The following is a 933,101-nucleotide window of genomic DNA, read 5'->3' on the forward strand; positions in this document are numbered from 1 at the left end:
AGTTATAGATGGCGCTCTGCCCAGTAACAAGGGGCAGACGTTATACACATAATAAGCTGCGTGTTAAGCAAGCGCGGCGCATAGGCTCCGCCTTGTGCATAAGCCCCGTAGACTTGCTCAAGTCCCTGATCCGGCACCGGATGCTCACAATTAATTGTGGTGTTTGCTGCTCTGAGCGAAGTTCAGATGTTGATGAATAAACCAGCCACATTGATTACTGTATATAAGTCGGGTGTCCAGTCACAAAGGTCGAGTTCGGGCGGCCTGTTCTTGACACGGGTTTCTTGTTCTCGCGCTCGAACGGCGGGAACACGACTCAAGAACACTGTTCTCGGAACAGGACCACACACCACCCCCTCGTCAGGGTTTTACAGGAACACAAGGAAAAACTCGTTAGATTTTGATTTTTGAACAGTTGCACAAGTAGAGAGGTGGCTTCCAAAGCCATAGACCATGTAGACATTAACATTAATTATTTTCCCAGACACAGAAATGAATGTCCCTGTTTATATAGAAAAGAATTCAACCCATCCAAACCTTAACTCTCGAATAACATACATGGACGCCGCCATGTTGAATGTTGTTGCATGTTTTTTTCCCGGCGTTCGAGCGGCCGACCCATGAACAACAAATCGAGCTGACCCATTCTCTAGAACCCAGAATGTATGACGTATGAACGTGTCAGGGGGTCCGTTTACTCAGAGAATGATGAGAACCTGGCGTACATACTCACCATATATTTCCCGACTGTCTTGCCTGCTGTCTATAGTATCAGTCACAGTCAGCCGATGGGAGAAGGGCGGGGACGAGCGAGGGAGAGGGGGAGAAATTCAAAGTGCAAAACAACTTTCCTAATTATGCGGGGTCAAAGGGTCGGGGAGGGGTTGAGCTGAGGCAGTCCAGGGTCACCAGGAAGGTTTCGCCACAAAAGAAAGAAGAAACAGCCAATTTAATAAAAATGGGCAAGGTCACGCATGAATGAATGACGGACCATGAAGAAAAGTATCTGAGGAAACAGCTTCTCAAAATTATCTCATTTATTTCGGAAATCACTTGGGTGTCTCTATCACATATACGTCAAAAGAATTACACGGCACTAAATCTTTCACAGCGCTCGTAAGTTCATTAATCCTCACGGCACTTCTTCGCCGACTTTATACGCAGCGCTGCTCAGCCTTGCACACACGCACGTGCGAGCCGTTCCTTCTGCACGCGGGACTTGTTCGTGAGAACCGAGCCAACCGAATGCTGGTTGCACACGCGTAGTAGTAGGGAACAGTATTTACTAGACCCACCCTACCTTCAGTCATCGTCCCCCAGTTTACAAAAAATACCAAAACTAAACCACAGCAGAATCGAAACACTCCAGACCCCTGCGACCCACTTTTAAAAATTTTTAAAATTGGTCATCCCCTCTGGCAATCCGAAAACCAACTAAAACAATCTTGCCCTTATAAAACCTACGTTCCAATTTTGCCGTGACTTAAGGGCCGCGAAAAGGGCCGATGATTGAAGGTGGGGCGTGTCTATTAAATACCGTTCCCTACTTCTGTGGTTACGCTTTTGGTCTGGGTCTTCAGGGAAAAATTAGACTGTATAACAAACCTGTATATAAAATAGGAATGAATAAAAAAACCAAACCAAGACGCCAACTTGTTTTATCAGGCTTTAGACAATTAAGAAAATCATTCCTGGCAGATTTTGTTAAACGATATGATATCTCGTTACCGACACCAAAGCGTAAAAAACATAAAAAATCGGAACTCGTAAAAGCGATTCAAGAGAGTCAACGACAATTTAAAAATCTAACTCGTCAGTCGTTTAGCCAGCTTTTAAAAGTAGCCCAAAATAACGACATTGAATTTACGGCTACTGCCGCAAAAGGAAAAATATAACGAAAGGATTTGATCACCGCGATGAAAGCGTATATTGATCCACAGGTGATTACGAAAGTGGACATCCGTAGAATTAGGCACTTTAGAGACAATTACAGAAATTGGAAGTTGATACCGAAGTTTTACGAGAAGACTTAATTTACTTTTTTGAGTTTTACAGAAAGGATATCGAAGCCAAAGCACTCGCCGAGTTTCAGGCAATTGGGTGGTTAAAATTACAAACGGCCATCAAGATTCAATTTAAAATGGAAAAGCCGGGGGCTGAGACTGAAACCGGCGTTTTCACGTTTACTACCCAAAATAACGCGGTCTTTTCTAAAAAAGGAATTAAAGAAGCGTTTTGTCATCAAATTGAACAACAAAAAGAAGACGTGGAAGCTTGCGAGCAACGTGGTTCTGGCTGGGTGTTTGATAAAGTAAAAGCTTTCTACATCATTGTGGCTAAATACAACCTGGTTAGCGCGACTTATATTCCACTCCCAAAATATTTGGCGGTTAAAACGGCATTAATTAACGTCCAAAATAAAAATGACCAAGAATGCATCCGTTGGTCGTTGCAATCTGCTTTGAAATTGTACTCAAACAATGTCAAACGTCATTAGAAATTAATCCGAATTATAAAATACACCAGGATCGCACCACGACTTAAACAAAAGAAAATGTTGACTTTCAAACACCCATATCTCAGATCCCACGTATTGAATCACAAAATAATTTGGCTATCAATATATTTGGGTATACCGGGAAAGAAGGCATTTTCGTGCTTTACAAAAGTAAGCGAGCAGAAGAACCCATTAATTTACTCTATTTTACCGAAGACGAAAAGAGCCATTATTGTTGGATTAAACACTTCTCTAGATTGATGCGGGGTGCTACAAAACATACCAGTAAATTATTTCGGTGCTTCAAATGCCTGTCACATTTTCAAAAGAAAGAGAGACTCGCTCAACATCAAGAGGACTGTCAAAGAATTGACGCAGCGGCGTCTAAGGTCGAATTACCCGCCAAAGGCGAAAATATTCTCAAGTTGGAAATTATAAAAATAAGCAAGACGCACCTTTTGTCATTTACGCTGATTTTGAGTCGGTTTTAGAAAAATTACCGCCAACAGATACAAACACGGCCAAAACACAAATCCATAAGCCTTGCAGGTACTCATACGCGGTCGTTAGATGCGATTTGATTTGCACTTCACGCGAGATTTATAGAGGCCAAGACGCGGCAGTTAAATTTGTGCAGTAGCTTTCTGACGAATCTACAAAAATTGTAATCGCTGTTGGGTCTGTGAAAAGCTTATCGTCAAGACAAACAAATCTCAGTGTCAGTGTCCAATTCCAAATGAACCAAAAACAAACGATGAAAAAGCTGCTTGCAGTTCTGCAAACGAAGCTGGGTTCAGAGACTTGAAATGCATGACGTGTACAAAGCCCATCAACAAATTTAGAAAGGTCAGAGATCACTGTCACGTGAAGGGGAAGTACCGAGGCCCCGTGCACGCCAGTTGTAATCTCAAGTTAAGAGTCGTTCCGAATCAAACACCCATTCCGGTTATTTTACACAATTTGGAGAAATATGACGCGCACTTAATCATGCAGGGCGCTCACGATTTTAACGGGAAAGAAACAAAATTAATCGCTAAAAATACTGAGAACTACATTTCCCTTTCCTTTGGTCAAATCAGGTTCTTGGACTCCTTTCATTTTATGGCGGCTTCGCTAGATCGGTTGGTTAAAAACTGTTCACGGGTGTATTTCAGAACTTCCGTAACGTCTGTAAACAGAACTACGGCCTTGGCCCAGCTAACTATTACACGTCACCGGGCCTGTCGTGGGACGCTCTTTTGAAGCACACGGGTTTTAAACTGGAACTACGGACAGACATAGACAAGCGCTTCTTCTTTGAAAGGGCAAAAAGAAGTGGTATCTCGAGTGTTGGTGCAAAGTGATATGCAAAGGCGAACGATACGAGTTTACCTGACTACGACCCAAATCAACCGGAGTTGCTCATCATACACCTGGACGCCAACAATTTGTACGGCTGGGCCATGAGTCAATCGTTACCCGTGGGTGAGTCTCGGTGGCTAAAAAACTTAGAAAAATTTACTCCCGAGTTTATTCATAAAATTCCACCAAAGGACACAAGTGGTTACACGTTTGAAGTGACTTTAGACTATCCGCAAGACTTACACGACAAACACAATGATTTCCCACTTGCGCCCGAAAACTTAGTAGTCCCCAATGAATGGTTTTCAAGCTACCAACAAAATTTAATTAGCAACAGAGAGCAAGTAACCTCGGAAGGCAAACTCGTAGCGACTCTAGGCACCAAACCTAAATACGTAGTTCATTATCGCACGTTGCAAAAGTACCTGGAGCTCGGCCTTCAGTTAAAAGAGGTGCACCGCGTCATGGCCTTGGACGAAAAGCTACATTGACAAAAACACGGAATTGCGCAAATTGGCCAGGTCTGATTTCGAGAAGGATTTCTTCAAATTGATGAATAATTATGTTTTTGGCAAGACTATGGAAAACCTGTGTTATCGTATGGACGGTCATTTATTGAGGGACTTACAGGACGCAGATAAGTATAAAAAATTAACTTTTAAACCGAATTAAAAATCAACCACTTTGTTTAAAGAGTGTGATCTCTCATTTGTGGAAATGTATCGTGTGAAGACCAAGCTAAATAAGCCGATCTATTGCGGAGTAAGCCTGCTCGACCTATACAACGAACTAAAATCAAATTTTGGTGATAAAGTAAATTTACTTTATACGGATACGGATAGTTTACTCGTTCAGATTCAAACCGACGATTTAAACGGGTATCTGAGTAAAAATCGTAAATTGTTTGACTTCAGCAATTACCCACCGGGTCATCAACTTTACAGCATCAAAAATAAAAAGGTAATAGGCAAAATGAAAGACGAATTTGGTGGTCAAACAATTTCAGAGGTCGTTTGTACACGTCCAAAGATGTACTCGATCTTAACTACCGAGCAAAATTTAAAGAAGGCGAAATGGGTAACAAAAGTAGTGACCCAAAAGAACCTCACTCACGAGATGTATAAAAGTTGTTTATTTGAACGGGTGCAGTATTTTAATAAACAACAGGTATTTAGGTCTAACAAACATCAGGTCTTTACGATGTCGCAAAATAAATTGAGCCTTTCGCCGTTAGACACATTGCGCTATATATTAGCAAATGGGATTGATACGTTGGTTTACGGGCATTGTAAATCGAGGGAAAGAAAAGATCCCACAATTCGGTTTTTGCACAGTTAAGACTCGGGGTAATTCGGTATCCTCGGGTACGACTTGCAGTTCCTCTTTTACGAAACTCCTATTTGTCCCGTTTAATAAATAATATCAAGTGGGACCCGTTTTTTACCTTTTTACCCCGGACTCGTTTAGATTGACTGGTGCGCTTCTCCACTTAATAAACGTCTACGGAAATTCACGTGACCGACTTTTAACAGGTGCACTAGGTGTTTGTTTCACTCGGTCTAATTTTTCCTCGTTTAACGATTTTACGACTTGAGGCAAACGTTCTACCCATTCCACGTTACGAACTCCTACGTTTAACATTTCCTGAGCGTACTGATGACCAAATAACCTTTCTGCTGAATACGGTTAAACCTTTCCACGATCCCCTGTGACCTGTGAACATCCGGCTCGCCCACTTGAATGTCTACCCCATGTTTAACCATTACCTTTTTAAACTCGCCTTTAAATTCAGATCCCGAGTCTACCATTATAATTTTAGGCCAGGTCAAGGGCAACCTTTTATAAATTTGTTTGCTAGCTACGCTCACTGGCTCGGTGGATTTACTGGTCAACGGCTCGGCTTCTTTATAATGCGAGCCGACGTCTACTACGGTCAAAGCGTAGTTAAACGTTTTTCTTATAACACGATACCAGGGTAAATATAATATATCCATTTGATGCGCTTCGTTTGGTTTGACAAACTCGGTTTGCTACATTGTAGGTCTCGGTACGTACGCATGTGCGGTAAATATATTTGCCAAATAGCCTGCTTTTTTAACCAGTTCCTAATAACTGATTTGTCCGTACCGGTCTTTTCGAGTGGACGATCTACGGTGCTTTCTCCTCGCCAGTAGCCTTGCGGGCTGTAAAACAACTTTGAAAATTCTTGTTCCATTTTCAAAATAAAGTTAAGCAAATCGATAAGCTAAGAAACCGGCTAAGGCCGTCCCACCTAAATCCACACAAACTCACGAATTTTTTGATCCTCGGAAGGCTCGTAGAAATCAGACAATTTAGGCTCTGGTAGTAACGGCATTATATTTTTACCGGTCAATTCTCTGTAAGCTCGTAACACTTCGTCCACGTTTACAAACGTATGCTGACTCGGGCGTTGTTGTTGCATTCGTTCGTTCAGAAAGTCTAGCATGTGTACACGGTTTTGCTCCCTGGATTCCTTCGCTTGCGCCAGTTGCTCTAACGCAAGGTAGTGACGCTTTCGTTCTTCGTCGACTTTACTTTTAGCTAGACAACCAAATAAAAAATTTGAACCCGTGAATGCCAAGGCGTTTACTATAGCTTCTCCAACCATCATTAAAGCACTAGCCATTTTTAAAATAAGTAAATTAAATGAAAAGCAAAATTAAAGATCAACTGTCAGAAATTCAAGCTGACCTAAGGAACATCGAGCAGATGCCGGGTAACGTGCGTACCGATATCGATTACATTGGCGATATGGTTTTAGAAATCCAAAGTGAAACATTTAGAAAGGAATACGAAGACTTATTTTTCGCAGCCGGCATATCCTTTATTGCGTTTTCTTTCCTGTTTAAAATTTTCCTCTAAAATAAAAATCGTACAATATAAAACTAATATGTCCCATCAATACACGAAAAAACTAAACCCGAGTCGCAGGCTCAAAGAACCTCGCGCGATCAAAGGCGAAAGACGAGAGGTAACCATTACCCATAACCCGAGTACGATTAAGACCAAGAAAAGCTTTTTAATTCATACGAAGCACGCTTTGGTAAAGAAATCGTGAAAACCCTAGGTCATGCAATTCTAAGCCTATACGGGCGTTAACCTGGAATTGCAACTCCCGTTGATATTTTAGGATTCAACGTCAATTTGAGTTCCGAACAAGCGCTAACAAAAGATTTAAACGACGAACCGATCATAAGTCAAACCATGGAACACCTACTTAGCGAGATTTGTTATAAATATGGAGTCTATCTATAACCATTGGCAGCTATGCTAATTACCACTAAACATTTGCAGTTCAACAAGAGCTCTCTTATTATAAAAGAGGATGTCAACCACGGAGGAGCAAGCATAGCGAGCCCAGCGAACAGCCCGGTAAAATCTCAAATTCAGACAGTGACTAAAGTCAAAAACCCGAGATGAGTGGAACAAGGTAGGAAATTAGCCGAGCATAATAAAAAGATGAAGCAACAGCTCGCCAAGATGAGATTAGGCGAAGTCAGTGAAACACCTAGCTCAGAAAATAAAATTTATAAAACGGTTTCGGAAAATAAAAATGTAAGCAGAATATTCAATTTGGAAAAATAAGTCGACGCCTACAAAAGTTGAACCACCATCCTTAAGACGAAGAGAGCGTAGCGAGCGGCCCGAGATTTTAGATATGGAATAAATTTTAAAATGTTTCATATTAAAAATGAGTAACCTTAAATCAATCGACGTAAATGGAATTGCCAATATGGTTTACCACGGCGCTGTAGTTTCAGCGATCTCCATAGGTCACGCTATGCTATCGAGCAAGCTGTTTGCCGAAGACGCGTTAAAATTGACTGCGGTGTCAAGCGGTGAGTTAGCTACCCAGGTGTGGTTAGTGCCACAGGGTATATTATCCGCGAGTTTATCCATCGCTTAAAGTTGTTTTTTAAATCGTTTAAGTAAAATGGCTGAAGGATTTGATCCGGAGGAATTACCTCTGCAAAATCTAGATAACGAAGATACAAATCAAAATGATTTAGAAAATCGTTAGAAAACCCTGATTTTACACATCCTATTGACGTTGGGCCAGAAAAAGAAGAAGAAATATATGGTGGTTTAGAGATCGAAAAGCGACACAATGCGTTAATTAAAGACGTCGATCCTTTAGACGAAAGGGAACTGACAAGACAAGTCATATTAATGGAGCTTAAGCAATTGTTACGCAAACCTAAAGCGTACGATTTTTTACGCAGCTATTAAAGAAAAAACTGGTCACGAAACATAAATTAAAGACCCAAATATTTTTAATTTAGATAGTAAAGATTGCCTGTACGTAAAGTTTGAAGGCAAAAAAGTTCTTTTAACCCAAGAAAATAATAGTAAAGTATTTCGTAGCCTAAATACTATTAGACAAAGAACAAATGTGGATTTCATAATGTGGCGGGGCAATCCACAACTCTAACTGATCATGGGTCGATGGACAATAGTGGGTTCGGATTGACTGTAATTTATTCTGCAAATGTGAGGCCGAAGAGCACACGGCCAGCGACACGGGGGCGGAAATCAAATAACAATGGAAAAAGAAAATAAAAGGAAAGGAAAACTCATAAGTACACAATACAATGTGGCTGTTGAGGTTTGCAATGCATAAACAAGGAACAAACCCTACTACATACACACAAGGAGTTTTTGTTAATGAAAGTTCAACAACAGACTGGCCATACAACTTGAATTCACAGCTGAGAGCCAGGGGACTAGGTAAAGTCTAAATTCAGCAAGCCAAATTGACACTTTGCCTCAGGGTAGCATACTCTTATAAAAGCCATACACTACACTGCAAGTAATTTATCAAACCATTCCACCAGGAATTAAATTGTAATGAAATTTCCTAGTATAAACTTTTTCAGAGCAGAACCTGATTTATCTGAGTTACAGGCACCGCTAAATCGTGAGGGCGCTGTTTATCCACCGTAGACAAAGCTTACTACAGATTACTGCAGAAGAATTCACTAAAACATCGGCATACACAGGATCAACAATGAATGCGAACATACACCATACAAAATGATATTCTTCCAATCCAAAATTAGTTTAACAAACCGAGAATGGACAACAGGACAACGTAAAAGTATAGTGGGAGGTATAATGGTGGCTATAGACGGCGCCATGTTGCAATCTCCCCGAACTTGTAAGATTTACTTTGATAAAAAAAACACTTTAATAAGGAGGTAAATTTAAAATCATGACATTGGCATAGTTCTTGAAACCCTCCGGTTTATGTGCACCAGCTAATTTATAATAAAAGATGGGAAGAAAAAGATAATTTTTACCTGCAAATGTGAGGCCGAAGAGCACACGGCCAGCGACACGGAGGCGGGAAGTTGGCATAACCCACCTCACGCGCGTGGGGGCACACTCCGACCTGCCCGGAGGACTTACCCTACATGCTCTGCCTAAGCGTACACCGCTGCTCAACGTCACCCCTACAATAAGACGCGTCTTAGGCTTACAAGATCACGTTTCTGGCAAAACAAAACAGCAAGCGCAAGAAGTGGCTCATAAGCTCGCGGAACTTCATTCCGAGGGCATAGAATAAGTAGAACTGCCCCAAGAAGCAGATCTAGTCGCTTTAGATAAATCGTTACAAACGATAAAAGGAATTTTAAATCAAGGTAAATTAGATCCGTTAGACACAAAAATTCAACAATTCGAAGCCGAGGTGGAAGAAGCAACATCTGAAGGAGAACGTACAGAACTTCAACGGCAATTGGACGACCTACGAGTCGAAAGACGGGGTAGATTAGAAGTCATCGATAAAAAACCGATCAATTAAGGAGTCAAATTAATCGCATCCAGAAAACGATTGAAAAGATCATGAATTCGGATTTGACATTACGCGAGAAGATTCGAACGATATTTTGAGAGCTAGGCGTAACGATCGTAAGTATTTTAACGGCTTTCAGTTTAGCCGTAAGTAGCACTGTTAGTAGTATCGTAGCTAGCGTCAGGGCTGCCGGTACTCCTAACATCACGCCAGAACCGACTCTTGAACCTAAACCACCGAGTAAAGGTGGCGTAACAGATTGGATAAAGCGTCATTTATGGAATTAGGCAAACGTGTTAAAGAAACTGGGGTTGAAAGCTTTAGGCGCTTTGCCTGGAATCTTTTATACAAATAACGTAATCCGTTTTATAAAAGACAAAACAATTTAAACGCTTGTTTTCCACGTGGAGAACAAGCGTTTTTTAATGCCTTTTACTTTTTCGTCAACTCTAAGTTAATACTTTATACAACATAAAACCGAGGCCGCCTATGCCGATAGCTCCGATAGTTAAAGATAACTTCTCTTCGTTATGGATGTCTAACAGGTTTTTTTCTGGTACCGGTTGCTTTGGTTGAGTGGGTAAAAGTTCTGGTTGCTTTGGTTGAGTGGGTAAAAGTTCTGGTTGCTTTGGTTGAGTGGGTAAAAGTTCTGGTTGCTTTGGCAACTTTGGCAACCTCTGGCCTTAAATTTAAACTCGGCACGTAACCAGTCCTCATATCCTCAGTCGCAATTTGCAAATTATTGTTATAACTTTCAAAAATGCCGATGCGTAAGTCCATCACCGAAGGCACCAAATGTTACCCTTCGTTTACCTTGGTGATTCCCACGGGTGTAAGTTTACTCTTTTTAGGAACGAAATCCCACCAGGCCGAAGTGACCGCGTCCGACTGTGAAATCCAATTAACCGTGTAAGTACTCGCGTGACCCGAGCCTTTAGGTGGTTTAGCCTAGCCAAAGCCTATGAAAATAGACCCCGTGTGTAACGTGTCACGTGCCACGTGTCACGTGTAAATCGTGTGCATCATAATTTTTATTTTGTTTGGGTCTACTCCGTATAAAAGGCACGTGTCAGTGAACTCCCGATGGTCGTAATTATTGTAAAAGGCGTCAAATACGTCGTCGCTAGGAATAAGCATTACGCAGTCATAAAATATTTTTCGTACGGTGTAATCAACGTGAAAATTGAATAAAGCCGACACGTATGGATTGGGGTCAGACAGCCAATCAAAACCTACTCCGCAGGCCATTTTCGCGCAATAGACCACGAAATTAAATTGATTTTGATAAAACGAAATTGGATCGGTCACCCAGTGGTTGACGGCTTCGTCCGTGGTTACTTTTGGTAATTTATACGCGTGCGTTAAATTTGGAAATTTGGCGGTAAACGATTTTTCATCGTCGACTGAAATTGTTAAACTACTAAAGTTGGTTCCCATTTATTTTATAGTTCTTTTAAAGGAGGCGCCGTTGGTTGGATAGCTTGATAAGCAGGTGGTAGATCTTGATATCGGACCGACTTTGTAAAACTTACTCGCCAAGTTTGCTCATAAGATCTTTTTTTAAAACGGCCGCCCGTTCGTTGGCTAGCGCGGTAGCTGTTTCATTTACCAATCGTTCGATTTCTTCTTTACTAGTTTCCTTGTTTTCTTGGTTTCTCGTATTTAACCTGTTTTTTTCTTTTATCTAGTTAAATTTTTTCAACTGGGAAAATAAGTACAAATTCTTCTTGGGATATGTCATCGTCTTCAAGCGCGTGAGATACGTATTCTTCGATGGTGTTTAGCTTAGCGTCTGCCAAAATTCGGCCTTGATCGTTTTTTTGGTTTTGTGAGATTATATACGTTTTGTGTTAATTATATACGTTTGAAAAATCTTGTTTAGCGAGGTTTAATTTGTCGAGGGCGTTTTCCCAGTACTTATCCGAAACTTGAAATAGATCTTTTACTTTTAAATCGTCCTCCCCGGTTGTCTCTTGACAACATACTTCGATTAAGGCCTTCAACACTTTACCTCTAGAGATCTTGCCATTTAGAACTCGGTTTAACTTATATTCTATTTCACCCGCTTCGCCATTCTCCAATTGAACGTTAAACTCTTTTAAAGTTTTTCTCGATTTTGGTGGTGGCGTTTTTTTCCAAACATGATGCTTGTAATATCTATCCCCCATTTCTAGAAGGGTGTATGAAGAAACCCACCCAAAAATTAGACCGCAATGTTTACACGCATATCTTTCGTCTATTTCAAGTATTTGGTGCTCGCAAGAGTTTTCGCGTATCTGTGGAGGAGCGGGCCATTTGGGTAATGAGCTATTTAATAAAAAAATAACCCTAGTTATTCCGAAGAATAATCGAGGTTTAAGTTAATTCTTCAAATTTAATCGACTTTGAATTTCACGGGTGATTCAGATTCAGATCCAAATATGCTAAACGCTTGCAACACCGACTTATTTGAAATTAGTCTGTCGTTTCTAATTTTGAACATTGCCGCTGTCACTCTATACCAAACACTGGCGCCGCACGACAGTGTACCGTGGGTACCGTAGTATACGTCTTTTGGACAAATAAATGATTGTGCGTCGCATCTCTGATTGATAAATTTATCGATATTTGACGAGTCAATTGGTCTTTTTCGGTTATCAAATAGGGAGGCATAGGGATCTATTTTAATGTACATTTGGTTTTTAGCCGTATAAAGTGGTTCAAGTACATATTCGATCTTGTTCAATTCATCAATATCGCGACTGGCTTTGTAGGCGTTTACGGTGTTAGACGGGAGACCATACCCTTGAGATTCAATAAATTTATATTTATGTTTGTCATATATTGTTGTATTTGGTAACAAATTTGACGGCCTTTGATGCTTTTGGGCGTTTTATCTCAAGTGCCGTATTTGTAAAGCGAGTTTATGCCATAACAGGGCTCTATCGTCATAATCAACAGGCGTTTATTTTTGCCGTTTTGATGGTAAAACATGGGTGAGGTGCATTGGCTCACTTGAGGCCCTTCTTTAATCACGGATTTCGAAATGGTTAATTTACTCGGGTCAGAGAAGCCATAGGTGACATTATGGTCGCAGTTGTCGGCATTGAGACGCTCGTGGTCATCTGAAACGATATATACTTGGGTTGACATAGTTATAATTTTCCCGGCTTTTGTCATACATTTTTCTCATTTTTACCAGGCCGCGTCTATTATTGCGGATGCGATTTCTACTTTAATGAAATTTTCAACGTCAAAGTCGTATTCAATAATTAGTCCAATTTTGTATAAATCCATGTCGAGTTTAGTCGCTTAATCGTGCAGTGGCTCGCTTTCTCGTGCGTGTCTCAGCTTTTTATGCTTACTGTCTCAGAGCACAACGTAATCCATTCCTTCCAACTCGACACAATTTACCCAGCAGGTGCAATATGTACAACCAAAACATTCGATACAATTGCTGCACTCGTAACAGTCCTCGCAACTATCCAAGGCATTTGAATTTTGGCAGTCGTATGAATTAAAACAAGCCACGCAATTTATACATCTACCGCAATCGTCACAAGTGGAGCAGTCATTACATCTTATGCAGTCGTTACATTGAATTTAAACAACGAAAGCAATCGTACGAATCTATCAAGTCAATTGAATTTCTCGTGCCTTTCAAAAATTACAATTCACGTTCGTTGTATGGTTTATCATTTCCTTTTATATAGGTTTTTTATTTTATCTAATTTTTCCCTGAAGACCCAAACCAAGAGCGTAACCACAGTAGTAGGGAACGATATTTAATAGACACACCCCACCTTCAACCATCGTCCCTTTTCCCGGTATTCGGGAACTAAGTCACGGCAAAATTGGAACGTAGGTTGTATAAGGACGAGATTATTTAAGTTGGTTTTCGGATTGCCAGAGGGGATGGCCAATGTTAAAAATTCTTAAAAAGTGAGTCGTAGGGGTTTGGAGTGTTTCAATTTTGCCGTGGTTTAGTTTTGGTATTTTTTGGTAAACTGGGGGACGATGATTGATGGTGGGGTGGGTCTAGTAAATACTGTACCCTATTACTCGCGTTCTATAGATTTCTGGCAGTGTAGAACGAGGCCACATATATCGTGCACGCCACAATTGGCATATGTACGTGGCTTACATGCAAATGAGTCACTCGCACTGATCAATTGTTGCCATTTACCCACGTACAGTACAGTATCGCACAAATCCATTAACACACTTGAGCATAATGCAATGCCTGCATACTCACACTTCTGCCATGAATCAGTTTGTTATGTAAACCATTGTCAATAGGATCTGTAAAGAAAAAACTCCTCTTCAGGAAATTAGTCATCACTGAAAGATAAATACATGCTTTCAAGGCTTTCTACAATTTGGGATGTGTCTTAGTGTCCCTGAAAAGTCGTTAAGAGCTACCACGGCTAAAGAAAAAACTGTCAAGAATGTCATGTGTTTCTAATGAAGAGCAATTTCTACAGTACGAGTCATTTGACCAATATCTGGAATAACTTCGAAGGCAGAGTGATTTTTTCACACTATGAAATATGTGTTAGACCAGTCTTCAACATTCAAGACCGGTCACTTTGGTCAGGAGATTGAACTCTGACGTCCCTAGCCGCAATCGATGCGGCAAGCGACGTACTTCATACTTACTCCACTTTATTTCCACACCAGGGTGGAGGAGAGTCCTTAAAAAGCAGTGCTTGTCGAGTAGGGACCCCCACCTACGTAACAACACATAACATTGTTGACCGCTGTGGTGTGGGATATGACGTTGTGAACATCTGGGGGACGCATAGCGCCCCGAGGCGAAGCCGATTGTTTTGTCATACCTCTGGAATTTATCCAAAGAAACAAGCTGAACAATTTCAGAAGATAACGGGCCTACTGCGTGAAACTGTACAGTTAACGTAGGTAAACGATATCCTTTGCAAATGCGCTGTCCCCTCCCTTTCGTTTATCCGTAAACGCTTATGGTTGCGCTACACCAAATACCCGCCCATAGAAAACAGTGCAAAATCGGACGGAAATAGCGCCACCTGTTGACCCTCGTGAAGAGGTTGGCCTCTGTGTTTTTACCGGAAATTCAAAATTATGGCCAGAAGAACACTTTTCGTTTCAATGTCATGGGGGTAAGCCACGAAAATCTTTTTTATTCGCCTTTTAAGGAAGATACTCCCAAAACAGCAGTAAAATAAGTGTTCATTTCTGAATGTCACCGCCCGCCTCTATCAAAAATAGGCCCGCAATTTGGGGCTTTTTGTGAAAGAAATACGCCGAATTGGAAACACTATCAGTCCAAAATTCGGGATTTATAGAAATATTTCTATGATGCCTCCTGATTATAGCATGTCTTATTGTAAAAAAAACCGTGGGATCACAAAATATTAATGCGCTTGCGCGCAGAAATACAACCATTTGGTGGAAGCACCGTAATACCGTAATGTGAAAGTAGTGTGGGTACCAGTGAGTACATTCATATCGTCCGTTTAGCGGTCCCTGCATTACCTGATACTCTGCGGGGACGGGAACAAGTCTGTTATACGAGCGCAATCGTTGATCGAATTCCCTGGTAGCCTATGAACAAAACTTATAATGGATACCACGCCAAACTGACTTAAGAATTATGGAAGGGCTGCGTGGCACCGTGATCAGAATATCTACAAGAATATAATATCAAGCATGAGAAAGCCTTACTTGATAAATCAAGTAGCCAACCCAAACTCCATGTGATGTATATTGTTTAGGGATTGTATTTAGCTGTTTTTTGGTCAGCAAAATCAGATAGAGTTTGAGCTGGTGACCTTTTTTTAATAAGCAACCGTTTTTCCCGCATAATCAAATTTTGTGCTTAAGTAGCTCTATGAAATTGACCCCCAGACATGCAGGTAAATGCCAGGCTTATCAAGAAGGTTGAGAGCTTCATATTTTGACCTTCAGCACAGTCATTTCAATTGGATTACAAATGGGCCAACGAAGTTTATGTTCAGAATAGGGCAAGGCGTTGTTCACGGAAAATTATCTCAAGGGTACACACAAGAGCACCCCCGTCTCTTCATTGTTGGCAAGCGTACACGTATGTCGTGGGATATCTAGTAATTATTCCAACGTACAATCTGTGTCCTTACAATGTTTCTGTGTAAAAGAACCAAAGTGGCTGAAGACACACCAAATGAGTAATTCAGATGTCGTAGGGCAAAGGGGAAAGGGCATTTTGGACACAACAAAAATGTTACCCTGATGGGGTGAGAGCTAATTAGTCATGCATTCCGCAGGACACATTGTGCCTTGCGCGGACAGAGCCTCAACATCCACTGCAACAAATAGTCTCTCGGATTCCACATTTTATTACTTCTTTATTAATCCTTGGTGTGAATTACATGTACTAATTTATAAACATGTTTCATTGATAATCAATTCTGATTCCAGCGCATGCAGTGGTTGAGGATAATTAGGGGCGTTTTTTATGAATGGCGGAGCAATATATTATTTACTCAATGCTTTAAGTGTGTTTCCAAACAAAAATAATGACTTGTTATGTAGCTGTTGGATGCTCGAACAGGGCTGGAAAGACAGACGTGTCTTTCTATCGTTTTCCTGCTAATGGGGAAAGAAAACGACGGTGGATAGCTGCAATACAGTGGAAAGAATGGACACCGAGTCCGTACTCACGGCTGTGCAGTGACCATTTTCTTTCTAGTAAGACATTATAAAAATACGTACGTTCGTAGGCTTACCGGCCAGAAAGCTGCAGCCTAGGCAGAGGTTAGCGTAGCACCGTTGGTTAGGCAATGTCTATTTTCATTTTGTGCCGACATTAACATGGTATAGCCCCACTGGTGTGGCCAGGATGTATGTAACAGGACTGGACCTATAAGCGGGACAGTTTAATATAAAAGAGATTATGAAAGAGAGCAATTTTACAGCACTGTGTGTAGGGGAAGCACGGGAGCTTAAAATTTACAAAATAAAAGTAGCCAACCAATTAATTTACTGCTGTGGTTGCCAGAGGAAAAAAGGAAGGTAGTAAACCCTATGCTGGTACAGAGACTGTAAACTTGTTTATTCTTTTGTCAAACAAGGCACTGATATTAAACTTTAGGCCCAAATTGCTATACATGTGAGATGCCAACATTACTAGGACAGTACTTAACATCAATATCCGACATCTGTATTCAGAATTCCTACATATAACCTATTTATTGCTTTCCAAGAATCCAATTGTAAGACTGTATTTTATACCCCACTATTGTTGCATTTGTTGTTGAGAGCCTTTTCCAATTTTTTCATAGTTTTTGTACAAAAACTAAGCAGTTCAGAAAAGATTTTGCTGAAATGTTCTCTCTTTCTTTCTTTTGGTTTAAGGAAAGAAAAGGGGTAATCCCTTGTCACCTGACTTCATTCCCAGTTTGTTTGAGCATGTGTCATCATCTCAACGGGAAGAAAGAAGAGCAGCCTTGGAAAGATGTCAACACAGGATGAAAATGAAAAATAGAAAATCAGAACAGGTACTTGAATAACATCAATTGATACAAGCCGTGAAAGAACCTACCTTTTTTAAAAATGTGTTTCAAATTATTGAATAGAGGATCATGAGATCTTATCATAAAAACTTCAGTTGTTTTTTAATGTGGTTTTGTTCAATGACTCAATATTTGAGGTGCAAGTTTATTTTGTTTTTTTGGTGATATTACACGTATTTCAAATATTGCTGAGACAAGGTCTAGTTAACAAACTGTCTCTACTTATGGATGCAAAAGAACCATGAATACTGTCAATGTCTCCTCATTTGAAAAAGGCTTTCACTTTAAAATGAATCCTTTTTGTATGTGCTTGCTTGACATGTACATCCTACACGTAGCTTAAGTTCTTTAGAGGTTCTCACATATGTCTGTGTGAGTACGTATCATGCAACTTTCAACCTGGCCAGACCTTACATTACTGAGCTCTGATGTTACCTCACACTGAGAAGCAGCCTTGATGTTAATGGCACAAATACTGCTGAACGTGCCACAGAACCTACCCAACCAAACATGTATCTGTAAATTACATTAGCTATATTTCACCACAGAATAAAGACTTGAGAGTGCATCTCTCCTTGATTTATGCTTCAGGTGAGGAGATCAATTTCAGCATCAGGTCTGATAAAACTTGGAGCATTAGACACTGGTGCGGCCAATGTAGATCCTAATTCTACCATTCAAACTGCAGATGATTGTGTAAAAGCAACACAAACACAGACTCATCTCACAGCAAGTGACATCGAAGGTCTAGAGAGTACCAACAGGCAGTTGCTGACAGAAAAACACAATCTTCAAAAAAAAAACCAACAACAGCAGACTTCGAATTGGGACCAGAATCGTTTCAAACTAACCAAGAGAAACTTTGTGTATATGCTGGCCTTCCTCACTTCAGTTTGTTTATGGCCATCTTAAATCTTATTCTCCCAAATCTTAACAGACATGCCAACTGTTCATTGTCTCCATTTCAGCAGCTTTTGTTGACTCTCATGCCATTACATGTAAATGCCGCAGTTCAGTATTTGTCTATTGTTTTTAGAGTTCACAACAGCACTGATGTAAGAGTATTTTCAGATGTTATAAATGTTTTAAATGAAAAATTTGTTCCTTTGACAGTATTCCGGGCTGAGAGACCTCTGCTCCAAAAACATCTGCCTATAATTTTTAAAGAAACATTTCCAAAATGTGTGTCTATTATTGATTGTTGTGAAATTTTCATAGACAGACCCTCAAACTTGGATGCAAAAAATCCAAAACCTATTCCAATTATAAATCTCATAATACTGTTAAGTATTTAATTTCAATGTCTCCGCAAGGTTGCATCAATTTTGTTTGTAAATGTTGGAGTGGTCGCACAAGCGATACGTTTTTAACAGAACAGTATGGTTATTTAAACTTACTTTGGCCAGGTGACACAGTGTTGGCCGACAGAAGTTTTAACATTGAAGATGTCATTGCTAGCAATGGGGCAAAGTTGGAAATTCCATCTTTCACCAAGGGTAGAACTCAACTTAGTCAGGAAGAAGTCAGCAAAACCAGGAATTTAGCCTCCATAAGAATCCATATTGAACGAGTTATTGGTAAGTTAAGAACAAAATATCCCATTCTTGAAAGCACAATTCTAATCCCACTGTTGCAATCTGATCAAGACAGTAAGGTAACAACACTGGACAAAATAGTCAGAGTGGCATGTGGCTTAGTCAATATATGCGAATCGGTTGTTCCTTTTATTTAGAATATTTTGGTCTTCCAATTAAATAATTACAAGCCAACATAACCCAAGTTTACAAGAGACCACTGTAGCATAAAGGCAAAAGTGTACAATTTTTTTGGTTAAAAATCTGGCTTTTCACTTCATGAAATTCGGAACAACTCGAGGAGTCATGGTATAGAGTAAGAACATGAAAATTATTTGCAGTGCAAGAACAAGCTGAATTGCTCCATTTCAAAGATTCAAATTGACTAATGTATCAAGAAAATAGATCTAAGAATACTAACAAATAAAGCTATTGAATTATGGCTTAAAAGTAAATTTATGTGAATTATGTTTTTGGAGACAGTAAGTTAAATAAACTGAACTATACCTAAGATGTATAGCCTGTAATCATGTGGTTTATTTCCTGTGTCATTTTCAAGTCAGAATCTGTAGATAGTAAATCGGATTATTAAGGCCTATGTAAAATAATTCATGTTCACTGTACACGTATGCTGGATCCTTTTCACATCAATGAATTGTGAACCTAGCTGTTATGTCTCTGATGACTTTGCAAAGTTCTACAAGTGGGCGCAACCACTTTTTCTTCTGGGGTTGCGTTTTCAATCCTAAGCATGCTAGGTGAAACTTCTCAAATTTACATGACGTGGAGTCACACCTGAGCATTGTACCCTCTTCCTTTCTCCTGCAGTAGCAAAATACATTGGTGAAGTTTATGCCCTTTTCAACAAGAAGTTCTTTGCTGTGTCCTGGGAATTTTTTAAATAATTTGGCAACAAGTTCTAATAGAACTCCATGCAAGTACATCTCGACCGTCTTACACATTCACTCCACAAATCACCGTCTGGGTAGATTCTTTCTATGTGTAATGACTTGGGGCCCCAAACAACAAAGTCACAATATGACCTCCTTGAAATGTGACTTTGGGACTGGACTTGAAAAAAATATGCATGATCGTGATTAAGGTACTGATCTCCAGCCTCATTGCTTGAGAGACAAAACTGGTCTCCCTTATTAACAACCTGTTCTTGGATACACTTCCTTTCTAGGCATAGTGGACACTTGATTTCTAGTACTCCTTCTCCACAGCATTTACAAGATACAAGCCCATCTGGCGAGGCACCTAAATAAGGATACTCTGGACTAACAAATAACCCTGCTCTTGAAACAGTGAATCCTGAATGACAGTTTTTCATGTGATTCCGGTATTTGTTACGTGCTTCTTCCTCATGCTCACATCCCCACCTACACAAACATAAGAAAAGAGTATTTCTACTTCAAAATATGGAATAATTAATTATTATCAAATGGACACTATTTCAATGCTTGTGAGAAACGAGATGACCAAACTTGCACATGCATTTTAAAATTGGTCGTGAGATGTTTATGTGCTTTTCAGACAAAAAATTCAACCTCGATGAAAAATAATCTGAACTTAATGTATGCATGTTGCTGATATGGCAGAAGTCAATCTCACCTTGTAGCCTTTGTTGCAAACTTGTAGTTCTCAGGGTAGCAGATGGACTAGATCAACAACGGTGATGGCATAGCTGGATCAGTTCTTACTGCAGCCTTCATTCTAGATGCTGTCATCCTTCCTCGTCTTTGCTGAAACCAAAGTTTACTAGCTTCCTGTGACCTTGTTAGTGACTCAATAGCCTCAACCTATGAAAGCAAGGTTTACAACACATTCCAATTAATAGGACTGTCTTGCTTACCGAACGATGGAAATATGTAAATTCCTCCATGCCATGGTTGTCAGATTTTCAGAACATTTGTCTAATAGCTCTGGATCGGAATGGTCATCTCCAAGGTAGCAGCGTCATACAATCCAGTCAGAGGAGCTGGGAGTCCATGTGATGCACACGGTATCAAACTCTGGTTGTACTCTGGCATAACAGAGAGTATAGCACTTTTGACCCCTGCCATGAGACATGAAAATTTTAATGAGTCCCCAAAACCCTTTGCTTTATAAAGGTCAAATCCCAACCAATCGCAATTCTTTACTAAAGTAAAGACACAACTGCGTTTATTTTACAAAACAAACCTGAAGCACTCAATTCATCGTATAATGTTTTCTTCTATTCTTCTGTTGTCCTGGGAGTGGAAGCACGTCTCTTGACGCCTCGTTTCTTTTTCCAAATTACCTATAAATAAATTTGTTCATTTTTCTCAACAGTTAAATTCTAAAAAGTCATTGAAAAATGCATGAAACAGTGTGAAAAGAGATACAGCAATATATTTACCTGGCATCTATTTATATTACTGGAAAAATCCATCTCTGCAGCCAAACACGGTGTGACTTTTGCTGATTGGTTTGTAGTGGTTTGATCCATGAATTTGGACGGGATGTGCAAGATGTGTCTTGTTTCATTCTCACCACTGCTTGTACAAAAATGATTAAATCATTAATTAAATAAATGTTTCCAATCGCCTCCATGAGTACCCTAATTGCATTTGAAGAGTGCAACATCCCCCCAATTATAACCGTCTAAGGTATATAGCCATCCTATAAACTTGACATAATTTGTAAACACTGACACTGATGGGATTTCAAGCTATTCATGGTGACAGACAAGTAAGATGGAAAGCTTGCGGTAAACACCATGCAATATCTCTTTTTTGAGTCTGTGTGGTGAGCCTCTCCGGTTCTTATCAGAACCACACAGACTCAAAAAAGAGATATTGCATGGTGTTTACCGCAAGCTTTCCATCTTAACACTGACACTAATCATAAAAGTATTAATTTTAAAGTAGTTTTGTTTTACCCAAATCAGTTACTTATTTCACTTAGACTTACAGCTATCAACTGCGAAAAGTGTAGCAGCAACATGTGAACAAGCTTCGCCTAGACCCGTCACGCAATTGCAGTGTCCAGTCACCACAACACCGTTCTTTTCACTAACCACCCATACCTCCAGTGGTTTCTTGGATAGATTTTGGGAATGTGGCACCTGTTCAAAATGAGACTTCAATAGTATTCAGTATTTTAGGATAAAGATTTTTTTAGAGATAGGCCTACTACGTATATGTCTGCTTGTCGGATAGCTAATAAAGCTTCCAGCAGTCATACTTCCAGGCTCCAAGCACAATCTCAGTTTATATTTGTCTCTTGACTGCATGCGGCAGTGTTGGCAGTTAGGATGTAAACTAAACAAAATCATGCAACACAAAACTCAATCTTTCTTTAAACTACTAAATAAAACTTGTACACGCACCTTGGACAAAATGAAGAATTTGTCCTTCCTTAAACAAACCATTAAGCTCCTCACCCATCCTGCCTTGAAAAACTTGTATGCACCAAGATTCTTGTAGGCCTTCAGAGACCGTCCATTACAGCCTGCATAGCATAAACATGTAAAATGATGCCAAGAATGCAACTTCCAGGAGGCCTACAAAGGCTACATGTACTATTCATTTTATTCCATTTTCATGCTGAATTCTGTAAAATAAATTAATAGCCTCTATAGGCGACATAAATGCCATCAAACTGTAAAAACAGGTATTCAAGAAATGACTGGGTTTAGATGGAACGAAGCCCTCCTCCCAGTCACCCCTGAAACATGCCAAGTTCAAATGACTAGAAAATGTTTTTACGGTACAAACGTTTTCTCATTTTTAAAAAGAATTTCCTTTCAATCAAGGCAAAAATTCTACAATCGTCCGTTAAAGACCGATGTTAAGGTATTATGAAAGCGAATGGTAGGGTCCAAGTTAGTTAGTTAGCACTGCTGACTGCCTGTTAAGTGTTATTTCAAGGTTACTTATTGACAGAAAGTAATGTGGCGGGACAGCTGACACCTTTTTGTGGCGGACCAGCAGACTGGCCTGATCGGAGATGGAATTGACCTGGCCTAACCCCACAAATATATTTATTTAACTTTACGCAAAAATGAGCGGCTATCCAAACGCAAGGCGGATATCAGTTAACGAACGGTGGACTATGCCTTAGGGACTGTTCGTTTGGTGGAAGTTCACCACCGCTCTGTGATTAGGTAATTGATCTCAATGTCAATAAAGATTACACTTAATGTCAATACAAGTGAAACAGGACTGACTAAATCTCACGGTGACCAGTGATTTCTAAGGCAATTATATGATTGGTTTATTCAATGTCAGTGCTCGGTTATCCGTTATATACAACAGCAATTAACTAAATACAAAAGTATCCTCACGGGGAGGTAGTCCTACGTGGTCAACTGCACCACGAACGTGATTAATCAGCCTTGTCCTTAACCTACACCAGAATAACCCTCACGGTGATCAGGATAAACCTCACAGCGATCAGGGTAACCCTCAGGATAACCAGGTAACCCTCACAGTGATCAGGGTAACCCTCAAGTCTAAATAAATAATCTACCCATGGCTTATAATGGATAAGTCTTGACCACACAAGCAAATGCAATCTTCGTAATAATACAACACAACAGGGTAGACTTATACAACAATAATCTCTACTGCCTAAAATGTTCGAGCTTTATCCTTGCCAATGCATGGGTAGGCCTATTGTAACTTAAGTGAAGGCCAAGCCTGAGCTTGTGGTCTGGATAGTAGTTTCAATTAAGGATGAATACAACTGCATGTACATAATGCTGATGGATATTGTTATTGGTGTCGTTTATGTACCTGTACTTGAATGTGCACTGTATAGTTTTTTGACAGCAGCTCGAGACTTGGGGGGGGGGACTTAATTGCCTATATGCTCAGGCCGACACCAGCAACCCTGGCTCGAACTCGAACTAGGTGTATATTATATGTAATTGTATTTGAACTGTTAAAAACACATGGATTAGAGAATCCTTTATCAACGGATAAATAAACATATGGAATAAACCTATAATCTTCAAGATGTATTTTTTTGCGCTGGGGAGTTGTTAATATATATAACAGGTTTTGCCCTTACCAGACGTATATTAATAAACACTGTATGCTCAGTGCTTGACCGAGAGCTTGCGAGAAAACCTCACAAGCTTACTTGGGTGGGACTTGAACCCACGCCCTCCTGCTTAAGACATCTCCACTAGTGCGCAGAAGGTCATGGGTTCGAGTCCCACCCGAGTAAGCTTGGGGGGGATTTTTTCCTCCAGCTCTCGGACAAGCACTGAATATACAGAGCTTATTAATATACGTTGCTATAAGGGGTAAAACCCGTTACATAAATGAACCTATAATCAATGAATACGGTAATTTGAAAAATTTTATAAAGCCATTTCACCTTCGGCAATCTGAAAATATCTAAACCCAGCCCAAAAATATCCTACCCAACCCAACAATTCCTACCCCGCCCAAAAATACTCTACCCAGCCCAAAAATTCCTGCCCAGCCCAAACTATTCTGCCCAACCAACCAAAAATATTTCACCCAGCCCAAAATATCCCAACCAACCAAAAGTATTTCACCCAACCAAAACTTCCAACCAACCAAAAATATCCTACCCAACCCCATTTTTGGAGCCACTATATAGGACCACATTATAGTCGACCACATTGAAATAGAATACCTTTTTTAAAATTATAATTTCTATATTATAGAAGAAGATGAAACCCAATCCAATAGAAACACCAGTGCAAAACATTTGCCTGCGAACACTAGGCCTTCTCTCCCAAAAACGCATTGGGCCCGCCTTGCTACTGTCCAACGCGTACCAGAACAATTTGCTCTGCTACGTCTCTACCTCGATTTGTGTCAGGATAATGGAGCTCCATTGGTGCAGTAGCCAATGCGTCCTTGAGATGTTCAAAGGCCGATTGGCAGGCACTGGTCCACCTGAACTGCCTTTGGTTCTTGTTTGTCAAGGCGTGGAAGGGGCGAGCAATCTCGGCAAACTTGGTGATACACCGCCTGTAATATGAGGCGAAGAAGCTGTGGATCTGGGTGAGGTTTGCTGGAGAGGACCAATCCCGAATAGCTCCAATCTTTTCCGGATCAGTCTTCACGCCCCCTGCGGACACCCAATGGCCTGTAGGCCTACAGAAAGACACCTCTCGCTCTAACAAGTTGCACTTTCTGGGCATTAGTTTCAGCCCTGTTTCCCGGAACCTCTCTAGGACGGTGGCCAGTCCCTGGAAATGTTCATCAAAATCCTTCCCCACACGATGACGTCATCCAGGTAGACTACTGCTACTTGCTACTGCAACCCTCTCCTCTCTCCATGAGGCGCTCAAACGTGGCCGGGGCGTTGCATAGCCAAAAGGGCATTGTCATAAATTGGTAAAGACCGCTCTGAATCCCAAAGGCTGTAAGAGGTTGGCCAAGCGAAGGTTGCCAGGCACCTCTTCAGCAATCCCCGGCCGGCCATCCCCATCCGGGGCGGCTGGCCCTCACTCGCTCCTCGGGCGGGGCCCCCTGTCTTGTCGTCGAGCATCAGCCGGCTACCTGTTCGGCCTTGGGCAATCCCTCCTTATGTTGCAAAACTCGTGACAGCCATAGCACTTCATTTTGGTACCGCCCCCCCTCCTCCAAGCAGGGGCCGCTCCAGTGTTTTATGATTGCAACACTCTCAAAATGAACCAGGCAATCAGCCAAAGACGAACTTCCGTCGAATTTGTCGGGCAACATCGTATATCGTCGACTCGCCGTCATGGGTTGCTTTAGGGCATTAGGCCCGGAATACCAGTAGCCGGGTCCTGCACTTGGGTGGCCGGCTCAAGCAGCACTCTTTCATGTGTCTCCCCAGTCGGGAGTCAAGCCCCCATTCCCCTCTTGTCGCAGCAGCAGGTTTGGCTTTATCCCAATCGCGAATGTGTGGGTCGCCCACACCATCGCCCAACAGGCCTCATCTCAGGTATCTGCGCATAAGCTCGCACGTGGTCCGACATGGACTCACTTGTGGCATATTGGCAGGGATGGGTTGATTGCATCCCGAGTGTCCGCCCAGGGGCCAGCGAGAGATCCCACGTGGATCCACTAGTAGCACACTCATATGGATGAGTCAACGGCGCTTCGAGTACCCGCGCATGGGCCGGCGAGGAATCCGACACAGACCCGCTCGCAGCCCGCTGACACGGATGAGTCAACGGCACCCCGAGTACCCGCGCATGGGCCGATGAAGGATCCGACGCAGACCTACCCGCAGCCCACAAATACGGATGGGCTAACGGCGCCTCACATTTTTGCGTGTGGGCTTGTGAGGAATCCGGCGTGGACACACCCACAATCAGTACGTGTATCAGCGCAGTCCCCCCCTAATCCCAAATATTGTGAGTCAGTTGCGAACCTGCCGGGCCTTGGCACGAGGCCCTCGCATACCAGGCACAGTATATGGGATGGTATTGTACATGTCAGCCCCGCGCAGGGTTCCCCTTCCATCACTTGCAGCGACACGGTCTGTTCAGACACCGTACGGTGCACATCATTTCCCATGCCGCCATCTGCAGCAAGGTGGCCCCCGGGAGTCCCTACTAACCTGCCCCTAAGCCCACTGTGTTCCTTGTTATCAGGCCCCAAGTAAAGCCTCACCCCGACACTTCTAGCAACACGGTCCGTCCAGGCACCGCACGGTGCAAGCCACTTTCCGTGCCACTGTCGAGGTGGCCCCCGAGGGTCTTTACAAATTCTCATCTAGGCCTATCCTGGTCCATTTTGTTGGGTTATGCGTAATCGCTGCCGTCGGGCCCCGAGAAGGGCCTCCCTCCCCCGCCACTTCCAACTGCAAGGCTTGGTCAGACACCGTGCAGCGCCGACCACTTCTGAGGCCAATTTCCACGGCGTTAGGGCCCCCCTCACAAAAGCTAGGAATTTCAGGAACCTGCGTTGTTTTTCCTCCATCAAGAAGGATTAATTCCTCCAGCATCGTGCTTTCGTCCTGAGACACTTTTTTTCTTTCAAAAAGAGATCCGAGCTCCCACTTTCTGTATCTGTAAGAAAGTCCCTCAATGTCTACTGACCGCGCAATAGTTGGTAGGACGCCCTCAGTAGTTTGCTCATTCTTGCACCGTACATTCCGTTCTAAAATCAGGTTTACCAAGCACATTTCCAATCAAAATATCTCCAGATTTGCCCTTACCGTGCGTTACTGACAATTGTGAGTGCAGCCATATGTTCTCCAATGTTTAAAGTATAAGATCATATAGTGATTACTGTGTTATTATGTTAAATAGAGGAGTTTGGAGTAAAAACCTTAGCCTTAATCGGGGACGATTGTTTCAACGTTACATGTACAATTATGTTGTCGTCTAGTGGGCACATTTACGTGCATTCCAGCTAATTTATTAGTATTTATTTCTGTTTATTCCCCAGTCACCAAGGTTTCCTGTTCCATATATTTCCAAGACTTCATCACTGGTTTCAGCTCTACCATTCCGTTCACAAATCACAGTTTCCCCAAGATTGCTACGGTATTGTGGCCAGTTGCAAGTCACTACCCCCTGTTTCTAATTATCTTGGTATAATAAACAGACAATTTCTTCATTAAACCATCCTGTTCATCAGTTTAATCGCTGCCATAGTTTCGTTGTGTTACCCTTTTGAGCCACGCCTCCCTTTCCAAGTGAACCTTGTCACTTCTTCACAGTATCACACATATCCATTATAACCCGGAGGCCTAAAGCCAACGAGAACAAATTACCCTCATCTTCGCTTCAGACGTGCCAAGCTGCCACCAGTGTAAAGTCGCCGCTTTTTTAGTGAGTTTTGCACACGTATGAAAGAGGGGCACAAACGCTTGTCTTCCGGTCCAGTCGCTTCTGGCCTTTATTACTCCTCAAAACCGGTGAACACACACGGAGTTTGTAGAATACAAAAGTACAAGCAAGTCTGGATCTCCTCTCACATTAGCACTGGATCAAATCACACCAGAATCATGTCTGCTAGAACTGGCGCGAAAGAACCCTGAGGTAACGGAATATCCCCAAAATGCTACTGCCCTGGTGCCGCGCGCAGGGGTGAGCCCAATGCTACCCGGCAGGGACCGGCACGGTCCCTTAGAGCCACACTAGCGCCCCCACTGGCCTGTTAGCGCCGTCACTACAAGTAGTTTGTGCACATTTGCTATTGGCTGATGGATCTTCAGAAGTGCAAGCAAATTGATCGGACTCAGAGGAAAATTTGCTTATCGGATATGGCTTACTTAGACGCATTTATTCGACCTGGAAAGGACAAAATTATCAACAGTTGTTGTCAATGTTGAGTTTCCTAGAATAACTAAACTTCAAAAGAGGTTTACAAAATCTGATTGGGAGTAGTCAATAAACTGGCAAAGTTATGTATGACAGTGTGCATATTATCTTGCCTTTCAAAAGCTTGTTACACATATACTACATACTGCACTTATCAGTTCTTCAAATTTACAGCTTAATTAACTGACATTTGCTCATAACATTCAACCAAGCTAAACTAAGATGATAAAACTGACTTTGGTGACTTCAGTGAAACAGCTAACTTCAATATATTCATAACGCTTACTTGGACCTAAATCTCCGGTGAGATAAATCTCACGTATGAATTGGCCTCATCTCAGTACATGCTACAATGTAAATACTTGCTAAATCTAACGTTAAACATTATGCAAGGTTTAATGGTCCAAAATCTCAAGAAATCCTTCAAGAAAACACTCAGAAGCAAACTTACTTCTTTGGCAAACTCCTCTAAGATATTATTTGAACTTCGGTTATGAGAGTTTCTCTGTGTAGGCTGCAAACTAATCACATTATGGTCAGGATTTCTTCACAGGAAAACATTACCGAAAATGGCTGACAAAACATGTGGAGCTTCTTAACTATTGAGGGCACTGTTTAATGTTTTGATGTGGGTCACTGGAACATCTGACCTTGAGCATTTCTCCCGATATATAGCCATTACGCGATTTTTAAAATTTTCTCTCTGGAATTGAGGTTTTGATGCATTCTCAACCAATCAACGTTGTTTGGTGTCAAACGGCGAAAAATGGGTGTTTATAGATTTCAAAATGGTGGCGTCCAGGCAGCAGTGGCGGCTGGGTTTTAAAAATTATTCTTCTTTTTTACGTTGGTCCTAGTAGAGACCACAACAAGCCATGGATAACAGTTTTATGGATTATGAGTAAGCACAAATACTGGATTGTCGGGCATAATGATTATCCAAATATTAGCATGAGAATTATATTATGGCATGTACATGTACTTCTGGAACATGTAGCTTTGTAATTGCTTGTGTGTCAGTTTTAAGAATTATTTGATTAAGATGGACTAAGTATAGCCTAGAAAAGTTGGATTCCAACCCTAACAGAGCTTAAACCCAGTAGAGGCTAACCCTAACAGAAGCCAACCCTAACCGGGGGGGGGTCTGGTTCAATTATAGATGGTTAAGTACAGTAGGAACAGCTAGTTGAAGCTGCTCGTGTGAAAAAGTGTTATTTTCAGATACTTACTGCAATTGTGTTTGCAGTATAGGCCTAGGCGGTCTGCAGTAGTTTGTGCACATTTGCTATTGGCTGACCTTGAGCATTTTCTCCCCATATACAGCCATTAGATGATTTTTTTCCATTTGTCTCTGGAATCAAAGTTTCTGATGCATTCTCAACCATTCAGTGTTGTTTGGTGTCAAACAGTGAAAAATGGATGTTTATAAAGAATTTAGTCCACTAATTCAAGTGAGAATTTCTGGCAAGCTTATTAGTGCCCCCTTGAAAGAGAAGATTGTTTGGCCCCCAAAATGGTGACATTGTCTAAATCGTTGCCAGGATCAACTCCCCAGGTCTTTCATATAAGAGCAGATCGAATGGCAACAAGCTACAGTTGGAAAATGGTAATAGGTGCCTGAGAAAGTTGAAGATTGCCACTTGAAAAATGGCTGCAATCAGACTCCGGAAAACTCACTTTTCTGGAGGTGATTTTGTTTTGTGGGAATAATTGAAAATGTAATTGGTTAACCCACAAAAAATTGTAAGAATTAAGGACCAGACAGTGATTTAATTTGTGTTTCAGAAGTCTCAGGGATGTTGTTGTGCATGTTATTGAGCCCTGAAGAGTGCTAATTTTACACTGTGGACTGTACCCTTGTATCTGAACATTGTTGTGTCAGTCGACCGGGTCATTAACTCAATTTCTAATCGGTGGTGTGCGTCAAAACGACCCGTAACCCTTGGACCTTATATTGTTCGTCAAACGGAAGGGCCAAGGTAGATAGTTTAAGTTTAGGTGAGGTGACTTTCCTCACAATTGGAAATAATTCGCACAGACTGGCGAATAAATATTTCAGATAGATAAAACCTAAAAATAAATGCACCAACTGATAACGGCTATTATTGGAAGGTCAGCCAAGGGCACATGTGCTTATAATAGTTTATCAAGTCCAGTTTCATAAATAATTTCGTGCATTTTCACCTGTGTTTTCTTTTCTTCATTTCTCAGACGGATTAATCGCTGACAATGTCGCTTTTATTTTTATTTCTTTCGATTTTGTTCTCCTCGTTCGCTTTGCCAGCTTGCAGCAGCGATGCGGGGAATACAAAGGGCGGGGAAAAGTACAAATTCCTGTATTTCGCTTCTATTGTCGCAGGAAGCCACTACATCAACCTTGTCGAGTCAGGCCGAGCATTAGCCCGCAAAGGTCATCACGTTGTCTCCGTAGTGAGCAGCTCAAATCCTACAAGTTTAGTGCAAAAAGATGCTGACTTGTCTTTGGTCGTCTTCAACTCGTCCTATACCAAACAAGACAGGGATACCGTGAACGACAATATGTCTGAAGCAGGCCTGGCAGGGCAGTTGAATTTCCTTGGTTTCCGATGGTTATTAGAAAAAGACATGCGCGACAAGTTGAAAATCAGAGATATGTATCTGCAAGAATGTGACGACCTGTTCTCCGATTCAGCAACCATGAAACGTTTGCAAGAAGAAAAATTTGACATGCTTGTTGGAGATGACTACATACCTTGCAGCCCGATGTTGGCGCAGGCTTTAGACATCCCATTCGTCCTGAACTCTGTCTTCTTTGCGATTCCTACAAAACATGCAGGATGGTACGTCTCTTTCAAAACTTTATCATTTTGTTTTTTAACGTTAATGCGTGTTAAATTCAAATACCAGTATTTCCACTGAAATGTCATTTAATGTCAGTGTTGTATGTTGGAACCAGAAAGATTAACTACTTCACGTCACGCTGTAGAAAATAATAACTATAGAAACAAATGTCTCAGAAGAAATAGACGCATTCTCGGATAGGGGACAGTGTCAAAAGAGTGTATACGAAGTAGCTAAAAACAAACAAAAAACCCCTCATTGTTTGGAAAGTCATTTACAAAATCAGAGGGCGGGGAAGGAGGGAGGGCAAAGATACGTAGGAATAAAAAAATAATGTACTTGTCCAAGAGTAATGAAGCATGAAGTGCTTTATTGTGCGTGGTCTTTATGAGAGACTTTTGAGATTTGGTGACGGTAAACATACTGGTCCCACGTTACCAATGCAACGTTGTTTGCGTCATATTTTAGCCTTTTATGCACATGCTCAAAAAAATCAATATGGGTCCGTCGCAAATCTCTTTTTTTCCCCTTTTTCTTTTGTGTTTATATATAAAGGCTGTAATCGTGACTCTGGGTAACTCCAACATTTCAACAGGTTAAGCTTCTACGAGGTGTGAAGACTATTCTCTTGTCAAGACTGGTGATAAAACCATTTTCCCATAGGAAAATACCTGGTGTATCCCAAGACAGTTGTGTAATGAAACAAAAAAAAAAGAAAAAACAAAACCACAAAAAGGACAAGTCAGTTTACCGCCACCAAGTGTCTAAGATTCTCCTACTGTATGAACACTTGCCTAGTGGATCGAGAGTTCGACTAGACTGATTCATCCACGTCCCAACCTGCAATTTTACAGGTGGCAACTTTAACAAATCTAGGCATGCCTAGAAAGAACAAGGACAAACGTAACGGTGCGTGAAAAATGAAATAAGGGATAAGGGACCACAGTAGAAGAAAACTGATGACTTCCAAGAAGAATTAATGAGAGGAAAGAGGGAAAAGAACGAAATTAGTGGAACACAGGAAAGTCAGTCAGGATTGTCAGAAACAGACATTATTAGAGGAACCATAACACTAAAGTAAAGATCTTAAAAAGGCAGTAAACAACCCAGTACTCGCAATTTTATAAATTTTATTATTAAATTCTGCAGGATCACCAATGTTTGGCATACCCAGCTCTATCGACACACGGTAGTCTAGAAACTCAGTGGGTTCAGTCACATTCTGAAAAAAAATGGCGGGGTGGTAAGGGGCAAGAAAGATATCAAAGAGATTAAATACCCGATGCGTTTTAGGCTGAGCTAAACTACGTTGCTACGTTGGCACTGGAGAGATCAAATATTTCATAACGCAGACAAAAGCTAGACTGCCTGTTAACAGTCCAATCATTCTGTTTGCACCCAGGACTGGATTGCCTGTCGATCCGTCTTATATACCAGAGCGTGTCATGGGACTTACTGACAGAATGACATTCCTTCAGCGACTCAAAAACGTCCTAGGTCACTTCTACTTCAACATCGTGCATTTTCAACTCGACAGCGCTAACTTCGTTAGATATGATAAGTTGAAGGACAAGTATAACATCAAGCCGGAGATCAGCACCCTAGAGTCACACAAACAAGCTTTGCTGTACTTCATGCACGGGAGCTTTGGACTGGAATTTCCTCGACCTTTGCAGCCCAATATAAAGTATGTCCTCTACCATGCCGGATTGAACTCCAATCAAATGGTAGGTGACCATCGGCAACTTTCTAAACCTCTCTTGTGACACTCGTGAAGCCATAATTTATATAAATACACTCCACGGAAATGAAAACTGGTCGAACTTTGCGGGACGAAATAGTGCTAACAATAAATTGACCCAGTAGTTGCTATGTCTGACTCTAGGACACCTTGTAAGAAATAAAACTTTTTCGGGGAACACGGAGGGAATGGAGTCGTTAGCTTACTAGAGATTCAATGGGGGAATTTCTTCATAAAATGCACAGTTTTCCTTTAACTCACAACAGTTGGTAGGTTTAACTCTTCCAGGATCAATTCATTGAACATCGGAAACTTGGTTATAAGAACATTCGCCATGAATATTACATTTCAATAAGTAATGTATCATGACCATATTGTTTCAACTGTCACTGCATATGTCGGCCGGTGCAGTGAGGGCATCACTGGTAGAAGTTAACATATTGACCTACCTGTTTCAGGAAAAAGTGATACATCGCAAGAAAGTCAATATGCCTCATTTCCACAAAATAATGGAGTTGAAACAATTTCCAAGACATCATTGGAATTTAATAATTCTGAGGACTGGGCATGAGTTTTAAGAATGCGTCAAGGGTCTTTAGGGTTAATCCAAATAAAAGTCAAAAGAACATCTCCATCATTATGTACGGTATCTAACTTAAATGGTGAGGGATCTGGTTTGATGCCTAACGTTATATGCTACAGTTAGAATGATAAAATGATCAATCTTGTCAGAACCAACTTTACCCCCTAACGTTGACAGGTCAACTGAATTAAAGAGTCAATAGCTAAAATGGACAAGGTCACGATCGAAGCGATAAAACCTTGGGCTATTTTGATATCCACGCATGCGCGTGCAACGTCAGAATTGTGATGGTGGCGATGGTACTTTTTCTCTGTCAAACTTTCCAGATGGACGAGGATGTTGCCAAGTTCCTGGATACAGCACCAGATGGGGTGGTGCTCTTCGCCCTCAGTTCCCTTTTGAGGAAACTTGGGCAGGAACAAGGCCAAATCTTCGCAGACGCTTTTGCTTCCCTCCCCTATCGCGTGCTGTGGAAGTCAAATGGGAATCTGACGGGAATCCGGCTAGGAAACAACACCATGGTTGCGAAAGGGTTGCCAATGATGAAAATCCTGGGTATTTATATTGATCCTCATGTATTTCAGTAATTTCTGGTAGAACCAGGGAATCTTCAAAACTTTTGATTCAAGATGTCATTATACTACTTTATATATGGTGGCAGGCATTGATAAAGAGACTCTGTACATCAGAAAAAAATAATAGTTAGGCAGATATGTGGAAATAATGTTGGTGTTTACGTACAAGCCTGAATTTCAGCACAGTTCACGACTATGGACTAGGTAATATTTTGAGAAGTGGACTCACTCTGAAAACGTCCTCTGTGGCTTTTGGGGACCATTTTAAAAATTGTATGCTTGTACGTAAAACCTACAAGTCGCTGCTAAACTGTAAGTTTTCTTGCCCAAAATTGCTGCTAAAAGTGTAGGCTTACCTGTGTGATGGGGTTTACAGACACATTCCACTCCTGTCCGCCCAGCAGGGATTATAACTAACCCCACATACACCAAGACAACCGCTACTATGAACAGACTGATATTTTTAATAAGGGAATAAATATGTGCTTGGCCGGCTTTACCCTGTTTCAGACAGGCGTTCTAGAGTCACACCGAACCAAATTAGAAGCAAATTTTAAATTAAGTACGGCCAATTGTCGACGTCTGAAACAATTAGTAGCGATGAGGCGTGCAAGCAGGTGAAAGATCGACACTTGGAGGCGCTCGAAACTACATCGGAGGGACTCGGTTTCAGACGTTGCTCAGATGTTTTCATAAGCCGAACCAAATGCAAATATATGAAAATTAGTAGTGACCCTTCGACGTGTCCCACAATCGACAGATATAAACAAGAAATTAGTGTGTTTACTCGTATTGCGCGCTTTGTACTCGGATTGTTTCATGCATGAATGCGTCGTCTCGGTTCCTCTATAGGTCAAAAGAAAATGGATATCTCGGAGACTAGCTTGAAATTTTTATGAATGAATATAAAGTCATGGATGATTTAGCAATTATGATCGTGAGTGGAGATGTGTTGTCACATACGGGGGATGGTTTGTCAGCAGGGCCTCAGTCTCAGGTAAAATTGTCAGGTTGACAAGTGGCAAAGTCGGTAGTGCAGGCTAAGGGTGCACACTTAACAGGGCTGTTTTGTTTTGTTTTGTTGAGCTGCATTCATGCACAATAATAACGAACATCATGTACATGTAGGTAGATAGGCTATGCACGACATGTCTGGTCATGATCCGATGCAACTCTTCTATTTATGCTCAGCGCAATCTTGACTCTTTGAAGCATGGAGGAATTTTTTGCGCGTTATGAAAAACTCTATAAAATAATTCATAGCTTAATTGCCAGGGTCAGTTGGTAGGTCCGAGTCACAGGCTACAACTGTTAAATTTAGCATCTCCTCGACGCAGAGTACATCTCGCAACATGCAGGAAAGCAAACTCCTTCGTGTTTTGAATAAAGTCCACTCAATGGGAAATCTGCTCCACAAAGAGAACAGTTGTAGATTTGTGCAAATGTAAAGATTGCACTGAACATATTTGCATGGATTCAAGGCTTTATTAATCAAGTGCGGAGGTAAACTTAAATCAAGTCAGTAATTGGCTGGGTGTAGTCCAACCTCCTCGTGTAATACGTAAGCTTGGTCAAGTAGAGCAAGTTCAGTCTATGTTTCTTAGCAGTCATCGGTAGAGTCAGTGGGACCAGTCTCAACATAAGGCCATCTGCAATAAATATAAAACCAACACCTTAACAGCTTTGAAGAAATCATGCTCCAATTTGTCTCCTTGCCAACCTCGATCTCCACAATTCTAAATTACCACAAATCGTATATCATTATCCTTATTTTCATAAATGTAAACTTTTGATCTTTTTGAAAATCATCAGCCTCGATCTCTAGGATCAGCTTAATAGTCTTACTACTACAATTACGACAAAACTTTATCATCGGCAGGCTTTTACAACACTTAAGGTAATTTGCTGCACAACTGTCTTGGGAGTTGAACTGTTGCCATGAAGTCGTTAATAGGCCATAGTTTGCCTAATTCTCACGGAAACAGATTTTTCCGTCCTTTTCCAAAGTGGTCAAAAACAGATCCACAACAAAGCTAAATCTGCTGGCTCAGATTTCTGATGCTAGGGAGTCAAAACCGGTGTTTCATCACACAGTCACTCTCCCAACCTCTGTCTTTCTCCAGCAAGTCCAAAATGACTTCTGACTCTCTATCTCTCTCTCACATAAGAAAAATCCAACATGCACCAGAAGATTCTAATTGTGTCCGATTGTACAATGCCACCTATTTTTCATCAACTGGCGTAATTTGATTCAAAATAATACGATGGGTGCTTTAACAATTACAAAGGCCTGAAGAAAATACCGTTGCGTAAGACGGGAAGGCGTTTTCCCACTTCGCCAACGCCTTCTCTGAATGGCAGAATTACGTCTACGCGGGAATGACAGACAAATGACTGGCTAAAACTTTTCAATTTTGGACGATTCCATTACCTTCGGGGTAGATTGATATATACTCAGAATAAAAACAATCAACGGAACACAGTAAAAACATGATCAGAAAAACACAACATTCAACTCATGCACTGGTTTAACTGTAACAGCGGGCACAGGAGTTCTGGGCCGACGTGCACCGTAACCCGGTAGTGAACAGCCCCTGAGGAAGGGCAAAATCGGTGTGGCATGCTGGATGGATCGCCGGCAACAGTGAATGGGCTTCGCACAAATTGTAAAATGACACAGCGTATGGACGACAAACATGATGGACTTACGGCTTGATTTCAAGTCTAGTGTCGAGGCGGAACTCGATTTAGGTTGGATGATGATACTAACTGTTCGGTTCATGAGACTTGCGTACGAGGTTTTTTCCTCCTCCTTTTTTCTCTAAAAAAAGATACACGCACACGTGCTTGTAGGAACATATCGCCGCTGAAATGACACTGAAATAGACCGGCCTCCTCATTATAATAGCGTTTCCAGCTTTTAGATGTACACGGGACATAAGACCATCTCGTTTGTCTGGTTCCCAGATGTAAATGCACAATACGAAAATGACCTTATCTTAAAAAGAGTGCCCGACTCATTGTATGTGGGCCTAAAAGGGACTCCTTTACTGTACATATTACTCAACCGTATCCCATCTAAAACACGTTAATTTGATTACGCAGAAGCAGGATTCTAGGCGATCAAGGAAGTTTGACAGCTTTTGAACATCGTATTATACCAAATAATTTTTTTATTAAAGCCTTAGTTATCTGTATTTTTAATACAAATATCTCTATGCCGGAGTACAGTCAAAGTTGCACGCCATACTCGTTTGTTTTTTTCAACAGACCACGTCAATGTCCGTGTGTACGTCGTCCATGGTGGTGCTTTCAGCACGTATGAAGCCATGTGGGAAGGTGTGCCTATGGTGGGTATACCGCTTTGGGAGGACCAGATGGATAACATGGTCCGCGTAGAGGCACAAGGCGCTGGTCTCAAGTTGGACATCAGTGGTCTCAAATCGGAGACTTTGAGCCGGGCCATTTGCAGAGTCATGACCGAGCCTGGGTAAGATTACAGCTAGGACTCTACCTTCCCAGGTGATAAACCGGCCGGGAAGTTCACAAAAACACTTTGGTATGCACGGTTCATGAATAGTCATCGGGATGATTCGCTGCTCTGCCCTTTCGTCACTAGGAGAAGTGTAAAGCTATCCCTAATTCTTTCAGTTTAATGAGCTTCACAATTAACGAGCATTGTTTCCTGATTTACACGACGATGTAATGAAGCTGTGCACATTCGGCTGAAATTAATTGATTGCAAGAACCAGTGCCCTGTAACGCAGTTCACTTAACTCCAAAAAGATTTCAGTTTCCGCATATTAAAGAAAAGTTCATAGCAAAACAAGATTCTAAGAAAATTCATCACAATGATATCTCCGTTGATTTTTGGTGACGACATAAAACCCGTCCATTCTGACTTCCGGCAGCTATGAGAGGGCAGGGGTCTAATAGGTACCAAAATGGCGCTTTTGTTATGTGTTGACAGTAACTCTCCATTTACAGTTTCGTCAACGCACTAAGTGGATATTTTGTACGATGAAAATGATGCAGCATATTGATTTATTTTCAGATTCCGCGAAAATGCACAGCGTGTCTCTAAGATCCTGCGCGACCTTCAGAATGCTGACAGACCGGCAGACAACGTGGCTCGCTGGATCCTTCACGTCACACGGTTTGGCGGCGACCATTTACGACCAGCAGTCATGGATCTCAATTACGTTCAGAGGAATCTCCTAGATGTTTACCTTTTCATTGGTCTAGGTCTGGCCTCAGTTATCATGATCAACGCGTCTGTTTGCTATTTTTGTTGTCGGAGCCTGTGTCGTATTGGCAGAGGCGACCATTTTAAGAAGGAGTGAGATATAAGATTAATTCATCAAGTTCTAAGATCTGATAGAATTTGATAATTAGCTCTGAAAGGTTTATCCCAGAGGCAATGATATCCCATAAATCATCCCTAAACGCAGAGGGTTGTCATCAAACAGACTTTCAGGAATTCTTTTTGAATAATAACATCAAATGTAAATTAAAGTAAGTGCAATTTTGGAACTGGAATTTTCTGGATTTTTTTCTGATTATTCTCGTGTGAGTTTGCCGCTCCAAAACTCGCAAAAATAACTATCTTGCTCCACGAATATTTTTGGAATGCATTAACTACCCCAAGATTGAATACTATAAATTATTCTGCATTGTATTGCAACATCAAACAAATAAGCAGCAACCGTTTGTAATGTTACCAAACATCTAATATCAATTATTTTAGATTTTTTTACATTTTAATTAAACACAACAGCTTGAATTGTGTTATTTGAAACTTATGTAAATTTCATTTTGAAATGAAATCACTGATCAAAGATGCAGGAGCATGAGTCAATATTTAGACTTAGAGTTAATAGTAATAGTGAGTGGTAGAGCTGATACAGCGTGTGAAGGTACTGAACTTGAAAGATACACCGTGTTGCGTTCATATTCATTTTACCATCAATAATCAGAGAAGTAAGTGATTACGATAAAATTCTAAAACGCACGCAAAATGGCAAAGAGTGTGAGTCTAATTTACGTTTGGGCTCCGTGCACACGGACATGACTCCAAAAGGCTAGTCTGATCACCTGGTTGTCGCTCCAAAATTCTTTGGAGTTCGATCAACAAGTTAGAGACGGTGAGCAGTCTACGTGCGTCCCGTAATACATGTGTCTCGAAAAATACTTACCTTAAAAACCCTTCAAATACAAATAATTAGAAACAAGTGGAATTTATTTGTTAGAATTGTCACAGACAGAAGGCGCTAGTCACTGGACTCGGGGCAAAGTTATAGATGGCGCTCTGCCCAGCAACAAGGGGCAGGCGTTATGCACATAATAAGCTGCGTGTTAAGCAAGCGCGGCGCATAGGCTCCGCCATGTGCATAAGCCCCGTAGACTTGCTCAAGTCCCTGATCCGGCACTGGATGCTCACAGTTAATTGTGGTTTTCGCTGCTCTGGGCGAAATTCAGTCACGTGTAATCACACAGTCTCCCCGTCAATATTGGAGGAGTGTTGATGAATAAACCAGCCACGTTGATTGTTGTGTATAAGTTAGGCGTCTAGGCGAAGTTTATTTCGAATCATTGCTGTCCGGGTAAGTCACTGAGCTTTGGCCAACCAGATCATCGCACTTTCTTGGGGGACGGTATACTTCGATCCCAACGGACTCGTCCCTAGCCGCTCAGGGACTGTCCGGTACGTACCTTCTGACCGTCACTCCTCAAAGAAGAGGGTGCCTTCGCCCAAGGGGCCTGACGTCACAGTTATGGCTACAAGTTTTTATGCACTATGTCACCTTTAGTAAGGCTATCAAGTTTTAGGATTAATTTTATTTTGTTTTCATGCACACACTGGTTTTCCAGGGAAACACTAAATATTTTTACTACATTCATCATGCTGGTAAGAAGTCACTTTCAGATTTAATTTCATACAGGATGTTAGAGTGACGCCTTTTCAGGGTAACCGTTTACTCAGAGAATGATGAGAACCTGGCGTACATACCCACCGTATACTCACGACTGTCTTGCCTGCTGTCTGTAGTCTCAGTCACAGTCAGCCGATGGGGGAAGGGCGGGGACGAGCGAGGGAGAGGGGGAGAAATTCAAAGTGCAAAACAACTTTCCTAATTATGCGGGGTCAAAGGGTCGGGGGGAGGGGTTGAGCTGAGGCAGTCCAGGGCCAACAGGAAGGTTTCGCCAAAAAAGAAAGAATAAACAGCCAATTTAATAAAAATGCGCAAGCTCACGCATGAATGAATGACGGACCATGAAGAGAAGTATATGAGGAAACAGCTTCTTAAAAATTATCTCATTTATTTCGAAAATCACTTGGGTGTCGTCAAAAGAATTACACGGCACTTCTTTGCCGACTTAAATCTTTCACAGCGCTTGTAAGCTCATTAATCTTCACGGCACTTTTTCGCCGACTTCATACGCAGCCAGTAAAGGGGGGGGGGCACTGAGTCAACAAAAATGCGACCCCCCCCACAACATGAAACAACCCAGACTGCTGTCTAGAAAGCTCAGAGACACATCAGAGAGACCGACAATTGATAGCCCAGCCAAGGCAGCCTTCGTGTAAATAATCCCATAAGGACAGAGAGATTAGTATGTATTCCTATGGGACTTAGCAAGAGGCTGGCTCTGGTGAAACTGATACCAGCCAAGGGGAAGTCCCTACCTCCAAGGCCGCTAAACAAGGTTATTCAGCATCGGGAGAGGTAGCTGACTGAGGGCGCTCTGCGCAAGGTAACCAATAACATCTGGTACACTGAGAAGGGGTGAGATCGGACCATAATGGGAAATCCACCACATGCACGTACACAACTCAAACCAACACCCATGTTTTGCTGCTAAAGTAGCACGAGCACAACACGTGGCATGTGTTGCTGGTTTTTTTTTTCACACTGAAATTCTGGCCCGCTGCACACATTCCCATACATAAGTGCGAATAAATGACGCACCCCATTCTGCCATTACTTTTACTACCACTACCCCATGTACCCATTGTGCATACCATAGTATTTCAGAGGGAGTAACATAAACTTGTGTACTTCTTGATCGCCTAGACTTTATCAAGTCTCGCATGAATCTTATTTTGCAAGTAATTCCACCAAAAGTGTTAAACCAAAAAAATACGCAAAACCAATACCGGATTTTTGAAAAATCCACAAAAATTCGGAGGAATCTCTCCCCTCAATAAAGCTCTTATATCATCCGTTCACATAGGCGGTGTGTGAGTAAATTAACTGTCTACAGGTGGGACTGAAATTGTGGGCAAAGGCTGTAGGTGAGCATGGTGAGAGCATGGTGAGAGTTAATGGCTTCCCGAGGCGCACGCAGGTATATATTGGCAACCATAGCCACTTCAATTGGATACAAATCAGATACCAAGCAAGCGTCTTGTATTGTTAGAGATGTTTCACATAAGGGTACTGCCTGTCCGTCCGTTGTAATGAACGGGATTTATATTTTCATATGGAAAACAAAAACTGTTCGAGCAATCTCCAACAACAACAGAGAGGTCATTCAGCTTGGCGATGTGCCGATATTCAAATATGTAGTCTTCCAAACTGAACTGGTTGGCAGGATGCACATTTGACACCCTACCCAGATGTTTTGCTGCCGCCGACATGGAATATTTCTTTAAAGTTACACTGACTCGTATATGGCTCCTCTCAAATTATTACTTAATGACTCGTTCATTATATTATTTTGTCTGTTTCCAATTTCACGGCTGAGAGAATTTAAGTAAGACCAAAGCTTGGGATTCTAATCTGCTGTACAGTACACGTCAAAAGATATGGCCATTTTAATTAGTACTGACCTTTGACCAGTTCTTAAGTGACCTGTCCACCACAATTTTCATTCTTATGTTTGTGATTAGAGGCCACCACCCTCTAACTTCATGACTTGGTTTCAAACTTGTACCTTTCATGTTAATTACAACCCTAATTGGCACTTATGAGCGTTGTTCTTTATCAGTGATATTTCCACCTGAAATGTTATTCTTATGTTGCTGATTTGCATAAAGTGTGGTGCCCTTAATCATTTGGCATAAAATGGAACTTGTACCTTGCATGTTAATTAAATCCAATTTGGGGGGTTTTTCAAACGGTGCCCCCTCCCACATCCACCACTGATGGAACATAAGAATGGCAGTTTTTTGCAGGGGTAAGCAACTGCTACATCCCTAGTGCCCCAAACCTTTGTACCTTCCATGTTAAATAAACCTCTCCTATCTCCCGGACTAATATACTACTGTTGCACTTAAATTTATATTATTGTTTTTGCCGGTTGTGGGATATTATTGTGTCGAAATATCTGCACCCTCAGGCACACAGCACATGGGTAGGTATATGCTTCTGCTGGGCCTCAATGCTCCAAGATCCTTGGTGCTAGACTTGGTACATTCCAAGCAAAACCGCACAGAGTAAATAAATTTCTCAAGTGTTGAGAGAGTTGAATATCTATGCGTCTCGTCCTTGGTACATGTACTAGGTTAGAGCACCTTCATTGGTAGCCACACTTGGGAGTACCATTCTCATTTATTGACAACCTGGGGTATCAGAGGCGCTGGTAGGTTCTGTGATGTGCTGGAAATCTCTGTGTCCAATCCTGCTGGTACCTTGGCTCTTCTGATGATCAGAGGTTTCTCCCTCAAGACATCGTCCACCTGAAACAACCAGAAACACAGTTCAACATGAAAGTGAATATGAGCAAGAAGCATTCGCACGCACCTGTTTGTCCTCGACAGGCCACTGACTAGCAGATTTGGAATTGCTTTGGATGTAGTACCCGAGCAAAGTTTAGTCTTGGATTCAAATGGAAGGATCACAACATGTACTTATGCTTAATATGATAGCATTTGATTTTCTTTGTACCAAGTCACATATTTCAAGAGCTGTTTACTAAACACAAAGGCCCAATTTCACAAAACTGCTTAAAAACAGGTAGAAGGAAACTTGTGCTTTTTATAGAAGTAAAATTTGCTAACCTTAAGGACTATTTGGGCTGGTTGGGCTTACGGTTTTGTGCACATAGGAATTTCCATTGTTTTGTCACACTGTTAAGCACATTTTTCCTCAATGGTAAGCGCCCTTTGCCATGCTTACTGCCTTCGATCTCCGTGAAACACACACAGCCTCTGTAAATGTAAAATTGTGTGCTTGTTTCATCAGTCAAATACTCATATGAGTGAAAATATAGAATACCAGAACAAATGCTCAACCTGTTTGATAACACTGTCCTTCCAAGCTGTCATCTCAGCTTGTAACTCCCTGGCACTCTTCATCAGTCGATCCTGTCTACCTCGTAACTCCTCAAGGGAGGTTAAGTTAGCGTACATCAACCGTAGTCCACTACAAATAGGCTCGCTGGATATGGTCCCTGGTGGTACGGCCTTGCCCGTCATGTAGCTGTCGTACTCTTCTTGACTTAGAGACAGTGACTGAGCATCTAGATTCTCTATGAAGCTGATGGCACAGCACTGCATGAACATAAACACATAAAAATTTGGACCAACACAAAAAACTAAAATTCGACAACTGAGGTTTATTTATGAAAGATGCCCTAGTAGGTGGGCCGCAATTCAACACTGGCTGAAATTTTGCTTTGTTGTTCATCTTTTTTGGCAAAAGCAAAAGACTTTTCCATTTGTATTTCTTGGTGAAGCCTGTATGCTGGAGTCAGAGGTTAGTGATTCAAATCACATTCAGATAGAAGCAACTTTTTTTCTTCAGTTATGGACAAGCAGAATTCAAGCCTACTTTTTTACTGTAATACAGGAATGGACTCATACATACATTTTCTTAGGCTGGATATTGGATTATGGAATATTTTGTCAAACTTATATTTTCGAAATTGAAAATTCCTCAGTGAAATACATAAAGAAAAAAATTCCAATTATTTGGGAGCAAAACTGTATCTTGAAAGCATATATCAAGGAGTACACTTTAAATGCGTGTCACCAACAATACGGCCAACAAGACTTTTCCTTCAAAGTTTTTCCATTTCTTTGTTTCTTTTTGTAAAATTATGAATATTTTATTTGTGCCTCAGTACAACCGAATATTTGAATATTCCATTGAACAGAAAGTTGAATATCTAATTATTTGGATTGACTCAGCCTCAATATACACGACACTTTAACATGAAGTAGAATTTCTAACTTCTACTTCTGTGAGAGCTCAATCACAAGACCAGATTGTACTAACCACGTTAGTGAAGTAATATCCAGCTTCACCTTGCATCAATCGCGATGGGTTGGCAAACCTAGTGATGTACTGAATATTGGAGTGTAGTTGGGGTGGATTTGCCTTCAGTACCATGTAGATAAGAGCAGGCAAGTAGTCATCGGCACTTGAAGGAGCATCTTGGGATAAACTGATCATCTTGAAGATGTTCTTGCTGCAGCGGACAATGCAGGATAGCTTGTCGATTGGTGCCCTGCGTGAGTTGACTTCTATAAGATCTGCAAAGGATGTACAATAAATGCCATTGCGTTAACGATGATCACATGTCTTTTACAAACAAAAAATGTTGAAATGGCCTTCAAATAACAAGCATTTCCATTCTTGTGCTTTAAAGCAGCAAAAGGATATTACTGTTCAGACTCAATTATTGTTTGAGTCTTCAGCTTTCAAGCTAAAAGTAAAAGTAAGTTGTTGCCCTGAGACAAATTTGAGCATTTATCCTGAAAAGAACATGTATTGCTGGTATTGGTCATAGTTAGGAATGTATTGTAAGCACAGACTATTGCAGACTGAGAAAAGTATTATCACTTAAGTTTTAAAAAACAATTTGTAGCATACCTGTCTGAGCCCTCTCAATTAGCTCTCGCACCCGTGGGTTTCCTTCATCAATCACAGCATCCAACATGGCTGGCATGATCCATCTCAGGCGACGGATACGATTCTGCACCGCGAGGTCCTTCTGCTCATCATCTGTGTAGGGCGGGCAGAATAGCGTGCGATACAACCTTGTCATGATGACCTTCTCCACATTATCCAACATACCCTCAAGCTGCTCATGAGATGAACCTACAATAAACAGGTGGAATATCTCATTACCGATTGGAAAAAGAAATCCTTGCTGTCAATTATCAACCACGGCCATTGAGTCCTAATGTAATGAGCATTTTATATGTACACTTGATTCAATTAACTAAAAGCCAGTGAACAGCTAGTTACATGTACATGTATGTTACACGACATTTTGAATTTTAACATGGAATTCAAAAGTCAAATAAAAAGGATGACCACTGGTTTGCAGGCACTATTCAGCCTCCCCAAAAAGTCTCTGGTTTCTGGTCAGGGGCTGGCTCCAAAAGTGACGTGGCTTTCTTGCCCTTACTTTTTCTTCCAAGAAATGATGTACATGTACATACAATGCTCGATGTCCGTTGCGATTCCATGTGTACATTCATGTACCACCGCTACCAACACTGAAATAGATTGGCCCCCTCACTACTACTGTTTGAAAGCATTTTCAGCTTGTAGATGTACAAATGACACAAAAACCACCTCGTCTGTTCGGTTCCCAGATGTAAATAAATAATGCAGAAATGACATCATCTGACTAAATGTGTAGGGCCTGGAGGGACAGTACACACAGTACTGCACAGTACATGTACATATTACTCAACCGTAACCCATCTAGAACCTGTTAAAATTAAGCAGTAGCAGGATTCCACTCCATCAAGCAAGTTTGACAGCTTTTGGACGTCGTATTATACCAAATGAACTTTTTTGTTTGCCGACAAGCAGGCCTGCAGCGACTTACGTGCTTTTGCCGACACGCAGGTCTCCAGCGACTTGCTAGCTGACCAGAAACCGGAGACCGTTTTTGGCCTCAGCAGCACTAACATCCCGTAATTTAACAACAGCTTTCCAACTAAAGCAGGGGTGTTTCTGAGATTGGAATTCTCCCTTATCAAAAGCTAACGCCTCAATTTTACTATGGCTGTAAAAAACATATACATGTACCTGTACTTCCTAACTTTATACATGTGTATGTATATGTGCCATTATTGTTATTACATGTACAGTAGCTCTCCATTTATTTTAATAGCCTGATGAATACGTGTGATTTATATACATGTACCTACTTTGACGGCATGTAACTCAGTGTGACTCACAGTCGAGCTGAATGTGCTGTGATGTGAATTTTACGAGAGCTACATCTACTACAACCCAGTCTACATAATCTTGGTGATGCAATTAAGTTTGTCTACATAATGTTGTGATGCAATTAAGTTTGTCTACATAATCTTGGTGATGCAATCAAGTTTGTCTACATAATCTTGGTGATGCAATTAAGTTTGTCTACATAATCTTGGTGATGCAATTAAGTTTGTCTACATAATCTTGGTGATGCAATTAAGTTTGTCTACATAATCTTGGTGATGCAATTAAGTTTGTCTACATAATCTTGTGATGCAATTAAGTTTGGGATTTTTTGCCCTGCCCGACGTGTATGATAATACTGTATATAACACTGTGTATGCCCAGAATGCTTGTGAAGAAAACCAACAGTGTCCTGGGGGGGGGGTCTCGAACCCATGACCTCCTTCTTACTAGTGCAGAGGTCTTATTAGACCTTACTAGAGCAGGAGGTTGTGGGTTCAATTTCCACCCAAGTACGCTTGTGGTTTTTTTACAAGCCTTTGGGGTCATATACTAAGTACACGATACACATCAGGCCAGGCAAAAAATCCAGCGGTGCAGAAGGGAAGACTGTGGGAAGCGGGAAAAAGAATTCCCTTTGGCAAACTAGTCAACATTCCACAGTAATGCTGAGGATAGTTGGCTAGGAAATGACACCCTAATCAAGATAAATGTGCTGTGGCAGATTTTTGATTAGATATGGTACAGCTTGTTAGCAAGCAGTTGAAACCTGTACTAACGAGAAGTAACTCTCTGCTAACTCCAACACTACTGATTCCAACAGCACCCAACGTCATGGAAATTCTGATGCATCTACATCCTGAAGATATGGTCTCTAAGTCCACCTGTTGGAATCTGTTAGATTTTGAAGGTTCCATGCTTTACTCTTGATGGATTCTGTTGGATCATGGAGCTACTAAACAAAAGGAGTTAGAACGAAGTCCCCATTTGTACTTGCAGTGCTGGAGGTGGCCATGATTGACCCTGTTGATCTCTGTATGTGCTTACTCCTTGTGTTTCATAGCTCCAGCAAATCTGAGTGGAGATTATTTACACATACTTCACTGTGGAGATAATGCGAATATTTACATAAAAGTACCTGTTCGCCTGATGATTAAGATGTACTTGCTGTGTTAGGTGGAAAATGCAAAAGCAGCTCTAAACGATGTCTCAAAGCTGGTGAAGGTGAAAATGACGGCAAGACCAAGTCCGGAAGAGGAAAAACAAAGCTGATATTTACCTTGTGCAAGTTTACCTTTAAATGCTACATGGGTCTTCATCCTTTCTGCCATCGCAGCATAGAAGTCTTGCACCATCTCAGATTGCTCCTCTATGTTCAGGTGAGTGTGTCGTTGGATCTTCTCAACAAACACGCGGCACTGCTTGTTGAGGTCTTGGGCCGCTGGACGGTTCAGCATCTTCAAGAATTCCATGAAGTCACCCATGGCCTTTTGGCTCTCGGTGCTGTGCTTACGCTCTAAGACTGGTTGCTGCGGAACCATCTCTGTAAGGAAGAAATGAAGAAATGTCACAATATCCGGTGCCAAAGTCTCAGCCAAAAATCTGTGGCTTCATGTGGCATGAGTGATTATACTTGGAGAATTACAATTTTACAAATGCATCATAGAGCGATGTGTGGTATGGAAAGGATAGGGTTAAACTAAATTACCCAAAAGCACTAAAGGCTAGAAAGGATTTCACAACTGATCAGGCTGAATGTTGGAAAGACGACTTTACAACAAAGTAATACACAACATTATACATTTTACAGACAGAAGTTTTTATATCAGTTCAAAGAGAATGCTATCTTGCATATGAGGGAGTAGCTGCCACTGAGGGCGCAATCCTTAGCAAGCATACAACATAAAATGTGTACAAAATAACGCTGGTCTTACCCTTACTTCCACTTTTGGCAGTTTTACCAAAGAAAGTCTTCACAGCTTTGCTGCGCGTTGAAGAGTGCTGTTTCTTCTTCTCCTCAAATTTGTCAAAGGTGAGCGTTTCGCTACTGTTGCCCGAGGCTGACTGGAGTGACTGAGCACGCTCACTGTCGGCAATCCTTCAGAGCACAAACGGCCAACCGATTAGCAATTTTTGACCATAGCTGGCCTTGGTCTAGGGCAAATATAGGACATCTCTGCAGCCCAACTGCCTGACTCTATTAGCACTCTGGTCCTGACATGAACACTCCTACGTGTACAGGTGGAAATGTTCAAAACCCTACAAGGTACAGACACCTCATGAAAGACCATCTGCACTCATACTCTTGTGATATCTAGCCGTAGGATCGCTAACAAATGTACTGGCTGGTATTAACCTTCATCCTACTGAACCTCATAGAAGTTCAGAAGGATTACAAAAGGCTTGGCTAATCCTTCATTCCAGCATTCCAAGACATCTCTAACCTTCCTAGTACCACGTAAGTTGTACATGGTTAATTAATTGGGCTCTGCATCACATAAATGTATCATCTGAACTCACCCCAAACAGCCCAAGATACATGTAGCTATTGAAAGCAATCCTCAGTATTTAATCATTACTGTGGGGGGCAAAATTATGGTAGTTCTCATTTTATTTCTTATACTACTACTTCTATTGCACATGACCATCAAAGTGGTCACAGTGGCCTTTGTTACTCTGGTCAGAAGCTGGTCTCAGCAATGGCTTAGGACGACTGGACTCACTACCTATATGCCAGGCAAGTGGGGGGGGGTCACTACAGGAATGCACAGCCTGGTAATAACTGAGGTAAGAAATCAGAAAGTCCCAAGCCACAGGAGGTATGGTTTCGATTGACAAATGAAAACCGGATTGTCCAAATGTGTCTTGAACTGAAAATCTGAACATTCAAAGGGTTATTTTGCTCAATCTGGATTTGCATAACAAAGTCTGATGTCCACAATTGGCCACAGATATCAATAAGACATCCAGGAAAACATCAGAGCACCGTGTTTTCAGATTAATTCCATGGCAAAGAAAAAGGGTTATTTTGAAGCACTTACTTGCGAGCGAGTAAGGCATCGCTCTCTATCTGTGCTTGTCGAGCTTTCTGGCATACTTCACGCCAACACTTAGAGCAGTAGCCTTGCCAAGCCACGTTTCCATAGAAACCGCATCCATTCTTGCAGAGCAACTCCGACTCTTTCATGTGAAACCCCTTCTTCTTTTTGGCAGATGACATGACGATGGTTGGTCTACTGTGTCAACTGTTTGTGAAGTCTAACATTCATGGAAGAGGAAAATAATAAATGGGGTTCATTGTCATGCCGCAACTTGCTCTCATGCATTTGTGAGAGTGTGGGGCAATGATTTGACAATTCAACAAACACCATAGGATACAGTAGTTCGAGGGGTATCCCATGATGCATCATACCAACATGGCCAACTGCACTTTTACCCTAACACTGTCATTACTGTGGGGTTCGTCAACTGGGGGAATGGCACTTTTGGCCATGGGAATAGAAGTTGCAGATTTGTATCCACAGCCCACATGTCCCGATGCCACCACCCCCACAAATCATTGTTCACAAAAATTTCATTTTTTGCAAGAAAATACGGATCATCACAACAAAAAAGACCTGCAGTAAAATGTATAATAAATGTGCAAGCCAATCCGACGTGAGTGGGTCAGTCATAGGTTGATAAGCAGATACATGATACAAAAGCCATCTACTCAGAGATAAGTACATGTACATGTGTGGATGAAAGGCATAAATACATGTATGGTGCTTTTTGCAACTGCTAGAAGATTCGGAACTTTGATTTTTGCAATTTGTGTCTTTTTCTTGCAAAAATTTTTGTAAATTCTTCTTGAAAATTTTGTGAACAAAGATTTTTGGGGCGGTGGTGTTGGGACATGTGGGCAGTGGCTTCATCATAATGTGGGAGCGAGGCCGGGCAGACGTTGGACCCACAGTTGGATTGTAGATCAACTCGCCCCCTGGCTGACTCACCCCTTACCGACTCGCCCCCTTGCTAAGTCGCCCCCAAGCAAACTGGCCTCCTGACCAAGCCGCCCCCTGAGAGGAGAGTCCCCTTGTGCATGCCAAACAATGGCTACATGCATTATTTGGCATGCACAGGGTTTGTCAACTGGTCAACTATGACATGTATGTATGAACACAGGGCAAGGGTCGTTTTCTGTGGTTTCTCGGAATGACACATTCTTTCGGCACGGTGGATGGTGAAGCCACAGTTGAACTTGATATTACTACTGAGAGTATACTGGTATAAACCCTATAGCACTGTCAGTAGGCCTGCCTCCCTGTCAATCATATCAATCACCTAACCCGATAATTATAACGACTGTCTGACTCAGTGACTGTCGGGTCCGACATCCGCCCCGCGCGCTACTAGTAAGCGCCCAGCTCAGAAAGAGTACACAAAATATCTTATTTTAGATGTAAAATACATCATCGTCGATAGATCTTTGATGATTAATTCAATTTTTATATATATTTAATTTTTAATGAAACTTACGCCTGGCAGTGCCTGGTTTGATTGACACTTGCAACTTAACGATTCAATAGTTTGGACACAGGTTTTCTATCTTGTTCTGGGGCTCTGCGTAGCGCCCTCATTTACTTATTTTGTTAAAGCTGTCCAACGCCTTCGATTGGTGGTCCCAATCCTTTTGTTGTACATGTAAAACGAGCAATGGGAAGGAAATACGGAGGCCCGTTAACGTCATTTTGAACTATGCAAAAATATTTTTCATTGCGAAATAACGTACACTGTAATATTGCGAGAGAACGAAATAACAGAATAGCTTTGCAAAATAATGCAATAACTTGCGAAATAACGCAGTACCTTTGCAAAATAACGCAATAGTTTTACAAAATTTTAACTCCCCCAAAAATGTTTTTTTGTTGCGTAATAATGCAATAACATTGCGAAAAGATAACATAATAACATTGCAATTTAACGCAGTAGTTCTACGAACATTTGAGGCACCGTTACTCCAGTCAGGTAAAATGCGTGTGCATTATACGCGGGTGCAAGAGTATACTCCCCCGTTAGCAGGGGTATAAACTCGATCACCAGGAAGTCGCACGTACTCAGAACCCAGCCGCGCGAACGCACTTTTGAGTGATTATGAGCAGTGCAGGTGATTTCCCGTGAACAGCAATCGAGGAAAGCTAAGTATGGCATTACACAAACTCGTGCACTTCTACTACTTCTCTCTTGGTTTGAGTTATGATCACATATTGTGGTTTCTGGTAGTAAATCATGGTATATCATCGTAAGTTTAAAGACCCTAAAACGACGTTCAGCCTGTTAAGGATTGTCCAGGAGAAAGAACAGCTCATCGGTTGTTGACTTGCTCCGGCATACTCGACAACTCGACCGTTGAGACAACTCGACCATCTGTGCATAAAGGGATCGAGCAAGTCGACCGTTTAGACAAGTCGTCTGTTGAGACATGTCAGAAATGTACGTGACGTAATGGGTCCGTCAACTGTGCGGCACGAGGTAGTATCGTTGATGGCTCGCGCTGTGCAGCTGAAAAAGTTGTTAATTTACCCATACAAGACTCTTTTTTTTTAATTCATTGGAATTCTTATTAATGAACCAATTTTCTCTAAATTAAGAAATTTGTCATTAAATATAAGCCTTTTACAATTATTTCAAAGGTGGATTTCTTTTTACAATTGTTCTACGCATACGCCGCTCGTGTGGTTACTTTCCGGAAACCGATCCAGAACAAGGAAAAGTGTCGACAGTTTTGTTGATCCTGTACGCCAAAGTTGAAAGTTTAAAACATGATATTAATTTGGTAGCATCTCCAAGCACACAAGGTGGATGGTGAACACATTTCACTGGAATTTGAGTATTTTTTTCTAGCTGCAATCTGACTGAATAATTTTCGCGATCTGGAACTGGGAAAACGTCTGAATTATACTGGTTTCGAGATAACTCGGCCCCAAGAGTCCGGGTGGAGTTGTCCTGGGTCCGGGTTGTCCTTATCCCATTATATGTAGAGATCTCACTAATTGAGTTGTTTCTCTTTCAAGTGGATGTTGTCCTAACAGACGACTTAGCAATTGCAAACGGTCGAGTTGTCTCAACGGTCGAGTTGGCCAAAGTTGAGTTGGCAAACGGTCGAGTTTTCCGACTAAGCACTCGCCAAATGTCCTTCTTATAGCCCTAGGCAGCAGCTCAAAAGATGCTATGAGCGCTATTTTCAATTCTTAGCACTGTACGGTCACAATGTATGATGTCCCTGCTCGCTTTAAATTTAGCACTGCGAATTCGGTCCATTTTTTCCCAAACCTGGGAATTTATAGGGTAAATGCGGTCAGCGAATAGCTGAATATTTACAAATAGGTCATTTGGGAAACATTTTTTTTGTAAATTTTCAGCATTATATTTATAAATCATTTGGGAGACATTTTGTGGTAAATTTTTTAGCATTAGGGAGACATTGGCTCTGGTAGTTTGAAAAAAGGGAGACACTGAAGTGTCTCCCTTTTTTCAAACTACCAGAAGGAGGCCGAATTTTACGGTCCATATTTTGAGAGATGATAGTTCAGGGCCTAAAATGAAAACCGTTAAAAAGTTTGGCTCAGATCAGATTAGGGAATATTTAATTATGGGACAGTAAGGTTGGAAAAAATTTGTGCACGTTCTTATGGGAGTGTCTCCCTAATGACCCATTAGCGGTAAGAGTAATATGTAAAGTTATTATGAAAATAATCTATTGGCCTATCTTAAATGCATGTTACAGCCACTTAAAAATGGCATTTTTCTGCAGACAATTTCAATTCTCGGTTGAGAGACGTCATGAACTTAAATTAATAATTCAATATAAAGTTCAAACGAAGCTGTTGATTGGCTCCCTCGGAAATTCGAGGGAAAACAATGAAAAACATAAGAAATGAATACTAAATATCCAAAACCTGTGCAGTGACTGTGGGGTGTCTTTCTTTTGTCGCTAGGGGGCGCACTTCAACTCGGGGTGGATACGCATCCTAAACTTGTTAACCAGAGTAACCACCCGAGCGTGTCCCAAATGTCCGTAGAACTCTTGCGTTATTTCGCAAAGTTATCAGCGTTATTTCGCAAAAAAATTATTTTTGAATAGTTCAAATTGGCACTAACGGGCTACCGTAAGAAAAGCAGCTTTCCGTTTAACTGACCTTTGACCAAAGGTTGTAAAAAGCCTGTTCAGTACATGTAGTCCTGTACATGTACATGTACATGTATCATGCACGCGTATTGTAATTTGTAGTGCAGTCATGACCAGATGGACCGTAAGTGTTAAAATTGACAATTATGTGATGATCATCATTGATAGATACTGTACCTTCTTACATGTATCAAGCCGGATGGGAAAATATTCAGTAATTAGGCTACAAAGTCATGCTGGCACTAGCACTACCTGACTACTAGTACTAGTACTACTAACTATAGTATATTACTAGGCACTACTACATGTACATGTAGTACTACTAGGCAATGCTAGGTTAGCCTCACAAATAGGGTTGTAGTGGCTCTCTTTTACAATCTGTCTCTTATCTGTCGCCACCATAGCCCTACTTCAAGGCATGCCTTAAAATACCTGAAATCCAAACTGCAGGATTGTGACAAACTTGTCACCGAGTCCTTGTTCGTCTGTCTCGCAAGGTATTACGGGGAACCAATTTGGAATGGTACAACGTGTACCAGAGCACCTGTTAGATGCCTTGAAATCCGACGCAAGAAGTGCTGCTGTCGTTTTTCAAAATGGCACCGCCCGTGGTCAGCATGTAATACTCCAGGCCCGTTTTTTCAAGGCGTCATACATCGGGAAATATAAGGTTTTGGAAAGCCTTAGGGTGCTCATATATAAGTCCAAACTCTGAGGAATACGCCGGTGTAAGTAAAAAAGTCGAGTCATTCTCATTTCAGAAGATATTAGGATTCAAAGTTTGTGACAATCCTGCAGTTTGGATTTCAGGCGTGTAAGACATGCCTTGAAGTAGGGCTGTGGTGGCGACAGATAAGAGACAGATTGTAAAAGAGAGCCACTACAGCCCTATTTGTGGGGTTGAGTACTAGGTTTACATATATAGGCCTGCCACTGCCAGACATGCCCGATTAGCCTAGGCCTATTTGGGGGCCACCAGTTTTTTGGCATGTTAATCTTGTCAGCCCCCCCCCAACCAAGGAAATTTTCTTATTGTTAAACCAGCTAGCTAGTATAAACCCCATTAACATGATTAATGTGGTCTGCAGTATGCTGGGCTCGCAGCATACCATAGGCCTTATTAATGGGAGCTATAGCTAGCTACACTGAAGCTATGCAAATTTGAATCCACTACATCATATGCCATGTGTTCAAACACTCAAAATCTCCTCTCATACATCAACCTTAAAGTTATTGAGCAGGATTTCGTAGTAATCTGAATCCAAAATTTAAAATGTACATCTAGGTCTCCCTTCTAGTGTAGGAACAGGGTCTCCAAATACACAATACCCATGTTTACAAGACTAGTGGCAGTGTGCGTACATGTAGATCGAGCACATCAAGTGATGCCTACTCTTTCTGTGTTTTATGCTTAATGTCCTCCTGTGTTTGTGAATAAGATTGGTAATGATTTTATTTCATTTTATGATCTCTGTGACCCATTAATACAGGATTGGCAGAAAGTGGTCAGATGACTGGCATTGGGGAAGACAGGCCCAAGTGTAACGTTAGCGACAAGTAATTTGTCGAGACTGGAAATCATGGTGTGCTTCTTGAGTTCCATACAGGGCCCTGTGCAAGCCAAAATTCGGCCTGCAATGTGGATACCAGGGGTGAAGCTGGTTCACAGCCACAGAGAAAAGTATGCATTGGACATGTTGAAGAATAAGCCAGTTCGGTATTTCATAAAGCCTAGGTCTTACGGGAACAAATCATGCACTTGAGTCGGCATATGGCTGTGCTGAAAGGACAGTCTATCACGCATGTAGCTGTTCTCGAATGGCCTTGCACTGGACATTTGCTGTTGGAATAATGAACTAGCTCATTGGATGATAGTCGGTCCCTTTTTCGATTCGGGGTCAGTGCAAACAAGGCCATCATGTTTATAATTATAGAATGCTTTGCTGAATTTTAAATTAGGGTTATACCCTCTCGAAACTGCTTTAGCATATTTCATTGCAAAAGATTAGGACCAGGAAAATAATCTCAATTTAAAAGAAAATAATCTCAATGCATTTGAGAAATTCCTATGTAATGATCAGCTGATATATTACATCCCTTGAAAATTCAATTTGTGTAGATGGGACTGCCCAACGAGCCTTCCTGGTGCATGTGTTGAAGAGATTATCAAAGCTGTGGATAGGGTTCAATCTGTGGAAAAAGCTAACAGTACATTTCTTGTGAATAAGGTACGACATCCCCGTATTACCCCACCATCACCACCATCAGTCCCCACCACCATCACCATGGTCAGTCCTCACCACCATCAGTCTTCACCACCATCACCATTAACACCATTACTTTATCACCATCTTTGAACATCATATTGTCACCGACACCACGAACTGATGACACTCAGTTGTGCATGAGGGGATCTCATTTGTGCGCATTTTAGAGAACCAAGTTATTTTGGTTTTCACAAACTGACACCCAGTGCAGTGTGGCACTTCCGCACGTACTCCATGCATTTTAGTTTTCACAGACTGATACAGATCTTAATTCCACTAGTTAAAACAAATTTGGATTAATTTTTGTGCAATGCAACAAGCATACAGATGGATTAAATTCATGTCAAACCTTTCCCAGCATTTTTCTTTGCTCTGTATTGCTGCAGCAAGCTGGGGTGTCAGTTCGTGAAAACAAAAGTCAGTCGATCTGGTCAGTTTCAATGTGTGCATGTGCACACTACCAGGTGTTAGTTCGTGAAACTGAAGTTTTTTATTATGCAATTTCCATGAACTGACACCCACATGCGGTTTAGTGTCAATTCATGATGTTGTTGAGAATACATAACCCATTATTAGTATCATTACCATTATTGTCTCTAGATTTTACTTGCCATCCATCTAGTAATCTTCACTTTTTTTCAGTCAACTTCATTTCATTGGTAGTGCATTCAATTTGTGTTCATACCATAGCAATGCCTGTCCTCTCTCTCTCTCAGGTATCATGTGCCTAACCTGAACTTGATCTTACATTGATATCATTTCTTAAGGTTGATCGGGAAAGGTTTAAAGTTCAGATTTTCAACTGGACTTGGGCCGAGTGGTTGGACGTTGTGGAAATAGAGTTCAAACATGGTCAGGAGCAAGGAACAGAGGCTGAGGTAATGCCACCACCCCCTCCATGTTTCCGTCGCCCCTTTTTTTGGAAACAAGAAATGAAGCATTGAATATAAAACCATTTTTTCATTTCTGTTGGATATTTTGGTCCTAAAAGCGACACAAAAACATGACTTTGGAAAGATCCAGACCTTTGAAAGCTTGTTAAATGGAAGTAATTGTCAAGATAAAAGAACAAAAGAGAACTTGTACTGATCAGTGTATTAAAAAACTATGCTTTCTCTCTGTCGGTAATGCTTTGAAAAATGTAAAAAAGAACCCAACTTTTGTGAGCCTGTACTAGATGCATGATGATAGTCAAGAAATGTGGCACGATTTTTTAGCTTTCTCTAAAAATCTCTCTTTTCTATTTTACTTTACAGTGTTTGTCTTTTTCAAGTGGTCTTGTGCCTACTTGGTTTCCTCTTTGTTTTGTCTTGAATTCGGTGAGTCCTTACTTGCAATGCTTTCAGCCCCGCCCTCTTCTGATTATTTAAAGTTCTCTTAAGTTTACTATTTTTCTATTCAAATCAAATCGGAGAGCTTGAAATTTGGATCCTCGCGGAGTCTTAATTAGTATTTTTAAGGTCAAGAGTAGCCAGTTTGCGGCAATTTTTGTCTTGTATATTTCTGAAATTTGTCTCCTTGTGTAGATCTTCTGTTTTGTCCCATTCTGGGACAAGCACTTCAACCGGAATCGATTGGAGAGACTACGGTCTGCCATGCAGATCACATGCAAACTTCAAGGAGATGGAAAAGAGTTCCGTGACCCCCAGGTTTGAGAACAGTGGAACTTTGACACTTGCAGACTGAACATCTGTGTTGACGGGGTGGTTGAGATTCAATGTTGGGAAAATATTAATCAGTTGTTTTGCTACATTTGAACTTGTTTAACAGGCATGCAACTTTTCCTCAGATCAGCTGATTTCATCATTTTTCACTTTACACACAAAGTCCATTGAAAATTGAAAACAAAGTACATTGTACAAATTGTTGTAAAGATTGAAATTTCCTCGCTTTTTGTCAAAGTCCAAGTTACATGCCTGGTTTAGTCACGTGTGATTACAGACTGGTTTTAGGTGAATGGAGATTTTGTGATGGTGTTGAAGCTGTTATGTCTCCACAGGTTAATCCTTCTCAAAGTCACAAGTGACTCAAATAAATTCTTACAGAAAGAGGTACCTGTATTCTTTTCATTCCTTGTTTCTTGTGACTGACATGTGTTTGACCTCTGTCTCTGCAGAAGTTTTTCAGTGTTCAAGTATTTCTCAAGGAACCTGATTTTTGTCTGTAATTCCATGTTGCTGAGAAATGTCAGCTACTCAACTGAAGATAAGAGAAAGTTCCAGAATCCATCTATTTTCCTGTTCATTTTAAAGTGATATTCAGTATTTACATGGGCAATAAGCTTCCTTTTGTTCCTAGAGGTGTGATATGTCACACCTTGAAAAACTAACTTGTTCATAGATTTTGGAGATCATGGATCTTACAATCATCTAAGTACATTTATATCTTAATATTTTGCTTTAAATTCCAAAATGTGGGCACTATTTGTAACACAGCTGGAAGTAATGAAAATGTTATTCCTGCAATGTTTGCTTTGTAGCTTTTGTATATCTGTCATTATAGAAGTGTCATTTCTAAATCTGAATTACTTCTTAGTTCAAGTAATTTGTTTGCATTTGAAAAGTCATGTACATCAAAGTTTCTTTCCAATTTTTACAGAGTTGTACATTTTTTTTCATGTATATGAACTTAATTTGAAAGTAAAAATTTTCAAGTCCATGTGGAATATGTTGATAAATTGAACCAAATAAGGGAAGTTGTTTTTATTTTGAACAAATTTTATATTATGGGTATAATTTTTTATTTAATATTGTTTGACTTTCCTCAAAAGTAATGAGGCATGATTGGAAGAAGTACTCTTCATATTTATAAATATGCAATAGCGTCCAGTTGTCATGTGAACCCAAATTTGTATTTCTATTTCCTCAAGTACTGAGTACAGTACTACAGCTTTTTTCCGCTGTAGGTCTCTTTTTTATAATTTTCAGTAAATTTAATCTTTTGCAATTAGCAGTTCCAGACAGTTGCACGTAGCAGATGTGTAACTTGGAACGGTGGTGGTCGCTGTTCTCTTCTCATTGGCAATTGGCTGAATTGAGTTACTTGAAAAGGAAATATTGATTTTTAATTTTGAACAATACAAGATTGTTAAACTAGGCTTGTCTGTTAACGGTATGTGCTAAGAGGCAGTTTTGTTGAAACAACTTACAAAGAATTTTGAAATGTCACATAAATGGTAGTGCTAAAATATTTGGATGTACTCGATCATTTCTAAGTAACAGTTAATGTAATTGTTATTTTTTTGTATTAATTCCACATCATAGCAAAACCTGCAAAGTTTGTGAAACGAACAGTACTCGGCAGACATTATTTTCGAAGAGCATTTATTGAGCCTATGAATATATTTTTAAATGGTTGACATTTGTATGCTCAAAATGTTTCTATTTTAGTGGTTGGTGGAACCATGGTGGAGCAGCCTGAGTAATCACAAAATGTCCTGAAATCAGCCTTTGTCTGTGTTCATGTGTTCATTTTCACCACTGATGTTCACGTGGGCAGTTCATGGATACGATTCTTTTCTTCTACAAGGAACGGACCATTTCCTGTTAAATCCAGTTTCACTGGTTTGAAACCATTCGGAATGGTGTCAAACTTATAGCATAACAAGTGAAGTCATGCTTAATAGTCAAAATTCTTGTTCCCACCCTGTCATCTTTTCATTTTTCGGAACTTTTTGGCCCAGCTGTGTGCAAAAAAAATTACATGTACTACGTACATGTAATTTAGTAAGAGCGCCACCAATTGGTACACATGAGAAAGGGTGAAACGATGGCGGCCCCCACGTTCAGGTAGTTTTTGTATTTTACTGCTAATTGTACATCGTAGCATGATCGTAGCGACAGCCAGAGCAGTGTAAGTCATTTAAACGTGTTAAAGGTAAGTTTCCCGCACATGGACATTACTTCCTTTCCTTTGCAGCGGTTTTCAAGCAATCAGAAAGTGATAACGTCCGAACAACTCAAATTGTTTGCATGATTTAGGGGCCTACATGAATTTAGATGGTTGGCAATTATTACATGTATGTATGGCCTAGCCTAATTCACATTTCCGTGTAAAAAGGAAAATAGACTCAATTTTTTTCACTGAGGTTTTTAAGTTGGTTGTATTTTTACAATTACATATTAACTAAAGCTATGGAAAAACTCAACTACTGTAGTCTTTGCTGGCTTTTAAAGTTACCTTTTAAACATTAAGTCTGCAGGCCTAGGCTAATTTAGTTTTTACATATCAAACATGTCAAAAGCACATTCCTTGTAACTGCCTAAACAACCCCATTTTAATTTATATGCTGAGTTGAAATTTGGATATACACCTGTAGTTTCATGATGGCATTTATTCATTATTTTTATGACATACATTCCTTTCTATTCTAGCTTTTTCAGGACAGACCTGTTGAATCAAGTGGTGGTGATGATGTAATGCGAGTCACATGATACACAAACAGTTAACTGTATACCAAAACCCCAGGGGTATTTAGTTTGTCAATTATAAACCTCCTCCTTCAGTGTGCAAAAACCAAATTATAACAACACCGACCCTAGGTTATCTGCCTAGGATAATATATCTGGCACTGAAAGTTGGAAACGCGAGTCACATGTATCCCGAGTAACAGCATTTAGCGGTAGGGTAACGCGAGTCACAATTTAAACTGCAGTAGTAACAGTGCTTGTTATCTTTTCATCAGTGCCCATTGTTTTCTAAAGTTTACTGGCATCTTAAATAGAGGGCAGCAGAGAGTAATTCCATACACCGGTTCCTGTTAGTTAAATTCCTCATTTACATGTACATGTGGGCAGAAAAACAAAAGATTTGCATTTGTCATCATCTACATGTATCTGAAATAAAGGTAAGTACATGTATATGTAACTTTCTCACAAAATCATATAGGGGTGAAAAGTGAAGTACATGTACAAGTAAAACTTTGCTCAAAGTGAAAGTAAATAATGAGGGGAAAAAGAGGCACAAATTGCTCCAATTGTAGAATTTTGACAAATCAATGTATGCAACTCTATGTAGTATGACCTCCACAGTTATTGCAATACATGTACATGTAATTAGCCAGATTACACATAATGTATCATATACCGGTAAATTTTTCTCCCACTGGTATTTTAGCTTTATTGTTCTTTTTCTGTATTTCACGTGTTATTCATGTGTCGTACATGTACATGTACTAGGCCTAAAACTTGTATAGTTGACAATATTACTAGCACTTTAAATGGACATATACCTGTATTGCTGAATGACATTGTAGTAAAATGGTTAAGGAGCAAGTTTTTCACAAACCACACATACACGTAAAGTGATTTAAGAGCCAACTGTTTTCCACTACCCAGCAGAGGTGCCTGCAGGGTCGCCTTTGATAATTTGTATCCCGCAACATTATACATGTTTACTAATGCCAAATAATCCAAGGAATCAATGTGACAATTGATCAATCTATCAATTTTGTATGAACTTCACATATAAAATTACATGGACATACATGTTTGTACTGAATATTTTAATAATTTGCAAGGTATCATTAATAGCCTTTAATTTTTGTAAAATTGTCCGTAAGGAATGTCACAAAATTTTACTGGAACTGTTTCTTTCATTTCAGATATTGATGTACGACTCTCACAGCAGCAGAAAGACAGCGAAAAAGATGTGAAAAGCTTTGTGCTACTGAGTGAGAAGTACATGCATAGTGACTACCGTAAGCAACAGAATGAGATGAGCGGAAAAAGTTGTGAGCTCAAGAAGGCAAAGGAACAAACCTAACAAAAGCTAAACAGAACAGGCTGAAAAATTCACAGTCAACCATCGTGGCCATTACAACTTCTTGTCATGAAGCGTGTTTGATCAACCATATGTGGTAACGTGGCATTCATTCAAAATGACATTTACTGGTACATGTATGTTGGTTTTTTGGGGGAATCACGTGTCAATTCTCCAAAGTAATTCTTTTATTGTTATAATGTTATAAGTGTTAACTTGGCAAGTATTTGTCTTCTCAACTGCAAACCTGACAGCACTGTTGCACTGGTAACTACATGTATACACAAACAATCAAGCTAATGTGGCATAATCTAGGGTAATCTTGAGGTAACGGGAGTCACGGTAACGCGAGTCACATCGATTTTTTTTTCCTAAACTGGTTGGGAAATGCTTATCATTTTAGGTGATGTAGAAATGGTATTGAGTTGTGAGTTTCTGATAACTATTCATTGTTTCTCCAATTCATAGTTTGAGGAGAAATTTGATTTAAACCTACGCTGATTTTACTGCTTTCCTTTTCGTGTAAAGCGAGTCACGCTATAATTACAATGCAATAAAAGTGTCGTTATCTATTGAAATCATTTTTTGTTTGTGTTATTTTAAACCAAGTGTCAGTAAGTACCTGCACAAAGTAAGTGGAATTTTGAACTGCTACATTTCAGTATGTGTGGGGTTATAAAAGTTTCTAAATGAACTAATATGTAACACCAGTCAACGTGGAAATGCCCAATTGAATTTGGGCCCAGGCTAGCCTCGTCGTCGCTCTAGGCCTACTAATTGGAGCATTAGTATTCCTCTTTTACGTTTTTGGACGGGATCGCCATATGGCTGGGATCCTAAAAAAAATCATCTAATTCGTCTTTTTTAACATTTGGACGTGGTCGGGCGATAGCAGGGTCCAAGTACCTTCCATAGGGTTTTACTTCTAATTTCTGTTTGGCCTATTTTACTAAAAAAAAAGAAGCCCTGTAGGCCTACAATCCTGGACAAATCTCGTTGGAACATGCCTCCCCCTCGCCCCCGTCCATGTTGTTTCTCATTGGGTAAGTTGGGCCGAATCGTGGTCCAATAAATGAACGCAACATTGAATGGGGAGAGGGGGATCTTATCACTGCGCTTCCCACAAGATGTTCCAACTATTTTGTCCAGGATTGTCTGAGTTTCTTTGTGGAAAGTGGGTGTCATGAGTGTGGGTCTGTGTTACACAAGAGGGCGGAGGGTTTGTTGCGTTGCTGTTTTGAGCGCTGCCTTTGTGATGCTGTAAGCATTAAATAGTTATGGAAAGGAATAAATAATGACTATTATAGGCAAGGTGTGGTATTATGGCCGGTATAGAGCGTAATCACCCCCCAACAAAGTATATTTAAATAATAATAATAATAATGCATTTATATTACGCAGGAATCAATTAACAAAATGCAGTAACTTAAGAATACATTTAAATAAACCTACATAAAATTATATAAATTAAATAAAATTGCAATAACAATGCTTGCCTAAAAAGATAGGTCTTCAGTTTGGTTTTAAACAGAGAGAGAGATTGAACAACCTGGGTTTCAAGTGACAATTGGTTCCAGAGTGTGGGGGCAGCAGCTTGTGCAAATGAACAGTCCCCAGAATTTTTTTTTGCATTTTGCCAATAGGATGTTCCAAAAGTAGCTTCCCATGAGACCTCAGAGAGGAACAAGAGTGAGCTTTAACATGCACCAAGCCAACAAAGTATGTTGGAGCAAGGCCATGAATGGCTTTGAAGGTCAAAAGAAGAATAATTTTATGTCGAACCCGGAACTGTACCGGAAGCCAATGTAATTGACGAAGTGTAGGAGTGATAAGAGTCCCAAATGATGAATTACAAACAAGTCTGGCAGCAGCATTCTGTACTCTCTGAAGCCTAATCAATTGAGAAATTGGCAAACAAATAAATTATAGGTTTTCCCACCCAACTTTTTAAAATCGGCGCTCCAATTAACGTCAGACTCATTCAATTTAGCGCGAATTTGATTGATGATCCAGATCAACATTCAATCAGCCAAAATAATTATTCGATTTAACTCCATGAGCACGCGATTGCAAATTCCTGTTAAACTGCAAAATTTGAGTCGCTATTCAGTTTAGAAAACCCCAAGAACAGAAGTCAAATACGCACGGTCACTCTGTGGTACTCGTAATAGGCATGTGATTTTGTGAATAGGCAAGCATTTCTGACATCCGGGCAATGTTTTTCATCGAAGTCTAATTTACAAATTTGAAATGTTTTATGCTTGACTAATTTATTTAAATTCCATCATGAAGAAGAGGGGTTTCACTCGCAGAGAAAAATCGCTCTCAGTACACTAATATTACGTTGATGGGGGAACCTCTTGTCTATAATGTATGTATTTATTTCTGCTTAAAACGAGAAAAAGAAATGATTAGATTCTTCTTATTTGGTTAAATGATTGTTAAATGACCAAATACTCTTTTCATCAGTAATCTTGTAATTTGTATTTTTTCCTGCTTGAAAATTTATAAAAAGAAAGAACAAAATTGGTTTCGTGTAATCCGACATTTTTGTACTTAAAAAATAACACGATATTATCCCCATAAGCATTTAACAGAACAAAAGTATACCAGTATAAGTTAAATGAAAAGGTTGGGGATAATAAAGATCCAGGGCAAATATCGCCAGCGATCAAGATGTCTCTGGAACTGTACATGTATCATAATTATACAGAAACTCTATCTTTTCTCCAATACTTAGGGTACGTATACTTTGAAAAGCTAACATTGCGAATATGAGTGCCCATTGCCGCATATGAAAGTAAAATTTGGGTAGGAATCCACCTCCCAGTCACCCAGAGCGAAATTAAGTGACGCTTGCGCATCATGAAATTGAATGATACTGTTACTAAACTGAATCCTTGAAAGTGCACGATTGGACGTCCACATACGAAACTGAATGCGCAAAGTTTCGAAAATCAACCATTGGAGTAACGGGCTTCGAGAAATAGCTGGGATGCAAATGCACTTTCATGAATTTAGATGCTGTTTCGGCCGGGAAAACCTATGTTACAATAGTCCAGACGACTTGTTATAAAAACATGGACCAAGGCTAGTAAACCGTCTTGAGACAAATATCTCCGAATTCTCCTGATATTATGAATATAATAAAAAGCGGCAGAACATGTGAAAATTATTTGCTTATTCATACTCAAGTTGGAGTCAAACAAACAACCCATACAGCGAACATTCAATTAGGGAGAGATAATGGTGCTGCCGACCTTAATACCCGATGTAGAAACTTTAGACAACTGTTGTTTGCTGCCAATAGTAGTAAATTCTGTTTTTGTGTCGTTCATCATGGGTTTGTCCCTGAGCATCCATTGTCGTAAATCCCTAAAACAGTTTTCCATGGCTATAACAGCCTGTTCCTGGTTCACTGAGCAACAAGGTTTAAATGACAAATATAATTGTGTGTCATCGGCATAGCACTGTGTATCAGAAAGATGCCGACAATGTCAAACAAAGTGGATGGATATGTGTAAAACAGAAGAGTTCCAAGACATGACCCTTGTGGAACACCAAAATCCAACTTAAACTGATCAGACATTACACCATTCAGTAATACACATTGACTCCTGTCGGTAAGATAAGACTTAAACCACTCCAAAGCTACTCCAGAGATCCCAATTGTAGATTGAAGACGGTTCAATAATATTTTATGATCAACCGGATTGAAATGTAGTACTGAGATCCACCAATACAAGTTAAGTGACACACTGGTGTTTCATCTTCATCAGTATGTCATTCTTTACCTTAAGAAGTGCCGACTCAGTGCTGTGGAACTTTCTATAAGCTGACTGACATGCAGGATACAATGAATTGGTGAACATATTTTCATGAATTTGTTCATAAACTACTCTTTCTGTTAATTTAGAAATATACTGGAGGTTACTAACTGGACGAAAGTTTCAACAAACTGTGGAATTCAAGTTATCCTTCTTAAGAATGGGAAGAACCACAGCCTCCTTCCAATCAGTGGGAAATGTGCCAGTTTCTAGCGAAAGATTAATGATTCTGGTAATAACTGGTAGCAAAACATCCAGGCATTTGACCACAAGTTGTGCTGTCATTGGGTCCAGAGAACATGACTTTTTGCAACCCTTGCCAAAAGAGATTTAACGTGGTGTTCAGTAAGTAGCACAAATTTATCAAACACTACTTGTTCAGATATATGCCTCTCCACAATGCCCATCTCCTGTGAAAAACCAGAATCAAACTTTTTTGTACAAAAAACTGACCCAAAGCATTTGCTGAAGACAAGGAACTATGAGAATCAAATGTGATACAAGAACTGGGTTTTGGTTTTAAGAGTGTATCTACAGCCTTGAAGAACCGTCTAGAATTACAACTGTTCTCACGAATAAACCCAGCGTAAAATTGTTTACGGGCATCATTCATCAATGAGGAGTTCTATTTCTGTGTATTTTAAAAAGTTTCAGATCATCAGCATTTCCGGTGTAAAGCCATTTCTTTTCTGTCTTCCGACGCGAATCCTTTTCCAATCTGATTTCAGCATTATACCAAGGGACCAATGATCGATCTATGATGGCCTTAGTTTAAGAGGTGCATGATCATTAAAAGTATTCCGAAGCGTGGTGTTTTAACATTGCACAAGGTTATTCAGACCTTTTAGACATTCAGAATACAATGCTTTGCTAGCCAGATCTGCATTAAGTGAGTCAATGCAAATTGATTTTACACTCCTATAGGTCACATTCTTGACTGGGAGAAAAGGTTTTTCTTTTTTGATACTGTACGAAAGGGAAAAATGATCGGAAAACAAAAAGTCCGAAACAGGTGGTTCATTGATGAAGTAGTCATCACGTGCGGGTGATCACAAGGTCCAATATATGGCCTTTTCCATGAGTTGGTTGTTGAACTTGTTGTTGCAAACCCATAGTTACTAATAATTCAGAAAACTGGGCTGCATCAGAGTTATTAACTACATCCATATGAATAGTAAAATCGCCTGTGATAAGCAGTGTTTGAGATGCCATCACCAGAATTTCAAGATAAGTGCTAAACTCTGCCAAAAATGATGCAGTTGTAACTAAATGGTTTCGGCTGTATGGCGGTCCGTAAACGATTACAAGTTTCAGAGTCTTACCACCATACTTTACAGTCCATTCAGAGTGTTCGAATGAGCTGAAATCCTTCTGTGTTACTTCAGCGACTTGCATACCATCTCTGAAAAGGTCTGCGGTGCCCCCTCCAGTGCGTCCAGTCCGCGGGTGATCTCCAAACAGGAATCCTGGTGGTGTGATTTCAACTCTATGAACAGCATATGAGTCGGTTAGCCAAGTTTCTGTTACAGCATATATGGCCGCCCCACTCATTAAGACATAGTCCAGGAAATCTGCAGATTTATTCTTCACTGAGCGTGTATTCACAGTACAAAGTTTCAGTGATGAAGTATGAGCTGGAGACTGACGACTTAGAAACGGCACAAAATGCACGGGCATTAACGTGGGCCTGCTTCGTAGTTGAATGCGTGTGTAGATTCTGGTCAAAACTCCCTTGGACATTGCAAAAAATAATTGATGGTAGTGGGTATTCTTCGTTGACCGGAATGTTTACCAGCACGTTTACCTCTGTATTTAAGAAGTCCACATGTCTTAAGCTGATGAAGGATATGAGGATCAATGACAGATCGGTGATTAAGGCAGATACTTAGTATCTGTCTGCGAGAACACACAAATTTGGGAGTTATGAGACCATAATTATCGGCAGATTGTTTCACATTTCTTCTAACTGGATAGTTATCAGTTGAATGTGGGCCTGGGTTCCTAGCGACATAGTTGTATATAGTCACATCAATGGAAGGTCCATCATCAGGTATGGCTAGGCGAATATATCCATGCTTACCCCAACTGACTGTGGGTACGTGTATTAAAAGCCGTCGATTGGGTCCCCGACATCGATATGGCATAGCAGCATCAGCAGTAGCAGATCGCACGAACAGTGATGGGCAGGGATGTGTACTATAGGTGTGAGTAAGCATCACTAGTACAAGTAATAACATCAGTCGAAGTGCCATGGCTGCAGTGCAGACAGTTAAACAAGATCCCCAAGAGGCTTAAAAGTCAACCATAAGCATCAAAAACCTCACAGAACTCACCCAATCTACAGACTTGCACCCATAAAACAGATATTCCGAAGATTAAAACAGGATGGTTACGAGACCCAAAGCTAAAAACGGATTTAATAATGACCAGAACACGGAGTTAAAATACACAGGCGGCAGTTGATCAACAGCGCCCTCAAATGCATAGTTATTTTATAGACTACCAAAGTGTCACGTCACTGTGAACCAGAAAGTGCAGTGCAAACAAATGGAGTACGCGCGCGTGTTGGTTCACGCGCTGGTTCTCGCGCTAATGCATTTTACACACTAATTGTGCGCGTGACGTATTCACTTCGGTACTGTATATTTAGTGATACAACAGCTATGGGTTATGGTCACCCATTGGTACGGGATTTTTTTCAGTGGATATGGTGGAAGGGTCCACTGTAAATTTGCGCAAACGGGATTGCTGCTTGCAGGTGTCAGCAACAAGAGGCAAGTTGGCCACTGAAAATGGCATAAGTTGGGCGCATCGTGAACGATGCAACATACAATTTCAGCACATCTCTCTCAAATGAAGTTTTTTATTCGCTCTGAAGGGCTACATGTATATGGTTACATGAGGAGCACACAATTCTGTCTGACCTCTTTTCACTTTCTGGTTGGTATGGTTGGGTTTCAGATGAAATATGGCAATGGTGAACCATGGGAAAGAAGAAAATTGATGTGACTCTCCCTTTTTCAGTTGAGGTGATGTACCGTTGCGGTTGTTAGCGCGCGTGTGCGTGCAGCATTTTTTAAGAGCAGGATGTACGCGCTTCCTATTAGGATGACTTTTTAGAGACAATCCTGCAGACAAATAACGTTGGAACATGCCTCCCCCTTGCCCCCGTCCATGTTGTTTATCATTGGACAAGTTGGGCCGAACATTGAATGGGGAGAGGGGGATCTTATCACTGCGCTTCCCACAAGATGTTCCAACTGTTTTGTACAGGATTGTAGCCCGCACCCCAAATCAAAATCTTCCAAATTCACCTCCCAAATGGTCCTTAAATTAAACTGTCTAAGGCGCCCGGCTTAGGATCAAGTAAGCATTGGAGATTACAATTATGAACATGAGGTTTAGTCACATTTGGGAAGAAAAGGGAAATTTGGGGCCAGCTGACACTGACAGTCAGACCCCAGACCCTGTTAGACTTACTTTCTGAACGGTAAGGGACCAACTCACTACTACTCTGTCGTACTAGATCTGACGTGTGTTATGATGGTTTATGGTAAAAAAATCATTACCCCTTTAGTATGATGGTATGGTTCGAGCTGCCCTCAAAACAACATGGCTGCCAACTTCGGATCAGGACCATATTTTGGTGAACAAAGAAATGGCAATTCTTTTGATAAAAACTTTACAGTCAAATATTGATTCTTTTAATTTGGAACGTGTCTTTGAGGTGGTGACAGTATGTTGCCGATACTGTGTATGTTGACACTAATTAGTAATACTGCCCAAGACGCCAAGTCTTCCTTACACTGAATTTATAAGCAAATTTTGATGACCTCAATGGTAAGCGAATTGCCCTTTTAATCTTGCCAGCACCAGCATGACTCGTGCGAGTGCAAGCACACAGCCTGAAAAAGTTGTGATGCAAAGGCTGTCTCTTGGACAACTGGATTTGCCCAGGTCCAGCCTGGGAGCTGACTCAGCTGAATTCACCTGGAGTCACCTGATGGGCACATATAGGTTTTAGGTTTACAAAAAAAACTGAACACACCTTGTGGAGGTTGCCAAAGGTGCCCCAGCATTTTTGATCATTGTATTTTGACACTTAACATTTCAGCCCTCACTCAAGTTTGCTTGTGTGCATGTTGAACCCGGAAAGAGGTCTAAATTTCTCGAAAGATTGGTGTGAGATTACCTAATTAACCTGGTTGGTGCAAGTGGAGAGATCATACAATACATCCAACACCATAAAACATTGGCATAAATTCCAGCAATTTTCTGGTCAACCTGTATCGCCAAATTTGTTCACGTGGACGTGTGGCCAAGTTTAGTGCAGCCATATTCTGGCCGAACGGATGGGGCTACAGGATTGACTGATAGCGCAATGTGAAAGCACAATCATGCTGGTCGACTAATCTTGCCCAACACACGCACACAAATAGTAGACCTATCATGTCTCTACACACTTACATGCAGGCCACCTGAACCTTACTGTACACATTATCATGTGTGATTTGCTCGTGATGACTGTCATGATGTAACATTCATGAACAGCTAAACTGTATACTCATCAGGCCCCTGATTTTGCCCGCTATTGTGAAATCTGGTTTGTTCTCATAATAAATGGCGATATATTATGGACCTGACAACTGTACGGTCACTGACATTAGTCCAATAAATGGGCCATGATGTTACTGCCAGGACTGCGTCTCTGGGGCCACACAAGTACATGCATGTATGCAGTAATTGTGTTTGAAAGAAGACATTCATATATTTTTGAATCTTTAATTTACATGTACATGTATTTATGGCCATCTTTTTTATGCATGTGTGTGTACAGTGGGTTAACTGTCAATAGTCAGATAGTGTCGGATGCATAACAGTCCCATCCTTTAAATACTTCAGCATTGGAGAGATGGATGAATTTTCTCTTTCAAATCAAAATTGGCCATCAATAGTTCGAGATGTTTGCCTCTTGAGATAACACATAGGTACCAGATTTCTTTTGATTGACTAATTGAACTACATGTATGACATCGCTCTGTGGAGGTTAATAATGAATGTAGTGCACAATGACTTTATTTTGATTTTCCAGGTGGAGTGGGAGAAACCTTTAAGATATAAACCCATAATTAGGGCCTGAGAATTAAAAACAGTAGCCATTCATGTGAAATCATCTAATTCATGTACGTATATGTATAGGAATAAGGCAGCGTAAAATTCTGTCTGAGAGTGAGATAATTGTGACTGAAAATTAGAAGCGCAATTTCGGCCGTGGACTAGCATTCCTATCTTTCAACACCTGAAACAATATCAATAAACCTCACGTTAGTTTGTGACAGTGTTTTGGAGTTTCAAGGTAAATTTGTTCAGACTATTTCATTATGTTTTTCCTCTTTATAACTACCCACTTTCATAAAATAGTGTTTTAAACAAAGTTTAGCAAAATTTATCAGTACGTCATAGAAGGGTTTATCGTGGGAGTTAAAATGAGGACATTGTCTTCATATTTTACTCGTACATTTTGTAATTGGTGCTCTGAAGTACACGTACATTTGAAAATTTACAAGTATTAGTACTTGTAGGATTGAACATGTATAGAGTGCATGGGAATCTACTCCCTGTGAAACTTAGGGCATGACTCCAATACAGGGAAATTATCACTGGGAAAAATTCTCGTGTGAGGGAACTCGTTACATGTAGGCCAGGAGGCTGCATTATTTCATCTAACTAAAAGAATACACAGCATAGAGATTGGAAAGGTTTGAAAGCCATGTTTGTCACAGACGTTGCACACACATGTACAAAAGAGACATATGTTTGGCATCTGCACACATTTGTATAGCATCTAATATGGCTGTCTTTTGGGCTGGTAACAAGAGACAAGCAGACATTGCTTTATCATTTCAGTATCATTTCTACTATTCTGTTTTTCTTACTTTCCCTTTAGGAAGTAATACTGCTCGCCATGAAGAGAACGTTTGAAGTGCCACCTTCACAAGCTGAATCCAGTCCTCCTTCAACACCTACTCCCTCTCCCAGGGAACTGCCAAAATGGTTTGAGCTGAGATCATTCCAGTATGATGGTCGAGTGTTTGTTGTTTCTCTACCGGGGCTGTGCTTAGCCTTAGCCCTGTCTGGAGAGCTGCTCCTTGGCGTGGTGGTGACTGGAGGGCTAATCATCCACTTCATGCAGAGTGGGGGTGCCAGACGAAGAGCCGTGTTGGCCTTCCTCTTTGTGTTTATCGCGGCGCAGGTCAGCACCATCTACTCAGCCCTGCCACTGGTGTGGGAATCCATATACCACATCATCACCATCCTCCTCCTGAACATGTCAGTTGTCTTGACAGGTGGATGGGTTCTGCTTCACTTTGAAGAATTCCTGAAAGAGGAACCGTCGTTAGCAGAGATCATAGAGCTGTCTCTCTTCACGATCTTTCCAACCGTGTCAGTGGCCGTATTCACTTGTATCCTGGCAATGGTTACCTGGTCTCATTACATACCCTACAGTGTCATCATTCATGGCTTCCTTGTGCTTAGACTCTTTGTAACCCCCTCACCGCCATCATTTCGTAAGAGGAACATGGGATCCTACTCTGATGTCTTTGTGCTCGGTCACGCCGAAGTCTCCCTCCTCCTGATTCTATACATATCAGCACCAGTTGAGATTTTCATCATTTTGAATGTTTGGGACCTGCTTAGCCTGATCACCATTTTGGAGCTTCTACTGTTATTCACCTTACCTTGCTTCCTGATGACTCTTCTAGAAATAAGAACCTGGTCTGATCGCTATGGTATTCCTCACAGGTATATCGTGTGGTCAAGATGGGCTTTTGGACTTGCATCCTTGTTTTTTGGGTGGATACTTTTGAGTCAGACACAAGATTCCTTGCTTGTTCACTGGCTCTCAGTGACAATACTTGGGAATGTTTTACTTGGCTGGACAGCCACCCAAAAGGGGCAAATTGGTCACATGTTTAAAATGTTGTGTAGTTTGGCAGTGTTGTGTATTTATGTTCTAGCCGTGCACTACAGTATTCCATGGCATTTGACACTTCCAAGTGTAAACCTTAGTATTGTTGGGTTTGGACTTACCATGAATGCACTGCTCTCTGTTGCCTGTTTCCTTGCATGCAGTGCAGGAAATCGCAGACTGTGTACAACCCTGTTGATAGCATTCATGGCAGGGATGGTTTACAATGAATTGTACCTCAGTGAACAGAAAATGTACTCCATCTTGCTGATGTCATGCACAAGTGTCATTAGCACGTATCTGCTAGTGAGGCTATTATCCGCCGGCATCATCTTTTGGTATGGTGTGTGGGTTGGGTCAGCAGTCCATGCTTCCAAGTTACCATTTTTTATTGGTTTGCTGACAGGGAGGCCAGCTGATACCAGCCGTTTTGTTGGGGTACCAGTTGTTGCTTTTACCCTGGCTGTGACTAAGCTACTGTTTTTTGAGTATCAGAAAGAAATCTCCAACAACAGTGCTCTATGTTATGTTGTAAGCGTCTTGGCAAGTTTGTTGCTTTGCTTTCATAGTTTGATTGAGCCTCTGAGTTACATGCTTTTTGACAACTCACTAACCGTGGTCCAAACAGTTTGCTTCATAGTGGCATTAACTGGGACTGTTTGCCTCAAACTGAGTGTACAGCATTTGCACCATGTAGCCATAGCCCACAGAGTGAATCTTCTCTGCCTTGCTGCCTCTGGGCTAGCGTTTATCTTACAACCATCCAGTGCCCTTGACTGGCATGCATTTAGCCGCTGGCTGACATTGCTGGCTGGTACTCTTGTTGCAGCTGCCATCCTAGGAATCGTGTCTGCTAATCAGAGCCTTTTTGCCGTGTTCTTCCAGTCAGTCATCGTCGGTCTGGCATCCGGAGCAGAAGCCTCCGATGTTCTCTTTGCAATGCCCAGCAAGCTCACCCTGTTGCAGTACACCCTGTCTTGCACACCTTGCGCCTTCATTCTTCTCTCACTTTGGGCAAACTTCACAGCGAAACGGGCTGTCAGGAAGCAACCTCTTCTCAAGCCGGTAGTCTTTTTTCTTGCCATCGTAGCCTCTGTAACTTACATCACTGAACTGAGTCAAAAAGCTGGAGCCAACTTTAGTCTCTTGGAGGATTTCCGAACACCATGTCTACGTCTCTATTGTGCTACTAGTTTACTGCTAAGTTTTGCTCTCCGCTTGTACTGTTTCCTTATACAAAGCACGGACCCTTTCGGGTTTTCTCCAAATAAAGTCTCCACCATCAGCAATGTATTCACCATCTTGGCGTACCTTCTGGCATGTCTCAACTGCCCTCTTCAGCCATGGGAGATCTGGAACTCAGGCTGTGCGTTACTACTCCTCAATCTCCAGCAGGACCCTGAGATCCTCACCTCCCTTGCACCAAAACGCAGAACAGGCATTGTCCTTGGTGCTTGCCTGTTCGGCATTTATTCTTCAACAGTTCTTCATAGTGATCTTCTCGTGACTGGAATAAGTCTGCTCGCCTTTTTTGAGGCCCTCCTTCTCCTTGCAACCCTGCCAGTCTTCGTCACTTTTGTACAGCATCAGGTCATCAGTGACCATGTACTGAATGTGGAGCTTGTTGTGTTTCTGACACCTCTCAACGCCTTGTTCTTTCTTGTTGGAAGCAGCTTTACAAGTTGGTTGCTGAGTTGTGTTGGACTCAGTGCTGGGATCTGGATGCTGGTTGAAAAAATATCAATCAAGGACCTCTAGACTGAAAAAGTATCAGAGTCTATCGGTTTATATCTATGTACATGAATATTTTGTTAATTCGTAGTATTGCCTGACACAGGCCTTTTTCAATTACAGTGTTTGGTCAACTATGAGGGTTACTAGCGACCATGTGATGATGGGTATCAATTGAGACATGCTATGAGATTTTAAAATTCTAACTTCAGTGTTTTCTGCCCAGAAGCTCCATGCACGTTACGTACATGTATGCTGTTGATTTTTAAGATTCCCCTATCACCCCTACAGAGAAACTGCAATAGGCTACTGCCTGTCACAAAATTTGTGAAGTGCAGATAATCGATGGCACTAGGCATTGTGGGTTGCTGCCTTAATGCAAACTTATTGGATTGGGTTTTCAGTCCTACCTGATTCCATGTTTTCATTTTGTGGAATATTTGTCCACTGTTGTCCTCCCACCCCTAAAACTGACCCTACATCTTAATTGTCTTTTCACTTATAATCATTCTGTAACTGGCACTAAGTGCACTTTGGGACATCAAAAACGAAAAATGTATACTTGTGTACATGTACATTGAGGTGTAGACCCATGCTGTTTTTAAAGTTCCATTTAATAAAGGCTGGGAAAATAACGTCATACATTCGGAATTCGCTTGTGCCAGCCTTCTGTAAAGGGGATGGCCATAAGTGAACCACTGTCAATCGGGTTCACTCTAAACTATAGAGGCCTTGATCATAGGAATTGCAGTGAAAGGCCTACGGACGTAAACAAAAAATCTAGGCTCTCTGGCAGCCATTTTACCATACCGAATACAAAGACAGTGGTTGGCTCGCTTACTGCTATTAATTCCAAGAACAATTTGGTTAACAATGGTGAGCTATCCTTTATATTTCCCTTGTATTCGGCCTGGTAAGATGGCTGCAGGTGGCTTCAGTAGCCCGTAAAGGCATTGCGAGTCCAACATTTTTCGTTTGACGCCATGTATGCTGGGCACCCGGGCTGTGTCCAAATGATACGCTGCGTCTTAAAATAACTACCCACCAAAGCGACAGGCAGCAAGCACTTGTAATAGATCATGTCGCGTCATCCCTGCCCAGATAGAGCTGCATGTAGTTGATTCATACATGGCCTTTAATAGTTTTCTCCTCAAAGTCAATGTACTAAGTCTAACATTTGTTCACATGGTAAACACGGCGCACATACGTATGCAGAAATAACTGCACGTGTACAAGTTTTAGCCTACCCTTGGACTTTCTTAAATGTTTGATTTATGTACGCGAATTGTTTTTCAAAACATTTTCCCGTAGGAAGTTTTTTGCAGTGCTTTCAATTCTAAACTTGAAGATGTATAAAATATGTCAACTGAGTAATTTGTATTCGATGTCGGAGAGGGGATCCGTCTCATCAAAATCATGTTGGAAGGTGCCGTGGACGGAGGGGTGAGAGGACAGAAATCTCGTATGTTGCATATCTCTATCTAAAGGACACTACAGAAGTCAACGTCAACAGTGAACCATAGACACAAAACAGTCGTTTTTGGCGCACGTCCATATCGCAGTGACCAGTGGCCCATAGACACAAAACAGTCGTTTTTGGCGCACGTCCATTGCAGTGACCAGTGGCCCATAGACACAAAACAGACGTGGTTGGCGTTATTTCATCGCATAACAGGGGTCGGTACATCTACAGCAACTGTTAATGTTGATATGAAAAAGAACCTCATTAAAGTTCACTTAAGAGGTCAATCGGTTTCTGATAGCAACAATTTTCGCCTGCATGACAGAGAACGTTGCAGACATTATGGTTGCATAACAGGACTGCCATTGGTCAGACCATCATGGGATGGGGCTTCATGAATTGATTCTTTTCTTTAAACTTGTAGATATCGTGACAGGTGTCTGAGGGAAGAGAACTGGGCAAATGTTGGTTCAATAATTCTTTGAGTAAAATCTTTACGTTTCTAAAATCGGATTACGTGTTTTTGTAATTTCAACAGTTAGTAAACCTCCAGTAGGTTTTGTCTTTGGATGCATTTACAATGTGGAACAAAGTCCTCGAGACAGTTCATCTTGTTATATTTGAAACAAGTACCTTGTATTATCAGTAATCCAAGTAGAAAACACAAAAGAGGACTAGGTACCTAAAATTGTCGTTGTGTAAACATGACGTTGTATTAACTATACTCATCTTACCTGCTTTCCATTGTAGTCTTAATCTGTGATATTCTTCTCTATCGCCCCATGCTCACGTGAGGCATGTACGTGTATTGATGCACTCAAAATCAATGGATGAACTGTGACTTTGGTGAGCTCATTAGCCGTGGGTTATCTGGTAGTTTTGCTGGAAGTAAAGGAGTGTACACCTGTACAAAGTGCACTAACATGTATGTTTAAATGTCAGTAATTTTTGTGTGTGTTGCAGCCTGACCTAAATGAAGTTAAAGGGAATAATACTGCGATTGGGTCGTTACTGCGATGGGGTCAGGTGATGATTGATTGAGTCGAATTTTCCAGGCAACTGCAGTATATTTTAGAAATCAAGCAGGTCGATTTGTTGTCAAATCATTTTCAGTGATGTTGATCTGTTACAATCAGGCTTAACTGAATTTCCAAACCCCTTCATTTTCAACGTGTTGATAAGAAAACATTCCACGTACATTCACTTAACGGAATTAAATTACAATGTACACTGTAGGTTTTAAAATTTTTCAGCCCAATGTCTAAGTACTGCAGGCTCAGGCAGGTTCTACTCAGTGGTTGGTGGCTTAGGTTCTCCATAGTTTCTGAGTATACATGTGCTTTAGAGTCTGGTTCAGCTGCTGTGTAAATTCTTTTTATTCCTGCTATAGTTCCCACCCCTGCCTTCAAATCAGGCGACAGAGAAAGAAAAAATAAATTGTCTATGGTGGAAAATAAAAGAAACCGAGATTTTATTGTTAATTGAAACAGAATCAAAGGGAGGTATAATCTGTTTGGTTTGAATCTACTCTTTAAAATTGACACCTTGATCATATCACAAATGACGGTGCCACCGTGCGTGATGCGTTATATGTTGAGCCAGTAGCCAGGCAAGGCGTGTTGCTCAGCAGACAGCCCCTTATGGGATGTGCGTGAAATGAAGTGCGCAAATATTGGAAGTAGTGTAGACATGTTAAGATTCAATTGATCAACTCACTTCGGCCTTTTGTAACGGGTTTCTACAAAACTTACCAATGAATGCGAGTTTAAAACCAGTCTCGTTTCCAATCAAACGATTCTTTTAGTCCCGTCAGATGATCAAAATTGGTGGAATTTTTCCAAAAATTCTCAGAAAGTCAATGATTGTCATTATTACTGTGACGGCATGGAACCGATGTAATCACTGGCGCAGTTGCTTTGGTCACCAACAATAGGAGAGAGGGGGAGGGATTGAATTGGTGGCTTTTAAAATGGGGGGCGTGGCAAAACGTAATATTGGCTATGAAGGAAAATGACGAGAAGGGATCGAGATATATCATAATTAACGGGTTCAGTCCAAGAAGTTTTCACCGACACATTTTGCCAGTCAATCAGAGAAGACACTGCTAAAAAGGTTTTTTGTTCCGACCAAAAGTTTTCTTATTGAAAACATTAATTTCTGAGAGGTTTTCTCGTAGGCGTACCGCTGTGTACTCAAAAATGAATCATCGAAGAAACAAATCGTGGAAGAATAATTTTACAATCATTGGAACATGCAGGTTTTCTCCCAGGAAGACGTCGCAATTTTACTCATATAGACCTACATGGAAATTTGCATGAATATGAAACACCTAAATACCTTTTAAAGTAACAAAACAACAGTTGAAAATAAGGGTAATTGAAACACCAAGCTACTGAAATTGCATACGTTGCTTTGACCTTTTAAAGGTTGATAAACCATTCGTTTTTGACTTTAAGTTTACATCCCCTCTGGAATCTGAACAACTTAAAATGTTGGCATAGAATTGGCTGTCGATTCCAATTTGTTTTTTACAAATCTTCAATGAATTATCAAAGTTGGTAATTCGATGCTCTACCATCCGCAAGTTGGGGACGAGGCAACCAACGTTCCTGCGCAACGCGTGCATTTGAGTGAGTTGCGCTTGGAGGGCAGAACTAAACCCATTAACGACTGGGCACAAAGTCTACTCAGTGAAACACATTGAATACAGTAGAAAAGGCACGACGCCCTCACGAGAACTGCTGCAGAAGAATTAGGGTGTCTCATCATAGATCAGTATAAGGAAAACGAACTTGTTTGTACAGAACATTTTTCTTTTCTTGGGCTTCAGACAAAAATCGTTTACGATGTCGCTGTTATTTCTATTTCTTTCCCTCTTGTCGTCCTCGTTTGCTTCGCCGGATCCTAGCAGCCCCATGGGGAAAACGCCGGGCGCGGAAAAGTACAAATTCCTGTATTTCGCCTCTGTCGCCGGAGGAAGTCACTACATTAACCTATGCGAGTCAGCCCGAGCATTGGCCCGCCAAAGTCATCGCGTTGTCTCCCTTGTGAGCAGCTCCAATCCTACCAGCCTTTGGGAAAAGGATGATGACTTGTTGTCCGTGGTTGCCTTCAACTCGTCCTACACCAAACAGAACTGGTCTGCCGCGGATGACAATTTGTCTAAAGCAAGCCTGGCAGGGCAGTTGAATTTCTTTGGTTTTCAGTTCTTCCTTGAAAAAGATGTACGCAGCAAGTTGTCAAACACATTGGACATGTGGCTGCAAGAATGCGACTCTTTGTTCTCCGATTCAGCCACCATGAAACGTCTACAAGAGGAGAGATTTGACATGCTTGTTGGAGACGACTGCATACCTTGCGTCCCGATGTTGGCGCAGGCATTAGACATCCCGTTCATCTTGGAGTCCGTCTTCCCTTCGATTCCAACAAAGCATGGGCGATGGTACGTTTTTTCCAAAGCTTTTTCATTTCTATCAAACACCAACGTGCGTTTATCTTTTACCACCACTTCTGTTTAAGATGTCTTTTATGCTAATGCCGTGTGCGAGAATCAGAAATATACTCCACATGGTCCAAAATAACAACTTTCAAAATTTCTCCCGCAACGGGTGGATAAATTAAACGGGGAAAGTGTTAAAAGAATGCATCTTATAACTTGCTCAAAACAAAACAGACAGCCCACACACCCAAGAGAATAAAAATAGAACACCTCTCTGGTGGAAAGATCTCCAAAGTAAGAGTAGGGTGATAGAGGGGTCTATAGGTATCTACTTTTCCCCCAGCAGTTAGGGACTCACTGTGGCCACATGTGGATGACCTGAAAATGAAAATTCCAAGCACCTTTTTAAAATTAGCTTTTCCCAATCTCAATTGGGAACAGCTTTTGTAATCGTTGTATTTTTTAGCTGTTCCTAATCTCGATTAGGAACGGCTTTTGTAATCGTGAAAGTTTTTTTTCTTTTTTTTTCTTCATCCGCTTTTTTTTCTAAGGGGCACTTTGGCAATTGTTTTAATTCCGATCAATTTCAAACTTGGTATAGTAATTAACCATCATCAGAAGATGTGCCCCGAAACGAATCCTGACATCATCAGGGGTCACGTGACCGCAATTCAAATGTTCATTGTTTACAGTCTAATAACCAGTAAACTATTTGACCGATTTAACTCACATTTGGTATGCTCATAGTCAGACGTGTTATAGCTGAAAATTGATGTCTTGACATCATGTGACCTCTACTTCCGGTTTGACCAGATGTTGCATTTGAAAACAAAAATCCTCATATCTCATGAACTTTTAGTCCAATCAATTTCAAACTTAATATATATAGTAATTAACCAAAATAAGAAGATGTGCCCCGAAACTGTTTGTAATCGTGACATCATCAGGGGTCACGTGACCTCGATTCAAAATTTCTTTACAGTTTATTAACTAATAAAATATTGACTGAGTTAACTCAAATTTGGTATGCACATAGTCAGGGACGTGTTATAGATGAAAATTGATATCTTGACCTCGTGTGACCTCTACTTCCGGTTTGACCAGAACTTGTATTTTAACATAAATCGTCATATCTCATGCATTATACGTTCAATTGCAGTGATATTTGGTTTTTCGTTATTCATGCCACTTTGGCTATTATTGATAATCCAATTCATTATAAAGTTATGATACTCGTTGACAGTCATCAATAGACAATAAAAACATTTTGGGAATGTGTTTGTTCACAAACACAACCTTTGGTTTGATGTTTATTGTCAATACAGTGAAACGCCACTCTAACAAATACGGCTATGCTTAGACCTGGAGGAAAAAAATGGACTGTCAAATCCAGCGGGCGTACCGTGCATATTGCGCGCATATGCCAGTGTTCCGTCAGCCGGAAGCTCTGGAGTTCTCGGCTTAGGAAACTTGTGGTTGACCTTTGAAGCATTGTTCACGTGCAATAAACGATAGCGACCGGCGCTGCTCTCGTAATTTTGCCTCAGAACTTTTTCTTTTTCGTGAGAAAGATATCGCAAAATGAACGAGATAGACGGCATACAAGTTTGTTATGATGTTGTGATAATTATAAGTAAACTGACGTGAGAATTATTGACAATTAGTGAGCCTTTTAGACAGGGGAAGATGTTCAAGTATTCTTTTCTCATGCACCAATCCACAAACTAGCCCCACACGTAGTGCTGTGGTGCCCAGATAGCAAGCTTACGTTGGCCCAACGTAGGATTTAATCGTTGGCCCGACATCGGCGTGCCACATTGGCCCGATTTGGATTTGCTCATTGGCACACGGTTGGGCCAACATGTTGGGTTGACGTTGGGCCGATGACTTATACAGAATGACCGACCTTTGCCCATCGTTGGGCCAATGACAACATTTAATGGTTGGGCCAATGAGGAATCGAGGATTATTGGGTCGCAGTTGTGTCAACAGCAGACCGATCATTACTACCGACGGCCAACATCTAGCCAAGGTTGGGCCAATACTAAACATGCACGGTTGGGCCAATTGTGTTGAGCCGATTGTTTGGTCTCAGTTGGGCCAATCACAGGCCAACATATATAGCCATCATCGGTTGATGGATGGGCCTGGTAGGACGGTTAATTGTAGGGTTGTTCGGCGCGCGTCTTCTTGGAACCTGTCATTAAGATGATAATTACAAATGTTTTGATGGGGGGTATTACCTATAGTACGCTATAATAGAAATAAAAGATACTGCATTTACTTCTTTCTGAGATTTTTTTTACCATTACGGATTGATTGGTCCAATGATCAAAATAAGTTATAAATAAGTTTACTAAATGAGAGATTGTACATCTGCGTTTCTCATGGTTGTTATACAGATAGTAAAATCATCATAGTGTATAGACTTTAATCTAAATTATAATTCTGATTGCATTAAAATTTTTAACCAATCTGCTAACATTTTTCTTACAAAGTGATATTGCAGTCACAGAGTATTTGGAGGGCTGTCAAAAGTTAACTTTTGTATAGCAAAAACAGCAATGCAGTTTAAGTTATTCTATCTGCATTTGTTCTGAGATGGGTTTATAGAAACAATTACAAACAAAAACAATTACAAAGTTTTAACACAAGAATTGCCCCTGAGATTGTTCAAAGCTCAAAGCGTAACAGTTATATTTCTTAATAACAACTATTAAAAAAATTAACACTTTTAAACACCTTTAACAATAAACGGCAAGTGAACAGCAATATTGTCACTAATTTAATAAAACAAACTGTTGTCACCTCAACAACTGAAAATGAATCTGAGCAATCTCTCACTTTGCAGAATAAATCTTTGGAACTTTGCTGTAATCATTATTTGGGTAATATAAAAAGACGCTTCATGGTTTCGGCATTATAAAACCAGGTTTTGTAGTCAAACTAATTATTAACTTCTGTGGGCTGTGGTAGTTTTTAAAAGCATCAAGTGTAAATAATTAAACAATGATAGACAAGAAACTAATGAGTGTGTACGGCTATTGGAATACGACAGATATATTTTTCAAGTTTCCTCTATTAACATCTCAGCAAGGGATTTATCAAGCATTGCTTGCAGAAGAGGAGCTTGGATTTCTCTGAAAAAGTACTTAGTGTTGAAGATCAAACACTTATGTTTATAGTTTGTTTTGCATTACTAGTTGCTCCACTTATTAAATGGTGTCACAAAAAATTTTGTTTTCGAAAGTTTCCCACATCATGCAAAGTTTTACATTAAAATAACCTCCACAAGAATAAGTTCACAAAGGATGTTTTACAAATGGTAATTGTAGGCAACTTAGGTTGCAGCAGGCCTTAGTGTACTTGACTTTCACTCGGATTGGTAACTGGAAGTAAATCTCTCAGATGACACTTCAAGGTTTTAGATGTTCACTAAACACCAGTGTTTCAAATGCCAAATGAAAACTAAATCAAGCTTTATGCACCAACCCACACTGGTCATCACACAATCGCTAAGAAGCAAGACTTTTACAATTTTGGGGTTCATTGCAAAAGAATCACAATTTCAACATATGGAATCCACTGAAAAATAACACAGTAACACTTTTAAGATGTCATCTCAAAACACAACTATAATTTAAAAAAGGCTTTTGAATGGTACTATATAAACTGTTTAAATGAAGAATACATCTTTTATGAAACACCACTAAACAACACTCATTCCTTGTCACTGTTGCTGCTGTATTCCTCGGTGGATAGTTCATCAAGGTTGGAAGGGCTCTTGCTTGCTGCAGGTTCAGCTACAGCTGCAGCGGCTGCTCGTCTTGCTGCCCTGCCACCATCTCGGTCTTTTGAGTAGCGGAGCCACACTTTGATCACCTCGTCAATTTCGGCATTTGTGGCTGACTGCACAGATGGGTTTCTTCGAACAGCTCCTAGAAAACAATCCAAAAGATTTTTTTTTATCAATGTTAAGGTGAGCAAAGACACTAGAATGGCAGGATTTCAATAAGTTTGCCCCACATGGGATTAAAACATACAATTCAATTACTTACTGCGGATGACAGCAACAAGCCTCAGCTTGCAAAATGCTTCTTTTGTTCCTTTGCCGACCCAGTTATACTGTCGTGCTGGGTCCTTGCTGATGACGCATGTAAGGATACTTCGCACGATGCTCTTCAGACCGTCTCCCCCGATGTTGGCGAAGTATGCAACCTGAGCAGACAAATAAAACGACTCTTTTGCATGGTCTACAAGATTGTAACTTGAACAATAAAGCTGACTATGCTTTTGATTGTACAGTCAAACACAGACAAGAACACTGTATACAACGTTATGAGTATAACAAGGGCATTTTTTGATCCCAGGTCTTTGTTCTTTTCTATCACCGATAAAAGAAGGTAACTGCTATAACAAGGTAATTTGTGAAGTCCCAAGGACCTTGTTATAACAGTGTTCACTGTAGTTGTTTTCAGTCCTTTAATAAAGAAAAAAAGGTTAATCCCTAAATAGCCATAAAAATGGAAGAGGTGGCCCACCAATTGTTTCTCCTTCTCAAAGTTGCTCAGGGTAGTTTCAAGGTCTCGCATGTCCTTCACCAACTTCAAAGGAAGTACCACATCCTTGGGAAGACCACTGGTTGAAGCTGTACCCTGCAGATAGTTGTCAAGCTTTCTACAGATGTTTATTAGCATTGCCCTGTTCTCCGCTTGAAACATCTTGACCTCTTCAAACACAGTCAATACTTTCCTTTCTGTTGCTATGTGCATGGAAGTGACAAATGTAACACATAGACATATAAATACAATCTGGAAAATTAAGTACTGCTAAGAAATGATCTCCTATGTTAAGCTGAGAAGCCATGTGTTCGACATTACTGAACGAGGGTAAATAAAATCTCCTTGGATACATACAACCCATTTATAAATGGTCAAACAAAATAATGCAATTTCGGCCTGTAACTACTATACATTACATACGGTTTGACACTGTTTACAAAGCAAATTAAGATCTGGAAGGGTTCACAATCAGTTAACCAATTTATGAACACGTATAGATTGAACCAATTTTGAAGGATCAGGATATGAAGTAAGCCTAAGTTGTTACTGAGATGGGCATGTCCCAAATTGTTTCATGTTGTGAGCAAATCAATTTTGTGGCAACAACGAAAAACCCACCTGCCCTGGCCTACTCCCCCAATCTCCCCACCTAAAAAAGTAGACCAAAAATACTATTGTTTCCACTTGATAGGATGATTATAAAAAATACCTGTACAAACTGGAGCTGGCCACCGATTGATCAAGGATGAGGGTGGAGAAGGCAGGGCTTGAGCAGGCGTCTTTGGTGCAGAAGTTGCAGATAGATGTTGGTGCTTTTGCTGATTGCCTCTCTGAACGTTGCGTGGTGAGCCTGAGCAGTCCTCGTCAGAAGAGGAATCGCTATCCTGGTAACGTGGGTTTGGCCTAGAAGATTTGGTCAACAAAAGTGAAACAGTCCATTTCGTCACATACTATCTCAACAATGCAGCTCCAATTCAAAATAACTGACTCTTGGATGGAATTGATATTACTGTTCGATCATTAGGAAACCAAAAAGCAACTCGTGTCCGGCCAGTGATGGTACTCTCAGATGTCCCAGTCCAGCAAACAGGACCTGGCTTGCGCTTTCCAAGCCAATGTCAACCTGAGTACACAATTGTACAAATTCATACAGCAGTATAATGAACCATGAAAATGTTAAGTACCATCTGAAAATATTCATTTTCATTCTCAAGACTGTAAAGCAATAGAGCAATTTTACTTGCACCATAGGTCATAATTTATATTCAGTAATCGATTTGACTGAGACAACTCAAATTTAGTTTTCTCTAGCTTTCATAACCGATCTAAACACTGTTGGAATCATTACCTTGACTGCCTCTTTGCAGGGATACCAGCACATTCAGCATCTGTGGCCAAATCTGAAACGTCCTCTGCCTTCCTCACTTTTGCCAAACCTTTTTCATAAAAACCTTCAAAAACAAAACAGGAAATATGCCAGCATCAATAGTTTGCCTATAAATACTTTGTAAAAGTTGCCTGGCAAACAAACTTCCTGATCCTGAATTATCAGTTTTTTAAATTAGGCTTAGATTCTCACCCCCACAATGGTACACCATTTTCAAAACCATTTGCAATTTCATTCAACCTACCATCTTTCTCTAGATCAAGAGATAACAAACATGCATTTGTGATCAATTAAACATGTAAATGATTTTGAATGATGAAACGGGGGGGGGACTACACAATATTTGTAAAAGGATTTTTAAAAGAGAAATGTGCAAATATATAGATCTACATTTTGAATGTGGGGGTTACACATGTGGAGCATGCATGATGATTTGTATCTACCCTATTTGAAACTTACTGGTTTTGTACAAAACACGGCATGGAAACTTCTGATATCCATCTGTTGGTGGTTCAAGCTTCTGCACTGCTTTGTCTACCCTTGTCTGTGACTTATAAGGCGGCTACATTACAGATGTCTCATTGTCCACCAACCAGCTATCTGCTGCTAATGCAACCGACTGCTCTTCAACAAACTCAATCTCTGCATAGATACTGAGTGACATAATATCATCTTCAATCAGGTTAAGGAAATTTACATATTTGCTTCTTCGGATCATTTCAAAGTATTGATATCTAAAAGCCATGCTTTTGGAGATGGGGATAAAAAGTGCAAGTTTCAAGGAAAAGCTTCTTAAAACTGGCAGAAAAGAAAAATCTCATTTAAAAATAACTATGGTCAAAAAGTACTTTTGATGCATCTATTTACTGATTCAAAAGACCTGGTGATTTAAGGCTACAACTAAGTGGGCCTTTCTGCAAGGGAATATTGCACACTTGCATCTAATATCTACCATGGAGCATGAATGCAGTACACCATCTAGTCCGTTTACCTTGTGTATGTCAAGACACCCCGATGGCAACGGGGTCGTGAAGTAATTATCTACCACTTTGAAAAGTTCATAGATGACAATTATCTGGTCACCTAACAAAATGTTGCGTACGATCCCAACACCATCACCAACTTTAATGCAACTGTCTTTCCAAGTCAGTGTGATGATACATGAGCTTAAGTGAAGCTCTTTGTACTGCTTAGGCTGGATAAAATGAGGTAAAGGACCATTCGAGTGCTCTCTTTTCACACAAGGCTGTTTGTTTTTATCACATGAATGGGCCAGTCTGTCTTCCGAAAGCCGACGCACAGCCTGCACAAGAGGATATGATGGTTTCTTTATCAGTTTCTTTAGTTTCTGGAGAAAGTTTTCGAATGGAAAACTTGAAATATTATCCAGAGTTCCAAACTGCTTAGCATCACTTGCTAAGTGAATGAGTCCATGAACGTTGTAAACAAACTGACTCCTACCATAAATGCAACCCATCTCTTCCACAAACAATACAAGTAATTTGTGTGCATAGTCATTGTACAGTTGACAGAATTCTGGGTTCAGGAGGATATGCATTGAAACAGAAAGGAGCAGGAAGTGATCATAAACCTCCTTTGAAACCCTTCTTTTCAAAACTAATTTCCCAGTGTACAATAGAATCTATCGGAATTCAGTCGCTTTCCACATATCAATGTTCTTCAAGGACCGTGGGCGTCTTGCAAATTCTCGTGGAACGCTGTTTCTGAGATTCACAAGGTCATCAGATATCTCCTTTCTTCTAATCCCGCCTAATCGGCAATGCAGAGGGCCTTTAATCAGGAGAAATAACAATCGGCGAGTAACACCCAAACACACCATATGCATATAATCAACTGGGAATGCAGAAACTAGGCCTATACCCATGTTATTCAATGGGCATGTTTCTATGTGATGATTCTCATCTGCCATTTTGAGAAATTCATCATCAGTTCTCAGTTTTGCATCAACTTGTGGAAATAACATTTTATTTTCCCACTTTCCTTCCACCCAACATTTATCACAAGCATGATAACCACTGTGTGACTTTACTCTCTTGATGTATGCTCGGGCAGGTGTGTCACATACGACTGATGAAACTTGAAGAGTGAAATGTTTTTCATCCATGTCAAATCCTTCACTTTTTAGTCTGACAGCTTCTTCAATAAAGTCATGCAAGTACTCTGAAACACTGGTTGGTTTGGTTTCTCCAACGAACAAAGCAATGATGAATGGCTGTTGGCAACCCATCAAACGACCTAAAACAGGCCAAAATTGTGTGCTAGAGCTTCTAAATAGAGGCAATCCATCAATGTTCACTTGCAGATCTAGACATGACTCATTATGCAGCTCAACATGTGACTGAAGAATGTTTTTGATGTTATCTACGATTCCAAAATAATGATACTGGCCTCCAGCAATATCTTTTACAGAAAGAGATGTTTTTGTATTCAACAAAGTTCGTGGATCCTTTGGCATGGAAGGAAAATAAGGTTTCAGTATTTGCTGTAGTGAACCAAGAGCTGACAAAGGAATATTTGTTTTTATTGCGCAATTTTTGATATCAGCTATCAACTTTGCCTCCGATCTCTCTGTCACACATTCGGCAAACTCGCAGTCACTTCCAGTACTACTAGAATACTCATGGTTGTTCTCATGGAAATGGTACATTTGCATATCTTCAGGAAGCAACATAAGGTGATCAAATGATTGGTTACAGTCTGTGCTGCAAGCAGAACCAAAGAAGTCATCTGTGGCACTTGCAGGCTCATCAATCATGTCAACATTCTTTAAGTTTGAATGCTCTTCATCAGATAAACTTGCAGTCAGTGCTCTCACTGACTCATCGGGAACTAACGGTGAAACAGAGAGGCCTTGTTCCCCATTGTTCGGAAGTAGGCCTAGGCCCAAATGATCCTGACAATTTGGCCTAGGCCGCTTAGGAGTACTTTCAAAGATGTCATCTATGTGTTCTGAAACTCTATCTTTTAATTTCCTCCTCCTTGTCCAATAAGACAATGACTTGTACATTTTATCCCCAAACTTTAGGCCTACTTTCTGACCACCGTTAAATACACGGTCAAAATTATTAGCTGAGTACTCAGTGTTACAGCCACAAGTCCAGCAAGATGAACCTCACGGAACTTGCACAATGTGCATGTACTACATATATCAATAATGTACATGTAGGGCCAACGAAGGCTCAGGCCTATATCATTTTTACTCGTCGTGATGAGGCTGAAAAAAAAACTGGGAAAACGTCTATATACAAACCTCATCTCAACAAACTGGCATGTACTTCAGCAGTATCGTGGTCTTTGCAGTTGCACTGGACGGCCGGCAGATAGAGAGATACTAGGACGTGTGCTGCATGTACTGTTTGTATGCATGTACTGTATACACAGGCTAAACACGTGTACAACGTGCGAACGATGCGCGCTACATTACATTGTGTACTACTACGTATACGACGAGTGTGTGCGTATAGGAGTTATTTGGCCACTTGCCAGTTAACTGATGCGGACGCGCGAAATTTTGTGGTACATGCATTTTTATTTCATCATTTTAAAGCACGGACAATATTATAAAATGTTTCTAAATTTATTGTTTAAGTTTTTCATTCATAAATATTTTAAAGAGGTAATTATTTTAATACAACCAAAGAAGCCATTTAATTATCTTTTTTTTTAAGTTTGACATTCATACAATTTTATTGTGTGATATGCGTCGTTGTTTTAGTACGATGCGAAGTGGAGTTGGGCCAACGTCGTGCCGATATGTGAATTGCCGTCAATTTCAGCAACATTGGGCCAACAACGGGCCAACAGTAAACTTTTTTTGCGAAGGTTAGGAAAACCTTCTGTTATTGGACCAACAATGGGCCAACATCTCTCAGCCAACACCGATATTTGGCCAATGAATCAACCATGAACCAATGTTGGCCCAACGTAAGCTTGCCATATGGGTGGCTCTCTTTAACAACCTGTCTCTGATCTGTCGCCATCACAGCCCTACTTAAAGACATGTATCTTAGTGCCTGAAATACAAACTGCAGAATTGTCACTAACTTTGAATCCTAGTGTAGCGTAGACCTGGGTGCTATTGTCCCTCAAAACCCGGTAACGCAAAAGAGGGGGACAGATACAGGACTTTCAAAAAAGAATTTAGTTGTTTTATTCACCATACTCGGTGCATGACCTTCCGCACGCGTCGTCAGAACAACAACTACTGCCTACGTGACACTAGAGCTCTACAAGACACAGCATGTATCACAATGTATAACATAGCATAGCAATTGTATAACAATTTCTAAGGCCGTCCGGGCACTTTTCCAATTTCCCTCCCGCGCCCGCCAAACCACAACACCCCAAAATAGAAACCAATTTCCGGTGCGCACACAGCACAAGAGAAACAGGTCAGGGCACTCCACCGGTGGACTTCAGCGCCGCCGGCGGCGTACGAAAGATTAACATGGCTATAAAACATGAAAAAGGCTATACAAATGTCCGTTACACTAATGTCTTCCAAAATGAAAATGACTCGACAATTTTACTTACACCGGCGTATTCCTCAGAGTTTGGACTTTTATACGAGCACTCTAGAGCTTCTGCAAACTGCATTTTTTTCGACGTATGGCGCCTTGAAAACCAGGCCTGTAACATTTCTATGCTGACCATGGGCGGCACCCACATACGTCACCCAGGATCCTGGAGGCAGACTCCGGCGGCCCCCGCTCCACACCGGGGCTGGGGGTTCTTCCTCAGTCTGCGTCCCCGTCTCCACTGAGCAGCGCAGGGGGGCGGTCCCGGCCGCAGCGGCAGCCGCGGGGGCCCGAGGGCCGGGGGCCGCACTGGAAGGCGAGTCCGACTGATCTCGTCGTTCTGGCCGGCCCCGCGACCCTCGCCTTCGGCGCCGAGAGGGCACTGGCGGCGAGGGCTCACCTGCCACAACCCGCTCTCCGTGCTCCCCCTCCTGGGAGAGAACGGCCCCGATCGTGCAGTTGCTGGCATCGGTATCCAAGATGTAGCGCCTCCCTGGGTCCGGATACCGCAACACCGGCGCCGTTGCAAGGGCATCCTGCAGGTGTTCAAACGCCGTCTGGCAGGCATGGGTTCAGACGAACTCCCTCTGGCTCTTGTTGGTCAAAGCATGGAGGGGGCGGGCGATCTCGCTGAAGCGGGCAATAAACCGCTGATAATATGACGCCAGGCCCAGGAAGCATCGGACCTGCGTCACGTTCGTCGGCCTTGGCCAACTACACAGCACAAGAGAAACAGGTCAGGGCACTCCACCGGTGGACTTCAGCGCCGCCGGCGGCGTACGAAAGATTAACATGGCTATAAAACATGAAAAAGGCTATACAAATGTCCGTTACACTAATGTCTTCCAAAATGAAAATGACTCGACAATTTTACTTACACCGGCGTATTCCTCAGAGTTTGGACTTTTATACGAGCACTCTAGAGCTTCTGCAAACTGCATTTTTTTCGACGTATGGCGCCTTGAAAACCAGGCCTGTAACATTTCTATGCTGACCATGGGCGGCACCCACATACGTCACCCAGGATCCTGGAGGCAGACTCCGGCGGCCCCCGCTCCACACCGGGGCTGGGGGTTCTTCCTCAGTCTGCGTCCCCGTCTCCACTGAGCAGCGCAGGGGGGCGGTCCCGGCCGCAGCGGCAGCCGCGGGGGCCCGAGGGCCGGGGGCCGCACTGGAAGGCGAGTCCGACTGATCTCGTCGTTCTGGCCGGCCCCGCGACCCTCGCCTTCGGCGCCAAGAGGGCACTGGCGGCGAGGGCTCACCTGCACCAGCTGACCGGGGGCGTGCCGGGCGGCTCCCTCCGGAGGACCGACAGGGGGGAGTGACTGCTCCATGGGGAACTCGTCACCCCCCAACTCCCCGCCACTGGCGAAGACCTCCGGGACGTCAGGATCCTCCGCCCGAATCTGGCCAACGAGGACGTGGTCGCAGTGTCGGTGGTGCCGATCCCGCATGTCCGAGCGGTAGAAGCAGCGGCCACAGCCCCGCTCACAGGTATAGGGCCGGGTGGCGAACAGCTCTGGACACGCCGACCTCAGGTGTCACTGCAAGTTGGTCCGCTGGCAGAATTCTCGCTGACAGTGGGGGCAGGCCAACCGGTCCATCCCGGGGAGAGAAATAGAGGGAGATTCAGGAGTCAGCGTGGAGCAGAATCGCGCCGGGCGCCGAACCCGCCGCCCTTTGCGAGTCACGTGCGCTCCCCCCGCCTCCGGCTCGCACGGCGATGGTTCCACCGGCGCGCTGTCTCCCTGGCTGCTTGGGTCAGAATTCTCCCCGCTCGACACGCCACCGCTCCGGCCCGGGTGTCCCGACTTCGCCCCATCAATCGGTTCCAGTGCGGTCCCTTCGTCAATGGGGGGAGACGGCCCCCGCAGGCAGGACTGAGGGCCGGATCCGCTGGCTCCTTGCCCCCCTGCCCGCGCTAGCGCCTCCTCGGCCAAGGCTCTGCGGGCTGCGCGCTCCCACCATCCAAGCTGCACGTCGCCCAGGTAGCACTTGAGCCGACTGCGATGCACGATCTGAGCCTTCGCTCGGGCGCTACGCTGCACTTTGTAGGTCACGTCGTTGAGGCGTTGTAGCACCGCGAAGGGTCCGTCCCACCACCGTTGCAGCTTGGGGGAGCGGCCGACCTTCTTTTTTGGGGTGAATAGCCAAACAGCCTGGCCGGGCTCGAACCCCCACTCCTGGGCGTGACGGTCGTACTGCTGCTTCTGGTAGGGAAGATGTTCGTCCCAGTAGGCCGTTATTCTCATCCACAAACATGCTCAGCATGGTCTTCACGGTACGATTGAACCGTTCGACCATACCTTCGGACTGGGGGTGGAACGGAGTCGTCCTAGTCTTGTGGATGCCCAACAGCTGGCAGACCCCACGGAACAGGCCCGCCTCGAACTCCCGCCCTTGATCCGTGTGGGTCTCGAGGGGTGTCCCGAAGCGCGTGATCACCTGCTCCACGAGGGTCCTGGCCACAGTCTCGGCCGTCTGATCCGGAAGGGGAAACGCCTCCACCCACTTCGTGAAATAGTCCGCCACTACCATTATGCTGGTGTTTCCGGCCTTGGTTCGGGGCAGGCGTCCGGTAAGGTCAATGGCAATCCGCTCCATGAGGGCCCCCACCAGGTATTGTCGAAGCGGAGCTCTCCTGGGACGCGGCGGGGACTTCTTAGAACCGCAGAGATGACACTTCTGGCACCACTCCTCAGCCTGCCGTCTCATCTCCCTCCAATACACAGGAGCCTGCCTGAGTCGGGCCACTGTTCGAGCGACCCCGGGGTGTCCAGCAGTACGGTGGTTGTGGGCAAGAAGTAGAACCTCTGGCACCCTGGCCTGCGGGACGGCGATCTTCCAGGTGGGGGCCCCCCGTCGGCCCTTGCCCACTTCACCTGTAAGACCCCGCGGAATAGGCGCAGTGTGTCCCATCTGGACCACCAGCTTTTGACCCCGGCACCAAGGTTGGAGATGTCCTCCCATTCAGGCCGGTCGCTCCCCGCCACCAGCCACTGGCGGACCGGTCCCAGCTCCGGGTCGTCTTGCTGCTCCTGAGCTAGCTTGCTCAGGTCCCAGACCTCGGGAACCCCGTCCAAAATAGAGTCATCCTCCTCTCCGTCCATGTCGGCTGTCGCAACTAGGGACTCGTCCTCTGCCTCCGGAGGGCAGCTCCGAGGGGGGTCCGAATCCGCCGGAGGGGCCGGCCCCGTGTAACATTCTTGGTCAACCTCCAGGGAACGCCCGCACTGGCCGCAGGGTATCCGAGAGACGGCCTCAGCGTTGGTGTGTTTCCGCCCCGCTAGGTGTTCTATGTCAAACTCGTAGCACCCCAGCCTCTGCAGCCATCTGGCTGTCTGCCCCTCTGGCTCTTTGAAGTTAAAGAGCCAGCGCAGCGAGCCGTGGCCTGTCCTCAACAAGAAGCGTTTCCCCAACAGGTAGTGCTTAAAATAGTGCACGAAGTGCACGACCGCCAGGAGCTCCTTCCGGGTCGTGCAATAGTTACTCTCCGCCTTGGTCAGGACCCGACTCCCATAGGCCACAACCCGCTCTCCGTGCTCCCCCTCCTGGGAGAGAACGGCCCCGATCGTGCAGTTGCTGGCATCGGTATCCAAGATGTAGCGCCTCCCTGGGTCCGGATACCGCAACACCGGCGCCGTTGCAAGGGCATCCTGCAGGTGTTCAAACGCCGTCTGGCAGGCATGGGTTCAGACGAACTCCCTCTGGCTCTTGTTGGTCAAAGCATGGAGGGGGCGGGCGATCTCGCTGAAGCGGGCAATAAACCGCTGATAATATGACGCCAGGCCCAGGAAGCATCGGACCTGCGTCACGTTCGTCGGCCTTGGCCAACTACGGATCGCTGCGACCTTAGCGGGGTCCGTCCGCACCCCTCCGCCGACACCAAGTGGCCCAGGAAGGACACCTCCGTCTTGAAAAGGTCACATTTCTTCGGTTTCAGTTTGAGTCCGGGGGTCCGGAACCGCCCCAGTACCGTGGCCAGCCTAAGGTAGTGCTCCTCAAAGGTCCGCCCCCAAACTATCACGTCATCCAGGTAGACGACGGCCACTTGCCACTGGAGACCCCGCAGGACGCGCTCCATCAGACGCTCGAAGGTGGCCGGAGCGTTACAGAGCCCGAAGGGCATCACGGTAAACTGGTAGAGGCCGCTTTATGTCCCAAAAGCCGTCTTCTCCTTGTCATCTTCCGCCATGCGGACCTGCCAGTACCCGCTGGCCAAGTCCAGGGTGCTGAACCACCTGGCTTCCTCGAGTGCGTCTAAGTTATCCTCTATCTGAGGGATGGGGTAGGCATCCTTCGGGGTGGCTGCACTGACCCGTCGGTAGTCAACGCAGAAGCGGACAGACCTGTCCTTCTTCCGCACCAGGACCACCAGCGACGACCACGGGCTGTGCGACGGTTCGATTACCCCATCCGCCGGCATCTGGTCAACCTGACTCTGGGCCTCCAACCGTTTGTGGATCGGAAGCCGCCGGGGAGCTTGCCAGATGGGTGGCGTCGTCCCTGTGTTGATTGGGTGGTGGACCCAGTCGGTTTGGCTGAGCCTGCCGTCCGGCCCGGTGAAGGCACCCTGGAACTCTACCAGCAGGCTCGCCAGCCGTTCATGTTCCTTGCCGTCCAGATGGGCCGCTTCCCGGTCCGGAAGGTCCTGCAGGTGGGCGGGCACACTATTGCCTGAGCTCCGAGAAGAGCCTCCCTGGCAACCGTGGCCCGCTGGACCGCCCAGTAGCTATTGTGTCCTCAACATTGTGAGCCACCGATTTAAGGGATGGTGCAAGTGATGCTGACACAACGTAAAGGAGTGAAACAACAAAGTATGAGTGAAGAAAAGCTCGCTTGAATGGGGTTCAAACCCCAGTTTCTTTTTTCATATACAAAAATTTATACCCAAGTTTCTTTTTTTCATATACAAGAAATTATTACACTTGCATTGTTTTATCAGTTCAAATGCCAATTTAAGGTGTGGCAACATTCTGAACTGTTACAATCAAAGGGTCACCAAGAGACCATATTCCAGTTATAAGGGTGACGGAACTTACATAATTAAGGTAATTCAAAAGATGTTAACATTGTAACGTTTTATTCATAATTTACAGAAAAATATTAAGCTTTTCAAAAAAGTTATTTAACTACCCTAAAAAATTAAAAAAAATAAAAGGGGTTCAGATCTGCTTGGTTGGATTGGCCCAATTTGATGACAAGAAGCTAAGATACGGCATCTGGCCAAGAATTACTTTTGAACAAGAGTTAAAATCTTACTTTATTGCTTTTGAAAAGTTATGGAGTGCATAAAAATCTGGTTACTACTCAAGAAAGGTTTACAGAGGGGTTAACATGAGGGGTTTACATGTGAACATCAAGAGAAAAGCATGTATTGCAGTGCAATATGGATTAAACATCCATACATCGAGCCAGACACAAGTAAATGCTTTAAAATGAGAACAGAGTAAAAATTAAAATTGTTAAAATTGCAACTTAAGAAATCAAATTTAAAATATTTAACACAGGAAAACTCAAGTCAACAATCAACTCAACCAACCATCTCAATGCACTTACCAGGACCATGATTAGTAATTCATGATGTGGGCAGAAATATAAGGAGACTGACAATGAAGTGAAAAAGAATACTGCACCAGACCACAAGCAAACCAAGTCATTTTTTTACATTTTTTGTAGTTTTTATTTAACCTGTTAATGTTATCACCACAAACTTTAGCACAAAAATGACTTCTACATGATAAGCTGACAATGTTTCAACTAAGCTGAATAAGAAATAAGACTTTGGTCTTGAATCTCTAATATACTGATATTAAAATGTATGAACTCACCTTTTATAAAACAACGCTATCTTGACGATTTCTAACTAGGGGCCTACATGTATTATGTTGCCTCCATTTTTGTCGTTCGCGTTCTGTCCCGCGTCATCTTTTCGCAATTTTGGGGGCTGGATCTGGCCTCTTCGGTATCGGTATACCGTAGAAATTCAACCCCCATTTGCGTTTTTTAGGCACTGCTTCCAACAACTGCCCAATTATTACCTTGAAATTTATGCAATTTTGAGTGGGAAAGATCAACACCTTATGCACGTTGCACACGGACGACAGCAAAACGGAAGTTGTCTGTGCCTGTAATTTCAGCGCTTCGGGTTGACGCAAGATCGATATGCGCCCGCTTGAGTTGGCAGTCCATTGTTTTTTCTCCTCCAATTTTATGATGAAATTAATCGGGAAAATTTTATGCCAGCCCGTTGGATGAGTACCCGACAAACATGACTTACCCGACCACGCCTTAACCCAGACTTGCTGGATTGGTAGATGTTACGTCCCAACTTTGTTCACTGCCCTCAAATTTGGTCAGTGCCAACTGTGTCGACTGAGTTGGAGGAAGGGAACAGGAGCAAGCAATGAAGGGCGGAGGGTAAAATGGCGGCGGTATTGGGAACGAAACAACTGTATTCTGCTGTGTAATTGCCATCAAAATATAAATGTCCATTTTTCTGATTTATTCATGAAGATATTTCGGTCACTGTGTCGAACCAAAGGCCCTGCAAATTGTCTCACCGACTGAACTCTTCATCGTGTTGTGGAACCTAAGATTTCAACACGTGGTGCATGTATTGCATCCTCAGCTGCAAAAATTAAAAAAAAAATTGAATCAAGCGGACATTCTTTCCATGAATATTTCAATAAGAAGAAAGCTTAAACTATTCCACTCTGTACATTAAAAAAGCTGTGAGCAAACTTTTCGACTTTTTGTGTGAGGGCAACAAGGTGATTTTCCCAAGTGGGGCTATAGACGAAGTTGGGAGTAACATTGACAACAGTGTGGGTCTTGTCGCTGCAGCACATTAACTTTTAAGTGGAGAAGGCAGTGGAGTGGCGTTTTCCGAATTGAAAGGGGTATTACTGAGCAGTTCGAAAAATGTGATGCCCATGGCGTTTCAGATTGAGTTAGATCATCTCACTTCGGGATTGGAATAATGTACCGTTCTGTAATTTTACAACAACGATTACAGTACTTTTTCGCGGTCCAATGATTCTATTTGCATCCAGGACTGGATTGCCAATGGATCCGTCTTACATACCAGAGCGTTTTATGGGACTTACCGACAGAATGACATTTCTTCAGCGACTCAAGAACGTCCTAGGTTACTATTATCACACCTTCGTGCATTTTCATATGGGCTTTGGTAACTTCGTTGCTTACGATAAGTTGAAAGCCAAGTATAACATCAAGCCGGAGATCAGCACACTAGAGTCACACAAGCAAGCTTTGCTGTACTTTATGCACGGGAGCTTCGGACTGGAATTTCCTGGACCTTTTCAGCCTAATATAAAGTATGTGCTTTATCATGCTGGATCGAGCCCCAATCAAACGGTAGGTGATCTTAAACAACTTTCTTTGCACCTCTTGGAACAATCGTGGAGCCTTGAATTGGCTAACTTACAGTAATATACTCTACATGGAATAAATTTACTAAAATGGCCAGGTTTGCTAGAGCCCTCGCAGGGTTGGTGATTCTGCCCCAAGATTTCGGGTTTTCCTTGCTTGGCACAAGTATAAAACATTTGTCAATAGTTTTCTCAGTTCTGTCTGACAAAGGGTTTGTATTATAAGCTGTGTAGTATTCATCACATGTTGTTAACTGAGGCGCTCCAGATGTCTACCATGGGGGAGAATAAAGGCCAAATGCCATTTCTATGTAGAAGTCACGACTGTCAGAAAATAGTATATGCCATACTCTAGTTGATCCTGAGGTTTTTGCCCTTGGATTGTGTCAGAAGCATGTAGGCCTAATTTGTTCAGAGGAATCAAAACGCGAGACTTTGTAATTGGTGTCAATTTGGTTAGCCAAATTGTACTCCGTTCAAATGTCACCTCAATTACCAAGTTAATAGTTGAACTGAGTAAGTTTCGACCTTAGCAGTAAAACTTTGGGTTATCATGATTCGATGCATGCGAAGTCATTATGATCAGGAACTACAAAACTTCACAGATCGACAAGGAAGTTGCTAAGTTCCTGGATACTGCGCCAGATGGGGTGATGCTGTTCTCCCTCGGTTCTTTTGTGAGGACGTTAGGGCAGGAACAAGGCCAACTCTTCGCAGACGCCTTCGCTTCTCTCCCGCATCGTGTGCTGTGGCAGTCAACTACAAATTTAACGGGACTCCAGCTAGGAAACAACACAATGGTTGCCAGATGGTTGCCGATGGTGAAAGTCATGGGTAATACTTATGCTAATAGTGATTCTTATGTGTTGTTCTATATCAGTCATTTCTTCAAAGAAAAACCGGCGAATCCTAAATGGACCCTGACTCTAGGTCTTATAATGCTACTCTTTTTTCTTTAATAATTATGGATTGATTCACTGGCGTATCCAGGTTTTGAGTCGGGGGTACAGGGGATTAAACCTATTTTTTAATGAAACATTATCCTGGAAATAATCCGACCTCCCTCCCAGAAAGATGTTGGCGCAATCACTTCCTTTTTAAATGCAACGTGTCTTCCCCTGCGCCCCTGCCCTCGTAGGTAAGTAGTGAAAATTTCAATCGGGGAGCGTTTCCTGTCCCCCGAGTGAACGACAATGGCGCCAAGTACACAAAAATATTTCGAAATCAACATTTCGAGGGAATGAAATGCTTTTGAGGGAACGAAATAATTCTTCGAGGAAAAGAAATAATATTTCGAGCGAGCGAATTAAAAAAAAATTCTCATTTTGTCTGTTCCCTAACGGCCTCCGTGTACAACTGCATGCATCCAAAAACTTTTTGGCTTGTTTTAATTCATACGACTGCCAAAATTCAAATGCCTTGAACTGTTGCGAGGACTGTTACGAGTGCGGCAATTGTATCGAATGTTTTGGTTGTACATATTGCACCTGATGCGTAAATTGTGTCGAGTTGGAAGGAATGGATCACATGGTGCTCGTAGATAGTAAGCATAAAAAGCCGAGGCACGCGCGAGAAAACGAGCCACTGCCCGATTTAGCGACTAAACTCGACACAGATTTATACAAAATTGGATTAATTATTGAATACGACGTTGACGTCGAACATTTAATTAAAGTAGAAATCCCACCTGAGTTATAACTGAGGTTGATTTTTTGGACGATTAATAAAAAATGACAGACTCAGAACTTTGTCACTTGCTCAACCTCAAAGAAGTACATATAGAAGGTAGCAAACCCAGACCCCCGCTAGCCAGCCCTACAATACGCGAAAACACGTGTGAGCACCAAATATTTGAAATGGACGAAAGATACGTGTGTAAGCATTGTGGTCTAATTTTTGGGTGGGTTTCCTCATACACCTCTATAGACATGGGGGATAGATATTACAAGCATCACGTTTGGATAAAACCGCCACCACCAAAATCGAGAAAAACTTTAAAAGAGTTTGACGTTCAATTGGAGAATGGTGAAGCAGGCGAAATAGAATATAAATTAAACCGAGTTCTAAACGACAAGATCTCTAGAGGTAAACCGTTGAAGGCTTTAATTGCGGTATGTTATCAAGACGTAACTGGGGAAACCGAATCTAAAGTAAAAGATCTTTTTCAAGTTTCGGATCAGCACTGGGAAAACGCCCTCGATAAATTAAAACTCGCCAAAGAAGACATATAGATTGCTATACAAGATATAGATTGACCAAACAAGATTTTTCAAAACATATATAATAAAATGGAGACTCACACGTTTTACTTAACCGAGAGCGAGCAGACATTTAAATTGAGAGACGAGATCAACAACACCAAAGTAAAAAATATTCAGTTTGAAGCTAGATATTTTAACTTGACTAACGTTACTGAAATTGAGTGGGACACAAGCTTGGAGGGTAGGGCTGCTATTCAGGTTAATTGGAATACAGAAAGAGATTTAAAAATAGTAAAAGCAGCCAAAAAGAGATTGTTACGAGCTCACGACAGAGGTATTTTAGCAAAAGCAAGTATTATTATTGCTAATGAAATTTATCATTTAGATCAAGAGACCGTTGCTCTAAATGATCGGTTAACTTGGGTTGTAGACTATGGAGAGGTGAATGAAATACTTGACGGGATAAACAAGAAAAGGACCAAAGCAGCATTATTATTTGCAGGCCAGTCACAAGCCTTAGCAGAGATTTTTGGGGACAACCCACCCTCGGCCGAACCTACAGATCAACCACCACCTGAACCAACAGTAGATCAACCTCTGGCCGAGCCTGTAGAGGGTGCTTTTCAGGTTCTTTGGAAAACAGAAAGAGATTTTGAAATAATAAAAGCAACCAAATACAGATTTTTTCTTTCAAGATGTATTTTTGCGTTGGGGAGATGTTAATTATGTATAACGGGTTTGCCCTCGAGTCCCACCCGAGTAAGCTTGTGAGGCTTTTTTCGCAAGCTCTCGGACAAGCACTGAGCATACCCGTTATATATAACAAAAACAGATTGTAACGAGCTCACGAAAGAGGTATTTTAGCAGAAACAATTATTATTATTGCTAATGAAATTGACCAGCTAGATCAAGAGATCACTGCTTTAAATGATCGTATATCTCGGCCTTTAACTTTTTAGGAGAGGAATAAATTATATGAAGAGTTTGACACAAAAAGGATCGAAGCAGCATTATTATTTGCAGGCCAGTCACAAGCCTTAGCAGAGATTTTTGGGGACAACCCACCACCAGAACCATAGCCCAGCCAACAGCAAACCCTCTCGCGAGAGATAAAAACGACGAACCCAGAAGATTGAGAAACACTGAATTAGATAAGAGGCTTTATCTCACGGGTTTAAGAGGACCCGTAATTGATAGACTTCACCCTCAAGGCTCATTTCAATCGCTACCCGTGGGCGAAAGAGGAACCATCGTATTATTTCCAGGTTATTACGGCATAGACTGGTTTGACTTTTTGTTAAATTCGATCCCAGGTGTATCTTTCAAAGTTCACTCAGAGTCTAAGAGGGTGACATTGGCTATCACGGATCCCAACCTCAAGTTGAGGCTAAATAGAGAGGTGTCTAATTTTTAAGCTTGCCCAAAATCAAACTTTTACCCAACTTCATTTAAGAAGGCACGTATGATTTAGACCCCTTGAAATTTGCGTGTATTCATTGTGAACAGTTGAATACCCACGACAACTTTTATAACAGGCAGTTTCGGACTTGTTGGACGTGATACCTACTGGACCCTATAACTCGACTATCACTTATGACAGTAAGACGCCCAAACACTTAATCGACAGGAACATAGACGAGTTGACCTTTTCTTTAAAAAACAAGCTAGGAGAGCTAGTAGACAAAAAAGGCGCTGGAATTTTAATCGTGTTGGACATTTTTTTTAAAAGGGTATATAATAAAAAGATGACGACTAACATTTATCCCGATTTACCCGAACAAGCGGGGACCAAAATTTGCAGACTCAAAAAGATCGAAGAAATTAAATCCCAAATTCAAAGAGAATGCGACGCGCGGGAAGCTAGCTACAAAAACATTAAACGGGTACTCACTGCACTCGGTTACGTAGAGTACGGCGTGGAAGCATTGGGCGCGACCTCGGCAGCCGTCGGGATTTCCGCAATTTTGGACGTTGTACCGGACCCGTCGGACTTGTGATGGAAGGCATCATATCGGTGCGTTCGGCGCTTACGCGATAGTAAAATACGTTAACCGTAGACTCACCCACAAAACTAAAAACACGACCAAATTCGAATGTTGGCAGACGCTAAATCAAACACCATGGAGGATTACGTATCTCACGTGATTAAAGACGGCGATATATCCTAGGAAGAATATTTGTTTTTATTTTATCCGAGCTGAAAAAGTTTAACGAAATGAAAGAAAAGATTAGATCGAACACGAGCACCAAACTGCAAGCGAGCGAAGCGAGCAGTAAAGAAGAATTTGATCGTCAAGAGAGCAGGAGCGCTAGCCAATGAACGGGCGGTGGTTTAAAAAAAAAAGATCTTTTGAAAAAACTTGGAGAGTAAGTTTTACAAAGTCGGTTAAATACAAAGACCTACCACCTCCTTATCAAGCGGCCCAACCGACAGCACCTCCTTTAAAAGACTTATAAAATAAATGGGAGACAACTTTAGTAGTTTAACAATTTTAGTCAACAAAGAAAATTTCTTTGTAGCCAAGTTTTCAAATATAATGCACAAATATAAATTACTTAAAGTAACCATCGAAGAAGCCGTCAATCGCTGGGTGACCGATCCAATTTCGTTTCATCAAAATCAATTTAATTTTGCGGTCTATTGCGCGACGACTGCTTGTGGCGCTGGTTTTGACCTACCGAACGACAGCGGTCCCTATATGTCGGCTTTATTTAATTTTCACGTATATTACACCGTACGAAAATTATTTCGCCACTGTGTGATGCCCATTCCGAGCGACGACGTATTTAACGCGTTACACACTAGTTATGATCATCAGAAGTTTATAGACACATACCGTTTATACGGAGTAGATCCACACAGATCGTATAAACAAACTCGCGACACTTTGTCAAACGGGCTTGGGGCTGCTTTTTATTCAACGGGTAAAGGAGGCTGTTTTGCCGGTTTAAGCACAGACGAAATTGCAGCCTTTAGAAAATGTGCGACAAATTCTGCGGATTCACCGGCCAACGAAGAAGAACAAAAATAGAGCAAAATACGGGAACCAGGTTAGTTCCGGGTAAAAATTATAACAAATGCGATTTGCAAGCGGGAGAAAGCGGGAGAAACGCAGGTTTGATGTACATGTCGATAGATACCAATCACTCAACCGCTTACGAGGTATCTTTTTTACAGCAGTTGGACGCGGTCACTTTGGCCTGGTGGGATTTTGTTCCTAAAAAGTCTAAGTTTACAGACGTCAGGTTTAAAAAAGTGAATCTATCTGCGCTTACGTATACGCGTTACTCGGGGCACAAGCGCAAACAAAGACCAGCGTTTTAGCTACCGACACTGGATTAGACGCGCAACAGCAATTTATTACGATCGTGGAAGATATAATTGGTTCAGCCCCCAATCTTGGCCAGTCGATCAGCCAATTTCAAGATTCGTTGCAATATTCAAGAACACTTTTGAGGGTTAAAACAATAATATAAAAACCGCAAATGCGGATATGAGGACTGGTTACGTACCGAGTTTAAATTTGGGACCAGAGGTTGAAGATGATTTTAATAGCGAAGCGAGCAAACCAGAGCTGTTACCCAAAGCAAATTTAAAGCCGATTTTAGGTCCTGTTTTAGAACATAAGCCTTGAGACGTACACATCGAAGAAAAATCTTTAACCGTTGAAGCCGTTGCCGCGGGTTTAATCGGTTTCATGTTGTATAAAGTTTGTACTTAAACGGTTTGATTTAAGGTATGAAAAAACTAACCTCAAATTTGAGATGAGGTTTAACTTTTTTGTCTGTTTTAATTCCGTTTACATCTTTTTCACGTATGTCAAAATCAAAACACCCACGCCAACAAATAAAGTCCACACGTGATCTGTTACCCATCCAACAGCTTTACTCGCCACGTTGAAAATCCAACTTAAAACGCTACCGATGATTCCGGACAAAGCGCCTAGGGCTTTCAACCCGAGTTTCTTCAACACCTTTGCCAGGTTTGAGAGTTGCCGTTTGATCCAATCGATACACCCCCTTTACTTGGAGGAGCTGGCGCTGGTTTTGGTGCTGGTGTAGGTGCGGGCGTTCCGGAAACTCTGACGCTAGCTACGATGCTACTAACAATGGTACTTACGGCTAAACTAAAAGCCGTTAAAATACTTACGATCGTCACACCTTGTTCTCTAAATATCGTTCGAATCTTCTCGCGTAGCGTCAAATCCAAATCCAAATCCATTCGTACGAAGTTTATCCGTATTTCTATTGATAATGTCTAATCTCCCGGCTCTCTCGATTTGTAAATCGGCTAACTGTAGTTCTTGTCTTTCAGAATCTGCAGTCGTTTTTTTCTAATTTGTCTTTGACTTGTTGAATCTTATCGTCTAACTGATCTAATTTACCCTGATTTGAAATTAATGCCCCTTTGGTGGTTTGTAACGATTTGTCTAAGGCGACTAACTTTGATTTGATTCAGCTTTTTTCACCGATTTTCCATTATTTTTAAATCCTAATTCGTATCTAATAAAATCTCGAGCTGACATGGGGTCTTTGTCTCCTTCTTTGCCGATATGTCCAGCAGCTTTGGCATTTTTACATTTTGGTTTCTTTTGTTGGTTAATAGCACATCGTGGTATTTACCTTCACCTTTAAAAAATAAACCTCCACCTTTACCTTTGCGAAATTCTAATTTTTTATATTTAAACTTTGATGGTATATCTTCTCTGTCACCAAAATATTGGTAAAACTTGTTTACTCTTGGATTAGTTTCGAATATCGCGTTTCCTCGTTCTAACGTATCACCCCTTGGTTCTGTTACGGGTCTGGGGCTTAGCGTCAATTTTGGTTTGATCGGTTCTGTCCCAACTTTTAGTTCGGTTAGTGAGGTAGGTGCACCTTCTATACATGACGTTTCTTGTCGATCTGAAGATAAGTTATCGTTGACGAAATCTTGGTCGTTTATTTCTTGATCTTGATTTTGATCTTCCAAGAGAGATATTTCCTCCGGATCAAATCCTTCAGCCATTTTACTTTAACTTTAAATAAAGACGATTTAACAAACAACTTTAAGCAATGGGTAAACTCGCGGGTAATATACCTTGCGCCACTAGCCATCCCTGGGTGGCCAATGCACCGCTAGACAGCGCGGTCAATTTCAACGCGTCTTCGATAGATAATTTATTTGGGCCTGGTTCTGTGTTTAAAATCAATTTGCTAAACCTTACATCCCTTAAGTGTTTTTAATTTCCTCACGCATACAGTCGGGAACCACATCATTCTGTTTAAACACTGGTCAAATGAATTTCGGTCCTTGCAATGGAATTAAGCTACCCAAGCCGTATTTGAATTGAATGATTAAAGTGCCGGCCACTAAAGGCCATTTTACTAAGGCCACACGTGTTACTCCCTTTGGACTTTTTTCTATATTTGATAAATTGATCGGCCGCAGAGTCGTCTACAATGAACAGTGTATTTAACCCGTCAAACGCTTTTTGATAAAGTTCAACCGCTTCGTTTAGTTCTAGTCTTTCCCGATCTAAATCACACAAATAAACGTTTTCTTCCGCGTAAATCCATAAACGATTTAAATACGTTTTGTTTTTGTATAAAGTCGGACAAATAATTACGATCGCTTCAAACGTGAATCGGTACTCATTTTCCAGAAGATCCAAAATCCACTGAGTTTTACCCGACCCAGTTTTACCCACGATTAAAGCGCAGTGTTTATTTTTAAACATCTTACTCATTTTTAACTTAATAAACTAAATTCTTGAAATTCCCATCGTCCACCGTCAGTTGGGCATCCATAACCAAGAATACGTTCATCTTTAAGGTCCCGCAGTTTCGGCCTGTCGTTCCATCTGTATTGATATATCTCCCCCACCCCCGAGTGGTCTACCCGACCCGTGAGCCGAGTTATCGTTAGAGCGTCTGAAATCGAGCCACAAGCCGTACTTTTCTTTTAAATATTCGGCCATATCTACTCCGGTCAAATTTAACTCTTTCACTACCGCTCTCACCGATTCTGTATCTGAGTCTCCAAAGTATTTAGTAACCTCGTTCCTGTGTTGGTACTCAAACAGTCCCTGCGAATAAAGTTGATTTGGCTTGCCTTCGACCGTGATGACCGTTTTTGTGACGTGCGGATTATAAAATCTTCGGGGGTTTTTAATAGCCGGGTCTCTAAACAAAATCAACATGCCTTTTGAGCTCTTGATCGTTTGATCGATGCTAATGTTCCATAACGTGTCTGATTTATTAACCGATTTTTTTCCACGAGTGAATCCTGTCAAATAGGTAATAAACGAGCCCCTTATGTTTGCTCCTCAATGATTGGGCCGGCTCTCGATTGGTGACGACTTCGTATTTCGAAGTCAAATCCAAAATTGAATATTCGGCGGCTGTGTCCGACGAGTTGAACACTTTATCGTGGCCGTTAAAAGTTAACTGATACGTTAGGGGCTCTTTAAACCCCAACAGATATGATGGACACGCCCATGTTGACAGAATAATGTGTCAACATGGGCGTGTCCAGTGGAATCGCGTAACGATTTGTAAAAGCGTCGGCAATTGCTTTATCTTTACCGTTATTTGCAGTTTTGTTTTTATCGCCAACACCTAAACGCAACTTGGCCACATTTTCCTTTTCCAAACCAAAGTACGCCATTTTTTCGTCTGCGACAGAGGTAGCTAGTTGTCCTTAAAATTATGAAACACGTCTGCATCTCGGTAACTTACGATTTTATTACCTTGGAGACTCACGTTTCTTTCCGAGATTAAATTTCGCGCCATGTTGTTATACCCGCCCGGTTATCGTCTGAGGCGCCGTCTAGATCGAGTTTAAAAGCCAGTTTGGCGGTACCGGGTACAATTACGTCATTCATGCCTAAAGCAGGGAATTTCACGTTTAACCTGTTACCCACGGCTATTATGCTCGGGTTGTGAGTAACGGTTACTCCGCGTCTTTCCCCTTTGATCGCGCGAGGTACTTTAAGTCTGCGACTCGGGTTTAGTTTTTTGGTGTATTGATGTGATATATATTAGTTTTATATTATACGATTTTTATTTTACTGAAATACTTTAAAAAGAAAAGAAAACGCAATTAACGTTAAACCCGCTGCGAAAAATAGATCATTGTATTCCTTTCTAAACGTTTCGGATTGGATAGCAGCGATGTGATCGATATCGGCACGCATGTCGTCCAGGATTTGCTCGATGTTGCTTAGGTGAGCTTGAATTCCCGACAGTTGATCTTTAATTTCGCTATTCATTTAATTTACGTATTTTAAATGTGTGCTGTTTTAAGTATGGTTTGCCTTGGCATTCACAGATTCAAATTTTTTATTTGGTAGTTTAACTAAAATAACGACGCAGAAGCAGAACGAAAGCGTCACGACCTTGCATTAGAATAATTGACGCAAGCAAAGGAATCCTGGGAGCAAAACCACGTAAACATGTTAGACTTTTTAAACGTTTAAACGTTTTGTAAACGGGGACGAAGCTTTACGAGCTTACAGCGAATTGATCGGTAAAATATCATGCTGTTACCACCAGAACTTAAATTGTCTGATTTCTACGAGCCTTCCGAGGATCAAAAAATTCGTGAGTTTGTTTGGATTATAGGTGGGACAGCCTTAGTCGGTTTCTGTTATGGGAAAGGAGAAAGCGCGGTCGATCATCTACAAGAAAAGACCGGTGCGGACAAATCAGTTATTAGAAACTGGCTAAAAAAAAGCGGGCTATTTGGCAAACATATTTACCCGCAACAAATTACGTACCGAGACCTACAATGCTCCAATCAGAGTCGGTCGAACCAAACGAAGCGCATCAAATGGATATCTTGTATTTACCCTGGGACCGCGTTAAAAGAAAAACGTTTAAATACGCTTTAACCATAGTAGACGGAGGTTCGCGGTATAAAGAAGCTGAACCATTGACAAGTAAAACGGCCGAGCAAGTGAGCGAAGCGAGCAAGAAAATTTACGAGCGATCGCCCTTGACCTGGCCCAAATTCATAATGGTAGACTCGGGATCTGAATTAAAGGGCGAGTTTAAAAAGTTAATGATTAATCATGGGCTAGAAATTCAAGTGGGCGAGCCGGGTGTACATAGGTCGCAGGGGATCGTGGAAGGGTTTAACCGCACTTCAGCAGAAAGGTTATTTGGTCATCAATACGCTCAAGAAATGTTAAACGTAGGAGTTCGTAACGTGGAATGGGTAGAACGTTTGCCTCAAGTTGTGAAATCGTTAAATGAGGAAAAAACGCGTTTAATTGATGCCGTTCCTGCAGAAGCCGTCAAATTAGACCGAGTGAAACAAACACCGAGTGCACCTGTTAAAAGCGCGTCGCATGAATTACTTCCAGACGTGGTCGTTAGATATTTATATTACCCGGGCGAGCAAGAGGGCAGCACCGTCAGAAGGGCGACAGATCCCGTCTGGTCAGTGGACGTTTATCAAGTGGAAAAGCGCACCACTTTGTATTATTTATTAAACAGGCTAAATAGGAGTTTCGTCAAAGAGGAACTTCAGGTCGTACCCGAGGATACCAAATTACCGTCCGAGTCTTAACTGAATTGAGGGATCTTTTCTTTCTATCAACCCCATTTGATAATATGTAGCGCTTTGTGTCTAACGGCGAGAGACTCAACTTATTTTGCGACACCATGAATATCTGATGTTTATCTGATCTAAATAGCTGCTGTTTATTGAAATGCTGCTTTGTTCAAATAGGCAGCTTTTATACATCTCGTGGGTTAGGTTCTTTTGGGTTACTACTTTTGTTACCCCTTTCGCCTTCTTTGAATTTTGATCGGTAGTTAGGATCGAATACATTTTCGGACGTATTCAAACGACCTCTGAAATTATTTGCCCACCAAATTCGTCTTTCATTTTGCCTATGACTTTTTTTATTTTTTGAATCGTAAGGGCGATGATCGGGCGGGTAATTACTTAAGTCAAATAATGTATGTCTTTTATTCAAGTAACCGTTTAAATCGTCAGTTTGGATGTGAACTAACAGAGAATCAGTGTCCGTGAAAGTAAATTTACTTTTTCACCAAAATTTGATTTTAGTTCGTTGTAATAAAAATCGTACATTAAAGTTTTAGATAACTCGAGCACACTTACTCCGCAATAGATCGGCTCATTTAGCTTGGTCTTTACCCGATACATTTCCACAAATGAGAGATCACACTCTTTAAACGGTACCGGCGATTTGTAGTTTGGTTTAAAAGTTGATTTTTTATATTTCTCAGATTCTTGTAAGTCCCTCAATAAATGACCGTCCATACGAAAGCGCACGTTTTCCATCGTCTTTCCAAAGACTGAGTTGTTCATTAATTTGAAGAAATCCTTCTCAAAATCAGATTTAACCAATTTGCGTAACTCGGTATTTTTGTCGATGTAGCTTTTCATCCAAGGCCACTGTTTAAACGACATGACACAGTGTACCTCTTAATACCTCCTTTAATTCGAATCTTCGTTCTAAATATATATTTTTGTTTGGTACCCAAAGTGACCACGAGTTTGTCTGACGAGGTTACTTTTTCTCCGTTGCTAATTAAATTTTGTCGGTAGCTTGAAAACCATTCATTGGGAATTGACATATTTTCAGGGGCAAGTGGAAATCCGTTGTGTTTGTCTTGTAGGTGTTGCGGATAGTCTAAAGTCACTTTAAACATGTAACCGTGCGTGTCTTCGGCTCGTAACTTGGAAATAAACTTGGGAGTAAATTTGTCTAAGCTTTTTAGCCACTGAAACTCACCTAAGGGTAACGATTGACTCATAGCCCAGCCGTATAAATTATTTGCGTCTAGGTAAATGATGTATGACTCCGGTTGATTTGGGTCGTAGTCAGGTAAACTCATATTGTTCGCCTTTGCATATCGCTTTGCACCCACACTCGAGATACCATCTCTTTTTGCCCTTTCAAAAAACAAGTGCTTATCAATGTCTGTCAGTAGTTCCAGTTTTACACCCGAGTGTTTTAACAATGCATCCCAAGAGAGACCCGGTGATGTGTACTAGTTGGCCGGGTCAAGGCCGTAGTTCTGTGTACATACTTTACGGAAATTCTCAAAAACAGCCGCTAGCAATAACAAAAGGCCAAACCAAAGGCTTGCCATACTTTTTGGGCTCTTAAATGTTCTTGCTAACCACCGTAGACTGCTACAGAGAGCTATAAAAAGCGTCTACTGGTGGTAAGCTCGTCTCTTGGAGCAGACAATAAATTTGTATTTTCTGAAAACCTTTCGCGAAGTTAGTTAAAATCATCGGGTGAACAATTTTTAACCAACCGATCCAGCGAGGTCGCCGTAAAACGAAATGAGTCTTAAAACCTAAGTTGGCCAAGGAGAGCGAAATATAGTTCTCAGTATTTTTAGCAATTAATTTTATTTTTTCCCGTTGTACTCGTCAGCGCCCTGCATAATCAAGTGCGCGTCGTATTTTTCTAAGTTGTGTAAAATCACCGGAATGGACGTTTGATTCGGGACAACTCTTACCTTGAGATTACAACTGGCATGTGCTGGATCCCGGCCTTCCCCGTCACGTGACAATGATCTCTTATCTCTAAATTTGTTGATGGGCTTTTCACACGTCATACATAGAAATTCTCTAAACCCAGCTTCATTTGCAGAACTGTTTTCAACTTTTTCGTCCTTTGTTTTGGCTCACATGGAAATGGGCACTGACACTGAGATTCTTTTGTTTTGCCGACAAGCTTTTCACAGGTCCAGCAGCGATTACAATTTTCGTAGATTTTTTGTAACTCTGGTGACCAGACCAACGGCTTTTTATTTTTAAACGTTTCGTTGATCTTGTCTGCTTCCTCAGAAAGCGATTGTACAAATTTGGTGGCCGCGTCTTTACCTCTATAAATCTTGCGTGAAGTGCATTTACCGTCACATCTGACTACCGCGTATAAGTAGCCACAAGGCTTATAAATTTGTGTTTTGACCGTGTTTGTATCTGTTGGCGGTAATTTTTCTAAAACAGACTCACAATCAGCGCGAATGACAAAAGGGGCGGCTTGTTTGTTTTTATAATTTTCAAACTTCAGAATATTTTCGCCTTTGGCGGGTAATTCGACTTTACAAGTAGCAACGTCTAACCCTTGGCGATCTTTTTTGTGCCTGTTTAACTTTTCTTCCGTTTGAAAATGCGACATGCAGCTAAAGCCCAGTGTTTTTGACCGTTGTGTTGATCGACATCACCCGTCAACCGAGAAAGTTTTTAATCCAACAATAGTGACTCTTTTCAACTTGGGTAAAATGAAGTGAATTTATAGGTTCAGACATTTTTTGCTTTTATAAAGAATACAAAGGCCGTCTTTTTTGTCATAAACCAAACACATTGATTGCTAAGTTGTTTTGCGATTCAATACGCGGGATTTGTGAAAATGGTGTTGGAAAAGCTTATGTTCGTAAAATTTAGGCCATCTGCTATGTAATTCGAGGTGCGCTCGTTATTGATTCTAAATTTTGGTTTTGTTTCTAACTGATTTTTGACGTAGTCTGAATATAACTTTGAAGCCGCTGTCAGTGCCCATCGGATACACTGTTGATCTTTGTTTTCTACATTTATAATCGCTTTTTTGTGCCCCAATTGCCAAGGTAATGGAATGTAAGTCGCACCCACCGGGTTGTATTTAACCACGTTGATGTAAAAGCTTTTACTTTATCAAACACCCAGCCAGAACCTTTTTGTGTATGAGCCTCCACGTCCTCTGTTTTCCCCTCTGTTCAGCGAGTGCATATTTCACATCAGCTTTGGTCGCAACTGTTTTATTTTCGCTCGGAGAGGTGAATACGCCGAATTCAGTTTTTCCAATCTAAACTGCACTTTTAGAGCCGTTTGCAATTTGTAAGAACCCACTTCTTTTAACTCCTCCAACGTTTTCTTCTCGATGAAAGTTTTGTAAAAATCAAAAAAGCGCACGAGGTCGTATTCAAAGAAACGGGGTATCCATTCCCAATTGCGGTAGTTGTCTTTAAAGCGTCTGACGTTTCTAATGTCGACTTCTGCAATTTCCTCGGGCTGAGGGTAAGCTTTAATCACTTCAATAAAGTCTAATTTAACATATCTGTCTTTGTGTGCAAAAGTAATATTATATGTTTGAACCGTTTTCAACAGCTGGCGATATGACTGATGCGGGAGGTACCTTAATTTTTTTTGGTCTGCCCGTATGGCTTCAATGGGCTCTGGTTTAGTGTGAAATTTACGCTTGGGTGCTGGTAATGGGATATTGTATCGCTTGACAAATTCTTCTCAAAACGTCTTCTTAAATCGATTAAAGGTCGATATAGTAGAGGCCTGTGTTGTGGGTTGCTCATGTCTCTATTTATATATAGGTTTCAAAAATTTTTATGATTTTTTCTATCGACTTGACTTGGCATGTTTTTTTAAATATTGTTATTTTTATATATAAGGCCATTTATTTAAGGCGGTTGTAAACATAGCACATTTTGCTTTGAACAGAGCCGTGCTTTAAGTAGAAGAGTCGAGGGCAAGTCGAGACTTGTAGCGAGGGGAAATGCCCTTTTTTGTTTGAGAGTGATTGTTTGTGCGATCGGTACCGGTCACGAGTTGTTTACAGGGAAAAGTGCGCCGGGGTCAAAAGGTCAAGGTCAGTAAAGTGGGAATCCCCGGTGCAAGTGGCGGGTGAAAGGGGAGGAAAGGGGAAGTGCGCCAGAACTCTCCAATCCCTACTACTGAAAAGTCTTCCTAGGAAGGTTTCCATCTCATTTATGCTGAAGAAAACTGAAAAAGACATTGAATAGGGATTGTTTTATCCACAAAATAAATCTGAGACAATTTTAACATACGGTGCTGCACTGGCCGTTATATTGGACAAAGTGCCTTGTCACAGGTTAATGAGCTCGCGCGCAGTAATACAACCATTTGGTGGAATGCACCCTTACACAGACGCGCCTTCTCAACATTCTGGCATTCACGAAATTACCAGTAGAAATTCTCCGATTTGAACGTACACGCGCACCCACAGACATGGTAACGTGAAAAACCTATATAGTACTGCAAACAAACTCTGTCACTGAAATTTCAATATTACTGTGCCCATCTGTTTCAGCCTTGACTGGTAAGGGAACAGTCCCACTTTGGGAATCCATTGAACTCTTAATGGTGAGTTGTTCGTGTTTGTTTTCAACAGAACATGTCAATGTCCGTGCGTACGTCTCCCATGGTGGCGCTTTCAGCACGTATGAGGCAATGTGGGCAGGGGTGCCTATGGTGGGTATACCGCTTTATGAGGACCAAATAGATAACTTGGTCCACGTAGAGGCACAAGGCGCTGGTCTCACGTTGGACATCAATGACCTCACATCAGAGACTCTGAGCCGAACCATTCGCAGAGTCATGACCGTACCTGGGTAAGAATGGATATAGCAAGGACTCAATTAAAAAGCTTTAGTTTCACGGCTTATGTAGTATATCCATTAAAGATGATTAAAATTCTCAAAATCAACCTTGGTTTAAACTTAAGACGCATTTTATTTTTAATTACACAAATAAATCAAGATATTGTGCACCTTGCTTGCAAAACCATTGTCCCTTTAAAGTATAAACAAAACGTTATTTCACCACTGCGCTTCCTACCTTAATCCGGTTGCATAACAAATATGGGAAGGAATGCCCCTCTAATAAGTTTTCTTGGTAGAAATATTTGGATTGTGCTCCTCTAAAGAAATGCCCACTATTAAATGTTTTTTTTTAAATGGGAGTGAAATTTTAAAGGTTAGATGTGACTGAAATTCTTAAGATCACAATAATTTCATCTTTGAAGTGTAAATTGCAACGGACGTTTTTTACTAGTGTTCTTATATGAGTGTTGGTCATTAGTCATGTTATATGGTTAATTTTTTGTGAGTGTAAACTGTAATAGCAAATGTTGAATATGTTTTGTAATTATTTAATCCTGTTTTTTTTAATTCTTTTTTAAATTCTTTTTATATTTTGATTGTTTAATCCATTCTTTTTCAGTTTTTTAACTGCGGAAACGGATTTCAATAAACCCATATGAAATGAAATGAAATGTAAACTTCTTTTTTGCTACATTAAGTGTTCTCTTACTGTGCCTTAAAAGCGTCGAAACTAACTTTGGGCAGCCAGGAGAGGGCAGGATTCTGAAAGATATAAAAAGTGACGCACATTGTGTTTTATAAATGAACTCTTCATGTATTATTCTCTTGTCACATTTAGCAGATATTTTGAACTCTCAAAATGATTTTCAGATTCCGCTACAACGCAGAGCGTGTCTCTAAGATCCTGCGTGACCTTCAGAATACAGATAGACCGGTAGACAACGTGGTTCGCTGGATCCTCCACGTCACCAGGTTTGGCGGCGACCATCTACGACCAGCAGTCATGGATCTCAATTACGTTCAGAGGAATCTCCTAGATGTTTACCTTTTCATTGGTCTGGTTCTGGCCTCGGTTATCATGATCAACGTGTCTGTTTGCTATCTTTGCTGTCGCAGCCTGTGCCGTATTGGTAGAGGTGAACATTTTAAGAAGGAGTGAGATATGATGAGATCGATTCTTTCAAGTTTTAAGATTTGATGGAATTTGCATAATAATTAACTCACAATGGTTTACCCCAGAGGCAAAAATATTCTGTAGCTCATCCATAAATGTAAAAGGATTGGTTTGAGTAATAATATCAACTATTTCCAAAGTAAATGAAAAAGATATCTGCACTTTCGGATTTAACATTTTATTTTTCGGATTAAATTTCTTTGACTTTACTTGTCGGATTTTCTTAATGTAGGGGACCGTGTCTTAACAACGGCGACCCAACTGTTTTAATTCATTCTAATTCACATGAATATGCATAACAACGTAACTGTTCTGCATTGTACCTGGGTTATTTGCATATCTGTGTCAAGCTTTCGCTTTCTAATGACCTTTGTGCTTCCTGAGTGCAAGGACGGGTTGAATACAACCACCAGGAAAATAATTTCTAAGATTATCTTGGACAATTGACCAGATAACCCCACATATTATGTTGCAAATTGTTATATTAATAGAAGCTTACGTTGCCTCCATTACAATTTACGTGGTGAGAAACCTTTTCCACGTATGAAAAGCCTGACTGTGACACAACACGGTCTAAAATTTTCCCTGCAGTATGGGCTACAGGCCGTGGAGTTCCGAGTCCAGAGGGAAAGTATAGAGGGTCATATTTTGAAGTCTGTAGCATCCATTTTTGTGGCTATGCAAAGCATAGTTCCTTGGCGAAAGTGTAGTACACAAGGATAGTCCCAGCAATGCGTTTTTTTTGGGGGGGGGGGTCTCCCAGGATTTATGGCAGTAGCAAGTCGCCAATAAATCAAGGCTCTGTTGTAAGCTACACGTACCCTGTGTCTGTCTTGATCTTGGTACCACGCCTGGTGCTTGCTGCGTTTATAGTATAGCGCAGCGAAGCGGCGCAAGATGGTCCACTGTGTACTAAACGCCCATTTGCTGAGTGTAATACGTCATGGAGTACAGCTTTCTTTGCGGGATATCCGTGATTGTGGAAAATGGTAAAATGTTCATGGTTGTGAGTGAGGCATGATATGGAGCATAGTTGGTATGTATATTTAGTTGATGTCAGGCACGAAATGTGTGATTTTTAGAAAAATTTGTTAACCATTAATTATGTTAATAACATTAACATCCTCTGATCATGCCGATTTTAATATAATTTTTACATCATCAAGGCCTTCACCTTACATATGCCCTAGGGGGTTAGGGTTAACGTACATGACGTATTCGGTATTGTTAGGCCCATTTAAAACATGAAAAATAACTTGGCCTAACTAGGCCTATGGATGATTCCTCCATGGCCTAACATTAGTCACAAATACATCATGCCAAATGTCAACAATCGGCAATGCCATTGTCAATACTGTCATTGTCAATGACACAGTCAGACAGTGATACTTCATCAAAATTCATCGTCATCATCATCAAAAGGTTGGTTCATTATGTTCATGATATTGGAATCGAGTTTGATGAGTTCGTCTGTATTCCTGGTCATGACTAGCCCAGGCAGGTGGACTCTTTACTGCACTAGTCGTAATGTAATCTAGACTAGCATCCAACCTGGGTTACACCATGACTAATTAACAGTGCCAATAACTGCACTGGTATTAGTAGGTGGCGGCTTACAGGCCTACCCCTCTTTTTCAAATTTTGAGATTGATGGGTTCAATACAACCGATCTTTCATATTCCGTTTAACCATTACGTTTAAAATTTGTGAAAAATGTGAGTTTTAACTGACACTAGATGTAAACCAGTCTTAAAGTAAGTTTGACTCCTCCATGTTTCATGTATTAAAGCCCTTTTTCCATCAAGCATGTTAATTCCCAAAAAACACAACTCTCTGCCCTCTTTCCACAATATTATTTACCCTATAGTTTTTCAGCATACCTGCATAAGGTTAACGTTAGCTACCTTGGTGAATCCAAAAGTTTAATCTCCCACTTATTGTAGGAATAGGCCTACATGAATGGTCCCCAGATACACAATTCCCATATCCAGCATGTCCATGTATGTAGGTTTACATTTCTTGGTGACCATTTGAATCCTTACAGCATATCAGTAGGCATGTCAATGTAAAATCTAGATTCCATGACATAAAGAAAACTTACATTGCCTAGTACGAAATGCACACATACTGTAAGTGATAGGGTCGTCCAAACTAATTAACTTATTTGTAACCTTTACCTAAAACTAAATGTGCAGGATGAGATGCCTTCTCAACTACACCAAAGATCCAGTGCTAAACTGACTGTCAGCATGTACAGAAAGGATAACTCTGACTGGATAACAAGTAACAGCCAGGATAGGATGCTGAACTTATCCAAGCAGAATGAGATGCAGGACTGTCTGCCAGCATTGGAATGTAGTAACAACGTTAAGGAGATGATAAAATGTAGCCTGGATGAGATATGACAGTCAGGATTGGGATGTAGAACCAGATGTAATGGTCAGGTGGACACAGGGCACATGCAGTTCCTTTGATGGGGAAGCAATAGAGACAGGTAGTTTGTGCATTTTACAGTGTCAAGCAGCTGAACAAATCTGATTGCGATCATTGGAGAAGCATTTGCCCTGTTTATGGTCCACTTTCTTCGTTTTTTTTTTACATTACCCTTTCACTGTGATATCATGCATATAGATGTTCTCTGTATTTCCAAAATACCTATTTTTGCTGCATTCACATTATTTGTAGTATATTGTAGAGTGTTATCAATTGTGCAGTGTTAAGTCTATGAAGACATATACAGGGTGGAATTTACTAAAACCGAAAAAGGAAAGATTGCAGGTAGGACTGCCTGTATAACCAATATTAGTTCACACGTGAAACACACATACAAGTGGCAGGTCTCATGAAAAATCAATTTTGTCTTAAATTTTTCAACTGTGTACAGTATGTCAGTGTTTTATTTGTACATATCCTTTTACATGTATTGCAGTAAAATAAAATATGCCTGTTTTAGGTTATTAGCACATCACATTGCTGTTGTATTTATGGGTTCTTTCTACCCAGTAAATGGGACAAAAGGAACGGACTCACCAAACGTTGGTTTAGCTTTTCATGGGGGCTGCCATCTTCTTTTTTCTTTATTCACCCTGCAGTCACTGTTTTAATATAAAACGTGTAGTTGCTGCCTGGGTACACATCAATTGCTTTGCCGTTATGATTTTTACACAGTTTTTTCTGAAAAGATGCATGTTGAATTTATCGCCTAGGTTGGACACGGGTTAATTGAATTTGCAGTGAAGGCAATATTATTGCACCCCGTTAAATTAATGTTAATGCTTGACAACTGTTTGTATTATAACGAGTGGGCCTACCGTAACCCCAGGTCGAATTATGTCTTACACTGGTTGCTGTCAAGTGTCACAATGTGTTAACCGGCTGTCCCCCCATTAAAAGTTGGCACTAAGTTTCTTAAGCTGAGCCTGGGCTTACCAAACCAAAGTTTCAGTACACATGTATGAAAAACTGGACCTGTTCTTGTGCTTCCAAAAACGGCACCATGGGCACAGAGCTAAGCAAGCTTAGGCCTAGCCTAGGCCTGTGTTAAATACAAACGAAGAAAACAGTGACGCATTAACAGCTTGAGCGGAAGAGAAGAAGGAACAAAATATTAAATATAATTCACATTTCCCCTCTTTATTCTGGGGGTCTGAAAAAAGACAATTCTGGGTGCTTGCACTACCTATTGCTGCATTGAGGTGCCGAACAGTGGGCAGAGGATGACGAATTTCTCCTGCCAGGCGCCATTGTCAATATTGACACTTCCGGGAACTTTTGGAAACTTTGCTTACTCGAATGGCCGCCGCAGCATCACGCAGCCGATTACACTTTCTGGCGGTCAGTGACCCATCTTGCACTGCTATCTTTGGTATTAATTCCCAAACCAGGATCTTTTAGAACAAAGCGCGCGCGTGAGTCAGCGTATGGTTGCGCCGATAGGACCACAGATGTCTGAAAAAAACTAGATGGAAAACGCGTATCATACGCGCATTGTGTGTAAGCGTGGCCCTGCCGTTAGTCACACGAATGAGGCTAAAAAGGAAAGATTGTATCGTGCCGTAACCCTGTTTTTTTTAACAACTCCTGATCTTGTGGCACATGTAGGCCCTATATTTTTCATTTTTTTTCTTGGCAAATAGTGGTTATTCACACATGAATATATTCAAATAGGCCAAGGCCTAAAAGTTAATCTAAAAATGCAGTAGAGCTTATGTACAGGATGTGTACCAGAATTTAAATTTGTACCTGTAACGTTACGTGGCCACTGCCAATTTCCATTAGCACTAAGTACTGTGTATACACGTAAATATTATACAGAGTAGACATTGTATGTGGAAAAATCTTTAACCTGTACAGTTTTACACCCTGCACTGAAGGGTTTAACTCGGTAATAATTTACATAGCCGTAGTACAGTATGTATTACATAACGTTTTGTAAATCATACCTAGTTATAGTAAAAAATCATCCAAATTTAAATTACTTTTGTAATGGGGTGAGTTTTGTTAGCCTTGTTCAATATTCATTCATCCGGTTTTTTGTGGGCGGGGGGCACCGGAAATTGGTGGGGAGGGGGGCACGTGCCCCCAGCCCCCACTTGGCTACGCCACCGCTGTGGAGTCCAGCATCCTTTACTGTAATGCCTGCCAAGCTCTCGCCCGTAAGATCATCTTTTTTATTCTCTTGATTCGTTATCCTTGTCATTCTAAGCTAGTTCCAATCTTCTTTGTTATCCTTTCTCTTTACTTGCTAAGTCTTACATTCTCATTAAATAGTAACTGTCTATTTATTCTTTATGTCATTGTGATCTTTTTTGATTTCTTTGTTACATCGGAGAAAATTCAAGCTTTGGAATGTCTATTCTTAATAGTTTGAAGCTTTTCGGATTGTAACAAGGGTTCGTAGCGATTATATAATGATGGGTATCCCTTAAGACATACTACGAGATTCTTAAAATTCTAAAATCAATGATTTCTGCCTCGAAGCCCCATGCATGTATACTATGGTTTTTAAAAAATACCCAATCACTGTTACAGAAAAACTCAGATAGGCTTTCACAACAACTGTAAAGTACAGATGCTACCAAGTATTGTAGGTTGTTTTCTGATTTAATGCATGCCGTGTTGGATTGAGTTTCAGTCACTACCTGATTCGATTTTTTTTCGTGGAATATTTGTCCATGGTTGTCATCCCACCCCTTACACTGACCCTATATCTTACTTCTCTTTTCCACTTATAATCTTCCTTTAACTACACTTTGGGACAGCAAAAACTGAAAAAATGTAGGGACATAGAGGTGTAGACCCATGCTGTTTCTCAAGTAAATTGCATTTAAAAAGGGCTAGAAAAAAGTCATACATTCGGATGAAGTTCGTTCATACCAGCCTCCTGTACAGGGAAAAGCCATAAGTAAAGCAGTGTCAATAGAGCCTGAAAGTTGACCCCTGATGGCACGCTTCCAGAATCCTTGATAGGAAATAAAACGGGCAAAATTTTTAGAATGTATACTACTTTTTGCTCAGTTAATTCATAAAAAATAAACTGCATGAAAACGAGACTAGGTACAATACCGCTGGAAGTGAAAGGTCGTCAATGAAAATCGTTTTTTACCCAGCTAAAGTTTACTTTTCCGAAATATTAATTGAAAAAACACAAAGGTAAAATTCTGACATGAGCGTTTCATGGGGTAGTTTCATTTGGAATCCTTTCAAAAATTATCGAACGTAATAGGACGGCCCCCATATAAGTGGACATAGGCGGACCGTGTGAGGGTTCGGGAAGCTTACTGCGTGACCTTTTCCTCTCAGGCTCACTAAACTAAACTAGAGAAGGCGCTATTTCGATCATAGCAAAAGCAGTGAAACCAAGAAGATTTGGTTAACAAATATGGCCTAGCAACCCTTTATATTTCCTATGTCGGCCTGGTAATTACCAGGCCAAGAATACACGATCAGGCCAGTCTGCTGGTCCGCCACAAAAAGGTTTCAGTTGTTCCGCCACAGTAACTTAATTGCTCCATAACATTGCAAGAATATTTAAATTAGAGATTAATAACTTTTTTAACTTCTATCTGTCAAAGAAAGAAGCTTTTATTTAATTTACTAATGAAAAAAGTGGTGCCTTTAACACAAATTTAAATTACGTATCATTGAACTGCACGCATGGCCCTGCTTCACCGTAAAAATGAAAGAGCGTTCTCTGATGACTAAAACAGTATTCAACAACAGACGCTGCTACTCCCTCCTTGAAACTACAATCCTAGTTCAGCACACTAAGTCTGATATTATTCACATGGTAAACATGGCATACGTACCTACACAGTTTGTAAATATAATTATATATGTACAAGTTTTATACTACCCTTGGATTTTTAAAAAATGTTTAGTGTATGTACTTTACTTTGTTTTTCAATACATTTTCCCGTAGTACGTTTTTTGAAGTGTTTGTTGTTCTAAACTTGAAGATGTATAAAACATGTTAACTTTGCTGGACATAAATATTCAATTTGTATTCTTAGAGGGGATGGCAGTCTCATCAAAATCATGTTGGAAGGTGCAGTGGACGGGGGGAGGGATAGAAACTCATACGTCGCATGTCATCGAGGAAGTTACAAAGAAACAAAGAAAAACTAGGACTTAAGATCCCAAATTGACTTGTTATAAACATGATAGTATATTAACAGTTCTCTTCTTATCTATGTTCGACTGTAGTCTTAATCTGTGACATTCTTCTCAATCGCCCCATGCTCACGTGAGGCATACACGTTTAGTGATGCCCTTGAAACCAATGAATGAACGTTGACTTTGATGAACTCATTAGCCGTGGGTTATCTGGTAGATAAGCTTTAAGAAAGGGGTGTGCACCTGTGCAAAGTACATGTGTGCTTAATGTCCTTGATATATTTTGCATATTGCAGCCTGACCTAAATGACAAGAGAATAAAACTGTGATCGGGAGGTTATTAACCGGCTAATGGGTCTAGCGATGATAATGGATTGAGGCGACTTACCCAGCTCCAGCTAACTACATGCATCAGTATAAAATAAATAACAAGCGAGTCGATTTGTGGTCAAAGTCAAACTGTCAATTTCAATGATGTTCATCTTTCACCCGATTAAAAAAATCCAATTTTTTTAAAGGTGCACAAAAAGTCTCCGTAGACTTGCGCGTCGGCAAAATAAAAGTTTTTTTATTTGGCATAATATGATGTCTAAAAACTGCCAAACTTGCTAGATCGACTGGAATCCCGCTACTGCATTATTTTAATGTATTTAAATTGGGTACGATTGAGTAATATATACATTAAAGGAGTCCCGATACATTTAGTTGGGCACTCTCTTTCACCATTCCTGTATTACGAATTACATCTGGGAGCCAGACAAGCAACGTGGTATGTGTGCTGTGCACATCTTCAAGCTGAAGACTCTTTTTAAAACTGTATTAGTGAGGGGGCCAGTCAGTTGGTACGGAAGTGCAAGCTCGTACATGTATGCGTGTACATCATTTCTAGGGGGAAAAGTGAGGGGAAAAAAGCGCGTCGCTGCACCACTTTTGGAGCCAGCCGCTGACCAGAAACTTATAGCTTAACATAACATTATTATACCTTATAGGTTCTCGGTGATACCCTAGAGTCTGGTTCAGTTGCTGAGTAATTCTACTGATGCCTGCTGGGTCCCCCGATTTTATAATCAGGCGACGGGGAAAAATATTAAATTGTCCATAATAAACCAATTCTCTTGTCGCTGTTGGTGCACGCCATCTCCAAATCACGTGACCAGCGTATACGCTGTTATTGGCTGGTTGATTCTTTGTTCTGATGGTATAAAGCGCGTAGCTCAGGTCGTCGGCACACCGCAAGGACAATAGGCCTTTTGCAGGTTAAATTTGAATAAAATCTGTTACACTAACTAACTGGTAAATAACTATTTAAATTCACGTGAACATAACAATTGGAGTTCTCCGTACTACAGCCACTGTTTTTATACCCCGTGATTCGGGGGAAGCTTTTCCTTAGTTACATAAGAGACGCCTTGCAACAACACACTGTTCTCAATGGAAAAGAAGGGCACAAGGGAACCAGTCCATTCCAGAGATGGTGGTTGCTAAGCAAAAGCTTGCCGCGAATCACGAGGTATAGCAACAGTGTATTTAGTCTGGGGAATTCAAGTTGTTGTATTTATGTGCAATCAGATAACTCAGTGTACCAGATTTTATTCATATTTAACTCGCAAATGGCTTATTGTTTCAGTGAGCCTGATCAGAGCTTGAAGAGCGCCCTCTGTAGTTTCTAAGAAAGACAGCCACACCATGCTTGTCAGACATATTTGCTAATTTTTCTAATGCTTAACGAAGTTACTAGACCGGGTCTATTTTCGAAGTTTGGCATAATTTCCAAGCATGAATTTTGTCAAGAATGAATTACGTTTTTAGTACTGATAAATTCATCAGAACATGTTAGTTTTACAAGCCATGTAGAGTCAATTTATGCACGCCAGTTACGATTTTGCTAAATATATTTGCTGCCTTTTAAACCCTGTTTGGAAATGTAGTTATTGTGCACGCCCCGAATAATTATTAGTTACTTGTGAAATCGGAACTTTTCAGATCGAATAAACATGGCTGAAAAAGCCATATACGATATGCAACACTTTTCTGAGTCCAAGCTGCTGCACTTCTGAGGATCTAACAATAGACTTGAAATCAAGTCGTTAATCGGTCTTGTTGAACCAGCATGCTACGTTGTGTTACAATTAGTGCTGAGCCTGTGAACCGTTGCCCGTGATCCAGTGTGCGCCGCTGATTCGTTCCGCATACGAAACGTGGTCGTGGACTGTTAAGTATGCGGGACGAATCAGCGCCGCACATTGGATCACGGGCAACGGTTCACAGGCTCAGCACTAATTGTAACACAGAACCTTTGAAATGATTGATAACGACATTGTATTTGACTGGTATTATTTACAATTTGGCTCAAGGAAACTCAGTTGAATATTCGAAACAGCCATGTCGGCGCCCTCTTCTTGACAGAACTGCTGTGAAAAAAATGTAATGTGTCTTATCATAGATCAGTGTAAAGTCCACTTCGGTAAGGTAAAAGAACTTGTGCGAAACGAGCAGATCCCGAAGTTTTTTACATATACATGTGTTTTCTCATTTTTCAGAAGAATTAATTCGCTGACAATGTCGATTTTATGTCTAGGTTTTTTGATCCTGCTGTCCTCGCTCGCTCTGCCAGCTCTCAGCAGCGATGTGGGGAATAAACCAGGCGAGGAAAAGTACAATTTTTTGTATTTAGTCTCTATCATAGGAAACAGCCACTACTTTAACCTTGTCGAGTCAGGCCGAGCATTGGCCCGCCAAGGTCATCACGTTGTCTCCTTGATGAGCAGCTCAAATCCTACCAGCCATTGGCAGAAGGATGCTGACTTGTTGTCTGTGGTCGTCTTCAATTCGTCCTACACTGAACAGAACAAGACCTCTATCTATGGCGATGCGACTAAAGCAATGCTTACGGGGCAAATGAATTTCTTTGGTTATGAGTGGTTCTTAGAAAAAGACTTCCGCGACAGGTTTAAAGTTGTGGCAGACATGTGGCTGCAAGAATGTGACGATCTGTTTTCCGATTCAGCCACCATGAAACGTCTGCAAGAGGAGAGATTTGACATGCTTGTTGGAGACGACTGCATACCTTGCGTCCCGATGTTGGCGCAGGCATTAGACATTCCATTTGTCCTGGAGTCTAACACGTTTGCGGTTCCTACAAAACATAGCGCATGGTACGTTTCTTTTTGAGCGTTTCTGTCGAAAGTATACTGGCACTTTTAAATTTTATGTAAAAGTCGTGTGTAAGAATCAGAAAGATGTACTTCACATGGTTTGAAAATAAGAATTACAAAAAATTCTAAGGCTTGAATGGCATTACAACCGAAAAAACCCTCCGAACTGGCCAACTATCAGAGCTGTCTATGTCCAAAAGTAAGGGGAGGGAAAAGGATAGTACACGCCCTTCAGGCCTTGGGTATATTCTTTTTTATCATGGTTATTCCACGTGTACGACTACCTGGACCAGCTACACACTGAAAGCTTTATTAATTAAATACTATTTACTTAAGCCCGTTGCAAATTTATTTTATTCTTTCTCAAAGCTTCGACAGCAGAGCTAAGTTTTTCCGGGAAGCACAGAAGACCCGGGAAGTCCCGTTTTTGTGTGGGGGGGGGTCATTTTTTATTTTAGTCAATCATGGTGAAAAGTCGTCAAAATGAAGAAAATAGTCAGTAAGCAAGAAATTAGTCATTTCATGAGTTTAGTGGTAGGCCCCAAACCACACAGTGAATTTTCCGGGACTTCTGTGCCTACCGGAAACTTAGTTCTGCTGTCGAAGCTTTGAAAAAAAAAGGAAATAAATTTGCAACGGGCTTAAGTAAATACTATTTATTAAATAGAGATGACAAACCAAACTCCAAACGTCAATTCAAACTTTTGCAAAAACACGAGTCAATCTGTTAACGTGATAGACGCATGTGATTGCAGAAGGTGTTCAGATTCTATTCGCGTGGATCAATGTTTTGACTGTAAAAACTGTAAAAATTGTAGATGTGGCGACAAATGCAAGTATTTTGATAATTGTGAATAATGTGTTAAAGATTGTATCGCTTGCAAGCATTGTTCTCAATGCGACAGCTGCTATAATTGTACCGAATGTAAAGATTGTGTCGAATGCAACGAATGTGTCGAATTTATTTTATGACGTAAATAGAGATTATATTCGAGCTTACGAGGCGGGAACTTTAGCAGAATTTCACGGCAGAGTTAACCAAAAAATAGGTGGCCTCCCCAATCAAACAAAAACGTTAACAAATCAACGTTCAAGATTAGGAGCATCAAATGAAGAGAGGGAAAACGCCTTAGTTTATCTAATACTTTTATCGCAATGCCAAGTTGATAGCTATGAAAAAGCCCGTCGCATCGCTTTAGAATTTATTCAAGAAGGATTTTTAGGCGAAGACAACGACGAAAGAACGAGGACTCTCAGAGCCGCTCAAACTGAGCCCAGGTGCACTCTTTTAGTTACGGATTCTGGTTCAAACGCTCCGGGGGTTTACAACGTGGATTTGTTTGATTTTATTTTAAACGCCATTCCCTTTTTGAGTTCTAAAGTACACGAAAAGTCAAATTTGGTGACAATAATGACAACAAGTTTAAATCTCAGATTAAAGTTGGGTACAGAAATTGGCAAGTTGTTGAATCTGCCGAGAGGTAGGCTCGTTCCAAACGTTATATACAAGGAGAAGATAAATACAAATCCTTTTGACGAACTTTGGATACAGTGTCGTGATATCAACGACCATTTTTAACTACTTTAAGTAGTTTTTAAAAAAGACCTTATGAAAAATCTTGGCGAATAACTTTGTCCAAGTCTGTCTGATATCAAGAACAACCCAAAGATCCGCCACCCACTTGCCAAAATGTATTAAAGTAGTAGAACCCACCGCGCATCCTTTTTAAAAAAGCTTTATTGAAAAGATGGGACACAACTTTAGTCAATTATCAATTGTAGTCAATAAAGATTACTGGTTTTCAGTCAAATTTCTAAATGTAACCTCGGTGTATAAATTACCCCAAGTAAAAACGGAAAAGCAGTCAACCGTTGGACGACAAACCCGATATCATTTTACCAAAATCAGTTTAATTTCGCGGTGTATTGCGTGACGACTGCATGCGGGGCGGGTTTTGATTTACTGTCCGATTCAAACCCGTGTGTGTCTGCTTTATTTATCTTCCACATGTATTACACGGTGAGAAAGATCTTTTACGACTGCGTGATGCCTATCCTGAGCGACGATATCTTCAACGCGTTGCACAATTACGACAACCGCAAATTTAACGACACCTGAAATGGATCAGGGGCAGCTTTTTATACACCATTTAAAGCCGGTTGTTTTGTTGGGCTAAGTACAGTCGAAATTGCAGCTTTTAGAAAATGTGCGGCAAGCTCTGTGGAATCACCAGTTAGTCCCGGATACAAATTATAACAAGTTCGTCATACAAATAGTAAGCTGGACCAACGTGAGTCTGACATACATGTCAATAGATACCGATCACCGAAAAGCATATAAGGTGTCTTTTTTACAACAGGCTGATAAAGCTACATTGGCTTGGTGGGGTTTCATTCCTATAAAGAGTAAACTAACAGACGTAGGCATCATGAAGGTGAACGAATCAATCAGAGCTTATGTCTACGCGTAATACTGGGAGCCCAAGCTCAGACAAAGACGAGCGTTTTAGCCCCAGGCACCGGGTTAGATGCTCAACAACAATTTATCACCATATTGAAGTCTTTGATAAACTCGGTGCCCGACCTCGAACAAATTACAAACCAATTTCAAGATTCTTTACAGTACGCAAAAACGCCTTTAAACTTTGTAGTCGCACCCGGTTTGTATTTGGTACCGTTGGACATGGACCTGAGAATCGGAACATTTGAGAGATACAACAATAACCTTAAGATTGAAAGCTTGCGGTAAGCACCATGCAATATCTCTTTTTTGAGTCTGTGTGGTTCTGATAAGAACCGGAGAGGCTCAACGTTTCGGACAGTGTGCTCTATCCGTCGTCAGGAGACTGAAGAGATGCCGACAGGGAGTGGGGCTCCAACCAGCATATAAGCCCCACTCCCTGTCGGCATCTCTTCAGTCTCCTGACGACGGACAGAGCACACTGTCCGAAACGTTGAGCCTCTCCGTTTCTTATCAGAACCACACAGACTCAAAAAAGAGATATTGCATGGTGCTTACCGCAAGCTTTCCATCTTAGTCGTCTGTCACCATGAATAGCTTGAAATCCCATCTGTCGTCGCTCTACGGGGAGCCCATCACGACCAAGGTCAAGCACTACGAACGAAATTCCATCAAGCGTTCCAAGAGCATCAACAACCTGACCTTCCTGAAACGATGCAGAGATTCCGACACCATTCCTCCAGGACTTCGCCTCCGTGACCCCATCTGCAGCCGTAAGTCCAGCTCCATCCTCCACAAGGCAAGCCTTGCTCTACTCCGTCATCGCATCTGTTCCACCAGATCCAGTCTGGCATCATTGGATGAAGAGATCAGCGCGACACAAGACCAACTCAAGGCCACCATGTCCGCTGTAGACTTCAACAAGATTGAACGGCTCACCACCTCATCCAGCGACCACGCCTTCAAGGAAGTCCGCCAACGACAAGTCAAGAAATTCCTGAAGATGACTAGCCCCAAGAATACCCTCAGCAGCACTCCACCCCAGGCAATGGGATCTCCTATATCCCTACGCCCTCGCACATCAAACCCCATGAGATGCTCAGTACCACCCCACCTTCAGTCCAAGGAGTCCTTCACTAAGCACACCGTGGTCAACATGAGTAAGCGCTCCTTATCCTCTAGCGAGGAAAAGGTTCTTGCCCTAGGCCTGAACTTTGCGCTCACTCCCCGGTCCCTGCCCAAGGAAGAGATTATCCAAGCCACTGAGCCCACTCTCCGCCGCCTTGACAAGACCACCGCCGATGAGATCCGCCTCGACATCAGCCAAGCCCTCCGGAAGCACAAGAACCCCAAGCCCAACACCACCAGAGAAGACCGTTCGGCCATCAAGTCCCTCCGCCAAGACAAATCCATCCACATCCTCCTTGCAGACAAGGGCAACGCCACGGTAGTTATGGACCGGGTTGAGTATGACCACAAGGTCAGGGATATACTCAATTCCGGCAGCTACCGTGAACTTCGAAGAGACCCCACGGCAGCCACCGAGAGAAAGCTGCAGCAGAAGCTTCTCTCCCTCCACCGCTCTGGGAACATCACAGAACAGCTATACAGACAGCTACGTCCATCCAACTCAAGATGCCCAAGATTCTTCGGCCGGCCCAAAATACACAAGAAAGAGACCCCATTACGCCCCATCGTCGCTTCCAGAGGAGGGCCCACCTACAACACTGCAAGACACCTAGCCAAGATCCTTCGCCCCCTTGTTGGCAACACCCAGCACCACATCAAGAACTCAGATGAATTCTCGTCCATCATCCAAGACCTCCGGCTGCAGCCAAGCGACATCATGGTTAGCTTTGATGTCGTGTCACTTTTCACCAGCGTTCCCACCTCCGACACAACCACCATAGCAACAGACCGACTCCAAGCCGACACCAGCCTGAAGGACCGCACCGACCTCACCCCCAGCCAGCTTCAAGACCTTCTCACCACCTGCGTCGATTCTGCCAGCTTCAAGTGGCGGGACAAATTCTATGAACAAACAGCTGGAACCTCCATGGGATCCCCTATATCCCCGGTTCTAGCTGACATATTCATGGAAGAGTTCGAGCAGACCGCCATCGCCACAGCAGACCACCGCCCCAAGATCTGGCTCCGGTACGTGGATGACACCTTCGTCATCTGGGAGCACGGACAAGACAAGCTTCAACTCTTCTTGGACCACCTCAACGGGCTTCACAGCAGCATCCAATTCACCATGGAACAAGAGCGGCATGGCTACATTTCGTTTCTTGATGTTGAGGTGTCCAGAAGGGAAGATGGCAGTCTTGCCCGGCGGGTTTATCGCAAGCCCACCCACACCGACCGGTACCTCAACAGCGCCTCCTTCCACCACCCCAAGATCAAATCATCGGTCAACAGATACTAGAGCCCTCATCCGCCGAGCCTACAACATATGCGACCAAGAACACCTGCGCAAGGAACTCTACCACATCTCCACGGCACTCCAACGCAACGGATACCAGCCCCAGCAGATCAAAACTCAAGACCCAAGATCAAGTCCCCCTCCCGGCCGTCGGGTCCCCTATACCCAAAGCCAACTAGATAAGGCCCTTAGTTCGGTCACTCTCCCCTACCTAGGACGTACCTCACACCACATCCAGCGTATCCTGAGCAAGCACAGCATCAAGGTGTTCCACACAACCCCCCTCAAGATCCAAGGAATGCTGACTTCTCACAAGGACCGGCAAGATCCACACCGCCGACCAGGTGTATACAAGATCCCCTGCCAGTGTGGCAAAGTGTACATCGGAGAGACTGGTAGGGACCTCCCTACCAGGATCAAAGAACACAGAGCCCATGGCAGAACGGGGGAATATGAGAAGTCAGCCATCATCAATTATTCCCACGCCGAAGACCACACCATCAACTGGGAAGAAGCCCACCTCATCGCCAACATTGAACAGTGGTACCCAAGACGCATTAGAGAAGCCTTGGAAATCTCCAAGCACCCCACCGTACCTCAAGACATCGGCTTCTCCATCAGCGACATCTGGCAGCCCCTCCTCACCTCCCGGTCTGATGGGTCCTCTATACCCTAAGACTCCCCTCCCCCCCGCCCAGGGTCTCCTATACCCAGGCAAACTTCCCCCACCACAGCCCATGACCAACTGACATGCATCAGTACCCAGGAGGATCCACCGTTCCACCTTACCACACAGCAGGATCCGTCACACTCCAGTACCTCCAACCAGCATATAAGCCCCACTCCCTGTCGGCATCTCTTCAGTCCCCTGACGACGGACAGAGCACACTGTCCGAAACGTTGAGCCTCTCCGGTTCTTATCAGAACCACACAGACTCAAAAAAAAAGAGATATTGCATGGTGCTTACCGCAAGCTTTCCATCTTAGTCGTCTGTCACCATGAATAGCTTGAAATCCCAACAATAACCTTGTAATAACCAAAGGTATGAAGACTGGTTACGTACCAAGTTTAAATTCTAACGCAGTTCCCCTAACAGAGCCCGAGGCATCAGATTTTGATGAAGGCTAACCAAAGCCGGACCAAGTAGAAGATCCCCCTTTACCCGTATCAAAGCCCTCTCAAGAGAAAAAAACGTTTGACATTCACAACGAAGAGAAATTATCTTTAACCGTAGGAGCTATTGCCATTGGTGGACTTTGCTCTATGTTGTACAAAGTGTTAACTTAAACCAAAAAGTAAAAGGCAATTTGAAAAAAAGATATTTTTTTTGCAGAATTATTCCGTTACATCTTTTGAACATAAGTCAAAATCAAAACACCGGCACCCACCAACAAAGCCCATAAATATTCGGCAGCCCAGCTAACAGCTTTACTAGCCGCATTGAATAGACAGCTCAAAACGCTGCCAATAATACCGGGTAATGCACCTAAAGCAGACAAACCCAGTTTTTTTCAACACGTTTGCCAAATTTTGCAATCGACGTTTGATGCAGTCGGTTACACCTCCTTTAGACGGAAGTTTGGGTTCAGGCAGTTTAGACCCAGGCCCAGGAGTTCCAACCGCTCTCACACCAGCTGCGATAGAACTGACTAAAGTACTCACGGCTAAACTGAAAGCCGTCAAAATGCTTACAATCGTTACGCCCTGTTCTCTAAAAGACGTTCGAATCTTTTCACCACCTTTTCAATTGTTTGTTTGATGCGATTAGCCTGAGTACGAATCTTAACCGTGTTTCTATCGATGACTTCTAACCTACGTCATCTCTCCACTTGTAAATCGTCCAACTGTTGTCGTCCAAACAGCCCATCTTTACGATCTAGATTAAAGATGTTTGGATCCCTAAGTATTCGTTCATACCCTGTTTCTTTTAGAATCGCGTCGGATTCATTTTGTCTTTGGTTAACGTCGTCCAAACCTCTAACGTGTCTCGGGCTCGGCCTTCTACAAATGACAGTTCTTCTTGCGTTGTGTCTAATGAACTATCTTGTGCAAAGGTGTCTAAGTCTTCTTCGTCTTGATCTTGTTCTTCTGTCATTTTGTCAAGGGGTATTTGTCAAATCCTACTCTCATCTTACTTTAAAATAAGCTGGTTTTTAAACTTACTTTAACCGGTGGGAAAACTTGCAGGTAAGACACCTTGCGCCACGAGCCAACCTTGTGTAGCCAAAGCACCACTGGCGAGTGCGGTCATTTTGGCCAAGTCTTTGACCGATAGTCAATTTAGATCGAGTGGTTTAATTTTTAGTACACGATTACTATAAAGCATGGCATAACCCATGGAGATTGCCGAAACTACTGCGCCGTGATAAATCGTGTTTGCGATCCCATTTACGTCTATTGATTTAGCGTTACTCATTCTTATACTGACTCCATGTCTAAAACTTCTTGGTCTGTGTTTGCTTGGAAGTCGATTGAACCGGTTGTGATGTCTCTAGCTTTTGAGCAGCAGGCTTCTTTTTACGAAACAAAAATAGCGCGATTCCTCCAACTACTAAACTGCCTGAAAATAAATTTCTGTTTTCTGTGTAAAGATTTCCCAAGTTTAACTTACTTCCGAGCTTTGCTCCAGGTTCTGACTCTGCGATTTTCATTTTGGAGAGTTGTTGTTTCATTTTCTTGTTGTGATTGGCTAATCTTTCACCTTGTTCTACTCGCTTTCGGTTTTTACTCTTGGTTACAGTTTGCATCTGTGTCTTAGCTGGACTATTGGCTGGTGCTGGAGTCGCTGCTTGTGATACTTGTTCTTCCGTTGACATCTTCTTTTATAATAGACTGATTTTTGTTGATAGCTAAATGTTTCGTTGTAATTAACGTTGCTACCAGAGGTGATACGTAAACCCCGTATTTATAACAGAGCTCGCTCAGGAAGTGACCCATCTTTTAACTAAAAAGCGGTTCTGCGGGAGAAATTGTGTCGATCTCTTTCACGGTGTGTTCTTTGCCTAGGTATTTCTTAGACTCACCCGATGCTACAACTGAACAGAGTCTGTCTTTGACGTTGGGCTTGAGTTCTGTGGTTTGTTCAGATTCGCTTTTAACTTTTGAATCGGCGAGTATACTTTTAAGTCGTCCATTTTAACCTTCGGCCGCGTGGTATATATCGATACAAACATACTACATTATTCAGTGTTCCGATTGCACTCGTGTGATAAATAAAATCGTTGGGGTGTAGTGATGGCAGTATTATACATGGAATACTTATTTCATTTACTGTGGCACAAATTTGTGCCGGTAATTTAGGGGGTTGGGTGGGGTGGAGAGGGGACTTGTGTGTGTGTGGGAGGGGGTGACTTGCCCGGCCCTGGAAATTTTAAACGTCGTATGCTACGATATGGTGTACTAGTAAGGCCACATTACGTTGCACAAAGCATGTTGTTGACAGCATGGAAAGTGTTTTTTCACAGCGCAGGGAGAGTTGTTTCACGGTGCAGTGAGAGTTGTTTGGCAGCATGCTAGGTGTTGTTACGCAGCAGAGTGAGTGTCATTTACAGGTACGATGAAAAATTCTTCTGGTGTTCCCTCTTATCTGGTGATAGGCTCCAATTTTACGATTTTTGAGGTCATCTATTCATTTTGTAGCCTGAATGTTGGCTATTGAAAGCTTACAGCTTCCAGAACCCTTGGAGAGGAAAAAATAACGTGCATTAGAATTTTGCTTTCCTTTGCCTCTTTTAAAGTAGACAGCAGACAGGCAGCAGACAAGAACCCTCATGAAATTGAGAAGAATCGACCCAGTCAAAAGTTTGAAGCTATAGTAAAGAACGAGGCCATAATCTTTCAAGGGGTCACCAGGTGGTGCTATTTCTAGCGTTTTTACGCTGGGACGTTCTCTGATGTGAGCCCTTATTGGTGTAATCTTAACTACACACTGCTAAACGACACTCAATGAGCAGCCAAACAACTCTCCTCAGAGTGTAACAACACTCGGCGCGTTGTGAAACAACGTTTACAACGTTGTACAATGAAACAAGACTTACCACTTTGTGTAACATCACTCATCGCCCTGCCTCATGTGGGCTTAATAGTCACCATAGCTTGGTGCCTCCAGTGATGGCGCACAGTAGCTCGTTAATTACCCAGTGTCTCACCTCGACCAAAAAAGTGCAGAAACCTTCTTGGACAAGGCTATGCTAGGCCACATTTTGAATACAAGCGTTTCGCAATAGTGTGCCTCCAAGAGTTTGCAACGCGTTGACCAATCACAGTGCAGGAAATATATCGACCCAATGCGTGCTTGGAAAAGATTGACAGATTTTACCCATGGTGATTGGTCAACGCCTTGCAAACTCTTGGAGGCGCACTATAGATCCTATTTACTTGGAGGCCATTTTTTATTTTATTCCCCGAATCTGTTTTACATATTGCAAACTGTCGATTAGGACGGCACCAGACTGTTTTATACTTCCATGCGTTCCAAACCTCCCTTTCAATATTTTTCAGGATCTGGCAATGGCAATTCTATGTGTTCAATAATGAATTTAAAATTATTCATCAGAGTAGACAGGTGCAAATTTGTCGTGAAATTTCATTTTATTGTTTCATTTGTTCTCTCAACATTCAAAAATGAAGAGTTAACCTCGCTTTCAAATTCATTATGGCTGGCCCCGTGAATAAAGTCTATTGTGAATCACGCGTATTGCAAAGGGTGGGGCCATATTTAATTTTGTTGGTTTGTTTATATTTGTTATATGTACATTTGTATATTAGTTTTAAAGAGTAATATTGGTTTTGTCTCTTTTACCCCAATGGCCGTCCAAATAAGTGCACCGTCTTGCGGGTATGCAGCAGCAAAAAGGGGTTGACTATAAGTGAAATTGACAGTCCTTCGGTGTAAACCTGAGAGATCATAAGTAGACCTAGAGGGGACGACGGTTGCGTATAATTGTCCCAATATGCACGGACATCTTGGAACTCGTCACGCCGACGCATATGCATGAAACGCACACGAGCGCATGAGACGTGACGTGAATAGAGTACCGAAGTGTGATGTCACTGTGAAACAGAAAGTTCAGTGCAAACGAATGGAGTACGCGCGCGTGTTGGTTCACGCGCTGGTTCTAGCGCTAATACCTTTTATACCACTAATTGTGCGCGTGAGGTATTCACTTCGGTAATCTAGTGACGACCAGTCTTTTACCTCACGCACCGCGTGCACCCATCCTATCTCCTGTCTTCAAGCGTTCAAAAAGCGGCATTTCGCAAAATATTATTGCAAAAAACATATTGCCACAACGTTTTCCGTTATTTTTTAAATGAAGTTTTCTGTCACGGATCCAGTACTCATAAGCATTGGTGATAATGTTGAATTGGACTACAGTTTAAAACTGCCAGTTTTTAAACTACGTTAGCGCCACCTGTTGGTCTTTTGGAAACAAACTCGGCACAACGAACATGAAGGTTTCGATGCGCATGAGAGTGGGCGGCTTGATATTTGAGTAGGTGTTTGGGTGGTGTCTGGGTGGAGCTTAGACCAATGTGCGAGTTTCTAGATCTTGAAATTTAAACCATTTCTAAGTTTCTCTAAACTATTACTGTGCCATCGGTATTCCAATACAACAGGGTAATTTTCCCCGACAGGCCAAAGTTAGAGCGCTTTCTCAAGGTGCTGCGTGCTCTTGCAGAGCCTAGCTATCAACCGACCTGTTTTTGTTTAATAAAGTAAAGAAATCAAAATCGTCGAAATTGGACCAGAGGAATATATCAACTGCTGATCAGCAAGGGCGCAACCAAGAATTTAAAACAATAACAAAAAACAGAAAACACGGCGATGACCAATGCAATGTCCACACATCTCATTACCGGGTATCTGAGGCGACGGGGGGGATCCAAGTCGAGAATGGCTAGATCCCATCCTCGACTCTGTGGGCTGTGTGTGCATTCCTTCACTACCGGTAGCCCCTGGTAGTGTATGATGACGCTGACCAGCTAATCAGGATAAATACACATAACCGTAAGTGAATCACATGCGTATTTCAAAAGCTACACGCTCGTTCCCCTGTATTTTCCTACACGTCATGCATGCGTAAATCTGCGTCGCGCGTAAAAACACTTTTACTAAAGTCCCAATTCGCCCCATAGACATATAAACACATAGACCACCAGTTTTGCACGTTTAACAGTGATTTTCAAAAGCCCGGGCAAACAGTGGGCGAAACAATAAATGGCAGCGCGTTCAATGCAAATTGCGCGTGACGCACTTAGCTATAGATTGCATGCATTTGTTTACCTGTGCTCTAAAAAACGCTCCTTTTTAACTCGTTTGCACGGCTATCTCTTCTTTTCAAATGTTGCAACCACAATGATTCGAATCTGCGTGGAACAAATTAAGTAAACAGAGGATTTTTTTTTAACAATCGGAAAATGGCTTCATAGCATTTTATGGCTGGAATTCTTCAACCATGTGTAAATCCCTAAACTGAGGGTGAATTTGCCCACGCTTTTGTATTCAGTCGGGTGCCGTCTCGGCTACGGTACCCCGCCGTTGTTTTGAATAAGAGCTGTGTATGTCTGTGATGCGGCCCGAGCTGAACTGCAGCCCCAATCGGCAAAAGAAAGACAGGTGGTTAAAAGTGGGTCCTTGCAGACGTTCTGCGTGTACGTAAAAACCATACATGACGGAATAAATTAGTTATTCGTACTCAACGTCCTCCGTGTCAAACGTGCATATGGGTGCATTCCACCAAATGGTTGTATTTCTGCGCGCGAGCTCGTTAATATTTTGTGATCCCACGGGTTTTTTATAATGAGACAGGCCATAATCAGGAGATATCATAGAACTATTTCTATAAATATCAAATTTAAGACTGATAGCCTCCAGTTCAGGGTATTTCTTTCACAAAAAGCCCGAAACTGCGGACCTATTTTGGATAGAAGTGGGGGATACATTCAGAAAAAAGCGCTTAGTTTTATTGCTATTTGGGGGTATCTTCGTTCAAAGGCGAATAAAAAATTTTTTCGTGGCTAGCCCCATGAAATTCAAACGAAAAGTGATCTTCTGGCCATAATCTTGAATTTCCAGGGGAAAAACGGTGGCCAACCTCTTCTCGAGAGTCAACAGGTGGCGCTATTTCGGTCCGATTTTGCACTTTTTTCTATGGGCGCGTTTGGTGTAGTGCTACCATATACTTTTGCGCCTTACGGCGCACCTATGCGATGAGTACCAAGATAGCACGCCCTTTGTTCCTCTCGGAGCGGGTATATGTCTGTGGGTATATCCCAAATAGTAGGATATTTAAATTATACAATACCAGTGGTAAATCAAACAAGACATGGTGGAAACCAACATGGGAACAAGGTTGGCCTTGCCCCTCTAGCCTTACTGCTTATGGTTTGTTATAATGGTGCTTTCAGCTACTGTACTCAGGCTATTTGCACCAATAACTATACGTTTATTCATGATCGTTATTAATTTAATCAGCATCACATTACGAAGTTAGGGAGAAGGGCCAGTTTTCAAGGCAGGAGGAAACCGGACTACTAGGAGAAAACCTGCGAGAGCGAGCATGGAAGGAAACCAATTGCACTTATAGTCTCATGTGTACATGTAAACAAATCCTTAGGAACTTGACTTTGATGTGCACTAGTTCTAGGTGGTTTTGGTTTAAGCTCCGACATGTAATGACGAAGGCGGTCGACATAACTGGTTGGGTCTAGACTTTCTACATTTTTGACTGGAACGAGTAATTCGCCAGGGAGTCGAAGAGTGGAACCATAAACCAGCTCTGCGGCACTACATCCTAAGTCAGCTTTAAACGATGAGCGAAGACTAAGTAGAATAAGTGGTAATGATTCTGTCCACTTGTTAGGTTCCCTTTGAGCTTTTAATGCTGACTTGAGGGTTCGATGAAATCGTTCCACTAATCCGTTTGCAACGGGGTGGTAAGCAGTTGTACGAATGTGTTTGGTGCCAAGAAGGTGCGATAGATGTTTGAAAAGGTTTGACTCAAACTGGCTACCTCTATCAGTTGTTATAGTTGTAGGCACTCCAAATCTGGCTATCCAATTGTCAACAAAGGCTTTTGCGACTGTTTCAGCTACAATATTAGAAATTGGTATTGCCTCAGGCCACCTTGTAAATCGATCTATGTAAGTAAGCAAGTAAGAAAAACCATGAGACGAAGGAAGAGGGCCAACTAAATCTATATGTACTTGGCTAAAACGAGCGTCAGGGGTTGCAAAAGTACCTATCGGTGTCACTGTGTGACGCTGTACTTTTGCACGCTGACATTGAATGCATTGCCTGGTCCAATTCCGAACATCTTGATTAATGGATGGCCATACAAATCTCTCAGTGATTAGACGTTGTGTGGCCCGAATACCTGGATGGGATAGCTCATGTAAAGAGTGAAAAATGTCACGCCTAAATTCTTTTGGAATATACGCACGTAGTCTACCAGTTGATGTATCACAGATAATGGTATTCTGCGATACGAGTATAGGTAGTTCTTCAAAATGAAGACTAGACGATTCGCGAAGCTTTGCTAGTTCTGGATCTGTCTTCTGTTTGATTGCAATTTGGTCAAAATCAATAAAATCGCTGGTTTGACAAACGCAGTGGAAGAATTGACATCATACCTTGAAAGTGCGTCAGCGACAACATTTTCTGAGCCTTTTATGTGGCGTACGTCAGTACTGAACTGAGAGATGTAGTCTAAGTGCCGAATTTCTCTCGGTGAGTAGCGATCTGGCTTCGATTTGAATGCATACGTTAGAGGTTTGTGATCAGTCAAGATGAAAAAGTCGCGACCTTCTAAATAATATCTAAAGTGGCGAATTGCTAAATATACAGCCAGCAACTCGCGACCAAACGTACTGTATCTAGTCTCTGCTGGTTGTAAACGTTTAGAGAAAAACGAGATTGGTTTCATCTGACCATCAACGTATTGATTAAGTACACCTCCAACTGCCTTGTTTGATGCGTCCACCATTAAACAAAGAGGAGCGTCTGCAAGTGGGTGAACGAGCAAAGTGTGTTGAGCTAGAGCGGATTTAGCTTTGTCAAAGGCAAGTAACTCTCCTTCCGACAGTTCAATTACTTTGTCCTTTCTTTTACACGAAAGGAGGTCCGTCAATGGTTGTAAAATGTCGGCGCAGTGTGGAATGAAACGCCTGTAAAAAATTGATCAATCCCAAAAACTCTCGTAGTTTACGAAGCGAGGGTCGGAACAGGAAAGTCTTGTATGACTTCAACTTTACTCTCCAAAGGTCTAATACCGTTGGAGTCGATAGTGTGGCCAAGAAATTCAAGGCTAGAAACACCGAACTCACACTTGCTAGGATTGACAACGACACCATATTCGCGAAGGCGGTCAAAAAGTAGCTTTAGATGTTGCTCATGTTGTTCTGCATCATCACTTGCTATCAGTAAATCATCGATATATGCGTAAACGAAGTCAAGACCATGCAAGACTTGGTCGATGAATCTCTGGAAAGTTTGGGCTGCATTCCTTAAACCAAATGGCATCCGAATATATTCAAAAAGGCCAAAAGGTGTGATGATGGCCGTTTTAGGAATGTCTTCAGGTGCAATAGGTATTTGATGGTAAGCTTTAACTAGATCAATTTTGCTAAAGATAGTCTTACCATGTAAATTCGTCGAAAAATCGTGGATATGCGGAATAGGGTATCTATCAGGTACCGTAATATTGTTTAAGGCACGATAATCGCCACAAGGCCTCCAATCACCTGATTTTTTGGGCGCCATGTGCAATGGTGAAGACCACTGACTATCTGATGGGCGAATAATTCCTAATTCCAACATATGGTCAAATTCGGCTTTTGCTGCTGGCAATTTATTTGCTGCTAGTCGTCTAGGTCGAGCATTGACTGGTTGTCCAGTAGTTTTTATCTGATGAGTGACGTTGTGCTTGATAGAACTTTCCTTATAATTTGGCCTAGTTATTTCTGGATATTGACTGAGCAAGGAAGTGTAAGCATTGTCACTGTTAGGCATAGCGAATACTGGGCCTGGTGAGTTTACAGACGTTACATTGCCGTTAACTGTGAGATTAGTCTGTGAATCAATCAATCGGCGGTTTTTAACATCTACCACTAGAGAAAAATGTCTAAGAAAATCGGCGCCAATAATCGGCACAGGTACAGCGGCGATAATGAAAATCCATTTTAAATCGCGCCTTTATCTGAAATTCAGTGTCTTAGATCTCTCTCCGTAAGTGGTGATGAGGGTCTTATTACCCGCTTGCAATGTATACGAACTACTGTTGCGCTTATCACTATTGGTTGGTGGAATAACACTAACTTCAGCGCCAGTGTCAACAAGAATCTGGTACCAGTAATTTGTCTGTAACATAGAATAGACGACTTTTTGTTTTGCCAGTCGAACTCACCGTCCCTAGTTGCTGGCTTTCTAGTTTTCCTGATTTGTCGCCTTAGATTTAGTCTCAGAATAAGAACAAGGTTTGACACATTTGGTTGCTTTGTCCCCAAATCGCCAATGGTACCAGCAATCGGAACCAGCACGCGGTACGCTTTTGGACTTGGAAGGACTTCTGCGATCATCGATACTCTTATTTTAGTGCGTTCTCTACTACGCCCCCGGCTAAAGTCACGTTTGCCTTTACTTGTACCTTTCATGACCAGTTCATGAACAAGAGTCGTTAAATCGCTAACCTGACTTTGCAGTTCATCTATGCGTTTTTCTAGTGATTTAGATGAAGAGGACTGCGTTTACTGTTGTAGAAGTTACTAACAGTGGGCGGAGATGCAACTTCCAAATTTTTCTCGGCAATAATTGCCAACTGCTGTAGGTCCACGCTATCACTAGAGGATGCCAAAATAAGTTGCACATTTTGTGGCAACCGTTGGAGAAATAATTGTCTTAAGATTCTTTCTTCAAGAGTATTTTCTCCTAGTAGTTGCTTCATACGGCGAAGAAGCTGTGACGGTTTTCTTCCACCAAGTTCCTCAGAGATTGACAGTTGATGGAGCGCGTTTTTGTTCTGACTCTGATGTTCTTTTAATTAGTTCCATTTTCAATTTGTCGAACTGATCAACTGTTGGAGGGCTAATCAACAGGTCCCTAACCTCTTGAGCAATCTCCGGTTGAAGTGAGGACACAACATAAGCAAATTTTGTTGCTTGAGTTGTAATTTGGCGAGTTTGGAATTGCGCCTCTACTTGTGCAAACCATATGGTAGGGTCATGAGGCCAAAAGGGTGGCAATTTAAGACTCACCGCAGATAAGGGTGCAACTACCTCGGGTGGTGTGGCCATCATGCCAACAAACAGGATAATATATACAAAGTATTTACAAACTGTGGAAGATTTCCCTAATTCTTTATACTGAAGAATTACTTCTAAGTTGGCGATCAAAAGCAAAGGATCTACACATTTCAATGAACCAACGCTGTTTTAGTTTCGAGTCACCGTGTAGACCGTCGTACAGATGAGCAAAATGATTTCTTACAACTCTTGTGGTTTTGCCACGCCGAGTTCTCTTTGCAGTCTTCCGAACAGAATTATGCCAAGACAGTGTTCGTAAAGTAACTCCGTGCTGTTCGACCAGATTGTGTTTAATTATTCGATTATTTACATCATCTAAGATTGTGTCAGTTTCGCGTTGAAAGGTTTGAAGCTCAGTTTCAGAAAGAATTGGAATTGAGAGTTTCTTGCTTGACTGAAACTTTGCAAACGAAATGGGTGGAATGGTTGCGAACGCGACGTAGGTTTCAGGCCGTGCAGTTAAAATTGCCTCCTTAAAAGTAAGCAGCTCTGAAAACAAACTCTCGGCACTATGATGTGATGGTTTGAGTACACGATTCTCACGGTTTTCGTCATAAACAAAAGTTGTAAGGTCATTTATTCCCGCGGCTATTTGTATGATGACCTGGTCCTCTTGAGGGTATGAAGCTTACGAATGACTGGGCCAGTAAGGTTGTAATTTTTAGCACCGCTGGTAAGTCACAAATCAACTGGAAATTTAAAATCAGTCGGTATAGAATACTTGTTAAAGTTATGTCCACGCGAATCTGCCGCAAACAAGCAATGAATCATTACTAGTTATACTGAATTAAAGAAAGGTCTATCTATCAACACGGTTATTAACTTTTATTATGGACGAAATGGGAATGAACGTACACGTATTCGAACGTCAGGGTCACCAGTTTTAGAGGTTTGGTCTCTAATTTAATTAAATAAAGATAGAAATAATTACCCCTAAAGGAAAAACTTGAGTCTCCGTCTTGTCCGGCCGCTTCTTGACTCGACGAAATAGAGAAGATTTAATATATACAATAATGAATGCTAAGGAAATGTGTCCTTCCGCGGGAACAGTCACCGTAAGGGAGAAAAACACTGCCTAATCAGATCCTATCCCCGCATCTGGACACAAGTTGAACTAAGAAAAATGGCTGCTAGATGAAGTAGTGGACCAGTGACTTGTAGAAGCTCGGCTGCACAGCGAAGGAGTGTGTGTGTGTTCTGCATGCACTAAGCTTTTATACTTCTTTGCTGGAATGAAGAGCCCTACCCTGTCCATTGAATTCAATTATAAAAGCCACAGGTCTGAACAAAGAGGGGGATTAACCGACCTCAAAAAAGCCAGGGCAGGACTGCAGCGCTAAAGCTGTTCAGGAATTCACTACAAGTCTATGCCAAGCCGGGACTAGAACCCGGGCCTCATTAGTGCCGAGCAAGGAAAGAACCACTCCTCCCACTAGCTTTATTATTATGATCTACGGTATGAATCCACCACATTTGCGGTCATACGTTTGTGTGCGTTTGACGCGGGACACGCTGAGCACGAGCAACGAATTTATTCTGGAATCCGGTTCATAGGCCTATGTGACTTTGGCATACATGAGTACGCGCTATGATTTGAAGGCTCTCATTGGACAGTCCCTGAATTTACGCTTTAACGTCCGGTTCCATGGTAAACGGCGATCAATGCATGTAACCCTATGTTCAGTGTGCAGTGGGCGTGGTTTTCGCCGGCGAGGGTGCACTTCAACTCTGGGCGGTTGAGTTACGCCGCCGCGGTCGCATGGCAGTAAGTTGGGCCTTGGGAAAATATTAATAATTTTACTTTGACTCTTTCACAACAAAGGTATACGGTTAACAATCCAATGATTCTGTTTACACCCAGGACTGGGTTGCCGATAAATCCGTCTTACATACCTGAGCGTGTCATGCAACTTACTGACAGAATGACATTTCTTCAGCGACTCAAAAACGTCTTAGGTCACTACTATCAAACCATCGTGCATTTTCATCTGGGTGTCGCTAGCTTCGTTGGTTACGATAAGTTGAAGGTCAAGTATAACATCAAGCCGGAGGTCAGCACCCTAGAGTCATACAAGCAAGCTTTGCTGTACTTTATGCACGGGAGCTTCGGACTGGAATTTCCTCGACCTTTGCAGCCCAATATAAAGTATGTTCTCTACAATGCTGGATCGAACCCCAATCAAACGGTAAGTGACCAGCAGCAACTTTCCGAACGCCTCTTGTGACACGGGCTAAAATCAATCACATGTGATAAACTTGGCAACATAAAATATGACGCCCAGTCGATTTTTTTCTGGAGGAATTAATAGTTAAACATTAATTTGTAAAATTATTAACATTTTTGTCAACTTAATTTGATATGTTAGAAGCTAGCGAATTGGAAACAATTTAAGAAATCGGACTTAGGGGGCTAAGGAAGGGGGAAGCTGTTCTTGCAACTATTCGTTGGGAACTTGATTATAATGGGTATGGGTATATTTGTAATGAGTACGTCTATGCTTCAATCTCCCACCATGGCCAGTGCCCGCTTTTGAAGCTTGCATTTTATTCAAAGAAATGAAAGACTTTAATTCTTGGGGGTGTTCAACTGTGTTACAACCAAATTTCCCCCCTTTCATGGGTCATCTCAACTACTGAGCGAACAGTTGACCCAGACAAGCACGTCCTTGGTATAGACTTGGGTTGTCATGATTTTGACACACGCGCATGCCATGTCAGAATTGTCATGATCCTTATGGTACTTTGCCAAACTTTCCAGATGGACAAGGAAGTTGCTAAGTTCCTGGATACTGCACCAGATGGAGTAGTGCTGTTCTCCCTTGGTTCTAACTTGAGGATACCAGGGAAGGAAGGCCGAATCTTCGCAGACACCTTTGCTTCCCTCCCGTATCGCGTGCTGTGGCAGTCAAATACAAATTTGACGGGACTTCAGCTAGGAAACAACACAATGGTTGCCAGATGGTTGCCGATGATAAAAGTCATGGGTACATGTATATATTGATCAATGTGTTATCTTTAAATAGAGGGCAATCCTCAAAACGACTGACTGAAAGCGTCATCATATATTACTTTATACATACCATAAAGAGGACAGCTGATGGGGTAAACTTTAAAAAATGGGATGGACCATCCAATCCACTACATTGATGCAGAAGTTCCCATTCCCAATCGACGAGGCGGGCCGGAGGAAGCATTGCTGGTTTACGTCTCGCGCACTGCTTGTTTAAATGATGAATGCAAATACCGGAACGGCATAATGGTGTAATATACCTAGCACCACTGAGTCTGCAGTATTGGCCCAAAGAGCGGTGCCTCATGCACCTACCATTTTCTCTCTAAGTATTTCCTCATTACTACTTTCGTCAGTTTCTGAAAAGCTCAAATTTTGCAGTCTTTGGGTCTTTATTGAAATCTTCACGATGACTTGTTCACGTTTGTTTTTTAACAGAACATGTCAATGTCCGTGCGTACGTCTCCCATGCTGCCTCTTTCAGCACAAATGAGGCAATGTGGACAGGGTTGCCTATGGTGGGTATACCGTTTTATGAGGACCAGATGGATTTCATGGTCCGTGTAGAGGCACGAGGCGCCGGTCTCACGTTGGACATCAATGGCCTCACATCAGAGACTCTGAGCCGAGCCATTCGTAGAGTCATGACCGAGCCTGGGTAAGAACGGGCGCAGTAAGGACTCAATTGCATCTACCCTCGGGGATGATTAATCCGCGGGTGTTATACAACAGTCCCGTAACGTCGTCATATAGGTTTAAGCGAGCATACACGATATGTTGAAATAAACGAATGCTCTCCAATTTGGGTTACCAATGAGCTATAACTCGGTTATACTATAAGGCCAGACGAATTTTTAAGACGAATTTGAACTGTCAAAAACAGCGGACGTATCTACACACACATATGGCCTTTAACTTTCTATGGCAATGTATTATGGTGCTCTGACCATCTTGCTTTGGTAGCTTACTGACAAACATGTATCACCTTGGGAAATATAATCACATTGTAAAAGTTGCACTAATAGGGCTTCATAGACGTCCATGGATAAATCACTTCGGTTTATGAGTATTCATCAGGATATATTGCAGCTACGTGCAAACCAGGAGAGGGCAGAATTCTAGAAGGTACAAAGATGGCGCTTATTGCACTTTACAAGTAAACCATTTATTTATTGTTTTCTTTTCTTTTATTTTGAAACTCCTTTTGAATAACCTGTTTTAAAACTTCGTCTTAGATTCCCTAAAAACGCAGAACGCGTCTCTAAGATCATGCGTGACCTTCAGAACAGAGAGAGACCGGTAGACAACGTGGCTCGCTGGATCCTACACGTCACCAAGTTTGGCGGCAATCATTTACGACCAACAGTCATGGATCTCAATTTTGTTCAGAGAAATCTCCTAGATGTCTATCTCTTCATTGGTCTAGTTCTGGCCTCGGTTATCATGATCAACGTGTCTGTTTGCTATATATGTTGTCGGTGCATGTGTCGTTCTGGCAGAGGCGAGCATTTTAAGAAGGAGTGAAACATCTTTCAAGTTTCCGAGGATGGGTTTGCGCTGGGGAGATGTTAATTTTGAAGGAATTTGATGGGCAACTCACAAAAATACCAATATTCCATGGATGTGTAAAAAGATGAAAAAGAATTGTCATTATACAGACTTTCTGAAAATTGTTTTAAGTAAGAATTTCAATTATGCCAAAGTAAATGAAACTGGCATCGTCAATATTGGAGCTAAATGTTCCAGATTAATCTGATTTCCTTGACTTTCCCTCTGCAATGTTCGTACTATGAGATACATCTTATTTCATGAATCTTTGGAATGTACTAGCTACTTTAATACAAAATACTGTGAAAATTCCTTTGCATTGAACTGCAAAATCGAACAATGGACAAACTTTGTTTTGTAATCAAGCATCAAATCAATATCGAACGTACTCGTATGAAGATCTTCTGCATTTTGATTACCCATGACAGTTGAATCCTATTGTTTTTTAAAGTTATGTCAATTTTCTGGATCTACTAATGCAGTTATGCAGGGACTGGGGATGATGGTATATTATCTTTCATGAATGTAAAAATTAACTTGTCATTATACCATGAGTGCCAGATTCAATTTGTTTCGCTCCCAGCAATTTTTATGTCACAGATGAAACGTTTAATACGAAAAAAGTTTATTCTTTCCATGCGTAATTACAATGTGTGACCATAATTATGATCCAAACAAAATAGAAATATAAAAATTGTTAATATCTCAAAGCACACTTTTTATGTTGTAAGCTATTACACTTGTAATCAATGCAGGGAATGGTAAGATGAAATTCAGTACGTCTAACTATAATAAAAATATACCAATAACATAACAGCTAGTGCGATTTTGGCTTCATAATGGTATCGTGCATAAGAGCCCCCTCACCAGCAAACAAGAGAAACACTGGGCCGACTGTCTAGTTCCCACAGTTCCGTGAGGTTAGAGCGAAAGTTTTGGGACGGGAAACATGCTTTTCCTTATCTACGCTGCAAGCTGACTTGTTTTTCAGGTATTTCCAGGGAATAGCAACTACCAGCAGCCTGCTGTGATCGCGATTGATCTCTCTCAGCGTAGGAAGAAGACGCATTAACTTCAAGAAGACATCTCGGTGATTCTAAGGATGAGTGATCACGAAGAGATGCTGGAGGTCATCCAAAGCTAACGAACGCAGTTTCTAGATTTCTGATGTTATTGTTATAGGTTTTATTTCCACAGGGTAGACTTCTCATTAAAAAAATGCTATTCTTAAGGACGTTGTAAAAAGTACAATTTATTTAAAAACAATTTCAACACACCAAAGGAAATTAAAGTTATGGACAATTCATATTAAAATACAAATGTGAAAAAGAAAACAATAAAATCCAACATGAGTACATAAAACGCGATAAAAACAAATTGGACGTATAAATAATATGTTCCCAAGCTCTGTGCAATCTGTAATAAAAGAACTAAGGTGAAGTTTAAGTTCTTAAAAGGCGCAATTCCCTTAGCAACGGTAGCTTCTTTGGCGGCAATAGCACTTCGCTGGTTCACAAACGACTGTGACTTGCTCACTTTCTTAGGCTTGCGTTGCTACCAACAAATGAACACTCGAGACCAACGTGGCTCATTTCAACCTATGAGGGGGTGCTTCTGCTCAAGGCGGATTAGGATGGCCATCGCCAGGCAGATTTCTCTGGGGACAGATTTTTTCCCCCGAAAGATCACTTATCACAAGGAAACTGGTAAACCAGTAACGGCGGAAATTTGTGGATTTTCCTAAAAAAGTGGATTTTCATCTTCCTTTTTAATTTGCCTATTTTTCACCCCCCTTTCCCCCTGCGCAACGCACATAGGCCTACCTACAGGTATAGTCGTATTTTTAAATAATTACTTTAGTTTTCGAGTGCGTGCGATATTTTTGCAAGTCTTATTCTACTGCTTGACAATGCGCACAAAATTTTTCTGCACCAAAGAGAAATAATTCTTGAAGTTTTCTTCTCTAGTGAAGAATTCCTCTAAAGCCAAAAATTAGCAAACGTGGATTTTTTTCATTGACTAAATGGACTTTATTAAACGCCATTAAAATGAAATTTTATGTCATCGATCGACAGAAGAGTACAAAATTTTACTTCCCTTGGACTGGACCTCCGGCCTCAATGGTCAAACACATATAACAGTAGTCAACAGCTACATGAGGCTACTTAGACTTCTCATATACTGAAACTTAGACTTTTCAAAGTTACTCCAAAGTGTACGCCACACGTGCTTGTGTCAATCACGTAGATGGTTTCAAATTTGAATTTGCTTGCACACACAACACTCCTCTTGGGGTGCAGTCTACTTATTCAAATGAGAAGATATGGCAGGCTCATTAGCCTTAAAAGTGCCCCCACAGTATCTTTTGAAGAAGGAGATTGTTTGGCCTCCAGAATGATGAGATTGTGTAAATCGTTGCCAGAATCAACTCCCTAGGTCTTTGGGCTTTCATATGGGAGCAGCTCAATGGCTAAATAGAAATACGGTTGAAAAATGGTCCTAAGTCCCCGGGAAAGTTGAGGCTGCAATCAGACTTCGGTAAAATCACTTTTCGGGGGTTGATTTGTTTTGTGGGTATAGATTCTCTTTGAGTAAAACCTGTCACTGATGTCGAGTCTGTGGAAATCGGGGATGAGCTTCCTGAACTTCACAAAGTTCTTGATGGCAGGATCGAAGTGGGTTACCAGTAGTGGAACAGCATGACAACGATCATGACTTTAATCTGAACCTTGTCTTGTTCGTTGTAGTCCACTAGGTATTTGGACGACTGGTATTTGTATAAAAACTTCAGAATTAAACTAAGGAATCTGTCAGCAAACTCTAGTCCGTTGGATGAGATTTATTTGGCTATTGTCCGTCCATCCGTCGTGATGTCCGTCTGTCCGTCCGTCCATCCAACCAACTACCCATCCATCCATCCACCCACCTAAACAACTTACCTTTGAATGTTTGTAAGTTCCCTCGATTCTTTATAGAGGCGTCTAAGGAATTCCATAGCCTGGGGCTCTTATGCTTGACTGTATTTTGTGTAAGAGTAGTGCGTGCAAAAGAATGATGAAGTTTCTTGTACTTTCTGGTGAAATAGAGGTGCACTTCCTCATTTTGATAAACATAGAACAAATGGATTAGGTAATTTTTTAGTGTTGAACTGGTGCCTGACGATCCCAAGCTGAAGGAAATATATATAGTGTATCATTTATTTTGGGGAATTTTGTACAAATAAAACAGCGGACTGCTATGTTCAAGGTAGGTGGCAGAGTGGATTATTCTGAAAACTTTTTTTTGCAGTTTAAGTATTCTACTGGTTAAACTAACCCCACAATTACCCCAAGCTAATATCTCATATGATAGATATGATACAATTAAAGTATTTTAAAGTTTAAAAATAATACATCCTGTGGGAGAAGCAGCTTTAGTTTACATATCACTCCAATATTTTTTGAAACAGTCGTGCAAATATTATTGATTTTTTTCCATGAAAGATTCTGTTCAATATACAGACCTAAGAATTGGACACAATCGGTTTTATCAATTTGTATGTCATCAATAAAGGTTTCAGGTAATTCGTGATGTTGCTTATTACTAAAGAGCATAATAGTTAGTCTTCTTAGTATTAAGAGACAACCTAGTTGCTTTAAGCCAGTTTGAAATTTAGTAAGCTAGAGATTAACATTACGATAAATGGTAATAATATTAGGGTGACTATAGAATAGGTTACTGTCATCAGCAAATAAAATACCTTTAACAAATCAGATGATTAAAAAAAGGCATTTATGTAGATGAAAAATAAAAGTGGCCCGAGAATGGGTCCTTGCGGAACTCCACGAGAAGCTGTACCGACAGAGGAGTGAGTACCGTTAACAGATACGAATTGTTGACGATTTGAAAGGTAACTCTTGAACCACTCCAAGGCAAGTTTGTTTAGAAGTAGTATTATGATTGACTGAATCAAGGGCCTCGGGGAGGTCCAGGAATAAACCAATTGTAATAGAGGATTCATCTAAATTATTATTTATTTTATCATATAGGTTAATATTACCATGTGAAGTTGAATGGTTTTCACGGAATCCAAATTGAGAGTCAGAAATTATGCCGTGTTCACCTACAAAGTCCATTATACGGTTGTGAATTTATTCGTTCAAGAATTTTTGAAAAAGTAGTAAGAACTGAGATAGGCCTATAATTATTTACTTGACCAAGATCGCCACTTTTAAAAATAGGAGTGACACAAGCAACTCTCATATCATTGGTACTACACCTGTTGATACAGACATGTTCATAATAAAGGTTCTTGGTTTAGAGATTGCCCGTATCACTTCCTTAACCAGTGAGTTACTAATTAAATCAAAGCCAGAGCTCTTTTTGTTTGGCAACGTATGTACATGTACAATATCAGTTATTTTTTCCTCAATAACAGGACTTAAGAATATCAAATTAGGTTGAGGGTCCAGTAAATAATCAGAATAATTGAGATCATAAGAAGGAATTTGATTACAGAGGTTTTTACCAATATTTGTAGAACAAATCATTAAAATGATTAGTAATCATTTTTAGATTGCTGGTAGCAACACCTTCTGCATCAATAGTACTTATTTGCAGTTTAGAGTTAGTGTGGAGTATATTATTGATTATCTTCCAAGTATTTTTAATATTTGCTATTTCTTTGTCAAATTGTTCAATATAATAATTGCATTTAGAGGTTCGATTAGAACTCCTTAAAATGTTTTTATAGAGTATGTATTTAGTACGATTTGGATCTGTGGAGTCTCACATAAACCTGATAAAGCTTATTCGTATGCTTAATAGATTTACATATACTAACAGTGACCCAGGGCGATTTAGGAGTAGATTTGCTCGACCTGGATTGATTGCATTTATAAGGGATATACTTTTCAACGTGACTGTTAAATACATCCATGAACGTAGTAAATGCTAGATTAGAGTCTTCTTTATTAAAGAGTGAGGACCAGTCATACGGATTTTGTCAAGTGCTTGTTTTAGGTTGGCTAAATTTTCGTGAGAATAATCGCGTACGGAAGTGACGCGTAGACTAGGACGACTGACAGTCAAGCTAAAGAGAGTAAATATAGGAAATTTAATCGGATATATCCGTAACCAGGATCCCATATTTAGGAGGGGTAATATATTAGAAAATATATTATCGATTAAAGCTGCAGATGCAGTAGTTACCCTTGTTGGATTGTTGATAAGTGGCAGACCTGAGGAGAAGTAAATTAAATCTAAGAATTCCTGAGACTAGCTATTGGTATAAGAATTGATCAGGTTTAGATTAAAATCTCCTGAAATTATTTTCATTTGCCGGTAAAACGCATAAGAAATACATGTATCCGGAAAATGCAAACAGTAAGGTGATTTAAGAAATTACATAAAATTCTTTAGCCTACAGTAGACGCAATTCTGAAACATAGAACTTACTACTGTGACCGGATGCAAGTTAACTTTAACAGCTCAGAAAACTCTGGTTATGTCAGTTCCACGAGCCTGGAATATGGAGTTCTTTGGTTGATCCTGTAATTACATGTATAACAAATTGAACTTGGAATTTAAAGTTAGTAATAAAGCAATCAAAGTTTGCATCGGGGGGTTTATATACAATCCCAGTTATAAGGTTCTCATGATTTTGTGGTGTGACAATTTCAATTAATATGCATTCAAAAGAGTTGTCCGATAAAGCATTCAGGTCAGGTCTGGATACATATTGGAGATTTGTTGATAAATATAAGGCAACCCTTCCACCAACTCTGCCAACTGTGGTTTTAGTCAGAAGAGTATATCCAGGTATGTTTATACTTTTTATACAGGAATTTTCATTCAGCCAGGCCTCACACAATCCGATGACAGCGAAATCATAATTAAGTGAATATAAAACATTTTTAAGTGGTCTATGTTTTGAGGTAAATTACGTATATTTAAAGAAAGAAGTGAAAACTTATCTGTAAGGACTTGATTTAAAAAGTCCACAAATTTATCACATGAATAGTAACTAGAATGATTTACAATTTGATAAGCATTATCAGGATCACCGACAAGGGGCAGTTCAAGAGAGTTAAGATAGGGAGTAATTCAATTTTCTACGTTAGTAAATTGACGAATTTGTGGGCCCAAGACTAAATTCACAGCCGCAAATTCCCCAGAATGCAAGGAATTAAAAGGACAAATATTAGATAGGGCAAAAGCAATTATCATCACTATATGTTAACTTATCAACAGGATCAAGGTAAGGTTGGTACATTTAAGGTGGGTCTACAATTTACAGGAATCACAGAAAATTCAATTTTGGCTTGTTCTTACAGGGTTACAACATACACTACATGGACACTTAACATATGCAGGCATTAATGACAGAACAATTTATACACATATACAAACACCAATAACAAATACCCTAACAGGACTGGATGTGAATAACCATAACAGGATACGCCTAAGTATTAAAAATGGGAAAACATTTTACACATGTACTAGCGGGTCAAGTAAAGAAAGCAACAGAAAAGTAAGAAAGAAAGAACTTACTAAAGTCCTATCGGACGGAAAAAAATCATCACCACATGATCATGGCATGGTTAATCCAAGCTACGATTTACATATATGTATTGGGCTATTCGCCGGTATTCATGGGGGAGGGACGTGTTTCACACTATTAATGTACAGGTTGACTTGCTTGAAGATGGCTCGCTTTCCAGCTTCGTGGGCCCGCTTCATGATGTCACGGAGAAATCTTTTGGTCCTGACATCTTCCGACGGTAGATCTCGCATGACAAAGATTCCTGTGTTTTCGCCAGGGTTGCCTTGGCGCGGGACCAGACAGATTTTAGTTCTGGACGATAGATAGACCTATAGCCACGATATGTCTCGGTCTGTCGGTGGAGGAATCAGGCTTACAACCAGTTCTGTGAGCATTTTCAATTTCGACGTCGGGCATTCCGAATTTGTCAGCGAGAATATTTTTCACTTCATTATAGGGATAATCAGGATCTTCGGATCTGGTTTCGGGGATACCGCCAAATCGGAGATTTTAACTGCGGGAATGCCATTCCAACAGGGTAGCTTCCTTTAATTTTGTGACATTCATCTTCGCCATTTGCAATTCAACGGTCATCTTGGAGATTCTATCTATCAAGGATTCATTCTTCGCCCGTAGTTCTTCCATAGATTTGGAAGAGGAGACCAGAGATTCCTCCCTTTCCCTCGGTTTGTTCTCAGTACCAGTTATTCTGTTTAAGAGTGTTTCTTGGTTGACGATTGTTTTGTCAAGCTTACAATTTAGATCGCTTGCCAGCCCTCTGATTTCTCGTCGTAGCGCTGCGATGGCGTTTGACTCGCGCACTGGTGATTGGTAGGACGGATCACGTGATGATCGTGGCGCGGTGCCCGGATCCTCTGGATCTGCTGGACTTGTAGCCAAAGGTTTCCTATTCTTTTAGAGGCATTTTTCTAATGGAAATTCATAACTTTATAGCTGCGTACAGTACTGGAAGAGTAGAACATGACAGATCTCATACTGTTTATCGATCAGAGGGCCGACACTGAGAGATTTATTTTCAGGTGATTTTAGGTGGTTTTGTAGAGACCTCGCATAACACGTCCGTCATCACCCCATTCTGTTCACTTGTTGCATTGCAATGATTGCATACATGTACATATACATTTAACTTTCTGGGCTCAAGTAAAATCATTCCATGGTACTTGTAGTTACCAAACTTCCCATTAGGCTTAAGTAGGGGGAAGTCATTCCAGAACAGCGTATAAAACATTGTCGATGCCATATTCAAGAGATGACCACGTGTCCGATGAAGCTGTAGACCCATCTTTTCAAGAACGCTACAAGTGATCTATCAATATCCCATAAATCTTAATTAACAGAAGAAGTTCTTTCCCAATGGAGAAAAAAAATCATGTGCCGACGGATGAGTCGAAAACCTTAGGGGTGCATGCCACCATATCGTTGGATTTCTACGCGTGAGCTCATTAATATTTTGTGATCCCACTGGGTTTTTACATTAAAACATGTCACAGTCAGAAGGGATCATAGAAATATATAGCTCCGATACAGCAATGCTAGAGAAGCTTAAAGGATCCAGGAAATGAATTTTTCTTAGAATCACTTTTTGTGTATCTCTGTGCTCTTCTTCCATGTATTAAGACTGCCTTCTTTTTTGAGTTATGTGAACTGAACGGTGCACTTTTTCAAACCTTAAAAAATGACCAAGCATTTCTGGATGAATGAGGGCGCTTTTGCTTTGATGTAAATCCAGGAAGACATGGTTCAGGTTGCATGTTTTCATGTTCAAATTGTAAACCCCTTTGCTATCTGGGAACATTTCTGTGAAAAAGATATTTGCTGGATTATTGCCATATACTTACACAGCAATAAATTGCCAAAGAAAATGAAATCTGCCATAGCAGTGGTTAAAAAAATCTGGAAATTTTCTGTGCACAAATCAGTGCAAAATTGAGATGCAGCGCCTTGGATGACATCATAGTTCTGCTCATGAATATGCAAATTGCTTTAGCATAAAAGCCAAAAAAGCATCAAAATATGGGTTAGATTTGCAAAACAAAAATTTAAAATCAGGTTAATTGAAACCCAAAGATGCAATTTCAAGGAGTTTTAGTAAAGTTCATAAAGATATTTCTATTTCCTGGTTCCTTTAAACTTCCCTCCTCGGTACAGCAAAGAAGGCGGCGGCAGTTTAGCCATGTTGCACAAAATCTTTCATCACAGTGTTGACCTGGACAGATTTCCTTGATACGGCAAGAACCTCCATCATCTCGCATACGGATGAACACTCACTAGGAGCTGCAAGACAAATCAACTTGCCATCCCACAGTCTGTGTAACTATCCCATCTTCGTTCATTCTTTCCTACAAGATGGCAAGAGATTGGAATAAGTTGCCAAAACACAGGACTTCTGTGGAGAAGTTATCTAGCTTCAAAACAGCACTGCAAAAACATCTACAGCTGGAATGAACAACTCCCCAGTTCTGTTCTGAGTGATGCTCATTTAGAGTTTTCAGAGTATTCATCCAGATCCAGAGTTAAAACTTTCGAACCAGTTTCACCGCACTGGCAATAATTCATCACGATCACGTCATACCGTATCCCGTGTCCCAACTTCCGATTCAACTTTCCATATTTGGCATTGGTGTCCTGCGCAGGCGCAAAAGGCAATCAAGTATGCGAGGTGTCATGGCGGATTGAGGAGATAAAAATACGCAGCGTGTGTTGCGGCCGTCATCGTACCGATTTCTGTAACTCATTTCCCACCCGTTATGGCAGCTCAGAGACCCATCGAATGGGTGTCACAGCTGATCACAAGATTTGAGGAACAGGTAAGGGGAGTTGTCGTGCCCTTTTGATATAAAGACATGGTTTGGTCAAGACTTATTTTTGATGCATTTTTGTGATCGGTAGGTCTGCGTGTACATGTACGTACATGTACACGTACTGCAGGCCTAGTGCCTACATGTATTGTAGTTCATACGACCACTACACACACACGGCCCTAGCGTGGATAACTATTGGTGCCCTCCTTTCTTGTTCACTGATGGCGTTCTTGAAATTTACGGTCTGTGTCCTCACGATGTGATAGGTCATGTAAAGAGGTTTTTAAACATGTTCAATCTCCTCCTTTCGTCAATAATAAGTCAAGTGTCATGTCTGTCAACTTCTGAACTTGACTACATCAGGTAGGAAATCCAGTGAAACAGCACCTCCAAATTTTATATCTGAAAGTGTGTGAACGTGTTTGTATTCAATCAACGATTTCTGCTCCTTTTGTGCATCAAGTTCTATATTTTAAAAAGCAGGAGTGTTGTAAAAAGAACCAAAATTTGTGTTAGTACCATTTAAATATGTCCATTTGCATCGAGTTGTGGGCGTAAAGTACATGTATTATGAAAATAATATAAGATGGGAGCCACTTACCATACCACTACATCAACAACTGTGTGCAGCCATCTTTGTTTGTTGTCGTGTGACATACCGTAGTGTCGTCTAAGCACAAAATCTCGCAAGAATCAACCGGGTGTGCCGGGTTTGGAATGATGATGATTGTCATTATCTTGTAGAACTAAAAATACTCTTACTTGATGTATGATTCGAAACATTTGACTGAAGCACCGTCAAGCCTTTTTTTGTTTGTGAAGACTATAAAAAGGTAAAAAAAAAGTGCACTTTTCTGTTAAAAATTCCCCAAAACATGCATATTAAGGAGTTGATGAAACATATACGAAACGGTGTTTATTTGGAAGCTTGGAATTTCAGGAAGAAAGGGAAGTTGTTTTTTTGTCAAAAATTGATGTCAGACTTGTGCCGCACAGCCCTTTTGTATTTGGGTGCTGTCGTGCAACTGTGCACATAATGGTGTATGTATGTACATCAGATTGGTGCATGGTGCAAGGGGAGAAAGATGCAAATAACAAGCGCATTTACCACACATTTTGCTTCAATCAAAGTTTATCAAAAAACCCTACCAAACATGAAGGTGTCTGGTCAACTCGACGGTTTGCCAATTCGACTCGAGTTAACTCGACTCTTAACCAACTCGACCATCAACCAACTTGACCGTTGTTCCTTCAACTGTAAAGGTCAACTGGACTCGACTCTCGACCAACTTGACCGTGCAAACGGTGCAACAGGGACAGGGCATAGAAGGAACGCATTTTTCCTAATTCTGGATCACGCGTGTAATTTGTTTTACTGTGTGTGATCTGTGCATGTGCACAGTGTGATGACAGACTTCCGGGGTTCGTGCGTGCTTCTTAAATTATTTTGAAGTATCTCATTGGCACAAGTTCAATTATTGATTGCATTTCAGTCGATTTCATGGGTTCATTGAGTTGGTAAATGGTCAAGTTGACTCGACTTTGAAGTCGAGTTGGTCAACAGAAGAGTTGGTTCAGCGGTCGAGTTGGTCGACGGTCGAGTTGGTCAGAAGTTTACTCAAGTCAAGTTGGTAAATGGTCGAGTTGACCTACAACTAACATGAACAGACTTACAGTAACTATGACACCTGACAGACTTGGTCCCCTATTTTTATAGCTTTTTATTGTTGACAAAATATCGCATCAAAACTATGCTTCAGTGATCTTTCACACATCACTAAAAGTTTCAAACCCAACTCAACTGTCCTGTTGCTGTATACATGTACATGTATCCTGTGTTCATTATTGATAAAGTTCTCCATTATAAAACATATTGTTTAGTTTACACTTCCTCTTTGACTTAACTACAGATCTTTTTCCAACTCTGGCATGTCTGGTAGTGGAACCGAAGAGGAACAAGTCTCCATGTGGCTTAAATACATTGATGAAAATAAAACTTGTGTCCACCCCCAAAAAATGACAGACTAATTACACCTATTTTTAATAACGAAAAAATTTCCTAAACTCACTGACATGGCTTGGGCAAAAAACACTGGCAAAACCTGGACATGAAGCGATTTGTCACACTGAGACTTTTCATCTGGTTCCATGGTACAGTGTCGCCGATGTAATAGGAGGGGGCCCTCCCCTAAGTAGTTTTTATTATTACTTTTTTCATTCTGAAAAACGTAGAGACGGTATTCACCATGTCTTAAAGTACATTGTGTACTCTCTAAGATACAGCTGTACATGTACATCCCAGCCCCAGTCTGAGCCCCTCTCCAAACAAATCCTGGGTGCGGTACTGCTTATGTTAGGTGCATTTGGATTTTGGTCCATCTTTGCAATCACTCGATCTTTGCACGATTTGTCATTTGTATTACATGATTCGCCAATAAATCTGCCTTCAGAACCATTTCTTTCTAATTCACAGTTGTGGAAGATAGTTTTATAAAGCAGTAATTGTTAATAGTTCAAAACGTTAATGTGGTCTGTCCACTAGCCCTGCACTTTATTAGTTGCACAGAAACTGTCAATGGGAATGTGGAATTTAAAATGTTAACCCTCCTATGCTGAAGTCACTCTTTGGGTCACTTGGTGAACACCTCAAAGAAGCACAGCTGTGTTGTGCACTGCACCAACTGTCCCTCACAAGAATATCAGATTGCACTTTTGTGCTGCACAATAACTGTGCTTCACTGTTTCGTGTGCATAATTGTGCAGTAAACCAAATGCAGTGAAGAGTACTGCACAAAAGGTCATTTTGTGCTGGCAACCAACTGTGTACCCACTGAAGCTGTGCATGTTTGTGTTTCTGTTCACTTCAGATTAGCCATACTTGTTGACAACAGGCAACATCTTAGATAAATGCGTGTTGCAGATATCGTGACTATGAACATTTCTATGTTTCCTCTTTCAGTTACCATTTCGTCTAAATGGCCAGTCAGGTCAGGCCCATGCTGATTTGGAGAGGAGCAAACAGTGCCTCATCAGTGTCAGTAAGAAGCTCTTCTCACAGGTCATCAATGGGCTGGCTAAGATACTCAACAATCTCAGCCCATCTTCCATGGTAACAATCAAAGCAGACAGTGTATATGTACATGTAGAGCTTAAATCCATGGGCGTGTGCTGTAGGGAACATTGCTCTTCGGTTGTTCCTTGATTGGCAGGAAACCAGCCACTGGCAGTATATATCACATAACGCTTTGGTTGGTGTCCTTTTACTGTTGAAGGAGCCTTTGCTGTGCCAGGTAGCTCCATGGAGTTGTGTTCTGATGGTTCAATGACAGTCAAGATTGCATTAAAACACTCTTATTGCAGATGCTATTGATACTGTTAGATATTGGAAACAGTGTTTTCAAGATGTATTTTTTGCGTTGGGGAGATGTTAATTATATATAATACATATATATAAAAAAATACATCTTGAAAATAGTTCGCGGTACCCGCTGCTTCATTTGACTCGGACCGGCCAGCCGACCTCGGCAAGCTCGGTGGTCGAGTGGTTAAGACATCTGCACTAGTAAGCAGGAGGTCGTGGGTTCGAGTCCCACCCGAGTAAACTTGTGAGGTTTTTTCGCAAGCTCTCGGACAAGCACTGAGCATACAGTGCTTATTAATATACGTTGGGTAAGGGCAAACCCGTTATATATAAATAAAGGAAACAGTGTTGCGATTGAGGTCATCACAAGACCAGTCACAAGTAACAGGGTGAACAGTGACAAAGGAATGCTTTTTTTGTGCAGTTAATTTGAACAGCTTGTGACTTGAATTTAGACTGCATGTCTTTTGGGGGTCTTGTGATGGTCTTAAGAGGTCTCAACTGCAACACTGACTTGAAACCAGCTCGTCTTTAGGTTGAGATTTGCACAGTTGTAATTTTTTGGGGGGGGGGGTTTCACCAAGATCCTTCGCAAAGATGCTTGGGTCACTGGATTTCTTTGTCAGTACTTTCATTGGGTAGTTCCTACAAACCTTTCAGTTTATTGAGTTGTGTGTATGTGGCAGACATTCATTTTTAGATATTTCTTTCTTGGGTGTCCCCTAAGCTTGAAAAATCAGTGTTTGATGTTTACACATTAACATAGAAATGATTGTTTTGTGGGTTACATCATGAATCGACGCATCGTGGATAGTTGCTTCAGCACGAAGCTTTGTGTTTACAAAATCTGTGGATGCTTCATCCTATTGTGGTGCGGCAATGCTATCCTACATGTATGTGTCACTGCGTGGTGTAACCAACGCTTTGTATATACTTTGCTTGACCTTAGATTGAAGATATGAAAAGGGAAAAGTATCTGTGCTTTGTCTATTTCAGAGAACTGTATCATAGGGACTTTAGTAAATGCCTTTGTCATTCCATGTTGTGGTAGTGAAACACAACTGTGTGGTCAATATAAAGATAAACAGAGAAAATGAATGGAATGGGATTTGAACCAGCACCCTCAGGAACACTGCACGTGTGGTTTACCAAGAGAGCTACCTAGTCCTGTGTAGGGGGCTCCTCCTAATTGTTATTGGGCTGGGCAGCTCAGTCGGTAGAGAGCCAGTAAAATGCTCAAAGAGTTTGAAGGTTCAGATCCCACACCAGTCATTTTCTTTGTTCAGTTTTATGATTGATATGTACATGTAAGCACCTTGTCAGTTTCCCTGTGTAGTTTGTTCGTGATTTGTTCTTAACTGTCAAAAAGAATGTTCCATACTGGAAAATGCAAGAAACAAAACTAACTTTGCAGCAATTTGGATTGGTTCTTGGACAGAAACCCCTCGGCCAGGAAGAAGCAAAGCTGCTCCATCAATCTCAGCTCATCGTCCTGGATACTCTGGAAAAATGCCTCTCAGCAGTAAGCTCATGGATCTCCTAGACATTCCCAGATAATGTTAGGCAGAAATCCACCCTAAATGGTGACTGTCAGTCTGTCAACGGACCTAAAAAATAATGACATCAGGCATTGTTTATGTGTACTTTTTCCTATGTGGGCTCGATGGATTGTGTTCAACCATACTATCATAGGAAAAATCACATATGTGAACAAGGTGTGATGTCACCATGTTAGGCCAAGAAAAAGTCTTGGGATGGGGGGGGACATTTACAGAGATTTAATGGCTCAGAAACCTGGAGAACCTGCCAACTTTGAAGATGTACTTAAGGAATACAATGCTGCCTCTTGATTTTTTATCAGCAACCAAAAGACACATCTCGCTCCAATGAGACGATGCTGGTCAAATCGCTCCTTCCTGAGGTTTGCCAGCTTCTCAACATCTCTAGTGAACACCCGCTGACCACACAACTCAAGATGTCTGCCTCGCAAGTCATCTTTGCTCTCAGCCTGAACAACTTCAATGCAGTCTTCAGCCGGATATATGCAAGGTGGGTCTTCGTGTCACCATTGTGGTAACAAAACTTGAAATCTTTGAAATGTGTCATTTTTTCTCCAAGTTGAGATTGCTTGAATGCCATATATGTGCCTGGATCCAGCCAGAAATTCAAAATAGTGGACAAAAATTGAGCTGTAAACATTAATACATTTGTGTAACCACTGTTTTATCCAGTGCTAGAGAGGCTTTTGTCATCATTTGCACAGAATTACATGTATTGTCAATTTTTGTAGACGTTATTCATTTGGCAACTTACAGCTGAAACCCTTGATGTCTTTTCCAACTGAACCATCCCTCGTTGAATGTTTGATTGTAACCTTTAGCAGGGCCTGATGTTTCCATCCAGGGAAAATGTTACTGCAGTTCCATATTTTTCTTGCGATATATCGATTGAGCGATCTGTTCCCTTTTCTGTGTGCAGGCTGGATGCCCTTGCCAAAATCACCGATGAATCTGGAGATGAGTCCGACATTGAACTCATCCAACACATCAATATGGACTGTAAAAGATTGACCAGACTTCTAACTGGTATGATGACAAAATTCTGTGACCTCCATAGATCTTGATTGATTAGTCCAAAACTTGCTAAACCCAACGATATCCAGCAGCAGTATCTTCCTATGAGATTTTGTCGATCTGAGCTTTGCTCCAGCTGTTGGAGTCTGTTAGGTTGAGAGGGCTTCACACTTTTTCTGTCATTGGGTTCTGTTGGGTTCAGCAGGGTGCTTAGAGAATACCCAAAGGGGGTAGAGTTTAATGTCTCTGGAATTACAAATGCCATAGCTGTGGTGAGTTGTTCGAATAAAATGAGCTGCCAGGTCCTGTCCGAATCAGGTACCCTATAGATGTGGCTTCAGCTTGTGCCACTGACTTGCTACAGTGAGTAGCCGCAGCCATGACCATTTCAAGCACAGCCTCACCAGGCCTACAATCTGATACTAGAGCATGGCACAGCCCTTTGCAAGCTGCATGCACCAACACTATAGTGATGGTCCACAATAGACATGTATAAGTCCCCTATGACCAGCCTCAAGTATGGTTTCATGACATTTATACATCAAGATGAATTACCGCTTGTGTGCTGTCTTCATCGGTACGATGGTGAAGGCCAATTCCTTTACAGCACAAAAGCAAACACCTGTGCATTTTTGGGATGTCAGATCAGACATTTGTGCTGCCAATTTGCAAACCTTGAATACATTTCAGTACATGCATTCTCGCTGCAAACGTCTTGTGATATCTTGATGCACCTTGTTTTTAGAAACTATCTGCAAGTTTGCCATGCTGAGGAAGAGTGTGATGGCAACTCTTGTGGTCAGCCTTGAAAAGGTAAAACTGTGTTTCCTGGTTTAGGGGCTTTAATTGATTGAGTCCCTTGTCCTGATAAATAGGGATCAACTGATGTAGGTTTTAACTGCCAATCCGATGTGCGATGCTTTAATCGGAACATTGGCTGATGTCCAATTCGATGATTTTTATAAACAGTATTAAACGGAAAATGCAACCTTAACAGGATGTATGTACATGTAGGCCTGCTCTTAACAACACAAAATCAGTGTACTTGCTTTAAAATTTAAAATGTCAGTTTACACATTATCGGTAACAGGATTAGTTTTTTGCCTTAATTGCCACAGATTTGAGAGAATAAATTGTGTACATCACATCTCCACTCACACGATACCAACAATGCTCTGTTGTTCTCACACCCAACGTAAGCGGTGCATGCAGAATAGACACACAGCACGTTGGGCTGAATCACCGGTAGCCTTTTAGTCAAGGTGTACATGGGCACTGGTGAACCATGCTCTGTGCCTGGCTTTGCCACTTGCATTGGTGTCTTCATCTTGCCCACGGCAGAGGTACCCGTCATGTGTCCAGGTAGCCAAGTGCGCCTTGTGTAAAAATCGCGGGCTACCTTCAGACTGATCCCACAGCACCTCGTGGTGCCACACGTGGTGTAGTTCTCTGGCTCTTTTTATGACGGTCAGTGGCAATGGTACACATGTACACTGACTGCTCCTTGGGTCTGCAGTCTGTGCATGGAGTTGTCGTGGCAAGGATCATGCAGATGTAATTTTTAGGGATACTTAAAGTGGGCTTAACAATGATGTAACTTTATTTATCTCAGCAAATGAAAAACCACAGTTTTTATTCATGCTCAAGTAATAATATGAGATTTGTGTTTGCCAAAACTGAGTGTAGAGTTTGTTCATTTCTGCAGTTAATAACTTCGGCACTCATATCGGCAAGGAAGATTGAATTCTGCCAATCTGATGTGTTGCCAATGTTAGTGAGCATCGGTGTGATCTGATCATAAGTTGATCCCTACTGATAAGGTCATCCTCCAACATTGTGTTGTTGCTCAAAATGAGCTTCTTGCCTTTGCTGTGAGATGTGCATGTTTTGAATGAAGGACTAGTACCCATCAAGACTTAGTTTTTCCTAGCCAGTTTGAATCCTGCACAGTTCTGTACCATATCCTCTCTGAAGTTGGATAGGTTATGCATTGAAGAACCCAACAATCATCACTTGTATAATTTCCATTGTCTCAGTTGAGGTCAAAGTTTAAAGATGGTGCCACTGGTTTGTTGTAATGTTTTGTTTCAAGGATCTTCAATTTTTTTTCCAACTTTTTCACAAGTTTGCAAAATGTCCTTTCCATCATTGACCTCTCCACCTTCCCCATGGAGCACACAAGGTGCGATAGTCAAGGTGATAATGAAGCTTGAGTAACAGGCTACCGATTATTTCCCGGAAAGGATGCAATAATTCAAAGAGTTATCAAAAGAAAAAAGTCAGAATAAATTTCTCCAGTCTGTATACATGTACATATTAAATAGTCTAATTACTTTTGAAAATTCTGAAGCTTGTCTGAATTTCTTACCGTAGCAGTTCGGCAAATTTTGAAAAGTGCACCTAAGTTAAGCCCTGATCCCAGTGTGAATTTATGTGAGATAACCGGGTGGGTGATTCGTAAATTGATCTATCATCATTTGACTGCCGCATCCCAAATAGATGCAACCAAACTCATCCACACTCTCTCCTGTCCTTCATGGCTTTGGTGATATCACTGGTGCACTGGACCACATCATTACATTGTCAATGAAGATGAGCAGTCCTGGATAGTGCTGATGTGGCAAGGGAGTCGGTGATACAGAGGATCAGGTGCCCAACTGAAACTGTGCTTATGTTCCTTCAGCAGCAGGATTGCAAGAAGGATTCATTTGAGTTGCTGATAACTTTTTGTCTTGTTGTGTTCAGGCAATCTGGAACTGGATGGACAACTATCCTGAGGAGTTCATGGTGTTACATGACTCTCATGAATCAGAAATTCAAGGTAAATCTAAACAAAGAGGAAGTATCCTCACATTGCTTCCCATTTATAGGACCATTTGTACCTTCAAGGTTGAAGCTCAAACATTACTTTTTCCTTCAGTCTTTTGTTGTTGAGAATGATTCTGCTTGGATTGAAACCTTTGAAAGATCAGAACTATTTCTGATTTTGAGCATTACTTTTGTATACTGTTTTATTGTGTGCACCGTCACTTCACTTCAGGTGAGGTTTTTTTTTTTGGTGTTCCTTCGTTTTGCTTGGGAAGCTTTTGCATCACTCCTGTTTGAGTCCTTTTGCTGAGTAGGATTTCCTTTGTCTTCTGTTTTGGTCTCTGAAATGTGCTTGTCTGAAACCAAGGGGGATGTATGGGAGACTTTGAGAACCCAGGTGGCTGTCGACATACCAGTCTTTTTTCAATGTAGTGCCCGTGTTCAGAACTATGAATTAATGCTCAGAACAGCACATATGCTCCGACGGATATGTTTGTTGCCTGCAAACGTCTCAAAGTCTCCCGCTGTATTTGTAAGAAACTAGTGAACTTGCCCACTTTTCAACTGAGCATTTGGTTATTTTGTTTGGTAATACCTTTTCATCTCTAGATTGCTGTGAGAAGCTGTTTGACATGGCTGAGAGCCAACCTGAAATGCAGTCAGCCAAGAGGAAAAGCTCAGTCTGGCTCCTACAGGTCATGCTACTCATCCTCTGCCCAGTGAGTCCAGATTCTAGACATGTTTTTGACAAGGCTGTGTAGAGGCGACGAATGGTGTACAATGCAACTGTGAGCAAAGCCTGCTCGGGTGCTAGATCACACCAATGACTCATAATTTAAGTTATCTGGACTTGATTACAGCCTTGTCAGTTAGGCAAATTTTTTTTCTGCATAACCTGTAAGCTTGCCTTTGAGAATGGTGGAGTGCATCATTAACCAGAGAATTAAAAGAAGTAATTTTACAGTAATTTGCTGTGCCGTAACATTTACTATGTAAACAAAATTGCCAAGACCCACACTTTGCTGGAAGGAATTTGTAATTCCAGGAACCTTTCCTCAAGAATGATACTGAAAATGTTCAATGCAAAATGTATGAAATGCATTGTACACATGCTGTACACAGAGAGCAGGAGATGTTGGCCATTGACAAGTCTGACTGTTCAGATCTTGTTTAGTTTTTAGGGTTAGGAGTAATTTAATTGTGATATTTTATTATTTTATTTTGTTGCAGGTACTGATGAATGAGATTGTCAGCACCACCAATTATCATCCCAACCCTTCCCCTAGACTGCTCCAGAAAAAGCAGTTCCTAGACAACCTGCAGAAGTCGCTGTGCTCTCCTGGCAGCAACAAGCAGATGACTGAATGCGCTGTCGTGTCCAGCGTCAAGCTTTGCAAGGCTGCGTCTTACGTCAGCAACCCGCAGAAATCGGTGCTCTGTAAACTGGTCAACAAGCTCATGCTGGACCTCAAGGTATGCTGGATTTCTTCATGTCTCCGTATCAAACTCACATGACCTGCTCTGCAAATGCTGATAAATTACCTCTACTTACTACACATTTTGGTTGGGTGTTATTATAGCGTTGAGCATTTCTGGTCGTGAAACTATGGATTCCTTGAACATATCATAAGCACCGTAGCATATAATGTTGAAGATTTCTTTAGAGAGGAGACAGTAAGAAGCAGTTTTGAAGGTGGGAGGAAAATCCCAGAGGAACATTCTAAGATAAACCCACAGAATCAGCTGGTAACTGAAACCCCAATATCAATGTGACCAAGGCCAGGAATTGAACCCCGACTGCAGAAGTGAAAAGCCAGGAAGGAACCACTACACCAGTGTGGCTGCTTGCCTTAAAATCCTTTCTGTTTTTCTCTACCAGATGCTTCTTTTCAACCCAGCTAAGCCTTTTTCCCGTGGTGCAGGCAACTTCTCGGCTGATATCGAGCTGATGGTGGAATGCGCTGTAGCCTGCTTCCGACTCCGCCCAGACAAGTGTGAACATTTCAATGCATGCCTCTCCATCAATGCCCCACCACATTTCCATTTGGTGCTAGTGCGAGCGTTGCACACCATCGTAACAAAGGTTAGTCTAGTGTCAGCAGACAAATTCTGTGGTCTGTGCACTCAATTTTGTTAAATATCACAGTATGTTGTGTATTGGGAGATAAAACATAGTCTGGTAGGGCACTCCCAGAATCTTCATAAAAAAATTCTGGATTTAACAAGGTTTGATCATCCACGTTATGCAAGCTTTTGCACCTTGTACAAAAAAGTGCCAGATCCTATCCTGAAATCGGTAGCCATTTGTGAGAAAGCTCTTCCCTTTTTGTCCATTAAAAGCCCTGAAAAGTGGAATTATTTTGGTTGTTTTCATTGTTACCTCCTCTCTGATGGGATGTGTCATGAATTTTTCCTCCTTCTTTAATCTCACCCCGGCGGGGTTTATTATTTGCCTTGCATTGGATCCATAGCCGACTCCTTTTTGAATGTCTTGCTTCCAGTCCAATATGAAGTGGTGGCCCAGGATCAGTGTCGTCTATGACACAATGCCAGGCCCTCTACGGATCCTTTTCACTGAGACTCAGTCAAAGGTCACCAGTCATTGTCAGACCACCATCCGAAGCAGTCAGGTAATATGAAGTGTCAGAGAAGAATTGTGTTGGTCCTCGTTCCTCCAAACCCATCAAACTGTGTCAACTGATGTGTGATTTGACTTTGATGGGATCAGTACAGAGCTGCTAAATGCCATTATAGTAAATAATACTCGATGGTGGTAAAACTCAGCTTCCAGAATTTCATCACCCAAATATCCATGTTTGCGCTGATCCCATCAAAACAAGATTTTTGTTTCAAGGCTTTCTCAATATTTTAGATGAGATTGTTTATGACTACTCATGAGAGGCGAATAACCATAACATCGCTGTTTGGAAAAGATGAAGTAACAATTGTTCAGCAGTATAGGGCCATGAAGTAGCACCCATTCTCCGGATGCAGTCTTAAATGAGCAAATTTAAGATCAGCTGAGTACATATTTATCTCTTTATTAACTATCTAATCCCATTGAATCTGACATTTTTTGTTCACTGTTGTTGATCTGAGCAGTTTAGAAAACCTGTACTAAAAGCCTTTCAATTAGATTGTTGGAAATTCTGTGAGATTCTCTTTGAGTCAGTGACATTCTTCAAGATTCTGTCAAATTCTTTTTAGAATTAGAATCTGTCACACTCTGGGATTCTGTCAGATTCTTTTGTGGTCAGTTAAATTCTTCGATGAGATTGTGTCAGATTTTGTTGGAGTCTCACATTCTTTGAGATTCTGTCACATTCTCTTGGAATCTGTCACTTTCTCTGAGATTTGCTCAGGCTCTGTTGAACTTTCACATTCTGTAAGATTTTTTAACATTTAATGTTCTTTTGTCTTTTCAGAGTTTGACAACACTTATAAATGTCTACAGGAAACCAGTCCGAAAGTTCAAGGAGAAATCCAGTGAGGAGGTACCCAACACCTTACTGCTATGGCTGGTGCGACTAGTCCATGCTGACCCTAAACTCATGCTGCATGTAAGTTCTATCAGAGGCTGTTCTTGCTGTGTCCCTACTCAACTCTATCCTTAGATCTTGATACCCAAATCCCATTCCTCATCCATTTGTACTTATGGTACAAATGACTAATCCAATACAATAGCTATATCTACCCTCATAGAGAGAGGCCAGTGGGGTGAAGTGACTTGCCACAGGTCACCGTATGGGCCCCCTGACCCTGTCATTGGGAGTGACAAACCCTAATCACCAGACAACATGCCCCAAACGTTCTCACTTCACTGTTGTTTCAATTTTAGAATCCCGACGGTGCAGGCCATGAGATCCAGAGCAGTACAGGCAACCTCATCCGAGGCTTAGTCACGTTGATGTACATGTTCAGTACCATACCGAACATTGCTCATGAAGCCATGAGGGCACTGTTGACTCTCCACCAACCAGAGAACGTTGAGCTCTGGAACAGAGAAGCTCCAATCGCTACATTTTGGGATATAAGGCAAGGAAAAAGGTGTCATTTTAACAAAATGTGCCACTGTGGGTTGAAAGATGGCAAAATAAACTAGTAACTAAGATCACTCGAAAGCTAAGAGTCAAAATTAAAACTGACGGTTAGGGGCTGGCATAATGGGAGTTTATTTACAGTGGAACACCGCTGTAACGAACACGACGGGTCCACACTAAATGTTCGGTACAGTGGTCGTTCGTTGTAGCAAAATTTTTTGTCGCCGTGTTGATACTGTGATACTATGGTTCGCTGTTTTTGTGATGTTTTGCCGTTGCATTCACGTTTAACCCCTTGACGACAAGAACTTCTTTCTGAAAGCCAACTCCGAGAATTCCGGCCTCGCTTGGCCACGAAGGCCACCTGCCAAACTGCAAATTCTTGGTTTGTGGCCCTGCGTGCTCTGCATGCTTTGAATTACATGGTGAAAAGGCTGATTGTTCGGTGGCATGCGGCTCTATTCGTGCTTCCACATTCCTGTTAACTCTTTTCGAAGTGAGGACTATTGTGAAGCTGGTGATTATGATGCAAATTCGGTGTTTATATTTCTGCGCTACACACAAAGGCCAATTACCATATATACAAGAGCCAGGGTCTGCCTTCTTTCACTGTGTTCGCTCGAGCGGCTGAGAATAATAGCTGAAAAGCGAGCTGAGGAATGCAATTTTTACGGCGGCTCTTTACCGTCATCTGTCGCGAAGGGGTGAAGGTTTTTAAAAATGTATCTGCTAATTATTTTTGTTTTTTATTAAATCTTAAGTTGCAAAATTGATTTCAAGTTTATCCTAAAAGTCGTGAAACTATCAGATGCATGCTGTGGCGAATCTCGGTGGCTTGTGTATCAGGGGGCGCCCTCTTTAGACTAATGTTAGTGTAATGCCACATATGCGGAGTCGCAAAACCAGTGTCCATTCAATACCTTTGGCAGATTAACCGTGCATGCCCTCGCCGTTACTAGAAGACAACTTTGAACACGTGCGGACCATTGTACCGGTACCCATTAATATTAACTCTTCAACAACTAGTGGCTTTCCCCGCTAATCCTTGGGGAAATAATGGCCACTTGTCACTTTCCAACATATAAAGCTTGACTGGTCTATCAAGTTGACGTTGGGAATTACAAATGGCAACTGCATAGTGTTTGGTATGTTTTGTGCACAAAATATTGGGAGCCAAGGACGATGTTCGATACAGCCAAATGTTCGGTATAGTGGTGTTTGGTATAGCGGCGTTCCACTGTAATGGGTAGAGGGTTATTATTGTCTTGAAATTAGAGTACATTGCAGAAAGCCTTGGATGGATTGTCAGATCTTGAAGGTTTTACTGCATATCGAAAGACAACCCTGGATTCAGTGTTCGATTTAATATATACAATGATAAACGGTCTTTTTAAAGTTGCTCTTCTTCAATTTGGCAGCATTAGGCCCAGTTAAGTTCCTATTTGGTAAACTGAGAAAAGGATTTGAGATTGATTTGAATTTGGAGTCACCAGTGTATCATACTGGGACTTTAGCAGCTGGATTGTCTCTCTCTGTGTTGAAAGAGCTTCGAAGATCCATTCCTTTTTCCCTGTACGTCAGTGCCAAATTATATAAGACCCCACTTATATTCGTGTCAATGGTGTGAGAAGTTTTTTATCTCAGTGAAATTGTTCCTCCATGTTAATAATGCGGTCTTTGTTTTGTCTTCTTCCAGCTCTCAAATGCTGTTTTCTGTTTCCCAGAAGCTTGTCTCATGTCAGATCCTTAACGGCACAGAGGTCTTGAAATGGCTGAGCGAGGTACTGTCGCTGCGAAACTGTTTCCTAAACAAGTACAAAGACCACGCCACGGTCGACTGTAACATTCCACGCACCAGAGAGGCCCAGGATAAATTGGAGGTAAGTCTCGGTTATAACAAATCCATTCTGACTTGCATTCTGGTAAATTCTTGTCATAGAAAGATCATCTGGATGACTCAGTGCTACGAGGTCTTGACAAACAAGTCCCCTCAGGAAGCTTTTTTCTACATAGACCACTTTAAATTGTAAAAAATTGAGCAAAATTGTGAAAACTGTACAAATATCTTGGGAAAAAAGGCAAAATGAAAACTATATTATAGAGAGTTGAATAATTTGCTTTTTATAGTTTAGCTGTAATTTTTGTTAAGAATCTCGCTTAGAGCTGCTTATTAACACAAACTTTGTTTAAGCTTGAAAAAATCTTGCTTGATACATCAGGTGATCAGCCCAAACACCATGTGACGTTTATTGTTTTGGAATGATATTTAGCTGTCTGTTAGTTAGAATGACAATCACATAGAGTTTGAGCTGACAATCTTTGTTTTTTAAGGAAGGTTTTTTTCATGCCTTAAGCAAAATTTGCTGCTGAAGCAGCTCTATGAAATTGGCCCCTATGTTTTGGGACAGGTTGTGAATGCCTTTCAACCTGGATCAGCGTCTCTATGCCAGGTTTTTTTGTTGTGAATGCATGTAGTTAGGTATTACTCCATCCCGATCCAAGGACACCTGAGATAATGACCTCCTCTTTGATATCTTGTCCTCTTAGTGTGTGTTCTTCATGAATCTGTGGAGCTGTGATCAGGAGGCCGTCTTGACTGCTCTCTCTTGCTTCGGACAGCTCTGTGAGGAAGCCGAGATCTGCTGTGGTTCTGATGACTATACTCTGACCCAGGTGCTACCTAACCATAATGTCTACTCAGATCTTGCCAGTGCTGTAGGGATTGGACCTCAAGGTACTCTTATCATAAGTCAAATTCCAAGTATTTGGTTCACTTAGAAGGATCTCAGAAAGTATTTCATAATGGAGGCTTAACTTCGAAGTGTTTGTCAAGGCAAACTGATGTTTCTTAGGATTCGGTTAAAAAAAGGGTGCCTCATGAAAGATGTGAAGACAGTGTTGAGACATACAAGATTTGGGGTCCATATAAAATAGCATTAGATCCTCAATTGGCGAAAGTCCTCAGTTAAAAAAAACTTTTTGAGATGAATAAAAATATTAAATGTGTCACCAAATATTTGTGGAAGAATTCCAAAGAACAATCAGACTTTCTTGTTTATTTCATCTTTATAGGTTTATAAAATTCATCAGTGCTATTTTTGGTTTTTTTTAATAGAGAGAGCGGCATTGCAGAAGAGGATTTTTGCTCTGCTGAGAAGAATAGAATATGTCACAGAGGGAAATATACAGGTAATTACGAACAGTTCCTCAAGGGGTTTATAACAATATTGAGTAAAGAAGAAAAATATACAGTGATTGAAAACAAAACTATTGTTTTCAATGTGAGGTGCATACAACTTGTTTCTCTTTGCTTATAAGACATAAAGCCATTTTTCAACATTTTGTTGTTGACTTTTTTATGCTAGTCCTGGAGGGAAACCTACGCCCGCTGGGAAACCATCACCAAACAGTTACTTAGTAATAAGGGCCGGGGGGAGGATAGCCAGACATTGGAAGGGCGAGGTAGCATTCGTAGGCGTATATCACACCATACCATCCCAACACAAGAGCATGAATTGGAGGTAAGTTACAGGTGTTCAAACCTTGTGGTACGTGTGCAGATGGTGTTGTAGCTAAGACCCCTTGAAACCATCACAATACCAACACCAGACCTGGCCGAATTCAAGTCACAAACTATTCAAGTAAACTTCAGCAAAAGCATTTCATTGTCCTTATTGTTACTTTTCTTGTGACTTGTCTTGTGACTTGTCTCGTGGCTTGTCTTGTGACTTGTCTTGTGACTTGTCTTGTGACTTGTCTTGTGGCTTGTCTTTGTGACTTGTCTCGTGGCTTGTCTTTGTGTCTTGTCTTGTGACTTGTCTTTGTGTCTTGTCTTGTGACTTGTCTCGTGGCTTGTCTCGTGGCTTGTCTTTGTGTCTTGTCTTGTGACTTGTCTTGTGACTTGTCTTGTGTCTTGTCTTGTGGCTTGTCTTTGTGTCTTGTCTTGTGGCTTGTCTCGTGGCTTGTCTTGTGACTTGTCTTGTGTCTTGTCTTGTGGCTTGTCTTTGTGTCTTGTCTCGTGGCTTGTCTCGTGGCTTGTCTTTGTGTCTTGTCTTGTGACTTGTCTTGTGGCTTGTCTCGTGGCTTGTCTTTGTGTCTTGTCTTGTGGCTTGTCTCGTGGCTTGTCTTTGTGCCTTGTCTTGTGGCTTGTCTTTGTGTCTTGTCTTGTGGCTTGTCTTTGTGTCTTGTCTTGTGACTTGTCTCGTGACTTTTTCTTTGTCTGGTGTTGTGATGGGTTTACTACAGCACTGTGATTATACCCTTGAGAGAGCAAGGCCCAAATTTCCTGTCGCCAGTTCTGAGGTAAATCGTGCTTTTGTTTCCTAGATTGGGAAGCTAGTTTTTGACAAAGAAATTGTAAATCTGATAAGCATTTTCATTGCTAAAGGAAACCAGTGAGTTCACTTACTCATTTAGTGAAGAATTCACAGCTCTCTTGCATAATACTCATGTAGGAACCAGTGTATCCTCACGACATATTATGATAATATGCAGCTGTAGAAAGCGTAATAAAAGCTCCTATCCATATTAGTTATTTTAACATGTTTTGTGTGATTTATTCCCAACTGTGCATTGTTTTCATCACTTAATCTGCATCAAGTCCTGTACCTTTCCTGTTTGTGCTTTCGGCTCACTTGTGATACTTTTCTGTTTGTTCCATATATGTATTTTTATATAGAGTTTTCTGTGTGCAAGGTGCTTTAGTTTGATTGGCTGGACAAACTAATCAGCCTTTGTGTGGAATTTCATGCCAGCTTTGAGCTAAAGCCCAGCTTATTTTGTGCTTTTTGTGGGGAATGAAAAGTTTTGTAATTTCAATTTTGTGAAGTTCGGAGCTATTTTGAGAAAGATAGGGACTTATTTTCTTCATTGTGCTTAACTGTCATTTAAATGAAGGGCCGCATTGCTTAAAACATGTTTGTTTGAAATTCCTAGGAATGCTTATAAAAACAATTTGAAAAACCAGATAAATTGCAATTCTGCTAGTAATTGTCATTTCAAATCAGCTTTGTTGAAAAAGCCACGAGCTTTATCTGTAACCTGTCACCCTGCATATTACAGCAAGTTGCAACAGGTGTTGAATTAGTAGAACTATGTGCGATCAGACAATGTGCTGTTGAATCCTATGATAGCTGGTAGACTGGCATTCTGAGGTTATGTGATGTTGGGAGATTTGTTTAACATCTTTGACGTTGGTTTCTCAGAAAACTACACGGGGGATAGCTTAGCATTGTCAAGGAAAATAGTCAAAAAGGACAAAATATTAAGGAAAACGAGCTGTTCCAGCAAATATGGGAAAGAACTTTTGCTTTAGCTGTAGAGATGCCCTCTGATTTAAAGAGGCAATAAAATCAATTTCTCTTTGTTGTTATAATGTCAAATTATGCAACTGATGCATAATTTGTGGTGGAGTGTATGCCTTTACTTGTGCAGGGGAATCAGGATTATGGGTAGCTATGCAGGCATATCTTCATTTGCTAAAGAAAAGCTGCTTTACCTGCGTACACATCCTAACAACACTCACTAGTCAGTGGTGATGGGAACATTTGTCATGATGGAAGCTATGAGTATGTAACATGTAGCAGGCCCTGCCTCAACTCCATCTTTCCCCGCCCACCTTTTCCGTAGTTTAACACACTATGGAGAAAGATAAAGAAATTTGACTCTCTATATAAATTAACTGTGACTGTTTGATCAACCTGTGTGCCTTATAACTACCCACCAACCAAACACCAAATGCTAAGGACCAAAACCCCCAAACCAAAACCAAACCCAGAATAAACCTTTTTCCCGAACTCTTTCACAAGCTGTACACACATACATCACTAGATGTTTGGTTGGTAACTTGGTTTTTGAGACTTCTGTAAAGTGTTAACAGTGATGCATACCAGCAGTACACGTATATAATTGGCCGTTGCTAAGCGGTAGTACATGTTGAGATCTTGCACCAAAATTGGCAAGTTTTTTTCTGCAGGGTACCAGTTAGAGAGCATCTCAACCCTCCAAACTTTCCAATTCTTTTGGAATAAAGAAATATTTCTCCTGGTAAATGTGCAGAGTTTACACCATAATCTTTCCAAGCTGGAGTAGGCTGTTCCCTCATAGATACCGGTAGTGAGACAAGTGGTCCAATCAGAAACGTGTTCTTCTGTATATTTAAAATGAGGTCTGCCAGTTTCCACTTGGAGAAGTTCTGAGCAGGAAGAGCTTGTGATGAAGCAAGTGGATAATTTTAATCTTTAGTAGTTGCTCACAACATGCCATAATCCATTTCCATTAAATGCTGTGTTACCAACGTTCACACCCGCATTCAAGATGGGTGTGTGTGTGTGTGTGCGCGCTAACCTTTAATGTACCTAGTGTGGACTCTTAAAAGATGACCATACAGTGCAGAAAGGGAAAACAACCTGTGGATTTACCTTCTCTCCTCCAAAAAAAGGTTCAAAGGCATTTTGGGGTTAGTATTATTTGTCGCAAAAGGAAGAGGAAAAGTTAAAACATTTTTTAAAATCCAGCTAAAAAGCAAGAAATGTGAGTATTTTCACTAAGATTTCTTATCGGAATGAAAACAAACAAATATCCACACTAGGTATAGAAGGTAAACATGTGTGTGGTGTGTGGTGTGTGGTGATCATGCTTCATGCAGTATCTCATCTTGCTTTTTGCTCTGTCTCTCCTTCCCTCACCACCACCTCCTCACCCTCAAACACACTCACCTGCCTCGCTTCACCTGCCTCCGTCTTCTTGTAGTCATGCGGGTGTCTGAGCCCTTCGCTTCTTCTCCACCATTCCAACCCTCTGTCTGTGACCGTTCGTCTTCAGGAGTGGCAGAATATGACTGGTTTCCTGTGTGCCTTGGGTGGGGTGTGTCTTAAGACCAACAAGAGCCCCAGACAAAGGTAAAGGGAACGTGGAAGGGCGTGGTTTATACTTGGGTGGGGGGAGTTAGATAGTAGGGATGTGTATAAAGAACCAGAAAGGGCAATGGATCAAAGTAGGTAGATTTCCAGGGGGGTGAAGAATACATAAACAAGTAACAACCTTAGATGTCTTGTGTGTCTTTGACCATTTGGAGCCCAGATTTGAATGGATAGTTTAACTATTAGATGGAATGCGTTTCCAGGTTAGAAAAAGCCTCGGGCAGGGGTAAAACAGATTTATTGGGGTCTATGATGTGTTGAGAATGAGCTAATAGAAACAATTTTGACATTACTTTGCATGAATCAGGAAAGATGATCGTGTACTTTCAAATAAAAAAAAAAATTTTATCCTTGTCTAGGTTCCTTGAATCTGTTACACAGTATGCAGTAGACAGTTTTGATAAGATTGCATTGATTGGAATGGACAAAAGCCTTATGTTTCTGTGAGATCCTACTGCACTTCGTTGGAATTATGAGATTGGCCATAGGAACCTGGACAGTCGTCTGTAAAGTCGGAAACATCAGATATGGCCAATAGACAGTATTTATGTGTCGTCCATTTTGAATTGAAAGCAGAACCTTAGTTAGTAAAACTAACAGGAACAAAATGAAAGGTGTAATGAATTATTTAAAAAGGCATGTTATAAAAACTGAAAGTTAGGATACGTCTGAATCTGTTGTGTGGAACTAGTCCAGGCTTTCACTCCATCAGAAATACACAATGGCACACTAACAATAGACCTAGCCGTAGCTCTGGAAGTCCGTTTCAGACACGGCCTTAGGCTTTGAAACCCAAATAGTCTGGAACCATCCTTTTGATTAGATTCATTGAACACGATACATTCAGGGAACACATTTGTAAATGCCTGCCTTGTGAATGAAGTCTATTGTTTTATGTTCCCACAGATACGAATCTTCCTATGAAATCTCACCGAGGACATCTCCCATGTCCAGCAATGGACCAGCCTCAGCAGAGAAGCCGTGTGCTGTCAACGAGTGAGTATATACAAGTATGCATTGGTGTGTTAAAACTAACACTTCTTGATCTGGGATATTTATAGATAGATTTGGACTAATAGTTCAGTTGGTCTAGTATCCCGTTTCTCAGCACAAGGATGTTATGTTCCTTGGGTTAAGCTGGGAGTGATAAATTTTGGTGGAGCAAAGATGCTTCCTTGCACAGATGTATTGAAGCAAGGACCGGTATTAAAAATTCAAAATCAAAAAATGGAATCAAAATCATAAAATGGAATACATGTGACAGACAGAATGAGGAACACAGAAAAGACCCAAGTGGTTCATTGTTCTTGTTGGTTAAACCTTGGCCCCAGAACAAAGGAGCAAACACAAATGATGCCTTTTCTTCAAATGCAATGTTAAAACACAGTTTTCCAATTGTATTTTTGTAAATATATTAAAGTGTGTTTTTTTTAATGTGAATATTTACCAGTCCTTTCATGCCTTTGTTAATTGATTGTCAATTGATTATTTCAGGTTCATTGCATGTCTGCTCAAGCTGTTAGTATGCAGTAATGAAAGACTTGGACCACAGGTAAAGAGAACATTTTCCATCGTGGCTATGTCACTCCATGCCTGTGACAACTTCAACCTCAATTCCAAATGCTTTATGGATTCCATCTTGTTAGTCTTAGATCTTGGTATTGATATTTTTCTTTAAGTTTAAAGGGAGGTTCAGCAAAATACCTTTACAGAAGTTTGTGTTGTCATATTCACTTTGTCTTTTTAAGTTTTTGAGTCGGTTTCTGGCTGTGCAGGAAAGGTAGGATAAAAAGTGCCGTTATTAGCCGAGCTGGGTTCAGCCAGGTTGTGCAATCAAGTTGTCTTACAATGTTGCATCAGACTTTGTCATGGTATTTGTATGACTTCTTTTTGTCAGATCCGAGATTCCGTGAAGGATTTGATTGGCAATGAACTACATCCTGCTCTGTATCCACACCTCTTTGAGCTTGTTAAAGAGCATATTGAGAAGTTCTTCAGTCCCAACGGTCAGGTAAGCTTTTTTTAAAACCTGAAACCCGGATGATGTTGAAGTTACAACTCAGTGCTGAGTGAGCGAAAAGAAGGGAAAATGCAGAGTTTCACACCGAGACATTCGCCCTTCACCGATGCATATTTGTGAACCCAATTTAGTCTGAAAACTTGTGAACAAATCTTACAAGCTTGGGTTGGATTGGAACCCACAGCCTTCTGCTTATCGTGCCATGATTGCGCTTGCCAGGTTTGGTTGCTTGGTTAAAAGTCAATGAGCAAATGGTACCATGTCAGATATATTTATAAGTAGGGAAAACCTCCCAATCTAATAATCTCACCAGGTTTTTTCTCAGTTGAGGTCAGCAATGATGCCAAAGGTGGATCTAGAAGAGGGGTTGGGGGTTGCAAACTCCCCCCTCCGGACTAAATGAAACTACCAGTGAAATGACAGAAAATGAGTAGTCCTTTCCCCCTCCCCAAAAAAGTCTTGGATGAGGATTGCCTTGTCCATCTATCCATCTTTAGTTAAACAATTACACCGAGTTTAAGTAGATCCCCTTAGGAACTTGTCCAAAAGGTTGCCGCGGATTAACCGCACGCAGTCACCATGGTTAAGCCCTGTTGCTAGGAACTGTGGCGACCGCGTTGAAGTTTACTCGTGCTAAGAACATTTAATGAGGCAGCCCAGGTATGAATGAAATCGTTATGCTGATGCTCTTGAATTAAGCATGCATGCCACAGCGACCACGGTCAACCCGAACATTTTATGCATGGTGCACAGACAGACGCTCGGTGTACATGTACATGCACATGTTCATGTATATCTACTGGTTATCATTGGAATGTGTAAAGGGGGCACCACGTCTGCAATTCAAAGCGTCAGGGACGTAAATGCGGTGAATTCTTCTCAGACTGTCACAAAAAAGCAGACTCTGTATATGCTACAAAGGTGATCCATGCAGTGCCCAAAAATATATATTTTACTACGTATTTCAACATGTGCGCAGGTGTTCATGTAGATGCACATGTACAGCATCGTTCGCATGCATGTGTACACCCAGACTTGCGCAAGGATAACTGTGTTACTTTTGTCACTTAGTGAAAATAGAGAAACACAGAGGCTAAGCTTTTTGTTAGTAGTTGTTAACAGTTACTAGGAACTCCTCAAACATTTATACAAAGTATTTCTTTGAGATTGGATAGCAATCGCTGATCAGAATACCAGCTGTCGTTGGGAATTTAAATTGTGCTTCTGAAAGAAGACAATTGACGCAATTACAGCAGTGAAAGGGTTTGGCCAGTGCCAGTTATTTCAAAGTGTATGAATTTAGGCTAACCAATCATGCACTGACAAACTCTGAGGCACAAAAGTGCAACTTATAAAGAAGGACCTCAAGGACCGCAGTCAACTGAACATGACTCTTGTGCAACAACAAAGGGCTAGGGGACTGGATTCCAATAAATTAAAATAGATGCGATGGCCATGGCTCTCCAAAGTGTCTATGGAACCAACTGCAGCCACCGCAGTCCGATTCCGCTAGCTGTTTAAATTTTAAATAACAATAGGGGCTTTGTCAGTTCCCTTGATAGGCAGTGGACAGTTGGTTGCTAGCTGGTTGCTAAGGACCTGTGAAAACTTCAAACTGTGGTTCAACCTTTTGGACAACTCCGTTAGCAGGGCATCCCTTCAGTACACCCATCAACCCCCTGTTTCCTAAAAGTTAGATCCGTGCCTGGATGCAACAGTGGAGCTTTACTTCACATTTTTGTACAACTTTGCAGTGTGTGGCTGATGCTTTGAATTTGAGATGTATACGTGACTTACATCATCTCTACATGGTTCCTAGGTTGTCCAGAGTGAAACCAACACTTTGTTTATTGAGCATGCCATCCAGGTCATCCGACAAGTCCTTGACAACAGCAGTGAAGAAGCTGCAGAGTATCTGGGTGTGTTTAGCATCGAGGGGCTCATGTTAGCTATCATCAGGTAGGTTGCAGCATGCCGTAGTAACTCTTGTAGTGGTTTAAGTGGAGTAAGTTTTATTGGACTCCGCAGAGGAACTGTTAATATTGCTGTGGGGCTTACTCTGAAGAAGCAACGGGGTATTTGTTGCTTATGTACACTGGCATGGGAGAATGGCAAGGAGCCCAACTAATTTTAACTGAATGTGCACAGAAAATAGCCAGTGTGCCTGAATGGAATGCAGCTAAGATTGTGTTCACTGTAAAATGGCAGAAAGACCTTGGAAGTAGCTGTAAAGTTAGGGATTTAATTGCTTGATTTTCTCTGAATCAGTTGATTTTGAATAGATTTTGAATTGGCACATTTTTATAATGACTGACTGGTTTTGCAAAGATTTCATAAATTGGTTGATTTAAAATAAATAAGTAGAATTTGAATGGATGATAATTTTTTGCAGATATGTACGGCGGTTAGACCCAGGTACAGGCAATGCTTATGTGGTCCACATCAAGGTGCTATTTTGTAATCTACTCACGGCGGTAAGTTTCCTGAACAGGAGGAGCTATTTGTTGACCAGGTTGTGCATTTGTTGGGTTGTATGTTGACTGGTTTGTCTGTTGACCAGGTTGGGCATTGCCTAGGTTGTATGTTGACTGGTTTGTCTGTTGACCAGGTTGGGCATTGCCTGGGTTGTATGTTGACTGGTTTGTCTGTTGACCAGGTTGGGCATTGCCTGGGTTGTATGTTTACTGGTTTGTCTGTTGACCAGGTTGGGCATTGCCTGGGTTGTATGTTGACTATTTACTGGTTTGTCTGTTGACCTGGTTGTGCATTGCTTGGGTTGTATGTTGACTGGTTTGTCTGTTGACCAGGTTGTGCATTGCCTGGGTTGTATGTTGACTGGCTTGTCTGTTGACCAGGTTGGGCATTGCCTGGGTTGTATGTTGACTGGTGTGTATGTTGACCAGGTTGGGCATTGCCTGGGTTGTATGTTGACTGGTTTGTCTGTTGACCAGGTTGGGCATTGCCTGGGTTGTATGTTGACTGGTTTGTCTGTTGACCAGGTTGGGCAATGCCTGGGTTGTATGTTGACTATTTACTGGTTTGTCTGTTGACCAGGTTGGGCATTGCCTAGGTTGTATGTTGACTGGTTTGTCTGTTGACCTGGTTGTGCATTGCCTGGGTTGTATGTTGACTGGTTTGTCTGTTGACCAGGTTGGGTATTGCCTGGGTTGTATGTTGACTGGTTTGTCTGTTGACCAGGTTGGGCATTGCCTGGGTTGTATATTGACTGGTTTGTCTGTTGACCAGGTTGGGAATTGCCTGGGTTGTATGTTGACTGGTTTGTCTGTTGACCAGGTTGGGCATTGCCTGGGTTGTATGTTGACTGGTTTGTCTGTTGAACAGGTTGGGCATTGCCTGGGTTGTATGTTGACTGGTTTGTCTGTTGACCAGGTTGGGCATTGCCTGGGTTGTATGTTGACTATTTACTGGTTTGGCTGTTGACCAGGTTGGGCATTGCCTGGGTTGTATGTTGACTGGCTTGTCTGTTGACCAGGTTGGGCATTGCTTGGGTTGTATGTTGACTATTTACTGGTTTGTCTGTTGACCTGGTTGTGCATTGCTTGGGTTGTACAGTATGTTGACTATTAAAGTTGTATTGACTGGTTTGTCTGTTGACCAGGGTTTAAAACTGTTTTTAAATTAATACTGAGTTGTACTTAAGGTATATATTGCTTACATTGTATATTGACGAGGTGTATATTGACTGTGTCATGTATTGACTAGGCTACATATCTGATTGGGTCATATATCAAATGTATTATATTTTATTTGTATTAGCGTCATGAAATCTTGTGTTTTAGGACAAGAGACCTGCTTTTACAGTAAGCTGGTTGGTTATTAACTTCGGTTGATATTGACCAAAAATGCATATTGACTGTTTATTGTAGTCACTTGGTTGCATATTGACTGTGTTGGTCAAATATCTGACTGGATTGCATTTCAGATGATGAAGCAGCGAGACATACTGTCCTTCAGACAAGAGATCCGTTTCCGTAACAAGTTGGTGGATTATTTATCTGACTGGATCAGCATCCCCAGAGAGGAAGGCACTCTCCAAGCACGGTACCAAAACCTCAAAATTTATGTATAAAACTGTCATTAACGGAGTCATTGTTTTTCGGTTTAGAGATGTAAGTTTCATTTTAACAAGAACAGTGCAAACAACTTTTTCCAAGTTTGTCCTGTGTGTTATGCAGTGATTATTAATTTAAATTTGTCAGACAGATTTCTTGCCGAATATAATTGTGTTGTTCCAGAGTGAACTCAAAGATGTTTCATTATGGGCGTGTGCTATTGGAATTCTGAACTTGCTGATTCATCTTTGTCTTTTGTGTGTCTTGACAGCGAGTTAGATGAAGCCAGTATGGAAGCCATGGCTGCACTCCTCGTCAGTCTTCCCTTACAACCTGAAGAAGGGGACGCTGGAGACATCATGCAGGCCAAATCTAACCTCTTCTACAAGTGAGTTCAAATTGTCTTGTGTAAATGGCAGTAGATATGTCAACATAGCTAGTTAGTTGATTTTTACACTTGATAGCTCAGTGGTTAGAGTTCTGCAACTCTATAGGGCACATGTTGGAATCCCTGCTACAGTTCAGTTTCCTTCAAGCAAAGATTGATAACACCTTGGTGTAAATCATTTTAGGAAGCCATTCAAGATGCCAAATTGTCAGAACATTGTGCTGCCAGTGCTTTGTTTCATATGTGGAATACCAGATGCTTAGTTGGGAATCCCACCTGTTCTCATTGGGAATCCCATCTGTTCTCATTGGGAATCCCACCTGTTCTCATTGGGAATACCATCTGTTTTCATTGGGAATCCCACCTGTTCTCATTGGGAATACCACCTGTTCTCATTGGGAATCCCACCTGTTCTCATTGGGAATACCTCCTGTTCTCATTGGGAATCCCAGCTGTTCTCATTGGGAATCCCACCTGTTCTCATTGGGAATCCCACCTGTTCTCATTGGGAATCCCACCTGTTCTCATTGGGAATACCACCTGTTCTCATTGGGAATCCCACCTGTTCTCATTGGGAATACCACCTGTTCTCATTGGGAATCCCACCTGTTCTCATTGGGAATACCACCTGTTCTCATTGGGAATTCCACCTGTTCTCATTGGGAATACCTCCTGTTCTCATTGGGAATCCCATCTGTTCTCATTGGGAATCCCACCTGTTCTCATTGGGAATACCACCTGTTCTCATTGGGAATCCCACCTGTTCTCATTGGGAATACCACCTGTTCTCATTGGGAATCCCACCTGTTCTCATTGGGAATACCACCTGTTCTCATTGGGAATACCACCTGTTCTCATTGGGAATACCACCTGTTCTCATTGGGAATCCCACCTGTTCTCATTGGGAATGCCACCTGTTCTCATTGGGAATCCCAATCCCACCTGTTCTCATTGGGAATACCACCTGTTCTCATTGGGAATACCACCTGTTCTCATTGGGAATCCCACCTGTTCTCATTGGGAATACCATCTGTTCTCATAGGGAAACCCACCTGTTCTCATTGGGAATACCACCTGTTCTCATTGGGAATCCCACCTTTTCTCATTGGGAATACCACCTGTTCTCATTGGGAATACCACCTGTTCTCATTGGGAATCCCACCTGTTCTCATTGGGAATACCATCTGTTCTCACTGGGAATCCTACCTGTTCTCATTGGGAATACCACCTGTTCTCATTGGGAATACCACCTGTTCTCATTGGGAATCCCACCTGTTCTCATTGGGAATACCTCCTGTTCTCATTGGGAATACCACCTGTTCTCATTGGGAATCCCACCTGTTCTCATTGGGAATACCACCTGTTCTCATTGGGAATCCCACCTGTTCTCATTGGGAATACCTCCTGTTCTCATTGGGAATCCCACCTGTTCTCATTGGGAATACCTCCTGTTCTCATTGGGAATCCCATCTGTTCTCATTGGGAATCCCACCTGTTCTCATTGGGAATACCACCTGTTCTCATTGGGAATCCCACCTGTTCTCGTTGGGAATACCACCTGTTCTCACTGGGAATCCCACCTGTTCTCATTGGGAATACCACCTGTTCTCATTGGGAATCCCACCTGTTCTCATTGGGAATACCACCTGTTCTCATTGGGAATCCCACCTGTTCTCATTGGGAATCCCAGCTGTTCTCATTGGGAATCCCACCTGTTCTCATTGGGAATACCACCTGTTCTCATTGGGAATACCACCTGTTCTCATTGGGAATCCCACCTGTTCTCATTGGGAATACCATCTGTTCTCATTGGGAAACCAACCTGTTCTCATTGGGAATACCACCTGTTCTCATTGGCAATCCCACCTGTTGTCATTGGGAATACCTCCTGTTCTCATTGGGAATCCCACCTGTTCTCATCGAGAATACCTCCTGTTCTCATTGGGAATCCCACCAGTTCTCATTGGGAATACCACCTGTTCTCATTGGGAATACCATCTGTTCTCATTGGGAATACCACCTGTTCTCATTGGGAATACCACCTGTTCTCATTGGGAATCCCACCTGTTCTCATTGGGAATACCATCTGTTCTCATTGGGAAACCCACCTGTTCTCATTGGGAATACCACCTGTTCTCATTGGGAATCCCACCTGTTCTCATTGGGAATACCTCCTGTTCTCATTGGGAATCCCACCTGTTCTCATCGAGAATACCTCCTGTTCTCATTGGGAATACCACCTGTTCTCATTGGGAATCCCACCTGTTCTCATTGGGAATCCCATCTGTTCTCATTGGGAATACCACCTGTTCTTATTGGGAATACCACCTTTTCTCATTGGGAATACCATCTGCTCTCATTGGGAATACCACCTGTTCTCATTGGGAATACCACCTTTTCTCATTGGGAATACCACCTGTTCTCATTTGGAATACCATCTGTTCTCATTGGGAATCCCATCGTTTCTCATTGGGAATACCACTTGTTCTCATTGGGAATACCACCTGTTCTCATTGGGAATACCACCTTTTCTCATTGGGAATACCATCTGTTCTCATTGGGAATACCACCTGTTCTCATTGGGAATACCACCTGTTCTCATTGGGAATCCCATCTGTTCTCATTGGGAATACCACCTTTTCTCATTGGGAATACCACCTGTTCTCATAGGGAATACCACCTTTTCTCATAATTTCTAACCAGGATTACCATCAATTTCAATTGGAAATACTTCCTGCTCAGATTTGAAGTACCAACTCTTGTAATATGGAAACGCTTTGCCCACTATCTTTGCAACATGAAAGTGAATCGTCCAGTGATGCGTAACATTTGTTCCTTTCCTGCAGGTACTTCACCCTCTTCATGAAGCTCTTGAATGATCTGACAGAAGGGGAGGAAGAGAAGGCGACAGAAGGGAGACAACAAGGAGACACACAGACCCACGCACACCTCAGGAAATGTACCATACAAGCAATGTCCAATCTACTCAGTGCTAACATAGATAGCGGACTCACACATTCCATCGGTAAGCACTTTTCATTTAGGACATGGGAGTTTTTCTTCCTAAATCCCCTTCTCTGCTGGAAACAATGGCGCATTCTTTTGGTGTTTCTAAGGGGCATCATGACCCATGTTGAACAACACTGACCTCACTCTCTCGTTGATCAGTTTAAATCTTCTTAATGTGATGGGTTTGCAAGATTTGAAGGAGGCAAGTTGAATATGATACTTGAATTTGTTTATCGACTATTATTGTGGAGTGAGACTACAGTGTGCACGTCAATCACTCTTTTATTTGCAGAACTAGTTTTCATAATGACTACTCCCGGACTGTATAAGTGTTTCAGTTTATCAATTTTCATTTTTTAAAGATTCACTGTGGGTTTAGTGTGATCCACGGCTTATCCTTGTTTGTTGGGCATCTTTTTTCCATTTCTTTTCAGGGTTAGGCTACCACAACGACGTTCAGACTAGACGTGCTTTCATTGAGGTTTTGACTAAGATCCTACAACAGGGAACAGAGTTTGACACCTTGGCTGAGACGGTACTAGCCGACAGGTTTGAGCGACTGGTTGGCCTGGTAACGATGCTTGGAGACAAAGGCGAATTACCCATCGCCATGGCATTGGCCAGTGTAGTTGCTTCTTCACAAATGGTCAGTCTTGATTCATTGCTGTGATTTTAAAATCAATTACATTAATGATTAACAAATAAAAAGCACTCACAAGGGGTCATCTTCACTTTGGTATTTGAAATAATCAGCAGTGATACAAACTTAAATTAGTTACTGACAAAGCTTAGAACTTGATTGATTGATTGATTTTTTTTCTTTCTTCATTCAACCTTTGTTTGATAGGATGAACTTGCCAGAGTCTTTGTCACATTATTTGATGCCAAACACCTACTCTACCAATTACTCTGGAACATGTTCTCAAAAGAGGTAAGCATTGCCGCAAATGGTTTGTTCTGACACTTTAAAGTGTCTTGTGATCAGCATTTCCAGCCTATAAAGCAACTGAAGTAGGTGAGTGCCAGAAGGTTTACCATGCCATGCATTGACAGTGCAATAGATAGAGATCTTAGTTTATGTATTTGGAACTTAGGAATCCTTATCTTTCAGGCAGTAGAGTCTTCCTGTGTGTTAGGTTTGCTATCGAAATCAGGCAATTAATTTATAAATTCTTAGGTTTAATGCTGAGAGACTGCTTGGAGAAGTGTCTAAAACATCTAGGGTTTTTTAAAGAACATCTGTTGTAGACTATGTGAATTTGTGTTTGTTTATTAGATAAGCTGGCTTAAAAGACCAGTGTTTTCCCATGGCTTTTGGAACATTGCCTCTTACCTTGGATGTGTAAAACCATTCCATTGCTTTACCACCAGTTTTTGGAGCAAGGATTACGGGAGAGAAATGGTTTCCTGAAGAGAAAACATAGATTCAGGAGTTGGAATGTAACCTAGATCCTGTTCATCAGTCAGCAATCCTATCCACTGTGCCATGCTTTTACTGGAATGCAAATAAAAGTAATATATCAAGCAGCTTTCGGGTTACAGACTTGACATCTGCCCCTTTGTTGATACCTACAGGTGGAGTTGGCAGACTGTATGCAGACGTTATTCCGGGGGAACAGCCTAGCCAGCAAAATTATGGCTTTCTGCTTCAAGATGTATGGTTCCAACTACCTTCATTCTCAGCTAGAACCGTTGATTTCAGAGCTGATGTCTCCAGAGAACGAGCACATATCATATGAGGTTGACCCAGCAAGGTCAGTTAACTCCAGTTTGAGATTCAGCGTTATTATAAATGACTGTGACCCAATTTCAGGTTGTGGTCCAAATGATAAATGCAGTCGTTGTAATTTACTGGTGTTCTGGGAAGGGACCTTACTGTCTATTTTGTGAGCCGGAATTGGGATGTTTTTTGTACTGGTTCTTGGAATGTTTTTCTTCAGGATGCGACCAGATGAGAGCTTAGAGGAGAACAGGAAAAATGTGATAGAGGCAGCCAAGAAGTTCTTCTCGGCTATCACACAGTCCACGTCCAAGTGAGTGCAGCTGTGAATGCTTTGATTCCTTCATGCCTGGCATGTACTTCCAGAACATGTTTAACCCCTTGATGACGGGAATTTCTTTCCGAAAGCTGACTCCAAGAATTCCAGCCTCGCTTGGCCATGAAAGCCACCTGCCAAACCGCAAATTCTCGGTTTGTGGCCCTGTGTGCTCTGCACGCTTTGAACTACTCACGCTTCCACATTCCCGTTGCCTCTTTTCGAAGTGGGGACTATTGTGAAGCTGGTGATTATGATGCAAATTCGGTCTTTTCATTTCTGGGCTGCACACAAAGGCCAATTACCATATATACAAGAGCCAGGGTCTGCCTTCTTTCGCCGTGTTCGCTCGAGCGTGGGCCGAGAATAATAGCTGAAAAGCGGGCTGAGGATCTCAATTTTTACAGCGGCTCTTGCCACGTCCCAGCGCGAAGGGGTTAAGACTGAAAACAGATGTTGTTGTCATGTGTTCATTCTACTGATCATTAGAGTGGTTCCTTTCCCTCTTTTTATGATCCAGAATACAATGCATGGATTTTCAACTAGTCAATTTTACTACCTTTTTCTAAACCTCTGTTGTCCCTAGTAGACACTGAATCTGACATAAAAAAAGATGAGTGTCTTATTTGGACAAATAGATAAAGCTTTGTCACCTCTCACCTGATGACGATCGGTCACATGGCACCGTCTGTAACACCTGACCCACAGGCTGTCTTAGGCTTGACCGATAGTTGGTCATGTGATACTCGCTATTTTGTTGTACTTTGTGCAAAGCCAGTAGTTTGTGCAATTCATTTGGCTTTTCTTATCTATGTTTGGTACATCTCTTTTTTCTTCTTTGTGAATTTTCCAGGTTTCCAGCTCAGCTTCGTAGTGTATGTCATTGCCTCTATCAAGTCGTCATGCAACGCTTTCCTCAGAATGCCATTGGGGCTGTGGGTAGCGCCATCTTTCTACGATTCATTAACCCGGCCATAGGTATGCCGCAAATTGTCCCAGCATCTCGATTATTCTATTTGGAATCGGACATGCAGCAAGATCATCTAAAGCCATGCCTACCCACGCAGAGTAGCATCAGGACCTTTAGGACTGGAAGTTGTACAAAGCTTGTGTATTTAGCCAATGGGCGTCGATACTCAATGGGAACACATTCATAAACTAGGATTGGGACTTGACTTACATTTCATTGGTGCACATTCTGTCCTTCGCACAAGTACTTTGATCAGTTGTATCACCAGAGAGCTAGGGGTTTACGGAGCTAACGCAGACAGACTTGGCTTGATTATTTTTACAGTGTCTCCCTTTGAGCAAGGTATCATTGATAAGAAGCCTGCTGGAAACTCCTTGAGAGGACTCAAGCTGGTCTCCAAGATCATGCAGAACATTGCCAACACCGTCAATTTCAAGGAACAGCATATGCTTAGCTTCAATGATTTCCTCTCGGCCAACTTCAAGGATGGGAGAAGGTACCGGAAGACAGATGATTCTGAGCCTTAACACATTTAAACAAAATAATTAAAAATTAAATTGAGCTTTGCTTCGGAAACAAAAAGAAGAAAGAAATGTCTTGCTGTAGATTTATTTGGTGTTAAAATCTGTCACAGGTTCTTTGAGGAGATTGCGTCAGAGGCTCACATGAATGACGTTGTCAGTCAGAGCAGTCCTTCGTTCACCTCCGACAGCAATGTGGTGGCACTACACCGGTTGCTATGGAACCATCAGGAGAAGATGGGTGATTTCCTCGCCAGCAGCAGGTAAAAGGCCTCAAGAGGCCACAACTTTTCATACCATTGCTTCGGTAATCTTGGAAATTTGAGCGTTTAAGATTTCAAAGCACGAGCCTCTCAAGCACCCATCTCTTTCAATAGTTGTGTTGAATGTTTCTTGTCACAGAGGTTCTGACGTTACTTGATACTATCCAATGAAGACTATGTTCAAAGGAAAGTGTCACTTATAGTGGACAAACGCAACCAAATTAAGTCACTCAATGCTACGATGTGCATAGAAGCTTTGTTTCATTGCTGTTGAAAACCTGAACATTTTCTTTTCTGTTCTGTTGCCAATAAATTGAATGCTGGTTCTCTGAAAGGTTCTCACTTCAAGAAATCACCATGTGTTATTGTTAGTTTTGCAATATACACGACATCTTATAGTGCATCCGAGTTCTTCGTTCCTGGTCAAATCAGATCTTCTTTGATATTAATTATTTGTTGTAAGTCACATAATGTTTGATTTGTGAGTAATTTATTATCGCTTTCCTTTCCAGAGATCACCGGGCTGTAGGTAGAAGACCATTTGACAAAATGATCACTCTCCTGGCATACATCGGACCCCCAGAACACCCAAGACTTCTGCTAGAATCACAGTAAGTTTTCCCATTACTCATCTTCGGATTAATCCTGGTTCAAAACCAGCAAAAACTGGATGCATGTAAAGCTTTAATAGATTCAAGGACAGCACATCAAATATATTTAATTGGCAGTATTTATATTTCCGTCAATTCTCGTTGGAATTAGAATGAAGTTTATGATCTTAAGAAATCGCTGGATGCTGTTATACTTTGAAAATGGGACTTTGTGAATAAGGGAATAAATATGTGCATGTCCGGTCTTAAATGTGCGTTGAAGACCTGCTCAGGAGAATGGACGGGACATCAGCATGCAGTCTCCTGAGCTGGTCTTGTGACTTGTGAAGGGACTTGTGATGGGACTTGTGATGGGACTTGTGATGGGACTTGTGAAGGGACTTGTGATGGGACTTGTGACTGGACTTGTGACTGGACTTGTGATGGGACTTGTGACTGGACTTGTGAAGGGACTTGTGAAGGGACTTGTCATGGGATTTGTGAAGGGACTTGTGATGGGACTTGTGAAGGGACTTGTGACTGGACTTGTGAAGGGACTTGTGATGGGACTTGTGAAGGGACTTGTGATGGGATTTGTGAAGGGACTTGTGATGGGACTTGTGAAGGGAGTTGTGATGGGACTTGTGAAGGGAGTTGTGATGGGACTTGTGAAGGGACTTTTGATAGGACTTGTGACGGGACTTGTGATGGGACTTGTGATGTACCGGAATACAATCCTGGTGTGCCGTTGATGGAAATCCTCTAGGGTTAAATGTTCCAGTCGTTGTAGTGTTCAGGTCAGAGTTTGTATGTGAGGAGACTTTTCCTGAATACTTGGATTTTTGTTTTTTTTTGTTTAGATGGGGAAGCATGGACTTCACCAGCAGTAACTTTGAGGAGTTGATGGCCAGACGGAACATTCACAATGAAGAAGATTTCAAGAGACTTAAGAGTCTTAATATCTTCTATCAGGAAGGCACCTCACGCTGTGGACATCCAGTTTTCTACTATATCGCTCGTAAATACAAGTAAGTCCCTCTGGAAGGACAATGTGAAAAGTCTGCCACAGAAAGTTGTATCTCTCTTGTTATAAAAGTTGGGTGTAGTTACCCTTTGTCGTGCTTTTAACGAGATTCTGTGTGATTTGCACTACATCAAGAGACTTTTACCCGAACATCTCAGAAAAAGATCTTACTTCTCTGAAGGGCCAGTTGGGAGGAGCTACTAAGGCTGTGTCTGAATTACTAGGTTATGGCTAGAAATTATGCATGAACATATTGTTAGTGGCTACATTCAGTTCCCATAGAGTTATATGAAATTTCAAGCCGCAGCCAAGTAATTTGGACACAGCATAAGCACAGAAATTCACCATTAGCACATAGAACATCCACTTTTAGCAAAAATGGGTTACCAGCCAAAAAGTCTATGATGTCTGTTGCTTCTGACTGGTTCCCGGTTGAATTTTGCTCAACACATCAATTTGAAAAGCTGTCAGTTCCACTAAGCCACTTCATGAAATTTGGCCCAAGGGACACTTTCAAGAAAAGAGCAAAGGTCTATGCAGTACAGTTTTCATAATTCAATCCTTGAAGATTCACTTTTTTGTCTCAACCTTGTTTCCAATTCTTTTTGCTATTTGTAACAGAATTTGGAGCCTACTGTGTTTTATGCTGATGATATTTTCATAGTCATGAACAAAACTGTGGTGTCTTTCCAAGCAGAAAACCTCAATGTTACATTGATTTGTGTTCCAAAAACTGTTGGATTTTTTCTGTTTGGTGGCAAATATTTCCTTTTTTCTTGGATGATTTATTCAGTAAGCCATTGAGCAGTTGTTTTTCAGCAATGTTTTCATTTAGCAAGTTTATGATCCAAAGTGTGAACAGAAAAGCTCATAAAATAATTACTGCATTGCTGAATGAAATCACAGCAATGTTGCCTTCAGTTGCCTCGAAAAGAATGGCCAATTTAAATATTTAAAAACTGCACTTTTCAGCATGCTCAATTTGTCCACAAGGAATATTAAATAGTTTGAGATGGCTGGGGTGCTTTAACCCCTTGACGGCGGCACTTGCCTTACCCACGTGACAACACTAACTACCCATTGACACTCGGCCACAACGAAGCGTGCAGCGCCCGCTGAGTTCACAAGGTCTAGGCTTGCCACAGGCGGGCACCGAGGCTCGTGTTCCCGCTCCCTTGTAGTCCATGCATGCCCAGCATCAATGCCCAATTGCCAATTGCCAATGAAAATTTGCCCATTTTTCATCTTGCGCTGTGTACGCACATAATTTTCTTGCATATTTCTAAGTTTTGTTTTTTGCAAGTCGTATTCAAAGCCCCTTTCTGAATGTAATGATATATCTAACACAGCCCCCTTCTAACTAAATCTTTTCCATAATTATAAAATAAAGCGACACAAGAAAAACACAAGATTCAAGTGTGATAAACCTTGAAACAGTTCTTGCACTTGAACACCAGTGTGCCTTGAAAGCGGTGTCGGTGAGGGAAGTTGTCATCAGCCGTCCATTGAATGGACAAAGTCTTGACCTTCTTCTTGGCAGGCCTCGCTCCCGAGTCTGGGTGCTGGGGTGCTGTGCACGTGTTCAGGGCCCAGCAAGGCCGTAAACAATGGCGTGCACACCATGTCAATGGCCTGTATTCATCACGCTCCGGGCCCACACAAAGTGCGTTGCGTAAGCCCTGACAGCGGAGTCAGCGACACTCCACGGAGATTACCCACGGTATTCAATCAAAGACAAAGGGGGTGTTCTGATGAATAAAATCCAATTTACTGGGTATCGTGGGGTCAACCAACTCTCCTAGTTACCCCAGATTTCCATTCAATGCAAAGCTCCCAGTAACTACAGGTGTACACTAAATAAAAGTTGCAGGTGTGGTATGCGGCTACCGCAGACATCCGGAAATTAGACTTTTCCAGGCGCGGCGTCTCCAGTCATCCGTCGCGAAGGAGTTAAGCAATTGCACGGCTTTAGCTGTAAAGAGAAGTGATACGTCATGAAAATATGGGAGGTATTCTCTGTTGATTTGCCCAAAGTACAGTAACTTACTGAGCTGTATTATTTCATTAGCAGCATGAAGTTGAGGTCATTTCATCATATGTCACCTTGTCCGTCCCCTACTTCAATTTGTCTCACAATCAACAGATGCTTCACGACTACAGTACTTTTTGAATATAGTAAAATAATACAATAATAACTTTTCTGTCACAGAGGAAAAAAGTGCCTTAAACATTAGGTGGATCTTAATTTTACAAACAAGAAGGCATCGGTACTGATTATGTGGCGTGAAGTTGAATGAAAAAAGCTTGTCTTTATGTCAGGTGTGGACAGATCGATATTGACCAGCTGATCTACCATGTGAGGCTGACCGTCAAACCTTTCTATCAACGACCCTTTGAGGTCATCTTAGACTGTACCAACTTTGGTCCTGATAATCGCTTCCGTCAGCAACACCTTCAGCACTGGCTGCTGTATGCTGAGCACATGTTTGAGAATCTCCACATGGTGTATATCTACAACGCTAACTCCTGGTTGAGAGATTACATCAAGCGTAATGAAAGGATACTTACTCCATTCAAGGTGCATTGATGGACTGATTTTACTCATTGTACAATTATCGCTTGATGACCAGTTTATCAGTTGTTCTGTGACCTATGTCGTAGAGTATATTACCAAGGCCATTTTCCAATACTCAACTTCGGCTCCGTCTCAGGCTTCAACTGTTTTTAACTAGCTGACGTTGAAGCTGTAAGTGCAGTAATTAGTTCAATAGTGCCACAAAACATCAAATAAGATGCAAGAGAGTCAGAAATTACAGTAATCCAATTTAATTTAAATGCTTCAGGCCCACTATCGGGGATTTTTTTGGGAACGAAGCCTGAGACAGAGCCCAAGTCGAGTATTGGAAAAGGGCCCAAGAATCGGTTCAGTTGTTTCTTCTTTGTTAATTTACCCTGGGCTTTGAGTACTACATTAGTAGTTGTAATTCTTGCTGTAGTCTGGTTCCCAGACCAAAAGGTTCTGACTACTCTGAGAGATCTTTATGTCCAGTAACTGTCACAGTCAAGGGTCAAAATTGGGAGGAATTATTTCCAGAATTTTATGAAAATGGCTGGTTCTGTCTGATTCTCATTCTCAAAATATGGAGGGCTTGGCGTTTCAATCCTAGCAGAATCTTTCTTTGTCCAAATGAGTTGATAGGTCTACACTCGCAACATAGGGTATTTTTTGAAAAAGATCGAACTCACTGCCACATTACCTGGATTATGTTGAATCCCAGGTGATAAGTCCCGCAAGGAAAAACCATGTTGTCTAAACCCCACCTATTTTACTGATTCTGCTAGGATTGAACTGCCAGGCCGTCCATATTTTGAGATTTGTATTGTAGGTCCTTGTAGTCAGCAAGCAGTTTGCAGCAGTATTGTATTATATATCTTTGTGATTCTAATTCTGTGGGTTTTGTCCTGACTAGTTTTCCCCTGGCTTTTTCTCACTCTAAAATTCCCTTTTTCCTCTCTCCTGTCAATCAAGACTAAAATTTTCTTACCAATGATCATCTTCAATAATAACATTTAACTATTTCTACAGTTTTGAAATACAAGAGCCAGGAATTATTATATTTTGATCTGATTTCCCTAGGGGACAAGGAAGCTTGTGTTCATTGAATCAATCAGCAAAGTGTCAGAGTTCATTGAACCTGAACAACAGCACTTTCCCAAGTCTACGCTGGCTTTTGATGAAGATCTCAAGGTATTCAGCAATGCACTCAAGCTATCTGAGACGCATAAAGACACCAAGGTGTCTATGAAGGTGGGTCATAGCTCATTGTTATTCATTCAGAACCCAGATTTATGAAGCGATTGCATATTGAACTATGTTGGTGGTGTTTCTTGTTTCGTTAGGTTGGCCAGTTTGCTGTGCAGGTGTCTTTTGTGGATAAGACCAAGATTCTTGGAATGCCTGTACTGCTCAACGACATCTACCACGCCTCTGAGATTGATGAGGTCAGTAAGACTCTTAGATTGTGACAAAAACTTGCCCAGTCTCTTCTGTAAGTCCATAAATCTCATCATGGATTAGAATATACCAGGGCACAGTTACTAGAAACTATCCTCAAGAATACTGTCAGAGGCATACATATATTTGTCTGACAATGCTATATTTCTGGCCAGTTTTGCTCACGTATTTCTTCAAATGGACCAGACATTAGTTTTAGAAGTTAAAATCCAATAAAGATAAAGCAATCCTGTTTCTTTTGTTCTTTTGTCACAGACGGCAAATAACATGACAAACGAGTGTAAGAAACAATTCGGTGGACAATTGGCCCAAACATCAGTAAATTTGGCTCATTCACCATGAAATCGCAAAATTAAAACATGTTGATCTAAAGGCCATTGTGGTGTAGTCAGATCTGGCTTGCTGTACACCACTCTGACCTTCATGTAAATAACCTCTGACCTCTTGGCCGTAGGTCACTCTGGTTGAAGAGAACACCTTCGCAATTACTCTTCAAGATGGACGGACATTGTCGTTCATGCACCAAGAATCAGAAGATGTCACCAAAGCCATTAATCACATCAAGACACGATGGAAGAGATCAAGACCGGTAAGTAGCTCTGTGTCTTGTCTCCTGATCCCACCAGCCTAAGTACTGCCGTGTTTTTATCCGGAGCTGTCTTTATTCCTTCAATATCCTCCAGTATGCTTTGAAGTCAGTGGCATATAACTTTCATAGGCCAATCCACAAAATTCCACATCCTTGTGGATTTTCAAGGTGGTTGGATAGTTAAGGTTTATGTTTCAGGGATTTAACTCAAACTATCTGGTAATTTAATTGAAATGTAATCAAATACTATTTGATTCTGAATGTAATTTTCAATTTTTGCTGTCAAAATTATAATGTTAATGTCTCAAAGGTTCCCAAACAGTTGGCGTATATTTTATGTGTGCAGCATGAATGAGTGTTAACCCCTTGACGATTGGAACTTTTTTCTGAAAGCCGACTCCGAGAATTCCAGCCTCGCTTAGCCACGAAAGCCACCTGCCAAACCGCAAATTCTCGGTTTGTGGCCCTGCGTGCTCTGCATGCTTTGAATTACACAGTGAAAAGGCTGATTGTTCGGTGGCATGCGGCTCTACTCACCCTTCCACATTCCCGTTGCCTCTTTTCAAAGTGGGGACTATTGTGAAGCTGGTGATTATGATGCAAATTCGGTCTTTTCATTTCTAGGCTACACACAAAGGCCAATCACCATATGTATAAGAGCCAGGGTCTGCCTTCTTTCACTGTGTTCGCTTTAGCGTGGGCCAAGAATAATAGCTGTAAAGTGGGCTGAGGATCTCAATTTTTACGGCAGCTTTTACCGTCATCCGTCGCGAAGGGGTTAACTGTTTCTAGACTTCGAAATTATCAGAAACTGGAGTTTCCAAAATAAACGTTTTTCCTGAATGAAGCACACTGATTAGAATTATTTTACCACTGAAGGCCAGTGTATGCTTCAAGGAGGTGTGAAAGGGAAGTGAATTTGATATCACAAAACATTTGCAGCAGAACTCATTTAAGTTTGAAATGTGTTGAACGTTTGCAGCACAAATATCTGACCTGATGTCACGATTTCATGTGCGCGTTTACTTTTGCACCAAATATGAAGTAGCTTATAGAAGTTATGCATTGCTGGCATCTCCATGGTGTCTCAGAGGCTAATTTTGTTGTTTTAATTTAGTTAAAACAAATGCACAGAAGGTTTACTCAAGCCCATCCCAATGACAACAAAGCTCTTGTAGTGGCATACCATACCAAGAGTGTTGACTCTGAACTGAAACACTATCTCATTGGTGGAAAAATGAGAGTATCTACTTTAATACTATCGCTGCGTTGTCTGTCTACCTGTAGCAACCAACCTAGAGACCAGACTGTATTTATAGATGAGACAATTTATGCATAATTGATGCATATGTTTCCCAGTTCACTCATGCCTGTGTCTGCCACTGGAGACATCATTGCCAGGTCATAAAGTTTGACGCTAATGTTATGGTGTAAGATTCATTATGAGCCCCATTTTTGACTTTTTACTGAAATGTTGTCTTTCTTTGCCAGGATTCTGAGACAGTTCATCCCAAGATTAGGCCCAAGGATGTCCCTGGTACCCTACTCAACATGGTGAGAATCATGACAAGACATCCCCACAGCTTTGGTTGAAATCTGACCTGTATACTTATGTTCTTGACCCCTGCCCAAAAGCAAAACAAAGAGCGCGCATAAAATAAGGGGTGACAGTAGAAATCTTTCCCAGTTTTTGGTTGTGAGGATTGAAGAATTTCTTCCTTAGTAATTGGCACAACTTTTCCCTTAATTGTTCCCAAGTACCATGACTTTGGTCTATGTTTGGCAATTTAAGTCATCGGTTGGTCAGTTTGTTTCTGTCTGAATTACTTTTAAAGTTTCAACATCTAAAAGCATAAATTTGATACGAAAATGTAGAGCCCTGTCACATTTGCCCCTTTGCTGTAGTTGATTCCTTTCAAGGAACAAAGTCTGTTGGTGAAGCCTGAAAGATTTTGGTGTTGAATATTTTTCATTACTGCTGTACCAGATGAACAAAAAGGCTTATGTAATTTTGTCTTCCGATGTGCTAATAGGCTTTGCTGAATCTTGGTAGCAATGACCCGTGTCTGAGATCAGCTGCCTATAACCTCCTGTGTGCCCTGACTACGACCTTTAACCTCAAAATTGAAGGTCAGCTATTGGAGACATCAGGCCTTTGCATACCAGCCAATAACACCATCTTCATTGTTTCCATCAGTCAAACACTGGCTGCAAACGAACCACATCTCACCTTGGAGGTAAAGAGATTGATTTCCATTTTCGAAAACTCAGACACCTTTAGAAAAGTGAAAATCTTCTCAAATTTTGTTTTTATGAGAGAAGGTTTGAAGCGGTGTTTTTTTAGAGTGAACCTTTTTCCGTTGACAGTTCCTTGAAGAATGCATCACCTGCTTCAGCAAGATCACCATTGAGCTGAAGCATTTGTGTCTGGAGTACATGACGCCATGGCTGCCGAACCTGACAAGGTCAGTCATATATTCACACAGGGGTTAATGGTTCAGTGCATGCACAAGCGAGGGTGCTATTCAGCCAGTTCAGTTTAGAGACATGAGGGTACGTAGGGCATGTGAGCCTCTCATGCTTTAAGATCATGCTTTAAATTACAATGAAATGGAGTGCATTTATGAAGAGAGCAGTTGCATCATTAGCAGTGAACAGGAAGGTTCACTCAATGTAGAGAGAGTGTTTGGCATTTAGTCTGCGCACAAGAACTCTATCACTTGTTGTAAAGAAAAGGGCTCAGCTAACTAGCCAATCCGTTTGACGCTGTGCTTAGAGTATTTCTGCACATTAGAAAACTGAATAACCCTCCGATCAGAAACGTGAAAAAAGAAAAAAACTGTGTTCAGCAATCGGCCCTCTGCTTGGTTGGCACACTGTTTTACTATATTTATTGAAGAATCTCTGCTTATTTAATAGTGAACCAGCCTTCATCAAGTGATCTTTTACTGAGACCAAGGGGGGCATTTGTGCATAGAATTCAACATTTATTGATAACTAACTCTATTTCTTGAAATAACCGTTTAATAATACAAAGGGATGGAAGTGCTTTTGACCGAACTGTGACTCATTGGAAAGCCTAGTTATGCTCACATATACTGAATTAACAGAGATTTTTGATTGGCAGGTTCTGCAAGCGATCAGACGAGGTGAAACGTTACAAACTGTCTGTGGTCCTAGACAAGCTGATCAATATGACCATTGATGAGAAGCAGATGTACCCATCCATACAGGCTAAAGTCTGGGGTAACATTGGACAGGTGGAAGATCTGATTGATTGCGTACTGGACAGCTTCATCAAGGTCTGTTGCTAGTGGAAATGTTTATGTCTCTGTCCATTTCAGCCATTTCGTTGCATGTGGAATTTTTGTTTCTGCTTTCTTGTGCATATTCATTGTTGATGGCCATTTTGACCTTTGTCCTCAGGTGACTGTTCAATTACAGACGGGTTTGACTGGAGGGGGTCAACCACGGACTGAGGTCATGGCAGACACAGCTGTAGCATTAGCATCTGCCAATGTCAAACTAGTCTCTGCTAAAGTCATTGATAGACTCTGCAAGGTAGGCTGTGGAACTGCTTGATATCAAGACTAACTCCACATTGGCTTGATTCCTTAATAAATGACTTTGTATGAAGTAGGAGAAGGAAAAGATAAGACAATTGTTCCAATTACCATTCTTCACGTTTTAATCCTGTGATAAACATCAGTTAGCAAGCAATAATTTGATCAGTCAAATCGAAGTGATGGAAAAAATGTTTCATCCTTGGCATTAAAGTATACTATTTTAATAGTCCTTCGGATGATGGTTAGTAAACGCTGTTATTAATGTTGGGTTATTTTTCATGGCATTATGAAATTAATGTTGATTTGAGTTTGAACTCCGTTGAATTGAGTTGCTTGTCAAAGAAATATATTTGCTCCATCTCTATTGATTCTGTTTAATTTGGATGCAACTTTGTTCAAGCCTGCTTCCAAGTACAGTTGTTGCCGTGGACAACTTGTATTACCTGACTGCCATTTCTTGGCGTTGTCTTATCTCTCATCCTCAGATTCTTGAGAAGACTTGTCTGTCTCCTACACCCACACTAGAGAAACATCTCATGTGGGATGATATTGTTATTCTGACCAGATATCTGCTCATGTTATCCTTCAATAATTGCCTCGATGGTGAGTCAGTGAAGTTGCTCACCTTTTGGGGTAACAGTCAAGACGAGACCTCTTCTTACAGTTCATTTTGTTGTCAGAAATCAAGGCGAAACACTCTGCTATTGAATAGGGAAGAACCAGCGTGTAAACCAAGACCTGTGTCTACTCCATTTGTTACACTACGCTGTCTGGTTCAAAAATGACATCATACTTTGTTCTGTATAAACAGCTTCCTGAGATTTTCATGGGTTTTCAGACTTTTCCAAATGTGTGTTTGTAATGATCCAGTCTCAAAAGGGCAAGGTATTTGAGAACAGAGAACCTTGTATGTCAGCTAGTGTATGGCCACAGTGACAAGGCCAATCTCAAATCACTTCCATTTTAAGTGTGAGCTGTTAAACTTCCAAACCGATTCAGTTCAATAGGTAACAATTGCCATTGAAATATTCTTGGTATACCAAGGTTTCATGTGCAAAGTGTTCAATGTTACAAGTTTGTTTCAATTTTGATATTCTGAGACCCATCTCAAGATGATTTGTTTCAACTGGTTTGATTGGATGATTTTGATTTGACAGTTGCCAATAACTTGCCTGCGTTGTTTCACATCATCCCATTGCTGATCTCTACGGGACCGTTACCTCTCCGAGCCTCTATCCACGGTCTAGTCATCAATATTCTACATTCCCTCAGGACTTGCTCACAACTCAAATTCAGCGGTAAATACCTCGGCAAATCTCCTAGTCTAGATCTCTTGACATTCATGTCACTGTTTATTAAGCTTACTTGTGAAGTACAAGTTTTCCACGGGGTAGCAAGTGGTCAAATTATTTGGTCACAATCCCTATGGAAGGGCACCTCTTGAAGTGTTGTTTGAAGTCTCATTTCTTTGAAACGGCACTCTGGGCATTTAGTAACATATACGTCTATTTGTAACTTTTCACCAACTTGTATTTTTATAAATTTGGTTTGTTTCTTTTTAAATGATATCACTTTCAACTAAAAATGTTTTCTTGTTTCTACAGAAGAGATAAAGAAAGTTCTTGACCTTGGTCTGACGGAGTTCTCCTTGCCCAAGTTCTACGGAATGTTTGGTATCAGTAAAGTTAAATCTGCAGCCGTCACAGCGTTCAGGTCCAGCTACCGTGAACGGCCACTGAGCCAAAACCTTGAAATCATGCCACTTAGCTCACTGGAGACAGTCACTGATGCGCTGCTGGAGATCATGGAGGTGAGAAGGGGGGAGGAGCATTCATTGGGAGGGGGGGAGTGTTTACTTTTAACGTGTTTGATGGGATATAGATGCTAATAGGATGCATTCTTCAGCTTTGGACTTCTGCCAACTTTGTGTTTTGAAGTCCCACTATAGTCAGCTTCTTCTTCCTTATTTTCTGAAACACTCCCCTAGAGTTTCTCCAGGACTGTCCTTCCACTTCTGAAGTGAATTGTTCTTCATGTAAATAGCCTCTCCATTATTTAGATCCTGCCTTTTTTTTTTTAAGGAAATCTTGCTATCATTACCAATGCTATTAATAGACAAATGCTTCTGACATCTGCTCAGTTGCCTGGCCTATTATGTGCTGTTTCAGATGCAATGATTATTTGTCTTTCTTTTGATGCTGATTGTAGACAGGATGAGGCAGGTTGCTCGGGTGGAGGTGAGTGGGTGGTGGTGAATGAATCAGGGTTTTTCTCTTTGCCATAACTCAAGAAACAAATCACAATTTGGATCTTTTTGGTTTACTATGGAAACAGCACTGACCATTCTCTGCCCCACTCTTCCTTGACAAGAACCAATTGAGAGCCAACTCATAAAGTTCTTCTCTGCTTTTCACTGCTCAGGCTTGCATGAGAGACATTCCTGACTGCCAGTGGCTGGCAGAATGGCACAAGCGCACAAGAGAGTAAGTCACTGGGGACTCATTCAATTTGTTTATGAGTTAGAGTATAGGTACCGTGACAAATCTAGTTAGAACGATTATGCAGCTAAATTTTAGTCAGACTGATGTAAGTTCACCATTTGGTTTTACCCTTCACCATCGTAGTGAAGCAACTTTATATTGTTCAGCCATGAAACTTTTTCTTGATTTGAGGTGATTGTTTTAACTTTGAAAACACAGTACAACGTTTCTCTTGGAGCTGCATGGTCGATGATTGTTCTTTGTTTCTCTAATGTCATCATTCGTAAACATTCAAATAAAGTGATGAGACTGTAAATTGATCTATTTATAAACAAAAAAAAACTGTTTTTTAAAGTTCCTTAACCCCAACCCTCAACACGCTTTGGTTGCTTTCTTTGATGAGAATGGAACCAACGACCTCTTGAATACTAGACCTCTAAACCCTGTGGTTGTGCGCTTGCTGAGGCCTTCTGGCATGTTCCCATTTCAACTGTGAACATTTCCTCATCCTGTAATGGTCCTCAGGTTTGCCTTCTGTGAGAACCCAGCTCTCCAGCCCCGCGCCATGGTCGTCTTTGGTTGCATCAGCAAGCAAGTTGATCCAGTACAGATTAAGCATCTATTGCACATGTTAGCCGTAGCTGTACATGCTGTCAAGGACTGGGAACCGCCTCAGCTCCCTAGTAGCTTACTATTGATTGAGTCTATCGTCATAGCGTTAACCAGACTACAACCCCTGCTACGGAAAGTAAGTGCAACATCAGACCATGTCAGAAAAAGATTCAGCAATTTCACATACCACACAGAAAGATTTACAAAATACTTTGAACACTGACGTTATTTTTTAAACCAGGGCTTCATATCTGCCTTAATGTCCAAACCAGTTGAAAATATCCCAGCCTTTGCCACACATAAACGCTAAAGCCCCATCAAAATTGAATCCTTCAAAATGCAGCATGTAGTTTGACCTTTAATACTTTAACCTCTGACCTTTAGAGTTCACCACTACACAAGCTTCTCTTCTGGGTAGCCATTGCTGTGCTTCAGCTCGATGAAGTGTCCCTCTATGCAGCTGGACTAGCGTTATTGGAACAGAATCTACACACGTTAGATGAGCAAGGTGTATTCAATGAAGTTGTAAGTGGCAAGTTTTTTCTCGCCAGAAGTACTCAGGAAAATGACCTGTTTGAGAAAGTTCCTTGTGTTGATCCAAATCCTTAAATTTCCAGCTTGAATGGCAAATGGAAGAATTGAAATTGTTGGCGGTAGGCATACTTGCAATGAGCTTAACCCAGTGTCAACTGAATCTGTAGACATTTTATTGAGACAATCAAGGTTTTTCTCTTCAGAAAGCATGCTAACTTCAGAAGCTGTACTGAAATGAACTTAGATTGCAACAATAGAAATCCTAATGTGTGTGTGCCAGTGTCTGTTTGTCCATCCCCTGAAGTTTGACTAGCAGTTGCATGTTTTTGTGCACTGCCGTCAGAGCAAGATTTCTGCTGAAGTCCAGTTTGTCTACCATTGGTTGCTTTTGCCTGGTTACCTATGCATTAATTTAAATATACCCTGGATACTGGGCAAATCAACAGTGGTTGACATATGACCACTAATCAAACTTGGCCTTTCTCACATTGTCCATTTGTCACATTTTCTGATATGCTTTATTTTGGGGGGAAAATTTCATTAATTAAGTACAAGGCTTCAGGTTGACAGAAATCCTTGATGCTTGAAACATTCCTGTCAATATGGTAGAGCCCTGAAGAGGTATTGATGGAGGTTCGTCGTCCCTTGGAAGAGTGGCATTTCAAGCAGATGGACCATGCTGTAGGCCTCAGCTTCAAATTCAACTTCAACTTTGCCCTGGTAGGACATCTTCTCAAAGGTATGACAAGGCTGTTAAAAGTGCTTCAATTACGTCTGACTCCTTCTAGATGGACTTGTTTGATCTTGTATACTTCCTGCATAGTGCATACACCCACTTAAAAAAAAACGTATGTCAGTTTGTATAGTTGAACTTCTGGGTTTAGTATGATGTGGAAGTTATGATAGTTAAAGACTTGAAGACTTAGGGAGTCTGTGTTGAATGGCAGTAGCTGGTGAGAAAAACTTTCTAGGAAAAGTACAAATATTGGTTGATCAAGGAGTGTATTCCGTTACAAAAACATTGAACTGGTTCATTTGGATGGATATTTTAAATTTTGTTTTGGTTGTTTCTTCCTGCTTAGGTTTTAGACACCCAAGCAACACCACAGTTTCTAGAACCATTCGCATACTGAATATGATGTTAGAAATTGTCTCCAAACATCGAAATGTGTAAGTCAAGTCCCTGACTCTTAGAATAAACCATGTACTGAATCCACAGTAATAGAGCGTTATGGAGGATCTTGATGACGCCTATCATGGGCATGGACTGTCAGTGTGTAAGGATTCCTTGTAATTTTTTGTTTACTTAAAAGTGGTACACGTTGCCTGTGATGTTGTTATTTACTTTAAATATTTAATGGTGTTGTATTACAATTGCCCCTTCTTGCAATTTTGCCGGTCTGCTTGTGATTCACTTTTATATAACCATTATTTTCCTTTGATATTCAGACGCTTTCAGATGACACTTTCTATTAAGTTGGAAAGTTTTGTATCAACCCTTATGGTAGTTTTCTTACTGTTTGCAGAGATATGTTTGATGTCAATGTAGAGAGTGTGTCCTATCTTGCCGCCCTCTTGCCCTTCTCTGAGGAAGTCCGCAGCCGATGTAGCATAAGACGTGGTTGCCAACACCTCAGCGAAACTGAATTGGAGCAGACTGTCTTTGTCAGCACCATTCAGATGCCCAAATCGCCCACCAAGAAGACTCGGTCACCTCAGAAGACTGTCGTGGCTAGCATCGCAGCCGCCAGTGCCATCAAGACCCAACGCAGTCTGGACTCGGCACTGCAGCGACAGCCAGCCGACAAGATGCAGCTGAAACCCTACAAAAGCTTGGATCTGTCTCATGGAGCCTTATCCATGCCGTCCTCAGCCTCAACGTCTTTATCTGCATCCTCCTCGTCCTCCAGACGAGCAGCCGAAGGAACTGATGCCTCAAGTGATCGTAGGGCCAGGACAGAACGGAAGCAAAGCAGTGGTAACATTGTCGTGCCTAGAGCGAGGAAAGAACGGAAAGTCTCCACACCTTCAGAGAATGTACTACTTGATGAGGAGGTGTTGACGGACCCATTAATACAAGCATTATTGCTTACTGTCATGGTAAGTTGTATCGTCACTCTTACAATAAGCTTGTTCATTGAAAAACTGTTGGTTAACGAACGGTTGATTCATTACCTACCTTTCATGACTATTCTCGTGAGCATCTCTGGAAGAATTGTTGAACCACTTGCCGCCAGGGACTCCAGTTTCAGACACCGTGTGTTTATATGCATGGCTGGAGTCTCCGAAATCGGACAAAGGGAACTGGGCCTTGTAACAAAAGTCCGTACTCGGAACAAAAGACCAGGCTGCTGGGCATTACTGACATTTTTTTCACTCTCAATAGTGGAGATTATCCAGCCCTGTTTTGAAACAGTGTACCAGGGCTTGGGGCATTTAGAGCGAGCGGATTACCACCGGAGACAAAAGCACTCCACCACTGCAGCAATGAGCCACACAGCACCGCTGCACGCTAATCTGGCCCCTATTGAAAAGACTTGGATTTGGACTCTTTTTACAAGGCTGCAGGCCTGGCTGAAATACTCGGGCATCAATAGATTTTGTCTGTCGGACTAGAGTGGCCACCAGACAGTCCTTCGTGTGGGTGTAAACGTCAATTAAATATGGTGATGAATTTTTAAAGAATTTTGAAAACTGAAAATCTTGAAAAAGTCCTGACTACATGCACTGCATTTTCAAACCGCCTGGCAGCAAGTGGTTAAACAACCGTGTTTACTTGAAAACAGCATGTAGATACCAACAGTCCTAACGCAGCATTACTGTAACTACGGTAACAACCATAAGCTTAGAGGAAGGATTGCGTTTGATAACAAAGCTGACTTGTTGCTTTGGTTGTCATTTCAGGCTACCTTGGTGCGTAATTTGAATGAAGCCGAAGCAGGTATTCTGTATGAGTATCTAGCAGAAGCAAGCCAAGTATTCCCACAAGTGTTCCCCATTGTGTAAGTGCAATGCAAGGCCATGTCCCATGCTTAGGGCTAGGTCTGGATCTTCACTGGTAGCAAATATGTTTGATGAAACATGTAGCCGTAGTTCTGGAAACCTAAAGCTGAAAACTGGCCTGGCGCATTCTGCGTGATTTTCTTGTGCAACACAGAATCTAGTATCACAGAGCCTTTAAGCATGGAAATATACATGTATCTGCTCAGCACAAACTGGTTACCAGCCAAATTGTCATAGACTGTGTGTTTCTTGGCTACTGGTTCTCGTCCGATTCTTGCTAAGCACAAAAATGTATGCTTTGTGCCCTGCCTCAGCCATCAGAAGTACGTCAGAGAGCATCATCAACAGCTTCTTTCGATTGTGTCATTTCTGGGAACAAAGTCACCTTCCCTAGGATCTGGTTATTGAATTCTTGAGGTAACCTAATGAACACCATACACACTACCAAGCTAGAAATTCTTTATACTCATTCTCAAAACTAGCTTATGTAGCTTTTTGTACTTCTGCGTAGAAACCATGTACCACCAAGTTTATGGGGTTGAAAAGCCCATAAAATACCTGTTCAGCAAATCTTGTTTACCAGCCAAATCAGTGTGGAATGCGTATTGCACGTAACTGGTTCCCAGCTAGTTTTCACCCTGCACAGGAATATGGTTGTCAGAATGTTCACTTCGTTTACAATTCCTTTCAGGCATGTGTTGTTGGACTCCAAGATTGTCAGCATTCTCAAGAGTTGTCATAACCAAAGCACACTGAGTGCCGTACAGAGCATTGTTCAGAATACCTTAGCTAGCGAGGAGATGGCTCAACAACATACTACATACCTGCAAGGTATCGGCTTTGGTGGGCTCTGGAGATTCTCCAGTCAATTCTCACAGGTAAGAGTGACTTCAAGAATCCTGGTCTCAAACGCCATTGTAGGTATTGTTTCTCAAAACTTGGCTCAATTCTCTGAAATGCTCCAGTTGAACATTGTACTATTAACTTCCAAGTGATATCAAGTTAAGTGAGTGACTAGAATTAATGAGTGTACTCCCTTCATCTGATACATCTTTTTTGTGCTTTGCAAATTCAAGGTTTGCCTTTTGCTTCATACCTTGTGCACCATCATTATTCATGACTTCATTTTTTTCATATTGGGACTACTCATGACTGAGTTCTTTTACCTTTGTTGTGCTCATCACATTTGCATACTTGTAACTTCCTTTTCCATTAAACCTAATGTATATTCATGACGTCCTTCCTCTGACCTTTGTGCAGAAGGCTCAAATCCGAGCCAATGCTGAACTCTTTGTTAAGCTGATTGGCGCCCTCATTGGCCAGACTCAGCAAGGTGTTGAAGATGAGGCTAGTAGCAACAACTTGAGTCTCCATCATCCCCTTCTGACCACATCCAACCTGTCCAGTTCTATGTCATCTTTGTCTGTGATGAGCACGAGCAGTACACCAGCCGATGGTGAGTGCAATGAGTCCCTACTGAGTGTGCCCAGTGTCGGCCGGCTGCGCCATAGTTCAGCCAATCAGGTGCCAAAGAATCGGAGTGTGGGAAGTCTGAAGCGAAACAGCTCTAAGAATTCCAACGGGAGGTAACACAGGGCATGGCAGATGGGCGTGTCTAAGGTAGGATGCATGGGTGCTTTAGATTGTAATGAAGATCTGTATAAGACAGAAAAACTGTACCTTAGAATTTGAAATGAGAGGGCAGAGTATGATGTTATTCATCGGGGGGGGGTTGCTTCAAGTGTTACTGAAGCTTTTATAAACATGCTTTGAGCTATCTCCATTCAAAATTTATTCCAGTTTAGGAAAATGTGAAAACAATAAATTGCATAATTTGCATAACATGTTCTAGGATAAGGGGGTATTGGTTTACGATATCCAAAGCCTTAGCTAGAACACTTCACAAGCTGATTGGGAGAGGGAGGCAGGCTGCAGGATGTCTCTTGATTCGTCTGAAAGCCTTAGGCACTGCACAAGACTTGCCCTTGGGGAGATAAGTTGAAATACACAGGGCTCAAGTCATCAGTTTCAGTTTTTGCTCCTGTTAGAAGATGTTTACTTCATAAGTCAGAAAACTGCTTGGCACTGAGTTATTTGAGTTGTGGAAAAAATGGAAATCACTTCCCTAAAGGATGTGTGCAGCGCCCCGAAACAAGATTAGTTTTCAAGTTGATTTTGAGTGTTTGCTTTTCCTTTGGGATTTGTTAGGGTCAGTCTTACGCAGTGCATTTGGAATTAGATATGACCTTGTCTTCTGTTTGTTGAAGGTAATGAAAGGTCCAACATGTTGTGGTTCAGTAGCTTCTTCAATCCAGTAATTGGCGCCCAATTCGGTTGCTACTTCAGATTTCCAAGATTAATATTGGCTCTCTGACTCGACCTGTGACAGACATGTGGATGTTTTACAGTGTATATATATATATGTATCATGGCCATTGACACAATGACAGAAAGGAAAAGGTAACAGAATCCAACGTTTTGATGTAAAATGTAGAAGGGACGTGTATTTTTTCTCATTAATATATTATGACCGCGTTGTTCCATTTGTCATGACAGTGTAAAATGGTTGACATCTGGCTGTGTTTGTTAGTGTTTCTGTGGTATTGAAAGTGCAATATATATCAAATTTAAGTGTAAATTGTTCAATAAAATTACGCCCTTGTATTTCCTATTTGTTCAATAAAATTACGCCCTTGTATTTCCTATTTGATACTGTTTTCTTCAGCCCCAGAATCGTTTTGTTTTTATCACTGTTCATGACATTTTGATCACAACCTTTCAAGATGCCTTGAGAATATCCCCTTTGGAAAGATTAATTTACAAAGTATGAGCCCAGTCCCTGTGCATGTGTAGGTCACGGTTGGATTCATTTGAGTAAGCATAGAAAGTTTTTCTTAGCAAAGATTGGTTGCCAGCCCTGAGTTACATAAGTCTGATGTACTTGGAACTGGTTTCAAGCTCAAAATGAAAAGATTCTAAGCATTTTGCCCCTTTTCGGCAGCATCAAATAATCCGCCTTGAGCCGAAGCACCCTCTCATCGGTTGAAAAGAGCCATGTTTGTGGCGTGTTAATTTTATTAGTAGCGACACGACCGTAACGTGCATTTCATAGTGGTTTGAACCAGCGAAGTGCAGTTCGCATCAAAGGAGCCACTGTTTCTAGGAAAATAGCACCCTCTTTTGGTTCAGCTCGGGGCTTCTTATACATTGGCAGTTATTTGCAAAGCACCCATTGACACAAAAAAAGGTTTTTCCTGAGTTTTTATGATGGTCCTAATCCTTGAAGTCAGAGATTTTCAATTGCACAAAATATTGTGTGCTTGTATTTGGGCATCGGGGTTTGTAGCTGTCATTCATTCAGTCTCTGGTCCAGTGGATTTCACACAGTGATAGGGTGTGTCTTAATCTTCATTCGTAGTAAACTCCACCCACATTCAGGGACACCATAGCTCTATTATTTTTTAATTTACGTTATAAGTTTATACTGCACATTGTCATTTGAAATAGATGGGAATTTTACACCGTTTTGGTAGCAGGCAGCCCATCCATGTAGATTTAAAAGGTGTCATAATATTTTGTATCCAGTGCTCGGAGGTTGTAAGCTGCTTCTGGCCGTGAAGGTATGTGACATGATGTAATACATTCTCATTTTCCCTTTTTTTCAATGTTAATACCAATTCATACTTTTTTTTTCAAGATCATGTTTTGACTGGTTTAGATGTTATCATACCTTTTTCTCTTCAATATAAATATTGAATGTTTCCAACTACCTTGTACATCACGGAAAGAATTTCCGGTGTCGTAGGTGCGTGAGAAGTTGTCTCATTCTTGTAATGTTTATGTGAGTAAACTACACGCTAATGAAATATAAATAAAAGAAATGTCTAGCTCTTGTATATGTTTGTAATCTATGTATAATCTTATGTCTATACCTGTATATTAGGTGTAACATCTTCGGCTCCAATGCGTTGTAAGACTCTTTTTTGCGAGGGACGGAAGCGTTTGTATTACAGTGGAGATCAATCAAATCTTTATAGTGGACAGATGATATGTGTGGCTGCTATTGGTTTTTGTTTATTTTGCTTCTGCCCTTGTGGAAAGTTTCCCTTGTCGATTGTAATATTCTGTTTCAGTGTTTACTCCCCTCCCCCCAAAAGTCTGCAGGCTATTTAACAAGAAGTCTGCTCAAATCCATCAATTCCAAGGTCCGTATGGCTCTATGTGTTGTGTTTCAGGACATGAAATCTCACATGAAAATGTGGAAGGCCTAGCTGGGACCTACAATCCTAAACTAAACAGAATCGTGCTATTCAGCCGTTGGGACTTGTTGAGGAAAGGTGTTTTCCAAATATACAAACCTTTAATCTGGTCTTCATTTTAGCAATCTATTAGACTTTAGTATCAACCAACTCCTTTATCAGATGCAAACTGGTTTTCATCGAACCCTATGCTTAGTCTATAGCCAAGGTTCGATAAGAGACGAGTGTATCTCATGTGCAAGTTGTCGCTGCGACAGTGAGTGAATCAAATTGCGCGTTAGTCTTCTTTCAAGCAGTATGCATACCTCGCGTAGATTTCTGGGACCTTGCCGCGATCTCTTTGACTAAAGGCTAACCCAAGTTCTACAATCTAATTGACTCACAAGTTCTCATAAGGAGCCTTAGCGCTATGTTCGATCATGTCATGTACATGTATTTAATGTTGGGGATGTAGGCAAATACATGTATCGTACATGTATTATGGAATGGCTCTGCCCACACAAAAGTTTCTCCCAACAACGGAGTTACGGTTACCAGACAAAAGAATATTGTTTAGGATTGATTTTCTGCCGATTCTGCTCAGCGTCTTATAGGGTTAATCTTCTGCTTAGAACTTAAAATATGTCCTGGTGCAAATCCCACTTTGCATAGAAAACAGATGCACCGGATATTCATAACGTTTTACAGCGCAGTCATATCCGTTCATTATGTACATTTGTTTCTTGGTTTCTCCGAAATATCCCCGTTTAGTAGACATTTTCGTATGACGAAGTTGGTTCAGATAGAAAGGTTGCTGTTGTATTAGCAGGAACGGAACGACAGTACGTTGATTAGAACATGAAAAAGAAACAATTGAACCAAGTGCTAATAATGGTCAGTGTGTTACCCCATTTAATCCGATTTCTTTCCCCTCAACCCGACAACCATCAGACGTGTCTTTTCTTGGCCGTATTCGTCCCAGCGTAGGCAATCGGTACACTGGTTTATTCGTCTTCAATTTCCAATCAAACCACAACGGGTGTCGTGAAGGAACTATCTATTCCCAGCTATGTTGCTCTGAAGATTAAGTGACTTTTGAAGGAAGTAACTCAACCATGATTTGACAAAATTTGGAATTAATCATGATAAAAAACTTTCATTATGCCAGAGGTAGTTTGACTGTATCTGCCCAGCTGTGATTTGTGACAAAATTAAATTTGATTATTGGATTTTTGCATTTGATTTTCTGTAGAGCAAAGCTTATGTTGGGTTGTAACATATATTGCGGACGGTTTTCTGCATTGTCATGTTTTGTTTTGATTGTGATTATAAATGTTCCTCATAGACCGACTTCAACTCCAAAGATAGCAGGGCATGTAATGTTCATGTAATGGGTTGCATTGTGGTAAGTTTTTGTTTTCCAAGGCACGTCATACACCTGTCAGTAATTGAAAAAAAGAGCCATCGACTGACGTATCAAAGTTGACACGCGACAGCATAATAAGAAATGACGGTATTGGTAAATCTACGTGCTAAATGAATTCTGTACCCCTCAACGTTGAAATCATTGTACTTATATTATGCACCATATTGTATTTTTGTAAAAGAAATCCGGTTGACTATAAATAGCATTTAATGAGCTTAAATAAAGTGGAATATTATACGAAATATACTTTGCCTGTCGAATTTTTGGTTAATATCTGAGTTCTTGTTACCGACAAAAAAGCGGGGTCTTGAAAGTAAGCAGGTGTTTAGTTGGATTTTTGTCATAAGAAGATGAAGGAATGTCAAATTTAAAGGGGAGACATAGATGTCCTGGTTGGGGTCGTTAGGGTGTGATTTGCCTTCCATATCACAGGTCTAATGAAATCTGAAACATGCCCCTTGTACCATCCTGACGTGGCCATGGCGCACGCGGGATCAGGGTTGTGGATCCAAAACCATGGCATTATTGTGGCCTACAACACAACGGGCCAAAACGAACCGTAGACAACTCCAATTTACTATCTGCACAAAGACAGGATGAGACGGATAAGCAAAATACCTTAACCAAATTAAGATAATCACGACCATAAGGGATCCTGTCGAGCGAGCTTTCACTTTACAACTTCAAGAGACTTGGTAAAAAGAAGCCTGGCATCCTCTTACTTTAAGAAGGTTGTCTTGTCCGAAAATGGCAGCATGTAACAGTGACTTGTAGAAGTATATCGCCTGGTCAGAGAGCCCATCTATTGGCCAGTGACGGATTTATTACCCACGAGAGGTGCCTCGCAATTGACGGTGAGTCTTTCCTCCGAAACCCACCACCTCACCTGCCACAAATCGAGTCCTTCAAACGAGACGTTTCTAAAACAGTTTAGTGACTGATTTCAGTGTTTAACAAGCCTGTATTGACTTGTATTCCTCAGGGCAAGCGCTACCAACCCCCATAACATAAACCAAACTGTCCGTGTGAAACTGCGGGAACTTTTCAAGCTATTAAATGACAAACTGGCAAATCTTCTCGAGAAAACTGTTTTCGAATGGTACTCCTATTTACAAAAATATATTCTCTTAAAATGTGATGAGTGACATCTTGTGCGAAGCTCAGTGAATGGAACACTTTGCATCATGGTATACTGCGGTGGGGATAAAAGTAGGAGGTATCAGAGAAAATTTCCTCGCACTAAATGATTTTTTGGACAGTTACTTTGCCTGAAGGTCTATTGTTGCATCCCAAAACTTTTATCTACCTGTTCTAGAGTAAAGGTTAGCATGTATCACCTGGCGTCAATGTCAAAGAGCTCTTTAGCATATTCGCCGAGCAAAAAGAATTACCTAAGCACAAATGGGTTAGCAGCAATTTATCAGCCATTCATAAATACCTCAGACAGTCTCCCTGTACCCACTCAGAGCGCAACAAAATGAGGGCGTGTTTTTCGTACTCACCGCATACGCGCGCGTTTATAATGGAGATCAATTACGCGTTTGACGCGGAGCACGCTGAGTACGCGTAGCGATTTCTTCCTTAATGTATGGTCTTTGCGTACACGAAGAACGCGTGCAAGAACCCGCTTGGAAAACTTACAACCATCTGTCTTTCTTTTGCCGCTTGGGGGTGCACTTAAACTCGGGGCCGATTCAACAACGTGCAAGTTTGACCGTGTATTAAAGTGCCCACTGAGAAGTGATAATGCCCGCTGTGTAAAAACACACGCTGCTACCAGGCCGTTTTCCAATACTCAACTTCGTCTCCGTCTCAGGCTTCGTCCCAGAAACCAATCCCCAATTGTGGGCCTGAAGCGTTTAAATCAAATTGGATTACTGTAGTTTTTTTTGCTCTCTTGCCTCTTATTTGATGTTTTGTGGCACTATTTAACTAATTAGTGCTCTTACAGCTTCAAAGTCAGGCAGTAAAAAAAAAAACAGTTGAAGCCTAAAACGGAGCCGAAGTTGAGAATTGAAAAACGGCCCTGGAATCGAGACAGTTATTATTAGTTACAATTATCCTTATTAGTTATGAGACTGTGTGCCAGGCAACACGTAGACCGCGTCACGCGCACACCAAGTCCATTGATCTCCATTAAAAAGACCAAGTCCATATACAAGGAATATAGGGCCTATCGTAATATGGACGGGATGTTTGGGAAAATGAAAGACTTTCATTTTCCCAAACTTAGTAAAACTTTCGAACAATATCGTTGGAAATCCATCCTATGTTGACTTCTTTTGACTCTCTGATCAAAAGGTATATTTATGAATGGGAATAATGTGCTTGGCCGGTCTTAAACTAACGTTAGACCTTGCTGAGGAGAACGAACACTGACAATGTCCGAGGGCGAGGGCATTAGTCACGTCCATTCTCTTGGGCTGGTCTTAAACGCACGTTTAAGACCGATTTTTATTCAGCGTGCGTTTTCTGTGGCTGGTTCCCAGCTGATCAGTACTGAACACAAAAATTTGACAAGCAATACCTTTGGTCTTTTGGCAACCCTATGAAACTTGTCCCAGTCCCACTGTGGGCATGAGTTTCGCGGGCTGCAATTTTCTCCTTTTCTCCATATCTTTGCGGAGTAAATTTCCACTTCTGTTGGTTTGTTAGATCAGTGTTGTAGTCGAGTTCATGACTTCCGAGTCCTAGTCCACCCCCCAACTCGAGTCTAGCCTCGGACCACTGCAGCGCTCTGGCTGGTTATATGAACCACACTAGCCCACGTCATTGCCTGTCGTCATCACACCGTCCTTTTTACACTTCAGTGCAAATGTTTAGAGTATTTTAGTTTTAAATATCGACCATCACTTCGATTAATTATCGCGGCTTTGTGGCGACACCTGTTTCTCTGAAGAAAATACAGTATTAGATATTTGACAATTCAGAATGTTGAATTTGTCCTACAATATCAGTTTAATTAACGTTGGTGCAATTCATTTAGAGTGACTAGGATTTTGTGATGAAGTTGAAAGCCATTAACGAAACTGAACTCTTTGAAAAGCAAACAAGAATCAGAATGATCGAGCAGCATGAGTACAATCTTTTAATCTCTGAAACGAATTTTAATTTCAGATGGACAGGAACAGGATATTTTTACTTTTTTTTAATTACATGAACTATGCTTGACTTCCTGTGTGAAGCTGTCGAATGCTAGCCCATTTATGAATTCAATTGAATTCAGTTGACCAAAGGTTCTTGGTCCATGGCTTGGGTAATTAGAATAGTCTTTGACAAGTTCTCGACGATAATTTGAATTTTCTTCAGCGTCCTATTTAAGTTTTGTTACCTTATTTTTCAAGATCGTCTGCTCGATTTCTCGCCCATATGCTGCTTGGAGCATCCAATGTTGATGTCTCCCAACTCCGTAAGAAATGCATTGTTTGCATATCAATTGCAATATTGCTATCAAGAAACATTAATCTCTCGGTTCAGCAGTATAAAGTGTCACTGACTAGATCTTATTAAACTGTGACATTGCGAATTCTATTTCTAACAACCCTATCAGCTGCCATTGGAGCTCAGAAATAAGTAGTCATACAAAAGAGAAAAATCTTTACAAATTACAAAATGAGTAATGCGTCAGGGAAAATGAATTATCGATCGATGGTTGACGTTATCTGTTTGTGATGGGTTCGACCAGTTGTTTCTGACAACCATGCAGGGACCTCCTACGTCAATACCTGGCTCATTTCCGGCCGAAGTTGACTATTTAACTCCTTCATTCAAGACTCTCTGCGCAGTGTTGGTGAGTCCGTCATCAGAGGTTGACTTTGCACACTTCGAATCTGCTTGGGACCATGGAAACCGCGCTTCACTTAGATTATTCCCTGACATACTTACATAGCTTCAGCTTCGTCTTGAACCTGAGACTCGCTCTTGTCTTTACAGCGACTTGGCTAGCAGTTTGGGTGTTACAGGATCAGCTGGGCATTGGTGGCCGAGTCTCTCGTTCAGTTAACTTACCCCCAGGCCCATGGGGCTGGCCTGTGCTGGGTATCCTACCGTCTCTTGGTGTCACTGCTCCCCACCAGCGGTTAGCGGAGTTCGCTACCAAGTATGGCGGTGTATTCACCTGTTACTTCGGCGGACATAGGGTGGTGGTGTTGGGAAACTATGACTGCATTGTTCAGGCGCTTGGCAAGTCTGGGGATGTGTTCAGTGACCGACCAAGACTGACCATGTTCACTGAGGTGGGCGGAGGAAGAGGTCAGTTTCCATCATTTCTCAAACCTAACTACGGCTGTTTATTAGTTTAGTGGCGGTGCCGTGGGGCTTTACTCACGCCCAAAACTGTACCCCGTCCGCCCGTAATCGGCAAGAAAGAAATGTGAATTGTTTAGACTTAACACTTTAAAACATATTAAAGTTCATTGTTTGTTTGTTTGTTTGTTTGTTGGGTTGTTGGGGGTTGTTGTTTGTTTGTTTGTTTGTTTGTTTAATGGGTTGTTTGGTTGGTTTGTTGGGGTTGTTTGTTTGTTGGGTCGTTGGGGTTGTTTGTTTGTTTGTTTGTTTGTTTGTTTGTTTTGATCCTTTTAGAAAATCCAAATATTCGAAAGTGGCAGTCTTTAAAAGGATGCTGTTGAAAGAAAAAGCTATGTATACAAACATTCACTGGTTTGGATAAAATTGTTTCTTTGATGCTGTAAAGAACTCGCTAACGAATCCACCGACTTCCCACACTATACTTTGCCATGAGTCAGTTGTACATACCTTGAATTGTGTTCTTGTCCTCTCGATACAGACGACGCCCCCATTCCCAGTTCAAAGGTTATCGCGCTGAAGTTAACCGACATTTAAAGTTGAGAAGGCATTTGCTTTTTTCTTTTTTTTTTCTGTTTGGGACGGGTGAGTGGGGAAATGGGGTGTAACCTATGTCAACAAACTTTATGGGAAAAATAAATGGGAAAAATGTCTGTTTTATGGGTTGTGGGATTGGTTTACTGTGATGTGACGCTACTGTACGTGAGGCAAGGAGATGTAAATAAACCAAAAACAAAAAAGTCACCGAATTAGTCTGGAATTGTCAACTTTTGGAGCAAGCCATCCTGTAACACTGGACAAATACAAAGAAGAGCGGAGATTCCGATATGCACCAACAGCTGAGACTTTTGGGGCTCCGAATGTAATTTCCAATGAAAGGATGTCGAGCAATCATGCATGCCTCCTGACATTTCCCTAAAAGCTTCAACTTTTCAGTCAACTGCTGTAACAAAAGCGAAAAATATAACGAAGAAAACGTGACATTAAAAATCCAAAAGTGCATTGCCGTAAAATGAGTTATGTCAGTGACCTTTGAAAGGGTGGTCTTTTAAAAATGCATCTAACCACCCGGTACGTTTGGAGGGTTTGACGACATAGCTAGCGATTTATCACAATTTTCTGTTGTTACTTTTTGTGGTTTCCAAGTTGTATTTCCTGTCTGGTTTCCCAGCCCTGAACCGCGAGTTAATAAATTGCACTGGCGCGGTTCGCCCTGAGATAGCATGTGGTCGTAACCTTTTATTGTTTACTTAATCACCGTCCCAGTAAAGTTTGATCAGCTGAGGCGCAGCTCACTAATTTGGCGCGAAAACCAGTGTAACCCACACACCTGCACTTGAACTTTGACACTTGTCATGTACTGTGATCCACTTTTGTCGCTGCTTGCAGTAACCCACGCAGTGCCCACACAGCACAACCGCTGGTTGTGAAACACTTCATGGTGGGAATTCCATTTACCTTCCAAAATTTGATGGGAAAAATCGTGCCTAAGATAACTTAGAATGGAGGCTGTGATCACGTATCGACGCTCGTGGGCATGATGCCCTAGTTAGAATTTTCATTTCCCCACAGGTTTCTTTAAGCAGCACACTCCGGCGAGAGTACTGCAGCAGTAGTATAAGGCTACACGGGAAGTCGGTTAAACTTTAAGCTTTTTCCGAAGTTGCTTGAACCATGGAGCTGTTAAACGGATAGCTCCATGCTTGAACTGAAAGGGGGTTTCATTACACCCACAAGACAAAAAAGGACGTAACTTCTATATGTAATGCTATAAGAAATGGTCACGTTAATCTGACGATTCAAACTGAAGCCATCCGGCAGCCATCTTACCGTGCCGAATACAAAGGTAATACAAGGACTTCCCCGCCGTCATTCCTGGCATCGATGGTACGCGAGCCACACATGATCACCCAGAGTTGCAGACTCAAGTCACTTGACCTGGACTTGAGTCACCGTAGTTGTGACTCGTGACTTGACTTGTAACTATCAGTTGTTGAACTTGTGACTTGACTTAAACTTGCAAAAAATGACTCGTGACTTGACTTGGACTTGGACATTATGACTTGTTACCAATGCAAATCAGAAAACTATTCGATCTAACTCATTACAGTTTCAAATATAGGTCCATCAACTTACGCCTTGCGTTCTTACACTAATCGTTCGGCTCGCAACTTTTACCTCGGCCTTGTCTGCCCAAGGCCACGTCTGAATCACTTAGCTGCTGTGGTCATTTGGCAGTGTTTATATTTTTCATCGTTTTTTTCCCCCGCCTTTAAGCTTCGTTTGAGCCTTATATTGAAATATTCATATCAGTTCATGACTCCACTCGGCTTACAATTGAAACAAAATAGCATCCTGATTTCGAAGGTGGAAATTTCCGCGTCAAATACCACGTTCAGGTGGTTTTAACGTACCTGCAAGACACGCCAATAGAATATTTTAGAACGTGCTTGGACCAAATGACCGGGACTTGACTTGCCTGTGATCAAATGACTTGTGACTTGACATGGCCGGTGATCAAATGACCTGTGACTTGACTTGGCCGGTGATCAAATGACCTGTGACTTGACTTGTACTTGGACCAAATTACTTGTGGCTTGACTTGGCTTGGCTTGTAATTAAATGACCTGTGACTTGACTTGTGCTTTGACCAAATGACTTGTGACTTGAATTGACTTGGCCCGTGATCAAATAACTTGTGACTTGACTTGTGCTTGGACCAAATGACCTGGACTTGACTTGCCTGTGATCAAATGATTTGTGACTTGACTTGGCCGGTGATCAAATGACCTGTGACTTGACTTGTGCTTGGACCAAATGACTTGTGGCTTGACTTGACTTGGCCTGTAATCAAATGACCTGTGACTTGACTTGTGCTTGGACCAAATGACTTGTGACTTGACTTGTGCTTGGACCAAATGACTTGTGACTTGACTTGTGCTTGGACCAAATGACCTGGACTTGACTTGCCTGTGATCAAATGACTTGTGACTTGACTTGGCCGGTGATCAAATGACCTGTGACTTGACTTGTGCTTGGACCAAATAACTTGTGACTTGACTTGTCGTGTGATCAAATGACCTGTGACTTGACTTGTGCTTGGACCAAATTACTTGTGACTTGACTTGGACTTACACAAGTGGACTAGTGATCACGTACCTAATGTGGCTGCCCGTCTCATTAGTCGACACAAGAGCACTGCGAATCCCGATTTGTTTTTATATTATGTTTGTGTCTTGACTCCAGACACTTAATGGATTTTTCTCTAGAAAATAGCTCAGTTTCGAACAATATTCTGTTTATAGGAGTGGCAGGTGCATACTTTGGCAAGCAATGGAAGGAGCAGAGGGCCTGGACCTTCAACATTCTCCGTGGTTTGGGACTCGGTAAGGACAACTTTGAGTCCAACATTACTGAGGAGGTGGGTCATCTGTGCGATCGTGTGAACGCCTATCAGAGCGAAGCATTTGACCCGTGTCTTTCTCTGAACACAGCTGTATCGAACATCATTTGCTCTATTGTGTACGGCACACGCTTTGATTACGACAACACCACATTTAAGCGGTTGCTGACCCTTCTTCAGGAGAACTTTGAGCTGGTCGGACTGGCTGGAGTGGTCAACTTCTTCCCGGTCCTCAAGCACATTCCTCTGTGCGGCTTTGGTAAGTTCCTCGCCAACGTCCGGGAGCTCAACTCCTGTCTGTTCTCTAAGTCCATCAGTGACCATCGGCTGACTTTCGACCAAGGTAGAATCCGGGATTTCATCGATGCCTACCTGAACGAGATGTGTGGGCGCGATAGTGGTGAGAACGAGGTGGGGTCATCCTCGTTTACCGAGGAGAACTTGACCTGGGTCATCGGTGATCTGTTTGCTGTAGGCACTGAGACCACCGCCCTAACATTGCGCTGGGCATTGCTGTATATGGTGACACACACTAACGTCCAACAGAAAGTACAGCAGGAATTAGATGAGGTAGTCGGGCGTACCCGTTTGCCATCCCTGGAGGAGCGACCCCGTCTTAACTACACCCATGCTGTTATAAACGAGATACAACGTGTCAGATACATAGCTGCAATAAGTAAGTAACCAATTCTTAGGCCTACTGGCGTCACAAAAGGGCGGAGCACCACCGGAAAACAGAAAAATAGGGGCGAAAAAAGAAAGAGCGAAAAAAGGACGGGGGGGGGTGAATATAACTAATTTGCTTGAAAATACCTCGGAGTTGACCCCTTCCATCCACTGTTGATGGTTTGTTAGATTTCGTATTTTAGTGGTCTGTCCCCTTCTAGAAACTCCGGGTAACACCCATAGTTTTGTCCCTTACAACGTAACCGCAAAGGATGTCATCAATTTAAATTTAAGTGATAACGTTTCCAAAGAATAAGTTCCCCGAATGGGATATGGCCTGCGTTAGTTGACATCGCACCTACCGGCTTTAAATGAACCAAAACCTAAGTCTGCCTTGAGGACTCTATTTCGCCTGTTCATTTCGGTAACTTAAGTGCAACAGAGACTGTATGTAAAAGCGACTACTTGTGTACATGTAACTATCCTCGGTAGAGGGAACGGCCTCTTTTGACGAGTCCATTGGAGCTAATTAACGTGGAATTTTTTTCGTCCAAAAGCAACGACTATTTATCATATCCTACCCCTGTACATGCTGAAAAACCCGGTTTAGTCACTTTACAGCCAGGGCCTCCCCTAGCCAGAAAAAGAAAAAAAAGTTCCAGCCGGCCTCCAGCCAGCCTCCAGCCAATTTCCATAGGACTGTGCACTAAGTGACCCCTCGTGTACAATCTAATGGGTTGTTTACAAAACGGTGCCTGGGGCAGTGGAGCGTTTCTTATCAGTGACAGCTGTCTGGAACTAGTCAGAGGCCTCTTTCGGCTGTCTTTGAAGTGTTATTTTGGTTGGGGGGTGTTGTAGTGGTGGTGTGGCTTCGCTGGCGAGCCCCCCCCTCAAATCGGGATAGCTTGAGAAAACGGCCCCCACGGTACTGTGATGTACTTTTATTGGTTTGTACGAGCTGTAGAAGCTAGCGGACAGCCACTGAAGCATTTATATACCTTTAGGACGGACTCAGGGCTCTGCAACCCTGAGACATGATACGGACTCACCTGGCGACGCCGCTCCCGAGACCGTTAAAAAAACTTCATACAGCGTCGCAGGGTTAAGCAGAAATAGAAACAATTTCATGTCACAACTTATATTCTGCCAGAGTGGTTTCTAATTATTTCAAAATTTGTCAGAAACTTGACAAAAAAGCAGTTTAATACAGACAAAAATTTCGGCCTTTTGTAAGGAAGCAACAAAATGTACTATTTAGTTTGTAGAAAAAATGAATTGAAATCAAAGATTTTCAGTGTTATTCATCTCTATGGGAGTGTCAGGCTATTTGCTAATCTTTGTTGGCGTAACTCATCTCAGAGAGCACTTCCAGAATTGTCTTACTTTTTCTTTTCTTTCTTTCTTTTTACTCTTGCTTTATTTCATGAAAAAAATGACATTTGAAAAAATGCACAGTATAGCAACCGGTATAGGTTGAATTTCACTGTAGATTCATACATCACAAAAACTATTTTAAAAAAAGGTATGAAAATAAATTTACAAGAGATTGTATCTAACAAATTACAAGCGTTTAAAAGTGTAATACAGGCAAACGGAAGGTCATGAGTTCGTACGATACATAAACATATACACAAACACGAAGAGTTACAGTATGATACCCGTTAAAAAGAAAATAGAAATGATCTGAGGGAAATCACACAATGCAAAACATATCACTCATTATTAACCTGCTTATCCTGCTTATTCAGTAACTTGGTTAGGCTCGGAATGCAACTATTCTTGTATCTGCTCTGCATTTTATAGTAGTTAAGTGATTTGCATTTCTTAGATTATTGTTCCTGGTAGGAGGGAACCAGTCTCGAAATCAGTTTGAACTAAGGAGTGATGTGCCAAAATTGAGGGTCAACCTCTCGAGTCTGTGTGATATTGGGGGAATATTTAATTCGTCACAAATATTCTGATATGAACGAGTCAAGGAATAATCACAGACCAGTATAATTCGGAAGGCCTTCTTCTGCAATTTCTCCAAACATTCAAGTTGCTTTTTGGTTAGCCCAGAGAACCAAACAGGGGAGGCGTAGTCAATAACATTATTAATAAACACTATTCTGAGGTCACATACCGGTATACTGCAACGCATCAGCTGCCGTAAAAAGTAAAGTTTACAATTAAACAATTCACACATTGAATTAATCTGGGTATCCCATTTGAGATGCTACTGAACATAAATTCCAAGGAGTTTAAGACAACTATATTGGTTAATCGGCAAATTGTCTATGTCAACCTGAGGTTTGACAGGAGGCCGTTGAAAACAGTCAACAAATTGCACTTTGTTGGATTTAATCCTATGAAATTACTATCTGACCACTGTTTCAGATTGTCAAGTTCACTCTGCGTAATTGTTGTTCGGTCCATCTCATCAAAAGGGAAAAATAAAGTTAGGTCATTTACATATTTGTACTGAAATATTTCAGCCGTGTTTTTTTTTTGTTTGTTTGTTTTTACATTTTTGGCAGCTGTGCCACGGGCGACGACTGAGGACACCAAGCTGAATGGCTATGACATACCGAAAGGGACCACTATCATGCCTGTCATGTGGGCAGTCATGCACGATCCGAAGGTCTGGCCACACCCTGATGAGTTCCAGCCTGAGCGATTCTTGGACGATAGAGGGCAGTATCACAAACCAGAACATTTCTTGCCTTATGGTACAGGTAAAACAGAACTGAATCCTCAGATTTACCAGTCGTCGCCACGATTTGGCTCAAATATGAGATCGTTTTCGGGCCCCTTAATCCATCCTGAATATAGAATTTAATCGCTACTGCTTACACTGCTCCTTGCAATTGCCCAAAAGATGATTGATCGTGTAATCATTGGCTGAGATGGGGCGGCTTGTTCTCTTATGTTCACGAACCGCTCAATTCGTTGTTCGTATATGGGTCGGCGGCTCGAACACAGAGAACATGCAACCAGTTATCACTGGTAGTTAGTGGCAAGCAACATGACGTAGCTGCGTCCACACACGTTCTTCGAGGATTAATTGGGCTAAATTCTTTTCGGAAAATTTTAGCTCTTTAAGCCATCATATTACTATGTGCAACTCAACTACTTTCCCTGTATTCCTGTAGAACCCTGAAGCGGAGGTGATTTGTGACCCTGTTCCGAAATCAATGTTTTTTGGTCTTGTTCCTGCTGTTCGAGGCCGATTGAGAACACACAGGCTGCTTGTCAAGCAACCTGTGTCAAGAACAGGCCAGTCCAACTCGACCTTTGGGCTCTGTATTCATAAGTTCTTAACAAGTTAAATTCACAATTTTAGTCTGAGAGATCTATGAAGTTAAATTTATGCTGTAGAAAAAGTCATGATCTTACATCTTCCTTTTACCTTATCCAAAGCTATTTTGTTCCTGGAGACTGAAGCCCTTTCTCAAAACTTGTTTTCTTTATCTTTCCTTCTTTTTTTTTAAATAATGTATAGGGTACGCACTCATTGTACACTATTGGTTTCGATTTATATTCATGTATTTGTATTTACATGATGTTGTAATCATCTATTCATAGGTCGTCGCATGTGTCCTGGCGAGCGATTGGCTCGAATGGAACTCTTCCTGTTCTTCACCCACCTTCTTCATCGGTTTAGCTTCAGTCTACCGTTGGGGGCGCCACAGCCATCTCTGAGTGGACGAATGGGGATAACGCTGGCGCCTCAGCCCTACCACCTAGTTGCTCGCAGCAGGCCACTGAAAGAGTCTGGGTGACCAACTTGTACATAGCTTGACGTCTTGGTCGCATATTCTTTTGAAACCCACTGTGTTGTATATAGATACAAGGGCTCTGAAAGCGGCTAATCTTTCCCCCAAACATTTGTTTAACAAACACCAGTTTATTGAACAACCATGGACGCTGAAGTGCTGACCTCTCATCACTGGTCTGAAATAATAATATGACACACAATTCATCCGATCAGAGCTCCAGGAAAGTGACCATCACGCCCTCATTGGAGTTAGTCGGTGCAAACTCGAGCTGTTTCTTTGCCATTCTATCCATGCTGAATGATACTACTCTTTGCACTTTAAATATTTTGTAGATTGTGCTCGAAACTACTTCGACCAAAAGAAGTCTGCATGGCTTAATAAGCGCTATCTGTCGAAATACTTCAGCACATTTCATGAAAGGTTCTTCCAACAAGAATCATCGAAAATCGTCTAGAAATTGCGCATGCATACTAGGGTATCGTGATAATTTCAAAAAGTTTGATTTCTTCAGATTTGAATAGACAAAAATTATGTTTTGGCAATATTTAAGACCTACCATGTAGGAAAAATATCACAAATTGGTCTGGTTAACCTAAAATGGATTGAAGTTTTTCATTACAAATTTAAGTCATGCTTTTTTGTTAGTTACATTTAAATCGTAGATTCCTTTCCTGAGGATTTTTTTCTTGTGTGCCTTTTACCTTGTCCGAGACGTCTCTGTGACGTCCTATTGTTCTGGTATCCCACAAGACTCCATAAACACGCTGCGCAGTTGGAAGGAATTCAGGCACAAAAGGCCGCTCGCGTACTTAAACATTAGGGTGCGAAACGCTGTTTTTAAAATGCTCCCATATGAATCAGAGTTACTTTCCTACGTTGAAATTCCAACCGAATGTCCCACAATATAAACAATTCAATTGTCGTGCATTGTTGTGGAGGCTTTTACACCTTAAGAGTCTCCACAGACATGCAAACAAAACACCGTCTCCACAAGAATACAAATTCGTGTTTGTTTGTTCGTGTTCAGCATGAATCAGCAACCTTTGATAGTCACATACTGACTATGCTATCATAAACGATGTTTAGACACTTTCAATTGTAAGACAAGCCCAACGCCCAGATCCAGGCAAGAATTCCTTTTATATCCAGCTTCGTAGAAACAGACAACATGTGCACCCAGTTTTCATTAACGATTCTTGTGATTCATTTTACATTTTAATTACCCAGAACTAATCTAGAGACCCATGCTGCATGAAAACGAATCGAAAAAAGGCAAACATTTGTGTATGCATATAGTGTATACTTCTTAAGTTCAAGCAGTGATGTCTTGTTTTGAGGAGGGCTGATGTGGTTTTGATGTATTATCAATGCTAGGATGTTGGGTGTATCCAAGTTTATGGCTGTGGTATGGATCATCTGCCATGAGTGGGAGGTTACAAAGACGTAGCTGTGCACTCCAGCAGTACGTTGAAGTTACTAAAGCATCAATTCTCACTATCGGGTTCTCACGTTCTGTGTCTTTTTAATTAATTGTCTGAAGCAAAATGTAGATATCTAGGAAGAGGTTTCTTCAGGCAGTCATTGTTGCTGACTTTGAAGATCATCTTACACTTTTAAAATTACGTCCTTGTGCCAGTTGTTAGCACGAAGAATTGTACCTTTATGCTTACCCTGGAGAGACATAAATCTTCACAACTAGTCTTGAATATGTACGTCCCTTCAGGGCCACCATACACCTTCGTGTATGTTCCAGCGCAGCAACCTCCAAATATTGCTCTCGTACGACTAGCTTCTACTGTGATTAACCACTAGTCTACAAGTTGTGTGGTACGCTGTATTGTAATTTCAACAGGCAAAGGAACTAGTGACAGGTAATAAATCTCCAGACACATCTTAAGGACAAAGGAAAGCAAGAGGTGATGAAGGTAGTGCTTTTTATGCCCACCAAGCAAACTTGCTGCTACCTGTGTCGTCTTAAACTAAGATTTGAGAAGAAGAGAAAATCTAGTTCATTTAGAAACCATAGCGCAAGATAGAGAAAGAGAAAATAGTCCAGTTACTATATCTTGGAATGCAATGATGATAATGTGATGAGAGATACGGACGATCTGTAGGACCGTTTTATGCACCCATGTTTCGTTTTCATTCAGTCCATTAGTATCAGCCCTAATTAATAACTCGGTGATTGGATGAACGTAATCGCTCAGAGCAAGTATGAGTCAAAACTTTACACAAGCAAAATTCTGCACACCTTTACTCATGAACTTGTGTCGCGTCACGCCTGGTCAGTGGAGTGTGGAGGAAAAGGCCAGTCATGCAGTGTGCGAAGTGGATCAGTGTGACAGATTTCTTAGATATAAAGAGACTAGCATCAAGATAACAGATTAAACCATGTTACTCACGTCGGGACTTTAAGTATGGTGTACTATTTACGACAAAGAGTTCTGTCTCTGTCTAGCCTCTTCCGAGGCAACGGAACTGCACGGCACGATGGCTCCCTTGCGTCGTGCCGTCGCTTTGCACAGACGCGTCACCTCCTTGCCATTACCTTTTTACACACACTTCGCGTCGTACGTCGCGTTGTGCCGTCGCCCGTTGCGTCATGCTGTTTTGCATCCTTTCCTTGTTGCATTATTTTTGTTGCCAAAACGTTGCTCCTTCCGTTGCCCGTCGCGTCGTGTCGTATTTCATGTCATGCGTAACGTCGCGTACACGACGCGATGCACGACGCGTCGTGTGTGTACAAACGTATAACAAGAAGGCTACGGTGTGACGCAACGGAACAACGCAAGGGAGCTGTCGTGCCATCTTGTCGTGAAGTGACGCCTTGGAAGAGGACACAGAGAGGCAGAAAATTTATGTGTGTCGTAAATAGTACACCATATCTTAGTGTTCAACGTTCTTACAAAGTGTGTACCATGCAACGGCGCCTGCTCTGATTAAGTCCATGCAAAAGGGCATGTTAATGATCTAAAGTAACAACAAAAAAGAAAAGTAATTACAATACGAGAATTGATAAAAATTGCTTGAAACTGTTGTCGACCGGGTACTCTAAGATTATGAAAAAGAAAAACACAGAGAAAACTGCGCAGGAAAGGAGGCTGGAAGCAACGAAACAAATACTGATTAAATATGACTCGGCACTTTATGTGAAATTCCGTCCATTTTTTAAGTTGAGTAAAATGTTTCATCGGACCATCGTCCCATGATGTTTACATAAGTCTTCTTTTGTGACGTGGTGGATGTCATGTGGGCGTTAGTGGCTCTTTCAGGGTAGTAATGCGTGGGGGTATGGTCATACTTTAAACACGAATCCTTTTTTACTCTTCTCCAAATAAAGGACAGAGCTGGTGTCTTCCCTCTCAAAACACAGGATTTGTCACTCCGCGGCTGAACGAATTAAAACAATTCCCGACCATTAAACTTCTAATGATGTCATTATATTTGAGAGTTCAAAAATGAGCTTCATTTATGATGAGAGGTTTTGGTCGCGAAGCATTCGCTTGGTTGTGTAACTTCAATTAGCTGATTTTAAAGAAACACATTGCCTCTGTGATTTCGAGCCGGTCTGGCCATAAAGTTTTCTTTTTAAGTAGGCGATACATGTGAAAGGTGGATAACTAGTACCTGTAGCGCTCGCTATGTTAGTGCAGGAATCAGTCAATAAGAAACAGCCTCAATATATTGTCAGTAAAGCATTCACGACCACGAAGTCACGCGGAAAACCTCTCTTGTCATGCAAAATATTGCTTTCAATATGTTTATCTAGCTCCTGCTATTTTGGGCGCCGTACCAGTCAGTACGGCAATACACTTGTATGGCCACCCAGGCATACATTCTACTGGGGATCAACGCCAATGTTAAGAGTAAACGACAATGCAAGGAAATTCCAAGAGTGTACAGTACGTGCAAGAACGAACGGGGACATTTTAAACCTGCCAAAAAAAATTGTTAGAAAGAAGATAGTAGTTAAGTTAGGCCTAGATATTAAACACTCTAGGATATATACCGCTAATTAATCTTTGTCTCTTTCTCAGAACCTGTATATTCTAGTTAGTCACTTCTTGGTATAGGCCTGATGAAGCAAAGAAACTTTCTGAACAGTTTCTCATCATTACAAATTTCCACGGTTCCAATATCCAACATCACTTTCTTCCGAATTCAAAGGAATGAATAATTAACGTTATTTTTAGTTCCTTTCTTCGTTGGGTTTCATTTTTTTCTTTTTTTTTCTTTTCCAGAGAATTAAATGCGCCATAGGTACATTTTATAAGAGAGTCATGTGAACCTCGCGGCTGTCAAAGCACAATGCTTTCCTCAAGGTACATAAAAGCGAAAACTGAAAAAGACGTCGTGGGAAAAAAGGAAAAAATAACAATCAACGGACAACAGTCCATTGAGTCCGGGCGGTTGTATAAAGACGGTCCCTGGATAGATTCACAAGTACACCAATCAACCAACCAACCAACCATCCAACCCACCACAGATTCACTTGTCAGTTGAGCAGCGGTGGGAGAGAAAGCTTTGGCAGCGTGCACTAGTTTGGTCTCTCAGAATTTCGGCACAAATTTTGTCTACAGACATGGGTTTGAAATCGGTTGCGTTCGTGCTGTTTGTGGTCGTAGCAGCAAGCTATGCCAAGTCGTTGGCTAATGTCAAGCCCTGTTGCTACCCAGACAAGTATGAGATCTCTTCAGGTATGTAGATTTCCTGGTCAACTTTGAGTTTTTTCAGCTTGATGAAGGGAGTGGTTATTTCTCAAACCTTTTCTGAATGATAATATATGATAAATATGACAATGGTGGAAATATCTTTGGAATTTTTTGGTGACCCAAACTCATTTTGGCCTTTTTTCAAATTGTTGAGTGCATGGGCATAGGCCTATTCGATTTCCCGCAAAACACCTTACTGCCGTGTCTCAGTAGCGGCCATCACAAGAACATTTATGCGACTAGATACAAGACCAAGACCAGCTATACGATTAACAGGATGAACACTGAAAAGGAAGACTACTGTCTACTGTAATTCAAACCAGGGTTCTTTGTGTTGTCGGCTGAGGGGTCTTGTTATGGTCTCAAAGGCTGTCCACTAAAAACTACAATTAGTTGGGCGTTACTTTACAATACATTATGGAAACCACGCACAACAGACAATTTCCATAGAATCATCATGTTTTACAATGTACACATTTTAGATTGCAAATAAAACTTACACTTTCTCCTCTGCAATCTGTCACTGCACGCATAGCGAATAGAGCAGTTCACTTATAAATTATAATTTAAGTGAGCATGCGCATAAATAGTATGTGGAGGCAAAAAGCTTGAGCGGTCCATTGAAAATATACAGGGGCACAAATTTCAACATTATTTTCTGTCAGCTTCAGCCATCTTTTTCAGTCTAGTCTTCGTAAAGCCCTATAAAAGTAATAGCTGTAGTGATTTTAGAGGATTTTCCGCAGACGAAAGTGAAAAAAGTGCAGTAGTTAAAAAAGAACAAATGACGCTGAAACTGCTCCCCTGTACAGTTTTAATGGGCCGCTCAGCGCATGCGCCCGTAAATTAGTGAGCTAGCCTATTGTGAGCGACCCGCTTGATTAGTTGCGCAAGGCAAGGCGTGGTCAGGCATGAATAAAACGTATATGCTGATTGAATATTCACGTTACACGTCTGAAAGGAGCAATAAAAATAGTAGCCAATGGACTGAGGTGATCAAAGTACCAAGCAAAAGGACACTTGATTAAGTGGATCCTGACGGAATTGAGTCAGACTAAACAATGTGCAAACCTGTTTGCAAATTTGAACAAATGTTTGAAAACGATCACAAACAATCAGACGTAGCATTTCGTGACTGCCGCGAAGTTTCTGCTGGGCGTTGGTTGAATAATATTGAACGTTTCCAGATTGAGTCATTCCATTCAAAATTCTCATTTAGAAAAAAAAACAGAAATTTGTGGTTCATGTGAAATTCTGTTAGTTCTTGTTCATTAAACCAGTAATCTCTGAGACAACTATGCTTTTGGAATTAAAGTCGCACAAAAGACAATAAAGAAATAGGAGAGGAGGAACACTGAACTCCCGTCGGGGTGTTTTGGAAACGTTGTTGTAATACACGTTTGATTGCAGGATGCCTGCATTTGATATGCACTGCAACCAAACAAACCTACGAAAACCCTGGAGTGCCATCAAGTATCATATTCTCAAAAAGTGCAGTAGATTTTCTCGAAGTCCGTTGTTAGGAGATTTTTACTTCATTTGTATGAGATATGTTTTCTGTAAAGTTTGTTTGGTTAAGACATACATTCTCCAGTTCGTTCTAATGAGATCTATATTTAGATACGTTGTTTCTAGTTTTAGGAACAAACACGAATTTAGAGAAATCTCCTAAAATCGAACTTGGAAAAATAGATCTCTTAACAGATATTTTGTTTCAAAATAGACACAACGTTTCTAGTTATAGATCTTACGGGAACGGACTGGAGAATTTACAGGTGTATTAAAAAGGAAATCGAGATTAATTATAAATCTGTTTCTTGAATGGGTCTTCTTATTTTTGTAAATGCTAAACATAATCTGTTTCAGTATGATGTCTTATTTCGTATGACACCAAGAAATCCTTATTTCCGTCACACATGACTGAGCACAAAAAATAACTTAATGGACCGTGTCAGAACTGGCTTTGTGCCGGGTGCATCACAGTTTTGAAGAGCGTGAAGCGTTAAGTACATTTCCAAATCAACCACAGACAGGGCGTATTCTTGTCGCAGCCTAACCCCGGTGACCTTCAATCCCCACCCCCATTTCTTTAAATACAAATTTTGCCCTTGCTCTCATTGCTTTTAAAATGGCTAACATAAATTTTGGAAATGGTAGCAAAAATTACGTAATTCTGACAAAAAAAGCTATCTCTGAACAGTACGAATTCAACATCAAAATTTGGCGCAAAGCCATTTCTGACTTGGTTAATTAAAGCACTTCATATGTAATGAAAGTCTGGATTTCTTGCTGTCATAATGAAACCAATGATGGTAACCATTGATCAAAATAATTAAAGAAACATACAAATTTATTTCGTTTTTATTAAAGACACCCTGTCAGCGGCGAATCCAGCTTTTGGTGGGGGGGGGGCAAATTCAAAAGCTAATGCGACTTCGGGCTCACTCAACATCAGGGGGAAAGGTATATCGAAAGCCTTACCGCGTCCCGACGTCCTTGATTTTATTTCAAGGTGTCGTTTTCGCTGGGTTTGGGTGCTAATATCTGAGAAACAAACATACCGATTACTTTCTAACGAAGTTGTCTTCCATTGGACAAAAGTTCCCCCTCTCCCGCCTCTGTACCCCGTATATCTTGAACAAACGAACTTGGGGGAAATGTATCTCGTATTATATTTCATACCGTGACGAACTTGGACAAAATATACTTCACTTTTTTTTTAAATAATACCTGACGGCACTCCATGGCTTTTGTACAAATCCCTCCTCACTATTCAAAAGAATACCCGATTTTCTGTATCACACAGACCGCCAAATACTGTCAACTCGCTATTTAAGAACAAAGCTGGAAATCACGCACAGGGTGCGAGTAGCCGTGCTCAAAGCTTTATTAGGCAAAATGATTTCATTTTTCTCTCAATGGCAAGATGTGGCCACCAGTGATTATCAAGTTTAAATGAAAACATAAATTGACAAGTGTAAATGAACATGTCGTCCATAATGGAAGGCCCTGATGCTGCCTTGTTCCCTTTTGTCACAAAATTAGTTTACTCCTCCTCTTACCTTGTTAAACCATTTTACCTTCAATATGGAATACGGTACAGGTGTAGATGTATCGCATGCAATGATGTTATGCTTCACAGAAATGTAATCGTGATTTTTGTAGATTGTCAAACAACTGTGAAAGGGAAGAGGTGATTTTATTTACGCTCTCGTGTTCTGATTGCCATACTGTAACATGCACTTCAAATAAATTTGATACAAATGACTGTAATACACTGCTTACAAGAACTGTGCCGAAAGATAGGAAATTGGCCCTGTTATTAAATAATAGGGCCAATACATTGTTGTTAAGTACAAAGTTTGTACATAAGAACAATTTGTTCAACATTATCGTGTATGATGGAATTTATGCATGGAGGTGTATCTTAAAGCAGAGTATAGGCGAATGGGGGGCGGCAACGGAGCCAACCCGCCTATATAAAAAGGGGCAGAAAGTTTTCTTATGTTTTTACAGGCAACGGACGATTTTAGAGAGACTGTTGCATTCCCTTTCAGGCCTCCAAATTTAGCCTCGCCATGGACAGGCTGTAAATTGTTACGTAAAGAAATTTCCACCTCCCCCCACCGTGTCCAAAATGTGCTTCTGGACCCAGCTTTGATAGATAACATGTCTATTGGCACTTTGGATTGACTGCCCCCCCCATTTACTCATAACTATTATGCCAATGCTGTCCAAGATGAGAGAGTTATTAGGAGCGAGGGACCGAGTCCTTTAACTCACGATGTAGTGTCGCATAAACTCGGGTAGATTCTGGAGGAAATCCAAGAGATCAAGCAGGTAATGATAAACTTAATGTACCCGGTGCAGTTCGAACTAGTTGGCCTAAGGAGTCTCACTTGACTGATGCTAGGGTCCTACAAGTGGACAACTTTTTCCTAACTGTACTCTCATTCAACTGGGAGTAGGACGCCACCCTTTACTCAATTTGCTCCTATTGCTTCAGTGACGGGTAGAACCGATCTGAATCGAAGAGTGTACTTGTCCCAGCTTTCGAAGCTTAGCCTATAACCCGATCGGCGATTTTATTCTCCAGGTACTCAGGCTGGCTTGAGCAGGAACGGCAGAGGCACTGGTTACAGTATCCAGTCCGTGTCTGCTGTTGACGCTACCGCCATGAAGATCGGCGAGAAGGGAACTTTCTTCGAAGAGGACGGCACGGCTCATGAATTCCGGAACATTAAAGATTATGCGAAGGTACTGGTGGCGATTTTCAAATATTTTATCAACCAATGGCATAACCAATCGGAGAGTAAGTGGCAACTGACCCTATCCCCGTAGGAACTCTTCCCTTTACCGCCTAAAAGACTTGGCTACATCATTGATGCAAGTTAGTCTGGTTCCATGTTCTAAGCTTAGGCTTCTAGATTTCATCAATGTAAACATGCAAGTAATAGCAGAGCAATACACTGTATAAATAACACACAATCTGAAAGTAAGGTGTTCGAAATGCACCATTGATTTTAAAAAAACGTCGCTTTTCCTCCTTGTTTATTATTTGTTGCAAATCTCTGTTCAAGTTCCACTTTTTCTTCTACTTAACTTTGCCCTTCTTTTTTACGTGTTCTTTTTTTAGAAGGAAGAATACAGAATTGACCCAAAGGGAGAGCAATGTGAGGTTGAACCCCTGGAGGAAGACATGCCTCTCTGCGTTCCTGGTGTGTACATTAACCTGATAGAAATTTGACACCTGTCAATCTCAGGCATGGCAAGTCCCCCACCCCAACGGCAGGGGTGCGGGAAAATGGAAAAAGAAAGAAACGGAAAAGAAAGTAGGAATGAAATGAAAATCACCAACATGCTCGAAAACACCTTAAAAATGACCTCCGTTTGGCGTTAAAAGTTGATGGGTAGATTCAGCGGGCCAACTGGGCCTTGCCCCCATTCCTGGAGCAAACAATTTGTTGAAAGATGAGGAGCCTGCGATTCTGTTTGGTTTAAATCATTTCCCTCCCTTTAAAATCCGCAAAAAAAAAGATCCCCAAGGCGTCCACCCCGCAAAAAAACTACTCCATGTGGTTCTGCATTCACTTTTGTTCGCAGTTGGTGAGTCGCCCTTCCTGAAAGCGTTTGGACCCTATCTTGACAACGCACATGCTATCAAAGTTCCTTAATTATAGGTACCTCTGATAACTTTTCCTTGAGTTTTCATGCATAGTCCTATGTGTGTTTTTCAATGTTACGTCGGTTCTTCATCAATAATTTCCATCACAAATTTTTTATAAAATCTGGGGGTTTTTTTCAAAAGAGTTTGAAATTACCCAGCTTCTGTACACTATATTTGAGCTTGTTTATAGGCCTAGTTGCGCTTTATCATCAAACTTGCTGGTTTTGATGTTCTCCTCTCATTTTGATATTAGAAAACGCTACCTTTTCTGACTCGTCCTACCTTGGCAACGACAGCTTGATTGTCGACTCGTACATCTATTTTTACAACTATCCCGGCTACGTGGTTGGTCATCAGTCTGTCGGCGTGGCGAAGGAAGGTTGTATTCCAACCAGTTACACCTTCTCTGGATCTCTGGGCAAAGGGAGACGCAGAAGTAAGAGTTTATCGCTTTAAACTAAGAAAATTGATCCGACTGAGCAGCTATATATAGAAGCCGCAACTCAGCCACGACCTAAGTTTGCTTCAGCTATGACCTACCCAACGTGGTAGTGATTGCCCCACCAGGCCCTGGCTCCATCATGCCTCACAATCAAACCAAACAAACCCACCCACCTAACCTAACCCACCTACCTGACTCAACCAACCCCAGCATTACTCCATCTAGGACCTTCACAGATAGTGTTTCGTACGAATAAAGAAATTATTAAAGAGAAACAAGAACGTTCCTGATTATGTATGAAGATATTCACTGCTTTGCTATTTTTCATGCGTATAGCCGACATCTTGACCATTACTGGCTTCTACAACTACAAAGATGGCATTTCTGATGAAGCCTCGTTTTTTGATGTGCCTGGTTATTGCGGGACAGTAAGTCAGCATTCGTCCTTCCTGAACAGTTTATCTCATAGATTTTCAAATTATTTTTTAACCTTTTTTGTAATGATAAAACATTACCAAAAGGAATACAGCAGTTATCAAGCCAACGATAGAAAACCAGCGTTTTCACATGATGATGATAGAGAACATGCATGCAAATGTCACTGCATTTTGTTTTTCCAATGAGAGTAAGCAGTATGATTGTGCAATGATATTTTCAAATAAGAAAGTCCGTTGGTCGGCGAGATAAAAGCTGAAAGATTTCGTCTTTGTTTTGACCCTACGTTGACGTTATACGAAAACCATGAAAAGATCGTGAGAAAAATGATTGGCTCCCCTGAGGAAGTTTATTTCTCAGGTCAGCTTTTAATGCTATCCTCACTTTCTCACTTCCAACTATGGTTTCATTAAAGTGAAGGAATTCGGATTATTGTAAAACGAACCGCAATGTGATCTTTTCATTTTCTCATTTTTGTTTGTTCGTACAGTCTGTTAACAAGAACGCCGAGCTATGGGAGTTGCTCCGCTATAAGCAGGTGCCGATCCATTTTTAAATGCGGCAACAAAGTTTCATCCAGACGACCTCTGCATGGGAATTACTGTTGAAAACGCCAGTAAAACATCCTTCTTTTTTTAATTGTAACCTTTCAAAACTTGTACTAATTTGTAGGCTTCTTAGTTGTTCATGGGTTTGTACAGATTCTTCTTTCTTGTCAAATTCAAATTTCTAAGTTTAATGCACTTATCAGTCCAAACAAATATGGTTACGAGACACTAGTATATGCATACGAAACGTAATGAAATTTCATTTATTTTTTTTGAATGACAACCATTTGCAATGAAAATTTCAAATTTAGTTAAATCAGATGAGATTATTGCAGCTGATTTGAAATTCCACAATATGTCACAAGTAAACTTTTCCTCTCAGATTATTATGAATATAGTATCATTACCATGATCAATCATTACTCAACATTGAGTAGGATGGTAAAATTTGGCGCCTGTGGGAAATGAAGAAGTTCACAGCAAACCAAATTGTGTAGATATTAGATCCTGACACCTCCAAATGGGGATTATGAGAACCACGTGGTCTGTACCGTAGATCTTTTCAAAGCACTGCTTTAATGATAATCTTTTTACAAAAGGCTTTTTACAATTCCATTATTGATCACTGCGCTATACAGAAAAAAGCAAAGATAGGCTTAGCAAAATTTCAGAGAAAATAGTTGTAGATTTTAAAACCCGACTCGGTCTGAAGATCTTTCTTTTGTCCAACGTATGTGAGAGTTTGAAATGCGCCTCTAGGGAGAATTTGTTTCCTTGGTATGCACCCAGAATTATCTGGTTTAGGAGAACTGTTGAAATATTTTGTGAAAACAGGCGCATTACGACATTTTAGGCGAATATTGAATTTGATAACACTATTGCTTAATTATGACAAGAAGTGTTGATGAATTTTCTTTTACTAGAGGAGTGAAATTTCCCCCGACCCTAACCTGTTTGAACACCACCGCCAAAGAAACATGACCGCTTTTTAACATTCATCCTTGATAGAGGTTTCCCCCATCTACTGTACATTACAGTGACAGAGAAAAAACCAAGGATTTGTCTACAGTAGAATTATAACCAGCTACTGAAAAAAGGTTCATTAAATGTAAATTTGCTTGAGCAAACTAATTCTTATTTAGTCTGAAATAGTTTTTAAGAATTGACTAAGTAATTTCCATTTTCACTGAGCTATAATCACAGTACCTTTCTTGGCATAATTATAATACCCTTTCTACGTTTAAGTGGACAATCAATCATTCTCTCCACACATGGTGATTGATTTTCCTTCCCTTTATTGATTCTTCTCGAAAATGATCATTTCTCGGAAATTGTATAGTGGGCAATAAAAAAGAAATATAGTTTTTTTCACTTGGTGTTGAGGTCGAATTATTTAGTTGTCGTACCGTCCAAATTGCTTATAGTTGTTTGTGCATTTAGGAAAAATGACGACGTAGTGAATTCATCCAAGCTGAAATTTTGCTGGAATTTTGGTTAAAGATCAACCAGTTTATGTTATTACCTAAAACCCTGTATATGAATGGAAAACAATTGGTCTAAATGAGTTATACACAAATTTAACATGGGCACGTAATGATTTCCGAATTTCATCCATTATAACAGCCAATAAATTCCTACGAGTTTTAAAACTGTTGCGACGGGCTATTTAAACAACACTTCAGCAAAAGTCAACCTAAGAGAGCGGAAAGCATACTGGGTAAAATTGTTGGAATCAGCATGCGTTAATATTTTAGTCTGGTTCCCTATGGGCCTCGAGCTGGACCAAGAGAGGGTGCTATTTTCTTACAACAGAGGCTTGTTTGGTCGACTGAACTTCGCTGGTGCACGATTATTTATGTACACGTCACCGTTGCGTCGCTACCAACGAATCGAGCACTCATGACCAATGAGACTTTTTCAAGCGATGACATTCATCATGAAATTTCTTAATGTAACGTTTTACAGCCTCTCCATGGCGATGACGGGGTGTTCCCACTGATCTCAGAAAAAAAAGCCCATACACATTTTTAAAAACAGAAGAAAAGATACAGAAAAAACAAGGTTGAAGAAAGGGCTTCATTCTCAAGGAACAAGATTACGTAAAAAGAAGATGCAAGATGAGGACTTCTCCATCAGCATAAACTTAATTTCACAGATCTCTCAGACTTATTGTCAATTCAACTTTCACGACAAGAAGTCGTAAGAACAGTTGGAGTGGCAAGGGCTTTTGACAAGGGTTACTCGATGAGTACCCTGTGCGTTCTCGCTCTCGAATGGCGGGAACAAGTGCAAAGAACACAATTCTCGGAGCAGGATCACACACCACCTCCTTGTCAGGATTTTACAGGAACACACGGAAAAGCTCGTGAGATTTGAATTTTGAACAGCTGCAGAAAAATAGGAGATGGCTTTACAAAGTCGGAGAAAATTGGACGTTTTGCAGAATTTATACATGTATTAATAAATCCATAACACAGAAATAAATGTTGCACAATAAATACAAAGAAATTTCGCCCAGTTATCCAAACATTAACCCCCGAAGAACGTACACGAACGCCGCCATATTGCATGTTGCTTGACACTAACTACCAGCGATAACCAGTTGTACGTCCGTCCCCGGCGTTCCAACGGCCGACCCACCCACGAACAACATACGAAAACAAGCCGCCCAAATTCGGCCAATGATTGTCAAAAGGGGCGTGTCCAGATGTGGTCGTGGGGGGGGGGGTCAAAAGCAAATGCAGCTTCGGGCTCATTCAGCATGATGGTGGAGAACAAAATATCAAAAGCCTTACTCACGCTCCCGACATCCTTGCTTTATTTCGTGGTGTTGTTTTCTTAGTTTTCTGGTGCTAATATTTGATAAGTAAATACCAGTATACCGATCACTTTCTTTCCTATCCACCCATGAAGTGATCGTTGTAAAAACAAATAAAAAATAAAAAAATAATCCGTTGGAAGGGGGCAAGTTTCCTACCACCCGCCCTCCCGCTGGATACGCCACTGTGCCAGTGGACATAAGAACTGGTTACTTACTTTAGTGCAGCCATTATCTGACACGTTGCATCTATAACAACGATACAACAGCCTGCGTGTGGTTAAGGGGTCGCTCCTCCAGGAATGACATACGGGTACGCCCGACTACCTCATCTAATTCCTGCTGTACTTTTTGGGAGGACTTGGGCCGAACACCAGCAGCGCAACACACTAAACACCAGCGATACTCGCCAAGTATGCCAGCCTCCCTGTCGTCCTCCCAAGGCATTTCTTAGCGAGGAGGAGAAAGTGCTCAAGAGTTAGCTCAAGCCGGGTGTCATCAGAGAGTCAACGTCCACTTGGGCATCGCCAGTAGGTAGGTAGGTGGAAAAGGGACAGCACAACCAGCCCATAGTGTAGAATATCACAAGCTGAACAATCGGACGCGTCGTGATGCGTACCCCTATCCTATTTTGATGACTATCTAGATTACCTCAATGGGACTACAATCTTTAACAAGCTCAATTTGTAGTCCGGATACTTGCAAATTAGGGTGAAAGAGGCAGATCGTCCCACAACAGCATTTGATACTTGGAATGGCCTGTACGAATACGTAACAATGCCATGTGCAGCAGATTTGAGCGTTGCCTGGAACTCTTGCTCAAAGGTGTGCAATGGAAAACACTTGCAAAAACACATAGAACGACTTGAAGTTTTGCAGTGAATCAGCAAGGCTGGACTCAAATTCAAGCCAACTAAATGTGAGTTATTCCACCAGGAAGTTCTCTCTCTTGGCCACATCATCACCTAAGATGGTGTGAAACCCGACCCCAGCAAAGTTTCAGTGGTCCAGATCTGGCCAGTGCCAAAAAACATCACAAACGCTCGCTCTTTTTTGGACTGTGCTCATACTATCGTCGGTATGAAACCAACCAAGTTTCCTCTGTGAAAATCTATTTGGTTTGTTTGTAGAATTAGGCAAATATTTTTTCATTTTCTCTCTTGTCTGAAAAAATCTTGCTCTTCTTTTCAAATAAAATCATTTCTTCTTCTCTTAAGTAATGTCCAAATGCAACCGAGGAATAATTTTTAAGAAAGAAACCAAATGATATTGTCTTTGGGATAATACCTGAAATAATGCTCAATCTTTTTCATTGTTTCCTTCCCCTGCGTTTAAAGCGGAAGTCCTCTTTTTTTTTTCAACAGATTTTCTTCTGCTCTTATCTTTTCATGTTCTTCCGTTCAATGTGTTTTGGGTAAGTACGCCAACTACCACTCAACTGAACCTAGAGGAATCTCTTCCGATTTTGGAAATGTTCAAACGTAGTCGGCAATGTTCTTGGTGATGACATCTGAAGGTTATCATCAACACATGGAATGTTTTATTCACAAGATAAAATACCTGTAATAGTATTTGTACTGCCTCTAATAGAGTTCAGTTCACTGTTCGTGAACCAGCAAAAGTTCAGTTCCAGCGACCAAAGAAGCCTCTTTTTCTAAGAAAATAGCCCCTCTCGGTCCAGTTCGAGGCTACAGGGAACCAGACCACAATTATGAACGCATGCTGATTCCAACAAATTAACCCAGTATGCTTTCCGGATACCGTGCACGATATGGGGCCGATGGGTACCCCCACATGTCCAATCCCTATACACACTCTAAACTATTGTTACCTAACACACCCCCCCTTGAAGTCGGTAAGAATTCCTGAGATTCCGATCAAACAATGACCAACACAAAGGCGGGGGGGGGCTCTCTCCACCCAAATCTTGCATCACGTGGCTTTCCGTTCTCTTAGGTTAACTTTTGCGGAGGCGGCGTCTATATGGTCTGTCGCAACTGGGGCGGGTTCGAAAACGTGCCGATCAGCTTTAATTGTTTTCAGAATTCTACTCAGAAGACACGGCATAGTTGACATGAAATATGGTTGCCAATTTTTCGTTTTCAGTTTTCAAAATCACGGAATTCATTAGCTGTTAAGACAGAGTTTGGTAATCTTTACGAGCTATGTCAGTTTTGTGTACAACTCATTTAGACCTATTGTCTTTGATCCATATACAAAATTTGAGGTGATAACATAATACAGTTGATTTTTTTATCAAGAAATCCAGCAAAATTTCAGCTTGAATAATCTACTACGCCGTCATTTTTTCAAAACATGCACAAAACAAACTTTCGGTCATCAACCATTGGGACGAAAACTAAATAATTTCACCTCAACACCAAACTACAGAGCTATATACTACAGTTTTTATTTCCCACTACTCTTAAGAAAAGGAAAAAGTAAAGTCGATACAAATAATTACTAAAGGAAAATCGATCATCACGTGTGGCCATTGATTGTCCGCTCAAACACAGAAAAGGGTATTAAAATTATTATATATGAAAAAATGCAAATTACTTTAATCATAAACTTGTTCAGACCACGTAAGAATTCGTAGCGAAAAGCTCCTTTGGATGATGTCAACAACTCAAGCAAGTTTACTGAAACTTGTTTCATAGCTGGTGACACCTCTACTGAAAATCCTTGGCTTCTTCTCTGTAACTCTAATATATACCTCGGTGAAGGATGAATGCTTAAAAGCGAATATGATTCTTTGGGGGTGGAGCTCAAACAGGTGAGGGTCGGGGAAATGTCACTCCTCTAGTAAAAGAAAATCCGTCAACATTTCTTGTACATGTATTTTCTGTCGTATGTTCGGCATTAAATTGTATACAAGCACTTGTTTTTTTTTACTATTAAAAGGAGTACACGCTCTATGAAAAGATCTATGGGCCTATGGTATAGACTACGTCGTCCTCTTAATCCCCGTTTGGGTGTCGGAATTATAATTCCTACTCATTTTGGGTCTGCTGTGAACTTCTTTATTTCTCACAGGCATCGAAGTTTAACCATCTTACTCAATCATAGATAGATTGATGTTAATACTTTATTTAAAACATTACAATTTGAATGGAAGTTTGCTTATGGCACATTGTCAAGTTTCCAATCAGCTGCAGTAGTCTCATCATATCCGATTTAACTAAATTCTAAATGTTCGTAGCGAATGGTTGCCATTCATATGAAATAAATGAATTTTCATTACGTTTTATTTGCATATACGAGGTCTCTCGTGACCATTGTTCGGACTGCCACTCGTATTAAGCTTGGAAATTTGAATTTGACAAGAAAAGAAAAATCATTACAAACCAATTGAAGAATCAGTTTGTAGTTTTCACATCTAAGAACCCAACAACTGGTACAAGTATTTGTTTGCTTATAATAAGGATGTTTTACTAAAGTCTTCAACAGTCATTCCCATGCAGAGGTCGTCTGGATGAAGCTTTGTTGCCGCATTTAAAAATGGATCGGCACCTGCTTATAGCGGAGCAACTCCCATAGCTCGGCGTTCTTGTTAACAGACTGTACGATCAAAAAATGAATTCAATAAAAGATAAAATAATTTGATTTCTTTCAGCATAAATAAAACGACCTGAAGAATCATCACCATCGTCCTTTGAGAAGCAAATAATTTTTGTCATAATTTTTCACGGTTTCGATGAAGGGCCAAAACAAAACAAGGATGAAATCTGCCAGTTTTATCTCACTGACTAACACGCTTTCTTATTTCAAGTTTTCACTGCAAAATCTTAATTGTCGAGTTCCATCACTGGAAACACAAATGCAGTGAAATAAGTATGTATAATCTCCACCATCCTCATGTAGAGCCACTGCTTTCGTCTTATTGGCTTGATAACAGATAGTTTAATGAAAGTATTCTTAAATGTCTTGTCATTGTACAAAAGGCTAAAAATTAATTTGGAAGTCTTCGAGTTGAAATACTTTGGAAGGGGTGAATGCTGACTTACTTCCTCGCAATACTCGGGCACATCGAAAAACGAGGCTTCATCAGAAATGCCATCTACGTAGTTGTAGAAGCCAGTAACGGTCAGGATATCAGCTATATGTATGAAAAATAGCAAAGCAGTGAATGTCTTTATAGTTATTTACTCAGGTCACGATCTTGTTTCCCTTAGCTTTAGACTCTTTATTCGCATGAAACACTATTTGCTGAGGTGTTATATGGTGTAAAGTTGGGATGTCTTCAGACAGGTGGGGTTAGCTTTGTGTGTTCTAATTGTGAGGCATTGATGGGGCCCGGTCCTTGTGGGGCATGGGCTAGTGCATGGACTGTGACTTCTCGAACAATTTCACTACGGGTAGGTGGTGGCTCAGCTCAAGGCTCTACTTCGGCAGAATGCGCTTTAAATGTTCAGTGAAATATCAAAGGAGATGCAGTTTTTTATTTGTCATTATTGCTTATTGGTTGCATCACGGTTGTACAGTGAATGCCCTCGTAACCAACCTTCTTGGCAAACAATCCCTGCAGAAGTTTGGGGCCCAAAATAGATTGATTAAAAGTGTAGTTGTAAAATTGGCGAGAAAAATCTAGAATATTAGTTATTCGCTCTTCTTTTTCCTGTTTCGTATTTTATCCCTGCTCAAACCATACGGGCAGGTTCCCATAGGCCTAAACATGCTTTGACGAATCAATATTCTTAGTTAAAAGAAATAACTTCTTACTTCTGCGTCTCCCTTTGCCCAGAGATCCAGAGAAGGTGTAACTGGTTGGAATACAACCTTCCTTCGCCACGCCGACAGACTGCTGACCAACCACAACACCGGGATAGTGGTAAAAATAGATGTACGAGTCGACAGTCAAGCTGTCGTTGCCAAGGTAGGACGAGTCAGAATAGGTGGCGTTGTCTAACAAAAGGAGAGAACAACAAAACTAGTTTGATATAAAGCGCAACTATAACCCACTCAAAGTATACAGAAGCTGGGTAATTTCACATTGTTTTAGATTTTAAACCCAGATTTTACGCTCTAGAAAATGTCCGACGGAAATCATTCATGAAAATCCCCCATGGATGACAGCTTAAGGAGAAGTTATCAAAGGTACCAAAAATTAATGAACTTTGATAGCATGAGCGTTGTCAAGATAGGATCAATTTCTTTCAGACAGGGCGACTCATCAGCAGCGAACAGAAATGAATTCAGAACCAAATTGGGGCAGTTGTTTCGAGCGTAGAGACTACATTTTAGGACTTATTTTCACGGTTCGTAAGGGGGATGATTTAAACCAAACAGAAATGCAATTCTCTCATCTCTCAACAAATACTTTACTCCCGGGAGGCGAGGAGCAAGGTCCCGATGTCCTGCTGAATCTACCCAACTTTCGAAGGCGGAAGGAAGTCATTTTTGAGGTTTTTTCAGGCATATTGGTAATTTTCATTTCCTTCCTCCTTTCGTTTTGGTTTCTTTCCGTCTTTCTTCATTTTTCCACACCCCCATCGTGGGGCGCAGGAACTTGCCATGCCTGAACTTGAAAGGCAAGTGCCAGACTTATCAGACTTAATGTACACACCAGGTACGCATCGAGGCATTTCATCCTTCAGTTCGACGACTTCACAGGTTTCCCTCTTTGGATCAATCCTGTATTCTTCCTCCTAAAAAATAATACGAAGGACAAAGAATAATCAAAGAAATGGTACAACTTGAAACAACATTTTTATGAGAAAAAAAAGGAAAAATATGGGGTTTATATTGTATAAGTGGTGCATTTAGGACACCTTTACTTTTAGATTGTGTGATAACAAAGTGTATTGCTTCTGCTATGACCTGCATACTTATAATGATAAAGTCTAGAAGCCCAAGCTTACAACATGCATGGAACCAGAATCAACTGTTGGTTTCAACGGTGTCGACTCGTATAAAAGCTTTTCAGGGGGGAGGGGAATCCCCACAGGCATGGGTCAGTTTCCCCTTGCTCCCCGCTTGGCTACCCCAACAATTGATTAAAGTTTTGAAAATCATCCTCGGTAGGCCTACCTTTGCGTAATCTTTAATGTTCCGGAATTCATAAGCCATACCGTCCTCTGCGAAGAAAGTTCCCTTCTCGCCGATCTTCATGGCGGTAGCGTCAACAGCAGACACGGACTGGATACTGTAACCAGTGCCTCTGCCGTTCTTGCTCAAGCCAGCCTGAGTACCTGGAGAATAAAATCGCCGATCGGGTTATAGGCTAAGCTTCGAAAGCTGGGACAAGTATACCCTTTGATTCAGATCGGTTCTACCCGTCACTGAAGCAATAGGAGCAAATTGAGTAAAGGGTGGCGTCCTACTCCCAGTTGAATGAGAGTACAGTTAGGAAAAAGTTGTCCACTTGTAGGACCCTAGCATCAGTCAAGTGAGACTCCTTACGCCAACTAGTTCGAATTGCACCGGGTACATTAAGTTTATCATTACCATCTTGATCTCTTGGATTTTCTTCAGAATCTACCCGAGTTTATGAGACAACTACATCGTGAGTTATATGACTTGGCCCAGTGTAGCTCTCTCATCTTGGACAGCATTGGCAAGTTGTAAGAGGGGATCATCAATCCAAAGTGCCGATAGAAATGTTACCTGCCAAGGCGGGATCCAGCAGCACATTTCGGGCACGATGGGGGGGGGGGGTTAGAAATCTCTTAATGTAACGTTTTACAGCGTCTCCATTGCGAGGCTAAATTTGGAGGCTTGAAAGGGAATGCAACAGTTCTCTAAAATGGCCCGTTCCCGGTTAAACATAAGAAAACTTTCTGTCCCTTTTTGTATACGGAGGGTGTGGCCGCCCCCCCCAACCACTTATACTCTTCTTATACACCTCCATGTATAAATTCCATCATACATGATAATGTTGCAGAAGTTTAGTCAAATAAAAGGGCCAGTTTCCAATCTCTTGACACAATTCTTGTAAGAAGGGTATTGCGGTCATTTTGTTTTAAACTGTTTTAAGTTTATGTTAAAAACTGACACTCAGAGCACCGCGAGTGTAAATAAGCAGATTTTCCTTTAATTAACAGTAACTGTAGAAAAACATGGTTACATTTCTGTGATGCATTACATCATTGCATGGGATACATCTACTCTTGTACCGTATTCTATATTGAAGGGAAAGTGGTTATCAAGCCAAGAGGAACGACTTATTTTGTGACCAAAGGGATATGGGCAGTATCAGGGCCTTTCATTATGGTTGATAATTTATTTACACTTGCCAATAATATTTATGTTTTCATTTAAAGTTTATTCGAATGTTACGCGGCGTTTTAATTGTCGTTATTTTGCTTGACGTTATTCAATTCAATCATTGGTACCACATCTTGTTATCGAGAAAAAAATTTAAACCATTTTACCCAATAAAGCTTTGAGAACGGCGGAATACCACGCACAGAGGTCACAGAGAAACCTATTTGGCGGTCCTTGTCGTACAGAAATGCGGGCATTCTTTTGAAATAGTGAGGGGTTTTGTACAAAACCCTGGAGTCTGTGCGGTCAAATATATATTTAAAAAGTGAAGTATATTTTTCAAAGTTCGTTTAACCCTGACCCTCTAGGGTGTATGTAAAATTATTTACAGATTGAAATTGGAGGATTTGTGACTCTTATGACTCTTGAAGTGCATTTTTTTCCAAGTTCATTTTTATGAGATACCTTTTTCGCAAGTTCGTTTGTTCGATGTTTATATATTCTCCTGTTCATTCCCGTAAGATCTATAAACAGAAACGTCGTTTCTATTTTTTGGAAACAAATCTTTTTTATGAGACATCTTTTTGAAGCTCATTTTAGGTTTTAGTTCGTTTTTATGAGATATTTTTTGAATTTTTTTTTGTGAAAAATAAATCCAAACCTGACAATTTCTATCTCCTGAAAATTCACTTGGAAAAAAATCAAAAACAAACTTCATCAAAATATATCTCGTAAATATGATTTGTTTCCGAAAAAATGAAACGATGTCTCTAAACATAGATTTCATTAGAACGAACTAGAAAATGGATGTATCGAACAAACAAACTTTGCAAAAATATATCTCGTACAAACGAATGAAAATATGTCTCCCTCAAACGGACTTCGAAAAATATACTTCACTTCTGAAAATATAATACCTGATGGCACTCCGGGGGCTTTCGTAGATCTCAAATGCAGGCATCCTGCAATCAAACGTGTATTACAACCACATCTCCAAAACACCCTACGGGAGTTCATTGTTTTTCCTCTTCTATTTCTTTACTGTCTTTTGTGAGACGTTCATGAAAGTATGAACTACAAATATAAAAAAGCATAGTTGTTTCACTGAGAAATGATTTAATGAACAAGAACTAGAACCACCATCTTCGGTTCTACAATTTTCCAAATGAGAATTTGTCAGGGTATAACTCGGTCTGAAAACGATTAAGATTACACATCCAACGCCTTGCAGAAAGTTCGTGGCACCCACGAAATGGTCTGATTGTTTGTGATCCATTTCGAAACATTTGTTTAAATTTGCAAACAGTTGTAGAGGCTTGCATATTATTTAGTCTGACGCAATCCAGTCAGGATCCACTGAGCCAAGTGGTCTTTTGCTTGCTTTGATCATTTCATATGCGTCGGCTCATTGGCTACTCTTTCTATTGTTCCTTTCACAGGCGCAACGGATTGTCCAATCAGCTTATGTGTTACTCAAGCCTGACCACGCCTTGTGCAATAATTGAGCGAGTCATCACAATTTGCCGTGCGCGCAGAGACGGATTACGTAAGAGAAAATGGGAGGTTTGTTTGCAAGCTGGGAAAGCGTTCCACATGCAGACGCCACTTGACACCCTGTGCACAAACATAGGGTGTGAAAAATTCTGTTTCCTAAGAAAATAACTTGTTTTTTCCCCCTTTTTAGTTGAGTAACGCTCAACTATAAAGGCAGTTCTGCAGTCGAGATCGAGCCTTTAAGACCATCACAAGACCATCGCAACCACCAACGCAAAGACCCCTTTCTGAATTCAAGCAGAGTAACTAGGCCTACATGTTTAGGATATTCAAATGAATTGCAACAAAAGTATTGCTTTGTCACGCTGTTGGAAAGAGTTTCATTATACAGATGTGAGGAATTATTCCCTACAGTGACCTATTAGTCATCACAAAGCAAAACCGTCATGTCCAGAAAAGTTCAATTTCGGAGGGAAAATACCAAGTCGTTTCCTCAAAAAACCCTTAGAATTTTTCAGACAAGTCTGCACCATCCTAGTATAGCTACAATTTGCTGGATAAGAATATATCCACTCAAGACTCAAGGGTTCATGCACGAGATGTCAAGTGGCGTCCGCATGTGGGATCTCTTTCCCCAAAAAATTTCAGGTCAAGAATCCCGAAGATATTTCTTCCACTGTAGTATTTGTCATAGATTATCATTCAGAAGAGATTTCGACGATATTGCAACAAGTTGATATCAGTAGATGATAGCAAGGATGTGAAAATAACCACTCACTTACATACCTGAAGAGATCTCATACTTGTCTGGGTAGCAACAGGGCTTGATATTAGCCAACGACTTGGCATAGCTTGCTGCTACAACCACAAGCAACACGAACGCAACCGATTTCAAACCCATGTCTGTAGACAAAATTTGTGCCGAAATTCTGAGAGACCAAACTAGTGCACGCTGCCAAAGCTTTCACTCCCACCGCTGCTCAACTGACAAGTGAATCTGTGGTGGGTTGGTTGGTGTACTTGTGAATCTATCAAGGGACCGTCTTTATACCACCAACTGGCCTCAATGTACTATTATCCCTTTAAGTTTTTTGATTACGTAATTTTCAGCTTTCACTTTATGTACTTTGAGGATTAGTTTGTCTCCCAGCATTGTGCTTTGATGCACGTGAGGTTCACATGACTCTCTCATAAAATGTAGTTATGACTAGTTTTATTCTTTTTACAGCGAGAAACAATGAAGAGAGGTAACATATCGCTAATTTCTCATTCCTCTGAGCTAAGAAAAAATTGATATTTGATGTTGGAACTGTGGAAATTTGTAAAGATGAGAGAATCCTCTCCCCTCAACGAACTGCTCACCAAGTTTCCTCTTTTTATCAGGTTTAGTCCTGAGAGGTGACTAACCAGAGAATATAGGTTTTGAGAGAGAGAGAGAAAGGATTATTCAGTAGTATATATCGAAGATTATTTAATATCCAAGTTAACCTGACCTATTTCAAGCTTTCTTGTTTTTTCTTTCAGATTTTAAATGTCCCCGTGCGTTCTTGCACGTACTGTACACTCTCGGAATTTCCTTGCATTATTGTCATGTTTGCTGTTTAACTTACACTGACGTCGATTATTTTACAGATCCCAACTGGAATGTACGCCTGAGCAGCCATACAAATGTATTGCCGTACGGACTGGCACGGCACTGACAATAACAGAAACTTGGTAAATATAAACGCTGAAAGCAATACTTTGCATGACAAGAGAAGTTTTCTGCTTGACGTCTTGGTTGTGAATGCAGTTTACTGACAATATCTTCAGGCTATTCCCTATTGATTGATTCCTGCACACTCATACTAAGCGCTACAGGTACTAGCTATCCACCTTTCACTTGTATCGCCTACTTAAAAAGGAAGAAAAAATAGCGATATGGTTGTGATGATATGAACAGCCGCAGACCTGTTTCAGATTGTTGTTGATTGTTTCCAGCCCACTGCAAGGTTTGAACCCAATCGGATACGTACTGAAAATAGTGCTTTTAAGGGTGCACCTTTAATGTCAGATGACTTGTCATCTGATAATTGTATCATCATAACTTGAAGTCAATTTTTATATATAACACTCCCCTCTTTAGCTATCTGCCAAGTTTCAACAGGATCTGACAAGCACTTCAGGAGGTATATGGGTTAAAGGATGCACGTTTAATGTTTCGCAACTTGTCAGTTGACGTTATTATCACGATGATAATGTTCGTCTACAAAACTTCCGTTTAACAATCACTCACGTAGTTCAGGGAATGTAGGGATTCAAGCGGTGCATTACTACGATTTACTGCTAGGACCACTTTATTGATGATATAAAGGTCTGCTGAGTATCAAATCAATCGGATGCATAAAACTACCATTAGAGTCCAAGTAGGTCTATCATCGCGATGAAAAACCTTTTGTTTGTCACGTATCGGGGATTCCAATCCCACAAACATAAAATGATCGTGGGGAAATCTCTGTTAAAGGCCGTTGTAAGGATGTTTGTAAAACACAGACACTGGATAGTAAAGTCAGAATGTTCGATTACCGGCTATGTATGGGCGGCCAAAAGTTAATATTAGCACAAGTAACCAATTATGAGCCAAAATCATTTTCTTATTACAAATTTAAATAATAAAACACAAAACGAATATCAAAAACCATTTACGAAACAAATTATAAAAAAATTAAATACCAAACGTCAAGTTAAGATTCATATGTCACTTAAATTAATTTTACGAACATCAAGAGTAGACGAGAACGATGATGGATAATTCAAATTTTTTGTACAAAGATCTTGCGTTGCACAGAAAAAAAGATGGCAAATTGTAGGCAACAGTGAGCTTTGTGTGGGACATGTTGACGTGGATCAGGTTACTATGATTAACGCCCCTTTGACCTCTGCAATGGAGGCCTGCCCGGCAACCTGGGGGTTACGAATTAGGTGCAGTTCCTTTAAGAAATTCCATATATTTCCTGGTATGGTGGGTTTGAGGGTTGAAGTAGCAATTTCCAAAAGCTTAGAACAACTACAGTGCATACGATGATTTGGGAACTATTACAGTTGGAATTCTGAAACATCATTGACTTGGTCCAGGGTTGGGTTTAATATCACCAAAACAAACAAGTAAAATGTTAGATGTAGCACACATATTGGAACAAAAGACAGGAGATTTCAGTAACTAGTGGGTCGCAAGGGTCTAAGTTGGCAAGCGGTCGGATATGTGTTGCCATTTTAACAGCGTGACGTGTGTGTACCTTTACGACCAACATTCGTGTGGGTGTTTACTGTTCCTCCTTCAGTGTACCTTGCATTGGTTCATCGGCAGCAATTCCTTTGTTCAGGGGCAGTCACCACCGTATGAGAAAATCGCTGACATGGCTCCGCTATCAGTAACTGGGATCCCTGAAACACTCTCGTAAGAAAAACCCACAAAAGCGGTGCCTTCACAGGCGTCAAGTCTGTCCTACAAGTTCGACAACGACTCATCAAGTAGTAAACCGATACGATGATCAAGAGGCACACAAGAAGTACTTTTAGACTGCGTCGATCTGCGAGGCAGCCTTCTGAGGCGCACTCCAAGTTTAGATGATTTGCGTTTGAACCGAAAATATTTAACCAAATATTATTTTGATTCTTGTGTAGGGAAGCGTGTTTTAGGGGGCACCATAGTTTATTTGGCACGCCGCCCAGTCCGTTAGAAATTTATAACAAATTCCCGCGAAGGAAGTGCGGTGGGCGGCGCATGCGAGTAATAATTATAATCCTTTCCAGTGTGGGCACCACAGAGTGAGTATCTCAGGATTAATCTGTTACCATGAAAACTAGCTTTTCGCACTGTAATAGCTGATTTGTGGTCTTTTCACCTTCGCAAGCTATGATTCCATAGTGTTTGACCCGACTTGATGATTATTTGGGTCATAGCAGAACGCGGAATGAGTGATTTTGGAGTGAAAATTCACAGACTTGATTTGAAAGTTTTACGTGAAGCGTAATGTGATATTGTCATGTTCACTCTACATTGTGTTTCAGCTGTTTGTGTGGCGACTCGTATGATTTACACTCAGGGTTTCGATCTTTACTTCACACACTGTTCATTATTAGGTGCTGTCCGGGAAGGCCTAGTGCACGGTCGCATACCGGCCTAGTATTCGGGGAATTTGAGGATTGGGGGAATCATAGGAATTTTAGGAATAAAGGATTTGAATTGTAATTAGTTGTAATCATACCTGGATATTTGAATTGAGAAAGTTACATTTGGAATCTATCTGCCCGTCTTCCTTTGCCTTGGCGTCCTTAAACTAATAATTTAAGTGGACCTTAATAGATGGCTTGTCATTACACTTGGATATCTTTGTAATCGAATGGAGAGAGAAAAATGCGATTTCACTTTCGTTCTCATAGTAATCCTCAACCGAAGTGGGTGGAAAACCACCTAGTCATTAATATCAATAGCAGTAGAAAAACGTGTACAAACCCTATGGAAAAAAGTGCTACTTTAATCTAGTGTCACGTGACCCCTGATGATGACATTATGACAGTACTGTTCTGAGACCCTCTGCATGTGATGGACTTAGAGGTAAGCCCATGCGAAGTTAATCACCTTGAACAGAGTGCTGAAATCTGGCTGTTGAAGAAGTGTACAAAACCAATAGGAAAAACTTAATATTATAAAATCCCCAAAAAATCAAATGATGACGTCATTATGACATCATAACTGTGGCATCATTTTTGCATCAGGTCTTTGTTGGCTGCAAGTTTCAAGTGATGACAATTGAAAATCTCTTAGCTACCAAAATGGTGCCTTAAAAACGTGTACAAACTCAACGGGATGAAATAAATATTGAATAGTCAATAATAAATCGATTGATGATGTCATGATAACGTCATTGTTTTTAGGACCATCGATGCATAAGGGTAGTTCATTGATGTAACCTCGATGAAGGTGCTACAGTTCAAGACATGAAATACCATGTGATGACTAAAGAACTCCCTGCCGACTGATGGGGTAAAGTTTATCATATGTTGAACTGTTTATTTCTAATCAAACACAAAAGTTTTCTAAGTCCAGAAACCTGTTTACTGAAATACACACAAACTCTTGGTATAAATAACTGTTTATGCAAATTTCATTAATAAAACAAGGTGATTAAAGATCAGTGTCTTTCCCTTTTTTTGAGATAACACTCCTTTACTTGCACATGAAATGCCTTATGTATAACATTTCCAGAGACTTTATTGAACAAGTACACATCTTGGTGTTCCAATTTTATGATAATGGCTATTGAATTCCATAAATACGTGTACATGCAGTCATACGAAATGGAGAGTGGTGTACATGTACATGTATATTAGGTGCACATGCACATATACACGTCGAATAGGTGTAAAGAGAAACATTATACACGAAATGACCGAATTCTGGTGGTATGGAAATGGTTAAAGGCAGCAGTATATTAAATTTATCCATTTCTTTCTTTCAAATACCCAAAAGAATTTAAGGTTTCTTGAACACGATTTAATTTTCTTAAGTAATTTAAATTAATGATTGAAATCGTTTGATTTAAATCAAACAACCTTGAAGTGTAAGCTTTTAAACACGTCGTCATTTTTAGCCACCTGCAGGGTTTCAACCAGTGTACTTAGAACTTAGATATACATGTAGTGCTTTTAAGAGTGCATCTTTAATGTCAAAAGACTTGTCACCTTATGACGTCGCCATCACCTGAGATCTATATTTTCATCTGAGACACGTTCCTTTGTAGCTATCTGCCAGGTTTCAACTCAATTGCACCGGTACTTCAGAAGATACATGTTTATACGGCTTTAAAGGATGATGCACCTTTAATGTCACGTGACTTGTCAGTTGATAACATCATCATCACAAGACAGTTTTGTCTATAACACTTTCTTTTCTAGCTACAACTACATCTACAACCTTTTAACCCAATCGCTGATGCAAGTCAGGAGATACAGGGATTAAAAGGGAGCACCATGCACGTGACTTGCCACCTACTAATGTCTTCATCACATGCTGTCAATTTTTGCTGATAACTTTCGTTTTCTAGCTACCTGCAATAAGTTTCAACCCTATTGGAGATATACTTCTTCAGGAGATAGGGGGATTTAATGTCACGTGACATGTCACCTGATGATGCCATCATAACAAGATGTCCATTTTCGTCTTTAACACTTCCCCTCGAGCTATCTGCAATGATTCCACCCAATCGGACATGTATTTGAGAAGAGATAAAGATTTGAAGTTTGCTCCCTTGATACATGTGTCGTGACACCTGGTTACGTTACAGTGACGGTTTCTTTCTTGGACTCTCACTAATTGGTGGACAAAATGTGTAGCTAACAGGAAGTCAATCGTAGTGATAACAGTGCCAAATTCTGCAGTTGAAAAACATGTGCAAAACGTGTGAAAATTAAATATTCAAAATGCAATAATAAATCACGTGATGATATCATCAGTATAAATTTCTCCTTGGACCATTTTGGATGATTATCTAAGGACCTGCCAATTATGAAGTCAGTCAGATGTTTAAAACTACCAAATTCGAATGGCTAAAAACGTGTACAAATCGTATGGAGAAGATAGGGTTCCAAAAAGAAAATGACAACAACTAATAAGTGTTCATTTGTCTGCAAACAGAACATTGGGCTAAACTAATCTTCTAATCTTCCACTAATCTTGAACTAAAAAATCTTCTGCACGAACCTATCAGCGCCAGCCAACACTGCATCATGTACATTTCCGCCGTAAGCATTTGCCTTTCTAGCTGCCCTTTAGGTCTCAACGAAATCTGGCATGTATTCTGAAGACATAGTGATTTAAAGGTTGCACATCTAATGTCATGTGACTTGTCATCTGATGACGTCATTATCGTATGAGGTAAATATTCGTCTACGTCACTTGCTATCTGGCTATCTGCCAAGTTTAACCGAATTGGAGAGGTACCTTTTGAAGGTGTGAGGCTGAGAAAACAGCATCTCAAAGGAAATACAGTTTTGCAACTATCGTCCAATAGACGCACAAGCTTGCTTGGGCCAAGGAAAAATTGTGAATCTTTCATCATAAAAGATAGGGTGGACTGTAATTACCGGTTTATACGTCTTCAATCCCCAAGAAAGGAAATGGTCATAACCTGAGGTTCACGGCCCTTGGAAGGCAGAAAAGCAGATGGCCACTTTTTGGCCACCTATGTAAAATCTGCTTTTCCGGTATCACAAAAGCAGAAAAGTTGAATTCACAGTTGTCGTCATAATGTCCGATCCAAATTTCTGCCTGCTCGAGAGCAGAAAAACAGATGCTTTTTGGCCGCCTACAAATGAAGAAAAAGTAAAATGTGCCTTTCTTGAAGCAGAAAAATAGAAAAATCCATGACCAAACAATGTTCGTTCTGCTTTTTGAGTTAGCAGAAAAGTCGAAATTGCATGTTACCAGAACATAACATCTGCTTTTCTACCATTCTGATAGCAGTAAAGCAGGTGGCCACTTTCCGTCCTCCATAATCAAAGCCGTGTAGAGTTAAATTGTTTCATTTAATTGAATATTTCCATTTCATGATGATACTCGGTAGAAGAAAAATCGTAGGAGATTAAGCTTGCGACATGAACAGGCATCCAACAAATTGATGACAATCACACTGTGTCCCCTCCCGATTATTTTTCTAGTTATCAGCACAAGTCATTGTGAATTATGAAACGCCCTAGCCAGGCCACACTTATCCACCTTTTGAAGCGGTTAAGTTTAATTACCTTGGCCTGCTCGTCAAAATGACTCCGCATAGGGCGACATTTTGGGGTTAAACTCAAATTATACCGAAAAGATGTGGAATTATCCAAGTTTAAAAGTGGCCAGTTTCTCCGGCAAAATCAACTCAGTGCATGGTCATGATTATGTAACCTCAAATCTTGCGTATGGATCGAAGAAAAGATTACACCCAGGTTTAACATTAGCATGTAAAGATCAAAAATTCCATGACACGTAACAGTCAATAAATTCCGTGATTTTGAAGACCGAACACAACAAATTGGCAACCGAATTCATGTGTGTTTATCATGTCTCCTGAGTAGTATTTTGGTGACAAAAATGGTGGGTACTGGTACTTCGTTCGATTGGGGCGCTACATCGACGGGCAAATAAAAAGCTCACCGATACCGCAAAAAGTTCAGAAAACGCAAAGAATTTTGGGTAGATTATTACCCTAATCCACGTATATTCATGGTGTGGTTCCCTGTAACATGAACATCCTTAACATCTCAATAAAGAGTCCCAACGTTAAAGACATAACATCCTCGTTCTGCTGCGCATGAAAAATGCATGGCTATGAGAAATTTCAAATCCAGCATATTTTTTTTATTGACAAACTTGAGGTTTACTCCAGGAAAAATCCACATATGGACGATACTTCCGAATGTTGTTCTCCAAACGTCTCCGAAAACTTTTGGCCTTTCGAAATTTGAAGGGATTCCCTCTAAGTTCAGTTGACTGGTATTTGAGACATTTACTTGATTTTGTCGGAAGAGTAAGCTCAGGTTACAAACTTGATGAGGAAGCGTTGATCACGGATATTAAAATGGAAGCTAAAGGTAGATATGGCGACCTCAAAAATTTTACTTAGGATAAAAGTTATTTGCCTTTTGACCCGAAGTAAACGCTGTTGCATGCGAGCGATCACGTACGTTGGTCTCGGTGGTAAAGTGACACTCCTGATGCCTTGAAAGGTCGCTGGAAGGTTGGAAACCAGGAGTATGAAGTTCCTGAAGACGTGCCGTTGTTCGAACTAGGTGGCTCGACGCTTTGTAATTGCTGCGCAGGCTCGAACAACCAATAGAAAATTTGCTACGTAAATTGTCTCTCTGAAGGTGTGGCCTCAAGAAAGATAAATCACGTGACTGCAATTTTGCCAAGCCGGCTTAAATATAAAACAGGCCCCTGGTTGATGAACAGGACCACTTGAGTCTGAGATTTCAGTTCAACTCTTTGTGAAAGTCAACGCTGAGTTCTCAACTATCGAGTTGGTAAAAATGGACATCAAATTGGCCGCCTTGCTGTTAATCTTAGGCTTGGCAACGAGCTGTGCTCAACCTGCAGAGGGGCCATGTTGCTTCCCAGACCAATTTGTGGTAGGTGTTGGTAAGTGCAACTCTTTTGAAATCTTTGCTTACATGAGAAACCTTTATGGTTAGATTCAGGATTGGGAAATACTTGTAAGAGAAGGGAATGTCTTGAGAACTGTGAAGTTTCATCGAGTCAAGTTACAAAATTCCGGCCACGTATAAGGCCTTTTCAAGTCTCTTTATTTTAGGTTGTTTTTAGTGTTAGAAAATAAAACATTGGAGAAGTCAAGATATGCAAACAATGCAAACTGTCAAGTAAAGGTACATGTACTTTCCCTAGCACATTGCAGGTGCAGGATATTGTTTTGGGGGAGCAGTAGTTCCTATCGATGTTGAATTCAAACAGAGACTCAAGCAGTGTTGCCACAATGCCCAGTAGGTTATCACATCCAAATATAGTCATGTTTAGGGAAACCAAAGGTGTGCAGGCGTGGCATACATAGTGTGGACCTCTGCACAAAGGGTGGGATGGCGTAGCGTGGACTTGCACACGTCCGCACAGTGTTTCCCCTCTCTGAAAAACAGATTCAGAGGCATTTTGGGGTCAAGGTTATCCGTGGCAACTTGAAGAGGAACAGTCTAGGGAATCATCATCAAAAATCCAGCCCGAAGGAGTTGTCCTAGGTCAGAGAGAAGGAGTGTTTTCCTCAAGTTTCCTTAACCGCAAGAAAACAAAAGGAATGTCCATACTTCTATGTAAAACAGGTATGAGTTTGTTTCTGCATTCAATTGGGGACCCTGAACAATAGAGGACAATAAGGTCCCCGATTGACTGAGGGTCCCCGATTGACAACTGTGTACAAAACATATGGGTGGTCTCTAAAAAAGTTAGAGTACAAAAAAAAGAGGAACAATAGGGGGTCCCCGGTTGCAGGCAAATGCACACTTGGGTGTGTGTGGGGGGGGGGGATATTCAAGAATATTTTTGCATTTCCGAGGATCTGATCGTTTGATTGTTGAATGTACATGTATGATGTGATAGGGCGAAAAGTGGCGTATCTGGAGGTGGTGGGGGGGGGAAACTTGCCCCAAACGGATTTTTTGGTAAGGCTTATGATTTTATTTTTTTTTGTCAACATCATCAGATCATGTCGAATAAGCATGAAGCAGCATTCGCTTTTGAATTTGCCCCTCGAAACCAGAAGCTGGGCAACGGGGATCTGTTTAGGACACGCATGTTTCTATGGACATTGCAAAAGTTGTCGAAACCCCCAAAATCCTATGATTGTATCCCAATGGGATGAGAAGAATGCGATATTCCTCAGGTCTGAGGCATCCGAGAATGGAAATAAGGTCGGGGATAATAGAAACAGACAGGTTTACTGAGGAGCTACCCTGACCGTTTCTCTGCAGCATAAGCGATTTTTTGGGGTAAGTACAAGAATCTGGAATAAAGCCAGCTATGCATCAGGGCTGGACTGGTCCCCGTCCCTATTATATAGGGACCGGTAGTCAGCTGTGGTTTAACGTGAGAGATTGCTATCCTGCATCAGGGCTGGACTGGTCCCCGTCCCTATTATATAGGGACCGGTAGTCAGCTGTGGTTTAACGTGAGAGATTGCTATCCTGCATCAGGGCTGGACTGGTCCCCGTCCCTATTATATAGGGACCGGTAGCCAGCTGTGGTTTAACGTGAGAGATTGCTATCCTGCATCAGGGCTGGACTGGTCCCCGTCCCTATTATATAGGGACCGGTAGCCAGCTGTGGTTTAACGTGAGAGATTGCTATCCTGCATCAGGGCTGGACTGGTCCCCGTTCTTATTATAGAGGGACCGGTAGCCAGCTGTGGTTTAACGTGAGAGATTGCTATCCTGCATCAGGGCTGGACTGGTCCCCGTTCTTATTATATAGGGACCGGTAGCCAGCTGTGGTTTAACGTGAGAGATCAGCCTTGCCAATTTGGATGCTGAATATTTTAGTAATTGTCAGGCCAACACCAACGCTTTAATTAACATGAATTCAGCAGGGAGGTAAATAAAACATTGGTACCTATGCTTGCTAAGCCTCTGGTGTTCACGGTGTAGTATTTTTTTCAATGATTATCATCGATAAACAATTCTACGGCAAGTTATTTCAAATCAGTGGTTATTGTATAAAATTTAAAGTAAATGAACAACTTATGGTGAAGTTATTTTCGGTCACAAAATAGAGAAAGCATGGGCATTGTTTCCTCATTTACATACACCCGGCAGGATTCTGCCGGATTCATTACCCGCTTCCGGTCCTAGCTAAATCCATCTCAGGTCTTTATAAAAACAGTCATTACGTTTTAAAAGCAGTGGTAAAAGCTGTGAATTAGGCAAAAACACATTTCTTCGTTGCCTTGGTACTTGGGAAAGACTTGTGATTGGATTTGATGAGGACATTGTGAAAGGACTGGTGGTAGACTCGTTGTTTGTACATAGCTGACAAGTTGTGGATTATTTGTCACATCTTGTTATATCTATCCAGGTTCAAAGACAGCCGTGGGTGGACGTGGAGGAACAAAGCGTTTAGCTGTTGTTGGTCAGTCCGCCGTTGATGTGAACAAAAATATGATAGGCAATGAGTTTACGCTCTTTCAGTCTGATGAAGAACGTCCTTCGAGGCAGCGACTCATCTACGACTATGAACAGGTTTAGTAAAACCAATAAGAATCAAGCCAATGAATGTGTATTCTCTAATCATGCATGGTTATGTGAATGGTTATGTATGTTTTATTTATTGGTTAGGTATAATTATATCATTTTATTTCGCTCTGATATTTTATTTTTTGTTGAAAAGAAATCAAGTGTAGTTCAGGGTTGGCTAATGCCATTCGTAATTCTTTGATCAACGAAGCTATTGTCGCATTGAATAGCAAATTCAAGTAGCTTTACTGGTCAATTTTAATTCAATGTCTCTATCATTGTTCAGGGCCGCACCACCCTGCTCCTCTTACAAAATATATATTTTAAATTTTTCATTGCGGTTTTAAATATTAGAGTATTATGGACTTGGCCGGAAAACCAGCAAGAAATTTGAGTTCTGAAAAAAAGTCGGGATAATCTCATAGTACACGGTTTGCCTAGAACAGTCGAGCTTACCTGGCGTAAGCCTGGGCACGCACCGCGCCCCAGCCGGTACCTCGACGGTGACACCTTGACGGAAGTACATGTACTTAACAGTATCCTGTCCTGAAACGCAAAACCTTGAATGGAGGAAGTGTAACCCCATTAGGGAGAGCAAAGTTCCTTTTGAATAGAGGAAAAACTTAAACTTAAATTGAATAAAGACAAATCAACTGATAAATCTCTTCATAAAGTTATGATCTTTATGGAGAAGAACCCGCTTGAAACTATCCTTCAGTACTTTTTGCTGCTATAATTTGCTCACCGCAAAAAAGTGTTGGGGGATGAAGCCGATTCCCTGTGGGAAATATGTACTCCCCCCCATCTGATCCAAAGTCAGATTCAAATCTGATTTAGATTTAGATTCTGATCATAGGTGCACATTTCCAGCTTTGTCCGAATGCCATTGAGAACACTTTTGTGTCACTTTTGAAAACGGAGAAGAAGTTCCAAATTGGCTGCAAACAGTTTATCCACAAATGCGATCATTTGGCTTTGTGCATTCTGAGTTTTGGGTAATTCCAGAAATTAGGGGTCCAAAAGTGTGACATTTAAGTGTCCCATACATCTGACTTTTGTTTTTTGACATGGAAATATCACCGTAATTGATTTCAAACTATTACTATTGGTTTGGCAGGTATTTGCATTAATTCATCACTCTTGGAAATTAGAAAATGTGTTCTAAACTTAAAAAATGTTATGTCAGATGTGAGAGGGACACGAACAAAAATGGACCCCTGATTTCTGGAATTACCCAACGCAGTTACACAGTTACAGTATAAGTCCGTTGTGTGACACACATCCAGGGAGGGATGTTTAACTGGAAACGTAGATACCTTCGAAAAGTCTTAGTGTATGCTTAACAGTTTCAGTTGGACTGAAGTAATTACATGATGAAGTTAATTTATACGGAACAGAGTAGCTCCTATTTGAAACTAAAAAGTCATTTTTATTTATACTTCATTTTTCCCGTAACTATCTGCAGGGATTCCAGTACATCATTGATACGGATGAATTAAAGTGTTCCAAAACGAAACTGCAAGGTGATATCCCACGCTGCGTTCCCCGTAAGATTATTTTTCGGTGTTTAGCCGAATGTTTGTCCGTTTTGGAGGTGGTCGTAATTGGTTTGAATTATTACAGTTTGAATTAGTGAAACAGTTGGCTGTGTTTAACTTATAAAACATTATTATAACAATTCCGCTTATTGGACAGTGTTGTTATTCTTGAGTACGTCTTAGCTTCATTTTCGTGTGGTGCTTCTTTCTCTGTATAGCTGGAGTAGACTTTAATACCACAGTCTACCTTGGAGACCGTCAGTTGTTCATCGATTCCTACCACTACCAAATCCAGCAACTATTTAAGAATGGTCGATCGTCGGTGTCCGTGACCAAGGAAGGTTGCATTCCAAATAGTGCCAGTTTTTCTGGAACTACATTCAGAAGTGAGTAAAGTAGCCTGCGATTTGCTGTCCGAATTCTTGGGAAGAAGATAAACGCATATTGGGGAAAAGAAGGGAAAATACTTACTGAAATGATTGGATTCTCGGTTGGTGCTGAAACCATAAGTTGTCACTGATTTCTTAATATAACGAATAAGCCTGCATTTAGCATGAGAAAAAGCTATTGGTTATGAGGATATGGACGAAGGAAATTGATTGGTCACATTGTCACTCCACGCGACTAGGAAATGCACGCGTTACGGTTACGTGGTTACCTGCCCGGTAAAATTGGCCTTCCAAACGAACTTGGCTCTTTTCAACCGATGAGGGAGTGCTTTGGTTCAAGGCGGATAGTAATGGGCAATTTCTTATTTCGTGTACTTTGATTATAAAATGAGGTGGGTGAATTTTGAAGAAAGTTGGCCAAAATAATGATTATTTTAATGATAAGTCCAAATACAAATTACATTTCATGTAGTATTGATTTTATGCCAGCCCAAGAAAATGTGCTGCAAAGTTTGGTTTAAAAAAAAAGGCATTTTTGTTCTTAAAGAAACCGAGTGTTGCCGGTTGTAATAATTTTTATGATAAAATAGGTTTTCTTGGTTATAAGAAGCAGATATATTTCAAGCTAGATTAAACTGTCTGAATCGATTACCAAAATGTTTGAATCCACCGGAGAAAGAATTCTGCAAAATGATTCTGAATTCGACACAAATTTTTCCGCCAGATAGTGAAATAAAGCCAGATTGTAAAAGTTGTTGCTTCAGATGCTGAGATAGCATTGACAGCATTTTCCTTTGTTCCTGCCATAACTTTCTATCTCTAAAATATAAAGAACCAACTTCCAAATATCACAGAACAAGATCTTTGATTGGCTGATTGCCCTCAAAGCCCCATTTGTTAAAATGTGTGGCTTTTGTCACAAAATTAATTGTCTCCATAACAATATGCACGCATGCGCAACCAAACACGGTGTAGTGGACACTGTTTAACTGCTATAATGTTGTCCTTTTGTACAAGACCTAAAAATGAATACACGAGAAGATCCCTTGCCAAATTAATAAGTTGATCATTTAGTGATAAAATTTAGTTTTATTCGAGTACAGTACTTTACGAATTCTACATCATCGAGCGGTGTCGCTCCCAAAACTTTATAGGCTCGTTATTTAATTAAGGAAACCTTCAAACCAGCATGCAATTTGGTGTTAAGAATCGGTACTTGTCTGTGTAAATCGGCATGTATTCATTAGAAACGTGCAATTGCGGGGCAATTCGAAAAGACGTAATTTATAAAAAAAAATTCTCCAGTGGATTCAAAATAAATGCATGAAATACAAGTCTCTGCGAAGGAAAATACGTCACAGCTTTGGACGCACAAAGCATTTTGGGTTGCCTGTCCCAATCCATGCGCCGTTTCATGCCAAAGCATCGTTGACCGTGGTACTCCATATTGAACTGTATCTAATTAGTGGAAAACAACGTTATGCATTTGGCCGTTCAAGCGCCCTGTAAAAGCTGTGGGGATGAACAAAATTAACTTGGGCATAAGTGACATTTGAAAGTATAGATGACCTCTCCCATTTGGAAAGTCGGAAAACAATCATTTTCGGCTTTTTTTGTCAACTCCAGCAATAATCCCTTCTAATTACTTCCCGGTTGTAGCCTCGATCCTTTCATTCGCCGGCTATTTCAACTACAAGGCAGGCATTGCCGACCCAGACAGGTTCTTTGAAGTGCCTGAATACTGCCCTACGGTAAGACTATAGACGTTTGAGCTTAGCGAGGCTTATACGCGAAACGTACAACTTTGTTTTTAAGAAGGCGAAGAAAAACTTGTTTGGCTGACAGAGAACTGTGAGACATTCTCTCCTGTTCCCAGAAGAAAAGACGAAAACTTTTTCGAAATCGTCTGCGCTGGATTTTAGCTATTCGATATAACCTCAGGGCATAACTGGAGTTAGTGGCGTATTCAGCTTTTGGCGCTGGGGGTGAGGAATCCAAAAGCGAAAGTGTCTTCGGGGTTATTCAACATGGTGATGTGGAGAGAAAAATGAATGAAAAGCCTTACGGTCCTGACATCCTTGCTTTTATTTGCTGGTGTTTTTTTCCTTCGAGACTTAGTGCAGTGTATATATGATAAATAAATATACCGAGTACTTTCTTTCCCAGTCACCCACTCTTTGTAAAAAAAAAATCTGCAAAAGTTTCTGTGGGAGGGGGGAAAGTTTTCCACCGCCCCCGCTGAATACGGCACTGAGTGGGAAGCAGTATGGCTATATACACAGTTTGTTGCCTACCTAAGGCGTCTGAAAATGAGGATGTTAATGAATCAGGTGGTTTCCGATTTGATGTTTAGTTCGCTTACTTTCCCGTGTAAGTTTTATGGTGCCATTGAAGTAGGGCCTAAATCTTCTATTGTTTTTGGATTCTTAGTACATCGAGAAAGAACCCAAACTGCTGGAGCTGTTGAAGTACAGTCAAGTTCTGTTTTAAGAACATCGGCAGTTCCGTCCAGACGACTTCCTGAACCTGACCGCTGACAGATTTGATGTGTAAAATCTTAAAGCGAATATAGATCGCACAGCTTCCTGAATTTTGTTCACTACCATATCAAAGCTTACATATATTTTTCTTCACGTGATACGACCTTTTCAACGAATCACAATCATATCCCTCCCGATCAAAACAAATTGTTGTAAGTGATGTAATGCCCTCGTCAGACTTTAAAGGCCCGAATTTTGAAGCAGTCCAGTAATTACCCCTTAGGGGATACATTTATTTGCACTAAGTGAAATTTTTCCCCTCAAGGTTCATTATTTCTTACTTTTGCCGTGAACGTGATAGTAAAAGCAGGGAATCATTCTACTTGAATTCTAAAAAATCACATTTTTGCATAATATCAAGCAATACGCAATTGAGGGATGATAGTGAATGTTTTCCCTAAAGCACTTTTAAAAAGTCCTGAAAATTGTTTGAGACAAATGAAATGATGGGCTGTGGCACTGTACAGAGGGTGTTTACTTACTCTTCGAAATAATACCAGACGATTTCCGAGACCAATAAAATTATGGCGTACAAAATTAACATTTATCCTGAAATAGATATATCTGTATAAGAAATAGAGATAGCTCTATTTTTCGATTCGATGTAAACTTTGTTCGACTGAAAAAAAAGAATCTCTATTTCGGGATTAAATGTTAACTTTGCTCGCCATATAAAGGTACTCAAGCTAGTCTCATGAACAAAATACTCAGATTTGGTTGGAATTCACCCCTTTAGGCCTATCTATTTAATGATTACTAGGCCCCGTTAGACAGAACTGAAACTCTTTTGTGGGCGATTGTACACCTAGTGGAAGGAATTTCGAAATTTTATGAGGGACCGTCTCTATGTGTGAAGGTTATGCATGTAGACAATGCGTGGCTTTTTGTATTTGGATCTCTGCTTTCTTTTTGAAACATCGTTATTGAGTTTGAATTCCTAGTGGTGCTAGGTATCATATAGCTCAGTGGCAGATCCCGGGAATTAACAAAAATTATTAAAACAGAGGGACAGAGGGGGAAGTGTCCCTGCATGTTCCACTGTCTTCCTTTCTTGGCTTTTAAATGTTTTTCGCTGTAGGTGCTACACAAAAGGTGATTAAATAACACTCATTGGAAAGCAAAGCAATCCCCGTCTCGCATGAGTCAATGGAAAAAAGAGTGATTCTGAATCCGAAACAATGTTTTAGTCATTCATCTTCAAGCTGATTAAAACTTGAATTTTGGATCCGTTTTATTTTAAAGTCAGTCGTGATACTGGATGGAGTGAACAATGGTAGGTGAACGGTCATCAAATCAGTGATGAAGAAATGGTTCATTATACAAAAAGGGAATGACAAAATGATTCTAGTACCAGCAAGAGGCGGTCCAACTAAAACCATGTTCATATTGGAATGCAAGGTATTTTTCGCTCAAGATGAATTCCAATTCAAGTCTTTGTGATCAATATAAATTTGTCTTGTCTGTGGAACAGTTGACAGTGACTGAGATGGTTTTTATGTGCGTAAACACATGTTAAAGAACATCTAACCATCTGGAATCACGAATACCAGAGCAAGCATCCTTCCTCTTGGGTGTGCCATAAACTCAACGTATGTCCTGCCAGGATAAATGGCCTAATGGACGGAATCAAAGTTATTTCCTGCGGTCTAAGATTACTTACAGCCCGAGATCCACCTTGATTAAACTTTGGATTGTTCGCCCTTGCTTTCATTTGGTCTCTCAACTGAAGTTATATCTGTTTTTGATTAATTAGGGGAGCTTTGCCTACCCCAAATTTGCCTTTTAGGATTATACAAGCCTTCATGAGCTATTGGAGTTGGCCAGCATCCGCCCTAACTACAAGCACCCCTCACATGTAACGAACTAAACGTCAGACTAACGGTCTGTGCATGGTTTGCCGCAGCAGCTCTGCATGTAAAACAGTAATCAGACAAAGCAAGGACATATATTCATGTCCTCAAATTAGTTCTTAGAGTTTTCCCGGTTAATTTAGCACTTCTTTCATTAAAAATTGCTTGAACGAAAGTTCAGTTTCGTCAAAAAGGGGTCACTCGCCCTAAATGTCGATTCCAATTCCGAAATAACACCACTAGATTTCACTTCCAGAGCATTGTAAATCACGGAAAAAATCCTTATTCGTCTCAATTATAGTCATTTTTGTCTCACTCCGGGAATGACGTTGAATTGAAAAAGCAAATTCGTTTTTTGTCATCCATTTGATCGATTAAATCATTCAATTTCGTCATAGAGTGTATCGTTAAGATAAGTTTGAATTAGCGGTTACTTTAACGTCATTTTTGTTGTGATTCAAAATTGAATTTAAAAGAATAGGCCGAAGAAATCAGACATGATAATTAAATAACTCCTGTTATTTGACTTTCTCTTGTTAATTAGATTATTAAGGGTCAATGCTTTGTGTACAAATTTATATCATTGGCACGGACATCGCCCGTCATACGTACCAGTAACCGAGGACTTTTGGGGGGGGGGCCTTAGAATGGATTTACAAATGATTATTAGAAAGATCAGAATTAGAGTAGGAAAAGCTTAAACATTGTTGAGGCTGACGTTAATGTTATCTATTTCCTGAAGACAAGGCTGATATATAGTTGATCGTCACGCTCTTTCTAATTACATTTGATTTAAACAAACAAAACAACACCTTTTCATCAACAGCTCACTTTTAATGAAAACACAAGTTAGAAAGAATGCATGAAAAAGACAGAAACAGAAACGCGGCCTGCTACCTGTAGCATGTACTATGCAAGCACGGGAAATGGAAATAAATTAAAAAGAAAACATAAGGGTGCCATCTATAAACACCATGAAGCAAAAGGGTGACAGCACACGACGCGTCGTGCGTCGTGTCGTGTTTCAGGCGACCTAATACGCGACGCGACGCATGACCCGGCACGCAACGCACGACGGCCGTCGGAAGGAGCAACGTTTACGTAAAAAAAAAACAAAGAAAGGACGTAAGACAACACGACGCAACGGGCGACGCACGTATTTTTCGCCTACCTGCAGAAACGTAATTCATGTTATAAAGCATTGCTATTGGCCTGGCAAAAATGTAATATATTTAGCATCAAAATTGACAGGACTAATCGCGTACGATAAACCGCAGCTAGCTGCCGGTCCCTATAATTATAATAGGGAAAAGGACCAGTCCACCAATATATCTAAATAAATAGTCCCACTCCTGAAGAAAATACAAGTTCCAGCCTCGTCCTGGTGCACATTGAAAAAATGCATTGCCATTAGATGTTTCAAACCAAACCATTTTTTTTAAAGATAACTTGAGTTTTCCTCCGGAAAAACATACGTGTACAGGTGACACTTCCGAATGTTATCCAAATGTTGGTATCCGGGGCATTTTCTTGACTGTCGATTTGTCGGAGTAAGCTCAGGTTACAAACTTGATGAGGAAACATTGCGTGATCACGGATATTAAAACGGAAGCTGAGGGTGGATATGGCGACCTCTAGAATTTCTCTGAGCTCTCATTGGGTAAAAGTTATTTGCCCTTTGACGCGAAGTCAACGCTGTCGCATGCGAGCGACACGTACATCGGTAAAGCATGCAGTAAAGTGACAGTCCCGAAGCCTTGAAAGGTCGCTGAGAAAGGTTGAAAACCTGGACTATGAAGTTCCTGACGACGTGCCATTGTTCGATCTTGCTGGCTCGAGCTTTGTAATTGCTGCGCAGGCGTGAGTAACTGAGAGGTAATTGGCTACACAAGTCATCTCTCTGAGGATATGGCCACAAGAAAGATACATCACGTGACTGCAATTTGCCAATCCGGCTTAGATATAAAACAGGTCCCTGTTATGATGAACAGGACCACTTGAGGTTGAGATTTCAGTTCAACTTTTGGTGAAAGTCAGCGCTCAGTTCTCAATTATCGAGTTGGTAAAAATGGACATCAAATCGGCCGTCTTATTGTTACTCGTGGGATTGGCAACGAGCTATGCCCAGCCTGCAGAGGGGCCATGTTGCTTCCCAGACCAATTTGTGGTGGGTTATGGTAAGTGCACCTCTTCTGAAATCTTTGCTTAATGAGAAACCTTTATGGTTAGATTCCAGACAGGGCACTACTTGTAAGAGAAGGGAATGTCTTGAGAACTGTGAAGTTTCATCGAGTCAAGTTACAAAATTCCGGCCACGCAGCGCCCTTTTCAAGTCTCATGATTTTCAGGTTGTTTTAAGTGTGAGAAAAACATTTTAGGAATGAAGATATGAAAACCATGCAAACTGTCGAGTAAACAGTCCACAAAATGTAGGGTGCGATGGCGTCGTGTGCGTGGGTGTGTGAGTGAGAATCGGATGTGGTAGGGCAAAAAGTGACGGGGGCCAAGGAAACTTTCCACCCCCCCCCACGGATTTTTTTTCGGGGGGGAGATGTCATCGGATCATGTCAAATAAGCATGAAGCTGCATTCGCTTTTGAATTTGCCCCCCGACACCAAAAGCTGGATACGCCGCTGAGGGCAACGTTTGTTGTTTCTATGTTTCTATGGATATTCAACCTCCCCAAAATTCCTATGATTGTATCCAAATGGGATGAGACGAATGCGGTATTCCTAAGGTCTGAGGCATCCAAAAATGGAATTCAGGTCAGGGATGATAGAAACAGACAGATTTACTGAGAAACTTCCCTGGCCGTTTTGTGCAGCCTACGCGATTTTTTTTGCTGGTAAGTATATACAAGAAACTGACTGTCCCTATTATATAGGGACCAGTAGCTAGCTGCTGTTTAACGTGAGCGGTTAGCCCTGCCAATTTGGATGTTGAATATTTTAGTATTTGTCGGGCCAGTTATTCTCCATAACGAAGTAGATGTTACATACACCTGGCAGGATTCTGCCAGATTCATCACGCACTCCGGTCCCTACGTTCAGAGGATGTCTGGAGACTATACACGTACAGGACAGGAACCAGTCTATATCAGGGTCTCTTCCGCACGCAAAGGAACGTACCTTTCTTCTACGCGCACGTAGCGCTTCCTGTCACGTGTTCACACTCTACACTACTTCCGGGCGGCCTAGACCCATGGTTCAAGTCATCATTGCTCCTGTATATAGTTCCCACTAAGTTCTAAATACAACGCAAGCAAAAACGAACGGAAATGAAAGAGAAACAAAAGGGTTTCGGCAAGCAATGCCCAACAACTCCGCTTCTCTATTGATAACACCCACGGGACTAACCGAAGGGTGTAAAGTTGTAGCTAAATCCATCTCAGGTCTAGCTCTTTAAAAAACAAAAAAAATCACGTCTTAGCAGCAGATTTAAAAGGTGTGAATTTGGCAAAAACATATTTCTTCTTCATTATTTACCTGGTTACTTCAAACTTGTGAAAGACTTGTGATTGGATTTGATGAGGAAATTGTGAAAGGAATATTAATGGTGGTAGACTCGTTGTTTGTACATAGCTGACAAGTTGTGGATTATTTGTCACATCTTGTTATATCTATCCAGGTTCAGAGACAGCCGTGGGTGGACGTGGAGGAACAAAGCGTTTAGCTCTTGTTGGTCAGGCCGCCATTGATGTCACCAAAAATATGATAGGCAATGAGTTTATGCTCTTTCAGTCTGATGAAGAACGTCCTTCGAGGCAGCGCCTCGTCCAAGACTATGAACAGGTTTAGTAAAACCAATAAGAATCAAGCCAATGGATGTGTATTCTCTAATCATGCATGGTTATGTGAATGATTATGTATGTTTTATTTATTGGTAAGGTATAATTATATCATGTTATTTCGCTCTGATATTTTATTTTTTGTTGAATAAAAATCAAGTGTAGTTCAGGGTTGGCTCATGCCATTCTTGATTCTTTAATCAACGAAGCTATGTCGCATTGAATAGCAAATTCAAGTAGCTTTACTGGTCAATTTTAATTCAATGTCTCTATCATTGTTCAGGGCCGCGCCACCCTGCTCCTCTTACAAAATATATATTTTAAATTTTTATTGCGGTTTTAAATATTAGAGTATTAGAGTTATGGACTTGGCCGGAAAACCAGCAAAAAATTTGAGTTCTGACAAAAAGTCGGGATAATCTCATAGTACACGGTTTGCCTAGAACAGTCGAGCTTACCTGGCGTAAGCCTGGGCACGCACCGCGCCCCAGCCGGTACCTCGACGGTGACACCTTGACGGAAGTACATGTACTTAACAGTATCCTGTCCTGAAACGCAAAACCTTGAATGGAGGAAGTGTAACCCCATTAGGGAGAGTAAAGCTCCTTTTGAATAGAGGAAAAACTTAAACTTAAATTGAATAAAGACAAATCAACTGATAAATCTCTTCATAAAGTTATGATTTTATGGAGAAGAACCCACTTGAAACTATCCTTCGGTACTTTTTGCTGCAATATTTTGCTCACCACAAAAAGGTGTTGGGGGATGAAGCCCATTCCCAGTGGGAAATATGTACTCGCCCCCCCCCCCCCCATCTGATGCAAAGTCAGATTCAAATCTGATTTAGATTCTGATCATCGGTGCACATTTCCAGCTGTCCGAATGCCACTGAGAACACTTTTGTGTCACTTTTGAAAACGGAGAGGAAGTTCCAAAGTGGCTGCAAACAGTTTATCCACAAATGCGATCATTTGGCTTGTGCATTCTGAGATGTGGGTGATTCCAGAAATTAGGGGTCCAAAAGTGTGACATTTAAGTGTCCTTGTTACATCTGACTTTTGTTATTTGACGTGGAAATATCACCCGAATTGATTTCAGACTATTACTATTTGTTTTGCAGGTAATTTGCATTAATTCATCACTCTTGGGATTTGAAAATGACTCCTAAACTTTCAAAATTATATGTCAAATGTGACAGGGACACGAAAAAAATGGACCCCTAATTTCTGGAATTACCCATCAATCTTCCGCAGTACCGTAAACGTCCGTCATGTGACACACCTCAAAAGATGGATGTTTACCTTGCAACGTAAATATCTTCTAAAGGTCTTAGTCAGTGTATGCTTAACAGTTTCAGTTGAACTGAAGTAATTACATGATGAAGTTAATTTATACGGAACAGAGTAGCTCCTATTTGAAACTAAAAAGTCATTTTTATTTATACTTCATTTTTCCCGTAACTATCTGCAGGGATTCCAGTACATCATTGATACGGATGAATTAAAGTGTTCCAAAACGAAACTGCAAGGCGATATCCCACACTGCGTTCCCCGTAAGATTATTTTTCGGTGTTTAGCCGAATGTTTGTCCGTTTTGGAGGTGGTCGTAATTGGTTTGAATTATTACAGTTTGAATTAGTGAAACAGTTGGCTGTGTTTCACTTATAAAACATTATTATAACAATTCCGCTTATTGGACAGTGTTGTTATTCTTGAGTACGTCTTAGCTTCATTTTTGTGTGGTGCTTCTTTCTCTGTATAGCTGGAGTAGACTTTAATACCACAGTCTACCTTGGAGACCGTCAGTTGTTCATCGATTCCTACCACTACCAAATCCAGCAACTATTTAAGAATGGTCGATCGTCGGTGTCCGTGACCAAGGAAGGTTGCATTCCAAATAGTGCCAGTTTTTCTGGAACTACATTCAGAAGTGAGTAAAGTAGCCTGCGATTTGCTGTCCGAATTCTTGGGAAGAAGATAAACGCATATTGGGAAAAAGAAGGGAAAAATACTCTCTGAAATGATTTGATTCTCGGTCGGCACTGAAACCATAAGTTGTCACTGATTTCTTAATATAACGAATAAGCCTGCATTTAGCATGAGAAAAAGCTATTGGTTATGAGGATATGGACGAAGGAAATTGATTGGTCACATTGTCACTCCACGCAACTAGGAAATGCACGCGTTACGGTTACGTGGTTACCGTTACCCAGTAAAATTGACACTGCCAACCAACATGGTTCTTTTCAACCAATGAGGGCGTGCTTTGGCTCAAGGTGAATAGCAATAAACAATTTCTTATTTCGTGTGCTTTTATTATAAAATGAGGTGTCTTTGTTGGATTATTTTCAAGAAAGAGGGCAAAACAATGATTTTTAAACGATAAATCCAAATACAAATTGCATTTCATGTTTCAGTAGCATTGATTTTAAACCTGCCCAAGAAAATGTGCAGCAAAGTTTAGTTCAAAAGAGGCATTTTGTTCTCTTCAAGGAATCGAGTGTTGCCGATTGTAATAAATAAAATAAGTTTTCTTGGTTATAAGAAGCAGATATATTTCAAGCGAACTTAAAGAGTCTGGATCGATTGCATGCAAAAATGTTTGAATCCACCGGAGAAAGAACTCTGCAAAATGATTCTGAAAATGACACAGATTGTAAGAGTCGTTCCTTCAGGGGCTGAGAAAAAATTCAACAGACCTAAAAATAAATACACGGGACGATCTTTTGACAAATTTGCTCCTTTTTTAATAATTTGATCATTTAGTGATAAAATTTAGTGACATATGCGTGTGCAGTAGTTTACCAATTCTACATTATCGAGCGGTGTCGCTAAAAAACCTCTATATACACGTTATTAAATGAAACCTTCCAGCCAGTATGCAATTTGGTGTTAAGAATCAATACCTGTTTGTGTAACTCGACATGTATCCGTTCGGAACATACAACTTCGGGGCAATTCAAAAAGACGATATTTATAAAAATTTTCTCCGGTTGATTCAAAATAAATGCGTGAAATACAAGTTTTTGGGAAGGAAAATACGTCACAGCTTTGGATGCGCAAAGCATTTTTGGTTGCCTGTCCCAAGCATGCGAAAATATCGTTGACCGTGGTACTTGATATTGAACTATATCCAACATGTGCTCGTGGAAAACAACGTTTAATATGCATTTGGCCGTTCAAGCGCCATGTAACGCTGTGGGAATGAATAAACTTGGACACAAGTGACATTTGGAAGTATAGATGACCTCTCCCATTTGCAAAGTCGGAAAATAATCATTTTCGGCTTTTTTGTCCACTCCAGCAATAATCCCTTCTAATTACTTCCTGGTTGCAGCCTCGATCCTTTCACTCACCGGCTATTTCAACTACGAGGCAGGCATTGCCGACCCAGACAGGTTCTTTGAAGTGCCTGAATACTGCCCTACGGTAAGACTATAGACGTTTGAACTTAGCGAGGCTTATACACGAAACGTACAGCGTTTTGGCGATGAAAAACTTGTTTGGTTGTGAGAGAATGGTGAGACTTTCTCTCCTATTCCCACGAAAAAGACGACAACTTTTACGAAATCGGCTGCGCTAGATTTAAGCTATTTAAGAAGACCTCAAGGCATAGGCTAACTGGAGTTAGTGGCGTATCCAGCTTTTGGCGTGGCGGGGGGGGGGAATCCAAAAGCAAACGCGTCTTCGGGGTTATTCAACATGGTGATGTGGAGAGAAAAATGAATGAAAAGCCTTACGGTCCTGACATCCTTGCTTTTATTTGCTGGTGTTTTTTCTTCGAGATTTAGTGCAAATATGTGATAAATTAACATACCTAATACTTTCTTCCCGAGTCACCCGTTCTTTATAAAAAAAATTAATGCAAATATTTTCGGGGGGAGGGGGGGGCAAGTTTCCACCGCCCCCGCTGAATACGGCACTGACTGGAAAGCAGTATGGCTATATACACAGTTTGTTGCCTACCTAAGGCGTCTGAAAATGAGGATGTTAATGAATCAGGTGGTTTCCGATTTGATGTTTAGTTCGCTTACTTTCCCGTGTAAGTTTTATGGTGCCATTGAAGTAGGGCCTAAATCTTCTATTGTTTTTGGATTCTTAGTACATCGAGAAAGAACCCAAACTGCTGGAGCTGTTGAAGTACAGTCAAGTTCTGTTTTAAGAACATCGGCAGTTCCGTCCAGATGACTTCCTGAACCTGACCGCTGACAAATTTGATGTGTAAAATCTTAAAGCGAATACAGACCGCATAGGTTCCTGCATTTTGTTCACTATACCATATTAAAGCTTGCGTATATTTTTCTTCACGTGACATGGCCTTTCAACGAAATGTTTCCACTTGACAATTACTCTGTGGATTATTATGGTGGATTAATATAGTGCACACCCTTGATATTAAGAGGGGGTAACTTGCGCCAAGAAGGAATAACCATGTCCCTCTCGATCAAAACAAATTGTTGTAAATGATGAAATGCCCTCCTCAGACTTTAAAGGCCCGCATTTGGAAGCGGTTCCGGTAATTACTTCGTAGGGGATACATTTATGTGCATTAAATGAAATTATTTCTCTCAAGGCTTCAAAACCTTCATATTTCTGAAAATGATGAAATGATGGACTCTCGCATTTATACAGAGGGTGTTTACTGGCTCTTCGAAATAATACCAGACGGTTTCCGAGATCAGTAAAATTATGGCGTGCAACATTTATCCCGAAATAGATATAAGTCTATCTCTATTTTACGATTCAATGTAAACTTTGCTCGACTAGAAAAGAAGATATCTCTATTTCGGGATTAAATGTTAAGTTTGCACGCCACATAAAGGTAATCAAGCTAGTCTCATGAACAAAATACTCAGATCTGGTTGGAATTCACCCCTTTAGGCCTATCTGTTTAATGATTACTAGGCCCCGTTAGACAGAACTGAAACTCTTTTGTGGGCGATTGCAATGTACACCAAGTGGAAGGAATTGCGACATTTTATGAGGGATCGTCTCTACGTGTGAAGGTTATGCATGTAGACAATGCGTGGCTTTTTGTATTTAGATCTCTCAGTGCTTTCATTTTGAAACATCGTTATTGAGTTTGAATTCCTAGTGGTGCTAGGTATCACATAGCTCAGTGGCAGATCCCGGGAATTAACAAAAATTATTAAAACAGAGGGACAGAGGGGGAAGTGTCCCTGTATGTTCCACTGTCCTCCTTTCTTGGCTTTTAAATTTTCAGTAACCATAAATACAAACTTGCATTGCATGATAGGATGTTCTAGGATGCACATTTTTTTAAAGGGGATGCCGAAAGCCGACGAACTACCATTTTCACACACTATGTTGTGTGCATTTCAAAAGTTCAAATGGGTTAACGGGGTCGGGAACCTCCCTGGTTACGCCACTGCGCCCGGTGATACAGCTGAACATAGCTAGTGCATGCAGTACCGCATACAAGTACACATTGCTGTATACTGTGGAAAGAGATATTTAACTGCCTTTTGACAACCTCTCAAGTAATGTAACCGTGGACTGTTAGTTTAGGAAAGTTAATGATTGAAGTGAAAGAACTCAAATGTATTTTATACATTGCAAGTCACTATGACATTTTTTTCTTAAAAGCAGATCATGACAATTTCACTTGTTTGCGAAAATAAATTCATCATATTATATTGTTTTGTTTTGTTTTCTTACTAAATGCTAGAGTAGTCTAATAATTAACACAAACTGTATATATTACTCAGCACTGTGCTTTTTCGCTGCAGGTGCATACGAAGCTGTGATTGATTAAATTACACTCATTGCAAAGCAATCCTTGTCTCGCTTGAGTCAGTAGAAAGAAAAAGAGTGATTCTGCATCTGAAACAATGCTTTAGTCATTAATCTTCAAGCTGATTATACTTTAATTTTGGATCCGTTTTATCAGTCAGTCAGTCTTGATACAGTGGATGGAGTGAACAATGGTAGGTGAACGGTCATCAAATCAGTGATGAAGAAATGGTTCATTATACAAAAAGGGAACGACAAATGATTCTAGTACCTGCAAGAGCCGGTCCAGTCATGTCTTTTTTGTTCAAATGGATTCCAGTTCAAGTCTTTGTGATCAATGTGACATTGTCTTGTCTATCGAACAGTCGACAGTGAATGGTATCTGGTATGTGCAAATGTTTAAGAACATCTAACCAACTGGAATCAGGAATACTACATCAAGCTTCCTTCCTCTTATGTGTCATAATTGTGTGCCATAAACCCACTACCTCTGTCTTGCCAGGATGAATTGCCTAGTGTAAGGATTTCCTGCGGTGTAAGATAACTTGCAGCCCGAGATCCACCTTGATTAAACTTTGGAGTGTTTGCCCTTGCTTTCATTTGAACTCTCAACTGAAGTTATATCTGTTTCCGATTAATGGGGGGGGGGCTTTGCCTACCCCAAAAGTGCCTTTTAGGATATACAAGATTTCATGAGCTATTGGAGTTGGCCGGCATCGGCGCCCTGACTTATAAGCTGATTGGAAGTTCAGTTTCCCAACCATGATCGGCGCACGGTCTGCTGCTGAAGCTCCGTGGGTAAAATGGTCCGAAAACAAGGAAATGCATTCATATCCTCAAATATGTTCTCTAGTGTCTTTACTAGAAAAATAAGAGAATGAAAGGGAAACCACTTGAGCACAAGCTGGAAAAAAAAGTTGGTTTCAAAGCCGGACGTGGGTGCAACTAGTATACCAAACAATTAATCAGAAAATGAATGCATCGACGCCGATCGACTGCATTCCACTGCGGCGTAGCCCCCTAGTAGGCCCTAAACAAACAAAAAAAAACAAAAAAAAACATGCATGGTATTCAATCAGCGGTCCATTGGCTGTCCTGCACGGAGCGGTTTTTTGTCACCAATGCATTGTTGGTGTATTATGGCGCCCTCGTCTCACCCCACCCACCCCACTTCCACCCCTTCCCAACAAGCAGGAATTTTAACTGATTTGGTTTTTTTTGGGGGGGGGGTATTGGATACAACATCATTAACACATCTTGCCTGCTAAGAAGCCATCATGACTGGTGAAAATGACCATGTGCAATGGGACAGTAAACCAGTCTAGCGAAGGTCACGAGATCAATCATTCAACTCACGTGGCAGGGTAAGCACGGTGCGGTGGCCCCCATATATATACATGTACGGTGCTGGATTACAGTATTTTGTAAGCTGTTTATAGCTAGGAAGTGCTACACAGAAAACATGGAGGTAAAGTCGGTTTTTCTTTTGCTGCTGGTTGTCGTGGCAACTAGTCTGGCTCAAAAGAAGTGCTGTTTCCCGAAGGAATTTGAGGCATTAGATGGTGAGTTCCACCGCACCACGGTACCATCTGACCATGAAGACTTGTGTCATAGTCAGTGTACATCATGGTCATGATGATATAGGCCTACCCGTTCATGCCGTTGACTAGCCCCACTACTACTACTAGTGTGGCACGGACTCTCACTCCAGATCCATCCTTAGCCACACATCCGTATACGCAATTTCGTGTCGGCGTACTGAAAATTTTCGGCGCACCCACTTATCGTCAGTGATCGTGGGCGCAATTTCTTTTGCACACCAACATGACCGCTAGATCCTTGACCTTTCCGCTTTCTAAAAGCCATTTATTGAATGATTTCACTCATTTTATTCAGGTATTTTCCAGTCTTTATCCATTGAATTTACTAGGCTCTCACAGTCACCATCTTTAAAATAAGGTTGTTGAAAATTACATCACTTGACCCCTAATCTTCTCGACGACTGTTCCATTTTGCGCCCACAATGCATGATAAGTGGATGCGCCGAAAATTTTCAGTATACCGACACGAAATTGCGCATACGGGAGTGTGGCTAAGGATGGATCGGGAGTGAGAGTCCGTGCCACACTAGTGGGGCTAGCCGTTGACATGACACTGTATGTTGCATTGCAGTAGTTCTAGTAGTAGTAGTAGTAAGAATTCACCTACTGCCGCGGGCCAGTGGCCATGGTGGCACCACATGTGTTAGCCCTTCGCACGGTAAAGTCCGAGTAACTTGGACCCTACAAACTGCCTTTTGAATTATTTGGACATTGTCAGGCGGTCCAAGTACCCCCATAGTTGAGTGGAGCTTTAGTATTCCGCTTTTTCGATTTTTGGATGGAATTGTCATACTATGGCAAACTGTTGGGGCTTCAGTGATATTTCTGACTTCAAAATCAGGCCCTTGGTCACTGCACATGCGTTGCATGGACAGAGTTAAGAAGTCTTTTTTGATGTTACCCTATTTGTCCATACAGTTCACCATACATGCAGCGAGCAGGGCCTGCATTTTGCACCATGAAACAGTCGTTGGTAGTGCCCATAAAGGTCACAATCAACAAGTCTTGGGTCCCCACCACGTAAAGCCCACTCATGCATACGTCTTGGAGGACAATGTTCGTGCACAAACTTATTGCGCCAGAAACTCTACACGCGCATATTCGCATGGGAGGAGGCGACGAAAAGTTCAAGCGCTGTGCATGTGTCGAGCGAAAATGGTCGGATTTTGACAGATTTTGAAGTAAAAAATACCATTGAAGCCCCAACCGTTTTGATGTTGGCATTTATGGAAGCCAGTGGGTGGTGATAGAGGTATTTTTGGTGAGTCTTTTGAGAACCGTTGTCACTTTACTCTATGTACAGGCGTGGAGTGTTAGTAAAGACGATCCCGTCCAAAATCATACAAAGAGGAATACTAACGCTCCACTCAGTAGAGCTACTTCCATAGGCTTTTGCTTCCATTAATTCATGACACACAAAATAGCTTGTACCCGCAAAAATCCTTTTCACAGAAATGTTCCCAGATAGCAAATTTTGGATTCATAATTTGAACATGAAAACATGCAACCTGAGCCATGTCTACCTGGATTTACATCAAAGCAAAAGTATTCTCACTTGTACAGAAATGCATGGTCAATTTTTAATGTTAGAAAAAGTGCACCGTTCAGTTCATGTAACTCAAAAAAGATGTCAAACAGTTTTCAAACATGGAAGAAGAGTAAAATTCTAACAAAATTCATTTCCTGGTTCCTTTAAATTCTTTTGACCTGTGTTGGTAACAATTCATAATGTGCAAGTCCAAGTCAAGTCACAAGTCTTTTTTTCAAGTCCAAGTCAAGTTTAAGTCCAAACTGATGTTACACATTAAGTCACAAATCACAAAAATAGCGATTTAAGTCCAACTGTAGTCCAAGGCAAGTAACATGAATTTACAACTATGACATACAGGGCTAACACTGTAAATGGCTCCTTTTTAAAATCTGTCTTATTTCTGTCGCCATATTGACGAGTGTTTCAAGTCTTTGTTCGAGAAAAGTAGTATTGATTGCATACTATCAACCGAAAGTTGAACATATGTAATTTTTGATTACATGTACTTCAAGAACTTCAAAAAAGTTCAATTAATTTAAGGCAGTGGTATGTTTTGCGTGTACGTTTTGCTTTGAATTACTGTCAGGGCAACTCAACATGGGCAGTGAGTGATTTGGGGACTTTACTGCAGCTAATCTCTGTCTGATTTCATACCCAGGCTGCATCGTGTTGTGAATTTGTGTAATTTACAAGGTGGAATTCAGCCCCATATACCGCTACTCCACCATGTTTAAAACTATGTGTACCGTTAGTGACAGCTTTTAAAGCTCAACAAGTCATGTTTTCCTTCTTGTCCATAACGTGAGTCCCACTATGATTTAAGAAATGCAACCGATGAGGAACACACTCAACACAGACACTAACATATTCAGTACTAACCTCAGCTAGACCCCCCCAAAAGAAAATTCCAATATTCTGTCTGGAACATTTGAAGTTTGCCTGTAAACACAGTTTCTTGTGCAGAAATACCAATGTTGTGATTCCATGTTATCAGACTCTGGTTTGAATTGATTGGTGTTGGGCCACTTTCACTCTACAGGACAGGTGGTTGGGACAATATCAGCTGGTAAGCCTGTGGCTGTTCTGGAATCCATCCAGTTTGCCTTTGACTACTTCAACCAACGAGCTGGGGAATTTGCCTTCATCCAGGATGGAGCTGAAGTCTACATGTACCAGATAATTGTAGACTACAAAGCGGTAAAGTTTCCAGCGTAAATTTACTTCAGAAAATACCTCGGCTTTCAGAGAATGAGAAAGTTTGAAATCTCAATATACATGTACATGTACATGTACCAAGCCTCCTTTTTAATAACTCCATAGTTTACTCAACCGAAAATTCAGTTTCGAACCTTGAACAAAAAGATGTCATGTAAGTTTGGAAAGAACCCAAAATGGCAAACTAAAAAGAACATGAACTGTTAATACATGTAAAGTTATTCAGTCAAAAATTCAAAATACATGCAGCAATACATGTTGATACAAATTGCAATCTGCCTTGAGCAGAAAGCACCTGTCATCGGGTGGAAGGAGCCATAATGGTGGTATTGCACAGTTCGTTGGTAGCAAAGCGACAGAAACACATGCATGCAGTCGTTTGTGAACCAGCAAAGTGCAGTTCCTACCAAAGGAGCCTTTGTTGCAAGGAAAATTGCACCCTCTGTTGGTTCCACTCAGGGTGGAAAAATCTTGGAAACTATTCAAACTTTTACCCAAAAGATTAGCCCGGGGAACAAATTTAAATATGAAAGGTTGTCCATAGACCAGTTACCTCACATCTTGATGAAATATGAGAAATGAAGAAGAGAAGAGAAAAAATACTAGAAGCACAACGTCAAACTAACGGTAGACACCGGATTAAGGTGATGTTCTAAACGAGACAAGAAACAAAAATGAGCAAACAAACACCTGTCAAAATTAAACCTGCCCGATGGTGTGATGTGTTTCTTCTTTGTTTAGTAGATAACTTTCTAGCAAGGTTCTCCCTTGTGCTTGGGAATTATTTCTGACTTTGTGATCGTCTCTCAGCAAACAGAATACATCATCCAGGCACACACACAGACTTGCCAAAAAATCCCCCTTCCAGCAGGAACCAACATGTCTCACTGTGTACCAGGTGAGTTCTGGATGATTGATCGTTGACCTTGATGGACATTCTTGTCATTTCAGCTGATTTTGTTTTATTTCTGCCAGTAACTGTAGAAAGTCCTGTGGAACATACATGTATTGAAGTTTGGAGTTTGAGAGTTTATTTCCATATGTCAGTACTAATTACACTGGTAATGAAGCAAAATAAAATGCAGATGGTGACAAATGGGGGGGCCTAAGCTTACGTGTATACAAAGCCTTACTGCCCTGTTTCTTGATATAAATCCTGACATTTAACCCTCCGGTATCCTTCCAAAAGATTTTTCAGCATGAGGAAGGACGAGAGTATTTACCGTTACTCAGTGCATGGGTTTATTGCCTTTTGACGGTTGAATGTATGTGCTATTGGTTTCCTTATGATGGGATATTTTAGTAGATTCAGAGAAGCTTTTAGCTAAGTGCTCATTAGGATTAATTTGCTGAATTTCTTAACTAGTGTCCGTCGGGGCATAGATGGCACTAAGGAATAGCAGAGGGCTCAAACTTGCATTTGATAACATAGCAATTAATTTTTGTGAGTACATGTATTACTTTGTAGTTCACCATTTGATTGTTTTTTTCATTGATCCTGGCCAAAACTACCCAGTTTGTTTGGGCATGGAGCTATTAAATACAGGGTCTGTGAAACATTTAAAGAAACAAAGGGACAGACTCAGACTCAATTACTTTTGATTTCAGGTTGAAAACATGTACAAGTAGGTTCAGATTATTACATCCATTATATTCTTTGGTTTATTCAGTTCACTTTAATAGGATGATAGCTTTGAATGTGAAATGACCGGCGGACTTCCTAGTGTGAGTTTGTAGGTTAATGTTTTTGCCATCTTCTGTAGATGATGCCACTTACGAGAGCTCCTTCTATGTTGGTGATAACAAGATGACAGCAGACTCATTCACATACTCTTTGAAGCAAGGGGTGGTGGCAGGCAATGTGATTCTATCCGTCTCTAAGGGTGACTGCATCCCCTACAGTGTGACTTTCTTCGGTCAACATCAAGGAAGTAAGTGGAGGATTTATTGAAGGAATTGACTCAAACTACACTGAAGTTAGGTGTGGCAGATGTGGATCAAGTATGTCTAAAACCCATTTACAAAGCCACAGTGCTTAAAGCAGTTTCTAGAGATAATGTATTTACCTCACTCCTTTTGCTTATTGCATGTAATTTGTCCATATTCAGTTTTTTATCAGGTGAAATTTGTCTCTGTCCAGGATGAGACAACTAAGTATCTTACGACGGAGACTCTTTCCCTTCCTTCTAAGCTCCTGTCTATTCTCTCATTGTGTAGCCTTTGCCTCCGCTGGTCCTGTCTGGGCCTTCTGAGGGTAGGCTTCAATAAACAAGTCTGGCATCCAATGTTAAACTCAACAATTCAATTACTGCTATTTGAAGGAGAGAACTAAACTTGATTAAGTTCAAGCCCAACTTCCATTTTGATTCTGGGCTCTGGGAGTATTCTTATGCCTTTTAAAGGAATAAAACAATATTTCAAGAAGTTTGGAGTGAGGAGAGTTTGCTTCTTACCTGTAGCCTATGTCTGACATGTAAGTTGAATTTCTAGTATAGCTGATTATAATTTCAGTGTACAATATCTTGGGAAAAAGTATTACAAAAGAATGAAATATGACGCGAGCAAAAGATAAATGAGATTTCGAGGAATACAGAACCCAAGGACTTTTTCTCTTTGTGCTTAATAAGACTTCAGGAAATAACATGTTTCCTCAAACTGTAATTCTTTAAACTAATAAATGATAACAAAATATCTGATCTTGTAGTGTATATACCCTTGACTCTTATTTCCTTTTTTGTTTTGTCTTTCTAGCACCAGTTCTCCAGGTCACTGGCTTTGTTAACTACACGTCTGGAATCCAAGACCCAGCCAGATATTTTACTGTGCCAGAGTACTGCATGGAGGTAAGACTTCCAACTGTCATTCACTCAAATTTCAACATTTCCAACAAATTTTCAAGACTCAGTTGTGTATTTGTATATTTCTTCTCATCCTTGATTGCAAGATCAGGCCAGGTTGGGATTTCAAACAATGAGTCACAGTGGTCTTTGTATTTACTGCAGAAAATTAGAATTATATGAAAATGAAGGCCAAATTGATTATTGGCCATCTGATGACCACCAGTCAAGTGGAGATGGTAGCTTGTACATCAAATCTATCCTAGATACCAAGTAAAATTGAATCAATGGTTGGAAGATGGTTACCGATCAAATTTGACCAAGTTGAGGGAAGAACTATCAGTCAGAAATACGTGTACATCAGTGAAAATGCATCATTTTTAAGGGCAAATAGAGTTAAATTGTTGAGAGGTGAAATACATGCAAGTTTCTTTCGTTTGTTTACAATGACATTACCCAGAGAATTTGCTGTTTTCTCATCTGGTTTTGAAATTTGAGATGAAGTAGATCAACTGCATTCAGTGGACCTGTTGTTTAAATCTTATTTCTCTTTTCTGTTGTTTCTTGTTTGTTACAGCAATCATTCAGTCAGGCACCGAAGATGTACAACTCTTTCATCCACCTGTTTGTGTAAGCACTGGGCGGCCTTCTCCCGAACGTGCGAGATTTTAAACCAAGAATTATACATGTAGATGACTAATTTTTGGTTTACAAAACTAAACAGTCCGTTTGATACTTGTGTTTGTATATTTTGCATTTATGTCTGTGATGAGATTTGATATAATGTAGAATGATTAACTTAATGGCAGTGGAATTGTCTTTAAGTGCATGTATTTTGGTTCGTTTTATACATTGTATACTGCAAACTAGTGATTAGAAGTTCTGATCGGGACCATAGGCTTACTTTTTGAATGACTGTGTAAGTAGGAGGCATGAAGGAGGCATGTCTTCACCCGCTTTGAAGATGGTCAGTTTTCTCCTGGACGAGCAAAGCATTTGCCCTGACTTTATGGTTTGGTTTCAAATCCGATTTGCATTCCCCTTTCATAAATTCTTGATGTGCCACAGAACAATGAGGTTTTCGTTTTTCATTTCTTTTTAAGAACTTGCTCGGAATTTAATGTATTATCGCGGCTTATAAATGATTTTTGCTGGGAAACATGATATTGAGGTTTATCAATTGATGCTTTTCTGCTCTAGAAGTCTAAGACAGCCGATCACACCTATTGGCGAGATCTGACAGGCTTGACTGATTCCTCTCTCTTGAAACCTTCAAATCAGTCATTATTGGAAACGTCATTGGACATTCTTTCATCCTATTTTTTTTGCGTTTGGGACAAATATGTACAATGCCACTGAACCAGGAACGGTTTCAACCTTTATGGATTCGAAGTCTTCGCGACGAGGGGGTCGTTTGAACCCCAACCCTTCTCCATGAACATGCCATCATTTATTAAAAGGTACCAAAGTTGTGATCTTACAATATTCACGTACTTTTATGGAAGATGGCGTACGCTTTTAAAGATGTGCTGTAACTTTTAGTTAAACGAAAAAATGGAAACTTCCTGTAGGGTTTATGTCCTTAAAATGTTACATTTACTGAATTTAGCCTTAAATGATAAAGTACCCATTTGTCCCAAGTTTCTTGGTGGCCCCTTTTTCCCTTCATGAGATAAAGTCATTACTTTCTTTGTTACACGCTTTGTTGATGTGGCTGTTTGACTGTGTTGGGTATTTTCCTTTGGTCCAGGCTTTCGCCCTCATGATTTTTCCATTCCTACAATCTTAGCTGTCCCTTGATTAGTCCCTGTGAAGTTTGGCGTACTTGCAAAGACATCAATACATGTGTTTCATTTAACCCCATTAAATTGGTACCAATAGCTATTTACAGCAAGCAAAATATTCATAAAGGCTCGGCGCAGAGAAAACGTCCGCAAATAGGTACGGGTAAAGGGATCCCGCGTCCGGCTTTAAAGATCAGATTCGGCCTGTAGGGATAAGCTTAAGCACTGAAAGATTAAATTTTAGTTAGCCCCATGCACGTTAACCCATGCATCACGAAATCAATGTATTCTTTAAGTATTGAAGTATATTTTTAAAAATCATTTCCACTTGCATACTGGAATGCATTTATTATCACAATAAAAATAGCAATTTAAATCTATTCTAAATTCATTCGTGGAAATCCACGACAACCTGTGATAAATTGTCACTGTAAAGGTCATTTCTAAGCACCCCCGCATGAATCCAACGAATTGATCATCCGCAAAAAAGGAACTTTTTAGTTAGTTCTACTTGATGGAATTTGACGAGACGGCAGAGACTATGGTAGCTTTAAAACCGGGTGAAGTTGTCAATGGTAGGCCTACAGCTACTCAAAATGTGCCGGACGAAAAAACAACTCATCATTGATGTGCTAGTACAAGATTGAGCTAGGAGTATGGCAAGGACCACATGTTCATTGTCCATTCCAAGGTTGGCCATTTTATGAATTGGCTATCTGTTACGGGAGTACACCGACAGTAGGGATCAAAAACAACTTTGGAATGCCATCAAAAAAGGTCTCGGTAAGTTTCCTAATTTGTACAACAGAACAACTTCTGTACGCAGGGTCAATGCAGAAACAGTTGTTCAGGTTGGATTTCAATAATAACAGTGCATTCAGTGAATGATTATATGAATTTTAATAGCAAAATAAACAAGAAAGAGGCAAGAAATGAGTTGCAATTTTTACGTTAAGATATAGAAAATTTGAATTTTAAGAGTACAAATAAAGAAAACTGAGTTATAGAAACAAAAACCCAAAAGTATTTTCAAATGTACAAACGTACAACCACCACCTAATATTAATTTAAAAGTAATCGCAGCAGAAAAAAGGAATCAAAAATCTAAAGAGATTACAATAAAGGTAACAATTAAAAGAATTGAACCCATTCACCCAGGAAACTGAATTAATCGTGGAAACCTAAGGCTGATTTTAATATGGCCTATTCATTCAAAATATCTCCTGTGAACATCTGTCCAACAAAACATCTCAAATTTAAATTCAGTAAGTGAATCACTGTCTTCTTAAGGGAACTTAAAGCTGCGTTCTGTGAATTGTGGCTGTTGAATGATAAAAAAATATAGGACTAGGGTACACAAAATATTAAAACTCATTTCAAATACTTGTGCAATCAGTAATGCACTTTCTACAACCATTATGTCACTACAGTTATAAAGTCAAAACTCTATAAATTCAAGGGAAACATTTGACAAATAAATTTTGATTTGGGATTTCGTTTTTCTTGAATTTATCACACAAGGAAGACCAAACATACGGCTTTGTTCATGAAATGCTCAAAGCATTTCTGTCTTTTCGTTAGACTGTGGTATAGAAATCATTTTTTTATTCTTTAAATATCGCTATGCAGTACAAATAGTCAAATAATTGTAAATGTGTGTACCAAATAGAGTACCGAATTGAATACGTCACGCGTACAATTAGTGTGTAAAATGCATTAGCGCGAGAACCAGCGCGTGAACCACCAACACGCGCGCGTACTCCATTCGTTTGCACTGCACTTTCTGGTTCACAGTGACATCACACTTCGGTACTCTATTGTGGAAGTTAGAACCATCAAAAGATAGTAGCGCTAATCTACCGATAAATGACCATTTGATTACTGTTGCTGTCGAATATGTCGACTACGGTCGATATGAAAGTCTAATCTCCCGGAGAGGGAACATCTGAACAACTTTAGAAGAACATCTTGTAGGAGGGTAGTTTTTGAAACACTGGCACCTCCAAGAATGACTGTAAATTAAATTAACGAAAAAACAAATGAAAGATTTATTGAATTTATTGGAAATTAAAATCAAAATATCTAATGAAATAAAATATAGATCAAAAGAAAAACGCATTTCGATCCCCAAATTCTGGTTCCTGAATGTGGTTTGAATCAGTGATAACAGACAATCGGATGAACGAACATTTTTCGAGTCACAAAGGTGTCTTGCATTGGGCCACATCATGTGCACGCCCTCTGGTTCTGGTTCTTCCAAAATGTAATTTGCGATACCTTTGGGCAATAGTCAGGCACGGTGAAAAACTTGGATGGGTCCTTGATGCCAGCAGTGTAGTTGAAAAAGCCAGTAACAGCAAGGAAAGACCCTGCATTGGAAGACAAAAAGAATTGCTACTAGGCGAGACAATTATGGAGTGTATATGCCGGAACATGGCGGAAGCAAAGCCAGAAGTGTAATGTTGGTTTGTGAGTCGTGTAGGGCCACACCCATCTTAATTTCTTCTCAGTCTTTATAAAAACGATGCCCTCTTGCGTCTACCAAGCTCAAGCGTTTCGATTTACCTACTGGACTGTCGTTTTATTGAGATCTATACCTTTGGCTCATGTTCTTTATTGATTCTGTCTGAAAGAATTGTTTGAACTTGCCTTGAGGGGACGTTGCTAAAACCGTGTAGCTGTTGGGAATGCATTCACCGTGGGTGACACTGAGTGACACTATTCCTTCGTCCACAGGCAGGTTATACACATCGACCGTCAATTTGTGATTACCAAGGTATATACTCCCAACTGAGGTAGCGTTGTCTGCATGGAAAAACAGAGGAAAATACTGGATGATGTAATGAATGATGTCACTATGGCTAAACGTTGGTACCAGTATCTTAATTGATAATGTACAGAAAGCAGGTGTTGATCGATACTTCTTCAAATAATTACCAGATAGAAGAGGACAAACAGTTTGATGAATGCAATTAAAGACAATTAGCCACCTTACTTCGCATTAACATAACGGGCAGTCACTCCATTATACTTACAAACAGATCTTAATTTATAGCCTAGTCTGTTGCACGTCCCAAGTTAGCTGGTTTAAATTTGGACTCGCTTGAAGTGGCATAAGCCAAAGACTGCCTAACTCCTGCGACCACCACACTGTTAAAAACTTGGTCAATATTTAGCTAAAGAAGGTCGAGTTTTCAACCTCCTGCTATATAGAATTAAAAGTTGACCCCTAATGGTTCGCTTCTGAACGCTTAGATATAGGAAAAGTAACGTGCTAAAATTTTAGAAATTGCAATATTTTTTGTTCAGTTACTTGTTCAAAAATCCAACTCGAAGAAAGGCCATTAGGAAATATTTGCTCGTACATGTATATTAACTTTCAGAAACTGAAAAATTACCCGACCTAAAAGAGAAATATCCTGCCAAAAATCGACCCATCACTTAAGAAAATCTAAAATACACAAAGAAGAGTGTAATGCGGTGGTCTCGTACAAAGATGAACATTTAGGGAAATTTAAGAAAGATTCTAATATTTTATCTAACCTTTGCTGACAGGAACCGTGTCCACGGAATCTGGCAGCCATCGACTGCCGGTAGATAAATCTTTGCAATGTTAAGGCGATGTTGTTTTCATGTGAGCATAAACGTAATGGGAGGCCTAGGAACGATACTGCCGGAAGTGAAAGGTCGTGAATGAAATTCGTTTTTTACCCTTCTCCAGGTGAGTTTTTCTAACTATTACTTGAGGAAGACAAAGGTCAAATTCTACCATGAGCGTTTCATGGAGTGGTTTCAGTTCAGTTAGGAATCATTCTTTTTAAAAACTATCGAACGCGACAGGACGGCCCCGTGAACAATATTCATAGGCTGACCGTGCGAGTGTTCCGGAAGCTCGCTGTGTGACCTTTCACTTTCAGGCTTTGTGGTATTGCCTAAATTTGTCACAGTGCACATGCTCCGGACATCACGTGATACCTGGGACGCAGTGGGGCATTGGTCCAGCTAATGGCACTTTAATGCATTCTCTGGCCTTTGGTTGGATGAAATATTGAACACCCTGTTAAAGAAGAAATGACAAAATATGTTAAAATGTAGTTAGTTTGTCTTGTACATTCAATGGAGCGGAGGTTTGTAGTCGTATTTGGAACAGAAAGTGTCAGCCCTAGTGATTCTTGGCAGGGGAAAATGTCATTGTTTGGGAACACTTACATGTCCATCGATAACATGCATTGGTATATGTCAATAAGATGTTCTTACCTTACTGTAGTCTGCAATTCCTTGTAGTTCCTCGCTTTTCTGATCCGTTGTCATTATACCCAACTCAGCCACTCGCTTGTTGGTGTAATCAAAGGCAACTTGAATTTTTCCAACGGTGGCTGAACCCTTTCCAGATTGGCTTAGACCAATCTCAATACCTGGAGATATCAATAAGAGTCAGTGAACGGGACTTGAAGGAAAACATGATTGGGTTCACTGGGTCCTGAAATCGAGGATTCATACATTGCAAGACCGGATCGGGGGGGTCGAACCCCAGCTCTGAGCAAGAAATAAATCAATAAATAAAATAAAAAATGGGGAAATTAATAACAAATAGCTAAAGTAAGTGCACTTATATCATTGTAAACAATGTATGTCATGTACAATATTTCATCATCGTTTCCGCTTGTCCGCAAAAATGAGACATTAAAAAATCTCTGGCTTGACGCTCCCCCGAATTGGATCCGCCCATTGTAATTCCATAAACGGAGTCACAGCCTAAGTTTTCCCTACAATCACATATTAGCCATCTGAAGGGAATAACATTACCTAAAATGTCAAATCTACGGCAGGAAAAAAAATTGAGGTGATCACATGGAAAACAGACTTTTTCAGACCGTTCTCACAGGGTTTGTACATCAGGGTGTCAAGTGACGTGGAATTCTGTCATTACTAGGTATTAGATACTGTGATACTTGTAAATTATACATTGGCGTATCCAAGTCTTAGGTGGGGAGTTGAATTTGTTAAAGAAAATTCGACCGCCAATCCTTAACCTCCCGCAAAAAGCACCATTTCTTGAGGGGGGGGCTTGCACCCTTCCCCATACACCACGGATGTTTGGAATCCCTTTACGCCGCATCGAGAAATCAGTAAAACAATCCAAAGCTGACAACAAGCATAATGGAAGAAAAACGACTGGGAGGAGAATTGGTGTAAGGGACTTAAGGTCAAGAAACGAAATAAATATTGAAACATTTTGGAAATTGCCATAGGATCGTTGTATGGGCTCCCAATTCAAATTTGTTTTCACTGCAATCGTAATACGAATCGAAATAAAAACGAGAAGTCATTATTACTATGATACTCTGGCACTAAAATGCCCAATACAAACAATGACCCTTTCTATATCGCACGACCAACCACAAACCTACGTGCAGACTCACCCTCTATCGATACAAATTGGTTGGGGTAACAACACTTCTTCTGAGCGTAGCTGATTGCCAGGAAAGCCTGGCACAGAAACACAACGGACAAGATGCTCATGTTGCTAGAAGTCTACTTCATCGACTACTCACTTGGTATCACTGCAAACTCAGATCGATTCAGACTAGTCAGATTTGAGGAAATGGCTGGTATTTATAAGCATGTTGCGGGAAAGTCACGTGAATTTCAAAAACGAAACAGTCTCATGTTCATGACGCTATTCAAGTGTTCACCTTTAGTAATACCAGCAAGCATGATTTGATTAAATAAATTGATACTTCCTTAAACTTGCCAGAGTTTTGTGGTCGTTATGGTTGAGCATGTCGAAGTGATCCCAGATTTTCGGGGGGGGGGGCCTGAAAGAAAGCATCAGTGGTACACTGGCCGCGAGCGCGTAGCGGGAAGCCCTTACGGCGTAGGGTCTTTGGCATTTTGGTATTCTAGGCACTCTGTGGTGCAATTTCAGGCAGTATGACCCCTAATTGTTTCTTCCTCCCTCCCTCTTCATCTTCTTTTTATTTATTTATTCTTTGGGTAAAAAAGGGGGCGTGAGCCTCCGCACCCCCTGAATCCAACCCTACTGACTGAGTGAGAGTTGGCAGCCCTGCGGAATTTTCACAGCTGAGACGGCATGCGAACTATTAGAAGACTCCTTACATTCCCAATTTGAAACCATTTCGGCCTATGGACCTTACTGATTTCAGAGCAGACGTCACAAATATTGTTTACTTTCGTTTTCCACCTGTCACGAGCTCGTGACTATGCGGAAATCGATGATCGCATAAACAGACAGACAGATCTCTGGAGATAAGAAATGGATTTTTTCGGCATGTATCATTTTCGAGGAAGTTAAACTAATTGACGAGTAATATTCCTCAAGTCCAGTTCTTTTTTAATCAATAACTCTCATAACAAGCGTCTTCTGCAGAAACCAACGATGGACAGTATTACCGCTCGTTATGTCCTCGGTTGGCGTTCCAGCGAATCACTCAATAATAAGAGAATGAAACATTTATCCTACTTTAGCATCTCTTCATTTGGGTCACCAAAACCAAAACGAAGCCGAATCAGTTCTGTAACACGTCCTTCCGTTGGAAGCTTGAAAAAAATCCCGTTATTGTGCAATTTTAATCAAAGATTTTCTTAAAATCACTAAAGTTGCAAGGAACACCCTCATAAATAGCCAACAGCTCACAGGGAATATTTGCGAACTCGTGTAAGCCGGGCGAATGATTACGGGAATATCTTGGGGAAGGCATCGCTGGATAGCTCATGCTTGTCATCTGTGTGTGGCTGCAGGTAGAACAAGACATCAAGACAACACTATCAGAGATCTACAATTATCAAACAACTTCTGTTGCTGTCCATAACGAATCTTTATCTTCTTGTACCATATCTATTAAGGAATAATTGGCTGATCACTATATACACGATCCACAAACGTATAAGTTATTAGTGCGTACGACGAAACATGACACAAATAAAATAGACCGTGCCTTTCCCCTCAACTAAGTCTTTGTTGGAAGTTATTGGGGGGGCAGTTAGTTCCAAATATGAACAGAAGTCAGTTTGGTTCTTATTGCGTTATTGCTAGATGCATAGTAAAATGGAAGCATAGTGTTTCCCACTGACGAATGAGACAATTAGATTAGGTCTTCAATTCGTATCTTACGAATCATTTTGTGACTGAGCCTTGGCCTCCTATTACACTGTTCCGGTCATTGTGCCTAAAAAAAACAGACTTTCTGAAATCTAATGTTTCCGACAGCATTCTGTCAGTCGTAGCAACAAACAAAGCCAATGTCACAATAATCTACTTTTTACCACAGTTACTGTGCCGCGGTACCTGCCATCAAAACAAGGACGGGCGAGAGGAATAGGGGCCACCCCCCCCAAAAAAAGAGCGGCATTTGGTAAATTATATAATGAAAACAATGAGAGAAAGTCAACATTTCGTTCAACAATTCCATTTTATATCCTTCCAAAAGTTTGTGAGACGGGTTTACCACTTCCTCTCAGAACTTTTCTTTGGTCCATCCCCAGAAGCAAAGTTGGCCTCCGAAATATTGGTTCTGGACAGATCTTGAGCCTAATCAGAATATCCCGATACTGACTCTGAGGGACTCATTTTAATAATCGTTTCATCAGCAAAGTCGTAGATCTTTTCGGCAGAATCGTGTAACTAAGAACACGATGCAAAGCAGCGCATGGCGCCCACTGATAATGCATTGACATCCAATATGCCCCCATCCCCCGGTTAACATCTTTACCTGTTCTGACATTTTCCCAACAATAGACTGTCCTCCCCCATCCCTCTTAAAACACCTCAACTGACTGCGTCATTCATTAAAGTTGAATCCAGTACAGACAAAAATCATTTCTTCCTCTTTACATTACAAGAAACATATCGTATGGAACTGATCACGTCTTTTATCAAAGCAGATTTCATGAAGCTTTCTGTAATACTACTTACCCGCACTCAACTGGTTAGGAAAGCAACACTTTTTCTATGCATAGCTTGTTGCCACGGCAACCAGCAGCAGAAGCAAAACAAGACCTTGTTATCATACATTTCGTTTGTTTACCGTTAGCACAGTTAAGAAGAATAAGCAACCTTGAGAAGATTTGAAATTCAAGTCGACATCGAGCAAAGCCAGCTGAAAAAGAAGGGAGGAAATTAACCGTTGAATATATCAGGCCATGGTGTGCGTGACTATACAGGTGGTTTCTGGGTTAATGAGGCACTATATTACAGAGGTTGTGCCTCTTGTACCTAAATTAATCAAGTGTTTGACTTTGATAACAGAGTTGCAGTCCTGTGGTTCATATCTGAAGGAAGATTGATACACCCCCATAAAAAGAAAGGTGAGCGGTGTGTTGAAAGGTAAGGTAAGTATCGATTCAATATTTATTCTATAGCAGATTCGATTATCAGTTGTCTGTATCGATTTGATATTTAGTGCCATTCCAGTTCAGCTGGAGAATTTTCCAGATAACCATTTGTTTGAATTTTACTGGATCGGAGAGGGGGTATTTGTAAAACGCCTCTTTACACAACATATCTGACTTTGCACGTGTGTGTGCATTTATTTGGTGTTCAGGCCTTGGTAAACAAACAATAATCAAAATTCATTAAATGGAAAAAAGGGCTCCTTGAAAGGTGGAGTGTTCCATTTCATGTCACCCATAAAATTATTCGTATCGCTGTGCTTATGGACATTCTGTTATTTTAATATATTTATTGTAAACTACAAATTAAAAACACACTTCATTTTTAATCTAATATACCTCAAAGATAAAGACCACGTTGAAATTAGTTCATCCTGAAAGTGCGGGTAATTAATTTCCACTATCCATCTTTCGTCGAGCTATCTATGCGGACGTTTATTTGACACGTAACGTTGGTGTCACAGAACTGGCACATGGAAGGGAATATATATCGCACCATGAAATTGAAAATTCACCCGTTAATGATGGATTCATAGCCTTTTATACGGGCATATCACACGTTTTGCTATACCACCTACACTTTTGGAATCTCTTGTTTTTGTTTAAAGTAAACATCGAAATAAAGAAATATTTATCATTACATTGAAATGTCAGTTTGACAAAAAATGTCCAAATCAAAACGACTATAAAACAGTACAAGGAATTTACACCGACCTTGTATTGTATTTGTAATTTAATTTCATTGCATTGTGACTTCACGAACAGTGAAGTGGGGTATAGGCTTGTTAGGCTTGTTATAGAGTTTACTTGTTCGAGCGAGCCATTGTACATCGGCAGAAGGCTCTTTATTACATGAAAGGACCAAGTCGATTTACATTACATCTTCATTTGGAAACATTCTATAATTTTGATTTTTGATAGGATGTTTTCTTCAAATTACTAGGGCAGCAGTAAAGCTTCCCACGAATAGCCAACAGTTCACGAGGAGTGTTTGCGACCTCTCTCCCTCTCAAACCAGGTGAATGATTACGGGAATATCTTGGGGAAGGCATCGCTGGACATCGCTGTCATCCGTGTGTGGCTGCAGGTAGAACAAGACATTAAGACAACACAATCAGACATCTACATCTACTGTATTATTCCGTTGTTGATGTCTATAATTCAATTTCGTGTCTATTTATAGTGTGAAATAAATGTGAATGAATGAAAATGAATGAATCTATAGAGGTTTTGCGTGGTAGCCATCTTGCTGGGCGCTTCTTTTGCTCCACAGGTAAACCTCTTTCGTGCATGCCCTGTAGAACAAACGCAATGGCCTGCAAAATGGCAGCCATGCAAATCCTCTATTGAGGAATGCTTGGCTTATCACTCCCTACAATGCACTTTAAAAATGAATTTAAGTTATTAGTGTGCGACGACAAACGACCTTAAGAAGATGAAATGCAGTAGACTGCGTCTTCTCATCAGTTGAGTCTTTGTTGGAAGTTGTTTGGAAGTGTTTTTTTATTGGGGGGCGGATGGGGTGGTTTTAGATTTGAACTGGAGCTAGTACTCTTGTGATTTGGTTCTTAAAGTAGACAGTAAAAATGAGGCATAGTTACTGTGTTTTCACCGTGACAAATAAGACAGTTTGATTCAGTGTTGTATATTGTATTGACAGTATTGTGTACTTCAGATTTGTAAATGACCGTCGACTTATATCAGAAGACTCAGGTCGGTGTAGGGGCTCTTTCCTCGCCTTCGTTTTCAGTCTCTGCCTGCTTTTCCCTGGAATATTTATCAGGGGTTTTCCTCCCACCTCTATAAAACTCAACATGTCTTCACTGACTTTTTACTTCACTTCATCCTGCAACTGGCGCTAAATGCGCTGGTGAATTAACAAAATAAATAATTAAATAAATAAAATAAATCTGACAGTTAAAAAAATATCCTTGCCAGTTTTACCTGTCCACAAACACTCGGCACGGTGAAAAATTTGCCGGGGTCGCTGATTCCACTAATGTAGTTTACATAGCCGTTGATGGAAAGCGTTGGAACTAGAATTAAAAAATTGTGACCGAAATCAAAAAAAGTGTGACAGACAAAATAACATTGTACTGTTAATGCAGGGATTACATTCAGAAAAATCTGTTTGGACAATAGATAACCCCCATATTGCGACCAACAAGTATACCTCCAAAATTCCTCCTTCTTGAGTAAATTCCAAAAACCATTTTCGAGCAATTCTTATGGGGTGCTATTTAAGTACCCCACAAAGACAATTAACTTCTACGGTACGTCCAATATTGTTCTGGTACCCCACATTGCAAGGAATCATAAACACACGTACGTAGATGTATTTCCATCTTAGAAGGATCTGGTATTGTTTCTGGTTACATACCATTATCATTTTGTCCCTGCTGGACAAGGCTGACGGGCACACATTCTTCCTGGGAAACAGTTATGGTAACGTTGCCTACGAAGTCTCCCTTGGGTTGGTAATACTGGAAAATATCCACGTTCAACTGATGGTTACCATAGTAACTTGAGCCCAAATAGGCTGCACTATCTATATAAAAGATGTCGTTGAGAATTTAACAACAATCAGAAAAACATCTGTTTAGACACCTGATTAGATATATTTAATTGTCATAGATATGATCAAAAGACATAAAGTATGCCGGAAAAGGTGCAATTTTATGAATTTTCCTATGATGATCAAGTGACATGCAAAAATTATGTAAAATGTAAGAATGCACTACTGACATTTTCGGAGGAAAACCACCGATAACTATTTCATCAGGGAAAACCCACAGACTCATATAGGCATTGAAAATCCAATCCACGTGTGAACCGAGCAGGATTCGAACTCAGGCCCCAAGAGGTGGAAGGCGAGGAAATAAACATTAGGGCCTATATTGTAGCTCTCGCAAAGAAAAATCAAGATTGACGCGCATACTTGATTATCGATGCGCGCTGACCAGAGACGAGAGACTTCAAGTTGGGGGGGGGGGAAGCGTACCATAGGTGTTCACAAAAGAACATAAAACAATAAAACATTATGCATGCACACTTACACCACCTGGTTTCAAGTCAAATCACGCCACAGATCTTACCAGGAATGCAGTGTGTCATATTGGTCCCCGGAGGCAGATGATGGACGAGGCAGACAGAAATTTGAGGTAAGATTTGAATTTCATATTCAATTTCCTGATGATTGAAAAGGTCAAACGAAAAAGGTTTCAAGGTTACAAAAATCTGGAAAGGTATGTAAAAGTTAAAAGACAAAAAGGAAATATTACATGACAATTAACAACGTACAGATCATAATACAGATGCTTTTTCATCTTCCATTTTTATCGTTTTGCTTCTGGACCAATTTGCTGCCTATAAAGACACAAATGACCAATTAAAACACGTCTCTCCCGTCTGTTTGGATTCCCCCCTTTAGCCCCCCTGCACTCCACCCATTGTTTTTTAAACACCTGTATCTGCCGCTGAGTTGCTTTGATTTCTGAAACATGCCAGAGTCAAAGTACAGCTTCTCACAACTTCCTACACTCTAAACCTAAATTGAAATTATATGCCTGTAATGAAAAACTACACGATGTCCGCTTCTTGGAAACCAAAATCCCAGTTGACCTGCGTGTTTGGCATAATAAAAGGGAGGTTAGGTTTATGCACACACGGCTGAGAACGTACAGTGATGACCATCCCTCGTACAGTGGAAACATTTTCCTAACTCTGCAAACGTCTTTCGCGGGAGTAATGGAAACCAACACTAAAATCAAGTTTTGACATGTGTCTGTCCTTTCAATGAAACGTTGAAAAAACATTGCACAAAAGATAATGAAAGTAACGTGACTATAACATTTTCACTTCTCATTACGATGTATAAGGGTTAATTTGGCCATAACTGTTTTAATTGAGGTATGTTTTTTGCTTGTTGAGCGTATGACTTTTGAGGTAAAATTGCGCCCCCATCAGTTGAGGAGGTCGAATTCCGATCACTCTACGTCCAATAACTTTTTTTTACCTTATTGTAGTCAAAGATGTTCTGGTATTTGGTTTGCTGTCCCATGTTTTCTTTGTAAGCGATTGTAGCCAAACGCTTGTTAGTGTAGTCGAACGCGTATTGATGAACTGCATTTGTGACTGAGCCTTGGCCTCCCATAACTGTTCCGGTCAGTGTGCCTGAAAAAAAAAACAGTTTCTTCAACATAATATTTCTGACAGCATTCTGTCTGTCGTAGCAATCAAACAAAACCGATGTCATAATATCAAATGAGCAAACGAAAACACATCCTACTTCCTGCCATGGATACTGAGGCTCGGTCATTTTCACATTGCCTTCTATCAAAAGAAAAGCGGGTCGGGGGCATTTGGTAAAGTTTTTAAGGGAAATGAGAGGAAAGCAAGTTTCCATTTCCTTTCCCTCTAAAAGTGTGTCCAAATTAACCCTTTTCTATCCACGATTTACAAATTTAGCCCCCCCCCCCGTCCGAAAGCATGTGGGCCCCGATAAATTGGTTGCGGATCCGTAGGCCTAGTCTACATCAGAATGTCCTGACACCGACTTTGAGGATGCATTTTCATAATCTTTCATCAGCAAAGTTGTAGGTTTTTTGGGGGGGGCAGAGTCGTGTAACTAAGAACACGATGCAAACCATAAATACCCAGTTTTTGCATGGCAACCACTGATGATGAATTGACAGTCAAGTTATACCCCTCTCGCTGTTCACATTTCTAGCTGCTCTGACATTTTCCCCACCATGGGTCGGCAGTTTTCAGGTCACAACCCTTCCCTTCACAATATAAAACTCTCCGCCACTGTGTCATTCGCTAATAGGCTGAACCTGCAGCTTAGCATCATTTTCCACTGTTTACATTACAAGAAAAATGTCGTTTTGAAATGATCACGTGTATTATCAATGCAGATTTCATGAGGCTTTCCGTAATACTCTGTACTTACCCACACTACCCTCAAACTGGTTAGGAAAGCAACACTTTTTCTGAGCATAGCTTGTTGCCACGGCAACCAGCAGCAGAAGCAGCAATGATTTATCCATTTTGACTGTTTACCAATAACACAAGAAGAAGCAATAGGGAAGAATGACCAAGTTGGAGAAGGTTTGAAATTCAAGACGACATCAGAGCGAAGCCAACTGTGAAGAAGGGGGTAAGTAAACGATCACACGATGATTATTATTAGGTCCTGCATGGTGTGCGTGACTATACACGTGGTTTCTGGGTCAATGAGACAGTACATATTTGGGGGTTATGGTTGTTGTACTATGATCAAGTGCTTCACCTTGACCAAAGAGTTCCCAGTCTTGTGCTAGACATGGAGTTGTTTATAGAGTTTAACCTGATGCAATTGACCCTATCGCGCGCACGTGACAATTCTCAGTGCGTATACTCATCCCCCTCATAAAATGAAAATGAAACAGGAAATCCAAATAAAAACAGCTTTTTCCCTATACTTTTTTCTTAAGTTGTGGGTTTAACTCTTCAGAAACGAAAGTATACTTTGAATCCAGTGAGGACTTTGACTGTCTGTTCGAGTCTTGTGACTTCTGTGTGAGGCTTTTTAGCTGTACCAATTGGTACCACCTCATGTGTTTGTGTTTATACGTGACACCGATTTTTCTTGTCCAAACCAAACCGAGAGCAAACTAAATATGTTTATCGCTGCAAATGACGTGTTCATATTATAACCTCTAAGAGGCTGGCTTTTTCGTACTATCTCACGGTCGGGAGTTGGGGTTCCGCCCCTATATGAAGTCAAAATTGTCCAATGTCTGATCTGTTTCACCAAGTTAGTTCCAACATGATTGCCAGACATAACTGGAACATCCATGTAGGTTCGGGAGTTGGGGTTTCGCCCCTATATGAAGTCATAATTGTCCAATGTCTGATCTGTTTCACCAAGTTAGTTCCAACATGATTGCCAGACATAACTGGAACATCCATGTAGGTTCGGGAGTTGGGAGTTCCACCCGTATATGAAGTCATAACTGTTTGATGTCTGATGTGTTTGAAATTTAGCTGACCTGTTTCGGTAGGCCTAAAGTGGTAGCATCGCAAGAATGGTACGTTTGATTTTCACCAAATCGGTGCCAACATGATTGCCAGATATAACTTAAGTTTTCATGTAGGCACAGCGCAGAAAAAAACAATCATTTCAATTCAACGGAGGTGTTGGGGGCATAGGTCAAACAAAAATTAAAATCGTGATTTTTTTGGGGGGGGGTGCATGCGCACCCACACTACCAAACAAAACAGGTGGCACAGCAACTCGTGTACCAGACTGATTAGATCGGAATTTGTCTAAGCTGTCTAGTCACAGGTTGGCCTGGAAAACTTTTGAAAAATCAGACTAAAGGTCTGGGAAATATTGTCAGAACTAGGAATGTAAAGCAGAAATGATATCACTGTGGTTAAATTTGTCATTTTGTAAAACTTCTTGATTGTAAGTATCAAAGGGATGAGTGGGGATTGATGGAGAGATGGTTGATGAAAGCGGTTACACATAACTAAGAATCTTATCAGTCCAACTGAAGCAAATAATGATACAGTAATACTTTCCATTTATTTCAAAATCATGACGACGATTTGTTTTTATTCCAAACCACGCACGGCGACGCAAAAGCAGTTTCTTTAAGATTTCTCTTGAATCAACATGAGGTTGGAATAGGGAAACTGGCCTCAGCGACAGTTCCAATAATTTTTCTTAAGCCACCGCACTTGAACTATTATCCATCTTTTGAACAACATTTTGCAAACTGTAAGCTTGGAAACAAAATGTGACAAAAAAGAAGGGGAAAGGGGGGTAGCGCTTTGAAAAGAGCCTACAAACAAATGTGTCAAAGGTAACATGCACCATGTCCGTGATGATGAACCAGTACGCAATGACATTCTCACAATATCCTGACAAAAGGTGTGACGTACCGCGTAGTCTCGTTACTGAATGACTGCAATAGAAAACGGACAATTCACAAGCCTTAAAATCAAAATAGAATTTGATTCATCTAATATATTTATCGTCCTCTCATCATATTACAATACTGAGATCACAATGCACATACTGAAAACTAAATATTGAAGATATTGCATTATTTTACATATGTAGTATCACGCGCCTGTACACAGTTTCGCTTGTTAGCTCTTCAAGACAGAGTTACCTTAGGACAAAGGTCAGGCACGGTGAAATACTTGGATGGGTCTCTGATACCATTGGTGTAGTTCGAAAAGCTGTCAACAAAAAGTGAAGGGACTGGAAAAGGAAAAAAACACAAAGGAACAAGTTCATGAATAGGTTTTTTTCTTCATATTTGCTACTGCTATGTACGCAAGCAGGTAACTGTAAGCGCGAAACCTCGTATTTTATCACATGGCCTAAAGGTCAAGACAGGTCAAGTCAAGGATCTTTATTACGTCCCGCATTAGTAACTAAACTGCCCGCATCTAGAATTAGTACTAAACCGGCTACGTATACAGTGACAGGATAATACAATTACAGTTAAAACTGTTACAAATTCCTTAAACTGTATAAAAAAATATAAACTATATAAAATATTGGTCCGTCAAGAACGACGGGACGTGTGAATTTATAGTGATTTATGGGCGCCGTTTATACATTTTGCGGCGATCCATTGACAGAGATCTGAATACTTTCAGGGATTTGGGTCAATCACACTTTACATAATGTAGCACGTCAAAGAATTGCCTCCCTTAAAACAACACGAATTCTGTTAAAGCTCTAGATCTCAGGTTTTAATAGAGGAACGTGCGATGAATGAAACTGCTTTTGTTACATGTCAGGTGTTTGTTGACAGGACGTTGTAAAGCTACAAATGTTGACAATACTTGGAGAACTAGAGACTTGAAATCGATGAATGGCACTTCGATCATTTTGTTTTTAATATTGAATTCGGTACTATCTTACCATCATAAAGTTGGCCTGTGACTACGGAATTGAAAGGGATGCATTCACCCTTAGTGACGGACAGGGTGATATTGCCAGCTAATGGTTCTGTTTGTGAGGAGAACTTGAAGACATCGACGTTGATCTGGCGATCGCCATAATATAAGGAACCCGTATAGATTGCATCATCTAAAACAAAAGAGGAAGACGGAAATGAAGAAGTCTTTGGGATGAATAATCCGAGCGATGCGATTCCTCAATGTAGCGCGAATCATACTAAGGCATGGAAGTGATATTCTGTTCGATGAAAAAAAGAAAAGAAAAGAAAAGAAAAACAAATTGGAAAAATTGTGGTCATTGAAGCCGTGTCTCACAGAATCGCACTGAACTAACCATTCCAGAAGTAGGTGCTTTGTCTATGAGAGAGGCTTTATTTTGGAGCTTATTTGCAAGGGCAAATATCCCCATTCTAATTTCATTACATATTGTCCAGGACCTGGGGTGCCAGGGCGCCCTTTTTCCAGCCAGATAACCAGACTCAGGCGCTTGTCGTTGTGGGCGAAACTGTGCACAGAGCTCGGGGCAAACGATGAAATCGCAGACGCGCGGAACAGTAGGCTGTCTGCTTTAATAAGATTGCTAACCTGGAATACAGTGCAGCATTGTGGCCTGTGGTGGAAGTTTTCCCTTCGAGCAGGCTGAAACAATCGATGCAATCTGGATGATGTATTCGACACCCTGGAGGAGTCCAGATTAAAAAAAAAGTGAAAAATATTGCAGGATGACCCTACGCCTCTAAGGAGGATTTCATCCGAGACGAATGAACGACATCAGACAATAGAGATTTAAAAAGTCATGCAGAGGAATGAAATTATTTTAATCGGGACAAATTTCATGTTAACTTCGTTACAAGTGGAAATAGAACTTTCCGTTTTTCCTTTAGGAAATGTTCAGTTGACAATTTCACTTTGTCGACCTGTCCAGAATTGGTCCAACGACTTACTTTGGCGTAGTCCACGATATACTGGAATTTTGTCAGTTCTCCCTGGTCTTCAATGTATGCAAATTCAGCCAGGCGTTGGTTGGTGTAATCGAAAGCCAACTGGTAGTTTGCGGATACTGCCACACCTTTGCCAGCCGAGGTTGTGCCTACAACTTTACCTACAGTGCGACAGGAACACCCAGTCATGTTTTGCCTGAGGAAGTGGAGACGATTCTCCCAGTGGCTTCACTGAACTCTGGTACACCGTTGGATTAACAACTCCAGTCCTCAATAATTCATAGCTGATGTGTTTCCCTATCGCTTCAAGTTTTCTTCGGATTTTTATCTTCTTTTCCTCTCTTATTTGATTTTTAACTTTAAAGAGTAAAACATGTATTTTGTTTGGGGCAAATATACCGCATTCGCCAAACATCTTAAAATTTTAACGTCTGTTTTCCACTTCTCTTCTTTTCTTTTTTTCAAGGAAAGACAGGTTTGCAAATTCACACTGAGCCTACATATGAGGCCTAGTCACTATATTGCATTCCAGCTTGCATTCGGCTTCACCTTGTGGAATTGCACACATGACCTCAAGAAATCATCATTCTTATCATTACATTAATAAATATTCATTCGATTTTAAAATATATCCGAAATTACATGTATACACTGCACCACTTTAATTTTGTAAGTTGAAAGTTGTTCCCACATTCGTTGGACGTAATGTGAAGGACTCGCAGAGTAGCATGAAGTCAATGCAGACAATGAAAAGTTGCTTTCATACGGTGGCCCACAACTGTCACGTGCCGTGGCGCTTTTGCTTAATTCTGCCGTGACCCTTTTGCTTTTGCCGTGAAAGTTGTGGGCCACCGTACTTTCGACATCCAAACGGCACTTTCAATGGTCTTGAGGTCAAGGGTCAAGCCGTGCACAATGCAGTGCAAAGACTAGTCTTGCCCCAGGATATATGCAGCACTACCACCACGTTAGATCAAGTCATGCGAAATGGCACCCATGGCAGCAACAGTCGTGCGAAATTTGGAGTCCCCGATATGATTCACCGTCATAGCGCTTCTGACGAGATCATAACATCACGGGAATGTTCAAATGCAATTATCCCTGCAATCACACAAGCAAAAACTTGAACTCATCTCCTGTACACTGAGAAAGGATTAAAAACAATCGAGAATGCTGAACTGATTTCAAGCATGCTTACCATCTATGGACTCAAATTGGTTAGGAAAACAACATTTCTTTGGAGCCAGAGTGGTTGCCATCGCAACCAACATCAGATTCGCGAACAGCAACGACTTCACATCCATCTTTCAATGATGGATCAAGAGGTTTTACGGAACACGTACGGCCTGGTGTTTTATCATTCGTGGACACAGTCAACAAAGCGGAAAATACACATACGATTCTGTCGAGTTACGAAGTGCAAAGAACGAACAGACCTTGTGATCAATGCACATTGATGGAACAATGCATCGGTGCGAGCAGCCATGAACATGACCTCTGACCTTCAGACGGAATATGCTGTTAAAGGCACTGACTATGACTCCAAAATTATGCAGCGTCTTGGAACCTAGGCTTTTACATTTTACACTTCACTCGCCTGTCCGTCTTTCTTCCGACCAAATAGTGTAGCAGAACACATTTATATAAACAAATATCGATCACTAAATCTTTTCGGATGAACTATTTTTTTTGGCATTTTTATTATGCACTTGCAATCATCGTCATTGCAAATCACAACGGAGTTTAAAAAAAGCTATTTGATACAATCATGGTTCTTTGGTCCAAAATGCATTCAACAATAAACTTACAAACACTCTCAGTTCATAAGATCTTTTAAGAAATGCACACAAAAGTTCCAAAAAATGTACATGCAAAACACAAAAGTGCTTGTGACACAAAACATTGCAGACACTTCGGGGAAAAAAACTATAATCATAAAAAATATTCATCTTTTGTTATAAGATTGAGTCGCCACTTTCGTTACTCTCAAACATCGATACGTAACACTTTTGCCTCATCGAAAGAATCTGGTGGGCCATGGAACTGCGTCCATGGGTCTGACATAGGTTGTGGTATACACTGATTTTGAGACTTATCATTGACTTTTTTGATGATCAAAACAAATTCAGGCAGATTGTGAAGAATTTGCAGGATTTTCAACCACTAAAGTTTTTGCAATATCACTATTAAAAGGGAAAACCATTTTAAAAAGCGTAAATATGCCATTCTGAAGTAAGATTTTGCATGAATTTGATACACATTACTGATGTACATCTTTATCATGAACATCGATTCCTATATCGTATATCTGGTACCCCCCCGCTTTCCAAATTTCCATTTCCGGGCAAGTCACCCCGCACCTTTTCCAATCCCTGTCCCCCCAATTTCCAACACAGATATACGCCACTGGACCCGTTTTCAAGAAAAAGTGCCTCTAAATGTAGGAATGAAGAATTGACTAAAAGTTAAATCATCATTCATAATGTAACAATTATCATTGTCATTATCAGCCGACGTTCTTCTTTCTATGCTAAGAGGAAAACTTCATCGAGTGTATGCCGTAGAGGCGTGGTTGTAGGCCTACATAGCCAAGGGTGTTGTTACTGTGCGGGGCCAGTCCATTTTTATACAAGTCGGATGAGTCTGGGAGTCACTTCCGCCATTTCCAGCTCATCAGTAGGAGTCTGTGGGAAATAAAACTTATGACATGAAATAGTGGAATACACGTACACATAGAAACGGTACCTTCCAAAAATAAACTCTGATTGCACAGAGAGACTTGTCAAAGACTAATTGACTCCTTATCTTCCAACTTGCATGTGCTTTACATAAAAGATTTCATTTCCAATATGCGTATCTTACCTTAGGACAGTAAGTGGGTATGTTGAAATATTTCGTGGGGTTAATGATTCCGTGGGTGTAATTGACGAAGCCGATGTTCGCGATTAACTGAGCTGAAAGATATAAAAAAAGACAAATTTATTAACTCTTTCTTATAAGTGAGCAACAGTTGTCAGAATGAAGTACACGTGTGTACTGATAATCATGGGTCTCTACTGTTCGTATTGGTTGAATTTGTTTGGAGACCAAAATCGTTTCACTACGTTTCACATCGTTTATTTTATTGGTATTTTGGTTCAGCTAAATACTGTTAGAGATATTTGATTGTGTCGGCAATTGAGATGTTTTCCCAAGGAAAACCAGCTTCAGTATGTTAGAGCCAGTAAAGGTGAGTTTTAAGAGTGACCCTGGACCCTCAGCTTTCAGAAAATACATCGATCCCTGGTCTCAGCTCAATGCATAAAATGAAAGTACATTTTGAACTGACAGTTGGTCTCCGGATTGCCATTGTAACATACCGATCGGAACGACTGTCGTAGTGCTAACGGGAATGCAGTCGCCCTTTGAAACAACCTCCGTTACGTTGCCCATAGACTGCGCCATGTAGAACTGGAAAAAGTCCACATTCAACTTTTTATAACCGAAGTAGCTCGATCCCAGAAAGCTTGCTGTGTCTGTTAAAAACACGACAAACGAACCAAACAACAATTAAAATGAAAACACAGACAAATTCGAGATGTATAGCATATCGGTAACCGCGATCACCTGAAAAGCGAAATCGATCTGAGAATTCGTAACTGTCAAACAGAACATTAAGGAGTCACGCTGTGTGGAAATAATTTAAGGAATGAAAGACAGTTGACTAAAATCCAAGGTAAGATTTTTGGTATCGTATCTTCCCGTTTGTAAATTTCAATTTGGCACGATTGAAATTCTTGTTGGTTGATATGAAACATACACCACTTACCAGGAATACAGTGTGGCATTTTACTTTGTGGTGGGAGACTGGCCTTCGTACAAGTCGACACAACTGGACTAGACTGGATTGTATATTCTACTTCCTGGGTAAATGTAGGGATGAAACAGAACAGCAGTCATTCAAAACCACATTCACAGGTTGTGACACAACCCACAAATACGTTTCTTACCACATTTACTTGGTCTTTATGTACTTCCTATCACTGAACTATCACTGAAAACATGCTTCTGCAAAAAATGAACGTGTACGGCTTGTTATCCATGGCAATGCACCAGATTGGAGTTTTTCATCAGTTGAATAAGGATTGATCTCATGCACAAATATTGTCCAACGAGGTCAAACGACAGGGGAAAATCGCATCTAATGACCGCGGAGAAGAATTAGTCATGCTTGGCCGGTCTCAAACGTACATTTCATGTGATAGCAATGTTAAACATGGTTAATACAGATACAATAATTTGTTTCAAAAATTGAATACGGTCGACCTACGAATAATGTCGGTTGTATCACTTACTGTGTTATATTCAAGAAGTATTCGGAATTCAGTCCGTTGCCCCGCAACCATTTTGTATGTTACCTCGGCCAAACGCCGTTTGGGATAATCATACGCAAGGTGGAGGTTTTCCTTTGAGACCGTGCCCTTACCACCCAAAGCTGAGCCAACCGTTGTTACTGACAAATAAAAAAAAACAACAGAGGATTGAATGTTGTAATACTGTGGCAGGTTTTCCGATCGAGCTACAAATGCGCGTTTAGGCCTACATACCAAATATATAGTATAGGCTTTCGCTAAGGCCTCATTTGACTCGGCAAAATGCTTACTTGTTGGAACTATTTGTTGTATTTTAAATGCCTAAAGAACCATGTAAGAAAGTGTCATAGGCAATGAATGACAGCATATTGGCCAGACAAGGACAAAGGGTTGTAAGGGGCGTGGACAAAAGGTTGCAAGGGGCGTGGATCGTTTAACGTAATTCAGCATAAAAACAAAATAGAAGAGGGAACTAATTGACAAGAGGAATGTATAATTTCACAATAATAAGACGGCTTAAAATATACTTTTATAATGTTCGAGTTAAGTTTTCTTCAGGAACAGATAGCAGAAATAGGGATATCCTCTCCCCGACTACAGTATATAACTTACCTGCGTCCACTTCGAAAACATCAGGCCAGCAGCATTTCTGCTGGGCCAGACTGGTTGCCACCACAGTCAGCAGCGGGAGTAGCATTAACTTCATACTCATGATGTAAGACGCCGGACAGGTTGGAGGAAGGGAGAAATTTGGTATGTCTGGATCAGAGCGGTTGAACTATTCGATTAATCCAACCCAGGATGACACGACACAATAATGACACAAAGCTAACGATGGTACTTTGGTTTACAAGACCTAAGTCCACAGCTCGCACATGATGCGTGCAGATTTAGCGATCAATTATGCCAGATCGACATACTGACCTCTATGTTGTAACGAATCAGAAGCCTACTACCAATTGCAGTGCAGAATCACGCAATGTACAAAGGGGGGGGGTCGCTACATCCAGATATTAATGTTAACTTTTCAAGTCTGCTTTCAAGGGAACTTGTGCGTTGACCTCCAAACCCAGATGTACGCCTACCACGTTCATTTATGTGATCCATTCATGGGCGTGAATCCCGGGGGATGGGAATATTCAATTACCCGCCCCCACTTTTGAGGAGGCAGTGGCCTTTTGAATAATCCCCCACTTTTGAGGAGGCAGTGGCCTTTTGAATAATCCCCCACTTTTGAGGAGGCAGTGGCCTTTTGAATAATCCCCCACTTTTGAGGAGGCAGTGGCCTTTTGAATAATCCCCCACTTTTGAGGAGGCAGTGGCCTTTTGAATAATCCCCCACTTTTGAGGAGGCAGTGGCCTTTTGAATAATCCCCCACTTTTGAGGAGGCAGTGGCCTTTTGAATAATCCCCCACTTTTGAGGAGGCAGTGGCCTTTTGAATAATCCCCCACTTTTGAGGAGGCAGTGGCCTTTTGAATAATCCCCCACTTTTGAGGAGGCAGTGGCCTTTTGAATAATCCCCCACTTTTGAGGAGGCAGTGGCCTTTTGAATAATCCCCCACTTTTGAGGAGGCAGTGGCCTTTTGAATAATCCCCCACTTTTGAGGAGGCAGTGGCCTTTTGAATAATCCCCCACTTTTGAGGAGGCAGTGGCCTTTTGAATAATCCCCCACTTTTGAGGAGGCAGTGGCCTTTTGAATAATCCCCCACTTTTGAGGAGGCAGTGGCCTTTTGAATAATCCCCCACTTTTGAGGAGGCAGTGGCCTTTTGAATAATCCCCCACTTTTGAGGAGGCAGTGGCCTTTTGAATAATCCCCCACTTTTGAGGAGGCAGTGGCCTTTTGAATAATCCCCCACTTTTGAGGAGGCAGTGGCCTTTTGAATAATCCCCCACTTTTGAGGAGGCAGTGGCCTTTTGAATAATCCCCCACTTTTGAGGAGGCAGTGGCCTTTTGAATAATCCCCCACTTTTGAGGAGGCAGTGGCCTTTTGAATAATCCCCCACTTTTGAGGAGGCAGTGGCCTTTTGAATAATCCCCCACTTTTGAGGAGGCAGTGGCCTTTTGAATAATCCCCCACTTTTGAGGAGGCAGTGGCCTTTTGAATAATCCCCCACTTTTGAGGAGGCAGTGGCCTTTTGAATAATCCCCCACTTTTGTGCAGAATTTTTCCTACTTCCCAACAACTAAAACGCATTCAATATTCAACAAAGAAAACGCCATAGATATTCCATTCTGAGGTAAGATTCTGCATAGATGTTTCCGACACAAATTTATGCCACTGATCTCATTCTTTATCATTTAATCATAAAAAAGCTTTGGAAATTTCTAATAACTTACATTATGTTTCTTTTTCTTGCGTAAACCTTTGTCTAACTAATCAACTATTTGCTTATTAAACACACACCATTATGTTAAGAGTTGACACATAAGAAAACGCATCAATCTTAACTGACGGATTTGACTTTTTAATTTACGATTCAATCACTGTGTAGCACTTTGTACCTTTCTACATTACTAATTTTCTTCATGAAGAAATAATGGAATTATAGTAACATGCTTTGAGAAGACCGAATCCAAACCTCATAGGAAAGCAAATGTTGAAAACATGACTTTCCTCCATATAATGTCCCTAAAGCAATTCTTCTGCATGTGCCCAAACACGTCTTATTACAACATTTTGGCCTGCTTAAATGTTCAATTCCTGCAACTGACAATTCTCATCAGTCTTCCTCTGAAATAAAGCTTAATCCAGGAGCTTTATCCATCCAACAAATGGTAGCAAATCACGAGCTTTAGCATGGATGTACAGAAGGCATACCATAATGAGTGTGGAAGTAGACAAAGGTTGTAACTTAAGATTACCGATAGAGGGTAATGACCAGATTGGAATGAGTTAATCTGTCAACCGTCTTGGAAGTTCTGAAATTTGTGCTTCTGCTGTCTCAAAAATTAAGTGAGAAAAATTGACATCGTAGAAGGAGAGCAAAATGTCAGTAACGCTCTTTACAAATGGCTCAAGACATTGACCCTTATTTTTAAAAAGTAGACTTTTTGTTGCTTGCCTTTCATTTAACATGTACCATTAAAGAATTGCATCAATCAAATCAAACTGATTCTTGCTTTAACTTCAGGTAATAAATCGGTTCCGGTCCACGTACAGTCGCCGGGGGGGTGCACTTAGAACAGGAAAGTACGGGTCACGTGAGCAAGCGCCTCATCCAGTTCCGAGCTGAAAGACCCCTAAATAAATAACAAATAAAACTATTGTTTGTACAGTAAATAATATCATCGTCAGAAAAAAATCAAAAAGTTTTAAAGGGTTCACTTTACAAAATAAGCTATACAATAAAACAAGCGGACACGCTAACGGGTTCTGTTTGGACAAGCTGTGTCCAATTTACTAGGCTACGTTTGGAAACAACACGTGTGCCTATGAAAGTTGCCCTAGCCAAGTCATTCAAAAGCGGTCTCTGTTATCAGCCAATATGAAGTTGTGAACTTACCGTAGAGCAGTAACTGGGAACGTTGAAATACTTGGAAGGGTCCTTGATCCCAGGGGAATAGTTGACATATCCCGCTAAAATCAGCGTTTGTCCTAGAAACAGAACAATGCAACAAGAAATATTCCTTGATAGGCCTAAATTGTAAGAGTTTCAGGAAGTTTTGATCCCACACATTTGAAGAAAGATTAACATAAAACCAATAAAGATGGAGTTATAACATTTCTCTTAGAAAATGAACTCTAGATTTTGTCGTGAACTACCAAACGAACGAAAAGACAACCTACGCACGGCTGTAATGTCTAATGTGGTTTGTGAAGACTCCAAAATGATTTATAGAGCGCTTGAAAGTACATATCGTATTTATTCATGGACATAAAATCGTGGCCTAAATCGTTCTTTGAGATATCATATCAAAAGTCAGATTCTTGGGGTCACTTCTCTGTACGCAGATACTCGTTAACTTTAGTGAAGAGAACCAATGTGATCTAGATTGATTAATAGTTTGAAGCTTTATGACTCAAAATTAGCATCCGACGAGATTTGTCTCGAGATCAAAGACGGAAGTCCAACTTTGCGAAGTACGCCAGTAAAACACATACATATCATTTACATGCTTACTTCCTCCAAATGTTCCAAAGAGCGTTTCACCCACCGGGATACAGTCCCCCTCTGTGACAGACAGGGTCCCGTTAACTACATCACCTTCTACGTTTAGGCTGAAGCTGAAGGAATCCCCAGTGAGCTTGTTATCTCCAAGATAGAAAGGGCCATTATAGGTGGCGTTACCTACATAGGAAAGACAGAATAAGGCCGTGTCTGAAACAGGCTTCTGCGGCTACGGCTAGTCTGTCTGTATTCACGTGTTATAACTGGCAGAGTCCCAGTCTCACAGCTAAAGACGCAATAAAAATAATAAGCAGCGACGAAGCCCTATGGACACAGGGCATGCTCATATGTCACGTGATTACAAAAATCCATGGCGTAAGCTCAACAAACAGTGTCAAATGCTGTCAAGGTTTGGTGGTACCTCCCCGTCGTGGTGCAAACCTTATCGACATGAACCGACAGAAAAGACAAATGGAGTGTCTACCACTCTACCAACGCACTGTATTTAGTATGGGCAAGTCACAGCTCGCAGTATCGACTGAAAGCGCGGCGGATTCTGTATTACTACATGTACGAAGCTTTGTATGCATAAGAGATACAATAGGCCTATGTGATTTTTTCCGCTCCTTCTCGGGCTAAATATGTACTATGGTACGTACAACTACATATACTACATTCTTTTTTTATGGCACTATTGAGGTGTTCCACTGAAAGGGATCGTTGAGACGATCGGTGACAGATTGTAAATAATATGTCACCATCGTCTTGGAGTATTCGCTCAGGGAGCTACTTACTAGGAACGCAGTGGTCCATTGTCCTATTTGGGAGTGCTGTTTTCTGGCATGTCTTCAAAGTCAAGTTGATGGTGTACATGACCGCCTATTCGGGTTTGATAAAAAAAAAGAGAAAACTTTCACAAACATATCACAAAATGACAAAATGTGGCAAAAAATCAACGCCAATCGTGAACGGTACGCTTAACTTTTCGTGAACACATACTGTAGTTTTACAGGAAGGGATCGCGCACATGTAATGGGATTGTTTAATAGGATTTGTACACGACGCACAGCTCTAGTTCCATGTTACGATAACCTTCACCTCATTTGTTGAAGTATATAGAAGTAATTTCAACATTTTAGATGTTGAAGATTTCCATATTCATGAGGCAAAGCATGGTATCATTCAAAGCCTGAATAAATTAGTAATACTAAGACAGCATAGGCGTGTCTCAATAGCTTTGTGTACAATGTATGCATCCCACTTTTCTATATTTTCTTGAAGTAGGTCGTTCCATGTTTAATGGCTCGTTCGGAATATAATTTGCTAACATTTCGTCAAAACATTGTTGGCGGATGGTTTTGAAGGATACATTTTTGTACCGGTGTTCTACTAGCAAGAAGTGCCTTATGTGATAAAGCCCTCGTGCAACCGTTGATGAGAGTGTTTTCTAAGAATTGAAAAACTCCAACCCTCTTTTTTCTTCTAATGAAAAAAGGAATTAAAGTCTTGTTTGTGTTGTAACACATATTAATCTGTATGAAACATGGTAAGGGGCTGAATATCAACTACGTTTGCTTTAAAAATCCATGGCGTCACTTGACACTGTTAAGAGAGCTTGAAGCACTCCTGTTTATAACCCCAAAAACGTTTGGGATGGCAAAAATTGAAAAGTGTGGGGGAAGATACCTGACGAGGAATTTCACGCGTTCTGACAAAGTGTGTTACAAGAAAGAAAGAAAGCAGTTTCCATTTTAACCTTATTGTAGTCCGTGATGGTTTGATATCTGGAACCCGAGGATTGAAGCAATGCACCCGTTCGTCTGTTGGTATAGTCAAAAGCCGCCTGCGAAGACTGCGTCACCGCCGTACCTTGTCCCGATTGGACGAAACCCACGATCTGACCTGGAAAGTATATACAAAAAGGGGTGGACTCTGGGGTAATTAACAAAGATTCTTCGGAAGTTATTTTTATTAACAGGTTATTTATCTGATTATAAGCATTGCCAAAACGATCAGGCTCTACAAAGAGCTAAAGGAAGATATCGGTTCACGTTTATAAGTAGACATGCAACGGTTGTAGAGCTAGAGTGACCCTCTAAGAAAAATCGCGTAGAACCACGAAGGTATTGGTTAATAATGTGCACATTATCCTGGCAGCTTACAAAATATAAGAGTAGTCCCTCCCTCTTTCAAAAACTACTCGACAATTGTAAGATGCATAGGGGAGGTAACGAACAACGACAGTTTTCACTGAGTAGGTAGCAGGAAATTTAATTCAAACATTGGAATGATTTTCTTGAGGTTGAAAGTTAAGACTCACCGTCGACGATTTCAAATTGGTCAGGGAAACAGCATTTCTTTTGGGCTTCACCCAATGCCACAGCGACCAGAAGCAGAAACAACACCGGTTTAATATCCATGATTACTGTCTTCAAGTTAGTGCTGAGCGGCGAGCTACCAAGGGCCAGAGTTTATAACACTTGATGGATCTATGATCAAACACAGTACCCCGCTACCGGCTTTGCCTTTATGTATGACTAAGCTGGTTTCAATCAACCTATTTATAGTGGACCTTTGACTCCTCTGGAGGGCAACGGTCTCGTGTTGGAATTGTTTGCTGATAAGTCCATGGAACGTGCCCCCTCCTTTTTTTTTTTTTTTTTTTTTTTTTGGTGACGGAAAACATCAGGTGACGTGAATATCAAAACGTAGGATATTTCGGATGATGAAATTTACTTGAGAAAGTTTCAAATTGTGAAGTACATTTTTGGAAGAAAACACACGTATGGGCGTCGCGAGGGGAGGGCAAGAGGGATACTTGCCCTTTGAAAGAATGGGGGAACATTAAAAAAAAAAGTTGGAAAAACAAGTAAATATTAAGAGGAGAGGAAATGGGATGAAAGTTCGGGATTTGCTTTAAATATATCACCACTAGCCCTAGCTTGCCCTCATGAAACTCTCCAGTCAATGGGGACAAAATGGTTTCCCCCCGAAAAATCCTGGCGACGCCCATGCTCACATAGTGAGTTGTGGCATAATTTCTCTGATATGCACAGACATAGTTTCCGGCTTCCAATTACTGCATGATAATGAAACTGAATGATACCGATAGTCTTTTTCAACCATACGCTTATTGAGAAATCCACACGCAGCGCAGTTTTTTTCCACTATTGTAAAAAAAGCCTAAAACATTATCCAGTGGTCCAGTTCATTATGACCAAAGTAACACAATTTAACTTCAATTTTGTCGCTCGCCGAGGTTAGGTTTTATAAGGTGAAGCCGAACACAGGCGAAACAGTGAAGTAATGAACTTGTTCCAGCATAAGTGAATGGCGCCCACTATCAACTTTGATCAGAATTGAACAGCAAATGTAAAACATCATCTGGCCTATTTTCGCTAAACTAGAAATATGTGAACCCATATTAAACAGAAACAGAAGGTCATAAAACAGAACAAAATCGAGTAAATTGTTATTTGATTATGCTAGACCTGATTCCCTCTTGACTCAGTTCTCTAGCAAAGTTCTGAAAATCCACAACACGAAGAAAATATTGTTGGATTTCTTGATTCTATACTCTGTTTGCCTGAAAAAGAAAAAACAACGAATGAAGCACTGGCAGAAATATAAATGCATTGAAACAAATGAATAGAGCTCAAAATAACCGCTCACAAGGAAATGCTTATCGTTTTGCATTCATTTAAAAAGACTGGACAAATATTTTACAGGTTTGTCCTAATCGAATTATGCAATCCCATAAAATGATTTTTGCCCTACATTCAGTATTAGTAAACCAGTTCCGGTCTCTGTGTAGTTGCTCAACGCGCACTCAGATTTAACAGGATCGTTGAGGGCGCGCTAAGAATTAACAGGATCGTTGAGGGCACGCTTAGAATTAACAGGATCGTTGAGGGCGCGTTCAGAAGTAACAGGATTGCTGAGAGCGCAGGGTGCACCACTACAATAAATTCCCATAGACAGCAGTGATAAATCCCCATACTTCACAAATATTTTAAAAATACTCACAACTCTCACAGGTGTTCAGGCTGCACAGAAAAATGATGTTCCACATGTCCTCTTTCATTTTCCTTTCAATTTTCCGGGGGTTGACTGACGAATTTTTGAGAAATTTTCACCAGAAGCAGACCACCCCTAAAATGCAGAAAATGTCCCTGTCCAGAAAAGTAGCCATTTTGAAAAACCCTCCCTCAGCAAAATGGCTCAAATAGTGCCACTTTTAAACCCGATTGCATCCAAATTGCTCAGAATTGGTAGCCCTGAGTCCGGCCCAGAGGTCCAGTCTCATATTTCTTGAATTCCTCAGTTCCATGGCTCTCAGGACCCTCTAATATAGAATATTTTCAGTGTATAACTTTTATTAATGAGCTCGGCGGACATATTTCTGGCCTAATTACCAGGGTGCACCCTTAGAACCCGGTTGGAAAACTTAGTACCCCCGTCTTTCTTTCGCCGCTGAGGGTGCACTTCGGCTCAGGGCGGATGACGTTTCAGTGACTCTGTATTTACACAGCAACATTCTGTGCCGTAAGTTGAATGACTTTATCTCCTTATTAATTAAATTAACATGAGCAGCAAAAAACAGTATCTCTGAGATGGCCGAGTGGTTAAGCTCGCGGTCATCAGATCTTTAGACGGTGGGTTCGAATCCCGGCAGTGACTTTTTTTATTTTCCCGACGCTTGCTGTCAGTAGCTATAAGAGACTCCAATTTACCCCCGTCAAATACCAGCAGTACCTTAGCCTAGCGGGTAAGCTCTGCGGCTGGCACTGTCCGCGAAGTCCAGGTGAGCACCTTAGTACAGGTTCGAGACGTATGGCCGACTCGGCGGCCAGGGCTTAGGGGCTTGTCTCGTTCCTCCCTTGCATGGTCGCTCGACCCTTTTGGGTTAAATGGATGGGCAGGGAGGAAGTGCGGTGGGCCGGGAACCCGAGACCCAGAAGAGTCCTATATGGAAGCCGGTAACTGCGATTCGTACCGAATTTCAGGAGTCCGTGCGCCTGAATGCTTGGTCAACACCGCATAACTTTTGGATTTTTTCCCTCACCACATTTTTTCATTTCCGAAACTTTCGACAGCGAAACCGATCCCAACTGTCTTGGGTCCATTTCTTCTCAGTGATCTTCAGTATAAATGCTCTCAGGCGTATAATTTTATCGGAGATTCAATAGTAAGAGATCCAGGGGTGGCACAGTCGGGCGGCACTCGCCCTCCTATTTTATTGATGGAAACACATTTTCATTTGTTATAACAACAAATTTCGTTGGCTTTCAACTGCAGAGTAATTTGATATTTTCAAAGAAAAATTCTCACAAGAGATGCGTCCCATATCTTCTTGGGTTACCCCACAAGTGCATTGCATCTGCCGCTCCTTTTCTTGAATGTGAATGTTTGATCCATCACTTACTCTAGTCAGACAGGTCTGCCCGAAAAATGCAAGCAGGAAAATAACGAAATGAAAACGAAAGAAAGGAACAACCCTAGTTGCTCGAATTTCAACAACAGAAAGCGGCATCGAGATTGCAATGGATGTCAAATCAGTATTAGCTTAGGGTTTTACCCCATTGTCGCCTGAAAAGGCGCATAGGCCGTCCTGCCCCCCCCCCCACACACGTATACATGTAGACACTGCAGATGGATGGCATACTTTCCAAACTGTCAGACGGAGGACTTCTGGTCCATGTGAGTGCAGCCTATAACACCGAGGACAACACTCACAAGTTTTTGGTTGTTTTGGCCGCTAAAATTAGAGTGCATTATTGGCCTACCGCTATAGGGTTATGCATCAATGTGGTATAATGTCTCGAGAGAATGGCTGGTGTGGCGTATCCTAGCTTAACTTGCCTACAACTTCATAGTGTTACGACAAAAGTCTTTGATGTTTCTCCAAGTACGGGTCTGCAGTGCCACAGTGCAAGCTGCTTCGATGTCCAGCTTACCAGGAACTTTCCTCTACTGGAAGAATTTGCGCAGGCCTTCTTGGACGTCTGTCTTCTCCGCTGTAGTCCAGGGACGCCGCTTCACTCGTCTCGATGGCGGAGAGGGTTCCCTTGTTCGAGATGCAGCAGCAACACCAGGAAGCTGTCCTATTAATGTAGAGGCAAGAAAAGGACATTAGAAGTGTAGGTGACAGCTCAGCAGACAGCCCGACAGAGTAACAGACAGACAGACCAACCAAATCTTACCGTTATCAACGGATTCATCGCAGGAGTCTTCACTACTGTCACTGCTGTCCCCACTGTCGCTGCTGTCCTCTTCACTGGTGAAGCCTTTTGAGAGTAAACCCCAAATTGAGATCAATCAGTTAAAGCACACATACATGCACGGGTGTCTGGCAGTCTCTGCTTGGCGTTGATATGGGGGGGGAATGGCCGGCCAAAATGGCACATTATTTTGGGAGTTCTTGACGCAAGATACATTTATGGGGGGGATTTTTGGTCCCCGTCTTTCTTTGTACTGGTCTGTTCTTCCGGGGGGCTGGGTGAATAGGAAGAGAGGTATTCTTTCCGGCCGAGTACGATGCCCTACAAAATGGGAGTCTGGGTTGGGTTGACTTGGTTCGAAGCTAAGCGTTTGGTAGACGGAACATGGGAAACCTGGTTTGAGTACAAGGTGCCCTTACCTCCAGTTACATGCAGATCGTCCAAGGATTTGCCCTGCTGGGAAGACAGGTTGCCCCTCTCCAAAATCAGGGAAAGTCTGGACAGTTTGGTGACCCGCTGTACAGTATCTGGCAACTGGTAGTATTTGCGATGTACCCGCAGATCGTGGCCCATGAAGTTGGCTGGAGCTGATGTTCCTTTAATGCAAGAATTTGCGATGCAGTTGCTACATGTTTACGGAGTTTGGTGGACCGGATGCTGAATGCATTGTCAAGGCCAGCCTTATCTGCATATACCCTTAAACAGTCACTCCCTCGTATGTGGCCTCTCCCGCCATAACAACACCATGCGAACAAGACGTTGTTGTCTTGGGCTACTCCAGCTTCATGTCTCTTGGCAAAAAGGGCATTCAACCATGCTACTGCCTCATTGCTTAGAAGCATGGGAACAGTTCTGCCTCTCTTGCCAACTATTTCGACAACACGGAACATCTTGCACAGCTGGCGTTCTAAATCACTCAACAGGCATTCCCCCTCCAGTTTGGCGGTGCTGTGCTTATGGAAATCTTCAAGTTTCATCTTTGAAACCTCCCCCCTGCCTTCTTCGGTTGAACATGATGAGGTGGCACAGACAGACCTCATTCAATTTCTGCCAAACTGGCCTGATTTGTCTGCCCCGAGCACCCTGCAGGAGTTGAAGTTCCCGGTTGCCAGCTTCATGAAGGAACTACGACAGGTGGACTACATCGGCATTTGTTGGTAGAATGGTGACTTTGTTGCGTTTTCCTTGGTACAGCGTTCTGTGTGCGTGTGTGGACACAAGGTCTCGCCAGTTCAATTCACACAATTGCAGAAACTCTTCCGCACGCTCCGCTTTGTGTTTTTTGGCCGGACTCCAGGGCACTTCCTTTCAAGACGAGTGCACACTTCTTGACGGAATAACCAATCTTCAGCGCTAGTGACGGAACATCGTACAACTGTTTGTCTTCACTGAAGCCAGCAATATCGTGGACGGCCTTCACAATATCAGCCTAAGGTGGTGAGGATGGACAAATGATTCGAGTGATGCATTTGGTTGCTGGGTGTTCTTTCGAAGTTGTATGACGAGTCGACCCAATTCACGCACCCTGTTACGGATGTACAAATTGGTACGCACATAATAGCCGTAACAATATACGCATGGTCCATATGCATCGGGAGATACCTTGCAATTTGGCCTGTACCCGACAACGAGCACACCACGACCTTCACGAAGAACCAGACAATTGTGCCTGTGATTGCCTATATTGCGAATTTTCAACAGAAGTTTCTTACGCACACCGGCGTTGGGCTTACCGGCGATCTCGATGACTTCTCTTTCTTCCTTGTGACATGACTGGAGATGACGGGGGAGCTTGGCCTGGGGTACATCGCAGTAAAAGCAGAAGTGTTTCTTGTCCCATTTCCTGCAGCCAACCTCATTACTGGTTTGCATTACGGTCACACCACAGTTCTCCTGTGGCTGCAAAATGACTAAACCAGGATTTTCGGCATGTTCAGGGGTAGGATATGATAAGTAGTCGTGGAATTTGGACTTAAGAAAAAAAATTATATGTTAATTAGCTCCGATGGACTCTTCAGGAGAGGCCACTCCCTCTACCGAGGGGCCATGCTCACTGTACACGTGCACTGCACATAGGGTTACATGCACTGATCTCCAGTATAGATAGACGGGATAGGACGTTGCGTCCAAAACGCGTCCGGCGTATGCGTTTTTTTTTTCAGGAGGGTAAATAACCAGCGCTGCGGATTTCGTTGCGTCTACTTTCAAAATGGAGTTTTTCAAAAACCGATTGAGGTTGTCGTGCTCCATCCAATCGTCAGATTGTGAAGAAAAACTGAATTCCGCACCTGGAATGAATAAATTTGGAAAGAATAATGGTTGAGGTGTAGGCAGCAGTGAATTACCGGAAATCAAGTCTAGTCAGGGTGTGAGCTCAACTTTTTAAGCTGATTAATATATGAATGAATTTTATTTCCAATTTTTTCACTGCAAATTCAAGATTGTGGCCAGAAGATCACTTTTCGTTTCAATGTGATGGGGGTTAGCCGCGAAAAAGTTTTTTATTCGCCTTTCCCCAAAGATACTCCTAAAATAGTAGTAAGACGATGCGCTCAACTCTAGAGGTAGCCGCCCGCCTCTGTCCATAATGGGCCCGCCATTTGGGGGATTTTTGTACAAGAAGTATCTAGACCTGGAAAATACCAGTCCAAAATTCGGGATTTATAGAAATATTTCCATGATCTCTCCTGATTATGGCATGCTTTATTGTAAAAACAAAACCGAGGGATCACCAATTACTAATGAGCTTGCGCGCAGAATTCCAACCATTTGGTGAAATGCGTCCTATTACAACTGTGCTTCTCCCACATTAATTTGAAATAGCGCCCTCAAGCTTTGTGTTGCATATTACATAATATGTCCAGTCTTGTGTATGACATTCAGGAACTATATAGTAAAACTGCATGTTTTGTGAGATTATGATCACTTTGACATTTTCCTGTATATCAGTCGTGTTTGCCGAATTCACTTTTTAGGGGGGGAGGGGTCTTGTTTTATGCCCTCATCCCCCCAGGAGGCGTTACTGAACTACCCATAAAAACCAGTTTGAAATAACAGGTACATTTGGGAAGTATTGAGTTTGAAAAGGGAGCTACTTGGCTATGCCATTTTTGTCACCCCGAAATTCTGATTTTAAACTTGTGGCCAATGAGGCACGGATTAATTGAAATGACAACATTAAGTTTCAGTCAGCCTGATCAAAATTAAGTCTAACGTGGGTTACCGTGTGTGTGTGAGTTTGTTTCTGCATTCAATCGGGGACCCTGAACAATAGAGGACAATAAGGTCCCCGATTGACAGAGGGTCCCCGATTGACAACTGTGTACAAAACATATGGGTGGTCTTCTGAAAAAGTTAAAGTACAAACAAAAGAGGAACAATAGGGGGTCCCCAGTTGCAGGCAAATACACACTGCATGGGTGGATGGGTGGGTGGATGGGTGGGTGGATGGGTGGGTGGATGGGGGAACAGGACGGCCTATGCGCCTTTTCAGGCGACAATGGGGTAAAACCTTAAACTAATTACTGATTTGACATCCATTGCAATCTCGATGCCGTTTTCTGTTGTTGAAATTCGAGCAACTAGGGGTTGTTCCTTTCTTTCGTTTTCATTTCATTATTTTCCTGCTTGCATTTTTCGGGCAGACCTGTCTGACTAGAGTAAGTGATGGATCAAACATTCACATTTAAGAAAAGGAGCGGCAGATGCAATGCATTTGTTGAAACTTTTGGGGTAACCCAAGAAGATATGGGACGCATCTTTTGTGAGAATATTTCTTTGAAAATATCAAATTATTCTGCAGTTGAAAGCCAACGAAATTTGTTGTTATAACAAATGAAAATGTGTTTCCATCAATAAAATAGGAAGGCGCGCGCCGCCCGACTGTGCCACCCCAGGATCTCTTGCTATTGAATCTCCGATAATAAACATTATACGCCTGAGAGCTTTTATACTGAGATCACTGAGAAGAAATGGACCCAAGACGGTTGGGATCGGTTTCACTGTCGAAAGTTTCGGAAATGAATGAAGATAAATCAGCATCAATCCTGTAGCTCACTGTATTCAAACCTAAAAAATTGCCTCGTGGGTTCTGCGCTCAGGGACATGAAAAAAAAAATCCAAAAGTTATGCGGTGTTGACCAAGCATTCAGGCGCACGGACTCCTGAAATTCGCTACGAATCGCAGTTACCGGCTTCCATATAGGACTCTTCTGGGATCTCGGGGTTCCCGGCCCACCACACTTCCTCCCTGCCCATCCATTTAACCCCCAAAAGGGTTCGAGCGACCATGCAAGGGAGGAAACGAGACAAGCCCCTAAGCCCTGGCCGCCGAGTCGGCCATACGTCTCGAACCTGTACTAAGGCGCTCACCTGGACTTTGCGGACAGTGCCAGCCGCAGAGCTTATCCCGGTCGGCTAAGGTACTGCTGGTATTTGACGGAGTCAATTGGAGTCTCTTATAGCAACTGACTTGACAGCGAGCGTTGGGAAAATAAAAAGTCAATTCTGGGATTCGAACCCACCGCCTAACGATCTGATAACCGCGAGCTTAACCACTCGGCCATCTCAGAGATACTGCTCTTTGCTGTTCATAAGTTAATTAAGGAGATTACAAAGTCATTCAACTGACTGCACAGAATGTTGCTGTGTAAATACTGAGGGGTGCACCACTACAAATAAATTCCCATAGACAGCAGTGATAAATCCCCATACTTCACAAATATTTTAAAAATACAACTCTCACAGGTGTTCAGGCTGCACAGAAAAATGATGTTCCACATGTCCTCTTTCATTTTCCTTTCAATTTTCGGGGGGTTGACCAATGAATTTTTGAGAAATTTTCACCAGAAGCAGACCACCCCTAAAATGCAGAAAATGTCCCTGTCCAGAAAAGTAGCCATTTTGAAAAACCCTCCCTCAGCAAAATGGCTCAAATAGTGCCACTTTCAAACCCGATTGCATCCAAATTGCTCAGAATTGGAAGCCCCGAGTCCGGCCCAGATGTCCAGTCTCATATTTCTTGAATTCCTCAGTTCCATGGCTATCTGGACCCTCTAATATAGAATATTTTCAGTGTATAACTTTTATTAATGAGCTCGGCGGACATATTTCTGGCCTAATTACCAGGGTGCACCCCGCACTCAGAATTAACAGGATCGCTGAGGCTGAATTTGGGCGGCTTGTTCCCGTATGTTCACGAACAGCTCCATTTGTTCGCGGGTCGGACACTCGAACGCCGGGAACGAACAACCGGTTGGTAGTTAGTGACAAGCAACTTGGCGGCGTCCATGTAGGCTACGTTATTCGAGAGTTGATGTTTGGATGGGCTGAATTCTTTTCTATATAAACAGGAACACTCATTTCTGAATTATTCATTCATTACGGAAAATAATTAATGTTAATTTTGCAAAACTTCCTATGGTCTATAGCTTTGGAAGCCATCTATCTTCTTGTGCAGCTGTTCAAAAATCAAAATCTCACGAGTTTTTCCGTGTGTTCCTGTAAAACCCTGCCAGACGAGGAGGTGGTGTGTGATCCTGTTCCAAGAACAGTGTTCTTGAGTCGTGTTCCCGCCGTTCGAGCGCGAGAACAAGAAACCCGTGCGGTCAAGAACAGGCCGCCCGAACTCGACCATAGAGTGGACTCAGAACAGGAAAGTATGTGTCACAAGAGCTAACGCCTTTAGGGAAATTAAGGAAATTAAATATGCACATTAGTAAGAAATTAAAAGGTTATTTGCACAATAGTTCAGTGATGTACAAACAGGCACCCTCTGGGTGCCTGTTTTGGATGGCCGACGTAATCATTCATTCAAAGGGTGAACACGAAAGGTCACGCAAAGCGCCCTCATGTGCCATTATAGTGACAGCTCGGTAATACTTTTCCCACGCGTCTGGGTAAAAATCCCCGCGTCGAAAGTCCAAGTGCGGACGGCGGTAAAATTTGCCCATTTTTCATTTTCCCATCGGATCAGTAAAATCCTCGGAAAATATAGTCCAGTGCGGACTGTTCGTTTCGTTTTACACACCAGACCTGTTATTAACAGGCACCAATTTTTATGTGAAGTGTGTTCAGATGTTGTTGGAGTCTCCACTAATTTAACTTCCCTGAAATGATTCGTCATAGAAAGTCATGACGTGATTTGTTTGTGGTGGCAAATTTCCTTTAAAAAACCCGGAAAATATGGACGAACTGGGGACAATGGAACTGCTGTCTGCTTTTCTTTTTGAGGGAGAGAACAGGAGGCTGTTTCGAAATTCCAGAGAAATTGTTCAAGTCAGAAAAAAAACAAAGGTTTATTCTACGAGGAATAATGAAGAATGGGATTAGGGTTTAAAATACACCGAATTTCAGCGTGTATGAGATCTCGGTTCTCACCTCAAAATCCGGCTCAATCGTTATTCGACCCCCCCCCCCTGGTTGAGCTGTCAACCGGAATAACTGAAAATCCGGAAACTCAAATTGTTTTTTCCAGGGTATGCGGTACAGTCATGCTGGGCATTGATGATTTACCGCCGACTCAACCACCGGAACAGCGTGTAACAAAATCCTATTACCGAGAAGAGAGTGGCTGGTTCCCTGTTTGTGGTTTGGCCTGACGCTCTTTGTGACACTATCATTGACTATGACCTTTTACCCATGGGGGGTAGAAAAGAGTCGTTCTTTTGTGGCATAAATCTGGGAATCGGATTTCCCAAAAGCTCGTTTTGTACTAGCTGAAAAGAGCCATTCGTCAAAACGTTTCGACCATGCAGCCTTTTGATTACACGCTCAACCGTCTTCTGATAGACGGAATGTTGTGATAAATTGTTATTGGACTTGCTGTGAATAAGAACTTTCATAATTCTGAGTGACGATCATTGTACTTAATGCAGTTTTTGAATACAGTTATTGTGTAATCCCGTACGTTTGCCCACGCACAAGCTTCTACAGTTCCCCGCCTGTGTTTCAAGTTCTGGGATTAAGAACTTATTGTTTTATGACCGCATAACACACTAATACTATAGCCCTCTTCACATAGATTCCCCGTGACATCTTCGATATACAAGACATTACCCTTCGCTATTGATTTAGGGCATCGTCAAAAATTTGGCATGTTTAAATCAGCTCAGCATTGCGTGTTTTATTCAACTTTACCCAATTTGAAATCCCAATCCGGGCATTCCATGTGTTTTGCCTTATCGTGAGTCAGTGCAATGCACTTTTTGGCAACTAACCTGTTCATATGACACTTTTGGATTTGGAATGAAATTTAGACTCATTGTACATCTATTTGAGTTTCGAGTTTCTACAATATGTAAATAACGGTGGGAAGTTTTTACACGATTATAATACAAGACGTATGCAAAAACAGGATATAAATTTTGACAGACGAGAACAATAGCAACATGATATAGATATGCAATGAAAAAATAGTAAGAATCTGTAAGTTATTCGGTTGAATTGTTTGCATTATATCTTTTGCAAACTTTGAAACTAATATTATAAACTTAATTGCTAGTAAAAAAAAGCCTGAAGGAATGGAAAGAGTTCAAGCGACGTAGAAGCAACTTCTTACGTAACATCCCTAGGCTCTTTTAGGGCGTGTGGATCTTATGATGTTTATCATGATCAAGGCAAATGAAAAAATGGGTGGAAAAAAGGGTACAAGTCAACCAATTCATCCAATTATGCAGTTGTCAATGACTTTCCTCATCTTGCAGTCAATCAGGCAAACAATAAACGTCCGTTAGATTGAGTACAAACTTAATGGCTAAGACAAACGAACCGATCATGCTTCAAATAGCACGTCCTATCGAAGTGGCTGTGGTTGAATTTTAATTCTGAAACTGAAAATCGTTGTAAAATGTGCGTTGTAAAATGTACTCTTGTCCAACATGCATCTTTTGTTTTGGGGTCTTTGGAAACAACAATCATCGTTATTCACATTTTTAAAAAGTTGATGGTCTTGCTGAAAACTTATCCCAATCCTGTCTTCACAATTCGGAGCATATGCTTGGCCATCGCATTATAGGAGAATGGATGTTGATAATGACTTGGCAACAGACATTAAACCGTGTTTCGATATTTGCTTAATAAATGATGCACATTCTGAATTGAAATGTTTCTCGTAAAAAATAGCTTGATTTGGGCGCTCTAAGAAACAGACCGTACTTTTATAACGTGTAATTACACGAAACTATCAATCTTTGAAGGATCATTCCTCGTTCACCAACCACAGCCAGTGTTCTAAGATATATCCTCGAGGTCACGTTACTATATTCCCAGGAATAAATCATGACGAATCATGCCATTCATTCACTAGGTTAGTCGTAGAATATGGCATTGAATGTGTTACGGTGTTTCCAACCTGGTACCCCACTTTAAATACGAACCGGAAATGAGGTAATGCTCGGACAGGTAACAGGTCGGACAAAATCCGCCTTTGTTTGACCTCTGCAGCGTTTATCTATAAATACTGCCACGCGTAGTTGACACCAGCATATAGCTCGTTGGGACATCGAGACTGCCTGACTGCCTAAGCACTTGAAGACTTGAACACCACGACACCTGAAGATTGTCGTCTTCTCTGTGAGGTAAGAAATTCGACACTGATGGAGTTAAACGTGCAAGTGAAATTTTGATTTTCCAGGATCCTAGTTTTTTATGAATTTAATTGCCAACTTTACAAGCTCCGCCTCCCAAAGTGTAAAATGTCGTCTCAAAACATTCATTCTCTGAATTTTTAGTTTTAGACAACTGCGCTTAGATTGTTCGACCGAGACTTGAACAAATCGCGCTCGAAATTCATTTCCACATTCATTGCAATTATTTCAGTTTTATTGCTTCCCCCTTTTTATTGAAGAAAATTAATAAACACTCTGCTCTACGCATACAAGGCAGTAGTGTCTATTGTACGTGTGACCGAAGTATTTGACAGTTGAGGCCTAACAGTTGTTTACGGCATTGCTTCAAGTTTGAGATTCCTCCATAGAGAGTCTAAACAGCCGCGGTGAGACTGCGGCCGGAGCCATCCTGGGCTGGTCAATAAACGTTCCAATCCAAATGTAAGCTATAGACACTGTACACTTCTCTTGAGTGATACTATTTCTCCTATATGATTATGTTTACTTGTAGGTTTTACATGTCATCAACGTAAAAACCCTCAAGTTCTTTTAAAATTCCTTTTAACCTAACATGACATAACATTGTTTCTATTTAGCAATATCTATAAAACAGTCGACCCATAACAAAACAAAAGGCGTGTCTCACAGCATAACTGAAGGATTACTATAAACCGGCAACCAACTCAACGAGCAGTGTACTCCAATGAACTTGTAATCCCTTTTCACACTTACAACTTAATTAATTGAATGCTTTCCCCAATCCTCTTAGTTTGATCAATCCGCTTATAAGAGCTTTTGCGTGCGTTCTTGCATAAAATAAACATTCTTAGACTCTAGAATTTGTGTTGTCAGAATACGGATAGTTTTGTTATCGTAATGTGCTGATAAAATATTTTACCAACGTGACTCAAAAGTTTAATAGATATAAAGTTTAACATTCCGATGCCATTCGCAAACCACAGACACAACAAGAACGAGCCCCGAATACATTGGTTTGATTCCAGTCACCACAGCAAGATTTATCGCGATTTATCAGCACGATAACATTGAGAGAACTTCCCTTTGCTAGTTTGTTGCGAAGGTATAATCTTAGAGGTCATTTAATTTCCCTGAGCAGAAAAAGGATCCTTACTTTCAGTTCCCTCTAAACGAGCGTTCTTTCAAACTGGAGCAAGTCTTGCACAACGAAGCGTTTGACGTAAAATTTTAAGTAAAATGGAGAAGTCCCACTCTTTTAAAGGCCTCATTCTATGAAAGACGTCATTTATTAACAATAACCTGAATTACAGTAATGGTGTATGTCATTTCAGGATTAAGCTTTTCTAGTGGTCAAAATGAAGTTGGAAATCGTATCTGTCATCGCTTTCATCTGCTGTTCACTGTTTGTCAAGTCATCAACCAGTGCATGTAAGTAATCAGTATTGGATGCAAATTCTGTTGAAAGTTGAACCTATAATGAGAAAGTCTTTTTCCTCAAACCTAAGTTCTTTGAGTTGCTTGAATTAATGAATTCTCCGGCTATTTATTTTGACAAGCAGTTTTAAGACAGATCTTAATTCTGCCAAGAGTTCTACAGCAATTTTTCCTGAACTGAAAACTGAATTTATTTTTCCTTGACTTTAGTTTGACTTACCTTCTCTGTCTTTCTTTAGTTACATGCGATCAGCTGGACAGGTGGAAGCTTCCCTACTACAGGTGTCGTTCTGGGGACCAATGCATCCTAACCCGTTATGAGTGTGACTCCGTTTTGGATTGTACAGATTTTTCAGACGAGGATCACTGTCAGACAGAGCATGAAGGTAAGATGGAACTCTGTATTCGTCTTTTCTTTACAAACATTGACCTCCCGGTCTGTATGGGTGGCCAAAGTTAAGGGGGTTTGCGGGAAAGTTCACAACTTGGCAACTTTTGCCTCGGAAATGCAAATTTGCTCCGCCAATGTTTATGAGAAGCATTTTCTGTTAGTTTTCAGTCAAAATGTTTGTTGTTAAGCGTTTCGTTGTTTGCATGAAATATTGCTGACACTTTAGGAATTATTCTGTTAATTTGTACTCGCAGCCAGCCATTGTGGTCAACCACTGCACCCTGGTTGGCAAAAGTGCGCGTCTGCCGTATAGGCAAATGAAAGGTCCATAGGAATTTTGCGTGAACGAAAGAGGGCGCTGCGTGAAGAAAGAAAATGCACTGTGGACAGTCTAGAAATGAAAGTATGTCCTCCTAGATTCGCGCCACCTGTAGACCTGTCTGTCCATGAGGCACACTACAAGAATAATGGTCATATTTACATCCGCGAGGATGTAGTTCGAGAACCGTTGTCACGTTTGCAATATCTTCTTCATCAGCAAATATTAAAAATGTCTGTATCGCGATTGATAGTATTCGTATTCCAAACTCAAAAGATAATTTTTTTTCTAAGTTCAGTTTTCCAGAGCACTTGACAACATACGTAGCCAGTGTTTTCTCACTCGGCTTACCGGCATCGGGCTTTTTTATAGAGTTTAATTTGTGGCGAGTTTATTCTTGTTACAATGACTGGTCATTTTACCCTTTATCTTTTTAGTAAACTGTCGTGAGGATTTTAAGGACAAGAAGACAAGGAATGGGGAACCTCTGCAGAGTTTTCCTTGTCAGGATAAAATGTGTATCCTGGGCTGTCAACGATGCGACGGATTCAGGGATTGTGCAGACAACTCAGACGAAATAGGCTGCACGGAGACAGAAGTCAGCCTTAGACCACCTTGCAACTAGAGACTTGCATGCAGGGAAATAGCGGTTATACAGACCGTGAATATATTAAATGTTATACATGCCTTCATATACATGATTTTCAGGGTTGCAGATGCCTAATTGCTGCAAACAGGGGTCGATCATATTGATAGGAGGAAATGAGAAAAGCAACCGTTTTCATAATATTTGCCAGCTATGGACGGCCAAAGCTTGCAATAATTTAACCTTTTTTTGGTGTCCGATTTTACCTCAAAATATACATTTGCTGCATATTTTCAGAGAGTATTTAGTGCCAGTATGTTTTTACTCTTATGGTCGCTTCAAAAAGCTACTTGCAGGAATGTGTTTATAAGCTCTCATTGAATATTCTTTTGCTGTTGTACTGACGGTCAGCCACAGATGCACCGGTCAATGGTAAGCAAAAATGCGACTTGACGTGGAAAGAACAGACCCTATAAGAACTTGTAGACTTCATTTTAAGTTTCAGGCTTTTTCGAAATCAAATTGGAATTAGGTAGTTTATGAATAAATTTTGTTATTTCCGCACAAACTGACAAAATACAATACTTGTATACAAATACAATCGCTACTTAGTTCTTAACTTTCATGTAATTATTTATTTATGGAATTAATTTTATTTCATTTTTAATTTTGTGTTGTAATCGCTCGAAGTGAGTAACCATTGCTTGTTTCTTCAGACCTCTTTCTTTATCGTCAATATTCATTAATCCAACTATAATTATTGATCGAATATTCCTAAGATCAAATTGTTTAAATGTAGCACAGTTTCATAGAAACATCGATATACAAATGTATATGACATGTATGATCCAAATAATTACTGATGTCATGTTTCATTAGTCTGGTTCCAAGACCTGTTGATTCCCAGATGTCTCTAATCAACTAATAGGACGTCAGAAGCTCTAAAAGTGAAGACATTGCTGAAACCCCTGTTTCACCTAGGTGCGTATATGAAATTAACACGCTTAAATGGGGTTTAAATCCTATCCATTGTGATATTCGTAGAAATTGACAATGCATACAACAGAATGAAACTGACAACGTTCAACTTGACAGAATCAACACGGTAACATAACAAGCATCTTTGACCTGAACTCTGTTTTAAAGAAACGTCAGGGTTTTGGACGAATTGAATATGCAGTGGATCATTGCTAATTGCATTGTCCTTTTGTTCCAATACTTGAGCAACATAAACGGATCTGGTTCGCTATTGTAACTGCCATGCTGTTTGTTGGATTTTAGGCAACATTGTAGGCTGAAGGGCAGACTTGGCCAACGGTATAAGATTTTTTTTCTTTTGGAATGTTTAAGGCTTGCTTTTTGTACCAGCTTTCATTTGGGTGTTATTTCTATGTTTCTTCTGATTTGGACATTCCAATGAATCAGACTGCCTGACCGTGAACATGTTAAAATACTCATCAATATTAATATACTGTATGTGGAATACTCAATCCCCTGCTCTGTGTTTGTCAAAATATTCATCGATAGTAATATATGTGGAGTACTCAATCCCCTGCTCTGTGTCTGTCAAAATATTCATCGATATTGTATGTGGAATACTCAATCCCCTTGCCCTGTGTCAGCGAACCTGTCACCTTTCTCTCTCTTTTCCTTGTATGAAATTGTACCTGGTCAAATTAGGATGAGTCAAGCAGGGCAAGAGGCCATTAACGTTTGTACATTGTATTTTTCTGCATACAAATGTTTGGCTTAGCACAAGATTATTTCTATAAGTTTAACATTTCTTTATGTATTCAATTCCTGGTGCATGTTACATTTGTATGTAATGGAAGTGTGGAAATAAAGGTGACAATGAACTGAATTGAAACTTTAAAAATTTCTACAAAGACTGAGTGGCAAAACAGAAAATATAGATGTCAGATATATGACAGATTCAAAGTGACTTCAAAAAATTCCAGGGTCATGTGCATTTTCTCAGGAAGTTTTGCGGAAATGCAGAGTAAATTCTAGTTTTCTTTGAAAGGCGTCATTGTTGTTTTCATGTGAATGAAAAAATCAGACAAAAACTTTATAGTTCCTTTTGGAGCCATAACTTACATGTCATGTATTGCATAACTTGGGAAGATTGTTGAGTGTAAAGTGAATCCTTTTGCCATCAGTTTTCAGAGGTTAGCTCGTGAGGGTTTGCTTAATTAAGATTTTTTAGGAATACAGTAAGGATTTATTGTTTTATTGATTACACTTCAAAGCTTCAAATTTTCAACATACTTTTACGGAAGGTAATTCTTCTACTTGGTAAGCATATTTAAACACTACCTTCACACGAATCTCAACCAGGAAGAAATAAGAACAACACATATACGTTTACAGCTGACAGAAATCTAAACCAGTTGTCGAGGATACATGTATATACGCAAGCAACATTATTATTGATGTGAGCAGACGAAAGATGAGGCTAAAATGTGTATAGTGCAATTTTATGCATTTCGCTTCTTCTCCGCTCTAAAATATTATTTAACATAATAGAACTTGTAAAAAACCTCTAGAACATATTTCTCCGATATATCACAATGATCACAAAACATAATGGTCCTAAATTATCAAATATACTAGAACTATATTCTTATTCAATAGTCGCGTTATCATACACGGAGCAAAACCTTTCTTTCTCATCCTGATTATTCGTTTAGATATCTGCATATATCCGTTTATATAGAAGGCGTTTCTCAACTGAGACAATAATGTCTTCTACAACCTTAATAATCTTTTTAAGTCTTCAGAGATATGTTTATTGTACAATGTACATACAAAGCCTTCATGAGATTTTTAAAATCCTTTATAATAAACAATTTAATTGTGGCTCACAGACTTATAATTAAAAACCTGTCAAAAGCATAGAGACTTATCGACAGTTTGCATATGAAGGCATGCTGGCCTCTCCCTTGACTGAATTATTTAAACAACCTAGGATTATGGAAACGAAGCCGTACACCTCTAATTCTCATCCAGAATCTAGAAAGATGGCTGCGGTGTACAATACAATTATCCTAGAAACCTCTGATAATAAGCATACTCGTGAAAGCATTTTAAGTTCAGTTTGAAATTAGTTTTGAGTTCGATTCCGCTGGTCATTAATTGCTTTCGCTTTTCCTGGCCAATTTGAAATTGGATTCATTCAATTCAGGTAGTTTAAAACATTCTGTCATCATTCGTCAAATCCAGTGAATTATTGATAGAGTCTACATTTTGAAAAATGTTTTGCGTACTTACACAATTTTGGTTACACATGTATGACGAAGAGATGAACAAGAAAAATGCCAAAATTATGGGGAACAATCCAGTTTCTTTAGATTAAGCATTCGTTCTCATGTTCTTTTCAGCACGTGGAAATTTTGACGGTCACATGCATTCAAAAATCGTTGAATTTTGCGCAACGAATTCAAATTCATTTTAAATTGCATGCTCCTTTGTATCCACATTCGAATATCAAAAGTATTATTTAGTTTCATTATTTGATCAGTCATTTGTTTCAAAAAGTTTATTCTAATTCGTCGGAAGCCTTTGAAAGGAGCTGGTCAAGCATTCAATTTAATCAACCAGCAAACATTTTAAAAATTCTTCTTTCAAATTCGTGTCTTTGGTTTTTCTAGGAATGAAAACAGGAAACACTCTGATTAAATGCACTGAGTTTGTATAAAACTGACTTGTGTTTGTATAAAACTGCACTTTCAAAGAAAGAAAAACAATAAATTTGAAATGCACAAAACAAAACAGAAACATATTTTTTGTTTTTTTTTATGAAATAACAGCCCTGCTTTTATTTCTGTCTTTGGTATTTAATTTTCAGTCGAATGGTCAGAAAAATGAACAGACCTGAAAATACCTGAACTGTATGTGGACACGTGCGGCTGAAGTAAAAATATCAAACATAATATGAACCATCATTCCTAAAACATCTTGGGTACCCGATAGATGGAAACGTTTTATCCCCTTAAAGATATGGACTTGAACCGCTTGAGGAAGGGTTTACGAAAGAAAATACGTTGTACTAACCAGTTTGTCAGTTGCCAGGTTTTCGTCGCGAGAGAAAATATTTCAGAAAGTCCGAAGGTTCGGGTATATCCGAATAGCGGCACTTGAGCATCTTGGGGAAAATAACTTTGAAATCAGGGTGATTACACGTGTAGATGATGGGACTGACGCAGCTGTTAATCGTAGCGATGGCAGCAGCGAAAGGAGTAAAGCCTGAACTATGCGGAGCAGCAAGGGATAAGAAGTAAGGCGAGACGAGTAAAGTAAATGTTAGGCATATCAGGAACAGGTTCTTGGTGATTGCCAACTGTTGACGTTTGATGGCCTGAATGTTGCTTTTGGACATGGAACTGATGGTTGGACCTAACGACTGCCTACTTGGGTCAGTCTTGCAGTAATCACTCAGGTCCATCTCAACAGTAGGGGTTTTAGTTATAACGTGCCGTCTCCTTTGCTGCTTGAAGTGACGTCTGATGTTGACGTACAAGGCCGTGTAGGAACTGATGATGATTATCATTGGTATTGGGTACATGCCAAGGGTCTGGGTTAGTTTGTAATTAGCACTGTTTTCATCTGATTCTATGATTGAACAGGAGCGTGTTGTTATGTCGAATCCAAGCTGACCGGCTTGACATAGCAGCGGAATACCAACGACCATCCAGGGTAGGATCCAGGTAGCTGCGATCATAACAGCAACTTTACGGGGAGTGTAAAGCCACCTGTAGATATCGATGGGCTGGGTAATCATCACCATACGATTTACCGCTATGGCTGCTAGGATATACAGGCTTGCACCGAACCCGGTGTCGAACTGGACAGCTGCAATTCGACAGGGAATCTCAGAGGTCAGAGGCCAGCTAGTGGTACTTAGTCCTGCCACAGCCAACCACGGGTAGGACAGGGACGTCCAGAAATCGGCAACGCTGAGGTTGACAACGAAGGCATTGGTCACGGTACGTAGCTTCTTGGACAAGACGACCGACCAGATCACGAGACTGCTTCCCGTGAATCCTGCGATCGTAAAAAGAATCCAGAATGCAGCCAGAGCGACTCGAGCTTCGTAATTATACTGTGGGTACGACGAGTTTAAGGATGTCGCATCAGCTGAGACACCAGGAATGTTTGCCATAGTGAGTATGATCGCCGATTGACAAAAACTCACTTGAGCATGAAGACGGAGAGTTAAACTGATCAGCTGTAAGTCTGCAACCAAATGTCATGTGCTCAATAGCCCGCTCCCACCAATTTATCCTGAATAAGGTATCCATGCAAATTTATTTCACCGTGTGCCAACCAATCGGAACCATCTTTAATTAAAGTAAAAACGGCACCGAGGTTGATGCAGTCAGTCGACGTCATAGCTATGGTGACAGGGCTCTTTCCAGAAGATCCTGTTACGCCAGTGTCGTATTTGCATATCTGGTGCTATTTTTCGCGAAAATATATAGGCAGACTTTAGAGACACTGCCGCGCAGATCGGTCACATAAAGCCCGTTGATTGGCCAAAACAGACACCTCTTGATTGGTCACAATCTAGAGGTCTGTTTTTATATTGAAAGGAAAAGTCAACGGATCAGTATAAACAGAGTTGTTACTGATGTTCCTTCAAGCTAAAAAAGGAAATGAAACTTAAATGACTCATTTCACAGTATCCTACTGTATATTATTTCAACAAACCTGACACAATTCTTTTTATGAACATTTAATAAGAATTTTTCAACCACAGTGACTCGGATAGATTTATTTTGTTTATTTTTTTAAACTTGGCTCAAACAAACTTAAACTATTTAGTATTATCTGTTAGTGTTTCGGGATTATTTAAGCCCACCTTTGTCATTTTTCATCCGTTATGTAGCAAAGGAAATAGGGTGTGTTTGTACCTCGATTCATTCCATGAATTGAACCAACCGAATGTCAGAGATAAAAGCGTTTGCTAACACAAACCACCATTTCCAAACGCCTAACTACTCAGCCAGCAAATCCTCCCAAATAATCGGATACTCATAAACACTGTCCCCACTCTCCTACTAAAATTTTGACCTTTATCGCGATTGTCTTTCCCAAACGATTATTCCTAGTCGTGTGTCCTTCTCTTTTCTCTTTCCTATAAAATTCTTGTGATTTTGAAAATTTTAACTCTAAGACTCTTTTAAAATTTATGCACAGTACAAAAAGTCATGAAAACCAAAATAGTTTATCAAGTCGACAGTTGAAAGTATACCTATGGGATTTTATTTAATTAACAAGCTAACCTTCATCCGATGAAGCATTTCATTATAAAGTCTAAGTTTTGAGTCTGGGGAGTTTTTCAGGAAGTGATTTGAGCTGTCAGACTCGTACAGTTCATCTGAGTTATAGTGAAAGTGAATTGGGGAAGGGGCGGGACTTTGCATGTAGCCTCGTAACAGGAAAATCATGCACTTCTGACATGAGAGATGGTAGTTTGGGGGATTTTTTTATTAACTTTAACTGCCATCAAAACGTTGTTCAAAAACACGCACACTATTTGATGAAACTGACTGCATGTTGTTGGTAAGCTTTCAACTTCCTTAAAAAAGATCGTTTTCGAAAAGGTGAGTCCGTACTTATGGCATATTATTTTATGGCATATTATTTTATGGAAACTGAACACGTGCCTGACAAATATCGTACCATACATACAGTAAAATACATTTACTATCGAAGCGTTCCCAAGGACAGGTTAAAACGGAAGTCCCTAGAGTTAAAATATGTGCATAACGTTTTTCCATTGCTTTAAATACTATCACTATCCCACATTAATTCGCACGTGTGAAAACATTTGGCAGTCAGCGGGAAATATTTCTCCGTTGTTTATTGCCCATTCTCCGAAAGAACTCTTGCACTGTTCTTGCTTAGTTACATTTCCCTTTGGCGGAAGCCTGCGACGTCAATAGCAACGTCAATAGCTGTATGGCCAAGTCGTACCAGCGCGTCCGGGGCACGGTCTGGTGCTTGACTGTGCAATAAAGATAACATTTCGGATTACTTTTTAATGTGAAAACTCCCTTTTGGAGAAAGGGTCTGTTTATACGCCTTTTACTCCAGTACTGAATTAATGTTTCACTTAGGCAGTGCTTCATTGACACCATGTATAAATCTACAAAAATTTCCAACAAATAAAGCCCAAAGGTCTAACCCCAAGCTTATGAGGTAATACCAAATACCATCCCTTCATATTCAACCATCGTGCTAAGGAGAATCCAATCAAGTGGTCTCAAAACTTTCATTTGAAACTACGGGAAAGTGTCAGATGTAGACCAAAATTTATTTCTATACGGAAATAAAGCCTATACCAAGCCTACTTCTCAAATCCATTCATCATGCAGTGGGTCAGACTCAGAATGTTTCCATTTCTAATTCATATCAAAATGGAGAAAATGTTCTTCCGTTAAAAAGAAAGTCACTCTGATCTGAAAGTATACACGAGATGTACATTTGTAACACGAATAGCGCCCCCTGCTGCCATGCAGTTTCCAGCATCCCTCCCCTTCAAGTGAATTTTCACGACCGCGCTGTTTTTGAATTTGATTAAGTCATCCCCCATCCTCGTACTGGAAATAAAAAAAACACTGGAAAAAAGGGGGCCAGAATTCATAGACAAAGCCTCCGCACGAAATCCGTCGATGAGTTACCTTCTTGTAGTCTATAATAAGCGTGTAGAGGCCCCAGTACCACTCGTCCCTCTGTTAATTTCATTGGCAGTCAATAGCTGCCCAATTCGATTAATGATGAAATCAAAAGCCGTTGCTCCAGTAATTGAAAAAAAAGGAGATTTGAAAGAGACGTATTTTCCTTTTAGATTGTGTTATCCACCCCTTAAATCTGAAGGATTTCAAGACCTTATAATATGTATTGCTAGGCAGACATGCCTTCATTTCAGCGCCCCACGATGTCCAGCACTCTCCAGCCTAGTCTAGTTTGGATCGGACTACGTAAACGTGTTTGAGTCATGGACAGTTTGCGATTCGGAAATGCAAATAAAGAAATTAATCCAATCAAGGTCACCTCTAGCTGTCACAAACCAATTTTGCATGCAGCATTTCGTTAGAGCCCAACACGTCCCGAGCAGTATCGCAAGGAGAAAAAGCAGACTTTTCCCTTGCATCTTAAACTTGATTGGGTTCAACTTCTTGGATTTTCTTGGTTACAAGTCCAGGCGTAGACTGCTCAAGCTCTAACAGTGATCAACAGTTTTTGTGAATTTGTACAAGCTCATGATCCAAAGTCCATGCCGGTAATTGTAGCGTGTGTCCGTAGGTCATTCCAAAGTTTGACATGGGTTAGCCTCTATATTTTTGTAAATAAAATATCCAACCAGCAGAAATAAAATTTCCTCACATACCCTGCACCTTATGTGCGAAAATGATAAAATATTGCGAAGTTCATATAATGATTTCAACATCTGTGAGGAAAAAACGGGCGTTTTCTACGGTACAGGTGGTAAGATGAAGAGTGGAAACGTGAAATAAACTTCTTAAAATGTATAAACCACCGGTAATCAAATCAACCATTTCACGTATTCATGTACATACCTTCTCTATTCAGTTCTTTCAAAAGGATCGAAGAACATATCCATCGGCCTGTCTAATATTATATGTACTGAAGTGAAATTCGCTAACAAGTTTTTTTCCATGTTTTATGACGAACCAAAAGCCTCATTAAATAAATGAATAAGCATTTATTATTTCAATATTCAGGAGCCAAAAAAAAAAGGAACAAGAGGGAATGATGTCGATTCTTTGGGAAATTATGAATAAGCTCGCGCATAGGAGTCTACCAATTTGTGTTGAATTCCGTCACGTCGGTACTTGTCTTCATCTTCAGCTCCGGCATTCGGTGTCAAATATGTTTAAACCCCTGAATTTGACAAACGTCTAACTACATGTAGGCCTAAGCGACCCATGTTTCTGTTTATTAACAGAAACCACGTTAGCCTTGATTTTGAGACGACGCGTACGTATGACCCCAGGTCACGCGCATGGTTACGTGACGTTATTTTACATTGTGTTTTATTGATCTCCATTATAATAAGTACAACACGCAGCCTAAACCGTCCCACGAGGCATTGGAGTTTAGCCTCCAGTAAAGCTGTTTTATCGTCCTTAATATTTTCGGCAATTTGTTATTGATATCTTCGGACAATAATACACCCCCATTAAAAGCTATCCTACTGGTCACATGCATTGTGGCCCGTTATTAGGTCTGGGAGATAATACAAGTGCATAAATGTATGCTTTTAAACATTCAGTTACGCGATTTCCCAGTGAACTCGAAAAAAAGACTAGGCCGCAGGGCAATATGGGTAAATTGACTCTGTAGTCTGTGGATTGAAACGAAATGGGGAATACCCTTTTCAGTGTCTTGCTATCGCCGCAGAATATCGCCAAAACATACCCGTACTAGTTTGGTGAACGGCACTAGAAAAACGTTGTGCTAGGCGGGAAATCCAACTGGTAGTGATAAGGGAATTCCCACTTTAGCGTTTTGATTTGAAATTTTTTATAGTGAACACCTAAAAAACAAACCCCCATTGGCAAGAAATGATTTGGGACGAAACAATCGCACCGTGCGGTCCAGCGTGCGGGCACTGATCACCGTAGTAGGACCGTTTTGCCTATCATCGGCCGGCAAGCCAGTTCGAACCGGCTCGACATGAACGCGACCTCCACCTTTCGACGTTCAAGTTTCATGTAACCCAGGGGACTGATTTAGGCTTGAGATGATCTGTTTTTCGTCTTTCTTACTTTTTACCTGAGAATGTTACCCATTATTGGGGTGTCTGATTCAAATTTTCCCTCTCTCTGATTTGTTTTTCCCTTCCCCAGTATTACTGGGATTTCAAAAGACATTCGCACCGGGCAGGATTCGAACCTGCGAAGGCTAACGCCCAACAGAACTTAACTCTGACGCCTTAGACCGCTCGGCCACCGGTGCTGCTGAATTTCTAAACTAGTAATTTGACTATTTATAGTTTAGAATTTCGTAATTCCCCCCTACACAACGTGTGATAATCGCCTTGCATTATTTCTTAATTTGTGTAATATGTAATTTATCATCGTTTTTATTTTTGTACCATATCTATTCGGTTCTTTCAAAAGGATCGAGGAACATCTCCACCGCCCTGTCTTTTTGTTGTGAAGTCAAATTCCTTTCAGAACTACAGAAAACAGGCCTTGGTTTTTTTAAGAGGAAAAAAGTAAGTAAAGAGTGGATAAAGAAATGCAGGAAAAATCAGTTGACTGTCCAGCTGACAAAACAGACTACAATTAAAGTAAGAACAAACATTTTTGAAGCGTAATCTTTGAATCTTCTGGAAAACCGACTGCTACTGTTGTTGAAAAAATGGCAACGAAATATTTGGATATGGTATGAAACGCACCAAGGTATGAGGCCTACATTGCTAAATTTATTTGCCAAAACAATCACAACAAACATTGTATTGTAACCAAATAAATAAAATGAAAAATTACGAATTGCACGAATTAAGAATTAATCCATAGCGATACATCACACGCCGTTTAGGTAATGAGGGAGGGTGAAATTACGAAATTCTCTCCTATATATATCAGCATCGGTGGCCGAGTGGGTAAGGCGGTGGACTTAAAATCCATTGAGTTCTACTCTTGCGGGTTCGAATCCCGTCCGATGCGGATGCCTTTTGAAATCCCAGCAAATACTGCATACCAAATCAGGAAAAAAAATGAAAGAATGAGGAAAACTCAAATTAGACACCCCCCAAAACGGGCAACATTCTCAGGTAAAAGAAATGAAGACAAAAAAGGGATCATATTGTCTAAAATCTCATACCGTCGAGCCTGATCACTCCTCCGGGCTACATGAAACTGCACGTCGAAGGGTGAAGGTCGTAGCGAGCAGGTTCGAACTAGTTCGCCGGGCATAGCCAAAACAATCCTACACCTAGACGTCATTCAGGGTCTGTACGCTGGACCATTCGGTCCTTTTCGTCCAAATTCACTTCCTGCCGAAAGCTTTGGAATTTTTATTAGGTATTCACTATAAAAATTGCCAAATTGAAACACGCAAATTCACAACGCACACCGAGGACAAACTTCTAGTTGGAATTCCCCTAAATCCTAATCATTACACGTTTGATTTCCCGCCTGGTACATTGTTTACCCGAATGTTTTAGTTCCGTTCACCAGACTAGTTCCGATATATTTTGTGCGATATTCGGCGGCGGTAACAAGACTCAGAAGGGGTATTCCCCCTTGCTTGCAATCCACGCAGTAGAGTCAATTTAACCATGTTGCCCTGTGGCCTAGTCTTTTTCCTTTAAATCGAAAATTTGGGGCTCGTGGCTTTGCCCGGAGTATTTCATACCCCGGCAGTTTCTTTTGAAAAGAGGATATTTTTTGTTGCAAAATTTTGGGATTGTGTAAAAATGGCCCAGGACCAACTCCCTAGATTCAGGGACCCACATCAGAGGGCAAAGAAGACAAAAATGCTATTGAAACTTTGTCTGAAGAGCCTGAAAAAGTGATGAGTAGAGGGATGTCGTGTAAAAATGGCTGCTGACAGACTTAGGATGGTCAACTTTTTCCGGCGGATAATTTGAAATCTAATTGGTTAATCTGCTAAAATTTTTAAATCAATTACATCTGAAGGACCCGACAATACATTATTTTTGTTTGAGAGGCCTCTGGGACTTCGGTTGCCCGCAACGGGGCTCCAACTCGGAACTTTGTTGATTTTACACTTTTCAATGGGCTTGAATTAGTGCAGTGCGCCCCATGATGGTCAGGTGCAGCGATGGTGCAACCTCCCACAGCAAACGCAGTCTACTGCTACAGCTGCATCCGAATTTGACATCTATAGCACATTCAACAAAGTGTATTTGGGAATACGTAAATGTACTTGAGTCGTGGACGTTTTGGGATTTGAACTATCAAAGTAAAAAAAAATAATCCAATCAAGCTCACCTGTAGTTGTCATAAAGTGATTTTGCATGCATCATTTCTTTTTAGCCCAACACATACCGATCAGCGTCTCAAGCACAAAGAAAAGCCTTTGCCCTTGGATCTTAAACTTGTCGGGTTCAAGTTCCTCCTCTGCGATCTACTATTTTGGATGTCGAACTGTGAAACTGTGCAGTCCTTGTGAACTTATACCAGACTGTATTATTCTTATCTTGTCTATTGTGTTCACAGGTCGTGACGAAAAGTCCTAAGCCTTGGTTATTTTAAACGTTTTAATTATATACCTTCTCCAGTCAGTTCCTTCAAAAGGAAAGCCATTTTTCTTATCTCTATCCATCTTCTCCCTCCCACTTCATTTTTTCATTTTAGGATGGAAAAACGTAGAATTTCCCAGGTTTACATCACAGCAAAAGTACCCTCACTTGTCCGGGAAGTGAGGGCGCTTTTGCTGTGATGTACATGCACATGTGTGTGTAAATCGTCTTGGACAATACTAGAAAAGTGCCGTTTTCAATATACATTACTCCAAAAGGATTACTAACAGTTTTCAAAAGTTAAGAAGAGTAGCAAGATGCACAAAAAGTGAGTCTGGGAACAATTAATTGCATGGATTGGTTCCCCTTTTTGCAAAAAAATAATACCAACACAAAGAACAATTAATATAGGATCCATTAGCAGTTTTATTTCCCTTCGTTCAAAGGAATTTTCAGAGAGAAATTGTTTTCATTCAGTAAATTCACGGCAAATGATTTATATTCTTTGGTCATTTTTATTAGTATTATTGTTATCATTATTGTTTATTTAAAATCATTCGATCTTCGCGGCCCAGAGGCCAAATTCCATTTGAATGTACAAAATAAAAATTAAATTTACAAAAAATACATCAATATAATTATATTATTACAACATTAATATAAATTACATAAAATGTTTCATTACATTAATTACAATATTGTTTCATTTAATTGTACAGTTACAAAAGAAGGCATAACAATGGGGACAAATACATTTATTTATCGGTAGACTACAAAAACTAAAGACTCTACATGACGTTTATAATGAGCACAAAAACCCCAAAACACTCAAGGACAAATCAATTAGAATGGTGTACCAGCCACGCTATGAATTGAAGTAGGGAATTGGGCTGTTTTTAAAACGGTTTCTAGTGATGCTTTTACTGTTTCGCAAATTCTTACCAAGCCAAGAAAGGGGAAACAATGCCTTGGTACGGGGACTGGACAGGATCTGTTTTGCAAAACTCTGGCAATGGTCTTTTCGCCTGTTGGTTAAAGTGTCAAGGCTGAGAATTTTCTTTATTGTTATTCTTAGCTACATGTACGATTAAATAAGCACGAATTGAATCCTTTCTAACACAGTGCACTATGTTTCGACAGAATTATTCGTGAAATTGCCAGGTTCAAACTGGCGAATGGTATTTTCAAAATCTATGACAAATTAATACAATCTTTTCTATTTCCATTTTACTGATGTTTTGTACTGTACGACCCACCAAAAGCCTCATTAAATGAAATAATAAATTAAAATCTCTCTGTCTACATTTCAGAAACTAAACACAGACACAGGATATATATATAGCCCTGTGGGGAACGATGGAAAAACAGGAAATAATTTTCATGCACATGCTGCTGGGGTCCATGGTCCTTCTCGTTCCCTGAAAAGTCCAACCCATCATTTTAATTCATTCACTTAATCAGAGCTGGAACGGAGAATTGCAATGGCTATCATATCCACTACTTAAAACAAATTACCTTTCAACTTGATTTTGTCTGCATGCAGTGGACGCTGGGTTCAGCCCGCTGTGATCTTGCTGGAAATCCGCCTCCCCCACACCCCTCCCCAAAAAATCCAAACCGAACAAACAAAACCAAAAAAAAAATTGTTTCAAAAATATTCAAAGTAATATACAGCATTATGCACAATTTTACGAATAATCCGTGGTGATATTTTTTACCATATGACACGACGTGGGGGTCGGATATTTCAAAATCATCACCTATATATACTTTAAATTACTCAGTGATTAAACGTGAGTGTCGGTGGCCGAGTGGTTAAGGCGATGGACTGTAGATCCATTGGGCATTGCCCTCACGGGTTCGAATCCTGTCCGATACGTATCTTTTCAATCTATCACAAATAATGTCGGCGATCATAGACGGAAAAAATACATTCGACAAAGAAAACGATTGGGGGGTAACACTGGAGTCGAACACACCTAAAATGGGTAAGTTAGCCAGGTAAAAGAAAAAAAAAGAAACACACTGTTGCCGGCTTAAATCTTGTCTAAATTTCACCTTGTCCCTGCGTCGAGCATGTCGATCTATGTTGTGCGCTAATGTCGAGCAACGATCGCACTTGCCAAATCCCGTTTCACCGTTGAAATTCCCGCTGTCTGGATGTGCAATAATGTTGGGTGTCGTTCCCCAGACTACATCAGATTTGATTTGTGTAATACTATGCGGCGAGGGCAAGACGAGGATGACCTTGCGTGACTATTATCCATGGATGTCAGGTCATTTACCAGTCTAGCCCAGGCTTTATTCAACATTACTGTGGACGCCATTTCTGTGATGTCACCACGGTGGTCCATGGAGTATTTTGCTTGAGCACGACCCAAACAGACGTCACACGTGATAACCCTTACGTATACTGTTTTCTATGGGCGCGTATTTGGTGAATGTAGTGCAAGCCCGGCCCTGGCCGGCAAGTACTAGCTAGCTGCGCGCGTGTTCGTACATGTCCTTCAGCTGTTCCCAGTGCCTACATGTACATGTATATGCTCTTTCGGGACATTTACATGGCGCCCAGAGACGTTAGAATTCTTCAGCTGGGTACCTAGTAACAAATAGCATGAACAGTAGTCTTTTGATTTTCAGTTGACTTCAGATTTCCATTTAGCCCGCAAGAGGAATGTCGATATTGTGCAAGGAGGGTGTAGAGTGGGCGCAATTGGTGTGCACCACGGACCTGGACGCGCCTACTCTGCCCATTTGTGGAGAGGAAGTCACCATAGGAAGAGCTCAAGGTAGGCCCTTCAGGCTATGCAGTTCACTTGCAGTCCAGGGTATTGCCAGAAGAATACATTACAGGTGTAGTACAGTTGGTGTAGTCATGGAGGTAGGTACGGTGACCCATCCGCCCCGGCCCGCCGCCCCGTGCTCCCACGAACGAAGGAGCGGAGAAAACGTTGGGCCCAGACCCTGTACTTTTGGCCTGATGTCATTTGGTTATGGCATGAATGACTGCCACTGAATTGAGTTTACTTGATTAATCAAGTTGTATGTAGGGCCCGTCAAAAGATGACAGAAAAGGTTTCCCTGTAGTTTGTAAGATTGAACATAATTAATAGCCTGTACAGGGTGTATTTAAAAAGTATACAGTCAGAAATTAACTGCAAAATAAAAATGTGAACATTTTTTGAAAATGTCTTCTCCTACATGGGTTGATTAGTGTGGCGGGACAACTGACACCTTTTTGTGGCGGACCAGCAGACTGGCCGGATCGGAGATAGAATTGACCTGGCCTACCCCACAAATATATTTATTAACCTTACGCAAGAATGAGCGGCTATCCTGACGCAAGGGGGGATATCAGTTAACGAACGGTGGACTATGCCTTAGGGGCTGTTCGTTTGGTGGAAGTTTACCACCGCGCTGTGATTAGGTAATTGATCCCAATGTCAATAAAGATTACAATTAATGTCAATACAAGTGATACAGGACTGACTAAATCTCACGGTGACCAGTGACTTCTAAGGCAATTATATGATTGGTTTATTCAATGTCAGTGCTCAGTTATCCGTTATACAACAGCAATTAGCTATATACAAAATTATCCTCACAGGGATAATTGTCCTACGTGGTCAACTGCACCACGAACGTGATTAATAAGCCTTATCCTTAACTTACACCAGAATAACCCTCACGGTGATCAGGGTAAACCTCACAGCGATCAGGGTAACCCTCACAATAACCAGGTAACCCTCACAGTGATCAGGGTAACCCTCACAATAACCAGGTAACCCTCACAGTGATCAGGGTAACCCTCAAGTCTAAATAAATAATCTACTGATGGCTTATAACTGATAAGTCTTGACCACTCAAGCAATTACAATCTTCGTAACTGTACAACACAACAGGGTACACTTATACAAGAATAATCTCTACTGCCTTACAAAGCAACACAGTTCCCAAACTGCAACAAGGTTTAAGGTGACTTAAATAACCCTCACCCACTTTAAGTTATTATGAAATAACACAGGTAAGTTGATTAAGAAGGCGATTATAATAGTCCTCACCAGACTCTAACGGAAACCTGCACCCAGTAAACCTCAACGAGGAAAGCAAGCTCCCAGACCAGGACCGCAACCAACCGTCGCTATGCCAACAAGCATGGAACAACGGCACACAATCCTTCTAGTCTAAGCTTCGCTAATTCCCCAATTAACTGGTTCGCTCGGGTTCCCTAACCCTATAATCTACCACTTCTTAAATAAACGAGACTGTATAACGATTCCCAATCTTCAAAGAGATCTGATATAATCGGCAGCTCCGGCAACTGAGAACAAGCACCACACTAACCGATCGCACCAGGTACACTTGAGGTAGATCCCCAACCACCGGCGGTCGTACGTCAGATTTACTCTCGAAATACAACTCAACTCCACAGAGCTCTGGTTAGCACGCTGCCATCTTGAGAAGTCCCAGCAACCCACGCAGCCAGCGCCCAGACCTAAGGTAATGCGCGCTTCTGATTGGTTGCCACGCGCATGTTTAATGCATGATTAAGACGCGCCTGAATTATTAATGACCCAGACTAAACACAAGTCTGCGCAGCTACCCTGTTTCGCCACATTAGAGTATCATGCTGTTATTAAACTTGTGATCATGAACAGATCTTCATGCCTGAGTGACCGGGAGCTATTTTCCTAAATTAGTCAAAAACTGGCTTGCGCAAACACTTGCTTTGTTCAGAATTGGATCAAAAGTCCAGAAAAGCAAGTATGGTATGTGCTTCAATAAATATCATTTACATGTACTTCATCCATTTAGTCCTCCACATGACCACCATTTCGTTCCTCACAGATTTGTGCCCTTCTCAGCATGTCGGAGACAGCACGCCTGTTAATTTATGACTGAATACTTTTTTGATACACCCTGTGTATACTGTACATGTTCAGTGGTTAGGCCTAGCCTACATGGTTGATGTGCATTGCATCTTACAAAATCGTATGACTTTTTTTCCCTCTTGTTCATAGGTTGCAATCTCAGTTTGCCAGAGAACAAATTGATATCAGGCCAGCATTGTGTCTTGACAAGGAATAAAGATGGCTTGGTATTACTGAAAGACACTAGGTAAAATAGGTCATGTTTTATTTTCCATTCCTTGACAGATAAACATGTACATGTACATGCACTTGCTATCTCCCCTGAGTTGATGTCCACCCTCACTGGCCAAGGACAGATCGGCTGGGAGAAAGTTTTTTCAACTGGGATCATGCAAATATGCGCCCGGCACACACGCAAAGACTATAAGCTTACAGTCCCATTCAAATTGGTTGCGCATGTTCACTGTTGCTCTTACCAGATTCGCATAAATCTATGCGCTCATGGGGTGATTTCTGCCAAAGGACCGGTATTTTTATGTCAAAACACACCCTCTGTTGTTCCCACTTGGAGCGGATGCAGACATTGTCTCCTTTATGGGGGAGGCCTACCATTATCGACTTGAAGATTATTCTCAACAGCTGGTATAATGTACCTGCAAATTTTTCTTCTCAATGGTCTTGCAAAGAGTGAATACAGGACAAAATCAAAACCATTTCCCTGTAGCAAATGTTGAAGTGTTTCCAAGTTTCTATTGGTTTAGGGGTCATCCATTTTTGTCATCATTTTTACAAGCCTACGAAGAGTGCTCTTTTGGCCTCCCCCCCAGGACATAAGGAATGAACAAAATATGATGATTTCTCTATGATGTCTGAGGATATACATGTACACTTACAAGTCTGCTGTGGACAACCAAAGATTAGTGGCAAGAGGAAAGACAACATCCATCACATCAGAGCAAGTCACCTCCAGGCATGCAACTTTTCCTCCAATCAGCTGATTTCCTCGTTATTCATTCACACTCATGCCATTGAAAATGGAAAACAACGCTGTACAAAGTCTTGTGAAGAGTGAAATTTCCTTGTTTTTGTCAAAATTGCATGCCTAACCTGGTATGCTCATAATTCAACTTGCTACTGTCAAGAAACACATGATAGGTATCATTGTCCAATAGGCACTACACGCACGCACGAGCATGGGCCGGTTTCTTTACATGAGGATTATTTTCAATCATATCATCCATTGCGATTGTTCTGGAACCATGTTAAACATCCTGCACATGTGGGCACTGCAACAGAAGTTGAAACTACAACCGGACCTCATGCATATAGCAGTGGGAGGCATAAACTATGGCCGGTCTTTCATAATGGTCATTTTGAACATGTTTCTAAAGCGTAAGCAACCAATTAATCCCCTCCTTCAACACGCGGTTTGTACGTTGGCGAAAATGACAAAACTGGATGACCCCTTAGTAGAGTATGGGGTTTTCATTGTCTTTGATATAGTTTTGATTAGTTTGTAATTTGTACTCACTTTCTTTGATTTGCAAATAAAAACTACATTTGTCTAGTGAGAGGATTCAGTGAATACTGAATTGGTTTGTCTTTTCCCTAATGACCTTGAATCAGCCAAAATTCTATGCGGCAAATTTGGATTCAGTATTTTAAAGTCTGCCCAGTTTTATTCAAAGCACAAAGAATGTGAAAATGTTTGTGGTGTCTTTATGGAATTGTTTTCCAACAGTGATTAACATGAGGATTGAACAATTTTTCAGTATTAATGCCACAGGTTTAAGGTGAATATTTTATTGTCTTACTTGTCTGATGTACATAAAATATGAAATAGTTTCAGTAGTTGTATTAAAAACAAAATCAGTTGTGCTTTCTAAAGATTGTTAAATGTTAAGATAAGATCATAAACTTTATCATACTTCTTTGCAGTACCAATGGAACATTAATCTCTACATCAAGCAGAAAGGTGAGAGTAACGAAGGGCAATATTCAGAGACTCCAGCATGGTGATGAAATCTTTCTGGTCTTCAAAAAAGATGACCCAACTAAAAGTAAGTATATGCTCCTTAATTGAGTACATGTAATTTGTAAGCACACAGGATTAGCCGAGGTACTTGCAGTCTTGGACTTATTTGTAAAAACTGAAACACCTTTCTGTGCCCCCATAATTTCTCTAATTTTCTACTTGTTTTATTGAACAATTTTAACTGCAGGTCATTTAGTTCTAGTATTCACATCAGTAAAGCTATTTTCATGATCTTCTTGAATCTTAGATGTGGCTTATATGTTTCAAGACCTCAGTCAACTCCTTGATGAAACCCAAGTGAATGATGACCCAGGTAATTAATGACTCTGAGACAGGTGCTGCATCTAATGATTAGGATCTGTACGCCACAGCTTGATATGTAATATGAGTGGTCCACACAGAGGGATCAGTTACATAACAGAAGGATCCTTCCAAAATTATATAGCCACATATTTTTCTATTGTTTTATGTTATTACCGCAGACTGTCTGTGTCCATTCTAAACCTGTGGCGAAATCATGAGTAACGGCGTGGGCTGTAACCAAATGTGCTGCATATGTCTAGATTAGAAGAATGTCAGTGTCCAAATATCCATAGTAACCCGTCTGCTTTGTATTTTGTACTTTTTACTGTGTACTGAACATTAATAACAGATTGAGAAGATTTCTGAAGATTTTACACCACAGACGGCATCCTATTTCATTTGAATGTTTTATTGCTTGTAATTAGGCCTTTGTTCTGGACTTTTACCCATCTTGATTGGCATGTTTAGAAAGTGATGAAGAATGTACACAAGAGTATGACGTGAAAATGACAGCAAGCACACCCACAAAGCGAGCGGTCTGTGAAGTGGATTCCTCAGCAGAGATTGAAGAAGAACAAGCCAAGAAACCTAAAATTGACATCACCAGCCAAGAAGAGCAGTTGGATCAGCCCTCTCAGCCTCGAGAACAACCAAGGTAAATTGAAAGATTGAGTGATACTGGGCTTGGTGTGAGAGCTTAGAAGAGAAACCTTCGAGATATGCTAGGCTGGGGACTTCAACCATCCTGGTCTCTTGCTCAGGCATAATGAAAATCAACCAGTTGGGTTTTATGCTTGTTGAAGTTTGATACCACGGTAAATTACATAAGCACTGTGATGTTGCTGAGTGTTATAAGTGTCTTTGACGCCAAAACCCTGTACTCCGATCTTCATAAATAGAGAATTTGTCATGGTTATGTTCTTTGCTTGATGATTATGGTGTGTTCTCTTTCTGTTTCCCAGAGTTGATCTGTCTTTAGCAGACAGTCTGCCACAGACTTCTGATTCTACTGGTGTGGATGTGACATCAGAGGGTGTTGCTGACACTGACTCTGCTAAACAACAGGCTGTTGCTCCCACTGGAACAGAAACAGCCAACGAGACTCCAGTAATCACCCCTTCTGCTAATGACAAAACAACTGACAGTTCAGTAGCTGCCGTTGATTCTCCAGCAGGTGTGACACCTGAGGGAGGAGATGTCCAGGGTTCTGCTGGGGAAGCAATGGCTGATAATCTCATATGCAGTATATGCCAAGATATCTTTCATGATTGTATAAGGTGAGTCTATCTATTAGACATAAGTGTCTAAACCTTACTTTATCCATGCTAGACCATGAAAGGCTGACAAGTGCTATCATTAACCCTAACACTCCTCAGTCCTCCAACAGGTGAAGGATTGAGGAGGGTTAGGGTTAAACCTCCTATGCTGAAGTCACTCTTTGGGTCACTTGGTAAACACCTCAAAGAAGCACAGATGTGTAGTGTTGTGCACTGCACCAACAGTCCCTCACAGGAATATCAGATTGCACTTTTGTGCTGCCCAACAACTGTGCTTCACTGTTTCATGTGCATAATTGTGCAATAAACCAAATGCAGTGAAGAGGACTGCACAGAAGACCCTGGGTCATTTTGTGCTGACAACCTACTGTGTACACACTGAACCTGTGCATGTTTGAGTTCCATATAGAAACTACATGCTCACCAGTAACTGTGGGCATTTGTGCACATTTGTGCTGTAAAACCAAGGGAGGGTTAATGATCTCTCATTGTTTGATTGCAGTCTGCAACCCTGTTTGCATTCATTCTGTGCAGCGTGTTACTCCTCGTGGATGGATTTATCAAAAGAATGCCCGTCCGTGAGTATTCCCTTTGATTTTACTTCAGAATTTGTTAGTGGTTTGTGGTTCAGCTCATGTTGGAACCTGTGCTGAGTGGGGTCCTAACAGCAGTTGTCATCCCTGCGAGTTACTTCCCATTCTCACACCGAGGATTGCATTTTGTTTTGGATCTCACATGTGACATATTTTTCTGTCCCAGTTACATGTGATCTGTGTAATTTGACAAGGGATGTAATTGAAATTGAATTCAAATTATTTTTAGTTGTTCTGCTGTTAATTTTCATTGCTTGATCCCTCATGGAAATCAATGAATATATTCTAAACGTTCAAAATCAGATGATGTCACAGGGATGGGAAAAACTGGACCCCAAATTTTTAGAACCTATTTGTGAGGAAGACATTGGAGTCCTGTGTTTGGTTTGGGCCTTTTCTTTGTAAAAGGCAGTAGAATAGGGCTGTGCCGAATATCCGACTGACCGAATACTCAACTAACCGAATATTTGATCAATTGTCATATATTTGAATATTGTATTTTGAATTTGAATATTCGAATGCAAAATTCATGAAAAGGAAGGGAACAATTTTTTTGTTTTAAATGAGAAAAATTGCATTATGGAGGCTTGTTTCAAGCAGATTCAAATGAAAAGCATCAGAAATCTTACCACAATTTAGAAAGTAAATTATTCATTAAAGGGAACAGATATTTTCAATAGGGCAAGAAGTATTGTTCATCTCTTAAATCTTGCTAAATCATGGCTGGAGATACTCCTAGATGTGAGATACTGATTATAATGCACAATTGTGCGTGTTATTGCAACTGATTTTGTATTATGGTGTGTTCAACAATCAGCCGGTCAGTGTGACCGAATATTCGGGTATTCGATCAAACAGAAGGTCAAATATTAGCAATAGTAGATTATTCGAATTGACTCAGCCCTGTGATGAATAAAACGAGGTCTTTTCTCAAGCCATGAAAGAAAGCTTTTACCAAGTCTGACATCTTACATCTTGGCAGTGTTCCACTCAAGGCAAATGTCACCACTATTTCCAATCCACACTGTATGTGCAATTTGCTCCAAAATGTTGTATTTCTTTAACTTTACCAACAGTGTCGAGTTAAAGTAGAGAGAATAAGTCGTAACTTCATTGTCAATGGCCTTGTGGAAGCATTTGTCAAGGAGCACCCAGGTGAGTTTAAAGAAAGCTTGAGGCAAAGGAAACAGACACAAAATAAGAGTCAGGGGGACCAGCAGTGTTCTAGTCAGGATGAAATGAAAGGATCTGCCCAACTTGCTGGATGGGCGGGGGGGGGGATTAACTGAATATTATTTGACACCCGAGGGCGCTGTTTAATATTTATTACATCAAATGTAACGGCTTTGTTTTAAGTTCCCATTACCCCCATTCAGCCTTTGTAAAAATCAATTATCGGTTTGTGGCTGACTTGTACCCTTTTCTCTACTATACGGGGAGGGGGCTTTGCTTTGTGTTTTTGTTGTGCTGTTGCTAAGGAAAGGGGCAAATGTGTAATAAACTATGGGATATCCGATCCACGTTTCATTATTACACAATAGTATTTTACATTTGTTTGTTCTTGTTTGAGAAGCTCCATGGTACAAAATTCTATTAATATGCATCAATGAAAAATAACTACAAAACAAGCTTATCAGGCCTACACGGAACACCTCAGTTTTCATTTCATTTTGAAAAACGTTAATCTGAATAGTTTCTTGGGGTTTTAACTCAACATGTGTGATTATTTTACGTACATGTATACAAAACAGGTATGCCTACTTAAAAATTACCTTCATGAGCCTAGGCCCCTACCATCGTTTGTACTTTCTGGCTGGGTCCTAAAAAGAAAATAAGTTAACCATCATTCCAAACTTATTCTCATTATCGATATCGCATGGTTAGATGTTTGTGCCAAAAAATAAAAATACTGTGAAACCATCAGTGTAACACTGTGAAACTATTAGTGTAACACTGTGAAACTATTAGTGAAACACTGTGAAACCATCAGTGTAACACTGTGAAACCATCAGTGTAACACTGTGAAACTATTAGTGTAACACTGTGAAACCATCAGTGTAACACTGTGAAACTATTAGTGTAACACTAAAATGACAAATCTGATTTTGGTGATATTGCACTTGCAGAATGATGACATTTTGTTTATTTGTTTGTTTGTTTCTTCAGATCGGAAAAGAAGTGATGACGAAAAAGCTGAAATGGATGCCAAGAACAAGATTACAAGAGACATGATGGTATTGTAGTCAGACTTCTCTTCATACCCTAGTTAGTCAGACTGGATATAACAGGCCAGATCAAGTCACAATAATGGTCATTATGTGCTTAGCTTGGTCATATTTAGCCCTTGTGAGGTATTTATGAGGCCCTCTCCTCGTATCTAGCCATGTTTGTGCAGCCATGTAGGAGCAGAATTTGAATCAAAGATACATGCAGCATGTATAAAAAGCCAAAATCATTTCAATGACTGCATATAATCGGCATTTATAAGTTTTTCAAAATTGACTCAGAAATGGCATACTGTTTCATTCACGAGGTCAAGTAGTTACAGAATCTTCATACAAATGCACTTGAATAATTTATTGTAAGGATACAAGGTATGCACAGATGATTGTTACCAAGGTGGAGTTCTTCTACATACGTACTTCTCATCATGAAGCAAGTCCATGGTCACTACTATGGGTGCTGTCTGATAGGCCATTCTGAATCCCAGGACATTTATTAACCATGCTTTGCAATCCTCTTTATCATTTAATTGAAGTGAAAGATCGTTAACCTTGTACCCACCACATTGGCCTTACTATATCAACATGATCTCAGCCAAAGTTTTGGTCTTTTTCTATGGTATTAGGTTCTGTCTAAGAAACGTCGAGTCCGGGACTACGATGATGGTTATTCTGAAGAAGATGAGGATGATGAAGATTATGATGATGATGAAGATTATAATGATGATGGTGGCAGGAATCATGGGGAGATAGTGTTCAATATCATGCCCCCACTTGGAGGCATGTAAGTATATATCATACCTCACAAATCTCTATTGGCCTTGTGAAAGGCTTGCTCAGCAAACTGAGTTCATGGTATCATTCAGTTCAGAAGCCTGAAAAAATGGACCATATTTTGGACCCGTCATTCCAAACCCCGGCTGAAGGCTTCTTTAGCTACCTGTATTGCACCTGTTATCACATAAAGAATACAAAATCCACAACTTTTGTTAACCATAACTACAAAGGTTTCTGCCAATAAAGTACGCACTGTGCACCACTTGAAGTTATGAACTGTGTGGAGACGAACTGTCATTTGTCAAACATTAAAACTACCAATTCTAGTTTTGAAATGGTAGGTCACATTTCAGTGGAAACATTTGGAGGGTTTGCAATGTTTATCTCTCTGCACGTTGTGCAGGATTCTTCTTTCAGTGATATTGGTCATTGTTTTGATGACTGTGTCTCGCAGTAGGTTTGACATTGATGCACAGCCAGCAAACCTCTTCTCTAGATATCCAGTTTCTATCTGCATACAGATATAGTGAAACACTTGTGTCTTTGGATGATTTTGTTTATTCTTGGTGGATGACTTTGTGTCTCTCTGTAGGTTCGGCATTGGTGCACCTCAAGTAAACCTTTTTCCTGGCCGTCCAGCTTCTATTTGTATACAATGCCCAGGCTACCTGGGACCAGGACCTAATGCAGGCATAACCATACATCCTGCTCTTCCAACAACATCAGCTACTTCAAGTGAGATGCGCTGACATATCCTAGCTTTGGCCTCGATATGTACAGCTTGGAGCAATAGTGAAATTTAGTTACTTACCCTTGGTTCTTGTTGGCTGATATTCCAAAACAAAAAATCTTCCTCAATACACTTTGTTGAATGAGGACATTTTGTTTAATCCGAGATGTACTGTACGTGTGATTAGAGCTTGATTTTTACATGCTTGATTGTGTAAGCTCAGGTGTGTTTGTTGGTATGTCCCATGCACAACAGCAACAGCGACGGTGTCGTCAACAAGCACAGCCACTTCTGGGGAAGCATCAACATCTGCAGTAGCTAGCACCAGTACGTCAGCTCAGCCAGCTGCAGCGGCTAGCACCAGCACATCAGCTCAGCCAGCTGCATCGGCTAGCACCAGTACATCGGCTCAGCCAGCTGCATCGGCTAGCACCAGTACATCGGCTCAGCCAGGTGCATCGGCTAGCACCAGTACATCGGCTCAGCCAGGTGCATCGGCTAGCACCAGTACATCGGCTCAGCCACAGCCACTAACAAGGAACTGTAGAGGCTATAAGCAAACCAGTACAGCTGAGATGGTACCAATGCCAGAAGTTCCACAGTTTGTGTGTCCTGATGGAGGCAATCATTTAATGTGTGGATGTTGCCGACGACAAATGCCGGATAGAAGGCAGGAATTCTTTGCCAACCCTCAGAGCCTACCCTCACAGAAGTGTAAGCTGGCTTACTCCATCACATGATCAAGTCTCATGTTGTGACCCCAACCACCGACGTTCACAGAGCTACTATTATATACCATTTTGGAAGTCAGATGTTGTCAGTAGGATGCTAATAAAGTATTGTATTCAAATTGTAGATAGACGAATTGTAGGATGGTACAATTTATTGCATTGTCAGGTTAAGAGAGGAAAACAGCAGGAGTAAACTGTACACATTATATACATGTCCACTGTGTGATATTGTTTCAGAGTGTTACTGCTGACAATACTTAATGTAGATAGAGTTACAAACAACTGTTCCAACTTCTATCTCAAATTCATGGCCACATATCATCTCAATTGATGGCTTTCTTTTTCCTTCTTTTTTGCTTTATCGTGCCGTAAATGTCACCTGTGGTGATTGGCATCGGCTCATTGTCAACTTGGGCACTTGTTTCTCGAGTTACGATGGCATTTTTCATTCTCAATATTTCAGGTGATGTTTGTGGGAATTTCTTCTGTCATATGTACTGGGGATGTAACAGGATTGACTGCAATGGATGCCTCAACAAATTTCAAGGTAAAGTAGTGTATTGGCAATGATGTTGGTTGATACCGCTGAGAAGTTGGGGGAATAACGGTGAAAAACATTAAAGCACAATTTTCTCTTCTTTTTTTTTGGCAGATTTACATTTTGGAAAAAAGTGCCTTGACAGTCTTATTCTCAAAAATTCCTATGAATCAGAAATATTGAAGGTAAGAACTTGATTCTCATTCATGAATTTCATCATTCATGACCCCTCCCCTAAAGTCCTTGTTGCCAGGTGTCATTTACAGCTGTGTCCTTTCGAAGATGTGATTCTGTCAACTTAGAAATGTTACATTCCTTTGACATTTCATAAACGCATCAAAAGAGAGCTTACGACCGTGCCCAAACTCTGAGTTATTACTGTATTTTTACATATATTTCACTTTCTTTTCAATTGTTCGTTTGTTTTTTGTTACGTAGGATTACTTGCAAAGAAAGAATTTAACATGGAAAGACGTATTAGCTTCGTGTATGACCAAGTTAGATGCTGGGGAGTACATCTGTCTAGGTGAGACTCCAGACATTTGGTCAATATAACAGGCTTGGAGATATCGGGGAAGGTTGTTAGCTGATGCAGATTTTGTTAACGACTTGATAACTACCGAGGCAATTTTATCCGATATTGTGTGACTTCATTACAAGTCGCCAAGTTTAAAGAACAGTGATGATGCCATTTCTTTCAGTCCCTTCACTTGTCGTGTGATTTCACACTTTTAATTAAGTTTTGATTTTGAACCACAAAAACTTTTAGCATTCTTGTATAGTGCAGGGAGATGGACATTGAAACAAGTGGTGATCCACTGCTGTGAACTATGTTTTGAATGCTATGTGCGCCTGTAAGAGTTTTTGGCTAGTGGCTATGGCTACTTCTCGAAGGGATATACATATATCTTATTCTTAGTCATGGCCAGTTACGTGTATTTTCAAGATGTGTTTTTGCGTTGGGGAGACGTAAATTAGATGACGGGTTTTTGCCTTTACCCAACGTATATATTAATAAACACTGTATGCTCAGTGGTTAAGACGTCTGCACTAGTAAGCAGGAGGTCATGGGTTCGAGTCCCACCCGAGTAAGCTTGTGCACTAGTAAGCAGGAGGTGGTGGGTTCGAGTCCCACCCGAGTAAGCTTGTGCACTAGTAAGCAGGAGGTGGTGGGTTCGAGTCCCACCCGAGCTTGTGACTTGTTGGCAAGCTCTCAGACAAGCACTGAGCATACAGTGTTTATTAATGTATATGTTGGGTAAGGGCAAAAAGAGTTACATGTAGTTGATTAAAGCCTTGACTTACATGTCTGTAAACTACCTTGTAGTACTCTCTCATTGTATGATTTTCCCCATCAATTAACCCTAACACTCCTCAGTCCTCCAACAGGTGAAGGATTGAGCAGTGTTAGGGTTAACTATATTTTAATTAATTAGCTTCAGTGTATTATTTCTGGTGGAACTCACCTTCCTTTGTTTTCTTCACTTAATTATCACTGCATTGTATGTGTACTTTACATTATTCCAATACAGGAGATTCACAATAGTGCACCTCCAAGAATTTAAAACGCATTGACCAATCACTGTGCGTGAAATCTGTCGACCCAATGCGCATTTGGAAATGGTTGACAGATTTCATGCTCTGTGATTGGTCAACGCATTTCAAACTCTTGGAGGTGCACTGTTGTAAATGGCTGTGTAATGGCTGGAGACTTCAAACTAAATGTCTTTTGATTGAAGTCCCAGTCTGACGTGGTATCCACCTTGAGCAGAAGTACCCCCTCATTGGTTGGAAAGCCATTTTACTTGTAGCAACACAACCTTAACGTGTGCATTCCATAGTCATTCATAAACCAGGGAAGTGTAATCCCAACCATAGAAGTCTCCGTTGCCAGGAAATTTTCCCCTTCCCCTGGTCCAGCTCAGGGCCCATTCCCCGTTCAACATTCCATGTGGTCTGCTCAGGGCCCATTCCCTGTTGAACATTCCATGTGGTCTGCTCAGGGCCCATTCCCTGTTCAACATTCCATGTGGTCTGCTCAGGGCCCATTCCCTGTTCATCATTCCATGTGGTCTGCTCAGGGCCCGTTCCCTGTTCAACATTCCATGTGGTCTGCTCAGGGCCCATTCCCTGTTCAACATTCCATGTGGTCAGCTCAGGGCCCGTTCCCTGTTCAACATTCCATGTGGTCAGCTCAGGGCCCGTTCCCTGTTCAACATTCCATGTGGTCAGCTCAGGGCCCATTCCCTGTTCAACATTCCATGTGGTCTGCTCAGGGCCCGTTCCCAGTTCAACATTCCATGTGGTCTGCTCAGGGCCCATTCCCTGTTCAACATTCCATGTGGTCTGCTCAGGGCCCGTTCCCAGTTCAACATTCCATGTGGTCTGCTCAGGGCCCATTCCCTGTTCATCATTCCATGTGGTCTGCTCAGGGCCCGTTCCCAGTACAACATTCCATGTGGTCTGCTCAGGGCCCATTCCCCGTTCAACATTCCATGTGGTCTGCTCAGGGCCCATTCCCTGTTCAACATTCCATGTGGTCTGCTCAGGGCCCATTCCCCGTTCAACATTCCATGTGGTCTGCTCAGGGCCCTTTCCCTGTTCATCATTCCATGTGGTCAGCTCAGGGCCCATTCCCTGTTGAACATTCCATGTGGTCTGCTCAGGGCCCATTCCCCGTTCAACATTCCATGTGGTCTGCTCAGGGCCCATTCCCTGTTCAACATTCCATGTGGTCTGCTCAGGGCCCATTCCCCGTTCAACATTCCATGTGGTCTGCTCAGGGCCCATTCCCTGTTCAACATTCCATGTGGTCTGCTCAGGGCCCATTCCCCGTTCAACATTCCATGTGGTCTGCTCAGGGCCCTTTCCCTGTTCAATATTCCATGTGGTCTGCTCAGGGCCCTTTCCCTGTTCAATATTCCATGTGGTCTGCTCAGGGCCCATTCCCTGTTCAACATTCCATGTGGTCTGCTCAGGGCCCATTCCCTGTTCATCATTCCATGTGGTCTGCTCAGGGCCCATTCCCTGTTCAACATTCCATGTGGTCTGCTCAGGGCCCTTTCCCTGTTCAATATTCCATGTGGTCTGCTCAGGGCCCTTTCCCTGTTCAACATTCCATGTGGTCTGCTCAGGGCCCATTCCCCGTTCAACATTCCATGTGGTCTGCTCAGGGCCCATTCCCTGTTCAACATTCCATGTGGTCTGCTCAGGGCCCATTCCCCGTTCAACATTCCATGTGGTCTGCTCAGGGCCCTTTCCCTGTTCAATATTCCATGTGGTCTGCTCAGGGCCCTTTCCCTGTTCAACATTCCATGTGGTCTGCTCAGGGCCCATTCCCCGTTCAACATTCCATGTGGTCTGCTCAGGGCCCATTCCCTGTTCAACATTCCATGTGGTCTGCTCAGGGCCCTTTCCCTGTTCATCATTCCATGTGGTCTGCTCAGGGCCCATTCCCTGTTCAACATTCCATGTGGTCTGCTCAGGGCCCATTCCCTGTTCAATATTCCATGTGGTCTGCTCAGGGCCCATTCCCTGTTCAATATTCCATGTGGTCTGCTCAGGGCCCTTTCCCTGTTCAATATTCCATGTGGTCTGCTCAGGGCCCTTTCCCTGTTCAACATTCCATGTGGTCTGCTCAGGGCCCTTTCCCTGTTCAATATTCCATGTGGTCTGCTCAGGGCCCTTTCCCTGTTCAATATTCCATGTGGTCTGCTCAGGGCCCATTCCCTGTTCAACATTCCATGTGGTCTGCTCAGGGCCCTTTCCCTGTTCATCATTCCATGTGGTCTGCTCAGGGCCCATTCCCTGTTCAACATTCCATGTGGTCTGCTCAGGGCCCATTCCCTGTTCAACATTCCATGTGGTCTGCTCAGGGCCCATTCCCTGTTCAATATTCCATGTGGTCTGCTCAGGGCCCTTTCCCTGTTCAATATTCCATGTGGTCTGCTCAGGGCCCATTCCCTGTTCAACATTCCATGTGGTCTGCTCAGGGCCCATTCCCTGTTCAATATTCCATGTGGTCTGCTCAGGGCCCATTCCCTGTTCAATATTCCATGTGGTCTGCTCAGGGCCCTTTCCCTGTTCAATATTCCATGTGGTCTGCTCAGGGCCCTTTCCCTGTTCAACATTCCATGTGGTCTGCTCAGGGCCCTTTCCCTGTTCAATATTCCATGTGGTCTGCTCAGGGCCCATTCCCGGTTCAACAATCCATGTGGTCTGGGGTTGGATATACTTTATACAAAACATACAACAGAACCCATCGTTTGGTTAATGATAGCGGTACGTAGAGAACTAACTCAAGCACTGATATTGCACTGAGTGTAAAATTACATCGTTTATAAGGACTTCAATTTAGTTCTGAATTTCTTCCTACTTTTGTTCTAGATGGAGCCATCAACAGAATATCCTCAGCCAACATACTGTGCTATCATTGTGGCTTAAGAAATTTCCAAGAACTTGCTTACCAGTATAGGAGAGATATTCCAAGGATTGATTTGCCTCGTAAGTTTTTGTGGAGATTTCAGTTTAGCTTGAGACACAGTTGGATCTGTAGCAAGCTGATAGAAGAATTTAGAATGACAGCAACTCGTCATTAGATCAGGGACTAGATCTTAGTTTGGGGCAGTAGTTTCCCACATTGTTCTGGATGTAAAACATTTTTGTAGCATAGCCAAATTGGAATCCGACTTGCTAGTGTCTCTTAGGATCTTCTTGGATCATAGCCTTCAGTTTAATAGGTGAGACGACTTCAAGTAAAATACTCATTACTGCAAAATAAAAATAAAAGGTGTAACAGGATTCTTAATCACTTGCTGCCAGGGAACCCTGTTTCGAGCACCATGGGTCTATACACAGAGCCAGGGTGCCTGAAATGGGACAAAAGAGCTGGTCTGTGTAACAAAAGACTGTACTCGGAACAAAAGACCTACTGCTGGAAATTGCCATCATTTTTCGGCTTGCCTTTTTCGAAGGTAATCCATCACTGTTTTTAAACAGTATACCTTTGTTTTGGGTATGGCGCGCAAGTGGATTAGCACTGTGGACAAAAGTGCTCCAGGGCCCCATTGATGAGCAACACAGCACCGCTGTATGCAGATCCAGCTGCGTTTGAAAAGACGCCACTCGCATTCACTGGGGACAAGGAAATTAAGCAAAACCTCACAATTCTGGGCTCTCTTTACAGGGCAGCAGGCCTGGCTGAAATACTCAGGAGTCAATGAAGGTTGCCTGTCAGCTTCGAGTAGCCACCAAAGAGTCATTCGTGTGGGTGTAAATGTCCATTAAATGAAATAATGAATTTTTGAAGAATTTTGAAAACTGAAAATCTTGAAAATCTGTGAACATCTTGAAACTGTTTGCACTGCATTTTTAAAAGCACCCAGCAGCAAGTGGTTAAGGAGTAAGATTTGCACTGAAGATTCTTTGATAGCTTTGGTTATATATATGTGTCATTGATATATTGACGGCTGTTTCATGTCTTAATTCTAGTTCAAATTGTTTCAAGACCTGACTGCCACTGGGGAAATAAGTGTCGTACACAGATCAGTAAACTTCACCATGCAAAGTAAGTTGCCAACAGTTGTTTTGTATCTGCCCTATGCAAAAGTACCCCATGGTTGATAACCAACAAAAAGGTGTAGCTGACGTTGCATGGTATTGTGTAGCCGCTGGTACCCATGTATGCTTCAATGCTACAGGTTTCTGAAATAACCAGTGTGTATGCAAACTGTGCTCTGAACAACTGTTGTCATGCGTCAGTCGAGGATTGTTGCTTGGTGAATAGACCCATTCTTGTACACATTAGAAGCGGAACCCTCAGGAATCTCTTTTTGCATTCTGTCTGGTGATTCAAAAATATGCATGCTTCGTTGCATGAGAACGTCATTTGAGAATATGATATAATATGATCAGAATGTTCCACATTTCCTGGTGGAAAACAATTAAACAAGTTTTAAGTTTGTGAAAATAAAACAGGTACACATGTAAATTTGTAACTCAATGTTGTGCAGACTGCAGACTAATATTATATGTTTGCTTCAATATATTTCATTCTTGATTCAGATCTTTCATTCTTTATTCAGGACATCTTCCTGAACTGTTCTAAATAAAAAACAAACTATCAAATCAAACATGGCTAAAATTAGTCTGTTTGGAGTCTGCATAATTTTGAGTAATCTGAATATTACTGTATCAATGGACCTACTGGTCTTCGGAAATTTGTACTGTTGCAATTACTTTGGTTGATTTTCTCACAATGGTCATTTTCATAAACATGTGCCCTTTTTTTCTTCTACAGGAATTTCAACCACATCTGTGAGCAAACTAGATTCTGAATGAAAACAAGAGCCGAGTTCATTGCTATCTCTTGCCTTCAGCCAGCCAACAAACCACTGCATTCATGGTATGGTCTGCAAATCGCTACTGGTTTCAGAGTGGTTTGGGTATCATTGATTAGCCCCATAACCTGTCATGATTCATTACCCTTCCTCCATGGTTTTCCTCGTCTGATGTTCTGTTCTGTCACCATCGCACAGTGGTTGTAATTTCATTTTCCAACGAAGAACAGTCTCCATCACCCAACCACATGACCCTGTTGCTACTCTCCACAAAGTAACTGTGTGAACTTACAATATACTAAGTTCGTTCTTATGATAATTTTAAACCGAACACAGCATTGTGTGATATGACATAAAATAAGGGTAATTTCCACATCACATCCTCATGCGAAGATCACTTGTACATCGACTGTTACTTACCAACTTTTTGACACATTCTATTTTTCATCCTAATGTGATAATGGTAAATACACCTTCTTCCATGCTCGTTATTATTTTGTTTATACATGTAAAAGAGTAATTGATTTGCTGCTCATGTCATTTTGTTGTGCATATACCTTGGCATAGGCTCTGTGGAGATACAGCAGTTCCTAAATGACGTAAATTATCATGCTCTAACATCCATGATGGTATCTGCTCTGAGCGGAACAAAAAAGGGTGTTTTTTCCGGTACTCACTGCATAGATGCGCAATGAGGCGTGCAGGTATATGTGCGTTTGATGCGGAGCGCGCTGATTACACGTAACCATTTTTTTCCGGAATGTATGGTCTTTGTGTACAGGCAGAATGCATGCAAGACCCACTTATAACCACCTGTCTTTCTTTCACCGTTTGGGGGTGCACTTCAGCTCTGGGCGGATATTTGCCAGGTCCCTTATTTCGCCACTTCCTGTGAAAACCAGTGAGATATAACAAAAAGTGGCAGTAATGAGGATTTGGCGACTATACCATCGTGGACGTTAGCCGTCATCAAGAGACTGATGTACCGTAGTTTTTCATGGAAATCCATTCTTCCAATCCACTGTACCTTTTGAATATGAAATCACATTTACCGTTTTTTGGTACTTTCCATTTTCACAGCAGTATATATATTGGTCACATTTGCAGTCAGTCTCAATTAAATACTCCTAGGATTCCTTTCCTCAATGATTGATAACATTCAGACTATGTTTGGATGACACTTTTTAAAAATACCTATAAAATAACTTTCCATTTTGATTGGAATGGTAGCAGTGAAAGTTATGAGGTTCATGTTTTCATAGTAAACTTGACCAGACTCATCAGAGACTCCAAACCTCTTCGATGATCACTAATGTTTTTCAAAAACCATGCCATTAGCTGTGCACAGTCTCAAGTTCTGATGCCCATGGTCTGATTGTATGAAGTCTTACTTATGCCTTTTAGCCGAACTGTCCTTATTCACAACAATTTACAACCTGAGTTGGTAAGGTTGTGAAAAGCTGCACAATCAGCTCAGATTTATGTAAATAGTTTCATTTCTGTTTAATGAGACGCTGAGGGTTGGTTGTTAGTTCAGTCAGAGTTTAGCCATGAGCATCTCGATGATTGCAAGAAATGTCAATATCAATCTCAGCTGATTTCCTGTAATCAATGTAGCCAAATCTTAAGTTGGTGTGTCTTCCGTATATAAATGTATCATTATTTCTTTTATCTTCTGGTTAAAAAGGCTCTGTACCCTGTGAGTTGGGACTTCTCACATGCTCTCTTTCAAAAGGCTCAATGTTACTCTTTTGGAATATGCAGGACTTCTCACATCCTCTTTGTCAAATTCTACTTTGTGTGAGTTGGCATGACTTTTCATATCCTCTGTTAGAAATGCTACAAAGGCATAACTTCTCACATACTCTCTTTCAAATGGCTCAGTGCTACTCTCTGTGAGTAGGCATGACTTCTCACATCCTCTTTGTCAAATGCTAGTCTTTCTGAGTTGGCATGACCTTTCACATCCTCTGTCAAGTTCTACTCTTTGTTAATTGGCATAAATTCTAACATTCTTTTACAAATGACTCAGTGCTACTCTGTGAGTAGGCATGACTTCTCACAGCCTCTTTGTCAAATTCTACTCTGTGTGAGCAGTCATGACTTCTCACATCCTCTTTATCAAATGCTACTCTTTGTGAGTGGGCATTACTTCTCACAAACTCTGTTTCAAAAGGCTTAGCGCTACCCTGTGATTAGGCATGACCTCTCACATCTGTAAAATTCTACTCTCTGTGAGTGGGCAGGACCTCTCACAGCCTCTTTGTCAAATTCTACACTGAGTAGTCACGACTTCTCACATCCTCTTTGTAAAATGTTATTCTTTGTAAGTGGGCATAATTTCTCACAAACTCTGTTTCAAAAGGCTTAGTGCTACCCTGTGATTAGGCATGACTTCTCACATCCTCTGTCATATTCTACTCTCTGCAAGTGGGCAGGCCCTTTCACATCTCAGTTTCAAAAGCTACTCTTTCTGAGTAGGCACCTCTTCTCACATCCTCTGTCAAATTCTACTCTTTGTGAGTTGGCATAACTTCTCACATTCTCCGTGTCAAATTCTACTCTGTATGAGTTGGCAGAACTTCTTACATCCTCTGTCAAATTCTAATTTGTGTGAGTGAGCAGGACTTCTCACATCCTATGTCAAATTCTAATCTGTGTGAGTGGGCATGACTTCTCACATTCTCTGTGTGAAATTCAACTCTGTGAGTAGGCATGACTTCTCACATCCTCTGTTTCAAATGCTACTCTTTGTGAGTTGGCATTACTTCTCACATACTCTGTTTCAAATGGATCAGTGCTACTCTGAGTAGGTATGACTTTTCAATTCCTCTTTGTCAAATTCTACTCTGTGTGAGTGGGTAGGACTTCTCACATCCTCTGTTTCAAATGCTACTCTTTGTGAGTAGGCATAACTTCTCACATCCTCTGTCAAATTCTACTCTTTGTGAGTTGGCATAACTTCTCACATTCTCCGTGTCAAATTCTACTCTGTGTCAGTGGGCAGAACTTCTTACATCCTCTGTCAAATTCTAATTTGTGTGAGTGAGCAGAACTTCTCACATCCTATGTCCAATTCTAATCTGTGTGAGTGGGCATGATTTCTCACGTTCTCTGTGTGAAATTCAACTCTGTGAAAAGGCATGACTTCTCACATCCTCTTTGTCAAATGCTACTCTTTGTGAATTGGCATTACTTCTCACATACTCTGTTTCAAATGGATCAGTGCTACTCTGAGTAGGCTTGACTTTTCAATTCCTCTTTGTCAAATTCTTCTCTATGTGAGTGGGTAGGACTTCTCACATCCTCTGTTTCAAATGCTACTCTCTGTGAGTAGGCATAACTTCTCACATACTCTGTTTCAAAAGTCTCAATGCTACTCTGAATAGGAATGACTTCTCACATACTTCGTTACAAATGGATCAATGCTACTCTTTGTGAGTACGCAGGACTTCTCACATTCTCCTTGTCATATTCTACTCTGTGTGAGTGCGCAGGACTTCTCTGTTTCAAATGGTACTCTGTATGAATATAGGCAAGGCTTCTCTTGTCCGAGTCCTCTGGTTCAAATGGTTCAATGCCACACCGTGTGAGTAGGCATGCTTTCAGGTTGTAATCACAAAGATTATGCCGTTATGCATGCCAAAGAAATCTTTCTGTGAGATGTTTCGTTTTCATCGAGACCATCTACTTGTCTCGTGTATTTTTTAAGGAGATCTTGATCACCAACCAGCCAATGGGAGGTTAAATTCTGTGATGTTTACAAGCTGCTGTGAGCGGCTTGCTGGCAGAAGTGGTCTTTTTTCAAGCTGCTGCAAGTGGCGCACCGTAGTGAAAGAATTCATTGGTCCAGCACATTCTCGAAACTCCTTTTTTCCTGAAATGATGCATTTAAGAAATTTGCATGAATTTATAAATCCGATTGAAGATTGTTGATTTTGCTTTATTTATGAAACAGCAACATCTTTAAAACATAGGCATATAGATTCAGTGTATATTTTTTTAAATACCTGTTAGTGCATTCTCTTTATCTCCCACTGTATGAACCCTGTGTTTATTCCAAGAATGATCATCATGTCCCGTCAGCAGTAAACATTGCACCATGTTTAAACCTTTAAATCCAAATCAACAAACAGATAACATTGTAAACCTTGAGACTTAAACATATGCAAGTGAATGAAATCTGTTATTTGCTGGAGGCCCTCAAGCAGTCCACCATCGAGCAAACAAAGAATTAAGTGGTTGCAGTTTTTCTCTCATCAATTAAAGCAAGCATGTCACATCATCATGGAATGCTCGCTCCTAACACATGACTGATTTTATTCATTTACTTTATTCTGAAAGAAGGGTTCAGTTTATCCCCCAAAATACTGTGGCTTATTCTTCGGACTTACTCAACTCTTTGTGAGATGACAGAGAAGAATGTTGCATTAGTTGTGGGCAGCAATACAATCGGACTTCCAGCCTGCAGAAATCGAAATAGAAAGACTTACAACTCTGCTAATATTTGTATTCACATTCCCCAGATTACAACCTCTAAGTCATCAATAATGTGTTCCATCCACTTGCTCATGCAATACCTCCAGTTTCTGTTAAATCACAAGAAATATTGTTCACATGGCTAATAGCAGATGGGAAATTCCAAAACGCAAATCAATAACAATGTACTAAAGATATCACATTTTGATTTACATCTTACCTTGAATAGAGCAAGAAGTTTAAACACACAATAACTAATTGTCTCACAATGGAACGAATTGCCTTGCACCAAAACTTCTGAGTCCATCGTACACAATATACTGAAATGCAATCTCTTGAAAACTACAGCACCTTTAATTTGGAGATTTTTTCTTGGAATCGTGCCTCAAATTTCCAAAAATGTTATTCAGAAAATATCCAGATACATTTTATCTTTATTGTGTAGATAAGAGTGGTCCCTAGCATATAAAATGTCCTTCAGCATTCAGTATAAGACGATAAATGTTTGTTTGGAGACTGTCCTGCATCCACAGAGCTTATGATATAAGCGTCTTAGCCATAATGCTTGTATCTCGGGAAATGTTAAAGACTAGCGAAAGTTTTTCCATGACCGCTGTTAAAGTATTTCAGCCCTGGATATTGTGAGCTTATTGTCTTAGCATAGTAAGTTGGTTCTATCATTCACATCCTTAGATACAAGGATGTCTGAAGGAGATTCAGATGAATAATCTTGAATGTACTTGCCACACGAGGGCAGGTTATATTCTGCAATCGATGTAAAATGTGCAAACTTTTCTCTCTTTTCCATTTTTATAGATGACATTATGAATTCAGTATTTGCAGCGTGAAGTTGTTTGCTGTTGCTGTCTCCTTACTGGGATGATCTTTTGTGTGCAATGACATCTGCTGCTTGCTTGTTTATCACATTAATCACTGTCCCGTTTTAAAATATTTGATTCTCAGTCACAGCCATGAAGTGACATCTTAGAATTGGCTAAATCTGGTTTGTCACGTTTTTTTGTGGTGAAAAGTTTATCCTCTTCCATAGCTCATTTCAAAGAGATTTCGCGGAATTTAAAGAAATATGACACTTGAATATAAACGTGTTTTAGTTATAATTTGGTTTTGTACGTACATACATGAGTGCCAAACATCGTTGAATTCTTGATGTCGTGATGAGGGTTAGTTATAGTGCAGTTGAAATCAACACATTATGAGTAGTTCTTGTTTGTTGCTGGGATCACAAAGAATCTAGATGTTGTTCCTCTCCTCCTGTGAGGACTTTTTCCAGGATCTCATAAGGCTCTGGCCATCGGGACTCCTGGAAAGTAAAAGTCTTCATGTAAATCGATAAGTAAGTTTGTTTGTTTGACTCAAACCCACGACCTCCTGCGGACTAGTGCAGACGTCTTAACCATTGGACCACCAAGCTTGCCGGTGTCGGCTGGCTGGTTGGAATCAGATGTAGCAGCGGGTAAAACCGCTGGAAAACTATTTCAAAGATGGATTTGCGCCGGGGAGATGGAATTTGGATTGATTTTGGATTTTTTTTTCCCCGCTCTGCCCAAAATATGCACGTCGGCGGGGAAAAAAATCCAAAATTAATACCTGTGACTCCCCAGAACAATCCAACCCAAGATAAAAAGAAGATAAACAACAAGAAAGCGATCATAGCAACTGAACTGTGGAATCTAAGTCCATCGTACGCTTTGTAAAGTTCACCTGCATCTGTCACAGAGGTTTGGTCGGCTTGAAACACATTGCCCGTTACACCGAGAAGAAAGAACTGCTGATAATTGATCAACAAACTGAATTCCAGTGCTTGCATCAGTAGGCTAAATAGATTTGGTCTGACATTATACTGGGGCCATTCTAGTACACTTGAGTAGCCTCCTTTGAGAAAGCCATGAAATTTCTACCTTTAGAGTTGACGATTGGAGTGAACCTGTGCATAGCAGAATAAGAATGAGAGTGATGCTGTTTATGCTTCCTCTGTAAACTAAGTACAGTCACTATCCCATATTTTTTTTTACATGTTTACTACACAGGAATGGCATTTCCTACAGCCTTTTTTAGGTGGCTTGGTTACAGAGCAAGAAAACACTTCAACACTGTTGGCATTCTCAATTGATTTTCAAAATATCATCTTCAGCAGTTTCAGATTTCAAAAGTCTTTTGCATGGAAGATTAGCTTTTAGGCATTGACCTTTAAGCACCTTCCTACGTAGCAGCCGCAGCATTGCACACTATACCTTGAGCAGGTGGTTGGGTCATTCAGACAATTCTCTACCTTCCAACCATAATGAGCGGTAGATGGTGTATCTGTCGCTGCAAGTCCTTCTTGTGGACTGCAGCTATCTTTGCAGCATCTTTGCATCTTTACAGGAGGCTGTGCTCTGTTAATGATGATAAACAGAAGCCTTTGGTCTCGCATATTAATATTCCTACATCTTTTGTCCCACAACAAAATCCTTAACCAGTCCTGGAACTTGGGTTGGCATTGGAGGAGTTCGTAGGCACCATACTTTCCAAAGAACACAGTGGCTGAATCACTTTTTCAGTGATAAAAATGCTTCACTGCGTCTGCGACCAGGAAATAAAGGCATTTCAAGCACTTGTCAGTTTCTATATGTCCTGAATGGCATCTTCTGCCCAGATATCATACAACTGACCTGTTTTGGTGATCCTTCATATCTAGTACCATATCTGCCGATACCTTGATGAAGAAATGTACCTGTATTGTTATAAACCAAGGAACAATATCACATTACAAAGAAGCTTTGTACATTGTTCATAAACATCGTGAGGATGTAGCATTGAAATGGATCCGTTCCTGTGTACTTAGCCCTGTATGGTTGTTCTGCACCCGTGTGTCATACATCTCTCTTTTCAAGTAAACTAGATGGGTTTGTGGTAGCACCATGGATATATCTCTTTATTGGCAGCACACCCTCGGTGCTACCGCAAACCTCTCAAGTTTACTTGCTCCCTCCATCATGAAAAGCTTCAAATGTCATCTTTCTCTTCTTCGTCACCTTTCTCACTCTACGACAGACTATAACAGGGATCGTGTTGTTCTGTGTCACAAGGGACTTGAAAACAATTCTCCATTAATGGGAATTGCAAAGTCTACTTTCTTATGCCTTGCCCTTCTCTGCCCTTTCCTTGGGCCAGCCTTGAAGTGAGGCCGTAACATTTCCAAAGACTTCTGAATTCCTGAAGGAAAACCATGACCACCACTTGGGACTGCCTTATCAAAATTGTTTTTGAATCAGATGTAGCACTTTGATCTGAAGGAAGAGGTTTAGATCAAAGAAGTGCGCATTTTATTTCAAATTTTGATATTCAGGTATCAAATTTTGAATTTTCGGTGTTTGCTTTAAAGGGCGTGTGTAGGATTTACCAGATCTCAAAAACGCGACTGTCGAGTTATCTTGAAACTTCTTACTGTAAGTAAGTACATAATAGTGTCAGACAATCTGCAAAATTTTACCGCCAGAAATGCTGTCAAGTACAATTCATTCAAATTTTGCAACCGTTAACAGGCGCAGCAAAAACGTGTGTAAAGCATTGAGCTGTTAGAAGAGTTAATGAACGCCAATACGCCTTCGCTAAGCCTAAACTCATGATTTAATAAAAACATAAAAATAACTAACATGCAAAAGGAGAATTTGGACTTGTTTAAAATTAAAGTTTCGTTTTGAAACTGTAGAAGTTTACCTCACGTGAATATATCTTCTCGCTGCCACCCCTTAGATAATGGTATGGGCCATAATCGGTGTACAGGCACTCAGGAACGTCCTGTGGCCCATGGATTTTTGCGAGACAAGTTACACCAGCTGCGCTTCGAGAGTTAAAACTAAACTGCGTTTTCCCAATTTTTCTCCAAGGAGTGATCTAAAAAAAAATGGATCAGATTTAGGGAATGATCGACAAAGTAAATCACAAACCCCCAAATCGGCCAATTTTGACAAAGTGCTGTAAATGTAAATCCTACCTTTAACGGATACAAAGGCACCAATATGTTTTCAGTCAGGTTCTTGGTGCCCTTTGCACACTTTTCTTGCTCGTGCCAATTCTATTTTTCCACCTATCGGTACTTCAATCTCCTACTGGCAAGTTGCCCATTGAGACCATTTGTAGGTAGCCCATCTTTACAATCCTGAAACCTTGTATGTGTCCGTACCCAGATACCTCATTCAGTAAGGAGGTGCTGTGGGAGGTTGTATGACATGTCTTCTTGGATCCCCTAAGGAGCAGTCTCTTCAAAGTTGGATCTAAGGAATGAACCCTTGGAATCATTTTCCCAACTTGTTTTATTAAATTGATCCATAGTTTTATTTCATGATCAATTTGTGTCTAATTGATCATTAAGTCGATACACGTTTTTAAGTGTCATTAAACTAAAGTGCAGTTTTTGGTCGATACTCCACCGAAAATTATGTTTTTGACCTTTTTCAGAATAAACATCCATGTTTAGCATTTGAAGCCACACTGAACACCGTCCCTGTAGATGTGTTTCTTCAGAGGCAGTCGAACCATTTTAGAACTGTTTATCTTACATTTATTATGTGCCAGCCGAGATAATCATCTCGTCAGAGCTACATGTGCTGCTTTGAAGAAATGAAATACCCTCGAAGTTGAGGTCATGTCCATAACCAGAATTGCTGCGTTCCTGTCTTATAGTACCTCCTTGTTCAGGAGGAGTTTACAAGGACTTTTTTGCCATTGGATCACAAAGAAACTTGATATAGTCCACCTGGTTGATTTCAAGAACACTCCTTGAAATGGAAAGTGTCATGGAATATCGACCAGACATTGGATGTATTTATTCCCGAAATCTACGAGTTTGGTTATGTTTACCTGCTGGTGGTGAAACGTTTTCTTCCACGCAATCTCACTGTGTTCCATTCCGTTCTGAACAATGAGTACAAATGTTGCCTTCAGATTTCATGCAGTTCCAACAATTTTGTCCCAGCGTGCACATTTCAGAGCATTTATGCGCTTCTTAGGTGGTTGTTGACGGTTTGGAGTCTCTGAAGTCGGTTGGATCTGATCAAAGAATCCCCCGATCTCTGTATCTTTAATTTTATGCTGCAATTTTATTTCTAGCACATTTCATATTTTAACATACCTGTTTCGTTAATGAATTGAAGGTGTTTAGTAATAACCGATGTACACTTCTACCAAAACCTCACAGTACCCTGACTGTGAGGTCATGGACATGAAAGAAGTGGTGTGCAGAAATATTGAACTCATTCATGAAAAACGTGAGAAAACACATGGAATATAAGGTGAGCAGTTTATGGCTGTTCTTGACATCCTTTTCAATCAGCTCCAATGAAATGCATTTTCCCTAAATGTATTACGTACTACAGTGCTAAATGATTTTGTACATTAGTGTGAAGTGTGTGAAAGTAAATGAAGTTCTCAATACCAATGAAAGGCAATAAACACGTGAGTCATCGTTATGGTCGTCTTTACGAATTCTCATATTACCATCCCTCGTCCCCCAACATCAGATGGAAACTATGTTTAGCAATCATTTCTGCCAATATTCTGGTACCTCACGTTTCATTTGTTTGGCAACTAGTCTCCGTGTTCACGTGATTAGTGGCCTTTGTAGGCGTGTTTTCATAATCTCCACTGACGCCATTAGGAACGAAACAAAATTACAGTATCTGAGGACATGGCTTCAGAACATCTGCCCATCTATGGACCTCCGCCGCTTGGAGGACGAAACTGACGGTGCCGTTAATCAGTAAGAGGGACGACCTCAGGCCCTGCCTGATGAAAAGATGTTCCGCACCTGTTCCGATATCACAACATTCAGAAATTACCAGTCTATGACATTTAGACTTATGCAATAGTAAAACCTGTAATAAAGTTTCATTACGGGGTCTTTGATCTGAAGCCATGTACGTCGGAGGGTCTGTCCCCACCCCCCCCCACAAAATCTACTGGGTTTGACCTTTTCTTGGTCAATCTCACAATCTCACTGCATCTCCATCTGTCCGCGGTGTGTTATTATTAACCGACCTGTCGCCTACGCAACTCATATGTGTGTCTATTTTTGGAAGTTTGCCAATCCATCCAAAGTCTGCTCCCTGCATGAAAACAGTTTCCTGGGAGCCTGGGATTTTGTTGTGTGAATATTAAGCTCAAGACTTTGCTTTAGTTGCCAAAATAAAAAAAAAATGTTGAATAAAACCTCGGAAATATCAATGAGACCGTGTATTTTGTTGCATTTTATTTTCGTTTGCTTTTACATGTACCGATTCCGAGATGATTATATTCCTCACAACATTATTTTCTTTAATTGGCGATAAATTGTAACATTGTGGTATTAATATGCAAAGTTTTTCTGATAGTTTGACTCTGCGATTTTAGAGTTCAAGACAGAAATCCTAGTGTTTCAATGTTGTAATTGGACGAGCTCTCGTATGACACAACATGGTTGTCAAGATAAATGGACTGAGGCGTCCCAGCGTCCTCACGGCGATCAAAAAGAAAATTAAAAATGACGATGAAGAGAAAGCTAACTAATCTGCCATTCTATACAAACCAAAAGGTTAACCGACCACCTTATAGCAACAGAAATATTTCAATTTTGCCGTGAGCTCCTTATGCACACCTAGCACGCAGGTCCCGTAGATACTCAAGATCAGCCCCTGTGCAGCTTCATTTGATGTAGTGACTCCATCGGGTCAACACTCCGATAAGTCTCGCTCAGCCGATCGTCAGCACTCACCTGTCCATCAGATGTGTTTGTGCGTTTTATTTTAAAGTCCAATCTACAAATTGCGATGTAGAGGGTGTTTTTCAAGGACTTAATCTCACAGAAGACTGTGGAACGCACCAGGGTCATTTATCATGAAAGGTAAGTGGAAATGGACGAGTTTGAGTTGTATGCAAAAGTAGTGTCTTTGGACGATTAGTCGCAGTATGGCAGAACGAAATATTTTGATGGCTATTATCACTTGCATCTGTTCATGCAACTCTTAACAAACTTTATCGTAATGACAGATCACTTGTCTTCCACTTGACTTCAGCGATTTTCTTTGTAGCATTTCTATCTGCAAGTCATAACCTCTTCAGGTTCAACCATCAGCGTCACGTCTGTCAAATTAAGAAATAATTGTAGAACAATACACAATAACATTGCTTCCGTCTCTCCGAGTTACAGTGTCAAATAGTTTTTACTGTTTACTGTCCATTTGATTCTTTTAAGTTACGATCAATAAATTCTTTAGAGAATTAGTAATTATGTATAGACCTGTGATATTCCTCCATAAAACAAAATGGCAAACATGTTTACTCCAACATCATATTGCGCAAATATGGTCAACGAGCTTATAACGGGTCGACATTTTCATTTTACAACATGATTATACACCAAAGACTTAAGAAAAATCAGTGTAAAATGGAACTTTCTTAACATGTTACACGGAGGGCAGCCTTATCCATTCGGCAGATACGCTGACGAATTCGGTAGTCGAGTACTATCGATCTTTCTATCACATTCTACCCGTCGCACGTGCCCATGGCGACAACAATCTCAACGTGAACCTTGACATTAAAACTTTGGAGCAAAATGCAGACCATTTGCAAGACAGATTTCAGATAAAAACGAATCTGTAAGTACTTCCCACAACACACGGGTTGTTTTCGACTTTTAAAAGCAGATTTGAAGCCATGCAGATATGCCATCAGATCTTCCGTAATACAGGCATCACAAAATGCGTCTTCGAGCAAACCGGTAAAGTTCGTCACTTGTGTCGGTTGCTCAAATAGTTTTGCCATGCCTACTGGTGGTGAGCACCATGTTTGTCAGTTTAAAAGTGGACAGCTTTATGGAAGTAACGTCATTTGGTGTGATTTCATTAGGGCAGCGTCTGAATGACTTAACCACAGTTGAAACAATACATTTGTCTATTAAAGACAATGGGCTAGCCGCTGCAGTAACATGCCGAGTGTCAGTTAGCCACAGCCGCTTGATTGGATTTCGATCTTTGTTCCAACCAATACGATTGCGCAGGTATTTGCACATACTGCGCTCGGCAAATGAAACAATCCTTAAGATTTCGTTGCCCAGAACTTTGTCTGGAAGACTTGGCAGAGACTTAGCAAGAAACTAGGCTCGAAACATGACCATACATCTTAACTCTCCTGACACAGCACAGCAATTCTGTTATTTTCCTTTAGGGACTCTTGACACGTTCCTCATGCAATGCAAATTCTCCTCTTGTACGCGCGTGTAACTAGGAGCAAAGCCACTTACACAATTCACAGGAGGAGAGTTCGTGACAGTCAACTGCCGCATTTTGTAATTACGTATTCGGAGGAAAGATGGTTGATAACAGGATGTAACTCCCACGCATGTTGCCCAAATCATTAACTCTGCATGTATTTAAAAGAAGGAGGTGCTGGTTTTTTGACGTACGTGTATTTGAAGAGTGTTTCGGGGCGAAAGGCTTTAAGTTTTTGAGTAATCGTTCAAGCATTCATGTAGCGGAGGAAGATGGTTTGATATTATGCCGTACAGCTTGTGGCAAAATAAGGTAAGCCATATCCATTCTGGCATCAGATACACGGTGTTAATTTTGAATCAAAGCCAGACAATTTCGCTAGAATCGACGACATTGATCGAATGGTTTATTCAAATGCAGACCGAAGTACATGTACGTGTAAAATGTTTGTGACCAAAACACCTGGAAAAGCCATCTAGGCAGGTAGGTTTGCCCATAGCAAAAACAAATTTTTGGCCCCATCTAGGTTAAATTACAGATTAGTCTACGAAGACACCAGTAAGATGATGGTCAATTTGGAATATTTTTGTAACTCCGTATTCCACGTTGATATCATCTTATTTTACTCACTTTTGGGTACGTTCATGTTCTATTTTCAACCTCCGAATTTGCATCCATATCCATTTGGCGCCCCAATTTAGCCTCTTAACAAGCGTCCTGATTATGCCGTTCAAAACTCCAGCTCATTGCATTTTGCCGCTATACGCGTCCCCTTTTCTCCTTCTGAACTGACATAGGTCGGCTAATATGCAAATCTAGACTAATGCCAGCGTAAAATGTCAGAAAATTAAAAACCAGAGGGACTGTTTGCTGCAAGACGACACTTCTTCAGTGTATCGCTGATGTTTATAAAATGCAACAACATACGGCTGTATCAACGAGTTCTTTCAGTAAAGGTCGTTGAAGACAAGGTCGTATAATGGATAACCATCGCGACTGGCATCTGACGATATGAGCAAGACAGAGAGAGAGGCAGTGCATATGTTTTTAAATCTGGTGGACAAAAAAAAAATCAATATTCAAGAGTGAAAGAGAGAGAAGGGGGAGAATAGATCTATCAAGCACCCCTCAAACTCGCAGGACACGAGAATGTGTATATATTACTACAGTGCAGGAATCAGGTACCATGAAGATACTGTCTTTATAATTCATCATATATAGTAGTACGTGATAAGAACATTCACGGAATAAGGTGTGGCTCTTAAGAACGTGGACTTTTTTCTTAACTTAATCAACTTTTACAGTTAGTTTCTCAAGTTTTTGAGTGAAAGTGGCAGTGATCCAATTTTTTTATGCTAGGCGTGTGCCATAGTCAAGATACTTTACCCTCCCGTATACTGACTGAAACAATTAACTGACATCAGGGTTGTTCCCCCAACAGCATGTGCTATTTTGTTAGGTACATAATAACGGTTGTCCAGACCAGTTTTTACTTCCATTTGTAGTATTTTCCAGAGGTTTTTGTTCTCCTTATTTACTGATCATTCAATATTAAATCACTGCTGATTCGATTGTTGTACTTTGATCAATATCTGGAGAATTCCCATTTGTTTTTAGTTTATTAGATCAAACATCAATTTTAAAAAGGTCATATAGCTCCCAATGTAGGGAGGATTCTGTATAGATACAGTGAGTCATGGAATAACGTATTGTACGATTCAACTGCATGCAATAATGTAACTAAAAATTATCAGGTGTTTCGATCAAGCATGAATTCATATTTGCTGTGGCTATACGTTGTTCAGTTTGGTGCTTTGAAACCAATACAGCTACGCCATTCTAGGTTTCCCCGGCTTTTTTTTACATTTTTTCATTCACGTTTGCAGATTTGTATTTTACAGTTCTCCAGTATAGAATTGATTTAGTGCACTTACAATGTTTATTTTCATCATAGACATTCAATTTCAAATGTTGTACAATGGAATTCAAACCATAAGCACTGTATTTTATTTGGGGGAAGACTACATGTATTCAATATCATTTTGTCTGCGAATAGACTTGTTATTTAGAGACCAATCTTTTATCACACAATGTAACATCGACTTTCTTTGTCCAATTTCGTAAACTTTATTATGACGTTCTCAGAGATGGGCATAAAAGTGGCAGATCACGATAGCTTCCACTGTTAATCTTTTCTTTCGGTATTATTTTGTTTGCTTCTTTCTACTAATGTTCATTAAAAGTGTGTGACACTCGTTCTCGGCACAAATTAGTATAACAAAGGAGGTTGAGGGCTGTGCCAGTTTTTAACATATTTTAGTTTTTATTTTTTCCCTTATTTTGAATTTAAAAAACTTGATGTTTTACTTTTTTGATTGTTACCTATGAGCGAGTTTATTACATGTTCTTTAGCCTCCAGCATACATAGCAACAAATTTATTTCTGCAATACTCGTAGCTTGGCACACACTTGATTTCATAACATGCTAATAATTGCTCCAACTTGTGCTGGAGGACAAGTTGAAAATGCTTAAGCACAAACAAGACTAATGTAGTATAAAAGTGATTGATATCAGTCTCTAAATGATGCCACTCTACGGACGAAGTTTGTTTGTAATGAATATTCTCAACGCAATGTTTAAATGTGGCTGCCAGAATTTGACATTGAATATTAAAGGACTTAACGGGTTTCTCAAAAAGCATGGAAAACCGTCTTGGATGGGTTTTAATATTGGAATTGCTGAATTGGAATGAAATTTTCAACAAAATGAATAGCCAGGAAAACCTATATTAACAAGGCCTTCCCTTAATCAAAACTGGAAAATTTCATTCCGTTCAAAACAAAATCTCGATACCTTCTCTCAAAAGTTATTCTGACCTCATATATAACATGTTAATAAAGGCAATAAACTCCAGGAATAAAATCCTGACTTTCATTTCATTTATTAACAATATATGTACTGTAGCACCTTCATCAGTGGAAGTGTTGCACCTTCCACAACCTTACCGCCGTTAAAAAGACATTTTGTGAGAAAATTAAGGCTGTAGTGTCCGTGTCGATGCCATGCATTTGCGTTGAGAAAAAAATTCCACTAAAAGGGAAAACATTTTGAAAGATCGCGTGGTTGGAGGACCAGCGGTTCAGTGCGTGCACTCACTCAACCGCTGAGAACCAGCACACGTGTGTATACCCAAGTATTGGTCTGAGAAGATTTGCTTGATTGATCGACAAGTTTATTCCACATCTCGGGGGCGTGAATACCTAGATTGATGGCTTTCATTGGCTTTGAATCAATGCTTTGTTTGGACATTAGCAAGTCAATTCTGTTTTTATTAAACTTTTCTGGGCGTACGTGTGTAATACATTATGTTCTCTCTTGCACGTGGGAGCTGACATTAAATGCGCTGTGGGTTCACTTTTTTTACGTATATTACCAAGTTAATGCCCATTTCACTGGCTCTCTGGTGAGTTTAATGCTGAAGTTGCCGTCTGCATTACGGTAGACTAATTCCATCCCGGTTTTTGTCCTGTTTGCAGGAAATCTTCCTTTGGGATGATAACCATGATCCCCGATATGTGCCTGAGGCATCTCAGCCATAAACCAGCTTGTCTGGGATTGTTACCGTCAGGTCCTTGAGTGCTCTTTCTGGCTGAAGTGAACAGGCTTGGGTATATCTCCCAGGTCTCCTCCATGAGAACGCCAACGTGTGATATTTTGTTTGCATCACCCCTTGGCTTTAAGTGGGCGGCTCAGATGCAGCGTGCATTAAATCTGACAAATGCAGATGGGATTACTCGCAAACACACGTCTAGAGTTCTCTCCATTTGCAAGCATGTCTTCAACAAGTTTACAACCCTCGAATGCAACCTCGTCGGCAGCAAGTCCTATCCAGACCGCCGATTCTGCCGCTATCACAATCTTCCAAATTTCATCTTTACTGGTGATACTGATCGCCGCTTTCCTTGGCAACGGAGTGATTTTCCTTGTATTCATCAGAAAACCATCTTTGTTGTCAGTTTCCAACCGATTTGTGCTCCATCTGGCTGTGTGTAACTTCCTCATGTGTGCTGTTGTCATGCCACCTGTTTCGATATCAGTCGTGTCTACAGACTGGATGCTTACAGATCAAAGTTGCACCATCACTGGATTCTTGAATGTACTTCTCTTTGCAGCTATTATTTTCACTCTAGTCATGATCACAGTGGATCGCTACGTTGCTGTTATGCTACCTTTACGTTACTACATCTACATGACAACAAGGCGGGCTGCAATGATGATGTTAGTAGTATGGATCATGGCCTTGGCCTTAGCACTTCCCCCTGTTCTTGGTTGGAATTACATCTCCTATCATCACCATCGATTTATCTGCACAGCTGCAGTACCAGGACACGATAAGACTTCTGGCAATAGCTACGAGATCTATCTTATGGTAGGTGGATTTGCTGTTCCTCTGATCTTAATAGCTACAATGTACGGTCGCATGTATTTTGCAGCAAGGAACCTCATAGCTAGAGATCGTCATCGATGGTTCCGTGTCCCATCCTCCGATGAGACTAGCAGTTGCTCTAACACTGACCCTGTCAAGAGACCGCGAACCTTCACCAGCGGTGGCATCAAGAAAATTCTACGAGTCCACATTGGGGACGAATGGAGGACTGCTCAGACGACCCTAATGGTCATGTTTAGTTTCGTTGTTTCCTGGTTACCCTACTACGTGGTTGGTTTTGTAGAGGCAGCTTTTGACAAACACGTCAGTTCCTTTTGGGAGTGGCTTCCTCTGTGGCTAGCCCTCTCAAGCAGCGCTTTCAACCCGTATGTCTATGTCTTCAGGAGTGCCTCTATGAGACATCACGCTTTCTCGTTGTTTGGACTTCGTAGAAGAGCATCAATAAAAGACTCTAAGTTATTTACAGAAGCATGATAGTAAACTATATTCCCGATAAAAAGATACTTTGTCTGAATGTTATCATGGTGAACATCGCTGTTTGCGTGCGGTAAAATAAATTTTAGGTTGTTAACAAGCTTTTACTTGAAGTCGAGATCAAACTTTGAGACTAAAGTCATGAAGTTTTCACTTCAGTCTCGTATAGGAGACTCGTTTTCCAGCCACGTACCGCCATTCCATGATAAAGATGTTGTCTGTAGACATAATTCGATCGAATTATTGGTGGCGAGAGGGCTCAGTAGTTCTCGTTCCAAACTAAGTGAAAAATTAGAATTTTTAAATTTCACCATTGCAACGGGTGTTGATATTAATAAATGTGAGCACCAGCAGTAACATATTTACCCTTCCAGTGTTGAGTTTAACACTTTAAATAAACTTATTTTTCGAAATTTTATGATAATAACGTGTCATCGGGTGTATGTTGCAACCTCGTGGTACTAAATAGGCTATACCACGATTTAAGGAGATGAAAAACTTAACAGTTCGGTTTCCGTGAATGTCTTCGCTTGTAGTGTATAATGAAAGTATTTCTGGTCAAAAAGTACAGCTTTCTACCACAAATACCGAGATCACAATATAAGCCAATGCTTGGCATTTTATAAAATTTATTTGAAGATCAGAAATAACAGTTTTAAGCCACTTCGAACACATTTGGTCACACAGTATATAAGTGACTGCCTGCATAGAGTAAAACTCTTTATCATCGCTGATGATTAATGGAGACGTCTTACAAGGTGTATGTTTCTCCAGTATCTAAATATTTATACAATATGAAGGGCCTTTTACATCAGTTGTAGCACCAGAAATCATTGAGAGCGGTAGGATTGTAAACATAGAGTTTATCAACCTTTTTCAAGTTTAAAATAGTCATTAAATCTAAGCAGCATCTGCTGGCCCATCACAAAATCAATTCAGACAGGGTTCGAGGTGCTTCGCATTATTAATATTGTGTGGGCTTTGTTGTGACACTGAAATTCCGAAACCAAACCTTAAGGGGCAAATTGCTATTTTGCGACAATCAACAACAGCCTGGCTTCGTGCTTTGCAAAGCCTGGTCTAGAGACTCTAAAGTGGGGTTGCTTTACATGTTGAATTACAACATAAAACAGCGAAGATAATATCTGGACTTTACCTGTTCCTCTGAAAGCAATCCCAGGTGTAAATTTTAATTAAACCGTAAAAAGTCATTGTCTACCCTGCTGGTTGCAATTGCATGTATATAAAGCGTTCCGTTTGTTTACATCTCTACAATCTTCCTTGAAATTTCTAACTAGCAAGCGTGCGTCAGGTTTATCGATTTAGCAGAACTTGACACCAGTTGTACACGGCTATAGGTTATCTTTCCTCATCTCGTCTTTTTCGTCAATCGATACGTCTTCTTGTAAGACTGCTACTAAGGCTTAAGTAAAACACTTTCGGAAGAAAAGCGCCCGCGTGCTTTTTCCCCCCGCAACTTTCTGGGGATACCCACATTCTTTCCTACGGGAAAATGGTTCCTGAGTAGAGACTGGTCTTCATCCAGCTAGTCCCTCGTGAAAACTCTCCTGTTCCAATGTAGGACTGAGAGACTAGTGTCCATGGCTCGTGAAAGCTTACCCGGTTGAAATGTCCTTCCCTTTGAAAAAAATCTTTCAAGGCCATGATTATAGAATTTACTCAAGTTGAGAAAGAACACTTAATTCTGAGGGTTTATGTTAAACCTACTTAGGAAAGGCGTTAATGTGATGCTTATCTTTTAAGCAGATATTTGATTTTACATTCGCTTATGTTCATTTTCGGCAAAAGATATGAATTGTATACATATCAACTTCTTAAAGACAAGCTCAGTAGTAGCAATTTGATTAAGAAAAATTGTCGATTTTAGCCGTGATTATTATGGAAGAAGCGGTTATCACGAAAGACAATTCATTTAAAATTGTTCATCTTAATTTTCTAATAAATTAGCTTTTGAAATGAAGTAAGTACTCAATTTAACGTGCAAATTTGATAAATAAATTGACGTATAAGATAATAAATAATAATAATAATAAGATAAGTTTTTGATTTGGAGATTTTATTTTTATGGTTCCTGCTCTTACGGAAATCCCCGTTGTTCCCAGAGGTTTGTTTAGCCTTAAACGCCCATCAATTTACGGCAAACATTTAATTAAAACAGCTCTCAGGACACCATAGCCTGGTATTCGACGTGCAGTTAATCATCCACGAATAGGAGTTGTATAACAAGGCTAGAGCCAGGCAGTTTGCCGTCTCCGCCTACGTTAGTGCTTCAAGGATTTAGTCATACGTGAACTGCTGAGGGGCCTATGTACCATTATCGAGATGAGAACTTGATCGTTGGCTCGCTCCTCGCTAAATATGAAGTGCTTTCCTGTTGGTGATGTACAGTGCTTTGAACGCTTTGAACGCTTTGACCGCTTTGACGTGATAATTTTTTTTTTCAGTTGCTGACAAGGCTTTGGGTACTCGACAATGGTCACAGTAATCGTTAGCTTGATTGTGAAAATAAAAGGTGACTGCATCGTTCTGGTTTTAAATATTAGGAAGTGAAAGATCTGAAGCCCCCCTTAATATTTTTTATTTAAGTGTTCAAAATTACGTGATTAACATGGGAACGGATAATTTCTTGCTTACGAACGCAATTTTCAGGCGATGAAGCTACTTACCGTGTCCCAAGTTCCGTGCATCATTCACCCAAGGAATTGGCTGGCTCACGGTGGAGAAATTTGTTTTCCTTCTACCCTTGCTATATCGACCAGTCCGCCTTGACCAAGGCCAGCTGCAGTGGGTCTGTTTGGATCCATTTTAAGGAACGAGATGGCCTTCCAGTTGATACGAGACGTTTATTTAATCGGGATCTCTTCATCTGTAAAACGTAGGTCTGATTTACAGGTGTTAGTCTGAATCTAGTTTGTATACAAACCTACACTATTCTGAAAGGAGGAAAGTCTCCCAACCGGCTCCTTGAACGTTCGTTTAGATAAATTCTTCTGTCTCGAATCTACTAAGGATATAAGCTCACTGTTCAGTCACTGCTCTCTGTAAAATAAGGTAATAAAGGAATTACTGTATTTTCGAGTCCGAGGGATTAGGTTGTACTTTATTTGTATTATCACATTCCTGATTGATATGTGCTTTTCGTACAGCCAGTGGTTGAGATTTAGTGAGTGAAGCGTGGGGATCCAGTCTCATGTCTGCAGGCTTTGATAGAAAGAAATAAAGCGTGAAAACAATCACAAAATCACTTTCAACATCCGGATCGCTCCAAGCTACACTGGTCTTATCTTCAGAAATGCCAACCAGCGAGCCGAAATCAATTTCAAGGCATTTGCTGTCGGCAAAGGCAAAGTATAGACTGAAGTCGGAGAGCTGAGCCAATTAGGATCTTGAAATCCGTACACAACATGAATTTTTTTATTATTTCAGGAAGAATCTTGCCATTAATTAGCGTAATGAAACCGCATGATTATGAAATTCGTGTTTCCAATGTGTTGAGCTATATTGTCAATGCCTTGAGGCAGCAACTGCGTGCAATGTGCTTACTGGGTATCAACGAATTTGAGTATAGGCTAGCCGAAGAAAGGCAGGTGATTTGCAGCGTCATGAATTATTAAGCCGTTAGTATAGAGTAATGTAACCTACTATTTATAAGGTGCACTGGTGCTGGCCCTGGGTTCCTGTCGATAGTCCAACGGAAGGCATGGTACCGATTCCAATCGTTTCGTCCAAACTCCGAAGGTTCCAGGGGTGCACGTGGATCAAAAACAAAAACAAAAATTCATCAGAAATTAGCCTTAACCTTCAAAAAGACCATAAAGGTTGCTTAACAAATTCCAAAATTTAACCCCTCCCCCCCAAAAAAAAATTGACGCCCCAAAATTTGGTGCAGGATCCGCCCTTGCATGACTATTGAACCTCGGACTATTTGGTGGACTGTTTCCTCGTGCACTTTGTTTCATTCTATTGATCCTAGTTCGAACCCAATTTCGACCAATATGTCTCCTGCCCGACTCCATGGGTTTTCACTGAACACGCCCAGTCTTTATTTTTCCAGTTAATTTATAGGAATCCGTAACCATGGAAGTACATGGGAATTACTTCAACATATCGATAAATTTGCATGATCAAACACTGCACCGTCTGCCCGGCAAAGAGCCTAACTATTGAGCCTGACCATACGTGACATTGTTACTGATGTTTGTGAGGTAGTTTATACGCACAACTGGAATCCAAGTAATTGCGACAACTGATGTGGGTCGGGGTACTAATCTTGAGTATGTTTGGACTTGAATGTAAGGATGGATTTGAAGACGTACTTGTACGGGTGAGCAATCTGGAACGCTGTTGACACAAGCCGAAACATAATGACATAAAATTGAACTCGTTGAATAAGCCTCCTTGTTTGTACTTAAATGTAAACTAATTGAGTATTTGCGTACGCGCTTACCATGAGGATACTCGATAGTCCAAACTAACTTGGAGTATAAGAAGGGATCAACTCGGGATGTGCTGGACTATCTTGCGTAGACACCGCAGCAAGAAGCAAGGATTACGAGAGGGCGCTATTGATCGCTCTTCAAAGAGGATGGGACTGTATCCTAATTGAACCTCAATAAGAATAACTTTGCTTTTTCCAAATGACGATGTTATTGCCATCGTGATTTTCTAAAGATTTGCGAACCTTGTGTGCCGTTGGTAGTAACATCTGTTTTCTTTTCTTTTTCGTAATAACGTTACTTTCAGTTGGCTTACTTCTCAAACTTTGAGGATTATTTAAAATGAAAATTTTACTATGAATTATGAAATGGTGATCAGCGTTTGGAATATCTTCATGATGAATATGGATCACAAACTGTTTAGTCTGGCTTTTCTCCTCAATGATTTATTAGTTCACAAAAATTAGGCTTAAATACATAAAACATATTTGAAATTTACAAAAGAATGCGGAATAGTTACTGATGAAATCATGGTTTCACCTCTAATTTGTATTGTGAATTGTTGATCATATTTTGTACACTTGAAAATCAGAGATAACATAGAATCTATAAATCAAATTCTTATTGAACTATACTCACCTGTAAAACTCCTGCTTGGATAATTCAATCTTTTCTGGATGTGTAAGCATTGCTCCATTTGATTGGTGCATGGTTCATGTACAAAGACTTTTCCATCGTATAAGGGTCGTAGTTGGTAAGTCAATGCGAATCAGACCGCTCTACGTTGAGAAACAGAGGGGGGAGATTGAAAACAACGCGATATGCGCTGCACCGGAGAGATCGATGAGATACTGGGAGTTGTTTTTGAAGCTTGAGAACAAATCAGTTACGAGAATTGCAGATGACGATGTTTGTGTTGGTGGGTATATTCCATAATGTTTATTAACGCCGCTGTCACTTATGGGCGGTATTAAACCCAACAAGGATGCGTCATATTCCACCTTTTGTCACCATTGAAATTTTTTCTAGACGCGTAATTCCTCTCCAAAGGGTTGAAGGGGAGGTTTTGTTTAAATGTTCTTTACGGGCGGGCGCGTTTGTGGTATGAGGGCAAACTTTTCTCCCGGACAACTATACTTCTCTTTTAATTATATGAAAGATACATATGTGAGCTGAGAAAGACGAGAAAGGAAAACCCTTCGCATCTGTCAAAGAGAAGGGAATCATGATCAACGGAAACTTGCGGTTAGGTATAAGGAGCTATGAAACTGACCGAAATTAGATCTAAAATTGTATTGCTGAATGCAAAATTCATCTTTATGAGAGACTGAGGATCAACGACGATACATTGTGATTCTGACAGTCCATATATTATCAGTAAAGAAATTTAAATATAATCTTGTCTGCACAGAAAGTTTTCGATAAGCTGGGTAGTCTTGATGGAAAGTTTACTAACCCATGGAAATAGAGAAGTGAATGACCTACAACGGGAAGTTTGAAAGGGATCATTTACGACAAGCCTTGAAATTGCACCTTAGTGGATCAACAACCTCACTTTCCATTTTTGTTCTGCTTTTTAATCTGTAATTCGGATGCATTTTGGTTCTGCCAATGCAACTTTGCATTTACATGAACAAAACTATGAAGCCGTCGGAGGCACTGATTCTCTGTGTTGCTTTGAATTTATCTGCAGAAAATGCCGTTATGCAGTCGTAAATTTCCCCATTTCATCGGCAATTTATTGTTGTGTAAGTACATACCAAGCCAGCGAACAACCTTTTCTGAAAACTACTTTCATAGAGCCAATTTGGGGGTTCAAAACATATAAACCAAATAATGTCTTCCCTGATTTACATCACTGCAACAGCGCCCCCACTCCGGAGAAAAAGCTTTAAGTACAATTTTTAATGTTTATATAAGTGCACTTTAAATCATACACTTATTTTTTCCCCTTTAATTCTAGTTTCCGTAATGGCTTCCTGTTATATAAAGAATCCTGCCAAAAACTACACAAAAGTCTTACCTGACTTTGTTTTAAAGGTTTTTGTTTGTCATTCTTATTATTAGTCAGGAACCTAGTGAGCACGCTAGTTCTTGCCGTAACCTCCTATCCATTGATCGGCACTGACTCAATATCAACCACCTTCATGTTTTCAAAGCCTCATATTCCCTAACGTCTGAGAATGAGACGGAAGTGACGGGATTGTGTGAAGGTAGCACCGCAAAGTTTGCATGGTAGTCACCGCAGAGGCAATCATGACATAAGCGTCTGTACTGGGCGCAGCTACCACACCAGTCTCTAAATCTCAAGATACATCTCTCATCAAAGTGCCCACAATTGCTCACTCAAATGATAATGACATGGCTATCTCCTATACAAGACTAAGCCTCTATGTCTCTGGTAACATCAAGTTGAGGCTGAGGGCGTGGCTTCCTCCTCCCTCAATCATCAGGATATTATATTTCATCACCACCTACCCAAACAATGAAGTTGAGGCTCTGGATGAAATTGGAGAATTTCTGACGCCGTCCTAAACACAAACAGGGATAACAGTGGATCAACACCATACCAGATTCCAGTCTTATCACGGATGTCCCGGATGCTGTTATATGAATACTTCAAGGTTCAGTGATTCAACTTTGACCGCATCGAGTCAGTTATAACTGCTGCCCAAACGCCAACAAAGTCGAACCCTCCTTTGATTTTAAGGTGCTTCCCTTTAAAGGCTTTATCACTTTAACTGTCTGGAGGTAAAAGCCTTTCACGGTGAGCAACGAAGGCACCCGTCTGTCCCGATATCCCACTACCCTTCGTGATATTGCCCCGTCAGCAGCATTAACAACTGGAGCGACATCTCTTAAGTGATTCGCGGAGGTCGAGTTGGTTGTTACTGAAACTGATGTAATGGACTATAGCGAAGAGTGAAAAATAGATTTTTATTGCTTTTAACGTAATGCATAAAGTTTATCAAAGTGAATAAAGTGTGGTCAATATAAATTCGCATACGACATATAATACATTAATTTAAGACAGATAGATTGTTTCGTTTAGTTTAGACTTCAAAAAATTTCTTGGATGTTTTCTTTCAACTGAAAGCTTCGGAACCAGTTTGCCATACAACATTAAAAACTATACAATACGACATTATAATATTGCTATTGATACAAATGCACGATTGCACAGTCAGGATATCAGCGTAACTCAGGGGAGTATATAACCAGGGCGTTCGGTGGATGTCTGCGGCTTCGCGTCCAACCCCCCCAGCCAGAGACCTTACAATGGAAAAGCGAAACTACAAGCCACAGCTTATTTGTTTTTCAGCGCCCACTGGCAATTACAAGTGATCCCAATTGTCACCCTTGTTACACCACTGCCCAAGGGCATATTAAGTCCAGTTTGCCCACATCAGGGTACATGCTCTTAGCCTATACATGAAGTGATGACTGAGAGACATTCCTTTCTGCAGAGACAACTTCAAAACGTGCCTCTTCGAACGTTGTTGTGATTAGTGGGTTGGGTATCGTACAAACTTGATGGAAACATACAAAAGGATAAGCCATTTCCTTAAGCCCTGAACAGAACGACAGAGTCGTTGCTCCTCAACAGTCAATACTCAAGGAAAGCCCTTTTTCTCTTGTCCTTCGATCGATAGTTTTGTTTGCATTGCATCTCTAAATTCCTCCGGTGCTGCAGGTGTCATTCAGTCCTAACACTCTTTAACACCAGTTTTCAAGATGTCCTGAAACCGAAAACAACACAATCATTTCTTAAACTAATCATTCGATCAATTTTCACGTGAAAAATTCTCATTGAGTACTTCTCTCTAAGAGGGTAAATAACGTCTTCACTGTCAACTGAGTTTTTTCATCGGTAATTATTTTAGGTCGTCATTGAAACCTAAAACCTACCCTTCGCCTGAACTGTGCATTGTTTAAGCTTGTGAACGACCAAAGTTAGACATACATGAGACAAAAAAACTTGTCGGCTGTACCTGTTTACTCCTGCTCTGTAAATGTTCTTTTTGGTGCATGCGAAATGAATTAGACTGAATGTTAGCACATTATAAACATTACTGTGTCTTTATCATTCAGGAAGTGTGCACGTGTGCGGCATACGTACTAGGAGTGACATTGTTGCTACAAGCTTTCCAAGGGCTTTCCGATTCCTTTTTTTTAATAAGAGTCCAGGTAACCGACCTGTCTTACCTCTAGTATGCCAAGTTTCTCCTTGAGTTTCTTAATTTCGATATCTTTCTGATCATTCTCTATCTCTTTCGTCTTCAGCTCCTCTTCCAGTTTCCTGATGCGATGAATCAGTTGTTGATTTTCCTTGTTACACTGATCCTGTGGAGTAAATAATGATAGTTTGTAAGAAAAAGTCGTATGGTTTATGTCAAGGATGGGTTTGCACCAGGGAGATGTACATTCATTTCGCAGTTTTGCCCTGCCCGACATGTATTTAACACTGTATACTCAGTGTATGCCCTCGAATGCTGGTGAAAAAATCCACAAGCGTTCGTACTCGAGTAGTTTACATTTCATGATTACTTGGATTAGGTATAGTTGAAATGAATATGGTTTTAAAGATTATTTTGTACAAGCTCTTTCAAAGTAATGGAATGAAAACATTAGCCTCTGAAACTTCTTCAATTGTACATGAAAATAAATTGTCAACTTTAGCTTCTTAACGTTTTCTTTGAAACGTGAACAAATGTTAAATGATGGAAATCGGAGACGAGGGCTTCAAATGCCTTTGGTATTGGTAAAAATTCCCCTAACTCAGTTATTTATTAAAAAATTATGGAAAAAAATCCGGCCTTTGCAAGATGGGTACATAAAAAACCCCACCCCAATCTTGCAAGCCTTGGCATCTCGATTGAAGGTTGTCATTACCAGTCTTTCCTCAAGCATTTCTCGAATAGTTGACATGACATCTGCCAACCAAGCCTCGTCTTCATTTCCTTTCGAATTCACACTCCCTTTTGAGCCTCTCTTTCGTCGAGATGGTTTCAGTGGGACGGGTGGTTTAGGTTTCCACGCTCGTGACGAGAGCAGGGGGCGGAACGAATCTTCATCGCGGGTGGCGTCTCCACGGGGCAAAGAGGGACTTGCTTCGGGAGACGAGACAGGGTTATGTCTACAGCACAAAATATGACACTTTGTGTTTAGCACTGGAAATAACAGTATATAAATCATGTTTCCAGTGTTCTACAGTGGACAACATGAGGTAAAAGAGTCAGTGCTGTTTTAACAGGGTGGGCTAAACACCCAAGCCACCCAACAAAACATCACAGGTGGCTTCATCTATAAAGAGGGGGGGTACGCCTTGAAATATTTGTGTAACATTTTTACAGAAACTATAGGAATTTTACACATGCATCGTTCAAAGACTGGAAAAGATAACTCTAGTCAACACCCTCACCTAACTCCTAACATCATTTCACCCCACTTATAGGTCATTGCGTTTTGTAATGAGGTTACTTGTACCTTGCTGCAAAAAGTCGATCTTGTTCCCTTCCCTCCGTAGCCTTTGAAACCAGTCGCTCCGCATCTGACGCTTCAGCACAGCTTGGATCCCATCCGCGTACAGCTCGAGCCTTCAGTAAGGGAGACTTGCGATTGATGCTTAATCGTCGCCTAGCCTCCTCCTCCAGCTTCTCCTACATTGTGACAGAAACATAGCAGTATCGTGGTGTCACATAATGTACATGTATGCAGCATAGAGTAACGTATTACAATGTTTTTATTTTAAACGTCGTTTGTGAATTGATCGCTTAGAGTTCCTTAGACTTTCTTAGTTGTAGAAGTTCCAGAACAAGAGAGGACCTACATCTTTGAGAAAATATACGCGTAAAGCAATAGGCCTACCCGACCAAAATAGATTAACATTTTAACATTTGATAGCACACATTTTATCTAAATATAAATCATAGAATTCCGTAGCAAAATATGTGACAGTGAAGGAAGTCTTGTATAATTTGTTTATTTTTGCAGACAGTTTTTCACCAGGTCCTCTCCACTGACCTGAGCTTGTGGGAAGTCTCTCAAAGCGTCCAAGACATCTCCCTTGGAAAGTTTGAAGAGTTCAGAGTAGCCCACCGATCGCACGTCGGCCGTACGCCTGCATCAAGAAACAAAGCTCATATTGCAAATAAGACTACAACTATTTGATTTTGCAAGACCCGGCGATGTCTTGCAAGAGCAAGCATCTGTAGTAATCAAATGACACAGAAGCGTTGACTTTGGTTCCGAAACAGGGATTTTGTGAACCCTGCATGCAAAAAATCTTTGCCCTGTAAACAGCTTGCATACACAGCACATGTTTAATGTACAAACATTCACTCCATGTTTAGAGTAAAGATTAGTGACGTAGCCAGGATTTTACTAGTGGGGGGAGGGGGCATAAGGGGCCACCGGGAGTGGGGGGGGGGCGTGCCTGCCAGCCCGTCAGGACGTCTGAAGTATGTTACAGAAATAAACCTATGTGGCAATTCCTCGCTTACGTCAAAAAGTGATCTGGAAATCCATTCTTATTCAACAGAAGACGCATTCAGCCTGTCGTATGAATTAGACTGTCCAAACTAATGTTGTCAAGACCATGTACAGTATCCAACTCAGTCAACTCAACTCAATGTAAAACTGACGATTATTTTCAACCGATCAGCTCGACAGAAGGCAATTGTGGCACTCATTTTCAATGCAGGAAGTTATTGATTACTATCAAGTAAAAGCCTATCGGGCCTATCGGGCTGCCGCACTGTCTTGTTAAGCTTCTCTTCTTCCATCATGTCCTGCCTGCAAAGCTCAGGCCTATTCCATTTATACGGCGTGAATGGGAGGGCTTGTCTTAATTAATTACAGTGTGTGTAAAGTGCAAAACATGATGCATCCTTGTTCTTTCAGCTTTTGATCTCTAATTAAATCCTTGGGTATCCGTTGTTTGCAGGTATAAATATACAATGCAAAATGGACTATCAAAAGCTACCGGCATAATGCGTAATTACAAACTTCGTATCAAAATTACCTCACTGTGGTAACATAACTAAGGTGAAATTTCTGGGTGGGGTGACCAGGGCCACTCAATTTCTCGAGGGGTAACAGAAAGCAAATTAACTGTGGCTTGTACATGTACGAAGCTTTTAAATTTCAGAGGAGCACCAGTTGGAACAGACTTCTGCTGGGGAAGACCCCCCCCAAACAGTGATCGTCCTTTACCTGTTTGCAGTTCCACCAAGATTCAAGATGCCGATTTCACCAAAGAATTCACCCGGTTGAAGAGTTGTAAGGACCTCTCCATCTGATCTACAATAAATCCACCCAACAACAGGATTTGTAATGACTCGAATTAGGTATTCAAGATTTTTTTTACGACATGAATGTGACTTTTATGGGGTAGCAGATCAGGCAATAATCTTCACTGGTACCCTGTTGATACTTGATTATTTGTGGTGGTTCTAGACAGTGGCGTAACTAGGGCTATTATGTCCGGGGGCATTTCTTTCAAGGGGACACCAAATTCATCTTTCGTTATTTCATGCAAATTGCGCTCCTGGAAGCTTTGCACTTTCTGGGAGCACACACCTCCCTAGCAACATCTATGCCCTTCTTTTCTGTGAATAGCAAGCCACTTTGATGAAAGTAAATTATTAAAAATGGCTCAAAGGTAAAGTCTGTCGACAGCAAAACAAAAGTTTTAGTCTAAAACATTGAGGTAACACTTCGTCTTTCAAATGTCTGCGCAAAGTATTGAACATCTTTTCAACAGACAATGAAGCCTCTCTCAATAATTCAGAATCACTGTCCAATTATACATTCTTAAACCGCATGATATATCTATAATTGATCACTTTACATTATTAATGAGCGGGAGATTGTCTCTTTAACTTACCGAACAACTTCAAGTAGACCGTCTGAAATGATAAACATCTCCCGAGCCACCTCCCCTCGGCGGCAAACCAGATCACCCGGAGTATGGATACAAGTGTGCATCTTGAGAACGAGGTCGTGGAGAAACTCAGGAGGACATTCCCTAAAGATATTGACCTGATGGAAAGTCAGAGAGAAAAAACCGCAGAACTTTGTAAAATTGCTCCTGAAATGTTGTTGAAATATCATCAACTGAATAGATAGGGTTGGGACATACATGTATGGAGCACCACGAAAATTAATACATTTGGAATTCAGTTTGTAATTGAACATTAAGTTTGTTCTTGGATAAAACTTATCTTACCTTTCTAAGGGTTTTCAGATGAACATGGATTGCTAGTTCTGTTCTAAGTTTTGTTGGTAAGGGCCCTAAACTGTTGACATCTGTTTTTGACCTTTCGAAGGGAAACAAAAATGTTTTATGTTGAAGCATATGCTGAAACGACTGTACAAAATGCAATGTAAAATCCATTATGCGTCAAGGACTTTGTGTTTTCTTTTCTCTCTTTTGAGAAAACTTTGTCTCGTTACCTTTTCCACGAGTAGAAATACCACAGTAAGACCCGGTTTTGAACATCTTTCGCGACTTTATATGTGCTCATGTATTTCTTGGCATTGTCCTGAAATAAAAACAAGAAAATAACAGGACTATCAAATCGATACAATTAATTGTAAGGGAAGAGACTTACAGTCATATCCGTTTCGTATAAGATTCAAATATCAACTTACCACGTGTCTTTCAAATTCCAACCGCAATGAATTTCGATTTTCTACCACAATGCCAACTTGTCCTGGACAAAAAATGAAGAAACAGCCACTGATCATTCATATAAATATGACAAATATATGTACTATATAACGCGGTAAAAGGCAGAAACGGAAAGAGATGAGGGAACTGACAAGACTTGAAATTCCAAAGAGCGCGCGGATGTAGGCCTACTTGATCGTATATACATTCCTTAATCAATTTCTTCATTATCTACCCTCATGATGCAGCATATTGCATCATCTTGGAGACCATACCCTGATGCATGCTAATGATATACCCAAACACGAGATTCATAATACGATCGCCTGAGCCGAAATTAATGCATATTAAAGTGGGGTAGGAAAGGGAATATGGTCTTGATGTTAAATGGATGTAACCCAATTTAAGGTTGATGACTTACCGACTACTGTAGCGAATACAATGACACCAATGAGATAGCTGATTATTTGAAAGACGTACCTATTAAACAAAAATAAAGAAACGGTTTTAAGTAAATAATGTAACAAGTTACAATGCAATTATCCAGGACTTCGTGTACATAGAATTCATGTAGGCCTGGGATGGAGTTACGGTATGTACATTTTTAATGAATAAGTTTTTACATATGTCCTAAAATCGGTTTCAACAAATATGTTGGAACGGAGATGTAATCTCTGATCGTAAGGGAAAATTTCAGGTTGTAATAGCTTTATGAGATGTAAAAGCTAAGACTTTCAAAATATTTGAATTTGTAAACTCACTCCCATTCCGAGGATGGCATTGGGACATCCCCGATTAATGTCAAAGTCTGCGTAGACCAGTAGAAGGACATGAGATACATTCTGGCTGTGGAATTGAATTCTCCCTCAGGATCTGGGTACACCCACTCTCCGCTACCGAACCCAATCCTTTCGCAAAACAAGAAATATAAGGCAGCCAACCAGTGCACAAGAAGCAACAGAATATGACAGATGTTAGCAATCCGGAAGACAGCCGGTAGAGTGGCCTTTGCCTCGGCCATGTAATACCAGGTGACTAGTCGATAAGCCTTCAAGAGACGAGGAAATCGAACTATTGTATGCAGTCTGGACGGGTTTATGATGTACAGGAAATCTAAAGGGGTCAATGCTATCAGATCCAGCGCACAACTCCGCGATCGCATGTAGTGTCTTGCAATACATTTCCCATCGTTTACCAGAATGCCATGGTCGAGGAATCCGGTACGTAACTGGACACATATATCCAAGAGATAGATGAAATCGAAGAGGTAATCTAAAACGAACCATGCCGCCCCTCCCTGTTCTTGTAATCCCGGCCACGCCTCTCGAGCAATGAGAAACCATACATTGTACTCAAAAGCTATGGCAATCACAAGAAGCCAGTAAAATATGAAGTTCCCATCGGGATCCAAAATGTAAGTTTTCGGTTCTTCAATCTCGGACTCCTCCCCGTTTTTCGTACCGCTCTCTGGGTCATCATACCCAATGGTCTCTCTGCCTCTAGTGGTAAACTTCTCCAGGAAAGAATCCACTCTTCTTGTGGTGTTTTTGACTCTTCTCTTGGCAAGGAAGGCTGAGTTGAAATTGACAGCTGCTCGAAGAGATGTCCAGAGAGAAGAACTCCGCCGTTTTGAAGTCGATAAATCGACAGTGCTCAGCCCGTTCGAGTCTTCATCATCACTCAAGCCAGTAGCCCTAGAGTCTGTCACTGATAACGTTTCCATGGGGTGAACTTTGCTGTTTCTGAAGCGCTTTCCCGCGTTAGACGCTATCACTTTATCTTGGCTTTCGCTTTTCAACTGTTCAACCACATCCACATTACCTTGGGGATCAGACGAGTTTGTCGATATTTCTTGCACCTCTTGGACTTGGTTTCTCTCATGTTTGCTTTTCAAATTGCCGTTGTTGGCTGGAACAATTGCCCGCTTTTCTGTTTTATCTTGACCCACGTGTGACGGACACTCAATATCAACCATGCTACCGATTGGCTTGGACGCTAAATGGCCCTGCCCGGACATCTTTGCATGTTCCATAGAGAAAGGCTGAGAAGATCTGGTCAGAGATCTGCCCCTCACCTACTCTGAACACATTCCGATGAGATCAAGGAGTTCGCAGATTCTTTTTCAACAGGAAGTCCTCTTTCTGTTGTCGGAGTCGATGAAAAAAACGTACTTTATTGGTGTTGTTGGGTGTTGCTACGCAAGATCATGTCCCTTGTGCGACAGTTTATCTTCGGTTGCTATTCCAATGCCTTTTCAATTCAAGACTGGAGACCGCTGACAAAAGAACTAAACGGGTGCCCATAGAATTCATGCTGTCACGGTGGTTATTCACTGTGTCTTCAAAGAAGACCTCCCTCCATTCTTGATCGATGAAGCGACAAAGAAGCTTACACCCACTGACGCAGAGCTGGAGAGGCCCACATAACGGTGAACAGTTAGCCACGGCTTAGAGCAAAGCAAGAACTGGCTGTCCAAATATAATCGTTCGGTTTGTTTTGCACGAGAGCTTGCTCGCAATAAAAGGATAATGATGCGATTACGTATTGGGTACAGATAGCACGTGCTTCAACAAACATTTGATGTCAGTTCCAAGCGACTGTGGAGTATCATTTGATGAAGTGATGTTTGATTCCAGGCCACAGAACAAGAAAGTCAACAAGTTGAAGCACTCTCGACACAAGCCTTTTTATATCACCCTGATGAAGCATCGGGCCAGGCCGTGGAGAAGGTTCAGATTATTCATTGGGTTTCCACGGAAAGAATTTACAGTCACAGACATCCTGACCTTGTCCTTGTACAATGCTAATCACAGAGGTGGCTAGAAAGGTTTGTGTTAATTACAACTTCCTGGTTGTTAGCTTCCTCCCTGGACATCAAATGATAACCTGTTATTATCATCACAGGTGATGAACAATCTTGAATCTTGAAAGGAGTGTCCCCTATGACATTTGATGGATACTGAACCTGCTTGGTTTGTAAAATCCTGCCACTCCCAAGTGACACAAGACTGTTTTGTCCATACTTTTTTGCCAGCCAAAATTTAATTGACATGTTTGCGAGCTGTGTTTTGACAACATTTTTTGAGAGAGGACGTTATTGTGGGCGTCCGGTCTTCGTACTAAAAATAGTATCATTTGTCATTACATATGGATTACCCACAACACGTCACACTGTCAATTTGATACTTTATGACAGTGAATTTGTCTTTTAAGCTCAACAATACTGTCGCATTCTAAAGATTTTTAGTGACTTCCTAATACTAACGATTTTCCCACGATCTTCATGGACGTCAGTAGCTCCCTCATAACCCCAAATGCACTCTCAAAGAACGAAACAAAATACACAAAGTAATTCAAAATTAAACCAAATTTCGGATATACATCTCATAATTCCCGATATTGAAATTCTGTGAATCTTTCTTTTCTAGATTGCTCGCGTCAGCCATATTAAAATCCAGCAATATGGTGCCAACAGAAATCATTTAATCCTCTTCACGTCATAGAGTTATTTTTGGCATGGATACGTGGTGAGGAAATGAGGTCGGTCGAGGGGGGAGGGCCGACAGTTTAACACTCATCACACAAATGGAAACCATGAAATCATATTACACTTATCTTTAATGTTCTCAATTTCAACATTATTTCACAGAAACCGTATATATATAATTACAATAAATGAATTCACAGGGGGTCGATAATGGTGGTATCCGGAAAAATCTAAAAGCATAGCCTCTCAAGAGGTAAGATATACTTCAATAAGAGAGTACACGGACGAAAGTGCCCATGATGCTGCACAATGGAAAGTTACAACAAAGCCCACGCAAATGTAACGATATGCACAGTCGACGTGACAGCTAAACATGAAAGCAAGTCAATGTTCTCTATTAAACAGGACGAGTTGTGAAAATCGATATTGGAAAAGTACTTTTCTAAAATAATTGGTAGCTACCTTACCATCTACTGAATGCCAGGAAGGATGAGACATCAAGTATTACAAATTACGACTTCATTTTAGTAATTTGAAAAAACTGTCGTCACAACCAAATCCAAACCTTACGACCAGGAACTTCCTTTGTTTTGTTTCTACTAACTTAGCATGCAAGGTTCGGGACTTTAATATTCAGAGCAGTTATTGACCTCTTTAGTCTTCAATAGACAACTCGATCAGAATACCTGGCTCGAATCGTAGAGCTTTAAAGTTTCCTGCTAAATCTTGAACTCAACTAAGAGCCTCAAAATTCAGACTTATAAACCTGACTCGGATCTACGGCTCGAACTTAGATTCGAGATAAATTGGAGCTTATGGATTAAAACTCTATGGCCATCCTCGCTCATAAGCAGAAGGGTTTGTGTGTCCAATATCTATGCTGGGATGACATCATCGGGGACCAGTCAGTAGTAGTGCAAATTACATGATATTTGGGTTGGAAACCAGTTGTTTGCCAAGCATACATGTAAGTCTCCTTCTGCCTAAAATCACAATTCAACAATACCACCACAACATATGATATCATAAACAAAAAACATGGTATGACGAAATACGAATTGGACTCAACAATTTATGGTGAGTTACACACACAGAGCAAAGTACGAGAACGGCGAATAACACAAGTATACATCTATTCACACTTCTCTCTTTCAGGGAGTTAAAATTATTGCATAGAAGAAGAAAGCTTTAAACTACATTACAATGCACAACCAGACGAATTAGATCATTAACAGCATTATTAGATTAGTTATGTTCTCGCTGTGTTTACATTTCTAGTACTGGGACCCATTTTATACATTTCTATGGATCACCTTTTGCTTCACAAATTGATTGCTGAGTAAAAGGAGTTAAGAAACAGGCATAAGCATTATTTTTTGCACAACATTGCCGCTGGTAACGTTTTCTTTGTTTTGGTTTTAAACTTGGCCTCTTTCTGCGTTTATAAAACAAACCAGTAGCGTGCCTCCAACCGTTTGCAACGCATTAGCCAATCACAATGCGCGAAATCTGTCGACCCAATGCGCGTTTGGAAAGGGTCGACAAATTTCGCCCGTTGTGATTGGCCAACTCTTGGAGGCGCACTACGGTGAATTGCCCGTGTCCCAAGGAAATCTACTGTCTAATTTTAATGAGACAAAAGTGGCACCAAATATATACATGTTGATTGCAAATGTATGAAAATATAACCAAATACACAAATATATGCAAATACTGAAAAACTGCCCATAATAATGGGCTCTGCAAGATGGCTGACGATTGGGATAAAAAAAATTCTCAAAAAATTCATACTTTCATTTCCATTCACCCTCCTATGCTGAAGTCACTCTTTGGGTCACTTGGTAAACACCTGAAAGAAGCACAGCTGTGTCGTGTTGTGCACTGCACCAACATGCAAGAGAGTGACCTTGGGCACTTGTGCATATTTGTGCTGTAAAACTAAAGGAGGGTTAATGTGAATAAGGCAAAAGGCAATTTATTTCCAGAATCAGGATGAAATCCATATTTATGAACAAAAAAACTAAACTACAAATATTTCAGGGAACACTGATTTCATTTCAAATAAGTGCTTGAAACGGGTGCGAGTTAATAATTTCCCAAAGTGTTTTAAATATAGTTAATAATAGACTTGTGGATAAAATGCACAGAATGAAAACGTTTATTACTTGCGTTTGTAACATGTACAATGACATATCCTCAGTATGTTACGCAATGATAGGCAATGTGCATACATTCTTTTCATTCAAAATGTACATTCACATAAAAAGGTTACATCTGAATCTGTTGCTACTGCGGCGTAACTAAATGCAATATTTACTCCATGCAGCACTATAGTACAGAGGACTTTCAGTCCATGATTTTTGACGGTCAGTGTTCAATTTACACAGACGTGGGAAGCAACGTGTGCACCCTCGACATCTCTCAGCATTCTGGTATACATGAATTTTTCGATAGAAATGCAGAGATTGGAAGAGGCACGCGCCTCCACGGACATGGTATGCTTTCTGAGTTTCTGACATGTCTTTGTGTGTCATTATACGTCATGTGAAAAAACTTCTATACATTAATTGCTATGTTTAATAGAAATTGGCTTTAGTCACAAGATAGCTTTTCTGGATCCGTGAACCCATTTTATTCTCTAAACACAATGACATGGAAAAGCCTGACTATTATGCAACAAAGATAAAAGTAGTCCCAAAGTGATACAAAAAAATGAAACTGTACATTACCACATAAGTTTGTATCCCTAATTTGGAACTGCCCATCAAAGCAACAGGACAGTAATTTTAAGCAGTAACTTGTTCCTATGGAATCTTTTAATCTCCCACATATTAAACTATTTCTGTGACGTCACTCCTTTGTTCAATGTGTAGATTATTTTTACAAATCTACAGCAAACAGTAGATTCATAACAAATTTATCGTATCGTACATCCGTAGGAGCAAGGAAATTACCCCCATGTCCCCCCCCCCATTTCCGTCCAAGTAGTTGCTACCGGAGGGTTGGGGAAAAGCTTAATACCAAAGATCTTATACGCTCGGTGCTGTGACACTGATTCTACTAGGCCTCTTAACAGGCACAGTGGGCAAGTTGAAGGGATATCAGGAACGCCCACACTCCGGCCTTATTGTGTCGATATTTCATGTAGCTAAACCATGCACGGGTGAACAGAACAAAGGTGTGCACTCAGGCGAAGGGTCAAGTTAACAGCGAGAGCGTCACGGACTCGGGACTCCATGTTCATTAACAATGGGAAATAGTTTAAGTCAGGGAATAGAACTCAGGAACTGTAGATTCGTGCTAAGAATAGGCTCAGCTTCGCTTCACCCATTCCTAGCACAAATCTACAATTCCTCGTCCATTCTCCTTGACATACATGTACTAATTTCTTTGATACAGACTGATTACTTTGCGTTTGATTCAATATGGCTGATTCTTGAATAAGGCTAACTGACCTTTTTGTTTACAAACATTGACCAGCAAAAGTTGGAAGGCTGCTTATCTTTGCTCGGCAATAAATTTCTGTACAAAGGGCGCCTCAGACCAAATCACATTCTTGTACTGCTGATAAACCTTGTTTCTACACTCTAAAGGATAACTGTAGAGTGCCCTCTTGTGTTAGCTTCCAGTCACAACCCTATCGTCATGGTGATTTCTGTTGATAGCCGACATCCCAGATCTTTGTTTAGCCTCTTGTCTCTCGTGGTACATAGCAACTGATGCAAATATGATTAATCCTGCAAGCTGAACTCCGGCAAGCATGAAAAAGTAGCGATCCAGATGGCCATTGTTAATGTTGCCCGAGTCTCCTTGATGGAACCAGTTGAAAGCGGGTAGGGTAGTGACTTTTAAGATGGCGCTACCAATGAAAGCTGAGATGCCAGATGAGAGGAAGTAAACACCCATGATGAGCCCTTGCATGGAACGAGGAGCCATGGAGTAGGCAAATTCCAGACCTGAATAAAATACACAAATCTTGAAAGTCAGTGCTTGACAAATCTCCGCAAACATGGTTGCCCCTGGGCAACTGATTTGATGAAAAGTGGTTGCCCAGTGTTTCAGCTTGGTAGCCCAGATTAAACCTTGCTCAACCATGGATGTCATTTTTGCAGTAAACATTGAAACAGTGTTCAACCACAAAATATCCTACTGCACTCAAACAGAAAAGATTTGACAAGACCACTAATTCATACATGTACGTGTGACTTCATACGTACAGTGTACATGTATATATTGATTAGGCTAATGTGGTAAAAATTTGCACCATTTATTAAGAAATACAAGGCCACATTATCATAAAGTCCATTTTTCCAAGTTTCTGATAGTTTAAATCTATTCCAGATAATAACTTTAAACCAATGGGTGAAAGGCAAAGTTTTGTCATGCAAAACAAATACATGTGCGGATAAATACATCAATATCAAGAACGGAGGCATTCTTCAAAAGGTCTCTCAATTTTTAAGAACACGCAAATAAATGTACATGTAAAACTTTAACAAAAACTAAACGTTAAATATGGTGGGCAAATGCAAAATCCTTGAGAAAAAAAGTCTGCGCAAAACCCATACACATAAAGTCGTTATGGTCATAATTACATGTATGTGTAGTTGAATTCTTAGCTGTTGCACATGTTTGCTACACACAAATCACAGACTGGAATTGAAGTATAGGGAATGTAGTGAGAATGAAGTGTCCGCTGAATACGTAGACCGCCAGCGACACGCTTTTCTCCAAGTGCCCCGCACTACAGTGTTTGTACATGTAGAAATCAAATCGTTGTACTTCTTCACAAATTCTCCATACATGCAGGTTAGTCTGGTTCCCAGACCTGAAGAATTGCTGGCGAATCTGCAGGCAAGGTCAGGGAACTGGACTACCGTACATATAGTACAGTTGGTATAATGTACATGCACGCACATCGGTTTATTGCAAACTCAGGCAAAACCTTGCTGAATTCGTGAGGTGGTTCGAGGAATTGACAGCTTTTATTTCTCTTCAAACTGTATTTATCAACTGAGATACAAAATAACAATGAGTGGAGAAAAATCAGTACTGTACACTGTACTTATGCGAGATTTTTCTGGTTGTCCATGGACAACCATTTGTGAAAATTCTTGTTGCTCTCAACAACACTTTAAACCCCTTTTTGTAGTAGAAAAAAGAGAAACAGGTAGGCTCAGCATCAATTGTGGACAGTCTGCTCTGCTCGGTCAGTCAGCTCTGTTTGGTCAGTCTGCTCTGCTTGGTCAGTCTGCTCTGTTAGGTCAGTCTGCCCTGCTTGGTCAGTCAGCTCTGCTCTGCTCATCAACAGACTGTCTTCTTCTTATAAATTTACTAACTCACAAGAGATTCACCAGGCATTACATGTGCGGCAATCCTTTGTCTTGTTGCCAAATCCACTATGCAAAGCCTCATAACATACAAAGTACTGGGTACTTGGGATAATTTGACTGAAGTCAAGGATTTGCTCTCCTTACCTGCCACACTGGCTAGCACTTCACTTATACCAATGAGTGTGTACTGTGGAATCTGCCAGAACACCCAAATATCGGCTGCATAGTACACAGTTGAGGTGTCTTTGGTTCCAATGGTCTGCTCGACTGTCCTATTGGAATGGACCCAATTCAACCGGATATTTTCCAGGACACCGGCTGCAACCATAGCCAACATACTGAAGATCATCCCCACAATCATTCGCCTCAGCAGGGTGAAGTTGACTCCTAGCCGGTCAAGCTTAGGATAAAGGATGCGATCAAAGAATGGAAGAAGCAAAAGGACAGAGGCGGCATCGAAGAGACTTAGCCAGGCTGGGGGGATCTGAAACAATGAAGGATGGTAAGACGGAGATTTCATCATTTTTATTTTCAAAATAGCCACATCTATTTGTGAGAGATATCCATTCAAATGCAGTCTGAACCGTTTGCTTCATGTATCAAATGGAAGAAATCACTTTCAAATTGCTGGATAAACCTTCCTGTCCAAAGAAATCTGCTGCAAAAATTACACCAGCGCAATTACCCTTTCTTGCAAATGGTTAAAGATATATTGGCCAGCTTATGAGTAATACAAAATTCAAACCTTACGGTTAGCAAAAACTGGGTTTGCTTCAGAAGCAGAATAAACTTGTAATAGTCCTTTTGTCACTGGAATGTTTTCTACTTGTAAAACAAGAAAATTAGCACCCCTACAATTGGAACTTTTGATTTGGTTTTTACCGCTGACCTACAAAAGTAAAGAAAACATCAGCTGATGGCCTACCATACAAATAAAGCAATTTGGGCTTTTTACTACATGTAGGGTAAAATCAGCTCACTGGACCACCTCTCAGTAGATCTCTATGTTTAGTGCACATGCATGGTATCGCTCAAGCCAAGATCAGTGCGTTAATGGAAGTTTTAAAATTTATATTTCCCGTACGATGTATACCTGGAAGCTTTTATTGGTGTCTTCGCAATTTTTGATAGTACAGTTGACTTTGAAACGCAGATGGAGTCCTTGAAGCAAAAATGTTGTCTGCATCTGAAATAAAAAGAAAGAGCAGAAGTTATTCTCTTCCTGCAACCTCCCAGAAACTTATTATTTTGTCTCACCAATATGAGGTAATGCTCAATTCTATTTGTGCTGGTTTTACAGTGAGCGTGTGCCATGAATTAGTCTGAATTTTCATGTCACATTATTTGCAGTTAACCAATCAGATAACAGGAATTTATTCAGGCAACAGACATATATCCACCTGATGTGTAACTCCCGCTTAGAATTTGTGGCAAAGATTAAGCTTTTGTGGGTCATCTTTCAACAAAATTTGACATGCAACCCCATGTTGATGAAATGGTCTCTACAACTAATCAGAAAGTGTTAATGATCAGAAAACTAAAAAAAGTGGCCTTACTACTGAGGAATTTGGTGTGTGTACACAGGTGACATTAGAGAAATCATGGGATATGAAGCCCTATGGTACGTGTAGTTTGGAATTCTAGTGTCACATCACATCAAACTGATCAAATTCAGGTTGTTCCAAAGAGAATTTGTCTAATAATTCTTGGCAACAAGTACTCTTGTTACAGTGAAGCTCTGATTTCATTGGGACTACAGTCACTTTATGACAGACAGGCAAGTTTGTATCAAGAGGCTGTTCTCAAATCTCTGCAAGTCTGGTAATTTTAGCCAATGGTTCCCAGCTTCAAAACAGGAACCATAGTTCATGTGTGTCTCTCAGATCTTGCCGAATCATTGATGACCAATGGAGCTCAAAAAGCAGATTTTTACAACCCCAATGTTGGCTTATGTAGGTGGATGTCCATTTTTTCAAGTGTAAGTTTTTGTTATATCTTCCATCTCTGTGTAGTGCAATTTGCGTTCTCTTCATTTATTTAATCAATACATGTATGGGTAATTCTCTACATTAGGAATCTGAGTTTCTTACATCCCTGTCACATCTGACATATGATTTTATAATTTCAGAACGCATTCTGTAATTTTTAAGAGTGATGAATTAATGCAAATCACCTGCCAAACAACTAGAAATTATTTGAAATCAGTGTCAGTGGTACGTCCATGTCAAATTACACAGTTCAGGTATAACAGGGGACGCCAAAATGTCACACTTTTGCACCACTAATTTATAGAATGACTCACATGTGTTTTTAAAAGTCAATGTCAAGTGTTTATTTTAAACCAGTGTGTAAGTTGAAGGCAAAAAGAGTGACAATGTGGCCCTTACACCCTGCTACATGTACATTACCGATCATTATACCATTCAACAGATCAGTGCTACAGGGTGTCCCAGAAAAACAAAACCCTGAGGAAAGGGGTTAATATGCCCAAACCATGAGATATGATTATAATGTATAAGGATCTCCGAAAAGTAGAAGCAGTATTCTTGCTAAAGATACCTTGATGGTATCCCTCCTGTCATGCATGACTGAACACCATCGTCTTGAAAATGGGGTATCCGAACTCAGTTGTAACACTTTGGATAAACCAATGAATGAGGTTGTCCTCTGTCATGCTTGTCTTGGATAAAATATCAGGGGCACGATGATTATCTACACATTACGTAATTCACAGTTAATTATGTACCGACACCTTCCCTTTCAATGCAGAGTTCACAACGGCGGCACATGTCAGCCACAGCTCGTCTCACCGCAGGGTCATGTCGTAAGATGTCGACCTTCTGTTGAATGCGACCTCGTAAGTCTTGGATATTACGTGGTGGAGTGGTGAAAACTATGTCCTTCAGATATCCCATAAAAAAATAATCACACAGGGTGAGATCTGGAGAACGGGATCATCAATTGGATGGTTAAGAGCAATTACTCGATCTCGGAACAGTTCCTGCAGGAGATTTCTCACAGCAATGAGCCTGTGTGCGGGTGCCCCATCTTGGGCCCACCACAGATGTCGGAAAACACCATTTTCATGCCGTTGAAAATGCATCTGAAGTTGGGTGTCACGTCACGGCAAGTACTGTTGACCATTCATATTCCGTTCGAAAAAGAATGGTCCGATAATGACACCATACCCAAACAGTCCTACCCAAACGGTGACCTTCTTACGACTCAAGTTGGTTTCAAAGTGAAAATTTGGCAGGTGCCCCTTCGGTGCGTATTCGACGTTGTTGTGGGAGTTAACTTCTCCGTTTATCCTAAATGCTGCTTCACCACCAATTGTAACTATTCAAGAAACCTTTCATTGGCCTGACAGCATTCCAGGAGCCATTGAGCAAACTCCTGTCTCCTCCTGAGGTCTCCACGCAAAAGTTGGTGGTGGATGTGCATTGGTATGGACATGATGGATGGAACTGCAGGTCTAACTGCGTTATGTGGTTAAATGAAGAATGGGACAGTCCAAGTCCATTCTTCCTGCAATTGGTTCCTCTTTGCAGTTCAACAAGTTTTTGTCAAACTGCAGCAACATTTTCAGGAGTTCGCACTGTGTGCCTCCCTCCTGAATGACCCTTATTCAAATTAAGGCTTGTCCCATGTTCTCGGTATTTGCGCACATTTTCCCAGATGGTTGACTTTGCCAGTGGATCCCTATCAGGGAAGGCTTCCCTAAATGCAGCTTGGGTGGCTTGAAAATTCTTATTTTCAAGAAATTTCATCACAACAAACACTCTTTGCTCTTTGGTATTAAAAGTTACACCATGTTGCAGACTTGCTGTCCAGCTTTGAACATTTTTCAACCAATCTCGGGGCAAGTCAACACATTTAAACTAGATTATTGCATAACTTGAAAGTGACAAAAGGCAATCTTCTCTCATTAACATGACCTTTTGTTGTCACTTTCAACCAGGGCAAGCATGACAGAGGACAACCTCATTCATTGGTTTATCCAAAGTGTTACAACTGAGTTCGGATGCTCCATTTTCAAGACAATGGTGTTCAGTCATGCATGACAGGAGGGATTCCATCAAGGTATCATTAGAAAGATTACTGCTTCTACTTTTCAGAGATCCTTATACATTATAATCACATCTCGTGGTTTGGGCATATTGACCCCTTTCCTCAGGGTTTGGGTTTTTTCTGGGACACCCTGTACATATGTAATCTGACAACTGATAGTCCAATACCATACTGGATAATTAGTGGCCTAAATTGGTTGGTGTGAAATTTTTAACGTCAATTTTTACCCAGTTGTTTTCCCTTTGTATTATAATTCACATTTTCAATTCATGTAACTTAATTTAATGTGTTTGCTTTTAATTGGTAATTGTAATCCATTGTGCAATTTAGCCTGTTTGGCTACGAGATGAGACGGAATAAGCCAATAGTATTAATACAGATGCAACAGTCTTCATTCATTTGTATCAAGTATCAAGCAATCCTGTCAAGCTTTAGCAAAAAACCCCAAAATGGGTTCTGATCATTTATGGCTTTGAGAATTTGGGAACTATGATACTACCTGAAAGTAGACAACCCAATACGGTGTCAGTCCTAAGAACACCAGGATAATCTTCTTGAGGGATTTGACGTCGTCAACCATAGATTCATGAAAGCTGCCACCGTACCGGACCTTGGCCATGTCTAAAAAACTTGGCTTGGGCTGACTGTGAAACAACTCGCTGCTGCAAAGTTCAAACAAAGATAAGACAAGTTCTGGATGGGTGATGGAACTGCAAAACCCTGCAAAGACCTACCTGTGTACCCATAGCAACCAAAGAACTCCATGCATGACCATCGGCTCTGGTACATGTACCAATGCTTACTATGGTGCACACTGCTTGTCACATGTACAACTACATGCACATGTACATCTACTTATCTCTTAAATCAAACAGAATCAGTGATAGAGGTGTTATAAAACAAGTACACATACATGTATGGACTGCTTGATCTCATTCTCCTTAAGAAAACAGAATTCTCAACACATAACCTTGGGAGGATGGTTTTAGCACCCCACTCAAGGCAGTCAATATTGTATTCACACTGTCTCATCCTTGCATTAGTACCCCACTCAAGGCAGTCAATATTGTATTTACACTGTCTCATCCTTGCATTAGTACCCCACTCAAGGCAGTCAATATTGTATTCACACTGTCTCATCCTTGCATTAGTACCCCACTCAAGGCAGTCAATATTGTATTCACACTGTCTCATCCTTGCATTAGTACCCCACTCAAGGCAGTCAATATTGTATTTACACTGTCTCATCCTTGCATTAGTACCCCACTCAAGGCAGTCAATATTGTATTTACACTGTCTCATCCTTGCATTAGTACCCCACTTAACGCAGTCAATATTGTACATTTACACTGTCTTATCCTTGCATTAGTACCCCACTCAAGGCAGTCAATATTGTATTTACACTGTCTCATCCTTGCATTAGTACCCCACTCAAGGCAGTCAATATTGTATTCACACTTTCTCATCCTTGCACTAGTACCCCACTCAAGGCAGTCAATATTGTATTTACACTGTCTCATCCTTGCATTAGTACCCCACTCAAGGCAGTCAATATTGTATTTACACTGTCTCATCCTTGCATTAGTACCCCACTCAAGGCAGTCAATATTGTATTTACACTGTCTTATCCTTGCATTAGTACCCCACTCAAGGCAGTCAATATTGTATTTACACTGTCTCATCCTTGCATTAGTACCCCACTCAAGGCAGTCAATATTGTACATTTACACTGTCTTATCCTTGCATTAGTACCCCACTCAAGGCAGTCAATATTGTATTTACAGTCTCATCCTTGCATTAGTACCCCACTCAAGGCAGTCAATATTGTATTTACACTGTCTCATCCTTGCATTAGTACCCTACTCAAGGCAGTCAATATTGTATTTACACTGTCTCATCCTTGCATTAATACCCCACTCAAGGCAGTCAATATTGTATTCACACTGTCTCATCCTTGCATTGTTCCAGAGTACAAAACCAGTTGAAGGAGCTTTATAAAGTAGGCATCACCAAAGATCGTATAGCGCCGAAGGTGCAAGATGGATAACTCTGCCTAAAAGATGTAATTATCATGGGCGCCATTTGAGCAAGCGATACGCCTGTGCAGTTTATGGTAATGCTTTAGGTGCAGGCTCACCAGGTGCATGTGCCTGCCACGGCGCCTGCGCCTAAGCAGTAATGTGCATTGCGCAGGCATATCGCTTGCTCAAATGGCGCCTATGAGATTACAACGTTTTACGTGTATTTGCGGTGAAGTTCTTCATCTTGCGCCGCTTTGCGGTGCTATACGATCTTTGGGCATCACAATGTGGAACAGGTCTACCCCATACACCCGTACATGATCTTTGGTTCCTCAATACATTGCAGCAGAAATATCACAAAATGTTCCTTGACTTTCCCTTGAAGATTTTGCTGTTCCACTGTGATGTTAATGGCCTGTCAGTCATACATGTACACCAGTCAGCTCATGGAAAATGTCCCACCAATGTGAGTAATATCCTCCTCAAGCATGGCTTTCATTAACCCACATACATGTACATGTACATGTAGTTCTGTACATGTCTACCCTTTGACTATGAGACAGGTGGTAACTACAGGTAGAATTACTCATTACTCATCAATGGTCCTTCGCTTCATTTTACACCTGGCTCAAGACTTCTCTCCTTGAGACTACCATACCATGGGGATCAAGAGGCCTGAGAAATTGAGGAAATCTGTGACCATCTACAGGTATCTTTTAGTTTTAGTTTGGAGCAAAACTATTTTTAGGTGTCACCCCAACTATCTTTTGAATATACATGAACATTTTTAAAAAAAAAGAGAAATACGGGTAAATGTGTACAATCTTTACTCTAAAACCAAAAACCTACCTATCCTGTCTATGCAGCATTGTCTTCCTAACTTTCTGTTGTTTGAATGCTTCCATGATGATCTTGGATGTATTAGTCAACACACTACCCATAGGTTTCTTGGACAGATACCAGGTTCTCCCAATGACAAAGACAAAGGTAGCAACAACCAGAGTTGCAAGAGGCACTAAGAGGCCAGAGAAGAAGCCCACATTTTGCTGCAAGGCGGTGACACCAGCAATCGCCAACAATGAACCCACGTTAATTGCCCAGTAAAACCAATTGAAGAAGGTTCGCATGACTTCGGGGCCCTCGTACCTAACCTGGAATAAACAAAGTCAGAGAGTCACAGTGAACTAACCATGGCAAATGTAGGACTTCTCTGGAGGTTACAAGTCTTGTAATAAACTGTGGAGTGGACTACTGAATGCTGTTTGCATCTTCTACAATCCTTGCTCATTACCAACACAAAACACCTCAATTAATTTGGCACTTCACTGATTCAAACAAATATTGTGAGATGGATACAGGTCTCTCAGGACTTGTACATGTACTACATGTATGTAGTGACCGAACACAGGCAAACATGATTTTCAGAGTGTACCTGTGAGAATACCATAAACAGTGCCACAGTTGGAAAGTAGCCCTTGTATTACCATACAGATGTGTCATTAATTACAGCTAAATCTAGAATCAATGCTTCCACTGATGACAGATACATGTAGCATTATGTACAGTGAACACCAAGGAACTTGTTGAAGTGAAACAAAAATGAGCATTGAACTACATGTACATGTAGGAAATCCCTTTATCATGGATATTGGTTGGATCTCCGTCCATGTTATATGCTACAGTCTGCTGGTGTCTTATTCTAGATCTAATGTTGGTGAGATATTGTCATGTTTCTTCATACCTGATCACCTCCAAATGGTGATAAGTTGGATCTGACTGAGCCAGCTCCTAAAGCAATCACCACTAGGCTAAGATACACGGCCCACCCACAATACATGAATCCAGTCTCAGTTGTGGTTGTTGGAGTTGCCGTTAGTTCATGCCTCGGATGAATATCCACATCTGGCAAAGTGTTATTCCCACACAAACTGATTCGAAAGTCTTCGTTTTTGGAGCCATATCCAAGCAAGACAAGAAGGGTACTGCCCAAGATGTAGGTGATGAAGCTTACGACGATCATCTTAAATCGTCCTAACAAGGTGTCAGCCAAGAGTCCCCCAAGGACAGAAGAGACATAAGACACGCCAACAAAGATTAAAGCAGCGTTTGCAGCATCATAGGACAGCCAGGCAAATGGATGCTCATTCAGAAACATAACTAAGTTGGCTGAGATGCCGTAAAATGTCAACCTCTCAAACATGACAGTAAGCAGGATTGCCCCACTTGCTCCGCGACGCCTCCATTTGGACAAGCCATAGGCAGGGCTATGAGGAGACGATCCTTTAGCTTCATTAGCAGAATTTGATCGACTGCCGCGGTTAAGCAGAGGCTTCTTCTCTTCTATAGAATCTTCAGCCATCTTTCTGGAAAATACAAACAAGAGACATACGCAGGGGTATGAGTGGCCACTTAAAATTAAGGTTGAAAACAGCTAGCAAAAAGCTGAAATATAAAAAGTTCCCATACTTTTGTACAAACCAGGTGTACATAAAGGCTGAAATTCAGAAACAACATCTAAATAAAAAAGCTAAATTCTCCTATACATGTACCTGTGATGTACGTGCAGTTTAAAAGTAACAGTTCTGCAAAAGTGTTGAACTTGGAAACTGCAACTTATAAGTTATCACATTCACTTAGGCCTCTAGGTTGTTGAATCAACAAAAGGACTAGTTACACGTATAAGGGATCATTTAAAACTTGCATTTTGGCTGTCAACATGAGGAGTTTTCTCTTTTTCAACATCTTGAGTTTCTTTTTTGGAGGGTTAAAGGGGTGTCAGCTAGAACGGCATATACCTTCACCGAGAAATTTCCCTAACCATATGGCATCGTGCATTTTGGATTGCAATTTGTGATCTTTTCAAAAAATTGTCACAGTTTTATAAATTCAAATTCTATACAGTCCAGAGCATGTTTAGAGCATGTTTTGTTTAGAGCATTATGGATTTAAAACTAATACAGTGTTGCACTCAAAAGTTCAGAATAAAATCATTCACTGTGATTTCTCACATTGTTCAGTTTCATTTTTTTTTACTTAACTGGTGACAAGTTCACCAGACATTTGAACGTGTGCAAACAACACAAAAGGAGTACTCTCAGTTCCACCCTTTAAAAAAAATTCTTGGAGGTTGAAAGGAGGACTACAGATGGAAAAGTGAACTGTGTTTCTCGTAGGATCTGTCCTTTTGCTTCAATAAAACCTGAATGCTAAGTTTTCCTCTCCTAAAGTCATGGAAGAAGACATGTATGTATCACTTTGCCTTGTTTTATAATTCCCTTAACCCTAACCCCCTAGGCTCCTGCACTAGAAAGCATACTGAACCTCACAAAATCCAACAGGTTCATGTACTTGTCTATGTACTTGTACATGCAGGGTAGTGTACCAAACCTGATAAACTCCAACAGAATGAGCCCGTTGGAGTTTGAGTGATATGGTATGGATGGGTTTATGCAGTATAGGATGACTTGCACTGAACAGTACCAAACCTGACAAAATCAAGCATAGTCCAACAATTGGTACAGCAAGCCAGACACTGCACACAATGAACCCCGTGTGTCCCAACTCACACAGAATCCAACACCATCTCCCTGGGCCTTTCATCCCAAGTCTCACAAAATTCAACAACAAGTTCCTTAGGTACGGTACCAAACCTGCCAAAACCTCACAAAACCTGCTGTTGGAGTATGGCAGGTTTTGGGCAGTTAGGGTTAATGCATAATTTCCAACGTTTTGTAATCTTTTTACATCACAGAAGTTTGTACTGTGAGTTACATGTAAGATTCTTCAAAGACATTTTTTAAAAAGAATATTCAGGATCTACGGTAAATAAAACAGTATACATGTATTTTGTCGCCACTGCAATTTTGCTTCATTTTATTCTTCTGACTAATGGTGGCAGATGTAATAAAATTCTGAATGTGTACGAACAACGCAGAGTGAAGTGCAGTATTGTAGATGTACCCAATGATTACAGTCTGGATATGCGCATTAGGCCCATTTAACCAACACAATTGTGTCAATATATTGCAGTTCCACTGGCTGGAATTGTTTGCATTTGTAGCAAAGGTCCCTCGGACCCGTTTCAGATTCATCAGTATCTTCATCATGAGTAGCTGCTGGCAGTTGACTATACAGTTGACTGTACCTCTTTCTTTTCTGACTGATCCCGGAAGTACAGTGCACATGTATTTAGCTTGGGTGACCTAGCTGTTGACAGATTTCATTGGTTTCATTTTCTGTAGCTCCTGATATTGTTTTATGCTATTCACAACTTCTTCTTCTGTTATTGTTTTAACCTCCCACCACAGTGCTGAGGACATTTTGCTTCTTTTTTTCCCTTTTTATTCTCTCTTAGCACTGCTTGAGCAGTCTTGAAAACGTTATTGCGTCTTTCTGTCACATCATCAGCTGCTGTGACAGAGGAGGCAAACGTAGCTGGACTGTAGGCTTGTGATGGAGTAAAAAGTAAACTATAGCTGGCATAAAACTTGATGGGTTGACAGCACATCGGTCAACTGGGTAGATATCAGACTTTCAAAATGATGCTTGCAGGTTAGAGTAAGGCACTTACATATGCTTCGCAATCTATCTCAAATAAGGAATACTTGTCAATGCCAGTTGTTGCATGATTTCTCATGCAAGCGTGTCGCATAGCATTTAAGATTTTTTCAAATGGTCCAAAACATCCGATGTCCATTGGCTGGAGGATATGAGAGGTGTGTGCTAGAAGCACAACAAAATGATGATGTGGTCCTGTGCCCATGGAATGAGTGAAAGAGACATGTGTGACTTGTGTCAATCATATACATTGTACATTTAGGATCAAGACAGGTTCATCTGATGTAGCATGAATGGAGTATTTCATGAAGTGCTCTTTGAGATATCTCTCCAAAATGTCAGAGTTAGACCAACTCAAATCATTGACTGCACCTCCTGTACTACATGTAGGTGTATAACCTGACCAGAATTCCTGCTGCATTTGTTGTCCTATGAAGATGAAAAATGGAGGCAAAGCCATCCCAAGGGAATTACCACAGCCAATGACAGTACAGTAGTAGTACATGTAGATGATTTGCCCATGGTGACTGCTGGATCAAGGTACATATGTCTCATGGCGTGAGGACACCATCGATGGAGGTGTGTGGTTTGGAATTACGTGTACAGTATGCCTTTTTCATCAATGTTGTAGATGGCCTGTGGTCTATCCTTCAGGTTATATTTCTCCATGATTTTCTCCAGCTCATCAACATATACACGTATCTACCGTTTCTTTAGAGGTAGCTTGGGCTCCAGCTCATCAACATATACACGTATCTACCGTTTCTTTAGAGGTAGCTTGGGCTCCAGCTCATCAACATATACACGTATCTACCGTTTCTTTAGAGGTAGCTTGGGCTCCAGCTCATCAACATATACACGTATCTACCATTTCTTTAGAGGTAGCTTGGGCTCCAGCTCATCAACATATACACGTATCTACCGTTTCTTTAGAGGTAGCTTGGGCTCCAGCTCATCAACATATACACGTATCTACCGTTTCTTTAGAGGTAGCTTGGGCTCCAGCTCATCAACATATACACGTATCTACCGTTTCTTTAGAGGTAGCTTGGGCTCCAACTCATCAACATATACGCGTATCTACCATTTCTTTAGAGGTGGCTTGGGCTCCAGCTCATCAACATATACACGTATCTACCGTTTCTTTAGAGGTGGTTTGGGCTCCAGCTCATCAACATATACACGTATCTACCATTTCTTTAGAGGTAGCTTGGGCTCCAACTCATCAACATATACGCGTATCTACCATTTCTTTAGAGGTAGCTTGGGCTCCAACTCATCAACATATACACGTATCTACCGTTTCTTTAGAGGTGGTTTGGGCTCCAGCTCATCAACATATACACGTATCTACCATTTCTTTAGAGGTGGCTTGGGCTCCAACTCATCAACATATACACGTATCTACCGTTTCTTTAGAGGTGGTTTGGGCTCCAGCTCATCAACATATACACGTATCTACCGTTTCTTTAGAGGTGGCTTGGGCTCTGATTATCTCAAGTGATCAGAGTTTCTGCACCTTGATTTCTGACCAGCATGCCATGAAGTTGTAAAACCACTGCAGTGAGAGGACTTGTCCATTGTCTTCCTCTTCCCAAGATTACTAAAATATTACTAAAATATACCCCAAAATATACAAATTATAAAATTTTGAGTGTCACTTATGACTGGAAACTTTATTCTCAACATCTTAAAAGTCGGAGGTAGCAGTGAACTACATCAATTATGTCAAATCGACCATGCTAATCATGATTCGGGAATGATCTCGCACAGTCTCGCAGTTAAGGGGAATAAAATTTGGTTAGCGGAAACACATGTCTAGCAAAAAAACATGACGGCACGATTGCCTTATCGCAAATACTGCTCAGGTGATTTTGCACAATGGTAGAAAGGTTGTTCCTGAACAGTAAGGCACTACTCCCTAGGCCTTACTGCACTCCATCTTTTTAATGGTTCCACACGCCATGGCATTTTGAAAGCTGCATAAGAATTGTACCAGATAAAACATCCATTTGCACTTGCTCAGGCAAATCTTCTCCTAAAGACCCTATAATACGTGCAGTAGCTAACCTATATGGAACTACTGTTCTTGAGTGTATTTTGTAGCGTTTTAAGTACATGTATATTATTGGCAAAAATGAGGTTTTTTCTACCCTCCTCACCTTTCATCCCTCGACAATCCGTACACATAGATCTGCATTCTCTTGTGGCCGTACGTCACGTGACAAAAACAGACGCCGCGTATTCACATAACGAATGTTTATGTTGCTTTGGATACCAGTCCCGATAATTCTGACTACTCTCGTTAGGATTACGTATAGAGACATCTGGGAAGTCTGTGGTCAGGGAACCACACTAAAAGTTTGAGAAACATGTACTTCAGGGAGTGAGCACAATTGGCAAAATATGGTTGTGAAGTTTTGAGACTAATCATGCTGATAAAGTTTCTGTATTCCATGCAATTCTGGAATTTATTTACTGCAAAATGGTTGAGCTGATATGTGATTACTAGTGTGGCTCCCTGACCACAGATTTCTATACATAATCTTAGCGGGGGTAAGATTATGGGACTGGTATCCGAAGAAACATAAACGTTTGTTACACAAATACCACTTTTTAGGAGTTAGGCCTAGGCCTATAGACATGATAGATTAAACAGTTTGCTGATCTGACAGGGGAAAATTTGATTTAATGGCCTTCTTACACCTGTGAACCATTTCACCACAAAAATTGGATTCCAAACTCCATAGCGTTACAACACTATGGAAACCGTATTGGCTCAAAGTCACACGGAGTACATGCAGCCCTACTAGTACTAGTAGTGTTACGCCCCAACTATAGCATAAGTCCCAACTACAATTGGGACAGTCCCAACTGTAGTCCTACAGTTGGGCTGACCCAACTATTGTTGACCAATGTCTGTGTGAAATGTCTCAACATTATCCAAGTCAATGTGTCTCGCACTTGACACAATACATCTAAAATGTGGCACTTCTAGCCCTAGTTCATCTAGCCCTATGACCAATGACATGATATTTGTAAACAATATAACTTTAGCACATGCACATCATGCACACAGGACCTCTCTGCTGTAGTTGGGCCAGCCCAACTGTTGCACTCTAGTTGGGACTGATGCTATAGTTGGGGCGTAACAGTAGTACACAGTACTCAGCCTGTGCCACTGCTCGAGTGCTTGTGACTGACTCTCACAGTAATCACGACCCTGCTTTGCGTTGTTCAACCATGGTTCAATTTCAGCAGAGGCTTGAAAGAAAGGCAGGATGGACACGCTTCAAACATGCTTAATCACAGTATCTATCATTAATTATACTCACTTCGTCTTTTTAAAGCTAATTGATGTATTTCGGAAAAACAATGTGACTTCTCGGGTTCAGTCTCACAATCGACGTCACGTTCCGAACAAAACAGCCGGAACGATATGGTCCCCTCTTCAATCATTGTGCAAGAATAGCAATTATCCCTTGGGTACTAGACGACCAGGAAACACACAGTCACGTGCTTCAAAGCGTGGGCGGGGCGTAAGTTACAGGCCAGGGGAGGGTTGAAGACACATGAAATTGAGGTTTTTTAGCTTTGATTTCGTAGGATCTAAGATATACAAGGAAAGAGTATTAATATGAAGAAAGAAAACGTACAAAAGCACAAATTAAATTACAAAACTCTGATTCAATTTTTTGTACAATCATATTTACTGACAAAGCAATTTTTGTTAATTTCTGCAACACAATTTACACAGCAAGAAAGGCAAAATGCAGCTCTAAAATGATTTATCTCTGACAGATCATGGCACAGTCTTGTTGGGAAGCTTCAAAAAACTTTTCAAGCATCACTCTCACCACTTAGAATTTTACACACCAGTTTACCTTGAAGGTCACCCAACTCATCTGTGATTGGCCCAGTTGCAAAACGGGGGGGGACTATGCCCCCAGTTGGAAAAGTTAGGGGGGTGGGGGCCACTGCCCCACCGCCCTTCCGCCACCAGAAGATTGATCACTGCCTATGAGTTTTAGAGATCACTGACTATAACCCTCACCCCACTTAGCATTCCTGTTAGAAAACTAATACTAAATCTTCCCAAATCCCCAATATAATGCGTTGAAAACTACTGGCTTTTTCTTTCTCTTTGAACCGAGTATCAAACGAAAAGAGGAAGGATAATGACTCACACACTGCTTCACAATCCTATAAAACCTCCTGCTTGATTTTGAGTGGGTCCCTCAAGGGGGCAGGATAATGGTACTCATGAAATATTGGTTAGTTACCAAACGAGAGAGACTGGGATATCCTTGAATGCATAGAATAGGCAAGGGAATGTTACATACGGCAAATTTAATCTGAAGATGACCACATGATGAAATGAGCTTCGATAATAAAGTTCAACCTGTAAAGAATTAAGTTCCAAGATTTATTACAATTTAGTATGCATACAGAGAAATTGCAATCTTCTCTATAACAAAGTGAACTTCAAACCTTGTAATCAAAACACCCTCTGATAATTTCCAGGTTTCTTGAAAAATCATTAGACTCTCATTTCGAATCACTTTCACAGCAAATTGCATATTTGACAGTGTATAATTACATTTCTTTTAACATTTCAAAACTTCAAATATACTTTAATTCAAGCTGTGCAACTAGTTTGTATCGGTATTTATTCTACATTATGCTAACCTTATCTGAAAAACCCATTTCTGCAAAATACCCCCCTCCAAAATATCTTGCATGATGTTCAGTGATGTGTTTGCATTAACATGACAATTACATGTGACGTAAAAATAACTGTTCCGAATATAAGCAAAGCCTGTAGACAGCATAACACCAAGAAAACAACAGCTGACAAGACGACGTAATGGAATGATACATGCACAACACTGAAATACATCAAAACCTATATAACACAATGACGGAACAAACACAAGTAACAACCAATCATTTTTTTAAAAGTAATAATTGTCAAACTTTTTTACCGTAAAACATTCCACAGAAGGTATTTCCTATGTGCTTTCATTCCTCCTTCTTTACAGAGCACCTCAAAGAAAAACATGTTTTCTCTGATTTGGGAAGCATTTTGGAAGTATGGAAGCATCCAAATCGAACGCAGTGTCATTTGTCTTCAGAGCTCAACTATAACAAGCTAAAAAGGGCTTTTTTCTGTTCATGCCAAGCTCTGAAGACAAATGACACAGCGTTCGATTTGGATGCTTCCATATTTATTTGAACAGATAAAAACAGAGAAAACATGTTTTCCTTAGAGTTGCTCTTTAAGAATTAACATTTCCTAACAACTTCTATAGAGTGGATTTGAAACCTACAGTGGGTTATAAACAAGGTAATACTTGTATCTTGAATAATTCTTCCCCAAAACAATATTTCTGTAAATTTCGAATGGCATCATTTCAGGCACAAAACACGATTAATTGATGGCATTTCAATGCATAAGCCTTACAATACTTAAGGCATACAGTGCTTTTATTTTCCTAGAAATATTCAAAATATTTATATAAAAACTGTCAATTCGATAGCTACTCTCAATTATGTACAGTTTGAAGACACCATTATAGCTTTTGACTTTTCTAAGATTAAAAAAGGACTTAGGAGTTTAACAAATCTGTGGCAGTGTTCATGCCAAAGCCTCTGATCTTACTTTCGCTGGGAATCATTATACAACCAAAAACATTGGCATCCCAAGATGCTATTCCTAGTGGGCTTCTGACAGCTTCTTGATTTCATCACTGAGTACTTTGGTGATGTGCATTGCTTTCTTGGCTTCCTCTCCACCGATGTTCTCTAGAGCAATTTGAGCTGCCTCCCTGACATTGGAGATGGCATCATTACGCCTAGTGATGTCAAAAGAGTCAAAAGATGTTACAAAAATTACAAGTCGCACAGGTTGACTGTTCAAGTTCTACACAGAAAAATGTGCATTTTTGTATTTTTGCTAGTGTTTCTGTAAACGCCATTGGGAAAAAAGGTATGTGGGTATAAAAAACTTCATGTGAATTGCTGTTGACTGGCTCAAGACTGAATGACTTGTGGTGGACTTCTGGTGGATTTGTGATGGATTTGTAGTAGATTTACTGTGGACATCTGGTGTATCTGGATATGTGGTGGACTGGTGGTGGACTAGCTTGTACTGGATTTGTGGTGGACTTGTGGTAGATGTGTGGACAGCCTGTAGTGGATTTGTGGTGGACTTGTAGTGGACATGTGGTGGAGTTGAAGTGGATTTGTGGTGGAGTTGAAGTGGATTTGTGGTGGACCTGTCGAGGAGTTAGGACTTGTGACTGGACTACCGTCCTAGTGGTCATGAGTGAAATGGCAAGCAAGGGGCACACCAATAATTTGAATAGTCTTTCATCAGGATTTTCTTGGTGCTGGGAGAGGGTGTTGAGGGTGTCACGGCAGTTTTACTGACCAGAGATTGACCAGCTGAGGTGCTGCTTCTTCTGCCTTGATGTGACCCAAAGCAAGACATCCACTCTCCCTGACAAGACGATCTTTATCCTTCAGGAGGTTCATCATCCGACCCACAGCATGTTTGTTGTGGGGATCAGCCACACGAGCCAATGACAGAGCAGCAACAGCCCGCACGTTTTCATCCTTGTCACTACAGAGATCTAGAAGTGCCTCCAAAACAGAGCTGCTATGGAACTTGCCTGTCACATAGAAGCAAAGAAGGCTGGGATAACCACATGTAGGAACTTCTCTCTGATATTCTAGACAGTATCAACACAGACTGTTGACTTGATAATGAGATTTTGAATGTCATCAATGTGGACAGAGGAGTTCAAACTTAGTGTGGATACCTTTGTTTACTCAGGGAGTATTTCATGGTTAGGAACCATCAGAACATTCCATTTGGAACACTGTACGTGTCCTCATTCTAAAATGGACAGCCATTGTTTTTAATGCTACCTCAGTATGATATATGCCCAGAGCGGATCGTTCCTGCTTACATGTAAGAGTTCTGGTGGGAAGAGTCTAACAGACAAGAATGTTCCTGACTTTTGAGACACTATCTCATTAGGCTGTGGAAAGGCATTAATGCAGACAGTGGGTCTATATACTGCACCTCTGATAAATTTGGGCCCAACTCATACTTAAGATTATGATCCTTGCGGAAGGCATTAATGTGGGTAGAGGACTTCATACTTACTGAGATTATGAATAGCATCAATACGGACTGTAGAGTTCATACTGAAGACTTCTCTCATGGTGTAGCTCTCCAAAGCATGCTCTTGGACCCTCTTCCAAAACTCTGATCTCTCACCATTCACTGTACAAAAATCTTAATTCAGAATTCAAACCAGAACAAAGTTAGATACGTACATGTAGATACTGTGCAATCCCAGAGTACAGTTTGTGGAATGCTGGGGGGGCAGACTCAAAATAGTAAACTAGATTTGTGGAAGGCTTTCGTGTATTTCTTTTTTTTAGGCACATTTTAAACTGACTAGATGGAGAGTTCCCTTGTTATCTTCACAGGAACCAATAAGTCTAAACCATTTAAACAAAATCTCCATCCATTTCGTTTGAAAAATGAATTGTCATGAGAAAATTACAGACGCATTTTCATTCATTTCTTATTTCATTTAATCAGGGTACTATCCTTATCAATTACACAGGAACTGTTCTCCTAAAGGGCAGTTTTAGAGGAGGGAGGAAAGCCCGGACAAGTAAATTTTGGGGAAAATCCACAAAATCAGCTGGGGACTGACAAATCAATCCATGTGTTGGCTTCGGTGGGATTTGAACCTGGGTAACAAACGTGGTAGGCAAGAGATGTAAACAACTCCCCCAAATAAATACAGACCAGAAAGGTCCAGTTACCATTGTAGTGTTGTCTGGTTACGAGACCATCTGAGTCCTCATCCATCTCAGTGTTGAGAATCGACAACAGCCACTGTTGGTCAACGTTCTGGAACATCTCATCTAACTGACTGCCATACTCCTCCATAAAAGCTTCTTCAAATCTGCACCGAGATATCAAACCATTAATAGGCAAAGATTTGAGTTTCATACAGACCAAAGCAAGGACATAGAAAAACTGTATTGAAAAACCACACTGAGGTGATATGACACATGTCAGCAGTTTGCATGATCTTTCACCAATGCTTTTGGTTTCATCTGTTGATGGAAAGAGTTCCATATACCAATGCCACTTGACATCCCGTGCACAAACCCTATGAGACTCCTCTGAAAAAATTTAAGTGTTTTCTCAGTAAACAACTTGGTGTTTTCCTCCTAAATTCAACTTTTCTGGACATGTTTTGCTTTCTGATGGCTAACAGGTCATTGTAGGGAATAATTACAGGTGTCTCTATATGGAACTCTTCCCCTGTTAATTTCAAAGTCCAAGGGAATGGGAAAGCATATTACAGTTATCAGCCAACCAAAAAACAAATGGAACAATAGTTTTCAGCAGTTTGTATATTTTATATTTCTAAAAATGAAAATGCAACAGGAAATTATAAAATTGCCTTTCAAAAGGAATAATACATGTAAATTTACTTAACACATGAATATTTCATATTTAAAGTAGTTGAAGACTTATGCATTTACAAACATGACTAGATTTAGGTAAATCAAACTAAGAACTAAAGGAAAAGTACACACAATGAAAGCATCTCAAGCATTGCCAACCATGACTAAATTGAAGTATAACACTTGTTACTGTTCACGTACCTTTCCCATTCTACAGTTGCTTGCCCCTTGAAGTGCTTCTCCCAGAAATCTGTTTCCTTTTTAGATGCAAAGGCAGGGGTGGAGTGAAGATTAAGATGAGAACGTTGTCGTTGAAATGTAGGTCTTTTGTTATCAACTTCTGGAAAAAAAGGCAAAACAAACATACAAAGGATCAACCATTTAATTTGTACCACAGCCCTAAAAACCAGGTGGTTCATGTTTATCTCACAGCTTGGGGGGTTCCCCCCAAAAAACTTGACTATCCCAAGCCCAAGCTTTCTAAAATTAGGCAAATGTGGAGTTTCAACTGAATGTTGCACGTGGTTTTGTTATGGTCATTTGAAGTTTAAGGTCACATACATGTATGTGTCAGCCCACATGCATTGAGCACTGCAGTGGAAAAGTATACAAATACATTTGTTCTTCCAGTCATTTGTGAAATTTTATCCAAAATTTATTTCTACTTGTACTTCAGTCCAACTACTGCACCTCACTTTTATCTGGAAATCTTATTTCCAACTTTCTCTCATTCTCAACCCAGAGGCAGACAAAATCAATGGAAATATGCTAATAATTAAACATATTTGATATTAGATTACTGTCAATCTTATAAGTCCTATGAAATCCATGAATCCATCACATGTCCACTATTTTCTTGGATTCTGTTCTTGATGACTCAACATTTCCACAGCTCACCCTTCTCTGCTTTCAGCTCGATCAACTTGCTCTGAATTTTCTTGACCAGTTCCATCATGGATTGGTTGAAGGCTGAGGTGTCAGTGAACATGGTCCAGTCGACTGGAGCAAGCTGCAGGCGCCTAATGAACAAATGGAAAAATCCCCCTGTAACTTGGGTTGAGAAGGGTTTAAGGATGGGAGAGGGGTTAAAGCGGGGCATCACATTTTGAGGAGCAGGTATAATCTTCATAGGAGGATAAAATGTCTTATCTAATTAACTGTCATCCTCACAAGGAGAACTTTGCAGTGACACCATGGCATAATTTCAACAAGTGCTGTGGTTCCGAAAGGAGTAAGATTTCGTTGCTTGATACATGTATGTCTAGTTGTCATCAAGAGACAACATGAGCTCAGGATATAGAGGATTATTAGATATTGTTTAATTTGAAGGAGACAGGTGGTGGGACTGGAGTTGGAGGAGGTGTGTAGATAATTGTTTTACAAGTTGACGCTTCTACTGAGATTATAGAGGGGGATGTACTTACATGCCAAAGTCCATGAGAGGAATCATGTCATCTCTACCTTCTAAGGCACATGGGAAGATTGGTTTGCTGGAGATGTAAGCTAAGGCCAATTCATCTCGGCAGTATCTGGACACGACCGACTTGGTGCTCAGCAAGGACAGAAACAGCTGGGAAATGAGCACATTATAATAAACAGTACACAACAATGACTGAAATTACAGTTGCTAACCTTCAACATTAATCCAAGAGTTTAGACCTGAATATTTGTACATGTACTTATAGGCACCATCAATATCGTATTTTGGCTGATATTGATATATTAAATTTTATTCACTTTAATTTTCAAGGTATTATAACAGGCGTGAATTACAGGTAAATTGTTCTAAGGGTACACCCCTACACCGTAATGGTGTGATCCAATTCACTTTGGCGACATTTTCTAGCGTCCGTATTGCCTAAGTTTCTACATGGGATAAGATACACGCTGCCGACACTGCATCTATATCATCAGCACATAGTGTTAGTCTACGTAAGTAGCAAATAATGCTCTGTTTTGGAGGATAAATTTTGTGATATTTTCAAGGCAAAGTGTAGCCAAGCATTGAGTGCAAGACTGAGATACATGTAGGTGACTGAATTTACTCTTCCTATGTTGCCGTATAAGCTACAGAGTACAAGCGCCATGTACTGTACAGGGACATTTTTCACTCAGCGTGAGAACCAACGTACATGTAAGCCATGGCTTATCGAAAATTACGGTCATGTGAGGATGCACTTTCTCATTTTTATAATAAAGTTCGTTCCTCAGTAGCAATATTTTCGAAATCATTTTCAATATCGATGTTTTCAAAGTTTCAATAATTTCAATATTTCTCCAAAATTTGATATTTTTGATATTGATATTACCAAATAACTAACATCGGCGATATTGATATCAAACCTATATCAATAAAATCGATATATCGATGGTGCTTACATGTACAGCGAGAAAATTCAGATTGATCATGTCAACTAACAAACACTCAATAAAATTAACAATACATGTACTGTAAACGATTGCACATGAGTCAGACAGTCTTGTTCACCATTCACATCAAGCAAATTGAGCAAACATTGCTGGCTGTTGGATATTGTTGAATTCAGCTCACTCAGGTAAAGACAAAACGTGAAGTATTCTGAGCCACAAGATACTCCTACTGAATTCTCTAAAACTGACCAATTGAACATGTTGGTAGGATTTGATGGTTTGGGCTGCTATCATGAACAGTTAAAACAGTGAGCAACTTATGATTTTGTTGATCATGTCTAGATCTGTCAGATCTTGATAGATTGGAAAAAACCATTGTACTGACATGTTCTGAAAGTTGAAATCACAGGAATAGACTCTTCAGACTAAAGAAAAGCAATGTGGCCCTTAGTTGGTTTTGTCCACATTTCCAATTCAATTTGTCTGACTGATGATTCATTCTGTTACCTTGGCATCAACGATGGCTTGTCCGATTTTGTTGAAGAATTCCACTCCGGCTTTAAGGCCGACCTCATCAACCCAAACAGTGATACCAGCTTTCTCCAAAGCATCTGCAAGGTACAGCGTACACCAAGCAAAAATCAACACATAATGATCAGCTTGCAATTAGTCTGAAATATTGGCATTGGCATATAATTATTTGTGAGCAAATATAATAGAACTTGAAAGAAGAGGTTTTTCATGAAAGGGAAAATGAATTTTATCATGCATACCATGAGCTGTACAGAATGATAGCAAAATACATGTACCTGTACATGTACCATATCGGTAGGGCTCAGTTCATTCAAATATTTCACTATTCGAATATTTGACCTTCAATTCAAATGAGTATCCAACTATTCGGTCATACTGACAGGCAGATATCTCAATAATGCACACAATTGTACATCTTAATCACTATAATCCTATAATTTCTCACGTCAAGGAGTACAGTGTATCTTTAGCCATAATTTAGCAGATTTAAGAGATGCACATTATTTCTTGCCTCATTGAAAATTTCTATTCCTTTTCAATTTTGTAATGAATACTTCATTTTTTGAATCACTGTAAGATTACTGTCACTTTTCATCTGCATCTGCTTGAAACAAGCCTCCATTTATAATGCAACTTTTCTCCTTTAAATCCAGAAAATATTCTCCATTCCTTTTCCTGAATTTTGCATTCAAATATTTAAATTCAGAAAATAATATTCCAATATTCGATAATCGACAGAAATATTCTATAATTGATAGAATATTCGGATATTCGGCACAGCCCTACATACCGGAACCATAAGGAAGGTTTGTGAAACTGTATCATTTGGTATTGAGAATAGCACACTAAGTTGAGTTGGTACTTGGTGTACATGTACAGTACAGGTTGCTACAACGTAGAGTACATGTTGGATTAAACTGCATATGAATACATTGTACATGTACGGTATCAAAATGTTGAAAAGCAAGGGGAGAAATCTGATCACTGGAGGCGGGAAACATTCCAAAAGCAATTTATCAATGGAATCGGGCAACAAGAATTTTCATTCTGAAGAACATCTCAGCGCCTTGTATATGTACATGTACATTAGGTTAAAAAGGAGATACTGGTATGTTTTTGAAGTTTTTCGGGAATGTGTCCAATTTAAATGAAAAAAAAAAGGTTTAATAACTTAAATGTACATTAACCTGTAAATGTCCCGATATCATACAATGAACAGGAAGGACCATCTGCCTCCTCTGTTCCTTGGTATTCCTGTATTTTAATGAATCCACCATACATGTGCAGCCCCTCCCCACTGTGATCTGTCATTTCCTCATGTCAAGGCATTTACAGTTCCTGGTACGATGCATCAGCTAGATTAAAACTGCAAGCCGCTGAGCTGACGTAATTGAAGGTACATTAACACATGTCACGTTAATTAATTAACATCACAAACACCGTACATGTGCAGTGTAGGACGATCCACGGCAAACCTGAGTGTATTCCAAATGAAGTGCACCATTATTGGCAAACAACACACAGTGGTACGTACATTATACAATTAGCATAATTTCCTCCAATTATTGCATTTTTAACAGATGCAGGTTTCAGTGCAAAAAACAGGAACAAAACAGGATCTAACAGACCTGTGTTTTGCTGAAAACAGGATTGAAACATGTTTTAATTCCATTTGGGGGGTGCCAAAAAACCCAGTTTTCAATAGGAATAAAACAGGTATTCGTTCAGAAATTTTGACAAGGGTACATGTATATTGTATGTGTACACATGTATACGTGGCAGAGCCAGAAATGTTTATGTTATTAAGTACACGTTTTTACATCGAAGTAGTTCCCCTTTAAAAATGTTTAACTTTAGTTTAGAGTTCTTGATTTTTTCTAGTAGTGTACCCCCCTGTTTATTTGTTTAAGCCCTAGCTTCCCCCATATAGAGTTACCACATGGTCTGGTCACACTCAGTGCAGCAGATCAGCAGAGACCAGTCACCTTCACATGTACCTATGTATTGTTCCTCCTAACTGGAGTGTGGTTTTTCTGCTTGAGTCCTATTCTGCTAGAAGTCAGTGATTGAAGTCGGAGTGTAAACTCATACTGTCCATTTTACGCACTGTGTTGGGTTTGGGTTTTGAGTCTTTTAAAGTCTTCGTCTTTGGGTGTTTTTAGTCCTTGAGTCCCTTTGGTTTTTTTGCATTTTTCCTGTACTTTTTCATTAATAAATTATTTTTTTGCAGTCAAATATTGGTGTCTGAGTCCTTATTAATTCAGTTTCCTGCGACTTTTCCTTCAAAGATCCTTGGCTTAGTTAGAGTTTTTGTTGTTTTGCTAATTCCCCATAGCGTGCCATTTTTCCCTGTTACATATACATGTACATGAACGCAGACAAGATTCTGATTGTCACTTGTATGACAGCAGATATTCATAAACTTTGGCTACAATCGATCCTGAAAAAAAAGAACAAAATTGTATTTAGCACCACGCACAAAAATTCTGACCCCAAGGGCTCCAAGAACATGTCCAAGCAATGTGAAGAATACATATCACCACCGGTAGCTTTTGTTGTATTTAATAATAATTATTTTGTGGGAATTTGGAGGAAGTCTTTGACATTAAAATTGTTGACCTGTCTGTGGTTGAATACATACCCAATATACGAAAGCAAGCAGGAATCTATCTGTACAGTTCATTGTACAATGTATTGTGCATTGCGATTAAATTTATTATTGAACACATTATAGCATACCACATGTACATGTAGCATACCACCTGACACTTTGTCTGTATACATGTACATGTACGTCGTTTCCGACAGAAGCAACTGATGCAGAACAATTTCATTCATTTGGACCATTCATAATGAGCATCACGTACCATACCTCTAATTTGTCTCATCTGGTCTTTATCTTGATGACTATAGCTGATCATGATGTCTGTAGGCTCCATGCTGATCGTTCGACTAGGTCGTCTGCTCCCCGTCCCTGAGCCCTTATCAACAGCCTCCTCCAGGGATGTACAATTCTCTTTCACGGGATCTGCCTTCTCAGTTCCCTGGTTCTCGATACCAGTGTCAGTGCTTTGATGCTTCATGGCAACTTCACTGGTATCCAGACGCTGCGTAGACTCCTGACCCCCGTGTCCTACATGTATCTCCTCTGTCTGGGATTCTGAATGTGAGTGTGGCCGATATTTTTCGGTTGGTTCTTTGTCTTTCTCACCGAGGTGGCCTGGTGCACTGCTCGGTCGGGTCTTCTTGTGTCGGTGCTTGCTACTGGCCGTTCCCATGGTAACTATAATTCACTCAAGTAGGTAAAGAGCACTTTCTGTTGCCTCTCTTTACATCTGTAAACAGAAAACTAAAATATGATATGACAAATTTATGTGCTATTAAAAGGACAGTTTAATTTGTACATGTATATCTATACATATACATATTTATACAAGTATATTTACATGTATGCATGTACACAGTAGACACACATACACTGTATACTACAATGCATGGACCATGCCAACTGAACGAGCACCTTACAGCTGAAATAAAATATAATTGCCATTAAATGTACGTGTACGTCACATCACCTACATGTACATGTAGCTCACACACTGATACAACCTACCTCCATGGTTCAATGAATTTAGACTGTAATGAGTCACACTCACACACAGACACTTACACAACACCTGTACATTTCCACTCAATTCAGATAACTGATACATGTACACTAACAAGAACACAATTATCACACATTTTCTAACATTTCTATTTTTGCACATTGCAACTGCTTAATATCTGTCCTTGTATCCTACGCAGCCAGACATTAGACACAGAGACTTAGCTTTGTCAATCGTTATGAAAGCTCCCTTTATTTGGGAGGGAAGAGTTGAAAAGAATTTGGAAAATTCATGGCCATTGCACAATTGTACAGGTACATGTACATTTTGTTGCATGATCAAACTTCAAAGTCCGACCTTTCCACCCTCTGCATATACAAAAATACTAGTAGTAGAAAGAAAGGGTGACTTCACAAAGTTTCACACCCTACATGTATGTGTGTAGAATTAAACAGGGTTGCCATACGTGTACATGTACAACTTGTATATGTAATACCCTAACTCTGTCTTCAATGTACATCTCTCTCAAAAATGGAATTCAAATTCTTCGGACACCAGTTGTATGGGTTTCAAATTGTGGAAACTTTTAAAATGCATTGAAATCTTCACCATACTCAAAATGCATTTAAAAAGTTTCCATAATGTGAAACCATACTACCAGTAACTGCAGAACTTCAAATCTAGAGAGATCAATGTACATGTACAGTACATGAATGACAGGGATAGAATAACTATGTTTAATTCCACTATACTGTGTAATCCTACCTGTCATTTGTTTCAGAGCAATGATGTACACATGTACATGTATGTACCGTCAACTTGAAATCCCCAAGGTTGACTTACTGGCACAGACAGACTTTGCTCTGGTCCATATTGCATGAGTTTTAGACTGTTATCACAATGATGTAACTTTACCAAGCATGGATGTTTATTAACCACAAATATTTAAAGGTCTACTTAACAACAGCTGTGGCAGACCACATATACATGTAACATACTTCAACTTGAACCCTAACACTCCTCAGTCCTCCAACAGGTGAAGGATCGAGGAGGGTTAGGGTTAATTGAATGTACTCACATGTACGGTGTATTACTGGAAAAGAAGTATAGTACTACAAAATTCCATTACAGAATTTGATTGAGACTGAGTCAGTAATGGCCACCCATTCCATAAGGAGTATTTCTCATTTTCTAAATGAAGCTAACCTTATAAATGTTCCACATAAAGTGCAGTTACAACTATAGGTAATGTACAAGTAGCAGTACATTAGTTGGAGCTACTCATGCATACAAGTACAGTGTACATGTACATTTCTGTCTAAATGTAAGGGTTGAATTCAGATGGATTTGAGTGTAATCATCACTGATCATGGTGATGGGGGATGTAGGGTGAACCTAATGTTACACCGACGAACTAATGGGTAATCTGGAAAACTGGTCCAATTCCAACAAAATACAAAGTATCAGGGCAGGCAAAGGATGAAATGTCACTAGGAGATTATTTTGCTAAGACAAAAAATCTCACAGGATTAACAAAACAAACCTGTAGAGATCTCAGGACTTTTAAAAGAAAGTCATGGATCTTGACAATTTACAACCAAATAAAGACAACTTAATAAACCCCAATCAAGTCTGAAGAAAAAACATGAAGTTATCAACCATAACATATCTACATGTATACATGTATGTGTACATGTAATATGAGTTAAAACTAACATAAGTGTACAAAAGATCTTTGACTTCAGAGCACAAGCTGAAGTAACAACTACATGTACGGTACCACTCTGATTGAAAACAGCGAAATATAAAACCTACAGATGCACATGAACATGCTCCATCATCCACAGTATTTAAGCAATAGGAATCCTCAACATTTTAATATCTGCTTAATGTCCATTTTCATTGTATCAAACTGAGTGACACATCATCAACACAAAGAGTTCAAATTCCTCAATCTCAAACTCCAAAGTAACTCCAGTGACCTGTGACTCATTTTTACCGAGTGGGTCAAATTTAGGTTTGAAGTACAGAATTAACCCATTACATTTTTCATGTGGAATTTCATCAGTAACGATATGCATTAAAATTCAACTGGAAATTTCCATTGTCACTCTATGTCTTTCTACTACATGTATTTCGAGATTTTCACTTACACAGACTAATATTGGTTATAATCACACTGTTGCTTCATGCATTTTTAGGAGATGTGGCCACATGCATGTTACAGCATGTCTTGAGCTTACATGTAGCTGATGCACAACTTTTATACCATAGACCATCAATTTTCTGTGAGGTACCGTACACGTAAGCATGGCAGGAATGTTTTGTTATCATCAAATATTAGTTACATGTACATGTAGCTTAAATTCCAATGCGTACTGTTCCATACTTGTCCTCCCTGGGCTTATAAATGCTCTGCATTCCATATAAAGTGTAGGCCCTAATGACATACATATCAGACTATGAAAACAGTAGTCTCGTATTTTTTTATTCAAAATCATTAGGCCGTTGTAAACTGGGCAGATGGTGTGTTTTACCTTGAGTTGATGGTGTCTGATGTCTGCATATAATTACATGTACCTTGAGTACATGTAACTTCATCCAAAACGTAAAGACGCTAACTTGATATTCCTACAATGTACATTATACAATGTAATTGTGAATTTCTAGATGTTGTTTTGGGGCTTGAAATAATAAAGTGTCTCCCGCTCAATCTACAAACTTGTACACATTCAGAAAAATGTTGGGTTCTTTTACATGTAGTTGTAGAACTAAATATAGAAGGCAGTGTGAAGATACATGTACTTCTGGAGCCAACATACACGTACATGTAGTTTGAGTGACTGGGACTAATTGCCTTTGAGGAGGAACTCCATGGAGCTGCACTCAAAACGTCAAAGATTCAACCATTGCTCTAATATTCGTCATGTGCCTGGGATCCCCACTTGGTGTCTGACATTCAGTGTCTCAAACAGATCCAAAGATAAGCTGCTAGATTCATTTCCAACAACTACATGTATAGTAGAGCTACTGGCACTGTGACAAACATACTGAAGGAACTTGGCTGGTCATCCCTTCAGATACAATGTAAAACCAACAGGTTATACATGATGTTCAAGATAATCAATAAGTTGGTCGATCTTCAGTCCGATCATGCTGATGGTAGATCCTCACTCCAAATGTTTGAATCTCCACGGGCCACACCAAAAAAATTACAAATCCGTTCTCATACCAAGGTTTTCGACAATACCTTCTTCCCCAGAACAGATTGGAACAACATGCCACAATCTGTGGAGTGTGGTCAATGCAACATCCGTGTCAGCATTTAAGGAGGTAGTCGGGTAATATTTTCATTGAACATGTTGAAGGGTTGTTTTTTAAATTGGCGTCAATCTCCCCATCACGAAGTGTAAACCTAGTAATAGTTGGTGTGATATGTGTCCCCTGGATGCTTGGCCGACTATACCATACAGAAAGATTAGATGTTGTACATGTACACTGTTGGCCAACGCCGTGGGCTCACTCGATCATATGCACTCGATCGTCATCTGACACTTAGCACCTGTCTGCTTAATAATTTACCGGACAAGGAATAAGCCTGCATACCGGTATCTTGGATATTCTTTACTTACCTTCTACTTTCTAGCGCTGTTCGCACTGCTGAACCTGATGACTCTTTAACTCAAAACGCCCTGTGAGCTCCTGGAAAACCCAAAACAGTTGACTTCCGCTTTCATGGCTTTGCGATCACAATATCAGGTACGGTGTAGATGTACACTGTACATCCCTTCAAGGCCAACCCGCCGCGCCGTTGTAAATCGATCATCACTACAGGACAGGTAATCTTTGGTAGAGTCTGGATACATGGCTTTGATTTCTTTATCTTTCCTTGTGTTGGGCCGCGCGTTCATAAGTCGGTGACACGGGGTACCAAGCAAGTTGCAGTAAATTCGGGATATAAGCAAAATCAACGGGGTTCCACTTTCTATGCTGAAATCAGATGAACTAATGTGAGATTGTGGACTCTAAGATTGTGAGTATGAAGTTATACCTTGATGTGCCGGGGAAAGTGTTTTTGATCGGCTCCTCTAATGTTAAGGTGCCGATTTGAAAATGGTGGGATGCCGTTGAAATTTGCATGGCTCATGCACTATACTTATAGAATGGTATTTATGGCCGGCTCACTTAGCCCCACACGTAGGGATGTAGTGGCTCTTATCTGTCGCCACCACCCCCTAAGACATGCCTTGAAGTAGGGCTGTGGTGGCGACAGATAAGAGACAGATTGTAAGAGAGAGCTAGCACAGCCCTATATGTGGGGCTAGGCCCGACGGGCGGGACGAAAATACCGGCTACCACAGCCCTATGTGTGGGGCTAGGCCCACCGGGCGGGACGAATATACCGGTACATACTGTACATGTACATGTTAGCCCCACCATGGAGAAATAAAACACATGTGGCACTAACTCTCACTCCCGATCCATCCTTGGGCTACATACATGTACATGTATACTTATCAGACTTGTCTGAAGAAACCCAATAATCTGGCTTCCGAATTTTCTCAGCAAAGTTTCACTTCTTTTGGGCATGTTATTCACTTTCTGATGGCTGTTATAATATTTTAAGGGAAAATTAGTGTTCTCTGTATATGCATGGAGAATGGTATATGGAACTCTTTCCAAACAAGTTATTATTGTGAACAAATTACATGTACAGTACATGTACATGTATTTCATTAAACTACACGGAATCATTCTGTCAGTGTTTATTAAATTAGCCCAAGTTTTTTTTTTCTAATTTTCTTTTTCCATCGTAGGAATTATGTCCCTTTGATTGGAAATTTAACGCAATGTGCGTGCATTTAAATAAGGTACCCCACAGTTCCGGGGGTACTTTAATACGCACAACACACATGTACGTACGTGTATGCATTTTATTGAAAGTACCAAACATATTCACCCAACATGCCCTTTGAGCCCAGTTTGAAATCTTCTCCAGCCTCTCTGGGAAATGTTCTGTACATTTATTTAGCTATCACAATTCTCCAGTGTTACATGTATATGGTTGTACATGGAAATGCTTGTGTCCTTGAAACAGTCCTTCAGACAATTTCATGTTATTACAGACAGACAGACTTGACTTGTTTTCAATGCAAAATTTACAAGGTGAGGTAGAATTTTCTCTACTGATGAGAAGGATGCCTCTATACATGTACACAGTGAGAATAGGCCTTTTTACAAGTCTTGGGGTTGATGCAGAATTGACATGGTGTTGAAACCGTACGTGTTTGTACATGTAGCATTTCACAATCGATAATGCTCAACTACACGCCAACCCTGCATATTGACCTTAAAACTGAATTTTTCCCCTGCTTCAAACCAGGATTTGGCATTTTAACCTTGAATGAGACTTTGCAACTGGACTGAAGCTCCCCAGTCGATGTTCAAAGTGGTTTTGTGAAACGAGCAGGTCAGGGTTCTCTTCTGGTAGGGCATTGCAGAACTTTCTACTTGTTATTGGATTCAGTTACAAGTTGGTCTATGACATGCATACCACTATGGCAAATGAAATATCATTTAAACCCTCTGCACAGTGCGTACATGTATGTACAGTACATGTTAAATTGAGGATGTACATTAAAGTTTTTTCTCTTATTTCCCTTTACAGTTTTGTCATTTTGGCAAGCCTTGAGAAATTAGAGCATTTAGAGGGATGATGAAATGGACAAATTGTGGAATGTCGGGATGATGAGGAAATTTACACAAATGGCACCATGGTTGAATTGTTGAAAGTAAATTGTTCAAGCTCATCTAGAGTAAAGTTGGTTTTGCCTTGGAATGAAATAACCTCATCAAAGTCAAAACATTTGTGAAAAGACATGAGGATGAATGTGATGTCAAAAAAGTTACAGTTGTAAAATTGCAGCTGGAGTGTTATTTGTGTTTTTATTTATTTTATTGTAAATTCAACAGCTCCACAGTGACTAGCAATAGAAGATTGATACTACACAGCTACCTTAAGGAAGACAGCATCATGGTTCACTCTAGTGATGTTTATTTCATCTATAATAATGAGGATGAAGATTTCAAAGCCTATCTTGCAAGTAAGATCTCCTTAAACCCTTGCAAATTTATCATTTTTTCATCATTTAAATGGCTAATCAATCAATTTGTTTTTATTGCATTGAATCAAATGTGCCGGAAAGAAAAAAAATAAATGATTAAACCCAAAAAGTAAAACTCAAAGTGTATTGGATGTATTGTTTTGCTTTCTTCTCTGTCTTTGGTTCAGTATTGTATTGATTTTTTTCACATTGACATCATTGCTAATTTTATTACTTTTTTCCTCTTACAGAAAGGTTGGAATCTGACAAACTGTCAGTATGGAGTGGGTTAACATCTGGAGAAGGATTGATTGATGCAAAGGTCAGTAAATAGTCCAAAGTTTCCTGATCGGATTACCAATGGTAATTTGATTAAAAGAGAAAGAAAAAGATAGGTTATCTGAAACATTCCATACATGATGTAGTTACTGGCTGTGGATAATTTGCCATATCCCAGTAATTACTGAGGTACAATGAATTGATCACAGTAGTGAGTTAAAGAGTTACTTAGTGTACTTTGTTAATACTCAGTTGTACATACATGTAGATACATACTACATGTACTGGAAATATTCATTTTTGTCAACTGAGTATAAGTAAAGATCACAATGACAGAGATATTGTTAATTTTTGATTAAATTACAAATGTAGAATTATTACAGTAAGATTTAATTTTAAAGTTGTCAGTCTGTCTTTTTTATCCCCATCTACAGGTGGTTGTTATCATCATGAGTTCTTCTTCCACTCTAGATAAACACTGTAATGATGAGGTATCATTGGCTTACATCACTGATACACCTATCTTCCCTGTTACTAGGGAGACTTTTGCAGAGTTGGAGCCAAACCTTTCATTCTCCCTGTAAGTCTCAAGCCCGTTAGATTTTTTATCATTTCATTTGGGGCATTATAAAATTTTATCCAAACTTTTCAGATTTCTCCAAAATCCAACTTCTTGTTTGGGAAGATATTGAAGATGAGAGCAGAGCCCAGATTCCATTGTTGTGCGCTTGTGTTCAAATTCAGTGGTGTATTTGCATTGCATAAGAAAACTCTCTGGTTAAAATTTCTAGAGAATCAGAGTTAACCGGTATCATTTTCAGACTCGTTCAGACTAAATGTGGAACCTAAACATAGGAAAAGATGTGATAAGTTGTGCAGATAAAGACAATGAATTCTACAAGTTGGTGAAGTTAACTGTTTGTGCATGACAAGTCAAGGAAGTGTACACTGCCCAGGTGGCCTTCCTTCTCAAATTATGGACTCCATATACATGTACATGTACATGTACAATGTAACAGGTATGAAACAGGCTGAGCTATGGATGCAAAGGAATTACAAATTAAAATGTACAATGGAACTTAGTTTTTATAAAGGTCGTTATTTTGTAACAAATCATATTGCTTTCACAGGAGGCTGATGGTTGCCAAGCTGAATTGGATGTTCTTTGACAGCGATGAGCAAAAAGAAGCTAATTATCCAGTGTTGCTATCTTCCATCCGCTCAGCTGTTGCTATGGTAAATGAAGAAACTGGAGAGGAACAGGAGACTCAGGAAGAAGATGAAGAAACTCCACAGGTAAAAGGTCATAGGTTAACCTCAGAAATAGTCAAGGTAGCATCTTAATAAACTCAGCTGCCTAGAACTCTGTCTAGGCCTGCACCCATTGGACATATACATGTACAAAGTGATATGCTGATGGTAGATGTACATGTAACTATTGCTGTTGAAGCTTGTTTCTGAATTCAGCATTAGTTTATACACTGTACACTTGTACAGAGCCTAAACGAATCCCCGTGGGCCATGGATCGCATGTCATTAAAGAGCACCTCTAAGGAAAATATGTTTTCTCTGATTTGATCTGCGTCATTCGGAGAAAACAAGGGGAACCCTCACCCTGTGTTCATAGTGGATAAACCCTTGTGCATATCAAACAATGCCTGTAGCCATTGTTTGTAGCCATTGTTTGGCATGCACAAGGGTTTATCCACTATGAACACAGGGTGAGGGTTCCCCTCATTTTCTCTTTTTTCTCCGAATGACGCAAATCTACATTCAGAATTCACAGCTTGGCATGAACAGATAAAAAGCCCTTTTTGGCTTGTTGTAGTGGATCTCTTAAAGACAAATGACACTGCATTTGATTTGGATACTTCTATACTTATTTGAGCAGATAAACTCAGAGAAAACATGTTTTCTTCAGAGTTGCTCTTTAAATTAGCCAACATGTTGTGCGACCACAGCTCCTCTTGCTGGCTTTTCCACATAGTGCGCTGTGCGGAAAAGGCTTTGTTTTTCTGCTTTTTTTTTTTTACTTTTTTTAAATTTTATTTTAGCATTATTTTTTTTTCTTCTTGGTCTGCCCGCACTTTTTCTCATCACCTCTTTGAGCATTAAACAAAGTCATATGACTATGAAACTTTACACACTTAAGTAACTTTTTTATAGCAAGGGTCTCTTCAAAAACATGACATCATAACGACCTCATCACCTGTTTTGTTGTGGAATTGAAACTATTTAATATTTTCCCATATATTTGTACACGTTTTTCACTAGCAAGACTAAGGCCCTTTTTTCGATCTGACTCAATACATACACATTGTATTAGGTCCACACTCGGTCCTCAGGGTAGACAGGGTCCAAGAACAAAATCATCATCATGACTTCACCACGTGTCACGCGACATGGCATTTAAGGTGTAAATTTCAGAGGCCTTTATCTCTTGAAGTTCACGTCCAGTTGGGTTGAAACTTTGCATATGTGACCTGGCATGACAAAATGAGCATAAAGTCACATTCTGCTCTTTTCAGTTTTGAGGGTTCACAGTCAAATATTGAAGTGGAGGTCAATTTTGGCATTTTGTAGTATTTTGAAAGAGTAACCCTCTATTTACATGTAATTCCAATTTTGTTAGCAGGATCAGATATTTAAAAATGTCATTTTCTCAGCAATTTTGATGATAGCATTATTTGTGCCCGGTCAGAAATGTTGAAACAATGTTAGAAATAAAGATGCAAAGCTGCCAGAATAATGCCACACTGTCACCTCATACTTTTACCCAAAGTGTTCCATGTACATACCATTGGAAAGCTCTCTTTCTGCTGATTTAAAAATAACAATATCTAAATTTTTGAAAATTCCAAGTTTAAGCTCATTTTGTTGTGGCCTGTCACATATTTCGAAAGGGATGTAACAAAGACGAAAATGGACCACATGTGATGATGATGTCATCAGGTACCAAGTCACCTGACCTTAAAGGTACACTCTTGAAAGCTCTATGTCTTCTTAAGTACATGTCCCATCGGGTTGAAACTTTGCAGATAACTAGAAAGGGAAGGGAAAAAGACGAAAAATGCTCGCATGTGATGATGACCTCATCAGGTGCCAAGTCACATAACATTAAAGGTGCACTCTTAAAAGCCCTATATCTCCTGAAGTACGTATCCCATCCAGTTGAAATGATGCAGGTAACTAGAAAAAAAGGATTGTAGACGTAAATTGCCCTCATGTCATGATGGCGTCATGGAGTGATAAGTCACGTGACATTAAAAGTGCACCCTTTAAAGCCCTCTATCTCCTGAAGTACATGTCCCATGATTGAAACTTTGCAGATAACTAGAAAGGGAAGGGATATAGATGAAAATTGACCCCATGTGATAATGACCTCATCAAATGGCAAGTCACGTGACATTGAAGGTGCAATGTTTAAAGCCCTATATCTCCCAGAGTCCATGTGCGATTGAATTGAAACTTTGCAGATACCGGTTGATGGAAAGGGAAGTGTTATGGATGAAAATATTGTGACATTTAATGTCCATTCTTTAAAGACCTATTCTCTTTTTCATAAAAAACATTCAAAATGCGGAAAAGCCTTATGCTTTGTTCTTGAACAGTTATAAACTTCTCTTTTGATGTAGGGATTTTTAAAGAATTTATTCAGGCATTGTATAAAACAGAACAAATATTTGACATTGGTATGAATGACTTCATTCCACTCAGCCGTGCCAAATGTTCCACTCCATTCAGCATTACTTAGAGCTCAGAATGGAATGTTCCGTCTGTTACTTCATTCCACTCAGCCGTGCCAAATATTCCATTCAGCATTACTTAGAGCTCAGAATGGAATGTTCCGTCTATTACTTCATTCCACTCAGCCGTGCCAAATGTTCCATTCAGCATTACTTAGAGCTTAGAATGGAATGTTCCGTCTGTTACTTCATTCCACTCAGCCGTGCCAAATGTTCCATTCAGCATTACTTAGAGCTCAGAATGGAATGTTCTATTACTTCATTAAATTAGTCATACCATTGCACTTATACATTTATATTGTTTGTATATAAGTATTAGTGTTCTGTCTGCAATTCAATGACTGATTTTTAGCCAGAAATAATAATTCTGTAAGCTCTGTTCAAATGATTGCTTTTAAGAGGAAACAAATATGAGCAGTCCTGATATTGTTTGATAATGCCTGTTTTAGTTTAATTATTTTAATCTTTTAACAAGATATGAAACTGTGACACATTTATATTCAGGCATGGAAAGATAGACCCAACACAGCTGTGGTCATCCGGGAGGGCAAGGATTTTTGGGAAGATAAATTTGGTGATACCTCTGAAGTCCCATGGATAGAGTTCCGAGACAAATTCCTTGAAGTGTACAAGGATCAGATGGTGGAGCAATTCACGGAAGACAAAGTCCAGTGGTTGACCAATCTTCTGTACGGAGATGTCCTTTTGCTACGCAAGGTTGTGACGAAGCACACGTATGAGACATTCTGCAGGCACAAGCCAAATAAACCACGAGATCCTGATCGTTTCTATAATCGGCTGATCAGCTATGCCAAGGGCTGTATAGCAATGAGGGGTGTGTTTAACATGGAGAGCACTGTACGCCTGGATGCTATTCAGAAGTTAGGTAAGAAAACCCTGAATGGAAGGTATTATGCTAGGAGTGCAATAATAGCTTAAATTGACATGTAAAGGATTTGATTCCCGAAACACCCCTAGGTCACTAGTATTCCGTGGCATTTAAAGTGCATGGGCATAAATAGTTCTCTTCTTTCTTGCCCTAAAAATTGATCAGATCACCTGATGAGTTGGTTACTAGTCAACATCTTTTTCATCTTTCATATTGGTGAAAAACCAAGTGTGAGTTGATTCATGCTAGTTTACTCTACAACCCTTGCCTCTTGCATACACAGCACCTTTTCACACAAGCAACAACTTTCATATGAAATGATGAGTAAAGTATTGATAAAACAGTTGGTTTCATCTTATTTTGAAATTCAACTGTCAAAAGAGGCCAATTTGAGGAAGTTTTTTTCTTGTTTCTTAATCAAATAGGTCAGTTTAAAACTCAAGCCGTTGTTTCATCATTGTTGGACTTGTCTGATGAGAAGGATGCAAATGTACGAGCCGTTGCTGCTATTTCTCTCGGAAAAACAGGTAAAGCCATCATAAACGTCTCGCTTACTTTGCTTATAACCGTCAGATAGCGCTAGCTTAGAGATTATGTTGCTGGATAAGCAGTACTGTTGCTAGTTTTCAGGCTTAGCACGTTTGTTGCCAAGTTGATGAAGCTGGAAGTGTACATGTATTATCAGTTGAATTGATCCATCACACTAACATGACTAACTCGCATCATTGTTTTGAACAAAATGTTCACCAGTTTCTAATCACTGACTGAGTTGATCATTAAACAATCGATAAAATGATTATCGCTAAATTGACACCCGTGTAGCGGTACATGTAAGTGGGTTTTGCAATATGCAGACATGTTCATTTTATTCATAAAACAAGTGTTTGATCTTTGCTTCGATGTCAAATACGTCGGGTAGTTTTCAACAGAATCAACCTTGGTCTGTTGAATTGGTGCAATTGATTGATTTCTTTCAGGTATCAAGAGTAGGCGTGTGTCACAACGGATGATAAAACTCCTCTCTGACGAGGATCGGTTAGTGAGAGAGGCAGCCTGTATTTCTCTTGGTCATATGCAGATTGAGTCGGCTGTACCACACCTTGTTAATGTCTGGTGAGTTCTTAAGAATCTGTGTTCTTACATTCAGTCAGTTCTTACACTCTCTGATCCTTCAAGTTCATACCCCATGATCGTCGCTGCAATTTTTCCCTGGTAATCTGCCTCCTTAAAACGTCGTGTACTGCAGTATAAGAAGTTGAATATTCATGCCATTGTTGGTGCTTGGAATGATCTGAAAACAACATCAAATTTAATGCTTAATGATTTGGTGTGACAAAAAAAATTACAAACATTGCATGGATAATGGAAAAGTGTATCTAAATCTTAAAAAAAAATTATTCATGACGGCAAAAGTAAATCTAATACAAGATACTTTTCTATTTCCTGGTCACTGCGACAAGTTGCAGTTAATTGCCAGGAAAACTCCGCAAATATTACTGGCCCCACTTGTCCAGCTAAGTTGCAGGCAGGACAGGCATTTTTGGAATGTTTACTATTGTTCGTCTGACCTCTGACCAGGCGGCAATGATCATCAAGCACTTTGATATGCCAGAGTTGTAACTCCTCATGTGTCCTTCCTCCATGATATGAACCAGGCATCAGCATCAACAGTAGAAGGGTTAATGCACTTTGGGCTTGAGGCCTCGGGTTGGAATTGTACTTTGTAGTGATGAGTATCACTTGAAACTGAAAGCTCCTTACAGCCACATTAAGGAATTACAGAGAGAGTTTTGTGTATTAAAGCAATACTTTTAGGTTGCAGTTCTACTTGTTAAAGGTTCTGTGCATGAGGCACATGCAGATTAATTAAACTAATGAGGTTCCATGGTTAGTTCAGGAGCAAAGGAGAGTGCATACACGTACATTTACCCCATGATAAATAGTGAGAGAGACTGACAGAAGGCGGTAGTAATTTGAGTAGGTACACAACAAAGATTCCGGAAATCACATTACCTTCCCCCACCTCTTAAAACAATTACCCCTCCCAATAAATTAGTCTTCACCCGTAACCTTGACCTGTCTTCATCTTGTGAATCATATTTACAGGAGAACAGAAATTATTTCTCATGTGAGGAAAGCAGCAGAGGTAGCTCTTGGTCTCATCAACTCAGATCGTGCTAGGGAGGCAATCAAGATGACTGAGGTACTGAGTAGAGAAATGAAGGAACTCTCCACTGAATAAAGGCGACATGCTTCTTGAAAAAAACAGGAATAAAGGTCCATGTGCTCCCAAAACTACATCCAAAAGTGCAAGTAAACCATCTGAGATTATGTAAGAACCTGCTGTGGTGTATGTAAAGTGTACGTGTTTCTGTTCCTGATGTAGAGATATTAGACGTGATTGTTTAAAGATGTACTTGGGTGAGATTGATTGAACCTGTGGAGTTAATTGATCTTTGCATAATAGCTCAATTCAGCCATCAGCCATTCCTTCTTAATTTAGGGTTATGGAAGATTGTTTCCAAAAGGGGAAGTAAAGTTGGAGATTGCATACAGAATTGACCAATTGCACAGAGCCATCTGGGGATTATGTAGATCAGCTGATCATGGACAACATCCATGTAGCTACTTGTGGAAATCGCTGTCAACAAAGTCTAAGTACTACAGGTGCCTTTACATGTTAGTCAACAGTCTTTCTTTATATGTTCATGTATATCGGTCTCTACTTCCATTTGCTAATTGGACTATCAGTGGAAGACAGGTGTAATTTTAATGTATTTTATTTGTAATGTATTCATGTGTTTCCATACAAAATCAATTTTTAATTATTGTTCTCTTGTTTGGTAAGGTTTCTCTAACGATTTGAAACCGAACCATCACATGAAAAACTTTGAATACGCATGGAGGAATAATTTTACGTTAAACCACATTATGTTTCTTATTTTACCACCTCGAATACATGTACATATTGTGTAACTGTGCCACCTGACTATAAATAGAACAATAGTAATAGGAGTTTATGTACATAGCTCTGTACATGTAGCTACTTTCATTCGTCAATGTACATAAAATTTTAAGAACAAGATGTGACAGTGTAGTCAGAGTGGTTTTACGAGGTGTCTGAACCAGTTTGCAACATCTTATTTCTTGAAAAATAAAGTGACAATTTTTCATTTGCTTGTAGATTTCTGTTTACAGAGATCAAAACTACACCTGTATATTCTTATATCAACACTGGGTAGGTACAAGAACACATGTATACATTCTGCATATATTTATCTTAAAGTGATTTGAGAGATTCTTTTTGACAGAAATCTCTGCAACTCTTTTACACCATTGTGCATTTATAGCCCTGCGTATCTTTTCTCATTCCAGAGTGTATATAGTGTATATCAATAATCATTGCTTCAAAAAGTACTGAGTTTGAAAAAGTATTGTGCCTTAAAAATGTACCATACATTTAAAAAAAAACCAATAAAGCTGCTGTGAAAGGAAAACGAAGAGGCACCTGTAAGATGAGATAACCTTCATGGATAAATACATTATTACTACCATGACAAGGTACATGTACATGCATCTACACATTAAAGTGTTAACAGTTTGCATTAATAAAATAAACATCTCTCTGTGTAGAAAGCAGTCAATTATTTAAAGACTCATGATCTTACCTTTTCTGTTTGGTACTTGTACATTAGCACAGCTTTCTATCCAATCCTTTCTCACACAACATCCCTTTTTGAATGAACAAGATCCTTGATTTTCTGTGGCATTCAATAAATCTTAATTTTAAACCTGGACTTTGGAAGTTAGAGTTTATCAGCTGGCCAGAACATTGACAAAGATCTCAAAACCTACTGCTCTTAAAGAATAAGATGAGAGCCTCTGGTCTCTTGGAATTTTAGAGACAAATGTATACCTTCATGTATATACTGTACACGTACACCTGCAATGCAAATGCTCTGATTTCATTACACGTATACACCTACAATGCAAATGCTCTGTTTGATTTCATTGCTTTCTTCAAGGTTCTCATTTCAGCTTTTGTTTTTCAATTAGCATGGCTCCCAACTTTCATTAAAAAATCCATTGGGGTCAGAGCTAACAATAAAATCACATTCTGGAAATAATACAGCAGTTAATTACAAGGTTTTCCCTAAGAGTTGCTCACCATCACAGTGAATGTCATTCTTAATGAGGCATTAATGTGCATTTTTTGTCAATGGGGTGTATTCAATTCACAGGTGTAGAGAGGATTGGAGAGGAGTGACATATTTATGTACATGTAGTTGGGGCAAAAAGTTTACAAACACTACATGTACATGTAGTAGAAACAGTTTTCTTCAATTTCCCGTTTGAAATAGTTTGGCCAACTTTTTCTCTATGAGGTCAGGCAAACCGTATCTCAACGTAATGTTCGTAGTGTGTACTTCAATTGAAAATACTTTTCAAAAAGACATTTATTAGGGTTCAAAATATTAATATTTCTGAAAAATCATTTTGTGAAAATTTACATCTACCCCCTCGCTGTTGTTAAAAAAACACTTCAAAAAGGAGTCCACTGCAACTATGAGATGTGAAAAAATACAGAAAGTGGCACTAGATATTAGGGTTAAAGTATGTAAATTTGATTTTTTTGTAAATAAAAATATTAATCATATATGTGTCTCTGGGTGTTTTTATTTGACGCTTACACCATGTACAAATAAAGACCCATCGTGTCTGTACTCACGAAAAGAAGAGTTGTAAGAATGACTGAAGTTATGAAATTCAAGGAAAACTGTTTTGTTCTACCAGGTGTATGTAAACTTTTGCCCTGACTGTAGGTACAAGTATGACACTGGATCAGAGCCCAACAACGTACACTAGGAGATACTCGTTCATTGTGATGGAAATAAATGACACAGGGCATTTCTCTCAGCTTGTGTCACATCAGGATGCCAGAAATCAATCATGAGAACCACTCTGGGTCCTTTGTCATCTCTGCCATCATGCCTTGCTTCATGAAGGAAGGAATCATCAAACAGTAGACACTTGCCTTCATGCCACTGTCTAGATTGATGGGCTACAGTGAGAGTACAGTTAGCTGGAATATGCAGACCTGCGGTGGATACAAATAAACAAGCAACAAACTGAAAATAAATGAATTGGAAATACAGCTTGGAAAATGGACTTTAAACCTGAACCAAAATATGAAGACCAGATCACACTATGGATATAATGGCTCAGAGTTTGAAAGGCATTTTTTCCCCATTACATGTACCCAACTACATGTACATGTAACTTTTTGACACCCACAAATCCATATGTGCCCAGCTTCTAACAATGCCATCTCTAGAAGTCAAGTTACTCACCAAGGTGACAACGAATCCTCACATTGCATGGACCATAGTGCTCTGTAATATGCGTGCCAGCCTCCAGCACGGAAAACATTGCATTCCCAAAAGCACAGTCCTTCATAAACACTTCAAGATTGTCAAGAATTGCAACTGTCTTTGGACACTTGGAACAGTTATCTTCCATTCTTTTTCCCTGGTTGAATAAGTGGAACACACTCCACAGTCCTTCTGGTACATTGTTTTCAAGCCATCCTTCAAAATTCTCAGAGATATTTTGCTCAGTGAGAAGTTCTCTATATTCCTGTTTGATGGCTGGCAGTGCTGCTTCTAACGTCGATATTTCAGGAATGAATTCCTCATAGTCATACCATGGCTTTGCAGGCAGACTTTGGAGAGCAAAAACATTAGGATTCTGAAGTGAAGTTGACCCCTGCATGTTTTGAGATTTGTCTCTGCTACTGCCAGATTTTAACATATTCAAATCATTCTCAACAGAAAGTTGAAGTCGCACTAGAGCTTCCTGTTCTTCACACTTTATTTGAGAAATGTATTTGAGAAATCGCTCCAAAAGGTTGGATGTCAACCTTTCATAGTTCTGACAACGAACGCAGTTTGAAGAAGCACACTTTGAGAAGTCATCATAGTTTGCACTTTCTCGCCTTTTCGTTGTGTTCTGCTTGTGTGCAATACCTTTCTGTCTCCAACTCAAATAACACTGGACAATCACTGTGATTAAAAGACCACAGCAAATTGTAAAGAGCAGTGTGAGGCGATAGCTGTAAAATATGTCCTGTAACATGGCTGAAAATTGAAGTCACCATCAAAGGCAGTCATTCATCTGCACAAGACATGACACAAAGAACTGGTGGCCAAACGGAGAAGCCAGTTGTAACGCAGCTTTATATGTAAAATCTACATGTACATCATGACCATACCTAGTCTCGCAATGCAATGAACAAACAGGATGAATGTGAGCCTAGCTAACCTTTACTGTCACAGCTGACAGCAGCAGAACTAGTAAAAGGACATGTAACAACATTTGGCCGGGGCCTAGAGGCTCTTTCAATTATTCAGTTTCAACTCCTGAACTGAGCATTGATAACTTTTCAAGTTCGTAGTCATCTAATTGAATATTCCACCAGCAAAGAGGGTATCTTCAACACAAAATGTCCATAGAAAAACTACGTAGGCAAACTTATAAGTTATAGGAGGCAATGGGCGTCGCCATCTTTGAGAATGGCGCCCTCTTTTGTTTAAAGCATTCGTAAAAGGTCAGAAAATAGTCAGGTTTCGCTCTGTCGATCTATTCATTCTCCATATGAACCTACATATCTAGTGTGGTTTGACGTCTGGAATTGAAGTAGGTTGCAAAATGGCTTTTCGGTAAGTGTGTGTACTTTGGCTACTGCTTCGAAGTTTTCTGAAATTCATGTCAGTTTTTATTGTAATTGAGCAGAAAAAGCCTAGGTTGTGTTTAAGATATCCATGACTGTAGTTTTTCAGCAAAATAAAGAATAGAGGGAGTAATTTTGATAATATTTAGACATGTCACTGTCGGTGCTGTCAGACAACAAAGATACATGTAGGCCTTGGCCCTAGCCTAAAATAACGGTCGTACTAACACAACGTCAACACGCGGCAACACATGATAGTAACGTCAACACACTTTTATACAGTAAACCATGGTACAGTCCAAACGACATGAGAAGGCAAGATTGAAGATGGCGGCGAACGGCAGCGCTGCTCAGAGACAGTTTTTTGTGTGAAAAAACTCCTTTGAAATGTAGTAAAATGTAAACTCGATTAAATAGACATTATTCCTCAGCGTATACATTGCAGTTCAATACATGTATGTCTGTTTTCTGTTTTCAATGCATTTTGTAAGTGTTGACGGTGTGTTGACGTTACTATCAATGTGTTGACGCGTGCTGACGGTGTGTTGACGCTGATTAGTACGACCCTAAAATAAAGGGGGGACTTCAGTGGGGGTCCGGACAACTCGACTGTTTGCCAACTCGACTTCGGACAACTCGATCATTGTGTAAAAGTCCGTGTGTAAAAGGGAGAGACAAGTCGTCCATTGGGACACTGTCCGCTCAGACAGTAGACCCGTAAACAGGGCCCAACGAATACTCCTCCGTCATATACTAGGCCCTGTCCCGATTCATAGGGATTTCTTTCGAAAAAATTATCTGGGGGCATAGCTAAATGTCTGCTTGATCATGAGCTGAAATTGCACTGGTATCTTCACTGTTTACAGAGTAAACCATCCCCTAGGTTGTTTATTGTAGAAAACTCGCCTTTTCCTCATTTGAGGAAAAAATATTGCCTCTTTTTGCTGTTTCCCCACTCCGGACGAAGTTTGCCCCACTTGCACAAAAGCGACGGCTGTTTCATCACTTTCGTGTCACTTTACAGAGAGCGAACCGCGCTACCAATGATTAGCCGCAAACAGTGTGTGACTGAACAAGGAACCAGCCAAGGGCGTTGCGTATTAGCTGCAACACAAAACAGCCGTAATTTTGTACGAGTACTTACTGTAGATCGACAGGTACTCTCACAGATCTCAATGAGATCCGTAGGTGCTGATGTCTGGGTGCAAACTAGACAGGCTCTCGCTCAGGGTACCATTACTTAACCATACAAAGGAGTCTGTGTAATGTACAAGTCAGGCGAAAATTAGTACGGAGTGGGAAAATGACAAAAAAGGCAACATTTTTCCCCTCCAAACAAGGAAAAGGGGAGTTTTCTACAATTAGCAACAAAGTCGTGTTGTCCTAACAGATGAATTGGCAAACAGTCGAGTTGTCTGACATCCTTTCAGCGTCAGCCGGCCATGTCATGCATGTTAGCCTAGGCATTAACACTACCTAACACTCAGTTTATGTGACAAAAAAACTGAAAATTATGTAATCTACTTGAATTTGATACGGTGATTGTAAAGAGCATGAAACAAGAATGATGTCTACTTCAACTTTCTTGGTCAAGTGTGGTACTGATCATGTTGATATAACTCTACTAAGTACAGCGTTAGTATTCCTCTGTCAATTTTGGACGGGATTGTCTTACTAACGTTCCATGCCTGTACATATAGTAAGGTGACAACGGTTCTCACCAAAAATACCTCTATCACCACCTACTGGCTTCCGTAAATGCCAACATCAAACGGTTGGGGTTTCAAATTTCAGTGATATTTCTGACTTCAAAATCTGTCAAAATTTGACAGTTTTCACTCAACACATGCACAGCACTTGAACTTTTCGCTGCCTGCACCTTTCAAATGCACGTATTAAGATTTAGAATATGTAATAACTCTGTGGGCGAAACATGGTCCTCCCAGAAACACGCATGAGTGGCCTATACATGGTCTTGGCACAAGACTGGGCTACCAACGACTGTTTCCTCTATGGGCGAACATGGTCCTAACGAAACTGCAGGAGAGGTCCAAATGGAGTCGGGGCACAAGACGTATTTACCAGGAAACAGCGAATGCACGCGAAAAAATTGGTAAATGCAACATGACCGCAATGCCCAGCGTCAGAGATCACACAATGTCACGTACAGTATCTACCTATACCTATCATGCTTAGGCAGAATTACCAGAACTATAACTATTACTAGCTTAACTAGGCCTATTGGCTATATTATCAGATAAATGTAAGGAAAGAGTCCCACGTGTACGGATGCTGCTTGACACCCTGTGCATAAACCCTTTAAGATGCGACTGGTTTGAAAAATTCTGTTTTCTAAATGATTGACTTGGTTTTTCCCCCATAATTGAACTTTTCTGAACATGTTTTTTAAAGGTGAGAATTACACGTAGTTAATAGAACTACACGTCCATCATGAACATGCACATTCTTGTAGACTTTGGCTGTGAAATCAGTCTTTGGTTGCTTTCCCTGATACACTGGAACAGCACTGAACATGCACGCACCACGGACGTATATTAAAAACCTGGATTTACAACGCCTTTGTATGAAATAGAAGCCAACCAGCGGCCATTTAACTGAGCCGAATGCAAATACCCAGGTTGCCTCGCTTCTATTGACACCAGGGAGAACAAAGGCAGGCATTGCCGGGCAAGCTTTGTATTCGGCTCGGTAAAATGGCTGCTAGTGGATTCAATGATCTCTGTAAGCTGATAAAGGGCATTGCGAGTCCAGATTTTCTTATACAGTTTATACATCCGTGGCATGCACAGTGAGTGTTCTTTGAGGACTAGGCCTATAAAATTTACTTTAAGTCTGAAACTTTATTGTTTCATGCTGACTTCATTGTTTTGAATTCATTGTCTATGAATCTCGGTTACTTCTCTTATTTGAAATTTTCCACAACCATGCATTAGAAAGAAAAAGCAAATGGTGGATGGCAGAATTTGCAACAAATCATGCAGCAACATCAACCATGTCAACCAATCGCACAAAAATTAAGCAGTCATGTTTATCGAAAGATCGCACCCACATGAACCATGTCAACCAATTGCGCAAAAATTAAGCAATCACGTTTATTGAAAGATCGCGCCCACATCAACCATGTCAACCAATCGCACAAAAATAAAGCAGTCACGTATATCAAAAGATGGCATCAACATACAAATTTACAAGATGGAATTAGGATGGACTTCATTTCCCTTAAAAATGCTCCAGAGTCATGAATCATGAAAACAAGATATCCTGCAATGAAATGTAAGATCTGATTTAAAACATTAAAAGATAAAGTTGCAGCTTTTTGGGTACGTAGACCCCAAAAAATTGAAACCTTTGGATTAAGGCGTGAACCTGGTCCAAGGTACAGTGCATTACAAATGCAAATCTTGTTTGGTATCCACTGCACCAGTCACTTGTTCATATAATGTTGATGTAATGTGGACACAGTCCTTTCTGTGTATTGAAGTGTTTCAAAAATGTATGACTGATTCACAGCAAAAGAAACACTTTGTTCATTTGTCATGTCTGGGTAGAAATGTTTTGTTCTAATATATTTTCTTGTTCCACTTGTTTCAGGAATCCGAGTGGACCACCGCCAGGTGCAGGTAAATTGAACTGAAAAAGTCTGATGACTTGTTTGGGTTCCGTAAACCTTTAACTACATTGTACATCTGCTCTACATTTTTTTAAAAATTAACTCGGCAGAATTTTCCCTCGGGATTATTCTTGGCTTGCGACTTAGCAGCATCAAAGCATAAAATATTCTAAATTAAAAAAAAAAGTGAAATAATACAGAAAATAAAATAGTCAGTTGTTCCTAATCAGTGAGATCAATAAATCCAACAGAATAGACAATGCCTTGTACCGTTGGTTTGGCATGCTTAGCAGTTACCATATGGAGTACAACTTTCACTCTTGTGATTAAATCCAGATTTCATCTTTCAAACCAAACTTTTTCGTCGTTCCTACGTGGGCTATAATGTCTTAAGGGAATTAAATATGTGCTTAGCCGGTATTAAAAGTGCGTTTAAGACTGGCTGAGGAGAATGGACGTGACTATAACATTAGTGTTCAACTTCCTGAGCTGCCAAGCATGTATTTATTGCAATTCATAGATACCATTTTAGTCACAGTCAAAAGAAGTCAGTTTGGAGTTCCAGCTATATTTCTAGAATTTTACTTACATTTTCCTGAACACCCTCGTCCACTTTTTTTAATATTCCTTGTGCAAATTGTCCAGTTGGCACATGCGTGGAAAGCCGCGTGCACACAGACACTTGACCAATCAGAATCAATTAAACTGTCCCGTATCCAGGTGCCAGTGCATGATTTATGCAGCAGGCATTATCACTTCTCAGCAGGCAAATGTTAATACACGGTCAAGTTGCATGATGTTGAATAGGGAGACTGTGAGAGGTACCGTATTTATTACATGTAATTACTGTTAACACATACCCAAACAAAAACCCAAGTCAGCATCCCCTGGATGTATACATGTATGTAAGTTTCTGATTCCCAGTGTTGATGGGCATTACTTACATGCAGGTATCCATGTATGTAAGTTTCTGATTCCCAGTGTTGGTTGTCATTACTTACATGCAGGTATCCATGTATGTAAGTTTCTGATTCCCAGTGTTGATTGGTATTACTTGGGTATCCATGTATATTGTTAATAATTACGTCTTTGAGGCTCTGAATGGCAAAAATGAATGCATGGCTTCTTTTAAAGCTCTGTGCCTTCATCTTTTGAACCACTAACCCTAAACCCTTCTTTTCCGTTTTCACTGATACTTACAAACTCCCACATAATGACCATTACAAAACAGAATCTTTCCATCAGACTTTCAGAGAATTCCCTCCCAAATGCTGGTTAGACAGTGTTCTTCATGATCTGAATCTCAACAAGAGTCCAAATTATTATTCCTACTTTACATCAAATGGCTCTGAGTGCCCCTTCCTAGTTATTTGATTACCCCCTTGTCATCTTTACAGTACCAATATTTCAGCTTCCATCAGAAACCAATCTGTTGATATCCAACCATTTTCTGAGGCAGGATCTTGCTGGTAAATTTGATGAAATATTTTGGCTGCCCTTAACCAAATCCTGCCCCAAATGTACATGTATCTGAAAACTCAGAATTTTGTTTAAAAATGATAGCATGTAAACTATGAAATAATGGCATTGTCACTCATCAAATTTTGCTTTTAAGTAAAAGAAAGTAACCTGTTCCGTTTTATAAAATGCCACAGAATAAAAGCAACCTGCAGTATATGTACCCGTAGTGTACACCTACACCTGAGTACATGTATGTTGTTTACAATCGTCTCTTCATTACACCTACTTTATTCATTTACCCAGTGCCCTGCAATCACTCATTTCATATCTAGTAGTAAATTCCCTCTTCTTTCCCTGGTTCCCTTGTAGTAGGTTATGGGATGTTGCCATATCATCAGCAGATGTATATGCCAGGTAACCATAGCAACAGTCTCTTAATAAAAAGAGCTACATGTAGCAGTAACTTCATTTAGTGTTTTCCATAATGAATCATTCATCTGGCTTTTGTTGTCTGCTTTTCTGTTGATGCATTCTTTTCCAGTGTTGCATGGTCATTAATGGATTGATTGTACATGTAATGCATAATCTTGGTGATGTACATGCTTTCTGCCTGGCTGTGTTGCATTGTTGAATTTTCTGTAGTTTCAAATTTGAAAATCTGCATTGCCTAAAAAAAAAAAAGAAAATAAATATAAGGATCTTTATCACAAAAATGGAATTGTGGGACTGAAACTAGATGACAAAGATTCTTGAATATCCGTCTAGCAATTGTTAATCTAATGAAGAATAGCGGACCCTGTGAATAACATGTACATAATGTACCTATGAATGATTACTTGTGTTTTAATGTACATGGAGGAAGAGTTAGGTTTCACTTTCAAAAGGCCACCTCTTCGGTTGATATAATGTGTAGTTTACCGAAGCGTGGTGTAATTTGTTTTCAAGCCACATGCTGTACCTTTGCAGGTCTGTGCTCATTTGGTATTCGGTCCTTGCAGGTCTGTGCTCATTTGTTATTCAGTCCTTGCAGGTCTGTGCTCATTTCTTATTCGGTCCTTGCAGGTCTGTGCTCATTTCTTATTCAGTCCTTGCAGGTCTGTGCTCATTTGGTATTCAGTTCTTGCAGGTCTGTGGTCATTTGGTATTCAGTCCTTGCAGGTCTGTGTTCATTTGGTATTCAGTCCTTGCAGGTCTGTGTTCATTTGGTATTCAGTCCTTGCAGGTCTGTGCTCATTTGGTATTCAGTCCTTGCAGGTCTGTGTTCATTTGGTATTCAGTCCTTGCAGGTCTGTGCTCATTTGTTATTTGGTCCTTGCAGGTCTGTGCTCATTTCTTATTCAGTCCTTGCAGGTCTGTGTTCATTTGGTATTCAGTCCTTGCAGGTCTGTGCTCGTTTGGTATTCAGTCCTTGCAGGTCTGTGCTCATTTCTTATTCAGTCCTTGCAGGTCTGTGCTCATTTGGTATTCAGTTCTTGCAGGTCTGTGGTCATTTGGTATTCAGTCCTTGCAGGTCTGTGTTCATTTGGTATTCAGTCCTTGCAGGTCTGTGTTCATTTGGTATTCAGTCCTTGCAGGTCTGTGCTCATTTGGTATTCAGTCCTTGCAGGTCTGTGTTCATTTGGTATTCAGTCCTTGCAGGTCTGTGCTCATTTGTTATTTGGTCCTTGCAGGTCTGTGCTCATTTCTTATTCAGTCCTTGCAGGTCTGTGTTCATTTGGTATTCAGTCCTTGCAGGTCTGTGCTCGTTTGGTATTCAGTCCTTGCAGGTCTGTGCTCATTTCTTATTCAGTCCTTGCAGGTCTGTGCTCATTTGGTATTCAGTCCTTGCAGGTCTGTGCTCATTTGGTATTCAGTCCTTGCAGGTCTGTGCTCATTTCTTATTCAGTCCTTGCAGGTCTGTGCTCATTTGGTATTCAGTCCTTGCAGGTCTGTGCTCATTTGGTATTCAGTCCTTGCAGGTCTGTGCTCATTTGGTATTCAATCCTTGCAGGTATTTTTGTTACTGCAGACACAGTTTCGATGTACTTCTCCTTTGGCCATTTTGTACATATTTTTAGTGCTTATAAAAATGATATCACTGTATCATACAATGTACACGTTGTTGCTTTTGTCCCTTCCTGTTTCCTCTTTGTGGTTTCTCTTTCCTTTCCAGTGAAAAATGTCAAACACTTCCACATTGCATATTCATTTAATATTTTACATGTATTGTGAACTGTGAATTTGTGATTTTAAAATCTGGGTATAGTCTAATTGCTGTATATTTCATATGTTGATGACATTTATTCCATGTCAGTATTGTTTTTCTTACTTATTAACCCTAACCCCCTAGGGTTTATGTAAAATCATATTGAAATCGGAGGATTTGGGACTGTTAGAGTTAATGTTCTTTGGTCAACAGTTCATAGCATGCTGCTTTTGACAATTTTGTTCATGGGAAGGTTTGGCAGTCATGTTTAATCATTTCTTTCTTGTTAAATTTTTGCATCCTGTTTAGTACTTGAATCTGTATAATTGAAAATAATCTGTGCTCTAAGCAATATCTGTTTTTTTAACAAATCCGTGCACAGGTAACATGAACATTGGTTTACCTGGCCAGCAGCAGCAACCTAGACCAGGTGGAGGGCAGTACATCCAACAACGTCCATCCTACCCTGGTGTGACACCCCAGAGATATCCCATGATGCAACAGGGAATGACTTCACAGCAAGGACCATTTCAACCTCAGATGTTCCCGGGTCAGGTATTGCCTCAGGTTGTGTGATCACAAAGCTCAGGGTTTTTCCAAGTAGAGAACAACATAGAATTTCATTGTCAGAATTTATTCTAATTAGCTGCTAGAGAAGCTCTGAAAGGTAACCGTTGGCTTTGCAATATTTGGATGGGTTTAGGACTCTATGCATATGTACATGTACATGCAGCTGGTTGTTACAGTTACTTGATATCACAATACTGTTGAAGCCCAGATTACGGAATAATGAAGCGTGTTCCTTACCAGACTGGCCAGGGAATTCTGGTTAATATCCAACTTGCATTCTTATGTTCCAGCAGCATCAGCAGCATGGTGTTAACATGCAGCAACCAATGGCCTATCAACAACAGCAACAGGTGTTTACAGGTCAACCACAGCAGATGGCACCTCATATACAACAGCAAATAGCTCCTCAATCAAGGTGAGGAACAAACAGAAAGCATAACAAGTTACATGTACAAGTTGATACTCTGATAGAGCTTGGATGTTCCTGTAAGAGAAAGGCACATGCCATTGCAGCTATTAAAATCGTCTTTTCTTGTGTATCCTTCGTAAAGACTTCATTTACAAGACTCTCATTCTGCTAAGAGTTGGTATCAGGTGTATTTTTACCTTTCTATTCTCTTAAGTTCAAGTCAGAAACATCAGTCAACTTGAGGTACATTGTATAGGTGACACCCATGTCCTAGTCTATCATGATTTTTTTAGACCCAGCCCTTAATTGAAGTACGTGTTTGATCAGAAAAACCTGATAGTGCAGTAGGTTTTTTATGTAGTTCATCGATTTTGCAGTCACCACACGAAGGCAGCTGCGCGGCAGCAGAAGACGGAAGAACAAGCAAAGAAGGAACGATACTTTCAGGAACAGCAGCGGAAACTGAAACAGCTGGGTAAAGTTGGAGGCAAAGCAGCATCAGTGGATTCATTGAGCATCAACCTCAACCTCGATGAGATGTTTGGTAAAGGAACTGGAGGGAAAGCAGGAAAGGAGGTGGGGCAAGTCAAATCAGGAGGAGGAGCTGTAGGTGGGAGTCCACTGCCTACAACTGAGACAGGTGAGAAGGATAGTAGCTAAAAGAGAACCTTCAAAATACCAGTTTTCTGTTTGAACCCTTTGTTTGGGAACATTTCAAATGAGATATGACAAGTTTTCATTGTCTTTTTTGGAGCAAGCCCTGTTTCAAAGCACTGAGAAAGGAAAAGGAACCTTTAGAGTTCTAAGTCACTTCTTTAGTCTTGTTGTAGCAGTGACATCTCCTGAACTTAGTCTATGAATCAACAATCTGTAAAGAGGGTTCTTTCTTGGACAATACAATATGCATTTTCCCCATCAGTCATCAAGTGTCAAAGTTGCTCTTAAGAAGAATGATTGAACTCTGTTTGCAGCAGAGGATGATGGTTTTGGGGACTTTCTTCAAGGTCCTACACCCCCAGCTAACACCCCGCAGACCCCTGAGTCTGGCCTCCTGGAACCCATAGGTCAACAGTCGTCGCTAGGCCAGGCTCAACCTGTAACCGAAGATGAAGGTTTTGGTGGATTCCAGCAAGGACCGGGAAATGAGTCGTCAACCAAGCCATCAAAGCAAGGAAACAAAGGTAGAAGCAATTGAATCGACAGAACCATAGTTCCATCATGATGCATGCCATCAAAGCAAGAAAAAAAAGGTAGAAGCAATTGAATTCACAGAACCATAGTTCCATCATAATGCATGCCATCAAAGCAAGGAAACAAAGGTAGAAGCAATTGAATTCACAGAACCATAGTTCCATCATAATGCATGCCATCAAAGCAAGAAAACAAAGGTAGAAGCAACTGAATTGACAGAACCATAGTTCCATCATAATGCATGCCATCAAAGCAAGGAAACAAAGGTAGAAGCAATTGAATTCACAGAACCATAGTTCCATCATGATGCATGCCATCAAAGCAAGGAAACAGAGGTAGAAGCAATTGAATTCACAGAACCATAGTTCCATCATGATGCATGCCATCAAAGCAAGGAAACAAAGTGAGAAGCAATTGAATTGACAGAACCATAGTTCCATCATGATGCATGCCATCAAAGCAAGGAAACAAAGTGAGAAGCAATTGAATTGACAGAACCATAGTTCCATCATGATGCATGCCATCAAAGCAAGGAAACAAAGTGAGAAGCAATTGAATTCACAGAACCATAGTTCCATCATGATGCATGCCATCAAAGCAAGGAAACAAAGTGAGAAGCAATTGAATTGACAGAACCATAGTTCCATCATGATGCATGCCATCAAAGCAAGGAAACAAAGTGAGAAGCAATTGAATTGACAGAACCATAGTTCCATCATGATGCATGCCATCAAAGCAAGGAAACAAAGTGAGAAGCAATTGAATTGACAGAACCATAGTTCCATCATGATGCATGCCATCAAAGCAAGGAAACAAAGTGAGAAGCAACTGAATTGACAGAACCATAGTTCCATCATGATGCATGCCATCAAAGCAAGGAAACAAAGTGAGAAGCAATTGAATTGACAGAACCATAGTTCCATCATGATGCATGCCATCAAAGCAAGGAAACAAAGTGAGAAGCAATTGAATTCACAGAACCATAGTTCCATCATGATGCATGCCATCAAAGCAAGGAAACAAAGTGAGAAGCAATTGAATTGACAGAACCATAGTTCCATCATGATGCATGCCATCAAAGCAAGGAAACAAAGTGAGAAGCAATTGAATTGACAGAACCATAGTTCCATCATGATGCATGCCATCAAAGCAAGGAAACAAAGTGAGAAGCAATTGAATTGACAGAACCATAGTTCCATCATGATGCATGCCATCAAAGCAAGGAAACAAAGTGAGAAGCAATTGAATTCACAGAACCATAGTTCCATCATGATGCATGCCATCAAAGCAAGGAAACAAAGTGAGAAGCAATTGAATTGACAGAACCATAGTTCCATCATGATGCATGCCATCAAAGCAAGGAAACAAAGTGAGAAGCAATTGAATTGACAGAACCATAGTTCCATCATGATGCATGCCATCAAAGCAAGGAAACAAAGTGAGAAGCAATTGAATTGACAGAACCATAGTTCCATCATGATGCATGCCATCAAAGCAAGGAAACAAAGTGAGAAGCAATTGAATTCACAGAACCATAGTTCCATCATGATGCATGCCATCAAAGCAAGGAAACAAAGTGAGAAGCAATTGAATTCACAGAACCATAGTTCCATCATGATGCATGCCATCAAAGCAAGGAAACAAAGTGAGAAGCAATTGAATTCACAGAACCATAGTTCCATCATGATGCATGCCATCAAAGCAAGGAAACAAAGTGAGAAGCAATTGAATTGACAGAACCATAGTTCCATCATGATGCATGCCATCAAAGCAAGAAAACAAAGGTAGAAGCAATTGAATTGACAGAACCATAGTTCCATCATAATGCATGCCATCAAAGCAAGGAAACAAAGGTAGAAGCAATTGAATTGACAGAACCATAGTTCCATCATAATGCATGCCATCATGCAAAAAAACAAAGGTAGAAGCAATTGAATTCACAGAACCATAGTTCCATCATAATGCATGCCATCAAAGCAAGAAAACAAAGGTAGAAGCAATTGAATTGACAGAACCATAGTTCCATCATAATGCATGCCATCAAAGCAAGGAAACAGAGGTAGAAGCAATTGAATTCACAGAACCATAGTTCCATCATGATGCATGCCATCAAAGCAAGAAAACAAAGGTAGAAGCAATTGAATTGACAGAACCATAGTTCCATCATAATGCATGCCATCAAAGCAAGGAAACAAAGTGAGAAGCAATTGAATTGACAGAACCATAGTTCCATCATAATGCATGCCATCAAAGCAAGAAAACAAAGGTAGAAGCAATTGAATTGACAGAACCATAGTTCCATCATAATGCATGCCATCAAAGCAAGGAAACAGAGGTAGAAGCAATTGAATTCACAGAACCATAGTTCCATCATGATGCATGCCATCAAAGCAAGAAAACAAAGGTAGAAGCAATTGAATTGACAGAACCATAGTTCCATCATAATGCATGCCATCAAAGCAAGGAAACAAAGTGAGAAGCAATTGAATTGACAGAACCATAGTTCCATCATGATGCATGCCATCATGCAAAAAAACAAAGGTAGAAGCAATTGAATTCACAGAACCATAGTTCCATCATAATGCATGCCATCAAAGCAAGGAAACAAAGGTAGAAGCAATTGAATTCACAGAACCATAGTTCCATCATGATGCATACCATCAAAGCAAGGAAACAAAGGTAGAAGCAATTGAATTGACAGAACCATAGTTCCATCATAATGCATGCCATCAAGCAAGAAAACAAAGGTAGAAGCAATTGAATTCACAGAACCATAGTTCCATCATGATGCATGCCATCAAAGCAAGGAAACAAAGTGAGAAGCAATTGAATTGACAGAACCATAGTTCCATCATAATGCATGCCATCAAAGCAAGGAAACAGAGGTAGAAGCAATTGAATTCACAGAACCATAGTTCCATCATGATGCATGCCATCAAAGCAAGGAAACAAAGGTAGAAGCAATTGAATTGACAGAACCATAGTTCCATCATAATGCATGCCATCAAAGCAAGGAAACAAAGGTAGAAGCAATTGAATTGACAGAACCATAGTTCCATCATAATGCATGCCATCAAAGTAAGGAAACAGAGTGAGAAGCAATTGAATTGACAGAACCATAGTTCCATCATAATGCATGCCATCAAGCAAGAATACAAAGTGAGATCTGAGTGATTTGGAGGGGTGTAATGAGTAGATTTCAGATTTCACTCATTGCTAATGCTGCAGTGGGTATTATGTTTAGCAATTAGTTTAAGAAGCGTAATAAAGATTGTCGCAAATGTTTGATTGGTGACTATTTCTCAGTGTTTTTGCACTTTTTACAATTTACAATCAAGGCCTTTCACTGGAAAGCATGATGTTAGATTCAGCAGATTTGACAGCACCAAGTAAATCTACCAAAGCTTTCCATCAGAAGAAACCACTCCGTGAGGCTGAGCCTGTGACACAAGCCCATCATCAACAGACATTCACCAAAGGCAAACCTTGGTCCAGCGCAGAGAATGTCACCTCACTATTCGCCATGCCAGAACCCCCTAGTCAGAGTGGAAGTGGCCTGGCTGAGCATGGACAGGCATTGAAAGCAGGCAGTTCCATTGTGGCTTTGCAGGGTGGTGAAGGAAAGGGTGTGCCTGTCTGGTATGTCTTGTACTGTCATAAAGACTCAATATGATCTTTCTTCCAGAATTTCTAGATTTTGGTACTCACTGAAACCATTCTTGTCTTCTTATTTTTATGCTCAAAAACAAAGTGGGGGGGTTGAGGTTGCTACCCGCTCCTTTCAAATATTACTTCAAAACAATGGTCTCTCAGGTCTGGATCACACCCAGACATTTACAGAGAATGAGAATTAGCTTCCTCTTCCAAAACCTCATTTTCCCTAATTGATTGGATTTTACCAACAGGTGTATGAATGAGACCAACCTCCCTCTACTGTACCATCAAGTCCTTGAGGCTTCAATCAAAGATGATAGGATTGAGACCAACCTGCTGTATTCTATCCTAATGCTTTCCGGTTTGGACAAGCCGGTACTTGGACGCATTTGGGAAATGGCTAATCAAACCATTCCTGGACAGTTGACTCGTCTGGAATTGTACATTGTACTTGGTCTGATTGCTCTTGTACAGGTAAAGCTCATTGACTTATAATGAATTAGTAGAGGAAATGAGCCGTGTATGCTTGGAAGTAAACTGTGTTAATGCCTTACAGTGTAACAAATAACTTTCCAGAGAACTGAGTAAGAATGACGTCAGTTGTTGATGTTGTAGGAAAGCTCAGTCACGTGATCAGTTGTAATAAGTCACATGATTAAGTATAGACTCATTCATTCAACGTGGCATATATGACCACTCTAATCAAGGTCAGTAGAAGTGGAAATTGACAAGAAGAAAGTTCAAGTCATGTAGTTGTCAGTCCATTTGTAAAACAAGATGCCCATCAAATGGTTAGTCTTTTGAAGATTAATCAATTTTTCAACAAGTTTAGTGTCATTACTGTAACAAATATAGAAAGGACAGCAACCTTCCATCGAAGCACTTCATCACTTTAGAGAAGCACCTCTTCCTGTATTGACACCAAAGGGACAGTCAGGACACCAGACCAGCCAACAGTCTCTTTCTCAGCCGTCTAGTCATCCACCAACCTCTAACATGGAAATGGGTAGGATGGAAGATGACTTTGCTCCATTCCAAGAAGCAGTAGGATCCAAACCCAGCAAATCAAGTAAGTTGCACCAGACTTGTATCAGAGTCTAAAAATTGGTTAATCTGGTCATTAAGTTCTTAGGAGATTTCTGGTCATGTGGATATAAGCAGTGGCAAATGTGAGTTCAGGGTTAATATGACTGTAATGCTCGAACTGTAACAGTTGAATCAAGTTTCTTGTGAGATTTGTGATCAAAATAAATGCCTTGAGGTTAAAGGTTATAAAGTCTCAGGTGCCTAGTGATCTGTGGCCCCCCACATCAGCAGTCACTTGACCTTCCTATAATTGTGTTGGCTGGTGTCACATGTGTTGAAGTCTTTCTTGAGACTGGTCATTGGCTGGATAGCTCAGTTAATAAAACAATGACCATGATATGTCAGAGGTTACAGACTTAAATCTTGCCCTAGTTATGGGCCGGCGACCATTTAGACCCGGTTTGAAAGCCTCCCCCCCCCCGTAAGCTCGCCCTGCTGCAAAAACCCCTTTCATACCGGCCTGGCTACCGGCCTTGGATGCTGGAGGGGTTGTTGGTCTCGAACTTCTCCATCCTGGGGTCTATTGTTTGCAAGTACTGATACATGTAATCTATCCCAGAAGGAACCTGCTTGTGGTTTTTAATCCTTCAGCTCTATACAATTTTTACACTAATCCGCTTAGACCCCTGTTCATCTGTGGAAGCATGGTAGGGGAAGCCTTCCATCAGGGACTTTGAAATGCCGATGTGCAGACAGGCCTGATACTGGCCTGGAGTAGCCTGAATTAGCCTGAATATCGTGCAGGCATTATACAGGGCGGGCTACCAGGGGGCCCTTTTCAAACTGGGTCTAAATGGTCGCCGGCCCTTAATGTTTTTTGTCAATGGCAAATCAGGATTTGTTCTTTACTACTTTTTACAGGTTCCTCAAGCAGCCAGTCAGATCATGATCATTCTCGGAGCAAACCCACCTTTGGCTCTCCTCTCTCCTCTGACAAACTCCAACCTACTGATGAGGATTTCAAGAATGACGAATTCAGCATGGATTCCACTCTGAAGTTCCCCAAGGAAGGTCTGTATTTGGAACCAGTTTTGTGGCAGCTCTTGGGTGCAGTTTGTATTTGTCCCTTTTATGGAATGTCTCTAATGCGATTCATTCCTATCTCATTAGGGGCATTTCTATTGACTAACTTGAGGGGACACCATTAAATGTAGTGCAGCACTCAGGCGCGCACTCTTAAAACTTGAAATGGGCACACATACATGTATTTGGCAAATCTGCAAATCTTATTGGTCAAAGAAGAAGCTGGCCACAAGGGTAATAGCCCCACAGTGATGTCATCTATTTCTGGCCTCCAAGTTAGTCTCTTGACAACATGAAATCTTCCTTTGGGAACATTCCACCAGGAACCATCGAAAAGTTTTAATGATCCCAATTAATTAGAGCTTTGTACAGTAGCTGGCTGTCTTTTTTTGTTGATTTCAAAGTTCATATCAGGTCTGTCCGGTTCCTTTTGGTTGATATTGCTCTAGTTATAAATTTAATTTTTAAAGGAAGCCATTCCTTACTCTTTCAAGTGTGTGTAAAAATATCCAATTAACTCATTCTTGGCATTGAGAAATGCGCTGGGCATTCATAAATGCACATTTAAATTCCCTTTTATTCCCTTTTTTATTTGAAATAATTGTCACAAAGGTACAGTATGACATGCAAGCAAAACAAGTCCGAACATGTCTGTACATGTAGTTCCCTGGCTTTGCGCGAGATTCCAGGAAGCGCCAATCATTGCCAAGCTGTGATAAATTTCTGAAATGCTTGCATATTGTCAATAAATTAGCACTGATCTACTCACATATCACATCCAAGGTTGTTAGTGAAACAAAATATCTTCCTGTTATTCTATCTATTACGTGTGTACTGAGTCAGAAGATGGTTTACTTTATATGCAAATAATTGTGGCAAAAGTACTGTGCACCTTAGTATATGCATAGAAATAGAAGGAAAGCTCAAATGTAGATGGGATGTAATTTTGCCCCTTGAAGGTGTAATATTCATTAGATGATAATTCCCAAACCGGTGGATACAATACTGAAGCTGTATATTAAACCTTTCTATCACAACCTTTTCCTCGCCTATCCCACTGCTGCCACCACTTTGCAGAGGAGAACTGCTATATCTTTGCTGGTTCCCCCGCGGACTCCTCTAGTGGTAGGAGCTCTCCGCTAGTGTGGGACGCCAACTCCATTTATGATAAGCTCACATGTCGCTCGCAGGAGTCCATCTCCTCGGGGTCTTTGTCAGGTTTGTCTCTATCTAAAGAATGTGATGCCAGCTCAAACCCCTTGCTCCCACCCCCTCAACCACCCAGTGCTGGTGTTGGCTTCAATTTCCTAGATTTTTCTAGGCTGCACATTTTATGTAGAGAGTTCTACTTTGATAGAAATTGTCTGTCTAGAGTAGAAAGCTGCAGAAGAGGAAGCAGGCATCATTTATATGCATGGCTTTATGGAGCTGCATGCTTTTTTATTTTGGTTGTCTGGTACAAAAGAAAAAGAGTGGGGATGATTTCTTTCCATTTTGCACAACATTTGTGTGCTGTAGTAGCTGAAAGGGAAGTTGGAAGATAATCTTATCTGAGATGTATTTTGATGGTGTGGTGGTGCACCTGCTTGTTTGAGGTATTTTTAACTTAACTTTGTTTTTCCTTTTAACAGTTCTTTCCACAAATAAGACTGTGGAATATTTGATGAAAAGAATACCGGTAGCAGTTCTGCCCACATTCATCGTGACTAAAACCAAACTGCCCTTTCTCTACTTGAGGCTCAGTTTATTTTCAAAGAATTAGATATAAAAGAACTTAGCTGTGCTACAAATGATCCATTTGGCGCACTTTTTGTACCATCAGTGTGATTTTCTTTTACATGTAGGTTTCATGTTTAATTATTTTGTGTTTCTGTTTTCCTTCATTTTCGTTCAAATGATTTTTGTCACAATTATGTATCTCACCCATGATTACACTTCCTCCATTACATATTCTTTCTTTTTCTTTTAATAATTGGTATATTCAGTGTTGCATATTTATATATGTTAATTACTTGTACCTCCCTGTTCAGTGATTAGTTGTTTGAACATTCTGCTTTGCATGAGAGCAGCTTGTCAAACAGTAGAGGTGGTAATGATGAAGAAGAGCTTTGTATTACTGAGCATTCTTGTATATTCTAACCCTCGTACTTTTGACCCTCTCAAATGAATGGTATCCATTCTGTAGAGATGGAATCAGGTCAGTCACATGTCAATCACAGGTCAGTCCACAAGTCTTGTAAATTACATGTAGTTCACGAATCAGTCAGAACTATGGAGACAAACACTGAGAAAAGAAGGCCTTTGTCTTAGTTCATTGCAATGGCTTGTGAATTAGAATAGAACTGAATGATCCATGAGTGACTACACCTCTGTCATTCAGGAACTGCCCCAGAGCTGTCCCACAGTGTTGTATTAAACCATTCCATTGGAATGTCTTGGCGGGTTCGAGGGGAGGTGTGGCTTAATAGTTAGTGTCCTCAGCTCTCAAACGGTCAGGGGTTCAGATCCAACTATGAGGCCTACATTGTGACCTGTGGCATGTCAGTGTACTCCCACTTCCCTGAGTCCACTCAGAGGTATCAATGGATACTTGTGAGTTCAGAGAGGGTTACTGTGCTTGGTGAGCCATTAGCTCTTCCAGTGGCTGCATTCAAGCTCTGTTCTCCCCAAGGAGCTGAGATGTTTTTGTTTTTTTGAAGGAATATTTCTAGAACCAGTAAACAGGTGGAATGATGCACCTTGCCATGAACACCAGTAATGGTGGATATGTACATAATTTTGATTAACACCTGGACCACACACATACATGTACACGTGTACTGCTCAGACAATGTCATCAACATTAAGAAGGTTAATGTCAAAATGCTGAAGCAGGAGAAGTCAAGTTCCTTTTTGCCATCATGAATTTCCCGAAATGCAAATGTTCAGCATAATCTTGGACGTTTGGCGTTTTAAAACTCCTGTTTTAGTGAGGAATGAAATTGAGTAAGGTAGGTTAGTTGTGGGACAGAATTGTCATGAAAACTCTTGATTTAGACATTTCATGTTTGAAAGGGATTCCAAGATCATAGTGTTGGTCTTCACTAAGACCCATTCATTTACTCTTGATGTCTTCAAGAGAACTTTGACAATGAACTCGTTAAACTTCCACATTTTCATTTCATTTTTACTCATTGCTCATTTCAGTGCACTCTTTCAGTCATTCAACTACAATTTCATGGTTCCTTTTCCAAAGTGTTTTTTGTGAACTTAGACTATGAAAAGAATTTGTTCAATAGGAGGAACAAGTTTATTACATGGGCGGAGATCTCTTGTCACATGTTTGGGGATGGTTTACGAGAGTTGAACACAGCCTCCATCCCATGTGATATTGTGACTCTGGCAAGTGCAGGGTTAGTGATGCAGGCTAAGGGTGCGCATAGTCAGTCACTTGAAGTGTGGGGGTGATGATTATATTGGTTTCACAACATCCCCCCCAGATCTCCGCCCATCGTTTTTTTTTACAGTGGAGTCATCATCACCAGTGTTCTCGTAGCAACATATTCATGAAGTGGCATTTTCTCAGTAATAGAAATGGCTTCATGTTCAATTCATTGATAGATGATGTTTTGTTATGTTTGACAGATCGGACACCAGGTGAAGATGAAGAAGATGATTTCCATGACTTTAAGTCAGCTCCTAAGCCAGCTAAGACCCCTAGCTCTACCCCTTTTACCTCCTTCCCATCCATTGCTCCTCCAAAGAGTGACAGTAGCAGCAGGCTGTCTTCTGTCAGCTCTGCTGCTTCCAAACAGAGCAAGTTTGCAACCTCAGGCATGCATTCATTTGATTCTGTCAGTCACCGCAAAGGAGCGGTCTTGTCCAAAGGTGACCAGCACAAGATTGACCTCTTCCACATGGATTTTGAGAAGGTTTTTCCCAAGGTGGGTAGGAAGATGGCTAGCACGGATGATTTTGGCAGCTTCCAGACAGGGCCCAGTGGGATGGGTGGAGCAGTGAAAGCCAAAGAGGATGAGGAGTTTGGAGACTTTACCCACTTTAAGCACTCTGCTTCAGAGTCTGATTTGATGGGAATGCAGCCCACTGAAGTTGACAAGTATGCAGTATTTCGGGAGCTGACTGTCACTGAGCCACAAAGTACAGACACCAAGACAGCCATGACTGGGGATGATTTTGACGATTTCAAGCAAGCAGAGCCTCCAAAGGAAACAGCTCCAATTACCTCCTCTGACTCTCTCACAGACTTCAGAGAAACCTCTCAACCTGCACCGGAATTCACAGCCAACTTTGAGGGTGCATATCCTTCCATGAAACCCACCCCTCCCACCACGGTCTTTGAACCCTCTCCTGCACTTCCTAAGATCAATCTCAGTCCTAGCCTTCCAGAAGAGGATGGGTTTGCTGACTTCAAACAGGCTATGCCACCACCTCTTACATGTAGCTCTGCAAATCAGCGTGGAGATGCCTTTAGTCTGAAGGCTGATTCTGTGAGTACAAGCTCCTCTGAGGATAAGTATAGCGTCTTCAAAGTCCTAGGAGGTGCTGATGATCGGGAACCTCCTGATAATGATTTCGGTGATTTCCAGACCAACCCACCTCCCGTAGTCATGGACTCACTTTCCGTAGGTCAATTTGGCAGTAAACCTGATGATGAAAACAGAGGCAACTTACAGAAACCTGTCTCTGCCTGTGACCTGTATGGCATGGAGTTTGATGCTCTTGGATCAGTCAACAATGGTTCAGTTGCCATGTTGAATCTTGAAGATGCAGGAGACTACGAACCAAGTGATGAGATTGAAGTTACGCCCACTGAACCTCCATTCTCCACCTATCCCAACTCATTCCAGTCCTCACAGAATAGTAAGCTTTCCAAGATAGAGTCTATTGACAGGCTTGATTTGAAGACCCTTGACCTTGATTTGACCTTAGGGAGGTCAGTGGAGATGAATAGCAAAGATAGAGCTGATTCTTTTGGAGATTTCAGCAGTGCTCCAATGGATGTTACCATGCCAGTTGAGAATATTGACCAAGTCATGCAACAAGGTAAGTATCTCCTTTGGTGTGATCTGTCAGTCGTGTAGTTGTGACATTTTGAAGTAAAATGAATTTGATCTGGAACAATCTCTAGACATATATCCTTTGATCAGATAGCATTTTTTGGAAATAGCAACAAACCTACAGATGCTGAGTTCCTGAACAAATTGTTTTGGAAGCTCTCAAAGATTTGTACTTATTCATGACAAGTCAATGTCAAGTCACAATCTGTTTAAATTAACTGTTGCAAAAACATTCTCTTGTTGATATTTATCCCAGATAACTTGATGTGCAATTAACCTGGACTCACTTTCTCATAGAGTTGCTAAGCAAAAGATATTGCCAAACAGAAATCAGCTGGGAGCCAGTCACAAGAAATATACAATTCATGGCATTTTGCCTGGTAACCCACTTTGTCTAAGCAGATACTTTCTGTGCTTAAAAACTGTCCATGCACAGTTGTATTAAGTTGGGTTCCGATTGTAATCCTAAAGCACTGTTGCTTTGAGCTTGACTTCCCTTTGTTATTGTTCGGAATCCCATAAGGTCCTTTCCCCAGGGCCTTGTTTCCTTGAAAGCCAAGTGAATCATTGATCACTTACCTTGAACATGATGTATTTGTTTGTGAATTTCAGATTCCACTACCTCATCAGGAACTGTTGCTGTCTCCCAGACGTTCTCCTCAATTCCCCTTGTCCCTAGCGGATCCAGTTTGATTGGAGATAGATATGCTGAGGTGGTTGGTAATATTGATGTGAGTTAGACTTTCATTCTCTTGTCTGTGTCACAAGTGTTGCCTCATTTTAATTCTTTACAATGTCTGTGAATTATTTTGCAATAGCAGAGAGTTGAAGTATTGAATTAATTGTAATGGTGATTCTCCCAAGATAAAAACCAATATTTGCAAAGAAAAAGAACTAATGAAAATTTCATGTGCAGGCATTCATGAAATCTAGTTTTGTGTAAAACCATTGCCATACATGTTTCTTAACCTTAACTCCCTAAAGTGTATGTAAAATCATATTGTAATTGGAGAATTGGTGACTGTCACAGTTGGTATGAAACAGCTGCAGGTTCTAAAGAATTTGTGTTGAAAGCCTCAGAAACTTGTTACAAGTTTTGATAGCATTTTCACAGTGGATGTTCAGGATGTGGTAATTTCTGAATCAGGAAGTAAAATTGCCTTCATCAAATCAACAGGATGAGAATCGCCATGCCAACGAGTGGCAGCGTTGCTTAGAGAAATGTCACGAAGCAGTTAAGAAAGCCAATAATATTTTCAACAATATCAGCAGTTCATCCGTGTGCAACGAAGTCATCAAATCATCAGAGGGAGCTGAGTATCTCACAGGTGAGAAAGCATGCTTCATGTCTGGATTACCTGTGTAGTTTATTATCTCTGGAGGCAATCCATTCCATATTTAGATGACATGAGTGTTGTTTAGCAGACCTGAACCTTACAGAAATATTTCTTAAAAGGCATAGTGACTTCGTATCGTTTCTTTCTGGTATTGTATTTTAATTGATGAATTTACTTTGCAGCTGTGATTGAAATTTACCGTGTGGCTTGCCGGATATTGACCTCCATGAATGCAATGGGTAAGTCATGAATATGCATTAAACTGAAGGTTTTCTCTGTGAACTATTAGTCACCTTCGCACCCTGTGGTTATTTAATTGTGACAATTCTTTGTGCCAGATTTTTGTTGTTCCTTGAACCTTGGGTTTTAGCTAGTACTTGGGAACAGGGAGCTTTATTTGTAACATTGGGTTACCCAACCTGTCCAAATTGTCAACTGGTTGTCCAAAAGACACTTAGGAAACTCTCTAGCAAAATTTAGCAACCACCTTCCCCACCCCCTGACCCTCAAGCACCCTGAATTCTAGATCAGTCCCTGAATGATCTCATTGCTTTACTCTGTGAACGTGTCTCCTTGTCTCCCTGTCTCGTTACTGTGTACTACAGGTGTGGATACCCCTGAGCTTCAAAGGCTTCAGAAGGACATTGAGTTGGTGTGGACCAACTTATCAGCATTCCTAGCATCCAGTACGCTCATGGTAGGTGCAGTATAGTTGGTTGTTCTCCTATGAACTTTGTGCAAATACTGCTTGACCACAGCTTTAATTTCTCTGTACTGACCGCTGTACTGTTTCAGCCTGCACCAGGTTCATTTGTCTTCAAGATGGCCATTTTGCGACCTGAACCCACCAACACTGACCGAGCTTGTGGGGTGTGTCTCCTTAACGTCGACTCTCGCAGCAAGGCATTTGACCGTTCCAAAGACAGCCACAAGCTTGCCTATGGGGGTAGGCAGTACCATGCTACATGTGCCAACCTTTGGGTCAACATGGTAGATTCCATTCTACCAGCTCTCCCACTTAACAGATTGCTGTGAGGATTCAACCATTCTGCAACAAAAGGGAGGTTTGTCAAGGTAATTAATTTTGTTACTTGCCAATATTACCAAATGTGATATGAAATTTAAGGATTTTCTCAACGCAGTTCCTGCAGTGTTCATGTTTCAACCTTCAGTTTACTTGTAACTCGCTTCTGCCATCAAATTGGGTTGGTCTACAAATTAAAAATCATATTAGAATTAAAAATCAGTTCCTTTTGAGTGGCTCAGGTTTTGCGTCAACTATTTTTCATTTGAGTTTTGTCAGTCATAAAGAAGCACATTGGTCTCTTGAAGTCGTTATACACATGTGTTTCTCTTATATGATTTACTCATACTTTTACCTTTTCATAAAATGCACCTGTTGTGTTGAACTTTTTGGAAAAATGCGTACTTGGGAAATTTTCATGAGTCGAATGCTTCAGATTTTTGGTTAAAAAAGTCCTTCTTGCTCCTATTTAAAGGAAGCTTTTATTTTCACAAGGGGGCTTTGATTTTATTGTATAGAATAATACAACCTAGAAATCAACACATAAATCAGTTAATTAATTCACTGTTAGCTGTTGTCCCTCCTTCGCTTAACAAATCTTAAGATTTTCTGAAGATTTTTAGATAAGAGGGTTGTTCACAGGTCACTATTGCAGGCACAAAGTTCATTTTATTATATTGATATAATGTTGGATGAAAGTTCACACAATACCACTCCAAAATCAATATTGCCAGTAATCACATTATGTAATAAGATATTTAACAGTACCCTATGGCATGCAGTTTTTATGTACCAGAGGCTGTGTAATAATTTATTACTGCTATTATTTAGGGCACGCATTTTAATTTTCGATGAAAACAAATGTGAAATCATTGTGAAGATGAGGGTTGGTTTGGGTTTAAAGCAGACCTGATGACCAGATGAATTTCTTATCAGTTTTTGGTTAAGAAAGTGTCTGGTGTTGATTTTCATTTTGATCTTCAACCCCTGTTGAGCCTCAACCAAAGTTATTCTCTGTTAGTATTATGTAATCACTTAGTTAATTCTCCCATAATATCAGACCAAAGGTATATACCAAGTTAGAAATTTACATATACATGTAGTGTGATTTGGCTACCAAAACTAGAAGCCATAACTCTCATGGACAGGTGATGTGTTTGACCAGTAGTATGTCATGACTTGCCACGCGCTTTGGGCTTTGTGTGAGTGCAGTGCCACAGCAGTAATGACATCTCCTTGGATTAGTCAATATATAACTAGACCTCAGACAGCGAGTTGTAAGGTTCAATTCTTTCCACTTATTTTGTAATAGCTTGGATTGAAATGAGCAAATGGAGCTCTTTGTTTTGATGTAAGATTCTTTGGATGGCTTCTTTGTCAGCTTGTGACACTTGTTGTTAGGTTTGTCTCATAAAATGAGATTTGCTTCACTCGGCACAGTCTGCAATATATAGGGAGGTAAATAAAAAAAGGAGGATGCGTAAGAGCCCTGTCCACTAAGGATGGCCCCCTGTAATGGCACAATTACTCCAAGGATGGCCCCCTGTAATGGCACAATTACTCCAAGGATGGCCCCCTGTAATGGCAGAATTACTCCAAGGATGGCCCCCTGTAATGGCAGAATTACTCCAAGGATGGCCCCCTGTAATGGCAGAATTACTCCAAGTATTCTATTAAATTACATGTATTAGCACTTGAGTTTGTTTTATTCTTCTAAATAATAACTATAATAACTATTTGTACCTTAGATCAAGGACCCTTTCTCTATGTTGGCCAGTGATTATGTGCCAAGATATTTCTCAGTTGAGGGATCTATATAAGTATAAACTATTCAAAACTTTGTAACCAATCACTTATTGTAACAGTGTCTGTAAGTTGTCATTGAGTATTGTTCCTGGTATTGTATGGTGTTTTCCATGTACTTGTATGTCTTTTGATGTGACTGGCTTTGCTGATCTGCTGTCATGACTTACAGTGAAATAATTGTGCTTAATACACGTAAAAAGCTGCTTTTTTTCCGGCAGAGATTTTGATGAGGTAAAGAGGTAGACAAGAGGCCTCTGTACTGATGAAGTCACACTTTACTTGACATACATACTTTCCTCTGGAGCCAATGGGGGCACACAGTCCACTGAATACCATAGGAAAGTATATACACAAAATATTGTGTCATCAGTACGGAGGCCTACTATGGCCATCTATTTGGTACTATATGTTTTCTGTGCAATAGTAGATGCGATGTGTATATAATGGTATGCTTCACCAGATGGAGACAGTACTCACTATGTTGTACATTGTATTATAGCTGAGATTGTGTAAACATCTATGCCAAATTGTGACAGAATAAAAAGTAATAGTTGACCATTATTGGAAACAACACAATGTCTTTGTAGCTGGACATTTGGTCGTGATGAATTTGATTGTTTTTTGCTAACACAGGCCCCTCTCCCAGATATTCCAGCCCCCTCCAAAAAAAAAAAAGTAAAAAAGGGTGTCTTGGCGTGGGTTTAGCCCTGGTTCTAGGGGTAGTTTGGGTTGTTAATACAAAGTATAAAAATCCTCTACATTGATTTTCCCTTTGGCTCGCCTGTCCCGAAAAAAGAATGACCGCCAATAAATTTTGGTCGTGGTCCACACCAAGCAGCTTCACGGCAGACGACAACCTATTTGCTATGCTGATTATGTGATACGGAACTGATTGATAGATCAACAGAGGGCGCTCTGAATGTAAACTTTACTGGTGGATATGAGGTCTGGGCGCGTATACATGTAGACTGTATTAGACGGCTTTAATTCCGCTTTCAAAATGCCGCTTAATTACTGTGACGGTTCTCGTCTTTGCGCCCAATGTGGAGTTGAAGATTTAGAGGAGGTTATCTACTTAAAGTATGGAGTGAGTATAAAACCGTTTGGATTTCAAACCCCCGCTGGTATTCTGAGTAACAGTTCCTGCCATTGACTGACCATTGCCACAGCACAGTCCGAGTCTCACCTGCCAGTGATACTACTCCGTCTAACCCCACTAGTGTGGCACGGACTCTCACTCCCGATCCATCTTTAATCCTTAAGGATGGATCGGGAGTCGAGTGAGAGTCCGTGCCACACTAGTGGGGCTACACTCCTCCCCTCCTTCCTCCATGGTCATACTCTGTGTGATCATGGAGGTAGGAAAAGACCTCCATGGTGTGACTTAGAGAAGATAATGGCGTCGTAATGCTATTGGTGCACTGAACTAATTGAAGCCCCATTGAAGACAATGTGAAATTGACCACGTTTGCAGCCCCGGTGCAGGCAGCCGAAGTCCCTCTGGCCTCTCAGATAAAAACAAAGTGTTCTGGGGTCATTCAGCTCTCGATTGATTTACAATTTTTAGTAGATTAACCAATGAAATTTTTAATTATCCGCCCAAAACAAACTCACCTCCCAAAAAGTGAGTGTTCCCAAGTCTGTCAGCGGCCATTTTTCAAATGACATCCCTCCACCTTTTCAGGCTCTTGGGACAATTTTTCAGTGGCATTTTTCAATGCTTTGCCCTGGGATGGGAGTCCTTGAATCTAGGGAGTTCATTCTGGGCCAGTCTTTCACAATCCCACAAATTCTTGTGCCACACAATCTCTTCTTTTTCACATAAACTGTACGGATACTTTTTGAGCACCTCGGCCTACCGAAGAATTTCCCTTGAATTGGGCATTGCACCCCTATGGAGTTTTGGAATCAAATTTTTGTGGTGAAATGGTTCACAGATGTAAGAAAGCTATGAAATCAAATTTTCCCCTGTCAGCAAACCTGCTTAATTGTACCTCCTAAAGAGCGGGATAACAAAGTTTCAGAGCATGAGATGGAGTATTTTTGAAAAAAATGAGATTTTGCTTATCAATGTCTCGCTTCTGCCCATTGACTGTTGCTCAGTTCATGCCGTTTGTGTTTACCAGACTGCACATTCATCAAACCCACCAATGACCAAGCTTGTTCCACATCTTGGCTCGACCATTTTCATGGCGGGGATAACATCTTGTATTATTTTCATTGTGGGACCATCCTGGCTGCTGCCATGACCTGCAAACACACATCGGGCGAGGCACGCAACATGTGCTGCGCCATGTATGATGTTATCCCCCGCCATCGAAAATGGTTGAGCCAAGATGCAAAGCAAGCATCATAATTGGTGGGCTTGACACATGAACAGTCTGATAAACATGAATGGCATGAACGGAGCGACAGTCAACGGGTGGAAGCGAGAAATTGGTGAGTAAAAATCTCATTTTTTTTCAAAAATACTCAGTCTCATGCTATGAAACTTTGTTATCCCGGGTTTTAGGAGGTATAGATTAAGCAGGTTTGTTGACAGGGGAAAATTTGATTTAATTGCTTTCTGACATCTGTGAACCATTTCACCATAAATATTCAATTCCAAAACCCCATAGCATTTCAATGTTATGTAAACCTTGTCTTCTCAAGTCACATGGAGTATGACGGAGTAGTGACTTAGAGTTCTTGAAATATGTCAGGTGAGGCTGTGCTGTGGGAATGGTCAATAGACAGAGAGCTGAGTTCAAGTATCTGTTGTAAATAGGCTTGTGGAGAGTTACCAGTTGGCAGACCTGTGTTGGAAAACTGTAGGAGCCTAGGTCCTACACAAGAAAAGTATGGGGAAGAGTTCTATATGAGGACATCGCTAACATCCAGTGCAGCAAACCATGAGACTGGTTTGAAAAATTCTAGGGCCTAGGCTTAAGTGTTTGCTAAGTAAATAAATGCATTAATATTCTGGTAAATTCGACTTTTAGGACATCACTTTTTGATGGCTAGTAAACCACTGCTAGAGAAAATGAGTGATATCTACACTCCTATCAAAGTACACTTATGTCTTATTTTCATTAAATCATCAGAAATGACCATAAGACATATACCCAGCAAGATATGGGATGGAGGGGTATCCCCCTACATGTCCAATTCCTATATACTCCCTAGAGTATTGTTACCTGACACATCCTCCTAGATGTCTGTATAAAAGAATTCCTGAAATTCTGATCAAACAATGACCTACACAGAGGTGTGAGGGCTGCTCTTCATCCATACATGTATCTTGCTTCACACATGTTCATGTGTTAGGACATCAGTAATGCATGTCAGGTAGGCCTATAAAAAACTACAATGGCTGCACCATGTTGGCACAGCAAATAAAAAAACTACATTGTGATTAGTGTAAGTAACTTGGACTCTATGATAAAAGACACTTCATTTAGTCGAAATTGCTAGGACTAAAATGAAGTCTGGTACAAATCTGACAGTAATTGCATTCTTTTCAATTCCAATGGCATATTACTTCTGCAGACTAGTTACTAATTTACACTGTCTGATTACAATCAGTAGGATTCCAGTAAGTTGCTTAGAAGTCAGCCAGTGCGTAGCTGTCTCCCACCAAGCTTGCTTTATGTTGACCAGAGAGAATTGGCTGTGACCACGGTGCATGATGGTGAGGCTAGATGAATATTCAAAAGTCAAAATGCTTTGTCCTTTTTTGGTAAACTTAATTCCAAATGAGATGCATTTTTTTAGCCAAGAAACGTAATGGATAAAAATGTTCAGTTTTTTCCCGTAGGCAAATGTTAATCATTCTATTCATGTGTTACAAAAGATTCATCTAAGAAACTGCCCCACATGTGATCTCTTTGGTTGCATTCATTTTCATGTGTTTGCATATTGTTTTTTTGTTTTTTTTCCAGATGTGATAAACACACTTGGTTCTGATGATGCAACAACGTGTCATATAGCTGTCTTGAGACACTCAGGTACACTGAATCAGTGTTGTCTTGAAAAGATTTCTGAAGTGTCTTTGGTTACAGAGCATTTGTCACACTTTTTTACTTATCAATTTTACTTATTTTACTTACCGGAATAAGAGTGCATCACTAAGTGAGCAATGCTGTTTAGAAAATTTTATCATTAAAAATTGTATTTCAGAAATGAAAACACAGTGTTGTGTGAGATGACAAGATTTTCAACTGATAAGAATGTTTCTCAGCTGTGTGTCATTGAGGTGGTTAAAACCACTTTGGAAACAACTTATGACTGGATTATGAACTTAGATGTGGATTTAATTGACAGGAAGTGGTGCTACAGGGCTGTGTCACTTTGACAGTTGTGGAACAACGCAAGGAGTTCAAGATCTGGTGGATAAAGTGAGGGAACTCAGTCAAGACATTGATGGACGGTAAGGGAAAGCCTGGTGGTGGAGTCTAACTTGTGATCTGAGTCTAAATCACAAATACCCTGTATTGAGTCTTGACTCTCTGATGTATGGTGAGGGAAAGCCTAGTGTTGGAGTCTAACCTTTGATCTGAGTCACAAATACCCTGTATTGAGTCTTGACTCTCTGATGTATGGTGAGGGAAAGCCTAGTGTTGGAGTCTAACCTTTGATCTAAGTCTAAATCACAAATACCCTGTATTGAGTCTTGATGAGGGAAAGCCTGGTGTTGGAGTCTAACCTTTGATCTGAGTCTAAATCACAAATACCCTGTATTGAGTCTTGATGAGGGAAAGCCTGGTGTTGGAGTCTAACCTTTGATCTGAGTCTAAATCACAAATACCCTGTATTGAGTCTTGATGAGGGAAAGCCTGGTGTTGGAGTCTAACCTTTGATCTGAGTCTGAATCACAAATACCCTGTATCGAGCCTTGACTCTCTGATGGACAGTGTGGGTCAGCCTGGTTGTCAAGTCTAACCTTTTATCTGAGTTCAAGTCTTAAGTGAGTTTTGGTTTCAGGGTTAAGTACAAGTTTTTAAGTTGTTAGATTTTGAGATGAATCTGTCAAAATATTATTTAAGCAGGTAACTTCCATTTCCACAGGATGGAATTTTTAATTGAAACTACACCCTCCATTGAAAGCTCAAAAGTTGATTATGAGTCCCATTTTATGTTTCAGCCTGGAGCTTCACATTGTTGGTGGCTTTAAGGATGATGATGGATCATCAGAAAAACTATCAAGAAAATTACTGAGTGAGTGTATTAAAGATACTAGCCTCAAGCCAGAAGCCATCCCAACATTCTATGTATCCCTGATTATTTTATGAGTGATATGTTGTGAAAAGGTTTACCTCAAAGAAACAGAAGCTAACAGAAAGGCAATATCTTAATGCGTTAACTTGGATTTTTAATGTACAAAAGTCATATGCTGATTGTCTGCATCTTGTTGCTGCCAATCGCTGATTGTAGCTACTGTTGGATAGGCTTGCTGCGTAATTCTATTCGTTTGACCATACTTCCTAGCTCTTTGCTTGAAATTCCAATATAGTCTTTGTTTTCTTATTGATTAGCAGCTCCAGCCTGAGTTAAACATTTCATAACTGATGTGATTTTATTCAATCACACTGAAATTCTTTGCTTTCTTTAAAATCTCTTTGAATTCTTTCCACATTTTCCCCTTTTTAGGTGAATTTCATAAACTCTCTGTGGATGTGTTTTTGCTGACAGCATGCATCTCTGGTAATGTACCGTGATTCATGTACAATGTATACATGCTTTTCTGGGAAGTGGTTTTGGGCTGTGAAAAGAGCTAGATAGTTGATTTCCAAGAGTTGATCAACTTGTATGACTTACTAGTGCGTTCCATTTTCCTCATTTCAGATTTGAACAATGTTACAAAAAATGGAGAGAATTACCCAGCTATTTGTGGCCTAGGTGAGTGTTCAACCACACACTTTTTTTGGTGAAATATGGTGAAATATGTCTGTGTTCTTGTCAGTCACTTCATACAACAGAATAAGGACATTTCTAAGCAGAAGTGGGTATTTGGTCACATTTTTACCAACATAATGGGTAATTTTAAGTATGAAAAACTGAAGAAAAAAATTAGTACCATTTCCTTGAATTCCACTGTCATTTCTTGTGAAACTTCTTTATTCTGAGAATTAGCATTAAAAATGAGGCTGTTAACTGGGTGACAAAGTGTCCATTTTCACATGGAATTGCCCATAATGAAACAAGTACCAAATTGGCAGACTGGTCTTCTCTACTTGTGCCCCAGGTTTGAATCCCACCTACGCCAAATGAACATTTTTCATTGTCTTTTCTTCATAGGTTTCTTCAGCCTTGCATGCTTTTAATGCCAAATAGGGGTGCCCTGTGAGAAATCTTCAGAACAGAATAATAAATGTATGTCCTCATTGACTGACAAATTTGTCATAATTGTCCACTCTTTTCTTTTCCCTTGACAGGTGTGTCTGTCAAGACAGGGGAAATTTTCCCAGCATCATTTGCCTACAAAGGGCCAGACAAGCCTGTCCGAAGTCTCAGGCATTTTATAGGTGACAAAGACGTGAGTTCCAAACCTAGTATCTTTCATAAGAAACTTAGTTTTCAGTTTACCCTGATCAGTGAGTAGTTTTTTATTTTCCAGATTGTTGATGATACAGCAAAACCTTTTTAACCATATGCTGTGGGTCTAAATTGAAGTTGCGTGACGAGTTCTCGAGGGATTTTCAAGATTTTTTTGTTTTCAAAATTCTTCAAAAATTCATAACTTCACTTACTGGACGTTTACACCCACACGAATGGCTGGTGGCTACTCTAATCTGACATGCAACATCTATTGAGGCCCAAGTATTTCAGCCGGGCCTGCCGCCTTATAAAAAGAGCCCAGATTGTACAGTGTTGCGTAATTTCCTTTGTTCCTGAAACTGGCCCAGTGCACTGCTGGCGTCTTTTCAAATGCGGCCAGATTAGCATGCAGCGGTATTGTATTGCTCATCGCTTGGGCGCTGGAGCACGTTTGTCCCCGGTGGTAATCCGCTCGCACTGAATGCGACAAATAATGGTATACTGTTTCAAAACAATGACAGATTTCCTCCGCTATTGACAACTGAAAAAATGTTGGCAATTCCCAGCAGCTCAGTCTTTCGTTCTGAGTACGGTCTTTTGTTACAAGACCCAGCTCCTTTGTCTGAGTTTAGGCACCCCATGTAAACCTAAGGCCTGCGGTACTGGGAACCCCAGCACCAGTCTTTTGTTCTGAGTACGGTCTTTTGTTACAAGACCCAGCTCCTTTGTCTGAGTTTAGGCACCCCATGTAAACCTAAGGCCTGCGGTACTGGGAACCCCAGCACCAGTCTTTTGTTCTGAGTACGGTCTTTTGTTACAAGACCCAGCTCCTTTGTCTGAGTTTAGGCACCCCATGTAAACCTAAGGCCTGCGGTACTGGGAACCCCAGCACCAGTCTTTTGTTCTGAGTACGGTCTTTTGTTACAAGACCCAGCTCCTTTGTCTGAGTTTAGGCACCCCATGTAAACCTAAGGCCTGCGGTACTGGGAACCCCAGCACCAGTCTTTTGTTCTGAGTACGGTCTTTTGTTACAAGACCCAGCTCCTTTGTCTGAGTTTAGGCACCCCATGTTAACCTAAGGCCTGCAGTACTGGGAACCTCAGCACCAAGTGGTTAAGAGATACTTTTACAGCAAAATGTTTCTCAAGGCAAACTTTAAAATTGCGTACAGCGTAATGAAAGTGTAATCTCTATCACTACAGCTGTTATCCTTTATTCCTTTCAACTAAATTTTTTGCAGATTAAGAACATCTATGATCACACAGACCATCGGCTTAGGATCAGTCCTTATAGCTACACACCCAATGACTTTCCACATGCAGCTCTCTTCTTGAGGCAGAGCGATCAAACTATTAGACAGGTAAACCCCAAATCACTTAACTGCTTGTATCAAGAAGTAGGTCAGAATTGTGAACCCTGAAACCATGTAGCAAGCGTTTACAACATTGTGTACTGATTTCCCATGTTCAAAAGCTTACAAGCTCTATTTATGATGGCCACTTTTTAGGGCAAACCGAGGCTATTTAGTTTGCTTGAGCATATCACTGAGCAAAACATCACAGGGCACATCATGTGTACAATTCCTGTTAATAGTTGATCTCTTAAGAGTGCTCACACAGCTGGATATGCGATGCGCTTTTCTTGTCAACCGTTCAAAGAGGTTGACTGTAAACCTAATCAGACATTTTTAAATTCATTTTTCAGTAAGGTATTCCTGGTTTGTGTCAGTAGTCTTTTTACTGGTCAGTGGGCAAGGCATGTAGGATACTTTCAGTGATCCTTGGGCAGGTGACAGTGTTGAAGTGATTAACATAGCTATCAATTATCTCTGGAGATGGAGGTGGTAATTGCAGTTATCATATTTCAAGATAAGAAGACCTGGTTGGGTTCAAACCTTCAGAAAACTACCGCTGCATTAATAGGGCTGAGTCGATTTGAATAATTCACTATTTGAATATTTGACCTTCAATTGGGTCAAATTTCAGAATATTCGGTCATACCAACTGGCAGATTGTTGAGGAACAAACCATATATAAAATCAGTTGAAACAACGGTCACAGTTGTACATTGTAATCAATATATTAGCTTTTCACGTCTACGAGTATCTCCAGCCACGATTTAGCAAGATTTAAGAGACAAAAAATAATTCTTTTCCTGTTGAAAATGTATATATTTCTGTTAAATTTTTTAACGAATAATGTACTTTTCAAATCGTTGTAAGGTTTTTTCGCTTTTCATTAAAATTTACTCGGAACAAGCCTCCACAGTGCATTTTTTCTCATTTAAAACAAAAGAAAATTCTCCTTTTTCATTAACTTTGCATTCGAAAATTCAAATTTGAAAAATAATATTCAAAAATTGGATGATCGATGGAATATTTGGTTATTCGGCACAGCCTTACACATCAACCGCAGTACAAACTGCTTGTTCTTCCTTCATCTGTCCATGATGGTGTTCTGTTTTTGTCTTCCATTCCTCAGTACATGTCTACCTCGCCAGCAGTTGAACCCGAGCATTTTGCTCAGCAGGTCAGAGCGGCAATTACTTTCTTCTTGAGTAATCCATCATCTGAGATGGTCTTTCCTGGAGGAAGAAGTCACTTCTTTAAGATGAGACAAGATGGACACTGGCAACTAGACAATCAGTAGGCACTGAGAAGATGGTTGATAATAAACACAAATGTCTTGGCACAAAGTAACTTTTGATACGTTTGTTCTGCATGTTTGTGTGACCGTGATAAATGAAATTACGATTAAAATGTTTAATCAGAATATATTTGACGAGATCTAAATAGTTATCTGCAAAGTTTTTTAAGATCCTTCACAAGGAAAGGTTTTTTAATAATACTGTTGTATTGATTTTTTTCTCAAAGGGACAAAGATTATGCCAGAAGTTAAGAAAGCAATCACTCCAAAGTATCCAAGTGTGTGTATTTTTATTTATAACTGGATTAAGTATACTACATGTATAATTATTAGGAAAACTACACGAAATATTTTCTACCAAATGTGGGCCATTTTTATTCGGTTTACAAATGCATTATTTTTCAATTGATTGCTGTAGGATTTTTATAGGACACAGTATTCAGCCTTCATTTACCTAGAATTCCAAAAAGGAAGATTTATTTAAAAGTTGTGTGGAAAAAAGTTGAAGGGAAAGGATTATTCTTGACAGGTTATGAAGTTGATTCTCTTACCAAACTCTGTGTTTAATAGGCACTCATTAACGATTTTAAGGTTTGTGTAACTACTTCCCAATTCTTCTTCCCTTGTTCACTCTTTACTCTCAATAATTGCATTATTTTTAAGATACATCTTTGGATATTTACAAAATTCCTTTTTTTTACAGTTAGTACTTGGACTACATTTTGAATGTCCCCAATTTCACACCAAACGTAGCTGTTGCACCTGTTAAAGTGCCAAACAAATCTTAAGCATCATGCCCATTTCTCCATGAAATACTTTTCTCGCAAGTTCTCCATTAGATATTATGCCACATTAATTGATGAGTTCCTATCACTAATAGTGAACCTCTTCCATATTCATGCTGCTTTGCATAGAGTGATTTTAACAAATTAATTCATGGAAATTTGGTATACAAGTGTATATAAGGTCATAAACTCTGTGATGTCATAAACTAAGTTTGTTTATCTAATGATCTGCAACTGAGAAATAGCAGAATGAATGGAATTCTAGCTCCTTTTGGTTAGGACCTGCTCATTTCTTGGTTTAAAAAATGAGTTAAATGTCTAAAATATACAAATCATAATCTAAGGATATCCCAGAGAAGCCAGAAGGGATATTGAATTGTTGGGAATGATTGGTTATCACAGCTAATAAGACCAGTCGTTACTGTTTTCACAAGCAAAACAGTTTATTTTTATTTTGTTCCTACATTTTGACTATGACAAAGTTCTGAGAGTGGTTCCTGCTTAGCATTACTGTATTACCTTGTATCAAGTCTGGTGTCCTTTTTGAAATTTGTGAAGTCTATCATTAAGTGTCATTCATGTTTAAAAATGTGAAGGATTAATTGTAGCTCTTAAATTCCATCTTAACAATGCTGTACAACACTCTCCAAAGGTCCAATTACTCCAAAATGATACCCAAAATAAGCAGATTTGCAGACATGTATGTATAAATCACCTTGTCTTGGTGTCAGTTATCATCTGCACATGTATCCTCAAAGATCTGTGACAAAATGGAAAAGATAAAGCCAATTTGTTTTGGTCTGGTTTGAGGGTTTTAAATAAGATATTGGATATCATAACATTTTGAGATAGCATGTATTTCAACTAGAGCAATCAAATGGAACATACTCATTTAAAACTTTGGGCTCAATCTGCTTTACATCAAAATTTAAAAGAACTGACTGAATATGGTTACGTTGATGTGAATGTATCAACAAACATTTCTTGTTTTGAAAAAGGTATCTGTCAATCTACTCATCTTGTTTTTCACTTTTGAAGAAAGTATTGGAATACATTTGATATTCTTGCTCAGGAAATGACGGACCCAAAGTGATCAAATACAATTCTGTCAACGTACCTGCATGAGATTTTTGGGCTCAAGATTTGATTTGTTGAGTGTCTTTGGTTCATCAAAGATTTGACAGACAGGAGATCCTACATTATCATGAACTGCACTGACATTGGGACTGCCGTTGGGTGTCCATCTGGATCAGATTAAATCAGATCAAATCATATCAAACATACAGCAATAGTAAGACACGTACTGCCCTAAATTGCCACCTAAAGTCTTAGAGAGAAAGCTGTTTAGAGACCACTCCTGTCGGAAATAAAACACCCATTCCATTCTATTTTTTTGGAAGGGGGAGGCGTGGAAAGACACCTGAAAATCAAAACTTTTTAAGCTTTTACCGGTGAATTCATGTAGGGTTTAAAAGGTATCTGTTCGTGCATTATTTGCACATATTTGAGTATTTATAAAAGGACAAAAATGCCACGTTGCTTGAAATGTGTCATCAGATTTTTAAACATTACATTTTCAATTATCCCCCCCCAACAAGAAAGAAATAGCTATGGGTTCGTCTACATGCAGTGTGGACATTTAAGTTGGGCTGTGGTTGCTGTACGGTTAAATGCTTGTTTAGAGCATAGACATTTTATCTTACTTTTCAAAGCTATTGTTGAGCTTCCCATGACAAATAGGTGAGGAGCTTCTTGGTTGAAGAGGTGTCCGACGACAACTTCTGTTGAGTAGCGGGGTACCAGTGATGGATATCACATGCTCACTACAATTATAAGGTATAAAGTCACTCTAAACACAGAAATTAATATTGCTCATGGTGCAACAAATGAAAGCTTGTCATCTAAGTTATCTTGTGAAGGTTTTTTTCTCATAGTTCTTTGGAATCCTTAATAACCAGCTTCTCTGAAACTATAAGCTAGAAACTTCACTGGCAAATGGAAAAACTATTTATATGCACCCTCCATTTCCACGGCCAATTTAGAAACACATGATTTTGTGCAACCCACAACATGTAAACTTTGGATTTTCAAGTGAGAGAGAATTTAGGTGTATCTGACAGGCGGTGTTATAATTTGAGTCGTGTTTTGACAAGAAATTTTTATGGGGTTTTTATCAATGTAGGAATTTACCTGGCAGGTTCTGAGAAGACTTTGCTCTTTTCTTCATCACTTGAGAATGACAAACTAGCGAGTGGATGTCCACATGAACCCTGGGATACGTCCGTATCAAAACACTCATCTGCTGACGGATAAAATAGACCTTACAGCAAGGGTTGGTCATCAAAAAGGTTGTTGAACTAGGCTCCTGTGTAATACACTGTGTCTTTGACACTACCCTAACTCGACCTAAACTGTGCCATTCAAGACGTGAACTCAATGCCACTCAAAAAACATCCAACCAGTCTATGAACAACAAAAGTAATCTCTGCAGGCAGACACCTTACCCTCAGAATAGCTGAGATCCCAGTCAGATGGTCGTTGGGGTCTGTGGTGTGCTGTGGGCGAGTTCATCATGTGCGTCACTGGTAGCCTTAGGGGGTGTGTCACAATCTGAGCAAATGTTGCAAGTAGCACAAGGACCATACTCAGACAGGCTATGACAGATATCCACTGTCCAAAAAAGAAGGAAGGAAATAGGACTAAAAGAGAAACCAACAAGTGCTCAGCATTTCACAGTTTTCTCAGGAAAAATTCAGTTGCTTAATTAAAAAAATGTATTACATCCATTATTGACACAGCTCCATTGGAGCTATCTTTAAAAAAAAATTCCTGTACAAGATAAAAGATTTGACAGTCCAGAAACCCTGCCCATTAAGATAGTCCTTACAGCCTTCCTGAAGGTGAACATGATGTGATTTCTCCTGATGACTGACTTCATGACCGGAAGATCAAGTAAGTCTTGAAGAGATGGTCTATGATGGTAGTCAGGATCCATCATAGATATAATAATGTCCTTCAAACTACGAGAAAGACCTGGAAGAAAGAGAATGGTGAGCACTGAAATGTGAGTATAGCATTCCCCAAAGGTCTGATGTAGAATTCTAATAAATAAAGCCTTTATTCGACGATTTCAGCGACAGATGATTTGTTGATGCTGTAGGGAAAAATATGTCATGTGCGAGCCCACAATGTTTTGCACATACCTCATACAGAGATGCAAGTGGAGTTTTACACTATACAAGCAAAATTGACACACTTGTACAGTGATTGATCTATAGGTTCATTATAATGTGACAATACAAAGGACAGAAGAGGCTATGCATGACCCATGAGCCTTGACCCAATCTGCCACATGTATGGTGCCCCATGGTGTCAATGTGTTATCTCACAAATAAGGAAAACTTGAAATCGGGCTATTACAGGGGGCTTACAAGCCTGGCCTATGGCACAGAATACCCTAGATTAAATTTCGTCTCAATGTGCACAAATCTGTACAATCTTTGCACAAATGAAGGTACATAAGTGTGGGAGCGTGGCAACAATGGTACTGAAATGTCTTTTTAAAATGATTTGCATTATCACCATGATCACTGAAAGCTACAGTATACAGTCAGTCTTGACTGGTGAGGTACAGACCTTGGAAACTCAGAGAATGTCATAATTTTGCAAGACATCTGGCGTGATAAAAATACAGTGACTGGCAAGTGTAAGCAAATTATTGAGTGCGAGACTGAGATAGGTGACTGAACTTATTCTTCAAATGTCCCCGTATGAGCCGCCAGGAGTATAAGCTACAGGGACATTTTTCACTCAGCCTGAGAACCAACGTAAGCCGTAGCTTATAGAAAATTACGGTAATGTGACGATGCACTTTTGTATTTTTCAATAAAGTTCGTTCCTCGGTAGTGATATTTTTGATATGTTTATATAATATAGTAGTAGATTTTGGAAGAATCAGGAAGATTCCATAGAAAATATCTGAGGGTTTGAAGTCAAGTTGAAGACATTTTGATATGAAATGATTGAAAATCTCCAAACTCATAAGTTTACCTTTTGTGATATCCCAAGGGATGTCTCCATTCCTAAGCTGATGCCATAATTGACCATTCTGAGGTAAGTCAAGGTCACAGGCCAACTCCAATATCGTGATTCCAATACTGACGAGAAATAAACAACCTTCATATTTAATCATCACCAAGGTATGAGACCAACGTCTAAAATTAAGGTTCGACACAGCTCATAAATCAGACAGGAATTGGTTTCTTTTGATTATTTTTATTTTATCAATTGATTAGGATTAAGGATTAGGTCGCCAGTTTCATAAATGCGGAGATGTGTTACATCCAACAAATAAGTGACGCAAGACATACTTTAACAAATTCAAATCTGTTGAGTTTGCCTAAGCCACTTAACCCCAGCTTACCTGAAGACATCAGCATGCTTGCCAAACTTGCCTTGAAGTAACTCAGGAGCTAAATAGCGTGGATCCCCTTCCTGGGCATCAGTCAAATCATTCTGAGATCCAGCATACAAAATTACTTGTTATTAATATCCACATTTGGGGTGGTTTCATTTTCGCGTGATATGTCAGGAATTACTATTCTGCTTAAAAATCGGTGAAAACTATTGTCTAAAATTTGATAAAGGAACTTAAAGACCTACTTAAATGTCTCACGCACAGACAAAGTTTATTGGCTTTGATTTTAGATTGGATGGTATCCCCCTAAACAAACCATGATTGTGATACCTGAGATTTGACTGATCCAACTGTTTCTATGGCAACTATACCTTCCCCAGCTGCACTGTCAGACCAAAGTCTCCCAGCTTACAAGCTCCATACATAGACACAAAGATGTTCTCTGGTTTGATGTCTAAATGGAGTAAGTTATGGTCATGGAGGTGCTTCACACCCTGTGGGGAAAGGAGGACACTTGAGCGCGAATCCACAAATAACTAACTGCCCAATATCCATCAAACTCCAACGGCAGGTTTCGGTTTGCTAGGTTTTGGCAGGTTTGGTACCATACCTGATTGTCCTGTTGAATTTTGTTGGACTTGGTATCAGAGGCCCAGGGTGATGGTGTTGGACTTGGTATCAGAGGCCCAGGGAGATGGTGTTGGACTTGGTATCAGAGGCCCAGGGAGATGGTGTTGGACTTGGTATCAGAGGCCCAGGGAGATGGTGTTGGACTTGGTATCAGAGGCCCAGGGAGATGGTGTTGGACTTGGTATCAGAGGCCCAGGGAGATGGTGTTGGACTTGGTATCAGAGGCCCAGGGTGATGGTGTTGGACTTGGTATCAGAGGCCCAGGGTGATGGTGTTGGACTTGGTATCAGAGGCCCAGGGAGATGGTGTTGGACTTGGTATCAGAGGCCCAGGGAGATGGTGTTGGACTTGGTATCAGAGGCCCAGGGTGATGGTGTTGGACTTGGTATCAGAGGCCCAGGGTGATGGTGTTGGACTTGGTATCAGAGGCCCAGGGTGATGGTGTTGGACTTGGTATCAGAGGCCCAGGGTGATGGTGTTGGATTTTGTGTGAGTTTAAACTCATAGGGGTCACTGTGTGCAGTGTCTGGCTTGCTGTACCAATTGTTGGACTATGCTTGATTTTGTCAGGTTTGGTACTGTTCAGTGCAAGTCATCCTATACTGCATAGACCCATCCATACCATATCACTCCAACTCCAATGGGCTCATTCTGTTGGAGTTGATCAGGTTTGGTACAGTGACCTGCATGTACAAGCACATAGACAAGTACGTGTACCTGGTGGAGTTTGTTGGGTTCAGTATGTTCCCTAGTGCAAGAGCCTAGGGCATAGAATTAAGCTACACCTGCTGAAATCAATTATCTGCTGACAGATTGATAAGTTGTGGACAGTACAAGCTAGCTACAATCATATCACAAGGGGATTGATGGACAAAATTTGTTTCCATGAAGTTTCAGATTGTGGTAGATTTGGAGTACTTCTCAGTAGCAACACCCAGGGAATTGGAGTTAGGGAATAGAACTTATGTAATTGTCTTCTAGCTTACCTTGATTAAATCCAACAGAAAACTCCAGACTGTACTCTCAGGAATGTCATGGTGAGTCTCGCTATACTCCTCCAAACTGGTACATTTAAACAATCAAAAGAGATTAAGATTGATTACGTACATAGGGAATTCCCCTTGCACACAGTTCTTTCCACCAAGGAGTATTTGTCAATGCATCGCTGAAAAACTGTGACAAACGTTTGGAGTTGGAAATCGGTCATTACAAAGAATAACACACTGTAGCACTGTGCTGAAAAACTTGTTAATCACTCCAAAAACATTTCACAAAAACAATGACAAGGTTAGAAATTAAAGCTCTTTGTAGTTTGCAAATAAAAAAACGGAAGGGTGGCAGCGAAACTGAAAATGTGAAAAATGAGGTTTGAGAGGGGATTGGTGGATAAGTAGTCCAACACATCTTCATCTTCAGGAGTACAAAAAATATTTATTTGACAATGAAAGAAAGTTGTTCAAACAATTTCTGAGCTGTCAAAAGAAAACACAGTTTCTGACTTTTACCTCATCTGGCAAAGTTCTGTTTGTATGTACAAGTGTCCTTTCTCTGCCCATGCTTTGAAGAACTCCACACAATTAGGATGTCGGCTCAGTGTCTCATGCTGATGAACTTCTTCAAGCTTTCTCCGTCTGTATATCAAGAAAACATCCACAAAACGTATGAGATAACTCCAACGGGCAGACACAGGAAAGACAAACATAAATTGAGTCATTGTACACAGATACCTAGATGTGACTTGCTCTATCCATCACAAAACAGGTGGCAGAACTACAATTATCACTTAAGAGTGATGTTATTCACCAACATTTTGACTCATATTCTGTTTGTTCTGTACACCAGACTAATCTACCACTTGTTCTTCAGACCAATAGACTCGAGCTAGACCAAGAGAGGGCGCAAATTTCTTAGTAGTGGAGGCTCCCTTGGTTGGAACTAAACTTTGCTAGTTCGCAAACGACTAAGAAATTATTATTATTATTATTATATATTTCTGGTAATAACACCAAGAATTCCTCAAAAGCGCCCTCGGCACTGTGTAGCAAGCCTGAAGAAACCAGTAGAGAGGAGACAATAAGAAGCAGTTACAGTTTTAGAGGTGGGAGGAAAACCCCAGAGGAATGTTCTAGGTAAAACTCACAGAATCAGGTAGGAACTAAAAACTCAATCCACGTGTGGACCGGGCTGGGATTCGAACCCCGGACCACAGAGGTGGAAGGCAAGGAAAGAACCACTACACCAACCTGCACACGCTACAGCCACATCACCACCAACAAAATGAACATTCCTGACCAATATGATTCATTTTAACCGACGAAAGGGTCCTTCTGCTCGAGGCGGAGAGCATATTCTTTTTCCCTAGGATTATTCACTGGATTTCTAAATCTAACAAAATGTTAATGGTTTGGAATCTCTAAATTTTACACATCCTGAGGCTGAAGGTTACAAGTATTCTTTACACTATCTAGATTGCATTTCTTCCAGCACAAACATCTCTAGCTTACTCTGTAGACCACTTACTTATCGGCTTCTCCTTTGAATCGTTCCCTGGATCTCTTCACAGCGTAAAGTTTACCATCTTCCTTACATCTCACTTTGTACACCTGTCAAAATAAGTTCGAACTGACTAACTTCATCATTCCCTCTTAAACGGTTTGAAGAATTAGCCCTCTTTAGGAATTTTACAAAATTCATACTCGTAATCTCCAGCTGTCCATGATATACAGTAAACTCTGGCTAAGTTGGCACTATCGGGACTCACGACGAGCGAGAAATTACGACGAGTTACGCAATGCCGACTTAGTCGGAGTTTCTGTATTGAAAGGCAAAACTACTGACCATTGTATTTTCTTCCTCCAACTTACTTCGCCAAAGGATCCTTCACCAAGTTTCTGCACAATTTCAAAGCACTGCCTGAAAAAGGACTCTGTGCTTTTCTCATTGTAATGAGGACTCTGTAAAATAGCTGATCAGGTCAAGGTCAAGGAATAAAGGTTAAATTGCAAACCAATCAATTCCTGATTATTACACCAGCTCCATGACATATCATGTCATCTTTTTTGTTGATCAGAGCTTCATTGTGTAAACCAAAGGAAAATGAGCCATCTGTCAATTCCTACATTGAACTAAAAAGTGATGGATAACATGGATTTTGAGATTGATAATCAAGATTAAGAAAGCCTTTTTGCCAAATGTTAGGAATCGTAATAACCTTGAATAACCCAAATTTCTCATTTTCAGTCCTTGAAGAAGTGACATCCTCTTCAATTGCTCTAACAATGAATGGATTTGTCATCATAAAATCTCATTAATTAATAAGGCATCAGAATTAGAAGCATATTTTGGAAATTTCAAATTAAGAAAAAATCTGTTCATTGACGTTTGCATGAAGGGGTCCAGACAATCCAAAAACAGGTATGATATTTGACTCTGAGAAGTAAATACCGGAAACAGTTCCATGCAGACTCTTAAAGTTTAATGACTACAGAACTGATTGTTGACAGTGGAGGGAATAATAGAAAATGGAAGAACGAAACTTGAAATCCTATTCAAATAGGAATCATCTCACATCTATAAAACAGGCCCTAATTTGATGCACACAGTGATTTTGTCTCAGAAAGTAACTTCAGCACAAATGTTCCGAGGTTTCCAGTCTGCAACATGAATAGATACAAAGCCTTCTGTAAATAAAGCCAACTCAAAGGATACAGGGCTCAGATTGCCGGAAGGAAACTGCTCTTGGTCTGGATTCTTCTTCCCTGGTCTTGTTAGGAAAGAGGCGACTAACAGGAGGGACACTCTTCAATGGTGGTCTTGGTGGCCCTGTCTTACGAGGTGTTGGGCCTCGATGCTGAACAGAGAAACAACAGCAGGGGCATGAAGTTCTGGTAACTTTCAAACTAACTGCAAAGTTTGTGCCAGTTATTTTAAACACTAAAACTACTTCTATGCTGACACTCCAGGGGTCATCTTGAAAGTTCTCCAATTTTATCTTGAAATATTTTGCGGTACCTGCTGCTACATTGGGGTAATTCCAGAAATTAGGGCTTCAAAAGTGTGACATTTTTGTGTCCCTGTTACATCTGACCTTCGTAGTTTGACATGGAAATATCACAGGAATTGATCTCAAACTATTACTTCATGTATTTGTTTGGCAGGTAATTTGAATTAATTCATCACTCTTGGAAATTAGAAAATGTGTTCTGAACTTACAAAATCATATATCAGATGTGACAGGGACACGAAAAAAACGGACCCCTAATTTCTGAAATTACCCACATCTGACTCAGACTGGCCAGCTGACCTCGGTAAGCTCTGTGGTTGAGTGGTTAAGACATCTGCATTAGGAAGCAGGACGTCAGGGGTTCGAGTCCCAAGGGTGTAAGAATGTAAATTTTGGGGGGAAGCTCTTGGAAAAGCACCGATTATACAGTGTTTATCTACAGACTGACATTGGGTAAGGGCAAAAACCTGTAATTAAAATTAACATCTTCCCGACACAAAGTACATCTTGAGAGTTATAGTTATTGGAACTTTCCAAATCATATATTAGAAGAGAAATTTATCAAACAACAAAACACGTATGAGCAATTTTAATAGAGACACTATGCATTACATCTATGTACCTTCTTCTGAGAAAATGTTACTTGTTCCTGCAGAAACTTTGGTGTCGGCATTGGACTTCGGAAGCCATTGCCCCTCAATGAAGAGTTGAAATCTGACTGCATTCTGAGAATGGCCTACCAAAAAAAAAAAGCAAAAATTGTTCTGATGGTTTGCATTACTTAGACCAAATCAACTTTCTCCTGTCAGCTCAAGGTATATGTACCAATTGATACATGTACATGTATTTATCTTAACATTCCTCAATGGTCTTGTCTATGCTTACAGAGCACTGAGGTCTTTACAAAGCTTACCTAGACCGGACAGTATATCACGAACGGTGACAACTTGGAAGAGTGGAGTGAAAGACACTTCTTAAAGTTTGGCTATTTTGTAATGTTTTTCAGAGGATTTTAACCATGCTTCTACCTGTAGGTTCTTGAACACATGTAGACCATGTCATGTGTGCATTATAATTGGAAGCAAATCTCTGTGATAAGAGTTTGGAGCCAGAAACAAAATCAGAAATGTTTTTCCAACAGAGCTGTCTTTATCATGATAGGTCATGCCAAATAAGTGGGAAAAATAACACCCTTGAGTCATTCCATGTCAATTCACACAAATCCCCAGAACCTCCCCAGTGACACCTCTTCAATTTGCCTGATTTTTTCTGATGCCTTATGATGTTAAATGAAAGAATTCCAAGTTTGAGCCTCCTAGCTCAAACGGTTTTCAAGTTATAGCCCTTCAAAGTTTGGGTGCCACGCCCACTTTTGGGATCCGGGAATCCCACACTAAATTTTGGACCATATTTGGAGGCCCACATCTTTTGTTTTAAGGTAGGTACAGACATGATAGACCTGTAAATTGTTATATCTATGTATTCTGGCCCTGTCTATCAGAATCTGCACTTAAAAATAGCATAAGTGTACTATTTTTAGAAATACTAACCCTTTAAAAGTGGCTTTTTTAATGATGAGGGCTTACCTAAGGCTTACCATGTCCAATACTGCTTCTATTAACATTATATTACTTTCTCAATAAACAAAAAGCACTAAACTTATAAAATCTCAACTTGTTCAATATACCGTGATCATCAATTGCCAAATGTCGGTCTCGAAAACAATGTTTATTTAGCCGACCTACATGTACATGTACATGTAGTAATCCCAATACTAATGTTAGGCTCCTGCATTTCATGTGAATGAGCTGAGAAATTCTTCCATGTGACCATCCAAGGTCAGATTGTCAACATAATATAAAACATCAATCTTGAAAAGCAAAGCACCAGGCACATGACCTGTAGATAGCTTGAGCATGGATATACATGTACAGTGTACATTATGTAAGGCTGCCTACCTCCATTGTGGCTTGAGTAAGTTTAGCCCTAATCTGGCAAACATGGCTAGGGTAGGGTGATGCTGTCCTGCTAGCATGGCTAGTGACTAGGTCTAAACATGATGAATTGTAAATTTCGTAAGTATTTCATGAGGCATGCTTGGGCTGTGGTTACCCACTATAGCCGAGGCCCTAGGACCTATACAGCTAGTCATACATGTCATATTCCACTCCAGCACTGTTGGCCCAAATTGCCAAACTAACGTTTAGGGCCTAACGTTACCCATGTCCAAGTGTTCACCATGCATGTACATGTACTGTATACCAATATGTGATAAAACATATAGGGCCTACATAAAATTGTAGGCGCAGGGCTAGGCCGCGCAACCGATCCCACCTTTTTTGAGATGCACTGTTGACTTACGTTACAGTTCTTCACTTTTAACTAAGTCGTGGTGTTCAAAACAGGACGTAAACGTTGAGACATCATTCATCAAAGATATCTTTATACAATATTCTTTGAAAGAAAATTACGCTGTGTGGAAATATTGACAATGGTTGACAATCAAGGCACAGTAGAACTGCAAACCACCGTAGAGGTAACCACCCACAGACTTCTGACGAAGGCCTCGCTTGTAGTTTGTATTACCGGCGCGAAATTCGAGTAGATAGTAGTCTAGTTGTAGTAAAGTAGCATAAATTTCGCGCGCCATGTCACCGGAAATAGGACGCCCTCAATTTTCATAAAAGAACATTCCGTGCACACCTATGGTGCACACTCATCGAGGATAAAGGGTTAGGATTTTTACTGGAGTCTAAACTATGCAAGGGGGAAAAAGACTAAGAAAAGTCTGGGATCAGGGATTATGGGGGATGCTGACAAGTAATACGAATTGAAGTTTGCCTGGGGTAAAATGAAATTTTACTAACCTGAAAGGCAATTAATTTTAAAAGAAACTAATACATGGATTTAGTGAAGTTTAAAATAATGGGATAGCACACATGAGTGAGTTTTGTCTGACGTTGGCTGTTGCGCCCACACACATGAGTGAGGTTTGTCTGACGTTGGCTGTTGCGCCCACACACATGAGTGAGTTTTGTCTGACGTTGGCTGTTGCACCCCCCCTTACCCTTCTAATTATTTTCATATTGTTAATTTTAATCTGAATGGTGCCTGTACAATGCTAAAAAGCTATTTACCCTGCTTTCTCTACCTCCAGTCCACAGCAATTTTCATCTAGTACCTGCGCAGCTTTTAAGATTTTCTCAACACAAGAGACTCACTAACTCAACGACCAACTTATTTTTGCACACAAATATTCTTCAAACTGAATGATCAAATATAATGATAATTACCCGCCAATGACAGATGGTTAAGTCGTACCAGCTTCATTTTTAACCTTATAGCATTTAATCAGTGATGAAGCAGACATACATTTTTTTCCTAGTCTATACTTACTGATATCACTCATTCAGTTGTTAATGCACTTCATCAAAACATTAGCCATGACACGTCTTTAGTGGGATCTAAAACAATTAATAGAAGACTGTTTGTTTTCTGGTAAAAAGTGACACTCTACCAGTACAATTATTAGTGCAACTTTTATTCAGCACTGTTGGACAACTGTGAACTACGCATGCGCAAAAACCACGTGCACGGAGGAAGCTTTTGTTAGCAAAGCTCCGATCAACAAATTTTCTCCCGTTTTGGACAACTTTAAGACGATATCAATCTGGTAAAAGTTGCAGTTGTGTGTAGTTAGTGATAGAGGCGAGCAACCGGGGTTTGGGACTCCGATTTGGTGAGCAGAATGTTCAAGATAAAATAAATTCACCAGATAGTGTCCCCTAGATAGCAGGGGTGTGGATTCAGGGGATGGGTGAAAGTTCATTGGAACCTCTGTAATTCTCCAATGTTTCACTATTTAACACAACCACAAACTGAAGTCTTGGATTTGTATTTTGGGCATATGTTAAAATGCCCTATAGCTTGCAGAATTCGATGCCCATCTTTTAAATTATCCTAAATTATGTACCAGAATTATAGGGTCAGGGCCACATCACAAAATGGGGAAAAAGTAAAGAGAGGGCTTGCCGTTATACCAAGTGGATAGAACTCTTTTAGGTTTGTATAAGAATCGGTGAGTGTGTACTCGTCGTTTCGACCAGTGTGATGCTCTGGTCGTCCTCAGGAGTGAAAAAAGGAAATCCCATTTTTGCAGGTGTCAGTGTTTTTAAAGTCGAAGAAGAGGGACTGGATACATGAGAATTAAGGGAGAATGAGGACATCGGTCGTCCCTCCCATCCTCCGTTGAGTCTGTCCGTGCTCGACTTTTGGGGAATTTGGCGCATATGTAAACACACCCCTTATCATTATAAATGTGAAGTTTGAACTGAATTAAACTTATCATTTTGTTATTAACGCTATTAAGCCTGAGGCTACACGCGTACCAGCCCGCGTGTACCAAATACCGCTGTGAAAAAAGGTGTAGCCTACATTTTTGGCGGACCTGTATTTGAAAAATTGTGCGCTGAGCAAGAACGGTATGTTCGATTTTCGCAAAACTGGTGTCACAATGATTGCGTAGAATTACTCTAAAAACTCCCGAAGGCTCAACTCCTGAGAAAAATGCAACAAATGCCGAGAGAGAGAGAGCAGATTCTGTCCCCGACTCTTTTATACATCTTGAAGACTCTTTTAGGGTTTACACAAAGATCAGAAGGTACAAAATGTTCATAGCAAGGCCATGACGATGTATTACGACGAGATTCCATAATATTAGACACTGTAATTTCAGCGCCGCAAGTTAAGGAACACCGTCCTTCTTGTGATACTAACCAATTTCTTCAGAATGCTTTTCTTCTATGAGTCATTATTTTAGGCAGAAGACCTTATACAGAATGATGGATTCATGCAGAGTGTCAAGACGTGGATAGACAAATTATAAGAAGTTTGGAATCCCTAGTGTAGCCGCAGGGTTTGTACTCCTATGTCTGGTGGTTATTCCGTTGGTCTTAAAATTAATAATATCATAATTAGTGAAGACTTCACTCATGCTCAAAGTCGGACCTGAAACGAACTCCAACGCCATGTCTCACACTGGCCCGGCTAAGGTCATACTCGTTTGATAAAATCCTTGAAAAACATACTCCGTTATGAGTGTTGCAGTCGTAAAACATAATCGAGAAAAGACTTGAACTCAGTCCTTGTCAAAGGTGGATTCTACAAGAAGGTGGGCAAGTGCAACACCAACGAGATCCTACAAATCTGCAAAACAACCCGTATTAGTGAGTTCTGCGGAAAACAACACATCATATAGGCCTACATTGCACATGTGGTGCGTATGCCCAACTCGAATGAGCAAAACTGACAGTGGCTCTTTACCAAATCCGAGCACAAGTTTGTAAGAGACCTGTGCAAGTCTCTGGCACGTGATGTAGGAATGGACGAAATGCAGGTTCGGCACATGCTCTTTAAGAAAGGGGAGCTCCACGAGTTGCTCAGAAGCCGCAAATCTCGATGGTCGATAAACGACTGATGAGACAAAATCCTTGATGATGGTGATGGTGGTGGTGGTGGTGGTGATGATGGTGATGATGGTGATGGTGGTGGTGACGGTGGTGGTGGTGATGGTGATGATGGTGATGGTGGTGATGGTGATGGTGGTGGTGGTGATGGTGGTGATGGTGATGGTGATGATGGTGATGAGGATGATGATGATGATGATAGCCTACTAATTCGGTTGCGTGAGGTTACTTTAGTTCAGTGTTTACGTTTCGCATTGCGTAGGCCTACCAAGATTTCTAGCGGAGCTCTCACGACATTTAGCAGCAGTTGAAGCTTTGCAATAACGAGACGTCCTAGTGACATATTGGCCTATATTGAAACTCTTAGGACTTTCTTCACTATGTCTATGTCATGTTTCCGCCCCCACGTTAAAGCCCATCCACTCGTATACGAACTCAGCACTCTTTGCAAGCGCGAATCAGCACCACCACAGCAAAACCCCTAGGATACGGTGTAAATAAAAAATACGCGGCCAGAGCGCATCCATAGCCCCAGCCGGTAACCCCGGCAAGGTGTCAGCGCTTGACGTCAGCTCCATGTCCATAAGGCGTTTTATTTTATATGATCTGAAACAAAAAGTGCACTATTTTTCTGATAAACACTGACACTCTACCAGTACAATTAATAAATTAAACTATCCTTCACTGTTGCATGATAACTATGCACCACGCATGCATAGAAACCACTAAGGACGCTTTTGCTGGCATATATAGCTTTTTGATAATGGATTGATCAACTAAACTTCTCACTCTTTTGGACTACATCAAATTGGCTAAAAGTTGCAGGTAAGATCAGAGTATCGTAGATTATTTCCATCCGTCACAGCCGGCGAGTTGTCGCTGAAAAAAAGCAAGAATCGGATATAGTGAAACGAAACCATGCCAAGATGTAAGTTTTATTTGAAATTTTATTTGTGTTCAAATCACTATGACTTTCAAAGTGGATTACGCTTGCCACCATTTTTAATACGTCATAAGTAAACTAAAGCTAGCAGTGAACTTTGGTGCTTTTATTTTGGCGCTGTAGGTGAAGGATAGTTCAATTGTAATTGTCCATACTTAATTTTATTTTCGTCATATCTTTTTATCCTTTTAGTATTGTTAACTGGGAGCTACGGGAGAACAGTTTATATCGTGAGATTTATACAGAGAATGTTCAAGATCACTAATTCAATAGATCATGTCCCCTAAAAAGCAAGGGCGTACGCGGGGACGGGCGTTCGTTGAACCCCCGCCCCCTACTTCTTAGTAATCCTCCATAGTTTCACTTATCAAACAACCACAAAACAGAAGTTTTGGACTTGTATTTTGGGCATGTAATAAAATGAGCCAGATTGCAGGATTCTGTCCTTAAGTTTTCCTGGGGAGGGGCGTGCCCTCGGACTCCTCCTTATTCTCGAATCGAATCCTTTCCGGATATCCAAGGCATTGCATATCAAGCCCCATAATAGTGGATGGGGCCCCTGCCTGTGAACTATGTACGTATCCAAAACTATTGGGTCGGAGCAACAAAATGGGAAACGTTGACCCCATTTTTATCTGCCGTCGGTGTTTTTACAGGCGAAGAAGGGAGGTTGGGTTTCTGCAGGAACATATGGGGAATAGTGACATCAATTGTTTCGCTTTTGTTGAGTGTGGCACTCTAGTTTCATCGTACTGTAGGCTTACTTCTTCAAAGATGTCCAGTCTAAGATTCGAGTTAATATAAACTTTTAGGTGTTCAGTTTTGCACTTTTGAAATAAGTCTGTTTCCGTGGCACTTTAAACATGAAACACACGTTGGAGATGTGTTATGCTAGTATATTCTCCAGGGAGCTGAGATGGTTTCAGGAATGTTCAGATGATGTAAGCCCATTGTCCAGGGATAATGATAATTGCATAGAGACATTCCGTGATACGCGCTATGTAAGAACTGACTATTATTTTTATTATTAGTTACTTTTTAATTTTGTTTCCAGCCAATCCTCAGTTGTTGGTGGATAATGAGGTGATTAGTAACGTTGATGAGCCGGAGAATGTGATCAAGGAGAAGTCTTACACTGAGTTTATGAGTCCTGAGACCCACGACCCTAGTGCTCATCAACTGGACGTCGATGATTCTGAGATCAAAGAAGATGCACTCAACAAAGATCTTGCTCCCTCTCCTTCCCACTCTAGCGTCGTTCATCTTGCTATCTCGCTCCCTGGAGATACGTTCAGTGACTTGTCACCAGACGAAATCAGAGGTTTTGTGAGAGCAAGTGTAAATGACGGGCCATTGGGAAAGCCAGACAATCGGGAGGTAAGTCCCTAAATGTGAAAAGTAAGCAAATACGCCTTGGGCAGAAGCATCCCCTCATCGGTTAAACAGAGCCAGGTTGGTTAGGAGTGTTCATTTTGCTGATAGCGACGCAACCGTAAGACATTTATTTCACAATCGTTCGTGAACCAGCGAAGTGCAGTTCCGACCAAAGGAGCTTTTGTTGCAAGGAAAATTGCGTCCTCTCTTGGTCCAGCTCAGGGCTCATAACAGAGCGAACAGACAAATGCCCGAGTTCAAAGAGTTGGGCCTCTCGTATCCCCCCATTTTTACATCACTGGTGACAAAGGTTCCGAATACACAGTCAGGTCTGATATTGGGCCCATAATGAACTGGCCACGTATACACTCTTTCCAAATACTAATTCGGGATTTCGATTATGTTTTTGCTTTAAAATGATCTTTTAAAACAAGGTCTAAAGATGTACTCATGTTCCCAAGGGCATGCCAATATATTACGACATACGTTTTAGCGCTACAAGTTTTCACGCTGTCCTGCGCGTGATACTAACCAGTTCCTTCAACATCTTCTTTATATGTGTCATTTTAGGCAGAAGAACTGATACAGAATGATGGATTTATGCAGAGGGTCAAGACGTGGATAAAGACGAAGTATAAGAAGTTTGGAATCCCTGGTTTAATGGCAGGATTGGTAATTCTGGGATGTCTGTTGGTTATTCCGCTAGTCTTAAAATCATTATAATTACGGTACACTTCGCTCCAGTCCAAACTCGGACCAGAACACAAATCCAGCACACGTGTCCCACACTGGCCCTGTTCAAGTCCCACATTAGTCGGTGGAATCATTACAACACACACTCCATAATTCTTTATAGCCAATATGCAACCGTATACCATAACCAGGAGTAGACTTGAATCGAGTCTGAATTAAGTCTGAATTAAGTTTTTTAACAAGGCATGTATGGTGTGCACCGTAGTGCAAATGCGTGCGACTCGCGTTGCTGCCGCGTTTTGAGGGGGATCTGAATGTTTAAAGTAAATAATGCCGACATTGACGTTTGTTTGAGAACACTAGAAGTTTGATGAACGAGCAGATGAATGAGCTGTTTAACAAATATGAATTTATTTGGTTGTCTTGTTTATGCAAACATTAGAAATAACTCGAATGTGTAGCCGTGTTTTGCCGTTTCATGTTCTTATATCGCAAGCCACGTGATCACTCAGTCCAAACATTATTGACCACTTCATTCATTACATCTGCACAATAAATAATTGTGATACTAAAACATTAAAGAAGAGTTTAGTGCTTCGTGTAACTTTAAAATAATGAAAACAGCTAGGAGTTTGTCAGTGGTCTGGGGCCTGGGAATGGAGACACGTTGATGATCTATTCACAAACTGATAATGAAGTTCGTTGAAAAAATTTGAACAATTTTGCGTTGGATACATATGAAAAATACTTGGGACATGTCGTCCTATGGTTTAGGTACATTGCTTGCTATTTTAAGTGCATTTTGTGGATTAGAGAAATAGGCTTTCAATTAATTTTATCCAAAGCTCGGTAAATTTGGGGACCAAATTGAGATGAAATGGATGATTCGGAATAAACCACTCCTCATTCATCTGTACACAGACTGAGTATCTCTAGGCTATTCATTGAACTAAGCAAAGTCTTTATATTCAAGTGACTACCCAGTGACGTCACAATGCATCAAGTCATGCAACCTAAACCCCAAATGCCTACATTGGCATGACAAGGGATGTATGCTCCTCCGTGCCCCCTTCCCCCGGTTTGCCAGCTTGTCACTGTAGGAAAGAAAGAGCTTTGCCCCTTCCTCGCAACGCGTGACGTCACAATATCATGTAAGCCAATGAATTTTGATAACCTTTGGCGGTCACGACACTTAAAAAGTTGAAATGCTGTAAAGGTTTCACACATAGTTTGCTTGTATAATGGTATCTAAAACAATGACACTGTTTGAATGGCACGACCGCAGCTCTGCTACTGTGACTGAGACGTCTGTCACGCTTGAAGTCTGCATCAAATTATAATCAATTCCTGGAAAGTGTATTCGTTATCAAACTCCGCAAGTATCCCTCTTGAGGTGACGATTTAAGGCGAGAAGTCTGCATCATTTCACACATTGGCATGTTTACAAAGGTGCCATTTTATTGTCAAGTTATCTTTTTTAATCAAAATACTGCTAACATAACTATCTGAAAAAATGCTACCATGAAATGAATCAGAAACCGTCATCTAGCAATCATCAGTATTCATCTCAACCTAATGCAAATATTATTGTAATGGTAAATAAAAGAATCTGACCGAATCACCGCAAACAAGATACGTATGTAAGCGTATGTGTCGTCTTGACGGATGGGTATGTAAGCGTATGCGTCGTCTTGACGGATAAGTATGTAAGCGTACGCGTCGTCTTGACGGATAGTTATGTAAGCGTACGCGTCGTCTTGACGGATAGGTATGTAAACTTACGCGTCGTCTTGACGGATGGGTATGTAAGCGTATGCGTCGTCTTGACGGATAAGTATGTAAGCGTATGCGTCGTCTTGACGGATAAGTATGTAAGCGTACGCGTCATCTTGACGGATAGTTATGTGAGCGTACGCGTCGTCTTGACGGATAGGTATGTAAACGTACGCGTCGTCTTGACGGATGGGTATGTAAGCGTAGGCGTCGTCTTGACGGATAGGTATAAGACAATGGATGTAAGGCTTAGAGCTTTATGAAAACATGAATACATTTAGGTTAACCTTTGGCTATAGCATTCAAATATAGCACAAATTCTGAGTAATCTTTTTTAAAAATGAAAAGGAAAAACTAAGCTATTTCCTGCATGCCTTATTTACGTTTTGTTACTCGTTTTGTTTTACGAATCTGCCATTAATTCCCACTTTAACACGAATACACTGAAATGATTTGCGTTTACGCCATCTTGTTCTGAAGCCAGTCTTTATACTGAGACACATCAGTGTAGACACCAGGATAATTCGCCTGAGCACATCCATATCCCCAGCTGGTAACCCCGACAAGGTACCAGCGTTCGACGTCAGCTCCGGTGTCTTTAGCTGCACACACCAAAGGACCACCAGAGTCACCCTGGCAACAAATAAGTAAACATTCAAAAATCTTATTAACGTTAATACAAGCCGTCACAAATCTCATTGGAAGCAGAAATGCCAACTGAACCGTGCACGATTCAGACCTTTAAACAGCACTGTCATAATAGCTAATAGCTCTATTTTTTCAAAGATAATTTGTTTAAAAGCTTTTTCAAATAATGATGACACGGTGTGATGTGACAGGACTATACTTTTATACCTGACACGAGTCAATGCCGCCCTCAACAAAGCCAGCACACAACATGTTATTTGTTACTTCGCCATCGTAGTTGTTCGGTCCATTGCAAGTAGCCCTAGGAATGAGGGGGACGTTAGCCTCTTGAAGGATGGTCGCCAAACTACCTCCAGCTACATCAGGGGAAGAAAATATTATTCACTTTTACTGGAGAAAATTCTACACTGTCGTGTAGAAAATGAACGTATCACAACTGCTGATATACATTATAATGAAATGAATAAACCCCTCGAGTTGTGCACTAATAAAGCTGTAACCTGATAGCAACACAATGAAGGAAACAAAAACGAAACAGTGTTGGAGGAAAGTTTATTGTTAAAATGAGTAGATGCGAAGGCAACATGACTCACAGGACAAGGCACCGAATCCAGAAGTGAAGCAGTTAGAAGTGGGATCAAATGCCCTGGTACTGTTCAGGTCCAGACAGGCGAAGTTGACGAAGTTGTTTGTTGCTGGTAGTGGGTTGGACAACACCATGACAGCGATATCATTGTCTGAGGTGACCTCATTGTATCCTTCATGGATGATGACCTGTGACACTCCACTCTCATACTCCCCATTGGATGAGTCGATGTTGCTAGAAGCGTAGAGTTTACCGAGTTGTACTGTCCAATCAGCTCCGTTGCTGTAACTGTTAAAATTTGTGTTTTGTTTTACAAAAAAAACCAGCTATTTTGCTCAAAAGCATCTTTCTCAATTTTTTGACTGCAAGTTCCATTGCTGGTGACCTGAACAACTTTAATTAACTAAATCCCAAACAGTCCAGCAAAGCCAACACCGTGCTAACGATATCTACCGACGAACTTCGAATTCAGAGCCTGTTTTTTTAAGACAAAAAGTGGTCCCCTCTGTCTGCATATAAGTCAAACCAAACCAAAGTGGGAATATTGCCATCTTTTAAAAGCATAAAAAAGACTCTGTGTGCGTGTCAGCACTTCAAACAGCGTCTGTTTCTGATACTTACTCATATCCATCTCCAGTGAAACAATGAGCAGCGCTGATGACATATCTATTGCCAACCAGCGTCCCACCACAAATGAAGCTGCCGTAATAGAAGAGTTGTGCCTGCCAAGGCCAAGCGCCACGTACGGCGTCTTCTCCACCAACGATGCGGTTGTTGGACCCAACGGGTTGGCGGGTACCGCAACCCGCACCTTGAAGTAACAATCGTCAGATAAAGAGTTGTCAGCATTTTTCCAGTTATTTTGTCGATTATTCAGATGATTCATGATATCATGATGCCAACTTTTGTAGGCCCAAGATTGGCATAGCTCAGATGACTTTACTGATATATATTTGCTAAAATAATCTAAAATAGAACGTTTTCTTTTTTTCTTAATCATTCATTCATTAAATCAATCCAATCCAAATAGGTTAGACAGCTCGAGCGACAACTACAGTTAACAATATGTAATTCGACTATTCACACCGCAGAACGAAAGATGGTTTGAACAATCTATAGTAGACCACACTGGGACAAGGCCTAGGGGTATGGTCGTATTGCTGGTTATCAATAACCGATTTCATTTATGATTAAGGAAGGAACCATTCATAGGAAAATAATTGTAAAAATGTAAGATGCGAGAATTTCAGCCAACCAGAAAATGTGATAACGATGAAATTTCGTTCGAGTGTCACTGAACTGCGCGTGAATTGACCTTTGCGCCCAAACTTGCGCCCTCCATGTTGTTGAGGGACGGCATACGGCCTGGTAGATTATAAAGACAGAATATGAAACTTTACCATTCAATTTAAGTGTAAATCAACTCCTTTTCTCCCAGAATAATAATTGAATGCACTGCTAACTTACTGGCTTCAGGGAAGCAGTCGTCACCGTTACATATATCATACTCCACAGACTCCCCATTACAGTTCCCACTACTGCAACTACAGGTGCGAGTTCGGCTGCGTTGACCGGCACCACAGCCGGTATTACAAGCAGACCATTCACTCCAGTCATTCCAGTTACAACTGTTTCCACCTTCCATGAGACAGAAACAGTCAAGGGGAAATTAATGCCTGAAAGGTTTTACAAGTTTGATTATCTGTAAAAACTTGCAATTTCATTTTATTTCATTCCATTGAGCCTTATATTCCTGTAATGTGCGTGAACAAAATTTTTGGAAGGGGCTAATTCAGCAATTGGGTTATTCTTATCGATCCCGGGTCAGTAGGTTCCCTTCTGGAGACATGGTGCCATTTTGTATGAAAGAGCCAACATTATGGCCCTACTATTTGTTAGGGGATAGTGAGTATTCTTTTACGAAACTATAGAAATGTGGACAATAATTTTTAGAAAAATTTCCATATTGCTCTTGCCCGGACCAAAATTGGGATATTTCACTGTCCTGGGTAAAACATTCAGACTCTTACAGTTGGCTTCATCACTTCCGTCGCTACAGTCAACGTAGTCATCACATTGCCAACTACCGTAGATGCAACTACCGTCAGAAACACAAGTGAATTCCCCGTCAGCACACGGGCCTGCAATAAACAGTGAATAAAAGGATTGAATGGACTTCACATAATGTTTAGGCTACAAGTGTAAGTACATTTGTTACTGTTGATTTGGTCCAGTAAAACGTGTAATACATGAAAAACTTTGGTTCTTCCAATAACCGTCAAAAGCCATTCTTTAATTAAATCGAATAATATTTTGAGTGCAAACAAATGACATTTAGACAATAGCCATGATACAAAAGCCAACTAGGTGGTCCTCTGCTAAGTTGATACTGAGGTCGTGTAAAATGTTAAGAAAAAAAAAGCTTGAGTCAAAATGTTTAAGAGAACTTCAGTTCTTAACAGCTCGGTGTGTGATAGCTCGGAGCCCTATGATCTTACTTCATGTGGTTCAGACAAGGTCTTCCGTCAAGTCCCGGTCTTTGCCAGCATCATATACTGTGAGGATTCCGTGAGGATTCCCCGTTCCTTGCTTGTATAAATTTTCATTTAAGGCAGTCAACAATTAGCCATCTTTTCAAGAACGAAAAATTACACCATCCTCTTACAGTTAGCTTCGTCGGTTCCATCACCACAATCGTTCCAGTCGTCACACTGCCAATTGCCCGGAATACAACGACCATTTCCGCACGTGAACTGGTTACTGCGGCAAGAGCCTGTAATTAACACACAAAACAGTCAACGACCATCTTGAAACAACAGTCAGCAATAATCTTGCTGTCAGATTGACGAACTTATCAACTTAAGATATCGTTACTTAATTGGTGCTTGCCATATGATTAAGTCTTGGGATCTTGACATGTTATGATTGCGACTGAAAAAAGAAGTGATTGAAATTCAGTCAAAATTTCATTATGTTGTGAATGTGCTCAGGACCACAATTAAAGGTCATGGCTTACTTTTTATCACTTCAAAGGCAGCATTTAATTACGGTTTTGAATGCAGCACCAATACAGCCGCATACAAACATGAATGTCTGTAGATTTGCTCTTGCTCTGCGCATGCACAGATCGACCATGTTAAGAACAAGTTTTCGCTTGAGGAAAAAAATCAACAAAATGGAAAATGCCATTTTGCAAAACCGACTTACATCCTTGTTCATCACTTGCATCGCTGCAATCATTCCAACCGTCACACTGCCAGTAGTCATAGATACAACTGCCGTCAGTACATTCAAATTCATCCGCTGCACAGCCACTCGCAGTAGCTAAAAGAAGAAACACCGAAGACGTTGAGAATTGCTACATTTGCTCCGTCCTCCTTGTAATTCAAATTATGAATACCTCCACAACACTGTTTTGCAAAAAATTACTGTAAGTCGAGTTGAATAGTGAGAGTGCAGATACTGAAGATTTGCTTAACATCAAAAAGGTAGTGACGTCAAAGTGCTGATTGTAAATTGAAACTCTATCGAAGCATAAATCTACAGTTCCGACGTCGCTCCTTCAACAAATGTCCCAAAAACAATTGGCACAGAAAATTTCGATTCTTACCAAAGCCTTGATAAATGAATTCAATTTGTTGTCTACAGTTGGCAAGCAATGCTAAACTTTACAGCTGGCTTTAATTATGCACATATTCGTAATCCGTGTCTGGGTCTTGTTGCTACCACTTCGCTTGAGTACACAACCTTTCATCCATTCATCAACAAGCACAGTTTTGTCAGAGGAAACCCTGAGAACCATACACATATAGTCAGCACCGGTGCATTACAAACACTCTCTTGACTATCAGTCTCTCTGGAATCCAAATGAATTCATACATGTATGTGTTACAGCTAGGGAATCGTACGAGACTGAAACAGTTGTTTCATGCAGTTGATGAAATTGAATGGGATTGCATTATCGATTTCGTCCATGTTGAAGTTTGGTGATCAGCTTGAGCAGGAACAGCACTTCATTGACCACTCAAATTCTGACCACTAATCTTTACATTTTGTTTGGATAAACATGGGGTGCTCCCCTACTGCTTGGCATTGTTTCGTTTGGAAAACACCTAACACTGAAATTCCACATTAGTAATTTTTTTGTATTCATTTCGATTAATTCACCCGTTTCCTAACACTATTCACAGGCAGTTGCTAAACAGTGGAAATCTGTGTTAATAATGAAACTTAATGGAGTTACACTCACATTTAAAAAAATCGACAAAGAAAAGTGAAATGAGGAAGATTTAAAGAAAAAAGCAAATTAAGTAAAAATTGTTTCAAAAAATATTGAGAAATACAAAAAGCAAAGACTATTCAAACATTTAACATAAAATTAAAAATAATTTACGTATTAAAATAAAACCAAAAAGAATTGAAATTTAAGAAAACAAAAGTTAAGTAAGCATATCATTTTACTTTAACTGAAGGTTAAAAATGCCATCAAAAATCAAAGAAAGAAAGAAAGATGAAAGAGTTGCAAATAAAGAAATAATACTCAGAAAATATTTCGTGTTATAAAAATCAATGAGTTCATCTTTATGCTTTATGTCGGATTTACTTCGTGTTTACTTTGGTTTAGCTTCAGCGGATGAAAGTATTTTCCCTTGCTTTAAGTTCTAGTCGTTTTCCTCGAGAACATAAAAACTGTCGTTGTGTTACTTATTTTTTAAATTAAATCATAAAAATTATATATATACATTGGGTAAGGGCAAAACCCGTTATATAAATTAACATCTCCCCAACGCAAAAATACATCTTGAAAACATAAAAATCATGTCAAACCATTTTTAAAAAATACATTTCACAATTTGTCAAAAAGGCTGAATCTTTACCATTTAAATTAACGAGCGTATGGGTTACCTCATTATTAGGAGTTATCGCAAAACCTGTATAGATTCATAAAAAATATCCTACATCTTTCAAGTGAAGATTCGTTAATAAGAACCTGCTGTGAATTGCAATTCGAAATAGATAATCTACACTTTAATGAATAGAGTGACGTCACAAGAGTAGGTCTTATTATTGTGATGTTTTCATGATTTATTCAATAGAGACAATTCTAAAGGATCTGTGGTGTATTGATGACTGGAGCAGTGGCGTATCTCCCCTGACATTTATTTCATTTTAATTTTCCTTTCATCAAATTTTTATTTTATTACTTGTGTTTCAAAGTTGAGAACGAAAACCCTAAGAAAACAACACCATGAAATAAAACCTAAAATTTTGGGACCTTAAGGCTTTTGATACTTTTTCTCCTCCAACGTTATGTAGAATGAGCCCGAAGCTGCATTCGCTTTTGAATCCCCCCCCACCAAAAGCTGGATAAGCTACTGGACTAGAGTCTTACCGCAGTATTCAGGAAAATGATTGCATAGCCATTCTTGCCAGTTTCTCTTGGACCCAAAGCTCTCCGCTCTCGTCATCAAGGACTCTGGAAAACATGGCAAACAACCACAAAGTTTTCATCAAACATTCCATTAGAAATGTTAGGATTGTGGAGTGAAAACCATGCCAAAATAAAAATAAGAGAGAAAGCACGTTGGCAATGTTTAAAAAACACAAAATGGACTTTTCAATGAATATTTAAGTTTAAGTTTTATTTCCTTTATCGGCCATAGTTCTTGTCCCTTATATCTGCACACTGGTGCATTTTCATTCTTACAGTTATTTCTTGAATTAATTCCATTGTATTAAGATCGAATTGAGTATTTTAATTTTTGAACTAATTCTTTTTTTGGACGACTTGACATACTCATGCTTTAAAATATGGTATACTTCACTTACTCTTGATGTCCAAAGATGCGTCTTTCTTTGCTTCCGTAAGTTGTTTAGTCTTTAAGTGTTTCAGAAGAGCTTTGACGGCATCTTTGCCGGTGGCGCTCTTCTCCTGAAATAAAAATCACTAAGTTCGATCAGAATCATTCTCCTAAAAGCTTGTTCTACAATTCCAAATCCTAACTATTAGCAAAAGTTTGTTATACTGACAAGATAAAACCTCTTTCCTGAGAATTTATGACCAAGAGACGAAGTTTTATCTTGTCATATTTTGTTTTGCCCTTCATCAGTTCTTCATAAAGTACTGAATATTCAGCGCTTCGCAGGAGCTCGTGAAAATAAAATCACAAACGTGCTTACAGGGGGAGAGGCCTCCAACCCAAGCCTTCCAGCGCCTGATGCAGATGATATTACTCCACCACCATGCTTTAGTACAGAGATTTAATCGACATTGTCGTGAGGGGGTGGGTGGGGAAAGGTGAGGGAGGATGACTTGCCTGGTCATGAAAATTGAAAATTTGATGTACACCTGTAATATGTATTCAGAATGGCATATTGATGGTTTTTAAAAATTGGTTTCCCTTCTATATTAGTAATATTGAATGCATTTAGAATGCACATTGAATGCATCTCAAAAAGGGGATATATAGACCTACCCCATTCCCCCGGGATTTACGCCCATGCAAACAGAACTCGTTGTTCTCCACATGGACAAAAGCAGTTGTCGCCTTTCTAACTAAGAATAGGACGTTTCGATTCCCTTATAAGGCATTCGCTAAAACGCACTAAGTTTGCATATATAGTTAACCAGAGGCGTTTAAGCGTATTTGGTTAACATTTTCTTCCACATTGTTTAATTTATTTACAGTTCAAAGAAAGGACTGGTTGATTGTATTTTGATTTACGTTCCAATCTATATCTAAGGGGTTGTTGCAAGATCTGCTTGATATCCACACAAGAGAAAACAGACCACTTTCACAATCTTGGACTTTGTCGGAAAAGCAAATTGAATTTCCGGGAGCGCCAAATAATGAGTTACCCGTTTCCTTGATAGTAATTTGAATACCAAAGGGAACCCCGAACACTTGAGGTTGGACAACAAGCCAGTACCCACCAACTCTAAGTATCGAATATGTCAGGGGACATGTTTATACAGCTTTCAAATTCAAGAGGAATTAACTTAAGAATCTTCGTCAATATTTGTCTTCTAACTAGAGGGATATCGTACGATGTACGATCCTTAGCAACAACGCAGAAAACGGTGCTACATTAACATTCACATGGTGTATTGGTTCACCTGAACAAACATCCAATTCCCTCAAAACTTCAAAGTGCACTAAAAAGTACATTATCTTGTCAGGTTTGTGCATTAAGAAAGTAGTTTTCAATGTATTCAGACAGATTAAACTGACAAATTATTGAAAGAAACGATAAACACTTGGTTACTTAGATTAAATTGATCTTAATTTAGATACAGAATCCAAATTTTCCAATAATGTAGGATGTGATAGAGCCTAATATTGCGAAGCAAAATGAAAGACCAAAATACAGGTGCCATGATAGTTATTTTATTGTGAAATGTGGCATATTCTTCTTATATCGTTTTCCTTCTCTTGCGAAGTAGTTCTAAAACGTTTAGAATGCACGGTTTATAGTTCGATTGGATTAATTTTGTAGTTTTTTTATATTTTAGGCTTTATTCTTAATATATCTTTAAAGGATTTCGTTGTATGATGTCAGGGACTGCATTTACACCGCTGACAACATTCATCAAACGTCATAAGTTTCAGCTTAATTTGATAGAAACAAAATAATACAACTCATACCTGAATAATGTTCATTTCATTATCAAAATGGTTGGCCTAGAGTAATACGTTTCAGCTGGATATTAATCTGAACCAATATCCTCAACAAGATTTGCTTGTTTGTGGAAGATTCTTCACCGTAAAATCTTGCTTAATTAACTCTATGTACTCAGCATTAAGTCCAATTCTAAGCACAAAAGTGAACAGTTTAACTAAAATGAAATGCTTGGAAATTCAAACTTTACGCAATCGAACATATGAATGAATAGTGGATTAATCATTCAAACAAACAAAAACAAGTTGTAAAAATTGAGATATAACAATATCAGAACATAACTTATCTTTGTGGTCCAATTTTTATTGTCTTTAGTCAAATCTTAACTGAAATGAATGAAAATAAGAGAAAGACCAAAACCTTAGTAAATGATAAATGTTGTTAATACCTTGAGTGGTGATTTTCGTTTCTGCTGAGTGTTGTCCGCGCCAGAACATAGGCTAATACAAGCCAGGCCAATCACACAAGCAACGATTACACTCCGCATGATGAGACACGATGTACACATGTACACAGCTGTACGTCGGACAAAATGATACCAGACCTGCCGACGGACTCTTCTTTTAAGTCGGCTTGCTCAAATCCACTCGACCTCCTAAGCAAAAAATGCTTTCCATTTTGAGGTGGTTGTGGCGTGTATGGTGTACCATATACGACAAACATTTCTCTCTCTCTTTAGCTTCCCTCCAGGCGATGCAACTACACGACGCGACAGCACGACGGCTCCCTTGCGTCGTGCCATCGGGTCGCACCGTCACCTTCTTGCCATTTCGTTTGTACACACACGACGCGTCGCGTCGTGCGTCGCCCGTCGCGTCGTGCTGTCTTGGGTCCTTTCCTTGTTGCATTTTGTTTTTCTGTATAAACGTCGCCCCTTCCGTCACCCGTCGCGTCGTACCGTCGTGCGTCGTGTCGGGCATCGCGTCGCCTATTACGTCCCCTGAAGCACGACGCGACGCACGACAGGACGCGACGCACGACGCGACGCACGACGCGACGCGTTTCTTGGTGTTTATAGAGGGCGCCTTTACTGTTTCTTTCATTTCCGCCCCCCGTACTTGCATAGTAAGGTACAGTCCACTAATTCAAGCCCCATTGAAAACAGTGTAAAACAGGCACTGTTCAGAGCCCAATAACATGCTTACCAACATCCGTGAGATTGCTGAAACACAAATAAAATTATTGTCTAGTCCCTAATCTTGCGATCTCTTTTCAATTTATTGTGGGCTAACCAATCACAGTTTTAATTATTCCCACAAAACAAAATCACCCAAGAAACGTGATTTTTCCGAAGTCTGATTGCAGCCATTTTTCAAGTGGCAACCCTCAACCTTCTTGGGCACTTAGGACTATTTTTCAGTTGTAGTTTTTAGCCATTCTGCTCTCATAGGATAGCGCAAAGACCCAGGCAGTTGATCCTGGCAACGATTTATACAATTTCACCATTTCGGGGGCCTTCTCCTTTTTTTCAGAAAAATGCTGGGCTGCTTTTTATAATGCTAATGAGCTGAGCAGAAATTCTGAAAATTCTGAGCAGGACAGGGACGAATTTGCAAGTATGGCATGTTCGTACATTCGTTCATGTTCTGTTTAGTCCAGTAGCCAAGTGAAGTGGAAGGTCACTGGCTAGGGAAGTTATCACCTCCTTCTCAAGGACTCTTGTGGCTGGTTGCAAGTTCTGCTACCAACTGCCCACACGCACTGCCAAGCAACCCACACAAATTGTATGACCTAATTCTGGGGGAGTTAGGATTTCAAAAAGTGGGGGAGCAAAATTAATTCTATTACATAATTCTTAGGAAGATCAAAATTAGAGCGGGAAAAGTCAAAACAACGTTGTGGCTCATGTTATTTATTTCCTGGAGATAAGGCTGTTAGTTAGTCGTGACGCTCTTTCTAATTACATTTACTATTCAAGTACCGGAGCGGAAGTTGAAAGAAATCAGTAAAGGAGCCCTCTATAAACACCAAGAAACAAAGGGCGACAGCACACTACGCGTCGCGTCGTGCGTCGTGCCGTGCGTCGCGTCGTGCTTCAGGCGACGTAATAGGCGACGCGATACACGACACGACGTACGACGCGACGCACGACGGTACGACGCAACGGGCGACGGAAGGGGCAAAGTTTAGGCGACAAAAATGCAACATGGAAAGGACCTGAGACAGCAAGACACGACGGGCGACAGCACGACACGACGCGTCGTGTGTGTACAAAAGTAATGGCAAGAAGAAGGCGACGGTGCGACCCGACGGCACGACGCAAGGGAGCCGTCGTGCCGTCGCGTCGTGTAGTTGCGTCGCCTGGAGGGAGGCTAAAGAGAAAGAAAATGTGTGTCGTAAATAGTACACCATAGGCGTGAGTTGCGACAAAGAAAGTTGTCCATTGTGGAGACAATATTTGGACAGTATTGCTTGTTTTTAGGTTTAAAGGAGGGACTCTGAAATGTCTATTTGACCAAGAGGGTTGATGACAGTGAGACTTTGGTGTAAACGAACTTTTGTTTGAGCGAGTTTTGGTCTTAATGTTAAGTGTTAGATGTAGAGTATTTTTCTCGACTAACCCAGACATGTTTTAATAAAAGGAAAGTGCAGTCGAAATTTTTGGGTGCGGCATTGCATTTGTTTGGGAATTCAATGCTAAAAAACACGCCCTATTCACAAAAATGGTAGCCTGTGTATATGAAAGCTGAGAACCAAACAAAACAGTCTTAAAATACCATGGATTTAAAAATAAATTTTTAAGAAGGGACCGTTTTAAAATTCTATATTCCCAATGGTTATTTCTGTGCAGCACCCAAAACAAAGTCTGTACATAGATATTCTCTCAACAAAATTTTGGCAGCTCCGTTATCGTAATCTATAACCTTAACCTATTTACTTTATATTTGAAACAAAATGAATTTAGTTTATCCTGAGGAATAACAAGGACATAATTCTGAATTCATTCGCATGAATCCCGGAAAGATAGGGAGGTATATCCTCCCACTTATGGAGGGGGTGGGCTATTGAATCCCCCCCCCCCACTTTTTGTGGTGAGCAAACAAATTAAAGCGGAATGCAAAGATTTTTCACACTTCTAACGACTAGAATACATATGCTATTCTAAATATACATTAAAAGACACACATTAATATCATTAACATCAACCTGTATAGAGTCATATGGGTATCAACCCCCCTGCTTTCCCCAGCCCCACCTTTCCCCATCCACAACATTTCTCCGCATGTATTCCAAGCGTGACAAACATATACACTAAGATATAGTTCTGGCATATTTATTTTGTCAAGGTCGCGTAATATATACATTATTTCCAAGAAAAAAACGTCAATTTTCTATGCTGCTTAATTAAATATAGGCCCACATAAAGGAATTCGATTTTAAATACATCTGGTACGATTCACGAAAATACTCAAAAATAACGAAATTGTTTATATATATATTTGTATATATAAAGCTATGAGAAGGCAGTCTTTACATGACAGTGTGGTATTCCAAAGAAGGTTTATGGAAAGTCATTTTCAAATTGACGAGACCGAGATTTAAAAGCTTTGTTTATACAAAACACAATTCTGATCCATTTTTAAAAACATTTGATACTTCTTTTTGCATGTTGTTAAAAAAACATGATTTAGTTTCCAAATCAGGTATTATTGAAAACTCGTCGCAATGAGCATGCTAATGAGATTCTTGACTGCTACACCGTCTACGTGATACAACCCACAGTTATCAACTCCTTCAATTAAAAATGGCCTATCGAAAAACCAGTGGCACAATTATTGTCAAAAGAATTCTTTATGTTAGTACAAAGGTAATAAACCCGAAACCTGCTTACTGGCCTAACACTTTGAAACGTATATTATTGGGCGCTTCCGAGGTTCAGTCTTGATTCAATTATTATTTATTAGTCCATATTATACACACAATTATGTTTGAAGAACTTTTTCCAGATTTGTCCAGTAAATATTATTTAACATGATATTGTGTTGACCCGGACTGTATTGAAGAGGTTAAATGTATGGCTTGGCATAGACATTCTTCAGAATTCTTTTTGGTTGGTAGTATTGAAAAGGCGGTAGTATTATGGTTTGAAATAATACCATGTACACATGCATTGCTGAAAATGATAGTTATGAAGGTCAGCGGTTTTGCAAGGGGAGCCTCCACATTCAACTCTTTAATTATCTTATAAGTTCAATTCTTCTGCACGCAGAATGTGCTAATTTTAGGATTTGAATAAGCGGCAGTTGGTAAGGCATGCCCCGGTTTTCGACAGAATGGTACAAGCAAATACTGTTGGGTTTAAACATAAAATATCAAATGGTGGTACTTATAAATTACATGGTTTTAGAAAGGAAAACCGTTAGATAGCTTGATGGTTTTTTTTTTTCATATTACTTGTATTTATTTTAAGCTATCAAGGGATACGTTCAGGTGAAAACAATGAATCAAGGTTGTGCATGAACCACTTTCTATGAGTGGATCCAATCTAAATAAGAAAACGCATATCTCAAGCAATGAGCAACCCTTTAAAACCACTAAGAAAGATTGTCAATATTAATTTCAGAAAATGTTCTGCTAACATCAAAACATCAGGCCCTCTTTAACTTTTTCGATTTAAAACCTTTTAAGTATTAAGTACCAAGGTTGAATCTCTTGTTTCAAATGGATGGTATTTGCTTGCACCATTTCGAGGGAACACACTGCATGATAAGCAGACGTTTGGATGGGTCGTTCAGACTCTGTGCTCAACAACACCTATTGACAGGTCGCTCCCAACAACAATCTCCTGACATAACGTACATGTGCTGTTAATTTCATGAAGGCATTCACGGCAGTACAGTCCGCTACAGTCAGGATTACCACACGATTTGAAAGTCCCATTGTCCACATCTGCACAGCCTAGACACACCCGTTTCTCTTGACCTAACCAAAGAAAGACTCTCCTCCAGAATGGATACTTTGCTGAAAGGTAAGCTACGAAACTAACTCTCTGCTCAACCTCCATCTCATGCTTCGTCTGCCTGATTCTCTGCTTCAGCAATTTGAAGAGATTCTGTCGTCTTTGAAGGGTGTGGTTGTACAGATAATGAATTCGCTCTTGCTCTCTCTCTGGGTAGAAATAGGAGGCAATTCTCCGTCGCAGGCGTAAGGCATAAGCCTGGAATAGAACCATGACTAACGCAATAAGATACAGCACCCCGATTCCTACTGAAAGGATTTCATTGGGAGGGACGGGATTAGGCAGGCAGTGCTCCGTGTCCAGTGTAACGTTAAACTCGCTAGCAGCCGCAAACCCTTCTACAAACAGAGATTGGATGAGCTGAGAGAGAACCCCCGAACCGCCGATTGTCAGATCCGTACCTCCCCCGCCTGAGATCTCAAACTTCACCCTACCGTGACGAGAAATGAGCGACAATAACCAGAACAGACCGTAATCGGCTAGGATAAGAATAGCTGCGATGACAGCGTGGAGAAGGACCGTCACAAGACCCAACTTGAAGAGACCTTTCTCTGGTTTGCTAAGCGACACAGACGACAAGTTGATCAGTCGACGTCTTTCCGATTTCTTCAGGGGTAGAAGCGGTTCTCGGCCAGACTTTTGTCGCCTTTCGTCCAGGAGTTTAAACTCCTCAGTGATGTAGCAATTATCGAAGCGATCTTTAGTGCGATACTTACTGTGATATTGGTAAGATCGAATGAGCAGAAAGACTATGGACACAGCCACGATCTTATCGATTACAGAAAAGGCTAAATTCAGGAAAGAGAAAGAGTCTTCCAGCTCTTGTTGGATGGCAGCCTGGATGGAATCGAAGGTCTGACTCCGATTAAATCGATTCTCCCAATAGGTTTCGAAGTCCACGTCAGTATTGAACAGTTGGCGGACGTCATCCAGAGCTCTTTTGACAGTTCTGAATGCCTCGTCTAACAGATTATCGATAAGTGCTGGCACTTTACAAATACCATCAGCGTCATGTAAGAGGCCGCAGACTTCCTGTCCGAAGTTTAAAATGTTACAAATTTCCTCTAGAAAAAAAACAGAGAAAAATACAATATACGTCTTATTCTTTTCTAAAGCGTATACAATTGCTATTTTAAAGAACAAATTCAAACATGTATGTTGATAAAAACAACACTTACAGACTGGTCGGAGTTGTTTTCAAAATGATCCAATAGTATAGGTTGATATTCAAGTTGATATGACCGGAACCTTGTGAACACGTGTACCTCCAATCACAATTCTCATAAATTGGAGGTACACGTGTTCACAAGGTTCTGGTCATTTGTCTCAAGTCATTCAGAGACTTACCAAGATTGGGTACTTGACTTAGGCCTAAAGCGCTCGTACAATCTTTATGTGCAGCGTCAACTCCTTTAGAGCAATCTATATAAGCTCCGTTGATTATTTGTTTGCATTGACTAGCGGCAACTCGAACTGCCTCCCCTGCTTCCTAGCAACAAATAACAAACAATATACTCAAGCTTATATCTACTAGATACTAATGTGGGGAGTTGCCCGTATATTTATCATGTATAATCTACATGCACATGGTATACGCCTTTAAGATCCTTTCAATGTTTACGATGTTGCATAGCAACTGAGAGGGTCCCCTCACCCTTCACGTTGACGTGGCCTTGCGCCTCTATTGGAATTAGCTCCATTTAATTTCTATCATGACAACATAAGATTTAGCCGGAATACCTTCCACCGACTTCATTATCTGTTTAAAAACGCTTGGATTCATTTTTATTGTAATACGGGCATTGTCAACATTTTTACTATTTATACCGCGCTTGGATATGCCGGTCTGCCCAGTGTGCGTTACCGACCCTTCGACCACGTCTAGTCCTTTTTCTTTCCGTGGCCATCTCGGTGGAGACAGCGCAACATTTCGGGACCATTTCGGACAGTTTTCAGCCTGTTCCCTTGGAGTTGCTGGGCCCTGCAGACCACTGTAGGTCTCGCAACCCGTGGTGTCTGGGTGAGTCGGGGTTTGGGGGGTATTTGGCATATCCTAGCGCCGGTATTTTGTAATTTCATCCATTATACGTTGCCATTTATGGTCACTTATAAACGTTCAACATGTACATCGTCTTCGCGCTGTACCGTCACGTGGTCAGTGCATTTGCATAAAGCCCCAAAGCCACCGTGAATAGAAATTTGGGTTGTGCTGTTAGCTTAAATAGCATATTCGCTTCCATGTATTATGTGTGCTATGTATAAGCAGTACGCACTCATGCCATTGCAGAACACCATTGCATTTGATGTCATTGTTGTTTAATTATTGTCCATGAATCAACTAAAGCACTTATGTAATTAATTAGGGTTCGTGCTTTTGTATTAATTTATAGGGTTTTCTTTCCATTGACGAATAAATTGGAGGTGATTATTTGACGACCTGTGTTACAAGCTGATCCAATCCATCCCTTACCGGGAGACCAGTCTCCCCCCTCCGGATCGTCAGGGTCCGCCCCCAGCGGGCGCGCAAGCGCTGCCGCTACACTAAATTTAGTTAAAAGTTTAGCCAAATAAATAGCCTACTCCACATTAAAACGGCAAGAAGTCAGGCTTTCACGCCACCATGCTTTTAGTTTTGTAGAATGATAAATTTTGTAGGAGGGTATGTTTATTGCTCAAAGTTTAGATTTTAGAACTTGTGAAACTGGCATTTTTCTCTTTTAAAAATTTATCCTGACGAAACTGAATTGTATCTTTAAGCTCAGATCATGCATAGTTCACTCACTCCGAGAGCTTCCACAAAGTCGTTGAGGGCGTTTTCTACCGGCTCAAAGGCATCTTGAACAGCCGCCGCCGCATCCTGCAATTTTCTCACGCTGTCCTCAAGGGTTCGGATGTAAACATCGAAAATTTCCCTGGCGGCATCTCTGATGAGGACGGTCTGATTCTGTGCCAGCTGATAACAAAATATTTAAGTTAATGTTATAAAGCGAGCTTTCATCAAGTCATGCTGGGCATTGATATGCTACGTAACACGTGCAATACATTAACAACTAGAAAAAGAAGCCATTACTGTGGTGTCACAACGCTCACGGACAGGTGGTACGCGCGCGTTACTTGCCTCTTCGACCAATAAAATATCGGGATTTGCGCGCGCGTGAGCGTGCCACCGTAGTTATGGTGTCTTATCTGATTAGTCCATATTTGCATCTGAAAACAAGTTTACTCTGTGATGCTATGTCTAATCCTAGATCAACATAGCTTACCTCTGCGCTGCAACTCATAGAATCCGACGCCACTTTAGCGTTGGTGTAGATGTTATCGATAGGACCAGTCAGAAGTAAGGTTACAATGAGCGCAAGGAATGCAGCCCGCCCTCTGGAGGTACATAATGTAGGAATCATCAAGGCCGCTACACAACGGGCTCGAACTGAAGAACAAAATCAACAGATGCTTTGTCGGTACTGTACCACTTAAACAGACTATCATGGCTGTGTCCGAAATGGGCTTCAAGGGCTACGGCTAGGTCTATTGTCTGCGCGTTTCCACGCAATTTGCACAATACAGAGAAGGCAGAATTCGACCCTATATCACTGAGCTACTGATGAGCTAATGTATTCCATAGAGCTATTTATAAAAATTAAATATAGCTCCCAGTTGTCCTCAACCTTAGTCTGGTACCCCTCCCACCTTCGATAGTGAACGATGCCTCACAATGTTACGGTTGATCGAGCATTAAAACATGAAGCCGCGTCTAGAAATATTGTGATGCCGTGCACGATATGGGGCAGATGGGTACCCCCCCATGTCCAATCCCTATACCCACTCTCAACTATTATTACCTAACACATCCCCCCAAAAGCCTGTAAAGAATTACTGCAATTGCGATCAAGTAATGACCAACACAAAGGTGTGGGGGGTGTTCTCTCCGCCCCATAAGTTGCATCATATGATATTGTTGCTAACGTCTGCAACCGTTCCCCATAGACACGTGTCTCACATAGTTGTATTGATCTTGGTTCTTGTTAAGCGGAACTCACCTTGAGTTCACTGAGTACTCACTCATACCCAAGATCTCATTTCTGACAACTCTCATGAGAAAGAAACCTTGAGACCTGTGGGTCAGCACTTTCGCGTGATGCAAACGACGATTGTTCGTGGAATGTATGGCACATGTGTGATCATGTCAAGCAATTCTTCGAAACTTCTTTCAACAATGTAACAGAGATCAGCGTTCGCCAGAAACAGAAAAGCAGGACGTTTGACACGAGAGGAGACTAAGACTTGTGCTTACCGGTAAACGCAAGAGTCATAGACATGATGATTGTTGCGATGGAGGTCATGACGATGGAAGCGACAAGGCTGTATTCTAGTCCATAGTAGAGTCCGAGGAACAGGAATCCGCCGAGGACTAGACCGGCCAGAGCGCCGACGATACCCTTCAGCTTACGGTGTGATTTACGGTCACTCAGAAAGATGTCGTTGAGGAACTAAGAAGAAAAGAAACACAAACAGTGAAAATGATTTCAAGACGATCACGACAGTGAATCTAGGCCTATATGATTGGATATTTCCCTCAGGTAACCACTGAGAAACTTATCACTGTTTGTACAAATCAAGGGAAGTGGATGTTTTACGTATAACCTCAAGATCCGCGTTGATAATGAGATTAAAACTTGCGTTTAAAGTTTCAGGTTTGAAAACCCAGCAATAAGAATTGTATTACCCAACGTCATGAATTGTAAGATTTGTTGTTTGAATCGGACATTTTTTTTTTGTTTAGCAAAAGTAAATGTTGACCGATTCTTAGAACCAAACGATTATGGGACAGTCATTGTTAACCAAATCTCTTGTTCACAATTTTAAGCTTTTTTCTTAGAAATTTCTGTCTCGATACAAAGTCTCATTTTTTTCTGTGTACAGAAAGACAAGATAAGGTGGAATGTAATGATCTTTTCAATTTGTTGAAAAACCTCCAGACCCTATGTTTGCCCTCACCTCGTTGCTAGCTAGCATGCTCTTTAGAGATCCTAGGGAGGTTCTGGAGCTGCGACCCCGCCGTAGTTTAGGTCTCTGTCTGGTAGGAGATCCTCCGGGAGAATCTGAGAACGTGGACGGGTAGTCGCTGTAAACGCTCCTGTTATCTGCAGACACAAACTGGTTGGAAAAACAAGGCTATCAATAAAAATGACCTGGGCATTTTCGCCTTACAAAGTTATGTTGTATTTTCTTTACATTGTATGTAAATTAATATAAACGCTCCGTCTAAAGCAATCATTTCCCGTCATTTTCTGCAGTGTAGTTGAATGATATTCAGACATTTTTCAAATCCATGTTACATTTTGCATGCTTTTCAGTTGGTACTTTTGAAATGTGTTTTATCATGCTTATCGATAGTTTTGTTACGCGTGGCCTCAGTTATCATGTCGGCTACCATTGGTTCTCTTTCCAGGTTGGTTGATAAATAATGAAATGAAACTGTCCAATCTTGGCTCCGTCCGTATCTGTAATTTCAGGCTTCCATTTCAAGAAATTTAGTCGCCTGAGCCGAGGCACTTCCAACTCCATTTTCTGCTACATCGACACATGAAATTGCCTAGTATGGGGTAAATATGTCAAGTACTTTCAGTTGCTTCTATTTACGTTTGAAACTGATTCTGTAGCCTGATATTTCTTTCAGACATAGCCTACCCTTTTCATTGAAGATTTGGCGCTTCCATTGAGAGCCTGGGTGCTAGCGTCAGGTTGGTCTTGACCAGACTTCATTCTGACCATTTCCTGTCGGAAATCAAAATCTGCCTTCCCAAGGGGTGTAACCTCCTCCTTACTCCTCCCATCATCGCTCATTAGTGACATTTTCCTGGATTTCTCGATGCTGACGGAGCGCAATACTTCCTTACGCAGACTGTCTGAGGCGTGCCGACGCCTTATCCCCTTGGAGATAGCAGTGTTGAGCTGTGACTCTCCACCCGTCAGGCTGGTAACAGGTGTTGTTGGGTCGTGTTTTAGGGCCAGTGCTACACGTCCTGCTGGGGCACTTTGGTGTCTTTGTCTTGAGGAGTTGGAGCGCCCGATAGCCGGTGATGATACGGGAGGTCTCACCGTAGATGCTAGCTGACGGGCCGCCACCTGCCTCACAGCCGATTGGCGCTGCTTGGATTTATTGACGGAGCCACGGCTGACGCGACGGATATTATTCGGCATACTGATGGGTCTGTTCCTTGAAATTCCTATTGATTTAGAGGGAAAGTTATGACCCTGAAAGTTTTACGTGATTACAACTTTAGAATTTCGATAAGTATTCTTATCGATGCAGTGTTATCATTTAGAACATATAAAAAATAAATCATTTCAAGTCTGAACCACTGACGAAATGAGCATCTTTAAGTACTAAGTATCATAAGGACGAATATAGCGGCTCACACTTCGTCAGAAATAAGATATATCTTATAAACATTCTGATGTTCAAAAAAGCTTACCATCTTTGGATCCAGTGTTAGATTTCTCAGGCTTTGTCCACTGTTTCTCCTTGTCTGGTCCTTTCCATTGATGGAAGTCAATCTTGTTCTGCTGTCCTTCTGGTATCGCAGGAGCAGGTCGAACAGTCTGTCTCATACGACCACTGAATGCTGGAGCTGCTAATGGACTGACTGGGGTAAGAGGACTTGGAGAGGAAGACAAGTCTGAGCTCAGACCAGAATCTGAGCTTTGTTGAGAATTCAGCTTCTTGATTTTGAACGCCGGGGCGGCTAGGGGACTCACTGGGGTGTGGGGAGTAGGAGACGGGGAGGATTCTGTCGTAAGCCCAGAGTCTGAACTGTGTTGAGAGGCCATCTTTTTGGTTTTGTAAGCAGGTGCTGCCAGGGGGCTTACTGGGGTATGAGGGCTAGGTGAGGGGGACAAATCAGGGCTGTGAGCAGAGTCTGAGCTGTTATGGGAAGTGAGGCGTTTATTCTTCAGGGCAAGACGGGCTACAGGGCCCACGGGAGAGCCATCGTTAAAGGATGGAGTCCGGTCAACGAGGTTGAATTTACGGCGAGTTGGTTGAGGTGTTAGGAACTGGTGTCGACTGCCTCGATGACGCTCGTGGCTCGAAGAAGGAGAAAGAAGACCAGCGCTGCTAGCAGACCTGGCAACCTTTTTACCTGAAACAAAATCGCCAGCAGGCAGCAAGTATAGTGAGCTCAAAGGATAAGTAATCATTCATGCACAGCTAAAAGCAGTAAACAATCACCACAAAGCTGTGCAAACTTGGTCTAGTATCAAGATGTGTCGTCGTAGTGACGGTTGGGGTGAACTCACCGAAACCAGGCTTTAGCGTTGATGAGCCTGAGTGCTTTAAAGCTTCATTCCTCTTCATGAGTTGTTCTATAACTTGTAGCTGTGTGTCCGATGTTCGTCTCTTGCTCAGTGGGGGCTGGCTAGGTGCCTTCCTTTTCGGTATGAGGGGTTCCATGGTACTAGCTGCTCGTAAGGCCGTCAGTCGAGCCGTCTTGCGAGCCCCAGTGCCCTCATTTGCCGGTAGATGGCCGTTGGGTACCAAGTCATTTTCTCTGTCCTCCACTTCTTTGGTGTCATCGTGTGTTTTGGCTCTTGGCGAGGATTCTTTGTCGTTGTGCTTTTCATCACCCTCTCTGATCTTCGGAGAGACAGCAGGTATTGAGGCTCTGGGCTTCGGGAGGAGAAGAGGTTTCTTACGGTCAGGTTGAGGTGTGAAGAACCGATGACCTGGGTGGGGTGCCTCAGCATCGTCATCTGATTTGATGTCACTGTCATCTCGAGCCCTTGGGACACTTAACGATCGTTCGATTTTTACTGTAGATACACAAAGCGAAAAACCTATGATAGGAAAGTTATCGCCATTGACACCTTAATTTGGTACGGTACATGGGCGGAGATTATTATCACGTGTGGGGGATGATTTCGTATTCATCCACCGACCACATCTCGGCCTCCATCCCATATGAGATTTTGACATCTGCAAGTGCGGAGTTGGTGGTGCAAGCTAAAAGTGCCTTTCCACATGTACGTTTTCTGGCTGCGTTGCGTACACGATGTGTTCATGGTTTCACTTTCTTGGATACAAAAGTCGACCCCATTAACATTACACAGGTGTGCATTCCGTTCGGCTGTCAAAATCGCCCTCGGAACAAGTTGGATGGATACGCAACGCCTAGCGCAAATGTTATAGCCCATCATGGAAAGGTGCCTCAAGGGTGTGCATGATCCGTGACTCGAAAAGTGGAGGGACGATCACATTGGTAACCCCAAGGCCCAAAAGTGGGGAGGGCGTTATATCCCACACCCCCGGAATCTTCGCCTGTACAGAAGCATTAGGCTCGTTGCCTTTAACTTTTTACCGTTTCAATCCACCTTCTATTCCTTGAATCTAAAGCCAACACCCCCAAAAGGAAAAGTGGAAGAAGGATTCATACAGAATATCAAACCATTATAGTGTATCACTTTGATCAACATAAAAGGTCCAACAACAAATGATCAACACCCAACGAGTGTGAAGAAAACATATCCACCCACACCAATACTGTACCTCTAGATTTAATTTAATACTTCAGATGATGCACTGTATCTTATTGAGGTCATCCGGTTGACCCGGAAGCTTAGACCTGCCTGTCAACAATTGGACCCAGCCTGCATGTCCAAATGGACGTCCGTGGAGCGGAATCAGGTGTTTTCTTTATTTGTCAGGTAACACGACCGTGTACAAGTTCCGGTATATGCCCTTCCAATATGATGTTCCGCTAACGAAAAAGACCATTGTCACTGTACTATTTATGGCCTTTGGTATCAACTGTTGCCACCAAGTGAGACAGCGTTCTCTTCACAGTCATGACAAATAAGCACCTCATTCTCACCGCCCCCACAAATGAAATCCATACAATTAGTATTTTCAACAAATTCTTATTCCGAACTAAATCAAAATTTCCGAAAAATTTGTCACAATTTTTATTCTTTGTTTTGTTTTTATTGCTCAAACTTTTACTTAGCCGTCATCCCCCAACTTAAGGTTGTAGATTTAGCGGTTAACTGTTTTTTCTTTTATCTTAATTTATAATTTTGTAGTTTTATTATTTCTTTATTTATCTGGTACACTGACTTCTTTAAATTCACGTGAACATACCAATTTGAATTTTACATACTAAGCTTTTGCTTAGTTACATAAGAGACCTTGTACCAATACACTGTTTTCAATGGATAAGAAGGGCACAAAGGAACCAATCCATTCCAGAGATGGTGGTCGGTATGTAAATGCTTACCCCAAATCACGAGGTATAGAAACAGTGTCTTTAGTCTGGGGAGTTAAAATTGTTATGTTTATGTGCAATTAGATAACTCAGTGTTCCAGATTTTTTTCAAATTTAACTTGCAACAGGCTTATTCAACAGTTCACTTATAAAACGTTTTTCACATTTTATCTGTTGTAGTTATCCCTGAATGTTAATCGTCAAATTACGATGTGTAGTTGGAGTTCCTATCTGACTCATTACAAAATCCCCACCATATGTCCAATGAACATGGCTGCACTGGGCCAGAAACACTGCTGAAGAGCCTTGTGTCTCTGTGTCAGCAGGTAAAAAAGAAAGACTTAAATAAATTATCGTCTCTTATCAAGAAAAGTACACGCAAATGCCGATATCCATGAGTTATAAATATTAAGTGAATCCTTCGAATACTGCTGCTGGAGTATTGATCTAGCCTTTGCAAACGGACCTAGTTGGGTAACATAGTTCACGGCAAAACCAAGTCAGAGGAAATTCAGGCCAACACATTCCGCTTCTTTGTCGGTTCTTACAGGGTAAACGGGCTGGTGGTAAGTCATTTCCTGTAGGCATACTAAATAACCGACTGAGTCACAAGTAATATGTTGATGAAGGAGCTACAGTATTTTACGACTACCTGCAGTGTCCATGTTGATTTCAGTCATGTCAGAAAACAACACAATGACAGCAAACAACCAGGTAACTTTCCCCCATTTAAAGTAGAGAGTCTGATACATTTCAAACTTCGCTGGAAAGATACTTTCATTTTGTTCTATGGCATTGGCTAAATTGTTAATTTCAACTTTAAATTTACACCTGTTTGATTACGTACCATTTAGGTACAGTGCAAGTCACCAAAGTACCACTTGAACTCGCTGTAGTACTAGCGTATACGTTTTCATGATAATTTAAATTTGGTGCGGAAAATCAACAGTAGAGAACCGTTCAAGCAATCACAGATATCAAATGAAGAAATTGGAAGATGAGAAAAACTACATCATGAAACTTTTCGGTGTTCATTCCCTGTGTCCTTATACAGCGGAATGAAGTCATTAAATGCTAATGCAAGGGCTTACTTTCCGCGCTCATAATATTAAGAAAGCAAAAGAACAGAGACAAAAAAGTTTGATATTTACCTTGTATTAACTGCCCCTTTTTTCCACTAGTAACTCAAATAAGAGTAGAAACTGCTTCGTAGAATTTATTCACAGGAAATTGGATCAAAAATATTCTTGCCATCAAGTGACAAAGAATCACTTAAAAGAATAACAGAGTACTGTTGGTTCATACTTAAGGCGAAGCGAATTTGACGTCACGAAAAATTTGCAGCAAGCTTTCGCTAGAGTTGAAATGTGTTCAACTTTACGGACTCGCAGCGTGAATATTTGATCTCACGTCACAAATTTGTGTTCATGTTCGCTTTTGCGCTATATATGAACCTGTCATTAAGCAAGAGAGTCGTCACGCCAGGCAAATATTCTTATAATGGCAACATTCATTATTTACACTACAGACAATGAAATCTTGAGGCGGAATTAACAATTCCGCCATGCAACAATGTTATAGAACTAAATAGAGAATCCTCTTCAAAGAAAACATGTCTCATTGCAAAGGCTATGGGTATGCTCCAGTTTATTTCCTACTCTTCCTTATTTTCATCTCAACTATACAATACCGAAGACAAACTTGTGTAAGTTCAAGAGACTTTAAAAATAAAGATATAATTTATTTTCCAAATACGTGGATTTACAGTGGAAATTCTCCTTGTTGTAATTAAGATCTGGATGATGATGATAATGAGAATTCGATCGAATCTCTGCAGATGTCAGCTTGGATGCATTCATTCTTTTCTTCGTAATGTTGCCTACCTTTGATCTTCTCAAAGCAACCTTAATCATACAACAACCCCCCACACGAATCTCTTATGGCAGGGTGGCCGTTACAGTACGGGTATATGAGTCACAGTATCCAAGGGATACAACATAATGACAATGAGTAACTCGTGATCCCCTGTCAATTTTCCGATGACTCGGTAATGCTTTGATTGAATGCATCTCCAAACAGGTGTTTTATGCTTGTACAGTCACCCAAGTATAATCCACAGCAAAGGACTTTTTTAAATTTATTTATTTACAATGTAAAATGTTGAGGCATTGTTTTAAATACATTTGCACACTGTGATTATAGAAAGTTTTAGTCATGTCGTGTTAAGGTCTGATATACGTTTGTGTTGTTTCTTATAACCATCCGCCATATCTGCTGACAGAACAGAGGAAAACCATCAGAAATATGCAACAATATTAACCCCCAATTTAACCCTACAACTAGTTGGGATATGTTGGATCATCTCGTAGCTGAAGGGCGCCGATTCTGCTCCCCAAGAATTCAGCTGTCACATTCTCAATCCGTTGACAAAGGGCTTTGATGTTAAGGTCATTTGAAGCCCACGCCTTCATGCGCGTTGGCCACGCGCACTGATCACGTGAATGGAAAATACATGGATTTTGGGCTAACCTGTCTCGGAAATATGAGCGTTCCAATAGAATGGCCGGTCCAATTGATGCAAACATCGTGTCAAAATGACTGCAAAATGTTACTTTAAAAAATCTTAAGGCTCGACAGCTGACGCAATTACAGTGCGATGCGACGATACCGGAGAATGTATTGAGAGGGATTCCGCCACGGCTCTTTAGGGTTAAGTTAGCACTGTGCTAGAGTTCCATGATAACTAATATTTTCACCTATTTAAAGTTAAGAATAAACTCCCCTCTGGAAAGTTAAAAAAATAACTAGAATTGCCTATTCTAGTTCTGAGTTTTCGCTTCTCTGTTGTGTTTGTTGTAAGTGCTATTTTGCACCGCAAGGCCATTAAGTTGAATTACTCTGCAGTATAATGTACCTATTTAAAGCTTCCAAAGCGATGTGGTAGACAGGATCGCAAGAGTTTTTCGAGTACTTTTTTGTCCAGTTATGATTTATAATAAACAATTATGCCCACCATTTAAGAGATAAATTTTTGCTCTCTTAAAGTGTAATAAAAAGGTTGTTAGTTCTTTGTCAACTACATTTATACGGTATCTCAGTTGACGGAATTTGTCAATTATAGCGTATATTTCCACTGCATTCGGTCACTGGAATCGGAAGAAGTTAACTAAAGACTCTCAGGAAACAAGCATGAATTTAGAAAAAAATGACAACTGTGCAAAACAGTGTCATGATAACGTCTTTATTTTTGGCTTGGTAAGGTGCCATTTTCTTCAGTGGCCCACAGACCGTCCTTTGCTTCGTACGCAATAGCGCTATACAGCACGGAGTAGTGTAGGTCACCGTTACATCGAGATATGACAGATCAAACTTAAAAGAATTTTTGTTTCGTAGAGAAACTTTGGGATTTAATAAACAGTTTAGCCAGTGTTCTAAAAATGCAATTTAATGTCTTAATTTTGACTTCACATAGACTTGTATTTGCGAAAGACTGTCTGCCGCTGTACCCAATAAAGGGTGTCCATAAAATACGCATATTTAGCAACAGTCTGCACAAATGAAAAGTGGTAAGAAAACATCGATATTTGAATAGTTTCATTTCCAATCATACCTTTCAGTGCTGTGCTCATACTGAAGTGTTGTATAATCCCAAAACTGACAGCCAGAAATCACCCAGGTAGAGTGAGAACTTCGGCGAAAACTCTTATGTCAGGGTTCTCTAATAGTTTACTGCCTGTTTACGTGGGATGGCAATAGGGCTAACTGGTGAACCCACACGTTCTTCCTGTGCAGTTTTAGCAATGCAACGCCCTATAGAACCAAGATAAGTGAATCAGGAAACCAGAGGAAGGAAACAGCTACTGCGCACAGACATCAAGTACCGGCTCACAATTCCCACAGCGCCTACAGCAAGCTACTGTGTAGCAGTTGTACTTTGCCACAACTTTGAACACAATTTTCAAAGTTTTCTTCACTGCCTTTCTTTGGAGTATATCTTCTGTTTTTCATTGGAAAGGTGATTATTTTTAAATAGGCCAAGTTATAAACTATCACAAATCAATGGTGTTAGCGGCTGATAATAAAAAGTTTGTCAAAACTGCTATTTACTTTCTCAAGGTCATGTTTGGCAGAAATAGGAAGTTGGTCTCTGGCGCAGCTACCAGGAGTTTGCGGTGAGAAAAAAAGCCTTTTGTTTCTAGACAAGGAGTATCAATCCAACAATCCAAATGTAATCTTTACATGTTATTTTTCACAGGAATATTCTTATTTGCCTACCATTTGCCGTCCACAAAACAACTGGTTTTTCATTATTAGACTGGCAACCATTTGGGAACAGAAACTAGGGCAAGGACACATCTATTGTTATCGAGAGTCGGAGGCAAAATGTAGCCGATGATGTGATTTCGCAAAATACTTCGATTGGGATAGTTTGAGTGGGACTGTATTGCGCATGGACATTGGTTTATAGGAAGCTACTGGCCATCAATTGAACAATGACCTTCTGCTACGACCTAAGAGCCATTTGGGGAACAGTGCATGGTGGAAGAACTATTGCTTGTCATGCGTATACAATAAGGACAGATAAGACAGCTAGCACTAGTCCCCCTACACAACAATTTGTATTGCTATGTCCGGTAATATTCTGCAAAAGATGTCCTGATGTAATATGCCTAAACCTGACTCGCCTGTCAGTAATGTAAATTACATCGGCTACCGTGAAGCACAACCAAGATGTTTTCAGCTAAAGAAAAGGGGGTTGGCTGGATTCAGTCTTTTCCTGGCGGGAATTTGTGCGCTAATGCTTTAATGTGAATAAAAGATGTCCACGCGATGCAAGAAAGGAAGACGTTCTGTGGACTTATCCATGTCCACAGGACGTTTCCCGTTCTCTGAAAAAATAAATTAAAAGGCATTTTGGCGTTAGGGTCATTTGCTTTAAATGGAATAGGAAACATTTTACAAAAATCCAGCTGAAAATCTTGTTCCCAGTACAAGAAGAATTAGAATTTTCACTGAGATTTCTTACATGGACGAAAACAACGGAATGTCCACACTGTCTATGTAATGGATGTAGGCCTATAGATGGGTGCAGGGGTGTAGTGAGTGTAGGTCCTGCTCCGCCCTAGAGCTGATCAGTGCTGCGGGCTCGCATTTTGTGTTCATGGTGCATTACCTAAGGTAAGCCTTCAAGCTTTCTAGTTTGAAGCTCTCCTAGAACCGAGAATTCAGATCAAGAGAGACGCTGAAATGTTCTTGCTTACATTCCCTTGAGTGTTGGCACTTGTATTGCATGGTAAACTCCCCGAAGGGTTATTTTCAGTCTTTCAACATGTCCCTTCATTTTTGGTAGACCCTTGGCACAGTGCCCTTTGTAACTTTTGGATAATCCGTACCTGCTGCTTGTTGTTCCAGTACGTCCCACTGTCACTCAGAACTTGAGAGCTAAATAAAGGTAGCTCTGTGTAACTTTCTACTAATATGACTCCTATTATCCAGAGCCCCTTAATAATACGAAGCACCCAAGCACACACCCACCCCGAGTTGGATCCAAGTACGTCATGGAAAGAATGACTAGTTTGTTCTCCCAAGATCAATTCCCAAATTGATTTGCTTTACAAATACAACTCACCTTTCAAGTCATTCCCTTCAGGATAATATAGCCTCATGCCTGAATTCTTACTCGCGTTGAAACACAACTCAATTGTATGTGCCTATGTTTGGTACTTTCTCAGTTATCAATATTTTATTGAAGTTACAATCATTGATGGCTTCCACTTTGTTTCACTCCTTTTTCTTATCTGACATCAGACTGGTCCACCCGTTTTATAGGCCATGAACTGCCTAGTCATAATTCAACGTAGTGTATGAAAACATTTCCGGAACAGCTTCTGATTAAACTGCACTTTTCGGGGACGTTCGAAGTACCTGACATAGATCAAAACAAACATGAAATGATGCGTCAGTGTGAGTACGATTTGAGAGGCTCAATAAGGGAATGTGTGAGACTTGTAATCATCAGTAACCATGGAGGAAGATAATTCATTGAATCATTTCCATAGCAGAAGAAATAATTGTAAGGAATGTGACTTTTTAAACTCAACAGAAAGAGACGCATCTCACCAATTTCAAGGCTTCAAGGTTTATTTATTTTTCCACATTATCGAAATCAATTAATACATGATTTGTTAAACCATTACAAATAATACAGAAAGTTACAGCAAATTGGCTTTAGCCATTTTTTGTCGTTGAAAGTGAACAATACCAGCCAAGAAGGAGGAATTAATGATATGAGTAAATGTTTTGCTTACAGTATGCGATAAGCAAATCACTGACTCTTTACTGCCCTAGTAATAATGCAAAATTACAAGATAGATTTGACAATTAAGCCATGTCCCATGCTTCTTTTATTTGGAACATTTTCACAATGCCAATTGTTTCAAGTTCAGTTGCTAAGAAACGGATTAAAATTTGCATTAGGACTAAAAGCAATCTTTGAATATAGCAGACGATTGTGTATATTACTAGCCGTCGGGAAAAGATGCCGATGTGACGCTTCATTCGATTCGGTAGAAACATAATGATGTTTTTGTCCTTTCTGGGCAGCGAATTGGATTAAGAGCACAAAATCTATTTTGCTGGAGAGTGAACTAGAAAAAGTAAAAACATGCAAGTGCACAGCCCAAGCTGAAAGGACGCGCTTTTTCTTTAATACTGTTGGCGGTTTTCCAGAGACGGGTCAATCCACTGAGCAGCGTTTCCATCGAAGAGCGCCCCCTATAAGTGATTTTGCAACTATTTATTCTGAGCGCGAGTTCAGTGTTGAATTTTTGCTGGTTCATTTCCTGGACACCACTGTGTTTGGCCATTTATGGAAACCAACTTCCTATGCTTCTCAGAATTATGGTCAATATGAAAGGAGAAGCAACCCACAATTATTATTATTTTTTCATCTTTTTTTTTTACGTTTTTCATGTTTGTTAAACGCATATCGAACAACTCCAAAGAGACTGGATTTCCATGCTTCTTAGAAGTTTGGTCTCATAGAAGGAGTATTAATCGTCATGTTCTTGGTTTCTTTAACCTTGTGTTTTTCTTTCTTTTTTTAACGTAAAACCTGCAAATCAAATAACTTGATTGCATGCAGACAGAAACCGTCTTATGGTTAATCTACTGACGTTCATTCTCAGTAAGAAGACCTTCCTGTTCTCCTCTTACATCTATTTTAAGATTCCAATGAACTTTCACATTTTTCAACAGCAGTGGTAAACCAGTGATAAGCTTCGAGCACTACGGTAATTGAGGTTATTTGTTAACGCGTCCTCCGAGGACACTGAGAGTTTCGTATCACTGGGATAAGCTCTGGTAAACCTTTCGGCATTCGTCGTAACTAAATTAAAATAACAAAAGCAAGTCTCTGCGACACCAGAAGACGCCAGCATAACTCTATTCCGTTTTTGAGTTATTTGAAACTGTACTGTGTTTGTACCCTATGTTGTAGTCGTATTACTTATTAGTCCTTCTACAAACACACACCATAATTGTTTTTATTATTTTCCCAATTTCATAATTTTACAAGTTTACAACCAATTTTACTGTAGATTTAACATGATACTGCGTTTACCCGGACTGTATTGGAGAGTAAATGCATGACACTGCAGGAAATTCCTCAGATTTCTTGGTTGGCAGTAATGAAAAAGGGAGAAATTTATAGTTTGAAATAACAATATAACAATACGAAGTACGCATGCATTGCTGAGAATTAAAATTATGAAGGTCGGCGTTTTGCACATCCACATCTTACTCTGTAAAAATTTCTATGAAGTTTAAAACCCTCCTGCACGCGGATTTTGCTCGTTTAAAGCCTTGAATAAGAGACAATGAGCGCATAATAGCTCACTTATCGACACAGTCATGAAGTGTGTCCCTAACTGGTGTAAGCAAGTCCTGCCAAGTTTAAATATAAAATGTTTATTGTGGTGCTTATCGGTTACATGGTTTTGAAGAGGACAATCTTAGCTTGATTGTTCTTTTTATTACATCGCATTCGTTGTCAGCTATCCAGCCAATCAAACTGATTCTTTCCAGGTGGTCGTTCAGACTCTGTGCTCAACAACCCCTCTTGACTGGTCGCTCCCAGCAACGATCTCCTGACATAACGTACATGTGCTGTTAATTTCATGAAGGCATTCACGGCAGTACAGTCCGCTACAGTCAGGATTACCACACGATTTGAAGGTCCCATTGTCCACATCTGCACAGCCTAGACACACCCGTTTCTCTTGACCTAACCAACGAAAGACTCTCCTCCAGAATGGATACTTTGCTGAAAGGTAAGCTACGAAACTAACTCTCTGCTCAACCTCCATCTCATGCTTCGTCTGCCTGATTCTCTGCTTCAGAATCTTGAAGAGATTCTGTCGTCTTTGAAGGGTGTGGTTGTACAGATATTGAATTCTCTCTTGCTCTCTCTCTGGGTAGAAATAGGAGGCAATTCTCCGTCGCAGGCGCAAGGCATAAGCCTGGAGTAGAACCATGACTAACGCAATAAGATACAGCACCCCGATTCCTACTGAAAGGATTTCATTGGGAGGGACGGGATTAGGCAGGCAGCGCTCCGTGTCCAGTGAAACATTAAACTCATTGGTAGCCTCAAATCCTGCTACAAACAGAGATTGAATAAGTGGAGACAGAACCCCCGAACCGCCGATTGTCAGATCGGTACCTCCTTCACCTGAGATCTCAAATCTCACCCTGCCGTGACGAGAAATAAGCGACAATAACCAGAACAGACCGTGATCGGCTACGATAAGAATAGTTGCGATGACAGCGTGGAGAAGGACCGTCACAAGACCCAACTTGAAGAGACCTTTCTCTGGCTTGCTAAGCGACACCGCAGATGAGTTGATCAGTTGACGTCTTTCCGATTTCTTCAGGGGCAGAAGCGGTTCTAGGCCAGACTTTTGTCGCCTTTCGTCCAGGAGTTTAAACTCTTCAGTTATGTAGCAGTTGTCAAAGTTATCTTTGGTGTGATACTTACTGTGATACTGGTAAGATCGAATGAGCAAAAAGACTATGGACAGAGCTAGGATCTTATCGATTACAGCAAAGGCCAAATTCAGGAAAGAGAAAGAGTCTTCCAGTTCTTGCTGGATGGCAGCCTGGATGGAATCGAAGGTCTGACTCTGATTAAGTCGATTCTCCCAGTAGGATTCGAAGTCCACGTCAGTATTGAACAGTTGGAGGATGTCATTCAGAGCTTTCTGAATGACCCTGTCGGCTCTGTCCAACAGATTATCAACAAATGTTGGAACTTCGCAAACGACATCGGTGTTTCCTAAGTTGTCACAGACTTCCTGTCGGAAGTTATTAAAACTGTTACAAGCTTCATCTGGAAAAAAACGGAGGAAAATCCTATTTAGCACTATCCTAATTTTAAAGCTCAACTGTTTCTTAAATTATCCCAAATATGCTACATGCCGACAGCAATGTACGAATGCACGCCTCATAAATTGAGTTGCACAAAACAACAGCTGCAATGTCAACTACAGTTTAACTTTACACTTAACGAGCAAATTGCTCAAAAATAGTGCACTGATTGTAATTCACCTATAGATACCCAGCATGATTACTCTCTAAATCCCAAAGAGTGGAATTTCACTCTATTCGAGTGAAAATTCAGTCCCTCCGATGGAAATTAAGGACCAGACGAATTGGAGTGAAATTTTGTCACTCCAAAAGATTAAAATTTCACTCGAGCTTCCACCAGAAGGGGCTATTTTCAGCCTTTTTCGGTCTAAAATCAGAGTGATTTTCACTCTTAAACGTCTTGTCCCTAATTTCAATCTTTCAATTAAGAGAGTATATTCATCAACAAAATATTCGTCAGGCGTTGTTAAAAGTTCTGTTCATCAATATTCCATTGACTGTTGCCACAATTCTTTGAGAGACTTACTTAATCGAGCGTTTCCAAAGTTTGGCACTCGACCTAAGGAGTTCCTGCAGCCTCTGTATCCATCGTTTGATGCTTGAATGCAATCTTCATAAGCTCTGTTGATTACTTGTTCACACCGACTAGCGGTATCTCTAACTGTCTCTTTAGCGTTCTGAGAACAAATGACAAAACGATACTCATTGAAGACACACTTACGAAGGGTAAAACAATATTCAAATTCATATCTTCCCTATGAGAAATTAAATCAAAAAGTTAACATTTCAAATAGACTTAAAATTTATTTAGCAACAGCTTACGTGTCATTGTACAGAATCTTAAATTCTGTTGGTGTTGGACTGTGTTTATTTCATTCATATGTTATTGAGAATTCAGAAACAGTGAAATTGGTTTGGCCCTTTCTAGGTTTATCCCAAAGAAACTTTCGCATATCTTTTCAGATCGTGTGTATTTCACTCACTCCAAGAGTTTCCAAGAATTCGTTGAGGGCGTTTTCCACCGGCTGAAAGGCAGCTTGAAAAGTCGCCGAGGCTTCCTGCAAATTTCTTACGCTGTCCATGAGGGTCTGGACGTACACATCGAATATTTCCCTGGCGACATCTCTAATGAGTAGAGTCTGGTTCTGTGCCAGCTGGCAACAAAAATATTAAGGTAAATGCTATAAACTGAGCTTTCATCAAGTCACAAAGGTTGCATAAATGTACATTATACCTGCGACGGTGTACCCGACACCTAAACACCAGATTACTTTGGTGCCGCTTGACGCATGTGATCCCAGAGGACTGAGTGAAAGTCTAATTTTAAATCGATTAAGAGTTTTCACACTGCTTACCTCTGCACTACAACTCAACGAATTGGACGTCACTTTAGCGTTAGTGTAGATGTTACCGATCGGACCAGTCAGAAGTAAGGTTACAATGATCGCAAGGAATGCAGCCCGCCCTCTTGAGGTACATAATGTAGGAATCATCAAGGCCGCTACACAACGGGCTCGAACTGAAGAACAAAATCAACAAAATTTAATGCTTTCTCAGTTTCACTTAAAACAGACTGTAATTTAAATTTCTTAATTTTCATCTGTTTTGCAATGCAGAGAGCACAGAATTCGGACTGCATTAGTGCTTTAGTTGAGACTCCTTACGACCATCTCAAGAACATCACAAGACCCTATAAGAGTGGATTCAAGTAACAAACTATTCAGAGATGAACTGCAACAAAGATCTCCTTTTCTCGCTGTCATTTGTAACAGGTTTTGTGCCTGGTCTTTTAGTGATGTCTTGCCTGCAAACACTTTTGTACTGGTTATTCCTTATTGTATTAAGGAAACCTTGTGTAATCGACCGTGTGTGCGTGAAACTGTAAATCATCAAAGTTAAATTCAGTGAACTTTCCCAGTTTATTGTGATAACATTATGGTCGTAGTACATAAACTGATGTCCTCACACTTCAACTGGTGCCCCCCCGGCCTCCATAGAAAGTCCACAGTGCGTCAGAACGTTACGGGATGCGGTTAGAAATGCATGAGACTATGAAAACCACTGTCCAACCGCTGCAACCGTTTCCCATGGACGTGTCTCTCACACAATTGTGATCTGGTGTTATGATCTTGGTTCTTGTTGGGCAAAAATGCCTACTTTTAATGAGTTCATTGAGTACAAGTGAGTACCCAAGGCCTCATACTAAAGACGGCTATGCTGACATTTCTTACTTAGAAAGAAAATTTGAGACCTATGGGTCAGACGAACGTGCAAACGATTGCGCATACGGGTAAATGCGTGATCATCATGCTTTGAACATCTTTAACAATGTAACAGAGATCAGCATTCACCAGCAAGCAAAAGGTAGGACATTTTACTCGAGAGGAGACTAAGAATTGTGCTCACCACTAAACGCAAGTGTCAGAGACATGATGATCGTTGCCATGATGGTCATGACGATGGAAGCGACGAGGCTGTATTCTAGTCCAAGGTAGAGTCCGAGAAACAGGAACCCGCCAAGGACTAGGCCGGTCAGAGCGCCGACGATCCTCTTCAGCTTACGGTGTGATTTACGGTCACTCAGGAAGATTTCTTTGAGAAACTGAAAAGAAAGGAAACACAAACGATAAGGATGATTTCAACGCGACGACAATGAACGCATCTGATTAAGTTTTCCCTCGGGTAGCCATTGAAAAACTTATAACTGTTTGTACAGTTCAAGGGTAATAAAAATGTTTTAAGTAATAATCTCAAGATCCCTGTTGAGAGCAACACCAAAATGCGCTTTTGAAAACAAAGCTATATATAGTTACTAGACAACATTAACATTTGGGCATTTTTACCATAAATCAAGTAGTATTTTTTTACGGTGTGTTAGTAAATCTTTTGGGCCAAGTTCTTAAAAGTAAATGACACATCTGAAGCAATTGCTACTACCCATTTCTACGTTGTAGTTGAATGGATTCTTGGATATTTTCCCAATCACAATAGCAGATAATGCTTGGGAACTTTGTTTTAACACCATTCTCAATCATTTTGTAACAGATAACTTTTCCATAACTTCAGTTATCATGCCAGTAATCACAAGTCCTCTGTACTCTTGTCTCTTTGGCAAACTCAAATTTATTATTATGACATGATTTGGCAGATGAAGTTCAGTGTTTTTCTCTTTCAAATCTCGTCTGTATCTCCTGCTCCAACTTAGTCTAGTCCCCTGAGTTCATACCCTTAAGCTCATTACAAATCTGGCTTGGGGACTTACCGGGATGTTGGGAGACGGAGACGGGGAAGATTCTGTCGTAAGCCCAGAGTCTAAGCTGTGTTGAGAAGCAGTCTTTTTGGTTTTGTGTGCAGGTGCTGCCAGGGGGCTTATTGGGGTATGGGGGCTAGGTGAACGGGATAGATCGGGGCTATCCGAACTGTTAAGAAAAGTGAGGTGTTCATTCTTCAGAGCTGGACGGGCGTCAGGGCCAACAGGAGAGCCATCGTTGACGGATGGAGTCCGGTCGACTAGGTTGGAATTATGGCGAGTTGGTTGAGGTGTTAGGAACTGGGGTCGAGTGCCTGGACGGTGCTCTGGATTCAAGGAAGGAGGAAGGAGACCAGCGTTGCTTTTTTTACCTGAAACAAAATTGGTGGAAGGCAGTAAGTAAAAGGATGAGTAATTATTCTGTACACTAAAATCAATTAATAAATCAGTCAATGGTGTGCAAACTTTGTCTATAAGATAGCATATGTGTCGTAGTGAGGGTTGGAGACGAACTCACCTTTATTGGTGTCAACAAGTGCTGTGGCCTTTGAGAAAGATTCTTTAATGCTCTGCTGAGCATCATCCTCTCTGATCTTTGGATGGACAGCAGGTGTTGAAGTACTAGGCACCGGGGGGAGAAGAGGTCTCTTACGGTCAGGCTGAGGTGTAAAGTATCGATAACCAGGTTGGGGTGCCTCGGCATCGTTGTTTGATTGCATGTCACTGTCATCTTGAGCCCTTGGGACACTTGATAATCCCTTGACTTTTACTGTTGATGTACGAAGTAAATAACGTACGATAAGTTCATTTGGGTAAAAAGGAAGCATTTATTCACAAACAGCAATAAATAATGCCAAACCTCGAAATGGGTTTTGCGTGTAAGAAAGTTATCATTATTGACCTCTTAGTTAAGTATGGTGTACAGGAACTGAATCTTGGTTCTAAAAATTGTTCTTTTGTAGTTGTCGTACTTTATTTACCGATTCAATACACCTTCCTAATCCTTAAATATAAAGCCACCCCCCGAAGGGCTTAACTACATGATTTTGGAGGATTCGTATAAAATATCAAATCATTAAAATGGGTTACCTTGATCAATATTATTAAGGTGATGACATCAATAATTTATTAGACACAGGTTGGTGTAGAATACTTATTCACCATACGAGATACTGTTCTACTGGATTTTATCCACACGATGCACTGTATTGTTCGGGATAACCAAGGAACAAAAAGAAAGCCTATCAGACAATTCAACAACCCGGATTCCATGCCCAAATGGACCTGTAACGGAATTTAGTGTTGTCTTTGTTTTTCAGGAAACGAGTGCCGGTTGATATTATTGCACTATGAAGTTCAGCTACCCAAAAAACAGCATCATCACTGTGTTATTTATTGCCTACAGTTACGCCTGTCGCATTCAAATGAGATAGCATCTTGTTACAAGTCATGACAAACGAGCACCTGATTCTCACCGCCTCAGTATCCACACAGTTTTTAACATGGAGAAGCAAATTAATTGTGCGCATTAATGAAAAATGTTTGCCAATCCAGAGTGAAGTTTTTGAAAACTTTGGATATAAAAATAGGGGAAATAGGCCCGCACTTGATTCATATTTCAGATTAGTTGTTTATTGATTCCTAATTTGAGAAAACCAATGTTTAAATGTTGATTCATTTACACCTTTTGATGGTTGTTGCAGTGGTGCACTTCAAAGTCAGAGATCGGGACGCTCTTTCCTTGATTACATTGTTTACTTTATAGCATTTGTGTACATCACAAATAAAAATTAGTTGAAAATGAAATAAATCTTACAAAAGCATTTGCTTACAAAGTAATTGAAGTGGTCAGAAAGTGCTTATAGCACCACGTAGCAAAAGTGGATCTAATTACGTCATAGATGCAATGGCTCCTTTGTTCTCCCAAGATCAACTCACCTTTGAAATCCTTTCCTTCAGGAGAGTACAGCTTGGTGACTTTCTTCATCGTGTTTAACAAAACTCAAGTGCCAGTGTCCGTTTTTATACTTTTTCAGTGACCAATATCTCGCTGATGTCACGATCATTGATGTCTCCCACTTTATTTCACTCCACTTTCTTATCCGACACCTGACTGTGAAACCGTTTTATAGGCCTTCCAAGCCATGAACTGCCCAGTTATTGTTCAACGCAAGTTTATGGAAACATCCGGAACAGCTCTTTCAGTTAAACTTTCACTTTGTAGGGAAATTCCCAATACCTGTCATATAACAAACATCCTTGAATGTGATTCCGGGGTTATTTGGGGAAAAGGATGGAGGGAAGTGAGATTGTTTACACATGAAATTCTTACTTCCTTGGAGTGTCAACTTCTTTCAGTTTTTTTCAGGGTTTAAATGTTAAAACGATGTCTATTGGGTGAACTTTCACACATTTTACTATCGTCGGAAAAGCAGCGATAAACTTCCAAGAACAAAGGCAATTTCGTCTTGGATTTGATATGAGACACTCAACGCCATGTCAAACTGAATGTGCCATTGTACTAAGGTAGCGACAAACTTCAGGGAGGTCACATTTAGGAAAAAATCAGTCAATTGAAGAATTCGTTGGTACATTAGCTTGCACTAAATAATTATATAGACAAATTGCGCACATATTTTAATTGCGTTTTCAGTTGGTCTTTTTCCTTAAAGTGGTCTTAGCATGGTCTTTCAACTACCGTATGGATACCACTGTATATCACTGAACAGAGAATTAAGTTGGCGTAGTTCTTTCCTCACCTTTCACCTTTGTGGTCCCGGGTTCGATTCCTGGCCCGGTCTCCATCTAGATTCGGCTTTCAGTTCCTACCTGATTCTGTGGGTTTTACCTAGAATATTCCTCTGGGGGTTTTCCTCCCACCTCTAAAACTGTCACTGCTTCTTATTGTCTCCTCTCTCCAGATGTAGGCCGTTTGGCGGCTGCCTGAGGCGCCCTTGTGAGCCTTCGACTCGAAATATAAATCTGAAGGTCTTCATGGAAAGCAGTTCTGTCACTGATCGGAGTTTACTCTCGAAATACAGTTCGGAAAAAAGTTACTAACAGAACAAAAATAGTAGTTGTCACATGATTTTTTTCTTTGGCGCGGTCTTACTTTGAATTCAAATCAGCACCAAATACAGAATTAGAAACTAAGGGTTATTGGCGATCATTTCTGATGGAAACGCTCGTTGCTGAGCATAAATCAATAAAAGGAATTAAACTTTCATAGAAGTACGTTCACCACAAATGTATCGATATCAGACATCTTGATTCAATTTGTAGGTAATATGAAACAATATTTCTTTTAATCGAGAAATTCACTTGCAATTCTCTGTTTTGAGTAATTCAAAAGACTTCAATTTATCAGCAAAAGCAAACAGACAACTGTTGTTCCACATTGCACATACATAAGACAAGCAAAATATCAAGGCTTCCGTGGTAGGGCTACCTTCAAATATTCACTTTCAAATATAGTATCAACACTGGATACATAAACTATCTTTGGTATAACAAAAATTGATTATATAGAGATTAAAAAAGAAGAAAATAACCTCAAAAGAGAACATAAGAAGAAGAGAATATGAGGGTATTATGAACAATCCCTTTTAGGGAGATTTTCTTCTAGAATGAATAAAATTAGAAGTTCAAAATTTATTTTAAAGCAGTGGGTGTAAATCAATGCGCAGTGCGTATACATAAACGCTACAAATATCGATTCGGAAACCTAATTACTGTTTGAAAGCAAAACTATATATAACATGGATATAAATCAATAGAAAATATTATAATTTATTAGAAACCTTAATGAAAAATTAATTATATCAAAACAAATCTACAAAAAATTCATGCACAGATTAGCAGAGATTGTACAAAGACAGCTTTCACATCTACATATTCATATTTCACTTTATTTATCTTAAGAAAAGAATCTTCAGACTACATTTCCCAAGCACCACACCTGGCATGACAAATAAGTGTTAATTTTGGCACAATATACATCAAAGCTCAGGACTACATAGGCATAAGAAGTACATTAGTTCCATAGAATGGGATAGTATTGGTTCTCAAATCATTTTAAACAATGAGACTTGGATGCTCATTTCTTTATGATGGGTTCTGATTCACACGGTAAATACTGATTTTAAGCTTTGCACAAAATCACATTACTGTTCCAAATGTTATAAAAATATGGATTTGAAACACGGTGCCTGGAAAAGTCCAATGCGTCAGGATTAAATTGAACGAGGAATGCTTATTGGTGAATTGCATAGAGTTCAAATGTTGGCAAAAATTATGAGCAAAAATACTGGGTTATCTGTCTTTGGACATCATGGAATTTTTATGCTTAAAAAATTACATTTAGAAACAGCCAAGACTGGCAGCTTTATACAAATAATCCTATTTAATACTTTCTTTAGAAATTTACTGAAACAAATCTAAAGCACTGGTTTTCAGCAGTCATTCTTTTCATCTGTTTGGAAAGTGATTTGCTTCAAGATGGCTTTGTGAGATGGTTTCATTCCAGTTGGCAAATGTTTACAAGATAATTTCTACTCTTTATTTCCAAGTTGGAAAACCTTGTGACTTTTCTCCCAAAAGTCCTTCAATCGATCATTACCATTCTCACAGAAGCTGGTGAAATCCTGCAGCAGTCTCTCTTGTAACTTTTCATCTCCACAGGAACTTGTACGCCACCGTTTGGTCAGCAGGTAGTTGGGCACCCACAAGAATCCCACTTCTGCCACCAAATTTGGTATTCGTTCATGACTGGCTACCTGTTTCAGAGTGGGCATCCTTTTCTGACTGCATTCTCTTTTGATGGTGGTCCCTGCTCCCTCTTGGTCCATTGGACTGTTCCTGTATGACTTGTGGCAAATGGGCAAAGGGTCGTCCCAGAACGTTGTGTCCTGATTGGTTGATGGGACAATGAGGATGAGCGCCATGCCAGTCATGTGAACGTACTGGGTTTGGTCTTGGTTAGAATGCTGGGATGTGATGGGGGTGAGATGGAATGGTTCAGTGGCCTTGATGAAACCAAACCTGTAAATAGGACAGAGATTATGGAAGAATTTCAATGTAAGATGTGATAGTCTTGTAAACGTACTCAAGGTTAGCAGGTAATAGCGCTGATATAACAACAGAGCAAATTGTCAGTACCAAAGGTGGCACTGTATTTAAATTCAGAACTTACTCTAACCACTGGTGAAATGTTTCAATAGTCATGACTGGCACATCAAACAGCATTTTCTGCCTACACCCTGCAGTATCTTGACTCCAACAGAATTTCATTGGAAATATCATGAAACAATTTGATTCCAAATGTTCTTCGTCTACATAGCATAAGCGGCGATCGTTATAGAAATCAGTCATATGCTGCAATTCAACAATATTCAAATAATGAAACATGCCTTTTTAGTATGGTCTCCTGAAATAAATACACTCTCCTCTCCTGACTGCTGGGGTCAAACCCCTCAAATAACCTTTGACCTTGGTCTGGTAGGAGACACTGTATGTTGAGAGGGATGAACCGAGGACAGGCAAGGGGATTATTGAAGTGAGGACACTGGTTAAAGGCATCCATAGGAGCAGGAACAAGATGGAAACCACACTGGACAGCTTTACGAGCCCATCCTTGGAGCTGAAACAGAAGGGAAAAATGTTCAGAAGTAGATAGCCAGTGAAACATGTATTAGCAAAAGAAACGTGAGAACTATATGTGGTAGCAAGTACATGTACAAAGGAAGGGTCATCTCGTGGACAACAGAAAAGAAGCGTTATCTCACACAATCACACTTTTGGAAATAATGTTACAACCAAATTTCAATATGACTTTGGGTCAGGAACATGAGAATTTGAAGTACAGGTTTTGCCTGAGTATAAAGTGTTATGAATATACATCGATATAAGGGCAAAACCCATACTCAAAATTACACCCAAAGGTTTATATGTCATTGCATTCATTTGATATACGTTGTATAGGGCTTTGACATATGACAGAGAAAATCAACATACAGACCAAAATGTTCTTGAAAAAGTAATCATTTTGGAAAAAAAAAGTATACCTCAATAGTCTTTGCCCTGGCAAAGTTGACAATACGCATATATAACACTCTATGTTGGTTGCTATTTGACTGCTTTTTACATGTCTACATTAAGCACTACCAGGAAGCAGGATGTGGGTTGATACGAAACCTCCATGGCTTCATGTCAATGTTCTTTGCAAGAAAAGCAGAAATGCAAAATCAGCGGGCAAACAATCATCCAGAAGTTTGAAATTCAAAGTGAAAACTGACAACGGAGAGGGACATGTACGTGAACATACCACTTCTACCAGGAGACTTGGTGTGGATACCAACCACTCCACTTGAAAGCCCCAAGCTTCATCCACACAATAACAGCCATTATAGTTGATATGACACCATTCTACACGGTCTGTCTTCACTGTGTAGTTGTCAAATAGTAAGCTCCTCAATGATGCTGGTTTGAGGACTACATAAGGAAAGATATAACAGGTGGGTGTCAGAGGTAGACTGGGTTGACAGAGGGTGAATGAGAGGGGTTAAGCATGCTAGAGAGGGTTATAAGAAGGGTACATGGAAAGTGGTATGGGGGTAAACGAATGGTATGAGGGCACAAGCAGGGTCACAAAGGATACAATGTAAGGAGCGAGGGGGTACAAAGTGGGAACAACCAGAGCATAATAGGGGTCAAAAGTGAAACAAAGGAAAGTGCAAAGAGGTATGAGAAGAGGTGTTAAAGAGTGCGGAAAAAGAGCAAAGAGGTATGAGAAGAGGTGTTAAAGAGTGCGGAAAAAGAGCAAAGAGGTATGAGAAGAGTTGTTAAAGAGTGCGGAAAAAGTGCAAAGAGGTATGAGAAGAGGTGTTAAAGAGTGCGGAAAAAGAGCATTAGTGATGGTATGACAGGATGTTAGTGCATGTTGACAAAATGTTACAGATGTGACAAAACTGTAAAAACCTACACCGGCTTAATATATTTTGATGATTTGTGATAAACCAAGTGAATGTTAATTAGTACATCTGATATTTTCTATAAGCATCTCTGTGTAGTGTGTCTTCATATGTCTATAATTCTCACCTTCAGGATTTGTCTCTTCAGTATCCTCAGTGTCAAGCCTTGCATCTTGCATCGTATCAACAAAGTTAGACATGATTGCCGTTGCCGGAGAGACTGGGCGTGGCAGGACAGGTAGCAGGAATTGTGGGATATTGGACTGACCAGAGGTCAAAGGTGGTGCAGGGGGGCTGCAGACAGCTACCTCAAACCACTCATTGTGGAAGTTGTTTGTTGCTGAGTGACTGTTGCCATGGTGACTACTGGATGTTGAGCTGTGTCTGGATGGAGATTTTCTGGCCTTATCTGGCAGCAGCAGATAAATGTAAATGATTAATATTACCAGTGGAAGAATATCATCATTACAGTGTGCATGAGGAATTAGGAATATTGCGATATTAAACAAAATAAACAGATATGCTCTTTACTCTTTGTTCATATACTGGAAACGTTACAAACTAAACAGGGATGGCATCAAAAATGTACAGCTTCAATAATTCTGCAGTTCACGAAACAAAGTCAACAAACCTTTAACATGGGTTTCCTCTCTGACCATGTAATACAAGTAAAAACCATTCCAGAACGGGTGATTGGGGTTGCCTGAAGCATGGCATATCAAGCCTTCCGCAGTGACATTCTAAAAGTTACAAGAAATGTATTCGTTAAGAAAATCACAACTCCTCAAGCACGATTAGAAGGATTTTGAGTTCAAAAATCCATAGCCAATTATTGTTTATACTCAGCTTGATGATCGACATGAGTTTCCCAAGTGAGATCTCTTACTGTTCATTCCTTCATGTTCATGCATTGCCTACTAGGTAAACATTCTACACATACAATGTTAGGCATTCGTACCAATCAAGGTGTACTGATAACAAGTCTAGGAGAGGATTTCTTGCTAACCTGAAGTATTTCAACAGCTTCATCTTGTGTTATATCTCCTTGGAGATTAGTTATTAGCCAGTGCACAGCCTCATTGGCTACAAAACAATTGGATGGTAGCTTTCTCTGATCTAAGGGGAGAAACGGTACACCGCTTCTGGAGAAGACAAGGCAAGGAGAAGAGAAGGAAAAATTAAATGTTTGAATGAAAGGCATGTCAATAAAAGGTGGTGTTTCTAGGACATATCTTAATGGTTCTGACAAAAGTCCTAGTACAAACCTTACTTGTGAAACATTTGGGATGTATAAAGTCCCAATACTTCATGAGTCTCTTCAATTCAATTTTTAAAGAGAAACTTACACAAGGCACCTTTTGGTTTCAGTTACCTACGTTTTCATTCTTACCTTTTTACTGCCTTTTTAGTTTTCATGCTAATGAACATTTCAATATTCATGAAGAAAACTCTCACTGATGTGGTCCAGAAAGAAAACCTCAATGTTACACTGGTTTGTGCACAGAAAATGCCCGTTCTATATAGATGTCTGCGCAAGAAGTTTTCTTTTCCTTGATGAAGAACACGTACATGTACACTGCAATAAGCAGGCAATCCTTTCTCCAAAAAAATCTGATCTCACTATGTGAACAGAAAAACCTATGCCCTGAGCCATGTCTTCCCTAGATGACATCACTTCAACAGCGCCCTAAGTTGTCCAGGAAAAGCATGGGCAATTTTAAATGTTTTGTAAATATATTTAAACCAGAAGGAATGTCAAATTGATTTTATACGCTGAAGAAAAGTATAAGGTTGCAGAAAAATTGTATCAAAGAAATATTATTGTGGCTATCCTTTTCTGTAATGCACTGGACTGGCAACTTAAAGGTCCACTGTTCATATCCTGGTGTCACTACAACCTCTTTATAAATACATCTATTGATTCATTCACTAGAGGGAGTTTGGTAGTAGACCCACAGATGGCTAAAAGCTCAACAAAAGGGACTAAACTATGTCAACTATTCCACAGATTGTTGCTTCCCTTACGATAGCAAAACGTGCAGGTTTGTACAACACTCAAGCAGGACAGAAGCCAAAATGACAACCTCAAAGACAGTAATATGAATCAGGTACATGTAGAAGTCATGAGCTAAGAAGCATCTTACTGTTGATCTCCCATGGCCTTAGCAATCTCCCAAAGTGGTGTCAGAAGTGTTAGTTTGCTCCTCTCTTCCCATTCTCCATCCTTCTCTGTCTCACTATCTTCTGTTTCTTCCTTCAGGCTTCTAGGAGGGGTACCCAAGTCAGTAGAGGTTGCCCCAGTGATTTGAGAGGGAGGATTGGATGAGGGATGGGTGCTGGCAGACGGTTGCCTGCTTGGGGTAAGATTTGCCATGGCAGAAATCAGCCCCTGGGATAAAAGATGGTCGAGAAATGGACGCTATAAGAAGCTTTTTAGAGGATGAGGTTAAAATCTTTCAGACTGCTCCATCTAGGAATAGCTGGAACAGAATGTTAAAAAGTTCACATCCACATGCAGAGACAACCCCCTTGTGAGCATTCAGAGCAGGGTATGGTATGGACTAATCTGATTAGACTCTATAACGGCAGTGACATTGCACTCACACGTCCTTTCTCCAGCTTGACACGCGTGGGCATTTGGAACATTACGACACCTTATTCGTGGAAGTACTGCCTACCCATGAGTATTGTGTGACCACAGTAAATGGCTTCTATCTCTGGTTGTCAAATTACACCATGATGAAAGATTCCATGCATTTTGATTTGCTCCCAAAAGGACAGAGTTTCACAAAGACGCTGCTTACCACATTCCACTGTGTCTTTGATTACTTACAGCCATCTTATTTAAGATCCTGTTACATTTTAAAGTTTTGTCAAAGAACTTTTAATGATTTATTACACATCGAGCCATTACATCTTAAAGTGAAGAGTAATCTTGCGGAGTGAAATTTACAGAAAAAACAGAAAGCTTGGATGACATATATTTAATTGCATGTAACTCCAAAATTCACCCGGTTGATTCAAGAAAACATATTCATCAGCCACTAAAGCTTTCATAAGGCAATACCATGTCTTTGTTACTCAAGAGATCGTTAAGACTTGTTTCAGAGGATGGGGCAAGATCAAAAATGAGGGATCTCTCAAAACAAAAGAGAAATCATTTTCCCCCAAAATAAACTTTTAGTACCTAAATGTGGGGGAACTAGGCACCTGAATTCATTGGTACTTGCCCTCAGTGACACTTCTACTCAATGGTATCTCAATTCATGGGCATCTAAACTCACTTGTATTCTGAATTCATTTGCAAATGTATCTACACTCAGCAACACCAATTAATGGTATTAGTACAGAAACTTGATAGTTCCCACAATCATTAGTAGCCAAAGGTCTCTAGTGTCTGAACACGTCAGTATCTAAATTAACAAACAAGAACCTTCACAAAACAGTATCCTAATGTAGTGGTGCACTTGTCTGCTACCTTAACTTTTGGTAGCTGAAGTATTACCCAAACGCATTGGTACATGAACCTACAAGGTACACTATTAGTAAATACATGTTTTGGTACTTGGATGCATTTAGTACTTGTAGTTACTCATCATAAGTACTCAAAGATATATGAATCTTTACTCGTTAGTGACTAACACTCACTGATACTAAAGCTCGTTGATGAATACTAGTAAGCTAGACTAGAAAGCCAAATTGTACTTGAGTTTCCTGGCACTTAAAACCAATGTTACCTAAGCTGTTAAATGTCCTATAGATTAGTACCTTTAGGCTACCATCGCTACTCTTCCTGGAGTGACCATGAGTGGTGACAACAGAGTGCCGACGAAGCTCAGCAGATTTCACAGTTCCAAGATTAATTGAAAAAGAGCCAGCCTAGTATGGATGTTAACAGAGGTCAAAGGTCAGGGTGTTAGTAGAACAGAGTTAAAAGGGTGAGAAGGTTTGTAAAGAGGGAAACCATGTTAACTGCTGAACATTTAACCCAACTACTGTTGGGATGTGAATAGACAACAAGATTAGCAAAATAAAAGGTGCTAGTCAAAGGGTACAGATCTTCTAACAAACCTTTCAGTGTCCAGCAAATAAATTGTAAGTCCCATTAGAAATACTGAGCAGAAGGTTGTAGCATTTAGTTTTGAGGCTTGGTTGATTTGCCTTAGACCATCTGTACCAACTTCAGGTTTGCTTTACAGTTTCTTAAACATTGGCAGTTGTGGGTTATTACAAAACTTCTGAATGTGAAATTTTATCTGTTGTTGCAAAATTACTTCTACCCAATGCTTTCAGCATCTTCAAATTCAGATAATGGTGTTGGAGAAAAAGAACTGAAATTCTATGAAAGAACAGCTATAAATTTGAGACTAAAAAGTCATTTGTGGGATATTTACAATTATGTACAATCTCAAAAAATATGTTTGATTAGTAAGCAACACAAATAAGCATTTCAATAGAATATGTGGTAGTACTCTGAATATTTCTGACAATTCTATGTCGAAAGAAAATTGTCAGTTGAATAGTAATCATAACCCAGCACTCCACAACAGTCTGTAACAGGTGGTTTGGCTATTTAAGTGCTTTAAAACTGAATCAAGGTTTAGTTTAATTTTGTGCACAGAAGGTTTTGGCAGTTTTCGAGTTGTGGAAATTGCATTGAAAACCTGTATGTCAAAATTTCTCTAGTAATGTCAATTATTTGAGAAGTTTTCCTGGTAATCTCAACCTGGTTATGGGATGAAGAGTTACAGATATTTAAAACAAATGTAAGATAGTTAAGATGTGGGTTTTTTACAACTGAATACCTTGGTCCTTCTGCCTCCACTGTGATGTCTACGCAGCCTGTTCAATGTCTCCAAGAACTTGATGAATCCTTCATGTAGTTGACAGGCTTCCTCTGCACCCACCATCTCAGGGAAGATGTCCAAGTCAGCGGCAGGGTCTTCCAGGACACGCTTCTTCTTAGAGCAAAGAGCTGGTAGAAGGAGAAACCTGCTTCGCCACAACTTCAGTGACTAAAATATGAAGAAAAAACAGTCTCACTAAAGGGTATAGATCAAATCTCTTTTCCAATGTTTATAAATAGAGCACTCAGATGTAAGCTTTTGGAGGGTCACGTTGTAGCTTCTCTGAGTGAGCATTCTTTATAGTTCTCACCAGCTGTTGAAAGATATGAGTATGCAATGCCAATAACAAGTCTGAGAGGCAAAGGCAAGTCTACCAGCCATCGTAAGAGTTAGACAGAGAGCCAACTAACCTGCTGTTGGGGAAAAGTCGGGATGTCACACGTTAGCCTGACAACATGTAAACCTCATCTAACCTGCCCACCTGCAAACCTGCCAATATTTACAATACACCTTCTGGGACGTTTCAGATTGCCATTTGTGGCAATAGAAAGTACAGTTCATGAACTAACCTCTATGGGGCCAAAGTCTACTCCCTTTGAAGACACGTAGTTATCCAGATAGTTCCAATTAAAGTTTTCCAGCATGTATGGTTGGAAACTAACACTGGATGGTTGATAGCTGGAGTTGTGAGCAGACCATAACTGGTAGGTGTAGTACACCGGATGTGAAATATTCAGATGTCTGCAAACATGGGCAAGGAAGAAATCCAAATTTTACAGAAAAATGTTCACAGCTAGACTCACTATTGCTACTGTAATCTGCTTGAAGTAATAGACCTAACAGTCCCAAATCCTCTGATTTCAATATGATTTTACATACACCATAGGGAGTTAAGGTTAATTAAATAGAGTTACAAGAGATGCAACTCTTAACCCTTTCCAATTTATTTTGAATGGTTTACGATGGACAAGCACTGAGCATACAGTGCTTATTAATATACGTTGGGTAAGGGCAAAAACCGTTATATATATAACATTCATGATATGATCACAGTAAACACTGTAACTTTCTCTTTCCCTATGTGAATTTTGTCGATGAACGGACATTAGTCAGTGATTATTTCTCTCTTTTGACTTAAAATGTTTGATTTGAAACCCTCTCCTCATTACTGAGAGATGAGGAACTATCAACTACAAGATCCTACCATCTTTCCTCTTTGCCTATTAATACTGAACACAATCAGCATTATATATTCTATAGGAGAGGAGTTAGTCTTTGTCTAGCTTGCTGTATCATTAGCTTGTATTGTCAGGTGTCGCCTTACCTGGGTTTGTACACAGTGACTGAGATAGCTCTTTGGTGAAGATGAAGTACCAACTTGTGAAAAATACGACCAATGCTGAGAACATACTCATGCTGGAAGGAAAAAAATAACCAGTGTACATACAGGTTACTGGAATACAGACTGTAGTCACAGAAAGAACTGCCAAATCGTTAATGAGGAAACAGTGATGATGGAATAAGAAATAACTACTTCAAGAAAAGCACAAGATGGTGGAAAGTAGACAACTCAGTCATAAATAAACAAATCAAACATTTGAAAAATAATTGCAAATATAATTTTAAAACCTCACACATTATTCTCCGTCCCTCCATCCCCAACAAATGTAACCATGATAGAAAAGAAAAGTGGAATGCGTTAAAGTAAAATCCCAAGAAATATTCGTGGTTTATATTGTTCAATAGAAACTCTAACATTTTGCTAATTTAAAGAATGGAAAAAAATACACTGAGCTGACACCTAATGGATAGCTCTCCCATAAATACTCCACAGACTTCTATAAAACATTCTACTTGAAACAAGCATCACAAAAATATAAAAACTGACCTTGTTTGGATCTGTGACAAGGATGTCCTTACTTCGTCGACCTTGAACAATGGATAAAATGGACTTTGGAACCACAACCATTTGAAATCCCTGTATGACAAGAAAAATGACAAGAAAAATCATTTCTCTTTGAATTTTGACAATTAGTCTTTGAGAGCAACTATTCACTGGCTGCCAACATATACTTCAAATGTATCCCAATTCAAATCTGGGCCAAGAAACGTATTAGTATTTTTGCAATCATCAAACTTAGCTGTTTGCAAGCATTGAATCCAGCTTTGTTTGGGGGGCAGGCTACCAACCTGCATCAGTCGCTGTGAGATGATTTCTTGGAAGATTCCCTCTCCTGTTCGTTTCTGTCCACCTGTTACATCATCATGGTCATCAGCAAGGAGCTCATAGTTATTCTCCATAAACTGTTTCTCAACAGTCACACTGTCTGGATAGAAGTCGGTGGTGATAGGAAAACAAGCAGTGGCTGTCAATGACTTCCAGTCCATTCCTAGAAAAAAATATAAATTTATTTCATTTATTCGATAATTTGACAAAAATGCAAACTCAAACACTCCAAAAAGGAACACTTTTGAAGTTAGCAAAAGCACAAAAAACTTGTTGATGTGAGGACATTGAAAAGATTTTGTATTTCTATATATGTACATGTACATTAAATATTCAAAAGTTATTCTTTTATTGTTAAGCAACATACCTGTTTTAATAAACGGTGACCATTCCTGTTCCCCAGTTAGACCCCACACTCCACTGGTGCTTCGCCTCAATGTCCTGAAGGAGTCACTTGTTGGACTGGTTCTCACCACACCACCATCATAACGAGCACCTGTCATTAACAGACCACACCACCATCAAAACAAACAACTGTCACTAACTGACCACACCACCGTCACAACGAGCACCTGTCATTAACAGACCACATCAACATCATAACGAGCACCTATCATAAACAAAAGAATGCTTATACCTTAACATCAGTTGAAAACTACTTCTGGCGATTGGATGACAATGGACTCATTTACTGAAGTGCAACACAATATTACGCTGCTATTACCATGCATTAACCATTGAGATTCAACAATTATATGTTTGCTTGAAGATTACGTTCCATATGCACATACCACTCAAGGGTTCTGACTAAAGTTTTGCTAGAAAGCCACATGATGACAGGTACATGTAGGATGATTGACAGTGAACGAACTAGGCTTGTGTACCTGCATCTGGTAAGTTGCTATTCTGCCGGTGCATTAAAGGTGGTCTTGATGCTGTGTTGTGATGAGTTGGGTTACCAGACCCTGATCCATCACTCCCAAGACTAGACGCACTGCTGGACTTCAGCATGCCATTAGCAGGGGGTGGGGCCAATCTAAGAGGGGAGGGGCTTGGCCTAGAGGGGGAGGGTATTAATCTTGGAGGTGGGCTGAGCTGTCTAGGAGAGGCTGGATGATTCACTGGTGCTGAGATGGATTCTGACAAGCCTACAGGAGTGCCGGAGGGAAGTGTGTTTGTGTCTGCTTCACTCATGGTCCATCGACGGTGATGGGGCTGCATGGTCTCTCCTGAAGGACCTGTCAAGAAAATAGCTCACTGCTATAAAATTGATGAAATCTTCCTGTTAACACTGTAAGTTCAAACACTGTAAGTTCAAACTCAGAACAAAAAGGCACAACATTGGATCTAAGAACAAAAGAGTCCTATCCAAGTAACATTACAAGGCTCTTAGGAATAAGCTCTAGGGAAAGCAGTGAGCTTTAACCCCTTTGAGCCGGGAGATGGGAGATGACAAATGCCGCGGCTTAGTGGGAGGATTAGTGCATACGGCACATACATTCTATTCATCATGCACCTGCCGTTTCAATGTGGGCCTGCTGCTAGATAGGGCTCTGCATACTGAGCATACCACAGTCTAGCAGTCACGGTAAAAAAAAATCCCGCCGTGAAGGGGTTAAACAATGTGTCATGGGGAACCTCTTATCAACATTTACATCACTCTGATAAAACACTGAACACAAACAATGAGATTGAGTACCTGGCGGAAATGAGTGAGTCCATCTCCGTCTGTTTGATGTCAGTCGTACGGCCATGTTGGATGGAGCAAATGGATTGATCAGAGTGCGATAAACAAATTGATGATGTGGACTGGTGGATACACGGTCATGTACAGCATTAGCACTACCAACGATCGCATCACTGAAGTTTACCAAAGTACTGTTGGTTCGTTCTTCAGTGAAATGTGCATCACCAAAACTGCGACTGACGGCAGCTAAAAAGGAATCAATCAGCAATTTTAATCAAGATTTCATTCAGTCAGCATGAGAAAGTCATAGATATAAATACCCCAAAAATTTTACCTAATTGAAAAATACACTCACTTGCTTGCAACAGCCTGGCAGCTGCTGTTACAGAAACAGAGGGAGTAACTAAGTTTGATTTCTCTGGAATCGGAATAGCTGTAGATGATGATGACTGTGATACTATGTGATTGTTGTGGGAATCAGCAGGTTCAGTGTTAAAGGTCACAATGCTGGTGAACTTTGTGTCTTTGACCTTCTTGCTGGCTTGAATCAGACCTTCCTCCTAAAATGCGACAATAAGAAAAGAAAGATGGGTAAACAAAGAAATGGAGGCATAACCAACATCAATAACCAACATAACCAACATCAATAACCAACATAACCAACATCAATAACCAACATAACCAACATCAATAACCAACATAACCAACATCAATAACCAACATAACCAACATCAATAACCAACATAACCAACATCAATAACAACCAACATAACCAACATCAATAACAACCAACATAACCAACATCAATAACAACCAACATAACCAACATCAATAACAACCAACATAACCAACATCAATAACAACCAACATAACCAACATCAATAACAACCAACATAACCAACATCAATAACAACCAACATAACCAACATCAATAACAACCAACATAACCAACATCAAGAACAACCAACATAACCAACATCAAGAACAACCAACATAACCAACATCAATAACAACCAACATAACCAACATCAATAACAACCAACATAACCAACATCAAGAACAACCAACATAACCAACATCAAGAACAACCAACATAACCAACATCAATAACAACCAACATAACCAACATCAATAACAACCAACATAACCAACATCAATAACAACCAACATAACCAACATCAATAACAACCAACATAACCAACATCAAGAACAACCAACATAACCAACATCAAGAACAACCAACATAACCAACATCAATAACAACCAACATAAACAACATCAATAACAACCAACATAACCAACATCAATAACAACCAACATAACCAACATCAATAACAACCAACATAACCAACATCAAGAACAACCAACATAAACAACATCAATAACAACCAACATAACCAACATCAATACTATACAAACAAATTATTTTTCACACAAAAACTGGACATATTCCCACAACAAATTAAGTTTGGCAATCAGTCAAAAAAACCAAAAAACGAATGGGCATCCCCAAAATGAAATGCATCCACCATCGTTTGGATGTGTGCAAGAGTTTTGTCCAGTAAGCTTGCCCCTAAGCAGACTCGCCCAAGTGCTTTGTACCCAAATGACCTTGCTTTGAAATACCAAACTGGTTCATTGCCAAACAGACTTTGACTGTGATGAATACACACTAAGGAAGACGACAGCATCAACAGCAGTTCTTGCAAGGAGTCATGACTGTCAATCAAACTGTTTCAACTGATCACTTACCTTGGCTTTTGGCTTCTTGACAGTGCTGTGAGTTGACTTGGATGGTCTTATGGAAAATGGGGTTCTGTGTAATATCATAGAAATCAATCAAAATAGAACTCAACTCTGCTAAAAAACGAACTAAACTCTAATGTAAAAGAATTAAACTCTAATACAAAAGAACTAAACTCTAATAGAAAAGAACTAAACTCTAATTAAAGCGACAATCAATCTCTTTTGCCTCACTTAGCAACTTAAACTTTGGCTTTACTTGACGGTGGGAATTTATCAGAATTGGAACCAGGTTGGAATATTCTCCTCTAGTTTTAGATCCAAAAGATTCAGTAAGGTGTACTGCCATTGGGGTTACATTTTAAGTATCATATATTTCACACAGAGTTGTGCTGCAGAAGTCACCTACATATGGCCATCTAGTGTAAGGCATCTGAAATGCAGAAATACAAGTAATAGAGGGAATAAGGAACGAGTCAAAGATTATGAATGAGCAAACAATAGATCTGATTTTATCTCAAAAAATCAAAGAAGGTAATACATCATCTGTCCTGAATTTCCAGACTTGGGGAATAGATTGGGCTTTTGTTTTAACCTTGGTTTTGGCGAGGCATAGCTTGGGGCTTTGAAGACTTCAGCATCATACTCCTCAAAGATGTAATCTTCGTCCTGATGTGATGTCTTGAAGTGGCCCATACTCTTCCCTTCAGGCAGAGGGGGTAGATGAGGCATTGTACAGGGGATATAGGCAGCAGACTCCTGATTGAGAAGGAACACTTCAGACAGTGAAGTGGAAGTCACCTGTTCTGATGAGACTCAACAACTGTCTACATAGGAATATAACCAGTTGCAACTCAGATGACCACCTGTTCAAAGTGGGAATGTCACCTGCTTTCATTGTGGAGACCACAATGATCCCATTGGGAATACAAAGTTTTCCAACTGCCAATATCACTTATTCTCATTAGGAAGTAACTAAAAATACTGAGTTGGTGAAAGCTCAATCCAAGGACCAGCACTGTTCTGAGTTTATTGATGTTTTATAGGTATAATCTAAATAAATATTACAGTTTCTTAACTACATAAAAACTCCAGCAAGCTATGAGCATCAAGGTTTGTATACAACATGCATGACATGACCCAAGACATCCAAGCCAATGTTGCAATAATTTACATCTGAATGACAGCAGTCCTGACAGATAGGTCTTTGAGAGTAAAGACTTGGGCTAAATACTGCCCTCCCTGTTATCCATTTAAAGTTTGGACATGATAATCTGCACTGGCTACAGTTGCCCATTAGCCACCTGTTTTTACACCAACCTTCCTCTCTGCTAATTTAATCCGGGGTGTGAAGCTAGAGTAGATGTGACATTTTTCCCGCTGACTTTTAGCCGTGTAGAAGCTATAACTCAACCAATGCGGAATGTTGTAGTCATGCGTGGATGGATGATCGCTGGTACTATGAAACTGATAACATGTAAATTGAAAGAAAAACATCACATTCACAGATTAAACCCTTATCCTGGTATCAGCAATCGGAAGTTTTAAATAAAAAAAACTGCTTTTGTCTGAAACAAAATAAGCTTATGCTGTTTTATGGATTGTGAAATGAGCTTGTGGGATCCTCATGTTAGGCATGAAGAGTGCATCTCTGTATTAAAATGATGCAATTAGATTGTGGTAGATTCTAAAAAACAACAGGTACATTGTACTTGGCAAAAATGCCTACAGATGGAATTCGGGTTAAAGAAAATAGCTTTCACCAAAGATCTGAATAAAACATTCAAAACAAAATGGATGACAGGCTAACAAAGAAAAGTACTGAATCTCACCCGAAGAAGGGGTACAGCATGCAAAGGCTGCTCGGCCATACAAATCAAGTCACTACCAATACCTGTCAGGGAAAGGGAGATACAGTGGTGGACAAATGGGTTGAGGGAAGGGGAGAGAAATATCAGCAACTAGCACAGGGAATTATGCAAGAACTAAACTACTGTATCTAAATCAATACACAGGTTTCAGGGAATAGGGATGCAGTTTACTTGTACAAGTTACAAGCAAAATCAAATAATTGAACATACTGAGGAGAATGCGTAAGGGTACCCCTCCAATGCAGAATCCCCGCCCCCTCTCCCTCACATCACACCTGCTCATTCCATTTGTCCACAACACTACACAATACTAATTATCCAATGACCAGTATTACTGTCCTATGCCAGGTGACATCACAAATATTCCTAAAGATTCTGCACCCCAAATATCACAAGACACGGCCAGTTATCACCGTGGATGTACATTTGGAAAAACATCAGATTGGTGGTCCAACTGCAGAAACAGTACATGGTTTGTGAAACACTTGTAAGCCTCTCTTCATGGATGAGGTCTAGATTTTGTTTTTGGTTTCTTGTAAGGTATGCCTGACACAAGCTTTGCTTTCAATGTTTTGCACCATCAAGTGGCCTATTATCTCATACACAGTTAGCACTCACATACACACATTTTGCCATGAAGAGGAAATACATGTAATTGAAACTGAACTTGACAATTGAAATTTTCTGTACAATAACACGATACATGACTCAGTTAACAGGAGTAGAGGAATGGCCTTTCCATACATGGTGAAGAGAGGGCGCTTTGCTGAATAGCATACCGATGTCCATTATAGCCAACACCTACATGTATGTTGGTGCATACATGCCACAGATTTATTACCATGTAACACAATCCACATTTCGTTATTAAACGTACAGGGTGTGCTATTTCATGAGCACACAGTAGAAATGATATTCAGTGTCGGCAAAGCCTCTCTCTGTCACCAATGAGGGCGCACTTGTGCACAGACATCATTAAAATATGAACAGCCATGCCTTGAAAGTTCAACACAACAGTAATAAAGCTAATAAAACCTGCCAGTGATTGTACAGTTACAATCTTTCGAACTGCTTTGGCCCTTTACCATTATCAATCATTCGTTGTTTGGTAATCTTGTAGAGTTCCCGGTCCACGTCAAAGACACCAGCTCCAGGAGTGACAATCACTACCACCTGACCGGTACGGTCAAAGTTGCGGTTGATGTAATGCTTGTCAAAAACTGAGCAAGAAATAAAAGACATGAAAGCGTAAACACTTTCAAATTCTTTGCCTTGGTAGCATCACTAGATCAAAGCCTTGAAGGTTTGGAAAGAATGACAAGGCCACATAAACAACTTGAAAATTCAGGCTTAGGTTTGAAAAGAGAGTCCAAAGACAAAGCCTGAAACAGCCTAAGGCTAACAAAATTGACAGACTGGATCCTGAAGTTAAACGCAATGAATACAATAAACAGTCCTTCAATACCTTCAATGGAACCAACAGGGTCTTAGAAACTTGGAATCCTAGAGAAGTAGAGCCAGAGTGCTTATAACATCGAAAGGCTTGTGATTAAGAATCTCATTATCCTTAAAGAAAGCCATGGTTTCAATGACAGTCTTCTGGTACCCACTGGCCACAGAAATCCTTTAGGCCTCAGAGTCCAAAAAAATCCTAGAGTACGAGAGTAGTACAGCTAGGGCCCTTTATATCCAAAGGCTTACACTCAAGTTAAAACTATGTTTTAAAACAGTCCCTGAGAGCCTTTTAACCTAAACGATGAATAATGCCCATAAGAATGAGCTAATGAATCTTGATTGCCATTTACTTTGCATTTGGCTCTAGGCAACAACTACAACAACAACTGTTTATTGCATTACTGAAACACAACTGAGGCTACTTTAAAAGCTCCACTCTATCAACTGGCTGAATTTTCAAAAGCTTCATACATTCCAATTAATGGTGACCAAACTTATTTCTAACAAATATTCTTAAAATTCAAATTTCATTAGTATAACTAAAAATTAAGACAAATACGGATTCAAACATGTTTTTTTCTTTCTGTTTTCTTTTAAAGCTCTTTGGGTAGGTTCCTCTCAGATCAACCTATGTTTTCTTCAATATTTTCCTCTAAACTAACACTAACCATTTAGTGTTAGATTCAATGCTTCCAGAAAGTTTCCTTCAGCAGCATTGGAAATGTAACCATCTGGTAGCTGGCATCCTGCACCCTGGGAACCTGCCAAAACAAACAAACAATGCAAGCATGAGTTCCTCATTCATACTTCAAAACATCCGTTTATTCCATAAGGACAAATTTGCATACAATCCTTCCGGTCTTATGAATTGTTGCAAATCAACCAACCTTGTTTGAGAATTATACTTATTTAATTTTAAGGAGATATGTGGTGTGATAAATAAAAATGAGTCATTTGTTGACCTGGACCAATTTGTTGAATTTTGTTCCTTTGAAACTGTATACAATGTTGACTTCATTTCTATGAAACTCAAAACCTTGGAAAAAAACCTTGGACCAACAGTAGAGGAAGTTCAAATAAAACTTTGACAAACAACTCATTTTGCTGATCGCATAACTTGTATTCTTCTAATTACAGTGTGCTCTGAAATAAAAGGTAGTTTACCAGAGTGTTACAGAGTAGAGCTACAAGCATAAATCCTACAGAGTAACACTTTGAGTTTGTTTTGTCAAGTAGAGCTACAAGCATAGATCCTACAGAGTAACACTTTGAATTTGTTTTGTCAAGTAGAGCTACAAGCATAGATCCTACAGTGTAACACTTTGAATTTGTTTTGTAATGGGAGAATATTAAATGCAGTCAAAAACAAAGACAATGTATCACAGATGCACTTCCATGTACGTCTGTTTTCGGACTCAACTTTACCTTGTATGAAGCGGTTTTGGAGTTGTTGCCCATACTGGATGCAGTGAGATTTTAGTGTCACAAGCAATGGTGTCCAATCATCGCGTCGTTCATTTTGAACGATTACTCTGAAAATTCCACAGAGCAAAAAATTGTACAAAAAACTACCATGTCCTACAAGAAAAAATGTCAAACAACCATCGGCATCTACCTCTATCTGGAACTTTCCATGACATTGCCGAAAAACATTCACCCCAGCCTTCAAAGTCTGTCTAAATACATGTAGGACAATAGTTGTCAGGATAACTCTACAACAAACTTTAGCACCAAACTTATTCATACCCTTTATAAATGTTAGGTTTTGGGAGTTTTTCTACAGAATGACTGGTGGACATATAATATGTGGGACATCGCTGAACCCTTTCAGCTGTCAGGTATAAATGACTAATGGCTTTGGTTTTGGGCCGAGTTGGAGATTTTCTTCAGACTGCTTGACATTTTCCTGCGGAACCTGTGTATTGCTCACTCTTCATAATTCCTTCTAGTTTTATGAGATAGCCAGGCCCACTTGCTGAGAAACAACCCCACAACATGATGCTCCCACCTCCAAACTTCACGGTCGGTACAGTGTTCTTTGAGTTGAATACTTCATCTATCTTGCGCAAAATGAGGGAAACATCCCTATGGCCAAACAGCCCCATTTTCATCTTGTCTGACCATAGAACTGACAACCAGAAACTTTGATCCTTTTCTCGGCACCCTTATCTCGGGCAATTAACAAGCTTTTCCATGCCTGTGCGTGAGGAGAGGGGTCTTTCCTGGATGATGCCCATGTAGCCCTTCCTTATGCAGTGTGCTGCGCACTATCTGCGCTAATTGGTACCCATCTCACCCAAGTTGTCCTGAAGTGCCTTGATTGTTGTTCTGGGAATGGAAAGGGCCTCACTGCACACTTTCCTAACCAGACGAGGAGACACCTTCGGCTTCGGTCCAGGCCGATGTTTCTCACAATAGTAAACTTCTTATACAGTGGTAATTGGTACTCTGACATGTCTGAAGAGCTTGGAAATGGCTTTATACATGTAGCTTTATAGTTTTCCCCATATTCACAACAACCGAGGAAGACTCCACGATTGCACTTTAATTTATACTCTAGAAGCAGAGTACTTACAATTACATTCCACAAATCAATTGCAAATGATGAAATTCTTAACATATTCCTCAAGGACATATGTATTGTTGTATATACATGCACATGTATTCAAAACAACATGCAGAATCTTAGGAATGTCTGGAGCAGGTGCATTTTGGAGCAATGTGGCTGAACACCTTGACATGCAGAAGGGTATGAATAATTCTGAGCATGTCAGGATTTAAACAATGTAGCATTCTCTTTGTTATGCAAATGAGGTGAAATGAAAGCCTTTAGTCATGTATACCTCACAGCTAAAAGTATTCAACTATGCCCCAAATATTATGTGCCCACCTTCCTTTAGAAAAACACAAAAAAGTAAAATTTATAAGGGGCATGAATAAATTTGTTGGTAACTGTATACCTCTTACCTTGACTCTGAAAGGTACATGTAAGCATTTCAAGCAACTTAGGTAAAAGTGGATCTCAACGCTTTTATTCACATATTGGACTTTATAAAAATGCTATACATGAATGAATCATATTGATATCAAGTCACACATTAAAATCCCTATAAAAAGTTACTGCCAATTCAAGATGAAATGAAAATGAGACAAACTGTTCATCCACTTGTAGGTTTTGCCTTAAATTTGCCCCAAATGAAATTTTAACCAAAATATTTGAGTATGTTTCCTTTATTTCCCAAGGACCTCAACACAATCTTCGGTTGAGTTGGAAACTTCCACAACCCTTAACTCCTAAGACAACAAAACTTGAGCAATGTTAAGTTTCTTTCAAAGTTTAAAGAAGTTTCTGGATAATTCTCTCCAGAAAGCTTGCACAGCCACAATTGAAACGTAGCAAAAATGGTGAGGGCCTGTCAAGACTTGCAGAAGAACTTCATGGGAGACACTGAGGAGCTACCGGTATAAAGGTTATCTATGTGTACTTTCCCTCACAGCAATAATATCCATCTTAAGTAATACAGCTCCTGTAATGTGTCATGTAATTCCTTCCCTGAGGGAAGTTAGAATCTGGAATGGGGTGATAGAAGAAAAAAGATAGGCACAAGGTAGAAGATTACTTCTGTCAGCTTACAATAGGTGGGTAAGATTAAAAAACAAACAGGAAACATCACTACGAACATTAATGTTGCATCCATAATTTGAACTGACTGAAATAAAATGTTTTGACTCAGAATATCTTGCAATGCAGAAAAGAAGGAAAAGTGAAAAATTTTGGAATTTTTTGTTTGTTTACTTTCCATCATGTTCCTGGTTTGAATTCAAACCTAAACTCTGAAGACATTCAAAGCATGAAGTTTTCTCACTGCTAGAAGCCCCAACAATGAGAAGTAAATCAACTGCACATTCTTGGTACACATGTACAGTACTTCAAGCCAATGACCAAAATATCCTGGAGCCTTTCCAATCTTTTCCCTATGATTCATTTTTCTCTAGGCACTATGGAAAATAAAGACAGCAGGAAAGATTTGTCCTTGATAAAAAGTTCACAAAGAGCAGGAAGATTTTCTGCAGGGTAGGGTTTTCTTTTGCAGGATACCCAAAGGAACAGAAGTCACATTGGCGGGAGGCTGAAAAATGTTGGAACTCTTCTTTCCCTTAATTCCCGTCAGGTATCCATGTTATCACTTTACCTGTAGAAGTCCTCGTAGATTCTTCCTTTGTAGTCAACGTGTAAACATTCTCTCATGCCTTCTGGAAACTGGTCTGAAAAAATAGAAAAAGAAATCTTTCAACCCAACCCTTCAAGAGGCATCTTAGGGCAAAAGAAACATGAGATTAAACCTTTGCTCCATTCTTTGATCATAATGCAGATTTCTTTTAAGCCAGAAACACATACCGGTACATGTCCATGTACCTGAAAACGCTAATCTTACATTTTGAAGTAAAAGTCCTTACTACACCTGTAAAAAAAGGTTATGTTCTTAGACCTTACCCATGATGAAATGCATACTAATTTAGACTACATGTAGATTTGAAAGAGGTTGTTGTCTATGTTTCTTAAGCATAGACTCTGAAACGATATTGGAATACAAACTGAATAAAGTTTACCATACATGTATAAAAATAATTAATACAGGGTGAACACAATTACATATTCACTTGTACAGGACCTCACTCTGTAGCTGTGAGGACAACACACTTGTTGGAACACAGACGTTGTGGGGACCCAAAATGTTATGAGCACACAACAACATGTAGATGTTGACTTTCCTAACAGGCATTGCCGCCTCAGTACACACATGATCACGCGCTATTCTAACTCAACACACTGCACTAAAAGCAAAATGCACAACTGCAAAATTTACTGCAAATTCAAAGGTGGCGCATTTGAGCACATTGGCCCCTATAGGTCTCTCTCAAATGACATCGCCTCTTACAGGTTACCATTCGCATCAGCATTTTTTACATACGTAGAATTCACGGCGGAAGAAAATCAAAAGACGGGAACAAGGACACTAAAATATGGGCCAAGGAACTAATTTGAAACAACATCTATTTATAAATTTAAACCAGCAAGGCAGTAACTTAACCCTAAACCCCCCAAATCCTCTAAAATCCTTTTCTGTCAAGTGGAGGACTTTGGAGGATTCAGGGTGTATGGCATACGTGAAGGTCCCGGATCAGACCTGTTGTTTGTGCTTGGTCAAGCAGTTATTCAGCCCGATTTTTCTTTTGAATCAACTACACTGCTCAAGAATGCCATTTGCACTGTCTCAACATAATGACAGGAATTGCTGGAGGATTTTAGAGGATTCGGGCAGTTAGGCAGACCTGCAAATGACGTTTTAGAGGATTTGGGCTGAATGGAATTTTTTCAGGCTGAAAATCAGAGGATTTTGGAGGATTCAGGATGTAAAAGGCCCCAGAGGTTAAGGTTAAAGCAAATTAAATCTAGTGGGTTTTTTTGCAACTTAAACTTCTCATGCAAAAACAGCCTGAATTTGGACAAGCAAAAGCATAAAAGCAAACATATTTACATTAGCACAGCCAAGCGCAATTATACAAAGAAAATTAGCAACCCGGCCAAAACATGTTAATGCACAAGAAGGCAAATTACATTCAGCCGAGCATAATCACCGTACGGAGCCAACACAAGAAAGAGAAAAATAAGGCCCCGCCCAGTCAGCACCATGTCTAAAGGAGCACAGTCATCGGGCCAAGCACCTCCACAACCAGCACCAGAACAGCCCAGCTCAGACCTACCTGTTGTTTCAAATTAGTTCCTTGGCCCATATTTTAGTGTCCTTGTTCCTGTCTTTTTGATTTTCTTCTGTCGTGAATTCTCTGTACGTAACATATGTCACACTGTTTGTTGCCATGGATTGACCAATCAGAATTGAGAATTCAAGTTTGCCTGAAGATAAATTACCATGTACAGCACAACACTCAATGAAGTTTGTTGAGATTTGAAGCAAATGTAGTATACATACTGAATCTTAACGCTGCTGTAATGTAACGGACACGTGTTCCCCATTTTTGATGCCACTGAAGGCTGGACCGAATGTGAATACAAGTTACTCAAAACAGGCAACTCAAAACAAAAGTAAAATCTTTCTAGGGAATGAATACTTCTTATGAATGAAACTTACCAAATGTATCAGCATAATAATAGATCCGTGAGAAGAGAAAAATGGTGACCTCATTGAAGGTATTTCTTTCTTTCCAGTAGTTGAAGAGCTCAGCAACGAAGCCATTGACAGACTTCTCCCAAAGCAGATCACCTGTATATAGAACACACCAAATCATTAGGTCCAAGAAAAGACTGCTTCCAATTACATGGCATCTGAAAACAAGTTAGGGGGGTAGGAATTTTATAGTTTTAACCAGTTTTAACCAGTGTTAACTGGTTAAAAAGAACAGTATGTATAAGACAGAACAGGTGACAGTTGTTTCAAATAAAATTGACAGCGCTTTAAAGGGCACGAGTTAATGTTTTCTTTGTTTTTCCCGCTTTCACATTTCCCTAAAATTGTCCCCACCCCCCCAAAAAAAAACCAATTTAAGGTTGCACAGTCAGAATACATGACGGGTACCCGAATGTGCAGGGGAAAAAAAGGAAGGAAAACTTTTTTTGCCATATTGGTTTGCATCTAAGAATAACCCAGGAACCAAGTACCGTACTGAATTACATGAAAAAAAGGGTACTCAGAGATTATATGTAAATAAACATAACACCAACGTTTAATAACAAAAGGAAAACTTTTAATAACAAAAAGAAAACATACTTGTGAATTGCTCATTAAACCTGCTTACTCCATCTTACAAAGAAATGATAATCCTTTGGATATAAACATGAAAGCTGTTTTAGCATTTTATGTTTCCTGGCTTATATTTTAAATGTTCGCAATGAAAACATACTAAACCCATTCTTTTTCTTTGCCTTAAGAGTTAAAATGATTTCTTCAGGTGATTACAGGTATGATTTAGAATCCGTTCCTGATAATATCAGTCAGGTAGTCAGGCATCTGGTTCTGAACAGGTAACAATAAAACTGATAACATGAATATACATGTACATGTATGGCACTCCTGAGCCCAGGAATGACAGGAGTACATGTACTGTACGATTAGTAAGAGCATACAAGTAACTCTTAGTTGTACTGAGTACTCAGTTCTCTCAGTCGTACTGAGTACTCAGTTCTCTCTGTCGTACTGAGTACTCAGTTCTCTCAGTCGTACTGAGCACTCAGTTCTCTCAGTCGTACTGAGCACTCAGTTCTCTCAGTCGTACTGAGTACTCAGTTCTCTCAGTCGTACTGAGCACTCAGTTCTCTCAGTCGTACTGAGCTCTCAGTTCTCTCAGTCGTACTGAGCACTCAGTTCTCTCAGTCGTACTGAGCACTCAGTTCTCTCAGTCGTACTGAGTACTCAATACTCTCAGTCGTACTGAGCACTCAGTTCTCTCAGTCGTACTGAGCACTCAGTTCTCTCAGTCGTACTGAGGACTCACTACTCTCAGTCGTACTGAGCACTCAGTTCTCTCAGTCGTACTGAGCACTCAGTTCTCTCAGTCGTACTGAGTACTCAGTTCTCTCAGTCGTACTGAGGACTCAGTTCTCTCAGTCGTACTGAGGACTCACTACTCTCAGTCGTACTGAGCTCTCAGTTCTCTCAGTCGTACTGAGCACTCAGTTCTCTCAGTCGTACTGAGCACTCAGTTCTCTCAGTCGTACTGAGCACTCAGTTCTCTCAGTCGTACTGAGTACTCAGTTCTCTCTGTCGTACTGAGCACTCAATACTCTCAGTCGTACTGAGCACTCAGTTCTCTCAGTCGTACTGAGTACTCAGTTCTCTCAGTCGTACTGAGTACTCAATACTCTCAGTCGTACTGAGTACTCAGTTCTCTCAGTCGTACTGAGTACTCAATACTCTCAGTCGTACTGAGTACTCAGTTCTCTCAGTCGTACTGAGTACTCAGTTCTCTCAGTCGTACTGAGTACTCAGTTCTCTCAGTCATACTGAGCACTCAGTTCTCTCAGTCGTACTGAGTACTCAGTTCTCTCTGTCGTACTGAGCACTCAGTTCTCTCTGTCGTACTGAGCACTCAGTTCTCTCAGTCGTACTGAGCACTCAGTTCTCTCAGTCGTACTGAGCACTCAGTTCTCTCAGTCGTACTGAGTACTCAATACTCTCAGTCGTACTGAGCACTCAGTTCTCTCAGTCGTACTGAGCACTCAGTTCTCTCAGTCGTACTGAGCACTCAGTTCTCTCAGTCGTACTGAGCACTCAGTTCTCTCAGTCGTACTGAGGACTCAGTTCTCTCAGTCGTACTGAGCACTCAGTTCTCTCAGTCGTACTGAGGACTCACTACTCTCAGTCGTACTGAGCACTCAGTTCTCTCAGTCGTACTGAGCACTCAGTTCTCTCAGTCGTACTGAGTGCTCAGTTCTCTCAGTCGTACTGAGCACTCAGTTCTCTCAGTCCTACTGAGTATTCAGGACTCTCAGTCGTACTGAGTATTCAGGACTCTCAGTCGTACTGAGGACTCAGTTCTCTCAGTCGTACTGAGGACTCAGTTCTCTCAGTCGTACTGAGGACTCAGTTCTCTCAGTCGTACCGAGTACTGTGTAATCCACACGCAACATTCTCCAGTACCCATGAGTATGGAACACAGCCAAATATATCAAATCCTGTCTATAAGTCAACCACGGGGATGTATTGGTCTGCTATGCTGGGGATGTTTTATTCCTCCATAGCTGGGGTTATCAAAGATGACATACCTGTACCAATATACACTGTATTTGTAATTGTAATAACTGTTTTGCCTGTGGACTACCAAAATATTACTGCTGGATAAAGATCATAAGAAGTGATCATTTTACATAGCAGTGTTTTTGTTCCATTGTACATGTATTTCATAGTGTGTTACAAAACAGCATTTTCAAAAGCCTCCCACAATGGCCCTATGACATTTAAGATCCATAGCAATTCCTCTTGAATGTGCTCACGTCTGTTTCATCTACCAAGGTTTTTTCTACCTGAAGCTCATAGTCTTCAATACTCCAGGTGCATTTTATGTACAGTAAATGTTAACTTCAAGATAGACAGTAGTGATGTGTGGGTTAACTCAAATGACAAGGTATCAAGATATTCTGGGGAAACCAGACATAAAAACCTCTTTAACCACTTCCTGTTGGGGACTCCGGGATCGGAGACTATGGATTATATGGGTGGCCGGAGTCTCCGAACTCGGACAAAGGAAACAGAGCCTTGTAACAAAAGACCGTACTCCGAACAAAAGACCAGGCTGCTGGGCATTACTGACATTTTTTACTCTCAAAAGTGGTGATAATCCAGCCTTGTTTTGAAACCGTATACCAGGGTTTGGGGCACCGGGGACAAAAGCGCTCCACCGAAGCAGCAATGAGCCACACAGCACAGCTGCACGCTAATCTGGCCCCTATTGAAAAGAGGTTAGCAGTGCACTAAGCCAGGTTCGTGAACAAAAGACAGTTATACAACACCGTACAATCTGGGCTCTGTTTACAAGGCTGCTGACCTGGCTGAAATACTCGGGTGTCAATGAAGGTCACCTGTCAACTTAGAGTAGTGCCTAAAGATTACTTGGTGCGGCTACAAATGACGGTTAAATGAAATGATGAATTTTTGAAGGATTTTGAAAACAGAAAAAATGATAGTCATGCCGGCCCAGCATCATCAACATTGAGAAATACCCCAGCATGAAGTGGTTATCACTAATGAACAGATTTAAACGAAATTTTGCAGTTCTCTAAGGGACTGAAGCATGAAACTGAAATTTGAAAAAAACATGTATTACTCTTTAATCATCTTTACATTATTTGATTAAAATGTGCAGCATTTTTCAAAGCACAAATCTACCATGATGGATACATAATATACAGTAGTCTTAAGACACCTCCCCAGGGGATGTAGAATCTTTTCATTTGCTGCAGTGTTTGTCTAATATCAGGAATTCTGACAAGGCCTTTCAGACTTAATACATCTACTACACAGACTTTCATTTTCAAACAAAATTTGACAAGCAGAAGCAACATACTTCGAGTTTGTTTTCAAATCCTGAACTTTGGCCAGAGACAGAAGAAAGATATTCTGAACAATCAATCAAGTTACAAGTATTTCTGCTATCTCAGTTTTTCTGATTTGCTGCAATCTCAACCAATAGGATAAGGTACCCATGCATGTATCTTCCTAGCATTTCAACTTTTCTATGTGGTAGGTAAGACCATAGAGGAATGGGAACATTTAACATCCTTGTACTCAGCTGATATATTTTCATATCTTTATTTATTTTTCATTTCTGAAATATATTGGGGGTCCATTTTTTCCTATCTCTATCACATCTGATAATTTAGTGCAAATACCTGCCAAACAAATAATAATAGTTTGAAAACAATTCCGGTGATATATCCACACCTCTTTGAGCTTGTTAAGGAGTAAAATAAAAGTGAAAGAAATCATAATATTAGAGGAAAAGTTGCAGCGTAGATTTTGTACCAGTCTTGTTTCAGTTTTCCACAATGCATCCATATACCTCACACTAATTCCATTGGAACACCTTACCAATAACTACTGTTCATGTTCATGTAGGAATGGAGGAATGTGGCTTTTGTCAAAAAGCCAGTCTCTGTGTATTTGCATGAAGTCTTCACACAAAAATATACAAAAATTATAACATTTTTAATAGAAACAGATCAGTCTTTAAAGGGTTTGAACCAAAAATATGTTTTAAACAATTGAAATCCAACTCACCATTTGCATCAAATTCCCACATTTCAGAGCTCATCTGGATAAACATGTAAACCATAGCAGTGGATGATCGGAATGCAACGCGGGTATCCTCCGAAACAGAACCACACATGACCTTCTCACCCCGGGCCCAGAGTTCATTGACCTGGGCTCGGATACCAGAATATTCCACTTTCTTGGATAGGTAAGCACAGGAACCAATCTAAAGGGGAAAATAAAATTGCTGAAGCCAACAAATTACATGCAAGTCTCCAATAATAAACAATTCAACCAGTAAGATCTGCCTCGAAAATGCCAGTCAAGCCGGGTACTTCATAGTTTGTACATGTATGTTCTCAACAAAGACACTTAGTCACAACTTCTCTTGATATGTATCACTTGATGGTTTGCTGGTGTCCAAAATGGTCCAATGCAGTAACTGACAGAGTATGAAGTTTACTTGTTAATTCCCAAAAATTTGTCCAAAAAATTAATTGACAGTTCACTTATATCTTTTCATCTCTCCAGAAAATATGGCTATAGTGCAGGCAAAAAAAGATGAGAAATGTAACCCCCCCAAGAAAATTAGCAGTGGAAATATATAAATAATTCATTTTCTATATTACTTCATCTGATTTAACAAATGACAACGATGTAGTGGGTAGTAATCGTTTAGTTTACCAAGCTGTTCTTGAGTCTCCACATATCACTCCGGCTGATGTATTGATCTTTAAAGACCAACTCAACCAGATCCAGACAGACATCTTGGGCAGAAGGGACTCGACAAACCTCCACATCCTTGTAAGCTCGTAATTGGAAGAGATTTGCTATTGTTTGATCAACACTGATGATATCTGGAGGCAGAAGAGCAATAATTCCAAAGGGTTATCATTTGCATAACCTATTAAAGCTTTCAGGCTGAAACATCCATTACTATGAATAAATTACAACCTAGAAATTGGACACAAAGCTACCTGGGTCCAGACAAGAAAATAAAGATAAAAAAAGCTAAAATCTTGAATAACCCTGAGCTACATGTAAACCTGGCAGCGCGAAGAAAAGGAAATTATATTGACAATAAAGTACATGTACCTACATGTATCTTTGGTAATACATGTGTAAATGTGCATTGTTAGTTCACAACTGACTAAGAACACAGGCACTGCAGTCGCATCGCTACCAACATGAGCCCTACCAACCCACATGGCTTTTTTCAACCAATGAGGGGGTGCTCCTGCTCAGGACAGATAGTTCTGATGAAGAAATGTCCATTTTCAGCATTTCTGAAGCATATGTGTACCAATTAACACCTGAACTAAAAAGACAAGAATTAACACTCCATACAAAATCTACATGTACATTGTACCTTTTCCTTTCTGCTGCAGATCCGTTTGTAATGACTTCACTTGCAGTAAGAGATGACTAGAATGAATACGAAATGACACAGACAATTGCTTCACTGTCAGACCATAAGTTGTGCACCATGATACATCAGGTTACTATCTTGTACTTTGAAACAATCTATCATCAATGTCCCTATCCATTTCAAGACAAACGAACTTAATGACAATGAAGAAGAAGCTTTACACTGAATGAAGATGTCTTCCAACTTTTGTAAGTTCTGATGCCTAGGGATAGAGATGAATACGATGCTGATTGAAAACTGACATTTGATAGAAATGAAATGAAATTTCATTTGTCAAACAATATACATGTACATGTACCGGTAGAAGGTACATGTACATCTCATGTACATTAACAACTTCCTGTTTGCCTCGAGCAAGCAGCTCTAATGACACAGCATGAAACTGCTTTATGGGTGCTACGACTGACTGACAAAAATTACCAATTGATATGCCCAAGGGAAAAGCTCTCCAAAACATACTGCAAGCAACCTGGGGATTGTGACTTACAGGTACATGTAAGTAATGCTACTTCATTTGGATGAAATCCCAGAATTTTGGTGGATGATTTTGTTTTACTACCAGCATCTTGCAAAGCACACTTTGATTTTTGTAAGGTGAACCTCATTTAATTACCTGCTATCCTCATCAGGGTGAAATATCTCCAAAATATCTCCAATCTCAACATCTGGGAATTCTTTTGGATTGATAACCAATTCATCTTCTGCAATAAAGGCAAAAATGGTCTTTGTGTTGCAGCCATCAATTAAAAGTAACCACAGAATAGGATTGAAAATGTACTGGTAGAGGAACGGTACATGTACACACGTACCTATGTATATCTTGAGGAACATCAGTCCTCTCTGAACAAAATATCTGATGGTGTTCCTCATGGATCAATACTTGGTCCTCTCCTGTCTTCCCTCTACATACGTGTACGTGTGTGTAAATGATTTTAGTAATTCCTCCGATTTGTTCTCGTTTAGTATGTTTGCTGATGATAGTAACATTTTCTTAGACACAATGATATCAACAAGCTCGCCACTTTGGTAAATTATCGAGAATTACTTAAACTACCAGTATCTGAATGGCTTAAAGCAAATACGTTATCCCTCAGCATCAAGAAAACTTTATTTCCAAATGGGTCACTTGGGAGACATTTTGTGGTTAATTTTAAACATTAGGAGACATCAGTCATTAGGGAGACATTTCAATGTCTCCCTAATGCTCCAACTACCAAAAGGAGGAAAATTTTTACTGTCCACATTTTGAGAGACGATAAATTAGGGTCTGAAAGGAAAACATGCACAATTTGGCTAAGATAGGACGAGGGAATATTGAATTATGGGAGGGTAAAGTTTAAAAAAAATTGGTGCACGTTCCTATGGGAATGTCTCCCAAGTGACCCATTTTCGGTAGTTATTATATGTACATGTACATTGTTCAGTAACAAAACAGGGTTTCCTCTGTCTATATTGATAACATAAATATACATGCACTTTATTATCATTGTCTAAAATTTACTAAAATTTACTTTTCTGTAAACATAAGACTCAAAGATCAAGATACATGTATCTACTCTCTTCATTTGGAGCCTTTTTACATCATTTAAACAATACCATACTTTCAAATTCTATTAAACAGGTATTTTGTCGAAGTGAAGACATTAACCATTATTTCACCTGGCAGTGTAAAGAATTTCATAGTTACTATGCAGGAACCAGTACGGCACTTCATAAGACAATTTGACATGAAGGCCCCAAGCTCCGGAATATGTACAAGTTTACAATATACATGTAGTTCACTGACCAGCTTTCATAGCCTTCCAGTGTGTACATTGAAGCTGAAGATCTTCCTTCTTTCCAATTATTTAAGCTCTGAGTAATTATTCTAATGGATTACCAGTCTATACAACCTGTAATTCCTGTAATCCCGGATACAGTGGCATTTAAGTGTCATTTGTATGTTAATTTTGTTACTTATCATGGTTTTAACTACCTAAATCTAACATCTTTAGTGAGGGGATCCCTGCTCGACAAGCCTTGCTTCTTGCTGATCCCCTTCCACATCACATCTCCTGTAGATATATCTCATTTGTCAGGCTATCTTACGGGTTCCAATTCAGTAAATTAAGGGATACTACTGATGTAAAGATTACGTCAATATTTATGTTTATACAGACTGTTGTCTAATGTGGAAAAAGTAAAAAATGAATGAATGGACATGGTATATTGTTGAAAACATCCACTGGGTTTGTTCATACAGGCTGTTGAACCTTTGTGAACGATTCCAATGTCAAAAAAAGGCGTCTAAAATTCAAAAACTGCAGTATCCAGAAAATGGGAAAGATTTCAGCTGAGCGTCCCCTAATGCGGCTCAATTGAAAAAAAATCCAAGAAAATCCCACTTAAACACTGAAAAAAGTTCTTTAAAGTTGATAAGTGCTACTAATGCTCACATACATGTACGTGTATGCATGGGGCAGCGCGGACATCCGGAATTCTCCCAAAATGGCAAGTACTGTACCACACCAGTGAAAACAGCGACCATGGCAACATACACATGCACCAGTCAGTCAGAGGTATGAGGATCGGGTTACACAATCTTTTCTTTGATCAGTACATGTACATGTATGTACACGTACACGCATGCTCATTGCAAATGTTTTCATCGGCGCAGAGTGGTTGCCACCCACAATTTTGTGAAACTCCCGGATGTTCGCACTACCTCATAAATATCCATCTACAAAAGCAAGTTTGCTGAAAATTCTTTCTAGGCCTATGGGTGCATTTTAAGAGTTTTGTACATTTTGTGCTTTGGGTTAAAAATTGGTAAATTGTCCCAAATTGGACAAAATCGAGCTCTAGGCCTAATTGAAAATTATGAACACTGACGAATTTGGACTTTGAATAATTTCACCTTTAATGACATTTTTATTTTGAAGCAAAAGTATTGTTCCAACTTTGTCCGACTCCAAGGCAATAAGAAACTAGCTCACAGTGTACCACGTTGGGGACCACACCACGTCATGGCTCACCGACCAGCTGGTGCCGGTCATCATCATTGGTAATTCTCACGGTCGGAATGATATCACTGATTCTTCTCTCTGATTGGTCAGTTGGTGGCTTTTCCATGTGTCACACTCAAAACTCAAAAGGGCAAAAATAGGGTTGCAGTCTACATGGTCTATGGGGACAATCTGAATTAGGCCTACTGATTAAATTCTTATATGTACATGTATGTAAAGGCTTTACATGTACATCAGACATGCCCGAAATTTCACTGTTATATGCTTAGTAATTAGTATGAATATCTCCCACACTGTACCAAAAGGTTTCAATTATTTTTATCATGATGCAGCAAAAAGGTGGAAAACATACCAATCCCAGTACTGTCATGACTGTAGCCTAGGGGCCTACATCATAAGTGAATGGAGAGTTGCCCTTAAGGCTTTGCCCAGACGCGAGTGCAACAAATACCGCTACATTAATGTAGAACAACCTCCGACCACGAGAATGGTCAATGGGCATTGGCCTACATGTACATGTATGTGTGCAATGATTACATGTACATGTAGACCTACATGTATGTACATGTACTTGCAAATCACATGGGCCTAACGTCAGAACATCAGTCATGGTAGGCCTGTGGCCAGTGCAGCAGCGCGTGTGGAAGCTGGACCTAAAAATGTTTTGTTTTGTTTATTGTATTTTATTTTATTACACTTTTCCACTGGCTATTGTAAAACAAGACAAAAAGATTAATACATTAAAAACATATACATAAAACATTTGACATGACACAACAATCATGATCAGATGACAGGTATAGAAAACAACATACTATAAAGCTAGTGAATGGCAAGATGGAACAGTTGACCAGCACCTCTACAGAGCCATTTTCTGGTTACATTTACCTATAATTCGACTGATATGATCATTCCAAATAAAAGAAAATGAAATACATGTATCAACACCAATATCTCTTCGTAGTAGTAGTCTTACCGATTCTGTACGCTCAACATGCTCAAGAGAAATACCATTCAGTGTATAATTTTTACCACTTCGTTCCCATTCTATGTTTATTTTACAATCATTTGCCTTACCACTGAAACCTTTCTGATGCACCCATAACTTGAAAAGTTTCATGGTGATCAAGAATAAGGTATTTATAGCTTAGCAGACACCCAGCAAAACTGGAAATTTGGAATCCACCCCATGGGCGCAGCCATATTTGCCTTCCCACAGTGCATTAAGTTTCGGATACCGCACTGGGCATGACGGTCGTGATGCTCTAGCGCTGGGCTTTAATAGCGCCCTCCATAAAGTATCCGAAAAGATCAAGCCGGGGCAATGTCCTACTGCATATGTACTGCCGGCCATGACTGTGTTTCTGTAATTTTGATCTAGGCCTACCATGTTCAAAGTGGACGTGAAGCAGAAATGACTCGTTTGCTTGGAAAGTCGATGAAAGAGCTTCTTAGCACAAATTTGGCTATAAGTTCCAGAATAAAAGGTAAGATGAGGAGTTAAATTTTCAACTATAGAGCAAGGAAACAGTCAGGACGGATGACAAATTGACATTTTGAGTTTCTGAAGGGACCGCCTAACTTGGCATTTTAATGGCAACATTTGAAAGCTTGGGGATTTATACTTAATTGGGGGAACCCCCCCCCCATTTTTGTTTGACATTTTAATCTTGCAAAACTACCAAGACCCCCCAAACAACAAAGGGAACCATGCATGGTAACAATCTCTTTATTGCGCTGACTCTATTCTTCGGAAATTTCAAAATGTAAATTGTAAGAAAAATTTGACTTTCTTACCTGACAACACCAGTCACCCCCGCAACTGCCAATTGTTCCTGGGTTCAAAATATCCACGCACCTTTATCTCTTTTTTTTCCACATTTTCCATTCATTTCAGATATTTAAATTGTATTTTTATGAACTTTGCACCCTGCCACTCGATTAAATATGTAAAGGATTGATATTTGGAAACATTTTTTTTAAAAACAATCTTTTCCCCTCCTTTTATGCTTAATTGCACACTCTTGCTCATAATCCTAGAAGTAAACGCTGGTAAGATTTTTTTTCAAACAGAAGCCTTGGGTGTTTTTTTCTGCTGAATCTAATTATGGGCATAAAACAATCCCCAGGCCAGGGCAATGGTAGGATCTCCAAGCTCACTTGAAAAAAATTGTCCCCACTTAGCAGGACGTTCTCTGACTGATTTTGTCCCCAAATAAAGGAACTTCTCCACATTCAGGGACAGTCCCTGCATTATGATCTGTGCCTCTACTTATCAAAAAAGACATCTAATGGTGTTTAAAGTAATTCATTGGGCCTACCTTAAAATTTGACCAAGATAATGCAACTTTGAATGGAATTGTGTAAATTTCTCGCACAATCAATTTGAAATAATTCTACAAAATTGGTCCATAAAAGGCCTCTGTATTTCACTGCAGTGATGGGCTGACATGATGACATCTACGGTAGAAGAGCTTGTCTGCACTTATCTGCAAACTTTTTTACAACTGCAACGTAAAGGACTTCATAATAGTTCATCGTCTCCTTCTTTACAAGTTTCTGGAAACGTATACTAGTGTTTGTTTTGTTTGTTTTCTTGTTTGTTTTTTTGGTTCGGTTATTTTGTCATGGATGCTGTAAGACAAATTATGTGCAAAGGAATAAGTGGCAGGGAAAAACTACAGGGAGGCTCTGGGCAATTTTGCCCCAGAAAACCACCATAGACAGCCATGTGGGGTACAAACTGACAAAGCCGAGTAAAAGCTTACATATGTATTTCAATCATAGAGCAAGTGTGTCCTTACTCTATGTTTCAATGTTGCAGACTTAGGGAGTGGGATGCGAAAAGCAGCCCCTGAAAATAAAATTGTAATTTTTGCCCCTGATAAGTGATAAATGAAACAGATTTTAATTTGCTGATTAAATACTCGATTGCACAATGGCAAAGTGTACATGTACATGTACCGTTTACATGTATAAACGTGTTACATGTAGGTAAACGTTTGTCTGGGCTGGCTGAATCAAAATATTTAACTAAAGCTGTATTATTCTGTCGAAAATAATGTTAAATGGTACAGAAATGTTTACTGTACCATCATTTTCAAATTAGCAAAGTAATGATAATAAAACACAGAAAAATCAATAAGTCATCATCACACCCATTATGAGGGTATCAGCAAGTCATCATCGCACCCATTATGAGGGTATCAACAAGTCATCATCACATCCATTATGAAGGTATCAGCAAGTCATCATCACATCCATTATGAGGGTATCAACAAGTCATCATCACATCCATTATGAAGGTATCAGCAAGTCATCATTACATCCATTATGAGGGTATCAACAAGTCATCATCACACCCATTATGAGGGTATCAACAAGTCATCATCACACCCATTATGAGGGTATCAACAAGTCATCATCACACCCATTATGAGGGTATCAACAAGTCATCATCACACCCATTATGAGGTTATCAACAAGTCATCATCACACCCATTATGAGGGTATCAACAAGTCATCATCACACCCATTATGAGGGTATTAATCAATTAATTACTTAATATGCCTCTCTTCACCAATGATCCGTACATATGCGCTTCATTCTGTGGCATATATCCGTCGAAACTGGTTCCCGTCCCATCCCAGTACTCCAGACGTATATAAACCAATGGCAACCAATACAGTAATGCAACCTCATTCCCATGGGTACGATCTTGCTGCGCCACATTGCTTCCCAGTGGAGAATGCGCACACAGCCCATGGAGTCGAGGTTGGCAATGATACGATGCATCACATGTCATGGGACTGGTTGCTGCCCCTATGATATCCGTTTAGAGGACTGAGACAGGATGGGAACCAGTCTTGGTACAAATGGACATGCAGCAATGTGAAACTCTAATGTGCCGATCAAAAAATTTCTGAAATTTGACATCGCAACACACGCTGTTAGAATCAGCAAACTCAACTTTCCGAACATACTACTGTTACATACCTTCTCTCCCCTTCATAATGATAGTATTTATGATTTTTGTGATAATGTGGGTGGCATTAAATGAAGAGATTTTAACATTTTTTCAGTGAATTTGCCACGGAAATTTGGACAATTTTGGTATCAGTCGAAAGCTCAGAGCCTCTTTGATGAAAATATTGCATAAAAACAACGTAGAGGGCATTTACATGTACCAGAAGAGGAAAAGAACTCAAAGTTCAAAGCTTTTTGAGAATTGATTCACAAAATGGTGTCCCCCAGTGACGCCGCTACTGCCTGACTGCGAAGCTCTCTGACTTTATGTTCGTTCTGATTTATTTTTTGGGTGTTAGACAGCAGTTTAGTCCAAACTAATGACCTATTTTGAAAGAGAAAGTTCTTGGCTACAAGAGAATCACAGATTTGAGCTGAAATATAGGAGATTACCATATTTACCATGGGGTTTTGTCATCAAGTTTTTACACACTAGCAGATATGACTGCGTGATCCAATAATTCTATCCAACTTGCTACATGTACGTATACATAACATCATGACAGAGCTACATTTCCATCATGCCCATTGTCATTATTGTGATTGTTGAACCTGAACATAACCATAACATGTCCTGAAAAGTGAAATTTAGCTTTGAAAATTCTGAAGCCTTTACTTAGAAAACACATGATGTAGGCCTGAAAACACATGATGTACAGGTAGGCCTGAAAACACATGATGTACATGTAGGCCTGAAAACACATGATGTAGGCCTGAAAACACATGATGTAGGCCTACATGTAGGCCTCAGTTTTTTCAGACAAGTGTCAGTCATACATGTACATGTACATGTAGGTTTGTCATGTTTGTGCACAGTATGGAACTCTTTCCTCACCCTGCCCCAAGAACGATGAGGCTGGGTGTTCTTCCACCACAAGCCCCATGGTTGTCAGGGTTTAGTCTGCCTTGAACTGCTTACAGTTATTTTCAGTCAGCCAGTATTGATCATAACCATAATTTAATCATGATAGTACCCTAGAACTGTCAGACTGGAGGGTTCATTATCTGCATCACTATGCAAACCAAGAAGTTCAATGGGTATAATCACAATAGGCCTGATTCACTTTAAGGGAATATGTCAGCTGTATGGTTCCCAACTTGATGTTGCAGTTTTGAATCTGCTTGCCACCACCCATTTTTCCTGTCCCCAAAAGTAGCAATATTGTCATTTTGTTGTGTTTCTTGCAGGATGTTTCTGTTTTGGGGATTTGTGACTGTGAATGATGAGATGGATTGTAACAGAATTCAATGTGTTTCCCATTTGCAGGTTTTTTGTATGAAGCAAGTAAATCGGTGTTTATTCCCATGGCTTCACTAAAGGACATTAGACCAATCGAGACATTTGACCGTGAGTGCCAAAATTTAGTCACTGGCTTTGAGGTTTAGTATTGGACATTTTGATGGGATTGTTGGTCTCTCAAAACTCCACATCTCATTTTAATTAGCGTACATACTGTTGTCGCTTCCTCACTTATAGCACAATCCAAGACAAATATCTTTGATGTTGATCTTAGTTGTTTAGTGCCTGTAGGCAAAAAAATAATGTGAATAATAGAATGGTCTGAATATACTGCTTCACCCGCCCTCCCCCAAAGATGAGGTAGATTTAAATTGGATGGCTTCTTTATTTGCAATCTTTGCCCCTTTTAGATGTGACAATACCAGAGAAACCCAAGTTGAAGTTTTACAACAAGGTTCCTAAGAGGACACGCTACAAGAAGGTGTTCAAACAGCTGATTCAAATCAGAGGACCATCAGAGGTTGCTAATAAACTCAAGCTAGGGCAATATGGCATTGTGGTAAGACAGTTAATACAGATAGATTTAATCTTACCATTTAGAATTTGTTCATCACATTTGTGACTGTGAAGCACAATTAACCTCCTGGCTTAATCACAGATTATTAGTGCATTGCATTATTTCAGATTTTATGAATCTGAACAGGTCAACAAGTATTATCTATGATGCTAATACAAATTTTGAACTTGAAGCATATTTCATGAGTTACAGTACATGTGAATAAACATTTCTATAACATTTCAAAATTTATCTTAATAACTACAGATTGAAAGACCGTGCCAGGTGCAAAGGAATTTTTGCAGCTGTAGTTTACACAGCACTTTTGATCCTGAATTTAATAACACCCTGATTTCTGATAGTATTTGTGACAAGAATATTTTGGAGGAGTTGCTGTCAGGACTGATTAATGAGATAGCATTTTATGCCGTACTTCCCTCAGGCTAGAAGCGGTGGTTACTTACGCCATGGCCATTTTGAGATGATGCGTCTCACTATCAATAGATCCCTGGATTCCACCAGAATGTTTGCAAGATGGAGGGTAGAACCACCCAGTAAGCCAATTACCAAAAAGGGGCAGGGCCAGCGTATGGGAGGAGGAAAAGGTAAGACGCTGAAATCATTGCAAAACCAAAACCAAAATATATGGGTGGTTTGTGCTTCAACTTTAAGCTACATGTAGCTTAAGGCCCAGGAGTAGCCAGGAAACATTTTAATATTCTGCGTTATGGAACCAGGAATTAGACATTGATAGAACTGATTTAATTGCTTTCGCTGTGCCAACCACACGCAGTTTGAATAGCCTTTGAGTCAGGATACCAGATAGATTTTGGGAGCATTTTTCCCCTCATTTTGCAGTTAACAAATTCTGAAAGCCGCTTCCAAAGATCTGTCTCAGTTAATCAGAAAATCTGATAGTCTCCAACTGATTGAACATCATTTCAATTGCTGTCTCAAGTATGTGTACATGCAGTGAAATAGATGCTATTAACCTTTCTGACTATCTCTTTGTATGAATATCAAGTGAGGAGTCCACTTTGTAACTTAGCAACCAGGACAAGTAAAAGGCATTTATCCATTTACTTTGGCAGTCTCTGCCTTAACTTGGCAATTTTCTGTTTAATGAGTGCAAAGAGTGAGGTCTCTGTCTGAATGTCAAATGATTTGAATTGATTTTTAAAGAGATGTGTGGGATAACAACTGCCCAGCTTATCATTAAAATCACTGGCACATCAGCATCTTTAGATGTATGCATGTTAGATGTAGGCCTTTTCAAGCAATCCCCTAGCTTGTTCCTTTAAACCCATTAGTTAATGTCCCCTGATCTGAGTCTGTAGTTTGAAATTTGATGCTAAGCAATGTAATATTAGTTAAGTGTAGAGTGCCACTACCATTTACCCCGGTAGTGCAGTGCATGAGGCATCATTCCTCTATGACTTCCCTGTTACCACTTTAAAGCTGTTACCGATATAAGAATTTTCAATGCATGGTAATTTTTGAAAGACATTTCACAACTATTCTTTTATTTTGTTTGAGGGGACATTAAGCTAGGATGTTTTTGTGAGAATAGAAGCTAAGGCAGGATTAATATGCAAGTATGTGTGAGACTGAGAAACCATGAGTACCTTGTTGGCTGGCTGGCTGGCTGGCTGGCTGGCTGGCTGGCTGGCTGATCTCAAGACTACACCGGGGAAATAGGCTGCTTTGACAGATACATGTAACTTTCTCCCTGTTAAAAGTGGCTATTCTAACCTCTTCATTATGACAAATGTTTTGTCCTTTCATACATGTACATGTAATAACAATTTATGTGTACTCTGGCTTTATGAAGTGATGTGAGACAATTGTCAGTTGATTTCTGTCGTTCCCTATGTAGCTTTGATCTCATCAGAGCATGGAGGAAGGACACAGAAGGAGTTGTAACTCATGCACTTCAAAGCGTGACGAATAATAGAAGACATTCCAAAAATGCCTTATTGCTGCCTGCATCTTAGCTGGACAAGTGGGGCCAGTAATACCCTGGCAATACTTGTAGTTTTTTTGCTTGCAATTAAATACAAACTATCGATGTGATCAGGAAATAGAGAGAAGAATTCCTGATATTAGACCTACTTTTGCCATCATAAATAAAATTTTTAAATTCTGACACACTGTTTCATTATCCATGCAAAGTTTGTAATTCTAGTCTCCTCTGTCCAATACATCAGTGCTCAAAGACTAGGTACGAGTTTGGCTAAGACTGGCCATCAAAATCTTCGCTACTTCTGGAAAGCTCAGTTCATTAGGAACAAAATGCGCTATTTCATCACAGGGAGTGATCGTGAAATCTCATAAAATACGCCTTTTTACAAATGCCATAATAAAAATTATTCAAACAACACAACATCTTACAAACAGCTTGGCTATTTATTCTAAAAAGAAGTCCAGAAGAAAGCGTTCGATAAGGGCAACAACTGCACATGAACACTTCGGGTACACGGCCTAGAAAAAGCAACTACGCAAGCACTAAATTTGATGTTGTCGGTTCATATCAAGCACCAACGATGGCATGAATATTCAACTTTCTATACTGCAGTACGCAACGTTATAGGGATGCAGATTACCAACGAAAAGAAAGCGGCGACGATCTTAGGGTACAAAGAGGGCTTATGGTTGCAAAACAGGTGGTGAGTAGCAGGCGTGCGCTGCACTCTGGCTATGGACGTACCACGTATGCCAGAAAGCGGTAATTGGCCAGATGTTATAGCCCGGGCAGTTCAAACTCCTTCTGTGTCCTTCCTCCATGATCAGAGCTTGCTTACATGTACATGTAGGTTTAAAGAACATCGAAAAGATGTTCTGATGAGAGTATCTGATAAGCAAATCTTGTCTCTAGCCTCAGTTTTTGAGTTATTATTCTATGTGTTTGCCCACTCTTACATTCCAAATACAGGTATCCTTTCAACCGGTCTAATTCCTTTGAGGTTCTTTTTTGTTGCTACAAGATGTCATTATTGGTTGTGGTTTTTTGGACTTCACAATGTTTTTTTTTCTCCATCCTACCTAAGGTAACGTGGATCACTATGTCACCCCTGTCAAAGCTAATCGAATGATCTTGGAAGTAGGCGGTAAGGTAGAATTCCAGGAAGTCAGAGCAGTCCTTGTACAAGTAGCTAAGAAGCTTCCATTCCGTGCTGAGGTTGTCACGGCACAGAGTATGAAAGCCAAAGAATGGGCTCATCAAGAGAAGATAAAGAACAATGCCAATCCCTGGACATTTGAAAAGATTGCTCGGGGTAATTATCTAGGGATCTCTACCCGTCTTGGACCGTATGATTACAAGTGGTTTGGAGAGTACAGGTGAATGGACTTGTCTGTAATATGGACAAACTTCATAGAAGGAACCTGGCTAGCCTTCTTCCTACTCATTAATGCTGAAAGTGCTAAGACGAGTCTTGGAGTCATAGACCATCTTAGCATCTTGAGGGATTTCAAGTGAGGATTGGTTCTAGTGTTGGAGTTCTTCAGCATTCAAGATCAACCAAAATGAACATCATGAAGTAACTTTCCTCTAATGTTGAGTTTTTATTAGACTTTTATTGCACATATCTGCAACACAAAACTGGTCTTTGATGGTGCCATTGATCAGTGACACGTTCAATTATCTCTTTAAGTTATTAAGTTATTCTTTATCATTTCCCTATATTGAGAATTTGGAGTTACAGGACAATAAGCTTGAGAACATGCTTAAGGGTTTTAATAGCACATTTATTCTTTAAACTGTCTGTTGATTGCATTTCTTATTTTAGTTTTCACTGTCTGTGAGTATCATTTGTCAAATTTATTTCAAAAGTCATAGCAAGAGCTGTCTTTAAAGATGTACATGTAGTTGAGACAGCGGCCGGTCTGATGGAAAATGTAGCTTTAAAACTTTAAAGCTGTGTTTCGTGCCTTTTTTGGAATAAGAACGGCCTGTATTCTTTTTTCTTTTCTCAAATATATTTTAAGAGATGTTTGTGAGCTAAAATCAAATTTTGGAATAGTGAAAATAAATTTTTTTCAAAGTGACTTGAAAGCTTCTTAGAATTGGTTACCTACCAGAGAATTAATTCCATACCTCTTTCCTACATGTCCTAAGGGGAAAAAACATAACCATGTGTTTATTAGATTTCCACAGTAATTGCATATCAGTGATTTTCACTCAAATGTCCTCTTTCACAGAGGGCACGCTGTTCGAGTGTATTGTCACCAGCATTAAATGAAACTTTTTTTGAATCATGTATAAATCTGTGTTTACCTGTTTAATATCTTTTGTAAAACATTGATTTTGCGCCTCACTTGGCCTTGTAAGGACACCTGCATAACTTGCTGGAATGACCGGAGACATACAGAGTTCAGTCATCTCCAGAATGCTGTGAGTTCACACGTTGCGTCTGGATGAACGTGGCAAAGGCTGTAAACAGAAGACTTTGACTGTGAAACGGGACAGATAATGCCCAGCAGTGGTCATTCTTCACGTGTGGTTGGGAATAGTAATTAAAACAATGAAGCATGAATTAGAGGTTTAAGCATGGGTTGACAACGACTTGTCAGCTGTAGAATTCATTGTACATGTATCTTTAAGTTGCAGCTTTGGTGCTTTTCATAGATTGCACCCTTTAACACACGGATGCTTGTCGATACATTAACAATTTGAGGCGCATACGTGAATTACATGTAACTGTATCACCCGTCCGCTACTTCAATGTATCTGTGTCTACACCAAATAGGGCTTACATTTGCTGACCTGCGTCACTGAGAGACTGTTGCTGTGTGTTAGAATGCTACAAGTACACAAGAAGTTCCTGCCGTGAACTATTTGAAGGCGAAAAACAACACAACTAATGGATCTTGAGAGTAGCATTGTTATAAACATGTAGACGTACAAGCATTATTTCAGGAAAATAACAGGATGAACGTGCCATGTATAGGGAAAAGAAAAGCCCCTAAGTTTATCTTAAAGAGGCATTAAATTGGCAAGTGTGAAATATAGCCCCAAAGATTAACGCCCTCAATCCGATTTCTGGATTTGCCACGAACGCATCTATGCCAAACAAACTGATCATGTGGGTGCTACGTCTTTGGTAAATACCCAGTGTTATGTTCGTAATGAAAAATGAATGCATGACTCCACGTGGTTATTTACTGAAGGTAAACAGATTCAAGCAGTCTCACTGTACCTGAAAAGTTGAGGATGGATCAGTGTGATGTCATAGTCGACGTCACGGTACGCCTCTAGATAGTGGTACGCCACTTTTTTCATTCACAGTTCTTTTTGAGATTTAAAGTGACGTCGTGCGCGCGTTTGGGACACCAAATAATAAAGTCAGTCAAAAATCTTCATGCTGGAAAAAGCTCTGGCTTACGGTGCAGGCATGCAACTTTTCCTTGGATCTGCTGATTACGTCGTTTTTCACTTCTTTGTAGTCTTGTAAAGATTCAAATTTCCTCCTTTTTGTCAAAGTCGAAATGCCTGACAGTAGCATCGAACACTACACCTAACTAATTAATTTTTGGACACAGCGCGGTTTTCTCAAAATGTTAGTTTTTTGTAGACCATGCAAGCACCGAGGTAGGGTAGATTACAGAATCCGTTTTCTAGGGACCAAAACAAAAGGGGATCCTCCTCATCCAGTCGAGAGAAGGTACAAGAACAAACAAAACTTTTTGTCCATCGTAAATGGAGAAAGACATCAACTGAAAATGCAGTTTCACTTATACAGTTTAATCTAAGCTAGGCCTTTTTTCAAGATGTATTTTTTTTGCGTTGGGGAGATGTTAATTTATATAACGGGTTTCGCCCTCACCCAACGTATACACTAATAAACACTGCATGCTCAGTGCCTGTCCGAGAGCCTGCGAAAAAAGTCACAAGCAGGAGGTCGTGGGTTCGAGTCCCACCCGAGTAGGCTTGTGACTTTTTTCGGACAGGCACTGAGCATGCATTGTTTATTAATGTATACTTCGGGTGAGGGCAATACCCATTATATAAAGCTTAGCCTTGTTGCAAAATATATCCCCAACAGTCGAGGAGTGGATGCACTTTGTCAGAAAAGCGCTCGTCACATGAATTTATGGTTGCGTTTCGTCGAAGTGCTGTACAAGTTAAAAGTTCAGACTGATTCAGGATAAGACATTCCTTTAAATTGATGTACGGGTGGTTTGTATAAACTGTGACTCAATTAAGACGAATATGGACAAGATACAATTATTCTTTTTCGTTAGAAATGGCAAAGCTGAATTTCACAATACGAATCTGTGACTTTCACGCAGTCACAGTACAGTACAGTTCAGTGCATTTTTCACAAGTTTAATATGATGCAGTTTGATGAATAAAGTTTTTCAATTACCAAACATTTCGATCAAGGCCCATCGCTGGGGGGGGGCGGAGACCGATCCTTTTGTGAGCAGCTGACTCCACTATCGGCAAAACCATATGCATCGAAGTTCTGTATTAATTTGTTCGTGATTTTCCCCCTAGTTAGTGCTGTGGACCCATCTAATGCTTGAAACTGGCAACAGGGCTGGTTCGATCTAGGAAGGTTGAGCAACCCAAGTCTGTACAGCCTTAGGAGTAAGTCCACCTTTGTTTTGTAGTTCGTTTTACGCTAAGCATTTTTATGTAACCTAAGATGTTCAGTGAAAAGTGAATGAAAAAGTATTGTTTTAATTTGTCTAGATTTAACTCGGACAATAGCTATGATTGTCTGTAACTTGCAGTGCTCTACAGAAAAGCGGTTTTTAACTTTGGAATCTCCTCTTGTGAAAAATATAGATTCATAGAATCACAGTAAAATAACATTCAAGCCCCAATCAACATTTTCCAGCTTAGTCTAAACAGCTCCTGTCATTTTCTTCAAACCTGCAAAACAAATGAGGTTTTTCTTTTAAAGTCAAAATGAGTGTCATTCTATTTGCCACACTAGAGGCAGCCAAATATGCTTTAAAGATGGTTAAATATATCTGTCACTTTCTTCAGTTGGTACAGCGAGCTACTTTTTTGCTGTGTCCACCTTGCTGGCTCAGACCACGTGCATCGTCGGTTCAAAACGCGCACCCGCGGAGAAATATCTGAGTTTAAGATGAGATCAGTCCGCATTTTAGGCCGATGTTTGGCCCTGCTTTCCCTGTCTTCCTTACTCTCCACTGTGTCTGGCACCAAGCTTATGTTACTAAAATTCCTCAGATTAGTGGATTGTGAGTGTGTTATCCCAGTGAAGGTTTGGTGTGGTTGATGATCGTCTCCATTTCTCACGACAACTTGAGGTATGTCTGAGACGCACGAATTGGGAACTCGTTTGACATTGTGACCCAAACAGGTCCAATCCACTGATGCGGGACTGCTGCTGGACCCATTGTAATATTTACCAACGCACGCTGAAGTCCAGCTGAGCTGGTCCAAGGATCGCTTCCTTTTGTTTGACCTCACAGAGTGAGACCTGTTTTGAGAAGATAAAAGAAGTCATATTTAACCTCAGTTGGCCATGCTACAATATACAAGACTGTACCGGTCTTTTAGCGCTCTGGATCTTCAAGTGGATATCCATCCAGATGTAAGGACACACTTCAACCGTTCCGAAGTTGTGTCTGCACGGGCCATTGCTGCATTTCAACAACAGAGGCCAAGCTCTTCTTTATCATGTGTACTTTTCTTTACTGCATAATATCGAAGGTCAGCCTTCATTACGCATCAACATACTGACTCACCTCTCTTCGATATGTAAAATATCAGGGGGAACGTTGACACTCAAATGCCCGTATTCCATTCGACAGGAAAATGACGATTCCTTATCAGTGATGTGATGTCTTCGTTGAATGTGATGAAATCTGGGACGGGTTGACGGACAGCACTCCACGTGTAATGTGTATCGTCCCATCAGGCTGTAGTAGTGATAAGGAGTGAGATGTTATAAAACATGAGATAATTGAAGGTTTTTTTGTTTGTTGTTTTCTTATTTGAGTTTGTTTCTCTTCTCATCTGAATTTAAGTATGACAACTAAAGTGGTTTTTAATTTTTAAACATAAATAATTCCAGTCCTCTTTGCAATTTGGCTTCAGCTGCTATAAGAGATGGAACAACCACTATTAATAATTTTCTTGTCTTAGTTTTGACGCAGGTATCCCTATTTCCAAACTTTTTAAAGCGATGTATGCAGAATGTGTAGGTCAGTTAAACTTTATAAACCATTTTTGGCCATTCACTACGGTTGGAATTCCAGACGCGAATTATTGAGATTGATTTCATTAATATCCAGTTTTTTGGTCGTTAGCCGCAGCCCCTTCGTGTCGTCAATCCTTTCCCTTCCATCCATGTCCTTTCATAAACTCAGCGATAATGACGTTTTCCACTCCAAGGACCAAGAACACATTTCGTCAAACCAAATACTGCGTGTTGTTCGGCGGATGCTACCAGAATTAGCCGTGTTGGATTGCCAATATTGACAAGATCAAGGCGCATCAGAGAGAGCCGAGAATTGATGTAATGAAGTCGAGTGCCGATTGGCCCGATAACAGAAGCCTTCAAACTCCATTGGGACTTATTTCTGTCGGTCTTCATCAGCGTTTCCATGGAGCCCCGCGCAATGCGCGTCGTGGGAACAGAACGCATTTTGTTTCCGGATTGCCCAAATAATGACTTCCCATGCACGCACTATCAACAGCCCCCGTGGCCGGCCATGTTCTGCATTACAAGCGCACCCAAAAGTGGGAGGTTGGAATTTCTATAAAATGACTGAATCATGTGTCATTCCCTTACTCAAGTTCCTTTGAAGAAAATTAGACAAACATGAATACAGTCACATTTGTGACAAAAATCGATGTAACGCTGACATGGATACAACGTGACAGGTTTGCTATTTAAATTCTGAGACTATGGATGAATCAAATGTCGCATTGAGAGTCGGTACTAATAGCACTGTACCACCATGCAGGATGTTCCTCAGCAATAAAGCATTATGCTAGATGTAACTATTACGTTTCATTTATACCCAAACAACCATTTCTTGCGATTATTTGGGAGAAAAAATGTTACTGTTGGGTTTCGGGGGGGGGGGTTGTTTTTTACACGCTGTACCGATATTATTTTCTTGCTGCAGTGTAAGATTCAACAGGAATTATTTTGCATTGTTCAAGATTTCACTTAGTAATGCATTGTCTAATTTGAGAAGTAAAATTATTGTAATTTCCACTTGTTTACAAAGCCTTGACTTACTTGCAACATTTAAGGAGTAAAATCTTCTTGAAGGTTTGTCTGAAGAGAGGTTTACAGCAGATGTAGATGATTGGGTTAAACAGACTGTTAGCATAGCCCAGCCAGAGAGCAGATCGGTCCAAAGTGACAGGAATGTGGCAGCTGGGACAGAATGGTTTGATGACGTAGAGAAGGAAGAAAGGTAACCAGCATACTACAAAGACGGACATGATGAGACCTATATACGGGAAGAAATCAAAGAATGGCAGGAAACTGAGAAACATGGATGAATTCCTCGGGCTCAAAGGATTGTTTAGTGATACATGTAGTGCAATATTCCCAGGCGATTACATTGTAATCTATTGAAAACATTTTCGGTTAAAATAGACCTTTGGCTGGTATGAACACTTTGGGAAATCAATTCCAGAAGGCTTTGCTGTTAATGAAGAACCCTGTCTTTGTTCATCAGGTTTGGTTGTAAGAAAACAATTACTTCGCCCCATGTGTCATCAAGGCTTACGGTTAAGGCCCGCTTCAAAATGTCGTGCTTATGCCGTGTCGAACACGTTTCAACTTGATTTTTTGTATTCGGCACGGCACTAGCGCGACGTTTGAAACGGGCCATGTTGGAACAGTTTTTATCTGTTTTAAAAATGTCAGCAGTCAAATTCTATATACAAACATATTTCAGCTTTTTGTTGATTTTTTATTATGGGTGTGGCAAGTGACCATACGTTTCGATGATTAAGAATCTCCTGATTGAAGCTTTCATTCCACATTGAAATCAAAGCATTATCCAGTTCATTTTGTTTCCTTCTCCAGGAGAATGTCTAAATGAAATATGTCACCGCCATCTTTACATTTGTACGAGCAACACACGTAAAAGAAATGTTCGCAAAGACGTTTGAAGACAGCTCCAAATCACAGCAAAGTTAAAAAGGAGCAAGTCGACTCCTATAACGGCTTGTGCATGTAGCCTGTCGGTCGGTCGCTAATCAACGTCGTGAAATTCATAAGTGGCATTCATATTTTGGTCTTTCAAATTTAAAAGACAATCCGCACCGAGTTGCACGTAGGCATCGAGTTTCGTTTAGCTAGTGGCAGACATTGAGCGAATGGTGAGTTAAAAGAATATCGTGTGACTACAATCTGACATAACTGTTAATGTAACTGCTTAGCTCATCCTATATCCACTGTGATATACTCTCGTTTCAAACACATACTTTATTTACGACTAATGAGACAAAAGACAAATGTTACAACACTGAGTTCACCCAACCATTCACTCTATTTTGCTTACACAACTCTCTCTGAGCAGCATTTAACTAGCGGAGCATACTGAGGAATAGGAACTTTAAGTTCTTCAAAATTCGAAAATTGCCAAGGAAACTCAATTTCCCATGGGTTAAAACGCCCGCACGGAATAGTTTGAGCTGCACTACGTGGGTTGCTACATCAAAACAAAACACCAGTCCCCTAAGATTTAAGTGTTAACACAAAAAAGACGATTTACTGTAATGATATTATTATACATGGAAATCAATTAATTGATGTTTTTGAGTCCATATTGCACACGGTTAAAATGTTTGAATAATGCTTGATTACGTCATTGACAGTTTAGTTCCGTAACACACATGTATATCCTACGCATAGAGATCTGCTACAAGTTGATCAAAACAACGCAATTTATATAATTGTACTTTACCACAAGGTTGGTGTTACATTTCCCATGACGTCAATTCTTTTCATGAATTGGTAAGTGTAAGCACCTCCAGTTCCTTTTCATAAGCTTGTTGATCTTGGATAATATTTACCGCATTGTTGTTTGAACTGAGTGAGGGTATAATTATATAGGACTATAGGGGACTGGTTCTCGTTCGATATATGTTGTTTCCACAGTTTTCCTGTCCATTTTTCTTCGCCATTGCACACAGGAGTCTTTTAAATCCACGTCAGCAGCCATTTTCATAATTCGGTATATAAAGGAGGATATCGTTTTGTGTTTGGTGTGAGTTCTCAATATAAGGCCTACAGCCTACATGTATTCAACTGTTATAGGGTTTAAATTAGCAACACACTTCGACTCATGCCTCATTTGTTACGAATGTGTGTTCGATTAAGACCTTCCTTTCTGATATTAATATTTTCTCAGTTTATGTGCACTCAAACTTTGTGTGTAGATTTCTGTAGCCAAATAAATTACATGTAAATGAGATGCCTCACTCTGTTACTAAAAGAGTCTCTAAGCGGCGTAGCCAGGCTCTCGTAGGAGGGAGTATAGAAGATGGCAAGAGTTCCCGGGAGAGAGGGCACACCCTTTCCGAAATTTGTATCTTTGTGGAGATACGGCTTTGTTCTTAGTTGGTCTTCCTTGCCCGCCATTAGCTATGTAAGCCAGTCTCTTCTTAAAGGGAAGAGGCAACTGGTCAGGGCAAGAGTTCCCACAGATGGGCAAAATCCCCGGGCTCACGTCACTGGAGCCACTTTGCATCTAAGAACCATTCACAGAGGTTGGTAATCACAAACTGATTAAATCAAAGCTCACGCTTATTTTCAGGACGTGTATTAATTAAGTTATCTACTGCTATGCAAGGTGCTGTAGACGACATTGACATTTAGGAAATTTTTTCATCAATGGTTGGGTTGACTATTAGCGTCTGATGCATGCTCGTGCGTCTGCCTTGTTTGGTACCTAACTCATCTACTGACTGAAGAAGCAACTAATCGATCACACGTGCAGACACGAGGCCTTCCTGTTGCTTGATATGTCTTTTGTGCAATGAAGCCTGAAATTCAAGGCAGTCGCGCATCCAGTGGATTTAGGGGTCGAATCCCCCCCCGGGGGAGGGAGTTGGGGAAACAATAAAAATAGCAAAGGTAAGTGCGCTAATACTTTTGTAAACAATGTAGGTCTATGTCATGTAATGTTTCATTTTCGGTCCACTTGTCTGCAAAAAATGAAACATAAAAAAATGATCAGCCTGACCCTCCCCCTGGAAAAATTCCTGAATCCGCCCCTGCAAGGAGAGTAATTTAGTTTCTTGCGTCGTGTCTGGCTCCACTCTATATACAACACAAACTATGCCCATTAAATATCTTTAATAATTAAACATCTTTCCTGCCCATCAGGAGGATGATTGCAAGGAGACAGTGGAAAAAAATATGAGGCGGAACTTTGGATGAAATCAAACCCAGGTTAATCATTGATGACATACCAAGTTATCTTGTGTGTGCTCCCCTGACAACCGCTCTGTACAAAAACCAATTACAGATACTTGGAATTTTCTCACTGCCTTACATTGACTTGTCTAATTTCTACAGCAGCGTATTTAGGACATGATTAAAAATATGCAACATTGATTCGCCTCTGCGGACTACCAGTCGAAATTACGAAATATTATCCACTTAGGTGAAGTCCATGTGGGCAAAATTAATAGTAATTCGCCTCGGAAAAATAGTGATTTGTCCTTGCGACAATTTCTTTTTAGACATGTTCCATATACGCTTCCTTAATTTTCCTTGTCAGCAAGGCAAAATAATTGTTACTTACACAGTCTGCGTTATTTGAACAGTCGCACATAACCTTTTCAAGTATTGGTGAGTTTATTTGCTAACGGTCTTAGATTCATTGCCTCGTCGTTAATACCAGAGACTGACAACAAATCTACGGAGTCGAAAGTGTTGGTTGGTCGTGTGAGCTGTACCAGTAGCTAGCATGCCGCGTGGCACAATGCTGAATATTCAAGATATAATACGTCATTCTGTAGTGAATTTCGTAACCAAGGAATGCACCACCATAAAAGAAATAATAGCACAACACAACCGTCTTTAAAAATTTGTCCGATTTCAAAGTCCAAACTTTTAGGGTGTAACTCAAATTGACACTACATTTGCCGATCTGCTCCAGATTTAAGATGAATGGAATATTATTTGCGTAGCAAGGGTGAAACATTCGAGGGACCCTAGGGAATGCACATGATTTTTCGGGGGGGTAGACATTAATCAACTGCTATTTTTGGTATAATTTTAGTTCATTTCAGTTGACATATCAAGGAGTACCTGGGGAACGAACATCTGCTGGGGAATACGTGCACCCTCACTGGTATCCTGCCAGTGATACATGCTGTTCATCATTGTGAATATCAACGGTTTAAACTCCACTGAATACAAGAATCGCAAACAGCCTCTTCTGTAATAACTTCATGACAGATATGTATGGAGGACAAAAAGTGCTCATCTGCTTTGCTATTAGATCAGAATACTAGAGCAGCAGATTTTACGTATGCAATTTTTGGTTTACTTTTCTGCTATACCTTAAAAGAAGAATGACCATTTTGCTGCAAGGCATTATTCTACTTTTCTGCTACCGCAAAAGCAGATTTTACTATTCCTGTATTTGCGGGCGGCTAAAAGTGGCCATCTACTTTTTGCACGTCAAAAAGCAGAGAAGTTGATCGAACGTTTTGACAACTTAAGGCTGCAAGAAAGTGGCCATCTGCTTTTCTTCTTTCGGGCAGGCAGAAGAGTGGGTCGAACATTTTGATAACCGCGAATTCTACTTTCATGCTTGTTTGATACCGGTAAAATAGATTGTATAAGTGGGTTGCCGAAAAGTGACCATCTGCTTTCCTGCCCCCTAAGGGCGGCGAATAGGGTCGTAAACCTGTAGGTTACAAATAACCATTTCCTTTCAAATGGATTAAAGACGCAGAAACCAATTATTATGATCCACCCTTTCTTTTGTAATAAAAGATTTCATTGTTTTCCAAGCAAGCCAGGCTGCGTGTCTATTGGATGATAGCTGCAAAAGCCATGGGCGGAGATTTCTTGTCACGTGTTGGGGGATGATTTAGGTTTAAGTCGGCCTCCATTCCAGGTGAGATTGTAACGCCGGCAAGTGCGGAGTCGGTGGTGCAGGCTGATCATTATTTAATTAAGGGTGCGCATAGTCAGTAACTTGAAAGAGGGGGTGATAATTATATTGGTAACCCCCCCCCGGTCAAAAAGTCGGGGGATACATTCCCCACCCCAACCCCCGGATTTCCACCCATGGTAAAACTGCTCTAGTTTATTTCTTTTATGATACTGTTTTCTCGGCCTCACAGGAACACTGTAATGATACTGCCGCATGTGGTTGGTCCGCTAATAAGAGAATGGTAAAACATTCTCGCTGCGTGTGCGAATTATGAATGACCCTATTAAAGATATACAATTGAATTGCTATTGAATTTGACCAATTTCTACCCCTTTCCAAGAGAGTCACACCAGTTATCTAAATTCACGAGCTACATTAATTTTTTTTTTGAGGATCTGTTTGGCTCAATAATGGAAGACGCGCTTCCTCTCAATCGCTCAAGAAAGTACCTGGCCCTATCGTCTTATAGGAAATCTCAAGCCTTTAATTCGTTCACATGTCCAGAGCCGCCGTTTGTATTGAGTTCATAAAATCCAATGCCTTTTAAATATTTTACGTATTCTGCTACTGTTCCTGAGATAATTTCAGTGGATAATGGAAGCTGTGCAAACCTGATTCCAACATGCAGGCAATTGACGTGGTAGCGTTTGGACTTGTTTTGATCAGCCCAGTTTTCCCCAGCTTATTTATAATGCCGTGAAGCACATCTTTGAAAGGTCATTCTCTTACCTAATGTCTTTGCCGTTTTGACCTCAACAAATCGCATTCTTGATTCCTTTGATGTCCCCTTCGATGCCGCTCGGGAAACAATGGACCAGAATTTCGGCCCCTTCTTAGCATTCTGCGGCTGAGGCTTGGCTGTAGGAGATTTGGCTAGCTCACTGGAGTTGGCCCGGTCAGGACGCCTGACAGCATGCATGGCAGCACCGTCAACAAAACCACGGGAGCGCTGGTTACTCTCGGTGACATGCCTACGCCAACGCCTCGTTGAAACATCATTCTCCCGGCCCTGCGATCTTCTGAACTGTGCGCCTTTTTTAGACAGACGATAAATTCTAAAGTACACAATTACCATGACAACGAGGGGAATGTAGAAAGATCCTAGTGCTGAGCAGACAACGTAAAGCCGGTCTTCATCGTAGGTGCACTGATTGGTGATTTTTTTGGATCGTTGCGGCCAGCCGAATATTGGAGGTGATGCAACGACGAAGGAGAGAAGCCACATTGATATGATGGTGAGGAAAGCTCGTCTGTTGGTCTGTTTAGTGGTATATTTTAGTGGGGATGAAATAGACCAGAAACGGTTGAGCCCAATTGTGCAGAGATGGAGAATTGAAGCAGTGCAACACGACACGTCCACGAAGATGAAGAAATCGCAAGCAGCACGACCGAAGTGCCATTTGCCGTCTGACAACTCAACACTCAGAGTTAGAGGCAAGACGAATAGGGCAATGGACAGATCTGCGATAGCCAGAGAGACAAAGAAGAAGTTCTCAAAGGTTCTCAGTTGACGCTCAAGGAGTACGGCCAGGACTACCAGGGTGTTCCCCAGTGCAATGAAAACTGTGAGGGAGGTGAGAAGCAGCCCGATAGGCCAACGAATTTGAAGACTAACCTCCTCTTCTGGAAAGAACCCCCAAGTTGTATCATCTTCATCCTCAATGGCAGTAGCTGGAAACGTCAAATTGCTATCGTTACCAGCGAATCTCAGCTGTCCTGAACCCGAAGAGAAAAGTGATCTGCCGAGCCTCACAGACCACATCACGAGTAACTCATGATCGCATCACAGTCGTCATATTATTCTACGATAAGACACTCCCTGGAGTAACTTATACGTATATTCATCAAGGAGTAAGGTCGATTGCTACTAATTCATATTTTGCACTCACAATAAACAGCCACCTGCAGCCGTCTGTACGAGCTCTTATAACTCTTTCGGTTGCGAATGCGCCGTATGATCGTTTATCCCGTCACTAGTACGGTGCCGTGCTTGAAAGAGGGATTTCACGAGCGCTGTCTGCGCATGTCTGCATTAAAACTGAAGCTCTGTGTTGAACTTCTTCGCGCGCGCCCGCGGAGTCGACACAGTACATGCAGTATCTGGTTCGTAAGTGTGGGCGCCACTTCAGTTTAAACCACGCCCACTGCACGTGCAGATACACGACCATCGCAGGAAGTCAATTCGCGGTAAATTGCCGTTATTTTTTCTATTAATTTTACGTGTAGAATCATCCTGAAAGACTTTTCCACAAATATTTGCAGCTTGAAAAGTCTGAATTTAACATACCTTTATGTATTTTGTATCTTGACTCCTTACTTTCAATCGTCTGATCGTATTAAGAATTGAAGCCGACACATACGGCCCCGTTTTCAAACGCAGAAGTGCGCAGATCGACGCTAAAAGCGTCGTAAAATCAATACAAGACAATTTTCTGTCGTGTCATTTCTAGATTTCAACGGAGTTGCAAATTAAGGGCGTTGAAGCGTCGTCGTCGGCACCCGGATGTTTCTCCTAATTAATGTGAAGCGCTGGGTGATCTGCAACTAGACTAGAGAGGGCAGTGTCCACTTCAGAAAATCTGATCTATGTATACAAATCGCTTGGCTGTGGCTTGAAATTACACACAACTCTATGGGAACCAACCAAGTAACACTGATGGACATCTTGATCCATGTGAAACAAGCGCTCCCCAATCAAACTTATAATGATATGCTCCGAGCCTGAAGCACGAAAATTTCAATGATATAAATGATCATGGTCTGGATACTTCATAATTATACAAATGTGCTAAATTATGGAAACTTGAGGAAACTATGAGGGTATGGGAAAAAATGGAATCAAATTGTATGATTCTTTGATTTGGGGATTATTGTTCACATTATCACAGTAAATTGCAGTTTGTGAGATGAATCCGGTAAAATACTGCACAAGAAAGTTATTCCAATTCAATTGCAACCAACTGACAGACACTGTATGTTTATGTTTATCTCTAAACCTGTACATCTGAGTAAACAGGAATTTCTGTTAAGATCAACCAACAACTAATTCTGCAATAAGCACTGCATCTCCTTGATGTCAGAGTATGAAATAATTACAGTTTTGTACAAAAATGGCACAGATGTCATTATTAATTAAAAGCCAGTTTAGAATTTATGAAGAATAAAAACTGTCTTCTGATAATGTTCAGAGTCATCTTTATCTCGTCCATTAAGATCCACTTTGGACCTGAAGTTGACAAAATTATCAGAACCTGTTAAATGGAATTCGACAACTGAAAATGTTTTAAAATATGTACTATGAAACAATTCGATCCTCTCCTTCCATTCCACACCTACTTCTGGATTTCTGTTTAATAAATAAATTCAGCATCAATTACAGTTCTGAGAGGCATCTGTTCATTTCTTTTTGGTACTCTTTTTTCCTCCTAGATCTGGCGATGGAAGATTCAACACCTTCATAGGCCTTGGTTCCCTTGCAGCTGCCATAGCAACCACTTCCTTCTCATTATTGCTATCAATTGCCTTCTGCAGATTCTGTTCATAAATATAAATAAAAACTTTATAAATAAAAAGATGTTTCTAAAATTCCTGATAAAAATTGGCAGTTTTCTAAAAAGGGTTCAGTGGAGTCACAGTGTGTGGTGTTTTAGTCTACTTACTGTAAATGGTGCATTTTACAGAGTAGTAGTACCCTTCTATTTTCACCTTCCCAGGAAGTTGATATGATACACAGCATTTAAATAACACTTGCTGACTCACCAGCCTTGGATTTGTTGCAATTTGTTTGAAGAAGCCAAAAATCATCAAATACATTCCTCTGTAATATTATATATAACACCAGAATTTGGACAATTTACCATTCAACCTAAACTAATGAGGAATAAGTATAAATCCTGTGAAGCCTTGTCCTAAATATTCAACTCCCCCAACATCTGCCCCTCCCTAATCATTTCTTTCAAGGTTTCTCCTTCCTTACACCACCAGTTGCATACATCAACCCTAACCCTCCCAAATCCTCTATAATCCTTTTCTGCAAAGTGGAAGAATCTGGAGGATTCAGGATGTATGGCAAAAGTGCATGGCTGATTTTGAAGGATGCCTTGCGTAAAGGTCGTGGATTAGACCTTACATGTATGTTGTTTGTGCTTAGTCAAACACAAATTCAGCCCAATATTTCTATTGCATCAACCGCACTGCTCAAGAATGCCATTCGCACTGCCTCAATGTAATGACTGGAATTGCCAGAAGATTTTGAAGGATTTGGGAAGTCAGGCACACCTCCAAATGACATTTTCAAGAAATTTTGGAGGATTTGGGCTGAATGCAATTTTTTCATGTTGAAAATTGGAGGATTTCGGAGGATTCAGGATGGTTCCTTGTAAAAAGGCATAGGGGGTTAGGGTTAACTTCCTCATCATATACATACCTTCTTCAATTTGGACATCTTGACTTCCTTAGCTTTCTTAGGAGCAATATACCGGCCTTAATTTAAAACAAAGATCAAAGTATAAGATTATCAGTAAGTGGGATGAATACTATCATACATAAACATCATTATTTATATGATTATGACACATGAATACAGTCTGATCAGTGTTGGGGTCAAGTCCACAACCTTCAAGGCCAAGGCTGAGTCTGAGGCCAGGATCTCCAAGGCCAAGGCCACGTCTTTGCCATTTGAGTCTGAGGCCACGGTCTCCGAGGCGGAGGCCAAGGCCAGTTGTTACACATACACGCATAACATAACTACTTTTGGCACTGTTGGCTGGCACACAAGATTCATCTAGATCCACAAAAAACTGTTGCCCATGACACTACACAAATATGCCCAATTATTTTGTCCACGGAAAACAACCAAGTGCTGTGTTTCATTGATTAGTTACATTCAGGTTAACAATGTAAACAATACTACTAAACAAACCTGAATGGGCATAATGAACTCGTGTTTGGCAGGTGTTGAAAAGTTCAATTTTTATATTTCTTTAAACAAAGTAAGAGTACGGTCATCCATCATCACTAAAAAAGAAAAATATGAAAACTTTAATAGCTCTTAATACATACAAATTCCCCACAAAATAATTTCTCAGTATTTTCAATTATAAAAACAAGAAGAAAGCCTTAAATGCAGGTTATTAATTCCAAAAAAATATTGTAAGACGGCTTACAGATAGTCGCAGAGTTGCCAAAAAAGTCCTGCAACCAAATAATTTTGTGAGTGAATGTAACGATTTTTCAACATGAAATGAAAGAAAAAATCAGGAGTGCTTCCAAAAATTATAATGAGTCATTTTTCTAGTTCCAGATTGCGAAAATTATTCAGCTAGATTGCCACTACAAAACATTCAATAAGTACATGCAGCCTAATTCACGGAACAATCAATGAAAATAAGAATGTTCCCTACATGTATTTAGCTTCATCGCGTCATTAGGGAGTCTAGGTACCGTACCATGTATTTGTATACTAAAATAATTCAGGCACATGCACGTTGCAAGTACTTTGTCATGAAAAAATTCTGGGGAAGCGGAGAAAACTGACTAAAAATGGGTGCCCTCGAACCAGCCTTGACTGATTCTTTGAGTCCAGAAAGTTCCGAAGCCAAGGCAAAGACCAAGTCATTGGGTAGCGAGGCTGAGGCCAAGGCTTTGAAAGGCTGGCCTCAAGACCTCCAACACTGAATATGATCTATGGAGAATGGTGTAACTGATGACCTTTGCACAGAGAGAAAAGTCAATGATGTCACATAATTTCTTTCATTGTATTTGTCAATCAATAAATCGTCATCCTTTTCTGACCTTTCTTTACACCTGTTGCCTTCTTTTTCATATGGGAATGCTTTGCACTCTTCCTGCCCAGAACTTGAATTTTCATTTTTTTTTTCCCTTGTGGCATTTTGCTTGAATTTACTTCCTGTTCATACATAAAAGAAAATATTATTAGGTTAGAGACGGCAGACGGATGCCTTTCTGTGATAGGTGTCTCATTATTTTCATGTACAGTGTAGCTGTTGGGTATGATTGTGGATCCGTTGATTGCACTACTCTATCCATCATATTTTCTATTTTTGAACTTTTCTCATTAACACAGCCAGGAATGTCTATGTAGCTGAAACTGGTCCCCAATTTTGCCACCTGTCAGAAGTCACGTTGGCCAAAATAGGGTCCTCATGCTTATACAGTCAAGGATATTAGCAAGAAAAGCTGTACAGTTGATCAGGGAGGGATGACACACTGTACCACAAAATTGACCAATCACTGATCACACCGAAACATACCAAATACATGTATAGCTACAGGTATGTTGCCTGACCAGCTGTATCCCTTGAAGAGCAGCATGTATACAGTGCAGGGGGCTTGTCTATAATGTCCAACCCTGATGTTGCTGACACAGGCTAGTCTGAGTAACTACGGCATTTGGATATGGTCAGCAACAAGTCCAAATGTTACAAGAGGTGATTTGTAGAGTCCTGGTTACTTGGAATACGGTTACATGTTCTCATGCCCAACTTAAGTTGGGGATCAAACGCTGCAGGCATGGTACTGGCATCACTGAGCACATGTGCGCATAGTATCATGTTTATATGCATTGTGGCAAACTACTGAAAAACGTTCCAAATACAGCTGTGCCATTTGCCACATGGTGAACCGTTACCCATACGCAACTGTGATTTGGCGAAAGCATTCAGCATGAGTACCAGCTACTAATTTATACAAGGTGAATAAATTGCCACAACTTATTAAAGCGCAGTTACCATAACCTGATGGCTTACACTGCTTACTACATCATTCATGTGCCTATACACATGCTAATTCCAAACACAGTTACACAGTTACATGTAAGTCAGCCGCTGTCCTAAAATAACACAGTTGGGACCACTAGGGACATAACAATCTCAGCTTTATCGCATACTCAGAAAGGGAAAGAGTTTTTATAGGCCTACCCCCAGAAATGTGGGGTACGACATCGATCCGCCTCGCTCCGGTTCGTGGGAGCGGGATGGACCCCACAGTTCAACTTGTAGGCCTGCATCATAGACCTACACCTCCATATGGCCTACACACCCTAGTCCTGCACACAAACCGAATGAGACTCACTTTATTCTTCACGTGGAACTCTTACGCAAAAGAACAAGCCAAACCACTGTTAAAAGGCATAAATGTCTGTCGTACCTACTGCGATTTGGAAAAATGACCGAATGGCCTCAGCTTGGCAGGGTACCGTGTAAAAATGTCCAATGTCCTCCGATTTAGCACGTGCTGGCTTTTTCGTTTAGGCTCTGCCGTGTATTTATAGAAACTGTAAGTGTCAACGCGCAATATTTCAAATTTTTGTTAAATATACATGTAAAATCTTTTGAAAATTAATTAACAATGTTGTGTATGCATATTTTTGTGTGTTATTAAGCTAAGGAAATTTCATACTTTGAAAGTCTATTTTACTTAAAAGAGAAATGCAACTTCGATGATGTTCAGTTAAATAACATGTAAACATGGCTGCGTCCAGTTCTCACGTCGACGACGAAATCGTCTTCGCCGCTGTGACGAATATTCCAAGTGTATTTCGTTCCAGGGATCTTCGAAATTACTTTTCGCAATTTCTTGAGGCTGGTGGATTCCACTGCTTTCATTTCAAACATAGACCCTTGCAGAATCTAACTGAAAATGAGGTCCAAATCGAAGCTCCAAAAGAAACCAACAGCGTTCCTTGTGCAGCCATATGTGGGCCTCCCCATGGCGTCACAACCCATGGAAGGCAAGGGCATGATGGAAATCCAGTAGACAGAACTAGAGACCAGAATATGCGAACGATAGCTGGAGCCTGTAAGAAAAAGAAAGGAAAGAATCCCAATGCAGCAAAACGCAATCAACATGAACGGTCATGCTGTGTCATTCGACTGACAAAATCCAACTTGGAAAAGTTCCTCCAGATGTACAGCAAGAAGAATTGGGTGGACCGTAAAGGCTCACTGATGGCAGAACTGTGTCACATATCGAGGATAACAGTTCTAGATGATGTCACTGATAAAGAAGGTGACTGTTGCAGGCCAATCCATGTTTTGATAAAGTGTTCCATTGACGATGTGTATTGGATGTCGGGCAGTGCAGTTGAGTGTTTACCATCTCAACTCTGGACAGCTCAATTGTTTGGACAACTCAACCAGTGGAACAACAGCATCGTTTATCAAGTTATCCATTAAGAAATCTTGACCACACAAGGCATGAACATGATGGAGTGCAGGCATTTACATGTGCATGTATTAACACAGATAAAAGATTGATGTGTTTGGCAAATTTGTGTATGTCACATTACTTTGTGACGTGGCTTGCTGGGCATGATGTGCACAGATAGTGTTGTACATAAGCACAGATGATCAGTCATTAGTCTGTCAGTCTGGGAGACAGTGAATTGCCCCCTCCCCATGGCAGGAAATTGTTTTTCTTTTTTTGCTTTTCAAATTTGGAGAAAAAGTGTGGACAAAGGGATTGTGAAGTGCACATGCTCTCATTAAGAGGCAATTTATCTCACTGGTGGAGTTGTCTGTCCATTTGAGGCATAGATGATTGAGGTGTCTCAAGGGTCGAGTTGTCCCTAGTTTGGTTGGGAAACTGTTGAGTTGTCCCCCGTACCCTGTCAGTACTCCCAGAACTGTGGGGTCTGACATTGGACCCAACAGTTCTGGGAGTACCCTGTCATCCAATCAGTCATTATTTTGACTTTCAAGCAATGCCATATGATTGCTACATGTACATGTCTGAGTATTGTATAATACACTACTCAAAAGAATTAAAGGAACAAGTGAACAGAATGTTTTTGTCATGGTCTATATGGGCTACTATTACTATTAGAACAAGAGGCATTAAAGTTATGTGAAAATTAATGCTTCTTGTTCTGATGGTAGCCCATATAGACCATGACAAAAACATTCTGTTTTCTTGTTCCTTTAATTCTTTTGAGTAGTGTATATAATTTAATATGTTGCACTGAATGTTTCAAATTTTATATTTCTCAAATTTCATAATTCACCTTTGAATGAAAATGTAAACTCTGCCCGTGGAGTGGAGGGAAAATATCGGCTCATTTGCATTGAATACTTTGATTGTATTCTGCAGTATTTGTTGCTATTCACTGACTGACTGCCGATCTGACTGACCGACTGACCAACTGAACTGACTTGACTGAGTGATTGGTTTGTAAATGAGTGTCAAGGAAGTTGAAATTGGGAAAAGGTCCGTGATGTTGGTAAAATCTTAATGTCATGAGCATCTGAAACAGCATTTCTTTTATTGAATTCCTGTTTATTATTAAATGTCCATTTAACTAATATGAGTTTTTATTCATTCAAACCTTTCAAAAAGTTTCTTTTTTTTTTAATTACAGAGCCACAGTTTACCCCCCAAAAGGACACCTTTTTAAAGTCAAAAAGGAAGCCTGAACGGCCCACACCTATAACAATCAGTACTAAAATGCCAAAATCAATACTACGTCAGTTACCTGAGCTCAACCCACCTGATATCATGCCCAATGGAAATGTTGGTACACCCACTTCAGTCTATAGTCAGCTGATCAAAGAATGTCAATTTCCACCTTGGCTCATCAAACATCTGGGACTTGTCTTTCCCAAGAGTCAGTCCAACAGAAGATATGGAAATGTAGGATTGGACTATAATGATACTGTGGTAGAAACTCAGGTCTCAAGTCAAGTGAAGCAGAAGAAAAAAAAGAAGAAGAAAAACAAGCGGAAAAGGAAAGACAGAAGTTCCTCGCCAAGCGAGACAAAGAGGCAGGAAACAAGACCTGAAAGTAGCTACAACAATCAGAGTATTTCACCTCCCAAATCAGATGAGGTGCGTGTCTGTCATGCTTTTGTATTGATAATTTTTGTTTGTGTAACTTCCCAACTCCACCTCATGCGGGAACAAGGGAGGGGATGTTGTCACATACATGTATAATAGTGACATTTGTATAGTGAGAACTCTCTGTGCATGGGTACAACTTCATGCATGCCTGGCAATGGGTGCACCGAGCAGTGAGCATATGCACCTGATTTCTCTTGAAATGTTTGGTCCCTGTGTACTGCACTCCCATCAGCCAGTCTCTTCTTCGCAAATGAGGAGATAGCTCTAGCTAGAGTGGATAGCAAGTTATGATCTTCATGTACTGCAATAATGACAGGCCCAGTCTTCATTATGATGACTGTACTGTCCCTAAGCAAGGCACTTTGTAACAATAACAATTCAAATCAAAATTATGCCATTAATAAATCAACTTCTAATTTCGTAAATGTGAAATGGCCTTCATGGTTTAAAAAGATGAAATTTCCATTTCCCTCAGGATAATGATTCAGGTGAGGAATGGGAGCGTTATGAAGCCTTACACAATGATGTAACCAATCAGGAGAGAACAACTGAGCGTCTGTTTGAGAGCGAGATGGAGGTCACATGGGACAAAGGGAGCAGTGGTCTTGTCTTTTACACTGATGCGGCATTCTGGGATAAGCAAGAAGGAGGTAGGTTTTGGAGGTTAATGGAAAATTGGGGCCAAAAGTTAGTTCAAAGGAATTTTGTGTCGAAATGAAGAAAACAAATGGTAACTCAGCTATATCACACCTCGTATAATTCAAGTCTGAGTTTTCAGTAACATGCCAAAATTTAATAATCTTCACATTATTTCATTAAAAAACAAGGAAGTTGCTACAATTTTTTCCCATAAAACTTTTGGTTGACAGATTTTGATGAGAAAACTGCTGACGACTGGGATGTTGACATGAGTGGTTACTATGATCCAGGTGAGTGCATTGTATTTACTGACTGAGTGGGAATCAGTTACCGCTTTGGAAAATTTTCTCAGCTGATTCTTCAAGACTTAGTCACCTGCCCACTTGTTGTGACGACAGCAAAAACAATTGGAGACAAGCAGCCTTTTTCTATACAAAATGTACAAACTCCCATTTCACATCAAGCTCTTCTATTTAGTGCATAAATCTGTATTTCCTTTCACATTATTTGGTGTAATGTTAGCTATGTCAGGTAGCACCAAGGTAAAGCAGTTTTTAAAAGTTTGTTAGGAGTGGATAGAAAAGATTTTCATCTTTGCTTGGAAGGAAGAGGCAAGTGCCTGTGTTTCCATCTTAGATTGATTTCGGTCGAGCCCAGGTTTATATGTACATGTACATACACCTGGTTCCTTAGCTGGAGGAGATAAAGATGCTCGAGACTTCCTTCAGATGAGAGAGCAACAGAGAAGGCTTGATGGCATCGAGATTGTCAGTGCCTTCAAGCCATCATGGAATGCAACAAAAAGACAAATGAAACTTGACAGGCGAAGAGCCAAATTAAAGGTTGCAGCAGAGAAAAGAATTGCTGAGGACCAAGCACGACCTATTGGAGCATTTGAGAAACATACCAAAGTAAGAATTTCCATGTCATACTCAAAAAAGTTATACTTGACAATCAGTGTCATGTTGGGGGAGTATTCTGTCCCTTTGAAATGTCAAACTTATCATACATACATGTATTTAACTTCTGATATATCTAAAATATTATTAATTTGACAGTGACCAGTGTTGTAGCTAAGACCATCACATGACCAGACATGAGACTAGTCACAAGTAACGGTGAACAATCACAAAGGAATGCTTTTGTTGCTGTTCATTATAGTTTAGTGACTTGAATTCAGATGGGGGGGTCTTGTGTAGGTCTTAAGAGGTCTTGACTGCAATACTGCAGGTTATGAGTTGTAACAGTTTCACTATAACCTAACGTCACAAAGTTGAATATTGTACACAAGCAGAGTGTCTTCGACAAGCAACGAGAGGCTGAAAAACTGAGTAGAATTACACTCTGAAATTTAAATTGATGCTTGTTCAGTGTAAACAGTAACTTTTGTTAAGTTTTACCAACAGCACAAAGCACTAAACCATTTTTTCTCAGGGTTTTGGCAGGAAGATGATGGAGGCACAGGGTTGGATGGAAGGTGAAGGCTTGGGAAAAGATGGAAACAAAGGAATAAGTACAGCATTACACAACGAAGGACAGAACAGCTTTGACAAAAGAGGTTTTGGGTAAGGGTTCTATCTCAGTCTAACTAGAAGCTTTCCCTCATCAGTAGAGAAGAGATAGGCTTAGTGGGAAGGTTTCAACTGGCTCCAAATACATGCCTTGTACTGATGCAAAGACTGGACATTTCAACAGAAATTGGTTGTATGCACTCAGAACGTCTGACGTCGAGTATCCATGAACCTGTGAGCTACAAGCAGTGACTTCCCTTTTAACTAAAAGGATGTCACTGCTGTGTAAGGACATGCCATGTCTGGTTCCAATATGAAGCAGATACCCGATATCTACCTTTCATAATGAAAACAGTTCACCTTTGCAACACTGTCTGCATTGTTTTCAATTAAGATCTGTTTGGATTCTTTGTTTTTTAGTGTGGTTGATCAGATGAAGTGATTCTCGCTAAGCATCAAAGAGCTAGTAAATGTGGATGCTTTTTGTTATTTAACCTGTTTATATGCAAACATTACAGAATAGGCTAAACAGAACCAGTGCAATTGATCACCCAAAATGTTCTATTTTACATAAGGAACATGGAAAAGGTATAAAAAACTTCTACTCAATGTGGCAGTTAATGACAATGATAATTAAGGGCACAATATTTCTGCAATAATGACCAAGTTGTAACTAGAGTTGTAAACTAAGAATTAGAATGCTTATTCTCAACGTATTAATTTATTAAACCTAAGTCATGATGACCTTCACACTTCTTTATTATTAATGTTTTTACCCTAAGAATTGTGTACATTAGAGGCTTTCTCCTTCATGGGGCAGACCCAGTGCAAGCTTAGGCTTTATGTCTGACCTCCCCATACTGTTATAAATTTAGTTCTTTTTACTTCTATATTACTTAGTAAATTCATCTTGGCCTTTTACCAGACCCCTATCAGGTTTTCAATGTACTAGTTTAATACCATTCTATTACACTTTCATTTTTGTTCATAAATTCCCTTTTGGATGAAAAAATTAAAATAAGTCAGAAATTCATGTTGGCTTAGATGATCAATAATTTAACTCCAATTTTATGAGATTAAAGTGTCTGAGATATTCATGAATTTATTTTGGTAACTTTCAGTTGACATTTTTTGTCTGTTGTAGATATTACGGGAAGCAACTGTTACCTGATCAAAGTTCCAATATGTTCCAAGACAATTCCTTCACAAGACCTAAAAAGGGCAAGCGAGCGGTGATTATCTCAACCATCTACGATGACCCAGAGACAACTGATCCTGTGGAGAGACTTCTCAGATCACAAGGGCCTCACAGTTTAAAATACAGAAACAGTGTCAACTTCACAAAATCCACAGACACTGGTTTAAAGAGACTGCAAAGCCTAACACCTGAAGAGAAAAGTTCTCTTTAAATAAACGTCATGAAACAAAGCAAATTTGATCTATATTTTTGTATTGATATTTATATATTAAAATATTAATTTATGTTAATTTAAGCCAGTCCCAAAGTTTGCCTTTGTAGCTTGCGTGTATTTGTTTTTGGAGTTATCTGTTACTGTGGGCTCAGACATTCGTTAAGCACTCAGAAAGTGAGAAAACTTTGCAGATTTGCTTCAAGCCTGCATATAATTATAATATTTAAGGATTTCTGTTTATTTTGCCGAATAACCTCTGTGTTCTTTATTTACCAGTATATAATGCATGTTTTGCTTTAACTGATGTTGCAAATGTCCTCCCAGTTGACAGATATTTGTATTTCCAGAAAAAACTGTTTATCTTGGTTTATGGATGTTTGTCGTCAGAAAGTTTGAACTTATTCCAAAGTGTAACATTTCAAAACTGCTTTTTTCAATGCTAGAAATGAAGATTCCTGTATTGGCATAGGTATTTAATTGCAGGTACGTCTCATCAAACATTGAATTCTGTCCTGCTGCTTCTGCATAACTGCATTTCATTTGAAACACATTTATTTGAGTAAATAATTTACCCCAAAATGTGTTTTATCACATATGATGGGTATGGAATTCTTACACCTTAAACTTATAATCAAAAGTTTGTAATGAGGAGTTTTCCAGAGATTTCTTCACAATCTGCAGAAGTCTTTTTGTTACCCCCAATTCACCCTTCAGCTATTGTTAATAATGAAACAAGCGGATGCTTAATACATGCATTTTTAGCACAGTGAAACTCTGTTGCTGGATTTTGAAACCAAGAAGGTTCTTAAGTCTTAGTGATATTTTGGCCAGTCTAAATGTTACTATCTTTGTAGTTTTTCTACATTTGTTCTTGAAGTTATTTGTTATTGTTCATATCTGCCCAGAAAATCTGTGAAAGCACTTGTCAAAGTGGCAAAACACGCCAGATTCATCGCTGAAATGACATCGAACAATTTCCGTTTATTTTGCTAAATCGCATCTCTGTGTTCAACACTCAGTATACAGTACACATATGTACATGTATTTAGCAATGTTTCAGAAGTCCTTTTGAATTTAATATTTCCAAAAGCATTGTGAATCTTTCTGTGTTCATGTACATGTTAGAAAGTTCGAACAAACTGCAATATTTAGTAGTCCAAAGTAGTGGCTTTTCTTTCGAAGAAATAAAGTTTCATCCACAGCCGTGGATCTTCAACTCTGACTGTTTACGTTGAAGGCAACAAGTTTACTGAGTGAGAATTTCATCCTACATTCTGACGACTTTAAATGATAAATAAATGACTTGGAAAACACACTACAGCACATATGCAATAGAAAGAAAACTTTAAAATTGAGATGCAGTCGAACCTCGCTAATAAGAGGTCCTTCAGACTTGGCAAATTGTTGTAACAGGAACCTTGTATTATCAGGAATAACAATGAAAAACAAAGGATTGGGACCTAACAATTTCCTTGTTATTAGCAAAATCTTGTATCAACAGTGCTCTTATTAACGAGGTTCAACTATAATATAAAAAAGAAACAGCAAAGGAAACCAACAACTTTGGCAACATGAGTTATTGAGGGCTATGCTCACGTCCCACAAAATTCTTTTTTAAAATCTCTTCCTTAATTTTGGAACCAGGCAAATGTTCTTTGTAAACTTTGGTATTGAATGGTTCTGCTTGGTCCCAACACAGCAGGAAGACTTCTGCAGTTAAAACTACGAGACGTGGAAATTCAAGACTTCACATCCGTTCTTGGTTTTATGTTCCCATATCTTTGCTGAGTTCTGCTCCTAGCTGTTGGAAGTCTCTGTGAACACTTTGAATCATTGCTCCAGCTTCCCTACGAGTCATTGGCCGAATGTTCTCAGTACCAGCTAACCCCTGCCTCTTGGCATCCTGGGCTAGCAACTTCTCCATCTTAGAGGCCATGAGACGACACTGTTCTTGTCGCTGGTTAATCCGGAGACGCCTTGCTGCTTCTTGCTCCTGCAGAAAGAATATTATGGAGTAACAATTATGTGTTATGGATAACAAGAATAGCTAAAGACAGAAAAACACATTAATTTTTTTTTTCCATCTCCCTCTCTTTAATTACGATGGAGATTTTCATAATTAGTTTGTTTTTCTTCTCACAGTTCTTTACTTGGGGATGTCCCATTCACCAGCAATATATATCACCCTACAGGGTAAGTTACCAGAAAGATTGGAAGTAATCATTAAGAGGCTGGTTTAAATCAAGTGTGCAGTGTATCAAAACTCTTTACCTCTCTACGTCTTTGAGCTTTAAGCTGCTTTTCTTTCATTTTCCGTGCTCTCTCCTCAGTCATGTCAGTGTCTACCACTGTATTTGTCTGGCCTTTCTGGAATCTTTCAGGACACTTAGCTTGCCGAGTTTTGGTGCTGGCAGAGTCATTAAGCATCACATCAAAAGTGATAGCAGAAGGCAAAGATGTACTGCTCTCTGAATCCGATGCCATCATCCTCTTCTAGTTATACCCCTTGCGCGGAGTCGAACGCCGAAAAGCCTCCCGCGCCTGGGGAAATCAAAACTGGCGACGGTGGTTAACAACTTAAGTTTCAGTTCGCGTGGCTTGGATCACTTGTGCTGATCTACTCTTTGTTGATATCGGCAGTTCCTAATCCCCCTCTATCCGCCCATAGACCTCTCTAGGTCTATGAGGTACCTCAAATCCGTTTCGTCATCAATGATTGCAGGCCTATACAATTTCTATGGAAACGAATAACGTTGCCTATATACAGATTTTATAAAGCAAAGATTGTACATGTATAGCGCCGGCCCGCGCAGTGTAAAGTCAAATTTTGTATAGTGCGCCCTCTACAGTTTTCACATTGATAGGTCAGCTGTCTCGTAGTTTTTGCAGTGGTCAAGTGGTGGGCGTGTGAATCACGGTGCTGGGAAGCCGGGTCATAATAAAAAATTCACTTCTTTACGGCGAAAATTCCAATCATATTGAAGGTAGTTGATTAGTTGTCATTCAAGTCAGATTAGAGTCACAGTTTTCTTCTCGATGAATCCAACGAAAATTCTTGTCAGAGTACGGTGGTGATATTGTTATAGCTGACGTTTTATTAGAAAATATAAGAATTAAATTAAACAAAATTTGGCAAAGAGCAGGCCTGCTTAGTATACTCAATCTTCACAGTGAACACTGTTTCAAAATTACGAGATCCTTTGGAGAAACTTAACGATAACTCGCAAGAGTAAATAAAGACGAAAACAAATTAATTTGCGCGTAATCAGCGACAATCATAATTGTTCACCTATATAAAGTCAGAACATTTAATTTAGTCCCTTTTTACATTTACAAAGATTGAAGGTGTTTATCATAATTACAAATATTAACGTATTGTTAATGAACAGGATATTCTAATTTAAAGACACACACCATCATCAATTAGGGGCAGATCCAGGAATTTTCCGGGGGGAGGTCAGGTCGGAGATTTTTTGCAGACAACTGAGCGCCGGGAAACAATGATGAAACATAACATGACGCACATTGTTTACAATGGTATCGGTGCACTTACTCTAGTTGTTTTTATTATTTCCCCCATTTTCTTTACCCCCTCCCCTTTTTTAGAGGGGGGGGGGTTAACCCCCGGATCCACGGCTGATTGGACGTCAAGGTTTCTCTGTGAATATTAATTCATCATTTTATGCCTGATTAAAGTCTTTACTATTTTAGGCCCAATCTTGTGATGCTTTGGTTTTTTTACTATCATTAGTCTTTATTAGACTATTTCTGTCGAAGAGTCCTACAAAATGTTGATGCTGAGTTTTTCTGAACCGTCATCCGTTGTCACGGTCTTTTTTGCAGCAAATGACATTTTATTTGTAATACTGAATTCCACCGCACCGCCCATAAAATTTGCAGGAAAAATGGAAGGTTGTACAACAACTTCCTCGCGAAACTAAACTTTGACCATGGAGGAAATAAGTCTCTAATCAACCCCCCCACCCCTGCGTGTTCACTAGCTGCCATGCCCGCGGCGCAACTCTGCTAAACCGCGTCATATAACTGGGTAACCGTTCTCTGATACATGTGCAATAAAACACGAAACGGCCGTTGTTTATATCAGCTGCAGAGATATGCAAGGAGCTAGAGCTAGGCCTACGTGACAGCTGCGCTAGTACAAGTGAAAGATTGTCATGATTGCTTGTGAAATTTTGTCGAAACGTCATCGAAATCAGAATCCTATCATGGTGAAATTTGCTTTACTTGCTGCACTGTTAGTGCAAGGTGTTGTAGGAGAAAATGGGGCAGTCATTTTGATGCAGGAAGGCAGTGAAGCTGCAGTAGAGATCAGAGGCCACTTCGGTAAAATCGGCGGCGCTGTGTCTGTAGAGGGAGAGGTCAGAAGGGTAAGTAGGCCTGGAGAGGACTTATTTGGCCCAGGCAGTCCCTGACTCCAGTACCTTGGCCCATTGCTACAGCTGGGCCCCTTTAATGGGGGCTGAATGGTATGAGGATGGTGATGATAATGAATGTTTGCTCCCTTTTCCTTCCCACAATACCTTTCTACCATTGTGCAAAATCACCCATGTGATGTGGTATTTGCAAGGCTCCTGCGCTTACATGTAGTGCTAGATTGAACTTCTCTGGACATGGTTTTGCTCTCAGATGGCTATTTATTATATTAGGTCACTGTAATAGTTACTGGCATCCTTGTATGGAACTCTTTCCTAGATCTGTCAATTTTCATATTCAAAGTTCTTGGTGGTTGGGGTGCCGGAGCGAGGAGACTGCATACTGTACATATTACTAGTACATCGTGGAAGTTGCCTGGTGCATTCAAGTGGCCCATTGAATTTGAAACCTGTAAAAGATGGCCAAGGTAGACTTGGTAACTGCTCTTCCAGTTCATTATCAAAATTATTTCTGTTTGTGAAAACCTCATTGAAAAAATTTCAACAAAACAGGAATTCTTGGCTGGAACCAAGCCCATACATGTATGAGCAGTTTGTAGGGTCCTGGCCATGTACATACATATGATGACTGTATTGACTTCGCTGAATTTATGTGAGACGCTCAGTAGTCTATGATCCTAGGCAGTCTTTTCTGATGTCTAATTTCTGTTTTTTCCCAGCTTTCAGGGAACTGCACGAAGTCAACTCAACCACTCACTGGTCCTATTGATTCTAAGGATTGGATTGGACTTATTTATCTACCGTCTGTGGAAGAAACTATGAAAGAACATATTAGCTCCAAACCAACTAAATGTTCACTTCTTGATCAGGTATGATGTGTGAGGAAATCTTGCACTTGCCAATTACATGTACATGTATCCGCCCAGAGCAGGATCTAGATAGGGTAAAATTTTGCAAGCAATGACAGAGCTGTATATCAGGAAAGTAGTGCCAACTTCAGGCTTTAGAATTAACATGACTATTATGGAGATAATGCAATCATACGTATAAAGCCAAACCACGATGGTTGTGTTTGTATTGCGCATGTCCAATGTGTATTAGACTTGCGTTGCAGCCGTTCATCGGTATATCAACAGTAAAAACACCGCTAACTTGTGTGAATTGCAGTAGTCAAGTGGTGACAGCATAATGGTTTGTGATGAATGGGGTGTGGGTTCAACTCCTGGGTCAAAATTGTGGACAAGGAGGTTTTTTTTAAGGAAAATAAATCCCTTATGTTATAGGAGCCTAATTTCATGTGAAGTTTTTATGATTGGTTGAGCATCTAGATGTCATGTATTGCTCATGGTTGTGAACCGTGGTTTGGCTTCATAGGTATGATTGCGTAGCTCTATTATGGGTGCAGTACAGCATGCAGTTATTGTGTGCTAATTGTCCATGTGCACTGTTGCATAATCTACCATTTTGGTTCCAACAATTGAGACACTCGATTTATATAACGGGTTTTGCCCTTATCCAACGTATATATTTATAAACGCTGTATGCTCAGTGCTTGTCTGAGAGCTTGCGAAAAAAGTCACAAGCTTACTTCGGGTGAGACTCGAAGCCATGACCGCCTGCTTACTAGTGCAGACGTCTTAACCACTCGACCACCAAGCTTGCCGGGATTGGCTGGCTGGTCCGAGTCAGGTGAAGCAGTGGGTACTGACACTCATGTCGCAAAGCCTCTTTATAAACAGCTCTGAGCAGTGGAGGCTCCTTTGGTGAGAACTGTACTTTGCTGGTTCACCAATGGCTATATGTGTGAAATGCATACATGTGTTATAGTTGCATCGCAACTAACAGCATGAGCACTCCCTACCAACCATGCCAACATGGCTCTTTTCCACCGATGAGGGGGTGCTTCTGCTCATTGTGGACTGTCCCTAGCTCTTATCCCAGACTAATTTCCAGTGTAGACGTTTCCATCCTAAGTCCTTGTCCTTCCCTATCGAGACCAGTCAAAAGTAACAGGGTAAAAAATAAAGGAACACTTAAGTCACCGCTCATTTCGACAGCTTGTGAGTTGACATGTGAGCACTGGATGACTTGCGGTGGACTTATATTTATTTTATATCTGAACCCAGTGCTTCAATTGTGTGATATGAATATATCCTCAATTATGAAATTGCAAAGTAGCAGTATTTCTTATACTCACATTCATGTCATTTCCTGTCATCTGTGCTGCAAGTTTGAGCACCTTTAGTTGACAGTGTGGCTTTTTCTATGTTTTCCCTTGTCCTGTTTTCTCAAGATTGTCATTTGATGTCCCATTGAAAGTGTAAGGTCACTTATTTATGACATTGAGATCCAGGAATTACAACTGAAAGTAAGAAATTTGGGGGTATAATTTGAGCAATTTGTGTTCCTTAATAGGTCAAGAATGCTATGCTGTTTGGTGCCTCAGCTCTGATAGTCCTTGCGATGAATCCAGCCCTGCTCAAAGAGGTAGAAATATGCAGAAATATGTCTTTGCTTCAGAAAGTCCGATACCACTGTTGTTGTACATTAAATTACAACAGATTTTGATGATTGTTTGAATACACATTGCTCCTGTATACTCTATCTTTTTTGTAGGGTCTGAGTAGTATGAGGTGACCAAGAATATCCTAGGTATAAATTTGTAAGACATGTCAAATTCAACAAATGCATGTCACTAGGAAGGAAGGAGAGATGAGATGTTATCACAAGCAAGAAAGAAGTACTTTAAATTTGTAAAAAGCTGAGGAATCTTAGTCATCGTGATGGTATGCACACATATTTGTATATAAACTGTTTTCTATGGCTTTTGTTTGTGCCTTGTTAGTTGGATGTTGAACAGCTCTTCAAACAACCAGTTATTGTGATTCAAGAAGCTGTGGGCATATCTAAGATGTACAAAGTAGTACAAGGGTGAGTTAACATGGTCTCTTTGGTACAAAATCAACCTGCATGTAAAACCAAAATGTTGTACATCTATGTCATGTTGCTGTTCAGTGCTCAAGAATGGAACTGAATTTGAATTTTCTTTGTTACATGTATGTTCTTTTGTTTGAAACAAACTTGCTGGATAAGAAAACATTTCTGCTTCATCCCACAGAAAATCAAGAGTGAGCGTCAAGATAAATGAAGTTACCAAGCCACAGTCATATTACTGGGTAAAGAGATATTTCAGAATTTTTATAAACTAACATGTCTTTGTAATGATGAGATAAAGTTTGACCATTCATTTATTGATCTTTCCACAGAGCACAGCCAGGCTAACTCTCTGGTCTACCTGTGGCCGTTCAAATGGAGGGACATACAAAGAATGGGAAGGGGTTGTGTGCCTCGGATCAGGGCATGGACAGTCAAAAGTGAGTATTTCAACTTTCCTTTATCTACTATGTACCAGTGTGACTGTCGAAACATACACAGATTTGATATCTAATCTAAAATTGACTAATGAAGTCAGTAAATTCTTTTGTTTGATTTCAGATTTCTCCAAGCTTTTGGACAACTTTTTTGTCAATAGTTGGCACAGTTTGTTTACTTTTTGTTCTTCATGGAAAGTGGATCACGTGGGGAGAGCAGGAATACAGTGACGATATGGAGGTGAAAACAGTACCTATCAGATACAAGCAGGAAACTAACAGACAAAAATAGTTAGCTGTAATGATTTAAATCAGGCTGACTTTGAACAATTCTAACATCTTAACACATCAAAGTGGCAACCCCAACTTTAATCTGGTTTTGTGCAAGTTTGTCTGAGGTCAGTAAAGTCAAATCTGATGTTAGTAATTGCTTACGTACCATATCTCTTTTTTAGTCTGAAACAAGAAGAAAATTTGATGTTAAATTAAGCAGGGCAAGGCACTGAACCAGATGTATGTTTGAGTGATTGATTGCCAATGATTAACGTATCTTGAATCATTGTCATCTTAATGGCCTATGCTGTAGCTATCCATTGCCATATCAGATGATCTTTTTGATTTTTGTTCAAAGCAGAGCTGTTTACAACGACTTGCTAAATCATCCCTCTCCAAGATGCCAGCAAGGAGGTACAAGAGGAAACGTTATGTATTGAGTAGGGAGAAGGAAAACTGTGCAATATGCCTGGAGGACTTTATACCAGGGAAGGTACGTATGCAATTGGTAACGTGGCACATTTTCGCGTATACATGTACATGTATGTATGTAGAGTTGCACAGTTTGAAGTAAGGATTGTAGGACAAGGTCTTTGGTTTGGTGGAGAAGCTGCAGAGAGTTTGTTGAGAATAGTATCTGAAATCAGTGGCAGATGAAGCATTTGTGAAAGGAGGCAGGGGACTTGAAGTTGAAGGTGGAGATACATGTATATGTTCTTGTTAGGCCCATTTTATTTGCTCATCTTGGTGAAAATTAAGTCTTAAAGTGATGAAATAACTGGTTGAGTGCAGAAGGCATTCTATAAGATTGTCCCCAAGTAGATGGGGGGGGGTGTACCATACAGGATTGTTTGTAGAAAGTATACTTTGAAGTCTGTATGTTGACAACTTTTCTTTGTCCAGATGATCAGAGTGTTGCCATGCTATCATCAATTCCATTGCAAGTGTGTGGATTTGTGGTTAATCAACAAACGCACATGTCCCCTCTGCAAGTTAAATATTGTTGGTAGGTACACGTTTTGAGAATTAATTATTTTGATTACTTTATCATAAGCTTGATATGTATGTGGTTGAAGTATTCTGGAATGGTTGCTTTACATCGTATATACTTTCTGATTGAGCTCATCAACAGAGTGTTTCCAAATTCAAATTGTGGTTCAGTCTTTTTATTCGTTAACCCTCCTATGTGGAAGTCACTCTTTGGGTCACTTGGTAAACATGTCAATGAAGCACAGCTGTGTCGTGTTGTGCACTTCACTAACTGTCTCTCACAGGAATATCAGATTGCACTTTTGTGCTGCCCAACAACTGTGCTTCACTGTTTCATGTGCATCATTGTGCAGTAAACCAAATGCAGTGAAGAGGACTGCACAAAAGACCCTGGGTCATTTTGTGCCGACAAACTACTGTGTACACACTGAACCTGTGCATGTTTGAGTTCCATATAGAAAATACATGCTCACCAATGACTGGGCATTTGTGCTGTAAAACCATAGGAGGGTTAATTGAATTACATGTATATACATGTAAGTGATCAAATTTCATTTCATGTTTATGTACATGTATGTACATGCTTATTCCCTTGTCAACAGATCGGTTCACAAAAGTCAATACCAGGAACCTCAGATTATGACAAGAATCTACATCGTAAGTGGTAGGAAACTCCTGCAACCAAAGGCAGAATAATACATTATTTTAATGGTTCATCTTTCATGGAAATCTGGACTTTTGGAGATATTTTGTTGTGTATTTTTCATGACAGGCACTAACAAGAACTGCCTTCTATAAATTGATATATTTGGCGTTTGAAGTTTCGATTGTTTGAGTAAATAGTATGCACATATGGACTGACAAGGTCACTAGTGCATGTGTATATCCCCAAGGGACTGTGAGTGAGGGGGTATGGGCATGGACTAGTGACTGGATTTGGTCAGTCCATATATGTTTTATAACACACCTCAAACTACAAAAATATTCCTCCAGGGCTTTAACTGTTTTAATTCAACTTTCAATAGCACTTCAAATATTGCAAAACTATAGAAGGTTCGTTTTAGTATCCCTTGATGCAGTCTAATTTTGAGTTGCTATACTCAAAAAGGAAAAGAATTCTTGCGGGGTTTTCACTTTTTAAATTAAACTTTCTACTCAATACAATTCAAAAATTGAAGGTTCGTTTTAGTTTTCATAGATGCAGTCTAATTTTGAGTTGCTGAATACAACTAAAAAAAGAAATTTTCCTGGGTTTTAACTATTTCAATTCAACATTTTAAAATGAGCCATAGCAACCTCCAGAGGGTACAATAACCAGTCAAAAATTTTAAAGACTAGTACCTCAGTGACCGGGCAGTAATTGAGGCATGTGTAATGTCTAGGCACGTATCAAGTCACGCAGATGCCAGATTCATGTACTAGCCCATATTAGTGAACCACACATGGCCGTATTTCAGCCCACCAGGATAAAGAACCAGGAAGAGGTGTGTTATAACACCTACCATTTACCCAGGGATGTGCAACCGCAAGCGGCCTCAGTGCAAACTCATGTGCGACCTTGGTTCCATGCGTGTTACGGATTGTTATTACCCCCGCAGGTGCTCTCAACTCTCTCGAAAAAACTCGCGACCACATGACACCGGTTGCAGCATGTACAGTGCAGCCGTGGTTATGCCGAGACGACACGCCGACGCAGTGCTTAAATCTGTTCGTTTTGACGAATAAATCTTCTTCATTTATCGATTTCAAGAACAAGCAATGTTTTAATGAGGCAAAATTCCCCAATTTTGTGGTACACTTTCCTCAGAATGTATAGGATAAAATATCTTGAGCTGCATATTTTTGGAAAGGGTGTACCCTGACTGAAAATATTACAATTATTATTAGAGAAAGTGTTACATAATACAAATTTAATTTCTGCTTTGATATTGTGCCAGCCATAACACACACTGAACCAGCTTAGCTTAAGTTGCACATCCCTGGGTAAATGGTCCGTGGTTATAACATAGAGCTACAAACTGTAGCTCTATGGTTATGATAAATAAAAAACACATCTGCAATGCAAACCGTTTGCTTTGGATTTTGCACAGTAGCCTTAGTGGCCTAGTGTGCATACTTTACAATATGTCTAATTCACCAAACTATCACAAAGAATATATTTATACTACCACCCTGATGAAGGACAAACAAGTTTGAAAATTCGCCAACAGTGAGCACTTTTTTAACTTGTTTATTACGAAAGCTCCCTTTTACATCGTCAAGCCCAGAAAATCTTCAGAAGTGCAATTTACCACAGAGGGCTCTTCAAAGCATCTATGTACATGTATTTATATTTTCTATCAAAACATGCCTACGTGTAGCTGATCATGAAAGTTATATTTATTAAAATTTAATTAAGCCCAGAATTATGGAACTTGATCTGTTGGTTTACAGACTTTTTCCTCAAACTACTTTGCTAAATAACAATTAGATTTCATTTATTTACATTGTTGTGTTATGTAGAAAGCAGGTACATGTAAGTGCTTCTACTAGTTTGTCATTACTTATTCTTATCAAAGCTTTTAATCATGAAATCATACGGTGAAAATCTATTTTCCATTTGATTTTTGAAAGTAATTAATTGGGAATTTTTGTAACCATTTATGGGAATTTTTGTAAGTTCTGAAACCCTTTTAAAAGGTTGGTTTGGTGTACATGTAAATTGCGAACTATTTTTGACGTCTTAACTCAAGCCTTTTTTTTTTTTTGTAAAGCGCAATGATCAGTTATGGAATTGCGCAATATAAGCACTTGTATTAATTATTATTATTATAACCTTAGGCAAATTGAAATTAATAGAAAAATAATAGTTTTTTTTCTGTGTTTTAGCAAAATTCCATTATCCAAGTACATTGATAACAATGAGCATTAGTGCAAAAAATGTTTTGAGTGAAACAATTCCATATACATGTATGTTAATGTTGACGTTAAAGGATCAAAAATATGGTAGTGTATTCCAAACTAATAAATTATGCTGTACTTTTGCAAGAGTATAGCTTTTCTGACTTCAAAATACATGCACTGAAAGCAATCAATGCTACAAAAACTACACGTACATCTACTTTAACCCTAACAGTCCCGAATGCTACAAAGTACTACTTAGTAGTAAAATGTAGTACTCAGCCCTGTCGCTTGTAAGAGGACATGACATTTTTATTCTCTGAAGCCATAAAATACCATAGAGAAGACAATGTACCATAGAGCGTGTGGCACTATAAATGCGTGGCTTTATTGTTCTCTGTACGAGTAATAATGGAATAAACCTTGCCAGAAAGAGTAATTTGTAGCGCTAGGACCTTCAGGCTCAGAGTGTTACGTAGTACTAAGTACTCTAAGCCAAACAACGCCCGGTACTGTTAGGGTTAAATTAAACAGCAGACAAGTTGTGTACCATGAAATATATGGTACTACATACAGGGACTAGGTAGCGATACCAAATATACATGGACATGTATGTAATGACAAGCTCAATTTGTTGACCTGTTTTTCAAACTATAACAGGCCAAATATTTAACCCAGTACAAGTGACGTGCTTTTGTTCATCAGTTTTCATTGTCTACAAAATCTACAAATTCAAGTCTGATGATCAAACAGAATGGTTGGCTTTTCTGTGTTTTCAAAACTTGATTTGCCCAGCAAATAAGAGAGACATACATTTTTCAATGCTGTTTTCATGAATTGACAACATTGTCAAGAAACAATAGGTAGTGTTGTTACAAAGTGGCAACACCTGCATCATACTGACACCTCGTTTATGGTGTAAAGCCTGTTGGGCTATTAAATCCACTCTCTGGGCTGTTGAATCCACTAGCTGGACTATTAACAACTGTCACAGGGCTACGTGCATTGCGGAATTTATCCACCATCTGTTGATTGAAAGCACTGATGGTAGAGATACCACAGATGTCTGTGATGGAAGCTCTAACAACACTAGCTGACAGAACACGCTTCCTGGATTGAGGAGTCTTGAAAGGAATGCTCCTTGGTGATCTGAAATGAAACAAAGGCAGTGCACACACCTTGTTTTGATTTCAACACTGACCATTGGTCTAAAGATCAACCATCCGTCACAATAAAAATTCTGTCAATTCAGTACTGCATGATCAAGAAATGAAGCTCCAAATATCTCTGTTTGTATGTTCAACCTCAGATCCAACGGCCTTTTTTCTACAGTTACAGTGCAGTACTTGTCCCTTTCTGTGCTACATTGACTTTGTTCGGTATTAACAATTTAGTGTGGACTGTATTCAAAATACCCCCTTGCTCTGAAATCTGGTACGTTTTCATTCGATTTTTGCTGTATATTCTAAGAGCTTTGTTTCTTTGAAAGTAAGCAACTCTAAGCATATTACACAATTCAGAGTGCTCTTTACCTATTATTTTTTGCTGTATATTCTAAGAGGTTCGTTTCTTTGAAAGTAAGCAACTCTAAGCATATTACACAATTCAGAGTGCTCTGTACCTATTAGTTGATACTGCCCTCAGTCTGCTCTTGTCAAATGATATCAGTTCTTCATGGACACTGGCAATGGAGCTCAAAGAAGTTGATGACCTGAATGAATTATGAAATGTAATAAAGCATTGCCATAAAACTGGTGTCTCTCTGTATTACAATCTTTGCACTACCTTCATGTAACTGCTGTTATCATTTTTTGAAAAGTTATTAAGTTGGTTAGGTTGGTAAAATTAAGGGTTTTTTATTTGCCTTGGTCACATCATGTTGTAAGGGCAAAGCCCATTATTGAAAATTAGTATCTCCCCAATGTCAAGTACTTCCTTGGAGATAGTTTGCAGTACTCGCTGCTGCACTGACTTGGACCGGCCAGCTGAGCTAACCCCGGCAAACTTGTTGGTCAAGTGGTTAAGATTTGTGCACTAGTAAACATGAGGTCGTGGGTTCAAGTCTTTCCTGAAAAAGCTTGTGAATTCTTTTTCAAGCTCTTGGACAAACACTGAACGTACAGTATTATGAATATTCATTAGTGTTAGGCAAAACCTGTTACAGTAGTAGATGGTATTTGTATCCAGTTTTGTAGTGATTGACTTTCTAGAAGGAAATTATTTTCTAGTCTGGAGGCAATCCGGAGAGGGGTAGGAGGAATATTCAATTTCAACTGAAATGACAGCAAAAAAGGTACAATATATATGAAATGAAGATAATTACCCATGGCGTTTGAGGTTGGGGTGAATCCCTGGCGTCAATGGTGGTTTGGGTGTTAGAGGTGGCTTATTCGGCGTCGACTTGTAGATTGGACTTTCAAAGCTGACCTACAGTCGAAAACCAAAAATATCAGAGTGAAGAATGGGAATTTACGAAAGGATTGAAATGTTTAGTTCGTGAGTAATACATGTACATGTACCTGCTGAGAAGAAAGGATTTGTTTATGAAAGATGTACATATATCAATCACACCTAATGCTTCAAAAATCTAATCAGATCCACAGGGAGTCCAAACAAAATTGCCAAGTAATCTAGTTTCAAACTTCCATAGTTTTCACTGATTTTGCTTTTGTTGGATTTTGCTATGTGTTGTAGAAATACTTGACAAGTGTAAGGGCCATCTGCAATGAAAGCTTGATTCAAATGACAATTTGTAAATAAATAGCACCTAGCAATGTGTCAGGCATAGTTAAACTGAACACTAACCTGACTTTTTGCATTGGTCCGTTCCTTGAGTATCTTGTTACTCTTCATATTGGCTGGGGTTGGAGGGGGTGGAGGCGGTGGTGGTGGGATACTGCTGTCTATTGAGGATGTGCTGTCATGACGATGAATAGAAGGACGTCGGCATGGAGTTATTGGCAGATTAAACTTCACAAACACTTCGTCGTCCTCAGAGGTTAAAGGGGATGAAATTGAGGGTGGAGGATAGGAAGGGGGAGGGGGAGCCTTGCATTTGGAATTTGATGATGCAGTCTTGGGTTTCTTGAAGTTTGCTGGAGTGGTGTTCTCTTTGTTCTTGGATGCCTGGGCCTTCTTGGCTGCAATCCGTCGGGAAAACCGCTTCTTGCTTTTGTTAGCCTCTGCAAAACAGAAAAGGTGCCACTAATGAATCTTACATGTGACACACAGTCTAGCTGCTTAAATAAAAGACCTACAGTGCACAACTGCATGTGCAAGGATGACAGGTGCAAGGATGAAGGTTTATTGTAACACAGATGAAAGACATTTAATGAGGGGCAAAGACATACATGTAGTTCTGAAAAGCTTTTTGTCAGACATTTAAATAACATTTGTGTCAATTTCTCATTATCAGAAATGCCCCGAAGAAAGTAAATTGCACATGTTTATAAAGTCCAGCAGCTACATGTACATCATGTGGAAGTATGCAAACTCTCACTGTGGTGTTTTGTTTTAATGGCGCTTTCAGCTACATGGGCTATTTGCACCAATAACTATACATTCATTCATAAACATTATTAACCCTTAATCAGCATCACATTATGGAGTTAGGAAGAAGGTCCAGTTTTAGAGGCAGGAAGAAACCGGAGTACCCGGAGAAAACCTGCGAAAGCGAGTATGGACTGGAAACCAAATGCACTTAAAGCCTGGGCCAAGCTAGGACTCGAACCCAGGCCTCATACATGTAGGTGCAAAGCGAGGAAAGAACCACTATGCTAACCCCCCCTCCCCCTAACTCTCACCTTGAGCATAGTCATAGGCTTTAGCTAGCTCATACTGTAACTGTCCTATTTTGTGAAGTGTCTCCTGATTGGACACTTCTTCCTCCATGTAGTCTGGTCCTTTCACTGCAGCCAGTACTTTGCACTTTGTGAAAAAAGTAGAAGAATAATAAAGGTATTACTGAAATGCACCCTTGGAGAAACAAGAGCAAAAAGAGAGGAAAAGATGAAGATATCAGTACTGGGCTGGGGAGGAAAAGGGAAGCAAAAAGTTCCAAATGAGTATGTTTAAGTTTAATTCTTTTAAGGATAATGCACGACAATCCTCCCAAAATCAAGCAGAAAATATGATATTTGAGACCCCCCCCGATTGTGAATCTCAAGAAATTACTTGTACTGAAGTTGGTCAGGCATCAGGGAGATTGGCACACCAGTGAAGTACATATCATCATTGCTATGTAATGTTTGACCATGAAGGTACAGCAGGAAGAAAAAAACAGAAAAATCAAATGCATATGTGAGAAGCTTAGCACTTTGAAGCCGTGTAACTTACTTTCACATAGGACAACACACCAGCGTTTTCTGCTTCTTCCTGTTTCCTTCGTACCAAGACTTTTTTGTACACAGCTGGATTTTTCTCTAGGTAGTCCATTAAGTCCTACAAGGGGAAAAATTCACATCTTTTTACAATTTATACTCATCTCATTTTTCGCTTGTTTGAAGAGCACAACCAGTTACATATAAAACTAGTTTTATTCAAGGTTTTCATTAAGTGTACTACCTTCAAAACAATAAAACTCAATAAATTATATTTTGTAATGAAAAATGAGATATTCTAACCCTCAGTGCCTTTTCAGTTTCTGTTGCTCCTTGTGCATCATACTCTGATGCTGGGATCTGCATGCAAAATGCTCGACTCATGGTCTGTGGTTGATCAAATTCGCTATATTCCTCCATTATTTAGAAACGACTCTGTTGACAAGAATAAGAACAAGAATATATTTATAAGAAAGGTATACAAACTTGAGATTGAGAACTGACTGTGTTTTGTGTTTTAGGTGATTACTACATGTACTTGTACATGAATATGATGAATTATGGACTTGTTCCATTGTTCGCTCAGAGAGGCAGAAACATAAGTCCCATGGTTCTAGGGATTGTTTCAGGTTGCAAAGGTACATGTAGCTAGTCATCAAATACTCTCTTGATGTAGTCTGGTTTTAATTTCCAGCTCGGCCACACATGTACATGTATATATGCATGTTAGTTGAGTTGCATGTACATGATTCTCTCCTGATAAATTGTGATGGTCCGATAGTTGAGAGAAAAGAAGTACTTGTATAAACTAAGAATGACTGCAAGAAGAAATGAGCTGGGGTGGGATGGAGGAGAGAGAGAAGAAGAAAACTCAATGGAGTGCATGACATCAGCATGCAGGAAAAAGCAAGTTAGTCACCCTATTACCTCAGCACCGTCTTGACTGTGGGGTTCATCATGGGAGTGCAGGGGACAATGAACCCTACAGTTCAGGGGTACCTAACCATGACATATATGTAAAAACCTTTTAAAACTGCCAACAGCCCAGTTCTCGCATCTTGCACTCTTTTCATATTCAGCATAATATTGGAAGAATGCCCCTGTAGAGGAGCTTAACACTGGTTCCATTGTTCCATCTTGCCATACACTAGCTCAATTATTTCTGCCAAGATTGTTCAATATATTTTATTGTGCTGTTTTTATTTTAAAACTTAGGCTCATTGTTGGCCAATGGACAGATGGAAAGTGTAATAAAATAAAAAATAAATAAAATATGTTCAGTACCAACTTAATCACATCAATTAGTCCAAGTAACTTGGACTCTACTGTCGGCATGTCCAAATGTTAAAAATAGTGATTTTTGGAATGATTAACTTCACTGCTTCAGGAAAACATATTCAATGAATGAATGAATCAATCATGTCACTGTTAACCACAATCTTGAACCTTGAACAGATGTTGTTCAAACTATCAAAGGCCAATCAACTCAGGAAAACTTACATTAATTTACAATAAATTTGCGCAAGGTTCTTCAAGATTGTACTTACAAAAATATGTAGGCCTAAGTTGTCAACATAGCCTAGGTCTACTTTAAAAAATTCTCGTTTGAGAAAAGGAAATCCAACTACACTTCTGCCTTGGTTTATGTAGTCCTATGTCGATTTAGCAGATTCTGACATGTCCGAAGTCTCCACAGTTATCATAACTAATAAGTTAAGTAATAGTATAGTGTTAGTGATGGGTCATCTTACCGTACATACAACATGTACAATGTACATGATCGATTGCAGCTCTCACACAATGGCGCGTTCACGTTCGTTTTGTTTTGAAAATACCGGTGTATTTCTACACTGGCTACCTTGCCAATTACATGTACATCCATTTGGCAGAGTACATGAGTACCAGCGATGACAGAGTTGACCTTCGACCCCTGCCGGATGGGCTGACTTTGCCTCGCTTTCGGCGCAAGTCGCCAGTGTACGAAGAGTTATCTTGCGAACAGTTGCGCAAATATCGCCAAACTTGGTCTTTAAAGACCAATTTTGGGGCCAAATACAGGCACACCGAGCGTTGCCCGTGCTATAAAGCACACTTTGAGCCTATCTCAGGCTCATTTTTGCGGATACTTTTTCGTAAAACTCCAACTTCAAAATCTGTCCTAATCCAACAGATTGGTTTTTTAGATTTTTGATTTGCATCATGGAGTGCTGATCGCGTCTCGCCATGTCTCACCTCGTGTTCAACCACCAAGTTTTACCTCCTTTTGGAGAGGCTGTGCCGACAGTTAGTTCAACATTCTTGGCATCCATTGTGGGTGACAGAAGAGAAAGAGATGGAGAAGAATATTGCTTTGGTTCGTTCTGCCAGTGGAGTGTCCAAGATTCCATCTGAGCCCAACAAAAAAGGTGTGGAACTTCATTGTCCTAGTCATACATGTTTACCACCGTGACCAACAAGTTAGCCTACCACAGTGACAGTAGTAGTACTTTTAGTAGGCAGGCTATAGCAATAAAATAGTATAGTCCGTAGAAGTTAAACAGCATATACAGCGCTTGTTGCCATTTTGTGATTGGACATTTAGCCTAACTGCGGTTGGTTTTTAGTGTTTTAATGGGGCAGCGGGGACACCCGGGAGTTTCCCAGAAATACGAGTAGCAACCACACCGTACCGGTGAAAACAACTGCAACGAGCATGTGCGTACGTACAGATCAAAGAAAAGATTGTATAACCCGATCCTTGGACTGGCTGGTGCGTGCGTACGTCGCCAAGGTCGCTGTTTTCACCGGCGCAGTACCTGTCATTTTGTGAGAATTTCTACCCTTGACTTTTCCCTTCCCAGCCTGTAGCACTGTGTAGCAGTGAGTTTGTGCACAAGTCAACGGTGTAGCACTTTTTTGCTACAGATTTCCACCCCTGACTTTTCATGCGAAAACAAGATGGCAGTCGGTCGGAATGCACAAACAGGCCGGACTGTCACTCAAATTTCAATACTCAAATATCATTTGAGGTAGATATGAACATTGAATTTGTTATGTAGGAGCCTGGTTAACATTGCAAATGAAAATAATTTGCATAAATATGCATAAATAATTTGTCGATGCATTGTTGATGCTCATTAATGCTTGTTTACTCTAAATAGCAAGACCCCTGCTGTTTGGCAGTAGAGGTGCACATCACAACTGGGAGACTGACCTTGTTTGGAGAAGTCCCTTTATTCAAGGACAAAATCAGTCCTCGGAAAGAGAGAATGTCCCTCTAAATGGGGACAATTTTTACTCAGTGATTCTGCCATTGCTTGGGGATCCATTTAATGCCTTAATTGGATTCAGCAGTTCAAGAAAACACCCAAGGCTGTCATTTTAAAAAATTCTACCCTTTACTTCTAGGATTACAAGCAGGAATCTGCACTTTTACATAAAGAGTGGCAAAAAGACTGCATGAAAAAAATTCTGAAAATCAATTCTTTATGATATAAATTATCAAGTGAAATGGCACAACGTTCATAAAAGCAATTTAAATAACTGAATACATGTACATGTATAAAAGGAAAATACAAGAAAGAAAATCAACAATAGCACATGACTAAGCCCACCTGAGAAAAAACATAGCTGTTTAAGGAGACATCTCCTCTTTCAGGGGACTGGTTTTTTCCCTCAAATAAAGGGACTTTTCTGAATACAGGGACAGTCCCTGAGCTGTGATGTGCATGGCATGGCAGCGCCCCTACTGTTTGACCGATCATTAAGTCTCCGATTTTCATTTTGTGAGCTTTGGTCTTTGATAGCTGGCACTTTTTTTGAAAGAAAATTTGTTATTCTTCCCTCAGACTTGAAGACCCTTATTGGACCATAGAAAATCCTTTTTTCCATCCTCTAAAATTTGTTTAAAATAAAACCGAGCTCCAACTTCTAAAAAATGGTTGTCTTGTGTGAAAAACGCTTGCATACGCATTCACATCACACACAGTACATGTATGTAAGAAAAATAGGGCTTATAGGAAGTTTTTTCACAAAGTCCGCACTTTTCAGGTGTGGGGCTGAGCATACATGTACAGAGGGCTTCTATTAGATTGGTCCGATCCTAGTCTGGGGCGAGGCATTGGGCAAGTAATCAGTGGTAATCATACTTGCTTTCTGTGAGAGACCATTCAACATGAAGGCAGAAACATGTAAAGTGGCAGTGTCCTGTGCTTGTTAAGTTACATTTGTATGATTGTGGAAATTTTCCCAACTGTAACTTTTTTGCCTTTACTGAAATGAGCCAATTTGGTATTTCAAAAAGCCAAGGTTTTGGGGGGAATATCTGTGCTGACTATCACGTATACGCTTAGCTGTTCCCAGATACCCTTGTACTGAGTATGTGCTATTGGAAAAACAAACGATCTCATTACCAGGACTTGTACATTACAATTTTTGCCAACATTACAGTCTTCATCCAGGCACCTAAACATTTATCTAGAGAGGTGTGAATCTTGAGATGCTATCGGTCTTGAGATGCTGTGAGTCTTGAGATGCTGTGAGTCTTGAGATACTGTGAGTCTTGAGATGCTGTGGCAACATTGTGCAGACAGTCATTGCTAACATTTTTATATTTCAGACAATGGGCGTGGAAATGGAAATGGACAGTCGTACCATAAGAAGAGAGAGCCCTCACTGTCTAAGTTTGGTCCAGATGGAGGGCTTCAACGTAAGACCAACCCTCAAAGATCCAGAGGCTTCACTGATAAAAGACCACGAAGCAGTAAGGAGAATGGCTGGACAGGCAGACGTGATGAGGTGCGTATTGCATAGGTACACGTGTGTGGTACAGGGATGTTGATTATCATTGTGAAGGCATGTCTATAGACCCTTTTCAACCATGTGACTAAATGTAAACAATACCACCATGTGTGGACCTCGGCAACCGCAATCAGGTACATGTATATTCTTATGGGCAGCTTCAACCACCTGCAAGTGCATTTGCGAATGCTGCATGCTTGACTAGTTTATCTTGAATAGGTAGATTACCATCACAAGGCTATGCACTCAGTACCATCACAACACATCATAGGTCCAGCACGAATATGGCCAACTGTGAACATTTGAAATCTCAGAAATGGAGATGGTAACTACATGTAAACCTTTCTGCAGAGCCCATCCTTATATTCTTTATTGCTAAAGGGTTGTGTATGCTTAATGTACCGTACAGATCAGAATTTTAGCCGACACTCTAACACGATCAGTGAACCTGACATGCTGTTCAATACACGCTTTGTGGTTTTTAATGTGCATTGCTGGTTCGGTGCACGATAAGCCTGACCCTGTACATCATCATTATCTGGGCAGGGCTTGTGACCGAAGACTGCAAAGGTGACAGACAATGTGTAGTGAACCACTGCACACGCAGATCTGTCACTCCAGCTTCGTATATGTATGTGCATGTACATTGTACAAACATACAGTGAAACTGGCCAGTAGTCCACTGTGTGTGTTTAGCTACTACAAAACTTTTTCCCAAATGTAAACTTTGAATTTTGAACTCACTGGATCAACTGGAGTGACGATGCTTTTCTTGCTGGTTGTAATGCTAGATCAGTTTTAAGCAATTCCTGATTGTGCAAGAAACTTTTTCACAAATAAACAGTAACCACAAAAAAAAATTAGCCAGAATTATTGTAACAAGCCGATTTTACAATGAAGTATTTCTTATTTTATGGAAATTTAGTTCATGTATCAGAATTCCAGTAAATTAAAAAAAACACCTACTGAACTTTCGTAAATTGTAACTGGACTTTTTCATTTGCTGCCACCCCTGACTTTTCAACCATGCTGCGACCAAGCAATCACAAAACTACAACCACCCCAGCGCTTTCATCCCAACCACCAATCATAAATCGAAACAAGTGTGTTGCATATTCATTTCGATACTGTGCCAACAAATGCAAAGCTACAGCCCTTTCAAGTCACACGACATGCATATTTATGACGTTCACATGGGTGCAGCCAGTGCATGCATGTCGCTAGTGCAGACCCGACTTCCTTTCATTTCGGTGGGATCTTTGCCGTGCAGGTTGGTCCAATGTTGTCGCAATCAGAGTGATTTTAGGTAGGTTTTCCAACTCAAAGGTAAAAAACTGATGGGAAAAATCCCCACCTCACATCGAATTTATATTCACGCGATTTCGAACACACTGAGCTCGAGTGTGAATGCTAGGATCGCGGCCGTCTTGACTAATATTTGGCTAACGGACTGACGAGGTCAAATCCTGTTTATATCTTGTGGATTTCTTACAAAATGGTTTCCTCTAATTTAGGAAATGTTTTGTCATAAGAACTGCTAGTTATAATTGTCTCGGTTAAAAAATTGATTTCATGCTCGAACATTTTCTGTGCCTGATTCAAAAGTTTTGGGATCAATTCAAACATAAACCAAAAAGTGTTGCCTGCATGGCACTTTTATCAACCCTGTATGGCCAAACAAAACACTTTATCTTTGAAAATGATTTTGTGATGCCTGCTACATACAAGGTAAACTACATGTACTGACAACATTCTGTGGAAATTGAAGATAACTTGAACTGCAGTCAAACTGAATACTTTTCATTGTGGGAAACTAGGAAAATGACTGTTCTGGTGAACAAAGACCTGGTTGTTCTGGGGTTTGCGTGTAGCATGTGCGTGTTTATACTCGGTAGATCGGATTGTGGTGTCTGCGTTCTCTGTTATGCAGGGGTCAACATGTTTCATGTTTGCGGTTAACTTCATTCGGGTCTGTTTGAATCGATACACGCTGACACGCTAAGCATGTTTGCCTGTTGGTTAAAATTCTGACCTGTACTGTACTTTCATTGGTATCATAATGTTTACGTGTACATATTTCTTTATGGTATAAAATTAGCCCAAAAGTTATCACATGAGGCAGTTTGAATGCAAAGAAATGCTTCTCTATCATGGTTAAATAATTGTTTGGTTAATTTAATGGCCCATTTCATGTGATAATTTGCAGATGACAAAGACCCAGAGGGCAGAGTTTGGCTCCGCCCTTCCTGCTGGGCCCAAGAAGATGAATCTAAATCATCTCATTAATTTCACCATGGCACCTCGAGAATCCTCTATGGAGAACAGAGGGCCAGGAGGTTGGAGAGGCCGTAATAAGTGGACTCATCGCTATCCTAAGTATAACAAAGAACAGTTTCTGCAAGCAAAGTAAGTTCCTGTTTCATGGAAAGTTCTTTTTGATATTGCTGTGTTGTTAATAGCTGGTTTCCCTTCTGGTTTTGCAGTATTAGTGAAAATCATTTGCATCAGCAAATTTAATTCAAACTCTGAGGAATTTCTTGGGCATTTAATCTTGTGGTTTTCTTCATTATGTTTACGCAGTTGCCAGTTTGTGGTTAAATCTGGAGGTGATTACACTTCCCAGTGTGTGGACTCAGATAAATTGGTTGACTGGGATCTCATAGAGCAAGTGGTAAGAAAATCAGTCCAATAAAGTTAGCTTAGATCAATCATATTTGACAGGAATCTTGCTCTACCCTAGAAATTTTCCCTTGCGCAAGAAATCCATCATCATTCTTTGCACTTAAATGTTCAAACCCACTGGTTCTATTTATTTCCAAATTCATTCTAGCATTCACTGTAAGTCAGTGTAACTTGCCAACTTGAGCATTCAACTGATGTACTAAAGAGAGCATACTCAGTGTTAACCTCTTTCTCAACCAGTACCTAGATTATTTAGTAAAGCTAGCTCAACCATACAGTGCACGGAGGTGTGATGGCTTAACCTGGAACAATTGAGTGTTTTCTTCTTTTTTATGTTTGTTATAACTGCAAATGGAATTAATGAAGCCACTTCATGTACATCACAGTTTCAGAAGAGACAGCTCAAATCGTGATTCTTTCAAATTTCTAGTTTTTGGCAAAATTAAATAGGCTCTGCGATGCCTACAACTTGGTGTCATCATTTTTACCAAATTTACTGTATTTATCCAAATCACGAAGATGTACCTTGGGCAAATTTCAACTAAACCGCATTTTGCGGTTTCATAAAGAGGCAAATTTGTTTTCCATAGATACATGTACAGTGTTAGCAATAAGGGCAAAATCATTTGCAAACTCGTTTCTCTATTTTTACGAAGAGGCGAATGTGATGCCAGAATGGGTACAAATGTAACAATTTTGCACCTGGCACGCGCTGTAGCAAAATATCATCCGTTTTCACAAATAGACAAAAGTCCCATGAATTTTAACATTTTCATGAAGAGGCGAATTATTAAACAATTTGTATAGACTTCTATAATTATTATTCGGCAGTTTTGTGGCATTTAAGATCCCCTCTTTCCTGTAATAGCATTACTTCAGTCAAAGGCATGCTAAATACTGGGAAAATAAGTGTTTGAAAAAGAGACCAAGTTCATATGCGATTTTCTCGAAACCTAGGTCTCACGCTCCAGTGAGAAATTCACCTCATCATGAAAACGCTGACCACTAAACTTCTTATGTCAAAAGTGCCTCATTGTCATACAACATTGCTGCATGTGCTTTGTGTATTTATCAGATTTTCGAGTTAATGAAAAGTATCCATTGATTCATTGACAGAGGATTGTTAGTCCAGAAGTACCGTCCTGTCCCATCTGTCTCTATCCACCAACTGCAGGTGAGAACCCACCTCCTCCCCGTCCTGCCACCATTGCCTGTCCTGTCATACTCATGTCCTACACCCTACATGTACATACTGTCACTTTTAATTGAGAGCCTTCTCATGTAAATCACAGTGCATTTTTTAAAAAGGTGTATACTGATGTTTTATTGATAAATCAGTCAAATGAAATAATGGGATTGACATACATGTATTTACCCTTACTTTTCCAGCCAAAATCACACGTTGTGGTCACATTTACTGCTGGACTTGCATGCTGCATTACTTGGCACTTGGAGAGAAGACTTGGAGGAAATGTCCAATCTGTTATGAAGCAGTGCATCAGCAAGATCTGAAAAGGTATGCTATCACCAATTACCAGGCTGTAGAACAATCTTATTCAGCTATTTATGTAAGTTTGTATGAAATTCCCTCACTTCCCAATGTGCCCTTTTCAACTTTCAAGAGGTGAAGCTGTGTTGCAGTAAAGCGCTGTTTAGATGTGGTATAAACGTAAAATGTATTTTGAATTCCCTTTGCCAGATTTTTTTAATCCCGTGAGATGATTTAGGCGTGCATGTAGTCATTGTGCTATGAAATATTTTTATACAATCAGTCATGTCTTGTTGAAAGCAGATCTAAAATGTTTTGTGTATTCATTTCTTTATAAGGGGTTTTTGCAGGGCGGGCCGCTCTACCAAAAGTTTAGACCGACCTGCTAAAGTTTTGCCGCCCTGTCAAAATTCTCACTGCCCTGCTATCTTTCTGTTGGATTTTCCCTTTTCTCCAACATGTTCACAGTTTATCTAAATGCAAAGAAAGTTTACGGGACTTTATGGAATGAACATTCAACATGATGAGTTTGCCATCATTATTCAGCACTGCAGAAAAGCTCTTTGCACCATTTTGGTGATCAAAGTTAAAGCCAGACGCAGTATACAAAGTAGTACAAAAGCAAAACATTGGATTGCTTTCAATCTCCCGGTCATACATGTAGCATTTTCATTTTGTAGCATCAAGAGTCAATACCTCAAATATGTTTTTTCCTCGGGGAAAATACTGCCAATTTCCTACGTGTAGTTCCAGATTTTTCCTGGATCTAGATCGCTTGAAATAGGTGAAATGTAATTTCTTGTACAAAATTCTTGTTTCAGAAAACATCTAGAAAAGAAATTTTTTGCCAGCTAGATTTCCGTCTTGAACTTTAACATTTTTGAACGGTTTGTCAAAAATCATGAGAGCCCAAAAAATCGGCCAAAATATACAGGGTGATAAGTCATTCTGTACGTGTGATTCCAAATACTTGTTTCTTACTTAACAGTCCTATAAATGTTTGCATCTAATGTATGTTTAATCAAAATGACTTTGGAGTTAACGCTTTTTGTAAATTGGCCAAAAACTAAACACATATTTTTCCTAGTTGTGGATTACACCGTAAGTGCACGCACGTACTCAACTACACAGGCATAACAGAAATGTACATGTGACTGTGATGTAATGGGTTTGTCAACTGTGCAGTGTGGGGGATAGTTGCTGATTTTTTGCAGTACAGCTGAAAAACTCAAAAGTCCAGATGAAAAGCTTAGATCTTGAAAGTAATTTTGTAGTTTTACCAATACTCGAGGTGGACGACTGACCACATTTCACCGGAATTATAGGATTTTGTCACTGGAATCTGACCATGGAGTTTTTTTTGAGATACAGAATTAGGAAAGCAACTGTGCATCATCCACTTGCGCTGCGCCCATGTACATTTGCGTACATGTAATCCCAAACCACCCGCTCAATGGCAAGTTCCGATCAGTAAAAAAAGAAAATGCCCCTAGAATAAAATCAACTTTTCATGACTTCCCGATGACAATCTTGCCTTCATTTCAACACGAGCAAATTTGATTCAAGGAGTCTAAAGAAGGTGCCCAGAAAATACCTCAGATTGCACCACAGAGCTTCTAGAATCCAAAATTTTCCCCTTGAGGGGGCCCCGGACCCCACGGTGTAATGGCTTTGCACTTCATGCTCGCATCATATGCTGCCCTGTTATAATTTTGTATATTCATTTCAGAAGATGTTTATAAACCATGTGTAGTTGTCTAATTCTGTGAATGAAGTTTAAGGAACCAGAGAGGCTGAAAGTTTTATCTTGCAGGTAAATTGTATTAATTCTTTAATATAACAAGCTGCCACAAATGCTATTTTTTTTTGCTTTTTTTTTTTGCTCTAGTGTTGTTGCTAAGGCAACTCATAGCTACAGCCAGGGTGATGAGATAACATTTCGTCTTATGAAACGAGAGAAAGGTTCGGTCATCACACAGCCTCACTCTACCAGAGAGTATGGCAAACTCTTCAACATTGATGGTAAGAAAAATTAAATACAAATCATAGTGAAAAAGAAATCTTCTAGATTTGTGTGGCACATGAGAGAATACTTTGCATTTGTTTCCTCTGTAGATGATCCGAGTACTACGTGCATGGTCAAATTATTGCTGGCTTCCCCAGAGCAAGTCAGAGAAAAGGTAGGATTCAGTAGCTGACATATGTCAGCCTTGTCACTTCTTTCTTTAACTGCATTTATTTCAAACTTGTCTGGTTTCATTTCTTTACCCATTAAAGCTGAAGAATTGATTGGGCAGATCAGTTGGTTTATCAATACAAAACTTGTACTTGTATATTTGCCTGTAGATAATTGAACCAGAGAGAGCTGCTTTAACTGTCCTACTTCAGGAAAATAATGGGGTAAGTTCACTTTACAGTTATCGATAACAAAGTCGTGATTAAATTGGTTATAATAAGGCTATGGCTTTGTCATTGATCTGACATTAAGATGAAGCAGTAAGTATTCAAGATCCAAACATGTTTCTGCAAGCCATTAGAAAGATGTCCATGTCAAACTCTGTTTAACCCTCCTTTGGTTTTAGAGCACAAATGCCCACAGTCACTGGTGAGCATGTAGTTTCTATATGGAACTCAAACATGCACAGGTTCAGTGTGTACACAGTAGGTTGTCCGCACAAAATGATCCAGGGTCTTTTGTGCAGTCCTCTTCACTGCATTTGGTTTACTGCACAGTTATGCACATGAAACAGTGAAGCACAGTTGTTGGGCAGCACAAAAGTGTAATTTGATATTCCTGTGAGGGACTGTTGGTGCAGTGCACAACACAACACAGCTGTGCTTCTTTGAGGTGTTTACCAAGTGACCCAAGGAGTGGCTTCAGCATAGGAGGGTTAAAGGGAGAAATTTCCACTCACTGTGTGTCTTTTGGTTTGGGGCTTTTGCTTCTTGCACTACATGTGAGTGACTGCGTATAAGTGAGAGAATAACGTCATTCTGTTGAAGTTAGTTTTCATTATTTCCTGATGTTTTAAGTCAAGGATCCCCGATTTGTTTTTAAAGGAACTTGAGGACAGTTTCACTGAAGCAGCCCTGAAAATGTTAAAGGTAGGCAAATTCTTGTATTTTGATAACCTTTAACAACTATGAGAAAGATTCGACTTCTTTTTATCTAGTGCATTATTCTTGATTCAAGTTGCAATATGTTAGAAAATGTTTTGTTTTCCTTTCCCCAGGAAAGAGAGGACGGTATTTATAACACACACAAGATTCAGACATTGGCCTCTCGTGTTGTGGGTAAGCTTTTAACTAATTTTATTCTTGTTCTGTTATTGCTCAGTGTTTTTCCCGAAGCTAAGTTCTTATTCAAACAGCGCTGGTCAGGTATTCTGGGAGCTTAGGAAGTTTTTTATTGTGTTTTATTATAGATGTTCATAATTTATACAGTCGTTATAAACACTGAAATTTGTTTTTGTTTGTAAGGTTTGAACTTAAAAGAAGATACTGAAACACAAGATGTTGAAGAACCAGTGGTTGTGATGTCAAAATCTTGCAAGGTATGCTCTATGAAACGATAAAAACCTCTACTTAAGTGGATTCCTACAGTGTGTTTCTAGAGAAGTACAGTGGAATGCCGCTATAACGAATAAGACGGGGTCTATGCTAGATGTTCGGTACAGGGGTCATTCTGTAAAGCGAATTTAACTGCCATGTTGAATAGCTCCCTCTTTTGTCTAACCGAAGTGCACCCTCTTGTGATACCTTGGTTCGCTGTGATGTTTTGCCGTTGCATTCAAGTTTAAGGTTTCTAGAAATGTATCTTTAATTATTTTTGTTTTTTATTTAAATTTGAGTCAAAAATTGATATCAAGTTTATTCTAAAAGTCGTGAAACTACCACTCAGGATCGATCTCTGATGCATGCTTTGGCGAATCTTAGTTGATTTGTGTGTCAGCGGCGCCCTCTTTAGACTATGGTTAGTACAATGCCACCGTGCGCGTACTTGCGGTTTTCTTCCGCCCCCGATCACGTGGAGTCGCAAAACCAGTGTCTATTCAATACCATTGACAACTAGTGGCTTTCCCTTCTAATCCTTGGGGAAATTATGGCCACTTGTCACTTTCCAACACAAAAAAACACTGACTGTTTTATCATGTTGACGTTCGGGAATTACAAACGGCAACTGAATAGTGTCCGGTAGGTTCTGTGCACAAATTATTGGAAGCCAAGAACGGTATAGCAGCGTTCCACTGTATTATATATGTTAGATTTTATCTAAAGCAGTTAAACTTTCCTTGTATTTTATCTTTTCAGAATTATAAGCATTACTCCTCAGCATTCTCTGACGAAGAAATTGATCCATCAGAAGATCATGATTCTAGTCATCAGAGTCAAGGATTCACCATTGAAGAGCCATTCCAAGATTACCCGGCATCTCCAGCCCCTAAACTGGATCCTAGGAAGGGTGAGGCCCGTGATACATTGAATGTCAAGATATGTGGTACTAGAAGTGTACCAGTTATGACAGAGCACCAGTCACCAGGTTTAAGCATGGAGGGAGTTGGCATGGCTGAAGGAGGTGTAAAGAATGCCAGTGATGTCATCAATGGGTCCCAGAGCACCCCTTTGTCATCTCTCTCGGAGGATCAGACAGGAGCTGTAGGAAGCAGTAGCGATGGAAAGGAACATGTGTATTACTTCTATCAAGGTTTGTACCAATAATGTCAGACGTAACTGGCTACTTGTTGCTCTTCACTTTGAGAGTCTTGTATAAATTTGTATTGACCAAAATGTTGCAGTATTCATCAGTGTCTTTTGTGGAACAGCGTTTCATTCCAGATTTTCATTCCAGGGGCACATTTAGATACCCAGAATTTTCGTGCACTTTTTTGAATGATTCCTTTGGAACTGTTTTGATCGATACCACAAAAACAAATACCTGTTCTCAGGCTTTTTCCAACTAGATTGAAACTCTCATTATTGCCAATGGAATGTATAAAATATTCTGAGAATTCCTTAAAGTATATCAAATTAATCACAATTAACACCAATCCTGACAAATTTGTCCAAAGTTGCTTATTTTTCCGTCATTAGCTGAAGATGGCCAACATCTGTACCTACATTCACTGAATGTGCGCTGTCTGATTCGAGAGCATGGTAGCTTTGCTGAGTGCCCAGAGACAATTACAGCAAAGATTGTTGAGGTGATACACATGTCAATGAATGAGGTAATTCCACCTGTTTCTTCATCTACTAATAAGGACTTGGAGGAGACAGAAATTTGCCTGGTGAATCCAGAAAGGTTCTTGGCGAGCCGAGCCATTACTGTTGTACCTTGGGCTGGATTCCCTCGAAATTGCAACAGACTTGTTGCTGTGCTCGAATGCAGTGCTAGACCTTGTAAACAGCCATGTAACTTTCCCTCCAATCAGCTGATTTCCACATTTTTCACTTCACACTCATCTTTGAAACTGCAAAACACTGTACAAAGCCTTGTATTGGATTTGGTATTTCGTCATTTTTTGGTCAGAGCCATGGTGCATGCCTGTGTAGAGTTCAGTGGATTCCCAGCGATGCCAAGGCAATTACAGATTTAACCGTCATAGGACAGTTAACGGATTTACTATTATGCCGAGTATTCTTACGAATCCAAAGATGACATTTGGAAGCAACATGCAGGATATGAATGTCAGTTTATTGAGTACAAGTAAATTTGGCTGTCAATGTATGACGAATGCAGGCTCTCCGTCGCCGGCTGAGATACCTTTTCCACCTGCCGCTGACTTGTGACTTTGGAATTTGCGAGCTGGAATTCAAACCACCATTGGTTTCCAAGGCAACCTTGCAGTGCTTTGCAGGTATGTAGGAATGGTATCAAAGTAGGAAATCTTTGTATAATCATTTGAAAATTGTTGATGTTATTCTAAGCTGTAAGTCACTCTAGATGCAACTGATTTGAACCAGAACATATTACTGAATGCTTAAGCAGCAAGACAAAGGAAGTTTTCTTCATAGACGTATATGTTTTTATTATAATATATAATATATTATAAACATTAAACTAAAGATGAATGCTAGCAAGATAAGCTGTCACTGTTTTTTCTTATTAATGGGATAAATTTTCTGTGATGAGGTTAATACACCTCTTGAAATTCTCAGGAAATTCAAGAAATTCTTGTGTGTACATTCTAAAGAATTATATTGATTCTAAAGTGTTATAAAACAGCACACAAACCAGTCCTCATTAATTACGTTTGTAGAATTCAATGTTTGTACTAAAAGTCTTAACTGTACCTCTCTGCAGGAGACTTCCAGCAAAGAAAAAAAGTCAGGGAAAAGAAGGCCCGCAATGAGAGAAGACAGGAACGCAAGATGCAACTCAAGGAAAACAAAAAGAATGGAAAACGTGAGGAAAATCTTAACCAATATCAAGTACTAACAGTCAACAAAGTTGAGTGCATTTTAGAAGCATTCAACATCTGTTGTTTTCATTTACCCAGATCCACCTCCCAAGTTCTCCTTACATAGCAGTACCCAGTTTCCTGCCTTTGGTGTAGACTCCATACCAGCGGATGTTTCGTATACCATCTCGGAGACATCATCCAGTGTGGCGTCACAAGACTCACCGATATCCTCGTCTGTTAGTTCACCTGTGAGTTTAAGCCAGGAGGAGACTAGTCATGAAGGTGTGGTCCGTGGTAGTACAGGTGTGTTTCTGTATCCTTCCTGTTACATTGCACAAAGCAAATTGAGCTTTTGGGTGGCATTTGTTAAAGATTGGGCGTTTTGAATATTTAAATTAACCCCAAATTTGTGATTCATCCCATCTATAACTTGAAATGCATCCGGTCCCAAAAGTGGCAGTCCAGACCAGATCCACATAATTTTTTTTTTAATACAGGTATAGTGCACTACAAAAAAGACATAAATGCCAAATATTTGAATGACTAACCATAAGTAACAACTGGGGGTCAACCTCTTACTTTGTTTCTTTTTAATGTCTCACAAAGTTTCGTGATAACTGACTCAGACACCAGATACTCTCAAATCTTCAGGCTTTTTGAAAAAGGATATTTGTCATGACAGACAATAACAAGAGCATACTACATTTTTTGGGGGGGGGGGTTTGTGCCTCACCTGACGTAATTAGTTTAATGGATACCATACGGCCAGCATTGTCTAAGAACTCACAAGATCCTGCTAGTCAACTCCTGTAGTGAACTTTTTTCACAGCATGACTGCAAACCTAATGACTGACTTGCTGTGCACATATTGATTATTTTTGTCAGCATCTGGGCACTGTGGGCTTGATTCAGATAGTATTGGTGAACCATCACCTGTCATTGGAAGCTGGGCATCAGCAGCTAGCGTGGAGGACCACACAACCTCCTGTCTATCATTTGCACAGGTAGGAACTCCTAGCCACTTTGTGACTGACCCATGATGTCCCATAAGGTGGACTTGGTGTTCGAAATGTAACACTGCTGAATGGAACTTCAGTTGTGAGATTTGTCAGGATTTTTCCTGATTTTAGAAATTTTTCATCTGCAATTTTCATGATCTTTTTAATTTCTTTTAAAATCTGGCAAATCTTTTTCTTGCCATTAATTGCCATGATTTTACGTATAAAATGGACATTGAGCTCAAGCTCAAGATGAGGGTATTTTAAGGGCTACTGACACATGTACATGTAGGTAAACACAAATTTATACCATAGACCCTACGCTGCTGTGAGGGCCCTCAAAACCTCTGGCGATTATTTCATGGATATCATTTTCCTCTAATCTCACTCCGTGGCTGTGAAAGTATATTGAGGTTCATATTGGTCGATTTGCCTTTTGTCAATCTGCGGTGCAAAGTGTTTGATATTGATGTTGGAATTACATGCCGTCTTTGCTGTTATTTTCACAGATGTTGCGTGAAGGTAAAGCTCGACCAGAGACAAGTCACTGGCCTAAGATAGAGAAGGCAGGAGAGTCAAGAAGCTTGACTGACAATCTAGCAGGAGACAGTAGAACACGTAAAGCCTCTGGCCCAGGTAATGGAATGTCCTTTGAAGTAGTGGGTAGTGACTTATGATCAGAGGGTCAGGGGGCCAAAACCAACTGGCGGTTGTTTTGTGTGTTCTTGGACAAACCAGTCTCTCAACACTTTCCTCTGTGCAAGTGTCTCTAGCACTCTGTGCCATAGGTTATGTGACAGCTTTATGAGAACACTTGACCCACTATGTGGCATAGATCATAAAACCATGATCTCTAGCCTACTGGTTCACCAGACTGGTGCCAATCTGACGTTAATGAATTCTGCAGTATTTATAAAATACTATTTCATGAATTTTGTTTCCAGGCCCAGATGGTAGTGACGACAGTTCTAATGAAGACTACGTTCCAGTTCCTCAGTATAAAGAAGCATTCAGTGATGCGATACAAGCCGCTCTAGACAGAGCAGCTGTACAGGCAGCTAGTAACAAAACAGGTTAGTCTGCAAAGATCTTACGGGATTAGAAAAGGTGTGGGAAGGTTGCCACTATTGAATACTGAATTTGAAGTATTCTTTTTGAGGGGCATATTGTTTCTGCCTCGTCCTTCTCTGGGCGGGTGTGTGGCGATGGGCGGGTGTGTGGCGATGGGCGGGTGTGTGACGATGGGCGGGTGTGTGGCGATGGGCGGGTGTGTGGCGATGGGCGGGTGTGTGGCGATGGGCGGGTGTGTGGCGATGGGCGGGTGGGTGGCGATGGGCGGGTGTGTGGCGATGGGCGGGTGTGGTGTCCACGAATCTTGTCAGCACGATAATTTGCGAATTACAAGTTCTACGGACTTCAAATTTGAGATGTAGGTTGTAATTAGTGGTCCTAAGAAGCCTATTGAATTTGGATGCAAAATATTAAGGTTCAAGGTTCAATTGGCTAAAACAGTAAAAAATCTTGTCAGCACGATAACTTTGGAATATTCAAACATGTCCTGTGGACTTTAAATTTGGTATGTAGGTTGTAACCAGTGGTTCTGAGAAGCCTATTGACGTTGGGTGCAAAATATTAAGTTTCGAGGTCAAATTACTCAAATGAATAATGACATGTTTAGGGGATTTCATGCAGTCTTGGCGGGGCATATGTGTTTGTCAACACACCTGTCTTATTGTTACATAGAACGATAAGAGATGGAACGTGATGCAGATTTCATTCCTCACAACTGTAAAAAGTTGACTACATATTGAGATACTTTATAAAATCACTAAAAATGTACAGTTCAGTTGATCCCAGGCACTGGTGGGATTACCGCTGTTGTTTTGTTGCTTAAGTTTGGCTGTACTTGCATTGGTTTTTCGTCTTTTTAATGCAGATGATGAAGTGACTTCATCTCTTGGTTCAGGTAAGCGAGGAAGGAAAGGAAAGAAGAAACAGCAACTGCTTTTCTCAACGGCCGGCCCACGATTCAAATGAGACACTTTTAAGAGATATTAATGAAGTAAGATTTAATGTGTACAAGGAAACAATCTCCAATGTGCTTATCAGTTGGACATGAGAGTTAAATGGTTCTATAAGTAATGTTAAAAATTAGCAAAAGCACTAGGCATGATGCACACGATAGGGAAAAAAGTACATAAAGACCTCATGTGTATGTGGCAGCCTTGACCACTTTCAAATACACTACCGTAATTTTTGGAATATAAGCCGTGGCTTATACATTGATTCTCAAGCTGAAAAATGTCTCTGGTACAGTTACAGAGGTATTTTTCTTAATATAAAGCCTATCCTTTTGGCAAGAAATAGTCGGCCTACGAGATAAAAACGATCTTTCGACTTACATGTAACTGAATTCAAGTTTAATGATTGTACGTCCCCAACCACTTCACTTTTGCTAGCCTCTGGAAAAAAGGTTAAGAGCTGATGAATGGCCCATGCAAGAATACCAAAGTATTCAAGTTGAGGACTTAAAATTCACTTTTTATGGCAACACTTGTTTGCATTTTTCTTATTACGATTGCACATGTTAACTTTTATTAGGATTGCACATGTTAACTATTAATGTATTATACTTGCTGTATTGGTGCTTCAGCACGCAGCCCGCTGAAATTTATGGTTGGATCGTCAGCATAACAGTGCAGTGTGCTGGTGCTGCTTATACACCGATTTAAATCTTAATTTTGCTCATTTGTTCGTGCTGCAGTTTATACACCGGGTGGCTTATATTCCGAAAATTACGGTATATTGTGGCATTAAGAGAATAATCTTATGTCTAACCCATGAATTTATATGCTTGTGTGACTTCCGAGTATTGCATTAAAGTTACCAATTTAGTTATGCAGTTTGTGAGTTCTAGACAACTTGAGTTTTTGATCTTTAAATATATTTTTTGTTCAACTAGACTGTGTGAAGTATTTGAATGTTTTACCCTCTCTACGCCAAAATGGACCTTCTCTTTAGTGGTCAGTTGGAAAGGTTAGTTGTAAATCTCATGTAATGCATAATGTGCAAGGTGTGTAAGCATGAAAATACACATGTGCATGTATATAAGACAAACAGTGCAGCAATGGCATTTTGCAATTTTTTTCCACGCTTTATCAAAGTGTGTTCAGTAGTGGAAGAAATTTTTGAAGGACTTTTTGCCGTTTGAAGGTATCATTTTCATAAATGTTTTCAAAATTCAAAGCAATTTGTTTATACCATGCAAAATGGTATTAGCCATTGTTTCAAAGATGAATATTTAGTTAAGTCATCGTGGGCCCAGAGAATGCATTCAGGTGGACAGTGAAATTGCTCAAATCTGACAGGATATCAAGACGTGGCAAGCTTAACCAAATTAAGTTGTAAATTATTTCTCAATGGCCAGAAGTTGTTCTCAACGTGCCTAAAACAGGCCAAAAAAAGTTTTTGTAATTTGAGAAAAGAACAAAATGATTTATAGAGGTTTGTTTAGTTAGCATTTAAATATAATACATGTACATGTTTCTGCAAGGATGGTAAAAGTGGGTTTTTTTTTCCAAAGATGCTTATGTTCTGTTCCACGGAATGTTTATAGGGATGATTACATTAACACAATACAAGGCTACCAGCAATCGTATTACATATTCTGTATTATATTTTCAAGTTCTATTGTCTTTTACACTACATTATTTGAAAAAAAAGTGCTCTGAGTTTTCAGAATGAAGGAAAGCTTGTGACTTTTATTAACAGTATGTAATAAATGCTAGTTTATAAGTGTACTCCTTCAGATCTGACACTTCTTGAAGCTGGTAATAAATCAGTACATAGAATGTTACACATGTTACAATTCTTGTCATCTTATATGTCTTGGCTTAATTACAGGTATACGCTATTACATATGCATATGAAGATTTCATTTCCAAAATGCGATAAGCACCATCTTGGTGTCCTTCAGAATCTTGCATGTTCCCTTTCTCAGTTGCCTGAAGTCAGCTTCTAATTCTACAGCTTTAAGACAGCTAAACACAACTTTCATGAGTCAACAAAAGAAGTTTGGGGGGAAAACGGTTGAAGCTCTTCAATACATCATAATTGTGGAACAATTTTATGTTTTTCAAATGGATATACATGTATTGGAACTAAACCTTTCATATGTACAAATCCATGTCTGCTAGTGCTTTTGGATATTAAGCACCCAGCCATAAACTGTCACAGGCCTACAAAGTGAACAATCTCTCACCCCTAAGATGGCCAGTGTGCGTGTGTGTGTGAAGTCTATTGTGTCGCAAGATCTCTACTTCAGTTAAAAGTAAACTAAAATTAAATCATGCCATGTACAAGCAAAAACACGACAATAAACATTTTACATAAGTTGTCAACTAAAAGACTTGTTACCATACTAAGCAGAGACTTTGCACTAAGCATATCCACCATGGCTGTTCAAGATACTGAGTTGATGACACCTCTTCAGGAATATACCTGTACATGTATCATGAAAAGATGTAAAGCATTTCCAGTGAAGTTTTTGATACAAACCAACAAAGTGCACCTTGGTGTCTCAGTAAACCTCATTTTAAATTTTCAATTCACTATTTATTTTGAAGGGTATTTTGCTGCAATTTTAGTTTTATGCTATGGTAATACGTGTATTTCTATATTCATGGGCAAAACTGTGATGTCATTAGTTTATGCACAGAAAGCTGATGATTTGTTTAAAGATTATGCAGGCATAAGTTTCCTTTTCAATGTTGATTAATCTTGCAAAAGAGGCAAACCTTTTTTCAGAAAATTTTTTAGTAAGTAAATTCTAAATCTAATAGTAATAATAATTCCTACATGCCCGGGATGGCATTACAATAACCTCAGAGGTCCAAGAAAGCATGGATAGTTGTAAATGTTTCAAAACCTGTTTCAAGACTGCGACCAGTCAGAAAACAATGAGGTGGGGTGTAATGGATTGGTCAACTAATGGCTGATGAGTGATTGTCCCACAACTGCCCCCAACTTTAAAATCATTCCTCCCCTATTATTTCGTCTTGAGTTCTTTGTACAAGTAGTTTGCTAAACATGGCGTCTAGGGCAGCAGTAAGTACCATCAATTGTTAACCCTAGATAATTTTGTCCAGACTGATTGCTATGGTGAGCTGCCAAGATTTTCATTCTCCTGTTGGAAAATAATCTCCTGGATTCTGAACTTGCATCTGGCCTTGGCTCGAGGTGGGAATCGCCTCAAGGTAGCTGCAACCATCCTCCCAAACAAACCATCTTCATCATCCATGCTGGCATCTGCTGCCATCTTTGTGTTAGATGCTTGGCCTATGGTCTCTACAATGGTGACCATGGGGTCTATCTTCCGTCCTCGCTTGCCTTTAGGAGGATTTGCCACCATTGCTTCCAGGGTTTCCTCAGCGCTACCAAAAAAGTGACATGTCAAATTCTTCAAACGATGTGAGCATTTACCATTTATGTTACTCTTGCGATTGACCTATTATTAAAAATAAAAGTGTTTTTCCACTTTTTTTACTATAATGTACATATTTCCTTGCTCTGTGGTACATACAGTATTATACAGTTAAATGAATCAAGACGGCTTGTCAGCAAGTCATCAGCTGCGTGGCAAAAGGGTGTAATCAAGCCAATTGACTGCATTGTAAGTTGTGTGGAAAAATTGCAGGAACACCTTCTGCCATTCTGCATGCCCAGGCACACAACAAAGTGGGGTGGGCAAGTGAATACCTGTGAGTTTGCTTACAAATTTTAGAAAGAAAATAGGCCTAGCCTACTTTAAATTGGTCTTGACTAGGTGTCTATCCCTAACTCCTAAGTAGTAAGTGTGAGTAAAATTATATTAAAATTTGCGGATTTAGCATGATGTATATCTGTTTGTTTTAAAAGTCACAAAACACTGCCGTGATGCCCAGGAGGGTCGCCCACGTACCTCATGCCATCCACATCTTCATCGGTATCTAAAGGCCTCTTGGTGACGTTTCTGTGCTTGATATAATTGGCCAAGAATGACATAGAATCGTAGTGAACCCACGGTGTCTTGTAGGTCCCAGGCTTTCGAATCGAAGTTTTCTTCTTCACCTTGACGTAAGCATCTCTCAGTTTCCTCCATCGCTCTTTACACTCCGTCCAATCGTTAGCACCGCAGATTTCGGCGATCTTCGTCCAGGCTTCGATAACTGACCGATTGTCGCGGTAATCTTTTGATGAAGGGTCGTAGAGACATGGGAACTCTCGCACAGCACTGATCGTCTGTACGTCCAATTCGTGCCCAGTCGCGTCTGGTTTATGATCAGCAGCCATGTCCGGCAGGTAAGATGCCTCGTAGAGCTCGTACGCAGTTGCCGCTGCAACGCAAAAGTGAACACGATGCTGTGCACTCAATGCTGTAGTTGTGTGCGTGTAATAACAATGGTCGTCCGTCGCCGCAGCGTTAGTGAATTTGACGCATCAGCAAGTACGCAATGACGTAGTAGTCGGAGCTCCTACAAAGTACATGCATTAGAAATCATTGTGTTGTACGATAGAAACACTTGTTTGGGTTGGGAACTAGACCAAGAAAGTCTGTCAACCTCGTTTTCGTAAAAAATAAATGCACGATACCACACCAGGAATGACCTTTACTACGCGTGTTGTGCATGTACATGTATAGTAGCGCCTACCGATTTCCCCTGTCTGCAGCCTTTGAAAGCAAGGTTGTTACTTGCCGTCGACAGCATGCCGAGGGATGGCGCTAGATTACAATGAGGAAATGACTAGATATTACAATGCGCTTGGGGTAGTTTGTCGGTTTGTCTGGGAGTGTGGAACTAGTTCAGGCCTAATTCTGGGCCATTTTCGTCATTGATCGTTAATCAGTAGAAATCATCACACTATGGAAGTTGTGCCAAAGGAGCTGAGAAATTTGAGGGCGTGTCTTATGTGCTCGTTGGTAAAGGTAGAGCAGTTTGATTTCCTTACCACACCAGGGACATGAGTGACGAATGAGTTCTGAAAATTCTCCGAGTTCCAACATGTCCAACAATAAATCTTTTCGACGTTCGCTATGCATTATCGGTGTGGATGACAAACAAGCGATGCATTTTATGCACAACCCTATGGGGGAAGTGAACCACTCAAAAATCAAGTTACAGTTTTCTACTAAATATGTTTATGTATCTGCTCGTCAACTCACAGATGCGTGCGTATTATCAGATTATACAAGAAACATTTTCAAATACGTTTTCAAATATTTGTAAGAACAAATCCCCCTTTGCTTTTTTTAAGGGCACCAGTCACTCTACAGGCTGAAAATGGACGTGACTGGTCAAAGCGGGATGAATGAGCTGCAAGTCGTAATTTTGATTGAACAATACTAGAACATTAATATTCACGAATTAGTCGAAGCTCACGGTCCGTGACAAAAAGTGGTGTTGTTGGAAGGAATTCTCCGACTTTTCCTTCTCTGCCAAGCTTTAAACTTCGAAGTTTGTGAATATCTTCGTCCCAAATTAATAATGCAACACTTTGTCAGAAGGGGGTGGCTTGAATTGGAGTATGCAACAAAATGGAAATAGATTAACCTTTTTGCAGGTTCACTTCTCCCGTAGGGTTGTGCATAAAATGCATTGCATGTATGTCATCCAAACGCATAATGCATTGCGAACATCAAAAAGGCTTATTGTAGTACTTCTTGCGCGCGCTGTTTTTGGCAATGTTGGGGGGGTTGGGTGTAGGACTAGGCCTATTTGTTTTTTGATTGAAGTTGATACGGATAGGCCTATTTTGATTGGAGAACTCAAAGTCACTACTCCGTCGTACTCCTTGTGACTTCGAGCCAATACAGTTCACTTCATCATGTTCATGATGTCGTAATGCTATAGCCTATGGGTTTTTGAATGGAACTTGATAAGCATGATAGATAGGTGAATGATTCACAGGTGGAACAAAGTTATTCAAGCAAATTTTCACCTGACAGCAAGCCTGAGTAATCTATAGCCTCACTAGTATGGCACGGACCCTCGTTGAACTTTATATGTCACTTGACCCTGGCCCGCAGATGGCTGTTCCATGTCAAAACTTATCTTGTATACAACTAAAGTCTCGCAGACGGAGCGATTGTGCAGGAACGTTTATTTTTTGGTAGAGTTCTTGACATGCAGCAGCCGTCTTCGGACCAGGGTCAAGTGACATATAAAGTTCAACAGACTCATATTAATTTAAAGATGGTGTGTGAGAGTTCGACTGTGAGACTTCATGGGTAAAGGCAAAAAGACTAGAGAATACCAGAATCATATGAGTGAAATCATTCAATAAATGGTCATTATAAAGCGGAGAGACTAAGGATCATTTGTATGTGCAAAAAAAAAAAAAAGAGGGTGCGCCAAAGATGTCACCACGCTGACACGAAAGTGCATATATGGATGTGTGGTTAAGGATGGAGTGGTAGCGAGGGTCTGTGCCACACTAGTGGGGCAAAGTAATCTATAGCTCTTCAAAAGGATGCAAACAAGGTTTCAGAGCATGAGATTGAATATTTTTGAAAAAAATGAGATTTTTACTCACCAATGTCTTGCTTCCACCCGCCGATGATCACCCCGTTCATGCCATTTGTGTTTATCAGATTGCACATGCATTGAGCCCACCAGTAGCTGTGCTTGCTCTACATCTTGATTCAACCATTTTCGGTGGCGGGGGTACAAACCTTAATCATTGCATGACTGCCATTGCAATCAGTGGGACATATGACGTGTGACTCATGCTAGACTGTGTAGCTGTGACATATTGCAAGTCCCCTGCGACCGAATATAGTCTAAAAGTCTTTGTTTTCAATTACTGATAATGCAAGGTACCAGTTATAACAAGGTAATGTGTGAAGTCTCGAGGACCTTACAGTTACAACTTGGTTCAAACAGTGTTCCACTGTCATGACTGTACGAACCACTCTCATTTTGCCTAAACTTTGTAAGAGAGGCTAGAATTTATGGAAGTATCACCTTTTGATTGCTTATCGATTTTATCTCAAGTTTGCTCAAAATTGACATTGGTCCCATTAATTTGAAATGGGGTTGTATATGTATTTCTAATACATGTAGTTAAAAGCATGTGTGCTTGTATTATTTGCTGTTCTGATAGCTACATTTGATTTTTTTGCACTTTGTGAACAATTCCTTCACTTTTGTAAGGACGTTTAACCATAATTTTTTCAGCTGCTTTTAGGAAAAACATGACTGTGATGTCAAAAGAACAGATCCTATATAAACGAAGGTAGTTCAGTAGACTTGTCCCGGTCTAGGGCTACATATCACTTTGAGCTGGAGTCTAGGCTTAGATAACTCGACCATTTGCCTACTCAACTTAGGACAACTCGATAGTCAGTGCCTCAAATGGGCAGACAACTTGACTAGACAAATCATTGATTGAGACAAGTTGACTCGTAATAAGTGCACTTGTGCTTTATAGTCTTGACACTCACATCACCCACCACTACCCGCACCTTTTTCCAAATTGAAAAGTAAAAGAGAAATAACCATCTTGGTCTTGTCAGTTAGTTCTCATCAAATGGACTGTCAATTGATGTGGTCAGTTAAATTTTTATTCTGTAACGAACGTTTGTAGTAATCTTAGCCATATACTGCACATTCCTTTTCCCTTTTTCAGACGCTTGACCAGTTTGAGATGGATGGATGTGATAACTGTGAAGACTATCTTCAACTAAAAGGCAACAGGGATAATGTATATGACTGCACAAGCACATCATTTGATGGGTAAGGACTCACATGTCAGCAGAGTGTGCAACAACTGTTGTGAACTACTCCACTGAGTCACATTCCAAGAAATATAAAGAAACACTGCAAGGTCTAACTCTTAAATTTCCTGGTTTCAAAAATGCAATTTTTTCATCATGGTAAGTTGATTGGATAGACCATTGGTGTAGTTTGTCACAAATTTTGATCCATTACTCTCTGTTAGTTACAAAGATTGGATGAACATTATTGGTGCTTCATTGATAGTTTTTTGTCTTCTTTTTGCAGATTAATTGCCCTTACTAGTCCAGAGGATAGCTGGGTTGGAAAGTGGCAAAGAATAAGTAAGAATTGTGTCACATTCATTTTATGCCGAATTGGTTTTTATACATGTGAAATTGCACTTCTTTATCAGCTTATTAATGATTCTAAATTTAAGTGGCATTAAAAATATATTATGGAAAATTAAAAAACAATTTGAGGATGCCAGTGCAACCTTATTGTATCGGTTTTGTGTTATTGCATGTTTCCACTGTAACAGATCGATATCACAAAGGTTGCTATGCCATCTCAGTGACAGGACGACTTCCTAATCAGGTGATCAGAGATCTCAAGAGCAGAGGCATCGTCTACAGATCCAGAGACACTAGCATGAGATCTTGAGAGATTTGAAGAGATTTTGTAAATATGTAATACATTATTGTACATTGTACATTCCTATCCTTGCTTTGTCAAAAAAGAAGCATTGCAAAGCGGGGCCAAACAAAATAGCTAACAGCAGGGCTTTAACTACATTTTAGTTTATAGGAAAGAATACAGTTTCCTTCCACCACTGTATGATTTCACTAGGTTCAGTCTCCAAGATACTTGAAATTTTTCATAGACATCTACATGTAGTTCCAACATACAGTAATAGTTTTATTTACAATGTTACAGGTGAGCTCTTGTCAAAGTTAAGGTTTCACGTTTATGTACAGTTGTATGTAGATGAAGGATTATGAGTTGGTAGACTGGAAACAAGTCCCACATTTTCTATTTCTTACTCTCTGTTTGGGTTGTGAGTGCTGCCACTACTTCCAGTGGTAGTGTGGGCAGATGATAAGTATTTATGTTCATGTAGGTAGTCCAAATTGTGAACTTCAGAATTCACACTTTACATTCATTAGAAATTTTGAGTAAAACATGATTGACCCCAACCCAGTTTTAAAACTTCTTTGTGTTATTTACAGTTTGAAAAAAATGAAGTCCAGATTCCAGGAGCATTTATGGGAAATTCTGGCTGTACCCATTTGTTAATGTTTTATTTTAGGCTGATATTACCTCAAACTTGTTGATTTTAATTTTACCAATAAAGATGTAGAAACAATTACAGCGTAAATAAACCCCCTATTTGGGTTAATTTGTTCAGTAAAGTTCAAAGAGTTTGCCTCAATTCGTTGGTACAAATGTGTAAAATGACATGATTGGGAATTAAGTACATGTAAATATTTCTTCTGATGGTAGATGGTTTCCGAGTCCTAATAAAAATGAACATCACAGTATAGAGGGTGTGCGTGGAGCACGCTCACAGAGGACAGGTCTTTCGTCCTGTGTGATATGCTCGAGGAGACTCTATAGTACTTCATTGTCATCTAAGGGTGCAGACCATTAATTCAAGTGAGAATTTCTGGCCAGCTCATTAGCATTAAAAGTGCCCCCACAGTATCTTTTGAAAAAGGAGATTGTGTAAATCCTTGCCAGGATCAACTCCCTGGGTCTTTGAGTTTTCATATGAGAGCAGAATGGCTAAAAACCATGGTTGAAAAATGGTCTTAAATGCCCGAGAAAGTTGAGGGTTGCCACTTGAAAAACGGCTGCAATCAGACTTCGGAAAAATCACTTTCATGGGGGGGGGTGATTTTATTTTGTAGGAATAATTAAAAATGTAATTGGTTAACCCACACAAGAATTGAAAAGAAATTGAAAGTGACTAGACAAGAATTTCATTTGTTTCAGAAATCTCAGGGATGTTGGCGGGCATGTTATTGGACCCTGGACAGTGCTGATTTTACACTGTTTTCAATGGGGCTTAATTAGTGGACTGTACCCCTAAATCTTAATAACAAAACCTCTGTGAGGGCGCTCCAATGCAGGCCCTCTATTGACCATGTGGGTGAGATGTGGACAGTTGGGGGGGGGTTCTTGGATGGAATTTAAACCAGCTATACCAGGCAAGGTATTGGACGGAGGGGTACACCCCCCCTTACCTGTCCAATCCCTATACACACTCTAGACTATTGTTACCTAACACATCCCCCCTAGAAGTCTGTAAAGAATTCCTGAGATTCCGATCAAACAATGACCAACACAAAGGCGGGGGGGGGGTGTCTCCATCCCATATCTTGCTTCAAATGTAACTAGCCTTTAAAAAGTGGTCTCCTGAAAGAAGATTTTTAATGCATCACACCATCTCCGAGTAATTAGCTGCAAACCATCTCCGTGCCCAACGTATCTATGAAAATTGCAGGTAGTCAGACTCTCGTAATTATTGAACCCCAAATCTCATTTGTTTGACACTTCGAACATAACACTGCACTCTGATTTTGTTCTTGTGGCGAAGTTAGGATTTTCAAGGTTAGTTGTTGACTTGGCGCTAGCTTTGCTTTGATGACAAACTTGTGGTGGGGCTAAATGGGTAACTTTTCCACCCAAGTATAAAAATAAATATATTACTCTGACCATACATAACTGCGTTCATTTACTTGTGAATGTTACTAAAACTTTTATGTCAAATGTGCCTACCGATATGTCGGCCGCGCCGCATACCGTAAGAGCTACAATCAGTGGACAAAATAGTTGGAACGCCTTGTGGGAAGCGCGTTGCAAAGATCCCCCTCTCCCCCATTCAATGTTGCGTTCATTTTATTGGACCAAGATTCGGCCCAATTTACCCAATGAGAAACAACATGGACAGGGGGCGAGGGGGGAGGCATGTTCCAACGAGATTTGTCCAGGATTGTCTCTAAAAAGTCCGTCTTATCCTAATCCGGTTCGTAAGTGTGACGTCACCTCAGTTTTAACCATACCTACTGTACACTTGCACTGCACATAGGGTTACATGCACTGATCTGCAGTATAGATAGGCGGGGATAGAACATTGCGTCCAAAACGCATCCCGCGTATTCGTATTTTCAGGAGGGGAAAATGACGAGCGTTGCGGATTTCGTTGCGTCTACTTTCAAAATGGAGTTTTTCAAAAACCGGTTGAGGTTGTCGTGCTCCATCCAATCGTCAGATTGTGAAGAAAAACTGAATTCCACACCTGGAATGAATAAATATGGAAAGAATAATGGTTGAGGTGTAGGCAGCAGTGAATTACCGGAAATCAAGTCATGTCAGGGTGTGAGCTCAACTTTTTAAGCTGATTAATATATGAATAAATTTTATTTCCATTCTTTTCACTATGGGTTTCAGATGAAAAATTGCAACGGTGAACCATGAAAAATTAAATGAAAAAGGATGTAACTCTCCTTTTTTTCAGTTGAGGTGGTGTTCCGCTGCGGTTATCACGTGCGCGCGTGCAGCGTTTTTAAAGAGCGGGATGTATCTATCTCGTTCGTAAGTGACTTCGTCACAAAGGCGGACACGCCACGACTTGCAGGCTCCCATTGGACGATCGCAGAAGTTGTGCCTTAACTTCTGGTTCCATGGCTCCATGCAAATGGCGATCAATGCATGTAACCCCTTGATCTCCATTATATCCGCTCCGAGCAGAATAAAAGAGGGCGTATTTTTGAAATGAAGTCGACAGTCCTTTAGTACTCACGCACCGCATAGGTTCGCAAGTTTATGCGCGTTGACGCGGAGCACGCTGAGTACGCGCAACGATTTTTAATTATACGTGCACGCCAAACGCGTGTAAGATAAGAACCCGGTTGGACAACTTATTGCCACCTGTCTTTCTTTCGCCGGTGAGGGTGCACTTCGGTTCAGGGTGGATAACGTTTCAATCACTCAGTATTTACACAGCAACATTCTGTGCAGTCAGTTGAATGACTTTGTTATCTCCTTAATAATATGAACAGCAAAAAGCAGTATCTCTGAGATGGCCGAGTGGTTAAGCTCGCGGTTATCAGATCGTTAGACGGTGGGTTCGAATCCCAGAATTGACTTTTTATTTTCCCAACGCTTGCTGTCAGTCAGTCGCTATAAGAGACTCCAATTGACCCCCGTCAAATACCAGCAGTACCTTAGCCGACCGGGATAAGCTCTGCGGCTGGCACTGTCCGCGAAGTCCAGGTGAGCGCCTTAGTACAGGTTCGAGACGTATGGCCGACTCGGCGGCCAGGGCTTAGGGGCTTGTCTCGTTTCCTCCCTTGCATGGTCGCTCGAACCCTTTTGGGGGTTAAATGGATGGGCAGGGAGGAAGTGTGGTGGGCCGGGAACCCCGAGATCCCAGAAGAGTCCTATATGGAAGCCGGTAACTGCGATTCGTAGCGAATTTCAGGAGTCCGTGCGCCTGAATGCTTGGTCAACACCGCATAACTTTTGGATTTTTTTTTTCATGTCCCTGGGCGCAGAACCCACAAGGCAATTTTCTAGGTTTGAATACAGTGAGCTACAGGATTGATGCTGATTTATTTTCATTCATTTCCGAAACTTTCGACAGTGAAACCGATCCCAACCGTCTTGGGTCCATTTCTTCTGAGTGATCTCAGTATAAAAGCTGTCAGGCGTATAATGTTTATTATCGGAGATTCAATAGCAAGAGATCCAGGGGTGGCACAGTCGGGCGGTGCTCGCCTTCCTATTTTATTGATGGAAACACATTTTCATTTCTTATAACAACAAATTTCGGTGGCTTTCAACTGCAGAATAATTTGATATTTTCAAAGAAAAATTCTCGCAAAAGATGCGTCCCATATCTTCTTGGGTTACCCCAAAAGTTTCCACAAATGCATTGCATCTGCCGCTCCTTTTCTTGAATGTGAATGTTTGATCCATCACTTACTCTAGTCAGACAGGTCTGCCCGAAAAATGCAAGCAGGAAATTAAAATAATGAAATGAAAACGAAAGAAAGGAACAACCCCTAGTTGCTCGAATTTCAACAACAGAAAACGGCATCGAGATTGCAATGGATGTCAAATCAGTATTAGCTTAGGGTTTTACCCCATTGTCGCCTGAAAAGACGCCTAGGCCATCCTGTCCCCCCCCCACACACACACACGGTAACCAACGTTAGACTTAATTTTGATCAGGCTGACTGAAACTTAATGTTGTCATTTCAATTAATCCGTGCCTCATTGGCCATAAGTTTAAAATCAGAATTTCGGGGTGACAAAAATGGCATAGCCAAGTAGCTCCCTTTTCAAACTCAATACTTCCAAAATGTACCTGTTATTTCAAACTGGTTTTTATGGGTAGTTCAGTAACGCCTCCTGGGGGGATGAGGGCATAAAACAAGACCCCTCCCCCCCTAAAAAGTGAATTCGGCAAACACGACTGACATACAGGAAAATTTCAAAGTGATCATAATCTCACAAAACATGCAGTTTTACTATTTAGTTCCTGAATGTCACACACACAGACTGGAAATATTATGTAATATGCAACACAAAGCTTGAGGGCGCTATTTCAAATTAATGTGGGAGAAGCACAATCGTAATAGGACGCATTTCACCAAATGGTTGGAATTCTGCGCGCAAGCTCATTAGTAATTTGTGATCCTTCGTGTTTTTTTTTACAATAAAACATGCCATAATCAGGAGAGATCATGGAAATATTTCTATAAATCCCGAATTTTGGACTGGTAGATTCTACGTCCGGATACTTCTTGTACAAAAAGCCCCAAAATTGCGGGCCCATTTTGGAATAGAGGCGGGCGGCTACCTCTAGAGTTTAGCGCATAGTCTTAGTACTGTTTTAGGAGCATCTTTGGGGGTAGGCGAATAAAAACTTTTTCGCGGCTAACACCCATCACATTAAAACGAAAAGTGATCTTCTGGCCACAATCCTGAATTTCCAGTGAAAAAATTGGAAATAAAATTCATTCATATATTAATCAGCTTAAAAAGTTGAGCTCACACCCTGACATGACTTGATTTCCGGTAATTCACTGCTGCCTACACCTCAACCATTATTCTTTCCAAATTTATCCATTCCAGGTGCGGAATTCAGTTTTTCTTCACAATCTGACGATTGGATGGAGCACGACAACCTCAACCGGTTTTTGAAAAACTCCATTTTGAAAGTAGACGCAACGAAATTCGTAACGCTCGTCATTTACCCTCCTGAAAATACGCATACGCGGGATGCGTTTTGGACGCAATGTCCTATCCCGTCTATCTATACTGCAGATCAGTGCATGTAACCCTATGTGCAGTGCACGTGTACAGTGAGCATGGCCCCTCGGTAGAGGGAGTGGCCTCTCCTGACGAGTCCATCGGAGCTAATTAACATATAATTTTTTTTCTTAAGTCCAAATTCCACGACTACTTATCATATCCTACCCCTGAACATGCTGAAAATCCTGGTTTAGTCATTTTGCAGCCACAGGAGAACTGTGGTGTGACCGTAATAAAAACCAGTAATGAGGTTGGCTGCAGGAAATGGGACAAGAAACACTTCTGCTTTTACTGCGATGTACCCCAGGCCAAGCTCCCCCGTCATCTCCAGTCATGTCACAAGGAAGAAAGAGAAGTCAACGAGATCGCCGGTAAGCCCAACGCCGGTGTGCGTAAGAAACTTCTGTTGAAAATTCGCAATATAGGCAATCACAGGCACAATTGTCTGGTTCTTCGTGAAGGTCGTGGTGTGCTCGTTGTCGGGTACAGGCCAAATTGCAAGGTATCTCCCGATGCATATGGACCATGCGTATATTGTTACGGCTATTATGTGCGTACCGATTTGTACATCCGTAACAGGGTGCGTGAATTGGGTCGACTCGTCATACAACTCCGAAAGAACACCCAGCAACCAAATGCATCACTGGAATCATTTGTCCATCTGCACCACCTTTCTGATATTGTGAAGGCCGTCCACGATATTGCTGGCTTCAGGGAAGACAAACAGTTGTACGATGTTCCGTCACTAGCGCTGAAGATTGGTTATTCCGTCAAGAAGTGTGCACTCGTCTTGAAAGGAAGTGCCCTGGAGTCCGGCCAAAAACACAAAGCGGGGCGTGCGGAAGAGTTTCTGCAGTTGTGTGAATTGAACTGGCGAGACCTTGTGTCCACACACGCACACAGAACGCCGTATCAAGGAAAACGCAACAAAGTCACCATTCTACCAACAAATGCCGATGTAGTCCACCTGTCGTAGTTCCTTCATGAAGCTGGCAACCGGGAACTTCAACTCCTGCAGGGTGCTCGGGGCAGACAAATCAGGCCAGTTTGGCAGAAATTGAATGAGGTCTGTCTGTGCCACCTCATCATGTTCAACCGAAGAAGGCAGGGGGGAGGTTTCAAAGATGAAACTTGAAGATTTCCATAAGCACAGCACCGCCAAACTGGAGGGGGAATGCCTGTTGAGTGATTTAGAACGCCAGCTGTGCAAGATGTTCCGTGTTGTCGAAATAGTCGGCAAGAGAGGCAGAACTGTTCCCGTGCTCCTAAGCAATGAGGCAGCAGCGTGGTTAAGTGCCCTTGTCGCTAAGAGACATGAAGCTGGAGTAGCCCAAGACAACAACTTCTTGTTCGCATGGTGTTGTTATGGCGGGAGAGGCCACATATGAGGGAGTGACTGTTTAAGGGTATATGCAGATAAGGCTGGCCTTGACAATGCATCCAGCATCTGGTCCACCAAACTCCGTAAACATGTAGCAACTGCATCGCAAATTCTTGCATTAAAGGAACATCAGCTTGAAACTCCAGCCAACTTCATGGGCCACGATCTGCGGGTACATCGCAAATACTACCAGTTGCCAGATACTGTACAGCGGGTCACCAAACTGTCCAGACTTTTCCTGATTTTGGAGAGGGGCAACCTGTCTTCCCAGCAGGGCAAATCCTTGGACGATCTGCATGTAACTGGAGGTAAGGGCACCTTGTACTCAAACCAGGTTTCCCATGTTCCGTCTACCCAACGCTTAGCTTCGAACCAAGTCAACCCAACCCAGACTCCCATTTTGTAGGGCATCGTACTCGGCCGGAAAGAATACCTCTCTTCCTATTCACCCAACCCCCCGGAAGAACAGACCAGTACAAAGAAAGACGGGAACCAAAAATCACCCCCATATATGTATCTTGCGTCTAGAACTCCCAAAATAATGTTCCATTTTGGCCGGCCATTCCCCCCCCCCATATCTCAACGCCAAGCAGAGACTGCCAGACACCCGTGCATGTATGTGTGCTTTAACTGATTGATCTCAATTTGGGGTTTACTCTCAAAAGGCTTCACCAGTGAAGAGGACAGCAGCGACAGTGGGGACAGCAGTGACAGTAGTGAAGACTCCTGCGATGAATCCGTTGATAACGGTAAGAGTTGGTTGGTCTGTCTGTCTGTCTGTTACTCTGTCGGGCTGTCTGTTACTCTGTCGGGCTGTCTGCTGAGCTGTCACCTACATTTTTAATGTCCTTTTCTTGCCTCTACATTAATAGGACAGCTTCCTGGTGTTGCTGCTGCATCTCGAACAAGGGAACCCTCTCCGCCATCGAGACGAGTGAAGCGGCGTCCCTGGACTACAGCGGAGAAGACAGACGTCCGAGAAGGCCTGCGCAAATTCTTCCAGTTGAAGAAAGTTCCTGGCAAGCTGGACATCGAAGCAGCTTGCACTGTGGCACTGCAGACCCGTACTTGGAGAAACATCAAAGACTTTTGTCGTAATACTATGAAGTTGTAGGCAAGTTAAGCTAGGATACGCCACACCATTCTCTCGAGACATTATACCACATTGATGCAGAACCCTATAGAAGTAGGCCAATAACGCACTCTAATTTTAGCGTCCAAAACAACCAAAAACTTGTGAGTGTTGTCCTCGGTGTTATAGGCTGCACTCACATGGACGAGAAGCCCTCCGTCTGACAGTTTGGAAAGTATGCCATCCATCTGCAGTGTCTACATGTATACGTGTGTGGGGGGGGGGCAGGACGGCCTAAGCGCCTTTTCAGGCGACAATGGGGTAAAACCCTAAGCTAATACTGATTTGACATCCATTGCAATCTCGATGCCGTTTTCTGTTGTTGAAATTCGAGCAACTAGGGGTTGTTCCTTTCTTTCGTTTTCATTTCATTATTTTCCTGCTTGCATTTTTCGGGCAGACCTGTCTGACTAGAGTAAGTGATGGATCAAACATTCACATTCAAGAAAAGGAGCGGCAGATGCAATGCACTCGTGGGGTAACCCAAGAAGATATGGGACGCATCTCTTGTGAGAATTTGTCTTTGAAAATATCAAATTACTCTGCAGTTGAAAGCCAACGAAATTTGTTGTTATAACAAATGAAAATGTGTTTCCATCAATAAAATAAGAGGGCGAGTGCCGCCCGACTGTGCCACCCTTGGATCTCTTACTATTGAATCTCCGATAAAATTAAACGCCTGAAAGCATTTATACTGAAGATCACTGAGAAGAAAATGGACCCAAGACAGTTGGGATCGGTTTCACTGTCGAAAGTTTCGGAAATGGATGAAAATAAATCAGCATCAATCCTGTAGCTCACTGTGTTCAAACCTAGAAAATTGCCTTGTGGGTTCTGCACCCAGAGACATGAAAAAAAAATGTGTTGAGGGGAAAAAATCCAAAAGTTATGCGGTGTTGACCAAGCATTCAGGCGCACGGACTCCTGAAATTCGCTACGAATCGCAGTTACCGGCTTCCATATAGGACTCTTCTGGGATCTCGGGGTTCCCGGCCCACCACACTTCCTCCCTGCCCATCCATTTAACCCCCAAAAGGGTTCGAGCGACCATGCAAGGGAGGAAACGAGACAAGCCCCTAAGCCCTGGCCGCCGAGTCGGCCATACGTCTCGAACCTGTACTAAGGCGCTCACCTGGACTTCGCGGACAGTGCCAGCCGCAGAGCTTATCCCGGTCGGCTAAGGTACTGCTGGTATTTGACGGGGGTCAATTGGAGTCTCTTATAGCAACTGACTGACGGCAAGCGTCGGGAAAATAAAAAGTCAATTCTGGGATTCGAACCTACCGTCTAATGATCTGATAACCGCGAGCTTAACCACTCGGCCATCTCAGAGACACTGCTTTTTGCTGTTCATATTAATTAAGGAGATAACAAAGTCATTCAACTGACTGCACAGAATGTTGCTGTGTCAATACTGAGTGATTGAAACGTTATCCACCCTGAACCGAAGTGCACCCTCACCGGCGAAAGAAAGACAGGTGGCAATAAGTTTTCCAACCGGGTTCTTATCTTACACGCGTTCGGCGTGCACGAATAATTAAAAATCGTTGCGCGTACTCAGCATGCTCCGCGTCAACGCGCATAAACTTGCGAACCTATGCGGTGCGTGAGTACTAAAGGACTGTCGACTTCATTTCAAAAATACGCCCTCTTTTATTCTGCTCGGAGCGGATATAATGGAGATCAAGGGGTTACATGCATTGATCGCCATTTGCATGGAGCCATGGAACCAGAAGTTAAGGCACAACTTCTGCGATCGTCCAATGGGAGCCTGCAAGTCGTGGCGCGCCGGCGTGTCCGCCTTTGTGACGAAGTCACTTACGAACGGAATGGAGCGCATACATCCCGCTCTTTAAAAGCGCTGCACGCGCGCACGTGATAACCGCAGCGGAACACCACCTCAACTGAAAAAAAGGAGAGTTACTCACATCCTTTTTCATTTAATTTTTCATGGTTCACCGTTGCAACGTTTCATCTGAAACCCAATCAGAAAGTGAAAAGAGGTCGGACAGAATTGTGTACTCATCATGTAGCCATATAGCCCTTCAGACCGAATAAAAAACTTCATTTAACAGAGATGCGTGCTGAAATTCTGCGGTGCACTGTTCACGATGCGCCTACCTTATCCCATTTTCAATGGCCATCTTGTCTCTTGTTGTTCGTACTTGCGAGCAGCAATCCCATTCGTGCAAATTGACTATGGACCCTTCCACTGAAAATAATCCTGTACCGATGGATGATCAAACCCATAGCTCCTTTTGTATTTCCATGTATTTTTTTTTTGGGGGGGAGGTTATGCTCCTGACAGGACATATTACCACACCTTGCCTATAATAGTCATTATTTATTCCTTTCCATAACCATGCAATGCTTACTGCATCACACGGCAGCGCCCGAAACAGCAACGCGGCAAACCCCAGCCCTCCCAGGTAACACAGACCCACACTCTTGACACCCACTGTCCACTCAAAAACTCAGACAATCCTGGACAAAATAGTTGGAACGCCTTGTGGGAAGCGCGTTGCAAAGATCCCCCTCTCCCCATTCAATGTTGCGTTCATTTTATTGGACCAAGATTCGGCCCAATTTACCCAATGAGAAACAACATGGACAGGGGGCGAGGGGGGAGGCATGTTCCAACGAGATTTTCCAGGATTGTCTCTAAAAAGTCCGCCTTATCCTAATCCGGTTCGTAAGTGTGACGTCACCTCAGTTTTAACCATGCCTACTGTACACTTGCACTGCACATAGGGTTACATGCACTGATCTGCAGTATAGATAGACGGGATAGAACATTGCGTCCAAAACGCATCCCGCGTGTTCGTATTTTCAGGAGGGGAAAATGACGAGCGTTGCGGATTTCGTTGCGTCTACTTTCAAAATGGAGTTTTTCAAAAACCGGTTGAGGTTGTCGTGCTCCATCTAATCGTCAGATTGTGAAGAAAAACTGAACTCCGCACCTGGAATGAATAAATATGGAAAGAATAATGGTTGAGGTGTAGGCAGCAGTGAATTACCGGAAATCAAGTCATGTCAGGGTGTGAGCTCAACTTTTTAAGCTGATTAATATATGAATAAATTTTATTTCCATTTTTTCACTGGAAATTCAGGATTGTGGCCAGATGATCACTTTTCGTTTCAATGTGATGGGGGTTAGCCGCGAAAAAGTTTTTTATTCACCTTTCCCCAAAAATACTCCTAAAATAGTAGTAAGACTATGCGCTAAACTCTAGAGGTAGCCGCCCGCCTCTATTCAAAATGGGCCCGCAATTTTGGGGCTTTTTGTACAAGAAGCATCCGGACGTGGAATCTACCAGTCTACCATATTACATAATTCGGGATTTATAGAAATATTTCTATGATCCCTCCTGATTATGGCATGTTTTATTGTAAAAACAAAACCGAGGGATCACCAATTACTAATGAGCTTGCGCCCAGAATTCCAACCATTTGGTGAAATGCGTCCTATTACAACTGTGCTTCTCCCACATTAATTTGAAATAGCGCCCTCAAGCTTTGTGTTGCATATTACATAATATGTCCAGTCTGTGTGTGTGACATTCAGGAACTAAATAGTAAAACTGCATGTTTTGTGAGATTATGATCACTTTGACATTTTCCTGTATATCAGTCGTGTTTGCCGAATTCACTTTTTAGGGGGGAGGGGTCTTGTTTTATGCCCTCATCCCCCCAGGAGGCGTTACTGAACTACCCATAAAAACCAGTTTGAAATAACAGGTACATTTGGGAAGTATTGAGTTTGAAAAGGGAGCTACTTGGCTATGCCATTTTTGTCACCCTGAATTCCGATTTTAAACTTATGGCCAATGAGGCATGGATTAATTGAAATGACAACATTAAGTTTCAGTCAGCCTGATCAAAATTAGGTCTAACGTGGGTTACCGTGTGTGTGTGCGTGGGTGGATGGGTGGGTGGATCGGGGGGAACAGGACGGCCTGTGCGCCTTTTCAGGCGACAATGGGGTAAAACCTTAAGCTAATTACTGATTTGACATCCATTGCAATCTCGATGCCGTTTTCTGTTGTTGAAATTCGAGCAACTAGGGGTTGTTTCTTTCTTTCGTTTTCATTTCATTATTTTAATTTCCCGCTTGCATTTTTCGGGCAGACCTGTCTGACTAGAGTAAGTGATGGATCAAACATTCACATTCAAGAAAAGGAGCGGCAGATGCAATGCATTTGTGGAAACTTTTGGGGTAACCCAAAAAGATATGGGACACATCTTTTGTGAGAATTTTTCTTTGAAAATATCAAATTATTCTGCAGTTGGGAAAGCCAACGAAATTTGTTGTTATAACAAATGAAAATGTGTTTCCATCAATAAAATAGGAGGGCGAGTGCCGCCCGACTGTGCCACCCCTGGATCTCTTGCTATTGAATCTCCGATAATAAACATTATACGCCTGAGAGCTTTTATACTGAGATCACTGAGAAGAAATGGACCCAAGACAGTTGGGATCGGTTTCACTGTCGAAAGTTTCGGAAATGAATGAAAATAAATCGGCATCAATCCTGTAGCTCACTGTATTCAAACCTAGAAAATTGCCTTGTGGGTTTTGCGCCCAGGGACATGAAAAAGAATGTGGTGAGGGAAAAAATCCAAAAGTTATGCGGTGTTGACCAAGCATTCAGGCGCACGGACTCCTGAAATTCGCTACGAATCGCAGTTACCGGCTTCCATATAGGACTCTTCTGGGATCTCGGGGTTCCCGGCCCACCACACTTCCTCCCTGCCCATCCATTTAACCCCCAAAAGGGTTCGAGCGACCATGCAAGGGAGGAAACGAGACAAGCCCCTAAGCCCTGGCCGCCGAGTCGGCCATACGTCTCGAACCTGTACTAAGGCGCTCACCTGGACTTCGCGGACAGTGCCAGCCGCAGAGCTTATCCCGGTCGGCTAAGGTACTGCTGGTATTTGACATGGGTCAATTGGAGTCTCTTATAGCGACTGACTGACAGCAAGCGTTGGGAAAATAAAAAGTCAATTCTGGGATTCGAACCCACCGTCTAACGATCTGATAACCGCGAGCTTAACCACTCGGCCATCTCAGAGATACTGCTTTTTGCTGTTCATATTATTAAGGAGATAACAAAGTCATTCAACTGACTGCACAGAATGTTGCTGTGTAAATACTGAGTGATTGAAACGTTATCCACCCTGAACCGAATAGCACCCTCACCGGCGAAAGAAAGACAGGTGGCAATAAGTTTTCCAACCGGGTTCTTATCTTACACGCGTTCGGCGTGCACGAATAATTAAAAATCGTTGCGCGTACTCAGCGTGCTCCGTGTCAACGCGCATAAACTTGCGAACCTATGCGGTGCGTGAGTACTAAAGGACTGTCGACTTCATTTCAAAAATACGCCCTCTTTTATTCTGCTCGGAGCGGATATAATGGAGATCAAGGGGTTACATGCATTGATCGCCATTTGCATGGAGCCATGGAACCAGAAGTTACGGCACAACTTCTGCGATCGTCCAATGGGAGCCTGCAAGTCGTGGCGCGTCCATCTTTGTGACGAAGTCACTTATGAACGGGATAGGGAGCGCGTACATCCCGCTCTTTAAAAACACTGCACGCGCGCACGTGATAACCGCAGCGGAACACCACCTCAACTGAAAAAAGGAGAGTACCTCACATCCTTTTTCATTTAATTTTTCATGGTTCACCGTTGCAATGTTTCATCTGAAACCCAATCAGAAAGTGAAAAGAGGTCGGACAGAATTGTGTACTCATCATGTAGCCATATAGCCCTTCAGACCGAATAAAAAACTTCATTTAACAGAGATGCGTGCTGAAATTCTGCGGTGCACTGTTCACGATGCGCCTACCTTATCCCATTTTCAATGGCCATCTTGTCTCTTGTTGTTCGTACTTGCGAGCAGCAATCCCATTCGTGCAAATTGACTATGGACCCTTCCACTGAAAATAATCCTGTACCGATGGATGATCAAACCCATAGCTCCTTTGTATTTCCATGTATTTTTTTGGGGGGGGGTTATGCTCCTGACAGGACATATTACCACACCTTGCCTATAATAGTCATTATTTATTCCTTTCCATAACTATTTAATGCTTACAGCATCACAAAGGCAGCGCTCAAAACAGCAACGCAACAAACCCTCCGCCCTCTTGTGTAACACAGACCCACACTCATGACACCCACTTTCCACAAAGAAACTCAGACAATCCTGGACAAAATAGTTGGAACACCTTGTGGGAAGCACGTTGCAAAGATCCCCCTCTCCCCCGTTCAATGTTGCGTTCATTTTATTGGACCAAGATTCGGCCCAATTTACCCAATGAGAAGCAACATGGACAGGGGGCGAGGGGGGAGGCATGTTCCAACGCGATGTGTTCAGGATTGTACTTTTGTAGCTCCACGATCCGCGCCGTCAACTCTTTTTCGCGATTGATGGTTTACCCATGATTCACCGCGAGGCGCGGCTTAATCAAAATGGCGACGCCCAGAGGAAAGTCACCGACGTTTTCGCGCATGGAAAAACACCGTAATTTGTACAAAAATACAAGTCCTCAGTCATGTATGTGGCGAGATACTTACAGAAGGGTAATGGAAATCTTGTTGTTTTAATTAAACCTGAAGTAATGATTTTCAGTCAGAAAAAGCAAGGGTTTTGCTTTGTAATGGCCTGACCATATTCAAGGGTACACATATGACATAGCCTAGGCTTATCCCATGTATCCATGGCCATGACGACATGTACACGTATGCCATAGGGTAATGATAGTTAGCCGTGTGGGGGAGGGGGGGGGCTAGTGCCTCTGTTGCTTGTTGCTAATAAACCATGACTACGTGTTTGTACATGTATGACTGACAGTCATGACAGTGAAATGATGACAGTCCCAATATACGTCAGGATAATTTAAGAGGGTAGGCCCTAATCAGTTATCAGTAGCCAACCACCAGTTGAAAGTAATTTTTAGATTTGCACTCCCCCCCAGGTTTTCTCATCAGCCTAGATTTTGTAACACATTTTTAAGGTCTGTTTTTTCTTTGTGTTACAAAAAGTCTTTTATTTAACTTGACGTGTTGATGTTTCGTGTGATCAGGGTAGGTTAATTAGACATCCTAATATCGCATGATATGGTGATAATGCTGCCATCAGCCGACTCATGGTTATCTTCTAATACTCTTTGATTCTAAAGTAGAATGCCTTTATGAAGGTAAAAAGGTTTAATTCTTATGCCCTGCCTGTCCTCAGCGATGCTTTGAGAGACTTAAGAACAGCAGGGAAAATCTCCTACAAAAGTTCCGAGGGAATGACGCCAGCGCAGATGGAGCCAGTCCAGGCCGAGGATCTGTGATTTGTGAGTTAATGGAAGAGGAATGGAAACTGATGCAGTGGGAAGAGAGACAGGCAAGAGTGGAGATGAAATTAACACATGGGCAAATGGATGATGGTGTAAGAAGAAAACATTCCTTTTGAGGAGAATATCTTAAATGATTTATACTGTTTCTGTTTATTTTATCACAAACTGGTCCTACATGTACATGTATATTTATTCAGTTGTAGAGAATGATTATAAACTATATAATGTAATGTGAAATCAGGGTGTACAAAACCTTAACGCTTGTCTCTGAGTAATTTCCTTTATTTTCTTCCTGAACCTGTAGCTTCTGGAGGACCTGAATAACGATGTGGTTCTTTCCATTATGGAAGAACTTCAAAGAGAGTTAATGGCAGAAGGTAAAGTCTTGGAATTAAGACATTTCCGACTAAGAATGAAGGGAGCTAGGCCGTGCACTGAAACATTTCCTCCCTACCCCCTGAGATGGTCAATGTAAATTTCAGTTGCCATTGCTTAGCCACAGTGTTTCTTTACATCACAAGGAATTGAATCGGTAACAAAACAAATAAGAATGATAGAATATATTTCCAGCTGTGCTGCTGACGTTACATTAATTGCCTGCGCTTTAATGCTGTGTGGGATCCTTATTGTGAAACTTACATTAATAAACTTGAATAAATTCAAAGGAGGGTGCCAGGGTGGCACTGCTTTGTAGTGACCACAGCTGTGAGACAAGCACATCCTTATTGGTTCAAAATCAAGGAGACACACTTGAGGAAAGATGCATCAAAATCAGACTCGTCATTGTTTATAAGGAATCATGAGTTGATACCAACCAACACCAGTTTCGTTACAACAGTTCACACCAATCCTGTAGGCTCTATGTATGTTGCCAACGTTCTTTCACACAACCTGCTTTCAGCACAACCTGTTTCAAGTATTCCCTCTACTCAAGAACAATTCCAGAATGGAATCTGGACAGCTTCAAGCCTTTCCAGGTTGAAGTCAGCCTTGGATGCTGTGAATGTTGAAAATCTAGTTCAAAGGGCCCATTTCAAAATTGCATTTGCTGTAGTTACTGTAACCCATCAACTGTACCGTGATAGCAATAGGGCATTGTGTACAGCATAGAAGCAGTATTCAGAATCTGAAATAGGAGCATATATACAGATACTTGTAGACAGTTCACCGTTTTCCCCTCTAGGTCACAGTGCAATGATAGGATGAATTTAAATTGCTTAAACTATGTGTATTTTGTTTATGCTAGGCTTAGAAGTTGGCGGGCATTGATAAATATGCTCTGTAATCTTTGTTTTATTTTTGTTCATTTTTTCTCATGTAAATGTGTTTTTATGCTTCCAAACAACAGAGGGCGCCATTATTGCAGAATATGAAGCCAGTTTACACTTAGCTGAAGCCTCATTGAGTGCTACGGTGGAACAGCTTAACACTGATGAACTGCTTTGTCCTATTTGCAAAAGGTTAGAAGCCATAAATAAATGGTTAGATTTGAGAGACCAGAGATGTGTGGCTTGATAAACTGATCTGTTATATGTGTGTATTTATGTAGGGAGGAGGATTGTTTGATAAAGTATTTTCCCTGCTCTTTACTGTCCACAGAGGATGTGTGAAACTAAAAGCATTTTCTGATTTGCATTCCAAAATACTTTACTGCAATGCTTTTTTTTGGGGGGGGGAAATTAAACTCTGCTTGACAGGTCAGACAAGAAAGACATGGAGAGTTTGTGTTAAGACTAGATATCTGTTTTGAAAGATCATGTGTATGCTAGACTTTCCTTTTACTTTAAAAAACTGAACTTGAGTGGTTTTTGTGTCCTTTTTTGTTGTAGAAATCCCCTGATGTTGAACAAAGGGGTGATTTTCTGTGCATGTGGCATGAGAATAAATACCGAAGTAAGTTATTTAAATTAGCAGAAAAGTGTACCCCTCTGTTTGTTATAATGTAGCAAAATAATAGGTACAAAAAATGGTTACTTAATCAGCAATTGATCTACATTTTAATATCATCATTTACGTGTATACGGAGTTACTTGTAGAGTTGTTCGTGATTTGTCCCTGATTCAAACCCGACTTCAAATTTGCAAATACTGGAATTCCCTTGACAAAATTCTAATATAAATCGATGACCTTGAAAATATTCACTTATTTATCACCCAAACAGCAAGACTGCATCACCTTAGCCAACGTTAGGCAGCAGTTAGAAAGTGGAGTTGAGCAGCATAGTGCATTATGTCATGGACAGCCTGTTTTTACTGTCACAGATGCCCTCAGTGCTCAGAACCTAGTTTTATCTTGTCAGGTAAGACTTACTGCTACATTTGAGATCTGAATCATGTACATGTAGTTGGCAAGGCATGTATCAGGAAACCTCACACCAGCTTTATTATTATTTTTAATCGTTTCTGGCAATGACACCAAGGATTCCTCAAAAGTGCCCTGGGCACTGTAGCTTGTAAGCCTGAAGAAACCTGTAGAAAGGGAGACAATGAGAAGCAGTTACAGTTTTAGAGGTGGGAGGAAAACCCCGAGGAATGTTCTAGGTAAAACCCACAGAATCAGGTAGGAACTAAAAACTCAATCCACATGTGGATTAGGCCGGGTTTCAAACACAGACCGCGGAGGTGGAAGGTGAAGAAAGAACCACTGCGCCAACCTGACTCCCCGGTATTACTCAAGGCAAAGCCTTAGGAACAAAAGGGGGTGCCACAGTACCCCCAAAGCTTTGGGAGAAGGGCTGGAATATACTAAAGCACCCCTGTTTGTTGAAGACATGGATACACATCCTGTAACCTAGCACCCTCTGGCAAAAAATGTATTTTCACTGGTCTTGCTTAAGCTGGAATTCATGGAACTGCTAAGAGACAGGAAATCAACTTAGCAGATTGAAAGTAAAACTCAGCTGAAAGCCTGTCTCAATTAATGTACAGCATAAAAACACGGGTAATGAGTTCCCACTGAGCACAGGTTTGCTTTTCTCATCAAATAATTATGTTGTACAACCAATTAGTGAGATTGGCCATTGTTGATAGAAAATCCCAGCTTATGTCGGTCACTTGGATGTCTTGTGTGGTAGTGAATTGTCTTCAGCACATCCAGCCATGTGTGTGCAGCAAATATGTGTACTGCTTTGCTGAACAGTTTTTGTTTTAAAATAATGAGATGGTCTTTTACTTCAGTAATGGCACATTTCTAATTCCAACCCTATATAATTACATATAGTTATTGTTCATTCAGGTACATGCCATGTCCCCCTTTAATAATGACCTGTTTATTTCAGCAGCTGTTGGAATTAAATGTCCAGCACCCACCTTATTCACTCAGAATATCAGATTAAATTAAACTGTGCTCTTTTCATTGACTGAAAGATTAATTTGAGTTTTTCAATGTTTTCCTTCAATTTGCAGACCTGTGACTTCCTGTACATTGTGATCTGAGATTACCTTATGACTGGATTGACATCACGAGTTCCCAGGTTACATGTATATTAGAGCTCTATAAAGAATTTTCCTGCAATCCTAAATTATTGCTTTGTGAATTGAAAAGCACAGAGCACAAGCTGATCAGATTTAACAAAAGGTGAACAGGTCTATTAACCTGCTTATCAGTGCATGAAATGAAACATTTACATCTATATGGAAATGGATTTCAAGTAATCAGGCAACTTTGGTTCCCTCTTTGTAGTAATTTTCCATGTTTGTAAGTGAAGTTATATATTTATATTTTGAAAGTTTTATGTTCATACATGTACCTGTAATTGTTGTGTTAATATCTATGTAAATCTGTTAGACTTTGTTGAAATTCCATGTGCATCAATGATTTGTCAAAATTCAGTAGTTGATAGGTATCCAAATGTTATGATTCATTTGCTTCAAATGCAAAACTTTTGTTACATTATTTAATTTTAAGCTTTAGCTGTTGTTTAAGTTTAATAAATTTTGAAATAAAAGTGGTATATAAATCTTACAAGTTATCGCTTTATGTCCTCACGTTCTTAAAGACGCATAGATGCCATTGTATTTTTACCAATGTTGTCATTTTATTCACATATGTATATGTACATCGCCAAAACAAAACTCTCTACAATTATCTTGGATTTACCACCCCTCCCCATTTCCTTCAATCCCCAACCCTGTTATGAAGGATACCACTGAACTGCCTGTTCTTCCCACTGCTGCCCCTCTTCCTAGATTATCTCTTCAAAGGTTTTATTCTGCACACTTTGCTACTCTATTTTGGACAACATACTTCAAGCTTTTGAACCCAAATTATTAAATTGCTAGAATCTTCAAAATGAGGGTTAAGCTACTTGAGGCTGGATCACTGTCATGGCTTCTGTATCCAAATAGAACAGCGTTCGTAATGATTGCTAGGCCAAAACATGATCCCCTTGTGCTTCGCTGGATGTGACCCTCAGACACTCAGATCACTGGCCTAGAGCTTTACCACATGTCCTCTCCGTTCACTTGCTTCAAATGTGTTCTGCCAACAGTAGTCATAATCATGAAATCCTGTCTGGTCTAATTTATTAGATTAATGTGTCTAAAAAGTGTTGAGTTCACAGATAAGCAAGTTTATTTATCCCTGTGATGTTTTTCCAGTGCAATGTAAAGATCCTGAACAGGAGTTGCACCTTGGACCAAGTCCTGTCAGGCACACAGGACTGTGATTTCCCTCATGATGCACAAGTGACTGGGAGTACTAGTAAATTCTTCTTGTAGCACTCTAAGCTGCATAGAGGGACACCAGTCTTGGAACAAGAGTACTTCTTAGGATTACTGCAGCCTGCTGCTCCACATAGAACCACTGGCTTGGGGGGTCTGCAGAGATATCAAACGACAAAAGCAATGTAAAATATGGTCTGGTCAGATGTGAAAAAGCTATCCAATCTGATGCCTGCTTTCAGTTTTACCTTTGCTAAACTGATTTCCCTATAGCTTGTTGTAATACATAAGCCTATGGGAAGTGAATTCCACAGGTACAGACTGTTCCTATCCATTGCCAAGTTATGCGTATTCATCTTAGATTGTCCAGAGAACTCAATATCTCACAGGGCTCTTTTATTTTCATCATTTCATGACTTACTGAGCCACTTGCTTGTCCAGTGGGAACTGCATACCAGGAGGGAATGACATGGTCACTCTGTTGATGTTATTGACGTAGCGGATTCGAGGTTTATCTGCTTCACGCCTTGATTTGGCCTTTATTGTAAACAAAGGAACATCATTATTAGAAATTATCAAAGAGAGTTCTGTTTGCAGATATATTCATCTGAGACTATGCTATGCTTTTTGCCAAACCAAACTGAAATGCAGAAAGATTGTCAAGAGTGCGGCACTGCTACCAAAATTTAGATATGAGCCCAAAATTTTAATAATTTTTTTCTACCACTGTTGCTGCATGTATTTGTCACAGATTTCTGTACTGTACATACATGTACTTAGAGATTGATTGACAGTCTGTAATGATATGTACCTTTATTCCTTTTAGCTTGCTGTCTTGCTTCTTCAGCAGTCTTGCAATGGTTTGTTTCTGTTGGACATGAAATCAAAGGAAATTACAAAAGATGAACAGATTAACAAAGTAAATGTATGTTCACTACATAACATCCAAAAATCCCTACCAAATTTAAGGGACATACATGACGACAATAAGATGTTCTTGCGGTTAAATTTACTTCAACTAATGAGTAACTTTGAGTTAATCTCAAGCTAAACCGTTCAATTTTGAAAGAATTTTTCAAGTAGTATGACCGGCATTTTGGCAAATTGCCTTACCAAACTTGGTACTGAATGTCAATTGCAAATAATATTTGTACCCCACAAATAGACATCACATTGGTACACATCTTTTTGTGCAGAATAAAACATGGACCGTCATGTTGATAATATTCCTGCATCAGTCCTCTTCACATGACGAAGCAAAATGACATTTATTTCAGATGTACATGTATGTGGTTTCATTCATGAAATACCTTATGTTCTTCTACTTTCTTGTGCGCCTGAGCTCGTCGTTTCTGAGCCTTCTCAGCTTTCTTCTCCAACATCTCCACAGTCATCTCTGCAGGCTTTGCTCCACTGGGGAGTTGCAGAAGTTGCTTTTCTTCTTCCGCAGACATTCCATGAAGCATTGCTCTCTGATGGATCAGATCATATTCAACCATGGATCATCATGCTTTGTCAAGATAAACAGTTTTTACGTGATTAAAAAAATCACAGAAAGGTAAGAGACACCATGTTGAGGATTCACTAGACCCACAACTCTAAGATTCGTGTCTCAAGTTAAGATACAACTTGAATACGGACCAGAAGGAACTAAGACTTGAAAGGAACTTGGTACTTGATAAGAATGATTTGAGACCTTACAAGATAAATTGATAATTTCTTACCTGTCTTGCTGTCAGTAAGGAAGGATCTTTGACCCTCTTGATTTCACCATAATCATCCAGCTGCCCTGCCTCCAAGGCATCAAGCCATGCTTCTTCTTCATCAGGGTTCTCTGAAGGGGATCCATGGTTGGATGCTGGAGGTGTCTGATCTGAAAGACAACCCTTTTACTCTCCATGTTACGGATATATAATTTGACTACTGAAAATGCAACTTACAGAAATTTGAAAAACTAACTTACGTGTATGCTCACTTTATCATGTTGAGATACTGTGGTAGCTGGGATTGATGGGTAAGTCTGGTGTCTATTTCAACAGCAGGCTATAATCCTGAATAATTTGCACCAACCTACATGGTGCACACATATGCATCTCCCTATACACACACATACTGACGTGTTCCTCCGACACATTCACTAAAACCCTACATAAACATTCCAAGGTCTCTTTCCTCGCCAAGTGAAGACCACAGTGATATACCTGGGTTTGTAAGAGTTCAAACAATAAGGGTTGATATCTAACATCAGTGCAACTGAACTTTGACACAGGGCCTCTAGAGATACCTTGCCATGGGGTAAATCTTTCGCCTTCATCTTCGTCATCTTGGACAACATCAACTTGTTCATCTTCAATGTCTTCAATGTCTTCATCGTCATCTTCTGCTTCTTCAATGTCTTCATCCTCATCTTCATCATCTTCATCTTCACTTGAGAAACGTGGAGAGACAACTCTGTCATAACTGTGCAGGGTAAAAAAAAAGACAAAAAAAGCAACTCAAATGCGAATTTAGCTCTACTCACAGCTTTCAAACCCTTTCGCTGGTAAATCTTGGGTGTAACATGAGCCAAATCAGCTGTCAGCAAACATACAAGAAATGTTAGCACATCACTATTTCACATGTAAACTACATGTACCACTGTGTTTTTGGTTCAACTATCACATTGGCACAGGCTACAGGTACGTCGGGCAGATTGTGGCAAAGTCATGTTGTAGATGACTTTACTATATGCTGTAGGGTCAGCTGTACCATACTGTAAATCATAGTCATCAACTGTATTCACAAAGAAAGGGTTAATGTTCAATGCAATGTATGTGATGTATAAATCAACTATGAAAATTTGTTGCTGACTGAAGTGACCTGGAATATACAAACCACAAAAGTTGGAGTGCATGTACACTGTACCTGACATGTTTATCCTAGCAAAATTTTTCTCAAGAGATCCTGGCAGAAAGATTCTGTTAGGATCAAAAAGTCAGGCCTTCCAATTTCTTTCTGGGTGACAATGTAAATGGATGGTTGTGATTTCCCTCTAACGGTGAATCCATCACCTTTTTGTCCCCAGTGTCTGTCCACCAATCTTGATCTTCAGCTTCAGTTGTGGTTTGCCAGATGGATCACTCATGATAGGCTGTGAGGAGAGTACCGGTTCTGGGCTGTGTAGTGGGCTAGAGCTATCATGATGTTCTCTCTTGTGCTTGTGGTGTTTCTTATGTTTGTGCTTCTTGTGTTTTTTATGAGCACTGCTTGAGGATTCTACAGAGAAATCAACATATTTATTGATCAATGAGTACGGAAGCATTTAATGCATATTTATTTTCAAGCATGTAGTTTCACAACCATGTGTACTTGGAGAATTTGAAGGATCAGATATTAAAGCCATTTTAGAAATAAATAAAAATTATTTTTAAACCCAAATAACCCCCAGAACTGTGGGGTCCAACGTCTGCCCTGCTCGTGGGAGGACGTCGGACCCCATATTTCTGGGGGTAAACCCAAATAACACCAAGTTAAATGCAAGTTAACAATGCCATGATTGAAAGGCTACAGTCACAGAATAAATGGGGATCCTGGTAAATTCCTAAGAAATTCCCCAAAGTTCTGAAAATCTTAAAAGTTCTGTGATTTTGGAATGTAAAAAGAAAGTTGATCATTAATCATGTGGTTTGAATTGACAGTTGCAGGGAAGTTGTTGAAGCATAGAGGTAGTCATGTTAGTAAATTTGCCACATGTTCAACCTTGACATGCTTGAATACAAATTAAGAGTGCACATAGACGCACTAGGAATCATATGCAGCCAGAAATGAGACGGCCGAATCCACACGGTCTTCCTTCTAGCACCCCTTCCTTTTTCATTTTCCCATGTAGCACTGTGTAGCACCCGGTTTGTGCACAAGTCTATGGTGTAGCACTTTTTTGCTACACGCCACGGCCCGTTACTTTTCTTGGGTCTTCGTCTAGCACTGTGTAGCATTAGAGTGCACTTGAAGGTCTGGTTCTTAGACCATTCGATCAGCTGTGCCTATATCCTGTTGCAAATACTTTGCTATACTTTTTTAGCTCTGTTACGCCCCAATTATAGCATAAGTCGCAACTATAGTTGGGACAGTCCCAACTTAGTTGGCCCAACTATTGTTGACCAATGTCTGTGGAAAATGTCTAAACATTATCCGAGTCAATGTGTCTCGCACTTGACTAAAATGTGGCACTTCTAGCCCTAGTTAAGCCCTATGACCAGTGACATGACACTTGTAAACAATATGACTTTGGCACATGCTGGTCACATCATGCATACTAGACCCGTCTGCTGTAGCTGGGCCGGCCAAACTGTAGCACTATAGCTGGGACTGATGCTATAGTTGGGGCGTAACAGCTCCTTGATTCAATTCACTTTATTTCCACTTCATTTTCACTTTATCATAAATACCTTTCGCAAAATCCTCTTCAGTGATGTCAATTTGAGAACTTGGTTGACTGACGTCCCTCCGCTTACCCATGCTTACTGCTGGGCACATGTGGTGTCAAATAACCTGTTACAAACAACATATATTGGTTTGAAATCAATGCACAAGTTAAGTTAAGGGGACCGGGAGCGCACAAGGCACACGCGCGCTAAGCTCCAGCTTTGTAGAACTGTGCTGCCTGTAAACGTTTGTCCTCACATAAAGGTTTTCAGTTTAGACTTCATATGTTGGCACCGTCTTCAACTTACAAAATATCCGTCTCCAGGTGTACAGCCATTATATTTTCATTTATGTAAAAATGGAAGGAAGTTTTTTTTCCGGAAAGGTCAACGTATTTTTGCGTTCTAGAAATAAGATTAAAAACAAACGACTGAACGAGACTGGACTGGTGTTAAAAAAAAACACATAAAATGGCCGACTAGTTATGTGGACTTATCGTTCGAACGAAGAGCACCGCCTTCAAATCATGAGTTTCTTCCGTTTCGTGTAGGTCTTGCAAATTTTGCTGAGGGAGGCATGGAGAATCAGGTCAACAGTGTACCGCGGGCTACTGGTAATAGCATCGAAGGTTTGTATATGAAATTGATGCTGTGTGATCCTGATATGAAGGAATGACATGAATGACAACAACAAGTCGTAGCCTACGTCATGAATCATGCAGGCTCCTAGGTAGCCTTACCGTACGTAGGCCTATACTTCGAGAACTCAAAGTCAAAGTCACTTCTCGGTCATACTTCGTGTGACTTCGAGCCAGCACAGTTTACATGGTGTCGTAATGCTACCGGGTTTTGTAATCGAATTTTTGTGGTGAAATGATTCTCAGGTGTAAGAAAGCTAAATCAAATTTTCCCGTCAGCAAATCTGATTAATTTAGGCCTGTAAGGCTATAGGGCCTAGCCTACCTGTTAAAAAGTGGGATAACAAAGTTTCAGAGCATAAGACAGAGTATTTTTTAAAAAATGAGATTTTTGCTCACCAATTTCTCGCTTCCACCCATCATGCCTGTTGATTGTTGCTCCACTCATACCGTTCCTGTTTGTCAGACTGTGCGTGCGTCAAGCCCACCAATGGCAGCGCTTGCTCTGCGTCTTAGTTCTACGGTGGCTGCATGATCTCTGCCAGGAATACACTTTTTTATTTTACGGCGTTATAACGCCCTAATACGGAGTTATAACGCCCTATTACGGCATTACAACACTCTAATTTATGGCGTAGTACAAACCCTAATTTAGGGTGTAACACCTTTGTCTGCAAGGAGCAGAGCGTTATGTGTATGTAGCCGTGACAGATCACGAGACTTAAAAATTCCCCTCCGCCACCGAAAATGGTCAAACCAAGATGCGAAGCAAGCGCGGTCATTGGTGGGCTTGACTCGTGCACAGTTTGATAAACACGAATGGCATGGAAGGAGCAACAGTCAACGGATGGAAATGAGACATTGGTGAGCAAAAATCTCTTTTTTTCTCAAACGTACTCGGTCTCGTGCTCTGAAAGTTTCAGGCTGAAACTTTGTTATCCCGCTTTTTGAGAGGTATAGATTAATTATGTATGCTGACAGGGGAAAATTTGATTTAATAGCTTTCTTACATCTGTGAATCAGTCACCACAAAGTCCGATTCCAAAACCCCATAGTGTTACGACACCATGTAAATTGTGTTGGCTCTAAGTCACATGGAGTATGACGGAGTATTGACTTTGAGTTCTCGAAGTAGGCCTGCATGTATGTATGGTTGACAGTGTTCATGTAGGAGCAGTAGGATGGGTTGGATTGGACTGGATATTTGGATTTATTCATTATTACCTCACAATTAGGTACATGTAATACCTGGGATAGCCCATGAAAGTTTTGCAACTTATTTCCAATGGGGTCCCTATTGAGATAGAAGGTCCAGTTTTGGAGGCAGGAGGAAACCGGAGTACCCAGAGAAAACCTGCGAGAGCGAGTATGGACTGGAAACCAATTGCACTTAAAGCCTGGGCCAAGCCAGGACTCGAACCCGGACCTCATTTGTGCAAAGTGAGGAAAGAACCACTATGCTAACACCCCTCCCCCAACCCACTCTATCAACAAATTTGGATACAGACTCAGCTCAGAACAAAATCAGGGGAAGAGTTCTATATACGGACACCAGTAATTCTTTCCTACAGTGACTTAATAGCCATCTGATAGCAAAAACATGTCCAGGAAAGTTCTATTTAGGAGGGAAATACCATATTTGCATATTTTGGAAAAATTACATCTTTTATTAAACATTATCAAAACCTAGAAAAAATTGCAAATTCTTTCACTCTGTTTTAATAGAACTAATCCTCAGGCCATAAGTTATTAAATAACAGAATGAATATTGCTGATTGAGAATTCTCTGGCAATGCAAAACTTAAAATTTCTGATGCCGCAATAATAGAGTTACCACGATGATATAGGAACGGAGTATACCTGACGTATAAACACATGCACTGTACCTTTCTGTACCACTGCCAGTCCAGATATACAGTATCCCTGACTACCTTCTCATTTATGCTCATATCTACATTGTAAAGGCTACGTGAACTGGTGCCATAAATGACGTTTGCATTGCAGATACATGTATTCCACACTTGAGGCATTTAATTTAGTAGGGTGCATGTACATTCATTATATTGTTAGTCTGCTAAAAAGTGTGAGGCCCAGGCCTTCATTTTAAAGAGGATATTTTTCATTTAAAAATGTGGTCTAATGTGATGATCATAAATACAAAAAAAGTTGAATTGTTTGTCATTTACTTTGCTATTTTTGTTTTTTGGGGTCCACAAAACATGTCTATACTGTATGTACATGTATGTACGTATCTGTTATGCATGTACATGTAGGTCTACATCAGTGCATTTCTTTATTGTGTTTCATTGCTTGGTGCTTACAAATGTGCATGTGTATGATTCGTTACCTCTGACTTTCGTAAATGCTTGTCGAAAAAAAAATCTTTTACGTACATGTATATCTTTCATAAAGAATCAAACCAAAAATGAACCAAAACATATAACAATCAGCTGGTCCAATGAAACAATTAAGATTAAAAAACAAAACTAAAAAGACAGGCATTGCAACAAAGAAACAAATAGTGAAACAAACCACAACAAATTTAATAACAATCGCCTTTGTTTGGCATACAGTACATGTGTGTATGATCATGCAATACCAAGCGTATTTCAGTTTCTGAGAGATGAACTTTCAGTTTATGGTACTGCCAGTTTTCATGTGTTAATAATAACTAAATTAATTGCCACATTTGCTTTACATCTTGATGTTTTTATATTTCAATCCACTGATTAAAATGGGCAGTAAACAGTAGGATGAGTTTGTGGCCTGCTGCTGTATAAGTAAGAATTAATTTACAATAACAAGGTGTCTCCAATTGATTTCAGGGCAAGATCCTTTATTTGGCTTTAATCACTTTTCTGTCCTTTTTAAAACTGAAATATGTACCCTGTAGATGATGTCAATGCCCTTCGACAGCGTGTGTCTGAATTGGAGACTAATCTTCGTAGTGTACTCTATGAAAGAAAGACACAAGAGGCAGATTTTGCCCACAAAAGGGCCAAGTTCAAAGAAATATTCCTCTCAAGAGAAGGTATGTGTGTTGCCTTAGTTTTCATTTGTACACGATTCTTTTGTTGGCTGTTGATAATGAAGAGATTTTACTTTTGTTTTTTCTTTGTTTTTCTCCACCAGTTTTGAAATATGTTCCAATATTACACAAAGTATACAGACATGACAGACATAAAGAAATAAGGACTCGCATGTCACTTGTCTTGCACATGCTGAGAAGGTTCACAGGTATATTTTTCCAACACTGAATCTTATTGGCAACTGCCAGGTAAATAACATTATGTTGGTTGTTTAGAAGTGTTACAAGTTGGTTCACATTTTTTGTCATCAGAGGAGCTGATAAAAGAAGCAGAAAAGATGCGTATACAGCGGGATGCAAAGGAGACTGAGTTAGATGAATTGAAAACTGTTGCAGCAATGGTAGAGTCTTCCTATAGAGAGGAAATGGATGAGGTTAAGAAGAAATGGAAGGAGGAGGTGGGAACGCTACAAACCATACTAAAAGGTGTGTGGAATAAAGCGTGACTCCAGAGCTAAGCATGCTTAGGAAATATCTGCCTAAATCCTCCATAATCCAACATTGCATATAAACCCTCTGGCTTTATTGAGGGGATGTAAACCTTGCATGAAATAGTAATGGCAGAGGTCAACTTTCTTGAATCCAGCAAAATCCTCACAAACCACCTGATGGATTTTAAATGATCTTGAGGGTAGGGTGAAAGAGCCTTCTTTACTTTTTTATGAGGGAAAAAAAAAATCAGTATTGTTCACAGAAATCACTGTTGTGAAAATGAGTTTGTTATTTGGAGAAAATGAATTGAATTTTGTATCAAGCCATCATTAATAATGTATATGTATTTTAACGGTGATTTCTGCAATTTTCTTTAGTTAATGCATACCTGGGCTCAATTGGTGTTGACTGATTCAACCAATTAAAGGATTCATTGCAATTCTTTCTTTGATCTGAGTGCCCCTTTGGGTTTTCATGTCAAGTAAATGTTCGTTATATTGGCTTTAGCAGTTCAATGGCAAATTCATGTTTTCTGATCATGATGTTCTATTCCATGTATAACCATGTGCTTTTATAAAGATGCGGTTGCCCAGACAACAGAGGAGACTGCACTCACTTACCAGCAGGAGCGACAGAAACTCTTAGCAGCTAATGAGCTGTTAAATACAGAATTACAAAGCATGCAGCAGATGATGGCTGAGAAAAACCAAGGGCCAGGATTAGAAAAGTGAGTTGGATATCTCAGAATTATTTGTTGACGCTTCATTATTAGATGTTTGTAACATTAAGTGTGCATGTAAATCTTTGCTGAATCCAATAAGATGTATCTAGTCAGTTACCACTGTAGCCAAATTGCAAATATTTACAAACTTTGACCATAGTCTCATGAACCAATTGGTCAATCACAAATGATTGTGAATAAAAAGTAAGAGGCTTCAAAACTAGACATTTAGGTACTTCTTTGGCTAGTATACATGTATTTGCCATGTGGAACCCGAAGAGTACTTAAAGCCTTGCTGAATTCAATTTTATGTAACAACTAGAACAAGTTTTCTGTGTTAACCCATTTCAGCAAAATTGCCTGGAAAATATTGTTGTATTCAGTATCCGTTTCCAATACGCATTTTTGTCACTTGCATCTGATGACTTGTGTCTGCCATAGACTAATCCGATCAGACACCATAACTGCAGTGACACCCCATTCACATTCTTCAGCTTGATGCGCGCGTGCATGTGGCAACTCCTAACACCCTGTTGGTCGAAGATGCATGTAACACAGGGGTACCACCTGTCCACAAGCTTTGTGCCACCATAGTAATGGCTAGTTGCCAAATACGGGTGATTCACAACAGCGCATCTCCCAGAGTTTGCAACGTGTTGGCCAATCACAATTTGTGAAATTTGTCGACCCTTTCCAAACGCGCATTGGGTCGACAAATTTCGCGCATTGTGATTTGCAAACTATTGGAGGCACACTTTTGTGAAACACCCATATTAGACTACATGTATTGTCCTGCATGTTATGACTTTGAAGAGTCTGTTTTGTGTGCCTAATTCTCCAGCGTGTTTGCAGTGGATGCGCACTGCTGTCCAAAATAGAGCATTCTATTTTTGAATGAAAGTTTTCCATGCATTGAAACCTTGTACTCAATAATTGCTGAACACTTAATCGTAGATCATCGTGATGAGTATAATAACAGTAATAATCTGGTGTATCTTTAAACACAGAGACAGCGTATTTTCCAGCATGACACGGTCTTTACGTAACCTGACTGGATCTAACTCTCCATCATCATCAAGAGATGACAAGCATCATGCTTCACAAGAACAGCATACTCCACCTCAACAGCAACCTCCATCTCAGCAGAAACCTCCATCTCAGCAGAAACCTCCATCTCAGCAGAAACGCACACTGAGCAAGGAAGAAGAAGATTTAGAGAAGAGTATGTTAAAGGTATGAAATAAATTTGAACTTGTAGTTGATGTACAGTGTACTATTAATGTGTTGTATTCTCTTTACTCATCACTCAGAAGGCAAGGGCCAAGCACAGGGTAATATTAAGCTCTCTTTTTAGACAGTGTGATGACTAACCCCACTTCAATCTGCGTAAACATGTCAGATCAGGTTCGATATCCCATATTTTGTTGTGTTTCCATCACAAGATTCTCATATGGTCAGTTAGCCTATATCATCAGTTGTCTTTTCGTAGAACAGAAAGCATAAACTACTTGTTGCGAACTGAGTCTTCAAGAATTTCTGCCATTGTATGACAGGCACAGAAAGATGCTGAAATACTACGTTCTGTAGTTGTTCCTCTGGAGAAGGAGATTGCGTCATTGAAGGAGAAGCTTCAGAATGCTGACATTGAGAAGAAAGCATTGGTACACAAGATAAGGGTAGGTTTGAAAAAAATCCTGATATTTAACACAAATAGCACATTTCATTTTTAGTTAAAGGCAGTTTTCCAGGCATTAGCTAAATTGTTGTCTCCTTTTGTCTCCAGGTCCCGTTCAGAATTAACAAATATTCATGCTATTCCCTTGAGTCATATTTTTCCAACTTGTGTTATGAATTCAGAAGTATGGTTTAGATACTCTTGGGAGTACTACCGTAGACAAAGCTCAAAGTCCAGCCACGCCCCCAGAAACTACACTCAACACTGCAGCTGACTTAGATGAAAAGGTATATATTGTTTTTGTATCATGAATTATTCATGTTTTGCTATTGAAACTTAAGATTGGTTAAATAAACACAGTTACTTAGGACTGTGGTAATTGAATTTCCATGAATTCTTTCATTGTAAGCATGATTGTGGAACTTATTTCTAATCCTTGTCAATCATTTTTCACCATCCGTTCACTAGTTTTTTTTTCTAGGTTCTTTTTAAAGACCACTGTTCTGTAACCCATTACTTCAAGTCAAGTCTAGTGTAAAGTTACAGTGGCCAAGTTGTGCTTGTTTAATCCTGCAAAAACCTTTTGATGCATTTGGATGGATCTTGAAGGGTTGACAGAGTTGCATTCATGACAGACTTAGGTACATCATTTATTTCTCATTTCACATGCCAATCCCTTTGTGAAACAATAATTTGGTTGTTTTATTATCATTCATTCTAATTTGATTTTTAGTTCATAAAAGTAACACTATTGGTCTAAATCATTTCATATTAGTGGTTATTTGGATGTAAATTTTAAGTCATAGGCTACAAAGGAAGTTTTTTAATCGTAACTCTGTTGGAAATTTCAATTTTACAAATGGGCTTTTTCTCAAAAGATATCCCAGGTTTCCGGCAGGATAACAAATCAATGATCATATTAAATATCTGTTGCCAAATTGACTTTCAGGTGCGTGCTTTATCTAGCGTTCTGGAAGCTGAGAAGACATCTCGCTCAGACATGGAACTGTATGTTGCAGTGCTGAACAAACAAAAGATTGTCATGCAGGAGGAAAATGACACAATGAGAGAAGAACTCAGAGAAGGTGAGGAGATACAAGAAAGAATCCACAATACTGGAAAGAATAATATAAAGCTGCTGAAATTTGACTGTGATTTAACGAGATATGGATCATATATAACGGTTTGCCCGTACCCAACGTATATTAATAAGCACTGTATGCGCAGTGCTTGTCCGAGAACTTGCGAAAAAACATCACAAGCTTACTCGGGTGGGACTTGAACCCACGACCTCCTGCTTACTAGTGCAGATGTCTTAACCACTCGACCACCGAGCTTGCTGGGGTCGGCTGGTCGGTCCGAGTCAAATGAAGCAGCGGGTACCGCGAACTATTTTCAAGATGTATTTTTGCGTTGGGAAGATGTTAATTATATATAACGGTTTGCCCGTGGGTTCGAGTCCCACCCGAGTAAGCTTGTGATGTTTTTTCGCAAGTTCTCGGACAAGCACTGAGCATACAGTGCTTATTAATATACGTTGGGTACGGGCAAACCGTTATATATAATTAATGGGTTCGAGTCCCACCCGAGTAAGCTTGTGATGTTTTTTCGCAAGTTCTCGGACAAGCACTGAGCATACAGTGCTTATTAATATACGTTGGGTACGGGCAAACCATTATATATAATTAACATCTTCCCAACGCAAAAATACATCTTGAGATATGGATCAGAAAGGAATGAGTACGGGGATGACAGATGCAACCAAGATCTCTAGACCCTTTTGATATGCTACACCAAGGTGGAACTTACTACAATATTTAAATCATTCAAACAAAATGAGAGTCAGTGTTTGTACAAAACAAAAAAGAATATAATGAAAATATTCAATTCAGACTTTGGCGTAATTGGAGCATATCAACCAGCAGTTCTTGCAAAACCTCTCAGTACCTCAGCTACTTTCAGTCATTTGCTCATTGTAACATCTTGTAAAGTAATCAAACTCTGTTTGCAACTTTTTCCCTCCTTTTCTCCACCTCAGTTTGTCATCTTCTTGAAAAGGAAAAGCAAGAACACAACAATCTGAAGCAGACTTGGCACATGGCCAACAATCAGTTCTTAGAATCGCAACGTCTTCAAATGATGGATATGAGACGTCTGGAGATGGTACTGACAGAGGAACAGCAACGACAGGTGTTAGAAGCACAGAAGAAAGATCAGGAAAGAGAAGAAGCTGAGAAACGAGTTGAAGCACTCAAGGAACAACAACGACTCATGCAAGAGAAAGAGACAGAGAGGTTGCAAGGGCAATCACAGGTCGGAATATTAGACTTGCTGGTCATGAGTTTTATTTTGTACTTGCGATATGAGAACTTCTTGGTAGTTCTAAGTGACTTTTCTGTTAGAATGTTAGCATGGTCTAGAATGGTTCATGAAAGAAGAGTTTCATTTTTTGTTTTGGGTTTTTAAGTTTGCATTGATTCATTTGAAGGCAAAAGTTAAGTGCAGTTTGCAAGCTCATCTGTGGTATTTTTGGTTTGACTAGTCAATTATTAGGTCATGTTTGTATGTAACCTCAGTATATCTCATTGTGCGTCTCTACTCTTACAGTCAGACCAGCAGCCTAGCACCTCCAACCCTCAAGACATCCCATTTCCTGGATCACTTGCCTTAAACAACCTCAATCCTGCTGATCACAGTGACACTGGTTCCAGTAGGGAGCCACGTCCTAGCAACCTGGGTACAAGGTTAATAGTTAACTCATCTGTGTCAGCAGAGAATTTCACAACACCTAGTCTGGATCCGGAAGAACTACTACAGTTTGAAACACAAGGAGGCAGTACCCCATCCGGTTGGTCTTCCTTTCAGGATTTGCTTTTATATTTCTCGCTTTGTACTTTATTCATAATCTGTCTGAGGTTCTTCCCTTCATTATTTACCCCTGGCTTGCACCGTTCATTATTTTATGAATGTCATTACTTGATATTTCTGTTGTTGAATGTCTATCATTACTTCTTCAGGTCAGCTTGGTTCCCCAATGCACCGTAGTGTTAATGAGATAGCTGCTCATAGTTTCTCGGACAGTGCTGTGTATGGTATGGATGCAGAGACAACGTCGCTTTCATCCAGTATCAGCCTTACTGAGGCTCAGGAACGTGCAATCAGTGGTAAGGTGAAAGGTACCAATGAAAATGGTGGCATTGTACCTTGGATACTTTCATTTCCTAAAAGATTGTGCTTCACGTTTTTAAGAATGATTGTTGGCTGCAAGATGAGACTAAATCTGTATTTTACTGCTGTACTACAGTTGAGTTCTCACGAGGCTATCACAGGTTATCTAGTCTTCAGTCAAATCACAAGCTGTCAGAAGGAACTTTGATAAAAGCATTCCTTAGTTATTGTTCACCAGCTACGTCTGACTGGTGTTATGGTGGGCTTGACAACAACGCTGAGCGTCAATTGCATTTCCCACTTGTCAATTTGTACATCAGTGAAGTCAGCTGTGTACCTTGGATTGTTAGTAATTTTTTTATCATTTGGACCCAATCTTTTATCCACTACTGCTCTTACCAAAGTAAACTTGTGGCAGCAGCGTAGTCAGAGACCTGATCATTAGTATCCATTTCCTAAGATTGTTGATTTCATTTCTGTCTTTGACTCCAAATTAATCTCTCACTAGAAGACAAATCATGAATAGAATTTTTAGAAGAGATTTAGCAAAACCAACGTTTGATTGCTATGGTGTTGGACACCGTATTTTCAACCAGTGTTGTATTCGAGCCCATCACAAGTCCTTTTACAATTCCCTTCACAAATCCAGTAGCAAGTCCCTTCACAAGAATGCATTTGTCAAGCTCATATGAAAAGCTTGTTAATGGGCTTAAGACTGAATGACTTGTGATGGACTTGCAGGGACTTGCAGGGACTTGTGATGGACTTACAGGGACTTGCAGGGACTTGTGATGGACTTACAGGGACTTGCAGGGACTTGTGATGGACTTACAGGGACTTGTGATGGACTTGCAGGGACTTGCAGGGACTTGTGATGGACTTACAGGGACTTGCAGGGACTTGTGATGGACTTACAGGGACTTGCAGGGACTAACAGGGACTTGCAGGGACTTGTGATGGACTTACAGGGACTTGCAGGGACTTGTGATGGACTTGCAGGGACTTGTGATGGACTTACAGGGACTTGTGATGGACTTGCAGGGACTTGCAGGGACTTGTGATGGACTCGAATACAACACTGTTTTCATCCGTCTTGAAGTACATAACATCTTAAAATTAGTTTTTTTTAACCATGTCCTGCATTGAAACTATCAACAATTTGGTATCATTTAGAAGCACGCAGACTTTTTGAATTTCTGCATTTTAAGTCTAAAGAATAGGAAGGATAGTTTCATCAGAGTTCCAAGACATTCCCTCCCCTTGCCTCTACCATGTTGCATTTCCCCTCATGTCATCATATGGCTGATTATGATGCCTTTATGTTCATTACCTAGGTGAAACTCCAGAGAGTGAGGAGATGCGATCTGTCCTTGCCAGTGCCAGGTCTCGTACCGATATGTTCCCTTCTCTAGTTGGAAAGAGGGTGGTTAGTGAAACGGAGTGGTCCAAACTACAAGACGAGGTAAACAAACCACTCCATGTGTCAAATACAATTATTTACGTAGCACTTCGTCGGTCTGTGGTCCCTCTTTCTCTTTGCAGTTCACTGGTCTGTGGTCCCTCTTTCTCTTTGCAGTTCATTCGTCTGTGGTCCCTCTTTCTCTTTGCAGTTCATTCGTCTGTGGTCCCTCTTTCTCTTTGCAGTTCACTGGTCTGTGGTCTCTCTTTCTCTTTGCAGTTCACTGGTCTGTGGTCTCTCTTTCTCTTTGCAGTTCATTCGTCTGTGGTCCCTCTTTCTCTTTGCAGTTCACTGGTCTGTGGTCCCTCTTTCTCTTTGCAGTTCACTGGTCTGTGGTCCCTCTTTCTCTTTGCAGTTCACTGGTCTTTGGTCTCTCTTTCTCTTTGCAGTTCACTGGTCTGTGGTCCCTCTTTCTCTTTGCAGTTCATTGGTCTGTGGTCCCTCTTTCTCTTTGCAGTTCATTCGTCTGTGGTCCCTCTTTCTCTTTGCAGTTCACTGGTCTGTGGTCCCTCTTTCTCTTTGCAGTTCATTTGTCTGTGGTCCCTCTTTCTCTTTGCAGTTCACTGGTCTGTGGTCCCTCTTTCTCTTTGCAGTTCACTGGTCTGTGGTCCCTCTTTCTCTTTGCAGTTCACTGGTCTTTGGTCCCTCTTTCTCTTTGCAGTTCACTGGTCTGTGGTCCCTCTTTCTCTTTGCAGTTCACTGGTCTGTGGTCCCTCTTTCTCTTTGCAGTTCACTGGTCTGTGGTCCCTCTTTCTCTTTGCAGTTCACTGGTCTGTGGTCCCTCTTTCTCTTTGCAGTTCACTGGTCTGTGGTCCCTCTTTCTCTTTGCAGTTCATTTGTCTGTGGTCCCTCTTTCTCTTTGCAGTTCATTCGTCTGTGGTCCCTCTTTCTCTTTGCAGTTCATTTGTCTGTGGTCCCTCTTTCTCTTTGCAGTTCACTGGTCTGTGGTCCCTCTTTCTCTTTGCAGTTCACTGGTCTGTGGTCCCTCTTTCTCTTTGCAGTTCATTTGTCTGTGGTCCCTCTTTCTCTTTGCAGTTCATTTGTCTGTGGTCCCTCTTTCTCTTTGCAGTTCATTCGTCTGTGGTCACTCTTTCTCCTTGCAGTTCACTGGTCTGTGGTCCCTCTTTCTCTTTGCAGTTCACTGGTCTGTGGTCCCTCTTTCTCTTTGCAGTTCACTGGTCTGTGGTCCCTCTTTCTCTTTGCAGTTCATTGGTCTGTGGTCCCTCTTTCTCCTTGCAGTTCACTGGTCTGTGGTCCCTCTTTCTCTTTGCAGTTCACTGGTCTGTGGTCCCTCTTTCTCTTTGCAGTTCACTGGTCTGTGGTCTCTCTTTCTCTTTGCAGTTCACTGGTCTGTGGTCCCTCTTTCTCTTTGCAGTTCATTCGTCTGTGGTCCCTCTTTCTCTTTGCAGTTCACTGGTCTGTGGTCCCTCTTTCTCTTTGCAGTTCACTGGTCTGTGGTCCCTCTTTCTCTTTGCAGTTCACTGGTCTGTGGTCCCTCTTTCTCTTTGCAGTTCACTGGTCTGTGGTCCCTCTTTCTCTTTGCAGTTCACTGGTCTGTGGTCCCTCTTTCTCTTTGCAGTTCACTGGTCTGTGGTCCCTCTTTCTCTTTGCAGTTCACTGGTCTGTGGTCTCTCTTTCTCTTTGCAGTTCATTGGTATGTGTCCCTCTTTCTCTTTGCAGTTCACTGGTCTTTGGTCTCTCTTTCTCTTTGCAGTTCACTGGTCTGTGGTCCCTCTTTAACTTTTCAGTTCACTGGTCTGTGGTCCAGTGCGTGTGCAATATTTGCTGGGAGCATTATTGTTCAAAATGATGTGTGGAGTAACAAAGGAATTGTTAAAATATCCACATGATCCATCCACCAGATATCATGCTGCTCTTCCTCGTGCACAGACTATTGTTTTGTCTGGATTTATTAGATAAGGATAGCCAGGGAGAAGCTAGGAAGGCCGTGTGATATGTGCAGTAATTATGAGCAGCAATTACAAAGTGTGCAGACCAGGGAGGGAGAATATAAGGAACTGACGCAGAGTCTCAGAGTGGTGAGTCGGGTTTCATTTATCTTGTCCAAGACAACTTCGGTTAAACGTCAGTGTCTCTGAAAGCTCCTATCATTTAGAGCTAGCCTTGAAAAGTGCTGGGGAAAAGACGTGTATTTGAAAAAGCCTACGTGTAATCTTTGTAGTTTTCGTGAAATGCCCAGGAGTTCTCTTAGAAGATTCACAGAATAATCAAAGACTCATCTGCCATGTCGAATGCATGAGGACAATAGGCCTTTGTACTGATGATGTCACACTTTACTTTATATACACACGTTCCTATGGAGCCAGTGGGGGCCCATGATCCACTGAATACCATAGGAAAGCACGCACATACATAAAGTGTGGCATCATCAGTACAGGTGTCTTTTCATTGAGCTTCTAAAAAAGCTTCAGGAGTGTTTGTTGAATCATTTTTTTTGGCTAAAATGTACCTGTATTTTGTGACTTCCAGGAGTTGGATGCTGAAAGGGAAAATGTCTCCAGAGAGCAAAGATTAAGATTGGAGCTTGAGGAGAGTCTACAGAATGCTGCAGAAGACGCACAGAGCCAGGTATGTAGACAAGCTATGTAACAATGAGGACATGTGATTTCAAGCTATTCATGGTGACAGACAACTAAGGTAGGAAGCTTGCGGTAGCGGTGACTCACAAAAGAGATCGTATCCTTGCATGGTGCTACCGCAAGCTTTCCACCTTAATTGAGGACATATAGACCATTCCAAAATGAAATGATCTTTGTTTGGCTTGTTTTCACTTTACGCTTACAAAAGTGTCAAGTCTTTGTTGGTCTCGTCTATTTCTGTGTGTCTTTCAGACCAAAAGTGGTAGAAAGGAGTTGACTAAAACATGTGTTTCTCTTATTAGGCTCAGCATATCGTAATTAGTTACATTTGTGGGATTGGTTAATGTTATGTATTCTGTAAAAGGACTGAACTGAAGTATACATTTAACTTTGGTCTGTAAGAACCGATAACTGGTAAACATTTCAGTGATGTTTTTACAATTCTCTGTTTTTTGTAGATTGCCAATGCTACCACAATCAATCAGGAGTCTGAGAAGTTTCTGACTGATCTAAGACAGAAATATCTGAGGGAACATAATGAAATCCATGACCGACTGGTAAGATTGATCTCACAAATTTCACTTCATGACCGACTGGTAAGATTGATCTCACAAATTTCACTTCATGACCGACTGGTAAGACTGATCTCACAAATTTCACTTCATGACCGACTGGTAAGATTGATCTCACAAATTTCACTTCATGACCGACTGGTAAGATTGATCTCACAAATTTCACTTCATGACCGACTGGTAAGATTGATCTCACAAATTTCACTTCATGACCGACTGGTAAGATTGATCTCACAAATTTCACTTCATGACCGACTGGTAAGATTGATCTCACAAATTTCACTTCATGACCGACTGGTAAGATTGATCTCACAAATTTCACTTCATGACCGACTGGTAAGATTGATCTCACAAATTTTACTTCTTGAGTTGTTTGGGGGTGGAGTGGAAATAGGGAATTGAAAATGGAGAACTTGTGTTTTGTGTTCAACACAGTTCCCAACAAGATAAGAGTATGATTGACTAAAACAGGGTCTAATGTCTGATTCAGTTTTGTTATTCACATAACATCAAATAACATCATCAGTGTTTTAACCAGTTAATGTCGGATATTCTTTCCCAAAAAAGCTGCTGGGGGGAGGTTTTTCCCTGCAAATTCTTCAACCTATTATTTAGGCAATTTATTTAGAACACTCATAAAATATATCAGGAGGCTCAGCCCTTGAGTTGAGGTATCAGTATTTTATTCTTTTTTCCCCGTTTTTTTCAACTGCCCTGGTAAAACTGGAGGTGCATGTCCACATGTCAACAGGTTCACATACAAAGACATTAAATACTTCAACTGCGGAAATAAAACAAGAATTCTTAAATGAGTATACACACGTCCTCCATGGAGCACATAAGGAAACTTGTGTGTGTTTACACGTTATCCGGTGTCAAGTGGTTCACAAAGTATACTTGGCCTTTCCATGCCTAATTTTAATTTTTCAGATAAGAACCTGACTGGCCCCCAGCCAGTATCTCCGTTAAGGGATTGAGATCTTCTTCAAGTAGTGAAAATAAAAATCTAATACTTGATTTTGAAGACTTTATTCACATTTATCAGAGAAGGTTACAACTGAGTGGCCGTTCAATCATGATAGCTATAAATCGGATTATCAAAAGTTGTTTACAGTGGAATCTGAACGTACATGGTCTAGTTGTTCACTCATTCAAGTGAGTCACAGGATTACATTTGTTTGTTTTCTTTTTTTCACAGCAAAAGTTGATGGAATCGAGGGAACAGGTTTATCAAGAGGTGAGGTCTCTGTCTCTTTACGTTAAATTAGTAACTGCTTTATACCATACACTTTTTGACATAGACACAATGTGTGAATCAAAGTGCAGATTATTTTCGGGGGTCAATATGACAAGTAGTTTGCTTTAGGGTGCTGTACAAAGTCATCAACAAAATACTCAAGGTTTCATTCAAGATATGAACTGAATTGGAACTTTAAAAATTAAACATCAGATCAGGAAGACTTGAAATACATGGACAGTTGTTTGGGATATGGTTATGGATCACTCTCTCAAGGATCTAGACTCCAGACTTCATTTGATAACCTTGGGATTATCTTGTAGGTTACCAGACTACAGAGAGAGAATGATAGTTTGAGTGCAAAGAGAACCCTTCATGTGTCCCTCATGTCATCCGAAGATTTCAACTTGCCTTGTAGTCCAGAGGTAAGTACTATCTCGGATTTGTCTTTAGAATTCTCACAGATTTGATAACCCTAACCCCCAAGGGTGTATGTAAAATTGTATTGAAATTAGGGGATTTGGGACTGTTAGGATTAAAAAAACAACTCGGGTATTACTCTCAACATTTAATAGATGATATGTGAGTTGTTGATTTGTGGACATGTAAAAGCTGAACATAATCAGACTTGTCTAATTATGCTGTTGATTTGAAGGAGTTGCAAGCCTTATGTATCAAGTACAGGGAGGATATTGTTACTGTCCGTGTCAATGCTGAGCATATCGAGGAGAAGTTGAGAAATGAAAACAGCTTCCTGAAAGAACAGCTAGAAGCAGAACAACACACCAAGATGACCCTGGAAGATACCTATCAGATGGAGATGGAAGAATATAAAGAAGAACTCAGTGAGTTACCATGACAACTACCATGATAGTGTTGGTGATGATGATTTCAAGGGGAAAATATTGAGTGAGGGTAGAGATGAATAGAAATATGAGGAGAAACTTTGCAACCGTACTAATGAAGAAGATCATAATGTTGAGATGGATGAGGGTTGATCCATTGAGTTGGCAACGTTGACAAAAGTGGACAAAAGTGTTTCAAAATGCACATTGTAAATCACATTTTTAAACCAACTCTCTGTTTATCATTTTTTGTGACGTCTTTCAGGAATTGGGGAATCCACAAAATTATGTCAGACAGTCTATTAATTGAATGATGTAGTTTGTGAAGGGAACTTTCCATTTGAACAATAAGTGCTTAAGAAGTGTACAATGACGAATGGTGTTATCTATCACAGTGTTATTAAGAAGTCAGAGGGATGACTTTGAAAAGGAGAAGAAACTCCTTGAAGAGACGCAGCGGACATTGCAGGAAATACAAGAATCCAAGAAAAACATTGAAACCAAGTCCAGAGAGGTCATTGCTGCCTTACAAGCTCAGGTTGAGGAGCTACAACAGATTAAGGTGTGTCAACAAAGAGTGTGCCTACTAGAGTGTGCCTACTAGAGTGTGCCTACTAGTGTGCGCCTACTAGAGTGCGCCTACTAGAGTGCGCCTACTAGAGTGTGCCTACTAGAGTGCGCCTACTAGAGTGCGCCTACTAGAGTGCGCCTACTAGAGTGCGCCTACTAGAGTGCGCCTACTAGAGTGCGCCTACTAGAGTGCGCCTACTAGAGTGCGCCTACTAGAGTGTGGTTGAGTGTTACCGGAGAATTAACTCAATTAAAACTACTTCACATACACATGCTAATAGACACATACCCTGGTTTTCTTTCAACACGCATGAATCAGTACTTAACTATTTTTTACTTTTGTTAAACTTCAGAGTTGTACACAGTTCAGAACCCCTAAACCACCGTAAACTAGCCAAATGACAAGTCCCAGCAATTATTGTTTCAGGCATTTGAGCACCTGTATGTGTTTCTTATTTCTTCAGAGCAAGTTAGAGGCTGAGGCTAGAGAAAGTAAAAACAAGTTGCAGTCTCTACAAGTGGAGTTGGATAATAGTGAAGCAGTACAGAGAGACTTTGTCAGGTTGTCACAGTCATTGCAGGTGAGTGTATAGACCTTGCTTGGGTCTGTCAGGTTGTCACAGTCATTGAAGGCGAGTGTATAGACCTTGCTTGGGTCCGTCAGGTTGTCACAGTCATTGAAGGCGAGTGTATAGACCTTGCTTGGGTCTGTCAGATTGTCACTGTCATTGCCACTGAATGTATAGACCTTACTTGCATCTGTCAGAGCACTGTGTCTTGTTGCATTTTGCATGGATTTCAGTTCAACAAAATCTTTCATTACTCCAGATGAAAATGTTGTCATAGAAATAGTGATAAGTTTGACCGAACTAGTTGCATTCTTAGCATTTTTTCCTAGAGCTATTCCAAATTATCCCAAGAGCTAATACTATGCGGTAACCCCATGGAATCCTCAATCCTTGAAGAAATCCAGGGCATCAATTCCAATGCGAAGTAAAATTTACTAGCTGTACAGTCATGACTCCTTTAAAGTGTCACAAAATTAGTTGTTGAAGTTTTGTTATTTATTTACTGTAGCAAAGAGATATGTGTTTGAGGAGGATTTTTTTATCAATTTTGTGATCTGTGGACAGGTTCAACTTGAGAACATCCGACAAAAAGATAATGAAGTACGATGGGAACATGAAGATGATATTGAGCAATGTAGAGGGTGTAAAGCTGCGTTCAGCTCCAAGAAGAAAAAAGTGAGTGACCAGAAAATGTTTAGAAGAGGCAAGCATTTCACCTAGGACTGAATGTTGCAGGAGCTGTGAAGAAATGTTTCCAACTTGTGGTTAACGTGTTGCCAAATCATATAGCAGAGAACATAAACATTGTGAAGTGCCGACTGAGTCCTAGTTATAAGTTTTAGCAGGTGGTCTTTGTATGAATTTGCTCAGAATTTTAATAATAAATATTTGTATCTCCCATGTTTTTTCACCTTCTTAGTTCACCAGTTCTCATCCAAAGTAAATGCTTTGTGTCAAAACCCGGTGAGCCAAAGACTGTTCACAGCCATGGTGTCAATTCTTTCATCTCAGAGGGTTTTACAAAAAACTAAAGAACTCTTGGTTTAGAACCTCGTGCAAGTTTCTTGAGTTGTTTTTGGTTGGTTAAATCCATCCAAGGTTATGCATATTCAGTTGTACCTGAACCAATTCCTTGGCTTTCTCCCCATTATAATTTTTAGTGTTTCTTTCCATTTTTCGCATTTTCATTCATTTGCTTCCACTGAGTCTTCCTTTTAGTGACAACTCAACCCGAGCTCATTTTTTATTCTTACAGCACCACTGTATGCATTGTGGTAAAGTCTTCTGTCCTGAGTGTCTTAGTCACACCGTGGATAGTGGTCCACGTAAACGTAAGATGCCAGTATGCAATATCTGTCATACTCTTCTCGTCAATGAGTCAGCTCCGTATTTCAGCAAAGAAGCCCCAGAGTCATAGCATCGGAGATGATGGGTAGGTTTAGTTTGGTAGACATGTTTACAGGCCCTAGGAAAATCAGCCGAAAAGAGTTGTGATTTGGAAATGGTACATTTTTGTAGATTTAGTACCACAATTTGGCTTAATGTGGTTGTGGATAAAATGAATTTGTACAAATATGTACAAATTCATGCTCTTTGTTCTGCTATTATTTGGCTGTGATATCCTGATTTTTTGCCAAAATCTGTGTTTTTGTCTTTAGCAAAGAGGAGACTGTTTCAGTTATATTGCTGATTAAAGCTTTATCAAGAAGTTGATCGTATTCTTTCCTCCAAACGTCAGCTGTTATAGGATAATAATGATCATCCAGTTTTTAGTCAAGAAATAATAGGATTTATTTTTTGTCTGGATATCTGATCAGGCTATCAATTTGTCCTGTTTTTGTCTTTCATGGATTTTGGGCTTAAATTGAAAAATGTATTTTGCCAAATCGAAATTGTCATTTTTTTAATGACAAAGTGGCATCCTTGATTAAGACAAAATCTTGAAGAGTGAAGTCAGAATATCTGCTTTAAAAAAAGTTGAAAGTTTGTGAGCAGACATAAGCACGTGTATATGCCATGATTGGCTCCTTGGACCTTTTTGGGGTCATTGTGGGCTGCAGAGTGACCCCAAGATGTAATGTCTTTGTGCAGTGGTAAACTGTGATGTAATCTAGGTTCCTGGTGGGAACATGTTGAAAGAATGTTGTAACCATGGCCAAAATGGGAACTTGAAAACCATAGCACAGGCATTAACAGCATGCCGGAGATTCATCAGTGTAGTAAACATGTTATGGTACGATGTACAAAAAATGGTTGATTTCCAAGGTTGTTCATGTTGAATATGCATGACTTGACTGAGACAGTGCAGCACAGGCTCCAGCCATTTCCCATGGTGCATTGCTGTATATCTTGTGTGACATCCTCCCACTGCAAATCTGTCCATCTGAAGAATTGCTCTGTAAGATGAACTGATTATCCTAGGGCATTGTCGTAAGAAGGTGCAAATATTTCTGTGATTGATTCACAATTGTCCGGTCTTATTGTGTATTACTAAACTGAAGTTAAGGGATTGGTAACAAGTCTAACATTGCACGGATTTAATGATGAAGCTTTGTAATTACTTTACATATATCAAGGTTGGTGAGTTAAAAAGTTACAGATTTTATTAATTTATACAGAGCATTTTAAGTGAATTCTTTCCTTGTATATACTTCTTCCATGGGATATTGAATACTACTTAGATGCATGGCATGCTAGAAAAAATAGGGCAAAAGAAGACCTTTCAGCCCTCTAAAATCTAACTTGAAATTAAAACTTTAAAAGGTAAGTTCTCCACTCTGTAAGTTCTACACTGCTTCTGTTCATGTGCTAGTCAGTAGGTCCATTTGCCACATTTTATTACACCTGTTTTTGACATGTTGTATTCCATTCACTCTTCAACTCAACACTTCTAGCCTTTTCTGTAAGATGCATTTTAGGACACAAGTTGCATCCCTTGCTTTCTTGTCATTCACCTTTACCTTTTAATACTGGAGTGTTTGACAGACGCATTGATGGAAATGTCAATGTCTTACCTTTTCTTAGCTTTGGACCCTATTAGAAAAAAGTAATCAAACTGTACTTAAACCAATGGATGTGTGGTTTGGGAAATATAAGAACTTGTGGTTGAGTTTCCACATTTCAAGGACATACATCATGCCTTGGCCTTAAGCTTTGATCTTGAATACCCACCTGGCAAAGTTAGTTTATATATTTACTGGTCCACAATAAGTTTCACTTGCCCACTAAATATTTTTTCAGCAAAAGTAACTTTAACTGGCTCTTTTCGTCATCATACTTTAGAGTCTTGCTGTCAGTTTTAAAACTTAAAGGTGTAGGATTCAAAACTGTCACATTTAATAACAAGTTTGTTTGCCAGTCTTGTGCTAAGTGCCCTACCCTTTGCTTTAACCCATATGTTTGCCGCCATCAAAGTTCTCGGTCAATTCATTATTCGGAATGAGATTTTCCACATTTTTGTTTCATCACGAGAAATTCTCTAATTATTCTAATTATTTCAACTTGTAGCAAATGTAGAGGAACTGAGTTTCTCAACATGTTTTTATATTCTGGAATCTAAAGCCAACTCAAAAGAATTTGTTCAAGTGAAAGTTTGGGTGTGTTGTTTTGTAATTTTTCTTCTTCCTGTAAATAAATGACATAAATATAAAGATATTAACAACTGTAATGGCTTGGTTATGTATGTTTCAAAGACAAAAGGTTTTCAGCATAGCATGTTGCTTAATAATGTACTAAATTTCAGTATTGATGTGAAGCTCTTTTAGAAAAATGTTTCCTTTTACAGGATAAATGTATTTGCTGAGCAGCTCTGGTTTGTTTGCCAGAATCTTTCGTTCTTTAATTACAGCCTCCTCTGGTAAAAATTTAAAGCCTTACATTTCCCAGATAATCTCTAATGTCACTTTTGTAAGTTGCATCAAAGGAGACAATTTCAGAACTCAAAAGGTCATGAATATTGTGAAGAAATGAAAAGATAAAATTGGAAGCTACACACTTGTATGTACTTGCCTGCGATTGGGGACCCCCCCCCGGGGGGAGTCAGGTTGGTGTAGTGTTTCTTTCCCTCGTCTTCCACCTCTGGGGGCCTGGGTTCGAATCCGGCTCTTTTGTTCTTTTTTTCTAGTCCTGTTTTACAAGGCACTGGTAATGTGACAAGCTAAAATGGACTAGTCCCAGAAGACATTTTATGAGAGTTGAATGTATGTACATGTATCTGTGTGCGTCTTCTCCTCAGTCTCTCCCAGGTGACAAAATGGAGAGGCAGGTGCAATGTTGACTCCGTGCACCTGTCTCTGCGCATGCTGCTGGCTTGCAAAATCACTGATGTACACTCCATACTAGATATATATATACAAGTATGATGTACATGTTTCACTTTACCAGAGATGACAACACTTAGAGAACAAAGGATGTTCCCTGACTTTGGTACATGTAAGTCATATCCTCAGTGATTAGTGGCTGTGCTTAATCCATGGGGAGTAACAAGAGGAAATACAGTGCCCTCTTCTTGTTGGTAAAGTAACATACGACTGCATTTGCTTGTGGTGTGTTGCCGAAAAGGAGGTTATTTCTTTTTAAAAAGCTCCATCTTTTATTCTCCATAAAGCTCATTGCTCACTTAATCAAGTAGTCATGGGGACACCAGTGAGAATTTTCTAGAAATCAAGTTCAATATTGGTTGTCTTCTGAACAGTGATGCTCAACTTGTGTAAGGGTTTGCTACTCAGCAACAAAGTATGTAGCATAGTACTAGTGATAAACAGGCAAGACATTTTTATTGAAATTAATTAAAGGTAATATTCAGAAATTATTAGTTGTGGCTGTGATAAAATTTACATATATATGTACCTGTACAGTATTGTGCTAACGAACTGAATGCCCTTCAATTTAGGAATCCAAATATTGGAAAGTGTTATTTTGGGGCTTGTTTGTGACCTGCTCTAGGGATGTTAGGTTCATGGCAATTATTATGCATGTAGTAATGAATAGGTTGGAGGGCTTCACAGCTTAAGTTTATCAACAATGCATTGCTTTTGGTCCATTTCTTAGTAATTGCACTGAATCGTGTTAATGATATTTTATTACTAAAGCTTGTTTTTACAAGGGTGCTTCTTAAAAACTTGAGTAGAAAGAAATAATTTGACTGGAGTTTCCATGGAAACCAAACATTTGTCCACCTACCCTATGAATTCATTCAGGAATGCGGAGTCATTTGAGTGGCCCATTTCTAATCCAGTAGTATTATGCTATAAGATTTAATCATGGTATTTATAAGTTATTGCATTTGTGAGTCTTCTATACGTATTACTTGTGCTTAGTGGAACAGTTGTGCAATTCGTTATACATGTATTTTGTAGTCACATTAAAAAAAAAAGGACAAACTCACTGGGCCTCTAGGCATCTGCTGAACAAGAAGTTACAGCTTTGGATATTTAATTTGCTGATTAAAGCGTGCCTAGAAACATTCAGAAATACATATACCTTGTAGTTTACACCAAATCCATTCATATGATCATGATGCCTCTCCTTTTTGTATCTGTCACAGTACTTTGTTGGCTGTGAATACTCATGGAATTTTGGTTAGCTTTTAGAAGTGCTACTCAGTTGCACCTACTTTTTGATGATTCTGTCTGCTCAACATTGTTGTTTGCAACTTATCACATCCAATTGGAAGTGTTTGTTTGAGAAACTGTGCTGAAATGTAACTGGAATATGATACTTTCTGAACTGTGTTGCTCTTTGTACATGTATATATATGTACCTGTACATTGGAGGGTGTATGCCAACTTGATATAATCTGTGATTCCCCCATGAACTCACTCTAGCTTCAGTTGTATCCGTATCAAAATAGTATTGTTGAGACTTTGTTACCATTGCCATGTCACTGTGGCAATCCTTAGCCAAGACAGAACCTCTAGTCATGTTTTTGTTTCTCATTTTGCATATGAGACCCTGTAATGGATCAAACTTTTGCTTCAATGAAATTAAAAAGTGATATGCAACTCAAAATGTGCTGTCCAGTCACTTATGTATAATCAGAGTAATGTTTATTGATGTTAATTTTGTAAATATGCATTCTTTTCATCAGTTACTAATTGGTAATTTTTGGCTTTCCAGCTATACAAATCTTACAAATTCTTCCCAAAAACTCTTAGAAAGGAGTTAAATGGGTTCATCAACCGATATAAATACTGCATGTCAACTCATGTTTACCTGTACTCTCTACTGTGACCATGTGTGCACCTGTATAACCTGAAAAGCTTAGAAGCCCATCTTAAAAGCAAAAAAACTTCAAATTGCAAGGAAATACAGCTTGCGAGGAAAAGAGTTGTAATTATAACACCAAGTTTCTGTGATTCTGTGATTTCTTTATTCAAACTTTTTGAAACATGAGTTTGATATTAACATGCGTTGCTCTGGAAATAATTAAAAAAACAAATGCGCATTACCATTACCACTACAAAGAAACAAAAAATGATTTCAGAATGACTGAGCATTCTTAGTTGAACAACAAGAAAGTGTGCTGGGATTAAAGTTAAAAAGTGGAGGACCTTTTCAACTTGATGTTTAACGAGGTAAAAGTGCCATTTTTCGAAGTACTGAACAGACTTATACATTTTGAAGTTCAAGAAAAGTAACTGCATGTGAATAAGAGCACTGTAGATGCAATCCATCCAGTTCAGGATGCTTTCCTTCTTTCTTTGCCAAAATGAATTGGTTTTGATATAACTGAAATTCAAATATATTACTTTTTATAACAACCTTCAAGGGCTAATGTACTCAAGATTATACATCCAGTCTCTTAAAAGTCTCAAAACTTACTGTCAACAAAATATGACAACATGTCAAAATAAGATGCATTTGGGAGAGACTGCCTTATTTTGTAGTGAAATGCTTCCCAATAATAAATACCCTTGGGAATAGTCTGTTGTCACATTGTGTGGACTGAGTTCTGAAGAGATACATGACTGTTCAACGACTTTTGTTCACAGTTAATGAGTTTGCATCTGAATCCTGACATCCTTATGCATCTTCAGTCAATTGTACCATGGGCCCAATCAATTTCAAATATCCAATCAAAGTTGTTTCCTGGGTGTGGCAACCAACCTGTATCAGGTTGATTGGGTGGGCACTGTGACAAGACTCTTGCTGCAGTCGGATTGCAGCTCCGTTTCTAACAAAATCTCAACACTGGATCTTTTATCCTTTTGGTTTCTCCCCTAGGATCTCAGCTAGGCTATCCCTGAATACAGAAGTAAAAAAGGAAATGTTTAGAGGCCAGCCTAAAAAAAGTAGTCAAGAAGACTTGACAAAATCTAACACAAAGTGATTTAGATTTAAATCTAGCCCCTTAAACAGGTATTTCCTTGTGTATATAACATTTTTTAAAAGACTTTTGAGCTCCTATTGAAACATCCAAATGTAATGATATGTACCCTTTCATTTCTGAAAATTTCAATACGTTTAGGAAGTCCTTTATTTTAAGCAACTCAACGAGAACGGTGCTCAAAAACTGCATGGTTTCTACAAGACATTACACCAGAGCCGATTCATAAGGCCAGACTTGTATGACTCAGACTCGTGTGACATTTTTGGTGACTTGAGTCACTTTGACAAATGACTCTAACTTGGGGCTGCAGACTTGTACTCCATCCAGATGATTTGGGACTCAAGACTCAGGAAATGTGACTTGGATTGGACTCGGACTCGATGTTTTATGACTCAAATACAAGTCTGCATAAGGCCTGTAATCTTGTCCACATGATTGTGACTCACCTCATCTGCGTGATCTGGTTCTGTAGTCGCTCCTTCTGGGACTTGTTTATTGTTGATGACTTGATCTTCTCTTCCATACTGGCAATGTTTGAACGATAACCAACAACATTATGGAATACTCTGATATGTCGGTCACCGCAGGATACCAGGTACTTATTGCTTGGATCAAAGCCAAGTTTGGTGATAGGTTCTGAGTAGCAAAAAACAAAATTGGGATTTCAGAGATTTCATATTGTTTACTGGTTCTGAAAAGCTGTCACATAATTCTGTATTTGTGTCTTTAATAACTCTGCACTTAACACAAGTGTAAGCAGTCTTTGCAGACTTACGAGCGTGAACATCCTCAAACATTTCTTCCTCTTTCCCCGTGGCTGAATCAAAGACCCATATCTTAGCACCTGTGGCAATAGCTACAGTATACGCATCTGGGGACAAGGCTAATATGCTTGGTCCTGTATGGTCATAGCTTCCCGTTAACAAAAGGTATGGGTCCTGGTTCTTGTTGTATTCAACTGTTGATATGAAAACGTAGAAGGATTTCTGTTAAAGAACAAAGATACATGTAACTGACTAAAGCAAAGTCCAAACCCATAACATCGAAGAATGTTACCAAATGAATTATACCACTCTCTGTTAGTAAGTTCCCTATTTGTTGGTCTTTATTAAGAGGGAGTAAGTGGAAAGCAAATAAAAAGATGACTGTCTTGTATCCTCAAAAAACAGGGCAGGCAATGTGGGAAGATCACAATGTTTTTATGCTGTTACCATACAGAAGACATCTCAAAGCTTTGAACTAGAAGACAAGAATTTCTCATTCATAAATGGATGATCAAAGGAAACTTTGTCCATTCCTTCTACTGCTTCCAACTGGTCATTTGCAAGCTTAGCAGATAGAAATTTGCACCCAGATGAACAGATATCCCATGTCCTTTCCTTACCATTTGTGTCCCAAAGTTTCCATGTTGCATCCTTAGAGACAGTTGCCATCCTGAGTATTGAAAAATATCTCTATGGTAACTAATCTAAACACATTTAAAGCAAAGGAATTTGCCTGAATCTTGAGTAAATAAGTTAGCCAACTAACGTCAGTTTTAAAGTGTTTCATAAGAAAATCTTAGCACCGAAGTCAGAATTTAACTAAAGTCACAAAGTCAAGTAAGCAATTTGGTGGGACAACTATTTGTATTTGAACAGTATAAGATTTTTCTCTGTACCTTGTAGAATCTATGTTGAATGAGAAGTAATACACGCTAGCTCTGTGCCCCTTCAGATCCATGACTCGCTTCACATCTGAGAAGTTGCCTTCCTTATCGAAGATGACTTCCCAGACTTTCACATCTGGAGTAAAACCTGCATGTGGTAACAGGAAAAAAAATGAGCAAACATTAAACAGTAGCAAGTAAGAGAGCTTGTAAGTCTTGTGGTGTATACCAGTATAGCTACTCAAGTGGCATACTACAACACATGACCTTGTCACATTTGTAGTGTATTGTTGTGCAAAGATCCTTATTTTCATAAATCTTAATAGCAGTAGGAGTGTGCTTATTCACAGGTTTAATGTGAAAAAGAGCTTAGCTTCCCAAAGACAAGGTTGGAATATTCACTTACCACATGAAGCCACAAAACGACCACATGGAGAGACTGCAGCGTAGTTGTTAGACATGTGATGTGTATCAATGGTTTGCAAGACCTCACCTGAAATAAAACTTGAATTTCACTGACCAGCCTGACAATCCTATGAAACTTTTAACAATGCCTTCAGTGATGTCTTACACTGCTGCCTCATACATCTTTTAAGACTTCAATATGCTGCCTTACAACGTTACAAAATTCATTCTGATGTTTGTTTTGACAGTCATCTGCACAAGTGTTAGGTCTGTGTTGAGTTTACTTAAAGAGTGATTTTTTTTTTTACCTCTCACATCCCAGATGTGGATAGTAGTGTCCTTGTATGCCGTCATGACAAAGCTGCCATGGGCATGAGAACCAAGTCCAATATTGATGATATCTGTAATGTGTTTCTGGATAAGAGATAAAATAAGACATGTGTATTGACAAAATTCACAAACACTACACAAGTACCCATTTGCATATGACTACAATAACTTGGATACACTTCATCGCTTGTGTTGGGCTCCAAGCAATGTTTTTGTTACAAGTAAAGCTCATCCTTTGTTAAAGTTCTAGGGAAAAATAATCTCATGTTATGCTTGACAGTCTAAAATTTCACATTAAATTGTGAGTGGCTGTCTTCCCTTTGATATATCTTGTGATTTGTTAGATGCATTTCGTCTCTTTTTACCTTGGGGAAATCCAAGGAGGCAGTAATGGTACTAGATACACCATCTTCCTTCTTTGCCAACTTGAAGACCCGGATATTGTTTCCAGTAGACAAACTGGTGATGAAGGCCCTAACCAAACAAAATGATTCCAAAATGTGAGAAACAAAATAGCAGGGAGAACAATACAACATCAGATAATCACATCTGCATTGAATATCACATTCTCATCTCTTCAGGTATTAAACCCAAGGACAAAATACAAAATAAAGGTACTAAGACAGTAATGCACCTGCAGTCTGGACTGAACTTGATTTGAGTTGCATGATCATACTCCACATTCCCTCGTACACATCTGTGGGAAATAACATTTGAGAGAAAATGAAAATCTTAAGAAGGCACAAAATTTGAGATAGAAGAATAGAATTAAAAATAGAATACAGTATTCAAAATTTCATTTTTTTTTTCACAAATGTAAGATCTGAAAATAAAGGGGTGATCTCAATATTATTTTGTCACTTTTTGGAAATTTCATGGTGTTGGTCACAAACTAAACACTCCCAAACACAGAAATAATGATTTAAGGCATTTGTTTAATTACTTACTTATGCTCTTTTTCCTTAAATTCCTTCACACTCCACACACGAACTGTTCGATCTGAAAAATGAATAAAGTTAAAGTGTTTTGCTTTGAAATGATTTCATATTCATTGGAAATTCCTAACAAGTCGCATCACAAGTAAATGTGTTTAATGTTAATTTATGAAACAAATAATATAGGGAAACTGACTAGGTGCTTATGAAATGTTAATTTATACAGCGTTTACCTTCAGCACAAGATGCTAGATATTTGCCATTGATACTAAAGTCAATGTCTAATACATTGTTGCTATGTTCCTTGAGTGTTGATGCCAGATGGGCGTGGCTAAACGAGCTCTGAGTCGCTCGTTTTCCAGGCTGTTTCAGTTGACGTTTGCCCTGCTGGGTGGTCTTGGATTTCTTGGGTTTGTTGTCTGTTTTCTCAGCTACCAAACAAGAAATAATAATTGGGAAAGAATTCCATACACGAAGGCCACTGATTTTTCCCTGCAGTGACCTATAAACAATTTAAAAGCAATAAAACGTCCTAAAAAGTCAAATTGAGCAGTAAAAACATTCAGGTATTCACTTTGAAAACACAATTTTCCAAACCAGGCTCATAGGGTTTGTACACAGGGTTTCAAGGCCAATATTTGTAACATTTAAATACACGTACATGCAAAATAAACAATGAACAGTCTGACAGTGCAAACTAAGAGATGTGTAAATGAAACAAGTGCACGTAATCTCGTGGAACTACATCAAGCAGAATACAAAATGTATGTATAAACGCGCGACCCACGGGGCATTTCAAGTTAGCTAGCTGTGTAACCACAGAGCAAGGACACAGTGTCTTTGCTCTTTGGTGTAACTTAATCACCATTTTCCGTATCGTCCACTGCTCCGCGTCCACCAGTCCCAAATCCGCACACTAGCATCAGCAAACCGATAACAGCTCCCAGAGCTAAAGTCACAACAAGAGCAGAGAAAAACTGATCACTTCCTTCTCCTGCCTGAAGCTTATCCTGGGCACGGTTCTGATTAACACTGTCAATCATTTTGAGGATCTGTCCGAATTTTTAAGCAAATTCTGCAAGAATAATAAAGTCTACAGCCCTGTCTCTGGTAGTATGGTGCGGTACGGTATACGCGGTACAGGCAAGTTGTCAACGTGTACAATAGCGCCACCAAGCGCGCTTTCTCGACTCAGAGCTGGAAAAGATAAGTTTACACAATTAGACAATTACATGTATTTGCAGAAAATATCAAGCACAGTGCTTTACTCAAATTGAAATGTATTTATCCCGAAATGTCTGTAAATATACGGTCTATTTTGAGTTGAAAACTGATCGAGGAGGAATAAGAAATAAATTGGCATACCAAATATGAAAACAGAAACGACTAAGCAAGTTTATGAAACTATTTATAGAATAGCGTCGCGTCACGATATCGATAGGCTAGGATCGGATCGGACTGGGCAAGCAGCAACACGCTCCGGGTTCCTTTTGGTTAGACGTCTATGATTCTACCTCCATGGTCTATCGTATAAAATTCGCAGCAATTCTGTTCTCTTTATGTCATTCAGTGAGTTATCATGGCAGGCAGACAGCGACTGATTACTGAAGTCTTTGCTCAGCACAAGAAGGAAGCTTCTCGTGCTGGGAAAGCGAAGTCAACAGCCCCAACTGCCGATGAAAACGAAAGAGAAGGTATACAGTTGGCCTGATAATTGTGTGCTCTGCGCATTAGTCTATGGGCTTTAAAAATAGTGGATGGGCGGGGTGCGGGGACTTCCCTCTGTAGTGCACCAACTTCAACGGAAACCAAACAAGAACCAAAGAAAATGGGAAAGAGTTCCATATACGGACGCCAATAATTATCCCCTACACGTTGACCTGTTCATTAGCCATCAGACATGTCAGAAAGCACAAACATGTCCAGAAAAGTTAAATTCCAAGTTGTTTAGGCCTAATGTTACTAAAATTAGAAAACACGTCGAGATTTTCAGACCAGTCTCAATGAGTTTGTTTGTGGGGTGTCAATTGGCATCCATATACTACATGTAATGTACATGTATTTGTGACCATAGGCGTATGTTATGTCAGTGACAGTGTAAGCTGCTAGCTGGGAAGACCATTAACCTAAAGACAAATATTAGGCCTAATGTTGCTGTTAGACTATGTTCTGATTTTTTTGAATTGGACTAACAGTTGACCAGTTGGATAGGAATCTAAGGAGCATTAGAAAATGATGGAGAGCAGCCAAAATATGGAAGAGAGGTGTAACTTGTGTGAGGGGCAGGGCATAACTGTAAAAACAATTTAAATAGAATGTAATTTGATATGTCAAATGACCAATTCCATTTGTCATTTCTCTTTTATTCAGTCAGTGATCATGAGACAGCTCAGCAGGTGCTGATTGACAAGGAGATTGATGTATTGAAACAATTTGATCTCTGCTGGGAATATGGACCATGCACAGGTAGGACCTAGAATGAAGTTAACTTTTTCATCCCCATAAGAGTTTGTACTTCCTTAGAACTCTGGGGTTTGTCATTGCTAGGATTGCAGCGACGACAAACCCCAAAGTACTTGTACACATAAATTGTCATCATTTCGTTTTTGCACCCTGAATGGCATTCTTTCCTCAAAAGCCTCAGAGTTTTGAAAGAAATGAACTCTCCAAGACTGAGAGAGTACATTTTTTTTAACGTTGGAGTAGATTTCACAAATCAACAGTTACCGTGGTTGCATACATGTATGAAAGTGCTGAGGATTTGCTCAGTGGTGCCTATTACAGTGGTGCACCTTTGGTTTACAAAGAATAATTAAAACTATTCAAGGGTCCCCAATATAATAAAAGGAGAGAATGAAGGAAAAACTGAAAGCCCAGACCATCTACGTGCATTGTTGTCATTACAGTTTCCTGTCAGATTTTTTACTCCAATTCTGGTCATTGCAGGAATTTCAAGACTGGAGCGTTGGGAAAGGGCTGAGAAACATGGCATGAACCCACCTGAAGAAGTCAAGAAACTAATCCTAAAACATGATGAAGACGAAACGTATACACAAAGGTAGGAAGTGGTTTAAACCGGAAACTGAAGACTGCTTTTTGTGTTTTCTGTTTCAGTTTTTATGTGTACATATTTTATGACCAGTCATAGGCTTCATTAAGTGTATGTAATTAAACTTTTAAGAGATAAGAGTTGGATTTATTTATATGTGCAGTATGTACATGTATATTAGTTGATTACAGGCAACTACATGTACATGTATGAAGAACGTGTTTTAAATTCACCTGTTCTCTGATACGTGGAAGGACAAAGTCAAGTGTATACAAATGAGCCAGTTCAGGATTCCAACTGCGCATTGGATCCTGAAAATGAAGGGCATCTGAGGTCGTTTGGAGCAGCAATACAAGCATGTGCTAGGTCTGTCCTATCAGCATGGCCATATACTGTGTGGCACTTGTCCATTGCTTTCAAATGACCTTGCCTTTTTGAAATGCTGAACTGACTCATTGGCCAACAATCAAGACATCCTGGCTGTTGTCAGATATGAAGTTGACTAGGGGTAGTTTCCAGATTTATGGAGATTTTTAGACAGTTGTGGGAAATTCTTGTCAGGAGAAAGCTTGTGCACATTTGTTTTTTCTTTAGAGATGTATTTTGATAGAAATGTACATTCTGCTCTTTAGCATTCAAAATGTTCACAATGTTTGTATCACATGTGGAAAATTAAACATTTCAGAACATTATATTTTCAAAACAATTGCTTTCTGAGTTCATATTATTATCTTTGAAATATCCCTTTTTCAGCCTTTGGCACGATTACCCATTGTAAGACCCATGCCAACAAGTAGCAACTCTGCACTGATGAAAATAATGGAAGTAAAGAACAGTGGTCTCTTATGACACAAGTGACGTGGTATCCTGACTTGAACCTCAAGAACTTAGAAGACATACATATAGTGTTATCACCAAGCTGCAGATCTCTGTGACGTGTACCTCATGTCCTTCAGCATGGTTCAAGATTCATATAATTGTCTGCAACACATTGGGTCATTTAGTGGTAGATGGTTGAAGTGGACCGTCTTCTTCAAGACACCTTGGCAAGGAATGCCCCTGCAGTGTGTTGGGTTATTGGAGGTAGATGGTCGAGGTGGACTGTCTTCTTAAAGACAACTTGGCAAGGAATGCCCCATTGTCATATCAGCGATGGGAGGAAATTTTTTTTCTGAAGTCTTGTACGTGTATCTGTTAGCCTTGTCTTATTTTCAATTTTTAAGCTTTCCACTGGTACAGTTTTTTTTTCACAGAGGGCAACCTTTTTTAACGTGTTGATATTTTTAATGAAAAAAAAGGAAGCTGCTGAGAGTTTTGATAGTTTGCAACTTATGTAATTATTCGTTCTGTTTATTTGCCACTTTTTAAATTTTTTCCCCATCAGTTTCATGAATACTGAAATTTGGTCGTACAATGTGTGTGTTCATGCTTTTCAAATAGTTCCATTGTATTCAGTTCATTTTTAAACACTATTTTGTTTTTCCCTTATTCTTTGAGGTGACTCGTACATGTTTGAGTAAACATGTAGTCATTAAAATGTATCTCAGGCGTGTACCACAACATGTAGATGCAACAATACATGTGTAAACTAACCTTTAAAGACAGTTCTATCATTTCTTCGTATTTTTTAGTAATATTTTTAATAAAAGAAAACTCAGAATTAGTTTTAGTAAAAAAAATTTATATATACGTGTTCCATATTTTGATTAGAATCAACAATACAAACACAACAAAGTTCCCATGAAATTTGTGTATCTGTGTTTATTTCTTAATTAAATTTTCACTTGAACATTTAAAACCACCTTTTCATTAAAAAGGTCCATATATTTCGCGGCTATTGGTCTGTTCATTTTGTTTGATAGTATTCAGTCAAGGTAAAAAATTGATACGTCATTAAAAGAAAGGCCCAACTCCACCATTTTGGCCTGGGAGAGTTAATGGATTTCCTTTGCAACTCCTCAAAAAAAATTAAGTTTTTTCTTTTGAACTCAAAGGTTTTGTTGAAGTTGGGCCCTCCATTCAATTATTAGGTAATCCCTCCATTCAATTATACCATTCAATTACGTATTCAACTGTTTTATTCACTCACAAAATACAGCTCCATTTTATGTTCATGGCAATACAGTAGCTTTCTCAAACATTCTAAAATACACGTAGCTATGGGTACCAACAATTACACAAAGATCGGAGTTGCCCCACATCCAGCCCCAAGAATACCTCAAACATTTCTCTCTAATTCCCACGGTAGTGAGTTAAAAAATGGAGGGTTAAGGTAAAGTAAGGGTCAATACAATTTGAAACTTGACTGTATTTAGAATGGGACGGGTAAAACTTAAGAATTTGAAAGATTTGTGGGACTTTCTGTGTTCAAGACTGCCCCTTGTTCAATTCACCTTGAATGCATATATGTACATGAAGTTCAAACGTTCTCTTCATCTGCTGAAATGAGTCTATGAAAGTGTACACATTCCAACAGAATTCCAATACTGTGTGTATTCACACTTGGTGATGTTCATGGCCAAGAAAACCTCACATACAATTTTTTTATCAGTATTGGATCCATATGGGCTTCCATGCATGTCTTCATGACGACCCCCAAAAGTCACTTCCAAGACTAAGATGACCAAGTGTTGTAAGAAGATCCCGTACATCAGTGAAGATGGAAGTAGTGATCGATAGCAGCTGAAAAGGCAGCAAATCCTACACACCCTGCAACGCCGGGTTTAAGTCCAGCTTCAAAACACAAATTTGGATGCTGTTAGTCATTTGTTCCAATGAAGTGTTAATTAACAACAATAAACACATTCTACACTTGCTTTGTGACCACTCAATAAACTTAGGTTCTCCTAAATTTCTCAAATCTTACTTTAGACTGCTTTACCTACACGTACATGTAAATGGAACTTGAAGTTTGCTTTGTTCAAGTCCAAAGAACATACATGTAATTGAGTTAAAGCACAATGACAGATGCAGGTGGGTTTGAGAAGCTTTCAGACATGTTTGGGACTTCTAGTACATGTAGTTTCAATTACTCTACAGATCACATACCCCTGTATCCTATTAAACCTCCAGTCACACATCCGGCAATGGGACTATTTTTCCAGTCACTCTGACCCCGGTACTATGTAGAGAAAAGAAACGACGTGTAGAGTGTCACATTTGTTCAAGTCACCATGTGCATGAAGTTCAGAGTTTCATCAGAATTTATAAGAAGGGTTTATTAGTCTTGGACCAAAGATGTTGGTACTCGATAATGTATCATGCATAGTGCACCCTCTATTAAACAATTCAATAATTAGACCAGTGCGCTTGGTTGCACTGATGTCTTTGGAATCTCATAGTAGCTGTTCAATCCTAAAAGAGATTCCACCCCCTGCCCCTTTAGAGTTTACTTTTTGTTTGTTTCTCCCTGCTTTCCTGCAGAACTGATCAGTGATCATGAAATGGTTTATCATCAATCATGCAGGGTTGTAAAACATACACACTATGTGCAGAATTCAATTGAGACACGTGGGAATCAAGCGTATTACATGTAGTTAGATATGCAATGCAGTGATACCTCTGCACTCAACAACTGGTATCAAAGAGGGAGCCATCATTTGTTCAAATATATGAATACTTTTACCAACAGTCTAATTTACATAAAATGGCTATGCCATGAATTTTATGAAATTCCCAAGATGTTCCTGAGAGAAAGTCAAAACAATTGTATGAGGGAGCTCTACAATAATAACAAAAATCACTATCAATCAATTGACGTCTCGGGCCGAGACTAACAAAGTATCTGATTTGACAATGTACATATTCTTCAAATACAACACGTGAATAAATCCCGTCATCTCATAGTAGGGTTATCAATCGTGTATCACTAAGATACTTTTTCAAATAGTGAGTGGATACACTGCAAACATAGAACATTCTAATCCACAGTGCCCAATGAAATAGAATGTTTTAATCCACAATCGTATGAAATTTCTAGACATAGACGTGATACAGACATTCATTCAGGTGCATGTACATGTAGGATTGATTCAAACATTGTTTAATGAATAAAAAATCCGACTAATGTAAAAATAATTTCACACGCTCTGCTAGCAGAAATGGAATGATCCTTTCCATTTGATTTCACGTCACGGAATGGAAAAGTCTACATATACATGTATCTGTCTTTTGTACACATGTATTAGCTTTAAGACTGTAGCAAGTTTAATTTGGAAATATTTCCTTGCAGGATGCAAAGAACACTTACTGATTCTAAAGAACACTTACTGATTCTAAAGAATGCTTACTGATTCTAAAAAATGCTTACTGATTCTGAAGAACACTTACTGATTCTAAAGAACGCTTACTGATTCTAAAGAACGCTTACTGATTCTAAAGAACGCTTACTGATTCTAAAGAACACTTACTGATTCTATTATACATTCTGTTCCTGCAAACATTGCACCAATGAGAGCAAAGTTTTTGGCATGAAAAACACTCCTCCGACCCATGTCTTTCAAAACATCTCTGGCCTTCTGTTTGGCTGCTTGATCAGGATCAACAGGGTCAACACTTGCTGCAAATAAACCAATTGCTGCTCCCAGGGCAAAACCTACAATAAAATTAACATCAAAACAGATGAATTCTAATAGGCCTATGACAAAATAAAAGTAATTCATTCATGGACAAAATACCATGTATATTTGCTGATATGAGTCTAAACTTGTGGGTAAAAAGTCTGCTAAAAAATGACATGAATATCCTCTACCATCAGACCGTGAACTTACCCAACACGCAACTCATGACGGTTTTAAATGTGCAACTTTCCATCACACGTTCCATCGTCAATTCTTCCCTCGTTTTTGGAGCCTGTGGTAGTCCAAATTGTCTCAGTCCCTCATTATGTTTCTTTTTATTTGGTCCTATAAGAACATCCATCATGTCAACCATATTTACGGACGACAACTCGGTGCTATCTCGAATTTCATCTTGACTGGAATCGTTCATGCTTCTTCCCATGTAAGTCGCCATTTTTATTTTCTGAGCTGAATGCAGTGAGGGCGCAATTATAAAATCCGCGGTTCAATCGCAACCTCTCCGACATTTTTTTTTCAATGGCCAAAAACATTCACTTCAGGTAAAATAAATTGCTCAAAAAGAATTTCACATCAGACCAACAGGACCATTACAATTTTGGAGCATAATAAAAAACACTACTGTTTTACCCTACTTTTTGCTCCAGTTTTCTTATTATGGGGTGTGGTATGAAGTCGACGTACTCTCATTTTTCCTGGGAAATTTGGGGTTGTGTTTTGACAATCACAAATTGTGATAGCCCGGAATTTCGCTCCTGACTACTTATCATTTGCCAATTAATGAAATGTTTCTTTCAATCCAATGCCATGGTATTAACTTTTCCATATTATTACATCTGCGCGTGCGTAATCATAATGACAGCAACAGAAACACTGATTCCACTGTCTGTCTGCAAGAAAGCTCTACGCATTATATTGCGCAACTACGACATCTAAAAATGGGCTAATTTCCATAGTTCACAGTGTCGCTTACAGACACATTACACGACAGAGGCTGAATTGATCTAGCCTTTTCTATAGCTATGCAAATAGTTGCAATAGTGAATGGACAATATAAAACGACTGTGAAGAAAGTTCGACGAAACGGTGGTCGAGCCTTCCCGATCATTTTGCTGAAATATTTTGGCAACAGATTCACTAACACGTTCGATCTGCATTGGGAAAGTGGTGTCTCCTACATAGGCGACAAATCCAAGACGATACGCAATTATGAACCACATTCCGGCCAGAGAAGCAGAGGTGCAATGTAAGTGTTTCCTACTCTATGTGCTGTTACTGTTTCCTTATCACTCGTGTCATAATTTCTTAAGAGTTTTTTTTCAAATCAGTGTGGTTCCTTGTCGGTGCACGTTTCAGGACAATGTAGTGCACGGGATGGCAATGCTAACAAAATAAGTTATGGGGACGTTTCGCTCCACTTAGTGCGCACATACAACCTTATCAGCATAAACCCACTTACATAGGCAGTGCTTTCTTTGTCGCGGGAACAACACGCTCTACAGATTGAGTCGTATCGTGGTTTGCTAACAACCAGTGGGTTGTGTGTCACAGCTACACGAGACAGTTTCTGTTGCTGGACCGTTACTGTGGAGTTACTCTGTTCAGCGAGTGGTGGTATTTTGCTGCGACAAAAAACAACGCAAAAGCTTCCGCACGGTCATTGCAAGGAAACATAAGAATGCAAATGTTGGATAATTTATATCAGCCAAGTTCAAGCTTGATATACATAAATGCTGTAGTTAAAACAATAAAAAAATCTCTTGAAGCCTAAGCGTTTTTTGTTGGAGTCCTGTCGGTTTCTCCTCGGAATTTAACAAACAGTAACAACGGGTCTATTGTATAATTTTACTACATTTGAAGAACCAATACTACATGTATACATTATTTAAACTTCAAATTATATTACCCTCCCTTTTAAAATTAAAACCATCTACAACTTCAAATTTGGAGGGAAGCATGTTTAAACTGTAAAACAACATTAAATATAGTTTTCAAATTGCATAGGAAAACATAAAATACACACAATTACACATATAGGCGTTTACGGGGCATTTTAACCTGGTTTATTACAAGCAGACAGATGGACGTTTTAAATATTTGAAAGTTTGTGTCAAATCTCGTACTGTATCGGTACGTGTTCCATAAATGGAAAGAAGACTTAATAACCAGACACTAACGAAAAACGACAGCAAAATAATTTAGTCAATCGCAGATTGACATCACTAACCGACGTAAAAAAAAGACCGTGGAAACAGTCTCAACCGTGTACATAATTTACTTACCAGTCTGTACCTGATACCACGTATTTCCCCATCCACCTCCTTTTACTACTTGACTTGTACTAAGATTTTTCTGATGTGTCGTGATGGTCTGCTGAGTTGGAGACTGATGGGTGGCAGCTTGTGTCACTGCTACTGTTACTAAGCTCAGCTAAGGTATCTTCAGCGTACCTGGTGACGTATTGTCCTCCCTCCCACACCATATATAAGCTCTTGCCATCCCTCTGAATCTGCTGTAGCATCTCTGGCGAGTTGACCTCACCGGCTGCCAGGGCTCGATAGTATTCCAACAACGCTTCTTGAGCTGCTCTGGTCCGATTGGAGAACCTCCTGAATACTTTGTGCAGCGACTGGCTGAATTCTCTCGTGGCTGCCGCGCACTGACGAGCAAGTGGACAGACCAGTGCGTGTTTATAGACGTCATCGTGTTTGAGACCCTCCAACGCCGCCAACATACGTTTTTGATTGTTGCATGAATGATAGCCGATGGAATTAGAACAAGAATTGACCACATTGATGGCGTTAAAGGCCAGGTCAAGTGGGGTGATATCGGTAAAAAAGCGCAAGCACATATCATCCAGGCTGACGTTAGGTTCGACGTAGTTTCGTGGCCGCTCGATGCGATCCCCCTGACCCCACGACCCGTCACTTTGGAGATTGTTGCCATGGATACGCATAAAACGATTTGAGTCCGAGAAGTTTATCCTTCTGCACGTTCTGGGTTGTCCTTGCAGTGGAAATGCAAATGGAGGAAACCATTCGTCTTCCTTGTTCTCAACCTCTTCATCTCTATCCTCTCTTGGACTGAGAATTTCCTCCCTTTTGCCATTTGGATTATCCTTTATCCCATAATCCGTTGCATCGTCTTCTTGAATTGGAGACATTTTACGGTTTAGTTTTGTTCGTGCTCTCCTACCAATTCCAGTTCTGTCTTTCCTGGACAATTTTAGTTCATTGTCTTTGTCCGTCTTCCCTCGGTTGTCCTCTCCGGCATCTTCTTCTGGCTCAATGTTTTCTACTTCAGTTATGGCCTCAATCTTTGAAACTGACGATCTCTCTATTGCTCTACACTTGACTACATTTGGGTCTGGTCTCGGGTCGGAGCTTTTATTTCTTGATATGATGGAAACCATTTCTCCTCTGGTTGATTTGCTGTCCGTTGAACACTTGCTTGAAATTTTCAGAGAGCGCCTGTTCGCTGCACTACTGTCTTCTTGAGTGTCGTCGTCTTCGTTTGCTCTCGAGGGCCTAACGGTTTCCATCTGAGACTCCGATTTAATTCTGTCTTCGTCAGGCAATACAATATACTTACACTTGCCAGAACTGTCATGAGAGGGTATTTTCCGAATTGTACATCTCTCTATCTTTGAGCTTCCATCCGAAATTCCTTGAAAACTTCTGTCATTTTTCAGTGAAGATGACTCATGATGTTGAATGCGATCATCTTTGTCTGAACTTGACTCTAATGACTTGGCATCGTTATCAGTAGCAAGGTCATCAGTAGCAAGGTCTTGATAACTCGAAGACAGCTGAGGATCTTGAGGTGGTTCTGTTCCAGGGCTTTGAGATGATTTATCAAATTTTTCCGCTTCACGAATCTCATGTTGGGAAAATCGGAGAGCTTCATCATTTTCAGTTCCTAGTCTCATTTGGTCCACACTGACAGCTTCAAGTTCTGTTTTCCTGTCATCTTGATTAAGAAAGTTACCAGTCAGTGGTTCTTGTGTTTGCCCTATATTGTGATCACATGTTGTTTGTGTAGATGGATTAGACATGTCTTGACCCATGTCATTGGTCCCTGTCAGAAGGTCAACGGAAAAGCTCAACACCTCGTTATCACAGGTCATTTGTAACGACTCTTCCCGTGTTACTTCATTTGATATAAGGATGGGGTTGGGCTCAAGTTGTCGCACATTTGATGCCAGGGCGGTCTTCGGCGATTCATCTAGATTGTCACCTGAGTGCGTTGCAACATGAGGTTGTAATTTCATTTGCAAATTAACTTGCATTTGGTCATTGAGTAAGACGTTTATATTATCTTCACAAAATGAAGCTTTAAGACTAGTGCTCTCGGATTTTATCTCTTTAGTTTCAGCTTCAGTCGAATTTTTAGAAATTTCGAGCTTGAAAGTTGCATCGACGTCATTAGTACTCCTGGAACTCTGATCATGAAGGCATGGGATGTATTCTTGCTCAGGTGAATCAAGAACCTTGCTATTATTTTCAAATTCTGTTTTCTCCTGGTTGTCCAGTGTGTCGTCGTAGACTGATTTGGTGTTTTCATGTTCAGTGGAGGTTGTGTCGTTTTGGTTTGCTTGATCTTTCTCCCGGATTGCCATTTTTGGTAAACATTGAAGTGTCAGGGTAGTCTCAGACCAATGTTCCTGCTCTTTTTCCTTAGCTGTGAGTGCTATGAAGCTGTTTGGTCGGTTATCAGTGTAAAGTCTTCCAACAGTGTGCCGAAACGTCAGACTCTCTGCTTTCATTAGAGTTGGTTCTGACGGAATTGTTCGGCACAATTCCATGGCTGATGTTTCTACATCCGCGTCGGAAGCACAGGCTTCGTTCGACGTGATTTCTTCACCCTGTTGTTCATGTGTGACAGGGTCACATTCACCGGTGTTTAACGCCAGACGAGCGCTTTCGGTCTTTATATCTTCGGAAGAATGGGATTCACGTCCAGAGCCAGGTTGAAGTCTATCTTCACTTAGAGTCCTATCAGCCTGTACCGGAACATCTTCATGCATGCTGTGATCGACGGCGATAATAGATTGTTCTGGTTTTGGTGAGGTCTCTAGTTGCTCCTTTGTTGCTATGCAATGAGTTGTCGATGTCAAACTTGTGTCCACGCTATCCTCTTCAAAGCTACCTTCCACAAATGTGACATTGTCATAATCTGTGAGATAATTTTCACCCTCGGCGATTGTGTTGGTTACACTTTTACCGATGCATGTATTCACCTTCTTCGTGTTGAAGTTGCCCTCTTTTTTCATTCCGTTGAACTTATGTTGCCTTGTCCTCCCTCTCTTCTGAATTGTATCAACGTTTTGTATTTCCTCCAAGTGATCGAGCCGCTTACGATGACCGTGCCTGTAACACAAGTCGACTGGCTTTAGTTGCTTGAGACCCCTTGGTAACCGTTCAAAACAGATACTCCCAGCATGGGTTGGTTCGACAATGGCACATGTCGCGCGCCAGGGTGGGTTCAACAGAGGATATCGTTGACTATCTGCCTGGCTGTCTCGCTTGTGGATTCCGTCGACCGTCTTACGAGGTGGTAGATCACCGCTCGGGCCATGGGTGGGCCCTCGAAAGATTGGGGGACTTCGACGACCAAGTCCTGGTTTGGGAATGTCTCTCGTCCGTGGACAGAGGCCCTGTCCGAGGCATGCCGGCTTTACTGAGCTTTGACTAGATGATTTTCGTTCCTAAAGCAAATTTGGACAGCAAAAAAGTGATATGATACAATTAGAGTGAGGGTTCTATAAAAATGTGGAAATTTGACGATATTTCAAGATATTTATAATATTTTCCGTTGCCTTTTGTACTGCTGTAATTGCCGAAAACCCTGGCCACCCGATACGTACAGTATTTCAGTCTTTTTTTTCATGTTAACCTCCAATTTAAACTGAGCCTGTTCTTACGAAGTGAAAATTACCGAAATTTCAATACGGGCGTTTCATAATAGCGTGCCTCCAAGAGTTTGCAACGCGTTGGCCAATCACAATGCGCTAAATCTGTTGCACAATGTGATTAGAGGTGTTGTAGTCAGGACCATGCACAAGACTAGAGACAAGCAACAGTGTGAACAGTGACAAAGGAATCCTTTTGTTGCAGTTCATTCGATTAGCTTATGACTTGAATTCAGACTGGAGGTCTTGAATTGGTCTTGTGTGGTCTTGTGAAGGTCTTAAGTGGTCTCGACTAAAACACTGGTGATTGGCCAACGCGTAGCAAACTCTTGGCGGTCGCACTATTGTGAATCGCCCGTATTTATTAGGCCTAGCCGTAGCTCTGGAAGCCCGTTTCGGACACAGCCTTATGTTAAATTAGTCATTATCTCACCTTGCGACTGATATGCATGGTTGCTGCACAAAGGACTGAGTCGGCAAATTCGGGATCTTTCTCAATGTAAATTGATGGTAAGGGCTTTTTCCGGGAGAACTGGAATTTAAAAAAAAAGAAAAAAAGATTTGACATCTCACGTAAAGCTATCAGAAGAAATTTCAAACTCCGGCTCAGCTTGCTCTCTTTACAATATTATTTACATGTAACACTCAAAAAAAGTCAAGAACCACTTTTTTCTTAATATGTAGTTTATTTCCAATCAATGAGTGGGGTCTAGCTCTTTCATTTTTTGTTTGTCTAGATGGTGTAATTGATTACTGTGTGTTTGAGCTCATTCAGAACAGTTACATTGGGGTATTTTCAACTGTAAAATATCTCATATAAAAAGTATACACAAATACAAAGTGGTCCTTAACTTTTTTCGAGTAGTGTAATTGCAATCTTTCCCGATATTTCTCAATGCTCCGAGATGAAGTGTGAACAACGTCATAACGTAACGAATGGTATGCTTGTACATGTATGTTTACCTTCAGCGTGTGGGGATTGTTGTAGGGTGGGCCCCATTGCCGTTAGAGAACTTCTATTAGGCTATGACGCGTCATGACGCTACGGATATTAGATGGGCTAATTTTGTGAAGAGAGTAGGGTTGTGATTTCCACTACGGGGCAAGGGACGCTGTCTGTGGCAGCTTCTGAATAACTTACGCATCACGTGATACTTGGGGACTCACGGTTTTGCTTGATACCAGTTACTGATTAGGTATTAAAGCGGCATTTTCCATTAAAATATCGTTTAAAGCTGTTCAACATTTGGGGGCAAACCCTAACAAAATATCAACAGTGAGTCAGGCCTTTGAAAATACTGCACGGTATGCGACATGGATATATAAAATAGCTCTAGAAGGTCCATTTTTAAGTTAGGACTATGTGGTAACTCCATACTGTATAACAAGTCACATATTTTCACCTGTTACATACGGTGGTTTTATTTGTCCCATGTTCTGAACTCAAACAAGTAGGACAAAGCAACAGTGTGCTTTCTTTAAGCCTATCCGATTTCTGGTCACTGACTGTGACAATTTTGATAATCCATGTAGGCCTAGTTTCATATAACCTACCTCAGACCTCTTAGACCCTTCATTAACATTCCGTTCGCGAGGGGTTCCAGGGTCATCATTCTTTGCCAAACTGGTCACCTTTTTCATGATTTAGGTTTACATACTTCACAGCATACATCTCCAACAAGATAAAGGCAGAATCAAAAAATCGAGTTTGTTATTTTTTCTGCGTGCTTCGTATTTTCTTTGTGTTATGATTAGGCCCTATGTGGCATTCAAAATATCAGTGCGTGCATAATTCGCACGCGGACGCAATCCGCGCAGTCCGATTAGAGATCATGCGTGTTAGATGTCGATGGGATTGGCTAAACTGCTTTCATTGTGTTGCCAAAAAAGGATAGCACTTTAAAATGACTTCTTTTAACATGATTGTAAATACCTCAGAAGTCTTTGTAAAATCTCCTCTGAGGGGGTCCATATCTACCGTAGTGAAAAGGTGCCTCAATATAAATACAACCCACACACATTGCAATTATGATTTCTAGACTCGATCTGGTACTTTTTTACTTCATGCATGGTCATATCCATCATTTTGCCAATTCCTGGTTGGCAAAAACTACGCTTGTGACCCCTCCGAAAGTTACTGCTAAGGCTGAAAACAGCAATAAGTCTTTGGAAGCCAGTGGTTAGTGGCTAAAGCCACTTCCTATTTGATCCATTTCAAGCGCCCCCCCCCACGGCAAAGAAGAGACAGGTTGGTACGAAGTTTGCCAACCATGCTAGTGACAGTGCCCAGGGCACTCACGTGCAAAGGCCTTACATTTAGTACAAAATGTCAAAGGAGATATTTTCGTTACAACACTGACCAACAATGTAAATGTTCACCTTTAATTTGAAAAAATGGAATTTTCCCTTATTAAAACAAACTAATGCCAATTCGTATTACTTTTAAAAACACCTTATGGAGTATTCTCCCGGTGTTATACTCGGCGCTTGACAAGGGCTAAAACAGCGCTTGACATACCAACTGAAAGGTCAATGCATGATTTCCACAGAAATGTCGCACCTACTCACTGCGTCCCACCCAAAATGTTCATGAGCCTGTGTGTACACGAGTTGAGTTCCATCCCGAACCATCCCGTTGTTAATTAACAAATGTTAGTAAAGTTTCCGTTTATTTGCAATTTCCTCTTAATATTGTAAAGGATCTGGTTTCCAATTATTTTCACATTTACATTCGGACATTCACGCTCCATTATGGCGGATAAAAGTGGTTGATTTTATGCCCAGTGTCTGGACAACATTCTCGTGACATTTAAGCTTAATTTTACGAGAGATAAACTTTGAACATCTAAGTTTTATGTTATTATTTTTAATGTTGTAGGACAAAGTATTCATAGCCATGAGTTGAGTTTTTAACTTAAAAATAAAGATGCTTAGCATAAGAAAGCTTCAAAAATTCAAAGTCAAATTAGGAGAGTTGTATTATAGGAAAAAAGTGATGTAGCTGTGTAGCTTCCTAATTTCTAGAACAACCTCGGACATTGTCCAAAAGGTTGTATTCAGTGTATCAAAACTGATTAACATCCATTGAGTTTTGTTCTGGTTATGGCCAGTTGATTATCCCCTTCTAGGGTGCTAAGAAATGCCAATGAACTTAAATAAACGGTATTCCGAAAAGTAGCCTCCTAGGAGAGTGCATGTTCGAGTTTTTTGTAAGAGTGGGGCATATTGTTCTGGTTTGCCAAAAGCAAATGAATGAAAGAAAATACACAACGTGATGATCTGTTAAAACGGTAAGCTATTGATAGTAATAAGACTAGACAACCCTGGATTACCAGTGCCATTATCAACTCCTGCAAGCATAAAAGCAGGCTCTATAAGCAGTTCTTAAGAAATCCATCTTTGGCAAATGAGCGTCTTTACAAAAATTATAGTAATCATCTAACCGAAGTTATTCGTCTTGCCAAGACAAAGTTTTATGCTTGTAGGTTCGACCAGTGCAAATCTAACATTAAAGAAACTTGGAGAGAGATTGAAATAGAATCCTCGACAGAGGTACAAATACAGGTATTCCGGAGAAATGTGGAGATTGAAAAAACATATATATGCTAATCTCGGTGAGTACCATAAAACAAAAACCACGCCCTCTTTTGTTCCGCTCGGAGCGGTATCCGCGCCATGCAATTTATTCTGGCTACACGCAGAACGCGTGCAAGGACCAAGAACCATTGATCTCCATTATATAGACTGGATAAGACATCGGGTCCGAAACGCGTCCCGCGTATGCGTATTTTCAGGAGGGTAAAATATACATTAAAAAATTATTCGTTCTCAATTAAAACTGGCCTTTTTATGCCGGAAAGTTGTTGTTAAATGTAAATCTTAAGTCAGCCTGGGAAGTCAACTTTTTAAGCTGATTAATAAGCGTTTGATTTAAAAACCTTAGTTTGGTCACTCATTTAAAGCTGCGCTCACTTTGAGTTCACAGAAAAGATTCTTACACTTCCCTACGCCTCATGTCGGTTTTCAATAAAATCTACTCAATATATAGATGAATTTTATCGAGTACAATTTTCCCTGAAAGTGTGTACAATTAAAATCATTTTATTGATGATTTTTTCATTGTTAGCTCATCGAAACCAGACGGAAAAACACATGGACAGTTTGGATATCATATTTACTGACAAAACCTATTGCATGTCCTGGTGGAATTCTCAAAGTTTCACACACTGAACAAATCAGGATTGAACCGACCCAAAGTGAAAATATTGCTAAAGCGAGACCGTAGACAACGGGTGTAAAAAATGAATTAAAACAAACACGCACAAAAACCATTTGACATTATTGCTTTCGAGTAGGTAGTTAAAAAGAAAATGGTCAGTTATTTCTGGAAATGGTATTCTTGCATTTTCTGTTGATTTTTGGCTTGTTTTCGGGATGGAGGCCGAGGGATTAGCCATCATCCCATGAGAAAAGGTTATGTTGACCAGAAATGCACAGCATACAGCATCACATTACCCTCCTGAAGCGCCGCCATTGTTCGGTCGCGCATTTTGTGCACAAGTCCAGTCCGCTAATTCAAGCCCCATTGAAAACAGTGTAAAATCAGCACCGTTCAGGGCCCAATAGCATGCACACCAACATCCCTGAGATTTCTGAAACACAAATGAAATTCTTGTCTGGTCACTTATCTTTCAATTTCTTTTCAATTTTTTGTGGGTTAACCAATTACATTTTTAATTATTCCCACAAAACAAAATTACCCCCCAAAAAGTTATTCTTCCGAAGTCCGATTGCAGCCATTTTCCAAGTGGCAACCCTCAACTTTCTCGGGCACTTAGGACCATTTTTCAACCGTAGTTTTTAGCCCTTCTGCTGTCATATGAAAGCTCAAAGACCCAGGGAGTTGATCCTTGCAATGATTTACACAATCTCACCATTTTGGGGGCCAAACAATCTCCTTTTTCAAAAGATACTGTGGGGGCACTTTTAATGCTAATGAGCTGGTCTGAAATTCTCACTTGAATGAGTGGTCTGCACCCTGAAGCGCGAACCCAGTTGAGTTGTAATCACCTGTCTTTCTTTCGCCGATTGGGGGTGCACATGAGTGACAAACTTAGAGGCAAGGAATTGTTACTTTCCAATCTCGGGGAGCCGAAAAACTTAACTTAGTTTCGAGAAAAACGTGCTGAAATATCGGTCAAAGACTGTAATACGGTTTTCATTGACCTTGATAGCGCCAAGTTTAAGCCTCTCCCACACTGCCGACGGTAATTACGACGTGCCGCGCTTGGCATATAGTGGTAGTAGCGCGCATGCACCTAATTTGCATATTTCATGGCAAAGGCCTATAATCATCAGCTCTCTAGCCCCCCCCCCTCAATGTTGTGCTGTCCTGTCAAAGCGCAGGTCGCAGGTGAGGCACGGATTAACTTAAATGACAACATTGTTTCAGTCAAATCAAAATTAAATGTAACGTGGGTTACAGTGGGGGAAACTGAATGGGCTATGCGCGCCTTTTGGGGTAAACCGAAAGCTTACTGATTTGACGTCCTTAGGGTATGACTTTCCCACAGTAAAGCCAACTTTGCTCCCAAGGGCAAAGTTCCCCAGATACAACCCACGGAATGCCAGGTTCGCGGTTTCTGCCTGTAACTGTAGGAAAAGCGCATGATCACGCTGGACAACGTGGCCCAAGGCCAGGACCAAATCGGTCAGTCCTTAGTTGTCAACGTTCTCCCTTTGAAATGTTGTCCACCATCCTCTTTCTGATTCGTTATCCCCGAAATTACACCATTGTTTTAGCAGTTTGACCAATCAGAAAGTTTCCACCAGCACCTTGTATGTATGAACACGTGATTGATAGGGCTACTTATTAAACCCCCTGCTCCCACCTTGTGTCTTCAAAACTGAGCGAAGAAGACCTAGCTGCAACTACTATCCTAGAGTGCCCCTTGCACTTTTTGTTGTTCATTTAGGAACGAAAGCCGACTCCTTAAATAATCAAAAGTTACCGTTTTGATTTTAATTCTGTGTCACGTATGCCCGCCATAAAAGTGTACATGCGTCTCATCCCATGAGGAAGGAAGTTATATCAACACAGACATCCTGCCTTGCCACCTGTGGCTTTCACCGGCGCGATTGGGCGCTTCATGTAGAAAGCTTGCATATTTATGTAGGCCTTATAGGCTGTCTAAAATCCTTCCTGAAGAAAGTAAAGAACAGTGGCCTGCAATAAGCCGGTATGAAGTCGGCCAGTGCACCGACCTGGACGTACGGACAATGACAAGCCTCCATTTTATCCTCACTAATTGTATAATAGAACAACCGCGGTCGTCAGAACAGCAATTGGCAGACTGTTGTACCTGGTAAAACGCGCACAAACCGGGAGACTTGTAGCTCGCCACAGATGTGCCAGAGGAAGAGAACACAACAGGTAAGCTCATGAAAATATTGAAATCACGTAGATTGGACCGTGGCTATGATTATAACATCATCTATAGGTTTTAAGGATTTGACCTTACGCCCACACAAATGATCAGCAAAGCCACTGGTCACGTTTCTCTGCTATTTACATTTATGTTATTTACTTATTTGATAGCGATATGAAACAACCAATTGATAAAATGGAATAAAAATGACAAGTAATTTTATCTCTTTCTCAATGCGCCATTTATATGGGCTACAAAACTTTCGAGAGGCTGATGAAGTGTGAAACCAACAAATATGAAACAAACGAATTCTACATGTAGTAGTCATCTTACACTTAAAGGTACGCCCCCTAGAGATAACATGGCTGTATTGAGACAAAAATATAAACGTGGATTTCTTTGAGGAAAACAGCAGACAGCCTTTAAACCTCATTTTTAAAATCACTCTTCACCAAACTCTGGAATTTCCCTTTTCTCCGCGATTGCTCACAAGGGTGGCTGGGAAACCATAAAACTACGCTGTGGAGATCGTTGTTGGGACTACCACGGGGTTAGCATTTCAAGGAAACTAAGTGGCATAAGGAAACTTGTTCGAAGTACATGTACCTTCGTATGCCAGTGTTTCATTTTCCAGTCTTCAAATTACAGGAAAGTGAGGACAGTTTGACGTACATGTATTCTTCATAGATTGACACCGAGACTTTTTACACTACCAAATCCTGTGCCATGCAGGTTTGGTAGGGACACTAAACTACCACTATCATGAACGGCCGAATAGATGTCATTTCCTGTCAGATTTATTGGCCTAGTCTAATTAGCCTTGTACTACCGATAAGCAGAGCGACATTCATTCCTGAATGAGGTACAAACACCAGTGAGAAGCTCAATATAGTGGATAGCCTGATCCTCAAAGGTGTTTGTTTTCAGAATTTACACAGAGCACTGCAGCATGGCCATCTTCGTGATGCCATCCGTCAGACCATTGACCCTCTACCGTTAATGTTGGATGCTCAACGTAGAGAGAAAAGTGTCCTTCCAGTTTTCAACTTGTCCAATTTTGGACCACCCTGCAGTCGTCAAAGTAAAATCCAAATTTCTGCTAGCAGAAAAAAAAATATTTTTCAAAAAGGGATTGTACAACTTCAAAAAAAACCCAAAATCTACTAGCAGAAAATGAGAAAATGGAATGGGGTTGTCCTCTTTAAGAGAATCAAATAAAATTTGCTAGCAGAAATTTGAAGTTTTTAGTTGTCCACTTTTGACGTACTAGGAAGACTTCTTTCAGTAAATTCCCAATTTTTGCTAGCAGAAAATTGAGTTTTTGAAAATGCTTTACGCAAATTCCCAAAACCCAAAAATCTACTAGCCAAAAAATGAGAAAATGGGGCATGACAGTAATTTTGTCAGTGAGAATTTGAAGTTTTTAGTTGTCCATTTTTCATTTGACGCTCCATAGACCAGCATTTCCGGAGATTCTTTTCCTAGGCCTTGAGATATTTGGAGGCGGTCTGGGCCTGCGACAAGATCATGTTTGCTAGGGGAAGATTGCTCAAGTTATCCACGAAACCGATCGAAGGATGGACTTATTCATTGTACCATGTTCCATGCAATATAGCCCTACACCATGACATTGCACGTGTGTGAAATCGTGGCATCCGATAATGATCATGGTGCACCATGCAGGAAGGAAAAGATACTGTAGCGTACGGCTGACTCTTGCAACAGGGAACTTGACCCGGGAGGCAACTCCGTTTGGGAGAAATATACCCCCAGGCACTGCAGCAGGACAGATAACACTCACACCAACACTCACTATAGGCTTAGTTACTGTTGTCACTTCCTACTGGTTTATTCTCTTCTCGGCCTTTACAGGCAACTGCTAGGGAGGCGTCAACTTATAAGAAATCAGATAAAAGTGCCCCAGATCGGACACTGGCCTTTACTCTAAGCTCCTGGCTAGATGGCTCACTCACCACCGAGGCCACTCTCTCCGATAATGGACACGCCCGCTTGGTAGGCTTCAGTAGCTACCGCCCAAACCCTGGAATCAGCGCCGCACGTACATGTATACTGATCCGTAACTACCGACGAAGCTACATCGATGCCAACGTAACGAAACCTCTTCCAGCACCAATAAAATGTGTTCCCTGTAACCATAGCCCACCAGCACACAAGGCCACCCGTGTTCAGTACCCGTAAGTCAGGTCCAGAGCCAATTGAGTTGTCAGATGGGTGTTTAAATCTAGTTTCCTTGTCATGAAACCATTGAGAATATTTTCTATTTTCCCCAGTTCATTATGGGTGGCCCCCTAGCCACTGTGGGCAAACATATTTACTCCAGGTGGATACGAATTTTATCTTCCACACTGATAACAGCCTGGTGAAATCGGCAGAACCGGCTGAACCAGTGGAACTATTCTGTCATTCATTGACCAACTTATCTAGCTATGCACCTCCATAACACTGATGAACACACTATTCCCTTCCGAATTTAAAATATCTTGATCTAATTTGTCAACTTGTTTCAATACGACCCTTTCCTATGTTCATTTACCTGAGACCCCAAGCTAACACCGATGAAGTCGAACATAACAAATAAAACAGGCATATGGTTAAGCGTAAACAAAGAGAGCGTTTAATCTCGGCCGTCTCATTGATCCTAAAAGACTATCGCCCGGATGTTTAGAGAAAACAAAAGATTAATTCGTAGCATTTGAACTACAACTGCCTATACAATCTCTGGACATCATAATTTGACCTATGAGTGAGTTAGAGGATTAAAATGAATGTACAAAGAAACTTCAGAAGTTTTGTAACATGTTATTATTACAAATGAAAAAAATGGAAAAACGTGAACATTTCTTTGATACCCTGTAAGCATTAACTAAGATTAAGATGAACTTGCGCTAGATAATGTCGATGAGGCCTATGAGAATTTCGTAAATTGTGTATGACAAAAATTTTCCACAGTGTGAGCTCCGAAGTTATATTAATAAGTCAAAACCACGTTGGATAACGGAAGGAATCTATAACTCAATCAGAGAAAAAAATCTGCATAAAAATATCTTCAGAATCCTACAGTTCATAATAAATCTGCCAACATAAAGTTTTAAAACAAATTAACAGGTATTATAAGAATGGCAAAGAAAATTACTTAGGTGAACAATTTAATAAAGACAGGCATAATGTTAAAGGTACATGTATGCAATGATGCTAAAATTGGCAAGAAAATAGCAAGAGGTTAAGTAACGTTGGCATCGATGTAGCTTCATCGGTCTTTCGTCATCGGTCTTTCGTCATCGGTCTTTCGTCATCGGTCTTTCGTCATCGATCTTTCGTCATCGGTCTTTCGTCATCGCTCTTTCGTCATCGATCTTTCGTCATCGGTCTTTCGTCATCGCTCTTTCTTCATCGGTCTTTCGTCATCGGTCTTTCGTCATTGCTCTTTCTTCATCGGTCTTTCTTCATCGGTGTTTCGTCATCGGTCTTTCGTCATCGCTCTTTCGTCATCGATCTTTCGTCATCGCTCTTTCGTCATCAGTATTTCGTCATCGCTCTTTCTTCATCGCTCTTTCTTCATCGCTCTTTCTTCATCGGTCTTTCTTCATCGCTCTTTCTTCATCGCTCTTTCTTCATCGCTCTTTCGTCATCGGTCTTTCGTCATCGGTCTTTCTTCATCGGTCTTTCGTCATCGGTCTTTCTTCATCGGTCTTTCGTCATCGGTCTTTCTTCATCGGTCTTTCGTCATCGGTCTTTCGTCATCGGTCTTTCGTCATCGGTCTTTCTTCATCGGTGTTTCGTCATCGGTCTTTCATCATCGGTCTTTCTTCATCGGTCTTTCTTCATCGGTCTTTCGTCATCGCTCTTTCGTCGTCGGTCTTTTTTCGTCGCTCTTTCGTCATCGGTCTTTCTTCATCGGTCTTTCGTCATCGGTCTTTCTTCATCGCTCTTTCTTCATCGATCAAAAGAGTTTGATCGATCGATGTAGGGAACGATCGATCGATGTAGAAGAACAATCGATCGATGTAGGGGAACGATCGATCGATGTTGAAGAACGGTCGATGTGTTGCCTCCAGGTTTTTGCCTCTTTGGCGTTCCATATCACTCTCACTCTATCAACTTACTGCGAAGCGCGGGGGGGGGGCAAGAGGGAGAGCGCGAACCGCGACGCTGCCTTATTATTACTAGCCGAGGCTGCGCGCAAAAACCCGTGCGGTGTGGAACCACCAAGCCGTGTGGAACCACCAAGCCGTGTGGAACCACCAAGCCGTGTGGAACCACCAAGCCGGGTAGTACCAGACTGGTACGCAGTCTCATCTAATGTTTCGTTACAATACTATGAAGGAAGGAAAAAACTGACCACAAGGATTTCACGAAACTGATTTTTGGAAATCGCTCAAAAAAGAGAATTTTTTAATGCGTAAGAATCCATCGCAAATTGAAGTGTTTCATATAAGGGACATTCAGTCGAAATTTCAGTCCAGGAGAGTGATTCATGTTGAAATGGGAGCATTTTGAAAATATCGTTTCACACGCAACCGAAATATAAGCACAGGAGAACAAAGCCATTGAATGTCGTGTGTGTGAATTGGAACGTCGTGTTGAATTGCGCGATTTAGGAACGCGCACACGGCCCATGGAAAACAGGTTGCGTTTTGCCTACTGCTTGCCCACGCTTTTTGAAATCACGGTTATACGCGCAAGACTGGTGGTCTATGGGTCAATGTGTTTATGTTTGTGGTCAATACGGGCGATTCATAATAGTGCACATGACAATGCACGAAATCTGTCGACCCTTCTCAAAGTAACGCACATCAATATCATGAATATCTACCTCTATATAGAGTCATATGGTGTCACCCCCGCCCCCGCTTTTTTTTCATGTCCGGGCAAGTCAATCCCCCCATTTCCGGCACAGATTTACGCCACTGTAGTAAAGCAATGTAAATCAGGACGAAAGGTTAGATGCAGTTTCCTGTAAAAATTGGGTAGGCACTGACACGCAGTAGGCATGGTCTGATGCATGCAGGACGTCTAACCACGGACCATTTAAATGGTCCGTGGTCTAAAACATGCATTTCATGTCCAACCAATGATTTGGACAAATATGCAGGGTGTGGGTCTATGATAGTTTGAATGTAACACACCAAAAATTGGGGAATAATGTGTAATTTCAATAACCCAAAACCTCAAATGACGTGACCATGGAATCACTCTCTTTTTGAAGAGGTGTGGCTCTTAGAAAAACTGGTGAATATTAACTCGACGTTTCGGCCAGGATGATCTGGCCGTCCTTAGGAGAGTGTGCCGGACTCGAGTGGAGAACTCGGTTATAAAAGTAACCCGGAAGCGGTGGAGGGTAAAACGGAATACGTAGGTTGTATAGCTTGCATTGCTGCGCGTGTACTGGAGCATGGAGGTGTAGGAATTGGCGGGAAACCTTGGGTTCGGGTATAGGGGACCCTTATGCCGGGGGTGTGGCTTCGGGTCGAGAAGACACTAACACCTGGGATGGGTGGTATGGGTTTCGGTTTAGGGGGACCCTACTGCCCGGAGTTGGGAGTTGCCTTGGGGTGTTAGTAGTGGGCGCCAGATGTCGCTGAACTTGAAATTGTTGTTGGTCGGTGTTGTTCCGGAAAATCTCGTTGGCCCTGCGGATTTTTGGAAGCCAGACCTAGATGGGGCCGATGAGTTCTGCATTGTCCCATTTGATGTGGTGGTCCGAGGAGTGTGCACACTTTACGATGGTCGACTTGTATTGTCCTTGTCAGCCGTGCGTACGGTGCTCTTGGAGCCAGGTAGGAAGGTTCGCGCCAGTTTGTCTGATGTATACTTGGCTGCATTCACATGGAATGCGGTATACACCGGGGCGACTGTTGGGTGGGTGCTTGGGTACGAGTCAAAATCCTATTCCCCACAGAAATTAATTTGCCGAGCCAAACTGGTTTCAAACGTCCGTGCTTACGCCGTGCCGAATCCAACAAGCAAGTTGAAATGTTTTAAGCACGACGTTTGAGGCACGCGTCAAAAGTCGTGCGCACCTTGAAAATCGACGCGCGCACCGACCAGAGACCCACTGAGATGTCACATGCCAGTGACTTCTCATAACTGGTGCTTGTAACTAAGTCATGCAGCTAGTTAGAAAATTTATGCCAAAATGGTGAGTCAGTCGGATTCGGATACTTCATGTGGAATACCAGCAGCTATTCTAAGGCACTTTTCCTCCTCCCGTCGTTTCCGACCTCCCCTTCCTGTCACACTTGAGTAAGCTACTTTCCAGCAATGACATCGGTTTCGCGATTTGTTGCAGTCTTTGTTTTTGGGTGACACCGTACTGCTTCTGCAGGAAAGGAAAAGAAAGAAGGAAAAAATGAACAAAACTAGAGCAAAAATTAATGTCCGAAAAATTTCTCTAATTCAAAAGAAATTTACACCATCATGACATTTGAATGTCGCCCCAAGCCGGTGAGAGCTGGAGTGTACATGTGATTTGTGAACAGTGTCAACATGTTTATTGGGAAGTGACGTAATCACACGTCAAATGAAAGGAGTTTGGCCGCCACTGTGAATTTTAACTTCCAAGACTTTGTTTTGCAATAAGATGTGATTTTATGAATGACAAAATAGCAAGGAAAAACCCGGGTCTCTGCAAGCAATCAATTGATATTACTTTCCTGTGGGAAAGTTGCCACCGTGAAACCGAGTGAGTGAGGGGGAGGGAGATATCATCTCCAAAACATATACACGTAGATAAAAACGGGTACACTGTATGTAAAGAAAGAGGAGTACATGTAAAATTGTACACTTACTGCAAGTAAGATCATAAATTTGAAGGGCATCAAATGGTCGCTTTCCCTTTCTTCCGCTGAGGCTGTACAGAAGAGCCACCTCATGGGACAGGATGTGCTTCAGTATCCGTCGCACGACATCTGCCACGTCCCTTCCTCCAAATGTGGTCAAGTATTTTATCTGTTGAACATCAACCATGCATGGTTTGAGGTGGAGAAACAAAATCTAAGGGTACGAGGTGGTACACCTTGGGAGTTAGTTCCAAATCATCCAAAAACCACACATTTATAAATTTCTCCATTTTCCCCAAATATTTATACACTATTAATTCTTTTTATATATATAACGGTTTTGCCCGTACCCCACGTATGTTAATAAGCACTGTATGCTATGTATGCACTGTACTATTAATTCTTATTTTCTTTACAAATACTCGAATCAAACAGAGCCTTTTCCCAGAGTTTTTTCTGTCATAAATGCCAATTTCCTTTACCTGCACGGCATTGTCAATGACAATTACACCAGTTACATCACAGGTCCATCACAGGTCACCCAGTTTGAAGCCAAATGACAGGCTAATCAAATGAACTATGACATTTGCCATTGTTCACCTTGCTACTATGACCTTTAATTGTTGCTAACAACACTGGTGCTTGCCCACTGGTTGCATAAGAAATGACAAAACAGGATACTGCAAGAGATCTATACCGAATGTTGCAATACATGTATATAATTTTCAACAATATATCGCAACAGTAGCATCTGATATTTGCACAAGCCTACTATTAAAAGGTAAGTGTATCACTTACAAGTTGCTTTTGAAAAGCTTTGTCCTTCAAATGATCTCGCACTCTGTTGCGTACACTGAAGCCAACCATTACAGTATCCACCCAACCTTACAGCATCAGGCCAAGTTATCCGAGTCGTCGACCTACTCAAAGGACTGGAAAACAAGGGACATGTTGTTTTCATGGATAATTGGAACACTACCACCGCTCCTGTACACAAGTTGTCCCAGCTAGGGTTTTGAGCTCGTGGAACTGTGCGCTATACCATACAAGGCATTCCAGACAGTGTAAACCCTAAGACGGTCCCCATGAACCGACATAATCCACCCCAGTATTTCTCTAAAGCGGGGAAACTATGTGTTGTTTGGCAGGACGCCAAAAAGCGTGCAACACTTGTGACTAATTATGGCGGCTGCAAAAGTGACCGTGACACTAAAGACATTCGTTGCGAAAAAAGGTTGCACCGGACGTCGAACAATCCAAAGACCTGCAGTCGTCAATGATGGGCGGAAGTGACTTAGCATCACAATGTGTCAGTACTACACGCATCATCATAGATCCCTGAAATGGTAGAAACGCGTTTTCTTTGCAATTCCTGACAATCTATTTGGTTAATGCTACCATCGTGTACAACATGACAGCATCCCTACAAAGCGTCCGCTCACTAGGGGCGCAGACCACTAATTCAAGTGAGATTTTCTGGCCAGCTCATTAGTATTAAAAGTGCCCCATAGTATCTTTTGAAAAAGGAGATTGTTTGGCCCCCAAAATTGAGAGATTTTGAGATTGTGTAAATTGTTGCCGGGATCAACTCCCTGGGTCTTTGAGCTTTCATATGAGAGCAAACATGGCTAAAAACTACGGTTGAAAACTGGTCCTAAGTGCCCGAGAGAGTTGAGGGTTGCCACTTCAAAAATGGCTGCAATCAGACTTCGGAAAAATCACTTTTTGGGGGGGGGTGATTTTGTTTTGCGGGAATAATTAAAAATGTAATTGGTTAACCCACAAAAAATTGAAAAGAAATTGAAAGATAAGTGACCAGACAAGAATTTCATTTGTGTTTCAGAAATCTCAGGGATTTTGGCGTGCATGTTAATGGGCCCTGAACGGTGCTGAATTTACACTGTTTTCAATGGGGCTTGAATTAGTGGACTGTACCCCTAGCTTGGATTTCCGGGTCCAGGTCATCGATGAACTATTGTCTGCCTGCAGGATGAGCAAGTCAGCACCACATGCCCGTGAAACTACACTTCTTTCAAATGGACATTATCCCGGAAGTAGGCAGGGACAAAAAAGAAAATGTGTTGTTTGCAGTACGATCGAGAACCCAACGTAAACAGACTTTTGTGATTTGTGAGAATTGCCAGAAACCAATGTGTCTAATAACATGCTTTGAAACATCTCACAGTGTGCGTTAACACAGACTCGGGTAGTTTAGTTTGCGCCCCAATTCAACAACCCCCATTCCCCCTCCCATTCCAAGGTTGCAGTGGATCGCCATGGGCGCGCACCAGCCTTTAACGCAACATTGGAAGGGGGCGGCCACGGGTTGGGGAGGGTGGGAGGCGAAGGCCTTCATGAAATCGGAGCGGAAACCTCATGTGCCACAAATTAAATGTGGTGCTATCTCCAATCAGTCTTCTTGTAGACGAAAATAAATGTAGCACACCCCTGAATAAAAGAAGTTTATTCCTGTGATTTTATCAATTGTTCTTCATTATTTGGAAAGGGTTCCATCAAAGAAGTTCACTCATTTTCCTCTTCAGTTATCAATTAGTCCCTGGAAATCAGTTAAAGGTCAGGAAAGTCCATTTTAGCAGCGACAGAGTAGGCCTACAAGCTTTTGCAATGAAAACACAATTTTTCAGACCAGTCTCAGAGGGTTTGTACACAGGGTGTAAAAAGAACTTCGAGTAAGAAACTCTTTCCCATGATTTTTACCAAAACTACTTCAGTAATATTCTCCTTATTTGATATCATTACTATATATTGGTCAATGGGGTGTCATTGCAGGAGTGGCCTTTCGTGATATCTCGACTGGTGAGGGCGCTATACACTAAAAGTTGCTTAATTGTGCCTGGTAAACAAAGGGAACTTGCATGTATGTAAGGAACCCATGAATGACCAAAGAGGTCTTGGGTCTGATAGGGATATGTAACATGCGCGCCATTTAATGCTACATGTATCTCACCCCAACACATATGTTCACCATTTCCACTTAGTTTGTGCTCATGCGCTAAAATTCGGCAAAGTCGAGGTCACTTTCTGTTGCTTGTTAAAATGGCGACGCCAAGCAGCAAATGACTACACCAAAATCTATCTGTGGAGATTTTCCACACTGCGTAAACGTTTGCTGAATTTATACCAGAGAAATATAATCAGGTTTCAGATTTCATTTTGTGATGTGTTTCTTATTAATCAAAAGTGACATTTGGGAGAAAATGGGGTGAAAGATATCTGTGTACGTTACATTTCTGAACGCAAATAACGGTATTTTAAACTTGAAAATTTGAATTGTTCTCCAGTTAGTCCACACATGCTGCGTATCCTTATAACTGAAAGAGTGTTTGAAAAAGGTAACCATGTTACGTTTATGCTATTGCGAATTGTCCTTTGTTAGTTTGATCAATTTCAATTTTGGCTCTTTGTCGACCGGTCAACCATGATTTACGCGTGCGCATGTGCACGTTCGTGTACATGATCATGTACTCCATCAACGCACGTAACTACTACGGAGAAATGATTCTTGTGTAAGATATGCAATTCGCAGTAACTTGAAAATACTGCCGACGTTTTTATTAGACCATAATATACACGGCACTTTATTTTGTTGTTTGGATAAACTGGAGAAGTTGTTTTAAAATGGAAAAGACCGTTTATTTTCTTTCCAATCTGATTGTGTTTATTTTTTGTAAAAATCACTTTTTCAGAATTTGTTTCAAATTTTGTGCAGCTGGGTTCATATAATGCGGTGGTTTAATGTTGTCTAATCCATTTTTAGTTATCAGGTTATCTTCGTGAACTTCATTTGTTTGTGTTTTGTTAAAAGTAATTATGATCTTCATCCGCGAAAAAAAATGTCGGAACGATGTTCGACGTCGCCTGCCTCGAAATCCACAGTAAAGTGATCGAGTGCGCACGCGCTAGCTCTCAACTAAGTGGTGCACAAAGTGAACATACGTGCCAAGAGGAGGAAGTTCTATTTCAACAATTTCACCTTGTCACCTGTGACTGTGGCGCTATAGTATTGAAGGCTTTTATGGTTTTGTTTGCCTAGAATGGTTATGCATGTATAGACAGTCTAAACAAATCCTTCCCAGAGAAATGGAGCATATCAGGTAAGTGCATGAACTTGTTGAAATCAAGTTTGGACAGACGGTCCTATAGCTTGAGGAAACTACGCTATTGGGATCGTTGTTGGAATTACCATGGGGTTAGCATTTCAAGGAAACTAGGCATTAAACCCAGAATACGTCAACCGGTATAATGCACGCGACTGAGCTTTAGATTTTTTTTCGATCATGCACTTTTCAAAGGAACTGCATAAGGAAACTGTTCTTTTAAAGTACCTTTGGATGCCAGTGCTTCATTGACCAGTCTCTTCAAATTACAGGTTAGTGAGGAAATACTGTGAAAAGGCACACAGAGACTTTTTTCCCTGTCAAATCATTTGCCAGGTTTGGAAGGAACACGGAACTACCCCAAACTTGACCACCGGATTATCGGATGCCAATTCCTGTCAGATTTGTCGGCCTGATGACCGAAGTATAGCCTTGTGCGGCCAGTGGGCACTGCCATATTGCTGGCAACCTTAAGGGAGCACAACGTACTTGGATAGCCTGTACCACAATGGTAAGTTTGTTAATTTCCAGCATGTATGCAATGCACTTGAGTACCCGTGATCGCTCGATTAAACGTAACTGGATTGCCAGGTTGTTGTTTATTGCACTGAGGTTATATGGATGAAACAATCATGCCAACCTGTTTTAACTTTTCATTATGGCAACTACTCTCAACTGGCAGCAACGTTAGCAGCAAGCTTGGCAGAGAGCCTGACCTATCTATTACTAGTAGTCCTTTTCAAACGACGTCGAATTTCTTAAAAAGAAACGCGTGTTTCCCTCTTTGGAATGGGAGTGATTCGAAATTTCTCAAAACCTCGCAGCTTGCGACATGCTCTCATGCTTGAGAAATCCCACAAAACTGCCATCGTGTAAAGGAAACTGTCACTGCTTAATGACCAGCATTCCCGGAGATTTTTTCTTAGTCCTTGATATTATTCGAGGTTTTATGTAGTACTCCTACACTTTTATTCACATTTCACTTATGGCTTTATATAGCTGGGAATTTTCGCCGGTTGTGTGGGAGTACACGATTGTTCCGTGGGCCTAACCAGCTACTCTGTCTCGGGTGTTCAATTTCGATACCCTCATTAAGGCCAACAACAATCAAATTTAGTTCAAGGTTTGGATTAATATCATCAAGCATTAGATCACAGGACACATTATCATTCAGGAAGCATCTTTTTCCAATACAGTTTCTTTATCATGTGTTGCGCAGCACCATGATCTAGATGGAAAGGCGCTATATTAGTCTTACTATTATTATTTTTATTAAATGACTTATTTATTGAGTAACAACTCCGAGTTAGGAGGTTAAAATTAGGCAAAGCTGGAGAAAGAGCCGAGGCCGAGTATTACAATCCCCCCCACGCGTCCAGTTTCAAACTGTTAACCCTTGACCTTCCTGCTGGTCCTGGCGAAATTTATGTGCATAAAAGTGAACATCGAACTGCGAAACAAGTGTTCTTGTTTTTTTGCCAGTGATGAAGTTACACAACTGGGCCTGCGTGTAATCGTATCATGAACAATCTGCGCTCGGACAGTAAATTTAGTCTTAAGCCATGTAAGTTTTTCTTTGCATCGTGATTAGACCTTTACAATAATAGATCAACACGCTGATTATCCTCAGGTACAGAAAATCTTAAAACTAGGAATGACAAAAAGGGCAACGATTAGAATACAGTAAAATTCAGTAAAATAACCGCCTATTTTCATTTGGTCTGAAACAGGCTGATCCCAAAACATGAATTCCAGTTTTTTCACTGTTGGATTCATTGGAAATTTGTTGTGTGCATTTGATCCCCCGACCAGGGAAATGTAACCCCCTCCAGTCACATGGGGCGCCGAAGGGGTTTGTAAAAGTGCATTTGAGCAGATTTGTTTATGTAAAGCACTTTACATGAACATGACTCACCTTAAGATCAAAATATGTTTGTAAATTTGGGCAAGAGCCATTTTTTTCCTCACAAATCATTACATAGTGAGCCACATTATGTTCACAATGTGCAAAACCATGGTAAAACCCACCAATGTGAGGCTGTTACGTGTCCGACTTAGAATTTGGCTACATCCGCCGCCTGAGCGTTGACCAAGGCGTTAAGCTTGCCTTTCTAATACTTTTAAAATGCTGAACATTACAGTGGCCAAAAAACACCAGCGCACTTGAGTTACCCTCACATGGCGCGGTGAGCATGCAATAGGTGAAGGTAACAAATAACCATACATTTAAAAGGAACGCGTTCGCCTACTATAGGCGAACGCGTTCCTTTTAAAAAGGGGTCGAGTCAGCAGGTTATTATTCAAACCTACATTTTTGTAGTGCTTCGTAAGAGGATAATAATGTTTTTCAGAGAATTTTGCCCGGAGGCATGTTGCTGGAGAAATGTATGGTTATTTGTTAGTAGGCGAACGCGTTCCTTTTAAAAAGGGGTCGAGTCAGCAGGTTATTATTCAAACCTACATTTTTGTAGTGCTTCGTAAGAGGATAATAATGTTTTTCAGAGAATTTTGCCCGGAGGCATGTTGCTGGAGAAATGTATGGTTATTTGTTACCTTCACCTATTCTGTGTATTTGGTCTCTTGCATCAACATTCAACCATAAACATAGTAGCCCCGATGAGTTTTCAGAGGGAGTTTAAATCATTGCTTGCAGTTCTCCCTTTCCCTGTCGATCCCATCAGTGAAACACCTTGGTGTGTGTCCGGAATCGACTGAAAATCTTTAATGACGCAATTTCAGTTGTGCTCACAAAACGCACTCTTATGGTAAAAATTTCAGTGTCCCGTATTATTATTGGGAAGTGTTGCAACTTTCGTCTAAGCGTCATGTCGCTACTCATACATTGCTGAACTTAAATCGAAAAAAAATCTGCAACCTGTTGCTTACCATGAGGGATTTAGACTTGCGATTGCGATTTAATTTGTCCAAGATGAAGAAAATCTGACCTACCGTCAATGAGAGCAATCGACAAATTGTTTACTTTTGTCATCAACCACGCATAACGCAATGTTCCTATGCATAGAGCGCAGTGTGACATGGCTATGGTAAACCAAATCTTTTGATTGGTTTCACGGTGCAGGTGTTCTGAGCGTGAATGGACCTGTCATAGAAAAGCAAGAAACGCTTTTTTCAGTTAAGAATTGACGTAGAGATTCATTCCCATTTTACATTTGTAGGAATCCTTCTATTTCTCTTTGAGTGTACCGGTATCGCACTTGTTGATGGATGGACTGACAATTACTAACAAAACAGGTAAGGTATTTATTTATTCTGGAATCGTTGCTAAAGGCAGATCAACGCCCCTTCGCTGCCTTTTCTGATAAGAGCAAAAGTTCGGTGTTGTGGGGCAAAAAGCCAAGTAACAAGTGCAACCTCTGGGAGTTAGAGGATCTTTACTTCACATTCTCAACATATGCCCAGTGGCTCTCAGGCCCAATGGTGTTTAAGAATGAAAAGTTGGAGCCTGGTTTTCATATCGACGTAAGAAACACAGAGAGCAAAGCAATCAAGACGCAAACTGCAATGTGGACAGATGAAAACATGCCAAACGGAGGCGTCACCGACAACGCAGACGAACGCAAACCAGCCCGTGAACGTTCGGCAAAGTTGAGCCAGGTTTATCTGTGCCTTTTCTCTCCCCCTTTTATGGTAGTTTGTAATAGTCATTTTTATTTAGCGTTTTCTTTATCTCCTTCCTTTTTATGAAGCGTCTTTGGGGTTGGGTGACAGGTGTTTTTTGGTGTAACTGTTTTTGCAACTGTGTGGTTTTTTCTTTATATGTCTACTTATTCTACTATATTTTGTCATCATTGTGTTTTCTTGTATGCCCTGTACAATTGTATATGGTCTGTAATAGGACCAGTAAACTGGGTATGATGTGCTACATTTATTCTGTCTTGAAATAGAAAACATTACCTTGTTTCTAAGTCATATGATTTCTCGAAGCATTATGAAAATGGTTCAAGATATCATGACTTTGATACAATCTAGAATGTCGCAAGAACTTCACATGCAGACTGGAAGGTTTAAAATGAAATCATTACTTAGTATAGTGTGCGACAACCTGTTTCATCTCGTTTTCTCAAAGTATTGCTAACTAACCGTTATCAAAATTTGTTTCAGATTGTGTTAAGCAATTATGAACAGCACTACCGAAATTTTAGAGTCTTTTTTCCTGGTTCCCTTAGTGGAAACACTTTTCGCTTTACTATATACTTTACTTTACTATTTCACTTTACTCATAATGGAAAACAAGGTGATCTGCTGTTAGCACTTGAAGCAGAAATGTAAGCCAACTTCTTTTACAAGACCACGAAATCACTTTTAATAAAGCATTTGTTTTAAGTGCGGGAACATTTTGCTCGTGTATCCATGATTATAATGACATAATGCATTGTCATTCCAATTTTTTATTACTTTGAATTTTATTATAACCTCTCAAACTTTAAATTCAGGGGCCCACGGCTCGAAAACGGCGCACAGTGTTGTAGAGTGATTTTTTTAAATAACAGAAGACCATGACGGTGCACAGCAACGTTCCTGTAGCAACTTTACAAGTGCAGATGCGCGTACACTCTAAAAGTTTTAAAATATGTGAAAATGAGTCTTAAATCGCCAGAGCCACTTTTTTGAGTTATCGTTTGTATTGGAAAGAGCAAATTTTTTTTTTGATGTGTCGCTTAGTTTGGCATCCTGACCAAAGTGGATACTGTGGGTTCCCATTGATTTACACAGTGCAAAATTATTCTCAAGAACTTGTTACTCCAAATTGACTCTGGCGACTTGTGACTCATTTTCACAGAGTGGGTCACATATTACAAAAAAGGTTTTCTGAGGCTACAGGCCTACATGTACTTGGTATAAAAAGTTGTTTCCCCTATTCATAGTGCCAGACACAACAAGCGCAAAACACAAGTTTCAGTCTTTTCTTTCCATAAATCTCGTAGCTCGGTTCGTTGCCTCTTAAGAAAGGATTTGTGAGGCTTGACCCATTGACATGCCACTGTCCTTCAGCAGTGATGTGGGCCTGTTTAGGTTTCGTACGGTGGCTGTTCTCCGCCAAGAAGACATTTACAGCGTTAGGCAAAAAAGCAAAAAACAAAAAAACATAGTCGGTCTATGGTCAGCGCGCGCGTCGATTTTGAACGTGCTCGTCATTTTTTCCCATTTTTTTCCTCCAAATTTTCAATCAGCGCACTCTATTTCCGCACCGCCTGAATGTTCTCGAGTCCCGGCTACAAGTCCACTAGTCAGAGGGGCAATTTGTTCCAAAGGAAGCACACTAATTCGTGGGTAGCTCGTACCCGGTGATAGATTCTTTTTACGACTGCATGATGTTAATGTCGAACTTGAACACACTAGACCATGGTAGGTTACAAAGTTGCAGCCAGCTGATCAGCAACAATGGCGGCATGACGTGCGACGTGCCACTACTAGCCTTTGCTCTTTGATTAAATATGCCACTCATACCTGTGCCCTTTGCCAGTCTTAAAAAGCCAACCCCACCCCCCCCCAAAAAAAACCCGCATCGCTGCGTAAATTCTGGAACTTTGGTCTGACCAGAGACCGAGTATACGTTTTTTGGCCTTATAAAGCCGTAATACGGAGTTACAATTCCCTAAAACTAACGAAACGCTGATTTTCATTTACTGCTCGAAAAATGGAACTTTGACAATTTAAAGAGGCATTGAAAAGAAACCATTCTTTCCTCATTGTACAACACGTGACATAACCATCTTCCATAAAAAAGGAAACAGGTTTCCCAATAATGGTTGAAAAATGTCCAAAACGTGGGCTTCCGCGAGTCCCTTTTTCGCCGATTTCAGAAATTCATTACGTATTAATGATAAGTCGGTGACCCCAAAACATCACGGGGAGATACAGCTGAGCTGTACACGGTGCATCTTCACCCTCGAGTCTCGTAGTAGAGGCATGCTCAAAATGAAAAGTTTGCCTGCGGTTTCTGTCCACTACGTTGATTGTTCAATCCATCAAGTTTTAGTGCATAATTCCTTGTGTTTGTCATAAAATATAACATATCCCAGTCTTGTGCACTTTGTAGTTTCGGACAGGAATCTGGCACACTTAGACTTAGTTTTGACGTTTCCGCTGTGCAATAACGCGTTGACTAAGGTTAGATTTTAAACCTTTCCAGTTGTTGCCGATAATTTCAGAGAACTGCTTAGACAAATATCCAGCGTCTTCACTTTTACTAAAATAATCCAATTCGCGTTTATTTGTTTTTCTTCGACACACTGAAACATCTAGACTCGGCAAACAAGCACGCACGCGGGTTGCTGTCTTTTTCTAGAAGCTTCACATGTACACACATTACAATAAGGTAGCCTGCGATTCGGCCCAAGGCTCAGGTCTGGGTACTACTTGTCTCCTACGTTGATTTCTCCGTGGCGTGTGACTAGTCCGTTGCCATTGCACGTGTATGTATTGCACGTGTATGCCACGCAAATTACACTTCTTTCTGCCTTTAATGTCTCGCACTCCTTCATTCCGGAACTAATCACACAATTATTTTGATTAGCTAAGAGTAAGATTTCATGTTTATGCATCTTAGAGATTACTGTATAATATTGTGCAATTTTCTGCACGTCATCAAAACTCCTCATTTTAATGTATTTGGGCCCCATCGATGCTAGCTTACATGTATCTTCATGCATGCCTGTCATCAACCCAACATAACCACAGAATTTGATCTCGCGTGTTTCCGAAATCGGCCCAGTTGGCGGGAAAGAACTTGAATTGCCTCTATCCTATTTCTCTCAAGTTCATTTTCGGCAGATAAATTCACTGTTTATGGGTTTTGGGCCAATCTACCTACAAAACCCTAAAGCCTTTGAAGCCTTTTTCGGTTGGGCTTTAAAGTAGATGTAAGTTTTTCCATCCCAGTTGTGAACAAATATATGTTCAGTGAATATTCTCATAATCTTATTACGTTGTTTCTATACCTGCGCCGGTCCCGAGAAAATTATTTCCCGGGGTCTGAATGCAGTTTTCATGAATTTTCTTGAATTTACAAATTTCCAAACCTTGGTGAATGTATTCAGACATCATGAAAGTATTTTGCCCCCGTCTGGATTTTCCAGAAACCTTACGTCTCCGTGCCCATGCTAAGCTGCCAAATGGGCCCACGGTTGTTGTGGACATTCGTTGGGCGTAAATAATTTTTCATCTCATTTTGTGACTGACCACTGAGCTGTGCCTTTTTGAAAATTTGCAAAGACGCTTTCCGACAACGAAAGTCGAATTGGGTGCCAGGTGTTTCCTGTTTGGGTATTACAGCTTTGCGGTGTACTTTTTTTGTGCCGACACTGTAAAAATGATTAATAGTGGTTACCAGTACAGTATATAATTCTGAAATGGTATTCTGTGGTTGTTCTGACTGAAAATGACTATCCTTTCATCCATCAGATTTTGCCATATTCTTGGCTGGTCTAACCATCGCGGCATTTGTCTTGGAGAGTCTTAAGCGTATCAGTCGCAAATGTCTTCGCAAAGTTCCTAAACCCTCGCGGGTTGAGATAACTGGAGATGGTAACAGCACGCAGCTGAAGAGGCGTCGTTCAGATAAAGCCCCACTTATCAAATATATTGAAAACGAAGCTAAGACACAGGGGAAGGAGAAAGCATCCTTCCATGAGATAGATGAGAAAAATGGCAACATTCTAGTGGAGATGAAGGTCAACAACGAAACCAGCTGTTGTCCTGAGGAGTGTGGTGGTGCGAGGGAGGTAGAACAAGGAGACAATGAGACAGAAATCCTTGCCGACAGAGTAACTTGTTGCCAGGATGAACTAACTGAAGAGCAGGAAACAGCGCGCTTGGAGAAGATGTGGAAAAGCCTGTCACTGGAAGTGCTTAATGACCGATGGGCAATATTTCAGACGAAGTGTGGGGAACAGAAAGAAATCAAGGGCAGAGTTACTCGTGGTTACAGGTAAGGTGAAAGCTGATGGGTCTGTGTATTAGTCTAATTCCTCAATCAAATGATTGGCAACTTGCGGAATCCGGTAAAAGTTTATTTTCAAAGTCCTGTTCCTTGCCATTTCATTTCCTGTACAGTGTTCTATAGTTTGCGTCCCAAAATCAGGTGTTTTTTTTGGCTCATCTCACAGCTCAGAAGGGGGTGTTCATCCTACTCTCAAGAACTCGGTTATCCCATGCCATGATTTTTTTATTTCTAAACTTGGCATAGGCTTACATGTAAAGACACTCCTTATCAATACAAATATGTCGTTTTAACTCGATCTTGTTATGGCTTTTTATGCTCATCGAGTTTTAAGGCCACCAGCGTGCCAGTCCGCTCGCCGGTCAGCGCGCATAAGCGCGGCAATGGAAAAGTACGCATTCTTGGCTTTCCTGTCCCAGGTAAATGGGACGTTTCAAAAATGACAGCAAAGAGTTAAATTTACAAAAAGTCCGCTAAAAATAGCGAGAGGCAGACTCTGTCCTGGCCCTTTTAGCGTTAAATAACAACTTTGCTTCTGTGCATAAATGGCTCTCGAGATTCAATTTCCCCATCGAAATATTCTTGACAAAAAGTATAAATGATATCATCACAAGAAGTTTGATATGACATTTATATGGAATTCCATATCTGCCGTCGTCGTGCATCGCGCGTCGTGCGGGTGACGCACGACGCGCGATGGGCAGCAGATATGGAATTCCAAACATTTAGCGTATTAGCTTTTTTATCAGTTCTAACAATAGGAAGTTTAGAGTAACTTTCCAGAGAATATTTGTTTGGTTATTTTACAGTTTGTGATCGTAAACTGATTGATTTGGTCAACAGTTTGTGAGGTTTCCTATTTTGTTCACATTGACAGAGTGGTTTTTCATGTACTTCAGACATTGATCAACATGAGTGAAATAACCATTGCTTACGTACTTATGCTCATTGTCATGACGTACAACGCATGGTTCCTCATCTGCATCGTGGGGGGTACTGGTCTTGGTTACCTGCTCTTGTCATCTGATCTTGAGACGCTCTACGCAGATTACGCAGAGGGCTACATCAAGCGCAAGGTGGCAGAGGAGGATGCAAGGCGAAAGACATGTCCTTCCACCTCAGGTCGGTGCCGAAAACCATCAAAAAAGAAGACACCATGGGTTCAGAAACAAGAGACATATTGTTGAAATTAGCCATGCGAACAGAACAAAAGAATGAATGAACCAACATTACGAATAACCATTCTTGTCAAAGCCAGCAGCCCAACAATAATCCCTATCTCACGGAACGTTTTAACACGGCAAGCTATTTCAATTAAAGCAAGGAGTATGTATGAGCCTTCGTCCAAAAGATCGGCTACAGCTCAATATGAAGCATTCAGTAGTAGCCGTAGCTACTTCCTTCTTCCATTGAATGCGGCGTATTAATGCCGATTTCTACCATGAGTTTCAAAAACCTCGTTAAGTAAGTCTTTGGCTGCAATCATTGGCTTAGTATGGGGCAAGAGGTTCACAACTCCCCCAATTTGTTGTCAGTGTCCTACTCCCCATGAGTGCCCCTTTTTCACAACCGCCTTCACCCTTGACATTTATTTTGTGTGAGTTTCAGGAATTTGACACTATGAAGAACGCCCCAATGCCTGAAACTGCGCCTTGAGCAGCACGCTATCTCCGCTTTTCGATTTTACGGAGATCAGGTGACCAGTGCAAAAATCTTGATGAATATCCTTCTTCACCCTCCTTTCCCGAATTAAAATGACCTTGCAACGCAATGAGTGCAGTATATTCGTTAGCTGTACATAATGCGGCATAAGGAAGTTGGTACCTTGGCTCAGTTCTATACATAAAATTGTCTCAAACCACAGAGAAAAAAAGTGATTACAGTTTTGTAGAAGATATCGCAACTAATTTTGTGCCCATCTTCAGTGTAAGAAATTATTCGACATTCCTTACTCACGCTTTCCCAGATAACTAAGGGTACTCTTGCTGGATGTCATTTTGAGAAGACATGGTTAAGTGCATAGGTTTTTCTATTCAAATTGTGAACCCATAATTTACTTCATAATAATTTACTTCTTCTTAAGACGGATCATACACCGTTGTATTGCTGTTTGCATACACAACAATGAGCAAACAAAGACAAGTGAATTCAGGCAAGCAAAATATCAAAACGTTAACAGTATATTGGTGCATAAACCAATGTTATTAAGGTTTTCTTTCTTGGATGTCATCACAGTTTTTTGCTCACGAATGTGGAGATATACTCATTAGCATAAAAACCAAAGAACAACAAAATATCCTTTCAAGTATTTTAACAACCATAAAAACGATGTTTGTCGTGTTTAATTAACGTGCATTGTGTCTATGTATGTAAAATATAAGAAGAGTAAGATGATTTCTAAGCAATTGTGTAGTAGGGTCCATCATAAATGTTTTCCAAAGAACCTTCACAAGTCTATAGACAAGTCCTTTCACAAGACTTGCAAAAAGTTCTTCCGCAAGACCAGTCAAAAGAGACGAGGATGAACAAGGACAAAAGAATGCTTTTGACACAGGTCATTTGAATAGCTTGTGGATTGACTTAAGACTAAATGACTTGTGATGGCCTTACAGGAACTTGTGATGGACTCGAAGACAACACTAATTTTTAGATTCACAAGTTTTGATAAGGGCTCTTTTTGACGTTAAATTTAGGCACAATTGAGCTACAATTATCAAACTATTAAACTGAAAGTACTTGAGAAGAATACAGCATTTGTTGTAAATTCATTTGTTGAGACGAGCTTTACGCTTTGTTGAAGTATTTTATGCTTATTTAGATTCCAAACAAAACAAGATAAATTTGTACAGGTTACAGTTTTTTTAATTTAAGTTCCAACATACTTTGAAAGAAATACAAAATTGTAAATTAATTTAGTGTGGCAAGCTTTCGTACTGTGTGTGTTTATAAACTAAATGAATATTTGTAATATGTAAATACCTTTAGGTAGTAAACCTTTAGGTAGTGTATTGTCCGACTCAATTTAACTGGGTCAAGATTCTGGTGTTATCATGAAATTTAATGTCCGAAATAGAAGTGTTTTCGATAACCAACTTTTCCACTCTGTTTTTGAGTGAGACATTACTTTATTCGAAGAGTTTCTGTCCATTGCTAAATGTTAATATTTCATTATAGCCATATTTGTACATCTATTAATCCCAGTAATTCCTTGACATTTTGGAAATATAACCACTGCGGTACATTCGTTTTTTACTTCAGCTTACTAATCAAATATTAAAAACAATGTAATAATGCTATCGCTAGCGATACAAGTACAACTGAAGTAAAAAGAAAATTATTTGGCATCTTTAAGAACCGCTGTCTGTTTGGATGAATTCATGATTTTTCATAAAATGGAGGTGCATGGACTTTCTTTCCCATTGCTTTTCGTCTTATAGCCAAAGATTCCAAGAGGTATCTTTCTGCAGTGCCACCAGAGCTTTTCCTAGGGCTTGCTCGCCCACAATGCACCGACTCGATTTTATTTCAAAAGCTAATGGCGATTTACAATTGTTGTGTATATAGGCAACACCTAAAGAAGCCAGGACACGAAGATAATTATGTCGAACTACTAGCTGTATAAACATATGTATTAGTGACCACTTTTGAAATGACACTGAGTAAAGTTCATTATTTTTATATTACACCATTGAATAAAACAACTAACGCTGAGATTGACAAGGATTTCCTCCCAATCTTGCCGTTGATGCTTTTAATTTAAACCTCACTTGGTTGGCAGTGTTTGGACAATGATTTAAGACCGTCTTCGCGCGTCGAACTCTGTGTTTGTCTTCCGCTCCATCACTCAAGGAAATTTGTGGAGATTTTCTTTCTGCTTTGTTTGAAGTCGCCCTGCATGCCCGACGTTGTCCCAAAGACGAGGCGCCTGCCCTTAGCAACAGGGGAGTTTCAAGAGTCCGGACCACTCTTTGTCTCAACCTAATTTAGTTCTTTCGATCAATTTATTTCCCACTTGACAGAATTGTGAATTTTTTTTGCGACAGATGCGTTCGCTACGTATGGGGATTTTTGAGTTGTGTCTATTTTTGTGTTGATCACTCCGACATACGATCAGTGAAAATGTGATGGACGGACCATCACAGTTGTGGTGGTTATTTAGACGGAAGTTCTAAAAAATAATAGGAGTCGAATGGCTTCAAGTAAATTTAATCAGATTTGTAAACCTGGACTTTGTGTTCATTATCTAATGACATATCGGCTGGATTCTATCGGTGGGATGTATCCAATAACTCCCACTACCATTGTAACTCGAGAAGCCAACCACATGGTATTGATCTTAGTCCGTGTACATATTTGCTGGCATACTTTAAGACACAAGAAGATATCTTAATGAGGTATGGCCGTAGTCCCGCGGCAACACTCCTGTCTGCTCGTGTCTCTAGCGTTTGGTTGGTTGGAGACGGCACGCACTCATCTCGTGCGTGAATTTGTCCAGTGAATCACACAAGGCATTACCAGATGCGTATGCGCGAAACATCAGGACTACACACATTTCTCACAGGACTCCGAGCTTGTAAACTGTCTCCATTCATCTGCTGTCCATTAAAAGAATTGTTCAGCAAATCTTGATCCTTTTTGGTGATGAGAACAGGAGTGGAAAATTTGCTAGTGGGAAGGAATTTGGAACTGCATTGACTTCCACCAATTACACGTACTGCTCCCCAATTGGTAACTCATTTTGTCGTTGGCTGCTTTTGGCGTCTGACGTTGAGCATCTGATGTTTCTTTACAAATCATGGATACCTAACAATTTGTTGATAGGTACACTGAAAAAGTAAACTGATTCGTAAAACGAGAATCTGTCGCATGGAAATCAAGATGCTGATTATATAAAAGGCGGTAGCTTACCCTTTCATCACAATGAATATGCTGTAATTGCTTGGTTCCTGACTCAGGCGATCGTAACTGTACTTCTGTGTCGATTCACGTATTGGAAAGTGTCGCATTTATTGAAAGGTGTAATTTACAAGACGTAATGGAGGAGTTGTGAAATGACTGGAAGTCCGGTATTCGCCTCACAACTACGAATCGTGGACGAGATCGGCAATTAAACTATTCTTAAAAGACCATTTCTGAGTATAGCTATCAGTCGGAGTTTCGCTGTTCATCAACCATCATGGCCACAACTATTGCCACAGTGTTGACGACTCTAGACTCCTCAATGACCACCGCTTCTTCGTCAGGTGACCCTCCTATCATGAGAGTTGCTTACGGTATCATCGGTACGGTAGGAATATTTAATAATGGTTTAGTCATCTATGTTCTAGTTCGGGTCTCACAGACGAGGCAAGTCATAAACATGTTCATCATCAACCAATCTGTAATTGACATGTTCGCATCTTTAATGTTGATATTTTGCTATGTTCTACCTGTGGTACAGTTTCCAGCACCTGCTCTTTCTAAGGACTTTGGTCAATTTGTTTGCGTGTTCTGGTACTCTAAGTATCCATGTTGGGGCTCAATCTTGGCATCTACTGCTAACTTGATCTGCCTGACTATGGAGCGCTACCTGGCTGTTATTTCACCAATGAGATATCAAAAACTCTTCCGTTGGCCCCGCACTGTCTGTCTTGCTGTTGTGCCTTGGTTGTTGGGGTACGTGTATCAGACGTATTGGATCTTCATGCACTCCATCGATCCTAACACTGGAAGATGTGGTATTCGAACAAGCAAAGAGGTACAAGTTGCTGCTGGTGTTACGGCATTTGCACTCCAGTATTTCTTACCCCTTGCTTTGATGACATTTGTATATATCCGGATCGCGAAATCTCTGAACAACCGCGTGGAGCCGGTATTTGGTGAGCGTAGCCGTCCCAGTAGCACTACCCCGTCATTAATCGGTAACGCCTGGGTTCCTCCGTCTAATGATCGTAAAAAGAGCACGCTTCCCAACTATCGAGTCCGAGCCCGTCGAAACGTGATCAAGACTTTAATTTTCGTGAGCGTGGCTTTCTGTGTCTGTTGGTCGCCGAACCAGATCTGCTATCTGATCTTCAACCTTTGGCAGGACATTGACAAAACGAGTCCGATGTTTCGCCTGACTATCATTCTTGCCTTCTGTAACATAATCGTCAACCCGTTCATTTACGCCTTCAAGTACCGTGTCTTTAAGCGTGGTCTTCTCAAGGTAATACCTTGTTTGCAGTTAGTATGGCACAGTTCAACAGATACGTCATCTGCATCGATCCGTCAAGTTCAAAAAGCGACATGTTTCGCACAGACCCTTCGCGTTTAAGCAAAACTGTGAAATAGCAATGATTTTGCGCCGCTTATTTCTGTAGATATTACCTGAAGTTATTTAACACGCAGCTGTGCATATTACCAGGCCAACTAGGAATCAGTCTTTCGATGACGAAGAACATGGCACAGAGTAATGCGATTTTAATCTAAGCTACATGTATATGTATGATCCGTTTTCCGTTGAATGGGACCAGTAAAATGTTTTATGAATGCAAACTGCCCATCATATATGCCGTGTTGTGAAGATTTTGTTGTGCGAGCTTCGGAGTTTAAGTGCGAATTGAACATGGAAATCAAAGTGACTGTGCAATGCACACTTGCTACTTTTGGTTGTAACATTGCTATTGGTTGTAACATTGCTTTTGGTTGTAACATTGCTTTTGGTTGTAACATTAATTGCTTTTGGTTGTAACATTGCTTTTGGTTGTAACATTGTTTAAAATCTGCTGAGTCATGTCGTTAAATGAAATTTTATTACCCAGCTTTCTTAGACCAAGTAACATTCTGATGTATAATTAGACACGAACAGCAACCCATAAACCTGGCAATGACTGGACTTCGTACTGAGTCAAATGTAAAAAAGACATTCAGATGACAATTATCATTAAATGTTGTGTTGTGGGATAATTATTTGACGCAGATATGTAACAAATTGATGGTTTATGTCACGTTGTTCATATCACGTTCAGAGAAAAATATATCTAAAATCTATGTGTATTTTTACTGGATATGTTAAACACGATTTCAAATGTTCTTCATGGGGTTCCACAATACTTTCAAATTTCTTTAAATGATTCAGGACAAATCAAAAGCGTATACTTGGAGGTTGTGTTGGCTAGTTGGAGTGCCATCTGATGCTAAGTAGTATAAGTGACTACAAGTATCAATAACTATTTACAGATAACGTGTTTGTTTGACAAGTCTGCAAAAATGTTCCATACCAAACTCATGCCTTCACGAGGAAGGAATTAACTATGATGTACCCATACGAGTTTCGACTAATCTGTATTGTCATGCTTGAAAGTTACAAGGAAAAGGGTTACTCTAGGTATACATGTACATAGTTATCTTTGTTTGGTCAAATTCTTTATGTATTTGTAACGTTGTGGAGCCCCAATGAGAGTGCCGTCCAAATTCACTCAATTATGGCATTACAACGCAAGCGGGCGTGGGTGAACAACGAGGACTCATGAATTTGTGACCTTAGTCCCATGACAATACACGGTATACGGTAGGCCCTAGTTATCGTGAAGTAGCTGGGTGCATCGTATTATCACCATGCATGTTTTGATAAACCTTTACAAAAAATGACCGTACAAAGTGTCACTGTACAGCCGATTATTGCGTTTTTAGATTTAATTGATTTGCCGGTGCATGCTGACAGCCTCAGGCTGGTACATACATGTATATGCCAGATTTTTCTGTCTAAAATAAAATGCAAAATACATTACTGTTACCAGAATACAATTTGTTTTCCTTGATGGACTCTCCTTAAACTTACCAAGCCCGTCTAAAAAAGACATAGCAGGAAGTGAGCAACACATACGTAATGCCCAAAATGCAATACCTTCACAATCTTATGGACAACCTTGCTAACGCCTCGATGGCACGTCATAGCAGGTTAGAGTCTCACACAGGCATTTGCACCTGCAATCGTGTAGGAGATTATTGACACCGTCTGATTTTCTTATACATGTAGATGCATGTGTTGCAGTGATGCGATTTATATCAGCGCCCTCTGTTGGCACAAACGGTATTCTTGGACACACCGAAAAATGAGTGCAATATCTAAATCGTTGAATATGGACAAAGAACCCACAAAATACACAAACATAAAAAATATTGCATATGTCAAAACAAGGAAATTTTTATTGGGGTTATACGAGGCTCCTTCGTTAAATTTTAAATCCTAAAAAACCTTCGTGAAAACACCTTATCAATTGTGATTGAGGACATGACAACTTTAAACAAAAAGGATAAGCTATTAGCTTAGGAGTATTTTTCGTAAGAATTTGAAAGAAGAATATTTGTTGAACTGGTATTTCAATGACACGGAAAAGCCTCAGCCAACTTGATCAATTTGTTCTAATGTTTTCAGGAGATATTCCAAGGGGAAGATTGTTACACTTGACTCGGTTTCAAAGCACACTCTCGTTCATTTTTACATCTCCATGCAAACTTCGATTTTTTACTTGATATATTTCTAGTGCTTCACCAAACATTACAAATATACCATACAGTCTCGTCTCAGAGGACCATTCCCTGAATAAAAATCTAGTCAGACAGAGAAGAAACCTATAATGCAATCAGTAGGTCGAGTAAACAATAAACAAAGCAGTGTTCGTGCTTACATGAAATACACGTTACAATAGCAAAAAGGCAGATCAATTTTGAGAGTGAAATATCCCAAATCAATATAGCAATGCAGACGATGGGGAGGGTGGACGTGCCTAGAGACCGATGAATGTTTATCCGTTTGTCTTTTGTTGTTTACTCGATCGGTCTCTGCCTGTGTGACAGAGGAGATGAGTGGGTGCGTCCGGGCCATTAAACGTCTGAAAGTCCGTGGCTAACTTACCTCACATCACCAGACATAATACTTCATCTGGCATATACTCGAGAGTTCGTGATCAAACTTCGAGTACTGTGTGTTTGACGACAAGTAATTAATGCTGCAGCCACGCTGCTTAATTGCTCAGTATAAGTGGTTTTTCTCTCACAAGAACTGCGCAAACAGATTCTGTCGTCTCCTTCTGTCGGAATGATGCATAACTAACACGACGGGAAACAGTGACGATGTGGCTGTCTGGCGAAGTTCAAAAAGAGAGCGATGGAATAGAGAATTTGCATTTCTGAAAAACACCACACCTTTGAGGAACTGTTGTTGATCGGTGTGAAGCGACGAATTAAACAGCATTTGATTATTTTTTGGGACCAAGAGTTGTAACTTTACTCAAAATGATTCGAATATCTGCATTGTACAATAAGAAACGACTGCCCCTAGATGTGCAGACGTACGAAACGGTACATTTAGTAAAGGACAAGGTAGTAGACTTGTTTGGAATTGATACTAAGAGTAGCAGCGAGAAGAAGTACATCGTGTTGTCCTACCATGGAGCAGAGCTTCAAGATGATTGGGTACTGAGTGAAGTTGGTGTCAATGCTGGTTCCACCCTCAAATGCAGCGTGAGAGAGGAGGTTACGCCTAAACTTTTCGTTCACTGCAGCTTCAATGATGAAGTGATTGAAATCATTGACAATTTGGATTTCTCCAGTTCCATGGTTGCTGAGTTGCGACTGTTGATCTCCCGTAAGATCGGTCTACCAGTCACGGTGTACCGCATCCTGACCTCATCTGGAAAGGAGATGTTTGACGCTAATCTGCTGAGCCAGTACGGGATTGAAGTAGGTTGCACCTTGAAGATGGAAACTATAGATGGTTGGAATGAATTCCTAAAATCTGCCATAATCGGACACACTCAACAGGTATTTCGTTATTTTAACCAGACTGATGAGACAATATGTAAGTTCCAGATGCGAGTAGCACTATTTATAGCAGCACACTACGGCCACATAGATTTAGCCACTGCTATGCTGAAAAACGGGATACGTGCTGATGAGAAAGTGGGCGACCATCCCTCCAAAGAATGGTGCCGAAGCTCACACATCGAGGCCTATAAAACGCCAGTGCATGAAGCAGCGGAACACGGCCAGCTTAGCGTCCTTCGTATCTTTGTTTTCAACAACATCTGTGTCGTGACCAGTAAAGATGGCATGGGATTGACGGCTTTGAATGTCTCACTTCGAAAGCAACAGAGGGAAGTGGCCATGTACCTTCTTACCAAACAGTGGGCCAGTGTACAATTTACTGCCATGAATTTACCTCTTACCATTTATTCAGCAATTCGACGGTGGTGTGACAAGGCGAAAGATAAGGTGTTACTCGTACATGGTCCCGAGAAATCCAGTGTGAAGTATCGTAAATCGACAAACCTGCCAGGTGCCTTATGCGGTCAAGGTGTCCACGTTGATGGCTTCACAGAAAGTCTCATGAACTCTTGTCCAAAGACTCGATCACTGGAAAGCGTGAAAGCCAAAAATCTTGAAATAACCAGACGGGGAACCCATGCCTCTCTTGCAGACAATCAACACACTTTGACGGTGGACAAACTGCCACGCCTATACGGCACTAAGACTCCGTCCGTTGTGAGTAGATATCGCGATAAATATCTCTCCAAAATTAACGAGGACCGTGCTAGAGTAGATCCTTTGCCACGTCCTAGAAGCCGTAGTGTTGTGGACATGCCAGTCGTCTTGCCCGACATTGCCAATAACGCACGTAAATCCCGTCGGGCTTCAGTTGCCGAGACACACCGTGAAAGTGGAGACAGTGAATCCAACGTAAATTTCACCAAGAATGAGAGAGGGAACACAGCCTACATTCGCACCGCTGGCGGGGTTGCCTCGGGCCCGGCTCGGTTCAGTGGTGGAAAGGACAGCGTCCTAAATTCCGATCAAAAGTCTAATTCCTCGGTGAAATCTGACAAGCCGACACTGACACAAAAGCGTGAGATTGAACGTAAAAGGCGCAACAGAGCAGCTAGTCTAGACTGTTCTATTCCTTTACTTCCAACCAGTGGGGACCGGGTTTGGGAACGGCCTTTTTTCTATTCCTCGACGGGTAAAAGCATCCCCCGCTCTACCATCGATCTGTACGAAAGTCTGACTGGAAACACAACGTGGGAACGAGCTATACAAGCATTAACAGTCACCTCATCATTTAAGGACAAATCCTGGCTTTACAGAGTCCGAATGGCCATGTCAATGTCTGAGACTCAAATTAAGAAATTAGGAAGCAATCCTGAAGAAAATAATAAGAATCCCAGTAGCAAAGAGAAAGACAAACTCTCTTCAAATGTCAGTCCGGGAGCTGAGCACGATGCAACCTCAGCTCTGTCACTTCGAAGAACACAGAGTGTGAGTTAACTGAAGATTAAGAAAAAAATTACTAATTAATAGACGTAATATTAAATGAACGTTGGACTCTTTTGGTACTTGTCAAACACTGTGAATTACACAATTAAGCAGGGGACAAGCACTTTAGGACAAATTTATGCATTGTTGAAAATAAACAAAGGTAAACCGCTTAACTCAAGATGTTTAAGTGTTTTAAGATGCATATCAAAACAAAGGATTTCTAAATACCGGGATTTTCAAAAAGAAATGCGAATGATAAAGTTGTTATCTTTTCAGTGATACAGTCGAAAATATACATAAGTTGGTATTTTATCAAAGTTCCTATTCGTTCCTTTTTTACCAACATTTAGGCGACAGTCGATATAAAATAGAAGCAACAGTAACTTTTTTCATTTTCTAAAATGTGTCCGTTAAAATAGTGTGAGTTATAACCAAACCAATCGAGGAAACGAATGAGTTCTTAAGTGACTGTACTGTCTGTCTCTTCAATGTAAATACAGGTAATTTTATTTCTACTAAATATAAATATTGGTTTCACTGTCGGTTGATGAATAGTAAACAACTTCAAAGATACAGTTTTTATGGTTAGACTTTCTCTTACGATGATTCATGAAGCTATAGAATGATTGTCACGATAAAAACAGTTCTGTATTGCTCTTCTAAAAAAAGGGAAAATGCTTTTGGAGTTGTGTATTTAATTATGAAGCAAACTACATTTCTAAATTTTGGAGAGAATTCAGTTTCCCCGCTCGAAGCCGATATTACATTATTTCTGAAAGCTGGTTGCATTAAGCAATTCATGTTTCTTGCATTCTGTTAAAATGCTCGACATTACACACTGAATGATATAGCACGGAATATAATGAAACTATGAAAAGAGAGGAATCTTAAGTTTCCCTGCAGAATTCTGCATTTTCTGCTCAGTTTCCCTCATAATTAATTTAAAGTCAGTAATGATTACTTTTTACTAAAAGTAAATAGTATACCAGAGATAGGTATATTTCATGATTATTTTAAGTATATTTTGTATACCATTTTAATAGATGCTTTGCAAAGATATAGTTATGGTGGTGGCTAATGCTGCTGGTTTAAAAAGGAAGAAAGTAGATAATTGAAAAAATACCCCAAGCTTCCATTGATTTGACCTTTTCAATGCCAAGGCCAAGCGTTAAACAGTCCCCTCAAAGCTTTTTACAGTTTTTAAAATCAACGAGAGCTCTCTCTAATTTGGTTCCCGCCGGACAAAGAATTCAAGGTAAACTGACGAGCTTTTAACGGTAGAATGGGGAAAATTCCTATGATTTTTCAAGCTAACTAGTGCCTTCAATCCCATTACCCGTTTCTTCCCCTTTTTGTTTTTCATCTTCTCTAGGAAGGGGGGGGGGGCTTGCAGACCACTTCCCCCTCGACGCCCTTGCGACCAAGCTATTTCAATTGCAAAGGGAAACGCAGGGGTACGTGGACCAAAAAAATAGGTAACTTTGTAAAATTCAGCCACATGTTAGCCCTTCACCTAAGTTACAGCTATGGTTCGACCATTCATGTTTGCGTTTAGTCTGGAGTGTTTGTACACTCCTTTGTAAAACTCGGCAGCTTATCTACCGCTGTAGTCCTAATCGCAGATATAGGATTTTACTGTTATATTCAGTGGACACTTACATAGCGCCAATGGTATTATCACTTACTGTGCTTGTACAATAGTCAGTAGCTAAGTCTCTTAATCCTCTTAAGATGGAATGGCGTAATCCTACACACCAAGCTGATAATCGATAGAGACCTCACAATTCTCGGTAATAAATAAAAGACGCTCTTGAAAGGTTTGTGCTCTATCTCCTAAATTCCACACGAAGCGATCATCACAACTCCTCAGAACTGAGTGTGCATGGTAACACAGGCATGCAACCTAAGTAACTCGTTGTCACATGTATCTTGTGTTTCGTATGCATTTACAGTAAAGGTTACATAATTGACCTGCAAATGTATATGTCTAGTTTGACATTTGACATGTAATTATAGTTTAATAAAAACAAATCGTAACCTATCACGAGCTGATGGTCGATTCATATTGATTTCTGATGATTATTATAACATAAAGGGAAGACATCCGTGCTGTCCACTTCTGGTAGCGCATGCCAGATGTGTCTTGAGTCATTATGACTTCATGCGTGACTTTTTAACTGTCCAATCACGATTCACCCATTTTATGGTTCATAAAGATACGGAAGACGCATGCAAGTTGCCCAGAAAAAAAGGGCCAAAAATATCGCTAACATGCATCTGATATCAAAACTTCGTGAAATAATTGCTAAAATTAGCGACACTGTATTTACACGGCAACTATTCCTTTGAATGCAGCTCTCATAATTATTTGCATCATCTGCAATCGTCATGGTAATTCACACATCCAATGTGAAAGTTATTAAGACCAAATATTTTTACAGGAAAGTGTGCTGCACAAAGAGGAAATCGCGGACAATGCTTATATTTGATCTTCGAGTTATTCCACACTTCATGGCCCCGTGAATCGCTATTTGTTGCTTTACAAACTAAATGAAACGATGTGCCTTTCCTGGCCAACCAACTGCTTTTTAAGTTGAGTTACGCAGCGGATCGGCTGATGAGTGTTTGTAAACCACGAAGTAATGCTCCAAGCCGATTACATGTATAAACAAAATTTTGTATGATAACTATCGATGCTATCAACACTACTGTGTTTCCAACGACTTAGAGGACAATGTACGATTATTGCCATTTTAAAAATATTTCATTACCAAATCTGACGTTTCCCGAAAATTCCCGATTGTCACCTTTAATGATGGAGAGCCATAATTTGGGTTTGTCCGGAGCAGTGACCCCTGTCAAATGTGGTCGCTCATGGCCAGTAATCGCCTTTTGCGTACGTCCGAGTACGCACAAATTTAAACCCCCTTTTTGTACTATAATGTGGGGGCGCTGCACAGAGGAACTGTTGGAGAAGCCGTATCTGCAAAATCAGTTCCCTTAGTTTGCGTTAAAAGAGATTTAACTTTGGGTTTTTTTTTTTTAACTAGCAAGCTTGGATTGATGTTATGGCAGTTAGTTGTGTGACGTGACAGAGGGTGCTGGTCACGAGGCACGGTGCAAAGTTATAGATAGCGCTCTTCCCAGTAACAGAGGCAGATGTTAGGCGCGCATAGCTGTGTGTTCAGCAAGCGCGGCGCATAGGCTCCGCCTTGTGCGTTGTGTGCGCGATAGGGCAACAGAAGTTACTGCTTGGTCACGTGAGCGCTTGGTTGGGCGTGGTTACAGTAGCACGAAAGCAAAAGGCGCGCACGATCCGACTAGTCGTTTTGATCAAGGGCTGATCCTGAGGTAAGGGTCGAGAATCCTGTGCAAGGGTTAAAGTCACCTAGCCTAGTGTGACTGTGCGTAAGTCCAAGTGGTGCGTGTGCCCTTGATGGGCTCGATAGGTTGAGGGGCTAATTGGTCAGTGGTGCGTTATAGCTATGGTTATAGTTCCCGATAGGAGCTTGCGGTCCATGCATGCAAGGGCGGATTGCTAACTCGTGACGTGAGTTGCGTGTAGCTAGCTCAGCCCTGACAATAAGCCCCGTAGACTTGCTAAAGTCCCTGATTTGGCACTGGATGCCCACAATTAATTGTGGTGTTCGCTGCTCTGGGTGAAGTCCGGTCACGTATAATCACACAGTCTCCCCGTCAATAGCGCCCTCTACTGATGTATTGGTTGAGTGTGTTGATGAATAAACCTGCCGCTTATTAATTGTTGTATATAGTCAGGTGTCCAGGCGAAGTTTATTTCAAGTCAGGTCTGTCCGGGTTTCGTCATTAAGTTTCGACCAATCAGATTAGCCATCATCTCGACGAAGACCAACTTTCTTGGGGGACGGTATACTTCGGTCCCAACGGACTCGTCCCCAGCTGCTCAGGGAATCTCCAGCGTGCCGTTCGACGCGCCGCGCCTCGAGGAGGAGGGCGCCCTCGCCTTCGTCGGAGGGGCGCGGCGTCACAGTTGGAATTATATGACAGACTAAATAAAACCCTTATATCACCAGGTTTGTGTAAGTTCAAATTATAAATCAATTGGACCCCTTGGAGTCACATCCACAGAAAATGACACTTTGGGCCCCTATATTTTTTAAATCTTTTATAAAGTAAAAAAGTCTAAAATCAAGTTCAAGATATTCAGATGAAAAATGTATTACAAACTTTGGAGATCCTTCAAGATTTATGAGGGACCACAAAAGAAAATCTAATAATCACTCCTGTACAATGAAAAGACATTCAGGGAGATAATACAAAGAGTTCTAGACTGGGGGGGGGGGGTTGCAACGCTTTTAATAGGGTGACATGAGATGAATATAAAGACCCCTTTGGCATGGAGTTACTTAGAGTTCCCACAAGCTCCGACTGCCCACCATGAGGTGAACAGAAAATTAAATGAACTTTATTCTGATCTGTCTCAAATTCTGGAAATATTTTCATTTTTCTTCCCGGGAAGTATGGGAATTTATCACTGTTGTCTATATGGCAGTTTACTTGTCTGCAACATGTTCTGGAGAAAAAAGAGACAGAAGAGCTGAGCTAAGGGTTTGCAGAAGAAATTATAGCAACGTTGTTTGCTACACTTCGATCAGAAATTCCGTTTGCAAAGTACGACTGTATTATGTCAAAAAAGCAAACGACTGAGAACTTGGGCGTACGATAATTTTGAGTTTTATGATGCCAAGTCCGTGAAAACATTACTCCGAGAGTTTTATATTACGTCTTTAAAATGTGTGGTACATTACAAAGATAATAGATGTCACTAAATATGAAAGGTGGAAACATTGCGTTTTCCATGTTTGTTCAGCCCAGCTCAGGCCAGCCTGATGAGTTCCATCTCATTTTGCCCGACTTCTACCCCGATCCATTCGGGAACTGCGGAGAGAAATTTATGACAGCGCCCTCTTTCGTTCAATTTGTTTAATCTTTGTAAAACAGTCGTCGGGTTTTGATTTCATTTTCAAATTTATAGAATTAAACATGACAAATTCCCAAAATACCCGGCCCTGCAATTACTTTGATATATATTTTTAATTTTTTGTTATGATTAAACTAAATTCAAAGTCATATTTGATATTGGTCTTAGACTTATTACAAAATAACACGTTGTTATTCCAGAGGACGACACAATAATCATGATGATGGCGGCTTCGCCAGCAGTAGTACAGTCGACAGGTTGGTTTACCTCCATCGTTTGCTGTATTCTGTTGAAATATTTGTATTCTCAACATATGAGGGAATCAGTTAATTAAGTCTTACTATAATTAAAAACTGAAATTATTTTTATAATGGGCCCAGACTTGTGAAGTTATAATGTGTTAAAGGAGATGCCACAAAACCGCTTGTACAGTTGTACTGGTACAGGTAGTACTACTACAAGGCCTAGTACTAGTAGTAGACTGGGCCTACCATACTGTTCTATGGTTGCACCTGCACTACACTAAGTCATTTAAGTGCGAGTGGTGCCTGGACTGGAGTTTTTTGGGGTGTATTCGAAACCCTGTTCTCGTGTTAGACGAACATGAAAATGGGGTTTCGAATGGGTAGAATCAACAGGCGAACATCGTTCGCGAACAAGATTCTCACCCCCCACTTTCTGCGGAGTGGACGTGGATGGAGAACATCAAGAACAAAAATGGCGGATATAGGCACATACCGTAACTTAATGTTGGACTTGTTACATAACGTAGAAATGTCTCGGCTGTTGTTACGGCAGCTGTAACGCATCTCCCATTTTCCCAAATCTATCTGTTCTACATTGCAACTGAGGAACTCCTGAATTTCAAAGCACTTAATCATTGCTTAGTCAACTGGGGATTCAACTTTAAGTTTGCTTTCACATCTGTGGCAAATTTTAGGCACAACTCTGTTTGTATATCACACAACGCAGTTACATGTATACCAAGGGCACCTGGGGCATGTTGATAATGATTATAATTGGATCCTAATATAAGTTTGAGTGAACGTTTCTGTACACGTTCATGAAGATTTGCATGATGTTTAGTTATTCCGCCATTCCAGAGTGGTACAGCATACTCTAGAAGGGGGCACAGGTACTGCTTATAAACTAAGAAGATCCTATACGGATAACCCATGGCCTTTCAGAACACGGATCATGTGTATCCGTCCATTTGCTCGTTATATATTGAATCAACATTAGCATCCTACTTGAGATCCTCCTGTATGTGTACACCCAAGAGTTTGAGTGTTTGTGATTGCTGGAGCTGTTGATTATATGTGCTGAAAACTGGTGGAGCCGGGGGATCCCTCATAAAGTTGATTTCCATTGATGTAAATTTGGCAGACTTCAGCTTCATCATTTTTCATGTTATTGACTTCAGACCACTGGACAAGGGACTAAATAGTTGAGCACAACAGCTCTGTCAGTGTACAATCGTTCAGCACATCGCACTGCGCAGCAGCAGACGTTGCTGCATGCGTAATGCAACATACACCAGACTGTACATGGCTTTACATGTGTCTACACGTCAAACGCAGTGCCCCGAGATCACACCAGTTTTCAGTTAAATTTTCCCAATAAATTCCCTGATTATCCCAAGTTTTTTGTGGAGATGTCTGTCCTGTAAGTTGTTCTGATCGCAACAAAAACTTGGGCTTTTACTCACATCTACACAGAACGATCTCCAGAAGTTGGCATGCTTTCATGATGCAGGCTTCTGCGCCCTACACGTAGTGAAACAATGAATTCCTTTGGAATTGAGACTGGGACCAGACCAGTCAATCATTCTGCACATAGTGCGTGAAAGCCATGGAGAGATGCCAGCATGGATCGCAGCAGATTTTTTGTGTGCAAATACGTAAACATCCTGATGTTTCCCAATAAACTTTTTAACGTTGTGAACAGAAATAACTTCCAGGAAAGAGATCTGGCGAAGAGAAACCTCAGGAAAAATTTAATGGAGAATTAGAGTGATCTTGTGTCAGAGGAACTCTGCATGGTCAGTTAAGGCTGCTATTAAGGAAAGGTCATGATTTTGTGACCGTCATAAAACTTTGAATCTTTTTACATGTATTGGATATGTCTGTTTGAGTTTGCTTGAAGTAAGCAGGTGTGATCTGAAACTGTTGCACCATTTTGGGTTGGTTTTGTTGAATAGTTTATATGTAATGTTGACCCAATTTTATCTTTCTATTTTACTACAAGCATGTCTTGATTGACCCAAGGTTTTGATTCATTTTTCAAAATCAAACCCCTAGAAAAATGGCATGCCTGGAAATGGAGTGTTTTTTTCACATGCCTGCAATTTCCAAGTCACAAGGGCTGATGCACCCCTAGAACAACATCCATTGCACTTTGTAATATTATTTGTGAGTCTATTAGTGTGCGAAACCTGGGGTCAGTTCCCACGGAGTTCAATTTCAAGTCGCAGCCAGTAATTTGAACGTGACCTGAGGCTCCTTTTACTAGTCTCACAGTGTACTCGGTCCAGTGATAGATCAAAGAACGTGTGAGGCTTAAAATGAGGCTTAAAATTATAATCAGTTCAAAGAGAATAAAACTGTGATGACTGTATCGCTGGCCACAACAAAGTTTATCAAATCAAGTCAATTTTATTATCTCTCTTAACCGTGGACTGGTATTAAGAGAGATAATAAACTTGACTTGATTTGATAAGCTTTTTAAACTTGTACTGCTGTGGTATGTACATGTATGGGTGTTAAACTGGCTTGAAATTTACAAAGAAGTGAAATCAACAGTTACAGCATTCTGCAGCAAGCACATTTACCAAACTTTCCACAGATTTTTCTGAACCAAAATGCGTACATGGTCTCTGCAGTTGTATGCAATTAATTGTTCACATTACACACCCTTTGGATGAAAAAATAGCAATCATTTTGGACAGGTTTCTTTGCTGTCCTGCTTGATGTATCAAGTACATATATGCGGAGTTTTATTGTAATCCATGTTTCCTTGCAAACTGACATGTAGTGTAACTTTTTTCAATGTCAATTTGCCCAAGTGGTTAATATAATTATTGGAAACAACTTACCTATTAATCTCTGCTTTGTCAGTGATATAGTGTTCTTGAAAACAAAATCTAATTATGTTGTGTTGTGCTATGAAACCGTCTGCAGTTGACATTAGTACTGTATTTTTTTTCATCAGAGAGCCTGGATTCTGACAAGACCCGATTTCAAGTGGAGCTTGAATTTGTCCAATGCCTGGCCAATCCTCACTATTTAAATTGTAAGTATATAATAATTTGGTCAAAGTTTCAGTTATTTACTTCTTTGTATTACCCACATTGTGCAGTTATCGTAATCAGTTGAAACATGGTTCAGCATGCACATTTGCAGATGTTCTCAACATTTTTACCCATATCTGTCTCTTTCTGTTTATTTCCTTTAATTTTAGTCATTGCACAACGAGGATATTTCAAGGATAGCAAGTTTGTCAACTATCTGAAATATTTACAGTATTGGAAAGAGCCACAGTTTGCCAAATACCTCAAGTAAGTTGTGAGCTGGAATATTGCAGTTCATCCTAATTTTTATTCTTGTTTCCCTTTGCATGATGTGATTGTTTCCAACAGTGATTTCATAACAGTTTTTATTACTTATTGAAAGACAATTAGGGAAGGAGAGGAAATCCTTGACTGTGTTGCTGACAGTAACGATGGTATTGTAAATTGTACCTGAGAGAAGAAGGCAGTGTTGGACTGGTAATTAATGAACAAGTCTCAAATTTTATTTAAGTCTTACAATGAGTCCAGTCGCTAAACACTGAGATCAAGTCAGGTCCTGTGAGATACTTTGAAATTGTCGAAATAGGTTGCCTGGGTTTAATACGAGGCTTTCAGATGCTTGATAAGCAAGCATACTGGGCCTTTTACCAGTTCTGAGCATGCAGGTGGTGTTCTGAGCATGTATGCATACATGAGTTCTAAGTACTAGCAATACAGTGAAAAAGATCAGTATATCGGCTGCCCCATCATCTCAAACTGTTACTTGTCCTATTGTGTTCAAATATTTGTGACTCCATTTGACTTTAGGTAAATACTCTACTTGACTCTTTTTTGTCTAACTCGACTCAAGTCACGACATTACAAGGACACCACTCAAGTCACAAAAATTAGTGACTCATTACAGCTCTAAACCTCTGATACACACATGAACAATAGTAAAATGATGGTATTGTCGTAGCAGCTGTTTCTACATGTAAGTTGTATACACATGGTAATCCTTACCTCATTCACTTTGAAGTTGATATACATGTATACCAATCCAAATGACAGAAGCAGGTGATTGTTTTGATATTGGTTTAGTCTCCTGACAACCCCCCCTTGTTCTCCTTTCAATTGCATGCCATTTTGAACTTGGGAAGATAGATGAAGTTTTTTTAAATTCATATTTCCAATTGTTTGAATTTTAGTTGTAGTTTCCTGAGAGTTCATTTTATTTAGTGGCACAAAGAATGTGGCAATACTCGCTGATCAGTATTGCTTTGTTCTTGAAATCTGCTGGGAAGTTGAGGTTTATTTCATGTATGGTTTGTTGCAAAGTGTTTAGTTGTATATTTTGTGATTACAATTCACAGATATCCCCAATGTCTTCACTTTTTGGAGCTTCTACAATATGAACATTTTCGTAAGGAACTGGCCAATGCACAATGTGCACAATTTATCGATGACCAGCAGCTGTTACATTGGCAACATTATACTAGGAAACGCATGCGACTACAACAGGCTGCAGCTGAACAGTTCCAACAACAGCAGCAGCATCAGAAACAACAGCAGATGCAGCAGCAATTGAGACAACCACCACCACAACAGCAGCAACAGCAACAACAAGAACAGAAACCATTGCAGCCTGTACAGCAGAACCAGCAGAATCCAAAATGAGGAATTCGGAATAGATGCTCTGGAGCTTAGCAGTCTGTGATTTCAAAGACTGGACATTTCTGGTCAAATGCAATGTTCTGATGCATTCCAGATTGAGATATAATTGTTGTTCCTCCAAGACTTCAAGTCTCAGGACTGAGCATCTGAACTGTTCCTTCTTTTTTTAACCCAGTAAAGAAGAAATATGACCTACCCTGTTCAGACAGCCTCCAGAGGGGGTAAATTTGTGGAACTTGGGTTTAGGAATGTTAATTGTCCAGGATACAGCACCCCCAAAAAGGTACTCAACACTACTAGGTCACCCATACATATAGGTTTTTGAAATGTTGGGCAAATCTGGAAAATGTTAAGTTTATATTAGTTGATGTACAAAATTGTATATGTATATTGAAGGGAGAGAACAGATTGCTTGATCACCCTTTGTAGGAACTCATACAGGCTTGTAGACTCCTGTTTCCATCATAATGTGTAAAATTAAAGAATCCATGCTTCTAAACACACTTCAACACCACCCACTACCAGTTTGGTCACTTATCGACATTCATCCAAAAAGCAGCATTTGACCTAAGGCTAAGGAAAATTGTGTATGTTATCCTTCCAAAAGTTTCATCTTGGGAAAATGTTTGAGATTTTGTATATAGGTTTACAATAAAGGTTTAGTTTTTCGGACCTCCTTTTGTGTAGGACTTTCCAACAAGATACGTTTATGCCAAACCATAGGTGTGCATTTGATATTAACATGTTGAGAGCAAGAGTTAATGGGAGGGGCTTATTTCGTGGGAGTCATACATGTCATATGTTACCTTTGTGTTGAGACATGAGACCAACCACTAAAAACTAATTCAGTATTAACTACTTGTTCCTGTGTAATTTTCAATTCCCATTTTGAGTGCACTGCACTTCCCCAAATATTTCTTTTTTTATTTCCATTCTTGTACATAACAACTGAAAAGCATTTTCACCCAAGACTTACAATAAGGCCATGCCAGACATGTTAAATTGACTGGGCTATACAGCAGGCAATAACACATTTAGTACTTCCACCATGCATAGCTTTGAGTCTTATCAATAACACATAAGTCTATATGAAAACCATTAGCTTGAGCTGTGTTCCTATTGCTCTATGCTCCATGTAACAAGAAGGAACCGTCTTAGGATTGCAGGCAAGTAAATAGGCCCCAAATAGGCCTCTGATGACATCCACACCGCTCTTATGTGTGTTTTTTCTATGGTGCTCAACGGACCGTGATGTAAATAAAGTGACGTCATCAGTACATGTAGAGTCAAACTGTCTGCACTGAAAATTAGCAATCCACATATTCATTTATAGTTTGGTATAAATGGTACTGGGGAGTTTGTGAAACATTTAAAAAGAAGGGTGCCGGGAAACGATCGGCAGGGATGTCAGCGTATGTTTCTGAGAAAATTTGGACAAAACTGTTCTGATGGACTTGAAAAATGGCTGCTGACAGACTTGGGGAAGTCACTTTTGGGGGGTGAGGTTGTTTCTGGTGGATAATTAAAAATCTAATTGGTTATCCTGCTAAAAGTTAAAAATCAATTGAAATCTGGAGGACCCGACAATCCATTGTTTAATTTGAGAGGCCTCAGGGACCTCGGTTGCTCGCAACGGGGCTCTGACTCGGAACTTACGCGGCTTGAATTAGTGCAGTGCGCCCCTACGGACATTGTCAATGTCATGACGCACACTTCAAATGGAGATTTCAAAAAACTTTTTGACATGGCAATGATGAGGAAATACGCTATTTTTTGTTTATCTTGAGTAGCTGAGAAGCCTGTATTTTCTCATGATTTTTAAAAAAATTGTTAAAGCATGGTCAGATGTAGCATTTCTACCTCCACTAAGTAAACGCGCAACGTGTATGCTGTGGTTTAATAATGCTACATACAGGGCTATCTTTGGTTGTGGCTGCCATGCGCCATGCCACTTCGTGATATGAGAAAGGTGTCTTGTTTGGGTATCAGTCTGAAGCCATTATTCTTGGAAGTGGGAGGTTTGGGTACTGAACACAATTTCCGCTGGTCCCGAGGCGCTGCTTGCTGTGGTGTATGGTGTCAAATTGCATACACGAGTACCAATCCTCCGTATCGCACGTTAATCAACAAAATTAAACATTGCAAACTTCTTGTATACACATGTACGTGTATATCGTTCGACACAAACTAGATGGGCCCAGACGTGCTGCTATGACTGGACGGCTGATATGTTGCTGAGTTACTTCGATAAATGCGTCTTGTTCAGGAACAGCCATATATTTTAGATTGCCTTGGGCACGATGCTCCTGACATTTTCTTACGTCAAGTGATTTGTAAAGTGAAATCTTCTGTACTTTGGAAGGAAGGTAAAAACTAAGTTGAGTGTAAAACCAATAATTGTCGAATCATGCCAAACGACGCGCCAGTCATGCCAGTGATTGGAAGCAGGTCAACTAGCAACTCGTAGTCATGGTAGTGGTTGTCTGAGTACTACCATGGAGCTATAAAATTAAACTCTACGAATAAAATCGCCTCTTAAACGTTGATTGTGAATTTGGGGACCACCCACGTTTTTTTAATCTGTCATGTCTGTCAATTGTCTGTGCAAAACTGGTCATTCCCCAAAACGTTAACAAAGGCAACCAATGCAATGCTGTCTGAACTGCCCCTACCCTGTTTTTTTGAAATTTCAAATCGTAAATTGTGAGAAAATGTGACTTTTCTACTGATAAACCAGCCATGCAAACTTGACTTCACCATGTGTTGTTTTAAAACACCCACAGTTTCCCTTCATAATTTCACTCCAAACTTGAACCCTGCCCTATAGTCATTTACCTAGGGGAATTCAAAAGTTAAAATGTAGGCTAGGTCTCCCAATTTTGGAGTTCTAGAACCATTCATTGGTCTTCTGTACCATTTATTGATTTCACTCAAAGTATATGTAGCTATATCCCAATCAAAATCCTCACGTTTTCACCTGGACCCCCAAATTTAGTGTTCCATACCTTTTTAGCACCCTTTTCCTTCGTGTGTAATAAGGAAACAGTCCTTTCTACGAGATTGACATGATTAAAATGGCTATTGTTCTGCAACCTTAATGCAACTTCCAAATTCTGTTGTTACCAGTTACGGCATTGCACAGTCATGACAGTCATTTCCAGTCTGCTGGTATATTAGCTAGATTCATGGAAATTTCACAATGGCATAGTTATTGGCCAGTTATTTTATCATCACTGATAATGATGTCTTCTCGAAAGGCTTTGAATTTGCATTTGCAAATGATACTCTTCCACCTACATAAGGCTTCTAGAACAGAAGTTATGATAAATATATGTGCACCAAAATACATTTTGATATGCAATAATGCATGCATGTACATGTACTAGCCTAAAGATTTGTGATCTTTTAGGCATCTTTAGGCAGTTAATAAGATATTGGAAAATAACATGCAGTTCCAAATATCTGTATCTTGTATACAGTGTGGAACTTGAATTGGTGGGGGAGTAAACCAGAATTTCTCCTGACCTTGGGGGATGGACTTGCAGCACACCCCCCATTATAACTGTGGATTTGAAATTATAACAATAACGTGTTAAGTTAATTAGTAATAACCATCACGTTTCAGTTTTCTTTATGCAAATCTAATCAAACATGTACATTTATGCATGGAAGAAGGACACAGAAGGAGTTTGAACTGCCCGGGCTACAACATCTGGCCAATTACCACTTTCTGGCATACCCGGTATGTCCATAGCCAGAGCGCAGCGCACGCCTGCTACTGACCACCTGTTTTGCAACCATAAGCTCCCTTTGTACCCCATGATCGTCGCCGTAATTTTTCGTTGGTAATCTGCATCCCTAAAACATTGTGTATTGCAGTATAGGAAGTTGAATATTCATGCCATCGTTGGTGCTTGATATGAACCGACAACATCATCAAATGTAGTGTTTGTGCAGTTGCTTTTATTAGGCTGTATACTTGAAGTGTTCATGAGCAGTTGTTGCCCTTATCGAACGCTTTCTTCTGGACTTCTTTTAGGAATAAATAGCCAAGCTGTTTGTAAGATTTTGTGTTTTGTTTGAATCATTTTTATTATGGCATTTGTACAAAGGCGTATTTTATGCAATTTCACGATCACTCCTTGTGATGAAATAGCGCATTTTGTTGCTAATGAACTAAGCTTTCCAGTAGTAGTGAACATTTTGTTGGCCAGTCTTAGCCAAATTCGTTCCAAGTCTTTGACACTGATGTATATTGGACGGAGGAGACTAGAATTACAAACTTTGCATGGATAATGAAACAGTGTGTCAAAATTTTAAAAGTTTATTTATGATGGCAAAAGTAGGTCTAATATCAGGAATTTTTCTCTCTCTATTTCCTGGTCACATCTATAGTTTGTATTTAATTGCAAGCAAAAAACTACAAGTATTGCCAGGGTATTACTTGCCCCACCTGTCCAGCTAAGATGCAGGCAGCAATAAGGCATTTTTGGAATGTTTTCTATTATTCGTCAGACTCGGCGGTGACTATCATTGGACACTTTGAAGTGCATGAGTTACAACTCCTTCTGTGTCCTTCCTCCATGATATATGCACCATAAATAAAAACAAGGTACATGTACATTCATGTTAAGTCATATATGTCTGAAATTGGGATTCCTATGAACGTGGCTGTGTCATTTTGTGGGTTGAATACATAGTTTCGGCAAAAAAGTTTTGCTGTGGATTCAGTGTTTTTAAAGTCAAGTAAGGTATGTAGATTCCACAATCTCATTTTCAGTCTTCACACAAGTACCCTTTTGGTATTAATCAAGGTTAAAAATGATGGTCACACAAAGATAAAAAAACTAGCATATTACGAATAGCGCCACCAATGTCTGGGTCCATGAATCTACACATAGCTAACTATAAAAGGCTTTAATTTCCCATTAACTGTGATGAACAATGTGATGTATGGGACAATCAGTGTGCGCACTGGTCTGTCATCCCAGATCAAGCTTTTTCACATTTTTTCCCCTCAGTTTCTTTATTTTCTCAAGTGGATTGCATGTTTACCGGTTCTTTCTATACAACTGTACATTTTTTTCATTTCTTTTTTGGTAGGTTAGGGCTGTGCTGAATATCCAAGTATTCGATCAGTTATCGAAAATACAAATACAATTTTTTTAATTTGAATATTCGAATTCAAAATGCATGAAACAGAAGGGACAATTTTCGTTTATTTTAAATGAGAACAATTGCACCATGGAAGCTTGTTTCAAGCAGATTCACACGACAAGTGACAGAATAATGTTTTTCACAACGATTCAGAAAGTAAATTTCTCTTTGAAGATCTAACAGGAATAGACATTTTTAACAGGGCAAGGATTATTGTTAGTCTGTTAAATCTTTAATAAATAATGGCTGGAGATACATATACCCGTAAAAGTGAGAAGCTAGTATTATACTGATTATAATGTACAATTGTGTGCATTATTGCAACTTACATGGTTTGTTCAACAATCTGCCAGTCGATACGACCAAATATTCAGATATTTGATCGAATTGAAGGTTGAATATTTGAATAGGGAAATATTCTAATTGACTCAGCCCTATGGTAGGTTTATACCCCAGGAGAATTTTTTTAAAGGGACATACGTTTGTAAAGTTTGGGGTCTATTTGTTGACCTGTTCCTGTATACCCAGCAAGAAATGAGACCGAGGAGTCCCCCCCAACATGTCCAATCCCTATACACATTCCCAGACTATTGTTACTTAACACATCGCCCCAAGATGTCTGAAAGGAATTCCCCAGATTCCTGCGAGACAATGACCAACACAAAGCAGGGGGGGTTCTCTCCGTCTCATACCTTGCTGCATACGTGTTCCTGTTTCCAGTGCACCCGACTGGTGCAAGAAAGTAGAGAGAAACCTGTCCATACATGTATTTCCATAACAGTAGCAAAGCCCTGCATTACAAAATGACTGACATTTTGACCTTGATCCGTAAAAGAGGTCACATGTAAAAAAAACCACAGTTTTCTTACCCATGTTTGGCAAATGACAAATGCTCAGTCAAGTTAAGTCTGGTTACCCGACATGATATTGTAAATATATTAAGATTCATAGAGACTCATCAAAAATCTTCCTCCAAGTCAAGGAAGTAGACTACATGTACAATCTCTAATATATCTTTGCTCACACATCTTTGTTGCATCATGTACGCTGCCATTTATTCCAAAATTTCCCTCAAAATCAAATCCCTGTCCTCATTTCACTAACCAGTCTTTCTGATATGAAAGAGGACATCACTGCCAACCTATCAAGGTGAGTAGTTTTGTAAGAGTAGACTTTGTTTCTTTATTATACAAACATGTTGCTAAAGACATTGACAGATAACGAACACCGAAAACAATCAGTAAACCATGCTAAATTCTCACATGTAACATGTCTAATGCGCCCACGGTAGGATTTATTAGGAATCAAAAATTCCAATGATGGTTATGCATGTACATGTATGTGCAAGTATAATCCAATGATGGTGGTAATTGGACCTTACCACCATCATTGGAATCTTCAATTCCTCCTGAATCCTAAAGTGGGCACTTTAGACAGTTTAAGGACAGTTTTGTAGGTGAAATCGGAGGATTTTTATTTTGGGCAGGAGCTATTTTTTAGTGAAATAAATTAATGGTACACAAGGCTTACAATGTGTGAAAGATTCTAGGACTGTGCTGTTGCCATCCATGCCCAAATATTTAAACATGTTAGAAGATGCAATTAGTTACGGGGACTAGTCAACTTGTGCTAAGACACCCTGTGTGCCTTGAACATGTTGAAGCGCAAGCCCTATATACATGTATGTAATAGATACATGAATTAAAAAACAACTACCATGATGGAGGAAACCACGTGTGCTGTATTTACATGTAATATTTGTTGTGTTATTTGTTAAGTGTTAGTGTGTTGTTGTCTTTGTGGAACTTTGTTTATTCGTAACTGGGACCCCACTCGACAAGCACTGCTTCTTGGATGCCCCATTCACTGTACATACACACTGTACATGTACACTCTGTGAAACTGTTTCTATAGAATAATAATGGGAAGTAAATTGAACTGGAAAAAAAAAGAAATATTCTACTTTCTAGACCATTATTTTACCCAATGGGCTCTCCCTGTTGAACACACTGTTTATGTCACGGGCAACAGCTTTTCCAGATGTTAAATTTAAAATGACTTCTTTACTTAATGAAAACTGATTTTGTGTCACTGTTTGCCCCGAATTGCATAGAGTTTGCACAGTACAGTGTGTACAATGTATGTGGTATACATGTAGATGATTCCACAACTGTTTCACAGGGCACCCTTGATGGTTCCTTCAGTGGCTGTAAGCGCTCTGTTGGGTTTTAGGGGATGTATTGACTGTCACAAAACAGTGGCTCTGTACATTAGTTATCACAATGCTTACCGCCACTGAAGGGGGCCTTTGCAAAAAACCTGTGATGGCGTCACCGGGATGGTCTATAGAGTAGTAATACATTTCTAAGCATGGCTATGACCACACATATTTTCTGTATGGGAGTGTTATATGAATTTGACATGATTAATGAACAGCAAGGGGAATGTGATAGCAATAGAAATGTCGCTGCAGCCAGCTCCACATGAAAAGAGCAGGTGAAAACGTACCAGGGTGGAGGGGTGAGTGGGAGGGGTGAGTGGGAGGGGTGAGTGGGAGGGGGAAGAGGGATACAGTAATGCTGCTAATGATACCGCTGTCAGATCAGGGGTTTGCAAGTGTGTGTTTCTGAACCCCCCCCCAAAAAGTTGCAGAATTATCCTTTCATTTCTTAAATACCATTAGAATCCCAGCTGAATATTTCACTTTTCTTTGTGATGTGATTTCTGTTTCTTTTCTGTGTGGTATGTGATTCGACGTGACTGATACGTGGCCAAGATCGATTCATGACTACTGTTACATGTACCTTAATTTCACAATGTGTTGTGAATAGTACACTTTCAAACAGACATTTAAGGGTGACGCTTCCTCTTGTACATGTTGGGGCAGTGGGCAAATTGTTTACTTCAGAACTATTTATTGTACACTTGTGTATTCACCGAATAGGCAGTGAATACTGGACAGGGAACTGGTACCAATGCAGGTGTGTTAGTGCTTTTTACTGGCATGGCAACTGAACATGTGCAGTAGGTGTATATATGTGTCCATAGTATGTAAGTGTCAAGGAGGGAGATTTAGAAAGGTTAATCATTGTGATGGAATTCAGACCTGCCATAGCACAGTTTGGGACTTTATTTCTTGGGGCTGGTTTTCATTGTAAATATATCAAATATATGATTATTTGGTCAACCAAATTTTCAAATATTTATTAGCAATTTGCTGATTTGAATAATCAAGTTCATGTGAACCATATTTTCCTTGCACACATACATACATACATACATGTACACTGTACCTGTAATGTTATTTACATTGTATTACAGTGAAAGTATCCATGGCTATCTTTATGCAGAAAAAGGCACATGTTGACCATTGCTGCAAAATATTGTTTGTCAGTCAACACCTGCAGGCTTTGCCTTTAACGTGTACATGTACATGTAATTTATGCTTAATGTATGTATGTACGCGTCAACTTGCATACAAAACTGCTGCAAACTGCTTGCTTACTGCAATGACCTGAAATACAAATCTCAAAATATGGACATAGGTCTTCATGTACACATGTAGCTCAGTTTGAAGATCTGAATACTAGGTCTACATGTACACATGTAGCTTAGTTTGAAGATCTAAATACTAGGTCTACATGTACTTCATGTACATACATGTATGTACATGTAGCTTACATTTTTGTTGTTTGAAGATCTGAATACTAGGTCTGCATGTACTTCATGTACATACATGTATGTACCTGTACATGTAGCTTACATTTTTGTTGTTTGAAGATCTGAATACTAGGTCTACCTGTACTTAACACGGCTTAATGTACAAACATGTATGTACATGTACAATGTAGCTTAGTTTGAAGATCTGAATACTAGGTCTTCATGTACTTCATGTACATACATGTACACATGTACGTCACGTAAGTGTAGCTTACAGTGTAGTTTGTAGATTTGAATACTAGGTTATTTGAAAAGGAAGAGAGCTACATGTAATATTTTAGTCCCAAATCACAAAAACAAAATCCTGCAATTAATTGTACATGTAGAATTCAGTTTAAGCACTAAAAGGATGATACATTTACATGTACCATGTGTATTGTAGTGTGACTTTTTTGGCGCAAAAAAAGGAAACACCAGAGTAGCCTATGGCAAGATGTCAAGCCTGTGGCTATGACATGAAGTTATAGCATTGTATGCCTTAATTCACTCGAGCACTTGGTTTGTCAGCTTGAGGATTACATGGTACAAGTTTGTGATTTGTTAATTTATGTATGGTATGTTAAATATAATTTCAATGTAAAATCTAAATTTATATACATGTATACCGGTATTAAAATAGCTCTGATGATCGACCTTTGGCACAATACCAATGCTCATTGCCTTTACCATCACATAACATGGATCAGTGATCTTGAACCTGAATACAAACACTATGTGTACATGTATACATGTACACAGGTGTATATTAATTATACATGTACATTATGCTAGATGGAAACGTTGTACACTGTACATGGAACTAATTATATTGTGCCTACCTGTATACATACTTGTACATGTCTACATTGTAGACAACACAACCAGTTAATAATAACATTTGGCAACTCGGATACAGTATCTAAGTGCACTTGATATGTTGCAACTATATGTATACACGTGTAGAGACTACTGTACATTAAAATTGGTTGATGTGATGGTAAAGAACATGTACATGTAGAAACTACATTGCAGTGAGAGTAGGCCTACAGACTAACTTTTATTTTAATGCCGGTGCTTCCCGGTACATGTACCGGTATGTATAAATACATGTACATGTATTGATTCATCTCAACTTCCCTGGTACACCATTACATGTACATGTACATGTATACAATGTAGACCCCTACTGGTAATGGTTATCCAATGACATGTACATGTATGCAGCACACAAGTACTGTATGTACTGGTGTATTATAAACACATACATGTACAGTACATGTACAGCCGTATCATGTACATGTACATAGTATGTCCAGTTGTACATGAATGTACAGTGTATTACTATTAGAATATCCTGTGAATGGCAGACAATGTTCCAAGTTCTACCGTGTCTACTACATGTACCAGTTCATGTTTATGGTTACTAGACTTGACCTAGTCATATAAGCATTGCTAATTGTGGATCAAGTTGTATGCATTGGCTGAATTGCTATCTACGAATACATGTACATGTACATGCACCAAGTACATGTATGTACTGTACATGTACGTGGAGGTTGAACTGAAGTTTGTGGAAAGACTAAAGATTGACTGCATGGACTAGTACTAGTACATGTAGATGAACTTACATACTTGTATGTACATGTACATGTCTTCTGTACAGTGTAGAAAACACAGATGGTGAGTTTGGAGTACACAGTATAGTAAAACATACACACGTAGGGGCTATTGTGTACTCTACACATGTACACTCATGTTGGTATGTGCAGGTACGAACATGATGTACAATTGATGTCACTTAAGGCTGAAATTTTATGGACACCAGGGTTCTCCCCACGTACAAACTTGCCAGGGTTCTCCCCACGTACAAACTTGCCAGGGTTCTCCCCAGGTACAAACTTGCCAGGGTTCTCCCCACGTACAAACTTGCCAGGGTTCTCCCCAGGTACAAACTTGCCAGGGTTCTCCCCACGTACAAACTTGCCAGGGTACAAACTTGCCAGGGTTCTCCCCATGTACAAACTTGCCAGGGTTCTCCCCACGTACAAACTTGCCAGGGTACAAACTTGCCAGGGTTCTCCCCATGTACAAACTTGCCAGGGTTCTCCCCATGTACAAACTTGCCAGGGTTCTCCCCACGTACAAACTTGCCAGGGTTCTCCCCATGTACAAACTTGCCAGGGTTCTCCCCACGTACAAACTTGCCAGGGTTCTCCCCAGGTACAAACTTGCCAGGGTTCTCCCCACGTACAAACTTGCCAGGGTACAAACTTGCCAGGGTTCTCCCCATGTACAAACTTGCCAGGGTTCTCCCCATGTACAAACTTGCCAGGGTTCTCCCCACGTACAAACTTGCCAGGGTTCTCCCCACGTACAAACTTGCCAGGGTTCTCCCCACGTACAAACTTGCCAGGGTTCTCCCCATGTACAAACTTGCCAGGGTTCTCCCCACGTACAAACTTGCCAGGGTTCTCCCCACGTACAAACTTGCCAGGGTTCTCCCCACGTACAAACTTGCCAGGGTTCTCCCCACGTACAAACTTGCCAGGGTTCTCCCCAGGTACAAACTTGCCAGGGTTCTCCCCATGTACAAACTTGCCAGGGTTCTCCCCATGTACAAACTTGCCAGGGTTCTCCCCATGTACAAACTTGCCAGGGTACAAACTTGCCAGGGTTCTCCCCATGTACAAACTTGCCAGGGTTCTCCCCATGTACAAACTTGCCAGGGTTCTCCCCATGTACAAACTTGCCAGGGTACAAACTTGCCAGGGTTCTCCCCACGTACAAACTTGCCAGGGTTCTCCCCATGTACAAACTTGCCAGGGTTCTCCCCATGTACAAACTTGCCAGGGTTCTCCCCACGTACAAACTTGCCAGGGTTCTCCCCACGTACATGTGTACAAACTTGCATATCAGGCCCGATACACAATTATTTCTGCCTGATATGCAAGAAACGGTCCGATACCCATTTTGCATCCCCGATACGCACAATATAATTATGATAGTATGCAGTGTTGTAGTACTCGTACTCGGTACTCGTACTGGAGTACTGCTCGCGTACCGTTTTCAGAGTACTCGTACTTGTACTCAGATGTCCAAGTACTTGTACTCGAACTATAGTTCTTGTACTCGGGCTACAAAATACTCGAAACTCGACATCCAAAAATTGTACTCGAGCATCAAAATACTCGTACTTGATTAACAGTACTCGATAAAAAAATCCTTTAAGTTAACTTACCACGCATGGCCGTTAAAATAAGGTACAAAAATATCGACTCCTATGACCCGATATTCGATACGGTTCTGACAACGAGAAGGCCGAATGTGGGACCATTAAAGGCATACAACCCATTCGCCGTCTGTGCATGTACTTAACCAATAACGTACGCAAATTATATTGTGGTACTCCAGAATGGTTCAGCGATTTATTGGGCATTGGTAGTCTGGTTCCTGGACCTGAAAATTTTAACAACGAACCCAGCATACAGAAAATCACAGGCATGTGAATAATTGTGTCTGGAAAATAGACTTCGCCGCGCCGTGCACGTTGTGTCAACTGCTGCAACGCACGTGTAGTGACCATGACATTGCTTGCCAGATCACTTGTTCTTGTAGCCATGCCATCTGCATTCGGTGTTTCTTTTACACAGTGGCAGGTCTTAAGAGTCTTTAATTGAGATAAAACTACTTTTGAATTAGAAGTACTTGTACTCGTACTCGAAATTAGAAGTACTTGTACTCGTACTCGGAAGTGCAAGTACTTGTACTCGGAAACCAGTACTTGTACTTGGCTGGCAAAGTACTCGCCTTGTCTTTGTACTCGGGAGTCAAAGTGCTCGGCAGTACTTGGTACTTGGAAAAAAGTACTCAACTACAACACTGATAGTATGGCTCAGAATTATCTAGTGGCTGGTGTCGCATGAGATCTGAACTTCCGTCGTGGGTGTCGTACATGCATCCGCGCGCATGTGTGTTTTTTCTGTGCCGTGTGCTCAATACGCATTTACAAAGGTTAAAATTTTATACTACACCATTCGCAGAACTTACAACATCAATCCCACACACATTTTTGTTCATGGGGGTAGCCGTAGCCCTGTGTAACAGTGTTAATGGCATCTACGACGGGGACGATATTTCTCAATGCCATTTCACTGCATTTTGTCACACGCGCAATGGCAGAAACTCAGTCAAAGATAGGCTCTTTTTTTAAGCTAAAAACATCAGCAGTCCACGCTGAGGGAAACCAAAAGGCAGATGAAGCAGCCACCTGTAGCACGTGCACAGAAGGCGCCAGCAAAGGAAGGTCTGATCAGCAAAAACCAAAGGTTGAAGCATGTATTAAAATTTAAACTGAATAAACAGGTGTTTAAATCGTTGGTTAATACAGCCACTATATGTTGTTGCATGTCTGAAACTTGAAATGATTCCTTTTGTGCTTATAATTAGTAGTCTAGAAAGGAAAACTCGTCATTTGTTAAAATATTGATATCCAATTTGAAAAAAAAATTGAATTAAACCTCTGACATGTATGTTTTTCCTGAGAAAAGGTACTTTAAAAGCCCAGGAAATGCTCTAAAATGCAGCTGAGAGCATCTAAAGTCCAAAAGGTTTGGGCAGGCCCCAAACCCCACGCTATGACTTTGTAAAAATGTTGGTAAACCACAATGGAAATTCCCCATAGTTTTCAAAAATCCTGGGGAGAACCCTGGACACAGATAAACAGGAAGCACCTGTAAGTACCAAGAGAGTTGAAGGGACAGATAAACAGGAAGCACCTGTAAGTACCAAGAGAGTTTAAAGGAGAGATAAACAGGAAGCACCTGTAAGTACCAAGAGAGTTTAAGGGAGAGATAAACCGGAAGTACCTGTAAGTACCAAGAGAGTTGAAGGGACAGATAAACCGGAAGCACCTGTAAGTTCCAAGAGAGTTGAAGGGACAGATAAACAGGAAGCACCTGTAAGTACCAAGAGAGTTTAAGGGACAGATAAACTGGAAGCACCTGTAAGTACCAAGAGAGTTTAAGGGACAGATAAACCGGAAGTACCTGTAAGTACCAAGAGAGTTGAAGGGACAGATAAACCGGAAGCACCTGTAAGTTCCAAGAGAGTTGAAGGGACAGATAAACAGGAAGCACCTGTAAGTACCAAGAGAGTTTAAGGGACAGATAAACTGGAAGCACCTGTAAGTACCAAGAGAGTTGAAGGGACAGATAAACCGGAAGCACCTGTAAGTACCAAGAGAGTTGAAGGGACAGATAAACCGGAAGCACCTGTAAGTACCAAGAGAGTTGAAGGGACAGATAAACAGGAAGCACCTGTAAGTACCAAGAGAGTTTAAGGGACAGATAAACTGGAAGCACCTGTAAGTACCAAGAGAGTTTAAGGGAGAGATAAACCGGAAGTACCTGTAAGTACCAAGAGAGTTGAAGGGACAGATAAACAGGAAGCACCTGTAAGTACCAAGAGAGTTGAAGGGACAGATAAACAGGAAGCACCTGTAAGTACCAAGAGAGTTGAAGGGACAGATAAACCGGAAGCACCTGTAAGTACCAAGAGAGTTTAAGAGTGAGGACCCACTGGTTGACCTTTTTCAAGTAATATTTCTTTGAGACAAAGGGTTGAAATGTTCATGAGAAATTGATATCAGTCGGTGTTTTATATCATTTAGTTGTATATTGATTGGTCGAAAGATTAATCATCAATTTAGAGCAGAGACATCATTAACACTTTTTTGGATTCTGTGTTAATACTGCTTGGGCCTGGATGATCAGTTCTACCAGTAACTTAACTAAACTCGAGGAAAAAAGAAATGCACCACGTAAAAATATTATTTTTAGGAAGTAAGCCCGTCATTGTAAAAATGGTGCATGTTCTAGATTTTAGAGATAAACGTCAGTGTGTATTTATCGTGTTCTTGTTGAGTGATTTGGGTGAGTGCCAAAATTTGTGTTTTGTATTTATGTGAATGGTTACACAAGTGACCTCCAGATAATTATGCGTTTGACCATTCATGTCCTGAACACAACCCTTGCCTATAAAAAGACACTAAAATGACACCAAAAACACTTCTGTCCATGATGCCACGACTGTCACAACCTGAGAGAGAATGAGCCATTGGAGTGCTCCAAGCCGGAAGGAACCGACGGGCAGTGGCCAAGGGTGTTCGGGTTGGTGATTAATGCCAGAGATGCCTTGGTGTACCTGTGCTGTGTCTGCAAGTCACAATAGCTTGGTGGCTGAGATGCCTGGGGACAGCTCTTCAGGCGGACTGCAGATACTCCCCTCCAGACCCTCTTTCAGAACATGCAGTTCAGTAACTAAGATAGAGAGCATAGTGGTCTATGCCACATTACTAATATAAAAACATTCACGAGGTCAGACCAACACAACCGACTTTCTTTGGGTTACACGCTTTGGTAGCTGTACATCGTGCAAGAAAGCCTCATAATAAAATATCATCTTGCAAGTAAGTTAATATGTAAAAGAAAAATATATCTAAGGCATTGACTTAGAACAAATCTTAAAACTAGACAGGATCACTCTAGGAATACATTTCTCAGTCCCACATATCATGAAGTAGGAATCAATGGGTGATAACTCCAATTAACTCTTAATCAGACTGGTTATATATAGGTATATATAAAAACAAAGTCTAAAGCTTGACCAAGAGACAATTCATATCTCTAACTTCTGATGAATTCAACGCACATCAGCATCTATTGAATATTCACGAAACCTTGTTCAAATAAACCATAGTCATCGGAAAAGCATTACAAAAGCATCAGTTCAGACTGCAAGACTACAGTCAGTCTGTCACTTACACCATGGATATGATGAGTGATAAGTCCTGACTTACACATATATTCAAAATCTGCTTATATTTCTCAATGCAGTGAAGGGCACAACTTATTCCCAGACTCCACTATGTTAAAAGTCAAAGTGATTGAAAAGTACACTCAAGCCACCTCAAATAATTCACTAAACACGTCTTAAGCTAAATTTAAAAGCAAAGCTTTCTGAGGAAACACCTCTAGTTGAAATTATGAGATATTTGTTCTAAAACCTTCAACATCATAAATTTGCTTGGACTTCTCAAAATATCCCAAAGTCAAAATTTCATAAAATCAATCGGTACACTTCTTTTTACAATTTACAAGAGTCACTGTGAAAAAGTGCAATGACTTAACCCCAGAAAAGATACACAATAGTTAAATTACATGTATGATATAAATAGGAACTCAAACTTACCTAAGATAGAGAGCCAGCACTCGTGAACATAAGGGGAAGACTTGGATTTTTAGGTCCTCTAGTCCGAAGAAAAATAGTGCAGAGTGCAGAAAAATTGGTGAGCACAATGGCAAAGTTTTGAATGCCAGGCTTGCCAAAACTCTGGGGCAAACTGCCACCCAGAACATTCCATTGCCACATGACCAGCTCAGGCTGTCATTGGACAACTTTAAAAAATGTCACACATGACTCCAATACTGATTGGTCATTTAGTATCTAGGCAGATGAGCACTCAGGAGAAGTTTATGGCTTTCACAGCTTGGGTAAGGTATGAACAACAACTAGGGATTAAGTGTCCCAACATCCTACTGATCTCCTGAAAAGTTATTTGGGAGTGTACACACAGTGGTGTACCATAGAGCTAGCTCTATGGGTGTACTAGTCAGAGATTAAAGGCAGTGGATACAAAGAGCAGGAACATTAAAGATAAACTGAAGGAAGGGCAGGCTATTTGACAAAAGGAATGGGCAGTAGATCAAAGGTTCAACTCTGGAACACTGCTTACCAGTGGAAAAGGCAAAAGCTCAGGAAAGAACAATTTAAATATGCAAAAGGAAAACATATTCATAAAGAAATAAAATTTGAAATTGTAACCCAAGACCTCTTTTGGGATGGGGTTACACTGGTTTGGGTTGGTTATTGTGACAGAATGTGATGTTGGCAGGTGTGGGTAGGTTATTGTGACAGAATGTAAATGTATCTTTATGTTAGTGCTGTTAACCTGTACACATGGAGCAGAGGTGTAGAAGTGTTCACGTGCATGTACGTGTACCACATGCCATAGTGTACATGTACATGGTGTATTTGACCTGTGCTCCACAGGAAGTATGGTACATGTACCAGTAAACCCTTTGAGCAAGGTACTGTACATGTACACCCGGTTATAATACATGTCGTACACGGTACATGTAGCTACTACAATGTTCATGTACGTTGCTGGTACCATGGCAACCATTCATCTAACAATAGAATGTACTGATACTTGATATTAAAATCTGGTCTTCATTCTAACCAATCTCTATGATTCTACAACCCATTGTGCGTGTGTCTTTCTTTGAGTTGGTTGTGGTTTTATATTTTGAGCAGGAAAATTAGTAATGTCATTAGAATGAGATCCAATGCTACATGTACATTTACATGTAGTCCTACATGTACAGTCTCAACTCCAATAGACCGTACCGTATATTCTATTCTACATGTACGTTGTCTTTTCTACCCCTCTGACATGTACATGTAGATTTTTACCAGGGTCCACCATGACCTTTTACAACAGATTGGTGAACACATGTGCTTGCTGGAGAGTACAGCGTATTTGATGTGTAAACAACATTGACCTCTGTGCAGTGTAATATGGCATGGGAATAAAAGGACTGGAACATGTGATGTTGTCATCGACTTGGGAATACCCTAAGCATTCATTTTGCATACAACGTTCATGTACAGCCAGCATATTTTCACACCTGTAGATGTCAACTGTTAAATTTATCACTATCCAGTCATTTACACACATGTATTAACTGTATCTACTTGTAGCATGTCTTCATCAAGATCTAATACGAGTTCAGAGTAAGTTTAGCTAAAATGTCTAGGTTATATTTTACAGTGATATGTTTCCTCCTACTGACTGCAGGTCTACATAAAGGTACCTGTACTAGAGCAGGCACTTGAACTGTAAGTACTAGTTCATAACCCTGCTGTAAAAGCAGGATTTCTTTTTCCAAATTTGAATTATAAATTCCCTCCCCCCCCAAAGAAACTTTGAAAACTTAAGTTTATTCCTAGTGGACAAAACTTCAATGTTGGTCTTTTTGTGTTGTGTTGTTTTTGCTGTTTTAGGTTTCCTTCCATGGGTTCAGCTGCTGGGAGACCAGCACAAGGGTCAGCAGCATTTACTGCCACTTTCTCTCCGAGAATATTCTCACGCCCACAGAGCAGAACTCAACAGACACCTCAGGGTAGATACCATAGCACATCTCATAGCAGTCAGTTCAACACACCCCAGACCAGACAACCCAACACAACCCAGGGTAGACAACAAGAGCCGGGTATTAGCAACAGAAGCCAACCTTTCCAGCCACTTGACAAAGACAGGGAGGTCAGCATGGTGTGTGAATCCTGCTCTGCCAATTTTACCATCTTTAAAAGAAAGGTGAGAATGGTTAGTTTCATTGGCTGTAACATCTCCCCCTTGCATTCTCCATGTGCTTTGATGACTGTTCATTATACCCTGAGATTACTAACAAGGTTATCAGAGATTTTTGTAAGACTGTCTTTTACCTGGAGTAAACAACGTACATGTACACATAAGCAGACTTTTTGTGAGGGTTGTGGAAAGTAAGATTTGCTGTTTTGATGTAATATCCAAGGATTTAGTGGGCATAAAAATCCAATTTTCCTGTTTGTGAATGATATTTTGACCACTCATCTTGAGATTGTTCTGAGACTGTCAGATCCAACTAATAAACAGACTGACAGTTTTGATCTGCTAAATTCAACTGTTTTTCCATCGACACCTGCATCTCTAGAACCGATGCGTGGACTGTTCTAAGCTGTTCTGTACCAACTGCATGAGCAAGGAACCTCGGAAGTGCTGTAAAACATGTCATATGTTCATTGGTTCTACAGAGAGGAGTCAGCTGATGCAGTTTAAGGTTAGTAATTGGTGTGAAGATTGATGTGAGGGTGTTTCACATTTAGAAACAGGTGATTGAAATTGTAGAGAGTAGGGCATTGTCGATTAAAATACCCAAGGCCACTTGCATTGTTATTTATAAATCACTGTCACTGCCGTTAGCTTTTCAATAATTGTCATGTCATAGCTATTATTGTCTTGTCAATCTCGTTGTCTGGTCTCCTTCAACCTTGTCACAATGGTGATATTCTCAATGCGTTCAGGCCTCAAATTTCATTTTTTTAGGGCACTGCCATTTGGTATTGGTGGACAGGCTGAAATAAAGGGCACCAATGCCAAACGTGAGGGCATTAATGCCATCAGCATACCAAAGTTAAGGGCATTAAAGCCATCAGCGTACCAAAGTTCTGGCCATTAAAGCCATCAGCGTACCAAAGTTAAGGGCATTAATGCCATCAGCGTACCAAAGTTCTGGGCATTAATGCAGTCCCGATATTTTTGCATAAAAATCAATATTCATTTAGCCTGGCCTAAAAAAGTAGGATAGGGCCTACGCATTATACCTGAACATGTCCATGATTAGTGTTGAACCAGCAACCAAGTGTCGAAAAGCTTTGGCCTGTTTTGACTGCAGCCGTTCTTTCCGTGTCACTTTGCCTACCACAAAAACTGGCCAGGCCAGTAAAGTGATTGATTTTGCAGACAACAGCGTACGTGAGAATCAGGGTAGTCCCGATCGATGTCGTGTACGCGTATGTACAGTTTGGTTTACGCATGACGTGTGGCACTAAACTACAAACACTAAATTGCAGTGTTAGTTAAAATACGGCCATGACCATACAATTGTCCCATGTGCATGAAAAACGTGGAGCTCTCGATATACTGATATACCAACATCATTGCATGGTACTTTGAAATACTTGGCTTGGGCATGTGCTATTATGTGGTGTTGGATAGGCTTACGGGTGTTGCGATGTGTAGTGTGCATGGCGCGGGCCAGGCAACCAGTGTGCGGCAGGCTGAGTATATGATATCCCCACATACACGTAGTGCACGCACACCCATACGTGCCATATGCATGGATGCCATGTATTTGGGTGGCGCAGCGCGGTGTTCAGGTCGAATGTGAAGGATCATGGAAAGATATACATGTATGTATGTCGCTTTATGTCGCTCTGTGTACCTACCTGAATGGCGGTAGTCGATATATTCACATAAAGGGCACTACGGCCAAGAGAAAAAAAGGCGCTACCATCTTGGGGGTAAAACACTATCACTTTTCTGAGGGATGACAGCCAAATGGGAGGGCACCAACGGCCATGACCGTCGTGGATATTGGGAAATTTGAGGCCTGTACGTTCATGGTCATTATCACCACCGTTATCGTTCTGTAGGATTTAATGATTATTGTTAAAACGCTTTTCTTCACCTTCATATAGTACCAAGACAGCCTGTGTTATTTTATAATTACCAAAATCTATCATCTTTTTTAATCGTAGTTATCTTTGTTATTGCCCGGCTAGGTGAAAGACCTGCGTCAGTATTTAGCTGCACGGAATATAAATACAGTGGCCTGTCGTGAAAAGGGTGAATTAGTCGATTTGGTGGTGCAGTACTTAGCAACACGAAATGGCAGTAAATTTACAGTCACCGTTAACAATTTAGAAGAGGAGGTACAGCCCATGCCAACACCTGTTACCAATGAGGCTGTAAGGGCTGAGAGAGGACCGAGCATATCAGAGCTTCGTAGTTCGCAGACACAAGTCAGTGATACTAGACCACAGCCAAACCGGGGACCCGTCAGGCAAACGCATGTAAGTACAGGTGGTTGTGTCTTCAATAAAAGACTGATTTGTGTTATGCTGCTTGTCTGCGTAGGTTTTGTTTCAGAATGATTGTCAGAACTTTAATGTTGAGAGGTATTGTACATTTTTTAGGGAATCTCTTTAAACCCTTTTGTGGTAAGGTCACAGAGTTTGTGATTGAAAGGAAACTTCTTGGCACCACAAACTGAATCCCATGTAAAAGAGTTTTGTCTGAATATGCTTCAGCTAAATGGCTTAAGAAATGCTACACTGCCCTCAGTTCAAGAACAAAACTCAAATATGAAGCCCACCTCCTCCCATTAAATAATAAAAGTGTCTTTGCCCAGCAGAAGCACCCCCTAATCAGTTGAAAAAACCGTGTTTGTCAGGAGTGTTCAATGTGTAGGTAGTCGTGGGATCATGATGCCAGTATTTCCTAGTTGTTCATGAACCAATGAATTTCAGTTCCAACCAGCCTCTGTTGCTAAGAAAATTGCGCCCTCTCTTGGTTCAGCTCAAGGCCCATAGTGGGTCTTTCAAAATTCTGCACGCTAATGTTTGGTGTCTGAAAATTCAATAAAACCGTAAGAGCCTGGCCATTGACTAGTCTACCATCTTTATGTTGTCTTTGTAGGATGAGCCAGACATAGGTATAACAAGGAATACATGGGTGGAAGGATCTAGTGCTAGTAGCTCAGAGGCTGAGCGTAGTCCTGTTGTAAGCATCTCAAGCCCTGAAGATGAACCTAGTAGCACTACAGCCACTCCAGAGCAACCTAAACCAGTAAGAAATAAAGGACAAAAGGGGATTAATGACTTAAGTCAGAGTTAGAGTTGAGTTTTGATTTAAATGACATAGACTCAGCCTTGTTACATGTAGTTGTAGACTGTAAAATGTTAGTGGAAACAATCAAATAATGGACTCACGATTGCCAAACTCAAAAGACAGGGAAATCGTTTTGTTCTGCATGGATTTAGCTGCAGGACTGTCTTCATGAAAAGCAGCTTTCAAGAGAGTTTGTGCCATTTCATGTCGTCTCTTCTCCATGCATTAAAGTTTTTACAGATCCTTTAAGAATTAATAAAAATCTGTTTGACAGAACATTTAAGATTAGTTCAGTTTGTGATAGAAAATGAAGACCAAGGATACACTACAGAAGGGCTTGAAACTCTTGAAAATTGTCAGCCTTTCAAATGGTTATTTCATTCAGTCCTGAGCTTTTCTTACAATATTTTGTCCTGTTTTCTTCATTCTTACAAGGCCCCAGCAAGGCATCGAACATCTATCAGCGATCTCAAGACAATAGATGAAATAGCTGATCTGACCGTGCGACAGCTTAAAGAAATTCTTATACTAAACTTTATCAACTATAAAGGCTGTGTGGAACGCTGGGAACTGGAAGAAAGAGTCCGAAGGTTATACACGGAGAAAGAGGGCTTTAAGATCAAAGGTTAGTCTTGGAACATTGAAGAGGAGTGGAAGTTGTGTGTTGCATGTGTGTGTGGGAAATAATGATGTACATCTGATTGTTAGTTTGCTTAATGGGTGGCAGGTTGGCTAGCAAACCTTTAAGGAAACTAATCAATGTGCTGGCTCTCTACATCTCTCGTTCATTCATCTGGATGGTTTATCTTGGCCAGATACATCTAGCAGGCTTTCCAGCAGGAAAACTGATGGGCAGACAGGGATGTCCTTGACCTATATAGTTTTACTCAAAGGTGGCATCAAAGTTCATAAATTCAGAGTTCATGTTTGGAGGAAAAGTGTCAGTTTTTATGTTTCATATTGAATTTGTTTTAAAATGGTCATTACATAAGCCTTATATTTGAACACTTTTCTTGCTTATTATGACTAGAAGTCTAATCTTTTTCTACAGAGCAAGCTGCTGCAGCAAGAACCAGTTCTGATGGTGAGTAGAATAGAAGACACAGGAATTACACAAGTACATTAACTCGGGGATAATGGACATTATTTTAGTCTCATTTTTTTCCAGTTTACTAATAAAATAATTTTGTTATTTGTTTGTTTAGTTATTGTTTATTTAAGCTGGGCACAGCCCTATCAGCTATATACTGTTCTCTCTACAGCCTTTGGGTAGAGAAGAAATGTTCAGTTTAGATATGAGAGGAAAACCCTGGACATATTTTCCAGGAAAGACCCACAAAATCAGGTGAGCAGTGAAAACATAATCTCCATCGGTCTTGTTGGATTGACTTCACGGGTCGTAGAAGTGGAGGGCAAGGATAGTACCAGGGTCAACCTGACTGAAACAAACCTTTTGGGGTTGTTGCATTGCTGTGTCATGATCTGGACAGTGAAAGGTCAATATACTGGCAGTGTATTCTGATCCTTGAATGTACCCAGTGCTATGGTATTAAATGATTGATTTTTGAACCTGTTTTCTCACAGCACCTAAAGCAGCTACAGTTGAACATGAAGAGGATAACACCTGCAGGATCTGTATGGACTCTCCAATTGACTGTGTACTATTAGAGTGTGGTCACATGGTCACATGTACCAAGTGTGGTAAACAATTGGCTGAATGTCCCATGTGTCGTCAATATATCATCCGAGCTGTTCATGTTTTTCGCTCATAAAACCCGTTGGTCAATTGCCTTGAATGTTTCCAAAGGCTGTGTTGATGTAGCACAGTGGTTTTATTAACATTGGCCATTTTGTGCATGAACAGTTTAGTAGATCAGCTAGATGCACAGAAACTGTTACATGATATTTAATCTACATAGGGCACAATTAATCCATCTGAGATGGAAGTCAAAGTTGTAAAATCTCTGTGGAGATGCAAGAAAATGCAAGGTGTAAAACATGGTTGAGGTTGTTAGTTTTGCCTGTAATTGAAATCACATCTTACGTCTTAATTGAAAAGATTCTCCTCAGTTTTGATGAGCAACAGGGTCATTCTGTAAATTCAGGGTACAAATGTGCAACATTTTTGTGTCCGTTACACCTGACCTGTGTAATTTTCAATGGAAATATCACTGGTTGGTTGGTTGATTGATTGATTGATTGATTGATTGATTGATTGATTGATTGATTGATTGATTGATTGATTGATTGATTGATTGATTGATTGATTGATTGATTGATTGATTGATTGATTGATTGAAATTGATTGAAATTGATTGAAATTGATTTCAGTCTATTTATATTTGTTTGACAGGAATTTTGCATTAATTCATCACTCTTGGAAATTAGAAAATGTGTTCTGAACTTACAAAATCATTTGTCAGATGTGACAGCGACATGAAAAAATTGGACCCTTGATTTGTAGAATGACCCAAGTTCACAAGAAAACTTTAACATTGCCTATCCTGCAATTCAATCATAAAAAAAGAGGAAAGCAAATTTCTGGGGCAAAAATGGGGGGCAAGATACACCAGGAATGGTTTTAAAAGTAATTTAGCTTTTGTGAAATTTAAGATAAACACCTGGGGATGTGTTAACCCTCAACAATGTGCTGCAGTTTTGTGATGACAGAAAGAGACAGTTTCATGTAAAGGGTAACATACATAATTACCCCCATTCACACACTGTCTGACTTGTTCATGAAGCCTTACTATATTAATGTATATCCCACAGCACAGAAGCAAGTACTGCTTTGCAGCATTGCCACAGATTGTAGGAAAGACAACCTTTCCATGAGATATGTTGTACAAATCTTTTACGAATTACCCAGAGTATGTGTGGTGTTCCACCTGCGAAAAGTGGGAAGGGTGTCTTGTGAGGAGAAAATAATGCTGCCCCTGTTGTTGATTCACTGTGAAATAACTCTGCCCATGTGGATAATTAACAAGTGGTTAATCATACTGTCCAACTGTTGTTGCAGGTTCTGATTCTGGAACACCTTTTTTTTTTAAAGAAATTGGCTGGAGTGATGAACAGATGTATTGAAAAAAATGTCTTGTGTTTGCATCCAAATTCCCATAATGAACAACACATCATTTGCTAACACTTGCTGTGTACATGTATATTGATGACAGGGATTCAAGTCAGAACTAAATAGTTGAAAAAAATATGAGAGGAGGACATAATAGCCAGTGTACCCTAACAAACTTGGAAAAGGGCAAACTTTCAGGAAGGGGCAGAGGTCAGTGGAGAAGGTATGTTTGCACACATGAAAAGCATTCATGACAACAATGACAACCCTGTGTGTCACTTGTGATAGCATTTGGAAATACAAACCAAACTTGGCTCAAATTATGTGATAACAATAGTTATAGCAACTCCAAACTGGTTTCAGGTGCACAGTGATTTGGTAATTAGTCATATGCACTGTGCCAATTATGCACTTTAATTCCTGTATGTGGATCAGTGCACAGTTTCCAATTCGAACAAGTTTTCTTTCCGGCACTGGACACTAACTACCAATGCCTACATCTTTCTTCTTTAAACAGACTATAAACAAGTTTTTAAAGAATCATTTACTCATAGGTAAAATGTTTAGGCTTTAGGTTTTATATTTCTTGCACAGTACTTCATTTAACTTCCCAAAGCCCCATTTGTATACGTGCACATGTTCTTAATCTTGAAACAATTGTTTAAAAAGTAGAAATTTGTGTTGACACAAAATTGATGCAGCTCCGAATTTGTTGGATGCAATTTCTACTGTTAACCGATGTCATTGTTTTGGTGCCCCAGGAATAGTACAGATAGAAGAGTTTGGCTCTTTCATAAATAACATCCTGGCCCACTAAAGGTGAATTGAAAGTCACAGAAATATTCATAGTCTTATGCAGTTTCTGATGAAACTAAAATTCAGTTGTGAAAAAGGTTTTCATTTTGTCTAAGATTCCCTTAAGTATAAGTGTTGAAATGTTATAGAAGATTTTTAAAAAGGTACTGTATTTTGTAATATTTATTTTCCCATACTCTGCCCAGTATGTGGCCATCTTTGTCAGTTGAAGATGTCACTTAAAATGACCAATAAACGTGCACGCAAAGCAGATTATTCTTAAGATGATCGCATGAATGGCAAAAACTGATTACAGTCAGCCAAAAGCTTAGGTTTCGGCTCTGTAGTTTGGATGTTAGCATCAATGGTAGAATCACAGAATTGATGCTTTATTTTAGTGTTAAGAATTTGAGCATTGCCTTTTTTGTAGCACTCCCAATATGTAAAGGATATGCAGTAACTGACTTGACTTTGAAGATTACATTGTGTAGTTGTTTGGAGACTGTGCAGAACAAAGTGAACGTAATTCTTAATACTGTGTGGGGTTTAGTTGTGAGAATCATTTTAAGGAAAATATCAAAAGTTTCCAAGTTCACCTCAGCTTGCTGACCTCTGAAACTCTGCAATACTTGGACATTTGGTGTAAAGATCCACAGTGCCTGTGTGTGCTCTGCTGAGCTACATGTATGAGCACAGCATTTGACTCTTTGTGATACTTCTACCAAATATGAAAATCATGGTTTATTTTGTAAGTTGACCAAACATGTTAACCTTGTCTTGTGCCTTGTATAGTTATCAACTGTAACATCTTCTGCACACGTAACACTTACACCTGTATTGTGTATTGGAACATCGTTAAAAGATGTTTTGTATGTAAATCTGAAAGATTTGTGCGGAGTTACCGGTAATTGATTTCTTATGATATAAACATGTTTATTTGGAGGGTATATTTGTAAGGTTATTAAAGTTACCAAATGCAGGGTGCCCTCTCCCAAGAAAGCAACCCAAAAGTAACATTCATTTTCCCTAAAAATAATTGTCAGAAGTCAGGTTTGTTGGTATCAACTTGAAGCCTTCAGGATGTTATCTTTTTAAAACTGAAAACTTCATTTTAATCCAGTAATGCACTACCGTGAGAGAATCTCGACTACGTAAGACAAGTACGTTTTGGGATTTACCATCGCAGTCAAAATGCCACGTTCACACCACTTGACATCTGCTAATACATGAAATAATTGGAGAGGCTAACAGAAGGATGCTGAACTGTGTTAACAAACGTGATCCTGAGGTGGTTATTCAGAGGTATATAAGGTCAGAAGTTGCAAATTGAGGTACATTACACAAGTTCAACTGAACTATATGTCATAAGAACTCAAGAACCGAAACAGTTGTGTGTCAATGTATTAACCTCAGTTGGGCCTAAAAAATTTGTCGTTTCATAATTGAGAATATCTCTGGAACATTTACTTGAGCTTCAGGTAAAGGATTCAGTATAAGCAAGCTTTAATTTGATTCCAATTCAATGATTTCTGACTAATACTTTGTTTTTTTTGGGGGGGAGCACCATGTAGTATCCACCCATTAGGCTGATCAGGGTGCGTTGAGCTAGATAGTATAGCATTGGGAAGGTAACAGCTTCATGCGTAACACCTACCAGATGAAACGAGATTTTTTGATTTACAAGCACCTGCAGGGATTGGATTAATTGATCAGATAGTCAAGTACGATCATGAATGTTTAGTGTACATCCAAATGGTAACTCATTTCCCTTTCTTCAGCCAAACATATTGTTGGGTTTGAATGTATCACCCTTTTTTACATTAGCCCCATCAAATGCATTTTGCCCAAGTTCCGAAATCTTCTTAAACCACTTCAACACTCCGGACAGCTGAAACACACTTTTGTTTATTACTAAAATTGAAATCGCCAAACCAATTAAATTGAATGGTGTGAGGGCCCTCTGATTCCTAAATCTGTCAGTGAGATGTTGGTGGATGCGGTCGATACTGGATTTAGGATAAGAATAGTCAACCGTAGATCCCTCATGCATGTCTCTTAAAATCTCCCACCATGTTTGTGATGAAACAATTCTTGCGCAATATTAATATGTACACAAATTATCAAATTATATTACAAAAGGGTAATGTGAGTTAACTTGCTATTATTCATTGTTACAAACTGTCCAAATTGTGTTATTTATCTAGACTGGGTTTCGTGCGCACAATTAATTGCAACTGATCTTTTTCAGTTCTTAAAATTTAGATGTGGGTTTCAAAGGTTTACAGCGTGCACAGTCCTAATATCGAGGACATATTAGTTACTGTATTAATTTCCTTCAAGGGCTTCACATATTGTACTAAGTGATTTTGTTGTAAATGAAAATACAATTCTTGTAACAAAATACCCAGGTTCTTTTTGTCTTTTGCTTATTGCAGAAATATTTCTTTAGGCATTCACATTTCTTTTGCTTGCGCGATGTATAAAGTTATACCTTTTGCGTTTTACTCCCTGTTCTGTTATAATTTTAGGACTTTTCCCCATTGGCAAAAAGAAGTACTCGATTTGCACTTTATGAAAAATACACCAAAACAACAGCAACAAAAAATTGCCAAGAGAATCCACTGTTACCCTCTAGCTCTCAATGCTCCCTTTCTTGATTGAGGCAACCTTAAGTCATTACATCAAGCTACAAGTGAAACGATTTCACATCTCACGCTTAGCATTTCTATAGGGAGAATTCAATGAAAACACCATGCTTCTATTATTGTTAACCGTTCATTATTCAAGAAGTGTACTCGAGCATTCAAGACAATGGCGTTTCAGGAGAAAGACTTGTGGAACGAGAGAAATGTGGTCCTTCACATTGGTCCGTTGAATGTTAGGTATGACGTATTCGCCGTCGCCCTAAAGAAATACCGTATTATTACTTGTTGGGGAATCGACAAAAGTCCTGCTCTGAAGTCGGCCCATTATTGGCAGTATATGATGCAGAGACTTGACGCTGTCATCCGTCTGGGAACCTGAATAGTCCATGCCTTGTACAAAGTTTTCAAACAGTATAAATCTCGGCTTTTGCTCATAGTTATTCTGCGGCATATTAATGGTCGTCACATTGTTGCCGAATGGAGCGATGGCATGGGTTGGTCATCTGCGAAAGCAGCCGTGTAATAAAACCACGTGGGAGAAGGACAGGAACCTCAGATATCTGCTCAAACCTAGTGCGTTGGGACGGCAGGCATTGGTGAGTGAGTCGACCTTGCGGGGGGACCAGTGCACGGTACATTGTGGAGGACGGGACCAATGTAAAGACCGTTGGCCTTGTGTCAGGATCAGGACGGACTAAAAGGGTAAATATAAGTGTATTTTATCATAATTTGAATGCAGTATTATATTTATTACAATTCTTGCCCAAGATATGCATAAACGGCTAAAACACGCTTCTATTGGTAGCCTACATAAATAACAAGTTACTGAAGTGGCGTGTACAATTATAAAATGCGGTCAGAAAATGCCGACGAAAATAATACACCATCTTACTATTATGCAACATCGCAAAGCAAGCTGGATTTTATTTTAAAAAATGAAGTGAACACAGTGACTCTAAATTCTTGCAAAGTGGAAATACAAATTACGGCTGAAGTTTTGCAGATAGGCCTAAGTATGGGCATCGCAACAGTGGTGAAGGGGTGAACATTACCGTGAACAGTTCGTCAGCTTTTTCTGCTGGTAAGTGTTTTGTCCGGCAAACGTCCTGCCCCAGTGAAAAAATCCTGGAAACGTGGCATGCTGATGGTATTTGAGCGGAACACACTTTCGCACAAAACCCGTAGAAATTCCTGTCGCCCGCAGAATTTATCTATCCTGTGTTATCTCCGATATGTGATTTCTTATTTTATGGTGAGTGAACACTGAATGTCGAGTTGTAGGCCCTGGATTATAGCAAACATCAAACTGGAAAGATTTCCCAACCTGGTTTCATTTTTTTTTTTTAAATAAAGTGTCATTTTGAGATGTTTCTCACCCCATCATGCCCATATTCACTGTGTGACATACAGTGCCTCGGGTGGAAAGCACTGGTGAGAAGGAACACTTTCGGCTAGTACACTTCACTTGCCTTATCGGTTCCCTGGCGTGAAAAACGACAAGCCAGAAACTCCACTTCTGTATAAAAGCCCATTTGAGGAACGAGAATATGAAATGCCAAAAATTATGATTAAGAGCTGCTTTCTAAGTGCGTAACAGCTCATTTCTTCAAGGGCGGATCCTGGGGGGTGCAAAGTGGGCCATGGCCCAAAAAACCGATGAGGTTTTTTATTTATTTGTTTATTTTTATCAGAGTGAAGATATTAAGTGTTTCAAATGGTGGTTGTTTTGTACGGACAGAATAATGTTTGTTCAGGAATTTGTTTCTAAGCAGCTGCTTCATTGTTATTGGTGTGATCAGTCCATGCAAAGGAGCATCGGGGCCGATGCTTACTTATTTTGCCCCCCCCCCTAAAAAAAGGTGGGTCTGGATCCGCCTTGCATTTTTTATCCGTACTTTGAATATAATTGACAAGAGAGCAACAGCGCAATGATGATTTTATGGTTTGTGTAAGTAATGCATAAACTAGAACAGCAAAGCCGCCATGACTCGCTGCTTGTTATGAATTTGAATTTCTTTCCTGTAATAACAGGAAAGAAAGAGACATCCAAGTTATACTAATAAATAAGAAAATACTAACCAAGCTTCATTTTTTTTTACAAGACTGGTTGACATACGACTGCAATATAGATGTACAAGATATTTTATCGACCTTCGCAATAAACTCATCGTACTAGTCTAAGAGACAAATCCTAGTTAGCGCCGTGTGCTGAAAGGCGCCTGTCATTTAAAACTAAATAGACTAAGACCACCAACAAGGGAGATACAGGTGCAAAGGCTTCACAATTCTTTACAAGAGAGAGGAATGCCTATAGAATGTGGGTCCAGTACAGTCAGACTTGCCCTGGATGATTATATAAGCAGTGTATTTGCGAGTTTGCAGGATGGTGCATATTTAAAATTCCTCTTAAGTACAGTTCTGCACTTTGTATCCAACCCCATCATCCTATCCTCTACAATTCTACCCCCATCATCCAAATCCCATCATCCAATATCTACTTTGACTCCACCCCAAATCCCATCTATATGAAATCCCACATCCACCTTATCTTTCCATCCATATCCTACTCCACCCCCCATCATCCTATCCATCTCCTACTCCACCCCTCCATCATCCTATCCATCTCCTACTCTGCCCCCTTCCCATCATTCCCTTCACTTCTTACTCTGGCTGTCCCATCATCCCACTAATGCAGCCCAACTATTACGCCAACCTTATCCAGCATTTCATCCACTTTCTACATACATGTACATGTACTTTGTCCCCATGATCCTCCTCCTACAGGTACCCCTCACCTAACAAACATCCTAATCTTTCATTCGGAGTCCCCCCCATCCCTTACATTTTTCCCACATACTGCACATAATGTATGTAAACACTATACACACATGCATGTACGTTACAGGAGTGCTCAGTACGTGCAACTGAAGGTAAGTACACAATAAAATTCAAACGTTAACATTCAACTTTTATAATTTCTTCATAAAATTCATACGTTTCTAAGCATTAATTCCATATGAGACTATTTAAATACTGATGGAATTCCAAGAGGAAGCAAAAAAGCACTCAGTGGCACATTTTAACACCTATGGACCTGCAAGGGAAAACTTTAACACTTGAGGACGGCCGCACCGATGGCCGGACGGACGGACAGAGGACGGAAATCGGCATAGGCTCGTACTTGTTTCGCAGCTCGCCTAAAGAAAGGATATTCACTATAATAAGATCTATGTTAAGCATTTGGGCACAAAAGAGTAATGTTCCTATCATGTCCTACCACTACTACTACAACTACTGGGAGATAATTTAAGAAATATTGCCTAAAATAAAACAAACATCAAGGAAACCGACCAATAATCGTTACAGAGCAAAATACTTGATCCTGTCTAAATGCTTGAAAATTAGCTTTGCCGAAGTTCCAGCTTTGACAGCGCGATCTTCCGACAAAAAGCGTCTACATTCCTCCGTGCTCATATTTCAAGTATTCACCATTGATCACCATCATATTATGAATATCAATTAATTACTTACACCATGAACGATTTCAGTTTTAATGAATCGAAATCACCGTTATGAATATCATGAGCTTCATTTTTCATTTGGCTTTGAAACCCTGCGTGCACTTTGAATATAGTTATAGTTTGCAGCATTGACACCCGATTTTGCAAATACAAACTTGAAAGTCCTGCTTAAATCCCTCCCTGAATTCCCGTCGGAATTCCCCATTAGACAATCCATAAATAAAAGGATTCAAGGCTACAGTCGCGTAACAAAAGTGTTTCATTCCCCATAAAGCGATGTGAAGCGTACTGGTGTTCGGGATTTGTCCATAGATTACCCTTATTAAACTGCAAGACACAGAAGGATACCAAGAAATAAAATGTATGATGGTGGTGATAATCAGCATGAGTGAAATTTTGGCCAATAGGTGTTGTTGACCGACGCCGACACCTCGCTGCTGATTCACTGGCAATACCTGTATTGGTATTTGAGGGGTCATCGTTATATTTTCTGTTTTCTTAGCGGATGATCTTGACACGAGTTTGATTGGTTTCATATCAGCTTTCAAAGAATGGTGAACTTCGGCACTTGTCCCAGAAGAGTCCTGGACGAATTTGACGGTTGAATTCTGATCTACTGAGGTAGTTACCTGTTTTGAAATTGTGTCCAAATTGTTGTTAGTACGTGCGCCACGAGGGTGTGAGTGGTGTAAAGTTTCAAGTATCAAACGTGGTGAAGGCTTGGCCTCCTTTTTTTCTCTGTTTTTATATTGTTGTGAAATGGCTCGTATCTTGACGCGGTCTCGAACCCGCTTGCAGATTCGTACATATAAAATAACGACCAGAATTTGAATAAAGCTGATCACAATTATGCCAACGTAAGCTACTATGTCTTTCCAGTATGCGACTTCTGCTGCTCCGTAAATATCGACAGCAATCCATACCAGCGAGATTATCCAGAGGAACAAGACGATAAACTTTGTCTTCACGAGCGTGAGCGACCGTTTATGAGGGCGGCAGATAGCCTGGAAACGATCGACTGCGATGCACGCGATTATTCCGGCTGAACATTTTGTCAATCCATCCACTACCTGATTAGTGAGGGTATCTATGACCAATTCGCACGTTTGGCACTTAGCCTCAGTCAACGAAAGGTGGATTACTATACTCAGTTCACAAATAAGGCCCACACCAATGGCTAAATCACTGACCAGCAGAGATCTAATGAGAAATTTAAATGTTGTTTGTCCTCCAAACTGGCTATGAATCCTCAGAAGGAAAATGTTGACTGGTATAATAATTACAAACACAAGAAGAAGAATGATAGCCATCGTTTTTTTAGCATTAAGCACCATTTTGTCTCCCACTTCATCCATGTTTGCTGGAGGGTGTTGGTGACCAAAACGTGTACCTTCGTTGCAAGAAATCACCATTTAGATGGAATTTTCCCTTATTACAGCGTTTGCAATAATATTGCGGCGTTGCCGTGTATGCCTCCTCAAATGACTTCGTATCTCTGGTCGATCATCTTGTTCGGGATATTAAGCTGACCACTGGTCTTCTCTTGCAAAGCGTTGAGCATCACATCTGATGTATTCAAACTATTCTGTGTCAAAATACGGATTCTGCAGAACGCGTAGGTCCATCCAACTAATGTAGTCGAGTGAAGATCATACGGTGAGTTCCCCAATTACAGTTGATTGGATCAAGTGTAGCATGACGGTTACACGAGTCTTTAACTCGAGCCAATCTCACGGAGTTGTCGGGCGAGAATACATTCAAATGCTGCCGAGAGAAGTTCTATTCATGTCCTCGCTGATGAGCTGCACTTCCTTCATTCTGTCCACTATTAAAGGCGGGGATATGGGCTTCTGTTTTTTTTTCTAGGGATAACAGTCTGAGATTTATATCGCAAACCGGAGGTGCTGCATCAAACACTCAAAAATGTCAACCCTTAGCGCCTAATTATCCAACAAGCTGTCATTGCGCCTTAGTCGGCAGAATCTTTGAAGTGTCGGCATATTAGTTGTAATAAATCGCTGTCTATAATTTGACAATTTGTTGGATAAAAGGTAAATTGCACTCAGGCTGGTAAAAAAGTCAAGATGTACCTGCGCTGATCAGTGGTGTAGTAATGATTTTACGGGGGGGGGACAAAGGGGAACAAGCATCTTATAGGGGGCACCAGCTTTCGTTGATGTGCTTTTTGGGAGGCAAGTTTAATTTATGTCAGCCTTGTTCAATATCCATTCATCCGTTTTTTTTGTGGGGAGGGGGCACCTGGGGAAATTGGGAATTTGTGGGGGCACGTTCCCCTAGCCCCCCTCCCGGCTACGCCTCTGGCGCTGATCACGGATATATAAAATAATGTTTATGGGATACATTGGCTGAATATTTTGATCACTTTAAAAAATATTTGACAGTAGGGTTTATACCGTACCAGGTAATAACTGGTTGCATATAGCCTACAAGTAAAGCATAAAATTAATCTTAAATTCCAAAGTCTCGTCTGATGACTTCCCGACAATGCCCCCTAAATTCCCTATTGGCTAAGCCGTAGATGAATGGATTCAAAGCAACATTCACGTAACACAGATGGTCTACCACCCACATGGTAATGTGAAGTGCACTGTTACGAGGAAGTTCGTGTAGAACTAACACCAAATCGTATGCAAGTGATGGACACCAAGATATAATGTGAACTAGTGTGGTCAAAATTAACACCATTGATATCTTGACCACGGCTGGACCATTTTCGCTACAATTGCAGCGTCCCAGCACTCTAGTGGAGGACAGACGTCTTGGACATCGCCTCATAGAGTCGTTGATGGTTAAGGTGTTCTGTATGGTAGTGTCACCCTTAGGCGACAATCTGAGGGTTCCTGTTTGTGTAGCACTGGTGTTGTCGACTGTCTGTGTTACAGTACCATCCATGGTTGGCAGTGCAAGAGTTCTTGTTGGCGTAGCATTGGTGTTGTCGAACTTTAGGGCTCTCTTTGCAGTAGTTTTGTGCAAGGTTAACGTTCCAGGGGCTCCTTCCGGTGTTGCTACCACTCTTCGAGGAACAGATTCTGATGAGGAATGTCCGAGTTCATTAGAGACTGGATACTGTGTAACGCTTGAGATTGCCCAGTTTGATAAATTGTCAGCATTTTCTGAACTTATGTGCCCTCCATGGGGATTCCCTGGACCTTTTCTCCTATAACCAGATATGACTGTACATTTGTAGCATTTCCGTAGATTGGCGCGTACTTTAGCCCGGTTCCGCATACGCATGCAGATTTTGATGTACACACCGACTACCAAGATCACGATGATAGCAAATATAGCTGTGCTGATGCACACGGCAATCTTATTCCAAGAGCGTTTTTCCTCGATTGTTCCTACCATGTCCCCAGCAGTCCATAGGACTGACAAAGTCCCCACAAGCAGCACCACTACCTTGGCCTTAGCTGTTGTAAGAAATCTTATGTTAAGTCGACATAGTGCCTCATAACGGTCAGCAGCAATGGTTGCAATGACACTTGCCGCACATATGGATTGTCCTTTTATCGCTTGAGTAAGCAACTGGTCGGTCATCACACAGAGATCTTCATAAGTAGAAGTAACAACCATGTGGACGGTTACACCAAGTCTGGCTATGCTCGTCACACAAATAATCAAATCAATTACCAACAATGTCTTGATGAGAAATTTGAACGTTGTCTGCCGACCAAAGCGATGATGCACTCTCAACACGTAGATGGTAATTGGGATGTTTATGAGCAATAAAACAAGAAGGATGATCGCCATGATTCTTTTAACCTGCATCAATGCCTCCATGATAGCTTTGTATGTGTCCTAAATCAAAGGTTCAGCAAACTATTTTGGTTCCATGACATCGAAAAAGCTGCATTGCTTTCAGTGTGATATGTTACACCAAAACGCCCTCCAGCTTATCTAAGTTCAATCAGGAGTAAAACTAATCGGTGCACAAGGCAGTTAGGAACTCATTTCAACTGTGCGCTGCATGAAGGTTGACTTAAGGGCTGTATAAAAACCAGCCTTGGCGATGCAAGGTGAAAAAATTGAGGAAGAAGAAACGTTGTTGACGAAGAAGCTGCAAAGATAGAGGAGATATTCCGTTGTAAAAGGTCAGAAAATCGGCAGTGTGGCTCCGGTGAATACAGGCGATCCCTTTGTGGCCAAGTTGGAAAGCCAAAGTTAAATATACATGTTCAGTTGTCTGCGCGGTAATATGCGGATAATGATTAAGCTGACATTTTATAAACTTTATAAACTCCTTAAATACTACTCCATTTCGATGAGATCATAAAATGATTTTTCATTGAGATTCACCTCTTTCTGGTAAATGCTTCATATTATTGCTTTCTTTGGCGAATGCAGTGGTTTCATTATCACACCAGAGATGATTATTATTGTTTTGAAAACTGATTGCCGTTGGGTGAAAGTTAATAATGCAAAAGCCGGTCAACGACTCCAATAAAACCGTCTTAACTGTCCTCTTAATCATCTTATATTACATTTCACTGCCAAACACCGCCACAAGTGATTACAACTGGCATTAAGTTTTGAAGATTGATGGCTGTGCTAGGTTATTAGATCCATCTTGGATATACGCGTACAATGTCGTCATGCAAGAACTGCCAGAACAATATAAACGAGTTAATGAGTGATATCGTCACTGATGAGTAGGACACAAGGAAGCAATAATGACCATCAGAACCAACAACCTTATCGACAGGTACAGACTTGGATGGCCAGTAAAATGAGTCAAATCTGTAGGAGGGAGTGGCATTGTACTTGTGATTATCGAGACAAGCTAAATGAAGTTAGAGAAAGCACTGCATCTATAATCTGTATATAAACAGTCTACCAATGGTATCACGAAGGATACTTTGCTATTATCTGTTGTGGTTTATTTACTGAAACTGCAAATTGAATCTCCGTCACATGAAAACATCTTTACAGTAATGTCAGTTGATGTGTTACTGGTGCGGTGATGACTATTACTTTCAAATCCTACTTTTACTCTGATTCCTGAAATCAAGTAACTCACCAATCATAGTGCTTTTTATGGATAAAGTTAACACAGACAGTAAAAGAGCTAAAATAGAATTGTTAATAAATTAAGTTTTGTTCAATTAATTTTTCATTGGCTCATTTCACTTGATGAGCATGGCTGCTTGAAGAAAACACACAAATACAGGCTATTTACTGATGACAGCCACTAAAATTATCAACAAAAACAATGCACGTATGAGGATTGGTCCCTGTCATAACTACATCAGGTTCATCCCACCAGACTATTGGTTTAAGGACAAACTGTCATTGACACAGAGGCACACTTCTGGGCACCAAAGCAGTCACCTCAGAAGATCATTTAATTGCTTTGTCATTATTTTGCTATGACTGGCAAATTGAGCAATCATTGTAATGTGGACACATCCGGACAGAGCATATCTCATTAAACCATTAAGAGAAGGGGTTGAGACATACACAAGACAGGTGTGTTGTCATCATAATTATGTAATTACTAGATTACAAGCTCTGTGAGCCTTCTTATTGTGTTTGTGCAGTGACGATGACTGGTTTGGTGTCCTCTCACAATCATGCTGACAAAAATGTTGCCCAAACAATAAACTCCCTTCTCCTTCCACACCTCTTCCACATCTCTCAGGCAGGCTTTATATTACGTCTTTCAAGAAAGTAAGTTTCTTTTTAAAAATTTATGAAATGGCATCAAGATAAATCTTGAGTACATGTACGTTTATGCTGTCAGCCTATTGAACCTTTTCAACCCAAATTGCACAGTGTAATGTATGTAACTTCAATTCAGATATTGATGGCATTTTAAGTATTTGTAAGTAATGTCTTCAGTGATTTATAATTAATAAGGAATAAATCTGTGCTTGGCCAGTCTTAGAGGTGCGTTTAAGACCAGCTCAGGAGAATGGATGCAACTAATGCCCAGGCCACAGGCTCAGGCATTTTCAGTTTCAGTCTCCTGAGCTAGTCTTAAATGTTAATGTAAGACAGGCCAAGCACATACATGTATTTATTCTCATTCATAAATACCTTTTTAGTCAGAGAGCCAGAAGTCAATATATGATGGATTTCCATTAATTTTGTTTGAGAGTTTTACCTTCATTTTCCTGAACACACCCATCTGTTTTATGGAATATTCCTTGGACAAATTGTCCAATTCACACGTGCATAGCGAGCTGCATGCACACAGACTCTTGACCAATCAGAATCAATTAATTTAACTGTCTTGTATCCAGGTGCCAGCACGTGATTTAGGCAGCGGGCATTATCAAATGTTAATACATGGTCAAGTCGTGTGTTGTTAAATAGGGAGACTGTCTGAGATGTTTATGTACTCGTTTTAATTGTATGAGTTGGCAAAGATGCATGGTTTCTTGCCGGTAGAAATGTAAACTGCTTGAAAGTGGTTCACAGGTTCCAAGAATCTTGCTAGAGGTGGGTTGATAAGGAGAAGGGAGAAGCTTAACCTCAGCATCCTGTTACCGTAGGGTCAAGTCCTGACCTCTTTGTAATGTGTAGCTTAACAAGTTCTTCTGCACAGGTTGGATGGACACCAACAGTAGATGCAAGCTGCCTATAGGTCACACCACATCTGTCAAAACAACCAGTATTTATGTTAGTTTTGCTCTTCGTGTGAATTTCGGTAGTTAGTTTGGAGTTAGGTTCAAGTGCATACTGAAAGGAGAAACTATGGTGTGGTAGGGCAAAGCAGGCTAACATTGGCTTGAATAAGATGGGATAGAAAAGTTACTTACTTGATGGCTACTGCAAAACCCTGGATAATCTCTCCAGCATATGGTCCTACAATATGCAATCCCAGAATCCTTTGGTCTCCTTCTCGTAAACATACAGCCTACAAGAACATAGAAAAAAAAATACCACTTGTGGGTCATGTTATAAATTTAGGGTTTCTGTCCATCTGATATATGCTTTTGCAAGTTAGGAACACGTTCTTTAATTTCAAAGGATGATCAAGTAATGCAAATGACCTACTAAGCAACTAAAAATAGTTTGACTGCAATGCCAATGATATTTCCATGTCAAAATTCAGAGGTTGAGTGCAACAGGGACGCAAACATTTCACAATGTATATTTCTATATATATTTATAGAATGACCCATGTGTAAATCCATGCCTTGTGTCATAAGACATATTTTTGTTGTACCACTGCATGAAATAACAGAAGCAAAAAGTGTTTTATGAAAAAGAGTTATATTTTAAATACACACAACATCTGTTTAATCTTGTTTATAGTCCATCTTTTCCTGAGTTTGAGGGCTGGCTTATACTATTTGGTTCAATACTAGAGTAGGATTGATCTATGGATATTTCAAGTACAAATATGCATTTGTTACAAACCTGTAAACAAAGTGAAAGGAGAAGAAACTATAAACTACGACTGTATGCATGTTTACCTTCATATAGCACTGGTCTGAGGATCTGTCAGGGACAGTATATTCCAGTGGTTTGTAGAATGCATGGTAGATCTGAAAAATATCCATCACAAGAAAGATTTCAGGAAGAATGACAAACCCTGGATATAGCTAGAATGATTTGTGGAATGAACGGTAGATCTCTAAAAAATGAATTGTAATAAGCCTTCCCGAACAATCGAGGACACAAGACATTCTTGGCTACAGGACATTCTAAGAGGACTGAATACAATCTATGGTCCGGAACAATTCACAAGTAGAGAGTTCATAAGGACTGCACAATTTGACTTGGCCAAGACTTTGCCCTTCCTTATTTGCACAATGAACTTTGAACATGTGCATTGCAAGTAAATTTTGAGGACATATCACCATCCATTCTTCCATCATTCCTTGGTCTTCCATTTTATGCTCACCTCAAGGTTATCCTCTTGGTATCTCTCAATGGCATCTTCTTCTGAAAGTCCAACAGTGCTATACTCCAGTGGTGTGAAGACAGTTGTTGCAACCTAAGAAATAATGCAGTAAATGTGAATGAATTTAAGAGAGTTATTTTCAAAACCACTGCGCACAAAACATCAAACTGTACTCTTCTTGTTCATGGCTTACTAATTCTTTGCTTGTTAGTGCTTTGCCCTTTACTTGACTTTAATTGATCTTTAATTAATATTGACTTTAGAAGATTAACTTTAATTAATGCTGTCATGTGCCGGGGCAAAAAGCAATCAGGCATTTTGTTTTACCAAACTTACCAATGCAGCCAACTGGTTTAATTAACTCCGTTTGATAGGTAGCATGAGATATTGACATGGACACTCCATCTCTCTTGTACCAACAAGCACCACTCAGAGCTGACAACTTACTGGTGACAGACTGAACAGGTTTGTTGAATATCAGCACTCTCACCTGACTTGACAACATTTACACACCTGTTCATAGTCCATGACTTCTAACTTTCCCCCAAAAAGTCGATGAGCTAGCAATTTGCCAGCCTTGATGGCAACAGGTGTCAGCTCGTTACAACCCTGTGGGATAAAAAGTGCACGTTCTGTGTTTCAACAAAAGGCATCAGTTTGTTACTAACAAATGAGATCAAATGGCACAGCCTGTATTTACAGAAATCTGCAGTGAGATAGCGCTTTAACATTACCCTCAGTAGAGAGTAGAAAGAAAGAAATGTCATCAAAAGGCCGTCATTCACTGAGTCTTGTATGCTTACAAGATGTGTGGCTAATCAAAATGGCAAATGATACACAATTGTTGTGTTAATGTTTTGTGCCGTGGTACAATCTTCGCAATTGCATCAAAAACAAATCTAATTTGAATGAATTTACAATGTTTTGAATGATATGTCAGTATCCTTTCGAGGAATATTTTTACCTCTAAGATATCCCCGATGGCGTAGATATGTGGTACAGAGCTTTGTTCATTTTGACCCTGAATCTTGCCATTAGAGTGAAGCTTCACCTTTGTGTTCTCCAGACCCAGTTTTTCTGTTTGAGGTTCTCTTCCTGCATAAATTCAAGAAAAATAAATAATTGCAACAATGAAGAAACTTTCAATCTGTGGACTTCCCTGCTCTAATTGGAACAACAGCAACTACATACCTATCCGTGATTTACATTTGTGACCCACTCTGCAAAAAAAGGTATTAAGGAACGCTGTACTATTTCATGCTAAGGGTTTCTATGCAGAGAGGCTGAAAAAAAGATTATTAATGAATGAAGATGAAAAAAAAAACGTTTTGTATCCATTTTGTTCATCTTTTGTTTGACTCTTTGTCAGTTTTGGGAAAAAAACCAACATTACACCTTTGCAGTATATAATATGATTATGAAAAAATTATTATATCTCCAGATTGCAAAATGCCACAGGGTTCAACCCTACACCAAATGAAAGCTTGTAATGTATGTAACTCATTTTGAAAAAAAATGTCTCACAACACCCATTTTTGTGGAGCCGGTCACATTTATTTTAAGCAGCTGAGCAGCCTATCCTTGTAATTTCTATAGCACTTTACATTTCATTGCTGCACCTTCAGATTTGTCATTAATGATTATCTCCTTGTTCCTACCTATAGCAAAGAGTACAGAGTCAAATACACATGTCTTCTCATTTCCTCTTGAATCGGTCCATTTCACTGACACAGTCCCATCGTTGTTTTTTTCAAGACTCTTGGGTGTAGACTGCCAAAGAAATTCAATACCTGTACCCTCCATGTAGTCGGTGACCATACCTGCCATTTGCTTAATAAATGAGAAATGGGAACATACATGTTATCAGTCACGGCCTTGACAATATGTCTCTAGTAATACAGCATTGTGATGTCACAATTTATTTAAAAACTGTTTTAAATCTTCAGAACAGTAGTGGGCCCTCACCTGCACCAACTGTATAGCTACAGCAGGTAGTTGGAAATGAATTAGAGATATCTTTTTATGAATTTATTTATAACCCCCACCCTTCCACATATGCCAATGTTGCCGTTATTTAGGGATGTGAATGAAAGGCCATGCATAAATTTAGGCCAAATTTAACTATCAATCATCCACACTGACACAGGATGTCATTTGCAAAGCCTTAAAACATTGACAGCAATTGCTGGAGGATTTTGAAAGATTGAGACTGCATTCAATTTTTACATAAAGACAATTGATGGATTTTGAAGGACTGAGGTTGCATCACAGCAAAACTGCTTAAGGTTAATGTAACGAAAACTAGGGCGAATTGAATCCAGACCAAAATGAGCAACTGAATAAAAAAAGTATCATTCATACAACCTGTACCTGGTCAAAACCTCTGAGGCATATGGAACGCACCATAACAGTTGTGGGTAAACCAAGGCCACTCAAGAAACCCGCACACTCTAATGCAACATCTAAATGACAAGGTAAGGTTGCCGTATATTCTAAGATGTGTATACACCAACTCTTGACAAACATGTAATCCCAAGCTTAGCCTGTACAGTGTATGTTCCTGAGACAGATGTATGTAATGCTTTCATTGTTACAGTTCCACTAAGGGGTTATTGAGGTGTGGATGTCGAAGAAATAATTTAACATACAGACAAACCCACAGAGTTCTCATTTTTTCAATGTTAAGGTTCTCCATATCTGCTTTTAGTGTTCCATTTTTAAATTTGCACTGAAAGTTTTGTACCTTAGTTTGAGAAATGATGCTAAAAGATTCACAGAGGCTGTAATGGACTAAAACATTCATTCTGAGTATCTCTATCAAAGGATACAACTTCCACCAATAACGAGCCTGTGCAAACAAAAAATTAACAGCAAAATTTTATTTTGAATGTAAACTGCATCACCACAAGAAAGTAAAAAGTGAAAGCAACAACGAAAGAGAGTGAAGCTATTATCTAATTTGGAAACTCAATTAACCCAATCCAAACCTACGTTTTTCCAGGTGATTCTGGCAATGAGAAGAGGTCATCACTGGTGATACTGTGTTCAACTGCTCCAGGCACCTAGAATAAAAGGAAACTTGGCCATGGCTGCTTGAGAAATGTCTACTAGGAAACTAGGACAAGACTGTTTGCAATAAAAATCCCCAAATTAAGACTAGGATTACAGGTCTGCAATATACACTAAAGAAAAATATTCTTTTACTGTTTCTAATCATTTATATCTGCTCTGAGCAGGAACAAGAGAGGGCTTGTGTAAACTCACCACATGTACGCATAGTTTTATCTACATGTACATTTGGCATGGTACACACTGAGTGCGTGCGATCAAGTTCTGTTTACATGAATGGTCTTTCCATGTGAGCATAAGCCCAAATTCCCAGCAGTCTTCTTTGCCAATGAGGGCGCACTGCAACTTGGGGCAGATTGTACTCTTCCCATCTTCTTCCTTCCACTCACATGTCATGCGTGTATAAGCCACAGAACTACAAGTAATGCATTGAAATACTCTTACATTTTCAGGGTATCTTGGTCGCATTCCTGTTGCGAGCACTACATTGCTAGCAGTCAGAATCCTCTGAAGAAAAAACATGTTAGAAAGAATTCATCAACTTCAACATTATTATTGGAAAATTTAGAAAGCAACACCCACTTTCAGTATGATACCAGTACTTACATGTACAAGTACATCTACTCTTTCATGAATACAAACATAATGAAATTAGCAAAGTACAATAGGAAATTGAAATATTTCTCAATGAACATTATAATACACAAACTACTTCTAACTTATCAATGAAACTTAGCCATAGGATCTGAAAACTCCAATCCTTACAGTATTGTAATCAAGATGACTAATTCCAAAAGGATTGTGCTTACTTCATTTCCATTTCTCATGACAGCTTTGATCGTGTGTTCATCAACAAAGGAACCTCTGGCATTCAGATATTCAACTCTTCTGCAAACAGAGTAAGAAATGTTGATTTCGTGCAGAAGTCAGTTTTTCATTTTGGGATAAAAGACTTTTATACAATAACCAAACAACCGACAACCACTGTCTACCATTTACCACCCACAACCGACTGCAATATTTACATAACAATCATTCTCATAAACGGCAATTCACATAAAGTCCCTAGTCGCTTAAACAATCCCAAAACCTCAGCTCCCTAGGGAGTGTGACAGACCCATTTCAGATGTACTATAGACCCTTTAACCGATGCTCTAATGTGTATTTCTCAGCTGCATTTTTAAATTGTGTTTTATAATTTCTATCTAAAACAAAATGTTTCCGATAAACTCCCTGTTCCAAGACTTACTTGTCTTTCAGTTGAACACGATGACCCCAGTTCAGTGATCTAACATGATTCTGCACTGACTCCACCATGTCTTCCCTGTGACAAGGAGTTTAACTATAATCATAATGGCAACAACATGAGTATCCCAACCATCATGCAAATGAAAAAAACCTGAAGTTATCTATTTTTGAAAGGCAAGATTCAACCTCACTGTAGAACAGGGTACAATACAGAAATAAAACAACATAAAAACATACTGGGGCCAACAAGCATGTATACCAAAGTCTTCGCTTTAATAAATAAATAAACATGTGTACGTGTATCTTACTTTCAGAGGACTAGACCATGACTCCCTAAGAGCAGAAAAACTGAGTTTAAGCATTGAAAGGTACAGGTGTACATTACCAAGAGTGGTTGACACCAGAAGGGACCTGCCAACCATAGTGCTTAGAATCCTCAATGGCTTCTCCTAGTAACGAGGCTTGGTGCATTAGCTTCTTAGGGATGCAACCAACATTCACACATGTACCTCCAAGACCCCATTCGGTGCCTTCAATGAAACAGCAGACAAGAATGATGTCTTTTTTTTCCTTTTAGATTTGAAACTGATGTTACTGACAAATAATTTATCTTCCATTTTGATAATATAATGCTCTTTTAAATAAAACAGGTCGATTTTATTTCAACCTGTGTTTTTCATCACAAAGTACAATATTTATCATTTCCTTGAAAGTTGTCAACTTAAATTAGTTTCATTCAGTACAAAAAGTGTGCAACAAATATTATGGCCGGTCATTTGTACCCTCCTTTGGGATGGCACGAATTTGCTAGTCTGTAAAACAATTCTAAACCAACACAAATCAACAGCTCCCATACCATTAGGTGTTGGTTCAACATGATCCAACACAATGATCTGTTTGTTGTAGACGGCAGCTGGAAGAAAGGAAAAGAAGAACTGCACACATTACAAACTTTGCTGATCATAATGTTAGCCGTTTTTTGGTCTTTAGCTTTACAACGAACAAAGTAACAATTAATTTTCTCTTTACACGTACAATGTTGTGTCCTGTGCTTCCCTTTTAAGGGTAGGTACAAATAAGCAATTGGGTGAAGGCACTCACTAAGGCATACAGTGAAGGCACACACTAAGGCATACAGTGAAGGCACTCACTAAGGCATACAGTGAAGGCACACAGTGAAGGCACACAGTGAAGGCACACAGTGAAGGCACACAGTGAAGGCATAAGGCATACAGTGAAGGCATACAGTGAAGGCACACACTGAAGGCATACAATGAAGGCATACAGGGAAGGCATACAGTGAAGGCACACAGTGAAAGCACACACTAAGGCATACAGTGAAGGCATACAGTGAAGGCACACACTAAGGCACACAGTGAAGGCACACACTAAGGCACACAGTGAAGGCATACAGTGAAGGCACACACTAAGGCACACAGTGAAGGCACACACTAAGGCATACAGTGAAGACATACACTGAAGGCATACAATGAAGGCATACAGTGCAGGCACACAGTGAAGGCACACACTAAGGCACACAGTGAAGGCATACACTAAGGCATACAGTGAAGGCACACACTCAGGCATACAGTGAAGGCATACAGTGAAGGCACACACTAAGGCATACAGTGAAGGCATACACTAAGGCATACAGTGAAGGCACACACTCAGGCATACAGTGAAGGCATACAGTGAAGGCACACACTAAGGCATACAGTGAAGGCACACACTAAGGCATACAGTGAAGGCACACAGTGAAGGCACACACTAAGACATACAGTGAAGGCATACACTGAAGGCATACAGTGAAGGCACACACTAAGGCATACAGTGAAGGCATACAGTGAAGGCATACACTGAAGGCATACAGTGAAGGCACACACTAAGGCATACAGTGAAGGCATACACTAAGGCATACAGTGAAAGCACACACTAAGGCAAACAGTGAAGGCATACAGTGAAGGCACACACTAAGGCACACAGTGAAGGCACACACTAAGGCATACAGTGAAGGCACTCACTAAGGCATACAGTGAAGGCACACAGTGAAGGCACACAGTGAAGGCACACAGTGAAGGCATAAGGCATACAGTGAAGGCATACAGTGAAGGCACACACTGAAGGCATACAATGAAGGCATACAGGGAAGGCATACAGTGAAGGCACACAGTGAAAGCACACACTAAGGCATACAGTGAAGGCATACAGTGAAGGCACACACTAAGGCACACAGTGAAGGCACACACTAAGGCACACAGTGAAGGCACACAGTGAAGGCACACACTAAGGCACACAGTGAAGGCACACACTAAGGCATACAGTGAAGACATACACTGAAGGCATACAATGAAGGCATACAGTGCAGGCACACACTAAGGCACACAGTGAAGGCACACACTAAGGCACACAGTGAAGGCACACAGTGAAGGCACACAGTGAAGGTACACAGTGAAGGCACACAGTGAAGGCACACACTAAGGCATACAGTGAAGGCATACAGTGAAGGCACACACTAAGGCATACAGTGAAGACATACACTGAAGGCATACAATGAAGGCATACAGTGCAGGCACACACTAAGGCACACAGTGAAGGCACACACTAAGGCACACAGTGAAGGCACACAGTGAAGGCACACAGTGAAGGTACACAGTGAAGGCACACAGTGAAGGCACACACTAAGGCATACAGTGAAGGCATACAGTGAAGGCACACACTAAGGCATACAGTGAAGGCACACAGTGAAGGCACACACTGAAGGCATACAGTGAAGGCATACAGTGCAGGCACACAGTGAAGGCACACACTAAGGCACACAGTGAAGGCATACACTGAAGGCACACACTAAGGCACACAGTGAAGGCACACACTAAGGCACACAGTGAAGGCATAAAGTGAAGGCACACACTAAGGCACACAGTGAAGGCACACAGTGAAGGCACACTGAGGCATACAGTGAAGGCACACACTAAGGCATACAGTGAAGGCACACACTAAGGCATACAGTGAAGGCACACACCAAGGCATACAGTGAAGGCACACACTAAGGCATACAGTGAAGGCATACACTAAGGCATACAGTGAAGGCACACACTAAGGCATACAGTGAAGGCATACACTAAGGCATAAAGTGAAGGCACACACTAAGGCATAAAGTGAAGGCACACACTAAGGCATAAAGTGAAGGCACACACTAAGGCACACAGTGAAGGCACACAGTGAAGGCACACACTGAGGCATACAGTGAAGGCACACACCAAGGCATACAGTGAAGGCACACACTAAGGCATACAGTGAAGGCATACACTAAGGCATACAGTGAAGGCACACACTAAGGTATACAGTGAACAACCTTATAAATACACTCACCTTCTTTAGCACAAGCTAATCCCCCAGAGCCACCACCAATAACGGCAAGATCATAATGGGAGCTTCCTACTAAATAATGTAAATGCATAAAAATAGTGCATGGTTATCAGATAATCAATTTTAGGCTAATACATTAGAATGGCTGGTCTGACATTTGCAGACCTACATGTAGGCCCCAACTAACTCTGAACCTACATGTATATTTACACACTTTAATTAAACTACACTGTTTTTCTACATGCACTGCTTTTTCTGCACTTCATGTGCACTTGTGGGGGCATACACATACATGTACACTCAATATTTCACGTATTTTGTGGGGACAAAAAACGTTATGGAGACAACGAAAGTGTCCCCACAACGCAGTCCAAATTTGTCTGACAAAAGAACTTGTCCCCTTGTATAAAGGTGATGAATGCCTACCCTTTTTAGTTTGTCATTCTTATGAATGTTTGTGGCTCCAACGGCTTGGATACAAATTTTACTAATAAAAAATGTGGAACTCTTACCAATATGGTTGTTGGAAAGATTTCTGCATATGGCCATCCAAACCTACATGTACATGTAGACCTAGGCCTACAAAACACTATTTACAAATATAACTTAGGCAGTACATGTAGTAAAATCAACTTTTTCTCAGACAATTTTGGTTTTTCCAAGCTAAATGGACTTGTCTTGAATGAAAACAAATTATTGAGATCCTGTTAAATTATTAAGATGCGAAGTACATGTAATCTACTGCACTCCATACATACATATGGCAGTGCACTACAGTAAACACATGACAGATACAAGTAAACTCAAAGGCATCCCCTGTGCCTTCTAGCCCAATCACTTTATGTTATATGCGGTGCTGATAACACAGTGGGTTAAAAATGGCAATGATCAATGAAACATTTGGGCATTTACAACTGTGTATCTCTACTTTGACCAGTAAGGGTTCACATCACAGCTCTGAAAGAGGCTCTAAACTTGGAGAAGTCTCTTTATTCAGAGACAAAATCAGTCCCATGAAAAAGAGAAAGTCTCCCCAAAACAGGGATTTTTTTTTCAAATGGGTTTGGGGATCCTACCACTGCCATGAGAATCCTTTTAATGCCATCATTTGATTTAGCAGAAGAAAACATCCTAGGCTGCCATTTGATTTATTTTATTTGCATATACTTCTAGGACTGCAAGCAAGAGAGTGCAACGGGACACACATGTAAAAGGATGGGAAAAAGACCACATCAAAACAATTTTCAAAAATATCAATCCTTTGCAAACAGTAAATTGAGTAATATGGTACAAACTTCATTAAAAAAAAACTAAAATAACTTATATAAACAGAAAACTTGGGGGAAAATTGAAGATAGCATGTAGACATTTTTGCTCCAAGCCCACGTTCTCTCTTTTAAGGGATTGGTTTTGTCTCTACATAGAGTTAGTGGGACTTCTCTGAATATAAGGTCAGTCTCCACGTTGTGATAAACACCTCCACTGTTGACTTTCTGTACCATTTTGGCCAAAAGTAGGCTGTACATGTACTTGATCCATTTACGCAGGGACAAGGGTGAGATAAAATCAGGGAAAGAGTTCCATACACAGGTATTTCTCTACACCCTATGCACAAACCCTGTAAGACTGGCATGACTTGTAAAACTGTAAATACTTCTTGATTTTTTCCCTGCAAAATTTGACTTTTGAGGACACGTTATTGCTTTGTGATTGCAGTGATGAACAACTGCAGGGGAAAATCTGTGAAGCCAGTAGCACAAGCATTCACAGGACTCTTCCACCAAATTTCCAAATCAGTTTTTGGTGAACACATGTATTGTAGTGTTAGGCCTAAACATGCTAAAAGAAGCTGTTTATTGCTGGAATTTAGGAAAAGCAAAATTGCTCAAAGTGAACGTAAGTGGGCAAGCATCACAGACATACTGTAGTCATGTCGCCTATGACATAATGTAGGCCTCATAGTATGGCATGCTGCATGGTAGAGACCATATTTCGGGAAATTTGTTGTAGAACAAAAGGAATCATGAATTTTTTGTACATGTATGTATCATTTATCACGTTCATGGCCATGAACATGATGAATGGTGGCATTTATTAGTTTGTTGACACCATCATGACCATAGAGCAAGGAACAGATGTTCACACTGAACCAATTTCACCAGTCTGCCAGTTCACTGGACGCACATGTACATGAACGTTAGTGCAAAATACGATGAAGTAAGCATGACTAACTTAGGGTTAGGCCAGTTTGCATGGTTTGGTTGGTGTCTACGGGAACTGATAAAAAAGAATAATTGCCAAAACATACCCAATGTACTTAAATATCTGCATATTGTACATCGGAGTCCTAAACCTATTCTGGTAAATAACAAATTACTGCGTATGTTTGGGTGTACATAACTCGCGATTCGCCGTATAGGCGCTGCCATCTTGAATACAAAGAAAGGCGCCCTCTTTCGACATACTTGATCAGATAGCGCGAACATAACCACGGGCCCATTAAGAGGGTAACTCAACAATACCTTTATAGAGCGTCAAAAGTGGACAGCCCCGTTTTCTCATTTTCTGCGAGTAGATTTTCGGGATTTTGGACTTTGCGTGTAGCATTTTCAAAAAACGCAAATTTTCCGCTGGGAGAAATTTGGATTTTACTTTAACGACTCTTCGTGGGGCGTCAAAAGTGGACAACTAAAAAACGCAATTTTCCGCCTGCAGAAATTTGGATTTTATTTTTACTTTAGCAACTCTCGTGGCGCCATGGAGCGTCAAAAGTGGACAACCCCATTTTCTCATTTTCTGCGAGTAGATTTTCGGGATTTTGGACCCTTCCTAAAGCATTTTCAAAAAACGCAATTTTCCGCTTGGAGAAATTTGGATTTTACTTTAACGACTCTTCGTGGGGCGTCAAAAGTGAACAACTAAAAACTTCAAATTCCCACTGGAAAATTTACTGTCATGCTCCAAAAGTGGACAACCCCATTTTCTCATTTTTTGCTAGTAAATGTTCGGGTTTTGGGAAGTTGCACCACCCCTTTTCATAAAACCCAATTTTCTGCTAGCAGAAATTTGGACTTTACTTTGCCGACGGTGGGGTTGTCCAAAAGTGAACAAGTTGAAAACTGAAACGACCGCTGTGCTCCCTACTCTCAGAATGGAACAGTCTTGGGAAGATGGGAGCCAACATTAACGCTAGAGGGTCAATTGTGTGCACCTGACGGATGGCGTCACAGCTCGGAAAAAAGTGGGTGATTCCTGTTGAGAAACTTGCCAATATAGGAAAGGGACCGCGCAAAGCCTGACAGTCCTTTATGGCACCGCCAACTTCCGACCTCCCAGCGCACTGTGTAATTAGAATGACAACGGCGGCTTGCCGTCCGAAAGTTCCATTTTAAATAAATTAGCGCATGGTGATATGTCCCCTAAACGATGCTAGCTGTAATTAACCATTGTATCCCTGTCCAGTACAATAATTACATTTTTTGTAGAACGAAAAAAGGTTGTAACTGAGAAAGTCATGTCAAGAAAAGAAGCTAAGTACTGTTTGATCAAGTGAACCAAGAGTTTCAAAAACTTGAACTTGCTGAAATAATTTTAACATCCCACAAATTCCAAAACACGTATTCAGCCAATAATTCCAATAACAAAAAAGGATAGCCACGAAGAAAATAAATCTTTCAGCTAGTACACCAGTCGGTCACTGATATGATTTAATTTAATATTTATCATTCAAATCTTTGTTCAAGTCATCAATACAAGTGGGCAGTTATAGTGGAGGCCTGGGTCATTAATATGAAGACAAATGATTCAAAGTGACAATGTGAAGAGATATTAACGCAATGAAAACACAAACTTGCAATTGACGGCCCAGAGCTGTCATCAGATTCATTTACTGTGAAATGCACGGTGGATTGTATAACAAATCTTACATCTAATATGAAAAAAAAAATTGGTTGTTGCACTTTTGGCACTCCGAGTAACTTCCACTATACTCAGCAACTTTCCTCCACATAATTTTTTTTTCAGGGTCGTGTGATTGCCAATCTCCCCAAGACCGTTCCATTTCAACGTAGGGAGAAAAGTGTCCTTCCAGTTTTTACCACCTTGCAGTCGTCAAAGTAAAATCCAAATTTCTGCTAGCAGAAAAGAGGGTTTTCTGAAACGGGATGGTGCAACTTAAAAAAAAACCGAAAATCTTCTGGCAGAAAATGAGAAAAAAGGGTTGTCCTCTATGGGAGCATCAAATAAAATTTGCTAGTGGAAGTTTGAAGTTTTTAGTTGTCCACTTTTGACGCGCTACGAAGACTTCTTAGAGTAAAATCCCAATTTTTGCTAGCAGAAAATTGAGTTTTTGAAAATGCTTCACACAAATTCCCCAAACCCTAAAATCTACTTGAAAAAAATGAGAAATGGGGTTGTCCACCTTTGGAGCATGATAGTTATTTTGCCAGTGGGAATTTGATGTTTTTAGTTGTCCACTTTTGACGCACCACGAGAGTTGTTAAAGTGAAATCCAAATTTCTCCTAGTGGCAAATTGCGTTTTTTGAAAATACTTTAGGTAAAGTCCAAAATCCCAAAAATCTACTAGCAGAAAATGAGAAAATGGGGTTGTCCACTTTTGACGCTCCATAGTCTTTACCATGAACATTCCCTCAACAGACTAATGGCACGAGATGCCAAGCCACCAGCCATCTTCCCTTTTGCATTTGGCAGGCTGAAAAAGTTCCATTTAAACTAAAGTCCCTTACGGCCAAAGTCACAGACCATGTTAAAGAAAAAATGAGGAAATCTCTAGATGATTTCCATCCTCCTTTCCTGATAAACCAAACCTTACACCTATTTGCCCCTCAATGTAGCAAGCCATGTTTGAATTAAATACTTGAATAAACACACAGAACATTATCTTTTAGTTACATTTCCAATAATCTTTATTTCCAAAGCCTTTTCCTCTCCTTCAAAAGGGAACACAAGTATTCCTGCATCAAATGCCTTTACTTTTTTCTCAATTTCTTGTTTTTGGGTGGGTGGGGGTTGTCTGCCCCCTTATAAACATTTTTCTTGATAGCAGCTCATTGTAAAATTTTGTGTATACAGCCTTCAGGTTTTCCAAGTCTTGCAGTAACAATGGCATCAATTCATGAAAATCAGGTACATTGTTTTTGTAAATGCATGCTTTCCAAAGATGTATTGGCTAAAAATTATTACTCCCATAGATATCGCATGTGCTCACTGAAATGAAACGATTGCAACAAAAATCCTCTATCAGACTGCACTGACACCACACATTTACCGAGAAAGAGCAACAAGTTACAAGACTGCTCATAGAACAACCCCCCCTCTTGCCCAGCATAAGGTCTAATAAAAACCTTTTTTAGGATTGATTTACTCAACAGATGAGCTAAAATCAAATAGAAACTTGAAAGTTGCAAATGCCACATGCAAATGGTTCATTCTAGGAGGTTGGAGTACAATTTTGTGACGGTGTCCTTGTTACATGGGCAACTTTTACCACCTTTCATGACCTGTAGATTAGGTCATTTACTCTGTAAAAACAACACCTCTGCCTTGCAAGATGTGCAACAATGTCAATGGAATCCACACATAAGGAAAATAGCTGTTCATTTTTACGGAACCCACGTATCAATGGACACCATCACAAATAAGGCTTCAACCTCATGGAATGACCCAAATGAGTCCCTAAATTCTCCCAAACTGATAATACCCATAACTCCTTAAGTACATGGGTACCTAAATCCTACCAAACTGATTATGATACCTGCAAATCCTAAGGTAAATGAGTGACAGTCCCTAAATTCTCCCAAACTGATTATGACACCTGCATGTCTTTCGGTAAATGAGTCCCTAAATTCTCCCAAACTGATTATGATACCTGCATCTCCTTACAAGTGCAGTGAATAGTCAATAACCTTCATTTCTTTCTTTTCTTTGTTAAATCTACCACAAACAGTGTACTCACTGTTTTGTGTGCACTTCTAGAAGATAAAACCCCACACAAAATACTTCTTGAATTTTACAGCACATTTTTCTAAGACAAACAATGATCAAAGAAACCAATATAGTTAGTAAATAAACAGCCATTCAGTGTCCTACTGCGACGGTAAGATTCTTGATTTCTTTGACTAATGAAGCAATAGTATCACTCCTGGAAAGAAGAAATTAAAAACAAGACATCAAATGTCAAAAGAAAATACAGGAAATATGAATGGGCATAGCATGTACTATTTGAAACTAGATTTCAGTACATCATCTCATTATATCCAAGTGGTGATTTCCAATGTTGTGTATTTCTAAATGTGCCTTTTACACTTGTTACAGCTCGGTTGGGATCAAACAGTTTGACAACAAAACTTTCTGAGGGCCCACTTCGGAAAAAGTATCCCTCAAAACTCCTATAATAGTTTGGGTTTAACTCCTTACTCTTCTTTGAGGAGTGTCTTGAGGTGTCTATTCTGTCCTTGGCTTAGGGAGGGACTCTGTTCCTTCTTGTCTAGCTCCTGCATCTTCTTCCTTCGATACTCGTCTTTGAGTTTAACCTGAACAAAGGAAGCAAAGCAAGAACCTAATCAACTTGAAGGTGGAGAGGTTATGACCGTAAAGTCTTACGATAAATGCAAGTAATTAGGAAAGGAAAAAACAAGAATCCATGAAAAGATTTTTCTCAATCTACACAAGGCTTGAAAAGGATTTTCTGAGAAAACTCTATGCAAGATGTACACGTCCAGTAAATGTACCTTTTTCAATGAATCTTTGAGTTGTTCCACCTTCTGCTCCATGTCAGTCATTTCTTTTTGCAGGTTTTGCTCAGCCTCAGACAACACTGGTAGTTGACCTTGCAAGGCATGCAGTGCAGCCCCAACCCTGTACACACAAGTAACATTAACAGTAAAACATCACGTGTTTGTAGTTAAATGTCTGACAGTCTCGACAAAGTTCCTCCACTTTGAGTTGGATACATGGCATATTCATGAAAAAGAGCTAGAAGTTTCTGGAAGAGAACAGCCATCATTTTGTTGACAATATTGGTGTCTAGACATCTTACCTTTCAAGAAGGTCTTGCTGCTTTTCTAGTGCATCATCGTGTCTGAATGCAATCTGTTGAGCTTGATTGTGTATTTCTTCTTTCAGTCTGTTACAGTCTTGAAGATCAGTTTTCTGTAGCTCCTTCTGTTGCTGGAGGATCTTCACACTATTTCATAATTAGAATTTAAGCCTATGATTTGTATCCTTACATCAAATATCTTTTTTTTAATATGATATAAGAGGCTCATCTTTTATTCAGTGGTCATCTTTTCAATAAATACTTCAAATTTCTGCAAGTCATTTTCCTGTCCCCCTTTTGCATAATTGTGAGTTTGGACTGATGAATGGCTGTACTAACCGTTTCTCTATGTCATCTCTTGCCAGGTCCTGCTTACTGATATACTCCTCTCGCAACACCTTAGTGGCACTACACACCAAGTCAAAACTCTCCTCAGGACTTAAACTTGTCTTGGAACTGCCCCTAAAGAGGAAAACCAAGAAACATCACATTAGAAGAGATGGGAGATGGAATGCAAGATCTGGAAAAAGAAGGTTAGAAGGCCGAGGTAGACTGCTTGAATAACACAATGCTAAACAAAACATTGAGTTCTAATGTACCCACTATAGATTACACAGCCATGCTAAGCCCCACCTAGCTTCCAGCTAACACAGCAATTAATAGCACAATGAGCAAAACATTGAGTTCTAGTATACTCACTCTAGCTTAGCCAGCCATGCTAAGCCCCACCTAGCTTCCAGCTAACACAGCCATCACTACAACCAGCTTCAGCGACTTCTAACAATTTTAGTTATCCCCTAAATAGTCCAACTCAGCTCAACCTAGCCTACAGCTTGCTTCTCCCACCTCATCCCAGCTCAGCTCAATCAACATTAGCCAAGCCACAACCCCACCAAGCACAACCCCGCCAAAGCCTTATGTCTAGCCTGACTGAGCCAGACCTCCCAACATTGGCTATCAAGAATTCTGAATCCTTTCTCAAAATTCAGAATTTTTCATGAAAAAGCGGAATATTCTCTGTACTACCATGAACAAGGAAAACTCAGTGCTGCATTGTACAAGAGTTGAGTCCATGATGTTGTACAGTGTCGCACGTACTCACCGATTCCATAAAATTTTGATTACCACAAGAGTTTCCATCGCCTGAAATGATCTGCAATACTTTTCCATCTCCTAAATGTGTTGATTCACCACAAAATTCACTGCATGGTGCTTGCACACTTGACATGATTGTGGACGATTTCACAGCAGGGCTTAGTCTTGGATCCAAACGTTCTTAGCTGTGGTTCCAAGTGAAACTGGGCGTCGCTGGATGTATACAGTGTTAGTTACAGTGTAGTTTGTCAATAGAACGCATTTTATCACGTGATCACGTCCAACTCACGGCAAGGGCGCCTCAAAAAAGGGCGCTGCCATGGATGTGGCAAACTGCAGTACAGCACATGTACAATATTACATGGACATTTCAAGTAAATGATAGGCGTGTCAAAATTGCGATTTGCCGGAAATTTTGGGGGCAAAATCGGAATGGCGGAAACAAAGTGAAAAAGTGGAAATTTTCTGCCAAAATCAGGAGGGTTAGGAGGTCTGCTGAACTGAACCCATTAACACAAGTCTGATTGGTTCTTTATCCTGGTCGGCTGAAACAAGGTCGCATACGGATCACTAACATAGGCAAAGGGATAAAATTTGCACCAGCACGAACTAGGCGCACATTGCACATGCATTATTTCAAAGGGTAATGCCTGCAACTCTGAAAGTTCCTTTGTTTTGGACAGTGATGTGTTATTGAAACACGTAGAATAGCATAATTCAGTCACTACTTTAAGTCAATGTCCCCCTTGGTCCCATCCAGCTGGGCCTAGTCAAGCCCTGTTCATCCTAGTCTAGCTCAGACTAACCAGCTTTTTGAAAGCTAATGGCACTCATCCACCCCAGTGTAATCCTTTAACACTCAACCACAACATGTACATACAGACCAAGTCTTACTTGAGTATGGGGTTGGAAACATTTCTCAGTAGAATTTTCCTGATTCGATTCTGAAATGGTTCTGAACTGAGTTGTTTGAGTGGTGACTCACTCTCATGAGTATCTTCCTCAGACAGAAGGGGTGGTGGTGGCGGCATCTCATCATTTCTGTTGAAGACAGGTAAAGTGAATGAGACTGTCATTTTTTTTCTGACAAATTTCACATCAGTGGTTCAATAATTGATAATTTTACACGAAATGCCTAAAATGTAATTTGTTCACAAATTAACCACTTCGGACCGGGGCATTTTTCAACGTTGAGGATGCTGGGCCGGCATGACTATCATTTTTTCCGTTTTCAAAATCCTTCAACAATTCATCATTCCATTTAACAGTCGTTTATAGCCGCACGGAGTAATCTTCAGGCACTACTCTAAGTTGACAGGTGACCTTCATTGACGCCCGAATATTTCAGCCAGGCCTGCAGCCTTGTAAACAGAGCCCAGATTGTGCGGTGTTATACAGCTGTCTTTTGTTCACGAACCTGGCTCAGTGCACTGCTGACCTCTTTTCAACAGGGGCCAGATTAGCATGCAGCGGTGCTGTGTGGCTCAGCGCTGCGGTGGTGGAGAGCTTTTGTCCCCGGTGGTAATCCGCTTGCTCTAAATACCCCAAACCGTGGTATACGGTTTCAAAATAACGCTGGATTATCACCACTTTTGAGAGTGAAAAATGCCGGTCATGCCCAGCAGCCTGGTCTTTTGTTCGGAGTACGGTCTTTTGTTACAGGGCCCTGTTTCCTTTGTCCGAGTTCGGAGACCCCTTCCACACATATAAACCATACGGCTCCGATCCCGGAGTCCCCGGCTGGTAGTGGTTAAGTCAATCTATATGAACAAAATAAAGACTTCCCCACTCTAAAAACATTGTTTAAACTATTTTTAAAAAGCAATTTTTGGGCAAACAAGTGTATGTACTAAGAGTTATGTATTGTTTCCAAGCGTGACCGATTCAACAAGCAAGACTGTGAGTTTATTTTTGGGGATTCTGCATGGGTAACAGGCAGTGTGCAAGTAAGAGTAATTTTGTCACTAGGGCTAAATCTACAGCATCTGTTTTTTGGGGCCCAACCCACAATAGTCATGTTAGTTTGTGTCTAGTACTTACTTGAGCGGAGTAACAATGCAATCATTGGTGGATGTACGACACAGCAAAGCTTGACCCAGTAGGTGATCAGCTACCACAGTCAAACCAAGAATGGGTGCAGGTGGACTGAATGAAAAAAATGCAATAATCAGGTGTAGGTTTCTATACCCATGGATGTACAGGTACAACCCTTATGGACTAGAATGTATATGATGAATGTGGATGCAACCAAATTGGTGTCATCTCATACATCATCTTGAATACCATCAATCAGCCAGGCCACTCTAGCTTGAATACCATTATTCAGCTAGGCCACTCTAGCTTATTTTACAGTCCGGTTGGAATGCCCGCAACAGAAGTAGGAAGATTTCAGTCTGTGATTCAAGCTAGCATGCCTGTGACTTTCTTGTTGTCTACAAGACCAACAAACTATGTCTTTTAAGGTTAACATGCTTACCATGATTCTGAAGGCTTGGTACATATCATATGTGCTACTGTGCATGACTCATCTTGATTGACAACATCCATGACTGAACCTTCTTCATTCCCTTCATATTCTAAAAGTGAAAAACAAAACAATTATCTTGATTGATAAAACAATATGTAGCTGACATTTTTCACATTATTGTTGTAAAGTCCATCACAAGTTAAGTCACCAGCCTGGACAATGTTTACTAGGAATGAACAAAACCAAAAGATGCCTATTATCTTAATTTAGTTGAATACCTTGCAATATGACTTAAAACCAATAGACTTGTAGTGGACTTGTGTCATCTTGTGGATTTGACCACATCAACTCATTCAACAATGTCCTCTTGGTTCTTGTACCGGTACTGCGGATTTATAATCTGCATTAAAAGAACAGTTGGAAGTCGGGCCAAGAAGGACGATCCAGTCTATGGACAAGTACCAGGGGTGTGATTTGGGGAAAATGAAAAATCCCCAAATCATTCGTTGGAGGGTTTTGCAAGTTGTGTTAGCCACAGCTTCCCTACAATTCGCGGCATATCTATTTGGGTATAGGAGGAGATTCAGGTACTACACGTAAATCACCACAAGAGCTGTTCTTACTTTGAGGGATACAATTATAACATTTACTGCAACAAAACCCTTGTCCTCATTTATTTCAATTGCAATTATACATGTAAGCTACATGTATAATTGGTGACAATCAAAGCCCTAGAAGAAGTGTAATACACACACACAGTGATCCACAAAATTCTATCACAATTAATTAAACCTGAAAACTGTCTCATACAGATGAGTACTGCATTACTTGTGACACCACGTGCACTTGCAGTACCAAGGTTTGTCGATTTTCACGAGAAAGTCATGATAATATATCAATTTCCCCTTGGTTAATTGTCTGTCCACCTCGGTTTCCAGCCAGGAAAATTCTTTAATCCTTTGTCTACATTCAAATCCCCTTCCCTACCTACTACCTTGTATGACATTTTTGATGGATGTCGACGACATCAGACCACCACTAGAATGAAACGAAACGCGATGGCAGACGGACGCAAGTTGTCCACAGTGCATGCAATGACAACACGTGTACTGTGCATACATGCACACACACACACATGTACAGTGCGTACAGTACATGTAAATGTACATACACACAACGATCATACCACTGGCCTAGGTCCCTATGTTTTAACAATGATACCTGATCCGTTCAGTGTACTATTACCTACGTATCTGGTGCATTTCCAGGGAAAGTAACAATGCAAAAGTGCATGCTATACGCCTAAATGTAAACTTGTGCAAGTCTTTCGCTTAGATTCGCACCAAAAATTGTAGTCTTTGTGCTACATATTGAAAGCATTGACAATACAGAAATCTAAAAAGTCTCACAGAAATTCCAGAAATTCCGGAAATCCGGAAAAATCCCACCCCTGAAGTACACAATGTGATTATCATAATAACTCTCTTTCTCACCAGATGAGCAGTAATGTGTGAGTTTCTGTAGCCAGGACAAGGTTACACAATGCACACCTGCACTGTGGGAACAGTAATATTGGCATGGGGATGAGGGATCTGGAAATAAAGAATGCAATCAAATTAATACATTCTCAAAATGTGCTACGTGCTGCTCCATCCTGACTCATAAATGTATATGACAAGTAAAAGTGGTCAACCTCCTACTGAGAGGAATTTAATAAGAACCAGAAATATACACACATGTACAATTCCAGCAAAGATAAGCTGATGTTTTGACAATACTCACCTTTGTGCAGGAGAATTGGGTAGGCAGTATCCTCTGGATAATCTTTCGATAATACGGTAAGCGATAACTCCACACTCTCATACACGTACAAAGCAAAATCTGACTTGCCTCGCACACTACCAATATCCGAAATGGAGGCCGAGGTTACAGACTAAAAATAAAATTAAAACTTTCCTGGTTATAACTCAGATGGTGATAAATTTTACTTACACAACTGTTCTGTTTTAGATGTGAATTTTTAATAGAAAGACGGAACCTCTCACTTTGGGGGGAATTTTTCTAACCATTGATAGTTAACTCTGTTAGTTAACTCTATGTCTTAAAGCTTTTATGACTGGAAAAAATCAACATTAAATCCCTCTCTAGCTAGATGTTACTGCAGTACGGGCTTTGAAGTTTGATTCCTCTTTACCCTATCAACTCCTACATCCACCCAAAACTTTTGGAATATTTTGCCAGAGTCAGGAATGTAAAGACAAGTCATTTTTTTTAGTACTTTACATAATGCCTGATGCCCCCTTGAAGTTAAGTACAAAAAATCCCTTACTAGGTTCTTACACAAAGCTGATTTTGTAGGATTCAGAAAAGATATGGGCATAAACAAAGATTGTATAGCGCCCCATAGCGGCGCAAGATGGGTAATTCGGCCATAAAGGTGTTATCACCATGGGCACCATTCGAGTGTGAATGTGTGCGTGTGTGCCTGTTGCAGCGTCTGCACCTGTGCATTAAACGGCACTGCGCAGGCATAGTCCAACCAGAATGGCGCCCAGGTGATAACAATGTTTTACGCTTATTCATGGTGAAGTTCCCCATCTTTCAAGGCGCTAAATGACCTTTGGGCATAAATGCCAACTGACTTTAAGACTAAAGTAAACATTTGAAGCGTCTCACATGATTATCATTGTCATCTTCATCATCCCCTGTCAGTACAATACAATGATGTAGTATACCACCAGAAGTTGCAACCACTAGTACAATGGGGCTAGTATGAAGACAAAGTATACTACAAGCATCCAGGCCATAGTTATCTTCAGCAGGTGGATGCATAGTCAGAGGTCCTTGTAGATTGGTATGGACATATCTAGAATGAAAGAACACAAATTGATAAGATCAGAAACATTAAAAAGTAAAATTGCATGGTTTAATTATTTGACAAACAGGATTTTTTATTTTATAGAAACAATAATCAGAACTTGTGCAGAGAAACAGATTAGACATGGCATGTTCGTTCTGTCGTCACTTTTCCTCCAAAAAATCATCAGAATTGTTACAGAAATGTTGAAGAGCACCTCCAAATAATGCACGTAGCCATTGTTTGGCATGCACAAGGGTTTATCCACTACGAACACAGGGCAAGGGTTCCCCTCATTTTCTGTAAATGACGCAATCTACATTTAGAATTCCCATCTTGGCATGACATGCATGGAGAGAAAAAAGCCCTTGTAAGCTTGTTATAGTTGAGCTCTGAAGACAACTGACACTGCTTTCAATTTGGACGCTTCCATATTTATTTGAACAGATAAAATAAGAGAAAACATGCTTTACTTTAAGAGGTGCTCTTTAAGTTTGAAAAGGGTAGCAGAACACAAAGTAGCCAAAATGTATCAAAAAATTCTTGGCATTCTGTCATCTTGGTATTTATAATCACAAGAACCTAACAAAGTTACCACAGAGGGCACAGTCCTACCTGTACCTTGGTTCAGATAGACTTGTCTTGAGAAGAAATACATCTCCATTGCCTTTCAAGATGTAGACTGGGTAAAGGAGTGGAGGTGGAGCATTAGATCTTCCTGTGAAGATATATAGAAAGAAAGCAGGTTGTCTCTATAGCCTTCCAAGATGGCTATCGGCCTCAACCAGAAGCACCACCTCATTGGTTGGTGGGGAGTCGGTCTTCATTTAGTTAACAGCAACACAACCGCACCATGTATTTCATAGTGAACCAGGTAAGTACATTTCCCACCTAAGGAAGTAGGAAAATTGTGCCCTTTCTTTGTCTTGTTCGGGGCCCATTGAGTAAAATTGCAACTGTCAATATCGGGTAAAAAGATTTGAGGAAAATGAAAAATCCGGGGAAAAAATGCAAACATACGTCTTTCAATCCTCTGTTTGAATATTTCAACAACTAACTGTACCCAGTGCACTTGCTGTATCCTTGCTTGTTATTTTTGTTCAATGAAATCAATGAAATATTGTTTTGTCGGTCAACCCCCCTTATCTATTTGACATTCCTGCCAAGAAAATTTATAATTTATTTACACTTTAGGGCATCAATGAAGGAATAAAATGACACTTAATGACGAATTATTGCATGTCTACTCTAAGTGAAATGAAATTTCTGATGTATACTTAGTGTTTTATGCAAGCCAAAAAAGGAGAAGCTTGGAACCAAAAAATCCCCTAAAATAGTTTGATACCATCCCGTTAAACAGTACAAAAAAATTTAGAACACAGATACGAGGAACAAGATGTAAACCTGCTTGCACAGGAAAAGGTCCAGTGTCCTGAATATTTTTTATAACCCATCAGTGGCAACTTTGTACCGGTAACTGTTCTTACTTTCAATTTTTGTTGGTTCTTCCATTACTGGTCCAAAGTCAAATGCCACAGCTATGTCCCCTAAGGCCACCTCAAATGTTGACCTGTTGGCTGACAGTGAGTAACTGGTGGAATATTCCCCTAGTCGATGACACTGGATTGGCTTGTGGGGTGAAGTGAGGTCGTAGACCCTGACAATTGAGAAAACACCAGTTCTGAAGACTTATTTGTACATGTAATTTCTTTATAAACACTGCACATACACTGCTATCAACTTAATCTCTATCAAACTAGCAAGTGATAGGAGTGTTTATTCAAACAAACTAGTTGATTGTAGTGTTGGATGATTCCAGCATTTTGGAATCGATTCTTATTTTTACATGTGCGAATGCCATGTTCAGTATACCCGAGATTACATGCAAAATGCACTTGTAAATTGTTTCCTAAACACTCGTGTCATTAAAAATTATCCCCTTGTTATTGCATCGGAAACATGAAAGATTTATTATCATTACAGATTTTAAATCAGAAATTTTAAAACTTGATGGAAGCACATCACTTATAGGAAAAGATTATCAATCTACGTAGCCTGCCAGCTTTAAAGTTTTCCAGTTTAAGATAACATAAGGTATGTACCTTTATTTTCATGCCGCCAAAAACATACTGAAGAAACATTTTTTCCTTAAAGTCCCAGAATATGTGATCTTATTCCACCGACGATGAAATATGATAGTTTTCTTGATCTTTCGATTGAAAATTCCATCAAAAACTAGACTGCTCATGCACCGCACAGCACCACTTGCGTCAGCGGCCTGTTCGTGCAATCGCTGGTGAACATGCCTAAAGCTACATTCTTCCTATGTGTATGCCTGCTACCAGCTTCAAAGCATGGCCATTAGTCTTGTTCCAAGGTGGAGATGGAAAATTTTGAGAATTGCTCATTATTTTGACCTTCAATTCACTCAACAGATTGAGTACAATTTCTTTTCTTTATGACAGAAATGAAGGATGAAAAGTAGTCAAAGATTTGTGTTTTGGCAGAGTAAATGACGGTAATCATGGTGCATATCTCACAGACTCAAATGCAAAGCATCCGCAAAGAAACAAACGCTTGCAGTCGGCTCACAGCCACAGGTCCGCACGTCCGTGCACCAATGGAGAGCGGTCGATGCATGCAGGACTATTGGAAACATGCATGAATTTGAACACCAATCTACACCTGGGCCGATGCCATTGCCGATCTCACCAGCTTCTCTTTCTTATGAATGGTTTAAGTTTAGTTGACAACCCTGGAAATGTTTGACTTTAAATAACTTCGGATCGCTGATTTTATGTCAAGGTTTGTGGGATTTGGGTAATTTTCCAAAAGCTGGCATCATGGGAATTTTCAAATGCTTCAACAGTTACTTGCATTTGGAGTATTTCACGGTAAAGGAAGAATTAATATCGGACAAAGGGCTGCATTGTTTAGGTTTTTTCTTGCAGTTCTCAGCAAATATTTGTAATATGTGACAAAGTACATGTAGGCCTACTTTTTCCACCACAGTTTGCTTCGATCTTAAAGATTACAACACAAAGTTGGTCCAGTGGAAGATTTTGTTTGGAAGTAATAAACTCCAAGGAATGAGTTTCTAATTGGTGTCAATCCTTCAGGTCTTACAACTGAGTTTCCAACAAGAAATAAAGGGTAATCAGCGACAAAAAATTTCAATGCAAGGAATTTGGCGTGTGGGAAAAACTCAGATGTACACGTGTACATGTAGTTTTCATCGCTCAGCATGTTAAGGAATCATAATTGGCATCCAGCTAACAGTTGGTCATCAGCATGCTGCAGACAAATGGGTCGGAGTACTGCACGGTGACGCTGTGACTCTGCAAAGCATGTGGGCCACATCTCGTCACACACTTCAGGTTTTGGCAGCGAAAATAAGGCCGCGCGGTTTAGGTTCCTTGATTTGGCATAAAAACACATTTTTTCAAAAATCAACGGATCATTTTATATGGCAGTCTTTTGGAATCGCTGGACTGTTCCTGGAATCAGATTTCAATCGGTGGTGGCGAGGTTTCGATTCCTCAAAAAATGGAATCGCGACTCCAATTCCAAATTTGGAATCGATTCTACCTGATTTCAGCATGGATTCGCCCAAGCCTGGTTGGTTCCAACCTTAACCTCTGTTCCTTGCTGTATGCTTTGACAAATGATAGAAGCATGAGCCAAAGTGTGGACTGGCTACATGTACATGTGTGTACAGTACGTAGCAAGTGGTACATATAGTTGTGTCTACCCCCAAAACTGTGCCAAGCTAGCTAGCCAATGAATAGAGAGTCCACTAAAACATTGACAAGTTAAAGCACATAGGTGGCCACCCAAACTTTTACAAGCTATCAAAAGTGATAAGACAAGCCAAAACTTTGATGAGCTTGACAAACTTTGATGAAGCTGTTTTATGAGAAACTCACATCAATCCAGGAATAACCATAGCCTCACCAATCAGGGGTAAAACTGATAACAGTTGAGTGTTTACCTTAATGTATTGTCAGAGGTAAGAAGTACCACATGAATGTCTGAATCACTTCCTGGATACCAGGCAGCTTGAAGCAAACGCAGAGTCCCACTTGACATGAAAAATCTCTCTGCCAAGATCACCGTCCTACAAAACAAATGCCCAGTGCCATTGTAAGTTGTGATTGTCAGTGATGAATATGACATTCATTACTCAGTTTAAATTTGCAGAGTTTTCAAAGGAAGCTGGCATGCACTTAGCAGATTTAGTACCTGCAGTTGATTTGTTCCTTTCCACCCTCAAACTGTCCAAATTGTCCATGACGTCGTGGTAGAGTCATCACCGATGCACCTTTGGTACCCCATAGCAAAACATGACGACCCGTTGTACTCAGCTCAATATGTTCAATATCAAACCTTGGTGTATTGGTGCACAGGAGCTTCTGCAATACAATGTTTGTTTTGATATCAAGATTTCATGATTTGATTATTGAAATCTTATGTGCTGAATTTTCAGGCTGTGATATTACATGTACATGTGCAGGTAATTTAGCAAATCATACATGTAAGACATCCATCTTCATATGGCTAATATCTGCTTTACCTTACCTACAGTACTAATGCTTTTAGCTCAAATAATTACATACATGTACATGTACAAAGAAGCAAAAAAAAGAAGTCATTCCTGAATAAACCAATCATGAAGAGTTCTACATCTTCCCTGAGTCGCAATCAATACGGGTGCACAATCCAGTATTGGTAAAGGAGGATAACTACATGTACATGTAAGTAGAGTTCCATATTACATGTAAATAATGTATTTGGACATCACTTGACACTGCGCATAAACCAACTTAAGACTGATCTGAAAAATTCTAAGTGTTTTTTCGATTAAGCATGAAGCATGCTTATTACAGCACATGTAAATGCTTCAACACATTCAATATTTTCTGCAAATTTAACTTGTCAAGACGTTATCACATTTTGATATGATGACAAATAAACCACTGCGACCATGGCAACAGGTAACATTTATGATAGGCCTATACATGTTGGCCTAACTCTAACCCCTTGGAAACTCAGACTATTGACTGGACATTGCCGCTAGGCATCATCATCCAGTGAGGGTATAACCAATGTTCATTACGTTTAGCACCCTGTTGCTATAATTTTTCAAATTACATGTTACTAACATTCAGACCTTGAGGATCTATTCCTTACTCCTAGTAGGTCTATGTTAGGTAAAGTTTGACAATATGTAAGCAAAAAAAGCAGAATCTTTTTACCAGAGTTCTAGCCGACCCAGCCATCATTCACGGCCATTGTGGATATACTGAATTATTACAAAAGAAACTTCATCCAGGTCAAGGAACCACACTACATCATACATGTACATGAGCTAATTCATCTTTTTTCACAGCTCTTCATCGGGTCAATTACGCTGCCGTTTTACCCCATAATAATCCCTCCAAACCAGAGCCCTTCCTTTTCTTCTTTCAGATAATATAATGAAAGAGGACATCACTGCCAACTTATTTAAGAAGCAGGCCTAGCCCTAAGCCTAGCCTAGATTGGACGTTACCTGCATTTCATTACGACTGACGTCCAGGGTATAAAATTAGTGTACAAAAGACCTCAAAATTGGTTCTAATTTGTTCTTGATTTACCTTGTTGAAGAAACGTATTTTCATATTTGTAAGTTCTCCATGGCCTTATCTATTTGTCTGGGGGTTTAGGAATTTCAGAACGCACCATGGACGGCAAAATCAAGGAAAATAAGTGGGAGACGTTACTTTTGTAAATGTAATTCATCCGTTCTCGAATCTAGTTGTTAAGTGCACGCACGTACAGGAAACCGAGCTGCGTACACGCACTATGCGTGCGCGATTTTCTGTTGCTCACCTTCTACACGGAGGCTGTCACTGGTACCCGGCATTAACCCGTCTGCCATCAAGCCGATATAAAAAATGCAGTTCCGTTTTGTCGTATCAGGGCTTCAAACTGACCAATTAACCCGCTATTGGTTACCTCTAAAATGTTCATATTTTGTTCTGCTTTAATTTTCGATTTATAAACATAAATTTCTGACACAACCTGCTATTTTATTAGAATAACCTCGGTTAGCATAGAAGGTACATGTAGCTGTACGGGAAGAAGTTCATCAATGATTTCTTTTTGAAGTGTTTAACATGTTTAATTTGTTTGAAGAGTTTTATCGGTTAAAGATGTATAAATACACAATATTGCAGAGAATGAGATTTTTAATTAAAAGTAAACTGTAACTTATCTTGATAATTGAGGAATAAAAGAAAATTACATTGCAGGCAATTTGATCGTGATGAACAGGTGAGAACGATACTTATACTAATCAGGAACACAGTATGCAGAGGTAATATGGCCCGCGCACATGCGGTAGGTAGTGATCATACACAAATTGAGCTGTTGATAAGCCTTTCCTTTTGTTACTCGTATACTAGACATACAATAAGCAGACTGAACTGGTACATGTAATTGGCAGTGATGAGTTGTATTTTAGATGATGGATAATAACCTCTCCCCTCGACACGGATCATGAACTGCCGGGTCCCTTAACTTCTGTCAAATTTTGTGGACACCTTTTGTTTGTCTATTTTAAGTCCAGCTGTTAACACATAATACATGTACATGTCCATGCTCAAAAATGGCCAGGATTTGTATAAATCGTGAATTTTAACTTTCCTGTACAGGCCGTAGTAGACTCAGCTTGCGTGCAGGTACATATAAATAAGCCAACTGTCACCAACGCACGCTACAGCCTTGCTTCCGCTCCCACCGTCCCGATGTTGTCTGTACTCGGCATAGATGCCAAGAACATGTAGTTTTGATGTTCATGTACACGGCTCGGAATCCGTATGCCAAATAGTTGCCCACACACTGTATGAACTGCACTGGAGAATGGCTAAAAACAGTCCTCAACAATGGCATGAATTAAAGTAAGGCCTACATGTACGTCCGACTTTATTTTTCTCATTTTTTTGTCTTTGGTGGTTTCTTATCCCACAAGACGTGGAGATACAGACGCATAGGAGTTACAGACGTGAAATTGGCTCCTTGGAAAAGGTAGAAATGTTGCAAATGTTAGTTACAAAATAAATTTTTCGCCCGATGTTGCGCCCTTTAAACCCTGAACGCCCTCCGTCGCGTAAGGTAGTACGGTCACGGAGTCCACCTGCCAGATGCCTGCGCTAACCCTAGGCCCAAGTTGTTTCAAAAAAGTAGATTTTGTTTCCTTATTATAGGAACAGGGTGCTAATGATAATGACATGAATGAGCAACGTGTAACCAGTACTTGGCAGGATTTAAAACGGGAAAAACTGAAATATCACGAATCTAATAACCTGAAAAGCCTGGACTTCCTGAAGTCTTCTGTTGCACGAGTGCACGTCGTCTGCATGAATATGATCAAGCAAGTCTTTCAAATTCATGGTTAAAAGTCGACTTTCGCCACTGTCCCAAGCGAACAACTGGCCCTCCTGAACCACCAACAGATTCTCTGGTTCTGTTCTCTGAGGCTCATGTTTGTCATAACTTCTTAAGCTCTCAAAAACTGGGTGAGCATTCAAACTTTTCCGCCACAATTCAAGTCTCAAATCTTCGTCAGGGAAAGCCGCCATGTTGACGTCGATGTGCAATCCCAACGTACTAGTGCAGGGCCAAGCTGCGAAAGTGCCGCGTTAATGGTATGGCCTCGACCATTTTATTTAAGGTAAGTCAGCATTTTAACTTTGTCCCCAGGTACTAGGTAGATCCTCCAGCAACACGCTAACAATACCAGTACTGCCAATATAGTCGGTTTTTACAAAGCAAAAACACAGAGCAAGAGAAAAAACGTGAAACGTGTACGAAATGTTGTATTTCAGTAAGATCAAAAGATACGTTGCATCTGAAAGTTTGTATCAGCGTTTACCTGCCTTAGTACCCAGACCAGCTACATATGTACAAAGTTATGATAAATTTGATCATGTGTTTTATTCCTCCATGATTTGATATAGCTATGTGTATATATGAATTCTGGTTAGGTCATGATATCTTCGTTTCAGTCTTGATAGCTTACCCAAAGAAACTTCGACAAAAGCTAAGATCAAAGAGCTACCTCCATGATTATACATACATGTATACGTACATATACATGTACATGTACAGGTACGTGTACAGCTTGCATTCGACCATCGTGTTCCAACTCTGAGTAAAGGTCTGGAAAAATTGCGATACGCTAGCTAATACCACTGAGACTACAAGTACATGTAAGCCCTTTCGTGTAGTTTTGACTCAGACAAAGCAGTGGTCTTTATTTTTGACATATTGGTGATGTACAGCCCAGGTTCTTCATTTACTGCATGTCATGACCACCCCAAGACAGTGGGCTGATTTATTACTTGTACTAGCTTTCAACTTAGGGGAAGTTCGCTCTGTGAAAGTGGTGCTTGTGCCGTTTTCATCGCAAACGAACGGAAAGCTGTCACAAGGCCAAATTAAATTTGATGGGCTAGTATCCAGATTTAATTTTGATTTATGATGCCCATGTGGAAATGAAATTGGATCGTTGTGCAGTATTATGCAGCTTGCATGCTCAGTAGTCAATCAGGAATCTGGATGTAACTTGATTGATGTAACTTCCGCCCAGTAACCATGAAGATGACAAACTAAAATCTCACACCAAATATTATTTTTGATTACCTGGCTTTTCCAGCCTAAATTGAGAGAACAATTAATGTAAAAGACAAACTCATAGCCTAAATAATGTGAGCCATCATTATGCTGTCAATTTTGAGCAGAGATGGCCAAATTGTTCACCCTTTCCTTCTCAAATGTGTCCCCTTTTCATGGTCACTGAGGAATTTTTTGAAGTGTTGTTTTGAAAACGCGTCACTATGAAGTTTGAACACTTCCTTGGTTCGAGAACCACATGGAGACAAATGCATGGGAATAATGCTCCGTGTAATAAAATGGTAACAATCACAATATGTCGAAACGAATTTGAAAAACGATACAACACTGACCCATTTAGACCCAGAGCTGTAGTATGCCGTGGCGTATCGGGGGGGGGGTCCCCCGACAGATTTGTTTTCACAAATCATACTTCATAGGGGAGTAGGAAAGAAAGTAATTGGTAAATTTATTTATCAAATGTCGGCACCAAGACCCTAAGAAAATAAAACAGTGATTTCTTTCCCCCCCCCCAATATCATTTTGAATGAGCTGCATCCGCATTCGCTTTTAAATCCCCGGGCCCCTCACCAAAAGCTGGATATAGCTGCTGTGGACTGTATATGGGGGGAGTAGAGCCTATGGAGGACGAAAAGTGCTTTTCTGCCATCAGAGTAGTAGAAAAGCAGATTTTATGTTCTGGTAACATGCAATTTCGACTTTTCTACTTTTCTGCCACCTCAAAAAGCCGAATGAACATTATTTAGTTGTGCATTTTTTTCTGTTTTTCTGCTTCTCTGCTTCAAAAAGGCAGATTTTACTCTGTCTTTGTTCGCTGACGGCCGAAAAGCGGCCGTCTGCTTTTCTCCTTTCTAACAGGCAGAAATGAGGATCGAATGTTTTGACAACAACCGGGAATTCTACTTTTTTATACCGGAAGAGCAATTTTACATAGGCGGCCGACAAGTGGCCATCTGGTTTTCTGCCTTCCAAGGGTCATGAATTGGGTCGTGAACCTCACGGTTATGACCATTTATTTTCTTGGGGATGGAAGACGTATAAGCCAATAATTACAGTCAAACCTATCTTTTGTAATGAAAGATTCACATGTTTTCCTTGGACCAAGCAAGCTTATGTGTCCATAGCTGTAAGCCGTATTTCCTTTGAGATGCTGTTTGCTCTCACAGGGACACTGATACTGTCGTATGAGATTGGTCCGCAGAAAGCGTGGCTAATTAAATACGTCTGCACTCCCCCCAGAACGGAAATGGTGATAACCTACAGGTTCATGACCCCCATTCACCGTCCGGCCCATTGGAGACACTGAAAAGCAGATCAGTGACCACTTTTCGACCGCCATCAAAAAGAGGAAAACAGACTACTTTTGAAGTAGCAGAAAAGTGGAAAATGGTCAATCTTCCTTTGAGGTTAAAAATAAGCTTTTCTACTATTCTGATAGCAGAAAAGCAGATGGCCGCTTTTCGTCCTCCATGAAGAGCAAACTTAAGACTTTACATTCTAACCAAATTAACTGTTCATTATGTGTGCAGGAGAGCATGCAATTAAGTATTACGTGTTAATTGCCCATGTGCACTGGCGTCTAATCCATCAATTTGGTTCCAATAATTGAGATACTCATGTCGCAACTTAACAGCTATAGCTCTTCACGGTTGCTGGCCAGTAACTTAAATAAACTGCCACAACCAACAGTGATGATAAATACCTGAACTTAAAAACATCAGGAAAAATACTCATGAGTTTCTCGGGTGTTCGAAACACACATCAAATCAAAGCCCATTTTAGGATTTTTCATTTTCTTTCAAGTTCAAATATTCATTTATTAATCGATGACTTTTGAAGATATTTTTCCCACGGAAAGTCATCCTTAAAAAGCAGTTGTGCAGCCCCTTGCGATTTTGAAATATCGATGCCTACAACTCTCGAAAAAAAGACCGTTTTCAGGCACAGATTTCTTCCAAATCTGAGTCACACACAAGCTGGTATACGTTTTCCTTTCCTAAACCTGTCTTTTCTACAAATATTCAAGTTCATGGGCCACAAAATGCTCTAATTTGTAGAGAATTTGAATGCATTTACCGGCCTGCACCCCCATGGACAATTCTTGTGGTCATAAATCTTTCGTGATTTAATGACCTTGTGTATAACTTGATTTACACATTGCAAAACGGAAACAAAATTGTTGAGTCAAAAAATAAAGGACGCCCTCGTCTCATTCACAACGCTCATTGAGCTCGCACCAACCTTCGCTCGTCGCCGCGCTCTGCGCCGGAACAGGGCCGCTGGGATGGTTTTTCACTCAGTGTACGTGATTGTTACTTTGTGCACGCCTTCCGACCTCGGGCTTATCACTTCCACTTTTCAGTTAGCGTTATTTTTAAGTTTTTGGTTAGCCAATGGCAATGCTACGGCACAGTGTATTGTGTCGGCATGATAAAAACATGGCCTTGGAACAATGGCGGTAATTTATCTTGTCACTAAATTTCATTGACTACGTGTCTTTTGGCGATATATTTCAAATCATTGGTTGTCTTGATCAATTTTGAAAGAACAAGTGAAGTGTAATGAGGATAATTTCAGCAATGCGGAAGAAAAACATTGAGTTGATAACCAACACTTGTGTACCGGATTGAGCCTGGTACCCCGTGTGCGTATTTCCTTGAGTCACTATAAAATTAAAAATCCGTGCAAGGCCATCAGCCGGCGTCCCAGAGCCCTGTTCGAGCGCTGGGTGACAAGCGAAGTACTAACTGGCACCAACGCATTCACTACGTGTATACTTCAGAACAGATAGAATAGGCATATGATTGCAGTGCCTGTACTCGATTGCAATGGTGAAATCAGTTTTATTTATCTAAAACTTAAAATTCGCTTTTATCGAATCTTTCACATTCCTGACGGTGATTTTCCATTCGACTGGTGATGATGTGTCGTTGTCATTTAGGCAATGAGGATGAGAATATGGTCACTTTCAGGTGCAACAGTTAGTATACGCCCCTTAAAGAACCACCTGCTGACATCTTTAAAAACCCTCAACATTAATGCAAGCTCATCATATCCAACTGGGCCCGCATGCGGCGTTACAATAAAAGTGAATTCGGCGGGGAAGTTAAAGTCAGTGAAGCAGCAATGACTTCTTCTTATATCCCATTTTTCTGCAATTTTATACTCTTCTGTAATGTATAAAAATTATTTCACATCCCTTTTCGTTAAATTAATTGAAAAGGGCAAGTTTTTAAAATAAAAAATTACCCATGCTTGGCTGGCCAACTGAGGGCGCTGTTGCTGCGATGTCATCAAGGGAAGACATGTTTCAATGACGTTGTCCTGTTCAAATTAATACAATGAAAGCATTTCTGAGAAAACTCTGTATGTTTCCTTATTTCTGTGTACTTATACTGAGGCTAGCACAAACCAATGCAACACTGAGCTACTCTTCCTGGGATGACACCACATTTGTTCTCATGAAGATGGAATACTTATTAGCATAAAAATAAAAAAGGCAGCAAAATACCCTTTAAACAGTGTAAAAAAAAAATTGAAACGAGGTCAATTGACATATAAAGGTGCATTTTGGAAGTTCGTATTTGAAACGAGGTCAATTGACATATAAAAGTGCATTTTGGAAGTTTGTATTTGAAAAATTGCATTGTAGCTACCCTTTAAGTTTGAGTAGGAGAACTTTGCGCTTTTTTGTCTCAAAATAAAAACCTTTTAGGAGTATGGAAAAAATTCAATAACACGACCTTTAATTGAGACAAATACACTACAAATCATGCAAACCAATTTTAAAATTATAGCTCTTAAGGTTAAAGTATCGTCAGTGGATACACACTTTTCCTGTGAAGCATGCACTCTGTTTCGAACAGGGGCATTTCACCATGCATATTGGGATAGATACGTCCAGGTACAGCGAGCTAAAATGTGCTGAAGACAGCCCTTAATTTGTACAAGTCTCGGGCAGATTCAACTACCAGGACCTTTTTGAACAAATGAACAAAAATGATACAAAATTGATGCCTGCATCGTTGCTTTCAATTTCCGTTTTTTTGTGGATTTTAGATACAATATTTTCATCGGATAAAAAAGTTGAATATTTAGTTGAAATTCATATAAACGAAATCCAAATTTCTGAAGACCTTCCCGACTACTAAGGTATTTAACGCACTGCCTTAAAGGGATAACGTCCCCCTGCGAACCGTGCCCCTCCGCATTTGCAATTTTGAAACAGCGATCACGGTCAATTTATGCTCAGTGCATGCCCTGTCGGGGAAAAAAGTTGCCAGCACCCCAGATGCGCCCCCCTCCGAAATTTCATCCTAGTATTGTACCATCTAGATTATATTGTGATATGCCCAGGGTAATTGCTTTTCCTTCCCAGAATTCATGATCTGGAGTTATTAGCATCAGCCTGGGATCAATCAAGGAGTAGTAGTGATGTTACAATAGCCAATTGCACACGCGTCGTACAAATTATAATAATTAATGATTGGGCACCGATTGCCCGATACAATGCAATACCGCAATATGAAAAAGAAGCAAATTACGTTCAACAAGAAAGATATCTTCAAAGTATCTAGAGTAATATTTAAAAAAGATTGTTTACTTTGCATTTTGTGTGACTCAATTTCACAAAATGCATAATGATTACTATTTTCTACGGATGATCAATTATCTTGCGTGACCCCTCCAATAAAAATGGTCGACGCCTGTTCTGCCTGTACAAGCGCCGGCAGCTCCTTTTCTGTGCATGATCTCAGCATACAGGCTTCGTATATCGTTCATCCAATGCATTTCGTGCACGAAATGTGCGAGTTTGATTTCTTTGTTCAGTGATCGATCAACATGGCTGCGGCCAACATCTCGTCGATGTTTCAGTACTGGAAAAACTTCGATTTACCGCTTTTGCAGGTAAGATTCTAGGTCAGCAATGACTGCATGGAAACCTCTTATCCTTCCAGAAAACTTTTAAGCAAACTTTGGGCATTTTTCGGGTATATCGAGCTATTTTTGGTCGGTAAGATTGACAAGTATCAGAAATTGATCGAACTGCTATTTTCTGGTTCAATATGGAGTGCACACAAGTGCGTGTGGAGAGATCGTTGTGCAGTATTAGGTACATGAAGGCGCTAGTACATGTATGTACATGTACGTACGCTACGTGGTTGGTGTAGTGCAGGCTCATTGGCGGTTGCGGGTAGTTCTTATAGACTACAAAAAGGACAGTTAATTTAGTAAGCAAAAATTGGCTAGCCAACAAAAAGGGAGCCCCTTAGATGTTATGCGAAGGGGTCTTGTTTGCGGCGAGATTTCTGTGTGACTCAAGATTGAGTGAGTGTAATTTTAAACGGGTGCGGTTGTCAGTGGTTGTGAGAGGTCGTCCAGCACAGGCTGGCAATGACTGATTACAGCTGCTGTCTGCTGCGTTCACAAGTTTGATACGCTAAAGGAGACGTCGAGACAGCCCTAGCCCAGGTAGAAAAAAGTTTCTATTAGAAAAAAGTTGAGTTGTGTGACTTTGTCATTTTGTGGTGATACAAACAGATAAAGTTAAATTTAGAAAGAATCACACTGGCAATGGCATGACTGGACCGCAAATTTTGAGTGTCCAATACATGTCTGTTATATGTATACCCCAAATATAGCATCAGCTGATCAGTCCCAGCTCCAGCTGGGAACTTGGGACTGGCCCAACTATAGTTGGGACCATCCCAACTATAGTGTCAAAATTGGGCCAGTCCAACTACAGCAAAATGGTTCATGCCAGAGTCATTTTGTTTGCATCAGCAACTCGTGCTTGCAGAAATGAGTTTTACATGTAGGCCTATAATGAAGTGGCATATTTTAGATAAATTACATGATGTACATGTATGCCAAGTGTGAGCTGTATAAACTCGGGGAAGGTTGAGAAATTTTCTACCTTTTGGCCAATAACAGTTGGGCCAGCCGAACCGCAGCCTATAGTTGGGGCGTAACAAAAACAAACAAGTTTACCGTACTTTCAAAAAATTGTTCCCCCCCCATTTAGTATTGAACCCCTTTTTGTAGCCCCCGAAATCATCATGCAACCCTTTTCATAAGTGTTTGGGATATTCAAAAATTGTGAATTTGTGATAGCGTGATACATGCACATGTGTTATGTACACTGTACATGTGCATGTACATCTACGTGGAATTATTGCTCCTACATGTAATTATGCTGCAGTGACAAACAAAGTTTTTGCTGTAATTTTACAAGATTGGCCAATTTTTGGGTTTGAAATTTAATTTTTGAAATTGACTTGTTTTACATTTTGAATTCACTTCTTTGAGAAAATCAGGAAAAGCCCTTCATTTTTGACAGCCAAAACAAAGATTGTTTATTAAGTTTGTCTTGCACAAAGTCTTGTACTGAGTGAATGATCAGTGTACGGGTACATGCATGGTCTACTTGTGTCTGCGGAATGATGATGAACAAGTGCTCATCCTCTCTTTAAAAAGTGCATTCTTCAATTGCCAAGAGTAGTCTAAATGTTGCTTGGAGGTTGCTGCTTTCAACAATAAAACACTGAGAATTCATTGAAAAAAATGTGAGCAGTGACACTGACAGTCAAGAGTTACGTGTACATACATGTACATAAAAATTGTACATGTACTTGTACATGTGTACATTGTCAGTGTGTTTTGTCTGCTAAATTCAAATTGTTATGTTTATAGCAATCAAATTTAACTCATTGTACCAGACTTTTATGCAAATTTAACCTGCAAAGTGCAAAACGCTTATTGCTTGGGCATGTTTAAAAGTTGCATGTACGAACACAGGGGTTTGTATTCACCATGCATAAAATAGTCATGTGAACAATGGTTTCATGAAAAGACTGCATCACTGAATATACTGATTCCCAAAATGTGATGTTACACACACGTACATGTACCATGGTGAGGCATACATGTACCCTCGGACCTCCTGGGTCATGTAAGTCTTGGTGGTTTCATGTTAGTCATGATGATGACAAAGTTGATTGTGTGAAGTGTGATTTTCATGGTTCAGTCAAATCCTCACGGTGAAATGTACATGTAGAAGAAGTGGCACATTTACATGTGCACATTCCAAATCCAAAACAACTTAAACTTTAGCAAATGCAGCTAAAAATCTTTGACCGTTACAGTACCGCACTGTACATGTGAGTTAAGTACATAAGAAATGTTTTCTCTATGCGAACACGCTGTAAATTCACTCCATTCATCAACGGCCTCGTGCATGATGGGTTTTGTGCTAACTACATGTACCTTTACATGTATTAAACAGTGCTGTGAATTACACCCTTCTCATGTGTAGTATGTTAGTTTGTTACCGGTACATGAGGATGTACATGTATGGAGTCTTTTTATGGGCGACGGTGGTCAATTACTTCCAGTACATGTACATGTAATGTACGTATGACACCTGTGTGTGGTTGATGTACATGTACATGTTTTTACATAGTTGGGCCCAAGTGTTAGGACAATTATTATCCAGTAACACATGTATACGTATGTACCTACATGTACATGTACATTGTACATGTACATGTATGCACATTGTATGACAGAGCACGTGCATTGTACTGTATGCACATGTACATGTACCTAATATGTAATTAACATGTTTGACATGGCTTCCCTTGTACATGTACAGGTAGATTATTGCCTCTATTGTACAACATACAGTGTACCGGTATGTACATGTTCATGTACAGGTAAATACACATGTGGGCACATGATGACTAGACCACACTGAAATCCAAAATGCCCATTTTGCAGTGAATTTTGTACTTATTACTGGACATTATATGTCCCTCAACCACTCCCTTTTTCCTTGATCGGGCTGTTTGCACATCAGCCCAGGAGGAAATTCAGTTATTAAGTCTTGGGGATGATTGATTAGGCTGCCTTGCTTTTTAATATGAGCAAGAGGAAAATAAATTAGACGGCAAGCCTAGGATTTTAATAACCAGACCAAAATCAGATTAGCCTTCCATTTCTTTTTGAGTGTGATCAGTTCTGGCATAGTCATTGTTTGGTGTCTGGCTAGGCATGATCATGATGAATGCCTTATAAAGTGATATGCTAGAATGGTTGCTGGGAATAAAAAGTAAATGTACATGTAGTTCAGTGCACACCATTTTTGCAAGTGAATTTGCATGCCATTTGTGATTTGTCATACTCATGTTGTTGAATTTAAAAATAAAAATTCCTAAACTGCATTCAACCATTTTATAGACGACTGGTAATTTTTTCAAAACTTAATTGAAAAACTGTTTTCTAAGTACATGTACATGTAATTTGTTAAATTCACTCAGTTCTTTGTAACCATCCATAACTATCCCAGGAACAAAATTCAAGTACTGGCATAAAGGAGCCTCATTGTTTTACTAACTGTCGGCTGGCGAATTCAAATCTTAGCAATTTCCTGTCTATCCATGCACTATGAGCAGGCCTTTGCAATAGAAGTCATCTAAACTTCATTTGCAGGGTTGCCTGGTCCCCAGTCATGCCAGTCTCATCGATAACGTTAATTTCCTCTTCATGGCCCAGCTACATGTAGGTAGACTTCTGCTTATACAAATAAGATGCTATTATTATGTGGTATTGATTCCTTAAGCATATCATCACTTTCTTTTTATTGATTTGGCTGTTTTAATCCCAATACTCAGCTCTGAGCAATTCTGAAAAAATTAATTAGAAAGATCATATTGTACACGTACGGCATACTGTTCTTGAATTACAGAAAATTTATTGAACTTTGTAAAATGGAAATTTGAAATGGTTTATTGGACTTACATGTAATGTACATATGCTGCATATACTGGTACTTCATGTACATGTACATGTATACTCGTACTGGTACCATACTGGTACATGTACATGTACATGTATCTGTTGTTACTTGCGTGTACATTTGTAAATGTATGTATGTACATGTAAGTTTCAGTTCTCTGTCTTTTCTCAATAGTTAGACTAGTCATTTATTCCACATGATGACATGTTTAGTTTACAGTTACAGGCTATCACTTTCATTTTTGGATGCTACACCTCACAGAGTTATTTGTAGATGTACTGGTACATATTTAGCATTTGCTTGTTATACCATTGTTATGGTACTGGTACGTAAACTGTAGTCTTGAAGTTTTTCATTTAGGTCTTTCTATAAATTCAGGGTCCGTTTTTGTGTCCCTCTTACACCTGACCTGTGTAATTACCGGTACATGTACCCATGTTTACATGTACCTGTACATCCTCCATCCATAACCGTAGAATCATAACCCAGTCCGACGTACATACACCACACAATATGCATGTACATGTATGTACATGTATATACGAGTGCCGATGAGGTCAACATCAGGGTTCTTGCCAAGGGGTTCAACCATAGTTTCAGCGTGTTGCGGGACACCCGGCTGCATGAGTTGCTCTATTTCTGATACTCTTGTTCAGAGCGACACCTTTTAATTTCGGAGTGAACTCTGTTTTAGGTTTCATTTACGTTGCCGCAAAAACAGCAAAAAGTACAGTTGAGCCCAAGATGTGGTTTATAAAGCAGCCCTGGTGTCTGTATACAGTGCAACACCAATGTACATGTACCGGTATGTTAAGATCAGGAACCAACCAGCACTAACTTGCACCACTACCCCATGCAGAGTGTGTGTGTTAACGTGATATGTGTGCAGTAAATGTACATGTACAGCGCACACGGTAAGCTTTAAATTCATTATGTGATTTGTGCTACCATTTATGCCTTTCCAGACTGAATTTTGAGTACATTATCATTGCTTATTTTTTAAGCATGCTAAAAATTGTTCTAGTACATTTTGTATGTAGTTTTTAACCTGTCTTAAGTCTCAAAGGGCGACTGTATGGTGAAAATATGATTGCATTTGCAAAACTTTCGTTGCATTTACAACTGATTTAGGCGCTATTTAAAGTGTTTATTGGTACCATTTATGTTATTCCCTTCAATTTAAAATTACCTTCAAGGGGTCATTCGTGTGCATTCACCTTTTAGTCATCTTCCTCAAGCAGCCTTTTCTCAAGGTTCTTGTGTGGCTCTTGTAAAGTTCCATAACAAGTGCATTTTAACACCTTGCTGGCACTTTAGTGCGGTAACCTTAGCCAGGGAGTTGGTCCATGAATGATTGAATACAGGCACGAATATGCTGGCAACACAAGCATGACAAGCAACAAAAACCTGTGTGCACTTCTTTACAGAAGATTGGAAAATAATTTTTGTCCGAGAGTTGTCACCTAGAGTATCCTGTGCAGTTTGGTTGCTGTGGCACAGGCATATTTTCTGCGTGGATGATTGTCCTCAAGGGAGCTCTTTAATGCTAGGACTAGGCAAGCAACGAGAATAAATGATTGTGTTCACTGAGCAACATGATCATTAAAAATCACTATATTGGTAATTGTCAGTTCTGAGAGTCTGAATGTAGAAGAAAAAAAGATAACAATAAAGCCTGTTCTGTCCCCCAGTGCATGCACTTACATGTAATGATGCATTGGTACTGGTAAATGAACAGTCATTTTAATCAGAAGTTATTGTTATTTAAATATCGTAAGTAACATATTTTCAAGACATTCAGTTTCACTGTATTTGATGAGTGAATACATGTAATTTGTTTACAGTATACATGTACATGTATACACATGGTACATGTATATGTAACACATTCAAAAATTTTACATGTACCAGTACATGTTGGCCTACAAGATGTTGTACTTAAAAAATGACAGTGACAGCTACATGTACCAGTGCATACTGAACAGACCTACTCGTACATGCACATTGTACATGGATCCTGATACGTACATGTACATTGTACTTCTATGATTTGATATGTACCGGTATCAAGTTACTGTACATGTAAATGTACACATAATGTACATGTGCAGGTGCGGTACATTCATTTTGTTTCATTTCCAAAATTTTTTTTGTAAATAAATACAATGTAGTACATGTACAGTGTACTATACCTTGCATTATGCAAGTTCATTTTCCACATAAAACGTTAACTGTGTATCATGTGCAGCTTTTCACGACATTTCTAAGAATTCAGAAAAGAATAGCCAGTTACAATGTACACGTACATGTAGCTTTAATGGTGATGTGGATGAGTTTCAATTCAATTCTACTGCAAATTATAGGCCTACATGTACGTACAATATCATCATAGTGCTTGTAACAGGGACATCAAATCAACCTCCATTCACCATGTTCACCTGTGCTGATCTTAACAAGCATGTACATGTACAGTACGTTGATATCTTATGAGTCAGAAAGTTAAAACAAGTTAAAAGAAACAAATATACAGTTGAACTTCATTAATAAGAGGTCCTCTGGACTTGGTAAATTACCGTGTTATAACAGGAACCTTGTACTATCAAGAATAAAACAATGAAAACAAAGGATTGGGACCAAAAATGTCCTTGTTAAAAGCAGAATCTTGTATTAACAGTGCTGTTATTAACCAGGTTTGACTGTATCCAATGATTTTGTTCACCAATGTTACCATCCACCAATTTTAAGCCATCCTTTTAGTCATGCTGTGGTTTGTGCCTCTGGGAGTTAATGCTTTATCAACCATTTTAGGACCTGCCACCTGGTGGGCCAAGACCAATAGCAACTTGGCTAAACTGTCCTCATGTCATGCATGTACATGTACATGAACACTGCACTGCCTTAAATTGTGTTTTAAAAGGGAGAACTACATGTACATGTACATGTATGTAAATTGTATCAGCTGAATTTGAAGTTGAGTTTACATTGTACTTACTGGTACAGTGTATATGATATACACTGTACATGTACATACATGTAAGTACATGTTCATGGACCATACCATACTGTGTACATGTACTTGTATACTTTCAGTGTCACTGGATGTACATTTACATACAGCATATACATGTACATGTACATGTGCAATGTACATGTACATACATGTTCATGGACCATACCATATTGTGTACATGTAGTTGTATACTTTCAGTGTCACTGGATGTACATGTACATGTACATACATGTGCAGTGTATACATGTTCATGTATGGTTCCAAGAAGGGCTGCATATAATGGTACATGTACGTATGAATAAATGAGATGATTAATAATGCTTTTAAGTAATGAAGGCCAAGGAAGGTAAGTTTCAAAGTGGAATCTGTAAGAGTGTACTCATGTGGGCAGTGATGAATTGGTAGTCTTAAAATGCAACAAAGCTTGCTGAATTGAATTGTTCTTATTCTTCTCATGGATGCAGTGCCCATGTACAAATACATGTACATTTACATGTGCCAATACCATGAATACATGTATGTATATTGTTGTACATTACTTACTGGTACCCTGTAGTTCATAAAGGTATCAGTTATTGATGAGTACATGTAATTCCACCATTTATTGAACTTCATACATGTGTAGTAAAGTTTGTTTTTTCTTACCAGTATGGGTGTGCTCATTGTACATGTAACTTCCCACAGGCCACAACTACTGTACAATGTACACATGTACATGATGTGTACCTGGTAGAGGTGTGTGCACAGGTACTTTGTACCACAGTAGAGGACAGGTACATGTACATTGTACCACAGTAGAGGACAGGTACATTGTACATGTACCACAGTAGAGGACAGGTACGTTGTACCACAGTAGAGGACAGGTACATTGTACCACAGTAGAGGACAGGTACATTGTACCACAGTAGAGGACAGGTACATTGTACCACGGTAGAGGACAGGTACATTGTACCACGGTAGAGGACAGGTACATGTACATTGTACCACAGTAGAGGACAGGTACATTGTACCACAGTAGAGGACAGGTACGTTGTACCACAGTAGAGGACAGGTACGTTGTACCACAGTAGAGGACAGGTACGTTGTACCACAGTAGAGGACAGGTACATGTACATTGTACCACAGTAGAAGACAGGTACATTGTACCACAGTAGAGGACAGGTACATGTACATGTACATTGTACCACAGTAGAGGACAGGTACATTGTACCACAGTAGAGGATGTACCACAGTAGAGGATAGGTACATGTACATTGTACCACAGTAGAGGATAGGTACATGTACATTGTACCACAGTAGAGGATAGGTACATGTACATTGTACCACAGTAGAGGACAGGTACATTGTACCACAGCAGAGGAGTGTAGGTTGTCACTGGAGATTTAAAGGTTATTTCATACATGTACTACGGTACATGCAGTGTACATGAACATGTACACGTGCAGTTGTACATGTACACTGTACAGTGTGTACATGTACACACATGTGTAAATAGCTAGTATTGCTTCACTGCACTTGCTAGTAAAAACACATCAGTAGTTTGACTTGCACAACCAAAGTCAGGCTTCATTTGGTCATCAAATGCCATCTGCAAGAGACTTGGCGAGGAAAACAAACCAGCTCTGAAGAAAGGAAGGGAGGCAGAGGCTTTTCTCCCAGTCTACTGACCAAAAAAAAAAAAAGGAGAGATAAATAAAGTCCAAGGAACTTGCATTGAACGGGTGCGGTGCATTTGTCATATTGATTGGAGCGGTGCCATCACATCAATTACGTCCATCCATTAACCTTTCAATATCGCCTCGGTCTCGTGCAGTATTGATTCGTCAGGATGCCATTTCTTTTTCTACTGGCCGCGACCAACCATTCAATGATTGAATGGTGCACGCACTACCCCAACTTCCCCCCTGGGCATCGCAGGGACCTCAGAGTCATAATAATCACTGAGTTTCCTGTTTTTTCTTATCCCTTCTCCATACAGTTGGCCGTTTGTGACCCATTTTTAGATAATGGCTATCTTCTGTGCTTTCATCAGGGACGTTCCATCCATTTAAGTTCACGATATGGCCTGTATTAAGTGTCTAAATGAGAGCATTAAAAAATATGTGTGACTGCAGCATCAGTTACAGCATCCTTTGAATGCCAATTTATAAGCTCAGCCCATTCTTTCAAGGTCATTGTTACTGTAGTACATGTTCACATGTACATGTAGCTGTTGTACTGTTAAATGGTTTGTCTAGCTGTACAGTATGTACTGTACATTACAAAGTGCTTTTCAGGGGCGCATATTTAATGAAAGGAAAGTGCACTTCCACCTTAAGGAGTTGAAAGCAAACATGGTTGAATAATACATGTACTGTACATACATACATGTACATGTACCACACTGGTGTGCTGTGGTTTACAAATTGATTGATACATATAATAATCAATGCGAGGGTACAAAAATTCTTGTTATTTTTATAAAACACTACCTACCTACCTACTGTATTGTCAACACCCTCAAATCTGCAAAATTCTAAACCTTGTTGACAACAGATTTAGAAATGCACTCGTATAGTACAGCCAGTGTGCTTAAGATAATGATGCTTGTAACTTACATGTATCAATGGTACAAGTAGCAATACACGTACTGGTAGTATTATTTTTACCTGAAAATTTTGACTATCCAAAAAGGCAAGATATGCCACCTGTGGTGGCAGAGTTATGTAAAAAACAAATGAGGGATTAGCATGTTTAAATATCAGTTATAGTGAAGTCCAGGCATGCTACATGTACATGTAGATGTTGTACATGTAGATGTAATCAGTTATGACCAGATTGCATTTACACTTGCGTTTAATAACCAAAAAGTGGTTAAGTTTTGAGAAAATACAATTCAACATCAATAAACAATATGAACTTCAATAAACATGGTAAATTTAAAACAACTGCATTGAAGGTAAGGGAAGTGTTTAGCATCAGAGGTTAGTGGAAAACCCAAGAAACAGTGTACTGGGTACTTACAAGTACATAAAGTGCAAGAATGCCAGGGAAAACCCATGGAATTGCCTGTAGTTAGAGCTGGAGAACCCATCCACTTGTTGGCACTGGTCCAATGCAAACAGGGATGACAAAGTTGGAAGGGGGGTGTACCGGTACTAGTACCTGTTTTTAATAATCAGCTTCATTAACATTGAACCAAACAGAGCAAATAATGATGAACTTGACCACTTATTTCTCCCAACCTTTGTAGCTTTTGACCACTTTATAGACTGATTCGGTAACAAAAATCAGGAGCCATTACTGCAATGTCCCTATGCTCATGTTTAAATGAGATGCGCATGGAAATGCTTCCTCAGCCAGTGGGAGCGCACTGCTAGCCAAAATCATGCATGTATCAAGCTAAGGAATATGCGCCTGAATGACTGGGACACCTCAAGTAATGGTGTCGGTGAATCGGTCTATAGAGTCCTGTTTGCCACAGCCCCTGTCCTTTGAGCTTGGTATCCATATGTAACAGTCCGACAGGCAATTGTCACATGGAGGACCAACATGACCAAACACGTACATGTACATGTACACTGGTGTTTTGGCTGTGTTCAGATACATACATGTACATCACGTACCAGTAATGTGGTATGGGGGTTATGGCTTATGATTACATGTACAGGGTACATGTAGATAGAACTAAACAAAATTGAACAATCAGGAGGAACAAAATACCATGTACATGTACATTGTACACATATATGCACGCCCATGTACTGTATGTGTCGGTACATACATGTACATGTACAATGTACATGTTGTTGTTTGGAATCTTTTGTGTACATCCCACTCCAATTATTTTATTTGTTCATGAGTCATTGGTCTTGTACAACTTTAGAAAGAAACACATTTAGGAAAAGTGATTGACGACATGTAAGGGGATAAATACGTGCTTGGCACACGTAGTGGGTTCTGTGTGGCTGCTGCACTCACAGACTCTTGACCAATAGGAATGGATTAAACTGTCATATCCGGGTGTTGGCACGTTTACGCAGCGGGCATTATCAAATCGCAGCGGGCATTACATTTGTTTATACATACACATAAACTTGCTGTACATGTACATTGTTGAATAGACAAACTGTCTAAGGTACATACATATTATATATAAATCATAAATACATTTTTTGTCTAGCTGGATTTGCAAAGCATTCATTGACATTTTTGTCAACATGTAAAAATAATAAATGAGTGGTGATAAGAGCTGAATGTTCTATTTCCTGATGTGAAAATTAGAACATTCAATTGGTCACTGAATAAAATTATTCTTAATAATCCAGCATACAAGTCATGCTTCATTAAAGAATGCAACACATTTACTGGTGTGCCAAGAAGATTGTTACCAATTTACATGTACTTACTATTGTAGCCATTATACCTGTACACTGTTCATGTATACGTGTAGCTACACAGATGAATGCTTTTATAACTGAGTTGAAGACTCAGTTCTATTTCCTACTTCACCATAAACCAATAACTTGGGAACATCAGGCTCCTCATAAAAACAACACCGATCAATATCTCATCAGTTTTCCTTTTCCCTCACTGTCTCCTGATGCTATCCCATGAGATTGTCCCAACGTGTCGAAGCAGGTGCAGATTCAGCTAGGGAAATTTTATAGGTGACGTGTTCCGATAATTGAGAGAGCCAGACCAGGACCCGGGCTGTACGTGTATGTAGTTGCAGAGCAGGATTTTTCAGCTGCCGTTGGCTGCCGCAGGGGCCCTTCGGCCTGCCCTCTGCTTCATCGGAAAAGATGCTTTCAATTTCTGTGAGGGTATTGAATCTATTGATCAGGGGGATCGATAGTACCTGACAGGCAGAAGAAACTGAGAGACGTTTGCTTTGGCAGGGTTTTCAGTTTTGGCCTGCAAGCCGACTTGCCTGGTGTGTTATTGATTGAAACCCTGTCCCTTGCTAGGATTGGGAAATTGAACCAGGAGCTACATGTAGAGCATGTTGATTGTTAGATTGAACTTGCTGCTGTGCTGAGTGATTCAGCTCTGTCTGTACCATGTAGGTATAAGTGAAGACATTTAGATATTAAAAATACAGGTACATTTTATTGGAGAAAATGTAGTTTGAAATAAATGATTTATAATCTTTGTCATGCAAATTTGGCTGAGCAGTAAATGCCATCATAAAAAATATTCTTGACATACGGTGTACATGTACCGGTACATAATACCAGTAAGTGTACCAGATTGTAAGGTTGATGTTTCCCGTGTACTGTACCGTACGGTACCGATGCAGAAACATGTTTAGAAACATTAAACAAAGTTGTTGAATGCAGCTGATACATGTAAGTGATAAAGGTTGTGATTGCTGTTTGTAAAACTGAACATTGCACATGTATAGAGAGCTACAGATTAAAAAGGTTGGCAATGTCAGATTTTTACGTGAAGTTACATGTAAGTCACAAATGGGTCATTCTATAGATTTAGGTCCAGTTTTTTGTCTGTCCCTCTCACATCTGACATACTGGTACCGGTACTTGTACTGCTATGATATTGTAACTTTAACTTTTTCTTTCTTGAGAGGTATTTTGTAATGCAGAGCGCCTTTGTACGGTACATGTACATGTATTTCCATTTCATATTTCACAGGTCATGTGTAACAGAGTCACAAAAGTGTCAAATATTTGAACCCGTAATTTATGGAATGACCTACATGTAAGTCCTTTTCTTTCAGCAAGTCACAAGTATTTTTCCAAAGTACAGTACATGTACAAAAAGAAATTGCAACACTAGTCTGACTTGTCAGCCATGTCAGAAGTGCAGTTTAACGCCTCTTTTGACTTAGTTTACATAGAGATTGATTCATTCAGTAGTGACAAACGGTGGTGTACCAATGACCACTGATGTGCTGCTGTGTAGCCTACATGTACATGTACCGGTGCTACTGTACAAGTATACCATACATAAAACTTAGCTGCATTGTTTGTAAACAACACTCAAAACACGCGTTGCTACATGTATGAGGTTGATTGTCACTGTGTACGAGTTCATGTTAGAAAATAATTTACATGTACATGTATGTAGGCCTACAAGTGTTTTCGTGTAGGTGAGATCAAGGGATAATTACGTACATGTAACTGACATGTTGTACTTGTTGCAGAATGGACTGGACCAGGTTGAGGGTTGAAAGTTTGATATTTCATTTCAAGCCTCATGCCATTGCTCACTGAACGAACCACTTCAGCTCCCCGGTTCCCTTTAAGTTTGATGGTTGGAATTCACTCTTAGTGCCCATTAACTCAGCAACTGTGTGGAAAAGAAACTCAAGACTCCTGGGTGGAATGTTACCTGATCCTTTACTAAATCCATCTTAAATAAACCTTCCAACCGTCAACAAAGTCAGGTCAATCAATCACGTTAGCCCATAAGGCATTCTTGGGGTAATCTTACACAAATGACACCTTGGAAACTTAGACACCCTGTAAAAAAAACTCTTTGTTCAAATGTTCTGCCAAGACCATTTAAGTTTAAATTTAGTAAAAAGGAAAATAATGTTTGTTCAGTGAGGGAGGCACAATGTATGGGGATTAGGGAAAGTCAAAATGAACGAAATGTGCTAGAACTTACATGTAGTTGTCCAGTATGTACATGTACTGTACATGTACATGTACATTTACACCGGTAGCAATTTATGAACATTTACGTTGCATGCGTGGCCTGTGGTGGGGGAAGCTTATCAGACTTGTACCCATTTACAAATGGACACAAATGGCAGGTGGAAGTAAAGGAGGTAGATGTAGTTTGTTCATTATGCTACCATATCCAAACATCTATAAAGGCACATGTATATTACACCGTACATGAAAAGTACCAATACATGATGTTTGAGCCTCAAAATAATTAGTGATTCACATGCATACATGTACATGTACTAACATGTTATACAGTATACTGGTTCTCGTACATGTACAGTGCACTGCCTGTGAATCTGAGATACCGTAGGCCTACATGAACCTGTACATTGTATGTTCCCATTCTTGGCATTGTAAGGTAACATTGTACATTGATCCATGCTTGGATGAAATGAAAGCCAGTCCAGAGTTCCATCATTTACATGTACATTTCCAATGAATAGAATTCTTTGCATTTGGAATTTGGGGTGTTCATGTGCCAAAGGTCCCACCTTCTAACCTTTAGTGGTTCATTTTACTATAAACCATCCAAGTACCAGTAAGGCTTGGATTGCGTTACAGTAAAAACTCCAGTTACCGGTACATGTACATGTAATAGGGCAGTATTGACCCCTGATGGCACGCTTCCAGAACCCTTGGATAGGAAAAATACATGTTATATGCAAAGATTTGAAATGTTTTCGTTTGGTTACTTCTTAAAAAATCCAACTTAGAAAAGGGGCTTTGGAAAATATTTGCTAGTATATCAATTTATAGAAACTGAAAAATTACCTGATCTAAAAGAGAAATATTCTGCCAAAAATTGACCCATCACTTCTGAAAATCTAAAATACCCGTACATGAAGAGCAGTGCAATGAGGTACATGTAGTTTCATACGCAGATGAACAATGAACATTTACGGTTTAAAATTTTATGGTAGTCCATCGGTAAAAGCCGAAATAAAAACGGATCAAAATAGTTTACACACTTTTATAATTTAAAAGGTAATAAACTTAAAGCAGTACTCTACTTCATGAAAGATTCTAATATTTTATCTAACATTTGCTGACAACAACTGCATGATGTCAACTCAACAGAGTGTATCAGTAGAACCCATCCACTGCTGTTGTTGTGTTGGATTTATTTGATTTTAGGGGATTTTGATTTCTGTCAATAATGGTCGTGTACCATACATGTAACTCAGCATTACATGTACATGTAATTCGTACTGTACCAGTTACGTACATGTACATTAAAACACACCAGTATAATGTGTAAAATCTTACTGTAAACTATATTCTTATACGTACCTGTATCGTACATGTATTCAATTTAAAATACAAAGGGGGAGGGAATCATTTCAAACTCTGTGTCCCATCTCCCTGCTGATCTCAAATGCTACCTTTCACTCATTCACGCATAGCGTTCATGGTGCTGCTGGATTGTTTATGCAGCTGCCCTCCAAAGGTCTGTACTAATTTGGCACAGCCACTGGTATTGATTACTTCATACATGAGATTCATTCGTGGAAATCTGTAGAAACCTCCAAAAAGAAAGTTGCATGATGTTGATTGTTGGGCTTTTGATAAAGAAGGCTAGTGTCCACATGCCTGTCAAAGAGTACATATGTACATGTAGCTGCACTGCATTGTTTTTTTGCATTGTTTATTTAGGCCTATGTACTCTTCAATGACTGTCTAACATCAACCTAATAATACATGTACATGTACATGTATGTACATGGGCAGTGGCAGACTTTGAGACGCTGGTTGTAGCAGGTCCTTTTTCAAGGTATTGTGCAAGTTCAGCAGAGCATGTACCGGTATGCTCAGAATAGTGCACGCATGTTCAGAACTGGTACAAAGCACTGGTAATCGCTATGTTTGTCACCACCAAGTGTTTCAAAGTCTCCCATTTCATTACGGATGTTACAATTTGTATGGAACTTTCAAGTGTCCATTGATAAACAATTAACTTGTGGTGAAAAAAACGAGTTTATTTGCTCTTATACATGTACATGTACATTGTGTACATGTTCCTCCAGCCTACCCTGTATATTCCCTCCAGCCTACCCTGTATATTCCCTCTAGCCTACCCTGTATATTCCCTCTAGCCTACCCTGTATATTCCCTCTAGCCTACCCTGTATATTCCCTCTAGCCTACCCTGTATATTCCCTCTAGCCTACTACCCTGTATATTCCCTCTAGCCTACCCTGTATATTCCCTCTAGCCTACCCTGTATATTCCCTCTAGCCTACCCTGTATATTCCCTCTAGCCTACCCTGTATATTCCCTCTAGCCTACTACCCTGTATATTCCCTCTAGCCTACCCTGTATATTCCCTCTAGCCTACTACCCTGTATATTCCCTCTAGCCTACTCTGTATATTCCCTCTAGCCTACCCTGTATATTCCCTCCAGCCTACCCTGTATATTCCCTCTAGCCTACATGTACATGTACCCTGTATATTCCCTCTAGCCTACCCTGTATATTCCCTCCAGCCTACCCTGTATATTCCCTCTAGCCTACATGTACCCTGTATATTCCCTCTAGCCTACCCTGTATTTTCCCCCTAGCCTACCCTGTATATTCAAGTGTTAAATAAACATGTACATGTACATGTATTAAAGAAACTTTGTTTTAGTTTCACTGATTTTTGACCTTCACAGTACATTTCAATAAAACTCGCTGGAGTTGTTTTCTTTACATGTAGCTTAGCTTTGTTACAGTTGGCCTGAGTCACATGTACATTGTGCCTGTATACAGGCATGAATTGAAAAGTTAGAAAATTATATAGTCCAATTTCGTTAATCAAAGCTGTTACAATGTACCTTACATACATGTACATGTAATGGTACAGAAATGCCATGTAGAAATACAATGTATACATGTAAAGAAAACATGTTAAGAATTTTCCATGTGGTATTGCTTTGATATTCACCCAAGATTCATTACATTGAGGTGTACCCTTAACCAGCAATAGTGGAGAAAAAATTGTAAAATCAGCGCGAAACTTTGGCAGTCATGTCACAGTTGGTGTGGAATTGTCCACATTTACATGTAAATACTGTAGAATGATGACACAATTCATACAGTTCATTGTTGAACCTTACAATATAAAACAAAAATGACATTATTGACAAGAAAAAGGTGCATGATTAATTGTATTCATGAGCATTTGGCTGTGTTGTGCACATAAGACTGAATTCTAAAATCCTTAAACAACAGTTTTGTTAAACTGTTTGTTAAATACCATGCCAGGCCCTGTGTGCCATGTACTGTACGAATACATGTACATGTACATATGGGGTAAAAACCAACAAAACTGAAAATTTCAAATCGTTCGTCACTGCTTTGTTGTAGGATACAATAATCATTATTGAGTTGTGCAATTCGTTCATGTACATGTACAGCACATGTATGTACTTGTGCTCAGTGAAAATGGCACTGCATGGTACCGGTACATGTACATGTACATGTGTTGTATGGGACCTGCATACTGTATGTACGGTACAATGTACATGTATACATACATGTATACACGTATGTACATGTATACATACATGTACACGTACTTGCATGAAAACAGCATCCTTTCTTTAGCAAACAAAATATCAAGGACACAATGTTTTTTTCCTGAGAGAATTTCTTTATTGGCTGAGAAGTTGACCTGTCACATTATTACAGGTATTAGCAGCCTGGCATAATCAGATCAGGGAATAAATTGTGCCTGAATTATCCTGGCTTTAGTTGGTTTGAATTGGAATTAACAAGTCCATTATCTGCTTAAGTAGAAGATAATTTGAGTTCTTGTGCCTTGGTAACCATTGTAGTTGAAATTAGATACTTGGATGGATTTATAATTTGTGAAATGAAATTGATATTCACCGAGAGATTTGGCCAAGATCAAATTGCTACAGGGTAAATGTTCTATTCTCAATGCATGCATATCCAATATAAAGTGCAGAACTGATAATTTAGGATTTGGTAAGAGGATTCGTCGCAGATTGTGGTGTACATACGTACACTATGTACATGTACTCTGTACACGTATGTGTAAATGTACATTGTATGGGTTGTGGAACTGTGTTGTGGGGACTAACATCCCTAAAACATTTGGGTCCGCATAATGTCTACATTTCAACATGTGTGGTTCTTGTAATCCAATAAAAAGTACATGAGTTCATGTACACAATGTACATGTACATATACTTGTACACATGTACATGTAGATGTTTGATGTATGTATTCAGGGTGCTGTAACCAGAATGGAAGGCACAATATTTGAACATGTATAGTACAATACCGATTTACATTGCATGTGCATGTATGTTGTGAATATACAGTGTATGTGTGTGGGTACATATACTTGTAGGTACCCGTAAGGGGACATTTTGTTTTGTCATAAATCTCCCTGCAGGGACAGAAATTGTTCCTATTAGTGTTTTTAGACCCCATCACACCTGGATTTCAACAGGTTTGTATGTATGTGTGTTTTGGTTAAATGTATGCAATATGAATTTGTTGATTTCTTATTTTGCTGTGAATAGAGGGAACTAGACACAACTGCTACTGAGTTGGCAAGCAGACAAGATGAAAGTGACACATCAAGAAAACGACTGGTGGAACAGAGTAGGGAGTTCAAGAAAAATACTCCAGATGTAAGTGATTACTGCATGTACACGTAGTCCTATTCAGCTTCAATACAACAATGATGTCCTGTGGAAAATTACATACTGTTACATGTGCCAATAGGGGATGAATGGTTTATGAAACTTTATGGAAACTCACATACATGCAAAGTGATGTAAATTTAAAAGAAAAGAAACAGGTACCATATCTCTATAAAGAAAACAAAACTAAAAACAATTACGGTAAGTGACCCTCTCTAGAATCTTTCACTGTTGAGGACACAGATGTGCAGAGTTTTTTTGGAAGGATGCTGATACAGTGCTGGTTCAATTACAGCAAGTGTGATAAACTGCACACAGGTGTTGTGATTAATTGATTTCCTGCAGGATATTAGGAAGTCAGTGGCACCCCTCTTGAAGCTTTTCCAGTCAGAGATTGATGCATTGTCCAAACGTAGTAAGGCAGCTGAGGCCTCCTTCTTGTCTGTCTACAAGAAACTTATTGATTTGCCAGGTGAGTTTGATCCAGATGGTGCCAATAATCAAGTAAGTGTACGGGTCTTTGTGCAGTAAATGTCGGTAAGAGCTTGACATTAACTTAAAAATTAAAAATGCTTTGAGGAGATTAAATGCTCACGAATAACCTGTTCAGAAAAAGTAGCAAAAAGACAACTCTAGGTGTATTCCGGAATAACAAAATTAAGGGTTATGCCTGTTGCCTTGAAGGGGTGTTATTGGTACATGTACATACATGTACATGTAACAGGGACGGACTGCTTGGTAGCCCCAGTCATGCCTGCTTGGTAGCCCCAGCCATGCCTGCTTGGTAGCCCTAGCCATGCCTGCTTGGTAGCCCCAGCCATGCCTGCTTGGTAGTCCCAGCCATGCCTGCTTGGTAGCCCCAGCCATGCCTGCTTGGTAGTCCCAGCCATGACTGCTTGGTAGCCCCAGTCATGCCTGCTTGGTAGCCCCAGCCATGCCTGCTTGGTAGCCCCAGCCATGCCTGCTTGGTAGCCCCAGCCATGCCTGCTTGGTAGTCCCAGCCATGCCTGCTTGGTAGCCCCAGCCATGCCTGCTTGGTAGCCCCAGTCATGCCTGCTTGGTAGCCCCAGCCATGCCTGCTTGGTAGTCCCAGCCATGACTGCTTGGTAGCCCCAGCCATGCCTGCTTGGTAGTCCCAGCCATGCCTGCTTGGTAGCCCCAGCCATGCCTGCTTGGTAGCCCCAGCCATGCCTGCTTGGTAGCCCCAGCCATGCCTGCTTGGTAGCCCCAGCCATGCCTGCTTGGTAGCCCCAGTCATGCCTGCTTGGTAGTCCCAGCCATGCCTGCTTGGTAGTCCCAGCCATGCCTGCTTGGTAGCCCCAGCCATGCCTGCTTGGTAGTCCCAGCCATGCCTGCTTGGTAGTCCCAGCCATGCCTGCTTGGTAGCCCCAGCCATGCCTGCTTGGTAGCCCCAGCCATGCCTGCTTGGTAGTCCCAGCCATGCCTGCTTGGTAGTCCCAGCCATGCCTGCTTGGTAGCCCCAGCCATGCCTGCTTTGTAGCCCCAGTCATGCCTGCTTGGTAGCCCCAGCCATGCCTGCTTGGTAGTCCCAGCCATGCCTGCTTGGTAGTCCCAGCCATGCCTGCTTGGTAGTCCCAGCCATGGCAGCTGTCAAGTAAGGTACCGGTATTTGAACTTTGGTGTTAGTGTGTGTCAAATGTGAGTAATACCGGTATTACCTGAGAAAAGTATGTACCGGTATAATTTCCCTTTTGACCAAAAAATTCTCCACCAACCTTCCAAATCCCTGTATTTTTTACATGGTCAATGCATTAAATTGTCTTTTCGTTGAAAAACATGTACCGGTACATGTACAATGCATAATGCAGCAAATGTGTCCTGTCAGTAAGTGGGTCTTTACTGGTCTGTACATGTACATGTAGTTTATTGCCTAATTTGTTGTTAGTCAAGTCAGTCTGTGTAAAATGGCTTGCATCCAAAATGGGTCTTCAGCATTAGAACAAACCTACATGTACCCATGCCTCATTGATGAACACAAATTTTGATAAACACAGACAATGGAAATCTGACAAAGTTCAAACATTTAATTCCAAATAGTTGGTAAGATTGTTCATGACATTTTGTGATATTACTGTCCACTATTTCCTGCAACCGGAATCAAATCTGGCCTGTGATGATGGGCTGGATATGTTCGATTTAGTCTTTCACACAATTACCCTCTTAACATGATTACCCATGTAAACTTCGGTGACGGAATGCTAAAACATGAAACACCGTTGGTAAGTTGGTTAAGATTGTTCCGAGACATCAAGTCAGAAATCTTTGTCCATAATTGGAGAATACCCATGGGTCAAGGATCTGTCTAAATCTGAGGTCTCATGCGACGGTGAAATTTCCCACATAAATGTACTGGTAACTTTTTGATGGAGAGTCGGAACTGAGATGTCATTGGGCGTTTTGAAAAATGATACCTTAGAAAATTTTTGTTACTACAATATGTTTTACATGCAAGATAACAAGGATATATAAAACAGTTGTATGCAAGTAAGGGATTACATGTACTTGCGTAATGTTTTGACGGACAAAGTTATGTGGGTAGTCACATTTCGAGCAGGTGGCATGTATTGAGAATTGAGCTCGCAGTGGTCGTGTGCCCTATTAATTATTATTTACATGTGGGGAAAACTCAAGTCTTTAGACACCATGAAGTTTCATAGTTTGACTGAAATACAGAGAATAAGCAACAGTTTCCATCTCCTCAGGAAATTTCACAATATCTAACACTATAAGGGGCTCAAGTTTTAGGATTAAGAAAATAAAAAACAAACCCTTTAAGCAGTGGTTATGGTATTATTTCTGATGCACATACTTGATAAACATCACCAATTTGTTGTAACTCTTTGATTGCTGGTACTTCAGAAATTAATCATGTAAATGAACATGTGAGTTTTGCCCAATCGAATCTACCCATCATTGTAGAAAGAATCATGTACACGTTCTCTAATAGATGTATCTAATAATTGTTATGGCCAATCCACAAGAAATAATTCTACATATTGTTAAACCACACTTCCTGAAATGGCTATGAAAAAAGTGTATTTCAGTCGGTAGATTTTAGAAATATTAGGATTAATGTTTGGTGGCTTTGCAACACAAGTTTGTTCTGAAAGAAAATTCTGCATATTCACTTGTGTCAGAAAGTACTTTGGGAAAAATGAAGTTGGATTGAGTGGCCACTCTTCTGTGGTCATCTGTATTTAATGTAGATGCTGGTATTTCCATTGGTATTCCCTTCAACCTCACCAAATATCAACTTGTCCTTTATTATCACTTGTTAATATCACTTGTTAATTTATGAATCAGATGTTGAAACCTTTGAAATGAAAATGACAGCTGAATAATTTTTCCAATTTCATAGTATACAGTTGTAGGTTGATGTGGGCGATTCTCAGTAGTGCACGTCCCATGAGTTTGCAAAGCATTGACCAATCTCAGCGCGTGAAATCTGTCGACCCAATGCGTGTTTGGAAAGGGTCGACAGATTTCACCTCACTGTGATTAGTCAATGTGTTGTAAACTCCGGACGCGTGCTTACTAAAATGCCCATAGTAAAATGTTCCCAGTTGTGTTAGGAGGCCGGGACTGGTATTTGGAAGTGCCTTGGTTTACTGTTATTCACTGCAAAAAGAAACAGCTGTACTACTGTAGGCATTTGCATCTTTACATGTACTTGCTACTAGGTTTCAACCGAGGGTTACAGAAAGGGTAGATTTTATTATCTGTAAGAAGTAAAATAAATACAGTGTATATCGTCAGAGTGGATTACCTGATAGTTTTACAGTACATGATGCTAAAATGCTGCACCATACATGTACGGTACATGTACATGTATGTACACAATGAGAGTCTTCAACACCAACATGTAGCGAAACGGTACAGTGTACATACATACATTTCACTACTGATACATTGTACATGTACATACATGTATGTATAGATCTCTCCGCTGTCCATGTATTGAATTTATGCACAAAATAATCAATACTAGCCAGCATTCCTTGTTTGCTTTGTCATGTTGTATTGGTTTTGCCGAGAGACTGTGTGGATTGATTATCACAAACTGACAAATAATCAATTGGGGTAATTAGCATATTGATCTATGTACATGTACATGTACTCTGTAGTTGTTTTCATCAAGGCAAAATACAGAAGCTTGTTCCATGCACATTTTGCATTGTACTGTTGTAGGAAGGTTTAGATGGCTTGGATAGATGGCTTTTTAGATGCATGCTTCATTTACATAGTGATTTACATAGTGATCAATAAAAGTCGACACATCTCCATGTGTACATGTACATGTTTGTTCCATTTACTGTACGTGTAAAGGTACATGTGCATGTATATGTACCCGGTATACATGTAAGTTTGAATATGGTCTAGACTGGAAACAGGTACCTTACTCCTAAAAACTGCTTTCAGTTTACAAGTTTAAGGATTATACACATAATGTACGGTACATGTACATGTACATAACGGTACATGTACGGTACATGTACTTGGAATGCTGGAATGCTGTACAATATGACTTCACATGATACATGTACATGTACCTGTACATTGAGTTTTGGTATAGTACCTGTACATAGAGCATTGGTACATGTATACATGTACATTGAGCATTGGTACATGTATTGTACCTGTACATTGAGCATTGGTATAGTACCTGTACATTGAGCATTGGTATAGTACCTGTACATTGAGCATTGGTATAATTTCCAGTAGTGTAATCAAAAAGCAGCATTTTAATTAACAAATGATACAGCAGCTGTTTAATTTCCTTTTTTAAGACCTTGCAGCCATCTGTTGGAATTAAGGAGTGATCCATTCGAATGAATGATTATTCACATATTGATTTTGTTTCCAACCTTAGAGTTTAGTCAATAAGACAGATTTTCCATACAATTTATCTGTAAAGGGAAACACATTGAATTGTATTGAAGAATATAAATCAATAATGTTGGTAGCAGTCATACACATGTACAATGTACAGTATACGTAGGTGTTGCTTGGCACAGCTGCTGAGGCTGCAGGCTACCTGGTATACATACCGGTACATGTAGGTACATGTGTGCTTCAGCTGAAGTCAGGTTTAGCATTTAAAAAGAACATTAAAACAACCAGAAAACCAAAAGGCTCCTGGTACATGTACCCCATGCACTTGTTTTTTTTTTTATGTGCTTTTTTGTTTTAAGTGCTTACAAGCTGTCCTTACTTACAAGTGAAACACAAAAAAATAAATACATGTACATGTATGAATAAAGCTACAATACATGATATTGTACATGTAGCTTTTTCCATGTTTACTTTTTTCCAAATAATTTTTCATTTGGAAGGTGATTATCAAAACTTTACAGTGTACTACCATTGCACAAGTACGTGTACATGTAGATTCACATTCTTTCTTGGTGTTGAGGCTATGAAGTACTGGGGTAGATTTTCTTGAAGGTGTACATGTACATGTTTAACCAATCATTTATGGGCGAGGGTCTGTTTAGAGACTTGAGGTACAGTAGCTACATGTACAGTAACTACATGTGAAGGTTGTTTGGAAGAGAGGGAAATCAAACACCATCACTTAGGAAGTGACAACTTAATCCACATGATGTATCTTGTAACTGTAGGATTGGACCTAGGGTTACCAGAGATGGACAGTAAAGTGAGTGCTTAGATTATAGGTCAGAAGAGCTGTAACCTATGCGTTAAAAAAGACTGCCATGCAGAAGAGTAAACAATAGGATAGGTACATGTTCATGTAGGGCCTACCCTACTGGGAAAGTTACACATGTACAAAGAACTTACTGCACAACTAGGGATGCAAGGTCCTACAAGGAGAACCACTATCAATTTTTGGGAAAGTATGTACATGTAGACATGACAGAGAATTACAGTGTACTTTTACCGGTACATAGCTTCTGTACTTAATGTTCTTCAACGTACATTGTGTATGTACTGTCCACATTGTTCGGGTACATGAAGTACATGTACTTAGTACTTGAGCAAGAAACGGTACCGGTACTCGAACATACTGGTACACCTGTAGGAAACTTTTTGTGCTGTCCTACCCTTGAATGTACCTATAAAGCATCCATGTACATGTAGTCTGCTACAATGATGCTACAATCATATGCAAATTTATGTAGGCCTATACATACATGTACATGCGTGTACGTGTGTGCATTGTATGAAAGACATCAAGTGCGTATGTGTACATGTACCGGTATATGGGTAGAGTAAACAGATTTAAGGAAAGAGTTACATTGAAGAGTTTTAATGATTGCTCTGGTGAGGTTAGGCGCATACAGACCGTGGGTTTTACATGTTTTAAGTTGGTTCACATTTTATGTACATGTATATACATGTATGTGTCACTGGAGCATTATTGAGTGTCTACCCAAGTACATGTACATGTAGTCTTTATTCTGCATGTGCATTTAATACTGCAGGATGAAGGCTAGGTGGAAACAGTGCTTGGGTTTTCATACTGTACCGGACCAGTACTCCTACTGTACCTCTAGTTGGCATGGTTGGGGTACATTGAATACACCCCCCCAAGTATTCATACTGTACCAGTACTCCTACTGTACCTCTAGTTGGCATGGTTGGGGTACATGGAATACACCCCCCCCCAAGTATTCATACTGTACCAGTACTCCTACTTTACCTCTAGTTGGCATGGTTGGGGTACATGGAATACACCCCCCCCCCAAGTATTCATACTGTACCAGTACTCCTACTGTACCTCTAGTTGGCATGGTTGGGGTACATGGAATACACCCCCCCCAAGTATTCATACTGTACCAGTACTCCTACTGTACCTCTAGTTGGCATGGTTGGGGTACATTGAATACACCCCCCCAAGTATTCATACTGTACCAGTACTCCTACTGTACCTCTAGTTGGCATGGTTGGGGTACATGGAATACACCCCCCCAAGTATTCATACTGTACCAGTACTCCTACTTTACCTCTAGTTGGCATGGTTGGGGTACATGGAATACACCCCCCCCCAAGTATTCATACTGTACCAGTACTCCTACTTTACCTCTAGTTGGCATGGTTGGGGTACATGGAATACACCCCCCCAAGTATTCATACTGTACCAGTACTCCTACTTTACCTCTAGTTGGCATGGTTGGGGTACATGGAATACACCCCCCAAGTATTCATACTGAACCAGTACTCCTACTGTACCTCTAGTTGGCATGGTTGGGGTACATTGAATACACCCCCCAAGTATTCATACTGTACCAGTACTCCTACTGTACCTCTAGTTGGCATGGTTGGGGTACATTGAATACACCCCCCCCCCAAGTATTCATACTGTACCAGTACTCCTACTGTACCTCTAGTTGGCATGGTTGGGGTACAGGTACATGGAATACACCCCCCCAAGTATTCATACTGTACCAGTACTCCTACTGTACCTCTAGTTGGCATGGTTGGGGTACATGGAATACACCCCCCCAAGTATTCATACTGTACCAGTACTCCTACTGTACCTCTAGTTGGCATGGTTGGGGTACATGGAATACACCCCCCCAAGTATTCATACTGTACCAGTACTCCTACTGTACCTCTAGTTGGCATGGTTGGGGTATAGGTACATGGAATACACCCCCCCCAAGTATTCATACTGTACCAGTACTCCTACTGTACCTCTAGTTGGCATGGTTGGGGTACATGGAATACACCCCCCCAAGTATTCATACTGTACCAGTACTCCTACTGTACCTCTAGTTGGCATGGTTGGGGTACATGGAATACACCCCCCCAAGTATTCATACTGTACCAGTACTCCTACTGTACCTCTAGTTGGCATGGTTGGGGTACATTGAATACACCCCCCCAAGTATTCATACTGTACCAGTACTCCTACTGTACCTCTAGTTGGCATGGTTGGGGTACATGGAATACACCCCCCCCCCCAAGTATTCATACTGTACCAGTACTCCTACTTTACCTCTAGTTGGCATGGTAGGGGCACATGGAATTCACCCCCCCCCCCCAAGTATTCATACTGTACCAGTACTCCTACTGGTACCTCTAGTTGGCATGAGTTGGGGGTACATGGAATACACCCCCCCCCAAGTATTCATACTGTACCAGTACTCCTACTTTACCTCTAGTTGGCATGGTAGGGGTACATGGAATACACCCCCCCCCCCAAGTATTCATACTGTACCAGTACTCCTACTTTACCTCTAGTTGGCATGGTAGGGGTACATGTAATACTCCTCCAGAATGTTATGTTTGTGAGAGCATTGGGTCACCACCAGTGACGAATACATGTACAATGTACATGTATAAATAGGTTCTGTACCGTTGCATTACAGTACATTGATGTACTGGGAACCAGAGGGAATGTTAAAGCTATTGAGAAGTGAATTAATACGCGCTGGCCAGTCTTAAACGTGCCTTTAAGACCCACTCAGGAGAATGGACGCGACCTAATGCCCAAGCTGCAGACCAGTCCTTCACTGGAAACCACATGTCATTTGGATGATGTACATGTACTGGTAACAACCCATTCTTTCAAGTTGTTCCTACCTTGTATATTCATTAAATACCTTTTTTTTAGTGAGAGAGTCAAAAGAAAGTCATTACATGTATGTTACAGATTTCCAACGATTTTGTTCCAGAATTTTACTTTGATTTACACCCCAATCCATTTTATGCTTTTTAAACTCATTCTTTGTGCAAGCTTTCTAGAACAATCTCCATATGACTTGATGCATGTGTGGGGCATTCTGTATGCCACGTTGCACGCAGACTCCTTGTATCCAAGCACCACAGCGTTTTTTACACAGTGGGCATTATCATATCTCTGCGGGCATTGTCCAAATAATACACAGCCCACGTTGCACATTGTTGAATGGGGAAACTTTCTGAGCTATGAGTATTATATAAATCATCTGATAATGTAATAAAAATTGACCAATAATGTAATAACAAAGAGACCAATATTAATAATGTCACAACCATTGACTTTCCCACCGGTATCTTACAACATTTTGGAGACTTAGCTTTTGTCATGTTAAAGTTTTCATGGCTGATCCTACCTTTTTCGATATGTTTTTACCGGTTCTTTCGGGACGTGAGTGCTGTATAATCCTTGCCATTTCATCATGTTACATGACTTCAGAGGTTAATCATGTAAACTGTCACTAAATTGAAAAGGGCACATCAAATATGGGTATGACACTATGTACATGTACATGGATGTACTTATGAGTAGACTACAGTTAGACGTTAGAACCTAAGTTGGTCTTTAGTCTTCGGAACATAAAATAGAATGTTAAAGTTCTTATAAATTGCTACATCCAAGAATTTTTCAAAAGCAAAGCATTTTAACAAACTTGTACATGTATGTGTTTACGGTACATGTATACATACATGTATATGTTAATTACATGTATTAAAATTCAATGTTATCAAATTATCTGCTATTGGAAAAGGTTCCGTTGGATGTGGTTGAAGTAAATTAACCTTGACAACTGTCAGTTTGTCCTACAGAAAAGAGCTTTGCCTAGAGCGTTATTTCTACCCCTTATGATCTTCTCTCTAATTTAGTATTGTTACTTTTTTTCCCTCCAGACCCTGTGTCAGTCTTGGACCATAGTTTGAACCTACAAAAACGGGCCCAGAAAGCCCAAGACCTTGAGGTTGAGAACCAGAAGCTGAGAGAGACATTGGAAGAATACAACTTAGAGTTTGCTGAGGTCAAAAATCAGGGTAAACAGCATGCTTTAAACATTGCGTGGCAAGAAATAGTGTTTGATGACAATTGACATTGTGAATTGAATTGTTGGCTTAAGTTGAGATAAGTTGAGGCTCCTAAAGTACATGTAGGTGTGAGGGAATTGTCAGTTTAGAATTACATAAGTACTTCGGGTGTAGAGAAATTAACACCAAAACTTGTGTAAAATTAATCTTGATTATGAGAGTATGTGATGCTCATTCTGCACAAATGAATAACTGTTGTACTTGACATTTCAGAGGTGACCATAAAGAACTTGAAGGAGAAACTACGCGAGTATGAGGAACGGATGGAATCAGCTGCTCAGAGTCGAGCAAAAGAGAAAGAGAAAGAACTGCAGAGGGAATTCCTAGAAAAGGAGAGGTACAATTTGTAATTAAGTCGTTTCTTTTGCTCGTTTACCTTAGTTATGGTTTCATTACCTTATTTATGGTCCCAGGAATCCTGTACGAGCAAGATCGTGACTTTATGGGCTATTAAAGTTCTGTGGGCTCCCTGCCTTAGAAGTTGAGGTTGTTATGGTAACATTCTTATCTGCTGTGGCTCTAACCTTGTGAATCAATCTAAAATATACCAGTATGGTTACCACAATTCTGGTTTATCCTGGTTTATACAGACACTTGCAAGAAACTCAGTTGACTTTAGCAACGAAACTAGGAGAGGCAGAACTCAAAATACAGACCCTTCAAAATGGTAAGTTGTAAGTTACACACACAGGATATACATGTATGAGAAGAAACATTTTGCTATCTCAGGAAATGCACTGTTGTCCTTGCAGTTTATGAAGATCACATTTCTGTGGAATTCTGACAGTAATAGGATAATGGCATTATTCACTTTGTATCTTGTATTGAGATTGTAGAATGCTGTGTATTTATAACTTTCTACATGTATACTCTTTCAGCTTTGGATGGCAGCCAGTCAGAGCTGTTTGATCTCAGAGGCAAATTTGAGGAACAGGCAGCCGCAAAGTAAGTTTGAATTCGGATGACAATAGATGAAGAAAGGAACTAGCAAGCTAGACTGTGTACCCAGAACATTCAGAACGAATACAGGCTGTTATGTACAGTACAGGTCAGAATTTTAGCTGACATGCTAACACGATCAGTGAACCTGGCACGCTGTTCAATACACGCTTTGCGGTTTTTACCATGCATTGCTGGTCCAATGCACGATAAGCTTGACCCCAGACCTCTTTATCTCGGCAGGGCTTGTGACCACAGACTGCAAAGTTGACCGACAATGTGAACCACTGCACACACAGGGCTGTCGCTCCAGCTTTGTGTATATGCATGTACAGTGTACATGCATACACTGCACCGCAAAAGATATAGCGTACGTGTACGTGAACATTATACTTTGTTGTTACTCTAATGTAATATTTAAAACATGAAACCAAATTATTATAGAAATGTTCATTAATGTCTAGGCTTCAATAAAATTGTCATTGATATTGCATATTTATGTTTAAATGTTATTAACCACTACCAGCCAGGGACTCTGAAATCGGAGCCGTATGGTTTATATGCGTGGCCGGGGTCTCCAAACTCGGACAAAGGAAACAGGGCCCTGTAACCAAACACCGTACTCCGAACAAAAGACCAGGCTGCTGGGCATTAGAGGCATTTTTCACTCTCAAAAGTGGTGATAATCCAGCGTTATTTTGAAACTGTATACCAGGGTTTGGGGCATTGAGAGCAAGCGGATTACCACCGGGGACAAAAGCGCTCCACCACCGCAGCGATGAGCCACATAGCACCGCTGCACGCTAATCTGGCCCCTATTGAAAAGAGGTCAGCAGTGCACTGAGCCAGGTTCGTGACCAAAGACAGTTGTATAACACCGCACAATGTGGGCTCTGTTTACAAGGCTGCAGGCCTGGCTGAAATACTCGGGCGTCAATGAAGGTCACCTGTCAACTTAGAGTAGTGCCTACAGATTACTCTGTGCGGCTGTAAACGACCGTTAAATGGAATGATGAATTTTTGAAGGATTTTGAAAACGGAAAAAATGATAGTCATGCCGGCCCAGCATCATCAACGTTGAAAAATGCCCCGGCACGAAGTGGTTAAAATGATAAAAACCAACTTAACTGTTTTCTGTGTGTACAAAGTCAATGGGGGACGTGGCGAAATTCAAGAAGGCGGAACCCATGGCACGCCAATAAACACAAAGGACGTGGATCAGTTTAGTAATGTGTAAAACCTCCACGAGCATCGATAACGCTTTGACACCTTGTTGGCATTGAAGCCAAGAGATTGGTGATGAAATGGCAGTCCATTCCATCCCAAATCTGCTGGAGAGTTTGGAACAGCTCCTCCTTACTTTCAGGCCTCCGATTCTCACGACGGAGTCGCAATTCGAGCTCGTTCCAAAGATTCTCGCCTCAAACTGCCAACTACCCCCCATTTCAGTGATGAGATCGGGGGTTGGATCAGCCAAGAATTCCTGTGTAATTCTTGCAGTGTGTGGGGGGCATTGTCGTGCTGAAACAGGAAGTCAAAGCAGAAGCCAGCATGTGGTCGCAGAGAATATAGGTGTTGATATTCTCCGCGACCTGTGTCAGCACACTTGTGCCCCCAGAGCTCATACAGCCCCAAACCATGATGCCAGATCCTCCATGCTGTACTGACAGAACCACACAGTTCTCAGAAAACTCCTCCCCACCAGCCTTCTGACATTGATACAGCTGGAATCGTGACTCATCGGTCCAAAGAACGCGGCTCCAGTCATTAGCTGTCCTCACCAGATGCTCACAGGCCCAGGCTAGACGCATTGCTTTGTGGGTACATGTACATAGCTGTAAGGCGGGGTTGTACCTTGCTACCCGACCATTCAAGCCAGCTGCTGCTAGGAGACGAGACACGGTGGAGTGATGGACGTCACCACCAGTCTGGGGGAGTCCCATTCGCAGCTTGGGGGCAGTAAGGAAATGGTTTCGGCGGTATGTCCGCACTAGGAATCAGTCATCCCTCGCACTAGTGGACCATGGACGGCCAGATTTGGGGAGACCTGCCATGGATGCTCTTTCCACCAACTTCTTTAAATTAGTCCCGACGGTGTTGTCACTGATGCCAAGACGCCTGGCTATCTCTCGTTTTGAAATTCGTTCCTCGTGCCAGAAAAAAGCTTTGATCGTGCCTTTTTGGTGGTCAGTCAGAGGCGTTTTCATGGCCATTGTGTTCAGCTTTGAGATTGATGGGAGTGAAGGGATTCATTTGCAAAATAGCCCCCCTTTATAAAGCACTAGAATCCCCAGTTTTCATTGCCTTCAATGGGGGTCAACTTTTACTTCATAAATATTCAGAAAATGTATTTTCCCGCCGTGCAAAGTTTGTTGCCATTGGTTTAAATGCCACTATAATATATTCATGAGCTTAATGAATATTAAATGAGGTCCTTCAATATGGCGATCTTACATGGTCGCGAAACGCTGTCGCGAAATTGTTCTTAAATGGAACCATAGGACCGACATGGACCCTTCAAAATATGAATTTATTTGATTACAATAATGACACAAGACACAGGTTGGTAAATTTATTGACAAACTGAGATATTTTATGGAAAAATCAGCAACTGAAAAATACAACCGAGGTGCACTATATCTTTTGCGGGGCAGTGTACATGTACAATGTACGTTTACCGGTACACTGTATGGCAGTGCACTGAATAAGTGAAATTACGTACATGTACATCGGCAGATCGGATTACGGTGTCAGCATTCTCCGTTATGCAGGGGTCAGCATGTTTCGTGTTTGCAGTTAACTCCCTTCATGTCCGTTTGAATCGGTACACGCTGACACGCTAAGCGTGCTTGCATGTGGACTAAAATTCTGACCAGTACTGTATATCTTTTATCAAATCCAATGCCTAAAAGGATTTTCCCTCTGCAGAGATTCATAAGGAATGAAATAGAATTCTTTTTGCAGAGATTCATAAGTAAAAGAATTAAATTCTTTTGGATTTGATAGGGGATCGTGGCCTAAAGGTCAAGACTCATGTTACTAATGATAAAATGGTCGGGTTTGAATCCAGCTATCGCCATAAGTTATGGCCTTGGGCTAATCATTACTCTTGCTTTCCCCTTTACTTTGGAGTATAAATGGGTATCAGCATTAGCAGGGGAGGAACCTGTGTTGACTGATATCCCATCAAGAGAGGGTAGGGGGAAGAGAAATATGCTCACTGAAAAAAGTGTAGATGAACATCGTCTAATGAGCCACATTGGCTTGAGACAGACATGCCTCTTTGACTTTTATAATGTCAGAGTTCCCAGCTAACCTGGAAATGAGGGAAAACCTGGAAAATGACTTCCCCTTTTCCAGTCAGGGAAAAGTCAGGGAATTTGAAAAAGTCCCTGAAATCAGGGAGAAATAATGGAATTTTGTGTGTCCAGTGGTCAGACTTTTTTGCCTCATGTCCATACCAAACAGCGAATCCCCTGGATGATTGCATGGCTATGGGGGCTTTCTATTGCTCAGTGTACTTGTAGTGAATGCCTTTTTCTTTCTGTATCAATGTAGCTGCAGTTCACCTACATGTACATGTGTAACCTTATAACATGTAACACAAACAGTTATAGTGTACATGTACACTATCAGACTGTAAAGCCAAAATAAGTATCCTGGAATTTTTAACTTCCATCAGGGAAAAATCAGGGAATTTTGTATCTATGAAATGCTTAGAGCCCTGATTGCGTCATCATTATTATTTAATAAAATGTTTTGCTTTCATAACAAGTTGTCCTGTTACAATGGCAATACCAGCACTTCTTTGGGAGTGTGTTACATGTATTTGTTCATGTTTGAAGTACATGTACATGTAACAATACAAAGTGTTATTTAAAGCCATTATTTTGCCTTTGAGTAAGAGTCTGCTACTGGTATGTATACATGTACATACTCGTACCATGATCATAATGGACCAAAGTATCAGGCCCTCTACAGGTATCTTTCAAATCCTTTTCTTTCTTCAGATCTGATGAAGTTGACATGCTAATGACAGACTTGGAGCGATCAAACCAGAGGCAGACTGCCAGTGAGAAGGAACTAGAAACACTAAGAGCACAACTAGCATCAGCAACGCAAGCATTGCAGCAAGCAGAACAGATGCAGAAAGCTCCAAGTGTGGTGAGGATGTAGTCATTCTGTCAAATCATAAAAAATAATATAACTAGAAGTGTTTAGAAACCAACATCCATAAAATGGGTTGCATTTACATGTATGAGTGCTGTTTAATGGATGTACATGTAAACAGATGTCTTTTCAGTAACTATTTTACCGAAAAAGGACAGGAGATCTAAATTACTCTTCGTGCTGTGAGTTTCATTGACAGTATCAAAATATTTTTCTGCAGAAGTCAGCTAAATTCTGAAGTCTACAGCGCTCTACCTACCCAAACAGTAACTACATATGCAAATTTCCCATGTGCGTATTGTTTATTCACTGAAAAGATTTGATCTTCCGTGGTGCACCCTGACCCCCCACAATGCAGCGCGGCCTTGCCGCCATGACCGCCTTCTTTTCTCAGCGCCGTAACGTAACGGACGTGATTTTCGAGGAATCTTCGATCTATCGAGCTTTCGTTTTCGCCACACAGTTCTGTATTGATTTGATCACCTTTCCTTCCTTTGTAAAAAAGTAAAACCTGGGTTTTATCCATTTATTGGTAAGAGTGCTCTTTCGTGTATATTTTTTGTGTTCTTTCTTCAGTTTTCTTGTATGTGCACCCTGCAGGTATTTACTGTCAGTACTACGAGGTTCGTTCCAGATTTCCTGTGTCTACCTTACCAGTGAATTATAGGCCTTAGCCGGTTGAATTCAAGGGGTCGCTGTCAGGATCTGTCATACTCCCCTGTCTTCTCGGCAACCAGGAGGAGGAAAAGGCCTTGCCGTCTTCCAGGGGGTTCCAGCCAGGATCTGGCCAGTGGCCCTGGTTTGTTCGGCCCAGGGAGCTGATGGGAAGCTCCATGGTCGACTGCAGAAGACCCAAGCAGGGGCACCGCCAGGATCTGGCAAGGACCCTGTCTCCTTGGTCAATTGCTGGCCTGGAGAGCCAGCGGGAACTCCTAGAGGGTACCCCATCAGACGTCTCCGGGGCCTGTCCCGCCATCATTGTGAGGTACGCCACGCCTTTCGCCTGACGTGGCCAAGAGGAATCCACACAGCATTCCAGCCAGCGTTCCCCGGTGACACCGAAGAATACCACCCGCCATTCAATATCAGCCTGGAACACTACTTCTCCGGCGCCCCCTGGGGCATACTCTCTCTTGCCCATATACTGAAGTCATCAGGCCGGGCTCCACACAAGTGCCGTGGCCTACCCTGCCCGGTGCGCCGTCGAGCCATGACACCCCGACTCCCGCAAACCCCCTTTCGGATCCTGCGGAGCTTAATGGGCTTTTATGCCTGCGGGTCTTCAAGCCACCTCAGCTCTGGCTTTCAACTGGATATCACCGGGTCATCAGACTTCATTGCTCTTGGTCCCTCTACTCGGAATTCTAAAGCCCCTGTTGACCTCGACTGGCACTGCTTCTCGGGCGTTCTGCGGCCCTGGCTGCCACTGGGTGCTTCAAGCACACTGTGGCTCGGGTTTTTATGGGCATCACCGGGTCATTGGACCTCATTTCTCCTGGTCCCTCTGCCTGGTATTCTTCAATTCCCGTTGACCTCGACCTGGAACGCACCCAGGCGTTCCGCCTCTCGTGGCCCTGTCTACCATCTCTGCTACCGGGCTGCCCACCACTCGGGCTTCAAGCCACTGCAGCCCATTTGTGACTCCGGCTTTCAACTAGACATCATCGAGCCTCTTCTCTACTGGGACCTCTCTCTGTAATTCTGCAGTTCTGTCGCAGTTGGGATGCCGGCAGCCACACTGGCATGACTGGGTACGGAACATGGCTTACAATTGACATGAATGCCTTCAATACCTTTCTGCATATTCAGGTGTTATACACTGCTGCTAAAGACAACTTATGCTTTTGACTAAGCAAGCCTTTTTGTTAGGAACCCCCTTGCTCGATAAAGACTGACACTAACTTTATGTAGGTTACATGGAGTCTTTGTCTCAGTCTCTGAACTATTCATTTTTTTTCTTATCGAAGTAAATTCCTTTGATGGCAAAGGAGGGTTCTCCTTTCGCCCAGACCTCACTACAGTCATGCAAAAGACTCTGTATGATAATGCCATCTCCATCTTAGAGTATGTCTTGTGGCTTTCTTGCCTCTTTTTTCTTTTACTCTGCCAACCAAAGCCACATTAATGGAAAGGACAAGGGATCATGCAGTTGACCTGCAGACGATCCACATGGCAGGGTCCAATGACATAGTGACGGACGCACTCTCCCTGGGATGATAGAGCAGCCTTACATCAATCTCTTCCCTTCCTTAAACAACTATTAACTTCCTACAATCTTCCTTTACGGCGGGACTTCCTAGCAATGCTACAGCCATGGCCGCATGGGACTTCATCTGCCCACCTTTCAAATTTGTGACAGCAGATTTTAGCATTGTGTTACGTGTGTCGATAGGCTTTGGCTCCAGCTAACGCTCCTGCGAGTGCTATAATAGACTTCCTTATGTACATGTACTTCTTTCACCTGGAGCTACTAGTACTGCATCTACAACTCATATCTACAGGTCAGCCTAGCTGCCATACACATTGGTTTCAAAATGGGTAACTGCCCTTAACAACATGACATTCCATCACCTCTTATGTGATATACTTATCCTGCATCCCCTTGTTGGGAAATTGGTCTTGTCATAAGACCTAAGCTACCGTAGGTTCTCTAGATGTTTTCCAGTCCTTCCTTTGAACTCCAAATAGCACCTGCCTTACACACACCTGGTTGGCCTTTCTCCTTGTCCTGAGGAGGCAGCAAACTATAGGGGTTTCCCCATTGCCAAAGGCTGTCTGTGTTGGGAGCCACATGGTGTTCACTTCATTCCTCCAATTGGCTTCCTGACGGAAGATCAGACTCCTTCACCCAATCCGTCTCATATCTTTACACTCTCCACCTCCTTACCTCATGGAGGTGATGCGGATAAACTTTGGGGGCCTGTTCATGCCCTGAAGTGGTACCTGACTAAAAGGATAGCATGACAGGGACGATATTAACCACTTTGCTTATCACTTTCAGGACATCACATGTCCAGGGGTGTCAGTACACTATTGCCTGCTGGACACCTTCGGCCATTAGATTTGCTAATCCAGTCTGGCCGTTAAGCTCTGATGAACATAGTCATCATTATATCAGGGTTCATGACGTAAGAGCAGGATCTGCATCTTTGTCTTACTCTCCAGCTGTTGCCATTACAAACATTTGCAAAACTGCATGGTGGAAGTCTCCTACCTCCTGCAACTTGAGGGATGTCCTGCAGAGCGACATCGCAAATGGCAGGACAATCCTACTCTCCACAGTGCAGAGGTTAAAGGGACCTTCCGAAGGACGGACGAAAAGTCATTAAGTTCTTTTACCATTTTTTAAATTTATACAGTCCTATTTATACTTATAATATATAATATTTTACTTTTATATGTAAAAGTGTATTCTCGGCATTAGATGTGTCGTTGCCAACCCCCCACCTAGACAGGTGCTACTCTGCATATATAGTGACTGTTTGGGTAGGTAGAGTGCCGTAGACTCCTTCCCCACATTAAGTGTGGCTTAGGTCTACTAGAGAATACCTACCCAAACAGTCCTTTCCCGCCTGTCCTCCCCAATGTGGCTACAACCTTATTGAGTCGCTTTTGAAAAGGACGATCATGGCGGCGAGGCCGCGCTGCATTGTGGGAGGTCAGGGTGCACCACGGGTGATGAAATCTTTTCAGCGAATGAATAATATGCACATGGGAAATTTGCATACCTGTATGTAGTGACTGTTTGGGTAGGTATTCTCTAGTAGACCTGACCCACACTTAATGCATGGAAGGAATTAACAGTATGTAATGCCTTTTGCGTTATAGGAACAGGCTATTGATATTTTAACAAGATCAAGTCTGGAGGTGGAGCTTTCTGCAAAGGAAAAGGAGGTACATGTATGCCAACCTTTGGTTTATTAGATTGATATCTGTCTATAGATTTCAAGTCCTGGTTTCAGTGATGTATTCTTGTATGAGATTGGTGTGAGCTAATACCCGGTAGCTCTTAGGATGTCATTGGTTGTTTTGGTAGGTCTGTAGACTGTCAGGCTATGATGGCTTCTCTTATTTGTTGTTCATCAATATTCACTCCTATAGAATCGATATGAGTAGAAACTATCGATTTAAAATCTTGAATTAGTTTCTTTCACAAATAAATCTTATAGATTACACAGCTTGTGGAGGATGTTCAAAGATTACAGGCAGCAAACACCAAGATGAGAGAAGGGTCTACCAATCAGATTCAGAAGCTGGAAGAACAAGTTAGCCAAAAGAATGCTGCAATACAGAAACTGGTGAGTCCAGAGGGAAGAGGGGCCCACAGATTATACAGCTGGAAAAAATAAAAACAGCAGCAGCCGATTTCACAGAACTTTAAGCAATGGCATGAGAGAAAGGTAGAAGTAGTAAGTTAGTGTCCTGAAATCTGGCAAATCACCCATTGGTCATCCACACCAAAAAACAGGTGCTTGTTACCAAGATATGATTACTTGTATAGTGATTGTTATTTCTGATATTATCTCTGTTGTTTTCTTCTCTCAGGAGGAACAGATTCGTAGTCAGAGTGACTATGATGAGATCAAGCGGGAACTCAGTGTGCTCAAATCTATAGAGTTTAGTACCCATGGCAGTGATGTGTCAGAGAGTGGTGATCAGACAGATGGTGGTACAGCTACACCCAAATCCCTGGAAATGCTTCTCTTGGAGAAGAACAGAGCCTTGCAATCAGAGAACACTACCCTGAAAGTTACCAAGTCTGAAATAAACAGTGAGTATAAATCCTGTGTGTTCCAATCTGAATACTTCATGGTGTACTTAGGACATGGTTCTGTTGATCAATACGAGTACACTGAAATTTATTACTCTAAAATAAAAAGTGAGTCTAGATTCTATCTGGCTGAAATTGACGTGGCCCAACAGAATTCACGTAGTTTGAAACTGATCGCAGCCTTTTACAACTTTTCAGGGGCATTATCTTCTTAATGTTTTTTCCATTGTAAATAACAAAGATTCTTGTATAAAAATTCCCACTCAATCAAAGAGATTTCTGATTATTAAGTCCCTATGCCAGAAAGAAAAATCCAGACTTGAGGAATCTTCCTTATCAAAGTAGGAATCAAGAATTGTTCCAAACCAATCCTGCTCCAGTCTGTTTTTGGGGTGTTGGAGTCCCCTTGACTTGTTTATATTATGTTAGCATTTTAATCTGAAATACATGTATGTACAGTTTTTACTTTGAAAAGATTCATTTCCTATCTGTTGTTGCTTGGTCATTGATTTGTAAGGGGTGATATTTTATTGATGGTGTAAGTCCATCTTCTGTTTTGATCTCTTTGATTTTCTGTTTGATAATACTATGTATTCAAATTTGTCATGAAACTTAACTTCTAGCACTGAAGAGTGCTTTATGTTATCTTAAGGTACTGGTATAAATAAAAAAAAATCAATGTCGAGCCCTTGCATATGTTGTCATATGAGGGCGATCTTGAGGCTTGTATCTGCATGAAGAGGTAAGGGGCAAAATGCATTTGGAGTGTGTGTGTCTTGTCTAGAGTTGTAAAAAGCATGAAAAGTACATCCCTTCTGAACTCAGTTGATTGCTCACCTATTCTGTCTTTGTTCAAATTGTGCTACAAGACCAAGAGTCATTGTGCAAATTAATATTGAGGTTCCCACTGCATGCAAATCATATTATGCAAAAAATCTTGGGAATAGAAAGTCCACTGTGTGAGATGTTTGTGGTAATTTCTTGTGGTAGTCAGATCCATCCAATTTGAAGTAGCTTGTCAAAGTGACCAACCACACCACAATGCATTTTGCCTCTCTTCTTTGTAGCTGCAGGTCCTGGGGGGCTAGCTCAAGCGCAGGCGTTTGCATCTCTTATTGGTCAAGAAGTTGCGGCTGCCTACAGCCAACAAGTGATGTTTGCTCAACAACAGACCTCGAGTGGCTCTCAAATCATCCAGCCCATTATTGTCATCCCACCATCTCTAAACAGTGTTGCAGCTTCCTCACTGCAGCACTTGCACATGTTGCATCATCATCATCAACAGCAGCAGCAACAGCAGCAACAACATCGACCACACACACCCAATCGGCCACGCACCCCGAAGTCTGAATCCCAAGTTAACCCTATTGCTAATCATGAGTGGCTGGACACAATTCAGATAGCGAGACGAGTTAAAGAAGTCTTGACAGAACATAACATTGGTCAAAGAATATTTGGGGAGCATGTTCTAGGTCTGAGCCAGGGATCAGTCAGTGATATTCTGTCCCGGACTAAGACTTGGGATAAGTTGACTCTGAAAGGCAGAGAGCCATTTCTCAAGATGGTTCAGTTTTTGTCAGACAGACAGTATGTGGAACAACTCAAGATATTGTCATCGCACAAGAAAGGTGAGCAACAAATCAGTAGTCTTATCCTTTGTCAAGTAGATCCTCAAAGTAAAATGTAAATCTTATCATGAATGAAGTCCTGACTTGGCATTGAATAAAGACAGCTTTTACGCATACTTCCGTTGTTTTTTTGGGGGGGATGGCAAGTTGGCCAGCTAGAGTCATGCACTAGCTTTTTTCCTGACATGTTCACAGTATGTTAGCCTTTCAGCTGTGGATCTTACTGCTGTCATTTTACCCATCATTCTATCATCTTTCACTTGCCTCAGTAAACACTAAGTACATGTATGCGTTTTCATTTTATTTGTATTAAATGACTTGTACTAGTATGTTGCATACATGTTTTAAACTCGTTTAAATTTTCCACTCAGGGAAAGAAGTAACAGCCATTCCCACTAACAGTGCCACTGGCAGCGACAATGGTGACAACTCCACTTCCTCCATAAAAACATCTACTGAGGAAGCCATCAACAATATTCTTGCCTTAGCTAAACAAGAGATGGAGAGTAAGAACATTGGTCCAGGGATGGTCAGACCTGGTGACAGAAGATGCGAGAATCCAAATTCTCATCCTCCACATCGACATAAAGCACCAACTATTCATAATCCTGGTGGTGGATGTGGTGGTAACAACCCTCGTCATAATGGTCACAATGTGAAAGTTGAGAAAACAAAAAGCTCTACATGTGCACTCACACCTTCTAATCAGATGGTAGAGGAACCATGCACCAATGGGGTGTGTTCTGAGAGTGCTGATGAGGGATTTTCATCAAGAGATGATGCTGGAGATATCAAATCTACCTTCATGTCTATCAACCCACGCATGCCTCGTCGCTCTATGGCTCCTCTTACTGTCCAACAGTATGAACTCAACCGAGACCTGGATACTTTGGAAATAGCTCGACAAGTCCGTGAGCAGCTAGCTCGTGGGAATATTCCACAACGAGTCTTTGGGTACCATGTCATTGGATTGTCTCAGGGGAGTGTGAGTGATATTCTGTCCAAGCCTAAACCATGGGATAAGCTGACAGTCAAGGGACGAGAGCCATTTATTAGGATGAAACTGTGGCTGGAAGACCCAGATGGGTTGATGTTACTCAAAGAGTCTGTCAGAAAAGGTGAGTTTCCTATGACTTTGTCTTTATGAAATACGCTTGCTTTGTCTTACTCCTTGAGTTGCACTGTGTCCCCCCACAAATGTTGCAAACACATACTGTCCATTTGAAAGAAAATGTCAGCTGGTGGTATTTGTAATTCACATGTTTTAAAAAGTAACTTTTAAAATGATGCCTTTCATTTCATTTTATTTACTCATGGAGACTAGAGATGCATGGATACTTATTGAACAAAAGTACTCAAGCACTTCCGAAGCATACCGGTACATTTGTTTGTGTATCATGCTACACCTCCTTTGTTTCATGCTTCTTTTTGAAAATGTAGTATTCTGAAGTTTGTCAGGTAGTCACAGCATCATGTAACATGGCAACATGGCAGACATAGTACATTAGTGAGTATAGATGAAGAATTTCATGAAAAAGTGATGAAAAGTTCTTCTTTTGTTGCAGCATCAGGGTTCTGGATGGAGCAGCAGCGTCCTCCATCAACTGGCACAGACACTTCTGATCAGCAGAGTGCCTCTGAGATGTCACCAGGACCTTCAACTCCCATCCTATCACAGTCTCACTCAGACAATCCTCAAATATCTACTCATACTCAAGCACCGTCATATCCCACCCAGCAGCAACCTGCTAGCCCTCTTAATTTAAGTACACCTGTCAGCTCCAGTATGGGTACACCAGCTAGTACCCCAAGCACACCAGCACCAAGCAGTGCTCCGACCCCACCCAATCAGGCTCCTAGTGCCCCTCATGTGGAGCTTCAGACCCCTTCACCACCCCAGCATTTCCCTGAGCTGCCACCTGTCCATGAACAGGCTGCCATGATTGAGTTTCTAGACACATTTGAGCTAACACGTCAAGTGAAAGCTATCCTTCAGCAACATGGTGTTGGTCAAAAGGCCTTTGGAGAAGCAGTCCTGGGCTTGACTCAAGGTTCAGTTAGTGATCTGCTATCCAAACCTAAGATGTGGTTAAAGTTGAGCATGAAGGGAAGAGAGCCATACATACGCATGTATCTGTGGCTTCAGGATAAGGATGGTGTGGAGAAGGTCAAGAACTATCGCCCTGTTAGAAGACGTAAGTGATTTTATTAGTTGGCTGTAACATTACATGTACATGTAGGTGAACAGTGGTCGTGACAGTCCTGAATGACTGCATGCTAAGAAAAATCACTTGTATCATACATGTAATTCTTCAACCCACATGCATTGTACTTTCATTGTTTGGTTTTGTTCTCTTGACAAACTTGCAATGCCTCTTTTATCCGGAGAACTTGTTGCTTTCTGCATAATGAAATAATCTGATGACTTAGATTCTTGAATGTTGGTAGAAAAAGCTGTGTAAAAATTAACTAATGTCAGCCCTCGGTAGGGCTAGGATTCTGGCTATTCCACTGTAGAGTTTCAGAGAGCAATCAATGAAGATTATTTCTTTTTATGTCACAGCAAAGCGCTTCAGCTTTGTGGATCCAAGGGAAGTCAATCTTGTTGGCACACCAATGAAGAAGCCTCGTATTCTCCTCTCACCTGAAGATAAAGAAGCACTCTTGTCAGCTTATAACAATGAACCCTACCCATCCCAGAGTGCCATTGAACACATAGCCTCCGATCTCCGATTACCTGTCTCAACTGTCATCAACTGGTTTCACAATCACCGCTCTCGACTCAAGCGAGGCCACACACCAGTTGAAGATGCTGCCAATTTTATGATCCAGACAGCAGATGGGAACATCATTGGACCAGATGGTCTGACAGCTACTCATGCCATGGTTTATGGTGCTGAGATGACAGCACAGATAGAGTCTACATCTCCAATTCAGCGTAATGATGATGATGATTGTCAATCGCATGTCGGTAACTCACCATCGACCTCACCAAAGTCTGTTAATGGTGGTGCAGTGATTGTTGAATCCACTGATGATCAGTTGTTAGAGACAAATAGCTTACAAACCTCACAAAACCTTGAGAGTATTCAAAGTAAAGCAAGCTCACCATTACATCAGGATACCACAACTACAGCAATGCAGATTGCAAGAGAAGACACCCACCAAGCTACGTGTACTAAATCCACTGACCATGATTCAGTCAGAAATGGCGAGGCTTCACCTACCTATCATGGAGATCCCAAAGCTGGTCGGCAGGGGAAAAAAGTCAGCAGACGAGAGCAAGAACTGACAGGGGTCAACAGGGGTATACCTGTAGTGGGTGTGGCTGAAGATCAGATGGGTGAGAAAGATGCTTACAGTATCCTCCAGAAGTTAGAGAGTGGGGTAAGAGATGGGTCAGGAGATGAGTGGGAATTTTGAACCAGCTATGGCTGTGGTTTCTTGTGTGGAAATTATAAATGGTGCTGTGTGGCTTGCACATTAAAGCAAGGGATGTACACATATGCACTGGCTTAATCCTACAGGTATGGGAAGTGTGGACATAAAGGAGTATGCAGAATCAATCTTATTTAGAACTGAATGTGCAGACAAACCTGCATCACCTTACAAAGTGCACCTGCATTGTGGAAGTAGGTGTGGGTATATTATGGAAGCGATACTTAAGTACTTATTAGTTCAGTTGTTTCCTAGTTCAGGATAACACATTTTATTAAAAATGTCAGTGCCTCCAATTTTGTCAACCCCAAAGTTATGTCCAACATTTGTTTCATTTACCTATACAACACAGATGTATTTGGAAACTAAAAAGAAAGTTTTATCCCTCCATATCAATGTATTTGTCCTATTTCCTAGTTTGAGCAGATGCTAATCAAGTAAGACAATGCAGTTTGTTCATTTTAAAAACATGCACATGGATGAATGCTGCTATCCTTTGATCAGCTTGTTCAGTTTCATGGCACAGGACTGAAATTTAAGCTCTAGCAGCTTGTAGGACTACATAATGATATGGAGAATGCCACAAGATTATCCAATGCCAAGTGGAGAACATATCTGCACATCTGCAAAACCCTGAACATCACATGCATGTCTAAAAATGGGCCATTTTTAAGCACTATGCCAGGAATTTTATTGCCACATTGTACACATTTTGATAGAACAGTGAAATCTTATGTCCATGAAGTGTTAGTTTTGTAATCCAAATTGTGTTGCTGAATCCAAATTGGAAGGGTGAATCCTGTTCTTAATGATGAAAAATTCGGAGCTAGGGAAATCAGAGTATTCTGCACAAACCAGGTATTGTATGTTTATAACGGTACATTATTCATTGTTATTGTCAAGGATGCACCTGTACATGAATTCCTCTCAATCACCTTGATGAATGACATTGTAACATTGTCATCTTTGGGTTTGTCTCCAGCTGCAGTTGTATCTGAGTTTATAAACCCCCTTCTGTCTGAGTTCGTACATGTAAACCCTCTTCTTCTGCTTGTGAACACAATTATGTGAATGGATTACTCTCTGATAGAGTTTTATTACTGACTTGATCTGTGTTTTTTGTGCAAGAATATTTGTTAAGTAATGTTACTTAAGGTTCATTAAAATTCTTCATTAGCAGTACACCAAATAGTCACCACAGATGCCAACTGGTCAGCATTACTACGGTACATGTATAAAATGGACCAGTGTTTATATGAACTTGTATGCAATAAATTTCTGTAAGGAATTGAAAACTCACAAATCATTTTTGACTTGTGAAGTTTCAGGCCCCTGTACCTTTGTAGGATGAATTCTGTCCTTCATTGGAGTGATCATGTAATGGATACATCATTCATTTTATTTAGGGTGTATTGTTTTTTTTTGTGAGAACTCGTATAGGGGACAACATGAGTTCTTATAACCTGTAAGCAAAGGGCAGATATACAGGTACATGTTTTATTTTTCTCTATTTTCATACGCATGTATCTTATCTCTTTATCAAAAAACACTTTTTTCTCACATTCAGCAATGTGTCATGGACCTGAAGTATTGAACACATTTTACTCTAAAAAAAAATTAATTTTAATGTCAACTAAAGTGAAAGAAATTCTCTCCTGTTTGGAGAGTTCAATTTATTTAGTGTTTATAGGGAAATGCATGCCTTGTATATTTATGTGTTGATTCAGATCCAGCTGAAGTATTGCGTACATTGTATTCTTTGATGTCAAGCTTGTTTTTTTACTGTTCTGGTTAAAATTCCTTACCTTTTTTACAGAAAAGATTTTAAACAGTGTTCCAAGCATGGACCAATGTTTATTTCTTAAGACCCACCATGTAGTGCAATAATTGGCATTTACCATGTTGGCACATGTACATTGTACATGCATTTACTGATGAATATTAAAGATGGCAGTATGTTTGAATTGGTGTTTCTCAGAAACACCCAACAAGTTATTAACATTTTATGGTCTTTCACAGAGACACACTTTGGCTGAAAGAATCATGACAACTTTGAAATATTTATGAAACAAGAAGTTTTGTTGCCAAAGTGAAAATAACATTGGGCAGTTTTATTGGGGAATACTTCCAAGTATCTTTATAAAATGGAAATAGGGAATGTTTAGATGGATGTTAAAAGTTGCCTTGAAAAGCCTGATTCTGTGAAGTACATGTATGACGTGCTTTTTGTTTGAAATTGATGTGTTATTAAGAAAGGACGGCTGGAACATGCTGCATTAGAACTCTTCAGTGATTCTCATGCAGTCGCATCATTCATTTTGTGTTAATGTGTATTGCGTGTAAAATTTGGAGAAGTTACAGTCTCTTGTGGAAGATGATTCAGCAGTTTGTTGGGCAAATGATTAGGGCTTGGGAGGAAATATGGATTGCCACTGTGCAATCTTATCAATCATTATAGAATATGTGTAACCACAAAATAAGACAGTCTTCGGGAAAATAAAAGTTTATTAAATTTACTTCTAGATTGAATTCGCTATGGTAACAATTTTAGTGCTGTTGACTTTTGGGGTTAATTGGAACTTGATACAGGCATGAGCTCTAAAAGTATACCGTTCGTATATGGGGGCAGGAACCATTGATGAGTTATACATGTATACATTTACCTTGGATATCTTATGATGAAGGTCATTCTGCCCTAAAAATTTAACCACTTCCTGCTGGGGACTCCTGAATCTGAGACGTATGCTTTATATGCGTGGCCAGGGTCTCCGAACTCGGACAAAGGAAACAGGGCCCTGTAACAAAAGACTGTACTCCGAACAAAATACCAGGCTGCTGGGCATTATCAACATTTTTCACTCTCAAAAGTGGTGATATTCCAGCCTTGTTTTGAAACTATATACCAGGATTTGGGGCATTTAGAGCGAGCGGATTACCACCAGGGACAAAAGCACTCCACCACCTGCAGCGATGAGCCACACAGCACCGCTGCACGCCAATCTGGCCCCTATTGAAAAGAGGTCAGCAGTGCACTAAGCCAGGTTTGTGAACAAAAGAAAGTTACATAACATTGCACAATGTGGGCTCTGTTTACAAGGCTGCAGGACTGGCTGAAATACTCCAGCGTCAATGAAGGTCACCTGTCAACTTAGAGTAGTGCCTAAAGATTACTTCATGCGGCTATAAACGTCCATTAAATGAAATGATGAATTTTTGAGGAATTTTGAAAATGGAAAAAAATGACAATTATGCCAGCCCAGCATCATCAACATTGAAAAATGCCCCGGCATGAAGTGGTTAAGTTAGTCAGAAATTCAGAAATACTAACTCTGACAGTCATTTTATCATCTAGTAAAATGCAAACAACAGTGACTTGATTTGTTACTTTGGCCATCTGTTGTGTAAATGAAGATGGTGTAAATTTGCATTCATTTGCAGTGAGACTTTGCATCATTTTATTTTACAGATCAATTTATGTCCAGCAGGCTGGACTATCAACTTATTTGTTGAACCAGTATGTAATTTGGTTTTCAGGTTTTTGTCAACAAATCACTTGGTTTAGTAATTTTGTATTCCCTCTCCAGTGTTCATATTAACTGTTGAATATGACAGTTGGTTCGAAGAAAGAGTAGTTGATTTATTTGTTGACTGTGTACATTAAGCTTTGACATTGGAAATGCATGTGTACTCTACTTTTTAGAATGAAGTCTACAAGTCCATGTGCATCATCATGTTCATAAGGTCTATCTTTTCACTTTGATTGTGCATTGTGAAGCTGTAAATACAAGGGCTTAAGAACCACATGACAGGTAACCCCTGTAGGTAGAAATGTTGGTCATTATTTATCATGCATGTATGTATTATAAAGAAAGTTTTGTACTTCTGTGAAATCTCAATACAGTTTTGAATTCAAAGAGAATTGCTGTTGTTTCTACATCTTGCCAGGGCCATTCAGTCCTACTTGTATTTTCATGTTCATGTAGCTCACTTTAAACAGTCAGAAACGAAGCATTTTATATAATCACATACACCCTCCACTTGACAACATTTTTAGAGCCTTTTCTTGGTATTGTTGTCTTAGGAAGAACAAGGTGGTTTACATTTTGTACACAGACTTCCTTCATTTCACTTGTAAATATTCTATTCTTCCCCAGTATTTATTAAAAATTGTACACAACAGTTGAGTTCCTGTAATGTGTCACAGTGTGTATTAATTTGTGTCTTGCCACAATAAAGTATCAACAAGTTCATCCAAAACAAGTTTTTGTTTATGAGCTGTTAATAGATGGCTCAATAGCTAATTTTTCTTTTTTGCCATATTGAAGGTAGTGGTACCAGGATTCAGTTAGCTTAAAGTTTAGTGTCCAACCTATCTACAAAAATGATGTAAATACCTGGTATGTACAGCTTCTTGAGTTCAAAATGTTTCACTCATGCTTAGCAATCTGGGCTGAAGTCAGGAGAGGAAGGTCATTGTGGAATTCAAGACTAGTATTCAAGTTTATTACATGACTAAGGCAGAGCATTAGTACTTTATTCTGTTTTTGTTGAGTTTTCTGTAAGTTGACAAAAAAAATTCAGATATGGATTTCTGAAAGAAGGCGGAACAGAAACATGGTTTAACAATGCCAGCATTTGTTCTTTTCCTGTGGGGCAGTGGTGAAATTTCTGAAATTGTAATCAAAGAGCTCTCCCTTTTAATACAAGTGCCCCGATGACTCGACACGTGTCGGGCTTTTGAAATCGGCAAACATTACCACCTGTTCTTCACTAGCAAATACTTATGCTCCTGATCAAGTGTACTATGTACATATATGTGTGTTTTCTATCTCAGAGCATTACAGTGACCTTCAAGCCCAACATACTGAGTTAGTCCATACCTCTGATGAACAGAAACAGTTGATCAGCAAATTAGAAAGAGATCTGATGAGTGTGAATGCTCTGTCCACGATGTATATTAGAGGCGAAGGTGAGGTAAGTAACACCTGCTGATGCCTTGTTATGCTATGACACCTGCTGCAAGAGGCTACCTTGGGTATGTGGTCCATAATTACTCTTCTCTTCCCCTTGTGAATAATATTGTGCAGAAAATGCCTGAAATTCAGGGGGCTTTCTGCATCTTCTAACAGATTTGATCATTTCCAGATGGATAACTACAATGTAGATGATGTGTTTTGTCATTTAGGGGGAAGCAACTCCATCAAGCACTGAGGCAGGCTTTGCAGCAGAGGCAGTCAGAGAAACAGTGCCATTAGGTTAGTTAGCTTTTTGTACAGGCGTGCAATTTTTCCTTGGATCAGCTGATTTCCTCTTTTTTTTTTCACTTCACACTCATGCCACTTGACAGTGAAAAACACTGTACAAAGTCTTGTAAAGATTGGAATTTCCTTGTTTTTTGTCAAAGTCCAAGTTGTATGCCTGTTTTTAGCTTAATCTTGAAGTAGTGTGATTTTTAGAGTTTTAATAATTCAGGTTTTGGAAGTTTTTGCATTTTGTACGAAACAGCAAGTGAAATTCAGATAACTATCGTAGTCATTAGGGAAATATATATTGCTTTATTAGCTTTTACAAAGTAACGATACTTTAGTGTCATTGTCAGAAACCCAGTGTTGTAAGTTTGGTGGATTTTTTGCCCCTCATTCTCATCATTGAAATTAGATCAACATCCTTACAACTCCATCAAAGTGACAACTTGGGTAGTGGCTCTGTTCAGCTTTGAATTTGTAAGGTAAACTTGGGAGTTGCTAGGTCATTATATAAATCTCTAATCTAGGCACAGAGATAGGGAAGCTGTCATCCCACTTTATAATGGTGGATGGTGTGGACAGTGTTCATCTTTCAAGCATCTTTGGTTGATTGATTTCTAACTCGTGACTAACTGATCTTTTATTTGGCAGGCAAAGGCATGTCAGACAGTACCCATGGTGCCGCAGAATCCTTACTTCCTATTGTATCCAGTCAAAGAGAAAGATTCCGACTACGCAATCAAGAACTGGAAGCAGTGAGTTACCAATTGAAACACTAAATCATGAACACTAATTCAAGTGAAAATAATTCATTAGAGCTCTTTGATTGACTGGTATGAATTGTGTTGAAAGGCTAAGAAAATGTAACCTTCAAAAGGGTTTTTTGACATTTAGACGTAAAAAATAAGATGTACTTGGTATTGGTAAAAAAATTAGAAAGTCCTCCCTTTGCAGCATTGACTTTTTTGTCCTAAACAATTCTGTCTTTTGTTTCTGTTCAGGAAAATCGACAGCACCAGCAACAGGTGAATATACTGAAAGAAGAAACTGACAAACTGCGAACTGATAACATCAAGCTGTATGAGAAAATAAGATTCTTGCAAAGCTACAAAAACAGCAAGGTAATTTCTTTTCTTTACTGTAAACTTAAAACTTTGGAAAGAATATCTCTTATCTTTAAACGTGAGCTTGAGAATGAGCTATTGCTATTAAAAGTGGTCTTGATGTACAACTTTGACTTACGGTGTGTTGACAAAGTTTTCACCCTTATCATACAGTTTTTTTCCAAAATTTTATCTAGGTGTAAGCATACCCTTTTGTCCATCACAAGTGCATCAACTGGAAGTAGTTCTTAACCACTACCAGCCGGGGACTCCGAAATCGGAGCCGTATGGTTTATATGTGTGGCCGGGGTCTCCGACCTCGGACAAAGGAAACAGGGCCCTGTAACAAAAGACCCTACTCCAAACAAAAGACCAGGCTGCTGGGCATTACCAGCATTTTTCACTCTCAAAAGTGGTGATAATCCAGCGTTATTTTGAAACCGTATACCAGGGTTTGGGGCATTTAGAGCAAGCGGATTACCACCGGGGACAAAAGCTCTCCACCACCACAGCGATGAGCCACACAGCAACGCTGCATGCTAATCTGGCCCCTATTGAAAAGAGGTCAGCAGTGCACTGAGCCAGGTTCGTGACCAAAAGACAGTTGTATAACACCGCACAATCTGGGCTCTGTTTACAAGGCTGCACTGGCCTGGCTGAAATATTCGGGTGTCAATGAAGGTCACCTGTCAACTTAGAGTAGTGCCTAAAGATTACTTCGTGCGGCTATAAACGACTGCTAAATGGAGTGATGAATTGTTGAATGATTTTGAAAACGGAAAAAATGATACTCATGCCGGCCCAGCATCATCAACATTGAAAAATGCCCTGGCATGAAGTGGTTAATTATGTTGTCTGCCTTTCTTTCTTTGATTGGTATTTTTGATATATAGTTGTGCATTTTATTCCAAGGGTTCTTCTGGACATGATGACACAGAGAGTCGTTACTCAACTCAGTATGAACAACGGCTTGATCCATTCAACTCATTCAGCAGGAAAGAGAAACAAAGAAAATACATGAACCTTAGCCCCTTTGACAAGGCAACTCTTAACATGGTAAGCAGGCATCCTGCACTGTGACAAAAAGGTTGTAATGGCCATGCTGTGAGTGAATTTAAATGCTTCCTACGTGTTGCAAATATAAATTCACTCCCCAAACAAGGAAATTTCTTCAGTCAAACTTGCAAAATATTTAACCTAAATTGTCAATTTCATAAACTGATGGAAGCAGGCTTTGGATGAGACCTCTGAATTACTGAATGCTGCAGTCAGATCGTACTAAACTACCTCAGTGACTCAGGATTTGAACCTAAGACCTCTGAATTACTGAATGCTGCAGTCAGACCGCACTAAACTTGAACCTGAGACCTCTGAATTAGTGAATGCTGCAGTCAGATCGCACTAAACTACCTCAGTGACTCAGGATTTGAACCTGAGACCTCTGAATTACTGAATGCTGCAGTCAGATCGCACTAAACTACCTCAGTGACTCAGGATTTGAACCTGAGACCTCTGAATTACTGAATGCTGCAGTCAGATCGCACTAAACTACCTCAGTGACTCAGGATTTGAACCTGAGACCTCAGAATTTCTGAATGCTACAGTCAGATTGCTCTAAACTACCTCAGCGACTCAGGATTTGAACCTGAGACCTCTGAAGTACTGAATGCTGCAGTCAGATCGCACTAAACTACCTCAGTGACTCAGGATTTGAACCTGAGACCTCTGAATTACTGAATGCTGCAGTCAGATCGCACTAAACTACCTCAGTGACTCAGGATTTGAACCTAAGACCTCTGAATTACTGAATGCTGCAGTCAGATTGCTGTAAACTACCTCAGCGACTCAGGATTTGAACCTGAGACCTCTGAATTACTGAATGCTGCAGTCAGATCGCACTAAACTACCTCATTGACTCAGGGTTTGAACCTAAGACCTCTGAATTACTGAATGCTGCAGTCAGATTGCTGTAAACTACCTCAGCGACTCAGGATTTGAACCTGAGACCTCTGAATTACTGAATGCTGCAGTCAGATCGCACTAAACTACCTCATTGACTCAGGGTTTGAACCTAAGACCTCTGAATTACTGAATGCTGCAGTCAGATTGCACTAAACTACCTCAGTGACTCAGGATTTGAACCTAAGACCTCTGAATTACTGAATGCTGCAGTCAGATCGCACTAAACTACCTCAGTGACTCAGGGTTTGAACCTAAGACCTCTGAATTACTGAATGCTGCAGTCAGATTGCACTAAACTACCTCAGTGACTCAGGGTTTGAACCTAAGACCTCTGAATTACTGAATGCTGCAGTCAGATTGCACTAAACTACCTCAGTGACTCAGGATTTGAACCTAAGACCTCTGAATTACTGAATGCTGCAGTCAGATCGCACTAAACTACCTCAGTGACTCAGGATTTGAACCTAAGACCTCTGAATTACTGAATGCTGTTGTCACATCCCACTAACCTACATGTAGCTCAGTGACTCAGGACATGAAGGAATACTGTAGCCATACTAAACCAACCTGTCTAGCTGATGTACATGTACCTGAACTGTTAAGGTACTATACATTACAAGTTCCTTACAATTATGAAACATTGCCTTTATACATGTTATACATGTAAAGAATTCTTAGTAATTAGTAAACGACCATTTTCTAATGATATCAACCTTCAACTGTCAGGGCTCTTTGGTATCATCTATTAAAATTTTGCCATATAATTACTTGATTATCACATTTTGTGTGATTTTTACAGGGCCGTCTGATCTTATCCAATAAAATTGCGCGTATGATAGCCTTCATGTATGTAATGATCCTACACATACTGGTATTCTTGGTGCTGTATAAGATGGCATATACATCAGCTTGCAAGAGGGACTTAGCTGCTGAATGCTACCACCAGTAAGTATTACGATTAATTAAAGACTGTTTTTATTCCCATGAGTGGCCGTATAAGTTTGTAGGAACAGTAAACCCTCGATTGTATCAGATATTACCTCAAAAGATACATTTTCCACATGTACGTCTAAGCAGGGTCATATTTCATTTAGGGTTTATTGTTAGTGTTTGTTGTTTTTAAGACTTCAGAAGATTTTTCAAGATGTATTTAATTATGCTGTTGCTTTTGTGCAAACAGCCAGCTTTTCATTGACAGAAGATGATTGTGACATCTACAGACCACATGCTTGCATGTTGATAATAGCCTGTTTGTTCTACTTAATTTGTTCCTTGAATTTTTTTGGAGGAAAATTTTATTTAAATTAATTCTTTTATCAACAATACTACTTCTATTCTACCCCCACCGTACTCCATAATTTGTGTACTTAATTTTCCCCCGTCATCAGTTTTTACATTATTTTCATGTTCAGGTTTCAAGAACACCTGAATCATTTCCACCCAGGAGACAAGGTACTACAAAACATGATGGAAGGTCTTGGAAATGGTTGATAATGGCCAATCAGTTGCCTAGGCCAATTTTGAATAGCAACGGTTTATTGACCACTTGTTTCCCCCAGGTACCAGGTAAAACCATTGTAAGACTGTCACTGATCAAACTTGGCCCTACCTGTATTTGCATGTATAGACAAAACCAGTGATCATTGAAATGGTGTAACTGGTTACTTGTAGTGGTTCTCACCAATTGCGGTATCACAGGACCTGTTTCTTTCACGTGCATCTTGATCAGTGATCCTTATGCTAGATGGCACCATCCATTAAGCAGGTTTTGGTGTCTGTAAACGTATGCGGATCACTGATGGTCATCCAGATCATAATTATTGTATGGAGCCACCATTTTGTGATGTAATACTACCATTAAAGATGGCCATCGGAAACGTCAAGTGAAATTTACACAATGCGTTCATACAACAGTGTGCATAATTGTAGCAACATGTATGAAGACTTTAGTGTCGCCATGAGGTGGTATTGGTACTTGGTAGGGTAATTAAAGCTATCTTCATGGGCTGGAGGACTGCACACAACACCTGCAGTCAATAGTGGATGGTTCAAATAATTGTCAGGAACATTTGTGGAGATAGGGGTGTCCCTTGCAGCATTCGTATATATACTTTTACATTAACATTATATTCAGTGACAGTAACAGTCCCATTAATGGGCTTCAGGCACCGGACTGCCTCTGTACCGTTGGTCCTACATTCGTGTGATATAAAAAGTGGTCAGACACCGACCAAATTAATTTTTTTGAAATCTGCTCATTTTGTCACATTCGGAAGTACCATTAACTTCTTAACACCAAAGGAAGCATTCGCTGCTAGGTGACAAGTTTTCAAAACCCCTCATTACCTAGAAATTTGGAAGATAATTTCACTGCTTTGTAGGCGTCTTACATTGTGACCAGGCCTATAAAAACTGCCTGTAAGGCCAGTACTGGTAAGGTGTGGACTTCTGACTGGGACATGGTGGTGTGATTTCGTTCTCTATGTATTTGCTTTGGTTTTCTGAAAGTTAAGTTTGTTAATTTGCACCATCAGCATGTTTCTGGAACAGTTCAGTGGCCTATGCAGTCTTAATGTACATGTATGTATGTTTGAATTTATTACTCCTTTTGTCTTTCCTGAAGTTTGCCACCTTGCCCTGACTACGACGTTGTTTCCCCGTAGTCATCCCCTATCCACTCACTGGCACATTCTTTGCTGTACCGTGGAAAAAAATGAACAGATTAAAAGAATGGATTTGGTTGACATCTGACCACTTTCATGAGCGTGGAGCCCAGGGTACGGAGGCAGTTTAGTACCTGGTCCCCATTTATGGGGTTATGACTGTAATAAAAGGCATGATGGTTTAGAAATATGGTGCATTTTCCTTTCAAAACTGTAGTGATTGGTTTGGCAGGCTTTCATGTTGCTGTAGCTGTGTCATTATTTGTAAATAAAATTAGAATTTCTCAGTAATTTGGAGCAAACATCCATAGACAGCTTTGAGTAATGTTTATTCAGTAGTTTGTGATGTTCAACCAGTCCTTGAATTTACTTCATTATCAAGATCAAAACACACTCAATATCCCTATTTCCTTGTACATTTACTGTAAAACTGACATTGTTGCAAACAGTCGAGTAAAAGCCATGCTTTTTGTAGTTACTAATTTTAATTCAACCGTGCCACTTTATAAATGTAGAGAAATACAAAGAAGAGATTTTGCAGACAACACTGGTTCATACATACAGGTATTAATCCTCATGCATGTGCATGGTTTCCTACTGGTTCTCTTTTTTTTTCAGAAATGCATTGTTAACATTCAAAATGTTTTACATTATTTAAATTACCTACCATGCATTAAATCATTCATGCACATGTTGTATCTAAATAACTGTATGCCGTACTTCAGCTTTTAGGAAAATTAAATCTTTCTTTTGAATTAATACTGCGTGTGATGAGACTCTATCTTTTACATTTTTGGAGTCAACATGCCTAAGCAACAGTGATGTACTTTTTTAGTCTACACAGTCTAAGTTGTCAATCTTAATTCGTGAGCAACTTGAAAAAGTAATATATTCGTCTTTCCGTACCCTCATGTCAGATTACTACAATCAAAGAAAGGTGTTAACTCCTCAGCAGAAAGTGTTTAGTCTTGAGGATCTTGCAGATAACATAACCAGTCTTGCATGCAACTTGGACCATGACAAAATATGAGGAAATTCCAGTCTGTACAAGCTTTGTTCAGTGTTTTTGAATTTCAGTGACATGAGTGGGAAGTAAAAACGAGGAAATCAGCCGACTGGAGGAAAAGTTGCATACCTAACTAATGAAACAGGTTATGACAGCATTCTATACTTGTGAACTTTAGAAAGTATAGAAATGTACAGAATGTTAACTAATTGCCATTTACCACCTGTCAGTGAAGTTTCAATATTTGTCCAAACAGTTTTTATACAGGTTTCTACTGCCTATTAACTTAAAAAGCAACTCATGCAAATTTCTGAAACAAAGCAAACCTTTAAACATTCACAAAACATGGTAACTTAATTGAAACTCATTTTCAACAATAAAACCAAAGATCATGCTCAGTTAAACAAATGTGGTTAAACGTTACTTGTTACATGTAGATTGACTTAGAGTAAGTCAAGTTTTTCCATTCAGTCTGAAATATGAAGATGAACCCAGACAGCATTTGCAGATATCAGTACATTTAAAAGAACCATGTATTTTGCTGATGCACAACCTTGCTGAAAACCGCCTACATGTATGTACAACGGTAGAAATGAAACATGCAAAAACATACTGTTTGGTAAAGAGTCTATATACATGTACAAGATCATGATAAACATTTTTACATGAGTGCCAACACAAAACTCAGATGAGAATATTAGTCTTAAGATGATGTTTCTATCAATAACTGGACCAGGTGACTCAACTGAGTAGTTCCCTCAAGGCAGACATGTTTGGATCAGAATCACTTGATGCAGGAATTTTCTCCATTAACTGTAAAATACAAACAAATGAAAAAAGATCGCTAACTTTACATACAATGCAGTTGAGAAATCAGGGTTGAAACTAGGGAAACAATGCTATCGCTATTTCAGCGAAGCAAGCCTTAAGAAGGTTTGAACAAGGGACCCTACCAATACTACCATTCCTTATGTGACCTTGGGCCAATAATTGGACAACAGCTGATTTTGATAAGCTTATTTGTCCTTTTTTCACACCTGCCAACTTCGCAACATGACGGCTGTAGAAATCAGACATTTTCCTTTTTAAATTCATGGCGAAGTTCGTTCTCTCAGATTTTGTCCAGACTTTTCATGGTATGTTGATACTTAGCACATAAATGTTTGCAGTGGCTGATGAGCAACAAACAACATTATGTTACATTATGAAATGTGGACGTTATTTTCTTGGTACAGTATTTTTTGTTTTGGCTTGTGAAGTGTTCAAATGTTGCATATTTTTCCAGAAATGTAAGAGTAACATGTGCATGGTATTATGACTGTACTGATATTTTACAAAATCCATGTTGTGGAACAAAATTTTTTACTTCAGTACTGATCCATTCATTCAAATGAAAAAATGCGGAAAATCGTGACAGGTTGTTGAGTAAGGTTGTTTTTGTATTGAATATTATGACTGGCAGTCACCTGTTTGCAGTGATCAAATAGTTCATCCAGACGATACACTTCAGCATCTGCCTTATGCCAATTGTCTTCCAACACACGCATCTGAAAAGATAATCCAATTCCAAATCGTTTAACATTATTCAGAAGTAAAACAGGTTTTTCGATTTATAAGCACATGTCCTGACCTAATACATGTACAAGTGAAATGAAGTTGCTAATCCAATTTTAATTTACTCAAATAGAACCTCTGTCCAATTTAGGGCAAGTTAGAGCAACAACTGAAGTTAACTTATTCAGCAATTGTCACTCAAGCAAACAATCTATTCTAGCATTTGGAACCAGGCCATAGGATACACCTTCATCAATAGTCTTTTCACAGTCAAGTACACATAAAAGTAAAGCACTGACCTGAAATCAATTGAATTGCACAAGGTGAGAGAGACTTTTAAGAAAAGGAGAGTACAAAATGAAGTTGGGATTTGCAAAAATGGTTTGATCAGCTTGGTTTGAGTGGGATAGTTCTACAGGTGCACATTAATAAGAATGGTCAGTGGTCGAACTGTATTGAGAAGTGATTGATCAGTGGTCTAAAAGCGTAATCACGGTACAACTTGCCCCTGGCTGTTCTAAATTTGTTCGATACATGTACAAAGATAACAATAACCCTCACTGGCGACTGGCCATTTCAACTACATGTTAGTGCAGAACGCTGACGCAAAGACTATACATTCAAATACAAATAGCCCCATCCTTTACACCTAAGAGCCTACATATATACATGTATAATGTTCCCCAGTAACATCATTGCTATATAAAACACTCCATCCATTTTCAATGCACAGATTCTATGGGCAATGCCACTCATTCTGTAAGCAGGCACAGAATCTTTGTTTTACTTACATGTTTGGTAGCTCGTGTGTTCAGTCTTTCATAGTGTTCCTGACGATCAACCAAGTGAGCACGCAACTTTTCTAACTGCAAAATCAACGTCAGACCTCAAAAAATTACAAGAAACTTTGATGTACACTATCACCATCATGCAGTTTTCATTTTACACTTCCCTGTTTGCCACAAAAACTTTGAATAAATACCTACATCAATTTTTAGAGTATGTTTACCAGAAAAGAAACTAGATGTCTGCAAGAAGAAGCCAGCAAGGAAGATTATAGGATGGAGGGAATTTTGCCCTGAGATTGAAGTCTCAACAGTGAGACATCTAAATACCCTATTTTAATTTGTAATGTTAATCAACTTTAAGACTACGTTTTTCATCTGTGACTGGTTACCTCTCCATCATTATTGGGATAGAAATTGCTGTGCCATCAGTTTGAAGAACACTGGTTTGAAAACTCCTTAACAAGAGATTTCTTACCTCTTTTTTGAGGCTGAGATTTTCCCTCACTAGATCGCTGTTAACTGCTAGTGGCTGTGATGTCATTCCTTCATCTACTGCATCTTCATTACTGGATTGAGAACAGCCTAACAAGATGGTGTCTAGTTGTTCTTGCAATAGGCTCTTCTCCCTCTGGGCAATTCTCAAAGTACTTGTTAGTTTGGCAGTCTCACGTTGGAGTTTCTGTTTTAATAGCAAATAGGAACTTTATGATGACACCAGGGAACACTCAAACTATAAAGAGGACTATTTATGAGTAAATTGCACAAAGTGAAAATATAATAAGTCAAGTTAGCGGTCAGCTTTGGTAGTTACATGCACATGTAGTTGGTGTGTTCTAAAACACAATTTCTTAGGTCACAGTTTAAGTTTTTCTTTGAAAGCATTTTTGTGTGATACAAAATCTCTATGCATTTGGATTGTTATAAGCAAATGACAAGTCAGTTTTTCAGTCAAGGAACATCACTAACCTCAATGGTTGACTTTTGGTCAGAGAATCTTCCTAAGTTTTCAGCCATGGCTTGTAGTCGCTGCTGGGCATAGTGTAGGGCTTGCTGCTGCTCAGTCAGTGATGCGTTGCTATTAGCAACTTCCTGACGCAGTCGGCGCTCCTGCATCTCAGATTGATGCAGCTGCTCATGAATGATGCATAGCTCACGGTCATACTGCCCCTGTGATTTCTGTAGTTTATCTTTAAGCTGTGTCCTGTAAAAGACATATTGATGGAAACAGTGTTTAAATAAAGATGCATGTAGAATAGATTATGGAAATTGCCATTCCACGTCTTGACACTTTGTGGGTAATCGAAGCCAAGAGGTACATGTACATGTGGTGGTAAGAAAATTTCTAAAACCACACATGACTTATTCTAAAAATACAGCTGTGGCAAGTATCAATTACCTTGTACTACGAGACGAATTTATGAATCACTTGGTTTAGGAGAGAATTAAAACTTTTTGCTGTAGGTACATTTTTATTTCTGCAGGGATACCGGCCAGGTTCTTTTCCAAAGCCTGGAAATACAGCCAGAGAAGCCTAAATATACCCTGTTAAGTCCTGAAAGTAGCCCAAGCTTTGCAATAAAAAGCTGTAATGTTTTGTCAGAACACAAGCATCTCTGCTTTAGGTCATATATTACCAGGTATGGACACAGCTTACCTTTTCTGATTCAGATCCTTGACTACTGACTCTAAGGTCTCATTGCGGGCCAGTAACACCTTCATCATCTGTCCAAAGATTGTCTTCACTTGCTCAACCTGTTCTATCAAGGCTACACTGTTATCTGTTCTTTCCTTCAACACTTCCTCTGTGGTACATGCACTCTTGTTGGTTGATTTCTGTACAGAGATAAATGCACTACTTCCTGAAGCACCAATGGTGAGCTTGGTTTCGGGACTTGGGCTACGAGGCAGTTGTTTACCCGAGTTACATGGATTTTGCTCTGTTGCTGTGTCTTCATCATTGATATCTTTCTCTTTGGAGTGGACAGCACTAAGGATAGAGGCCACCAGGGAACTGGAAGGAAAAATGGCTTCTGTTTGTGACACTGACTTGGTTTTGATGCCGAGTTCAGAAGCTGCTTGTGGTAGAGATGCCTCGTTACTCAACTAGAAAGAAAACAAAATATTTAATCAACTGTGGTCTACTTGTAGGGCTCAAAAATGTCTTCTTAGCTGTATTTAAGCTACATGCACCAGAGAGGCTGTGACAAATTCACAGACAATACTTGGCAATGCGACATAAGTGAAGAAATAACTGATCTAAAATTGGTAACCTTAGTTTGACAGACATGTACACAAATATGAGACAAGTACATGTACAGGTAATGTAATACAAGTACATGTAAGCTCAGTCAGACCCATGCTAACATTGTTACCTAGAACAATTAAGATTCATGTATGATTGAACTGACTAATTGAACCCAAATTTTGTAATGTGAAACCTAGATGAATGAGGGGGTAAACTTTTTTTCCAATCTCAGGAATGCCTCAAGCTTTGAAGCATTGTACTACTTTGAATACAAGCAGCTGTATTAACCACTTCGGACCGGGGCATTTTTCAACGTTGAGGATGCTGGGCCGGCATGACTATCATTTTTTCTGTTTTCAAAATCCTTCAACAATTCATCATTCCATTTAACAGTCGTTTATAGCCGAACGGAGTAATCTTCAGGCACTACTCTAAGTTGACAGGTGACCTTCATTGACACCCGAATATTTCAGCCAGGCCTGCAGCCTTGTAAACAGAGCCCAGATTGTGCGGTGTCACACAGCTGTCTTTTGTTCACGAACCTGGCTCAGTGCACTGCTGACCTCTTTTCAATAGGGGCCAGATTAGCATGCAGCGGTGCTGTGTGGCTCATCGCTGCGGTGGTGGAGAGCTTTTGTCCCCGGTGGTAATCCGCTTGCTCTAAATACCCCAAACCCTGGTATACGGTTTCAAAATAATGCTGGATTATCACCACTTTTGAGAGCGAAAAATTCCGGTCATGCCCAGCAGCCTGGTCTTTTGTTCGGAGTACGGTCTTTTGTTACAGGGCCCTGTTTCCTTTGTCCGAGTTCGGAGACCCCGGCCACAGATATAAACCATACGGCTCCGATCCCAGAGTCCCCGGCTGGTAGTGGTTAACATGACTGTGCTTCCATTACAGTCAAACATCATTAATAAGAGCACCGTTAATGCAGCATGCATCTCAAACAAGTGAATTTGTAGATCCCAACCCTTTGTTCTTCATTCTTTTCTTTCCTGATCATACAAGGTTTCTGCTATAACAAGGTACATGTACATGTAATGTGCAAAGTTTGAAGGATCTTTTATTAACTAGGTTTGAGTGTACACCATTTTTGTAAAGAATGTTAACATGCTCTAAAAAATGTGCATTTATATTAAGCCTAGACTTAGCGTAAAGCTGATATTCTTGTTCCCAACATTTCTAGTCAGGATTGAGACTAGTACATTACCTGCTCACGCTCTTTGCTTGTGTTGAGACAACTGTGTATACCTTGCATCTTCTGTAGTAGTGCTGCCAATCCATCAGAAGCGTCTCTCATCTCAGTAGCCTGGATGAGTAGCATCCAATGAGCATGGGCCTTGGTGTTATCTAACTCACTCTGGCAGGACTGAAGCTTCTCACTGCAACAAAACCAGTTTTATAAAAAAGAAAAGCTCTTTATATGCACATAAAGCTTCAGTTGGATGGCTGATAGTTGTGCCAGTGAACTGTCTTTATGTTATAGTTTGATACAAATCAATGCCCAGAATATTTACAAGCTAGCTGTAATCTTTTCTTCCCCCTTTTTTTTTTTACAATGAAATGTTTCTCACTAACCTTAAATTTTCTGTGGCACCTTTCCACTGTGATCCTACCTCCTCAGCATTGGATAGTGCCATTTTAAGGCGAGACAGTTCCAAGTTAGTGACTTGGAGTTGGTCTTCTACTTCACGGGCTGACTCAACAAGGGCCACTCTCTCCTCCTCAAGGAATTCAATGCTTTCCTTGAACTGCTTGCGAAGGGTCTGTAATGATGTCAATGTGATTTCAAGTACATGTATTAAAAAATTCAACAAAACCAAGTCATGCCTGCATTGGTGTTCACTTAGGGTTATGCTTTCTCAAATCACTCAATGTGGGAATGACTTACAGATACCGAGGAAATCAAGTTGGTGCAATGATACATGTACTTTTCTCCCCTTCCACCTCTGTCATCTGGGATCAAGCCCAGGCCAGCATTGAGTATTTAGTCTGTACATCTGACTCCACATATGTAGGTTTATCCGGAACATTTGTTTGCAGTTTTCCTACAACCTCTTTTTCCCCAAAAGCCCCCATGGAGAACAATTTATGACTAATTAATAGGGCTTTAGCCTATACCCTTCAACCTTAAACCCAAATCATAGGAATTCAATTTTACCTGCATCTGGTTTGCCATCCTTTGTGCATCTACTCTTGCCTCTCTATTCATCTCCAACTCTGCCTTCAAATTGTCAAGTTCCTTTACTTGCTGATTTAATATCTCATTATTTCTTTCAAGCTCGGACTGCAGCAAAGCAATGAGATCTTGGCTTGCAGAAAGTTGCTGCTTCATGCTAGAAATAACATCAAGGAGTCTGTAATGAACAAAAGTGTATGACAGAAAAGATATGCCTTGACACCACTGGACTTATTCACAGCTTGTGGTAGACTTAGAGCAAGTGCCGATGTGCAAGCTCCCAATGAAGACTTGTGAGAACAGTAATTGTTCTCACACCCAAAACTGTTGAGGACATTGCTAATGAGGCTGAGAGTGTTGAAACAATTGCAGAACCTTGCATAATGAATCGTTTATCTGCAGATGATGAATGCTTCCATGAAGTTGAGAATATTTCTTGTAAGTCTTGATAACTGTTTCAATAAAGATGCCCTTACTCAAGCCACAAAGCTTCGAGAATGAGTTTAAGAGTGTTGGATTTAATGCAACATAATGACGTACATGTAGACTGCACTGTACTGCTTCATACCTCGTGTTCTCCAGCATTAGATTCTGAATGTTGACTTCTGTCTGTGATTTGAACACTTCCACCTCTGCCACACAATCTTGCCACTGTTTACCCTGAAGAGCTAAGGCAGCCTCCATGGTAGACTCTTTCAGGAAGTAATTAATGCTTTCCTGTCGTAACTCCTCATTCTTGGTTTTGGAAGTCTCGTAGTTATCTTTATAATCAAGTAATTCTAGTTGAGGAAAAATTAATACAGCTTGAAAAAAAAACCTACAAGGAACATCTTTGCAAATTAACCACTTCATGCCGGGCATTTTTCAATGTTGATGATGCTGGGCCGGCATGACTATCATTTTTTCCGTTTCCAAAATCCTTCAAAAATTCATCATTTCATTTAACGGTCGTTTATAGCCGCACGAAGTAATCTTTAGGCACTACTCTAAGTTGACGGGTGGCCTTCATTGACGCCTGAGTATTTCAGCCAGGCCAGCAGCCTTGTAAACAGAGCCCAGATTGTGCGGTGTTGTATAACTGTCTTTTGTTCACGAACCTGGCTTAGTGCACTGCTGACCTCTTTTCAATAGGGGCCAGATTAGCGTGCAGCAGTGCTGTGTGGCTCATCGCTGCGATGGTGGAGCGCTTTTGTCCCCAGTGGTAATCCGCTTGCTCTCAATGCTCCAAACCCTGGTATACGGTTTCAAAACAAAGCTGGATTATCACCACTTTTGAGAGTGAAAAATGTCGGTAATGCCCAGCAGCCTGGTCTTTTGTTCGGAGTACGGTCTTTTGTTACAGGGCCCTGTTTCCTTTGAGTTCAGAGACCCCGGCCACGCATATAAACCATACATCTCCGATCCCGGAGTCCCCGGCAGGAAGTGGTTAAAGATATTTATACAAATGAATAAACAGACTGTAACAAATGGTAACAAGCCTGCCAATGCAACCACCATGACACTGATGAAAAACTCAAGGAGGAAATAAACACGTGCAATTTAAACTTCCTTCAAAGGGAGGTCCAGTAGACAGAAAGAGTTGGACGGAACATTTGACTTAAATAACAAAAGCTTATGATTGAACCCGTTGAAATCTTTGAAACAATTAGAGTTTTACCTGAACAACTCACTAATCATTTACATGTGACCGCTTTTGTATGAGCATGTCTAATCCCAGCAGGACTGTTAATATTTACATCATTGTGTCTAACCAGCCTACAGATACCAGCCAATATAAACTGACCAATCTATCTGCCATGTCTTCTCATGAAGTACTTACCTAATCTTGTACTTCGTAGCTCCAACTTGATTTCATCCAGTGTTTGTGATGTTTCATTTAACTCTTGCAGCAGCTGATCTTGACACTTCAGGGCCTCTTTCTCTGCACAGATGGTATCATCTAGCTGTGTCTGAAGACATTGCTGCTCTTCCTCTGCTATCTGTAACTGCTGTCTTAGCTGCTCATTCTCTGTCTTAATCTGATTCACATGATCAACGATTTCCATCCGCTAAAATGGAATAAAAGCATAACTGAATTTGTGGGAAATCTTTCTCTTATGCCGGGACTTTGAATTACAAATTCAATTCCTATTCATTCTTTTAGAATCTGCCAAAAGAGAAACAAAAAGCTGAAACAGTCCACCTGTTTTGTTTTAATTACTGTAAGGTTTCAGTGCACAAACCACAAATATAAATGAAATAATTTCAACAAAAGGGACATCAACAAACTGGAATCTCAGTACAGGAAGCATGATTAGGGGCTTACACTTACACAGTGTGGCAAAGACAGACAGTTTCAATAAAAAGCGTGTATTCAGAAATGCCAAATATCTGCTAACGAATATGTAAATGCACCTCTTGTTCGAGTTCATCTTTTTTGTCCATTGTCCTGTTAAAGAGGGCATTTACCAGGCTGTAAGCTTCCTCGATACATCCAAATTGTTCCTATCAAAAAAGGAAATATAATACTTCACCACTGTGACAAATCATTTGATTTCATAAATTTCAGGCTTTTGCCTGATGAAACAGCAGCAGTTCATACGTTCACGTTGGATAGTTTGGCGTTTAATAATTTATTCTGACCATTAAACAAGGCTGTCCAGTTTTTAAACAAACAGCTTTCTTTAAATTTGAGAAAGGGGAATACCCTGTCTCTATATTACACAGGGTATGACAAAGATATAAGACCTACATGAAGGTGTAAGCAGTGTCAGTCAGAAATCCGAAGTTGTCACTACATGTACTTGAATTTCTGCTTCCTTATCCAGTTGTTTGTTCCACTCATTGTTCTCTTGATGAGTTGATTATTGGCAACCATTTAAGTGCATCTCTTGCATTGGGTAATATATGCTGAAAATGTGGACTTTTTAATGTCTATTATACACTGTCCCTGTAGAGCAATTTTAACCTCTCAATACCTGAATTTCTGCAGCCCTTTGCAGTGTGTCCTTCAAGTCAGTGTAGGCCTGTATCTCTGTCTGCAGTTCAGCAATGGTAACTATAGCTCTCTTGTAGTGAGACTCATAGTTGTTCTTCTTATAGAATGCATGGATCTCAGACACCTGCAATGTGAAGTAATAATTTCAAAACCTGAAGCAAGAATGGAGCATGTTTCATTAACCCTAACCTTCCCCAACCACCCAGAATTAAACAGTAGTAAAGTGTTTAATTCTGTGGGGATAGGTCTGGTGGGCCCATAACAGCTGGCTTTTGCATTGGGTTGGGCATACCTCAGAAAAACAAAGTCCAACAGCCTCTGTGCACATGGGACTTTAACTTTCTGTGAATGGGGAAGGTTAGGGCCAGGAACCCTTGGGGGTTAGGGTTAATAAAAATGAGGAAAAGCAAAGTGCACATATATTCTAGAGTGTTTCAGTAAACTTTCAGAATGTCAGAGTTGACTTACCGGTAGTGATGATTTGCCATGGCAATACACGTACATGAAATGTTAGAGGGTTGCATATAATACACACCAAGTATGATTCACAAGATCACATTTTTGTTCAGACAAACTCTGATGTCCCAAACAAGAACCCAGTCCTTATCAATTCTAAATGTATATATCAAACCTTGTTAATAAGAGGTCCCCCAGATATGGATACATAGCTTAAACTTGAATTATCAGGAGGAAAATACTGAAAAACAAAATTTTGGGACCTTCAAATTTCCTTGTTATCAGCGGAATTTGGCATTAACAATGCTCTAATTAGAAACTTTACAAAGATCCCTCTGTAAATAATCCTCAACTTTGAAAGTAATGGTGTTCTGAAGTGCCTTACTTCTTGCTGGTGTTGTTTGTAAGCAGTACATAGGTCTTGCTGCATGTTATGTAGCTCCTTTTGATACTGATCTCTCAGGTGCATTTTCTCCTGCTGGGTATTCGCTAACTCACAGGATTTCTAAAAAGTTAGTAATTAGATTGGGAACAAATTCAATGCTGATTGAAAAATTAAGTTGGGTTATAAAAATGGCCCAGTGGCCTTAATGACACACGTGCACACCTCCACATAATGTATCAGGAAGTCTATTAGCAATACAAAGATTCCAGCAATACCAAGATTTCCCATTCACACAGTGGCGGTGCAAAATTCTATGGGCCCTGAGTTGACGTATAAATATTTTCATTTTTGGAATGAAATTTTTAACCTTGGAAGGGCCAACAGCTTGGGTGTGGGATAGAATTATAAAAATTACCAATACCTGATCTAAGGCTGCTTGTAGGATAGCTAGCTGATTCATCAGCTCACCAACTTGAAGAAGCAATTTGTCAACTTCATTTTGTAATGTCTCCTACACAGACCGAGAACAAGAAACATAGTAGTGTTTGATGGGAATACTTTTTATCTACCCAGGGGCAGATCAAGTAAGTTTTTTTTGGGGGGGGGCAGGTGTCAGGCCAGAGATTTTTAAGTGTCTTAAGTTTTTGCAGACAAGGGAAACAATGATGAAGCATGGCATACATTATTACACATGTACTTCAGTTACTTTTTAAAATTATTCCCCCCTCCCCTTTTTAAAGTGTTTGACCCCCAAACCTCCCCTTGGATCTGCACCTGTTAGCGGTACACAATAACACAAGAAGTCAACTGTCACAAACCTTTGCTGTTTGTCGTAATTCCACCCTCTGATCCAACTGTTCCACCCTTTCTACCACCTTCAACTGATGCCTAGCTCCATCTAGCTGTCTCTGTAGTTCAGCCTGGGTTGACTTTAATGTCTGAATCTCACGACGCAGGAGTTCATTACTGATGGAGGCTGATTCCATATGACTCATTAGGCAGGTTGTATCTAGTAAGCTGGGACTGTCAGCTTCTAGTCTGTCAAGGATTAACAAATCTTGATGTAATGTTGTAGGGTCTCACCAAGAACGGATATACTTTTTCTAAAATGTGAGCAAGCAGTTGTACATGTAGTAACACTACATAAATTCATCACACTCTTCAATCTGCATCTTGTTAACATGTCCTGTTTTTAAGTGATGCATTTAATAAAACTGGTTCACTAATAGAGATTTTTGAGAAAAGCCAATTCAAAAATCTAATCATGGTTTGTGAGGTGCATGGCCAATGTAATACTCACTTAAATGCAGGAACTACAATTGGTGACGTGAGTGTCTCTGCAGCATTTACAGACACAGGTGTTGTAGAAGTGCTTGCCTCCAAGGATGTATGTGGTGTGGTTCCACAATTCATGTCAACCAATCTAACAGGTGTTGGGCCACACTTTATATCTGCAGTCTGGTGTGGGTCAGTACCCACACCAACATCTATGACTCTTACTGGACTTGTTGCGGTAGAGGAATCACAGATCTGAGCTGGGTCTGTACACAGACCAACGTCAGCTGACTTAACAGGGGTAGTACCAATCTTGGCTTCACAAGATTCAACTGATATGGTTTCAATGGAGGCATTCAATATTTTGATGGGGGTCACCATGACTAACTTGTTTAGCATTTCTACTGGTTTAATGGGTGAGTGTCCAACACTTGCATCAATCAAATTAGCAGGTGTGGTCGCTGTTAAACTTTCTGACACTTTAACAGGTGTGGTGCCAAAATTTGCATCAGCATATTTTACAGGTGAGGTTCCAACAGCAGAGTCTCTCAGTTGAACTGGGGTCATATTGACAGACTTGTTGACACGGTTGAGAACCTCAACTGGCTCAGTGGGTGTGATTCCATTGCCAGTATCAACTGAACAGGCAGGTGGGGTCATAGTCATATAATCAGTCACTTCAATGAGTGTGGTTTCATTGCCAGCATCAATTGGATGGGTAGGCATGGTCACAGTCGTGCAACCAGTCACTTTAATGGGTGTGTTTCTACAGCCAGCATCAGAAAACTGAATAGGTGTGGCCATGGAAGTGCTGTTAGTTGCTGTAATAGGTGTAGTCATGACATGGCTGTCCATTACAATGGTAGAAAGGGAAGCTGACGTTTCAGAATGACTATCTACAGCAGTTCCAGAGTCAGCATATTCAAGTGTTACAATGTCGGAACTTGTGCCAGGCAGTTCAATAGGAACCATGCATGAGTTGTTACTTGCTTTCTGAGCTGGCATCACCTGCATCAGTGGTTCAAGTTCAACTAGGGATTTGGTCACTGTTTCCAACTTGTGAACTTCTGCCATGGTGGAATCATTTTTCAGACTTGTCTTATTACAAATAATGGAAGTTGGTCCTGGTAGACTATGCACCAGTCTAGCTGGACTCATGTGACTGTCGCCATCTTCTTTAACGGTATGTACATGTAGTGTTGCCTTGTCTTGTTGAATGTTTATGCCAAGTCTTGTCTCCTGATTTGCAAGATATATAGGTATGAAGGATGATTTACCCACCACCATGCTGGGTGATGAATCCATTCTACTGGTACTATCTCTCTTCACTTCTCTGACTGAGGATACTTCAGATGTACATGCAATGCCACAGGGAGAGGGGGTGTTTTCCAAGAAGAAACTGGTAACTCCCTGTGGCATGAGAAGGGCCGAGTTGTTGGAAGAGTCATCCAGCCCTAATGCAATATTCCACAAGCGGTCAGTAGTTGGTGATCTAGAAATGAGAGCTAGTGGCTCTGTCTTGATGGTTGTTACACATGTAGGACATGAGAGGGTTGCTTGGTGCATCTGTTGAAGGGAATGTTACAGACATGTGCAGATGAACACTGAACAGTATTACTGGTAACCAGAAATGATGCACTAGTACACGCATATTTGTAAGTAAATGAGAGACTTGAACTAAGCTTATGTGTTTTTGTTAGGAACATTCCTAACTAATTTTCCCAATTTACCACTGAAAACGAGCCCAATCAAATGACTCGAAGAAACACTCTATGTACAGTACAGTACATTAATTACTTTCCCGGGGCATCAAGTTGCAGATTAACCCTAACCCTCCTCAATCCTCCAACAGGTGAAGGATTGAGGAGGGTTAGGGTTAAAGAGTGATTGAGTTGAATCTTCCCAAATTCTTCAAAATTCAACACATCCTTATTTTGACTAAAAAATTTCACCCTAACCCAACAAACATGTATGTAAATTGCATAATAGTGCTTTTAGTAATCCTACACACACATCATTCTTATCCAACCTGTTCACTGCTCAATTCTTGCATGGTAGCATCTAGTGTGCTATAAACCAGTCTTTTCACAGTCTGGTTTAATAGATGGTCTCCATCAGATGCGGTGGGAACAAGTTCCTTGGATTCGGATTCGGTCTCATTCTTCTGAATTATGGCCAACAAAAGTTGTAATTTACATTTGGAGAATGTTACCAGATGATGGAAGTTGTCAACCAGTTACTACTACATGTACATGTACGACACAATTAAATGTAAATCAACTCCAACATCACTGATTTCAATAAGGTTAGATTCTTTTCAATTTTCTTGAAGTGCACAGCAAGCAGAACAGTCTCAATCCTGGCACATCCACTTACTTGTATTTTATTTCATTGTGTGGTGCTTGATCTTGCCTAAATGTTAGAACTTTGAAACGATCCATACCTTTGAAGCATAAGAGACAGCAGTGATCTCTTTCAAGAAGACTTCACTTACATGTAGGAGAGATTTAGCAGCCTCTGTGACAGTTAGTGAGCTCTTAGACGGAAATGAGACAGACTGACCTTTGCTTTTCCTGTGAAATATAAGACACTAGAGTTACATGTGTAATTCCCTGTAGATGCACATAGTATTGACAGATACATGTATGTACAATGCAATAGGTGACATGTCACCACAAAATGAGCTGAAAACTGAAATTTTCAAAAACTGAGACATTGGTATTTTCGAACTCAGCAGAAAGAAAGCTTTCCAATGGCATGTACATGGAACACTTGGGGTAGAAGTATAAGGTGACAATATGGCAATATTCTGGCAGCTTTGCATCTTTGTTCCCGACATTGTTTCAACATTTCAGACCTCGCACAAATAATACTATCATCAAAATTGCTGAGAAAGTGTCAATTTTAAATATGTGATTCTGCAAAATATTTGGAATTAAAAAGGAGACGGGTTACTCTTTCCAAATATTACAAAACGCTAATATTGTACATGTACATTAACTGTATAACAAGGTTTTACATGCAGGTTACCAACATACTGTACATGTACAGTATTCATACAATTAATGCATCTTGATTGGTTCCTAAGTAATATTTGAAGCTTTGCATGGTGGAAGAGACATGAGGCATGGGTTTCGGTATAGGGGACCCTACACCCTTGGAGTGGGGGTCTGCTTGGGTGCTAGTAATGGGCGCAAGATGTCGCTGAGCTTGAAACCGATGTCTTGAGGTACATGTACAGTGTTGGACTGGAAAATCTTGATGGCTTCTAGGATTCTCTTGGGAGCCAGTTCTGGATGGGGGTGATGAGTTCTGCTTTGTCCCATTCGATGTGGTGGTCCGTGGAGTGTGCATGCTTGACGATGGCCGACTTGGACAGTGGTTTTTGTCGTATTCTCCTCGTCGGCCATGCGCATGGTGCTCTTGGAGTCTGGTGGGGAGGTTCTTGCTGGTTTCTCCGATGTATACATGTAATTGGCCATATTCACATGGAATGCGATACACACCTGGGCAACTGCGGGGTGGGTGCTTGTCCTTATGGGTGCGAAGTGCAGCCTGCAGCTTGTTGGTTGCTAAATGACAGACTTTGATGTTGGCCAACTGCTCGATGTTGCGCAGTTGGTAAGAAGTGGGGCCCAGGTACGGTACACATACGTGTACTGGCAGTAGGGGGTTGGGGGGCTTCGGGTATAGGTGACCCTAATGCCATGGGGTAGGAGGGGACTTCAGGTATAGGAGACCTTAGCGTCCTTGGAGAGGGCTTGGTAAGTTTGATGCGCTGGTTGTGGTAGCCGTTCATCTGGAGGATGGACTTGATGTGCTGGAGTTCTTGGCGTAGGTTGTTCTGGTTGCAGATCTCGTAGGCTCTGCGGACAAAGGTGGGGTTGACTCAGGTCTTGATGGCTGGGTTATGGAAAGATCTCTGGGGCAGGTACCGGTCAGTGTGGGTAGGCTTGCAGTGGAACACGGTGTTTGAGGATGCCATCTGAGTTTCTGGAGAGATGAACATCTAAGACGGAGAGGTGTCTGTCTTGTTCTTGTTCCATCTTGAAACTGATAGTAGGGTGTTGCCGTTTGAGGTACTCAAGAAATTCTTGGAGGTGATCTTGACCATGGGGCCCTATGACGAATGTGTCATCAACATACATGTAGTGCAGCCAAATGGTGGGTTTGAGGTCGGCACCCTCGTAAACTTCAGCCAACGCACCCTGTGGACCGCGGAGACAGATGTCCTCTCCCTAGGTATGAACTTCGCCACACCACCACACACCTTCCCCCCAGCCAACATCATCCAAGCCACCGAACCAGCCATACAGCCGATGACATTCGAGTCAAGATCTTCCTGTTCAAGATTCATCGGTCTACCCAAATCCCCAAGCCCATCCCCCCTGCACCACATTGTGTCTTCAAGGGGCTCCCTCAGACTTAGGAGACTGCCCGCTTCCTGACCAGCATCCTCCAGCCCCTGGTCAGCAACACACCTCACCACATTTCCAACTCCACCGAGTTCGTGAAGCTCACGAAAAACCTGTTACTCCAACCCACAGACATCATGATGAGCTTCAATGTCTTGTCACTATTCACCAATGTTCCCACCGAAGAAACATGCCAGATTGCTAAGGATCGACTGGAAAGCGACCCCTCCCTCGCTGACTGCATAGCTCTCTCCTCCACCCAGATTGCCGACCTCATCTGCCTCTGCGTTTCATCCAGCTACTTCAAGTTCCAAGACCAGTTCTACGAGCAGACAGGTGGGACCTCCATGGGATCCGCAGTCCTAGCTAACATCTTCAAGGAAGAATTTGAAACATCATCTCTCCTCACTGCCGACCTCAAACCCACCATTTTGCTGTGCTCTGCATGTATGTATGTTGACGACATATTCGTCTTATGGCCCCATGGTCAAAATCACCTCCAAGAATTCCTTGAGTACCTCAAAGAGCAACACCCTACTATCAAGTTCACCATGGAACAAGAATAAAACAAGCACCTCTCCTTTTCAGAAGTCCACCTGTCCAGAAACCACTGTCCTAGTTGGCAATCGCCAAGCATGCACACTCCACAGACCACCACATTGAAAGTAACAAAGCAGAACTCATCGCCCCCATCCAGAACTTGCTCCCAAGAAGAATCAAAGAAGGCATTGAGATTTTCTGGCACAACATCATACCCCAAGACATCGATTTCAAGCTCAGCAACATCTGGCACCCACTACTACTACCCAAGCTGATCCCCACTCCTGGGCAGTAGGGTTCCCTATACCCGAAACCCATGCCACCCACCCTACAAACCCCCTCCCCGCTTCAAGGTCTTCTATACCTGAACCCAAGGTTTTCTGCCAATTCCACAACCTCGTACCTCTACAGGATCCAACACCTTCATTCAACAGTGCACATGCTCAAGTTACACAACCTGCAAATCCCGTTCCACGCTTCGCCGCTTTCGGATCACCTTTATAACCCAGCTGTCCACTCCATTCTGGCACACTCTCCTTGGGCGGCCAGAGCACACTGGTCGAAACGTCAACACTCACTGGTTCTTTTAAGAACCACACCTCGCCCAAAAGAGATTTGTTCCATGGTGTATCCACAAACCTATTTCTGAGGATGGCCAGAGCACACTGGCAAAAACGTCGAGATAACACTCACCGGTTCTTTTAAGAATCACACCTCGCCCAAAAGAGATTTGTTCCATGGTGTATCCACAAACCTATTTCTGAGGACAGCCAGAGCACACTGGCCAAAACGTCGAGTTAACACTCACCGGTTCTTTTTAAGAACCACACCTCGCCCAAAAGAGATTTGTTCCATGGTGTATCCACAAACCTATTTCTGAGGATGGCCAGAGCACACTGGCCAAAACGTCGAGTTAACACTCACTGGTTCTTTTAAGAACCACACCTCGCCCAAAAGAGATTTACACTGTATTCCATGGTGTACAGCCTGCAAATTTCTCATGTCTCTTCCACCATGCAAAGTTTCAAATCTTACAAACCTATTTCTCTTGATTGGTTCCCAATAAAAAGTGTCAAATTATATGTATTGCCCACTAATTTTTAACAAAGTTGTCATAGTGTCACACCTGAGACTCTTGCTTTGTGTTCCATGAGTCTTGCTCGCTGGGTTTGATCTCTTGGGGGTACAGTCTTTCAAAGGTGTCCATATCTTTGGTAAAATCTTTCCTGAATGTGAAGACTTGCAGCTTTGAGATGTTACATCTTGGTTCAGACTGGATAGAGGCTTTCTATTGGGAGTGGCCAGGAGATTTAAAGACTTTCCTGGTGTCTTCGCCTGAAGGAAAGATAAATACCAAAGAAAGTTTTTTCTTTAGCCATAATTAGCCATGTACATGTACGAGGGGAATTCCAGAAATTAGGGGTCCAAAAATTGACAATTTTGTGTCCCAGTTACATCTTACCTTTGTTAGTATTTGAAATGGAAATATCACCAGAATTTATTTCCAACTGCATGTACATGTACCGGTATTACTATTTGTTTGGCACGTAACTTATTACCCTATGTACATGTACTGTTGTAGATGTACATTCTGGACTTCATGTTGGGGTTTTACGCTTTTTATTTTACCGGTACCTGTATGTTTTCTAAGAGAGTGACCAAGGGTGGGATGTTTACATGTGAAAAAAAAGTTCCAAATCCATTTACAGATTTCTCCAAATGTTTAATTAAATGGAACTGCTCCTTTTAGAGGTTTGACATTTTGATTGACACGATCTGGCATTCATTTTTCATTATAAACGATGCTGGTAAAATGTAATTTTAGAACACTTTACGGCTTGGTCATATCAAAGGAATACTATGAATTCATCAATGGAACTTCGCGTCAACTATTTACATTGTAATGTTTACAGTCTGTTGTGTTTATTAAAGTTTTCAAATGACACAGTGATAAGGGTGGGACGGTTACACGTTTGAATAGTATGGGAAGGTTTTCGGAATGTTTTTCAAATTTAATGCAAATTCCCACACTTATGAATCTGTACAAACTGCTGGCAGTGATTTTCTTTCTTGAAAAATGTCTGAAAGTGCTCAGACGTCTAAGTTTGGAAGGCTTTTAAAAGTTAATAAGTGGAAAAGTGAACTTAAAATACCAACCTCTGAGTTGACATTCTCTTTGTCAATACATGTAGTTTGCTGCTTTCGTGGTGTGGCAAACATGGTTGATGTACACGTACCGGTACCGATATGAACTTCTTATCTCACTCAAAAATGGATTCTACGTGTATGGGCCTGCAAAACACAGTTCAATATTAAAATCAAATTTTGAAAAACTTAATGTTTTTCTTACGAGCCAACGTGTATTTTCAAAGAGAGAAGATAAAGCCACCACTGGTAAATTTGTACATGTGTAAGGACACAATACTGGCTAACAAAAATGGGACACATAGGTAAAAATTCAATCTAGTGAAAGGTGTTTAATTTACTTTTAAATTATGAGAATAGACCACCCTCTATCAGAAAATAGCAATGGGAAGATAATCGGCCCAAGAAATTTTCTTCCATGCAGTGCTTTCTGTAGAGGGGGGCCTCTTAATTTAACGTTGGTTACGGTGTCCACTTTGCAGTCAACCATGCAATAATAAAAGTCAAAGAAAAACAATGTGGAGTTGTATTGTTGTGGTTAAGCTTTTCCTTCTTTCTGAAAGTCATCTTTAAAAAAAATGTTAATTGTTACTAATTTTACGATATCTTAATAAGGTGGACACCGTAACTAACGTTAACAAGTGTACTTTTTCACACACAACAATTTTAAATGATTTGCAGTTTGACGACTTGAGGAAAACAGCTGGTTGCGAAGCTTGCAAGTACTTCAAAGAGGACATTATCATTGACAACCAAAGAACAGATACCCTCAATTTCAAAGATCTTTGTCCTGTTGTTTAACGTTAGTTACAAAAATGACACGGACACCAAAAATTTCGAATCAAAGCTAACATTTCATGTGACAAGTTTATTATGACTTGCTTTACTGGAGCCCTCAAGGTAGTTGCCTCACCTTCAGAAAATTGCCTATGTTACTATGTGCAGGTGTTAATACATGCACATATTTTTTCATTTCTTGGGAGCATCTCTGTGATCTACATATCTGATAAGCCACTTAATCCTATTTTTAGATGCCCTATATGCATGCAAGAAGGTTGCACATGAGCTTCACAGAAGTTGAAATCTTTGACATTGTGAACTTAAGTACATGTATGTATATTTAAATGTGCACCATTTCCAACATTAAACAATTCTGAGGAACAAGTAAATTGAGTCAATGACTATTTTATTTTTCATTCTAATCTTGTTTCTTAAAAACTGTATTTCATTGTGGAGGCTATACACTGACGATCCCATCTGAAGAACATGGCACATCTCATTAAATGAATTTCATTGAATTTATTCAGTTCGTGCCACCTGGGTGACTTATCTTTGCTGAAAAACTGATGAACTTTTGACTACAGACCTTAGACAAACCTCTGATGACATATTTAGACAAAACTACTTTTGGCAATAAACGTTTAAAAATACTTATTAGCATAGACACTGTATAGCGCATTAATTTTACCTACTTCTTTCTTTGCTGTCCAAGTGAAAGTAACGCAAAGATGGATCTGGAATAAGTGAACTTGGATTAACAACACACAGAATGAATTTCCTGTTAATGGTCAGATCTTTTTCCCAAACAAAACTTTGCTTATTTTTATTTGGACGATCCATGCAGTATATAACTGCCAGTTCATCACTAATGATGCGCTTGATGGCACCTGGATACCATGCATCCTCAAATGCGACTACAACTATATCCCCTGCAGTGAGCTGGCGATCGGCAGGCTCTTGTGGGGTCCTGAAATTACAGAAATGGCAACAGGAATGGTTGAAATCGAATAATCTTTGATTTAATTACTACTAAAGCTTCTTTCACAAGGACATGTGAATCTAGACATATAAGCTTGGATTCAATGATGATCTAATGATGATCAAAATTCCCATTAGTTTATGAGTGTGCTTCAGTATGGTAGGAACCTGTGACAGCGGAGTTTGTGTCCCATAGAAAGGCACTCGTAAACAAACCTTCGTGTCATCAGTACAGGGGTCTATTGCATTACCTGCTGGCGTTTTCAGGAAGGTCTGCATCATCTGATCCAACCATTGAATCTTTTTCTCCTTTCTGGCTTCTGAAATAAGATAGAAGAAAAATAAAATTTAAATAAAACAATTTTGGAATACATAATCAGAAGTGGCTTGATTTGTGAAAGAGAATGGGGCCACATCAGCATGGGTTAAATAAATGTGCTGCCTAATTTTTCCTACTTAGAATCAACATTTCCACAGACAATTGCACTACCTGCTGGGGTTGTTAGGAAGTGCCACATCATCCAATTCAGCCATGTCCTTTGTCGCCGTCTGACTGCTGAAACTGAAGGGAATAAAATACAAACAAAGATATTTGTAATATACTTGTCAGTGATATGTTCTTGCTGAAAAGCTTTCGGCTACATACAGGTAAGTATGGGAATAAATAATGTTCTGCCAAAGTTACTAGGAAACGATTTTCACAAACATTGCATTACCTGCTGGCATTTTCAGGAAGGTCGACATCATTGGATCCAGCCACTGCATCTTTCTCCCTGTTCTGACTTCTGATTAAGGTGAAGAAAAAAAAAAAGAATGAGCAAGAATATTTGGAATACACCTTGCAGTGACTTGCTCTTGATGTAAACCCTTGGCTATGGCAACATACTCCTGGCTTCAAGACAGTCCTGCTAAAGTTTCACCCGCTAGGAATAAGGATTCTTACAGACAATTTACCTGTTAATATTGGCAGCAAGGTCATCTGTTCTGGTCTTCACTTTCACTCCTTTCAAACTGGAAGTTTTCCATGTGCCGGTTATATCCTCATTGCTGCATTTCCCTGCATTTGCTATCATGCAGGTATGGCAAAAGCAGCTTCGCTCCCTGTATGCAACAACATAGGGCTTGCCTGTACCTGTTACACAGTGTAGCCGTTGTGTTCCTTTGAGTGTTTTTACATCTGTACGGTCTGGTCTGTTGCGATTAATTTCGCCCTCTTCCACAAATATAAAGCTCCTCTTTTCATGGACATGCTCATCAGGTATGCTTGGACGTGTCAAGTTTTCCTTTCCAAACCTGTACAGGTCAAATGCATTGGCTATCTCGGCCTGTCGTGCAGCAACATTTATATTTGCCTGCTTCTTGAGTACTCCAATTTCGCGGTCGCATGGACCCTTGCCGTGTCTACTTCCGAAGTAATGCTTTTCGGTTTGAAAACCAAAATCAGAGATGGAAAGTGATACATCGCTGAAGTTAATTTTGCTTTTGTACTGCGATGATGCACCGTCTGTGAAGTGAACAAGTTTTTCAACTTTGACGCCTTTTTCCTGAAGCTGCTTAATAGCCGTCTTACTGAAATGCTGCACACCGTGGTTGCAGTGTTTTGTGTCACTGCTGATGAACATCATTGAGTCTGTGACAATTCTTGTGCATCCTTCTTCAGTACATCTGTAGGATGCTACAACTGGGTGTATTGTTGCTTGAACATTCGACCAGTGAGCCCCCTGGGCCTCATCTTGTGATTTGCACGCATAGTTCTCCCCGAAGTCCATGCAAAACACCACCCAATTAGGTGGGACATTCTTGGAAATGATGTCGTATTGGCGCCACTGCCAACTGGCGTTAAACAGGTGCCTCGAGAATGGAACCATTTCCATTTCAAGCTCATCTAGCATAATTTGGATGGTTGCCGTTTTCCTTTCTTTGACCATTCGCTTTATGGTGCTTCCCTTGTAAGGGAACTCTTTGCTTTCCCACCGAGACCAACTGATGTCTTCATGAACTCTCTGTGTTATCTCCTTGAGGCTGGCATTGACTAAGTGGACTCCGCATTTTTTACACTCTCTGTCTAAGCACTTCTTCTTGTACTCTTGACCATCAACCTTTGGGCAGAGTGTTAATTTAGAAATGTCATATTTGTCTTTGAAGGCACACTGTCCCAGTTTGTGCACTGCCATGTATCTTGTGATGGCCTGGAGTTTAAACTCGATATTAGTGCAGCGTTCACAAAGACATTGTGCAAGTTTGTTGTTTACCATCGTCAGAATATGGCTGGGTCTCAGCTGCTTAAACTTGGTTTTTCCGATGGTTATGTCTGGGTTTTCTCTGTTGAACTTGTCATACGCACTTCGCAACGTTATGTCCATAACCTTCCTACTTTTAACACTTCCACCATCTTTCTTTCCACTCCGTGCATCAGGCAGATCTCTTGAGATGTCTCCTCTTCCATAAAACTCAATCACCCTATCAACTACACCTGTTGGGAGTGCATCACTCCTCCTTTTCCTTGTATCCAATTGACGGACATCATCGACCCTAGCAGCACGTTTGGTTAGAGAGTATCCAAGTCCAAGATGTTTTCTCAGATGCTGCCTGTATCCATGGGTGTATTTCCGCTTCACGGACAGGGCTGCTGCTAATACCCGTTTCCTGTGCAAGGAAGACGTATTTCTTTGCTTGTTGATACCCAACACTGCGTCTTTGATGTTCCCACACGACTCTTTGGCGAACTGCAGAAATCTTCTTGATCTTGGACTAGCGCTAATTCCTTTCTCTTTTAGTTGCTGTTTTTTCTTTGGAGTAGCTTTGTGAATTACTCTTGTCAACACTTCTGCATACTGTCTACTGTTTTTTGGCATTGCTTGCTTGGCACGGTACACAGCCTTGCGAAAACTACCACTAGAGACTGATACAGGTATCTGTCGTGCCTCTGACGAGTGTGTTAATGGTGGTGTTGATTTGATGGAGGATATCCTTTTCTTCTTTTCGGCATACTTTGCCCTGCGTTTTTCATTGGTCCTCCGCTTTGCCTGTGCTGTTTGCTTTGCTCTTTGATTCTTTTTCTGTCTTCTCCATTTGCTTCTCTGTGCTTCTTTTGCAAGACGAGTTTTGGGTGCTGCTGCCTTCTTCGCTTTACTTGAATTTGGCGCTGCTGCATTTCTCTGACGAAATTTTCGGACACGAAGTCGGGTTGTCTCGCGATATTGAGCTTTTTTCTCCTCTGTTAAATTTGAAAGATACTCTTTGACCCTCAAGTTTTCAGATGCGCAATGTAATTTATAGAGAGTAGGATTTTGTTTGATGCGCTGCCGGTATTCCCTCTGGTACTGTGCATTAGTCTTCCTTTTTTTTGGAGGCTCATCCTGTGCTATCTCGTGCTGTCCATCCAACTTCCTCTTCATCACTCGAAGACTATAGCGAGGTGGGTTATCAGCCATTTTGTACTCTGTACCTGTTGTATAAATTACCAAAAAAACCAAAGTAGAAACTCAAGATGTATTCAACCCATAAAATCTACCAATTAAAAAAATTGCTATTGCCCTTTCTATTTTTGAACAGTCTGGATAAAAAATGCCATTGCCAATTACAACCAAAATTTAAGAAATAAAAAGCGCAGTAAACATACAACCATACAAACAGAAAGAGGTAAAACACTAATGTGAAAAAAAAAAACACAAAAAGACATGTCACAGGGATTCTGACTAGGCCTAATTAATTATGCGGGCACCATGGCAAGAATGTCTCCTTGCCTACAAAAGTACAAAATACATGTGTGCAAACATCTGAGAAACATAAAAAAAAAACTCTAACAGGACCCCAGGGGTTCCACAAAGGCAAGTTCCCCTATCTGTGTAAACATCACTTGCCTACGTGTTACATCAACTTCGCTCCATTTAATTTTAATTCACTGCAAACTCGCCCCCATACTATTGTATGACAAATGGGGCGAATATTAATACAAATGGGGCGAAGTCGAAAGTGCCGGTATTCAGTCGGGGCGAAGTTGTCCGCTGTCACTAACGTTATACGAACTCACAGAAAACGAATTTCAAAAGTGCAATTTAGCCCCGTCAACTAGTAATATCATTGCATAAGGACACTACTTGGAATACCAACTCGTAAAACAACAGGATTTGACATTTTCAATCACTGTAAAAAAATATTCTTCCGTTCGTTACGAAGAACGTTTAGAATGGCTGTCCGCTGAAACTAACGTGAAAAAACCACCCAAAACTTCAGTCTACGAATTGCATTTACAACAAATAACGAAACCTCAAACATGGAGAAATGTATCATTCACTCTGACATATTTAACTCGGACACGAACTTATGTTCTTCGCTGATTTTTGTATATTTTACACAAATGTCAAGTGTTTCTTACGTTCGTGACTGCGGACACGTACACCATTTGTAAAATATCACGGTGTGTAACGAACGTGAAACACTGATGATTTCGTAAACTTGGCAAGGCTATTCTTTAAGTTTGTTCATTTTTGTAATGGAGTTTAGCTTAAAAAGTGTAAATTATTTGTCGTTTTGCAATTTCAAGAGGGACTTCAGATGTTTACTATTTTTTTCTTCCGTTCGTTAAACATGGACACGATTCACACGAAACCATCGAAGCGGTCCGCTACAAAGCCCAAAAATCACCCATTGACTATCCATTAAAATCTTCCCTTTTACAATGCCATCTGACCTCTTTTCACAAAAAAATACAGAAAATAAAATACATTTAAGTTGATCCAAACCTTTTGGCTGCTCTTTTTCCGGATATTGGCTGCTCTTTTCCTGATTGTTGGAGGGAAAGCTGTCGCGCGCAGCAACTTTCTCTGTTCGTTACAAAGAGGCGCGAAAGCGACGCGCGGTGGACACGGTGCTTAAAATAGCTTTATCTCGGAAAAAACGTAATCGAGCCTAAAACAATTGACCTTTAGGTCATCCATGCAGGGTACCATTGCACGTGTACGACCACTAGTCAGACTGCGTTGATCACCAGTTAAAACATGTGGACATTTTACGTTAGTTACAAAATGGACACGAAAATTATAGCGATCGATGTGTTGATGTTTTCTCATCCTCGAGGGTAATTATGGTCTAGCACACATTTTACACGATGGTTATTAAGCTCATTTCGAATAAAAATGGCTTTTACAGGTAAGGGTGAGGCTTGTAAATGATGATTCTGGCCCTTTTCGTCATGGTATGGTGTGGTGGACACGATGTGAAACGAACGTTAACGCAGGTTCAGCTGCCATTTTGGAGCGTGGACTTATTTATTTTTTTTTTTGTAAAGGGCCAAAATATTACTTCATTGCTTAACTCAAAAAATATGATCATTGTGATAAAATACGTGAGCTATAAGTAAAGTAGTTGAGTTCATTAAATTTTGTTCAAGCAATGTCCCATTTTTGGGCGCCATTTTGAACTAAAATTTGCTCTTCAACGTGAATAAAAATTATAGACTCGCATTTACACTGAATTATTTATCTTTATTTATCTCTCAAATACATGTACAACTATAATCTCAAGCAAACATAGCTTGAAAATGGTTACATCATCTGATAAATTAAAGTTCATTTTTTGCATCATGAAAGTTGGCCAGTATTGTGACCTTACACACATGTAGCTGCCCTCCAGAAATGTAACATTCCCACTTTGTGACTTCGTCAATCAAATTCCTTCTCCTCATCCACCCCATCAACTCATCCATCTCCTACTCTGCCCCATCCCATCCATCTCTTACTCCTCCCTCATCCCCTCCACCTCTCACCCCTCCCCCCTCCCACCCCTCTCTTACCCCCCCCCACCCCACCCATCTCTTACTCCCCCCTCATCCCATCCATCTCTTACTCCTCCCCATCCCATCCATCTCTTACTCCTCCCCATCCCATCCATCTCTTACTCCTCCCTCATCCCATCCATCTCTTACTCCTCCCCCATCCCATCCATCTCTTACTCCTCCCCATCCCATCCATCTCTTACTCCTCCCTCATCCAATCCATCTCTTACTCCTCCCCCATCCCATCCATCTCTTACTCCTCCCCCATCCCATCCATCTCTTACTCCTTCCCATCCCATCCATCTCTTACTCCTCCCTCATCCCATCCGTCTCTTACTCCTCCCTCATCCCATCCATCTCTTACTCCTCCCCATCCCATCCATCTCTTACTCCTCCCTCATCCCATCCATCTCTTACTCCTCCCCCATCCCATCCATCTCTTACTCCTCCCCATCCCATCCATCTCTTACTCCTCCCTCATCCAATCCATCTCTTACTCCTCCCCCATCCCATCCATCTCTTACTCCTCCCCCATCCCATCCATCTCTTACTCCTTCCCATCCCATCCATCTCTTACTCCTCCCTCATCCCATCCATCTCTTACTCCTCCCCCATCCCATCTATCACTAACTCCTCCTCCATCCCATCATCCAATCCATCTCTTACTCCTCCCCATCCCATCCATCTCTTACTCCTCCCCCATCCCATCTATCACTAACTCCTCCTCCATCCCATCATCCAATCCATCTCTTACTCCTCCCCATCCCATCCATCTCTTACTCCTCCCCCATCCCATCTATCACTAACTCCTCCTCCATCCCATCATCCAATCCATCTCTTACTCCTCCCCATCCCATCCATCTCTTACTCCTCCCTCATCCCATCCATCTCTTACTCCTCCCCCATCCCATCTATCACTAACTCCTCCTCTATCCCATCATCCAATCCATCTCGTACTCCTCCCCCATCCCACCATCCCACCCAGCTCTTATTCCTCCCCCATCCCATCCATCTTTGACTCTGCCCCCGTCCCACTTACAAATTAAACTGACAAAATATGGCATTACATGGCAGATATGGCATGGCCTACATGTATATCTCAGAACAAACAGATCCCAACTGTGTTGATCAGCCGTTCACCAATCAAGAGTGAATCAATGCAAACGCATGACAGGGTTGAGACACAAAAACACACCTACAGTTCTGTACACTGTACATGTACATGTATGTAGAAACCAGAACCAGTCGGAAAATCACCTGTAAAGTACAAATTAATAATAAGAATGGGGTGATAACTGTGGGTTTCGACGTGTGCTTCACTTCCAAGAAATAGACATCGGACCCCACAGTTCTGGGGGTAATGGGGTGAGTGACGCCTACATGTACACTGTAAAGTTATAAGCAAATATGGAGCTTGTATCAAATCTTTTCACTATGTTCCCTTCTATTTTTTGGCTGGAGGGTAGCTGTGGGGCAAAGGATTAGAGGTGTAGTCCAGTAGACTGGCCCTAGTCTAGGGCTCACTGAGGAAAGAGTTCTGTATTACTTGACACCCTGTGCACAAATGCTATGAGACTGGTTTGAAAATTTTTGAAGTGTTTTCTAAGTACATGTACATACATGTACATGTATATACACATGTAAATGATTCACTTTTTGACTGCTACATGTACATGTAATTTTGGGGCAAGTTATCACTTTTTGATGGCTTATAAACCACTGCATGGGAAAAAAGCAATGTTCATACACTTGGAAGATCCTCTATGCATAGGCCATTGGCCTACATGTAGGCATGGAGGAAGGAAGCGGAAACAGTGGCACCCAATTTGTGGATGCCACCGTTTAGCATGTTGGGAATTGTATTTGCGAACCTCCCAGTTTTTGGTCATTTTAATCTTGTAAAACTGGTAAGCCCTCCTCCCCCCAAAAGGCAATGCTTTCTCTATTTCGCCGACTCTCTTTTTTTGACATTTGAATTATACATTGTGAGAAAACCACTATCGTGTGTCATGTTAAAACAAGAACAGGTCAACTCGTACCGGTACATGTGCCAACTCGCACATTCGTATGCAGATTGGTCAACTCGTATGCTGACCAACTCATACACAAAGCCAACTCATACATTGACCAGGTCGTACACCAATCAACTTGTACTTGTACGTCACGTACATGTATACAAGATGCGGAATACACATGTATGTACTGATGTAGCGATCTCACAGACCAGACATGCCAGAAATCTATGTGACGTGATGGGTTCCTCAACCATAGTAAAGAGAACAGCATGACCTGAAAAAGTACACCTAAAATTTCTGCAACCCAAGTTCTACATGTATTTCCAGCTGCTGAGTATCCACCTTTCGGAAATCAAGAACCCCAGAACGCAAAGCCCAACAGCTCTTTCAGAGCATCACATTTTCAAAAGACATGCTGCATTGCAGAAAAGGCTCTTTTCATAGCAACATCCCCCCCCTGAGAAATGTATTTTTGCTAGGAAATTAGTCAATCTGAAAAAAAAAATAGTTAAAATACCATTCAAAAAACTCAAGAAAATAATTAACAAAAAGATTTGCCTAGATACATAAAACATTCTTCAAAATACCAGTTAAGTTTCTTTTTTTTGGTGGTCCGGGTCACCTGGGAAGAAAAGCTACATGTACCCGAAACTCCTGCATCAAATATACACGTACATGTTTGTACATGTATGTATGTATCTTTTGCAAGAAAATTACATTCAGAGTTTCAGATCAGAAAGCCGAACATACATGTACAGTGTATTCTTACACTGTACATGTGGTTTGATTCTGAGTGTGTGAGTGAGTGAGTGTAATTCAATGTAGGCCTATACATGTATGTACATGTAGGGCACTGTAGGGAAATGTAATTACTGGTGTTTAGGCCTAACATCCATGATAGTACATACATGTACATGTAGTGCTAGGTCCCTACATGTACATGTAATTTCGCAATACGTGTACATGTATGTCTAATTGGTTGCACAGTAAGTGGTGAAATGAGGGGCCTGGTGACTAGGATACCGTCATGCATGTTACATAAAATGTACATGTAGGTCTAGATTTCATGACACTGAATTCAAAGGATCAGCAGATTCTGGTATTATTAATTTACTACATGTAGAACCAGCATATAACTGAATAAAATGAAATTAACTGTATGAGGAGATTGAAGGGAAATATCGGTACATGGCCTAGGCTTACATGTGGTGGGGCGGAATGGGGAATTGTATCTTTGGGGACCTTGTTCCTATTACATGTTTTAACAGAAAGGAGAACAACAATTTAGCTTTTGAATTTAGGCTAGGCTACCTGGGTAGATACACTGTAACTGTGACATCATGCTCAATAACTGTAGTCTGTACTGTGTAGGGTTGTTCAACTTAAGTCTTGATGTTGTCAAAAAAGTGCAGGGTTTTGGGTTTGAAATTGAGGGACAATATGAGGGAAAACTGAGTAGCTACTTTAACACATGACATTGGATTCAAATTTCATGAACTTGCATCTAGCTGGCATGGCTGGTTTGGTCAGTAAGAAAGTCACATTTTCTCACGATTTAAAACTTCCCCATAGGCCTAAATACGGTCAATATACAAAATGACAATCCCGTCCAAAATCGTAAACTTAGTAATTAGTAGAGCTTGGTCAGTGCAATAAAGAGAGTGTTGCCTTTGTTTTTTCGGGAGACTTATCAGTTTTGCGAGATTAAAATGACAAAAAAATAGGGGCTCCCCAGCCAAGTAGGCCTATACAATGCCCGCGAACCATGACAACCGCCATCTTGGTGCACTGAGTGCAAGCGCAATAATATGTACATGTACATCATGTATGTATGTACTGTACATGTAGGCCAACGGACACACAAACATCATGACACAATCCCGGCCGAGACATGTAGCCTGGCCTACACTGCTCGGCTCATAATACAGAGTACAGTATAATTGTGTGGAGAATTTACTCTGACACTTTACCTCCTTTCTTGAACACTTCTTTGCAAATATTTTGTGAAGATCGTGAAAAATAACTAACTCGTAGAGGCCAACGACGTGATGTACATGTACGTATGAGACTACGTGAATGTACCGCGGTAGGACGTACACATGTGCAATGCACTGCGTCTAGTCGATCTAGTCGTTGAACGTTGATGAACTTAATTCGAATTTAGCGCGATAACTGAGTGAGGGCGCTGTTCTGTCTAAAGCCGCCCATTTTTGGTTCTAAAGTTCGTGAATGCGATACGCCGGATGTGTGTCTGTGGTTGAATAATAATTGTGTTGACTGCAGAAGATAAAAACTGGCAAAATGTGACCCCCCAAAAAACAGACTAACTGATCGGCAGAGCAGTATTAAAAAAATTTAATACTTTTTTTTTTTCAAGATGTACTTTGCATTGGGGAGATGTTACGAGTTTGGCCCTTTATGCCCAACGTACATGCATCCGACAACACTATAATATACATGTACTCAGTGCCTGTCTGAAAGCTTGCGAAAAAATTACGTTCACAAGCTTACTCGGGTGGGACTCGAACCCACGACCTCCTGCTTACAAGCTTGCCGGGATTGGCCGGGCCGGTCCGGTCCGATTGTATAGCAGCAAGTACAGCCGCTTTAATTTAAAGGGCAAAACCCGTAATTAAAATTAAACTGTGGAGAAATAAACAGTCATCGAGCAATTGTCTCACAGACAGTAGATGGAGTTTGTACAGATCACTTAATTCAAGATATTCAAGGTTACATACACTATTGTTCAACTTCTTGTACTTCATGAAAAATAAGCCAGAATCGATGTTGGGCTCTTTCAATCCTAGTGGCCTCAGGCTATTATAATGAGATAAGAATTAAACGTGATCGTGCATTCGTTCACGATGTGGTCTCACAACGGTACACTTCTAGCGTCCGAAGGATTGATTGAAAATTACGCCAAATTATACCTGACATTCGATAGCTAGCCTTTTTGATAATCGTTAAAAACAAAACTAAGCAGTTGAAATAAAATCTCCAAGATCCTTGTAAACCGTAACCTGATTAAGAACATTATTGCTAAAGTGGTTTGTAAAACTAACTGGCTTTCGTTTAGGACTACGGGTATATTTAAAAGAGTCAGTGAGATGTACTTCCTAGTACGGTGTTGATAAATGATGGCTAGGCTCGGAGACCAGGAGTGGAACTTACAGTAAATCTTGCTGTATGCAAGCAAGCAGTATCAAAACCTCAGCCTTTCTTCTCTTTTTTTTAGGTCATCAGCAAATATTAAACAACCGCTACTTAAATGGTGTGGTATGTCATTAATAAGTTAAAAACACCGTGGGACTTCCAGATAAGGAACAAATCCCATGAGCAGTGTGCGTCTACAACTATATTTATTTTTCGCGCTCGCCTCTGTAATTTTACAATGTATACTTGTACTTTTTAAAATAAAGAGTTGGCCTACAGTAAGGGGCAGTCAGGCTATGCCTCATGTAATTCTGAAAAAACATGGATTTGTCATAAATTCTTTCTCAGAATATCATCGCGTCCATAATACGCGTACAGAAAATTGGCGAAGTTGGAGGTCATTCCACTAGTTTCAGAGATCGTGGCTTTGCCGATGTTTACATTCTCCAGAAAGTTTACTCTGGAAACAGCTGACATGATTAATGGTAAGTCAGCAGTCTTATGACAAGAAGTAGACTGACATCAAGATCCACTGCATACAGGATGATCAGATACAACACCGTACCGCACGCAGCCCCATGCATCTTTTTGCAACCAGTTTAAATGCACGCAATATTAAAGCGGTGTTTTTTCCAGCTCTGGCCGAGTCCTCAGATTGTCAAGTCCTCATTAATCGACCGACTGCAAGTTCGTGAGTCCCAGCTCTCCAAGTTATGGAATTCCATATCTGTCGTCGTGCGTCGTCCGTCGTGCGTCGCCCGTGATTTTTTTTTGTCACGATTGCGCAGTGGTATTTTTAACTTTGACCCTTGATCATTTCACATGTTCAGGTCCTTGTTCGATCGATGATCCACCATGCCTGATTCTCATTTTAGCAATAGAACTAGAAGATGTACATGTATTCGTTTTTGCAGTTACGCCGAACTCCACGTAAAAGAAGAAATAATACCCTCACACCGATTAAGTAACGTGTATATGAAATAATACCATTTTTGTTACATAAATAAATTAACAAAATAGACTTTTGTTAGGGTAGATTGTTTTTCTTGATAACTTAGTTACTCTAGACGTACGTAACTTTACTCGTTAACAGCCTGACTTTAGGTCTTATAGCCTATTAATATTTCTGTCTGTCCCTGCACGATATCCCACTGAACCGAATGTAAATAATAGATTATTTACAATGTTTCATTCCTTAATAGTTTTCACAAGAGACGAACTGATTCAACATTATTTTGAGGGCGGGTATACACCTATGATGAAATCTTCTGTATATTCCAAATTAGACATGACTTTAGTTGCGGGTTGGCTCACAGAAGTCTTTCAAGCAGTAACGTTACTTGTTAGCCCCATAAATAATGTTGATGCGCTGGACAACCTGTTCTCATTGCTCTATCCACCATGGCATACACACCCACAAAAAACAACACGTCATATTTTCTGAAACTTAAACCAAGTGGTATTTGCCCCTAACAATACATTTAATAAACAGTTAAGTTATCCACAGCACGTCTAGAATTTCTGGATTTCAAGGTGAAATTGAGAGGACAAGATGGAATATCTGTATCGGTTGGCAGATTTCTTCCTAGAATCAGGAAACAAGTCGGCACATTTTTACAGTATGCAAATTAGAATAACACTGTGGATAAGTTGGCCGGAACATTTTTGCTGAAAATGTTTTTCCCCCCAAAACACTGGGTTGAATTCTCAGAGAGGCGATATTTTCTTGTCAAGGGGCAGGGGTAGTCTAGCATTATTGGAATTAATTATGTGAATAGTACATGCTTTGCAGGTGGGATAGGTTGCTTTAATCGGAAAAGATCTGTAGAAGTGAATGGAATCATCACATTGTCATTTGTTCAACCCCGGCTTTTGCAGGTCCTATGCAACCCATTTGGTGGGCGACGCACGACGCACGACGGACGACGCACGACGGAAAATGGCATGCTTGGAACTGGTAAATGGCAGCACTGGGACACAACAAAAAGCAAAATGTGACGGACGACGGGCGACGGCAGATATGGAATTCCACACCAAGTCCCAGTCCTTCAATATGTGATCCAGTGTATAAACATCTGATGCGAGATGGCAGATATAGAGCACCATAGTACAAGCTAGCTCTGCAACACGACAGACCGGGGTAAATGGACATTTTCGTTATAAATATTGATCGAGCATTGATGCACACGAAGATGCAAACAACACAAGGCAGCAGTTAATGAACGTGCATACAGCAGTTTAATTACAACAACTGCACAACTAGAACGAGCTATAGTAACATTTTTGTAAATGAGAACCGTTCATTAGAGCCCAGAGGCCTACTTGCATTTTTTACTACGGTATATTTCTTCGAAGAATAATATGTAGGCCTATATACTAAGTATATTAATAATAATATGTAACAGGAGACGAAACTGTTGTCATTCCTCAGTTGTCTACTTACAGGCTTAAAGGGCAGAGGCAACAATTTCAAAACTTTGAAATAAACCTCCAAAATGCACCTTTTTGTCACAGTTAACTTCATTTTCAAGATTTCTTTCATTATTTCAAAGGGTATGATATCGATGTTACCGCCTTTTTGGTTTTGTATGCCAACGAGATTTCTGTATTCATCAGCAAAGGTGTAATGTCATCTTAGGAAGAAGTCTCAGTGTTACAACTTTCCCATATTTGGATTCTCCTGGACCCAAGGTTTTTCTTCTTGCTGATTCATTATTGTTTATGTGCATAAAAAAATAAGAAAGCACCGGTCCCTCTCAGAAATGTTTTCAGTTAGTTAATTTTGAGTTCACAATTTGGAGACATACATGTAGGGAACAGTCCACTAATTCAAGCCCCATTGAAAACAGTGTAAAATCAGCACTGTTCAGGGCCCAATAACATGCAAGCCTTGCAACATCCTTGAAATTTCCAAAATGAAATTCTTGTCTGGTCACTGATCTTTCAATTTCTTTTCATTTTTTTGTGGGTTAACCAATTACATTTTTAATTATTCCCACAAAATAAAATTGCCCCCAAAAAGGGAATTTTCCGAAGTCTGATTGCAGCCATTTTTCAAGTGGCAACCCTCAACTTTCTTGGGCATTTAGGACCATTTTTCAACCGTAGTTTTTAGCCATTCTGCTCTCATATGAAAGCACAAAGACCCAGGGAGTTGATCCTGGCAGGGATCACACAATCTCACCATTGTGGGGGCCAAACAATCTCCTTTTAAAAAAGATACTGTGGGAGGCACTTTTAATGCTAATGAGCTGGCCAGAACTAATTCTCACTTGAATTAGTGGTCTCCACCTTGTACATCTATTGAAAGAACCACGTCTTCCCTTGGTGACTTCACAGTAACAGCGCCCTCGGTTGCTCAGGGAAGCATGCATGGATAATTTTAATTGTTTTAAGCAAGCACTTTTCAATACATTTAACCAAATAGGAAAGTAAAAAGGGTATTCACGCAATGAAGAAGAATATAAAATTTAAGAAAGATTGTGCCTAAGAACAGTTCATTGCAATTACATTTTAACTCATTTATACACCACTGCAGATCACAAATTAAATTGGATCACTGCTGTAACTTGAAAAGGTGACGACTTGAAAAAACATTTTAAATTATGTAAAAGTATGCGTAGGCCCGTATATCCCCGACGGATCACTGAAGCTTAAGTTCGTGCAAAATGTAATGGTGCTTGTCACTGTGATTGCCAAGTTTTTGCCGGCATTTGTTTATTTTACATAAATCAAAGTCATGTAGAAGAGAAAAGGGAAAGGGTCATAGTCAGTTCTCTGTTTACGTGACCTTTGCCCAAGCACGCAGTCGGTACTTGTACCCGGTCCTATGAGTTCAATTTCGCAAAAATGTACGATTTACACATGGAGATAAGCATTATAGTAGGCAATGATTAAAACTAAAAATTTGTTTGTTTATAACTGGCATCGTCCTACATGAACTTGAAGACATTTTTGGACCATCCCGCATATCCCTTTATTAACTCAAGCCCCACTTAAAACATTGTAACATATAAGTTCAGCGCTTAATATGCAAGCTGACATTACTGGAGTTTCTCAAACAACCTTTCCGAACTTTTAAAGGTTTGGTGGGTTAATCGATAACATTTTTAATTTTTCGCGTAAAAAAAACCGACCCCTCAATTATAGTTAATTCCACGGTGCTTGCTCGCAGCCATGGCTTCCACCATGGTACTGTGACAGGACCGACTACCATTCGTATTTGTATTGACTGTGCCCTCAATGGAATTGTCTTATCTTTTAAAGTCATTGTGTTTTTATTTTTTTCGTTTCGTTTCACTGCATTATTTATTCATACTTTTTTTCAGATAATACAAATTACAGTATACATTGAATATGAACAAAACAACAACAACTGGTACATGTAACTTGACACCCCTGGCGGATTCAAAGCCCATCAACTCGGGGAGTTGATCCTGGCCCATATACTTCTACAATCCCTCCATTTATTCGGGCCAACAATTTCCTGTTTAAAAGAAAAACTGTGGCGAAGTTACTCTTTTATACCAACGAGCTCAGCAGAAATTTTCACTTGAATTACATGATGTAGTGCGCCCTTAACTTGGTTCAACTTAGCTTCGACTGACCTTGCACTTCTGACGCTGCGCCACAAGAGATGTTTACCGCTCTGGAACAGAATTTATGACAGAATTGTGCAGGGGGAATGCAAGGTGTGTGAGAGCGGTGCATTAATGGTGTCGATCAAGGGTAAGGCATGGTTAGGGGTCAACTTAATCTAAGGTCAAGTTGAACGCTGCTGGGCATTCGTAAACGGCTGTGCAAGTCGTTGTTCAGTAACTAGAGACAACATACCAACGCAGTAATGCAGCGTTGTAGCAATGGGAAATATTTGGCAGTCATTCTTACTTCTGGACAATGTTCTTTGCATTTACTTGTCTGCAAATGAAGAGCACAGGAAATGTGTACCAGATTACATATCAAATCTTAGATTTAACAGTCTGTTTGTATATGGAACGAGATAAAAAAGCGCCACAGGAACTCTTGCCGTCAGTAAAACAATACGCACATGTGCCGGCAGCGGATACTTTCCACACATCTGCTCGAGTGAGCAATGACTTGTGTTGACCCGTACCCTCTCAATATTTGTCAAGGACTGTGGTTGAAAGCTGATCGTTATTGTGGGCGTTGCTGTTTGCCAGTTGCCCATTGGACGCAGATTACACAACAACCATTATACACTTGGAGACTTTCTCACCCTGTGGATGTCACACTCGGCCTTTCGTTCGTGACACCCGCGACCAGGATCTACATTCACATGTACCTGTACGATGCGAGACACGTCATGCACGTACATGTACATGTACACACACAGTTAAGGGCGCGCGCATGCACGTAGGTACCGTACATTGTACAGTAACATATACATGTATAAAGCTAGTGGATGAGCAAAGTGCGGGCAGTTTTCCGCAAATAACGGATCGCTTAACCTCTGCGCCTTCAGTTCTGAAGGAAATTAAGTGACACCAGTGTCAGTGAATTTGCTTCTCAATCGAATTTTGCAGACCTGTCCAAGGAAACAAAGAATTGGAAGCTGAAATATGGCGTTACAACTGAATGCGGTAGACATCGTTGTTATATGCGTGTATTTTCTGTTTGTCCTTCTGATTGGACTATGGGTGAGTTTGAAGTTCTTCCATATTTTATGCGGTATAAATATAATGTCTTGCAAAATGATTTGTACACGACCATCTACAGTATGTCATGTATGTACAGCTGATGTCAAAGAAACCGAAAACGTAAGAGGCCCCAGGAAAAAAAAACTTACTCGATATATTCTTCCTAGATCCTCCATGATACATATCGAAGAAGAAACAATTTAGACTTGGAGCAATGTGATATCAATGTCTGTATGGAGATAACAGATTTACTAGTGTTAATGCTATACATTTGGTGAACGAGTAGGCCTACATGTATCAATTAGAGTGGGTGGTCGGAGCAAAACTGAGAATGCAGTACTAACATTAAAAACCCGTGCTATAAATAATGTGTACTATTCTTTTTTACACGAACGCAAAAAGAGAAAGGGTTCAAAATCTAGGCGTTGTTTGAAAGTACTGATGTCTCATGAAAATATTGAGCTTGGAAAAAATCTTATGATAAACATGCGAAGGGTTCTTTTTTTATGTTATATTTTATGGTACTTCCGATTCTAGTTTTAAAAGTGCCACACTAATGCCATAAAATAAGTATTTCTACGAAAATCTAAACTTTTTTTGTGAGGTGAACGCCACGGTCAAATTGAAGCAATGTCTTCACAGTATTGTAACTAGCAAGTACTGTATCTACTGGCGCGACAGGACCGTTGGTTATTTCAAGTTTGTCCTCCACCAGTCCCCAGGCTACGGTCTGGTGACGAAACCTCTGGCATGAGATCCAGGCTCATGCCGGAGGTATCTTCAATTGGTTTTTTAAATATCCATAGTGGTAATTTTTGGTGATTCGTTGAAGGTTTTCATTGTAAACATTTTGGATAATTAAGGAGATCAGTTTAGTGCGTGATGTCACCGTAGGCCTACTGTATTATAGGAGATTATCACTTTGTTTCAAGCGCTTTTTTATTTGACAGAAGTAATTGGTCTAATTTCGAACGAAGGTATATTAATAACTAGTCGTCGTGCAAACAGCTGCGTATTCCACAGGTGACGTTTTGACACATAGTGACGTGAGTTTCATCCCACATCGAATGCCGGCTGTTACTATTTGCAAAGAGAGTACTTCAGAGGAGGACCTATTGAAAATGAACAATTTGTCCAGCAGCACGTTCCAACAATTCTTTCTTTTAACTCGATCCATTGAAGAAATGAGAACTTAAGTAATTCAGTTCATGCATGTATGCACGTAATGGGCTTGATACCCTTTCAGGTAATTCACACATTCACTTCTTTCAATGTCTTTATTCATCATTTCAGGATTCTTATACACCCATCCTCTTTCATTTATATTTAAAGAAAATTTAATTGAATTAAGGATTACTATATGATAATAAGCGCATCCAAAACCGAACAGAATAGTCTGTTTGTTTGAACTCGTGGAAGCGAGTGGTTCATCATTTGATCGCAGACATATACGGAGTGCTTATTATTTGCACAACTACATGTACATGTACACTGTCTCTAAGTGGGCTGCATTTGTGTACATGTACACTCTGTATATACACGTATACATGTACTGTGCTGTATATATTGTAGATGCACTTGTACATGTACAGTGTATGTACATGTACAGTATAATTATGTACATGCATTTTTCAGACGACACTACAGACTACACTAGGTGACGTGTACACGGCATTCAGACGACAACAGAACCGGCTGAAAGCCTTCACGGTTTTGGTTACGTAACAGTTGAAGGCGTGTCCGAGGGAAGCTCGTGGGTAGGTCTTCCGTGGTAGAGTAGTGCACGTACGATACACTGGCTTTCTTAGTGGCTATTTTTCATGAATGAAAAGTAGCGTACTTTGCATATTGATCCACTGTCGGCTTGACCATTAAGAGCGTCTGTTTGCAACCACTGGAGAAAGAAAAAGTTAACATTTGAACGTCACGTTCGCGTATTTGACCTAAAAGCCGTCACACAGAAAACTCCAATCCCCGAGAATCGGCGATGACAAACTGTTCCCAGGATCATAGCAGGATCATAAGCAAGTCTTATTCACCGCTTCATGCTAAGAAAAAAATTATTTCCTTAGGCCTTAACCCTAAAAGAGCCGAGGGGATGTAATCCGCCTTCCCTCAACATTTTTTTCGCTATCCCCGCAGTGCACTTTTAGAAGGTTAGCAAAAATGGAACATCTGATTCTCGCGCAGCGCGCATTTTTGGGAGAAGGGTCAGCCCCAAACCGTAACTTTTTCCACTGCAGTGGCATGCTCAATGCTTGTGTACTGGCTTGCATGCAGTACGGAGGACGAAAAGTGGCCATCAGCTTTTCTGCTATCAGAATAGTGGAAAAGCAGATTTTACGTTTTTGTAACATGCAATTTTTGACGTGTCTACTGTCCTGAAAGCAGAATGACCAAACAATTTTATTGTAAAGCATTTCTCCACTTTTCTGCTACTAGAAAAGTAGTTTTACTTTTCCTCTTTTTGATGGCGGCCGAGAAGTGGCCATCTGCTTTTTACCTGTAAAACAAGCAGGAAAGTGATTGAACATTTCGACGACCACCATGAATTCAACTTTTCTGCTTTTGTGATACCGGGAAAACAGATTTTACATAGGTGGCCGAAAAATGGCCATCTGCTTTTCTGTCCTCAATGGGCCAAAAGGGTCATGAACCGGTAGGTTACGACCATTTTGTTCTTGGGGAGTGAAGACGTATAGAAACCAATACTTAAAGCATGCTTTCTGCGGACCAAAATACAGTGTAAATACAGTTTTACAACTCTCATCCAATAGACAAACAAGCTTGCTTGGGCCAAGGAAAACATGTGAATTTTTTATCATAAAAGATAGGGTGGACTGTAATTTTTGGTTTACACGTCTTCAATCCCCAAGAAAGGCCATAACCTGAGGTTCATGACCCGTTCACGGCCTTTGGAAGGCAGAAAAGCAAATGGCCACTTTTTGGCCGCCTATGTAAAACAGCTCCTCCGGTATGAAAAGAAGCAAGAAGTAGAATTCACGATCAGAATTCAAGTATAAAAATGCACAACCAAACAATATTGTTCTGCGTTTGGGGTGGCAGAAAAGGAGGAAAGTCGAAATTGCATGTTGCCAGAACATAAAATCTGTTTTTCTACCATTCTGATAGCAGAAAAGCAGCCAAGCAGCCAGAAAAAGTAGCCATTTACATGTACTTCAAATGGCCATAACAACATTATATGTCTTATTGAGCTCAAACTTCACATGATGAGTGTCTGTACATGCATGCCAAGTTTCAAAACATCGGGCTTGGCACAACCGACTTCTTTGGGGCGGAATTCGCCCCCTGCGGCTTTGAAAGGGTCAAAATAACCTTGATCTTTGAGGGTTTAAAGAATATTTATTACCCTCCAAAGCATAAAACAATGAGTTTGGGACTTTTTGTAGCGCTGTTTTGCAGCGCTTTTGTTCGTAGAGGAGCATCGTATAAAGTAGTTCGTGATGGCAAAACCCACAATTTTATTATGACATTGATACTTTTTTGTAATGATAAGGAGCAAGTTCATCTATTTTTAGATGATGTTGCCACCTCCCCAACAATTTACAACCGCAGAACTTCCTACGTTTGCCTGATCGCCGTGATACCTGACCCTGTAAAAATGTTTCTGTAAATTTACAAGAAATCCTGCCAAAGACTGTGTGAGTGTAAAGAGGCAATCGGCAGATCATTTTGTACCTGGGTTAGTTTATGTATTTACAAAATTATTATTTTCCGACGAAAAAAATAGTGTCATATTTATGGAGGCATACATGTAGGTTGTGGGGAGAGTTTGCAACTTTGCACCCGCTGCCGACATGCGTACATGTATAGAGAATTTAACACAGCTCAGCGTTACGTGTATTTTTTTACTTGTATGTATACCTCGTAGGCAGTGATTACGGTTGCTCTTCATGATATTGAGCCCAACCAGTATAATTACATGTGCATCGATTTTTCTCTACTGTAGTCATGGTTGGTTGGTAACAAAATTAATGTCAGATGATATGTGGCTTCAAACAAAATGCTTTATTCACAAAACGTTAACCAGTCATCATAACAACGTAAAATACAAGATAAATAGCAAAACAAACTTCAAAGAAAACATTTTGTTTTTGCATTTGGGTCAACATACAAATTAATATTAATACATGTTACAGAGGAAAGTTGTACAGTTATAAAGCTTGTTGGCTGATTTCTGATGAAACAATTAGCACACCACTCTGGAGTCACAAAAAGTGTCTGCTATTAAGCGATATGTTTTACTAAAACGCTATTAGAGGAAAAAGTAGTTTTTATGAAGTGTGGATAATCAATCGCTACTGTCGAACCGTAATTCTACATTTATGAAAAACAAAAATCCTGTAGTTTGATCGAGGTATTATTGGAGCTAAAGACCATTTTGGATTCCTTTGGGAGTATAAAGGATGCATTTGAATCAGTTGCTTAGAGTTAGGTCTAGGTCCTTAGCCACTGGAAATACGCAAGCATGTGTGCTGTCAATAGTAATAGGCCCATAGGCCGTCCGCTTCGAGCAGGAACAAAAGAGGGCGTGTTTTGAAATAAAATTACCGGTCCTTTCGTACCACAGACATGTCGTTTATATGTCTGTGTTGGTACTCACGCTCCGCATAGCTAGGTGTGCAAGTTTATGCTCATTTGACGCGGAGTACGCGCAACGATTTGTCTAGATTAGAGAGTTTCGGCAGAAGTCGCGCGTGCGCCCGTCCCCGTAAATTGACAGGTATACGTTCACGTACGAGGTGCGCCATAAAATTAGTTTCGGCGATCAGTACGCTAGTGGGAGAGTGATCAAGCATGATCTCAACTCCTCTTCGCATCTAAACGTGTCCGTGGCCGTCACAACGCGAAATTTGTGCGCATGAATTGATGACGTCGGCAGCGAAATCTCTACTTCACGTTCACGGAGCGCGCGGCGGGGTTTCTTTCTGCCGAAACTCTGTGGCCTTCGCGTGCACGCCGAACGCGTGCTAGAACCCGGTTGGAAACTTAGTACTATCTGTCTTTCTTTCGCCGGTGAGGGTGCACTTCAGCTCAGGGCGGATAGGACCACTGGTCTCTATACACGTCCACTGGATAGACAGCTCAGCAGTAAACTGCCTGTGTGTGAATTGAAGTGACCGCGCGGCCATCTCAGGATATTCGACACAATTGCCTCCAACTTCAGTCCGTTCACTAAGCGCATTCATGCATAGCGCTAAGGCCAGTGACTTGAAAAAAACCGTTGTTATTTATGTTTTGTGGTGGAATCTCCGTTGCCAGGAAAAATGCACCCTCTCTTGGTCCAGCTCGGAGCCCATAGGCTTTTACTTTGTAAGCGTTCACTGCCTGCCACTGTTGTGTGCCGGCTGAGTGCTTCCATTCTCATGCCTATGATGTCAACCAACGATACTCTGATAATCATTTTGCTCCATTTTCATACTTGATCACACTGAATCTGGTATGAGACTTTAAATAAATGTTAAGTAGTCGTTTGCCCCATGTAACATAGTTTGAAGCCCCCTCATCCCCATTAAAAAGAACCTTGCTGCACATATATAGTCCGGCTAGACTCAGTGTGAGACTCGGATCGATTGACGGGACCATATCGGTTTGGTGAGTCTCGTATAGAGTTTCGCCTATGAGGAATTGGCTGATGTTTGTTCTCAATAACTTGATCTGATTTTTACAGGAAACGTATGACTTGTACTTTTGGTACAATGTAAATAGACCAAATGATGTTCTGAAACTTCGGCCTAACAAAACTTGAAAGAGTTGTTGCCAAATGGTTGTCGATATAATAACGGATTCATTGCGTAATAATACCTCAAAACTTTATTGTGCGTATACCAACTTCCGTTGTTATAGTACGGGAAGGTGACAAACCCGCATGACTACTACCCGCAATAAAATCAATGAAAGGCTTAGACAGATGGCCAAAAACACTTGAACGCTTAACTTTCGCTGGTACCGTACAAAATGTACATGTATGTTGATGATGACAAATCAGGATGTCTTGTGTATGGTTTTTAAACTGCATTTTTAGTGTTAGCATCGATAGTAAAATCAAGGAAGGGTAGTTTTTAGAAGAAATTTGAGGCAATTTTGAATTAAAGAGAGTTTCCTTTAGGCCACATAAAAATAATCGCTGAGCTCCCTTTTTAACAAAAATCTTGGGCTAGGAGGGCGGTGTGTTTTATTGTTCAGTTCAACAAACTGTACATCTTTGCTGGATTGGAAAATTTCCTCAATGAAATGAGTTTTATTTATCTTCTTTAAAGGGTTTTACAAAGGCAAATCATTCATCACAAAAGGAGATAGGCCTGGGGTTGTACAGCCAAGTGAAACTAGGACGGTTTGTCAGAGAGGGTCGCGGTACTGTAGCTCTGTGAAGTGGAATCAGTATCTGGTGGGAATGGGCCGTCGATATTGAGTGCTAATCCATCATGCAGCAGAGGTCGAGGCCGCATCCTAATTACACGCTGTGGCTGCTACCACATTGTACAAAGCTGCTGTGGTTGCCGCCTTAAGGCCTTGTAGGCTGCTCTATTTTCCACAGGTTTATGCACGCGGCCGCAACCAGCTGCAGCCAATAATTCGGATGCGGCTAACGCAACCACTATAGCTGTTTGATGAATCTCAACCTCGTTTCCATGGGCTCGATCTTGCCCCGCCGTGGAGTTGAGATTAGGTGAATCTGCACTCGTACTCGTACATGTGGATGTTTGGGAGCAATCGGCGATTTCCGGAAGTATCGTTTCTAAAGTGTGTAACAGAAGGTCGCTAAATTTGAATGTGGTATCGTCCAAAAGACCATTTTCCCGTTTATTTTCAAAAAGGAAAAAAATTCAAAAAATGGAGGCGGGTGTACTTGTATTTCTTAGGGGCGGGCGGGGATGATTACAACCTGTTTTTCGATGTGGCCTTATTAAAACCAGTTTCAGGCTTGAAAGAATGAAATATTTTAGTATTACCGGTGTGATTTTTCGCTTGTAGGACGGGGAGGATATCCTTCACCATTGAGTCTATACACTGTATATTGTACTACAGTTGACTTGACGTATGTCTCATGCTAACCATCAGGCATGCAGTCTGTGTATGTTTGAAGAAGTAACTCTTGTCGGCTTGAAGTGTTTTATTGCTTTATAAGGAATACCAAGCTATAATATGTTTTATAGCATGACTGCCGTATTTTATGTCACTCATCAACACTTCAAGTATGCGTTTAGTGCTCTGAAAATACTCCTGGGCGTAGCTTTGCTGTCCTGGTTGAAGGAATGTTGTAGTTTTTATACTGTCACTCATAAGGGGGGACCACTTTATATGACGAACTCGTTTCCTGAAGATATAGTTTTATAGATTAGGTATAATAAAATTATATACCAGAGCCTACTAGTGCAGGAGATATATTTTCGGACCTCATCGTATGCGTCGTCTAAACGAATTGCCGGCCCGACACTCATGTCTAATATCCTCGACTTCCTAAATGTATATCGTATAGTGAACTCAATCCAAAACAAAACCGGAAGCATGCACTTCCGTTTTTTCCAAAAATATATATATTCATGTACATGTATATAGAAAAACGAACTTGAAGAAACATCTCAAAAACATCTTGAAAAATCTTTTGTTGGAAATGTACGCTTATGCTCCCCCCTTTTAAAAAATGTCTAGGCCTAATTTATTGCACTAGTGGGCTTTCGTTCACGATAATGGTGGGAATTTCAGGCACTAAAGGCTTTATCTGTCATTGTTGGTGATCGGGAGCTAAAGTGCCATGTCCGTGTTCGTTTTAATCTCCATATCTGTTGTTGATGCAAAGCAAAACTGGATATAGCCTTTCGAAATTTGAAACACGAAATTAAAGATCACAAGGTGATAGATATCGCCACAAGCTACCATACAACAGCTGTACACTGCATTAATTGAAACTGAAAACTGTTCGGATACCAATGTTTACCCTAACAGCGCAAGTGTGTCGCTAAAACACATTTAATTGTGCTAGGGAGCATTTGGCACTTACACAGGTGTGCGCGTTTTTTCCCCCAAGTAGCAAACGGCACTGAAGATGGGGGAGGAAAGTAAACATAATTGGACTTGTTCTCCTGGTGCATACTAAATTCTTCTTCGTTGATTTTTAAATACAAAAAGAAAAACAGCTTGTTTTCCACTCCAGCAATCTACTTCGATTCACATTGAAATGTTTTCTCTCTTGTTTAAAACGTGAGCTTTTAAAACATGCGTACACTATCGGAAATATGCTTCACTTCAACGAAATGCATTTTTACAAATTGTCCTTTGGTTTGGCCTTGCCTAGTGACTTTTTTGGTTCAATGCATTAATGTACATGTACTAGACCGGATCAGCTATATAATGAAAAAAGGAGATTGGTTTGAAAACCGGTACAAACAAAAGTAATGCCATAAACGTCTTTGCTTTGACTGTTTGATCACTGTTTGAGTTTGCGACCCGCAAACACTTTTCTTTGTAAAAGGTAAACAATGAGTAAGGACACGCCTTTGGTTGGTCAACATTTTCGTGTTTAATATGGGTGTGAAGGCAGTAGGGCCTACTGAAGTGGTCGGGTTAATGAACGAATCCGCCGATTTGTCCTACGCATTTAGTGTCGATATGTGGTCACAAATTTGGAAAAATTGTAACCCAGTAATCCAGCCTAGGGTTTTCTAACTTCCTAAGGAATTACCCACCTGCAGTGGCTGTCTGCGACAGGTACTTCAGAATCTATAGGTTCTTAAAGTTCTGCAGATAATGACTCGGATGAAACACAAAATTTAGACGCGTGGAAATTTTGTGAAAGAAATCAAAGGAAGGAAACATCGATATAGGCGAAATGGTTTGGGCGCGGTAGCTTCGCTTTTTTAGGAGGGGATAATTTGCCAATATGACGGCCTCCTTTCATTGTGACCATCGAATAAATGACAATATAGTTGTTGTGAACAGGGGATGAATATGCAAAGGGGAAACTATCATGCAGGCAAAAAGGTATCTCCCTTGATGCAAACACATTTAGGCCTATGCAAGTTTCTATTACATGTATCATTCATTACCCCAATCATCGAACCGCCCTTGAGCTTCAGCCACAGTCCATGAAAATAATAAAATTAGTTTTCATGCTGTCTTGTTTGTTTCCCGGTAGATCTATCGTGATTTTTTATATTACCTGCAACTTATAAGATATGGGTTGACATTAGCCTGAAAAAAAATTAGAAGTAGTTTATAAAATTCGGAGGTTGGGCTCATGGTTTCAGAAAACTGAAGTTAATTACATTGTTCTTTTGACTGTTGGGCTGTCGTGCAGGCTGCATGTTTTTTTATAGGTTTTGTAACGATATTCTGTAACCTGCACTTTTGCATATCTAGGCGTCTTTCCAATCTTCCCGTGGGACACTGAAGGGGTACTTCTTAGCCGGAAAGAGCATGGTATGGTGGCCTATAGGAGCATCCTTGTTTGCCAGCAACATCGGCAGTGGACATTTCATCGGCCTGGCAGGTACGGGGGCCGCGTCTGGACTTGCTGTAGGCTCCTTTGAATTTAACGTAAGTCAGTAGTTCATTTAAAACGCTCTCCGTGTTTTCAAATAATCATGTTTTAAATCATTAAATCTTGCTATATACAACATTATATCATCTCACATTAAACTAGCTGTCTAAATTCTGAAGCACCTATATACGTTATTACTTCGTATATTTTTGTCGTTACCGATTTGAATGATTTCTGTGATTTTGAAAGGCGGACCTTTCTTCAATAATTTTAATCAACAGGCCATGTTTATTTTGCTGCTCCTGGGCTGGATATTTGTGCCTGTTTACATGTCCTCTGGGGTACGTATGCGATCTTTAAAGTTTTCTTATCAAATCATCTGTCATATTTGTAAAACATAATTTGTCAAGTGTTTTCTGACAGTTGCAATTTCAATGCAATTTCAAATTAATTCAGGTCTAAGTATACCTTTGATCCCCACTTAACTTAATTTTTTTATTTTGTCATTTCAAAAGAAGTGGTGGTATGGTAGTATAGGATTGGTGAACAAATTACGCATTTTCTAATGTTGGATGTATTGATCTTCTTATGTGTACTGACAATCATAATAACTGTTGACGCTGTCTGTAATCGAGTTTTGTTGATGTCAGGAAAAATGTCAGGAAAAGAGGGTGGGTTGCAAAAAAGTCATTCCAATTTAACAGAAGTTCAAAGTCGACAGTAGCTTACCGTGTTGCAGATTTAAAGGGCGCATAACATTACAATCTCCTAAATGCAAAAAGGGTTCAAATTATCTTCCACTTAACTGCAAGAAAGCCTTCTGTCTACATAAATAATTTGGCTCTTTAAGTGAGATTAGGTAGGAGCATGGTAGGAATACTCGTGAAAACCAACTGAGCGAGGTGAACTTTGATCACAGTATTCAATAAGAGGATTGCCTCAAGGTTTACAAAGTATACATGTACGTGGCGTCGCATGGTTGAGTTTCAAAGCCAAACAGGTTCGAAGAAACACTGAGAATAATGATAAGTGTGAAATGATTGACAATAGAACTGATTATAATTTTTTTACGTGTGAACTGTGACTTTTAGTAATTTTTCATTCTGCGTCACACACCGAAAGCCCCCTTATACAGATGCTAGTGAATATGATTACAATGCAGATGGTATAGGCCCTTGGTTTTGGGGATGATCGAGAATTGTTTCGCCATTTCGGGGAGTCAGGTTGCCGTAGTGGTTCTTTCCTTGCCTTCCACCTCTGCGGTCCGGGTTCGAATCCCGGCCCGGTACACATGTTGATTGGATTTTGAGTCCTTACCTGATTCCGTGTGTTTTAATCAGAATATTCCTTTGGGGTTTTCCTCCCAGCTCTAAAACTGTAACTGCTTCTCACTGTCTCCTCTCTACAGATTGCTTCAGGCTTGCGAGCTACAGTGCCAAGGGTGCTTTTAAGGAATCCTTGGTGTCATTACCAGAAATATACAATAATAAATATTTAATAATAATAATTTTTAGGGGTCCCTTTGCCCATATTGTGTTAGATTTGAAGCCTTTTCCCCATAATTTCTTGCACAATATGATTGAGAAGTTGGTCGTCTTAATTCCATTTTGTAAAGTAAGATTGACATGTAAAATTGCAACTACCATTTAATTTCAGGTCTTTACCATGCCTGAATATCTACGAAAACGTTTCGGCGGGCAGCGTGTTCGTGTATACCTCGCCTGCCTAGCTCTGCTTCTCTCGGTATTGACCAAAATATCGGTGAGTGAGGGTCATCGTGGAATTAGATATGCGACTTCTAATCATATTTTCTTAACAGTATTCATGCCGTACATTATTGAGGCCTCGAAGAAACCTCTCTGAGATTAGGCACATCAGACACGTTTAATGAATTTCAGCTTATAAATGGAGTTTTTAAAGACCAATTTAAATCAAAATGTCACATGAATATTTAAATTTTCTTACTTTAATATCCGATTAGATTGATTTCATTTCAGCATTGGTATTTTTTTTGATGAATTAATCACACGTGTCAAGATAATGGAGTGTCACCAAATCTCTGTTTCTCTGTTTTCCCGATCGAACTCTGGGTGTGATATGGTTTTTATTTTGTTTCGACCTGTTATCTTTGATCGTCTCTCCGCTTGTTGACAGGTTGATATGTATGCAGGGGCTCTGTTTATTCAGGAATCTCTACAGTGGAATTTGTACGTTGCCATCGTGTCGCTTCTGGCTATTACAGCTCTCTACACTGTCGCTGGTAAAAGAATGATCATAACATCTTGTTTGCATATGCATGTAGATGAAGAGTACAATCCGTTGAATTGTCACCTTTTGTACGTGTGAAATCCTTACAAAATTTACATGTGGACTTTGTAGCATTTCCCAGTACTGTAAGAATTCAAGGGTGATATTGGAACAATTTCAGCACTGGCAATTACATGAAGGTGTTTTAAAAGCGCTCTGCCAGAATTGAACAAGTTAAGCAAATTTGTGTATACCCAGCAAGAAATGAAACCGGGGGTTCCCCCTAACATGTCAAATCCCTATACACATTCCAGACTATTGTTACTTAACACATCCCCCAAGATGTCTGAAAGGAATTCCCCAGATTCCTGCGAGACAATGACCAACACAAAGCAGGGGGGGGGGGGCTCTCTCCGTCTCATACCTTGCTGCGTATGAATTTGTTTCATGTTTGAATGTCTCATCAAAAGACTCAGTGAACATGCACGTCGCCAGATGGAAAAACAATGGAAAAATAAAAAGACGAAACGGGACGAAAATCACCAATTTGCTTGGGGGAAAATATCGAAATTACCCCTGCCACTGTGTCAATGGTTTATCAGTTCATTGCTGAGTGCTTTGCTCACGGAGGCGCCCGTGCTACCCGGTCCCCCTGAATAGAAAAGTCTTGGAGACGCCCATGCCATGACTAATTAATTATTAATTAATAATATAGTTAAAAAAACTGGAGGAAAATACAATTGGCCGTAGTGTACAATCCGACGCTTTACTAATATTGTATATTTGGACTTTTACCGAATACATGTGCAATCGACTCCCACATCGTGGTTCATAGCGTATTCCACAACTCGCTTTCCTCCAAGCATAGGCGCAGTTCCCAATTCTTGGTTTGATATGCTGCAACTAGAGAATTGTTTAATCCCGTACCGTGGGGGGTAATGTGGGGGGCAATGTTATGGCGACATTAGTTGTCAGAGTTTGAAGGAACCAGGAAATGGAAAATTTTTTATACATTTTACTGAAAACCCTTGAAATTGCATCTTTGGGTTTCAATTAACCTGATTTTAAATTTTTGTTTTGCAATTGTAAGTTGTAACCCATATTTTGATGCTTTTTGGTCATCCAAGGCACTGAATCTCAATGCTGCACTGATTTGTGCACATAACATTTTTTAACCACTGCTATGGCAGATTTCATTTTCGTATTGCTCTGTAAGTATATGGCAATAATCCAGCAGAAATCCTTTTCCCAGAAATGTTCCCAGATAGCAAATTTGGGGTTCGCAATTTTAACATGAAAACGTCCAACCTGACATGTATTCCTGGATTTACATCAAAGCAAAAGCGCCCTCACTTGCCAAGAAATACTTGGTCAGTTTTTAATGTTTGAAAAGTGTACCGTTCAGTTCACATAACTCCAAAAAGATGTCAAACGGTCTTCATACATGGAAGAAGAGTACAGAGATACTCAAAAAGTGATTCTAAGAAAAATTTTTCCTTCAAACAATTTCCAACCTGAAGCCAAGCAGGAGATAAACTGATGTGTCACAATAGTAGCATAAGCTTGTGCTAGAAATTGGTGGGAATGCATGGAGGGATTGGGGAAGGGTTGGGGATAACTTTCTGTGGACATTTGAGGGGGGGGGTGTTGACACCGTATGACACCATATGGGGGCCTGTTCATGATGCAGATTTACATCTGTAATATGTATTACATTAATTTTTGCAGAATATTACATTAGCACCAAGTAGTTATTTATTTACTTATTAATAAATGTATTTTATTTATTGTTATGCCCTTTTG

General features: G+C 40.4%; 63 protein-coding genes, 5 long non-coding RNA genes, 3 other non-coding genes and 4 pseudogenes across 123 annotated transcripts; 37 read left to right on the top strand and 38 right to left on the bottom strand.

Annotated features, from left to right (window-relative positions):
* Window positions 1-18,943: 18,943 nt before the first annotated feature.
* LOC147798263 (uncharacterized) lies at window positions 18,944-22,278 on the bottom strand. Its single transcript, XR_015426455.1, has 6 exons — window positions 22,091-22,278; window positions 21,673-21,826; window positions 21,119-21,254; window positions 20,920-21,019; window positions 20,350-20,537; window positions 18,944-20,117 (listed from the first exon to the last, which is right to left on the bottom strand). It is a non-coding gene; the product is annotated as an uncharacterized LOC147798263 (long non-coding RNA).
* A 5,638-nt stretch (window positions 22,279-27,916) lies between these two features.
* LOC147798264 (uncharacterized) lies at window positions 27,917-30,828 on the bottom strand. Its single transcript, XR_015426525.1, has 2 exons — window positions 30,720-30,828; window positions 27,917-30,489 (listed from the first exon to the last, which is right to left on the bottom strand). It is a non-coding gene; the product is annotated as an uncharacterized LOC147798264 (long non-coding RNA).
* Window positions 30,218-38,259, top strand: LOC110985414 (UDP-glucuronosyltransferase 2B31-like). The gene is made up of 5 exons (XM_087141548.1): window positions 30,218-30,807; window positions 32,211-32,535; window positions 33,459-33,687; window positions 36,978-37,197; window positions 37,762-38,259. Exons 1-5 carry the CDS (start codon window positions 30,218-30,220, stop codon window positions 38,048-38,050), a joined length of 1,653 nt encoding a protein of 550 aa, XP_086997674.1. The 3' UTR covers window positions 38,051-38,259.
* Window positions 38,260-39,992: 1,733 nt separating this feature from the next.
* LOC110985472 (rab5 GDP/GTP exchange factor-like) lies at window positions 39,993-67,343 on the bottom strand. Of its 6 annotated transcripts, XM_087140982.1 has the most exons (9): window positions 67,197-67,343; window positions 66,186-67,059; window positions 48,883-49,099; window positions 47,776-47,939; window positions 47,121-47,384; window positions 44,528-44,755; window positions 43,931-44,187; window positions 42,946-43,203; window positions 39,993-42,390 (listed from the first exon to the last, which is right to left on the bottom strand). In XM_087140982.1, the coding sequence occupies exons 3-9, from the start codon at window positions 49,059-49,061 to the stop codon at window positions 42,259-42,261; spliced, it is 1,482 nt and encodes a 493-aa protein (XP_086997108.1). In that variant the 5' UTR covers window positions 49,062-49,099; window positions 66,186-67,059; window positions 67,197-67,343; the 3' UTR covers window positions 39,993-42,258. The 6 variants fall into 6 exon arrangements, with proteins under 6 accessions (XP_086997108.1, XP_022102211.2, XP_022102207.2 ...); XM_022246519.2 differs by lacking the exons at window positions 66,186-67,059; window positions 67,197-67,343 and adding an exon at window positions 50,360-50,471 and having other exon boundaries at window positions 47,136-47,384; XM_022246515.2 differs by lacking the exons at window positions 66,186-67,059; window positions 67,197-67,343 and adding an exon at window positions 50,360-50,471.
* On the top strand, window positions 51,003-58,634 carry LOC110985437 (uncharacterized). 2 transcript variants are annotated; one of them, XM_087140983.1, is made up of 6 exons: window positions 51,003-51,022; window positions 54,500-54,690; window positions 55,129-55,237; window positions 56,044-56,154; window positions 56,533-56,595; window positions 56,803-58,634. In XM_087140983.1, the coding sequence occupies exons 2-6, from the start codon at window positions 54,590-54,592 to the stop codon at window positions 56,929-56,931; spliced, it is 513 nt and encodes a 170-aa protein (XP_086997109.1). In that variant the 5' UTR covers window positions 51,003-51,022; window positions 54,500-54,589; the 3' UTR covers window positions 56,932-58,634. The 2 variants fall into 2 exon arrangements, with proteins under 2 accessions (XP_086997109.1, XP_022102152.1); XM_022246460.2 differs by lacking the exon at window positions 51,003-51,022 and adding an exon at window positions 52,869-53,133.
* Window positions 58,840-76,108, top strand: LOC110985436 (uncharacterized). Of its 3 annotated transcripts, none has more exons than XM_022246459.2 (2): window positions 58,840-59,152; window positions 70,811-76,108. In XM_022246459.2, exon 2 carries the CDS (start codon window positions 70,829-70,831, stop codon window positions 73,589-73,591), a length of 2,763 nt encoding a protein of 920 aa, XP_022102151.1. In that variant the 5' UTR covers window positions 58,840-59,152; window positions 70,811-70,828; the 3' UTR covers window positions 73,592-76,108. The 3 variants fall into 3 exon arrangements, with proteins under 3 accessions (XP_022102151.1, XP_086997106.1, XP_086997107.1); XM_087140980.1 differs by lacking the exon at window positions 58,840-59,152 and adding an exon at window positions 67,477-67,892; XM_087140981.1 differs by lacking the exon at window positions 58,840-59,152 and adding an exon at window positions 67,477-67,868.
* A 1,603-nt stretch (window positions 76,109-77,711) lies between these two features.
* Window positions 77,712-113,900, top strand: LOC110985452 (UDP-glucuronosyltransferase 2B10-like). Its single transcript, XM_022246486.2, has 5 exons — window positions 77,712-78,468; window positions 96,008-96,332; window positions 96,952-97,180; window positions 111,702-111,921; window positions 112,783-113,900. The coding sequence occupies exons 1-5, from the start codon at window positions 77,873-77,875 to the stop codon at window positions 113,069-113,071; spliced, it is 1,659 nt and encodes a 552-aa protein (XP_022102178.2). The 5' UTR covers window positions 77,712-77,872; the 3' UTR covers window positions 113,072-113,900.
* On the bottom strand, window positions 81,913-85,078 carry LOC147798265 (uncharacterized; annotated as a pseudogene). The gene is made up of 6 exons (XR_015426424.1): window positions 84,874-85,078; window positions 84,376-84,478; window positions 83,737-83,930; window positions 83,007-83,227; window positions 82,524-82,683; window positions 81,913-82,403 (listed from the first exon to the last, which is right to left on the bottom strand). The product of XR_015426424.1 is annotated as an uncharacterized LOC147798265 (transcript).
* An 8,279-nt stretch (window positions 113,901-122,179) lies between the features above and the next one.
* LOC110985415 (UDP-glucuronosyltransferase 2B7-like) lies at window positions 122,180-144,416 on the top strand. The gene is made up of 5 exons (XM_022246423.2): window positions 122,180-122,856; window positions 140,906-141,230; window positions 141,803-142,028; window positions 142,493-142,712; window positions 143,290-144,416. The coding sequence occupies exons 1-5, from the start codon at window positions 122,261-122,263 to the stop codon at window positions 143,576-143,578; spliced, it is 1,656 nt and encodes a 551-aa protein (XP_022102115.2). The 5' UTR covers window positions 122,180-122,260; the 3' UTR covers window positions 143,579-144,416.
* Window positions 138,462-139,289, bottom strand: LOC147798266 (uncharacterized; annotated as a pseudogene).
* An 8,386-nt stretch (window positions 144,417-152,802) lies between the features above and the next one.
* Window positions 152,803-208,255, top strand: LOC110985396 (neurofibromin-like). 2 transcript variants are annotated; one of them, XM_022246387.2, is made up of 56 exons: window positions 152,803-152,956; window positions 155,910-156,059; window positions 157,750-157,833; window positions 158,173-158,360; window positions 158,790-158,896; window positions 159,630-159,697; window positions 161,630-161,705; window positions 162,302-162,411; window positions 162,923-163,165; window positions 163,572-163,775; window positions 164,194-164,322; window positions 165,118-165,252; window positions 165,531-165,727; window positions 167,429-167,612; window positions 168,280-168,466; window positions 168,848-168,921; window positions 169,098-169,253; window positions 172,483-172,631; window positions 173,559-173,648; window positions 174,147-174,204; window positions 174,550-174,663; window positions 176,492-176,631; window positions 177,065-177,146; window positions 178,616-178,734; window positions 179,017-179,133; window positions 181,980-182,158; window positions 182,577-182,788; window positions 182,990-183,073; window positions 183,718-183,896; window positions 184,083-184,175; window positions 185,032-185,156; window positions 185,473-185,644; window positions 185,783-185,932; window positions 186,445-186,543; window positions 187,383-187,550; window positions 189,866-190,124; window positions 191,184-191,354; window positions 191,447-191,548; window positions 192,016-192,150; window positions 193,642-193,704; window positions 194,184-194,387; window positions 194,518-194,615; window positions 195,278-195,452; window positions 195,577-195,711; window positions 196,202-196,319; window positions 196,874-197,014; window positions 197,321-197,526; window positions 198,138-198,199; window positions 198,722-198,944; window positions 199,193-199,333; window positions 199,952-200,081; window positions 200,425-200,512; window positions 200,869-201,442; window positions 202,247-202,344; window positions 203,037-203,223; window positions 203,606-208,255. In XM_022246387.2, exons 1-56 carry the CDS (start codon window positions 152,897-152,899, stop codon window positions 203,933-203,935), a joined length of 8,322 nt encoding a protein of 2,773 aa, XP_022102079.1. In that variant the 5' UTR covers window positions 152,803-152,896; the 3' UTR covers window positions 203,936-208,255. The 2 variants fall into 2 exon arrangements, with proteins under 2 accessions (XP_022102079.1, XP_022102080.1); XM_022246388.2 differs by having other exon boundaries at window positions 172,555-172,631.
* Window positions 208,256-211,769: 3,514 nt separating this feature from the next.
* On the top strand, window positions 211,770-220,739 carry LOC110985470 (cytochrome P450 2U1-like). Its single transcript, XM_022246513.2, has 4 exons — window positions 211,770-212,260; window positions 215,620-216,393; window positions 218,900-219,097; window positions 219,948-220,739. The coding sequence occupies exons 1-4, from the start codon at window positions 211,852-211,854 to the stop codon at window positions 220,142-220,144; spliced, it is 1,578 nt and encodes a 525-aa protein (XP_022102205.1). The 5' UTR covers window positions 211,770-211,851; the 3' UTR covers window positions 220,145-220,739.
* A 3,815-nt stretch (window positions 220,740-224,554) lies between these two features.
* On the top strand, window positions 224,555-232,816 carry LOC110985471 (development-specific protein LVN1.2-like). The gene is made up of 6 exons (XM_022246514.2): window positions 224,555-224,838; window positions 228,950-229,110; window positions 229,490-229,571; window positions 230,274-230,456; window positions 230,799-230,890; window positions 231,388-232,816. Exons 1-6 carry the CDS (start codon window positions 224,724-224,726, stop codon window positions 231,451-231,453), a joined length of 699 nt encoding a protein of 232 aa, XP_022102206.2. The 5' UTR covers window positions 224,555-224,723; the 3' UTR covers window positions 231,454-232,816.
* A 3,833-nt stretch (window positions 232,817-236,649) lies between these two features.
* On the bottom strand, window positions 236,650-244,008 carry LOC110985491 (development-specific protein LVN1.2-like). Its single transcript, XM_022246546.2, has 6 exons — window positions 243,750-244,008; window positions 240,294-240,454; window positions 239,830-239,911; window positions 238,986-239,168; window positions 238,271-238,362; window positions 236,650-237,824 (listed from the first exon to the last, which is right to left on the bottom strand). The coding sequence occupies exons 1-6, from the start codon at window positions 243,862-243,864 to the stop codon at window positions 237,759-237,761; spliced, it is 699 nt and encodes a 232-aa protein (XP_022102238.1). The 5' UTR covers window positions 243,865-244,008; the 3' UTR covers window positions 236,650-237,758.
* Window positions 244,009-251,759: 7,751 nt separating this feature from the next.
* LOC110985474 (development-specific protein LVN1.2-like) lies at window positions 251,760-260,313 on the top strand. The gene is made up of 6 exons (XM_087141498.1): window positions 251,760-252,126; window positions 254,563-254,726; window positions 256,186-256,267; window positions 256,477-256,644; window positions 258,307-258,398; window positions 259,078-260,313. The coding sequence occupies exons 1-6, from the start codon at window positions 252,018-252,020 to the stop codon at window positions 259,135-259,137; spliced, it is 675 nt and encodes a 224-aa protein (XP_086997624.1). The 5' UTR covers window positions 251,760-252,017; the 3' UTR covers window positions 259,138-260,313.
* Window positions 260,314-263,022: 2,709 nt separating this feature from the next.
* Window positions 263,023-270,620, top strand: LOC110985473 (development-specific protein LVN1.2-like). Its single transcript, XM_087141549.1, has 6 exons — window positions 263,023-263,214; window positions 264,665-264,828; window positions 266,295-266,376; window positions 266,586-266,753; window positions 268,161-268,252; window positions 268,926-270,620. Exons 1-6 carry the CDS (start codon window positions 263,106-263,108, stop codon window positions 268,983-268,985), a joined length of 675 nt encoding a protein of 224 aa, XP_086997675.1. The 5' UTR covers window positions 263,023-263,105; the 3' UTR covers window positions 268,986-270,620.
* Window positions 270,621-271,927: 1,307 nt separating this feature from the next.
* LOC110985465 (development-specific protein LVN1.2-like) lies at window positions 271,928-279,457 on the top strand. The gene is made up of 6 exons (XM_022246503.2): window positions 271,928-272,139; window positions 274,749-274,906; window positions 275,735-275,822; window positions 276,688-276,855; window positions 277,676-277,767; window positions 278,339-279,457. The coding sequence occupies exons 1-6, from the start codon at window positions 272,040-272,042 to the stop codon at window positions 278,393-278,395; spliced, it is 663 nt and encodes a 220-aa protein (XP_022102195.1). The 5' UTR covers window positions 271,928-272,039; the 3' UTR covers window positions 278,396-279,457.
* A 1,960-nt stretch (window positions 279,458-281,417) lies between these two features.
* Window positions 281,418-294,096, bottom strand: LOC110985441 (uncharacterized). The gene is made up of 12 exons (XM_087141232.1): window positions 292,909-294,096; window positions 291,973-292,130; window positions 291,053-291,146; window positions 290,338-290,505; window positions 289,902-289,993; window positions 288,973-289,038; window positions 284,969-285,035; window positions 283,803-283,960; window positions 283,521-283,602; window positions 282,195-282,350; window positions 281,823-281,914; window positions 281,418-281,557 (listed from the first exon to the last, which is right to left on the bottom strand). The coding sequence occupies exons 1-12, from the start codon at window positions 293,003-293,005 to the stop codon at window positions 281,501-281,503; spliced, it is 1,287 nt and encodes a 428-aa protein (XP_086997358.1). The 5' UTR covers window positions 293,006-294,096; the 3' UTR covers window positions 281,418-281,500.
* A 430-nt stretch (window positions 294,097-294,526) lies between these two features.
* LOC110985451 (development-specific protein LVN1.2-like) lies at window positions 294,527-298,411 on the bottom strand. Its single transcript, XM_022246485.2, has 6 exons — window positions 298,062-298,411; window positions 296,867-297,024; window positions 296,508-296,601; window positions 295,885-296,052; window positions 295,121-295,212; window positions 294,527-294,910 (listed from the first exon to the last, which is right to left on the bottom strand). The coding sequence occupies exons 1-6, from the start codon at window positions 298,165-298,167 to the stop codon at window positions 294,857-294,859; spliced, it is 672 nt and encodes a 223-aa protein (XP_022102177.2). The 5' UTR covers window positions 298,168-298,411; the 3' UTR covers window positions 294,527-294,856.
* A 120-nt stretch (window positions 298,412-298,531) lies between these two features.
* Window positions 298,532-302,039, bottom strand: LOC110985488 (development-specific protein LVN1.2-like). Its single transcript, XM_022246544.2, has 6 exons — window positions 301,828-302,039; window positions 301,198-301,355; window positions 300,672-300,765; window positions 300,223-300,378; window positions 299,726-299,817; window positions 298,532-299,547 (listed from the first exon to the last, which is right to left on the bottom strand). The coding sequence occupies exons 1-6, from the start codon at window positions 301,925-301,927 to the stop codon at window positions 299,488-299,490; spliced, it is 660 nt and encodes a 219-aa protein (XP_022102236.2). The 5' UTR covers window positions 301,928-302,039; the 3' UTR covers window positions 298,532-299,487.
* Window positions 302,040-303,664: 1,625 nt separating this feature from the next.
* On the bottom strand, window positions 303,665-307,865 carry LOC110985487 (development-specific protein LVN1.2-like). The gene is made up of 6 exons (XM_022246543.2): window positions 307,650-307,865; window positions 307,086-307,231; window positions 306,124-306,208; window positions 305,342-305,509; window positions 304,724-304,815; window positions 303,665-304,460 (listed from the first exon to the last, which is right to left on the bottom strand). The coding sequence occupies exons 1-6, from the start codon at window positions 307,747-307,749 to the stop codon at window positions 304,398-304,400; spliced, it is 654 nt and encodes a 217-aa protein (XP_022102235.2). The 5' UTR covers window positions 307,750-307,865; the 3' UTR covers window positions 303,665-304,397.
* A 2,745-nt stretch (window positions 307,866-310,610) lies between these two features.
* On the bottom strand, window positions 310,611-313,156 carry LOC147798267 (uncharacterized; annotated as a pseudogene). The gene is made up of 3 exons (XR_015426438.1): window positions 311,970-313,156; window positions 311,533-311,616; window positions 310,611-311,433 (listed from the first exon to the last, which is right to left on the bottom strand). The product of XR_015426438.1 is annotated as an uncharacterized LOC147798267 (transcript).
* Window positions 313,157-319,989: 6,833 nt separating this feature from the next.
* On the top strand, window positions 319,990-324,726 carry LOC110985469 (CD320 antigen-like). Of its 2 annotated transcripts, XM_087141542.1 has the most exons (5): window positions 320,025-320,126; window positions 320,396-320,597; window positions 321,467-321,563; window positions 321,809-321,955; window positions 322,717-324,726. In XM_087141542.1, exons 3-5 carry the CDS (start codon window positions 321,491-321,493, stop codon window positions 322,902-322,904), a joined length of 408 nt encoding a protein of 135 aa, XP_086997668.1. In that variant the 5' UTR covers window positions 320,025-320,126; window positions 320,396-320,597; window positions 321,467-321,490; the 3' UTR covers window positions 322,905-324,726. The 2 variants fall into 2 exon arrangements, with proteins under 2 accessions (XP_022102204.1, XP_086997668.1); XM_022246512.2 differs by lacking the exon at window positions 320,396-320,597 and having other exon boundaries at window positions 319,990-320,126.
* A 2,199-nt stretch (window positions 324,727-326,925) lies between these two features.
* LOC110985417 (octopamine receptor beta-1R-like) lies at window positions 326,926-328,026 on the bottom strand. Its single transcript, XM_022246426.2, has one exon. The coding sequence runs from the start codon at window positions 328,024-328,026 to the stop codon at window positions 326,926-326,928; it is 1,101 nt and encodes a 366-aa protein (XP_022102118.2).
* Window positions 328,027-332,768: 4,742 nt separating this feature from the next.
* Window positions 332,769-332,852, bottom strand: Trnal-uaa (transfer RNA leucine (anticodon UAA)). Its single transcript has one exon. It is a non-coding gene; the product is annotated as a tRNA-Leu (tRNA).
* Window positions 332,853-333,486: 634 nt separating this feature from the next.
* On the top strand, window positions 333,487-333,568 carry Trnal-uaa (transfer RNA leucine (anticodon UAA)). The gene has a single exon. It is a non-coding gene; the product is annotated as a tRNA-Leu (tRNA).
* Window positions 333,569-336,906: 3,338 nt separating this feature from the next.
* On the top strand, window positions 336,907-336,988 carry Trnay-gua (transfer RNA tyrosine (anticodon GUA)). The gene has a single exon. It is a non-coding gene; the product is annotated as a tRNA-Tyr (tRNA).
* Window positions 336,989-337,236: 248 nt separating this feature from the next.
* On the top strand, window positions 337,237-366,231 carry LOC110985431 (E3 ubiquitin-protein ligase CHFR-like). Its single transcript, XM_022246443.2, has 18 exons — window positions 337,237-337,898; window positions 340,131-340,227; window positions 341,919-342,040; window positions 342,263-342,328; window positions 342,787-342,973; window positions 343,281-343,595; window positions 344,098-344,173; window positions 345,265-345,343; window positions 346,355-346,422; window positions 347,037-347,194; window positions 347,780-347,922; window positions 348,173-348,631; window positions 349,112-349,195; window positions 349,301-349,371; window positions 349,625-349,712; window positions 353,573-353,689; window positions 354,677-354,752; window positions 355,485-366,231. The coding sequence occupies exons 1-18, from the start codon at window positions 337,784-337,786 to the stop codon at window positions 355,519-355,521; spliced, it is 2,358 nt and encodes a 785-aa protein (XP_022102135.2). The 5' UTR covers window positions 337,237-337,783; the 3' UTR covers window positions 355,522-366,231.
* Window positions 366,232-366,349: 118 nt separating this feature from the next.
* Window positions 366,350-373,457, top strand: LOC110985393 (G protein-coupled receptor 161B-like). Of its 2 annotated transcripts, none has more exons than XM_022246383.2 (2): window positions 366,350-366,883; window positions 371,790-373,457. In XM_022246383.2, exon 2 carries the CDS (start codon window positions 372,032-372,034, stop codon window positions 373,172-373,174), a length of 1,143 nt encoding a protein of 380 aa, XP_022102075.1. In that variant the 5' UTR covers window positions 366,350-366,883; window positions 371,790-372,031; the 3' UTR covers window positions 373,175-373,457. The 2 variants fall into 2 exon arrangements, with proteins under 2 accessions (XP_022102075.1, XP_086997214.1); XM_087141088.1 differs by lacking the exon at window positions 366,350-366,883 and adding an exon at window positions 368,237-368,564.
* Window positions 373,458-379,029: 5,572 nt separating this feature from the next.
* On the bottom strand, window positions 379,030-388,956 carry LOC110985418 (cyclic nucleotide-gated channel alpha-3-like). The gene is made up of 12 exons (XM_022246427.2): window positions 387,067-388,956; window positions 386,727-386,785; window positions 386,287-386,348; window positions 386,089-386,177; window positions 385,862-385,952; window positions 385,520-385,674; window positions 384,847-384,933; window positions 383,656-383,752; window positions 383,119-383,291; window positions 382,525-382,768; window positions 381,838-381,975; window positions 379,030-381,371 (listed from the first exon to the last, which is right to left on the bottom strand). Exons 1-12 carry the CDS (start codon window positions 388,335-388,337, stop codon window positions 381,339-381,341), a joined length of 2,499 nt encoding a protein of 832 aa, XP_022102119.2. The 5' UTR covers window positions 388,338-388,956; the 3' UTR covers window positions 379,030-381,338.
* A 949-nt stretch (window positions 388,957-389,905) lies between these two features.
* Window positions 389,906-409,241, bottom strand: LOC110985460 (solute carrier family 15 member 4-like). Its single transcript, XM_022246499.2, has 7 exons — window positions 409,110-409,241; window positions 402,959-403,580; window positions 402,067-402,368; window positions 399,696-399,858; window positions 396,219-396,311; window positions 395,270-395,609; window positions 389,906-393,748 (listed from the first exon to the last, which is right to left on the bottom strand). Exons 2-7 carry the CDS (start codon window positions 403,574-403,576, stop codon window positions 393,411-393,413), a joined length of 1,854 nt encoding a protein of 617 aa, XP_022102191.2. The 5' UTR covers window positions 403,577-403,580; window positions 409,110-409,241; the 3' UTR covers window positions 389,906-393,410.
* On the bottom strand, window positions 405,091-409,679 carry LOC147798269 (uncharacterized; annotated as a pseudogene).
* Window positions 409,680-410,179: 500 nt separating this feature from the next.
* Window positions 410,180-424,604, bottom strand: LOC110985405 (uncharacterized). Of its 7 annotated transcripts, none has more exons than XM_087140706.1 (10): window positions 424,421-424,604; window positions 420,053-420,515; window positions 417,154-417,257; window positions 415,701-415,846; window positions 415,174-415,295; window positions 414,478-414,613; window positions 413,623-413,765; window positions 412,949-413,080; window positions 412,208-412,448; window positions 410,180-411,629 (listed from the first exon to the last, which is right to left on the bottom strand). In XM_087140706.1, the coding sequence occupies exons 2-10, from the start codon at window positions 420,456-420,458 to the stop codon at window positions 411,491-411,493; spliced, it is 1,569 nt and encodes a 522-aa protein (XP_086996832.1). In that variant the 5' UTR covers window positions 420,459-420,515; window positions 424,421-424,604; the 3' UTR covers window positions 410,180-411,490. The 7 variants fall into 7 exon arrangements, with proteins under 7 accessions (XP_086996832.1, XP_022102097.1, XP_022102096.1 ...); XM_022246405.2 differs by having other exon boundaries at window positions 414,478-414,616; window positions 424,421-424,603; XM_022246404.2 differs by having other exon boundaries at window positions 414,478-414,616; window positions 420,053-420,529; window positions 424,421-424,603.
* Window positions 424,605-424,659: 55 nt separating this feature from the next.
* Window positions 424,660-435,445, top strand: LOC110985406 (uncharacterized). Its single transcript, XM_087140707.1, has 10 exons — window positions 424,660-424,821; window positions 426,172-426,258; window positions 426,762-426,892; window positions 427,144-427,214; window positions 427,606-427,751; window positions 428,302-428,467; window positions 431,422-431,803; window positions 432,232-432,333; window positions 432,784-432,919; window positions 433,913-435,445. Exons 3-10 carry the CDS (start codon window positions 426,823-426,825, stop codon window positions 434,046-434,048), a joined length of 1,209 nt encoding a protein of 402 aa, XP_086996833.1. The 5' UTR covers window positions 424,660-424,821; window positions 426,172-426,258; window positions 426,762-426,822; the 3' UTR covers window positions 434,049-435,445.
* asphd2 (aspartate beta-hydroxylase domain containing 2) lies at window positions 434,571-438,380 on the bottom strand. 2 transcript variants are annotated; one of them, XR_015426306.1, is made up of 3 exons: window positions 437,158-438,380; window positions 435,789-436,904; window positions 434,571-435,749 (listed from the first exon to the last, which is right to left on the bottom strand). XR_015426306.1 is itself a non-coding variant. In XM_087140708.1 (2 exons), exons 1-2 carry the CDS (start codon window positions 437,939-437,941, stop codon window positions 436,684-436,686), a joined length of 1,005 nt encoding a protein of 334 aa, XP_086996834.1. In that variant the 5' UTR covers window positions 437,942-438,380; the 3' UTR covers window positions 434,571-436,683. The 2 variants fall into 2 exon arrangements, 1 of the variants encoding a protein (XP_086996834.1); XM_087140708.1 differs by having other exon boundaries at window positions 434,571-436,904.
* A 37-nt stretch (window positions 438,381-438,417) lies between these two features.
* synrg (synergin gamma) lies at window positions 438,418-463,546 on the top strand. 6 transcript variants are annotated; one of them, XM_087141184.1, is made up of 18 exons: window positions 438,496-438,525; window positions 442,149-442,177; window positions 443,998-444,042; window positions 446,196-446,380; window positions 446,677-446,798; window positions 447,170-447,432; window positions 447,764-447,973; window positions 451,322-451,622; window positions 451,889-452,111; window positions 452,493-452,706; window positions 453,585-453,734; window positions 454,824-454,964; window positions 457,371-458,789; window positions 459,416-459,534; window positions 459,981-460,131; window positions 460,323-460,379; window positions 460,746-460,837; window positions 460,936-463,546. In XM_087141184.1, exons 1-18 carry the CDS (start codon window positions 438,515-438,517, stop codon window positions 461,173-461,175), a joined length of 3,972 nt encoding a protein of 1,323 aa, XP_086997310.1. In that variant the 5' UTR covers window positions 438,496-438,514; the 3' UTR covers window positions 461,176-463,546. The 6 variants fall into 6 exon arrangements, with proteins under 6 accessions (XP_086997313.1, XP_086997310.1, XP_086997311.1 ...); XM_087141185.1 differs by having other exon boundaries at window positions 447,767-447,973; XM_022246453.2 differs by having other exon boundaries at window positions 446,196-446,368; window positions 446,674-446,798.
* Window positions 463,547-463,895: 349 nt separating this feature from the next.
* On the top strand, window positions 463,896-474,043 carry ntan1 (N-terminal asparagine amidase). The gene is made up of 10 exons (XM_022246498.2): window positions 463,896-464,057; window positions 466,538-466,640; window positions 466,891-466,956; window positions 467,273-467,378; window positions 468,093-468,166; window positions 468,599-468,652; window positions 468,794-468,847; window positions 469,384-469,484; window positions 470,727-470,846; window positions 471,967-474,043. The coding sequence occupies exons 1-10, from the start codon at window positions 463,971-463,973 to the stop codon at window positions 472,132-472,134; spliced, it is 933 nt and encodes a 310-aa protein (XP_022102190.2). The 5' UTR covers window positions 463,896-463,970; the 3' UTR covers window positions 472,135-474,043.
* Window positions 472,670-484,622, bottom strand: pkmyt1 (protein kinase, membrane associated tyrosine/threonine 1). 2 transcript variants are annotated; one of them, XM_022246495.2, is made up of 16 exons: window positions 484,328-484,622; window positions 482,589-482,702; window positions 481,672-481,813; window positions 480,828-480,928; window positions 480,484-480,566; window positions 479,469-479,594; window positions 478,950-479,025; window positions 477,705-477,827; window positions 477,340-477,431; window positions 476,967-477,073; window positions 475,804-475,949; window positions 475,421-475,586; window positions 475,107-475,215; window positions 474,620-474,739; window positions 474,034-474,160; window positions 472,670-473,676 (listed from the first exon to the last, which is right to left on the bottom strand). In XM_022246495.2, the coding sequence occupies exons 2-16, from the start codon at window positions 482,688-482,690 to the stop codon at window positions 473,644-473,646; spliced, it is 1,653 nt and encodes a 550-aa protein (XP_022102187.2). In that variant the 5' UTR covers window positions 482,691-482,702; window positions 484,328-484,622; the 3' UTR covers window positions 472,670-473,643. The 2 variants fall into 2 exon arrangements, with proteins under 2 accessions (XP_022102187.2, XP_022102188.2); XM_022246496.2 differs by having other exon boundaries at window positions 484,301-484,622.
* A 3,650-nt stretch (window positions 484,623-488,272) lies between these two features.
* On the top strand, window positions 488,273-491,128 carry LOC147798270 (uncharacterized). Its single transcript, XM_087141625.1, has 3 exons — window positions 488,273-488,359; window positions 489,429-489,751; window positions 490,319-491,128. The coding sequence occupies exons 1-3, from the start codon at window positions 488,350-488,352 to the stop codon at window positions 490,469-490,471; spliced, it is 486 nt and encodes a 161-aa protein (XP_086997751.1). The 5' UTR covers window positions 488,273-488,349; the 3' UTR covers window positions 490,472-491,128.
* Window positions 491,129-491,879: 751 nt separating this feature from the next.
* Window positions 491,880-501,729, bottom strand: LOC110985421 (uncharacterized). The gene is made up of 11 exons (XM_022246429.2): window positions 501,517-501,729; window positions 499,278-499,380; window positions 498,841-498,924; window positions 496,656-496,772; window positions 496,114-496,221; window positions 495,479-495,589; window positions 494,916-495,086; window positions 494,070-494,259; window positions 493,456-493,736; window positions 493,070-493,218; window positions 491,880-492,847 (listed from the first exon to the last, which is right to left on the bottom strand). Exons 1-11 carry the CDS (start codon window positions 501,634-501,636, stop codon window positions 492,674-492,676), a joined length of 1,608 nt encoding a protein of 535 aa, XP_022102121.2. The 5' UTR covers window positions 501,637-501,729; the 3' UTR covers window positions 491,880-492,673.
* A 3,723-nt stretch (window positions 501,730-505,452) lies between these two features.
* LOC110985454 (uncharacterized) lies at window positions 505,453-521,150 on the bottom strand. 2 transcript variants are annotated; one of them, XM_087140895.1, is made up of 11 exons: window positions 520,978-521,136; window positions 518,959-519,158; window positions 513,388-513,900; window positions 512,565-513,230; window positions 511,777-512,315; window positions 511,084-511,242; window positions 510,380-510,575; window positions 509,352-509,515; window positions 508,871-509,041; window positions 507,436-507,577; window positions 505,453-507,152 (listed from the first exon to the last, which is right to left on the bottom strand). In XM_087140895.1, the coding sequence occupies exons 2-11, from the start codon at window positions 518,975-518,977 to the stop codon at window positions 505,861-505,863; spliced, it is 3,861 nt and encodes a 1,286-aa protein (XP_086997021.1). In that variant the 5' UTR covers window positions 518,978-519,158; window positions 520,978-521,136; the 3' UTR covers window positions 505,453-505,860. The 2 variants fall into 2 exon arrangements, with proteins under 2 accessions (XP_086997021.1, XP_086997020.1); XM_087140894.1 differs by lacking the exon at window positions 518,959-519,158 and having other exon boundaries at window positions 520,978-521,150.
* On the top strand, window positions 507,624-508,521 carry LOC147798271 (uncharacterized). The gene is made up of 2 exons (XR_015426338.1): window positions 507,624-508,108; window positions 508,479-508,521. It is a non-coding gene; the product is annotated as an uncharacterized LOC147798271 (long non-coding RNA).
* A 321-nt stretch (window positions 521,151-521,471) lies between the features above and the next one.
* Window positions 521,472-530,226, bottom strand: LOC110985453 (DC-STAMP domain-containing protein 2-like). Of its 4 annotated transcripts, none has more exons than XM_022246488.2 (8): window positions 529,963-530,226; window positions 528,542-528,793; window positions 528,037-528,395; window positions 527,181-527,376; window positions 526,130-526,293; window positions 525,758-525,928; window positions 525,301-525,451; window positions 521,472-524,736 (listed from the first exon to the last, which is right to left on the bottom strand). In XM_022246488.2, the coding sequence occupies exons 1-8, from the start codon at window positions 530,009-530,011 to the stop codon at window positions 523,442-523,444; spliced, it is 2,637 nt and encodes an 878-aa protein (XP_022102180.2). In that variant the 5' UTR covers window positions 530,012-530,226; the 3' UTR covers window positions 521,472-523,441. The 4 variants fall into 4 exon arrangements, with proteins under 4 accessions (XP_022102180.2, XP_086997023.1, XP_022102179.2 ...); XM_087140897.1 differs by having other exon boundaries at window positions 528,677-528,793; window positions 529,963-530,218; XM_022246487.2 differs by lacking the exon at window positions 529,963-530,226 and having other exon boundaries at window positions 528,542-529,535.
* A 1,068-nt stretch (window positions 530,227-531,294) lies between these two features.
* Window positions 531,295-565,248, bottom strand: LOC110985433 (GATOR1 complex protein DEPDC5-like). Of its 3 annotated transcripts, XM_022246451.2 has the most exons (31): window positions 565,100-565,248; window positions 561,631-561,718; window positions 560,958-561,013; window positions 560,273-560,445; window positions 559,616-559,814; window positions 554,975-555,106; window positions 553,016-553,088; window positions 550,248-550,354; window positions 549,491-549,583; window positions 548,453-548,587; window positions 547,329-547,390; window positions 546,817-546,963; window positions 546,092-546,255; window positions 545,506-545,569; window positions 544,109-544,313; window positions 543,766-543,999; window positions 542,951-543,304; window positions 542,434-542,562; window positions 542,030-542,229; window positions 541,728-541,817; window positions 541,164-541,255; window positions 540,409-540,580; window positions 539,798-540,007; window positions 538,761-538,871; window positions 537,137-537,381; window positions 535,999-536,134; window positions 535,624-535,732; window positions 535,120-535,401; window positions 534,347-534,513; window positions 533,433-533,662; window positions 531,295-533,064 (listed from the first exon to the last, which is right to left on the bottom strand). In XM_022246451.2, exons 1-31 carry the CDS (start codon window positions 565,140-565,142, stop codon window positions 532,575-532,577), a joined length of 4,992 nt encoding a protein of 1,663 aa, XP_022102143.2. In that variant the 5' UTR covers window positions 565,143-565,248; the 3' UTR covers window positions 531,295-532,574. The 3 variants fall into 3 exon arrangements, with proteins under 3 accessions (XP_022102143.2, XP_022102144.2, XP_086997019.1); XM_022246452.2 differs by lacking the exon at window positions 538,761-538,871; XM_087140893.1 differs by lacking the exons at window positions 531,295-533,064; window positions 534,347-534,513 and having other exon boundaries at window positions 533,506-533,662.
* An 81-nt stretch (window positions 565,249-565,329) lies between these two features.
* Window positions 565,330-573,783, top strand: LOC110985457 (large ribosomal subunit protein uL16m-like). The gene is made up of 5 exons (XM_022246494.2): window positions 565,330-565,509; window positions 569,317-569,397; window positions 569,700-569,848; window positions 570,288-570,450; window positions 572,893-573,783. The coding sequence occupies exons 1-5, from the start codon at window positions 565,437-565,439 to the stop codon at window positions 573,186-573,188; spliced, it is 762 nt and encodes a 253-aa protein (XP_022102186.2). The 5' UTR covers window positions 565,330-565,436; the 3' UTR covers window positions 573,189-573,783.
* A 2,649-nt stretch (window positions 573,784-576,432) lies between these two features.
* LOC110985456 (putative G protein-coupled receptor No18) lies at window positions 576,433-586,770 on the bottom strand. The gene is made up of 4 exons (XM_022246493.2): window positions 584,699-586,770; window positions 579,076-579,292; window positions 577,571-577,744; window positions 576,433-577,302 (listed from the first exon to the last, which is right to left on the bottom strand). The coding sequence occupies exons 1-4, from the start codon at window positions 585,729-585,731 to the stop codon at window positions 576,807-576,809; spliced, it is 1,920 nt and encodes a 639-aa protein (XP_022102185.2). The 5' UTR covers window positions 585,732-586,770; the 3' UTR covers window positions 576,433-576,806.
* Window positions 586,771-586,914: 144 nt separating this feature from the next.
* On the bottom strand, window positions 586,915-591,269 carry LOC110985447 (leydig cell tumor 10 kDa protein homolog). 2 transcript variants are annotated; one of them, XM_022246478.2, is made up of 4 exons: window positions 591,137-591,269; window positions 589,763-589,877; window positions 588,396-588,451; window positions 586,915-587,503 (listed from the first exon to the last, which is right to left on the bottom strand). In XM_022246478.2, exons 2-4 carry the CDS (start codon window positions 589,857-589,859, stop codon window positions 587,366-587,368), a joined length of 291 nt encoding a protein of 96 aa, XP_022102170.2. In that variant the 5' UTR covers window positions 589,860-589,877; window positions 591,137-591,269; the 3' UTR covers window positions 586,915-587,365. The 2 variants fall into 2 exon arrangements, with proteins under 2 accessions (XP_022102170.2, XP_022102171.2); XM_022246479.2 differs by having other exon boundaries at window positions 591,062-591,250.
* Window positions 591,270-591,418: 149 nt separating this feature from the next.
* LOC110985445 (G patch domain-containing protein 3-like) lies at window positions 591,419-598,602 on the top strand. Of its 2 annotated transcripts, none has more exons than XM_022246476.2 (7): window positions 591,419-591,997; window positions 593,346-593,812; window positions 594,300-594,474; window positions 594,694-594,753; window positions 595,157-595,374; window positions 595,898-596,028; window positions 597,119-598,602. In XM_022246476.2, the coding sequence occupies exons 1-7, from the start codon at window positions 591,457-591,459 to the stop codon at window positions 597,381-597,383; spliced, it is 1,857 nt and encodes a 618-aa protein (XP_022102168.2). In that variant the 5' UTR covers window positions 591,419-591,456; the 3' UTR covers window positions 597,384-598,602. The 2 variants fall into 2 exon arrangements, with proteins under 2 accessions (XP_022102168.2, XP_086997140.1); XM_087141014.1 differs by having other exon boundaries at window positions 591,951-592,071.
* LOC110985446 (uncharacterized) lies at window positions 598,335-600,220 on the bottom strand. The gene is made up of 2 exons (XM_022246477.2): window positions 599,658-600,220; window positions 598,335-599,379 (listed from the first exon to the last, which is right to left on the bottom strand). Exons 1-2 carry the CDS (start codon window positions 599,871-599,873, stop codon window positions 599,152-599,154), a joined length of 444 nt encoding a protein of 147 aa, XP_022102169.1. The 5' UTR covers window positions 599,874-600,220; the 3' UTR covers window positions 598,335-599,151.
* Window positions 600,221-601,485: 1,265 nt separating this feature from the next.
* Window positions 601,486-612,092, top strand: LOC110985442 (RING finger protein 215-like). The gene is made up of 10 exons (XM_087140800.1): window positions 601,486-601,774; window positions 602,500-602,649; window positions 604,196-604,267; window positions 604,626-604,711; window positions 604,899-604,956; window positions 605,047-605,154; window positions 605,276-605,392; window positions 605,786-605,917; window positions 606,328-606,430; window positions 607,017-612,092. The coding sequence occupies exons 1-10, from the start codon at window positions 601,562-601,564 to the stop codon at window positions 607,055-607,057; spliced, it is 1,080 nt and encodes a 359-aa protein (XP_086996926.1). The 5' UTR covers window positions 601,486-601,561; the 3' UTR covers window positions 607,058-612,092.
* On the bottom strand, window positions 608,620-615,468 carry LOC110985481 (uncharacterized). 3 transcript variants are annotated; one of them, XM_087140797.1, is made up of 8 exons: window positions 615,365-615,468; window positions 613,917-614,048; window positions 613,630-613,734; window positions 613,098-613,221; window positions 612,100-612,476; window positions 611,618-611,721; window positions 610,916-611,005; window positions 608,620-610,443 (listed from the first exon to the last, which is right to left on the bottom strand). In XM_087140797.1, exons 2-8 carry the CDS (start codon window positions 614,031-614,033, stop codon window positions 610,206-610,208), a joined length of 1,155 nt encoding a protein of 384 aa, XP_086996923.1. In that variant the 5' UTR covers window positions 614,034-614,048; window positions 615,365-615,468; the 3' UTR covers window positions 608,620-610,205. The 3 variants fall into 3 exon arrangements, with proteins under 3 accessions (XP_086996923.1, XP_086996925.1, XP_086996924.1); XM_087140799.1 differs by lacking the exon at window positions 615,365-615,468 and adding an exon at window positions 615,242-615,364; XM_087140798.1 differs by lacking the exon at window positions 615,365-615,468 and adding an exon at window positions 615,161-615,358.
* Window positions 615,469-615,571: 103 nt separating this feature from the next.
* On the top strand, window positions 615,572-633,818 carry rnf10 (ring finger protein 10). Its single transcript, XM_022246441.2, has 21 exons — window positions 615,572-616,018; window positions 618,211-618,389; window positions 620,599-620,798; window positions 620,973-621,063; window positions 622,191-622,248; window positions 622,464-622,590; window positions 624,452-624,585; window positions 624,679-624,743; window positions 624,910-624,963; window positions 625,624-625,668; window positions 625,797-625,857; window positions 626,044-626,117; window positions 626,875-627,268; window positions 627,655-627,788; window positions 628,301-628,418; window positions 628,865-628,966; window positions 629,061-629,267; window positions 629,850-629,968; window positions 630,472-630,598; window positions 630,907-631,035; window positions 631,899-633,818. The coding sequence occupies exons 1-21, from the start codon at window positions 615,946-615,948 to the stop codon at window positions 631,997-631,999; spliced, it is 2,592 nt and encodes an 863-aa protein (XP_022102133.2). The 5' UTR covers window positions 615,572-615,945; the 3' UTR covers window positions 632,000-633,818.
* A 913-nt stretch (window positions 633,819-634,731) lies between these two features.
* Window positions 634,732-636,402, bottom strand: LOC110985430 (uncharacterized). Its single transcript, XM_022246442.2, has 2 exons — window positions 635,922-636,402; window positions 634,732-635,394 (listed from the first exon to the last, which is right to left on the bottom strand). Exons 1-2 carry the CDS (start codon window positions 636,290-636,292, stop codon window positions 635,118-635,120), a joined length of 648 nt encoding a protein of 215 aa, XP_022102134.1. The 5' UTR covers window positions 636,293-636,402; the 3' UTR covers window positions 634,732-635,117.
* A 333-nt stretch (window positions 636,403-636,735) lies between these two features.
* Window positions 636,736-641,126, top strand: supt4h1 (SPT4 homolog, DSIF elongation factor subunit). Its single transcript, XM_022246528.2, has 4 exons — window positions 636,736-636,926; window positions 639,629-639,735; window positions 640,003-640,058; window positions 640,256-641,126. The coding sequence occupies exons 1-4, from the start codon at window positions 636,864-636,866 to the stop codon at window positions 640,375-640,377; spliced, it is 348 nt and encodes a 115-aa protein (XP_022102220.1). The 5' UTR covers window positions 636,736-636,863; the 3' UTR covers window positions 640,378-641,126.
* Window positions 641,127-645,678: 4,552 nt separating this feature from the next.
* Window positions 645,679-649,229, top strand: LOC147798272 (uncharacterized). The gene is made up of 3 exons (XM_087141286.1): window positions 645,679-647,727; window positions 648,085-648,168; window positions 648,292-649,229. The coding sequence occupies exons 1-3, from the start codon at window positions 647,574-647,576 to the stop codon at window positions 648,531-648,533; spliced, it is 480 nt and encodes a 159-aa protein (XP_086997412.1). The 5' UTR covers window positions 645,679-647,573; the 3' UTR covers window positions 648,534-649,229.
* Window positions 649,230-654,984: 5,755 nt separating this feature from the next.
* Window positions 654,985-659,871, top strand: LOC110989519 (RPA-interacting protein B-like). The gene is made up of 7 exons (XM_022253962.2): window positions 654,985-655,141; window positions 655,797-655,997; window positions 656,210-656,282; window positions 657,254-657,365; window positions 657,735-657,798; window positions 658,067-658,204; window positions 659,310-659,871. The coding sequence occupies exons 1-7, from the start codon at window positions 655,031-655,033 to the stop codon at window positions 659,337-659,339; spliced, it is 729 nt and encodes a 242-aa protein (XP_022109654.2). The 5' UTR covers window positions 654,985-655,030; the 3' UTR covers window positions 659,340-659,871.
* Window positions 659,872-659,916: 45 nt separating this feature from the next.
* On the bottom strand, window positions 659,917-665,222 carry LOC110989518 (INO80 complex subunit B-like). Its single transcript, XM_022253959.2, has 8 exons — window positions 664,994-665,222; window positions 663,617-663,821; window positions 662,851-663,026; window positions 662,291-662,439; window positions 661,877-662,038; window positions 661,378-661,434; window positions 660,988-661,103; window positions 659,917-660,722 (listed from the first exon to the last, which is right to left on the bottom strand). The coding sequence occupies exons 1-8, from the start codon at window positions 665,079-665,081 to the stop codon at window positions 660,578-660,580; spliced, it is 1,098 nt and encodes a 365-aa protein (XP_022109651.1). The 5' UTR covers window positions 665,082-665,222; the 3' UTR covers window positions 659,917-660,577.
* Window positions 665,223-665,464: 242 nt separating this feature from the next.
* LOC110989529 (rab GTPase-binding effector protein 1-like) lies at window positions 665,465-688,552 on the top strand. Its single transcript, XM_087141573.1, has 22 exons — window positions 665,465-665,598; window positions 668,501-668,638; window positions 668,948-669,121; window positions 669,707-669,854; window positions 670,856-671,081; window positions 671,402-671,524; window positions 671,706-671,810; window positions 672,473-672,608; window positions 673,562-673,836; window positions 674,131-674,371; window positions 674,541-674,687; window positions 676,026-676,153; window positions 678,067-678,189; window positions 678,641-678,739; window positions 679,209-679,307; window positions 680,521-680,559; window positions 680,883-680,984; window positions 681,215-681,404; window positions 681,800-681,966; window positions 682,439-682,555; window positions 683,108-683,218; window positions 683,799-688,552. The coding sequence occupies exons 1-22, from the start codon at window positions 665,547-665,549 to the stop codon at window positions 683,958-683,960; spliced, it is 3,102 nt and encodes a 1,033-aa protein (XP_086997699.1). The 5' UTR covers window positions 665,465-665,546; the 3' UTR covers window positions 683,961-688,552.
* Window positions 688,553-688,890: 338 nt separating this feature from the next.
* tbl2 (transducin beta like 2) lies at window positions 688,891-694,350 on the bottom strand. The gene is made up of 12 exons (XM_022253958.2): window positions 694,057-694,350; window positions 693,425-693,622; window positions 693,204-693,255; window positions 692,891-692,953; window positions 692,622-692,730; window positions 692,235-692,340; window positions 691,928-692,014; window positions 691,534-691,669; window positions 691,258-691,307; window positions 690,649-690,831; window positions 690,320-690,509; window positions 688,891-689,786 (listed from the first exon to the last, which is right to left on the bottom strand). The coding sequence occupies exons 1-12, from the start codon at window positions 694,232-694,234 to the stop codon at window positions 689,744-689,746; spliced, it is 1,395 nt and encodes a 464-aa protein (XP_022109650.1). The 5' UTR covers window positions 694,235-694,350; the 3' UTR covers window positions 688,891-689,743.
* A 281-nt stretch (window positions 694,351-694,631) lies between these two features.
* On the top strand, window positions 694,632-697,986 carry LOC110989524 (DNA polymerase delta subunit 4-like). The gene is made up of 4 exons (XM_022253973.2): window positions 694,632-694,885; window positions 695,562-695,657; window positions 696,138-696,249; window positions 696,994-697,986. The coding sequence occupies exons 1-4, from the start codon at window positions 694,771-694,773 to the stop codon at window positions 697,016-697,018; spliced, it is 348 nt and encodes a 115-aa protein (XP_022109665.1). The 5' UTR covers window positions 694,632-694,770; the 3' UTR covers window positions 697,019-697,986.
* A 301-nt stretch (window positions 697,987-698,287) lies between these two features.
* On the bottom strand, window positions 698,288-701,281 carry timm22 (translocase of inner mitochondrial membrane 22). Its single transcript, XM_022253972.2, has 4 exons — window positions 701,010-701,281; window positions 700,650-700,834; window positions 699,289-699,361; window positions 698,288-698,973 (listed from the first exon to the last, which is right to left on the bottom strand). The coding sequence occupies exons 1-4, from the start codon at window positions 701,251-701,253 to the stop codon at window positions 698,891-698,893; spliced, it is 585 nt and encodes a 194-aa protein (XP_022109664.2). The 5' UTR covers window positions 701,254-701,281; the 3' UTR covers window positions 698,288-698,890.
* A 1,576-nt stretch (window positions 701,282-702,857) lies between these two features.
* On the bottom strand, window positions 702,858-708,476 carry LOC110989520 (uncharacterized). Its single transcript, XM_022253963.2, has 3 exons — window positions 708,283-708,476; window positions 707,162-707,260; window positions 702,858-706,524 (listed from the first exon to the last, which is right to left on the bottom strand). Exons 1-3 carry the CDS (start codon window positions 708,367-708,369, stop codon window positions 703,159-703,161), a joined length of 3,552 nt encoding a protein of 1,183 aa, XP_022109655.2. The 5' UTR covers window positions 708,370-708,476; the 3' UTR covers window positions 702,858-703,158.
* Window positions 708,477-712,897: 4,421 nt separating this feature from the next.
* On the top strand, window positions 712,898-735,760 carry LOC110989521 (uncharacterized). Of its 2 annotated transcripts, XM_022253967.2 has the most exons (5): window positions 712,898-713,161; window positions 724,411-724,585; window positions 727,251-727,326; window positions 731,500-732,025; window positions 732,915-735,760. In XM_022253967.2, exons 2-5 carry the CDS (start codon window positions 724,583-724,585, stop codon window positions 733,222-733,224), a joined length of 915 nt encoding a protein of 304 aa, XP_022109659.2. In that variant the 5' UTR covers window positions 712,898-713,161; window positions 724,411-724,582; the 3' UTR covers window positions 733,225-735,760. The 2 variants fall into 2 exon arrangements, with proteins under 2 accessions (XP_022109659.2, XP_086997701.1); XM_087141575.1 differs by lacking the exons at window positions 712,898-713,161; window positions 724,411-724,585 and adding an exon at window positions 725,572-725,638.
* On the bottom strand, window positions 718,279-721,917 carry LOC110989525 (uncharacterized). Its single transcript, XR_002599640.2, has 3 exons — window positions 720,755-721,917; window positions 719,966-720,125; window positions 718,279-719,496 (listed from the first exon to the last, which is right to left on the bottom strand). It is a non-coding gene; the product is annotated as an uncharacterized LOC110989525 (long non-coding RNA).
* A 5,288-nt stretch (window positions 735,761-741,048) lies between the features above and the next one.
* Window positions 741,049-745,389, top strand: ankub1 (ankyrin repeat and ubiquitin domain containing 1). The gene has a single exon (XM_022253974.2). It carries the CDS (start codon window positions 741,296-741,298, stop codon window positions 743,321-743,323), a length of 2,028 nt encoding a protein of 675 aa, XP_022109666.2. The 5' UTR covers window positions 741,049-741,295; the 3' UTR covers window positions 743,324-745,389.
* A 2,898-nt stretch (window positions 745,390-748,287) lies between these two features.
* Window positions 748,288-754,422, top strand: med31 (mediator complex subunit 31). Of its 3 annotated transcripts, none has more exons than XM_022253998.2 (4): window positions 748,288-748,531; window positions 751,485-751,565; window positions 751,734-751,830; window positions 752,916-754,422. In XM_022253998.2, the coding sequence occupies exons 1-4, from the start codon at window positions 748,492-748,494 to the stop codon at window positions 753,217-753,219; spliced, it is 522 nt and encodes a 173-aa protein (XP_022109690.1). In that variant the 5' UTR covers window positions 748,288-748,491; the 3' UTR covers window positions 753,220-754,422. The 3 variants fall into 3 exon arrangements, with proteins under 3 accessions (XP_022109690.1, XP_086996829.1, XP_086996830.1); XM_087140703.1 differs by lacking the exon at window positions 748,288-748,531 and adding an exon at window positions 748,782-749,013; XM_087140704.1 differs by lacking the exon at window positions 748,288-748,531 and adding an exon at window positions 748,782-749,004.
* Window positions 754,423-755,356: 934 nt separating this feature from the next.
* LOC110989531 (E3 ubiquitin-protein ligase rififylin-like) lies at window positions 755,357-780,890 on the top strand. Of its 3 annotated transcripts, XM_087140702.1 has the most exons (9): window positions 755,357-755,582; window positions 770,990-771,030; window positions 771,196-771,508; window positions 771,885-772,010; window positions 773,515-773,805; window positions 774,431-774,580; window positions 775,058-775,247; window positions 775,674-775,706; window positions 776,207-780,890. In XM_087140702.1, exons 3-9 carry the CDS (start codon window positions 771,206-771,208, stop codon window positions 776,392-776,394), a joined length of 1,281 nt encoding a protein of 426 aa, XP_086996828.1. In that variant the 5' UTR covers window positions 755,357-755,582; window positions 770,990-771,030; window positions 771,196-771,205; the 3' UTR covers window positions 776,395-780,890. The 3 variants fall into 3 exon arrangements, with proteins under 3 accessions (XP_086996828.1, XP_022109680.2, XP_022109679.2); XM_022253988.2 differs by lacking the exon at window positions 770,990-771,030 and having other exon boundaries at window positions 755,360-755,582; XM_022253987.2 differs by lacking the exons at window positions 755,357-755,582; window positions 770,990-771,030 and adding an exon at window positions 768,809-770,925.
* An 8,636-nt stretch (window positions 780,891-789,526) lies between these two features.
* LOC110989530 (thioredoxin reductase 2, mitochondrial-like) lies at window positions 789,527-802,668 on the bottom strand. Of its 4 annotated transcripts, none has more exons than XM_022253983.2 (17): window positions 802,518-802,668; window positions 800,213-800,281; window positions 797,700-797,756; window positions 797,229-797,373; window positions 796,845-796,919; window positions 796,405-796,483; window positions 796,040-796,102; window positions 795,518-795,588; window positions 795,355-795,374; window positions 794,897-794,988; window positions 794,185-794,356; window positions 793,491-793,621; window positions 793,040-793,135; window positions 792,527-792,619; window positions 792,096-792,167; window positions 791,436-791,533; window positions 789,527-791,272 (listed from the first exon to the last, which is right to left on the bottom strand). In XM_022253983.2, the coding sequence occupies exons 1-17, from the start codon at window positions 802,636-802,638 to the stop codon at window positions 791,143-791,145; spliced, it is 1,584 nt and encodes a 527-aa protein (XP_022109675.2). In that variant the 5' UTR covers window positions 802,639-802,668; the 3' UTR covers window positions 789,527-791,142. The 4 variants fall into 4 exon arrangements, with proteins under 4 accessions (XP_022109675.2, XP_022109677.2, XP_086996826.1 ...); XM_022253985.2 differs by having other exon boundaries at window positions 800,213-800,278; window positions 802,518-802,664; XM_087140700.1 differs by lacking the exon at window positions 797,700-797,756.
* Window positions 802,669-805,106: 2,438 nt separating this feature from the next.
* Window positions 805,107-821,350, bottom strand: nup88 (nucleoporin 88). Of its 2 annotated transcripts, none has more exons than XM_022253976.2 (16): window positions 821,033-821,350; window positions 817,929-818,098; window positions 817,678-817,803; window positions 815,174-815,343; window positions 814,308-814,404; window positions 813,506-813,695; window positions 812,612-812,762; window positions 812,323-812,421; window positions 810,839-810,938; window positions 810,403-810,507; window positions 809,257-809,403; window positions 807,607-807,729; window positions 807,268-807,414; window positions 806,960-807,086; window positions 806,646-806,761; window positions 805,107-806,370 (listed from the first exon to the last, which is right to left on the bottom strand). In XM_022253976.2, exons 1-16 carry the CDS (start codon window positions 821,306-821,308, stop codon window positions 806,307-806,309), a joined length of 2,208 nt encoding a protein of 735 aa, XP_022109668.2. In that variant the 5' UTR covers window positions 821,309-821,350; the 3' UTR covers window positions 805,107-806,306. The 2 variants fall into 2 exon arrangements, with proteins under 2 accessions (XP_022109668.2, XP_022109667.2); XM_022253975.2 differs by having other exon boundaries at window positions 814,302-814,404.
* Window positions 821,351-823,655: 2,305 nt separating this feature from the next.
* Window positions 823,656-838,695, bottom strand: LOC147798273 (uncharacterized). The gene is made up of 3 exons (XR_015426294.1): window positions 838,558-838,695; window positions 837,173-837,313; window positions 823,656-825,686 (listed from the first exon to the last, which is right to left on the bottom strand). It is a non-coding gene; the product is annotated as an uncharacterized LOC147798273 (long non-coding RNA).
* On the top strand, window positions 827,094-874,434 carry LOC110989533 (homeobox protein cut-like 1). The gene is made up of 15 exons (XM_022253996.2): window positions 827,094-827,270; window positions 845,378-845,488; window positions 845,846-845,972; window positions 855,116-855,253; window positions 855,518-855,641; window positions 855,895-855,971; window positions 856,183-856,249; window positions 860,254-860,407; window positions 864,242-864,307; window positions 864,583-864,711; window positions 864,959-865,184; window positions 866,252-866,812; window positions 867,184-867,930; window positions 868,378-869,007; window positions 869,376-874,434. The coding sequence occupies exons 1-15, from the start codon at window positions 827,205-827,207 to the stop codon at window positions 870,233-870,235; spliced, it is 4,083 nt and encodes a 1,360-aa protein (XP_022109688.2). The 5' UTR covers window positions 827,094-827,204; the 3' UTR covers window positions 870,236-874,434.
* Window positions 874,435-875,200: 766 nt separating this feature from the next.
* LOC147798274 (protein CASP-like) lies at window positions 875,201-880,052 on the top strand. The gene is made up of 7 exons (XM_087141233.1): window positions 875,201-875,224; window positions 875,436-875,505; window positions 876,148-876,251; window positions 876,498-876,617; window positions 877,512-877,655; window positions 879,361-879,506; window positions 879,974-880,052. Exons 1-7 carry the CDS (start codon window positions 875,201-875,203, stop codon window positions 880,050-880,052), a joined length of 687 nt encoding a protein of 228 aa, XP_086997359.1.
* Window positions 880,053-881,515: 1,463 nt separating this feature from the next.
* On the bottom strand, window positions 881,516-912,863 carry LOC110989532 (uncharacterized). Of its 5 annotated transcripts, none has more exons than XM_022253994.2 (22): window positions 912,710-912,863; window positions 901,203-901,337; window positions 900,172-900,380; window positions 896,585-896,663; window positions 896,120-896,251; window positions 894,116-895,656; window positions 893,634-893,853; window positions 893,237-893,326; window positions 892,816-892,935; window positions 891,955-892,098; window positions 891,392-891,481; window positions 890,817-891,045; window positions 889,566-889,776; window positions 888,980-889,175; window positions 888,397-888,584; window positions 888,029-888,200; window positions 886,227-886,675; window positions 885,539-885,773; window positions 885,048-885,251; window positions 884,576-884,650; window positions 883,697-883,777; window positions 881,516-883,043 (listed from the first exon to the last, which is right to left on the bottom strand). In XM_022253994.2, exons 2-22 carry the CDS (start codon window positions 901,263-901,265, stop codon window positions 882,972-882,974), a joined length of 4,800 nt encoding a protein of 1,599 aa, XP_022109686.2. In that variant the 5' UTR covers window positions 901,266-901,337; window positions 912,710-912,863; the 3' UTR covers window positions 881,516-882,971. The 5 variants fall into 5 exon arrangements, with proteins under 5 accessions (XP_022109686.2, XP_022109685.2, XP_086996762.1 ...); XM_022253993.2 differs by having other exon boundaries at window positions 896,120-896,254; XM_087140636.1 differs by having other exon boundaries at window positions 896,534-896,663.
* LOC147798275 (uncharacterized) lies at window positions 902,655-908,207 on the bottom strand. The gene is made up of 6 exons (XM_087141234.1): window positions 907,694-908,207; window positions 903,903-906,396; window positions 903,665-903,733; window positions 903,439-903,510; window positions 903,200-903,268; window positions 902,655-902,937 (listed from the first exon to the last, which is right to left on the bottom strand). Exons 2-6 carry the CDS (start codon window positions 906,380-906,382, stop codon window positions 902,655-902,657), a joined length of 2,973 nt encoding a protein of 990 aa, XP_086997360.1. The 5' UTR covers window positions 906,383-906,396; window positions 907,694-908,207.
* A 5,842-nt stretch (window positions 912,864-918,705) lies between the features above and the next one.
* LOC110989528 (sodium/glucose cotransporter 2-like) lies at window positions 918,706-932,862 on the top strand. Of its 4 annotated transcripts, none has more exons than XM_087141485.1 (6): window positions 918,987-919,269; window positions 919,436-919,549; window positions 928,931-929,107; window positions 929,333-929,392; window positions 930,708-930,812; window positions 931,206-932,848. In XM_087141485.1, exons 2-6 carry the CDS (start codon window positions 919,472-919,474, stop codon window positions 931,395-931,397), a joined length of 612 nt encoding a protein of 203 aa, XP_086997611.1. In that variant the 5' UTR covers window positions 918,987-919,269; window positions 919,436-919,471; the 3' UTR covers window positions 931,398-932,848. The 4 variants fall into 4 exon arrangements, with proteins under 4 accessions (XP_086997608.1, XP_086997611.1, XP_086997610.1 ...); XM_087141484.1 differs by having other exon boundaries at window positions 918,987-919,265; window positions 931,206-932,847; XM_087141482.1 differs by lacking the exons at window positions 918,987-919,269; window positions 919,436-919,549 and adding an exon at window positions 918,706-918,977 and having other exon boundaries at window positions 931,206-932,862.
* The last annotated feature ends 239 nt before the right edge of the window (window positions 932,863-933,101 follow it).

Source organism: Acanthaster planci, linkage group LG09, assembly GCF_054643075.1.
Source record: "Acanthaster planci isolate LZ-2023a linkage group LG09, COTS_SCS, whole genome shotgun sequence".
In the NCBI taxonomy this organism is placed as follows: domain Eukaryota; kingdom Metazoa; phylum Echinodermata; class Asteroidea; order Valvatida; family Acanthasteridae; genus Acanthaster; species Acanthaster planci.

Bases quoted from the DNA above. Each gene is read 5' to 3' on its own strand.
- ntan1 (XM_022246498.2), top strand. From the start codon at position 463,971: ATGCCGCTTAATTACTGTGACGGTTCTCGTCTTTGCGCCCAATGTGGA. The intron at 467,379-468,092 runs GTAAGGGAAAGC...TTTATGTTTCAG, and splicing joins AGTCAAGACATTGATGGACG to CCTGGAGCTTCACATTGTTG. The intron at 468,653-468,793 runs GTAATGTACCGT...TCCTCATTTCAG, and splicing joins GCTGACAGCATGCATCTCTG to ATTTGAACAATGTTACAAAA.
- LOC110985433 (XM_022246451.2), bottom strand. From the start codon at position 565,142: ATGAAACTTTTCAAGTTATGGGTGCATCAGAAAGGTTTCAGTG. The intron at 537,382-538,760 runs GTACTAATCTAT...CTTTTATCCCAG, and splicing joins GTAGCGATGGTAGCCTAAAG to GGGCTGATTTCTGCCATGGC. The intron at 535,733-535,998 runs GTTAGCAAGAAA...TGTAACTTTTAG, and splicing joins AAGCTGTTGAAATACTTCAG to AATGTCACTGCGGAAGGCTT.
- LOC110989524 (XM_022253973.2), top strand. From the start codon at position 694,771: ATGGCAGGCAGACAGCGACTGATTACTGAAGTCTTTGCTCAGCACAAG. The intron at 694,886-695,561 runs GTATACAGTTGG...TCTTTTATTCAG, and splicing joins CGATGAAAACGAAAGAGAAG to TCAGTGATCATGAGACAGCT. The intron at 695,658-696,137 runs GTAGGACCTAGA...TGGTCATTGCAG, and splicing joins GGAATATGGACCATGCACAG to GAATTTCAAGACTGGAGCGT.
- LOC110985491 (XM_022246546.2), bottom strand. From the start codon at position 243,864: ATGGGTTTGAAATCGGTTGCGTTCGTGTTGCTTGTGGTTGTAGCAGCA. The intron at 240,455-243,749 runs GTATGTAAGTGA...TTTATTCTCCAG, and splicing joins CAAGTATGAGATCTCTTCAG to GTACTCAGGCTGGCTTGAGC. The intron at 239,169-239,829 runs GTGTGTACATTA...TCCTTTTGTTAG, and splicing joins AATGCCTCGATGCGTACCTG to ACAACGCCACCTATTCTGAC.
- asphd2 (XM_087140708.1), bottom strand. From the start codon at position 437,941: ATGTTACAGGACATATTTTACAGCTATCGCCTCACACTGCTCTTTACA. The intron at 436,905-437,157 runs GTGAGTAACTTG...TATCCACCGCAG, and splicing joins GAGGATTCGTTGTCACCTTG to GTCTGCATATTCCAGCTAAC.
- LOC110985473 (XM_087141549.1), top strand. From the start codon at position 263,106: ATGGACATCAAATCGGCCGTCTTATTGTTACTCGTGGGATTGGCAACG. The intron at 266,377-266,585 runs GTAAGATTATTT...TTCTCTGTATAG, and splicing joins TATCCCACACTGCGTTCCCC to CTGGAGTAGACTTTAATACC. The intron at 266,754-268,160 runs GTGAGTAAAGTA...TCCTGGTTGCAG, and splicing joins TTCTGGAACTACATTCAGAA to CCTCGATCCTTTCACTCACC.
- LOC110985488 (XM_022246544.2), bottom strand. From the start codon at position 301,927: ATGAGTATGAAGTTAATGCTACTCCCGCTGCTGACTGTGGTGGCAACC. The intron at 300,379-300,671 runs GTAAGTGGTGTA...TGTTTTTAACAG, and splicing joins AATGCCACACTGTATTCCTG to ACACAGCAAGCTTTCTGGGA. The intron at 299,548-299,725 runs GTAAGATACGCA...TATTTCCCACAG, and splicing joins TACCCACTTACTGTCCTAAG to ACTCCTACTGATGAGCTGGA.
- LOC110989520 (XM_022253963.2), bottom strand. From the start codon at position 708,369: ATGAAAAAGGTGACCAGTTTGGCAAAGAATGATGACCCTGGAACCCCT. The intron at 707,261-708,282 runs GTAGGTTATATG...TTTAAATTCCAG, and splicing joins AAGGGTCTAAGAGGTCTGAG to TTCTCCCGGAAAAAGCCCTT. The intron at 706,525-707,161 runs GTGAGATAATGA...AATTTGCTTTAG, and splicing joins CCATGCATATCAGTCGCAAG to GAACGAAAATCATCTAGTCA.
- LOC110985415 (XM_022246423.2), top strand. From the start codon at position 122,261: ATGTCGATTTTATGTCTAGGTTTTTTGATCCTGCTGTCCTCGCTCGCT. The intron at 141,231-141,802 runs GTAAGTGACCAG...CAAACTTTCCAG, and splicing joins GATCGAACCCCAATCAAACG to ATGGACAAGGAAGTTGCTAA. The intron at 142,713-143,289 runs GTAAGAACGGGC...ACTTCGTCTTAG, and splicing joins AGAGTCATGACCGAGCCTGG to ATTCCCTAAAAACGCAGAAC.
- LOC110985447 (XM_022246478.2), bottom strand. From the start codon at position 589,859: ATGCCACAAGGGAAAAAAAAAATGAAAATTCAAGTTCTGGGCAGGAAG. The intron at 588,452-589,762 runs GTCAGAAAAGGA...TTTTAAATTAAG, and splicing joins GGCAACAGGTGTAAAGAAAG to GCCGGTATATTGCTCCTAAG. The intron at 587,504-588,395 runs GTATGTATATGA...ATTTATGAACAG, and splicing joins AGATGTCCAAATTGAAGAAG to AATCTGCAGAAGGCAATTGA.
- LOC110985469 (XM_022246512.2), top strand. From the start codon at position 321,491: ATGAAGTTGGAAATCGTATCTGTCATCGCTTTCATCTGCTGTTCACTG. The intron at 321,564-321,808 runs GTAAGTAATCAG...GTCTTTCTTTAG, and splicing joins CAAGTCATCAACCAGTGCAT to TTACATGCGATCAGCTGGAC. The intron at 321,956-322,716 runs GTAAGATGGAAC...TTATCTTTTTAG, and splicing joins CTGTCAGACAGAGCATGAAG to TAAACTGTCGTGAGGATTTT.
- LOC110985456 (XM_022246493.2), bottom strand. From the start codon at position 585,731: ATGTGGTCTGTGAGGCTCGGCAGATCACTTTTCTCTTCGGGTTCAGGA. The intron at 577,745-579,075 runs GTAAGTCAAGGC...TCACTACTACAG, and splicing joins TTACTCCTTAAATGTTGCAA to CCTGATGGGACGATACACAT. The intron at 577,303-577,570 runs GTGAGTCAGTAT...TTCTCAAAACAG, and splicing joins ATTTTACATATCGAAGAGAG to GTCTCACTCTGTGAGGTCAA.
- LOC110989521 (XM_022253967.2), top strand. The intron at 727,327-731,499 runs GTAAGGTATTTA...TTCATCCATCAG, and splicing joins GACAATTACTAACAAAACAG to ATTTTGCCATATTCTTGGCT. The intron at 732,026-732,914 runs GTAAGGTGAAAG...TCACATTGACAG, and splicing joins AGAGTTACTCGTGGTTACAG to AGTGGTTTTTCATGTACTTC.
- LOC110985470 (XM_022246513.2), top strand. From the start codon at position 211,852: ATGGAAACCGCGCTTCACTTAGATTATTCCCTGACATACTTACATAGC. The intron at 216,394-218,899 runs GTAAGTAACCAA...CATTTTTGGCAG, and splicing joins CAGATACATAGCTGCAATAA to CTGTGCCACGGGCGACGACT. The intron at 219,098-219,947 runs GTAAAACAGAAC...ATCTATTCATAG, and splicing joins TTTCTTGCCTTATGGTACAG to GTCGTCGCATGTGTCCTGGC.
- LOC110989518 (XM_022253959.2), bottom strand. From the start codon at position 665,081: ATGTGCCCAGCAGTAAGCATGGGTAAGCGGAGGGACGTCAGTCAACCA. The intron at 663,027-663,616 runs GTGATGGATTCA...TACCCTGCACAG, and splicing joins CAGACACTGGGGACAAAAAG to TTATGACAGAGTTGTCTCTC. The intron at 662,440-662,850 runs GTATCTCTAGAG...GTTGTCTTTCAG, and splicing joins AAGATTTACCCCATGGCAAG to ATCAGACACCTCCAGCATCC.
- LOC110985414 (XM_087141548.1), top strand. From the start codon at position 30,218: ATGTCGCTTTTATTTTTATTTCTTTCGATTTTGTTCTCCTCGTTCGCT. The intron at 32,536-33,458 runs GTAGGTGACCAT...CAAACTTTCCAG, and splicing joins GATTGAACTCCAATCAAATG to ATGGACGAGGATGTTGCCAA. The intron at 33,688-36,977 runs GTATTTATATTG...TTTTTTCAACAG, and splicing joins GCCAATGATGAAAATCCTGG to ACCACGTCAATGTCCGTGTG.
- LOC110985417 (XM_022246426.2), bottom strand. From the start codon at position 328,026: ATGGCAAACATTCCTGGTGTCTCAGCTGATGCGACATCCTTAAACTCG.
- LOC110985472 (XM_087140982.1), bottom strand. From the start codon at position 49,061: ATGTCATCTGCCAAAAAGAAGAAGGGGTTTCACATGAAAGAGTCGGAG. The intron at 47,385-47,775 runs GTAAGACCAGCG...TCTTCCTTACAG, and splicing joins TGCCAAAAGTGGAAGTAAGG to AGATGGTTCCGCAGCAACCA. The intron at 44,188-44,527 runs GTATGCTACAAA...CATCCTTTGCAG, and splicing joins AATTGAGAGGGCTCAGACAG to ATCTTATAGAAGTCAACTCA.
- LOC110985453 (XM_022246487.2), bottom strand. From the start codon at position 528,851: ATGCTTCCTTTTTACCCAAATGAACTTATCGTACGTTATTTACTTCGT. The intron at 526,294-527,180 runs GTGAGCACAATT...TTTGTTCTTCAG, and splicing joins TCTGACACTTGCGTTTAGTG to TTCGAGCCCGTTGTGTAGCG. The intron at 525,929-526,129 runs GTAAGCAGTGTG...TTTTGTTGCCAG, and splicing joins CGTTGAGTTGTAGTGCAGAG to CTGGCACAGAACCAGACTCT.
- LOC110985430 (XM_022246442.2), bottom strand. From the start codon at position 636,292: ATGGCTGCTGATCATAAACCAGACGCGACTGGGCACGAATTGGACGTA. The intron at 635,395-635,921 runs GTACGTGGGCGA...CTTTTTTGGTAG, and splicing joins GAAGATGTGGATGGCATGAG to CGCTGAGGAAACCCTGGAAG.
- LOC110985396 (XM_022246387.2), top strand. From the start codon at position 152,897: ATGGCAGCTCAGAGACCCATCGAATGGGTGTCACAGCTGATCACAAGA. The intron at 162,412-162,922 runs GTGAGTCCAGAT...ATTTTGTTGCAG, and splicing joins TGCTACTCATCCTCTGCCCA to GTACTGATGAATGAGATTGT. The intron at 202,345-203,036 runs GTAAGTGCAATG...AATTCCTTTCAG, and splicing joins CCACAAGTGTTCCCCATTGT to GCATGTGTTGTTGGACTCCA.
- LOC147798270 (XM_087141625.1), top strand. The intron at 489,752-490,318 runs GTAAGTCCCTAA...GTGTCATTTTAG, and splicing joins GAAAGCCAGACAATCGGGAG to GCAGAAGAACTGATACAGAA.
- LOC110989528 (XM_087141482.1), top strand. From the start codon at position 918,789: ATGTTCTTTGCATTTACTTGTCTGCAAATGAAGAGCACAGGAAATGTG. The intron at 929,393-930,707 runs GTACGTATGCGA...ATTTAATTTCAG, and splicing joins CTGTTTACATGTCCTCTGGG to GTCTTTACCATGCCTGAATA. The intron at 930,813-931,205 runs GTGAGTGAGGGT...GCTTGTTGACAG, and splicing joins CGGTATTGACCAAAATATCG to GTTGATATGTATGCAGGGGC.
- LOC110985445 (XM_022246476.2), top strand. From the start codon at position 591,457: ATGGCTGCGTCCAGTTCTCACGTCGACGACGAAATCGTCTTCGCCGCT. The intron at 594,475-594,693 runs GTAGGTTTTGGA...TTTGGTTGACAG, and splicing joins CTGGGATAAGCAAGAAGGAG to ATTTTGATGAGAAAACTGCT. The intron at 595,375-595,897 runs GTAAGAATTTCC...ATTTTTTCTCAG, and splicing joins CATTTGAGAAACATACCAAA to GGTTTTGGCAGGAAGATGAT.
- synrg (XM_087141184.1), top strand. The intron at 446,381-446,676 runs GTTGTGTGATCA...ATGTTCCAGCAG, and splicing joins CGGGTCAGGTATTGCCTCAG to CATCAGCAGCATGGTGTTAA. The intron at 454,965-457,370 runs GTTTGTCTCTAT...TATGTTTGACAG, and splicing joins CTCCTCGGGGTCTTTGTCAG to ATCGGACACCAGGTGAAGAT.
- LOC110985441 (XM_087141232.1), bottom strand. From the start codon at position 293,005: ATGGATAAATCATTGCTGCTTCTGCTGCTGGTTGCCGTGGCAACAAGC. The intron at 290,506-291,052 runs GTAAGATCTGTG...TCTTTTATATAG, and splicing joins TATGACACACTGCATTCCTG to ATAGTGCAGCCTATTTGGGC. The intron at 289,994-290,337 runs GTATGTAACCAG...TTTTAATTCTAG, and splicing joins GCAGGGACAAAATGATAATG to TTCCAACGCTTTCCATCAAC.
- tbl2 (XM_022253958.2), bottom strand. From the start codon at position 694,234: ATGATTGACAGTGTTAATCAGAACCGTGCCCAGGATAAGCTTCAGGCA. The intron at 692,015-692,234 runs GTAAAAAAAAAA...GTTTTATTTCAG, and splicing joins CCACATCTGGGATGTGAGAG to GTGAGGTCTTGCAAACCATT. The intron at 689,787-690,319 runs GTGAGTCACAAT...TTCTGTATTCAG, and splicing joins AACCAGATCACGCAGATGAG to GGATAGCCTAGCTGAGATCC.
- LOC110989531 (XM_022253987.2), top strand. From the start codon at position 770,894: ATGTCTTCATCAAGATCTAATACGAGTTCAGA. The intron at 775,248-775,673 runs GTTAGTCTTGGA...CTTTTTCTACAG, and splicing joins AGAGGGCTTTAAGATCAAAG to AGCAAGCTGCTGCAGCAAGA. The intron at 775,707-776,206 runs GTGAGTAGAATA...GTTTTCTCACAG, and splicing joins AGCAAGAACCAGTTCTGATG to CACCTAAAGCAGCTACAGTT.
- LOC110989519 (XM_022253962.2), top strand. From the start codon at position 655,031: ATGGCGACGCCCAGAGGAAAGTCACCGACGTTTTCGCGCATGGAAAAA. The intron at 656,283-657,253 runs GTAAAGTCTTGG...TCCAAACAACAG, and splicing joins AAGAGAGTTAATGGCAGAAG to AGGGCGCCATTATTGCAGAA. The intron at 657,366-657,734 runs GTTAGAAGCCAT...TTTTTGTTGTAG, and splicing joins CTTTGTCCTATTTGCAAAAG to AAATCCCCTGATGTTGAACA.
- rnf10 (XM_022246441.2), top strand. From the start codon at position 615,946: ATGGAGAAGAATATTGCTTTGGTTCGTTCTGCCAGTGGAGTGTCCAAG. The intron at 622,591-624,451 runs GTATGCTATCAC...TTTTTGCTCTAG, and splicing joins CATCAGCAAGATCTGAAAAG to TGTTGTTGCTAAGGCAACTC. The intron at 629,969-630,471 runs GTAGGAACTCCT...TTATTTTCACAG, and splicing joins CCTGTCTATCATTTGCACAG to ATGTTGCGTGAAGGTAAAGC.
- LOC110989529 (XM_087141573.1), top strand. From the start codon at position 665,547: ATGGAGAATCAGGTCAACAGTGTACCGCGGGCTACTGGTAATAGCATC. The intron at 671,082-671,401 runs GTATGAAATAAA...ATTGTATGACAG, and splicing joins TAGAGAAGAGTATGTTAAAG to GCACAGAAAGATGCTGAAAT. The intron at 681,967-682,438 runs GTGTGTCAACAA...TTATTTCTTCAG, and splicing joins AGGAGCTACAACAGATTAAG to AGCAAGTTAGAGGCTGAGGC.
- LOC110985436 (XM_087140980.1), top strand. From the start codon at position 67,848: ATGGGAAAGAAGAAAATTGATGTGACTCTCCCTTTTTCAGTTGAG. The intron at 67,893-70,810 runs GTGATGTACCGT...CTTTCCCTTTAG, and splicing joins CTCTCCCTTTTTCAGTTGAG to GAAGTAATACTGCTCGCCAT.
- LOC110989532 (XM_022253990.2), bottom strand. From the start codon at position 901,265: ATGTTTGCCACACCACGAAAGCAGCAAACTACATGTATTGACAAAGAG. The intron at 889,777-890,816 runs GTAAGTACTTCA...TTCCTCAACTAG, and splicing joins GCTACGAAGTACAAGATTAG to AATTACTTGATTATAAAGAT. The intron at 885,774-886,226 runs GTAAGCTGTGTC...TGTCTTTTACAG, and splicing joins AAGGATCTGAATCAGAAAAG to GACACAGCTTAAAGATAAAC.
- LOC110985465 (XM_022246503.2), top strand. From the start codon at position 272,040: ATGGAGGTAAAGTCGGTTTTTCTTTTGCTGCTGGTTGTCGTGGCAACT. The intron at 274,907-275,734 runs GTAAAGTTTCCA...ATCGTCTCTCAG, and splicing joins TAATTGTAGACTACAAAGCG to CAAACAGAATACATCATCCA. The intron at 277,768-278,338 runs GTAAGACTTCCA...TGTTTGTTACAG, and splicing joins TGCCAGAGTACTGCATGGAG to CAATCATTCAGTCAGGCACC.
- LOC110985446 (XM_022246477.2), bottom strand. From the start codon at position 599,873: ATGATGGCATCGGATTCAGAGAGCAGTACATCTTTGCCTTCTGCTATC. The intron at 599,380-599,657 runs GTAAAGAGTTTT...TTCTTTCTGCAG, and splicing joins AAGCTCAAAGACGTAGAGAG to GAGCAAGAAGCAGCAAGGCG.
- LOC110985474 (XM_087141498.1), top strand. From the start codon at position 252,018: ATGGACATCAAATTGGCCGCCTTGCTGTTAATCTTAGGCTTGGCAACG. The intron at 256,268-256,476 runs GTAAGATTATTT...TTCTCTGTATAG, and splicing joins TATCCCACGCTGCGTTCCCC to CTGGAGTAGACTTTAATACC. The intron at 258,399-259,077 runs GTAAGACTATAG...TTGGATTCTTAG, and splicing joins TGCCTGAATACTGCCCTACG to TACATCGAGAAAGAACCCAA.
- LOC110985471 (XM_022246514.2), top strand. From the start codon at position 224,724: ATGGGTTTGAAATCGGTTGCGTTCGTGCTGTTTGTGGTCGTAGCAGCA. The intron at 229,111-229,489 runs GTACTGGTGGCG...TTCTTTTTTTAG, and splicing joins ACATTAAAGATTATGCGAAG to AAGGAAGAATACAGAATTGA. The intron at 230,457-230,798 runs GTAAGAGTTTAT...TCATGCGTATAG, and splicing joins GGGCAAAGGGAGACGCAGAA to CCGACATCTTGACCATTACT.
- LOC110985442 (XM_087140800.1), top strand. From the start codon at position 601,562: ATGATTGCTTGTGAAATTTTGTCGAAACGTCATCGAAATCAGAATCCT. The intron at 605,918-606,327 runs GTACGTATGCAA...TTCTTTGTCCAG, and splicing joins AGGACTTTATACCAGGGAAG to ATGATCAGAGTGTTGCCATG. The intron at 606,431-607,016 runs GTAGGTACACGT...CCTTGTCAACAG, and splicing joins CTGCAAGTTAAATATTGTTG to ATCGGTTCACAAAAGTCAAT.
- nup88 (XM_022253975.2), bottom strand. From the start codon at position 821,308: ATGGCGGCTTTCCCTGACGAAGATTTGAGACTTGAATTGTGGCGGAAA. The intron at 812,422-812,611 runs GTGAGTATTGTC...CTTTATTTCCAG, and splicing joins CCCAATTCTCCTGCACAAAG to ATCCCTCATCCCCATGCCAA. The intron at 806,371-806,645 runs GTAAGGAGTTAA...TCTTCTTTCCAG, and splicing joins AAGACACTCCTCAAAGAAGA to GAGTGATACTATTGCTTCAT.
- LOC147798272 (XM_087141286.1), top strand. From the start codon at position 647,574: ATGGGCCACGATCTGCGGGTACATCGCAAATACTACCAGTTGCCAGAT. The intron at 647,728-648,084 runs GTAAGGGCACCT...TACTCTCAAAAG, and splicing joins CGATCTGCATGTAACTGGAG to GCTTCACCAGTGAAGAGGAC. The intron at 648,169-648,291 runs GTAAGAGTTGGT...CTACATTAATAG, and splicing joins CGATGAATCCGTTGATAACG to GACAGCTTCCTGGTGTTGCT.
- LOC110985457 (XM_022246494.2), top strand. From the start codon at position 565,437: ATGACTCGTTTGCTTGGAAAGTCGATGAAAGAGCTTCTTAGCACAAAT. The intron at 569,849-570,287 runs GTAAGACAGTTA...TACTTCCCTCAG, and splicing joins TAGGGCAATATGGCATTGTG to GCTAGAAGCGGTGGTTACTT. The intron at 570,451-572,892 runs GTAAGACGCTGA...ATCCTACCTAAG, and splicing joins GCGTATGGGAGGAGGAAAAG to GTAACGTGGATCACTATGTC.
- LOC110985437 (XM_087140983.1), top strand. From the start codon at position 54,590: ATGGTGTGCTTCTTGAGTTCCATACAGGGCCCTGTGCAAGCCAAAATT. The intron at 54,691-55,128 runs GTATGCATTGGA...CAATTTGTGTAG, and splicing joins GTTCACAGCCACAGAGAAAA to ATGGGACTGCCCAACGAGCC. The intron at 56,155-56,532 runs GTAATGCCACCA...TTTACTTTACAG, and splicing joins AGCAAGGAACAGAGGCTGAG to TGTTTGTCTTTTTCAAGTGG.
- supt4h1 (XM_022246528.2), top strand. From the start codon at position 636,864: ATGGAAGTTGTGCCAAAGGAGCTGAGAAATTTGAGGGCGTGTCTTATG. The intron at 636,927-639,628 runs GTAGAGCAGTTT...TCCCTTTTTCAG, and splicing joins TTATGTGCTCGTTGGTAAAG to ACGCTTGACCAGTTTGAGAT. The intron at 640,059-640,255 runs GTAAGAATTGTG...CCACTGTAACAG, and splicing joins TGGAAAGTGGCAAAGAATAA to ATCGATATCACAAAGGTTGC.
- LOC110985452 (XM_022246486.2), top strand. From the start codon at position 77,873: ATGTCGCTGTTATTTCTATTTCTTTCCCTCTTGTCGTCCTCGTTTGCT. The intron at 96,333-96,951 runs GTAGGTGATCTT...AAAACTTCACAG, and splicing joins GATCGAGCCCCAATCAAACG to ATCGACAAGGAAGTTGCTAA. The intron at 111,922-112,782 runs GTAAGAATGGAT...AATGATTTTCAG, and splicing joins AGAGTCATGACCGTACCTGG to ATTCCGCTACAACGCAGAGC.
- LOC147798274 (XM_087141233.1), top strand. From the start codon at position 875,201: ATGTATATTAGAGGCGAAGGTGAG. The intron at 875,225-875,435 runs GTAAGTAACACC...TTTGTCATTTAG, and splicing joins ATATTAGAGGCGAAGGTGAG to GGGGAAGCAACTCCATCAAG. The intron at 876,618-877,511 runs GTAATTTCTTTT...TTTTATTCCAAG, and splicing joins AAAGCTACAAAAACAGCAAG to GGTTCTTCTGGACATGATGA.
- LOC110985487 (XM_022246543.2), bottom strand. From the start codon at position 307,749: ATGGATATTAAACCGGTGTTGTTTCTGCTTCTGGTCGCTGTGGCATTG. The intron at 307,232-307,649 runs GTGAGTCTTAAC...TATACTTTCCAG, and splicing joins CCAATTTGAAATCGTCGACG to GTCAGATCGTGGGTTTCGTC. The intron at 304,461-304,723 runs GTAAGTTCACAA...TTATTTATTTAG, and splicing joins TTCCCAGTTACTGCTCTACG to GGGTCTTTCAGCTCGGAACT.
- LOC110985405 (XM_022246405.2), bottom strand. From the start codon at position 420,458: ATGGGAACGGCCAGTAGCAAGCACCGACACAAGAAGACCCGACCGAGC. The intron at 412,449-412,948 runs GTAAGTATGAAG...TCTATGTGACAG, and splicing joins TGATGCTATTCATAATCTCA to GCAAGTTCCATAGCAGCTCT. The intron at 411,630-412,207 runs GTCAGTAAAACT...TGACATCACTAG, and splicing joins CCTCAGCTGGTCAATCTCTG to GCGTAATGATGCCATCTCCA.
- LOC110985460 (XM_022246499.2), bottom strand. From the start codon at position 403,576: ATGGCTGAAGATTCTATAGAAGAGAAGAAGCCTCTGCTTAACCGCGGC. The intron at 402,369-402,958 runs GTATGAAGAAAC...TGTTTATTCCAG, and splicing joins CACCATTTGGAGGTGATCAG to GTTAGGTACGAGGGCCCCGA. The intron at 396,312-399,695 runs GTAGTATCATAG...TTTTTATTTCAG, and splicing joins ATTGGGTTGTCTACTTTCAG to ATGCAGACAACATTTTTGCT.
- LOC110985393 (XM_022246383.2), top strand. From the start codon at position 372,032: ATGCAGATGGGATTACTCGCAAACACACGTCTAGAGTTCTCTCCATTT.
- LOC110985421 (XM_022246429.2), bottom strand. From the start codon at position 501,636: ATGTGTACATCGTGTCTCATCATGCGGAGTGTAATCGTTGCTTGTGTG. The intron at 495,590-496,113 runs GTAAGAGGATGG...TGTTTATTGCAG, and splicing joins TGGAACCGACGAAGCTAACT to GCCCGTGTGCTGACGGGGAA. The intron at 493,219-493,455 runs GTGAGTCATGTT...CCCCTGATGTAG, and splicing joins TGGATTCGGTGCCTTGTCCT to CTGGAGGTAGTTTGGCGACC.
- LOC110985481 (XM_087140797.1), bottom strand. From the start codon at position 614,033: ATGGAGGAATATAGCGAATTTGATCAACCACAGACCATGAGTCGAGCA. The intron at 613,735-613,916 runs GTTAGAATATCT...TTCCCCTTGTAG, and splicing joins AAACTGAAAAGGCACTGAGG to GACTTAATGGACTACCTAGA. The intron at 611,722-612,099 runs GTTAGTGTTCAG...TTTCGACTGTAG, and splicing joins GGACCAATGCAAAAAGTCAG to GTCAGCTTTGAAAGTCCAAT.
- pkmyt1 (XM_022246495.2), bottom strand. From the start codon at position 482,690: ATGCAGTCAGATTTCAACTCTTCATTGAGGGGCAATGGCTTCCGAAGT. The intron at 480,929-481,671 runs GTATCCTTTGAG...TGACCTGATCAG, and splicing joins CTTCCGGCAATCTGAGCCCT to CTATTTTACAGAGTCCTCAT. The intron at 475,216-475,420 runs GTAAGGTGTCTG...ATCCGTCAGCAG, and splicing joins GGATCTCAGCTATTCTGAGG to ATGAGTGTTTTGATACGGAC.
- LOC110989533 (XM_022253996.2), top strand. From the start codon at position 827,205: ATGGCTGCGGCCAACATCTCGTCGATGTTTCAGTACTGGAAAAACTTC. The intron at 827,271-845,377 runs GTAAGATTCTAG...TGCTGTGAATAG, and splicing joins TCGATTTACCGCTTTTGCAG to AGGGAACTAGACACAACTGC. The intron at 869,008-869,375 runs GTAAGTGATTTT...TTTATGTCACAG, and splicing joins CTATCGCCCTGTTAGAAGAC to CAAAGCGCTTCAGCTTTGTG.
- timm22 (XM_022253972.2), bottom strand. From the start codon at position 701,253: ATGGCGACTTACATGGGAAGAAGCATGAACGATTCCAGTCAAGATGAA. The intron at 700,835-701,009 runs GTAAGTTCACGG...ATTTTATTGTAG, and splicing joins CGTCATGAGTTGCGTGTTGG to GTTTTGCCCTGGGAGCAGCA. The intron at 698,974-699,288 runs GTATGTGATCTG...TGTGTTTTGAAG, and splicing joins AGGTTTAATAGGATACAGGG to CTGGACTTAAACCCGGCGTT.
- LOC110985418 (XM_022246427.2), bottom strand. From the start codon at position 388,337: ATGGAACATGCAAAGATGTCCGGGCAGGGCCATTTAGCGTCCAAGCCA. The intron at 384,934-385,519 runs GTAAGTTAAAGA...GATTTATTGTAG, and splicing joins GGTCTACTTGAAGTTGTTCG to ATCAGATGGAGAGGTCCTTA. The intron at 383,753-384,846 runs GTAAAGGACGAT...TTCTTGATGCAG, and splicing joins CTTGGTGGAACTGCAAACAG to GCGTACGGCCGACGTGCGAT.
- LOC110985454 (XM_087140894.1), bottom strand. From the start codon at position 521,014: ATGAGGCTATATTATCCTGAAGGGAATGACTTGAAAG. The intron at 511,243-511,776 runs GTAGGCTATGTC...TTTTCCAACCAG, and splicing joins CCAAATCTTCAATGAAAAGG to TTTGTGTCTGCAGATAACAG. The intron at 509,042-509,351 runs GTAAGCTATGTT...TTTTGTTATCAG, and splicing joins CTATGAGTTGCAGCGCAGAG to CTGGCACAGAATCAGACCGT.
- LOC147798275 (XM_087141234.1), bottom strand. From the start codon at position 906,382: ATGGCTGATAACCCACCTCGCTATAGTCTTCGAGTGATGAAGAGGAAG. The intron at 903,734-903,902 runs GTAAATTGTCTG...CACCTTAATCAG, and splicing joins CTTGCTGCCAATATTAACAG to AAGTCAGAACAGGGAGAAAG. The intron at 903,269-903,438 runs GTAGTGCAATTG...ATCTTATTTCAG, and splicing joins CTTCCTAACAACCCCAGCAG to AAGCCAGAAAGGAGAAAAAG.
- LOC110985431 (XM_022246443.2), top strand. From the start codon at position 337,784: ATGTCGATATTGTGCAAGGAGGGTGTAGAGTGGGCGCAATTGGTGTGC. The intron at 342,974-343,280 runs GTAAATTGAAAG...TCTGTTTCCCAG, and splicing joins CAGCCTCGAGAACAACCAAG to AGTTGATCTGTCTTTAGCAG. The intron at 349,372-349,624 runs GTAAGAACTTGA...TTTGTTACGTAG, and splicing joins ATGAATCAGAAATATTGAAG to GATTACTTGCAAAGAAAGAA.
- LOC110985406 (XM_087140707.1), top strand. From the start codon at position 426,823: ATGGTTCACTCTAGTGATGTTTATTTCATCTATAATAATGAGGATGAA. The intron at 426,893-427,143 runs GTAAGATCTCCT...TTCCTCTTACAG, and splicing joins TTTCAAAGCCTATCTTGCAA to AAAGGTTGGAATCTGACAAA. The intron at 431,804-432,231 runs GTAAGAAAACCC...TTAATCAAATAG, and splicing joins GGATGCTATTCAGAAGTTAG to GTCAGTTTAAAACTCAAGCC.
- LOC110985451 (XM_022246485.2), bottom strand. From the start codon at position 298,167: ATGGATGTGAAGTCGTTGCTGTTCGCGAATCTGATGTTGGTTGCGATG. The intron at 297,025-298,061 runs GTAAGCATGCTT...GTCGCACTGTAG, and splicing joins CCAATTTGAGTCCATAGATG to GTAAAGTTGTAGGCACAACC. The intron at 296,053-296,507 runs GTTAGCAATCTT...CTTTTGTTTTAG, and splicing joins AATGCTGCACTGTATTCCAG to ATGATGCAATCTATACGGGT.
- ankub1 (XM_022253974.2), top strand. From the start codon at position 741,296: ATGATTCGAATATCTGCATTGTACAATAAGAAACGACTGCCCCTAGAT.
- med31 (XM_087140703.1), top strand. From the start codon at position 748,878: ATGAAAATGGGGTTTCGAATGGGTAGAATCAACAGGCGAACATCGTTC. The intron at 749,014-751,484 runs GTAACTTAATGT...TTTTTTCATCAG, and splicing joins GGCGGATATAGGCACATACC to AGAGCCTGGATTCTGACAAG. The intron at 751,566-751,733 runs GTAAGTATATAA...CTTTAATTTTAG, and splicing joins CAATCCTCACTATTTAAATT to TCATTGCACAACGAGGATAT.